Source organism: Scyliorhinus torazame, chromosome 11 (genome assembly GCF_047496885.1).
Source record: "Scyliorhinus torazame isolate Kashiwa2021f chromosome 11, sScyTor2.1, whole genome shotgun sequence".
Lineage (NCBI taxonomy): Eukaryota > Metazoa > Chordata > Chondrichthyes > Carcharhiniformes > Scyliorhinidae > Scyliorhinus > Scyliorhinus torazame.
The window spans coordinates 144,242,043-145,395,475 of NC_092717.1; the positions used below are offsets into that span (position 1 = coordinate 144,242,043).

General features: G+C 48.0%; 4 protein-coding genes and 1 pseudogene across 13 annotated transcripts in view; 3 read left to right on the plus strand and 2 right to left on the minus strand.

Moving 5' to 3' along the window:
• The first annotated feature begins 1,839 nt into the window (after positions 1 to 1,839).
• Positions 1,840 to 140,906, plus strand: dnaaf11 (dynein axonemal assembly factor 11). Of its 2 annotated transcripts, XM_072467849.1 has the most exons (12): positions 1,840 to 1,942; positions 2,607 to 2,774; positions 25,340 to 25,417; positions 31,372 to 31,544; positions 36,350 to 36,513; positions 66,968 to 67,159; positions 74,108 to 74,182; positions 95,759 to 95,824; positions 96,285 to 96,354; positions 112,913 to 113,008; positions 116,377 to 116,462; positions 136,215 to 140,906. In XM_072467849.1, the coding sequence occupies exons 1-12, from the start codon at positions 1,933 to 1,935 to the stop codon at positions 136,399 to 136,401; spliced, it is 1,365 nt and encodes a 454-aa protein (XP_072323950.1). In that variant the 5' UTR covers positions 1,840 to 1,932; the 3' UTR covers positions 136,402 to 140,906. The 2 variants fall into 2 exon arrangements, with proteins under 2 accessions (XP_072323950.1, XP_072323951.1); XM_072467850.1 differs by lacking the exon at positions 116,377 to 116,462 and having other exon boundaries at positions 136,215 to 136,381.
• Positions 140,907 to 244,047: 103,141 nt separating this feature from the next.
• kcnq3 (potassium voltage-gated channel, KQT-like subfamily, member 3) lies at positions 244,048 to 853,938 on the plus strand. Of its 3 annotated transcripts, XM_072467851.1 has the most exons (16): positions 244,048 to 244,759; positions 641,942 to 642,032; positions 643,689 to 643,815; positions 663,642 to 663,814; positions 673,782 to 673,925; positions 678,222 to 678,332; positions 688,203 to 688,298; positions 707,640 to 707,734; positions 744,120 to 744,146; positions 785,251 to 785,307; positions 811,151 to 811,344; positions 816,828 to 816,930; positions 835,632 to 835,763; positions 838,502 to 838,600; positions 841,674 to 841,758; positions 849,370 to 853,938. In XM_072467851.1, exons 1-16 carry the CDS (start codon positions 244,455 to 244,457, stop codon positions 850,114 to 850,116), a joined length of 2,586 nt encoding a protein of 861 aa, XP_072323952.1. In that variant the 5' UTR covers positions 244,048 to 244,454; the 3' UTR covers positions 850,117 to 853,938. The 3 variants fall into 3 exon arrangements, with proteins under 3 accessions (XP_072323952.1, XP_072323954.1, XP_072323953.1); XM_072467853.1 differs by lacking the exon at positions 688,203 to 688,298; XM_072467852.1 differs by lacking the exon at positions 785,251 to 785,307 and having other exon boundaries at positions 244,049 to 244,759.
• LOC140386017 (proteinase-activated receptor 2-like) lies at positions 386,876 to 392,786 on the minus strand (annotated as a pseudogene).
• Positions 853,939 to 888,714: 34,776 nt separating the features above from the next.
• LOC140386018 (HERV-H LTR-associating protein 1) lies at positions 888,715 to 1,002,255 on the plus strand. Of its 2 annotated transcripts, none has more exons than XM_072468632.1 (13): positions 888,715 to 888,780; positions 891,547 to 891,603; positions 916,610 to 916,690; positions 918,991 to 919,074; positions 919,167 to 919,250; positions 926,220 to 926,303; positions 959,387 to 959,440; positions 966,015 to 966,101; positions 985,750 to 985,839; positions 988,078 to 988,137; positions 989,065 to 989,215; positions 1,000,046 to 1,000,128; positions 1,000,832 to 1,002,255. In XM_072468632.1, the coding sequence occupies exons 1-13, from the start codon at positions 888,777 to 888,779 to the stop codon at positions 1,000,882 to 1,000,884; spliced, it is 972 nt and encodes a 323-aa protein (XP_072324733.1). In that variant the 5' UTR covers positions 888,715 to 888,776; the 3' UTR covers positions 1,000,885 to 1,002,255. The 2 variants fall into 2 exon arrangements, with proteins under 2 accessions (XP_072324733.1, XP_072324734.1); XM_072468633.1 differs by having other exon boundaries at positions 988,081 to 988,137.
• Positions 1,002,256 to 1,055,780: 53,525 nt separating this feature from the next.
• efr3a (EFR3 homolog A (S. cerevisiae)) overlaps positions 1,055,781 to 1,153,433 on the minus strand; it is a 235,163-nt gene continuing 137,510 nt past the window's right edge. For 5 of the 6 annotated variants that reach the window (XM_072467858.1, XM_072467854.1, XM_072467859.1 and 2 more), the window contains 13 exons: positions 1,147,070 to 1,147,184; positions 1,138,751 to 1,138,802; positions 1,124,150 to 1,124,322; positions 1,115,898 to 1,115,973; positions 1,110,844 to 1,111,005; positions 1,109,390 to 1,109,521; positions 1,097,560 to 1,097,624; positions 1,088,721 to 1,088,848; positions 1,072,677 to 1,072,765; positions 1,071,854 to 1,071,902; positions 1,069,336 to 1,069,439; positions 1,067,818 to 1,067,867; positions 1,055,781 to 1,058,650 (listed from right to left, as the gene is read on the minus strand). In XM_072467858.1, the coding sequence (XP_072323959.1) occupies positions 1,058,542 to 1,058,650; positions 1,067,818 to 1,067,867; positions 1,069,336 to 1,069,439; positions 1,071,854 to 1,071,902; positions 1,072,677 to 1,072,765; positions 1,088,721 to 1,088,848; positions 1,097,560 to 1,097,624; positions 1,109,390 to 1,109,521; positions 1,110,844 to 1,111,005; positions 1,115,898 to 1,115,973; positions 1,124,150 to 1,124,322; positions 1,138,751 to 1,138,802; positions 1,147,070 to 1,147,184 (1,304 nt within the window). In that variant the 3' untranslated portion in view covers positions 1,055,781 to 1,058,541. The remainder of the gene's footprint in view (positions 1,058,651 to 1,067,817; positions 1,067,868 to 1,069,335; positions 1,069,440 to 1,071,853; positions 1,071,903 to 1,072,676; positions 1,072,766 to 1,088,720; positions 1,088,849 to 1,097,559; positions 1,097,625 to 1,109,389; positions 1,109,522 to 1,110,843; positions 1,111,006 to 1,115,897; positions 1,115,974 to 1,124,149; positions 1,124,323 to 1,138,750; positions 1,138,803 to 1,147,069; positions 1,147,185 to 1,153,433) is intronic. The other variant, XM_072467857.1, reaches the window with a different exon arrangement.

Below are 1,153,433 nucleotides of genomic sequence, written 5' to 3' on the forward strand. Positions count from 1 at the left end.
AAGTAGTTTGCAGACCCCATGATAACATGCTCTGTATCAGATTGCTATTTTATCACAGACTCAATAAGATATTCTGGTTTGGGCAAATCAAAGTGTTTGGTGGATTCCTTTGTAAAGTACAAAGGACCAAACACAACAATGTCCTCCACTCCTCCAGCAGCTCTCCTGTGGCCAGAGAGGATTTGAATATTATTGTTAGTGCCTCTTCAATCTCATACCTTGCCTCCCAGCAGCCTGGGATACATCTCATCCCGGCCTGGGGACTTATCCATTTTCATGCCAGCTAAAATCGTTTATATCTCCTCCCCTCAATGTTTAATTTTTGCAACTGGTATCAGTTTCCAGGGTTACGGGGCGTGGGGCTGTTCCGCTCCAAGATTACAGGGGGCGGGGCTGCAAATTTCCAGGGTTACAGAGGCAGGTCTGTCAGTTTCCAGGTGCGGGCCTATCAGTTTCTACGGTTACAGGGGCGTGACATTTCAGTTTCCAGGGTGACAGGGGGCGTGGCTGTCAGTTTCCAAGGTTACAGGAGGCGGACCTGTCACTTTCCAAGGTTACAGGAGGCGGGCTGTCAGTTTCCAGGGTTACAGGGGGCGGGGTTGTCCGTTTTCATCGTTACAGGAGGCGGGGTTGTCAGTTTTCAGGGTTGCAGGGGGCGGGGCTGTCAGTATCCAGCATTATAGGGGCGGGGCTGTCCGTTTCCAGGTTACAGGGGGGTGGGGCTGTCAGATTCCAGGGTTACAGGGGGCGGAGCTGTCAGTTTCCAGGGTTACAGGGGGCGGGGCTGTCAGTTTCCAGGGTTACAGGGGGCGGGGCTGTCAGTTTCCAGGGTTACAGGGGGCGGAGCTGTCAGTTTCCAGGGTTACAGGGGGCGGGGCTGTCAGATTCCAGGGTTACAGGGGGCGGGACTGTCAGTTTCCAGGGTTATAGGGGGCGGGGCTGTCAGTTTCCAGGGGGCGGGGCTGTCCGTTTCCAGGTTACAGGGGGGTGGGGCTGTCAGATTCCAGGGTTACAGGAGGCGGGGCTGTCAGATTCCAGGGTTACAGGGGGCGCAGCTGTCAGTTTCCAGGGTTACAGGGGGTGGAGCTGTCAGTTTCCAGGGTTACAGGGGGCGGGGCTGTCAGATTCCAGGGTTACAGGGGGGCGGTACTGTCAGTTTCCAGGGTTATAGGGGGCGGGGCTGTCAGTTTCCAGGGTTACAGGGGGGTGGGGCTGTCAGATTCCAGGGTTACAGGGGGGCGGGATTGTCAGTTTCCAGGGTTAAAGGGGGCGGGGCTGTCAGTTTCCAGGGTTACAGGGGGCGGAGCTGTCAGTTTCCAGGGTTATAGGGATGGGGCTGTCAGATTCCAGGGTTACAGGGGGCGGAGCTGTCAGTTTCCAGGGTTACAGGGGGCGGGGCTGTCAGTTTCCAGGGTTACAGGGGGGTGGGGCTGTCAGATTCCAGGGTTACAGGGGGGCGGGATTGTCAGTTTCCAGGGTTAAAGGGGGCGGGGCTGTCAGTTTCCAGGGTTACAGGGGGCGGAGCTGTCAGTTTCCAGGGTTACAGGGGGCGGGGCTGTCAGTTTCCAGGGTTACAGGGGGGTGGGGCTGTCAGATTCCAGGGTTACAGGGGGGCGGGATTGTCAGTTTCCAGGGTTAAAGGGGGCGGGGCTGTCAGTTTCCAGGGTTACAGGGGGCGGGGCTGTCAGTTTCCAGGGTTACAGGGGGCGGGACTGTCAGTTTCCAGGGTTATAGGGATGGGGCTGTCAGTTTCCAGGGTTACAGGGGGCGGGACTGTCAGATTCCAGGGTTACAAGGGGCGGGGCTGTCAGTTTCCAGGGTTACAGGGGGCGGGCTGTCAGTTTCTAGGGTTACAGGGGCGGGACTGTCAGTTTCCAGGGTTACGGCGGCGCTTCCCAGCTCCGAGCTGCCAGGGTTCAGTGAGACGCTGAGATGGTGCGAAGTGAGTCAAAGAGCCGGACCGAGGCCTCGGAGCCGATGTCCAGCAGCTCAGGATTGAACAAACACCTTCCCGCTACCCCCGCTGAGTCCAGCTGTCCGAGTAGGATGGCCGGCACCAGGCCACAGCCGGGGTGAAGCGGTTGGGGACACTCGGTGGTGAACTCATCTACCAGGCACCCAGTGGTCGGGCAGCGGCCGCTCAGGCGCTCGGGGCAGGCGATGGTCGGGGGTTGGGGTTGGGCTTTGTAAGCCTCTTCTCAGCTGATTTCCCTGAGACTTGGGCCGGTTAGCAGGCGGCTGAGAGCTGTCTGGGTTGGAGCAGAGAGGACGGAATCAGCGCGATAACTGATCAATGCTCCGTCTGAAAACAGTAAAGTCATTGCTAAATGTACAATCCCAATGTCCAGTGATACCAAACACACTCAGCACCAGAATACCTCATGATATCTTTTGACAAAAATGTCCTCTGAACTGAAGAAGATAACTCCATGAGGTTCCTATTAAGTGATATCAAACCTGAAATCTCAACTTTCTCAATTCAGAGTGCCATCTATGTCAGATTTAGTTTCTTTACTGAAATGCTTCAGCTGATAGTTATTAGAAAACAAGAAGGTTTTTGAGCTTCCATGTTGCCCACTTACCTCTTTGATTTTGTTGTCCTGCAGTTACTGAAAGTTTGATAAGGCAACGAGCAGAACATAATAACTGCGAGATATTTTCACTCGAAGAAATTTCATTACATCAGCAAGAAATAGAGAGAATTGAATACATTGACAAATGGTGCAGAGATCTGAAAATTCTCTACTTTCAAAATAACTTGATTCCTAAGATTGGTAAGTTCAGTCAAATTTGCGGAAAATGTATTATAGGGTGAGTAACAACTTTTTATTTATCAATGTTAAATTAAATTGCTAGTTGCAGGACAGTTTAACCATCATTTTAAATTAACACCTGTCTTCCTCTGCAAAGAGCAACCATTTAAATAGAAGAAACGGGTTCTGATAATATACTGTTGTCTGAATAGACCCACGTTTAAGTATCTCCAGAAATAAATAAGAAAGGGCTGCAACATCTGTTTTATTGAGAAACCTGCTTTCAGGCAAATTACTTTTGTCAATGCATTTTGACAATACCCACCTACAGAAAAGATCTTGTCACACTTAAATATGCAGGCATGGAAAAGCATGCCTTTCAAATGTGCATACAAAAATGCCTTGAACATCATCTACTATTCTTTGACAGACTAGTTTCAGTATCAATATGTCATTGCTGTGGTAGAGGTTTTCTTTAACATTCTTAGTGAAAACTTGGCATATATCCTATTGGCAATAACATTCTGGCATGTGTTAAAGATGAATGAAAAGGAAATGAATAATAATGTTAAAAATAAGTATTTATGCAAATCATTCAGAAAAGGAAAAGTTTACAGGACTATGGGAAAAGATAAGGGAACTGCACCAGGTGAATTGCTTCTTCAGAGGGCCAGCACAAACATGATGGGACAAATGGCTGCCTTCTTCTGTGCTGTAACTATTCTATGTTTCAAAGAGTGGCTGTTTAATCACTCTTTACAGATCTGATGGTTACAGCTCCTTTGGTGATTAGATCAGAAGACATAGGAGCAGGAGTAGACCTTTCGGGTCTGCTCCACCATTCAATAACATTATGGCTGATCTTCTACCACAAGCCTGTGTTCTTGCACAGTCACCATCTCCCTTGATTCCCTTCATCACAATCTTGGATATACTCAACAAAATGTCACTCGCCAGTGCTGCAAGGTAACAGAATGCCTATTTTGCATTCTCTTGTTTGTAATGCACCAGAACCTAATCAACTCTTTCGACTGGAATCTGTGGCTGTGAATATCAACCAAGTAGATAATTTAGAAAGAAACAATCTGACTTTACAGAGTGCTTGTCACGACCTCAGGGTATCCCAAACCACCCACCACACAAAGTGTTGTTACTTTTATCATGTGTGAAACATGACAGCCAATCGGTACACAGCAAATTCCCATAAATGTAAACAAAATAAATGACCAGCTCATCTATTTCTTGGTGGTGGTTGTAGAAAAAATATTGGTCTGGAGCCTGGAAGAGCTACCCTTTGCTTTGTACATTGTACAACTGACAGGGCCTCTGTTTAACCTGGCACCTGAAAGATGTCACCTCTGACAATGTAGCACTCTGTCGGTATGGCATTGAAGTGTGAACTTAGGTCATGTGTTCAATTCCTAGGGTGGGATTGAACCCATAGTCTTCTGCCTCAGCTGAGAATACTATCAGCCAAGGTTGAATTGACTCAGACAGCCTTGGAAATATTCAACAGATATCATGTCCCTACATTGCAATAATACCTACCTTTCAAAAGTAATTAATTACCCTGTGAAGCAAATTGGAATGTCTTGAATTCATGAAAGGCACGATATAAAAGCAATTTTTTTCCTTTTTTTAGATATTTTATGAGCCATTAAAGTAAGTCATCTAGATTTCATTTTCTTATCCTGATCGACTGTAGGCATTGGGGGTCTTGATGCTCAGTAGATAGAACCCCTGCCTCTGGGCCAGAAGTTCCAGGTTTACATCCCATTCCATAACTTGCTGGCCACTCAAGTAGCATTCATGATGCAATTCAAGCAGGTTAATCATCAGCCTGCTAATCCTTTCCACACTTCCCCACTATTTCCCAAAGGGAAAAAGTGTGTGTGTAAAGATGTGGTACAAAACAAACAATTGTTGGCATAACGTTACATTGTCACTAAGATGTCCTTTCTCTTCACCCACTTTTACGGCTACTACCATATGTATTCGGCGAGGGCCCATGTAAACTATGAGAGGTGGCTAACTCACCAACATTTCCCCAACAATATGGGGGATGAGTAGGCACCGGAATTAGAAGCCCATCCACCAAATGTAAATAACCAATTAAGGGTCAATTGAGTTTGTTTACAAGCAAATTGACCCAATATTAGGCTGCCTGTTACAGAGTACAGAATGTTCTTATAAGTCTTTCTTCTATGTAATTGTTTTACTGACATCTGTTGAGGGTTCTGATCATGTGCGGGCTTTGGCAGTCTACAAAAAGGTGAGCTGTATGCAAGACCTGTTTTACTAGTGCTCCTTTTTTCATAGTTATTGCTGTTACTACTGTTCTGCTGAGTTACTGTTATCGTTAAACTTAGTTATTTATTTATATTAAAAAGTTCCTTCTTTTCAACATTGAATTTGATTACCTCGTTTGTGGTCCCAAGTTAACATACTGCCCATACCGTAATGCTGATGGCATGGACTGGCAGGTGGGAGTGGGCAGCCCATTCTTTCGGATAAGTTTTTTTCAAGCAGTGGGGAGGGACTTTCCCGGAGATAGCACCCACCCCTTCCTTCCTCCCTGTCCACACTGCAAAATCCACACAACCACCTCCCCCCTCTCTATGGTGACTGATAATTCCTTCCCAAAGCCTCTGACTTTATGAGTCCAGGATCCAGTAAAGCTTTTGTCCTGCGTCTATTTGCTGTCCTGGCAGTACCCACAACTGGCTGCTGGGACTACAAGAGCTGCTCGCCACCTGAAAGTGGGACTTCCTTTATGTGAGGAGTAGAAGTCACACACTTTCCTTGTTGTTGCCATGCTGCAGCATATGGGGGTGGGGGGAGAGAATTGTACCTACTCGCCCCATCCTGTAAAGTCCAGTCCTTGGAGTCTGACACTGATTTTCAATTGGAGAGCATAAATCCGGGAGCAATCATTTTAGTTGATATAAGTAGTACAAGAAATCACCCACGCCAGCGTTATTTTGAAATTATGTTTTCTCAGTTTGAAAATAGAGCTTCACAGGCGAGGTAATATTGTTGAGGCAAAATTATGTGTTTATTGTAAAGATATATGCAGTACGCAGAACAATTGACTTTGAATCAGTGTTCTGAGAAAAATATCTGCCAGTAATGTAAGATTTAATGCTGTATAACTTTAACACATATTAACTCACAGCATTAAGAAAGACGTTATGCCATGAATGTTGGTTGGAGGAAATGAGAATTTTAGAACTGTACCTGCCAGGACTACATTAAGTTTGGAAGGACATTGTATTATTTGGACACTTGAGTTTTTTTTAAATGGTCATAAATTTACCTGTGGACTGGGAGCAAGCATGCCTTTCCAAGAAATCACCTGACCAGCATGGAACTCGAGGAGGAGAGCTATTTGCTTATTTCATAGATAGAGAGAATTTACAGTGCAGAAGGAGGCCATTCGGCCCATCGAGTCTGCACCGGCTCTTGGAAAGAGCACCCTACCCAAGGTCAACACCGCCACCCTATCCCCATAACCCAGTAACCCCACCCAACACTAAGGGCAATTTTGGACACTAAGGGCAATTTATCATGGCCAATCCACCTAACCTGCACATCTTTGGACTGTGGGAGGAAACCGGAGCACCCGAAGGAAACCCACGCACACACGGGGAGGATGTGCAGACTCCGCACAGACAGTGACCCAAGCTGGAATCGAACCTGGGACCCTGGAGCTGTGAAGCAATTATGCTATCCACAAGGCTACCGTGCTGCCCTGCAGCTACCTTTATTTGAAAGGTAATTAATTTAATGGCTATGAGAAAAATCTGTGAAAAGGCTAGTGATTTATTGGAGATCACCTGACAAAGATAAGGTTTAAGTTTCAAACTTTTTTTTCTCAACTCAGTTGTTAATTAACTGGGAAAGAGGAAAACTGCACAGTTCACATTCTCTTTACCTTGCTTGAAATAGTGGTAATCAGTATACAGATAAGAATTTTCATCTCAGTGGAACTGTCTGGCTTTGGAAATCCGAGAGGCTGAGACAAGAAGGATTGATCCTGCTATATTCTCCTCCACGCCGAAGCTCCATTGGTGAGAGCCTTCAGATATCTACTGGGATTAGCGGTCTATCTTCACTTGAGGGAGACCAGATTGACAATGTCAAAACCCTGCAAACTTTATGCTTTTTCTTCAACCTCCCATCTCTACAGACATTCTAATGTTTGTCCTTTGTCTGTGGGTGTTTGTGTAAAGTGAGAGTTGGTTATACACCCAATTCCAAGTTGTGTGTTACCTAGTTCTTGTAACTTTTAAGAAAAAAGTTTCAGTTTTGAAAGAAGCCTGGTTAAAGTCTCTCTGGGTCTACCGTAGTAAAATGGTAAATAATTAGCATTTTGGGGACACATTTACACTAATGTTGCGACCTGTGGAGTAGTGGGGCGAGATCAACTGTGCACTCCTCCCATTTCTGTTATAGATACATAGATGCACAGAAGATAGGAGCAGGAGGAGGCCTTTTGGCCCTTTGAGCCTGCTCCGCTATTCATCACGATCGTGGCTGATCATCCAACCCAATAGCCTAATCCTGCTTTCTCCCCATAGCCTTTGATCCCAGCCTTTGAGCCCATTCTCACCAAGTGCAATATCTAGCCGCCTCTTGAATATATTCAATGTTTTAGCATCAACTACTTCCTGTGGTAACGAATTCCACAGGCTCACCACTCTGTGGGTGAAGAAATACCTCCTTATCTCTGTCCAAAATGGTTTACCCTGAATCCTGACTGTGACCCCTAGTTCTGGAAACACCCACCATTGGGAACATCTTCCCTGCATCTACCCTGTCCAGTCCCGTTAGAATTTTCTAAATCTCTTTAAGATCCCCCCTCATTCTTCTGAACTCCAGCGAGAACAATCCCAACCTTGTTAATCTCTCCTCATATGACAGTCCCGCCATCCCTGGAATCAGTCTGGTAAACCTTCGCTGCACTCCCTCGAGAGCAAGAACATCCTTCCTCAGAAAAGGAGACCAAAACTGCACACAATACTCCAGGTGTGGCCTCACCAAGACCCTGTACAATTGCAGCAACACATCCCTGCTCCTGTACTCGAAACCTCTCGCAATGAAGGCCAACATACCATTAGCCTTCTTTACCACCTGCTGCACCTGCATGCTTACATTCAGCGACTGGTGCACAAGGACACCCAGGTCCCGCTGCACACTCCCCTCTCCTAATTTACAACCATTCAGGTAGTAATCTGCCTTCCTGTTTTTGCTTCCGAAGTGAATAACCTCACACTTATCCAAATTATACTGCACCTGCCATTGATTTGCCCACTCACCCAACCTGTCCAGATCATGTTGTAGGATCCTTGCATCCTCGTCACCCTCCCACCCAACTTATCATCTGCAAACTTTAAGATGTCACATTGTGTTCCCTCATCCAAATCGTTAATATATATTGTGAATAGCTGAGGTCCCAGTTATTGCCTGCCAATTAGAAAAGGACCCATTAATCCCTACTCTTTGTTTCCTCTCTCCCAACCAGTTTTCTATCCACCTCAATACATTTCCGACAATCCCATGCGCTTTAGTTTTGCACAATAATCTCTTTTGCGGGACTTTGTCAAATGCCTTCTGAAAGTCCAAATATACCACATCGATTGGCTCCCCCTTGACAACTGTACTAGTTACATCTTCAAAGAATTCCAACAGATTTGTCAAGCATGATTTTCCCTTCATAAATCCATGTTGACTCTGATCCTGCCACTGCTTTCTAAATGTTCCGCTATAAAGTCCTTGATAATCGATTCAAGTATTTTCCCCATTACCGATGTTAGGCTTACTGGTCTATAATTCCCTGCTTTCTCTCTACCTCCCTTTTTGAATATTGGAGTGATGTGAGCTACCCTCCAATCTGCAGGGACAGTTCCAGAGTCTATAGAATCCCGGAAGATGACCACCAATGCATCCACTATTTCCAGAGCCACCTCCTTAAGCACTCTGGGATGCAAATTCTCAGGCCCTGGGGATTTATCCGTCTTCAATTCCATCAATATTCCCAGCACCATTGCTCTACTAATGTTGATCTCCCTCAGTTCCTCCCTCTCACTGAACCTTTCTTCTCCAACATTTCTGGTATCTGACTTGTGTCCTCTTTTGTGAAGACAGAACCAAAATATGTATTTAATTGTTCAACCATTTCTTTGTTCCTTATTTTTTGTTTCTGTCTGTAGGGGGCCTACATTTCTCTTTACCAATCTCTTTCTCTTCACCTATCTATAGAAACTCTTAGTGTCAGTCTTTATGTTCCCTGCAAGCTTCCTTTCGTACTGTACTTTCCCCTTTTTTTTATTTAGAAAATATTTTATTGAAGAATTTGTAATTTTCACAGTTTTAACACTTCAACATTTCTTAAACACGCAAAAAACATAAAAAAATAACATCCCCGACCACCCACGCCCTATTTCCTAATTACCCGGACACGATGTTCTTCCCCCGCCCTTGCTGCTGACGTTCAATTTTCCTTGAAGAAGTCGATGAGCGGCTGCCACCTCCGGGCGAACCCCTGAATTGAACCTCTCAAGGCGAACTTAATCTTTTCCAGCCTGAGAAACCCTGCCATATCGCTGACCCATGCTCCTGACTTTGGAGGCTCCGAGTCCCTCCATCCCAGCAAAATCCATCTCCGGGCCTCCACGGAGGAAAAGGCCAAAACATAGGCCCCCCACCCCGGGCCCCTGGCTCTTCTGATACCCCAAATGTTGCCAATTCTGGACTCGGAGTCACCCTCCCTTCCAGGACCTCTGACATAACGTCCGCAAATCCCTACCAGAATCCCCTCAACTTCAGATACGCCCAAAACATGTACATGATTCGCCGGGCTTCCCCCACAGCGTCCGCACCTATCCTCCACTTTCTCAAAAAACCTACAGTCATATGAGCCCTATGGACCACCTTGAACTGGATCAGACTGAGCCTCGCACACGACGAGGATGAATTGACTCGCCTCAAGGCCTTTTCCCATAATCCGGCTTCCAACTCCCCTCCCAACTCTTCCTCTTCACCTCCCCGATCGGGACCCCTTCCCACTCCATCAATTGCTTGTACATCTCCGAGAACCTCCCCTCCCCTCCCCAACCCACGTTTTTGACATTACCTTATCCTGTAGTCCTCTCAGGGGGAGCAAGGAAAACTTGGAACCTGCCTCCGGGCAAAATCCCGAAACCTGTTTACTTTCTTAATCAATCCCTTCATCCTTCTTTGCTGAATTCTAAACTGCTCCCAATCCTCAGACCCATTATTTTTCTTGGCCAATTTGTATGCTTCTTCCTTGGATCGGATACTATTTCTAATTTCCTTTGTAAGCCATGGATTGGCCCTCTTACCCCCTTTGCTTTTGTGCCAGACAGGAATGAACAGTTTCTCTAGTTCCCCCATGTGTTCCTTGAATGTTTTCCATTGCCTATCCATTGTCCATTGTCATCCCTTTAAGTAACTCGCCCCAATCTAACAAGGCCAACTCATGCCTCATATCTTCATAATCCCTTTTATTAAGATTCAGCACCGTAGTCCCCGAATCAACTACTTCACTCTCCATCTTGATTTAAAAATTCCAGAATGTTATGTCGCTCATCCCCAAGGGGTCTCGTATAGCCAGATCGCCAATGATCCCCTTCTCATTACACAGTACCCAGTCTAAGATGACCTACTCTCTAGTTGGTTCCTCCACATATTGGTCAAGAAAACCATCCCATATACACTCCTGGAATTCCTCCTCTACGGCATTGTGGATAATTTGATTTACCCAATCTATGTGAAGATTAAAATCATCCATTATCACCAATATTATCTTATTCCATGCATCTCTAATTTTATGTTTAATGCCATTCCCAACCTCACCACTGCAGTTTTGGGGTCCATATATGACACTTATAACCTGCTTGCTTACCTTTGGCTGGGGACTAATGGCAATCCCACAATCCTGTGGGAGTATGAGCTTCCTCAATGAGGGGGGGGCGGATAAATCATTAGCAGACTCCCTGTATAAATAAAGCTGGCCAGTTTGGAACCAGAAGGAAAGAGTGAGCAGCAAGCGAAGTTGCTGCTGCTGTTGTATATATATGTTATTGTAAATAAATGTTACTTCTTTGTATCCTTAAAACTCGTGCTGGATTCTTCATGGCCCTCACAAAAGACACCCACTAATGTTTTTTGGCCCTTGGTATTTCTCAACTCTACCCATACAGACACCACATTGTCAGAGCTAATATCCTTTCTCACTACTGTGTTAATTTCCTCTTTAACCAGCAGTGCCATGCCATCACCTTTTCTTTTATGCTGTCCTTCCTAAATACTGAAAACCCTGGGACGTTCAGTTCCCTGCAGCCATGTCTCCGTAATCCCAATTATATCGTACCCATTTATACCTATCTGCACAATTAGTTCATCCACTTTATTGTAAATGCTCCGTGCACTAAGGCACAGAGCCTTTAAGTTTGTCTTTTTCACATTGTTTGTCTTGGTCCCAATATTTTTCTCTTTTGCCTTGTTTGAATTTTGCCCTTGGTTTCATAGAATTTACTGTGCAGAAGGAGGCCATTCGTCCCATCGAGTCTGCACCGGCTCTTGGAAAGAGCACCCCACTTAAGCCCACGCCTCCACCCTATCCCGGTAACCCAATAACCCCACTTTTCTACTTTTTGTTTTTGTCCTTGCTCCCTCTTTCTCTGACTCCTTGCATAGGTTCCCACTCCCCTGGTATATTCATTTAAACCCTCCCCAAATGCTCAAGCAAATAGCCCTCCTAGGACATCAGCTCCAGTCCTGCCCAGGAGTAACCCGTCCAGTTTGTACAGGTCCCACTTCCCACTTCCCCCAATTCCCCAAGAATCTGAAACCCTCCCCCTGACACCATCTCTTTAGCCACGTATTCATCCAATATATCCTGTCATTTCTACTCTGACTAGCACATGGCACTGGTAGTGATCCTTTGAGATCCGATTTCTTAACTTCCTTTCTAGCTCCCTCTATTCTGCTTTTAGGACCTCAGGACTAACAAGAGTTAATTTAGTGAGTGTCTGCTCAAATTAACTGAAAAGTATAATAAAAAAACATCTTCCTGGCTCACCTCAACCTACCCTTCATAAAAAATGTTGCTGCCTTCATTGGATCCGGTCCTGTTTGCCTCTCACCTCTGTGCTCGCTTCACGATCACTTCTTATTTTCAATCCAGGCCAGTCAGTTTAACACGGTGATGGGAAAGATTTTAAGACAAAATGAGCAATCACTAGGACAAATGTGGATTAATTAAGGAAAGCCGGCATGGATTAATTAAAGACAAGAGTGTTTAGTTAACTTGATTGAGATTTTTGATATAATAGAGAGGGTTGATTCAGTTGATGTGGTGTGCGTGAACTTCCAAAAGGCATTTGATAAAGTGCCACTTATTAAGCTTTCCAGCAAAGTTGATGTCCATGGAATAAAAGGAACAGTGAAAACATGGATTTGACGTTGCCTGAGTGACAGCAAAGAGTTTTTTGAACTGGAGGAAGGTATGGGTGGATGGTGGGTTCCTCAGGAGTTGTGCGAGGACCACTTCTTGTGTTGTACATACATGATTGAGACTTGGGTATGCAGGACATAATTTCTGCAGGACACAAACTTAGGAAGTGAGGAGGATATTGATAGACTTCAAGAGGACATAGATGGTTAGTGGAATGGATGGATTAATGTAAGTGATACATTCTAAGAGGGAAAACAAGGATGGGCAATATCATTTTTTAAAAATTCATTTAGTGGGCGTTGCCCATCCCTAGTTGACCTTCAGAAGGTGGTGGTGAGCTGCCTTCTTGAACCACTGAAGTCCCTGAGCTGTAGGTACACCCACAGTGCTGTTAGGGAGGGAGTTCCAGGATGATGCCCCAGCGACAGTGGAGAAATGGCGATATATTTCCAAGTCAGTTTGGTGAGTGGATTGGATGGAAACTTCCAGATGGTGGTGTTCCCAGGTATCTGTTTCCCTTTTCCTTCTAGATGGTAGTGGTCATGTGTTTGGAAGGTGCTGTCTAAGGAGCCTTGGTGAGTTACTGCATTGCATCTTATAGATGGTACACACGGCTGCCACTGTTCATTGGTGGTGGAGGGTTTGAACGTTTGTGGAAGGGGGAGCAATCAAGAGGGCTGCTTTGTCCTCGATGCTGTCAAGCTTCGTGACTGTTGTTGGAGCTGCACTCATCCAGGCAAGTGGAGAGTATCCCAGTACACTCCTGACTTGTGCCTTGTAGATGGTGGACAGGCTTTGGGGGGGTGTCAGGAGGTGAGTTACTCGCCGTAGGATTCCGAGCCTTTAACCTGCCTTGGTAGCCACATTAATAATGTGGCTAGTCCAGTTCAGTTTCTAATCAATGGTAACACCCAGGATGTTGATTTTGGGGTATTCAGCGATGGTAATGTCATTGAATGTCAAGGGTGATGTTTAGATCCTATCTTGTAGGAGATGGTCATTGCCTGGCACTTGTGTGGCATGAATGTAACTTGCCACTTGTCAGCCCAAAGCCTGGATACTGCATTTAGACATGGACTGCTTCATTATCTGAGGAGTCTCAAATGGTGCTGAACATTGTGCAGTCATCCGCAAACATCCCCACTTCTGACTTTATGTTGGAAGGGAGGTCATTGATGAAGCAGCTGAAGATGGTTGGGCCGAAGACACTACCCTGAGGAACCCCTGCAGTGATGTGCTGGAATTGAAATAACTGACCTCTAACCACCATCTTCCTTTGTGACAGATATGACTCCAACTAGCGGAGAGTTTTCCCCCTGATTCCCATTGACTCCAGTTTTGTTCGAACTCCTTGATGGGCAGCAGGGTAGCACAAGTGGCTAGCACTGTGGCTTCACAGCTCCAGGGCCCAGGTTCGATTTCCGGCTTGGGTCACTGTCTGTGTGGAGTCTGCACGTTCTCCCCGTGTCTGCGTAGGTTTCCTCCGGGTGCTCCGGTTTCCTCCCACAGTCCAAAGACGTGCAGGTTAGGTGGATTGGCCATGCTAAATTGCCCTTAGTGTCCAAAAAAAAGGTTAGGAGGGGTTATTGGGTTACGGGGATAGGATGGAAGTGAGGGCTTAAATTGGTCGGTGCAGACTCGATGGGCTGAATGGCCTGCTTCTGCACTGTATGTTCTATGTTCTATGTCACACTCGGTCAAATGCTGCCTTGATGTCAAGGGCTGTCACTCTCACCTCACCTCCGGAGTTCAGCTCTTTTGTGCATTTTGAACCAAGGCTGTAATAAGGTCAGGATTTGAGTGACCCTGGCGGAACCCAAACTGAGTGCCACTGAGCAGGTTATTGGGAAGCAACTGCCGCTTGATTGAACTGTTGATGACTCCTTCCATCATTTTACTGATTATTGAGAGTAGACTGATGGGGTGGTAATTGGCCGGGTTGGACTTTCCCTGCCCTTTGTGGACAGGACATCCATATTGTCAGGTAGACACCAGTACTGTAAACTGGAATAGTTTGACAAGTGACATGGTAAGTTCTAGAGCGCAGGTTTCAGGACTATTGCCGGAATATTGTCAGGGCGCATAGCATTTGCTGTATCCAGTGCCTCCAGCTATTTGTTGATATTGCGCGGAGTGAATTGAATTGGCTGATGACTGGCACCTGTGATGCTGAGGACCTCCAGACCGACATGGACCATCTACTTCAGCACTTCTAGCTGAAGATTGTAGCAAATACCTCAGAATCATCTTTGTGGAGCCTCGTCCAGTGAGTTGTTTACTTGTTCACCACCATTCATGGCTGCATGTGGCAGGACTGCAGAGTTTAGATCTAATCTGTTGGTTGTAAGATCGCTTAGCCATGTCTTTCACTTGCATGCCAAGCAAATAATCCCTTCACGAAGTTGACACCTCACGTTTCGGTAGGCGTCGTGCTGCTTCTGAAATGCCCTCCTGCACTGTTCATTGAACCAGGATTATTTCCCTGGCAATGGTAGGGATGTGCTGGGCTGTGAGGTTACAGATTGTGGTTAAGTACAATGCAGCTGCTGATGGCTCAAAGCACCTCATGGATACACAGTCCTGAGTTTCTAGATCTGTTTGATATCTATCCCATTGAGCACATTAGTACAAAGAACAATACAGCACAGCAATAGGCCCTTCGGCCCTCCAGGCCTGCGCCGACCATGGTATATGCCTAAACTAACACTGTATGCACTTAGGGAGTCCGTATCCTTCCATTCCCACCCTATTCATATATTTGTTTAGATGCCCCTTAAATGCCGCTATCGTACCTGTTCCCACCCCCTCCCCAGGCAACGTGTTCCATATAGTTACCACCCTCTGTGTAAAAAAACGTGCCTCACACATCTGTCCTAAACTTTTCCCCACGTACTTTAAAACTATGTCCCCTAGTACTTGGCTCTCTTACCCTAGGAAAGAGCATCTGATTATCCACTCTGTCTATGCCACTCATAATCTTGTAGACATCTATCAGGTCGCCTCTCAATCTCTATCGTTCCAGTGAGAACAGACCACTTTTATCTAACCTCTCCTCATAGCTAATGCCCTCCATACCAGGCAACATCATAGTAAACCGCTTCTGTACCCTCTCCAAAGTATCCATATCCTCTGGTAGTGTGGTGACCAGAATTGTACAGAATATTCCAAATGAGGCCTAACTAACCATTGACCTTGTGGTTCCTGATGCGGTGTTGCCTGCCAACCTGATAGGATGGCAGGTTGCACAGTGGGTAGCACTGTTGCTTCACAGCGCCAGGTTCCCAGGTTCGATTCCCGGCTTGGATCACTGTCCATGTGGAGTCTGCACATTCTCCCCATGTCTGCATGGGTTTACTCCGGGTGCTCCAGTTTCCTCCCACAGGTTCCGAAAGACATGCTGTAAGGTGAATTGGATATTTTGAATTCTCTCTCCGTGTACCTGAACAGGCGCCGGAATGTGGCGACTCGTGGCTTTTTACAGTAACTTCATTACAGTGTTAATGTAAGCCTACTTGTGACAATAAAGATTATTATTATCTAAGGTCCTGTATAGTTGCAACATGACCTGCCAATTTTTATATTCAATACCCCGACTGATTAAGCCAGCATGCCGTATGACTTCTTGACCACGTTATCCACATGCGTTGCCACGTTCAGTGATCGGTGGACATGTACGCCCAGATCTCTCTGCCTGTCAATACTCGCAAGAGTTCTACCATTTACTGTGTAATTCCTACATGCATTGGACCTTCCAAAGTGCATTACCTCACACTTGTCCGGATTAAATTCCATCTGCCATTTCTCCGCCCAAGACTTCAACCAGTGTATACCCTGCTGTATCCCCTGACAATCATCTTAACTCTCCACAACTCCACCAATTTTTTGTGTCGTCTGCAGACTTACTAATCAGACCAGCTACATTTTCTTCCAAATCATTTATATACTCTACGAACAACAAAGGTCCCAGAACTGATCTCTGTGTGACAATATTGAATTCTTTACCCGTCAGTCTGGCCTCAATAAAACTCGAGATGGATTTGTAGGTATCATATTATTTATTTTTAAGCAACTTGCAAGGCTGACACGCTTCATAATGAGTTTCAGAACACACAAGCTGTCTCCTGAAACCCTAGAACCGAGTGAGGTCGGAGACAAAGAAACCTCTGCAAATACATTCAAATGGCATCAAGTTTCACATACAAGATTCCCATAGGTCATCCTATACACCTCCTGACCTGGCCATATATCCTGATTGGCTCACTTCGCATTCCTTAACCCTGGGCCTCTTGTTACGCAGCATCCTTTTCCCCATCCTCCTTGCCATGCTTTCTGAATTCCTTTGTCCTTTGTGAACTCACTACTATCTACATTACTGTAACTAATATTTGAACTAACTATTTTATATCACATTCGTTTGTTCAATTCCTCATGTGGAACGCCGTTAGTCACAGACTTCCATTCAGAAAGGCACCCTTCTATTGATACCCTCTGCCTTCTGTGCCCAAGTCAATTCTGTATCCAACTAGCCAGCTCTCCTCTGATCCCATGTTACTTCACCTTTTGTACCAGTCTACCATGAGATACCTTGTCAAAGGCTTTACTTAAGTGCCACACAACACGGAGGATGTCCCCAATGTGAATACGGAACTTTGTCTCAATAAGGACTGTGCAGTAATCACCCCGACCAACACTTATGGACAGATGCCTCTGCATCAGGCAGGCTGGTGAAGATGCGGTCAAGAATGTTTTTCCCTCTTGTTGGTTCCCTCACCACCTGCTGCAGACCCAGGCTAACAGCTATGTCCTTTAGAACCCTCTTGGTCTGTGGAGTTATTACCAAGCCACTCTTGGTGATTGATATTGAAGTCCCCGACTCAGAGTTACATTCTGTGCTCTTGCCACCCTCAATGCTTCCTCCAAGTGGTGTTCAACTTGGAGGAGTACGAATTCATCAACTAGGGGGTGGGGCTGGTGCTCTGTGGTAATCAGAAGGAGGTTTCCATGCCAATCTTTGACCTGATACCACAAGACCTCTTGGGGTCTAGAGTCGATATTGCGGACTCCCAGGGCAACTCTCTCCCGAATGTTTGCTATTACTGCGCTGCTACCTCTGCTGGGTCATTTCTGCTGATGGGATAGGACTTACCTAGGGTTGGTGGTTTATGAGATATAGTCCTACTCACTGAATTATAACTTACAGGCAATGTCTGTCTGTTGCTTGACTAGTTTGCGGGACAGCTCTCCCAATTTTGGCGCAAGCCTCTAGATATTAGGAGGACTTTGTAAGGACTTTGCAAGGTCAAATTCTGTTTGTGGTAGTAGTGCCACACAACACGGTGGAGGGTATCTCCAACGTGAAGATGGGACTTTGTCTTCTCTGTCGGATTTTGGGCAGGATTCTCCGGTCCCCCAGCCGCGCATTTCTTGGCAGTGTGCCATTCGCTGGTGGCGGGATTCTCTGATCCCGCCGCTTATCAATGGGATTTTCTATTGCAACCACCAATGCTGCCGGGACACCCGTGGGCACTGCCAGTGTGAAAGGAGAATCCAACACTGGAGTATTCCACGTCAACAAAATATTCAAATTGAATTCTGAACCTTTGGACTTTTATCTCCAGTTTTACTTAATAATTCTATTAATTTATGTTCTACTTTTTGCCACCAGAGGGTGATCATATCTTTTACTCAACCCTTTCTGCCAGTTTCTGTTGTATACTTTCATCAAGCTGCTTGAATCTGTGACAGGTTATAAATGACAGTCTTGATTACAAATTATTGATATTTCAGTTGTGAACTAGCATTGCTAAAATTATGATGATGCAACAAACAATCTGGCAGTTGTTACCATGCATATCATACGCTTATTTCCCTTTGAGAATGCTGTGGAGTAATTGAAGGATTGCAGGCTGAATAACAATCTGTTGAATGGTGTTTGAGGGTAGTGTATTGTAAGGGATAGAAAACTTGTTGGCAGACAGGAAACAAAGAGTCGGAATAAACTGTTTTTTTTCTCGAATGGCAGGCTAGTTGGTACTGCAGGGATCGGTGCTGGACCCATAGCCTTGAATGTTACGACGTGCCAAGTGTTCATTAAGGTACTACCCGACTCTACCACCATCCCAGGCTGTGCAGGTTGCCCCTCAATCTTCTCTGCTCCAACAAAAACAACCCAAGCCTATCCAACCTCTCTTCATAACTTAAATGTTCCATCCCAGGCAGAATCCAGAGTACAGGAGCAGGGATGTCGTGCTGCAATTTTACAGGGCCTTGGTGAGGCCACACTTGGAAAATTGTGTGCCCTTTTGGTCTCGTCATCTGAGGAAGGATGTTCTTGCTCTCGAAGGAGTGCAGAAAATGTTCACCAGACTGATTCCTGGGATGGCGAGACCCATGTATGAGGGGAGATTTTGTCTGTTTGGATTATATTCACTGGAGTTCAGAAGAATGAGGGGGGAATCTCATAGAAACCTATAAAATTCTAATAGGACAAGGTATATGCAGGATGTTTCCAATGGTCTAAGGATACGGGGTAAACCTTTTAGAACTGAGATGAGGAGAAATTTCTTCACCCAGAGAGTGGTGTTCCTGTGGAATTGGCTATCACAGAAAGCAGTTAAGGCCAAAATATTGTGGGCTGTATTCTCCATTTGGGAGATTTATGGGACTGGATTCTCCATGGCCCGACGCCAATAGCGTAATTGGCAATCGGGCGGAGAATTGACTCCACTGCCAGTTTGACGGCGGTCAGCCATGCTCTGCCCCCTCGAAAATGATGTTATCACGTCGCGCGCAATTGAAATGGCATTGGCGCATCATCGGCTGGCCCTCCTGTTATGCTCCACTCCCGATGGGTCGAGTTCCTGACGGCGCAGGACACGTGTGGTCTCAGCCGTGCGGGAACTTAGTATGGCGGCTGCGGACTGTGTCCACAGCCGCCACATTCGGCTGGGATCTGTGCCGCTGGCCAGGGGAGCTTCTGCGAGGGCTGGGCGGGACTGGTGGGCGGTGGCCAGGTAGTGGGCTGTGGGGTCGCGAATGGCGGGTCAGGCCAGCCCACGGCCGGCGCCATGTTGTATGACCCGACCACTACAGGTCGTCAGCCATGCGAATGCGCGGCCAGGGACCCGGCCATTCTCTGCCCGTTTTCGGCATGGGAGCTGAGAGTTTCACCCAGAATCGGTGAGGGTTTCACACACAAACTTTGGTCGTAAAAGACCACACATGCTCCGTTTGCGTCAACACTTAGTCGCTAAAACGGAGAATCGCGTTATGTTCTTCCGTCGGAGCTGAACTGCACTTGTTTTACAAAACGCAAAGAACAAAGAAAAGTACAGCACAGGAACAGGCCCTTCGGCCCTCCAAGCCTGTGCCGACCATGCTGCCCATCTAAACTAAAATCTTCTACACTTCTGGGGTCTGTATCCCTCTATTCCCATCCTATTTATGTCTTTGTCAAGATGCCCCTTAAACGTCACTATCGTCCCTGCTTCCACCACCTCCTCCAGCAGCGAGTTCCAGCTATAATGGGGTCGTAATGCAGACTGGGATAGTAACAATGCAAAGGGATTGTAAAGGGCTGTGACTAGTGGTGTTCCGCAGGGTTCAGTGCTGGAACCTTTGCTGTTCATAGTATATACAAATGATTTGGAGGAAAATGTAACTGGTCTGATTAGTAAGTTTGCAGACGACACAAAGGTTGATGGAATTGCGGATAGCGATGAGGACTGTTAGAGGATACAGCAGGATTTAGATTGTCTGGAGACTTGGGCGGAGAGATGGCAGATGGAGCTTAATCCGGGCAAATGGGAGGTAATGCATTTTGGAAGGTCTAATGCAGGTAGGGAATATACAGTGAATGGTAGAACCCTCAAGAGTATTGACAGTCAGAGAGATCTAGGTGTACAGGTCCACAGGTCACTGAAAGGGGCAACACAGGTGGAGAAGATAGTCAAAAAGGCATACGGCATGCTTTTTACTATCTCCTTACGGTCGTAAAGCGGGATGCAATTCAGAGTTCCAATTTATGCATGGCGTGGAATACGAGAGATTCCTGGGGGAATCCCAATATCTGTCCGCCATCTTGAGCGGGCGGCCCAATAGTGCGGTCCCTAGGCCGAGGGTGCCTGAGTCGCACTGCCAGGTTGGCAGGGGCACTGCCATAATTCCAGGCTGGCAATGCCAGGGTGCCTGGATGCTAGGTTGGTAATGCCAGTGATCGGGCCCTGGGGACCTGACCAAATAGAGGCGGGGTAAGGGAGGGGGGTGCAGTTCCCAGGGCCTCGCCAAGGTTGGGGGGGAGGGGGGAGAGGTGGGAGGCCAGAAATAGGAGTGGGGAGGAGAAAAGACTGGGGCAGCCAGACAATATGGTGCCTCCAAAAGGAGATCCCTCTGAGTACGGCCTCAGAAAATGGTAAAGTGCTGTGGAATTTCATCATTGGTAGAAATCAATAAAATAAAGATTGAAGGAAAAAAATCATCATGCAATGAATGATTTGGTGATTGTGAGTCCCATTATCTACCAACTGAGCTAGAACTCTCTGCACCAAGTCTTTCCAATTTGTTCACTTTTTCAAATATCTTCTAAAGGTTGGAGTTATTATTTGTAAAATTCTGGTAGTATACAAACACTCTGCTCTCAAGCCTATACCATCATTCAGTTAGATCATGCCTGATCTGTGTCTTAACTTCATTCACCCAGCTTAGCTCCATGTCCTTTGATATTGTTTGTTCGCCAAAATCTATCGTCTCAGATTTTAAAATGATTAATTAAGCTAGAATCCAGTGATTTTTGTAGTTTCACATTTCTGCTATCTTTGTCTGAAGAAATGTTTCATAACTTTTCTGCTGAATGGCCTGGTTCTGATATGCCTCCTTGTTCTAGACATCCTTCACTGCTGGAAAAAAGTTTCTCTCTCTCAACCCTATCTTGGGTGGAAAATGATATTTTCGGCGCCAAAACCACAGCGTTGCGATCTGGATCGCAATCTTCAGGTACTTTGTAAAAAAAATGTCCTCACCTGAAAAACGCCGCGTCTGAGCCACAAGACTGTCTGATTCACTCATCACGGGGATCATCTGAGCACTTCAATCAAGGGTGCATTTAAACGGCTCCACAGCAGTTGTTCACAGTCAGTCCAGGAGGATGGCAGCGAGAAGATCAGCTCCCAGATTTTCGGAGGGGCCCTTGACTTGATTGCTTGATGCTGTGGAGTTGGGGCAGGCCACAATTGTTGGCAACCCACATGTTGGCAGGATGTCCCTCAGCAAGGTCACCAATCCCACTTGGGAGACGGTGACCGCACTAGTCAGTGCCAGGAGCCTGACTTAGAGGACAGGGGTCAATGTAGAACAAAATGAATGACCTCCTAAGGTCTGCAAGGTTAAGTGTCCCCTGTCTCCCCTTGGCATTCCACCCTTCCGTCAATTCCTCCACCCTTCCGTCAATCCCCGGAATGTCATCTTGAACCCACATGCTGCCTCCTCGCAGGGTCCCAGCACCTCCCACCAGCAACCTCAAATCGCACCCCCAGCCCTCCTCATTTGGCTGCTGAAGATGCAACGGCAGAGCTGGGAATACCTGGAGTGCCGAAGGGAGAAGTCCCATAAGCCGAATGGAGGAGTCCCATAGCCTTCACATCGGGACTGTACTGCAGGGCTCACCGGACCTGTCAGGGCAGCGGAATTGCATCTTCAGAAGCCCAATGCACCACTCAATCACAGACTGGGTAGCATTGTGAGCTTTGTACCGGGCCTCCACATCGGTCTCAGGCCTCCACACTGGCGCCATCAGCCATGACCTCAGCGGATATCCCTTGTCCCCAACAAGCCATCCCTGAAGCCTGGGATGACCCTCGATAATCCCAGGGATTTGAGACTGCCCAAGGATGATGTTATCATGCATGCTTCCCAGAAAATGTGCCCACACGTGCATGGTCCTCATCTGGTTGTCATAGACCATCTGGACATTAAGGGATTGGAACGGTTTCCTGTTAATAAAGGAATCCCTGATGCCACGGGGCATATAGAGCCACTACCATTGATGGCCCCCTGCACCTGAGACAGTCCAACTATGGTCCAGAATCTCGCAACCTTCCTGTCCTGATAGGCCTGGTCCATGATGAAATTTATGTAGTTCGATGCCCTGGCATAGAGCACATCCGTGACCTTATGGATGCATTTGTGTCTGGATGACTGCAAGGTGCCACATGGGTCACCTGTTGAGCCCTGGAACGATCCTGTAGCGTAGAAGTTCAGGGCTGCCTTCACCTTCACGCCCACATCAGATGGGTGCTTTCCCCCTCCACGTGGTGCCAAGTTGGCTAGAATGTCACGCAGGTGACGCACTGTGTCCCTGTTGAGGCGGTGTCTCTTGCGGGACATGTTATCCGACAGCTCCATGAAGGACACCCGGGTCCCATCTCCTTCTTTGCCTGTGAGCCCCCTGGTCATCTCTCGTAGTACGTTCTGCCCTTGAACTTGCCTGTAGCCCCCTGTCCCATGACGCTGGGTTCTTCCTGGGTGTGGCTGGTCGTTGCTGCTGGAGTCTGTGCTTCTCCAGTGCTGTGATGAGAAGAATTGCCAGCTCCACTGGATCCATTCTGATATCTCTCAGAAAGCTGCGAGGCATGAGAGGGACAGTCCGGTTGGTGGCCCAGGCAGTTATCTTCAGACCTTTCCCTCACCCTTTATCCTCTGGACTGGAAGCAGTCATTCCTACACCTTATCCGGTGGCTAGCGCTCACTCATGTCTGGTGCCCTTCCCACTTCATTACTTAACTAGCCCCGGTCAGTGCCCTCGACCCTTTACAGTCACTTGTGGCCTCACGATTTGTTTTCCTCTCCCTTAAAATATACATCACTAGGGGTTCTGACAGACTGTTTCAATGGTTGCCCATCCCTCATGGGCAGAGTCACTGGATGCTTATGTAAACCTTTAGGACTAATGGACACTCAGCAGGTGCCTTGGGGTCTGGCAATTATACTCACACATTCCCTCTCGATTCCCTGCATCTAATCTTTTATCTTTGAAACATTCACCCATATCCTTGACTTTGAGAATGTGGACAGCTGACATTATGATGGCCATGAGTTTCAGGAATGTTAAAGGGCACAATTACTTTCCGAATCAGGGATAGGCAAGACTAAGAGGCACCGTTCTTACTCCGGCTGCATCATCCCGAGATCTCATTGCTGTCAGGCCTTTGTACTTCAGACTCCTGGCCAATCATTCATGAATTTTAAATGCTGTTATTCTGCGCCCTCCATTTTTAAAAAATCATTTACGGGATGTGGGTGTCACTGGTTAGGCCAGCATTTATTGCCCATCCTTAGTTGCCCTTCAGAAGGTGGTGGTGAGTTGCCTTCTTGAACCGCTGCAGTTCTTGACTCACTGTGCTGTTAGGGAGAGAGTTCCAGGATGTTGCCCCAGCGGCAGCGAAGGAGCAGCAATATATTTCAAAGTCGGGGATGTGAGTAATTTGGAGGGGAACTTCCAGGTGATGGGGTTCTCAGGTATCTGCTGCTCTTGTCCTTCTGGATGGTAGTGGTCGTGGGTTTGGAAGGTATTATCTGAGGAACCTTGGTCACCATCTTGTAGATGGTACACATGGCTGCCACTGTTCGTCGGTGGTGGAGCGTTTGAACGTTTGTGGAAGGGGGAGCAATCAAGTGGGCTGCTTTATCCTGGGTGGTGTTGAGCTTCTTGAGTGTTGGTGGAGCTGCACACATCCAGGCAAGTGGTGAGTATTCCATTACAGTCCTGACTTGTGCCTTGTAGATGGTGGACAGGCTTTGGGGGGGGTCAGGAGGTGAGTTACTCGCCGTACGACTCCTAGCCTTTGACCTGTCATGGTAGCCACAGTATTAATATGGCTTGTCCAGTTCAGTTTCTGATCAGTGGTAACCCCCAGGATATTGATTGTGGGGGATTCAGCTATGGTAATGCCATTGAATGTCAAGGGGCGGTGGTTAGATCATTTCATTTCATCCTCTCTTGTAGGAGATAGTCATTTCCTGGCACTTGTGTGGTACGAATGTAACTTGCCAGCTCAAGCCTGGATATTGTCCAGGTCTTGCTGCATTTGGACATGGACTGCTTCATTATCTGAGGAGTCAACGTTGGTCCACTGCCAACTTTGGTGTTGCAAAAGTTTTAGTCTCTTAATCCTTTTTGGACGGCTGCAGCATGGATGGATGATTTTTCTTACAGTTCTTCTTTGGGTGCTTGAAGTGTGGATTCTGAACTCCTCGTCACCAGTTTTCTTTGTGGTATTTTTAAAGGATTGGCTGCAGACCATGGAGGTGCCAACAAACAAGAGCTTTATTGGAAAGGTGTTTACTCGCAGGCTGCTAGAATAAAGTGACTGTTCGTCCACCCAAACTGTTGACATCATCGGTATGTCACGTGATCAAACTCTTAAAATGACCTTGTTCCAAAGATGAACAAACATGAATACACAATGCTGGGACCACAGAAGAGATTTTAGTGGAGGCTGCCAAATAAGTGGCCACCTCAAGGACCCTCTCCAATTAAGGGCATCTGCAGGCTTCTGAGCCTAAAGGACCAATAGGGGGCAGTGAAATGATGGTCAATCCCTGCATTAGTATATAAGGAAATACAAGGACTTTGAAACTTTTGTACCCAGACTCTCCACACTTTTAATAAACAAATTTTCAACGTCAGAGATGTTGTTTGGCATGAGTTAAAACTTATCAGATCATTAAAAATACACTTACACTTTAATAGACAAGCCCTAAAATTTTCTGATGTCTTTAGTGGTTATTTAGTAAGTAGTGCAAATTCACAGCCTTTATGTATTTGAATGCCAAGTCTCTTGAGATGTTATTGAACTGAAATTTCCAGAGGAGCAGGACAACATTTACATCACCTTTCTGATATCTCTGTTCAACTGCGTGTGCAGATGCATAAATTTGATGTCTGATTTATTCAATAATAGTGAGTGTTCTTAGCTTTACCTTCCTTCTATTGCAAAATCTGAGCCGTACTGACTATCATTCTATTAGCCTGTTGAAGTATCTTTCAGTTTGAAGTTTGATTGTTGGCTCAATTGACTGTTTATTTTTTGAGGTTTCATTTGTTTTACAGAAAATGTTGGCAGACTGAAAAAACTGGAATACCTCAATCTGGCATTGAACAACATTGAACGAATAGAAAATTTAGACAGTAAGTTGATCCTAACATGTATTTAAATGTACTTATCATTTAATGAATTGTATGCCTGAAAATCTTTTTTTTTAATGTTTTGCCGATCATATCACATCTGTGCCCTCTGTTTACTGCCCCTTCTGGCACTGCAAACAGTTTTGCCTTTAATCTTATCAAAACCTTTCAAGATTTTGAACATCACTATCAAATTTCTCTTCAATTTTTTTCTGTTTTAAAGAGAACAATGTGAATTTCTTTAATCTCTCCACATAACATTCTAGTAAATCTACTTTAATTTGTAAAAAAATGTTCCTTCCTGATCTATGCCAAATTGGCGTTCTGACCCGTCCAGACCTGAAAGTGGTGGTCCTGAATTCCATTTTGTCAGATGGGCTCTTCCACTTTTTGGACATTTACCTCCCTTCTCATCCCTGTAGCCTTCCAAGTCTAACCAAGACAAAACTTAGGGAAAATAAATGTAAATATAAATAGCAGTGAGATAGAAATAGAAGAGTAAGTAAAAATCAAATTGAAAACGGAAGAGAATGAAATGAGTCTCGGAAAGGACTAGTAGAGAATTAGGATGTGATTTAATGGCTGTGCGCGCTTAAGCGAGAGTGCGACAAAGCCGTTAGATCACGGGAGAGGCCAAAAATGAGAACCGCGCCGATTGGTTTGCGATCCAACCAGCCCACTCCTGTTGTCAAAATCAGCAACCTGCCGTAGTGTGGAGAGAAACCAGTTATCACCACTTAAGGCCAATCTCCATACAATTATGGGAACACCCCCTATCTAATGGCTCCCCGTGATCTAATCCCAGCAAATGGTTACACAGGAGCCGATTAGTACTCCTTTTTAAAAACATGGAACAGGGAGGTGGCCAGCCATCTTTGCTCCTGAACAATGAGCCCGGGGCCACTGGGGTTGCTGCCCCAGTGTTTGGCAGGGGGAAGGGGAGAGCTCCCAGGTTGTTGGTTTCAGTATGGGTGGGCCACCATCGGTGGTGGGGGTCTGTGAAGCAGGGCGGGGGTTTGGGGGGGGGGGGGGGGTGGAGGGGAAGATGGATGTCACAGTGCCCGCTGGTCCATCATGCCATCCTGCTGCATTGTGTGTTCCAGAGCAACTCCAGTCCCTGCATGTCTGCCCTACCGACCACCCAGAATTCTCACTGACTGCAGAGGCTTCTGGCCAATTGGGAATTGGCAATCATAGTTAAGTGAGCACTTCACAGCTCCCTCCGAAGTGGATCCCCGAGGGTAAGCATGTCATGTAGCATGTGCGGGTTATTGCCTAGCATTCCAATCAGACCGCGATGACTGCACACTGTCTGAGCACTGTGGGAGGCAACACCTTGAATGCAGCGGCCAACATCTGACCACGCAAGGGCTGGGCCCCACCACTGGGGACACTCCGGCATCCAGAAGGCGGGTGTGTGCAATAGGGAGAGGACCAGCACCCAGTCCAGGTAATGTGACGTGTGGGTGTCTGGGGTACAGGGTGTGAGGCCCGGTTAGCAGGGGCCCCCATTATGGTCGGGTATGCATGGGCAGAGCGTGTAGGGCGGCAAGGGATGTGTAGGGATGTTCCGGGGGTGGGGGTGGGCTGATGGGAGGAGGGAGGGAACAATGTGGGAATGGAGGGTCCCGGGGTAGAAGGCACCGGTGGTTGTCAGTCTCACACCCTCTCCAATTCCTTACACATATTACATGGAGTGGATGATATCCTGGACCCGGCGGTTGGCTCTTGGGAGATGAGGGGTACATGCTGAGGACCCGGCTGCCCATCAGGCCCTGGAGGGGCCCAGAGGGAACCCGGTGCAACTTAAAGTTTACAGGCTTCACTTGTCTTTTGAAAAGATGATGTACAGCGTGTGCTCATCTCAACAAGGGGACGGTGCAGCAGCACCATGGCACCTCATGGAGAAGGAGGACACCCGCTCCCGGTGGTCCTGAACCTCTACACCTCCGGATCATTCCAGGACTAGAGCGGGACCTCACAAGCTACAGCCCACCAGGGCATCCCCGAGGACATGGATGCCCTGTTTGCCTGGGCAGAGAACTATATAAACTTTGACATGGAGCAGGCCCAATAGAATGCCCAGGCAGCAGGATTTCTCTGCCATTGATGGGATGACACAGGTCCAGGGGGTAGTGGATAGCACACATGTTGCCTTGCGCTCACCAGGCGGTCTGGAAGTGCCCTACGTCAACAGGAAGGGGTTCCACTCCCTGAATATCCAGCTGGTGTGTGACCACCACGTGAAGATCGTACACATGTGCATGACAGATACATCCTGGGACAGTCGATCATCCCCGGCCTCTTCGAGGACCACCCCAGGATGGCCGGGTGGCTCTTGGGAGACAAGGGGTACCCGCTGAGGACCTGGCTAATGACGCCAGTACGGAGGTTGGTGATCGCTGCAGAGATATCCAGGACTCCCATGCCCGGGGAGATGGGGCATGGGATTGATGCTCGGCCCGCATTGCGGAAGAAAGTGCCAGAGGCATCACATTTCTCAAGTGCAACGTTTTTTAATGCTGTACATATGTCTCCCAATCCCCAATAGTTCTGCCTCACCTTCTCCCCCCATCTGCCCCACTACCCCAACCCCCATCCCCAGTGCCCTCTCAGTGATCCTCTATCTGCAATGAACATGAAACAAAATTAGGTTATTGTCTGAAATTTTGAACTTGATGTTTGAGCCCAGAAGGCTATAATTACCCATTCAAAAGATAAGGTACTGCTCCTTGAGCTTACACTGAGTTTCATTTGAACACTGCATTAGGCGGAGGATAGAAAGGTCAGAGTGGAAACAAGTGGAGAATTAAAATGGCAGGCCATCAAAAACTTGGGAACAAACCGGCTAACTGAACAGAGGCGTTCTGCAAAGTGGTCACCCAATTTGCGTTTGATCTCCCCAACATAAAGGGGATCAAATCATGAGCAGTGATTACAGCATGCTAAATACAAGTAAGTTATTGTTTCACATGCAAGTAGTTTTTGGGGCCTTGGACAGTAAGAAGGAAGGGTGGAAAAGACAGTTTATTGCATCTGCTGTACTTGTAAGGAAAAGTGCTGTAGAATGGTGAGGGATTGTTGGGGGTGACTGAAGAATGGATGTGGAAAGAGTAGGGTAAGAGAAAATATGTTTGGTGGCAGCATCACACTAGAGGAGGTGGAAATGACGAAGGCTGATTATTTGAATACGGAAGCTGGTGGGTTAAAGGTGAGGTCAAGGTGAACTCTATTGTAGTTCTGGAAGGGATGGGAAGAGACTTCTGACACGGTATTTCCGCAAGCTTCGTTGTGATAGCACCACCCAGCTCATCCTTTGGTTTCCTTTCAGAATTCACCGATCTTCACTTGTGTTCTTTTTCTCACCCTTCACCCTCTGCTTTCACTTGCTCAACACCTATTACATTTCTAACTTTTCCCAGTTCTGATGAAAGGTCACAGATTTGAAAAATAACTCTGGCTGGGATTTTCCAACCCTTCCATGTTGGGACCTGCCCTGGGGGATGTGGCAGGCCAGCCAAAAATCCATTGAGTTTGAGTGGGACTGGAAGATCCCAGAGGCAGCTGGGGCTGGAAAATTCCAGCCTCTGTTTCTGTCTCCACAGATGCTGCCTGATCTGCTGAACATTTCTAGTTCATTTTCTTGTTTTAAATTTATCCTGCTTTGCTTTTTCTCCATTGTATTGATCTGATTATCTCTTGAAAATCATTGTTTAGTCTGCTGCTCCCACCCTTTCAGGCATAGCGATCCAGATAACAGCCACACACTGCATAAAAAGGTTCACCTTGTATCATTCACCAAACAAATCTGTGTCCTCTGGTTGCTGACCCTTCTGCATTGTAAACAGTTTGTCCTTATTTACTTTTGTTAAAACCTTTCAAGATTTTGAACACCATTATCAAATCTCCTCTTAATGTTCTCCGTTCGAAGAAAACAAATCAAATTTCTCCAAGTCTTTCTCCTATGACCATTCTAGTAAATCTCCTCTGCTTTCTCCACGGCTTGACATTCTTCCTCCAGCGTGGTGCCGATACTACCCACAATATTCCAGCTGGATCTAACCAGTGCATTTTGTATTCTATAGCTCTATATATAAAGCTGAAGATCCTGTATGCCTTTTTAATAGCCTTCCCAACTTTTCCTGTGTCCTTCAAAGACTTGTGTAAGTACATCCACAGGTTTCTATATTCCTGCACCTCCTTTAAAGTTGTACAATATAGTTTTAAATTTTCCAACCCCTTCTACCAAACTTAATCACTTCTGTGTGTTACATGTGTCTGGACATTTCACCTGTCCGTCTGTGTCCTCACAAAGTCTATTACTCTCCTTCTCATTGTTTATTATATTTCCAAGTTTCAGATCATTTACAAACTGTGAATCTTGGCCCTGTCTCTTTGAGTTCAGGTCATTAACATAGATCAAAAAGAACAAGTGTATTCATTCAGTCATGTGATTTGGACATTACTGGCAAGACCTGCATTTATTGCCCATCCCTAATTTCCCTTTGAGAGGTGCTTTCTTGAACTGCTGCAATCCCTGTGATGTTGGTACATCCACAGTACTGAGTTCCAGGATTTTGATCCAGTGACAGTGAAGCAATGGTGATATATTTCCTAGTCAGGGTGAGTGTGACTTGGAGGAGAAACTGCATGTGATATTGCTCCCCTGTACCTGCTGCTCTTGTCCTTCCAGCGCAAGCTTGATTATTGTCTGGGTCTTGCTGCATGCAGGCCTGGATTGCTTCAGTATCTGAGGAGTTGCGAATGATATTGGACATGACAATCATCAGCGAACAACCCCACTTCTGACCTTCGAATAGAAGGAAGGTGATTGATGAAACAGCTGAAGACGGTTGGGCTTCGTACACTGCCCAAAGGAATTTCTGTATTGATGTCCTGGGACTAAGGTGATTGGCTCCTGACACCACCGCCCTTTTCATTTGTGTTAGATGCTTCCATCTTTTCTCCAGCCAGTGAAGAAATGCCCCTCTTGATCCCAATTCTTCAATTTTACCAGTGCTCCCTAATGCCAGACAAGGTAATTTGCTGTATTAAAACAGAAAATGCTCATAAACTCAGCAGGTCTGGCAGAATCTGTGGAGAGAGAAACACAGTTAACGGGCAGTATTTTCCAGCCGGACCAGAAAATCCAACCAGCAGAAAAGGCCAGAACATTTCAGCCAACATTTTGAGTCCAAATTACACTTCTAAAGATTTGCTGTCTTAATTTCAAGGGCAGTCATTCTCAGCTCACCTCTGGATTTCAGCTCTTTGGTCTATGTTTGGACCAAGGCTGTTTTTTGTGAGTAATTGGTGATACCTTCCATTACTATTTCCATTCTCTAACGATTGGATTTATGCAATCGAATGTTGAGGGTGGTGAATCTTTGGAATTCTCTTCCCCAGAGTGCAATGGGAGCTCAATCATTCAGCATGTTCAAGACCGAAATCAATAGATTTCTGGAGACTAATGATATCAAGAGATATGGGGATAGCGTGGGAAAGTGGCATTGAGGTAGATGATCAACCCTGATCTAATTGAACGGCAGAGTTCCTACGTCCTGTAATGTAGGCAAATTCTCCTCCAAGTCATATTTTACCCTGACTTGCATATATATATTGTAGTTCCTCCACTTCTGCAAAATCCCAGAACTGTCTATCTGGCAGCACTGTGGGTATACTGACAATAACATGGACTGCAGAGATTCACAAATGTAGCTCACCATCACCACCTTGAGGTTAATTAGGGGTGGGCAATAACTAAGCCCACATCCCATGAAAGAATAATGAAAATGCTCTTATGGTTTATTTATGACAGTAGTGCATTTTATTCTTAGTATATTTATTCTGTTTTATATTTTTACCAGAAATTTGCATTTTTTAAAAAAATGAAAACCTCTGGAACAAATATCTAATTCTCCAAATGCAATATTATTTTCTCTTCCTTCCTTTAACAGGTTGTGAATTTTTGAAGAAACTTGACCTTACAGTTAACTTTGTGGGCGAACTAACCAGTGTGGAGTCACTCAAACATAATGTTCACCTACAAGAGCTTTTTCTGGTTGGAAACCCCTGCTGTGAGTTTGGTGGTTACAGGAAGTTTGTGATAGCCACAATACCACAGCTCAAGGTTAGGAAGTGATTGTCTAACAACAAATGCTGGTATTCTAAATTTCCATTTTCATTACCATTTATGGCCTATATGAAGGGTTAGGATTCTTTAATGTGCATCTGGGCTGGGTGTGCTTGGAAGTGAGAGATTTTAAAAGTGCATATATATATGATTATAGATGGTTTATGATTTGTGAAATTGCATTTCCTTCAAGCAGTTAAACTGTCTGTGAAACAAGAGGTGGTTGTAGATATCCACAGAACTGTGGGATTTAATTATTTTGTTTAAACAGTTTAACTGACTTGCGTTGGAGAAATTATATGGTATATTGGTTTTGTTATCAACATTATGTAAGCATAGCATCATACAGTTTGGAAGGATGCCATTCAGTATCCTGTCTGTATCATCTCTTTTTCAAAGAGTGAGCTAATTCCACAAATGTCACATAAGGAGTTGGCCATTATAGAGAAGTATCTTCTGGAATTTTCCTTGGGGTGGGTGGCACATGGTTGTAGTGGGGAGTGATGGGGAGTGGATGGAGTCAAGTGTCTTCCCACTTCCCCTCCCCCCCCCCACTTGCTGAATAAAAGGGCCAACATCAGATTATGGGCCCAGTTCTCTGCCCATTTCCTCATATAGTAGGCCTCCCCCTGCAGAAATGTTCTTTTAAATTACTTTTGTTATACATTTAAGGTACCTGTTATAACCTGCTCAGACCTTATTTGCTGGGGACAATTGGTTACCCCATGTTTCTTGGGGAATATGAGTTCCCCCAATGAGGGAGGCGGGACAATCACTAGTAGTTGCAGCTGTATAAGTAGAGCTGGCCAGTGTGGTACTGACTAGAGTGATCTACATATTGTGTACATATTGTTGTAAATAAAATTGCTTTCTGTTTGACTCTATAAACTCATGCTGGATTCTTCGTGGTCCTCACAGTACCTTCTGAGCTCAAATAGATCGATAATATGGTTGAAATTTGACATGGTTGATATGTTTAAGTTGCAATCTAAACACTGCTGCCTCACAGCGCCAAGGACCCAGGTTCAATTCTGACTTCGAGTGACTGTCTGTGTGGTATTTGCACTTTCTACCCGTGATTGAGTGAGTTTCCTCCGGGTGCTCCGGTTTCCTCCCATGGTCCAAAGATGTGCAGGCTAGCTGGATTGCCAAGCTAAATTGCCCCTTAATGTCCAAAAGGTTAGGTGGGATTATGGGGTTAGAGGGATAGGGTGGGTGATTGGGTCTAGGTGGGCTGCTCTTTCAGAGGGTCAGTGAAGACTCAATGGGCCGAATGGCCGCCTCCTGCACGGTAAGGATTCTATGAACAAGCCTTGAGCTGTTTCCATTGATGTAATCTTGTCTAGGGATTTGGAGGCTATCAGGATCATATTGATCAAAATTGTCATCTGCTCCCATCCTTCTCCCCCCACCCAAATATCTGGCAAGTTAACCAGGTCTTCCCTGTTTAGCAGGAAGTTTGGGGTTGATGCCAACCTACATTAGCTCTTGTAAGAGGTTGAGTGACCAGGCGATCAATTTCAGACAAGAAGACACTTGATGCAGTGCTATTTAGAAATGTATCAAGCAACAAAAGTTATACTTAACAAGGGAAGGCAGTTGCTAGCCTACGTTAGATGGTATTTGCTTCGCATTGTCTTCAAATAGCACACACGCCTCATGTGTTGCACCTCATGTGTTGTACAATGATTTTTGATTTCTTTACTTTTAGAATTGTCCTGCTTCATTTGTACCAAGTATTTCTGTGATGTGATAATCCTTTTGATAATAGGTTTAAGATTTAGAGAGATTAGGGACATGGGAGACTGAATTGTATAACTTTTTAAAGTCTCTTCCTGCATAGTGAAGGTGACCCCTAACTCATATGGATTCCCACATGAAGTAGCGTTACAGATCTTACATGTGTTATTTGGGTATGGAAAAAGTAGAAGTGTATTTGACCAAACACAGATTGGGGTCATATATATTAGCTATAGTTGTCAGGCAATAGGTCCAATTTGAAGGTAGGGTAATAGGGTTAAATTTTCACCCCACCCCATGAAGAACTAAATGTGCATCTTAGAGTAGGGCTTGGCATACAACAGAGATCACACAACTGTTCAAACATAGCTATGTTAAAGCATCAGGTCCAAATTTGCACTTCCTAAATGGGTGTGCAGTGTCTGGAAAATCCCTGACTTCACCAATCCAACTCGGAAAAATCTTACCCTGCACACTTTGAATTGCGCTCTAGGGGGACACTTGATTTACATTGGACGCCTTTGTCTTCTAGGTGGTAGACGCCAAGGTGTTGCAGATATCAAACATCTGAAACTGGGCGCTGGTGTTGGGTGGATAAGGCCATTGAAAAAGTTGTTCTAACAATGCTACGGCTTCACCCTGCAGAATGTTCAGTAACTGTCGCACTGTTGGCATGTACAATCAGATCTGAAGGTCAAGGATATAAAGTGTGTATTCCTACTAGCTCTCTTGACATAGTGGGCTCTTACAAAGCATCAGCCATGGCTACAAGAACCTGCCATTCAGCTGGTCAGCCGTTTCCATTCTCTTCCTCCTCCTCTGTCAGATCCCTGAATATTGGACTTGAGCCTCCTCCTCCTTATCTTCTTCATCATCCTCTTCCCGTGATGTTATAGTTGTCGGCCCCATTTTCTACCCTCTGGTTGTAGGCTCCTTCACTGCACCATATTGTGTAGCATACAGCACACTACTACTATTCCTGATACCCTTGCAGGAGACTATTGTAGAGCTAAACCGGAATGGCCAAGGCGCATTTTCGGGATGTCAGTAGTCTGCTCTATTGTATTGCGGATCATCATGTGGCAGTTTTTATGATGCTATTCTGGCTCTGTGTGCTGCCCCATAAAGGAAGTTATCAGCCACCTCCCAACCCTCGACCCCCAGAAGCCAACCATGGATCTGTGTTGGTGTTTGAAAAAGCTGAGGCACTTGCAAATTCCTCAGGATAAATTAGTTGTGGCAGCTTCCAGGAAACTGCTCGTACGTGCAGGAACACTTGATGTGGTCACACATTCAGGGAGTGGAAGGATTTCCTGTTTGAGGTTTCAGGTTGATGACTTGGAGCCTTTATGGTGATGTGGGTGCAGTCGATAGGGAAGTCTATTAATTTGACAACCCCTTGGCCCTCTGTGACTCCACCACCACATCCAATGGGAAGTTAATGTGTTCCTCCACTTGATGCAGCTGATGTGAGATGCCGCAGATATCTGTGGCTGACCCCTGCTGCAATAAATCAAAATAAGACCGGCTGCATAAAAATTCAGATCCACTGAGTTTTAGCGCCACTGGCTGGCCATGCAGCTTGGCATACCATGGTGCAAGATCTTATGAGGACTTGAGTACAAGATCAAGGATGTTTTACAGCAGCTGTACAGGGCCTTGATGAGACCACATCTGGAGTATTGTGTGCAGTTTTGGTTTCTTTATCCAAGAAAGGATATTCTTGCCATAGAGGGAGTGCAGTGAAGGTTTACCAGACTGATTCTTGGGTTGGCAGGATTGTCGTAAGAGGAGAGATTGGGTCAACCGGGCCTCTATTCTCTGTAATTTAGAAGAATGAGAGGGTATCTAATTAAACGTTATACAATTCTGACAGAACTAGAAAGACTAGATACAGGAATGTTGTTTCCTCTGGCTGGGGGTCTGGAACAAGGGGTCACAGTCTCAGGATATGGGGTAGGCCATTTAGGCCTGAGATGAGAAGAAATTTCTTCACTCAGGATAGTGAATCTCTACCACAGAAGGGTGTGGAGGTCAAATCACTGAATCTATTTAAGAAGAAAATAGATAGATTATTAGACTATAAAGGTGTCAAGGTGTATGGGGAGAGTGCTGGAGTATAAAGTTGAAATAGAAGATCAGCTATGAACATATTGAGTGGTAGAACAGGCTTGAGGAGATGAATGGCCTACTCCTGTTCCTAGTTTCTATGTTAGGCCATGGCACACATGTCACTGTCCAATTCCTTGGTTAACCATTGGTTTTCAGTCATATCCAGATATGACTTCTGTAGTCGTTAGATCATTACCTCAGAGTAAAACCTGGTTTCCTTCTCCTCCTGCCTAGTGCGTGCTGCTCTGCCTCTAACTCCTGACCTGTTCCTTCTCTCTGGTTCCTCAGGCTCACATGCCTCTATGGGGGTAATGTGTGAAGGTACCATTCCATTTTGCAGCTTCTTTGCCACAATGTGCACTGTTACCTTTTCTGGCACTTTTTCCTTCCTCTCACCTGTGTGCCCAAGTCAGGAGGGCCAAAAATAACTGTCCTTCCAAGGCCACAGGTCCCACCCTCCAAATGCCTTGGTGTCAACCACACACTGTCATACAATTTGTGGAAGTTCTGAGACACTTGGTTAAATCTTTTAAAGCAATCCAAAAGGGTACTTGGCCTCTTTTTGGGTACTTTTTGCTCCAATGTGTAAATCCCATGAGTCACGTTTCAGAAACCTGGGTGACCAAAATGTCTTCTATCTGAAAGCAAATGCGCCACTGTATCCGTAAACTGTGCAAAATAAGTTCCACTCCCCTGTTTTCCACACCATAACCCCCCTCCCCACTGCCCAGCGCTACACGGTGGAAACGTATCTGGCTCAGACATCATTTTACCGAAGGCACGGAGTCCAATCACTGCAAATAGAGAAACTTTACCAAATGCAAATAATGTCGCATTTTCCTCTGACACAATTTGAATGCTGCTGCTAGATCTTACACATTTACAAAAAACAATAAATATGACTCTGATTGTGGTTGACCACTGTACCCTTATTACTTCTTGGTCTGCAGTCATTAGATGGAAAAGAAATCACTCGTTCTGAACAGCTCCAGGCACTGCAGGATTATCCAATAGTACAACAAGAAGTTGTAGAGCAACAGCAGGCTTACATCCTGAAACGGACTAAGGAAAAAGAAGCATTGCAGAAGAGTTCAGAAGAGAAAGAGAATAATAAGTAAGTTTGAAAAAAAAGAACAAAAATTCGCACTTTGTTTCTAGTCCTGCACTGAAACCAATAAATCCATGTGTGTGTGAAACAGTATTTATTAGTATTTTTAGGAAGAGAGTTTGTGTTTTTTGTTTGAATCAGTGTGATATTTAGTACTATATCAGAGAATCATATAGCACAAAAGGAAGCAATCTCTATCTTTGCTGGCTCTTGGAAGCAGCTGTAAGTTTAGCCACACTCAGTTGCTTTTGTTCCAAAGGTCTAAAAAATTTCCTGCTTAAAGTACTTATCTAGTTCCCTATGAAAAATTATTATTGTATCTGCTTCCACCACGCTTTCAGCAGGGCAGACCATAACTTGCTGTGTAAGAATTTTTCCCTCCTGTCGTCTCTGGTTCTTTTGACATTTTTCTTAAATCTATGTTGTCTGGTGTGGTAGTATGTATTGGGGGTCATGTGTGACTGGAAGCCCTCATGTCATTGGCTGACAGATCCCGGGTCCTGGTTGGCCGTTGACCTCAAGCTCCGCCCTGAAGGCGAAGTATAAGAAGCCGGTGTCTTCCCCTGCAGGCCAGTTTACTATCGGGCTGCTGGGGAACAGACACGCTTAATAAAGCCTCATCGACTTCACTCTATTCGTCTCACGGAGTCTTTGTGCGCTACAATTTATTAAGCGTGCCTAAAAAGGACTATGGAGCTCAGGATCATTCCAGAATGCCTGAGGATCAGCCCCCACGCAGTGAATGCGGCAGCAGCCTTCAAACACTGGCAGACTTGCTTCGAGGCCTACATCAGATCGACCACAGGCCGAGTCTCAGACGAACAAAAACTGCAGGTCCTGCACTCGAGGGTGAGCACGGAGATTTTCACCCTCATTGAAGACACCGACGATTTCCAGACGGCGTTCACAGCACTGAGAAATCTCTACGTTCGCCCAGTTAACCAAATCTACGCTCGCTACCAGCTCGCGACAAGACGGCAAGCTCCCGGAGAATCGATGGACGAGTTCTACGCCGCGCTGCTGATTTTGGGACGAGCCTGCAGCTGCCCGTCGGTGAATGCAAACGAACATACGGACATGTTAATGCGCGACGCTTTTGTGGCAGGTATGCAATCCTCCCATATCCGCCAAAGACTTCTAGAAAAAGAGTCGCTAGGACTCTCAGAGGCCCGGGCCCTATCAGCCTCCCTAGACGTGGCCGCGCATAATACCCGCACCTACGGCCCCGACCGCGCGGCAGGCCATTGGGCCCCGTACGTACCCGTCGCGGGAAACCCCCTACACCCCACAGGCTTGCGCAGTCGAAACGCCGAGTCTCACCGGGGGCGCCCGCTGTTATTTCTGCGGCCAGGCGAAGCACCCCCGACAACGCTGTCCGGCCCGCGCAGCCATCTGCAAATGCTGCGGGAAAAAGGGCCATTATGCGGTTGTGTGCCGATCCCGCGAGGTCGCCGCCGTCCCGGGGCCACAAGGAGCCCTACAAGCAGTCTATGCCTCCCAACCCCCCCAGCACGCCTTGTACGACCCACAGGCGCAGCCGCTCTGGGTCCCGACCACCGCGGTCCCGGGAGAACTGGGAGCCCTGCACGCCACCTACGCTCCCCAACCCCCCTCTCCGCAGTCCATGTACGACCCGCCGCCGGCGCTCCCGCTTTGGGTCCCGGCCAACACTCTCCACGGAGAGGAAGGGGTTTTTCGCGTCCCGAACGCCACCCTCACCCCCGTCCCGCGCCCCACGCCTGATCCGCCGGCGCCACCTACTTGGACCCCGACTACCGCTGTCCCGGTGAGGGAGCTCCTCGCGCTCCTTGCGCTCGCGGCCCCACGCCTGACCTGCCGGCGCCGCCGACTTGGGCCCCGACCACCGCTGTCCCCGGCGAGGGAGCTCCGCGCGGTCCTAGCGCTCGCGGCCCTGGCGCTCGCAGTGAGGGAACTCCGCGCGGTTCTAGCGCTCCCCAGACCCCCCAGCACACCATGTGCGACCCGCAGACGCCGCCATTTTGAGTCCCGACCACCACGAGGGGAGGAGGGGCGCCGTTGTGCGACCCGCAGACGCAGCCATTTTGGGACCCAACCACCACGAGGGGAGGAGGGGCGCCGCCATCTTGGACCGCCCCCGACCTGTACGACGCATGGGGGCGGCCATTTTGTCCACCCCCGACGCCATCTTGTGACCCCCCCAGCCACTTGCGATGTATGGGGGCGGCCATTTTGTCCATCCCCGACGCCATCTTGGACAGCAACAACGGACCCCACCCCACTACTACAACCACGGCTCGCTTCGGTTACGCTCGATCAGGCTCGGCCCCGGACTCTCCAGACGACGACGACAACGGTCCTAATTAACGGCCACGAGACGCCATGCCTAGTCGACTCCGGGAGCACGGAAAGTTTTATACACCCCGACACGGTAAGACGCTGTTCCTTAACCACCTACCCCAGCGCACAAAAGATTTGCCTAGCTGCAGGATCCCACTCCGTACAGATCCAGGGATTCTGCATAGTTACCCTAACGGTGCAGGGGAGGGAATTCAAAAACTACAAACTTAACGTCCTTCCCCAACTCTGTGCCCCCACCTTGCTGGGATTAGATTTCCAATGTAATCTACAGAGCCTTACGTTTAAATTCGGCGGCCCCATACCCCCACTCACTATCTGCGGCCTCGCTACCCTCAAGGTGCAACCCCCGTCCTTGTTTGCGAACCTCACCCCGGATTGCAAATCCGTCGCCACTAGGAGCAGACGGTACAGCGCCCAGGACCGGACCTTCATTCGGTCCGAAGTCCAGCGGCTACTAAAGGAGGGCATAATCCAGGCCAGCAATAGTCCCTGGAGAGCGCAGGTGGTAGTAGTGAAGACAGGGGAGAAACAAAGGATGGTCATTGACTATAGCCAGACCATCAACAGGTACACACAACTAGACGCGTACCCTCTCCCCCGCATATCCGACATGGTCAATCGGATTGCCCAGTATAAAGTCTTCTCCACCGTGGACCTCAAGTCCGCCTACCATCAGCTCCCCATCCGCCCAAGTGACCGCAAGTACACCGCCTTCGAGGCAGACGGGCGATTATACCATTTCCTACGGGTCCCTTTTGGCGTCACAAACGGGGTCTCGGTCTTCCAACGGGAGATGGACCGGATGGTTGCTCAACATGGGTTACGGGCCACGTTCCCGTACCTCGACAATGTAACCATCTGCGGCCACGATCAGCAGGACCACGACGCCAACCTCCAAAAATTCATCCAGACCGCCAAAGCCTTGAACCTCACGTACAACGAGGACAAGTGCGTTTTTAGCACCGATCGGCTAGCCATTCTGGGCTACATAGTGCGCAATGGGGTAATAGGCCCCGACCCCGAACGTATGCGCGCACTCATGGAATTTCCCCTCCCGCACTGCCCAAAAGCCCTGAAACGCTGCCTGGGGTTCTTTTCGTACTACGCCCAGTGGGTCCCCCAGTACGCAGACAAGGCCCGCCCCCTAATACAGACCACGACCTTCCCTCTGTCGACAGAAGCTTGCCAGGCCTTCAGCCGCATCAAAGCGGCATCGCAAAGGCCACGATGAGCGCCATCGACGAGTCCCTCCCCTTCCAGGTCGAGAGCGACGCCACCGACGTAGCTCTAGCGGCCACCCTTAACCAAGCGGGCAGACCCGTGGCCTTCTTCTCCCGAACCCTCCACGCCTCAGAAATCCGCCACTCCTCAGTGGAAAAGGAAGCCCAAGCCATAGTGGAAGCTGTGCGACATTGGAGGCATTACCTGGCCGGCAGGAGATTCACTCTCCTCACTGACCAACGGTCGGTAGCCTTCATGTTCGATAATGCACAGCGGGGCAAGATTAAAAATGACAAGATCTTAAGGTGGAGGATCGAGCTCTCCACCTTCAACTATGAGATCTTGTACCGGCCCGGAAAGCTGAACGAGCCGTCCGATGCCCTATCCCGCGGCACATGTGCCAACGCACAAATTGACCGCCTCCAAACCCTCCACGAGGACCTCTGCCACCCGGGGGTCACTCGGTTTTACCACTTCATCAAGTCCCGCAATCTCCCATACTCTTTAGAAGAGGTCCGTACAGTCACAAGGGACTGCCACATCTGTGCGGAATGCAAGCCGCATTTTTTCAGGCCAGATGGAGCGCACCTGATTAAGGCTTCCCGCCCCTTTGAACGCCTCAGTCTCGATTTCAAAGGGCCCCTCCCCTCCACCGACCGCAACGCATATTTCCTTAATGTAGTGGACGAATACTCCCGCTTCCCTTTTGCCATTCCCTGCTCCGATATGACCGCGGCCACAGTCATTAAAGCCCTGAACAGCATCTTCACACTGTTCGGTTACCCCGCATACGTCCACAGCGACAGGGGGTCCTCTTTCATGAGTGACGAGCTGCGCCAGTTCCTGCTCAGCAAGGGCATAGCCTCAAGCAGGACGACCAGCTACAACCCCCGGGCGAACGGGCAAGTAGAAAGGGAGAACGGCACGGTCTGGAAGGCCGTCCTACTGGCCCTACGGTCCAGGGATCTCCCAGTTTCACGGTGGCAGGAGGTCCTCCCGGACGCTCTCCATTCCATCCGGTCGTTATTATGTACAAGCACTAATCAAACGCCTCACGAGCGTCTCCTTGTCTTCCCTAGGAGGTCCTCCTCTGGAACGTCGCTGCCGACCTGGCTGGCGGCCCCAGGACCCATCCTGCTCCGAAAGCACGTGCGGGCACATAAGGCGGACCCGTTGGTCGAAAGGGTTCACCTCCTCCACACAAACCCCCAGTACGCCTACGTGGAGTACCCCGACGGCCGACAGGACACGGTCTCCCTGCGGGATCTGGCGCCCGCCGGCACCACGCACACCCCCCCCGACACCATCAACCCAACCGTCCCCCTTCCTGCCACCGCCGCACCCCGCGACCGCCCCCTTCCCAGGAGGATCAGTCCCCCTCCCCTTTGCACCGACAGCCGAAACCGTACGGCTCCTGGAGGCGACAACACCGGTACAAGCACCACCACCACCGCCGGGGCCGAGGCGATCGACACGGACGACCAGACCGCCCGACCGACTCGTGGCGTCGATGTAAAACAAAGATGGACTGTTCAATGAACATTTTGTTTTTCCTATACCCTCTGTAAATAGTTGTAACAGGACGAAACTGTCCAATACTGTACTACCATGTAACTGGTCTATCCTCCCAGGACCAGCCCTGTAAACCCTTACCACCATACGAAGCATCACCCCGCCGGGTTCATTTTTGACAAGGGGTGAATGTGGTAGTATGTATTGGGGGTCATGTGGGACTAGAAGCCCTAATGTCATTGGCTGACAGATCCCGGGTCCTGGTTGGCTGTTGACCTCAAGCTCTGCCCTGAAGGCGAAGTATAAGAAGCCGGTGTCTTCCCCCGCAGGCCAGTTTACTATCGGGCTGCTGGGGAACAGACACGCTTAATAAAGCCTCATCGACTTCACTCTATTCGTCTCACGGAGTCTTTGTGCGCTACATCTGGTTACCAAGCATTCTGTATTGGAAACAGGTCCATCTTGTTTACACTTTCAAAACCTTTCATGACTTTGAACACCTCAATCAAATCTCCCTAAACCTATCTATTGGAAGGAGATCAACCCTAGTTTCTCTAGTCTCTCCAAGTAAATGGTCATCCTTACCCTGGCACCATTCTAGTACTTTACCTATGCGCTTTTTCTGAAACTTAAATAAAATTATTAAGTAAATGTTTTCAATATAACACTGTAAAAACCATATTACACATCTAGTACAAATACAATTCTAGACTCAACCATCTTTCCCCTCACACACTCACAAGGAAAACAACAAAGACAAAACCCAAAGCAAATCCTGAACCCCCCCGTCCTAACATCTGACGGTGACCATCTCCCTGAAATCGGAAATGAACGATGAACAGCTGCCACCTCGAATTGAACCCTTCTGTCAAACCCTTCATGATATACTTGACCTTTGCTAAGTGCAAGAACTCCATAAGGTCACTTAACCACGACGAAGTACTGGGCAGAACCAAGTCCTCCACCCAAGCAGAATTCCCCTTCAGGCTTTCAACGAGGGGAAGGCCAGAGCATCTGCCTTCGCCCCTGTCTGCAGCTCCGGCGAGCCTGAAACTCCAAAGCTCGCCAGCAAAGGGCAAGGCTCCTCCTCAATACCAAGAATTCCTGACATGGTGGTGAAGAAGGAGACCCAAAAGCTCAAGTTTAGGGCAAGACCAGAACATATGCGTGTGATTTGCCAGACCCGTGAACAACACTCGCACCTTTCATCCGTGCCCTGGTAAGAAGTGCCCCATGCACCACCTTGAGCTGAATCAAGCTGAGCCTAGTGCATGAGGAGGTGGAGTTGACTCTGTGTAGAGCTTCATTCCACACCTCCTCCTCAAAAGCCTGACCCAGCTCACTCTCCCACTTTCTTTTAACCTCATCCAATGGAGCTTGCTCCACTGACACAAGCCGGCTATAAGTGTCCGAAATCTTCCCTTTCCCCAGCTCAACCTTCAAAAGAACCTCATCCATCAATGAAGGCGAGGGTGCCAAGGGGAAGGAAGGAATCTCCTTACTAAAAAAGTTAGATACCTGATAATACCTAAACAGATTTGTTCTTGGAAGCTGGAACTTGCCCAACCACTCCTCAAAACCCACAAACCTCCCTTCTACAAACATGTGCCTGAACTGTTCCAGCCCCTCCCCCCACCCAAAGCCCCAAACGATGAGTCCAAGGCCGCTGGAACAAAACAGTGATTACCGCAGAATGGGGCTAACAACAACATGGCACCCTGCTTGAAATGCTGCCTAAAGTGTCTCCATATTCTCCGACTCGTCACAACCACCAGACCTGAAGTCCGCTTCTCAGTGGAAAATGGAAGAGTAGCAAGTGGCCCTACAGGCACTCTCCATCCACCCCCACATGGACACCGTACCCATAAACCATCCCCGCACCGCCTCAATATTTGCCACCCAATAATAAAATAACAGATTGGGCCACGCTAGATTCCCCCAATGACCTTTCCCTCTGCAAAAACATCTTACGAATCCATGGGGTCTTACCGCCTAATAAAAGAAGATATTCTTTTATTGACTTTCACAAAGAATGATTTGGGAAGGAAATCTGGGAGACACTGAAACAAAAATGGAAACCTTGGGAGAATACTCATCTCTACCAGCTGGACCCTGTCCAACGGACAGAGAGAGGTGATCCACTTCCTCAAGTCTGACTTGATCCCATTTACCAGACCTGCAAAATTTAGTTTATGGAGCAAGACCCAATCATGAGCCACCCGGATTCCAAGATAGCAGAAGCTGGAGCTGGTCTGGTGAAAAGGAAACCTTCCCAGACCGGCATCCCTCCCTGGGAGATTCACTGGAAAGCATTCACTTTTCCCCAGGTTCAATTTTATATCTCGAGAAGGCACCACAACTCCTTATCAGCTTCATTATGTGTTCTACACTGGAGAGAGAATTTGTCACATACAACAACAAATCATATAAATCTTGCGGAGCTGGATCCAAGATCTAAATCTAGGTCCAAAACCAAACCTTGCCAGGATCTCAAACACACCCCTCACTCCACCCGTGTCAAACCCCTTTTCAGCATCCAGTGAAATAATTCCTTAGCTCAGAGGCTGAAGAGGGGGGCAGAATAACATTAAGCAATTGCTGAACAGGCCGACAGCTGCCTGCCCTGAACAAACACAGTCTGTTCTTCCGATATAACCCATTGGACGGCAGGGCTCCAAGCCCATTGCTAAAATCTTCGCCAGCAACTTCATATCTGCATTTGATAATGAAATAGGACGATACGACCCACACTCTGTCGGATCCTTATCTTTCTTTAAAATCAACGAAATTCCCCTAGACATGGAGGGTGGGATTCTCTGAACCCCTGCCGGGCCGGAGAATCGCCGGGGGGTGGCGTGAATCCCGCACCCGCCGGCTGCCGAATTCTCTGGCGCCGGGGTTTTGGCGGAGGCGGGAATCGCGCCGGCCATTCTCTGGCCCGCGATGGGCCAAGTGGCCGCCTGTTTTAGGCCAGTCCCGCCGACGTAAATTAGACCAGGTACTTACCAGCGGGACCTGGCTCTGCGGGCGGCCTCCGGGGTCCACGGGGGGGCGCGGGAGGATCTGGCCCCGGGGGGTGCCACGGTGGCCTGGCCCGCGATCGGGGCCCACCAATCCGCGGGGGGCCCTGTGCCATGGGGGCACTCTTTCCCTCCACACCGGCTACTGTGGACCTCCGGCATGGCCGGTGCAGAGATGAACCCCCCTGCACATGCGCTGGGATGATGCCAGCACACGCTGGCGCTCCCACGCATGCGCCAACTCGCGGCGGCCAGCAAAGGCCCTTCGGCGCCGGTTACGTGGCGCCAAGCCCTTTGATGCCAGCTTGTGCGGCGCCAACCCCGCCGGCTCTGGCCTCTCCCCTGAAGGTGCGGAGGATTCCGCACCTTCCGGGCGGCCTGACGCCGGAGTGGTTCAAGCCACTCCTCGGTACTGGGACCACCCGCCCCGCTGGGTAGGGGAGAATCCCGCCCGGAGTCATTAAACATCTCTAACAATAATGGGGTCAGCTGACCCCACATTTCTTATAAAATTCAATTGAAAATCAGTCCCAGCATGGTGCCTTACCCGACTGCATCAAGCCCATGCATTTCATGACCACCTTCAGGGACAGCGAGGATTCCAATTTCTCCCCTCTCTCTCGCTCTATAACTGGAATAGACAAACCATCTGTGGGTGGCACGGTGGCATAGTGGTTAGCACTGCTGCATCACAGCTCCAGGGCCCCACCCCACCAGCAAATCCACAAAATGCGGAGCATGATCCGAAATCACTATTGCTAAATACCCAGCACAATTATTCCCAGAAGCAGAGATTTACCCACCATGGAGATGTTGATCTGAGAGTAGACCTGATGTACCTGACAGATGAAAGAAAAATCCTTCTTATTTCTTCACGGGTCCGCCTCACCCCTCGCTCCCTCCATCTGTTCCATAACTTTCTGCTTAACGAGCCTCGGTTAATTATTTATTCATGCAGCCACTATTTAATCCCATGGGCTTCAATTTTGCTAAAAAGTCTATCATGTGGTATGTTCTAGAAAAAAACGATATACACATTAATTGCGCTACCTTCAACCACCCTCTCTGTTATTTCATCAAATAGCTCAATCTAGTTAGTTAAACACTATTTGCCTTTAACAATCTGCGTAGACTTTTATTTATGAATCATATTTTTGCAAGCGCTATTTAATTTTCACCTGGATTATTGTTGCTAAGTGTTTTCCCATAATAGACTGGACTTTGATTACTGAATTTATCCCTTTCTCCTTTTTTAAACAGGGTTATAGTATTTTCCACCCTTCAGTCTTCTGGCATCACTCAGTATTCAAGTAGATGGTGCATGGTGCTGCCAGTAGATGGTCCGTGGTGCTGCCACAATATGCGGTGGAGGAAGTGAATGTTTAAGTGGTCAGTGGGGTGCCAATCAAGCAGATTATTTTGTCCTGGACTTATGGCTTGTAGATGGGCAGGCTTAGGAGAGTGAGGAGGTCTGTTACTTGCTATAGAATTCCCAGCTTCTGACCTGCTCTTGTAGCAATAGTACCATCTGATCCAGATACATTTCTGGTTAATGGCAACCCCTAGAATGGTGGAGATTTCCGGGATGTTCATGTCAGTGAATGTCTGGGAAGGCGGTTCGATTCACTGTTGGAGATGGCGATTGCCTGGTCCTTGTGCAGAGTAACTGTTGCTAGACACTTATCAAGCCAAACCTAAATGTTGTCAAGGTTGTGTTGCATGCAGACATGGATTGCTTCATTGGCTGAGGAATTGTAATGGGACTGGACACTGTGCAATCATCAGTGAGCATCCCCACTTCTGAATGTGCGATAGAGGGATGGTCATTCATAATTCAGCGGGAAGATAGATGGGCCTAGTACATTGCACTAAGTAATTCCTGCAATGATATCCTGGGGCTGCTGATTGCCTTCAACAACCAGAACCTGTGTATTTAAATGACATTCTATCACATGCTAGCATCACTCTCTGCGGTATCACAGTGACATTGTCAGTTCCGATCCATGGCAATTAGTAGCATTGAAGCCAGAACCTTCATATTTATGTCAGGAATGTAAGTACTCCTGCAGTTGTCCCTCAAATTTCTGTGCCAATCCAAAAGGTGCATATACCTGACCATGGATGCTTCAGAGCCATGCACAAGGTAACAGCTTGCTGGCCCCATGTTAATTAAGTGCCCGCCTATCACATCACATATTTTCACAAAATCGGTGCTGGAGGGCACTCGCAGACATAAGTGCTGGTCCACTTCATTGTGATAGCTGGGTCTTAGACTGTGTTCCTTTTCAGGACTTCTATTCCTATCCCTTCGCTTTCCTCCTGGAATATTTATAGCATCTTTGTTTCCTTGCATTCTCTTCCGCCAGCCTCCACAATCAAAAGCCCATTTCTCCACCATTTCCAATAGTTGCAACATGATCCAATTACCAAATGCCGCTGCCATTTCTATCCTTCAGTGTATTGAATAGATTCCTCTCATGTGACATTCTGGTTCACTTTTCTATCACCCCTAACACCTGTTCTCAATTCTCATAGATGTGAGGAAGAAGGAAGATGTAACATTTACCTTTCCACTTCCTCCCGTACCACCATACAGGCCCAAACGCTCCTTTCAGGTTAGACAGTGATTTACGCCTATTTCTTCCAAGCCAGTGTGCCCACTGCTCAAAATGCAGTCTCCTCCACAACAGGAAGAGAAAATGCAGCTTCACTGATCACTTTGCAAAACGTCAGAAGCGCATTAATGATCCATCAGACCTGACACAAAAGTTGCAAACGATCACAGACCTTTTCCCACCCTCCTTTTCCTGGCTCTGCAACATCTTATGATTCTAATGAAATGTTGTAGACATGAAGGTGGGGATTTTTCATCTGTTTTCAGCAGCGGGATCGTCTGGTCCCACCAACAGCGAACCCCCGCCACGGGTTTCCTGGCGGTGGAGGGTGGATCCAATGGGAAATCCCATTGATAATGGTGGGACCAGAAGATCCGGCCAGTGGTGGGCTACCTTCCACTGTCGAGAAACATGCAGTGGGTGGCGTGGAAAATCCACCCCCACCCCCCGAAATGTTAACCCTGCCTATTTCTCTCCATATTGTGGTGTTCTTTGAGTTGCTAAATTCAGGATTGTTGGCGTAGTGTTCACAAAGACCACAAAACAGCTTTAACTTGAACAAAGCTATGAATTTATTAGCACTAATTTGGATTCTACACGAACTCCTAATTAATACACAGTTGATAATTAACATGTAATCTACACTCATGTACAATTAATCTCTACACTATAATAAGCTTATGATCTTTTCTTATTCACACTATATTTACTTCAGTCTGTCTCTAGCTAACTCCTTCACTTCCCTCCCCCACAAGGCTTAGCATCAATGTCTTATATACTTGTAACTGTAGTTCCATCTAGTGGCCGATCTAGACATTTCACTAACCCTTGCAGTTCTTAGATTTATGATGATACCACATCCCCCTTTCTTTGGAAAAGAAAAATTATTAGAAACTTTGTGATATTTTTCTTTGAACATTACAGGAACTAATATTAATTATAAACTTGTTATCGCTTTTTACATTCATCTGCAAATAACTGTTACATCACTTTGTTGATGAAAAATGAATGATTATCACAGTCATTACAAAGTTTATCTGTCTGGTGGTTTCCTCTTTCTTGTTGATCTTCACAGTGGTGTCTTCAAAGTACGTAATTGATCTTTCACATCTTTTTGGTGTCAAATAAGGATTGGGAAAGTCACTGTCCTTGAAGATGTTATCTTGATCAATAACATGTTGAGGTTGAGACCTAACATGATATTTGATGCGCAACAGTATTCCATGGTGTACAAAAATGGATTTTGCTGCACGTATGACAGATCTTGCTGTCAAATCATTCAGCGTCATCACCTCGGGATAGTTGGAATACTAGTCGATGAATACTAGATAGTCACGAGCTTTAAAGTAGAGCAAATCCAGACCAACTTTGTTCCATGGATTGGTGATGTGTTCAGTTTCTTCCATACTTTTTCTGCATTGCACAAGCTGATGCATTGGCAGATTGTGCATTCCTGTACATAGTGATCAACATCTCTGTTGATTCAAGGCGAATATACAGATTGTCTTGCCTGGCTACGACATTTCTCTATACCCTGATGACCCTCGTGAATCTGCTGCAGAATTCCTTGTTGGTGTCTGGCAGGAATCACTATCCTATCTCCTTTGAGTAGGAAACCATCTATTACTGTGAGGTCACGTTTGATACTTCGAAAGGCAAAGCGACATCCATTGGGCTATCCTTCTTTTGAGGTATTTCATCACCCTTTGGATTGTCAAATCCTTTTCTCTGTCTTCTTTGATGATCCGTAGTTTTTGGTCAGACACGGGAAGCATCTCGGCAATGAACAAGACTTGAGCTTCCACTATATGTACTATCACTGAAAGAGATCTACCATGCGGATCGAGTGGCATTTGCGAACACTAAAACTCAGTAAAAATTTGAGTTAACACTTCTCGGGTGCAAATAAGAATCTCCTATTGCCTCTATTTGATTACAATTGAGAATCACTTAAATCTTATTCTCTAATAAGTCCAGCTAGCAAAAGTGATTTAAAGAGAAGCAACTTGTACATAATTTAACTTTTAAAATAATACAGAAATGGTTTCTTGCTTACGGCAAACAGCTTGCATTTACTTCAAGAGTTAGAATGGAAAAGTGAAAGTATAGAGATAGAGAATAGTTTAGATCAAAGTATAGAATGATCCGGATAAAAATGACCCTCATGGTTATACTAAATCATATCAGTCTTTAGCCATCTATCTATGTAATCCTAATTGGTTTGGGTTAGAATCAAATGAGTTTGATTTGACGGTTAGCTGTCAATCTTCAAGGTGCAACATTAGTTTTAATTGTTTCATGTCTGAATACTTGCGCAAGTTATGGAATGCGATTCTGTGCTGTTATTGCGACCAGCTTAAATTGGTCTTCTGCTGACTTAGCTGTTATCTGCATTGTGAACAATGATGCCTTCATATTACTATGGCGTTGCTCTGTCCTTGATCTGACAGTACAAGTACAGTGTCAAACTGTCTTGCAGGGACAATAAGCGATTTTCATTTCATTTCAAATGTGCTGTTTTAATCTATAATAGAATTATGCTGTTTCATGCTGTTTTGTGTCTCTGTATGTTCTGAGATGACCTGAAGTTATGAGTGAATTTAAAATGGATATTTAGAATGACTGGGGCTTAATATCTACACTAAATAGCTATCTTTTACCTATCAGGTGTATTAGAAAATAGTTGGCTTCTACAGTCCCCGCTTTTGATGAATCGAAAGAATAAGTGAGATATATCACAGTAAGATAAAATACACCATTAATGCGAAAGGATAGGTAAAAGCGCAAAGAATAACTCATTCATATTGTCATTGCAGTTTTAAACAATAGAGTGGACAAGCATTGCATTACAAGCATTTCAGCAAAAATTATTATAATTCTTAAAGAATCATTATAAAATAACAATTAATCAATTAATCAAATTTGATTCTGCTGATTCAGTATTAATACATTATCAATATGTTAACCATACAGTCAAATAATTGATTGATCAGTAACATTTCAACAATAATACTTCATTTCTACTTCATCTAATGGTGGTGCAGTTGGGTTAGTGTGAATCATTCTGACAGTTGGGCCCTTTCGTTTAGTGAATAGTTCTTTGATGCACTTGATACATTGGCATGTTATGTAAATGATGAATCCAGCTACACAGGAGAATAAGATTATTCTTACTGTGGACATTCCAGTGTGTCCCAACCACCCACAAAGTTTATCCCAGAGAGAGATAACTGGGGGTGGATCACGTTTCTTGATTTCTTTTTGGATATGTGATGCCAGGTCTTTAACTTCTTTTGAGTTATCTGGAATGAAAGTGCAACACGCAACATTTTATTCAATTCATTGCCCATCCTTATTTCCCAATAGAAAGGAATAACTCTAGCATAAATTGTATCTCGTAAGGTTATGGAACGTTTATTTCTTCGAGTGGTTGGTTCTGAAACATAAGGGAGATGAGGAAGATGACAGATGGTACTAGATATCCTAAATAGCAAGATCCTGACCAGTATTTTAGGAGCTGGGAATATGCTCTATCATCGCAAACAAAATAAGTTTTATTATTTGTGATGTTACGTATGCCTGTTATTTTTGAGGACCGTTTAGTTCTTTGTAATACATTTTGGGTACATTTATAAGCTGTGTTAACATCTAAATAATTAGTACAAACACTATTGCCCATTTTTATTCCTTTAGAGTGATTACTAATGAGGCATATTGATCCTTTTTGTTTAATATTAGTTGGGAGGCTAACATATTGAGGATTTCTGTTAGGGTTATATTTAAGTTGGTGCCATCCTGAAAAGGTGTTTAGTGGATAGCCTGCAGATTTCCATAAGTTAATACATTTCTGTAAATAAATCTTGTACCTTCTTTTTTCACATGAATATGCTCCAGAACCGACCACTACAGAGCGAGGGACACTCTGATAGATGTACCATTCTGCTGTTTCTGAGTTAGTAGGGGTAGCAATGCATACCCAACAATTGGAAATGTTGAAATTTTTAGCATATATCTTAGATGTGTAAAGGAATGTGTTCTTATTCAGTTCTGGTACAACATTAACAAAGCTAATCAAATAACTGAGAATAAATATTACGGTAAACATTTTACAGATCTTAATATTTATACATGCATTTCACATGTGATGCGTGGATCCAACTTTTCTTTCCTTCGTATTGCTTAAAACATTGGCATACTGATTTAAAAAAAATTGATATCATGATTACATAATTGAATAATAAACAATTAATAATAATAATTTCATGTATACAAATAAAATGATTATACAGTAAAATAACTGAAGTTTAGTATCTGATTTAGTAATAAATTATTAATAATTCACTAATTAATGAATAATAATGCAGTAAATAATAGTTCAACAGAAACTTTCCATTTTGATGTTATTGGCTAGTTGTGCGTATGAATAAATATGAACCATGTAGATTGGTGGGGCACTATGGGTAGGCATGCATTAACCAGAGTATCTGATCAGCAACATCAGTACGTAAATGATAAGTCCAAATATGCAAAATAGGAAAAGTCCCTTAATGATGTTAATTCCTGTGCCACCCAACCAATTGGAAAGTCAACCCCAAAGAGTGTAATCAAAGGGTTGGTCAAGTTTTTTAAGAACTTTGTATTGGATGTTAATTGCCAAGTCTTTAACATCTTCCGGATAATACACAAAAGCCTGTTGAAAGGGTTAATTTTCCTGCAGAAACAAAAAGGGGCGTAGAGCTTGGAATGATGCCATTCGCACTTTCTCAAACGTTTTTTTAAATATATGTCACTCAAATGGACTGGGAGTAGAAGTTGGATTGCTGCCAAATTCCCGTTATCAATTGTCTTAGAACAATGTGTTCTCTTGGAACACAGATTTGCTTTTAATAAAAATTGTGTGGTTTTTTTAACTCTGTTAAAGGAAAGAAAAGTTGGATCCACGCATCACATGTGAAATGCGTGTATAAATATTAAGATCTGTAAAATGTTTACCGTAATATTTATTCTCAGTTATTTGATTAGCTTTCACATTGTCTGAAGTTTTAATTTCCAAGCTAATTTTGAACATTTATTTTAAAATATCAAACACAATAACTTATTGAATATATGACTGAACTGAATGTACTTGGTTTTCTGTAGATAAATTTGTCGACTCTGTTAAAGGAAGCACAGCTAACAAGATATGTTAATTTTTAAAAATTAATAAAGCAACATTCAAAATAATGACAGTTTTCTCAAGTTAACAGTTCTTGGCAACGTTTTAGCGATACATGACTTAGGGCGTATCCCTGTAGCCAGGAGGCGGGCCTTTATCGTAGGAGACCAGTTTGTTATCAGGAAATTTGAAACTCGCAAAATGGCCGTCTTCAACACGAGAAAGGAATTTCATCTCTCTTCTGGACAGATTTGTCGTTAACAGAGGAGAGGCAACGATTGACGTGCTTTTTTTCGCAGTTTCGGTTTCGGGCTGAGGTCTGGGTAGGATCAAGTTTAAAGCTGCAGACAGTTCTGGTTTTAAACCAGTGACAAAATGGGTTTTTGATAGATCTTTTAAATGGTTTAAAACCCAAGCTGTTGTCTTTATCACTTCAACTCCAAGCTGTTTGGTGCTTAATGGGTTAAGTTGTATTACACTTTGTTTGCCACGAGGCTCGTTGCTCAACCGAATAGGCTTTACTTGTTTAAAAATCTCACAGTCTATTAAAGCTGCCATGAGAGGCTTTTGGATCGGGGCCAGCAGCATTTTGTGGTCGGTCCCAGAGTAAGATAACGGTTTGTTCTGGGGTAAAAGTGTCCTTGACAGATAATTCATTTGGCCAGACTCCCCCTGTGGAAATTCGATCAGTGTATTCATTGTTTTCATGTCAGTAGCGGCTTGCAATAATGTAGGATTTGGTTTAGATATCACTGGTGCATCTTGGGCTTTAGTTAAATCATTTCAACTCTTCCCATTGGTGGGGCTGTTTGCTTTGGAGAGTTCAGCTGATTTTTTAAAGACAGATTTGAAGACTTTTGAGCTGTTAATTTGTCTGTCAGTAATTTGTTATGACATTTCATGGTGTCCATGTCACTTTCCAAAATACATTTTTCCTCAAGTAACTGGCAATTTTGACTTTTAAGACCATCATTTTCTGATATTAACTTGAAGTTTGGATTCTGAGTCAGTATTTGTACATTGTAATTCACCAATTTGAAATGATTGTTGTTGAACTTTAAAGGTTTCATTTTCCAATAATGTTTTAATCTGATCACATTGTTCAAGTTTAGATTTTGCATCTCGTAAACCTTCAACAACTGCTGCTAGTTGGTCTTTGGTGGATTTAAGGTCATGATCGAATTTAGTTTTTGCGATTGTCTCTTGATGTTTTTGGAGCTGTGCCATTACTGCAAAAGACCATTTCATACGTTTTCCTCAATTTAAGCGTGTGGTTTTTCCCCGTGCCTTCTTGATATTATCAAGGAATCACTGTCCTTTGGGGATATCATATTTTGATTCAATTTTTCTTGCAACTTCAGACAGTCCAAATTGTCTACAAATCAAAGATCTAAGATCACCCAATATATCGTCAATAGAGACATCCGGTACAGCGCGACCTCCCTTGGACGTTGTGGGAAGTAGTTCTCTACCATTTGAAGGTCCTGAATCTATTTTAGGATTCATTTCCGCCATAAACTCAACTTTACACCCAATTTTTTGGTCGTCAACTATGTGTAATCTGTGTACACTACCGCGACTATTTTTTCAGTCCAGTTTTATTTCAGTTTCAATGACTGGCACCCGATTGAATTAACACAGCCCGAAAAAGGTCCTTTCTAAGGGGTCGAAGCACTGCTTGATGCGGCTTTAAGACATTTAATGGGTAAAAAAGATGCTTCTTACCGTAGTCTAGCCGTTTTCCTTTGGGTCTTCCGTCCTTATGTTCTTTCTTCGGTCTTCTGATTTCTTCCTGGCTGGCTCCTCCCCTTCTGCCGACTACGCCAATTGAAAGAGATCTACCATGCGGATCTAGTGGCACTTGCGAACGCTAAAACTCAGTAGAAATTTGAGTTAAAACTTCTCGGGGCAAATAAGAATCGTTTATTGCCTCTATTTGATTACAATTGAGAATCACTTAAAACTTATTCTCTAATAAGTCTGGCTAGCAAAAAGGACTTAAAGAGAAGCAACTTGTACATAATTTAACTTTCAAAATAATACAGAAATGGTTTCTTGCTTACGGCAAACAGCTTGCATTTACTTCAAGAGTTAGAATGGAAAAGTGAAAGTATGCAGATAGAGAATAGTTCAGATCAAAGTATAGAATAATCCGGATAAAAATGGCCGTACGGACCCACGGTTATATGAAATCATATCAGTCTTTAGCCATCTATCTACACCCCTATGTAATCCTAATTGGTTTGGGTTAGAATCAAATGAGTTTGATTTGACGGTTAGCTGTCAATCTTCAATGTGCAACATTAGTTTTAATTGTTTCATGTCTGAATACTTGTGCATGTTATGGAATGCGATTCTGTGCTGCTATCGCGACCAGCTTAAACTGATCTGCTGACTTAGCTGTTATCTGCATTGTGAACAATGGTGCCTTCATATTACTATGGCGTTGCTATGGTGTTGCTCTGTCCTTGATCTGACAGCACAAGTATAGTGTCAAACTGTCTTGCAAATGTGCTGTTTTAATCTATAATGGAATTATGCTGTTTCATGCTGTTTTGTGTATCTGTATGTTCTGAGATGACCTGAAGTTATGAGTGAATTTAAAATGGGTATTTAGAAAGACTGGGGCTTAATATTTACACTAAATAGCTATCTTTTACCTATCAGGTGTATTGGAAACTAGTTGGCTTCTACTATCACTCTATCTGATGTGTCAGTATCAGTGGTAGCTCTGGATAAAGTAAGCGCAACGACTAATTCTTTCCCTGTTGTATAGACTAGTGCAAAATCATAGCCCCTTAGCTTCATCATCATCCGCTGTAAACGCAGAGACATCTCATTGAGGTATTTTTTGATAATATTTACTAGCGGTCTGTGATCAGTTTCGCCGATGAAATGTGGCAGCCCATATACAGAGTTGCGAAATCTAGTGATGCCTGTTACGAGGCTAAGGCACTCTTTTTCAATTTGCGCATGTCTCTGCTCCGTAGGAGTCTTCGATCGAGACGCATATGCAATAAGTTTCCACATAGCCTGATCATCCTTCTGTAGGAGGACTGCGCCAATGCCCTGTTTGCTGGTATCAGTGGAGATTTTCATTTCCTTCATTGAGTCGTAGAACATTAACAGTGGAGCAGTGGTCAGAGCTGCTTTCATGTCCTGCCACTCAGATGCATGTTCAGTTGTCCATTTAAAATCAGTATTCTTTTTTATGAGGTTCTGTAGAGCCAGCGTGCGATTTGGTAAGTTGAGAATGAACTTCCCCATGTAGAGTTCACCACACCGAACATTCAGAGAATCGCTTTCTTGTCCGTAAGAACCGGCATTTCCCCAATGGCCTTGGTCTTGCCTGGATCCGGTCGAATTATTATTTGCGAGATGATATCGCCTAAGAATTTTAACTTGTGGATTCCAAACTGACATGTCACGATTCAATTTAAGACCGTAGTGCTGAACTCTGTCAAACACTTTTTTGAGCCTATCAAGGTTCAGTTCTGGGGTGTTTGACCAGATGATGATGTCATCAAGGTAGACTCGAACTCCTGGAATCCCTTCGATTACAGTCTCCATTGCCCTATAAAAGATTTCAGATGCCGACATTATTCCAAACGGTAGCCGATTAAAACAGTACCTTCTAAACTGCGTATTGAATGTGCAGAGCAGAGCTTTCGGCTTTGAACGTCCAGTTTGAGCTGCCAAAAGCCTTTAGAGGCGTCCAACCTGGTGAATAGCTTGGCATTAGCCATTTTGGAAGTGATTTCTTCCCTCTTGGAAATTTGGTAGTGTTCCCTCATGATGTTGGCATTCAGGTCTTTTGGATCGATGGAGATCCTTAAGTCTCCGTTAGGTTTGTGTACGCATATCAGCAAACTGACCCAGTTTGTCAATTGCGTGACCTTGGAGATGACATCTTGCTGTTGCATGCGGTCAAGTTCGGTCTTGAGACACTTTCTTAATGGAGCTGGCACTCGTCTTGGCGCATGTATCACCGGTTTGGCATCCTTTTTTAACTTTATTGAGTATGTAAAGGGTAAGGTATCCATTCCCGAGAAAACATGTGTATACTTGTCCAAACGTTGCCCAATTTCATGCTGTAGCGTGTCTTTAACCTTATTGGTTGTATATACGCTTTACTAGGAAATAATAACCTTTATTTTCACAAGTAGACTTACATTTACACTGCATTGAAGTTACTGTGAAAAGCTCCTAGTCGCCACATTCTGCCGCCTGTTCGGGAATGTTATGGGTGAGGGTTTAGAAAACTCCAAAGCATATTATGGAGTTCACCTGACCCACAACTGTTTATAGATTTTGGTTATGAGGAGCATAAGGGCCTACCTTTCAAGTGTTATTCAACAGAGACCTTAAGCACTTAGAATCAAAAACAAAGTTTATTCTACAAATTCAGTTAACATTTTTATAAACACACAATAAGCATTTTTATCAACTGCAAACATAAATACCCCACACAACTACAGTTCTCTCTCTATATATATATATATATATATAACCCTTAATAACTTCCCTTTCAACTGTTTCAATTTGATAACAACATTCAATAAACCAGAAAAAACCCTTTTACCAAAACAGTAGGTTTTAATTCTTTCCAGAAAACAGTTATCACTTTTAAATTATCAAGAGATCTGGACACCTTTTAACATACAGAGAGAGAGAGAGACGAGACACCTTCTTTGCCTGAATCCAGCTTCCAACTGTGTAAACGGAATGCAAAAACCAGGGCCACAGCCCAGCTCCACCCACACAATGACATCACTGAAGCCATTTGATAAGTCAAACATTTCTTAAAGGGACAAGTACACAGAGGGAGAATTCAGAATATCCAATTCACCTGATAGCACAACTTTCGGGACTTGTGGGAGGAAACCGGAGCACCCGGAGGAAACCCACACAGACACAGGGAGAACATGCAGACTCCACACGGACAGTGACGCAAGCCGGGAATCGAACCAGGGACCCTGGAGCTGTGAAGCAACGGTGCTACCCACTTTGCTACCGTGCTGCCGTTTAACGTCTCGCAAGCATCCACCCCTATTAGTGATGACTTATCATCTTCCACTACCTCAAAGTCGATTGGTATTTCGATGTCGCCATTTCTAACAACGAGATGGCAGGATCCGCTTTTGACTATAGTGTTACCATTGTAATCAGTCAGCCGACAAATAAATTTATTTATTAGCAGTGTACTATAAGCTTGTCTTAAATTCTTTTCTGTGATAATATTTGTGTGTGCTCCTGTATCAATTTTAAATGGTATATCTGTGCCATTAATTTCTAATAATACAGTCCACTCCTTAATTATCTTTGAGAGCTGTTCTTTGGTTTGTCATTACAATCCAGCAAATTAATCCTAGTGACTGCTTCAGTCATGAAAGTATCCTTTAGCGTGTACAGTGAGAAATCTTCTCTATCAGTTAAGGTATTAGATTTTTTATCTTCACTCTGAACACTTTGGATCATTCTGCAGTGATTATAAGAGTTCTAAAATTTGGTTGCTGGAGAAGTTGTTGAGAAACGACTCTGCTGCAAAATGGTTGAACTTACAATAATTGGAACATTGTTTGCCTTTTGCCGGACAATTTTTTAAAACTGTGGTCGTAGCCACAGCGTGTGTGCGTCATCACGCTCGTGACGTCACTCTCAAAATGGGCATCAGCCATTGAACGCAGCATTTGCTGTGACACAGCATTAATGGCGTCAGCCACATTTCCCGATTTTGTGCTCTCTCCGTTTGCCACGAATTCCGCATGTTCAGTCGATGCCTGTTCACTGGCTTTGCATGTATTAATCATGTCTTCTAGCGGTAAAATCGTTCGTCTCAGCGTTTTTTCACGCAAACATGCGTCATTTATCCCAAATACAACTTGATGACACAGCATTGAATCGGAAGCTGAGGAAAAGTTACAGGACTGCGCTCTTAACTTTAAAGCTGTTATGAAAGAATCTACCGACTCCCCTCTTAACTGCAGCCTTTTTCTGAATATGTAGCGCTCATAGATCTCATTCACCTGCTTCTTGCAGTGTGTATCGAACTTCTGTAGCATTATGTTATATTTTGTTTAAACTTTAGCAGGAAATTCAAAGGAATTATACAGTTCTAATGCATGCGTTCCAGCCAAATTTAATAGGAGTGCTATTTTTCTCTGATTGGAAGCATTTTCTAGCGCGGAGGCAGATAGGAAAACTTCAAACTGCTGTTTAAAGAATGTCCAATTTTGACCTGGTTTACCATTTGTCCTGAAGTAGTCAGGCTTCTTGCGACTCTCCATCTTACGATTTGTCTTCTGTGTAGATTTTATGATCGTTGCAGCGGTTTGATTGTTTCTTCAATCTTCTTATGCGAATCTTTTCTAATCTAACTGCTTCTTACTTGTAGAAATAAACTCTTGGTATCATGTGGTGTTCTTTTTGTTACTAAATTCAGGATGATTGCATAGTGTTCACAAAGACCACAAAATAGCTTTAACTTGAACAAAGCTATAAGTTTATTAACACTACTAATTTGGATTCGACACGTACTCTTAAATGAATGAAATGAAATGAAAATCGCTTATTGTCACAAGTAAGCTTCAAATGAAGTTACTGTGTAAAGCCCCTAATAATACACAATAAATAATACACAGTTGATAATTAGCATATAATCTACACTCACCTACAACTAATCTCTACACTACAATAAACTATGATCTTCTCTTGCTCACACTATATTTACCACAAGGCTTAGCATAAATGTCTTTTTATGCTTGTAACTGTAGCGCCACATAGTGGCTGATCTAGGCATTTCATTAATCCTTGCAGTTCTTACATTTATGATAATACCGCACATACTGCTTGACCTGCTGTGCTTTTCCCCCTAAAGTTTTTGTTTTATCTCAGAGAAGGACAGGACTAACCTCAGCTGTAAGTCTTACGTTGCTTCCCCCTTCTCTCCCTTGAGAAACTTGCCACTTGTACAAGGCCCTGGAGGGATAGCTTGCTCCTGTGTAATTAAACCCGAGCAGGAATTAATATTTTCAGAAGGGGAGAAAATTGGGGAAAAACATGAATGTATAATTTTTCTTTATGTAGCACCTTTCACAATCTAGGACATCCCAAAATGCTTCACAGCCAACAACATATTTTGAAATGTAGCCACTTGCTGTACAGGAAACAATTTGTATTGAATGAGTGGCAACAACAGCAATAAGGGGGTGGACCCTCCACCACCGGTAGCGGAATTCCTCATGCCACGGAGAATCTCACATCAGGCAAAAAATAAGATCATTACTGGCCTCCACACCCCACCCCACCATACCAGAGACCCCCTCCCCGATATCAGAGATCCCTCCTGATGAGATCTACCATGCGGAATTAATGAGGTCTTGTGACACTAAAACTCAGTAGAAATTGGAGTTAAACTTCTCGGATGCAAACAAGAATCTTTATTGCCTCTATTTGATTACAATTGAGAGAAACTTAAATCTATTCTCAATAAAGTCTGGCTAGCAAAAGGACGTAAAGAGAAGTAACGTATAAATAATTTAACTTTCAAAATAATACAGAAATGGTTTCTTGCTTATGGCAAAACAGCTTGCATTTACTTCAAGAGTTAGAGTGGAAAAGTGAAAATATGAAAATAGAGATAGCGAATAGTTAGGTCAAAGTATAGGATGATCCTGGAATAAAGATGGCCGTACGGACCATCATGTTTATAGGAAATCTTATCAGTCTTGAGCCATCTATCTCCACCTCTATGTCATCCTAATTGGTTTGGGTTAGAATCAAATGTATTTGATTCGACGGTTAGCTGTCAATCCTTAATGTGCAACATCAGTTCTGAATGTTTCATGTTTGAATATTTGTGTATGTTATGGAATGCGATTCTGTGCTATTATCAAGACTAGTTTCTACTGGCTTTCTGCTGACTTCGCTTTATCCACATTATGAACAATAGTGCCTTCATGTTGCTATGGTGCCTGCTTCGTCCTTGATCAGATTACTGGTACAGCTCATGTCTTAATGTCAAACTGTCTTTGAAAATATTTTTGTTAGAACAATAGCTTTTACATCTTTGCTTAGTAAAAGTGTTGCTTTAATCTCCAATGAGTTTATGCATGTGTCAGGCTTATTGTGTCCTTGTTTTGTGTTTTATCATGTGTTATGTATTTTATCATGACCTGAGGTTATGAGCGCTCAATTTAAAATGAGTATTAAAACTGGGGCTTAATATTTACACTAAATAGCCTTCTTTTACCTATCAGATCTATCAGGAAATAGTCGATTCCTATCACCTCCCCAATATTAGAGCCCCCCCCCAATATCAGAGATGCCTCACAGATGAAAGGATCTGTGGGGGTTTAAAGCCTGGTGATGTGTTTTGGCTTTCTATGAAGTAACAGCTGCTGCTTTCCACATTTCAGCAGGTGTAAGGGACAGGTAAGTACAAAAGCCTTGAATATTCACTTTCTGCCTCGACTGCTCTTTAGCTTCCAGGAAGGAGTGAGTGTTGGGGGTCTGATGAAGGGGTCAGCGGGGGAGGGGGAGGCTGGTCTCTGGGGGGGGGGGGAGGTCCTGGGGGGGGGGGTCAGGTCACCCCCATACGTGCTTGTTGTGGTGATCCATCAAATTCTGAGGGAGGGGGGTACTTGGGGTGCGGATGCCCCTACTTGTCTCCCAGTGGGTCGGGCAGGATTTGTATTGTGGGGTGGAGAGAGGCCAGCCCTCGGCCCAGTAGCGGAATTTGGAATGGAATCTCGGGAGCTCTCCACAATGCATATAATAGCATGGCAAGGGAGAGTGAATCACTCCTGGGCGCAGTTCCTAGTGCTAATAAAGACAGGAGCGATTCTAGACCGGCGGGAGAACGTAGGGCTGGATTCTCCATTTGGGGGACAAATGTTCTCCCGCCAGAACACCAGTCTTACAATCCCCTTGCTGTCGTAAAGCAGGATGCAATTCAGTGTTCCGTGCCATGAAAATTTATGCATGGTATGGAATACGAGGGATTCCCAGGGAATCCTGCTATCAGTCGCGATCTTGAGCAGGCGGCACGATAGCGAGTTCCCGCGGCCAGCACCGTACCCCCGCACAGCACATTGCACCCCCCCCCCACCCCCACCACCATCGTTGGGCGGTCCCCCACCGCTGGATTGCCTGGGTGCCCACCCCAGCCCAAGTGTGGGGATGACCTAACCCTTCCCCCCCTCCCCCGCAGGGACCCCTGTAATAGCGGGACCCACCACAGGGACTTCTGTAATAGGGGCACCCCCCACAGGGACCCCTGTCTGGAAGCTATAGAGCAGCTGAGACAGGAGGAGTGGGAAGCATCATAGTTGTAATACTTACCTGACAGCTCCACATGTCCATTCCTCACAGGAGAGCAGCTGTGCTTCGCCTGGTTCCCACAGATCCACTATCTGCAACCCATTCATAGCTTTCTAGTAATGATCTGTGATTGACAGCTTGTAAAAACCATCAGCAGCTTTCATCCGTTCAAATCCTTTCACGTTTCAGTGACCTAAGTGATGAAACCCCAATGTTTGCAAACATTGACCACATCAAAGAGATGCAAATGCACTAAGTGTATTCCATCTGATTCTCCGCCGCAAGGACCAGTGGATCCTGGGAGGGTAGAGCATAGGGCACTGGATCTGCTTTTGCATTTATCTGCATGCTCCCACGGTGCAGCGTGGAACCCGTTCACAACGCCAGCAGAGCGTCGGAGCATTGCGTTCGGGTTGGCGCCAGGCACCGATCCCAATTTTACCCTGATGCCTGATTCTCCGTCCCATCGGAGAACGCATTCCGGGCATTCTGGGATGGAGAATCCAGTCCATAGCCTCCCAAAAGGAGAATCCTGCCCAAGGTAAATGACCAGGTTATCTTTTTTTTAATAGTGACGTTGGTTGAGAGTTAAGTATTGGTTAGGGCACCAGGTGAACTCTCTGCTCTTCTTTCAATGCTGCCAATAGACAGCACCTCTGGCAGTGCAACATTCCTTCAGTATTGCACTGAAATATCAGTCTAGTTAAAAACGCAAAGCGCTACTTGCCCGTTGTAAATTCACACTATTAACTTAATCCTATACTGTAAATTTAACATTTCCCTACAATAGAGGTGACTAATGAGCTTATAGTTTCCTTTCCCTCTTTCTTGAACAGGGGTAAATATTTTTCACTCTCTGGTTCTTTGTGACACTTTCTTTTGAATGGTGTTGTGAAAACTATAATTCATGTCAGCACTATCCCTTCTGCAATGTCCTGTTTTCTAGGATGAACACTATCTGACTTTTCAACTTGTAGTCTCATTATTTTTGAATACTTCATTCCAGAACGAGCTCTTCCGCATTCTGCTGCAGTCCCCATTTTCACTTTCCTAGTTTATTTCTTTGCTTCCTTCTGTTTGTTTTCTTCTGTACAGCTGTATATTTATCAGATACTTATTTTTAATAGAATAATAACCTTTATTATTGTCACAAGTAGGCTTACATTAACATTGCAATGAAGTTATTGGGAAAATCCCCTGGTCGCCACACTCGGGCGCTTGTTCGGGTACAAAGAAAACAAAGAACAATACAGCACAGGAACAGGGCCTTTGGCCGTCCAAGCCTGCACCGGTCATGATACCAACCTTGGCCAAAACCCTCAGCGCTTCCTTGAGCCGTATCCCTCCATACCCATCCTGTCCATGTATTTGTCAAGGTGCCTTTTGAACGCCGTTGTTGCTCTTTTATAATCACAGTGTGTGTTTAACCCATATGGTAGACAAATAATCACACAAGTATTTTAGTTCAGTCAGAGTTCATTTATTAAACACAAGGTTATTTACTTATGTAATCACACGTTCATGCACACTAAGACTATAACTAACACACTTAAACAATCTTAACTTAATTCCAGATGACCGGCAGATCTAGAGTAGATGTGGCCTTGTCTGTTTTCTAACTTCTGACAGCTGAAATTCTGCTAGGTTGTCTGTGCTTGATTGTGTCGTCCTTCGATAGATGTCGCGGGCCCTTGAACTTGGCTGATGTCGGTAGCTGTGCTGCAGTGGATGTCCGGCGCTAGAGCCGGTCCAAAAGAGAAAGAAATTATGTCTGCACAGCCTTTTAACCAGCTTGAGATTTACCCACCCCTTTTGTGGGCGGTTTCTGGGTCACCGTCAATCAATTGCTCAGGGCTCCACCCTCTGATCGGTCATATCCAATCAGAGGCTGCCACATCACTTTTGGGTGGGCACTCAGTGGCCAATCCGGGGAGTGCTCCGAGCAAGGGCTTGGTGCCGTTTCGTCTAGGTGATGGACAGGATCGTCCTATTGTTGCTTTAATTGCCTTTTAGTTGCCTTAAATTGCCTTTAGCTTAGCTGCCTATAATTGACCATTTGCAGGTGTGAGTTTCTACATAAAGTCTTGGTTGCAGTTTGCAAATATACAAACTGCAGCTTGTCTGAGTCTCAAGCTTGACCACATTTCCCATCACACTTTGCGGGAGGCCGTTTTAGATGGCCACACCATTAATGTATCTGCTTCCACAACCTCCCCTGGCAAAACATTCCAGGCACTCACCACCTCTGTGTAAAAATCTGCCTTGCACATCTCCTCTGAACTTTGCCCCATGGACCTTAAACCTAGGTCCCCTAGTGACTGGCCCCTCCACCTTGGGAAAGAGTACCTGCCCAGCCACTTTATCCATGCCTCTCATAATCTTGTAGACCTCTATCAGGTCCCCCCTCAACCTCCATCTTTCTAATGAAAACAATCCAAGTCTATTCAGCCTCTCCGCAGCTAACACCCTCCAGATCAGGCAACATCCTGGTAAACCTCCTCTGCACCCTCTCCAAAGCCTCCACATCCTTCTGGTAATGTGGTGACCAGAATTGTGCGCAATATTCCAAGTGCAATTCAATCTCTCTGACTTTCTATATTCCTAAGAGTTTTGCCATTCACGGTATATTTCCCCTTTATGTTAGACCGACCAAAATTACCTCACATTTGCCTGGACTAAAGTCCATTTGCTATTTCTCTGCCCAAGTCTCCAACCTACCTATGTCCTGCTGCATCCTGATATTCCTCAATACTATCTGCCACTCCAACAACCTTGGTGTCATCCGCGAACTTACTAATCAGACCAGCTACATTTTCCTCAAACATCAGAGGCCCAGCGCAAATCCCTGTGTAACACCACTAGATCCCTGTGTAACACCACTAAATCGCTGGCTTTGAAAGCAAACCAAGGCAGGCCAGCAGCACGGTTCAATTCCCGTAACAGCGTCCCCGAACAGGCGCCGGAATGTGGCGACTAGGGGCTTTTCACAGTAACTTCATTTGGAGCCTACTTGTGACAATAAGCGATTTTCATTTCATTTAATTTCATTCAGAAAAACACCCTTCTACTGCTACCCTTTGCCTTTTGTGACCAATCCAGTCCTGTCTCCATCGTACCACCTCACCTCTGATCCCATATGACTTCACCTTTTGTACCAGTCTGCCATGGGGCACCTTGTCAAAAGCTTTACTGAATCCATGTAAATAACATCCACCACCCTCCCCTCATCAATTATTTTTGTCATCTCCTCAAAAAACACAATCAGGTTAGTGAGGCATGACCTCTCCATCACAAAACCATGCTGCCTATCGCTAATGAGTCCATTTGTTTCCAAGTGGGTATAAATCCTGTCCCTGAGAATTCTCTCCAATAATTTGCCTACTACCGATGTGAAACTCACCAGCGTATAGTTTCCTGGATTATCGCTGCTACCTTTCTTAAACAGCGGTATCACATTAGCTATTCTTCTGGGATCTCACCTGGAGCTATTGAGGATACAAATATTTCAGTCGAGGCCCCAGAAATTTCCTCCCTTGCTTCCCTCAGTATTCTGGGTAAATTCCATCTGACCCAGGAGACCTATCTACCTTAATATCTTTTAAAAGACCCAATACCTCCTCCTTTTCAATGTCAACATGACCCAGACTGTCCACACTCCTGACCCAAGAATCATCTTCCACAAAGTCCTTTTCTTTGGTAGGGTGAGGGAGAATTCAGAATGTCCAATTCACCTAACAGCACGTCTTTCGGGACTTGTGTGAGAAATCCGGAGCACCTGGAGGAAACCCACGCAGACACGTGGAGAACCTGCAGATTCTGCATAGACAGTGGCCCAAGCCAGGAATCGAACCTGGGACCCTAGCGCTGTGAACAAAGAACAAAGAAAAGTACAGCAAAGGAACAGGCCCTTCGGCACTCCAAATCTGCGCCGACCATGCTGCCCGTCTAAACTAAAATCTTCTACACTTCCGGGATCCGTATCCCTCTATTCCCATCCTATTCATGTATTTGTCAAGATGCCCCTGAAACATCACTATCATCCCTGCTTCCACCCGCCCCCCCCCCCCCCCCCCCACCCCCCCCGGCAGCGAGTTCCAGGCACCCACTACCCTCTGTGTAAAAAAACTTACCTCGTACATCTCTAAACCTTGCCCCTCGCACCTTAAACCTATGCTCCCTAGTAATTGACCCCTCTACCCTGGGAAAAAGTCTCTGACTATCCACTCTGTCTATGCCCCTCATAATTTTGTAGACCTCTATCAGGTCACCCCTCAACTTCCTTCGTTCCAGTGAGAACAAACCAAGTTTATTCAACCTCTCCTCATAGCTAATGCCCTCCATACCAGGCAACATCCTGGTAAATCTCTTCTGCACCCTCTCTGAAGCCTCCACATCTTTCTGGTAGTGTGGCGACCAGAATTGAACACTGTACTCCAAGTGTGGCCTAACTAAGGTTCTATACAGCTGCAACATGACTTGCCAATTTTTATACTCAATGCCCCGGCCAATGAAGGCAAGCATGCCGTATGCCTTCTTGACTACCTTCTCCACCTGTGTTGCCCCTTTCAGTGACCTGTGGACCTGTACACCAAGATCTCTCTGACTGTCAATACTCTTGCAGGTTCTACCATTCACTGTATATTCCCTACCTGTATTATTGTGAAGCAACAGTGCAAACCACTGTGCTACCGTGCATATGTAAATATGTATTTATTTAATCTGTACCGTATCCAGTTTGTACTAATCTCCTACTGCTAGTCCACTGTTCAATCTTCTATTTATTCCAACTAACTAACCTAGTCTCGGTCACCTTTCTACTATTGCAATGGGTGAATTCTATACCAGTAACTTTATCCTGAACTTCTCTGTTTATTTACAATGTGAGAGGAATTAAGTTTGGTCACTGTTTCCTCAACTGTTTGATTCATTTCAGGTCACTCACTTTATGCTCCAAGATACACTTGGAGCATAAATCTATATGTCCTTATGACACGGACAGTAATTTAAAGATGAATGCAATATTTTAGCACTACAATATTTGTAGTGATTCTTATTTCAAGAACAACGCAAATTTATTGGGCATGATTCTCCGCCCCACCACACCTGAAAAAATATTGCCAGTATTTTTTCCATTACAGTGCCAGGCTATCAGATTATAGATTTGTCAGTCATCCATATTTTATTAACAACAGGATTAGAACTTTTTAGTTTAACTTTTTTGTTTTTGAAAACTCCTTTGTGTTGATTTACTTCTCACACTTTTCTCTTCTGGCTAGACTTGACCACAGACAGAATATTGAAAGTAAACAAAGCAACAGCGATGAGGAAGAGAATAAACACGAAACAAACTTGGATGAAGATGAAATGAACAGGAAATTCTGGGAGGAACCTACAAATTACACTCCAGAATCCAGACTAGAAGTCCACAGACACATTGAGAAGATTCGGAAATTTAAAGATAAAGACAAGTAACAAAATAATTAGTAAAAAGATTGCTATTTCAAATAGCTGTATAAATTAATTAACTTAAAGTGCTTTGTTCAAGATTCCTGAAATAATTTGTACCATAATTATTCATGAAACCCAATGGGTAGGATTTAGCGGGCCCTTTTGCTGCAGGCACAAATCCCGTTATGGCCACTAAATCTTGTAGAGGGCCATAACTGGATTTGCGCTGGCAAAATCTCAGTTTGAGATCTTTCCTGTCCCTCTACCAGTGATGTGATTTCCACATACGGAGGTGAGAATAGTCCCGGGGTGGTGTGAGACATGGCCGGGCATGTCCTGGAACTGCCCCTGGCAGTGCCAAGTTGACACTGAAGTAGGCACTTCTGGGGGCACTGAAGTGGGCACTGCCAAGTGGGTTCTGGTGGCGGGGTTACCTCCTCCCTTGTTCCGGGTGGGGGAGGTTCATATTATGTGTGGTGGGTGTGGGTTGACATGTGGCGCTGGGACTACGCGCTGAGGACCCGGGTTCGAATCCCGGCCCTGGGTCACTGTCCGTGTGGAGTTTGCACACTCTCCCTGTGTTTGCGTGGGTTTCACCCCCACAACCCAAAGATGTGCTGGGTAGGTGGATTGGCCATGCTAAATTGCCCCTTTAATTGGAAAAAAAAAATTGGGGACTCTAAATTGTTATTTTTTAAAAATGCGTGATGGGTGGGGAAGGGGAGGAGGGAGTCCTGTTGACAGGAATGAAGAGGGGAAATACTGCCCCATGATACTTCTGTGGGGGAGCAGAATGAGTCGAGTGGCTCCAATATTTCTGCGATTTGGGGGGAGGGGGGTGTCACCCCGAAGCTTGTGGGCATCGTCCTTCATGTCCATGAGGAGGTTGGGGAATCTTGTTTTAAACTCAGATTAGGGTGCCCTTTAAAGATGGCACCCTGATCTCCGTGGAACCGACCTTTGCCCCGTCAGAGTGACACTAAGTGTGGTCTGAAAACTCAGCTGTGTTTCTGGTGAGAAACATGTTGCTTTTCAGTCAGACCCTGACACTTTCTAATTTTGTTGGGAAGACGTCTCCCAAAGTTATCGAAAAATATCATCAAATATGTTTAGAGTTTCCAAATGTCTGTCTGAACTGAAGATTGTGAATAAAATAGATTTTGATTCATTGGAATAAAATCAATTCACGGGGCACAGGGAGATGTAGAGATTGAAAGGTTTATTTGTGTATCTTGTTTTTGATTTTCTCTGATAAAATGCAAGTACCTATAATTACCTGTGCATGGGTAGGGAGTCGCGAGGTGGGGTATGTCTGGGGGATGGGATTGGTGGTCTGCCCGCATCATGGAACAAAGAGCCAGAGGTGTATTACTGGTTGTGGTGAGGATATCGTTGAAATGTACACCACTGCCCCACTATTGGTGGCCACCTTCACCAGTCCATAGGATGGTTCCGGGTCGCCCTCTTATCCCAGTTGATGCCCATAGGGCCTGGGATTTACCTTGGGATGGAGAGGTAGCTGGATTTTGCCCCTGCTGCCCTTGCGACATCTGGCTCTGCCAGCCCTGGCGGCTCCCCAATGTCTGCACCATGGTGTCAATGCCCTCGACAATACTCCTCAGTGACTGGGCCATGCTCTTCAGTGACTCGGCAATGCCCACCTGCAACTGGGACAAGCTCTGCAGCGCTTCAGCCACTTCCATCTGAGAACGAGACATGTCCCGCAGCACCTCATCAAGGTCAGCCTGGTACTGGGACAGGATACTGAGGCCCTCAGCCATGACTGACACCGACTCCGCAACGCCTTGGACATCTTCACTCATGCTGCCAAAGTCGTGCATCAGGCTCGTCACTGCAGTCGCTACCCTAGCAATGTTGGCCTCAGTGACATGCATTTCTGGTGACATCTCCTGCACCTGTAGCCTTTCGGACTCTTCCAATTGGCTATGGACCTGCTGGAATATCACTGATTCCTCCCTCTGGATGTCCTGGCTGCTCCCTAATATCTCCATCAGCTCCGGGTAAATCTGTTCCAGAGACTCAGCATCAGGCTGGAACCCAGCTGGATCTTGGGATCCAGCAGCCCTCCGAATGCTGTCTCACCTGGGCGTTACTGCCTCCACCTGATATGCATCTGCAACTGTGTGGCAATCACTAGATTGTGCCCCAGAAGCCTGTCCACTAACGTTGCCTAGCGAGGTGCATTTCTCTGCACTGGTGGAAGATGGGGTTGACAGTGTGACACATCATGTGTGGCATCCTCGGATCTCTTCCGAGGTCGTCTAATAATGGGCACGGGTGGGGGCCACCCCGGATGGGCCGGCGCCATTGGGTTGAGAACCTGTGGGGGAATGAACACATCAGTGGGAGGGATGGGTCAGTCTGTATGGCAATACCAGCCCACATGTGACAGTGCATCCTTGTGGTGCTGCGTGGATCCTCACCTCTGCGGCGTGAACTGACCTACGCATTGGTGACCGCTCTTTCCTCAGCCACCCCCGTAACCTCAAGGGCCCATTTCTCGAAGGTTCTGAGGATTCTTATGTCGGCACCACTCCGCCGGTCTGGACCTCTCCCGACGATTGTAGGAGAGCCTCTCCTGTGGAGACACAGAGAGGTCATCATTAGCCACACATGGGGTTCACATTGATGGGCGGGTTGGGGTGACGGGAGGGGGGTGTAAAGGGTAGGTTGGCAGAGGCAGATGGGGCCATGGGGAGGCTGGTCATATTGGGGGTGGCGGAGGTTTCAGGGGGGGTTGTGGAGTTAACTCATCCGTGCTGTCCGGGTAGGTCATTGACCTTGCGGCACTGGAAACCAGTCCTCCTGGTCACGCTGCCCGAGCTGACAGCCATTGCCACTTCCTCCCAGGCGACACTGGCTGCCCTGTGGCTCACCCTCCAGGATCTTCTGGGGAACAGGACATCCCTCCTGGCCTCCATTGGAACCGCCCCAGGTCTGCATCTCCAAACCTTGGGGGCGGTCATCTTGGCGTCATGGCTGCAAGCTGAATGGGGCTGGTTGCGCAAGTACTGTTTAAATGCTGCTCGAACTTGTTACCGGGGGGAGGGGGGGGGGGGGGCGGTGAGCCTTCATTTGCTGTGTGAAACCCATGGGACCAATTAATGTTGTATTACATTGCTGGCCTCGCCAGGCCGAGCGCTCGGAAGCTCGCAGCAGTTCCCGCTCGCTACCTCATTTACAAATCTTTCCGGAGAATTGTGGCCAGTCTTTTCCAAAGATTGATCAAGTTGCAGAAAATCTTTTTAGGAACAGGCAGCCAAAGTTATTAAACAAAATTGTATTGTTGTAGTTTTTTTTTGAATGCTATTTTATGGATGGTTACATGAATACAGAGCTGGACTGAGAAGTGGCAGATGGAGTTCACCTTGATAAATGTGAAGTGATTCATTTTGGAAGGTTGAATTTGAATGCTGAATACAGGGTAAAAGGCAGAGGTGGGATTCTCCCTTTGGGGGACTGAGTCCCCACGCCCGCCGGAAAATGGGCGAGAATCAGTCCGGACTTTTTCCTCAAGTCCGGGGTGTTTTGCCGTTTTCCAGGGGGCTAGCAGGACCCCGGCGTGTGTCTCGCAGGTCTGGCTGCCGGCGGGGTCCTGCTGTACAAACCGTGCAGCCACGCCCACCTCGGTGCGGGCGCTGCCGACATGGCGGAGCCACACAGCGGGCCCACGCGGAGGAAGGTAGGTCGCTCCCAGATCACGATGGCCCTCCGATTGGTGGCCCCCGATCGCAGGCCTGCCCGACGTCAAGGCCCCCCCCCCCGGTGTCCAATCCCAACGCCCCCACCCCCACCATAACGCCCACATCAACCGCGACTCCGAGTTCCCTCCGGGTGGAACCACATTGGGGACATGGGGGAGGCTTGTCATTTGGGGTGGCGGAGGTTTCAGGGGGGGTGGTGGAGTTAACTCACCCCGTGCTGTTTGGCGGGCACTCGGCCCATCGAGCGTAGAGAATCGCCGGGGGGGTGCTTTTTCCAACGGCCCCCAACCGGCGACGCGTTGATCGCGCGCACGCGAATGGTGGTGATTCTCCGGTCACCGGAGAATCGCATGCCGGCGTAGGAGCCTATTTTGGGTAATTCTCCACCCCCACGCCGAGCGCGATTTTGGTGCGGAGAGTCGGAGAATCCCGCCCAGGATTATTGGAAGTCTGGAGGAACAGAGGGACCTTGGAGTCCACGTACATAGATCTCTCAAAGTTGCCACCCAGGTTGATAGGGTTGTTAAGAATGGTGTGTTGGCTTTCATTAACAGGGGGATTGAATTTAAGAGCCGTGAGGTTTTGCTGCAGCTTTATAAAACCCTGTTTAGACCACACTTGGAATATTGTGTCCAGTTATGGTCGCCTCATTTTAGGAAGGATGTGGATGCTTTGGAGAGGGTGCAGAGGAGATTTACCAGGGAGCTAGGGCTTTTCTCACAGGAGCGAAGAAGGAAGAGGGGTGACTTGATAGAAGTGTACAGGGTGATGAGAGGCATGGATAGAATGGATAGCCAGAGACATTTCCCCAGGGCGGAAATGGCTCTCACGAGGGGACATAATTTTAAGGTGATCAGAGGAAGGTATAGGGGAGATGTCTGAGGTAGGTTCTTTACACAGAGAGTGGTGGAGTCAGAGTTATTAGGGGCATTTAATCAACTCTTGGACAGGCATGGACAGCAGTAAATTGAAGGAATGTAAGTTAGGGTTTTCTTTAAAATTGAGAGTACCCAATTAGTTTTTTCCAATTAAGGGGCAATTTAGCTTGGTCATCATTGCACATCTTTGGGTTGTGGGGGCAAAACCCACGCAGACATGGGGAGAATGTGCAAACTCCACAGGGACAGTGACCCAGAGCCAGGATCGAACCTGGGAACTCGGCGCCGTGAGGCAGCAGGGCTAACCCACTGCGCCACCGTGCTGCCCTGGGGTGTAAGTTAGGTTGATCTTAGATTAGGATAAATGGTCGGCACGACATTGTGGGCTGAAGGGCCTGTACTGTGCTGTACTGTTCTATGTTCTATGTTCTAACTGACAATGGAGACACTATTATTGGTGTCATAGGAACATAGGAATAGAAGTAGGCCATTCAGCCCCTTGGGTCTGTCCCACTATTTAATTAGATCATGGTTGATCTGTGGCCTAACTCCAGATACCTGCCTTTGGCCCATATCCCTGAATATTTTTGCTCAACTAAAATCTCCATCTCAGATTTAAAATTAACAACTGTTCTAGCTTCAACTGCTGTTTGTGGGAGAGAGTTCCAAACCTCTACCACCCTTTGCATGAAGATGTTCTTCCTAACATCTCTCCTGAATGGTCTTGCCCTAATTTTTAGACTATGCCCTCTAGTTTTAGAATCTTCAACCAGTGGAAATAGTTTATTTTTATTTACCATGTCTTTCACTGTTAATATCTTGAATACTTCGATCAAATCACCCCTTAACATTCTAAATTTTTTTGTAAGCCTACATTACACTCCCTCCAAGCCAAAATATTCTTCCTAAGGTGTAGTGCCCAGAACTGCTCTCGGTACTCCAAGTGGGGTCTAACCAGGGTTTTGTGTAGCTGCAGAATAACTTCTGTGTCTTTACACTCCAATCCTCCAGATATAAAGACTAGCATTCCATTAGATTTTTGATTCTTTTCTGCACTTGTTCTTTGCATTTTAAGGATCTATGTACCTGAGCCCCCAAATCTCTTTGGACATCCACTGTACCTAACCTCTTTCCATTTAGAAAGTACTCTGCTCTGTCCTTTTTTAGTCCAAAATGGATAACCTCACACTTGCTTACATTGAATTCCATCTGCCACAATTGTGCCCATTCACCTAATCTGTCAATATCTTCTTGCAATTTTATGCTGTCATTTAGGTCACCTACAATGCCACCTAACTTTGTATCGTCAGCAAATTTGAATATATGACTTTCTATCTCATCATCCAAGTATTAATGAATAATGTGAATAATTGAGGCCCCAACACAGGTACCTGTGGTACACCACTAGTCACCTTCTGCCAATTAGAGTAATTCCCCAATATCCCCACTCTCTGTCACTTGCCAATTTCCTAACCATCTCAATAATTAGGGGCTGGTTTAGCACAGGGCTAAAGAGCTGGCTTTTAAAGCAGACCAAGGCAGGCCAGCACGGTTCAATTCCTGTACCAGCCTCCCCGAACAGATGCCGGAATGTGGCGACTAGGGGCTTTTCACAGTAACTTCATTTGAAGCCTACTTGTGACAATAAACGATTTTCATTTTCATTTCATTCATAATACTCTGTGGGCTTTTCACAAGTTTAGTGTCAGGTTTGGTTAAAAAAAAGATCAGCCAGGGTCCATATTGCAAATTCCTATCCAGTCACCTCCGAGTAAGAGCATTTATGTAAATGTTAGATACTGATAGAATTGGTTAAATAGCTTACCACACATTCTGGGCACATGCTAGAAAGGAATGGGCATTTTGGTGAGGTGTACAATTTCATAGAATCTCTCCAATGCAGAAGGAGGCAATTCAGCCCATTGAGTCTGCACCAACCCTTTGAATGAGCACTCAACACATTTACACTCCCCCGTCCTATCCCCATAACCTAACCTGTACATGCCTGGGTATTAACGGGCAATTTAATATGGCCAAACCACCTAACCCACATATCTTTGGACTGTGGGAGGGAACTGGAGCACCTGGAGGAAACCCACGCATTCATGGGGTGGATGTACAAACCACACAGTCACTCAAGGCTGGAATTGAACCCGGGTCCCTGGCGCTGTGAGGCAGCAGTGCTAACCACTGTGCCACCGTCTGTTACTATCTGAAATAGTCCACATGAGTCACCACTTGCCAATGAGAGGAGAAGTAATCAATGGATAAAATCAGTGTCCTTGGATTTTTAACACATATCTTGAATAGCTGCTTGTTTAATCGGTTACAAATTATTTTAGTGAATTTATCAATTTCCTTTCAGAAATCAGGATAAACAGAAACCACGGCGAACACTTATCACCTCTGAGGGACGAGTCCTGAATGTTAATGAGCCTAAGTATGTGACATAATTATTCTACTGTCAAAATAGAGTATTTATGTTTGACATAATTGAAGTAATTTTAACACTATTCGCATGTTAAAAATTAATCCTTTTGCTGTAGTTAACTGTTGCTATCAACCCAGTGCTAAAATAGCTTGTACCCTTAGGGGAGCAATTATTTATTTGCCATACTATACAAACTTGCATTGATTCTCTGGAGTAGGCAGTGCCACAGACAGAAATAAATGTCTCACCTTTAGTTTATGCAAGGGAAATATTGAATTAGATTTCAGGTTTAATAAAACTAGGTTTTTTTTTCACACACCTTTATAACTGATAGAATTTTTGGATCAAACAGGCTATGCCAGTTTTTCACAATACAATGATGTATGTGCAAAATACACAGTTTGTTATCAAAATTGAAGCTAATGGGATAAAAGGGATGGCAGCATAGATACAAAATTGCCTGAGAGACAGAAAAAAATAGTGTGATATCTGTTTTTCAGACTGGAGGGTGGTATGCAGTCAAGTTCTTCAAGGTTCAGTATTAGGCTTGTTGTTTTGATATATGTCAATCATTGGACTTGAGGGCAGAGGACACAGTTTTGAAATTTGCAGATGACAAAATTTTGAAGTATGGGAAGCACTGAGGAAGGCAGTAATAGACTTCAAGAAGACATAAGCAGGCTGGCTGAATGAATGGTCGCATGACAGATGAAATAACCACAGAAAAGAGTGAGGTAATACATTTTAATAGGAATAATGAGGAGAGACAATATTTGGATTTGGATTTTGTTTATTGTCACATATATATGTTAAGTGGAGCCAGAGGAAATGGGCGAGGTACTAAATGAATATTTTGCATCAGTATTCACCAAAGAGAAGGAATTGGTAGATGTTGAGCCTGGAGAAGGGTGTGTAGATAACCTGGGTCACATTGAGATCCAAAAAGAAGAGGTGTTGGGCGTCTTGAAAAATATTAAGGTGGATAAGCCCCCAGGGCCTGATGGGATCTACCCCAGAATACTGAAGGAGGCAAGAGAGGAAATTGCTGAGGCCTTGACAGAAATCTTTGGATCCTCACTGTCTTCAGGTGATGTCCCAGAGGACTGGAGAATAGCCAATGTTGTTCCTTTGTTTAAGAAGGGTAGCAAGGATAATCCAGTAACTACAGGCCAGTGAGCATTACTTCAGTGGTAGGGAAATTACTGGAGAGAATTCTTCGAGACAGGATCTACTCCCATTTGGAAGCAAGTGGACTTATTAGCGAGAGGCAGCACGGTTTTGTGAAGGGGAGGTCGTCTCTCACTAACTTGATAGAGTTTTTCGAGGAGGTCACTAAGATGATTGATGCAGGTAGGGTAGTGGATGTTGTCTACAAGGACTTCAGTAAGGCCTTTGACAAGGTCCCTCATGGCAGACTGGTACAAAAGGTGAAGTCACACGAGATCAGAGGTGAGCTGGCAAGATGGAGACCGAACTGGCTAGGTCATAAAAGGCAGAGAGTAGCAATGGAAGGGTGCTTTTCTGATTGGAGGGCTGTGACTAGTGGTGTTCTGCAGGGATCAGTGCTGGGACCTTTGCTGTTCGTAGTATAGAAAATGATTTGGAGGAAAATGTAACTGGTCTGGTTAGTAAGTTTGCGGACGACACAAAGGTTGGTGGAATTGTGGCTAGCGATGAGGACTGTCAGAGAATAGCAGCAGGATTTAGATCGTTTGGAGACTTGGGCTGAGAGATGGCAGATGGAGTTTAATTCGGACAAATATGAGATAATGCATTTTGGAAGGTCTAATACAGGTAGGGAATATACAGTGAATAGTAGAACCCTCAAGAGTATTTATAGTGGGACTTCCGGTTGCGGCTATGCGGAGCTAAGTCGCACATTCGGCGGCTCCCGCAAAAACAGACTTTTGGGCTCTTTTCTGGGCCCCCGACGGCACTTTTTCGACGTTTCCCGGTGTGGGAAGGAGATTATAACAGCTCCCCGATAGTATATGGATTCTACTAGGAGCGGGGCGACTAAAAAGGTGGTGGTGGACCCGAAGAAGGTGCGAGGGAAGAAGAACAAAATGGCGGCGGGCGGAGACGAGGCAGTGTGGATGCAGTGGGCGGAGGAGCAGCAGGAGGGTATCCAGCGCTGCTTCAGAGAGATTAAAGCAGACCTGCTAGAGCCGATGAAGGCTTCTATTGATAAGCTGCTGGAGACACAGACGGCCCAGGGGGTGGCGATCCGCGAGGCTCGACAAAAGATCTCCGACAACGAGGACGAGATCTTAGGCCTGGCGGTAAAGGTGGAGGTGCACGAGGCGCTCCACAAGAAATGGCAGGAACGGTTCGAGGAGATGGAGAATCGGTCGAGGCGGAGGAATCTGCGGATTCTGGGCCTCCCGGAGGGGCTGGAGGGGCCGGACGTGGGGGCCTATGTGGTCACCATGTTGAATTCGCTGATGGGAGTGGGGTCCTTCGCAGGGGCCCCTGGAGCTGGAAGGTGCCCATCGAGTGCTGGCGAGGAGGCCCAAGGCTAACGGGCCTCTGTGGGCGGTACTGGTGAGGTTCCATCGGTTCGTCGATCGGCAGTGTGTCTGCTCAGGTGGGCCAAGAAGGAAAGGAGCAGCAGGTGGGCCAACGCGGAGGTTCGAATATACCAGGACTGGAGTGCGGAGGTGGCGAAGAGGACGGCCGGGTATAATCGAGCGAAGGCGGTGCTGCACAGGAAGGGGTTGAAGTTTGACATGTTGCAGCCGGCGTAACTGTGGGTCACCTACAAGGACCGGCTCCATTATTTTGAGTCTCCGAAGGAGGCATGGACCTTTGTTCAGGCCGAGAAGTTGGACACAGATTGAGGGTCGGGATGGGCGATTGGCGGTTGATATGTTTTTTTTTTTGATGGGGGGTGGGGGGGGGGGGGGGTGCTTTGCTTTGCTCCTGGTTTCTTTCTCTCTGTGTTTTTCTCTTTCGGGTCGGTGAGGGTGGTTGGGGCGGGTTGGGCACTGTTTTGGTTGTGTTGGTCGGGGGGGATCGAGTTGCTGCTGCTATGGTCAAGGGGGAGCTGGAGCGAGTGGGGGGGGGGGGTCGAGACGGGGCTATGCCGCTGTGGGGAACGGGCCAGGTATGGGGTGCGGACGTGTGGCTGGCCGAGGAGGGGTCATGGCTAGTCGGCGGGGGAGGGGGGGGCGGGTAGCCCCCTGATCCGGATGATAACCTGGAATGTAAGGGGACTGAATGGGCCGGTTAAGCGGGCCCACGTGTTCGCGCACCTGAAGGGGCTCAAGGCGGATATGGTTATGCTCCAGGAGACACACCTGAAGGTGGCAGACCAGGTAAGATTGAGGAAAGGGTGGGTAGGTCAGGTGTTTCACTCGGGGCTGGATGCCAAAAATCGAGGGGTGGCGATCTTGGTGGGAAAGAAGGTGTCATTCGAGGCGTCGAGCATTGTGGCAGATAATGGCGGTAGGTACGTAATGGTAAGTGATAAGTTGCAGGGAGAGAAGGTGGTACTGGTCAATGTGTATGCCCCGAATTGGGACGATGCGGGTTTTATGTGGCGTATGTTGGGTCGGATCCCAGACTTGGAAGTGGGGGGCCTGATAATGGGGGGAGACTTTAACACGGTGCTGGATCCGGTACTGGATTGCTCCAGGTCTGGGACGGGTAGGAAGCCGGTGGCGGCTAGAGTACTGAGGGGGTTTATGGACCAGATGGGAGGGGTGGACCCTTGGAAATTTGCAAGGCCGGGCGCTAGGGAATTTTCATTCTTCTCACATGTCCTTAAGGCTTATTCCCGAATCGATTTTTTCATTTTGTGTAGGGCGCTGATAGCGAGAGTAGAGGACACTGAGTATTCGGCAATAGCCATTTCGGACCACGCCCCGCATTGGGTGGACTTGGAGATGGGGGAGGAGAGGGACCAGCGCCCGCTGTGGCGCTTGGAGGTGGGGCTGTTGGCGGACGAGGAGGTGAGCGAGCTGGTCCGAGGAAGTATAGAGAGGTACTTGGAGACCAACGACAACGGGGAGGTCCAAGTGGGGATGGTATGGGAGGCGCTGAAGACGGTGGTGAGGGGAGAGCTGATCTCCATTAGGGCCCACAAGGAGCGGAGGGAGCGGGGGGAGAGGGAGAGGCTGGTGGGGGAGATGGTGAGGGTAGACAGGAGGTATGCGGAGATGCATGAGGAAGGATTGTTGAGGAAGAGGCGCAGCCTCCAGGCCGAAATCGACCTGGTGACCACCAGGAAGGCGGAGGTGCAGTGGAGGAAGGCCCAGGGGGCGATTTACGAGTATGGGGAAAAGGTAAGCCGGATGCTGGCGCATCAGCTTCGGAAGCGGGACGCAGCTAGGGAGATCGGGGGAGTTAAGGACAGGGGAGGGAGTGTGGTGCGGAGTGGGGTTGGCATCAATGGGGTCTTCAGGGACTTTTACGAGGAATTGTACCGATCCGAGCCCCCACGGGAGGAGGGAGGGATGGGCCGCTTCCTGGACCAATTGAGGTTTCCAAAGGTGGAAGAGGGACTGGTGGTGGGATTGTGGGGCCCCGATTGGGCTGGAGGAGCTGACCAAAGGGATATGAAGCATGCAGGCGGAGAAGGCACCGGGGCCGGACGGTTTCCCGGTCGAATTCTATAAAAAATATATGGACCTGTTGGGCCCGTTGCTAGTCAGGACCTTCAATGAGGCAAGGGAGGGGGGGGCTTTGCCCCCGACGTTGTCCCGGGCACTGATCTTCTTGATCCTGAAGCAGGACAAGGATCCCCTGGAGTTTGGGTCTTACAGACCGATTTCCTTGCAAAATGTATATGCCAAGGTGCTGGCGAAGGTCTTAGCCACGAGGATTGAGGATTGTGTGCCGCAGATCATCCATGAAGACCAGACGGGGTTTGTGAAGGGGAGGCAGTTGAATGTGAATGTGCGGAGGCTTTTGAACGTTATCATGATGCCGACGAGGGAGGGGGAGGCGGAGATAGTGGTGACGATGGACGCTGAGAAAGCCTTCGATATGGTAGAGTGGGGATACCTGTGGGAGGTGCTGAAGAGGTTCGGGTTTGGGGAGGGGTTTGTCAGGTGGGTTAGGCTGTTGTATGAGGTCCCGATGGCGTGTGTGGCCACAAACAGGAGGCGGTCCGAGTACTTTCGGTTGCACCGAGGGACGAGGCAGGGGTGTCCCCTGTCCCCCCTGCTCTTCGCACTGGCGATTGAACTCCTGGCTATGGCACTGAGGGAGTCAAGGAACTGGAGGGGGTTGGTGCGGGGTGGGGAGGAGCATAGGGTGTTGCTCTATGCAGACGACCTGCTGCTATATGTGGTGGACCCGGTGGGGGGAATGCCGGAGGTAATGAGGATTTTTAGGGAATTTGTGGACTTTTCGGGGTACAAGCTCAACATGGGAAAGAGCGAGCTGTTCGTGGTTCACCCAGGGGACCAGGAGAGGGGGATTGGCGAGCTCCCACTAAAAAGGACGGAGAGGAGCTTCAGGTATTTGGGGGTCCAGGTGGCCAGGACCTGGGGGCCCTGCATAGTCTTTTTACAAGGCTGGTGGAGCAAATGGAGGAGGAGTTCAAGAGGTGGGACGCGTTGCCGCTGTCCTTGGCGGGTAGGGTGCAGGCAATAAAAATGACGGTGCTTCCAAGGTTTTTGTTCCTGTTCCAGTGCCTCCCCGTGTTTATCCCGAAGGCTTTTTTTAGGCGGGTTAACAGGAGTATAATGGGATTTGTGTGGGCGCGAGGGACTCCAAGGGTGAGAAGGGTGTTCCTGGAGTGGAGTAGAGATAGGGGGGGACTGGCGCTGCCCAACCTCTGTGGGTACTACTGGGCCGCCAATGCGATGATGGTGCACAAGTGGGTGATGGACGGGGAGGGGGCTGCATGGAAGAGGCTGGAGATGGCGTCTTGTGTGGGTACGAGTCTGGGGGTGCTGGCAATGGCGCCGCTACCGCTCCCTCCAAGGAGGTATACCACGAGCCCGGTGGTGGCGGCTGCCCTCAAAATTTGGGAGCAGTGGAGGCGGCATAGGGGGGAAGTTGGGGCCTCGGCGTGGACCCCAATACGGGTGAACCACCGGTTCGCCCCCAGGAGAACAGGTGGAGGGTTTTCGTGGTGGCACAGGGCAGGGATACGAAAGTTGGGGGACCTGTTTGTGGACGGGAAGTTCGCGAGCCTGGGTGAGCTGGAGGAGAAGTACGGGCTCCCCCCGGGGAACACCTTCAGGTACTTACAGGTAAGGGCGTTTGCCAGACGGCAGGTGGTGGAATTCCCGCGGCTACTGCCACACACACTGCGTGTGCTACTGCTCTCGGGGGGGTGGGTGGGAGTGGGGAAGATCTCGGAAACTTACCAGGTGATGCAGGAGGAGGAGGAGGCCTCGGTGGTGGAGGTGAAAGATAAATGGGAGGAGGAGTTGGGAGAGGAGATTGAGGAAGGGACTTGGGCAGATGCCCTAGGGAGGGTGAACTCTTCCTCATCGTGTACGAGGCTCAGCCTCATACAGTTTAAGGTGCTGCACAGAGCACACATGACCGGGACAAGGATGAGCCGGTTTTTTGGGGGTGAGGACAGGTGTGTTAGGTGTTCAGGAAGCCCAGCAAATCACACCCATATGTTCTGGGCATGCCCAGCGCTGGAGGAATTTTGGAAGGACGTAGTGAGGACGGTGTCGAAGGTGGAAGGATCCAGGGTCAAACTGGGCTGGGGGCTCGCAATATTTGGGGTGGCAGAGGAGCCGGGAGTGCAGTAGGCGAAAGAGGCCGGTATTCTGGCCTTTGCGTCCCTGGTAGCCCGGCGAAGGATTCTTCTTCAGTGGAAGGATGCGAGGCCCCCAAGCGTGGAATCCTGGATCAGCGATATGGCGGGGTTTATTAAGTTGGAAAGGGTGAAATTCACCTTGAGAAGGTCAGTACAAGGGTTCTTTAGGCGGTGGCAACCGTTCTTAGTCTTCCTGGCAGAATGGTAGACATTGGTCAATGGCAGCAGCAACTCGGGGGGGGGGGGGGGGGGGTTTACTTTATAATTATTTTTATTATTGTTATTTACACTGAAGGGTCTGAGGGGGTGTATATACCTGTTGTGTTAAGTCGGGGTGTTAATATTAATTTATTATTCATGTACAGGGGTGAGGGGGGTATGGAGGGTTGCTTTTCTAGACTGTGTTTTGTACTTAACTCTGTTGGGTTGTTTTTTCATTTTGTTACTGATATTTAATGAAAACCTTAATAAAAATTATTAAAAAAAAAAAAAAAGAATATTGATAGTCAGAGAGATCTAGGTGTACAGGTCCACAGGTCACTGAAAGTACCAGCCTCCCCGAACAGGCGCTGGAATGTGGCAACTCGGGGCTTTTCACAGTAACTTAATTTGAAGCCTACTTGTGACAATAAGCGATTTTCATTTCATTTCATTTTTCATTTCAAGGGGCAACACAGGTGGAGAAGTTAGGCCACACTTGGAGTATAGTGTTCAATTCTGGTCGCCACACTACCAGAAGGATGTGGAGGCTTTAGAGAGGGTGCAGAAGAGATTTACCAGAATGTTGCCTGGTATGGAGGGCATTAGCTATGATGAGAGTTTGAATGAACTTGGTTTGTTCTCACTGGAACGACGTAGGTTGAGGGGTGACCTGATAGAGGTCTGCAAAATTATGAGGGGCATAGACAGAGTGGATAGTCAGAGACTTTTTCTCAGGGTAGAGGGATCAATTACTAGGGGACCAAATTCGCACCCCAATACACAAACATCTTCATGCACAAGTTTGAACAGGACCTACTCACCGCATAGGACCTTCAACCGATGTTATACACCAGATACATCGATGACATTTTTTTCCTTTGGACCCACGGCGAAGAATCACTGAAACGACTACACGATGACATTAATAAGTTCCATCCAACCATCAGACTCACCATGGACTACTCTCCAAAATCAGTTGCATTCTTGGACACACTCGTCTCCATCAAGGACGGTCACCTCAGCACGTCGCTTTACCGCAAACCCACGGATAACCTCATGATGCTCCACTTCTCCAGCTTCCACCCTAAACACATTAAAGAAGCCATCCCCTATGGACAAGCGCTCCGTATGCACAGGATCTGCTCAGACGAGGAGGAGCGTAACAGACATCTACAGACGTTGAAAGATGCCCTCGTACGAACGGGATATGGCACTCGATTCATCGATCGACAGTTCCAACGCGCCACAGCGAAAAACCGGACCGACCTCCTCAGAAGAAAAACATGGGACACAACCGACAGAATACCCTTCGTCGTCCAGTACTTCCCCGGAGCGGAGAAACTACGTCATCTTCTTCACAGCCTTCAACACGTCATTGATGACGATGAACATCTTGCCAAGGTCATCCCCACACCCCCACTACTTGCCTTCAAACAACCGCGCAACCTCAAACGAACCATTGTTTGCAGCAAACTACCCAGTCTTCAGAACAGTGACCACGACACCACACAACCCTGTCATGGTAATCTCTGCAAGACGTGCCAGATCATCGACATGGATACCACTATTACACGTGAGAACACCACCCACCAGGTACGCGGTACATACTCGTGCGACTCGGCCAACGTTGTCTACCTCATACGCTGCAGGAAAGGATGTCCCGAAGCGTGGTACATTGGCGAGACCATGCAGACGCTGCGACAACGAATGAACGGACATCGCGCCACAATCACCAGGCAGGAATGTTCCCTTCCAGTCGGGGAACACTTCAGCAGTCAAGGGCATTCAGCCTCTGATCTCCGGGTAAGCGTTCTCCAAGGCGGCCTTCAGGACCCGCGACTTTTCTTTGTTCTTTTGGTACAATTTTAAAGGGAATGCGATAAGAGAGAGACCTGATGATGTCTGTGCTCAAATATTTGAAGGTGTCAGGACAGATTAACAAAGAAGTTACTTAACAGTATTACTGAAAAAGAGACCAGCTGTTGAAACTTCTCATCTTGCACGGATCAGAATTAATGCATGAATGCTAAATTTCAAAGGGAGCACCAATTTATACTATATGAGAAAAGGGGTGCTGAGAAGTTAATTAAGCATATGGGATTTAGGGCTTTATAAATCGAGGCGTGGAGTATAAAATCCAGGAAGCTAAGGTAAATTTATTAAAAACTAGTTTGGCCTCAACTGGAGTCTAATGTCAGTTTTGGGCAACCCACTTTAGGAAAGATGTGAAGACTTTGGAGAAGGTGAGAAGAGATTTACTAGAATGGTTCCAGGGATGAGGGGTTGCAATCATGTGGATGGACTTGAAAAGCTGAGGCTGTTCTCCTTAGAACAGAGAAGGCTAAAGCATTTGGTGAAGGTGTATAAAATCATGCAGAGCTCAGATAGAGTAAATAGGCAACGGTTTCCAATGGTTGAAAAGTCAGTAACAAGAGGGCACTGATTTGAGGTGATTGACCAGATCCAGAGGTGACATGAAGAAATATTTTGTTACATGTTGGGTTGTTAGGATTTGGAAATGCCTAACAGGTTGCTAGATATCGAATTAATTGTAGCATTCTAGAGGGAATTGTAAAAGTACTTGAGGGAAAAATAATTTTAGGGATATGGGGAAAGAATAGGGATAACTAGATGGCACTTCAGAAGAACAAACACCAACTTAATGGAGCGAATGGCCCCTTCTGTGTTGAATCGTTCACTGATTCAATGTGAAAGACGCGGCTCCTATTGAATGTACACAGTTCAGTCTCCCATCAAACCTTTGGGCAAACTATGTCTTGATTTATATTCTGAAACATCCTTTTACATGATAGCTGGACCTGAGTTGCGAGTCTCCCAAAAGATTTCTAAGTTCATTTTTTTTTTGTGGCAGGTTTTTCAGGGAGTTTCCCACCGGCTCTGCCGGTGAGTTCCCCACCGCTATTCAATGACACTTAGTCACTTTTTTGGGCCCTGGGGAGTTTCTCACCGGTTTAGCCCACACTTAAGTCGCGATTCTCCGGCCTTGTTACACTCTCGCTCAAACTAAATGAGGCTGGTGTATAACGGGAAAGGCAGAAAACAGGAACCGAGCCAGGCGCCAAACAGTTTGTGATGCAACCGGCCCACTCCTGTTGGCGAAATCGGGATCTCGCTATTGCGTGGCGAGAAACCAATTATCACCTCTTAAGCCGGATTGTCATGCAATTAATGAGTGCCGCCCAATATCCAACAGTCTCCCATCATTCAGCAGCTTCCCCAGCAAGTGATCATACTAGCGCCGATTAGTACTCCTTTTGAAAAACGTAATCATGGCGGAAGGGCTTCTGTGGTGAGTTGAGGAGGGGAGTAACCAACTTGCTCACAGGTAAAGAGCCCGGGGGCGCTGGGCTTGCTACTCTAATGCTTGATGGGGGATGGGGGCCCTCGGCTGGAGGTGAAGGACCCTCCGCAGGAGTGGGCCACCATGGGAGGCTGGGGTGTTGAGCTGGAGGGGACAACTGGGGGGCAACTGTTCTCAGCACCACCATGCCAATCCCTGGATCGTGTGTATCTATTCCGGGGACAACGCTTGTCTCTGCCCCACTGACCACCCATAACCCCTATTGACTGCCGAGGCCTCTGGCCACGCAACTGAAGGCTATCGCTAACAGGGAATTGGTAATCACGGTTAAGTGAGCACTTCACACAACCCAAATGGATTCCCGTGGGTGGGTGGACCATGTAACCTGTGGGAGTCAATGCCTAACATTCCAATCACACTTTCATGCCTGGACACCGTGCTTGAACACTGCAGGAGGCAACACCACACACTCAACAGCCAACATCCGAACACCTAGGGGATGGGACACAGCTCCGGGGACATGTCCACGGCAGGAGGGTGGGTGCCTGGAGAGATGGGCCAAGGGTTCAGAGCTCAGCCCGCATTGTGGAAGAAAGTGACAGAGGCACCATACTGGTTGTTCACAAAGGTGTTTATTGTGTTTGACAATTCCCCAACCTCCCAATGATGCTGGCCCCTCCCCCAGTGCCCTCAGTGATCCTCGATGTGTTTTGCCCACCAAACTCTACCACACCATCTAGGTGTGTCCCCAGGATGCACATCAGAGGTGAAGGCAGCCTGCTACTTACTATGTCCTGTGGCCTTCTGTGCCCCTTTCGGACATCCTCTAGTGGTTCTGAGGCCGGAGGGCCCAGGCACACTTGTCAGCCGTGCCATCCTGTCCCATGTGCTGGCAGCGAGACGTGGCCCAATCAGAAGGGTGGAACTCGGGGGAGCTGATGGCCACCATCTCCACTCCATGGAACGGGTCTGGGTTGCCACTCAGCACCCCCTACTCCTGGTCAGTGCCCATAGGGCCCTGGGATTCCCCTTGGAATGGAGGGGCAGCTAATTCAAGCCCCGGCTCCGCCTGCATCATCGGGTCTGCTATCCCTGGCAGTTCCCCATGGTCTGCACCATTATGTCGACGCCCTCGGCGATGCTCCTCAGTGACTGGGACATGCTCTGCAGTGCCTCAGCAATGCCCACCTGCGACTGGAACAAGCTCCGCAGCGTCTTGGCTATGCCCATCTGAGAGCGGAACGTGTGCCGCAGAACCTCATCTGGGTGACATCCCCTAACGAGGCGGACATTCTGTCGAGACCCTCAGCCATGGCCGTCATGGACTGGGCAACGCCTTGGACACCTTCACTAATGGTGCCATTGTCATGCACCAGGCTCTTCACCGCGGTCCCCACCCGAGCAGAGTTGGCGTCGGTGCCACGCATTGCCGGCGATATCTCATGCGCCCATAGACTCTGGGATTCCTCCAATCAGCTATGGACCTGCTGGAGTGTCGCTGACATCTCCCATTTTGTACTTGTGGAACCTCTTTCTGCTGGGTATGGATGGAGTTGATTTGTGCTTGGTGTTGGGGAGAGACAAACCTTTCAAAGCAAATTATTTTACTTTTGGGCACAAGGAGAAAAATTGGCATCCAAGGTGCAAAAAAAACCTCTGGATATGAGCCTACAAATCAGACAGGACATTTTGAGCTTCAAATCTTACATTTGAAAAATTATTTTTCTACAATAGCTTTTATATCTGTCTAAACATCGTTTAATCAAATTTATATACTTAAAATAGGTTGCATGTTGATGAATGTATTCATTGGCCGGTATTTGCGGGAATGCTCCGCACTTTCAGGGGATTGGTGGATGGCGGATGGGTTGGCGCCGCTCCAGCCGGCGCCGAAGGGACTGCGCGAGTTTGCGCATGCACGGAACTGCCGGCGTGGTTCCACGCATGCGGCGGGGGGTCTCTTCTCCACGCCGGTCATGGCGGAGCCCTAAAGGGGACGGCGCGGAAGGAAAAAATGCCCCCACGGCACAGGCCCGCCCGCAGATCGGTGGGCCCTGATCGTGAGCCAGGCTACCATGGGGGCCCTCCCGGGGTCGGATCCCCCCGAGCCCCCCCCGAGGACAGCCCCCGCCGACTTACCTACCAGGTGCCGCCGTGTGGGGCCATGCATAACCCAAGACGGTGGGACTGGCCAGAAATGGTCGGCCGCTCTGCCCACTGGGGCCCGGAGAATTGCCGAGGGGGCCGCTGCCAACGGCCCCCGACCGGCATGGCGTGAATCCCGCCCCCGCCCGAAAAACAGCGCCGGAGAATACGGCAGCCGGCGGCAGGACGGGATTCACGCCGTCCCCCGGGGATTTTACGTCCCGGCGGGGGAGTGGGTCGGTGAATCCGCCAGTGGTGCCTGCTGTTTATTACGTTTATTCTTGCCTGCAAATTTTCTATGAATTTTTCCCTGGGACTTCTGGGGATCGGGGACCTGTGTGAATAGGACAAGCAATTGTGTATCTCCTTAACCAGTCATATTGCAGAATCCTTACTGAGTCTCAACAGGGTTGTGTCAGTTAGAATTGTTATTTTATTGTCAAATCACGTACAGGAAGATGTGATTAAGAGAGACAGGCAAAGAACAGGGCGGGATTCTCCATTCAGCGACGCCAGAATCGCGAAACATGACTGGGTGGAGAATCGTGCGTGAGCCGAAAATCGAAGCCGGTGCCGGGCGCCCAACGGAATGCCATGCTCCGGTGCCTTGACAATGGTGTGAAAGGTTCTACAGTGCACACTGGCTTGGGCATGCAAATTGTACAGTAAACACCGTTGGCATATCATTAACGGGCCTCCCGTGATGCTCCGCCTCCACCAGGAGGAATTACCAATGGCGAGGTTCACCGTTGGTATTTGAAATCGGGAAACAGGCTGCCAGGGATGGAGAGGAGGTAGAACATGTTCCCTGAGGCACGACTGTGGGCTGCCGGTCCTGCCGCTGGCTAGGTTGCTGGAGGAGCGTCTTCGAGGATGGGGGGAGTAGCGTAGCGTGACCAGGGGGTTGGCCGTGGGGGTTGGGGTGTTCCCCCAGTACCGGGGTGTCCAGGCACGGACCTCCATTACCATGGCCTTTAAGGCAGCCAGGCTGCCGTGATCTGTGGGTGCGCAGAGCAGAGGGTGCCCCCACCACTCCCCCGCTCACTACCAGGCGCCACCCTGCCGGCGGGGCATCACTCAGTCTATGCAAGGGGGATACCCACAGTAGATCATACAGGAGGGCGCCGGACAGGGGCCACAGAACATACCGCTGGCATGGGTGGTGCCAGCCACTGGTATCCCCGCCTGTTGGGATGGGTGCTGGGGTCAGAGGTCTTTGCGGTGCCGAGCACTAATGGGGCCATGGGTGCAGTGCGGTGGGAAGAGTGCAAAGGGGAACTGCTGGTGGTAGGTGTGGGGTTGGGGGAGCAGGGGCAGGAGGGGGATATGTGGGGGCAGGGGCTGCAGTGCAGGCCACAGCCACCGTGTAGCCCGTTGGACCTGGTTGGGCACGGGGTTACGCGCCATGCTAACATGTCTGCCTTTCATCGCCTGAAAGGGGGAAGAGAGAGGAGGGCGGGGCCAGGTACAAGGGCAATGTGCAATGGCTGACCTGAGGCCCTGGCCCATGCCCACATCCAACGGCCGGCCATCGCATCTCCCCCACCCCTCCACCTAGAGCCCCTCCTGACAGAGCGCCAAGGCGGATTGGAACATTTCTGAACAGATGTTTATTGTGAATAAGTTTCTACATGTTTGTGCCTGAACCGTTTTGCTATCCTATGTACTGCACCCATGCCAACTTAACTGGTGTCTAACGTTCTGGCCTTACGGGCTCTATCGCTCCGCCTAGATGGTTCCCCAGGCAGTACATCGGGGTGGAGGCAGCCTGCTGCATTTCCCACCCTGTGAACTGGGTCCCCTTTGGCGGCCGTCCTCTGGGGAGATTGGACCTGGACGGGCCCGGCAGTCTCTCGGGTGTCCCAGGTGGCATGATGCTGCTCTGTCCAGCCCACTGCCCAACTGATGCGCGAGGGTCTGAGGCACTGTGGTTATCCTGCACCACCCCTGCGGGGATCGGCAGCACCGGACCCAACACCCTGTTCTCCTTCCGGGTTCTCGACGGATCCCGGGCTACTCCTTGGGATGGGTCTGCAGCCGGAGCGAGCTCCACTGTCACCTGCCGCTGCCAGTCCTGGAGACACGCTTTTGTCTCAATGCCCGCAGCCATGGAGCACAGGGACTGGACCACCTTCCTCTGGCCTGTGCCACGTCTCTCTGTAAATAGCTCAGATCAGTCCGTGCCCAGGCAATGCCATCGATGCCCGCAGCCAAGACAGCCATGACCCGTTGTGTCTGGGCCAAGCTCTGGAGCGCCGCTGCAATGTCCAGATGGCCCTGGTACATGACTGCTTGTGACAGTGCTGCCCTGCCCTTTGCCTCGGCAACCGCCCGCGCAGAATGTCCCAGGCCTTGGACATCTTGACCCATGACCGATACCGTTGCACCCAAGGTCTCCCCTGCGGATGCCATCCTGGGTGGCACGCATGGTCGGCACCACTTCCTGCCCCTGAAAGGCGGCTGATACTCCTCCAACTGCACCTGCAGGCGGCAGATGTTTGCTGACACCCCCTCATTAGTCCCTGGCTCTGTGTCTGCATCTCCAGCAAGACGGGACTGCCCTATCCAGAAGCATATGGATGGCAGCTAGTTCCTAGGGTCAAAGAATCATAGAATGTACAGTGCAGAAGGAGGCCATTCAGTCCATAGAATCTGCACCGACCCTTGGAAAGAGTAACCCACTTAAATCCATATCTCCACCCTATCCCAGTAACCCCACCTAACCTTTTTGGACACTCAGGGCAATTTATCATGGCCAATCCACCTAACCTGCACATTTTTGGACTGTGGGAGTGATGCACGATCAATGACCACTAAAGCGAGGTTGTAGTCCAACCGAAGGCTTTAATAAGCTAGATGTTTCCCCCAGCATCTCAGGTACAGAAAGAAGGCTGCTGGGGCGGCACGGACTCTTATACCCCGCCTTACAGGGCGGAGCTACCATACAGCTTGACCAATAGGAAACATACAATATCTACCAATGGTTTTCCAGCATTACCAGGTACTGTTAACCTCTACACAGACTACCACATTCACCCCCTGTTAAAAAGAGTCCGGCGGGGGTGGTGGCTTGATATTACAACATGGTAATGTGGTAGAAATTATAGTTATGGAGGGACCGTAATACCTCCGTACAGCGTTTTGTAACTATTTAAAGATTCATAATTAACTATACACTTTATAATGAAGCAATCAGGGGCCCTGGTCATCCTCTGTGATCGTTGAAGCTTCGGTGGTGATGCCGGTGGAGGTTCAGGCGTCTGTGACTCAGGGAGCATGGCCTCGATCTCGGTGGCAGGTTTAACACCCCTCGTCGGTGTTGGTGGGGAAAACGGTTGACCTGGGAAGGGAGCGTCGGTGGGTGGGGGGCGTAGACGGGGCCGGCGGAACGACTGATCCTCCTGTAAGGTGCACTGGTGGGAGGGAGGGTGGATCTGGTGGCTGGGGCGCCGGGTTTCGTAGGGAGACCGTATCTTGTCAGCCGTCGGGGTACGCCACGTAGGCGTACAGGGGGTTAGCGTGGAGAAGATGGACCCTCTCGACCAACGGGCCCGACTTGTGCGCCCGCGCGTGTTTTCGGAGCAGGATGGGTCCGGAAGCTGCCAGCCAGGTCGGGAGCGAGGTCCCAGAGGAGGACTTCCTGGGGAAGACAAGGAGACGTTCGTGAGGTGTTGGATTGGTCATGGTACAAAGCAGTGACCGGATGAAGTGGAGGGCAACCGGGAGGACTTCCTGCCAGCGGGAGACTGGGAAATCCCTGGACCGTAGGGCAAGTAGGACGGTCTTCCAGACCATTCCGTTCTCCCTCTCTACCTGTCCGTTACCCTAACTGGTAACTGGTCGTCCTGCTCGAGGCGATGCCCTTGCTCAGCAGGAATTGACGCAGTCGTCGCTCATAAAGGAGGACCCCCGATCGCTATGTATGTAAGCGGGGAACCCAAACAGTGCAAAGATGCTATGGAGGGCCTTGATGACGGTGGGTGCAGTCATGTCGGGGCAGGGGATGGCGAATGGGAACCGGGAGTACTCATCAATCGCGTTCAGGAAGTACGTGTTGCGGTCGGTGGAGGGGAGGGGGCCTTTCAAGTCCATGCTGAGGCGTTCGAAGGGACGGGAAGCCTTTATCAGGTGCGTTTTCTCTGGCCGGTAGAAGTGCGGTTTGCACTCCGTGCAGATTTGGCAGTCCCTGGTGGCTGTCCTGACCTCCTTGATGGAGTAGGGCAGGTTGCGGGTCTTGAAGTGGAAAAAGCGAGTGACCCCCGGGTGGCAGAGGTCCTCGTGGAGGGTTCGGAGGCGGTCCACTTGTGCGTTGGCACATGTGCCACGGGACGGGGCATCAGGAGGCTCGTTTAGCTTCCCGGGACAATACAAAATCTCGTAGTTGTAGGTGGAGAGTTCGATCCTCCACCGCAAGATCTTATCATTTTTTAATCTTGCCCTGCTGTGCATTATCGAACATGAAAGCAATCGACCGTTGGTCAGTAAGGAGAGTGAATCTAATGCCGGTCAGGTAATGCCTCCAATGTCGCACAGCTTCTACTATGGCCTGGGCCTCCTTTTCGACTGAGGAGTGGCGGATTTCGGAAGCATGGAGGGTACGTGAGAAGAAGGCCACGGGTCTGCCCGCTTGGTTGAGGGTGGCCGCCAGAGCTACGTCAGACGCGTCGCTCTCGACCTGGAATGGGAGGGACTCGTCAATGCCGTGCATCGTGGCCTTTGCAATGTCTGCTTTGATGCGGCTGAAGGCCTGGCGGGCCTCTATCGACAGGGGAAAAGCTGTGGATTGGATCAGGGGACGGGCCATATCCGCATAGTTGGGGACCCACTGGGCATAGTAAGAGAAAAACCCTAGGCAGCGCTTCAGGGCCTTGGAGCAGTGAGGGAGGGGGAACTCCATAAGGGGGCGCATGCGTTCAGGGTCGAGGCCTATAACTCCATTTCGCACTACGTAGTCGCGGATGGCTAGGCGGTCGGTGCTAATCACGCATTTATCCTTGTTATATGTAAGGTTAAGGATCTTTGCTGTCTGGAGGAATTTTTGGAGGTTGGTGTCATGGTCCTGCTGGTCGTGGCCGCAGATGGTGACATTATCGAGATACGGGAATGTTGCCCGTAAACCGTACCGGTCAACCATTCGGTCCATCTCGCGCTGGAAGACCGAGACCCCGTTGGTGACACCGAAGGGAACCCTTAAGAAGTGATAGAGCCGCCATCTGCCTCGAAGGCAGTGTATTTGCGGTCACTAGTGCGGATGGGGAGCTGGTGTTAGGCGGACTTAAGATCCACCGTGGAGAAGACCTTGTAATGCGTGATCCTGTTTACCAGGTCGGATGTGCGGGGAGAGGGTACGCGTCCAGCTGCGTAAACCTGTTGATGGTCTGACTGTAGTCGATGACCATCCTATGCTTCTCCCCGGTCTTTACCACCACTACTTGAGCTCTCCAGGGACTGTTGCTAACTTCAATGACTCCTTCCCTCAGAAGCCTTTGGACCTCTGACTTAATAAAGATCCGATCCTGGACACTGTACCATCTGTTCCTGGTGGCGATGCGTTTGCAATCCGGGTTGAGGTTCGCAAACAGGGAAGGCGGATCGACCTTGAGGGTCGCGAGGCCGCAGACAGTGAGGGGGGTATAGGGCCGCCGAATTTGGAAGTTAGACTTTGGAGATTACACTGGAAGTCTAAACCTAGGAGTGTGGCCGCGCAGAGGCGGGGAAGGACGTAGAGCCAGTAATTTTTTAACTCCCTTCCGTGGACTGTGAGGTTTGCGACACAAAACCCCTTTATCTCTACTGAGTGGGAACCAGAAGCCAGGGAGATTTTTTGATTTACGGGGTGGACGAGGAGAGAACAGCGCCTTACCGTGTCGGGGTGTATGAAGCTCTCCGTGCTCCCAGAGTCGATTAAGCAGGACGTCTCGTGCACGTTGATTAGTACTGTTGTTGTAGCAGTTGAGAGTGTTCGAGGCCGGGATTGGTCCAGGGTCACCGAGGCTCATCGCAGCAGTTGAGTGTTCTCTTCGGGTGGTTTGCGGTCAGCCGAGCTGGGGTCCTGGGAGTCCATCTAAGATGGCGGCTCCCATTGGTCGCACATGGCTGGGGGTGCACAAAATGTCGGCACCTATCCCTCGAATGTGGCGTCCGCGGGACAAGATGGCGGCGCCCGGGGGCCGCACGTGGTCCTGGAGGAGGAAGATGGCGGCGCCTGCTGGCTGCACGGGGACCGTGGAGAGGTTTGTGTTGGCGGTCCGCATTCACCGCCAGAGACCGCGCTGCCGGGGGTGCTTGGACTGCCCGCAAAAGTAGCAGTGGGGCCCCCCAGGGTTGCTAGGCCGCCTTGCAGCACAAGCTTGTGGGGGGATGGGAGATGTCTCGGGGTCGGCTGCGTTGGGGTTCCAAGCTGCCCAGGGGGCTGCCGCGCGGTCGGGAACGTAAGCACGGGCGTTTCTGGAGGCCACATCCAGGGAACCTGCAAAGGCCCGTGCCTCCTTGAGGCCTGGGATGTCTTTTTCCAGCAATCGCTGGCGGATTTGGGAGGACAGCATACCTGCCACAAAAGCGTCCCGGACCAAGAGTTCTGTGTAGCCGTTCGCCGAAACCTTCGGGCAGCTGCAGTTTCCCCCCAACATCAGGAGCGCATGGTAGAATTCTTCCAGTGATTCCCCAGGGTTTTGTCGCTTCGTTGCTAGCAGATGTTGGGCGTAGACCTGGTTTACAGGGCGAATATAATGTCCTTTTAGCAGCTCCATTGCTGCATCAAAGTCATCCACGTCCTCGATGAGGGTGTAAATTTCCGGGCTCACCCTCGAGTGCAGGACTTGCAATTTCTGTTCTCCCGTGGGTGTGTTTTCGGCCGTCCCAAAATATCCTTTAAAACACGCCAGCCAGTGCTTGAAGGTTGCCGCTGAGTTCGCCACGTGGCGGCTGAGTTGCAGACACTCCGGCTTGATTCGGAGCTCCATCCTTTTAAATCTGGCTTATTAAATTGATGCACAATCAGTGACCACTAAAGCGAGGTTATAGTCCAACTGAAGGCTTTAATAAGCTTGATGCTTCCCCCAGCAGCTCGGGTACAGAAAGAAGGCTGCTGGGGTGGCACGGGCTCTTATACCCCGCCTTGAAGGGTGGAGCTACCAAAAAGCTTGACCAATAGGAAACATACAATATCTACCAATGGTGTTCCAGCATTACCAGGCACCATAAGACCTCTACACAGACTACCACAGGGAGGAAACTGGATCACCTGGAGGAAACCCACGCAGACACTTGGAGTACATGCAGACTCCGCACAGAAGTAACCCAAGGCAGGAATTGAACGTGGGAACCTGAAGCTGTGAAGCAACTGTGCTACCGTGCTGCCCACTGAGGTCGGTCCGCCCTCTGACCATCTGTCCCCTCTGGGGTTCCTACCTCCATCTGATGTACCACTGCACGTGTGTGGTGCGCACAGGATAGTGCCCCAGGGGTCTCTTCACTAACATGCCCAACCGAGGTGAATGTCTCTGGGATGGTGAAGGGTGTTAGAGACACCAGAAGGGCCCGTCTCGGTACCAGGTGATACGGAAAAACATAAGACATGATGCATGGTTCGACCGCGGGTGGGGGTGGGTGGAGGATTCGTATGAAGGTGCTGGGGTCGGGGGGGCGGTTGCTAGTGTGGGGGTGATGGGGTGTGGTGGTGGAGGGGTATTGTTCTGGGGTGGGGGGGTGCATTGGGTGTTATGGATGTGGTGTGGTGGTGTTGGCATGGTGCCGTGTGTGCCATAGGGATACCGCAACTCAGCGGGAGCTCACTTGGACCTGATGCCGACCTCCAACTCGGCAACGGCCCGCTCTCCAGGCCCACCAACCAGTTCCAACGTCTGCTACTGCATGGCGGTGAGGGGCCACAGGTCTGGCAAGCCCCCTCCAGTCTACTCTGTCTCTGCGATTGTGTGCAGTGTGATGCAGTTGGTCGCTGGCAGCACAGGGAGTGGGCAGCTAGTGACCTGTGTGTGCAGGGCACCCAGCTATGGTGGGCAATATGGGTGTTGTCATGTGGTACAGGGTGGGATGCGAGCAGACTGCCAGCGGGTGGGGTTCGGTCGCCCTCTGGGTGGGAGGGGTGGCGTATTGGTGTGTGGGACACAGGTTGGTGCCAGGGGCACAGTGCCAGTTACTCACCGTGGCCACCCTGAGGAGGTTGTGCAGCTTTTAACGGCACTGCTGGCTGGTCCTGGTGGTTGGGCCCACAGAGCTCACGGCCTCTGCCCCGTGCGCCCAGGCCTGGTGTATGCCAGTGGGTGGCAGCCTCCTTCCCACCGGGGGTCGTAGAACACCACCGATTCAGTCTCGGTGGCAGCACTTAGTCTCTCAAAAGGAGAATCCCAGCCCAGATTTTTGTTAAATTATTTAAGTTTCCACTTACTTTTTAAAAATCCAACAATAAGTGAAATCTGAAGGCATGCAACTCCACGTTTAGAAAATATAATTTCAGTGCCAGAGAGACCTAGATTTTCCATGTTGTTAAAAATATATTTACACTGGAATAAATAATCCCTGTTGTGTTAGGTACACTGGTCTAACACTGGTTGCAGCTTAGATCAGAAAGATACTCCAGACCTTGAAGTTAGTTCAATCAGGTTTATTGAACTAGTAGCACAGTTAGCACAGTTCTCCGTGAGTTAGACTCTCAGCTAACTTCAGTGTGGTTACTCTGTCTGACTGAACCAGACTAGCTCTTAGCCACGTGGTGGGGGGGTGAGATTGTAAAAACACCATTGACTGACTCTCTAGATGTTCATCAGTGGAAAGAGGCAGAGTGTGAGTGCCTCGTGTCTTTTATAGTCAGATCCCACCCCTGAGTGTCCTGCCTGTTTATTGGTCATGTCCTGTTCTCTGTGTCCATTAGCTGCTTGTCTGTATATCATTATGTGCGTGTCCGCATATGATGACAATCCCTAACTTTTTCTGGCAAGTTTAGCGTACATCACATAAATAGTGCAACAGCAAAATGCTCAGTGTGTTTCGATGTTAAATGGCTTGGTGCGATACTGAAATGTCTGGAAAATCTGGGCCATTATGATAATTAGAGTTATAAATAGGTGGAGTAAACTGCAGTCTGTCTTGTTAAAGTCGTGCTATGTAACATAGTTGAGAAAGGGGTATGCTTATAAATTGAAGGGTGAATTTTTCTTTTTCTTTGCAGGATTGATTTCGCATTGACCGATGATGAAGAAAATAATCAATTCATCTTAGATCTTGCTGTTTACAGGTTAGCTCTGCAACATTATACAGCAATTGAATAAATAATGTTAGAATCTAACCGCCTGAAAATGAAATTTGAGATATTTTAGTAAGTTATTATAATGTATAGATATGAGATACAAGTTGATATTTTCTGATACTAGTTGCCTGAAATTGAATTATTAATCAGGTGATGGAAGTAGAGAATGGGATAGGTAGCCATCATTTTGAATTTCTACCTATTTAGTTCCACTAACACTGCAAAAAGGTGCACCTGTAACATTTGTTGAATAACCATGAACAGATTCCTTAAGCAAGTCACAGATTATTTTGGGGTAATTTTCAATTTCACATTTTCACCATATTACTTAGTTACATGTGTCAGAAAAATATCTTAACTAAAGCACATCATTTCAAATTCAGGGTTTACAGATGTTGATGGTATTTTAGTGCAAATGCTGATCTATTTTTAAAAATTTATTCCACAGACATATGGACACATCTCTACTTGATATCGATGTTCAGCCAACCCATGTTTGTGTATTGGTTAAAGGAAAGGTCAGTATCTGATAAAAGTACAGACAAAATATTATTAATACTGCAATTATACTACAGATGCCCAAAGTATATCTCGAGACCCAAAGTATATCTGTTTCATCTTCCTGTTTTACAATTACATCTGATAAATTGTTTCTTTTCAAGGTATTTGTCCAGTTTTGTCTTAAAGATTTATTGATTTTTAAAAATGAGTTCATGGGATGTGGGGGCTGCTGGTTCGGCCAGCATTTATTACCCATCCAAAATTACCCTTGAGAAGATGGTGGCGAGCTTCCTTCTTAAACCGCTGCAGTCCATGAAGTGGAGATACATCCACAGTGCTGTTAGAAAGGGAGTTCCAGGATTTTGGCCCAGCGACAGTGAAGGAATGACAATATATTTCCAAGTCAGTGTGGTGAGTGACTTGGAGGGGAACTTCCAGGTGGCGATGTTCCCATGTGTTTTCTGCTCCTGACCTTCTAGATGGTAGTGTTATAAAATCAGAAAATGCTGGAAAAACTCAGCAGGTCTGTCAGCACCTATTGAGAGAGAAACAGAATTAATGCTTCAAGTCTGTATGACTTCTTCAACTCTGTTTCTCTCTCCACAGATACTGTCAGACCTGCTGAGGTTTTCCAGCATTTCTGTTTTTGTTTCTGATTTCCAGACTCTGCAATATTTTACTTTTACATTAGATAGTAGTGGTCATGGGTTTGGAAGGTGCTGTCTAAGGAGCCTTAGTAAGCTCCTGAGGTACATCTTGTAGATGGTACACACTGCTGTTACTGTGCGTTGGTGGTGGAGGAAGTGAATTATTGTGGAGGGGGTGCCAATCAATCGGGCTGCTTTCTCCTGGATGGTGTCAAGCTTCTTGAGTGTTGTTGGAGCTGCACCCATCCAGGCAAGTGGAGAGTATTCCACTACACCTGTGACTTGAACTTTGAAATGGTGGATAGGCTTTGGAGTATCAGGAGGTTTCTCGCCACAGGATTCCTAGGGCGGGATTCTACGGTTACGTTCGCCCGGCAACCGGAGAATCCCACCCGAGGTCAATGGATTTGTCTATTCTACGCTGCTCGCCCGTGGCATTCTTGTGGCGGGCGTGGTGGGAAAACCATGCCCCTAGCCTCTGAACTGCTCTTGTAGCCACTGAATTTTTATGGCTAGTTCAGTTTCTGGTTAATGGTAACCCCCAGGCTGTTGATAGTGGGGGATTCAGTGATGGTAATGCCATTGAATGTCATGGGACAATGGTTAGATTCTCTATCATTGGAGGTGCTCATTGCCTGGTACTTGTGTGAAGTGAAGGTTATTTGCCACTTGTCAACCCAAGCCTGGATATTGTCCAGGTCTTGCTGCATTTGGACATAGACTGCTGTGGTGGTGGGGAACATTGTTCAATTATCAGCAAACATTGCCACTTCTTACCATGTGACGGAAGGAAGATCATTGATGAAGCGACTGAAGATGTTTGGGCCTAGGATACTACCCTGAGGAACTCCTGCAACGGTGTATTGGAATTGAAATGACTGACCATCAACAACCACAACCATCATCCAACTAGCAGAGAGTTTTCCTCCAAATCCCAGTTTTGCTAGGGCTTCTTGAAGCCATACTTGGTCAAATGCTGCTTTGATTTTGAGGGCCGTCATTGTCTCCTCTCCTCTGGAAGTCAGCTCCTTTGTCACATTTGAACCAAGGCTGTAATGTGGTCAGGAGTTGAGTGACCCTGGTGGACCTCAAACTTGGCATCAGTGAACATATTATTGGCAAGCAAGTGCAGCTTAATTACACTGTGGATGACCCCTTCCATCCCTTTACTGATGATCAAAAGTAAACTAATGGGGCCCGGTTGGATTTGTCCTGTTTTTGTGTAATGGACATACCTGGGCAATTTTCCATATTGCTTGGTAAATGCCAGTGCTGTAGCTGTACTGAGAACAGCTTGGCTAGGGGTGTGGCAGGTTCTGGAGCACAAGTCTGTAGTATTATTGCTGGAATATTGTCAGGGCTCATAGCCTTTGCAGTATCCAGTGCCTTCAGCTGTTTCTTGATGTCACGTGGAGTGAATCAAATTAGTTTAAGACTGGCAACTGTGATGCTGGGGACCACTGGAGGAGGCTGAGATGAATCATCCACTTGGCACTTCTGGCTGAAGATGGTTGCAAATGCCTCAGTCTTATCTTTTGCATTGATGTGCTGGGCTCCTCCATTATTAAGGATGAAGATAGTTGTGGAGCCTTCTCATCTAGTCAGTTGTTTAATTGCCCATCACCATTCATGAGTGAATGTGGCAGGACTGCAGAGCTTAGATCTGATCTGTTGTCTGTGGAATTTGCTTTGCTTTGTCAAACGCTTGCTGCTTCACACATCATAATGGAGGCTATCCTCAATGTGAAGACAGTACTTCATTTTAGAAGGACTATGCGGTGGTCAATCCCATCGATAACTGTCAGGGACAGATGTATCTGTGGCAGGCAGGTTGGTGAGGATGAGGTCAAATATATTTTTCTCTCTTGTTAGTTCCCTCACCACTTGCCCCAGATTCAGACTAGCAGTTATGTCCTTTAGGACTCGGTCAGTAGTGGCGATACCATATCATTCTTGGTGATGCACTTCGAAATTCCCCACCCAGATTGCATTCTGTGCCCTTTCCCTGATGGCTTCCTCTTAGTGGTATTCAACATGCAGGATTACTGCTTCATCAGCTGGGTGTTGAGGGGTGCATTACATGGCAATCAGCTGGTTTCCTTGCCCAGGTTTGACCTGATACCATAAGACCTCATTAGGTCGGGAGACGATGTTGAGGACCTCCAGAGCAACTCCCTCTCAACTGTATCCCACTGTGGTGCCAATACGTCACTTCTGCTGGGTTTGTCCTGCCAGTAGGGCAGGATATACCCAGAGATGGCGATGCAGATATCTGTGTGTATAATTGTGTCAGGCTGTTCCTTGATTGGTCTCTGAGACAGCTCTCACAAATTTGGCACTAGCCCCCAGATATTAGTAAGGAGGACTTTGCACAGTTGACAGGGCTGAGTTTGCCATTGTCGTTTCTGATGCCTAGGTTGATGTTTGGTGGTCCATCCGGTATCATTCCTTTTAGACTTTTTTGCAGTTTGATACAACTCAGTAACTTTCCAGGCCATTTCAGAGAGCATTTGTATGCATAGTGTTAGTATCTGTCATGAGAATGTTGCTTTAAGAAATGGTTAGCTGCTCATGTTACTGCAGTGATGTCAGTGTGTGGGTGGAGCTGAGCTCTGGTTCTGCTGTTTAGTTTCATTTTGGGAAAAGCTTGGCTGTGTCTCTGTCTTTTTGGTTTCGTTTTTCAGTGTGTTGAAATCAGCCAAAGCAGCTGTATTGTTGAGCTCTCTGCCATGAAGGACTATCTCTTAATCATTTGATGAATTCAGAACTATAAATGTTTTCAGAATTGAATGTAAACCCTGATATGCTTCTGTTTAAAGGTTGTTAAGTCTTTTGGATGTTAAAAGGACAGCTTAAAGGATTACTTAGTGTTGTGTTCTTTGGGGGTTATCTTTGAATTAATGGTTGCTAAGATATTCACTGTTTGTTTTAAAAAGGTTAACTTGAGTTCATAGAATAAACATTGTTTTGCTTTAAAAAATACTTTTCCATTTCTGCTGTACCACACCTGTAGAGTGGGCCGTGTGCTCCCCATACCACAATCTATTAAAAGTTGAGGGTCAGGTGAACTCCATGATACACTTTGGGGTTCTCTAAACCCTGGCCCATAACAATTGGGGTTTCGAGAGGGATAAACGTCTATCTATTGGATTGGGTCAGTGAACTTAAAGACAGTGATGGGTGAGCATATTGTGGTTGCTTTTCAGGTGTGGTATTTTAGTTTAAGTAGGGAGTGTGTTGTGGACAATGGCTCTTTCAGAAGCTCTGATGTTTTTGGGGGTGAAGACGGTCACACGCAGTACCTTACGGACAGAGACGTGCAGACTGTTAGATTTGGCAAAAACATTGCAGTTAACATTACCTGACAAAATGTGAAAAGTTGAGGTAATTATGGCGGTGGTTAAGCATTTAAAGTTGCCTGAGATACAGTTTGACTCGTTGTAAATGGCAAAAATCCAGTTACAAATTAAACAAATGGAACATGAGAAAGAATTAAAGCAGCTTGAATACGAAAGAGAGGAAAAAGAAAAAGAAAGAGAGAGAGATAGAGAGGACAAAGAAAAGGAGAGAGAAGAAATGAGGAAAGAAAGAATAGCCCTAGCAGAACAAAAAGAAAAAGAAAGGGAGATACAGATCAGGGAAAAAGATAAAGAGAGAGAGTTTGAACTTCAGAAAATGGTCATGAAACATGACAGTCAGTTAAAATTGGCAGAGGTTACTCGCCACAGGATTCCTAGGGTGGGATTCTACGGCTACGTCCGCCCGGCGACCGGAGAATCCCGCCCGAGGTCAATGGGTTTTTCTATTCTACGCTGCTCGCCCGTGGCATTCTTGTGGTGGGAAAACCATGCCCCTAGCCTCTGAACTGCTCTTGTAGCCACTGAATTTTTATGGCTAGTTCAGTTTCTGGTTAATGGTAACCCCCAGGCTGTTGATAGTGGGGGATTCAGTGATGGTAATGCCATTGAATGTCATGGGACAATGGTTAGATTCTCTATCATTGGAGGTGCTCATTGCCTGGTACTTGTGTGAAGTGAAGGTTATTTGCCACTTGTCAACCCAAGCCTGGATATTGTCCAGGTCTTGCTGCATTTGGACATGGACTGCTGTGGTGGTGGGGAACATTGTGCAATTATCAGCAAACATTGCCACTTCTTACCATGTGACGGAAGGAAGGTCATTGATGAAGCAACTGAAGATGGTTGGGCCTAGGATACTACCCTGAGGAACTCCTGCAACGGTGTATTGGAATTGAGATGACGGACCATCAACAACCACAACCATCATCCAACTAGCGGAGAGTTTTCCTCCAAATCCCAGTTTTGCTAGGGCTTCTTGAAGCCATACTTGGTCAAATGCTGCTTTGATTTTGAGGGCCGTCATTGTCTCCTCTCCTCTGGAAGACAGCTCCTTTGTCACGTTTGAACCAAGGCTGTAATGTGGTCAGGAGTTGAGTGACCCTGGTGCACCCCAAACTTGGCAACAGTGAACATATTATTGCGAAGCAAGTGCAGCTTAATTACACTGTGGATGACCCCTTCCATCCCTTTACTGATGATCAAAAGTAAACTAAAGGGGCCCGGTTGGATTTGTCCTGTTTTTGTGTAATGGACATACCTGGGCAATTTTCCATACTGCTTGGTAAATGCCAGTGTTGTAGCTGTACTGAGAACAGCTTGGCTAGGGTTGTTCTGCATGGTCCCGGAAATCTTTAGCAAAAGCTGGTCTGGTTCTGGAGCACAAGTCTGTAGTATTATTGCTGGAACATTGTCAGGGCCCATCGGCTTTGCAGTATCCAGTGCCTTCAGCTGTTTCTTGATGTCACGTGGAGTGAATCAAATTAGTTTAAGACTGGCACCTGTGATGATGGAGACCACCGGAGGAGGCTGAGATGAATCATTCACTCGGCACTTCTGGCTGAAGATGGTTGCAAATGCTTCAGTCTTATCTTTTGCATTGATGTGCTGGGCTCCTCCATCATTAAGGATGAAGATAGTTGTGGAGCCTTCTCATCTAGTCAGTTGTTTAATTGCCCATCACCATTCATGAGTGAATGTGGCAGGACTGCAGAGCTTAGATCTGATCTGTTGTTTGTGGAATTTGCTTTGCTTTGTCTAACGCTTGCTGCTTCACACATCATAATGGAGGCTATCCTCAATGTGAAGACAGTACTTCATTTTAGAAGGACTATGCGGTGGTCAATCCCATCGATAACTGTCAGGGACAGATACATCTGTGGCAGGCAGGTTGGTGAGGATGAGGTCAAATATATTTTTCCCTCTTGTTAGTTCCCTCACCACTTGCCCCAGAACCAGACTAGCAGTTGTGTCCTTTAGGGCTCGGTCAGTAGTGGCGATACCATATCATTCTTGGTGATGCACTTCGAAATCCCCCACCCAGATTGCATTCTGTGCCCTTTCCCTGATGGCTTCCTCTTAGTGGTGTTCAACATGCAGGATTACTGCTTCTTCAGCTGGGTGTTGAGGGGTGCATTACATGGCCATCAGCTGGTGTCCTTGCCCAGGTTTGACCTGATACCATAAGACCTCATTAGGTCAGGAGACGATGTTGAGGACCTCCAGGGCAACTCCCTCTCAACTGTATCCCACTGTGCTGCCAATACGTCATCTCTGCTGGGTTTGTCCTGCCAGTAGGGCAGGATATACCCAGAGATGGCGATGGTGATATCTGTGTGTATAATTGTGTCAGGCTGTTCCTTGACTGGTCTCTGAGACAGCTCTCACAAATTTGGCACTAGCCCCCAGATGTTAGTAAGGAGGACTTTGCATGGTCGACACGGCTGAGTTTGCCATTGTCGTTTCTGATGCCTAGGTTGATGTTTGGTGGTCCATCCGGTATCATTCCTTTTAGACTTTTTTGCAGTTTGATACAACTCAGTAACTTTCCAGGCCATTTCAGAGAGCATTTGTATGCATAGTGTTAGTATCTGTCATGAGAATGTTGCTTTAAGAAATGGTTAGCTGCTCATGTTACTGCAGTGATGTCAGTGTGTGGGTGGAGCTGAGCTCTGGTTCTGCTGTTTAGTTTAACTTTAGGAAAAGTTTGAGTGTGTCTCTGTCTTTTTGGTTTTGTTTTTCAGTGTGTTGAAATCAGCCAAAGCAGCTGTATTGTTGAGCTCTCTGCCATGAAGGACTATCTCTTAATCATTTGATGAATTCAGAACTATAAATGTTTTCAGTATTGAATGTAAACCCTGATATGCTTCTGTTTAAAGGTTGTTAAGTCTTTTGGATGTTAAACGGACAGCTTAAAGGATTACTTAGTGTTGTGTTCTTTGGGGGTTATCTTTGAATTAATGGTTGCTAAGATATTCACTGTTTGTTTTAAAAAGGTTAACTTGAGTTCATAGAATAAACATTGTTTTGCTTTAAAAAATACTTTTCCATTTCTGCTGTACCACACCTGTAGAGTGGGCCGTGTGCTCCCCATACCACAATCTATTAAAAGTTGTGGGTCAGGTGAACTCCATGATACACTTTGAGGTTCTCTAAACCCTGGCCCATAACAATTGGGGTTTCGAGAGGGATAAACGTCTATCTATTGGCTTGGGTCAGTGAACTTAAAGACAGTGATGGGTGAGCATATTGTGGTTGCTTTTCAGGTGTGGTATTCCACTTTAAGTAGGGAGTGTGTTGTGGACAATGGCTCTTTCAGAAGCTCTGATGTTTTTGGTGGTGGAGACGGTCACACGCAGTACCTTACGGACAGAGACGTGCAGACTGTTAGATTTGGCAAAAACATTGCAGTTAACATTACCTGACAAAATGCGAAAAGTTGAGGTAATTATGGCGGTGGTTAAGCATTTAAAGTTGCCTGAGATACAGTTTGACACGTTGTAAATGGCAAAAATCCAGTTACAATTGAAACAAATGGAACACAAGAAAGAATTAAAGCAGCTTGAATACGAAAGAGAGGAAAAAGAAAAAGAAAGAGAGAGAGATAGAGAGGACAAAGAAAAGGAGAGAGAAGAAATGAGAAAAGAAAGAATAGCCCTAGCAGAACAAAAAGAAAAAGAAAGGGAGATACAGATCAGGGAAAAAGATAAAGAGAGGGAGTTTGAACTTCAGAAAATGGTCATGAAACATGACAGTCAGTTAAAATTGGCAGACGTAAAGGGAAACGTACAGTTGGATGATAGTGATGAGGATAATGAGAAAGAGCATCAAAGTCGAAGGCTTGGTGGGGATCAAACAACCAAAGAACAAAGAAAAGTACAGCACAGGAACCGGCCCTTCGGCCCTCCAAGCCCGTGCCGACCGTGCTGCCCAACTAAACTACAATCTTCTACACTTCCTGGGTCCGTATCCCTCTATTCCCATCCTATTCATGTATTTGTCAAGTTGCCCCTTAAATGTCCCTATCGTCCCTGCTTCCACCACCTTCTCCGGTAGCGACTTCCAGGCACCCACTGCCCTCTGTGTAAAAAAACTTGCTTCATACATCTACTCTAAACCTTGCCCCTCGCACCTTAAACGTATGCCCCCTAGTAATTGACCCCTCTACCCTGGGGAAAAGCCTCTGACTATCCACTCTGTCTATGCCCCTCATAATTTTGTAGACCTCTATCAGGTCGCCCCTCAACCTCCGTCATTCCAGTGAGACCAAACCGTGTTTATTCAACCGCTCCTCATAGCTAATGCCCTCCATACCAGGCAACATTCTGGTAAATCTCTTCTGCACCCTCTCTAAAGCCTCCACATCCTTCTGGTAGTGTAGCGACCAGAATTGAACATTATACTCCAAGTGCGCCTAACTAAGGTTCTATACAGCTGCAACATGACTTGCCAATTCTTATACTCAATGCCCCGACCAATGAAGCCAAGCATGCCGTATGCTTTCTTGACTACCTTCTCCACCTGTGTTGCCCCTTTCAGTGACCTGTAGACCTGTACACCTAGATCTCTCTGACATTCAATACTCTTGAAGGTTCTACCATTCACTGTATATTCCCTACCTGCATTAGACCTTCCAAAATGCGTTATCTCACATTTGTCCAGATTAAACTCCATCTGCCATCTCTCCGCCCAAGTCTCCAAACAATCTAAATCCTGCTGTATCCTCTGACAGTCCTCATCGCTATCCGCAATTCCACCAACCTTTGTGTCGTCTGCAAACTTACTAATCAGACCAGTTACATTTTCCTCCAAATCATTTGTATATACTACAAACAGCAAAGGTCCCAGCACTTATCCCTGCGGAACACCACTAGTCACATCCCTCCAATTAGAAAAGCATCCTTCCATTGCTACTCTCTGCCTTCTATGACCTAGCCAGTTCTGTATCCACCTTGCCAGCTCACCCCTGATCCTGTGTCACTTCACCTTTTGTTTTAGTCTACCATGAGGGACCTTGTCAAAGGCCTTACTGAAGTCCATATAGACAACATCCACTGCCCTACCTGCATCAATCATCTTTGTGACCTCTTCTAAAAACTCTATCAAGTTAGTGAGACACGACCTCCCCTTCATCTATTTAAATATGTCCAAGCATTGCCAAGGTTTGACGAGAAGGAGGTAGAAGCCTTTTTTCATTTCATTTGAGAAGGTAGCTTAACAAATGAAATGGCCACAGGACATGTGGGTATTACTGATTCAAACAAAGCTGGTAGGTAGGGCTAGTGAAGTGTTTGCATCACTACCGGAGGAGGTATCTGGGATGTATGAGGAGGTGAAAAAATCCATCTTCGGTGCATATGAACTAGTGTCTGAAGCCTACAGACAAAGGTTTAGAAATTTAAGGAAAGAATTTGGTCAAACATACATGGAGTTTGAAAGGATCAAACAGAGTAATTTTGATAGGTGGATAAGGGCTTTGAAGCCCTTATCCACCTATCAAACGTAGGAAGCTCTCAGAGAAATTATACTTTTGGAGGAGTTTAAAAATTCAATTCCTGATGTTGTGAGAACTCATGTGGAAGAGCAGAGTCCAAAGATGTGCAGGTTAGGTGGATTGGCCATGATAAATTGCCCTTAGTGTCCAAAATTGCCCTCAGTGTTGGGTGGGGTTACTGGGTTAAGGGGATAGGGTGGAGGTGTTGACCTTGGGTAGGGTGCTCTTTCCAAGAGCCGGTGCAGACTCGATGAGCCGAATGGCCTCCTTCTGCACTGTAAATTTTATGATAATCTATGATTAATCTAGGACAAAGGTTCGGCACAACATCGTGGGCCGAAGGGCCTGTTCTGTGCTGTATTTTTCTATGTTCTATGTTAAAACTGCGAGATTAGCAGCCGAAATGGCAGATGATTGTGAATTAGTTCATAAATCAAAGCTTAGTTTCTGACATCAGTTTCAGTGAGGGATAGAAACTGGGGACATGAGAAATACTCAAGTGGTAAAGGTAAAGGTGATCTGATGGGAGATAATAAGGAGAGTGTACCTCAGATTAAAAAAGAAATCCAGGAGGGTGGAAAAGAAATGAAAAGTTTCAAATGTTTTCACTGTAATAAACTAGGCCATGTAAAGTCACAGTGTTGGTAGTTGAAGAAAAGCACTGGGAAGGCTGATGTGGTAAAACAGGATAAGACAGTGGGATTTGTTAAAGTGGTAAAGGAAAGCCCAGGTGAAGCGAATGAGGTGCAAAAGATTGTACAGACTGTTCAAGAGGAGATTGATAAGAAGGTGCCAGATGTCTTTAAAGAATTTACTTGTGTGGGTAAAGTTTACTCATGTGTATCGGGAGGAGCAGGTAAAGAAGTGAGATGAGGGTGAAGTGGAATGTGAGTAGGAGGATTGGACTTGAGTATAGGGGTTAAGGACATACGTTCATTCCTGTTCCCTGCCAGTTCCGTGCTTCTGGATCTGCTTATGCACCTCCTAGACCTGCAAGAGAGAGGAAAGTCTGTTCATTGTATTTACAGTGCAGAAGGAGGCCATTCGCCCCATCAAGCCCTTGGAAAGAGCACTCCAATTAAGCCCACACTTCCAACCTATCCCCGTAACCCAGTAAGCCCACTCAACATTTTTGGACACTAAGGGCAATTTAGCCTGGGCAATCCACCTAACCTGCACATCTTTGGATTGTGGGAGGAAACCGGAGCACCCGGAGGAAACCCACGCAGACATGGGGAGAACATGCAGACTCCGCACAGACAGTGACCCAAGCCGGGAATCGAACCTGGGACCCTGGAGCTGTGAAGCAACGGTGCTAACCACTGTGCTACCGTGCTTCCCTTGTTCATAGAACATAGATCATCAAATTTACAGTTGATTAATGTGATGAAACTCTTTGGGGTGATATAGCTGACATAGTTAAATAACTGCTAGTGTTCAAGATGTGAGATGTGGGTGTAAGATTTGAGACAATGCTAAATGTGTGAGGTGAAGCTATCAACGTAAGATACAAGCCATGATTGATAGAGGTTGATGGTAGTTGAGTGATCAGAGTGTGGTCAGTTGAGCAGTTTCTGTGGCTGCCTATTCATTTGACAGGATATAGCCTTTGAAAATGACTAGTGACAGTTACGTGAGGTTATTAAATGTCTTGCAGAGCTACACCCAGGTCCTCAAGATGGCACTGTTCACATTGACCTTTGTGTTTTTCAATATTAGCCAATGAGCAATGTTAAGGTTCTTTTTGTGTGTTTTGGGGATATGAGTGTCGTTGACAAGTTCAGCATTTATAGCCCATCCCTAACTGCCTTTGAGAAGGTGGTGATGAGCCACCTCCTTGATCCGTAGCAGTTCATGTGGTGTAGGTATACCCATAATACCAATTCGGTGGAATTTCAAGATTTTAATCTAACAACATGGAATAAATGGTGGTATACTTCATTCAGGATAGCATGGAGTTGTACTCAGCCATCACATTCCTTACTTGTGCCTTATAGATGAAGATCAGGCTTTGGCATGTCAGGACGTGAGGTACCTGCTGCAGAATTCTCAGCCTCTGACTTGCTCTTCAATTTTCCTTGGGCTCCTGATGCCGCCCTGGATCAAATGTGGCCTTGATGGCAAGGTCAGCCACTCTCCCCTTTGGATTTTAGCTCTTTTGTTCATGTTTGGGCCAAGGCTAAAAAGAGGCCTGGAGTTGAGGGATCCTGGCAGAACCTGAACTGAATATTGGTGAGCAGGTTACTGGTGAGTAAGTACCATTTGATAGCACTGTTGCTGGCTCTTAGCATTTTGCTGATGATTGAGAGTAGACTGATGGGGTGATAATTGGATGGATCTTTCTGATTTTATGGGCCATACATACCTGGGCAATTTTCTATATTGTCAGGTAGATTTCAGTGCTGTCGCTGTACTGGAACAGGTTAGCTACTGGCAAAGGCTAATTCTGGCGCACTTCTTTAGCAATACAAACCAAAATGTTGTTGGGGCCCAGAACCTTTGCTTTATCCACCGTGCTCAGGCATTTTGTGAACTCCCATTCAATAAATCAAATTAGTTGAAAAGTGGTGGGAGCAAATTACTGCAGATGCTGGAATCTGAAACAAAAACAGAAAATACTGAACAATCTCAGCAGGTCTGACAGCATCTGTGGAGAAAGAGAAGGGAGCTAATGTTTCGAGTCTGGGTAACTCTTTGACAAAGGGAAAGTATCAATTTGAAGGAAAAAGCATACGAAGTGGGAAAGATTAGTGGGAGACTAGAGGACTGGGAAATCTTTAGGGGGCAACAGAAAGCTACTAAAAAAGCTATAAAGAAGAGTAAGATAGATTATGAGAGTAAACTTGCTCAGAATATAAAAACAGATAGTAAAGGTTTTCTACAAATATATAAAACAAAAAAGAATGGCTAAGATAAATATTGGTCCTTTAGAGGATGAGAAGGGAGATTTAATAATGGGAGATGAGGAAATGGCTGAGGAACTGAACAGGTTTTTTGGGTCGGTCTTCACAGTGGAAGACACAAATAACATGCCAGTGACTGATAGAAATGAGGCTATGACAGGTGAGGACCTTGAGAGGATTGTTATCACTAAGGAGGTAGTGATGGGCAAGCTAATGGGGCTAAAGGTAGACATATCTTCTGGCCCTGATGGAATGCATCCCAGAGTGCTAAAAGAGATGGCTAGGGAAATTGCAAATGCACTAGTGATAATTTACCAAAATTCACTAGGTGGTCCTGGCGGAGTGGAAATTAGCAAACGGGACACCACTGTTTAATAAAGGAGGTAGGCAGAAAGCGGGTAATTATAGGCCAGTGAGTGTAACTTCGGTAGGAGGGAAGATGCTGGAATCTATCATCAAGGAAGACATAGCAAGGCATCTGGATGGAAATTGTCCCATTGGGCAGGCGCAGCATGGGTTCATAAAGGGCAGGTCGTGCCTAACTAATTTAGTGCAATTTTTTGAGGACATTACCAGTGAAGAAGATAACGGGGAGCCAATGGATGTGGTATATCTGGATTACGGAAAGCCTTTGACAAGGTGCCACACAAACGGTTGCTGCATAAGATAAAGATGCATGGCATTAAGGGAAAAGTAGAAGCATGGATAGAGGATTGGTTAATTATAGAAAGCACAGAGTGGGGATTAATGGGTGTTTCTCTGGTCGGCAATCAGTAGCTAGTGGTGTCCCTCAGGGATCAGTGTTGGACCCACAATTGTTCACAATTTACATAGATGATTTGGAGTTGGGGACCAAGGGCAATGTGTCCAAGTTTGCAGACATCACTAAGATGAGCGGTAAAGCAAAAAGTGCAGAGGATACTGGAAGTCTGCAGAGGGATTTGGATAGGCTAAGTGAATGGGCTAGGGTCTGGCAGATGGAATACAATGTTGACAAATGTGAGGTTATCCATTTTGGTCGGAATAACAGCAAAAGGGATTATTATTTAAATGATAAAATATTAAAACATGCTGCTGTGCAGAGAGACCTGGGTGTGCTAGTGCATGAGTCGCAAAACGTTGGTTTACAGGTGCAACAGGTGATTAAGAAGGCAAATGGAATTTTGTCCTTCATTGCTAGAGGGATGGAGTTTAAGACTAGGGAGGTTATGCTGCAAATCTATAAGGTGTTAGTGAGGCCACACCTGGAGTATTGTGTTCAGTTTTGGTCTCCTTACTTGAGAAAGGACGTACTGGCACTGGAGGGTGTGCAGAAGAGATTCACTAGGTTAACCCCAGAGCTGAAGGGGTTGGATTATGAGGAGAGGTTGAGTAGACTGGGACTGTACTCGTTAGAATTTAGAAGGATGAGGGGGGGATCTTATAGAAACATATAAAATTATGAAGGGAATAGATAGGATAGATGCGGGCAGGTTGTTTCCACTGGCGGGTGAAAGCAGAACTAGGGGGCATAGCCTCAAAATAAGGGGAAGTAGATTTAGGACTGAGTTTAGGAGGAACTTCTTCACCCAAAGGGTTGTGAATCTATGGAATTCCTTGCCCAGTGAAGCAGTAGAGGCTCCTTCATTAAATGTTTTTAAGATAAAGATAGATAGTTTTTTGAAGAATAAAGGGATTAAGGGTTATGGTGTTCAGGCCGGAAAGTGGAGCTGAGTCCACAAAAGTTCAGCCATGATCTCATTGAATGGCGGAGCAGGCTCGAGGGGCCAGATAGCCAACCTCCTGCTCCTAGTTCTTATGTTCTTACGTTCTTTCTCCACAGATGCTGTCAGACTTGCTGCGCTTGTCCAGTATTTTCTGTTTTTGTAGTTGAAGACTGGCATCTGTGATGCTAGGGTCCTGAGGACAAGGCCGAGATGGCTCACCTGCTCGTGATTTGTAGCTGAAGATGATTGCGCGCTTCAGCCTTGTCTTTGGTGTGGGCATGCTGGGCTCTCCCAACATCGAGGATGGTAATGGTTGTGGAACCACTTCTTCTGCTTGTTAGTTGCTTAATTGTCCATTACCATTCACGATCGGATGTGGCAGGTCTACAAAGCTTTTATTTGACCAGCTCTGATCAGTTAGCTTTATCACATCCTGCCTCCACTGTTTAATATGCATGCAGTCCTGTTTTGTGAATTTACCAGGATGGTGCCTCATTTTAGCTATGCCTGGTACTGGACTTGACTTGCACTCCAACTCTCCTCATGGAGCCAGGATTGGTCCCTTGTTTAATGGTAATGTTACTGTGAGCAATATGCTAGACCATGAGATTGTGGCTGAATACCATTCTGATGCTGCTGATGGCCCACAGAGCCTCCTGGATGCCCAGTTTTGAGCTGCTCCATCTGTTTCTGTTCTGAATTAATCCTATTTAACGCAGCAGTAATACCACACAGCACAATGAAGAGTGTCCACAGCACGGCGATCCAACCTCTTCTCCATAAGGACTATACATTCAACTAACCCTGTCTGTGATGGTGCAAGAGAGTCACCCTTGGTGATGGACATCGAAGTCTAAACCCAGAGCACATTCTCTCCTCCTGCTACCATCTTGGTTCTTTCAAGTGGTGTTCAACATCGAGGAATACTGATTCATCAGAGGAGGGAGGCTTTTGGTGGTAATCAGCAGGAGGTTTTTGTTCCCATGTCTGACCTGATGCCTTGAGATTCCATGGGGTCTAGAGTCGATATTGAGGACTTCCAGGACACTCCCTCCTGCTTGAATAACCACTATGCCACTACCTCTGACAGGTCTGTACTGCCGGGGGCACATGATGTACCAAGGATAGGGAAGGAAGAGTCTGGTACATTGGCGATCAGGTATAATTTTGTATGGAAGACTATATCAGGCTGTTGCTTGACTCGTCTGTGGGAGAGCCCTCCCGATTTTGGCACAAGCCCCCTGATATTTGTGAGACGTTTGCAGGTCAATTGGGCAGCATAGATGTCAGGCGCAGGAGGAGGCCCCTCAGCACCTTGAGCCTGTGCCACTATTCAAATAGAATGCGGCAATAGCCTGCCTGGTGATTCAGTCAATGCTATTTTTTCTGTTTGGTTTTATTTGACATTGCTGTGGTGATTGATACAACTGAGTGACATGCTGGACCACTTTTCCATTTGTTCGTGGGATGTGGCTTTTGGTTCGTGGGATGGGGGTGTCGTCGGCTAAACCAAAATTTATTGCCCACCCCTAATTACCTTTGAGAAAGTTGTGGAGTACTGACTTCTTGAACCGCTGCAGTCCATTAGGAACATTCACTTCAGAGGGCAGTTAAAACTTAACCACATTTCTGTGGGTCTGGATGACATGTGTTGGCAGACCACGTGAGGGCATAAGTGAATGTGGTACCACGTGGGTTTTTCTCACAATCTGGTAGTTTCATGGCCATCAACATTGAGACTAGCATTTTTTAAATTCCAGATTTATTTTAATTAATCAAATTTTCTGCTATGGTGGGATTTGAACGCTTGGCTCCAGAACATTATTTCAGGCCTTTGTCATCCAGTTACATTTCCGTGGCTATCATTCCCCTTTGGTGTGCAAGATCGGGCGGCAGGGTAGCACACTGGTTAGCACTATGGCTTCACCGCACCAGGGTCCCAGGTTAGATTCACGGCTTGGGTCACTGTCTGTGCGGAGTCTGCACGTTTTCCCCGTGTCTGCGTGGGTTTCCTCCGGGTGCTCCAGTTTTCTCCCACAATTCCCGAAAGATGTGCTGTTAGGAAATTTGGACATTCTGAATTCTCCCTCTGTGTACCCGAACAGGCGCCGGAGTGTGGCGACCAGGGGCTTTTCACATTAACTTCATTGCATTGTAATGTAAGCCTATTTGTGACTCTAATAAAGATTATTATTAGTATTATTATTATTAGATTCTTGCATCAAATTCGTAGTTTTGTCCTTTGTCTCTGACAAAAATGAACTCAGTTTTTTGCTCAAAGCAAAATTATTCAGACCTTTTTTAAATGAGTATTGGCCTCTTTAAACCTGTGCCATATCTGCTTTGCTCATGGCCAAGTGATACATTGTAAAATGAAGCAACTTAATTTATAATTTATTTGAAATTAAATACTGGCTGAAAATTAACAGTAATAATTCTGCTGGTTTGGTATTTTGTTATTGGTTTTAGGTATTTCAGCTGGTGCTTCCAGGAGAAGTAAAACCGGACAGCAGTTCTGCAAAGAGATCCCAAACCACAGGACATTTGCTTGTCACGATGCCGAAGGTACAGAGTCAAAGCAAGTCCGATGGCTTTTATCTCTAATTGCTTCATTTTTATCTTAACTTTAAATGACCAAATTGTGATGGTTTAAAACGTGTTGGAAAATTGGTTTCATTTTAGTATTCTTCTTTGGGGAGCTGCCTGCCGCAACATGACAGACAGTCAGCCCACATATCTGTCCTTGGCCTAATGCATTGTTCCAGTGAAGCTCAACGCAAACTGGAGGAACAACATCTCATCTTCCGGTTAGGCACTTCCGGTCTCAACATCGAATTCAACAACTTCAGATGATTAGCTCTACCCCACCTCGACCAATTTGTTTTCATCCCATTTCATTTTAACTGTCTTTCACCATTTCTTTCTTTCTTGTCTTTCTTAATATATATTAACCCCCCCCCCCCCTTCTTATTAACCTTGCCTTACCCGTTCTCTCCTCTTTGCTTCCCGCTTCCCCTCCCCCCACATCTACATCTCTCACAGTTCACCCTCTGATGTTAGTTTCTTTGCTGTTTGACCTTTCACATCTTTTGTCCTCTCCGGGGACTGCCATTAGCACTCTTTCCCCTAGGTTTCTGTGCCCATTAGCATCCGGTTTCCCTGGGTTTCTGTGGCTATGACTCATCTTTCATTCTCACTCCACAGTATAAATATGTCCTACTTTGTTAGCTTTGACAAAGAGTCATTGGACTCGAAACGTTAGCTCTTTTCTCTCCTTACAGATGCTGCCAGACCTGCTGAGATTTTCCAGCATTTTCTCTTTCGTTTCAGATTCCAGCTTCTGCAATAATTTGCGTTTATTAGTCAGTATTGGATGGACAGAAATTAACTCTAATCAAATGTTGGGGAATGCCCAAGCCAATTGACTTCAGTGCCTGCTACAAGCTCTATTCCTTAGCTATTGACTCCATCCCTCTCCCTGTCTAAAGCTGCATGAGACTGTTCAAAACCTTGGTCTCACATTTGTCTGAGATTAATGTTCCAGCGTATATCCAAACTGCCTATTTTCACTTCTGCAGCATTGACTGACTCTGCCTTTGCCCCAGCTCACCTGCTACTAAATATTCATTTTTGCCTTTGTTATCTCTAGACTTGACTATCCCAATGCTTTCCTGGCCCCTTCACATTCATCTTCCAAAATTTGAAGTTATCCAAACCTCTGCTGCCTGTGGCTTTACTTGACTCAAGCCCTGTTCACCCTTAGCCCTGGGCTCGCTGACCCTTAGCCCTGGGCTCCTGATCAAGCAATGCCTCGATTTTAAAATTCTCATCCTTGTCTTCAAATTCCTTCATGGTTCCCTTTCTCTGTAATCCCCTCCAGTCCCACAATCGGAGTTCTGTGCTCCTCTAATTCTTGAGAACATCCCAACCATTGGTTGCTGTTAACATTCCTGCTAATCTGTAAATTTGATGATGAATCTTCTAGCCTTTCTCAGGCGATTCTCCGGCCTGCGCCGCACAGAACTGGACGGGGCCGATCTCGCCGCTTGGGTGAATCGCGGGAGGGTGTCGGACCGGCGTCGCGTGGAAAAATGGCGCGCAAGGCGATTCTCCCAACCTGCGCGGCATCGGAGAATCGCGCCCTGAGTCTTCCTAACATTTGTTACTTTCTGTTTTCAAATTCAAATACCAAATAGAAAACAGTGAGATAGTTAAAACAAACTTTATTCTGTTTGTTACGTTTGCCATGAGTTGGCCTTAAAAATGCCGAGGTTTAGCACAGGAAAAACTAATTGTGCTCTGCTTAGTGGGCTGTTTTCGGACATATACAATTCACTTTGTTGTCAATGCAGTCAAACATGTTTATGCTGCCGTGTGAAATCCCGGAGCATCTCTACAGCCTTTGTGGCATGTTGTGCCTTGTCTTGAACTGGTCCAGCCATCCATCACTGCAGGTTACCTCCAGCTTCTTCGCCATGGTGACTCCTCTTTCCTGTAGGATTGAACCAGAGATGGCTGCCCTGAACCACATTAGCAGAGCTTCTTCAACATTCGGCTGGGCAGGCGCTCTGATCCACTTGCTGTTTGTTGAACTGTTCCAAGATGAGGTTACGGGTAGGTGTCGGGAGAGCCGCAGAGTGATTGTTCGTAGCGTTCCCGCGGTGGTCCCAATCGCAGGAGAAGAGCCCAACAGCCACTACCAGCATTTTAATTGACAATGGTGGCCATTGCCACTTTTTAAATAAGAAGGAAAAGAGACTTTGAGCAGTTTTCTAGCCAGAGCAGCAGCAGTGTCACACACCCTGCATGTACACTTCCAGCTATGTATGTACCTTTGGTGCCAAATCACTTCTTCCATTTTCTAGCTGCCAGCAAGAAAGGCAAGAGGACTGTGAGGCTGAATTGTTTTCTTACAAGTAAGAAATGGCCAGAGACACAAATAGGCAGTGTACCTACTGGCCAGGATCTCGCAACTGAATCTGTTGGAGAGAGCTCAGGAGAGTCCAGGACAGGCAGAACAGTGCTAGTGTTATCTCTGTACAGAGGTCTAGGGCCTCTGGCTAATTGCCCACAAAGAAGAAATTTAATTCAGGAACAAAACAATATAAAGATGATTTCATGAGGTATTGTTTTGTCAATTGTGCCAATACAAATAAGGATTAAAAGCACATGCACGTTGTATGCAGGGGAAGTACTGGAAAATGATAGAAGTTTCAGATTTTGAAAGATAAGTGGTGGGTGAAAAATTCCTTTTGAGGTTGAGACCCTCGAGTCAGTTATTAACTTAGAGCTGACGCCAAATGAAAATGCTATGCTGCTGTACCTGAATGGGGATGGTATATTAAAAACACACCTAAAGCTTATGAGGCTGTCAGCATCTGGAGTAGCATCTCCCCGGAGTATCGAGTGCTGAGTAAAACAAGCATTTTGTTGCTATGCCATTCATGATTGCCTACATGTGCGAGGCTGGATTTTCCATGCTCACAAAAGTGAAGATGGCACAAAGGAACTGGCTGAAGCCTGCACCTGATATGCCCATTGTCCTCTCCTCCTGTGGACCTTATTGGAATGAGATCGGGAGGACCAAGCAGCCTTTTCGCATGAAAGGTAAGCAAACATGGCATGTGTCCCGAAGATCAGCCAGCGTGGGTCCCGAAGGTCAGTGGGCATGGATCCCGAAGGTCGGCCGGTTGGCAAAAGTGTGTCCAGGGGAAAAATGTTTGAAAAACACTGTCTTACATCTGTTCAGTTTCACCCCCAATGTAACTTACATCAGCCAAAATAATTCTGATTATTTTCGCAGCATTGTCATTGTTACTTTTCCCAAATGTTAATTATCAGGTTGTCTTTGCTTTTAGTAGCACATTACTTTGATTTTTGTGTATGCATGGCAAATATATTTTATCACCTCCAATTTGAAATATCTCCTTCAGACACAAGAGGTGGTGAAGGCAAAGCCTAAAAGCACATCTAGAACTCGATCTGCAACAAGCACAAAGCCACACACACACGCAACAAGGTATTTATTGGGTACTAACAAGCAAACAATTTCCTGTTTTTCAGTCACAACAACTTGCATCTATATAGCGCCTTAGGCAAATTGTGACACAAAAGGGTAGGGATGTGCAAGAGACCAGAAACAGAGACCGGCAAGTTCAGGAGTTGTAGGGCTGGAGGACATTGCAGAAAGAGAGGGATTCAATGAGAATTTGAAATTTGAAATTTACATGGAGCCAATAGTGAAGACTGGAATGACCGGGGATAAATACGGGATAGAATAATGGCACCATAGTTTCAGATGGGTTAAATGTTACGTAGGGTGGATTATGCCATGCCAGTCAAGAGACAATTAAAATTATGATGAATAAAGGGAAGATAAGACCAAAGGAAATAGGAACAGGAGTAGGCCATACGACTCCTCGACCTGCTCCACCATTCAATACGATCATGCATAGATATCAGCAGCAGACCGGGCAGGAGGTTTTGAACACAGACAGTTGGGACCCAGTACTGGATGGCATAAATCTCCAATGAAGCACCTTGGGATATGTTATTACATTAAAATCGCTCGATAAATATAAGTTATTGTGTTCAAAGTAATGAAGAAGCTAGACTGAGTAGATTGTGGAAAATTCTTTTCCCATTGCAGAGGGGTTGAGAACCAGAAGACGTTGATTTAAGGTAAAAGGCAGCAGAGCCAAAAACTGTATGAAGAAAACCCTTTTATACACTGTCTGGTTCGGGTCTGAACTAAATTGTTTGAGACTGCGGTAGAGAAAATTGGACAACCACCTGATGAAAAGATTTGCAGGGCTTTAGGGAAAGGGCAGAGGATTGGGGCAAGCTAAATTGCTGCTGTAGAGAACTGGCATGGGCATGATGTGCTGAAACCTTTCTATAATTCTATGGATTGAACAATGAATCCCCTCAATATTGGTAACCAAGTGTATCCCTTGCAGAATGATCCCTCTGACAATGAAATGAATAGCAACTCAGGCTGCAAACAAGAAAACACATGCCTCCAGGACAGTCTGATAGGAAAGAAAATTCTTCAATTTTTCTATCTTCATGGATCGGGGACGGTCCTGTAATGTGTGAGCAAGCCTACAACTTTGTTCGTTTGTTATTGACCGCACAGAAGGAGGCCATTCTGCCCATCGTGTCTGCACCAGCTCCCAAAAGAGAAACCTAGCTAGTCCCATTCCCCAGCCCTATCTCCGTAGCCCTCTAAATTCATCACTTTCAAATATATTTTCAGCTCTCTTTTTATTCTCCAATGTTCCGTTATCCTTCCAGGCCTTATTTCCCTTACCCACACCATCACGCTATCCCTCTTGATGAACTCCCTGCCAGTTTATTTCACCTATCATTCCCTCACACCCCTCACTGTTTCCACTTTCTCTCATTAACTCCTCCCATGACTACCTCCCATCCCCTTTCCCTTTCCCTTTTGTTGTAGCTTGTTGGGCCGTCTCCATAAAGCTCTGGGCACAGATATCCATGGAAGGTGACTACTTTGGAGGCAGAGAAGCATGGAATAACATCCACCACTCCGAAACCTCCTTGCCTGCAAAGGGCTTTAGAAATCAACTTTTCTGTGAAGCACTCTCCTCATTCATAGTCTTTCTTCATCACAACTGCTGTTACTCCATTTCTCCGACTTCTGAGACATGAAAATTTCTTCAATACTATAAATATTGTTGAACCTCAGAACATATTAGATCTCAGGTTCAATGTTATGTGTCCCCGCATGTTTTCAGTGAGGGGGCATGCAAAATAGGGCAGGTACCAACCCCACCACCTTCCCGCCCCTCCTGAGGTTGCCCGCATAATACAGAGCATGAGCAGGCTCCAAATTCATCAGCCAACATGCCATATTTAAATAAATAAAAGGCAGCACGGTAGCACAGTGGTTAGCACTGTTGCTTCACAGCTCCAGGTTCCCAGGTTTGATTCACAGCTTGGGTCATTGCCTATGCGGAGTCTGCATGTTCTCCCCGTGTCGGCGTGGGTTTCCTCCGGGAGATCCCGTTCCCTCCCACAGTCCAAAGATGTGCAGGTTCGGTGGATTGGCCATGCTAAATTGCCCTTAGTGTCCAAAAAGGTTAGGTGGGGTACTGGGTTATGGGGATAGGGTGGAGGTGTGGACTTAAGTGGGGTGTTCTTTCCAAGGGCCAGTGCAGACTTGATGGCCGAATTGCCTCCTTCTGCACCGCATATTCTATGATTCTATGAAATAAACAAGGGTCAATTAAGCTTGTTAAAAAGCAAATTGGCCCCAATAGTACACTGCCCATGCCAAACACAAGAGTGGACAGGCCATTTTTTGACCACGACGGTGCGAACAGGGCCCGGGCATGACCTATTCTGGCCTCCACAGGGGGCCAGCACGGCGCTGGAGCGGTTCACGCCACTCCAGCGTCCTTACGCGGCGCCAAATGGGCGCCGCGCCAACCCGCGCATGCGCAGCTGGGGAAGCCCAATCCTGCGCATGCGCAGGGAACTTCTTACGCGCGCCGGCCCCCCACCAACATGGCTCCGGTGTTCTGCGGCCGCACGCGGAAGGATGTAGGCCCGGGGGTGGGGGTGGGGGGGGGAGAGGCCAGCCCGCCGATTGGTGGGCCCCGATCGCGAGCAGACCCCATCGGCGCCACCCCCCCCCCAGCAACAACTTTACAAATAATAGTGCACTGGGTAACTACACTGTTTCATTTATTACAACTACTTCACTATTTAAGTTGAACCATCTGTTTCTTCTTCATACCTCTGTAACTTTTATTACCTTTCCTGTAAGACAGATTCTTTAAAAAAAAGATTTGAATTACCAGTATAAACTCCAAGCCTTTTAATCATTTCTACTAATATTTGGATTCTGAAAGTATCAGAATTGTTATTACTTCAAACTATTATGATACATATATTTACTAAACCATATTTTAGAGTAGACCGTCAAATGCTGATTGCTGGGCAGTAGGCAGCCCGGCCCTGCATGAGTAATCATGAGAGGTGGGGTACAGAGTGCTGTGGAATTGTTGCCAACTTGAAAGATGGCATCGATCATTGATGCAGTCAGCTGGCTTCTGTGAGCCTCCATGTTGTTGTACCCTCCATCTGCAGGAAAGCAGTATTTATGGCATCACAGAAACATGTCCCATTGCTTTTGGCAAGCTCAGTAACTCTTCTGTCCACTTGGGTGTATGGCAGCTATCTGACTTGTCTTACCAGCCTCAGTCACTGGAGTCTCCTTACAAGTGACTGTGGAATTTCCAGAAAGACTGACAGAATATTAAGAATTTTGCCCATCAATAAGTCAAACATGTGAGTTGTGGACTCCTCCAAACTTTAGAATCCTGTAGCTGTAATACATCTGGACTTCCAGAAGGAATTTTATAAGGTGCCACACAAAAGGTTAATGCATGAGGTAAGATCCACAAGGTTATCTATTTTGGTTGGAGGAATAAAAAGGCAACTTGTATATTAGCTGGGATAGAGAATTGGCTAACCAACAGAAAGCAGAGAGTGGAGATAAATTAACATTTTTCTGGTTGGTAAGATGTAACTAGTGGGGTGCCACCTGGGTTCGGTCCTTCAGCCCCAACCAATCTATATTAATGACTTGGATGCAGGGATAAAATGTAATATTGCCAAATTTGCAGATGACACTAAAATAAGTGGGAAAGCAAGTTGCAATGAGGAAATAAGAAAATTACAAATGGATGTGGATAGGTTAGGTGAGAGGGCAAAACCTGGCAGAAGGAATTTAAGTTGGATAAGTGTGAGGTGATCCATTTTGGTCGGAGGAATAAAAAGGCAACTTATTATCTAAATGGAGAAAAACATCAAAATACTTTGGTGCAGAGGGATCACGGTGTCCTTGTGCATGAATCACAGAAAGTTAGTACTAAGGTGCAGCAGGTAATAAGGAAGGCAAATTTAATTTTGGCATCCATTGCTAATGGAATAGAGTATAAAAGTAGGGAAGTGTTTTGCAACTATATAGGGCATTGGAGAGACTGGATCTGGAGTATTGTGCACAGTTTTGATCCCTTTACTGAGGATGGACATAAATGCATTTGGGCAGCACGGTAGCATTGTGGTTAGCACAATTGCTTCACAGCTCCAGGGTCCCAGGTTCGATACCCGGCTTGGGTCACTGTCAGTGCGGAGTCTGCACATTCTCCCCGTGTGTGCGTGGGTTTCCTCCAGGTGCTCCGGTTTCCTCCCACCGTCCAAAGATGTGCAGGTTAGGTGGATTGGCCATGATAAATTGCCCTTAGTGTCCAAAATTGCCCTTAGTGTTGAGTGGGGTTACTGGGTTACCGGGACAGGTGGGGGAGTAGGGTGCTCTTTCCGGGAGCCGGTGCAGACTCGATGGGCCGAATGGCCTCCTTCTGCCCTGTAAATTCTATGATTCATTGGAGGCAGTTCAGAGAAAGTTCACGAGATCGATTCCAGGGAGGAAGGACTTGTTTTATGAAGAGAGATTGAACAGTTTAGGCCTGTATTGGCTGGATCTTGGAAGAATGAGAGGAGATTTAATTGAGGTATGTAAGATGGTAAAGGGGATTGACAAGGTATACATAGAGCAGACGTTTCCCTTTGTTGGACATTCTAGAATGAGAGGCCATGGGCTGGATTCTCCGCCGGCAGGATGCTCCATTTTGCCGGCAGCCCGGGACTGCCCCACAATGGGAAACCCCATTGACCAGCCGGCATAACGGAGCAGCCCGCCGGCGGGGTGAAACAGAAATGTGGCGCGGCGGGGCGGAGAACCCAGCCCCATAGCTTTAGGCTGAGGGGTGGCAGATTTAAAACAGTAATGAGGGGGAATTCCTTCACTCAAAAGATCATGAATCTGTGGAATCTCTACTCCTGAGCGCAGTGGACACCGGAACACTAAACTAAATTTAGGGAGGAGATCGATAGGTTTTTAATTCATGGCGGGATGAAGGGTTATGGGGAGCAGGCAGGAATGTGGAGATGAGGCCGAGAGGAGATCAAGCCATGATTGTTTTGAATGGCAGAGCGGGCTCGAGGGGCTGAATTGCCTACTCCTGCTCCTAGTTCTTATGTTCTTTTGATATTTGTCAGAGGCTTCAGGAGTGATTTCCCCATAAACCCTAACACCTTTTGTGCTCAGAAAGCATCCTTCTCTTAAAGAGGTCTGGATCGCTACCCTTGCTCTTCAGTGAATGTTTTTTTTCATCCACATGTGGCCTTGTCAACCCATGTTCAGTGCATATCGTGTGTCTTGCCGACTCAGCTTACTCAGCTCCAGAGTGAATGTCTCGTTGCTGGCGATTGGCTATTTGCGTTGCAGTAATGGAATGCAATGAAAAAGCTATTGGGAGTTCCCAGCTTTAGGATCTTGAGAGGTGCCAGTAACGATGATAAAATATCAGTTATTATAAGGAAGTGAGAAGCTGACTGCCTTGGTTGCCCTCGGCAAACACGTGTCATAGATAGTGTAGCACGCTGTGTCAGCCTTTGTGACGATGATTTTGAGAGGATACTGTAATGCAGTTTGTGGGGAACCCTCAGGATGGAATTCCTGTTAGTCCTCTAGATTCCTCATCTCTGATCAGCTTTTGAGTGTTATAGTCATGAATCTCCAGTACCAACTCGTCAAATGCGTTGGGGTCTCCAGTAGAGGCTTCTGTATCTCTAGTTATCACTTTCTGTGATGTTAAATCTTCTCCAGTAAGATAAGAGGTGTTAACCTTGTGCCAAGGATGACTGTGAAGAGAGAAATGTGGTGCATAAGGGAGCTGTGCGTTGAAACCTTTGCAGCATACACACGAGGGTGGCAGCGAGGAAAGAAATGCTGTGTAAAGTAAGTACTGAATATGGGATCAAAGAAATTGAGAGAAGACATACATAGAACTGCAGAAACCGAGGAAGGTGTCAATTTTCCATCAGTGATGCATAAGCACATACAGGTCGCAGGCTGCCATTATGGCCATTACAGAATTCCCAGCAGTGAAGACCTCCATTTACCAAGAGATTAATTGCAAGTATAGTTTCAGTATCAAACATTCTGGCAATTTAGGGTGGTCTCATGTCTGGACTCAATATCCTTGGCTGTCAGATTGATATCCCTCTGTATAGCACCTACACAAAGACAATATAAAATGGAAGTTAGTATTGTTGAAAAGATAGAGCCATGCAGACTTGATGGACCAAATGGCCTCCTTCTACACTGTAGGGATTCTGTGTGGTGTCAATGATAGGGAAATTAATAGAACCAGCCATTACTGCACGGGCAGTCAGTTATCATTCACTAGAACTATTCCACTTGCATTCTACAGTTCATTTATGTTTCTCAGATGTTTCTCAGTGTTTCAACTGAAGTAATTTCTTTTAAATGAAGGAGAAATGTGCTTTCACTTTTATTTTGCTTGTCCCAGCAAAATTGTACAATGACTACAATTACTGACATCAATCATCAATCTATTAATGGTTACTGACTCTACCATCTATAAAATATTTTAGAAAACTGCAGTCTGTGCAGTTTTCATATTCCCATCTTGTAATATTCCTATTTGGCTGGAAGGCTAATATTCGGTATGTAAAGATTTATTTCTTTAGCTATTCCTGTTTAAAATTATCTTTCCATTATATCCCCAATGTTATCATTTCTGACAAAGGATTCCGTTTTATTCCTTGATTTACTGCATTGCAGTTTGGTGAGGATATGATGAGGGAATTCAGTGTAACATGGAAACTATGTCACCCAAATAATAAATAACAGTTGCAAATTTTTGTGACATTTTGCTGATACAGCTGTAGAAATTGTCTATTATTTCTTCATTGGCCCATATATTATCTACATCCTTCTAAAAGTTTGGTGATTAGACGTTTTTCACATTTAAAGCAATTTTAGTAGAAGTGAAATTTACCTTCATTCCTGAAGAAACTATTCTACTTTCATTAACAAACATTAGGCTGCATTCTTCAACTGTGGAGAGAGAAATAGTGTTTCAAGTCAAGTATGACTCTTTTTCAGAATATAACTCTTCCAAAACTCTATTTCTCTCTTCAAAGGTGCTGCCAGACCACCTGAATGTTTCCAGCACTTTCTGTTTTTATTATAAACTATTTCCCTTACTGGATTTTCCAGAACAATGGTAATTAGTCTTAAAAAGATGGTATCCCATTTTGGAATGAAATCAGGGAGTACTTTCTCAAATAAAGAGGAGTGGGAATCTGGGTTGAACGCCTGTAAAACACTGTGGAAGCTGAATCATTCGAAATTTTCATCATAAGATCAATAGATTTTTAATTGATAAGAGCACCAGAGGGGCTGGTTTAGCTCACTGGGCTAAATCGCTGGCTTTTAAAGCAGACCAAGGCAGGCCAGCAGCACGGTTCAATTCCCGTACCAGCCTCCCCGAACAGGCGCCGGAATGTGGCGACTAGGGGATTTTCACAGTAACTTCATTGAAGCCTACTCGTGACAATAAGCAATTTTCTTTTCATTTCATTTCATTTCATCAGTGACATGGAACCAATATGGGTAAAGACAGTTGGGGTTTAGTTACGGTTGAGATGCAGAATATATGTTTCTATGTTCCTCTAATTCAGAAGAAAAATACCCAGAAGTATTTTACATTTCGGATTCCAAAGGATATACGCTGCTGAACAATCTATTCAGCCCAACCAATCTGTGCTCTACTTGAGCCATCTCCTGTCTTTCCTCATTGAAGTCTGTCATCGTAATCCTCTATTCTCTTCCTGCTGCTGTGCTTGTCTAGCTTCCGCTTAATGCATCAATACTATTCACTTCAACAAGTCCCCATGATAGCAAGTTTCACATTCTCACCATTCTCTTGGGTAAAGAAGTTGCTTCTGAATTACCTATTGGATTTCTTAGTAACTACCTTTTATATTGGTAGCCTCTAGTCATGATGTTCCCCACAAGACAAACATTATGGACGGTTTTAATAGAATGGATACAGAAAGGATGTTTAAAAGCCTTTATTAGATCACCACAAGCCTTCTATTTTTCTTTATATCTATACATACGCATTTCCGGTAAATCTTCTCTGCACCCCCTCCATTGCCTCTATATCCTTTCTATAATATAGTGACCAGAACAGCACAGAGTGTGATTAGCTAAGGTTCAATACAGGTTTAGCAGAAGAGCCCTACTTTTTAATTATATCCATCTAGAAATATATTTTAATGCTTGGTTTGCTTTTTTATGGCCTTGCTAACTTGTGATGCAACCTTTAGTGATTGGTGTTTTGTACTTTAAGGTCCCTTTATTCCTCCACCAAGATTTACACCTTCCAAATTGTGAATAACAGTCGTCCTAGCACTGATCATTTGTAGAACACCACTCCCATCCTTTTCTTCTGAATAAATACCCTTTACTCTGAATCTTTGCTTTCTCTCTTAAAGTTTGTTTGTAATCCATTCTGTCACTTCTCCCTGACTCCGCATTCTCTCGCCTTATTCATTTCTTTAATTTAGAGTACCCCAATTATTTTTTTCTGATTAAGGACCAATTTAGCGTGGCTAATCCATCTACCTTGCACATCTTTTTGATTGTGGGGGTGAGACCCACGCAGACACGGGGAGAACGTGCAAACTCCACAGACAGTGACCCAGAGCCGGGATCGAATGCATGACCCCGGCGCCGTGAGGCAGCAGTGCTAACCACTGCGCCGCCGTGCTGCCCATCTGGCCTTATTCATTTGTCTATTATGAGGTTCCTTATCAGAGACCTTTTGAAAATCCAGATAAATTACATTTACTTCTTTGCTGTCTCTGTTGCATCTTGAAAAAATTCAATAAGATTGGTCATGCAAGAATTTTCCCTTTTGAAATCCATGCTAATTATTCATTATATATTACATTTCTTGTTTCTCGATGTTCATTTATTCTCTCCTTTATTGGGAATCCATTATTTTTCCTATTACCATTACTATACCGACTGGTCTATGATTCCCTGGACATGTTATGTTCCCCTTTTTAAATATAGGAATGACAAGAGCTATCTGCCAGTCTTCTGACATTACACTTTCTTCTAAAGAATAGTGCCACTGCTATCTTTTCTGAACCACGGTCTTTTATCCTCTTTGAGATTGATTACTTTATTCAATGCATATCTTTTCTAAATTTTACCTCATTGTTTATCTCATTGTTCAATGTTATGTTTACCTGTTCTATCTCCCTGGTAAATATCAAAGCAAAATAATTATTTAGTATTGCTACAGTCTGAGGTTGTACAAGATGGTTATAATGTGCATTGTCTCTAATTTAAAGTAAAATAGAGTAATGAAAACAGTTATGCAATCTGCTACGAGTTTTGCCTTGACAACAAGTCTGTGCGATTGGTTACCATGGGGACTGAGGGCCCAGGTCAGATGTTGTTGAAACACACATGCCAGGTTTAACACCTGAAAACAAAGGCAGAGGCAGATGTCCTTGTAATTGCAGACTTTCTGCCTCAGAGATTTTGAACAGTAAGATAGAGAGAAAGCAAGAGAGTGAACGATCAGCTATTGCTACAGTCTGCAGAGAAAAGGCTGTTTTTTCTGTTAGCTAAAGGATAGAGTGTGGTGATATACATCACTGTAAGTACACAAAGGGTTAATGTACATACACTACACCTAGCTAGACACTAGAGGGAACACCAGAGACATGACACACAGACAGTCAACCAATAGATCAGTAAGATAGGACACAACCAATGGGCAGTCACGATACACACAGAGTGACACTACCAAAGGAGGACATTACACCAACCCATATAAAAGGACACATCACACTTGCTCAGTCTCTTTCCAGTGGAGACTCTCAGTGAGTACAGACACAGGGTTGATTGAGCATCACTCCCACCACGTGGATTGTAGCAGACTGGTTAGTCAGTCTGAGTAGTTATAGAAGGATTAACAGTAGCGTCGAATCCAAGTAGGAGAATTGTTAATAGTTTAATAAATGTGTTAAAGCTATCTCCAAGTCTGAACCTTCCTTTGTCAGAGTGCACATCAAGGAAGCAGCTGATGCTATGATAAGAGCATAACAAAACATAGAGTACTGTAGAAAGCTTGTCCAGTGGTCGAAGAGAAAGAACCCACAATGATTCAAAGACACTGGAGGATTTGCAAAACTCGGTGAAGGAATCACCGGAGTGACTTCACTGGTGAAAGTCGGTTTGAGAACTCTCAGAGAAGTGAGAACGAGAACCTTTGATGGTCACTGGGCATTACGATTTGGTGAAATGAGGAGAAGAGAATCTGTTGGAAGATGGGAGTGACTCTCAACTGTTTCCTGAAAACACTGCAGTTCTGAGAAAACGTGCTGTAAAGTACATATGTGGCCTGGGGTTAAACATGAATATGGGGTTTCTTTCCTCTAGTTTAAAGTATTAGGTGCCTATTTTTATTGCAAAGTATGTTTGTGGGGAAAGCATTAGAAGTGTACTCCATCCTATAATAATCCAGTGATATTACAGTGAAGAATGGTGTTTCAATCCATATGAGTTGGTGCCTGAAGCTTACAGGCAAAAGTCTAGAAATCTAAAGAATAAACCAAATCAGACTTGTGGAATTTGTTGGAGAAAAATAAATGAGTCAATTGCCTACTAAGTAATGTTTAGTTGGTTGGTGTCATCCTTTGTTACCATAAATGTCTTCAAATTTTAAATCTTGTGTGAGTCCGCAGTCGGGAATCATGTGGGCGAGGTTCACTTGTGGTCTCTACAATCGTGAACCTGACGAGGTGCACCTCGCAATGGGCCAAGGGACCAGTCGTTGCCCCCTTGGCCCAAACGTGAGGTCCACTACGCCAGGGCCATGATTGTAGAGACCATCCAAGGCTACCCCCTCCCCCACACTTCTTAAGGAGGCCCCACAAGCTTCACGCCGCAAATGAAGGCTCGCCAATCGATTCGCTGGGACCGCGCTCACCAGCCCCTCGCTAACAAGGTCGAGCAGAATTTAAACTGCTCTTGCTCAGCCACCCACACTCGCAGCCATGGCACCTAGGTGACCAACCCCATAATTTGGGGATGCAGACCTGGAAGGCTCTTAGAGGCAGTCAAGGCCAGGAGGCATTTCCTGTACCCCTGCGGATCCCAGAGAGTGAGCCACAGGGCAGCCAGTGCTGCCTGGGATGAAGTGGCAGTGGCCATTAGCCATTAGCTGGTGCAGCGTGACCAGGAGGACAGGCCTCCACTGCCGCAAGAAAGTCAACAACCTACACCGGGCCGCACAGGTGAGTTGCCACCCCCCCCCCCCCCCCCCCCCCCCCCCACCCTTCCCTACAGACACACACAAGGCTAGCCCTGGCCTGCCCAAGCTGCCCTTGAATCCAGTTCTTGGAGCATATAAATAGAAGCAAAATACTAATGATGCCAGAAATTTGAAGTAGAAACAGAAAATGCTGGAAAAGCTCAACAGGTCTGGCAGCCTCTGTGGTGCGAGAAATAGAGTTTTGAGTCGGTATTATTCTTCAGAGCTGAACAGAGGTAGAAATATGATGGGTTTTATACCATTAAAGATGGGGTGGAGCAGGTGGAGTAAAATAGAAGGTTGGGGATAGGTGGGAGCTCCAGGGAGATTTGACAAAGATGTCATGGACACAAGACAAAGGGAGTGGTAATAAGCGTGCTGAAGACTATGGCAGGTGTTAATAGTGACATAAAAGTCAGATAGCGGAACAAGGGCCGGTACTCTCTGAAAACATAATATAAGAAGAATTACAGACTGGCCTTGTGGGGAGAGGGGTTTGGGAGAAAAAAAGTATTGCAAATGGAGGAGAGCATGAAGCCCAACTGCTCCTCATCTTCCAATTAGGCACTTTACAGCTATCTGGACTTAGCATTGAGTTCAAGGACTTCTAATCATGAACTTTGTCCTCCATTATTTCTTGGCGTACATACAGTTCCTGTAATCTGTTAATTTATGGCATCTTTCAGTTCCTGCCACATAAGACATGTCATGTATCTTGAACTAAACCCAAGAAATGTTTTCCCCTGTATATATCTGACATAAAGAAAAATTAAGGAACTAAATTTGTGAAGCTGAGTGCTGCATTGTATTAAAACAATAATAACTGTACTCAACAGCATCAGAAACAATCGTGTTTTTGGTATGAATGCTCCAGAGATGATTTTGTTGGCTGCCTAAAACAGGCGTTAATGAAACCAGTAGACAAAAAATAGGAACCGGGCAAGTAAACATTAGACAGGTTAGGATGTGTGAAGCAAATAAGCATTCTTTTTCAATTTTCATGTACAGTATCAGGAAGAAATAGAATGATTGCAGGTGCAAATTCAACTGCCTGTAAACGGTGGTGGAATTTTGGGAAGTCTTGTTCTGTTAATAACAATTACTAATAGATCAATTGTTAATTTTAAAACTGAGATTGATAGATTTTTGATAATCAAAGATATTATGGAATATGGGGCAAAGGCGAGTTTATTGAGTTATCACCCCTTAGCCATAATCTCATTGAATAGCGGAAGAGGTTCTCAGGCTAAGTGGCCTACCTGTTCCTATGTTAGGCTTCTTGAATATGCTGATAAGTAGCATATGGCTTGTTTTAGGACCCTAAGTCCAAGCTGATTTATTATGTGTTCAGGATCACTCAATGTGCATGCAACGTAAAATGTGTAAGGGTTTACTGGAAGCAACCATCAAATAAAATCAAAATCACTTTTTAATACTCAACTTGAAATTTGAGCTAGGACAGGCATTAAACCGGTGATCTGCTGTTGCTCCTCGGTCCTTCCTGAATACTTTCCACCCCACACTTGGCTGAGATGATTTTGCTTTCTCCACCCCATCCACACCCGCTTCCATGGCCAACACCCACGGCTTTTGAATACTATCCTGATGAGCCTGGCAGAACCACTTCCGCTGGTGATTCCTTTACAGGCTTTAATACACATGTTATTGCTGTTCATTTTAATGAGTGCGTGAGCTTTTGCCAAGCCCATTTCCATTAATGGCATTTAGACTAAGATCCTGCCAAATGAATCTTACATCTTTTATAACCATGCAATAAAGCTAATTGACATCCCAATTTTAAAAGGACGGAAGGAAGCAATTTGAAAGGTGTTTTTGTTTAAAAAGTTATTTGTCTATTTGTGTCCAAAAAGAAAATCATATTCGAATGCAAAGCTGACTCTGTTGATCAAGATCAGGCAGAGATGGTTGGCATTTCTTGAGCACGTATTAAGAAATCATGATTTAGAAAGTCTGATGCTGATGTGAAAGATCAATGGTAAAAGAGATTGAGGTAGTCTCAGAAAACCCTTTTTAAATTATATGAATGTACCACCAACAAAGATGCTTCACACCTCGAGAGCAAGACTGACCTGGAAGCTTGTGATTGCCAATGCCCTCTTAGGGCGTGGTACCTGAAAAGAGACTTGGCACTTGTCGGACAATACTTGTAGTTTTAATGTTCATTTTCTTATTTTTCATCAAATGTTTTGTGAATTCATGTTTGCAATATAAAGCTAGGAAATGGTTAAACTAATGTCTAATTCAGTATACTTTTCCTGTGTTTTGTGGATTAGACCATGGAAGCAATATTTGCAATTATGGAAAAGCAGTAGAAATATTATTATCAATATCACAGAAAAAGTGATTCTACCGAAAATTATTCCAGGACTTTAAAAAGATGGGAGATGTGAACTGTCACCCATAATACCAACATTCATTTCGCCACAGCACCTAACTAAAAGCACACCTAGTGAAGTACCCATTGATAAGTCACTCTTAACCTTAAGGTTGGTTTCTTTGACAGCACCCAATTGCAGATGTTCTTACTTCCAAGTGACACTAGATGAAAGAGGACATGTCAGAGAGATACTAGAGACAGATTTGCTCCATCATGCATGATTTTAGTAACTACCTGAAGGCTCTGGGAATCTAGAGGATGATAACCATGAGCAACTGTCTCTGCAGTCCAAACCATCATGGAGTCAATTTCAGATCTATTTAATTAGGTGTAAGAACATCTGAAACTAATTTGGTTCGCACTGCTGCCTCACAGCGCCAGGAACCTGGCTTTGATTCCAGCCTTGGGTCATTATCTGCCTGGGTTACCTCCGGGTGCTCCGAGTTTCCTCCCACAGACTAAAGTGTCCAGCTATGTGCAGGTTAGGTTATGGGGTTACGGAGATGGGGGGAATAGGCATAGGAAGAATGCTCCTTCGAAGGGTCAGTGTAGACTCGATGGGCTGAATTGCCTCCTTCTGCAATGTAGGGATTCTATGGTTCCATTGTATAAAAACAGGTATTGTCGGTAGTAGGCAAAGATATTCAAAGATGGGCAGCACAGTAGCATAGTGGTTAGCATTGTTGCTTCACAGCGCCAGGGTCCCAGGTTCGATTCCCAGCTTGGGTCACTGTCTGTGCGGAGTCTGCACGTTCTCCCTGTGTCTGCATGGGTTTCCTCCGGGTGTTCTGGTTTCTTCCCACAAGTCCCAAAAGACATGGGGCTGGATTCTCCGAGACATCGCGCCAAAATCATGAAACCCGATCGGTTGGAGAATCGGCTCCGACGCTGAAATCGGGTTTGACACCGGTTCCGTTCCGATTTTGGATTCTCCAGACCCTCCAACACAACAAATCGCAGTGCCCGCCGCGCGGCCCTGAGCATCACATTCTCCGCCCCGACGACTGATTCTCCGGGGCCTCTGCGATTCAGCGAGCCGGATTGGCCAATTTCTAACCACATATTAAAAAATCGTGACACCGGCGTGTTGGTTGAGGCGGCTGCGAGAGGAGGTAGGAGTTGGCATGTGGGGGGCTGTGGGCTCCCATTACGGACACCGGCCGTGCTTTGTGTGGGGGGACAGGCCGAGCAGTTGGGGAGCCCCTGACATGACACGCCGGTGTCCACGCAACGAGCACCATTACGGCAGCCACCCACCCAGGTGCTCGGTGAACGCAGGGTTAACGGCCTTATGGGTGGGTGCGGCCCCCCTCCTTGGCCACCTCACTCAACCGGCGACAACCACTGGGGGACCACCCAGGGCCACACCAGCAGCCCCCAGTGAGGGCAGTGCCATGAAACGGTGGCCCTGGCAGCAAGAACGGGCGGCAGGAGCGTGGGCACTGACGGGGCGGGGGTGGGGTGCGGCAGGAGCGTGGGCACCGATGGGGCGGGGGTGGGGTGCATGCGTGGCTCGGGCGCGCGGTGCCAACCGGGGCCACCGTGCAGCCCATGGTACCTGGTTGTGCACGGGTCTAGCGCCAAGATGACATGTTTTCCCCTCACCCCCTGCAGATTATCATGTTTGGTCATCAACCAGCGATGTTGGCCGTCGTGGCGGGGCTGCTGCCCTGCATACAGCCCTGTGGCAGCAGCGCAGAGAGGAGGCGGAGGCTGCAGTAGAGGAGCGGGCCGCAGAGGGGCAGGTGGCAGCCGCTCAGGCTGGAAGGCCCCCAGCCCAACAGGCCAAGGAGGAGGTGGAGGAATGGGGCGAGGAGGAGGACGAGAAGGAGGAACAAGACGAGGAGGAGGAGATGGTGGTGGTGCCAAGGAGGCGCCAAATGAGGCCCCGCGTGTACCGGCGCCGCATGTCCTTTGAGGAACTCCCGGACAAAGCACGCAGGAGGAGACTGCGGATGAGCCGGGAGACTGTCGGACATATTTGACACAAGATGGCACACCTGGCACCGCATGGGAGTGGGGGAGGACACCCACTACCGGTGGCCTCAAGGTGAAGGTCGCCCTCAACTTTAATGCCACGGGGTCGTTTAGTCGCCGAATGGGGACCTGTCCGGCATCTCACGGGCATTGGCGCACAGGTGCATCTGTGCCGTCACTGACGCCCTGTATGCCCTGGCGGACCACAACATCCAGTTCCCTGTGGTCAGCGCCCATCATGATGCCTGGGTAGCGGGCTTTGCTGCCGTCGCCACGATGCCCCGGGGTAATCGATGGGGTGCATGTCGCCCCATGGCCACTGGCAGATAACAGGCTGCTGTTCACCAACCATAAGGGCACCACTCCATGAACATTCAGGTGATCTGTGACCACCAGATGCGGATCCTGCACGTCTGCGCTCGATACCCAGGCAGTGTGCATGACTCCTTCATCCTGGCACAATTTATGATCCCCGGCATGTTCGAGGGACGCCCCCCCCCCCCCCCGTCTGCGGGGCTGGTTCTGGGCGACAGGGGTTACCCGTTGCGGTCGTGGCTAATGACGCTTATACGGAGGCCACAGACCACTGCGGAGACCCGCTACAGTGACACCCATTGTGCGACCAGGGATGTGGTGGAGAGGTGCTTCGGGGTGCTGAAGATGCGCTTCAGGTGCCTGGACCGCTCCGGAGGGACCCTCGAGAATGAGGCCAGGAGGGTCAATCCTCCACAATATAACCCAGCAGAGGCGGGATGTTCTGGCGGAGGATGAGGAGCAAAGGCAGGCCACGTCAGACAAGGAGGATGACGGGGAGGGGGACAATGAGCAGGACATGGGGGCTGGCCATGCACGGGAGGCCGCATTATGCTATCGGCAGGGCTAGCGAGCACGGGACGCTTTAGTTGACAGACGTTTCACCAACTAGGCGGGGAGGGACGTTGCTCAGCAGGGGCACGGACACCACAATACCACACTCCTTCACCACCGACCACCCTCACTTCCCACACCACCGACCACTCCCACCTCCCACACCACCGACCACCCTCACTTCCCACACCACCGACCACTCCCACCTCCCACACCACTGACCACCCTCACTTCCCACACCACCGACCACTCCCACCTCCCACACCACCGACCACCGACACCTCCCACACCACCGACCACCCTCACCTCCCACACCACCGACCACCGACACCTCCCACACCACCGACCACCCTCACCTCCCACACCACCGACCACTCCCACCTCCCACACCACCGACCACCCTCACTTCCCACACCACCGACCACTCCCACCTCCCACACCACCGACCACCCTCACTTCCCACACCACCGACCACCCTCACCTCCCACACCACCGACCACCCTCACCTCCCACACCACCGACCACCCTCACTTCCCACACCACCAAACCCCCTCACCTCCCACACCACCGACCACTCCCACCTCCCACACCACCAAACTCCCTCACCTCCCACACCACCGACCACTCCCACCTCCCACACCACCGACCACCCTCACTTCCCACACCACCGACCACTCCCACCTCCCGCACCACCGACCACCCTCACTTCCCACACCACCGACCACCCTCACCTCCCACACCACCGACCACCGACACCTCCCACACCACCGACCACCCTCACTTCCCACACCACCGACCACTCCCACCTCCCACACCACCGACCACCCTCACTTCCCACACCACCGACCACTCCCACCTCCCACACCACCGACCACCCTCACTTCCCACACCACCGACCACTCCCACCTCCCACACCACCGACCACCCTCACTTCCCACACCACCGACCACTCCCACCTCCCACACCACCGACCACTCCCACCTCCCACACCACCGACCACCCTCACCTCCCACACCACCGACCACCGACACCTCCCACACCACCGACAACCCTCACCCGCATGCACAGCCCCCCTCCATTATATATACCTGCGGCACAACGAGCTGGGGGCACTGGGTTGACAGTGACTGTGGGTCTGGTCCATGGGATGGCGGATGATTACAGCCCGCTCTGCGATGAAATCCTTGCACCACATCGTTAGACAATGTCTGACTCATGCCCGCAGTGGCACCTTCCACCTGGATGATCACTGCATGCGAGCTGGCCAGTCCATCACATGGCTCTGTCGAATAGCTGGGGACAGGGTAATGGGGATAGTCGAGGGAGTGGGGGGCTGCACGGTCCACCCACTGGGCCTCACTCGTTCACCACCCCTCATCCCCAGTGGCCATCACTGACCACCCCACACCCATCAGATAGAGCACAGAGGCAGGTTTGAACGGTATTAACAGGTGTTTAATGTGAAGAGGTATATACACACTGTACCCGAGCCCCTATAACTAAACTGTTCCCTGCACCCGTGCCATCTTAACTGGTGTCTCGCTTTCTTGCCTGATGGGCCCTAACACTACACCTAAGTGGTTCCCCAGAAGGTACAGCAGGAGTGAGGGGGGGACTGCTGAGACTCCTGCCTTGCGATAAGGAACCCCGTTGGCGCTCTTCTCCTGGGGCGGCCAGGACTGGATAGGCCTGACTGAACCTCGGACTTCCCGGGTGGTGTGGTGCCACCCTGTTCTGCCCGCTGCCCACCAGATGCACCAGGAGCAGGAAGGGGAGGGCAGGGTGTCCGAGGTGCAGCGGTGTTCCGGGACCTCCATTGCAGGAGTCACCGACACGGGCCCCAGCACCTCCTCCTCCCTCGGAGTGCCCGATGGCCCCCGGGCTTCTCCATGGGGTGCGAGTGGAGCCAACTCCCGAGGCCCCCCTGATAACTGGCGCTGCCAGTCCTGGATGCCCGCTCTGGTATTGACCAGGGTCTGTATATTAGCATCCATGGAGCACAGGGAGTGGGCCATCTCCGTCTGGGACCGGGTCACGTCCCTCTGGGTCTGTGCGACGCAGGCCAGCGCCTGGGCAATGGCGCCGACATTCTCAGCAATGGCCTGTTGGGACTGGGCCACAATGAGGAGTGCCGCTGCAATCTGCAGCTGGCAGTGGCACATGGTTGCCTGTGAGAGGGCAGCCCTGTCCTGGGCCACTGCCTGCACCTGCACGGAATGCCCCAGGACTTGCAAAACCTGACCGATGTCCAACACCGTCGCCCATTGCCTCCACCGCAGACGCAACCCGTGCGGTTTTGGCCTGGGTGGCACACATGACCGGCACCACTCCCTGCTCCTGCAGGCGGTTGGACTCCTCCACCTGCGTCTGCAGGTACTGGAAGCTGGCCGTCATCCCCTCCTCTAGTCCCTGGGTCTCTGCCTGCACCTGCACTATGGATGGGAATGGATCTTCCAGGAGCCCGGGATCCATCTGGGCGGCAGCTGGTTGCTGGGGCTGGGCTGCCCTCCGACCGTCCAGCCCCTCGGCTGCTCCTACCTCCACCTGCTGTACCGGAAAGGCTGTGTGGTGTGCACCAGTGAGAGTCCCAGAAGCCTCTTCACTAATTTGCCCAACCGAGGTCATAGTATCTGAGATGGTGGAGGGTGTAGGAGACAGCAGTGCCGGAAAGTGAATGTCCTCATCCAACCCGAAGTCCAGGGTCTCCTGGGTCACGGTCCCCTGTGTGTTTGTCCCCTGTGTGTTTGTACCCTGTGTGTCTATCCCCTGGGTGTCTGTCCCGTGTGTTTGTCTCCTGTGTGTCTGTCCCCTGTGTGTCTTTCCCCTGTGTATCTGTCTCCTGTGTGCTTGTCATCAAATTTGTATTTGGCAGGTGGTTTTATAGGCTGGTGCCCTTCAAGTCACTAGACCTCCTGATTTATCTGGATTGGGGAAGAGCACAGATATACGATGTCTTGCCTGAACCAGTGGCTGGATTCTTCTGTGCGCAGCAAGTCCTGGAGTGGGACTCAAACCTGGGACCATCAGTCTCTGAGGCAGAAGTGTTGCCAACTCCACTCAGGCTCCCCTGTAGCTAAAATGTTACAGTGGTTTTATGGGTGACATTCTTAATACGTGAGTGTGCTAAAACTTTAAATTAATTTGCAGCTGTAAAATGTCCAAAGGATAACGTAATCACCAAACAAAGAGCTTGGCAGAGTCCAGCAGTGAATGTTTAAATGTATTGTATAGTGGAGAGATTGAAACAATGCAATAATCTTATTGAATGTCTTGTCATATTACTCCATAGGACAACTCAACACAGTGAGAAGTTAGAAGTGGATCCAAGCAAGTGTTTATCTGCTGACTTGTCCAATATAGTGGCAGAGAGAAAATCAGTTGCTCAAGGTCCCTTCAAATTTCATCAACAGAAGGAACCAGGAAGGATCAGTGATGACTTCCAAGATAATCCTGAGGTGCCACCATTGATGGATTAAAATAGATATGAATCAGCATCATTTATCTGGACATCTGATATAGTGTAATTCTTCAACTCATTTAATTAATTTATAAACTTCAACTTAAATTAGAAAAACTGTATTGTGATTAAGCAGTAATGAAGATAAATGTATCCATCACTAGAACTATCTCTCTTTGTTGTTGTTTCTTATTAACTCAGGTCATCCTGTATACATTACAAAGACGCAAATTGAGTTGAGATATAAATATATAAATATTGTTTTGTTGACTGTATTTCATAAGAATCATACGAAATCGGAGCAGGAGTAGACCATTCGGCTGATTGAGCCTGCCTCACTATTCAAAAAGATCATGGCTGTTCTGACTGTGTCCTTAACTCCACTTTCCTGCCTGCTCCCCATAATTGTTGACTACCTTGCAGATCAAAAATCTGTGCAAGTCGTCCTTGAATAGATTCAATGATCCAGCTTCCATTGCTTTTTGAGGAAGAGAATTCTAAATACTAATGACCAGCTGAGAGAATGATCTGAGTACAGAAGTAAAGATGTCTTACTTCAATAGAACTTTGGTTAGCTTGCATCTGTATCTGTACAATTTTGATTCCCTTACCAAAGGAAGGATATCTTTGCCATAGAGGGAGCACATCAGAGGTTCATCTGGAATGGAGGAACTGTCCTACGAGGAGAAATTGGGGAGACCGAGCCTTCACTCTCTGACGTTTAAAAGAATGAGAGGTGATCTCATTGAAACTTATAAAATTCTTAAGGAGCTAGAAAGTGTAGATGCAGAAAGGATGTTTCTCTGGCTGGGGTTGGAGAGGGGGGTAATTGTTGAGTGTTGAGAACAAGGGGACACAGTCTTAGAATAAGGGGCAAACCATTCAGGACTGCAAAGAGGAGGAATATCTTCACTCAGGAACTTTGGAATACCCTACCGCAGGGGGCTGTAGAAACTCAGTTATTGTGAAAAAAGTCTTCCTCATCTCTGTCTTAAATGGGAGATCTCCTATTTTTAAACTGTGCCACCAGTTCTGGATTGCCCCACAAGTCAAAACATTTGATGGAATTTTCCATTTTGTTGTCAAAGTGTGATGGCAGATGATTCCAGCAGCACCATTCCTGCTGGCTGGAAAGGTGGGAACTTGTGCCCAATTCTGCACTTGGAGCCCAATTAATTATGCATGAGCGAGAATATCTCAGAATCACCCGGCAGGTCGAGACCTGATTCTCAGCCTGCCATCAGCTGGTGGGCTTGAAGAACCTGGTGCCAGTGTAACACATTTATACATATACTTTTCAACCCACTGATCATCAAGAGACTGTTCAAGACAGCATTCTCACCAGGATTCTTCCAGAATCCAGGAAATTCTGAAATATCATAACCAATGCATCCACTGTCTCCGCTGCCATCCCCTTACTACCCTAGGTTGCAGGCCATCAGATCCCAGAGACATATATGCCTTTAATCCCATCGGTTTATTCAATACCGTCTCCCTAGTGATGGCTCTTGCACCAAGTTCCTCTGCATTAACTGCAGTTTTTGGAATTTTTTAATTATCCTCTACCATGAAGACAGAGGCAAAATATTTGTTCAGTGCCTCCGCCTCTGGTGTTCCCCATTATTACCTCACCAGTTTTGCCCTTTAAAGGGCCAACATTAACTTTAGCTGTTCTCTTCCTCTCTATGCACTTATTGGTGCTTTTGATATCAGTGTTTATGTTTTCTGCCAGCTTCCTTTCATAGTTATTGTTGGCTCTTTTGATTTTTTTTTAATAGCCTTTTGCTTAATCTATAAATTCTCCCAATCCTCCAATTTACCACTAGATTTTACAGTATGGTATGCCCTAGTTTTTGCCTTTGTCTTCCTTGACTTCCTGGATTAGCCATGGAACGTTTTTCGCCCTTTTACAATTCCACTTCCTCCCAGGAATAAACATTAATTGAGAGGTATTTAATATCTCCTTGAACATCCGCCATTGTTCCTCAACTGTCCGACTCTCAATTATCTGTGTCCAGTCTACTAAGGCCAACTCTTTCTTCAGGCCTGTATAATTACCTCTGCCAATGCTAAAACTCTAGTACGACACTGTCTTCTTTTGCTGAATCTGAATTTGAAATTCTAGCATGCTGTGATCACTCCTTCTAAGAGGATCTTTAACAACAAGACTATTTATCAACCCTTCTTTGTTACATAATACTAAATGCCTTCCACAAGCCTGCTTCCTGGCTGGCTCCATAACATATTGCTCTAAGAAACAATCCCTCATACACTATGAAATCTCCCTTGAGGCTACACTTACCAATTTGATTAGTCCAGTCAGTATGCATATTAAAATCACCCATGATCACCATTGTGCCCATCTCACAAGACCTCTATGCCCCACTTTTGAAGTATTGCTCGGGGGGCCCGTAAATTACTCCTACCAAGGAGTTTTTTCCCTTGTTTTTATTTCCACCCAGATCAATTCAACACTTTGATCCTTAGTGCCAATATCATTTCTTAATAGAGTCTTGATGTCATCTTTGATCAGTAAAGCAACTCCACCACCTGTTCCATCCTTTCAGAATACATTCAACTCCCAGTTCTGGTCCTCCTGCAGCCATGTTTCAGTAATCCCCACCAAACATACCCATTTTTTCCGTCAGCTCATTGACCTCATTAACCTTATTCCGAATACAGCGTGCATTTAGTACAAGTTTTTAAAATATGACCTCAGTGAGCGGACTCCAAATTAACTTTGAAACTTCCCAGCATGAAAAAGATTTTCACGGGATATGGGTTTGAGTGAGTGGTGACCATAGGGCAGGAACACAACTTTCCTTCATCAATTCCCATAGAGGACAGATCTCGATGGGCCAGATGGTGTCCTCAGCTGCTCCCTCTGTGAAGCTATATATGTAGTTCTGTCTGAAAGTGCTCTCTGCCAGGTCAGTCCCCGCTTTGTGAGCAGGTGTCAGGGTCACATGAGTGATTCCCTGTTGAGGTTAGATTTAATATTGCTTCAAAGTTGCCCTGCACATAGACTTTGTGAGGACACGGGTAAAATCACAATTCTACTAGGAGAACAGAGCACCGTGCAAGTTCTCCTCCATGCATTTAGCACCAGGGCTCTGCATATTACCATAGTTTTGCACATGCAGAGGATCAAAGCAGCAGGGCGGATGGTGACCAGTGCAATTTAATTCATCTATCATAAATGAAGGTAAATTGGAGAAAAGTATATTGTCTGTAACCAAAGAGGAGCTGGGGCCTTCCAGTCAATCGAGGATCGAAAACCAAAAAGTTAAGGAAATGTGTCAGGGCTTACTCTGTCTGGAATCTGGCAGCTATCAGATTACACTGGCCTGTGTACAGCATCATACCCCTGCTGTTGTTAATGTTAAATGTTAGAATATGATGGAGGAATAACACAGCAGCTTGTCTTTTACCTTCAGCAAGTTTATTCTGCATACAGCTGGGGGCAGCACGGTAGCACAGTGGATAGCATTGTGGCTTCACAGCGCCAGGATCCCTGGTTCGATTCCCCATTGGGTCACTGTCGGTGTGGAGTCTGCACGTTCTCCCCGTGTCTGCGTGGGTTTCCTCCAGGTGCTCCGGTTTCCTCCCACAGTCCAAAGACGTTGCAGGCTAGGTGGTTTGGCCATGCTAAATTGCCCTTAGTGTCCAAAAAGGTTAGGAGGGATTATTGGGTTATGGGGATAGGGTGGAAGTGAGGGTTTAAGTGGATCGGTGCTGACTCGATGGACCGAATGGCCTCCTTCTGCATTGTATGTTCTATGTTCTAAAAAGCAGCTGTAGCCATCTGGGATGGCCAGTTACAATAAGGAACAGGGAAGGTCGCATAGCATAACGGGAAAAATAGACAATGCAAGATTCAGGCAGGCTCAGAGCCTGAATGTATATTTGTGAGCGAGGAATCCAGACGGTATCGAAACCCCCAACCGATTAGCATTTTGATGGCCCATCTCCGCCAGACAAAGGACTGATACTTGAGCGACCGATACAACCCCAGACATTTCGGCGCCACTCCCTGTACTCTGGAAGCGTAAACAACAGGGTCAATGACCGTTTAGGACACACCCAGCCATCAAGGCACCCGCCCCTTTATTGGTTCGAATCGAACACAGTGATCAAGAATTTCCCAATTAATGGGGTCCAAACTGAAGGACCGCCCAAAAGAGCGCGAAAACCCCCAAGGATAAAAAGAGAGACCACCATGTGTTTGGCCTCTTTTGGACCTGGCGCTCCGGCAACATCTACTTCCAAGTGCAGCACCACCAGAAGCAAGTTCAAGTTCAACGCCCGCTACCAGACAGATGAGCCCAGCTGAGCAGCAGTTACTTCTACAGACCCGATAGACTCAGAATCGAACAACGGCCACTGTTCCTCTGACCTAAGCCAGGTGCCTGAAGTTAAGTACAGGTTGTCATAGTTGATAGGTGTAATTTAACCAGTCGTGTTTATGTTTATGTTGCATGATTAATTGTGTGTGTAAATAAAGCACCCTTGATCTTGAACTAACTAACTGGTGTTTGGCTCTTTGATCGATATCCGGTTGAACCTTGTGGTATCATTTGATACCTGGCGACTCTGAGCAATGTAATATAGATATCCAAAGAAAGGAGGGCAACCTCATTGATTACCATATTTACAGTAGGTAAAAAAAGGCACAGTTATTGGTGACATCTGCCGGGACTCGACCCAGAAGTGACCGTGTCACTCCGAGAGAACCCACACAACGTTTGAATTGGAAATCCAAATTGGAAATCCAAAGTAAAGAAACCACAAGCAAAACCAGTAACGATCAAACCTCCAGAATTCGGAAGTGTGTAATTTGCATGCGTACTAACAAAGGGATACAAGGTAACCTCGATAGATTTTGTTGCGTGAAACTTTCGGGAGTTGCGTAAACCGGAAAATAGCATCTTTGCACCACTGTTTTATTCTTCCTTGTCCCAAATTCCGGGTAGAAACAGAGATAATCGTAGAGATAGCAATGAAGGCAATGGAAAGCCTTGTGCACCCACAAGTGCCCGAGGTCACAGCCACCAACAGAGCAGAACAGTGTCCCATATGGGAAGAAGAGATTAGGAAATACCTAAAAGGGAAAGGATGGCCCCTATGGTCGGAATTTTGTGCGAATGAGGAAACAGGTCCTGGCAGCATAGGAAAAACTTGGTGGGTCAGCCTGACCGAGATCCACAAGAAGAATTTGAGTAGAGTTCGTAAGCCGATGGCAATCGTGTCCTGCTTGGCACAATTGCGAGGCACAGAGGAGGTCGTGAGTACGCTCCACAGACAGCTTGAGGAGAAAGAGAGGAGGAGAGAGGGAAATGTTAGCGAGTGTGAGAGGTTAAACGAGCAACTCCGAGAGCAGCTAGCGGCGAAGGACAATGATGTCAAGAGGGCACACCAATCTTGTCTCACCCACCTCAGCAGCTTTCAGATTAAATACGATAAGGCCTACCAGAACACGCAATGTGTGATTTTGGTAAGAGAGGAAACAGAGAACCAAGCAGAACAGTTGAGAAAACAATGTGAGGATTTAAAGGCAGCCTTCCGACCACTCCACAGTTCCACCATGGAACAGAGGCAGAATTTGGTGGATCATGCCAAGTGCAGGCAGCAAATTGCAAGATTGCAATCACTGCTATCTGTCCAGAATGGGTTCAGAGATACCTTTGGCCCACAGTTAGATCAGGAAGACGGCCCCGATTGGCAGGAACTTAGTGAAACGGCCCAACGGTACGTGAACGAGACAGAAAATCAGAATAGAGCCCCCCGGGCCCCGAAAAGGAAAGCACCCGCACCACCGACTGCACGGGCAGCACCCAACCCAATGAATCCCATCACCACGCAGCGTAGAGTAACAACAGAAGACCAACCCGATTTTGTGTACACCACCCCATTAACCATCACCCAGTTAAGAGATGCTCGCGATAAAATTGAGACTTTCCACCCCACGTCAGACCCACACCACTTTTTTGAACGAGTTAGGCAACAGACCTTCATGTACGGTCTGGACGAGCAGGAAGAAGTAAAGCTCATAGTGATGAGCCTTGACCCATCGGTTATTTCTGTCCTTCCCGACCCACAAAATGTAGGAGGAGGTAGCCTCCAAGACATGAAAACAGGCATTTTAGACGCCATTGGCTACAATAGAGGAGATCCGGTAGAAGGACTCAACCGTTGCAGATAGAAAAAGGGAGCGCATCCAACAGCATTTTCTGGATGCCTCTGGATCCACTTTACAGCAGTATTCGGTGATTTAGCCCGCGCACATTTATCTGCAGACAATACGGCAAAATGGACCCGTATTTTAGTCTCCCATGCCACGGAGGCAGGACAAAAGGCATGTACAAATTACGACCCCTCAGACCCGGCACACAATGAAGTGTGGGTACTGAAGCGATTATCCAGAGCTTGGGAACAGTCCCTACAGAGAAAGATAGACCAAGAAAGAGTAGATGCCACCATAAATCCAGTAAGGGCACACCAAGACCCCGCATGGGTAAATGGAGGCAGAAATAACACCCTAAAGCGCAGGAATGTTACAATTGCGGACAGAAAGGACATTACGCATGAGAATGTCAAGCCCCCCTGAAACAGCAACGGAATCAGCCCATAAATGCCCCCCCAGGGAGAATGCCAGACCCATCCACAGTGTTAGCGCCCAAGCAGATAATTTGGCCATAAATGGCACCAATTGACGGTGTTCGGGCTCCCCAACTTAGGTCTGCGATACCCTTTGGAATAAGTCCGGAAGACCGGTAGTTGCAGTCACAGTCCGGGGACACCCAGTCGAGTTCCTTTGGGACACAGGAGGGTCCCGAACCACGTTAAACTCCACAATGTACCAGCGAGATATATGGCGCACTACAGACACCATTACCTTTAGTGGCTTTACAGGTCACCTCCAGCAGGGACACAATACAGCCCCTGTGGATATCCAGATCGGCAACATTAAAACAAAACACTCAGTCGTTTTGGTAGATTTACCCAGACAGCAGAACGCATCTTGGGAATAGATTTTATGAGTTCACACAACCTTTCTTTCGAGCCCTTAAATAAATGTGTGTGGAAAATGGCCAGAGCAGCACGAGCCCCCACCATGCTCACAGTAGAAGACTACGCACACAGGATTAGCTCAGTGGGAGAGTACTGGTTTGATCCACAAACCATTACCACAGACAAAACGGTTAGAGAAGTCTTGAAAAGACAAAGAGCATCGTTTGCCCAGCACGACTGCGGCAAACTCCCAGGAGTGGTTAACATTACAGGTCCCGATCCGAAGCCCCAGAAACAATATGGTTTTCCCCACCAAGCCGAGGGAGAGATAGCCAAAGTAATCCAGAGTTTATTGAACCAAGGAGTGATTCAGCCCGTAGCATCAACGAACAATTTCCCGATTTGGCCCGTAAGGAAACCAGATGGCTCATGGCGACTGACCATCGATTATAGGGAATTAAACAAAGTGACTCCGTTAGCAGCCCCCACTGTTGCCACGGGTCCCAAGACCATGTTAAAACAGGGACTTCTGTCAAAGATTTACACGGCTTTGGACATTATCAATGGCTTTTGGTCCATACCACTGGACAAAACGTGCCAGTACAAGTTTGCGTTCACTTTCCAGGGACAGCAGTACACGTGGATGTGCCTTCCACAAGGCTTCCACAACTCCCCCTCCATTTTTCACAGACAATTGGCGAACGGCTTATCAAAATGTTCTTGACCTGAATGCCTCGTTCAGTATGTGGACGACTTGCTCCTACAGACTGACACCAAGGAAGAGCACATTTCGCTTCTTTCGGAATTATTAGGACTCCTCAAAGAAATTGGATGCAAAATTAACCCCCCAAAAACCCAAATTCTCCAGGAAAAAGTCACTTATTTAGGTACGGTCATCACGCATGGTAAGCGTGAGATAGAACAGAAATGGATAGAGTCGATAATAAAATTGCCCTTGCCCCAAAATGTTACAGCACTCCGGTCATTTTTAGGACTGGTCGGTTACTGCAGGAACCACAAAACAGCCCCACTTTCCGAGCTCCATAAGAAACAGGCCCCATGGAAATGGCTTCCACAGCACATGTATGCCGTAGATACATTGAAACGCGCCCACAGCCCCCACTTTTCAGGCCCCAGATCCACACTCCCCATACGCGATAGAGGTAGTGACCACCGACCGAACCCTTCCGACCGTACTCCTACAGAAAAGGCACGATCGTTTAGGGCCCGTAGCCTATGCCTCACGAGTTTTAGATCCAGTAGAGCATGGATTTTCAGCCTGCGAAAGGCACCTGCTCTCAGTTTTCTGGGCGGTAGAGTACTTCTCATACATAACAGGACTCAACCCCGTAACCATTTTGACCAAGCACACCCTGACACAGCTTTTATTACACGGTACATTAAAAGACAGCACAATAAGTCAAATTCGAGCAGCGGGCTGGACCCTACTCCTACAAGGACGCGACATTACGGTAAAACGGACAAAGACGCACACGTTTCTGGCCGACAATTTACACTATGCAGGAACCCCACATGAGTGCGAGATCATTGCACCCAAGCACAGCACACGCCTCTTTGTTCCCAAATCGGTACTGAAAAAGACAGGGGACGACATTCTCCGACCCCCCGCCAGGTCGGAGAATCGGCGGGGACTGGCGTGAATCCCGCCCCCGCCGGTTGCCGAAGTCTCCGGCACCGGATATTCGGCGGGGGCGGGAATCGCGCCGCGCCGGTTGGCGGGCCCCCCCGCTCGATTCTCTGGCCCGGATGGGCCGAAGTCCCGCCGATAAATTGCCTGTCCCGCTGGCGTAAATTAAATCACCTACCTTACCGGTGGGACAAGGCGGCGTGGGCAGGCTCCGGGGTCCTGGGGGGGGTGCGGGGCGATCTGACCCTGGGGGGTGCCCCCACGGTGGCCTGGCTCGCGATCAGGGCCCACCAATCCGCGGGCGGGCCTGTGCCGGGGGGGCACTCTTTCCCTTCCGCCGCCTCCGCCACGGTCTCCACCATGGCGGAGGTGGAAGAGACTCCCTCCACTGCGCATGCGTGGGAAACTGTCAGCGGCCACTGACGCCCCCGCGCATGCGCCGCCCGGAGATGTCATTTCCCCGCCAGCTGGCGGGGCAACAAAGGCTGTTTCCGCCAGCTGGCGGGGTGGAAATTCCTCCGGCGTCGGCCTAGCCCCTCAATGTTGGGGTTCGGCCCCCAAAGATGCGGAGCATTCCGCACCTTTGGGGCGGCGCGATGCCCGTCTGATTGGCGCCGTTTTGGGCGCCAGTCGGCGGACATCGCGCCGTTTCCGGAGAATTTCGCCCAGGCATCCGACCACAAACGACCCAGCCCACAGACAAAGGTCTAAAAATTTATGTAGATGGCTCCTCCACAGTCCTAGATGGAAAAATAATCACAGGATGTGGAATTTATGTAGCGGACTCGCAGGGACGCGCTTTAGAGGAAATCTCATTAAAGTTGCCTGGACATTTAGGTTCGCAGGCAGCTGAGTTAGCAGCCACCGCTTACATTGTCCAGCACCTAGATTCGTTCCCGACCCCAGCAGACATATATTCAAACAGTTTGCATGTCTGCAGCAGCCTGACAGAATTCCTGCCCCTGTGGGAATCTAGAGGATTTATATCCACCGACGGAAAACCCCTACCCTCAGCGCCATTACTCAAACATATTCTCCAGACAGTGAAAGGTAGAAAATACGGAATCGTTAAAGTTAGAAGTCACCACCGTTCCTCCCCACCTGGCAACGTGAAAGCAGACGCCCTAGCGAAAGCAGGCTCACGACATGGCCACTTTTGCCAACCCCCCGAGAGTGCCCGAGTACACACGGGTCAGGTCTCACAGACCAACATTCAAGACTTAGCCCAAGCACAAAAAGAAGATGAGACACTAAAGGAAATTTTAAAAGGAAACTTCCCAGCTCCCTATGATAAGTTTAAAGATACTTTAACGATCCATGAGGGAATTGTTTTAAAGGATGGTATTTATGTGGTCCCCACCCAGGACAGGAACCAGATTATTTGCAAATTCCATGATGGACAAGGACACCAAGGGATAGAATCCACCCTTGCTCACCTCAGACCTCTCTGCTGGTGCCCCGATTTAAAAACCGACGTAACCCATTACGTTGAGAATTGTTTGATTTGCGCCCAGAACAACCTGGACAGATATGCAAAGAAAGGCCAGCTAAGACACACCCGCCCTGTTAATGGCCCATGGATGAACTTGCAGTCAGACTATATTGGTCCCCTCCCCCCTTGCAGAAATGGATACAAATATGTGTTGGTCGTCATTGACACATTCACGAAATGGGTAGAAGCTTTCCCTTCAAGAACAAATACGGCCAAAGCCACGGCAAAAATTCTAACTGAGCACATTTTCACTAGATGGGGACTCCCCCGTAGTATTGAGTCGGACCGAGGTTTGCACTTCACAGGCAGAGTTATGGAAAATATCCTGACGATTTTTGGCATAAAACAGATGTTTCACATTACCTATCACCCACCGTGCAGCGGCATTGTGGAACGCATGAATCGGACACTAAAGGCAACACTTAGGAAGATGGTACAGCAGCATAATACGACATGGGACACAGTGCTCCCATTCGCACTGATGTTTATTAGAAACACGGTGTCGAGTTCGACAGGATACACCCCCCGTACACTCATGACCTGACGACCCATGAAGGATGCCACGTATTTATTTGGACTTGATTTGGCCAGCCCCGCAGTCACCGCTCTCACCAACGAAAAAGCGGTCCAAAACATGTTGGAGAATATTAAAGCAGCACAGCTCGCTGCAGCTGTTCGACTAGGCGCTAGACAAAAGCAAAGTACGGCCTACTTTGATAAGACAGTACACCCGACAGAGTATACAGTTGGACAGCAAGTCATGATCTCCCTGTACAATCCTAGTTCATTCCTCTCCCTAAATTTGCAGGACCCTGCTGAATTTCCGATAAAGTAAGCCCCTCAGTTTACAAGATCACATATCCTGATGGAAAATCAGGATAGTTCCATATAAACCAGCTTAAGGTTTATGGAACGCAGTGCAGCCACTCACACTACCTCTCATTGGCAATGGCAGACAACGGAGACCCACCCACTGACAACCCAATCCAGCCCTCCCCCAGCCAGGACAGCACGTCCACAGACCTTGATTCCGCCCCCAGTGTCCAATTTCACCCTAACACTTGATTTGGCTGCTAGCGACAGCGATAGCGACAGCGACAGCACAACGGACGCCCTTAATAGACCCGAATAATGGAAATACAGACCAGGCCCCAGTCCCTACAGCCCCTGAGACACTGACCACGATATGTTCGGCCCCTCAGACACAATCTATTTGCCGTTACCAGAACCCGACCCACCACCCGATGATAGCGACACCCCCCTTGCCCCTACCGCCCTACAGAATACAAAACATTGGCACCACGACAATTCCTGTCATCTGACACGGAACGGTGAGATGGACTCCCCATCGGCACACGCCGCATTGGCACTCAAACTCCAAGCACGAGTTTGGCACCCGGGAGATGGTGATGATTCAGAGTCTGACTCCCACCATGCTAACCCCTTTGAGACCCTTTTTGGAATGGAACCTTGAGGTGTCCAGATGATGAGAGAAAGGAACCAATTGAGATTTACGGTGGCCTACTCCCTGATGGAACCTGCCCGCTTTCTTCTTTAATTTGTTTTTTAATGTTGAATGTTCTCTCTCTTGTACGACTTTGTGTGTCGACCCCAGGCACGTTTCTTGATACAGTTGTGACTACTCCTCTGACGCCACATGGCAGTTAAAGGCACAAGTTTGCTAAAGCCCATATATCCTCAAATTCTTACCGCTCTTGGGAGGTCACTCAGGCAGTGGAGTAACGGCACTTATCCCCGCCCTGCCTGAGGACCCCCTATGTATTTGGTCAGCCAAGCTCGGGTAGTGGAGCAACGGTACTGATCACCGCCCTACACGGGGATTCCACCCATTCTTGCCCTGCCGCAGCTCATACGCACCCCATTCGGAGAATTATTTTCGAACCTCTTTTGCTGTTCGTTTGACAACTGTGGTTTAAAGAATGCACTTTTGCCACAACCTTTGTCCCCTTTCCGGCAACCCTTCGGTTACTATCCCCCCACCTGCTATTTACATGTTCAAAACACTTGGTTGAAACAAGTTTGCACTGGACGGAGAAATTGTCCACCCACTCAGCCCATCAAACACAGGCTGCGAGAGTGCTCGCACTGTGACAGAATTTTTTTTTTCCGGATGTCTTTTCTCCCAAATGGTTGTTTAAAAAAAAAATGAGGGAGTCACATATGGTAACGATTCTAAATGGGAAATTGACGCTAAGGAGAAACAGACAGACAAACGAAATATTAAGCAACAAGAAAATAACAGATATTATGCTTGTACCCCCAGGAAGATATGCTATAGCAGAAGACAGAGAAAGATACAAACGAGATGAAGACTAACCTGATGATCTGCATTATGATCGTCGTTGGATCAATACAGTTGCACGTGTTACCCGCCCCTACACCCCTCACCACACAGGCCCTAAACATGACCACCCAACACAACACCCCTAGCCCGGACACTACACCACACAACCACTGATACCCCCATATGGTGTGATAATATCATAAAATGGTACTCCCTTTCATACACAGTAGAGGCCCTACTGGTTACAGCTATACTTTGCAGTGTCATCTAGACAATCAAACTTCGGAAATGGAGAAGGAGAGCCTCCCGCCCTCCAGTATACACACTCAGAGCCCCTTTCCTCGTACTCCAGCAAACTCCACACTCTTTCTGAACCCTTCCTCCCTAATAAATTCCGTGGTTGTTTTTTTAATAAAGTTACTTTCTTTGTACATGGACATTAGTGATGCTGCTACTGTGTATTTTGTATTGTAATATAAGTTATTTGGTTATTAGATAGCAGCATGAGTGTAGTTTAGTTAAAAACATTTAGAGGTTCACCTTTTTGTGTAAAGAGACCGAAATGTATGTTTGAATGCTATAGTGCCCCCTTAGCATTTTTAGAGATATGTGTTGTATTAGGGAAAACGTAGGTAAATATTTCGACCCATAGGACAGAGTAGGATAGAACTTGTCCTTGATTGAGGGTACCCGGCATGTCAGAACAGGAGAAGATCCAGTGTTGTGATTCTTCACGCTTCGCGCTCAGGATCAAGAGGACGGACTGTAGCCATCTGGGATGGCCACTTACAATAAGGAACAGGGAAGGTCGCAAAGCATAACGGGAAAAATGGACAATGCAAGGTTCAGGCAGGCTCAGAACCTGAATGTATATTTGTGAGCAAAGAATCCGGACGGTATCGAAACCCCCAACCGATTAGCATTTTGATGGCCCATCTCCGCCAGACAAAGGACTGATACTTGAGCGACCGATACAACCCCAGACATTTCGGCGCCACTCCCTGTACTTGGGAAGCATAAACAACAGGATCAATGACCGTTTAGGACACACCCAGCCATCAAGGCACCCGCCCATTTATTGGTTCGAATCGAACACAGTGATCAAGAATTACCCAATTAATGGGGTCCAAACTGAAGGACCACCCAAAAGAGCGCAAAAACCCCCAAGGATAAAAGAGAGACCACCATGTGTTTGGCCTCTCTTGGACCTGGCGCTCCGGCAACATCTACTTCCAAGTGCAGCACCACCAGAAGCAAGTTCAAGTTCAACGCCCGCTACCAGACAGATGAGCCCAGCTGAGCAGCAGTTACTTCTACAGACCCGCTAGACCCAGAATCGAACAACGGCCACTGTTCCTCTGACCTAAGCCGGGTGCCTGAAGTTAAGTACAGGTTGTCATAGTTGATAGGTGTAGTTTAACTAGTACTGTTTATGTTGCATGATTACTTGTGTGTGTAAATAAAGTATTCTTGATCTTGAACTAACTAACTGGTGTTTGGCTCTTTGATCGATATCCGGTTGTACCTTGTGGTGATATCATTTGATACTTGGCGACTCTGAGCAATATAATATAGATATCCAAAGAAAGGAGGCAACCTCATTGATTGCCATATTTACAGTAGGTAAAAAAAGGCAACACAGCTCAGCAGAGAAACAAACTCCTTATGTTTTCCCCACACCAACTTGTACCCATTTATACTCTATTGGAGGTTGAGCCAATAACCATTACCTGTCTTTAATAAGTCAATTAGTTTAACAACGTATTTGCCAAAGCATGCACTCGTTGATGCATTGACACATTGACAGCTGTGGCCTTTGCATGTGGCTTGGTGACTTCCTGGCCCTCATCAGCTCCATCTACTTCACCATCCTCATTGTCAGAGGAGATGTCTTGGTCCTCCATGTCTCCCTCAGCCAAGGCATCCCCCGCTTTGTAGCACTAGGTTATACAGGACGCAGCAGACAATGATGATCCAGGACACACTGTGGTGAGAGTTGGAGAGCTGTACCTGAGTGTTCCAAATATCTGTACCTCATCTTTCGAAGGCCTATCACTTGCTCAATCCTGGCATGTGTGGAATTATGGGTCTCCTCAGCAGCACTCTGCAGGTGGCAAACTGGCATCATCAGCCAGGTTTTCTGGGGGTATCCGTTGTCCCAAAGGAGCCAACCACTCAATCGCTGAGGTCCTTCAAAAACCTATGGCCGCTGGGTAAGAATATTGGTGTCGTAAGAGCTCTCTGGGAAACAATCACAAACCTGCAGGATTTGCCTTCTTTGATCACATATGAACTGCATGTTCAAAGAACATTGATGAATGTGACTGACTGTTGCCAGGGAGCTCTCAAAGTCACATGTGTGCATTCAATAGCACCCTGCATTTGTGGTAAACCTGTGATTGTGACAAACCTAAACACTTTGCAGGCTGGCTTTTGGGATCCAGGCAGAACTGGACAAGTTGGTGCGCACTTCAGAAAAGGACATCTGTCACCTCGCTGACTGGAGGATGCTGCATAAGCCCCCAGTGAACCATTGAAGAGTCACTGGCAAATATGTTTAAGGCAGCGGTGACCTTCAATGCTACCACCATAGGATTCCCTTCAAGACCTCGAGGGCTGCAGGTTGTCATGGAGAAGCTGGCAGATATTGCTGCTTGACAAGGATGATGAGAGCAATAGGCGAGAACCCTCTCTGACACTGTTCAGTTTGCCTCCATTACCCTCGGGCCTCTATGGGAAGACTATTGCCTTGACAACATTGCCACATAAAACTTGCCAGCCATGACATTCACCCGGAAGGATGGAGGTTAGGGGTCATGAACTTTCTGCTGTCCACCAGCCATATCCCTTTGAGGCATTTATCTCCCTCCCTCCCTCCACTCCTGCCTCTGACAGCAGCAGATGGCAAATCTGCAGAATGAACGGCAGCTTGCTGGGATCTCCATGTTCTTGAGACCCATGAGTTGGGAACAAATCTGCTCCTTGCGGCCTTCATTATAGAGAATAGAACACAAATGAGCATACTTGTTGCCTCATGATAATTAGGGTGTCCCTTTAGTTGGCTAATTGAGCTTACCTTGAATTCCACCCACTCAAAAAAGACCCTCTTCTCACTTTGAGGTATCGCAGTTTCACATTGAGAATCCCTTGAGACTGGCTCCAAAACCGTCTACACCCGTCCCCCCCCCACTCCCAATCCCTTAATCTACCCAATATTACCATTCCTCTACCCTCTGTCACCCTTGAACCTTCCCCCATTACACCTATTACCATCCAGCTCCACATGCCTTGTTTCCCCTCTTGAGCCTATACTCATTGTTGTCCCCATGCCCAGCCTGACATTGATCGCTCCCATTATCCAAGCCACCTGTTTCAGCTGCTTCCATGACAATCCCCCTACCCCCATTCCCATGAAACCTTCAGTTACCCGACTACCATCCTGGACCTGCCATTCTACTGCATCCCACTCCCCCCACACTATGTCTGTTCACTTCTCTGCCCATTCCCCTAGAGACCAATACAGCCCTCAGGACCCCACCATGTGGCAGACCAAACAACGCCACATTGTTGTCAATCCACAATTAACTTACCAGTATGCTATGATTTTTCTAATTTAAAGTTGTTACATATGAGTGAATTATTTCATTTTGCTCATAATTTTACAAAATCCTACAATTCTAACTTTGTTAAATCAACACTCTGGGGAAGATTTCCTATGGGGATCTATGGAGTAAATTTTTATTGTAAACCCTTATGATGAAGAGCGTTTCACTGCGGGAGTACTTCTGAGAACTGAGGAATGTGCGTCATGATTAACCTTTTATTAAAGTAACATATAACTAAATCGTAAAACAATGCACAAAAATATTTTTTGGCAAAATCTTTATCCCTGGAGGTTGCAGTGTTTTTTCCATTCAAGCATTTATTGGCCATCCCAAATTGCCCGTAGGAAGGTGGTAGTGAGCAGCCTTTGTGCATGTATACCCACAGTGCTGCTAGGAAGGGAGCTCCAAAGTTTTGACCCAGTGACAGTGAAGGAACGCTGATATATCTCCAAATCAGGATGGTGGGTGGCATGCAGGGAACTTCCAGGTGGTGGTTTTCCATGTGCTTCTAGATGGTAAGTGGTCGTGGGTTTGGAAGGTGCTGTCGAAAGAACCTTGGTGAGTTCCAGCAGTGCATCTTGTAGATGGTGCACACGGCTGCTTGTGTGCATTTGGGCTGAAGGGAGTGAATGTTTGTGGATGGGATGCCAATCAATTGGGAAGTTTTGTCTTGGATGGTCAAAGAGGCATAGAGTTTTGCAGCACAGAAAGAGGCCTATCGACCCATGGTGGCAAGCTTCTTAAGTATTATGGTGTGCACTCATCTAAGCAGGGGGTGACTACTCCATTTGCACTCCTGATTTGTGCCTTGTAGATGGTGGACAGGCTTTGAGGAGTCAGGAGTTGAGTTACCACAAGGTTCCTAGCCTTTGACCTGGTCTTGTAGCCACAGTATTTATATGGCTAGTCCAGTTCAGTTTCTGGTCTATTATAACCCCAGGATGTTGATTGTGGAGGATTCAGCTATGATAATGCCATTGAATATCAAGGACAATGGTCATATTTTTTCTTGTTGGTGATGGCCATTAGCTGGTACTTGTGTGTCACGAATGTTACTTACCAATTGTCAGCCCAAGACTGGATGTTGTCCAGGTCTTGCTGCATTTGGACAGGGGACTGTTTCAATATCTGAGGAGTCGCGAATGGTGCTGAACATTGTGCAATCATCCGCAAACATCCCCATGTCTGACCTTATCACAGAAACCCTGCATATAGAAGGAGGCCATTCGACCCATTGAGTCTGTACCAACCCTCCAAAAGAGGGAAATGATGGAAGAAAGGTCATTGATGATGCAGCTGAAGATAGTTGGGTCTTGCACCCAACCTTGAGGAATACCTGCAGTGATGTCCTGAAACTGGGATGATTGACCTCCAACAACCACAACCATCTTCCTATGTGCCAGGTATGACTCCAACCAGTGAACAAAGAACAAAGAACAAAGAAATGTACAGCACAGGAACAGGCCCTTCGGCCCTCCAAGCCCATGCCGACCATGCTGCCCGACTAAACTACAATCTTCTACACTTCCTGGGTCCGTATCCTTCTATTCCCATCCTATTCATATATTTGTCAAGATGCCCCTTAAATGTCCCTATCGTCCCTGCTTCCACTACCTCCTCCGGTAGCGAGTTCCAGGCACCCACTACCCTCTGCGTAAAAAACCTGCCTCGTACATCTACTCTAAACCTTGCCCCTCTCACCTTAAACCTATGCCCCCTAGTAATTGACCCCTCTACCCTGGGGAAAAGCCTCTGACTATCCACTCTGTCTATGCCCCTCATAATTTTGTATACCTCTATCAGGTCTCCCCTCAACCTCCTTTGTTCCAGTGAGAACAAACCGAGTTTATTCAATCGCTCCTCATAGCTAATGCCCTCCATACCAGGCAACATTCTGGTAAATCTCTTCTGCACTCTCTCTAAAGCCTCCACATCCTTCTGGTAGTGTGGCTACCAGAATTGAACACTATACTCCAAGTGTGGCCTAACTAAGGTTCTATACAGCTGCAACATGACTTGCCAATTCTTATACTCAATGCCCCGGCCAATGAAGGCAAGCATGCCGTATGCCTTCTTGACTACCTTCTCCACCTGTGTTGCCCCTTTCAATGACCTGTGGACCTGTACTCCTCGATCTCTTTGACTTTCAATACTCTTGAAGGTTCTACCATTCACTGTATATTCCCTACCTGCATTAGACCTTCCAAAATGCATTACCTCACATTTGTCCGGATTAAACTCCATCTGCCATCTCTCCGCCCAAGTCTCCAGACAATCTAAATCCTGCTGTATCCTCCGACAGTCCTCATCGCTATCCGCAATTCCACCAACCCTTGTGTCGTCTGCAAACTTACTAATCAGACCAGTTACATTTTCCTCCAAATCATTTATATATACTACAAAGAGCAAAGGTCCCAGCACTGATCCCTGTGGAACACCACTGGTCACAGCCCTCCAATTAGAAAAGCATCCCTCCATTGCTACTCTCTGCCTTCTATGGCCTAGCCAGTTCTGTATCCACCTTGTCAGCTCACCCCTGATCCCATGTGACTTCACCTTTTGTACTAGTCTACCATGAGGGACCTTGTCAAAGGCCTTACTGAAGTCCATATAGACAACATCTACTGCCCTACCTGCATCAATCATCTTAGTGACCTCCTCGAAAAACTCTATCAAGTTAGTGAGACACGACCTCCCCTTCACAAAACCGTGCTGCCTCTCACTAATACGTCCATTTGCTTCCAAATGGGAGTAGATCCTGTCTCGAAGAATTCTCTCCAGTAATTTCCCTACCACTGAAGTAAGGCTCACCGGCCTGTAGTTCCCGGGATTATCCTTGCTACCCTTCTTAAACAGAGGAACAACATTGGCTATTCTCCAGTCCTCCGGGACATCCCCTGAAGACAGTGAGGATCCAAAGATTTCTGTCAAGGCCTCAGCAATTTCCTCTCCAGCCTCCTTCAGTATTCTGGGGTAGATCCCATCAGGCCCTGGGGACTTATCTACCTTAATATTTTTTAAGACACCCAACACCTCGTCTTTTTGGATCACAATGTGACCCAGGCTATCTACACCCCCTTCTCCAGACTCAACATCTACCAATTCCTTCTCTTTGGTGAATACTGATGCAAAGTATTCATTTAGTACCTCACCCATTTCCTCTGGCTCCACACATAGATTCCCTTGCCTATCCTTCAGTGGGCCAACCCTTTCCCTGGCTACCCTCTTGCTTTTTATGTACGTGTAAAAAGCCTTGGGATTTTCCTTAACCCTATTTGCCAATGACTTTTCGTGACCCCTTCTAGCCCTCCTGACTCCTTGCTTAAGTTCCTTCCTACTTTCCTTATATTCCACGCAGGCTTCGTCTGTTCCCAGCCTTTTAGCCCTGACAAATGCCTCCTTTTTCTTTTTGACGAGGCCTACAATATCACTCGTCATCCAAGGTTCCCGAAAATTGCCGTATTTATCTTTCTTCCTCACAGGAACATGCCGGTCCTGTATTCCTTTCAACTGCCACTTGAAAGCCTCCCACATGTCAGATGTTGATTTGCCCTCAAACATCCGCCCCCAATCTATGTTCTTCAGTTCCCGCCTAATATTGTTATAATTAGCCTTCCCCCAATTTAGCACATTCATCCTCGGACCACTCTTATCCTTGTCCACCAGTACTTTAAAACTTACTGAATTGTGGTCACTGTTACCGAAATGCTCCCCTACTGAAACATCTACCACCTGGCCGGGCTCATTCCCCAATACCAGGTCCAGTACCGCCCCTTCCCTAGTTGGACTGTCTACATATTGTTTTAAGAAGCCCTCCTGGATGCTCCTTACAAACTCCGCCCCGTCTAAGCCCCTGGCACTAAGTGAGTCCCAGTCAATATTGGGGAAGTTGAAGCCTCCCATCACCACAACCCTGTTGCTTTTACTCTTTTCCAAAATCTGCTACCTATCTGCTCCTCTATCTCCCGCTGGCTGTTGGGAGGCCTGTAGTATACCCCCAACATTGTGACTGCACCCTTCTTATTCCTGATCTCTACCCATATAGCCTCACTGCCCTCTGAGGTGTCCTCTCGCAGTACAGCTGTGATATTCTCCCGAACAAGTAGCGCAACTCCGCCTCCCCTTTTACATCCCCCTCTATCCCGCCTGAAACATCTAAATCCTGGAACGTTTAGCTGCCAATCCTGCCCTTCCCTCAACCAGGTCTCTGTAATGGCAACAACATCATAGTTCCAAGTACTAATCCAAGCTCTAAGTTCATCTGCCTTACCCGTAATGCTCCTTGCATTAAAACATATGCACTTCAGGCCACCAGACCCGCTGTGTTCAGCAACTTCTCCCCTTCTGCTCTGCCTCAGAGCCACACTGTCCCTATTCCCTAGTTCTCCCTCAATGCTCTCACCTTCTGACCTATTGCTCCCATGCCTACCCCCCTGCCATACTAGTTTAAACCCCGAGATTTCCCCCGATTATCATTGACTCCAGTATTGCTAAGGCTCCCTGATGCACTGCCTTGATGTCAAGTACAATCCCTGTCATCTCATCTTTGCAGTTCAGTCCTTTTGTCCATGTTTGAACCAAGGCTGCAATGAGGTCAGGAGCTGAGTGACCCTGGCAGAAGCCAAACTGATCATCAGTGAGCAGGTGCCGCTTGATAGCATTGTTGATGACCCCTTCTATCACCTTATTGATGATCAAGTGCAGACTGATGGGCAGTAATTGGCCAGGTTGGACTTGTCCTGCTTTTTGTGTACAGGATATACCTGGGCAATTTTCTACATTATCAGCTAGATGCCAGTGTTGTAGCTGTACTGGAACAGCTTGACTAGGGACACAGCAAGTTCTGGAGCAGAAGTCATCACTTCTATTCCCGACAAATTATCAGGGCCCATAACCTTTACAGTATCCAGTGACTTCAGCTGTTTCTAGATGTCATGTGGAGTGAATTTAATTAACTAAGGCTGATATCTATGATGTTGGGGACCTTCAGAAGAGGCCAAGATGACTCATTCAATCGACACTTCTGGCTAAAGATCGCTGTGAATACTTCAACCTTCTCTTTTGCACTAATGTGCTGGGCACCCCTATCATTGAGGATGGCGACATTTGCAGAACTTCTGAGCTGAGTTCAGTGAGTTGTTTAACTGCCCACCACCATTGGATGTGGTTGGACTGCAGAGCTTAGATATGATCTGTTGCTTATGGGATTGCTTAGCTCTGTCTACCACATGTTTTTAATGCTGTTTGCACACAAGTAGTCCTGTACTGTTGCTTTACCTCAATTTTAGATATGCCTAGCATTGCTCCTGACATGCCCTCAAACACTCTTCATTGAACCAGGATTAATCCCCTGGCCTGGTAATGTTGAGTGAGGATGTGCCAGGCGATGAGGTTACAGAGTGTGGCTGAGCACAATTCTGCTGCTGCTGATGGCCCACAGCGCCTCATGGATGCTCAGTTTTGAGTTGCTAGATCTGTTCGAAGTCTATCCCATTTACCATGGTGGCATTGCGCCACAACACGATGGAGGGTATCCTCAATGTGAAGATTGGACTTCATGGTCATTTCTACCGATACTGTCATGGACATTTGTGGCCTGCAGATTAATGAGGGTGCGATCAAGTATGTTTTTCCCTCTTGTTAGTTCCCTCACCACGTGCCATAGACCCAGTCCAGCAGCTATGTCCTTTAGGACCCAGTCAGCTTGGTCTGCAGGTGTGATATTGAGCTACTCTTGGTATGGACACGGAAGACCACAAAGCACATTCTGTGCCATTGCAACCCTCACTGCTTCCTCCAAGTGGTGTTCTACATGATTCATCAGCTGAAGGACAGAGGCGGGGGGGGGGGGTAGTGGCGTGCCCATGGTAATCAGCAGTAAGTTTCTTTGCCCATGTTTGACTTGATGCCATGAGACTTTATGGAGTCCGAAGTTGATGTTGAGGACTCTCAGGCAGCTTCTTCCCAACTGTATGCCACTGTTCTGCCACCTCTGCTGGGTCTGTCCAGCTGATGGGACAGGGATGGTGATGGTGGTGTTTGAGCAAACTGTTAATAATAAAAGGTATGGTTCCAGAAGTAAGACTAAGCAACTGGTCTGTGACACATAGAAACAGAGAACACAGGAATTAGGAGGAAGCCATTCGGCCATGACTTTCAGGAAAATGTGACGATGCCGATTGGTCCAATTTAAACAGATTCACGAGGTTTTGTTCATTCTGTTTTGGGTAGCCTACAGGATTTTCATAATGCCATTTTTATCCCAACTAAGATGAACTAATTTAGCACAGACGAAGGGATCACATCAGAGCCCTTTCTTGTTTGAATAATTAATTCTAGTCATTAGACTAGTTGGCCGGGATTCTCCGAAACAGCGGCTAAGTGTTGACGCCGGCATAAACACCGGAGCGTTTCACGCTGGCGTCAACGGGCCCCTTGGCCCAGCGATTCACTTACCTGAAGGGGCCTTGCAGGGCCCCGGAGTTCTTGCAGCTCCAGCTGCCGATATGGGGCCCTGCTCTTCCGGCTGTGGGTCCGCGCGGCGGTTGCCTGCGGTGGCGTCCCTGCGGCGGCGGCCCTGCGCGACATGGCAGAGCCTCACAGCGGGCCGGCCCCAACAATATAGGCCTCCCCCAAATTACGCCCACCCGCCGATCAGTGGCCCCCAATCGGAACCCTGGCCATCCTGGAGGACCCCCCCAGGTGACGGATGCCCCCCCCCCCCCCCAAACCAGGGTGGCCACGGCAGCTGCCACTCCGAATGCATGCCGGGTGGAACCATGTTATAACCACCCCTCTTTCAATTGCCCCCGACTCGCACCGCATCGATCGCGCTCGTGCGACTGGTGACGATTCTCTGGTCCGCGGAGAATCGCGGGAAGGCGACGGACCCGATCGTGGGTCTGACGCCCCATTCTCCGCCCCCGCGCCAAGCGTGATTTTGGCGCGGAGACTTGGAGAATCCCGGCTGTTGTCTGTGTAATATCTACCATAAAAGATGAAGAATTCAATAACATTAAGATGAAGTAACTCCCTTGAAATATCAATCTATCTTTATCTTTTTGAACACTGACTGAGTGCTATACATTTCCAGAATGTTGTATCTTTATTTCGGCTTTCTAGGATTTGAAGTCTTTATATTTCAAACATTTTTGGAAATGCAATATTGTTGCTCAAGAACGAAAAAAAAGATTTTCACATCTCAATTTTCCTACCTAACAATACAAAAGAGTAGATAATGGCGCCTTCAACACAATCTACTGATTATAAGACTGAAAAAGAAATACGCTTGAAGAAAGCAATTTTTTTTTAAAAACAGCTTCTCATACTCTTCAATCAATTATCACTCTACCAACATCGCTGAAGTATTAATACGAAAGGAAAATACCGTGAATGCTGGAACCCTAAAATAAAAGAATAAAATGTTGGAAAAACTCTTTGGGTTGTTGCTAACTTTTCGGTTGGTTCAATTGCTCTGTTTTATTACCTTAGCTCTTGAGTCGCCCGGTATCTTTATGATACCGCCACGAGGTTCAAGTCCAAGTAATGATCAATAACTCAATACACCGATTAGTAAGATTCAAATCAATACACATTTATTATACACAGTAAATCGCTACTCATGCACAAATTCCACGTCTAAGCTACTTCTACAACTAACAAGCCTATACTTAACTTCGGACTGGCCCACCAGGTCAGGGGAACAAATGGCCTTTCGTTCGGGTTCTGAGTCTGCGGGATTCGAAGTTGGTACGGATTGGTAGCTAGGAGCGCCTATCTCGTAGCGAGCGTTGAATTAAGACTTACGGTCTTTCGGCGGTCACTGCACCGGTCACAGTCAAGGTTGGTTCGCGTTGCTGGGTGACCCAGGCAGGAAGAAGAGAGCGAGTTGAACTTGGGGGCTTAACTTTACAGTCCCCAGGGGCTTCCCACCTTTTGGGCGGACCCCGTACCTGGTCCCAAGTGATTGGACTTTGTCCCAATCGCTTGGTTCGTTTTCTCCAATACTGGAGCGGTTCCCTGATCGATGGGCGATCTTGAGGTGTCCGTTAACCTATTTTGTGTTGGCTCCTGCTGGCGCCGGGGAGTCTGGCTTTGCTTTGTTTGTCCCAAATGTTTCAATTGCACCCGGGGATTGCGCATTAGTATGTAGATGGCTGCTACATTATTATGCTGATGGTCGCTGGTATCGATGCTGTCTGGGCTTTTGCAGAGTTTTAATACACAGCAAACCTGCACCTGCTGGTTTCTGCCTGTGTTGGCTGAATTTCCCTTCAGCCTTTGCCGTTCGCCATTTTAAATCGGGGGTTGGCCAACTTAGGTGGCTACAGGGTGAAGCGGCACCTGTGGAAAAGGAAAGAGTTAGTGGACGGAATTTAACACCCCACCCCTCACCAGGTGAGTTTGGAGGTGGGGGGGGTATGAGATTGGGTTAGAGGGTGCAGGTGGAGATCCCTCTGCCGTCCTCCTCCCTCCGATTAAGTCTGGAACAAGGAGGGTTGTGAGCACCATCCTGCCCAGAGGCTAATTGAGGCACTTAAGTGGCAATTAAGGGCCTCATCCCATTGCCACCTGTATTCAATCAGTGACGAGTGGGAGACTTGCCACCCAAGGAGGTTTGTCAGCGGCCTGACAGAAATGGGGTTATCCTTCATCCATGAGCAGTCTGTGTCCAATCATGGGACCTGTCATCAGGGATGGACGTCTCGGCAGGTGTCAAAACCTTTGCCCCACATCCTGACAAGGCTCTCCCTGCAACCCCTAACATACCCATTACATTAAAGGATCCATCACCAAACTATCCTGTTGGCTTACTGTGTTACTGGCAGTGACCAGTGTTCTCTGTTGCACTCCGGTTGTCCTCTGATTAGCTGGTTGAATTTCCACCCTGCTGGGGGTTTAATCAGATGGGGGACTCAATGTTGCCCACGTAAGTGCCTGATTAGAATTAAACAGCATCTGGTCTCCTCGAGAAGAGCATTTTGGGGACCATTCATTCTCCAACCAGCGGCTGAAATCTCTGTCACCCATAATAAATTCCAGCCAAACTTTCTGAAAAAGGTCATTGACCACCTGCCCTGGCGGGATTCTCCGTTGGCTGATACCAAAATTGGGGAGCACGATTGGGTGGAGAATTGGTTCCCACGACGAAATCGCGGCGGCGCTGATTTGACGCCAAGTCGCAATTCTCTGTCATCTCAACAGCGGTGTCAATGCATTCCAGAACGCAATTACAGTAAACACCGATTGCAAATCATTAACGGACCTGACTCGGTATTCTCCGGGACCTCCGTGATTCTCCTCCTCCGATGGGTCGAGTTCCCAACGATTCACTTTTGACAATCATGAAACCGGCGTTGTGGCTGATGAAGGAGAGAGAGGAGGTAGGACATGGAGAGGCAGGACTGTGGGCTGTCAGGGGTGGGGGGAAGCCCTGCCAAGGCTGCGGGAAGGGGGTTGACAGAGAAATGGGCCAAGTGGCCTGGGTGATCCCCCCACAGGACTGGGGCAGTGTCCAGGCATGGACCACCATTGCTGGGCCTGCAAGGCAGACTCTTGCTGTGCACCTCAGTGATCACCTACCTTGGCCCTGGCTCTGCAGAGTGACTCTGGCCGTATGGGTGCCCACGTCCCTGCACTCCACCCTCTGCCATACCCACCCGGCTGCCACCCACCGGCGGGGAATCAGGTGGCTCACCCAGGACAAAGCCCACAGTATCCCCTACGTGCACGCTGGATGGGTGCCAGGGAGTGTACTGCTGGCATAGGCAGTGCCAGCCAATGTTACCCCTCGCATCAGGGACGGGCACCAGGGCCAGAGGCCCCACAGTGCCGGACAACGATGGGGCCGGGTGCGGAGATTGGGGGGGGGAGGGCATGCGGGGGCAGAGCCCATGCCAGCAGTACGTTCGATGTAGCCTTTGGACCTGGTTGGGCACCGGCGTACGCACCAGGCTAACATGTTGGCCTTTCACTCCCTGCAGACAATGGATATTGGAATTCAACCAGCAATGGTGTTTCTCGCCGCAGGATGCGCTGCGGCTGTGCGAGCTGGAGCTGCTCAAGGAGGTGGAAGCTGCAGCAGCGGAGTGTACAGCAGCAGAGCCTGCCCCAGAGGAACTGGAGTCAGCTGCCCAGGATGGAAAGCCAGCTGCCCAACAGGCCGAGGAGGAGGTGCCAACGAGGCGCCGCATGAGGCCTTGTGTATAGGCAGCGTCTGTCATTCGATAACCTGCCAGACCGGGCATGCCGTCGAATAATCCGGCTGAGCAGGGAGACAGTGCGACATATCTGCCAAATCATGGTGAGCCTGGCATCATAGGGGAAAGGGGAGGACACCCGCTCCCGGAGGTGGTCAAGGTGATGGTCTCCCTGAACGTTTACGCAACGGAATCCTTCCAGGCACCAAGTGGGGACCTGTCTGGGATCTCACAGACCTCGGGCACAGGTGCATCCCTGCGGTCACTGAGGCCCTATATGCCCAGGCGGCTGAACACATCCATTTCAATTTGGATAGAGCCCACCAGGATGCCCGGCAGCGGGATTCGCCCCCAGACTGACAGGATGCTTGTCCCTCTACGAGCACCTGGAGATGACAGGCCGCTCTACACAAAAAGGGGCTCCACTCGATGGGCATGCAGATGATATGTGACCATCAGCTCCGCATCATGCACGTCTGCACCTGATACCTGGGCAATGTTCACGATGCCTTCACCCTGGCACATTCGACGATTCCTGACATGTTTGAGATGCCCCCCCTCCCGGCTGAGGGTTGGCTCCTGGGTGACAGGGGTGATCTACTGTGGTCGTGCAGACGACCCGCTACAATGACGCCCATGCCGCACCCAAGACCGTGATCGAACGGTGCTTCCGCTTCCTGAAAATGTGGTTCAGGTGCCTGGACCGCTCTGGAGGGCCTCTCCAGTATGACGCTGAGAGGGCCGGCCGCATCATGGCAACCTGCTGCGTCCTCCACAACATCACGCAGCAGAGGAAGAGGTGCTGGAGGAAGAGGATGAACGGCAGCCCTCGTCCGACGAGGAGATTACGGTGGAGGGAGCAGATGGCAGGACATGGGGCCCAGGCAGGCACGTATGTGCCAGGGTCAATGCACACAAGACTTTCTGATCGCCTCCAGGTTCGCCAACTGGGGGGGGGAAGGGTAAAACTGGCCCGGGGAATAGACACCGCATCCCACCCCCCACCCTTAGCCAACCCCCAATCTGCAACCCCCTCTGCGCACAATGCCCCAAACCTTGGATGTGCTGTACTGATGACGAGAGCAGCTCGGATACCAGCCCTCCACCTGAGACTCAGGAGACCCCAGAGCTGTTGGACTCCTCCAGCTGCTCCTGCAGGTGCTGGATGCTCGCCGACAACTTCCATGTGGTCCCTGGCTCTGCGGCTGCATCTCCACAATCGATGGGACTGTCCTTTCCAGAAGCCCAAAACCCGTACAGACGGCAGCTCGTTTCTGGGGTCAGCCTGACCTCCGACCATCCGCCCCCTTGGGAGTTCCTACCTCCACCTGCTGTACAGGAGCAAGTGTGTGGTGAGCACCAGAGAGTGTCCCAGGAGCGTCTTCATTAAAGTGCCCAACCGCGGTGAGAGTCTCTGGGATCGTGGACGGTGTTGGAGACAGCTGTGACGGGAAATCTGTGTCAACATCAGACTTGAGCTCTGGGGTCTCCTGAGTCTCAGGTGGAGGGCTGGTGTCCGAGCTGCTCTCGTCATCAGTGCTCGGCTCACGGCGGGGGGGGGGGCTCCGGCTGTGGTACTGGATGGACCTGCCCCATCACCAGCAAGTCCTGCAAGACTCTAGACTGTGGGCTGACAGGGATTGGGGCTGGTGGGTGCGAGGGTGGGGGTGAGTGTGAGGGTTGTGTGGGAGGTTGGTGTGGTGGTGGAGGTGAGGGTGAGAGTGGTGTGAGGGGGTGGTGAGGGTGAGATGGCGAGGTTGGCAGTGGTGTGAGGGTAGTGTGAGGGGCGGGTTGACACACATGTCACGGGGAACCGCAACTCAGCAGGGTCTAATTTCTTTGCCCATGGCCGACTTCCATCCTGGTGACTTCCCTTTCCTCTGGGCCGCCGACCACGTCCAGGGCCCTCTGCTCTGCCATGGTGAGGGGCCGCAAGTTCAACGGCCTCCCTCCAGCTCTCTCCTGCTCCCTCCAGTTATAAGTGGCATTCGCCTGGGGTGGGGTACTGAAGACGACAGTGTTAGACAGTCCAACGCATGCAGCTCAGTGGGTGGATAGGTGGTGGCTTCAGTGGCCAGGGCACCTGGCCATGGCGGCCAATATGGATGCAGGGTGGGCGTTCGCCACGCTCCAGGTTGTGTGGGGAGGGAGGGGGCTTATGGGTGTGTGGGACACCCAAACTCACCACGACCTTCTGAAGGGCAACTAGAGGTAGGCAACAAATGCTGGCCTAACCAGCGACGCCCACAATCCGTAAAAATGAATTTTTAAAATGCTCCCAACTCATTGCTGGAAAAAAATAGTGATGTTCAATATAATTATCCGGTCTTCAGCTAAATTTCCAAATGTACTTCCAACCTCACAGGGCTTTTTACATACACATTAGGGCACATTGAAATTTGATCTGATTATTTTAAAATTTTGGTTTTATTAACTGACATTTCAAGTTTGTTAATTACCATTGGTCACCTGAGAGCACCAGTTTTGAATAGGGAGCCTGCTTATTTAGTTTTAATGGCTTTAATTTTTGAAATTGCTCATAGTTCTCCCTTGATTAGGGAAATAATAAATAAACAGTTGTGCTGTTGCCTTGGTGTTGCATGAGGGGATGATTTGCTACTTTATTGTATCCTACCAAAAAACTCGGCAAAATCTATTTTGTCATATATTGCAATAACAAAGTTGTTCTTTCTTTCATAGAGTTCATAGAATTTACAGTGCAGAAGGAGGCCATTCGGCCCATCGAGTCTGCACCGGCTCTTAGAAAGAGCACCCTACCCAAGGTCCACACCTCCACCCTATCCCCATAACCCAGTAACCCCACCCAACACGTAGGGCAATTTTGGACACTAAGGGCAATTTAGCAAGGCCAATCCACCTAACCTGCACATCTTTGGACTGTGGGAGGAAACAGAGCACCCGGAGGAAACCCACGCAGACATGGGGAGAATGCGCACTTAAACATAATGGCAGGTTTTGCAACAGGAAAGGCATGACTTATAATGTGACAGATAAAAAGTATGTTGGTGATAATTAAATAAAACTTAATTATTGTAGCAAACACAAAACTCGTTACAATCTTAATGTGGAGACGGTCGGCTGGATTCTCCGTTTCTGAGACTAAGGGCGGGATTCTCCGACACCCCGCCAACCCATATTCTCCGGCGCCGTTTTTTGGGCGGGGGCGGGATTCCCGCCACGCCGGTCGTGGGCCTTTGGCAGCGGTCCCTCTGGCGATTCTCCGGGCCCTGATGGGCAGAGCGGCCGTCCATCTTTGGCCAGGCCCGCCAGCGTGAATCACTCAACTCACGTATTAGCGGGACCTGGCAGGTAGGTCGGCGGGGGGGGCCTGGCCCGCGATCGGGGCCCATTGATTTGCGAGCGGGCTTGTTCCGTGGGGGCACTCCTTTCTTCCGGGCCGGCCCCTATAGAGGTCCACCATGGCCGGCGTGGAGAAGTGAGCCCCCCCACGCATTCGCCAAAATACGCCGGCCGGTCTGTGCATGTGTGGAATCACGCCGGCGGTTGCGCGCATGCGCAAGATCACTTCGGCGCATGCGCGAACTCACGCCGTCCCTTCGGCGCCTGCTGGAGCGGCGGCAACCCCTCCGGCGTCCACCTTGCCCCCGAAAGTGCACTTACTGGGGCTGTTGATTCCGGAGTGGTTGGTGCCAGTTCTCCCGCCGGCGTGAGGAGAACGGCCCCGAGATTCACCGACACCGAGCTGGAGACCCTTCTGGACATGGTGGAGGAGAGGCGGGTGACCCTGTACCCGGCCCGGGAAGCAGGCTGCCAGGTGTCGCCATTTGCCATGCATGGGCGCAGGTGGCAGAGGTTTCATAGAATTTACAGTGCAGAAGGAGGCCATTCGGCCCATCGAGTCTGCACCGGCTCTTGTAAAGAGCACCCTATTCAAGGTCAACACCTCCACCCTATCCCCATAACCCAGTAACCCCACCCAATACTAAGGGCAATTTTGGACATTAAGGGCAATTTATCATGGCCAATCCACCTAATCTGCACATCTTTGGACTGTGGGAGGAAACAGGAGCAGCCGGAGGAAACCCACGCACACACGGGGAGGATGTGCAGACTCCCCACGGACAGTGACCCAAACCGGAATCGAACCTGGGACCCTGGAGCTGTGAAGCAATTGTGCTATCCACAATGCTACTGTGCTACCGTCACCACTAAGGTGGTGAGTGCCAACAGTAACACCGTCCAGACCTGCCAGCAGTGCTGGAAGAAACAGCACAACCTCCTCAGGGCAGCCAGGGTGAGTAGGCAGCACTGTGTCCCTGGCACTAACCCCGTCCCACACACCCGTAACCCTATCCCCTCACCCCCCAACCCAGAGGGTGGCCAAACCCCCAACCTGCACCCAGAAGGAGATGGCGCAGTCACTGGTTGATGTGACACAGACCCAGAAGCTGGTGGCACAGTCACAAAGTGATGTGGCGCAGTCCCTACTGGAGGTGATCCACTCCCTGCGCTGTATGGCCACGAGCATGCAGACCCTGGCCAATGGGGCACCGTGGCCTCCAGGACTGGCAGTGCCAGGTGCCGGGGAAGCCTCATGGTATAGCTCTGCTCGCACCCCTGTCCAATGGAGTAGCCCGGGCATCATAGAGCACCCAGAGGGTGGAGGAGGTGATGGGGCCCCTGCCAGTGACTCCCGCAGCGGAGGTGCCGGAACACCACAGCACCTCGGATTCCCCACCTCCTGTCCCTGGTGCACCTGGTGGGCAGTGGGCGGAACAGAGTGGCACCATGTGTTATGGGCCAGGGTTTCGAGAACCCCAAAGTGGATCATGGAGTTCACCTGACCCACACCTTTTAATAGATTGTGGTGTGGGGAGCACACGGCCCACTCTACAGGTGTGGTACAGCAGAAATGGAAAAGTATTTTTTAAAGCAAAACAATGTTTATTCTATGAATTCAAGATAACATTTTAAAACATACAGTGAACATCTTAGCATCCTTCAATTCAAATACAACCCCCAAAGAATACAACACTAAGTAATCCTTAATAACTTCCCAAACAATATCCAGAAGACAAAAGAAACACCTTTTAACAGAAGCACATTAGGTTTACATTCACTACTGAGAACATTTATCATTCTGAATTCACCAAATGATCAAGAGATAGTCTTTTATGGCGGAGAGATCAACAGTGCACCTACTCTGTCTGGCTTCAACTCCAACACTGAAAACGAAACTCAAACACACTGCAGCAAACAGCCTAAAACGAAAGTAAAAAGCTGACAGACAGCCCAGCTCTACCCACACTCTGACATCACTGAAAAACATCAATTTCTAAAAGGTACATTTCTTAAGCACCCATTTCTTTAAGGTACTCTCACATGACACATGGCACCTGAGCAGCAGCCGGGCCCATCCTGGGCCAGTCACCCCAGAAGACGTCTGCCAAGGGGGGCCCAGGTCGCAGGGTAGGAATCACAGCAGGCCACCTTCACTGCTGGTGTACGATCTGGAGATCCACTAAGATGTAGCATTAGGGCCTATGAGGTCTGAAAGTTGGACACTAGTTAAGTTGGCATGAGTGCAGGGCACAGTTTAGTGAAAGAGGCTACGGCACAAATCTGCATATATGTTTACACATTAAACACCCATCTTACAACCTGCCTCGGTGTTCTATCAGAAGGGTGTAAGGAGTGGGCTGGTCTGGGTTGGCAGAGGGGGTGCGGGGAGACGGTGGAGGGAATGGCTGGATGTTGGGCTGGGCTTGGCTCAGGAACCGCAGTATAGCCAGCGCTCACCGCTCCGGTGCTCCACTCCTCCCCACGCCCCACCCCCTCACCATCAAACCTCCGCCAACCCAGGGATCCGATGGGACCATGTGATGGAATGATCAGCTTGCATACAGGGATCACCCAGGTGGACGGTGGAAAGCGCTACAGTGGATTGGATTGGATTGGATTTGTTTATTGTCACGTGTACTGAGGTACAGTGAAAAGTATTTTTCTGCGAGCAGCTCAACATATCATTAAGTACATGGGAAGAAAAGGGAAGAAAAGAAAATACATAATAGGGCAACACAAGGTATACAATGTAACTACATAAACACTGGCATCGGGTGAAGCATACAGTGGTGTAGTGTTAATGAAGTCAGTCCATAAGAGGGTCATTCAGGAGTCTGGTAACAGCGGGGAAGAAGCTGTTTTTGAATCTGTTCGTGCGTGTTCTCAGACTTTTGTATCTCCTGTCCGATGGAAGAAGTTAGAAGAGTGAGTAAGCCGGGTGGGAGGGGTCTTTGATTATGCTGCCCGCTTTCCCCAGGCAGCGGGAGGTGTAGATGGAGTCAATGGGTGGGAGTCAGGTTAGGGTGATGGACTGGGCGGTGTTCTCGACTCTCTGAAGTTTCTTGCGGACCTGGGCCGAGCAGTTGCCATAATAGGCTGTGATGCAGCCCGATAGGATGCTTTCTATGGTGCATCTTTAAAAGTTGGTAAAAGTGTGGGCATGCCGAATTTCCTCAGTTTCCTGAGGAAGTATAGGCGCTGTTGTGCTTTCTTTGTGGTAGCTCCGACGTGGGTGGACCAGGACAAATTTTTGGAGACGTGCACCCCTAGGAATCTGAAACTGCTAACCATCTCCACCTCGGCCCCGTTGATGCTGACAGGAGTGTACAGTACTTTGCTTCCTGAAGTCAATGACCAACTCTTTAGTTTTGCTGGCATTGAGGGAGAGATTGTTGTTGCTGCATCGCTCCACTAGGTTCTCTATCTCCCTCCTGTATTCTGACTCGTCGTTATTCGAGATCCGGCCCACTGTGGTCGAATCGTCAGCAAACTTGTAGATGGAGTTGGAACTAAATTTTGCCACGCAGTCATGTGTGTACAAGGAGTAGAGTAGGGGGCTAAGTACGCAGCCTTGCGGGTCCCGGTATTGAGGACTATTGTGGAGGAGGTGTTGTTCATTCTTACTGATTGTGGTCTGTTGGTCAGAAAATCGAGGATCCAGTTGCAGAGTGGGGAGCCAAGTACTAGGTTTTGGAGCTTTGATATGAGCTTGGCTGGGATTATGCTGTTGAAGGCCGAGCTGTAGTCAATAAATAGGAGTCTGATGTAGGAGTCCTTGTTGTCGAGATGCTCTAGGGATGAGTGTAGGGCCAGGGAAATGGCGTCTGCTGTGGACCGGTTGCGACGGTATGCGAATTGCAGTGGATCAAGGCGTTCTGGGAGTATGGAGGTGATGCGCTTCATGATCAACCTCTCATTCCGACTGAAGTCAGAGCCACCGGACGGTAGTCATTGAGGCACGTTGCCTGGTTCTTCTTTGGCACCGATATGATGGCGGTCTTCTTGAAGCAGGTGGGGACCTCGGAGTGGAGTAGGGACAGGTTGAAGATGTCCGCGAACACCTCTGCCAGCTGGTCCGTGCAGGCTCTGAGTGCACGACCAGGGATCCCGTCCGGGCCCGCCGCCTTCCGAGGGTTCACTTTCAGGAAGGCCGATCTGACTTTGAAAGCTGTGATGGTGAGTATGGGTGAGTTATGGGCTGCTGGGGCACTCGACAGCGGATTGTTGGTTACCAGCTTAACCAAGCATAGAATGCATTGAGTTCATCGGGGAGGGGTGCACTGCTGCCGGAAGTACTGCTCGGCTTCGCTTTGTTAGCCCATTATGTTGTTTAGTCATTGCCACAACCTTCCTCACTACTGCCTGGGGTGGGATGTAGACCGCTGTGATAATGGCTGAAGTGAACTCACGTGGAAGATAATGTGGGCGGCACTTCACGGTCAGGTATTCCAGGTCTGGGGAGCAGTAGGTCACCAGAGTCGCCACATCCAAGCACCAGGACGAGTTGATGAGATGCACACCCTTCCACCCTTTGCTTTACCTGATGACACGGTGCGGTCCGCCCGGTGAATTGAGAAGTCTTCAGGTTGTATGGCACAGACCGGTGAAGCGGGGGTAAGCCATGTCTCTGTGAAACAGAGCACACAGCAGTCTCTTACTTCCCTCTGAGAGGTAAGCCTAGCGTTAAGTTCATCCAGCTTGTTTTCGATCGCTTGGACGTTTGCCAGGAGTGTGCTGGGGAGAGGGGTGTTGAAACCGCGTTGCTTCAGTCTAACCTGCAGACCGCTGTGTAGCCGGGAGTCAGACGTTGTCAAATGCTGCGGAGCACCAGAGCTCATCGCAGAGCAGGTTGACATCATCCTCCAAGCGTGGCCAGACCCACTGTTGCTGCCAACCCAGGGACCACACCCAGTAATGAGGCAGGTTTTTATCACGGAGGGGATTGCAGGTGAGGGGTTGGGGGGAGGGGAGAGTGGGGGGAAGTGGAATGCGGTGTCCATGTCACTGGCTAGTCCCCCCCTCTTAGTCAGTGAATCTTGAGGCGACCAGATCGTCACGTGCACTTTGGCCCTGGCGCACACATTGTGTGGCCTCCTTTCCTGTCTGGCCTCATGTTCTGCACATCCTCGCCTTGCCCTGTTTCCTCCTCGTAGGATGAGTACTGGCATTAATCCACCTCCTCCAGCACATCACCCCTCTGCTACGTGATATTATGGTGGACACTGCAGGCCATCACGATACAGACGGCCCTCCCAGCGCTATGCTGGAAGGCCTATCCAGAGTGGTCCTTGCATCTGAACCGCATCTTCAGGAGGCCGACGCAATACTCGATCATACCCCTGGTCGCGGCATGGCCGTCGTAGCGGCTTCAGTCTGTGGGCTCCGAATAGGCATCATTAGCCACGACCACAGTGGATAACCCCTGTCGCCCAAGAGCGAACCCCCCATCCGGGGATGGGGAAGGGTGCTTGAAGAGGCCAGGAACCGTTGAATGTGTCAGGATGAAGGCGCCGTGCACACTGCCCGGGTATCGGGCGGGGACGTGCATGATGCGCTGCTGATGGTCACATATTAGCTGCACTTTTTCGAGTTGAACCACTTTTGGTTTGTGTCGAGCGGCCTGCCATCTGTAGGTGCTCGTAGAAGAACATGCATCCGTCGATCACCCCTGGACCTGGGGCATCTCGACGATGGTGGCGAACCCTGCTGCCCAGGCATCCTGGTGGACTCGGTCTACATTGAAGTGGGTGTATTGTGCCGACTGGGCATACAGGGCCTCTGTGACAGTGCGGATGCACCTGTGCACCGAGCTCTGTGAGATCCCTGACAGGTCCCCACTCGGCGCCAGGATGAAAACCGTGGCGTAAACGTTCAGGGCGACCGTCACCTTGACAGCCACTGGGAGCGGTTGTCCTTTCCCATACCACGGCGGTGCCAGGTGCGCCATGACCTGGCAGATATGTCACACTGTCTCCCTGCTCAGCCGGAGTCTCTGGCGACATGCCCGGTCTGGCAGGTGTTCGAATGACCGGTGCTGCCGGTACATCTGAGGCCTCATGCGGCGCCTCCTCCTCCTCCTCTTCGGCCTGTTGGGCGGCCGGCTCTCCATCCTCAGTGACTGCCTCCTGTTTCTGTGGGGCAGGCTCCACTGCTGCAGCTTCCTCCTCCTCAAGCAGCTCCAGCTCGAACAGCCGCAGGGCATACCCCAATGCTGCGGCGACTAGCATGAAGGCCACCATTGCTGTTTGACTTCCAATATCCATTGACTGCAGGGGGTGAAAGGCCGACATATTATCATGGTCCTTACGCTGTGCCTAATCATGTCCAACGGACTATACCATGGCCGCAGTTGGCACTGCAGACCCTTCCCCCGCATGAGCACCCCCCCTCCCCATCCCAGAACCTCTGTCCCCGTCGGTGCCCAGCACCGTGAGGGCCTCTGGCCCTGGCACCCATCCCTGCTGCCAGGGGTACTGTCACCTGGTGAGGCCCTTGCTCCACGGTCCCTGTCCAGCGGCCCCCCTGTAGGGGCTACTGTGGGCATTGCCCTTGGGCGGGTCGCATGATGCCCCACCAATGAGTGATGGCTGTTTGGAGGGTTGGTATGGCGGACAGTGGGGTGCGGGGGTGGGGACAGGGATAATACGGCCAGGCACTCTGCAGGACCAGGGGCCTGTGGTCTGTGGGGTGCACAGGCGGTGGAAATGTCCATGCCTGGACTCCGCCCCAGTCCTATAGGGGGTCACCTCAGTCCCAGGCTCATCCCACACACTATCCCCCCCCCCTCCGTGTTTTGCAATTCCAGAGGCTGCCGATGGAGAATCCTGCCCAGGGTTTGTTGGGGAAAAATGGAGGAATATGGAAAAGTATCAAGTGTTGGGAAATGTCAAAAGATCAACTTTTGTCTCCAGTAATTTGCTGCATGTTCTTTAGGAGTTAGGTCGTGGATCAGCCATAATCTCATCGAATGGCAGAATAGGATTGATGGGCTAAAGACCCTTGTTCCTATGAGGGGGGATTAATTTGGGTACAAACTATAAACTGGAACTGGGACCGCAGGGGAGGATGAACTGGTGCCGATTCAATGCATTGCAGGCAGAACAGTGAATTCCTGCTGCAGGTTTACATTATCACTGCAGTCAACCAGCACTGCCCCCTGCACACATCCGCACAGAGCCCAGTACTCTGATTGTCTAGTGCCACTTGAAGTAGATTTTAAAGGGGAGCATAATTACGGCTGGAATAGGAGTTGAGAGCCCTCATGCACCAAAGATTGTAGATAATGCACTGAAGGGTTGGTCGAATATTTGGAAAGGATATGAAATGTCTGTAATCTACATGGGGTCAGGAGACCCTCTAGACATGTGCTTGTGAGGCAGTGGGAACAAGTAGCAATGGAGGTCAATACAGGAATGTTGCTCCTCCAACCTGGATGCTGTGTCGGAAGTTCAATGATCTGACATAAATAGTCAAGGTAAGTTCATTTCAAACGTTCCATCCAAACAACTGCACCACCTCTTGCACTGTTGAATCCACCAGAAATCTCGATCAAGTCTCTACAATTCTTTGTCCTCATGCGGTTCACACCAATGCAAGCTTAACACTCACAGTTCACACACATAGCTATTCAACCATAATGATCTAAACTTATTGCATAACAGTTACTCACAACTTACCTCTTTCTTGCAGGTGAAGGTGTTGCACAACAGGAAGCAGCAGCAATGACCTCGGGGAAGGCAAGTGCATCTGCATGTTTAACATCCATGGAGGACACAGAGTTGGCCATCATGGGTAGGGGCATCAGAGGCCATGCCCCAAGAGTATAAGTGGATACTGCTTACTTTATCCTTTCCATCAAAACAACCCAATTCTTTTTTCATTTCAAATACCCAAGAACTGTAACTTGCCAGTGTTATGGACAGGAGGGGGTTTAGTTTAAAGAGTCCTGATATTTCCTCACATCCCCCATCCATAAACCAAAAGACTCTTTGATTTGAGACCCCACTCGTTATAAGCAGTGGTGTGTTTCCCAACCCCTCGGTTTTATCGTGATCCAGTTTTCTATTAATAATGCCACAATATGAAGTCAGAGAGTTCATGCCACAGCTGGAGTGTGCGATTCTGGTCACCACATTATAGGAAGGATGTGATTGCACTGGAGGGGGTGCAGAGGTAATTCACCAGGATGTTGTCAGGGATGGAATAGGAGTTTTAGTCATGACGAAAGGTTGGATAGGCTTGGGTTGTTTTCGCTGGAGCAGAGAAGACTGAGGGGCGACCTGATCGAGGTGTACAAGATTATGAGGTGAAAAGGACAAGGTGGATACGAGCAGTTGTTCCCCTTAGTTGAAGGGTCAGTTATAAGGAGACACAATTTCAAGGTGAGGGGTGGGAAGTTTAGGGGGGATTTTAGGAAAAACATTTTTATCCTGAGAGTGGTGATGGTCTGGAATGGACTGCCTGGGACGGTGGTAGAGGCGGGATGCCTCACATCCTTTAAAAAGTACCTGGATGAGCATTTGTCACGTCATAACATTCAAGGCTATGGGCGAAGTGCTGGCACGTGGGCGAAGCTAGGCAGGTCAGGTGTCTTTCATGCGTCAGTGTAGACTCGATGGGCCGAAGGGCCTCTTCTGCACTGTATTGTTCTGTGATTCTGTGGTTAGTTTATTTGCATACAGTCAAACATGAGAGGAGGGTAACAATGTTGCCTCATTTTCATCATTACAGTAAAGAGGAATAGAGGACAGAAAGATTTACAGCACAGCAAACACAGAGAAAAGAAATACTGTTTCAAACATGTCCAAAGTCCAGAATCAAAGTCCAATGGTGTATTCCTTCATAGAAGTTGGTAGGCAGAACTGATGCTGGATAATTAATTGTCTTCCACAATGACATAGGCACGAGATGTGAATCAGCCTTGTAGGCAATGGTACAACAGCTCTAGTAGAAGGGGCCAAGCATTCAAACCTATACAGAGCCTCTCTTCTGCGTTGCTGCTTGGCAGATGGGAAAACAACACTCTGAGGTTTGAAGTACGGCAAGGCAGTATAATTGGTTCTCCCAGCTAGACATTCACGTCACATGACTTCCATCTCTTCACACCACCTTTGACAAAGGACGTGTATTCTTCATCTGGGTCTCCGAAGTTGGTGAATGTTCCAGCCATTGAGAATTGATGGAAGGGTTGCAAGGCTCTTTGTCTTGACAAACTAGTGGACTCCAGTAAGCAATCTGGGTTCTGAAATACAGATGGCCTTTGTACATGGTCTCTGAAGCCCTCAGGGAGGTTGTTAGGGTCTCTTCAGAGGTAACAAGGTGTCAATTTCTGAGACTGCAAAATAGCCCCTTATGTTCAAAGTCGCAGACAGACATAGTTTTAGTCATTTCAAAAGGACATTGTTCAGTTTTAAAAATTTTAGAAATTGGCTAAAATTTCTAGCAGGGTTGGCATTCCTGGATGAGAAGTGGCCGTAAATTATACATTAATTCGAATGGGAAATATTGCAGCTTCTGGAATTCTGAAACAAAAATAAAAATTGCTGGAAATACCCAACCGATCAGGCTGTATCTATGGAGAGAAACACAGAATTAAGGTTTCAGATCTGGTAATCAGAGCTGGTAATCATGAGCTTCGAGAACCTAGCAGTGGTTTCCAGTTCCTCACATCCTGCTGTGCAGAGATGGGGCCAGACACATAATGCAACTGTACTCGTGTAAATGATAAATTTGTGTAAATGGACTTGGGGATGAAAGGTAAACCACCCCGCCCTGGATATTGTAACTTTTGAGCAATACCAGGTATATGTCAAAATGGGATGTTAACCTGGGTGAAGCTACAATACAGGACTACCTGGACCCGTAAATGAGTATAAGCAACAACTGATAGAGCTAAACAATTACACAACAAATTCATCAGATCTAAGCTCTGCAGTCCTGTCATATCCAGTCATGAACAGTGGGGGACAATTAACTCACTGGAGGAGGAGGCTCCATAAATATCCCCATCCTCAATGATGGAGGAGGCTAACACATCAGTGCAAAGGTTAAGGCTGAAGAATTTGCAAGAATCTTAAGCCAGAAATGCCAAGTGGATGATCCATCTGGGCCTCCCGTGGAGGTCCCCTGCATCACAGTTGCCTGTCTTCAGCTAATTCGATTTAGTCCAGGGAGGAAGCTTCAGATGCTAGGTAAGTCTGCGCCTCCGGAAACCACATCCAGACTACCCAGCAAACAAAAAGAGTGACAATTTCTGGCTTGGAATCTTGAATATGTTCCCTGGCATAAACAATAATCCACGCTCCACGACAGTGTACTCAAGATGGCCCTGGTATACTGGGAACTACTCAAGTATGTTGTGAGGGAACCCAAATTTTTAAACTTAAGTTGTATGTTTTTTGGGCAGACCCTACCTCAAAACAGGAACTGAACTGGAAACAAAACTGAAAAAAAAGTAGAAAGGTCAACATAGAAATGAAATTGAAATTCCCAGTTTTTAAGGAAATCAAAAACAAACAGAGGGTGGGAAATTGAAACTAAACCTTTTGAAACATATGAAAGGACACAACTCCATCCAAGCTGGGCAGTAACAGTAGAATACACTGGAGCAGAACAGAAAAGTTGAAGAACAGAAGAAGAAAAGGTTAGATCCAGAAGCTGAGAATAAGTAAAGAGAATAGGTTGCTCCATCTGTTACTGCAACTTGAAGATAATAGTGGTGGATCTTCCAGACTGAGTCCAGGTTCTGCACACATGTGCCATTAATGGTGAAGACTATGCCCGTGAAAGTTGGGTTGGTTTTGAGTTACTGTTGCTGGGGGTCAGACTAGCTTCCAGTAGGATTGGTGTAGACATTCCTCATGAAGAAAACAGTGTTGGAAGGATTTTGTGCCTGAGTGGAATCATTCCAATCTGAGTGTGCTACTGAACCAATTTGTAAAACTTGGCTTCGCTGTATCTGCGATTTATTGACAATTTATAGTTCATATCTAACCGCAATTTGTCTTTTAATTCATGTTTAGCTACTGTTAATTCTGGATGCTAGAATTTAGGATAGATTATACTTTGTGTTAGCTTTGTTGACTTTTATACAGTAAATATTCTTCTGATTTAAATCGTGCAATCTTGTGCTTCATTCCTTTGGTGAATAACTGGGATTTTGTATTTCTTCTGTGCAAAAAAAAAACTACTGTCCTGTACTGAGATAGTAACAAAACCAACAATGCTGTCTCCAGGAAACCAGATACATTCAATTGAAACACCAGTAGCAACTTCTGAATGGCTCATCTCTCTGTACCCATCATCTGATAGAGGTGCTGTCAACACCACCTGCAGTTACGCACCAACTTTGCGTGCCAGTATCTCAGAGATCAAATCTAACATTCTCTACATGACATTCTTTTTTAAAAAAAATAATTTTAATTAAAGGTTTTCATAAAATATCAATAACAAAATGAGAAAGAAAAAAGAACCCAACAGGGTTAAGTACAAAACACAATCTAAAAAAGCAACCCCCCAAACCCCTCCCCCTTAAGACTTAAGACAACAGGTGTATACACCCCCTCAGACCCTCCAGTGTAAATAACATAAACAAAAATAAAGTAAACCCCCCCCCCCCCCCCAACCCCCCGAGCTGCTGCTGCCATTGACCAATGTCTAGCGTTCTGCCAGAAAGTCTAAGAACGGTTGCCACCGCCTGAAGAACCCTTGTACTGACCCTCTCAAGGCAAATTTCACCTTCTCCAATTTAATGAACCCTGCCATATCGCTGATCCAGGATTCCACGCTTGGGGGCCTCGTATCTTTCCACTGAAGGAGAATCCTTCACCGGGCTACCAGGGACGCAAAGGCCAGAATTCTGGCCTCTTTCGCCTCCTGCACTCCCGGCTCCTCTGCCACCCCAAATATTGCGAGCCCCCAGCCCGGTTTGACCCTGGATCCTACCACCCTCGACACCGTCCTCGCTACGCCCTTCCAAAATTCCTCCAGCGCTGGGCATGCCCAGAACATATGGGTGTGATTTGCTGGGCTCCCTGAGCACCTAACACACCTGTCCTCACCCCCAAAGAACCTGCTCATCCCCTCTTCGATCTCCTCTCCCAACTCCTCCTCCCACTTACCTTTCAACTCCACCACCGAGGCCTCCTCCTCCTCCTGCATCACCTGGTAAGTTTCCGAGATCTTCCCCACTCCCCCCCCCGAGAGCACCCTGTCCTGTACTGTGTGTGGCAGTAGCCGTGGGAATTCCACCACCTGCCGTCTGGCAAACGCCCTTACCTGTAAGTACCTGAAGGTGTTCCCCGGGGGGAGCCCTTACTTCTCCTCCAGTTCACCCAAGCTCGCGAACTTTCTACATTACATTCTGAGGCACATTTCGAATAGTGAGAAGTTATTCATCCTAAGTGATGGGCTATTTTGAATTGCCGGGCCTTATCAATGGATCATGCTGATTGGTCAGGTTTTTCTCTGGAATGTTCCTTCCTCTGTGAGACTGTGTTTCCAGTTTTAGTTTTGTTTTGAACTCCGAGCTGAAGGAAATTCTTTAGCGTTTCTCTCTCCCTAAAAGGGCAAACCTCCCTCAAACAACTGGTTGGATACTCTGTTTTCTCCTCAGTAAGGCTGCAGGACATTCTAGTGAGTCTGGAAACCAAATATCAGTAAAACCCAGACTGAGAACTGGATTTGAGGGGAGACCAGGAAATCCAGACAGGCCACCAGCTGAAAGCAGGGTCAATAGTTTTAAAACCCTTAAAAAATTTTGCGTGTTCTTATCTCAGAAAGACTATTGGCCCTTCTGGTGGAGTTGGAAACAAACCCGAAATAAGAATTACACAAGCCTGAGGCTGTTCATTTGGAGTGAATGCCCAGGTTCATAAAAGTTAAAGCAACATCCCAGAGGGAATCCTACAGTGAATTTTGACTGAATACTACTGCCAGAAGATCCTCATTTACGATCCAATGGGTGCTTCCAATCATTCCGCATGCTGGGAAGACTTCAACATCCGAAGCCAGGCACTCATCTTCCATTTCATATTAATTCACTTATTATTTTTATCCCCCCCATGTGTGTTTGCCTTGTGTATGTTTAGGTAAAGGGTGGGACAGTAAAAGGGGGGAGTAGCAAATTAGCAGGCCGTTATTCTATTTTCATTATTGTATGTCGTATCTGGGGTCTGTGGGGGTGGAATCGACCATTCACGAGCCCAGGGTGTCATAACAGCTGGTAGGAAGGGGGTGGTTGAAATGATTTAATCTGGTGGGGCTACCTTTGGGCTCCCTAACCTTGAGGTGGTCCACATGCTTGGGTAGGGTCCATTCTCTGGTCTTGACTGTATAGAAGATTGGCCCAGATTTCTCTACTATGATCACTGGTAACCACTGGGCGCCGACCCCTAAATTCCACACGTAGACTACATGCCCAGCAGTAGCTCCGCAATACTCTTCTTTGTGGGCAGCACGGTAGCATTGTGGATAGCACAATTGCTTCACAGCTCCAGGGTCCCAGGTTCGATTCCGGCTTGGGTCACTGTCTGTGCGGAGTCTGCACATCCTCCCCGTTTGCGCGTGGGTTTCCTCCGGGAGCTCTGGTTTCCTCCCACAATCCAAAGATGTGTAGGTTAGGTGGACTGGCCATGATAAATTGCCCTTAGTGTCCAAAATTGCCCTTAGTGTTGAGTGGAGGTGTTGACCTTGGGTAGGGTGCTCTTTCCAAGAGCCGGTGCAGACTCAATGGGCCGAATGGCCTCCTTCTGCACTGTAAATTCTATAATAATGCTCCACTGAGAAGGATGACTTGTTCCAGGAGGCTGCAGAAGTCAGCAGCGACCTGACGTGAAAACCTGAGCTTCCTGAGACACTGGTGCTCAGATCTAAAGAGAGAGGTGACCTTTTCTCTGCCTGTAGACCGTGTTGAGGCCTTCCCTACTTCTAGGTGAATCTTGGTATCCATATCCTACGTCCTGTGTAAGGGTGAAGAGAAAGTAATTGTTTCTTCTCTTGTCCTTCATCAGAGATTCAAGGTGCAGTTACATAAGCTGCTCCCATGCTGTGGTGAGGACTGTCAACAGGGAGTGCAGTTGAAGGTGAGTGATGTACCTTCCAAGAAGTTGCAATGACCCGACAAGCAGTGGAAGCACTCTCTGAGAAAATAAGTGCTTGAACTGCAGCCTTTCATCAGGCCATAGTTGGAGCTCTTAGTGTAACTGATTAATGCTTTCCCAGCTTGTCAGTTTCACTGAAGAAGCTTTTGCAGCAGTGCAGTTATCGCAGTGACCTTGAAAATTGTTGACAACTTGGAAAATAGATGCCTTGGCTGTGGAATTGAGAGTTTAAAATGTTCTTAAATAATTTTTTAAGTATCTTAATTGGTTTCCCGGCTAATCCTTGCTCTCCTTCAATTCTGTGAACCCTGGAAGACAATGAGATGATATTGCGATTTATTCTCCCACTAGACTATGCACCAGCACAGGAACTGAATATTTCTTGGGCAGGTTGTTCGCAAATTACCCCCTTTTAAGATAAGTGGCCATGCAAAAAAAATGAGCCATGCATTTAAACAAATGCTGACTGTGGTAGTCTGTGTTAGGAGGATTACGGTACCTGGTAATGCCGGAATACCATTAGTGGAGAATGTACTTGTTCCCATTGGTTAAGCCTGTCTGTTAGCTCCGCCCTGCAAGGCGGGGTATAAGAGCTCGTACCGCCCCAGCAGCTTTCTTCTGTACCTGCGCTGCTGGGGAAAACATCTAGCGTATTAAAGCCTTCAATTGTCTCCAATCTCGCTTCTGGAGTTATTGATTGTGCATCAATTTAATACGCTAGTTTTTAAAGAATGGAGCTCCGAATCAGGCCGGAATGTCTGCAACTCAGCTCCCACGCGGCAAACTCAGCGGCAAACTTCAAGCACTAACTGGCGTGCTTCAACGGATATCTCGGGACGGCCGAAAACACTCCCATGGGAGAACAGGAACGACAAGTTCTGCACTCGAGGGTGAGCCCAGAAATCTACACCCTCATCGAGGACACGGACGATTTTGATGCCGCAATGGAGCTGCTGAAAGGACATTATATTCGCCCTGTAAACCAGGTCTACGCCCGACATCTATTAGCGACGAGGCGACAAATCCCTGGGGAATCACTGGAAGAATTCCACCGTGCGCTCCTGGTGTTGGGGAGAAACTGCAGCTGCCTGCAAATTTCGGCGAGCGACCACACAGAACTTTTCATCCGGGACGCTTTCGTTGCAGGTATGCTGTCCTCCCAAATCCGCCAGCAATTGTTGGAGAAAGAGACACTAGGCCTCAAGGAGGCACGGGCCTTTGCAGGCTCTCTGGATGTGGCCTCCCGAAACGCCCGCGCTTACGTCCCCGACCACACGGCAGCCCCTGGGCAGCGTGGAACCCCCCCCTGCGGCCGACCCTGAGGCATCTCCCATCCCCACACAAGCTTGTGCTGCGAGATGCCTGGCAACCCTGGGGGGCCCCGCTGCTATTTCTGCGGGCATGCCAAGCACCCCCGAAAGCACTGTCCGGCCCGTGCATCCATCTGCAAGGGATGCGGCAAAAAGGGCCACTTTGTGGCGGTATGTCAGGCCCGGACAGTCGCTGCGGTCTCCGGAGGCGAATACGGACTGCCACCATAACCCTCTCCACGAACCCCGTGCGGCCAGCGGGCATCTTCCTCCTCCAGTGTCACGTGTGGCCTCCAGATGCTGCCATCTTGTCTCATGGACGCCACGTGCGATGGATGGACGCCGCCATTTTGTGCACCCCCAGCCATGTGCGACCTGTGGGCACATCTTAGATGGACTCCCGGGACCCCAGTTCGGCTGACCACACACCGCCCGAAGAGAACATCCAACTGCTGCCACGATTAGCGTCGGTGACCCTGGACCAGTCTCGGCCCCGAACATTCTCGACTGCTACGACGACGGTGCATATTAATGGACATGAAACGTCCTGCCTAATCGACACTGGGAGCACGGAGAGCTTCATTCACCCCGACACGGTAAGACGCTGTTTTCTCCCCGTCCACCCCGTTAATCAAAAAATCTCCCTGGCCTCCGGATCTCACTCAGTAGAGATCAAGGGGTTTTGTGTAGCTAACCTCACGGTCCAGGGAAGGGAGTTCAAAAACTACTGACTCTACGTCCTTCCCCACCTCTGCGCAGCCACACTCCTAGGGTTGGACTTTCAGTGCAACCTCCAAAGTCTAACTTTCAAATTCGGTGGCCCTATACCCCCCTCACTGTCTGCAGCCTCGCGACCCTCAAGGTCGATCCGCCTTCCCTGTTTGCGAACATCACCCCGGATTGCAAACCAGCCGCCACCAGGAGCAGACGGTACAGTGCCCAGGACCAGATCTTTATTAGGTCAGAGGTCCAACGGTTACTGAGGGAAGGTGTCATTGAGGCTAGCAACAGTCCCTGGAGAGCTCAAGTAGTGGTTGTAAAGACCAGGGAGAAGCATAGGATGGTCATCGACTTCAGTCAGACCATCAACAGATTTACGCAGCTTGATGCGTACCCTCTCCCCCGCATATCCGACCTGGTCAACAGGATCGCACAATACAAGGTCTTTTCCACAGTGGATCTTAAGTCCGCCTACCACCAGCTCCCCATCTGCACTAGTGACAGCAAATACACTGCTTTCGAAGCACATGGGCGGCTCTACCACTTCTTAAGGGTTCCCTTCGGTGTGACTCATGGGGTCTCGGTCTTCCAGCGATAGATGGGCCGAATGGTTGACCGGTACCGTTTACGGGCCACATTCCCGTACCTCGATAATGTCGCCATCTGCGGCCACGACCAGCAAGACCACGACACCAACTTCCGAAAATTCCTCCAGACAGCAAAAATCCTTAACCTCAGCACCGACTGCCTTGCCATCCTCGGCTACATAGTGCGTAGTGGAGTTATACGCCCCGACACTGAATGCATGTGCCCCTTTATGGAGTTCCCCCTCCCACACTGCTCCAAGGCCCTGAAGCGCTGCCTAGGTTTTTTTTCCTACTATGCCCAGTGGGACCCAAACTATGCAGACAAGGCCCGTCCACTGATCCAATCCACAGATTTTCCCCTGTCGATAGAGGCTCGCCAGGCCTTCAGCCGCATCAAAGCAGACATTGCAAAGGCCACGATGCACGCCATCGACGAGTCCCTCCCTTTCCAGGTCGAGAGCGACGCGTCCGATTTAGCTCTGGCGGCCACCCACAACCAAGCGGGCAGACCCGCGGCCTTCTTCTCACGCACCCTCCACACCTCCGAAATCCGCCATTCCTCAGTCAAAAAGGAGGCCCAGGCCATAGTAGAAGCTGTGCGACATTGGAGGCATTACCTGGCCGGCAGGAAATTCACTCTCCTCACTGACCAACGGTCGGTCGCCTTCATGTTCGATAATGCACAGCGGGGCAAGATAAAAATGACAAGATCTTACGGTGGAAGATCAAACTCTCCACCTACAACTACGAGATCTTGTATCGTCCCGGGAAGCTAAACGAGCCTCCTAATGCCCTGTCCCGCGGCACATGTGCCAGCGCACAAGTGGACCGCCTCCGGGCTCTCCACGAGGACCTCTGCCACCCGGGGGTCACTCGATTTTTCCACTTCATCAAGACCCGCAACCTGCCCTACTCCATCGAGGAGGTCAGGACAGCCACCGGGAATTGCCAAATCTGCGCTGAGTGCAAGCCGCACTTCTACAGGCCAGAGAAAGCGCACCTGATAAAGGCTTCCCGCCCCTTTGAATGCATCAGTATGGATTGCGAAGGCCCCCTTCCCTCCACCGACCGCAACACGTACTTCCTGAACGTGATTGACGAGTACTCCCGGTTCCCATTCGCCATCCCCTGCCCAGACATGACTGCAACCACCGTCATAAAAGCCCTCCATAGTATCTTTACGCTGTTCGGTTTCCCTGCCTACATACACAGTGATAGGGGGTCCTCCTTTACGAGCGACAAACTGAGTCAATTCCTGCTCAGCAAAGGCATTGCCTCGAGCAGGACGACCAGTTACAACCCCCGGGGAAACGGACAGATAGAGAGGGAGAACGGAACAGTCTGGAAGACCGTCCTACTGGCCCTGCAGTCCAGGAATCTCCCAGTCTCCCGCTGGCAGGAAGTCCTCCCGGATGCCCTCCACTCCATCTGCTCTGTACCACGACCAACCAAACACCTCACGAACGCCTCCTTGTCTTCCCCAGGAAGTCCTCCTCTGGGACCTCGCTCCCGACCTGGCTGGCAGCTCCTGGACCCATCCTGCTCTGAAAACACGTGCGGGCGCACAAATCGGACCCATTGGTCGAGAGGGTCCATCTCCTCCACGCTAACCCTCAGTACGCCTGGCGTACCCCGACGGCCGACAGGATACGGTCTCCCTACGGGACCTCGTGCCCGCTGGATCCCCACACACACCCCCGCCACCAGTCCCACCCTCCATCCCACCGGCGCACCTCACAGTCACCCCCTTCCCAGGTGGATCGGTTCTTCTACCGGCCCCGTCTGCGCCCACCCGCCCACCGGCGCACCCCACAGCCGCCCCCTTCCCAGGTCAGTCGGTCCTTCCACCGGCCCTGTCTAGGGGTGATGAAGCTGCCACAGAAGCCGAAACCACGTTCCCGGAGTCACAGATGCCGGAACCTCCACCGGCATCACTACCAAAGCTACGACGATCGCAGAGGACGACCAGGGCCCCCGATCGACTAATTGCTTCCTTTTGAAATGTACATTACTGTTGTGAATAGTTAAGATGTAATAAGGCAAAACGCTGTACGGAGGTATTACGGTACCTTCATAACTGTAACTTCTACCACTTTACCACATTGTAATACGAAGCCACCACCCCCACCGGACTCTTTTTGTAACAGGGGGTGAATGTGGTAGTCTGTGTTAGAAGGATTACGGTACCTGGTAATGCCGGAATACCATTGGTGGAGAATATACTTGTTCCCATTGGTTACGCCTGTATGTTAGCTCCGCCCTGCAAGGCGGGGTATAAGAGCCCGTGCCGCCCCAGCAGCTTTCTTCTGGACCTGCGTTGCTGGGGGAAACATCTAGCGTATTAAAGCCTTCAATTGTCTCCAATCTCGCTTCTGGAGTTATTGATCGTGCATCACTGACACAGTCAATAAACAATTAAAGGGTAAGTTGGTTAGGATCTTGACCTGATGCCTTTTTAAGGGATTTAATTCTCTACACACATGCAAACGTGCTTTCCCTTGCCTGAGAAAATTGCCCCAAAATGTTAAAGTCACAATCAAAGTACTATACAGATGTACAGCCATTGTCTGGGCTAATATTATAATATATTTGCACTTGATTGCTGTGTGTTAGCCTTGATGGTATTCCAATAATTATGGCAATTATCATAATTCAACATTGTCCCATTAGCCATAATTAATAGTAATCATTGGTTGAACAGAATAAATTAAATGCACTAATACATCAACTAAAATATTTTCTTGTGGATGAATCCTGACCTGCTGAACATGAGAAGACCAAAGACCTAAGCTCTCCTTCAAACTCAGTACCCTTGACACCAATTTAAGACTCCTTCTGGCCACTGTCTGAAGTTGAACCAATTTACGGTCTTGGTGTCGCATTATATCTTGAATTGTGACTAAAATTGTATCCAATTAAAACTAAAAGTATTGCAAGGTGAGGCCTGTTATATGAAACCTGACCTTGGCCTATGTGGCCTATACTCTTTAAGAGTATTACGGAAATAGATAACATTCCAGATTTAAAGTAGCGCTGGCAAAATAATATTAGGTTTATTGTGGCACTTTGGCAGAGGACAACTGCCAAGTAGCAGTTATACTGATTGCTAAATAGTAAAATATAATAAAGGAACAGCTGAGTAGCATTTGGATATATGTATAATGAGCAAATGATTTCATTTCCTTCTGCAGGATTTACCACCTGAACATATTGGTCAGATTACAAAATCGAAGAAAGTTTGCAAATAACTCCAAAGCTAATTAAATATACTTGCATTGTTGATGTATATAGTTTCCTGTATCAATTTTAACCTTGTTCATAAATGGGTCACACTTAAGACTTTGAGTGAATTTCAAGCATAAAAATGCCTCAGCAAATTCCTCAGAAACTGTCTCCAATTCTGATTTATTTCACAAGGGTTCCAACTAAAATTCCACCCTTCAGCTAGGATTTTGTCAACAGTCTGTTGTTCCTGGCATCGTAATTGGAAATTGCACACTTATACTCTCTCTCTTTCCCATTTCCCATTTGATTACAATTAAAATTCTAAGTACAGGTGGCGTGCACGGAAAACATGCAATTCTGTTGCACGGAAGCTTACCTTTGGTAAATCCGCTGTCAGCTGACAATACAGCAGATATGAATGGGTTATAAATGAGCTTCCTGGTCAAACAGGGCATTGGCACCCCATCCACCACGATAAACATTCACTCACTCCACCACCAATGTACAGTGACAGTGGTGCCTACATTGCAGTAACTCACTGAGCTTCCTTCGACGGCACCCGCAACCCGAGTTCCCAACCATTCACACACCATCCTGATTTCTTCACTGCCCTGGGTCAAAATCCTAGAACTTCCTAATAGCACAGTGGGTGTACCTACAGCACATGGACTGCAGCGGTTCAAAATGGCAGCTCACCACCACCTTCATACACCGGATCAGCCTAATGAACCGCCTCTGGACTGTCTCCAATGTCAGTATATCTTGTATTGAGATATTGAGGTAGTGTATTGAGATGGATAGAAAACTGGTTGGCAGACAGGAAACAAAGAGTAGGAATTAACAGGTCTTTTTCAAATTGGCAGCCAGTGGCCAGTGGGGTACCGCAGGGATCGGTGCTTGGACTCCAGCTGGCGTGGGGGCGGAGAATGGGGCGTTGGACCAGCCGCCCGCGCACGTTCGACGTGGCGTAGCGCCAGTCGAGGGCCACTGAAAGAGGCCCCTGCGGCGATTCTCTGCGGTCTACCAGCCGAGTTCCCGCTGGCGTGGTTCTCGTATGGTTCCACCCGGCAGGAGCTCGGCGTCGTGGCTGTGGTGGCTGTCCTGGTAAGGAGCGGGGGGATCAGTCTCTGGGGGGGCCTCCACGACTGCCAGCCCCATGATCGGGAGCCACTGATCGGCAGGTGCACACGCTACCTTCTTCCGCGCTGGCCCGCTGTGTGGGTCCACCATGTCGTGCAGAGCCAGCGCCGCAGGGCGCATGAGCGGACCTGAGGCCAGAAGTGCAGGGCCCAGAATTGGCAGCAGGAGCTGCGTGGTGCACGCCAGGGCCCTGCAAGCCCCATTAAAAACAGAGAATCAACCCGGACATTTTAGGCGGGCATGAGGACATAGCCCCATTATTGGAGAATCCAGGCCCATATCTCCAAATTGTCAGATGACACCAAGTTGGGTGGGAGGGTGAGCCGTGAGGAGGATGCAGAGATCCTTCAGTGTAATTTGAACAAGTTGAGTGAGTGGGTAAATGAATGGCAGACGCTGTATAATTTGGATAAATACGAGGTTATCCACTTTGGTAGCAAAAGCACAAATCATGGAATTTACAGTGCAGAAGGAGGCCATTTGGCCCTTAGGGTCTGCACCGGCCCTTGTAAAGAGAACCCTACTGAAGGCCACACCTCCACCCTGTGCCCGTAACCTATTAACCCCACCTAACCTTTTTTGGACACTAAGGACAATTTAGCATGACCAATCTACCTAATCTGCACATCTTTGGACTGTGGGAAGAAACCGGAGCACCTGGAGGAAACCCACGCAGACACGGGGAGAACGTGCAGAATCCGCACAGACAGTAAGCCAAGCCGGGAATTGAAACTAGGACCCTGGAGCTGTGAAGCAACTGTGCTAACCACTGGTTACCGTGTAGAAGGCAGACTATTATCTGAATGGCCATAAATTAGGAGAGGGGAATGTGCAACGAGACCTCGTACACCAGTCACTGAAGGTAAGCATGCAGATGCAGCAGGCAGTAAAGAAGGCAAAAGGTATGTTGGCTTTCATAGTGAGAGGATTCGAGTACAGGGGGCGTCATTCTCCGACCCCCCAGCGGGTCGGAGAATGGCCGTTGGCCGCCGTGGATCCCGCCCCCGCCGGTTGCCGAAGTCTCCGAAGGGAGAAAAGTCGGCGGGGCGTTAATGGCGCCGCTGACGTTGGAGAATGGGACGGGTCTGCGCAAGGCAGCCGATTTTCGGCATGTCGATATTCTCCCTTCCGGATGGGCCAAAGTCCCGTCGATGTGATGACCGTTCACGTCGACGTAAATCAAACTTCCTTTTCATCGGCGTGAACCTGTGCTCCAGGTTCACGCCAACCAGCGTGGAGGTGAGTGACGGCCTGGGGGGTTGGCTCTGGGCAGGCGATGGCATGGCCGCAGTCTGAATGTGTGGGGAGAGGTGTGTCTCGGGTTGTGTGTGTGTGTGCGGCGGGGGGGGGGGGGGGGGTGGTTAGAGTGGGCTGGGCTCCGGGGGAGTGCTGGGAGGGGGGTCCGTGCCGGGGAGGGGGATGGGGGGGGTCCGTGCCGGAGAGGGGGATGGGGAGTCCGTGCCGGGGAGGGGGATTGGGGGGGGGTCCGTGCCGGGGAGGAAGATGGGGGGGTCCGTGCCGGGGGGGGGGTCCGTGCCGGGGAGGGGGATGGGGGGGTCCATGCCGGGGAGGAGGATAGGGGGGGTCCGTGCCGGGGAGGGGGATGGGGGGGTCCGTGCCGGGGAGGGGGATGGGGGGGGTCCGTGCCGGGAGGAGGATGGGGGGGTCCGTGCCGGGGAGGAGGATGGGGGGGTCCGTGCCGGGGAGGAGGATGGGGGGGGGGTCCGTGCCGGGGGGGGGGATGGGGGGGTCCGTGCCGGGGAGGAGGATGGGGGGTCCGTGCCGGGGAGGAGGATGGGGGGTGGGGGGGGGTCCGTGCCGGGGAGGAGGGTGGGGGGGGGTCCGTGCCGGGGAGGGGGATGGGGGGGTCCGTGCCGGGGAGGAGGATGGGGGGTCCGTGCCGGGGAGGAGGATGGGGGGGGGTCCGTGCCGGGGAGGAAGATGGGGGGGGTCCGTGCCGGGGAGGGGGGGGTGAGAGGGCAAGTGAGTTGGTCCACCTGGCCAGGTGCCAGCCTCCAACAGTTGGACCTATGCGGTCCATGCCACCTGGCTGGGGGGAAGGAGGGGATATGGGCAATGATGACATGTCGTCGTTCACCCCCCCCCCCCCCCCCCCCCCCCCCCACCAGGCAGTCATGTTTTCCGATCATCCAGCGATGTTGGCCGCCGTGGCGGCAGCCGCTAATGTCCATGTCCATGGAGGAGGAGCATGCCAGAGAGGCGGCGCAGGCTGCCGCAGAGGGGCAGGCAGCAGCCGCCCAGGCTGGAGGGACACCTGACCGACAGGACGAGGAGGATGTCGCGGCCCCACGGCAACGGAGGCACCCGAGGGCGCCCCGTGTGTACCGGCCCCAGCAGTCATACCAGCACCTCACGGACCGGGAATGTAGGAGGAGACTCCGGATGAGGCGGGAAACCGTGGCACACATCTGCCACCTGCTGGCACACCTGTCACCGCGTGGCACTGGCGGGGGACACCCTCTCCCCGTGTCCGTCAAGGTTACGGTGGACCTGAACTTTTATGCAACGGGGTCATTCCAGGCACCGAGTGGGGACCTGTCCGGCATATCGCAGACATCGGTGCATCGGTGCATCCGGGCAGTGACAGATGCCCTATATGCCATGGCGCACCGCTACATCCGCTTCCCTGTGGACCGGGCCAGCCAAGATGCCCGGGCCGTGGGCTTCTCTGCCGTGGCCGGGTTCCCCATGGTCCAGGACGCGATCGATGGGATGCACGCCGCCGTGCGGCCACCTGCAGATAACAGGGCCGTGTTCACCAATAGGAAGGGGACCTATTCGATGAACGTACAGGTGGTCTGCGACCACCGCATGATGATCCTGCAAGTCTGCGCCCGTTACCCAGGCAGTGTACACGACTCATACGTGTTGTCGCGGTCATCCATCCCCAGCATGTACGAGGGACGCCATCCCCGGCTGAGGGGCTGGTTGCTGGGCGACAGGGGCTACCCATTGCGATCGTGGCTGATGACGCCTATACGGAGGCCACGCAATGAGGTGGAGAACCGCTACAATCATGCCCATGTAGCGACAAGGGGCGTGATAGAGAGGTGCTTTGGCGTGCTGAAGATGCGTTTCAGGTGCCTGGACCTCTCTGGGGGCACGCTCCAGTATCGGTCAGATAGGGTCGGCCGCATCATTGTGGTGTGCTGCGTCCTGCACAACATAGCCCAGCAGAGGGGCGATGTGCCGCAGGCAGAGGAGGGCGGAGTGGAGGAGCAGCAGGAAGTGGCGCAGTCCTCCCCAGATGAGGGGGATGGGGGCAATGGTCAGGGCAGAAGGGGTAGACACAGGCGGGTGACTGTCCACCGTTACCGGCTGGCCCAGCGGGCACGGGACAGACTGATAGCCGCCCGCTTCACTGACTAGATAGGCGTGGGAATCGGGTAGGATGGCAACAGACCGCACACCATGGCAACAGCCGACCACCCACACCCCCCACCCATCCACCCACCCAGCACCCTCACCCCCCTCCCCAACCCCACCCACCCCACCCGCATGCACCCCCCCCCATTGCCGATCCACCTGCGGCACAACGGCCGGGCTCACACAGTTGCCGGTGGACGCGTGTCTATTGCAGGCCATGGAGGATGATGACAACCCGCCCTGCGGTGAGCTCCTGGCTCCACATCGTTGGACTATGTCTGACCCATGGCCACAGTACCACCATCCACCCGGACCATCCCTGCATGCGGCTGTGACACTGCAGCGCACGGTCCTGCCCTCTGCACGGGGGGATGTTGATGGCGGCCCAGGGGGAACGGGGCAGACTCATCTGGGGCTGAGGTAAGACCACCCCTCACACACACACTTGCGCTCAACGTACATGACACCCCCCGCACGCTTTGGACAGAGCACAAAGGCAGCTTCTGTAGGTGTAACATTGACTTTAATAACCAAACGAGTTCATGCACGTGCCCTAGCCCCTAAAACTCATCTGTGCCCTGCACCCGTGTCAACTTACTCAGTGTCTAATTGTTTGGCCTTACGAGCCCTTTGACTACGTCTACGTGGTTCCCCAGACAGTACAGCAGAACTGGAGGTGGACTCCTGTGATTCCTGCCCTCTGACACGGGATCCCTTTGGCGGCCGTTTCCTGGGGCGTCCTGGCCTAGATGGGCCAGGCTGCGGCCCGGGCGACTGGGATGGCGAGCTGCCAGCCTGTCCTGCCTGTTGCCCACCCGATGCACCTGGGACGGAAGGGGGGGAGTCCAAGGTGTCGCGGTGTTCCCGGACCTCCCCTACAGGCGGATCCGGGACGGACCACACCACCTCCTCCTCCCTCGGGGTGCCCGATGGCCCCCAGGCCTCTACATGGGTGGGGGATGCGAACGGACTGGCCATCCGACGCCCCCCCCCCCCGACATCTGGCGCTGCCAGTCCTGGAGGCCCGTGCTGGTATCGACAGGGGTCTGCAGGTTTGCAGCCATGGAGCCCAGGGGGTTGGCAAACCCTGTCTGTGACAGTGCGACGCCGGCTCGCACATGGCCACTGGCGCCGATGCCCTCAGCGATGGCCTGCTGAGACTGGGCTATGGCCTGCTGAGACTGGGCCATGGCCTGCAGAGAGTGGGCCATGGCCTGCAGAGACTGGGCTATGGCCTGCTGAGACTGGGCCATGGACTGCAGAGACTGGGCCATGGCCTGCTGAGACTGGGCTATGGCCTGCTGAGACTGGGCTATGGTGTTGAGCGCCACTGCCATCTGGCGCTGGCACTGGCTCATGGCCTCCTGTGAGAGGGCAGCCGTGTCCTGGGCCACAGACGCCGCCTGCACGGAAAGCCCCAGGCCTCGCAAACCGTTCCCCATGTCTGACACCGTCGCACCCATTGCCTCCACCGTGGACGCCACCTGTGCGGTGTCGGCCTGGGTGGCACGTATGACCGGCACCACTCCCAGCTCCTGGATGCGGGTGGACTCCTCCACCTGCGACTGCAGCCACCGCAAGCCGCCCGTCACCCTCTTCGCTCGTCTCCAGGTCGGTGGTTGCATCGGATCTAAGTGTGGGTGTGGAAACTCCAGGAACCCGGGATCCATCTGGGCGGCAGATGTTCGCTTGGGCTGGGCTGCCCTCCGACCGCCCGGCCCCTCTGCTGCTCCTACCTCCACCTGCTGTACCGGGACGCTGTGTTGTGCGCACCAGTGAGTGTACCAGACGCCTCATCACTAAAGTGCCCAACCGAGGTGAGTGTTTCTGCGATGGTGGAGGGTGTTGGTGACAGCAGTGGCGTTGTGTCGTGCTCTTCGTCCCACTCTGAGTCCATGGCACTTTGGGGTGGGGGTTCGTCTCCGACCATCCACTCTGAGTCACTGTCCGGTATTTTGTCTTCCTGGGTAGTGCTGTCCCGGGTAGGGGTGTCCTGGGTAGTGGTGTCCTGGGTAGTGGTGTCCTGGGTAGTGGTGTCCTGGGTAGTGGTGTCCTGCCTCGGATGTGACGAGGGCCTGTGGCTGCCCCCCTCGTCGCTGGGTGGTCGCTCCCGCACGTGACCGGGGTGTCGTCTCCCTGTTGCTCGAGGTCTCTCCGTCTCCCGTGGCCTCCGAGGGGCATCCTGCGGGCGTCGCATGCCGGAGGGTCCGGGTCTCTCTGTCTCCCGTGGTGTGCGAGGGGCATCCTGCGGGCGTCGCATGCCGGAGGGTCCGGGTCTCTCTGTCTCCCGTGGTGTGCGAGGGGCATCCTGTGGGCGTCGCATGCCGGAGGGTCCGGGTCTCTCTGTCTCCCGTGGTGTGCGAGGGGCATCCTGCGGGCGTCGCATGCCGGAGGGTCCGGGTCTCTCCATCTCCCGTGGCCTCCGAGGGGCATCCTGCAGGCGGTCTGCATCTGCGGGGATGGGTGCCTGGACGTTTGGTCCTGCGATACACAATGAAGCATGCATGGTTAGACACTCAGGCAGTGATCAGGTGATATGGGGGAGGGGGATATAGGGGAGGGGGATATGGGGACGGGCTGTCGGTGGCTCACTTGCTAGTACGCCCCCGACCTCTGCATCATCAACCTCCCGGTCGTCAGGTCCGCCAGCCAGTTCCAGGGCCCTTTCCTCGTGTTCGGTCAGTGGCCTCTCATCAGCGGGGCCTCCTCCAGTCCTCACATGCTCCCTATTGTTGTTTGCGCGCTTCTCCTGTAGCGGGGGCGGGGGGGGGGGGGTGGCAGGGGTAAAAGGCAACAGTGTTAGGCAGGTATATGAATGCACGCCATCGGTTGTGTGTGCATTGCAGAGGTTAAGGTTAGGGCTGGATTCACTTGGGGATATGGGGGTTATGGGGGAGATATGGGGGAGGGGGATATGGGGAGGGGGGATATGGGGGAGGGGGGAAATGGGGGAGGGGGATATGGGGGAGGGGGGATATGGGGAGGGGGGATATGGGGAGGGGGGATATGGGGGAGGGCGGGAATATGGGGCGGGGGAATATGGGGAGGGGGGATATGGGGGAGGGGGGATATGGGGAGGGGGATATGGGGGAGGGGGATATGGGGGAGGGGGGATATGGGGGAGGGGGATATGGGGAGGGGGGATATGGGGAGGGGGGATATGGGGGAGGGGGGAATATGGGGAGGGGGGATATGGGAGAGGGGGGATATGGGGGAGGGGGGATATGGGGGAGGGGGGATATTGGGGAGGGGGGAGGATACTCTAGCTGTAGAGGGAGTGCAGCGAAGGTTTAACAGACTGATTCCTGGGATGGCGGGAGTGACGTATGAGGAGAGATTGAATCAGTTAGGATTATATTCGCTGGAGTTCAAAAGAATGAGGGGGGATCTCACAGAAACCTAAAATTCTAACGGGACTGGACAGGGTAGATGCAGGAAGGATGTTCCCATGTGGGTGTGTCTAGAACCAGGGGCACAGCCTGAGGATACGGGGGAGACCATTTAGGACAGAGATGAGGAATATTTCTTCACGCAGAGAGTGATTGAGAGGCTATTGAGCTGATCAGCCATGATCATGGTGAATGCCGGAGTGTGCTTGAAGTGCCGACTGGCCTTCTCCCGCTCCTTTTTTTTCTATGTTTCTAATTAAATTTCACTTGTTAATATTTCACATTACATTGCTTTCAGTTCCACAAATTACTTTGAGTCCTCTACTGAGGTAAAAAGTTACTCTATTTAATCTACCTAGGCCACTCATAATTTTATTCACCTCAACTATGTCACCCAATAGCCTTCTCTGTTCCAAGGAAAACAAACAACACCTATCCAATCTTTCCTCACAGCTAAAACTTTCCAGTTCTGGCAACAGCTTCATAAATTTCCTCTGCATCACCTCCTGCACAATCACATCACCAGAACTTCACACTGTCCTTAAACTGTAGTCTGACTAATTGTGTACAGTTCCAGCATAATCTCCCTGCATTTATATTCTATGGGTGTGATTCAGCGACCCCGACGCGCCCAACGTGGATCTGGGCGCAACAAACGGATTGCACGAGAGCCCCAAATCGGGCTCTGCGCCAAGTGCCGGGCCAATCGCAGGTCACCCAACTCACTCCGCCTGCCGCAAACCGGATGTCACCCTTGCTGGGCGAGATCCTGATCAGCATATTTAAATGAGCCTAATGACTCATTTAAATACCTGGACACCAGATTAATCCAGTGCCTGGGACTCAACGGCCACACCTGTTTAATACTGACACACACAAACATGGACCAGGCGTAATGGCACCTCGGGGTGGAGGGGGACATAGAACATAGAAAAATACAGCACAGAACAGGCCCTTTGGCCCACAATGTTGTGCCGAACCTTTGTCCTAGATTAATCATAGATTATCATAGAATTTACAGTGCAGAAGGAGGCCATTCGGCCCATCGAGTCTGCACCGGCTCCTGGAAAGAGCACCTCACGCAAGGTCAACATTTCCACCCTATCCCCACAACCCAGCAACCCCACCCAACACTACGGGCAATTTTGGACACTAAGGGCAATTTATCACAGCCAATCCGCCTAATCTGCACATTTTTGGACTGTGGGAGGAAACCGGAGCACCCGGAGGAAACCCACGCACACACGGGGAGGATGTGCAGACTCCGCACAGACAGTGACACAAGCCGGAATCGAACCTGGGACCCTGGAGCTGTGAAGCAATTGTGCTATCCACAATGCTACCGTGCTGCCCTTAAGAACAAATTAATCTACATTATATCATTCTACCGTAATCCATGTACCTATCAAATAGCTGCTTGAAGGTCCCTAATGTTTCCGACTCAACTACTTCCACAGGCAGTGCATTCCATGCCCCCACTACTCTCTGGGTAAAGAACCTACCTCTGACATCCCCCCTATATCTTCCACCATTCACCTTAAATTTATGTCCCCTTGTAATGGTTTGTTTCACCCGGGGAAAAAGTCTCTGACTGTCTACTCTATCTATTCCCCTGATCATCTTATAAACCTCTATCAAGTCGCCCCTCATCCTTCTCCGTTCTAATGAGAAAAGGCCTAGCACCCTCAACCTTTCTCGTAAGACCTACTCTCCATTCCAGGAACAACCTGGTAAATCTCCTTTGCGCCTTTTCCAAAGCTTCCACATCCTTCCTAAAATGAGGCGACCAGAACTGTACACAGTACTCCAAATGTGACCTTACCAAAGTGTTGTACAGCTGCATCATCACCTCACGGCTCTTAAATTCAATCCCTCTGTTAATGAACGCTAGCACACCATAGGCCTTCTTCACAGCTCTATCCACTTGAGTGGCAACTTTCAAAGATGTATGAACATAGACCCCAAGATCTCTCTGCTCCTCCACATTGCCAAGAACTCTACCTTTAACCCTGTATTCCGCAGTCATATTTGTCCTTCTAAAATGGACAATCTCACACTTTTCAGGGTTAAATTCCATCTACCACTTCTCAGCCCAGCTCTGCATCCTATCTATGTCTCTTTGCAGCCGACAACAGCCCTCCTCACTATCCACAACTCCACCAATCTTCGTATTGTCTGCAAATTTACTGACCCACCCTTCAACTCCCTCATCCAAGTCATTAATGAAAATCACAAACAGCAGAGGACCCAGACCTGATCCTTGCGGTACGCCACTGGTAACTGGGCTCCAGGCTGAATATTTGCCATCCACCACCACTCTCTGACTTCTATCGGTTAGCCAGTTTGTTATCCAACTGGCCAAATTTCCCACTATCCCATGCCTCCTTACTTTCTGCATAAACCTACCATGGGGAACCTTATCAAATGCCTTACTAAAATCCATGTACACTACATCCACTGCTTTACCTTCATCCACATGCTTGGTCACTTCCTCAAAGAATTCAATAAGACTTGTAAGGCAAGACCTACCCCTCACAAATCCGTGCTGACTATCCCTAATCAAGCAGTGTCTTTCCAGATGCTCAGAAATCCTATCCTTCAGTACCCTTTCCATTACTTTGCCTACCACCGAAGTAAGACTAACTGGCCTGTAATTCCCAGGGTTATCCCTAGTCCCTTTTTTGAACAGGGGCACGACATTCGCCACTCTCCAATCCCCTGGTACCACCCCTGTTGACAGTGAGGATGAAAAGATAATTGCCAACGGCTCTGCAATTTCATCTCTTGCTTCCCATAGAATCCTTGGATATATCCCGTCAGGCCCGGGGGACTTGTCTATCCTCAAGTTTTTCAAAATGCCCAACACATCTTCCTTCCTAACAAGTATTTCCTCGAGCTTACCAGTCTGTTTCACACTGTCCTCTCCAACAATATGGCCCCTCTCATTTGTAAATACAGAAGAAAAGTACTCGTTCAAGACCTCTCCTATCTCTTCAGACTCAATACACAATCTCCCGCTACTGTCCTTGATCGGACCTACCCTCGCTCTAGTCATTCTCATATTTCTCACATATGTGTAAAAGTCCTTGGGGTTTTCCTTGATCCTACCCGCCAAAGATTGTTCATGCCCTCTCTTAGCTCTCCAATCCCTTTCTTCAGTTCCCTCCTGGCTATCTTGTATCCCTCCAGCGCCCTGTCTGAACCTTGTTTCCTCAGCCTTACATAAGTCTCTTTCTTCCTCTTAACAAGACATTCAACCTCTCTTGTCAACCATGGTTCCCTCACTCGACCATCTCTTCCCTGCCTGACAGGGACATACATATCAAGGACGCGTAGTACCTGTTCCTTGAACAAGTTCCACATTTCACTTGTGTCCTTCCCTGACAGCCTATGTTCCCAACTTATGCACTTCAATTCTTGTCTGCCAACATCGTATTTACCCTTCCCCCAATTGTAAACCTTGCCCGGTTGCACGCACCTATCCCTCTCCATTACTAAAGTGAAAGTCACAGAATTGTGGTCACTATCTCCAAAATGCTCCCCCACTAACAAATCTATCACTTGCCCTGGTTCATTACCAAGTACCAAATCCAATATGGCCTCTCCTCTGGTCGGGCAATCGACATACTGTGTTAGAAAAGTTTCCTGGACATACTGCACAAACAAACTCTATCGAAACTATTTGATCTAAAGAGTTTCCACTCAATGTTTGAGAAGTTGAAGTCACCCATGACTACAACCCTGTGACTTCTGCACCTTTTCAAAATCTGTTTCCCAATCTGTTCCTCCACATCTCTGCTACTATTGGGGTGCCTATAGAAAACTCCTAACAAGGTGACTGCTCCTTTCCTATTTCTGACTTCAACCCATACTACCTCAGTAGGCAGATATTCCTCAAACTGCCTTTCTGCAGCTGTTATACTATCTCTAATTAACAATGCTCCCCCCCCACCTCTTTTACCACCCTCCCTAATCTTATTGAAACATCTATAACCAGGGACCTCCAACAACCATTTCTGCCCCTCTTCTATCCAAGTTTCCGTGATGGCCACCACATCGTAGTCCCAAGTACCGATCCATGCCTTAAGTTCACCCACCTTATTCCTGATGCTTCTTGCGTTGAAGTACACACACTTCAACCCATCTCCGTGCCTGCAAGTATTCTCCTTTGTCAGTGTTCCCCTCCCCACTGCCTCACTACATGCTTTGGCGTCCTGAATATCAGCTACCTTAGTTGTTGGACGACAAATCCGGTTCCCATTCCCCTGCCAAATTAGTTTAAACCCTCCCGAAGAGTACTAGAAAACCTCCCTCCCAGGATATTGGTGCCCCTCTGTTTCAGATGCAACCCGTCCTGCTTGTACAGGTCCCACCTTCACCAGAATGCGCTCCAATTATCCAAATACCTGATGCCCTCCCTCCTACACCATTCCTGCAGCCACGTGATCAGCTGCACTCTCTCCCTATTCCTAGCCTCGCTATCACGCGGCACTGGCAACAAACCAGAGATGACAACTCTATCTGTCCTGGCTTTTAACTTCCAGCCTAACTCCCTAAACTCGTTTATTACCTCCACACCCCTTTTCCTACCTACGTCGTTGGTACCAATGTGCACCACGACTTCTGGCTGCTCACCCTCCCCCTTAAGGATCCTGAAGACACGATCCGAGACATCCCTGGCACCCGGGAGGCAACATACTTTCCGGGAGTCTCGCTCGCGACCACAGAATCTCCTATCTATTCCCCTAACCATTGAATCTCCTACTACTATTGCTTTTCCATTCTCCCCCCTTCCCTTCTGAGCCCCAGAACCAGACTCAGTGCCAGAGACATGGCCGCTAGGGCCTTCCCCCGGTAGGTCATTCCCCCCCAACAGCATCCAAAATGGTATACTTGTTTTGAAGGGGAACGGCCACGAGGGATCCCTGCACTGTTTGCCTGTTTGTTTTCTTTCCCCTGACTGTAACCCAGCTACTCTTGTCCTGTACCTTGGGTGTGGTTACCGCCCTGTAACTCCTCTCTATCACCCCCTCTGCCTCCCGGATGATCCAAAGTTCATCCAGCTCCAGCTCCACTTCCCTAACGTGGTCTCTGAGGAGCTGGAGTTGGGTGCACTTCCCACACGTATAGTCAGCGGGGACACCGGTGGTATCCCTCACCACCCACATCCTACAGGAGGAGCATGCAACTGCCCTAGCCTCCATCCCCTCTTACCTTACAGAATATAACTGCCCTGTGGACCAACTGGACCTCCGCCCTCCGATTCTGCTCCCAGTCAGCTGCACTCTCTGTAAACTCCTGGCTCCCTTCTCGCTCTTTGCGTAAATGTAGGAACTGAAATGAAAGGAGCACCTTACTCCTTCCTCACCTAACTCCCTCAGTCACCAAACTCTCACTATAGCACTCAAATGCACCAAATTCAGTACTCATTTCAACGGGGATGGTCTGGCAGGCCATTGGCGACCCTCATGTGGTTGGTGACAGGGCAGGGTGGTACCCTGGCACTCCCCCGACATCTGGGCACTTTGGCACTGCCACCTTTGCAGTGCCACTAAGAGACTCTGGAAGTGCCACTTGGTGGTGCTTCCAAGGTGCCAAGCTTGCAGTGCCAGAGTGCCCAGGCGCCAGGTTGGCACTGCCAGTAGTCAGGCCCGGCAGGGGTCTTGCTGATAGGAGGTGGGTGAGGGGGGATTTCCTCTTTATTAGTAAAACATTTTACCCAGGTCCCCTTATTTGCAAGATAATCAAAGGACTAACACAGGTTCACAATTCAACCCAAATTTATTCACAAGCGCAATAAAACAGTTACTCTCCCAAATTGTCCCCAATATTAGCTGCACAAGCATCTAATACTACCCGTGCTGATGAACTTGTTCCAGCCCTCTAAGTCACCATTGCCTCAGGGCCCTCGTCTGCGAAGGTGGTTCTTGCACTCCTCTTCCATTTGTCTCTGGTTCACCACTAAGTCTGGCCCATGGTCTCCGTTTCGAGTGTTCGCTGGGGTGGGTCTCTGGGTGTCCATTCTTATCCCCACTTGGTGCCCTTCCAGAAGTTTCTCTGGCCCTCAGCCAATGAGGTCACTGGGCAGGGTTACCCAATGGAGTCTGCAGGACATCAGAACTCCCTTCAATGGGCATTCTTCAAGTTCATTGTCTGCACGTAATCTTATCCCATATAAGGTAATGGGGCCGATTATCTCTGATCTCTGTTTACAGGACAAATCTAGCCTTGTCCTGGCTTGCCAATTTTTGCCCTATGTATTTGAACTTTGTGGTTTGAATTCCCATCAGGCGTGCCTATGGTTCTGACTATTGTTTAACTTAAAGTGTCCAATCCTGATTTTAAAGTGTCCAACTCTGTGTCGGGACTACGATTCAGGCCGTTGGCTATTTTGCCACAAGGTTGAAGGGTATTGGGTGGGGTGGGGTCAATAAAGCGGGGTGCCCTGAAAGGTGGTGGTGGGACAGGGGCGGGTTGGGGGGGGGGGAGATCTGGGCTCAAAGTGGTGCCCCGATCTTCCCAGCTGGAAATCTCCCTAAGTAAAAAAAGTGCCATTGAATAGTGCGGTGTTTCTCAGCGCTGCAGCCATCAGAAACCACCCTGCAAACACGCACAAAAGCAGACTTTAACATTTGTCAGCTAAATCACAACCTAGGATTTGGCTTAGAAAAGGAAAGCATACTGAGGGCGGGATTCTCTCAGCCAGGGGCCTGGCTGGATAATCCCCGTGACCGGCGCGAATCGCGCCACGCCGTCCCGACGGCGGCACGCAATTCTCCGCAGAGTGGAGAATCGGTGCTATTGGCGCCGGCATGGTTGGCGCGGCGCCGGTTGGGGGCCGCTCTACACAGCCGGCCCGCCGATTCCCGGCCCGGGATGGGCTGAGCGGCCGTCATAAAAATGGCGAGTCCCACCGGCGCCGTCCACACCTGCTCTCAGCCGGCGTGAACTCGGCGTGGAAGGGTCAGGGGACGGCCTGTGATGGGGGGAGGGGGGTCCGACCCCAGCGGGGGGGGGGGGGGGGGGGGGGCTCGCCCACAATCGGGTCCCACCAATCGGCAGGCCGGCCTATGTGGCTGGGGGCCTGCTTTCTTCCGCGCCGACCCCTGTAGTCCTGCGCCATGTTGCGTCGGGGCCGGTGTGTTGAAGGAAGCCACTGCGCATTCGCGCGTTGGTGCCGGTGCCACTGCGCATGCGCGGATCCTGCGGCACCCAGTTGACGCCGGGGTCAGCAGCTGGAGCGGCGTGAACCGCTCCAGTGCCATGCTGGCCCCCTGTAGGGGCCAGAGTTGTTGATCCTGAGGCCGTGTTGACGCCGCCCAGAAAAGTGACACCATTTCCGACAGCGTCAACACTTAGCCTCAGGATCACAGAATCCCGCCCCATATGTCTTCTTAAAAACTTCATTAGCCTGTTCAGCTATCTTTAAGGATTGGTGGAAATACACACCAAGGTTGCTCTATTTCTGCATACCACTCAGTAACCTCCCATTTATTGCGTCACACCTCCCAAAATGCATCATCTTGCATTTTTCCAGACTGGATTCTATTTTCCATTTTCCTCCCCACCTAACCAGACCATCTATACCTTCCTACAGTTTGCAGCTTTCTTCATCACTGTCAAGAACAGAACCAATCTTTGTATCATCTGCAAGCTTCTTTATCCCCCTTTATTTCAGTCTAAATCATGAATATAAACCATAAAAGCAAAGGGTGAGCACTGAGCCCTGCCGAATGCCACTTGCAAACACATCCACCGACCATTATTCTTTACTTCCTGCTACTGATCCAATTTTGGACCCAATGTTCCACTCCCCTAATTTGACTCTTTCTTTCTCCGCTAGTCCAATCTCTTCCCATCTATATTCATGACTTTTCTGCTGCTCTCCAATACTTTTAACGTTTTCCAGTCTCTTGGCTCTCAACATCTCCTCTTCACGATGCGCGTCTGACCGCTCTTCCGTCCCACCCTCTCCAGGCTTGTCTGAGCGCTCTCCTTTTCTTCCTAGAATGGAGGCCAATCAATTTCCATCTATCACCACCCTCCTCCATAGAGCTGAATTTGTTCTCACATTAGTCAACCTCTCCAACTCAGAAGAATAAATGAAATAGGAACAGAAGCGTAAATTATAGCATCAAGGAGCCCGAGCAAAACTGGAGTCAATGGAATCAAGGGAAAAACCTTCCTCCAGTTGGATTCATACCTGACACAAAGGAAGAGGTTGTGGTTATTGGAGATCAATTATCTCAGCTCCAGGACATCACTGCAGGTTCCTCGGGGTAGTTTCATAGCCCCAACAACCTTCAGCAGCTTCATAATAACATCCCTTCCATCAGATCAGAAGTGAGGATGTTCACTGATGATTGCACAATACTCAGCATCATTTGCAACTCCTCAGATGCTGAAGCAGTCCATGTCCAAATACATCAAAACATGGACAATATCCAGGCTTGGGCTGACAAGCGGCAAGTAACATTCAAGCCACATAAATGCCAGGCAATGACCATCTCCAGCAAGTCAGAATCCAACCGTCATCCTTTGGCATTCAATGGCATTACCATCACTGAAGCCACCACTATCAAATTCCTGGTGTTTACCATTGACCAGGAACTGAATTGAACTAGCCATATAAATACTGTGGCTTCAAGAGCAGGTCAGAGGCTAGGAATCCTGCAGAGAGTAACTCACCTCCTGACTCCCCAAAGCATATTCACCCTCTGAAAATCACAAGGCAGGAGTGTGATGGAATGTTTTTCACTTGCCTGGATGATTGCATCTCCAACAACACTCAAGAGGCTCGTCACCATCCAGAACAAAGCAGCCTGCTTGATTGGCACCCAATCTAAACAATGGCTCCCTCCACCACCAATGCACAATGGCAGCAGTGTGTACCGCCTACAAGATGCACTGCATGAACTCACAAAGGTTCCTAAGCATCACCCTCCAAACCCCCAAGTTACTTCCTGACTTGGAAATATATCACAGTTCCTTTACTGTTGCAGTTTCAAAATCCTGGAATTTCATCCCTAACAGCACTGCATATACACCACCTGGACTGCAGTGGTTAAAGAAGGCAACTCACCACCACCTCTCATGGGTAATCAGGGATAGGCAATAATTGCTGGCCCATCCAGCAATACCCACACCCCATGAATCAATTTCAAAAAAAGCAGGCCCAAGGCTGCAATGAGGAAAATTGTATGTGAAGGCTGGCAGATAGGAACACCTGCCTCCATTGACTGGGTTATCAGTCCAGCTTTGATGATAAATGTCAGGCCTTTAAACCCTCAACAGTCACCAAACCCCTAATTTTCCAAAGGGAGACGTACTCTAATTCCTTTTGACAATCACACAATGCTGATCAATGTAATGGTCAACTTACCTCTGCAGGACAGAGCCCTATAATGAATCACTGCAGGAAAAACATATATACCTTACCATACAGCATCTAACTATTGATACCGATTTTCTTTTGTATTTCAAAGTCTGTCAATGGAAATATAGTAGGAGTAGGTTCCCCACTTGGCAAAGGGGCTCCTCTAAGAGGCAATGAACCAATCCTACTTATTGAACGGGTCCCGAGTCCACTAAAATTTTGTGGGGATTGAAACTGCCCACCTTCACAATGGAATCGGCAAGGACAGGAGGGAGGTTAACCTGCATCTTTATTCTGTGTGGCAAAGTTTTCCAGAAACAGGAATGGGGATGAGAATCCTGCCATTAGGTCCCACCAATCACCCTGACTTGGTGAAAACTTTGGCCCTTAACTCTGTTTCTTTTTCCATGGGTGCTGCCAGACCTCTTGAATATTTCCCACATTTTCTGTTTCTATTTCAGATTTCCAGCATCCATAGTATTTTGCTTTTGTACGTCTTGATAAATAACATTGTGCGATTCACCAAGGAGTAGGCTGGCTCCATTGCAGTGTTTGCAGTCAGTTTAAATGCCACAATAACAGTGAGCTGAAAGTAGCACAAACGCAATTTATTTTCATTTCTTCCATTGATCTGTTTTTGTTTACCATTGCCCCCCTCCCCTACCCCATTGGGCCAACTGTTCCCTGTTCCCAGTTGCAATTTGATAAACTGCTCATCTTTGTTCTGCCATTCACACATTCTAATCTCTTTATGTGCCACTATCAGCACCCTTCTTAGCCTTAATCACCCCCAATGACATTCCTTTTGTCTCTCTGTCCACAGCATCTATATCAATCTCCATCTATTGCTTGCCCCCTATCCTAGCCCACCGCTCCACCCCACCGCCACAATATAACTCTGACCCTATTTCCAGTTCTCTCTAGCTTTGACAAAGAGTCATCCAGACTTGAAATGTTAGCTCCATTTCCTCTCCCAAGATGCTGTCAGACCTACTGAGATTGTCCAGCATTTTCTGTTTTTGTTTCAGAATACAGCATCCGCAGTAATTTGCTTTTATCTTCCCATTGACTGCACCCTTCATCGCTGGGAAACCCATGGACCGTCGGCGGGACCCTAATATCCCGCCGGTGTGAACAGTCGGTAAATTCTGTCCAACATATTTCCAGTTTAATCAGTTCCCATTTTATAAAAGTCAATGGATAGGCAGGTTCTGCAGCGCATTTCCCATTGGCCAGAGTGGCAGGAAACTGTGCCTGATTGCACCTGGAAAGTTCAGCAATTATGCACAAGTGCATAGCTCTGCAAATCACATGGCGGGTCTAGAACAGATTCATCTGCCCTGCCATTACCTTATGGGGTCAAACGTCCAGGCCCCATATTTAAATGTCACTCAAGCACACACATTTCACTCTCTTCACCCAGTTGTCTTTTAGGAGAGCTGTAGAGATAACTGCACAGCAAAAAAAGAAGCAGGCTGTCCCAAGGTTTAGCCTCAAACCCTTCGAGGTATACCTACACCTACAGTATGTGATCTACCTGAAGCCTGATTCCAGCATCTAGCCTGGCAGACGTTAGCAAGTTAGGTCAGCGCGGCTGACAGCCGACCATATAATGTCATCCAGCGCAGGAGGAGGATGAATAATCTCATTCCCTCCACCAGGGTAAGTCAATCTTCAGCTCACTCAAATCTCACACTCTCATCCAGGCATCATCCAGTTTAAGGGTTACACTCTTCGGGAATCGCTCACTATATTGGTGGGGGACACACATCTGTCTCATGGATACTTTCACCACCACTGTCTTATCTATCGTGCTGCACACTCTCCATCCTCAGCCCTTTCTGGGGAGGGTTCAGCACACAGAAGGAATGCATATTTCCCAATTTTTGCTCCATCCCTTCTCACCACATTTAATCATTTGTCTTCATGCCGTCCAAGCTTGCCCACAACAGAAGGGGAGATCCCAGACTGAGGTGGGATGGTCAAATCACAGAGCTCTCCAAATTTGAGGAGAAAGCCGCTGGACTTGCCAATGAGATCAGGAATTGCTCCTGTGGGGGAAAAGATTGAGTTCTCCCAGCTTCCTAGAATGATGATACCTCCCTGAGTTCAAGTGTGAATCTCACATAAAGGTGAACCTTCCAGCAGAGGGTATCTGTCATATCCTGGACACATTTGTGTATAGGGTCCCCAGTGGATCCTTGAGTTTATCACCTCCTGACATTCACAGTGAGTGACATGCAGTCTTGTATTCTGCCTGCTTATGAACTAAACCTCTCTTCTCTCTCTTGCAGGCACCACCAGGTCCAAACGGGGTCAACATAAGCCTAGCCCCCAGCCCACCTCAGATGAGGATGTTGAGGAGCCAATAAAAGAAAACTGTCACTATATTCAGCCTCCACCAGCACAGGGACACACACCTTGGTGGCTCATAGCTTTAGATTAGGTTCAGGGTAACTTTCTGGTGAAAATCGTACTGACATGTCGCCACAGGAGTCGCAGCAGTAACAACCCAGATCGCTGACATTCGGAAGGCTGCCGGAGATTAGGCACTCACGGAGTCCGAGTCAAATAATGAGTCTCTATGAGTGGCCACTTACACAATGCTGCAGATGCAAAGACAGGCGATGGAACATCATGCAGAGATGTGAGTCACTCAACAGACTAGAACGAAGAATGAAGGAGTCTGTCTGCATTCTATCAGAGTATATGACTCCGACATGCCAGCGCCTCGAGATTACCATGGGAAAGGTGGTGACGGTTATATATTACTCTTTGAACCAGCCGAGTTGATGAAATAACCAATAGTCTTCTTTGAAAGATTAACTAATTTAATGAGTAATATAAATAATATGATGTGAGTCCTTTGTACTTAATACTCAACTTGTAAAATAAATAAAATACAATTAAGATAACTAACTAACTGCACAATGTAATAATGAAATAACTTATAACTTCTCTCTCTCTAGCTAATATAGGTCTTGTCTGTTCACTCTCCTGAAGCACACTCTCTCAGAAAGAGCGGGAAAGTCGTTCTTATACCATCTGATAGGGAGACATCTAGTGTTGAAATTACTATACTACATTTACATACATTGATCATGTATATTCATATGCAGAGATCCCTACAGTGACGGCTTTGGAGACCTTGGTCCAGGAGATGTTTTCCAGATTTGCACAGGGAACTGTACTCCATAACTGTTGGCATTGATGGGATTCTCCATCTTAGTGCTCTTTCTCCTCAAGCAGTCCGGGCGGGGCCCACAGATTGCATGCCCCTTACTCCACCTGGAATCTTGTGGCTCAGTGTGTTTCATACATGTCTCCCATGGTGGGCTTCTTCGATGCCATCATCACACGGAAGCTGATCCTTATCTCCTTCTTCATGTTCTGGCTCTCTTGCTATGCATCATTCGAGAAGCTCTCAGCCTCCTCCATTTCTCCCTCTGGCAGGGGATCTCTTACTTGGATGTGAAGGCACAACAGACCACTACAATATGGGAGACCCTCTGTGGGGAGTACTGTGCAGCTTCACCAAACATCGGAAGCGCAACTTCAGGATGCCAATGGTCTGCTTGATGCTGGATCGGGTAGAGCTATGCGCTTTACTGTACCTCTTCTCCGAGGCACTCTGAGGACGACACACAGGTGTCATAATCCATTGTATGAATGGTATACACTTTATCTCCAAACAGCTACCCCTATACTTGCTGAGGCCCTATGAATATGTAACGCACCTGCGAGTGACTCCGGATGTATGAGTCATGGGAATTCCCAGGGTGCCTGGCACAAGCTTGCACAAAGTTAAAAGCGCTTCTAATGTTTACATAGCAGTTGAACATTGATGGAATGGAAATATTACCAGTTGATAAACATTGGGGCTAATGCCATGGAGCTCACAATGCCATTTGTGTGCAGTTGATTGCACTCTGTACTCTAGGGAAGCCTGAAATTGCAGCAAAACCATTAAATCTAGCAACCTGACTATCTTCACCAAGTGTGAACCTCACATAAAGGTGAACCTTACAGTAGAGGGCAGATATCACATCCTAGACGCATTTATGTATAGGGTGCCTGGTGGATCCCTGAAATGATCTGCAGGCAAAGAAATTGAGCTTTAGAGCCACAGGCAAGGAGTGTCATCCACTCCACAGGGCATTAGATCCACCCGCATCATGTGGCAGATGTGACCCACCAGATCTCTGAACAGATGCAAATGAGCGTGGAATTTTCTCTCATTAATCTGCAGACAGGAGAGCTTGTGTCAATAGACACTTGGTCGAGAGAGTTGCCTCTATGATATGGGTCTGACCTCCTGAATGTCTCACTCTTACTGAGGCTCCTTCTGAAGCTACCATTACATTGGAGAAAGCAATCAAGATAGCTCAGGTGACAGGGTGTGGCAAAAAAGGCGTCAGTGGGCTCCGTCGCTGAAGGGGAAGTCAATCAAATAGAGGGAAGTATGGCTGCGAGGTGTGTGGCAGGATCAACAGGCACAGCAGAGAACCAGACACGGTCCTCGGGACGTGACTGGAATCAAAGGGCCGGAAATGAACAGGACATCAACCTAAGACAGAGGGGGACTGTTATCGTTGTGTATGTGTGGGGTGGGGGTGGGGGGTGGGGGTGGGGGGTGGGGGGAGAGAGAGAGAGTTTGTGTTTCCGCTGTAATCGTAGAGGCTTTATTCAAGCATATTGCCATAAAAGACAAAGTGCGGCATTAATAAAAATAACAGCAGCAGTCCACAGCGCCACTGAACAAAGTGGAAAGGAGCTCTGAGGAGGAGCACGCAATGTATCGTTTGAACTCAGTCCAAGCGAAGAAGACAGCCCCCACTGAAATCATCCGACGTGTGAATGGTAAACCCTTGAAAATGGAAGTTGACACCCAACTCTCATGATCAGGGGGTTAGATAGGGTGGACAGTGAGAGCCTTCTCCCACGGATGGAAATGGCTGGCACGAGGGGACATAGCTTTAAACTGAGGGGTAATAGATATAGGACAGAGGTCAGAGGTAGGTTCTTTACGCAGAGAGTGGTGAGGCCGTGGAATGCCCTACCTGCAACAGTAGTGAACTCGCCAACATTGAGGGCATTTAAAAGTTTATTGGATAAGCATATGGATGATAATGGCATTGTGTAGGTTAAATGGCTTTTGTTTCGGTGCAACATCGTGGGCCGAAGGGCCTGTACTGCGCTGTATCGTTCTGTGTTCTATGATAGCTTTAGGTGAGCAGACCCTCAAGTATATCCGTGACGGAGCTCAAACTTTAAATTTGTGCAGCACCACTGCCAAGCTTTCCACTTACACTGGGGAAACCGTGAACATCCTTCAGATCACCAGCACACCATGGTCTTATAAACAGTAAGAGGCCCATCGACCCCTGGTTGCCATGGACATAGACGTGGGCCCTTTCTTTGGCAGGTTATTCTTAGTTTTAGTGGATGCCCACTCCAAGTGACTGTCCATACAGGAGATGGGGACCACTACCTTGGTGGCTGAGTGTTCGCCACATGTGGACTGCCAAAATCCATTTTATCTGACAACAGCATCCCTTTTACAGGAGATGATTTCCAGAATTTTGTTCAAGCAAATGGCATCCGCCACACCGGGACCGCCACTGTGTCCAATGGGTTGGAGGAGAGGGCTATACCGAATTTTAAAAATGCCTTGAGGGAGCCAACCAACCCCCCCACACCACCACGGGGTCACACCTGCTGAGTTGCTGATGGGCCACCATCTCTGAACCCGTTTGGATTTGGCATTAACTTGGTGGGGAGGGTGGAGGCACATCAGGCCTCTCAGAGAAGTCAATGGGCTACACAGCAGGGCGACAGACTATTCCGGCTAAAGGACCCGGTCTCAGTTCAGACATTCGTCTCGGGTCTACTTTGGTTAGCCGGGTGGATAGCGTCCCAGTCTGGGCCCATGTCATACATGGTGAATGTGAATGGAAGGACCGGCAAAAAGCACATTGGCCATCTGAAGTTCCAAGGAGCGACGATCCTGATTTCAGAGCAGTCAAGTCCCACTAGTGTTGTCGAGACTCCTGTTGATGTTCCTGAACAGAGGGAGCTGAGAACTCCTGAGTCAACCCAACCAGCTGTACCATTGGAAGTCAGTGAGACCAGTTCCCCAAACAAGGAAACGGTACCTACTGAACTGTTCACGGCCGCTGACAACTTGACTTTCTCGGAGGCTGTTGAGAAGCCTCCGGGAGGACTCAACGGTCCCCGGACTGACTGACTCTTTGATGAACTCTGTCTCCCCTGATATTTTTGCCATATGAACCTGTACATTATAGTTATTGTATAAAATGTAATGAGGGACTTAAAGGGGAAGGATGTGCCGGCACAGCCCTTTAAGGGGGCAGGCCTGGCAGGGCAATCGCGCAAGAGCAAGCGAAGCCCAGCCAATAGGGGGTTTGCACGGGGTTCTGGGAGCAGGGCACCGGACAGGGTGGACCCCAGAGCAGAAGAATCAAGATCCAACCTATTGTGTCCTGGGCCTGTATAATTATCAGCCTTTGTCTTTCATTAATAAACCCCTTTGTTACTATTGGAAGCTTCCAGAGTGTTTCTCGAGCTAACACATTTTCCTACTCCCTTCTTCGAGTTCTTACGGTCTGTTTGACACCTTTTGCTGTTCCTTGTACCTTTCCTACTCACCGGGATCTCTGTTATTTTTGCAATCTTATGCTTTTTCTTTTAGTTTTATGTTTGTCCCTTAATTCATGTGATCCATGGCCGATTTCTTTGGCAAATAAAGCTCTTTCCCCTGAGGAGTATAAACTGGTTCCATATCATGTTGATTTCTGTGGACAGTCTCCATCTCATATCGTGTTAAAGTCAGTCTCCCCCAAATCTGGAATCTTAATATCAGTTTTGGGTTTCTGTCTTTCAAAAACAATATTGAGCTCAATCATATTCCAGCTATTACATCACATGTTCATGCGCTGTTAGAACTTAACTAGATCTAGCTCATTTCTCATTATTAAATCTATTATGGTACGCTCCCTTGTTGGTTCTAGGCCAGAACCAACTATCCAGAAAACAGACGCAAGAAATTCATTACCTTTCTGACATGAACTCATCTGCTTATCCCAATCTATTACAGAAGTTAAAATCGACTATAAAAGCAACTCTGCCTTTATTGTGTTTGTCTATTGTCTGAATTAATGCATTCTATTTCTTCGCAATTGTTACCTTGGGGCCTATAGCAATATTGCAAAACGGTTCTTTTCTATTTCTTAATTCCACCATAAAGTCTCCAGTGCCTACTTACCTCTTGTTATATAATCTCTTATCATTGAAGTAATTTCATCCTTAATGACTAAGGCTTTTCCTCCACCTCTACTAGATTCCTTCTCCTTCCTGTAGACCGTGAGAACCGGGTGTATTCTATTCCTATCCTGAACATCCATATCCCGGCAATGGATATCATGGGGTATCTTTGAATTTGAACACTTGACGATGTTAGAAAATAGATTATTTTAGGTAATTTATATTCGTATTTGTGTATGCTGGGCATAAACAATAGCTTTACATTTAAGTTTAAGCTTAATTTATATATCTGCAGTTGTGGATTAAGGAAATGAAAGAAGTGAATTTAGGTTTCACTTCTAAAAAGCTGCCGTTTGTTGCATACTTGCATTTTAACGGGTTTTACAACCCTTAAAGAATGTAAAAAACTATGCTGTTGCCGAGCCACAAGGGGCATACAGTTGTACATTCAACTCAGTTGAAAGAATGTGACCCAGAAGTAAGCAGCTTTTTACAAAACCTGCTGGAACTGGCATAAATGGAGACTACAGGGACTTAAAAAGACTGGGTTTACCATTTTCTAACAGGGCACAAAGAAAATATTTTCACCAATTGACAAGAAATTATTGATCTGACTTGAGATATAACTTTTTTGAATCTTTTTGCGCTGCATCTTGTCCTGCTATATCAGCTAGTTTATGATGGATTGAGCTCACCCTAGTTTATATAATAGTCAACATTGGCCATTGTTGAATGAAAATGGAATCAACAACACTGTCCTGCAAAATAGATTTTAAAAAATATTTCTTGGAGCATCTACATTCCTGCTTACCTTCGTAAGCTTTTGCCTTTCATCTTAGTAAAACAATAAACACTTCTACTAGTAACACAAGGGTTAACTGATGACAACATTTAATAATAATAATCTTCATTGTCACAAGTGGGCTTATTTCAACACTGCAATGAAGTTACTGTGAAAAGCCCCTAGTTGCCACATTCCGGCACCTGTTCGGGTACACAGAGGGAAATTCACAATGTCCAAATTACCTAACAGCACGTCTTTCGGGACTTGTGGGAGGAAACTGGAGCACCCGGAGGAAACCCGCGCAGACGCAGGGAGAACGTGCAGACTCTGCACAGACAGTGACCCAAGCCGGGAATCGAACCCGAGACTCTGCTGCTGTGAAGCAATAGTGCTAACCACTGTGCTACCATGCCGCTCACTGTGCTACTGGCCGCCTTAAATGAATAAAAGACTAATAGAGGAAAAAAAATCAGTTTATTTTTCAGAAGGATACAATAAAATGAACTCCTATAAGCTTCAATTATGTTACATAATAAAATAATAGTTGCAGTTATACAGTGCTCTTTGTTTTGAAATATTTCAAGTGCTTCATGCAACAAAGTAAAGTGTTTTGTTAGGTACAGTTGTTCAGTGGTATGTGCCAGGCAGTTGCCTGTTGAGCACCGCATTGCATTTTGTGGTTCAAGCATTCAGCTGGTGGACCGCAGGCAGAAAGCTAGTGCACTTAAAGCCAAAGAGTTATTTCTGACACAAAAAGTGGCCGTTCAGCCCATTCAATCCATGCTGTCTCTCTGCAGAACAATCCATTCAGTCCTACTCCACTGTTTTGTCCTTGTACCCCAGCCAGTTTATTTTCTTCAAGTGTCCAACCAATTCTCTTTTGAAATCATCACCTTCGTGGGCAGTGAGTTATATAGGTCATTACCACTCGCTGCATATTAAGTTCTTCTGCACATTCCCCAGCATCTCTTACCCATCTTCCCCCCAATCCACAATTCACAGTAACTTAATTGCAGTGTCAATGTAAGCCTACTTGTGACAATAATAACAATTATTATTATTATTATCCTTATGCTAATTATCTCAAATCTATGCTCTCTGATTATTGACCTCTTTACTCATGGACCTAGACCTTTCCTTTGCACTTTATCTAGGCCCTTCATAATGTTAAACATCACAATTAAATCTCAACTCAGCTGCCACTGTTTCAAAGAAAACAACTTCAGCCTCTCCAATGTTTCCTCACAGCTAAAATTCACAAATCCTTATAATTCTCCTCAATACTTTTTCTAGTGCAATCATATCTTACCTGCAATGTAGTTTACCAGAATTGCATACAATACTCTAGTTGAGATCTAACTAGTGTTTTTATACAGTTCTCATATAACCATATATCATTTCTCTTATCCTTTATGCTTGGCTAATAAAGGAAGGTATCCAGTATGCCTTCTTAATCATATTGTTATGGGAGAGGCATTTTCAGAACCCCAAAATGTATCATGGAGTTCAACCAAGCTCCCCCTTTAATGTATTGTTGTTTTTCCGAGCACATGGCTTGTTCTCCAGGTGCGGTATTACAATTATGGACACGTGGGTTTTTAAACACAAAACAAGGTTTATTCCATGAACTCAACTTAATCTTTTAAATAAACATTGGATCACTTAATACCCCTTACTTCAAAGATATCCCAAAAATAATACAACACTAAATAATCCTTCAGTTATTCCTTTCAACATCCAAGAGACTTAACACCTTTAAACAGAAACACATCAGGTTAAAGGCATTACTATTATGAGTTTAAATCACCCAAATGATCCAGAGATAGTCTTTCTTGGCAGAGATCACAGCAGATCCAGCTCACTGCAAACACAGACACACCCAAGCTCTTTTTCTCAAAACTGAAACTAAAAACCTGCAAAATGGCTGAGCTAAAACCCAGCTCCACCCACACTCTGACATCACTGCATTTCTTAAAGGTACATTGCTTAAACATCCATTTATTAAAGGCACTCTCACATGACAATATTAACTACTTGTCCTGCTACTTCCAGAGACATGTAGGCATATACTGTGAGGTCTGGGTGCTCCTTATGATGGCCTTTGAACCAGAGCATTAACAGGAAGGAAAACTTTAATTAATTCTAAATGTTTGGGGAATCTAATTGTTTTAAAAAATGTTTGAACAGGTATTTTAAGAGTTTATATCTCTTGTAAAGGGATCAATTATAATTCTTGGATAATAAGAGAGGGGCCTGGCTTCCATGACCAGGAAGCAGCACAGCAGGAAGGAAGTTGTACTTCAGAGGCAGAATGGCGGCCATAAAGAGGAAGAGAGGGAGGGGATGTACAGCAAACTGAGTCAGGAGGCTGAATTCCTGGACATTTGGAAAGCATGTTTGTGACTGCTGCTTCTTCTTTCACTTGTGACTGATTGAATGCCATCATCAGCCATACTATGCAAAGGTAAAGGCATTCTACCACGACTAGTGGGATTTAAGAAATCTCCGGAAAGCAGTGCACCACTGTGGTAGAAGTTTGCACAGGTTTACCAGACGCTGCTGCACAGAATCCCAGAATTCAAATGCCACAGAAGGAGGCTATTTGGCCCATCATGTCACCACTGGCTCTCTGCATGAACAACTCACTTAGGACCATTCTCCTGCCATCTCCCCATTACCATGCACATTCTTCCTTTCAGATACCAGCTAATTTCCTTTTCAATGCTTCAATTGAACCAACCTCCACCACACTCTCAGACAGTGCATTCCAAACACTAAGCACTTGCTGTGGAAAAAAATTCTCCTTGTATCACTTTTGCTTTTTTTGCTGGTTACTTTAAATCTGTGCCCTTTCATTCTGGATACCTTCGCGAGTGGGAATAGTTTCCCCCATCTACTCTGTCCAGAACCCTTATGATCTTGAATGCCTCTATCAAATATCCTCGCAGCCTTCTTTTCTCTAACTTCTTCATTCTATCTTCATAACTGAAGTTCCTCATTCCTGGAATCATTATCATGAACCTCTTCTGCACATTCTCTAATGTCTTCACATCCTTCCTAAATTGTGGCACCCAGAACTGGATGCAATACTCCAGCTGAGGCTGAATTGTGCCTGCAATGATTCAGCTAAGTCTTTGAAGGAAAAGGACCGGAAGCCAAACTGAGGAAGATCCGAGCTCGGAACAACTTTGTGATTGAAATTGGTGCCATACAGACAGTAAACTGCATAGAAAATCAATGATATTTATCCTTGTTTTGTTGGCCATTCTATGCATCTGGTCACCCCACAGCTTAAGACTATGCAGCGAAAGAGGAAATGGGCAACCACTAGACAGTTGGAAGAAGCAGGCAGTGCAGGAGCCCACTGAGTGCATATCATTGTCTAACCATATTCAGTACTGGTGCTCATGATGGTTCATCTAGGCAGTACCGCCAGAATCAAGTCCATAACACCAGGGGCGGTTTGATTGGACAGGAGAATTAAAGGAAGGCTAGGATAGCAATAGTGATCAGTGATTTGATAGTTTGGGGAAACATAGGCTTTTCTTTTATAAATTTAGAGTACCCAATTCTTTTTTTTCCAATTAAGGGGCAATTTAGCATGGTCGATTCACCTACCCTGCACATCTTTGGGTTGTAGGGGTGAGACCCACGCAGACACGGGGAGAATGTGCAAACTCCACACGGACAGTGACCCAGGGCTGGGATCGAACCCGGGTCCTCTTCGCCATGAGGCAGCAGTGCTAAGCACTCTGCCACTGTGCTGCCCAACATGAAAATGAAATGAAAATGAAAATTGCTTATTGTCACAAGTAGGCTTGAAATGAAGTTACTGTGAAAAGCCCCTAGTCACCACATTCTGGCGCCTGTTCGGGGAGGCTGGTATGGGAATTTAACCGTGCTGCTGGCCTGCCTTGGTCTGCTTTAAAAGCCAGCTATTTAGCCCAGTGTGCTAAACCAGCCCAACATATAGGCATTTTTGCGGTCACAGATATGAATCCAGGATGATGTATTGCCTTCTTGGTGTCAGGGCTAAGGATGTCGTCACTGAGTGGCCGCAGAGTTAACCCTGAGGGGGGAGGGTGAATAGCCAGCAGTCATGGTCGGCATCAGTACCAACGACAGAGGTAGAAAGAGGGATATGGCCCTATAATCAGAAGTAAGTGGCTAGGTTGGAAATGAATAACCAGCACATCAGGGGCAGGATGCTCCGTCCCGCCGCACCACATTTCTGCCCCGACCCGCCGGCGGAATTCTCCGTTATGTTGGCCGGTCAATGGGGTTTCCCATTGTGGGGCAGCCCCACGCTGTCGGGAAAGCCCCGGACGCCGGCAAAATGGAGAATCACGCCGGCGGAGAATCCCGCCCCAGAAATAGTCATCTCCGGATTACTCCTAATGTCATATGCAAGTGAGTATAGAAATAGGAGTATAAGGCAGATGAATGTGTGGCTGGAAAGATGCTACAGGAGACAGGGCTTTAGATTCTTCAAACATTGGGAGCAGTTCTGGGGTGAGTGGGACCTGTACGGGCCGGACATGTTGCATCTAAACAAATCCCGGACTGAGGTTTTTTATTGCTCATTCATGGGATGTGGGCATCGCTGGCCAGGCCAGAATTTATTGCCCATCCCTAATTGCTCTTGGAAGATGGTGGTGAGCTGCCTTCTTGAACTGCTGCAGTCCATGTGGTGTAGCTAAGTACACCCGGAGTGCTGTTAGGGAGGGAGTTCTAGGATTGTGACCCAGCAACAGTGAAGGAACATCAAATATCTTGTGTGGCAATTTTCTACTGTCACTGTGGAGAGGTTAAAATGATTTGGCAGGGGTGCAGGAACCAGGATACCTGAATACCATGGTGCACAGATCACTAGGAAAGATAGATAGCACTAGAACAGGGAATTATAAGTTTATATCTGGGGTTAAAGTAAAGTAAAAATTAATAAAATCTAAATCAGGGTTACTGTGCATGTATGAAAATACATGGAGTGTGTTAAGTAAGATTGGTGCATTACAGGCATAGATTTCCTGTTATAGGTATAAGAGATAAATAACAATATAAATAGCTATAAAAGAAGAGAATGTCTGAATGTTAAATATCCCTGGATACAAGGGTGTTCAGGAATGATAGGGAAGGTGGAATAGGGGGTGGGGTGATAGTGTTAATTAATAGAAAGGATTGGAGTGCTGGGGAAAGAGTACGCCCCAGATGAGGCAAGGACAGCATCTATTTGGTTAACGCCAAGGAACAAAAATTACATTGCTTAGTGTAGCCTTTAGGCCACCAACTAGTGGGAAGGACATGGAGGAACAAACTTGCAAAGAAATTACAGAGAGGTGCAAATGAAAAAAATGAAATGAATATCGCTTATTGTCACAAGTAGGCTTCAAATGAAGTTACTGTGAAAAGCCCCTAGTCGCCACATTCCGGCGCCTGTTCGGGGAGGCTGGTACGGTATGGGAATTGAACCGTGCTGCTGGCCTGCCTTCAAAACCAGCAATTTAGCCCTGTGCTAAACCAGCCCCTAACTATAGAATAGTTACAGAGAACATAGAACATAGAAAATACAGCACAGAACAGGCCCTTCGGCCTGTTGTGCCGAACCTTTGTCCTAGATTAATCATAGATTATCATTGAATTTACAGTGCAGAAGGAGGCCATTCGGCCCTTTGAGTCTGCACCAGCTCTTGGAAAGAGCACCCTACCCAAACTCAACACCTCCACCCAACACCAAGGGCAATTTGGACATTAACGGCAATTTATCATTGGCCAATTCACCTAACCCGCACATCTTTGGACTGTGGGAGGAAACCGGAGCACCCGGAGGAAACCCACGCAGACACGAGGAGGACGTGCAGACTCCGCACAGACAATGACCCAATCCGGAATCGAACCTGGGACCATGGATCTGTGAAGCAATTGTGCTATCCACAATGCTACCGTGCTGCCCTTAAGAACAAATAAATCTACACTATATCATTTTCCCGTAATCCATGTACCTATCCAACAGCTGCTTGAAGGTCCCTAATGTTTCGACTCAACTACTTCCACAGGCAATGCATTCCATGCCCCCACTACTCTCTGGGTAAAGAACCTACCTCTGATATCCCTCCTATATCTTCCATCTTTCACCTTGAATTTATGTCCCCTTGTAATGGTGTGTTCCACCTGGGGAAAAAGTCTCTGACTGTCTACTCTATCTATTCCCCTGATCATCTTATAAACCTCTATCAAGTCGCCCCTCATCCTTCTCCGCTCTAATGAGAAAAGGCCTAGCACCCTCAACCTTTCCTCGTAAGACCTACTCTCCATTCCAGGCAACATCCTGGTAAATCTTCTTTGCACCTTTTCCAGAGCTTCCACATCCTTCCTAAAATGAGGTGACCAGAACTGTACACAGTACTCCAAATGTGGCCTTACCAAAGTTTTGTACAGCTGCATCATCACCTCACGGCTCTTAAATTCAATCCCTCTGTTAATGAACGCGAGCACACCATAGGCCTTCTTTACAGCTCTATCCACTTGAGTGGCAACTTTCAAAGATGTATGAACATAGACCCCAAGGTCTCTCTGCTCCTCCACAATGCCAAGAACTCTACCGTTAACCCTGTATTCCGCATTCATATTTGTCCTTCCAAAATGGACAACCTCACACTTTTCAGGGTTAAACTCCATCTGCCACTTCTCAGCCCAGCACTGCATCCTATCTATGTCTCTTTGCAGCCGACAACAGCCCTCCTTACTATCCACAACTCCACCAATCTTCGTATCATCTGCAAATTTACTGATCCACCCTTCAACTCCCTCATCCAAGTCATTAATGAAAATCACAAACAGCAGAGGACCCAGAACTGATCCCTGCGGTACACCACTGGTAACTGGGATCCAGGCTGAATATGTGCCATCCACCACCACTCTCTGACTTCTTTCGGTTAGCCAGTTCGTTATCCAACTGGCCAAATTTCCCACTATCCCATGCCTCCTTACTTTGTGCAGAAGCCTACCATGGGGAACTTTATCAAATGCCTTACTAAAATCCATGTACACTACATCCACTGCTTTACCTTCATCCACATGCTTGGTCACCTCCTCAAAGAATTCAATAAGATTTGTAAGGAAAGACCTACCCCTCACAAATCCGTGCTGACTATCCCTAATCAAGCAGTGTCTTTCCAGATGCTCAGAAATCCTATCCTTCAGTACCCTTTCCATTACTTTGCCTACCACCGAAGTAAGACTAACTGGCCTGTAATTCCCAGGGTTATCCCTAGTTCCTTTTTTGAACAGGGGCACGACATTCGCCACTCTCCAATCCCCTGGTACCACCCCTGTTGACAGTGAGGACGAAAAGATAATTGCCAACGGCTCTGCAATTTCATCTCTTGCTTCCCATAGAATCCTTGGATATATCCCGTCAGGCCCGGGGGACTTGTCTATCCTCAAGTTTTTCAAAATGCCCAACACATCTTCCTTCCTAACAAGTATTTCCTCGAGCTTACCAATCTGTTTCACACTGTCCTCTCCAACAATATCGCCCCTCTCATTTGTAAATACAGAAGAAAAGTACTCATTCAAGACCTCTCTCATCTCTTCAGACTCAATACACAATCTCCCGCTACTGTCCTTGATCGGACCTACCCTCGCTCTAGTCATTCTCATATTTCTCACATATGTGTAAAAGGCCTTGGGGTTTTCCTTGATCCTACCCACCAAAGATTGTTCATGCCCTCTCTTAGCTCTCCTAATCCCTTTCTTCAGTTCCCTCCTGGCTATCTTGTATCCCTCCAATGCCCTGTCTGAACCTTGTTTCCTCAGCCTTACATAAGTCACCTTTTTCCTCTTAACAAGACATTCAACCTCTCTTGTCAACCATGGTTCCCTCACTCGACCATCTCTTCCCTGCCTGACAGGGACATACATATCAAGGACACATAGCACCTGTTCCTTGAACAAGTTCCACATTTCACTTGTGTCCTTCCCTGACAGCCTATGTTCCCAACTTATGCACTTCAATTCTTGTCTGACAACATCGTATTTACCCTTCCCCCAATTGTAAACCTTGCCCTGTTGCACGTACCTATCCCTCTCCATTACTAAAGTGAAAGTCACAGAATTGTGGTCACTATCTCCAAAATGCTCCCCCACTAACAAATCTATCACTTGCCCTGGTTCATTACCCAGTACTAAATCCAATATTGCCCCTCCTCTGGTTGGACAATCTACATACTGTGTTAGAAAAGCTTCCTGGACACACTGCACAAACACCACCCCATCCAAACTATTTGATCTAAAGAGTTTCCACTCAATATTTGGGAAGTCAAAGTCGCCCATGACTACTACCCTATGACTTCTGCACCTTTCCAAAATCTGTTTCCCAATCTGTTCCTCCACATCTCTGCTACTATTGGGGGGCCTATAGAAAACTCCTAACAAGGTGACTGCTCCTTTCCTATTTCTGACTTCAACCCATACTACCTCAATAGGGTGATACTCCTCGAACTGCCTTTCTGCAGCTGTTATACTATCTCTAATTAATAATGACACCCCCCCACCTCTTTTACCACCCTCCCTAATCTTATTGAAACATCTATAACCAGGGACCTCCAACAACCATTTCTGCCCCTCTTCTATCCAAGTTTCCGTGATGGCCACCACATCGTAGTCCCAAGTACCGATCCATGCCTTAAGTTCACCCACCTTATTCCTGATGCTTCTTACAATGGGGGACTTCAATTATTCAAGGATACGCTGGGACAATAGTAGTGTAAAGGGCAGAGAAGACAAGAGTTCATCCAGTGTGCTTAGGAACATTTTCCACAGCAATATGTTTCCAGTCCATTGCAAGAAGACACAGTGCTAGACCTGATTCCAGGGAATGAGATGGGCAAAGTGGATCAACTTTCGGTCAGGGAATATTTAAGGGTCAAAACAGAAAATGCTGGACAACCTCGGCAGGTCTGACAGCATCTCTGGAGAGAGAAGGGAGCTAACATTTCAAATCTGGATGACTGTTTGTCAAAGCACTGTCGAACCATCCAGACTCGAAACGTGAGCTCCCTTCTCTCTCCACAGATGCTGTTAGACCTACTGAGGCTGTCCAATATTTTCTGGTTTTGTTTCCGATTCCAACATCCATGGTAATTTGCTTTTATCTCAATATTTAGTGGAAAGTGATCATTGTATCATAAGGTTAGGCTAACTACGGAAAAAGATAAAGAATAATCCACAGTAAGAATAATTAACTGGAGGAACGCCAGCTTCAAAGGGGTAAGAATGGATCTGGCCCAAATAACGTGGAGTCAAAAGTCGGCAGCAAAACGGTAGCTGATCAATGGTCTACCTTTAAAGAAGAGATAGTTCAAGCAGTCAAGGTATTTTCTCTCGAAAGGGAATGTTAGAGCACACAAATCCACAGCTCCCTGGATGACAAAACAGATAGAAATTAGGATAAAGAAGAGAAAGTCTGACTATGACAGATGTCAGGTAGAATATAAAATTGAGAATCACGCTGGTATAAGGTTCAGAGAAGAAGTGGTAAAGCAAATAAGAGAAGCAAAGAGGGAATATGAAAAGAGACTGGCAGTCAAGGAGAATTCCAAAGTCTTCTGTCGATAGTAAAAGAGTGGTAAATGGAGTACGGCTCATTCGCGACCAAAAAAGGGATTTACAGATGGAGAGAAGGGGCAAAGCTGAGGTATTAAGTTAATTCTTTGTATCTTTCTTTTCCAAGGAAGAAGATTCTCCTCAGGCCATGGTAAAAGAGGAGGCAATTCAGACACTGGAATTATTTACAATTGATAAGGAGGAAGTATTGGATAGGCTTCTGTACTTAAAGTGTGCAGGGTACCGTGACAGGATGTCATACGTCCAAGGATACCGAGGGAAGTAAGAGTGGAAATTGCAGAGGCATTGGCCATAATTTTTCAGTCTTCTTTAGACTCAGGCTGGTGGCAGATGACTGGAGAATTACAAACATTACACCCTTCTTCAGAAAAGTGTGTAAAGGCAAGCCCAGTGACTACAGGCCAGTCAGTTTAACTTCGGTGGTGGTGAACCTCTAGTCCTCCAGAAAACAGTAAAATAGGCACTTTTGGCCAAATGTAGCCCAGAAAATCAGACTCATTCATTCCCTCACCCGCAAAGACAACAGAGACAAAAATAATGTCAGGAAGCAGTAGCTCCGGACGCCGCAGGGAAACCAGAATCTACAGCAACGGACGGGAGCAGCGAGCAAGCGGGTCAGCGCATCCACGAGGCAAGAGGTCCCCGGACACCCCCGAGAGAGGGAATCTGGTGACCCAGACAGTGTCTCCCCTCCCCCAACCAGGTAATGGTTGGAAGACAATCGTAACTAAGGAACTAACCATGATAAAGGACGAGATTAAGGTGAAGATTCAAACGGCAGCCAAGGTGGCCATGGCGGAGGCACTAGCTGCCATGCAGATGGCGCTCAATGGCATGGGAAAGAGGCTGGAAACCCAAGGGAAAATGATATGGGAGCTGGAAAAGCCATCAACGGATCGAATCGTTGCCTTGGAGGCAGAGATCAAGACGTTGGCGGCGACCCAGGGAAGCTTGAAAGGGAAGGTTGAGGACAAGAAAACCAATCCAGGCGACAAAATATCCAAATAGTGGACCTGCCAGAGGGAATTGAGGGTAAAAAAACAGCCGATTACGTAGCCCAGGTGCTGGTCAACCTGGTTGGAAGGGACAGCTTCCCCAAGCCACCAGAGATCGACAGGACCCACAGGTCGTTTCGTCCAAAGCCCAGGGCCAGGAAGCAGCCGAGTGCGATAATAGCCAAGCTACACAGATACCAGCATTGGGAGAGGATCCTGTGCTGAGCTCGGCAGACAAAGACACGTATTGATGCACGATCAATTAAACTCAAAGACGAGGTAGTAACATAACTGAAGGCTTTAATCGACTAGAACTGTTCCCCAGCAGCTTCGGTACAAAGTGAGGGCTGCTGGGACGGCACCATCTCTTATACCCCGCCTGTCAAGGCGGAGCTACATACCAACAGCCAATGGTAAACTCCTAGGTTTAACCAATGGTCCTCGGTCTCTTGGGTACTGTAATACCTGATAATACTACATTCACCCCCTGTTAAAAAAAGAGTCCAGCGGGGGTGGTGGCCAGTGGTTACAATTGCATGTACATGGTATGATCAGATACAGAGGTACCGTGATACCTCTTTACAGAGTTGTCGAGAATATTTTACAAGCATGGAAGATATATACATTCAGTGTACGTTTACGGTTATAGTTACAGTGAAACAATCAGTCAGTCGGGTGGCCTGGTCATCCTCCTGGATCGTCTGGGCTTCGGTGGTGATTCTGGTGGGGGTCCGGGCGTCTGCGACTCCGGGAGCGTGGCGTCGGCCTCCATGGCAGCTTCGTCACCCCTAGACGGCGCTGGTGGGGCCAACGGTTGGGCCGAGAGGGGGGGCGCCTGTAGGGGGCGTCGGTGCGTGGGATGGCCTAGGCAGGAGTGGCGGGAGGACTGACCCTCCAGTGAGGTGCTGTGGGGGGGGGGGGGTAATGGTTCAGGTGCGCGTGGGGTTCCGGTGGGCGCCAGGTCCCGGAGGGAGACTGTATCTTGCCGGCCGTCAGGGAACGCCACGTAGGCATACTGGGGGTTAGCATGCAGCAGGTGGACCCTCTCGACCAACGGGTCCACCTTGTGCGCCCGCACGTGCTTCCGAAGCAGGATTGGTCCAGGTGTTGCTAGCCAGGTTGGGAGCGAGGTCCCGGAGGAGGACTTCCTGGGGAAGGCAAGGAGACATTCATGAGGTGTCTGATTGGTAGTTGTACAGAGCAGAGACCGAATGGCATGGAGGGCCTCCAGGAGGATGTCTTGCCAGCGGGAGACTGGGAGATTCTGGACTGTAGGGCCAGTTGAACGGTCTTCCAGACCGTTCCGTTCTCTCTCTCTACCTGCCCGTTTCCCCGGGGGTTGTAACTGGTCGTCCTGCTTGAGGCGATGCCCTTTCTGAGCAGGAATTGACGCAGGTCATCACTCATAAAGGAGGACCCCCTATCACTGTGTATGTACGCGGGGAACCCGAACAGTGTAAAGATACCCTGGAGGGCCGTGATGACGGTGTTTGCGGTCATGTCGGGGCAGGGGATGGCGAATGGGAACCGGGAGTACTCGTCAATCACGCTCAGGAAATACGTGTTGCAGTCGGTGGAGGGGAGGGGGCCTTTGAAGTCCATGCTGAGGCATTCAAAGGGACGGGAAGCCTTTATCAGGTGCGCCCTCACTGGCCTGAGAAGTGCGGTTTGCACTCCGCGCAGATTTGGCAGTCCCTGGTGACTGTCCTGACCTCCTCGATAGAGTAGGGCAGGTTGCGGGTCTTAATGAAGTGGAAAAAATGAGTAACCCTTGGGTGGCAGAGGTCCTCGTGGAGGGCTCGGAGGCGGTCCACTTGTGCGGCGGAACACGTGCCGCGGGACAGGGCATCGGAAGGCTCATTTAGCTTCCCAGGACGGTACAAGATCTCGTAGTTGTAGGTGGAGAGTTCGATCCTCCACCGTAAGATCTTGGCGTTCTTTATCTTGCCCCGCTGTGCATTATCGAACATGAACGCCACCGGCCGTTGGTCAGTGAGGAGAGTGAATCTCCTGCCGGCCAGGTAATGCCTCCAATGTCGCACAGCTTCTACTATGGCTTGCGCCTCTTTTTCGACCGAGGGATGGTGAATTTCTGAAGCATGGAGGGTACGGGAGAAGAAGGCCACGGGTCTGCCCGCTTGGTTGAGGGTGGCGGCCAGAGCTACGTCGGAAGCATCGCTCTCGACCTGGAAGGGGAGGGACTTGTCGATGGCGTGCATTGTGGCCTTTGCAATGTCTGCTTTGATGCGGCAGAAGGCCTGACGGGTCTCTGTCGACAGGGGGAAGGTTGTGGACTGGATATGGGGTTGGGCTTTGTCTGCGTAGTTAGGGACCCACTGTGCGTAATCAATGAAAAACCCGAGGCAGCGCGTCAGGGCCTTGGGGCAGTGAGGGAGGGGGAATTCCATAAAGGGGCGCATGCGTACAGGGTCGGGGCCTATAACTCCATTTCGGACCACGTGGCCGAAGATGGCTAGGCGGTCGGTGCTAAATACGCATTTATCCTTATTATACGTTAAGTTAAGGATTTTCGCGGTCTGGGTGTCGTGGTCCTGCTGGTCATGGCTGCAGATGGTGACGTTATCAAGATACGGGAACGTTGCGCATAAGCCCTACCGGTCAACCATTCGGTCCATCTCACGTTGGAAGACCGAGACCCCATTAGTGACACCAAAGGGAACCCTTAAAAATTGGTAGAGCCACCCATCTGCTTTGAAGGCAGTGTACTTGCGGTCACTAGTGCGGAGGGGTAGCTGATGGTAAGCGGACTTGAGATCCACCGTGGAGAAGACCTTGTATTGCGCGATCCTGTTCACCAGGTCGGATATGCGGGGAGAGGGTACGCATCCAGCTACGTAAACCTGTTGATAGTCTGACTGCAGTCAATGACCATCCTATGTTTCTCCCTGGTCTTCACCACCACTACTTGAGCTCTCCAGGAACTGTTGCTAGCTTCAATGACCCCTTCCCTCAGTAGCCTTTGGACCTCTGACCTGATGAAGGTCCGGTCCTGGGCACTGTACCGTCTGCTCCTGGTGGCGACGGGTTTGCAATCCAGGGTGAGGTTCGCAAACAGGGAAGGTGGGTTGACCTTAAGGGTCGCGAGGCCGCAGACAGTAAGGGGAGGTATAGGGCCGCCGAATTTGAAGGTCAGGCTTTGCAAGTTACATTGGAAGTCCAACCCCAGGAGTGTAGCCGTGCAGAGGTGCGGCAGGACATAAAGGCGGAACTTGTTGAATTTCCTGCCTTGGACAGTGAGGTCTGCTAGGCGGAACCCCTTTATCTCCATCGAGTGTGACCCGGAGGCCAGGGAGATTCTTTGGTTTACAGGGTGAGTAACAAGTGAACAGCGCCTTACCGTGTTGGGGTGTAGAAAGCTCTCCGTGCTCCCAGTGTCGATCAGGCAAGACGTCTCGTGGCCGTTGATGAAGACCGTCGTCGTTGCAGTTGCGAGTGTCTGAGGTCGATTTTGGTCCAACGTCACCGAGGCCAGATAGAGCAGTTGCAGTTTGTGATCGGGCAGCGTGTATTCGGCCGTGCTGGGGGCCCGGGGCCCCATCCAAGATGGCGTCTCCCATGGATCGCACATGAAGGCCGGGGATGGGCAAAATGGCAGCGGGGATGGACAAAATGGCGGCGCCCATCCGTCCAACGTGGGGTCCGAGGGGCAAGGTGCCCGCGCCCGTGGGTTGGACATGGTCCTAGGATAGGGGGGTGGCGGTGAGTGCTGGCTGCCTGGGGCCCAAAGGGAAGGTTGCCGCGGCAGTCCGGAGTCGCTGGACACCGCGGCCACGGCTTGTGCCTGGCAGACCCCCACAAAATGGCCCTTCTTGCCGCGCCCTTTGCAGGTGGAGGTGCGGGCCGGGCAGCACATGCGGGAATGCTTCGCCTGCCCGCAGAATAAACAGCAGGGCCCGACGGAGTTAGCAGGCCGTCTTACAGCACAGGCCTGCGGGGACACGGGGAAGGTCAGTGGGGCTGCCGCTGCGGGATGCCACGCAGCCCAGGGGGCCACCGCGCGGTCGGGCGCACAGGACTGCACGTTTCTGGAGGCAACATCCATGGACCCTGCCAGGGCCCGTGCCTCTCTCAGTCCCAGGGTGTCCTTTTCTAAGAGTCTTTGGCGGATCTCTGAGGAGCTCATACCTGCTACGAAGACATCCCGGATTAGAAGTTCCGTGTGCTCGCTCCCCGAAACTTGCGGGCAGCCACAGTTTCTGCCCAGCACCAGTAGCGCACAGTCGAAGTCCTCCAACAATTCCCCAGGGCTTTGCTGTCTAGTTGCGGGCAGGTGACGTGCGTAGACCTGGTTTACAGGAGGACGGGGCACCGGCGTAGGTTCCCGTAGCGAGCATGGAAGCAGGCGAAGAGCCCGGCGATTGCGCCTGCAAATGGAGCCATCAGGCATGCGAACCAGGAACGAGCGGGGAGCCACGCGTCGGAGAACTTCGGCAGGTGCTGAACAACCACCTTCTGGTAGGTGGATGCGGACGTCGTCTCCAGGCGCTAGGGCGGGAGGATCAGTTGCCCGTGTGTCATGTGCCACCTTCTGGCGAACGTGTTGCTGTCGCATCCTGTGCAGTACTGGAGCATGGTTGGTTGTAGGGACCAGAATGGACGGCACAGTGGTCCTGAGGACGTGACCCATCAACAGCTGGGCTGGTGAGAGGCCAGTGGCTAGTGCGGCCGAGCGATAGGCTAGCAGGGCTAAGCAGAAGTCCGATCCGGCAGCAGTAGCCTTGCAGAGGAGCCGCTTGACGATGTGAACGCCCTTCTCCGCCTTTCTATTGGACTGAGGATGCAGAGGGCTGGACGTCACGTGTGTGAAGCCATACGAAGCAGCAAAGGATGACCATTCCTGGCTGGCAAAACAGGGCCCATTGTCCGACATGACAGTAATCAGAATGCCGTGGCGTGCGAAGGTGTCTTTGCAGGCCCTTATGACAGCGGACGATGTCAAATCGTGCAGTGCGTATGACCTCTGGATAGTTTGAAAAGTGATCTATGATGATTACATAGTCCCTGCCGAGCGCGTGAAAAAGGTCCGCACCCACCTTCGCCCAGGGGGACGTCGCCAGCTCATGGGGCTGAAGCGTCTCAGGAGGTTGCGTCGGCTGAAACCTTTGGCAGGTGGGGCAGTTGAGCACCATATTGGCAATGTCATCACTGATGCCCGGCCAGTATACCGCCTCTCGGGCCCTCCGTCTGCACTTCTCAACCCCCAGATGGCCTTCGTGTAGTTGGTCGAGGACCAGCTTGTGCATGCTGTGTGGAATCACAATCCGGTCCAGCTTTAGGAGGACACCATCAATGACGGCCAAGTCGTCCCGGACATTGTAGAACTGCGGGCACTGTCCTTTGAGCCACCCTCCTGTCATTTGGCGCATCACACGTTGTAGAAGGGGGTCAGCCGCAGTCTCCCGGCGAATACGGGCCAGACTGGAGTAATCGGCTGGCAGATTTGCCGATGTGAAAGCCACCTGCGTTTCGACCTGACAGACGAACCCCTTCAAGTCGGGCGGTGTGATCACTGTTCTAGATAGGGCATCCGCAATGATAAGGTCCTTTCCTGGGGTGTAGACCAGTGGGAAGTCGTACCTCCTAAGTTTGAGTAGGATGCGCTGGAGGCGAGGGGTCATCTCGTTCAGGTCCTTATGTAAGATGCTGACCAGGGGGCGATGGTCAGTCTCAATGGTAAACTGGGGGAGACCATACATGTAGTCATGGAACTTGTCTATTCTGGTTAGCAAACCCAAGCATTCCTTTTCGATCTGCGCGTAGCGCTGTTCTGTGGGGCTCATGGCCCGCGAGGCATAGGCGACTGGGGCCCATGACACCAGTGTCATCCCGCTGTAGGAGTACCGCCCCAATGCCAGGCTGGCTGGCTGATGCACTGTGTGTCAAGAACCACAAAGACATGTGAGACTTTAACCAAGGCTTTAATACACTACATAGGAAGCTTACCCGACACAGGCGACACCAGACAAAATGGGTCAGGTCTCAGAAGCTGGGTCTTATACCTAACTCCCTGGGGAGTGGCCAAGGCGGAGCTCTCGTGGCCAGGTCAGGTTACATACAGGTGACCAAACCTCTACAGAGCTACAGTACAATACACAGTACAATACACAGGATTACAGGGCCACATTACACACAACTATTATATAACTATGTACAATGCTAGGGAAGTACAGTGGTGTATCACCACACTGGCATCAGTCAAAATTTTAGTGTCACGAGATGTGTCGAAAAACGCCAATACCGGGGCTGTGGTGAGCTTAATTTTGAGATCCTCCCATTCCTTCTGGTGTGCGGGCAGCCACTGGAACTCCGTGGACTTCTTGACTAGGTGGCGAAGAGCCGTCATGTGGGAGGCAAGGTTGGGAATGAACTTCCCCAGGAAGTTGACCATGCCTAGGAAGCGTAGCACTGCTTTCTTGTCTGCCGGCTGCGGCATGGCTGTAATGGCGCTCACCTTGTCTGCATCCGGATGGACCCCTGACCGGGATATGTGGTCCCCCAGAAACTTCAGCTTGGTTTGGCCGAAAGAACACTTGGCCAAGTTGAGGCGCAGGCCGTTTTCCCGTATCCGCGCAAAGACGTGCTGGAGACGATTGATGTGCTCCTGTGGTGTGGTGGACCAGATGATGACATCGTCAACGTAGACGCGCACTCCTTCGATGCCTTCCATCATCTGTTCCATGATCCTGTCAAAGACCTCGGACGCCGAGATGATGCCAAACGGCATTCTGTTATAGCAGAACCTGCCGAAAGGAGTGTTGAAGGTGCACAGCTTCCTGCTGGACTGGTCCAGTTGGATCTGCCAAAAACCCTTCGAGGCATCCAGCTTTGTAAAGGTTTTAGCCCGGGCCATTTCGCTCGTGATCTCTTTCCGTTTGGGTATGGGGTAGTGTTCCCTCATTATGTTGTTGTTCAGGTCTTTCGGGTCAATGCAGATCCGGAGTTCGCCAGAGGGCTTCTTAACACACACCATGGAGCTGACCCATGGCGTGGGCTCTGTGACCCGGGATTGCACCCCTTGGTCCTGGAGATCCTGCAGCTGCTGCTTGAGGCGGTCTTTGAGTGGCGCTGGGACTCTGCGAGGTGCGTGAATGACCGGGGTGGCGTCCGGTTTGAGTCGTATTCTGTAGGTATAGGGCAGTGTGCCCATGCCCTCGAATGCCTCCTGGTTGTGGGCGAGGAGCGATTGAAGCTGTGCCCTAAATTCTGCATCCGGGAAGTCTGATGTGCCGTCTGGAGACAGAGTGTGGACTCGTTGCACGAGGTGGAGAACCTTGCATGCCTGTGCGCCTAGCAGGGAGTCCTTTGATGATCCGACTATTTCGAAGGGCAGTGTGGCCGTGTATGTGTTGTGTGTCACCTGGAGCTGGCAGGATCCCATGGCCGGGATAATGTTTCCATTGTAGTCGACCATCTTGCAACGGGATGGCCGAATTGGTGGTCTGACCTGCAAGGCGTTGAAGGCTGACCATGCTATGAGGTTGGCAGAGGCACCAGTGTCCAGACGGAATGTTATCAGTGATCGGTTGACCGTTAGGGTGGCACACCATTCATCACCCGGATTGATGCTGTTCACTGGCATCAGCTGGTGGATCCTGCCTGGAGACATCCGGTTCCTATCAATGACCGCAACACGGAAGGCGTTCCGGTCATCTGTGTCACTGGTCCGGATATCGTCTGGGCACGACTCGTAGTAAGGAGGCTGGATGGTCCGCACGTCCCTGCGAGGTTGTCGGAATTGAGGAGCATTGGCAGATTGAGCTGCTCGACAGCAGGCAGCGTAGTGGCCCATCTTGCCACAGCGGAGGCATTGGCGGTTTCTTGACGGACATTGCCGCTTTAAATGTGCGGCTCCGCAATTGCCGCACGTCGTGACGTCATGGCGTTTGTTGCGCCACCGCGCATGCGCAGTTCGGTCTTGCGTCGAGCGCGCCTGCGCATCACGCCCCTCTGCGACGAGGTATTTTTTGGCACGCACAAACGCGGGAGGCCGCGGAAAGCGTGCAAAATGGCCTCCCTCGCCAGGACCGCGGGCCGGGAGGAACTCGATCGCCTGGACCCGTTCGGCCTCGTAGGACACCTGCCTTGCCGATTCGGGCACGTAGGACCACTGACGCGCCGATTCGGTCGCTTGAAATTGGGAGTAGCTGCTGGTCGCGTTTTCATGAAGGACACAGGCTTCGATTGCGGAGGATAGGGTGAGGCCTTTAATTTTCTCGAGCTGCTGGTGAGGGCGCCCGAGGCGACCCCAAAAACAATCTGGTCCCGAATCATTGAATCGGACGTGATGTCGTAACCACAGGACTGCGTGAGGATACGGAGGTGTGTGTAAGGAAAGATTGAAAGGGCTCATCCTTACCCTGCAGGTGCTGCTGGAAGAGATACCTCTCGAAACTCTCGTTGACCTCGCGCTGAAGTGTTGGTCGAGTTTGAGAAGGACTGTCTTGTACTTGGTCTTGTCCTCACCTTCCGCGAACACCAGGGAGTTGTAGACATGGATGGCATGTTGCCCTGCCGTGGAGAGGAGGATGGCGATCTTTCTGGTGTCCGAAGCGCTCTCCCTTTCGGTGGCTTCCAAGAAGAGCTGGAAGCGCTGTTTGAACAGCTTCCAATTGACGCCGAGGTTTCCAGCGACTTGCAGCGGCTGCGGCGTGCCGACGGTGTCCATGGCGCAGGATGGCGGATTCCTGAGGATTCGTAGGTAGGTCTCACAGTTACCGGGTTCCAATCCTGGTACTATGTCGTGTTGGGTGCTCTGCTACACACGACCCAACACGGTTGCGGATGGTACAACTCAGTTTTATTACTAACAATATTTACAATGGTAAACTGGTTACTGTGGTTCGTTCATTACCCTTGAATCTGTGGACCTATTCCTATGACTATCTTGGAGTGGCACTCAGCACATGGTGGATGTCTGAGTGGCTTGCTGCGAACTCTGTGCCCTGAGCTGTCTCCTGCTGGAATGAGCGGGAAGTGTCGTGTTTCCCGTTTTATAGTGTGTATGCTCTTGCCTGTGATTGGCTGTGGTGTTGTGTGTGTATTGATTGGTCCGTTGATCTGTCCATCAGTATGTATGTATGTTTGCACCATGATGTTTACCTGAATATCATGACAACTCCAACCGCAGAGGTTCGGGTGGAGAGGAAAAAGCTACAAATGGACTTTAACCTGCTATCCACCAGGAAGGCAGTGCACCAACTCCGCCAGACACGGGGGACCTTTTACACGCATGGAGACAAGGCTAGCTGCCTGCTGACCCACCAGCTGCGAAAGTAGGCAGCCATGACGGAAATAGCCAAGGTAAAGTATAGCAGAGACGGACTCATAGCCAAACCAAAAAAGGTCAATGAAGAATTCGAGGCCTTCTACTGGGGACTGTCCACCTCCGAGCCCCATAACGGTGATTCAGGGATAAATAGCTTCCTCAATGGACTGGGGACATGTCAGTCGTGGGAGACATTAGAAGGGGGGAGCTGGAAGCACTGCTAGGACTGGGAGAGGTCATGAACAGCATCAATCCGTGCAGGCGGAGAAGGTGCCGGGATTTGTGCCGGTACACGCCCCGCATCTGCTGGAGATGTTCACAGACTCACTAGTGAGGGGCACCCTGACTCCAACGCTAATACAGGCCACCATATGGCTGATACCCAAAAAAGCCAAAGACCCAGTGGAGTGCAGACCATAGAGACCCATTTCGCTGCTCAATGTGGGCGGGTGAATACTCAAAAATGTCCTGGCCAAGTGACTGGAGAACTGGGTACCAAAGTTGGTCGCAGAAGACCAGACAGGTTTTGTTAAGGGTAGATAGCTAACTGCGAACATCAGATGGCTGCTGAACGTGATAATGACCCTATCCAGGGAGAGAACACCAGGGGTAATCGACTCCCTGGATGCAGAAAAGGCCTTCGACAGAGTTGAGTGGAATTATCTCATTGAGGTACTAGAGCGGTTTGGGTTGGGGACGGGGTTCACCTCATGGGTAAAGCTCTTGTACAACGCCCCCAAGGCGAATATATGGACCAACTCTGAATACTTCCAGCTACACAGAGGCACAAGGCAGGGATGCCCACTGTCTCCGCTCTTATTTACCCTGGCAATTGAGCCACTGGCGATCATCTTGCAAGAGGCGGGAAGTTGGAAGGGACTCGAAGAGGAGGCAAAGACCACAGAGCCTCATTCTATGCGATGACCTGCTCCTCTACATCTCGGACCCGTAAACGACATGAAAGAAATCATGAAGGCCCTGGGAGAGTTCGAAGCCTTCTCTGGCTGCAAACTCAACCTGGGCAAGAGTGAAGCAAATTCCGCTGTCTGGGGGTCCAATTAGCCCACGACCTGACATGGATCCATAAATGGAACCTGACCTGTCTGGCGGAGGAAATTAAAAAGGACCGAGAGAGATGGAATGCACTCCTGCTCTCCCTGGCGGGGCGGGTGCAGACAATCAAGATGAATGTACTGCCCAGGTTCGTCTTCCTGTTCAGATTCAGACCGATCTACATCCCCGAGGCCTTTTTCCAGGCAATAGACAAGATGATTATGGCGTTTGCAGTGGGGGAGAGTGGCAGGGTGGTGGTGGGGTGGGCGGTGAATGAAGAATCCTTGGATCCCCAAAATAATACTATAAATGAGCAGAAACATGGGAGACCTGGCCTCCCGACTCTGCAATACTACCACTGGGCTTGTTGAGTGTTTTGTTGGCGGGGATGGGAGCGCTGTTGTGGAGAGGGCCCGGAGGGTCAGCCATTGAGAAAGAGTGAAGGACCCAAACACAGAATGGGTGAGGAAGGAGGAGTCCTCCTGTACAGGACCGACCATCTGGGCCCTCGCCACAACAGCGTTCCCTTCCCCGCCAACAAAACACTCAACAAGTAGTGGGTAAAGTCTTGGAGGGGATTATAAGAGACAAGATTTATAATCATCTAGATAGGAATAATATGATCAGGGATAGTCAGCATGGCTTTGTGAAGGGTAGGTCATGCCTCACAAACCTTATTGGGTTCTTTGAGAAGGTGACTGAACAGGTAGACGAGGGTAGAGCAGTTGATGTGGTGTATATGGGTTTCAGCAAAGCGTTTGATAAGGTTCCCCACAGTAGGCTATTGCAGAAAATACGGAGGCTGGGGATTGAGGGTGATTTAGAGATGTGGATCAGAAATTGGCTAGCTGAAAGAAGACAGAGGGTGGTGGTTGATGGGAAATGTTCAGAATGGAGTTCAGTTACAAGTGGAGTACCACAAGGATCTGTTCTGGGGCAGTTGCTGTTTGTCATTTTTATCAATGACCTAGAGGAAGGCGCAGAAGGGTGGGTGAGTAAATTTGCAGACGATACTAAAGTCGGTGGTGTTGTCGATAGTGTGGAAGGATGTAGCAGGTTACAGAGGGATATAGATAAGCTGCAGAGCTGGGCTGAGAGGTGGCAAATGGAGTTTAATGTAGAGAAGTGTGAGGTGATTCACTTTGGAAGGAATAACAGGAATGCGGAATATTTGGCTAATGGTAAAGTTCTTGGAAGTGTGGATGAGCAGAGGGATCTAGGTGTCCATGTACATAGATCCCTGAAAGTTGCCACCCAGGTTGATAGGGTTGTGAAGAAGGCCTATGGAGCGTTGGCCTTTATTGGTAGAGGGATTGAGTTCCGGAGTCAGGAGGTCATGTTGCAGCTGTACAGAACTCTGGTACGGCTGCATTTGGAGTATTGCGTACAGTTCTGGTCACCGCATTATAGGAAGGACGTGGAGGCTTTGGAGTGGGTGCAGAGGAGATTTACCAGGATGTTGCCTGGTATGGAGGGAAAATCTTATGAGGAAAGGCTGATGGACTTGAGGTTGTTTTCGTTGGAGAGAAGAAGGTTAAGAGGAGACTTAATAGAGGCATACAAAATGATCAGGGGGTTAGATAGGGTGGACAGTGAGAGCCTTCTCCCGCGGATGGAAATGGCTGGCACGAGGGGACATAGCCTTAAACTGAGGGGTAATAGATATAGGACAGATGTCAGAGGTAGGTCCTTTACGCAAAGAGTAGTGAGGCCGTGGAATGCCCTACCTGCTACAGTAGTGAACTCGCCAACATTGAGGGCATTTAAAAGTTTATTTGATAAACATATGGATGATAATGGCATAGTGTAGATTAGATGGCTTTTGTTTCGGTGCAACATCGTGGGCCGAAGGGCCTGTACTGCGCTGTATCGTTCTATGTTCTATAAGCCCCTGAGAACCTGGAACCAGATGAGGCAGCACTTCGGTCTGATGAGGTATCCATTATGGCCCCCATCTGCGGCAACCATAGGTTTCCACCAGCCTTGCTCGATGCCACCTTTATGAGGTGGAGACAGGACGGGGGACACTGACGGTTAGGGACTTTTACACCGAGGACAGACTAGCGACCCTAGAGGAGCTGACGGGGAGACTGGAACTACCGAATGGGAACCAACACCGACATCTGCAGGTCAAAAACATTTTCCGCAAGGAGACGGCAAAATACCCAAGGACGCCAAGAAACAATGCTAGCGGAACTATTGGATGTAGACAGTCCGGGGAAGGGAAACTGTACGGGCGACTTTTAGAAAGGACACGCTCCCCACTGGAAGAAACAAGAGAAAAATGGAAGGAAGAGCTAGAAATGGAAATAGTGTGGGGACTCTGGAGCAAATTTCTGAACAGGGCCAAAGGAGGGCCAACTTCAACTCCTCCTGTGCGAGGCTAAGCCTCATGCAGCTAAAAGTGGTGCATGAGAACACTTAACAAGAACCCAAATGAATAGGTTCTTCCCAGAGTTGGAAGACAACTGTGAATGGTGCCAAAGAGGCCTGGACAACCACGCCCACATGTTCTGGGCATGCCCGAGACTTGTCGGGTTCTGGACAGTCTTCTTCGAGACAATGTCCAAGGTCATGCAGGTGAGGGTGGAGCCGTGCCCAAGAGTGGCAGCCTTTGGGGTATTGGACCAGCCAGAACTACTTATGGGGAAAAGGGCAGACGCCCTTGGCTTTGCTTCCCTAATCGCCCAACGGAGAGAATCCTGCTCGGCAGCACCACCCACAGCTGCAGACTGGCTGCCAGACCTATCGGAGTTTCTCCAACTGGAGAAGATTAAGTTCGCCATCCAAGGGTCAGAGGAGGGCTTCCAGAAAACGTGGAGCCCATTCACTAACTTGTTCCAAGACCTCTTCAAAGCCAACAACAAATAGAATGGGGGAGGATGCACGGGAGCTAACGGGATCACAGGGAGAAGACAGAAACAGAAGGGGGGAATAATGGGGTGGGGGGGGATTGCCAGAGGAAGCAATAAGGGGGAGGCCAGAAAGCAGCTGACACAGAGGCCAGAGGGCCTAGCACAAGACCGCAAGAAAGAGATTCCTCAAAGACAGACTTACACCAGGGGCGGGATTCTCCGACCCCCCGCCTGGTCGGAGAAACGCCGGGGGCTGGCGTGAATCCCGCCCCTGCCGGTTGCCGAATTCTCCGGCACCGGATATTTGGCGGGGGCGGGAATCGCGCCGCGCCGGTCGGCGGGGCCCCCCCCCCCCCCCCGCGATTCTCTGGTCCGTGATGGGCCAAGTCCCGCTGCTGGAATGCCTGTCCCACCGGTGTGAATTGAACCACCTTTCTTACCGGCAGGACAAGGCAGCGGGAGCTTACTCTGGGGTCTTGGTGGGCGGGGGGGGGGGGGGGGGGGGGTGCGATCCGGCCCCGGGGGGTGCCCCCATGGTGGCCTGGCCCGCGATCGGGGCCCACTGATCCGCGGGTGGGCCTGTGCCGTGGGGGCACTCTTTTCCCTCCGCCTCGGCCACAGTCTTCACCATGGCCGATGTGTAAGAGACCCCCCCCCCGAGCATGCGCGGGGATGATGTCAGCAGCCGCTGACGCTCCCGTGCATGCGCCGACTTCCGCCGGCCAGCGAAGACCTTTCGGCCCCGACTGGTGTGGCGCCAAAGGCCTTTCCCGCCAGCTGGCGGTGCGCCAACCACTCCGGCGCGGGCCTAGCCCCTTCAAGGTGAGGGCTTGGCCCCTAAAGGTGCGGAGAAATCCGCACCTTTGGGACGGCCAGACGCCAGAGTGGTTCACGCCACTCCATCCCGCCGGGACCCCCCGCCCCACCGGGCAGGGGAGAATCCCGCCCCAGGATAGGGAGAGGGGAGAAGAAGAGGAGGAGACCAAGTGACAAAGGGGGTGGCTGGGGAGGGAGAAGGAGGGAACCGCCACAAATAAACAGCAGACAATTACCCAAACTAGCCATTGTAAAGTAGAGGGCCAAGGAAAGGACCTTGAAGTAGCAAAAGAAGGGGGGTGGGGAACACAGAAAAAGAACAACTTGTAAATTGGAACCGTCGCATCGACCTTTAATGAGTGTACAGTGTATAAAATGTAAAACTTTCATAAAAATTTATTTTTTGAAAACTTCATAGGTGGGGGAACTTTTAGAGACAATAATTTTGGACAAAATTAATAGTCTATAGACAAATGTAGCTTAATTACGAAAAGCCAGCATGGATTAGTTAAGGGAAAACTGTGTTTTACTAACTGTTGGAACTTTTTGAAGAGGTAATAGCGAGTTTATGGACAATGCCACACAACACGATGAGAAAAGCTATAGCTCATGGAATATTACTCACAGTCGCAAAATGGGTATGAATTGGCTCAATACAGGAAACAGAGAGTAATGGTCATTGGATGATTTTTGTTCGGAGGATGATTTGAGGTGGAGTTCCCAAGGACTCAGTGTTGGGATACTTGCTCTTCCTGATATAAATTAATGACCGAAACCTTGGTGTACAGAGCACAGTTTCAAAATTTGCAGATGGTATGAAACTTGGAGGCATTGTAAACCATGAGAAGGACAGTGTAGAACTTCAAAGGGAGATAGACAAGTTGGTGGAACGGGCAGACAGGTGGCAAATAAAGTTTAATGCAGAGAAATGTAAGCTGTTTCATTTTGGCAGGAAGAACATGGGGAGACAATATAAAATAAAGGGTACAATTCTAAAAGGAGCAGAAGGACCTGTGTGTCTTTGCGCATAAGTCAATGAAAATGGTAGGACATGTTGAGAGAGTGGTTAACAAAGCATACAGTATCCTAGCTTTATCAATAGGAACATAAAGTATAAGAGCAAGGAAGTTATGTTGAACTTGGATAAGACACTAGTTTGGCCTCAGCTGGAGTGTTGTGTCTAGTTTTGAGTGCCGCACTTTAGGATGTGAAGGCACTGGAAAGAGTGTAGAAATTATTCATGAGAATGGCACCAGTGTTGCTCTTATTAGCCTTAGTTTTATTAGCTCTGATTATGTCACCTTCGCTCACGAGTCGCCAGGTATCTTTCTGATACCGCCACGTGGTTCATGCTCGAGTTATGATTAATAAGACAGCACACCGCTTAGTAAGATTGAAATCAACGGTCATTTATTATGTACAGCAATAAATACTTACACAATAATCCTACTGTCTATATCAAAACGTACCTCTACTGGCCAATACTTAACTTTTGGGGATGGCCCACCAGGTCAGGGAAACGAATGGTTTATCAAATTGGGTCTGGCCTGCGGGATTCAAAAGGCTGATACGGGTCGATGGCTAGGAGTCTCTATCGGGTAGCGATCGCTGGAGTCAAACTTACAGTTTCTGGTCGATGTTCTTGCGAAGCTTGCGAGCAGGAGAAGACGGGAGAGAGAGAGATCTGAACTTGGCCCCTCAATTTATAGGGCCCAGGGGCTTCCCGCCTCTCGGGGCGGCCCTTGACCCTGAGTCCCAAGTGATTGGACTTGTTCCCAATCACTGGATTCGATATGCTCCAATAATGGGGCGATTCCTCGATCGGGGGGGTGGTCGTTCACCTGTCTTTGTTTCGGCCACTGCAGGCGCCGAGAGGTCTGGCCCGGCATTCAATTGCTAATATGTTGCAATTGTTCCCGGGGATAGCCGATTAAACTGCAGATGTCTGGGTTGATGTGCTGCTAATAGTCGCAGGTATCGATCTGGGCCGACTTCCCCAGAACCGAATACGCTATTCTGTCTGCAGCTGTCCGTTTGTGTCCTGTTGGCTGCTTTTCCCATCAGCCTTTTCGGTTAGCCATTTTATATCTGGTTTTGGCCAAATTAATCGGGAATCAGCCATTTTAGGTGGCTACACCAGGGACAAGGACAAGTTCTGAAGGTAGATTGGAGGAGATGGTTTCCTTGGAGAAGAGAAGGTTGAGATGAGATTTGATTGAGGGATTGAAAATCATGAGGGTCTGGACAGAGTAGATAGTTTCCAACTCATGAAAGGATCGAAAACAGGAGGACACAGATTTAAAGTAATTGGCAAAAGAAGCAAAAGTGATGTGAGGAAGAACTTTTTCACAATGGGCGGTTAGTATCTGGAATGCACTGGCTGATAGTGTGGTGGAGGCAGGTTCAATCGAAGCATTCAAAAGAAAATCAGATGTCATCTGAAAAGGAAAGCTGTGCAGGGTTCCAGGGAGAAGGTGGGAGAATGGCACGAGGTGAATCACTCATTCAGAGTGCTGGTACAGACACAGTGGGCCAAATGACCTTCTTCAGGCCTGTAACAGTTCTGTAACTCTGTGGTTCACTCTACACTTCTCAGTATTCTGCCATTTATTGCTTGTTCCCTTGTCTTGTTTGCTTTCCACAAATGCAGTACCTCACACTTCTCTGGTTTGAATTCCATTTGCCACGTTTCTGTCCATCTGACTAATCCATTGATATCTTCCTGTAATTCACAGCTTTCTTCCTCACTATCAACCACATGGCCATTTTTTGCACTATCTGCAAGCTTCTTTATCAAACCTCTACATTTAAGTTTATATCATTGATACATGCTGTGAAAAGCAAGGGACCAGGCACTGAACCCTGCAGAACCCCATTAGTGTCAGCCTTCCACTTACAAAGGTTTATGGATTTTTACGAATAAAGGCTATTAACAGAATGGAATTTAATAAGGTATAATTTGTTGACCTGCCATTTCAACTGTTGTCCACATATACTAGTAACAATCATTGACATGGTGGCACAGTGGTTAGCACTGCTGCCTCACAGTGCCAGAGACCCGGGTTCAATTCCAACCTTGGGTGACTGTCTGTGTGGAGTTTGCACGTGCTCCCTGTGTCTGCGTGGGTTTCCGCCAGGTGCTCCGGTTTCCTCCCACAGTCCAATGATTTGCATGACGTGGAGATGCCGGCGTTGGGCTGGGGTGAGCACAGTAAGAAGTCTTACAACACCAGGTTAAAGACCCAACAGGTTTGTTTCGAATCACCAGCCTTGGGAGCACAGCTCCTTCCTCAGGTGAGCCAATGATTTGCAGGTTCGGCGGAATGGCCATTCTAATAAAAGTGAGGTTACGGGGGTGGGGCAGGGGCGAGGGCCCAGGCAGGGTGCTGCAGATTCAATGGGCCCAATGGCCTCCTTCTACGCTATAGGGTTTCTATCATCTCATGAATAAAATTGGAATTCTTAACAGAAAAATTACAAAAATATTTACAGTTTACTGATGTAATTCTGAGGGCTGACTGGGATTTAATAAAATCCTACAAGCACTCTTTTATAAATAAATCAATCTGAACTCACTGAATATTGAAATTGTATTCTGGGTCTTTCTATAGTTTGTATTGGTGTGCTAAGCAATAATCACAGCAAGCCTTCAGTTGAATTAAATGCTCTGTGCTGAGTTAGCCAATCTCTGGTAGAGTAGCATTGAGGCATTATGTTGGGTTCAGCAATTTGGTGCACCACTGGACTAGGCCAGCAAAACAAAACTAATACACTGCTCAGTGCTCTCTGCAAAAAGTACAACCTCATGGACATCAAATGTGAGCGGAGTTAGTGCTGATCGTCTTTGGATAGATGGCTCACCTCAGCTGTCCAGGGTTATAACAGGAACACTGCTGGGGTGGTGTACTCAGGCCACTCTGGTCCATGAACTCGGATAACAATGTAAGTTGCCAACTTCAGCAATGAAGTATTAGAGGAGAGCATTGGAGGAGGAAAATCAACAGTGTTAGTGATATGTGCCACAATTTCATTCAAGCAATCGTGGTCTTGCCTGCCGACTGCAGAGTTGTCTACTTTGGGGAGGGCCCCTCATAGTAAATGTCTGGCCAGTGGCAGCAGGTCTTCCAAGGAATCAAGAACTTTGAGGGGGCAGAGATCTCACCCCTGAGAGTGGCCAGCCAATGATGATGCCAATAATTCTTCATCGCTGACAGTGCCACCAGGGAGATTGTGGTAGCTGCTAGCAATGCACCAACCAGAGGATCAGGAACAGCGAGGGAACCAGGACACAGGTGAGTGAGGGCGGGAATGGACTTACGGCGAGAGGATCACTGGTTTGAGGAGGGGTGAGGGAGTGGGACGCCTACGATCCGTCTCGACAGGGAACGTCGGCAGGCCGTAGACATAGTCGTGAAACTTGAGAATTCCACTGAGAAGATCCAGGCATTCCTTCTCTATCTGCGCATACCGTGTTTCGGTGGGCGTCATGGCCCTCAATGCATAGGCTACACCCGGTGCCCAGGATGAAGTGTCATCGCGTTGAAGCAGCACCTCACCAATGCCATCCTGGCTCGCATCTGTTGAGATCTTGGTCTCCCTGTCGGGGTCGAAAAATGCCAATACGGGTGCAGTGGTGAGCTTGGCTTTCAGCTCCAACCACTCTGCCTGATGTGCTGCCTGCCACTCAAAGGCAGTGGACTTCTTTACCAAGTTTAGTAGGGCCGTGGTGTGTGAGGCCAGGTTTGGGATGAACTTGCCCAGAAAACTGACCATGTCCAGGAAGCGCAACACCGCCTTCTTGTCTTCAGGGACCTTCATGGCTTTGATGGCCTTGACCTTGTCTGTGTCCGGGCGCACACCCTGCAGAGAGATCTGGTCACCTAGGAACTTGAGTGTCGGCATGCCAAAGCAACATTTGTACCTATTCAGCTTCAGGCCATTGGCATGGACACGGCGGAATACCTGCTGGAGACGGGAAACATGCTCTTCAGGGGTCGTGGACCAAATGATGATGTCGTCCACGTACACATAAATCCCTTCAATGCCCTCCATCATCTGCTCCATGATGCGATAAAAAATCTCCGATGCCGGGACAATGCCAAACGGCATGCGATTATAGCAGTATCTGCCAAATGGTGTGTTGAAGGTGCAGAGCCTTCTGCTGGACTCGACCAGCTGGATTTGCCAAAATCCATGTGACGCATCTAACTTGGTAAAGAAACGTGCGTGTACCATCTCACTGGTGAGTTCCTCCCGCTTCGGGATGGGGTAGTGTTCACGCATTATATTCTTATTGAGATCCTTGGGATCAATGCAGGTGCGCAGGTCTCCCGAAGGCTTTCTGACTCATACCATCGAGCTAACCCAGCCAGTTGGTTCGGTTACCTTGGAAATGATGCCCTGTTGCTGAAGATCCTTGAGCTGTGCCTTCAGGCGCTCCCTCAGCGGAGCTGGGACCACTGGCTTGGCATCAGGTCGTAGCAGAATCTTGTATCGATATGGCAGCGTGCCCATCCCGTCGAACACATCCGGATACTGAGCGAGGATGTCGTCAATGCCGGCCTGAAGATCCACATTGGATGATGTTGTTGTGTAAACCCACTGCACGAGGTTCAGCTGCTTGCAGGCATGCGCGCCAAGTAGGGATGCCCTGTTTGGCTTGACAATTTCAAAACGTAACCATGCATGGGTGCTCCAGTTGGAGACGGGTAGATGGCAGGATCCCAGTGCCGTGATGGCATTTCCGTTGTAGTCCAGGAGCCTGCAGACTGCTGGAAGGACCTTGGGGGGCTTCTTGATGTGTTTGAAACCTGCCTGTGAGAGGAGATTGGCAGAAGCACCTGTGTCCAGCTTAAACTGGATGGAGCAGTGGTTGACCTGCATCACCGCACGCCATTCGTCCGCAGAATCCACAGTGAAGATGGATTGAATTTGTGATGAGTTGGATGTGGCCTATTCACATTTGGTGATGATGCCCACACAGTATGTGGAGTCCAGGCATTCTTCCTCTGGATCCGTTGTGCTGCCAGGATCAGAATCCTGTAATCGTTGATGCACACTCTGAAAGCGCCGTCGTCGGAATTGGGAGCGCTGGCCCCTGACTGGTGGTGCAGACCTGCACAAGGCTGCATAGTGTCCAGGAATCCTGCAGTTTAAACATTGCCTGCCTCTTGCAGGGCAGTGTTTCTCTAAGTGGACGTTGCCGCTGTTCGAGCACATCATGACGTCGGCGTCCTGATGCTCTGCATGTCATCGCACATGCGCAGTGCGGGTGTCGGCTGCTTCGTTATCCCGTTCGCATCGCGCATGCGTCGGGCCCTGGGAAAAGTGCGCGAAATGGCCGCTTTCATCAATGCTGAGGCGCTGCATCCGGGAGATGGCCTGCACACTCTCTGCCTCGTGGGAGGCAAGTTTCTCATTTTCAGCCGATTTGTACTGGGCATAGAGATTTTTTGGCGTGCTCATGCACTGTGCATGTTTCAATTGTGACTGGCAGGGTCATATGCTTAATTTTCAGTAGCTGCTCTCTCAGAGGATCAGAGTGAACTCCAAAAACGATTTGGTCTCTGATCATAGAGTCAGCAATATCACTAAAGTTGCAGGACAGCGCTAGCAGGCGGAGGTTAGTTAAGAAGGAGTTGAAAGATTCATCTTTACCTTGTAGGCGCTGTTTAAAAATGTAGCGCTCGAAGATTTTATTGGTGTCCACTTCACAGTGACTGTCAAACTTGTCCAGGATGGTCTGAAACTTTGTCTTGTCCTGGCCTTTGGTGAAGTGAAAAGAGTTGAAGAGTTTGATGGCTTGATCACCTGCTGTTGAGAGGAGAAGCGTGATCTTTCTTGCATCAGATGCACCCACGAGGTCTGATGCTTCGAGGTACAGCAGAAATGTTTGCTTGAATGCCAGTTGGCACTGAGATTGCCGGAGGTCCTGAGCTGGTGAGGAGCCTGAATCTTCTCCATGGTGCCGGGATACATTCGCTGGTCGTCATGGAACGGACTGAGATAAACCACCTAGATTAAGCAGTCTCCTGGTATCATGATGTCTTATGTACTCTGGGATAACACAGGCTGTAACTGTATGCAGCTTTGACCAAAAGATACTCCAGACCTTGAAGTTAGTTCAATCTGATTTATTGAACCAGTAGCACAGTTCTCTATGAGTTTGACGCTCTGCTAACCTAAGTGTGGTTACTCTGTCTGACTGAACCAGACTAGTTCTCAGCCACGTGTTGGAGGTGTGATACTGTACATACACCCTGACTCACTCTGTAGATGTTCATCAGTGGAAAGAGACGGAGTGTGAATGCCTCATGCATTTATAGTGAGATACCACCCCGAGTGTCCTGTCTGCTCATTGGTCATGTCCTGTTCTCTGTGTTCATTAGCTGCCTGTCTGTATCTCATTATGTGCATGTTTGCATGTCATGACAGGCCAAAGAGATTATTTCTTCTGCTGTAAAACTCTATGACTCTACGAGAGTCTACCAGTCTGCATCGGACAAAGAGCCCCACGACCTTCCTTTCAAATGTTTAATGGTTGGAACATTTACAATCTCAGGAACCCAGGTAAAAGGATATACACCCATTGCCAAAGCCAAAGTGGAGACGGGGGAGTAATGAGTCATAATCCCACCCCCAGCTGCCTTGTGGAGCTGAGAATCCCAGTCTAGCTAGCTGACAGGGTGGTGGAAACAGATTCCATCACAACTTTCAAACGGCAGTTTGAAGAAAATCTTGCAAAGTTATTGGGAGAAAGCTGGCGTGTGGGACTAAATTGGATGGATCTTTCAAAGGCTGCAGTACCAAATAAGCCAAACTGTGCTGTACCAATCAATGATTTTTATGCCAGATTAAAGTGCGACTACTGGAGAATGGCGGGGATCTGTGGAAAATAATGGTACTTTGCTACCGTAAATAAAAAGCAAACTAATATTAGAGAAACATTTGGGGGCTGAACATATTAAACAGGGGTGGCGGATAGAGGTGATATGTGTTGGAGCCAAAACAAAAGCATTGCCCTTTTAAGTATGTTCATATTATTTGAAAAAAAAATAAACCAATTGAAATTGCGGATATGAAAGTCTTCCTTCAAACTGGTTGTAGTAAGATACATGGAAAATGTCTTTCTGGGATGTAGATTGTAATACTGGTCACGTGCTGATCGAGCTGAATGTGCTCCTGTGCTTTCTGGATCTCGATGACTGAAGCTTTGGCTTCAACCATCAATAGTCCTTCCGCCCCGGAACATCCTCCCAGCAATTCCACATCCCACCTCTCGGTAACAACACTGTGCAAACACTCAGTATTGAGGGCTGCCTCCGGGAGAACAACAGGTAAAGCAGAAAGTGAGGGACGTGATGCTCAGCATCCAACCTGATTCACAGAGGGAGGCGTAGAGGCAGAGAGAGAGAGAGACAGAATAGATTGCCACTGCCCAAACATCCTGATGGGACTTCTCTGCCTCAGCTCTGCTCTCTGCTTCCGAGCCATGGCATTTGCCTTCCCCACGCTTTCCGCCACCCTGCCTGCAGTGAGCATCGGCGCGCCTGCTGACCATGGGGCTCAAGTCCAGGAATGGTGATGGCTCTGGCGACGGCAAGAGGCTGCGGGTGGGCTTCGCCGCTGATTCCGAGCCCGGGATAGTGGGACTGGGGCTGAGCTCCGGGGCGGACCGTGACGGCGCCTTGCTGCTGGATGGACGGAGCCGAGAAGACGGCAAACCTGGAGCCAGCCTCCTGACCAAACCCCTACGCTACAGTCAACCGAGCAAGAGGAAAGCAACCCACAGAAAACTGCAGAACTTTATCTACGATGCGCTGGAGAGACCTGGAGGATGGGCACTGGTTTACCATGCCTTCGTGTAAGTCCTTCTCGCTGGCTTGCTTTCCGCGCTCGGCGGGGCAATTTCAGTGCGATTTCTTCCTGTTTTGTTGCATGTCATTACAATGACCCATCTCGCTTTGTCAAATCCTAAAAATCCCGGCGATGAGGCATCCTTACTCCCGAAGTCAGTCGAACACAAACCATGACAGCCATTCGTTACCATTAATGTATCATTTATTGACAACATTCGGTGTATATTTTATTTGGCCGATTTTTAATCACATTAACTGCCAGCAATCCGCGGTGTTCTCCACGCTGTTTCTGTTGCCGGATCCTGTACAATTCCAGTTTAAATGACAAAGGCGAATGTGTTTGTTGCTCATTCTGCGTTGGTGCCAGAGAACCACACCTAAATCTGATTTAGAGAAATGTGCTCTGGGCATGCAGTACGGTGGAAGTTTAAGTGGCACTATGACGGATTAGGGCATTGTTATTGGTCGACCTAACCAGACTGAATTTTGTGCATCTTGCTGAGTTCGAAATTAAATCCGTGTGAAGCGGAGTCTCCGATGTCGGGTATCTCCCAGATAGTGATATGCATTAACTGACTTTACCAGTTTCACCTGTACTTCTAAGTTCATACATAACATAAGTGTAGGAGAAATTTTATGGGCAAGTTACATTTTAAAATTCTGTTAATATAATTTAGCGATGTAATAAGATTTTAAAAAAAAATCCATATTCAGTTTTCTGTAGAAAATTATTTTCCCCTCTGCTTTCCATTGAGAATTGCGCATGGATGGTGTACAGTGATTGTTGGAAATTCACGTTGACTCCTTTTGCCCAAAGTAAAGTTTATCCTCCCCTTTCGTCATTTATTTCTGGTCGGAGGGATGTTCCCTCTCATCATTCAGACCCCATTAACCATTGCAATGGAAAGAGTTAACCTGTACTTGTACACTTGGTAAACACATTGATGTGCACAGGTGTAGACTCTAATACATGTACAGTCATAACATCAGGGTTTTCAATATTTCATGAGGAAGTAATACATGTCAATGAAGCTGTGTCCCACCCTTGCTTCATGACCCACAGAGTGAAGCTTAACAGTTGTGTGTAGTCTACAAAACAATATTCTGTTATATCATCTGTTAACACTCTTGTGCATAATTAAAAATAAAATCAGAATATGCCAGCTAATGTATTTTATATTTATTGCATTCATGATAATTATTACCATTCCTTTGTATTTGTACAGTTGAAATTTGTACTATTACTCTACACTTTAGAGGTTATGTAAGTTCAGAAAATGTAGCGTAAATATGAAAACATATTGAACTGACGATGCTGCAGTATGGTTTCTGTTCATGGATAGAAAATAAATCAAATTCATAATCTGTGCTGTTTCCATCAAATAATTCTCTTGTGCACAGCACAAAAGATTGCTCCCATTAGCCCCTATAAAGTGGAAAGTGACTTTTTACACGCTCGGTATCTGTTCATGGAGTTTTGCACAATGTTGAAGAGAAACCCTACAATATGTAGTTGCCTGAGATTGACAAGCTCTTTTGTGTTCTCTTGGTCTTTTGATAGTAGAGGAATAAATAACTCCCAAGCCGTGTGATTCAGACTATAAAGTATGTATCCAGTTTCTTCATAGTCAAAGATAGATTGTAGTGGAAAGTCAATTCACTTGATTACAGGACCTTGTACTTTAAAATAACTGTTTTGGTCAAAATCTCACAGCATTTTGTTCACCTCTTAATTGGCTCCCCATGTTGATTTGAGAGTGACACTGTCATGTTCGGAATTGCCACTGTCTGAGTCTCATGTGTTTTATATTATTGCATATTCTTTCAGTGAATGTGACTCACTATGCAGTTTAGAGTGAGATTTCATCTACCATATGTCTGTATAAATAATCCAGATCTTTAGCTGCATCATACTGTTTCACTGATGTAACCACTTTATTCACAAATTTGACAATCTCACAGCTGATCCTAGATCACTTACGTAAATTAAACACAACAGTGATCCGAACAATTAAACCTGCAGCACTTCCCTAGCCTGACAAAAGATCTCATTGTTTCCTGTCCTTCAGCTAATTTCCTATCCAATCTCCTATTTTACCCTGGAAGCATATGGGATTCTTACCTTTATGTAATAGAGGCATGAAAAAGAAAGAAGTTATGAGAAATCCATAAAACACCGTCAGATGGATTATTGTGCTCAATTTTGGGCACCACATTTGAGAAATTGTTTTTGGTGGCAGAAACGTCAGTGACCAGAGGAATAGGTTCAAGATGATTGCTTAAAAAAAGTGGCAACAAGAGAAGTTTTGTTTCTGCACAGCAAGTTGCGATTCGAAATGCACTGGTGAAAGAAGTTTTAATAATACATTTTAAAAGAAATTTGGATCAACAATTGAAGAAGAAAAAAATTGGCAGGGTAATGGGGGAGGGAGTGAGACTAGATGGATAGTTGTGCTAAAGAGCCAGCAGAGACAATGACGCGAATGCTCTCCTTCTTGTATCATTCTATGATTCCAGGTTTTGACTTAAGTAGAAACCTTTTATATAGAATCTTAACAAAACCCTTTGGAATAAACTATATCAAGAAATTCCAATGTCTACTTTCAACATCCTTAAATAATTGAATTATATACGTGTGACTTTTCCTTACTGAAACCATGTTTTAAAAAATTTCTTGGGTTATTCCTGTACAAACGTTCCTCCAGTCTACCTTCAAGAATGGTTTCCATTACTTTGACTAATATACAAGTTAGGCTCATAAACATCTAATTATCTGGATCAGATTAGTTTCTCTTTTTAAGATTGACCAATGTTGAAGCTAATCTGCTCAAAACCCACTAAATTTAATTGCTGTTTGTAAATGTAGCCTGCATTGTTTAAATAAATGTTTTGTTATTGGGTTTTTGAGCAAAGTATATTTACCGTTATGTACACAGAATAAGATATATATATATATATTTATAGAAGAGAAGGGCACACCCAAACATACCAAAAATAAAGTAATAATAAAAAATAAAATAAAATAGCTGGTAGGGTGTTATGCCACCAGCTCAACAGCAGCAACTCTGTACAACTGGCAAAATTATTTACAACACATAAGTAAGCGACTGTTTGTGGGGGGGGGGGGGGGGGGGGGGGGGTAGCTGGGGAGGTAGATATACATTCGGATACCGGAGAAACAATTACAGTGGGCAATACTCGAAAGGGTCTGATGTTGGTGTTGTCACTTGCTTCTCCCGGACGGATCTCGCTGCCGTTGTCATCTCGCGCTCACCTCCGCTTCAGCCGTTCCTCCCGTCTTTCGCCTGGATTCTCCTTGTTCTCTGTTCCTGTAGATGCCAAGTTTGTTATCGTTTCCCGTGCCCTCCTTCTGGCTATCATTTCCCTGCCTCCCCCCCACCTCCCTGGTTTGCCTCTCTTGTGACCTGTCTCTTCCCCCCCTCCTGTGGTTCGGCTTTCTTTCCTCTTAGGTTTAGCTGTCCCCCCCTCGCCCAGCTTGAGGTTATTTGAGGGTTTAATTGTTGAGATAACTTTGGAAAATGATCGGCTGGAGGTTAAGATGCTGGTTGTAATCAAACTGCATTTCACAGATTGTTATGCATCTCTAATAACTGTGCCATCTGGAGTGTGATGTCTGACTGGTGCTGACATAAGAACATAAGAAATAGGAGCAGGAGTAGACCATACGGCCCCGAAAGCCTTCTGCACCATTTACGGTACATCACAACATATAAGTCAACCTGGCATATAAGACCACCCCATTTGTCCAGCTCCCAAAATTGTAATTTAGCATATACTTGTGTATAAGCTGACCCACCGCCCTTCTCAGACATGGCATGCTATACACACATGAGTATTCAGTCTTGATTTTTCATCCTGCAAGTTCATATTTACATATCATAGCTGGGCACAACGGATAGAGCAGGCGATAAGGATTGTGCTGGGAAGATGCATGGGAGTTCAAGAAATGCCCACACAGAGGGCAAAGAGAAATTAATCTTCCAGCAAAACAAATGAAGCATAAAGCTGGCTTCAAGCTGAAGTTGTAACATTTTCTAACCTGTCAAATAACTGTGCTGCCACAAGGTAATTTGGTGTTAGTGAAAAAACTGATGCAAGAATAGAAGAAGAAAGAATCCATCTCGAACCAAATGTGTCTTGAGAACAGAGGTGAGTTGCTAGCCTGACCTTGAGAAACGTGTATCGGAATGGGTGCTCACTTAAAATGATTAAGTGATTACATTGTCAGTAGAAATGCAAAGCAAATATATGCACTTGAGTGTGCCAAGCAGTGTGCAGCACGGTGGTTAGCACAGTTGCGTCACAGCTCCCGGGTCCCGGGTTCGATTCCCGGCTTGGGTTACTGTCTGTGCGGAGTCTGCACGTACTCTCTGTGTCTGGGTGGGTTTCCTCCAGGTGCTCCGGTTTCCCCCCACAGTCCAAAGATGTGCAGGTTAGCTGGATTGCCCATGATAAATTGCCCTTAGTGTCCAAAAAGATTAGGTGGGGTTACGGGGATAGAGTGCAGGCATGGGCTTGCGTATGGTGCTCTTTCCAAGGGCCGGTGCAGACTCGATGGGCCAAATGGCCTCCTTCTGCACTGTAAATTCTATGATTCTATGAAATCCTGGGTCCAGCAATGATTTCAGAGAAACAACTAGTTGGCATAGCTGTTTTGTGGAAGGAAAATGTCTGGTGTTGTAGCAGAAGACCAAGATCACTCAGAGGGATTACCAATTGGCCTAGCTGCAAAAATTACCAGTTTCCAGCAATTCTTCATCGGATAATGACCAAAAGACAAGTACCTTTCATGCCACATCGGCAGCATGGAAGAAACAGCCATGAATTTCAATGTGCCAAGCAACTGAGCTGCAAAATGAAAGATTCAAAAACAGTTCCAGTGAAAACCACAGGACATGGGAAGACAACATTTATGGTAGTATTAACTTGCATGGCTCATGGAATTAAATGAAGGCCTATGGTAGTTTTCAAACGGAAAACAATGCTGAACATCAAGTTCTGTGCAAGAGACAATGGTTAGATAGATGAGGATGGAGTAAAGTTATGGGCTGATAATTTGAGGAATAGGCCTTCAGGTGGCTTCCATAAAGAATATATTTGTGGGACATATTCAGATTCCATATAATCAATGAGGTGCCTGTGAAGAAATTTGATCTGCACTGCAGTTAAAGCAGGAGGTCTAACGTCCGTAGGTCAACCTTTGGACGCGTGCTTCAAGTAGCTAATCATGTTTGCGCCAAATAGAATAATAGGTGGATCGAAAGAGAAAATGCTGGAAAATCTCAGCAAGTCTGGCAGCATCTGTATGGGGAGAAAAGAGCTAACGTTTCGAGTCCGATGACTCTTTGTCAAAGCTCGGCAAAGAATAGGTGGATGGTTGATGGAGAAAAAAATCTTCACAAAAGAGTGGCAATATGATCATTTGTTTTGTGTGGTTTTGTCCTAAAATTGTGGATTCTATTAGTGCTCAAAATATCATCAGATCATTGGAAAGGAAGATGATGATTTGTTGTGGAGGGAGGGTTCTGAAAAAATAAACATCACATCTGATCCACAGTCGGATCCCTCCAATGATGCCATGGTCAAAGTGACTCAGAATGAATTCAATGAACTCTTTGCATCAGGGATGCCAGAGGTAATACATTTGACAGGTTTTAAAATGCTTTTAAAATGATATCGTTGCACAATTATTGTTTTCAATAAATTGTGCCATATTAATTTAATACGGATTATCAATGTGTTTTTTACATTTCAAGATGGCGACCACCCAAATTGGCGGCTCAAATTTTACACATAGTGTATAAGTCAATCTCCGGTTTTGGAATGATTTTTGGAGGCTTCAACGGTCGATTTATACACTGACATCCACGGTAATAAGATCATGGCTTGCCTTTGACCTCAACTCTACTTGATTCACTGAGTCAAAAAATGTATCGATCTCAGCCGAGAGTATATTCATGAAGGGGCAGCCATGGCTTTCTGACATATGAAGTTAATATTGTAACATAAGCTTGAAACCAGGCAGATTTAATGCCTGTAATGTGACATAAACATCCACTAATTATCTCATGATGTGAACCAAGTACTTCAGACTTTGTGGGTCCTGTGACATTCACACTACTAGATTCCCCAGTCAGTGGGTGGGCAGGGGCAGTGAATAAATGAACAAATATGTAGGGACATTTCTGAGACGTACAAAATCAATAAGTTAGTAATAGTAGGGTATTAAAATGAATCTAATTAAACTTGGACCGAATCATTGTAAAACATATAGGTTGGTTGACATCACACCATTTACGAAAGGTGAATGCAGCTTCGGAACTTTTGAGGTCAGACAAGACCAATTGTTGAACTTCTTTTGATGGCTTAACAAGCTGATTCTGGAGAGGCAAAGTCTGTTTAAAGTACCACACATGAGGTTGTCCCCTGCCAGTAATGAAGGATCTTTACTGACACCTTGTTTGTAGAGAGGGCCTGCTTTGGAGCTTCTGAAACCCCATGTTGTTGTTGTTGTGGTGAGTCTCTGCCCATACCTGGTTTCACCATTTGCATTGAGTGTCAGCTGGAGATTCCCACTTGTCATGATTGTTGAGGGCCTTCATGTCTCTTCTGATGACATCCATGAATCGGAGATATGGGCTGCCTGATAATCTGTGGTGATGGGCCACCTCCCTGTGTAGGATATCTCATCCTGTGCACGTGCCCAAGTCAGCAAAGCCTCCTGCTTGGTCAGCACTAGCATGCTTGACATGTTTGCTCTAGAAATAATTACTTCATTGTCTTTCCATTCCATGTGATGCCAAGGATGTGTCGTAATTATCGGTGATAGAAGTTATTAAACATTGTTTTGGTAGGAGTAAGTTGTCCAGGTTTCGCTGCCGACAGCAATGTGTTGATACAGGGTCATGTAGATGAGGATATTGGTCTTGTGAGCATGCTTTATTTTTCATGCATGTTCTATTGTGGGCAGCACGGTAGCATTGTGGATAGCACAATTGCTTCACAGCTCCAGGGTCCCAGGTTCGATTCCGGCTTGGGTCACTGTCTGTGTGGAGTCTGCACATCCTCCCTGTGTGTGCATGGGTTTCCTCCGGGTGCTCCGGTTTCCTCCCACAGTCCAAAGATGTGCAGGTTAGGTGGATTGGCCATGCTAAATTGCCCTTAGTGTCCAAAATTGCCCTTAGTGTTGGGTGGGGTTACTGGGTTATGGGGAGGTGTTGACCTTGGGTAGGGTGCTCTTTCCAAGAGCCGGTGCAGTCTCGATGGGCCGAGAGGCCTCCTTCTGCACTGTAAATTCTATGTTAATTATTTGACAAAACTTGGTCGCTGCCTTCCCAATGCGTGTGCTAAGATCTTTGCCAAGAGACAGATTGTCTATCATCATAAATCCAAGTCATTAGAATTTGCTGATTTCTTCCAGTGGTGCGTTATTAAGTATCATCAGAGGCAGAGACAAAACACACTGTTATATAACTGCGGTTTTCTTGACACTGACACAGGTATGGGATAGATGATCCATGAGCCTTCGGAGCGGAACTTCTGTCTGGGCAACTAATGCAGCATCACCAGCATGTAGATGTTCTCTGATCAGGACATGCAACATTTTCGTCTTGCCTTTTTGTCCTGATAGGTTGAGGACTTACCTGCTCTCCTGTGCGGAGACGGAGTCTAGGATATGGGGTTGCATACAGTACTACTCACTGGGACCCATGACTTCGGTGGGGGGGAGGGGAGGGGGAGGTGGGGGAGGGGGTCAGGCAATACCGCCCGCCCTTTCAAGTGGCCTCAATGTGCTTTCAGACCAACACCAAAGTTCTGTGGTAAACGTGGTTATTGGTTTGAGATCCCAAGTCTGCATGGCCATATATTTTAACAATAGGAGTCAAGATGATGGAGCAGGCTGGGGAGGGCAGGAGGAACAGCAGTTGGGACAACAGCGAGCCCCAGGGCACTTGGAGTGATAGACAGGGATGAGAGGAAGCATGTCTTGCCACCTTCACAGTGTCTTACTCCTCCTCAGTGAGAAAAATCTCCAGACACCTCAGGCCCTGGGGTCAATGTGTGAAAACTGGTTGTGAAAGATGCAGTAGGATGTAGACTGTGCAATATTGAGCACCCTCAGAGAATATCTACGTAATGGAAATGGGGCATTGTAGGTTCACAGCATGTTATGAAGGATGAGGAGCGGGATTCTCCATCTCGCCGTCCCTGTTTTCCGGCGCAGCGCGCCCCCGTCGGCAGCGGGATTTTCCGTTCCCGTAACCAGCAAATGGGATTCCCCATTTTGGCCACCCCATGCAATCGAGAAACGTATGGCGTGGGTGTGCTGCTGGCGGGGTGGAGAATCCCGTCGACGGAGAATCCCTTGAGCTTTTTTATGAAAGCTACAAAGAGAGAGTGGGTGTGTGTGAGAGTGAGTCAATGTGAGCAGGGCCAGGGAGAGAAATCATGGGCTCTCATGCTTCTCCCATTTCCAAGCCCCTTAGAGCCCCCTCCTCCTTTAACCCTCCCCTCAATCATGCACAATATTTTTCCTCTTTCAAGATTCACCAATCAATTCATCAAACAATCACAGGACCTCATAAAATGATCACACCCATTGTTGGTACCTGGTTATAAACATAATCGATATACATGTATCATGGGTCATTAATATTAAGAGCAGCAACAATATAATGGTGTAACTTTCTGTGCGCTCCATAGATGATCCCACCGTGACTATTAAACAAACCAGAAAGTGCAATTTTTACTGTAGCAGCATTGTGCTAAAATTGTATTAAGTTGACAGGAAAATATCCCATCAGTTATTTATAACAGTGCAGATAGAACAGTGATCATCTGAGCCTTCATGAGAATGTTCTGCACATTGTACCAGATGGACATAAGAACAGAAGAACTCGGAGCAGGAGTAGCCAATCAAGCCCCTCAAGCCTGCTCCGTCATTCAATGAGATCAGGGCTGATCTTTTTTGGACTCAGCTCCACTTTCCGGCCCGAACACCAGAACCCTTAATCCCTTTATTCTTCAAAAAACTATCTATCTTTATCTTAAAAACATTTAATGAAGGAGCCTCAACTGCTTCACTGGGCAAGGAATTCCATAGATTCACAACCCGTAGGGTGAAGAAGTTCCTTCTAAGCTCAGTCCTAAATCTACTTCCCCTTATTTTGAGGTTATGCCCCCTAGTTCTGTTTTCACCCGCCAGTGGAAACAACCTGCCCGCATCTATCCTATCTATTCCCTTCATAATTTTATACGTTTCTATAAGATCCCCCCCCCCCCGCATCCTTCTAAATTCCAACGAGTACAGTCCCAGTCTACTCAACCTCTCCTCATAATCCAACCCCTTCAGCTCTGGGATTAACCGAGTGAATTTCCTCTGCACCCCCTCCAGCACCAGTACGTCCTTTCTCAGGTAAGGAGACCAAAACTGAACACAATACTCCAGGTGTGGCCTCACTAACACCTTATACAATTGCAGCATAACCTCCCTAGTCTTAAACCCCATCCCTCTAGCAATAAAGGACAAAATTCCATTTGCCTTCTTAATCACCTGTTGCACCTGTAAGCCAACTTTTTGCGACTCATGCACTAGCACACCCAGGTCTCTCTGCGCAGCGGCATTTTAAAATATTTCATCATTTAAATAATAATCCCTTTTGCTATTATTCCTACCAAAATGGATAACCTCACATTTGTCAACACTGTGTTCCATCTGCCAGACCCTAGCCCATTCACTTAACCTATCCAAATCCCTCTGCAGATTTCCGGTATCCTCTGCACTTTTTGCTTTACCACTCATCTTAGTGTCGTCTGCAAACTTGGACACATTGCACTTGGTCCCCAACTCCAAATCATCTATGTAAATTGTGAACAATTGTGGGCCCAACACTGATCCCTGAGGGACACCACTAGCTACCGATTGCCAACCAGAGAAACACCCATTAATCCCCACTCTTTGCTTTCTATTAATTAACCACTCCTCTATCCATGCTGCTTCTTTACCTTTAATGCCATGCATCTTTATCTTATGCAGCCAGCTTTTGTGTGGTACCTTGTCAAAAGCTTTCTGGAAATCCAGATATACCACATCCATTGGCTCCCTGTTATCTATCGCGCTGGTAATGCCCTCAAAAAATTCCACTAAATTAGTTAGGCACGACCTGCCCTTTATGAACCCATGCTGCATCTGTCCAACGGGACAATTTCTATCCAGATGCCTCGCTATTTCTTCCTTGATGGTAGATTCCAGCATCTTCCCTACTACCGAAGTCAAGCTAACCAGCCTATAATTACCCGCTTTCTGCCTACCTCCTTTTTTAAACAGTGGTGTCACGTTTGCTAATTTCCAGTCCGCCGGGACCACCCCAGAGTCTAATGAATTTTGGTAAATTATCACTAGTGCATTTGCAATCTCCCTAGCCATCTCTTTTAGCACTCTGGGATGTATTCCATCAGGGCCAGGAGACTTGTCTACCTTTAGCCCCATTTGCTTGCCCATCACTACTTCCTTAGTATAACAATCATCTCAAGGTCCTCAGCTGTCATAGCCTGATTTCCATCAGTCACTGGCATGTTATTTGTGTCTTCCACTGAGAAGACCGACCTAAAAACCTGTTCAGTTCCTCAGCCATTTCCTCATCCCCCATTATTAAATCTCCCTTCTCATCCTCTAAAGGACCAATATTTGCCTTAGCCACTCTTTTTTGTTTTATATATTTGTAGAAACTTTTACTGTCTGTTTTTGTATTCTGAGCAGGTTTACTCTCATAATCTATCTTACTCTTCTTTATAGCTTTTTTAGTAGCTTTCTGTTGCCCCCTAAAGATTTCCCAGTCCTCTAGTCTCCCACTAAACTTTGCCACTTTGTATGCTTTTTCCTTCAATTTGATACTCTCCCTTATTTCCTTAGATATCCACGGTCGATTTTCCCTCTTTCTACCGTCCTTCCTTTTTTTTGGTATAAACGTTTGCTGAGTACTGTGAAAAATCGCTTGGAAGGTTCTCCACTGTTCCTCAACTGTTTCACCATAAAGTCTTTGCTCCCAGTCTACCTTAGCTAGCTCTTCTCTCATCCCATTGTAATCTCCTTTGTTTAAGCACAAAACACTAGTGTTTGATTTTACCTTCTCACCCTCCATCTGTATTTTAAATTCCATCATATTATGATCGCTCCTTCCGAGAGGATCCCTAACTATGAGATCATTAATCAACCCTGTCTCATTACACAGGATCAGATCTAGGACCGCTTGTTCCCTCGTAGGTTCCATTACATACTGTTCGAGGAAATTATCGCGGGTACATTCTATAAACTCCTCCTCAAGGCTGCCTTGACCGACCTGGTTAAACCAATCGACATGTAGATTAAAATCCCCCATGATAACTGCTGTACCATTTCTACATGCATCAGTTATTTCTTTGTTTATTGCCTACCCCACCATAATGTTACTATTTGGTGGCCTATAGACTACTCCTATCAGCGACCTTTTCGCCTTACTATTCCTGATTTGCACCCAAATGGATTCAACCTTATCCTCCATAGCACCAATGTCATCCCTTACTATTGCCTGGATATCATCCTTAAATAACAGAGCTACACCACCTTCTTTACCATCCACTCTGTCCTTCCGAATAGTTTGATACTCTTGGATATTTAACTCCCAGTCGTGACCATCCTTTAAACATGTATCAGTAATGGCCACTAAATCATAGTCTTTCACGATGATTTGCGCCATCATCTCATTTACCTTATTCCGAATACTATGAGCATTCAGGTAAAGTACACTTATGTTGGCTTTTATACCTCTGTTTTGAATCTTAACACCTTGATCAGTAACCTCTCCTAAGTTATTTTTCCTTTTAACGTTTCTACTAATTTTCCTTGTCGTTGAACCCATATCTTCATGTAACAACCTGCCATGTCGCTTTCCATTTATGTTTTTACTTCCCGTTTTATTCCTTTTAGTATTCCAGGGCCTATTCACTGAGCTCCCCTCAGTCACTGTACCTTGTACTGTCGTCCTTTTTGATTTTTGACTATGGCTTCTCTGCCTTACACTTTCCCCCTTACTGCCTTTTGTTTCTGCCCTTGTTTTACTACCTTCCGACTTCCTGCATCATTTTCCATCACCCTGCCACATTAGTTTAAACACTCCCCAAATGCTCTAGCAAATAGCCCCCCTAGGACATCAGTTCCAGTCCTGCCGAGGTGTAACCCAGGTCCCACCTCCCCCAGAACCGGTCCCAATTCCCCAGGAATCTGAAACCCTCCCCCTGACACCATCCCTTCAGCCATGTATTCATCCTATATATCCTGTCATTTCTACTCTGACTAGCACGTGGCATCGAGGTCCGATTTCTTAACTTCCTTCCTAGCTCCCTGTGTTCTGCATTTAGGACCTCATCCCTTTTTTTTACCTATGTCGTTTGTACCGATGTGCACCACGGCCACTGGCTGTTCACCCTCCCCCTCCAGAATATCCTGGACCCGCTCCGAGACATCCTTGACCCTAGCACCAGGGAGGCAACATACCATCCTGGAGTCTCGTTTGCGGCCACAGAAACGCCTGTCTATTCCCCTTACAATGAATTCCTATAACTATTGCACTGTCACACTTATCACCCCTCCCTCTGCAGCAGAGCCAACCGTGGTGCCCGAGTTTGGCTGTTGCTGTTTTCCCCTGAGTGGCCATTCCCCTCACCAGTATCCAAAGCGGTATATCTGTTCTGCAGGGGAATGGCCACAGGAGATTCCTGCACTACGTGCCTCACTCTCTTGCTCTGTCTGGTGGTCACCCATTCCCTTCCTGCCTGCGGAGCCTGAGCCTGCGGTGTGACCACCTCTCTATACGTGCTATCCACGATGCTCGCTGACTCGCGGATGCTCCACAGTGTCTCCAGCCGCCGCTCCAGCTCTGAAACCCGAGCTTCCAGGAGCTGTAACTGGAGACACTTCCTGCACACATGCTGACCCAGGGGACTGGAACTGTCCCCAGCCTGCCACATGGAGCAAGAGGAGCAGACCGCGCCTTGGAGCTGTCCTGCCATGAATTTTTCCTTTAAATTAAACCTTTATAATTAAACTTAAGATGTTTTTGTGTCAGATTAAATCCAATCCCCGTGTACTATTTATTTAGCTTTATCCCTGAGTATTTATCTTGCTTGATCTAACAATAAATTAAATAGTTATTTCATTGAAATTAAAAAAGTTATTTAATTAAAATTTAAAAAGTTATTTAAATCAACTTAAAAATAGTAATTTAAAGCAACCCAAAATAGTTATTTAAGTGAGATTTAAAATTTAAGAAATAGTAATTCAAATCAACTTGAAAATAGTAATCTAAGTCAAATTTTAAAAAATAGTAATTCAAATCAACTTAAAAATAGTAATTTGAATCAAATTAAAACTAGTAACTCTTCAAATATTCAAATTTAGCCCAGTCTGCCTTTCAGCCAATCAGGTCACAGTCTCCTGGTCACATGGTGACAGTAAATTCATGTTTGGGTGAAATATTCAATTTTTGCAACCCAGATGAACTGCACAAGACCTTTTCCATTCTGTCGAAGAAGCAGAAGACTTTCTCATGCCTTATATTATTCAATATAATTCTTTTATACAAGGGATTTAATTAGATTCTGTTCATAGGATGGAATGATCAAATGACTCCTGAGCAACATAGTGAAATGATTAAACAGCATTGTCTGAACTGACAATGAGACATGTTGAAGTCCTTGGGTGTCTCCTATTTTTTTTATTTCTCTTGGGATGTGGGCATCACTGGCTGTGCTGGGCCAGCGTTTGTTGCCTTTGCACTGAGTGCTTAATAGGCTATTTCAGTGGGGCAGTTAACATCAACCGCAATGCTGTGCGGGGCTGGAGTCACATGGAGTCACAGGTAGGCCAGACCGGGTAAGGATGGCAGATTTCCTTCCCTGAAGGACATTAGTGAACCAGATGGGTTTTTAAGACAATCGGCAATGGTTTCATGGTCATCATTAGACTTTTAATTCCAGATTTTTAATGAATTCAAATTTCATCATCTGCAGTGGTGGGATTTGACCCCAGAGCATTACCCTGGGTTTCTGAATTACTAGTCCAGTGACAATACCACTATGCCACCGCCTACCCATGTGGGACACAGCATTTAAGAGGTCATAGGACAAAGACTGAATGGTTCACAGCTGAACCTATGTTTCCTGATTAGCAAGTGTTAAGACTCTGCTGATTGCTGCTTCTAACTAAAATATATTTTCAATATTAACTATGTAGCACAACAATATTTCAATATCTCAAAAAAATAATAAAAAGCGCCAAGGTAGAATGGGATGATAGGTATTGTGCCCAGTTTTGGTCTCCTTATTTGAGGAAGGATGTGATGGCATTGGAGGCAGTTCAGAGGAGGTTCACCCAGATTGATTCCAGGGATGAAAGGGTTGAAGTATGAGGAGAGATTAAACAATTTGGGTTTATACTCGTTGGAGTTTAGAAGGATGAGACGGGATCTGATTGAGGTATATAAAATACTGAAGGGGATTGATAAAGTAAACAAAGACGAAATGTTCCCCTTGTAGGGCAATCTAGAATGAGAGGTCACAGGTATAGGTTGAGAGGTGGTAGATTCAGAACTGAGAAGAGGAGGAACTACTTCTCACAGAGGGTGGTGAATTTGTGAAACTCACTGTGTTCCTATGTAAGTCGGCAAAAGGACAAGATTGAAGTGAATGGAAAAGACACTTGAGAACCATATGCAGTATAAAACTGGTTACTGATTCACTATGAACCTATCACACACTCTGGTCTTGGCAATTTCATCCCACAAAGCCTTCTTGATAAGTCTCCATTAGCAACAAAATAAACAGAACTCCCGTCATGATTCCATCCTCTGTTCATAAGAGAATAATGAATGGTAAAATCCATCTAGTCCCAGTTCATCCATCCCAGAATGACATATGAGCATGTATTGGGAGCAAGAGAAGGCCATTCGACTCCTTGACCCTGCTCTGCCATTTGATAACATTGCTTACATTATAACATTGACTGCAACTCAAAAGCACTAACTGGCTATAAAGCAACCCATTTCTGATCCACTTTCATATGAATTCCGCTCAGGCCAGCTTGGACTGAGCACAACCTGATGCAAATGAAAGATTGGTGTTCGTTAAACCCAACTCCTTAGCTTGGCCGCGGTTCCCTCCCCATTCACTGGTGACCAGGACCTGCGGCCTAGTGTGTCTATCTCTAGCTCTGGCTTATTATACAAAAAGGCAGAAACTGTTTTATTAGTTAGCTCTGTTGCTTGGCATTTCTTAATGGTGTGTTTTATTAATTACTTATTTTTCAAATGATCAATTTATTGCTTTGATGGTGTTTATATTTTCTTCATCCCAGGCAGCAGCTGCTGGGTTTCTAGCTGAAGGAGAATGAGAGGCTCATAAGGGTGTGATTGCCTTTTGGAGGGCTGGCAATAGGGATTATTTTTGCTCCAATAGAAACAGGAAATGTTGGAAATGATCAGCATGTATGGCAGCGCTGTGCAGAGAGAAACAGAGATCAGTGAGCCTTCATCAGAACCATTGTAATTTGTGCACCTGAAGCATTGACTCTTTTTCTCTACACAGATGCTGCTTCGCTTGCTGTGTATTGCCAGCATTTTCTGTTTATTTGTCAGACTGCCAGTACTTTGCTCTCCTATTATTTATTCCATGCTGGGCATTTGTAAGTGTGGTTTAGTTTCAATTTAAAATTAGAAAATATCTATCACTCAATGCAAAGTATAATTTTTCTAACAACAAAGCCCACTTGTGAGGATCATAACAGCACATTATTGCAAGAGATTTGGTTGGTGCAAATTTACTGGAATGTTTTGTCACTTTTAAACTTGGAATTGAAACTAGTTGTCAGGAGCCAATAAAATATGTCACGGTTAGTCCAATATTCTCACATGTACATAGGATTGTTGTTTGCAGTGTTTAAGGTTCAAGCCTATTGGATGTTGCTGTCTCAATATTGCATAGGACCAGCTTCAAAGAAGCAGAGATAGTTACATAATATGAGTGATGGAGTTGTGTGACAACGCCGTGGTTATGAAGCATATCATCCTGAAATGTGAGCTTTCAATGGGCTTTATAAATAGTGGCATAGTGTACAAAAACCGTAGGGTTTTGTTCAACCTAGATGAAGCAGTACAGCCCCACTGTAAATATGATTCCCAATTCTGGAGACCCAAAGGATGGAAGGTTAAAGAGCCCCATGGCATGGATTTGTACAGTACCTGCAGCAACAGAAATGTAACACTATATAATGGAATGCAACATGCCCAGCAACAGGTAGAAATCTGCCTAATGACAGCAGTAGCAAGTATTCAAAAGGCTGGATGAGATGCATCTCTCTCAATAATGAGAATAAAAACATTTAGATAGAATCAGATGTGAATATCTTATTAGTAGAAATAGCTTACCTGGATGATTGAGATATACACATGCTAATGTCTAGAGTCAAGGCATTCGACAGGGGCAGATTGTCAAATGCACAAAAGGCAGGATCAACGTGGAACAAGTGTATAATTGTCAGGACCCTCAGAAGCAAGGGAGGCCAGTTGACATCTAGCAGCCTCAGAATCAGACAAGCCAGTTTCCAGCTAGCAGCCTAGAGGCCACATTTTACACCTAAAGTATCTAAATGCTGGAGCTAAGGAAGTGCAGAAACCTTTGCAAGGGGAGGTTTAATATCTTCGCTGGATCAAGAAAAGACGTTTCCCAGACTTGATCATCAGCCTTGTATTGTGTAGTAATTATAAGCTGGTTTGAATTCATAGATCTATTTAATTTGGATGTTGTTTGGGGAACAGGGGAAGTCTTAAGAAGTTCAGGGATCACAGATATATATTGGATAAGGGGTACGTTCTACATAAACTGTGTGTGCGTTTAGTGGTTTATATACCTAATTGTCTTAGAGTATTGTGGTTCTGTTCGTGTGTATTTGTCTTTCCTTTAATTCTTTTAGTAATTGTTACACAATTGTGTAACAAGCCGGAGTCCTTGATCTCAAAACTGTTGGAGATGGAGCCGTCACACTGAATGGTGCCATATATGTTACCTTGGAGATGGCAAAGCTTGGGAAGTTAGATGATTTTATTGAGTATCTAGTAAATATTGAAGACCCAGAACCCTTGCATGCATTCAGGAAACCTTGTTTTCAGCCAGTACACAGCAAAGAAAAAAGGCGCAAGCAAATTAGGGGGGGATGGTGAAAATCTGAAATAAAAACGGAAGATGCAGGAAATAGTCAGCAGATCAGGCAACATCTGAGGAGAGAAAAGCAGAGTTAACTTTCAGGCCAGTGACTCTTCAACAGAAGGCACGAGGGGATCTGGCCCCGGGGAGTGCCCCCATGGTGGCCTGGCCGACGATCGGGGCCCACCGATCCGCGGCCAGGCCTGTGCCGTGGGGGCACTCTATTCCTGGTGTAACTGTCCGCGGCTGGTATAACAGTCTGCGATGGCCGGCGCGGAGATGAACACCCCCTGTGCATGCACTGGGATGACACCAGCACACGCTGGCACCCCCACGCATGCGCCAACTCGCGCCGGCCGGCGGAGGCCCTTCGACACCGGTTGGCGTGGCGCCAAGCCCCTTCTGCGCCGGCCGGCGCGGTGCAAACCACTCCGGCGCCGGCCTCGCCCCTGAAGGTGTGGAGGATTCTCGCACCGGAGTTGCCCGCCCCGCCGGTTTCCGAAGAATCCCGCTGTTCCTGTGTACAACTCTTGCCGTCACAAGGTAATTAGATCATAATCTGTCAATCCAGAATGATCCCGAATCCCTCCGCTATTATAATATCCATTGTTTGTCTCTTACATGATTTTAGGGTTTTTTTTCCCTCCAATGCTCTATTTGCAAGTTTATTTCATATGTTGATCACTCTTTGTGTAAAAACAAAATCTGGTATCAACCTTTAAATTATCTTTATTCATGAACTCTGAACTTTACAAGATGATTATGTTTTAAAATGTGCCTTTAATTTGAAGTTAACAGAGAATTCCAGATTTTTAAAAAACAGAAACATGTCCATGTGATCTGGTTGCCATAGGGAAAGAAACTCAAATAGAAACCCATTGCCATGGGTCTTTGACTCAGAAGCAATAACAGTAAGGGAAATGTGCAATTATTTTAAAATGTTTGGGGAATCGATAATTTTTTTTTAATGTTTGAAAAGGACCGTGAAAAGTTTGAATCATTTGTAAAGCAGAAATTACAGTTTTGGGGTAATAAGAAATGCTGATTCATGTAACCTGGCAACCATTGACCTGGAATCAGTATCAGTTGGGAAGGAGGCCTTGTGCACACAGACTTACAGAGGAAAGGAGAGAGCTGGGTGGAGGTGTTCCAGTAGATCCATACTACCGTGGCTGGCAGAAGATGTGAGTTGAGAAGGTTCTGGAACAAAGTGTGCCACAGAAGGAACATTACATAGGCAAAACCCTGTTACACGCAAGTTTCCGGCTGTGGCATATAGAATCATAGAATTTACAGTGCACAAGGTGGCCATTCGGCCCATCGAGTCTGCCCCGGCCCTTGGAAAGAGCACCCTACCTAAGCCCACACCTCTACCCTATCCCCATAACCCCACCCTATTTTTTTGGGACACTAAGGAAAATTTAGCATGGCCAATCACTGGCTGAGATCTCGCACCCTCTCCACATCCAATTTATGCGCTTGTTCCTCAGAACCCACTGATACCACCAGCACAACCCCTTCATGTCCATGTGCGGTGCCCACACATGCCACCTGCTATAAACCCCCCTGACCCATTAAGTGTGTGGCTCACAAAGCCCTCTCTTTGTCCCCACAGGAAAAGATAGCTCATAATAAGTGGGAAAAGGCCAAGATGAGGGGCGGATTCCCAGAGATTTGAGTCCTCACCCACTATGGACCTGGAAATTGCAGGGTTGTCCGAGGAGGAAGCAGTCACCAATAGAGAGGTTGGTGTGTGACACAGATGTGAGGATCCATTGCCCCTTCATCCAAAAGATCTGTCTTAAGTGAGTAGTTCATGCCAGACAAAATGATCCTTCCCTCTCACTGACCGAATGTCCATTGTCTTGCAGGATCTCCATCTGTTAAGGCTGAGCCATCCGGAGTTGCTCCCCTGCAACCCAAGAGAATACCTCGGAGGAGAGCTCCGAGGAGAACACTATCAAGGCGTAACAGCTGTCACCCACATCTTCCAACGGCGCAGGGACACACACCTTGGTGGGGGAATTAGCAGATAGACTGGGGCACAATCTGGTGATGCACATCAGCTGGAGACAGGAGCATCCAGGGGAAACAGCGCTGGGAGGTCTGCTGGATCCCAGGGCTCCGCTGGGTCTCAATCAGGTGATAAACCTCTGGACAAGGTTCTCCCACTGCTGAGGCAGATGATAGGATACAGCTGTGACATTCAGGAGGGTATGTGAGCAACATTCCAGCGAGTGCATAGCTGATTAGAGGAGTCCCAAAGTCTATGGACGCAGGAGATTGTGCCGACAATGCGTGGCACCACTGCTATAGTGACGACCGCTGGAAAGCCTGGCGTTCGACATCCACATCACCAAGTAGCCTTCCACCAATGAGACGATGGCGGACTTCAGTTCGCCTGAATTCCCCCCTCTGTGCTGACACCGGCGCATCTCAAGGGCAGCGGGCAGAACAGGGGGCATGGATACACCGGTGGCATGGGTAAGTTGGCCAAGGCCCTCCGGCTCCAGGTCTCCAAAGGACATCCGCAAGACATCAAAGGCCACAGGGTGCTGAAAGTAGCAAGCTGCCTTCACCTCTGATACATCTTGGGGACACATCTAGATGTGGCAGTAGACTATGAAAGATCAAGAAGAGTATCAAGCACTGAGTGAGAAATTGGGGTGGCGGGGGGGGGGGGGGGGGGGCAAGATCTGTAGCTTGATGGAATGGAAATGTCAAATGCTCACTATTAAGACATGTTACATCTGACATGTGAAGCCTCTGTCACGTGAATCTTCACAACGAATCTACCTGCACTCCCACCCTCTGTTAGCCTCCACTCCCACAAACCCCTGCCCACCGGGCACAGTGGTCCAAGATCAAACGCCCCCGATGCAGACCCTGTACAGAGGATGGGTGCGAGTGCTGTCAGCAGAAAGACAGGAGTCAGACTTTGGCATAAACTGAGGAGCACCAGAGATTGCCTCACAGTAAGTTATCACTCTCCTGCCTTGTATGCTGACTGGCTGACAGTGCTGACACAGGCCCATTTCCCTGGAGTGATATTACACAGATCCTTGGAGGGAAGAACAGGTGGTTGGAGAGGGGGCGGTGTGGTTGTGGAGAGGGTGGTGGGTATTTTGAAGAAAATGTTGGGGGAGGACTGTGGGAGAGGGAAGGAGTGAAATGGAGAAATAAGTGTTCGGGGAAGGAGGAAATTGTGGGGGATGGGAAAACGGGCTGGGGGGAGGGAGTGTGCTGATGAACACATGAGGATCTGGTGAGGATGAGGGCCTCACTGGTCCTGCGGGCATGCTGGACCCTTGCCTGCATGCTGGACCTTGCCTCCGCCTGTCCTCCATCCTCCTGTGGCTCCTCCCCGGGTTCATCCTCCAGCCCCTTCTGGTCTGCCTGCTCCTCCTCCTCAGATCAGACAACATATCTCTCCTCCTCCAGCATGTTGTCCCGCTGCGATGTCAGGTTGTGGAGGGCACAGCAGACCACCACAAAGCGGGAGACCCTCGAGGGGGATATACTGCAGGGCTCCATCAGACCGGTCGATGCATTGGAACCGCATTTTGAACAGTCCGATGCACCGCTCAATGACAGTATGAGTGGCGTAATGGGCCTCGATAGCGGGTCTCTGCCTTGGTCTCTGCACCAGCGTCATCAGCCAGGACCTCAGCAGGTAGCCCTTAATACCCAAGAACCAACCCGTCATCCTGGGGTGGATTTGAAGATGCCATAGATTTCCGAGTGCCCTAGGATGTAGCTAGCATGTACGCTCCCTGGGTAGTGGGTACACACATGCATGATCTAGAGGTGGTGCTCCACAAACAATCTGAACATTCAGGGAGTGGAACCCCTTCCTGCGAATAAAGGGCTCTCCCTGGTGGCCCAGTGCACGCAAGGTGACATGCGTGCCATTGATTGCCCCCTGTACCCAGGGCATCCCGGCAATGGCAGAGAATCCTGCAGCCCAGGCATCTTGGTGGACCTGGTCAGCTTGAAGGTGATGTATTTGGATGCCTGGGCATGCAGGGCACCCGTGACCTCACAAATGCACTTGTGGGCTGTCTGTTGTGAAATGCCACAAAGTTTCCTGCTCGAACCATGGAATGAGCTGGTTGCATAAAAGTTCAGGGCAGCGGTGACCTTCACGGCCACTGGGAGCAGGTGACCTCCTCCTCTACAGGGTGCCAAATCCACCAGGATGTGGCACACGTTCCGCACTGTCTCTTTGTTGAGAAAGAGTCTCCTCGGCACATGCTGTCCATCATCTCATCGAAAGACCAACAACGTCTGTACATTTTGGGCCGTCGCTGGCCTCCCCCTCTGTGCTCCTCCTTGGACTGATGGGTGGTCGGGTCTTCAGGGTGTGCGGTGGCCCCTTGCACATGGGGTGCCACCTCCAGCATGAATCATCGCTGCTGCCTTCTCCAGTGTCTGGCCGCCTCGACTTCCACCAGCAACGCGAAGGCAGCCACTGCGGGACCAGCACCACCATCCATTTTGGTTTGTGGAAGGAATTGGAGAAGGAGATAAACCGACAATCATTTAGGGCTTACATCCGGGACCCTCAAATCCCCCATGTTACCCTTACCCTTTCATGTCCCGCCTTTTCTCAGCGTGCCACCGAGCAAACCAATTGTGCTGGCAAACATTAATCTGCACACTCACCCCCGGCCACATCAGGAGTTCCTAGACCTCAGACCTGTGCCGCAAACATTAGGGAGATCATGCTCAGGTGCCCTCCCCTGATCCCCATACTTACCTTTTGGTCGCATGAAGATTCCCATTGCTGAAGCCATGCTGTTTAATGTTTGATTGTTGGCAGCTGCCTCTATGGTGCTGATGCTCCAAGAGTTCAGACACACTGTTCAGGCTTCAAAGTTTGATTGAAATGCACTAATCCACGTGTGTCGTTGAGAAGCCACTTGAGAGTCTCAAACCTAACAAGGCCAATTCATCACTTGCAATAACCTTCGGATGCGAAGCTAGAGGCTGCTCACAGTCAAAGGGAGTTAAAGTGACTCTCAGTATAGAACCAAGCGCAGGATTAGAAGTGTTTGGTAGGACAGAGAGGCTGCAGCTGAGGGTGCTGTGGTTGTCCCTGTTGTCGGTCTCCACAATATTTAAAGATGGCATGAAGACCTCACAGATGCAAAACCCCTCCCCCGATTGGCCCAGAGGTGACCCACAATCTACAACGCTTCAGCACAACGACCAAACCCGACCCCCCTGGGGTTTCTGCATTCGACTTCAATCTTGCTAATGAGATTGAAATGAATGCAAATAAGGGTTAATGATATGCTCGTCATTTTTGGAGGAGACCCGGAACTCACCACCGCCAATGGACTGGGTAAATTGTAAACTGGTTCGGGCCCAGCGTGAATCTCGATTTTGGCCTTTGCCGCTGTTTACCTGGTACTCCCAGGTTGGCGCCGGACACAACACGATGGTTAAATAGCGCCCTTTGAATTTACTGACTCCATTCCTTTCAGCATTTCATACTTCCAACATTATCACTTGATGTTGCTATTCCGGAATACAATCTTTAGCTTTTGCAGTCTTTCCTCATATTGTTTTGTTTTTTTGTTTTTTCTGAGCTCTCGCCTTTGACTTCACCCTCACTTTTGGTGACATCAGCAAATTGGACCATTTTGTATGTTCTTTATACAAATTATACTGCACTTTTTTTTCAATATTCCTTCTCAATGTTTACCCTGAATGCTTATAACTTTGACTTCAATGTGGAGCATTTTATGTTGAATTTTAATTTAACTATGTTGTTGCTGTGCAGATGGGTCTCATGTTTACACCTTACAATCATTTCTATAATATTGCATGAATGGAAGCTGAATGATGGACCTGCTATTGTCTGTTTCTAGTTTGTCACACTTTTTGAGTAAAGATACTACTTTAGCCTATTTCCAGTCTTGCCGTACCTCCCCAGAGTCCGATAGTTCCCATGCAATTATTGAGTGTTTTGCAAATCAACCTGGGCTGCTATGTCAATTATTCCTCACTTTCTCACCCTGTCCATATTCTTCCAGAAACTTTATTACGTCTGTCTCTTTCTGTCTCTCATGTAATGCAGCCAGCCTTTTCTGATTGTCCAATGAATATATATCCAAATTTCAAGGATATCCTACAACTATTTAAATTTCAAGGATATCCTACAACTAAACTACAAGTAGTATTGTCGATGTTGAGGGAAATATTTGGTTCATTTTTAACCATAAAACACTTTTCAACCCCTCCAGTTTTACATTTTTTCTTTTTCACATAAGTACCTTCAGCGACAAGTACCATTCTTTGTTTCACGGATTTTACCTCCTCATCAGAGTTTCTGTAATCGCAGCCCTTATCTCCAATTAGTAATATGGACTGAAATGTTTTGTGCTTTCCAGATTTCAACTATTCTGCTTTAATTTCAGAATCAGAGGATAGCATGTTATTGGCTGTATGCACATTTTGGTTGTTGTTGCAGATGTGGTGGCTGAACCACTAGATGGTTCTCCATCCAGTTTCCTCTTAATTTCTAAAAGGAATTGATTGCTGACTACATTATCTCCCTTGCTATTTGCTTCCTTTACCTTGAAGAGGCACTGTGGACTTTTAAAAGGATGTGGGTTAACCAACTGTTCGCTTGGTATCACTTCACAGCCCTCTTCCTGAATAACTGATGCCAAGCTATTGTGTATATTTTCTTTCAAAGTAGGCATGCTCTGGGAACTATTTGCAGCTGAAGTGAATGGCAATGGGTTTACTGCAACAGACTGTAACATAATAATTTTAGAAAAGTCCAAGTCACTTTCTTATTCCGATTTGCTGTCTTCTTTCCTAGCTTTTATGAATTGCTTGCCATTTGTTCAAGATCAGTTAGTGACAGGTCTATTCGGTAACAGCTGTTTATCATGACTCCATAATCAGAACCAAAATCGATTTCAGAACTCTCATCTGACTCCTCATCACTGTTATGACTATTAGGTTTGGACTCTTCGTTCTTAAGACGTTTGGTTCTCAGAATTTGGTTCACTACCATTGACATTTGGGGCGAGATTCTCCGACCCCCCCCCGCCGGGTCGGAGAATCGCCGGGGGCTGGCGTGAATCCCGCCCCCGCTGGTTGCCGAAGTCTCCGGCACCTGAGATTCGGCGGGGGCGGGTATCGCGCCGCGCTGGTTGGCGGGCCCCCCCGCTCGATTCTCCGGCCCGGATGGGCCGAAGTCCCGCCGCTAAAATGCCTGTCCCGCCGATGTAAATTAAACCACCTACCTTACCGGCGGGACAAGGTGGCACAGGCGGGCTCCGGGGTCCTGGGGGGGGGCGTGGGGCGATCTGGCCCCGGGGGGTGCCCCCACGGTGGCCTGGCCCGCGATCGGGGCCCACCGATCCGCCGGCGGGCCTGTGCCATGGGGGCACTCTTTCCCTTCCGCCTCCGCCACGGTCTCCACCATGGCGGAGGCGGAAGAGACTCCCTCCACTGCGCATGCGCGGGAAACTGTCAGCGGCCGCTGACGCTCCTGCGCATGCGCCGCCCGGAGATGTCATTTCCGCACCAGCTGGCGGGGCGGAAATTAGTCCGGCGCCGACCTAGCCCCTTAAGGTTGGGGTTGGCCCCCAAAGATGCAGAGCATTCCGCACCTTTGGGGCGGCGCGATGTCCGTCTGATTTGCGCCGTTTTGGGCGGCAGTCGGCGGACTTTGCGCTGTTTCCGGAGAATTTCGCCCTTGATATGTAATCAACAGGCGCGATTCTCCATTCCCACGCCGGTTGGGAGAAGCGCCTGGGCCGCCGAAATTTCCGGGGACGCCGGTCTGACGCCCTCCCGCGATTCTCCCAAGCGGCGGGAACGGGCCGGTCGAGTTTCGCGGGCCGCAGGCCGGAGAATCGCCGGAGACACCCAAAATGGCGATACTCCAGCACTCCCGCTATTCTGAGGCCCGGATGGGCTGAGCGGCCAGGCCAAAACGGCGGGTTCTCCCCAGCGCCGTCCACACCTGGTCGCTACAGTCGTGGGCGGTGCGTGAACGCTGGGGGGCCGGCCTGTGGGGGGGCGAGGGAGGATCCTGCACCGGGCTTCACCTTGAATGTGGGGTGGCCTGCGATCGGTGCCCACTGATCGTTGGGCCGTCCTCTCTGAAGGAGGACCTCCTTCCTTCCGCGGCCCCACAAGATCCGTCCCCCATCTTCTTGCGGGGCGGATTTGGACAGGACGGCAACCACGCATGCGCGGATGACATCCGTTATGCGGCGCCAGCCGCGTCATTTATGCGGCGCCGCTTTTACGCGGGCGACAAGGCCTGGCGCAGGTAGATGATGCGGCCCCGATACTGGCCCATTGTCAGGGCCTGAATCAGTCGGGACCGGGGCCGTTCCGCGCCGTTGTGAACCTCGACGGCGTTCACGATTTGTAGGAGAGTTTGAGCAGCCCCTCTGTGCCTTAAGATAGTTATGGGTTTAGATACATTCGTTGAGGAAAAGGGGGTGACCTTCCCCTCAGACAAAAACACGGCATATCTCTCATCTCCGTCATTCCTCATACCTGCTCCCACAGCAGTGTTTACCTCAGGTCTCCTCAGTCCAGTTAAATCTACAGCCTGCCCTGTAATATTCTCCACTTTTATTCCCTTTTCAGACTCCTACAATGAACTCCCACAAGTTCTATGGGCTTTCCTTGCAACTTCCAACATGCTGAATGAACATGTCCCACCTTACTACAATGATAACACCCAGGCTTCCAATTTTCACTTTCACCCTCAGTACCTTACTTTCTGGTCTGTGGAGGAGATCTTGGAGCACTTCCAGCTATCCATTCCTTACCTTGGCTACCTGCCTTGCTTTCACTCTCCCGCTTCCTATCCTTTTCAATGTACGAGGAGATGGAACAAACATTTAAATTTATGCATTAGCTCATATCTGACTGCCATAATTGCTGCTTGCTTAGCAGTCGCCATCCTTTGGTCTTCAACGTGGGTTCTTATTATAGAAGGTAGGGAATTATTAAATTTCTCCAAGAGAATGACAGTCCTCAGGTTGCAACTCCCAATGCTCGTACCCATCTATCAAAATTGTTCTGCTTAACCTTTTCGAATGCGGCATACGTCTGTCCCGGCTGCTCCTTAAATTCTGAAATTTTTGCCTATATGCTTTGGGAACCATGGGCGCGATTCCCGTGACGCCGGTCCGCTGATTCTACGGTGACTGGAGAATGGGTGCCATTGGCGCCGGCGTGGTCGGCGCGGTACCGGTCGGGGGCCACTCTTTGCGGCCCCCGGCGATTTTCCACGCGCGATGGGCCGAGTGGCCGCCGAGATAGACTGAGTCCCGCCGGCGCCGTTCACGTGTGGTCCTACCCAGCGGGACCGCACTGTTCATCCTGCGGGGCACGGCCTGGTGGGGGGGAGGGGGGATCTGACCTTGAGGGGGGGGCCCTTCACCTACCGATCGGCAGGCCGGCTTCTCCTGGTGGGGGCCTATTTTCCTCTGCGCCAGGCCCCTGTAGCTCTCTGCCATGTTGTGTCAGGGCCAGCACGGAGCAGACAACTAGCGCGCATGCGCGAGTTTCTGCCGGTCGTAACGTGCATGCGCGAATTCATGCCGGTCATAGCACACATGCGCAGACCCGCGGCACACGTTTGATGCTGGTATCGGCAGCTGGAACTGCGTGAGTCGCTCCAGTGCCATGCTGGCCCGCTGTGAGGTGCAGGATCGCTGATCCTGAGGGCCTGTTGACGCCGTCGTAAATCGTAACGGTGTTTACGACGGCGTCAATACTTAGCCTCAGGATCAGAGAGTCCCGCCCCATATGTCCAGAATAAGGTTTTTCTTTACCAAGTTATAATTCTTACACTCCCCCTCTGACAGAGCAGCATAAACTTTCTGTGCCCGTTCCGTCAATTTATTCTGCAAGGGTAATGTCAACTTTTCTATTGGGTTGCTATTTTCTCAAAAGCCACAAAAAAGCATTTCTACCTCCCTCTCTTCAAATTTTGGGAGAGCCTGCATAAATTTAAATAAATTGTCACTGGGTTCCGTTCTCAGAATAGGATCCCCTCTATTTACTAGCTGCTCCCTGCTAATTTCCAGTGCCTTAAGCTTGAAGACTCTTTCGTTTGCTTTTTTCTTTCTCTAACTTTTGTTTGTTCCTCTCTCTCTTTCTCTCTCTCTCTCTCACATATATATATAATTCCAGCCTCCTCATTTCTATCTCCATTTCTTTTTCCTGTTCTTTTTGCCTCAGCTCCATTTCCTTTCGCTGCATCTCCATTCCTATTCTTTTCAATTCCTCTTCATGCTGTAACTGCAACCAAACTCTCTCCAGCTCAACATCCCCACCAGAAAATGTCCTTGATGCTACACTACTCTGTGTACTCACCTGTGTTCCTAGCATCTCTTTTAAATTTTAAATGTTGAGTAATCGCTTCAATTATCTCCACCTACTTAGCCCCAGCTGGTACTTCTACATTTTATTCACCTACCAATTTGGATTGAATTTGTTTACTGTCACATGTACCAAGGTACAGTGAAAAGTATTTTTCTGCGAGCAGCTCAGACAGATCATTTGGTACATGAAAATAAAATAAAATATAAAGAAAATACATAATAAGGCAAGTCTCTGGCATCGGGTGAAGCATACAGGCGTGTAATATTAATCAGATCAGTCCATAAGAGGATCGTTTAGGAGTCTGGTAACACAAGGGAAGAAGCTGTTTTTGAATCTGTTCGAGTGTGAACGATTTTTGTATCTCCTGCCTGATGGAAGAAGTTGGAAGAGTGAGTAAGCCAGGTGGGAGGGGTCTTTGATTATGCTGCCCGCTTTCCCCAGGCAGCGGGAGGTATAGATAGAGCCAATAGATGGGAGGCAGGTTTGTGTGATGGACTGGGCTGTGTTTCCGACTCTCTGAAGTTTGTTGCCGTCTTGGGCTGAGCAGTTGCTATACCAGGCTGTGATGCTTTCTATGGTGCATCTGTAAAAGTTGGTAAGAGTCAGTGTGGACATGCTGAATTTCCTTAGTTTCCTGAGGAAGTATAGGCGCAGTTATGCTTTCTTGGACCAGGACAGATTTTTGGTGATGTGCACCCCAAGGAAATTGAAGCTGTTAACTATCTCCACCTCAGCCCCGTTCGACTAGCTTGTCTTTTTTCAAGCTCTTTTAAATAAACGAAAGGTAAATCAGCCACCTAAAGAAAACTCTTAGCAATTTCCAGAGCCATCCTGTTGTATGAATGTAAACATGGTGTCTCTATTTAATTTATACTGTAACCCAAGCTCTGATGTCTACCGTTCCAAAGATCTTGGATGAGCCCCCAAATTATGTTGTGATACCCTGGCCTACTGCGCGGTCAATTCCAGCCCCACGTGCCCTGATGTCACTACACAAGTGAATTAACCAATAATTCTTCTAAAACTACCCAAAGTATTTGGCCCTTGACTGCCCAATAATTACAATCATCAGATTTGTAAATATAAATACGATTACTGTTTATTTATAACAAGAACCATCATTAAATATTCAGTAAATACAACTGGTTCATGCCAAGCTAATATGTATTACCCACTGAAACTTGGCCTACCCTCAACACACACACACAAGACAGACAAACACAGATGGGTGGAAAGGGGTAAAAATTATAAGTGGAGGGACGAAAGAGTCTTTGTTCCAGCACACCTTTCTTCACAGCAAGCAGATTAAAGTCTTTGGTTTGCAACCTGTAATGATCTTCTTTGTAGACTCAATCATTCAGGTAATCTGTAGCTTAAAATGTATTGCTCACAGCTTTTCCTAGAGAGGCTGTGCTTTCGTTTTGTGCTTTGTCTTCAGGCCTATGTATTTCCAGGAAAACAGCACCCAGAGGTTTTCTGGAGAGTGCGAGAGTCAGCCCTCACAGCCCACTCTCCTTCTGGAGATAGGTAGTTGGATCTTTCTGAAGAAAATTAGCTGGAACCCTTCACCATGTTGCCAGAGTCAAAACTGAAACCAAACTGGAACCTCGGGACTCTGAATAGCATTCCAGTGGAATAATATCCAATCATAAGACCATAATCACCACCTGTTACCGGGCAGAGCACAGTCCTCTGGGCCCATTTATTGGCCATCAGCCAAATTAATTAAACCGAGTCCCAACCCATCTCTATTTCCACTAATGCCAGCCAGTCTACAGCTTCTGTTTAAACCAGCATAACCTTCCAGATTCTTCCTGCTTGAATTAAAGAAGCAGGCTGTTTGTCTTAATATGGCAAGTCCATTAATTATCCATGGATCAAAATAATAGCAAAAATAAAAGAAAGATGAAAGGGAATAAACGGCAAGGTCCCTTACACAGTAGATATTCTCTTTGGTTCTGTTCCACTGGTTTCTTCCATAAACAGACTCTGAAAATGGGGCCAATCTAACATAATCACATTATAAACCACAGCCTCTGCCATGTGGAGTACAAAGGCTAACAAAGCAGTGGAGAGAGCACACAAACTTTCTTCACCAGAGCATAGGTGGCATCTTGACCAACCATCTGGGTGCTTGCAGAGTTTCTACTTGTTCCTGGTTTCTAGTCTCCGTCCAGATCTAGACAATGGGCGTGATTTAACGGGAAAAAAAGAGTCTCGTTTTGGGCGCGTTTAGCGGGGTGTTTCTTGGTGCCTGCAGCATAATGGCACCTAGGGAGGTCTCCCAGGCCATCAGGGCCCTGAGTGGTCAGGCGTTGGTGCCCGCAGCGCCGAGAATGACCCCGCTATCAAACAGGACTCTTTTGTTTTCCTGGCCTTAGTGAGGAACGATCCACCAACGCCGCACTTAGCTTCATTTCCAGTACTGACGGGGTCAGCTTATCAGTAAAGGAAGAGATTGGGGCGTCATTTTAAAATGCCACTCCAATCTCTCAACCCCCCCACCGTGGCCTCCAGACTGCCCAATTGTTAAGGGGTCCTTGAGGCCCCTCACCCCACCATATAAGTGCACTACCATACCAGGCTGTGATGCAGCCAGCTAGGATGCTTTCTAAGGTGCATCTGTAAAAATTGGTTAGAGTCAATGTGAACATGCCAAATCTCCTTAGTTTCCTGAGGAAGTAAACGCGCTGTTGTGCTTTCTTGGTCGAAGTGTGGATGCGGTCGGACCAGGACAGATTGTTGGTGATGTGCACACCTGGGAATTTGTAGCTGCTAACCATCTCCACCTCGGCCCCATTGATGCAGACAGGGTTGTGTGCGACCCTGCGCTTCCTGAAGTCAATGACGAGCTCCTTAGTTTTGCTAACATTGATGGAGAGATTGTTGTTGTAGCACCATGCCACTATGTTTTCTATCTCCCTCCTGTACTCTGACTCATCATTGTTTGAGATCCAACCCACTCGGTTGTGTCATCAGCAAACTTGTGGATGGAGTTGTAGCCAAATTTTGCCACATGGTCACCTGTGTACAGCGAGTATAGTAGGGAGCTAAGTATGCAGCCTTGATACTGGTATTGAGGACTATCGTGGAGGAGGTGTTGTCAGTGACTAGGAGTCTGACATAGGAGTCCTTGTTGTCGAGATGCGAGATAGGGATGAGTGTAGAACCAGGGAGATGCTGTGAACCGGTTGTGGCGGTATGCGAATTGCAGTGGATCAAGGCATTCTGGGAGTATGGCGTATGACCAACCGCTCGAAGCACTTCATAATGATAGATGTCAAGGCTACCGGATTAGTCACTGAGGCACGGTGCCGGGCTCTTGTTTGGCTCCGGTATGATGGTGGTCTTCATGAAGCAGTTGGGAACCTTGGAACGCACTAGGGAGAGGTTGAGGATATCCGCGAACACACCCGCCAGTTTGTCCACGCAGGATCTGAGTGCACGACGAGGGATTCCATCAGGACATGTTGCTTTCTGAGGCTTCACTTTCAAGAAGATCGATCTGACTTTGGAGGCGGTGATGGTAGGTGTGAGTGTGTCCAAGGCTGTTCGGGCAGTTGTCAGTGGATTCCCGCTCGAAATGAGCATAGAATGCATTGACTTCATTGGGGAGGGGTACTCTGTTGCCAGAGATTCTACTCGGCTTTGCTTTGTAGCCCGTTATATTGTTGCCTTGAGTGACTGCCCCGGCCTGATGCTGTGCAATTTCTTCACTTCAATCTGTCTGGAGTAGCAATCAATGACGATGATAAATACTTTGCCTTTAAACTAAAATGAATCCATTTGCAGGCAGGCCTTGATTGAAAAGTGGAGGGCGACAGTGGTTCGCTCTGCTGTTGGCTATTCACTGCACATGCTAATCCGGAGATGTGCAGGTTAGGTGGATTGGCCATGCTAAAATTGCCTCTTAATGTCCAGAGATGTGCAGGTTAGTTGGAGTTACAGGGTTACGGGAATAGGGGAGGAGTGGGCCTAGGTAGTGTGATCTCTGTATATCAGTATACATGATCAATATGTGTAATGCTCGTACAGGCAATTGAACACTAGAGGTCTCACTATCAGGACTATATTAATAGTTTTCCCGCTCTTTCTGATGTCAGTGTGTATCAGGAATGCATAGAAAAGCTAGAGAGAGAAGTTATTTGTTATCAAAGCATTGTATTGTATAATTTAATTAATTAGCTCTACAATTGTTTCTTTATTTTACTAGTTGAGTATTAAGTATAAAGAACTCACAATATTTATTTATATTACTCAATAAATTAGTTTATCTTTACAAGAAGCCTACTGCTCATTTCAACAACTCGGCTGGTTCAAAAGAGTAATATATATATGACGCAAGGTAATATAACAGGTAGGGTGCTCTTTCAGATGGTCAGTGCAGACTCGATGGGCCGAATAGTCTCCTGCACTGTAAACATTCTATGAATTCTATGGACTAATGCCTGGCCACAAGGCTGACTGCTGGGCTATTGCTTGACATTTTGCTATCCCCAAGTGAAATTCACGATTACCTTGGAGAATTTTAAGGATGATTAGCCCTTTAATAAAAACTAAAAAAAAAATCAATGATTGTCAGATGCTTTCTCTATTCAAATACTGGCGTAATTGTAGGTGGTTAGGGGCATAATCTAGCCATCCTTTCTGGCAGCTTTTCATTATTTGGATATGTTCGTCATCCGCTGTGTGCTTGCTTAATCTTCTGTAATCTCCTTTTTGGTAGCACGTAATGCATGAAGTATGCGTTCACTTCCTCAATAAAATTTGCATCTTCCAGTTTGGTTCCTTCCACTGGTAGTCTTGATAATGCATCTTCTGCCATCTAGTACTTCCCTTGACCATACCCAGTTACTGAATCATAACTCATTTGTCTCAGTCTGAAAAGGTGAATTCTAGGTGCCATCTTTGCAATCTCCTTTAGGTTAAGAAGAGTTCCAATGACTTGAAGTTGGTTTCAATGTTAAAAAGCAATCCCATCATATTATCTGAGAACTTCTGCATGCCCATATTGCTGTTAATTCTTCTTTCTCAATTGTTGCATACCTTTTCCCTGTGCCTGAGTGATCTCGTGGGGGTCTTTTACCAATTTGTTGAACGTGAAACAAAACTGCACCCAGACCTGTACAAGATACATCTATTGCTACTATGGTCAGCAATCTGGTTCATAGTGCTCTAAAATTTCAGATGAAATTGGAAGATTTTGATCTTGTTAAAAGCATTTTGATGATCTGCCTTCCAACACCACTGGATTCTTTGTATGGAGGCATCTCAGTCCCAGGCCATCACTGCAGGAGTTCCTCAGGGTAGTATCCGAGGCCCAAGCATCTTCAGCTGCTTCACCAATCACCTTCTGTCCACCATAAACTCATAAAGTGGGGATATTTATTGATGATTACATAATGTTCTGCACCATTTGCAACTCCTCAGATACGGAAACAGTCTATGTCCAAATACAGCAAGATCTGGACAATATCCAGACTTAGGCTACATAAGAGGCAAATAACATTTGCATCACAAAGGTGCCAGGCAATGACCATCTCCAACAAGAGAGAATCTAACCATTGCCCTTGATCACCATCCAGGACAAAGCAGCTCGCTTGATTGGCACCTTATCCACAAACATTTACTCCATCTACCACCGACACATAGTAGCAGCCTTATGTACCATCTACAAGATGCACTGCAGGAAATCACCAAGGCTCCTTCGGCAGCATCTTCCAAGCCTACGCCACTACCATCTAGAAGGGCAGACACATAGAAGCACCACAACCTGGAGATTCCCCTCCAAGTCACTCCCCATCCTGTCTTGGAAATATACCTCCTTCACGTTACTGAGTAAAAATCCAGGAGCCCCCTTCCTAACAGCAATTTGGGTGTTAACACCTCTTGGACAACAGTGGTTCAAGAAGGCAGCTCACCACCACCTTCTCAAGGGCTATTAGGGATGGCCAATCAATGCTGGCTTAGCCAGCGATGCTCACATCCCAGGAATGAATAAAAAACAACTGCCAAAATCTGCTCTTTGCATCTAATTTGGTGAATGGGGTACATTTTGCTAGTTGTTTAGTTGAGTCAGGTCCACACAGATTCTAATTGAACAACTCAGCTTTGGTACTGTGACCAATCCAGATGGTATGGCTAAAGGAGAGATGGCCCCTTATAATATTTTGACCTCGCTGATGGCTCTGTCCAAGAGTGGGTAGGAGACATTCCTCGCAGTGAAGAAATATGTAGGCTTAGCATCAGTCCTTTAGTATCAGATGATATTCTTTGTTCAGCATTCATAAGCCTGTAGATAGGAGTGGAAATTCCTTTCTGAATACATTACTGGACTGCTTGTCAGCAATTTCATCAACGTTGTAAATCAGCCTTGGCTGTAAACATGCTTGTTTGCTCAACAATGATGGATCCTGGTTCGGTATGAGCTAAGGGGACTCTACTGTTTCTTTTTCATTGTATCTTAATCTTGCCCAGTATTGGCCTGTTCCTTTTAGTATAGTCCCTCCTACACCTTGCAACTGGATAGAGGATGGCTGTAGTGTGATTTAAAAAAAACAAATCTTAAAAAACACAAAACAAATATTTTTAAGTCACTTTACTTCATCAGATAATACTGAAACACCTGCACCAGTGCCAAGTGTGAATTATGTGGGTAATCGTCAACTTCTAATTTAATGCTTATTTTTTATTAACTTTTCTTAGGAAGGTATTTGTTTTTTTCTGTGGCTCTTTAGTCTTTTGAATTTGTTTTGATTTTGCAATTTTTATTTTCTTCCTGTGAGCTACTTATATTTTAGATTGGCAGGTATTTTTATAGTGTCCCAAATTGCTTCAGTTATGACACTTTGCTTCCCACTGCTGGGCATTCTTCCCACCTGTGCAGAGCTTTCTGGCCATACTAGGAGTATCTCAAGATAACAGTTTGCATACCGTTGCCTGATTTCCTGATATTGCGGGCTTTGGATTTTGCTTCAATGCATTTTGTCTTTTTGCCCAACATTTTGAATGGCGTCACTTTTTCTCAATGAACACCACTCAGTTTTGCTTCCTAAGCTTGGTCTGTCATGCTACTTGTACTGCTTTTGTGAGGGTTAAACCTTCTCTTATTTGTAAGAGATCTGTAAGAGCTTCATCTAGGATCCCAACCACCTAGATGTGATTGTGATCAATTCATATCTCAATATTCCGCGGTCGCAATTTGCTGCATGCCTGTATAAGTTACTGATGAATTAATCCACACATTTACTTGTTTTTTGTCTTTATCATTACATTTTGGTCATTCAAGCTTAAATATCACAGAATCTTTACAATGCAAAAGCAGGACATTTGGCCATTGAGTCTGCACTAGCTCTCTGAAAGAGCATTCTGCCTAGTTCCACCCCCTGCCTTAACCCCATTAATCTTTCACATTCATTCTTTTCAGACAACTATCCAATTTCCTTTTGAATGCCTCAATTAAACCTGCCTTCAACACCCTCTCAGGAAGTTTGTCCAGACTCCAATCACCCTCTGGGTGAAAACAAAAACCTTGCATCACCTTTACTATTTTTGCCAACTATTTTGTATCCTTGCCCTCAAGTTTTTGGTGCTCTCTTTTAAAAATATTTAGAGTACCCAATTCATTTTTTCCAATTAAGGGGCAATTTAGTGTGGCCATTCTACCTACCCTGCACATCTTTGGGTTGTGGGGGTGAACCCCACGCAAACACGGGGAGAATGTGCATGGACAGTGACCCAGAGCTGGGATCGAACCTGGGACCTCGGCACCATGAGGCTAAAGTGCTAACCACTGCGCCACCGTGCTACCCTAAAATTTGCAATTAAGTTATTACTGTGATGGTCGGGAACAGAACCCGGGTCAACTGCTTGGAAGGCAGCTATGCTGAAGATTACACCACCATCGCTCACTTTTGGTGCTCTTGAGTGGGAAGTCTTCGCACTGCTGAGTCAGTTCATACCCCTCAGGAACCTGAATACCTCTATCACACTTCCTCTCAGCCTTCTTTTCTCCAGCAAAAAACAGTATTCACCTCTCCAATCTACCATGCACGGTGGCACAGTTGTTAGCACTGTTGCTTCACAGTGCCAGGGTCCCAGGTTCGATTCCCGGCTTGGGAAACTGTCTGTGCGGAGTCTGCACATTCTCCCCGTATCTGCTTGGGTTTCCTCCGGGTGCTCCGGTTTCCTCCCACAAGACCCGAAAGACGTGCTGTTAGGTCATTTGGACATTCTGAATTGTCCCTCAGTGTACCCGAACAGGCGGCGGAATGTTACGACTCGGGGCTTTTCACAGTAACTTCATTGCAGTGTTATGTAAGCCTACTTGTGACAATGAAGATTATTATTATAGCTACAGTTCTTTCTCTCTGGGATCATTCTTGTTAATTTCCTCTCTATTTCTTTTTAAAAAATAAATTTAGAATACCCTATTATTTTTTTTCCAATAAGGGGCAATTTTGCGTGGCCAATCCACCTAACCAGCACATCTTTGTGTTGTGAGGGTGAAACCCACGCAGACACAGGGAGAATGTGCAAAGCCCACACGGACAATGACCCAGGGCCGGGATTCGAACCTGGGTCCTCAGCACCGTAGTTCCAGTGCTAACTACTGCACCACCGTGCTGCTCTTCTTCTCTATTTCTAAAACCTTCACATCCTTCCTCAAGTATGGTGCCCAGAACTAGATGCAGTACTCCAGAGGAGGCCTAACTAATGTCGTATACAGGTCCATGTACCTCTTGTACTCTTGCCCTATTAATAAAGCCAAAGACACAGTATGTTTGATCAACTATTCTCAACATGTCATGCCATCTTCAATGACTTATATACATATACACCAAGGTCTCTCTGTTCCAGCATCTCCTTTAAATTTTCTTCCCTTATTTTATACTGTCTCTCCATATTCTTTCTGCCAAAATGAATCACCTCATATTTCTCCACGTTGAACGTTATCTGCCACTTGTCTGTCCAACCCACCAACGTGCCTATGTCCTTTTGAAGTTCAAGAATACCTTCATCACAGTTGGCAAAGTTTTGAATCTTTATATCAGCTGCAATGTTTGAAATCATGCCCTGCACACCACAGTCTCATTAATGTACATCAGAAAGAGCAAAGGTCTTCAGAACACTGACCTTTCTCCAATCTGACATACAATTATCACTACGCTGTTTCCTGTCATTCAACAAATATCTTATCTAAGTGACTACTTTCCCTTTTATTCCACGAGAATTTTGCTTACAAGTTTGTTGTGTGGCACTGTATCAAATGTCTTTGGAAAATCCATATGCATCACATCAACAGCATTGCCCTTATCAACCTTCTCTGTTACCTACTCAAAAAACACCTGTAAATTAAGGAATCTATGCTGCCTTTCCTTAATCAATCTGCACTTGTCCAAGTGACTGTTGATTTTATCCTGAGCTATAGTTTCTAGAAGATTCCCTATCATGGAAGTCAAAATGAATGGTCTGTATTTTTCGGCATTATTCTTGCTCTCCTTTTTGAATAACATTTGCAATTCTCCAGTCCCAGCACCAACCCTGTGTCTAAGGAAGACAGTAAGATTACCACCAGTGCCTCTCTAATTCCCACTCTCACTTCCCTCAGTGTCCTTAGATGCATCTCATCCAGTCCTGTTACCTTATCTATTTTAAGGTAAAAACAGCCTTTCTAACACCTCCCCCTTCTCAATTGTAAATTCTTCTAGTGTACCAGTTATCTCCTCTCTCACCTTGGTCTGGGTCGCATCTTCTTCCATTGTTAAGACAGATGCAAAGAATTTGTTAAATACCTCTGCTAATTCTCCTGCCTCCACGTGCAAGATCCCTTTTTTAAAATTCCTAATCGGCCCCATTCGAATATGACTTTAATACTGTGGGCTTCACTGTTAGAACTCAAAGCCTCATCGATTGCAGTCTGGTATTCCATCATTGGCAATAACTCCAACTGCATTAAGCACTGACCTGATCCTTTTAGGTCATTCTTGTGCAAACCAGAAGCATTTTTATACCAGGAAAACCTATTTTTCCAGTCATCCCAGTGCTGAGCTTGTTCAGAGCCTTCAGCGCTTCAGAAAGGTTCTGAAAGTAGAAGTGTAAGTACCATGCTTGTTCCAAGCTCTGGGCTTTTTGCTGCTTCACTGGTGTTATCAGAGGATATCGCAGGTAGGCGGAATGTGTAGTTGAGGCTACTGTCAGATCAGCCATAATCTTAATGAATAGCAGAGCAGGCTCGAGGGGCTCAATGGCATACTTCTGCTCCTAATTCCTATGTTCTTATGTATGTGTTGCCTTTTGATGCTGGTCTGTGCTCACAACTGTCTGGACTCTTGGTTTGTGCCTCAGCTTGCACCCATATTTTCAGGTAAGTCTTCGATCAGTTTTCTTTTTTATTCTTCTTCCAAGGACATGTCGGTCTGTCAGGTGTGTTATCTACTGTCGGCGTGTTTTTCTGTGTCTTTCACTCACTTGCCGCTGTCACCATGTTTAATCTTGGAGGTCTAGATGCCGTTCTATTTTAAAACACTTGACTGTTTTCCGAAGAAAGATAGTTAAGACTGTAGTGAGTAATAAACATTATTATTCATTTACAGCTTTATGTATGTTTCGATGACTGTACACAAGGCTGGACTTTTCCTAAGGGGCTGGTTTAGCAAACAAGGGACTGGTTTAGCTCACTGGGCTAAATCGCTGGCTTTTAAAGCAGACCAAGGCAGGCCAGCAGCATGGTTCAATTCCCGTACCAGCCTCCCCGAACAGGCGCCGGAATGTGGCGACAAGGGGCTTTTCGCAGTAACTTCATTGAAGCCTACTCGTGACAATAAGCGATTTTCATTTCATTTTCATTTTTCATTTCCTACCCTCCAGATCTGAGTTACTTAATCGTGCAACATTGCATCATAGTTACATCAGTAATTATATCAGTATCAGGTGCTCCAGCTGTTAATACTTCACTCTGCAGGTACTTACCAGAAATTGGAAGATTAATCATTTAGCCTGAGTACTGTTCCAAAGATTTATAAAACAATTGAGATTTGTTGAGGCTTCCGTTTACTTCTAACAAATTTTTCCCTTCAAATCTCCCCCAACCTTCCCATGGTTATAGACTTCCAGTTCAAAACATGTGTCGCGTTAAGCATCACCACCCTGTGTCTAACTCTCTGTTCTTTAACCCTGGAGTTTTGTATCTTGATATCGCTCTCTCTTCTCAGTTTGGCTATTTCAGAAATTCAAGTCATTGTTAATAGAGCCCTTTAGCCATCAAGGGTTTTGAATCATTTTATCCAGCACAAGGAATTTCAACTGAATTCTGCTGAACAAGATGTTCCTTGCTTCCAGCTTGCTCTAACCTAAACTACTTGGACTTCTGAACCTTTGTTTTTCTATTGTTTATTTCATGCTGGAAAATCTGGAGCTCATTCAGAACTTGTGTGCTTGAACCTTGTATTGCCCACATACCTATCCCAAGGCCTCACAAACCCGTCTTCTTTAGCTTTAAGAGCATGGCCTTCAACATCCTGATCTTTGTTCAATCAATCCCTCATGTTTAATAATATGAACATACAAAAATACGCATTAGAACATAGAACATAGAAAATACAGCACAGAACAGGCCCTTCGGCCCACGATGTTGTGCCGAATCTTTGTCCAAGATTAATCATCGATTATCATTGAATTTACAGTGCAGAAGGAGGTCATTCGGCCCATTGAGTCTGCGCCGGCTCTTGGAAAGAGCACCCTACCCATAGTCAACACCTCCACCCTATCCCCACAACCCAGCAACCCGATCCAACACTAAGGGCAATTTTGGACACTAAGGTCAATTTATCACGACCAATCCACCTAACCTGCACATCTCTGGACTGTGGGAGGAAACCAGAGCACCCGGAGGAAACCCATGCACACACGGGGAGGATGTGCAGACTCCGCACAGACAGGTGACCCAAGCCTGAATCGAACCTGGGACCCTGGAGCTGTGAAGCAATTGTGCTATCCACAATGCTACCGTGCTGTCCTTAAGAACAAATTAATCTACACTATATCATTCTACCGTAATCCATGTACCTATCCAATAGCTGCTTGAAGGTCCCTAATGTTTCCGACTCAACTACTTCCACAGGCAGTGCATTCCATGCCCCCACTACTCTCTGGGTAAAGAACCTACTTCTAACATCCCCCCTATATCTTTCACCATTCACCTTAAATTTATGTCACCTTGTAATGGTTTGTTTCACCCGGGGAAAAAGTCTCTGACTGTCTACTCTATCTATTCCCCTGATCATCTTATAAACCTCTATCGAGTTGCCCCTCATCCTTCTCCGTTCTAATGAGAAAAGGCCTAGCACCCTCAACCTTTCCTCGTCAGACCTACTCTCCATTCCAGGCAACATCCTGGTAAATCTCCTTTGCACCTTTTCCAAAGCTTCCACATCCTTCCTAAAATGAGGCGAACAGAACTGTACACAGTACTCCAAATGTGACCTTACCAAAGTTTTGTACAGCTGCATCATCACCTCACGGCTCTTAAATTCAATCCCTCTGTGAATGAACGCTAGCACACCATAGGCCTTCTTCACAGCTCTATCCACTTGAGTGGCAACTTTCAGAGATGTATGAACATAGACCCCAAGATCTCTCTGCTCCTCCACATTGCCAAGAACTCTACCATTAACCCTGTATTCCGCATTCATATTTGTCCTTCCAAAATGGACCTCACACTTTTCAGGGTTAAACTCCATCTGCCACTTCTCAGCCCAGCTCTGCATCCTATCTATGTCTCTTTGCAGCCGACAACAGCCCTCCTCACTATCCACAACTCCACCAATCTTCGTATTGTATGCAAATTTACTGACCCACCCTTCAACTCCCTCATCCAAGTCATTAATGAAAATCACAAACACCACAGGACCCAGAACTGATCCCTACGGTACGCCACTGGTAACTGGGCTCCAGGCTGAATATTTGCCATCCACCACCACTCTCTGACTTCTATCTGTTAGCCAGTTTGTTATCCAACTGGCCAAATTTCCCACTATCCCATGCCTCCATACTTTCTGCAGAAGCCTACCATGGGGAACCTTATCAAATGCCTTACTAAAATCCATGTACACTACATCCACTGCTTTACCTACATCCACATGCTTGGTCACCTCCTCAAAGAATTCAATGAGACTTGTAAGGCAAGACCTACCCCTCACAAATCCGTGCTGACTATCCCATATCAAGCAGTGCCTTTCCAGATGCTCAGAAATCCTATCCTTCAGTACCCTTTCCATTACTTTGCCTACCACCGAAGTAAGACTAAATTGGCCTGTAATTCCCAGGGTTATCCCTAGACCCTTTTTTGAACAGGGGCACGACATTTGCCACTATCCAATCCCCTGGTACCACCCCTGTTGACAGTGAGGACGAAAAGATCATTGCCAACGGCTCTGCAATTTCATCTCTTGCTTCCCATAGAATCCTTGGATATATCCCGTCAGGTCCGGGGGACTTGTCTATCCTCAAGTTTTTAGGAGCAGGCGTAGGCCACTCGGCTGCTCGAGCCTGTTCTTCCATTCAATAAGGTCATAGCTGATCTGATTGTAACTTTCTGCCTATCCCCGATAACATTTCATCCCCCCTTGTTTACCAAGAATCTATATACCTCCACTTTAAAAATATTCGGCAACGCTGCTATTACCACCTTTTGAGGAAAAGAGTTTCAAAGATTCATGAGCCTCTGAAAGAAAGAAATGCTCCTCATCTCTGTCTTCAAATGGGTGACTCTTCATTTTCTAAACAGTGACCCCTAGTTCTAGAACCTATCTGTGTAACCGAGTTCTGTGTCCCAACTTTCTTCCAGATTCTGACTGCTGCATTTTGTGCTGCCCATTGTAATAATAACAATAATAATCTTTATTAGTGTCACAAGTAGGCTTATATTAACACTGCAATGAAGTTACTATGAAAATCCCCATCAATAGCAGAGCCTTCAGCCATCACACTTATGTACCATGCAATTCTCCCCCATACACCTTCACCTCTGCCAAAGATATTTAACCATGTTAAAAGTGATCGGTAAATGCAAGTTGTAGTAGTTGCTGCAGTTGAATCTCTAAGTTTAATTTCAGTGTCCTAGTGTCACCTTCTGTCTGTCCTGTGAATGCTTCGCTCCATCATTATCTGCTGCTGCAGATATATTGTACATCTTGTTGTGACGCATTGTGTACACCTGTGGCAACTCCGAGTTGTTCTATGTATTCCCAAATCTAGAGATATAGTAGGTGCCAGTTGGCAAAATCTAGGCGGTGCTTTTTCTTTGTTATTGCACTGTTGATGGAGGTGACATTAGTTTGTGTAGTAACAGCAGTAGATACAACAACTCTATGTGAACATGCCTTTATTGTTCCTACTTCAACATTCAGCCATCAAGCGAGATGCCTGCCACCTATTGCTGCTGTGGTACAAATAAGTAAATATCCATGCCTCGTAGATGTGTAGTGTGAACATAAGTATGGTCATTGAGCATCTAACTTTACTTTATAGTGGAGAACAGAACTAGGATTCAGTCATTGGATCCTAATCCAATCATGGCCATGATAAAGGCCTAGGATTCAACCTCAGATTAAATTCTGTACTTATCTCCTCAGTGATGTGAATCTAAAAATGGAATCCTGGCCTTGTTTCCCATTGCAAATCAACTGGGCTCCTCACAAATACAGGTACAACACCACAATATATTCATCATTACTGTACACAATCTATTCAGCAGCAGCAGTAGGCAACAGACACCTCAGCAATGGCTGAGCCCAAAATAGGAAAATGAAGCCATATTAATCACTGGGGGGCAAAACTAAATAGATGCTGAATTCACGAACACCCATGGGATGTTTGTCTGTTAAAAAATCAACCAGCAGGGGATATATTTTTGAACAAATGTTATTATCTTGTGAAAACCCTTCTTGTCCATGATGGCAAACACTTTTCTGCCATTATTACCAGAAAATTGGCAGCAGGGAAGTGAAATGGTTCAATATGTTCAGCCATGTTTTAATGGAAGAAGGTAACCCATGGCCTGTATGGCTGGAATTGGCGGAGTGATCTGTGGGAATGTTGATTTATAAATTAACATTTCCAAATTCAGTTCAGATTTTAACAGTTAAAAGTAGCATGCCTTCTATCAATATTGATTATTTACACAAATCATGTTAGAATATATTCAGGGGTGATTTGGCTGGCTGAAAGGCAGTAGAACTGCTAGCAGATGTTACTCAAGGTCACTATCTTTACCAATTCATAGTGGTAACAATAAGAAAACTGATAAGTGATTTTTCAATTACTTTTCTGTACGATTTAAGTGAGGGACTGGGTAGGAAGGAAGAGGGGATTTAACCTTTTGACCTGGAGTGGGGTGGGGCATGCTGCTCCTTGTTTGGCTAAAGACAGCACTTGAAGAGTGAACCCCCCACCACTTGTTTCCCGCCCTTTAAAAACTTTAGTTTAAAAAACGTGCTTCCCGATCCTGCCCTGCTGTCCACTCGAAACATTTTATGGCATGGGAAGTGAGTTAACAGGGTCTATTCGCTTGAAAACAAGCTTATTGACCCTCAATTATTAATTTAAACAAGGCGGGCGGGCATTCATCCACCCCCCACATATTACTCTCAGTGGGCAGCAAGGTGACGGGATGGGCGCCCACCCCATTTTACATGCCCCCCACACAGGAAACATGCTTGCTGAGCACATGTAAAATACATCCCAAAGTTGGTGTGTGGTACATTCACTTAATTGGTGAACTGCTTATTCCGATTGACTAACTGTGGGATTTTAACTTCCTAGAGTTCAGTGAAAATGTAATTATCCTGTTCACATTTGTGTTACTCAAAGCAGAAACATGTAATTTCAGCATTGCAGTGTGCTGCACTGCAATAATAATGGGAAATGACCAAACTTCAGTGTAGGGCTGAATTCCTGTGATAATCCCAAAATGGAGCCAATCACTTCCCCAACCACCTAATCAGGATTTCTGATGCTGCTCAAAAGAGACTGAAACTTGCCAACCCTGAGACACAAGCTCTGGGTTCAAGTAAAGAAAGTGGGTTCATAATGCAGCCAAACGGGTCGAGTATCAACTTGTAAGTCCCCCCATGCAGTGATGTGCTGCATTGCAGAAGGCAACAGACAGCAAGCCACTGCGGTATCTTGTCAAACGTAACCATGGACCAACAGAAATAAAAAGAGGAAATTCATGGTCCCCAGTACCTTCTTAAAAAAAAGAGTTTTAAAAAACCCGTTAAGAATATGAATGTGGACAGCAAGATTGGGTGGTGCAGTAAATTGAAGTAAGTTGATGTGCTGCATCCTTTCTGGATTCTTGAGTCTACCCCAGACTGAGGGTACAGGGACTCATAGCACAAAACTACTTAGAATTTGACTTTAATTGGTATAATATTAGCAACGGCACACTGGGAAACCAGAATGATAGCTAGTGTAGATAATATAAAACTGGTATCATAGTGGGCGTTTGGGTAAGGTTGGCATAATATGGAAAAATAGAGTGGGTGGTTTCGTCTTCATCTAATTTGCACTACACCTGGTCGAGGAAAGCATAATGCTGTCACTGAGTGCAAAAAGTAGTAACATTTCACTTACTAGTGACGTTCTGTCAGCTTCTGAAACAAGTAATTCTCATTATCAAACTGAATGCAAAATTCACAAAGAATCTCGAAATAAAAAGTAATGGCATGATTTCATTGTTTCCAATTTGTACTTTTATTTTATTCAATCATAGGATGTGAGCATCATCTATTGCCCATCTCCAACTGCCCTTGAGAAAATGATGGTGTGCCGACTGGATGTCTGAACTCTTCCACATAAGTTTAGTTGTACATAATTCTTTGGTATGTCTTGACTCTCCCTTTTCTCTTAGGCCTTCCATGGGGATAGGGAAGACTTGCTTCCACACTGGTTCAATGGGCTTATCAACCATCTCGGAAGCAAATGCATGATCTGCAGACTGCGTCACATATGGGGCAGGTGGTGCTTGAAGGATTGGGTAGATAGGTTGTTGGAAAGTTTGTCTGCTCCCTCCAACACCTCGACTTTCACATGCCCAACAAAGTCGCTCCATGTGTTTGGTGCCTTCCTAGATTAAGCTTCTCCATTTTGGTCAGTCACAAGCCAGTTGGAGGGAATGCTTGACCACTCAGGGAAGCTTTGAGGACATTTCTAAAGCATTTCCAACATCCTCCTGGGAGTCACCTGCCATGACCCAGTTCTGACTAGAGCAGTTGCTTCAGGAGTCTGGAACCAGGCTTACAAACTACACGTCTTACCCAGCAGTGTTGGTTTTGAATGATTAGCACCTCAACATTAAGCAAGTTGGCTTGGGAAAGACACTGTTGTTGGATCATCACCAGGTTTGCAGGATTTGCGAAAGCACCACTTGTAGTATTTCTCCAGTGCTTTGAGGTGCCTGCTGTTGGTTGTCCAAGTCTCCGAAGTATATATGAGCATGGGAATCACTACTGCCCTGTAAACTGTGACCTTAGTCTCAAGTTTGAGTTCCTGGTTCTCAAATAATCTTTTCTTCAGTTGGACAAAGGCTGGGCTGGTACATTGGAAATGATGATGAAATTCATTGTCTCCACCTCCCTCATTGAGAGGAGGCTCCCAAGACATAGAAAAAAATGGCCCACTCTTTCCAGGATCTCATTGTTGATCTTAATTGAGGGTTGAGGTGTTTTGGAATGAAGGCAGCGTAGGTTATATAGTTCCCTAAATAATTCAGGATTTCATTCTGTCACTATTTTAAAGGTGCATGGCTGAAAGAAGCCATGTAGTTATGTGATAGGTTTTTAAAATGTTGGTTCTTAACGTGCATCATAATGTAGAATGCAAAATGACAAAAGTGATGTTCTGTTGTCCCAAAACCAGACAATCTAATTTAACTCCCAAAATGCTGCAAATCCTCATTTAAAGTGTAGACACTGGAACCTTTGTGGCCTCATAAGAATGCCAATAATCAGAACCATGTAGTGTGTTATTGGTTAGGTTTCTGAAGCAGTGAATCTGACATTGCAGTAGCAGTGTATCTTAGCCAGTAGCTTCAAAATTCGGGACCAAGATGAATATGAAACCAATGAGCTGAAATATTCCTTCAATATGCTGGTAATAGGTGAAGTTGGTCATAACCCCAGTGTGTCTGAGTTCTGAAGAATATTGGTGCTGTTTTACTTTTCTGCATCAATGATTGAAAGCAGGGAGGTTACATTAACATCTATTTTTGAACAACAATTTAATTTACATTGAATATAAAATGATAGTTTCTTTCAACATCAATTTCTGGCAGAAAATTCCCCATTTCAACACTTGGGCGAAGAAAGGCATATTTCTTTCAATATAAAATTGAAGTGCTGAAAATACTCAGCAGGTCATCATCTGTGGAGAAACAGGAACTGAGTTAACATTTCTGGTTGTCAACCTTTCATCAGAACTGGGAAATTTTCCTGTGATCAACTTGAAATGGATTCATTTAGTCTTAGCCTGACCAGGTCAGGAACCTCTTTGTGTTTTATTTCTCTACGTGAATGATTGGGAGCAGGGAGGTTACATTAATCAATGTGTGACATTCCTCTCTTATTCTCTGTACATTTTGAAGATAAGAGGCCATTGACCTGAAACGTTAATTCTGGTTCTCTCTGCACAGATTCTTCCTGACCTATTTTAGTTTTTGCAGCATTTTCTGTTTTGATTTCAGATTTACATATTCATTTTAATCCTTTTGTTTATCATACATATATGACCCCCGGTCACCTACCATCTTATTAACAGTCTATTGCCATATAGAAGTCTTCAAGATTATGAAGAGTTTTATCTGTTCACCATTCCTCTACATACATAATTTATTCTTCACACAGAATTCTTAACGCACAGAAGGAAGCCATTTGGCCTGTCGTTCCTATACTACTACTACTAATAATAATAATCGCTTATTGTCACAAGTATGCTTCAATGAAGTTACTGTGAAAAGCCCCTAGTCGCCACATTCCGGCGCCTGTTCAGGGAGGCCGGTACGGCCCACTGTGCTAAACCAGCCCCTAGCTCTTTGAATGAGCAATTCACCCAACATCACTCCTCTGTATTATCCCTGCATATTCTATCTTTTCAGGTAATACTCCAATTCCCTCTTGAATGCTTTAATTAAACCTGCCTCCACCACACTCTCAGGAACTTAACCACTCACTGTGTGAAAACATTTCTCCTCATCTCTCCATTTCTTCTTCTCGTAAATCCTTTTAAATGTGTGCCTCCTGTTTCTTGATTCTTCCACCAATAGGAACAGTTATTTCCCTACTCACTCTGTCCAGAGCTCTGATGATTTTGAGTGCATTCTTCAAATTTTCTCTTGATTTTCTCCAAGGAAAAGAGTCACAGCTTTTTCAATCGAACTGAGTAACTAAAGCTCCCCATCCCTGGAACCATGCTCATGAACTTTTCTGCACATTCTCTAATGCCTTCACATCTTTCTCAAATTGTTGTACCCAGAACTGGATGCAGTACTCCAACTGAGGCCAAACTAGTGTTTTATACAAGATTAACCTAACCTCGTTTTCTTACCCTATGTCCTATTAATAAAACCTAAGATACTGTATGCTTTATTAACTTCGCTTTCAATCAGTTCTGTCACCTTCAATGACTTTTACACATCTCCACTATGGTCTGATATTGCACCCCCTTTCGAATTGTACCCTTTCTTTTATATTGTCTCCCCATGTTCTCCCTACCAAAATTCTCTTTTTTTTAACCATGCAAAAAATACACATTAGTCATTGGGTTGTACAAAACCTGGGCGTCATTCTCCGACCCCCCGCCGGGTCGGAGAATGGCCGTTGGCCGCCGTGAATCCCGCCCCCGCCCCCGCCGAAGTCTCCGAAGGGAGAAAAGTCGGCGGGGCGTTAATGGCGCCGCTGCCGCGGAGAATGTCACGGGTCTGCGCAAGGCAGCCGATTTTCGGCCTGCCGATATTCACCCTACCGGATGGGCCGAAGTCCCGTCCGTGATGACCGTTCACGTCGACGTGAATCAAACCTCCTTTTCATCGGCGTGACCCGGTGCTCCAGGCTCACGCCGACCAGCGAGGAGGTGAGTGACGGCCTGGGGGGTTGGCTCTGGGCAGGAAATGGCGTGGCCGCAGACTGATTGCGTGAGGAGAGGTGTGTCTCAGCTTGTGTGTGTGTGTGTGCGGCGGGGGGGGGGGTTAGAGTAGGCTGGGCTCCGGGGGAGTGCCGGGAGGGGGTCCGTGCCGGGGTGGAGGTTGTGGGGGGGGTCCGTGCTGGGGTGGAGGTTGGGGGGGGTCCATGCCGGGGTGGAAGTTGGGGGTTGGGGGGGGGGGTCCGTGCTGGGGTGGAGGTTGGGGAGGGGGTCCGTGCTGGGGTGGAGGTTGGAGGGGGGGGGTCCGTGCCGGGGAGGAGGTTGGGGGGGTCCGTGCTGGGGTGGAGGTTGGGGAGGGGGTCCGTGCTGGGGTGGAGGTTGGGGGGGGGGTCCGTGCCGGGGTGGAGGTTGGGCGTTGGGGGGGGGTCCGTGCTGGGGTGGAGGTTGGGGGTTGGGGAGGGGGTCCGTGCCGGGGTGGAGGTTGGGGGGGGGTCCGTGCTGGGGTGGAGGTTGGGGGTTGGGGAGGGGGTCCGTGCTGGGGTGGAGGTTGGGGGGGGGGGGGCCCGTGCCGGGGTGGAGGTTGGGGGTTGGGGGGGGTCCGTGCTGGGGTGGAGGTTGGGGGGGGGGCCCGTGCCGGGTGGAGGTTGGGGGTTGGGTCCGTGCTGGGGTGGAGGTTGGGGAGGGGGTCCGTGCTGGGGTGGAGGTTGGGGGGGGGGTCCGTGCCGGGGTGGAGGTTGGGGGTTGGGGAGGGGGTCCGTGCCGGGGTGGAGGTTGGGGGGGGTCCGTGCTGGGGTGGAGGTTGGGGGTTGGGGAGGGGGTCCGTGCTGGGGTGGAGGTTGGGGGGGGGGGGGCCCGTGCCGGGGTGGAGGTTGGGGGTTGGGGGGGGTCCGTGCTGGGGTGGAGGTTGGGGGGGGGGCCCGTGCCGGGTGGAGGTTGGGGGTTGGGTCCGTGCTGGGGTGGAGGTTGGGGAGGGGGTCCGTGCTGGGGTGGAGGTTGGGGGGGGGTCCGTGCCGGGGTGGAGGTTGGGGGTTGGGGAGGGGGTCCGTGCCGGGGTGGAGGTTGGGGGGGGGTCCGCGCTGGGGTGGAGGTTGGGGGTTGGGGTGGGGGTCCGTGCCGGGGTGGAGGTTGGAGGGGGGGTCCGTGCTGGGGTGGAGGTTGGGGGTTGGGGAGGGGGTCCGTGCCGGGGTGGAGGTTGGGGGGGGGTCCGTGCTGGGGTGGAGGTTGGGGGTTGAGGGGGGGTCCGTGCTGGGGTGGAGGTTGGGGAGGGGGTCCGTGCTGGGGTGGAGGTTGGGGGGGTCCATGTCGGGGTGGAGGTTGGGGGTTGGGGGGGGGTCCGTGCTGGGGTGGAGGTTGGGGGTTGGGGAGGGGGTCCGTGCCGGGGTGGAGGTTGGGGGGGGGTCCGTGCTGGGGTGGAGCTTGGGGGTTGGGGAGGGGGTCTGTGCTGGGGTGGAGGTTGGGGGGGGGCCCGTGCCGGGGTGGAGGTTGGGGGTTGGGGGGGGTCCGTGCTGGGGTGGAGGTTGGGGAGGGGGTCCGTGCCGGGGTGGAGGTTGGGGGGGGGTCCGTGCTGGGGTGGAGGTTGGGGGTTGGGGAGGGGGTCCGTGCCGGGGTGGAGGTTGGGGGGGGGTCCGCGCTGGGGTGGAGGTTGGGGGGGGGTCCGTGCTGGGGTGGAGGTTGGGGGTTAGGGAGGGGGTCCGTGCCGGGGTGTAGGTTGGGGGCGGGGTCCGTGCTGGGGTGGAGGTTGGGGGTTGGGGAGGGGGTCCGTGCCGGGGTGGAGGTTGGGGGGGGGGGGGGCTCCGTGCTGGGGTGGAGGTTGGGGGTTGGGGAGGGGGTCCCTGCCAGGGTGGAGGTTGGGGGCGGTCCATGCTAGGGTGGAGGTTGGGGAGGGGGGGGGCGGTGCTGGGGTGGAGGTTGGGGGTTGGGGAGGGGGTCCGTGCCGGGGTGGAGGTTGGGGGGGGGGTCCGTGCTGGGGTGGAGGTTGGGGGTTGGGGAGGGGGTCCGTGCCGGGGTGGAGGTTGGGGGGGGGTCCGTGCTGGGGTGGAGGTTGGGGGTTGGGGTGGGGGTCCGTGCCGGGGTGGAGGTTGGGGGGGGTCCGTGCTGGGGTGGAGGTTGGGGGTTGGGGAGGGGGTCCGTGCCGGGGTGGTGGTTGGGGGGGGTCCGTGCTGGGGTGGAGGTTGGGGAGGGGGTCCGTGCTGGGGTGGATGTTGGGGAGGGGGTCCGTGCTGGGGTGGAGGTTGGGGGTTGGGGGGGGGTCCGTGCTGGGGTGGAGGTTGGGGAGGGGGTCCGTGCTAGGGTGGAGGTTGGGGGGGGGTCCGTGCCGGGTGGAGGTTGGGGGTTGGGGGGGGGGTCCGTGCTGGTGTGGAGGTTGGGGGTTGGGGAGGGGGTCTGTGCCGGGGTGGAGGTTGGGGGGGTCCGTGCTGGGGTGGAGGTTGGGGGTTGGGGAGGGGGTCCGTGCCGGGGTGGAGGTTGGGGGGGGGGGGATCCGTGCTGGGGTGGAGGTTTGAGGGGGGGTCCGTGCTGGGGTGGAGGTTGGGGGTTGGGGAGGGGGTCCGTGCCGGGGTGGAGGTTGGGGGGGGGGTCCGTGCTGGGGTGGAGGTTGGGGGTTGGGGAGGGGGTCTGTGCCGGGGTGGAGGTTGGGGGGGGTCCGTGCTGGGGTGGAGGTTGGGGATTGGGGAGGGGGTCCGTGCCGGGGTGGAGGTTGGGGGGGGTCCGTGCTGGGGTGGAGGTTGGGGGGGGTCCGTGCCGGGGTGGAGGTTGGGGGTTGGGGGGGGGTCCGTGCTGGGGTGGAGGTTGGGGAGGGGGTCCGTGCTGGGGTGGAGGTTGGGAGGGGTCCGTGTCGGGGTGGAGGTTGGGGGTTGGGGGGGTGGTCCGTGCTGGGGTGGAGGTTGGGGGTTGGGGAGGGGGTCCGTGCCGGGGTGGAGGTTGGGGGGGGGGTCCGTGCTGGGGTGGAGCTTGAGGGTTGGGGAGGGGGTCCGTGCTGGGGTGGAGGTTGGGGGGGGGCCGTGCCGGGGTGGAGGTTGGGGGTTGGGGGGGGGTCCGTGCTGGGGTGGAGGTTGGGGAGGGGGTCCGTGCCGGGGTGGAGGTTGGGGGGGGGTCCGTGCTGGGGTGGAGGTTGGGGAGGGGGTCCGTGCTGGGGTGGAGGTTGGGGGGGGGGTCCGTGCTGGGGTGGAGGTTGGGGAGGGGGTCCGTGCTGGGGTGGAGGTTGGGGGTTGGGCGGGGGTCCGTGCTGGGGTGGAGGTTGGGGGTTGGGGAGGGGGTCCGTGCCGTGGTGGAGGTTGGGGGTTGGGGAGGGGGTCCGTGCCGGTGTGGAGGCTGGGGGAGAGGGTCCGTGCTGGGGTGGAGGTTGGGGGTTGGGGAGGGGGTCCGTGCCGGGGTAGAGGTTGGGGGGAGGGGTCCGTGCTGGGGTGGAGGTTGGAGGTTCGGGAGGGGGTCCGTGCCGGGGTGGAGGTTGGGGGGGTGGTCCGTGCTGGGGTGGAGGTTGGGGGTTGGGGAGGGGGTCCGTGCCGGGTGGAGGTTGGGGGGGGGTCCGTGCTGGGGTGGAGGTTGGGGTTGGGGCGGGTCCGTGCTGGGGTGGAGGTTGGGGAGGGGGTCCATGCCGGGGTGGGTGATGGGAGGGCAAATGAGTTGGTCCACCTGGCCAGGTGCCAGCCTCCAACAGTTGGACCCATGCGGTCCATGCCACCTGGCTGGGGGAGGAGGGGATATGGGCAATGATGACATGTCGTCGTTCCCCTCCCTCCCCACCAGGCCGTCATGTTTTCAGACCATCCAGCGATGTTGGCCGCCGTGGTGGCAGCCGCTCATGTCTATGTTGCCCTGGATGAGGAGGAGGAGGAGCGTGCCAGAGAGGCGGCGCAGGCTGCCGCAGAGGGGCAGGCGGCAGCCGCCCAGGTTGGAGGGACACCTGACCGACAGGACGAGGAGGGGTAGGAGGACGTCGCGGCCCCATGGCAACGGAGGCACCCGAGGGCGCCCCGTGTGTACCGGCCCCGGCAGTCATACCAGGACCTCACGGACCGGAAATGCAGGAGGAGACTCCGGATGAGCCGGGAAACCGTGGCACACATCTGCCACCTGCTGGCACACCTGTCACCGCGTGGCACTGGCGGGGGACACCCTCTCCCCGTGTCCGTCAAGGTTACGGTGGCCCTGAACTTTTATGCAACGGGGTCATTCCAGGCACCGAGTGGGGACCTGTCCGGCATATCGCAGACATCGGTGCATCGGTGCATCCGGGCAGTGACAGATGCCCTTTATGCCATAGCGCACCGCTACATCCGCTTCCCCGTGGACCGGGCCAGCCAAGATGCCCGGGCCGTGGGCTTCTCTGCCGTGGCCGGGTTCCCCATGGTCCAGGGCGCGATCGATGGGATGCACGTCGCCGTGCGGCCACCTGCAGAGAACAGGGCCGTGTTCACTAATAGGAAGGGGACCTATTCGATGAACGTACAGGTGGTCTGCGACCACCGCATGATGATCCTGCACGTCTGCGCCCGTCACCCAGGCAGTGTACACGACTCATTCGTGTTGTCGCGGTCATCCATCCCCGGCATGTACGTGGGACGCCATCCCCGGCTGAGGGGCTGGTTGCTGGGCGACAGGGGCTACCCATTGCGATCGTGGCTGATGACGCCTATACGGAGGCCACGCAATGAGGCGGAGAACCGCTACAATGATGCCCATGTAGCGACAAGGGGAGTGATCGAGAGGTGCTTTGGCGTGCTGAAGATGCGTTTCAGGTGCCTGGACCTCTCTGGGGGCGCCCTCCAGTATCGGTCAGATAGGGTCGGCCGCATCATTGTGGTGTGCTGCGTCCTGCACAACATAGCCCAGCAGAGGGGCGATGTGCCGCAGGCAGAGGAGGGCGGAGTGGAGGAGCAGCAGGAAGAGGCCCAGTCCTCCCCAGATGAGGGGGATGGGGGCAATGGTCAGGGCAGACGGGGTAGACACAGGCGGGTGGCTGTCCACCGTTACCGGCTGGCCCAGCGGGCACGGGACAGACTGATAGACGCCCGCTTCACTGACTAGTGTGGCGTGGGAATCGGGTAGTATGGCCACAGACCGCACACCATGGCAACAGCCGACCACCCACACCCCCCACCCATCCACCCACCCAGCACCCTCACCCCCCTCCCCAACCCCACACACCCCACCCGCATGCACACCACCCCCCCACCCCCAATTGCCGATCCACCGGCGGCACAACGGGCCGGGCTCACCCAGTTGCGGGTGGACGCGTGTCTATCGCAGGCCATGGAGGATGATGACAACCCGCCTCCGATGAGCTCCTGGCTCTACATCGTTGGACTATGTCTGACCCATGGCCACAGTACCACCATCCACCCGGACCATCCCTGCATGCGGCTGTGACACTGCAGCGCACGGTCCCGTCCTCTGCCCGGGGGATGTTGATGGCGGCCCAGGGGGAAGGGGGCAGACTCACCTGGGGCTGAGGTAAGACCACCCGTCACACACACACTTGCGCTCAACGTACATGACACGCCCGCACACTTTGGACAGAGCACAAAGGCAGCTTCGGTAGGTGTAACATTGACTTTAATAACCAAAGGAGTTCATGCACGTGCCCTAGCCCCTAAAACTCATCTGTGCCCTGCACCCGTGCCAACTTACTCAGTGTCTAATTGTTTGGCCTTACGGGCCCTTTGACTACGTCTACGTGGTTCCCCAGACGGTACAGCAGAACTGGAGGTGGACTCCTGTGATTCCTGCCCTCTGACACTGGATCCCTTTGGCGGCCGTTTCCTGGGGCGTCCTGGCCTAGATGGGCCAGGCTGCGGCCCGGGCGACTGGGATGGCGAGCTGCCAGCCTGTCCTGCCCGTTGCCCACCCGATGCACCTGGGACGGAAGGGGGGGAGTCCGAGGTGTCGCGGTGTACCGGGACCTCCCCTACAGAGGGAGCCGGGACGGACCACACCACCTCCTCCTCCCTCGGGGTGCCCGATGGCCCCCAGGCCTCTACATGGGTGGGGGATGCGAACGGACTGACCATCCGACGCGCCCCCGACATCTGGCGCTGCCAGTCCTGGAGGCCCGTGCTGGTATCAACAGGGGTCTGCAGGTTTGCAGCCATGGAGCCCAGGGGGTTGTCAAACCCTGTCTGTGACAGTGCGACGCCGGCTCGCACATGGCCACTGGCGCCGATGCCCTCAGCGATGGCCTGCTGAGACTGGGCCATGGCCTGCAGAGACTGGGCCATGGCCTGCAGAGACTGGGCTATGGCCTGCTGAGACTGGGCCATGGCCTGCTGAGACTGGGCCATGGCCTGCTGAAACTGGGCTATGGCGTTGAGCGCCTCTGCCATCTGGCGCTGGCACTGGCTCATGGCCTCCTGTGAGAGGGCAGCCATTTCCTGGGCCACAGACGCTGCCTGCACCGAAGGCCCCAGGCCTCGCAAACCGTTCCCCATGTCTGACACCGTCGCACCCATTGCCTCCACCGCGGACGCCACCCGTGCGGTGTCAGCCTGGGTGGCACGCATGACCGGGACCACTCCCTGCTCCTGGACGCGGGTGGACTCCTCCACCTGCGACCGCAGCCGCCGCAAGCCACCCGTCACCCTATTCGCTCGTCTCCGTGTCGGTGGTTGCATCGGATCTATGTGTGGGTGTGTAACTGCAGGAACCCGGGATCCATCTGGGCGGCAGATGTTCGCTTGTCCTGGGCTGCCCTCCGACCGCCCGGTCCCTCTGCTGCTCCTACCTCCACCTGCTGTACCGGGACGGCTGTGTTGTGCACACCAGTGAGTGTACCAGACGCCTCATCACTAAAGTGCCCAACCGTGGTGAGTGTTTCTGCGATGGTGGAGGGTGTTGGTGACAGCAGTGGCGTTGTGTCGTGCTCTTCGTCCCACTCTGACTCCATGGCACTTTGGGGTGGGGGTTCGTCTCCACCCATCCACTCTGAGTCACTGTCCGGTATTTCGTCTTCCCGGGTAGGGGTGTCTTGGGTAGTGGTGTACCGGGTAGGGGTGTCCTGGGTAGTGGTGTCCCGGGTAGGGGTGTCCTGGATAGTGGTGTCCTGGGTAGTGGTGTCCTGGGTAGTGGTGTCCTGGGTAGTGGTGTCCTGGCTCGGATGTGACGGGGGCCTGTGGCTGCCCCCCTCATCGCTGTGTGGTCGCTCCCGCACGTGACAGGGGTGTCGTCTCCCTGTTGCTCCAGGTCTCTCCGTCTCCCGTGGTGTGCGAGGGGCATCCTGCGGGCGTCGCATGCTGGAGGGTCTGGGTCTCTCCGTCTCCCGTGGTGTGCGAGGGGCATCCTGCGGGCGTCGCATGCTGGAGGGTGCGGGTCTCTCCGTCTCCCGTGGTCTCCGAGGGGCATCCTGCGGGCGTCGCATGCTGGAGGGTCCGGGTCTCTCCGTCTCCCATGGTCTCCGAGGGGCATCCTGCGGGCGGTGTGCATCTGCGGGGATGGGTGCCTGGACGTTTGGTCCTGCGATACACAATGAAGCATGCATGGTTAGACATCAGGCAGTGATCAGGTGATACGGGGGAGGGGGATATAGGGGAGGGGGGATATGGGGACGGGCTGTTGGTGGCTCACTTGCTTGTGGGCACCCGACCTCTGCATCAGCAACCTCCCGGTCCTCAGGTCCGCCAGCCAGTTCCAGGGCCCTTTCCTCGTGTACGGTCAGTGGCCTCTCATCAGCGGGCCCTCCTCCAGTCCTCACATGCTCCCTATTGTTGTGTGCGCGCTTCTCCTGTGGGGGGTGGGTGGGGGTGGTGGCAGGGGTAAAAGGCAACAGTGTTCGACAGGTATATGAATGCACGCCATCGGTTGCGCGTGCATTGCAGAGGTTAAGGTTAGGGCTGGATTCACTTGGGGATATGGGGGAGGGGGGATATGGGGGAGGGGGGGATATGGGGGAGGGGGGATATGGGGGAGGGGGGATATGGGGGAGGGGGGATATGGGGGAGGGGGGAAATGGGGGAGGGGGTATGGGGGAGGGGGGATATGGGGGAGAGGGGATATGGGGGAGGGGGGATATGGGGGAGGGGGGATATGGGGGATATGGGGACGGGGGATATGGGGGAGGGGGAGGGGGGGATATGGGGGAGGCTCACCCTGCCTGCTCTGACGAGGTTGTTCACCTTCTTGTGGCACTGGGTGCCTGTCCGTGGTGTCAGGGCCACAGCGGTGACGGCCTCTGCCACTTCCCTCCACAGACGCCGGCTGTGGCGTGGGGCAACTCTGCGGCCGTGCCCGGGATACAGGGCGTCCCTCCTCTGCTCCACCGCATCCAGGAGCGCCTCCACATCGCGTGACTTGAACCTCGGGGCTGAGCGACGGCCAGCCATCCAGTCGGGTGTTGCGGTCGGGTGTTCCGGTCGGGTGGGGGGGAGCTGCGCGGCCTTATGAGCCGTCACGCCGTGCAGCGCGTATGACGCTGCACGGCGTGAACCACTGCACAAGCGCGGATCCCGTCACATCGCTGCTAGCCCATTTCGGGCCGGAGACTATCGGCCCATTTTTATGACGTGACGCAAGTGGGATTTGCGCTGTTTTTTGCGCCGATCGGCGGACTTTCCGCCGATAACGGAGAATTTCGCCCCTGAATCCTGCTAAAAACAAAAGAGACAAAAAAAGAGCGACTTGCTGTTATAACCTGCCTGCTTACCATTGGCTGGGGACTAATGACAATCCCACAATCCTGTGGGAGTATGAGCTTCCCCAATGAGGGGGGCGGAGAAATCATTAGCAGACTCCCTGTATAAATAAAGCTGGCCAGTTTGGAACCAGCAGGAAGGAGTGAGCAGCAAGCGAAGTTGCTGCTGCTGTTGTATATATATATATGTTATTGTAAATAAATGTTATTTCTTTGTATCCTTAAAACTCGTGCTGGATTCTTCGTGGCCCTCACAAAACTGGCGACGAGGGTTAAAGTGACCAGCTGTCTACATTGCTGAAGCCACCTCCCTGGATTTTTGTTGGATACAGGTTGGAAGTTGTTTTCTACTACACCATGCCTCTGTACGGACGTTTGGATGTTTTTGATGCTGCGCTGGAAAGCTGGAACCAGTACGCACAGCGGATGCGTTACTATTTCAGGGCAAACAATATCACCAAAAATGAGCACCAGGTGGTCATATTGCTCACCGCCTGCGGCCTGCATATGTTTGGGATGATTAAGAGCCTTACGTACCCAGCTGCACTGGACACCAAAACGTTTGATAAACTTGTGAATTTAGTGGGGCAACATTTTAACCCAACCCCGTCCACGATAGTCCAACGTTACCGGTTTAATACCGCTGAGAGGACCCCAGAAGAATCCCTTGCCGACTTTCTATCCAGGCTGCGCGGGATTGCGGAGTACTGTGACTATGGTGAGACCTTGTCAGAAATGTTACGCAACCGTTTGGTTTGCGGTATTAACAATGCGGCCACCCAGAGAAAGTTGTTAGCTGGGCCAACATTGACTTTTCAACAGGCCATTCAAATAGTATTGTCCCAAGAGAGCGCAGAACGAGGAGTGCAGGAGCTACAGAGAATGCCTTGGGGCGCAACCCCTTCTGTCCGAAAATGACCCCCCGCACTCCTGCGGTACCTTGGGCGAGGCGACGTCCGGATCGCGCCAGTGGCCGTCGGACATTCCTCCCCGAAGGGAGCCTTCTCCAGAACCAATGGATGAGGAGCCATGTCCATGTCAGACTTGTAGGCGCCGACCCCGTCGTGGATGCCGTTCCTGGGGGCGCCAGAGGCGCCGTCGTTCCGACCGAAACTGGAACCAGCCCAGGGGCCGTACCTTCCATGTGGATGAACCTGCGGCGACTACTCCTGAGGACGTGGATACGGAGGACGACTGCCTGCAGCTCCCCGTGTGGCCCCCATTAAGGTGACAGTATGGGTCAATGGTCACCCAAATTTCATGTATGTCTGCACTCTCTTTTACTTCAAACTTCTTTGCTCATTACTATCTGCACCCTCATCCCTGGCACCATGATGACCAGCAGCTTCCCACTAAATATTGTGGACCTCACATGCTTACACGCTTCGCAATCTCTAATACCTTCTGTAAGGTCATCTCTTCCATTGCTAATAATTTATTTTCTATGGCCTTGTCGTTAGCACCATATCCTAACCTGTCCCTCAACACGTCATTGAGTGCAGACCCGAACTTGCATTGTTCAATCTTAGGTGCCCCACGAACACCGTTATCATCTCCCCCGGGCCTCTCGTCACTGAGTTAAATTTGTATTGTTGCATTATTATTGAGGTGTCATAGTCCTTCCTGTTTGTTGCTCTTCCTTTTATTTTTGCTGTTACATTTTTGATCCATGGATGATTTACGGCCATGGGTCTGTAAGACTGCCTGTAGATTTAATTCAAGTAGAAGGAAACAGTGGCTTGTGCCTTTAATTTAAACAGAAGATTGCAGAGCGCTGTGCTCTTTTAGACTGGCGATCACAGACTGGCAAGTATCAGTGATGACTCGGTTTGATTAATTTGTCTGATGGCCAATGAATTGGCCCAAAAGGCTGTTCTCTGTCCAGTAACAACAGGTGGTGATTGGATCTGGAATATTTTCAAAGTCATGATGTTCCAGTTTGGTTTCACTCTTGATTCTGCAGCCTGCATGGAGGGATCTAACTAACTCTGTCCAAAAAGATCTAACTAATTCACTCCAGAAAACCACTGTGAGGGCTGATAGTCCAGCAAATCTCGATGTTGTTCTCTTGAGACTACAGAGTCAAACCACAAGCTGTAAGCCAGGTTTGATGTGAACTAAAGTGTCTTTACAGAAAGATAGAGGCCTTAATGTGAACTTCGAGCTGAAGGCCCAGTTTGATAAGAAATAAAGTGTCTCTCCAGAAAGCCTTAGGTGCAGCGTTTTCAAACTGCGAGGACCCTGAATGAATGACTGTGAGGGAGAATATTACTGGCTGTAGACAGAGACTTCAATCAGTAAGTGTGCAGTGAAGAATGTGATCTAAAGAAGCATCATCTGAAGCAAAGGCTCTTGTCATTTGACCTTCATCCTTATTATTTTCCTCCCATTTAACCCCTCTGTGTTTGTCTGTCTTGTGTGTGTGGGTAGAGGGTGGGCAGTTAAAGTGTAATTCAGTGGTTAGGTGATAGTTAACTGGTTGTATTTACAGATTTTTAAAAATTAGTAAACAATAATTGTGTTTAAACTTACACACCTAGTGACTGTAATAATTGAGCCGCCAAGGGACAAAGCCCTTGGATATTTTTATAAAAATTATTGGTTCATTCACTTGTGTTGTGACTCTGAGATAAGTGGGGCTGGATTTGACTTTGCACTTGCCCAGGGTGTTGTAATGGAGGGCTTTGGGTGATAATGTCCTTTGTCTAATTCCACAAGCTCCTCACAAACATTGGAGTCAGGGGCATCTTGAGAAGTCAGACTCCTTGGGCAGGATTCTCCGACCCCCCGCCGGGTCGGAGAATTGGCAGGGGGCGGCGTGAATCCCGCCCCACTGCTCCGTCGCCAGCTGCCAAATTCTGCGGCGCCGGATTTCGGACGGGGGCAGGGTTTACGCCACGTCGTTCGGGGGCCGTTGGCAGCGGCACCCCCGGCAATTCTCCGGGCCCCGATGGGCTGAGCAGCCGCCCGTTTTCGGCCAGTTCCGCCGGCGTGAAATGGACATGGTTTGTCCTGGCTTGTCGGCCGTCTAGCGGGGTCCTTGGGGGGGTGCGGGGGATCCGGCTCCACGGTGGCCTGGCCCGCTATCAGGGCCCACCGATCTGCAGGCGGGCACTCTTTCCCTCCGTGGCGACCTCTATAAGGCTCCGCCATGGTTGGCGCGGAGAAGAAACCCCCTGCGCATGCACAGGAAACAGGGCGGCGGTTCTGCGCATGCACCAGAACATGCCGGCGGTTATGCGCATGCGCCAACTTGCGCTGGCCCACGACCGCCCTTCGCCACCGGTTGGTGCGGCGCCAACCCCTCCGGTGCTGGCCTAGCCCCTGGAAGTGCAGAGGATTCCGCAACTTCCGGGCACCCCGATGCCGGATTGGTTCGCGCCGCTCTTGGCACCGGCGTCGGGCCACCCGGCCAGTTGCGAGAGAATCCCACCCATTTTCAGGTTATAGGTCGGAGCCCTGCAGTCTGTTAATAGGATTACCAGCTGCTTCTCTCTCCACACCGCTCCCGCCACAACCCCAGTTTCATTGGCTATGAAACATAATGCAGGCATTCGGCATATAGCACCCACTGCTCTGTGTACCATAGAATACCTCAGTGCAGAAGGAGGCCATTTGGCCCATCGCGTCTGCACCGACACTCTGAATGAGTACTCCACCCAAGCCCACTTCCCAGCCCTATTCATATAACCCTTTCACTTAACCTACACATCCCTGGCCACTGAGGGACAATTTAGCAGAGCCAATCCACCTAACATGCACATCTTTGGACTGTGTGAGGAAACTGGAGCACCCAGAGGAAACCCACGCAGACATGGGGAGAAAGTGCAAACTCCCCACAGATAGTGACCCGAGGCCAGAATTGAACCCGGGTCCCTGACGCTGTGAGGCCACAGTGCTAACTACTGTGCCACCGTGCTGCCCTAGTGGATCAAATGGTTCAACTTTCCCAAAAAAGGGAATTCTGACATTTACAGACTACTGATCAAGTTTTCTTCAAAAAAGGCTTCCACACGAGGTCTGCTCTCCCGATATCCGTAGCAGTTGGAAGGTACTCTGATTTCTGTTCGTCACCAGATGTCGTATCCCATAAGACTAGTGACCATCAAGAAGGTAAACAAATAAACGGTTTATTAAGGTAAGTGACTATTTACAGAAAGTGAGATAAAGGCTACCGAACTCCACAACTCCAGACTCCTAACCTGGCAAGGAAAACCCCCGCTCAGTCCTAGGCTCCACGGCTCAATTGGCTGAATGGGTCACATGACCCTCTGAGATCTCTTCACTTAAAGGGGCATGGTCAGGTTTTGGGGAGTCATAAGGCCACAGAATTAGCACCCTAAGACCTGTTCTTTCATTGTTGGTGCTCACAATCATAATGCAGGAGAAGGCAGCCCAAAACAGGAGGGAGAGACAGAAGATGAGGTGGGGGAGTCCTGTGGAGAGATGCCTAAGCATAGGCCCTGTCATGATATGCAAACATGCAACCAAAGCACATTCAGAATAGGACACAACCAATGGGCAGTCAGGACACTCAGTGGTGGCATAACCACAAGAGGACATGACATAAACACTGTAAAAGGGATGAGGCACTCACACCTGGCCTCTTTCCACAGACAGACATCTAGAGAGTTAGACAGTGTTGATCAGCAGCATCACACCCCAGCACGTGGCTTAGAGCAAGCTGGCACAGTTAGACTGAGTTACTACAATTAGATTAGCAGAGAGTCAAATTCATTTGAGAACTGTGTTAATAGTTCAATAAACACGTTGAACTCATTTCAGAGTCTGGGGCATCCTTTAGTTAAGACTGCATCAAGAAGCAGCCTGTGTTATCCGAAGCAGCATAACACAACAAGCCCCTCATTCAATTTGAGCAGCAGGCTGCCGAGGGGAGCATCATGACCATGCCTCTGCTGCTGACATCTAGTGATTTTGCAATAGCTCCGGAGTCACTCCAATTCGGCGAGAATCCAGGCCAGTCTTTATCTTAATCGATCAAATTTTCTCAACATGTCCCAAGATGGTATTGCTAAAACCACAGTGAACATTGGAAATTTCAAATGCCATCACTCTTGTGATGGGTTACACTCAAAGAGTTGACCTATTTGCATTTTCAGATGCTGACGGAAGTATTTTATGTATGGCACAGAATTGTGAGGTATGTGATTTATGTATCAGAATTGCTGAAAATGATGCGGCCTTTGTGTCTAATGAATTAGCTCTCCGCTGGCAAGAAGTACAAGACGGCCGTGGTATGAGAAAGATGTCAATGAAATCACTGAGTAAACACTTACTGTGGGTCTGCTCTTGCAACAGACAGTAAGACTCCTGTGAAGTCCCAGTTGATGGAATAGCGGGATCAGATAACATGCATGTGGACCTCTCCGATGACTTCATATTCTGTGTTTTGCATACACATGGTTTGTGTCTCCTGAAATTACAATTGAGCTGCAGTTTGGCATGAATTTATCCCTGTACATCATTGTGCCCTATGTTGTGTATGATACAATAAGCTCTTCTTGCACCAAGTCCAACATCAGGAGACAGGGCAGGGATGTAGTGGGGAATCAAGCTCATGAAAGGTAGGAAAATTCAGCCCAGTAGTTTAAACAATGATACAGAAAGTTTAAGGAAATGGGTATGCAACAGTGGAATTGTCTGCAAAGCTACTTAATTTGGTTGCTTTTTAGATATTGGAGTCTTCAAACTGCAAATAAATCGTCCTATTCTGTTTATGTTTAATAACTAATGGGCTTTTTATTTTTTAGTTAAGATCAATCTTCAGGGATTTTTTAGTTCACAAAATCTACAAAATGAAAGGCCTCTTGAAAATATGTTGACATATTTCTGGACAATGTGTTTTTAGTGTGCCCTTCAGTTTATTTGGGATACGAGCTGACATATTTTAGACTTCAGACTGAAATAACGGGGTTGATATTAAAGCCCTTTGATGGGTGGGAGATTTAAACTACTTTTTAAAAATAGAACACGTTCCCACCCAATTGGTTATGCGTTCGTTGACCTTGTTACAGCATCAGGTTGCAAGTTGCAGGAGTGTTACTGCTTGGTTAGATAGGGCATTTCATTATCATATTTAAATCGCAGCACAGTTGAGCGCCTGATTTAAATTTAAGCTGACAACTGGATTTCCCAAGGTTTCGGAAACCAGCAGCAAATTGGAGGTAGAGCTGCTGACCCAGGCATGTAAATTACTTTTACAGCACTCCTTTTCAGGCCAGGAGGAGCAAGAAAGCTCCCCTTCAAGAAAGCCTTTGGCCTTCCTCCTGCCGATCATGCACACTCTTTCCCCTAAGCTCCTGTTCAACTACAGGCATGTCCTGCAATCACGTTTGTTGAAGATCATTTGTAAGTGTCTCTGGCTGTGGCCTCCTGCCATGGTAACCAGTCATCCCATCACTTTGACGGAGTTTCAAGGTGGGAAATTGAAGATAAAAATTATAATGAGTTTCGACTGCTAAATTTGACAATACCCTGGGAAACTCCATATACATATGTAATTTTGGGCAGAATTCTCCATTTGGAAGACGAAAGGCGCAATTCAACGGAAACATTTCTCAGTGTCACTTTGGGTACATTTGGTGGGGTGTTTCTCGACGGCCGTGTTGGTGAGAATGCAGCCCATATTCGACAGCACTTAGTGCCACAAATGAGTCCCACAAGCTTCACGCCATTATTGGCTGTCTCACCGTCTGATTCACCTGACCTGCGCCGTTAACAAGGGGGAATTGCTTGTAAATGCTCCCACACCACTTACTCCCAGTCAACACACAAGCATGGCAGTGCGCAGATCTGCTCCTCACTTTGGGGATGCCGACCAGGTCAGACTTCTCTCAGCTGTGGATGTGAGATGGGGAAGTCAGAGGACCAGCAGCAGGATCAGCAATGTTGCCTGGGAGGCAGTGGTAGTGGCTGTCAGTTCAGGCAGCATAACCAGGGGGACCAGTATCCAATGTTGGAAGAAGACCAATGACCTCTACCCACCTGCAAGGGTAAGTTACCACCTCGCTCCTGGCATCAGTTCCACCTGCCATTCCTCAAATCCCCAACACCCCGCAACGGATCAGTGGCTCAGAATCCCCTGACACCCACCTACACAACCCTTCATGTCTAAGATGTTGTGCCCACACACACACCACCTGCTATAGACACCCCTGACCCATCAAGCGTGCAGCTCACAATGCTCTGTCTTTATATCCCCAGGAGAAGATAGCCCATAATAAGTGGGAAAGGGCCAAGATGGGGTGTGGGGTCCCAGTGATCCAGGTTCTTCCTCCCTATGAGGAACAGGTGCTGGAGATCACTGGGTTGACCAAGGAGAGAGCAGAACAACCAAACAACGAGTCTAAGGCCGCTGGTACAAAACATGATTCTCACAGATTGGGGTCAACAATGACATAGCACCCATCTTAAAGTGCTCCACATTCTCAAGATGGCCACTGCCTCCGGACTGGAAGCCCATTTAGCCGGAGAAAACAAAAGAGTAGCCGTAACCAAGACCCTCAAACGGGAGCCTCTGCAGACACCTCCCTCCATCCGTCCCCACACATACTCCACCCCCTGCAGCTGTCAGTTTCCACGTTCATTCTGGCGCCACATGACATGAAACCCATTTTTGCTCTCCTCACCACCACCCTTGGACTGAAAATGAGATCTTCTGGGGCACTTTCTCCCAAGTTGGGTTTGCGGAGCTGGGATTGTCCCAATTTTTGCTCCTGACCTGGGGAAGAACGTTTCGGCCAAAGTTTACAAAGGTTAAACGAGTGGGCAAAAATTTGGCAGACAAAGTATAATGGGGGTATATGTGAACTTGACCACTTTGGCAGGAAGAATAGAAAAGCAGCATGTTGTTTAAATAGAAAGAGTTTGCAGAACTCTGGGGTAAGAGAGGCCAGGGTGTCCAGGCGCATGAATCACAAAAGTTAGTCTGCAGGTAAAAGAAGAAGGCAAATTAAATGGTGTTGTCTATTGCAAGGGGAATAGAATATAAAAATAGGGATGTTTTGTTACAGTTGTACAGGATGTTAGTGAGACCACATCTAGAGTACTGTGTGCAGTTTTGATCTCCTTAATTAAGAAAGGACATAAATGTGTTGGAAGCAATTCAACAAATTTTCACTTGACTGATACTTGGGGTGAAGGGGTTATCTTATGAGGAAAGGTTGGACAGGTTGGGCCAGAATCCACTGGAGTTCATTGGAGTGAGATGATCTTACTGAAACCTACAAAATCTTGAGGGGACTTGGCAAGCTGGATTCTGAAAGCATGTTTCCCTTTGAGACTAGTGTAAGGAACTTCCTGTTAAACCCTATTTGTTACCTGTTTTCTCCTAATTTCTGTTATTTATGCTCTTACAATTTTTGTCCATGGATGATTAATAACTGTAAGGTAATACGGTTTGCCTTTAATTCGAGCAGAAGCCTGGGTTGGGTTAAACTGAAGATTAGCCTGTGACCTTAAGGCGAAGAAGTCTGAAAGAAGCTGTCTTCATTTCAAATCAGCAGATTTCAGAACTATTTGATTGATATCAGTGTTGACTCAGCTTGATAGACTTGGCTGGAAGCCAATGGACTGGGTCAGATTGCCGGGCTTTGCTGATAGCCCATGGTGATTGGTTCTGATTTCTCTGGAATGTCTCTCTCCCCATTAAGGTTGTTTTTGTTTTCAGTTTCGCTTTGAGTTCAGAGCTGGGAGCAGCTTCTCTGATTTTCTCTCTTAGTTGAAAAAAAACTCTGAAAATCCGATGTGGGGACTCTGTTCTTTCCTCAGTAAGGCTGGGGGTCATTTTTCTGAAGTTAGAAACTGATTAAGATTAAAATTCAGGCGGAAAACTGGGTAGAGGTGAGGCAAAGAGTCTTAAGAAAAAAATACGCTGGAGGCTGCTCCTTTAAGTGAAGGCCCAGTTTAATAAAGGTTAAAATGACTCTCCGGAGAAAATCCTACTGCCTGGGAGTACTGATTGAATAGTACTGCCACAGGACCATCACTAGCAGTACGCCAGTGGCTTCGATCACTCAGTGTGCTGGGAGGACAGCCTGCTACAAAGTATTCAACATCAAAAACAAAGACTTTTTTTTAACCTTAATCCCAATTATTTCACTCCTTCCCGCACCTCTGTGTTTGTCTTTTTGAGTGTGTGTTGGTAGAGAGTTGGATGGTCAAAATAGGTAGCTAGCTATTTTTATGTTTTAATTACTGCATTTTTCAACTTTATTAAGTTATTGTGTTCAACTTACTAACCTGGTGGCTATAAATTATTGGGCAGCCAAGGGCCAAAGATTTTGAGAATTTTACACAAATTATTGGTTAATTCACTTGTGTTGGGATCTGGGGTCTGTGGGACTGGAGTGGACCTGCACTAGCTCAGGGTGTCAGAACAGGAGAATTGAGGGGCGTAGTTTAAGGCGTCTCCTATTAAAGATGGAGATTAAGAGGATTTTTTTCTTTGAGGGTTGTTCGTATGTGGAATTCTCTTCCCCAGAGAGCAGTTTAGTCAGGGTCATTGAATATTTTTAAGGTTGATTTAGAGAGATTCTTGACTAACAAGGAAGTCATAGGGTGTAGGGGGGTAGACAGCAATGTAGAGTTGAGGCCAGATCAGATCAGCCATGATATTTTTGAATGGCAGAGCAGGTTTGAAGGGCTGAATGGCTTCACTCTGTTCCTAATTTGAATGTTTGCTTATTTGTATGGCTGCTGATAGCTCTGGTCTGGAATATTTCCTCTACTTTTCCTCCCTCTTGTCTCAGAGCCTTAGAATATGAAGATATTTCCAATGGCTGTCTTTCCTGATAAAGAAGCATTTATGTAGAACCTTCTTTCTGTGATTGAACTGATAAACTCAAGTCTATGATGGAGGAGATTGGACTTGACCAAGGAAAGGAATAGATTTGGTGTGTAGAAGGCTATTTCATCCGAAATGTTTTACCTCCTGCTTTCCTCATTATTGACTGGCCTGTATGAGTAGAGATAGAAGGGTAAAACTCTGCAGGGGTTCTTCAGATATCCTCCTGTAACATTAAAAGATCACAGATACCTTAGTGGAATGGTGTAAACACCTGCTTTTTTCACCTCTCTAAGATTTCCGTTGAACCTTCGCCAACATTATGGTGAGAGTTCAGGAGAACATCTGCAGAATTTCCAGGCTTCGAAATACAAATTTCAAAAATACAAAAAGCCTTGAAGCAAAGCAGGTCAACACCCCAAATTATCATAAACCTTCAACAATCTTCAGAATGTTAAAAGAAAAATGACAGTTCTTACATTAATCAAATGGTTGAAGTCATCGTCGGAGGATGTGTTCTGCTTGAGCACCAGCTTTCAGTTTATTTAATTGATATTTCCTACAATAGACATCCTTGAAAATGGGGAACTGGGCAGTTTTTGATTTATTTATCGAACATGTGAGGAATTGATTTTTGCATATTTGGAGAGATTTGTGCAGATGTTGGAAAATCTTTGTATTGGAGTTGGCGAGAATGTCAGGAAATTAAATGTAGTTTTCTATTACAGTGGGTAGGTGAGTATAAATGTACTTTGTACTTAAATTAGCGTAACACAGCAAAAATACTTCAGAGGCATAATTATGAAATAAATGATAACGCAAAGAAAGATTCACAGGAGGACAAAAAGCTTTGTGAAATATATGGGAAAGGCATCCTCAATCTGCAACACCACCACCTTGTAAGGAGTAGGTTATGGAAACAACGGGGAAGCACTACTCTTGCAATGAGAACTGGTGTGTCTGGGGAATAGTGAAGCTGTCAGGTTGGTGACTAAACACCAACAACATCACCAGAGCATCCTTGTGAATGACTGCACAGTCACAACGTTCCACACTCTTCCCTATCTCCTTAATCTCAAAAGATTAAAGCTCAGCCATTCTTCATATACATTATTTTGTTCTCTGCAGATTAAGCACAACAAGCAGGTTTGGGGGTGCTGGGCAGAGACGGGTGGGTGGGTGAGGGGGTGGGGGGGGTGTTGGTGTGGGGGGGATTTGGGGGTGTTGGGTGTTGGTGCACCCCGCACAAGTTGTGACATGTAATGAAAAAGAGTGAGTGGTTGATGGTGGTCTATCATCTCAATGGTTTTGAAAGTTTGGGACTCAGAAATGCTGGGTAGGTGATAGAAAAGGATGACTGAGGAACATCATGCTTATGTGCAAGTTCTTTGGTCAGACTAGCGACTGACGGATGTAACTCTTTAATGTCCAGCCTTTATCTGTGGAAACAATAGGGAAACCTTTTCTTTGTTGTAGACGTCAATGGACCTTTGGAATCCACAGCAGATCCTCACCTAAGAAGTGGCCTGGAAGGAGTTGGTGTATCCACTGACCGAGAGGTATAGATTCCAGCTTTAGTAACTGGAAGTAGAGGAGAGAATAGATAGCAACCTTTCTACTGGTTTCCAAACTATGGTAAAGGTGATGCATACTGCTGTCTCTTGGTATTTTCATGATCTGATAGCTACTTTTAAATGAATCATCCCACTGAATAATGGGCTCTGTGAAATGCTGATTGATGGCTTGTGTTAATTTGACTGGTACTGCTGTTTTTCAAGATGGTGGGATATGTCAGACCGTGGCTTTCCTCTTCAGAGCACTACATCACTGCAATGTTGGTAATGGCACCTGTCTGCCAGGAACAAGTGTAGAAGTACAGCTGGAAACAGCTCTTTTCCAGGAATATGCTGTCGGAGGTGAAGGTCACCTTAATATCACAGAACTTCAGTAGCACAGGCACAGCTAATCATGTCTTGTGAAACATGGTCCTCAGGGTGAACCCGGTCGAGGTATTGGAATCAGTGAAAGGCATGTACAGCCACCATGAAAAAACATGGTAAGAGAAGGTTGGTTTGTGTTCACTTTGGACTTTCCTGTATTAAAATTTATTGTGCACTTGTTGCACGTTTTTGTTCATGGAAGTCAGGCGTACAAAAATGATGCACTTATTTGTTGACACTCAATGAGGTGATGAATACTGCCATGGTCATGTCAGAGCAGAGAGAGCTAATGGGCGTGATTTAACACGCAAAACCAGAACTCCATTTTGGGCGCATAGAGCGGGATCTTTTTGGCCTGCAGTGCCGAGAATTACCCTGCTATCAAACTCTGTCGTTTTTACTGGCCTCAGCTCGCCAGTGCAGGAAGAGATCGGAGCACCATTTTAAAATGCTGTCCCGATCTCTTGACCCCTCTCGGACACCTCACCATGGCCTCCGGACTCCCCGACTGCCCTAACTTACCTTTTAGGGGGCCCTTGAAATGCCCCCTCACCCCACCTCTTAAGGGCAGGGCAACCCTCGGCCAGATCCCTGGCATGGGAAACCTGGCACTTGGGAATCTTAGCACTACCAGCCTGGGACCCTGGCAGTGCCAGTGGGAGTGCCAGGGTACCACCTTGCCCAGAGCCCGACTAGCCAGGGGTCTCCGATGGCTTAGGAGACGCCACCCAGGTGCCGTTACGCCTGTTCCACGTTTATGAGGACCAGGGCTGACCAGTGATAAACGGTGTCATGGTGAGGTCTCCCAGGTGATGGCATTTGTTCCCGGGTCTTGGAAGAATTGGGTGGTGGCATATTTAAATGAGCATAATGGCTCACTTAAATATGTTAACCTGGATCTCGCCCAGCGAGAGCAAGATCCAAGTCGTGATGTCTCATGAGATCTCGCTAGATCTTGCAAGGCGTTCCAAGCAGCGCAAAACACGTGAGAGGTCTCTCATGAGATTTAATGGCCTCATCGTGACGCCGCGTTGGGCGTGACAAGGCCATTCGATCGCACGCAATGTGTTGCCGTCTCGTAGGATGGGTCCTGAACTGAAGAATTGTTCCAATTTGAAAATATGTGAGTGGTGGTAGGGTTCTCGTGTTAAAGTTTAGGTTGTGTTAAGCAAAGGAAGCAGTTGTCACTGAGGAGTCCTCTGAGTAAAAATTGTTGTGATGCTTTCCTCCATGCAGTTTTATCTTTAAAGTAATTGTTGCCTACCCAGCAATGTTCAACTCCATGCCTTAGGGGTGAGGTTCTGCAGGGCACACTGGCTGTAATTGTGATGCATGAGATGGAGTATATCCCAGAGTCTCTCCTACACCCAACCTGTCTAGTCACTGAAAGTACTCTTACGCGTGCTTTGTTGTTGCACCACTTTGTTTGATTCAGTCCACTCTTAGTGGATTTGTTATCCATGACAGTGGGTGTAGGCTTTATCGCCCTGAAGCTCTGTTTGAAAAGGTCAGGGCAGGCTGAATTTCCACATACAAATCAGCAGAAAGCTTATGTCCATACATTCTGTAAAGAGCTGAAACTGGGGTGGGATTCTCCGCACCTCGCCGGGTCGGAGAATCGGCGGGGGTTGGCGTGAATCCCACCCCCGCCAGCTGCCGAATTCTCTGGCACCGGATATTCGGCGGGGGCGGGAATCGAGCCGCGCTGGTCGGCGAGCCCCCCCCCCGGCGATTCTCCGGCCCTCCCGCTGCTGGAATGCCAGTCCCGCCGGCGAGAATCAAACCGCCTCTCTTACAGGCGGGACCAGGTGGCGCGGGTGGGTTCCGGGGTCCTGGCGCGGGTGGGTTCGCGGGGCGATCTGGCCCCAGGGGTGCCCCCACGGTGGCCTGGCCCGCGATCGGGGCCCACCGATCCGCAGGCGGGTCTGTGCCGTGGGGACACTCCTTTCCCTCCGCCTCGACCACAGCCTTCACCATGGCCGACGCGGAAGAGACACCCTCCCCGCACATGTGCGGGGATGATGTCAGCAGCCGCTGACGCTCCCGTGCATGCACGGACATCCGCCTGCCGGCGAAGTCCTTTCGGCCCCGGCTGACGTGGCGCCAAAGGCCTTTCCCGCCGCCGACAGCGCGCCAACCACTCCTAGCCCCTCAAGGTGAGGGCTTGGCCCCTAAAGGTGCGGAGAAATCTTTGGGGCGGCCCGACACCGGAGTGGTTCCCGCCACTCCATCCCGCCGGGACCCCCCGCCCCACCGGGTAGGGGAGAATCCTGGCCCAGGTCTTTTAAGAGGCTGGAGTGCAGTGAATCATTAAAATAATTAGCTGTTTTTTCAATCAACAGGAACATTTTTGTGCTTCAAAAAGGACCAAGGCTAGTCAGACACAGATATATGAATTGGTGATAAAGCACGGAGACTGTTACTTCTGCTGTATCTCAAAAATCACATATTATGTGAAGTGCTTTGAGAAATGGCTACATGTTGATGTACTATAAAAAGGCAAATATTATTCATATTATATTCCAGCTATCACAGAAATATTTGAAGCTCCACTGGACTATTTGACAGCTTTGTGAACCGGCTGTGAATCTGGAATCCTGAATTGAATGCAAATCATAATGCCGGAACTGCCCAGTTGATTAGGTGAAAATATTTTTGAGTAAGACTCTTCAACAGAATTATCACCATCAATTTAAGAGGTACAGTTGTTAATTTGGGGGATAATGTGTCCATGTAGCATTTTGCGGAATTCTTTAAAAAAAAAAATATTTTTAAATTAAAGTTTTGCAAAGTTTTTCATAATAAATAGTAATAATCCTAACACAGCAAAATAGAGTGAACATTAACATAGTGCAAAAAGAGAATATACAATAGCAATTGACTAGACGTGACCCCAGTCTTACCACATCCTCCCAATGGAGCACTCACCCCCACTCCCCCATGGGTCGCTGCTGCTGCTGACGTTTTAATTTTCCCTGAGAAGCCATCGGATGGTATTATGTCCCCGCTCAACAGCAGCAGCTCTGTACAATTGGCAAAATTATTTACACACATAAGTAGGCATCTGTTTGTGGTGTTGTCGTCCCTTGCTTCTCCCAGACGGAGTTCGCTGCTGTTGTCGTCTCGTTCCGCTTCTGCGGCCCTCCCGTCTTCCCCATTTTCTCTGTTCCTTTGGACGTTAAGTTTGTTAACATTTCCCTGCCTCCCCCCTCCCCCTCCCTGGCTCTCCTCTATTGTTCCATCTCTTCCCTACCCCCCCCCCGCTCCTGCCCCCCCGCCCCCCCCCCCCCGCCCGTGGCTCGCCTTTCCTTCCCCTTAGATTTAGCTGTGTCCCCCCGTCCCCCCACCACTCTCCCGGTCTATCTCTCCCTCTCAAGCTTTGGCTGCTTTCCCATGATTCTTGGCTACCTGGCTATTCTTCTGCTTGTTCGTTGGCCACAAACAGGTCTCGGAACCAATGGGTGAATGGCTCCCACGGATGGGACCCTTGGATGACCCTTGGATGGCGAATTTGATTTTCTCCAATTGGAGAGATTCTGAGAGGTCGGACAGCCCGTCTGCAGCTTTGGGTGGTGCTGCTGGCCGCCAGCCGAACAGGATTCTACGGCGGCCGATCAGGGAGGCAAAGGCAAGGGCATCCGCCCTCCTCCCCAGGAATAGATCTGGCTGGTCTGAAACCCCGAAGACCGGCACTTTCGGGCATGGCTCCACCCTCATCTCCATCCCTTTGGACATTGCCTCGAAGAAGGCTGTCCAGTACTCCACAAGTCTGGGGCAGGACCAGAACATGTGGGCGTGGTTGGCTGGGCCTCCTTGGCACCGCTCACATCTGTCATCCACCTCCGGGAAGAACCTACTCATACGGGTTCTTGTTAAGTGGGCTCTATGTACCACTTTTAGTTGCGTCAGGCTGAGCCTCGCGCACGTGGAGGTGGAGTTGACCCTATGCAGTGCTTCGCTCCAGAGTCCCCACCCTATTTCAATCCCCAGGTCCTCCTCCCACTTCATTCTTGTTGCGTTCAGTACGGTGTAGGCCCCTTCTACCAGTCTGTCATACGTGGTCTGTCGTGGTGATTGTGGGTATGCCCTGTCTCCTTTCGTAGGAAGTTTTTGAGTTGCAGGTACCTTAGCTCGTTCCCCCTGGCTAGCTGGAATTTCTCTGTCAGTTCGTCCAGTGTTGCGACCCTGCCGTCCGTGTATAGGTCCCTGACTGTCAGTGTCCTTCTGTCCTGTCCCCACCTTTTGAAGGTGGCGTCAGCCAGCGCTGGCGTGAACCGATGGTTGTTGCAGATGGGAGCTTTACCCGACATTCTGGTCAGGCCAAATTGTTGCCGTAGTTGGTTCCAGGACTGGAGGTGGCTATCGCCACTGGGCTGCTGGAGTGTTTTTTGGGTGGGGATGGGAGCGCCGCCGTGGCGAGGGCCCGGAGGGAGGTCCCCTTGCAGGAGGCCTCTTCCGCGCTCCCCCATTCGGCTTCTGGCTCCTTGATCCATCCCCTTATTCGCTCGGCCGTCGCCGCCCAGTGGTAAAGTTGAAGGTTTGGGAGGGCAAGCACCCCCCCTGGATTTTGTTTTTTGTAAGACCTTCTTTGGGATCCTAGCATTCTCCCCCCCCCCCCCCCATACGAACACCATGATTAGTTTGTCTGGTGCTTTGAAAAAGGCCTTGGGGATGTAGATCGGGATGGATCTGAATAGGAAGAGGTACCTGGGGAGCACATTCATTTTGATCGTCTGGACTCTCCCCGTGAGGGAGAGTGGGAGTGTGTTCCATCTTTGCAGGTCCTTTTTTACTTCCTCTGTCAGACTGGTGAGGTTCCATTTGTGGATCCCTTTCCAGTCATGGGCTATTTGGATCCCCAGGTAGCGGAATTTGTGTCGGGCTTGTTTAAGCGGCAGTCCCGTTAGGGCTGCCCCACCTACTTGTGGGTGTACCGGGAAGATCTCGCTTTTGCTCATGTTGAGTTTGTCGCCCGAGAAGGCGCCAAACTCCTTCAGGAGCACGATGATTCCGTCCATGCTGCTCTGTGGATCTGAAATGTAGAGGAGCAGGTCATCTGCATAGAGTGAGACTCTGTGCTCTCTGCCTCCCCTTCGGATCCCCCTCCAGCATTTTGCTGCTCTGAGCGCGATTGCTAGTGGTTTGATCGCTAGAGCGAACAGCAGCGGGGACAGTGGGCATCCTTGTCTGGTGCCCCTGTGCAGCTGGAAGTATCGGGAGTTGGCATTGTTGGTCCATACGCTCGCCATGGGAGCGTTGTACAGGAGCTTTACCCAGGAGGTGAACCCTGTTCCAAGCCCGAACCGCTCCAGTACCTCTGAGGTATTTCCATTCGACTTTGTCGAAGGCCTTTTCTGCGTCTAGGGCGATGATCACCTCTGGTACGCTCTCCCCGGAGCGGGTTATTATCATGTTCAGCAGGCGCCTGAGGTTCGAGGTAAGCTGTCTACCTTTGACAAAGCCCATCTGGTCCTCTGCGACCATCTCAGGTACACAGTCTTCTAACCTTTTGGCTAGGATTTTGGCCAGTATTTTGGCATCTGTGTTCAGCAGTGAGATGGGTCTGTATGACCCACACTCCGTTGGGTCTTTGACTTTCTTAGGTATCAGCGAGATTGAGGCCTGTGATAGCGTGGGCGGCAGTGTGCCCTAGCTAGCGAGTCTGTGAACATCTCCCGCAGGTGCGGGGCCAGTGCTGTCGCAAATCTTTTGTAGAAGTCCGCCGGGAACCCATCGGGTCCCGGCACCTTCCCCGCCTGCAAGGAGCTAATGCTGTCCATGATCTCTCCCAGTGCTAGTGGTGCTTCCAAGCCCCATTTTTTGCCCTCTGCCACGGCTGGATTCTCCAGTCCATCAAGGAACCATTTCATCCCAGACTCCCCCATTGGGGGCTCTGAGGTGTACAGCCCTTGGTAGAAGGCCTTGAAGGCTTTGTTGATCTTTTCTGTTTCTGTTTCTAGCGTGCCTCTGGTATCCCTGATTTGTGCAATTTCTCTGGTGGCTGCCTGCTTTCTCAGCTGGTGTGCCAACAGGCGGCTGGCTTTGTCTCTGTGTTCGTATAGGGTCCCCCGTGCCTGGCGGAGTTGGTGCACTGCTTTCCTGGTGGAGAGCAGATCAAAGTTCCTTTGTAACTCTTTCCTCTCCGCCAGGAGCTCTATGGTCGGGGCCTCGGAGTATTTACAGTCTACCTCCAGCATGGAGTCGACCAGCTGCTGCCTAGCCACCCTTTCCTCACTATCTCTTTGCGCTTTGAAAGCGATGATTTCCCCACTTAGTACGGCCTTTAGTGCTTCCCAGAACGTGGAGGGTGAGACCTCCCCGTTCTGGTTGTTCTCTGTGCACTCTGCAATGGCCCGTGATAACCTTTCGTTGAAGGCCTTGTCCGCTAGTAGGGCAATGTCCAACCTCCATGTGGGGCGTTGGGCCCTGCCCGTCTCCAGCCTCAAGTCCATGTAGTGTGGAGCGTGGTCTGATGTCACAATTGCAGAGTATTCCACCTTGTCTATCCCCGGAAGCACCGTTTTCCCGACCACAAAGAAGTCAATTCTGGTGTATACGTTGTGTACTGGGGAGAAGAAGGGGACTTCCTTTTCCCCCGGGTGGGCGAACCTCCAGGGGTCCACCGCTCCCATCTGTTCCATAAAGTGACTCAGTTCCCTTGCCATGCTCGAGGTTTCCCCCATTTTGGAGTTTGGTCTGTCTGTCTTTGGGCTCTGTACACAGTTGAAGTCCCCCCCCCAACCCCCATGAATAGTCGATGCGTCGCTATGTCAGGGATTTCTACCATGGTCTTCTTGATGAAGCTCGTGTCGTCCCAGTTGGGTGCGTACACGTTAACTAGGACTACCGGTGCCTCATCCAGGGCCCCGCTGACCCCCTGGGTCCGTAACTGTCTTTGTCGCCCTAAACATCGTCCTCTTCCCGATCAATATCGCCACCCCCCTGGCCCTTGTTCCATAGCAGGAATGGTAGGTCTGTCCCACCCAGCCCTTTCTTACCCGCAGTTGGTCCTGCTCTCTCAGGTGTGTCTCTTGGAGGAAGACTATGTCGGCCTTCATATTTCTTAGGTGGGTGAGGACTCTGGATCTTTTCACTGGGCCGTTGAGTCCCCTTACGTTCCAGGTGACCATCCTGGTGGGGGGCTTCTGTCCCCTTGCTCCTGTGGGATTAACCATTCTTACCTGGTGGACGTGCCCCTGCCCTCCGGGGTTTCCCTTTGTTAGGGGGCCGTCCAGGCTGGCCGCTGTCACTGCTCTCTCCGTGCGGTCAGGTCCCTGCGCTCCAGGGTTTCCCTTTGTCCAGGGGGCACCCGACATGGCCGCCCACTGTGCGTCCGCCATGCGGGTAGTCCCCTGCACTCTGGGGTCTCCCTTCACCCAGAGACCGTACTGGGTGGGTGCTGTAAGCGATTCCTTGTTCCGAGCCCTTGGTTGTGGCACTTTGTAGCCCTATTCCTTTTCTAGCCCTGTTTGTCCCTCCTTCCCTGTGTTGCCCCTCCCCAGTCTCTCCCTCCCTGTGTCCCCCCCCCCCCCCTCCCGGTCTCTCCCTCCATGTGTCCCCCCCCCCTCCTGGTCTCTCCCTCCCTGTGTGTCCCCCCCCCTCCCGGTCTCTCCCCTTTTCCCCCCCCCCCTCCCTTGTACCCCTCCTTTGTCCCTCTTTCTCCTGTTCCTGTCCCAGTTTGCTCTCCCATCTCTGTTGAGTGGCCCCCCCCACCTCCAGCCTGGTGCCTTCCCCTCTGTTGGGGGTGCGCTGTGGCCCTGCTTTGTTGCATGCCCCCAGCGCTGGCTTTCCCGCTAGTACGGTGGCTCCCTCTCGGGAGTTACTGTCTCGCTTCTCCCCTGCCCGGCCTCTGCGGTTTTCTGCCCGCTCTTCCCCTATCCTACCCTGCACTCCTCTTGCTTGCTCTCCCTTCTCCGGTACTCTCGTTCCCTCGTGCTGGGGCCTGGCCTCCCACCTGAAGCGGTCCCTCGGGCAATGGTTTGTTCTTTGTCCAGGGTGCGCTCGCCGGGGCGGGGGGGGGGGGGCCTGGCGTTGCCTCACCCCTCCCCTCCTCCCCCTTCGGCGTGTTGTTGCCCCCTGCCAGGGGCCCCTCATTTCTACCTTCGCTGGTGGTTTTCCAGCCCATGTTCCTCGACGAACTTGTTTGCTTCGGCAGGGGCTGTAAAGAAGTATTCTCTTTCTTGGTATGTGACCCAGAGTTTCGCTGGGTACAGCATCCCAAAACGCACGTTGCTCTTGTGAAGAGCTGCTTTCACTCTATTAAACCCGGCCCGTCTCCTGGCTAGGTCTGCCCCAATGTCCTCGTAAATTCTAATGGCATGTCTTTCCCATTTGCAGGTTCTGTTTTTCCTGGCCCAGCGTAGGATTGTTTCCCTATCTTGGTACTGGTGCAGTTTAGCTATAACTGCTCTCGGGTGTTCCCCTGCTTTGGGCTTTGGGCGCAGCGACCGGTGTGCTCTGTCCATTTCTGGTGGGCTGGGAAAGGTTTTCATCCTCACTAAGTTGCCCAGCATCTCGGCCACGTGGGGTTTCTACCCTCGATCCCCTCTGGTAAGCCAACTATCCTGACATTTTGCCTCCTCGAGCGGTTTTCCTGGTCGTCCACTCTGCCCTTCAGGCTCCTCTGTGTTGTGCCCAGTCTCGCCACCTCCCTCTCCAGGGCCGTGATCCGGTCGCTCACGTCAGTCGCTGCTTTCTCCAGCTCCTTGATGGTCACCTCTTGGGCTTCCAGTTTCTTCCCTTGGGCATCCAATTTCTCCTCTGCTCTGCCCCGGGCGTGCTGCACCTCCACCAGGGCCTTGGCCATTGCTGCCTGCTCTGCGGCCTCCATGTCTGCCCTAGCCTCTGCCTTGTTTACCTGCTGATGTTCCCTCAGCGCATCGGCAAAGGCTGCCGTCCAGTTCCAGCTCCCCCCTGGCCCCGGGGGAGAGTGTACCTGTCTGCCCAGCTCTTTTTGATGCGCCAATACTTCCGTTCTGCCGCTTTGCTCGCTAATTGGCTCGTCTGAACTGGCTCGCCCATTGCCCCGTCTGCCTTTGATGCCCCTTCTCCCTCTGCTTTGGCTCCTTTCTGGCATTTTTTTGCCCCCTTTTTTTTCCTCTCCCCCCCCCTCTTATTTATTTATTTATTTTCTCCCCCCTTCCCTTTTTCTTCTCCCCTCCCTTCTCTCCTTTACCACTTTATTTTTCCTCTTTTATAAAATTCTTCTCAGGTGAACTTGTTTTGGGTGAGAACAAGAAAAGTGCAAAAATATTTTTATTTTTTTTAATAAAGTTTTAAAATTTTAAAAGTTTTCTTTTCAGAGTTTTGTTTTTGCAAAAGTTCTTTTTTCCTTCCTTTACCCAGGTCGTGAGAGAGGGAGAGTGGCTTCTGGTCCGGAGTCCCTCTTTGTTCCTGCCTCGTGGTGTTCGCCGCTGGGGCGTGGCGGGGGGTGGGGGGGTCGGTCGGTCCCCGCTTCGTTCCCCGCTGCTCGGTCCGGGCCTCCACTCGTCGCATCCGGCCCTCTCCTGCTGGGGGGGGGGGGGGGGGCGTGTGGTCAGTCGCTCCACCGTTCCTTCCTCCCTGCAGGTTCGGCCCCCGCTTCGGTCCTGGCTGCCGCTTGTCCTGCCCTGTGCTCTGCTGCCATGCGTTGGGGGGGGGGGGGGGGGAGGCGCCGGATCGCTCTTCTCCCGAGGGCCCTGTTCCCCTGCTCCCGATTTCGCGGGAAACTTTAAAAGAAAATTTTGAATTTAAAAAAAAAATCCGGAGGCCCCCTGAAAAAGCCCCGACTTCGTGGAACTGCGGGAGCCTTTTTGCTGCGACCGCTCCACTCACGAACGCCAACTTTTGCGGCATTCTTAACGGGAAAACATTGAAAGGCTTATAAGAACATAATGGACGAGATTCGCTGGCCTCCTCGTGGTTGTTTCTCAATGGCGGGAGGCACCTCACCATTAGTTGGTAGTGGGATCCACCGCTGTCAATGGGATTTCCCATTGAATCCAGCCCACACCACCGGGAAACCCACAGCGGGGGCACGTCACCAGCAGGATCTTCACAGATTTTGCCCAACATTTTTGATGGTGTTTGAATTAGGATTGATAGTCATAGTCAGGAATTATAAACCCATACCCAGTCCCCTGCCTCCCAAAGTTTACATGCATTAAAAAGTGATATTCCAAACCAACACCTCAGTACTACTCGTCATCTGCTCTTCGCACAGCAGCAGTCTCCTGGTCCTTGATCATCATTAATTTGGTTATTTATTGGTCTGAATATCAGGGGCTGGATTCTCCGCACCCCGCCGCCTAAATCGCGGCTGGTGCCAGGGCGGAGAATCCATTTCCCCGCACAGAATCGGGACTGGCGCCAGTTCCCCGATTCTGCAGGCCCGGAAAAGTACGCCGCACAACATAACACCTACCTGGAGCCATTGCTGGAGGTCCGCTCTGCCATAGTGGGCTGTGCCAGAGGCAATGCCAGAGTTCTGGAGCAATGCCAGGGGGCAGTAACAGGGGTAGTGCCAGAGGCAAGCTTCTCATTTACCAGCTTTTGTGGGACTTTGCGCCCACGTCGCCATTTGCACTTGCAGTGAATACGGGCACAAAGTTCCCCCATAATTTTTTACATTATGAAAGTCAATTCTTAATGCAGAGTGCACATAATCATAAATAGGTTAACTTGTGAGAACAGAATGAGTAGACACCTTTGCCTAAATTTCCGTTGACTGAGGAACCTTTAAGATGGCGGTGGAAACTATGGGGCATCCCAAGTCCCACATGAGGAAGCAAAAATAAAGTCATCTGCTGTTGAGATTATTTTATTGACAGGCTTTGAAACACAAAAAAAATCTTCGTCTAATAGCTAGATACCGTGCTGTCATTTGGATGTGTTTTTACTGCGGTAAATGATTATTAGGCCCTGCCCTGCAAAAGCAAATTCATCAGCATAGTGCAAGTGTTGAGATGCATGACAGTTTGTTTATTCATTCAAGGCGACGCAGGCTAGGCCAGCATTTATTCCCTATCTCTAATTGTCCTTGAGAAGGTGGTGGTGAGCTGCCGTCTGAAACTGCTGCAGTCCGTGTGTACATTCAGAGTGCTGTTATGATTTTGACCGACAAAAAGTGAAGGAATGGTGATATATTTCCAAGTCAAGATAGTGAGTGACTTGGAAGGGAACTTGAAAGGAGCCTTGGTGAGTTCCTGCAGTGCATCTTATAGATGGTACAAAGTGCTGCTACTGTGCATCAGTGGTGGAGAGAGTGAAGTTTATGGCAGGGGTGACAATCAAATGGGCTGCTTTGTCCTGGATGGTGTCGAGCTTCTTAACTGTTATTGTAGCTGCACTCATCCAGGCAACTGGAGAGCATTTCACACTCCTAACTTGTAGATGGTGGACAGGTTAGGAAGTAAGGATGTGAGTTATTCACCACAGGATTCCTAGATTCTGACCTCTTGTAGCCACAGTATTTATAAGGCTAGTCCAGTTCTGGTCAATGGTAACCCCCAGGATGTTGAAACTGGGGATTCAGCAATGATAACGCCAATGAATGTCAAAGGGTGGTGGTTAGATTTTCTCTGGCTGGAGATGGTCATTGCCTAGCACTGGCCACATATCAATCCAATCCTGGATATTGTTCAGGTCCTGCTGCACTTGGACATGGGATTGCTTCGGCATCTGAGAAGTTGCAAATGGCCCTGCATATTATGAGAAAATTTATAATCTGACTTTATAATCTGAAGTGATTTAAATGTTCACATCCCTTTCCCTGAGAGAAGAAAATGGACAACTGTTCCTGGAGTGCATTGATTGCTTCGCCATCTGGTAGAGCTTAGAAAAATGTATACCTGCTTTTTGCAATTTCAATAGGCTTATTTCTGAGCTGTAATGGTTTGCTATGACAGTTGAGGCCATTATGAATGCTTGACTCAGTTAAGGAAGGTACATAACCACTTATCTCAGCAGGGGACTTTGTGAACAGTTTTATTGTTTTATAAGTTTAGTAAAGGATTATCTGTCTTTGTGATAAGCGAATAAGTGTTAGTTTCACAATAATTGACCACATGAGGGATTTTCTTTGAATGGCTTTTTTGAAGAAGAGTTTCTTTTTCAGTATGAAGTTTGTTTAAATGATAGCTCTTTTAGATTGTTAGAAGTCTTTTAAAATCTCTATTTCAAAGGCATGGGGCGGGAATTCTCCCATCCCACCTGCGATGGGTTTGATGGTGAGTTGAAGTGGAGAATCCAGCAGGATGGGAGCAGAAAAGTCAGAACCGCCCTGGCGTGAATATAGTTTGAAATCCTCTCAATGGTTATTAGCGAGTTGGTTCTCCCACTGCCTGGTGGCATGAATACTGATGTGTTGTGTGCTCTGGATCCGTGGAAAACCTACAGGCCACCAACACTTAAAATAGTGCAACACTATTTTATTAAGTTAGAAACTGTTGAACATATTTCACTGTGGGTTAACACGATGTTAGATTAAACTAAAGACCTATGCCTGTCCTAACCAGTCTATGCACTCAGCACATGGTGAAGATCTGTGCTGTAAGCTGTAAGCTCTGTCCTTCTAAGAGGCTGCATCCCGAATAAGCGGGAACTCTGATGCCCTCTGTCTATATAGTGAGTGTGCTCTAACTGGTGATTGGCTGCGGGGTTGTGTGTATTGATTTGTCTTGCTGTGTGTCCATCAGTGTGTGTGTCTGTACCATGATATACTGGTGTATATTATGACAAATACCATTTGTATTCATATGCATCGCATGAAAGCTCATTAAAATAGCTGCATGCAAAAATATTATCAAATCTTCCAATCTTGTGTCATGTTAGCGGGAAATCAATTTGGCCTCAAACCTGTTTGAAAAAAGTTGAGGTGCACTTGATGGATGTCAGTTCACTGGAGACTTCGAGATGAGTGCAACTTTCATAGCCTACCTGCTATAGCGTCACACTACTCCTGTTAACCTGAGTGCCACTCTGCTGGGATAGACTGGTTAGTGCCCTTCAGCTCCATACCAAGTTGGTCTATATGGACATCACTGTGTTGTGGGACGCATGGTCCCATCAATCCCAATAGACCGAGGGGTGGGTGGCTGATGAAGATAAAGAGGATAATGTGAAAGAAGGGCTGTATAAGGCAGTGAGATGGGGGTGGGGGGGGGGGGTGGGGGGTGAGGGCAAGGGGGCATGATAGCAGACAGAGTTGTAAGGAGGTGGATGAGGATGACAAACAATGGAAAGCGGAGGGAAGAGCGAGGGGATCGAAACTGGACCCTGACAAGGCTGCATTAAATGTTCACAAACAAGGGGGTCAAATGCATGCAACATTGCTTACTGGAAGAGGATGGTTGTTGACTCCAGATGGGGTGGGTAGAGGTACACAGGGATGGGGGCCTTGCAGGTGAGGGGTTCCGGAGAATGATGGTAATGTCCACCACAACAATAACTGCATCCAGACCGCCTGCAGAGATGGTTGCCCTCAGACCACCAGCTCAAACAATGACTGATGACTCCGGTGCGTCACCCTCAGGCTGGTGTGGAGGACAGGTACAATGTTGCTCACGGGTCCACATGGTTGCTCACGGGTCCACATGGTCCCTTATAGAGCAGACTATTGGACTCAAATGTCTTTACTAGTCTGCGTGATTGCAGTTTGCTGTGCCCTTCACAATCTGGCTACTCAAAGAAATGAACCCTCCCCAGAAGGTCCAGACGATGGAGTATGAGCAACGTGACAGACGAGAAGGGGTGTTGTGAAAGTGTCCTTGAGACAATATGTGAACCCCTCTAATGAATACTTCAGATCCATAAAGAGAGTTGCCATTTGAGGATATGAGGCCATGATGAGAGTTTGATAGTGGACGGAGCTGAGAGAGGACTTATCTGGTGGAGACAATGTGATATTTAATTTACTTCCTGCATTGTCTGGTGATTCTGGCAAGGTTGTCAGGCATGCTGACCCCCTCAAAAAAAAAACCCGAGGCCGGAGAGGTGAGGTTGGTGTATTTCCTGGAGCCTTCCCTTGTGAAGAGGGCAAGTGTTGGGGAGAAAACCCTAATAAGACAGAAAGAAGTCTTACAACACCAGGTTAAAGTCCAACAGGTTTGTTTCAAACACTAGCTTTCGGAGCACTGCTTCTTCCTCAGGTGAATTCCTTCTTCCTTCACCTGAGGAAGGAGCAGTGCTACGAAAGCTAGTGATTTGAAACAAACCTGTTGGACTTTAACCCGGTGTTGTAAGACTTCTTACTGTGCTCACCCCAGTCCAACGCCGGCATCTCCACATCATAATAAGACAGACTAAGAATGATAGAATCATAGAATTTACAGTGCAGAAGGAGGCCATTTGGCCCATTGAGTCTGCACCCGCCCTTGGAAAGAGCACCCCACTTAAGCCCACATCTTCACCCTATCTCCGTAACCCAGTAACCCCACCTAACCCTTTTGGACACAAAGGGCAATTTAGCATGGCCAATCCACCTAACCTGCACATCTTTGGACCGTAGGAGGAAACTGGAGCACCCGGAGGAAACCCACGCAGACACGGGGAGAATGTGCAGACTCCGCACAGACAGTGACCCAAGCCGGGAATCGAACCTGGGACCCTGAAGCTGTGAAGCAACAGTGCTAACCACTGTGCTACCGTGCTGCCCTTCTGGGTTTGTGATTCGAAATTATCTTTATTCAAGCATTGCAGGGAGAGTACTCTGGACTCTCCCCCCACATACCTTTTTGATCCAACTACATAATACGTTTTGGTCATCCCTCTCAAGGGGTGCTCCTGTACTATCGCTGAATAATCATTCTGTCAAGACGCTGCCTATCGACAAATTACATATTGCTTATATACAATCTCTCATTCTTCTAAACTCCAGCGAATATAAGCCCAAACTGTTTAATCTCTATTCATACATCAATGCTTTCATCCCCGAAATCTATCTGGTGAACCTTACGAGCTTTCCTCCACCATTGTTCAAATCATTGTTTCATATACGTGGCTATTTCCTCCCTCCATGTCTGTATTCTTCTTTCTTTCCCTTGGTTCTACCTCCTATCTCCATTGTCCTTGATTGACAGATTAAACTTTTGTAACCTTTTCCATTTTATAGTCTTTTCCTTCTTGTGTCTCCTTCGTTTACATCGCCTACATTGACACACCGCTATGATGATCATTATCATCAATATTACAGTTTGTATGATCACAAGACAGTGTGACATAATCCTAAACCATGGATGAACTTGTACATTCATTCCTCAATTACAAGCAATGTCCATTAGTCCTTTTTCTTTGAGTATGTTACCACATCTTTGATATCTTCTTTCTAGTATGATTGATTGTGGGACCACTTCCTTGGTATCTTTTATCAGTTTCTCGATATCTTGATCCAATGGTAGAATGGGAGGTGGTTCTGGTACGACAAATTCTCGCTGTTGTTTCCTTATCTCATCGTTTATAGTCACGTTGAGGGTATATATTTCGGTAGGCTCCATAGTCTGGTTTATTATGCTTAGCAACTGCGTCAGGCGATAAACACAAAAGTTTGGATTAGCTATTGGGCATTGAAACTGGTTATTTTTGGAGTATTCCTTGCACCCATCATGCATCTGTACAATATTAGTCACGCCTTCCATAAGTTTGGTCATCTCTACCATGTAGTTTTCATGTCTACTTAGTCTACATTTTAGGTGCTGATGTTTCATCATTGGGCTGGTGCATGCTACATGGCTTTGCCCCTCCTGGCAGCCTCTCAATATCACTCCATGAGTTACATTGCCCTATATTACAGCAAAACTAGGTAAATTGGGGCACTCAATTTTCACCCGATTCCTTATTTCTCCTAGGCTATTCACCTTAAACAGCCTGTATGTGGATTTAGATTCCAGGAGTGATATCGCTACTATTGCGGCAGCAAGCTTCAGGTCTTTAATATAGCGCCGGGTTGATACCATATAGCTATAACTGGCTTACCTATAACAGCAGGTTGGGTCGTCTCATAGAATCATAGAATTTACAGCGCAGAAGGAGGCCATTCAGCCCATAGAGTCTGGACCGGCCCTTGCAGGAGCACCCAACATAAGCCCACGCCTCCACCCTATCCTCATAACCCAGTAGCACCTAAATGTTTTGGACACTAAGGGCAATTTATCATGGCCAATCCACCTAACCTGCACATCTTTGGACTGTGGGAAGAAACCGGAGCACCCGGAGGAAACCCACGCAGATACGGGGAGAACGTGCAGACTCCGTGCAGACACAGGCAATGATCCAATCCAGGAATCGAACCTGGGACCCTGGAGTTATGAAGCAACTGTGCTAACCACTGTGCTACCGTGCAGCCCCATCCATTTTGGTATCTGTTTGTCTGACACCCATTTGGGTATTTTGCCTTGCTTTAACTGGTTAAGATTGTTTGCTAGTTCTGACAGCGGCCATGCTCTGTATAGAATGCATATTGTGCCTGCATGTTCTTCCTTGGAAAAATTAGAGATTCTAGTAATTATTTCATTAATGGCATTGGCTTGTGGGATCAATATCCTTTCGACCTGGTTTCTAGTCCAGTGATGTCACTATGTCCTCTTCGACTGTTCTCGATACTTTACTCATTTTTCGAGTGAGCTCATTTATCTCTCCCTTCAAGCCATCAATATCTATTCCCTTAATGGTAGCTACTTCAGATGCATAGCCAGCTCCCATCATTTCCAATATCCCTCTCCTCTTCCTACTCTGTTTTTCCCTAATGAGAGTAGACTTATTTTATCGCGGTGCATTATTTCATGATATAATTCTAGCAATGTTTTCTGTATACACATTGGTGCCACAATTTTTCCTCCCTTTCTCCATATTCCAACTTTTCCTTTCATGTCCCTTTTCCTTCCCACTTCTGTAACTCTGGTTTGCCTAGTATTGCATGTAATTCTTTAATGGCAATATCCTCGGTTATTCCTGTGCTAGCTATGGGATGCGGTTCCTCTACTTCGTATATATAGGTTTAAGGTGAGAGGGGCAAGGTTTAGAGTAGATGTACGAGGCAAGTTTTTTACGCAGAGGGTAGTGGGTGCCTGGAACTCACTACCGGAGGAGGTAGTGGAAGCAGGGACGATAGGGACATTTAAGGGGCATCTTGACAAATATATGAATAGGATGGGAATAGAAGGATACGGACCCAGGAAGTGTAGAAGATTGTAGTTTAGTCGGGCAGTATGGTCGGCACGGGCTTGGAGGGCCGAAGGGCCTGTTCCTGTGCTGTACATTTCTTTGTTCTTTGTTCTTTGTTCGTATTTTGTCTCTACTGCTGCATTTGCAGCTTCGTTTGCCCCCAAATTCTCCCTTTGCTCCTCAGAGTCGATTTTCCGATGGGCTTTTATTTTTATCACATCTGCTGCTTTGGGTAATTTTTCAGTGGCTACCAATCTTTTGACTAACTCCTCATGTTGTACATGACCTCCGCTCGTATCCCCTCCTCCTCCATGCTTGCATATAATCGTGTGCTGTGCCAAAGGCACATCGACTGTCAGCATATATATTTACGCCTTTTCGTTTTCCTAATTCTACAGGTTTCAGCCAGTGTGGTTAGTCCTGTCACTTGTGCTGAACATCCTCCGGGCAGCCGGCTCTTCAACATTGTTCTTCCTGTTCCATCCACAACCGCCCATCCAATTCTGGACTCTCCCCCGACATACTTTTTTGATCCATCTACATAATACGTTTTGGTCATCCCCCTCAAGTCATCTTGTACTATCGCTGAATAATAATTCTCATTCACCTCCTTACACAAATGCTCAGTACCTTCCGTATTCATCGTTGAACCCGTCCCAGTCAATGTCATTCCTCTGGACCCAGTCCTCGTCCAAACTACTGGCTATGTTCCCAAACCATCTGGCTGTCACAACCCTCGTCTGAGTCACCTTTTGTGTCTGTCAATAGCACGCAAGTAACACCATGTCCTCCTTCTCCTCTCAGTTCTTTGTCCGTCCTGCCCACCATGCCTTTTGGCACTGGGACGAACTTTCAGGGTCCCAACCCTTCTTTGTCATTTTGTCCATAAGGTTTTGTTTTTGTTCGTCAGAAATCTGGCCAGGGACCCCTCCGGCCCCATTTTATAGAGCTTTTCCCTGACTCGACCATATCGCTACTTTTGATAGACAGAATACTTTTTCCAAGGTTCTACCTTCTTTGGTCAAGCCCTTCCCACTATCTTTTAGCTCGGCATTCCCTGGTTTCGGGTTGTGACCAGCACTATGTCGCGGTTCACACTGTCGGTGTACCGTTATTGACAACCTTTACTTCACAATTTTGTCTGCAATCATCATTAGCTCAAACTCTCCCTCAGAACCAATCGGCTATCCAGTCTATGCTCCCTTCACCCACTTAATCCTGGTCATCATGTGGGGCTGTTGCCCCTTAACTCAGGCTCAGGCTGGGTGATTGAGATGTTCAACTCAGAACCGGGCCACCAACTGTTAACCGACGAAAGCAGACAAACGGAATACTCATTACCAGGTACCCAATCGCATCGCTTTTACCCTTTAGTTGTCTATTTTGTTCAGCTTCTACAAACTTACTGGGGTCGTCGCAACATGGGCGGGCATTAACTAAGGGTGTTGTATTTTAAAAGTACTCACCCGATCAGCCTCCACATTATGGCGACGTCTGTGTTGCACATCCTGCTAACGACACCAATTTGTTGGGGAGAAAACCAGTTCTCCTCCCTAATAAGACAGATTTCTGGGTTTGCGATTCGAAACTATCTTTATTTAAGCAATTGCAGGGAAAGCACTCTCAGGAAGTGCTCCATCAAGACTCTGCCAGTCGATAGATTACACATTGATGCACGATCAATGACCACTAAAGCGAGGTTGTAGTCCAACTGAAGGCTTTAATAAGCTAGATGTTTTCCCCAGCAGCTCAGGCACAGAAAGAAGGCTGCTGGGGCGGCACAGGCTCTTATACCCTGCCTTGCAGGGCAGAGCTACCATACAGCTTGACTAATAGGAAACATACAATATCTACCAATGGTGTTCCAGCATTACCAGGTACCGTAATACCTCTACACAGACTACCACATTCACCCCCTGTTCAAAAAAAGAGTCCGGCGGGGGTGGTGGCTTGATATTACAACATGGTAACGTGGTAGACATTATAGTTATGGAGGTACCGTAATACCTCCGTACAGCGTTTTGTAACTATTTACAGATTCACAATTAACTATATACACTTTAAAATGAAGCAATCAGTCGATCGGGGGCTGTGGTCATCCTCTGTGATCGTCAAAGCTTCGGTGGTGACGCCGGTGGAGGCTCGAGCGCCTGTGACTCCGGGAACGTGGCCTCGATCTCTGTGGCAGCTTCAACAACCCTAGATGGCGCTGGTGGGGAAAACGGTTGACCTGGGAAGGGAGCTTCTGCGGGGTGCGCGGTGGGTGGGGGGGCCTAGACAGGCCCGGCGGAAGGACCGATCCTCCTGTAAGGTTCACCGGTGGGGGGGGTGGGACTGGTGGCTGGGGTGTGCGTGAGGATCCGGCGGGCGCCAGGTCTCGTAGGGCGACCGTATCTTGTCGGCCGTCGGTGTACGCCACGTAGGCGTTCTGGGGGTTAGCGTGGAGAAGATGGACCCTCTCGACCAACGGGTCCGACTTGTGCGCCCGCACGTGTTTTCGGAGCAGGATGGGTCCGGGAGCTGCCAGCCATATCGGGAGCGAGGTCCCAGAGGAGGGCTTCCTGGGGAAGACAAGGAGACATTCATGAGGTGTTTGGTTGGTCGTGGTACAAAGCAGTGACCGGATGGAGTGGAGGACATCCGGGAGGACTTCCTGCCAGCGGGAGACTGGGAGATTCCTGGACCGTAGGGCCAGTAGGACGGTCTTCCAGACTGTTCCGTTCTCCCTCTCTACCTGTCCGTTACCCCGGGGGTTGTAACTGGTCGTCCTGCTCGAGGCGATGCCCTTGCTGAGCAGGAATTGACGCAGTTCGTCGCTCATAAAGGAGGACCCCCTATCACTATGTATGTAAGCAGGGAACCCGAACAGTGCAAAGATGCTATGAAGGGCCTTGATGACGGTGGTTGTGGTCATGTCTGGGCAGGGGATGGCGAATGGGAACCGGGAGTACTTGTCAATCACGTTCAGGAAGTACGTGTTGCGGTCGGTGGAGGGGAGGGGGCCTTTGAAGTCCATGCTGAGGCGTTCAAAGGGACGGAAAGCCTTTATCAGGTGCACTTTCTCTGGCCGGTAGAAGTGCGGTTTGCACTCCGTGCAGATTTGGCAGTCCCTGGTGGCTGTCCTGACCTCCTCGATGGAGTAGGGCAGGTTGCGGATCTTGATAAAGTGGAAAAAGCGAGTGACCCCCGGGTGGCAGAGGTCCTCGTGGAGGGCTCAGAGGCGGTCCACTTGTGTGTTGGCACATGTGCCGCGGGACAGGGCGTCAGGAGGCTCGTTTAGCTTCCCGGGACGATACAAGATCTCGTAGTTGTAGGTGGAGAGTTCGATCCTCCACCGCAAGATCTTATCGTTTTTTATCTTGCCCCGCTGTGCATTATCGAACATGAAAGCAACCTACCATTGGTCAGTGAGAAGAGCGAATCTCCTGCCGGCCAGGTAATGCCTCCAATGCCACACAGCTTCTACTATCGCCTGGGCCTCCTTTTCGACTGAGGGGTGGCGGATTTCAGAAGCATGGAGGGTACGTGTGAAGAAGGCCACTGGTCTGCCCGCTTGGTTGAGGGTGGCCGCCAGAGCTACGTCAGACGCGTCGCTCTCGACCTGGAAGGGGAGGGACTCGTCGATGGCGTGCATCGTGGCCTTTGCAATGGCTGCTTTGATGCGGCTGAAGGCCTGGCGGGGTTCTATCGACAGGGGAAAAACTGTGGATTGGATCAGGGGACGGGCCTTGTCCGCATAGTTGGGGACCAATGGGCATAGTAAGAGAAAAACCCTAGGCAGCGCTTCAGGGCCTTGGAGCAGTGAGGGAGGGGGAACTCCATAAGGGGGTGCATGCGTTCAGGGTCAGGGCCTATAACTCCATTTCGCACTGCGTAGCCGAGGATGGCGAGGCGGTCGGTGCTAAACACACATTTATCCTTGTTATACGTAAGGTTAAGGATTTTTTGCGGTCTGGAGGACTTTTCGGATGTTGGTGTCATGGTCCTGCTGGTCGTGGCCGCAGATGGTGACATTATTGAGGGACAGGAATGTTGCCCGTAAACCGTACCGATCAACCATTCGGTCCATCTCGCGCTGGAGGACCGAGACCCCGTTAGTGACACCGAAGGGAACCTTAAGAAGTGGTAGAGCCGCCCATTTGCCTCGAAGGCAGTGTATTTGCGGTCACTAGTGCGGATGGGGAGCTGGTGGAGGCGGACTTACGCTCCACCATGGAAAAGACCTTGTAATGCGCGATCCTGTTTACCAGGTCGGATATGCAGGGGAGAGGGTACGCGTCCAGGTGCGTAAACCTGTTGATGGTCGACTTCCGTTAGCGGCTAAAACCTGCTAGGTCACGCGAACGGCACCTCCCGCCAGGATCAGTGTTTCGGGCCGCTTAAAGGAGCGGCAGCGGCAATTAACAGGAGGGACCGGCGTGGGAACAGACGTGGGAGAGCCCCCCCGGCGTGGGAACAGACGTGGGAGAGCCCCCCCCCCCCCCACCGCTGGTGTATGGAGAGGTCCAGGAGCGGAGCCGGCAGATGCGCAAACCCGGGGAAGAAGGTCGAGAAGGTCCGGGAGGACAAAATGGCGGCCGAAGAACATCGGGAGGTATGGGCCCAGTGGGCCAGAGAACAGCAGGAGCTCCTTAAAAACTGCTTCGTGGAGCTGAAAATGGAGATGCTGGCCTCCATGGAGAGAATTGTGGTGACACAGAAGGCGCAGGAGAAGGAGATCAAGGAGGTGAGGAGGAAGGTGGCGGAAAACGAGGACGAGATCCTGGGCCTGGCAGTGAAAGTGGAGGCACACGTGGCGCTCCATAAGAGATGGCAGGAGAGGCTGGATGACCTCGAGTGCAGATCTCGGAGCCACAATCTGTGGATCCTGGGCCTTCCTGAAGGAGCGGAGGGGGCGGACGCGAGCATGTACGTGGCCACAATGTTGGGGATGCTGATGGGCACGGGGGCCTTCCCGCGGCCCTTGGAGCTGGATGGTGCGCACAGGGTTCTCGCCAGAAAGCCGAATGTAAGCGAGCCACCGAGGGCGATGGTGATACGGTTTCAGCACTTGGCAGACCAGGAGCGAGTCCTGCGGTGGGCGAAGAAAGAGCGGAGCAATAAGTGGGAGAATGGCGACATCCGAATTTACCAGGACCTGGGAGCTGAGCTGGCGAGGAGGTGTGCAGGTTTTAACCGGGCGAAGGTGGTCCTCCACGGTAAACGGGTAAAGTTTGGGCTCCTGCACCCGGCGAGACTGTGGGTAACATACCAGGACAGACACCAGGAGAAGCTGGACCTGAACTAAGGGACTGTTGTATGGGGGTGAAATGTGCGGGTGGGGAGGGACCGAGGGGAGGACGGCGGGTAAAGCATAAGTTTATGGGCATGTCTGCCCGAGTTTGGTTGGGGGTTTTGTTGTTTGTTTTGCTTGTTTTCCAGGTGTTCGGTGCTAGGGGGTGGGAAACGCCTGGGACGGGCTATCCGGCGCACGGGGAGGTCCCAGATGGCGCTTGCCCCTCTACCCTGCGGGGGAGGGGGGGGAGCGTGGCCGAAGAGGCATCAAGTTAAGGGTGGATATACAGAGGCGGGAGCGGCCGGGGTCAGCATGGGTGAGCTGACTCACGGAAGCATAATGGGGGGGGACCAGAGCTAAGCGGATGCTTGGCAGGGGGGGGTGGGGTTTGCGGGGGGTTGGGGGTGAGAGGTGCTGCTTTGCTGACTGAAGGGGAGCCAGGTGAGGGGTATGGATGGAGAGTCGGGCGGGGGGGCGCCGGGGGGGAGAGCTGGAGGAGGGGGGGTGCGGGGGCATGCGGTTGGCTGAAAAAGGGAGATGGCTAGTCGGCGAGATGGGGGGGGGGGGGGGGGGGGGGTGGGTGGTTACCCCCCCCCCCCCCCCCCCCCGACCCCCTCCCCCGACCAGGCTGATCACGTGGAATGTGAGGGGCCTGAATGGGCCGGTCAAGCGGTCTCGCGTGTTCTCGCATTTGAAGGGGTTGAAGGCGGACGTGGCCATGTTGCAAGAGATACACTTAAAGCTCGCGGACCAGACGAGGCTAAGGAAAGGATGGGTGGGACAGGTGTTTCACTCGGGGTTAGACTCAAAGACCAGAGGAGTGGCTATTTTGGTCAGTAAACGAGTGGCGTTTGAGGCTGGGAGCATCGTGGCGGACAAGGGGGGCAGGTATATAATGGTGAGTGGCAAGCTGCAGGGGGCCCGGGTGGTGTTAGTGAATGTGTATGCCCCGAACTGGGACGATGCGAACTTTATGAGGCGCGTGTTGGGTAGGATCCCGGACTTGGAGGTAAGTCACCTGATTATGGGAGGGGACTTTAATACGGACTTGGATCCAAGCTTGGATCGTTCCAAGTCCAGAACGGGAAAGAGCCGGCGGCGGCCAGGGCCTTCTGGGAGTTCATGGACCAGATGGGGGAGTTGACCCCTGGAGATTTACGCGGCCAAGGACGAAGGACTTTTCCTTTTTCTCCCATGTCCATAGAGTCTATTCGCAAATAGACTTCTTTGTGTTGAGTAGGGCGTTAAACCCGAGGGTGGAGGGGGTAGAATACTCGCCCATTGCGGTCTCGGACCATGCCCCGGACTGGGTGGACCTGCGACTGGGGGCGGAACGGGGTCAGCGCCATCTCTGCCGACTGGATGTGGGGCTGCTGGCGGACGAACAGGTGTGCGGGCGTATAAGGAGGAGTATTGAGAATTATGTGGGAGCGAATGACACAGGAGAGGTGATGGTGGCAGTGGTTTGGGAGGCTCTGACGGCGGTCATTAGGGGAGAGTTAATCTCCATTAGGTCCCATAGAGAGAAGGAGAGGGCGGAGAGGGAGAGACTGGTGGGAGAGATACTCAGGGTAGATAGGAGGTACGCGGAGGCCCCAGGGGGGGGGGGCTGTTGAATGAGCGCCAGAAATTACAGGCGGAGTTTGACTTGCTGTCCACGGGGAAGGCGGAGGCGCAGCTGAGGAAAGCGAAGGGGGCAGCTTATGAGTATGGGGAGAAGGCGAGTAGGATGCTGGCGCACCAGCTGCGCAGGAGGGAGGCGGCCAGAGAGACTGGGGGAGTGCGGGACAGGGAAGGCATCATGGTTCTGAGCCCAGAGAGGGTCAATGAAGTCTTCAGGGAGTTCTACGGAAGGTTATACGAGTCGGAACCCCCCGGGGAGGGGGAAGGGATGAGGCGGTTCATGGACCGGTTGAGGTTCCCAAGGGTGGAAGCAGAGCGGGTGCAGGGACTGGGGGCCCCGATTGGGTTGGAGGAGGTAGTCAGGGGGCTGGCAGGCATGCAGACGGGCAAGGCCCCGGGCCCGGATGGCTTCCCCGTAGAATTTTATAAGAAGTTCTCGGAGCTGTTGAGCCCGCTCCTGATGAGAACCTTCAATGAGGCAAAGGAGAAAGGGATCCTCCCTCCGACAATGTCGCAGGCATTGATCTCACTTATCCTGAAGAAGGAGAAGGATCCGCTTCAGTGTGGGTCCTACAGGCCGATATCGCTCCTGAAAGTGGATGCCAAGCTGTTGGGAAAAATTCTGGCCACCAGAATAGAGGACTGTGTCCCGGGAGTGATTGGGGAGGACCAGATGGGTTTTGTTAAGGGCAGGCAGCTGAACGCGAATGTGAGGAGGCTCCTGAATATTATCATGATGCCCTCGGAGTGGGGGGGGGGAGGTGGAGGTGGTGGCTGCGATGGACGCGGCGAAGGCCTTTGAGAGGGTGGAGTGGGAGTATCTGTGGGAGGCACTAGGCAGGTTTGGATTTGGGGAGGGGTTTATCGGGTGGGTCAAGCTGCTGTATCAGGCCCCTGTAGCGAGTGTGTCCACAAACCGGCTAAGGTCGGAATATTTCAGGCTGCACCGGGGGACGAGACAGGGATGTCGCCTGTCCCCGTTGCTGTTTGCCCTGGCAATTGAGCCATTGGCCATTGCGCACAGGACTTCGGGGGATTGGAGGGGACTGGTCGCGGAGGGGAGGAGCATCGGGTCTCCCTCTACGCGGATGACCTGCTGTTGTATATTTCGGACCCGTTAGAGGGGATGGGCAGGTCATGCGGATCCTGGGGTACTTCGGGAGGTTCTCGGGGTATAAGTTGAGCTGTTCGTGGTCCACGGTAGGGGCCAGGAGGAGAGACTGAGGGAGCTCCCGCTCAGGATAGTGGAGAGGAGCTTTCGGTACTTGGGGATACAAGTGGCCAGCAACTGGGATGCCCTGCACAGGCTCAACTTAACCCGGCTAGTGGAGCAGATGGGGGGAGAGTTTAAAAGGTGGGATATGCTCCCACTTCCCTTGGCGGGATGGGTGCAGACTGTGAAGATGACGGTTCTCCCCAGGTTCCTCTTCGTATTTCAGTGCCTCCCCATTTTCATCCCAAGTCCTTCTTTAAGCGGGTGGATAGGATTGTGACGGGATTTGTGTGGGCGAATAAAACCCCGCGAGTCAAAAGGGTATTCTTGGAGCGTAGCCGGGTGGGGGGGAAGGACTGGCTCTGCCAAACTTCTGCAGTTATTACTGGGCGGCCAATGTGGCCATGATCAGGAAATGGATGATGGAGGAGGGGGCGGCGTGGGGGCGGTTGGAGGCGGCGTCGTGTAGAGGCACCAGTCTAGGGGCACTTGTTACGGCTCCGCTGCCGTTCTCGCCGGCGCGATACACCACTAGTCCGGTGGTGACGGCGGCACTGAGGATCTGGGGGCAGTGGAGGAGACACAGGGGAGAGGAGGGGGCCTCAGTGTGGACCCCGATACGGAATAGCCACAGATTTGCTCCGGGTAGGTTGTATGGGGGATACCAAGGCTGGTATAGGGCAGGTATTAGGAGGATGGGGGACCTGTTTATAGACGGGACTTTCCCTAGCTTGCAGGCGCTGGAGGAGAAGTTCGGCCTACACCCGGGGAATGCGTTCAGGTACCTCCAGGTTCGTGACTTTCTTAGAAAACAGGTGGGGACATTTCCGCTGCTGCCCCCGCGTAGGATCCAGGACAGGGTGGTGCCTGGCATCTGGGTAGGGGAGGGGAAGGTGTTGGACATTTATCAGGAGCTGCAGAGGTGGAGGAAGCCTCAGTGGAGGAGTTGAAGGGCAAGTGGGAGGATGGGCTGGGTGAGGAGCTGGATGAGGGCCTGTGGGCCGACGCCCTGGGCAGGGTGAACTCCTCCTCATCATGTGCCAGGCTCAGCTTAATTCAGTTTAAGGTGGTGCATCGGGCGCATATAACGGCGGCAAGGATGAGTAAGTTTTTTGGGGTGGAGGACAGGTGCCCGAGATGTGCAGGGAGTCCGGCGAACCATGCCCATATGTTTTGGGCATGCCCGGAGCTTAAAGAATTTGGCAGGGGTTTGCGAGGGTGATGTCCAGGATTTTGGACACTCGGGTGAAGGCGAGTCCAGCGGTAGCGATATTTGGGATGGCGGAGGATCCGGGAGTGCAGGAAGCGAAAGAGGCCGAGGTACTGGCCTTTGCCTCCCCGGTAGCCCGGAGACGGATCTTGCTAATGTGGAAGGACTCGAAACCTCCGAGTGTGGAGACCTGGGTTAGCGATATGGCGGGGTTCCTCAAAGTTCGCCTTGAGAAGGTCCTTGATGGGGTTCTCACGGCGGTGGCAACCTTTCGTTGACTTTCTAGGGGAGCAGTAAGTGTCAGCAGCAGCAGCATCCTGGGGGGGGGGGGGGGGGGGGGTTCAGGTGGGGCTGACAAAACCCACCTTGTTCTGTTTAAAAAAAAATGAAATTCTGTTGTGTAAGTAGTTTCACTGTAAGCTTTGGGATATGTTTATTGTCATTGTTTATTACTATCTGTATTTCAATTTTTGTTCTGTAAAAATGTTCATTGGAAAACTTTAATAAAATAATTATTTTTTAAAAAACCTGTTGATGGTCTGACTGTAGTCGATGACCATCCTATGCTTCTCCCCGGTCTTTACCACCACTCCTTGAGCTCTCCAGGGATTGTTGCTAGCTTCAATGACTCCTTCCCTCAGTAGTCTTTGGACCTCTGACCTAATAAAGATCCGATCCTGGGCACTGTACCGTCTGCTCCTGGTGGCGAAGGGTTTGCAATCCGGGGTGAGGTTCGCAAACAGGGAAGGCGGATCGACCTTGAGGGGCGCGAGGCCGCAGACAGTGAGGGGCGATATAGAGCCGCCGAATTTGAAAGTTAGACTTTGGGGATTACACTGGAAGTCTAAACCTAGGAGTGTGGCCGCGCAGAGGTGGGGAAGAACGTAGAGCCGGTAATTTTTAAACTCCCTTCCCTGGACCGTGAGGTTTGCTACACAAAACCCTTTTATCTCTACTGAGTGGGAACCGGAGGCCAGGGAGATTTTTTGATTAACGGGGTGGACGAGGAGAGTACAGCGCCTTACCGTGTCAGGGTGTATAAAGCTCTCCATGCTCCCAGAGTCGATTAAACAGGATGTCTTGTGCCCGTTGATTAGTACTGTTGTTGTAGCAGTTGAGAGTGTTCGAGGCCGGGATTGGTCCAGGGTCACCGAGGCTAATCGCAGCAGTTGAATGTTCTCGTCGGGCGGTGTGCGGTCAGCCGAGCTGGGGTCCTGGGAGTCCATCCAAGATGGCGGTTCTATTAGGTCGCACATGGCTGGGGGTGCACAAAATGGCGGCGCCCATCCATCGAACGTGGCGTCTGCAGGACAAGATGGCGGCGCCCAGGGGCCGCACATGGCCCTAGAGGAGGAAGATGGCGGCGCCCGCTGGCCGCACGCGGACCGTGGAGAGATTTGTGATGGCGGTCCGCACTCGCCACCGGAGACCATGGCGACCGCACGGGCCTGGCATACCGTCACAAAGTGGCCCTTTTTACCGCATCCCTTGCAGGTGGATACGCGGGCCAGGTAGCGCTGCCGGGGGTGCTTGGCCTGCCCTCAAGAGTAGCAGCGGGGCCCCCCGGGGTTGCCAGGCCGCCTTGCAGCACAAGCTTGCGGAGGGATGGGAGATGTCTCAGGGTCGGCTGCGGAGTGGTTCCACGCTGCCCAGGGTGCTGCCGCGCGCTCGGGAACGTAAGCGCAGGCATTTCAGGAGGCCACATCCAGGGAGCCTGCAAGGGCCCGTGCCTCCTTGAGGCCTAGGGTGTCTTTTCCCAACAATCGCTGGCGGATTTGGGAGGACAGCATACCTGCCACGAAAGCGTCCCGGATTAAGGGTTCTGTTTGGTCGCTCGCCGAAACTTGCGGGCAGCTGCAGTTTCTCCCGAACACCAAGAATGCACGGTAGAATTCTTCCAGCGATTCCCCAGGGATTTGTCGCCTCGTTGCTAACAGATGTCGGGCGTAGACCTGGCTGCCCGGAGTGAAAATTCAGTGAGGACCCTTCTAAGTGAGACGGGTCTACCAGTTGGGATGGCTCCGGACTAATCTTCTCATCCACTCCTCCTGTTTCCATTCCAATTCACTGATCACACTGAGTATTTTGTGCTTATTAATTAAAAGTGAATATTTTGCCCGATTTTCACATTGAAATCATGGAACCTCTTTCTATCTTTTTCTCTTTGGCAAGCACTGTGATGTAATCACCTAATTTATGTTGCAAGTTGTTATTTGTCCTATTATATCATATTAGATCAATAACATATTGATATTTCCTTCCCTGAAGGAGATGGTAAAAGTGGAATGCTTTCACACATTCTCTTCTATACAGGAAGTGATTAAGGTTGCTAAATCATGTTGTACTATTTGTACTTCATTCGTAATGTTCTTGGCCTTGAGCTATTAGGCCTTGTTGAAAATGACTCACTTGTAACAAGGAATGGGGTGATTGTCTTCCCTAAGGCAACTTGCAGGTTCAGAGACTGGAGCGAACACGAGATCAGCTTGTACCCATTGTATTTTAATTACCTAAATGCCGCTACAGTATCTCCTTAATTAACGATTGAGATGATCTAAATAACCATGGACTTTTCCCCATCTCAGAGTTGGTTGTTTACTGACTACTGGGTTGAATGCTGATTGAACCAAATACATAACTGTTAGGAAAGCAAAATACTTTGGATTCTGGGTATCAGAAATTAAAATAGAAATGCTGGAAATATTCAGCAAGTCTGTCAGCATCTGTGGACAAAGAACAATTAGCGTTTCAGGCCTGTGACCTTTCGCCAGAACACCCAGCTACTAGACTGTGTTGGAAAACAGTTGCAGTCAAATTGCCCTTGATAATGATAACCTAGTCATTATTATTGAAAATTATCCTTTTGTGTCAAATAAATAAAAAGACTTGCATTCAGATAGTTCATTTATCATTCTTACTATGTCTTATAGCACACAACCAATGATTTACTCCTGAAGTTTAATCATGGTTTTGTGTGCAAAAGTGACCACCAATATGTGCATCATAAGCTCCCACATAATGAGATAAAGAATGAGTTACATTTTTTGGTGTGGTTTCTTGAGGAATACATAGACGCCCGATGCTGGGAGGACTCCTTTATTTTTTGAGTAAGTTTTAAAAGGAAAGATGACAAATGAGCATATAGCAGATCACTACAATTAACGAATACAAAGCCATCGTGCTTACTGGGTAAACAGTACTATTGTGGTTTTTCCATTTCCAGCATCAAAATGATTAGTCGCATTGAGTTACCCAATTACGGATATTTTGAGATAATTTTATACAATGAGCCTGTACTCCTTAACGGCTATGTTTAGTTTGAACAAATGTACTTTGCATAGGACTGTCAATGGCAGAAAAAAAATGTTTGGCCTAGTATCGGCTCCCCCAAAAGCCGGAAATAGTTTGATCTAAAAGCTTTACTGCAGAGTTGCCTTGTCAGCTGTTCAGATAATTTCGAACCCTGGCACCGAAGATCTGATTGTCCACTGATCCACTGCGCCAACTGATCTCCATTTCTAACAACATTATCATGCCGTTAAAATGTGTAATTTCCAATACCATTCAGCACGCACAGGGTTAGTGAAGCTAAAGCTGTTGAACTTTTGTAAGGATAGACAGAGGTTGCAGTTTTGTTATTTATGAACCAGGAATGTGAATTCTAAAGGCTGGATTCAAACATTTACTAAATTATTAAAGGTTAAATGAACAGACATATGGCGCACACTCCAGAATCCATGGTGTCCTATGCTTTGGTGTAGAAGATCATACATTTGTCATTGAACTCAACATTATGAGTAATCTTCTTCCAACAGTCTGAATGCTCATGTGCTATTCATCTATGGTGAGCCATTAAATCAAAGCCTGATGTTGTCAGCTGCTGACCTCCCATCATGTGTTTGTAGCTGAGGTCGCTGACTAGCAATCAAGAGTGGAACCCTGGCTAGTTTTAGCCTTCTGTAAGCTGAATAAACTTGCTGAGGCATCAAGAGAGTACGATCCATTTTAAATCATTTGCCACTGGTAGAATAACCTAATCCACGAGAAAAAGAAAATCTATTAGTAGTTTAAAGATGAGTCAGGCTAAAAACTACATGCACAATTTAATGGAAATGAAACAGAGTCCCGTTTTGGGCACATTGAGCCAGATGTTTCCTTGCAACTCTGAGATCGACCCCGCTTTTAAATGGGACCTCTGCTTCATTTTTGGGCCTCGGTGAGGAACGCCCTGTCGAGGCCACACTTTGGCTCCATGCACTAATGAGCTCAGCTCGCCCGGGCAGGAAGCGAAAAATGGCGCCCCAATCTATGGACCACCCCACCGCAGCTTCCTGACCCCCTCCCCACCCCAATGTCCCAACTTACCAGGGAACCCCTGGGTCCAATCCCCAGCATGGCAAGATACCACCTAGGCAGCGCCAGTCTGGCACCTTGACAGTACCCCTGCCGGCATGATGGTGTCATCTGGGTATGCTGGCACTGCCAGGATGCCCAGGTGGCACTGTCAGGGTGCCTGGGTGACACTTCCAGGGTGCCAAGCTGGCAGTGCCATAGTGCCCAGGTGGCATAGGGAATTCCAGGGTATCATCCTGTCCAGAGTCCGACCACCTGGGATCGCTTGATCATCTGGGAGATCCCCAAAGTGCTGGTACACCTGGTCCATGTTTGTGGAAACCAGTTTATCTGCTCGGGGTCTCCAAGGTAAGGTTGTTAGGTCCGGCGCCTTGGGTAACTCCGGCGAGAGGCTTCTCATGAGATTTACCAGTCTCAGGCGCGATGAGGCCTCGAGGTGGCTCCGACATTGATCATTGTTCTTATTACTGCCATATTAGAGAAATTAAAAATCGGAGTGGGCAATAATTTCTCCAACTCTGGGAAGATTGCAGTAATTAAGCTAGAGGTATTACTGTCAGTATGTCTGGCATCAGGGAAACGTTTTGAGCATGTTTTACATGCCAACATATATCTACTAGCTTAAACAATTACCAATATCAACCAGTAAATATACCAGCTAGAAAAGCCTTTATGTTGGAAAAGTTTTTATGTCTCAGCAACTCAGCTATGTCAGCAGAAGTTCAATGGAAATCCGATTTATACAGGTAAGCTGACATGCCACCAAGGTTCCAAGCCTGAAAGTACATAGGGACTCAATCCTCCATGCTCAGTTCAGCCCATTTTCTCCCAAAGATTGATTTTGTTGATAGAGCCTTTGTTCACTTAGTTCACAGCTTAATTGTCAGAAATTGACAGATGTAAATAAACAGTGCAATAATAAATGCCTAATTTAAAATCTTATTGTTTATTTACATCATTCTATTGGTTTGCCTCTCCTTTCCCTGTGTCACCTCCTCCTGCCCTATATTGCCCACACAGACTTCAGTAGGGTATAAACTTGTTATTGGCAGTGGAATAAATACATTGGCCAATCCCGCCACTTGAAATTTGCTGCTGCAGCGTATTCTAATTAATTCTGCAGCAAGACTTGGTGTGAATTTGCTATTGACCTTTCAGTGTGCTCAATATGAAAGCCAATAGCACCACTGGACGTATACAACACAAGTTGTTACTGTCTAATGTGATGTTTTCTATATTTTGAAGAGATATGTCGGCTGGAATTCTTTGGCCGCTGGGATTCTCTGTTCCTGCAGGCAGCACATGTCTCCTCTCCTCCACCCCCCAGCTCCCCCCCCCCCCCCCCCCACCCCCCCCCACCCCCCCCCATCCAGTCCCAGCCCACAGGTTTCCCGGCAGCTTGGGGTGTCTTCAATGGGAAAGCCCATTGACAAGCGGTGGGTGTAGAGAATCCCGCTGCCAGCGAATGGCATACTGTCGAGAAACACGCGGCTGGGGACTGGAGAATTCCACCCCTAGACATGTATTGTGGATAATCAACATTGTTTCCAGTATAATCCATTGTAAGAGTAGATTGTCAGCCAAAAGAGTCCCGACATGCCACTCACCATTTGTGTGAGATGAAATGTTGGTTTGAGGTGGGTGCAGGTCTGATTATGGAAACTGCTTTCTGTAGTAAGCACAAGGAAGAGTGTTGATAGAGGATCCAAACTGTAACAGTGTGTGGTAGTATGTATTAGGGGTCATGTGGGACTGTGAAGCCGTGATGCTATTGGCTGACAGATCTCGGGTCCTGGTTGGCTGTTGACTCCTGGCTCCGCCCTGAAGGCGGAGTATAAGAACCCGGGCTTCTCCCCGCCGCTCCATTCTGTTGCTGAACTGCTGGGGACAAGTCTCGCTCAATAAAGCCTCATCGACTTCATCTCTACTCGTCTCTCTCGTAAGTCATTGTGCGCTACACAGTGAAATCTCACCGGTCTTTGACTTGTCTCTGAACATTGCGGGATTCTCTAATTCTGAGGCTGTGTTGACGCCGTTGTAAATGCCGTCATGTTTTACGACGGCATCAATAGGCCCCCAGGATCAGTGATCCTGCGCCTCACAGGGGGCCAGCATGGCACTGGAGCGACTCACGCAGCTCCAGCTGCCGATACCGGTGTCAAACGGGCGCCATGGGTCAGCATATGTGCACTATGGCCGGCGCGAATTCGCGCATGCGCGTTATAACCGGCGTAAACTTGCGCATGCGTGCTAGTTGCCTTCTCTGCGCCGGCCCTGACGCAACATGGCAGAGAGCTACAGGGGCCCGGCGCGGAGGAACAAAGGCCCCCACCAGGAGAAGCCGGCCCGCCGATCGGTAGACCCCGATCGCGGGCCAGGCCACGGTGGAGGCCCTCCCCGAGGTTAGATCCCCTCTCCCCCCCACCAGGCCATACCCGCAGGATGAAAGCCGAGGTCCCGCTGGGCAGGACCACACATGAACAGCGCCGGCGGGACTCGGCCTATCTCGGCGGCCACTCGGCCCATCGCGCGCGGAGAATCGCCGGGATGGCCGCCCCCAACCAGCGCCACGCCGACCGCGGCGGCACCAATGGTGCCGATTCTCCGGTCACTGGAGAATCAGCGGACCGGCGTCGCGTGAATCGGGCCCCCCCCGGCGACTCTCCGACCCGGTCCGGGGTCGGAGAATCCCGCCCATTGCATTTTCATGACGCACAGAACTAGATAATTTAAATGCAAACAAATTGTTGCCTCACCCAGACTTCTCATGACCCTATTCGATACACAAGTCCTTGCTCAAAATCCCAAACTCAGCAATTGTGAACTTGGAGCAGGATTAGGAGTACGTCATTTGGCCTATTTTGTTAGCAATAGCTGTTATTTTTCATCCTTATTTCCATGTTCTCACCGTAGGAAAAAATGCTCAGGACTAAACGATGGCAGAAATAGATCAGCTGCTGAGGAAAGAGAGAATCTGACTGAAGTGCCTTAAACCAGATCCATGCTATTGCGCACAGCAAGGATTCCGGATAGGTTGACACTCATGCTGAGAGTGAGCTGTAGATTCAGTTAACAGATAATTGGTTTATTGAAAAATCATCGTGGCGGCAGGTGCCTAATTGTGATGACGATGCAAATATTAAAACAAATAATCGTAACATCATTATAGACCAACAATAAAATAAAAATAAAGTATAAAAAAGAATTGCACAATTATGAGCATTTAATTGTGCAAATAATTACAATACATTGCAAAATACAGGTCTCCTTAATTTACTGAATAAAATGAAGGTCTACTCCACACTGAAATTTGTATTTAAACATCAGTAAATATTGAAATTTGAGTCGTCCCCTTCTTATGGATCAGTTTACCCATTTACCCTGAATCCAAGAGAAATTTCATGGAGCTGAAAATCCACAGCCCTCCCTGTGCACATCCACTGTGAGCTGGGACAGGATTGTGGCATAAGTGTTGAAAATTAGATTGGAACCTGGGTAGGTTGGCTCCTGGCCTTTCACAGTTTCCGCAGGACCCACTCATTGGTGAGGCTGCCTCCGCTGCCCCAGGAAGCCACAACTAGGTTCGACATCAGACATATTTTCCTGAGGTTGTGGCTTCAACTCCCATGAGGGAGGACACACTAAGAGCTGCTGACTAATCAGAGGCCTAGCAGCTCTTCAGTTCCAGCAGCTGCACAGGCAGAGCAGTTTGTCTCCAGCCAGGAGCAGCATGGGGCCCAGAGTATGAGGTAGGTGGAGCGGCCTCACTGGGGCCAGAGATCGAGGCAGGCCCCTGTGAAGGGAGTGGGGTGACTCTTTCCACGTGGCGGGGTAGGGGGCCCTCCTTTGGGTGTAGGATGAGCCCGCACCTTGTGGCTTGAGCATCCCACACCACTGATAAAATATCAGCAGAGTTGGGCAGGTAACTAGCATGGCGCCTCCCCACCACTTCACCAATGTTACACCCCACTAACACCCCCCCCCACTCTAGCCTGGCTGCCCTGCCTTCTGAAAGTGTGGGGTGTTGGTGAGGAGCATCAAATTCCAGCCAAAGACCTTCAAGTCTGAGACTTTACATTTTTATGTTTTTAGTACAGTTGATTATTGGAATTTTTACACAAACATTTTTCATTAATTTAGAACAATATATTGTCACTTTTTTAAATTTTAGCCTAATTACCAATATTCATGGTTGAAGTTCTACAAAATCAATGATGGCACAACTGAAAGGGTAATAGGCACCAGAGCCAGATTACCTACACCTCTCTCTGTGGGTCCTATCACACCGACCTGGCAGTGACTGTGAGGAAATGCTTCATGAGCCTCGAGCCAGTTACAGATCTGTGTCACTTTTAGTGCTACAACCAGGTTGGGAAGAGTGCACGTATTATCTAGCTCCACTACTCCACAGGTCATACCATTCATTTAAAATTTCAATTGACTCACCAAAATTGCCAATTGTTTACCTTCTCCACTGGTACCCAGAATAAAAGAGACTCCAACCAGACTTATTTCAATACACTCAGAATAATTGTTTATTTTAAAACAAAACTTCTCTTTAACACATTACAAGAATTGGTTAACACTGGAAGTATAATTATCTATCTCTCATTACAAACTCCCCCTGTACGTATGCACACCCACATGCGTGCAAGAACACAAACATATACACGCATACGCACACACAAAACAAAGGACAAATGGAAGGGTCGCTCTGCAGAGATGGGCTTTAGAGGACAGGCATTATAAAAAAAAGGATAAAGTTCAAAGGGTCTCAATGCTGTTGATCTGGAGTTCCCTCATATGAAGACGGGTCCCGGTGTGTGTCTGGAAGTTCTCTTCAATGGGACTTCAGCATAGAGGCGAATACAGGCCCAGAACCTTTCTTCGTGTCACAGCTTTGCAGGTCCAAATGCAGATAAGCTGCACTCAGATGAGGATTCTCTGGCAGCAGGTTGAGAACCACACACTATTTCAAGCAAGGCAGAGAGAGTCCAACAGGATAGCCTTCTTTTCTCCGCTCATTCCCCAACAAGACCGATTTCAAAACCAGTAGGTTCAATACTTAAAGGTTGTTTGTGCCACGTGATTTCCAGCAAGCCTTTGCCTTTCAGTTGCCCCCCCCCCCCCCATCAAGTAAAGTGATTACAGGTCAAAACGAACAAATAGATCTTTCTGAAGTACCATGCACGGTAGGTGATTTCTTGGAAGAAGGCAGGCTTGTTCCCAGTCCAAGATGACCTCATGACCTTCTTTAAAAAAAAACCTTGAGGGCAGCATCCAAGTAATAATAATAATAATCTTTATTATTGTCACAAGCAGGCATACATTCACACTGCAATGAAGTTACTGCGAAAAAGCCCCTAGTCACCATATTCCGGCGCCTGTTCGGGTACACACAGAGAGAATTCAGAATGTCCAAATTACCTAGCATCTTTCGGGACTAGTGGGAGGAAACCGGAGCACCCGGAGGAAACCCACGCAGACACGGGGAAAACATGCAGACTCCACACAGACAGTGACCCAAGCCAGGAATCCAACCTGGGACCCTGGCGCTGTGAAGCAACAGTGCTAACCACTGTGCTACCGTGCCACCCCAAGTCGGGATAATGCAAATTGTTTCCATATTTTAAAAATATAGTTTTGAAGGATATAGCCTTCCTAACAGTAGTCAACCTGCGTCATAAAGAAAGTCACTGAATGATAGTGAGTAACCTCCTGCCTTGGATTATTTTTCCTCCACATCCTGCCAGGCATGTTGCATTGCGATTGCCTGGGAATTACACCCCTGGAGTGTGGGCAACACTCCTCACAATCATTTTGTGCAAAAGAAGTATACTTCTCTTGTCACCTAACCTGAGATTCGGGTGCTCCACCTTTAAACCATCATTAATTAAAAAAAACACTAATTGCCTGTGAATTTCAACTGCAGCTTCCACAATTACTTGTCAAACATTTCTTGTGTCCCTTTGGGAAAATGAAAAATATAAAGAGGGAACATTCACATCCTTCTTAAAGACTAAACAGCCCCACCCCTTGTCCCAGGCATATTCCGAACTAAATATGGCCCAGGAATATGCCTGGAATAAGTCATGAAGGTCAACCATGGGGAATCCCAAGGTCAGCTTGCTGGAAATATCAAACATTGTTCTTCCAGTGTGATACATTGCTGGTGTTTTGGGGCACTTGGAAATAAATATCCTTTTAAAACCCATCGGATACCCACTTGGGAGTTGAGGGTATTATCTATCTTTTAAACAACTCAGTCGCCCCTGCGTCCAAGGTCTTTTTAAAATTAAATTTTTTTCTTTTATTCTCCTCCATTTTCACATTTTCTCCCACATTTACAACCATCAACAATAGTCTTACTTCGGTGGTAGGCAAAGTAATGGAAAGGGTACTGAAGGATAGGATTTCTGAGCATCTGGAAAGACACTGCTTGATTAGGGATAGTCAGCACGGATTTGTGAGGGGTAGGTCTTGCCTTACAAATCTTATTGAATTCTTTGAGGAGGTGACCAAGCACGTGGATGAAGGTAAAGCAGTGGATGTAGTGTACATGGATTTTAGTAAGGCATTTGATAAGTTTCCCCATGGTAGGCTTCTGCAGAAAGTAAGGAGGCATGGGATAGTGGGAAATTTGGCCAGTTGGATAACGAACTGGCTAACCGATAGAAGTCAGAGAGTGGTGGTGGATGGCAAATATTCAGCCTGGATCCCAGTTACCAGTGGCGTACCGCAGGGATCAGTTCTGGGTCCTCGCTGTTTGTGATTTTCATTAATGACTTGGACGAGGGAGTTGAAGGGTGGGTCAGTAAATTTGCAGACGATACGAAGATTGGTGGAGTTGTGGATAGTGAGGAGTGCTGTTGTCCGCTGCAAAGAGACATAGATAGGATGCAGAGCTGGGCTGAGAAGTGGCAGATGGAGTTTAACCCTGAAAACTGTGAGGTTGTCCATTTTGGAAGGACAAATATAAATGTGGAATACAGGGTTAACGGTAGAGTTCTTGGCAATGTGGAGGAGCAGAGAGATCTTGGGGTCTATGTTCATACATCTTTGAAAGTTGCCACTCAAGTGGATAGAGCTGTGAAGAAGGCCTATGGTGTGCTCATGTTCATTAACAGAGGGATTGAATTTAAGAGCCGTGAGGTGATGATGCAGCTGTACAAAACTTTGGTAAGGCCACATTTGGAGTACTGTGTACAGTTCTGGTCACCTCATTTTAGGAAGGATGTGGAAGCTCTGGAAAAGGTGCAAAGAAGATTTACCAGGATGTTGCCTGGAATGGAGAGTAGGTCTTACGAGGAAAGGTTGAGGGTGCTAGGCCTTTTCTCATTAGAACGGAGAAGGATGAGGGGCGACTTGATAGAGGTTTATAAGATGATCAGGGGAATAGATAGAGTAGACAGAGACTTTTTCCCCGGGTGGAACAAACCATTATAAGGGGACATAAATTTAAGGTGAAAGGTGGAAGATATAGGAGGGATATCAGAGGTAGGTTCTTTACCCAGAGAGTATTGGGTCTTGTTGGGGAATGCACTGCCTGTGGAAGTAGTTGAGTCGGAAACATTAGGGACCTTCAAGCAGCTATTGGATAGGTACATGGATTACGGTAAAATGATATAGTGTAGATTTATTTGTTCTTAAGGGCAGCGCGGTAGCATTGTGGCTAGCACAATTGCTTCACAGCTCCAGGGTCCCAGGTTCAATTCCGGCTTGGGTCACTGTCTGTGCGGAGTCTGCACATCCTCCCCGTGTCTGCGTGGGTTTCCTCCGGGTGCTCCGGTTTCCTCCCACAGTCCAAAGATGTGCAGGGTAGGTAGATTGGCCATGATAAATTGCCCTTAGTGTCCAAAATTGCCCTTGGTGTTGGGTGGAGGTGTTGAGTTTGGGAGGGGTGCTCTTTCCAGGGGCCGGTGCAGACTCGGGGGGCGTCCTTCTGCACTGTAAATTCAATGATAATTTATGATTAATCTAGGACAAAGGTTCGGCGCAACATCGTGGGCCGAAGGGCCTGTTCTGTGCTGTATTTTCTATGTTCTAATAATCAGCAAGATATGTCAGTCCCCATAATAACAACAATCCCATCTACCCACCAACCCCCAAACCTCAACCCGCATGTTTACATAAACAAATGACAAAAAGGAATCAGGGATTACCCGTAGTCACCCTTAATCTTACACAGCTCCCCCCCCCCTCCCCAACCCCAGGTCTCCAGCTCCTCCCGCCTCTTGTAAAACTCCTCCTCCCAACCTCGGTTCCTTCCCCCCAACTTTCCACCCCGGCTAGACCACTCGGATCCTGTTCTGCCAGGCTCCGATGGCCGCAGCCCCTCCCCCCCACCTCACTCCCGTTCACTGGCCGGCTTAAACCGGCCAGCGTGGAGGCCCCCGCCTGGGTCCCTTTCCCACTTGCCCGGCCCTAGGAAAGCCCAAAGATCCCCTTTTAGCACACAAACCCCGCATATCCACCTACACCCCAAAGAACCCTCATTTCGAGTGAAAGTCCCGTCCCTTCCCTTGTCCAAATATATACCACATTGGCTCCTTTAGCCTCTACACCCGCGCGCAGTGATACAAAAAAGAAGAAAATACAGTCATGAGGTTACATCGGCACATGGCCATTCCTCAATTTGTCAGTTCTGTCACAGTCCTTCTGCCTTCGCAAACTCCTCCGCTGCTTCTGCCGTTCCAAAATAAAAGTCCCTGAGCTTGTAAGTCACCCTCAGCTTCGCTGGATATACAATGCCGCACCGCACCTTGCTAATGTACAGTGCGCTCTTCACCCAGTTGAAGGCAGCCCGCCTCCTTGCCAGCTCCACTGTAAAGTCCTGGTATACACGTATACCAGCTCCAGCCCACTGCACCACCCGCTTCTGCTTGGCCCAGCTCAGGACCTTCTCCTTCACACTGTACCTATGGAAGCACAGAGTCACTGCCCTTGGCGGCTCACTCACCTTTGGTACAGGCCTCCACGACTGATGAGCCTGATCCAGTTCATATCGGGAGGGATCCTCCCCCTCCCCCAATAGTTTTGCCAGCATCGCGGCAAAATACTCAGTCGGCTTCGGTCCTTCAACTCCTTCGGGCAGCCCCACAATCCTCAAATTCTGTCGCCTGGATCTGTTTTCCAGGTCTTCCATTTTTCCTCGCAGATCCTTGTTCGTGTCCATCACCTTCCGCATCTCTTTCCCCATCGAGGCAAGTTGATCACCGTGCTGCAATACCGTCTCCTCCACTTCCTTCAGCACCTCCCCTTGCTCTCGCACCTCCGTTACTACGCTCGCCACCTCCGTCCTCACCGGGGAAACCGCCTCCTCCACCAGCACACTCAAAACCTCCCTCATCTCCTTCCTCACCATCTCCATGCATTTCGTAATCTGCGCCAACTGCTTTTCAAACTCCGCAGCCATCACCTTAGTTATTTCTTCAGCCGTAAGCAATGCGGCCTTCCCTGGTGCTCTAGCCTCCATTTTCCTTGGTGGCCCCGCGGTGACCTTTCCACTCCCCGACGGACCTTCAGCTGGTTTTTTTTCGCCCGTTTTTTTGCTCACCCTCGACATTTTTTCTTTGTTTTTTTTTCCTCCTGTGTCTTCACTGTGCCTCCTCCGTGCCTTCTCCCTGCTTCTGCCGCCTCTGTGGACCCTGGGACCGGGCTTAAAGCCCCGAAAATGCCGTTCCCGAACGGGAGCCCTCCATTGTGCGGCCGCCTCCCGCCCGCCATCACCAGAAGTGTCCAAGGTCTTCTTTAACAGTGTATTCCATATTCATAAATAGTTTGCACAAAGATATGTTTTGCTTAATTTGCTTTTCACCATCTTAGTTTAAATTTAAGATTGTCTTGGATTAAAAAAAAAAATTTAGAGTACCCAATTCATTTTTTCCAATTAAGAGGCAATTTAGCATGGCCAATCCACATTTTTGGGTTGTGGGGGTGATACCCACGCAAACACGAGGAGAATGTGCAAACTCCACACGGACGTCTTGTCTTTTCTTTTGCTGCACCATCAGTACAGAGGGAGCAACCAGTCTGAAGCCAGGTAAACATAAAAGAATCGTTCTGCCTGTTGGTTCCCACGGGCGTCATTCTCCGACCCCCCGCCGGGTCGGAGAATGGCCGTTGGCCGCCGTGAATCCCGCCCCCGCCCCCGCCGAAGTCTCCGAAGGGAGAAAAGTCGGCGGGGCGTTAATGGCGCCGCTGCCGCGGAGAATGTCACGGGTCTGCGCAAGGCAGCCGATTTTCGGCCTGCCGATATTCTCCCTTCCGGATGGGCCGAAGTCCCGTCGACGTGATGACCGTTCACGTCGACGTCAATCAAACCTCCTTTTCATCGGCGTGACCCGGTGCTCCAGGCTCACGCCGACCAGCGAGGAGGTGAGTGACGGCCTGAGGGGTTGGCTCTGGGCAGGAAATGGCGTGGCCGCAGACTGATTGCGCGAGGAGAGGTGTGTCTCGGCTTGTGTGTGTGTGCGGCGGGGGCGGGGGGGGGGGTGGTTAGAGTAGGCTGGGCTCCGGGGGAGTGCCGGGAGGGGGTCCGTGCCGGGGTGGAGGTTGGGGGTTGTGGAGGGGGTCCGTGCCGGGGTGGATGTTGGGGGGGGGTCCGTGCTGGGGTGGAGGTTGGGGGTTGGGGAGGGGGTCCGTGCCGGGGTGGAGGTTGGGGAGGGGGTCCGTGTCGGGGTGGAGGTTGGGGGGGGCGTCCGTGCTGGGGTGGAGGTTGGGGAGGGGGTCCGTGCCGGGGTGGAGGTTGGGGAGGGGGTCCGTGCCGGGGTGGAGGTTGGGCGGGGGGTCCGTGCTGGGGTGGAGGTTGGGGGTTGGGGAGGGGGTCCGTGCCGGGGTGGGTGATGGGAGGGCAAATGAGTTGGTCCACCTGGCCAGGTGCCAGCCTCCAACAGTTGGACCCATGCGGTCCATGCCATCTGGCTGGGGGGAGGAGGGGATATGGGCAATGATGACATGTCGTCGTTCCCCTCCCCCCCACCAGGCCGTCATGTTTTCAGACCATCCAGCGATGTTGGCCGCCGTGGTGGCAGCCGCTCATGTCTATGTTGCCCTGGATGAGGAGGAGGAGGAGGAGGAGGAGGAGCGTGCCAGAGAGGCGGCGCAGGCTGCCGCAGAGGGGCAGGCGGCAGCCGCCCAGGCTGGAGGGACACCTGACCGACAGGACGAGGAGGGGGAGGAGGACGTCGTGGCCCCACGGCAACGGAGGCACCCGAGGGCGCCCCGTGTGTACCGGCCCCGGCAGTCATACCAGGACCTCACGGACCGGGAATGCAGGAGGAGACTCCGGATGAGCCGGGAAACCGTGGCACACATCTGCCACCTGCTGGCACACCTGTCACCGCGTGGCACTGGCGGGGGACACCCTCTCCCCGTGTCCGTCAAGGTTACGGTGGCCCTGAACTTTTATGCAACGGGGTCATTCCAGGCACCGAGTGGGGACCTGTCCAGCATATCGCAGACATCGGTGCATCGGTGCATCCGGGCAGTGACAGATGCCCTTTATGCCATGGCACACCGCTACATCCGCTTCCCCGTGGACCGGGCCAGCCAAGATGCCGGGCTGTGGGCTTCTCTGCCGTTGCCGGGTTCCCCATGGTCCAGGGCGCGATCGATGGGATGCACGTCGCCGTGCGGCCACCTGCAGAGAACAGGGCCGTGTTCACTAATAGGAATGGGACCTATTCAATGAACGTACAGGTGGTCTGCGACCACCGCATGATGATCCTGCACGTCTGCGCCCGTCACCCAGGCAGTGTACACGACTCATTCGTGTTGTCGCGGTCATCCATCCCCGGCATGTACGAGGGACGCCATCCCCGGCTGAGGGGCTGGTTGCTGGGCGACAGGGGCTACCCATTGCGATCGTGGCTGATGACGCCTATACGGAGGCCACGCAATGAGGCGGAGAACCGCTACAATGATGCCCATGTAGCGACAAGGGGAGTGATCGAGAGGTGCTTTGGCGTGCTGAAGATGCGTTTCAGGTGCCTGGACCTCTCTGGGGGCGCCCTCCAGTATCGGTCAGATAGGGTCGGCCGCATCATTGTGGTGTGCTGCGTCCTGCACAACATAGCCCAGCAGAGGGGCGATGTGCCGCAGGCAGAGGAGGGCGGAGTGGAGGAGCAGCAGGAAGAGGCCCAGTCCTCCCCAGATGAGGGGGATGGGGGCAATGGCCAGGGCAGACGGGGTAGACACAGGCGGGTGGCTGTCCACCGTTACCGGCTGGCCCAGCGGGCACGGGACAGACTGATAGACGCCCGCTTCACTGACTAGATGGGCGTGGGAATCGGGTAGTATGGCCACAGACCGCACACCATGACAACAGCCGACCACCCACACCCCCCACCCATCCACCCACCCAGCACCCTCACCTCCCTCCCCAACCCCACACACCCCACCCGCATGCACACCACCCCCCCACCCCCAATTGCCGATACACCGGCGGCACAACGGGCCGGGCTCACCCAGTTGTGGGTGGACTCGTGTCTATCGCAGGCCATGGAGGATGATGACAACCCGCCTCCGATGAGCTCCTGGCTCTACATCGTTGGACTATGTCTGACCCATGGCCACAGTACCACCATCCACCCGGACCATCCCTGCATGCGGCTGTGACACTGCAGCGCACGGTCCCGTCCTCTGCCCGGGGGATGTTGATGGCGGCCCAGGGGGAAGGGGGCAGACTCACCTGGGGCTGAGGTAAGACCACCCGTCACACACACACTTGCGCTCAACGTACATGACACGCCCGCACACTTTGGACAGAGCACAAAGGCAGCTTCGGTAGGTGTAACATTGACTTTTATAACCAAAGGAGTTCATGCACGTGCCCTAGCCCCTAAAACTCATCTGTGCCCTGCACCCGTGCCAACTTACTCAGTGTCTAATTGTTTGGCCTTACGGGCCCTTTGACTACGTCTACGTGGTTCCCCAGACGGTACAGCAGAACTGGAGGTGGACTCCTGTGATTCCTGCCCTCTGACACCGGATCCCTTTGGCGGCCGTTTCCTGAGGCGTCCTGGCCTAGATGGGCCAGGCTGCGGCCCGGGCGACTGGGATGGCGAGCTGCCAGCCTGTCCTGCCCGTTGCCCACCCGATGCACCTGGGACGGAAGGGGGGGAGTCCGAGGTGTCGCGGTGTACCGGGACCTCCCCTACAGGAGGGAGCCGGGACGGACCACACCACCTCCTCCTCCCTCGGGGTGCCCGATGGCCCCCAGGCCTCTACATGGGTGGGGGATGCGAACGGACTGGCCATCCGACGCGCCCCCGACATCTGGCGCTGCCAGTCCTGGAGGCCCGTGCTGGTATCGACAGGGGTCTGCAGGTTTGCAGCCATGGAGCCCAGGGGGTTGTCAAACCCTGTCTGCGACAGTGCGACGCCAGCTCGCACATGGCCACTGGCGCCGATGCCCTCAGCGATGGCCTGCTGAGACTGGGCCATGGCCTGCAGAGACTGGGCCATGGCCTGCAGAGACTGGGCTATGGCCTGCTGAGACTGGGCCATGGCCTGCTGAGACTGGGCCATGGCCTGCTGAGACTGGGCTATGGCGTTGAGCGCCTCTGCCATCTGGCGCTGGCACTGGCTCATGGCCTCCTGTGAGAGGGCAGCCATTTTGTGGGCCACAGACGCCGCCTGCACGGAAGGCCCCAGGCCTCGCAAACCGTTCCCCATGTCTGACACCGTCGCACCCATTGCCTCCACCGCGGACGCCACCCGTGCGGTGTCAGCCTGGGTGGCACGCATGACCGGGACCACTCCCAGCTCCTGGACGCGGGTGGACTCCTCCACCTGCGACCGCAGCCGCCGCAAGCCACCCGTCACCCTATTCGCTCGTCTCCGTGTCGGTGGTTGCATCGGATCTATGTGTGGGTGTGGTAACTGCAGGAACCCGGGATCCATCTGGGCGGCAGATGTTCGCTTGGCCTGGGCTGCCCTCCGACCGCCCGGTCCCTCTGCTGCTCCTACCTCCACCTGCTGTACCGGGACGGCTGTGTTGTGCGCACCAGTGAGTGTACCAGACGCCTCATCACTAAAGTGCCCAACCGTGGTGAGTGTTTCTGCGATGGTGGAGGGTGTTGGTGACAGCAGTGGCGTTGTGTCGTGCTCTTCGTCCCACTCTGAGTCCATGGCACTTTGGGGTGGGGGTTCGTCTCCACCCATCCACTCTGAGTCACTGTCCGGTATTTCGTCTTCCCGGGTAGGGGTGTCCTGGGTAGTGCTGTCCCGGGTAGTGCTGTCCCGGGTAGTGCTGTCCCGGGTAGTGCTGTCCCGGGTAGGGGTGTCCTGGGTAGTGGTGTCCCGGGTAGGGGTGTCCTGGATAGTGGTGTCCTGGGTAGTGGTGTCCTGGCTCGGATGTGACGGGGGCCTGTGGCTGCCCCCCTCATCGCTGTGTGGTCGCTCCCGCACGTGACGGGGGTGTCGTCTCCCTGTTGCTCCAGGTCTCTCCGTCTCCCGTGGTGTGCGAGGGGCATCCTACGGGCGTCGCATGCTGGAGGGTGCGGGTCTCTCCGTCTCCCGTGGTCTCCGAGGGGCATCCTGCGGGCGTCGCATGCTGGAGGGTGCGGGTCTCTCCGTCTCCTGTGGTCTCCGAGGGGCATCCTGCGGGCGTCGCATGCTGGAGGGTGCGGGTCTCTCCGTCTCCCGTGGTCTCCGAGGGGCATCCTGCGCGCGTCGCATGCTGGAGGGTGCGGGTCTCTCCGTCTCCCGTGGTCTCCGAGGGGCATCCTGCGGGCGTCGCATGCTGGAGGGTGCGGGTCTCTCCGTCTCCTGTGGTCTCCGAGGGGCATCCTGCGGGCGTCGCATGCTGGAGGGTGCGGGTCTCTCCGTCTCCTGTGGTCTCCGAGGGGCATCCTGCGGGCGGTGTGCATCTGCGGGGATGGGTGCCTGGACGTTTGGTCCTGCGATACACAATGAAGCATGCATGGTTAGACATCAGGCAATGATCAGGTGATACGGGGGAGGGGGATATAGGGGAGGGGGGATATGGGGACGGGCTGTTGGTGGCTCACTTGCTCGTGGGGCCCCGACCTCTGCATCAGCAACCTCCCGGTCCTCAGGTCCGCCAGCCAGTTCCAGGGCCCTTTCCTCGTGTACGGTCAGTGGCCTCTCATCAGCGGGCTCTCCTCCAGTCCTCACATGCTCCCTATTGTTGTGTGCGCGCTTCTCCTGTGGGGGGTGGGTGGGGGTGGTGGCAGGGGTAAAAGGCAACAGTGTTAGGCAGGTATATGAATGCACGCCATCGGTTGCGCGTGCATTGCAGAGGTTAAGGTTAGGGCTGGATTCACTTGGGGATATGGGGGACATGGGGGAGGGGGGATATGGGGGAGGGGGGGATATGGGGGAGGGGGGGATATGGGGGAGGGGGGATATGGGGGAGGGGGGATATGGGGGAGGGGGGATATGTGGGATATGGGGGAGGGGAGATATGGCGAGGGGGGATATGGGGGAGGGGGGATATGGGGGAGGGGGGATATGGGGGAGGGGGGATATGGGGGATATGGGGAGGGGGGATATGGGGGATATGGGGAGGGGGGATATGGGGGAGGCTCACCCTGCCTGCTCTGACGAGGTCGTTCACCTTCTTGTGGCACTGGGTGCCTGTCCGTGGTGTTAGGGCCACAGCGGTGACGGCCTCTGCCACCTCCCTCCACAGACGCCGGCTGTGGCGTGGGGCAACTCTGCGGCCGTGCCCGGGATACAGGGCGTCCCTCCTCTGCTCCACCGCGTCCAGGAGCGCCTCCACATCGCGTGACTCGAACCTCGGGGCTGAGCGACGGCCAGCCATCAAGTCGGGTGTTGCGGTCGGCTGTTCCGGTCGGGTGGGGGGGAGCTGCGCGGCCTTATGAGCCGTCACGCCGTGCAGCGCGTATGACGCTGCACGGCGTGAACCACTGCGCAAGCGCGGATCCCGTTACGTCGCTGCTAGCCCATTTCGGGCTGCAGACTATCGGCCCATTTTTATGACGTGACGCAAGTGGGATTTGCGCCGTTTTTTGCGCCGATCGGCGGAGTTTCCGCCGATAACGGAGAATTTCGCCCCATATTTCTGATGTTGCAAATCATTTGCAACAAACAGAAGTCTGCCCAGAAAGGTAGAGATCAATCACATCAGCCTTGGAATGGGCACTCCAAAGAACTGCATGCGATATAAACTAACTACGCTTTGTTCAGAAAAGCAAAATACTTATCATTTGTTCATCAGAAAATTACATAACGAATATTGACTTTCTTTGATATATACATGTTGATAGATATCTATCGACATTTTTATTTTCAAAATATATCTCCTTCACTGAGATTAACCTATAGCTGATTCTGGATGTCTCTGTCCTTGCGTCTGAGATACTGTTTCCAATTTATATTAATCGCACTCACAAGTAAAACTGGCATTCATCCATTTTCGGACATCTATAATCCTCATGCTCGGAATCAAGAATATTACATTATTCTGATTTTCCGGCTCCAGGTAAAATTGTGTTGTCCTTAGCCTCTTGCTGTGATGAATGTTTCTGCAAAATAAACTGTTTAAAATTTAATACAGGATGGACCATATATATATATATATGTGAATCTTTGCTGATCTTCTCAAAATAAGACAAGTACGGGACAGAAATTACTGTTCTGCGCTGATCCTATTTCATTAAACAGGTTGTTATTTTCACTGTCTGGCTTACAGTTGGGTGACAAAGCTTGGATGCAACAAACAAAGTCAATATTTATTACAGGCAACTGTCCCCTGGCGAGACAATGTTTGATTCAAATGTTTCTGTCATCTTTCGTTCTTTCAGCTTTTAGCAAACAACATGATAAGTCTCTTTCTCTTTAATGGTCCACAGCATCCTATTCTGCTATTGCCTAAATTCAGCATGAGTATTAGTCAAATCTTTGTTTATTGGGCAAAAATAACATGACGGCCTTGAAGATTAAGGGTAGAAATTAACCAACACATTTTACTTGCATACTTTCTAGCCCTTCTGTGTAAAACTGCAAATTCAACCAGTTCCTCCTTTGTGCCATGAAAACAACATGACCTCATTGTATTTGAATTCCTAAATGTTTCTTCAATATTGAAGGACAGAATCTTATCCGACTCTGAGGGTGCGATTTAACGGGAAAAAACAGAGTTCTGTTGCGGGCTGGTTTAGTTATCGAAAGCGACCTTGTTTTTTTTTGGACCTCAGCGGGGAAGGCCCTGACTTATCTGTAGGGAGGGTCCTCAAGCAATGTCACCCCTGTCAGACGTAACAGTCCCTGCCTTCATTGGCCACTTTCCACTCTTGGGAATGATGAGGTTGCCCATTGACCTGGGTCCACGGTGACTGCATGGGCCCTTTTCTAGGCAGGATGTTCTTAGTTTTGGTGGATGCCCACTCCAAGTGCCTGTCTATACAGGGGATGGCCATGGCCACGGTAGATGTCTTGCGACGAGTATTCGCTATTCATGAACTGCGAGATCCATTGTACCTGACAACGGCACCCCTTATACAAGGGACAACATTCAGACTTTCATTCAAGCTAATAGCATCCGTCACATTAGGACGGCCCCATACCACCCTGCATCCAACCGATTGGCCTGGAGGGCTGTTCAGACTTTTAAGAACACCAAGCGGAAACAATCTGACAAACCGCTACATCAACAGCTGCCAATTTTTTGTTTTCATATAATTCAACTCGCCACACCACCACGGGGGGCCACACCTGCTGATAGGCCTTCTCCTAACTTACAGGGAGGGTGGAGACACCTTAGGCCTCTCAGAGGAGTTAACGGTCTACACAGCAGGTGACAGATTGTTCCGGATGGGGCTTCTATGGTTAGCTGGACGGATTGTGTCCCAGTCGGGGCCTGTGTCATATGTGGTGAATGTAAATGGAAGGACTGTCAAAAAGCACATTGACCATTTGAGGAACCGGGGGTGGTGGGGGGGGGGGGGGGGGGGGGGGGAGAGGGGGAACGACGATCCCCAATTCAGAGCAAACGAGTCCCACTGGTGTTGTCGACACTCCTGTGAATTTTCCTATGGAGAGGGAGCTGAGAACTCCCAAGTCCACCCAGCCAGCTGTACCTTTGGAGGCTGGTGAGGCCAGTTTTTGGAAAACATTTTGAATAATTTCTAAGCAATTTTTATATAAAGCAAACAATAACAGAGAATAACAACCAAACAGTAAGAATCCCCCCCACCCCTCACCTCCACTTATACCATAACCACACCACTGAATCTCCCCATCCCCCCCACCCCCAACAGCTAACAGTGATCACCTCTTTGAAGTACATTATAAACGGCTGCCATCTACGGTAAAACCCTTCCACTGACCCTCTCACGGTGAACTTGACCTTCTTGAGGTGCAAAAACTCCATCAAGTCACCCCCCACGCTGAGGCACGTGGCGGTGTAGTCAACTCCAGACTAAGAGGATCTGCCTCCTCGCCACAAGTGAGGCAAAGGCCAGGACATCTGCCCCGCCCCCGACTGGATCTCTGGCAAATCTGAAACCCCAAAAATCGCCACCAGTGGGCAAGGTTCCAACCCAATGCCCAGGATTGCTGATATAGTATCAAAAAAGGATGTCCAGAAGCTTTGAGCATGACCAGAACATGTGCACGTGGTGCACCGGCCTCTCCGAACACTGATCACGCCGATCCTCCACCCCATCGAAAAACTGACTCATTCTAGCCTTTGTGAAGTGTGCTTGAAATACTATAGCTGAATGAGTCTCAGCCTCGCACAGGACGAGGTCATGTTCACTCTCCTCAGTGCCCCTCTCCAAACCTCCAAACGTTCCAAGAACGGCCCCAACTCCTCTGTCCACTTTGGCTTCATTCCCTCAACCGAGCACTATCCGCTGGCAAATACCCGACATACTAGCCATCTCCGACCCTGAGCAGGATAAAATCTGCTTGAGCAAGGTAGATGGATGCTTCACCAGGAAGGCTGGAAAGTGCCTTTCGACCCAGCTACACAACTGGAGATACCTGAATCTATCAGTATCCGTAAGCCCCTATTTCTCCTTCCCCCAGGCTAGCGAACTGACCCTCTTGAAAACAAATCTCCCATTACCCCAACCCCTTTTCCTTTCACTCCTTAAACGTCACATCCGAGCTAGCAGGATCGAATAACTGGTTTGCAGAAACGGGAGATAGCCTCAAGGGAGCCTTCAAATTGTAATGTTAACGGAATTGCCGCCAAATTGTTAACGTAGCTACTACCACCTGGTTAGTCGAGTGTTTCTTTGGCACCACCGGGAGCGGAGTCGTTTCGAATGCTCACAGTCACAGACTCTGCTTCTACCTGAACCCACAACTCCTCCGAATCCTTGCAGCACTCTAGCGTTTTTGAAGCATTGGCCGCCCAATAGTAATATTGAAAGTTTGGCAAGGCCAAGCCCCAGCTTGTCTCTCCCTCTGGAGCACCGTCCTCCTAATCCTCGGGCCCTTACCCGCCCAAATAAACCCAGTCCCAAGTTTGTCGATCTCTCTGAAGAACGCCTTGGGCAGGAACACCGGGAGGCACTGAAAAAAAAACATAAATGTCGGCAAGATATTCATCTTAACCGAGTGTAGACATTGTGTAAAATGTAATAAGGGACTTCAGAGGGGAGGGATCGATAACATGACCCCTTTAAGGGGGAGGCGTGCCTGGTGGACCACGTGACTGTCTTGGGGCCAATTGCTCGAGACCACCTGAACTCTAGTTAATAGCAAGTTTGCATGGGGTCCTGGGAGCAGGGGCCTGGCAATGTGGACCCCGGAGCCGAAGAGACAAGATCCATCCTATTGTGTCCTCTGCCTGTATAATTACCAGCCTTTGCCTTTCATTAATAAACTTCTTTGTTACTCATGGAAGCCTCCAAAGTGTTTCTCAAGCCACCCCAGGGGTCTACTCAAAGGAGACCAGACGGAGTACGCATATGAAGACTATGTCAGTTTCTTGGATCTATCTGAAGAGCAATGCACCAGGAAGCTTTGAATCTCAAAGTAAGTTATTGTAGGACCTACTGCCTGTGGGGAATGGGGACCATGCTTTCCTAGTGACTGTCAATTTATCTCCCAGTTTCAACATACAGAACACTATTGCTGTGTTTGCCAGGTCTAACCTATAACCCGCCTTCAACAGTCAACAATACAGTTTGAGGATTGGCAGCAGTGATTGGCTTCCCTCATATCCAGGGCATCATTGACTGCACCAACGCTGCCAACAAGACACCACAATGTAAGTCAGCAGCACTCGTGAAGAGGAGGGGCTCCACTGCATTAATGTATGGTGTTAGGGCACAGAAAGGAGGTAAGTCTATGTAAGGTACCCAGGCACATTCTCACACTTACGTCCTGCGACATGCAGCCATCTCTGATATCTAAACCTTCCATCAACGTGACACAAAGGCTGCTGGAGAACAAGGGATATTGCCCAGATATAGCTCATGATATTCCTCTGCAATATTAAGAACATAGAACATACAGTGCAGAAGGAGGCCATTCAGCCCATAGAGTCTGCAACAACCCACTTAAGCCCTCACTTCCACCCTATCCCCGTAACCCAATAACCCCTCCTAACCTTTTTGGTCACGAAGGGCAATTCTATCATGGCCAATTCACCTAACCGGCACGTCTTTGGACTGTGGGAGGAAGCCGGAGCACCTGGAGGAAACCTATGCAGACACGGGGAGAAATTGCAGACTCCGCACAGACAGTAACCCAGTGGGGAATCAAACCTGGGACCTTGGAGCTGTGAAGCCACAGTGCTATCCACTTGTGCTGCCGTGCTGCCCTATATTAATGTGTCTGAACAACAGAGGTATGCCATGGGTCCATTAGAACAATTAATGAGAACACAATAGGTTGAAACAGGGGGTTCATATGACTTGACAGATTTGGGTGCTCCCTATAACCTCCCCATCAATACTCTCCCTCATAATGCTGCACTGCACACTGTGTAACCTCACCATAGATAGGCCTACATTTGGAGGAAGCATATCAAAAACAGTCCTCATCAGGTGAGGAAGATCAAGGTGACCATGAGGAAACAGTGTATTAACACTTTCCAGGGAGAAGCACAAGGGGGTGAGGTAATTACATCGCAATTCAGATGAAACTTGCACAAGTCCCTATTTCATCCTTGAAAATTCTCTTTATTCTGCATGAAATATTGAAACTATTCAACCAACTTCTTTATCAATTACATACTGAGAATGCACACTCGGAAGCTGCTATAAAACCACACTGTCGACCAAAGTACAAATTTCATTCCCAGTACAATAATTGCCTTCTATTCATTACTCACCCATGTATTAAATGTGATGTCTTCCTTGTTCCTAACTCTACGACTCCTCTGAGGCGCCCCTGCCCCACTGGCCTCGCCAAAACTGATGGAAGTCTTCTGTTGACCGTGATAGGTCAGCAGCATCCTCTCCTCAGCTAACCCATTCAGCATTCAGGCTTAATCCCTTAAAGCCAATGCTGCTGGACAGGGCATGTCATTCATATGCCTGACACCAGCCTCCCGAAGCAACTGCTCAACTTGTAACTCGATCACAGCAGGAGACTCCCAGGAGGGCACTGAAACACCTTAAGAGTGTCCTCAAAGCATTTGTGAAGCGGTTACACTTTCCCACCAACTCATGGGAAACTGTGGCTTGTGACTTTTCTCAATTACTCATTTATGGGATGTGGGTGTTGCTGGCTAGGCCAGCATTTATTGTCCATCCCTAATTGCCCTCGAGAATGAAGTGGGGAGCCACTTTCTTGAGCTGCTGCAGTTCATGTAATGAAGATATACCTACAGTGCTGTTAGGAAGGGAGTTTTCATTCATTTTAGACTTTGTAGTGGTTTTTGGTACAACCGATTGGCTTGCTAGGCCATTTCAGAGGGCCTTTAAAACCACATTGCTGTGGGTCTGGAGTTACATGTAGGCCAGACCATATAAGGGCAGCAGATTTCCTTCCCAAAAGGGCATTAGTGAACCAGGCGAGTTTTAATGACATTCGACAATGATTTCATGGTCACCATTACTGAGACTAAATTGTGATTCCAGATTTATTCATTGAAATTAAATTCCACAAGTTGCCGTGGTAGGATTGTGACTTAAGAGCCTTTTCCCGCTTAGACTCAATTTTCAGGCTAGAGGGCCCCCCGATGACCGAGGGTGGGAAACAGAAAAAACTGTCACCTGTGGTGGGAAGGGGTGGGGGTGCCCTTCAGACTTCGGGCGCCTTCCTCTTAAGGACTGGAGAGCTCCAGCTCTCCCTCACTCCCAAACGCCAGTCTATCTCCCAAAAGCAAAACTGTATCCCCAGAGCATCCCTTCCCAGGGACCCCTGGTACTTACCTTCACTGTGGTTCCCGGGACTTAGTCTGAGGCATGGTGCTGCAGTACCTCTTCTGGCCACTGCAGTGCTGTGTCTGGATAGGCTGGAGAGCTGTTGGCTAATCTGCTTATTTCCAAGCATTAACAGAAGCTCCACTTGCTGCCAGTCAAAGCTCATTAGAATGTGCAATGGCAATGGGCTTGTCGGAGTTTACAGGGATGTGTTCCCCGCTTTCTCTCTGGGTGATGGGTACCGAACATTTGTCATCCTGAAAATTCATGCCAGTGACTTTGTTGACTCCAGGATATATTAGCAGCGAGGTGATCATCAGCACAGCCATTGTGTGTTATGTTTGTGTACTACGATAATAAATGAATCGGTGTACGACAGAACATCTAGTTCAAAACTAGTTATTTAATGATGAATAAACTGTGGGGAAAACTAGACTATTGCTAACCAAACCGTGGATTTTTTAACCATGCTACTCACAGCTCCTGCAACTCTGATCAAGACTGGCTCTGTCTGGTTCCAGTGTCCTGTTCCTCTTGCATGACACCTAGTGGTCGGAGGCTATATACACTTTTATATACACTGTTACTGCATATTATTACATCTTTCCTTGAGATTTTTAGAACAGACTACACATCATTTCTGAAGACAATACACATGATATGAGTAACAATGTACTTTACACAATTCACAAATTTTATTGTGCAATCACAGATTCAGCCACTCTGGTTTCTTTATCTTCCTTGTCGATCTCCTCAACTTTGGTATACTTGGTAAACCTGTGTTACTACTTTGAACATCTGTCGGTGTATCTGATAAGGTTTTGTCACTGTTTTGAACGTTGCTTCCTTTTAATGTTTGCGTTCAAATCGTTGGGATCCACACAAATCCTGAGATCATTCTTCTTCTTTTTCACACAGACCATTGAGTTGACCCAATCTGTAAGCTCTTCTATTTTCCTTATGATTGCCAAGTTGTGTCATCCTGTCTAACTCTGCCTTGAGACGGTCACACAATGGTACTGGAACTCTTCGAAGAGTGTGTATCACCAGTTGAGCACCCACTCTTAATGGTATTTTATATGTGAAAGACAGGACCAAAGCCCTTGAATATTTCCATTAAGGCCTATACAATGGACTCCACTGAGCCACTGTGTGCACTCAGTACATAGTCAGTGCTGTAGACTGTACCAATTCCAGTGCCTCACACACTTCATCACCCAATAATGATTCACAACCTTCAGCAACAATTGAGAACTTCAGCTTGTGCACTTTGTTTTTTGCTTGCACGTCTACTTTGCACATACCCAAAGTGTCAATCTTCTTACCATTGTTGTCTTTAAGTAAGACCGATTTATTTTGAATTCTCAGCTTTAGCTGCATGGTCTTAATATCACTTATACTAATTAGGTTTGCCTTCGCACCTGTATCTAATTTAACAGTAATTAGCAATCGATTGATAATCAAAAATACAGTCTATTTGGCCCTTGTCACTGCTGCAATATCACTTTCAGCAGTCCTTATACTTGTGGGCAGCATTTTATTCGGTATGGCTTCATTTGTTGTTTCTTTATCCGACACCAGGCCAACAAAAATTGTGTCACTTAAATTAGTGTCATCGATCACGTTAATCAGCTGCCCTGCATTAATTTTCTTATTTGAGAAACAGTGTTTCGCGAAGTGATTCTTCCCTTTGCACTTTGTGCATATTTTGCCAAAAGCAGGACATTGTCTTGGTAGGTGCTTATAACCACATTGTTTACATGCAATGGCTGTATGTTCACACCATTTAGAAAGGCTGCTGAGACCACATTTCTTTTCTAAGTGCGTCACAACACCAATGGCGGCTGCATTGCTTGCAATATTTGGGTAAAGACTTCTTGCATTAAACGTATTAACATGTTACAGCTAGTTCGCTAACATGGCCAATTGGAGCTTATTTTCTCATAAAAGACGCTCTCACACCTTAGTATCATGCAATCCAAAAAGCAATTTGATCTCTAATCATGGAGGATTTCAGAGTCACACAAGTTGCATGTCTGCGTTTTCAGCTTCAGGCCAATAAAAATACTATCGAATGATTCACCAGTCTTCTGCATGCGCATTCGAATAATGAACCTTTCTTATGTTTCCTTTTTCTCAGGTATACAATGCTTGTCAAATATTTTGATCACAGCATCAAATTTCTTACTGTCTTGCTCTTGCTCATACGTAAATGTATTATATATTTCAATTGCCTGCGGGCCTGAGCAATGCAATTTTTCTCTCGTCCGACTGTGCCAGCAACCCGATAGCTGAGCCATACAGTGCTGCTTAATCGCGTGACAATAACCATACACATTACCAGTCGTTGAAGCTGTTCTGGAGCTTGCAGATTTTCCATTTGAAGAACCACGGTTGTCTTGTAGCAATGTTTCTTCTTTGTTTGCCGACTGTGCCCTTCAAATCACATCTGGTACCATGTTATGTTCGTGTACTATGATAAGAATTAATCAGTGTATGACAGAACATCTAGTTCAAGACTAGTTATTTAATATTGAATAAACTGTGGGTAAACTAAACTATAGCTAATCAAAATGTGGATCTTTTAACCATGCTACTAACAGCTCCTGCAACTCTGATCAAGACTGGCTCTGTCCGGTTCCAGTGGCCTGTTCCTCTTGCATGACATCGAGTGGTTGGAGGCTTTATTCACTTTTATATACACTGTTACTGCAGATCATTACATTGTGGATGATCAACTTTGATTTTAACTGGTTATTAAAACAAATGCATGACTCTGGACAATGACTTTAATCTTAAATAACGTTTCACAATAGGGCTTCCAAGAGTGCAGCAATCACAGAACTTAGCCATTTTAATGTAGTAAGATAGTTCTTTAATTGTGAAGCTGTGTATATTTGGACCTTTGAATCTGTTTTAAGCAACAATGAATGGGAACCTTGCATCCGTTGTCTGTTTTTCTAAAGACTGATTTTGCAACTTGATGCACAATCAATTACTCTCGAGACAAGGTGCGACATAACTAATCGGCTTTAATCAGCTAGAACTGTACCCAGCAGCTTCGATACAGAAAGTGAAGGCTGCTGGGATGGCATTGGTTCTTATACCCCGCCTCTCAGGGCGGAGCTATGTACGTTAGCCAATGGTAGACTCCTACGTCTAGCCAATGGGCATCCACCTCTCAGGTACTGCAATACCTGGTATTACCTTACAACTGAAGATGCTTTCATATTGTTTTTTGAAAGCCCAGTATCGTTGATATGGCTCTTGGAATTAAAATTAAAATTACCAATAGTATATAAGCAGCAGCTTTGCTGAAGAAGGCAAGTCAACATTTTGACCCAATCTATTTTAAAACCATGAAATAAAGAAGTAATTTCTCCTCCTGTCACATGTATCGTGTGGCCAGCAACAATGGTACAGACGTCAGTGTGTCAGAGAGAAATGGCAAGGCTTTCGGGATCAACCCAAGTGTCTACTGGAGTTTCATTAAAAAATTGGGGAAGGGTGTTAGAGTTGTTTGCCTTAGTGCACTGATCTGTCCTTTTCTTATGGTATATTCATACCTTAGTGCCATTCAGGATGTTAAACCAATTAATTACTTCTTTTTTGCTGCTGATTCTGCAAAAAAGAGTAAATGTTAGTCTTTAAACTATCTACATTATCAGAAAGTTTGCTTTAACTAAATTACAGCCTATTTTAGTATTCTTGTGATCTCTTCTTTGGTATTCTTTCACTGATCAGTGTAATCAATTGCTTCTATGCTTCGAGAGGTCCAGACAGAAAAACATTAGTGATGAAATATGACATTTCTGTTCCACAATTGTCATAAATGATTCATAGTATAAGATTTTATTAGTAGTATATCATTTTGATAAAAGGACCTTTCAGTATCAAGGTCATCGATGACATACCCGGGGAGACTAAACAGCTTCGTCAGCACCGGTAAAACCGAACAGATGTTGTGAAATGGCAAACATCCATAAAATGCTTTTATGTGTAATATCAAGTGAGAAAATAAGTGATAAATATCACAAGTCAATGTTTAATATCATACAGGGACCAGGTAGGTTATTCAGGTTGATACTCATTATTAATATTTGATGATTGGGAAGGTATGTGAAAATTAATCAACAAAAAGTCACCAACATGCAAAGCTGAATTTGTTTCTCTCTCCATCGATGCCGCCTGACCTTCTGAGTGTTTCTAGTACTTTCTGTCTGCTGGCTGGGAAACATCTGTGTGAAATGAGAGTGCACAATTTAAGTCTAGGTCTAACGGGCATGGTGCTATTGCATAACACTAACCAAATTAGGCGTTACTGAAATAATATTTTCACTCCAATATGGTTAGTGTGGGATGTGAAAATATGCCACATGGTACATGGGTGGAAGCTCTTTTAAAGTCGAGGCTTAGTTGACTTTTTTCACTTAGAATCTTGTTTGTTTATATATATTTCTGTAGTCCAAGAATTTGCTTTCTGAACTCGATTCAAGAATTTCAGAATTTCTGGTTATTTACACACTTTTATTTTTCACCAAGTGCATCACTTCACATTTTTCTTCATTTGAACTAAATTTTCCACGTATCTTCCCAATCCTCCAAACTGTCCACAATCACCTTAAGTTTCTTGCATTGTTTCTCACAGTTTGGCCTGTCCCCCAATATGGTAACTGTGCCAGATTTAGACATGTCCAATCATTTATGTTAATGGTAAACAAGAAAGATCCCAGCTCAGATCACTTGGGCACTAACCTAAGTTCATCTTGCCCATCTGCAGAAATCTGATACATTGCTTTCTCTCCTACAACCATTTCTATTTCACTCTTTCTTTAATATCATGGACATTAATTTTTGAAACATATCTCCTCTGTGGTACAACATCAAAATGGTTTTCAGACTACAAAATGTCATATTCACATGGTAGTTCCTTCAAAAAATACATAGGAATTACCTTTCTGTGAATAAATGCTGACTGTCTCCAATAGTTCCACAGCTTTCTAAAATATTCACTTATTATGGTCATGCTTGCCATGGTCTGTGGCAGTTTGCCAACTGCAATTAGATTATAGATAATCTGGGACGAATGTCACTTACACAGCAGTATTCCAACAAGAAAGGCAGAATGATAATTAAACCAAGGTGTAGTGAGAACGTGGATTGTGGTGTCCATGAGAAAAAATATGGCACTGGTGTTTTTCTTTCTGTCCAGAAGCGGTTATATCTGACCTGGGAGTGCGTGGAATGGAACGCGTTCTGCTCCTCCTCATCATTAACAACCTTTACCCGAAAGAACATGGAAAAAAAATCAATAACTATAAAGTGGCATCAAACGTGAAAATCAGTAAATAAATTATTGTAGAAACTGCCATGAATACATGATAAATAATTAAATACACATGAATGCATCATAAATAATTAAAATCCAACAATGATCCTAAGGCTAATACAGTCCTAATTTTTAAGTATATTTTTAAAAGACATGCGCTTATACAGCAGCTTTCCCCAAAACAGGGGCGGGCTGCTCTGTCCCGCCACACCCATTTTCTATTGTGGCGCGCTCCCACCAGCAGCGGGATTCCCTGTCCCAGAAACCGGCTTATGCGGTTTCCCATTGTGGGCACCCCAATGCCGTCGGGATATCCACGGGTGTGAGTGCGCTGCCGATGAAACAGAGGATCCCACCGACGGAGAATCCAGCCCTGGCTGGTCCCAAAGTATTTTTCCACGTAATGAAGTACTTTTAAAGAGTAGTCACAGTTGCAGTGTAGCAAACATGATAACTAATTTGTGTACAGCAAGCTCCCCGGTGTCCCTGACTCCTTCACGTGCAGGAAATGTGTCCAATGCAGCACATGTCAGACCGCTTGATGGCTCTGGAGCTGCAAGTGGATTCACTTCGGAGCATCCACGATGCTGAGGAAATTGTGGATAGCATGTTCAGTAAGTTGGTCACACCACAGATAAAATTTACTGAGGAACATAGGAAACGAGTGACCATCAGACACTGCAAGAGTAGGAAGGCAGTGCAGGGGTCGCCTGTGGTCATCTCCCTCCAAAACAAATACACTGTTTTGGATATTATTGAGGGAGATGGCTCACCAGGGGTAGGTGGTATCAGCCAGTTTCATGGAACCGTGGCTGGCTCTGCTGCACAGGAGTGCAAGAAAAAGAGTGGCAGAGCTATAGTGATTGAATTCTGGAGGGGAGGGCGAGTAGTCAGCTGTTGTGGTGCATTAAGGCACCAATGATATAGGTAAAAAAAAAATGGGATGAGGTCCTACAAGCTGAGTTTAGGGAGTTAGGAGTTAAATTAAAAAGCAGGACCTCAAAGGTAGTAATCTCAGGATTGCTACCACTGCGACTTGCTAGTCAGAGTAGCAATGGCAGGATAGCTAAGATGAATACGTCGCTTGAGGGATGGTACAAGAGGGAGGGATTCAAATTCCTGGGACATTAGAACCGGTTCTGGGGGAGGCAGGGCCAGTACAAACTGGACGATCTGCACATGGGCAGGACCGGAACCAATGTTGGAACCAATGTTGCATGGGGGTATTTGCTAGTGCTGTTGGGGAGGATTTAAAGTAATATGGCAGGGGGTGGGGATCGATGCAGGAGGTCGGAGGGAAATAATGTGGGGACAGAAACAAAAGGCAGTGAAGGTAAAAGTGGAAGGCAGAGAACCCAAAGACAAATATCAGAAAGGGCCACATTACATCATAATTCGAAAAGGGCAATAAATGTCAAAAAAACAATCCTGAAGGCTCTGTGTCTCAATGCAAGGAGCATTTGTATTAGGGTTGATGAATTAACTGCACTGGCAATCAGTAACGGATATGATGTAATTGGGATCATGGAGACCTGGCTCCAGGGTGACCAAGGATGGCAACTCGACATCCAGGGGTATTCAATGCTCAGGAAGACAGATGGAAAGGGAGGTAGGATAGCGTTGCTGGTTAAAGAGGAGATTAATGCAATAGTAAGGATGGACATTACCCTGGATGTGTATGGGTGGAGCTGCAGAACACCAAAGGGCAAAAAACGTGAGTGCAAGTTGTGTACAGGCCACCATAGTGGGAGTTGTGTACAGACCACCAAACAGTAGTTGTGAGGTTGGGGATGGCGTCAAACAGGAAATTAGAGATGCGTGCAGTAAGGGTACCGCTGTTATTATGGGTGACTTCAATCTGCATATTGATTGGGCTAATGAAACTGGTAGCAGTTCAATGGAGGAGGATTTCCTGGAATGTAGAAGGGATGGTTTTCTCGACCAATATGTCCAGGAACCAACTAGAGAGCAGGTCATCCTACACTGGGTATTGTGCAATGAGAGAGGATTAATTAGCAACAATGTGGTGTGGAAACCTTGAGGGAAGAGTCACCAAATGTGGTTTAATTCTTCATTAAGATGGAGAGTGACACAGTTAAGTCTGAGATGAGGGTCCTGAACTTAAAGAAAGCTAACTTTGATGGTATGAATCATGCATTGGCTAGGATAAGCTGGCAAAGGATACTTCAGGGGTTGATGGTGGAAAGGCAATGGCAGACATTTAAAGAATACATGGATGTACATTCCTGTCTGGCACAAGAGTAAGATGGGGAAGGAGGCTCAGCCGTGGCTAACAAGGGAAATGGGGATAGTGTTAAAGCCAAAGAGGAGACACATAAGTTGGGCAGAAAAAGCAGCAAGCCTGAGGACTGGGAGAAATTTAAAATTCAGCAGAGGAGGACAAAGGGTTTCTTTCAGAAGGGGAAAATGGATCACGAGAGTAAGCTTGCAGAAAACATAAAAACTGACTGCAAAACTTCTATAGATATGTGAAGAGAAAAAGACTGGTGAAGAATCAGGTGAATTCATAATGGGCAACAAAGAGATTGCAGACCAGTTGAACAAATACTTTGGATCTTCACTAAAGAGGACACAAATAACCTTCTGGAAATACTAGGGGACAGACGGTCTAGCATCAAAGAGGAACTGGAGGAAATCCTTATTAGTCAGGAAATTGCATTGGGGAAATTGATGGGATTAAAACCCGATAAGGCCCCAGGGCCTGATGCTCTGCATCCCAGAGTACTGAAGGAAGTGGCCTGAGAAATAGTGGACGCATTGGTGATCATTTTCCAGCATTCTATAGACTCTGGAAGAGCTTCAATGGATAGGAGGGTAGCTAATGTAACCCCACTTGTTAAAAAAGGAGGGAGAGAGAAAACGGGGAATTCTAGACCGGTTAGCCTGACATCGGTGGTGGGGAAAATGTTGGAGTCAATTATTAAGGATGAAATAAATGAGCATTTGGAAAGCAGGGACAGGATCGCTCCAAGTCAGCATGGATTCACTAAAGGGAAATTATGCTTGACAAATCTTCTGGAATTTTTTTCAGGATGTGACCAGTAGAGTGGACAAGAGTGAATCAGTGGATGTTGTGTATCTGGACTTTCAAAAGGCTTTTGACAAGGTCCCACACAAGAGATTGGTGAAAAAAATTAAAGCTCATGATATTGGGAGTAATGTATTGACGTGGGTAGAGAACTGGTCGGCAGATAGAAAGCAGAGAGTCTGAATAAACGGGTCCTTTTTAGAGTGGCAGGGTGACTAGTGGGGTACCACAGGGTTCAGTGCTGGGACCCCAGCTGTTCACAATATACATTAATGATTTGGACGAAGGAATTGCAAGCAATATCCCCAAATTTGCAGATGACACTAAGCTGGGTGGCAGAGTGTGCTGTGAAGAGGATGCAAAGGGACTGCAGGGTGACTTGGACAGGCTGGTTGAATGGGCAAATACTTGGCAAATGCAATATAATGTGGGTAAATGTGAGGTTATCCACTTTGGTGGAAAAAAACAAGAAAGCAGATTATTACCTGAATGGTATCACTTAGGAAAAGGGGGAGTGCAATGAGATTTGGGTATCATGGTGGAACAGTCATTGAAGATTGGCATGCAGGTACAGCAGGTGGTGAGGAAAGCTAATGGCATGCTGGCCTTCATAGCGAGAGGATTGGAGTATAGGAGTAGGGATGTCTTGCTGAAGTTATACAGGGCCTTGGGGAGACCACACCTTGAGTGATTGTGCAGTTTTGGTCTTCTCGTTTGAGGAAGGACATTCTTGCTGTTGAGGGTGCCCAACGAAGGTTCACCAGACTAATTCCCGGGATGGCAGGACTGACATATGAAGAAAGACAGGATTGACTGGGCTTGTACTCACTGGAGTTTAGAAGCATGAGAGGGGATCTCATAGAAACATATAAAATCCTGATGGGACTGGACAGGCTAGCTGCGGGAAGACAGTTTCCAATGTTGGGGACGTCCAGAACGAGGGGCGAGATTCTCCGACCCCCCGCCGGGTCAGAGAATCGCCGGGGGCTGGCATGAATCCCGCCCCCGCCGGTTGCCGAATTCTCCACCACCGGATATTCGGCGGGGGCGGGAATCGCGCCGCGCCGGTTGGCGGGCCCCACCCCCGCGATTCTCCGGCCCAGATGGGCCGAAGTCCCGCCGCTAAAATGCCTGTCCCGCCGGCGTAGATTAAACCACCTACCTTACCGGCAGGACAAGGCGGCGCGGGCGGGCTCCGGGGTCCTGGGGGGGGGCGCGGGGCGATCTGGCCCCAGGGGGGTGCACCCACGGTGGCCTGGCCCGCGATCAGGGCCCACCGATCCGCGGGCGGGCCTGTGCCGTGGGGGCACTCTTTCCCTTCCGCCTTCGCCACGGTCTCCACCATGGCGGGGCGGAAGAGACTCCCTCCACTGCGCATGCGCGGGAATGCTGTCAGCGGCCGCTGACGCTCCCGCGCATGCACCGCCCGGAGATGTCATTTCCACGGCAGCTGGCGGGGCACCAAAAGCCTTTTCCGCCAGCTGGCGGGGCGGAAATTTGTCCGGCGCGGGCCTAGCCCCTTAAGGTTGGGGCTCGGCCCCCAAAGATGCGGAGCATTCCGCACCTTTGGGGCGGCGCGATGCCCGACTGATTTGCGCCGTTTTGGGTGCCAGTCGGCGGACATTGCACCGTTTCCGGAGAATTTCGCCCAAGGGTTCACAGTCTAAGAATAAGGGGTAAACCATTCAGGACCGAGATGAGGAAGAATATCTTCTCTCAGAGAGTTGTGAACTTGTGGAATTCTCTACCACAGAAAGCTATTGGGGCCAGTTCAGTGGATATATTCAAGAGGGAGCTGGATGTGGCCCTTGTGGCTAAAGTGATGAAGGGGTATGGAGAGAAAGTGGGAGTGCGATAGTGAATTTACATGCTCAGCCATGATCATATTGAATGGTGGTGCAGGCTCAAAGGGCCGAATGTCCTACTCCTGCACCTATTTTCTATGTTTCTATGTTTGAACAGCAATGTGATGTAGAATGAGGGATAAATATTGGTCAGGAAACTGGGGAACTCCCTGCATGTTCTTCAAAATAGTACCATAGGATCTTTTGCATTCAACGGAGAGGGCAGATAGCACCACCACTGATGCAACCCTCCGGCAGTATTGCTCTGAAGTGTCAGCCAAGACTTTTGTACTTAAGTGCTGGAGTGGGACTTGAAACCATATTCTACCAAAGGAGAAACAGCAGACCCTATAATTTAAATTAACTCAACCCAACTGGGCCGGAGAATTGCGCGGGGGGGCCCGCCAACCGGTGCGGCGCGATTCCCGCCCCCGCCAAATCTCCAGTGCCGGAGACTTCGGCAACCGACGGGGGCGGGATTCACACCAGCCCCTGGCGATTCTCCGACCCGGCGGGGGGTCGGAGAATCTCGCCCCAGGTGTTTGAGATTGGCCAATTAGAATACGAGTTCCCTGGTTACTGGCCCAATCAGGGAACCCCTTTCTGTGTATGTAACAGGGAGTGTCAGATCCTCTGCACTCCCGGTGTAGACAGCAGACTGAATGGTCATGGTTGTTCAGCTGTTAGGTTTGTAAATAAAAGGAATTCTGGTGATGGGACTTCTGCCTCTGGGACTTATTACAGCAGGTTTGGAAGGTGCTGCCTAAGGAACCTAGGTGAGTTTCTGCAGGGCATCTTGTAGATAGTAACACCACTGCTATTGTGCATCAATGGTGGAGATGGGGTGGATGTTTAATGTGGATGATGGGGTGCCAATCAAGCAGGCTATTTTGTCACAGATGGTGTTGAGCTTCAGCTGCGCTCATCCAGGCAAGTGGAAAGTACTCCATCACACTTGTGCCTTGTAGATGGTGGAGACCCTCTGGGGGGTCATGAGGTAAGCTACACACCACAGACTTTCCAGCCTCTGACCTGCTCTTGTAGCCACAGTGTTTATGTCCAGTTTAGTTTTGGGCCAATGGTAACCCCCAGGATGTTAATACTGGGAGATTCAGTGAAGGTAATACCATTGAATGTCAAGGGGCGATTTTTGATTCTCTCTTGTTGGAGATGGTCATTGCCTGGCACTTATGTGGTGCGAATGCTATTTTCCACTTGTCAGTTGAAGACTGAATGCTATCCAGGTTTTGCTGCATATAGGCATGGACTGCGTCAGTATGTGAGGAATTGTGAATGGTGCTGAACATTGTGCAATCATCAGCGAACACAACTATACAATTTTCCATTTTAAAAAAACAAGAAAAGAAACATTCAGCTCTTAATCCATCTTAAAATTAGCAGGGCATAGAGTAATACTTGCGGTACAGAACAGATTCTGCTCTGGTTAGAATCCCTTCAGACTCTGGCTGAATATTTTCAAATAGCTGCTTCTACTGGGTTGTTTCAGTCTCTTCCTTGTCGTCAGACTAGACTGCTCTGCTTTTAAAATATTATTACTTTTGTTTTTAAACTCTCCCATGAGGAGAGAACTGCTTTTACTTCTGGCCTCAAGAAAAACAAGGATTGCCAGATCAGAGGTCCGACTTCACTTCCAAAAACCTTTCTCCAAAAAATTCTGACACTGCCAAGGTGCCAGAATGACAGTGTCAGGGTGCTCAGATGCCAAGATGGCAATGCCAGGGAAGGGCCCGGGTGTGTTGCTAACTTTTGGTTGGTTCGATTGGCTCTGTTTTATCACCTTTGCTCTCGAGTCGCCAGGTATCTTTATGATACCGCCACAACGTTCAAGTTCAAGTAATTATCAATAACTCAACACACCAATTAGTAAGATTCAAATCAAAGCACATTTATTATACACAGTAAATCGCTACTCATGCACAAATTCTACTTCTAAGCTACTTCTACAACTAACAGGCCTATACTTAGCTTCGGACTGGCCCACCAGGTCAGGGGAACAAATGGCCTTTCGTTCGGGTTCTGAGTCTGCGGGATTCAAAGTTGGTACGGATAGGTAGCTAGGAGCGCCTATCTCGTAGCGAGCGTTGACTTAAGACTCTCGGCAGCAGCTGCACCGGTCACTGTCAAGGGTTGGTTCGCGTTGCTGAGTGACCCGGTCAAGAAGAATGATTTGAACTTGGGGCTTAACTTTTATAGTCCCCCAGGGGCTTCCTGCCTTTCGGGGCGGACCCTGTACTTGGTTCCAGGTGATTGGACTTCGTTCCAATCGCTTGGTTCGATTTCTCCAATTCTGGAGCGGTTCCCTGATCGATGGGCGGTCTGGAGGTGTCCGTTAACCTCTTTGTGTTGGCTCTTGCTGGTGCCGGGGAGTGTGGCTTAGCTTTGTTTGTCCCAAATGTTGCGCTTGTTCCCGGGCTCACGCTAGTATGTAGATGGCTGCTACATTATTATGCAGGTGGCTGCTGGTATCGATGCTGTCTGGGCTTTTTGCAGAGTTTAATACACAGTAAACCTGCACCTGCTGGTTTCTGCCTGTGTTGGCTGAATTTCCCTTCAGCCTTTGCTGTTCTCCATTTTAAATCGGGACTTGACCAACTCAGGTGGCCTTACCAGGTGGAGGGGGGGGGGGTGAGGTGGTGTTCCTGGGGCCACCCCCAGGTTGGGGGGAGGATGGGGGTTGAAAATGGGGGAAGGGGGCTGAAAGGTGGGGGGGGGGGGCAATCGAGGCAGCCTTCCAAAATGGCGCCCCGATCTGCAAGGAGCCTTTCCTGCTGGGTTCACCTTGGCAGAGAGAAACTCCCGAGGCCCAAAAAAATGGCAAAGTGCCGTTGAATAGCTGGATGTTTCTAAGCACCGCAGCCACCGAGAAACACCCTGCTAGGCGCGCTCAAAACTAGACATAGATTTTTCCCCGGTTGAATCGTACCCAACGGCTTTGCTAAAACCAGCAACTTTCAATTCTCTGTGCATATAAATTAAGCTTATGTGGCCACAGATGAAGCTGAAGGTGAGTTTTCAGTGCGTGAGAAGCTGATATATCAGGGAGAACCATTCTCATTTTCACAAAGATGTGCACCAAAATTCAGTGCTCACAGAAACTTTCAAATGGTTAACACTTTAGTACCACATATTCCATGCAGTGAATGATGTATTTTATTCATTTTGTCAACTGGCAAGACAGAAGACTTTTTTCTCAAACTATTGGTAAGGAGGGTGCCAAGGCACAGACTGTGCTGAGTTAGCTGTGATCTTGTGGTGATAACAAAATAACTGTCATGAAGAAAAGTAGCACTGTATTGAGCATGTGGCATACTAAGAACATCACGGCCGTTACAGCAGAAGTAGCAGATGAAAGATTGCAGCAGGACAAGAGAAGAGATAGCAGCGGCATTCAACCTTCTTGAAGTGAAAGGGAAAACTGAGACGATCCACTACAATATCCATTGTGAATGCTTTCCATATACTGAGAGTAGCTGTTACCATGAGCACGATGTACTTATTGGAGAGGGATTCAGATCTTTCAGACTCCTATTATGGTATGCACTTAAACTGGGTCCGGGTCCAATGTCTTACAATAATGATGCTATGAAAACCTATCTTGCCAATGGCCCAGATTGTAAATATTTAGAGCATTAAAGATGTAATATTTCTAATACTTTGGTTCACACAGAGTGAAGTGTTAATTGTTTCAGACCATGTTTGAAGAATGTGGACTTATGAGATAAATATTAACTTGTGAAATGTAACGAAAGGTGCAGCCACCTCTTGTTCTTGAAAGAAAATAGAAAGTGGTTTCTGCAGCCTGGAACTGCACAAGTCGCAGCACTTAAAAGATTGAGAGTTGGCATGGAGATGGGATTGTGGATTCAGTACAATTTATTCAGTTCTCACATTATTGTGCACTGATCCTTTCAAGGATATTCCTTGTCTTGATCCAAGACAGTCTTAAATGGACATTGACCACCTGTAAGAGAATCAGAGAGGAGAAACGTGAAACTATAATTGTGCTGTTTATTTCAATGTTTTGGTTTGCAACTTTGAAAATATTTAGAGCAACACATGTGCTAGTGACCAGATTCAACCGATCTCCACACTGGTTAGAAGAAACTGGCTATCACTCAGTCAGTTCTATGAGCAGCTCTGACAGATCTTGAGGTCGGCAGTCACAATACCCAATAGAAGATGTGACATTATGGAGTAAAAATTTGTCAAGCCCATTTATAGACAGTCTGGTCTTCATGGATGATCTGCGGCACACAATCCTCAAGGCTAAGACCTTCGCCAGCACCTTGGCATCTACATTTAGCAAGGAAATCGATCTGTAAGACCCACATTGCAGGGGATCCTTGTCCTGCTTCAGGATCAAGGAGATCAGTGCCCGGGACATCGTCAGGGGTAAAGCCCCCCCCCCCCCCCTCCCCCCCCCCCTCCCTTGCCTCATTAAAGGTCCTAACTAACAGCGGGCCCAACAGGTCCATATATTTCTTATAGAACTCGACCGGGAAACCGTCCGGCCCCAGTGCCTTCCCCGCCTGCATGCTTCCTATCCCTTTGATCAGTTCCTCCAGCCCAATCGGGGCCTCCAGTCCCGCCACCAGTCCCTCTTCCACCTTTGGAAACCTCAATTGGTCCAGGAAACGGCCCATCCCTCCCTTTTCCCGTGGGGGCTCGGATCGGTACAATTCCTCATAGAAGTCCCTGAAGACCCCATTGATGCCAACCCCACTCCGCACCACGCTCCCTCCCCTGTCCTTAACTCCCCCGATCTCCCTAGCTGCATCCCGCTTCCGAAGCTGATGCACCAGCATCCGGCTTGCCTTTTCCCCAACTCGTAGACCGCCCCCTGGGCCTTCCTCCACTGCACCTCTGCCTTCCTGGTGGTCACCAGGTCGAATTCGGTCTGGAGGCTGCGCCTCTTCCTCAACAATCCTTCCTCAGGCTCTTCCACATACCTCCTGTCTACCCTCACCATCTCCCCCACCAGCCTCTCCCCCTCCCTCCGCTCCTTGTGGGCCCTAATGGAGATCAGCTCTCCCCTCACCACCGCCTTCAGTGCCTCCCATGCCATCCCCACTCGGACCTCCCCGTTGTCGTTGGTCTCCAAGTACCTCTCTATACTTCCTCGGACCCGCTCGCTCACCACCTTGTCCGCCAACAGCCCCACCTCCAAGCGCCACAGCGGGCGCTGGTCCCTCTCCTCCCCCATCTCCAAGTCCACCCAATGCGGGGCGTGGTCCGAATTGGCTATTGCCGAATACTCGGTATCCTCTATTCTCGCTATCAGCGCCCTACTCAAAATGAAAAAGTCGATTCGAGAATAAGCCTTATGGACATGTGAGAAGAATGAAAATTCCCTAGCCCCCGGCCTTGCAAATCTCCAAGGGTCCACCCCTCCCATTTGGTCCATAAATCCCCTCAGCACTCTAGCCGCCGCCGGCTTCCTACCCGTCCTAGACCTGGAGCGATCCAGTGCCGGATCCAACACTGTGTTAAAGTCTCCCCCAATTTTCAGGATCCGACCCAACATACGCCGCATAAAACCCGCATCGTCCCAGTTCGGAGCATACACATTGACCAGTACCACCCTCTCTCCCTGCAACTTACCACTTACCATTATGTACCTACCGCCATTATCTGCCACAATGCTCAATGCCTCGAATTACACCTTCTTCCCAATCAAGAGCGCCACCCCTCGATTTTTGGCATCTAGCCCCGAGTGAAACACCTGACCTACCCACCCTTTCCTCAGTCTTACCTGGTCTGCCACCTTCAGGTGTGTCTCCTGGAGCATAACCACATCCGCCTTGAGCCCCTTCAGGTGCGCGAACACGCGGGCCCGCTTAACCGGCCCATTCAGTCCCCTTACATTCCAGGTTATCAGCCGGATCGGGGGCTACCCGCCCCCCCTCCCCCGCCGACTAGCCATGACCCCTCCTCGGCCAGCCACGCACCCGCACCCCACACCCGGCCCGTTCCCCACAGCGGCATACCCCCGTCTCGACCCCCCCCCCACTCGCTCCAGCTCCTCCTTGACCTTAGCAGCTGCAACTCGATCCCCCCCCCCCCCCCCCCCCGGCTAGGACCCATCCTAGCTGGTTTACTCACCACCCCCCCTCCCCCCATTGCACCTCCGCAAGTCAGCTGACTCCTGCTGACCCCGGCCACTCCCGCCTCCCCTTCGACTCCTCCCATTGTGTGGCACACCCTCCTCTCCCGCTCCCCATCCACAGGCTCTCCCCCTCCCCTCTCCGTTCTAAGCGCGGGAAACAATCCTCACTTCCCCCCCCCCCAGTCCCGCCCCCCCCCTCCAAGTCTTCAGCACGGTAAAAAAGCCCGCGCTCTCCACCTACCAGGCCCCGCCACCAACCAAAACAGTGCCCAACCCGCCCCATCCACCCGCCCCAACCCGAAAGAGAAAAACACCGAGAAAAAGAAACCCAAAACAATGCAAAGGCCCCCACCCCCCTCCTCCCCGAACAAAAAAATAGGCATAACATATCCACCGCAGTCCCCAATCGCCCATCCTGACCCTCAGTCTGTGTCCAGCTTCTCGGCCTGAACAAAGGCCCACGCCTCCTCCGGAGACTCAAAATGATGGTGCCAGTCCTTGTAGGTGACCCACAGTCGCGCCGGCTGCAACATGCCAAACTTCACCCCCTTCCTGTGCAGCACCGCCTTCGCTCGATTGTACCCGGCCCTCCTCTTCGCCACCTCCGCCCTCCAGTCCTGGTATATCCGAACCTCCGCGTTCTCCCACCTGCTGCTCCTCTCCTTCTTGGCCCACCAGGTGCTACATAATTAAAGCACAATGGAAAATGAAGGGTTCTGAGATTCACAATACAAATGTTGGAAACCTTTGTGGTGGAAGTAGACAAGTGGTCATGTTTTGGGGTGAGGGGAAAGTGGGGGCAGGAGGCCCTCAAGGACCTCTAAGAAGGGAATGGGAGTAGCTCACCAGGGAGGTCAGTGGCCAAAGTTTGGCCTTTGGACCTGGCAACAGTACAAGAAGTTCAATGACCTTGTGTGGTAATCAGACATCTTCAAAGGCGGTCTTCAACGACCCCACCAACAACCTCTCATGCTGCTTATTTCACCTCCTCCCCAATCCTCACTGAGCCAACAGCATACCCGAGTAATCAGAACTCAGGACTAACATCCAGATATTCCACCTCAATCTCATAAACATTCCATTGTTGCCAGACTGAAAGTCAGCTCCTGCTATTCCCACATTCTTCCTGCTATTTGCTTGCAGCAGGCGCATCACTCAACCATAGTGGAACACAATCACTGGCACTTTGTTGTCTTTTTCAGGCCAAGGTGGCCAGGAACAGAGCAGAACTGGCAGGGGACAAGAACATCTGCAGCTCCTGAGCCCTTTGAAGGAGATGATTCTGCTCCACCATGGACTGCAACAAAACCTGTGTTATCTGTTGTCACTGAGAACATTATGGGGGGATGGTATATTCCAGTCCTGGGTCCTTTCTCAACTCCCAGTTCATCCTCACCCTGTTATCTGGTATGTTGTACATGCTGCTGCTGATGTGACTATAAACCTCTTAGATTTGTTTGTACCAAGGTACAGTGAAAAGTATTGTACTGCGTACAGTCCAGACAGATCATTCTATACACGGAAAAAACCATAACACCATAGCGCAAACATAAATACACAATGTAAAGACACAGACATCAGCTGAAGCATACAGGAGTGCAATACTACTTAGTAGAGAAGATGTGTGAAGAGATCAGTTCATAAGAGGGTCATTTAGGAGTCTGGCAACAGCGGGAAGAAGATGTTTTTGAATCTGTTAATGCATGTTCTCAGACTTTTGTATCTCCTGCCCGATGGAAGAAGTTGGAAGAATGAATACGCCGGGTGGGAGGGGTCTTTGATCATGCTGTCCTCTTTCCCCAGGCAGTGGGAGGTGTAGACGGAGTCAATGGATAGGAGGCAGGGCTGTGTTCACGACTCTCGTAGCTTCTTATGGTCTTGGGCCGAGCAGTTGCCATACCAAGCTGTGATGCAGCTAGATAGAATGCTTTCTATGGTGCATCTATAAAATTCAATGTGGGCATGCTGAATTTCCTTAGTTTCCTGAGAAAGTATAGGAGTTGGAGCCAAATTTTGCCACGCAGTTAAAGAACAATACAGCACAGGAACAGGCCCTTCAGCTCTCCAAGCCCACGCCGACCATGGTACCTGCCTAAACTAAAACCGTATGCACTTACAGACTCTGCATCCTTCCATTCCCACCCTATTCATATACTTGTCTCGATGCCCCTTTAATGCCGCTATCGTACCTGCTCCCACCACCTCCCCAGGCAGCGCGTTCCATATATTTATCACCCTCGGTGTACAAATCTTGCCTCGCACATCTGTTCTAAATTTTTCCCCATGCACTTTAAACCTATGTCCCCTAGTACTTGACTCTCCTACCCTAGGAAAGAGCATCTGACTATCCACTCTGACCATGCCATTCATAATCTTGTAGACCTCTATCAGGTCACCTCTTAACCTCCATCCTTCCAGTGAGAACAGACCACGTTTATCTAACCTCTCCTCATAGATAATGCCCTCCATACCAGGCAAAATTCTAGTAAACTGCTTCTGTACCCTCTCCAAAGCATCCACATCCTTCTGGTAGTGGGGCGACCAGAATTGTACACAATATTCCAAATGAGGCCTAACTAAGATCCTGTACAGCTGCAACATGACTTGCCAATTTTTATATTCAATGCCCTGACTGATGAAGGCCAGCATGCGGTATGCCTTCTTGACCACCTTATCCACATGCGTTGCCACTTTCAGTGATCGGTGGACATACACGGCCAGATCTCTCTGCCTATCAATTTTCGCAAGAGTTCTAACATTTACTGTGTATTTCCTACATGCATTGAACCTTCCAAAGTGCATTACCTCACACTTGTCCGGATTAAACTTCATCTGCCATTTCTCCGCCCAAGACTCCAATCAGTTTATACCTTGCTGTATCCTCTGACAATCCTGTTCATTATCCGCAACTCCACCAATTTTTGTGTCGTCTGTGAACTTACTAATCATAGATCTTGGGCGAAATTCTCCCCCAACGGCGCAATGTCCGCCGACTGGCGCCAAAGACGGTGCCAATCAGACGGGCATCGCGCTGGCCCAAAGATGCGGAATGCTCCGCATTTTTGGCGGCCTAGCCCCAACATTGAGGGGCTAGGCCGACGCCGGAGGGATTTCCGCCCCGCCAGCTGGCGGAAATGGCGTTTGTTGCCCCGCCAGCTGGCGCGGAAATGCGGCGCATGCGCGGGAGAGTCAGCGGCCGCTGTCAGTTTCCTGGAGCATGCGCGGGAGCGTCAGCGGCCGCTGTCAGTTTCCCGTGCATGCGCAGTGGGGAGAGTCTCTTCCGCCTCCGCCATGGTGGAGGCCGTGGCGGAGGCGGAAGGGAAAGAGTGCCCCCACGGCACAGGCCCGCCCGCGGATCGGTGGGCCCCGATCGCGGGCCAGGCCACCGTGGGGGCACCCCCCGGGGTCAGATCGCCCTGCGCCCCCCCCCCCCCCCAGGACCCCGGAGCCCGCCCACGCCGCCTGGTCCCGCCGGTAAATACCAGCTTTGATTTACGCCGGCGGGACAGGCAATTTCTGGGCGGGACTTCGGCCCATCCGGGGGGGGGGCCTCCGATGCAGCCTGGCTCCCGATCGGGGCCCATCGATCGGCGGGCCGGCCTCTCTGGCTGGGGGACTAATTTCCCATGCGCCGGCCCCTGTAGTCCTGCGACATGTTGCGCGGGGCCGGCGCATTGAAGGAAGCCAATGCGCATACACAGATTGCGCGTCGCCCAGTTCATGCCGGGATCGGCAGCTGGAGCGGTGTGAACCGCTCCAGCGCCATGTTGGCCCCTGTAGGGGCCAGAATTATTCCTGGGGGCAGCCTGTTCACGCCATCGTAAACCACGACGATGTTTACGACGGCGTGGACACTCTGCCGCGGGATGAGAGAACCCCGCACCACATGTCCCCTTCCCTCTAGTTTGACAGCTAATTTTCTATTCAAAAAGGTTTAGTTATTATACCAATTTCTGCACAACACATTCGTTTAGTCTTAAAAACAGTCACAGTACAAGCTTTTGTCAATTAAAAGGGAAGACAAAATAAATGTTGGTGTTCTAGTCAAATAAGAAATGTTGAAAATTATCCCAGGAAGATTCACGAAATACGTCAGTATGTAGGATCATTCTTAAAATATTTACACATTATATACACACACATTAAATTAAAATAGGGAAGATTACTTTGATCCGCATAAGCAAATGGCAGTCAGAAATTGTTGTTTAGTTCAGCAACTTTTTGCAATTCATAGACAATACCTGTGTAGAAAATGACTAATGAGACAATACTTGGATAAATCGGCCAAATTAATTTTTAAAAAGTGACTCAAAATGCAGATTTATTGCAAAAGCTGAGTAACTGAAGGCTTGAAATTGATAGTACAGCTTCAGTTAAGACCTTCCAAAATAGCTCAATACTCCATGCTTTTGAACTTTGGACACCTTATCAATTAATTATGAAGAAAAAACGTTTATTACATACTACACTGCACCCACATTTGAACGGTCAAAAATGATGCTTCACACTTAACATTCAGCAGCTGCTTGTTGTAGTAGTAACTTTACTGGCAGAAGTATAAGAACCTGGGGCGAAATTCTCCCCCAACGGCGGGATGCCTGCCGACTGGCGCCAAAGCCGGCGCCAATCAGACGGGCATCGCGCCGGCAAAAAGGTGCGGAAGTCTCCGCATCTTTGGCGGCCTAGCCCCAACATTGAGGGGCTAGGCCGACGCCGGAGGGATTTCCGCCCTGCCAGCTGGCGGAAATGGCGTTTGTTGCCCCGCCAGCTGGCGCGGAAATGCGGCGCATGCGCGGGAGCGTCAGCGGCCGCTGTCAGTTTCCCAGCGCATGCGCGGGAGCGTCAGCGGCCGCTGTCAGTTTCCCGCGCATGCGCAGTGGGGAGAGTCTCTTCCGCCTCCGCCATGGTGGAGGCCGTGGCGGAGGCGGAAGCGAAAGAGTGCCCCCACGGCACAGGCCCGCCCGCGGATCGGTGGGCCCCGATCGCGGGCCAGGCCACCGTGGGGGCACCCCCCGAGGTCAGATCGCCCCGCGCCCCCCCCCCAGGACCCCGGAGCCCGCCCACGCCGCCTGGTCCCGCCGGTAAATGCCAGCTTTGACTTACGCCGGCGGGACAGGCAATTCCTGGGCGGGACTTCGGCCCATCCGGGCCGGAGAATCCAGCGGGGGGTCCCGCCAACCGGCGCGGCCGGATTCCCACCCCCGCCCAATCTCCAGGAGCGGAGACTTCGGCGGGGGCGGGGGCAGGATTCACGGCGGCCAACGGCCATTCTCCGACCCGGCGGGGGGTCGGAGAATGACGCCCCAGATCCTTTAGAATGTTTCTTGGAGGCAAAGGAAACCTGGATACTTCTAACTGCCCTGACACCGCAAAGTATTTTTAACATGGTCTCGGAAATCTTTGGAAACAAAGTAATAGACAAAGGGATCAATGCAACTATTCATGCCAGTCAGACAAAGACTTACAATATAGAACGCATAAGATTGCTGTATCGTTCGTATTTTATACGGCAATAGTGAACAATAAGCATAAAATTGCTTGGAGTGAAGCAAACTAAATACATCGCAAGAACAACAGTAATGATGAACTCAATCGCTCTCTTGTGGCTTTTCCCAATGCTGTCTTCATTGGTAGAAGCTTTCAATGTTTTGATCATCAACACATGTGCAGTTTTTTAAAAATCGTTTTATTGAGGTATTTCTTTGGCATTTTAACAGCAACAAAATCAACAATATAAATAACAAGAGAACTATATGCAGAGTGCAAATTCCACCATCCTCTCCCGGAGGTCTTGCCATTACTTACCCATCTAACCTACGACAGTCTAACCACTGCCGCCTTTCTGCTGACGATTAGTTCTCTGCGAGGATGTCGACGAAAGGTTACCACCTCTGGGCGAACCCCAGCAGAGACCCTCTCATGGCGAACTTCATTTTCTCCAGGCAGAGGAAGCCTGCCATGTCTGAAAGCCAGGTCTCTGATTTCAGGGGCTTTGAGTCCCTCCACGCCAGCAATATACGCCTCTGGGCTACCAGGGAAGAAAAGGCCAGAACGTCTGCCTCTTTCTCCTCCTGGATTCCCGGGTCCTGCGATACCCCAAAAATCGCCACCTCCGGAATCATTACCACCCTCACATTTAATACCGTGGACATGGTATTGGCAAACCCCTGCCAAAATCCCCCCAGTTTTGGACATGCCCAGAACAAGTGGACATGGTTCGCTGGCCCCACCTGCACACTTTGCACACCTATCCTTCACCCCAAAAAACCTGCTCATCCGGGCCACTGTCATGTGAGCCCAGTGATTAACTTTAAATTGGATCAGGCTGAGCCTGGCACATGTTACAATAGCATTGACCCTTCCTAACGCGTCCACCCAAAGGCCCTCTATCTCCTCCCCCAGCTCCTCCTCCCACTTTTGCTTCAGCTCCTCGGTCTGCGTCTCCTCCGAACCCATAAGCTCTTTATATATGTCCGAAACACTGCCCTCCCCTATCCATCCTCTAGAGACCACCCTGTCCTGAATCACCCTTCGCGGCAGGAGTGGGAAGGTTGGTACCTGCTTCCGCAAAAAGTCCCGTACCTATAAATATCGGAGTTCATTTCCTCCAGCCAATGCAAACTTCTCCTCCAGCGCCCTCATACTCGGGAAGCTACCTTCCAAGAACAAGTCCCCCATCCTCTCAATCCCCGCTCTCCGCGAAATTCGGAACCCCCCGTCCATCCTCCCCGGGGCAAACCGGTGGTTATCGCAGATGGGGGACCACACCGATGCCCCCTCTGCTCCCACATGCCTCCTCCACTGCCCCCAGACTCTCAGGGCCGCCACCACCACTGGACTGGTGGAGTACCGTGCCGGCAGGAATGGCAGGGGCGCCGTTACCAGTGCCCCTAAACTTGTGTCCTTACAAGAAGCCGCCTCCATACGCACCCACCAGCCACCTCCTCACCATGGCTATGTTAGCCGCCCAGTAGTAATTACTGAAATTCAGCAGCGCCAGTCCACCACCTCCACGATTCCGCTTGAGCAGTGCCCTCTTCACCCGCGGGGGCTGACCCCCCACACACAAAGCCAATAATAATTTTATTAATCCGCCTAAAAAAGGACCGTGGGATGAAGATGGGGAGGCACTGGAAAATGAAAATGAACCTCGGGAGGACTGTCATTTTTACCGACTGCACCCTACCCCCCCCCAGAGACAACGGGAGCGCATCCCATCTCTGGAAATCCTCCTTCATCTAGTCCACCAACCGGGCCAGGTTCAATTTGTGTAGCCGGTCCCAATCCCTCGCTACCTGGATACCCAGGTACCTGAAACTGTCCCCTTCCACTCTAAACAACAGTTTCCCCAGTCGCCTCTCCTGACCTCTCGCCTGAACCACAATCAACTTGCTCTTCTCCATATTAAGCTTGTACCCTGATAACCGGCCGAATTCCGCTCGGATTCCCATAATTTCCCCCATCCCCACCGTTGGGTCTGAGACATACAGCAGCAAGTCATCTGCATACAATGAAACTCTGTGCTCCACAGCCCCCACACCACCAACCAACCCCTTCCAGCCCCTTGAGGCCCTCAGAGCAATTGCCAGCGGCTCTATCACCAGCGCAAACAGCAGTGGGGAGAGGGGACATCCCTGTCTCGTCCCCTGGTGTAGTCTGAAATATTCCAACGTCGTCCTATTTGGCCGTACACTAGCTACCGACGCCCGGTACAGCAGCCTAACCCAGTCAACAAAGCCCCTCCCAAACCCGAACCGCTCCAGCACCTCTCATAAGTAATCCCACTCAACCCCGGTCGAAGGCTTTTTCCGCGTCCATCGCAACCACCACTTCAACTTCCCTGCCTTCCGGGGGCATCATGATCACATTGAGCAACCTTCTTACCCCCAGCTGCCTACCCTTAACAAACCCTGTCTGGTCCTCCCCTATAATATCCGGTACACAGTCCTCAATCCTAGAGGCCAGAAGTTTGGCATCCACGTTCAACAAGAATATCGGCCTTTCAGAACCGCACAGCTCCGAGTCCTTATCCCTTTTCAAAATGAGCGAGATCATGGCCTGTGACATCGTTCTGGGGTAAAACCCCTATTTCCTCGTTAAAGACCTTCAACAGTACAGGCCCCAATATTCCGGAGAATATTTTATAGAACTCGACTGGGTACCCGTCCGGCCCCGGGGCCTTCCCCGACTGCATGGCCTACAAGCCCTCCACTATCTCCTCCAGCCCGACCGGGGCCCCCAGCCCTTCTACCAGCTCCCCATCCACCTTCGGGAAAGTCAGCCCATTCACAAAGTGCCTCATCCTCTCCGGCCCCCCAGGGGGTTCTGATCTGTACAACCTGCTATAAAAATCCCGAAAGGTCTTGCTCACCCCCGCCGAGTCCCTAACTAAGTTCCCATCCCCGTCAACAACTTTCCCTATTTCCCTAGCTGCCTCCCTCTTTCTGAGCTGCTCCACTGCCCTTTCTGTAGTTAACAAACCAAATTCTGCCTGCAGCCTCCGACGTTCCCTTAATAGCCCTGCCTCTGGAGCCTCCGCATATCTCCTATTCACTCATAGAATCTCTTTTACCAATCTGTCCGTTTCTGCCCTATCCGTCCTGTCCTTGTGAGCCCAGGTCGAGATCGGCTCTCCTCTCACCACTGTCTTCAGCGCTTCCCAGACCACCGCTGCTGAGACCTCCCCCGTACCATTTACCTGCCGGTAGTTCAGCTTGCACTTCCTCAACCTCTCGCAGACCGCTTCGTCCGCCAATAGCCCCATATCCAACCTTCCTACTATCCATCCTGCAGGTCCACCCAGTGTGGAGCATGATCCGAGATCATAAATCGCCGAATAACCCGTGTCCACCACCCCCACCAACAGGGCCCTGCCCACCACAAATAAATCTATCCGGGAATACACCTTGTGAACGTGGGAGAAGAAAGAACATTCTTTCCCCTCGGCTGCCTAAATCTCCACGGATCCCCCCCCCCCCCCCCCCCCATCAGCTCCAAGAAACCTTTCAGCTCCTTTGCCATTGCTGGCGCCTTGCCCGTTCTCGAGCATGACCGGTCCAGGCCTGGATCAATAACTGTGTTGAAATCCCCACCCATAATCAGCCTGTACGAATCCAGATCCGGAATCTTCCCCAGTACCCTCTTTATAAAATCCCCATCGTCCCAATTTGACGCATATACATTGACCAGCACTACCTTCATCCCCTGCAGCCTGCCACTAACCATGATCTAATCACCTCCCACATCCGATACTATCCTCCCTACCTCAAACGCCACCCGCTTGTTGATCAAAATCGCAGCCCCCCTTGTCTTTGAGTCCAGCCCAGGGTGGAAAACCTGACTAACCCAGCCTTTCCTCAACCTGACCTGATCCCCTACTTTAAAATGTGTCTCCTGCAGCATCACCACGTCCGCCTTCAGTCTCCTCAGGTGCGCAAACGCACGTGCCCTCTTCACTGGCCCATTTAGCCCCGGATATTCCAGGTGACCAGCCTAGTTGGGGGGGCAAAGTGAACACATATGCAGATAATGTCAGCAATGCTGGAAAGAAGTACACACCAATAGCCAAAGAGAGAATGTAATCAAACATGCTGGAAACCAACTGGTCTTCAGGCACGACATCAAGACCAGTTATTATATTAAGGTTAGTAACGTTTGCAGTTTGCTGAATATTGAAGTACAATGGCATCGTGCCCAATGCAAATATTATCCAAATGAAAATAGATACAGCACAGGCAATAGAAGTCTTTCTTTCTTGATTGAGATATTGGATCAACAACAACCCAATATCGTTGAACACTGATGCAAGTCATGAATAGAATTGAACAGTACATGTTTCCATAGAAAAAACCACCAGCACTGCACAGTCCTTCTCCATAAATCCAATTGTTTCCATTTAGATGGTAGGAAAGTTTCAAAGGTAACCAAATGATGAACAGGAGATCTGCCATCACCAAATTAGCCAGGTAAATAGCTGCCGGGAGTTACATTTTGGTTCGCCAGATAAATACCCACAGTGCCATAGCATTTGCAGGCAAACCAATGACGAACACAATAATGTAAACCAAAGGCAAGAGGACTGTAGTCTGGTTTAGCACACAAGGGCTGGTTTAGCACACTGGGCTAAATCGCTGGCTTTGAAAGCAGACCAAGGCAGGCCAGCAGCACGGTTCAATTCCCGTACCAGCCTCCCCGAACAGGCGCCGGAATGTGGCGACTAGGGGCTTTTCACAGTAACTTCATTTGAAGCCTACTTGTGACAAGTGGTTTTAATTTCATTTTTCATTTCATTTCATCTACTGGTTAGTACAGGTGCAGCAAACCTGTCAATTTCCCCATTGTTGTCGTTAATAAGAAAGCTTTGGAAATTTCCTGCACTGCAAACCAGCAGGGCCAGCAGACACCCTGCCAATATTACTGCAAACATCCTCCCAATGCTCCCTCACTTGGATCAATTCCCAGGACACAAACTCCAGGACAACAGGAACAAACTCTAATCAGTCTGCAAGCTTACTAATCAGAAAGTCGTGTATGTATAGGGAGCATAGTAGGGGGGCTAAGTAAGCAGCCTTGCCAGGACCTGGTTTTGAGGACTATTTTGGAGGAAGTGTTGTTGTTTATCCTTACTGATTGTGGTCTATAGGTCAGGAAGTCGAGGATCCAGTTGCAGAAGGAGGAGCCAAGTCCTAGGTTTTGGAGCTTTAATATGAGCTTGGCTGGGATTATGGTGTTGAAGGTGGACCTGTAGTCAATAAATAGGAGTCTGACGTAGGAGTCCTTGTTGTGAGATGCTCGAGGGATAGTGTACCAGGGAGATGGTGTCTGCTGTGGATCGGTTGTGGCGGTATGCGAATTGCAGTGGGTCTAGGCATTCTGGGCGTATGGAGTAGATGTGTCTCACGACCAACCTCTCGAAGCTCTTCATAATGATTGATGTCAAAGCCACTGGTCAGTATATTGAGGCACGTTGCCTGGTTCTTCTTTGGCACTGGTATGTTAGTGGCCTTCTTGAAGGTGGGAACCTCGGAACGGAGTAGGGAGAAGTTGATATCCACAAACACGTCCGCCAGCTGGTCCACACAGGATCGGGGACCCCGATGGAACCCGTCGCTTTCCGAAGGTTCACTTTCAAGAAGGCCGATCTGACTTCGGAAGCTGTGACAGTAGGTATGGGTGTGTCCGAGGTTGTTTTCCACTTCAGCTTCCTGCACTCATGCTAAGCTTTCCCTTTGAGTTCCTGATTCCACCTGCCCAAGAACTACAACCTTACCAGCTGCAGCAGCCCCAAGACAAGGAGGACAGAGAAACACCACAGCACTGATAAAGAGGGCCTATGACTGGACCGGACACTCCCAGAGCCCAGAGACTAATATAGAGTCAGGATCTGCATCTGGCAAGTCACTGGTCAGGTGGTGGGCTGCAGCTACACTAGAGGCAAAGGATAGTTAGAACATAGAACATAGAACAATACAGCGCAGTACAGGCCCTTCGGCCCACGATGTTGCACCGAAACAAAAGCCATCTAACCTACACTATGCCATTATCATCCATATGTTTATCCAATAAACTTTTAAATGCCCTCAATGTTGGCGAGTTCACTACTGTAGCAGGTAGGGCATTCCACGGCCTCACTACTCTTTGCGTAAAGAACCTACCTCTGACCTCTGTCCTATATCTATTACCCCTCAGTTTAAAGTTATGTCCCCTCGTGCCAGCCATATCCATCCGCGGGAGAAGGCTCTCACTGTCCACCCTATCCAACCCCCTGATCATTTTGTATGCCTCTATTAAGTCTCCTCTTAACCTTCTTCTCTCCAACGAAAACAACCTCAAGTCCATCAGCCTTTCCTCATAAGATTTTCCCTCCATACCAGGCAACATCCTGGTAAATCTCCTCTGCACCCGCTCCAAAGCCTCCACGTCCTTCCTATAATGCGGTGACCAGAACTGTACGCAATACTCCAAATGCGGCCGTACCAGAGTTCTGTACAGCTGCAACATGACCTCCCGACTCCGGAACTCAATCCCTCTACCAATAAAGGCCAACACTCCATAGGCCTTCTTCACAACCCTATCAACCTGGGTGGCAACTTTCAGGGATCTATGTACATGGACACCTAGATCCCTCTGCTCATCCACACTTTCAAGAACTTTACCATTAGCCAAATATTCCGCATTCCTGTTATTCCTTCCAAAGTGAATCACCTCACACTTCTCTACATTAAACTCCATTTGCCACCTCTCAGCCCAGCTCTGCAGCTTATCTATATCCCTCTGTAACCTGCTACATCCTTCCACACTATCGACAACACCACCGACTTTAGTATCGTCTGCAAATTTACTCAGCCACCCTTCTGCGCCTTCCTCTAGGTCATTGATAAAAATGACAAACAGCAATGGCCCCAGAACAGATCCTTGTGGTACTCCACTTGTGACTGTACTCCATTCTGAACATTTCCCATCAACCAACACCCTCTGTCTTCTTTCAGCTAGCCAATTTCTGATCCACATCTCTAAATCACCCTCAATCCCCAGCCTCCGTATTTTTTGCAATAGCCTACCGTGGGGAACCTTATCAAATGCTTTGCTGAAATCCATATACACCACATCAACTGCTCTACCCTCGTCTACCTGTTCAGTCACCTTCTCAAAGAACTCAATAAGGTTTGTGAGGCATGACCTACCCTTCACAAAGCCATGCTGACTATCCCTGATCATATTATTCCTATCTAGATGATTATAAATCTTGTCTCTTATAATCCCCTCCAAGACTTTACCCACTACAGACGTGAGGCTCACCGGTCTATAGTTGCCGGGGTTGTCTCTGCTCCCCTTTTTGAACAAAGGGACCACATTTGCTGTCCTCCAGTCCTCTGGCACTATTCCTGTAGCCAATGATGACATAAAAATCAAAGCCAAAGGTCCAGCAATCTCTTCCCTGGCCTCCCATAGAATCCTAGGATAAATCCCATCAGGTCCCGGGGACTTATCTATTTTCAGCCTGTCCAGAATTGCCAACACCTCTTCCCTACGTACCTCAATGCCATCTATTCTATTAGCCTGGGGCTCAGCATTCTCCTCTACAACATTATCTTTTTCCTGAGTGAATACTGACGAAAAATATTCATTTAGTATCTCGCCTATCTCTTCAGACTCCACACACAATTTCCCATCCCTGTCCTTGACTGGTCCTACTCTTTCCCTAGTCATTCGTTTATTCCTGACATACCTATAGAAAGCTTTTGGGTTTTCCTTGATCCTTCCTGCCAAATACTTCTCATGTCCCCTCCTTTCTCGTCTTAGCTCTCTCTTTAGATCCTTCCTCGCTACCTTGTAACTATCCATCGCCCCAACCGAAACTTCACACTTCATCTTCACATAGGCCTCCTTCTTCCTCTTAACAAGAGATTCCACTTCCTTGGTAAACCACGGTTCCCTCGCTCGACGCCTTCCTCCCTGTCTGACCGGTACATACTTATCAAGAACACGCAGTAGCTGATCCTTGAACAAGCCCCACTTATCCAGTGTGCCCAACACTTGCAGCCTACTTCTCCACCTTATCCCCCCCAAGTCACGTCTAATGGCATCATAATTGCCCTTCCCCCAGCTATAACTCTTGCCCTGCGGTGTATACTTATCCCTTTCCATCATTAACGTAATCGTCACCGAATTGTGGTCACTGTCCCCAAAGTGCTCTCCTACCTCCAAATCCAACACCTGGCCTAGTTCATTACCCAAAACCAAATCCAACGTGGCCTCGCCTCTTGTTGGCCTGTCAACATATTGTTTCAGGAAACCCTCCTGCACACACTGTACAAAAAACGACCCATCTATTGTACTCGAACTATATCTTTTCCAGTCAATATTTGGAAAGTTAAAGTCTCCCATAATAACTACCCTGTTACTTTCGCTCATATCCAGAATCATCTTCGCCATCCTTTCCTCTACATCCCTAGAACTATTAGGAGGCCTATAAAAAACTCCCAACAGGGTGACCTCTCCTTTCCTGTTTCTAACTTCAGCCCATACTACCTCGGAAGAAGAGTCCCCATCTAGCATCCTCTCCGCCACCGTAATACTGCTCTTGACTAGCAGCGCCACACCTCCCCCTCTTTTGCCTCCTTCTCTGAGCTTACTAAAACACCTAAACCCCGGAACCTGCAACATCCATTCCTGTCCCTGCTCTATCCATGTCTCCAAAATGGCCACAACATCGAAGTCCCAGGTACCAACCCACGCTGCCAGTTCCCCTACCTTGTTTCGTATACTCCTGGCATTGAAGTAGACACACTTCAAACCACCTACCTGAACACTGGCCCCCTCCTGCGACGTCAAATCTGTGCTTCTGACCTCTATACTCTCATTCTCCCTTACCCTAAAACTACAATCCAGGTTCCCATGCCCCTGCTGCATTAGTTTAAACCCCCCCAAAGAGCACTAACAAATCTCCCCCCCAGGATATTTGTGCCCCTCAGGTTCAGATGTAGACCATCCTGTCTGTGGAGGTCCCACCTTCCCCAGAAAGAGCCCCAGTTATCCTATATTGTGCATTAGCAATCTACAGGATGAGTTCTGCCACAGGAGACTCAGGTGAAGATTTAAATTGGACAGCATACAGAAGAATACTGATGAGAATGCACACCGAGATACTGGGTGCATTGGCAGGCCTGCCAGACACCCTCCTATAACTGGAGTCCAGCTCCAACTTGGCAGAGGGCACCACTCAGACCTTGCCCTTTCCGGAGACTCCCTTCTGCCTCCCTGAAATTCTTCTTGTATTCGTGCATGGAACATAGGCATCACAGGCTGTGCCAGCACTTACTGCCCATCACTAATTGTCCTTGAGGGACAGTTAAGAGTCAACCACATGGCTGTGGGTTTGGAGTCACATATAGACCAGGCAAGGATGGCAGATTTCCTTCCCTAAAGGACATTAGTGAACCAGATGGGTTTTTATGACAATCGACAATGGTTTCATGGTCATGATTAGACTTTTAATTCCAGATTTTTATTGAATTCAGATTTCACCATCTGCAGTGGGGGGATTTGAACCTGGGACCCCAGAGTACTCTGGATCTCTGGATTACTAATCTGGTGACAATACCACTACGGCATGCCCTCTCCTGCAGACCCAGGGGCACTGCAACTCCATGCCTATTACAACTTTTGCGTGGACCAATTGTCAAATTCTCTGCTCGCCCTCTGAGGATGCAGCAACACCTTCTACCAAATGATTCACCACAGCATCTCCAAAAAACACTTCACAGTACTGCGACAAACAGGGGTTTGTGGAAATGACTTTACCTGCAAGCAGGATGACTGGCACTTCTCGGGTTTCCTTCCTTTCTGTTGAACCTTGGCTCTTTGGTGAATGGCAAACAAATGCGTTGAGTGGACCTTTGTGGTTCCGGTTTGGAACTTGTGTCAAATCAGAAGGAACTTAACAAACATGATTATATTTTACACACATTTAAATATGAACTAACTATATTGAAGAAAGGAAGTGCCACAGATTTGAATACCAACAGTGAGGTACCAGTTATCTTTCACAGAAATTGATAATGTTGACTCACACATATTTATTGGTAATTGGTATGCCCCAGTGATAACACTGTCATGTGGAGGAGGAAGTTTAATGTACTACTTATTTCATCTGCCATTGTGCGAGACTTCTAGCTTTTTATATATTACAGATGTCAATTTTGATTATTATTCTGTGACTAGCTCATGTTATAAATGTCACAATTATCCTATAGTCTAGGCTAACCAGCTATTGTTGGTGAATGAGGAACATTCACGTTCCTTTCTGATTGGCTGTTTTTGCGCAAGTAGTTCGGCAGCTCTTCATGACAGGATTTAATGTAGAAATGTAAGCATTTCTCCAAACGTACTCAGCTGTTGCTGTCAATCCTGGTGGAGATCTTGGTCGGGCCATATGACTTGGAGGTCCATCAGATATATGCCAGCCAACTTTTAAACTGAGCTCCATTTTCTGACTGCTGATGAATACAAATGGATTAAGTAACAGGCAAAGCTTAGTAACAAGGATTTTGCAAGACTCTTTCCAGCTGCTAGCTAAGAGCTGTGCATGATGAGAACTCTGCCTGTACAGCCTAAGGATCAATTGGATTTCTTGGGCGGGATTCTCCGACCCCCTGCTGGGTCGGAGAATCGCTGGGGGGGGGGGGGGGGGGGGGGGGGTGGGTGGGTGGCGTGAATCCCTCCCCTGCCGGCCGCCGAATTCTCCGGCACCGAAGATTCGGCGGGGGTAGGAATCGCGCAGCGCCAGTCGGCGGGCCCCCCCCTGGCGATTCTCCGGCCCGCGATGAGCCAAAGTCCCACTGCTGTCATGCCAGTCCCGCTGGCGTGAATCAAACTAACTACTTTACCGGCGGCGTGGGCAGGTTCTGGGGTCCTGGGGGGGGCACGGGGCAATCTGTCCCGCGATCGGGATCCACGGGCAGGCCTGTGCCATGGGGGCACTCTTTTCCTTCCACCACGGCCATATCCTCCGCGATGGCTGATGTGGAAGACACCCCCCCGCCCCTCTGCGCATGCGTGGGGATGACGTCAGCAGCCGCTGATGCTCCCGCGCATGCACGGACATCCGCCTGCCGGCGAAGTCCTTTCGGCCCCGGCTGGCGTGGTGCCAAAGGCCTTTCCCACCGGTCGGCAGCGCGCCAACCACTCCGGCGCGGGCCTAGTCCCTCAAGGTGAGGGCTTGGCCCCTAAAGGTGCAGAGAAATCCGCACTTTTGGGGCGGCCCGACGCCGGAGTGGTTCCCGCCCTCCATCCCGTTGGGACCCCCCGCCCCGCGGGGTAGGGGAGAATCCCAGCACTTGTGTCCTCACAGGTTCTAGCACTGGCACGATGTGGAGGAAGTTTGGGTCTGGCATAGACCATTTGGACCTGCTGTTCACTGAGGAAGATTCACAGTCTGGAATGGGTCTGGATTGGTGCTTGTACATTTCATGGAGGCAGCTGCTCATATAAAAGAGTGGCTGCCTCCAGTCAAGTCTGATTTTCATCAGCCAGGAGTGGGACACATGACAAGTGCAAATTAGACCTTGGAGGAGCAGATGTAAACTTAGCAGTGTCATTTGGACAAGTGGTGTACCCTTTTAGAGAGGTAGGGTACCTGTTTGGATATGGTTCCAGGACACCTTTGGGAGAGGTAAGATGTCCTTTGAGAGAGGTAAGCTGCCCTTAGAACATTAAGGTATCCTTTGGGATTGTTGAAAATGGGCATGAATGTGCATAAAAAATGCATGAACTCATTGGAGCTGTCAAGAGGAACCATCAAAACCACTGTCAATGGTCAAAACTATCAAAAGTGTCAAATGAAATGTCAAAGGCAACTGTCAAGCTGCCAGGGATTTAAAATGCCTATCCTTTAAAACTTTGGGGAGAAAATCTGGAGGGTTTATAAAAAAAAGATAAAAAATAAGTGTTTGCTATTTCACTGTCGGTTTACATACGTTTGAGGGCTAACATTATGAAATAAGTCATTCAAAACTAATCCAGTAATGTTTAATTATCATAGCAGCATGCCTGCCTGCCATTTCACAATTTGATTGGCAGCTTCATGTGAGTATAGACTGTTTGAAATGGGACGGTGACTGCAATGCTTGTTTTTATAAGGGATTATGCAATTTAATAAAACATCATTGTTCTGATATAGGTTTGTGTAATTAAAGGAATGTAAACATAGTAAATGAGATTTTATGAACAAGTCTCTTTTTAAATGCCTGCAATAGACATTTAGAACTTTATATTATTCCATGTCAGCATGGCACCTGAGGTCTGTCCATGGTGGATATTGGGTGAGTTGGTATGACAGATGTAAAGGCAAAGGGTGGTTGGGAGCATGGGATGGCATGAGTTGACACTTAGTTAGCATTGGGGCTATAAAGAACCATAGGGGTGAACAATGGGGCATGAGATGGCATGGAGGGTATGAGGGGCCATAGGGTGGGCAGAGGGGCATAGGTTGACATGGAGGGTGCTAAGGGCCAGCGGGGGTATTTTTGTGGTATATGTTGGTGTTGGTGGGGCATGGTGGTATGTGGACGTGAGTGGTCATGGCTGGAGGTCTGTCTTATTTTATTTTTTGCAAACTTCAACTCCTTGCACCAAAACAGGCTTTCTGCCCAGCCTGCCTTCGCACCCAGCAGCATCTGTACTTATTCTGGGGTCACCCATTCTGGAGTCACCAGGCCAACTTCCAGAAAACCCCGCCACCCCAGAACACAAAGCCCAACCTCCGAGGCACTTCCTTCTGGGTTGGCTTTGAAAGTCAGTCTGGAGTCCAGCTGTTTCGTTTATTTTTGCACCTAGGCTCTCATGAGGTCTGGAGCTAAATGGTGGAACTCAAACTAAACATCTTTGGAGCAGGTTACTGGTAAGTAAGAATCATTTCATAGCAGTATTGACAATGGGAGTGATTCAGCGGACATGAAACAAAAGTCCGCTTTTGGGCATGTTTAGCAGGGTGTTCTTCAGCGGCTCCAGCGCCGAGATTCATTCTGCTATTAACCGGTACTTTGCGTGATATTTGGACCTCGGGGCATTTCTCCCCACTGAGGCCACACAGGCGAGCTCACAGGAACCACTCCTAATAGATCGGGACACTATTTTGACCTGCAGCCATGATGTCTGTACCCCCCTCCTTTCAGCCCCCCCCACTCTCTGGAACCCACTTGACTCCCCCCCCCCCCCCCGCCCCTCACCTCTCTCTAATGGGCAAGGACGCCCCGGGCCCAACCCCGGCAATGCCAACTTGATACCTGAGCACCTGGCATAAACATCACTGTCTGTGATCAGGGTTTTCTTTGGATCCATGGAGCTCACAAAGAAATAGGCTACTTCCCAAATTGACAGTTTTGTATTGATTTAGGGGAAAGACCTGGGTTGCTTAAATCGTTTTTTAATAATATTCATTCCATGCTAATTAGGGTCAGTAAACAAAAGTGTATGTGTGGCCTCTTCAATGTAAGCTCATAAATCATGTCACTGCAAAGTCTTCTAAACCACTTTTCTAAGTTGCAACATTGGGAAAATGGCCTAATTGCAGTAAATTTATGATTGCCAGTGATTTGTAATGGCAATGGGTGATTGTAATTGTCATCTCGCTGTTTAGGTGAGGGATAATGATGGAGTGATAGTTCCAGGTAGTTATATCATACAGTAAGTAATGGCATTTGTCACCTGCATGATAATTTGCTGGAATCTGTGCGGCAGCATAATGGCGGACACAAAGGTACGCTATTGCTTTGACATAGTTTTCAGCAAATTCTGGGCAAATGTCTCTGGGAGAGAGTGTGGTGGAGGAGAAAATTAGCAAAGAAGTGGAATCCATTCTACAAATACCATAGGATCAGAAGGGAGCGTGATTAATCAATTTGAGTAGAAAATAGTCAGTTGTAGTAGAGGTTCTACTGCTTTCTGTTTGCCTATTGCATGGTCTCTTATTTCTCTGACTCTGAAAATATATCCAAGTTCAACCATAATGTACATTTGAGATCAAATTTACACTGTTTGACTTTGGAGGTGTTTTGCAATACTTCATGATCATTGCTCATGCATTGGATGATTCCATGTGTGAACCTAGAGTGAGTGGGCACATCATAAAGGAGACAATGTTTTGATGCACAAAGATGTATGGTTAGGAAATAGCGTTCTGGTTGATTTTTGTCCTCTTTCCCAATGCAAAAACAAATTGTACCACCTCCACCAGCATCCAGCTGAGATTTTCTCCCTTTGCACACAACAGGGGTTCATTTTGGGGCCTTCATGATCAGTATGGTTGGGATATAGGATTTACTATTATTAATATTATAGCCGTAGATTTGTTTTTGAATGCCACGAATGGGAGTTGGTTACAGTAATGCTGCATAGAGAGAAAATGGACTGAAGAAACGTGGAGAAATGAATGTGAAAGTTTGAGAAAAAACAATGACTTTTCCTGTTGCTAAGGTTTTCGTATAGTTTTTTGTGATGTAAATTATGGTAAGTGGATTCCAGTTGTGTATCAGTTGGAAACTCTTGAGAGATGTATTTGAAAAATACTCGAGGCGTTTGTTTAAAATGGAGTTTCCAGAATTTCTGATGAACCTTGGATAAGTAACTAATGCTAGGAATCATGTGTACTTCCAAGACAGCATTGAAGACAAAAGGATCTTTCACTTTAAATGTCATCCTTGTATGAGTGACTCAAGTTAAGTACACGCAAGCTTCAAGGGAGTATTCAGTCAAGATCAGAAGTAACTGGGATGCCGAAAGCAAAGTTATTTCTACTGCTTCATGTCTTGACTATCATTTTGAGGCCAAAGCTCTAATAATTCTGACCTCCCACCCAAATCTGTATCGCGGTGATGGTAGGTGAGTACTGTCGGGGGGCACATTGAAGGTGACCATGGTTGGGGGTGCAGATGGGAGACGAATATTAGCGAGGGGGTCAGCCATGTCAGGGTAAGAGGGTGGGAGGTAAGCTGTGCCGGGGTTTGGGTGGGGGGTGAGAATTATTAGGGGGGTTTAGCTGTCGAAGGAACTAGCAACAATTAACTGAATCCTGGATGAAGGGTAAATCACTCTGATTGGGAAAATGAGTTCTATTAAAAGATGGTACTTTTGACAGCTAAATTTCATAGAATTTACAGTGCAGAAGGAGGCCATTCGGCCCATCGAGTCTGCACCGGCTCTTGGAAAGAGCACCCTACCCAAGGCCCACGCCTCCACCCTATCCCCATAACCCAGTAACCCCACCCAACACTAAGGGCAATTTTGGACACTAAGGGCAATTTATCATGGCCAATCCACCTAACCTGCACATCTTTGGATTGTGGGAGGAAACCAGAGCACCCGGAGGAAATCCACGCAGACACTGGGAGAACGTGCAGACTCCGCACAGAGAGTGACCCAAGCCGGGAATCGAACCCGGGTCTGCAGAGCATGGCACTGGGTCTCTGGATTATTCAACCAGTGACAATGCCACTACACCACTGCCTCCCCCTCAGAATAATTACTCTTGGCGAATATCAACAAAGAACTTGAATGATTTCAATTTAAATTTATTGTCACGTGTACCGAGGTATAGTGAAACGTGTTGTTCTGCGTATAGTCCAAGCAGATCGTTCTATACATGAAAAACACAGACATACGATAAATACACAATTTAAATACATAGACATAGACATCAGGTGAAGCATTCGGAGTGTCGTGCTGAACAGTAGAGCAGGTGTGTGGAGAGATCAGTTCAGTCCATAAGAGAGTCATTCACGAGTCTGATAACGGAAGGGAAGAAGCTGTTTTTGAATCTGTCAGTGCGTGTTCTCAGACTTTTGTATCCTCTGCCCAATGGAAAAGGTTGGAAGAGAGAATAATCCGGGTGGGAGGGGTCTTTGATCATGCTGCCCGCTTTCCCAGAGCAATGGGAAGTGGAGACAGAATCAATGGATAAGAGGCGGGTACGAATGATGGACTGGGCAGTGTTCGCGACTCTTTGTAGTTTCTTACGGTCTTGGGCCGAGCAGTTGCCATACCAGGCTGTGATGCAGCCAGATAGGATGCTTTCTGTGGTGCATCTGTAAAAATTGGTACGTGCCGGGCAGCACGGTGGCGCAATGAATAGCACTGCTGCCTCACGGCGCCTAGGTGCCAGGTTCGATCCTGGCTCTAGTTCACTGTCCGTGTGAAGTTCTCCCCGTATTTGCATTGGTTTCGCCCCCACAACCCAAAGATGTGCAGGGTAGGTGGATTGGCTGCGCTAAATTGCCCCTTAATTGGAAAAAATGAATTGGGTACTCTTAATTTAAAAAAAAACAACACAAAATTGGTATGAGTCAATGTGGACATGCCGAATTTTCTTCCACATGCTGTTGTTTATTTCCTAACTTGCAGCAACTGACCTGTCAATAGAGCAGCCCTTCAGAGGGGTTTGATTTTACTCTGTGAAAGCTTCAGCCTGTATTTTAAAGTTTAAAGATCAGGGAATTTAAAATAAAAACTTGAGATCATGACTGTTATACAGACGTTATCAGCCCTTTAAGAGTGTTTACATCTACTCCATCAATTTGTGTATTAGTCACCAAGTGTGTAAGAGTGAATGCTGTATTAGATTGTTCGAAAATTATCTTTTCATTTCCACATGGCTGTTGAGGTCTGCCCATGGTGTATATTGAAAGGGTCTTAACATTGCGTGATAAAATGGAGTCTGTTTGAATTAAGCACTGAGTTCACATGGCCCTGCTGAGTTCAGGCTTCCCACCTTTGCGAATCACATCCCCTTCCTCATGTTGACAAAAATCAGGGTCACACCTCCACATCTGGGTTCCGTCCATCTTACTTAAAGTTTATACTCAGGTCTGACTCCGCAAAACTCCAGCCCCCTTATATTATTCTAGTGACCGTGCTTCAGTATGAGTCAGAAAAAATGTCAGACCTCAGTATAAACTTAAACTTTCAAATATCCAGTTTGCTCCATTCATTCACAAGTGGAACATCTTTGATAAGCACTGAGTAAGTTTAGGTAGTTAAGGTTGTGTTCCCTTTTCTGGCATTAATTATTTAATGAGCAGAAATTAGCTGAATGAAGTTTTCATACTTTAGGTAAAACTTGTTGAGTTTAGACAGATTTATTATGAATAGTATGCCTTTTATGAAATGATTAGTGGCATTTCCAGATTTGTGCCATAATTTGAACATCAATTTTGTTACTATTTAAAATTCAAGTTGACTTCAATGGATTGATTCGTTGACATCTATTTTTTATCAGAATTAAAGAAGTTATATTTATATTTTGAGTTTCACAATCTCAGGATTGCTTTACAGCCAATAAAGTACTTTCAGTCTATTGTTGTGCTATGTTGTGAGCTATTTTCAGATAGTCTACCATCTGTATATCATTAGTGGTGTTAATCTACCTCTTAATGTGATTTAGCTGCATCATATAAAACAATGACTTCTCATTATATTATACTCTATTAATGTGCAAGTGTAATAATAAAGGGCCACTCAGATTAAAGTTGTCACACTCTGCTGCCTGTATGTCCTGTGGAAAATAGATTTGACCAGTCATACCCAACTCTTAAAGCACGTGACTTTATTTCAAAACTCTTCTCTCTATGGCTTTAATTAGTACTTACAGCTTGTGTAGGAAATGGAAACTGCTACAACAGCAGTAAATGGCCACTGCTCTGAAGCTAGGAATGAACACATTGTGCAGGGTAGAGGGTACGTCATTTCACATCAAACTGCATCGGACCTGTTGTAACCATTCTACACCTCGATGAGCACAGGCTTCACCCAAAGTTTAAAAGAATCAAAATTGAATTCCTGTTGATGATGATACTGAAGGCACAAATTTGACAAGCTGATTGACCATCTCTATTCTATGATTCTATTTTGTCTCTGTTATCACATGGGTTGAAGCTTGATTTACTTGGAAAAGTAAATGGACTCTTCCCTGTCCGATCCTGCAAAAAGCTTCTCAAAGATATGTCTGTCGAACTCGGATCTTTTGCAGACTCAGCAGCTTCATTAAAGTGAACACCTCCCAGTGGAAAAACTGATATTTTCACAAACCATGTGACTTTCTGTCTGTGCTATCTAATTGATTTCATCCCAAGAGTTAGTAAGATTAGAGCTTATAAATCTTTAATAAGCATTGAATCCTGAATAAGTTAAAATGCTGAGAATGGCCATTTGAATATCTTTCTCAGATAACGTTTACCATTGAAGTTTGCTGCATTATTTCTACAGCGTGCTCTCCTTTTAATGCTCGGTTATATGCTTTCTTGTTTTTAAAAACTGAGTTTAGGACTGAATTTTCAGGCTCCAGTGGGGATGGGCTCAAGAGACCCGTAGACGAGGAATTTTCCTCGAGTTGGAAATGGGTGAGGTGGTGTCCGAGCTGCTCACCTGTAACTGGTAGGCAGCCAATTCAATTAATTAAAGACAGAAAATACTGAACAATCTTAGCAGGTCTGACAGCATCTGTGGAGAGAGAAGGGAGCTAATGTTTCAAGTCAGGACGGTTCTTTATCAAAGCTTTGTTCTTGATTGGTGGCTGTCTGATTGGTGTCCACTCTTTGGACCCCATATTCCTGGTTTAGAGGGCAATGTATTCCTATTGTCTTGGAACCATCTGGTTGAAGTGACACAATTCTTCAAGGACACCTGACAGCAAGAGGAGGCCGAGAAATGGAGCCTGAGAAAGGAATACCAACAATCTAGGTTCAATGGACCGATCCCACCTCCCGGAAATACCTGCCAAGTGTGCGGTTGAAGATGTGGCTCTAGAACCGGGCTCATCAGCCTTCTGAGAACCCATGAGCAGTAACACAGTTTCTTAGGTGGACAATCATACTCATTAATGAGTGATCGCCAAAGAAGAAGAAGACTTCTTCCAGGAACAGTCCACAGAAGCAATAGGAGTAGAAGTGGACCATGAAGCCCGTCGAACCTGCAGTGTCATTCAATATGATCCACTTTCCTGTTTGCTCTCCTTATCACATGTTCCTTGCAAGAACATAATTCTGTCTACCTAACCTTTAAATATATTGAATGATGGACCATCCACAACCCTCTGGCACAGAGAATTCCAAAGATTTGCAAGCCTTTGGTTGAAGCAATTTCTCCTCATCCCAGTTCTAAATGATCACCCTCTTTTCTAGAAACTGTGTCCCATGTTCTAAATTTCTCAATCAGAGGAAACAATATTTCAGCATTTATCCTGTCAAGACGCTTTAGAATCTAGCATGTCTCTGAGACCACCTCTCGTTCTTCGGAACTCTAGAGAATATAAACGCAATTTACTCAGCCTCTAATTATAGGACAACCCTCTCATCCCAGGAACCAATCGAGTTTACCTTTGCTTTTTTAAAAATAAATTCCAGTTAAGGGGCATTGTCAACCACCTACCCTGCACATCTTTGGGTTGTGGGGGTGAGGCCCATGCAGACACGAGGAGAATATGCAAACTCCACACACACAGTGACCCAGGACCGGGATCAAACCCAGGTCTTCGGTGCTGTGAGGCAGCAGTGCTAACCACTGCATCACTGTGCCGTCCATGAGTTTACCTTTGCTGTACCACCTCCAACGCAAGTATATTCTTCCTTAAATATGGAGACCAAAGCGGCACACGAGGTGTGGCTTCACCAAAGCCCTGTGCAACTAGCAAGACTTCATTATTCGTGTGCTCCAATCTCCTTGTTATAAACGTCAACAGACCCTTTGCCTTCTTGATAGCATGCAGGTAGCACTGCAAGCAAACTTTGTGTTCCTTCTACAAGTGTGCCCAAGTCTCTTTGAGCATTGACAACTGCAAGTTTCACACCTTTTAAAAATAGTATGCTGCGGTTACAGCCTGCCAAAGTGAAACTGTCATGTATATCCCTGTCCTTTGTCTCCTGTACATTCTCCAATCCTTTATCCGTGCTAGTATATTGCCTCCAACTCCATGAGCCAAACAGGATTTACCGTTGTAAAATCATGTTGACTTTGTCTGATCACACTGTGATTTTCTAAGTGCATTGTTAAGAACATAGAACATACAGTGCAGAAGGAGGCCATTCGGCCCATCGAGTCTGCACCGACCCACTTTAGCCCTCAGTTCCACTCTATCCCCGTAACCCAATAACCCCTCCGAACCTTTTTTTTTATCACTAAGGGCAATTTATCATGGCCATCCGCCTAACCTGCACGTCTTTGGACTGTGCGAGGAAACCGGAGCACCCGGAGGAAACCCATGCAGACACTGGGAGAACGTACAGACTCCGCACAGACAGTGACCAGCGGGGAAATCGAACCAGGGACCCTGGCGCTGTGAAGCCAGTGCTATCCACTTGTGCTACCGTGCTGCCCCCCATCCATGCCAATGACTGATGTCAGGCTAACTTGCCTGTAGGAACCTGTTTTCTCTCCCCCTTATTTCTTGAATAGTGGTGTTACATTTGCTAACTTCAAATCTATTGGGACAGTTCTAGAATCTTGGGAATTTGGGGAAATCACACTTTCTCTCCAGCTTTCTCTTTTAGAACCCTAAATGTGGGGCATCAGGGGCTAAATTCTCCGGAAACGGCGCGATGTCCACCGACTGGCGCTCAAAACGGTGCAAATCAGTCGGGCATTCCGCACCTTTGGGGTCCGAGCCCCAACCTTAAGGGGCTAGGCCCGGGCCGGACGAATTTCCGCCCCGCCAGCTGGCGGAAAAGGCCTTTGGTGCCCCGCCAGCTGGCCCGGAAATGACATCTCCGGGCGGCGCATGCGCGGGAGTGTCAGCGGCCGCTGACGGCATTCCCGCGCATGCGCAGTGGAGGGAGTCTCTTCCGCCTCCACCATGGTGGAGACCGTGGCGAAGGCGGAAGGGAAAGAGTGCCCCCACGGCACAGGCCCGCCCGCGGATCGGTGGGCCCTGATCGCGGGCCAGGCCACCGTGGGGACACCCGCCGGGGCCAGATCGCCCCGCGCCCCCCCCCAGTACCCCGGAGCCCGCTCGCGCCACCTTGTCCCGCCGGTAAGGTAGGTGGTTTAATCTACGCCGGCGGGACAGGCATTTTAGCGGCGGGACTTCGGCCCATCTGGGCCGGAGAATCGCGGGGGGGTGCCCGCCAACCGGCGCAGTGCGATTCCCGCCCCCGCTGAATATCCGGTGGTGGAGAATTCGGCAACCGGCGGGGGCGGGATTCACGCCAGCCCCTGGCGATTCTCCGACCCGGCGGGGGGCCGGAGAATCTCGCCCCTGGTTCTAGATATTTGCCAGATTTCAGACCTTGCAGTCTCTCCACTGCTTTTTTTTTCTGCTGATATTAATTTCCTTACTCTTATTAGCCCTTTGGTTACCCTCCATTATATTTGTTCCATGTCTCTGCCATGTCTTCATTCCCCATGATACCTTTCCTGTCTCTGCCTCTAAGGGACCGATGCTTATTTTAGCTACTCTCCTTTTTATACACTTATAAAAGCTCTTACAATCTGTTTTTATATTGTTGGTTGGTGTGCTCACATCCTATTTTATTACTTTTTATCCACTTTTTTGTAGCCCTTTCAAAAGCACTTCCAATCCTGTACTATTTTTGGCAACTTTATAAATGGTTTTTAATTGTTTACCTTGGAATATGTATTTCCCAACCTTGATCCCTTTTAGCCATGCCTCTGTAATGGCGAGTATATCTAAACCATTTCTCTCTCTTTATTCCATTAGTTTCTCTGTCGTATTGCAGATGCTTCATGCATTCAGATAAAGAGTGTTTAATTTTTTAACTATCTTTCTCTGCATGGATCTTACTCACTGATGCACTATTACCATTAAACTCTCAGTTCCTTCCTTTCCCACTCTTTATCCACATTGTTATACTGTTCTATTGCCTCAACTTTTCCTGTTGAGAATCTCCCTTCAGCTGAATCCACACAACAGTCAGTCCTCTCCGCCCACAACCGCCAGCCTCTCGTTAGCTTAAAGCCTTATTCATCACTGGTATTGCAATATGTTGAAGTCATTGGACATTTTTAAATAAAGGATCAACCATTCCTTTGACATATCTGTAGGGAGCAAACTGGCATCTCGCATTCGAATGAAATAAATGAGAAGCATAAATCTGAAGGTAAACAGTCAGCTTGATGGATCGTAGCAATGCTGTGCAAATTACAGATTTTGGCTGGAGGTTTTCATGTCAAATACAGCACAACTCTCTGCTAAAGTGTAATTCCCAATGCTCTCCAGTCAGTGGCAGGTGCATCTAAGCTTTGGCTCAAATGAAGCAGCCAATGGATGGCATTGTGGCATATCCACACGGTATACCTTTGGTATCTGACACATCCTGCTCTTGTTCTTGTTTGTCTCGTTCAGCTCAGTTCCATATTAGGAGAACACTCAATGCTACCCGCATTGTGCTGTGTATCACTTCTTGGAGCTTTTGCACTTCGGCGAGAGTCTGTTGCCATCGTGGGTTTCCCCATGGTGCCTTTGATCTAATTCCTGTATTGAATGGATGGCATTAATGTATTGTATGTGTGGTGCACAAACTCAGTTACAAAATTCACTATGTCTTAAAGGGGATATAAAAATTGTGCATTTAGAATCCATAGAAACCCTACAGTGCAATAGGAGGCCATTCAGTCAGCACCAACCCTCTGAAAGCACACTCTACCTAGGCCCACTCACCCACCCTCTCCCCGCAATCCTGTAATCCCACCTAACCTGCACACTGTGGAAGGGAACCGGAGCACCCGGAGGAAACATACGCAGACACGGGGAGAACATGCAAACTCCAAACACACCAGGCTAGAATCAAACCTGGGTCCTTGGTGCTGTGAGACAGCAGTGCTAATCACTGTGCTACCGCGCCACCCTCAACAAGGTGGATTAGAATGATCACTAACCGGGAGGTATAACTTCTGAATTTGCGACTCCTTGTTATTTTACTGCCAGTATAGTTCTTTTTGCTGATAGTTTCTATGTTATGGATGTTGCTGCTTTATAGTGCGTCAGAAATTGCATAATCTATGCCTGCAGTAAGCTCAGCAATGTTTTTATTCAATTAAAAGATCATTGGAATTATGTGCCAAGGTCCAACCCATACATTGTCCATAAAATGTCGCTGTACTTCATTTAGTAATTTAGATTACGTATTCTGAGATAATGAGAAAATGGGATTGGCAAAGAGTCCTTCAGTTTTAAAGGAAGTATTGGTATTCAAACCTGAAGGTCCGGCATCAGCTGCTCAAAATATGAAATGGAACAGGTCGATGTCGTGATGAAATCCAGGTGACTGCAATGTATTTACATCGACCCACAGACGTTATAATGGACTGTATGACCCAAACAGTTAGCACTGGTAATGGCCTCCTACACATAAATTATGATCACTTGCTGAATCATTGGTATAGAACTTTCTATTAAAAGTGTCCTTTTCTAAAAACAAGGTTGTGCTTTAGAAACATGAATGTTTTATTTATACAAGCCATTATATTGGTTAAATTCAGTAGAAGGATACAAATAATAAAGGAGATGTTCAATTATTTGGATACTCATGATGCAAGTAATAAAACAGAACGGGATAGAATTTAATTTGCTCGCTTACCTTGCTCCCCCAGAGACCGCCACTGCCATGACTCACGTGACCCCTTGCAGTCAAATGTGTTCACGCAGCTGCATCCCCTGCCAGCTCCTGAACATTTGGGAGGTGTGCTATCCTGACTGCACACAGCCCACCTGGCTGATACAATGGTTGACACCAGAAGTGGACAACCCTGGTCCTGGCAATGCCTGAGGTCTCCACTCTTTAGTTCAGAAGAAGAATTATCAATCAACAAGATGGCTCACGCAATAACACTCTCTAAATGTCAGGCACCCTGACTGCAGGTAAATAAAACTTATGGAACATTTGAAAATACTCTGCAGTGTTTTGGTGCAATTAGCAGCAAGCGTTGCTGCATCCTGTTGGAGGAGGGGTGGTATGGGGGTGGGGCGGGGTTTGGAGGCAGAGGAGTAGGTGATCAGCTCACACACCCGCAAAAACAGGTATGGGGCAAAAATGGCAATGCCCCCGGTCTGTGGCACCACATGGAGATGGAGCAGAGTCTGTGGAGAGGGCAAACGCTGAGCTGTTTTGAAGAAGTCACATTGGATTAGAAAAATTGGGCATTTTATTTCAGAGTGCCAGCTCGGGCGGGAGAAGCAGAGTGCAGCCCACGGGCTGATCTAATGGTTTTGCCCACCATATGTTTTTACTTTGGGCGAAAAAAAGTGAAGGGGAGGATCCCACAACATCAGAGCCCAATCCGCCAGCAACTTAGGCTTTCAAAAGGGTGGCCCAATTTATAAAATTTAACAGGAGCACCCCATAGACTCCACCCTCCCAACAGAATTAGTCCCCCCCCACCCCCACCCCCAACCCCACTCACACACGTGCAGGTCTCCCGCTCCATTCTCCGCCCCTCCGGTGTTGCCACCCTCCGAAAAGAGAGGCGGAAAATACCCCTATCTTTTTTCTCTCCACAGGTGCTGCCAGACCTGCTGAGGCTTTCCAGCACTTTCTATTTTTATTGCATTCACTGACATTGATCACCTGTGTGACCTCTTGAGGGACTGCCACCACGTGTTCGGGTCAGGACTCTGGATAGACTGCCCTGGTCACCTGTGCCTTTCCCAAGCCATTACTTGCAGACTCAACGGACTGGGCTTTCCCTGTGGGGAGGAGGGACAGGAGCTGGGACTGTTTCCAGGCCTTGAACATGCACTCTAGGGGGAAGCAGTCGCTCTTTGGGTTTTTCATGGTGACGTTTCCTTGCGTGGCATGGAGATGGATTTTCTGTCCTATTATGGATAGTAGAGAGCTCTCAAATGCTGGAGAGCCAATTAAAGGATTTCTAGCTTGAGGGGAGCAGCAGTCTGCAGTTGAGGGTAGTAACTGAGAGGGTGCTTCAACATGGAGGCACACTCACAAGCTTTTTGAAAACATCAAATGAAAAACAGAGTCAGCAGCCAGGCCTGCACTGTTGAGGGCTTGGAAGCTGGGGATAACTGACAAAAAATCATCAAAGGGTGACCTTTGGTTGTATGTGCACCCAGGTGACCAGTGCCCGCCTGCCTTTAATTCTGTTTAAAAATGCTTTTAGTAAACCTAATTGGCTTCTCACCTCCATGCGGTGGGCCAGTCCTGAACCTGCCTCGGCAAAGATGGCTGGCACCAGGAATAGGATTCGGAAACTGGCTTGCTTTTGGGCCTTGTTCACCTCTCTTCACAATCTTGGCTAGTCTGAAAATTTAACCCATGGTATCCATTCTCCTTCACATATAAACAACTAAAGCATCTATTAGTCTGGATCCCTCTGTATGGCTCTTGTTCCATTTGCAAAAACGTCCTTTGCAACAATCTTTTGCACCTTCCCTGTAAGAAGTAGCCTGCCTGTAAGAAAAATACAGGCTGCCTACATCCAGTGATCTAACAACAATGCTGCCGGTGCCTTCTGCTGTGTGCAGAGCTTGCTGGTAATGATGAGAACAGGAGACCAGCACTGGCAATAAAGATATTGGCTGCGATTAAGCGGCCGTGATTTAGCAGCTGTGTTAGCCATTGGTGCAATTTCCGTAATGGGGCTGGATCCTCTGTTTCAGGGGCTATGTCTCCACGCTGACGTGAAAACTGATCTTTTACGCCAGAAAAACTGGTGTCAAAAGGCCACATATCCACAGCACTGCAGGGGGCTAGCAGGGAGCCGTCATGAGGCTCGCAGCTCCAGCTGCAGATAGGACCCTCCGCACTTCCAGGTCAGAGGCCGCGCATGCGTACTGTGGCGGCCTCTAGCGGCTGCGCCGTGCTTCATGGTGGACTCAGACCACGGAGCTGGACCGCAGAAATAGTGCCCCCGATCAGCCGCCTGCCTGACCCGGACCGCTCAAAAATACACCGGTCCCGTATGAGACCCCTCCCCGCCCTCCAATCGGCCCACCCCAACCATGGCGGCTGAGGACTGAGTCCGCAGCCAGCACGCGGGCATCCCGAACGGCAGGACCATGAGTGGTCCATGCCGTCGGGAATTCGGCTGGTCAGAGGCGGAAAATAGCGGGGGGGGGGGGGGGCCTCTGGCAATGGCCGCAAGTAGGGGATAGGCGGCGCAGCGTACTCCCCGAGTACGCCGCTTTTCGGGTGCCGGAGAATCGAGGAACCGCCGCCGGTCCCGAATCCATGCATGAAACTGTATTCTCCGCCCCGGCGCCGGATGCGATTTCGGCGTTGGGGTGCAGTGAATCCAGCCCATGGCCACAATCTCCCAAGAATCGGGATTCGCACCAGCAAGATTTTGGTTTGTGATATTCCCAGCTCCCCTCCAATGACACAACCAGACTGACAGCCAGGAAAGGAGCAAGCCTGATTTGCATGCATTATTATATCATCAGCAGGTGTCACAATGCAAACTCCGGCCTTGTATTTTCCCAACTACCCACACAATGTCACCGCAGCTCGAATTGCTACTGCTCTTGAAAGACGGGAACCCGGCACCATTACCTGTCAGAGGGAGGTCAGAGATGAGCACGTATTTCACCACTATCCACCAGAGAATCCAAGAGGAGTGCATTTATACAGCATCTTTAACACATCACAAGGAGTTTAACATGAGTGCGATTGATTTTAAGGATCACTGTAAAGAAAGATAGGGAGGCTCAGAGAAGGAACTATGAAGCTAAGGGACAACACAGTTGGCAGCGCAGCCTTTAATGGTGGAGTGATTGAATTTGGGGATGTGTAAGGTGCCAGAATTAGAGTGCAGAGATGTCCAAGACTCATGTGGTGGAGAAGGTTGTCGGGATCAAGGGCTGGATATCTCGGCACGCCATGGTCCCCGCATCCCCAGTGGTCTAAATGTTTAGGGGGAGCCTGCTCATGATTCCAACAGCTGCCCTTCAGCAAATTAACACTCGGATCTGGGTTAATTGCCTCGGATCTGGGTTAATTGCTTTAAAGTGAGACTTTTTTCCCATTCCTGATAGGAATTTCCATCTGAAGAGAGCTCCAGGCCATTAATTAAGGGCCTCAATAGCCTCAAGGGCAGGCAGGCTGCCCGATGCCAGCCTCGTCCCCGGTAAAATTTCAGAATGATAGGGTGCGGCCAGGTAGGCAGTGGGAAGGCCACCCACTGGAGGTTTACACAAACTTACAACCACTGCTAGAAAAATGTGCAAGGAAAAATGACATCAGCCTGGAAAGCATCAGACAATAGCAAACAAACCATGATGAGGGTTGGAATTACAAAGAGTAGTGGGTAAATTGGAGGTAGAGAGGGGATTTATGCAAATATTGCTGGGCACTTCATTTTTTTCAGCTCTTCGCCTCATGAAATCTTACAGTGCTGATTATAATGGGTGTGTTATCCAGTAATTACAATAAATAGCTCATTGGTATCACATGGTATATTATTCAAAAAAGAACATTATAGTCCTGTCATTAGAAAGTCCAGATCTTGCACTTCTTAATGGAAAGTGCCATCGATAATAGTTTCTTCCCATTCATTTGGTTGTCAGATGGCTGCAATTTAATGCAAAATTAAATAGACAGCTGCTTAATTACATTTTAAGCAAGTTTCTGGAGGCACTTTATTTCCTGTGATCCATAATAGCATTCATTTAGTAACAACTTTCCAGTAAAACGTTTGCCTTCTTATTTTTGTTTCAATCAAAAGGAATCGCTATAAATGGATGCTTAATGTTGTGTTATGTAATTTGGAATAACACAAGCTGCCACTTGATGCAGCTTTGAGTAAAAGATGCTCCAGACTTTGAAGTGAGTTCAATGTGTTTTATTGAACTATTAGCACAGTTCTCAATGAGTTCGACTCTCTGCTAATCTAAATGTAGTAACTCAGTCTAACTGAACCAGCCTTGCTCTGAGCCACGTGCTGGGGTGTGATGCTGAGGATACACCCTGTCTCACTCTGTAGATGTTGGTCTGTGGAAAGAGGTGGGGTGTGAGTGCCTCATCCCTTTTATAGTGAGATACCACCCCTGAGTGTCCTGACTGCTCATTGGTCGTGTCCTATTCTATGTGTTCATTAGCTGCATGTTTGCATATCATGACACCTAGATGGTTAGAATGAAACCCTGAATCTATTTACAGGGACCGTGCTCCAATAAAAATAGCTTCCCTTTCTACAGTTATATCTCAGCGAGAATATTCTGGAATATATTGTGGGAGAAAGAGAATAAACCATGCACAATCATTTCATCGGCACCAGAGCAATGGGATATGAGGGTTTAGCACTGTGGAAAACAAGTTCAGAACAAATGGCATGAGGATTTTATCATATTCTTCAACTCAAACAGTTTGGATGAACAGCAAGGATAGTTGAGGGCAGAAAGTTTGGTCCATGTCTGAGCAGTGCAGTGCTGTAAGGGAGAAGGTGGGTTAATGGTATTGTAGAAGGAACCCTTCGTATTTGACCATGGGAATCATGCAACATACGTTTGCTGGAATGGAATAATGTACCTTTGGTTTCAAAGACAGAGGGTGCGGTCTATCCGAATGGGTGCAGAGTCCGCAGCGCACGATTAGCCGGGACTTACAGTAACACTGCAATGAAGTTACTGTGAAAAGCCCGTAGTCACCACAGTCCGGCGCATGTTCGGGTACACAGAGGGAAAAGTCAGAACGTCCAAATTACCTAACAGCACGTTTTTCGGGACTTGTGGGAGGAAACCGGATCACCCGGAGGAAACCCACACAGACATTGACCCAAGCCGGGAATTGAACCTGGGACCCAGGCGCTGTGAAGCAACAGTGCAAACCACTGTGCTACCGTGCACTTAGCCCCGTTTCCAGCGAGTTCCATTTGCTGGAGCCCCTCACTGCAGCGAGAGATCGGGACGGCATTTAAAAATGGCGCTCCGATCTCTCAAATCCCATATGCGACCCCTATACCCTCTCACGCCCCACCTCACTATAAGGGGGTCACCAAGCCGCTCTGCACCCCCCACAACCGTGCAGGGCACCCTGCCGGCCCGATCACAGGTGCACAAAAAATGCTAGCTTGGCACCTTGTCAGTGCCAGCCTTACAGTGCCCCTGCCAGCTTGCAATGACACCTGGGCACCTGGGTAGTGCCAGCCTGGCAGTGTCCCTGCTAGATGACAATGCCATTTGGGCACCTGGGTAGTGCCAGCCTGGCAGTGTCCCTGCTAGATGTCATCAAGGCACCTTGGCAGTGTCAGGCTGGCACCCAGGTGCCCTTGGGGGCATGTGAGGTAGTGCTCATGTGTGTGGGGAGTGATATTGCTTCTGTGTGTGGAGAGTGATATTCTCATGAGTGGGTAGTGTGGAGGACCCACAAGCTCACTTAGAGTTCAGGGCGCCCTTCCAAAATGGCAGCCCAATCTCTGAGTTCAGCTCCCAAGTGTTGAAAACGTTCCAATGGCAGGATTTACCGGCTATTCACGGTGATGGGGAATTCCGGTCCCATACTGGTGCACAGGCTTCCTGGTGATGAGGGGTATTGTCACCAGGAAAACTTGTTAACAATGGCAGGGATTTGGATTTTGGATTTGTTTATGGTCACATGTACTAAGGTTTTTCTGCGAGTAGCTCAAACAAATCTTTAATCATAGATTATCATAGAATTTACAGTGCAGAAGGAGGCCATTCGGCCCATCGAGTCTGCACCGGCTCTTGGAAAGAGCACCCTACCCAAGGTCCACACCTCCACCCTATCCCCATAACCCAGTAACCCCACCCAACCCTAAGGGCAATTTTGGACACTAAGGGCAATTTATCATGGCCAATCCACCTAACCTGCACATCTTTGGACTGTGGGAGGAAACCGGAGCACCCGGAGGAAATCCACACACATACGGGGAGGATGTGCAGACTCCACACAGACAGTGACCCAAGCCGGAATCGAACCTGGGACCCTGGAGCTGTGAAGCAATTGTGCTATCCACAATGCTACCGTGCTGCCCCGGTACATTTAAGTACATGATAATAAAATAAAATAAAAGGAAAATACATAATAGGGCAACACAAGGTACACAATGTAAATACGTAGGCACTGGCATCGGGTGAAGCATACAGGAGTAGTATTAATCAGGTCAGTCCATAAGAGGGCCACTTAGGAGTCTGGTGACGGCAGGGAAGAAGGTGTTTTTGAATCTGCTTGTTTGCGTTCTCAGACTTTTGTATCTCCTGCCCGATGGAAGAAGTTGGAAGAGTGAGTAAACCAGCTGAGAGGGGTCTTTGATTATGTTGCCGCTTTCCCCAGGCAGCGGGAGTTGTAGATACAGTCAATGGATGGGAGGCAGGTTTGTGTGGTGGACTGGGCTGTGTTCACGACTCTCTGAAGTTTCTTGCGGTCCTGGGCCGAGCAGTTGCCATAACAGGCTGTGATGCAGCCAGATAGGATGCTTTCTATGGTGCATCTGTAAAAGTTGGTAAGGGTTAATGTGGACATGCCAAATTTCCTTAGTTTCCTGAGGAAGTATAGGCGCTGTTGTGCTTTCTTGGTGGTAGCGTCGACATGGGTGGACTAGAACAGATTGTTGGTGATGTGCACAACTAAGAATTTAGAGCTGTCAACCATCTCCACCTCGGCCCCATTGATGCAGACAGGGGTGTGTACAGTAATTTGCTTCCTGAAGTCAATGACCAGCTCTTTAGTTTTGCTGGCATTGAGGGAGAGATTGTTGTTGTAGCATCACTCCACCAGGTTCTCTATCTCCCTCCTGTATTCTGTTATGGGCCAGGGTTTAGAAAACTCCAAAGTAAATCATGGAGTTCACCTGACCTACAACTGTTTCTTTATTTTGGTTACGATGAGCACTAGGGCCTCCCTTTCAGGTGTTATTCAACAGACGCTTTGAGCACTTTTAATCATAAACAAAGTTTATTCTACGAATTTAGTTAACATTTTTATAAACACGCACAGTAAGCATTTTGATCCACTACCAACATAAATACCCCACACAGCTACAGTAATCTATGTATAACCCTTAATAAATTTCCGCCTTAAGCTGTTCCATTTTAATAACAAGATCCCACAAACCAGAAAACCATGCACACAGCACTCAAGACCTGGTTTGGATGCACTTGTGTCCTTTCCAAAGCAGCAGGTTTGAATTTCTCCCAGAAAATAATTATTTCTCAAGTTATCAGGCAGTCTGGAAACAGCTTTTAAAATGCAGATAGAAAAAAAAAACTTCTTTTCCAGCCTGTGCTGTACAAACCAGTTCAAACTCAAAGTGTAAGTAAAACTCCGATCCACAGCCCAGCTCTACCCACACAATGACATCACTGAAGCCATCTGATAAGACAAAAACATTTCTCAAAGGGACTCTCCCATGATAATTCTGACTCGTCGTTGTTAGAGATCCAACCCACTATGATTGTGAGTCAGCAAACTTGTAGATGGAGTTGGAAGCAAATTTTGCCACGCAGTCGTGTGTGTATAGGAAGTATAGTAGGGGGCTAAGTACGCAGCCTTGCGGGGCCCCGGTATTGAGGACTATCGAGGAGGAGGTGTTGTTGTTTATTCTTACTGATTGTGGTCTGTGGGTCAGAAAATCGAGGATCCAGTTGCAGAGTGAGGAGCCCTAGGTTTGGGAGCTTTGATCCCAGCTTGGCTGGGATTATGGTGTTGAAGGCGGACCTGTAGTCAATAAATAGGAGTCTGATGTAGGAGTCCTTGTTGTTGAGATGCTCCAGGGATTGCTCCAGGGATGAGTGTAGGGCCAGGGAGATGGCGTCTGCTGTGGACCGGTTGCGGCAGTTAGCAAATTGCAGTCAATCTAGGCATTCTAGGAGTATGGAGTTGATGCGCTTCATGACCAACCTCTCGAAGCACTTCATTACGATTGATGTCAGGGCCACTGGACGATTGTCATTGAGGCACGTTGCCTGGTTCTTCTTTGGCACCAGTATGATGGTGGTCTTCTTGAACAGGTGGGGAGCTCGGAGTGGAGTAGGGACAGGTTAAACATGTCCACGAACACATCTGCCAGCTGGTCCACACAGGCTCTGAGTGCACGACTAGGGATTCCGTTCGGATCCGTCTCCTTCCAAGGACTCATTTTCAGGAAGGCTGATTTGACTTTGGAATCTGTAACGGTGGGTATGTGTGTGTTTTGGGCTGCTTGGGCAGTCATCAGTGGATTGATGGTTTCCTGCTCAAACCGAGCACAGAATGCATTGAATTCTTTAAGGAGGGGTGCGCTGCTGCTGGAGATACTGCTCGGCTTTGCTTTGTAGCCCGTTATGTTGTTTAGGCCTTGTCACAACAGACGAGAGTCTGTAACGCTAGTTTGAGACTCTAGCTTGGTCTGATATTCTCTCTTGGCATCCCGGATGGCTTTGCGGAGGTCATACCTGGGTTTTTTGTCCAGGTCAGGGTTGCCTGACTTGAACGCCTCAGATCTGTCCTTCAGTATGGAGTCAATCTCCCGATAAACCATGGCTTCCGGTTGGGGAACATAGGTGCTGCTTTTGCTGGCTCGCAGTCGTTCACACATTTACTGATTAAGTTAGTAGATCTCTCTGGTGGGCCCCCTCCATCACCAAAAATATGCAGCGGTGTGGTCAGTAAATCCAGAAACACCCCAGGGCCCAAAAACGAGTTGTTTGATAACGGTGGGGAACTCGCCAGCATAACAGACAGGAAACCCCTGAAAAACCCACCACAAATGAACCCAGAAATTTTTCTGTTAAATTCCGCCCAAAATGTTACTGAAAAAACATCGAAGGTGGTCATGGCAGACAAAGGATGAAGTCTTCGCGAATGCAAAACAGCAACTGCTGTCCTTGAACATACAGGGCTGTTTGCCTGTGGGCAAAGATGGCTGCTCCGCTCCTCGGCCCCCACAGAAGCCCGTCCTCCAGGTTCACGTTTTTCAATGGCATTCTAATCGGCGCCAGCATGAGCACTTGATGGGGAGGCCGCTGAATGATGGGAGGCTGTTGGCTCCTTGGCTCATTAATTGTATGGAAATGGGGCTTAAGTGGTGATAATTGGTTTCTTACCATTCTACGGCGAAATACCGATTTCACAGATGGGAGCGAGCTGGTTGCATAGCAAATTGTTTAGCGTCTGGCACGGTTGTTGTTTTCGGCCTCTCCTGCTGTTCACCGGCTTTGTTTTGTTCGAGCGAGAACGCAATGAGGTTGGAGAATTGCACCCGATGTTTCAAAATCAAAAGAATATTGTCATGTGAGGGTACCTTTAAGACATGGATGTTTAAGCAATGTACCTTTAAGAAAACAGTGATGTCAGAGAGTGTGTGGGGCTGAGCTCAGGTCAGCAGTTTGCAGGTTTTTAGTTTCAGTTTAAAAAGCAGTGTGTGTGTGTCTGTGTTTCCAGAGAGCTGCAAGTTTTGAAAAGAGCTGGGTGTGTGTCTGTGCTTTACAGTGAGCTGGCTCTCTGCCATGAAAGACTATCTCTGGATCATTTGGGTGATTTAAAGTAAAGCCTTTAACCTGATGTGATTCTGTTTAAAGGTGTTAAGTCTCTTGGAAGTTTGAAGGAACATTCTAAGGAGTTATTTACTGTTGCAATATTTTCAGAGTTATCTTTGAAATAAGGTGTGTTAAGAGATCCAACGTTTATTTAAGATGTTAAGTTGAGTTCATGGAATAAACAGTGTTTTGTGTTTAAAAACCCACGTGTCCACAATTGTAATCCCACACCGAGGGAAAAAGCCGCGTGCTGGGAAAAACAACAAATACATTAAAGCGAGAGGTTGGTTGAACTCCATGATACATTTTGGGGTTCTGAAAACACCTCGCCCATAACAATATGAATTGCACATTGAAAGCTGATGAAAGCGAATAACATCATGCAGAACCTTTCAATGAAAAACAGGACGTTTAGATTGATTTATTTCAATTCAATTTGGACATTCTGAATTCTCCCTCTGTGTACCTTTCAGGTGCCGGATTGTGGCAGCTAGGAGCTTTTCACTGTAACTTCATTGCAATGTAAGCCTACTTGTGACAATAAAGATTTAAAAAAAAAACTAATTTTATAAATATCCCATAGAAACAGAATTCTCCTAATTCAGTTCGTGTTTTACCTTTAAAACAGGGGAACTTTCATCCTGTTCCCTGTCTTAATTTATACTATGAGATCAATGGTTTACACATCCAGTTATGTGGATGGTACCCACACAGCTGAATCCTCTTCACCACCCCCTGCATTGCAGCCCAATTTCTTGATCACTTTACTTCAGTGCAGAGAAAACTAACTGGTCTCTTTCACCGAGGCCCTCTCTCTTTAACTTAACTAGGAGACTAAAGGTTTCATGCTCTCTGAACAATACTCTCAATACTCTAGTCCCTGTTCACACCTGGAGCACTGTTCAGATGCCCAGGGGAAAACAAGTAACTTCTGAACTGTTGAACTACATCCAGCTGTCCAGCAAGGAACAAAGGAAAGGTATGCCCTTGTTATACCCGCCTGTGCCAGTGTTCAAAACCTGTGGTGTTCAGGGATTGGTTACTCCCTGAATGGTGAACTCTGTGAGCAGTCAGAGGCAATGCCACCCCTCACAGGCAGTGTCCCTATTGATTGTTTCAGAATGCACCATTTTGACTGTTAAAAGACCCCCAAACATTTCATTTGGTTGATAAATATCACACAGGTACATCTTCACACTGTTTGAACCATTCTCGATCCCTTGATCACAATGTCGACCCCATTAAATCAGAAGAAGTTTCTAAATTTCTTTAATTTAAAAAAAAAATGATTGACGGGATGGGGACTTCACTGTTTGGGCAAGCATTTATTGCCCATCTCTAATTGCTCTTGAGAAGGTGGTGGTGAGCTTCCTTCATGAACTGCTCTTCCTTCATGAAGTCCAAATGGTGTAGGTGCACCCACAAAGTTGTTAGGGAGGGAATTCCAGGATTTTGACTCAGCAACAGAGAAGGAACAGTGACATATTTCCAAATCAGGGTGGTGAGTGACTTGGAGGGGAACGTCCAGGTGGTGGGGATCCCAGGTATCTGCTGCTCTTGTCCTTCTAGATGGTAGAGGTTGTGGGTTTGGAAGGTGCTGTCTAAGGGGCCTTGATGAGTTCCTGCAGTGCATCTTGTAAGTGGTACACGCTTCTGCAATTATGCGTCGTAGTGGAGAGAGCGAGTGTTTTTGGATGGGTTGCTAGTCAAGTGGGCTGCTTTGTCCTGGATGATGTCAAGCCTTTTGAGTGTTGTTGGCGCTGCACTCTCCCAGACAAATGGGGAGTATTCCATCACGCTCTTGACTGGGAGGCACGGTGACACAGTGGTTAGTACTGTTGCTTCACAGCTCCAGGGTCCCAAGTTCGATTCCCGGCTTGGGTCCCTGTCTGTGTGGAGTCTGCACGTTCTCCCTGTGTCGGCATGGGTTTCCTCCGGGTGCTCAGGTTTCCTCCCACAAGTCCCAAAAGATGTGCTGTTAGGTAATTTGGGTATTCTGAATTCTCTCCCTCCGTGTACCCGAACAGGCACCAAATTGTGGCGACTGGGGGCTTTTCACAGTAACCTCATTGCAGAGTTAATGCAAGCCTACTTGTGACAATACAGATTATTATCATTATTATTATAGATGGTGGACAGACTTTGGGGAATCAGGAGTGTAGTCGTCTGCATGTATACAAGGGGTTAATGTAAAAACACTACAATTAAGTGATCACTAGAAGGAGCACGAGAGTGGTATAAAATAGATGGACGGGATCCAGGATCTCACTCTTTACAGGAACTGCAGCTAGTGGCAGGACACAGACAGACAGCTCAGATGTAACATCAATTTAAGCTCTGGAGAGAGAACAAACTTACTTTATAAAGCATTTACTTCAACTGGAAGACTACGAGTTTTATTAGGACACAAGAAATAATATATAACACTTGTAACTATGCTGCTTTAAGACATTCAATGCTCAGAGACCAAATTGTACAGGGACTAAGTGATGCGAAACTCAAACAATCATTATTAAAACAAAGGTTTAACGCTGGAAATCGCGATTGAAAAGTGTAAATCGCAAGAAAAAATTAATAATCAGTACCTTGCGTTTTCACAAAAAAGCACGCTCTCTATGAGGCTGAGAAACTTAAAATGGAGTCTCAGTGTTCAAACGCTTCTTCATTATGGCGCCTCTGATTCAAAATTGTCCACACATGTGCACATCAACAAAATACGCATATCGGCAAAATTCCATTCTGTGCAGACGCAGGAAACCGAAGTCACGCATGCGCAGTTGCGAAAAGATGCACTAGGCGAAGATCGTTCTGCATATGCACAAGCCGCGCATGCGCAGTTGGAAAAAGATCGCAAAGCACGCTCTCTACGAGGCTGAGAAACTTAAAATGGAGTCTCTGTGTTCAAACGCTTCTTCATCATGGCGCCTCTGATTCAAAACTGTCCGCACATGCGCACATCAACAAAAGACGCAAATCAGCAAAATTCCGTTCTGTATATACGCAGGAAACCGAAGCCACGCATGCACAGTTGAGAAAAGATGCACTGGGCGAAGATCGAACTATGCATGCACAAGCCGCGCTTGCGCTGTTGAAGAAAAAGCACACAACGCCCGATGATTGATTTGCACATGCTCAATCAATTAGTACGCATGATCTCACGAGTGTCATGACGTCAGAAAACTCCGATCACGCCCACTTAAAGGGGAAATGCCCACAAATCACAATTAAGACTCTTAAAGGTATAAAACCCAAAAAATCTAACCTCCAAAGTCACAACAATGCCTGAATTTCAACAAAAAGTTGAAAATAACCTTCACAGCACCATGGAACTAGCAAATTGCAGCATAAAAAGTGAAGAGCAAATTAACAAATCCAAAACTGATGAAGATGATTTGTTGATAAAAAGTGATGAGCTCAATAACAAATCCGAAGCCAAAGAAGAAGATTTGTTAATTAAAAAGGAAGAGCACAAAAACAAATCAAAAACCACAGAAGATGACTTGTTTATCAAAGAATACGACTCAGACATGGCTGAGTTGTTCGGATAAGATCATAATAGCATCAGCAACACGGTTGAAAAGCTCAACACGAATCTACTCATGGTAGATGAATCCAATACCATGATGCAATGGCAGATCATTGACACATTGGATGACAGCAACCTGTCAAATATCTAAGAAGAAAACAACGCCACACAGAGTCCTGACCGCCTCCGTTGAGAGAGCACAGATCGACTCCACAGAGAGAGAACTTCACGACTCCACACAGAGAGCAATGAAAGACTCCACAGGGAGAGCGTCGTAAGCCTCCACAGAGAGCTCGTTGACAGACTCCAGAATGGAAGCAATTAAAGACTCCAGAGTGATAACCATGCATGAAGAAGACTATGAAGGTCTATCCACCTTATTTGAGCAGCCAGAAGCAGACTATGATAGTCTACCCAGCTGATTTGAACAACAAAAAGAAGACTATGAAAGTGTACCCAGCTCATTTAATCAACAAGAAGGCAATGAATGTCTGCCGACTGTATGTGAGAATATTGACAATGTGATCACAGTCAACATACACGATGTGCAAGATCATAGCGAGACGGACAGATCTCAGCTCGCCTGTACAGAAGCACTCAACAATCAAAGTAAAACTACTCCTGAGTCCAGTGAGACCGCATCAATTAAAACCTCATCTACTCTTGACAACCACAAGAAACTGAAATCTTGACTACGTTGACTCCAGAAGAGGAGCACCAAGAGATCAACGAGGAAGCAAATCAACCTGAAATTACTCCAGAAGAGGAGCACCAAGGAATCAAAGCGGAATCAAAGCGGAATCACATCAACCACAAATGACTGATGTCACCAGGATCAATGCAACATAAGATCATTCTCACAATCCTCAAGTCAAAACGCTCAATGAAACATCAGATACCACAAAGGACACTGATATCAATAACTTTGAGAATGACTTAAATTATCCACACGAACAGTCATTGAGCACAACGAGTACAATAACAAATACCACAAGAACAACACCAAGAAGCACAACAACAGAAACAACTAGCACTGCAAAAACAACAAGAACAACAACAAAAACAGAAACAACAAGCATGACAAAAACAAGAACAACAATGAAAACAACAAAGACAGAAGTGACAGAAACAACAACAATGAAACAATGACCTCTACAACATTGTCCTTCATATGCAGAGTTGTACCATGTAACAGCACAGTCCAAAACAATGGCAAGAGTACAAACATCACCTGGCATGACAACAAATCTCTCAAATTCATATCTGCTCTACAAAAAAACAGCAAACCAGTTTTCAAGGCAGATGCCATACAGAATCAATACCGCAAGCACAGGAAAAAGTCCAGGTCAGACAAGGCGGATGACATCCAGAATCAATACCACAAGCACAGGAAAAAGTCCACGTCAAACAAAAGTGGTTTGATCATTCGAACACCTCATGATGACTTGTTGGCTACTTAAACACAAAACATTGACGACGTTCACAAAAACATTACAACATCAACATGACCACCTCAACAACAGAAGAAGAAAGAAATTCAACCGAATAAATGTATAATGTTTGGACTCATTAAAATTTTTTAGATTGAGTGGACTCATAAATATTAATAGGCTTTGTATAATTCTCAATATCATCACAACTTGTACATATCACCATTTATCTACCTGTTTTGTACAATTTTCCTTAACACCGTACAGAAAATGTGTAAAAAGAAAAAAGGGGGATATAGTGATCTGAACATCTGCATGTATTCAAGGGGCAATGTGAATGCACTACAACTAAGTAATCTCTGGAGGGAGCACCAGAGAGGTATAAAATAGACGGACGGGATCCAGGACCTCTCTCTTCACAGGAACGGTAGCTAGTGGCAGGACACAGACGGACAGCTCTCATGTAACATCTAGCATAAGTTCTGGAGAGAGAACAAACTTACTCAATGAAGCATTTACTTCAACTGGAAGACTACGAGCTTTATTAGGACATAAGAAATAATATAAGGAGGTTAGATACTCGACACAGAATTCCTAGTCTCTGACCTGATCTTGGAGGCACAGTATTGAAATTGCTAATCCAGTTCAGTTTCTGGTCAACAGTAACCCCCAGGATATTTATAGTGGGAGATCCAGCAATGGAAATGTCATTGAATGTCATGGGGCGCTGGTCATTGCCTAGCACTTGTGTGCCTCGAATGTAAATTGCCACTTGTTGGTCCAAGTCTGTATATTGTCCAGGTCTTGCTGCATTTGAACATGAACTGCTTCAGTGTCTGAGGAATGACAAATGATGTAGAACATTGTGCAATCATCAGTAAGCATCCCCACTTCTGACCTTATGATGGAAGGAAGCCCATCGATGAAGCAGCTGAAGATGGTTGGGCCTGGACACTACCCTCAGGAACTCTTGCAGGGATGTCCTGGGGCTGAGGTGACGGACCTCCAACAAGCATTTTCTTTTGTGCTGGTATGACTCCAACCAGCAGAACGTGCTCCCCAGGTTCTCATTGATTCCAGTTTTGATTGGGCCCTTGAATGCCACATGTATGTTCCACGTTGGAACAAGGTCACTTTAAGAGTCTGATCATGTGGCATATTTATGATGCCATTGGCCTTTTGACTGGGCAAACGGCAGTTTATCCTAACAACTTCTGTTAGGACCATAGGCAGCATGGTATCACAGTGGTTAGCACGGTTGCTTCACAGCTCCAAGATCCCAGGTTCAATTCCCGGCTTGGGTCACTGTCTGTGCGGAGTCTGCACGTTCTCCCCGTGTCTGCGTGGGTATCCTCCGGGTGCTCCAGTTTCCTCCCACAGTCCAAAGATGTGCAGGTTAGGTGGATTGGGCATGATAAATTGCCCTGAAGAGTCCAAAAAGGTTGGGTGGGGTTACGGGGATTGGGTGGAGGTGGGGACGTGGGTAGGCTGCTCTTTCCAAGGGCCAGTGCAGACTCGATGGGCTGAATGGACTCCTTCTGCACTGTAAATCCTATGATTCTATGAACCTGCAGGGTAAACACCCTTCCAATAAAGCTCTTGCTTGCTTATATCTTTGTGGTCAGCAAGCCCATCTTTTAAAAACACCACAAAGAAAACTGGCAATGAGGAGGTCAGAACTACGCAGGCAGACCCCTGGAGAAGTAAAAGAAATATAGCAAAATCGTCAATCTGTGAGCAGACATACAAAGAAAAGTACAGCACAGGAACAGGCCCTTCGGCCCTCCAAGCCTGCGCCGACCATGCTGTCCGTCTAAACTAAAATCTTCTACACTTTCTGGGTCCGTATCCCTCTATTCCCATCCTATTCATGTATTTGTCAAGATGCCCCTTAAATGTCACTATCGTCCCTGCTTCCACCACCACCTCCGGCAGCGAGTTCCAGGCACACACTACCCTCTGTGTAAAAAAAACCTGCCTCGTACATCTCCTCTAAATTTTGCCCCTCGCACCTTAAACCTATGCCCCCTAGTAATTGACCCCTCTATTCTGGGGAAAAAGCCTCTGACTATACACTCTGTCTATGACCCTCATAATTTTGTAGACCCCTATCAGGTCACCCCTCAATCTCCGTCGTTCCAGTGAGAACAAACCGAGTTAATTCAACCGCTCCTTATAGCTAATGCCCTCCATTCCAAGCAACATCCTGGTAAATCTCTTCTGCACCTGCTCTAAAGCCTCCACGTCCTTCTGGTGGTGTGGCGACCAGAATTGAACACTATACTCCAAGTGTGGCCTAACTAAGGTCCTTTATAGCTGCAACATGACTTGCCAATTCTTATACTCAATGCCCCAACCAATGCTGAAGTTCCTTCCTACTTTCCTTATATTCCACACAGGTGTCGTCTGTTCCCAGCTTTCTAGCCCTGACAAATGCCTCCTTTTTCTTTTTGACGAGGCCTACAATATCTCTCGTTATCCAAGGTTCCCAAAATTTGCCGTATTTATCCTTTTTCCGCACAGGAACATGCTGGTCCTGAATTCCTTTCAATTGATATTTGAAAGCCTCCCACATGTCAGATATTGATTTATCCTCAAACATCCGCCCCCAATCTAGGTTCTTCAGTTCCCACCTAATATTGTTATAATTAGCTTCCCCTAATTTAGCACATTCACCCTAGGACCACTCTTATCCTTGTCCACCAGCACTTTAAAACTTACTGAGTTGTGGTGACTGTCCCTGAAATGCTCCCTACTGAAACTTCTACCACGTGGCCGGGCTCATTCCCCAATACCAGGTCCAGTACAGCCCCTTCTCTAGTTGGACTATCTGCATATTGTTTTAAGAAGCCCTCCTGGATGCCCCCTAAGCCCCTAGCACTAAGTGAGTCCCAGTCAATATTGGGGAAGTTGAAGTCTCCCATCAAAACAATCCTGTTGTTTTTACTCGTTTCCAAAATCTGTCTACCTATCTGCTCCTCTATCTCCCGCTGGCTGTTGGGAGGCCTGTAGTAAACCCCCAACATTGTGACTGCACCCTTCTTATTCCTGATCTCTACCCATATAGCCTCGCTGCCCTCTGAGGTGTCCTCCCATAGTACAGCTGTGATATTCTCCCTAATCAGTAGCGCAACTCCGCCACCCCTTTTACATCCCCCTCTATCCCGCCTAAAACATCTAAATCCTGGAACGTTTAGCTGCCAATCCTGTCCTTCCCTCAACCAGGTCTCTGTAATGGCAACAACATCATAGTTCCAAGTACTAATCCAAGCTCTAAGTTCATCTGCCTTACCCGTGATACTTCTTGCATTAAAACATATGCACTTCAGGCCACCAGACCCGCTGTGTTCAGCAACATCTCCCTGTCTGCTCTTCCTCAGAGCCATACTGGCCCTACTCCCTAGCTCTCCCTCAATGCTTTCACCTTCTGACCTATTGCTCCGGTACCCGCCCCCCCTGCCATACTAGTTTAGACCCAAAAAGGATTAAGAAGCTGGTGATGGAGGGTTGCTCAATAACGGTAGCAGCCATCGATGGAACTAAAATTTAAATGTGGATTTCGGAGTAAACAACTTTAAAAATAAGCCCGCCGTGTGCCCTGCCTGGAAAGATGTGGAACAGAATAGGGAGCACTATAAGTAGCGATTACTCTGCAATAAGAATTTAGAGCTGGGAGTGTTCCAAGACTTGGAAGGAAATAGGCTGAGCTCAGGGGTATGTTGTTTGAAAAATGAAGTGAGGTAGTGCTAAAATCTTTGACTATTACAGATTTTTGTGCTGTGGGACTGTACGGTGAGAACACCGAGTGGTGAAGTTCATACACTGAAAGATTTGATTATTTTGTCCAAGTGAATAAAATTGCCACAGATATTGTAGGCCCAACATTTCTGCCCATAATGCAAGGGGTAAAACAGTTAAATTCCTGCAAAGCTATGAGATTATGGTGATACTGCAGGGCCACTTCGCACCAAAATCTTTGGTAATCTCCAAGAGTTTCAAGTTCCATAAACATAACCAATAGGAAGGTGAATTAATCACACAGTTCGTACCTACTTTGAAGAAATTATCTGAATGCTGCAAATTTGGAGACATCTTGAATGACACCATTAGGGACAGTCTAGTGTGCGGATTATGAAGCGAAGCTTTCCACAAAAGGCTGTTAAAAGAAAGCAACTTAAACCTAAAGATGGCTTTGGAAGTAGTGGTCTCTATGGATTTAGCAGCTAAGAAAGCCCAACAATTAACAGAGCACTAGAATCCATAAAATGTCCGCTGAAACCTGAACACAAACACACGTTCAAAATTGCCACTAATGTGCAAAAACCCGCTACACGCAGCAGACTGCTGGTGCAATGATGCAAAATGTAGGAAATGTGGAAAAATGAGGCACATCAAACGTGCATGTTGGGAAAGAAACAACAAGCTCCAAACAATAACTGCAAAAAGCAAGAACCATGGGGGGATTCTCCGCTATCCAACGGGGCGGGCCGTACCAGCGCCGAGGAATGGCGTGAACCACTCCAGCGTTGGGCTGCCCGGAAGGTGCGGAATCCTCCGCACCTTCACCAGGGGCTAGGCGGCGCCTCGCCAACCAGCGCCGAAGGGCCTCCGCCGGCCTCCGTGAGTTGGCACATGCGCGGGAGCGCCAGCGTGTACTGGCGTCATCCCAGCGCATGCGCAGGGGGGGTTCTTCTCCGTTCTGGCCATGGCAGACCGTTACACCGGCCGGCGTGGAGGGAAAGAGTGCCCCCACGGCACAGGCCCGCCCGCGGATCGGTGGGCCCCGATCGCGGGTCAGGCCACCGTGGGGTCCCCTCCCTTGGCCAGATCCCCCCGTGCCCCCGAGGACTCCGCAGGCCGCCCACAGAGCCAGGTCCCGCCGCTACGGACCTGGTGTAATATACGCCGGCGGGACTGGCCGCAAACGGGTGGCCACTCGGCCCATCGCGGGGCGGAGAATCGCCGGGGGGCCGCTGCCAATGGTCCCCGACCGGCGCAACGGAAAAGGACCACATGATACAAAAAAGGCACGAGAAAGGACCAGAGTCACAGCCAGATGACAAACATGACAGATGTTCAATGTACTGGCCATTGAGGGCACAACAAACAATTCCTGCGTCACTCCTTTACTGGATGGGCAATCGGTGAAAATGGAGGTGGACACTGGAGCAGCAGTTTTGCTGGTGCCAGGAGCTGTTTACCAAGAGAAACTACGACATATTGCCTTAAAGCGCTCAAAGATAATACTATAAACCTATACTTGAGGTACAAGTGCCTCAGTTATAAACCTATACTGGGGAAGTGGTTCCGTTGAGGAACCATATCGATGTAGATGTGTAACTAAACGGACAGACTGCGGATGTATCCCTGCAATTGTTGAAGGTAACTATCCAGGCCTAATGGGGAGAACCTGGCTGGAGAGAATCAAGCAAAATTGGTCCAAGATGAATCACGTGTCGGAGCCCGATGAATTTCTACCGAAGATTTTAAAGTAACATGCCATCGGCTTTAATGAAGATCTGGGAAGCATAAAATAGATCTCAGTCAAGCTAAAGATTAAGGATGCAAGACAAGCAATTTTTTTTAAAGGCTAGGTGAGCTCTGTGTGCCAACAGGCCTACGGTTGAGGGAGAATTAGAGATGCTAGTCAAGACGGGGATCCTTGAACCCGTTAATGTAAGTGATTGGGCATGCCCATGGCACATACGACAATTTTAAAGTAATTATCAAGCCAGTACATTGTGCAGAGCAGCACCCACCTCATTTAATTGATGATTTATTTGCTCGGTTGGTTGGAGGCCAGTATTTTAGTAAATTTGACCTTAATCAAACTTATCTCCAGATAAATGTGGATCCAGAATGACAAAATATTTGACAATCATGACAATCACGATTCAGATATAAAAGATTTCATTTGGCATCACATCCAAACCTGCATTGTCTCAACGTGCCATGTATCAAATTCTAAGCAGACTCGAAGGAGTCCAGTGCCACTTAGATAATATCTTAATTACTGGAAAGAATGAAGAAGAGCATCTTCAAAATGTAGATACCACACTCCAGAGACTAGAAGATTATGGACCATGAGCACGGAAGGATAAAAGTGAATTCTTCAAATCTTCTATTGAGTACCTGAGGCACATCATAGATCCAAAGGGACTGCACAAATCACCTTCTAAAGTAAAAACCATAACTGAGGCACCTAAGCATCAAAAGATAAATTAGCGTCTATTGTTTTTGAGCTTATGAAACTATCATGTCAGGTTTGTTCTCAATCTAGCTACTATTCTCAAACCTTTACACAATGTATTGTGTCAAAACAGGAAATAGAAATGGGTGGATCAATGCAAGAAGGCCTTCGTACATTATAAAGAAGCACTACTAAAGTCAGAAGTCCAGACACAGTTTGATCTGAAGTTACCTTTGCAACTGGCTTGCAATGCATCACCTTATGGGGCTGGAACAGTGGTTTCTCACATATTTCCCAATGGTGAAGAGAAGCCAAAAGAGTTTGCATCAAGATGGGCAGCACGGTGGCGCAGTGGTAGCACTGCAGTCTCACGGCGCCGAGGTCCCAGGTTCGATCCCGGTTCTGGGTCACTGTCCGTGTGGAGTTTGTACATTCTCCCCGTGTTTCTGTGGGTTTCACTCCCACAACCCAAAGATGTTCAAGGTAGGTGGATTGAACACGCTAAATTGCCCCTTAATTGGAAAAAATGAATTGGGTACTCAAAAAAAAAAGAGTTTGCATCAAGATCCTTGAACAAAGCAGAAATGAACTACGCATAGGTAGAGAAGGAAACTCTAGGCATCATTTTGGAAATCAGACATTTTTACCAATACCTAATATGGAAGGAAAGTTACATTATTAATAGATCATCGACCAGTGACAACAATACTTGGGCCAGTATTCCATCTCTAGCAGCAAGCCGGATGCAGAAATGGGTATTGGTGTTGTCAACACATCCATACACAATAAAATATCGTCAATCAAATCTCCATGGGAACGCTGATAGACTCTCTAGATTACCATTACCTAATGAGTCATCAATGAATAATACGAGTGGTAATATTTTCTATTTTGAATAATAATAATCTTTATTGTCACAAGTAGGCTTACATCAACACTGCAATGAAGTTACTGTGAAAAAGAAGTCGATAACAGTCTAGTAATTACAGGACAGGTATACCAGAAGTAATCCACTACTGTCAACGTTATGGACATGGTACTTCCTGGCAAGACCACGGGAGCAAACCCAGAGTTGAAGCCAAATGCTACCCGAAGACACAAACTAGCCATACAGGGATGGTTGCCTCCTCTGGGAAATGAGAGTCATCATTCCGCCATTGTTAAGGAACATGTCCTAAACTAACTTCATGAAGGTTATTGTAGGATAGTAACGATGAAGGTGGCCTTTGATTGTGTGGTGGCCAGGGCATGATAACAAAACTGAGGAGAAGGTGGGCATTTGTTGGCCTTGTGCAAAGGTTCAAAATCTGCCATTACTAGTATCATTATACCCACTAGAATAGCCAGAAGAGCCATGGCAAAGAGTTCATATAGATTATGCCAGACAATTTAAAGGGCAAATGTTTTTCAGTGTGATCGACGTGCATTCAAAATGACTTGAAGTCGCCATTATGAAGATTACATCCTTGTAGAGAACAGTAGAAAACCTTGGTGAGATTTTTGCAAGATTTGGTTACCGTGAACAACCTGTTAGTGACAATGGGTCACAGTTCAATTTGAAAAATTCACAAATTATCGAAAGGAGAATGGAACCCAACACATCCAAACCACTTCTTATCATCCTGCCACAAATGGGATGGCTGAAAGGTTTGTTCAGACAATGAAGCATTCATTGAAGGATCATTGTTTAAATGACTGAGCCAATTCCTGATAACATACAGGAATATAGCACATCTGACAACCCAGAGTTCTCTGGCATTACTCAAGGTAAAACGTCAGTTACACACAGCATTTGATCTGCTGATGCTGACTCAGACGAGAGAAATTGCTGAGAAGCAACAGAAAAATCAGGATTTGCGACGTGAGAACAGGGCTGAATGCCATGTTTACAGAAAGGTCAGGAAGTATTGGCAAGAAAGTATACCAGCAGTGAGAAGTGGATACCTACCATTGCTTTAGCACAGACAGGACCGGTCTACGACACTGTTCAAACTTGGGCCAATGTAGTGTGGAGGAGACACGCTGATCAACTTTTAGCAACTAGAACTAGTTTGCCAGAGACTAAGTCAACCGAGATTCCACAACAAACTGTCAAGTGAAGACCTCGACATTCCTGAGAACCTGAAAATACCAGAAATAACTGAGAAACAGTACCCCAGTTAAGGATACATCAACACCAAGTCGACCTCTGAACCCTACATTGACTCCAGTTGAGAGAACTATGGACGACATCCAAATTAAATCAAAAAGAGGATGCAGTCAACACGACAAAGCAGGTGCCTGGTACCCTGGCGGCGGAGGGCACAAACAAAGGGAAACCCACTGTAAACAGCGGGACTGGAAGATCCTGCCACTGAGCAATGGCGGGTTGCTTCCATCGCAACAAAACAGGCCGTGAGGGGGCATGGAAAATCCTGCCTCGATCATCTGATTCCTCTTGTTAAGATCCTGTTAGGGAATGTTAGCAATTAAAGAGAAGTCTGAACATCCAGCAAGCAATTGGAGCTGCCTGATCGACCAGGGGCAGCATGGTGGCACTGCTGCCTCACAGCACCAGGGACCTGGGTTCAATTCCAGCCTTGGGTGACTGCCTGTGTGGAGGTTGCACGTTCCTCTTGTGTCTGTGTGGGTTTCCTCCGTGTGCTCGGGAATCCTCCCACAGTCCCAAGATGCGCAGATAAGGTGGATTGGCCATGAAAAATTGCCTCTCAGCATCAAGGGATGTGCAGGTTAGGTGGGGTTACAGGGATATGGCAGGGGACTGGGCCTTGATAGGATACTCTTTCAGAGGGTCGATGCAGACTTATTGGGCTGAATGGCCTCCTTCTCCGGTAGGGATTCTATGACTTCTATAACTGACAAGATTTACACCACACATTTTCATGTATTGAACAAAAACAAACTTTATTTTGTATATAAAGAATTGGTTATTTGATAGTATAGAACTTTAGTATTGCTGAAAAAAGTGATATGCTATCAAAGCTTTTCATCTTGCAATCATCAGTACAGCCCGCAAGAATTTCCCAACTGGAGCAGGGGGACAACAATTAATACTGCATGAGAAGAGAGTGCAGGTTGGTTGACAAGTGGACTCTGATTGATGAAGATATTGTAATGGAGAATGCAGCATGGAACAGTTAACTTCTCAGCTTTGTTAAAATTCAAACTTTTTTAAGGGCCCTTCCTGTTGATTCCCTTCTTTTCACCTTTATTTTTGCTGTTATCATTTTGATGAAATGAAAAAATGAAATGAAAATCGCTTATTGTCACAAGTAGGCTTCAAATGAAGTTACTGTGAAAAGCCCCTAGTCACCACATTCCGGCGCCTGTTTGTGGAGGCTGGTACGGGAATTGAAGCGTGCTGCTGGCCTGCCTTGGTCTGCTTTAAAAGCCAGCAATTTAGCCCTGTGCTAAACCAGCCCCTCCATGGATGCTTAATGGAAATATATCTTTAAGTCGATCTGGGGAAATGAGAAACTCAGAAGTTACAAAAGAGAACACTGTGCTAGTTATTAGACTAGTTTGGGGCCCGGTTTAGCTCAGTTGGCTAGACAGATGGTTTGTGATGCAGAGCGATGCCAGCAGCATGGGTTCAATTTCCGTACCGCCTGAGGTTATTCATGAAGGCCCCGTCTTCTCAATCTTTCCCCATGCCTGAGGTGTGGTGATCCCCCGATTAAACCACCACCAGTCAACTCTCCCCCTCAAAGGGGAAAGTAGCCAATGGCCATCTGGAATTATGGTCAATTTCGTTTTTGGACAGCAGAACTCAGACTTTTTGGCAACCGAGAAATTGGTGTGACTCGGTTCAATTGGTTGGCTGGTGGCCAATAAATTGACAAAAGGCCACATTCTTCCTGGTAACATCCGATGATTGGATCCTGCCGAGTGGGATGATTTTTCAGAAGGAAGAACAGGTGGAGTCCTGGACGATCAGAGGAAAGAAGCTGCACTCTTTTCTCTCTCTCGTGTTTTCTCCAGAAAAGCTACATAACTGTACAGGGAATCTGAACGAACCTACAATGAAAAACATTAGACTGAAAGCAAACTAAAAGCCTAAATTGAAGGAAGGTGTGCCACAAGACAACCATTTGCAACAAAGACTTTTATCCCTTTTACTTAATATTTTTTCAACTTCTCTTTTCCCTTCTGTGTTTGCCTGTCTTTTGTGTGTGTAGAGGGTGGGGCAAGTTTAAATGGGGGGGGGGGGTTAAGAATTAGATAATATTTAACCTGTTGTATCTGCTGCATATTTAATCATAGTTCTTGCTATTAATAAAGTTAATTGTGTTTAAATTTTACAAATCTGGTGACTATGGTATGCAGGTCTACTCCGATTGGTCAAGGCATTGTCCTGGGGAATACACCAGGGAATGGCTGTAGCCTAAGCTCCTTTTTCATTGAAAAAGTCACAATGTATGAAAATGTTCCTTTTGTTTGCAAAGGACCAAGACCCTGCATGTCAATAGATGTGCCTTCTAGCATGTGTAAGTGAACCAACCTGTGATCTTAAATTGGTTTTCGGTGTAATTCTTAACACAATCAGGGTTGCTTAACAAGTGTTGTCCAATCTCAGAATCACATCTAATGTTGGACACTATGCTTTGAGTTTTGCTAGCATGGGCTCGTTGTTTACAGTTAATTTTACCTATTATGAACAGCCTATGTGATTTGCTGGTTGATATGATCCATATCAGTCAGTGGGACGTATGGGGCGGGATTCTCTGACCCTCTGCTGGGCCGGAGAATCCCCGGGGGGCAGCGTGAATCCTGCCCCACCGCCCCATTGCCGGCTGCCGTATTCTCCGGCGCCGGTTTCCGGGCGGGGATCACGCACGCCAGTCGTGGGCCGTTGGCAGCCGCCCCCCCCCCCCCCCCCCCCCCCCCGCCGCCCCCCCCCCCCCCCCCCCGGCAATTCTCCGGGCCTCCATGGGCCGAGCAGCTGCCCTTTTCTGGCCAGTCCCGCCGGCGTGGATTGGACATGGTCCCACACGGCAGGATCTGGCAGGTACGTTGGCTGGTGCGGTCCTCGGGGGAGGGGGGGGGGGGCGTGAGGGGATCCGATCCCGGGGGGACCCCCACGGTGGCCAGGCTTGCGATCGGGGCCCACCGATCTGCGGGCGAGCCTGTGCCGTGGTGGCACTTCTTCCTTCTGCATCGGCCCCTGTAGGGCTCTGCCATGGCCGGCGCGGAGAAGTCACCCCCCTGCGCATGCACCAGAATACGCCGGCCGGTCTGCGCATGCGCTGAACCACACCGGCGGTTCTGAGCATGCGCTACCTCGTGCAGTCCCTTCAGCGCCGGCTGGCGTGGCGCCAACCCCTCCGGTGCCGGCCTAGCCCCCGGAAGTGCGGAGAATTCCGCTACTTCCGGTCAGCCAGACGCCGGAGAGGTTTGAGCCATTTTTGACTCTGGCGTCGGACCATCCCGCCGATTCGGGAGAATCCCGCCTCTGGTCTATATACCTGGCATCACACTGGCCATTCTAATTTCTTCCACTTTATGTTTTTAGTCATGCTTTTTAATATTTTCCCAATCTTTTTAAATATATTTTATTCCAAACTCAATCAATAATACAACCAATAAACAAACAAATATCATCAAGTTTCTAATAGTTTGTCATTTACTCCTTTTTCTCCCCTAAACTATCCCAACATCCCCTTCTAACAGACCCCCCCTTGTACCCCTCCACCCTACCCGCTGGCGACTGACAGATCCTCCAGTACAGACCGAAAGAGCCACCATCTTACGTAGAACCCCTCTTCTGACCCTCTGAGAATGAACTTAATCTTCTCCAATTGTAGAAATTCTGCCAACTCCCCCAATCACAAAGATACCTTTGGTGGGGCAGCTGTCCTCCAACCCAATAGAATTCTTCATGGACAATCAGAGAGGCGAAAGCCACAACATCAGCCCCTTTCCCCTCTGGCAGGTCCAAAACACTGACAATCGCCACCAAAGGACAGGCCTTCATCTTCACCCCCACAATTTCTGACAGGCTCTCAGAAATGAATGTCCAGGATCCCCCCAACTTTGATAATGTCCAAAACATATAAACATGGGCAGCACGGTAGCACAGTGGTTCGCACAGTTGCTTCACAGCTCCAGGATCCCAGGTTCAATTCCCAGCTTGGGTCACTGCCTGTGCGAAGTCTACATGTTCTCCCCGTGTCTGCGTGGGTTTTCTCAGGGTGCTCCGATTTCCTCCCACAGTCCAAAGATGTGCAGGTTAGGGGGATTGGCCTTGATGAATTGCCCTTAGTGTCCAAAGACATTAGGTGGGGTTGCTGGGATAGGGTGGAGGTGTGGGCTTGGGCGGGGTGCTCTTTCCAAGGGTCGGTGCAGACTCAATGGGCCGAATGGCCTCCTTCTGCACTGTAAATTGTATGTCTATGTCTATGATTCGCAGCCCCCCTCCCGCACCTCTCGCGTACGTCCTCCACCTCAGGGACAAACCCACTCATATGAGCCCAAGTCATATAGGGCCTGTGCACCACCTTCAACTGTATAAGGGTCATCCTAGCACAGGATAATGTTGAATTTATCCGGTGCATTATTATATCCCAGCTCCCCCACTGCAAGCTATATCCCCAATCCCGCCTCCCATTTCCATCTTATCTCTTGCACTGCCGCCTACTCCGTTTCCAACAACCACCCATGAATGTCCACGATACTCTCTTCTCCCCTGCTCATCCTGTGTTAGCAATTTATCTAATAGCATATGCTTTGGCAGCTGAGGGAATGAGGGAAGCTCCTTACGTACAAAATCCTGGACCTGCATGTACCTGAATTCACTCCTCCTCGGCAACTTCCCCTGGAACTCCTCTAGCTTCACAATCTCCCTCTACGACAGGTCCCTTACCCATTCTACCCCATCCCTTTGCCAGCTCCTGTCTGTTGTGTCTATTCCTGCTTCTATCAACCTATGATCCCCATATATTGGGGCCAATAATGACATAACCCTACACCAAAGTGTCGCCTCAGCTGGTTCCATGTGTTGAGGGATGACGCCACGACGGGGCTGTTAGTCTGCCTATCCAGGTTGGGGGGCCACCGCCAGGGCCCTTAAGCCCACCCCTACACAGGAGGCCTCCTCCATCTGCACCCATTCCAACCCCCCTCAACCTCAACACTGTCTCACCGTCTTCACATTTGCCGCCCAAAGTAATACAGCAGATTTGGGAGTGCCAACTCCCCCCTCCCCCCATCTCCCACTGTCCTCCCTGCAAAAAGCCCTCAGGATCATAGGCATACACATACACATTCCGAAATTAATTTATCCACTCTCTGGAAGAATGCCTTTGAAAGCAATATTAGAAGGGACTGAAAAGCAAATAAAAACCTTGGCAAAATATTAATTTTTATGGTTTGAACCCTCCCTGCCAAGGATAGCGGCAGGGCAGTCAATCTCTTCAAATCCCCTTTAACCTCCCCTACAAAACTGGCCTAGTTTTACTTATGCATTGTGACCCAATCATGGCCCACCTGAATAAATGTAATACCATTCTTAACACCCTCCATTGGCCACAGACGATGCATCCTCCTCATAGATCCATTCTTTCTGTGTGGCTCTAGACAGACACTGGAGACTTCCAGGGGTAACTTGATGAAGGGCAAAGGCAGCTAAGTAGCAGGCACATAACACAAAGTAACAGGTGTTAATACTTCGGCTCCCGAGTTTACATTGTCTGGGATCTGCTCCTCGGGCCCTACACAAACCCCCTATTGGTCGGGGTTTGCATGCTCCTGCTTGATTGACCTCGAACTGGTCAAATGGCCCATGGAGCCTGCCCCCTTAAAGGTCCACGCAACCACATCACTTCCCCCTTAAGTCCCTTATTACAGTACGAAGTCTTCCAACACCAGGTCCCTTATTACAACTACTAATGGACAGCATGTTGGCATAGTGGTTAGCACTGCTGCCTCACAGCTCCAAGGACCCGGGTTCAATTCCGGCCTTGGGAGACTGTGTGGAGTTTGCACTTATCCCCCGTGTCTGCGTGGATTTCCTCTTGATGCTCCGGTTTCCTTTCCCAGTCCAAAGATGAGCAGGTTAGGTGCATTGGCCATGCTAAATTGCCCCTTAATGCGGATTAAGTGGGGTTACAGTGTTGTAGGGTTTTGGCAGGAGCCTGGTTAGGGTACCCTTTCAGACAATCGGTCCACACTCGATGGGCCGAATGGCCTCCTTCTGCACTGTAGGGATTCTGTGATTCTATGATACCCCAAAAAGGTATATACAGAAGTATGTAAGAAGATGTAAATATAAATGTTGCCACAATCCCAGAGAACCATAGGCTGCTTTCCACTTTGAGAGAGAGCTGACTGGTGGTGATTTAACCTGAGGGTCACCACACCTCAGTCAAGGGGCAAGATTGGATAACCTCAGCTGGTACGGGAAATGAACCTGTGCTGTTGGTATCGCTCGAAATCACAAACCAGCTATCCAACCATTTGAGCTAACCGACCACCGAGTATAAGAAGATACTGTATAGAGATATATACAGAAGAATATTATAAGAGACAACAGAGGAAAGATAGTCCATCAAAAATTCAATCGGTCCTCCTAGTCCTCCATTGCCCTGCACAGGCTCGACGGATGCAGCTGGTTGTGTGGATTCAGGAGTCCCTGGCTCCCTTTGTCCAGTCGGAGTTACAGGAGCGTCCACACTGCTTTTGGGACTCCAAGCTGGGGGTCGCCAGCCCTCGACTCTGCAAGTTGTCGACGTGCTTCCTGACGGTGTTCCTGTTGATATTGGCCACATATTACACACCAACCCCGATTGGGCCACAACTCATCCTGTTAACCAAGGGGGACATGAAGTTTTATGGTCCAAAACCGGGCCTCCCTTCATTTGTCACCCTTCTGCTCTGACCACTGATTCTTCTAAGAGGCATGACATGCCTCCACCTTCCCCGCCAAATTTGGAAAGACAAAATCCAACCATATTTCAACGGATGGCCCATCAGCAGCTCAGCGGGTGTGATCCCCATGGTAGAGTGGGGAGTTGAGTTGTACAGCAACAAAATATTAGCCAAGCAACTAGCAAAGTGATTTATCAGATTACCCTCTCGTCGCATTCTTGAAGGTCCGAATGGCCCTCTCAGCCAAAACTTTAGATGTGGTACAGGGCCGACCTTGTGTGCCGTATTCCATTTGTTTGTACAAAAACCTGGAAGTCATCGGCGGTATATGGGGAGCTATTGTCTGAAATCATTTTTGAAAAAAAATTTAGAGTATCTAATTCATTTTTTCCAATTAAGGGGCAATTTAGCGTGGCCAATCCACCTACCCTGCACATCTTTGGGTTGTGGGGGCGAAACCCACGCAAACACGGGGATAATGTGCAAACTCCACATGGACAGTGACCCAGAGCCGGGATCGAACCTGGGACCTCAGCGCCTTGAGGCAGCAGTGCTAATCACTGTGCCACCATGCTGCCCCTTGTCAGAAATAATTGATTGAGGAAGCCCATGAATGGCAAACACACAGCACAAGGCATCCACTTGGCTGCTAAGGTAATGGTCTCCATAAAAGTGGGCATCCACCAGGACTAATATATCTTGCCCAGAAAAGGGTCCCCTGTTGCCAATTTAATGGAATACTATCAGGCTCTTTTTATGATATGATGTTATGTCCCAACAGCGTCGCCAATACTGTGGGTGTTTCTGTTTCCCTTAGTGAACCACAAGGCAAACCTCAAGAGTGTACTGCCAAAATTCCACCAGCACATCTCCTGTCCCACCAGGGGTGACAACACTCTTGACCACTGCTACTCAAAAATCAAGGGAGCCTACCGTTCCATCCCCCGACCCACTTTGGGAAATCAGACCATAAGACGATGCTCCTTCTCCCGGCATACAAGCAGAAACTCAAGCGGGAGAATCCAGCTAAGAAGGTTGTGCACTGCTGGTCCGAGGAAATAGAAGAGCTCTTACGTGACTGCTTAGACAGTGGACTTGTCCATATTTAAGAACTCAGCGACCAACTTAAATGAGTATATCACCACCATCACAGACTTCATCAGCAAATGTGTGGATGACTGCGTGCCAAAGAAAGCAGTCCATACGTTCCCCAACCGGAAACCATGGCTCAATCGCGAGATTGACTCCCTATTGAAGGACCGATCTGAGACGTTCAAGTCAGATGACCCTGACCGATACAAGAAATCCAGGTACGACCTCCGCAAAGCCATCCGAGATGCCAAGAGAGAATATCAAACCAAGCTCGAGTCACAGACAGACTCTCGGCGGTTGTGGCAAGGACTAAACAACATAACGGGCTACAAAGCGAAGCCGAGTAGTATCTCCGGCAGCAGCGCACCCCTCCCCGATGAACTCAATGCATTCGATGCTCAGTTCGAACAGGCAACCAACAATCCGCTGTCGAGTGCCCCAGCAGCCCATAACTCACCCATACCCACCATCACAGCTTCCAAAGTCATCTCGGCCTTCCTGAAAGTGAACCCTTGGAAGGCGACGGGCCCGGACGGGATCCCTGGTCGTGCACTCAGAGCCTGCGCAGACCAGCTGGCAGAGGTATTCACGGACATCTTAAACCTGTCCCTACTCCACTCCACTCCGAGGTCCCCACCTGATTCAAGAAGACCACCATCATAAGAAGAACCAGGCAACGTGCCTCAATGACTACCGTCCGGTGGCCCTGACTTCAGTCGTAATGAAGTGCTTCGAGAGGTTGATCATAGATTATCATAGAATTTACAGTGCAGAAGGAGGCCATTCGGCCCAACGAGTCTGCACCGGCTCTTGGAAAGAGCATCCTACCCAAGGTCAACACCTCCACCCTATCCCCATAACCCGTTAACCCCACCCAACACTAAGGGCAATTTTGGACACTAAGGGCAATTTATCATAGCCAATCCACCTAACCTGCACATCTTTGGACTGTGGGAGGAAACCGGAGCACCCGGAGGAAACCCACGCACACACTGGGAGGATGTGCAGACTCCGCACAGACAGTGACCAAAGCCGGAATCGAACCTGGGACCCTGGAGCTGTGAAGCAATTGTGCTATCCACAATGCTACCGTGCTGCCGGCTGATCATGAAACGCATCACCTCCATGCTCCCATAACACCTTGATCCACTGCAATTCGCATACCGTCGCAACCGGTCCACAGCAGACGCCATTTCCCTGGCCCTACACCCATCCCTAGAGCATCTCGACAACAAGGACTCCTACATCAGACTCCTATTTATTGACTCCAGCTCCGCTTTCAACACCATAATCCCAGCCAAGCTCATATCAAAGCTCCAAAACCTAGGACTTGGGTCCCTACTCTGCAACTGGATCCTCGATTTTCTGACCAACAGACCACAATCAGTAAGAATGAACAACAACACCTCCTCCACAATAATCCTCAATACCGGGGCCCCGCAAGGCTGCGCACTTAGCCTCCTACTCTATACCCTGTGTACACACGACAGCGTGGCAAAATTTGGTTCCAACTCCATCTACAAGTTTGCCGACGATGCGACCATAGTGGGCCGGATCTCGAATTAACGACCAGTCAGAATACAGGAGGGAGATAGAGAACCTAGTGGAGCGGTGCAGCGACAACAATCTCTCCCTCAATGCCAGGAAAACTAAAGAGTTGGTCATTGACTTCAGGAAGCAAAGTACTGTACACACCCCTGACAGCATCAACGGGGCCGAGGTGGAGATGGTTAGCAGTTTCAAATTCCTAGGGGTGCACATCTCCAAAAATCTGTCCTGGTCCACCCACGTCGACGCTACCACCAAGAAAGCACAACAGCGCCTATACTTCCTCAGGAAACTAAGGAAATTTGGCATGTCTACATTAACCCTTACCAACTTTTACAGATGCACCATAGAAAACATCCTGTCTGGCTGCATCACAGCCTGGTATGGCAATTGCTCGGCCCAGGACCGCAAGAAACTTCAGAGAGTCGTGAACACCGCCCAGTCCATCACACAAACCTGCCTCCCATCCATTGACTCCATCTACACCTCCCGCTGGCTGGGGAAAGCAGGCAGCATAATCAAAGGCCCCTCCCACTCGGCTTACTCACTCTTCCAACTTCTTCCATTGGGCAGGAGATACAGAAGTCTGAGAACACGCACGAACAGACTCAAAAACAGCTTCTTCCCTGTTGTTACCAGACTCCTAAATGACCCTCTTATGGACTGACCTCATTAACACTGTACCCTGTATGCTTCATCAGATGCCGGTGCTTATGTAGTTACATTGTATACCTTGTGTTGCCCTAGTATGTATTTTCTTCTCCCTTTTCTTACCATGTACTTAATGATTTGTTGAGCTGCTGGCAGAAAAATACTTTTCACTGTACCTCGGTACACGTGACAATAAAAAAATCCAATCCAATACAAGGCTTTCCCGTATATCGGTCAAATGACCACACAACCAGTTAGTCAGTTCAAGTTCAAAGATGGTATATTTACACAAGGGTTACTTCCACATGCAAGCACAATACACTACAAGTTAAACTACACCTATCAACTACAATAACCTATACTTAACTTCAGGCGACCGGCACTATGCAAGTGGATAAGGCCTTTAACTTGATCTAACGTGGCTGGTTTGAAGAAGTGGCTCTGTCTCTGCTGGGCTCAACCGTCAGGTAGCGATCGTTGGTCTTGAACTTGGCTGTCTGGTCGTTATGCTGCAGTTGGGCTGGCACAGGCCGGATTCAAAGGTGGCTGGCACAGGCCGGGTCCAAAAGAGGCTGAACACATGGCAGTGTCCCCTTTTTAATCCCTCTGGGGTTTCGCACTCTTTGGGGCGGTCCTTAACCTTGGACCCAATAGTTCGACAGGCTTCGATCACTGACTTCGATTTTGGCCAATAAAGAGGCGGGTGCCTTGGTGGCTGGGCGGGTCCTTAGTGGTCATTGAGCTTGGCAGTTGGGCTCTCTGAGTAAAGGGGGTGGTGCCGATCAGCCTGTAGCTGTATCGGTTTTTTGAATGCAGTCCTATTCTGGGGAAATGGGCCATTAGAATGCAAACGAGCTGGGGTTTCGATCAGGTCTAGCTACCTGCATTTCAAATACACACAAGCTCTGTATCTGTCTGAGTCCTGGGTTGGCCATAATTCCCATGGTCCTATGCAGGTGGCCATCTCAGAAGGCTACACCCCATAGTCAACGTGGACCTGGGTTCACGGGCATCCTGGCAATTCCTAAGGGTGAAGAGTGGCGGATGGAGGTAAGAACTGCTGTGATTAGCATGGGTGGCACTGTTGTACCAATTCTTCAATGTCTTTATCTATGCCTGGCTACCAGATGCAGCTGTGTGTCAGCATCTTCGTCTTTATCTGCTCTGGCTGGGCACTATGTCGCTCTTGAAGGAGGGCCCCATGGCTCAAGGCAGAATGGTTACTCATGATCCCCACAGAATCACACCATAGGGTGGCACGGTGGCACAGTTGGTAGCACTGCTGCCTCACAGCGCCATGGACCAGGGTTTGATTCGGACCTCAAGTGACTATGTAGAGTTTGTACATTCTCCCTGTGTCTGCGTGGGTTTCCTCTGGGTGCTCTGGTTTCCTCAGAGCCCGTTCATGGTTACATGCTGAAGGCACTTTAACTCCCTTTAGTTGTGAGCAGCCTCTGGCTGCACAGCTGAAGGCTATTGCTAATAAGAAATTGGCATTGTTAGTTATGTGAGCACTTCACAGCCCTCAAGGGGCTTCTCCTGGGTACACCTGCCATGTCTCAGATGCGTGTTATTGCCTGGCATTCCATTCAAACTGTGAGGCCTGGACACTTTGCCTGAACACTGGAGGCAGCAGCACCACAGAGGCAGCAGCCAACAATCAAACACCCAACAACTGGGCTTTAGCACGGGGATATCCCCGCAACCAGAGGGTAAATGTGTGGATCAGGGGAGGGCACCTGGGCGCAGTCTACCGAATGTTCCAGGTAGTGGTCTGTAGTCTAGGGGCTCCTGCTGTGGCCAGGGATGAGTGTGCAGAGCGAGGTTCACTCGTGTCATGATATGCAGACATGCAGATAATGATATACGGACAGGCAGAGACTGGCAGCTAATGAACACAGAGAACAGGACATGACCAATGAGCAGGCAGGACACTCAGGGGTGGTATCTCACTATAAAAGGCACGAGGCACTCACACTCCACCTCTTTCCACTGATGAACATCTACAGAGTGAGTCAGGGTATATTTACAGTATCACACCTCCAGCACGTGGCTAAGAGCTATGTAATGTGGTAAACACCTCTAGTGATATATTGTATGTATTACGGCACTGCCTGTGTATTACAGGTACCACAGTAAATCCCTGCCTGCTGGCTCCTCCCAGCAGGCTGCGTATAAAAGCATATGCTCTCCTGCGCTGCTCCCATTCTGGTTCCAGCTGCAGGAGGCACAATATCTTGTGCAATAAAGCCTAAATTGTTTCACCATTCTCGTCTCGTGGTAATTGACGGTACATCAAGCTAGTCTGGTTCAGTCAGACAGAGTAACCACACTGAGGTTAGCAGAGAGTCGAACTCATAGAGAACTGTGCTAACTGTGCTACTGGTTCAATAAATCAGATTGAACTAACTTCAAGGTCTGGAGTATCTCTTGGTTAAAGCTGCATCCAGTTGCAGCCTGTGATATCCCAGAGTACATAACACAACATGCTACCAGGAGACTGCTTAATCTAGGTGGTTTACCTCAGTCCGTTCCGTGATGACCAGCGAATGTATCCCGGCACCATGGAGAAGATTCAGGCTTCTCACCAGCTCAGGACCTTCGGCAATCTCAGTGCCAACTGGCATTCAAGCAAACATTTCTGCTGTACCTCGAAGCTTCAGACCTCGTGGGTGCGTCTGATGCAAGGAAGATCGCGCTTCTCCTCTCAACAGCGGGTGATCAAGCCATCAAACTCTTCAACTCTTTTCACTTCACCAAAGGCCAGGACATGACCATGTTTCAGACCATCCTGGACAAGTTTGACAGTCACTGTGAAGTGGACACCAATGAAATCTTCGAGCGTTACATATTCAAACAGCGTCTACAAGGTAAAGCCTGTGTTATTCCAGAGTACATAACACAACAACTGGCTCAGTGAACGGCACTCTGAGAGAAGGCGGGACATGTCAGGGTGGGGAGGCCTGGGGGATGGAGGAGAGGCAGCGGCGGCAAGGATCTGGCATGCCTGGTGGGCCAGGGAGGCCCTCTCATAGGAATAGGCCTTGTCCATCAGCTCAACCCTCCCCCTCCCCCCATTGGCTACCCATCCCCCCAATTATCCAGCCCCACCCCCCTTCCTCTCCCTCTCCCCCCATTCCCAGGCCCTTCTACAGATCCCACCCTCCTGGATTACCCTGTTCCACCCTCCCAGGGTCTGTGTAACATTACTCCAGGGTGATGTGCCTGTGTCAGTGGGTCACTACACAAGGCAGGAGAGTGATGATAACCCATGGTGAGGTAAACTCTGGCCGTCCTCAGTTTATCGTAGAATCATAGAATTTGCAGTGCAGAAGTTTATGTCAAAGTCTGACGCCTGTCTTTCTGCTGATTGTTGCATGGGGTAAGCATCGGGGGCTCTTGCAGTAAAAAGTGGATTTAGTCCTGAATTACTTTGATTTGTTCATTGTTGCTGGTGTAGGTGTTTTTATCGCATAGAATTAGGAAAATGTTAAACAATCCACTTAAATTGGACATTTCAGTTCTACGGTTTATTCCATGTTCTTTCCTAGTCAAAGCCAAAAACGCACTAAACATTCTGCCAGCTAAGAGACAGGATCCAAATAGTATTTCAAAAGATGAAATAGAATAGGCTAACAGAGGGATTATTTAAACTGCGGTTTGGTCTGTAATTCAAATAAATTAGATGCGGTGTGAGCAGGGTCACCGCAAAAAATATGCCAGCTTGAAGTATGAATTCCTCAAGGAGCATAACAGGAAACAATATCATGACTTGGCATTCATTGCTCTTACTTTTGTGCTAAAGAGACTCTTTTTCCAGATGACATGCTCATTGCAAGTGAGGAAAATGAATGCTGAGAAAGCAGAAAAAAATCCATGTAATCTGCATCTATGTGTGGTTCATGCAGAGTGGAATCTTTCAGCAGGCCTCTTAAGCCAGGTTAAAGTGATCTTGCTGCAAATGACCCATGTCCTCGTTAGAAGTTTATGTTACATGTAATTGCTTCTGATCAGTTTATGGCAAATGCCATTGCTGGTCTGGGAAGTCCCAGAAGTGCTGATGTTCTTAAAGATCGTAAGCATTTTAAATCTGTTTTTATTTTCCTGCTTTCCAGTATCTTTGTCAGTCCTGTTGTTATTGCATTTTAGTACATCGAACATACAGTGCAGAAAGAGGCCATTCGACCCATCGAGTCTGCACCGACCCACTCAAGCCCTCACTTCCACCCTATCCCCATAACCCAATAACCCCTCCTAACCTTTTTGGTTACAAAGGGCAATTTATCATGGCCAATCCACCTAACCTGCACGTCTTTGGACGTGTGGGAGGAAACCGGAGCACCTGGAGGAAACCCACGCAGATGCGGGGAGAACGTGCAGACTCCGCACAGACAGTGACCCAGCGGGGAAATGAACCTAGGACCTGGCGCTGTGAAGCCACAGTGCTATCCACTTGTGCTACCGTGCTGCCGTGCTGGTTTTTTTTGTGAGAAAATCATCTATATCTAATTTTTCTTTTGGAGATTTTGTTACTAATTGTAAGTGGGCCTCAGAAACAGCCAGGATTGTGTGAACTGTTTGTCGGGAACAATTCTGCGCTGGGATAAGTAGATCAAGGCATACTTGTTGGCTCTCGAACCTCCTCTTTGTGAGGCCAGCAAGCTGCAGACACCTGCTGTGTAGGTCACCAGGCAGCTCCAGGTGAAAGTTTGTGGAAGGGAAATTAACATAAATGGAATACTGGTGAAATATTCTGGTTTCGGCCTTATTATGAGAACACATTGTCCTCCGAAAGATAACAAAATGTGGAATTGTTTTTAGCCAAGGGCAAGAACATGCGTATTATGTATTTCAACTTGCATACTTTCCAAGGTCTATTTAATATAAACATGGCTGTTTACTTCAAACTGTGATTTCAGACTATAAAACATGCTGTCTTCAATCGAATCTCAGAGTTTGGTGCCCTGGCTTTGCAGCTAGAACACTCTCTCCGCAAATATATTTGTGTAAATAAATTTCCTGAAATCGAAACTCGAGGAATTTGTCTTTATTATGATTTCCACGACAAAGGTTTTCAATTTTGGGCATTATTTGCTGAATGGAATGGGACAAGGATGTTTTCAGCATTGTTCCTTTTGGTGCCAGCGTCCAACAATCCCTTTAAGACCTTCAACCCAAATAGCAGGCAGACTTTGCAAAAGAGGCCTTTAATGGGTGTTAGGCTCCCTATTTGCTGATGAATGTTTCTCCTTAAGAAAGAGGAGCAGGAATAGGCCATTCATTCCCTCAAATCTGTTCTACCATTCATACAATCATGGTTGATCTTCAGTCACAATTCCATTTTGAAATGAAAATGAAATGAATTTTCCCACCCACTTCCCACATCCCTTGATTTCCTGAAGGACAAAAATCAATCTGAGCATTAAATATACTCAAAAATGGAACATCCACAATCTCTGGGGCAGAGAAATCCAAAGGTTCCCAACTCTTTGAGTGAAGAAATTTCTCCTCATCTCACAAAATAATGGATTGATTTTAAAGGTGGAATTCTCCCCCCAAAATGACTTAGCATCATTTTGGGTGGGAAATTCCCGTGACGATCCTCCCACACTTGGTCATCCTATTGGAGCCAAGGGTGATTTGTGCCGAAAATGTGGTGTATGGGATCCAAAGACACCGGCAAGGCAAGATCCTCAGAGATTTGGGTGCCCCTTTTAAAGGGTGCCCTGATCTGGGAATAACCCTTCAGCCCCTGCCCCCACCCCTTCTCACCAGTAATGAACCCCCTCCCCCTTTTCACCAGCAGAAATCCACCCATTTCTTGCTGGCAAAGATCCCCCCTTCTCTCCAGCAAATACCCCCCCCCCCCACCACATTGCTGTCATCAGGACTCTTCAAGTAGGCAACACCCCACTATGGGGTTGCCAAAGGCCCCCACCTCCAGCCCCCTCTTAGTCCGTCCCTTCAACTTTCCACTGCACGGTGACACTTCCAGTGTGCCAGGAGGCAATGCCAGGACACTATCCAGCTGTGTGTATGACCACCCAAGGGCTACAAAGGCCTTCAAGCCCCCAGGCGTGGTCATCATGTCTATCCAGAGAATTCAACATTGGCTGTGACAAGGTCCTCATTGAGGAACCCCTGCACTGTAATGTCTGAGTGGTGCCAGCTGCTTCTATGCTGTTCAGGAATCAGAGGTTGAAAAGGATCCAGTGCAAAAGTACTTCTGCCAGACAGAGCACTGGTATTTCTAGGAAGCACTTTAGAATAGAAATAGCTCCATTATGAAAATAAAGCACTCAGACAGGGCACTTGGTCTTTCTTGGAAGCACTTCAGAGTAAAAAAAAAAAAATCCACTCTAGAAAAATGCAGTGAGACAAGACACCTGGTCAAAAGAGGAAGCACTTCAGTGTTAATGGACTGTGAAGTGCTAAAAAACAAAGCACAAAGCTCCTTTGAGATAGCCTACAGCTGTCAATCAAGAGGCTTGTATATGTCAGTGCAGGAATTTTCAAAGTGGGGGTCACGACCTGCAGGTGGGTCGTGGATGGGTGTCGGGAGGGTCGCGGAGCCAACCATCGCGGCATTCCCGATCGCTGGAATTCAGGCACAACAGCTGCAGCAGCCAGCTTTTAACAATACCGGCTGCGAGCGGCTTTAAAAATGAGTCTGCACTGCCCATGCGTGCCCGCTCATCAGTGCAAGTACGGCCCGGGAGTGTTGGGACCTCAACCTGGGGTCAAAGTGCGATCGCGGCATGGCGGTGGCTGACTGCGTGGTGATTACCACTGATGATCAAGGCTATGACCTCAATCTGTTTTGCATCCCTAAACATTACTGAAATGATCTGGAAAGAGTATATATTCCTCATGGTTTAATCATGGGCAGAACTGAACATTTGGCAAGGGATATAATGAAAGCCATGGGAAACCATCACATCGTCGCCCTCTGTGTACTGAAGGGTGGCTAGAAGTTTTTTGACCTTTTAGACTACATTAAAGCATTGAATCGAAACAGTGACCAGTCAATCCCAATGATGGTGGACTTCATCAACTTGAAAAGTTACTGCAATGATCACTCAACAGGGGAGCTACTCAGAGTTTATGAACTGAGATACAAATTCCACGCTTTCCTCCTGTGAACCTGATTGGAGTGAGATCGTGAGGACCAAGCAAGTTCACCACTCGCATTAAAGGTAAGAGAAAATGGTGGGTCGCGAAGGTCAGCCGCCGTGGGTGGCAAAGGTTGGCCAGCGTGGGTCCCGAAGGCTGGCCGGTTAGTAAAAATGGGTCCCCGGAAAAAAAGTTTGAGAAACACTGGCCGGGATTCTCCGACCCCCCGCCGGGCCAGAGAATCGTCGGGGGACGCGTGAATCCCGCCCCGACGCCGGCTGCCGGATTCTCCGATGGCTATTTTTCGGCGGAGTCTTCGGGGGGCGCGGGTGGATCTGGCCCCGGGGGGCCCACCAATTCGCGGCTGGGCCTGTGCCATGGGGGCACTCTTTCCCTCCACGCCTGCCGCTGTAAACGTCTGCCATGGCCGGCTCGGAGAAGAACCCCTCTGCGCATGCGCTGGGATCACGCCAGCACACACTGGCGCTCCCGCACATGCGGCAACTCACGCCGGCCGGCGGAGGCCCTTCAGCGCCGGTTGCCGTGGCGCTGACCCCACCGGTGCCGGCCTAGCCCCTGAAGGTGCGGAAGATTCTACACATTCCGGGCGGCCCGACGCCGGAGTGGTTCACGCCACTCCTCGGTGCCGGTACAGCCCGCCCCACCGGTTAGGGGAGAAACCCACCCAGTGTCAGTGGGATGGGAAATTCAACGTAAACAATCTATACAAAGGGTTAAAGCAGGCATACTGCAGCAATGAACCCACAGAGCCAATTGAAACTTTAAGGGGAGTGAAATAGTATATAAATACGTACAAAGGCATAAAAGCAGGCATACTGAAACTTTCAAACCACAGAGCCGATCAAATTTTCTGGGGGAGTGAAATGCTTCTCCAAGAAACAAGCTGCAGAATGGCTCTGTCCTGTAAGAGGATTTTAAGACAGAAAGGCCGCAGCTGTGCTTTGCCTGTTATGGGGTGTTAGACATAAAAGAAAGCAAGCTTCAAGGCTTTACAGACCCAAAGAATCTCCCATCCCAGGGTAGAAGTCTGACCTGGCCCTTTCCAGCCCAGCACGAGCCCCCAACCCCCAGGTCCCTTGAAGGAACCCTCCACGAAGGAACCCTCCAATACACCTGGCCAGCAGCTGCTGTGCCCTTGTGCTCCCACAAGGTAAATGGAGAGCAAGTACTCACCTCCTTGCTTCCCCTTGGTCCATAAGACCATAAGACATAGGAGCGGAAGTAAGGCCATTCGGCCCATCGAGTCCACTCCACCATTCAACCATGGCTGATTTCAACTCCATTTACCCGCTCTCTCTCCATAGCCCTTAATTCCTCGAGAAAACAAGAATTTATCAACCTCTGTCTTAAAGACACTCAACGTCCTGGCCTCCACCGCCCCCTGTGGCAATGAATTCCACAGACCCACCTCTGGTTGAAGAAATTTCTCCTCATCTCTGTTCTAAAGCGACTCCCTTTTATTCTAAGGCTGTGCCCCCGGGTCCTAGTCTCCACTGCTATTGGAAACAACTTCCCTACATCCACCCTATCTAAGCCATTCATTATCTTGTAAGTTTCTATTAGATCTCCCCTCGACCTCCTAAACGCCAATGAATATAATCCCAGGATCCTCAGACGTTCATCGTATGTTAGGCCTACCATTCCTGGGATCATCCATGTGAATCTCCGCTGGACCCGCTCCAGTGCCAGTATGTCCTTCCTGAGGTGTGGGGCCCAAAATTGCTCACAGTATTCTAAATGGGGCTTAACTAATGCTTTATAAAGCTTCAGAAGTACATCCCTGCTTTTATATTCCAAGCCTCTTGAGATGAATGACAACATTGCATTTGCTTTCTTAATTACGGACTCAACCTGCAAGTTTACCTTTAGAGAATCCTGGACGAGGACTCCCAAGTCCCTTTGCACTTCAGCATTATGAATTTTGGCACCGTTTAGAAAATAGTCCATGCCTATATTCTTTTTTCCAAAGTGCAAGACCTCGCACTTGCCCATGTTGAATTTCATCAGCCATTTCTTGGACCACTCTCCTAAACTGTCTAAATCTTTCTGCAGCCTCCCCACCTCCTCCATACTACCTGCCCCTCCACCTATCTTTGTATCATCGGCAAACTTAGCCAGAATGCCCCCAGTCCCATCATCTAGATTGTTAATATATAAAGAGAACAGCTGTGGCCCCAACACTGAACCCTGCGGGACACCACTCGTCACCGGTTGCCATTCCGAAAAAGAACCTTTTATCCCAACTCGCTGCCTTCTGCCTGACAGCCAATCGTCAATCCATGTTAGTACCTTGCTTCGAATACCATGGGCCCTTATTTTACTCAGCAGTCTCCCGTGAGGCACCTTATCAAAGGCCTTTTGGAAGTCAAGATAGATAACATCCATTGGCTCTCCTTGGTCTAACCTATTTGTTATCTCTTCAAAGAACTCTAACAGGTTTGTCAGGCACGACCTCCCCTTACTAAATCCATGCTGACTTGTCCAATTCCGACCCTGCACTTCCAAGAATTTAGAAATCTCATCCTTAACAATGGATTCTAGAATCTTGCCAACAACCGAGGTTAGGCTAATTGGCCTGTAATTTTCCATCTTTTTCCTTGTTCCCTTCTTGAACAGGGGGGTTACAACAGCGATTTTCCAATCCTCTGGGACTTTCCCTGACTCCAGTGACTTTTGAAAGATCATAACTAACGCCTCCACTATTTCTTCAGCTATCTCCTTTAGAACTCTAGGATGTAGCCCATCTGGGCCCGGAGATTTATCAATTTTTAGACCTCTTAATTTCTCTAGCACTTTCTCCTTTGTGATGGCTACCATATTCAACTCTGCCCCCTGACTCTCCTGAATTGTTGGGATATTACTCATGTCTTCTACTGTGAAGACTGACGCAAAGTACTTATTCAGTTCCTCAGCTATTTCCTTGTCCCCCATCACAAAATTACCAGCGTCATTTTGGAGCGGCCCAATGTCAACTTTTGCCTCCCGTTTGTTTTTAATGTATTTAAAGAAACTTTTACTATCATTCCTAATGTTACTGGCTAGCCTACCTTCAAATTTGATCCTCTCTTTCCTTATTTCTCTCTTTGTTATCCTCTGTTTGTTTTTGTAGTCTTCCCAATCTTCTGACTTCCCACTACTCTTTGCCACATTATAGGCTTTCTCTTTTGCTTTGATGCATTCCCTAACTTCCCTTGTCAGCCATGGCTGCCTAATCCCCCCTCTGATAACCTTTCTTTTCTTTGGGATGAACCTCTGTACTGTGTCCTCAATTACTCCCAGAAACTCCTGCCATTGCTGTTCTACTGGTCTTTCCCACTAGGCTCTGCTCCCAGTCGATTTTTGTCAGTTCCTCCCTCATGCCCTTGTAGTTACCTTTATTTAACTGTAACACCTTTACATCTGATTCTACCTTCTTTCTTTCAAATTGGAGATTGAATTCGACCATATTATGATCACTGCCTCCTAAGTGCTCCCTTACTTTAAGATCTTTAATCAAGCCTGGCTCATTACATAACATGAAGTCCAGAATGGCCTGTTCCCTCATGGGCTCCATCACAAGCTGTTCCAAAAAGCCCTCCTGTAAACATTCAATGAATTCCCTTTCCTTGGGTCCACTGGCAGCATTATTTACCCAGTCCACCTGCATGTTGAAGTCCCCCATGATCACTGTGACCTTGCCTTTCTGACATGCACTTTATATTTTGTGGTGCATTTTGTGCCCCCGGTCCTGACCACTGTTAGGAGGCCTGTACATAACTCCCATTATGGTTTTATTGCCTTTGTGGTTCCTCAACTCTACCCACACAGACTCCACATCATCTGACCCTATGTCGTTTAGTGCTATTGATTTAATTTCATTCCTAATTAACAAGGCAACCCCGCCCCCTCTGCCCACCTCTCTGTCTTTTCGATAGGTTGTGAATCCCTGGGTGTTTAAATGCCAGTCCTGAACCCCCTGCAACCATGTCTCTGTGATGCTTACCACATCATACCTGCCAGTCACAATCTGGGCCACAAGCTCATCTACCTTGTTCCGTACACTGCGCGCATTTAAATATAGCACCTTTAATTCTCTATTGTCCGTCCATTTTTGTTTTCTTAGTGTGGTGGACCTTGGTTTACTGAGCCTTTCCATACACTGTGTCATATTTTGTGGGATGGGGACTATCGTAACCTCTCCTGAGTTCTGTCTTTTCATGTTTTTTTGTATTCCTAAGCAGCTACGCTCCCCGCTGATTACTTCACCTCTTGGTTCCCTGACTTTCCCTTCCCCCCCAATCTTTAGTTTAAAGTCCTATTGACCACCCTATTTACTCTTTTCGCCAGAACACTGGTCCCAGCTCAGTTCAGGTGGAGACCATCCCAACGGTATAGGTCCATGCTTTTAAGGACCGGTATTGATCCTCGCCTAGGTGACTTCCCCCTGGGGGTGTGAGAATATCTAATGAGATTAAGATGAATGCAAATGAGCTGTGATCAGTTTCTTGCCTTTTCTGGGTGAGATCCTGATTAGGCCAGCTGGAGTGGGCCGGGGGAATTCGATATGGTTTTGTGCCTGGCACAAATCCTGTTTCGGCGCTCTCCCGCAATTTTCCTGACATTGCCATATTTGCGCCGAGTGTAACGCGGCTTGAGAATCAGCTCCTATATGTTTCAGTGAGCTAGGCCGGAATTCTCCGGTCGTTGGGATTCACTTTTCCCGCTGGCAGTGGGTTTCCCGGCAGCGGTGGTGGCTGCAATGGGCAATCCCATTGACAAGCGGCGGAAAGACAAAATCCCGCCACCAGCGAACAGCGCGCTGCTGAGAGACACACGGCTGGGAACCGGAGAATCCTGCCCATATCTCAGTCACCTAAATTCCAGAGTAACACATAAACTGTGTTCCTGCTGCACCTCTGGTGAGGTACCGTCAGGAGAACGGGAGTGGCTCTGAGGAATTCCCTGGTCTATGGAAACGTAAATGAGTAAAATTTCTGTTGACCCTAGTTTTAATTCTTCAGTGTTGTACATCAGAAAGTGAAATATCACTAATACGTGAAGGACACTGTGTTCTGTGGTCTGCGATGAAGTAATATCCGCTATCACTTCTTCAGTTGAAATTACATCATTCGGTCACAGGAACTGGCTATTTGTCTATCTCTCCATTGTATCAGCTGTCAGTGGAAAAGAAATAACTCAAAGTGGAAAAGTGCCATTCTCCATGAGCTGAGCTTTGTTCATATTATAAATATTAGCAACAGATTGGAGTGCCTTCCAGGGATGCTACAGATCTGAGTTGAGATATCGTTAATAAACCTCGCCAGATTTCCTTACTTAGCCGCTGCTTTACCCCATCCTCCAGCCTGTTTATTGCCTTTGTCTATGTAAAATATAATAGACAGTAAATATGGGCACAGCAGCAGTCATCCAACTTTTTATTTTGTTATGAAACAAGCAGCCGTGAAGAGGTTGATGTTGTTGAAACCATGGAGATATTAGGCGGGTTTTTTAAGGCCATGCTACAGATAACATGGTGGAAATCTTTAATGAAAAGACTGCGGAGTTTAATTGTTGTGTGTGGCCACTTTCTGATATTTGATTTCCTGTCATGCAAGTCTGCAATTATTTCATTTTGGTGAAAGGGCAAGGCTTGAAAAAATGCATTTAAAAAAGTCATGATTTACAGCTATTATCAGATGTAAAATTCTAAATGTGGGTAAGCTGAAAGGACGCTCCTCTTGCTTCAGTTTGCTGATTGTGTTTAAGTGAGCATGTTTCTAACCCCAGGAATTACCTGCAATTTTTGGAGCTATGTAAAGCAGGAAACAAATTCAGATGCTCTGACAAACACCTGGGGCTGAATTTTATGTTCCACCGAATGGGTTTTGAAAGGGCTAGGGCCTAGTGAAGTGTGAAATTGCATGAATGGGTTTCACTCTGGGATCCTGTCCAGCCCAGCACAGACATGATTTTACAGTGGGACAGTCAGGGCCTCAGATGGGAAGCCCGCCCTTGCCCTTATTAAGGCCCTTAAGTGGCCACCTAATAGCCACAAGGGACTTTTCCCGTCCAGCCTCAATTTTCAGACTGGCGGGCGCCGGATAGTGCAGGGTGGTGCTGCGCCTCTTCTGTCCACTGCAGCACTGTGCCTGGATGGGCTGGAGAACTGTTAGTCAATCTGATTGGCCGGCAGCTCTCCAAGGTTTAGCACACTGGGCTAAATAGCTGGCTTTTAAAGCAGACCAAGGCAAGCCAGCAGCACGGTTCAATTCCCGTACCAGCCTCCCCGAGCAGGTGGCGGAATGTGGCGACTAGGGGCTTTTCACAGTAACTTCATTTGAAGCCTACTTGTGACAATAAGCGATTTTCATTTCATTTTCATATTCAAGGCAGGACACCCTTCCAATGCAGACAGAGGTCCTTCCTGCTGCCAATCGATGCTTATTTGGGCATAAAATGGCAGCAGGCCTGTCGCAGTTGCTGGGTTGCATATTCCGCCGACGTTCCATTTTGAGAGGGTTGAGCACCTACTGTCCGTAAAATTCAGGCCCTGATGTATTTAGGAAAAGATTAAAAGGGAAAAGGTTATCCCCAAATCAAGATTTGTATTCCAGGCTGTTGGAGCTGCAGTGGTGCTCAGCAACACCAAGTGGCTGATATTGGGATCTACACTATAGAACAGTACTTTCAAACTTTTTTCCCCGGGATCTACATTTACCAACTGGCTGACCTTCGGGATCCATGTCGGCCGACTTTGGTGACCCACTGTGGCCTACCTTTGCAACATAATTTCCCACTGACTATCTGGGGATATAGAATAAAAACCTAGCACTGTGGCTGCCCCTTTTTATTCCTAAACTCTACCCACAAAGCTTCATTTGATGTTCCCTCCAAGATATCGGGTGGGATTCTCCAACCCTCCGCCTGGTCGGAGAGTCCCTGGGGGGGCGGCGCGGATTCCGCCATGCCACCCCGACGCCGGTTTCCCTGTTATCCGGTGCTGTCTTTCGGGCAGGGGCGGGGTTCATGCAATTCGCCGGGCCCCGATGGGCCGAGCGGCCTTCCGATTTTGGCCAGTCCCGCCGGCGTGGGTTACGTATGGTCCCACACGGCGGGACCTGGCAGGTAAGTCAGCTGGGGCTGTGCTTGGGAGGGGCGCATGGGGATCCGACCCCGAGGGGGGCCCCCACGGTGGTCTGGCCCGCAATCGGGGCCTACCGATCTGCGGGCTGGCCTGTGCCGCGGGGGCATTCCTTCCCTCCGCGCCGGCCCCTGTAGGGCTCCGCCATGGCCGGCGTGGAGAAGAGAACCCCCCCCCCCCACACGCCTGCGGTTCCGCGCATGTGCGAGATCACGACGGCCCTTTGGCGCATGCACGAACTCGCGCAGTCTCTTTGCCGCCGACTGAAGCGGCACCAACCCCTCCGGCGTCCACCTAGTCCCCGGGACAGGTGAGAATTCCTCACCTTGGGGGCCGGTTGACGCCGGAGCCGTTGGCGTTGGGGCTGGTCAGACTGCACATGCGCAAGATGGCTGCCGCTCAGAACTTCCGTCTTCTTCTGTTTAAACCCTGCCTCTGCCTCGTGGTGAGTATCTGTGCCATTTTTACGGATTTTGTTTTCTAGATAATGATTCTGTGTTTGTAGAGACTCAAAGTATTGATTTTGTTTTTGTTCATAAGCAAGGCATTTTTGTAGAGCGATTTCTAGAGTTAGATACTTATTTTGTGAAAGTTCTTCCCTCAAATTTTTATCAGATAGTCCAGAAATTAATTGGTCCATTATCACAGTGTCTCTGAAATCAGCAGAATCACAGCCTGTGCTATTAACTTGAGATCTGTAATAAAATCAGTGATGGGCCCTCCGTTTCTCTGGCATCTATGACAAGAGTTAAATCTTTCCAGCATCTCACCAGACTGACTTTTATAGTGTTCATCAAATTTTTTGAGTATTACTTCTAATCTGGTGTTGTCTTCACCTTCTAAGTAATTAAAGCAATTATAGATTTCTCTAGCTTCATGCCCTCCTATTGAGAGTTGTAGTGCTATTTCCGTTGTGTCAGAGGCCGTGCTCAAATCATTAGCTGCGATACATATTTGGAACATCTGTTCAAACATTTTCCAGTTATACCTTAAATTACTGGTTGTTTCCAGCTGCCATGGAGCTCCAACAAGTTCCATCGAATCAGTTAGTCGTCGAGGATCCATTTTCTGCGAAGTCTTCCACAGTCGAATATCCAGTTTGAATTTTCTTCTTTTTGTCTAACCTAATCTAACCAGTTCTTTTAAAGCCAACACGTTTGGTACCATCTTTTATTACACTCCTGTATTATCGTTTATTACACTTCTCTGTGTGTCTTGATATACTACAGAGTGTAATGGCTACTCAAACCTTGGTTACTGATGAGGTCTTCTGAATCTCGATGAAGAAGACTCAAACTCATCCAGTAGTAACAAAAGGTTTATTGAGTAACTATAACAATAATTGCATTAGTTCATAACTTTAACATTGATACTAGTGATAAAGTTAACAAGATCTAACTACAGTAACTCCACTAACCATCTGAACTAATCTGATACTTCTGCCCTCACAGTACACCCAAAACAGAGAGAGAGCTTTTTATACCCCTGTTGATCCGGCCCTCTAGTGATCATGTGGTGCTACTGATTACACATTAACCCCTCATGTACATGCACATACAGAGATCACTACACTCGTTTGCACGTGGCACTGGGAGTAATTCAAAGATTACAATCCAAAAGGTCCTGCTGTTTAGTCTACTACCTCGTTCCCTGAATTCTTGATCAAGACCTCATCCCTCATTCTACCTATATCATTGGTACCAACATGTACCATGACCCCTGCCTTATCACCCTCCCCTTTTAGGATGGTCTGCCGAGGTTCAGTGCCACCTCGGACCCTGGCACCAGGGAGGCAACACACCATCCTAGAGTCACGGTGATACCCACTATCTGTTCTCCTGACTATGGAATCCCCTATTACTATTGCTCTTCCTCTCGCCCCCTCCCCACCCCCCTCCTGTACATACAGGCTGCTTGTCGTGCCTGAAGCTTGGCTCTATCAGCACTCCCTGGAGGAACCAGCCTCATCAGCCTCCAAAACGGAACACCGATTTGCGAACGGGAACCCAGGGTCCCCTGAACTACCTGCCTGTTTCTCTTGGGCTGCCTGCTGGTCACCCATTTCCTTCCTTACTCAAGTCCCTTCAGCTGCGATATGACCACCTCTCTAAACATGCTATCCACAATGCTCTCAGACTCGTGGATGCTTCAGTGTCCCCAGCCGCCATTCCAGCTCTGAAACCCGAGCATCCAGGAGCTGCAGCTGGACACACTTCCTGCACATGTGGTATTCCTGGGGACTGGAAATGTGCTCGGCTACCCACAAAGAGCAGGAGGAGCGGACCACTGCTTTGAGCTCTCCTGCCATGACTAAAACCTTTAAATTTAAAACTTTAGAAGACTTATATATTAAAAAAATAAATCAACCTAGTCCCTATCCTTGCAAAACAATTATTTGCAATTTAATAAAGTGTGAAAAATGCCCACCAGGTCTTAAACTCTTTCTAAACTCCCGGCTTCTTTTGCGCTGTTTTTAAGGCAATTTAAGGGTCCCTAATGTAGGCCCCTTGCTAGCTAATCATACCACAGTTTCTCTGTGCCATCACGTATGCTCAGTGTACCGCCCCGTGACCGTCTCCGGCGTGCTCTCTGCCCTCTCGCCTTTTGGCTGCTCTGATTCCGTGGCCATTGAATGCCAGGCGGCAGGTGTATATGGAGTTAAATTAGCTGAATGACACATTTAAATAAGCAGAGCTGGATCACATCCGGCGAGTGTGAGTCGGGTGACTTACTATTGGCCCAGCGCGAAGCCCGATTTGGGGCTCATCCACGATTCACCTGTTGCGCCCAGATCCGCGCCGGGCACAAGGTGGTCAGTGAATCGTGCCCTTGGCCTCAAAGGTAGTTGCATAGAACACATGGATCGCTCTCCTGTCTAACAGCTAATGGAAGTTTTATGTAAAGATATTGGAAAATGGCACAATTCTTTTTAAGAGAAGCCCTACTGTAACCGCTGAGCCCGGACTCTGTAAACCTCATTGGGCCAAATGCTGTGATGATGCTTATATAGGTTGGCTCAACATCTTCCACTGAGGAGTCTGCCAGCTGGGACTGATTGTTCATCATCAGAGCTGTGCTGCATTGCAGTGGTCTGGTTTGCTTGAAGATTTGAAAAAAATAGTAAGATATAATAAAATAAATTAAGATATTTAAAAATCATGCGAAAGAGTGTACAGTTATCACCCTGCAGTCAATTGGAGTGGCTTTAAATTTTAAATATCCTGCGCCACTGTCATAGCAACAGCAGTTGCCAGAGATGTATGAGAACCCCCTCTGTTCAGTGTTGCTATGCTGCAAATGACAGGAAATACATTGGATTATGTATTTATATCATTTGAAGCTCATTATTGCACGTTTGGCCATATATAAATGTACATATTACACATCAATTCTCACTTTTGGCAAGGTCATCAGAATACATCCCAGATCCGCCCCCTTCTCCTATCTGAACAGGTCGGAGAACCAGGAAGAGAATGAATGGAAAATTCTGGCTGTGGTTCATTAAACAAAGTTATGGAGTTATCGGGCTGGATTCTCTGTCTGCCGACACCGGAATCGTGAACTGCAATTGGGTGGAGAATCATACATCAGCCGAAAATCGAGGTGGGTGCCAGGCACCCAGTGGGATGGCATGCTCCGGCACCTTGATCGGTATGCAAATTGTGCAGTAACGGCCGTTAACATCTCATTAACGGGACTGACCCGGTAATCTCCAGCTTCCTATGATGCTCCGTTCCGCCAGGCGGAAGTGACGACAGCTAGGTTCACTTCTGATATTTGAAAATGGGGACCAGGCGCCTTGCCCGATGAGGGAGTGAAAGGAGGTAAATAAAGTGTGACGGTGGGCTGCCATTTGTGCCGCTGGCTGGGGGGGGACATCTGTCAGGGCCAGGGGGAGTCATGGGGGGTGATCAGGAGAAGGGCCATCAGGTCAGTGTGTCCCCCGGACCTGGGGTGGCCGGGCACGGACCCACCATTGCCGTGGCCTGCAGGCAGCCATCTGGCTGTGCACTCGACTAACTGCCCACCATGTCATGTGAATGCGCAGAATGTCACCGGCCATATGGGTGCCCCCCGACTCCTCGGGCAACCTCCCAGGAACACCCAGGCTCCAGCCACCCTATCAACGTGCATGGCCCAGTGCAGCCAGTGGCCACCAGGTTTTGGAACCCCTCAGTGCCCCCAATCCATAGTGCTGCCCCACTACAGAGGACGCGGGGGGGTTGGGGTGTAGAGCACGCCCCGAATATTGGTCACATGCACCATGGCCCCCATCAAGTTCTCTGGCACACTGCCCCCCCCAGGGTGGGTGCCCCACCAGTGGCACTACCAGTCGGCCCATCCCCCAGGAACACCGGCTGGCACTAGGCCTTGCCGGCCGACTGTGCCCCTGCTCCCATCCACCCTGACCCCGGACAGATAGGCACAACCCTTGAGTCACCCCCCTGCCTGCAAACCCTCTGTGATACATACCTGCCACACTATGGGGTGGGGTCTCTGGGTTGGGTTGGCAGTACCATAAGGTCTGGTCCATGGGATGGAGGGTGATGACACAAACCGAAAGGGATGACAACCCGCTTGGCGATGGTCCCTGGTGCTCCTCATCATTTGACAACGCCTGACTCCTGCCCACAATAGCACTTTCCACTGACCACCTGTGTGGTCTCTGTATGTGAGCTGGCCATTCCATCACATGGTGCCAACGGATTCCTGGGGTGACGGTGGTGGGGATGAGGGGGGGGGGGGGGCAGGGGGGCAGCCTGGGGAGCTCAGGTCATCCGAAACGGCTGCCCATTTCTGCCCCCCCCCCAACCCCCCCGACCCCCTCTCTGGCCAGCCCAGACCAACCCACCCATTGGACAGAGCACCGAGGCAGGTTGTAACAGATTTTTAATTTGACAACAGAGATACAGATTTGTGCCCTAGCCCCTATCACCAAAATGTGCCCTGCACCACTGCCAACTTAATTAGTGTCTAACTTTCTGGCCTTACAGCCCTAACGCCACATCTTGGTGGATCCCCAGATGGTACAGCAGGAGTGGAGGCGACCTGGTGTGATTCCAGCCCTGCGACCTGGGTCTTCCGGGGCGACTGGGCATGGATGGGCCCGGCTGCTGCTCAGGCGTCCGAGGTGGCATTGTGCCACCTTGTTTTGCCCGCTGCCTACCAGATGTGCCAAGGACGGGAAGGGGGGAGTCCGAGGTGCTGTGGTGTTCCGGCACATCGCCTGCGGGTCACCTGCACAGGCCCCATCAACTCCTCCTCCCTCTGGGTGCCCGATGGCCCCCGGTCTACTCCATAGGACAGGGGTGCAAGGGGAGCTATCGCTGAGACTCGCCCGCCACCTGGCGCTACCAGTCCTGGAATCCCACTCTGGTCTCGACCAGGGTGTGCATACTCGTGGCCCTGGACCATCTCCATCTGGGACTGCGCCACATCACCCATTGACTGTGCCACCACCTTGTGGGTCTGTGTCACATCAGCCAGTGACTGTGCCATCTCCATCTAGGACTGGGTCACCTCCCTCTGTGTCTCTGCCACGTCGGCCAGGGCCTGGGCAATGCTGCCTGTCATGATATTCAGATAAACATCATGGTGCAAACACACATATACACTGATGGACAGATCAACGGACCAATCAACACACACGCAACATCACAGCCAATCACAAACAAGAGCACACGCACTATAAAACGGGGAACACCACAGTTCCCGCTCTTTCCAGCAGGAGACAGCTCAGGGCACAGAGCTCACAGCAAGCCACTCAGACATACACCATGTGCTGAGTGCCTCTCTAAGATAGTGTTAGGGCTGGGTCCACAGGTTAAAGGGTAAAGAACGAACCACAGTCATAAGTTTACAGATGTTGTTATTGATAGTAATAAAACAAAGTTGTACCATCTGTAACCGTGTTGGTTCGTCTGTATAGCGGAATACTCAACACGACACCGCCGTCGTTTCCAGCCATGAAATCCCCGACTATTATTACCCGATTTTTCTTACAATGTATTTCCAGGTGGCTCTGGCACGTGGCTGCCTGTGAGAGGGCAGCACTGCCTGGGCTATGGCCAGCGCCTGCACAGAATGCCCCAGGCATTGGACATGCTGATCCATAGCCAAAACCGCCACCCCCCAATGACTCCACTGCGTAGGCCACCCGTGCGTTGTTGGCCTGGGTGGCACACATTGTCGGCACCACCTCCTGCTCCTGCACGGGGTTGGACTCCTTCAGCTGCACCTGCAGGTATTGGATGCTCTCCGACAACCCCTCATGTCGTCCCTGGCTCTGCAACTGCATCTCCACAATCAATGGTACTGTCCGCTGCAGAAACCCGTCTAGATGGTAGCTAGTTCCTGGGGTCAGCCTACCCCCAGCTGTCTGTCCCCTCGGGTGTTCCTACCTACAACTGCTGTACCAGATCAGCTGCGTAGTGCACACCAGATAGTGTCCCAGGAGCCTCGACACTGAGGTGCCCAATCGAGGTGAGTGTCTGTGGGATGGTGGAGGGTGGTGGAGACAGCTGTGATGGAAAATTAGTGTTGTTCCCGGACTCGAGCTCCGGGATGTCCTCAGTCTCGGGTCGAGGGTCTCCAGCACGTCCTGCTAGACACAAGACAAGACGCATTATTAGACCGTGGGCCTAGGGCGAGTAGGGGTGACGATGGCGGTGAGGGTGAGGGTGGGAGTTAGGATAAGGTTGGGGTCGGAGGTGGTGAGGGTGAGGATGGTGTGGTGGTGAGGGGGAGGTGAGGGTGAGGGTGGTGTAGGGTGAAGGTGGGGGTGAGGATGGCGTGAGGGTTGGGGGTGAATTTGAGGGTGGTGAGGGTGGGATGGTGTGGGGGTGGGGGTGGTGGTGAAGGTGGTGTTGAGGTGGGGGGTTGACACACGTGTCACGGGCAACTCAGCAGGGTCTCATTTCCTCTCCCTCACTTACCCCGAACTCTACCCCAGCGATCTCCCTTTCCTCCAGGCTGTCGACCACCTCCAGGGCCCTCTGCTCTGCCACGGTGAGGGGCCGCAGGTCTGGCGGTCCCCCTCCAGTTTTCTCCCGTTCCCGGCGGTTATAGGCGGCCTTCTCCTGGGGGGTGGGGCAAATGGAAAAAGACAGTGTTAGACAGTCCGACGCATGCAGCCCAGGCATGGGTAGCTGGTGGCCTCAGTGGGCAGGGCTCCCAGCCATGGTGGCCGGTATGGGTACTGGCATGTGGTGCAGGGTGGGGGTTTGGCCGCCCTCCGGGTTGTGGGTAGGGGGGCGTGGGTAGGGTTACGGGTGTGTGGGATGGGTTAGAGCCAGGGGCACAATGTTGCCGACATACCCTGGCTGCCCTGAGGAGATTGTGCAGTTTTTCCCGGCACTGCTGGCTGGTCTGGACAGTGCTACTGGTGGCGCTAACTGCCTTTGCCTCCTGCGCTCAGGCACGATGAATGGTGGCCGCTGGCAGCCTCCTTCCCGGGCCGGGGTACAGTGTGGCCCGTCACTCCTCCACCATGTCCAAGAGGGTCTCCGGCTCCGTGTCGGTGAAGTGTGTTGCCATGCGTGTTGCTGCCATCTTGTTGTCTTGGATGGTGTGTGAGGGGAGTGACGTGTGTATATGCAGCTGCAGCTTGTCAGCCTCCTGATTGTCAATTGCAAAACCGGTGAATCCCGCACCATTTTTCATTGGAATCGATTGTGTTCCACGCGGTGCCAGTGCTAGCCCCTCAATGGTAGCTGAATCGGTCCAGCTGCAATGGCGGTTTTACTGTCGGAGAAGTCCACAAATCCTGCACCAGTGTCAACACTTAGTCCCAGGAATGGAGAATCCAGCCCGCTGTTTCCAAAATGATCCCCCACTGAAACTTCAACCACTTGCCGGCTTCATTCCCTGATACTAAATCCAGCACCGCCCCTTCCCTTGTAGGACTTTCTATGTATTGGCATAAAATGCTTACTTGGATGTATGTTAAGAATTCCACCCCCTCTAAGCCTTTCACACTTTGACTATCCCAGTTGATATTGGGGGAGTTGAAATCTCCGACTATTATTACCCAATTTCTCTCACAATGTAGTTCGAATGAATGCTGAGTGGAATATGGTATAATTCCCAAGTATTTGGGTAATTGCTTCTGAGTTTAGAAGTATTCACACGGTCAGGAAATACAGTTATGATTCATCACTTTAGTACTAATTTATTTTTCTACCAGTAAATATCATTGGTTGGATAAATGAAAAGGACCTCACTAGATTTCTTAATGCCATAGAACTTATTGTTTTACATATTCATGATAGCAATCATTTTCACATTATTCATTTTGATATGCAACTTATATTAATTAGGTCATGGATGTTGGTAAAGTTGGTTGGTGATAATGCTCATATCAACTAGTGGGGATGTTACATAAACCACTCAGAGGAACCAATATAATGGTGGGGATTTAACAGAGTTGGGTGTCTGGACAGGGGTGTGGAAATTCTTTGCTCCTGTTCAGCTGCTGTACATGTAGTGAAGTGAGACTCCCTCTCCACTGCTTCCTGCTTCATTTTGTTCCTGATCCCACTGAAATACCTGAGGAAAAGACGGGTCCCTTTAAAAATGGAACAGGCACAACATCACCATGTGTGCATTGTGACTGATGTCTGGCCGGGGGGGGGGGGTATGGGAGCAGTTGCTGGGGAGAAGCTGGAGCAGCTTGCTGAGCTGCATAAACATTGTTAGAAGTTGGCCCCATTTTAAAAGAACTGATTTGCTTGTTTCATCTGTGGGTCTTCTGTAATGTTCCAAGTCTGGAGTCAAAACATTGAAAAAAATGGCCACTGAGTGGTGAAAGCAGTAGCTCCAATTCCATTTCCATCTCCGGTTATTTTCAGTGGAGCGGAAAATGGGATATCCACACACTGCTGTTTAGAAGTTGCCTGCATCATTTTGGAAGTGGGCATTTTAGAACTTCTACAATTTTCAGTGAGATAAGCACATTTTGGAATCCTTTCTCATTCATACATGTAGGGTGGAGGCATTAACATGAATTAGAGATGGGAAGAGTGTAAAACGTGGATAAAAATGTTGTTGCTTCCTTTACAGTTTGTCGTGAAATTTTAAAGCCTTAATTATATGTGTGTACACTAAAGTGACTAATGCCAATGTTATGATTGGAAAAGGTAATTGTCCAGTAAATAATGTGTTTGCCAAGTTGTTACTTTTGACAACCGGCAAACGTTCAAATGCAAAAAGCACATTGTAAAAGTGGAAAAGTATTTATATGCATATGAATAGATTAACCACTGGATAAAATGCGATTCTGCATTGTATAATATTAAATAGATAGCCCAGAGTGAGATTAATAGCAATTTTTGTAACCTCTTTCATTCATTATTTGCAGAAGAGCTCAGACATCTGTTTGGCTGTTTCAAAGTTTTGACAGACAAAGGAGCTGGCGGCCTTCAAAGGCACAATGAATTCTGCATTGCTAAGTTTGTTTACACAGCTGCCGAGGGGAATGGGAGGTTGATGGCTTTGACAGATTTTGGATCATCTTTTTTTATTTGCTATTTCAATTGGTGTTTAGGAGCTTTTCACAAACTTTCAAAATGTTATCATAGGGCTTGAGTTTTGTTTATAAAGTGGAATTTGGGTGAGTGGCAAAGGGAGCTGAGGGTGGGGGGGCGGGGCAGCAGGGAGGGGGAGGGGTTACACTGATCTGAACAACTGGATCATTGATTTTGTGAACTGGACCATTGATTTTGTGATTTTGACCTGGCAACCTCAGAATTAGCCCGCCTTCCTCTCCAGTTGCATGCTCTAGGGAATGACAAGATCGCATCAGTTCAAGGTCTTTTGGTGCATGCTGGGGGATGCAGCAACGTCACAAGCAAAAAGCAGCTGAAGGTGCAGGTCACACAAAATAAATGCTTTAGGCCTTTCAAGGGCTAAATGGTGCTGCACTCCTCGCCTTTATTTTGCAGGTAGCTGACAGCATCGAACAGACAGAAGATCTTTTGATCTTTGACTTTGGACAATAACCAGGGGGTCATGCAGCTGGCATCTGTTACTGTTGGAGCAACTCCAGGTCAGGGCAAATTCCCTTTCCTCAGACAGCTGCTTTCTCATCCCACTGACCTCTTGTAACTCCACTACCTCCCACTTGTACAAACTACTCAGGTCGAACATGTTTCCCTGTTGTCAGTGCTGTACTGCCAGCGTGTCACAGCTCGGCAGGGAAAGGCTATTATGGCCAGCAGACTAAACCATTTTAGAATAGATTGAACATAGCTACAGACAGAAAGGCTGGATCTGAAATAAAAACAAAAAATGCCAGAAATACTGAATAGCTCAGGCAGCATCTATGGAGAACAGTAAATCCATCTTTTCTTCACCATTTTATGCATTCCCCAATTTCTGCACAAACATTGCTAATTACTTCAATTCACTGATTTTTTGGAAAAAAAACCCTCTTTAGCTGTCCCTGTGCCCTGCAGCAACCAGTTAATGATTATAGTAGAGTGTTCTTTTTAAAATTGAGAATGAGGAGAGATCCACAATGAAACAAAGCTCCAGCAACTTTACTAATCAGTGAGTAATTGCAGTCAGAGCCAAAATATTATCCAGCTGAATACCAAAAACCAGTCCACATGTTTTTATTTTAGAAATCCAGATTGTTTACGGGCTAAATTCTCCGGTCCGATGTATCAGATTCTTCGTACCCGCCCATTGAGGTCGGGATCCAGATTTGCATGTTCAAGTGAGTAGTTAGCCTCACTTGAGTATGCCTATGCTGGATCTACCCAGCGCCCGAGATCGAACAGCCTCGCCTCGGAGTCCCTGAGTAGGCTCCATTTAGTACTGGTTTCCACAAACGTGAACCAGGTCCCAGGCAATCAAGTGTCCCCTAGTGGTTGGGCTCTGGGCAGGGTTGTACCCTGGCATCCTGGGTGCCACTCTCGCACTGCCAGGTGGCATCTTGTCAGTGCTGGGGATCGGGCCCTGGGGGGGGGGTGTCTCAAGGACACCCTAATTGATGAGTTGGGGAATTCGGGGTGCTCCAGAGGCTGGTGTGGGGGGATCCAGAGATTTAAAAATGGCGCAGAGCCCGTTTAATAGTAGGGTTATTCTCGCCATTGTAAGCGCCGGGAGACCCCCCATGAAACACGTCTAACGTGGAACTCTGTTACATTTCCGTTAAATCCCACTCTAAGTGTTGATGCTAGGACTGAATTGCATGCGGTTCGCGTTACCGCTGGGGGCGCATTTGTGGAGCAATTCAGGACATGATAATGGGCGAATGCTCTGCTAGTACGAATTCCAAGCAATTCCCAGCTGAGTGGGTGTTCTAACCACTGGGGCCAGAGTCAGTGTTAAAGAGTCTGGCAGATGAAGCTGTTTTTAAGCGCTCCACTTACCACACACTCACTGCAGCCACCAAGATGACTCTCAGAAGATCTCCCCCCCCCCACCTCCCCCCCGGCCCCCCCCCCCCCCCCCCCCCCCACCCCCCACCCCCCCTGTCCCCCCTCCCTCCCCAAGGTCGGGAGCCTGAGGTAGACTCACAGCTCTATGACTGTGAGAAGTGGATGGGCACCCTCTTCCCCAGGGTGGGCCGCACACTAAAGCCTGACCTCCTGAACACTGTCTGGGAGGTGGTGGCAGAGGCAGTCAGTGCTGCCAGTCACACCAGGAGGAGACAGCTGGTGATTCGGAGGGGTGGAGGTCACTCGGGGCAGAGAACCAGGAAAGGTCCATGTGTCCTCTGTTGGGGTGAGCTCTGCTGATCCCCGCCTTCCTCTGCGATGGGGCAGCATTTCTGAGAAGTGCCAGCACCTGGTGGGGATTCCTGATTGAGTTTGGCCCTTAATTATACAGCTGGGGTATGAAGGTGTCCAGGGGGAGGCCTGGATGGGCCCCCAGGTGACCAGAGGCCTTTGAGCCTTCAAAGGGCACCGGCAGCACTGGGCAGTGAGCAGCCAGGAGCCTGTAGCACCAAAGGGGTGAGTTTAAAAGACACTGCAGCAATGGTGATCTGAGCCAGGCCACCCTGATGCTGAGGGGAACACCCCAAGTCCACGGACTTGACACCAAGTCACTGCCCGCTACTGACCCGGCCAGGGCAGTCCTCGCCCAGCAGCCTGACAGTTTTCAACAGTTTTTCAGCCTCCTGCAACGATGGCGCCCAGTCCACGTTTGTCAATACATAGTAATTCACGCCGGTGAAACTTCTGCCTGAGAGGAGCGGAGCATCATAGAAGCCCAGAGCATACTGGGTCAAACACGCTACTGACATTTAAATGCACGCAAAGGCTGGTTTTGCATGCCGCCACCAGCAAAGGAGCGGAGCATAGTGTTTGATTCGGCGCCAGGCAAAGACCTCGATTTTGGCCAGACGTCTGATTCTCGGTCCGACTGTGTCGTGAGGCGGAGAATTTCACCCCACATCTTTCAAGTGGTTCTGATTTTGCAAGCAAATACACTATGATGACACAATAAAATATTATACTATTTGTCCCCCGTCACTTCAACAAATCAGCAAGATTTGTATATTTTTCCTTCATGGATGTGCTTGATCACCTTCCTGCTTGTCTTACAAACAAGACCTGTGTGCTTTAGGAAATTTTGATGAATAGAATTTAATGTGAAATTGTAGGATTCCCTTAATTTTACAGTTTTATCCAGGAGACATACCAGTTTTGAACAAATAGAAGTTGTTTAACCTTTGAAATGTTTGTGTTGTCCTTGTGTAATAGGGCTGCGAAGGAAAAGTGATGTTAAGCTAAACATCTGATCCAGTGCAGATTCTTATTTCTAATAAAAATACCTTCAGTTCTGTCTTTTATGTGAGAATATAATTGCTAATTATGTGAAAACCAATTAGTTAAATATGCTAATTAGTCAATTTTATACATGTCTAAATTAGATCTACTTTCATATGCAAATTCATTAATTAACAAAACTGACATTTCCCCTTTGATTTAAATCAGTAAGTCATATTTTCATGAAACATGAAGGATTTTGCTGAGGCCAAGGTTAACAAATGATCAAAAGCAAGTATTTAATTTTCATAAATCCTGGCTTATTAAGTTGCTCAGACATTAAATATGTTGGAATTTCTGTGTTGCGGAGGTCGGAAGCACTGATTTCCAATAAAACGGTGTTTGGGCTGAAAGTCTTCTGACGTGTGCACTTTGATTTCAGAGACAGGTCCTGCTGCTTGCTGTTCTGCTGATTTTGACTCACGGGCAGTTTCTGTCTGGTATAAACGCTTCCTGGTAACGATGCTCCAAAAGTCACACTTCACATGCAGCAAGCTGAATTTAGACTTTAGGAGGATGAAAGGAGGCTTCCGTCTATTTATAGAAACTTCATTATGTCAAATTCCCCATGATCACCAAGTGGTCCCGAAAACCATTCTTGAAAAATTGCATTTTGATATATTTTTAATGGAAAAATCAATTTGAAGTGGACTTTGTTGTCTTGGGGCTTTCCCTACCTCTCTGGATAACTCCTAGTTTACTAGCCATTTTTGGATATTAATGCGAGAAGGACTCCAGAACTTTCCTTTGGCTTTCCTATGGTCGCCAGTCCTCCAGGATTCTCCTGGAGGCTTCAGATTAATCTCATGGACAAAAATTGTTGGGCTATTAAAAAAATATTTTTCATTGAACACATTCAATTGTTAGTTCTGAAAATATTGGAAATGGGGATACGGGCTATTTGACTGATGGTAAAGAAACATTGAATGAGGAAAAGGAGAGTCTGCTTTCCGGTTGGTGGAGGAGGTGGAATGTCATGAGGTTGAGGAAGGTTGTGTTAGGTGACCAATGGTAGGGCAGGATGGTTAGAGGTGAAAGGACCCTGTGGTGATAGCTCCAAGAAGACATCCAGCCAACACTGGCAACCCAAGATAGCTCCTGTGTAAGCCACATCAAAGAGCTTTCTGCTGAGGTTATGACAGCTGATTGCGAGACCCTCCACCCACCTAATGCCATAAAGGAAATTCTCTGTGAAGATACTTCTATCAAACTTTTGAAAGATTTGAATCTTTGGTATTGAACTTTATTTTCCTTATTTTATTATTTCCTGTTTTCCAGGCAGTACTTCCTGGAAATGGTCAATCTTTATTTCCTGTATAGTTAAGCCTCGATCTTTCAATTCATAATATTTTAATGCCAGCAACTAAGTTAATGCTGCTCAGATAATCGAAGCTTGAATGCAAATAGGCTTTTAAGCTGTGCACCACATCTGAATCTGATCCTAGATTCACTTGATGTTTAAGCGTGCACATTTTACAGCAGTGATTCTCGCATTGTAGACAAGGCAAGGAACCAAATGGATTTTCTTTCTCCTTGCTACGCCAGGTATGCTGAAACAATTGTAGTGCCTCTATTATTGCCTCCGTTGAGATCGACTGGTCACACAGATTTAAGCAGGGATTTTTTTGGGGGGGAGGTTTAGATGACTGAGCAGCAGACTATGTGATAAAAGATATGGTGATACTGCTATCGGTGCATGACAGGGAATCATACACACACAAGCGGCATGTCCTCTCTGATACTGAAACCCAGCAAGTGTCAAGCAGCAGAATGATACTGATTTGATTTCACACCAGGTGCAACATAACCCTGAGATGGTGTGAAGCCAGATAATGTTCCTTGTGTGAGAAGAAAGTGGCTGCTGCTGTCTGCTATTTCTGTTGTAAGTCAGCCACTTGGGGAGCAGAGCTATTTGCATGACTCCAAGCATGTCTACACAGTACTCCTTGTTGATAATCTCAGTTTGATCTGAAGATTGGTTCTGATAGAATATACACAGACTGATTGCTTACACTTGCAGGCAAGAGTGAAAATAGAGATCATCACGATAAGGTGGTCAGAAGAAATCAACTAGGGAGTTGAGGTGGGATTAGTTAGTGGGGGGCGGGGGACGGGGAACTGTGCATGCAAGCCACGTTGGCTGGGTGTGGTTATTGGTTGGGAGGGTGTTATTTACTTTGTTGTTTCTTCTCTTGAAAATTGTTGTAAAAAATTTATAAACACCTTAATAAAATATATATTTTTTAAATTAGGGAATTCAGATGAAATTTCTTTACCCGGGGATAATGAGACTATGGAACTTTCTACCACAGGGAGTGGTTGAGGTGAATTTGCATTGAAGGGGAGGCTGAATGAATAGATGAGGTAGAAAGGAAAAGAGGATTAGAGACTGATGGAGCTAAACTAGGAAGGATGGCAGAGGTTCAAGAGGAGCATTAATACCATCAGGGTATAGTCTGTTTCTGTGCTGTGTATTCTACAGCAGGAAGTAACTAACACTAATCTAAAGTCTGCATTTTTGCAATGACAAAGAGCCTCTCTGTGAAGCCTGAAAACTGGAACTCCAATCACTGAACACAGCACCCACCATTTGTACAGGGGAGGTAATGGATTCTGGTCTGATTTCACACCTGCACATTTTGGAAAGGCAGCTGAATATAGGAACCAGCAACGGCCTTCATTTGTGTGATTTTCTTGTGAGAGGTGTCTGAAACCTGGGCCAGGATTCTCTAAAATCCCGGCTAAGTGTTGACGCCGGCGTAAAGACCGGAGTGTTTCACGCCGGCGTTGTCGGGCTTCTTGGCCCAGCGATTCTGTAGTCCACAGAGGGCCAGCATGGCGCCGGAGTGCTCCGCGCTGCTCCAGCTGCCGTATGCGGCCCTACACTGCTCGCCGCATGCGCGCGGCCACTGTCTGCGGGTCCACCGGCACCGCGAAACATGGCAGAGCCACACAGCGGGCCGGCGCGGAAGAAGGCAAGCCCCCCCCCTCAGATCGCGCGGGCCTGCCGATCGTCGGCAAGCCCCCCCCCCCCCCCCCCCTGGAGACTGATACACCCGCTCCCCACCAGGATGGCCACCGCAGCTGCGATGCCGAGCTCCCGCCAGGAGGAACCAGATGTGAACCACGCCGGCAGGAACTCGGCCGGTCGACCGGGGGCCTCTTTCAACGGCCCCCGACGTGCGGCGCGTCGACTGCGCGCACGTGACTGGAGCCGATTCTCCGGTTGCCGGAGAATCGCGTCCCGGTGTCGGACCCAATCGCGGGCCTGAGGCCCCATTCTCTGGCCACCCGCCGAGCGCCATTTCGGCGCGGAGGCTCGGAGCATCCCGGCCCTGATGTTTTAAAAAAGAAAAATTTATTAATTTACGGGATGTGGGTGTCGCTGGCTAGGGCAGCGTTTATTGCCCATCCCTAGTTTCCCTTCAGAAGGTGGTGGTGAGCTGCCTTCTTGAACCGTTGAAGTCCACCGTCACTGGGATTGACTGGTCAGTGTTTCGATTCAATGCTTTAATGTATTCTAAAAGGTGCGGAAAAAACTTCTAGCCACCCTTCAGTTCACAGAGGGCGACAATGTGATGGTTTCCCATGGCTTTCATTATAAAGCTTGCCAAACTTTCAGTTCTGTCCATGATTAAACCATGAGGAATATATACTCTCTCCAGATCATTTCAGTAATGTTTAGGGATGCAAAACAGATCGAGGTCATAGCCTTGTTCATCATTGGTGGTCAACACGCAGTTAGCCGCCGGCATACCGCGATCGCACTTTGACCCTGAGTTCACGTCCCAACACTCCTAGTCCGCATGCGCACTGATGAGTGGGCACACATGTGCAGTGCCCCCGCATTTTTTAAGCTGATCGCAGCTGCCACTTTTTAAAGCCGCTCGCAGCGGCATTGTTAAAAGCCGGCTTCTGCGGCTGTTGCGCGTGAATTCCCGCTACTGGGAATGCCACGATGGCTGGCTCCGCGATCCTCCCAACACCCGTCCACGACCCACCCGCAGTTCGCGACCCCCACTTTGAAAATGCCTGTTCTAGATTATAGTAGTCGTGGGTCTGGAAGCTGCTGTCCAAGGAACTTGGTGAGTTACTGCAGTCAATCTTGCAAGTGGTATACACAGCTGCCACTGTGCATCATTGGTGGAGGGATTGAATATTTCTGGAAGGTGTACCAATCAAAGCGGGCTGCTTTGAACTGGCTGGTGTCGAGCTTCTTGAGTGTTCACATTAAGATGTCTTACAACACCAGGTTAAAGTCCAACAGGTTGAAGTTCATTCACCTGAGGAAGGAGCTGTGCCCCAAAAGCTAGTGATTCAAAACAAACCTGTTAAACACCAGGTTAAAGTCCAACAGGTTTGTTTTGAATCACTAGCTTTTGGAGCACAGCTCCTTCCTCAGGTGAATGAACTTCAACCTGTTGGACTTTAACCTGGTGTTGTAAGACTTCTTACTGTGCTCACCCCAGTCCAACGCCGGCATCTCCACTTCTTGAGTGTTGTTAGAGCTGCACTCACCCAGGCAAGTGGAGAGTAGTCCATTACACTCCTGACTTGTGTCTTGTAAATGGTGGACAGGCTTTGGGGGGATCAGGAGGTGAGTTACTCGCCGTAGAATTCCTAGCCTTTGATTTGCCCTGGTAGCCACATTATTAATTTGGCTAGTCCAGTTCAGTTTCTGATCAATGGTAATCCCCAGGATGTTGATTGTGGGGGATTCAGCGATGGTAATGCTATTGAATGTCATGGGGCAATGGTTAAATTGTCTCTTGTAGGAGATGGTCATTGCCTGGCACTTGTGTGACACGGATGTAACTTGCCACTTGTCAGCTCAACCTGGATATTGTCCAGGTCTTGCTGCATTTGGACATGGACCTCTTCATTATCTGAGGAGTTGAAAATGGTGCTGAACATTGTGCAGTCATCTGTGAACATCCTCACTTCTGACCTTATGATGGAAGGGAGGTCATTGATGAAGCAGCTGAAGATAGTTGGGCCTAGGACACTTCCCTGAGGAACTCCTGCAGTGATGTCCTGGAGCTGAGATGATTGACCTCCAACCACCACAACCATCTTCTTTTGTGCCAGGTATGACTCTAACCAATGAAGAGTTTTTCCCCGATTCACATCGACTCCAGTTTAGCTGGGGCTCCATGACACCATACTCGATCAAATGCTGCCTTGATGTCAAGGGCAGTCACTATCACCTCACCTCTGGCATTCAGCTCTTTTGTCCATGTTTGAACCAAGGCTGTAATGAGGTCAGGAGCTGAGTGACCCTGGCAGAACTCAAACTGAGAATCAGTGAGCAAGTTATTTATTGCTGAGTAAGTGCCACTTGATAGCACTGTTGATGACTCCTTCAATCACTGCTGATGATGGAGAGTAGACTGATAGGGTGGTAATTGGCTGGGTTGGGTTTGACCTGTTTCTTGTGTAAAGGACATACCTGGGAATTTTTTCACATTGCCAGGTAGATGCCAGTGTTGTAATTGTCCTGCAACAGCTTGGCTAGGGGCGAGGCAAGTTCTGGAGCACAAGCCTTTGGTAAAATTGCCGGAATATTGTCAGGGCCCATAGCCTTTGCAGTATCCAGCGCCTTCAGCCGTTTCTTGATATCACGAGGCTGAAGACTGGCATCTGTGATGCTGGGGATCTCCGGAGGAGACCGAGATGGATCATCCATTCGGCACTTCTGGCTGAGGATTGTTGCGAATGTTTCAGCCTTGTCATTTACACAGATGTGCTGGACTCCTCCATCATTGAGGTTGGGATATTTGTGGAACCTCCTCCTCCAGTGAGTTATTTATTTTCTTGGCTGGATGTGACAGGACTGCAGAGATTAGATGTGATGCATTTGTTGTGGAATCGCTTAGCCCCATCTATTACTTGCTGCTTATGCTGTTTGTCACACAATTAGTCCTGTGTTCCAGCTTAGATCTGTAGTAGCAGGTCTGATCTTTGTGTATTTGTTTGGATAGTCAGAGTGCCATTTGTTGAGAGTGAAGGTGCCCTTTTTAATATAGTTCTGGGATATTTTGGGGGGAGGTCAGGTGCCCTTTGGGAGAGGGTTCCTGAAAGGATGTGTGAATATGTGTAAAAAGTGCATAAACACATTGTAACTGTCAAAAACAACTTCCTAAGGTGTCAAGATGAACTGTCAAAGAGAGCTGTGAAGCTGTCAAGGCATTTAAAATGCCTGCCCTTTTACTCTTTGAATAAACTGCCTAGAATGTTTATAAAAAAGATTGCTTGCTATTTTTTCTATCTGCTGACATAAGCCTTAGGACTACCATTATTGAATTAGTGCTAAATGACTGATTTCACAACAAACCATTGTCATAGTAGGGTGTCTGCCATTTTACACATTGATTGGTAGCTCCAAGTGGTTATGGATTCTGAAGTGGTACTCTGAATTCCAATGCTTGTTTTTATAAGTATTATGCAATGGAATGAAATGTTTGTTGTTATAAGGGACATGTAGTGTTATGGGTCCAGGTTTACAGAACCCCAAAGTGTTTCTTGCAGTTCAACCGACCCACAACTTCTAATAGATTGTGGTGTGTGAAACACACGGCGTACTCTTCAGGTGTGATGCAGCAATTATGGGCAAATGGTTTTTAATACAAAACAATTTTTATTCTATGAACTCAATTTAACTTTTAAAAAAACAAACATTGAATATCTTAACACCCATTACTTCAAAGATAACCCCAAAAGACTACAACACTAAATAATCCTTCAAACTGTTCCTTTAAACATCCAAAATACTTCAACCTTCAAAAACAGAAATGAGGTTACATTCAATATATTTATAGTCTTTGGATTTGCAGACATCAACAGACCAGCTCTGTGTTTTCTTCCTGCAGCTCTCAGCAAAACACACAGACACTCCCAGCTTTCTCCTCAAACTGAAACCAAAAGCAGAAGTGAGTTCAGCACCACCCACTCTCTGACATCACTATTTTCTTAAAGGTACATTACTTAAACATCCATTTCTTAAAGGTACTCTCACATGACCCCTCCCCCCAAGAAAAAAAATAAACCATTAACTTCAAATTGGTTTCATTTTTCATCTTTGCACCAACAATTAAGAAATGCAAACAGTAAAAACACTTTACCGGTTCAAAAAAACAACACATGCAAACAGGTATAATAATATAGTCCATTTTTTTCCCGTTCTTCTTCCTCCAAACAAAATCCTTTTCGATTGACAGTCTCTTTGAACAAGAAAGTCTCTGCACGATCCATCCATTCCTCTACGCCTCGGCATTTCTCTTTAAAGTTAGATTCTTCAGTTCAATCTGAACACAGAGTCCCTTGCAATTCTCCAACACAGGAGCATTTGTTATCACAGTTTTCAGGCAGTCAAATGCCTGTTGAAAGTCTGCTGTCCATTGAAATTTTTTAATACGTTTCTTCCACAAGTCCGTCAGTGGAGCAATCTCGCTATAAAACTCTTGCACAAATGTTCGATCAAATCCACTCATGCTAAGAAATCGAATTATTTACCGTTGTGTCGAGGGTATCGGAAACTCCCCAATAACTTTTGTTTTCCCATGCCGTGGGACCAATTGACCCTGTCTGATTGTATGGCCAAGGAAAGTGACTTGGGCTTTTCCAAATTCATTTTTCGCTCAGTTTATCACCAAACCCGCCGCCTGAAGTCGATCGAAGAACTCCATACGATGTTTTAAATGTTCTTTCCATGTCTGGAAGTCGGAAATAAAAGCAGATTGTCCCACTTTCTCAATGCAATCCTTCAATCGGGGATACGGTAAGAGTCCGTTCTTGTAACTGCATTCACCTTTCTATAGTCCACACATAACCGTTGGGTACCGTCTGGTTTAGGTCCCATCACTATGGGTAAGCTCCATTGGCTGCAACCCACTTCAATTATGCCATTTTTAAAAAAATATATATTTTATTAAAGTTTTTCGATCGAAAAGAATTTTCCATTTTTACAACTTTGTAACAAAATGTACATTGACCGTTATTTAAACAATATATTAAACTAACAACAAGTGCAGAAAAAGAACAAGAAAACAGAAATAATAATACTGAAAAACTAAATATAAACAACTAGCATGGAAAGAAAGAAAAGAACAAAAAACCCAAACACCCTCACCTGTTGCCTCGCAAATGCCCTCACTTGCATATATCGGAAGGCATTCCCAGGTGGCAACCCGTATTTTTCTACCAATGCTCCCAAACTCGCGAACGTCCCGTCAAGAACAAGTCCTTCAACTTCCCAATTCCTGTTCGCTGCCAAGATTGGAATCCTCCATCTATCCTCCCCGGGACGAACCTGTGATTGTTCCTTATCGGGGACCACACCGAGGCACCCGTCACTCCCCTATGTCGTCTCCACTGCCCCCACATCTTCAAAGTCGCCACCACTACTGGGTTTGTGGTGTAATTTCCGGGGGGAACGGTAACGGCGCCGTCGCCAGTGCTTTTAAACTTGTTCCCTTACAGGACGCCATCTCCAGCCTTTTCCACGCCGCCCCTTCTTCTTCCCTCATCCACTTACATATCATAGACACGTTGGCGGCCCAATAATAGTCTCTCAGACTCGGTAGTGCCAGTCCCCCTCTGTCCCTACTGCGCTGCAGGAACCCCCTCTTTACCCTCGGGGTCTTTCCAGCCCACACAAAGCTCATAATACTCCTGTCCACTTTCTTGAAAAAGGCCTTTGTAATCAGTATGGGGAGGCACTGAAACACGAAAAGAAACCTCGGGAGGACCACCATTTTAACCGCCTGTACTCTGCCCACCAATGACAGGGGTACCATGTCCCACCTCTTAAAGTCCTTCTCCATCTGCTCTACCAATCGCGTCAAGTTAAGTTTATGCAAGGTTCCCCAGTTCCTGGCCACCTGGATCCCTAGATATCGAAAATCCCTTGCTACTCTCCTCAGCGACAGATCGTCTATCCCCCTGCCCTGTTCCCCGGGGTGCATCACAAAAAGTTCACTCTTTCCCATATTCAATTTATATTCCGAGAACTCTCCAAACTCCCTGAGTGTCTGCATTATCTCTGGCATCCCCTCCACTGGGTCCGCCACATATAGCAGCAAGTCATCCGCATATAATGACGCCCGATGTTCCTCTCCTCCTCTGAGCACCCCTCTCCACTTCTTAGAGCCCCTCAGCGCTATGGCCAATGGCTCGATTGCCAACGCGAACAGTAACGGGGACAGGGGGCACCCCTGTCTTGTGCCCCTATGTAATCGGAAATAGTCGGATCGTTGCCTGTTTGTAACCACGCTTGCCACCGGGGCCCCGTACAGGAGCTGAACCCATCTGATGAACCCCTCTCCAAATCCAAATCTCTTCAGTACCTCCCACAGGTAGTCCCACTCCACTCTATCAAATGCCTTCTCTGCATCCATCGCCACCACTATCTCCGCCTCCCCCTCCGGTGGGGGCATCATCATCACCCCCAGCAACCTTTGTATATTGGCATTCAATTGCCTCCCTTTAACAAACCCTATCTGGTCGTCATGTACCACCCCTGGGACACAGTCCTCTATCCTTGTCGCCATCACTTTGGCCAGTAACTTGGCATCTACATTTAGGAGGGAGATGGGCCTGTATGACCCGCACTGCAGCGGGTCTTTGTCTCGTTTCAGGATCAACGATATCGTCGCCTGCGACATTGTCGGGGGTAGTGTCCCCCTTTCCTTAGCCTCATTGAAGGTTCTCGTCAGGAGTGGGGCCAGTAGGTCCACATATTTCCTGTAAATTTCCACCGGGAACCCATCTGGTCCCGGGGCCTTTCCTGCCTGCATGTTCCCAATTCCTTTGATCACCTCCTCCACCTCAATCTGCGCTCCCAAAACTGCCACATCCTGCTCCTCAACCCTCGGGAACTCCAGCTGGTCCAGGAAGTGTATCATTCCCTCTTTCCCCTTCGGGGGTTGGGACTTATACAGCCTCTCATAAAATGACTTAAACACCCCGTTCACCCTCCCCGCTCTCTGCTCCATCCTTCCCTCCCCGTCCCTTCTCCTCCGATCTCTCTTGCCACCCCCCCCTCTTCCTACGTTGTTGGGCCAGCAATCGGCTCGCCTTTTCCCCATATTCGTATTGTATTCCCTGTGCCTTCCTCCACTGCGTCTCCGCCTTACCCGTGGTCAGCAGGTCAAACTCCATCTGTAGTCTCTGGCTTTCCCTGTATAGCCCTTCATCCGGGGCCTCCGCATATTGCCTATCCACCCTCAGAATCTCGCCAATCAGTCTCTCCCTTTCTTTACGCTCTTGTTTCCCCCTGTGGGCTCTTATGGAAATCAGCTCCCCCCCTAACCACCGCCTTCAGCGCCTCCCATACTACTCCCACCTGGACCGCTCCATCATCATTGACCTCTAGGTATCTTTCAATACATCCCCTCACCCTTCCACATACCCCCTCGTCCGCCAACAGTCCCATGTCTAATCTCCAAAGTGGGCGCTGCTCCTTCTCCTCTCCTAGATCCAGATCCACCCAATGTGGGGCGTGATCTGAAACGGCTATAGCCGACTATTCCGTTCCTACCACTTTCAGGATCAGCGCCCTTCCTAGGACAAAAAGGTCTATCCGGGAGTATACTTTATGGACGTGGGAGAAGAAGGAAAACTCTTTACTCCTCGGTCTAGCAAATCTCCAGGGATCTACACCTCCCATCTGCTCCATAAACCCCTTAAGCACCTTGGCCGCTGCCGGCCTCCTCCCGATCCTAGATCTGGACCGGTCCAGCCCTGGGTCCAGCACCGTGTTGAAGTCCCCCCCCATTATCAAATTTCCCATCTCTAGGTCCGGGATGCGCCCCAACATACGCTTCATAAAACCCGCGTCATCCCAGTTCGGGGCATATACGTTCACCAGCACCACCGCCTCACCTTGCAATCTGCCACTCACCATCACGTACCTGCCCCCACTGTCCACCACTATGGTCTTAGCCTCAAACGATACCCGTTTCCCCACCAGTATTGCCACCCCTCTATTTTTCGTATCTAAGCCTGAGTGGAATACCTGTCCCACCCATCCTTTCCTTCATCTGACCTGATCCGCCAATTTCAGGTGCGTCTCCTGAAGCATAACCACATCCGCCTTCAGTCTCTTTAGGTGCGCAAATACCCTTGCCCTCTTAATCGGCCCATTCAGCCCTCTCACGTTCCACGTGATCAACCGGGTTGGGGGGCCCTTTACCCCCCCCCATCGTCGACTAGCCATCCCCTTTTTTAAACCAGCTCCTCACCCGGGTCCCACGCACCCGTTTGTCCCCCAGACGGCGCCCTCCCGTCCCGACCATCCCATCCCGTATCAGCTCCCCCTTACCCTCAGCAGCAGCAACCCAGTTAATCCCCCCCTCCCCACCCCCGCTAGATTCCCTTCTAGCTTGATTGCTCCCCCCATATTGCTTCCGGGAGTCAGCAAACTCTGGCTGACCTTGGCTTCCCCGTTTACCCTTGGCCTCCCTGCGTGTGAGGCCCCATTCCTTCCTGCGCCCACTTTTCCCGCCGCAATTTCCATAGCGCGGGAAAAAACGCCGCGCTTCCCTCTCGGCCACGCCCCTAGTGGCGCAGCTCCCTCTCCCCTTCCCTGTCCCCCTCCCCATCGGTGCCCCCATTTCTTCGTGTGTGTCCCCCTCGGGGGGGGGGGAGGGGAGAAAAATTCTCCCGTCTAACATTTTTACAGATAAACCCTCCTCCTCTCCCCCCTTTGCATTTCTTTGCCACCACCTCGCTACTTCTTTCCAAACATCAATTCCTCAAATCTAGTCCAACTTCTCTTGTTGCGTAAATGTCCACGCCTCCTCTGCCGTCTCGAAGTAGTGGTGTTTGCCCTGTTGTGTAACCCACAGTCTTCCCGGCTGCAGAATTCCAAATTTTACTTCCTTCCTGTGGAGCACCGACTTGGCCCGATTGAAACTTGCCCTCCTTCTCGCCACCTCCACACTCCAATCTTGATACACGCGGATCACCGCGTTCTCCCACCTGCTACTCCGTGTCTTCTTGGCCCATCTCAGGACCATCTCCCTGTCCTTGTAGCGGTGGAACCTCACCACTATTGCTCGCGGTATTTCCCCTGCCTTTGGTCTTCTCACGAGGACCCGGTATGCTCCCTCCACTTCCAGGGGGCCCGTCGGGGCCTCAGCTCCCATTAAAGCATGGAGCATCGTTCTCACATACGCCCCAACATCAGCTCCCTCTGTCCCTTCGGGAAGACCCAAAATCCTTAGATTCTTCCTCCTCGAGCTATTTTCCAGGGCTTCAAGCCCTGTCCCTTCGGGAAGACCCAAAATCCTTAGATTCTTCCTCCTCGAGCTATTTTCCAGGGCTTCCAGCCTTTCTATGCACCTCTTATGTAGTGCCCCGTGCATCTCCATCTTCACCACCAAGCCCTGTATCTCGTCTTCGTTCTCGGCTGCCTTTGCCTTCACTCCACGGAGCTCCATCTCCTGGGTCTTTTGCGTCTCCTTCAATCCCTCAATCGCCAGCAACATCGGCGCCAGCACCTCCTTCTTGAGCTCCTCCACACATCGTCGGAGGAACTCCTGCTGTTCCGGGCCCCATACCATCTGGGCTCCCTCAGCCGCCATCTTGCTTCTCCCTTCTCTTCTCTGCCGCTGCTCCAGAGGATCCTCCGCAATCTGGCCACTACTATCGCTTCTTTCCATCCACACCCGGGGGGACTCCTTCCTTTGTCGCCTCACACTGGGTTTGGCCGTAAAAAATTTCCATTGGGGCTCCCGATAAGAGCCCAAAAGTCCGTTGAAAAGGGAGGTGCCGAAACGTGCGGCTTAGCTGGTCATCGCCGCAACCGGAAGCCCAATTATGCCATTTTAAAGCATACTCTCAATCTCTCTGTTAACCTGTGCCAATTGTAAAAGATTAAGTCTATATGGATGTTGTTTAAATGGAACAGCATTTCCCACATCTACATCAGATATAGCCATTTTAGTACTTCCCAATTTATCTCCACAAACTTGCCCATGTGATATCAATGACTCTTTCAGGTCAGTTTGTTTTTCCTCTGGAAGATAACTCAACAATTGATCCCAATTTTTAAGAAAATCCTCATTTTACAATTTAATTTGAGGTATGTCAAATTCACAGTCATCTGGATTTGGTTCGTCACTTTGAGTCAGAATCATTAAAACCTCTTTTTTCTCTCCTTCCCTTTCAAAATACCTTTTAAGCATATTCACATGACACAGTCGGTGAGTCTTCTTCTATCTGGTGTTTTTACCACATAATTCACCTCACTTAATTTCCTTTCAATCTGATACGGACCACAAAACCTAACTTTTAAAGGCTCACCTACCACTGGTAACAACACTAAAACTTTATCCCCACTGGCAAAACTACGAACTTTGGATTTCTTGTTCGCTACCCGTTTCATCACATTTTGTGCAACTTTCAAATGTTGACTAGCCAATTCACCTGCTCTCTTTAATCGTTCCCTAAAATTTGACACGTAATCCAATAGTGTAACTTTCGATTTCTCACCCACCAATTTTTCTTTAATCAAGTTAAGTGGTCCTCTTACCTCATGTCAAAAATTAGTTCAAAAGGATTAAATTTGGTTGCCTCATTAGGTGCATCCCTAATTGCAAACAGTACGAATGGAATTCCTTTTTCCCAATCCTCTGGATAATCTTGACAATACGCCCTCAACATTGTCTTTAATGCCTGATGCCACCTTTCTAACGCCCCCTGCGATTCTGGATAGTACGCAGTTAATTTAAATTGTTTTATTCCTAAGCTATCCATAACTTCTTTGAATAACTTTGAGGTAAAATTTAATCCTTGATCCGATTGAATTTCTGTGTGTAGTCCATATCCCGTAAAGTATTTAAGTAACTCCTTCACAATCTTTTTAGCTGTAATATTACGTACTGGAATGGCCTCTGGAAACCAAGTAGACACATCCATTATAGTCAAAAGATATTGATTCCCACTTTTTGTTTTGGGAAGCGGTCCTACACAATCAATTAGGACCCTTGTAAAAGATTCCTCAAATGCTGGAATGGGTATTAAGGGCGCTGGTTTTATCACTGCTTGAGGTTTCCCTATCACTTGACATGTGTGACATGATTGACAACATTTAACTACATCTTTATGTAGTCCAGGCCAATAAAAATGTTTCTGGATTTTAGCTTGAGTTTTCCTTATCCCCAAATGACCTCCCACTGGTACCTCATGTGCCACTCGCAACACCTCCTTTCTATACCCTACCGGAAATACGACTTGATGAACATCTGCCCAGTTTTCATCCGCCTGCATATGTACAGGTCTCCATTTTCTCATCAAGACATCACTTTTACGGAAATAACACTCTGGTATACTCTCAGATTCCTCTTCCGTATATGCTTTCTGATATATCCGTTTTATTTCTACATCTTTCTGTTGTAACTCCGCCAATTTTCCTGAACTAAAAATATCCGCTTCATCCTCCACCTGTCATGTTTTTTTTCAACCATCTGATCAAAAATCGTTTCTGATAATTGCACTTCACCTTCATCTTCTCTCTTTGATTTCTCCTCTTGTCTTAACGTGTTACTGCACAATCCGGAAAAATCCCAGGATATTCGTCCTTCAACACTTCAGTTGTCTGATTTTCCACTGGCTTATCAACCACAGTAGGCATCACTCCCACTTGCGATCCAGCTATATCGTTACCCAAGATAAACTGTGTTCCTGGACAAGATAGTTTCTCTATTACTCCTACTACTACTTCACCACTCTTCACGGGACTTTCCAACCTTATCTTATATCATGGAACGCTACGCCTCTTTCCCTGAATTCTACATATTACCACCTTTTCCAGCAAGATTCTTCCCAAACTACATAATTCCTCATCTCTTACCATTAAAGATTGACTAGCTCCCGTATCTCTCAAAATTGTGACTTCTTTACCTGCTCCTCCTGATACACATGAGTAAACTTTACCCATACAAGTAAATTCTTTAAAGACATCTGGCACCTTCTCATCAATCACCTCTTGATCAGGCTGTACAATCTTTTGCACCTCCTTCGCTTCACTTGGGCTTTCCTTTACCACTTTAACAAACCCCACTGTCTTATCCTGTTTTACCACATCAGCCTTCCCAGTGCTTTTCTTCTACCACCAACACTGTGACTTTACATGGCCTAGTTTATTACAGTGAAAACATTTGAAACTTTTCATTTCTTTTCCACCCTCCTGGATCTCTTTTTTAATCTGAGGTACACTCTCTTTATTATCTCCCATCAGATCACCTTTGCCTTTACCACTTAAGTATTTCTCATGTCCCCAGTTTCTATCCCTCACCGGCTCAAACTGATGTCGGAAAACAAGCTTTGATTTATGAACTAATTCATAATCATCTGCCATTTCTGCTGCTAACCGTGAAGTTTTAACCCTCTGCTCTTCCACATGAGTTCTCTCTACATCAAGAATTGAATTTTTAAACTCCTCCAAAAGTATAATTTCTCTGAGAGCTTCATACGTTTGATCTATTTTCAAAGCCCTTATCCACCTGTCAAAATTACTCTGTTTGTGCATGTCAAACTCCATGGGCGTCATTCTCCGACCCCCCGCCGGGTCGGAGAATGGCCGTTGGCCGCTGTGAATCCCGCCCCCGCCCCCGCCAAAGTCTCCGGTACCGGAGATTGGGCGGGGGCGGGAATCGGGCCGCGCTGGTTGGCGGGACCCCCCGCTCAATTCTCCGGCCCGTATGGGCCAAAGTCCCGCCCAGAAATTGCCTGTCCCGCCGGCGTACATCAAAGCTGGTATTTACCGGCGGGACCAGGCGGCGTGGGTGGGCTCTGGGGTCCTCGGGGGGGCGCGGGGCGATCTGACCCCGGGGGGTGCCCCCACGGTGGCCTGGCCCGCGATCGGGGCCCACCCATCCGCGGGCGGGCCTGTGCCGTGGGGGCACTCTTTCCCTTCCGCCTCCGCCACGGCCTCCACCATGGCGGAGGCGGAAGAGACTCTTCCCACTGCGCATGCGCGGGAAACTGTCGGCGGTCGCTGACGCTCCCGCGCATGCGCCGCATTTCCGCGCCAGCTGGCGGGGCAACAAACGCCATTTCCGCCAGCTGGCGGGGCACCAAACGCCATTTCCGCCAGCTGGCGGGGCGGAAATCCCTCCGGCGCCGGCCTAGCCCCTGAATGTTGGGGCTCAGCCCCCAAAGATGCGGAGCATTCCGTACCTTTGGGCCGGCGCGATGCCCGTCTGATTGGCGCCGCTTTTGGCGCCAGTCGGCGGACATCGCGCCGTTGGGGGAGAATTTCGCCCCATGTATATTTGACCAAATTTTTTCCTTAAATTTTGAAACCTTTGTCTGTAGGCTTCAGACACTAGTTCATATGCACCTAAAATCGATTTTTTCACCTCCTCATACGTCCCAGATACCTCCTCCGGTAGTGATGCAAAGACTTCACTAGCTCTACCTACCAGCTTTGTTTGAATCAGTAATACCCACATGTCCTGTGGCCATTTCATTTGTTTAGCTACCTTCTCAAATGAAATGAAAAATGCTTCTACCTCCTTCTCGTCAAACCTTGACAATGCTTGGACATATTTAAATAGATTCCCACCAAGCCTTTGACTATGACGCTCTTTCTCACTATCCTCATCACTATCATCCAACTGTACGTTTCCCTTTACATCTGCCAATTTTAACTGGCTGCCATGTTTCATGGCCATTTTCTGAAGTTCAAACTCTCTCTCTTCATCTTTTTCGCTGATCTGTATCTCCCTTTCTTTTTCTTTTTCCTCTCTCTCACTTTCTTTTTCCTCTCTCTCTCTTTCGTATTCAAGCTGCTTTAAGTCTTTCTCATGGTCCATTTGTTTAATTTGCAACTGAATTTTTGCCATTTCCAATGAATTAAACGGTATTTCAGGCAACTTTAAATGCTCAGCCACCGCCATAATTACCTCATCTTTTCGCATTTTGTGAGGTAATGTTAACTGCAATGTTTTTGCCAAATCTAACAGTCTGCTTTTAGTCTCTGTCCGTAAGGTACTGCGTGTGACGGTCTCCACCCCAAAAAACTTCTGAGCCTCTGAAAGAGCCATTGTCCACAACACACTCCCCACTTAAACTAAAATACCAGACCTGAAAAGCAACCACAATATGCTCACCCCTCACTGTCTTTAAGTTCACAAAGCCAATCCAATAGATAGACTTTTATTCCCCTCGAGCCCCCAATTGTTATGGGTCCGGGTTTACAGAACCCCAAAGTGTTTCATGGAGTTTAACCGACCCACAACATTTAATAGATTGTGGTGTGGAAAGCACACGGCGTACTCACCAGGTGTGATACAGCAATTATGGGCAAATGGTTTTTAATACAAAACAATGTGTATTCTATGAACTCAATTTAACCTTTAAAAAAAAGCATTGAATATCTTAACACCCATTACTTCAAAGATAACCCCAAAAGACTACAACACTAAATAATCCTTCAAACTGTTCCTTTAAACATCCAAAATACTTCAACCTTCAAAAACAGAAATGAGGTTACATTCAATATATTTATAGTCTTTGGATTTGCAGACATCAACAGACCAGCTCTGTTTCTTCCTGCAGCTCTCAGCAAAACACACAGCCACTCCCAGCTTTCTCCTCAAACTGAAACCAAAATCAAAAGTGAGCTCAGCTCCACCCACTCTCTGACATCACTATTTTCTTAAAGGTACATTGCTTAAACATCCATTTCTTAAAGGTACTCTCACATGACAGTACTTGAAGGAACATAAATGTAGTACATGCTTTTATACGAATGAATGTCTTTCATGAAAATAAAGTCTGCAATGGACACTTGGAAATGTTGAGGTGGATCCTGGATAAGTTGTCATGGTAGGTGTAGGGGCAAAGGGTGAGATGGGCGCATGGGGTGGCATTAAGTTGACATAGGGCTGTAAATGACCATGGCGGCATGGAGAGTATGAGGTGCCATGGGGGTGGGTAGAGGGGCAGAGGGTGGCATTGAGGCTGTGAGGACGCTTGGGGTTGGGTGCATAGGTTGCATCAAGGGTATGAGGGGCCTTGGGTGCCGGTGGGGGGCTTGAGGTGGCATGTATGGGGTGTGGGGAGTGCGTGTGGGGCATAAGGGATGATGACTGGAGAGTGTTCTATGTTTTACTGTTCTTTTAATAACTTTGATACAGTGCAACGAGGTAGGCCTTCCACACAGTGGCCTCCGGACTCAACATCCTCATTCTAGGGTTGTGCGACCCCCTACCCCAGAAATAAAATCCGACCTTCCGGGCCACTTTCTCCAAAATTGGGTTTGTGGAGCCAGGAAATGTCCGACTCTCCATTCCCGACCCAGGTGAGTTGGGGGCTGGCGTCTGCCAATTTAATTGCAGTCACACAGTAATTTAAAATATTCCTTGTGTTGTTAAAGGATTGTTTTTCCAATATTTGAAAGTCAGTTATTCTATAAGGCAAGTGTGTCTGTGCGAGGATACGCATGTGTTGAATAATAATGTTGAGCCTCAGGTTTTTTGTTTAATTTTATTTGATTAGATTGGTCATGTTTCATTTCAGGAAATGATGTATCTGTTTTATTTTCATTGTCATCAGTGTCAAGATGATAACTAACATTTACAGTAATGGTGTATTTGCTGAAGGCACTCACTGTAGCAGGTGTAGATTAGGAAGACTTGTTTCAGCCAGAGTGGTTTATGTCATTTGTGCCTTCTCGGCAAAATCAGTCAATATTCCTGTTCATAATATGGACTAATAACCTCAGACACATCAAAGCCCTTCACAGCTCGTGAAGTACTTTTAAGCTGTGCACTTGTAATGCAGTGAAAATTGGCAAACATCTGCACACAAGTCTCACATTCCTCAATAAGGTAAAAGAAAAGCGCATCTCCTTTCCTGACACTGACTGAGGAAAAATATTGGACATTAATTGGCTGTTATTCATTTTGTGCCTTCACACAAGGTGAATTTCCTGTCCTCCATTCCTTGTGTCATACAACATTCAATTAAATACCTATGTGCTGCATTGAAAAGAAAACTTTAAATCACCAAATACTGAACTTATAAGTTCAGGATGTAAAATCCTTGTGTCAGCCTGTGCATGGGATTCACAGTTTGAGTACGAGCTCAAAACATTTATCACTTAAACATTTTATTCGAGAAGTTCAACATAATGTTCGGCATATCATTAGGCCGAGTTTTGTTTCTGACAGTATAATTGCAAAATGTTGCTTTTGTTCCTGTTATGGGTCCGGGTTTACAGAACCCCAAAGTGTTTCATGGAATTCAACCGACCCACAACTTTTAATACATTGTGGTGTGGGAAGCACACGGCGTACTCTCCAGGTGTGATACAGCAGAAATGGACAAGTGGTTTTTAAAACAAAACAATGTTTATTCTATGTACTCAAGTTCACCTTTTTAAAACAAACATTGAATATCTGAACACCCATTAGTTCAAAGATAACCCCAAAAGACTACAACACTAAATAATCCTTCAAATTGTTCCTTTAAACATCCAAAAGACTTCAAACCTTCAAAAATAGGAGCACATTAGGTTACATTCAATATATTTATCGTCTTTGGATTGCAGAAATCAACAGACCAGCTCTGTGTTTCTTCCTGCAGCTCACAGCAAACAACACAGACACTCCCAGCTGCCTTCTCAAACTGAAACTTAAAAAAGCAGAAGTGAGCTCAGCTCCCCCCACCCTCTGACATCACTTCAGTAATATGATCAGCTCCATTTCTTAAAGGTACTCTCACATGACATTCCCCAAAATCAATCACACTTTTTACTTCTCACTGCTTATGACAGCATGAGACCGCCCTAGAATTCCAACTCACACTGAAGGAGGGGAAATCGTGCAGGATGGAGTTGGAGTGTCGGACAGCAATTATGGAAGTTGGCCCGACCAGATATTGCCCCCGCTCCAATATAATCTCCTGGCACACAGGTCCTAGAAGAAGCTTATTAATCAGACATGCCTTTGAGTGTGTTTCACTGAACATTCAAAGATTAGCTTTAACTTGCTGAAGACAAGTAGCCATAGTCATTTACCCACATAGCTTTGCTTTTCAGGTGCCTTAGTATTTATTAATGATAAGAGAGTCTGGGCTGAATCAGCGATCTCTTTATGCAACGTTAAAAATATTCCATGGAATATTTTATAAGTTTATGGATGGTCTGACAGATAACATGATCATTCTTAATGTGTAGCTTTGCACCTAGGCAGTTATACTGGAGTTGATGTGAAGTCATTGCAGAAATAAAAATATGGATTAGTGAATAATGAATTTCAAATGATTCCCTGTGGTAGTGTTTTTCAAGTTTTCTTTCCCAGGACCCACTTTTACCAACTGGCCGACCTTCAGGACCCAAGCCAGCCAACATTTGCAATCCACCATTATTTCTTACCTTTAATGCAACAGGTGAGCCTGCTTGGTCCTCACAATCTCACTTGCTTTGTCATTCAATGTTCCATTTCTATTCAGGGCTTCAGCTGATGATTAAAGTTCTCACTGCATCCATTAAAAAAAGTCAAGGTGTTTGTCCTTGAACTTCCCCGGCGGGATTTTCCCCTACCCAGCGGGGCGGGCCGTACTGGCGCCGAAGAGTGGCGTGGACCACTCCGAAATCGGGCCGCCCGGAAGGTGTGGAATCCTCTGCACCTTCAGGGGCTAGGCCGGCGGGGCTGGCGCCATGCCAGCCTGCGCGGAAAGTCCTCCGCCGGCCAGCGCGGAAAGGCCTCCGCCGGCCAGCGCGAGTTGGCGCATGCGCGGGAGCGCCAGCGTGTGCTGGCGTCATCCCAGTGCATGCGCAGGGGGGTTCTTCTCCGCGCCGGCTGCTGTCAACCTCCGCCATGGCCGGCGCGGAGAAGAACCCCCTTGCGCATGCGCTGGGATGACGCCAGCACACGTTGGCGCTCCCGCGCATGCGCCAACTCGCGCCTATCTTGTTCAGTTCTGATTTCCAGTTCAAACCTACACTTGATGTTGTCACTACGATGTTAGAATTTCACAGTTTCAATGGAATTATCAAACGTTGTCTTGCATTTAATACAGTGCCCAATATGAATGGAAATTGTTTTATTACTAAATGCACTTTAGTTCCATCTTACTAGCATCTAGCACTTGGTCACCTTACTGTGCAGTAGATGATTTAAACATGGGTTCATGAAAAGTAATTTCATGTGTAGCCATGGCAACTAAGAAGTCAGTGCTTCAGAATTTTGGAGAAACACTGAGCGGCTGTTGCCTTATGAGTCAAGTGTGCAGCTCATCGTGTGACAAGGAAATCCCTGGATGCACATCAGCAAGTCACGGATCCACCTCACAAAATATCTCAGCCAAGCTGGAAGCTGTCCTTCTGTGTGCTTTTTACTGGCTGTAGGTCAGAACAGGCTCTGCTGATTGATGTGAGATTAATGGAACATATCATCCAAAATGTCTAAGTGCTGAAGAGCAGAGGTTGACACCAGCAATGGTAAATGACATTGTAACATCTGCAGCGAGGTTCCATTAAAATGTGAAATTATTTTTTTTATTTCCTGCACCCAATTAAGCATAAGTAATAGCATAAGTGAGATAAAGGTTATTTAATATTAACCTCCATTCAGCTGTAATTTACGATTATCTTGGATAAATCAAAGACAATACCTTGTGGATTACTAATTCTATTTTACCAGAAATATGGAGCATTCCTAGTTAACAATTGAAGTGTAAAAAAGATGTTGGAAGGGGCACTTTAATTTCCAACCGTTTCAATTTCCTACCTAATTTTCATTGATTAGAGAGCTGAGTAAGTGGATAATTGTTGGAGAAGAGCAAGAAAAAACATTTTCCCTCCGTTTTCAACGGTTGATTTGTAGGGTGCGATTCTCCAGAACGTTTTCTAAGTGCGGTAGTGAACAGGAACTGCCGCCAGCATCCCAGTGAGACCAGGAATGCTGTCCAAAGTTAATTGGTCCACTTAACGAAGCCACGTGGGCTTCTCACCGCAAATGAAGGCACGCCAGCCGATTCGCCGAGATCGCGCTCGCCAACCCCTCGCTAACGAGGTCGAGTAGCACTTGCTCAGCCAACCCCAGCCAGCTCACAACAATTGCACCAAGATTTGGAGATGCAGACGTGGAGACGGCCTAGAAACCAGGAGGCATGCCCTGTTCCCCTGAGAGTCCGGAGGGTGAGCCACAGGGCAGCCAGTGCTGCCTGGGACGAGGTGGCGGCAGCTGTGAGCTCAGGGAGTTTGACTAGGAGGATGGGCCTCCAGTGTCGCAAGAAGGTCAACACCGGCACGGCAGATAGGCATGAATATAACTTACCCAGCACGGGTAAGTTGACACCAATGCCCCTCCTTCCCCGTCGAGACCATTCCGCCCTCATGCTGGAGTGCAATCCTCCATGTGGCCCCAACCCCTCACTTCAACCCCCTCTCTTTCAATCACTCCCAAACCCTTCCGTCACACCTCCCCTCCCACCACTGTGAACTACGTGTGTGGCTAACGATGTCCTCTCTGTGTCTCTGCAGGTGAAGCTCTTTCACAATCGCCGAGAGAGGGCCCAGACTGGCAGCATGGTGCCGGGTATACGAATCCTCATCACCTTCAGGAAGGGCCCTGAAGGTGATTGGGGTGACCGAGGACAGAGCAGTCACCAATGTTGAGGTTGGCACACACCGCAGAGGTGAGGAACTACCAGACCTCACCCAGAGGACTTGTCACACGTGAGTTGTTAATGCCATTCTGACTGACCCAACTCTCCCACTGCCCACAAAGCTTCTCCCACAGCTCCTCCAGCTGATGCCGCTGGCTCATCCAGGGTCAGCCCCTCCCCTGCCACTCACAAGACCACCTTGGAGAAGAGCTCTGAGGATGCCATGATCGACAGGTCACATCTGTCATCGCCACCCACTACCAGCGCAGATACATGCATCACATTGGGCAACGTTAGTGGACAGGCTTCTGGGGCACAATCTGGTTAGCATCACACTGCTGCTGATGTACATCAGGTGGAGGCAGGAACCCCCAGGCGAGACAGCAGTCAGAGGTCTGCTGGATCCAAAGTCCCAGCTGGGTCCCAGCCAGATGCTGAGCCTGTGGATCTGGTATACCCAGAGCAGATAGACACATTAGGGAGCAGCTGGGACATTCAGAGAGAGATATCAGCGACATTCCCGAAGGTCATAGCTGATTAAAGGAGTTCCCGAGGCTACTGCGGCAAGAGATGTCGCCGGTACAGACTTGATGGGCTGAATGGCCTTCTTAAGCGCTGGAAATTCTATGATTCTATGATATGGCCCAATCACTGAGGATCATCGCCGAGGGCATCAACACCATGGTGCTAACCTCAGGGAGCTGCCAGAGCTGGCAGAACCACAGATGCAGGGGAAGCCAGAGTTCGAACCAGCTACCCCTCCGCACCAAGGTGAACCCTGGGGCCCTATGGGCACCAGGCGGAAGGAGAGGGTACTGGGTGCCAACCCAGACCTGTTTCGAAGAGCTCCCCTGGGTTCCACCCCTCTGATGAGGCCGCACCTCAAAGTCAGCACACTGGACAGGGAGGCATCGCTGTGCACGTGCCGCCGACAAATGAGCCTGGGCCCTCCAGCCCCAAAGCCCCCAGAGGATGCCCACCAGGGGCATTGACGTATACGGGACGTGGTAAGCAGGTGGCTGCCTCCACCTCAGTCGTGCATCCTAGGGACACACATAGATGTAGCGGTAGAGCAAGGAAGGTTAAGCACCTTGAGGATCACTGTGGACACCAAGGGATGCGGGTAGGTAGGGGATTGGGGGGGGGAGTGATGGAGGTGGTGAGAATGGGGCAGCACCATAGGGTGAGTGGATCATTGTTGGACACCTGTGACACACTAAAATCCCTTGACCACAAGCGGTATGACGCTTCTGTTACCTTGTTCCGCAGAGCAGCCTGACCTCCAAACCCTTGGCCGATCTTTCCAGGCATCTCCCCCTCCGCATGCAGGTGATGGGTATGAGAAAGCACTCAGCAGACAGGCAGCGATCAAACGATGGCATAGATTGAGGAGCACCAGTGCTCAGCTCTCTGCGGGTTAGCATCACCCACCCTGCCCTCGGCAGTGACCCGCTGACAGTGCCAACACAGTCCCAGCACCCTGGAGTGATGTGACACAGACCCTGGGAGGCTGGAAAATGGGGGTGGGTGGTGGGTAAGGTAGCGATGACGGACCAGGCCACGTCCTGACAGACCAGGCCACGTCCCGACAGACCAGGCCACGTCCCATGTGAATCGCGAGAGTGAGAGCTCCCTGGCCCTCCAGGCTTGCTGGACGTTTGCTGCTGCCGCCTGTCCTGCAGCCTCCCGCTGGTCCTCCGGTTCCTCCCCGGGTATCGTCCTCCAGCCTCTGCTGGTCCGGCGCCACCTCATCATCCTCGTCCCAGTCTCCCTCCTCCTCCTCCTAGGTGGTCACATGTTCCTCATCACCAACATCCAGCATGTCACCTCATTACTGTGCCAGGTTGCGGAGGACATAGCAGGCCACACAAACGGGTGACCCTACGGGGAGTGTACTGCAGGGCACCACTAGATCAGTCGAGGCATTGGAACCGCATCTTGAGCAGTCTTATGCGTCGCTCAATGACAGCCTGGGTGGCCACATGGGCCTTGTTGTATCGTGTCTCTGCTTCTGACTCTGGCCTCCATACCGGTGTCATTAGCCAGGTCCTCAGCAGATACCCCTTATCTTCCAAGAGCTAGCCGCCCATCCTGCGGTGGTCCTCAAAGAGGCCGGAGGTGTCTGACTGCCCCAGGATGTAGCTGGCATGCACATTCCCTGGGAAGTGTGCACACATATGCATGATCAGCATGTGGTGGTCACACACGAGCTGAAAGTTCAGGGAGTGGAACCCCTGGAGGCCCGATGCGTGCAAGGCGACATGCGTGCAGTCTATCAGTCCCTGGACATGGCGTATCCCAGCGATGGCGGAGAATCCTGCTCTCTGGGCATCCTGATGGGCTTGCTCCATGTCAAAATTTGTATAGTTTTCGGCCCGGGAAAGAAGGGCATCCGTGACCTGTGGCCTGCAAGATACCACACAGGTCCCTGCTCGAGTCCTGGAAGGATCCTGAGGAATAAAGGTTCAAGGCTGCAGTGACCTTGACGGCCACCGGGAGCGGGTGTCCTCCTCCACGTTGTGCCAAATTCTCGCGGACATAACACAGGTGTCGCACCATATCCTTATTGAGGCAGAGCCTCAGGCGGCACCCGCTGTCCATCCACAGGATGTTGGGTGGGGTCCAGCACATGGGCTGCCAGCTCGAGCATCTGCAGACATTGTTGCTGCCGCCGTCTCCGTCTACCAGCAGCACCACTAGGGCCTGTTCTGCGGCGTCCAAAATACTGTCCATACCGTTCAATATCTGTAAAGAATTGCGAGAGGGTTTTAGACTGACAAACAGCAGTGACTCCCATCCCGGGACCCTCCATTCTCCCATTGAACCCCCCTCCCCCATGTTCAGAACGTCCTGTCCACGCACACCCGGCTGCAGCGGGACCCCTCACCGGACCCCAGGCTCTGTACCCCAGACATCCGCATATAACATCACCTGGACCAGGTGCTGGTCCCCTCCCTGTTGGGCTCACCCCTCCGGCCGTGGACATGTCCCCGGAGCTGTGTCCCATCCCCTGGGTGTTCGGATGTTGGCTGCTGCATCTGAGGTGTTGCCTCCCGCAGTGTCCAGGCACAGTGTCCAGGTATCGCGGTCTGACTGGGATGCTAGGTAATGACTCCCACATGCTACATGGCCGGCCGACCCACGGGAATCCAATAGGGTTGTGTGAAGTAATCACTTAACCATGATTGCCGAACAAAGAAAAGTACAGCACAGGCACAGGCCCTTCGGCCCTCCAAGCCTGTGCCGACCATGCTGCCGTCTAAACTAAAATCTTCTACACTTTGCCCATCTAAACTAAAATCTTCTAACCCTCTATTATCAATAGCATTTGGCTGCATGGCAAAGACCTCAGCAGTCATGGGGGAAAGTTTGGGAACGAAAGCGGGAAAATACTACCCTCTGCTTATTTTATACAGAACAACTTATATTTATATAGTGCTTTTAACATAATTAAAGGTCCCAAAACTTTTCACAGGAGTATTACAAAGCAAAATGTGACACCAAGCCACATAAGATGATGTTCGGACAGATGACCAAAAACTTGGTCAAAGAGCAAAGTTTAAATCAGCGACATAAAGGAGGAAAGTGAGGCAGAGAAATGTAGGAGGGAATTCCAAAGCTTGAGGCCTTGACAATGGAAGGCTCAGTTACCAATGGTAGAGCATTTAGAGCTGAGAATGCACAGGCCAGAAATGGAGGAGCACAGATATCTCGGAGAGTTGTGGGGTTGGAGGGCTGTGCGGGTGGAGGGTTGCGTGGTTGGAGGAGATGACAGAGATAGGGAAGGAGAGGCCATGGAGGGATTTGAAAACAAGGATGAGAATTTTAAAATTAAGACATTGCATTCAATGCATTCTATGCTCGGTTCGAGCAGGTAACCAACAATCCTCTGGCGAGTGCCCCAGCAGCCCATAATTCACCCATACCCACCATCACAGCTTCCAAAGTCAGATTGGCCTTCCTGAAAGTGAACCCTCGGAAGGCGACGGGCCTGGACGGGATCCCTGGTCGTGCACTCAGAGCCTGCGCGGACCAGCTGGCAGAGGTATTCGCGGACATCTTCAACCTGTCCCTACTCCACTCCGAGGTCCCCACCTGCTTCAAGAAGACCACCATCATACCGGTACCAAAGAAGAACCAGGCAATGTGCCTCAATGATTACCGTCCAGTGGACCTGACTTCAGTCGTAATGAAGTGCTTCAAGAGGTTGATCATGAAGCGCATCACCTCCATACTCCCAGAATGCCTTGATCCACTGCAATTCGCATACCGCTGCAACTGGTCCACATCAGACGCCATTTCCCTGGCTCTACACTCATCCCTAGTGCATCTCGAAAACAAGGACTCCTACATCAGACTCCTATTTATTGACTACAGCTCCGCCTTCAACACCATAATCCCAGCCAAGCTCATATCAAAGCTCCAAAACCGAGGACTTGGCTCCCCACTCTGCAACTGGATCCTCGATTTTCTGACCAACAGACCACAATCAGTAAGAATGAACAACAACACCTCCTCCACAATAGTCCTCAACACCGGGGCCCCACAAGGCTGCGTACTTCGCCCTCTACTCTACTTCCTGTAAACACACGACTGCGTGACAAAACTTGGCCCAACTCCATCTACAAGTTTGCTGACGATACGACCATAGTGGGCCGGATCTCGAATAACGATGAGTCCGAATACAGGCGGGAGATAGAGAACCTAGTGGAGTGGTGTAGCGACAACAATCTCTCCCTCAATGCCAGCAAAACTAAAGAGCTGGTCATTGACTTCAGGAAGCAAAGTACTGTACACTCCTGTCAGCATCAACAGGGCCAAGGTGGAGGTGGTTAGCAGTTTCAAATTCCTAGGGGTGCACATCTCCAAACATCTGTCCTGGTCCACCCACGTCGACGCTACCACCAAGAAAGCACAACAGCGCCTATATTTCCTCAGGAAACTAAGGAAATTCGGCATGTCCACATTAACCCTTACCAACTTTTACAGATGCACCATAGAAAGCATCCTATCTGGCTGCATCACAGCCTGGTATGGCAACTGCTTGGCCCAGGACCGAAAGAAACGTCAGAGAGTTGTGAACACCGCCCAGTCCATCACACGAACCTGCCTCCCATCCATTGACTCCACTACACCTCCCGCTGCCTGGGGAAAGCGGGCAGCATAATCAAAGATCCCTCCCACCCGGCTTACTCACTCTTCCAACTTCTTCTATCGGGCAGGAGGTACAGAAGTCTGAGAACACGCACGAACAGACTCAAAAACAGCTTCTTCCCCACTGTCACCAGACTCCTAAATGACCCTCTTATGGACTGACCTGATTAACACTACACCCTGTATGCTTCACCCGATGCCAGTGTTTATGTAGTTACATTGTATACCTTGTGTTGCCCTATTATGTATTTTCTTTTATTCCCTTTTCTTCCCATGTATTTAATGATCTGTTGAGCTGCTCGCAGAAAAATACTTTTCACTGTACCTCGGTACACGTGACAATTAACAAATCCAATCCAATCCAATTGCTTGACTGGAAGTCAATGTAGGCTAGTAATAGGGGAATGGGATTTTCTGAGTTAAGACACAAGCAGCAGAGTTTTGGATTACCTCAAGTTTTCAGAGAATAGAATCCGGGAGTCCATTGGAATAGTCAAATCCAGAGGTAATAAAGGCATGAATGATGACTACCGCAGCAAGTGATCTAAGAGGGGTGAAGTCAAGTGATGTCACCAAGGTGGAAATGAGGTGGTCTTAATGATGACACGCAAAAGAGGTAGGAAGCTCATCTCAGGATCGAATATCACACTGAGGTTGTGAATATACTGGCTTCATCGCAGACCGTTGCCAGGAAGAGGTATGGAGTTGCTTGTTGGAGAGTGGAATTTGGAGAGGAGAATGATTTTGGTCTTTCCAATGTTTATTGGAGGAAATTAATGCTCATCCGGCCAGATAAGCATGAATATAACTTAACAACAGGGGAGGCGCCAAGGAAGATAGTGGTTATGTAATGCTGGATATCATCAGTGTACATGTGATGAGAAATGGAGACCACAGATTGATCCTTGGGGGTCATCAGTGGGGGTAAAGGCGTGGGAGCAGGAAGAGAAGCCATTGCAAATGATTCTCTGGATACAATTAAATCAGTAAGAATGGAACCAGTGAAAGCAGTCTCTTGATGCTGGAGGACAGCGTAGAGGCGAGGGAGGAGGTTGGTGTGTTCAGCCATGTCAAAGGCAGGTCAAGGAGGATGAGGAGGAGGAGCTTAACTTTGTCACTGTCACATAGGATGTAATTTTTAACTTTGCTAAGACCTTTAAAAGAGGCTAATGATGTCTGTACTAAACTCATTCAAACAGCAATTTATATGAAAACATTCAAAATAATAATCATCTTTCAGCTCCTCCCATTTTCATTGGGGTCACCACAATGCTAGTTGATAACCCTTCTCTATCTATACCTCCTCCGTTAAGTCTTTCACTACGCCATCCTTCCATATTGACTCAGGCCTTCCTCCTGTCCTTCCTCGCAGTCCCCAGATGATGATCGAACATGCTAAAAAATAGTATAGTGAATAAATGAAACTGGATTAAGAGTTACCCTTGAAACAAAAGCTTCTGAATTGGAAGGACGTACCTTGCTGGCGGTGTGCCTCACTGAGGAAGTGTTGCATCACCAGAAGTGTTGAGATGTTAAACCGAGACTCTGCCTCCCTGTTCTGCAGTTTCAGGTGGACATTTAAGGATTCCGTAGAACTATTTAAAAAGTTGCAGGTAGGTCTTCTGGAAAGTTTGGTCAACATTTCTCCCTCATCCAAAGCCACAAGAAGTAGGTTAACTATTTGTTGACCTTTATTATTGACTGTGGGGTGTTTGCCGCCTTATCTTAAAGCAGTCAATATGTGACGAACATTGAGGTACTTCTGAGAATTTGATAAAGTGCTAAAGAATGCAAGTTGAATCTCATTATGTTACTTCATTGACGGTTCGACTGCCATTCACTTGAAACATAGAATTTACAGAGCCGAAGGAGGCCATTCGGCCCATTGAGTTTGCACCGGCCTCTGGAAAGAGCACTCCACCCAAGCCACAACTCCACTCAGGCTTTTTGTTTGGACACTAAGGGCAATTTATCATGGCCAATCCACCTAACCTGCACATCTTTGGACAGTGGCAGGAAACTGGAGCACCCGGAGGAAACCCACACAGGCACGGGGAGACACAGACAGTGACCCAAGCCGGGAATCGAACCTGGGACCCTGGAGCTGTGATGCAACTGTGCTAACCCCAGTGCAGCTGTGCCGCCCACTGTGCTACCGTGCCGCCCACAAACCTTGGACCGTCATATTTTAACATTTTGTTATTTCTCTCCATAATTTTGTGATTACCTGAGTTTAGATTTTATATGCATGCAAATTATTTTGAAACTCTTTCAGTGCCGTCTTTTTAACAGATGAAGTTCACACTAATATGTTTCTTCCAATATAAACAGTTAGAGAACAAGAATATGTGAACGCTGAGATTTGAAGAATGTGCTAGCCAAGTGTAACAGTCTGTAGTCAATCGAAATACATGGAGGGTTGGGTTAAATTGACATTTGCTGTATGGAAGATTCAATCAGCCCCCGAGATTTTAATGTACTTCTCAGCACCAGTTTTCTAAACCTAATAGCCCACGAGTATCCCAAATCTTCTGATCTTCTCAGATCATTCGAATTAGCAACATTGCTCCTTAGAATTGCTCTCAATACCGTGAAAGATCCAACAAAGTTATTGCTGTTAGATTATCTCAGGACTGACTGACCTTTCGTCGAACAATAATTTTACAAAACTAATAACATTTAAATTAGTTGGACCTAAAGGATTATCTCATTAAAAGTTGAACTCTGTTTTAGTTTCCATGACAGAATTATTAATTCGGATTAATTGTAATAGTTGTCACTCGTGCAAAAACACTGCACAATCAGTGATCTCTGGCCCCTCAACCATTGATAAAAGGAGCTATGCAGTGATCTGTATGGTGCTCTAGTGTTAACTTGTCCCTTGGGGGATGCTTTTATTATGGGAATGCCAGTGTTTACTGGAATAAAATAGACAGACTATTTAAGATTTTATTTGAAGTGATTCAATGTCATATGAAGAAACAAAACAAAAACAGAAACTGATGTTTAGACTGAAAAGAATTAAACTGTAAAGTTGGTGAGACATGGGCACAATTCTCCCGAAACATTTGTAAGTGTGGTCTCCGGTAAGAAACGTGGTGCCATTCCTGCCGATTTTGGAAACCGGTCGTGATTTCCACAGGCTTCACGTCGCACCGGCAGGTGGGAAAATTGCAAGAGCTGGGTCAATTTGGTTTAAAGCTGATTCAGCATATTTAAATTTAAATTTAACAATGCTAATCTGGATCATGTCCAGTGAGGGCTTGAACCAGGGGCAGGATTCTCCGACCCCCCGCCGGGTCGGCGCGAACCCTGCGATGCCGCTCCGACGCCGGGCCACCGGTTTGTCAGCGACCAGAGAATCGATGCCAATGGTGCCTGCGCGGTCGCTAGCGTGCCAGTTGGGCGCCGCTCTATGCGGGCCTCCCCCGGCGATTCTCCGTGCTTGACAGGCCGAATGCCCACCGAATTCGTCCGAGTCCCGCCGGCATCGTTCGTGTGTGGTCCCACCCGCCGGGACCTCGGTGTTCTGGCTGTGGGGGCCGTCCTGGTGGGGGGAGGGGGATCCGACTCCGGGGGGGGGGCGACCTCCACGGTGGCCAGGCCCGCGATCGGGGGCCACCGACCAACGGGCGGGCTAATTCCGGGGGGGGCCCTATGTTCCTCCGCGCCGGGCCCCTGTAGGGCTCCGCCATGTTGCCAGGGGCCCGGCGCGGAGACGGCAACCCACGCGCATGCACGGACCCATGCTGGCCGTGACACGCATGCGCGGACCCATGCTGACCGTGGCACGCATGCGCGGACCATGCTGGCCGTGGCGGCATGCGTGGATCCCGCATTGCCCCTGCTGGCGCCCGTATCGGCAGCTGAAGCTGTGTGAAGTACTCTAGTGCTATGCTGGCCCCCTGTGCGCCGCAGGATCGCTGCTCACCAGCCAGATGAAGCTGGCGTCAACACTTAGCCCCATTATCGGAGAATCCTGCCCAAGGTTCTTAATTCTCTTACTGTATTGGAACCAAGAAAAATGTTCTTCTTGTATTCTCCCATCAATCATTCAGCTGTGTTCTATTCAGGAACAACAGCACTGTAACGGCCACCTGATGTTTTCAGTCAGTGTTGTCTCAGCTCATTGTAACTGTCAACATTGATTTAGTATTAGGGACTTTGTAATGTATATTATAACTGGGAGAGTATCTAACTCTATAATTAAATCAATAAAACGTTACTCTCCCATTGCACAGTGTCTGTTAGTTGCCTACAGGTTTGCTGAATTACTTCTCGGTATGGTTAAGAGCCCATTGGTTTACTAAAATGAACACAGCAAGTAAAACTAAATAAAGAGACAGGAAGTGGAATTGGGACAAGAAATGCCTCTGCTCAAAAGTAGAAACCAAACGTAGTTGAATCTAACAGATGAAGCATGATTATTCCGGCAGTAGGAGTAAGGTGAATATAAAAATAAAATTCAGAAGTGTTGAAGTCAGAAATGGGAAGGATGGAGAAGATTCAGGGCGTGATTCTTCCAAAAAATGACTGTCATTTTGGGTGGGATTCGCCGGGCGCTATCAGATGGTGCATGGGCAATCCAGATCACAATTCACCCTAGTACAAAAAAAAACCCTCATGTAAAACGCAGTGAATCTGAGTCCCCAGGCATGTGGTTCGCCAGACTCTGCATTTGGCTGGTTACTGCTAACAAAGGGAGCAGCATTTAAACAATCCCTCAGCACTCACTCCCAGTCAAGCCAGAAGCATGGCAGCACAGAGACTTGTGGCGGGATTCTCCCGTACCCGGCGGGGCGGGGGGTCCCGGCGGGATTGAGTGGCGTGAACCACTCCGGCGTCGGGCCGCCCCAAAGGTGCGGAATCCTCCGCACCTTCAGGGGCTAGGCCCGCCTCGGATTGGTTGGCGCCCCGCCGTCCGGTGGGACAGGGGCTTGGAGTCACGCCAACCGGCGCCGAAGGGTCTCCGCCGGCCGGCGCATGTGCGGGAGCGCCGGCGTCATCCCCACGCATGCGCGGGAGGGATCGTCTCCGCAGCGGCCATCGCGGAGGACCACATTGGCCGATGTGGGGGAATAGAGTGCCCCCACGGCACAGGCCCGACCGCGGATTGGTGGGCCCCGACCGCGGGCCAGACCACCGTGGGGGCACCTCCCGGGCCAGATCCCCCCGCGACCCCCCAGGAACCCCAGAGCCCGCCCGCGCCAGCAGGTCCCGCCGGTAAGGGACCTACTCCAATTTACGGCGGCGGGACCGGCTGCAGGCCGGTGGGACTTCGGCCCATCGCGGGCCGGAGAATTCGGGGGGCCCCGGCGCCTATTGAGTCGTGCCGGACCCCGCCATTCTCTGAGGCAGGCGGCGCGACTCACGCCTGGCCGGATTTTGGGGGGGGTGGGGGAATTGGGAGGACGGCGGGGGCGGGATTCACGCCGACCCCCGGCGATTCTCCCACCCGGCGGGGGGGGGTCGGAGAATCCCCCCCCTGCTCCACCGTGCAGTAGAGGCAGGGCACCGTGTTATCGAGGCGGTTGGAGACCCAGCAGCCGGTGACAAATGCCACCTGGGAGCCAGTGGCAGCATCAGTTAGTGCCAGCAGCATGACCAGGAGGACTGCTACCCAATGTAGGAAGAAGATGAATAACCTCCTCTGAGGTGCAAGGGTAAGTCACCACCTCTCTCCTACTGGCATCAGTCCTGCCTGCCAGCCTTCAATTCTCAACCCCCTCGACCCCTCCCTCCAAACCACAACCGGGTGGGTCTCTCTGCCCACCTGGAGTTGCTTCCTGTTACTGGCCCTCAAGAAACGGCACCGGTGAGAGCATAGGAAACTTACAGTGATGGGCGTAGTGGGCTGCCCAATCACGCTCTGGACAGAGACACTCTCCCACTCCCCCACTGGTGGTCCAAAATAAATAGCCCTCGATGCAGACTCCACTACGAGGATGGCTGTGACACTTTCAGCAGAAAGACAGAGTCAGACTTAATCAAAACCTGAGGAGCGCCACAGATTTCCTCACAGTGAGTAATCATCACCCTCCTGCCCTGGATAGTGACCCACTGACAGTGCCAACACAGGCTCATCACCTTGGCATTATGTGCCATAGAGCCTTGGAGAGGTGGGACATGGGGATATGGGAAATGGGAACAGGGAGATTGGGGAATGGGCGGTGTGATGGGGGGGGGGGGGGGAGAGGGTGCGTGTAGGGCTGGTGGACACACGGCCTCGTCTCATGTGAATCTGGAGGCAATGAAAGCCTCCCTGCTCCTCCTAGCCAGTCAGACCTTTGCTGCCACCTGTCCTTCATCATCCAGGTCCTCCTCCGTGGGTTTGTTCCCTCGTCCCTCCAGGTCTTCCTCCTCCTCAGACGAGGCCGCATGTTCCTCCTCCTCCTCTAGCATTCCACCAGGCTCTTGTGCCACATTGTCGAGAGCACAGCAGACCACCACAAAGTGGGGGACCCTCTGGGGGCTGTATTGCAACGCACCGCCAGAGGGGTCCAAGCAGTGGAACCACATTTTGAGTATCCCGATGCTCAACTCAATGACAGGACGGGTGGCAGCATGGGCCTCATTGTGTCGGTACTCTGCCCCAGGCCTCCGCATTGGCGTCATCAGCCATGACCTCAGTGGATATCCCTTGTCCCCCACGAGCCAATCCATCATCTTGGGATGGTTCTCGAAGACACCGGGAATCTCTGGGTGCCCCAGAATGTATCTGTTATGCACGGATATCCTGAGGCAGTGGTTACACAGGATTTGCTCATTCAGGGAGTGGAGCCTCTTCCTGTTAATATAGGACATTCCCTGATGCCCCAGTGATCATAGGATGATATGCATGCAATTGATGGCTCCCTGGACCTGCGGCTTCCTGGCAATGGTGGCAGTCCAGCATTTTGGTAGGCTTGATCCAGGTTGAAGGTGCAAAGAGAGCATCCGTCACCTCCCGATGCACCTGTGGATAAACAACTGCGAGATGCCACACAGATCCCTGCTCGAGCCCTGGAATGACCCAGTGTTGTGAAACCTAAGGGCTGGCATGACCTTCACGGCCACCGGGAACGGGTGTCTTCCTCCTCCATGAGCTGCCATGTCTTCAGCGTCGTGGCACAGGTCTCTACTAAGATGCAGCGTCGTGGCACAGGTCTCTAGTAAGACACAGCGTTGTGGCACAGGTCTCTACTAAGACGCAGCGTCGTGGCACAGGTCTCTACTAAGACACAGCGTCGTGGCACAGGTCTCTACTAAGACGCAGGCTTCTGCGGCACAATGTATCTGTCACCTCATTGTTGGACGTTCGAGTCCTGTATACCCTCGCTTATTGCTTTTGTGCCCTTGAAATGAAAATCGCTTATTGTCCCAAGTAGGCTTCAAATGAAGTTACTGTGAAAAGCCCCTAGTCGCCACATTCCAGCGCCTGTTCGGGAAGGCTGGTACGGGAATTGAACCGTGCTGCTGGCCTGCCTTGGTCTGCTTTCAAAGCCAGCGATTTAGCCCTGTGCTAAACAGCCCCAGTTCTGGCCCCCACCTCAGCCTGATGGGCAGCCGGGTCTTGAGCTTGGGCAGCGAACCCCTGCAGATTGGCTTTGATGCCTTCTGTCACGTCTGCCTGCCTCGGCTGCGACTATCAGTACAACGGCGACGTCAGTGGGATCAACACCGATATTCATCTTTGTATCTGGAAGGTTTTGGAGGAGAGTGACTGACAATCAGCTAGGTCTTCCATCCTAGGACCAACAACCCTTTGTCCTCATGCTCCTTGCAGCTGACCACCCATCACTGCACCCGGCACCCTTCACCACCACTCACGTTGCCTGGCCCGTGACCCGATGCCCTTGCCTCTGAGGGAGTTTCGCCTGGCTCTGACTTGGAGAGTAATGCAGCCGAGAGTGCTGAGGCATAACGATGATGGGCAAGTGATTGTAATGGCCTGAATCACTGGACTGTGAGGGGAGATGAGATCTAACAGAGTCAATGAGGAAACAAACAACTATGCCTGATCGATACGGGCAGCACGGTAGCACAAGTGGGTAGCACTGTAGCTTCACAGCGCCAGGATCCCAGGTTCGATTCCCCGCTGGGTCACTGTCTGCGCGGAGTCTGCACGTTCTCCCCGCGTCTGCGTGGGTTTCCTCCGGGTGCTCTGGTTTCCTCCCATTGTCCAAAGACATGTAGGTTAGGTGGATTGGCCATGATATATTGCCCTTAAGGTTAGGAGGGGTTATTGGGTTACGGGGAAAGGGTGGAAGTGAGAGCTTAAGTGGGTCGGTGCAGACTCGATGGGCCGAATGGCCTCCTTTTGCACTATATGTTCTCTGTTCTATGATACCCAGCCTTGCGAACCTGAGATCTTATTGCTGTCATACTGCCACATTCAAAGCCTGAACTTGCATCACCCTTACCGTCCCTGCTTCTCTCAGAGTGCCATCTAGCAAACCAGTTATGCTGGCAAACTTTGTTCTGCTCACTCACTCCAGCCCAGATTAGCAGCCCCTTGACCCCAGACCTCTGCCAGAAACATTAGGCAGGTCATGCTCAGCTCTCATCGGCTCAACCAAATAGTTACCCTTTGGCTGGGAGAGGGTCCTCAATGGTGAACTCCTGCTCTTTACTGTTTGATTGTTGACAGCTGCCTCTATGGTGCTGATGCACCTGGAGTACAGACACACAGTTCAGGCATCAAAGGTTGCAGGACAGTCAGCCCTCACCTGGCCAGTCCACCTAACCTACACGTCTTTGGACTATGGAAGCAAACCGGAGCACCCGGAGGAAACCCATGCAGACACGGGGAGAACGTGCAGACTCTGTGCAGACAGTGACCCAGCGGGGAATCACCCTCTCAGACAGGCCAACTGCTCTTTTTCGACAAGGCACTTGAGAGTTTAGGGACCATCAAGTGCTATCACAACTAACAAGACTAATCCCTCCTTTGAGATAGCCTTCAACTTACAGCCTGGGAGGTCGCTCCATTTGACTTTAATCTTGTTAATGAAATTAAAATGAATGAAAATTAAGTTTGATCAGGTTAGAATCATAGAATTTCCAGTGCAGAAGGAGGCCATTTGGCCCTTCGAGTCTGCACCGACCCTTGGAAAGAGCACCCTACTTAAGTCTACACCTCCATCCTATCCTTGTCGCCCAGTAACCCCACCCAACCGTTTTGGACACAAAGGGCACTTTAGCATGGTCAATCCACATAACCTGCACATCTTTGGACTGTGGGAGGAAACCGGAGCCCCCGGAGGAACCCCACGCAGACACGGGAGAAGGTGCAGACTCTGCACAGAGAGTGACCCAAACCGGGAATCGAACCTGGGACACTGGAGCTGTGAAGCAGCAGTGCTAGCCACCGTGCCACCCTTTCTGGGCAAGACCCTGATCACGACAGTTGGAGTGAGCCGGGAGAATGTCAAACTGGCGCAAGGCACGATTCCTGCTTTTGGGCTCTCCCTCACCAGTAAACTCTTCACCATACAGAAACAAGCAAACATGCCATTGTGGAATTGCCATACCATAATGATGCCTTTTTCTAGACAGTCAGGTCAGCAAATGTTGAATACAAGCAGAAATCACCATGTCAACTGTACTGTGAGGTTTTCTGAAATCACATTGACTAAGGTCCTGCTCTGGATGTAGTGTCAAGCAGAACTCTTGCAAATATTTTCCAAGCAATCCACAGTCGAGAGGTTCCTCTATGGTTGTCGCAAGCTCAATGACTTTCCTTCCTTTTGTGAAGGTAAGAAACTAAAGACTAAAATGTTTTTGAGATGTATTAACACCTCTCAAGTTGACCATACAGATCCTTTGGTAGGTATCTTTTTGTGCAGGACCCTGACGTCAGGAAAAGTCTGCGTCTGGCAGGTGAACTGACAATGTGACTATTCACTAATTGTAAAAGAGCAACATTTGCAGTTGCTCATTTGCTTTAAAATCATGTTTGCCACTTGAGGGTAACTACGTATGAATAGATTACTCCACGATCCTCTATGCAGAGGGAAGTAAAAGTCAAGTTTGTTTAACCTATCATCATAATTCTCTGGTCAGTTTGTGTTGTACTCCTTCCAAGGCCAATACATACTACCTGAGGTGCGGAGCTATGGAAAATTATTTTATCTTTCCGGTTTTTTTGAAGTTCAGGAATATCCATGCTTTCAATCAAAGATGACTTCCTTTGATTTTCATGCCACTACTCGTACTCATGAAATGATCGTGTCAAAGTTTCGTGTTTGGACAGCCTTTGAATGAATACATATAAGGGAACGGCATACTAATCTTGTTTTGCCCAAGAGATGAACCATCATGGAATTACAATGTATTTTGTTTGAAAGGTATGTGACTCCTAGACAAGATGGGATTTAAATTGCTGTCAGTTTTGAAATGCAAAGGGATAATCAGATAGTAAACACACAGTGGTTTACACCTTGTATAGTTAAGTGCTAAAATAGTGACTACCTTGATTTGAGAAGAATTTGTTTGATGATTAAATAAGCTTCCTTTAACAGTACAAACAGATTGAGAAACACTCTTAAAAGTCTTTGGTACCCTGCTTTGCACTGTCCATACTATGGCTAAAAATGATTCTCTCCTCACATAACATTCCACCAGAATTTTCACACAGAGTCCCCAGTTTAGCCAAAATGGCACCAGAGGTCTCAATCTGGAAACCCTGTCCAACTCCAGCCCCCATCATTTTCACAAGGGGGGAACAAGGCTGTTTTGGACCTTGCACATTCATGTTTCACAAAGGTAACTGCACATGTCAAAGTGCAGCTATTTTAGTCAGATCCAACTTTGTAAAAAGTAGACACGAATATGTGTAAAAAGTGGAGACATTCATTGGAATGTTCCAATCAAGGGAACTGTCAATGAAATTTAATCTCCCGCCCTTTAAATATTCCCAAAAATATCTGCTGTGTTAAAAAACAAATCAGTGATTGCTATTTCACTCTGCCTGTTGACATAAGCCTGGAGGTTATCATAGGATTAATGCTGCATGACTGATTCACAACCCATCACTGTCACAGTGGGGGGGGGGGGGGTCAGTTTATAGTTTTATTGACAGCTCCAGGTGCTTGTAATATGTTTGAATTGGGACTTGGAATACAACTGCTTAGTGTTATGAGGGATTGTAGGAATTTAAATGTCGCAAATATATTTATTTTTATTGATGAGAATTTTTAAAGTAGTAAATTAATCAATAGACACTTCGAGTTTTCTCTTATTTCCTCACAGCATGGGCCCTGAGGTTTGTTCATGCAGCATACTGGGTGAGTGCATGGAGGGTATAAGGGCAAAGGGTGATGTGTGGATTGGCATGAATTGGCACTAAGTTGACATTGGGGGTATAAAGGGCTATGTGGGGGTATGTGGGTAGAGGAACGTAGGTTTTAAACAGGGGCTATAATGGGCCAGGAAGGGTATGTGGAGGGGCATAGGGGCAAGAGAGGGCCATGAGACTTGATGGAGAGACATAGGTTGGCTGTAAATGTCCACAGGGGTAGGTAGAGGGGCATGGGTTGGCATAGGGGTTATAAAGGGCCTTGAGGGTTGGGTGAGGTGCATGAGGTGGCAGAGGTTGGCATGGATGGGCATGGGGAGTGTGTGGGAGGTGGTGGTGGGTGAAGCCTAGAGTATTGTTTTCTGTGTTTGTTTATTCTCAGCTCGGGCAAAGTGATGGGCGAAGCCCAGAATACTGCATTTTGTTTTTGTTTATTTACAGCTGGGACAAAGTACTGGGTCGCTGATGCTAGCCTTTTGATGCCTACCTTTCAATTGGGAGCTCTGCTGCCTCCAAACTGTTATCAGAATCAGCGGACATGCCTCCCATTTCACTCTTCCCATCCCTGAAATGAAAATTGGTACTTCGTGAGCTGTTATTCAGAAGTTGGATCTGCAGAGCAGGGAATTCACCTGACTTTGTGCTCCCGACCCAGGAGTGAAAATTCATGCCTTGATACGGGGGGGAGGTGGGGGAGGGGGGGGGGGGGGCGGGGTGGGGGGGCGATCACAATTCCCAAATTTGTGGACAATGCAAAACTTGGAAGTATTGTGAACAGTGAGAGTGATGGTATAGAACTTCAAAAGGATATAAACAGGTTGTTGGAATGGGTGGACAAATCGCAGATGACGTTTAATATGGAGAAGTAATTTATTTTGGTAGGAAGAAAACAGAGACACAATATAAAATAAGGGGTAAAATTCGAAAGGGTATGCAGGAGCAAAAGGTCTGTGTGTTGTTATGGGTCCGGGTTTACAGAACCCCAAACTGTTTCATGGAGTTCAACCGACCCACAACTTTTAATTGATTGTGGTGTGGGAAGCACACGGCGTACTCTCCAGGTGTGGTACAGCAATTATGGACAAATGGTTTTTAAAACAAAACAATGTTTATTCTATGAGCTCAATTTAACCTTTAAAAAACAAACATTGAATATCTTAACACCCATTACTTCAAAGATAACCCCAAAAGACTACAACACAAATAATCCTTCAAACTGTTCCTTTAAACATCCAAAAGACTTCAACCTTCAAGAACAGACATGAGGTTACATTCAAAATATTTATAGTCTTTGGATTTGCAGACATCAACAGACCAGCTCTGTTTCTTCCTGCAGCTCTCAGCAAAACACACAGACACTCCCAGCTTTCTCCTCAAACTGAAACCAAAAGCAGAAGTGAGCTCAGCTCAGCTCCTCCCACCCTCTGACACCACTTCAGTAATATGATCAGCTCCATTTCTTAAAGGTACATTGCTTACATCCATTTCTTAAAGGTACTCTCAAATGACAGCGTGCAAAACTCATTGAAGGCAACAGGGCAGGTTGAGAGAGCTGATAAAGCATACGGATCCTGGGCTTCACCAATAGGGGCATTGAGAGTACAAAAGCAGGAAGTTATGTTAAACTTGTAGAAAAAAACAGATTGAGCCTAAACTGGAATATTGCATCCAGTTCTGGGCACCACATTTTAGGATCGATATGCAGGCATCAGGACAGGTGCAGAAAAATTATCAAGAATGGTTCCAGATATGAGGGGCTTCAGTTACATGGATCGATTGGAGAAATTGGAACTGTTCTGCTTGGAGAAGGGAAGGCTGAGGGGAGATTTGAGTTGGCTTTGTGGCCTAGTTGCTTAAAGCGTTTCTCTCGTCAACAGATGATCCTGAGTTCAAACCTCAGTGCCGCTGTCCATTTGCTCAATGCAACGCTTTACGGGCGGGATTCTCTGACCCCCCGCCAGGTCGGAGAAGCGCCGGGGGGGCGGCGTGAATCCCGCCCCCGCTGGCTGCCGAATTCTCCGGCACTGGGATTTGGCGGGGGCGGGAATCACGCCGCGCCGGTTGGCGGCCGCTGGCAGCGGCCCCCCCGGCGATTCTCTGGCCCACGATGGGCGGAGTGGCCGCCTGATTTTTGCCAGTCCCGCCGGCGTAAATTAGAGTAGGTCCATACTGGCGGGGCCTGGTGGTGCGGGCGGCCTCGGGGGGGGTGCGGGGGGATTTGGCCCCGGGAGGTGTCCCCACGGTGGCCTGGCCCGCGATCGGGGCCCACCGATCCGCGGGCGGGCCTGTGCCGTGGGGGCACTCTATTCCGCACCGGCGGCTGTAGCGGTCCGCCATTGCTGGTGCAGAGATGAAGCCCTTTGCGCATGCGCTGGGATGACGCCAGCACATGCTGGCGCTCCTGCGCATGCGCCAACTCGCGCCGGCTGGCGGAGGCCCTTCGGCGCCAGTTGGCATGGAGCCAAGCCCCTTCCCCGCCGGCCAGCGCGGCGCAAACCACTCCGGGGCCGGCCTAGCCCCTGAAGGGATTCCGCACCTTTGGGGCGGCCTGACGCTGGAGTGGTTCACGCCACTCCTTCCCATCGGAGTTGCCTTCCCCGCCGATTACGGCAGAATCCCGCCCTACATCAAAACAGCCGAGAAATAGCATTGGCAAGAATGTGACTTAGAATCAAAGTAGTTGTACTGGACGGCCTTGGAGTGCGGTGGAGGCTAATACCATTGAGGCATTCAAAAGAGATTTGGATAATTAATTGAGAAAGAAGAATGTGGAGGGCCATGGGGAGAAGGCGGGAAGTGATACTGCAAATTGTTCCTTCAGAGAGGTGAAATGGCCTCTTTCGATGCTGTAACTATCCGATGATCAAAATCTTTTGAAAAGAATTACAAAAATTTCAGATACTTCTTTGTTTCAAAAGTATTTATTTAAAGTGGGGGTCGACATGGTGGTGCAATGGTTAGCACTGCTCCTTCACGCCGCCAAGGACCTGGGTTTGATCCCAGCCCCGGTCACTGTCTGTGTGGAGTTTGCACATTCTCCCCATGTCTGCATGGGTCTCACCCCCACAGCCCAAAGATATGCAGGGTAGGTAGATTTTCCACGCTAAATTGCTCCTTAATTGGAAATATTTTTAAAAAATGTACTTAAAGTGTAAACTTATTCTATGTTTCACTTAATTGCTGTTTATTTCTGGTTTGTTGTTATTATCTAACTTGCAAATAAGCCTAGTTTTAACTTAAATTGAATGTAACGGCTGAGAGAATTATATTATTCTCATTTTGAATAGATTGAAATCTTAGTGGGATCTGTGTTGCCTCTGGTATATTATGCAATAGTTTGACAGGTTATTGTTCGTCCTGTGGAGACCAACTCCCAACATTCATAAGATTTCAGTTCATCAAACATGTCGTCTGATTATAGAAGTGGACATTTTGCTGTGAACATAAATTTAAATATGATCAAGAGTGTGACATTTTGATAGTGATTAATGTGAACCGTACCAATGCCATAGGAACTTGTATTGCTCTAAACAGAATAGAAATAGAATAGGGGCAAAACATCACTGAAAAAAGGTGGGTTTGGAGCCTTTTATGTGGCTAAAGTCAGAAACATCTATTTAACAATTGTTATGGACAGGGTTTGTGTGGACCCTTCCTGACTGCAGTTGGGCTGTTTGTCTGTAAGATGTGTGTATTTCCTACCCTCAGAATGATTTTCCCCAGTTTAAAATAAATTCCAGCACAGGGGATTTGGTGATTTTACACATAAGGAAGATCATTTATTATCTCACACTTGCCCTGGATGTTTAAAATGCAATGTCCCAGTAACCGGCCTCACTCGCACTTCCTCCCACACAAAGATTCGATCCAGATTAAGTTAAAGCTGTAATAATAAAAATGGACTTTACAACTCAGCCTTTATGATGATGCAAGTCTGATGACTTCTTGGTTGACCCTTCAGTTGAGTGAATACCTTTTAGAAACAAAGGAGGCAGGATTCTCCCTCGGCGGGATCCTCCTCTTCGCCGACAGCACACCCACGCCCGCGGGTTTCCCGACGCCTGGGGTGACCACAATGGGAAACGCCATTGGCTGGCTGCGGGTACGGAGAATCCCACTGCTGGCGGGGGCATACTACGCTGGTAAACGGGGCTGGCGGGACAGAGACTCCCGCCCAGGATTCTCATAAAGCTGCAAAATGTCTTGTGAAGGAATAGCCAGGGAGTTGATTCTCAGTTGGACTTGGAAGCTGGAACCAATACCAAATGCAACTTTGGTTGCATTGGAAGGTTTTCAGCTATGATGGTTCAGCTGCTTCAAATGTTTCCTGCTGCTTTGACAGATCAGTGTTGTTGCAGCTGATGTGAACTAGACGTCTCTTAAACTGCAGTTTGTCTTTTTCCAAAATAGATTCTCTCTATTCAAAATTCTCTATCTCAGTGATATATCCAAAAATGTAACAGAGGGTGAAATCTTCCCCTCTTCCAATCGACAGGAATAGTGGTCGGCGGGGGCTTGGCGGTTTGAGGAGAGGGAAGGCCGAAATTCAAAGAGACAGAGATGTTGCAGGCATGAAGAAAGCAGGGCTGTGAGCGGTAAAGGGAGGGTATGGATGGGAAAGAGGGGTGTGAGTGGAAAGGAGGTGTAGGGGGGAAGGGAGAGTGTGAGGTGTGATGCGCAATCAATTACACTCAAGACGAAGTGATTCCATAACTGAAGGCTTTAATGTGCTAGAACCTTTTCCCCAGCAGCTTCGATACAGAAAGTGAAGGCTGCTGGGACGGCACCATCTCTTATACCCCGCCTTCAGGGCGGAGCTACGTAAAACAGCGAATGGTAGACTCCTGGGTCTAACCAATGGTCATCAGCCTCTCAGGTACCGCAATACCTGGTACTACCACATTCATCCCCAGTTAAAAAAGAGCCAGGCGGGGGTGATGGCCAGCGTTAATAGTCACCTTTAGCATGGTATGACCAGGTATGGAGGTACCGTGATGTCGAGGATATGTACAAAGTGTTCAAGGTGCAGCAATCAGTCGATCGGGCGGCCTGGTCGTCCTTCTGGAGCGTCTGGGCTTCGGCGGTGATTCTGACGAGGGTCCCGGCGGTTGCGACTCCGGGAGCGTGGTGCCTTCCTCCCTGGCAGCTTCGTCACCTCTTGGCAGCGCTGTAGGGGCAAAAGATTGACAGGGAGGGGGGGCGCCTGTAGGGGGCGTCGGTGGGTGGTCAGGCCTAGGCAGGAGCGGCGGGAGTACTGACCCTCTAGTGAAGTGCTGTGGGGGAGGTGGGGGTGGGGGCAATGGTTCGGGTGCGCATGGGGTACCGGCGGGCGCCAGGTCCCAAAGGGACACTGTGTCTTGCCGCCACGTAGGCGTACTGGGGGTTAGCGTGCAGCAGGTGGACCCTCTCGACCAACGGGTCCGACTTGTGCGCCCGCATGTGCTTCCGAAGCAGGATGGGTCCGGGTGTCGCTAGCCAGGTTGGGAGCGAGGTCCCGGAAGTGGACTTCCTGGGGAAAACAAGGAGACGTTCATGAGGCGTCTCATTTCTGGTTGTACAGAGCAGCGACCGGATGGCGTGGAGGGCCACCGGGAGGACTTCCTGCCAGCGGGAGGCCGGGAGATTCCTGGACCGTAGGGCCAGTAGAACGGTCTTCCAGACCGTTCCGTTCTCCCTCTCTACCTGCCCGTTTCCCCGGGGGTTGTAACTGGTCGTCCTGCTCGAGGCAATGCCCTTGCTGAGCAGGAATTGATGCAGTTCGTCGCTCATAAAGGAGGACCCCCAATCACTATGTATGTACGTGGGGAAACCGAACAGTGTAAAGATACCCTGGAGGGCCTTGATGACGGTGGTTGTGGTCATGTCTGGGCAGGGGATGGCGAATGGGAACCGGGAGTACTCATCAATCACGTTCAGGGAGTACGTGTTGCGGTCGGTGGAGGGGAGCGGGCCTTTGAAATCCACGCCGAGGCGTTCAAAGGGACGGGAAGCCTTTATCAGGTGCGCCCTCTCTGGCCGGTAGAAGTGCGGTTTGCACTCCGCGCAGATTTGGCAGTCCCTGGTGACTGTCCTGACCTCCTCGATGGAGTAGGGCAGGTTGCGGGTCTTGACAAAATGGAAAAAACGAGTGACCCCCGGGTGGCAGAGGTCCTCGTGGAGGGCTCGGAGGCGGTCCACTTGTGCAGTGGCACAAGTGCCGCGGGACAGGGCATCAGGAGGCTCATTCAGCTTCCCCGGACGGTACAAGATCTCGTAGTTGAAGGTGGAGAGTTCTATCCTCCACCGCAAGATCTTGTCGTTTTTAATCTTGCCCAGCTGTGCATTATTGAACATGAAGGCAACCGACCGTTGGTCCGTGAGGAGAGTGAATCTCCTGCCGGCCTGGTAATGCCTCCAATGTCTCACAGCTTTAACTATGGCTTGTGCTTCTTTTTCGACCGAGGAGTGGCGAATTTCGGAAGCATGGAGGGTACGGGAGAAGAAAGCCACGGGCCTGCCCGCTTGGTTGAGGGTGGCGGCCAGAGCTACGTCGGACGCATCACTCTCGACCTGGAAGGGGAGGGACTCGTCGATGGCGCGCATCGTGGCCTTTGCAGTGTCTGCTTTGATGCGGCTGAAGGCCTGGCGGGCCTCCGTCGACAGGGGGAAGGTTGAGGACTGGATCAGGGGTCGGGCTTTGTCTGCGTAATTGGGGACCCACTGTGCATAAGACCATAAGACATAGGAGTGGAAGTAAGGCCATTCGGCCCATCGAGTCCACTCCACCATTCAATCATGGCTGATTTCAACTCCATTTACCCGCTCTCTCTCCATAGCCCTTAATTCCTCGAGAAAACAAGAATTTATCAACTTCTGTCTTAAAGACACTCAACGTCCCGGCCTCCACCGTCCTCTGTGGGCATAATAGCTGAAGAACCCAAGGCAGCGCTTCAGGGCCTTGGGGCAGTGAGGGAGGGGGAACTCCATAAGGGGGCGCATGCACTCAGGGTCAGGACCTATGACCCCACTTCGCACTATGTAGCCTAGAATGGCTAGACGGTCGGTGCTAAACACGCATTTATCCTTATTGTATGTCAGATTAAGGATTTTCGCGGTCTGGAGGAATTTGCAGAGGTTGGTGCCGTGGTCCTGCTGGTCATGGCCGCACATGGTGACGTTATCCAGATACGGGAATGTTGCGCGTAAGCCATACCGGTCAACCATTCGGTCCATCTCTTGCTGGAAGATCGAGACCCCATTAGTGACACCAAAGGGAACCCTTAAAAATTGATAGAGCTGCCCATCTGCTTCGAAGGCAGTGTACTTGCGGTCACTAGTGCGGAGGGGTAGCTGGTGCTAGGCGGACTTGAGCTCCACCGTGGAGAAGACCTTGTATTGTGCGATCCTGTTTACCAGGTCGGCTATACGGGGGAGAGGGTATGCATCTAGCTGCGTAAACCTGTTGATGTTCTGACTGTAGTCGATGACCATCCTATGCTTCTCCCCGGTCTTTACCACCACTACTTGAGCTCTCCAGGGACTGTTGCTCGCTTCGCTGACCCCTTCCCCCAGCAGCCTTTGGACCTCTGACCTGATGAAGGTCTGGTCCTGGGCACTGTACCGTCTGCTCCTGGTGGCGACGGGTTTGCAATCTGGGGTGAGGTTCGCAAACAGGGAAGGCGGGTCGACCTTAAGGGTCGCGAGGCCGCAGACAGTAAGGGGAGGTGTAGGGCTGCTGAATTTAAAAGTCAGGCTTTGCAAATAGCATTGGGAGTCCAGCCCAGGAGGGTAGCCGCGCAGGGGTGCGGCAGGACGTACAGGCGGAAATTGTTGAATTTCCTGCCTTGGACAGTGAGGTTCGCTAGGCGCAGAACCCCTGTATCTCCACCGAGTGTGACCCGGAGGCCAGGGAGATCCTTTGATTTACAGGGTGGGTTACAAGTGAACAGTGCCTTACCGTGTCAGGATGAACAAAGCTTTCCGTGCTCCCAGAGTCAATCAGGCACGACGACTCGTGGCCGTTGATGAGGACCGTCGTTGTAGCCGTTGCGAGTGTCCGGGGTCGACTTTAGTCCAGTGTCATCGAGGCCAGATGAAGCAATTGCGAATTCTGGTCGGGCAGCGTGAAGCCGGCCGTGCTGGGGGCCTGGGGCCCCATCCAAGATGGCGTCACCCATGGGTCGCACATGGTGTCCGGGGATGAAGAAGATGGTGGCGGCGATGGAGAAAATGGCGGTGCCCACCCGCCCAGCGTGGAGTCCGGGGGGCAAGATGGCCACACCCGTGGATCGCACGTGGCGCTAGGATAGGGGGATGGCAGTGAGCGCTGGCCGGTCGGGGCCTTAAGGGGTGGTTGCCGCAGCAGTCCATAGTCGCTGGAGACTGCGACCACGGTGCGGGCCTGGCAGACCCCACAAAGTGGCCCTTCTTGCCGCACCCTTTGCAGGCAGCGGTGCGGGCCGGGCAGCGGGGGCGGGGATGATTTGCCTGCCCGCAGAAGAAACAGCGGGGCCCGGCGGCATTAGCGGGCTGTCTCGCAGCGCGGGCCTGCGGGGTCAGGGGGAAGGTCTGAGGGGCTGCTGCTGCGGGGTGCCACACAGCCCAAGGGGCCGCCGCGCGATCGGGTGCAAAAGACGGCGCGTTTTTGTAGGCAACGTCCATGGACCCTGCCAGGGCTCGTGCCTCTGTAAGTCCCAGAGTGTCCCTTTCTAGGAGTCTTCGGCGGATATCGGGGGAGCTCATACCTGCAACGAAGGCATCCCTGATTAAAAGTTCCGTGTGCTCGCTCCCCGAAACTTGCGGGCAGCTACAGTTTCGGCCCAGCACCAGTAGCGCCCGGTAGAAATCTTCCAATGTTTCCTCGGGGCTTTGCCGCCTAGTCGCAAGCAGATGACGAGCGTAGACCTGGTTTACAGGGCGGATGTAATGTCCTTCTAGCAGTTCGATAGTGGCAGCATAGTTCTCCGCCTCCTTGATAAGGGGGTAGATCCCAGGGCTGACGCATGAGCGCAGGAGATGCATCTTCTGTCCTTCCGTGCGGGTGCCTACGGCCGTGTTGAGGTAGCCTTTAAAGCACGCCAGCTAGTGTTTAAAAATAGCAGCAGAGTTATCCGCGTGGGGGCTGAGCTGGAGGCACTCCAGTTTGATTCGGAGATCCATCCTTCCAACTTAAGTTGTAGCAGATTAAATTGGTGCGCAATCAATTACACTCAAGACGAAGTGATTCCATAACTGAAGGCTTTAATCTGCTAGAACCTTTTCCCCAGCAGCTTCGATACAGAAAGTGAAGGCTGCTGGGACGGCACCATCTCTTATACCCCGCCTTCAGGGCGGAGCTACGTAATACAGCCAATGGTAGACTCCTGGGTCTAACCAATGGTCATCAGCCTCTCAGGTACCGCAATACCTGGTACAAGGTGGAAGGGAGGGGGTTGATTTGTTATGGTCTAGGTGTAACATAAGCGGCTTCCTTGTGGTGCACTTGACAAAGGAAGGTTCAGACATGGAGATAACTTAAACACGTTTATTTAACTATTTACACTTCTATTACTCGGGTTCGACACTACTGCTAATCCTAATATAGCTACCCAGACTGGCTAACCAGTTGCTGCAATCCACTTGGTGGGTGTAATATTGAATCAACCCTGTGTCTCTACTCACTGACTGTCTCCACTGGAAAGAGGCAGATCATGTGTGTGGTGTCCTTTATAGATGGGTTGGTGTAATGCCCTCTTGAGGTCGTGTCACCTCCGTGTGTATCGTGAATGTCCATTGGTCGTGTCCCATCTAACTGATCCATTGGTTGAGTGTGTGTGTGTGTGATGTTTCTGGTGCTCCCTCTAGTGTCTAGCTAGCCTACATGCATTTACATTGATGCACATCACCACATCCCCCCTTTTTTATATGTTACATGTTTTCTGCACACTTTGAGAAAATTGAACAAAAAACAGGTAGATAGGTTAAGATATATGCAAGTCATGGGAACAGTGATTAAACAATAAGTCCAAATCATTCGTGTGAATCCAAAAACCATCAATCATCATGGTCAAATGTCTCTCTTGGTTATGAACGCCATCAACGTCCCTGTGCCACAGGAACCAAGAAGTGGTCAAATCACTTCGCTGTCTGATTTGGAGTCCCTTTCTTTTTCGATGTTTGTGATGGTGCTGTCGGATGGCATCTTGTAGCTGATAAGGTGTTGACGTTGAAGAGATACCATCAACAGTATCATTCGTGGTCATGGATGTGCCATATGTTGAAGTTGGATAAGACTGTACATACTGGTTCTGGCCACATGCTGTGCAGGAAGGGTGATCCTGCTGAGAACTGTTGAAGCTTGTCGATTTGGAGACAGAATTGCTGCTCGCATAAATACTTGGTGATGGTGTGAAACTAGAACCTTGCATCTGATAGGAATATGCCATCTGACCAGGCTAGGGTGCAGCAAATCCTGGGCTGTAACTAAGGCATCCAGTCTGTAGTGCAAATTGCGCTGGCGGTAGTCCTCATTCGGTCTTGATTACATTAGTGGGCAATCCGTAGTGCTGACCTGTTTGAGAATATGCTGCATAGACTGCTGGCTGCTGCATTCCTGAATACTGGGTTTGTCCAGCATGAGCTGTCATTGGCTGCACTGCACTGATCTATTGGTTGAGTGTGTGTGTGTGATGTTTCTGGTGCTCCCTCTAGTGCTAGCTAGCCTACATGCATTTACATTGATGCACATCACCACAGGGGTTTAAGGGAAAGGGAGTTTTAAGAGCAAAGGGGGTGTGAGTGTGAGAGATGGATGTGAGTGGGAAAGAAGGGGGTGTGAGGAGGAAAGACGGGTGTGAGCATGAGAGGGGGATCGTAGAATTCCTACACTGCAGAAGGAGGCTACTCAGGCCATCGAGTCTGCACCGACCCTCCGAAAAGTACCCAACATAAGCCCTGGAATTAATCCTATGGATTGCTAACCACTGAGCCACCGTGCTGGCATGTTCGGATGTTTGTCTGTAAGGTGTGCGTATTTCCTTAAGAGTGATTTTTCCCAGATTAAAATAAATTCCAGCAGCAGGAATTTTGATGAATTTGCAAATAAGGAAAATGATTTATTATCTCACACTTGCCCTGGCTGTTTAACACGCAATGTCCCAGTAACCGGCCTCACTCACACTTTCACATACACAAAGATCAGATCCAGATGAAGTTAAAGCCCTAATAATAAAAATGGACTTCATAACTCAGCCACTATGATGATGCAGGCCTGATGTCTTCTTGGCTGAGTTGACACTTTAGTTGGAGTGAGTTGGAGGGGTGTGAGTGTGGGAGGGGGATGGGAATGAGAAAGGGGGTGTGTGAGTGTGGGAGGGGGTTATGAACGTGGGGGGGGGGGGGGGGGTGAGTGCAAAAGGGGGTGTGTGAGTTGGAAAGGGGGTGTGAGGGGGAAAATGTGGGAGGGGGCTATGAACATGGCAGGGAAGTGTGAGCAGGGAGGTGGCAGTGTTTTACAGGGAGTGGTCAGTCAAGTAAAACATGAAGCCCTGGCGAGGGAACTGAGATTATTTATGGATTGAAGGGACGGTGACAGTGGGAGGCGGACGTGGGATGTGGTAGGGTAGGAGGAATAGGGTGTGGGTATAGTGAGTGTAGTTTTCTTCGGGAGGGTCATTGAAGGGTAAAAGAATGGTGACTCGGATGTTGGCAGGATCAGATTGGACATTGATACTGTGACTGGTGTGGGCTTATCAGAGTGGGAATGGATGTGCTGGCAAATGGTCATAAGCTTTCATCTGTGGAGGTCTTCCCCTCTTCCTGCTGGCACATAGAATGGAGAGGAGCGAGAAAGAGTGGCTTCCTAGGCTCGCTCAGGCATTGCACACATCAATCATCTTGATTTTTGGATGTTTTTGCTTCCTTTCTGGATTCTTGGGCGAGGCCAACCTTCTCCTTGGCATAAGCACGTTCTCCTAACCTGCCAACTCGCCAGCTTGCTGCTCAAATGGAGTGAGGGGTCAGAGCTCAGGCATCTCGCCTCCTGTTGTGGGCTGCCTTTTCTGACATAAAGACAGATAGCTGGATTGTGAGCACTTTGTTGAAAGAGCAGGTTATTGGCTGCTAATCCTGCGGATAATAAAAGACCTTGGCTCCCTAACGCTGGACCACCATGTACAAGGCACAGGTCAGGGATGTGATGGAGTATTCTCCACTTGCCTGGATGAGTGCAACTCCATTAATATTCAAGAAGCTCGACACCATCCAGGGCAACACAGCCGTCTGATTGGCATCCCATCAACCACCTTCAATATCTACTCTCTCCATCACCAATGCACAGTGGCAACAGTGTACACCATCTGCAAGATGCACTGCAGGAACTCACCAAGGCCCCTTTGATATCATAGAACATACAGCGCAGAAGGAGGCCATTCGGCCCATCGAGTCTGTACCGACCCACTCAAGCCCTCACTTCCACCCTATCCCTGCAACCCAATAACCCCTCCTAACCTTTTTGGTCACTAAGGGTAATTTATCATGGCCAATCCACCTAACCTGCACATCTTTGGACTGTGGGAGGAAACCGGAGCACCTGGAGGAAACCCACGCAGACATGGGGAGAACGTGCAGACTCCGCACAGACAGTGACCCAGCGGGGAATCGAACCTGGGACCCTGTGAAGCCACAGTGCTAATCACTTGTGCTACCGTGCTGCCCCGATATCACCTCCTAAACGCTCAAGCTTTAACAGCTAGGGGAAGATCAAACAGAAAAATAAAGCGTATGATAGGCACAAAGAACTAAGCACTGCAGATAGCCTAGACAAATATAGGAAGTGCAGGGATAAAGTCAAAAAGGAAATAAGGAAATCAAAGAGGGGGCATGAAAAAAGATCAGCAAGTAAAGTTAAAGAAAACCCAAAGATGTTTTGCCAATATATTAATGGTAAATGGTTAGTTAAGGAAAAAGTGGGACCTATTAAAGATGAAGAAGGGAACTTGTGTGTAGATGCAGAGACTGTGGGAAGGGTTTTAACAGGTTGGGGTTATTTTCCAGGAACAAAGAAGGCTGAGGGGTGACTTAACTGAGGTGTACAAAATTATGAGAGGAAGAGATAAGGTGGGCAGGATAAAGTTGTTTCCCTTGGTGGAGAATTCTAGAACCAGGGGACATAGATTCAAGAAAAGAGGCAGAAGGTGTCGAGGGGACATGAGGAAACACGTTTTTATGCAGAGGGTAATGGGTCTCTAGAATTAGCTGCCCGAGTTGGCGGTGGAGGCAGAGACTCTAAACTCTTTTTTTTAAAGTACCTGAACCTGCACCTTAAATGCTCTAAGCTACAGGGCTGTGGACTGGGTTCAGAAAGGTGGTATTAGAAAGGGAACCTGGGTGTCTTTGGGCTGGCATGGACAAGATGGGCCAAATGGCTTCCTTCTGTGCTGTATCTTTTCTGTGATTCTATGATTCTAGAAGGACAAGGGCAGCAGGCGCATGGCAACAGCACCACCTGCAAGTTGCCCTCTACTCCATGCCCCATGGCTGTACTTTCATTGTGGCTGGGTCAAAATCCTGCAGTTGCCTCACTAACAACCCAACACAGCATTTCAAGAAGGCAGCACCTCACCACCTTCTCAAGGGCATTTAAGGGTGGGCACTTCCCAAGACAGAGATTTCGGGATTATTTTGGTAAAGGGTGAAAATAGGCATGATGTATGGCTGCTGTGCCAACAAAAATAAAAGCCTGTTTTTAGCCTGCAATTTTGGAGATAATTGATGTTTACCATAATTTGAACTTGCCTGGAGGTAAAACAGACAACTGAAGGTTTAGTGCTGAAATACTGATGGGAAAGAATTTTTGTGGAGCTGTACATAAAGCTTCAAACATCCGCTATTACTGAAGGCGTGGAGTGTGTTGGCTGGGCCACAAGGTATTTTCAGCAATTTTGTTTCTATTTCAAGGTAGTTCAGGAACCAAGAGGGTTTCTGTTGGAATCCTGGTGGAAGAGGCCCAGAGGAGGGGGGGGGGGGGATATCCTGTAGCCCAAGTGAGTGAAGGAGCCTACAGATTCTGCTGTTTTTCTTTCCTCTAGCAGCTGCTTCTCCTCCGCATGACCCCATCTGCTGCTTCCATTTCTCCCCCATCACAAATGGGATCCCAAACAAGATCCCCACAATCAAGCAGTCCCTGCCTCCAGGTACCTCCTATGAGGCCAGCAGTACATATAGTAGCATTGCCCCTACTCTTTCGTGAAGTACTTCGATAAGTTTGGGGAAAAGCTTTGATAGTGTTAGTGGAGGTTTATAAATTGAACTTCGAGCCACCAAAAGCATGTTCAGCCTCTTTAATGAGCACTGGCAGGCAATTTAATTTTCAATTAGAACCTTAACGATCCATGAGGCAGCTGTTCCTCGCACGTGAACTTTAACACATTCACCAAGGTTCTTGCAGTAAAGGCCGACTAAACTGACATTGCAACTCAAGATCCCATCTTGGACACGTCAAAGCTCTTTCATGCCGAACGTATTTAGCTCAGTTAGCTGGATAGCTGGTTTGTAATGCAGAGTGAGGCCAAAAGCGTGGGCGCAATTCCAGTACTGGCTGAGGTTATTCATTAAAATCCACCTTCTCAACTTTGCTCCCTGCCTGAGGTATGGTGATCCTCAGGCTCAATCGTTACCAGTTAGCTCACCCCGTCAAAGGAGAAAACAGCCGATGCTCATCTGGGATTATCGCAACTTTATTATTTATTTGGGGAAAATCATCCCAAGGTGTACCAAAATTTGATTCCGTGCAGAGAATGAGGTGCCATCAGCATTTGTATTTACATGGGTATCCCCCCAGGTCTGTCAAAATAGAAACAGCTTAATTACGCTTCTGTTCTGATTTTAAATTGTGCTAATGTTTTGGTAAAAAATGAACTTTTATGGGAAACATTTACACATCAGTGGATCATTCTTTTTCTTTCTGCTTCATTTCTGATTTCCCCAAAATATGGTAACTATGCATCGAATGCAGATGGGATGATTTTGACAGCACAAAGGATCTCAAGAAGAAGTATAGATGCAGACTGTTGGAATACCTTGCTTCGCACCAATTTCTGGATGGTCAGAATGCTGACTGTCACGAACCATACTGATGGTATTTGCGAGGGAATCGCAACTTGAAACATCGGTTCGTGGGGCGTATAGTTTTGTTTTTGGAATGATGTAAGGAGTCACATGAAACCACAGCTTGAATAACCAGCTCAGTCCATAGAACCATAGAATTGCTTCAGTGCAGAATGAGGCCAATTGGCCCATCGAGTCTACACCAACTCTCTGAAAGAACACTCTACCTAAGCCCACTCTCACACCTTATCCCTGTAACCCCACCTAATCTGCACATCCCTAGACACTAAGGGACAATTTAGCATGGCCAATCCACCTAATTTGCTTATCTTTGGACAGTGGAAGGAAACTGGAGCACCCGCAGACATGGGGAGAAAGTGAAAACTCCATACAGATAATCACCCGGTCCCTAACACTCTGAGGCAGCAATGCTAACCACTGTGCTACCATGCCGTCCTAGTCGTCATGCAGCAATTATTAAAGACTATTTATTAAATCAAGGAAAAGAAAAATATACATGAACATGACTACAATACCCTATGACAATTAAATATTTGAATCATTAAACACACACGCAGTTTATGTAGAACTTGTTCCAAAATATATCTAAGATCAATTAACTCCTTAAGACTTCCCCTTTCCCCAAACAGCATCCAAATGAAATAAATCTGTAAGTCAAATCCAGTTAATAGTTACTACACAATACAAAGCTGATAATCAAGTCTGAGAAATGTCTTTTCCTGGTCCAGTGAAACTATAAAGGTTTACAAAGGTTTCTGTATGGCTTGGTTCTCAGGGATTGGATTGGATTGGTTTATTGAGGTACAGTGAAAAGTATTTTTCTGCGAGAAGCTCAACAGATCATTAAGTACATGGAAAGAAAAGGGAATAAAAGAAAATACATAATAGGGCAACACAAGGTATACAATGTAACTACATCGGATGAAGCATACATGGGTGTAGCGTTCATGAGGTCAGTCCATAAGAGGGTAATTTAGGAGTCTGGTAACAGAGGGGAAGAAGCTGTTTTTGAGTCTGTTCGTGCATGTTCTCAGACATCTGTATCTCGTGCCCGATGGAAGAAGTTGGAAGAGTGAGTAAGCCAGGTGGGAGGGGGTCTTTGATTATGCTGCCTTCTTTCCCCAGACAGCGGTAGGTGTAGATGGAGTCAATGGATGGGAGGCAGGTTCGTGTGATGGACTGGGCTGTGTTCACGACTCTCTGAGGTTTCTTGCGGTCCTGGGCCGAGCAGTTGCCATACCAGGCTGTGATGCAGCCATATAGGATGCTTTCTATGGTGCATCTGTAAAAGTTGGTAAGAGTTAATGTGGACATGCCGAATTTCCTTAGTTTCCTGAGGAAGTATAGGCACTATTGTGCTTTCTTGGTGGTAGCGTCGACGTGGGTGGACCAGGACAGATTTTTGGAGATGTGCACCCTGTTATGGGCCAGGGTTTAGAGAACCCCAAAGAGTATCATGGAGTTCACCTGACCCACAACTTTTAATAGATTGTGGTTTGGGGCACACACGGCCCACTCTACAGGTGTGGTACAGCAGAAATGGAAAAGTATTTTTTAAAGCAAAACAATGTTTATTCTATGAACTCAAGTTAACCTTTTTAAAACATACAGTGAACAGCTTAGCAACCATCAATTCAAATACAACCTCCAAAGAATACAACACTTAGTAATCCTTGAGCTTTCCTTTTAACATCCATAAGACTTAAAAACACCATTTAACAGAAAGACATCAGGCTTAACCTCCGAGCACCCGGGGGCCTCCAATGGTCTGGGAGACACCCCCCCCTCCCCCCAGGTGCCGTTACGCCTGGTCTACCTTTGTGTAGACCAATGCTAAATGGCGCCATGCACAGTCTCTAAGGCGTGGGCGTTTGTTCCTGGGCCTCGGGAGAATCGGGCGCCGGCATATTTAAGTGAGCCATTATCTGCATCAGTGAGGCCAATATCCAGATTGCAACGTCTCACAAGATCTCGTCAAATCTTGCTAGGTGTTCCAAGGTTGTAAATCCCGTGACAGGCCTTTTGCGAGATTTAGCGACCTTGTCGCGTCAGTAACGTGAAGGAGATAAATCCAATAAACAGGTGATGTTAACCTTCCTGTTTTGTTATTGAATTGTCGGAAGAAAAAGCAGATTACAAATAAATGGAATTAATTGCATTTATATTGAAGGTTCGATTCCTTACAGTGTCAAGTTTCACACGAGAAATATTGCCATTATTTATTTTGTGTTACATGTTGAGGCATTGGAGACAGCTGAGCCACAAAACAAAACAGAAGAAAAGATGATTAAGAGAGGGAAGTCCCAGAAGGACCATATGCACTTTGTAATAAGAAAAGGAATTTGAGATAAATAATTCTGAATTCAGAGATGTTATATAAAAAGAAGTCTGCAGGGCCTAATGATTTAAAATATGGAATGAATTGGTTTAATTTTGATTAGTTTCCATCTGACACATTTCTGCAAATGGTCAGGAAGCTACATTGGGAGAAGGCTCACATTGTCAGGGATACAGAGAGGATGGAATGTTCAAGAGTGAATAGAGAGCGAGGAAAGCCTTAAATAGCCCAAAACTATGAGTGATAGGAAGGGTGCCTGAGGCTCTGTGTATCACATCTTTGGTTCATCTATGCATGGATGACTGGAGGGTAAGTAAAAGAAGTACTAGCCATCACTTCATGCATTATTACCTGGGTAAGGATCATACAATCATAGAATCCCTATAGTGCAGAAGGAGGCCATTCGGCCCATCAAGTCTGCACCGACCCTTTGAAAGACTACCCTACCTAGACCCAAACCCCGCCCTATTCCTGCAACCCTGCTAAAGGGACAATTTAGCATGATCAAACCACCCAACATGCACGCCTTTGGACTGTGGGAGGAAACTAGTTTATATTCATAACAACCCTCATGTATTTGCTTTGTTTGGCCCCTTGTTCCGCACTGTAACCAATCACTGTTTGTCGATGTACCATTTGTCAGTGTTCTCTGTTGATTATTCTTTTGTCTACTATATACGTACTGTGTACGTTCCCTCGGCCGCAGAAAAATACTTTTCACTGTACTTCGGTACTTGTGATAATAAATCAAATCAATCAATCAAAAAACCCAACAGCCCCATTGTCCCTTTTATTGATATCAGTCTTTGACTGAAATTTCCTGGGTCATTAATCCTGACCATTGTATAATTAGTCCAGTAACACCACCGTTACACTGCGGTAAAGGAGCATTTCTGGAAGTCAAGCATAATTTTTTGATGAACCATTTTAAAATCCTAAATTTTATCTGAGAAAATGATGTTGTTCCTTGAAGCCATTCCCGCTTCTTCTCTGGCAAAGGTGATAATATTCCAACATTGTGCCACTATGGGAGATTTTTCCCAGGCTATGGGAGTTGGGTTAGTATGTGTGCCAGGAATTAAATCTTCTGAAGTTAACAGCACGTTGGAATCCTGCCATCCTCCCACCCTTCCATCTTTCTGCAAGGCAGGATTGTCGGTGAGCAGGCAACCCCCTTTTGATCTGTCCAGTAAGTAATTGAGGTAATTAAAAGGACAATTAAGAATTATTGCAATCCTTATTTCTTCATTTCCCAGCCAGGAGACCTGTTACCCAACCTATCAGCAACTCACTGGGGTCACTGAGGCGAGTACACCTTGGGAAGAGCTTTGTCAGTGAAATTAACAAGCTGGGTAGGCTTTGGTCAGTCAGACTACGGCCATTGAGAAACTGTTGCTCAAATCACTTATCTCTTAGAGTACTTCCAATGTTGTGACAAATGTTTGCCAACTTCTTGGAAGGGATTTCAGCTGTCTAAGATTTCAGTCACCTTCAGCTGCACTTCCCTCTTGCCAGCCCTCAACAGGCATGGTAGCAACATTTGCAACTCCACAATGAACCTCTGGTGAGGTGTAAGAACATAAGTCACACCACCACCCTCAGCAGCAGCAGCAGGAGTAACACTAGTGGTAGCACCAGCTGCCTTCTCCTCAGCTCCAAAGGACAGAGGGAATCGATACCTTCATTCAGTTGGAAGGAGGTGAGACCCTCAAAACAGGGTCTATAGACAGAGGATCCGCTCTCTCAATGTATCTGAGCACAAGTGGCCCAGTAAGCTCAGGCTTTTGTGGCATGTCACTGCTGACATCTGCAGTCTTCTGGGACAAGGCCTCCTTCCCAGTAGAGCAGGTGGGCACATGTTTTGGTGGCCGATAAGATGTAAATCACAAAAGGCCCCTGTACTCACCCCCCGCCGGTCTCTGGTTTACAATTGTGAGGGGGAGTGATAGCTGCTCAGTCGCGAATGTGAGATACATGGACAGAGAGAAATGAATGGAGCTGTAAAGTGTGTGGTGTTGAGGAGTGCTGTGCATGAGAATGCTGGGCATGTCAGATTGCGGGGCTTGGTCTGACATTATTTTGCTACTCACCTTTCATACTATCCTGAGGTCCATGAGCATTTTTGCTACACTGACTACAGCTGGAGGGACCACATTCCTGCTACTAATCTCCTCAGCCATTTTCATCCACACAAGTCTTGGAGAGATTGTCCTCTTTCTTCACAGTCCAGGTAAGGAGCAGAGTCCCGAGAGGCAGCCTTCCCAGGTCTTCTCTCCATTCCGGTGATTCCTTTAGCCTCAGGCCCTTGTAACCCACATCGAGGTTCTTTTAATTAGAAATTCTTTAACAGTCCAGAGATATGCATGTGAGGCGAGGTCACAGGATTGGGTGGGGAGTGGGCCTCGGTAAAGTGCTCTTTCAGAGGGTCGGTGCAGACTCGATGGGCTGAATCACCTCTTTCTGCACTGTAAGGATTATATGAATATACTGTGAAAAGAATGGATGTGTCATCCCGCCTGCAAACTCTCTCTGATCTGTTGGGCAACCTGGACATGGGACGCTATTGTTGCAGCTGAGTTAAAAATCAATGGATAAGTCCCCGTATTTAGAAAACAAAGGCGGAATTCTCCATCCGGCCAGCCCCGATTCTCTGATCCTGTAGCCGGCCAATCAGGGGTGGATTCTCCAATAATGGGGCTATGTCCCCACGCCAGCATGAAAAGCGGCGCCAACCACTCCGGCGTCAACGGTCCCCAATAATGGGGAATGCTCCCATTCTTTGAGGGCTAGGTTGGCGCCGGAGTGGTCCCCGCAGCTCCAACAGGCGCGGAACAGCCGGCACAAGTTTGCACATGCGTGGAATGGTTGCCGTGATTCTGCGCATGCGCGGGGGTTCCCTTCTCCGCGCCAGCCCTCGGGCAATATGGCGGAGCCCTACATGGCCCAGCGTGGAGGAACATAGGCCCCCACGGATCCATCCTGCCCGCCCATCGGTAGGCCCCGATCGTGGGTCAGGCCACTGTGGGGGCCCTCCCCCGGGGTTGGATCCCCCGCCCCCCCCCCCCCTCCCAGGACGGCCCCTGCAGGCACACCTTCTAGGTTCCGCTGTGTGGGACTCGGCCGAACCCGGCGGCCACTCAGCTCGTCAGGGCCCGGAGAATCGCCGGGGGGGGGGGGGGGGGGCGCTTTCAACGGCCCCCCACCGGCGCGGCGGGAATCCCGTGGGCGCCTGAGAATCGTCGGGGGAGAATCGGGAAGCCGGCATCGGGGCGGAGGGGGGCGCGATTCTCGCGTCTCCCCGGGGATTCTCCGACCCGACGTGGGGTCGGAGAATCCTGGCCGGCGTTTCTCACTGTGGCCACCCCACGCCATCGGGAAACCCCTGGTTCGGTTGCGCTGACGGCGAAGCGGAGGATCTTGCCAACGGAAAATCCTGCAGCAAGTTTCTGACCTGAAAATAATCGGGAACTAAAACCAGAGAGTCCGTCCTATATTTCTCAGCTGTTATACACCGGGTGATAGATTAGGTAATAAATGATCTGCTTCCATCAGTACTAATAGAATTTACTACAATCTGTCTGTATCTTGGGTGATATAAGGAGGATGAATGAACTGTCCCATTTCTCCAAGATGACCTATAAATGAGAATAACCTTGGGAGCAGCTCCTGAGATACATGGATATGTGTGTGTATCGCAATGCAAATCCATTTTGAATGCTTCAAGCACACTAAACAATTTACTTACCTGCTACAGCAATATATTCATCATTTTATACAATTTTCATTGGGACTCAAGCTATTTCTTTTGATTAGTTCACCATCTCTCATTTGTCTTTCAATTGTAAATGAGAATTAAACCAGCAAATATAATTTGGTGGCTTGGGATTCCATTTGCTATGTACAAAGACACTGAATTAATAAGTTTTGGCAAAGACAAAGCCTTTTTATAAATGTGTTTTGAATGAATTAAATACAGAAATCATGCCAGTTATGGTAAAAATACCAGATTTGTGGCATTATAAATCACACCCTCTACTGATATAGAGATTCATTGGCAACTACATAAATGTAGAATTTAACTCAGTCATTGATGGGGAAAACAACTCCAGAAGTGGCCAGATGAATTGTGCAAGACATGTATGGGAAAATGGGTATTTTATAAGTTCAGTTGTGGTGTGTTACTATGTCTGATTATATTTTGTATGCAAGAAATTATTAGTTTGTTCATGAGCTGCTAAATCCCTTTGTTATCAAGGACAGAGCTAGCCATCTTTCGAGAATCCAAGAATCAATAAATCATAATCCGTATAAAGGAGACTGTTGTCAGGTCCATCGAAATACTCAAAATTCGGTCTCCATTCCTATGAACCATGGTTTATCTTTTAGATAGATTGCAATTTAGTCTAGATTGCAATTTACAATTGTTTCGATTCTGGTTTCAAGAGATCTTTAATTTTGAATAGGTTAACATTTGTTAAAATAACAGGCAGAGGAATGTCATCGGACGTGTTACATCTCTTGCTCCTTTTATCACCAACAATAATACCCTGCTGCCTCGATCAGAACAAAATGCGCATTAGGTTGATCAGTTTCTAAAATGAAGAAATAAAATAGGCTGATATCTGAGTGTGACCTTTCAACAGAATTTCATTTTGCAGTTTTGTTTCAATGAACTGACTCACACCCTTGCCTCTCCTGAAGCTACTTAAAAAAAAACTTCATTTCTAATATTTTCCAATTCTGATGAAAGGTCATTGATCTGTGATATTAAACTTGTTTTTCACTCTGCTGATGCAGGCTGATCTGCTGAGTGTTTCCAGCATTTTCCTTTTAAATTAAAAATGTAAGTTGTTCATTTAAAGCAGTTTATCAAGGCCAAGCTATGTCATCACAAGTGACTATTAACATTCAATCTTCTGTTAGTCAATCTATTTCCCTTTATAATTTTTAACAATATGCTTCAGATAAGCACAATATACTTGATGCAGAATATAGAATAGACTTTATTGATATTCAGTACAGGTGATCAATCTGTACTGTGCACAGATAGTGAATCTTTCAGGTCCTCTGGAGAACTGTCAGACAACATATTTTGCCTGCAGCAAAGATATGTTTCACAGATAAGGTTTCATGACATATCCATTCCTGAATTCTTTGAAGGTTGTCTATTCAGGTAAACTGTGATAGTTATTATCCTTCAAAGCTGCCTCCCTCAAACAAATCTTCTTGATTTGTCTATTCCTTAAAGGATTTGAGAACAATTATCAAATTGCTCCTTCAAGCAGAGAAGGGGATTTTAATAGTGATGTTCAAAGTTCTGAGTAGTTTTGATAGCTTAGATATGGAGAAACTGATGCCAACCAGACATCACAGATTTAAGATCATTGGCAAAGTATCTGGAGAGGAACTGAGGAGATTTTGTTACATGCACTGTGTTGTTATGATCTGGAGTTTACTAGCTAGCTGAAGGAACAATGGGAGTTGATTCAATAGTAACCTTCTAAAAGGATTTTGACATATACTTAAAAAGGAGAAAGTTGCAGGGCTATCAGGAAAGAGCAATGTGATGTGTCTGTTGAATAACACTTTCAAAGAGCTGGCATAGATATAAGCTGTTGGTCCTAATGCCTCCTTCTGCGCCTTAATATTCTATATTGGCTGCATTAAGAATAGGAACAAAGACAGCTACAATGGTGAGCCAGTTTTGTTCTGAACATGTCGAATGTACACATTGACAAATGTATACATTATAAAGGTTCCTATTTATAAATGAACATGAAGTCAAATTCACTGGACAGTATAAAATTGTATTAAAGGGCAGGATTTTCTGCGCCAGATTGGGACAGACATATTCGGTGGCAACATCGGGAAATCTTGTGAGAAGGCCCTAGGCGCGTTTCCGGGTGACGTAAATCCAGGAAGCGATTGTCCCCCTCCCCCTCAATGGTGACAATGCAAACTCAGAGGTGAGTGCACATAATTTAGTATAACGCTTGCGAGGATCCCAATGCAATGAGGCCATAAGAGGAAGAAAACAATAATACCAATGGAAAAACATGTCAACGGTGAGCACTATTGTGCAGCTGGTACTGCTTAGCTTGAGCTCAACTGACATGCTTGGAGTCAGGCTGTCAAGCAATTGCACCCACTCAAACAACACTAATTTCTGAGATGCGAATGATTGCCCCTCCACTTTTATCCCCTTGTGCATCAACTTCAAAATCAAATGAGTGCTGTGATGCTGCAGAACTATTGGGTGACTGAGGAAGCTTGAGGATGCCTTGGGAAAGGTAGCCATGAAATACTGATGGAGGGATGTGCACCTAATCTCCTGCATTATATTTAAGTAGACATTGAAATGTTACGTTCATGGTCCAAGCAAATCGTGACATCTTGGAGTGAAGCTACAACACAGGACTACTTGTGTGCTACACAGTATAAGCAGCAAGTGATAGACAGAGCTAAGCGATCCCACAAAAACACATCATATCTAAGCTCTTGCCGTCCTGCCACATCCAACCGTGAATGGTGGTGGACATCAAACAACTCACTGGAGGAGGAGGCTCCACAAATACCCCATCCTTAATGATGGAGGAGCCCAGCACACATGTGCAAAAGACAAGGCTGAGGCACTCGCAACAATCTTCAGCCAGACTTGTGAGTGGGTGATCCATCTCGGTTCGCTTCGGAGGTCCCCAGCATCACAGATGTCAGTCTTAAGCCAATACGATTCACTCCACGTGATATCAAGAAATAGCTGATGGCACTGGATACTGCAAAGGCTATAGACCCTGACAATATCCAGGCAATAGTACTGAAGACTTGTGCTCCAGAACTTGCCACACCCCTAGCCAACCTGTTCCAGGACAGCTACAACACTGGCATCTACCCGGCAATGTGGAAAATTGCCCAGGTATGTCGTGCACACAAGAAACAGGACAAATCCAACCCAGCTAATTACCACCCTATTAGCATATTCTCCATATTCAGCAAAGTGAAGGAAAGGGTCACCAATCGTGCTTTCAAGCGGCACTTACTCAGCAATAACCTGCTCACCGATGCTCAGTTTGGGTTCTGCCAGGGTCATTCAGCTCCTGACCTCATTACAGCCTTGGTCCAAACATGGACAAAAGAGCTGAATGCCAGGGGTGAGGTGAGAGCGACTGCCCTTGACATCAAGGCAGCATTTGACTGAGTATGGCATCAAGGAGACCGAGCTCAACTGGAGTCAATGGGAATCAGGGGGGAAACTCTCCACTGGTTGGAGTCATACCTGGCACAAAAGAAGATGGCTGTGGTGGTTGGAGGTCAATCATCTCAACTCCAGGACATTACTGCAGAGGTTCCTCAAGGTAGTGTCCTAGGCCCAACCATCTTCACCTGCTTTATCAATGACCTCCCTTCCATAATGTCAGAAGTGGGGATGTTTGCGGATGACTGCACAATGTTCAGTACCATTCGAGACTCCTCAGATAATGAAGCAGTCCATGCCTAAATGCAGCAAGATCTGGACAATATCCAGGCTTGGGATGACAAGTGGCAAGTTACATTTGTGCCACACAAATGCCAAGCAATGACTATCTCCTACAAGAGAGGATCTAACCACTGCCCCTTAACATTCATGGCATTACCATCGTTGAATTCCCCACAATCAATATCCTGGGGGCTACCATTGATCAGAAACTGAACTGGACTAGCCATATTAATACTACCAGGGCAGGTCAAAGGCTAGGAATCCTATGACGGATAACTCACCCCCCGCAAGACTGTCCACCATCTACAAGGCACAAGTCAGGAGTGTAATGGAATACTCTCCACTTGCCTGGATGTGTGCAACTCCAATAACACTCAAGAAGCTCGGCACCATCCAGGACAAAGCAGCCCGCTTAATTGCTCCCCCTTCCACAAACATTCAAATCCTCCAACACCGACGAACAATGGCAGCCGTATGTGCTATCTACAAGATGCACTGCTGTAACTCACCAACGTTTCTTAGACAACACCTTCAAAACCCATGACCGTTACCATCTAGAAGGACAAGAGCAGCAGATTCTTGGGAACCCCATCACCTGGAGGTTCCCCCCAGGGTCACTCACCACCCTGACGTGCAAATATATCGCCGCTACTTCACTGTCGCTGGGGCAACATCCTGGAAGTCCCTCCCGAACAGCACAGTGGGTGTACCTACACCTCAAGGACGGCAGCAGTTCAACAAGGCAACTCACCAGGACCTTCTGAAGGGCAACTAGGGATGGGCACTAAATGCTGGCCGAACCAGCGATGCCCACATCCCGTAAATGAATTTAAAAAGTGGTTAGGACATTGCCTGTGCCTGAGAAGATAGTTCAGGATGCAATCAAGCAGTTGAAGCTATCGCCACTTGTTCATGTCGTTTGGGGCGGTGGTGGGTCTGGTTTTGGTCATCCATCATAGGCACCAAATTATTTACCTCCATGTGGTGGCCAGGACTCTTCGACATGCGTAAAGGGGCCTTGAGAATCAGCCCCAGGTGATGACTTGACCACGAATGGCCCTTAGGAATCAATTGCTGACCCTCGTGTTTCTCACCGCAGTGGGAGGTCATCAGGAGATGAGCCCAGCGATCTCACTGCCTGCATCATTGCTTATTAAGAAGTATTACAACACCAGGTTAAAGTCCAACAGGTTTGTTTCGAATCACTAGCTTTCGGAGCACAGCTCCTTCCTCACCATTTCTCACCACTTCCTCATTTCACCTGAAGAGCACCCATGATAACGTGCTCTGTATCAGATTGCTATCTTACCAGACGGAACTCAATAAGATTCTGGTTTGGACAAGTCAAAGTGTTTGGTGAGTTCCTTTGTGAAATACAAAGGACCAAACACAACAATAGGTGATGAAGACATGGTACTGGCCAGACGAGGCAGGCATGCTCGTGAGGCCCTCAGAGCCACAAAATTCCATGAGGATGATTACGAGATGCAGTGAGGACACTCCTGAGATTTTCACATTGCATCTGGAAGCTGTGACACCTGTCTTGTTGAGGGAAGGGCCTGTACGCTCAGTGAAGAGGGTCACATCATGGAGATACTACTGAGCTATTAGGAGCACATAGACTTTAACAGCACTTGATCCTTTGGAAGGCTTCATCCATCATAGGAAAAAGCGCAGGAGCTACGAGTCAGAGCGGAGATTTTAAAGGATCGCGGCCTAGTTTCGGGAGCCGTTCGGAGGAGGAGGAGCAGTCTCTGTCAGGGAGAGAACCTGAGAACATCTAAGACACTCAGAAGGTAAGTGATTTTTACTCATTTTTACTTTTATACCTTTTTCAAATTGTGTGTGGGGGGGAAACTGAAGTGACATCACAGAAAAGCTGTGACCTGAGTGGCTGGTTGGGAATCTACACTAAATTTAAAAAATTAAGCATTGGTAACTAATTAAATATAATTACTTAATTATAATTTAGAGGGGTATCTAAGCCAGGGATCGGAGAGTACTATATTTAGCTTTCGCATTTATATTAGAAATCTAGTGCTAGGAAACAGATAGTTAACAGTAACTTTAAAAAAAAAAAAAATATTTTAAAAACAATTTAAACTTTTAATTTTAATTAATTGATGCAATGTCAGTTAGAGGGGTGCAGTGCTCTGACTGTGAGATGTGGCAGGTCTGGGAGGCTTCCAGCGTCCCGGATGGCTTCATCTGCAGAAAGTGCACCCAACTGGAGCTCTTCACAGACCGCATGGTTCGGTTGGAGCAGCAATTGGATGCACTTAGGAGCATGCAGGTGGCGGAAAGCGTCATAGATCGCAGTTATATAAATGTGGTCACACCCAAGGTGCAGGCAGAGAAATGGGTGACCACCAGAAAGGACAGGCAGTCAGTGCAGGAATCCCCTGTGGTTGTCCCCCTCTCGAACAGGTATACCCCTTTGGATACTGTCGGGGGGGATAGCCTATCAGGGGAAAACAGCAGCAGCCAGAGCAGTGGCACCACGGCTGGCTCTGATGTTCAGAAGGGAGGGTCAAAGCGCAGAAGAGCAATAGTAATAGGGGACTCTATAGTCAGGGGCACAGATAGGCGCTTCTGTGGACGTGAAAGAGACTCCAGGATGGTATGTTGCCTCCCTGGTGCGAGGGTCCAGGATGTCTCCGAACGGGTAGAGGGCATCCTGAAGGGGGAGGGCAAACAGGCAGAGGTCGTTGTACAGATTGGTACTAACGACAGAGGCAGGAAGGGGCATGAGGTCCTGCAGCAGGAGTTCAGGGAGCTAGGCAGAAAGTTAAAAGACAGGACCTCTAGGGTTGTAATCTCGGGATTACTCCCTGTGCCACGTGCCAGTGAGGCTAGAAATTGGAAGATAGAGCAGCTAAACACGTGGCTAAACAGCTGGTGTAGGAGGGAGGGTTTCCGTTATCTGGACCACTGGGAGCTCTTCCAGGGCAGGTGTGACCTATATAAGAAGGACGGGTTGCATTTAAATTGGAGAAGCATAAATATCCTGGCCGCGAGGTTTGCTAGTGTCACATGGGAGGGTTTAAACTAGTATGGCAGGGGGGTGGGCATGGGAGCAATAGGTCAGAAGGTGAGAGCATTGAGGGAGAACTAGGGAATAGGGACAGTGGGGCTCTGAGGCAGAGCAGACAGGGAGAAGTAGCTGAACACAGCGGGTCTGGTGGCCTGAAGTGCATATGTTTTAATGCAAGAAGTATTACGGCAAAGGCAGATGAACTTAGAGCTTGGATTAGTACTTGGAACTATGATGCTGTTGCCATTAGAGAGACCTGGTTGAGGGAAGGGCAGGATTGGCAGCTAAACGTTCCAGGATTTAGATGTTTCAGGCGGGATAGAGGGGGATGTAAAAGGGGTGGCGGAGTTGCGCTACTGGTTAGGGAGAATATCACAGCTGTACTGTGGGAGGACACCTGAGAGGGCAGTGAGGCTATATGGGTAGAGATCAGGAATAAGAAGGGTGCAGTCACAATGTTGGAGGTTTACTACAGGCCTCCCGACAGCCAGCGGGAGATAGAGGAGCAGATAGGTAGACAGATTTTGGAAAAGAGTAAAAACAACAGGGTTGTGGTGATGGGAGACTTCAACTTCCCCAATATTGACTGGGACTCACTGAGTGCCAGGGGCTTAGACGGGGCAGAGTTTGTAAGGTGCATCCAGGAGGGCTTCTTAAAACAATATGTAGACAGTCCAACTAGGGAAGGGGCGGTACTGGACCTGGTATTGGGGAATGAGCCCGGCCAGGTGGTAGATGTTTCAGTAGGGGAGCATTTCGGGAACAGTGACCACAATTCAGTAAGTTTTAAAGTGCTGGTGGACAAGGATCAGAGTGGTCCTAGGATGAATGTGCTAAATTGGGGGAAGGCTAATTATAACAATATTAGGCGGGAACTGAAGAACATAGATTGGGGGCGGATGTTTGAGGGCAAATCAACATCTGACATGTGGGAGGCTTTCAAGTGTCAGTTGAAAGGAATTCAGGACCGGCATGTTCCTGTCAGGAAGAAGGATAAATACGGCAATTTTCGGGAACCTTGGATAACGAGAGATATTGTAGGCCTCGTCAAAAAGAAAAAGGAGGCATTTGTCAGGGCTAAAAGGCTGGGAACAGACGAAGCCTGTGTGGAATATAAGGAAAGTAGGAAGGAACTTAAGCAAGGAGTCAGGAGGGCTAGAAGGGGTCATGAAAAGTCATTGGCAAATAGGGTTAAGGAAAATCCCAAGGCTTTTTACACGTACATAAAAAGCAAGAGGGTAGCCAGGGAAAGGGTTGGCCCACTGAAGGATAGGCAAGGGAATCTATGTGTGGAGCCAGAGGAAATGGGCGAGGTACTAAATGAATACTTTGCATCAGTATTCACCAAAGAGAAGAAATTGGTAGATGTTGAGTCTGGAGAAGGGTGTGTAGATAGCCTGGGTCACATTGAGATCCAAAAAGACGAGGTGTTGGGTGTCTTAAAAAATATTAAGGTAGATAAGTCCCCAGGGCCTGATGGGATCTACCCCAGAATACTGAAGGAGGCTGGAGAGGAAATTGCTGAGGCCTTGACAGAAATCTTTGGATCCTCACTGTCTTCAGGTGATGTCCCGGAGGACTGAAGAATAGCCAATGTTGTTCCTCTGTTTAAGAAGGGTAGCAAGGATAATCCAGGGAACTACAGGCTGATGAGCCTTACTTCAGTGGTAGGGAAATTACTGGCGAGAATTCTTCGAGACAGGATCTACTCCCATTTGGAAGCAAATGGACGTATTTGTGAGAGGCAGCATGGTTTTGTGAAGGGGAGGTCGTGTCTCACTAACTTGATAGAGTTTTTCGAGGAGGTCACTAAGATGATTGATGCAGGTAGGGCAGTGGATGTTGTCTATATGGACTTCAGTAAGGCCTTTGACAAGATCCCTCATGGTAGACTAGTACAAAAGGTGAAGTCACATGGGATCAGGGGTGAGCTGGCAAGGTGGATACAGAACTGGCTAGGTCATAGAAGGCAGAGAGTAGCAATGGAAGGATGCTTTTCTCATTGGAGGGCTGTGACCAGTGGTGCTCCACAGGGATCAGTGCTGGGACCTTTGCTGTTTGTAGTATATATAAATGATTTGGAGGAAAATGTAACCGGTCTGATTAGTAAGTTTGCAGACGACACAAAGGTTGGTGGAATTGCGGATAGCGATGAGGACTGTCAGAGGATACAGCAGGATTTAGATTGTTTGGAGACTTGGGCGGAGAGATGGCAGATGGAGTTTAATCCGGACAAATGTGAGGTAATGCATTTTGGAAGGTCTAATGCAGGTAGGGAATATACAGTGAATGGTAGAACCCTCAAGAGTATTGAAAGTCAAAGAGATTTAGGAGTACAGGTCCACAGGTCACTGAAAGGGGCAACACAGGTGGAGAAGGTAGTCAAGAAGGCATACGGCATGCTTGCCTTCATTGGCCGGGGCATTGAGTATAAGAATTGGCAAGTCATGTTGCAGCTGTATAGAACCTGAGTTAGGCCACACTTGGAGTATAGTGTTCAATTACGGTCGCCACACTACCAGAAGGATGTGGAGGCTTTAGAGAGGGTGCAGAAGAGATTTACCAGAATGTTGCCTGGTATGGAGGGCATTAGCTATGAGGAGCGGTTGAATAAACTCGGTTTGTTCTCATTGGAATGAAGGAGGTTGAGGGGCGACCTGATAGAGGTCTACAAAATTATGAGGGGCATAGACAGAGTGGATAGTCAGAGGCTTTTCCCCGGGGTAGAGGGGCCAATTACTAGGGGGCATAGGTTTAAGGTCAGAGGGGCAAGGTTTAGAGTAGATGTATGAGGCAAGTTTTTTACGCAGAGGGTAGTGGGTGCCTGGAACTCGCTACCGGAGGAGGTGGTGGAAGCAGGGACGATAGTGACATTTAAGGGGCATCTTGACAAATACATGAATAGGATGGGAATAGAGGGATACGGACCCAGGAAGTGTAGAGGTTTGTAGTTTAGTCGTGCAGCATGGTTGGCACGGGCTTGGAGGGCCGAAGGGCCTGTTCCTGTGCTGTACATTTCTTTGTTCTTTGTTTGTTCTTTGTATCACCTGCTCTCTTCAACATCACACCTTCACCTGTCAGGAATACTGATGAGATGAGGGGACAGCTATGCCTCTGAGATGCTGACAGTGCACTGAGAACATCACACAAGTCTGCAACACTTGGGTATGAGATTCTTGCAGGAAGCACAATCCACAATAATGTGGAGGCATCACTGATTTGGAAAGTGACTGGACAATCACTGTGCTCACTGTTACACACTGCACAGGGGAGAGGCCCTGGACACGTGACACTTGCCAAGTTTTCATACCTGATTGACACAAACACTACTCATCATAACAAGGAGCCATAGGCAAGGAGACATTCTTGGGGGTGTATTTACAATGGTCAACATTACATACAAGTGATTAACACACCCGTGCTCATGTTGTGCAACGATATCTTCCTGACCTTTCTAAACCTGTCACTACATCTTGGTTCATCCCCGACATTCACAGCGAAGGTGGAGGCAGCCTCCTGACAGCTATGCCCTGTTGTCTTTGATGCCTTGCCATCCTCTGGAGGGCCGATGCCTGGAGGGCCCCGCTCTACTTTCAGGGCCCTGTTGCTCAGTCTGCAAGATCACAGAAAAACGGGATTTGGATCAGCTGGAATACTTCCAGAATCACCAGGGTGGATGGGCCTGGGGTGTACTTCTGACGAATCCCTCCCAATGTGTGCTTGAGGGTCCTGGCTGACCCGTTGTGCAGAATGGACAGGTTGAATGGGCTCAATAGGCACCGCCCCGCTCTTGCATTGACACGGATGAATGCCAGAAAGTGTCGCAGCAGTGAAAGAATGCAGCTCATTCAGCAGTGCAGTTCATTTAGCAACACAGGAATGCAGCTCAATCATCAGAACAGCAGTGCAGCTCAACCAGCAGTGCAGCTCAAACAGTAGTACAGCTGAATCAGCAGAACAGCAGTGCAGCTGAATCAGCAGTGCAACAGTGCAGCTCAATCAGCAGTACAATAGTGCAGCTCAATCAGCAGTACAACAGTGCAGCTCAATCAGCAGTACAACAGTGCAGCTCAGTCAGCAGTACAACAGTGCAGCTCAGTCAGCAGTACAACAGTGCAGCTCAATCAGCAGTACAGCAGTGCAGCTCAGTCAGCAGTACAACAGTGCAGCTCAATCAGCAGTACAACAGTGCAGCTCAATCAGCAGTACAACAGTGCAGCTCAATCAGCAGTACAACAGTGCAGCTCAGTCAGCAGTACAACAGTGCAGCTCAATCAGCAGTACAGCAGTGCTGCTCAATCAGCAGTACAACAGTGCAGCTCAGTCAGCAGTACAGCAGTGCTGCTCAATCAGCAGTACAGCAGTGCTGCTCAATCAGCAGTACAACAGTGCAGCTCAGTCAGCAGTACAGCAGTGCAGCTCAATCAGCAGTACAACAGTGCAGATCAGTCAGCAGTGCAGCTCAGTCAGCAGTACAACAGTGCAGCTCAATCAACAGTACAACAGTGCAGCTCAACCAGCAGTACAGCAGTGCAGCTCAATCAGCAGTACAGCAGTGCTGCTCAATCAGCAGTACAGCAGTGCTGCTCAATCAGCAGTACAACAGTGCAGCTCAGTCAGCAGTACAGCAGTGCAGCTCAATCAGCAGTACAACAGTGCAGATCAGTCAGCAGTACAGCAGTGCAGCTCAGTCAGCAGTACAACAGTGCAGCTCAATCAGCAGTACAACAGTGCAGCTCAACCAGCAGTACAGCAGTGCAGCTCAATCAGCAGTACAGCAGTGCAGCTCAGTCAGCAGTACAACAGTGCAGCTCAATCAGCAGTACAACAGTGCAGCTCAACCAGCAGTACAGCAGTGCAGCTCAATCAGCAGTACAACAGTGCAGCTCAATCAGCAGTACAACAGTGCAGCTCAATCAGCAGTACAACAGTGCAGCTCAATCAGCAGTACAACAGTGCAGCTCAATCAGCAGTACAACAGTGCAGCTCAATCAGCAGTACAACAGTGCAGCTCAGTCAGCAGTACAGCAGTGCAGCTCAATCAGCAGTACAACAGTGCTGCTCAATCAGCAGTACAACAGAGCAGCTCAATCAGCAGTACAGCAGTGCAGCTCAATCAGCAGTACAACAGAGCAGCTCAGTCAGCAGTACAACAGTGCAGCTCAATCAGCAGTACAACAGAGCAGCTCAGTCAGCAGTACAACAGTGCAGCTCAGTCAGCAGTACAGCAGTGCAACTCAATCAGCAGTACAACAGTGCAGCTCAATCTGCAGTACGACAGTGCAGCTCAGCCAGCAGTACAGCAGTGCTGCTCAGTCAGCAGTACAACAATGCAACTCAGTCAGCAGTACAGCAGTGCAGCTCAATCAGCAGTACAACAGTGCAGCTCAATCAGCAGTACAACAGTGCAACTCAGTCAACAGTACAGCAGTGCAGCTCAATCAGCAGTACAAAAGTGCAGCTCAATCAGCAGTACAACAGTGCAGCTCAGTCAGCAGTACAGCAGTGCTGCTCAATTGATTAATAAGGGGATCAGGGATTATGGGGAGAAGGCAGGAGAATGGGATGAGAAAATATCAGCCATGATTGAATGGCGGATCAGACTTGATGGGCCGAGTGGTCTAATTCTGCTCTTATGTCTTATGGTCAATCAGCAGTACAGCAGTGCAGCTCATTCAGCTGTGCAGGACCAATGTCTTGGACCAATGTCTTTATGGCAGCTGGCACCCTATCAGAGTTGACCTTGGTGCGTTGTCCTGTCAGTACTAACACCTCGGTGTGAAGATGGCACTGACTCTTACATTGTGCCTTGCAATCCGAGGAGTGCAGCAGAGATCCCCTACTGATTTCCTACTTTGTCTCTGCAGCTCTGAGACACGATTGAGTCCAGAGGCTCATCATCTGACTTTGAATCAGCGGATTCCTGGTCGCCAGCAATCCTCCCAGAACTATCAACCTTGAATACTCCTGCCTCCACCTGCTGCAATGTGCTCACCAGATTGTGACCTGAGGCTACTCTAGAAATAGTTACCACTGAGGTGTGTCTCTCTGCGTTGAAGACATCACTCACAGCATGGTAGTCTGATAGATGCTGCATCCTCATTTGGTTGAGTACCGCCAATCTCCCCCTCACCACAGGCACAGTCCATGTTCTCTCTGGCCACCTGAAATGCTCTATTCTCAAAGTTTGTGAGGACCTTGGGTTCAGCCATTCTTCCACCAGTCGGGGACCTCTCCGTTTTGTTGTGTGCCAGCTTGTCCTACACGAAGACAGATGGAGAGAGTGTAAGCATGGTGCATGCCAGGGCAGATGATAAGGATGCCTGGCATGTGTTGCTGGTCTTTGCTGAGAGCAGAGGCAGAGGACATTGCGGTGGGTCTCTACTGCATGTAGTTGGCAGTTAAGAGAGGCATCGCTAAATTTGGGACCATCAGAGGGCTCCCCCCTGTCTCCAATGTCCCCTCACTTCCCCACCCCCACACCCCTCAATGGGGCCTGAAAGCCTAGCCCGAGAACGACCTCCAGTCCTGGCTCCAGTGCAGCACTCCTTCCTGCAAGTCCCTCTGCAGTACCAACAGTGAACAGAAGAACTAGGAGCAGGAGTAGGCAATTCAGCCCATCAAGCCTGCTTTGGCATTCAATACGATCATCCCTGATCTCATCTCGGCCTTATCTGCACCTTCCTGCCCGCTCCCCATAGCCCTTCATCTCACAACGATTTAAAAACCGATAGGTCTCCTCAAATTTGTCTCATGTTCCGGCGTCCACTCTGGAGTGAAGAATTCCACAGATTCACAACCCTTTGCGCAAAGTAATTCCTCCTCATTTCTGTTTTAAATCTGCCACCCCTTAGTCTAAAACTACCCCGTTCTAGAATTCTCCCAGTGGCAGATCCAGTACCGGGGAACTGTAGGCCTCTGATTAGCTGACAGTTTGCTGAGGCAAGACTTCTTGTTGCTGAAGGCAGAAGCCCCGACTCATGTCATTGCCTCAGGATTTTACGTGTGGGATCAGGATTACCGCCCCAATGTAAAATCTAGCCTGATACCATAGGATCTGCTCTGTGATTTGCATTTCATTGAGTTTTCTATCTAGCAATGGCTGAAACCTGAAAAAAAAAAATTAAACATAAATCAGTCAAAACTGCAAAGTCCTTCACTGGCCTTCATTTCACTCCATTAGTCAGATTCATTGCAATGTAATAACAATATCAGCCTGACACTTCATCAGTGCAGATTCAACAAGCCTCATTGGAATACTGATTGTATTTGCATTGTTATTGTTGGCTAGAAAGAGAGAACAACCAAAAGCCATGGAGACTTTCCTGACAATTTTGCAACCGTTCACCTCATTACATCTTGGGCAGAATTAATCAACTCTCAAATGTCAGAAAATTCACCAAATAAAATGAAAACATTTCTTGTAACAAATTCAGAAAGATTTGCCAAGCTTTGTTCATCAGAATTGCCCAGTAAATTCATGAATATTCAAAAGGCAAGTTTGATGGAATAGAAGTGACTGATCTTTCTTTCTATGCTATGCATCTCATTGATCATGATATTGTTGCACTGCACTTTACTTGAACTAATATTTTTAAATTCCTACTTTCAGAAAAACAGTTTCCCAAGGACAGAAAAATCAGACGGTGCGAAACTGATCCACAACCACCCATTTTATACCCCTGACAAAGTGTCTCCAACTTGTTCAAAATGCCAATCACGTGAATCTAGCCTCAGAAGTATAAAAATTAATCTTGTTACTCTTCCTTTAACTTTCATATCGGGCAATCTAAACATCACCCCTTGACATTCAATGGCATTACCATTGCTGAATCCCCCATTATCAACATCCTGTTACAATTAACCAGAAACGGAACTGGACTAGCCATATAAATACTGTGGCTACCAGAGCAGGTCAGAGGCTAAGAATCCTGCAGCGAGTAACTCATCTCCTGACCCCCCCAGAACCTGTCCACAATCTACAAGGCACAAGTAATGGAATACTCTCCACTTGCCTGGATGAGTGGAGCTCCAACATCACGCAATAAACTTGACACCATCCAGGCCAAAGCAACCATTCTGCAAACATTCAATCCCTCCACCACCAATGAACAGTGGCAGCCGTGTGTACCATCTATAAGATGCACTGCAGGAACTCATCAAGATCCCTCAGGCAGAAACTTCCAAACCCACGGCCACTACCATCTAGAAGGACAAGAGCAGCAGATGCCTGGAACCCCACCACCTGGAGATTCCCCTCCAAGTCATTCACCATTCTGACTTGGAAATATATCGCCATTCCTTGCCTGTCATGGGTCAAAATCCTGGAACTCCCTTCCTAACAGCACTGTGGGTGTACCTATACCTCAGGGACTGCAGAGGTTCAAGAAGGCATAGTTCAACGACATAGGTAGGAAAGGGGACAAGGATGTCAGGCAGGCTTTCAGGGAGCTAGGATGGAAGCTCAGAACTAGAACAAACAGAGTTGTTATCTCTGGGTTGTTGCCCGTGCCACGTGATAGTGAGATGAGGAATAGGGAGAGAGAGCATTTAAACACGTGGCTACAGGGATGGTGCAGGCGGGAGGGTTTCAGATTTTTGGATAACTGGGGCTCTTTCTGGGGAAGGTGGGACCTCTACAGACAGGATGGTCTACATCTGAACCTGAGGGGCACAAATATCCTGGGGGGGAGATTTGTTAGTGCTCTTTGGGGGGGTTTAAACTAATGCAGCAGGGGCATGGGAACCTGGATTGTAGTTTTAGGGTAAGGGAGAATGAGAGTATAGAGGTCAGGAGCACAGATTTGACGTCGCAGGAGGGGGCCAGCGTTCAGGTAGGTGGTTTGAAGTGTGTCTACTTCAATGCCAGGAGTATACGAAACAAGGTAGGGGAACTGGCAGCGTGGGTTGGTACCTGGGACTTCGATGTTGTGGCCATTTCGGAGACATGGATAGAGCAGGGACAGGAATGGATGTTGCAGGTTCCGGGGTTTAGGTGTTTTAGTAAGCTCAGAGAAGGAGGCAAAAGAGGGGGAGGTGTGGCGCTGCTAGTCAAGAGCAGTATTACGGTGGCGGAGAGGATGCTAGATGGGGACTCTTCTTCCGAGGTAGTATTGGCTGAAGTTAGAAACAGGAAAGGAGAGGTCACCCTGTTGGGAGTTTTTTATAGGCCTCCTAATAGTTCTAGGGATGTAGAGGAAAGGATGGCGAAGATGATTCTGGATATGAGCGAAAGTAACAGGGTAGTTATTATGGGAGACTTTAACTTTCCAAATATTGACTGGAAAAGATATAGTTCGAGTACAATAGATGGGTCGTTTTTTGTACAGTGTGTGCAGGAGGGTTTCCTGAAACAATATGTTGACAGGCCAACAAGAGGCGAGGCCACGTTGGATTTGGTTTTGGGTAATTAACCAGGCCAGGTGTTGGATTTGGAGGTAGGAGAGCACTTTGGGGACAGTGACCACAATTCGGTGACGTTTACGTTAATGATGGAAAGGGATAAGTATACACCGCAGGGCAAGAGTTATAGCTGGGGGAAGGGCAATTATGATGCCATTAGACGTGACTTGGGGGGGATAAGGTGGAGAAGTAGGCTGCAAGTGTTGGGCACACTGGATAAGTGGGGCTTGTTCAAGGATCAGCTACTGCGTGTTCTTGATAAGTATGTACCGGTCAGACAGGGAGGAAGGCGTCGAGCGAGGGAACCGTGGTTTACCAGGGAAGTGGAATCTCTTGTTAAGAGGAAGAAGGAGGCCTATGTGAAGATGAAGTGTGAAGTTTCGGTTGGGGCGATGGATAGTTACAAGGTAGCGAGGAAGGATCTAAAGAGAGAGCTAAGACGAGCAAGGAGGGGACATGAGAAGTATTTGGCAGGAAGGATCAAGGAAAACCCAAAAGCTTTCTATAGGTATGTCAGGAATAAGCGAATGACTAGGGAAAGAGTAGGACCAGTCAAGGACAGGGATGGGAAATTGTGTGTGGAGTCTGAAGAGATAGGCGAGATACTAAATGAATATTTTTCGTCAGTATTCACTCAGGAAAAAGATAATGTTGTGGAGGAGAATGCTGAGCTCCAGGCTAATAGAATAGATGGCATTGAGGTACGTAGGGAAGAGGTGTTGGCAATTCTGGACAGGCTGAAAATAGATAAGTCCCCGGGACCTGATGGGATTTATCCTAGGATTCTATGGGAGGCCAGGGAAGAGATTGCTGGACCTTTGGCTTTGATTTTTATGTCATCATTGGCTACAGGAATAGTGCCAGAGGACTGGAGGACAGCAAATGTGGTCCCTTTGTTCAAAAAGGGGAGCAGAGACAACCCCGGCAACTATAGACCGGTGAGCCTCACGTCTGTAGTGGGTAAAGTCTTGGAGGGGATTATAAGGGACAAGATTTATAATCATCTAGATAGGAATGATATCAGGGATAGTCAGCATGGCTTTGTGAAGGGTAGGTCATGCCTCACAAACCTTATTGAGTTCTTTGAGAAGGTGACTGAACAGGTAGACGAGGGTAGAGCAGTTGATGTGGTGTATATGGATTTCAGCAAAGCGTTTGATAAGGTTCCCCACGGTAGGCTATTGCAAAAAATACGGAGGCTGGGGATTAAGGGTGATTTAGAGATGTGGATCAGAAATTGGCTAGCTGAAAGAAGACACAGGGTGGTGGTTGATGGGAAATGTTCAGAATGGAGTACAGTCACAAGTGGAGTACCACAAGGATCTGTTCTGGGGCCGTTGCTGTTTGTCATTTTTATCAATGACCTAGAGGAAGGCACAGAAGGGTGGGTGAGTAAATTTGCAGATGATACTAAAGTCGGTGGTGTTGTCGATAGTGTGGAAGGATGTAGCAGGTTACAGAGGGATATAGATAAGCTGCAGAGCTGGGCTGAGAGGTGGCAAATGGAGTTTAATGTAGAGAAGTGTGAGGTGATTCACTTTGGAAGGAATAACAGGAATGCGGAATATTTGGCTAATGGTAAAGTTCTTGAAAGTGTGGCTGAGCAGAGGGATCTAGGTGTCCATGTACATAGATCCCTGAAAGTTGCCACCCAGGTTGATAGGGTTGTGAAGAAGGCCTATGGAGTGTTGGCCTTTATTGGTAGAGGGATTGAGTTCCGGGGTCGGGAGGTCATGTTGCAGCTGTACAGAACTCTGGTCCGGCCGCATTTGGAGTATTGCGTACAGTTCTGGTCACCGCATTATAGGAAGGACGTGGAGGCTTTGGAGCGGGTGCAGAGGAGATTTACCAGGATGTTGCCTGGTATGGAGGGAAAATCTTATGAGGAAAGGCTGACGGACTTGAGGTTGTTTTCGTTGGAGAGAAGAAGGTTAAGAGGAGACTTAATAGAGGCATACAAAATGATCAGGGGGTTGGATAGGGTGGACAGTGAGAGCCTTCTCCCGCGGATGGATATGGCTGGCACGAGGGGACATAACTTTAAACTGAGGGGTAATAGATATAGGACAGAGGTCAGAGGTAGGTTCTTTACGCAAAGAGTAGTGAGGCCGTGGAATGCCCTACCTGCTACAGTAGTGAACTCGCCAACATTGAGGGCATTTAAAAGTTTATTGGATAAACATATGGATGATAATGGCATAGTGTAGGTTAGATGGCTTTTGTTTCGGTGCAACATCGTGGGCCGAAGGGCCTGTACTGCGCTGTATTGTTCTATGTTCTATGTTCTAAGGCAACTCACCACCATCTTCTGAAGGGCAATTAGGAATGGGCAATAAATTCTGGTCGAGCCAGTGATGCCCACACCCCATACATTAATTTTAAAAAGGTATTCCATTGGTGAATAATGGTGCTGTATGAAATGTGTGACTGGGGGGTGGGCACGGGAGCAATGTGTCAGAAGGTGAGAGCATTGAGGGAGAACTATGGAATAGGGACAGTGGGGCTCTAAGGCAGAGCAGACAGGGAGAAGTTGCTGAACACAGCGGGTCTGGTGGCCTAAAGTGCATATGTTTTAATGCAAGAAGTATTACGGGTAGGGCAGATGAACTTAGAGCTTGGAATAGTACTTGGAACTATGATGTTGTTGCCATTACAGAGACCTGGTTGAGGGAAGGGCAGGATTGGCAGCTAAAAGTTCCAGGATTTAGATGTTTCAGGCGGGCTAGAGGGTGATGTAAAAAGGGTGGCGGAGTTGCGCTACTGGTTAGGGAGAATATCACAGCTGTACTGCGGGAGGACACCTCAGAGGGCAGTGAGGCTATATGGGTAGAGATCAGGAATAAGAAGGGTGCAGTCACAATGTTGGGGGTTTACTACAGGCCTCCCAACAGCAAGCGGGAGATAGAGGAGCAGATAGGTAGACAGATTTTGGAAAAGAGTAAAAACAACAGGGTTGTGGTGATGGGAGACTTTAACTTCCCCAATATTGACTGGGACTCACTTAGTGCCAGGGGCTTAGACGGGGTGGAGTTTGTAAGGAGCATCCAGGAGGGCTTCTTAAAACAATATGTAGACAGTCCAACTAGGGAAGGGGCGGTACTGGACCTGGTATTGGGGAATGAGCCCGGCCAGGTGGTAGATGTTTCAGTAGGGGAGCATTTCGGGAACAGTGACCACAATTCAGTAAGTTTTAAAGTGCTGGTGGACAAGGATCAGAGTGGTCCTAGGATGAATGTGCTAAATTGGGGGAAGGCTAATTATAACAATATTAGGCGGGAACTGAAGAACATAGATTGGGGGCGGATGTTTGAGGGCAAATCAACATCTGACATGTGGGAGGCTTTCAAGTGTCAGTTGAAAGGAATTCAGGACCGGCATGTTCCTGTCAGGAAGAAGGATAAATACGCCAATTTTCGGGAACCTTGGATAATGAGAGATATTGTAGGCCTCGTCAAAAAGAAAAAGGAGGCATTTGTCAGGGCTAAAAGGCTGGGAACAGACGAAGCCTGTGTGGAATATAAGGAAAGTAGGAAGGAACTTAAGCAAGGAGTCAGGAGGGCTAGAAGGGGTCATGAAAAGTCATTGGCAAATAGGGTTAAGGAAAATCCCAAGGCTTTTTACACGTACATAAAAAGCAAGAGGGTAGCCAGGGAAAGGGTTGGCCCACTGAAGGATAGGCAAGGGAATCTATGTGTGGAGCCAGAGGAAATGGGCGAGGTACTAAATGAATACTTTGCATCAGTATTCACCAAAGAGAAGAAATTGGTAGATGTTGAGTCTGGAGAAGGGTGTGTAGATAGCCTGGGTCACATTGAGATCCAAAAAGACGAGGTGTTGGGTGTCTTAAAAAATATTAAGGTAGATAAGTCCCCAGGGCCTGATGGGATCTACCCCAGAATACTGAAGGAGGCTGGAGAGGAAATTGCTGAGGCCTTGACAGAAATCTTTGGATCCTCACTGTCTTCAGGTGATGTCCCGGAGGACTGAAGAATAGCCAATGTTGTTCCTCTGTTTAAGAAGGGTAGCAAGGATAATCCAGGGAACTACAGGCTGATGAGCCTTACTTCAGTGGTAGGGAAATTACTGGCGAGAATTCTTCGAGACAGGATCTACTCCCATTTGGAAGCAAATGGACGTATTAGTGAGAGGCAGCATGGTTTTGTGAAGGGGAGGTCGTGTCTCACTAACTTGATAGAGTTTTTCGAGGAGGTCACTCAGATTATTGATGCAGGTAGGGCAGTGGATGTTGTCTATATGGACTTCAGTAAGGCCTTTGACAAGGTCCCTCATGGTAGACTAGTACAAAAGGTAAAGTCACACGGGATCAGGGGTGAGCTGGCAAGGTGGATACAGAACTGGCTAGGTCATAGAAGGCAGAGAGTAGCAATGGAAGGATGCTTTTCTAATTGGAGGGCTGTGACCAGTGGTGTTCCACAGGGATCAGTGCTGGGACCTTTGCTGTTGGTAGTATATATAAATGATTTGGAGGAAAATGTAACTGGTCTGATTAGTAAGTTTGCAGACGACACAAAAGTTGGTGGAATTGCGGATAGCGATGAGGACTGTCAGAGGATACAGCAGGATTTAGATTGTTTGGAGACATGGGCTGAGAGATGGCAGGTGGAGTTTAATCCAGACAAATGTGAGGTCATGCATTTTGGAAGGTCTAATGCAGGTAGGAAATATACAGTGAATGGTAGAACCCTCAAGAGTATTGAAAGTCAAAGAGATCTAGGAGTACAGGTCCACAGGTCACTGAAAGGGGCAACACAGGTGGAGAAGGTAGTCAAGAAGGCATACGGCATGGTTGCCTTCATCGGCCGGGGCATTGAGTATAAGAATTGGCAAGTCATGTTGCAGCTGTATAGAACCTTAGTTAGGCCACACTTGGAGTATAGTGTTCAATTCTGGTCGCCACACTACCAGAAGGATGTGGAGGCTTTAGAGAGGGTGCAGAAGAGATTTACCAGAATGTTGCCTGGTATGGAGGGCATTAGCTATGAGGAGCGGTTGAATAAACTTGGTTTGTTCTCACTGGAACGAAGGAGGTTGAGGGGCGACCTGATAGAGGTCTACAAAATTATGAGGGGCATAGACAGAGTGGATAGTCAGAGGCTTTTCCCCGGGGTAGAGGGGTCAATTACTAGGGGGCATAGGTTTAAGGTGAGAGGGGCAAGGCTTTGAGTAGATGTACGAGGCAAGTTTTTTACGCAGAGGGTAGTGGGTGCCTGGAACTCGCTACCGGAGGAGGTGGTGGAAGCAGGGACGATAGTGACATTTAAGGGGCATCTTGACAAATACATGAATAGGATGGGATAGGGACCCAGGAAGTGTAGAAGATTGTAGTTTAGTCGGGCAGCATGGTCGGCACGGGCTTGGAGGGCCGAAGGGCCTGTTCCGATGTTGTACATTTCTTTGGTCTTTGTTTGTTTGTTGGAAAGGGATAGTGCGGGGTGGGGGGTGGGGTGGTGGGGGAGGGTGGATCATAGGGTGTCCTTATATGCCGATGACTTGTTATTATACGTGTCAGAACCGAGTGTGTCAATAGGGGGAATACTGGAACTGCTTCAGGTGTTTGGGTTTTTCTTGGGGTACAAATTAAATCTAGACAAGAGTGAATATTTTGTGGTGTCTCGGTGGGGGGGTGGGGGGGTGCGCGGGGGGGGCGGTGCCATTCCATAGGACAGGGACTCACTTTAGATACCTTGGGGTACAGGTTGCTCGAGATTGGGGGGGGCTCCGTAGGTACAACATTTCTAAGTTTGGTGGGGAGGGTGGAAGCTGATCTGTCAAGGTGGGATGGTCTCCCTCTGTCACTGGCTGGTCGGGTACAGGCGGTTAAAATGAATGTGTTGCCGCGATTCTTGTTTATTTTCCAATGCCTGCCGATTTTCCTGCCAAAAGCGTTTTTTAGAGAAATTGTAGGTATCATTACCTCGTTCATATGGGGAGAGAAGGTGGCCAGAGGTAGAAAGGTGCTGCTACAGAGGGGAAGGCAGGCAGGGCGTTTGGGTCTTCCGAAACTGATGTGTTAATACTGGGCGACAAATGTGGAGGAGGTACGGAGCTGGGTCAGAGGGGTTGACTCCCAATGAATCAGAATGGAGGAGAGTTTGTGTAGGGGATTGAAGGCGCTAGTAACAGCACCGCTCCCGACGGCCCCAGAGAGATACTCAGTGAGTCTGGTAATAATAGCTTTGTAGAGAATTTGGAGGCAGTTTCTCCAGCTCTTAGGGTTGGGGTCAGGGTCAAGGGAAATGCCAATTTGGGAGAACCATAGATTTGAGCCAGGGAAGTGGGATGGAAATTTTCAGAGATGGGAGGAGAATGGAATTAGGAAACTAAAAGATTGTTTCTTGGGGGTCGGTTTGCTGGATTGAAGAAGCTGGGAGTAAAGTATGTGTTGGGGCAGGGAGAAATATTTAGATACATGCAGGTTTGAGACTTTGCCAGAAAGGAGATACAGAGCTTCCCAGTAGAGCCGGCTTCCACATTGCTGGAAGAGGTGCTGACGACAGGGGGACTGGAGAAGGGGTTAGTGCGGCGGTTTATGGGGCTAATTTGTTTTGGAAGAGGAGAAGGCACCGCTGGAAGGGATCAAGGCAAAGTGGGAGGAAGAGTTGGGAGAGGGTATGGAGGAGGGGTTCTGGTATGAGGTGCTCCGGAGGGTAAACACCTCCACCTCGTGTGCAAGATTGGGGCTGATAAAGCTGAAGGTGATAGGTAGAGCATATCTTACAAGGGCGAGGATGAGCCGGCTGTTTAGGGGGTAGAAGATGCGTGTGAACGTTGCGGGGGGGGGCCCCCGCAAACCACGTTCATAGGTTTTGATCCTGTCCAAAGCTGGAGGATTACTGGAAGGAGGTGTTTAGAGTAATCTCTAAAGTGGGACACGTGAAACTGGACAGGGCCCTAGGGAGGCCATATTCAGGGTGTCGGACCGGCCAGGGTTGGAAACGGGTGCGGAGCAGATGTTGTAGCCTTCGCCTCGTTGATCGCCCAAAAGCGGATCCTGTTAGGGTGGAGATCAACCTCGCCACCCTGTGCCTTGGCCTGGTGGGGGGACCTGCCGGAATTCTTGATTCTTCAGCAGGTCGAATTTGAACTGAGGGGAAGGATGGAGGGTTCTACAACTCAAGGGCGTTATTCATTATGCACTTTTGAGAATTGGATCACATCGAATATTAGGGGGGGGGAGCTGGGAGGGTTGGGGGGAGGGGGACTGTATGTGTTAATAGTGACTATGGGTGATTCCTGATTCCTTTTTGTCACTTGTTTATGTGAACATGCGGGCTAATGTTTGGGGGTTTGGTGGGAGGATATGGGGATTGACATTGCATTCGTTACTGATTATTGTTTATTGTTGGGTGTAAATTTGGGAGAAAATGTGGAAAAGGAGGAGAACAAAAATATTTTTAAAAAACAATACAATAGGTAGAACCAAGGTTTTTATTGGCTAGGCCAGCATTTATTGCCCATCCCTAATTGCCCTTGAGAAGGTGGTGGTGAGCTGCCTTCATGAACAGCTGCAGTCCATGTGGTGTAGTTAGGGTAGTGTGAGACTTGGACGGGAACTTGCAAGTGTTCCCTTACATCTGCTGACTTGCCCTTCTGGGACCGTCATTTTCAAACCCAGGGTCGCAATCCGAAGGTGGATTGCGGACGAGTGATAGAGCCATTCTGTCATGGCGTTCCTGATCGTGGGGCCCTGTATCATGGCGATCCCAATCGCGGGAAGTAGTGCCCAATGGCGCTACCGACTTTTAAAAATAACGGCCACGACCAGCTTTCAGAATGCCGGTGTTCCACGCATGCATGCCCCCTCAGCAGTGCGCAGGTCCGCAGCCCAGCAGAGCAGAACGCCTCCTCCTGTTGTCAGCACGCTGACCCAGGAGCAGATTATTTTTTTCAATCGCTGGAGTCTTCCTGCCTGGCGTGGCGGCAGAGAGCAGGTCATATGCCATGTACACTGACATCACGTGTTCTGGGCGCAAGAGTGATTCCTCCATTTTGCAGCTGCCAGCAGTGCAGGTGATCAACCCATGAAGAAGAACAGGAAACAGGAACAAAGCAGAACAAAGATAATTATTTGAGATATGAGTTTGTTAATTGTGCCACTGCAAATCAGGATTTAAAGTTCATCTGTGTTACATGCGGGAAAGCACTGGCAAATGAAAGTTTAAACCCTCAAAACTTCAAAGACATTTGAAGACTAAGCATGGCGAGTTCGAGGACAAACCTCTTGATTGTTTTCAACAGATACAGTGAGATCTTAAATCATCAGCTGAAGTCCTTATCAGAAATGTAGCATTGAATAACAAAGCAAGTGAGGTTGTGAGGACCAAGCAGGCTCACCTGTCACATTAAACGTAAGTGAAAATGGCGGGTCACGAAGTTCGGGCAGCGTCGGTCGCAAAGGTTGGTCGGCGTGGGTCGCGAAGGTCGGCTGGCATGGGTCCCCAATGATGGCTGGTTTGTAAAAATGCCTGTTGGGCCAAAAGGTTTGAAAACACTGTTCTGGTGGCTGAGAGTTTGGACAGTGCTGTCAAAGGAGCATTGGTCAGTTGGTTAAATTGTAAGGAATTCTGTAAGATGATGAAACATTTAATATGAATTGCAAAACTCAGGGCTGGATTCTCCCACCCCGCCCACCACAAGGATGCCACGGGCGAGCCGCGTACAATGGAGAATTCCATTGACCTCGAGCGGGATTCTCAGGTTGCCGGATGGATGTGACCGGAGAATCCCACCCTCACTGTTAGGCACAACTGCAAGTTAGTGGCTATAATTTCACATCATCAGCCAGGTTTCCCTTAATAACAGTCTAACAAGGATATATTAATTGTTTTACGTGTAGTATGATAATGCGATATTAGGCTTACAGACTGCATCCAATGTATCACTAATAAGTTCCAGTACTTGGGCTATCCCTCTGTGTCATGAATTGTAAGATACACGATGGGCGTGATTCTCCCGTCTTGTCTGTGGCAGGCCCTGTTGCGAGAGGAACGGAAAATTTGGCGTTGCTGCCAAAACTCCATTCACTGTCAGTGGCACCGGAAAGTCCGAGCCGGGATTGAGGACAGACGATTTTGACCAATATTTTCCTTTGTGAGAGTTCTGTAGTTCCCCTCACCCATGAAATGCTTGTGTTTCACTAATACAAGGTGCTATCCGTGGTTGTGTTTGGATTTCTTCAATCATTTCCCTCTACATTTATTCAAGGTTTCCTTCAGAGAAGGAATCTGGCACCTTAACCCAGGTTGGCAGATGTGTATCTCCAGATTCACAGCAATGCAATTGGCTGAAATGGCTGAAGTCATTCAGTTGTATCAAACTTCTACGAAAAACAATAAGAATAAAGTCAGATTTGGCAAACAAAGGGGCACTGAGCCCAATTAACTGCAAGCTCCACCTCACTAATATTTGGGTACCAAAACTGGAAGAACTGCTGCATGCAATTGTCTAGCAACATCTTGTAATAGCCATGCCCAGAGAGTCCTACCTTAAACCAACATCACAGACTCCTCCATCACCGTATCTGAGTATGTCCTATTCAACGAGCAGGAGAAACCAAGCAGGGATGGCAGCACCCAGGGAATCTTCAACATTGACTCCCGATCCCATTAAGTCTTACAGCATCAGGTCAAACATGGGCAAGGAAATAATGATTAGGAGCATATTATAGATATAGCTGAGTGATCCCATAACTAATGGACCAGATCCCATGGATGAATAAACCCCCCGCCCCGCCCTCGGAAACACATTAGAAAATGCCTCTCCTAATTATTTTTGAGAAGGTTGTGATGAGCTACCACCTGAAACCTGCAGCTGCGTGGTGAACTCCCTCAGTGCTGTTGGGTAGAGAGTTCCAGGTTTTTCACCCAGCACCAACACAGGAACAGTGATAGATTTTTGCATCCACTGTAACTCCTGCCGCTGACTGAAAAAGCATCAGGAGCTGTTGCGCAGGCAAACTGCACCATAACCAAGAACACATGCACAACTAACTGATCCCGATGCCTTTCCAGTCAACAGGCAGCAGGAGCAATGGTGGATTTTTTAAAAGTTGCTTTAAAAACTCTGAAGATCACAAAGGTGCACCCTTACGCACCCCACCCACGGCCTGAAACACTCAGTCTCTATGCTCTTTCTGTACAAAGGTTTCTTGCTGAGACCCATTGAGGCCAGAAGTTTGACATGTTTGACAATGAGTTGTGGAGGTATCACTGCTTTGTGGATCATTTATTTAATAAGTAAGCTTGCATACTTATTGGAAGGCATCTAGTTTTAGCACGGAGGAAACCAGTTATTGTTGCGGGTACTGCTATTACTTTCTCATGGCATTTGCCCCTCTTTGGCCTGGTCTTCATTTTCAGGCAAAAGTTTAGGGTGGAACATGCAGTAGATGCAACACTGTAACTCCTATCTCTGTAATGCATCTGTGCAACATCGACCTGACCTCAATCAGTCTTGATCTCCAGTCTATCATACTTGCATTGCCTTCGACAGAGATTGACATCGGAACATAGGATTTAGGGGCAGATTAGGAAATTCAGCCCTTCGAGCCTGCTCCGTCATTCAAGCAAATCATGGCTGATCTCTTCCTGGTCACAAATCTACCTCCCCACCTGTTACCCAAATCCCTTTAACACTGTTTTCTATCAGAAAGATAATTATCCCTTTCTTGAAACCATTTAATGACTCAGATTCGAGATTGACCCTCCCTCTGTCCCTGATGACCCTTATTCAGGCCGGGTGCACTGCAGTGCACCACCAGAGTGGCCGAGGCATCAGAACCATATTTTGAGCAGTCTGATGCACCGCTCAGTGACAACCCTGGTGGCCGCATGGGCTTCGTTGTATCCGGTATCTGCATCAGCCATCGGCTTCCGTGCTGGCGTCATTAGCCAGGTCCTCAGTGGGTACCCCTTACCCCCAAGAGGCATCGTGGAGTGGTCCTTGAAGAGGCCTGTGAAGTCCGACTGCCCCACGATGTAGCTGTCGTGAACACGCCCTGGGAAGTGTGCACACACCTGCATCATCTTCATGTGGTGGTTGCACACGAGTTGGACATTTAGGGAGTGGAACCTCTTCTTGTTGATGTAGGGCACTCCCTGATACCCCGGTGGGTGAAGACAACAATCGTGTCATCTTTTTAAAAGTCTTTTATTGTCACAGGTCAGCTTACATTAACACTGCAATGAAGTTACTGTGAAAAGCCCCTAGTCGCCACATTCCGGTGCCTGTTCGGGTACATAGAGGGAGAATTCAGAATGTCCAATCCACCTAACAGCACATCTTTTGGGACTTGTGGGAGGAAACCGGAGCACCCGGAGGAAACCCACGCAGACACGGTATTATGGGCCAGGGTTCAGAGAACCCCAAAGTGTATCATGGAGTTCACCTGACCCACAACCTTTAATAGATTGTGGTTATGGGGAGCACACGGGCCTACCTTATAGGTGTGATGTAACAGAGATTTACAGTACTTTTAAATTAAAACAATGTTTATTTATGAAACCAGTTAACACTTTATAAACCCACAGTAAACATCTTAACAACTATCAACACCAATAAATCTCCCAAAGAATACGGTACCCTATAAGTAACTCTTAATCTTTCCTTGCAACATCCAAAAGACAAAAAAAGAACCCTTTTACAGAAAGACATCAGGTTTAACTTCTCTACTGAGACATGTACCACTTTGAAATCTCCAAATGAGCTGAAGTCAGTCTGTAGCCTGCCGAGAGAGATCCTTACAGCTGCTAGCTTTGCCTGCAGCTATCCAGCTCTCAAAACGAAACTAATACACCCTGTAGCTGAGAGTCCAAAGCGAAAGTAAAAGCTGACAGACAGCCCAGCTCCACCCACACTCTGACATCACTGCAGTAATAAACGCCCATTTCTTAAAGGTACACCCACTACAGCTATTCTATAAAAAACACCCATTTCTTAAAGGTACTCTCACATGACAACGGGAGAGAACGTGCAGACTCCGCACAGACAGCAACCCAAGCAGGGAATCGAACCTGGGACCCTGACGCTGTGAATCAACAGTGCTAACCTAGGGCAGCACGGTGGCACAGTGGGTTAGCCCTGCTGCCTCACGGCGCTGAGGTCCCAGGTTCGATCCCGGCTCTGGGTCACTGTCTGTGTGGAGTTTGCACATTCTCCCCGTGTCTGCATGGATTTCACCCCCACAACCCAAAGATGTGCAGGGTAGATGGATTGGCCACGCTAAATTGCCCTTTAATTGGAAAAAATGAATTGGGTACTCTGAACTGAAAAAAAACAGTGCTAACCACCGTTCTATCCTGGACCTGGGGCATCCCATTGATGGCAGAGAATCCTCTGCCGGGACACCTTGATGGGTCTGGTCCAGGTCGAAGTTAATATAGTCAGCTACCCGGGCAAACAGAGCATCTGTGACTTCACGGATGCACTTGTGGGCTGTAGCTTGTGAGATGCCGCACAAGTCCCCACTTGAGCCCTGGAATGATCCTGAGGCGTAGAGGTTCAGGGCTGCGGTGACCCTGACGGACACCTGGAGTGGGTAGCCTCCTCCTCCATGTGGTGCCATATCCGCGAGAAGATGACACAGGTGCTGCACTATCCCCTTATTGAGGCAGCGCCTCCTGCGGCACATGCTGTCCGTCATCTATTTGAAGGAGCAAAGACATCTGCACACCTTGGGTCATCGCTGGCCTCTCTCTCTGGTCCCTCCCTCACCTGATGGGCGGCCGGGTGCTCAGGGTGTAGGCCGGGGTCTGGCACATGGGCCACCATCTCAAGCCTCTGTTGACGCTCCTGCCGCTGCCTGTTCCGGCGCCTGGCTGCTTGGGCTGCCAGAAGCATCACGAGGGCAGATTCCGCGGGGTCCAAGATATCATCCAACCCATGTAATATCTGTAAGGAGCTGGATAGGGTGAGAGACAGACAACAAGCGGTGTCTTCCACCCCTGACCCTCCGGACTCACATGGCTCCCTCCTATGGGGGATTTTTAATTTACTAAAACATTCAATCAAATATGTATTGTCCATTGAACATTTTGAGTAATGTCCTTCTAAGCCAAGTTACTTTGTTTTTATAATGACCATTAATATAATTGAGCAATTGTCATTGGAAACACAGTTATTTGAAATCTTTACCCATGCCACATCAACATGTTGCCTGATAGAGCTTTGAAGCATGGACTAATCTGCTTAATTGGTAAACTAAACACTCACAAGGCTAATTCAATCTGTTCCTTTTGTTCCCAAATGACATCAAAATGTCGCAGTGGAAGCTTTCTCCAATTGTATATGAACAGATAGGAAGTCATCCTGAAGAGTGTGTCATCAAGGTAATATCTGGATGCCTAAGAGTAATGCGCACTTGTGTATTTATAGAATTGTACTTCACTTTTCTTTTTTAGCCTTATACTTTAGCTAAAAATTAATCAAATCTCAATGACAGTATTTCGGACAAGTTATCCACACTTCAACCTCTTCATTAGCAATCCATAGTAATTTAAATGTACCGTTCTAAAATCATTGGCAACACTGGGTGAACTGACGGAGGAGCTGAAATTACCGACAGGACAGGAACTGAGACACCTACAGGTAAAGCACTTTCTCCGCAAGGAAACAGGAGGATACCCCAGGGCTCCGGGAACCACATTACTAGAGGACCTGATAAACACGGACAACAAGGAAGGGGGAAACTGCGGGAAAATCTATGGACAGCTACTGGACAGGGCGATACTGCCACTGGATGAAACCAGACGAAAATGGGAAGACAAACTGGGGACAGAAGTGAGCTGGGGACTCTGGAGCGAAGCACTGAGTAGGGTCAACTCCACCTCCTGTGCAAGGCTCAGCCTCATGCAGTTCAAGGTGGTGCACAGAACGCACCAGCCATAACCCAAATTAACTAGTTCTTCTCGGAGGTGGAAGATAAATGTGAATGGTGCCAGAGAGGCCCAGCCAACCACACCCACATGTTCTGGGCATGTTCCAAACTTGTAGGGTTCTGGACATCCTTCTTTGAGGCATTGTCCAAGGTTGTGGGGGTAAGGGTGGAGCCGTGCCCGAGAGTGGCAATCTTCAGAGTGTTAGAGCTACACATGGGGAAGGGGGCCGACGCCCTAGCTTTCGTTTCCCGAACCGCACGCCGGAGAATCCTGCTCGGCTGGCGATTAGCAGCACCACCCACAGCTGCAGACTGGCTGTCAGACCTGGCAGAATTTCTCCATCTGGAGAAGATCAATTCCACCATCTGAGGGTCGGACGTGGGCTTCATCAAAGCATGGGGAAAATTTGTGGTCCTGATCCAAGACCTGTTAGAAGCCAACAGCGATTAGGGGAAAAGGTGAGAGTTGGGAGAAGACAGACAGTGACTCGCAACTCTGGGGGGAGAGGGGGAGGGGAGGGAGGAAGAGAGGAGGGAACTCAGAGGAATTACAGGGAGAAGCACGGCAGGGGGGAACAACCCCACCCCCCCCCCCCCCCACGCACCCCCCCCGCCCCTCGAACCCACAAGGCCGGCAACAGAAAACATACAAGGAAGGGGAGGGGGGGGGAGGGGTGAGAATAGGAGCTAGGGGACACAGCATCCTGAACAAAAGAGGGGGATACCAAGGAGGGGCCGGGGATGGCCGGGGGGAGGGGGGGGGGGTGAAGGGAAAGGGGGGTGAAAACACAAAGACTGACAATATGTATATAAGAAACACACATGCTGTAAATATTAAATGTAAAGAGTTACTGTGTATAAATTTAAAATGGCAATAAAAATCATAGGCAGCTTTACTACACTATCTGTGTTGATGCAAAGATGTTTTAGCTTTGTAAACTTGAATACATTTAGGTAAGAGATACAACTATCCCAGGAGCGTATGCTGCTACAGTACAACTGTCTAGGTTACCTGTATACACGTAGTATTTAATTTTAAATTTTTCATGCTAACACAACTTCATTTTCTACTTCGGGAAACTTAGGGTTTGCTGGCCCCATGTGACTTTCTGTGGGTTTAGCCATCTGGGATGGCCACGTCCCGATTACAAAATGGACACTTGCAAAGAATGCAGGGAGAATTGGACAATACCGAAAAAGCAAGCAGGTGCATGGTCTGTCTGTTGATTAGAGCCTTAGCTCTCAGAAAGTATGTACATCTACATACTAATGAGCCAACCCCGGGAACAAAAGGCAACATTTAGGTAAACAATGCGAAGCCAGACATCCCGGCGCCAGAGGAGACTAAAACAAAGCAAACCAACGGCCACCTAGGACACACCCAGCAACCAGGGAACCCTCCCCTCTATTGGAGGAAAATCGATAAGGACAATTGGGAAACGGCCCAATTAATTGGGGCCAAGTTTAAGGCCTGCCCAAAAGCGCACTAAGCCATTTTGGGGTATAAAAAGGACTCCCCAAGAGAGGATCGCTCTCTTGGCCTTGACTCTCAGCGAGGAGAGACCTGCCTAGCAGCTACACCAGACCAAGTATGTTCCAAGTCAACGCACGCTACGATAGATGCTCCTAGTTGCTATCCTGTAAACAGCTCAACCCAGCAGCCTCAGAACCGAACAATGGCCATTGTTCCTCTGACTGAGTGGGCACCCGAAGCTAAGTATAGGCTTTTAGTAATAGCGATAGTTTAAGTTGTAGAGTTTTATGCATGAGTAGATTTGACTGTGTGTAAATAAATGAGCATTGCTTTTGAACTTACTAACTGGTGTATCGAGTCTTTGATCAGTATTCGGTTTTGAACCTTGTGGCGGTGTCGAAAAATACCTGGCGACTCTTGAGCAATCGTAATTAAACAGAGCCAAATTAAGAGCAGCACGGTAGCATTGTGGATAGCACAATTGCTTCACAGCTCCAGGGTCCCAGGTTCGATTCCGGCTTGGGTCACTGTCTGCGCGGGGTCTGCACATCCTCCCCGTGTGTGCATGGGTTTCATCCGGGTGCTCTGGTTTCCTCCTACAGTCCAAAGATGTGCAGGTTAGGTGGATTGGCCATGATAAATTGCCCTTAGTGTCCAAAATTGCCCTTAGTGTTGGGTGGGGTTACTAGGTTATGGGGATAGGGTGGAGGTGTTGACCTTGGGTAGGGTGCTCTTTCCAAGAGCCGGTGCAGACTCGATGGGCCGATTGGCCTCCTTCTGCACTGTAAATTCTATGATTCTATGATAAGAGACAACAGCAAGTTAGCAACATTCACAGGCGGCATCTGTCGGGACTTGACTTAGAAGTGGCCTGACTACTCCGAGAGAATCCAAATTTGAATCCAGAATCCAATTGGAAACAGAAAAAACATCAAGTGTAAGAACAGTACTGATCAAGCCTCTGAGATTCGGAAGTGTGTTAATGCATGCGTACTAACAGGGATATAAGGTAAACCTGAGAGATTTTGTTGCGTAAAACTGTCGGGAGTTTTGTAGGCCGGAAATTAGCGTAAGCCGTACCCGTGTTTACATCACCACTTTATCACCCCCTGTTCCAAATTCAGTAGAGAACCTAGATAGAGAAAATGGCAATGAAGGCAATGGAAGTCCTTATGAACCCCCAGGAATTTGAGGTCGCAGCGACCAGTAGAGTAGGACAGTGTCCCGTTTGGGAAGATGAGATCAGGAAATATCTCAAAGGGAAAGGATGGCCCCTTTGGAGCGAATTCTGCGCGAATGAGGAAACAGGTCCCGGGAGTATAGGACATACTTGGTGGGAGAACCTGTCAGAGATCCACAAGAAGAGCTTAGGGAAATCTCGCAAGCCGATGGCAATCGTGTCCTGTTTGGCACAATTGCGAGGCACAGAGGAGGTCATTAGGACGCTCCGTAGAGAGATAGAGGAGAGAGACCGAAGTAGTGAGGTTGACGTGAGCGAAGTAGAGAAGGAGAATAGAGATTTGAGAGAGCAGTTAGCAGTAAGGGACAGAGAGGTGGATGATGCCAAGAGGGCACACCAGTCTTGTCTCGCGCATTTGAGTAGTTTCCAAACGCAATACGATAAGGCCTACCAGGACACGCAACGTGCGGTCTTGGTAAGACAAGAGACAGAACAACAAGTTGAGAAATTGCAGAAACAGTGCAATGATCTGAAAGCAGCCCTACGAGCACTCCATACTTCCACGCCGGAACAAAGGCAGAGCTCCGTAGACCACGCAAAGTGCCGGAAGCAATTTGTAGAATTGCAATCTCTGCTTTCTGTTCAAAATGGGTTTCAAAGCACATTTGGACCACAATTAGATCAGGAAAACGGCCCCGATTGGCAGGAATTGAACGAGACAGCCCATAGATACGTACATGGGACATGTACGCAGGAAAAACCCCAGAAAAGGAAAGGGCCCCAACCCCCAACCGAACAGGCAGAACACCCCCCCATGAACCCTGTAACCACACACCGCAGGGCCACAGCAGAAGGAGAAGCAGATTTCCTTTATACAACCCCGTTAACCGTGACCCAATTACGGGACGCGTGTGGAAAAATTACACCGTTCCTTCCCACATCAGACCCCCACCAATTTTTCGCGAAAGTCAAACGGCAGGCAACCATGTACAGCCTGGACGAAAAGGAGCAAGTGAAGCTCACAGTGTTAAGCCTCGACCCTTCAGTCGTGGCAGCCCTTCCCAACCCACAGAATGTCGGAGGAGGCACACACCAAGAGATGCACACAGCGATCCTTGATGCGATCGGCTACAACAGAGGAGACCCTGTAGAAGGCCTAAACAAGTGTAGGCAAATGAAGACAGAGCACCCCACAGCGTTTGCTGGATGCTTGTGGATACATTTCACAGCAGTTTTCGGAGAGTTAGCCCGCGCCCATTAGTCCCCAGATAATATGGCCAAATGGACTTGAATCCTAGTCTCTCACGCGACAGACGCAGGACAGAAAGCTTGCGCAAATTATGACCCCTCAGATTAGGCCCACAATGAAAAATGGGTTTTGAAAAGTTTGTCCCGTGCTTGGGAGCAATCAGTCCAAAGCAAAACCGCATTTATAAACCCAGAGGAAGAGCAGGAAGATATGAATCCAGTTAAAATGCACCAGAACCACGCATGGGTAAATGAGGGCAGGAACAGCCCACCCCAGCCCAAACCTCAAGAATGTTACAATTGTGGACAGCTAGGACACTTTGCACGAGAGTGTCAAGCGTCCCAAAAGCAGCAGAGAAGCCAACAGACAGACACCCTTAACAGGAATAGGGCAAAGCCAATCCATAGCGTTAGCGCCCGTTCAGAGAATGCAGACATGAACGGCACCGACTGACGGTGTTCGGGCTCCCCAACTTGGGTCTGCGACACCCTTTGGGACAAGTCCGGTAGACTGGTAGTAGCAGGCAAAGTTCGGGGACACCCCGTAGAATTTCTTTGGGACACAGGAGGGTCCCGCACCACACTCAATTCCTCCACGATGTTTCAGCGCGACACGTGGCCCACAACAGACACCATTACACTCAGCGGCTTTACAGGCCATTTACAACAGGGACACATCAAGCCTCTGTAGCGATACAAATAGGTAACATTACAACTAAGCACCCCGTAGTTTTGGTTGATCTGCCCCAGACAGCAGAACATATAGTTGGGATCGATTTCATGAGCTCCCACAACTTTTCTTTTGACCCAGTTAACAAGTGTGTATGGAAAATGGCAAAGGCAGCACGAGCCCCCGCCACGCTCACAGCAGGAGAGTATGTAAACAGGATTAGCTCAGTAGGAGACTTCTGGTTCGACCCTCAAGCCATTAGTGCAGACAAACAGGTTAGGGCAGTCCTGCAGGAACATAAAGCAACATTTGCACAGCAGAAGCACGACTGTTGCAATTTGGCTGGCTTTATGACCATTACAGGTCCCGACCCTAAACCCCAGAAGCAGTACGGATTTCCCCAGGGAGTAGAGGGAGAAATCTCCAAAGTAATAGAGAGTTTGTTGGATCAAGGCGTACTCAGATCAGTAGCCTCCACAAACAACGCACTGGTTTGGCCCGTCAGGAGACCGGATTGATCATGGCGACTGACCATTAATTACCGGGAACTGAACAAAGTCACCCCAGCAGCAGCCCCCACCATAGCCACGCGTCCTGAGACCATGCTCAAACAGGGACTCCAGTCAAAAAAAATTTCGGTTTTGGACATTAGTAACGGCTTTTGGTCCATTCCATTGGCTAAAGCGTGCCAGTACAAATTCGCCTTTGCATTCCAAGGGCAACAGTATACGTGGATGTGCCTTCCACAAGGCTTCCACAACTCCCCCTCCATTTTCCACCGACAGCTGACAAATGGATTAGCAAAATATTCCCACCCCGATTGGTCCAGTATGTAGACGACTTGTTACTACAGACAGACACAAAGGGAGAGCACATTTCGCTTCTCGCCGAACTCCTAGGACTCCTAAAAGAAATTGGTTGTAAAGTCAACCCCAAGAAGGCCCAGATTTTGAAAGAGAAAGTGATTTACTTGGGAACAGTGATCACACATGGTAAACGCGAGATTGAGCGAAAGAGAATTGACTCGATCGTCAAATTGCCCCTTCCCCACAATGTCTCAGCCCTCCCATCATTTTTAGGACTGGTTGGCTACTGCCGAAACCATATTGACGGTTTCGCCACTAAATCAGCGCCCCTTTCCGAACTTCTCAAGAAGCAGGCACCTTGGGAATGGCTTCCACAGCACACGGATGCCGTGGATGCTTTAAAAAGAGCACTCAGCACATTACAGGTCCCAGATCCACTTTCCCCGTACGCTATCTAAGTAGCAAGCACCGACTGAACCCTTTCGGCCGTGCTCCTCCAGGAATGCCATGACCAATTACGCCCCGTAGCATATGCCTCACGTGTGTTAGACCCCGTAGAGCAAGGATTTTCTGCCTGTGAAAGGCATCTGCTCGCATTTTTTGGGCAGTACAATACTTCGCCTACATTACAGGACTCAACCCCATCACCATCCTCACAGAACACACCCCAACACAGCTATTGTTAGACGGCCGACTTAAGGATGGCACAGTCAGCCAAATCCACGCAGCCCGTTGGACCCTTCTTTAGGCACCCCTCATGAGTGTGAGATCATCACCACAAAACAGAACACAGGCCCAGGAAAACAGGTAGTACACACCAGAGACCCCAGCCCACAGACACGTGCTCACCCTGGAGATTTATGTGGATGTCTCCTCCACCGTGTTAAATGGAAAGAGAATTACCGGTTGCGGTATTTATGTAGAGGACGCGCAGGTCGCGCCATAGATGAGATTGCATTAAAGTTGCCAGGACACTTAGGCTCGCAGGCAGCAGAGTTGGCAGCAATCGCTTATATTGTAGACCACCACGACTCATTCCTGACCCCAGCAGACATCTATTCAGACAGCTTGTATGTATGTAATAGATTGATTGAATTCCTACCCTTGTGGGAAACAAGAGGATTTGTTTCCGCGGACGGTAAACCCCTACCCTCAGCCCCATTACTCCGCCATATCTTAGAGACAGCGAAGGATAGAAAATATGGAATAATTAAGGTTCACAGTCATCACCGTTCTTCCCCCCCTGGTAACGTTAAAGCAGACACCCTAGCGAAGGCAGGCTCCAGGCATGGTTATTTTTGGAACCCCCCCAGAAAGCACCCCAGTACACGCAGTTCAGGTCTCACAGACCAACATTCAGGATCTAGCGAAGGCACAGAAAGAGGACGAGAGACTCAGGGAAGTTTTAAAGGGAACCTTCCCAGCCCCATTTGATAAATACAAAAACGCATCACCACACACGACGGTGTGATTTTAAAGGATGGCATTTATATAGTTCCCAGCCAGGACAGGAACCAGATCATTTGTCAGTTTCATGACAATCATGGACACCAAGGAATTGAACCCACCCCAGCCCACCTCAGACCGCTCTGCTGGTGGCCTGATTTAAAAACCGATGTGATGCACTACATAGAGAATTGCTTAATCTGTGCCCAGAACAATCCGGACAGATATGCGAAAAAGGCTCAACATAGTCATACCCGCCCCGCTAATGGACCCTGGCCAAATCTCCAGATAGATTATATAGGACCCCTACCCCCTTGTAGAAATGGTTATAAGTATGTGTTGGTGGTTATAGACACCTTCACAAAATGGGTGGAAGCTTTTCCATCGCGAACTAATACGGCCAAGACAACGGCTAAAATATTAACACACCATATCTTTACAAGATAGGGACTCCCCCGGAGTATAGAGTCCGATCAAGGCTCCCATTTCACAGGACATGTAATAAAAAACGTCCTCACAATTTTCGGCATTTGACAAAAATTTCACATTGCATACCACCCCCAGTCAAGGGGTATTGTAGAGCGGATGAATAGGACATTAAAAGCCACTCTCAGGAAGATGGTACAGCAGAATAACGGCACCTGGGATTCAGTTCTCCCATTTGCTTTAATGTTTTTAAGAAACACGGTATCCACGTCCACAGGATATACCCCCCACACCCTCATGACCGGACGTCCTATGAAAGGCACTGAGTATTTATTAGGACTGGATTTGGCCAGCCGCGCACGCATGAAAATGCAGTTCAACAATTGTTAGAGAACATAAAGGCAGCACAACTCGCAGAAGCTGTGAGATTTGGGACCAGGAGGAAACAAAGCAAGGCTTGTTTCGACAAAAAGGTACACGCCACTGAGTTTGCAGTAGGGCAGCAAGTGATGCTTTCCTTATACAACCCCAGTTCATTCCTTTCCCCTAAATTTTCCGGACCATATTTCGGACAAAGTCAGCCCCTCGGTATACAAAATTACACATCCCAATGGTAAGTCTGCGTGGTTTCACATAAACCAGCTCAAGGCTTATGGCTCGCAGAATAACCACACACACCACATCCTGCTCGCAGCAGCAGACGAGCACGTCCCGCCCACAGATGACGTTTTGAACCTTGTGGCGGAGTCGAAAGATACCTGGCGACTCTTGAGCAAACGTAATTAAACAGAGCCAAATTAAGAGACAACAGCAAGTTAGCAACAGGGTACTGATCTCTGATTGGGTGTATCAGCACCTTCAGGTTCCCCTCCAAGCCACACACCATCCTGGAACTATATCGCTGGCCTTTTACTGCCGCTGGGTCAAAATCCTGGAACTCTCTTTCTAACAGCACTGTGGGTGTTCCTACACCACACAGATTTCAGCGGTCCATGAAGGCAGCTCACCACCACTTTCTCAAGGACAATTGGGAATGGGCAATAAATGCTGGTCTAGCCAGCAACGCCCACATCCCATGAACAATTAAATAAAAATTGGTATCTAAAGTACCTTTTGCGAGGAGTGGTAATGAGAGTAGAAATTTTCATTAAGCCAAGATAGTTTCATGTCACAAAATTTACCTCAGTGCATGAAGTTTCAATGAAACAAATTTTAATTTGTGTGTGAACACAACACTGGTAATTACAAAAAAAGCATACATTTCAGAGGATAGTTATTAGTGAAGGGATTAATTAACTTTTGCCTGCAGTTTTACGAAGCATTGCTCAACAGTGTAACAGTTCTGTTGCTTGAAGGAAATGTTTTGTGGCAGCTTTGATAGGTTTACTGTTGGCTTCAAAATGACATCTAAATTATATTTTTACTTGATTTCTACCTGCATAAGTGTTTTAATTCATGAGTAAAGTGGTGATCAGCAACTTCAAAATTAAGAATAAACAGATGCAGATAATCACCGCCAATAATGTTTGTTGAAACACCATTTGTGGGAAGGTCTGTCAGTTGCTCGTAACTTAAAAGTAATATATTGTCGTGCTGACCTTCGTTACTTTGATTTATACGCTTTAGAACTATTTGTCCTTGTGATGCTTTCAATAAACTTAATAAAATATACCAAGCTCATAATAAAGCCTGCAGCTATTTTTTAAATAATTTAAACCATTGTAAATTGAGTTAGCCGCATCTGCCATTTCCTATGGTTAAATTTAATTTATTATATTAATATACTGCCCTCCCAGCAGACAGCACGGATATTTTTCATGAGGTTATAATCACTCCATCATTGATGTCCCTGTGTTTAGCGGCCTGGGCTCTAAGCTTGGGAATTCTCTTCTAAACACTAGGGCCACACTTGGAGTATAGTGTTCAATTCTGGTCACCACACTACCAGAAGGATGTGGAGGCTTTAGAGAGGGTGCAGAAGAGATTTACCAGAATGTTGCCTGGTATGGAGGGTAATATCTATGAGGAGCGGTTGAATAAACTCGGTTTGTTCTCACTGGAACGATGGAGGTTGAGGGGCGACCTGATAGAGGTCTACAAAATTATGAGGGGCATAGACAGAGTGGATAGTCAGAGGCTTTTCCTCAGGTTAGAGGGGTCAATTTCTAGGGGGCCTAGGTTTAAGGTGAGAGGGGCAAGGTTTAGAGTAGATGTACGAGGCAAGTTTTTTACACAGAGGGTAGTGGGTGCCTGGAACCCGCTACCGGAGGAGGTGGTGGAAGCAGGGACGATAGTGACATTTAAGGGGCATCTTGACAAATACATGAATAGGATGGGAATAGAGGGATACGGACCCAGGCAGTGTAGAAGATTGTAGTTTAGTCGGGCAGCATGGTCGGCACGGGCTTGGAGGACCGAAGGGCCTGTTCCTGTGCTGTACTTTTCTTTGTTCTCTTTGTTCTTTGTACTTCACCACCTATTTTTTCTGTTTTGACACGTTCCTTAAAACCAACCCCTTCGATTAAGCTTTTGGCCACCTGTCCAAATATCTCCTTATGTGGCTTGGTGTCCAATGTTATTGATAACCCTCCTGTGAAGTACTTTGGGATTTTGTTTTACTACCGAACATACGAATTAGAAGCAGGAGTAAGCCACTTGGCCCCTCTGGCTTGCTCCGCCTTCAACCTACGTGATTGTAGCTTCAACCCCACGTTCCTTCCTGCCCCCAATAATCTTTCACACTCTTGTTAATCAAGAATCTTTCTAACCCTGCCTTAAAAAAATATTCAAGGACTTTGGTTCCACTGCCTTCTGAGGAAGAGAGTTCACAAGACTCACGACCCACTGAGAGAAAAATATTTTCCTCACCTCTGTCTTAAATGAGTGGCCCCTTATTTTTAAAACGTTGTCCCCTAGTTCTAGATTCTCCCACAAGAGGAAATATCCTCTCCACATGCACCCTGTCAAGACCCCTCAGGACCTTGAAGGTTTTGATCAAGTCACCTCTTAATTCTTTAAACTCCAATGAATACAAGCTTAACCTCTCCAACCTTTCTTCATAAGACAACCCACCCATTTCTGGTATTGTCTAATAAACCTTCTCTGAACTGCTTCTAACACATTTAGATTTTCCCTTAAATAAGGAGAGCAATACTGTACAGAATATTCCACATGTGGTCTCACTAATGCCCTGTACAATTGAAACATAAGCTCCCTAGTTTTGTAATCAATTCCCCTCACAATAAATGATATTCTATTAGCTTTCCTAATGATTTACTGTACCTGTATACTAGCCTTTTGTGATTTATGCACTAGGACACCCAGGCCCTTCTGCATCTCAGTGCCTTGCAATCTCTCCCCATTTAGATAATAAGCGTCTTTTTTATTCTTCCTGCCAAAATAGACAATTTCATATTTGCCCATATTATACTCCATTTGCCATATTTTTTCCCACTCACTTAACCTGTCTATGTCCCTTTGTAGCCTCCTTACATCCTCCTCACAATTTACATTCCTATCTATCCTTGTGTCATCAGCAAATATAGCAAACATATTTTCAGTCCCTTAATCCAAGATATTTACCTAAATTGTAAAAGGTTTACTGTGTGAAAGTTGATACATAAATGCAAATTGTTGTTTCTGTTGAGATGAGAAGCAATGGATTGCCCAAGATAGGTCTGACATCACTATCCTGGGCGACATTCAGGGAAAAGTCATATTAAATCTCTTAGGTGCTACCTTCACTCAGTTTCAAGTGATAGCTTGCTGAATGTCAGTGTTTGAAAAACATCAATAACATAATAGTCTATCTGTTGTAATCATTCTAAAAATGTAACTGCACTTCCATCTTGTGAGGGCAAAAGCCCATAAAACCTGATATTGCTGAAAAAAGAGACATGTCAAAGCTTCTCATCTTGTACTCATCAGAAAACTTCACAAGAATACCAGTATAAGGGGAAAATACCAATTTCTGCTTTATGAGAAGAGAATGCTAATAGGTTGGCAAGTAGACACTGATTGACAGTGGCATTGCCATGGAGAATCCACCAGTTGAAGGTAACTGACAGATAACTGCCAAGTATTGCCACTGGCAAAGTGATGCAAGAAAAATGTGGCAGCAATTTATGTCAAGTTTAGTGATATAATTAGCATGCAGGTTGATGTCTTGATTGGTGGATTGGCCAGAATTGGTTGTTTGTGGGTAGCCAATCATCATTCTCTTCTCATTCAGTAGTAAATTACAGAATTCTCCCACTATGAGACAAGTACCGTGGTCGGGGCAGGAAGTTAGAGTATTGCTGCAGCGGCCAATGGGAAAACATATTAAATCCTCCAGCTTCATCCTCATGAATTATGAACCTGCGTGTTTCATACCATATTCAGTGGCGGGGCAGGGCTGGATGGCGTGTAGACCGCTGTTGTGCCTCGGAGGCATATTGAAAAGGCGTCCAATATCATTGACCCACCACTGAGAAAAGGTGGACCTCCTGAGAATGAGGATGGATCTCCAGGAGTGCTCTAAGACTGGAAGATGAATCTCCTGAGAACAAGGGTGGATCTGCTGGAACATTCTGAGATGGACGATGGACTCCAACCAGGACACCTAATCTGGAAGGTCCACCTGAAGATGCTCCCCCGACTCAGAGCTGTGGTGTTCCATGGTCTAGGGCAACGGGAATCCTCCATCCTGAACTCCGAAGGCAGCCCCAGGTATTGTTCAGATGAGTCCCAACATCTGCACGCTACGTTGTTTCATACGTTTTTCAAGCCGGTGCATTTTCCTGCCAGTATCATGGACAATCAGGCACGGGGGGAGGGTCTTCATTTGCATCCCATCAACAGGATGCAAATGAGGTTCATGCCAGCCTCTGGCAGATTGTCCGACCCGCCATGGCAGCAAACAGTGGATGACCCTGCTGTAATTTTATGCTGATTTCTGGGCCTCTCACCATCTTCTCCCACCATGCCCACCATCGAATATGCCAGTGGGGACTTGGGAGAATTCTACTCTCCAAGTGTGAGTTGACCAGAGGACTGCATAGATTCAGATTGTGTGAATTTGGACTGTCTCAACAGCATGTAACTCTGCACAAAACTGATAAATGCTGTGCACAAATTGATTTTTAAAATTACCACATGAGTGCGGCCGCACAAGGAAAAAGTCACTCATGCACTCAAAAAAGATACAGGAAACATCGCTCAGTATCAATTGTAACAGACGTCCTGTCAATTTAATTTCACAGCACTTCCAGCAACAAATAGTTGTGTGTGAAATGTCTGGGAAGTGAACACCAACTTAAATGGCTGGTGCCAGTTAACTGTCATGTTGTTACACTGATGCCATTACTTCAGAGAAACCCTTGGAAATAAAATAGGTATATATATGGTTTTGAAGTCACCTAATTGACAATTTTCAGTGCTAAATGTGCAAGGTTTTTCTGAAGACTGATGTCTGATTGTAGGTCAGATTCATCTTTGCTGTGACTAAATTAATGTTATTATCTCTCAACGTTGCTAACTCAACATCGCAGCATCTTTGCATGCTAGCGATTAAGCTGGTAGAGTAACTTTCTTGGAGAGATTAATTTAAAAATATGTAAATTAGAGCAGATTTCAAAGCAATTCCAACATCCCATCTTGATATCCAAGGGAAACATAAATCACTATGGTTGTACAATTGGTTTAGCCATCTTTCACCAGATTTGACTTGACCACATCAAGCACTGTCAGATTTCATTGTCTTCTACCACAACCAGGCATCAATTTAGGGTCATTGTGGAGAGTAAGGATAGGCCCTACTTTATTTTCTCCACTGCCAACAGTCTGCAACCCCCATACAAGCTGACATCAAACACTATTGACCCTTCAAAACTGACATTAATAGCCATCTTATTTTTTTTTTAAACCATGATTAATTCACTGCCCTTGTAAGAACATAAGAACATAAGAACTAGGAGCAGGAGTAGGCCATTCAATAAGATCATGGCTGATCTTTTGTGGACTCAGCTCCACTTTCCAGCCCGAACACCATAACCCTTAATCCCTTTATTCTTCAAAAAACTATCTATCTTTATCTTAAAAACATTTAATGAAGGAACCTCAACTGCTTCACTGGGCAAGGAATTCCATAGATTCACAACCCTTTGGGTGAAGAAGTTCCTCCTAAGCTCAGTCCTAAATCTACTTCCCCTTATTTTGAGGCTATGCCCCCTAGTTCTGCTTTCACCCGCCAGTGGAAACAACCTGCCCGCATCTATCTTATCTATTCCCTTCATAATTTTATATGTTCCTATAAGATCCCCCCAGCATCCTTCTAAATTCCAATGAGTACAGTCCTGGTCTACTCAACCTCTCCTCGTAATCCAACCCCTTTAGCTCTGGGATTAACCTAGTGAATCTCCTCTGCACACCCCCGAGCATCAGTACGTCCTTTCTCAGGTAAGGAGACCAAAACTGAACACAATTGCAGCATAACCTCCCTAGTCTACAGGGAGACTAGTCTAACTCCATTTGCCTTTTTAACCATCTATTGCACCTGTAAACCAACTTTTTGTGACTCATGCACTAGCACACCCAGGTCTCTCTGCACAGCAGCATGTTTTAATATTTTATCATTTAAATAATAATCCTTTTTGCTGTTATTCCTACCAAAATGGATAACCTCACATTTGTCAACATTGTATTCCATCTGCCAGACCCTAGCCCATTCACTCAACCTATCCAAATCCCTCTGCAGACTTCCGGTATCCTCTGCACTTTTTGCTTTACCACTCATCTTAGTGTCGTCTGCAAACTTGGACACATTGCACTTGATCCCCAACTCCAAACCATCTACGTAAATTGTGAACAATTGTGGGCCCAACACTGATCCCTGAGGGACACCAATAGCTACTGATTGCCAACCAGAGAAACACCCATTAATCCCCACTCTTTGCTTTCTATTAATTAACCAATCCTCTATCCATGCTACTACTTTACCTTTTCTGCCATGCATTTTTATCAGATGCAGCAGCCTTTTGTGTGGCACCTTGTCAAAAGCTTTCTGGAAATCCAGATATATCACATCCATTGGCTCCCCTTTATCTACCGCACTGGTAATGTCCTCAAAAAATTCCACTAAATTAGTTAGGCATGACCTGCCCTCTATGAACCCATGCTGCGTCTGCCCAATGGGACAATTTCTATCCAGATGCCTCGCCATTTCTTCCTTGATGATAGATTCCAGCATCTTCCCTACTACCGAAGTTAAGCTCACTGGCCTATAATTACCCGCTTTCTGCCCACCTCCTTTAAACAGTGGTGTCACGTTTGCTCATTTCCAATCCGCCGGGACTCAAGCTAGCACTCAATTGTAAAATCTCCTTTCTTCTTTGTTCTTGCTTTCCAAATCCTTCCTGCAACTCCATATTTAAATGTCTTTTGTGGAGAACCAAGGAATTGAAGAAACTGAAGAACTGAAGAAACAGTAGAAAGATGGTTAGGTGTGAGTGTTTCATGAAAAAGGAGTCAGGCCTTATGCCTTTTTCCCATTCCTGGAAGCACTTATGTTCTGAACATACTGATTTGAGACGTTAACCTGCTTCTCTCTCCACAGATACTGCCAGGCCTGCAGAGTTTTTCCAACATTTTCTGTTTTTACAATACAGCGTAGTCACTTTTTGACTATGAATGACTTTAAATATTTTGTTCCACTTGTTTGGATGTGTATTACGAATGTGGCATCAGCTCGCGCCTCAGGGTTTGAAGTTTCTGATTGTGAGGTAAATTAATAAACACATTAGCCTGATCATAATTCTTCGATTTGCATTCGATCTGAACAGATGAGAGAGACAATGCCATCGCTAGACAATCGCTGGAAAAGTGAAGAAATATCAACAAGCAGGAACAAAATAAGACTGACCTGCATAAACTGAAATGTGTTGACAAAGTGTCGCTTTGTCACTGTGACAACCAAATCAATAAAGTTAACAATTAAATTTAGCAACTGTATTACACTATCTCCAACAATCTCCATTTCATGACAGAAGTGAAAACATAATCACTGCAAATTTGGCACAATCTTCAGGGACACAGAAGATGGACTACTGCATATACCTGCAGCATAAGGTACAACAAGCCCTGTGCCAGTGCAATATGATTTAGAGAACCCTTGCCCCATATATAGAATTGTAATATTGTCCATGCTGCCACTTAAATTGCCTTCTCATAATGATAGGTGGACTGAAACCAAGGTTCACTGAGATGAGTCACAGCTTTAGATATCAACATGGTTTATTGTACATAAAATACATAAATGAACAGCTTACAGTATCCCTGCTGAGAACACCCATTTTGCTATGCAGCTAATTAATGGAAAACAATATAAAAGCAATTTAAAGCTTTTATGCAAATGGACTGATCCCTTGCAAAATCTTTGTAGCTATGCTTGCTTCTAATTTTAAAACAGACACAGCTTTTTGGTACTTCTGCGAAAACACAGACCAGACTGTTTCTTTAAAAGAGAGAGAAGTTCTCTGTAGAATTGCCTTACCTTGATGTGATGGGAGCTTGGCCTACCAAACTGCCTGCTCTTTTTCATGTGTGAGCAGTAATTTCCAAGAACACTGTGGCTCTACCCTATGCTGTACAAGTGGAGCAGAGCAACAGTCTGAAACAGGGAATAGTCATTGCCCAACTTGCATGAAATGCTTGGGATTGTACATCTGCACCAATATAAATGAACACCAAATCAGTATTCCAAACTGTATGTGCCAGGGTTTAGAGAACCCCAAAGTGTATCATGGAGTTCACCTGACCCACAACTTTTAATAGATTGTGGTATGGGGAGCACATGGCCCACTCTACAGGTGTGGCACAGCAGAAATGGAAAAGTAATTTGTAAAGCAAAAGAATGTTTATTCTATGAACTCATGTTAACCTTTTTAAAACATACAGTGAACATCTTAGCAACCATCAATTCAATTACAACCCCCAAAGAATACAACACTAAGTAATCCCTGAGCTTTCCTTCCATGCGACTTAAAAAAACTTTTAACAGAAGCACCTCAGGTTTAAATTCACTACTGAGAACAGTTACCATGTTGAAATCAGAAAATGGACACTCATAAGCTTGCAGAGATTCACACACATCCTGCTGTGATTGCAGCTTCTCCAAAACTAAAATGAAACCAACCCACCCTGCAGCAAAAGGCCTAAAGCGAAAGTAAAAAACTGACAGACAGCCCAGCTCCACCCACTCTCTGACATCACTGCAGTAGTAAACACCCATTTCTTAAAGATACTCTCACTACAGATATTTATATACATACCCATTTATAAACACCCATTTCTTAAAGGTACTCTCACATGACCCCTCCCGCCAAGAAAAAAAAAACCCATCAACTTCAAGATGGTTTCATTTTTCACCTTTTCACTACCATTTAAGAAATGCACACAGTAAATATACTTTTTTCTTTCAAAAAACAACACACACAAACAGATATAATAATATAGTCCATTTTTGTTATTCTTCCTCCAACTGAAATCCTTCCGTTCATCACATTCGTGACAAAGCAACGGCTATCACGTTTTCTCGTCCTGCCACATGTACTATTTTTAAATGAAATGGCTGTGACAATAAACTCCAGCAAAACAGCCTTACATTGTTATTCTGGAATCGCTCCAAAAATGTCAACGGATTATGATCAGTATATATAATGGCATCAGACGGATTGCTGGTCACATAAATGTGAAAATGTTGCAAAGCCAGCATCAACTCAAAGTCTCCTTCTCAATCGTTGAATACTTTTCCTGGTGAGAATTCAATTTCTTTGAAAAATAACCAATAGGCCGCTCTAGCCCTTCACCGTCGGCTTGTAGAAGCATCGCACCTACGCCCATATCACTCGCATTGACCGCCACTTTGAATGGTTTGCTATAATTTGGGATGACTAACACAGGAGCAATGGTTAACACAGCCTTCAGGCCGTCAAATGCCTGTTGACACTCTGCTGTCCACTTGAATTTGTTACGCTTCTTGAGCAAGTCCGTCAGTGGAGCGACCACACTGCTAAAATTCGGTACAAATTTCCGGTAGAATCCACTCATACCAAGAAATCGCATTATTTCCCGTTGTGTCGAGTGTATCGGAAACTCCCCAATAACTTCCGTTTTCACATCCCGTGGGACCATTTGACCCTGTCCGATTGTATGGCCAAGGAAAGTGACTTGGGCTTTCCCAAATTCACTTTTGGCTAGGTTTATCACCAAACCCGCCTCCTGAAATCGATCGAATAACTCCATTAGATGTTTGAATGTTCTTTCCATGTCTGGCCAGATCGTAGATGTATACCGCACAATTGGGTAATCCTGAAACAACTTTGTTAGTTAACCGTTGAAATGTGGCTGGGGCGTTCTTCATGCCAAATGGCATAACTTTGAATTGGTATAGACCATCTGGAGTCATAAAAGCTGAAATCTCCTTCGCCCTTTCGGATAAAGGTACCTGCCAGTTACTTTTAAGTAAATCCAGTTTGGAAATAAAAGCTGATTGTCCCACTTTCTTAATGCAATCCTTCAAACGTGGGATAGGTAAGAGTCCGTTTTTGTAACTGCATTAACCTTTCTATAGTCCACACACAACCGTTGGATACCATCTGGTTTAGGTACCATCACTGTGGGTGAGATCCATTGGCTGCAACGCACTTCAATTATGCCATTCGTAAGCATACTCTCAATCTCTTTGTTAACCTGCGCCAATTTTAAAGGGTTAAGTCTATATGGATGTTGTTTAATTGGAACAGCATTTCCCACATCTACATCATGTATAGACATTTTAGTACTTCCCAATTTATCTGCACAAACTTGCCCGTGTGATATCAATAACTCAGGTCAGTTTGTTTTTCCTCTGGAAGGTAACTCAACAATTTATCCCAATTTTTAAGAACATCCGCATTTTCCAATTTAATTTGAGGTATGTCAAATTCACAGTCATCTGGATTTGGTTTGTCACTTTGAGTTAGAATCATTAAAACCTCCTCCTTTTTCTCTCCTTCCCTTTCAAAGTACCTTTTAAGCATATTAACATGACACAGTCGGTGATGAGTCATGCTTCTATCTGGTGTTTTTACCACATAATTCACCTCACTTAATTTCCTTTCAGTCTGATAAGGTCCACAAAATCATGCTTTTAAAGGCTCACCTACCACTGGTAACAATACTAAAACTTTATCTCCACTGGCAAAACAACAAACTTTGGATTTCTTGTCCGCTACCCGTTTCATCACATGTTCTGCAACTTTTAAATGTTGTCTAGCCAATTCACCTGCTCTATTTAATCGTTCCCTAAAATTCGACACGTAATCCAATAATGTAATTTCCGATTTCTTACTCAACAATTTTTCCTTATTCAATTTAAGTGGTCCTCTTACCTCATGACCAAAAATTAGTTCAAAAGGACTGAATTTGGGTGACTCATTAGGTGCATCCCTAATTGCAAACAGTACGAATGGAATTCCTTTATCCCAATCCTCTGGATACCCTTGACAGTAAGCCCTCAACATTGTCTTTAATGTCTGATGCCACCTTTCTAACGCTCCCTGCGATTCTGGATGGTACGCAGTTAATTTAAATTGTTTTATTCCTAAGCTTTCCATAACTTCTTTGAATATCCCCTTGATCCGATTGTATTTCTTTGGGTAGTCCATATCTAGTAAAGAATTTAATACATACCTATTTATAAACACCCATTTCTTAAAGGTACTCTCACATGACAAAACCCCTGGTGTAATGTTCAGCCAAAATACTGTGTGCAGCCTTGGAGGTTGACCAATAATATGCATGAAAAATATATTCTAATTTAAGAAATTTAGCTTAAGCAACAAATTTAATAAAATCCAATTTGTCCTTGGGGTACGACTGAGTGTGCACCAGTGTATTGTCTAATGGGCCATTACTTATGCATGAGCAGGCTATTGGAATGAGGAATAGAGGAACATTACTGCTGAAGCTGTCCTTGACTGTGGCAAAATGTCTGTGTGCACTTTTCAGTGGGGGTCACTAGTTAATGGTCATGAACTGAGATGAACTGCACTTCAACTGCTGATCCAAGTGATATCAGCCAATTTAGCACCATCCAGGTCTGAGAATGAACCGGAGTTCTTTGTGTTTGGAACCTAGTATGTATCTCAGCCCTGAAAGAGGTGGGTGTAGGAATTACAGATTCAAGCACCAAGAATAAGGTTGAAAAGAAAAGTATTTTCAAGAAGGAAATTTCTGTTCTGGAAGGGCAGCTCACAATGCTGCTTCAGGTAGAGAACAACATGCAAAACGAAAGCTTGCAGTACAGTACACATTTAACATAAAACTGTTCTCTGTTACCTGTTGCAGCCACCAAGCCATCTCAGAGCAGGGCGAGGATAGCATTGCCTACAGCCCCCAAGTGCCTGTGCCTATAAATCTTTATGTATCACGTCCCTTCCAGACTGGAGCAGGAATATTTGCAGCATCTTCCAGTTGTGCATCATTGCATAAGGGAGGCCATTCAAGCTCCGTGTTCCAAAAGAGCTGAATACGTTTCATTCTATCTGGTTAGAGAGGAGCACTTTCAAATATTGCAAATGTCCCATGATGTAGGGTGCCTTTGACTGCTCACTCGTCACTTTAGACATACTGCATGACAACTCTGAGATGTTTCACAGCCGTTGGGGATTCCTTTCCCTCCACAGCCAGCTGGCAAGTGACCATAAGCAATATATCATGTCGGTCAACACCTAGTACCCTGGCAGTGGCCATAATGTCTTTACTCTGCAGTAATCTGCTGTGCCATCTGCATGATTACCACCACAAACAAACCAGAGAGTTGCTACTGAGCGACAAGGGCTATCTTTTCACAACGTAGCTCATCACTGCAGTATGCAACCCACCAGGATTTGTGGTGGTCTACTGCATACTGCAGAGTTTCACCAGCATGAGGGCAAAAATCTTGGTATCAGCTAGGCAGCATTTAACTGAGGAACAAGAGGGGGAGGAAAAGGAAGGGGGGAGGCAACGACACTCTTTACGGCCAGGTTCTAGATGATCGACTCATATAACTACAACAGTGATTAGTACTGCTATTTCTCAGCACTAGGGACCCTTATTCTCTCTGTGTCTGCGCGTTCTCTCTGTGTCTGTGTGGGTTTCCTCCGTTTCCTCTCTCAGTCCAAAGATGCGCAAGTTAGGTGGACTGGCTATGCCTCTTAATGTCCAAAGGTTATATGAGAACCCGGTCCCTGGCGCTGTGAGGCAGCAGTGCTAACTACTGTGCCACTGTGCTGCCCTGTTCACTATTCCTTATTCACCAGCGGTGTAATACAGCAACCTTTCCACTGGTTCATTCCAAACATTCCAAACCAAATATATAAATCAAATCACCCAACATTGCATACAACCCTTGTGCAATCATCCTTGTGCATTCTCTTAGTGCTTGTCTTCTAGGTGCTTTACCTGTCCTCATGCCCCATACACAGTGTTACTTCAGTTGCTACAGCGTGGCTGGTGGAAGGCTCCTGGCGTCCAGTCGGGGAGAATACAGCTGACCTTGCAGGATGCCGTCAAGCAGCTCTGAGCCTTTACTGTCCAACTTCGTACTGTACCATGTCGGCCTAGGTGACAGCAGTCTGGGCCATCTGGCACAGAGGCAACTGCAGGTGCATTGTTGACATGGCAGTGCTGGAGTGAGAATGTTGCCACCCTGAGAGAGGGCAGCAGTGAGGTTCTCCTCAAACCCACAGCTCTTCCTATGAGGTGGTACTTCATAAATCCTGGGAATCTGTTGGAGGACACATTGCCGTGATACCCTGCAAAGTCCTTTGAATACTGGTTATATACAGCAATGATGTCCGCAGTCTGAGCATGTGTGGCAGCAAACGTAGCTTACTGATTTCAGTTTGAGGTTTGACTGCATGAACCAGACATTAGGTGCCTGTGTGTGTGTTGTATCAGATACTGCATGTTTGGCTCTACAAGTATGCTAATGGACTTGGCAGCCACGTAAAACCTGGAAAGGATGGGCTCCGAGCTCTACAGAATCTGTTGCTATGTTGATGCTGAAATCCTTCATGCTCCTTGACATTGAACACAGGCCTATAAATTCACCAAGCATTTTATTGTACATACCCATCAATCTTCTTCTGTGAACACTCTATTAAATTGCTTATCTGAGTCCTTCGCAGCATAACTTCTGCACACACTCACCCTCCTGCAAACTGTCATCTGTGCTACCCTTGGCTGCAGGCCACCCATTCTTAGTGTCTCATCACTTGCGAATTTCAAGTCTAAGCTAGCCTCTAAAGTAGGCACAGTGTCAGCGTCTGAGCTGGTGGCAGTAAGTATGCCAGTGAATGATGCTGCTTCTTCACTGCCTTTCTGCTCTGAAACATCTTTCTGTTCTACTACTTCTGTTTGGCCAGCTGGCCATTCTTGGATATCTGAAAGGAGAAAGGCACAAGGGAGGCATATGCTGAACGGTAGTGGGGTGTGGGCAGGGGGGGCCAGGAGGTACTTGTCTATATCGACCGTAATTCTTCACTTGTTGGGATTCTCTTTTCCCACTGGCAGCACGTTCCTACCCATGGATTTCCCGGCAACGTGGGGTGGCTACAACGGAAAAATCCCATTGACAAGCGGAGGGAAGAGAGAATCCCACTGCCAGTGAACAGTACACCGTGGGAACCACGCTGCTGGAGAAGCGGAGAATTCTGCCCCTGTTTTACCATGTCTGTTCTCAATTACTCTGTGCTTAGTTTCTTGGTGATTTCCCTGAGGACAAAGCAGGCCTTTAATCTTCAATAGCTGCTGGTTCAATGCATTGATGTATGTGAGGCAACAGTGTGTTCCTCATCCCCTTACTTCAAATTTCCACCTGTGTGGTCTGGAGGCATTTCACAAAGCTTATGGTGGTTGTCTGCATAAGGCCCTACTCATATCAGCTGACCTGGAAACAAACCAATGGTGGACCTGAGGGAAGATCTCGGAGCTGACAAGTAGGCCTGCTGCTCTTTCCCAAGAGTACGCCATGCCGGGGGCAGGCCAATGCAGAATGCGGCTAATTGGACATATTCCTGGTGGATTTGAGGGCCCTCAACTCCAAATACCTCACTAGGCAAACCTTTTTCCCTTCATAATAATAATAATCACTTATTGTCACAATTAGGCTTCAATGAAGTTACTGTGAAAAGCCCCTAGTCGCCACATTCCGGCGCCTGTTCAGGGAGGCCGGTACGGGAATTGAACCCGCACTGCTGGCCTTGTTCTGTATTACAAACCAGCTGTTTAGCCCACTGTGCTAAACCAGTCCCTACATCACCAACACTCTCATAACAAATGCAACACCAGGTTAAAGTCCAACAGGTTTGTTTCAAACACTAGCTTTCGGAGCACTGCTCCTTCCTCAGGTGAATGAAGAGATATGTTCCAGAAACATATATATAGACAAATTCAAAGATGCAAAACAATGCTTAGAATGCGAGCATTTGCAGGTAATTAAGTCTTTACAGATCCAGAGATAGGGGTAACCCCAGGTTAAAGAGGTGTGAATTGTCTCAAGCCAGGACAGTTGGTAGGATTTCGCAAACCCAGCCCAACCTCAGACAAACCATTGTTTGCAGCAAACTACCCAGCCTTAAGAACAGCGACCACGACACCACACAACCCTGCCATGGCAATCTCTGCAAGATGTGCCAGATCATCGACATGGATCCACCATTGCATGTGAGAACACCACCCTCCAGGTACGCGGTACATACTCGCTCAACCTTTTTGACTATGCCAAGTGTAATCAGTGCCAAGGAAAACCAGAGTCACAAGAATCCATAGACCTGGATATTCGCTCCTGGGTTCTTTACACAGAGTCGGGACATTTCCACAAACCCAACTTAGGGGAAAGTGCCTGGAACTTTGGATTTTTGTTCTGGAGTGGCGGGGCTTGCTGTGGGTTGGGTCAGGTGACCCTGGAAAGAGTGCAGAGGCTGCTGGATGCAGTAGTGGTCTCGACAGAAGGCCTGCCTCTGTGCTTCGACACTGTGTCCAATAAAACAAAAGTACATGCCCTGTTCTCCATCTATGCCAATTTATGCCACCTCATGTACTCTACTCACACATAATTCCTTATACCCTCCACAGCAACCCATGCCCTTTACCCATTCTCCGTGAGTCCTCATACCCTCCATGGCACTCTATGCCCCTCTAGAACCATTTCCCTTTATAGCTCTTATGCCAACCCATTCCTCCCACCTACCATCTTTTCCCTTACAGGTACCGTGCCAATCCACCCAGTTTCCATGGGCAGACCTCAAGAGCCATACTTCGATTGAATAAAATAGAAGTTCAAAGTGCTTTATTTTAAATACTCTCATTCATAAAAGTTTATTGACTTATTTCAACTATATCATTATGAAAACAAACATTGACTTAATTACATATAAAAATGAATATTGGAATTCAAAGGCCAGGGTTATCCAGCTCCACCCACCACCAGGATCTTCTGGTCCCACTGAACGTCAATGCACTTTTGGATTGCTGACCGTAATCCCCGTAACAGGTCCTACCACAACAGGGCTGAAAAACCCCAGCCATATTCCCACTTCAAGAGTATATAACCACTTAGATCTATCAATCAAACTGTGAAATGGAAGGTATTCCACTGAATAATGGAAGGTTGTGAAGTCAGTCATGCCCCACTAATTCAGTAATGGGTGGCTTATGTCAACAGAGTGAACTAGCAGGCAATGTTTTTTTAAACATTTACGATTTTTTCCCCAAACATTTGAAGGACAGGAGTATTAAATCCTTTAACAGCCTTTGACAGTTAATGAATTTTTACACTGTTTATGGACATCCATGCATACTTGTAACAACCCCCAGACGCGCCTTCCCTCTCCCAAGGGGCACTTGACCTCCCCCAAAGGATACCTGTACTCTCCCAAACGTGTCCCAGGACCATATCCAATGGGGTACCCCACATCTCCAAAGGACTGCACAAAGGACCACCAAGGGCGGCATGGTGGTACAGTGGTTAGCACTGCTGCCTCACAGCACAAGGGACCTGGGTTCAATTCAGGCCTTGGGTGACTGTGTGGAGTTTGTACGTTCTCCCCTTGTCTGTGTGGGTTTCCTCAGGGTGCTCTGGATTCCTCCCATTGCCCAAAGATGTGTAAGTTAGGTGGATTGGCCATGCTAAATTGCCCCTTAGTGTCCAAAGATGAGGAGGTTAAGTGGGTTACAGGGAGAGGGTGGCCTAGTGAGGTACTCTTTCAAAGGGTGGGTGCAGACTCGATTGGGCCACATGGCCTCCTTCTGCACTGTAGGGTTTCTAGGATTCTATGAAAGTTCAGACCTGGTCATCGTCGGCGCAACCTTTGCAATCAAGTTTCACACAGCTGGGTCACTAAGGCTAGATATAACTGGAGGAAGCTACTGTTTTAATGTGGGTAACTGCCTCCGTGAAATGTATATGCACAAATCCCGACTGGGCCCATGCTCCCACAAAAATAGTAAAGTGTCATTGGGGGGGGGGGGGGGGGGGGGGGCAGCCTCTTCTGCCATTTTCACAATGATAGTAAGAAGTCTTACAACGCCACGTTAAAGTCCAACCGGGTTGTTTGGAATCACTAGCTTTCGGAGCGCAGCTCCTTCATCACAATGATGGAGCGGCTCTCCAACATTGCAACATTGCAAAAATGCTCACACCAACAGACGGTTAAACGTCCACGGTGGTTCCGCTGAATATCTGCCTTGCCTTTGGTGGGAAAACATGGCTTGGATTATCGGTGATCTTGTGCCAGAGTAACAGTAGATGACTGGGAGAAGCCCAGTGGGATTTAGCCCCTATGTATTTTATAAGACTACTTTCCTCTTAGCTGAGCTGTGCCTTTTTCTTGCGACACTCATAAATTCTGCTGTGGGCCTTGAGTTGGTGCAGCTGGAATTCCATGATATGCTGCTGCTGATCATGCATTTCAGTGGGAGCGGTGTGACATTTCATGAAATATATAGAAATGTACTGGAGCGTAAACCGTCATGCATTATTTATTGTGATTTTGATGATTGATTTTAAATCCTTACCAACTCATCAAAAACACGACAAGGCCTTTATTTTCAATTTGGATTTGCATTCAGTTTGGATTTGCAATCTAACTCTGTGATTTTTCCATTCACTTGAATAACCACATCTTTAAATGAGAAATGGACAATTAGAAAGGAACTCCGAGCCATATGTAAAAGGCATCATAAAACTTAGTATCTGAATAGCTGTGCTGTTTATATTTATTGGTTTAAATTAAACCTAATAAACTAAATTTTGAAGAAGGCACAAACTGTAACAGCATCAGATGTTGGAATATCAGGAACAAGCAGGTACCTGTTTCAGTACAAATTTGCGTGCCAAAGTGAGAGATCTATTCCCAGAGTTTATAACTGGTTTAAGGTTTGCATTGATTTGGTTTCAATCTCAGAAAGTGTAGCATGTAAATGGACAGTGTGGCCCATCACGTTCTCTGCTTTCTCAGACCAAATGACTATTTGGAATGTGGCAACTCGAGGCTTTTCACAGTAACTTCATTTGAAGCTTATTTGTGACAATAAGAGATTTCCATTTCATTTCATTTCATTTCGACACATTGCATTGTTGTTAGAACTTTGATGCAATGTAATTTCCATTTTTTTCACTCCAGCTGCATACTTTCTAACAGTAGTATACCTTAATCTACATTTTCTATTAACACTGTCACCAACATTTTATCAAAAGCAGTTAACACAGGAAGAAATTGTGACAGCACGGTGGCGCAGTGGTTAGCACTGCTGCCTCACAGCGACGAGGTCCCAGGTTCGATCCCAGCTTTGGGTCACTGTCCGTGTGGAGTTTGCACATTCTCCCCATATTTGCGTGGGTTTCGCCTCCACAACCCAAAGATGTGCAAATTGGCCAGATGTGGCCAATCCAATTTAGTGTGGATGGGCCCCACTAAATTGCCCCTTAATTGGAAAAATGAATTGGGTACTCTAAATTTATTTATTTTAAATCACAGGAGGAAACAGACACCCAAACATTGTACGGTCAAATCTTTTTTGAAGCATGCTGGGATTTGTTTTGACATTAAAGGTACCACACAAATACAATTTGTTGTTGTTCAATGCGCTGGGCGGGATTCTCCAGCCGCGTGTTCATCAACAGCGCACCATTCGCTGGTGGTACGATTCTCGCTTCCTGCCGCTTGTCAATGGGAGGATTTCCCATTGAAGCCACCCCATGCCGCTGGGAAGCCCATGGGTGGGCGTGTGCTGCCAGCCGGAAAAGCGAATCGTAACAGCCAGAGAATTGCGGCCACTGTTCTTAAACATGCTAATTAAAATTTTTCCATTAAATTCCTGGCTGTGACACACACAATTTTCATGTAAACACTTTACTGTGTTTATTAAATATAGCATATAGAGGAATTTTATAGATTATATATGTAGGAACAAAATAATAATAAAGAAGTTAGCTATACAGCTGCTTTTAGAATTGTATTTCTTTCATTTTTTTGTATTCCACCAACTGGATAAAATGAAGTCGCGTGACTGGCTGCAGGCTAGCTAAGGACACTTCAGCAATGTAATATGTATATCTCCCATTCAAAAGCTGTACATGTCTTGTGCGACATTCCACTTACTTCACCTTCTCTTGTCATCCACCTTGTGATTGTGAAAGTCATCCAACATTAATTCTATCTTTACTGCCCTGATAACATTGTTTGTTCTAAATGCATTGCCACCTTTTTAAAAGACAGTAAGGAGTTACCAGTGCCACTTTCATAACCCCGCCACTGAACAGATTAATCATCCACTAAGGAATATAAAACTTTCAAATATCTGGGCTGGATTCTTCCGTGTGTTTCTCGGATGTGAGCTGCTCTCTGGCAATGGGAGTCTCTACTCCTGCTGCTTGTCAATGGGATTTCCCTTTGAAGCCACCCTGTGCTGCTGGGGCTCTCTGGCCCCAGCTGACCCATCAACTGTATGGGCGCACTCCAGCACAACCAGTGCCACCTTATTGGCAGGGATGAGTATGCGTGGGGAGTGTAATGTGTACGTGCAGCTGCAGCTTATCAGCCTCCCAAGTGTCAATCACGGATCCGGCGTATCCTGCACCGTTTTTCATTGGAATCGATTGTGTTCCATGCTGCACCGGTACTAGCCCCTCAACGGTAGCGGAATTCGTCCAGGGGCGGCGCCAACGTTTCTCACATAAACTCCACGGATTCTGCATAGGCGTCAACACTTCGGGCGGGATTCTCCTACCCCTCGCTGGGTCGGAGAATCCCTGGGGGACAGCGTGAATCCCGCCCTGCCGCCCCAACGCCGGCTGCCGTATTCTCTGGCGTCGGTTTTCGGGCGGGGTTCACGCTACGCCGGTCGGGGGGGCATTGGCAGCAGCCCCCCCGGCAATTCTCCGGGCCCCAATGTTAGTCTCAGAAAGGGAGAATCCTGCCCCATGTGTCCACCGTCTTTATTGAACAGTCTGAGCAATACAGCCCAGGGCCTTGTTTGTTTTGGCTGGTGCCTCCTGACATGGTACTTGGACTAGTAGGGAGTGATCAATGAACACTCACAAATTTCTCTCCCTGTAACCTATGCCTTCTCATACTCTACTGATTTCTGCACCAAAATAAAAGCAAAATACTGAAAATCTGAAATAAGGACAGAAAGTTCTGGGCTATTCAACAGGTCTGGCAGCATCTTTTTGAGTTGAATATGACTCTTTTTCAGAAGGGACAGAGGGTAGAAATGTGATGGGTTCTGCATAACTCCATTTCTATCTCCACAGACGCTGCCAGACCGGCTGAGTATTTTCAGCATTTTCTGAGGGAGGGATTTTACGCCGACTATTTTCGGCGGCGTAAATGGCGGCAGGGGTGGATAATCCAACAGGAGTCCCCAAATGGCTTTTACCCTGTTGGAATTTCCCGTTCCGATTCCCTCCCACCAATGATGTAATGGGGTTCCCACCGTGAAAGGACAGGAACCCCATTATCATACTGTTACATTACAACCCCTGGTAGCATGTTATATTACATTATAGTAATATCTTGTTACTCATTTGCTTACTTCCAGATTGGTCTGATGGTTGATGTTCAGTAAAACTCTAAGTCTTCAAATTGAGCAAATACTGTTTATTGAATAACGATTATAAATAACTATGAGTTTGTTCACTCTTCTACAACTATAACTGAAGATTAGATAAATAAGTTTAAGTATATATAATGTTTAACTACACCTGCTCACTGAGCTATATCTCTAACACTCTGTTCACCAGTCACTCCTGATACGAAGAGGCGGGAATCTCCTCTGAGTGTAGTTTATATACATAAATCTGGTGCTGCCATCTAGTGGTTGTCTAGCACTTACTTACAGATGTTAACCCCTTACATACCAGCAGATATACAGATCACTACATCCCCCTTTTTTAAAAACATTTTCTATGCTATAGAGGTAATTGTATAAAAATAAGTATAAATCATGAGATGTATATCTGTACAAACATAAATTGAATAATGACTGTACACAATATAATATTTATAAGTTCAATCTGTTAGGTTCTCGTCACCTTTGTGTTGACCTTCTTAACTGACGAAATGGTCTGAAAATAGTCTGAAACTTTGACAGTTTTGTCCATGTCATCTGATTTTCTGGTGTGCAGTAGATTTTCTTGAAACAGTGAGTCATTGAAGTTTAAGGTTGGAAATATTGGTTGTTGAAGCATAATTTTCTGCAAAGCACGTCTGTTGCGTCGCAAAATCATGCCTTCTGTAGATTTGACTATATAGGTTCATGGAGCTGCTTGCCTAATGATAGTAGCTGGAGCAGACCATCTTCCTTCTGGATTCTGACAAGGTTGTCCTTTGTCAGTGGTTCTAATTTAGCTGTATGTTGGTCGTAGTACAATCTTTGTTTTGAATGTTGTTCTTCCATTTTCTTCAGAACAGGCAAATGATCCAGATTCTGCAGTTTGATCGCTAGTAAGGTAGTCCTAAGATCCCTGCGGAATAACATTTGAGCCGGCGAGTGTCATGAAGAAAGAGGAGATGCTCTGTCTGACAATAAAGCAAGATGGATGTCTGACATTGAGTCATTTGCTTTACTTATCGATGTTTGATTATGTGAACACCCTTCTCTACCTTGCCGTTGGATTGGAGGTAGTGGGGACTAGATGTCACATGCCTGAAGCTATATTTCTTTTGCGTATTCTGACCATTCCAAACTTGCAAAACATGGACCATTGTCCGATATTACTCCTTCCGGAATTCCATGTCTTGAGAATGTTTCTGTGAGAGCCACGAAGAATCCAGCACGAGTTGAAGGACAGAAAGAAATAACATTTATTTACAATAACATATATATATATATACACACAACAGCAGCAGCAACTCTCTTGCTGCTCACTCCTCGCTAGCTGGTTCCATACTGGCCAGCTTTATTTATGCAGGGAATCTGCTTTTGATTTCTCTGCCCCACCTCATTGGGGAAGCTCATACTCCCTAAGGATTGAAGGATTGCCATTAGTCCCCAGCCCGTGGTAAACAGGCAAGTTATAACATCCCTCCCCCCAAAGTCCAGAGAATCCACCAAAGACCCTGGCGAAGGAGGGTGTCGGACTCATTTTGTCGCAGGCCGGACACCATTTGCACGAGGCACTGGAAAGGGCGGCGTGTAATGAGATGGAGAACGGCGCTTCCGTGATGAACGGCGTAAAGGTTGTACATCCACGGCCCGTGGGCCTGAGGACTCCCCTGTGTAGGTGGCCAACCTGGCCTGTGTGTCTGTTAATGTAAGGGTCTGTATACCCTGCTTGATGTGGTCGAATGTCCCCTGGGTGATCACGGAGACCGCTGCACCAGTTCAAATGAAAACCGGTTATTGTCCCATGTAGGCTTCAAATGATGTTACTGTGAAAAGCCCCGAGTCGCCACATTCTGGTGCCTGTTCGGGGAGGTTGGTACAGGAATTGAACCATGCTGCTGGCCTGCTTTAAAAGCCAGTGATTTAGCCCTGTGCTAAACCAGTATTAAATAGTTTCCAACTGTATCTCAAGTGGGTGACCATTGACCCGTACTGTCACTTTAATGAGGGCCACATGGGGAGCTGCCACACAATGCAGCTGCAGGCAGTCATCCTCCGTCTTCACGTCCTCGAGAGTAGTCTCCGCAGGTTCATCCAAATGGAAGGCACGGCCCCTGGGCTGGCCCCAGTTTCTGTCGGAATCACGACGTCTCTGGCGCCCCCATGACCGGCGCCCACACGTCCGACACTGACATGGCTCCTCATCCATTGGTTCTGGAGAAGGCTCCCTTCGGATAGAAACGTCTGGCGACCACTGGCGTCGATCCGGACGCCACCCCGCCCAAGGTACCACAGGGGTGCGGGAGACACTTTTGGCCGAAAGGGGTTGCGCTCCAAGGCGTGCACCTCCATTCCCTGTAGCTCCTGCAGTCCCCGTTCTGCGCTCTCTCAGGACAAGACTATTTAAATGGCCTGTTAAAAAGGTTAATGTTGGCTCAGCTAACAACTTTCTCTGGGTGGCCGCATTGTTAATACCGCAAACCAAATGGCTGCGTAACATTTCTGACAAGGTCTCACCATAGTCACAACCCTGCGTAGCCTGGATAGAAACTCTGCAAGGGATTCTCCTGGGGTCTTCTCAGCGGTATTAAACCAGTAACACTGGACTATCGTGGATGGGGTTGGGTTAAAATGTTGCCACACTATGTTTACAAGTTCGCAAGTTCAACAAACGCCTTGGTGTCCGGCGCAGCTGGGTACGCAAGGCTCCTAATCACCCCAAACGTATGCGGGCCGCAGGCGGTGAGCAAAATGACCACCTGGCGCTCGTTTTCGGTGATGTTGTTTGCCCGGAAATAGTAACGCATCCGTTGTGTGTACTGGTTCCAGCTTTCCAGCGCAGCATCAAAAACATCCAAACGTCCATACAGAGGCATGGTGTAATACAAAACAACTTCCAACCTGTGTCCAACAAAAATCCAGGGAGGTGGCTTCAGCAGTGTAGACAACTATTCACTTTAACCTTAATCACCAGTTTTGTGAGGGCCACGAAGAATCCAGCACGAGTTGAAGGATAGAAAGAAATAACATTTATTTACAATAATATATATATACAGAAGCAACTCCCTTGCTGCTCACTCCTCTCTAGCTGGTTCCATACTGGCCAGCTCTATTTATGCAGGTAATCTGCTAATGATTTCTCCGCCCCCCTCATTGGGGAAGCTCATACTCCCCAAGGATTGTGGGATTGCCATTAGTCCCCAGCCAGTGGTAAGCAGGCAGGTTATAACAGCTTCTTTACACACTTTAATTACTGAATTTGATGTCAGGTCTGGAAGTTTTGTAACTTCTGGGTAGTTAGAATAATAATCCATTATTAGAACGTAGTCTCGACCAGTTGCGTGGAAGAGATTGATCCCTACTTTTGTCCAAGGAGATGCGATCAGTTTGTGCTGTTGATGGGTCGCCTTGCATTGCGCAGGTTGGTGACTTTGACAGGTTTTGCAGGTTACGATCATGTCAGTGATGTCCCTATTGATCCCCAGCCAGTAGACTGCCTGTTTTGTTCTTTTACATTTTTCGATACCGAGGTGTCCCTTGTGAATTTTCTCTAAAACGTCAGATCGAAGACTTTGGGGTATGACAATTTGGTCTTGTCTCAACAATAGACCATTAACTATTGCTAAACGCCACTTCAGTCACCCATGCTGAGGATGGTGCATTACCCTCTGAAGAGTTGCATCCTTCTTTGTTTCTTGCTGTATTCATTGCAGTTTTTCATTTGATGCCGGAAGGTTCTCCGTGCAGAGTTGAGCCTGAGCTTCGATATCTCTTATGAATTCGATCGGTGTGCTCTCTGTTGCAATGGAACGTGATAAAGTATCTCCAATTATTAGCTCTTTCCTAGGCGTATAAATTAAGTTGAAATCATACCTTCGTAATTTCATCATTATTCGCTGGAGTCTGTATGTCATGTCGTTTAGATTATTGTCAATGATATAGAACAACGGCCTGAGATACGTCTCCACAGTGAAGGTTGGAAGTCCGTAGACATAATCATGGAATTTGAGTATTCCTGTCAATAGACCTTCTCAATTTGTGCGTATCTGCATTCCGTTGCTGTCATTGCTCTTGAAGCATATGCTACAGGAATCCAATCAGAATGTTCATCTTGTTGTAAGAGAACTGCGCCTATTCCATCCTGACTTGCATTAATGGTTTTAGTTGCTCTTTTCGGATCGAAGAAAGCGAGTATCGGTGCAGTCATAAGTTGTGTTTTTAGATCTGTCCATTCCTGCTGATGGCTTTGCGTACATTCAAAAGTAGTTGATTTTCTGATTAAATTTCTCAATACAGTTGTCCTTGATGACAGGTTTGAAATAAACTTGCCAAGAAAATTGACAAAACCCAGAAACTTCAGAACAGCTTTCTTGTCTTCTGGAATTTTCACGTCTTGTATTGCTGTTATCTTTGTATCATCAGGTCTGACACCTTGATGAGAAATAGTATCTCCCAGGAATTTCAGTGAAGATTGTGCAAATGTGCACATTGCATGATTCAGTTTGAGTCCAAATTCGTCGATTCGTTTAAATACTTTTCTTAAACGTTTGATGTGTTCTTCTTTGGTTGTGGACCAATTGATGATGCCGTCAACGTACACCTTCAATTCCTTCTGTCATTTGCTCCATGATCCTGTGGAATATTTCAGATGCTGATATGATACCAAACGGCATACGGTTGAAGCACAATCGTCCAAAGTACATAATAGTCTGCTCGAGTCATTGAGTTGCATTTGCCAAAATCTCTGTGAAGCGTCTAACTTGTGAAGATGCATGCATTTGCCATTTCACTTGTGATTTCTTCGCGCTTTGGTATGGGATAGTGTCCCCTTCTTATATTCTTATTGAGATCTTTAAGATCAATGCATATGCGAAGATCTCCAGACGTCTTTTTAACGCAAACCAATGAGCTGACCCAGTCAGTCGGTTGTGTGACTCGAGGTATAATACCTTGGGATTGAAGTCAGTCACGTTTTAGTTTTAACCTTTCTCGCAAAGGAGCAGGAATTCTCCAAGGTGGAGGAATAACTGGCTTGGCATCCTTCCAGAGTAAAATCTTATATTGGAACGGTAATGTGCCCATGCCTCTGAATACTTCAGGTACAGTTGTAAGATTTGTTGGATTTCTTCGTGCAGCTTGAGTTGCTGTATATATTATTTGAACAAGCCGCAAGTCCTTGCATGCTTGTGTACCGAACAATGAAGATTTTCCATTAGTAACAATTTCAAATCGTAGTGTCGTCTTGATTTGTTTGTTGGTGACTTTCAAATGGCATGATCCTGTTGAAGCGATCTGGTTGCCTTTGTAGTCCTTCAGTCTACATGCTGCTGGGAGTATGTCAGGTGCTTCTGGAATCTTACTCAGATCCAGTCTTAACAGTAGATTTGCTGACACTTCTGTGTCAAGTTTAAACAGAATGGGATGATTGGTAACTTGAGCGACAGAATTCCATACATTTTTAGTGTTGATTAGATGAGGATTGCTTGGCATTGCTTTAGGTTCCTCACATCTTTCTATGATTCCCACAAAAAATGTATTTTCGAGTGAAAAATTATCAACTGACGAAAAGTTTTCTTTGTTTTCTTTTCTCCACTGAATTCACACTCTGAACGTTGATGTTCCTGTATTGTTGTTTCGGAGTTTGAATGAAATGCAGATCTACATTCGGAAAATGAAATGCAGATCTACATTCTTTAGTCTTCCACACTTTGAACATTGCTTACCATGAGCTGGACATTTCCTTTTTAAATGGGCGGTTCCACATCGGTAACACGTCATGACATCGTCTTTCTGATGCATGAGACACTTAGACTGGTTTTCTTCCATCTCGCATTTTCTGGCGAAGTGCGAATGTGCAGGGTTCGAGTGCGCACATGTAAGATGGCTGCCGTCCGAAACATGCTTCTTCATCGATTGCGACACCAGTTTTGCACACTCAACCTCGTGATGGATTTTTGCGCCTTTTTCACGGGTATAATATTCATTGTATTGGTTTTTACTTTGTTCATGTGCTAAGCATTTTTCTATGGCTAATTGTAACGTAAGATCTTGTTGTCTGAATAGTCGCTCTCTTAAATTTTCATCATTTATGCCATACACAATTTTATCACGGATTAGCGAGTCATGGAATGCTGCATCGTTACATGATTGTGCTGGTAATTTTAAATCGGTGACAAAGCTTGTCAATGATTCCCCAGTTTTCTGCAATCTTTTGTTGAATATGAGGCTGGGATTCTCCGAGCTTCCACACCGCAGTCGTGCTTGGCACGGGCCGGAGAATGGGCGTCAGACCCGCAATCGGGACGACGCCACTCTCGCGATTCTCTGGGGACCAGAGAATCGCCGCCAACCGCAGGCATGCAGTCGATGTGGCACTGGTCGGGGGCCATTGAAAAAGGCCCACATGGTGATTCTCTGCCAACAACTGGCCGAGTGCCAGGCTCGCGATCGGGGGCCACAGATCGGCGGGTACATGCGATCTCGGGGGGTGGGGGGCCTATTTTGTCAGAGCCGGCCCACGGTGTGGGTCCGCCATGTTGCGTGGACCGGAAGTGCAGGGCCCCGTATCGGCAGCCGGAGCTGCGAGGAGCACTTCGGAGCCCTGATAGCCCTCTGGAAAATGGAGAATCACTCTGGACTTTCTCCAGGAAAGTCCAGAGTGATTTGCGCCCATTTTCCCGCGGGTGTGGGGACATAGCCCCATTATCAGAGAATTCTGCCTTGAATCTTTCAAAAATGTCCTTCGGTTGAATTTTGCAGTGGTCATCAAATTTACTTAGTATTACGTCGAATTTCCTTTTGTCCTGACCTTCAGAGTATAGAAATGAATTATATATTTCAATTGCATGCTGTCCTGCCATTGATAGAAGCAATGCAATTTTCCTAGCATCAGTAGCGGTCGTTAAATCAGTAGCTTCTAGGTAGATTTGAAATTGTTGCTTGAACAATTTCCAATTAGAATTTAGATTACCGGTTGTCTTGAGTTGACGTGGAGCTTGTGCGTGGTCCATCAAGATGCTTTTCTGCAAAGGATCCGATTGCTGCGAAGCTTCCCTAGTTGAACAGCTGCTACTAATTTCTTCTTTTCTTGATTTTCCTAATCTATCTAGCTAGCTTTTTCGAAGCCAAGACCTGGTACCATGTTATATTACAACTCCTGGCAGCATGTTATACTACAACTCCTGGTAGCGTGTTACATTGTGTTATAGTAATATCTTGTTACTCATTTGCTTACGTCCAGAATGGTCTGGTGGTTGATGTTGCCTGGGCACTGCTCCTGGCACTGCACCCTGACACTGCTCCCCACAATTAACATTGGAAGAACAGATTATCATTATCAGATTGCTGTTTGTCGGAGCTTGCTGTTTGTAAATTTGTTGTTGGCTTTTTGGCGTTACAACAGTGACTATAATTCAATAGGTTATTCTTTGACTGTAAAGCACTTTGAGCTGTCTGGTGGTTGTGAAAAGTGCTCTATAAATGCAAATATTTTAAAATTTTGTGGACCGTCTCAAAATTTCATTCATTATACATTTCTCTCTGGCTCTGCAAGCAATCCATTTCAGTTCCAAAGGAATAAATCCAATCTTCTCATGGTTGAAATATGGTCTATCCGTTCAACTCTTCTGCCATGCTCTCCTCATAATTTTTAATTCTTCTCCAGTTTCTTATTGCTCTTTGTTTTCTAACTGACCTTGACTTCAAAGATAAATAAACATTGTTTTCATGTTATTTGGGCTATTTTCTTGTGCCACTTTCTAGATTCATTTTTGATTGCCTAATGCTTTTGTTTGCGAATCCGGGTGAGTAGCTCACATCAAGCCCAGGCCTGTGCCACTGAAGTTCTTCGAGGGATCTGAAAACATAGACCTGGCCTTTGGAAATTTAAATTTCTTGGGCAATTAATGCATCTATGTGCCGGTCAGGACTTTGGAGGGATCTTGATGCACAATAGCAGCAAACGTCTCAACATGTTGATATCGGAAAGATTCAGCCCAATGTGTCATTTGAAGATAGTTCCTTCAACAATGTCAAACACTGTTGCTCTGATATGTTATCTTAAGTTATATTCTCCAATCCTGGAATATGGCTCGAACCTCCAACTGACTGGCATTGAGGAGCAGAATTCTAGAAAATGACCCAGGCTGGATACAATTCTTTTATCTAGTATAGAATCATCAAAGTCTCCGTTTTGAGACTGCAGGTTTGAGATTCTCAATTTAAAGAATGTGAAATAGACTTGGTCCTCATGTTGCTCGTATTTGAGAGAAAGTAAAAGGACATAAGGTAAAAAATGGAGGTAAAAATAATTTTGTCAGGCTATGTCCTGCACCCAAGGATATCTAAGTTATGTTCTTCCATATTGATCTTAAGATGATTTTATGACATCCTAGGTAGCTGACATAAACAGGAGCTTTGATCCCTTGATTATGTTAAGGTCCTGCTTTGAAATTGGTGAGCAGTCAGCAGAACTAAAATCCTTTGAAGCATAGCTTAATCTATGAAAATATTACCTGAATGGTAGAGTCTCTTAATTCCAGACTAGAATGAGGTACTGAAAAGCAGTCTTGGAATACTGTTCCATTAAGGAGTCAACACCTTCATGTCAGCATGGGAGGAAGGAAAGAGAATTTCTTTTTCAGAAATAACAGTGAGTTAAAAACAGTCATAATAGAGCAAAAAAGCTGTAACAATATTCAGTGTAACAATTAATTATAAAAGGGCTTTGAACTAGGCTAGAAGAGCTGTGTTTCAGATAGATGCTGTGATATTCCTATACAGAACATTATTCTACATATAACCATAAAATCCAACCAGGGATAAATAAAATAACCATCCATCAATTCTCCACGTTTAATGCTCATTATCTGATGTAATATATTTCACTACAGGATCTTATCTCGGGATATATGGCGACTAATAGTTTCACAGAATAAGATACTCAGGCGATTCTCCTCAGAAGGCGGCAAGGGAGCTATTAAAGTTAGAAATAATTCATGGAAAATAGATTGATTTAAGATAAAATTGTCTTGACGGAATTGTAAAGTAAAGGGTAAGATTGTGACACACTGAGAATCAAATAGCTGTTCAGCACAATGCTCTTTAGAAATATAGCATCAGAGTGAATCTCTCTGCATCAGCAGTAGGCATTTAAGAAAATGTTACTGAATAACTGTAGAGCAATAGATTCAGGCAAGTCAGCCTCAAGCAGTTCGTCAATATATGGTAACATTAGTAAACATGAAGAAATGCAAAGGAAACTTCAGCACTGCCCATGTAGATTTGTCAATGCAAGACCTAAATGGAGAACACAGTAGATAACATTCAATAAGGTGCCTAACAGGACCAACATGATAAAAACTCAGACAGGTGAAATAGAAATATAGACCATAGGAACATAAAATAGGAGCATGAGTAGGCCATTCGGCCCATCTAATCTGGGGGCTTTTCACAGTAGCTTCATTTGAAGCCTACTTGTGACAATAAGCGATTTTCATTTTCAGTTAATTTCATAATCTGGTCTGCCATTCAATAAGGTTATGGCTGATCTGGTTCTGGCCTTAACTCCAGTTTTCTGCCTGCACCCCATACCCTTGACTCCGTTGCCGATCAAAAACCTGTCTAACTCAGCCATGAATATAGTCAATGACCCTTCCTTCACTGCTCTCTGGCGAAGAGAATTCCAAACACTAATTACCCTCTAAGGAATTCCCCCTCATTTCTGTCTTAAATACCCCTTCTGCAAATTCTCTGTCGGCGGGATCCTCCAGTCCACCGGCAGTGCACCCACGCCCGTGCGTTTCCCGACGTCATGGGGTGGCCACAATGGGAAACCCCATTGGACGGCTACAGGAATGGAGAATCCCGCTGTTGGTGGGGGTGCGCGGCGCAGGAAACGCGGCTGGCGGACCAGAGAATCCCAACCCCTCATTTTTAAAATGTGCTCCCTAGTTCTAGATTCCCCACAAGAGGAAACATCCTCTCAGCATTTGCCCTGTCAAGCCCCCTCAGAATCTTATAAGTTTCAGTAAAATAATTTCTCAGTCGTCTAATCTCCAATGAGTAAAGGCCCAAACGGCTCAATCATTCCTCACAAGACAACTCGTTCATCCCAGGAATCTTAACTTTCTTCAAATGCTTCCAATGCAATTACATCCTTCCTTAAGTAAGAAAACCAAAAATGCACACTGTACTTTTGGTGTGGTCTCACCAATGACCTGTACAGTTGGAGCAAGACTTCCATATTTTCAGAATCCATCCTCCTTGTAATGAAAATGAAAATAAAAATGAAAATCGCTTATTGTCAAAAGTAGGCTTCAAATGAAGTTACTGTGAAAAGCCCCTCGTCGCCACATTCCGGCGCTTGTTCGGGGAGGCTGTTATGGGAATTGAACTGTGCTGCTGACCTGCCTTGGTCTGCTTTCAAAGCCAGCGATTTAGCCCTGTGCTAAAGCCAATATTCCATTTGCCTTCCTAATTATTTACTGTACCTGCATGCTAGCATTTTGTGATGCATGTACAAGGAGACCCAGATCCCTCTGCACTGCAGTATTCTGTAGTCTCTCTCCATTGAAATAATATTCGGTTTATCTATTCTCACTGCCCAGGTGGACAATTGCACCTTTTTCCACATTATACTCCATCTTCAAACATTTTGCCCACTCACCCTTGATCCATTCCTGACCCTCTTGAGACCCTGCTGCCTCGTGCTGCTCAGTCCGTTGCTTTTGCTGGCCATGTTCCAGACTGCGCCAGTCCCACCTTCTCCACACCTGGATGAGAGCCAGTAGAAAGGTAGGGCTGTCTGAAGCCTTCATCATCTAGGCTCAGAGGATCTGTGAATGAATTGCAATCATTAGTCTATTGTGAATATTTCATCAGCCGTGTGCTTGGCTTCCATCTAGACATGCATCCCCACAGCATCCCTCCCAGGAGAAGGACACCCTGGAGGAACAGAGATGAATGTATGATTGCTATGACACATAAATAGGTAGGAAAGTTATATTGTGAATATGACATATGGACAGCGATTTGACAACCTCGTCGCACCCGACTTGGTGCCAGGACGAGGCCGTTGATTTCGCGGGATTTGCAATGCTCGAAACACCTCACCAGATTTAACAGAGTCTCGCGAGACGTCGTGATCTGGATCTCGCCCTCACTGGATGTGATCCAGATCAGCATATTTAAATGAGCCATTAAGTTTCAATAAGATCCCCCCTCATTCTTCTAAACTCCAATGAGTACAGACCCAGGGTCCTCAACCACTCCTCATAGGACAAGCTCTTCATTCCAGGGATCAGTCTTTCGAACCTCCTCTGGACCCTTTCCAAGGCCAGCACATCCTTCCTTAGATACGGGGTCCAAAACTGCTCACAGTATTCAAAATGTGGTCTGCCCAGAGCCATATAGAGCCTCAGAAGTACATCCTTGCTCTTGTATTCTAGCCCTCTCGACATGAATGCCAACCTTGCATTTGCCTTGTCGGGTTGTGTGGGGTTGTTGGCGAGCATCTACCACCTGCAGGTGCAGTTGGTGTAGTTCCTCTGGGGCAGGCTCCACCGCTACACGCTCCGCTGCTGCAGCTTCCTCCTCCTCCTTAAGCAGCGTCAGCTCATACAGCCTCAGGACATCCTCCAGGACTGGGATGATGAGCAGGGAGCCCACCATTGCAGTTGAATTCCAATATCCATTGTCTGCAGGGGGGTGAAATGTCGACATGTTAGCATGGTTCATACCCCCCGTGCCTAACTGGGTCCACCAGGCTACATGGTGGCCCCAGTTGAAACTGCGGGCTCTGCCCCTGCATGATCCCCCTCCCCCATCTCCGAACCACTGGCCCTGTCGTTGCTGGCACCTTAGGGGCCTCTTGCCCTGGTGCCCGTCCCTGCTGGCAGGGGTATCATCGGGTGGCGCTACCCTTGCCAGCAGTACACCCATCTTGAGTGTGCCACGTGAAGACCCGCTGGCGGGTGGGTGCCAGGTGGGGGGGGTGGGTATGACAGAGTGTGGGGGTGAGGGGTGGGGGCACCCATACGGCCGGTGTCTCTCTGCAGAACCAAAGGCCAAGGTGGGTGGTCAGTGGGGTGCACAGCAGGACGGCTGCTTGCAGGGCGCAGCAATGGCGGTCCGTGCCTGGACAGTGCCCCAGTCCCGTGGGGGGTCTCCCCGGCCACAACGGCCCTTTCCTGGTGACCGCTGGCCCTAGCAGGGCCTCCCCCACCCCAGCCAGCCCGGTTTCACAATTTTTCACGACGCTGGTTTCATGATTTCTAAAAGCACAAGTGAACCGCGACGTCGGAAACTAGGAGACGGAGAATCGTGGAAGCCCCGGAGTATATCGGGTCGGACCCGCTGATGATATGCAAATTGCATTTACTGTACGTGCGTTCCGGACCGCATTGACACCGCTGTGATGGTGACAGAGAATTGCGATTTGGCATCAAATCGACGCCCACTGCGATTTCGCCGTCGGAACCGATTCTCCGCCCAATTGAGTTTCCCTATTTTGGCGTCAGTCATCGGAGAATTCCGCCTTCAATCTTTCAGACACTAAGCTGTTGATGGAGGTTTTTAAAGGAACAACTTCTAAAATGAGTTTCTTCCTAACTTTTTCTTTCGCTCTCTTTGATTTCTAATCCACTCTTTCTTTCCCTCACTATTTTTCATTCTGTATCTCATATGACATTGAATTCCCTGATTCTAATTGCCCATCTTCTCCTTCCTTTTGCTTTTTCATTCTCAGTTGGTTAAAGAGATGCACTGTGGTTCCCATTCCTCCACGATGGTCTCTCTGCACCGTAATCCACTTGCACTTCCAGCAACTTAGAGCAAGACATGTTTGAGGTGAAGGGTACAGGAAAAGTCTGCCTAATATGAGGTATCATTTCCAGCACATTCCAGCCCAATAGTTCCTCATTGCACCAGTTCCATTTTGTGTTCCTCGTGTATTTTTGATGGGGTCTGCCTTGCTGCACCTTTTCTTCACCAAGCATCTAGCAATATTCACAACATAAAACACAGAACAGTTATATCACCAAACGACTGCAGGTTAAAATTGCTAGATATTGGGCACGATTTAACACGCAAAAAGCAGAGTCCCTCTTTGGGCGTGTATAGCAGCGCCAAGAATGACCCCGCTATCAAACAGGACAGTTGTTTGTTTTGGCCTCAGTGAGGAACGCCCCGTGGAGGCCTCACCTACAAGAGTCCATCTCGTCAATGGTGCTCCATTTTAAAATGCCGCCCGATCTCTCAACCCCCCTCGGACACACCACCGCAGCCTCTGGACACCCCCTCACTGCCCCAACATACCTCTTAGGGGTCTCGAGCCTCCCCTCACCCCAGCTCTTCAGGGCAGGGCACCCCTGGGCCTGATCCCTGGAATGCGCAACCTGGCACCTGGGCACCGTGACACTGCCAGCCTGGCACCAGGCAGTGCCCTTACTAACCTGGCAGTGCCACCCAAGGCACTGCCAGTATTCCCGTGTGGCAGTGCCAAGGTGCCAGGCTGGCAGTGGCCGGGTGCCAGTGGACATGCTAGGGTGCCACCCTGCCCAGAGCCCGACCACCCAGGGCCCTTTGATGCCTGGGAGACCAGTCTAGGTGTCATTACGCCTGGTCCACGTTTATGGCAAGGTCTCCGGCGGGGGGGGGGGGGACATTCGTTTCCGAGCCTTGGGAGAATCCGGCACAAACATATTTAAATGAGCCTAATGGCTCACTTAAATATAATAATCTGGATTTCACCCAGTGAGGACGAGATCCAGATTGCGATGCCTCGCAAAATCTCGTGAGGTGTTCCGAGCTCTGCAAATCTCGCGAGAGGTCGCTCTTGTGATTTTCCGGCCATGTCGCATCACCAAGTCGGGCGCAATGAGGTTATTCAATCGCACCGTAAGTCTGTGTTGTGTTGGCTGATCTCAGCTGAAGTCAGATTTGAGGCGACAGTTGAGATCAGCATGGTCGCATGAAGAGGGAATTCATGTCTGAAATATTTACTAGAGTTCTTTGAGAAGGTATCAGTCAGAGTAGACAGAGGAGAACCGGTCAATATTGTATATTTGGATTTTCAAAAGACATTTGATAAGGTGGCACACAAAATGCTACTACACAAGATAGGAGCTTATGGTGTTGGAGGTGGGTAATATATTGACATTGATAGAGGCCGGGATTCTCCAATCCCGCGGTCAAGTTCTGACGCTGGCGTGAAACGCGGCGCCAACCACTCTGGCATCAACGGTCCCCGATATTGAGGAATGCGCCCCTTCCTAGGGGGCTAGGTCGGTGCCGGAGTGGTCCCCGCAGCTCCAGCTGGTGCGGAATGGCCGGCGTGAGTTCGCGCATGTGCGCTACGGCTGTCGTGATTTTGTGCATGCGCGTGGGTTCCCGTCTCCGCGCCGGCCCCCGGGTAATATGGCAGAGCCCTACACGGGCCCGGCATGGAGGAACATAGGCCCTCACAGAATGAATTCTCCCGCCGATCGGTAGGCCCCAAGCGCAGGCCAGGCCACCGTCAGATCCCCTCCCCCCCCCCTTCCAGGATGGACCACGCGGACACACCTTCCAGGTCCCGCCGTGTGGGACCAGAGTAACCCACGCCAGCGAGACTCGACCGAACTCGGCGGCCACTCGGCCCGTCGAGGCCCGGAGAATCGCCGGGGGGGGGGGGGGCTTACAATGGCCCCCGACCAGTGCGACGCCCGAGAATCGGCGGCGGAGCGCGATTCTTACGTCCCCCCGGGGATTCTCCGAATCGGCGTGGGGTCAGAGAATCCCGGCCAGAGGATTGGCTAACTAGCAGGAAGCAGCAAGTAGCGATAAGGAGGTCTTTCTCAGGTTGGAGGGCAGTAATCAGTGAATGCCACATGGATTAGTGCTGGGAGTGCAGCTCTTCACAATATATATTAATGATTTGGAGGAAAGAACAGAGTGTACTGTGGCCAGATTTACGGATGATACAAAGGTGGGAGGGAAGGCAGGTTGTTAGGACGATATAACTAGTTCACAGAGAGATATTGACAGGTTAAGTGAGTGGGCAGAAAATTGGCAATTGGAATTCAATGTGGGAAAATGTGAGTTTTTCATTTAGGAAAAAGAATAAGTAGGCACATAATTATTTAAATGGAGAAAGACAAAGGGAGTTGGGGGTCCTTGTTCATGGACCCAGAAAGCTTGCATACAGGTGCAGAACGTAATAGGGAAGGCAAATGGAATGTTGGCTTTTATTTCAAGGTAGCTGGAGTATAAAAGTAAAGAGGTGTTACTGTAAAAGGTACTAGTGAGGCCACATTTAGAATTCTGTGTTCAGGTTTAGTCCCCTCATTTAAGGAAAAATATATTATCATCGGAGGCAGTAGAGAGGAGGTTTACTAAGATGATCCCGGGCACGAAGGGACTAACATGTGAGGAAAGATTAACCAGATTGTGTCTGTACTCCTTGGGGTTCAGAAGAATGAGAGGTGATATGATTGAAAGGTTCTTAGGAGATTAGACAGGGTAAATGTTGGGAGGATGTTTCCAATCATGGGAGAGTTTGGACCAGAGGGCATAGCCGCAGAACAAGGGGGTGCTCATTTAAGACAGATTTGAGGAACAATGTTTTCTTTCAAACAGTGATGAATCTGGAATTCTTTAACCCTGGAAGCTATTGAACACTTTCAAAGCTGAGATCGAAAGGTTTTTTAATCAGTCGGGAATTAAGGGTTATGGAGAGAAGGCAGGAAAGTGGACTTAGTGAGTGTTAGATCAGCCATGATCATATTAGATGATGGAGCAGGCTTGAAGGGCTGAATGGCCCACTCCTGTTCCTATTTCTTATGGTCAGATTTGAGGCAATAGTTGAGATCAGCATCTCTGGGTAAAGAAGGGGAAAATCAACCAGTTTCTGTTCATTGTCCATGGAGTCCTGCTTGGAATGAGCATTGGTGCTGAATGGGCAGGTTCAAGGATGGCTTCAATGCTCTTACAGTTAAATATCCTGGAAACAGTCACTGCCAAGGTTAACAAATGAATAATAGTTTGGTGAGTTACTGGAAGATATTCAATGGCCATATAACTATATTTCATCAACATGTCAATGCATTGAGGTAAGGGGGGAGAAAGCTAGCTGGCTAATGAACTCTCATCAGTATAAAATCTCATCAAAATGTAGATGGGATTCCCCTTTATCACCCACTGAACTTGTTAGCACCACCATTATATGCCCATTTTAAGAATTGTCATTTAAATTGAATGAAGTAGCTTTGGTGCATATGTTAAATTAGATTAACTGAGCTTAATGATAACATGCTGAATAAAAGGCCACCTTTGGAGCTTGATCTCCAGACTATGCCTGTGATCTTCAATTTTCCCACCAAGATTATCAGTTAGTTTGGTTGGGCAGAATGCTCTGGCACATCCAGACAGGTATGTTGTGTGGCACTTCTCTGTTATGATTTAGAATGTCACACTAATTGGCCATTAAGAGTTAACCCTTAGCAATGTCAGCTGCCCACAATCACAAAATCAAGGAATGGGATGAATACTCAAGGGTTCAGGGGGTAATGCTTCTGCTGGGACCAGAACACCTGCCAGTCAGGATCCATTGGCCCCCAAGGCAAGCATCACCGTCCAGTTGACTTTGACCATTCGGGATGTCCGAGCATCAAATCCTCCGGTCAGATTTCCCAGTGTTAGAGAGGCTAAATGAGGGGAGAACCAGAATAAAGGTTAGAATAAAGGGCGAGAGCATAGGCCAGGATCAGTTGTGTTCTGGAGATGGGAGGGAACCCGAGCTGTGTGTAAGTGTCCGTCGCTGAATAAGGTCTGGGTCAGGCAGCTTCCAGGTCTGGTAGGCAAATGGGCCAGAGAGGTAATGATGTTCCGCATCTGCGCAAGAGCAACATAGGCTCCAGCAGCAAAGTGCAGTGGCACCGAGGAACGATCATGGAAAAGGAGACCAGAGGGCTGCAGGGCAGGCTTAGGGGCCGGAGGCCACACAAGCTTCGCAGGGGGCACAAAGGCACCGAAGGAGACCATGGGTCTACAGGGCTCGTGTGCCCTTCATAGTGCTGTCGGGCAACATTTGCCATCAAAGACTCCACCTCACGAAAGAAATGTGCGTCACCTCTGCTATGTCTTTGCGGAATTGGCACCATGTGGCACAGAAAACACTTGATCCCTGTGGTCATAAAGGTCACGGCATCACTAAACCTCTACGTAACGGGTCCTTCCAGGGCTCTATGGGTGAGTGTGTGGAATATCACAGGCACCCTCATGGATACACTTTATGCTAGGACTGTGGACTACATACATTCTAACCTGAACCAGGCCCGGAAGGACGCGAGGAGTACCGGCTTTGGGAACAGAGCTGGTCTTCTACTAGTGCGGTGGGCGATCGTCTGCACCCATATCGCTCTCCGTGCCCCGTGACATCAGGATGTCCCCTTCATAAACCGAAAGGTGTTCCAGTCCCGCAATATGCAGCTAGTGTGTGGCCACCAGGTGTGCTTCATGCACATGTGTGCCTATTTTTCAGGGATCGTACAAGATAGCTACATCCTCAGCCAGTTGCAGATCCCTGGAATCTTCGAGGATACCCAGGTTGCAGGGATGTCACTTTTGGGGCAAAGGATATTCTCTCAGGTCGTTGCTAATGACACTAGTGCAGAGGCCACAGACCCCAGCAGAAACCAGGTACAATGATGCTTACTGTGTTACCCGGTATTGAGCAGTCCATTGGCCTGTTAAAGATGTGGTTCTGCTGCCTCAACAGGTCCAGTTGGGCCTTACAATGCACGCCCAGAGTATTTACCGCATTATCGCGGCCTGGTGTGTCCTACACAACCTGGCTCTGCAGCGGGGTGATGCCTTTCCTGAGGATGACTTTGAGGAGCGGCACCCATCCTTAGACGAGGAGGATATTCAATGGCCATTGAGGAAGAGCTCGATGGAGATCCAGAGGGTGGAGGCCATGCAGGGCAAGGATGTGCATGGGCAGGAGAGCTAGAGATGCCCTCATCGCCTCCCACATCATGGAGGAGGACTAGCTCGCTGTCCGACGGCGTGACCCCCCACTCAGGATATCGTGACCTCTCTGAGACCATGGAATGAAGTTGGCCGAGATACCGAACATCAGTGTGCTGGAGCAGGGGAGTCCTTGTGTGCCTGCTGCCCAGTCAATGCAGGAGGGTGATGATGACTCACAGGAGGAATGCTCTGTGATTCTCCTCAACTGCTGCTTATTCTGACTACTGTCTGTCCCCATCATACTGACTCCCTGGCTCATGTCTGAGTGAGGCTCTGCCCTACATCGAAGTGGGAGGCGATGAGGACATTCCTTTGTCCCCTTGATCTAGAGGGGGAAAGGGGCGAGGGTCTCGGGTTCACTGAATCGTGCTCTAAGTCCTATCAGTGTCAATGAAACATTCACACTGAGAGGGCCAAACTGTCTGCCTGACGTTGAGGGCCACGGGATACATGCAAAGCCATTGAGAGAAGGGTTAAAGAATGTGAGGAGTTAAGGCGGTGAAGAACAATAATATTTAATTTAGTGACATTTTCAAATTTTAAAAGTATCAATGCCCCCCATCTGCCTGTGTCTAACTTCAACCATGTCCATGCTATTTCCCTATAATTCCTAATTCCTTCAATTACTTCTGGGTGTGTTCCCAGGATGCACATCAGAGGTGGAAGCGGCCTGCTACCTTCCACATCCAATTGCCTGAGATGCTCTTGGTGTGCATCTTCTGGTGGGTCCGGACCTGGAGGGCCCCGGCCTACTTTCGCGTGGCATTGGTGTTGTGGCATCCTCCTGTTCTGACCACTATGCCTGAGTTGTGCCAGCCTCAGAAAAGGGGGTTTCAGTTGTTATGGGCGAGGCGTTTTCAGAACCCCAAAATGTATCATGGAGTTCAACCAACATCTCCCTTTAATGTATTTGTTGCTTTTCCTAGCACACGGCTTGTTCCCTAGGTGTAGGATTACAATTATGGACACGTGGGTTTTTAAACACAAAACAAGGTTTATTCCATGAACTCAACTTAACATCTTAAATAAACATTGGATCTCTTAACACCCCTTACTTCAAAGATAACGCCGAAAATATTGCAACAGTAAATAATTCCTCAAAATGTTCCTTCAAACTTCCAAGAGACTTACCACCTTTAAACAGAATCACATGGCTTTACTATTATGAGTTTAAATCACCCAAATGATCCAGAGATAGTCTTTCATGGCAGAGATCCAGCTCACTGCAAACATAGACACTCCCAAGCTCTTTTCAAACTGCAAAACTAAACTGCAAAATGGCTGACCTGACCTCAGCTCCACCCACTCTCTGACATCACTGTTTTCTTAAAGGTACATTGCTTAACCATCCATGTCTTAAAGGTACTCTCACATAACACAGTTTTGCTGGTCGCACCCAGAGTCTCCTGGGTGAAGGACATGGGATGTGCTCCAGCCAATCATCCTCCATCCTGGTGCACGTGAGCACCTGTTTATTCCATAAGATGGAGGGGCAGCTGGGGTGAGCTCCAGAAGCCTTAATGTCATCTGGCGCTGCCAGTCCTGAAGGCCCGCCATAGTCTGAACCATACAGTTGAAGCCCCCAGCCATGGCCCTGAGGGACTGAGCTATGTTTCGGAGTTCTCCCGTCATGGATCTCCCCTCTTGTCTCTAACTTTCCATTGTGGACGCCACCCTTGCAGTGTTGGCCTGAGTGCCATGTATTGCCGGCACCATCTCCTGCGACAGATGGCTCTGGGACCCCTCCATTCAGCCTTTGCAGTCACAGGGGTGTCGCTGACCACCCCTCCTGGTATTCCCAGCTCTGCCTTTGCATCTCAAGCAGCTGAGGAACCAACGATACCAGAGGCACGGCACCTGGCTGGTGCTCAGCTGAGTTCTGGGATCCAGAAGTCCTCCGACTGTCCGATCCCTGGGATGTTCCTGCCTCCACCTGATGTGCATCAGAAGCAGTGTGGTGTTCACTAGATAGTGACCTAGAAGCCTGCCTGCTAAGGTTGCCCACCGCGATGTTTGTCTCTGCGATGGTGGACGGTGCGGGTGATAGCTGTGACGCAAGTTCATTGTCCTCCTCTGACATCTCCTCCGAGGTGGTGCTGAGGTGGGCAGTCAGACATGATTGGTCGATGGGCCAGGTTCGGGTCAGGTTTCTGCAAGGAAAGGAAGATGGTATTGATACATAGCCTGGTGAAGGGTTTTGGACTACACAGAACTCTCTTGAGCTTGGTCATTTGGATGAACATGCAGTGGCTCCTCAACATTTCTCTTGCAGGCCCACCTCGCTCTCAGCATAGGCCTGCTCCTGTTCCCCCCCGCGAGCTCGATGGCTCACTCCTCGTACAAAGTCAGGATCCTCAGCTCTGGCATCCCACCATCTGTCTTCTCTCACTCGTAGTGGTTGTGGGCGAGCTTCTCCTGCAGCAAATCAAATGGGGATGATGTGATCCAGTGAGCCAGAGAGAAGACAGCCAGGAGTGAGACAGCAAAGAGTGAGTTTGGGAATTTGAATCGAGGTGGGAATTGAATTGAATTGAATTGAATCAGTAAGGCAGCTCCTTTTAAATTTCAGGAGTTTAAATTAATTTAAATTAAGCTAGTATTGTGCAGTGTAGGTCAACAAGGGCTGCCCCACCCACTCACATAACTGGTTGGCAGTTAAGTGTCAGTCACTTTAATCTACTTTGATCTAAAATCAGGTGGGGGAGGGGAGTCAATTCAGGACAGTTTAAAAAGAGCCACTTGTAAACTCACTCCCAGTGAGTTCTCCCAGTGAGCCAGAGAGAAGACAGCCAGAGTGAGACACAGCTAAGAGTGAGTTTGGGAATTTGAATCGAGGTGGGAATTCGAAGCTGGGTGGGGAGGAAGTGCTTTTTGTGTCTGGTAAGTAGTGTTTCTGTTTTCATGTTTCTTTTCATTGGTATATTTATTTATTTTTTGCTTCGTTGTTTATTTATTTATTTAAATTTTTTTGGGGGGGGAATTGAAATTGTTGATGTTAACCGAAGGTTTAAGACATGGCAGGAGATCTCAGACCCGTGTCATTCTCCTCGTGTGCGATGTGGGAGCTCAGGGACACGTCCACTGTCCCTGGCTCCTTCACGTGCAAGAAGTGTGTCCAGTTGCAGCTCCTGTTAGACCGCTTGACAGCTCTGGAGCTGCGGATGGACTCACTTTGGAGCATCCGCGATGCTGAGGACGTCGTGGATAGCATGTTTAGTGATCACACCGCAGGTGAAAGATACTGAGGGAGATAGTAAATGGGTGACCAAAAGACAGAGCAAGAGTAGGAAGGCAGTGCAGGTGTCCTCTGCGGTCATCTCCCTGCAAAACAGATATACCGCTTTGGATACTGTTGAGGGAAATGGCTCACCAGGGGAAGGCAGCAGCAGCCAGGTTCATGGCACCATGGTTGGCTCTGCTGCGCAGCTGGGCAGGAAGAAGAATGGCAGGGCTATAGTGACAGGGTACTCAATTGTAAGGGGAATAGACAGGCGGTTCTGCGGACGCAATCGAGACTCCAGGATGGTATGTTGCCTCCCTGGTGCAAGGGTCAAGGATGTCTCCGAGCGGCTGCAGGACATTCTGGGGGGGGGGGGGGGGGGGGGGAGGGTGAACAGCCAGCTGTCGTGGTGCACATAGGCACCAATGATATAGGTAAAAAAAACGGATCAAGCTCCTACAAGCTGAATTTAGGGAGCTAGAAGTTAAACTAAAAAGTAGGACCTCAAAGGTAGTAATCTCAGGATTGCTACCAGTGCCACGAGCTAGTCAGAGTAGGAATGTCAAGATAGAGAGGATGAATACATGGCTCGAGAGATGGTGCAAGAGGGAGGGATTCAAATTCCTGGGACATTGGAACCGGTTCTGGGGGAGGTGGGACTAGTACAAACCGGACGGTCTGCACCTGGGCAGGACTGGAACCGATGTCCTAGGGGGGGTGTTTGCTAGAGCTGATGGGGAGAGTTTAAACTAATGTGGCAGGGGGATGGGAACCGATGCAGGAAGTTGGAAGGTAGTAAAACAGGGACAGAAATAAAAGGCAGTAAGGGGGAAAGTGTAAGGCAGAGAAGCCACACTCAAAAATCAAAAAGGGCGACAGTACAAGGTACAGTGACTGAGGGGAGCTCAGTGAATAGGACCAGGAATACTAAAAGAAATAAAACGGGAAGTGAAAACATTAATGGTAAGCGTTGCGGCAGGTTGTTACAGGAAGATATGGGTTCGACGACAAGGAAAATTAGGAGAAAGGTTAAGAGGAAATATAACTTAGGAGAGGTTACTGATTGAGGTGTTAAGATTCAGAACATAGGTAAAAAAGCCAACATAAGTGTACTTTACCTGAATGCTCGTACTTTTCGGAATAAGGTAAATGAGTTGATGGCGCAAATCATCGTGAATCACTATGATTTAGTGGCCATTACTGAAACATGGTTAAAGGATGGTCACGACTGGGAGTTAAATATCCGAGGGTATCAAACTTTTCGGAAGGACAGAGTGGATGGTAAGGGAGGTGGTGTAGCACTCTTATTTAAGGATGACATCCGGGCAACAGTAAGGGATGACATTGGTGCTATGGAGGATAAGGTTGAATCCATTGGGGTGGAAATCAGGAATAGTAAGGCGAAAAAGTCACTGATAGGAGTAATCTATAGGCCACCAAATAGTAACATTATGGTGGGGCAGGCAATAAACAAAGAAATAACAGATGCATGTAGAAATAGTACAGCAGTTATCATGGGGGATTTTAATCTACATGTTGATTGGTTTAACCAGGTCGGTCAAGGCAGCCTTGAGGAGGAGTTTATAGAATGTATCAGCGATTTTTCCTAGAACAGTATGTAATGGAACCTACGAGGGAACAAGCGGTCCTAGATCTGGTCCTGTGTAATGAGACAGGATTGATACAGGATCTCATAGTTAGGGATCCTCTCGGAAGGAGCGATCACAATATGGTGGAATTTAAAATACAGATGGAGGGTGAGAAGGTAAAATCAAGCACTAGTGTTTTGTGCTTAAACAAAGGAGATTACAATGGGATGAGAGATGAACCAGCTAAGGTAGACTGGGAGCAAAGACTTTATAGTGAAACAGTTGAGGAACAGTGGAGAACCTTCCAAGTGATTTTTCACAGTGCGCAGCAAAGGTTTATACCAACAAAAAGGAAGGACGGTAAAAAGAGGGAAAATCGACCGTGGATATCTAAGGAAATAAGGGAGAATATCAAATTGAAGGAAAAAACATACAAAGTAGCAAAGATCAGTGGGAGACTAGAGGACTGGGAAATCTTTAGGGGGCAACAGAAAGCTACTAAAAAAGCTATAAAGAAGAGTAAGATAGATTATGAGAGTAAACTTGCTCAGAATATAAAAACAGATAGTAAAAGTTTCTACAAATACATAAAACAAAAAAGAGTGGCTAAGGTAAATATTGGTCCTTTAGAGGATGAGAAGAGAGATTTAATAATGGGAGATGAGGAAATGGCTGAGGAACTGAACAGGTTTTTTGGGTCGGTCTTCACAGTGGAAGACACAGATAACATGCCAGGTACTGATGGTAATGAGGCTATGACAGGTGAGGACCTTGAAAGGATTGTTATCACCAAGGAGGTAGTGATGGGCAAGCTAATGGGGCTAAAGGTAGACAAGTCTCCTGGACCTGATGGAATGCATCCCAGAGTGCTAATAGAGATGGCTAGGGAAATTGCAAATGCACTAGTGATAATTTACCAAAATTCACTAGACTCTGAGGTGGTCCCGGCGGATTGGAAATTAGCAAACGTGACACCACTGTTTAAAAAAGGAGGTAGGCAGAAAGCGGGTAATTATAGACCAGTGAGCTTAACTTCGGTAGTAGGGAAGATGCTGGAATCTACCATCAAGGAAGAAATAGCGAGGCATCTGGATGGAAATTGTCCCATTGGACAGACGCAGCATGGGTTCATAAAGGGCAGGTCGTGCCTAACTAATTTAGTGGAATTTTTTGAGGACATTAACAGTGCGGTAGATAACGGGGAGCCAATGGATGTGGTATATCTGGATTTCCAGAAAGCCTTTGACAAGGTGCCACACAAGAGGTTGTTGCATAAGATAAAGATGCATGGCATTAAGGGGAAAGTAGTAGCATGGATAGAGGATTGGTTAATTAATAGAAAGCAAAGAGTGGGGATTAATGGGTGTTTCTCTGGTTGGCAATCAGTAGCTAGTGGTGTCCCTCAGGGATCAGTGTTGGGACCACAACTGTTCACAATTTACATAGATGATTTGGAGTTGGGGACCAAGGGCAATGTGTCCAAATTTGCAGACGACACTAAGATAAGTGGTAAAGCAAAAAGTGCAGAGGATACTGGAGGTCTGCAGAGGGATTTGGATAGGCTAAGTGAATGGGCTAGGGTCTGGCAGATGGAATACAATGTTGACAAATGTGAGGTTATCCATTTTGGTAGGAATAACAGCAAAAGGGATTATTATTTAAATGATAAAATATTAAAACATGCTGCTGTGCAGAGAGACCTGGGTGTGCTCGTGCATGAGTCGCAAAAAGTTGGTTTTCAGGTGCAACAGGTGATTAAGAAGGCAAATGGAATTTTGTCCTTCATTGCTAGAGGGATGGAATTTAAGACTAGGGAGGTTCTGCTGCAATTGTATAAGGTGTTAGTGAGGCCACACTTGGAGTATTGTGTTCAGTTTTGGTCTCCTTACTTGAGAAAGGACGTACTGACACTGGAGGGTGTGCAGAGGAGATTCACTAGGTTAATCCCAGAGCTGAAGGGGTTGGATTATGAGGAGAGGTTGAGTAGACTGGGACTGTACTCATTGGAATTTAGAAGGATGAGGGGGGATCTTATAGAAACATATAAGATTATGAAGGGAATAGATAGGATAGATGCGGCAGGTTGTTTCCACTGGCAAGTGAAAGCAGAACTAGGGGGCAAAGCCTCAAAATAAGGGGAAGTAGATTTAGGACTGAGTTTAGGAGGAACTTCTTCACCCAAAGGGTTGTGAATCTATGGAATTCCTTGCCCAGTGAAGCAGTAGAGGCTCCTTCATTAAATGTTTTGAAGATAAAGATAGATAGTTTTTTGAAGAATAAAGGGATTAAGGGTTATGGTGTTCGGGCCGGAAAGTGGAGCTGAGTCCACAAAAGATCAGCCATTATCTCATTGAATGGTGGAGCAGGCTCGAGGGGCCAGATGGCCTACTCCTGCTCCTAGTTCTTATGTTCTTATTATGTTCTTATGATCTGACTGCCTAGCGGGTCAGATGCCGATGACACCTGGCATGTGTGGGCAATGTGCGTATACCCAAGAGGTTCTGACAAGCAGTGCTGAGGTTGAGAGAAATCTTGTGGGAGGCTGGTTGCTTGGGCACTGCAAGGTGGCAGCATGAGGGGTGACAGCAAGGTGGCGTGCTGAACGGAGACTGGGAGAACTTATCCTGGCAGATCGGAGTAGGTGGTTCATCTTCTTGCGGCATTGCACCCTCCGTCCCAGTGTGCAGGCTGTTGGCACTGACCAGTGCTACGAACGTCTCCCAGGCAGGATTCGTCACCTTGCTGGAGAGTCTCCTGCCAGCCCGAGTATATTGGTGCCCACCTCTACTCCACGGCATCCCGCATACAGGTGGGAGCTCCCTCTGAGAATTGAGGAGCAGGTTTCCTTGCTGCCATCCTCCTGGCTAGAATGAGAGCAAATGCTGTGGGGTCATTTAAATGCAGCACCCCCTTGGTCAAAGTGCTCTGATGACCCAAGGGGTGGGCAAATTAGGCGTTTTGTGTCTCAGCCGTGGCGTTTTTCACATGGGAAATAAAATGTTTCAAAGCACCTGAAAATTTCAGTCTGATCGTGCTGCCGGCGCCGGCGTGAATCCCGCCGATTTTTGTGCCAGAAATGACACTGTCATTTTTTCAGAAAATTCCGCCAATGTTTCAGGTCAATAACCTTTGAGCAAAGATGAACCGCATTCTCTGACTCTGCACTCGCTTAAAAGCTGTTCAACTCTGAACATCTTCCAATTCTGATGAAAGGTGATCAATTCGGTTTAGCTCTGCTCTGCTCAGTGTTCCCAACATTTTCTGTTGTGATTTTACAAATCTTATCTGCTAGTTTGATAGGTCTTCCTTTTTCAAGGCTAGACTTCTGGACTTCAATCTAGACATTTATTTGAAAATTCTTGTACTAAATCCCCTGGTTCCACTCAGGATGTCATACTACTTGGAACAAAAAAGGTTTTTCCAGAGACTAATACTTTACCTTGGCCGGATCATTCATCACTCTCAGTCAAAACTGTCCATTTTTGTAAACTACATACACTTGTGCAGGAAATTGGCAGGGACAGGGAGAGAACACTATGGGCAGAATTCACCCGACCCCAGGGTGACTGACAGGTGAGGGGTGGGGTGGTAAAATGGGGGGTGGGGAGCAACGGCGCATTCCTGCTGTGGGGAAGTTTCTGTGGATTGGTGCTGGTTTAGCTAGCTGCTGAGTCAAAGCAGTCATTTAAATCACAAATTCCTCTATTAGGGGTGGTCTTTCATGGTCAACAGCATTTTGACTTCGACTTGGGAGACACATTATTCTTCCACAGAATCGCTACAGTGCAGAGGGGGGTCGTTCGGCCATCGTGTCTGCACTGACCCTCTGAAAAATTACCCTAACTAGGCCCACCGCCCTTTCCTATTCCCATAATCCCACCCAAGTTGCACATCTTTAGACACGAAGGGGAAATTTATCAAGGTCAATCCACCTAAACTGCACAACTTTGGACTGTGGGAGGAAACTGGAGCATCCGGATGAAACCCCCACAGACACGGGGACAACATGCAAACTCCACACAGTCACCTAGGGTCAGAATTGAACCCGGGCCCCTGATGCTGTGAGGCAGCAATGCTAATCACTGTGCCACCGTGCTGCCCCATTTTGCTAGCAGTGGGGCAGCCTCCCACCTGTAGAGACAACTAGCTTCATGGAGCTAGCCTGGGATCCAGCAGAGCTGGAGACTCCATGTCCCAAAAGAGAGAGCCTCAGGCAAGGAAATTCCTGATGCTCTGTCCAGAGGGTTTTTTTTGCACCTTCCCCATGTGCCTTCCTCCTTGGCCATCTGGAATATTAAATTTAAATTTCCCCTCCAGGGGTGCATGTTCAGGGTTCCTGCCGCAGTACCCACCTCTATCAGTCGGGTTTCCAAGGCTTCAGATCTGCTTAGCCCTCTGATTGGGCCAGCAGTATCTGCACTTGCCCACCATCCTTCATTAGACAGTGAGCTTGGAGGCAGCCAGTGAGGAGGCTGCCTCTGAGAGCTGGTCCTAACTGCTGGAAGGCACATTTGCCCCTGAAATTGGGCACTGAAGCCCCCATTAAACTCCTGTCCTATGCCTCTTCTGTGAGATGTTCCATTGATAAACAAAATAAACAGCTAGGCATTTCAGCCTGTAGTTCCAAATGTCAACATGTATTGTTCCACTTCATCTAATTTGGTGTGCAATCTTCTATGGACATCTCTCTCCACCCACATGTCACCACAACAAAAGATATCTTTATTAGTGTCACAAGTAGGATTACATTAACACTGCAATAAAGTTACTGTGAAAATCCCCTCGTAGCCACACTCCGGCACCTGTTCTGGTACACTGAGGGAGAGTTCACAATATCCAATTCAGCTAACAAGCATGTGTTTCGGAACTTGTGGGAGGAAACCTGATGCACCCGGAGGAAATCCACGCAGACACATGGAGAATGTGCAGACTCCACACAGACAGTGACCCAAGCCGGGAATTGAACCTGGGTCCCTGGCACTGTGAAGCAACAGTACTAACCACTGTGCTACATTGTCACCCATACCTATTGTGGCGATATCTTTTCAAAGTCATCAAGACCATGCCTTGTTTGAAATAGTATTTTATTAACATTATAATTAAGTTAAAAGTTGCAGAAGTGGGCAGCACGGTGGCACAGTGGGTTTGCCCTGCAGCCTCACGGCGCCGAGGTCCCAGGTTCGATCCCGGTTCTGGGTCATTGTCCGTGTGGAGTTTGCACATTCTCCCCGTGTTTGCGTGGGTTTCGCCCCCACAACCCAAAGATGTGCAGGCTAGGTAGATTGGCCACGTTAAATTGCCCCTTAATTGGAGAAAAATGAATTGGGTACTCTAAATTTATTTTTTTTAAGTTGCTGAAGTTCTAGGAGGTGGCACGGAGCTCCACAAGCCCACAGCCCAACATATCCATACTCACTCTTCAATCACTCCTCCATACCAATGTAGGTCCCCCCCATTGCAGGTTCCCCCACAGAGTAAAGAATTAACTTTACGAGTGGGATGAATCTCTGATTTATATAATAAATCTCTGAAATTGGGCCCAAACAAAATAATATTGGAGAACCGGCAGCCACAACATTAGCTGGAATCGTATCAGTCCCACAGAGGCAGCTTTGGAGGCGGGAGGCTGGGGAAATTTGAAAGATGAGCACCAGGTTTTCCACTCCAATTGATCTTTTGGAGGTGAGGTCATACCGGCAGCAGCAGGTTGCCAATTAGTATCAATTAAAATGGAAAGAGCAAGCAGGCACCAACTGAGATCAAATCTCACCAATCTACGCTGTGTCAGCACCTCAGCAGTTTAGCTGAAGTGGCTGCACAGTGGGATGATATTGCTCACTGAAATGGTCATCCAGGCTGAACAATAAAGAGGGAAAACAACAGGGTTGGCTAATTGCAAAAGCTGAGACTTTTATAGTTGATCCGATAAAGCTGCTTTTGTAGGTTTTCAGGGGTGACAATATTAAGATTGTAATGACAACATAACCTGCCGGGTCAGCTGGGCTGAGCAGAGTGCTGCCTTGAAGCGCACAGGTGGGCATTTATTCAGTGGCCGGTTGAACTGTGGAAGAGGAGCAGCAGCACATCCAGCCTCGGGCACCAGAGAACTATCATTCTGGCAGCCGAGGGGCAAGGAGGTATCAGAACATATTTCAGCCAGTGTTAAGCTTTCTTGATCTCTCAGAACAACAGAATCACAGGAGATATACCATTCGGAGCAAGTGGCCACTGATATATACACACTACTGCATGAAGTCATCATGTCCCAAGGAGCAGGTGAACATTCCAGTGCCCATAGTAGTGAAGGTCAACACTGACCTGAATTTCCAAGCTGTCTTCTTGAAATGCTGCAGTTCATTTGGTGCAGCTACACAGCTACAGTGCTGTCCACAAGGAGCCCCCAGGACTTTGATCCAGCAACAATGGAAGAATGAAAATATAGTTCTAAGTCAGGATGGTGTGTGGCTTGGACGGGAACTTTAAGGTGGTGGTGTTCCCATGTGTTGTTCAAGGTGGTAAAAGTCACAGATTTGGAAGACGCTGTTGAAGGGGGTTAGGTGAGTACTGCAGTGCATCCTTGTAGGTGGTACACAGACTGTGCCTTCAAATTGTGGGCAGCACGGTAGCACAAGTGATTAGCACTGTGGCTTCACAGTGCCAGGGTCCCAGGTTCGATTCCCCGCTGGGTCACTGTCTGTGCGGAGTTTGCACGTTCTCCCCGTGTCCGCGTGGGTTTCCTCCGGGTGCTCCGGTTTCCTCCCACAGTCCAAAGACGTGCAGGTTAGGTGGATTGGCCATGCTAAATTACCCGTAGTGTCCATAAGGGTTGAGAGGGGTTATTGGGTTGCGGGGATAAGGTGGAAGTGAGGGATTAATGTGGGTCGGTGCAGACTCGATGGGCCGAATGGCCTCCTTCTGCACTGTATGTTCTATGTAATCTATGTAAAAATTGAGGGAGTGAATGTTTAAGGTGGTGGATGGGGTGTCAATTAAGAGGGATTCTCTTCCCCGGATGATGTGAAGATTCTTCAATGTTGTTGAGGGTGTAATTGTACATGAATCACATAAGGTTAGTATGTAGATACAGCAAGTGATTAGAAAAACAAATGGAATGTTGTCATTTATTGCGGGGGAGTGGAATAGGAAAGTAGGGAAGGCTGGATTCTCCTTTGCGAGTCCTCCCCGTGACCGCTGCTAGCGGGGATAGACAATTTAGCCCGGCCGTTCACTGGCGGTGGGGTTCTCTACTCCTGCCACTTGTCAATGGGATTTCCCATTGAAGCCACCCATGTTTCTGGGAAACCTGCTGGTGAGGCCAGAGAATCCCGTCGCCAGCAAACAACCGACGAATTGCGGCCCACATTTGGAATACTGTGTACAGTTTTGGTAAAAGTAAATTACCACGGATGCTGGAATCTGAAACCAAAAGAGAAAATGCTGGAAAATCTCAGCAGGTCTGGCAGCATCTGTAGGGAGAGAAAAGAGCTGACGTTTCGAGTCCAGCTAACCCTTTGTCACTTTAAACTGAGGCTGGGAACTCAGGATCCTTCATTCAGTTGGAGCATATAATATGTACACAACAGTACATGATGGCACCCAACTAAGACTCAATGTGATTCAAAAACAATCAGGAGATATTTTCGATGCACTACTATGTGGTGCTTATCCCATGGATGAGTGTGATGAGGTGGCAGGCTTGCCTTGTCCCTGTTCCAGTAAAGGAGATACCCATGGCTCCCTGTAGACCACGTGGCCCATGAGGGCACCACCACAGAAAGCCCCACCACCTACAGCAGTATATGGGCAAACTCATCATGGGGCCAGGAGGCAGCCTGGGGCTGGGGGAGTGGGAGGAGCAGGTGCTAATGACTGAGATCATTTTCAGCTGGACCATTGCAAGCCCAGTTATCCTTTCAGGGCACACCTGCATTAGGCTTCTATCCAGAAGTGGGAGAGAATCTGCCTGTGCTTCCATGCCTTTGTGTGTGCTCATGAGCACTGCTGCCGCATCACTGAGGTCACTTCGCAGCTCCTGCATCCAATCATCGGCCTGGCATGCACGAGTCTCCATGAGGATGACCACCTCAATATGTGGATATTGTAAGGAACGTAAAGGGTTAATGTAATGTTACAAACTCTAGTCACTAGGTGGTGCTATAGAGCAACCATATAAATATCACGGGCGAAATTCTCCGGAAACGGCGTGATGCCTGCCGACTGGCGCCCAAAACGGCGCAAATCAGACGGGCATCGCGCCGCCCCAAAGGTGCGGAATGCTCCGCATCTTTGGGGGCCGAGCCCCAACATTGAGGGGCTAGGTCGGCGCCGGACGAATTTCCGCCCCGCCAGCTGGCGGAAAAGGCCTTTGGTGCCCCGCCAGCTGGCGCGGAAATGACATCTCCGGGCGGCGCATGCGCGGGAGCATCAGCGGCTGCTGACGGCATTCCCGCGCATGCGCAGTGGAGGGAGTCTCTTCTGCCTCCGCCATGGTGGAGACCGTGGCGGAGGCGGAAGGGAAAGAGTGCCCCCACGGCACAGGCCCGCCCACGGATTGGTGGGCCCCGATCGCGGGCCAGGCCACCGTGGGGGCATCCCCCGGGGCCAGATCGCCCCGCGCCCCCCCAGGACCCCGGAGCCCGCCCTCGCAGCCTTGTCCCGCCGGTAAGGTAGGCGGTTTAATTTACGCCGGCGGGACAGGCATTTTAGCGGCGGGACTTCGGCCCATCCGGGCCGGAGACTCGAGCGGGGGGGCCCGCCAACTGGCGCAGCGCGATTCCCGCCCGCCCCGAACATCCCCCCCAGCGGGGGGGTCGGAGAATCTCGCCCCACATTCCTCCTTGATTTCTGGGAGAGAGACAGGAAAGAGACGAGAGAGAGAGACAGGAGAGAGGCAGGAGAGACAGGAGAGAGTGCGAGAGTGGAAGGGAGCCAGACTGAGTAGATGTGAGTTAGTTTAGCTGATAGGGTAGTCTAGTATTGTAGAAGTGTAGTGTATTCTTTACTTATCTAATTCCTTAGCAAATGTTCAAATCTAATTAAGTGTATTGTAATAAATTAGCTTTGTTTGTTAAGCACTGTTTGCTGCTCTTTGTCAACATTACAACCTTCACCATCCTGAAGAACAATACAAAGAACACAACAACTGGCACAGCAGGTAATTAAGAAAGTAACAGAATATTGACCTTAACTGCAGGACGGATTGAGTATAAAAGTCGGGATGTCTTCCTGTGTACCTTTATGGTCAGTTTACTAAAGGAGGGTCAAACCTGCATTGGAAGCAGTTCAGAAAAGATTTATGAAGCTGATTCGTGGGATGAAGGGGTTGCCTTATAAGGAAAGATTGAGCAGGTTGGAGTTTAGAAGAATGAGATATTTAAACATATATGATGTTCTTCTTCGAAATAGTGCCATGGGATCTCTTAACTCACGAGAGAGGATAGATGGAGCCTTGGTTTAATACCTCACCTGAAAGGCTTCAGTACTGAAATGTCAACCTAGATTGTTGTGCTCAAGTGCTGGAGGGGGACTTGAATTTTCCAATGAATTCAGAGAAATGACAGCTCTATCAACTGAACCTGTGTACAACCTAATGTTTCTATTAATCTATGTTTAGCACCACAGTACCATCATTGCATTGATGAAGAAAAGCTTCCACGCGATTAGCCCCGAGCTGGTCACATGACCTGAAGAGCCTGCCCCCTTAAAGGGGTCGCGCTATCCCAAAAACTATATACATAAGTTGCAAAGGTTAACAGAGACAATAGGAGAGTGTCCATCAAAAAAATCAGTCAGTCCGGAGACCTTGAGGTCCTTCAGGACCTCCATAGACGTGCCACAGGCTCAGCACTCATTTGGGCAATCGAGTGGTGTGCAGTTGGTGTCATCTCAGGAGGCACCACTTCAACGACACGCGAATTGGCCTCACCAGCCTCAATAGGCACAGCTGGTTAACGGAAATGGGAGTTCCTGGTTCCCCTTGGCTGGACAGGGTTACAGGAGTGTTAACAATGCTTGGTGGATTGTCGATTCCAAGTTGGAGGTTGCTACCCCTCGGCTCTTCAAGTGGTCGATGTGCTTTCTGACACTCTTCCCATTCACATTGACCACATAAGACACCAGCTCTGACTGGGCCACAACTCGTACTTCTAACCAAGGCAAAGCTGAGGTGAAATTATGGGCCAAAACCAGGTGTCCTACCCAGAACGACCTGAGACCTCTCTGTTCTAACCGCTGACTCTTCTGGGAGGCCTGATGTGCCTCCACCCTCCCAACCAAATTTGGAAATACAAGATCCAATCGGGTTCTCCACCAATGGCCCATGGGCAGCTCAGCTGGTGTGACCCCTGTGGTTCAATGCGAGGTTGTACATGGCACAAAGCTTTTTCATGGCATTCTTGAAAGTTTGGACGGCCCTCTCAGCCAGACTGTTTGACGCTGGGTGGTAGTGGGCTGAATTTGTGCTCTATGCCATTGGCTCAGACAAAAACCTGGAAATCATTGTCGGTGAAGGGAGTGCCATTGTCTGAAATAATTGACTCGGGGAAACTCATGAATGGTGAACATTTGACGCATCTACCGTGGCCGTTGAGGTAGTGATCCCCATCTTCCGAACTGATAAAGACCTTGAGTGGGCATCCACCAGCACCAAAGATATCTTGCCTGGGAATGGGCCCTGTTCCACGGGCGACCTGGCCATTCCCAAGGGTGAAGAAGCAGAAGGCGAAAAAGATTGCTGCATTTGACAAGGGTGGCACTGTTGTACCAGTTTTTCAATCACTATATCTATGCCTGGCCACCAGACACAACTATGTGCCAACATCTTCACCTTTATCTCTTCTGGGTGGGCACTATGCAGCTCTTGGAGGAGGAGCTCCCAGGCCTCAGGTGATATGACCACCGTGATCCCCACAGAATCACGTCGTCTTCACATCTCAACCCATCTTGATGAGTGAAGCAGGATCTCAGCTGTTCAAACTTCTCTTATTGCCAGCCTTACTATATTATTCTTTTGACCTTTGGAAGAATAGGGTCTCTTTGGGTCCACTTGCAGATGTGCCCCACAGACACTGACACGGTGTCTAGAAAGTTTGAAGCCAGAATTATCTCCTGGGGAGCCGGTGGTGGTGGATCCTCTTGGGTAGGGGCAGGCAGACCCCATGCCGGTGCTGAAAAGCATAGTTGTAGGCCGCCAACAGAGAGGCCCAATGCTGTATCCCTGCTGAGACTATGGGTCGTATGGGCTTACCTTCCCTTAAAATGCCAAGTAATGGCTTGTGGTCAGTCACGTGTGTCGAACTGTCGACCGTACATGTACCGGTGGAAATATCTTCACACCGTATATAGCTCTCTTTCTCTGTCTGGGCGTAGTTTCGTTCTTCTTCAGAAAGGATCCTTGAGGCAAAGGCCATAGGGCGTTCTGGACCATGTCGCATTTTGTGGGATAAAACGGCCCCTATATCGTAAGGAGAGACGTGCCACATGTCAGCACTATTGTTTTTCCTGAATCAAAATGCACCAAGATCTTTGAAGACTGTAATGCTTGCTTCACGACCCGGAAGGCTTCCTCTTGGGACCCTCTCCATTGCCACCACTGATTCTTCCTTAATAGCTGGTGTAATGGTGCCAATGTTGTGGCTAAATTCAAACTAAACGAGGAAGGCACTAAGCTCACTGGCACTTTTGAGGGTAGAGATGTCTCGTATGGCATTGATATTTTCTCCCAAGGAGTGCAACCCTAACACTTCAACTCAAAATCCTAGGTACATCACTTCTGAGGATTGGAAAGCACATTTTTCGCATTTTAGGTGGATCCTGGCATCAGAAAACCTCTGTGCTCCCGGAGTCAAAGAGGCAGGTCGTCTCGCGCCCGTTGATCTTTACCGTCATCGTAGCGGTCGCGAGGTTGCGGGGCCGAGACTGATCCAGAGTGATGGAGGCGAGCTGAAGTTGTTGGGAGGTCCCGGGCTGATCAGTGGTGGTAGAGGTACCAGCGGGCAGTGAACGGCCCGACGAGCAGGGGTCCTGAGGCGCAGTCCAAAATGGCGCCAAAGATGGTGGCGCCCACGGGGCGCACATGGCGGGCGGCATCAAAGATGGCTGCGCCCACGGGCTGCAAGTGGCTTGTGGTGGAGAAGTTGGCGGCGCCCCTCGATCACACGTGGGGGGGTAGCAATGCCGGGCCAGGAATCAGCGGCGACTGACCGGGCCTGGCAAACGGAAACGAAGTGGCCCTTCTTCCCACATCTGTTGCAGGTCGTGCTCCGCGCTGGGCAGCGCTGCCTGGGATGTTTGCTCTGGCCACAAAAATAACATTTGGGCCCTCCGGAGTTGGCTGGCCGCGGCGCAGGCTTGCAGTGTACTCGAGTCGGCAGCTGGTGGGTCCCACGAGGGTGCCGCGTGGTCGGAGGTGTATGCCTCTAGATTACGGGAGGCCACTTCCAGGGAATTGGAAAGCTGCACATTCTCTGCAAGATCGAGCTTACCCCCTTCTAATAGCCGCTGGCGAACGTACATAGACCTAATGCCTGTGACATAAGCGTCTCTGATTGGCAGGAGATCCCAGACCCGTGTTATGCTCTTCGTGCTCAATGTGGGAGTTCAGGGACGCTGCCGATGCCCCTGACTCCTTCATGTGCGGGAAGTGTGTCCAGCTGCAGCTCCTGTTAGACCGCATGACAGCTCTGGAGCTGCGGATGGACTCACTTTGGAGCATCCGCGATGCTGAGGAGGTCGTGGATAGCACATTCAGTGAGTTGGTCACACCGCTAATTAGGATTGGTGAGGGAGACAGGGAATGGGTGACCAAAAGGCCAAGAAAGGGAATGGGTGACCAAAAGGCCGAGAAAGAACAGGAAGGCAGTGCAGGTGTCCCCTGCGGTCATCTCCCTCCAAAACAGGTATACCGTTTTGGATACTGTTGGAAGAGATGACTCACCAGGGGAAGGCAGTAGTAGACAGGCTCATGGCACTGTGGCTGGCTCTGTTGCACAGAAGGGCGGGAAAAAGACTGGCAGGGCTATAGTCATAGGGGATTCAATCATAAGGGGAGTAGACAGGCGTTTCTGTGGTCGAAAACAAGACTCCCAAATGGTATGTTGCCTCCCGGGTGCACGGGTCAGGGATGTCTCAGATCGGCTGCAGGACATACTGAAGGGGGAGGGTGAACAGCCAGTTGTCGTGGTGCATATAGGCACCAACGATATAGGTAAAAAACAGGATGAGGTCCTACAATCAGAATTTAGGGAGTTAGGAGGTAAGTTTAAAAAGTAGGACCTCAAAGGTAGTAATCTCAGGATTGCTACCAATGCCACGAGACAGTCAGAGTAGAAATTCAAGAATAGTCAGAATGAATACGTGGCTTGAGAGATGGTGCAGGAGGGAGGGAGTCAGATTTTTGGGACAGTGGAACCGGTTCTGGGGGCGGTGGGACCATTACAAATTGGATGGTCTACACCTGGGCAGGACTGGAACCAATGTCCTAGGGGATGCTTTTGCTAACACTGTTGGGGAGGTTTTAAACTAATGTGGCAGGGGGATGGGAACCAGATTAGGAAGTTAGAGGTCAGTAAAGAGGCAGCAACTAAAGCCAGTAAGGTACTAGATAATAAACTCAATGTGACTAAGGGGAAGAGTAGACAGGGAGGAGATGATGAACGCCAAGGGACAGGTGGTCTGGGGTGCATTTGTTTCAATGCAAGAAGTGTAGCAGGTCAGGCAGATTAACTTGGGGCTTGGATTAGTACCTGGGAATATGATGTTATTGGTATTACTGAGACTTGGTTGAGGGAAGGGCAAGACTGGCAACTAAATATCCCAGGGTATAGATGCTTCAGGTGGGATAGAGAGGGAGGTAAAAGGGGTGGAGGAGTTGCATTACTGGTCAGAGATGATATCACAGCTGTGATTAAGGAGGGCACGATGGAGGATTCGAGCACTGAGGCAATATGGGTAGAGCTAAGAAATAGGAAGGGTGCAGTAACATTGTTGGGACTTTACTACAGGCCTCCTAAAAGCGAGCGTGAATTAAAGGTACAAATATGTAGACAGATTATAGAAAAATGTAGGAGCAATAGGGTGGTCGTGATGGGAGATTTTAACTTCCTCAACATTGAATGGGACTCATGTAGTGTTGGAGGCGTAGATGGAGCAGAATTTCTAAGGAGCATCCAGGAGAGTTTTTCAGAGCAGTATGTAAATAGTCCAACTCGGGAAGGGGCCATACTGGACCTGGTATTGGGGAATGATCCCGGCCAGGTGGTTGAAGTTTCAGTCGGTGATTACTTTGGGAATAGCGATCACAATTCTGTAAGTTTTAGAATACTCATGGACAAACACGAGAGTGGTCCTAAAGGACGACTGCTAAATTGGGGAAAGGCCAAGTATAACAAAATTCGGAAGGAGCTAGGGAATGTGGATTGGGAGCAGCTGTTTAAGGGTAAATCCACATTTGAAATGTGGGAGTCTTTTAAGGAAAGGTTGATGAGAGTGCGGACAGACATGTCCCTCTGAAAATGAGGGATAGAAGTGGCAAGATTAGGGAACCATGGCTGACGGGTGGAATTGTGAGACTAGCTAAGATGAAAAAGGAAGCATACATAAGATCTAGGCAACTTAAAACTGATGAAGCTTTGAGGAATATCAGGAAAGTAGGACAAATCTCAAACGCGCAATAAAGAGGGCTAAAAGGGGTCATGAAATATCTTTGGCTAACAGGGTTAAGGAAAATCCCAAAGCCTTTTATTCGTATATAAGGAGCAAGAGGGTAACTAGAGAAAGGATTGGCCCACTCAAAGACAAAAGAGGGAATTTATGCGTGGAGTCAGAGGAAATGGGTGAGATTCTTAATGAGTACTTTGCATTGGTATTCACCAAGGAGAGGGACATGACGGATGTTGAGGCTAGGGATGGATGTTTAAATACTCTAGATCAAGTCGGCATAAGGAAGGGGGAGGTTTTGGGTATTCTAAAAGGCATTAAGGTGGACAAGTCCCTGTGGTGTTGGGTGCTCTGGTGCACAGATGAGCCAACACAGTTGTATGTGGTACAACTCTATTTTATTATAACTCTTATAATACAGTTCGTTCTGGATACTCTGCACGTGCTGTCTCCCTGAGTGTGTTTGGCAATAGATGTGTCCTGGTTCTCCTCTGCAGCTAATACTGACCACCGGGGGTCGTGTCTGTGCTTTTATATCTTTCTGTCATTGGTTGTGGTGTTGTGTGTTCTGATTTGTCTGTTGGTGTGTCTATCATGATGTGTGTGTTTGAATATCATGACATCCCCCCTTTTTACAAAGATATGTGCCTACGTGGTTATAAATATAATTGTGTCGTGAGTGCATCGAAGAGTGTGTGTGTGTGTTATGTACAGCGTGTGTATATGACGTAACTATTTACATGGGGCGATGTCGGGTGCGTCACACTAACAAGGTTGTACCATAACAAAACTTGGATGCGAGAGAAAAAAAAAAACTTGAACATTGGTCTGGTCAGACGATATCTGGAACAATAAACAACAACATGTTATAATACAGAAGTGTTTGACTTTTTGAACGTATGAACAGCGTTATAAGTCCAGTCTAATGGGTGACCGCCTCAAGAATGGGCTGGTCCTCAAGCCGGTTCAGCTGTGGAGATTTGGTTCTGGTGGCGATGGAAGGGGCATGATCCGTGGCATCTCCACGAAGTCATCCTTGGGAACCAGTGGAGGATCCGGCGTGTGCGTACGGTTCAGTTGCGAGCGTGGAAGGCGGCGCAAAGCTCGCTGATTGCGCCTACGCACCAATCCATCCGCCCTGCATGCCAGGAACAAGGTGGAGTCTTTTTCTTTTTATGTTTGTGGTGGACGGCATCTTGTAGCCGATGGGTCGTTGCCATCGAAGTAGCACCATCACTAATATCATGCAAGGCGATGACTGTGCCAGATGTGGAAGTTGGCCGAGACCGTGTACGCTGGTTCCGGCCACCTGCTGTGCCGGAAGGGCGACTCAGAGAAACGTCTAAGCATGTCGCCTTGGAGAGAGAATTGTTGCTCGCATCAACGTCTGGCGATGGCGCGAATTGGTGTGTCCATCTTGGACCGCCGGTGCTGGTTGCCACTGCCGACCCAGTGGGACTGCCACGCGATCCATTCCCTGTCGCCGTGGCATCCGCCGTCACCCTGAGCGTGCCATCACCGAGGCCGCGACACCGCCCGTCCGGAGCAAGGTCTGGCGTGCGCGAATCAGAGTCGGCGCTTGGCTGCTCCCCATCTGGAGTCCGGTCTGCCTTCCGTCGATGCCCCCCGTCCGGAGTCCCAACAGGTTCACTGGAGGCAGCCGAGATTCCCTGAAGCTGCACTTCTGGAGTCGGAACATGCAGGAATGCACCAACCAGTGGAGAGGGTCGAGCCATCGAGGGTGGAAGCGGTGCGCTGCCACCGCAGTCGTCAGTGGTCCCACCGTGATCGTCGAGTGCCTCGGTACGCACTAGGCGAGGTCTGTCACCTTGCACCTTTTGCATGGGAAGTGGGATGCTGTCGTCACTCGTCTCACATCCCGTGGATAGATCCTCATTAGCAGCTTGCTGTTCACTAGGGTTGGGTAAATTGTCAGAGTTTTCATCTGGTGGTGCACACCATGTCGGTGGACTGTCATTGTCTTGCCGTTGTCCTTCATTTGGGCTTTTCTTCTTTGGAATTTTAAATCTTCCCCCAGACATTGCAGAACCTTGTTTATTACCCCCAAATTCTCCCATAGGTATGGTCTCGAATATAGGATCCAATGTTTCTATCGACATTGTACTATTTTCCAAAGAACATTCCGTTTCACTTTTCTTCTCAGGTGCCTCATGTGTATCTTTGTCTAATGTACATGCCTTCATGGTCTCTGGGTCTGATTTTGCTGGGACTGGCATGGTCACAGTCTCTCTTTTACTGTTCTCAATTGCCCACCTTATACTCCCCATACATAACTGCTTAATCACTGGGGTTAGTGTGGTACAATGGATAATCGGGTCGACCTTATCTGCATCTTCACCATTAGTGGAAAGCACACTTGGTTCACTTGACACTGCTGTGGGTTTTAAATTCGTTATCTGGCTACTCGATGTCGGTGTCCTCAGGATTCTTGCTCCAATGTTCTGCTCAATAATCAGTGGAGCGTGTATAGGTTCAATGCAATTAATGTTCCCCTCAAGGTTTGAAGAGTCATTACTGACTAACTGCTGGTCTCCGAAGTTGGGATTTTGCGGTGTTGTGTTGAAGGGAGACATTTGTCCCTGCTGTAGATATGATTCAGGTTGTGTTATTTCCATTACCTGAGGATCAATGTCTTGTCCATTTTTTCGATCCGTACTAAAACACTGGCAATTCTCAGTCTGCTCCTTGCAAGTTAAACATTCAATTAATTTCGTTAGCAAATCCTCAGCATCCTTCTGTGGCCGTGCAGCATTATTAATCTCTGTTCGGCTATAATGATCCTGAAGGTCAGTGCATAAACCTTTTTTCTTCGGGCTTGGACGAGGCGATTCCTTTGGCTTGTCTTCAGTTGGGCTTGAACAGTCTTCAGCGCTGTGCCCTTCATTGTGGCATGAGAGACCGTCATGTTCATGCTGCTGTGTAGTGGAGCATGGTAGGCTGTTATAGCCTTCTTGCTGTTCACGTGAGCATGGCAGACTTGCATCGTCTGCCGCTGGTTGGTCAGGAGAGGTTGCTAGACCCTCATGGTCTTGTTCCTGCAAGGACTGCGCTCTGGAGTCTTGCGTTCCTTCCATCGTGGAGTCCGTCCACGAGCTCTCTGTGGAGGCTTGTGACACTGGAGTCACTTCTTGTTCGTGCAAGGACTGCGCTCTGGAGTCTTGCGTTGCTTCTATCGTGGAGGCTGTCCACGAGCTCTCTGTGGAGGCTTGTGACACTGGAGTCACTTCTTGTTCGTGCAAGGACTGCGCTCTGGAGTCTTGCGTTGCTTCTATCGTGGAGGCTGTCCACGAGCTCTCTGTGGAGGCTTGTGACACTGGAGTCACTTCTTGTTCGTGCAAGGACTGCGCTCTGGAGTCTTGCATTTCTGCAATTGTGGAGTCTGTCCACGAGCTTGCTGTGGAAGCTTGTGACACTGGAATCACTTCTGGTTCATGCGAGGACTGCACTCTGGAGTCTTGCATATCTTCTTTCATAGAGTCGGGAACGTTGAGCGGGACGTGGACCACTCTCTGTGTGGCAGCAGGGCACTCTCCGTGTGCTTGCACCGCTCCCTGTCTGTTAATGTCAGGTTGCAGCATCATCCGGTACTGATAAGTTGGAACGTCATATCTGCTGGATTGAAGATTCTCAAATCCGAAAAATGAATCCGCATCTGCGCCGGATTCAATGTGGGGGCCGCCAATGTGCAACACGAAAGGTTCGTCCGAGTCATAGTCATATCGGACCACGGAGCTATCATTGGGCTCGCGAGGTCCGGAAACACTGTAAAGATCATCATCGAAGTATTCGAGGTCGGAATCATCGGCTTGTGCGTAGGTAACTGCTTGTCGGAGGGTTCTTCGGAGGTCAAATTCATCTCCTGGGTCAATTTGCGGCACTGTGCTGTCATTCCAGGTGAGGGAAGGTTGTTTTACAGCTTTAACAGATTTTTGTTTTTTTGATTTGGGACGTTTCCCTTTTAAATTGGATTTGGGACATTTCCCTTTTAAATTGGTGCAGTCTGGGGCCTCTGACATCCTGACGCTCGGTATGTAGCACGTAGGAAGCGACTGCGCATGCTCAGATCGCTGTTCCTTTACCGATGGCCGTTTTCTTGACTGCGCATGCGCAGCATCTCGCGCATGCGCAAACGAAACTTCCGGTTCTGCGCACTTCTCGCGCAACTGTGCTAGCGTTATACCTTTAGCAAGATGGCCGCCGACCTCGACCCAGCCTTCTCTCAGGCCCGGGATTTCGGCCTCTGGGAATTCGGGCTCCGGGATCCCAGCCACGAGGTGAGTACTGCAGCTTTTCTTACCTTTATGTGCCGATTGGATTGCGTTTTCTTCACAGTACTTGGAGAATTTGCCCAGGACTGCCTGGTAATCGTACCTTTGCTGCCTCCTGAAGAACCTGAACCTTCTGAATATTTCTCTTGCCCTTGCACCGGCGATGGTGAGGAGAAATTCAATTTTTTCCCTATCATCCAGGTCTTTGAGTTCAGCTGCCACCAGGAACAATTCGAACATTTGCCGGAATCGCCGCCAGTTTTCGCGGAGGTCGCCGTGGCACTGGAGCGCCTGCGGAACCGGGAGCTCGTACATCATGCCTGGGCACTGCTGGTTGTCTGTGTACACTGAGGTATGCCGGCAGGTATCGATCCACTCCTGTACCATGTGGTGTTGGGTGCTCTGGTGCACAGATGAGCCAACACAGTTGTATGTGGTACAACTCTATTTTATTATAACTCTTATAATACATTTCGTTCTGGATACTCTGCACGTGCTGTCTCCCTGAGTGTGTTTGGCAATAGATGTGTCCTGGTTCTCCTCTGCAGCTAATACTGACCACCGGGGGTCGTGTCTGTGCTTTTATATCTTTCTGTCATTGGTTGTGGTGTTGTGTGTTCTGATTTGTCTGTTGGTGTGTCTATCATGATGTGTGTGTTTGAATATCATGACAGTCCCCAGGTCCGGAAGGGATCTATCCCAGGTTACTGAGGGAAGCGAGGGACGAAATAGCTGGGGCCTTAACAGATATCTTTGCAGCATCCTTGAGCACGGGTGAGGTCCCGGAGGATTGGAGAATTGCTAATGTTATCCCTTTGTTTAAGAAGGGGGGAGCAGGGATAATCCAGGGAATTATAGACCTGTGAGCTTGACGTCAGTGGTAGGCAAACTGTTGGAGAAGATACTGAGGGATAGGATCTATTCACCTTTGGAAGAAAATAGACTTATCAGTGATAGGCAGCATGGTTTTGTGCAGGGAAGGTCATGTCTTACAAATGTAATAGAATTCTTTGAGGAAGTGACAAAGTTAATTGATGAGGGAAGGGCTGTAGATGTCATATACATGGACTTCAGTAAGGCGTTTGATAAAGTTTCCCATGGCAGGTTGATGGAAAAAGTGACGTTGTATGGGGTTCAGGGTGTACTAGCTAGATGGATAAAGAACTGGTTGGGCAACAGGAGACAGAGAGTAGTGGTGGAAGGGAGTGTCTCAAAGTGGAGAAAGGTGACCAGTGGTGTTCCACAGGGATAGATATAGGTGGTCTGATTAGCAAGTTTGCAGATGATACTAAGATTGGTGGAGTTGCAGATAGCGAGGCGGACTGTCAGAGAATACAGCAAAATATAGATAGATTGGAGAGTTGGGCAGAGAAATGGCAGATGGAGTTCAATCCAGGCAAATGCGAGGTGATGCATTTTGGAAGATCTAATTCAAGAGCGGACTATACGGTCAATGGAAGAGTCCTGGGGAAAATTGATGTACAGAGAGATCTGGGAGTTCAGGTCCATTGTACCCTGAAGGTTGCTACGCAGGTCGATAGAGTGGTCAAGAAGGCATACAGCATGCTTGCCTTCATCGGACAGGGTATTGAGTACAAGAGTCGGCAGGTCATGTTACAGTTGTATAGGACTTTGGTTAGGCCACATTTGGAATACTGCACGCAGTTCTGGTCGCCACATTACCAGTAGGATGTGGATGCTTTAGAGAGGGTGCAGAGGAGGTTCACCAGGATGTTGCCTGGTATGGAGGGTGTTAGCTATGAAGAAAGGTTGAGTAGATTAGGATTGTTTTCGTTGGAAAGACGGAGGCTGAGGGGGAATCTGATTGATGTCTACAAAATTATGAGAGGTATGGACAGGGTGGATAGCAACAAGATTTTTCCAAGAGTGTGGGTCACGATTTCAAGGTGAGAGGGGGATAGTTTTCGGGAGATGTGCGTGAAAAGTTTTTTACGCAGAGGGTGGTGAGTGCCTGGAACGCTTTGCCAGCGGAGGTGGTAGAGGCGGGCACGATAGCATCATTTAAGATGCATCTAGATATATATATGAATGGGCGGGGAACAGAGGGAAGTAGATCCTTGGAAAATAGAAGACAGGTTTAGATAAAGGATCTGGATCGGTGCAGGCTGGGAGGGCCGAAGAGCCTGTTCCTGTGCTGCAATTTTCTTTGTTCTTGTTCTAGTAGTTCGGTGTGTTGGACTGCCGAAATTGCCTGGCAGTCACAGTTCCTACCGAGAATCTGTAGAGCCCGCAAGAAACCGTCCAGTGTTTCCCCCGGGAGTTGCCGTCTCGTGACCAGGACGTGCCTGGCATACACTTGATTCACCGAGTTAATGTCATTTCCCTTTAATAGCAGCATTGCTTCTGTGTAGGTGAGCGCATACCGGATGAGGGGGAAAATTTGATGGCTCACCCGTGAGTAGAGGACTTGGAGCTTCTGTGGGTCCGAGAGTTCTTCAGTGGCTGCTCTGAGGTCGCCTACGAAGCAGGCTAGCCAGTGCCCGAAAGTGGACGTGGCATTGGCTGCGTGAGGGCTCAGCTATAGGCGATCAGGCTTGATTAGGAAGTCCATCTTTTAAAATCTTGTGCAATAAATTGATGTACCGTCAATTACCACGAGACGAGAATGGTGAAACAATCGAGGCTTTATTGCACAAGATGTTGTGCCTCCTGCAGCTGGAACCAGAATGGGAACAGCGCAGGAGAGCAGACACTTTTATATGCCGCCTGCTGGGAGGAGCCAGCAGGCTGGGATTTACTGTGGTACCTGTAATACAGTGGCAGTACCGTAATACATGCAATGTGTTACCAGTGGTGTTTACCACAGGAGGGCAGCACCATTGGGAGAGTGGGGAATTATTACACACAATAAACACCCTGTGCACAACCAGTATGATGTCTCTGTCCCTTTCTTCCACAATGCAGGCCGACCTCCGAACCCTTGGCCCATCTCTCCAGGTATCTCCCCCTCCCCATGGCACCCATCACCCTCTCGCCATGGACATGTCCCCGGAACTGTGTCCCATCCCCTGGTGTTCGGATGTTGGCTGCTGCGAGTGTGTGTTCCCTCCAGCAGTGTTCAAGCAGAGTGTCCAGGCATCAAGTTGTGATTGGGATGCAAGGCAATGACTCTCACATGCTACATGGCCTGCCCAGCCACGGGAATCCACTTGGGTTGTGTGAAGTGCTCACCATTATTTCGTAATCCATTTATATCAATGAAAAAATCGTCCACCCAAATATCCAAAGCTTGTGTAGCACAAACATAATACCATCGCCCGCACTTTCTACAGCGATCCTCCCGAGGGCCTGCATAACTTCAACAGAGGGTGGAACTCCCAGTGAAATGGTGGAAGCAACTGAAAGCAGTTAGGCAGAATGACAGAATTGTGATGGTACAGAAGGAGACCTTTCGGCCCATCGTGTCTGCACCGGCTCTCCAGGCGAGCATCATGACTTCGTGCCATTCCCCTGTCTTTTTCCTGTGCCCCTGCACTTTATTTCTATTCAAATAATCATCTAATGCAATCATTTGAATGCCTCGTGACAACCTGCATCCACCACACTCCAAGTAGTGCCTTCCTGAACCGAGTCACTCGCTGTGTGAATCAGCGCATTTGCTTCTTTTGCAAACACCTTAAATCTGTGCCCTCTCGTTCTTGATCTTTCTAAGAACGGGAACAGTTTCTCCAACAGTTGCCGCTGCAAAAGCTTGTAGTCCCGTTGACAGTGCCCCTCCCCCCACCTCCAGCAGCGGGTTCCCTGTTGGCAGAGGTGCGAACAATGGGAAAAGAGCCGTCGACAGCGGTGGGACTGGAGGATTCCGCCACCGGCTAATTACGAGGTGCCTCCGCCACCGTAAAACATACCGCCAGTGGGCCGGAAAATCCCGCCCTATCATGTTCTCATAAAGGTTGTACAATGGGGAGGGGGAAGTGGTTTCTGTGGAGAGCAGCAGGCCACTGGGTTGAGGAGTGGGGATATGGCAATGAATGAATCTTTGGGATTTGGAACCAGAGAGTATTTTTGTAGAATGGCCTGTCAGGATTGTAAATGGATGAGTTAGAATCCAATTTGAAACAAGCTCGATAAATTAACTGGTCTGCCTTTGCACTTTCCTGTGTTCTTATCATATTGACAAAAGTGATTCATATGATTCCACTGGGTGCTCAGCCACTGTGAAAACAAAAACATGGGTAGCCCGAGATTATTTCATTGACGTCACATTGCAGCAATTGGAACAGGTCCTTCCTGTAAAACTGTCTTTGACAATGACGTAAAGCAAACAATGATGACAGGAAATAAGACTTAGTAGGTTTTATTCAGTTTTGTTTTGTGTGAAAAAGGAGGCTGGTATTGGTTATGTGGAAACCATAATCACACATACAAAGCAGAAAATGGAGGAACTGTGTCCGAACAGATTGAATATGATCAGCTACTATCAGCCCTGGGTGGAGGGAAAATGGGACCGATGTGGCTGAAAGGTGAAACTTGGTGTTGAAAGCTTGTCACCAAGTCCATTTCCTGTGTTAAATCAGTTAATCTGGTAATGAAACGAGGCATGTCTGCAGTTCCCCAGGGCACTATTCATGATTGGTTAACTGACCCCACACTTTATTGTAACCCTTAGCAGAAGAACTGATATTGGAGTATTTTTCCAATTGATTCCAGATAACCCAGTAAGTTAATATTATTGCGATAGGTTTACCAACAGTGCTGGATGCCTGGCAGTCTGTTGGAATGGGATGTGTATCACATGGGCACTGCTCATCGGGAAGACTTTGAGCCACCGCAGAAATGCTGGGTCAACCGGGGCGCTGAGCATGCAGAACGCATCTTCACAATTAAAATAGCCATACAAGCAATAGCAAAACTAGTTCTGCCCTTCCTTGTCCCAATTAGGGCAGAAAGCCAACATTGTTGCAGCCGTCACTGTCATGATATTCAGGTAAACATCATAACACAAACATACATACATACTGATGGACAGATCAACAGACCAATCAACACACACACAACACCACAGGCAAGAGCATACACAGTACAAAACAGGGAACATGACACTTCCTGGGCATTCCAGCAGGAGACAGCTCAGGGCACAGAGCTCACAGCAAGCCACTCAGACATCCACCATGTGCTGAGTGCCACTACAAGATAGTATTAGGAATAGGTCCACAGATTCTCGGGTTATGATCGAACCTCAGTAACCAGTTTACCACTGTAAATAAATGTTAGTAATAAAACTGAATTGTACCATTCGCAACCGTGTTGGTTCGTCTGTGTAGCAGAGCACCCAACACATCATAGTACCAGGAGTAACTGTGGGACCTACATACGGATCCTCCGGAATCTGCCATCCTGCGCCATGGACACCGTCAGCACACCGCAGCCGCTACAAGTCGCTGGAAACCTCGGCGTTAATTGGAAGCTGTTCAAACAGCGCTTCCAGCTCATCCTGGAAGCCAACGAAAAGGAGAGCGCTTCGGACACCAGAAAGATCGCCATCCTCCTCTCCATGGCAGGTCAACACGCCATCCATGTCTACAACTCCCTGGTGTTTGCGGAAGGTGAGGACAAGACCAAGTACAAGACGGTCCTTCTCAAACTCGACCAACACTTCAACGTCGAGGTCAGCGAGGGTTTTGAGAGGTATCTCTTCCAGCAGCGCCTGCAGGATAAGGATGAGCCCTTTCAATCCTTCCTTACGCATCTCCGTATCCTTGCGCAGTCCTGCGGTTACGACACCATCTCTGATTCCATGATTCGGTACCAGATCGTTTTTGGGGTCACCTCGGGCACCCTACGCCAGCATCTCTTCAAAATAAAAGGCCTCACCCTAGCCTCCGCAATCGAAGCCTGTGTCCTGCATGAAAACGCGACTAGCCGCTACTCCCAATTTCAGGCGGCCGAATCGGCGCGGCAGGGGTCCTACACGGCCGGATCTGCGAGGTAGCCGTCCTACGAGGCCGAACGGGTCCAGGCGATCGAGTTCCTCCCGGCCCACGGCCCGGACGAGGGCGGCCATTTCGCGTGCTTTTCGAGGCCTCCCGCGTTTGTGCGCGCCAAAAACGACGTCGACACAGAGGGACGTGATGCGCAGGCGCGCTCGACGCAAGACCGAACTGCGCATGCGTGGTGGCGCAACAAACGCCATGACGTCACGACGTGCGGCAACTGCGGAGCCGTACATTTAAAGCGGCAATGTCCAGCAAGAATCCGACAATGCCTCCGCTGTGGCAAGATGGGCCACTACACTGCCTGCTGTCGAGCAGCTCAACCTGCCAATGTTCCCCAATTCCGACAACCTCGCAGGGACATGCGGACCATTCAGCCTCCTTACTACGAGTCGTGCCCAGAAGATATCCAGACCAGTGACGCAGACGACCGGGACACGTTCCGTGTTGCGGTCATTGGTGGGAACCGGATGTCTCCAGCCAGGACCCACCAGCCGTTGCAAGTGAACACTGACAATCCGGGTGATGAATGGTGTGTCACCCTAACGGTCAACCGATCACCGATAACATTCCGTCTGGACACTGGCGCCTCCGCCAACCTCATAGCATGGTCAGCCTTCTACGCCATGAAGGTCAGACCACCAATTCGGCCATCCCGTTGCAAGATGGTCGACTACAATGGGAACGTTATCCCGGCTATGGGATCCTGCCAGCTCCAGGTGACACACAACACACACACGGCCACACTCTCATTCGAGATACTCGGATCATCAAAGGACTCCCTGCTAGGCGCACAGGCATGCAAGATTCTCCACCTTGTGCAACGAGTCCACACTCTGTCTCCAGAAGGCTCATCTGACTTCCCGGATGCAGAATTCAGGGCACAGCTCCAATAGCTCCTCGCCCACAACCAGGAGGCATTCGAGAGCATGGGAACACTGCCCTACACCTACAGAATTTGTCGTCCACGGAGTTCCAGTGGCTGCCCACACACCAGAAGGAGTGGGAGGAGCTCAAAATCAAGCTCACCACAGCCCCGGTATTTGCGTTTTTCGACACATCTCTATTTTTTAACCACATAGGCACATGTTCTTGTACAAAAGGGGGGATGTCATGATATTCAGGTAAACATCATAGCACAAACATACATACATACTGATGGACAGATCAACGGACCAATCAACACACACACAACACCACAGCCAATCACAGGCAAGAGCATACACACTACAAAACAGGGAACAGGACACTTCCTGAGGATTCCAGCAGGAGACAGCTCAGGGCACAGAGCACATAGCAAGCCACTCAGACATCCACCATGTGCTGTGTGCCACTACAAGATAGTATTAGGAATAGGTCCACAGATTCAAGGGTTATGAACGAACCTCAGTAACCAGTTTACCACTGTAAATAAATGTTAGTAATAAAACTGAGTTGTACCATTCGCAACCGTGTTGGTTTGTCTGTGTTGTAGAGTACCCAACACATCAGTCACCTCACCACTCCCTGCATTCTCCGAAAACAAAGGGCATCAGATAGCGAGTAACCTTTATAACTGCAGGTGACATTCTTGATGAGTGGGGTAGGTCGGGGGAGGGGACAATTGGAGCTTTACAAATGAGAAGGAAAGCAACTCGCTGCTGTACTGCCATTCCATTCCACTTTCCCTTTCCATAATTGTTGTAGGATTTCAGCTGGAGTACAGCTGTAACACCTTTCCATTCCTCGGCTTCTTGCACGGTTTAGCCACTTTTCAGTCGTTCCTTTTTGTCTGCATTGACTTGAGCCCCACTTGCCCATACAATCTTTGGTTTAACATTACTGCTTCCCTCTAAGCACCTTGAATTCACCACCACTTGGAACTGACAGACATATACTTACTTATGGTTATATCAGCTTTGCTTTAAATAAGAGAAAACATTACTGCCCATTCCGATGCTGCATATGTTGCTTGGTTTCAAGGCTTCTTGTGAAACTGCCCATTTTGTCTCGGGTTCGAAAATTGTCCAGTTTAAGGCTGTCACAAGGTATTAAGGGCAGTCTGTTATTTTCGGTGCATCACATGCCAATCGATGGCACAACTTCTTTGTAGCCTTCAATACTCACAACTTTAACACATAATCGATGGTTATTAATTTTATATATTTACTATAATAATCAACACTCAAGTTCCAGGAAAATAGCTTGGTGATGGTGATGATATGTAAGTTTCAGATTCTCATGGTACATCGATAAATAACAACCCTATTTTTAAAAAAATATAAATTTAGAGTATCCAATTCATTTTTTCCAATTAAGGGGCATCTTTGCGTGGCCAATCCACCTACCCTGCACATCTTTGGGTTGTGGGGGCGAAACTCACGCAAACACGGGGAGAATGTGCAAACTCCACATGGCAGTGACCCAGAGCCGGGATCGAACCTAGGACCTCGCCGCCGTGAGGCAGCAGTGCTAACCACTGTGCCACCGTGCTGCTCTATAACAGCCCTATTTTAACTCAAAAGAAGAGATTTACATTTAGTCCATATTTGGTATAGGAGACAAATAAGTTTATACTTGAAACTTCAACACCAATATTTATCAACACCAGCTTTGCACAGATTTAAAGTAATTTACAAAAGAAGCAAATACGATGTAAGAAAAATCATTTACACAGCCTGGCCATGATAGTTAAACCAAATGATACATTATTTGAATGCCAATTGGTCAGAATATTAATGGAAGACTTTATTTCCTACTCACAGAGAGCATCAGGTCCCTCTTGTGACTAGTTTAAGCATTGATGGAAAGAATCCCTTTGAAAAGAGAACCCAGCAGTTATTAACTGTGTCTTTGTTGCAAAGATATGGGAGACAAAAAAATTATACTTAGGGAGCCATTTCTGAGACTCTCCACTCTTTGTCTGAAAGGCTTTGAGTTTCAGTGTTTCAGGGAAGTTGGTCCTAAACAATCTAAGGGTAGATCTCAGTTTCAGGGAATCATATTCTACAACAGTTTTTGTGCAATCTAGTCCCAATGGTTTGACAAGCGAGGCCTCAGAATTCCAATCTGGAGCCATGGCAAGAAGCAGATTGGAGCTGTCAGCCTTTACTAGGAATTCAGGATAGAATCCTGTTCCACCAAGATTTTCCACCAAGATTTTGCTCCTGCTATATCGAAAATCCTAAAGGGTAATTTCTTAGTTAATAATCTTTATTGTCACAAGTAGGCTTACATTAACACTGCAGTGAAGTTACTGTGAAAATCCCCTAGTTGCCACATTTCGGCGCCTTTTCAGGTACACTGAGGGAGAATTCTGAATGTCAAAATGATCTAACAGCACATCTTTCAGGCCTTGTGGGAGGAAACCGGAGCAGCCGGAGGAAACCCATGCAGATACAGGGAGAATGTGCATATTCCGCACAGACAGTGACCCAAGCCAGGAATCGAACCTGGGACCCTGAAGCTGTGAAGCAACAGTGATAACCACTGTGCTACCACAGTTACATTGCCAGTGGTCAGCCTCGCCCAGTGTAAGAGCACATCTGTGTTTGCTGCATATGATTTTCGACCAGTTGAAGTTCATGCATGATTTACTAGAATGCGTGAGACTCCATGCTGGAATGTGAAATCATAATACCTTGCATGGAAGTCTATGCAGAATACTGAGACCAAATGTGCTGAGCTCCCAGCTGCATAAACATTTCCTTGTACGAGGTGGGATTTGTAAATCTATTTATTGCTTCACCGTGAAAATGTGACACATTTCAATCTTTGCTGCTACAGGTTTCACACTTGTTGATAAAATATCAAATTACTTCAGTGACATGGTTCATTGATTTCCCCATATATGAGCATGTAGATACCGTGTTTCCTTTTCATATACATGGCTCTGTAGATTGCTGCATGTTGTTTAATGTTGATGTTTTATAAATTTGATATGTGTAATGATTGATCCTTTTTTTTTCATTTCACAGATTTTTGTTAGTCCTTGGGTGCTTAATCTTGGCCATTTTGTCAACATTTTCCGAATTTGAGGCACTCTCACAAAAATGGCTCCTAACACTGGTTAAGTACAATCTAATTTGCACAACTCTTGTTACACACTGTAATGCTAATCTTCTAATGATTACATTTAGGTCAGTGTTGATTAATTCATATATTATGCATCTATAGCCTTAGTACATTCAACCTTAATTTCTGCCTGGACTTTGTGGGGTAACCTTCCGATTTCATATTCCAATCAATTGAGTCTGATTATATTTGATGGACGAGCACGTCGATCGCTTTTCAAAGCAACCTAGTTAGCATGGTCCAGCATTGCCTGGATGTGTTGGGTTGGTTTGATCAGCTGTGATCATATCGAATGGCAGAGTAGGAGTGTGTGCTCTAATCCCCTTTCTACGTTTTGCTATGGAAGTCTAGGACACCATGCAAAATAACATCCCGCAGTTCCCATAAAGTAAGTAGATGATAGTGTTGAAGAATGGAACTCTTGTCCATTGTTAACATCTGGCACTTCAAGAGCCATTCATAACAAAGTGAGAAGCCGAGCAAAGCTTCTTCAGCTCTGCCTGAATGTCCATGCCACAACTCCAACATCAACAAAACATCTCTATTTCATCAATGGAGCAATTTTCACTTCCCACACTCGCCTGCTGTCATCTCTCCAAGTGAGGCTGCTAATTACAGTAGGGTGGAATTAGAGGAGGTTTTGTGCTTTCAGTCCATGCTTAAACCCATTTGCTAAGCACCCTTATAGCCAGCAGACAAATGGGATATTTGTCCCATCAGTCCAGACTGGGTTTGGACTGAGATCTTACAGTGAACTGTATTGTGGATTATTGGACAAGAATACTTGTCACACTGAAGACTGAAGAATCCAAAATTTAAAAAGAATTATCGTAACGCACTGAAATGCAAAGTGCTGGAAATCTTGTAATTTTTACAATCATTACTGCAAAATGTGACCTCCACAGACACCAATAGTTCAAGGATTTATCTGCCATTTTGTCCACATCAGTCCATTGGCAGGACAGTACTTGTTTACAACTCTCCACACATCGCTCATCTACTCCACCTCCATACATTGCACATTCACTCCTCTTCATAAAGCACTCATTTACACTCTGCATCTATCAGTCATTCTATTGCTGACACCATTAATCCATACCTCTACGCACATCATTCATCTACACTATTCATCTTTCACACATCCAGCAATGTACAGACATTGCTCATTTAAGCCTCGATATACATCAATCTAATCCTTTTCATACCCCATTCATCTACATTCTACATCTGTCATTCAGCTAACCTTTTACATTGATCACTCCAGATCCATCAGGTGCCTCCATCTAACACTCATTTTCCCCTCTCTCTGCTGCACTACTGGTCAAACCCTTATCAATTTTTTTTGTCATTGCGATTACTCCAAAGCTCTCTTCAAAATAAATACTTAAGACCATTCAACACTTGACTTTACTTCATGCAGTGAAAGATCAATATTGTTTTAACTGGTGGAAATTAGTTGTAGTGTCCCTGTGTTTCACAAAACCATTGATTATTTTCTTACTGGCTTTAATATCAAAAAGACAAAAGTAGTGAAATCATGTGTTTTGCATGAATTTATAACTAGGAAAATTTTAATGATGATTGAGCATGGATATGAAGTTATAATACTTTGTAACAAGCTGTATATGTGTGTGTGCTTTTTTAAAACAGGAAGCTGTTACCATCGTAGTATTTGGATTAGAATTTGCTCTCAGGGTCTGGGCAGCTGGCTGCTGTTGCCGATTCAGAGGATGGAGAGGCCGTCTAAAATTTGTCAGGAAGCCTTTATGTATCCTAGGTCAGTAGAGTTGTTTTATTGGCAGTGAGACAAAAAAATGAAATTCTCTTTTAGATACCAGCAACGTGAAGAATTAACTCAGCTAATTATTTTACCTCGGGCTTTATGCAAATGGTGAGTTGCCAAACTTCATAATCGAATGTAGCCTAGAGCTGACACAGCAATCAGTGCTGGCATGCTTTGCTGCAAATTAATATTTCATTAATCTGAATGATTATGGAGACATAGGGCTGGATTTTCATCGTGGAGACAGGAGTCAGGAGTCTGGAATTTCCTTGATGTTGCAATCCCGCCGCTGTCCCAGCAGTTCTGGCAGGTGAGATGTTTATCTCCTGGAGGGCAGGACAGTCCCCAGCAGCAGGCCCCGGCAAACAGAGGTTTGGTTAAAGCTAAAGTGGCCAGGTTAAATGGCCTGCCCCTGTTGACAGAAACATTGGCCCAGTTTGTCAGCTCAAGGCAAAACCCCATCACCCTGACTCTCTTCAATTTCCTAACCCCCATCAGCACTGTAACCCCTTTACCCCTCACCTCTTCAACCCTTCACACCTCACCTTCTTTCACCCCCCTCAATATTCCTACCACTTTTCTTCTATCCTAGCCCACTCACCGAATATCCACTCTATGAATTTACAAGCCTAGAATAACGTTTTGATATTTTTGAAAATCCATAAATCTGTCAAAATAAACCAATATTTCTTGAACAAGCACTCTAAGAACTATTGTCCTCTTTGAAAAACTCATAAATTTATCAAAACTGTCAAAAACACATTTCCCTGAACAGCTGTGCAAACAAATACCCTGCAGTGCAGGATTCATTTGCGCTTTGTAAGACAGTCAATCCATCAAATTCACAATCCCTTGGACAGCTGTGTAGAAAAACCCTGCAGTTCAGAATCCATTAGTGCAATGAAAGCAGCGAAAAGCTCCTATATCTGGCACAACTTTCAAACAACCAAACAGATGGTTGGATTGTTTTGCAAAGAATGAATGACAGTTCAGCAAGCTATCAAAGCTTTCATACAGTCAGGCAGATAGCTGAGCTCTCCTGCAAAGAATGAATGAAAGCCATGGGGATAGCTACAATAAGTAATCATTGATCTCAAACTGGGCTACACTTCCAATACTCATCAATGCAGCATAGAACTTTATCCAGTGTATAATTTCTTCTAATGAATCTGAAGATTTTTCTACTTTCACAATGCTCTTCTTTTACTTGACAGTTTGCCAGTTGTCAGAAGTAACAACATCGCAAGTACGTCATTTTATGATGACTTACCTTTTCCAATCACAGCACTATCGTCACTCACTTTGGTAAACATTGATGTAACTCAGGCTACAGCATTTCATTTTTTTTTTTTTTTAATTTTATTAAGGAATTTGAAAATGTTTATAATAATAACATTAACAGTGACATTGACATGGTATAATAAACATTTCCACCCCCATCCCAATCTTCACACACTCCAACCATAAAACAACAACCCAGCCCTCTTTCCCGCCCCCCACCCCCTCGGAATACTGCACCTGCTGATTTTTTAATTTTCCCCGATAAAGTCAGCGAACGGCTGCCACCTCCGAGGTGAACCCTACCATTGACCCTCTTAAGGCGAACTTTATCTTCTCGAGACTGAGAAACCCAGCCATGTCACTAACCCAGGTCTCTACACTCGGGGACTTCGAGTCCCTCCACATTAACAAGATCTGTCTCCGGGCTACCGGGGAGCCAAAGGCCAAGGCGTCGGCCTCTTTCGCCTCCTGAACTCCCGGCTCTTCCGACACTCCAAGTATCGCTCCCTCCGGACTCGGCACCACCCGTGTTTTTAGTACCGTGGACATTGCCTCAGCAAAGCCCTGCCAAAACCCACTCAGCTTCGGGCATGCCCAAAACATGTGGACATGATTTGCTGGGCTTCCAGCGCACCTCGCACACCTGCCCTTTGCCCCCAAAAACTTGCTCACCCTAGCCACTGTCATGTGTGTCTAGTGGACTACCTTAAATTGTATTAGGCTAAGCCTGGCACATGATGAGAAGGTATTAACCCTGCTTAGGGCATCCGCCCATAACCCCGCCTCTATCTCTCCTCCTAGCTCGTCCTCCCACTTGCCCTTAAGCTCCTCCACCGGAATTTCCTCCGCCTCCGAAAGCTCTGGGTAAGTATCTGAAACCTTCCCCTCCCCCACCCGGGTATTGGAGACGACTCTATCCTTTACCCCCTGTGGCGGCAGCAGTGGAAAGGCCGGAACCTGCTTTCTCAGGAAGTCTCCCACCTGCAAATACCTAAACCCGTTCCCTGCTGGCAATTCAAATTTATCCTCCAAGGCTTTCAAGCTGGGAAATATCCCATCTATAAATAAATCCCCCATCCTTCTAATTCCTGCCCTTTGCGATCGCTGGAACCCACCATCCTGCCTACCCAGTACAAACCGATGATTATTATAAATCGGGGTCCAAACCCATGCTCCCTCCGCTCTCTTATATCTCCTCCATTGCCCCCAGATTCTCAGAGCCGCCACCACCACCGGACTTGTGGAGTATCGGGCCGGTGAGAACGGAAGAGGTGCCGTTTTCAGTGCTCCCAAACTGGTGTCTTTGCATAACATCGCCTCTATCCGCTCCCACACCGACCCCCCTCCCACTACCCACTTCCTAATCATGGCTATATTAACCACCCAGTAGTAATTGCAGAGGTTCGGCGCCGCCAACCCACCCTCCCCCCGACTGCGCTCCAGCAACACTTTCTTCACTCGCAGGGTGTTACCCGCCCACACAAAGCCCAAAATAACCTTATTCACCCGCTTGAAAAATACTTTTGAGATGAAGGTGGGGAGGCACTGAAAGACAAACAGAAATCTGGGGAGGACCGTCATTTTCACAGTCTGTACCCTCCCCACCAGTGATAGCGGGAGCATGTCCCATCTCTTAAAGTCCCCTTCCATTTGTTCTACTAGCCGGGATAGGTTTAACTTGTGCAGTGCCTCCCATTCCCTGGCCTCCTGGATTCCCAGATACCGAAAGCTCTTCCCTACCATTCTAAGCGGCAGCTCTCCCAGTCTCTTCTCCTGTCCTCTTGCCTGGATCGCGAACATCTCGCTTTTCCCCATGTTCAATTTATACCCCGAAAAATTATCAATTTCCCCCAAAATTCACATTACTTCCCCCATCCCCTCCAATGGGTCTGAAATATACAAGAGCAGGTCATCTGCGTAAAGTGAGACCCGGTGCTCCACCCCTCCCCGAACCAGCCCTTTCCAGTTCCTAGAGGGTCTTAGTGTCATGGCCAATGGCTCTATCACCAGAGCAAACAGTAATATGTAGAGGGGGCACTCTTGCCTAGTCCCTCGGTGTAGTTTAAAATACCCCGACCTCAGCCGGTTCGTACGCACATTCGCTACTAGTGCCTGATAGAGCAACCGCACCCAGTCAATAAAGCCCTCACCAAACCCAAACCTTCCCAGCGCCTCCCACAGGTAATTCCACTCCACCCGATCAAAAGCCTTCTCTGCATCCATCGCTACCACCACCTCCACCTCCTCTCCTTCTGAGGGCATTATAATAACATTCAAAAGCCTTCGAACATTGGCCTTGAGTTGCCTGCCCTTTACAAATCCCGCCTGGTCTTCCCCTATCACCCCCGAGACACAGTCCTCTATCCTCGTGGCCAGTATCTTAGCCAGCGGTTTGGTGTCCACATTCAGTAGAGAAATTGGCCTGTATGACCCGCATTGCTCTGGATCCTTCTCCTGTTTCAGGATCATTGAAATCGAGGCCTGTGACATTGTTGGGGGGAGGACTCCCTTCTCTCTTGCTTCACCAGCAGTGGGCTCAATGTCTCTGAAAACTTCTTCTAGAATTCCACCGGATAGCCGTCAGGCCCCGGAGCTTTGCCCGACTGCATGCCCTCCAGCCCCTTGATTATTTCCTCAATCTCAGTTGGGGCTCCCAGCCCTTCCAGCAGATCCTCATTTACCCTCGGAAACCTCAGCTGATTCAAAAACTGCGTCATCCCCTCCACCCCAGTCGGGGGTGTGACTCATATAATTTGCTGTAGAAGTCCTTAAACACCTCGTTCACCAGGTCCTGATAAATGCGGAGCTCACAATTCGCCCACTTGCTTCTTGGCCCACCACAGAACGTGTTTCTTGTCCAGGAATCAGTGAAAGCGTACCACCATCGCCCTCAGCGGCTCATTCGCTCGGGGCTTCTTCGCGAGGGCTCTGTGCGCTTTATCCACTTCCAGGGGCCGAGGGAACACCTCAGCCCCCATCAACTTCTCCAGCATGTCCATCACATAAGCCCTCGCATCCGATCCCTCACTGCCGACAATTCTAAGATTCTGCCTCCTGGACTTGTTCTCCAGGTCCCCCAGCTTCTCCTGCATTCTTCTCTGGTGGTCGTTCATCATCTCCACATTGGTCTCCAGCACGGTTATGTTCTCCTCGTGCTCGGACACCTTTTTCTCCACCTCCTGGATCGCACGTTCATGTGTTTCTTGATTCTGCACCATCTGATCAATCAAAGCTTTGATCGGGTCCAGAATGTCCTTCTTCAGCTTGGCGAAGCAATCTTCAAAAAACTCCACCAGCTGCCCCGTCGACCACTGTGCCATCTCCCCACGGCCCTGCTTCTCCGCCATGCTTTCCCGCGTTGCCGGCTCTGCTCGCGTCTTCCTTACAGGACTTTGTCTTCTAACACGGCCACTTCTGGTCCAATTTTTCATACACTGGAGGGGGATTTCTCCTCACTGTCTCACTCTTCACCGATTTATCCCATAAAATCCAGAAAAAAATGGGGGAAAAAGGTCCAAAAGTCCGTCACAGGCAGGAGCTATCAAATGTGAGACCTACTCCTCCATGGTCGCCACCGGAAGTCGTAGGCTACAGCATTTCATGATGAACTGTAAAAGAGGCATCACCTCTACATTCTTCCTGTCTCCAATCCATGATTCACGCCACCACTTTGCAGGTGTAAATTAAGGCAGCTTCTAAAACACTACAAGCCGACTGAAAATTGCAAAAGTTCTGAAATGCCCACTTCCAGATTGGCGTGAGCAATTCCTGAATACCAGGGTGCCCACTCACCTGCTCAACTGAAAATAGTTGGAGACGGAAATGGAAGCAGAACTTCCACCACCACTGTTCTGTGGCTCATTGTTTCCAATTCCTGACTCTGTGCAGTTCCACTGATCTACTTCACGTTGTTGTTTGCCCTGCTCACACATGTCCCAGATGTACTGTGGAAGGTGCAGTTCTTTATCGAGTCCTGGCTGACAGGAACTTCCAGTGTAAAAACTCATAAAATATCAATGTTTAAGCACATGTGGAATGAAAGGTTGCTGCCATTTATTTGTTGCTGACCTCAAAGTCCAGCCCACTGTGTCTGAAATTGCTTCCCACTATCAATTATTTTGGAATGAAGTGGCTGGTATTGTCTAAGCAGAGATGCTGCATCAACAACACTTAAGTAAATGACCAGTTAATGGTAAGAGGGAGCAACGTTGGCCATCACTACTCTTCTTTCAATTGTTCCATGGGATCTTAAACATGCACTGGGACTGGCAGACACCACCTCAGTTTAATACCTCACCTGAAGCACAGCGCATTCATCATCCTCAAAACTATCCAATTGTCTTGGCTTAGGTTATGTCTGGAAGAAGATAAGGTGATATCAAAGAGTTGCCTTTGAGGCGAGCTGTACAACATTAATGTCCTGCAGTGAAAGTAACTTGGGCAATATGACAGGAATTAAACTAATCTGACAGAGGTTGGGAAAAGTCTGGATTTAAAACTAGAGGGAGAGTAGAATTATTAAATCTGGCAGAAGGAAAACAGAAGATTGTTATCAGAGAGAGGGGAAAAGAGGGCTGCATTTTTAATCCCTCAAAATCCACAAAAGTGGAGTCGGGATTGAGTGGAATGTATATGAATGCAGAAAGTGTTTGCAAAAAAAAAGGATATTGAAGCATTATTAAAAATGGAGCAATATACAGTTACTGTTGTAGAGATAGGTTCTTGATTAATCAGGGGATAGGGGGTATGGGGACAAGGCAGGAGAATGGGGATGAGAAACACATCAGCCATGATTGAATGGTGGAGCAGACTCGATGGGCCGAGGGCCTAATTCTGCTCCTATGTTTTATGGTCTTATAGAAATGACTTGTGCTTGATCAGGACTGGGAAGTTGATATTCCTGGTTAGAATCGTTACGGGAGGAAACTGGGTGAGGGCAGGATTTGTGAAGGTTCTAAGTGCTAACATCAAAAGTTTTCTTGGAGGTTGCTTTAAATTTAGAACAGGTGGGAAGTTAAAATGTGAAAAACATGGAACAGAAAGCTAACATGTTGTGTACTGTTGTCTTGTCCTTGCAATGATTCAAACAGAACTGCTGATGGCTTACTTAGAATGATGATTATTAGTTAATATGTGGAAGGATAACTTACAGAATGCTATACAGGCTAGGTTATTCTGGAACTACCCGATGTGCAACTGCCCTTGTGCACACCTGAATACCAACTCACGGTAGCTGAATGACACATGACTGATGTCTGATGCCACCTGCTGGTGGGAGGTCGTATTGTTGAATGTATGCAATATTATTCACAGGCTTATCACCACATAACCCACTTAAAACCACCCACATTTGGTTTACATGAAACCAGGAGAGGTAACGAATCTACTCACAGGAGGAAAAAGTGGATCTTTAAACACTTTGAAGCCGACTGTCTTTTTAAAAAAATCCATCTTGGTCAGGCTTCCTGGGCCTCATATAATCATAGAATTGTTAAACACAGAAAGTGGCCATTTAGCCCATTCTCTCTGTGCCAGCTCTCTATACGATTAACTTACCCAATTGTATTTATCCACCCTTTACTCATAGCTCGGTGAATTATTTCCCCACTGTGACCTCCGGACTCCGCCAGTACCCCAACTCAACAATAAGAGGGTCATCAAGCCCCCTCCACCCCACCTCATAAGGGCAGGGCATGGGCATGAAGTCACCTGGGCACCTTGGCATTGCCAGCAGAGCACCTTGGCAGTGCCCCAGCCAGCCTGGCAATGTCAGCTGGTGTTCCAGGCTGGCAGTACCACAGTGCCTGGTGGCATTGGGGGTGCAGGGTACCATCCTGCCCAGAGCCCGGCCACCCAGGCATTCCCCCCCCCCCCCTCCACCCCACCTCATAAGGGCAGGGCATGGGCATGAAGTCACCTGGGCACCTTGGCATTGCCAGCAGAGCACCTTGGCAGTGCCCCAGCCAGCCTGCTGGGGCACTTGAATATGCAAATCTGGGCCCTGACCTCAATGGGCATGATCCAGATCGCGACGCCTCTTGAGATCTCGTTAGATCTCACGAGGCATGACGAGGCCAGTAAATCTCGCAAGAGGCCACTCGCGAGCTGTACCGGCCTCATCCTGTCCGAAGCCGAGCGCAGCGAGGCCGATAGATGGCGCCTGATAGATCTCTCCTGGTTTCTTCCCATCATAGACCTTCCCCTTTTCCATGTCTCTGCATTTAACCTGTAACATCTCACCTGTTACATCTCTAACTTGTTCCCGTTTTGACAAAAGGTCTCATTTTACTTTATTGCTCTCACCTCACTAATTCCTCCCGTTGTCATACACCAAATATAGCCCCTTCCACTCTCAGTGTCACCAGGAAATGCATTTTGGGCAGCCTGGTCTACATTTACACAGCAAAGTGTGCCCCAGTATGTAGCAACAGCATGATAGATAGAAAAACATAAATAACCTTCATTTATACAATACCTTTCATGACTTCAGGCCATCCCAAAGTACTTGACAGTCAAATAGCTACCTCTGAAGTGTAAACAGCATTGTCACAAAAGAAATACAACAGCCAAACTGTGCACAATAATTATCCCATTGATCTGTTTTAGTGATATTGTTGAAGTGTTAAATATTGACCAGGGCACAGCAGTAATTCCCCTGCGCTTCTTCAAAATGAACGGCTGGATTCTCCATTCCTGAGACTAAGTATTGACTCTGCTGCAGGATTCGTGGAGTTCCACGACTGCAAAACTGGCACTGCACCTGGACTGATTCAGCGATCGTTGAGGGTCTAGCACTGGCGCCACATGGAACACAATCGATTCCAATGAGAAACGGTGCCGGATTCACAGGTTTCGCATCTGACGCTCAGGAGGCTGACCAGCTGCAGCCGTATATACACATTACACTCCCCACACAAACTCATCCCAGCCAACAAGATGGCAGCAAAGAGAGCAGCACCAAGATTCACAGACGCCGAGCCTGAGAACCTCCTGGGCATGGTGCAGATAAGGCGGGCTACCCTGTACCCCGGCTCGAAAAGGAGGCTGCCAGCTGCCGCCATTCACCATGCTTGGGCGCAGGCGGCAGAGGTGGCAAAGAGCCACCAGTAACACCGTGCAGACCGGCCTGCAGTCCCTCACACACGTGACCCCATACCGCCAGGATAGCGGCCGAACCTTCACCCTACACCACATGTTGGCACCCATACCGGCCACCATGGCCGGGTGCCCTGGTCACTGAGGCCACCAGCTTGACATCCCCTCGGCTGCACGCATTGGACTGTCTAAGACTGTTGTTTTCTGTTTCCCTCCTGCCAGGAAAAGGCCGCCCATAACTGCCAGGAGTGGGAGAAAACTAGTGGGTGACCGATGGACCTGGATGTGGTCAGTTGCCCAGAAGAAAGGAAAATCGCTGGGGTGGAGATCGGCCGCGGGCAAGGAAGTGAAAGCCCGCTTAGTTGTGTTTCTCCATGACACGTCTGTCCCCCACCCCCCATGCCACCCTTACCCCCACACCATCCCTCAACCATCCCCACACCATCTTCACCCCCATTCATCCTCACCCCCACACCACCCTCACCCCCACCACCTCCACTCCCCTCCGGCCTGCGGTCTAATCATGCGCCTTCTCTTGTGTCTTGCAGGACCTGCTGGTGATGGGATGGGTTCCTCTGGTGTACCCCACCCCCAGCCAGTGCCACCGCCTGAGCCCCTTCGTGTTCTGACCAGCACCGAGGACAGCAGCACGGACGGGAGCCCTTGACCCGAAACCCAGGACACTCCAGAGCTCGAGTCCGGGGACAACACTGACCTCTTGTCACAGCTGTCTCCAACACCCTCCACCATTCCAAAGTCATTCACCTCCTGGGACACTCTCTGGTGCACACCACACAGCTGCTCTGGAACATCGGGGGAGCTAGGAACTCCCGAGGGGGAGGACGGTCAAAGGGCGGGCTGGGACCTTTGCTGTTCATAGTATACATAGTACATATAAATGATTTGGAGGAAAATGTAACTGGTCTGGTTAGTAAGTTTGCAGACGACACAAAGGTTGGTGGAATTGCGGATAGCGATGAGGACTGTCAGAGGATACAGCAGGATTTAGATCGTTTGGAGACTTGGGCGGAGAGATGGCAGATGGAGTTTAATCCGGACAAATGTGAGGTAATGCATTTTGGAAGGTCTAATGCAGGTAGGGAATATACAGTGAGTGGTAGAACCCTCAAGAGTATTGACAGTCAGAGAGATCTAGGTGTACAGGTCCACAGGTCACTGAAAGGGGCAACACAGGTGGAGAAGGTAGTCAAGAAGGCATACGGCATGCTTGCCTTCATTGGCCGGGGCATTGAGTATAAAAATTGGCAAGTCATGTTGCAGCTGTATAGCACCTTAGTTAGACCACACTTGGAGTATAGTGTTCAATTCTGGTCGCCACACTACCAGCGGGATGTGGAGGCCTTAGATAGGGTGCAGAAGAGATTTACCAGGATGTTGCCTGGTATGGAGGGCATAAGCTATGAGGAGAGGTTGAATAAACTCTGTTTGTTCTCACTGGAACGACGGTGGTTGAGGGGCGACCCGATAGATGTCTACAAAATTATGAGGGGCATAGACAGAGTGGATGGTCAGAGACTTTTTCCCAGGGTTGAGGGGTCAATTACTAGGGGGCATAGGATAAGGTGCGAGGGGCAAGGTTTAGAGGAGATGTACGAGGCAGTTTTTTTACACAGAGGGTAGTGGGTGCCTTGAACTCACTACCGGAGGAGGTGGTGGAAGCAGGGACGATAGTGATGTTTAAGGGGCATCTTGACAAATACATGAATAGGATGGGAATAGGGTAGGAATAGAGGGATACGGAGACCGGAAGTGTAGAAGATTTTAGTTTAGACGGGCAGCATGGTCGGCGCAGGCTTGGAGGGCCGAAGGGCCTGTTCCTGTGCTGTACTTTTCTTTGGTCTTTGTTCTTTTGACCCAGGGATTAGATGCCCTCCTGACGGGTTTCGGGCTTCTGGAACGGACAGTCCCAAGAATGTGGAGATGAAGTCGCAGAGTCAGGGACTACATGAGGGGTTGTCGGAAAGCATCCAGCACCTGCAGGTGCAGTTGAAGGAGTCCAGCTGCATGCAGGAGCAGGAGGTGGTGCCGACCATGCGGGCCACCCAGGCCAACACCACATGGTGGCATTCATGGTGGAGGCATTGGGGGCAAGGGCTTTGGCTATGGATTGACATGCCCAAGGCCTGGGGCACTCTGTGCAGGCACTGGCCGAGGCCCAGGGCAGGGCTGCCCTCTCATGGGCAGCCATGTGCCAGAGCCACCTAGATATTGATACGGCGCTTCTGAGCGTGGCCCAGTGACAGTGGGCCATGGCTGAGAACATTGGGTGGCATTGCCCAGGGACTGGCCGACGTGGCGCAGACACAGAGGGAGGTGGCCCAGTGCCAGAGGGAGATGGTGCAGTCACTGGCTGAGGTGACACAGACCCAGAAGGTGGTGGCACAATCACAGCGTGATGTGGCGCAGCCCCAGACGGAGATGATCCACTCACTGTGCTCCATGGCCGCGAGCATGCAGACCCTGGCCGAGATGAGAGCGGGACTGGCAGCACCATGCAGCGGGGGAGCCTCAGGGGATAGCTGCACTCACACACCCATCCTATGGAGTAGCCTGGGAGCTATCAGGCACCCCGAGAGAGGAGGAGGTGATGAGGCCTGTGCCGGTGACACGCAGGGGAAAGGTTAGAACATCGCCGCACGTCGGACTCCCTCCACCGCCCCCACCGCCCCCCACCCTTCCTGTCCCTGGTGCATCAGCGGGCAGAACAGGGCAGCACCACGCTGTCTGGGACATCTGAGTAGCAGCCAGGTCTGGTTGCCCAGAAGACGTCCGCCAACGGGGGGGCCAGGTCGCAGGGCGGGAACCACAGCCTGCCGCCTCTACTCCTACCATCTCAGGATCCCCCGAGATGTAGCATTAGGACCCATAAGGCCAGGAAGTTAGACCCAGTTAAGTTGCATAAGTGCAGGGCATAGTTTAATTATAGGGGCTTGGGCACATATATGTATATATCTGTGCACTGTCTCTGGCCAGTGCCCCCCCCACAGTCGGTGAACCTGGAGGCAACTAGAGCTTCCCATGCTCGTTGGCCTGGCGCACACATCGTGCAGCCTCCTGTGCCGGCCTGGGCCCATCCTCGCCCTCCCCCGCATCCTTCTAGTCAGTCGAGGCCTGGCGTTCATCCTGATCCTCCAGCATGTCACGCCTCTGCTGCGCGATGTTGCGGAGGACGCAGCAGGCCACGATGATGCGGGAGATCCTTTCAGTGTCATATTGGAGGGGCCTTCCAGACCGGTCCAGGCACCTGAACAGCATCTTCAGGATGCCGCTCGATCATACCCCGGTTGCTGCATTGGCCTCGTTGTAGCTGATCTCCGCGTTGGTCTCTGGCCTCCGAATAGGCGTCATCAGCCACGACCGCAGTGGATAACCCCAGGAGCCATCCTCTCAGCCGAGTGGATGTCTTGAATATGTCAGGAAGTGTTGAGTGTGCCAGGATGAAGGCATCGTGCACACTGCCCGGGTATCGGGTGCAGACGTGCATGATGCGCAGCTGATGGTCACATTTCAGCTGCACGTTCATCGAGTGGAACCCCTTTCGGTTTGTGTAGCGCGGCCTGTCATCTGCAGGTGCTCGTAAGGGAACATGCATCCCATCAACCACCATTGGACCCGAGGCAACTCGACGATGGCAGCGAACCCCACTGCCCGGGTATCTTGGTGGGCTCTGTCCACATTTAAATGAATGTATTGTGCCAACCGGCCATATAGGGCCTCCATGACGGCACGTATGCACCTGTGCTCTGAGCTCTGTGAGATGCCGGACAGGCCCCCACTCCTCGCATAGAAGGAGTTTGTGGCGTAAAAGTTCAGGGCGACCTTTACCTTCACGGCCACCGGGAAAAGGCGTCCTCCCCCATACCCCCACGGTGCCAGAAGTGGCATGATCTGGCAGATATGTTGCACTGTCTCCCTGCTCAGCCCGAGTCTTCGACAGAAGGCTAGGTCCGGCAGGTCCTCGAATGACAGGCGCAGCTGGTGCACATGAGACCCCATACGGGCCTCCTTGGCACCTCCTCTTCCTCGGCCTGTTGGATAGCCAGCTCTCCATCCTCAGCGGCTCCCACCTGTTCCGCTGCTGCAGGCTCTGCTGCTGCAGCTTCCTCCTCCTCCTCGAGTAGCTTCAGTAGTCCTCTTCGTACAGCCACAGGGCAATCCCTAGAGTTGCAGCAACTAGCAGGAAGGTCATGATTGCGGAATTCCAATATCCATTGTCTGCAGGGGGTGAAAAGCCGACATGTTAGCATAGTGCATACCCCCCTCATGCCCAACCAGGTCCAATGGTTACATGGTGCACCCGGTTGGCACAATGGACCCTGCTCCCCCATGTCTATGCCCATCCCCGCATTCCTAGCCCCAGTGGTGGCCGACACCATGGGGACCTCTGGCCCTGGTGCCCATCCCTGCTGTCGGGGTACTGTCGGCTGGCACTGCCCTTTTCAGTGGTACGCTCCGTGGCCCCTACCCAGCGCCACCATGGGAGTGGGCCACAAGATGACCCGCCGATAGGTGGCGATGGGGTGGGGCGGGGGGGGGGGGCTGGCAGAGGGTGAGATGGAGCATGGGGGCTGTGGTGCAGGCATGGTAGGGTGTCACTGTGCAGGACCAGAGGACAAGGTGAGTAGCCAGTGGGGTGCGTAGCAAGATGGCTGCCTTGCCGCAGCAACGGCAGTCCGTACCTGGACACCACCCCAGTCCCGTGGGGGGGTCAGGCCGGCCGCACGGCCTGTTCCCCTGTCAACCCTCCCCTCCCAGCCCTAGCAGGCCCCCCCCCCCCCCCCCCAGCCTGTCTGACAACCCACGTACCTGCCTCTCCGTGTCCTACCGCCTCTCTCTCCCTCATCAGCCACGACGTCGGGTTTATGATTTGTAAACCTTGCCATCAGGAATTCAGCCCATTGGAGGTGGAGGATCGTGGAGGGCCCGGGGAATACCGGGTGGGGCCTGTTAATGATATGCTAACGGTGTTTACTGATTGTGCCGTCTGGAATTCAATCCCGCCAGCCAGCGGCACAACTGTCAGCACACTGTGGCAATGTTGGTCATTTTCCCCTTCTCCCCCTCATCAGCGACGACGCCAGTTTCATGATTTTTGAAAACACAAGTGAGCCTCACCGTCGGGAATTTTCCCCAGTGAAGGCAGAGAATCCCGGAGACCCCGGAGAATACCAGGCCAGGCCCGCTAACGATATGCCAACAGCGCTTACTGTACATGCAGAGTGGAATGCGTTGACGCCACAATTGAGGCACTGGAAAATTGGGATTTGGCGTGAACCTGCGCTGGCCATGATTTTGGCATCAAAACCGATTATCCGCCCAATCGTGTTTTGCGATTCCGGCGTCGGCCAATGGAGAACCCTGCCAGCAGTTTTCAGCGGGAGCCCTTGCCAAACTCCTGGATAGTGCGGAGCACAGGTAGTGACTTCCTGCAGACGTCATGAACCAAGGTCACCACCCCTGCCTGAGAGGCAATGGCCGCAATATTGAGTACCAACTTGCTGCATAAGAGGATGGGCAACAATGCTGGAAGAAAATGAATGACTTTCCTTGTGCACACCCTTCACACCTCCACGGTGATCTCTATCCCAGCCACCCCATGGGTTCCCAACAATTGTCATGACATCCTCCCCCACCCCCCCCCCCTCACCAATCCCCCATGGTCTCCCAGTAGATAATCTGCTCCTCACATTCCCACCCCCACTCACCTCCCACACATGCCAGACTTCATCACTATCTGACCTGGCAGGACTCCTGCCTACATTCTCCCCATCTGTCTCATTACAGGACAAACTCAAGCACCACTGGTGTGACTGGGCACAGCCTGCCAGAGTCATGCCTGAGCTGAGATGCTAACACCCTTTGAGGAGAGACCTCTTGAGATGGCTGGTGAGGAGTAAGACTGCACCTGTGCAGAGGGTGAGTGAGGGCACCAAATGTGAGAATCGTCAAGACACACAGTCATGGCGCAAGCCTCACGTGAGTTAACCTTATCCCATCATTTATCCCCTGTGATTCACTGATGCCATCTCGCTTCCCTTGCAGGTCAATCAGTGGACCAGCCCGGACCATCCTCACGCCCTCTGAACACCACAGACCCAAGCAGCTCCGAGGGAGACATCTTGGAGCACCGAGGAGGCATCACAACTGTAACCTGCTCCTTCCACCAGCCCAGATACTCACACCTCAGTGGGATTAAGTAGTAGGCAGGCTTCCGGGTAACTGACTGATGAACACCTCACAGCTGAGGATCTACAGCAGGCAGAGGAAGGACTGTCCCAGGGAACCGAAATTCAGAGAGATGCCGGAACCCAGATCTCAGCTAAGACTCTGGCCGAATACATTCCCCTGGGTCCGGTTATCCCAGAGCTGTTGGAGCTGCAAAGGCAGAGTCACGAGCATCAGGAAGGGATGACAGCATCCCTCCTAGGACTGCAAGGCTGACTGGAGGAGTCCCATCCCTTCAGTCTGAGGAGATTGTGCCGTCACTCCAACGCAATGAGGCCAACACTGCGAGGGTGGCACCACAGTGGAGGCCTTGGTGCAGGATGTGCACTCCATGGCGGGGATGTCCACTCCATGGTTCAGCTCATGACCTCCATGGCTGACATGAGCTCCATGTTGCAGGGCTTCAACTGCATGGTGCAAGCACTGGTGAGAATCCATGACTGCCAGCTCCAGTGGACGACGGGGCTTCTGGATCTCACTCCAGCTGCCCCTCTGTCCCATGGAGGCCCTCAGGCACCTGAAGGGAAGAGGATCAGCAAAGCACAGCCCAGGACCTTTTTACCCAGCAGACCCTTGGGGTGTCTAGTTTATCTGACACCCACCTCGCTGTGAGCGGCATACCCCCAGCCCCGCACACCAAGGGTGGTAGCACTGCAACATCCATGCAGCTTGAACGTAGGCCCAAACCCTCAATGTCCTAGCCTCCCAGGGGATGCCCGGCAAGGTCATCTCAGGCAACAGAGTGTGGAAGTCAGGAGGCCGCCTTGACCTTAGTTGTGGATCCTGGGAATATACCTAAACGTAGTGGGAGGGTGGGGAAGTGTCAGAAGGCACCTAGTGGGCATGGGTGAACCTAAGCACTAGTTGAGATAGGTCACCACTATACTGGTATTAAACATCACTTTGTTCACTTATAGATCCTCCACCTGTCATTTCATGGTGCCATGTTCACATACACTCGGTGCTTCATCCCTGTGGAGTGTATCCCTGAGAATGGCAGCCTTGCCTCTCCACCTCCCACACTCACGATGCAGTAAAGATGTACAGCTGCTGGCACAGCCCCCCTCCTCCTCCAGCCCCACTCCCCCAACCCCCCATCCATGATAGGTTACACCAACCCCCCATCCCATTCATTGGCAGCTCACGTTCAGCTCTCTTTCAGCCAGGAGTCAGACACATCGCTGAGGATGTGAGGAACATCGCTCTGTCCTCAATGCAAGTCATCATCATCTTTCTCCTGCAGCATGTTGCCATTAGCTTTAGTGCCCTGCAGATGAATGTAGGAACCATCAGGAGGATCTCCCACAGGCACCACATAAGTGATTTGGTGTTAAGCCTCATGGCGGGAGAGCACTTCATTCCCTAGTCTGGGCCGTCCCCAAACCAAGATGCGATGAAGACACCCCTAGTCCTTCACCTCATGCGGACCCTGACCATCGGCGAGGTCCTTCCTCCTTCTCCTCTGCGTGTTGACCCACCTCCATTTCCTCCTGGTCCTGGTCCTCTCCTTGCTGCAGGGCCAGTTAGTGCAGAGTGCAGCAGAACACTATGATGCAGGATGACCTCTGAGGGCTGAGTTTGGAAGGCTCCCCCAACCGGTCCTGGCACCAGAATCACATCTTGAGCAATCCAATCATCTGCTCAACCAGCACGCGCTTCAACACATGAACCTCATTGTAGTGTTCCACATTTTTTCTTGCTATAAATATGGCAGTCAATAAGGTTGCACTTCTTTCTTTAGATATCAACATTATAGTGCTTTCAGAGTCGCCAGGTATCAAATGATACCGCCACAAGGTTCAACCGGGTATCGATCAAAGAGTCAAACAACCAGTTAGTTCGTTCAAGATCAATGGTACTTTATTTACACACAAGATTAACTTACACATGCAACATAAACTACACCTAACAACTATGACAACCTGTACTTAACTTCAGGCACCCGGCTTGGGTCAGAGGAACAGTGGCCTTTGTTCGAATCTGGATCTACTGGGTCTATCTGCTGTTCAGCTGGGCTCATCCGTCTGGTAGCGAGCGTTGAACTTGGACTTGCTTCTGGCCGTGGTGCTGCAGTTGGAGATGGACGTTGCCAGAGCGCCAGGTCCAAAAGAGATCGAACACATGGCAGGGTCTCTCTTTATCCTTGGGGGGGTTTCCCGCTCTTTTGGGCGGTCCTTCGGTTTGGACCCAATTAATTGGGCAGTTCTCGATCACTGCCTTAGATCTGAGGCAATAAAGGGGCGGGTGCCTTGATGGCTGGGCATGTCCTAAGCAGTCATTGACCTTGTTTATGCTTCCTGAGTAAAGGGAGTGGTGCCGAAATGTCTGGGATTGTATCGGTTACCTGAGTATCAGTCCTTTGTCTTACGGAGATGGGCCATCAAAATGCTAATCGGTTGGGGGTTTCGATGCTGTCTGGATTCTTTGCTCACGAATATACATGCAGGCTCTGTGCCTGCCTGAATCTTACATTGTCCATATTTCCCTTTAGGCTTTCCTGTTGTAAGTGGCCATCCCAGATGGCTACAGTAGTGAGTCTCAGTGGGTATTTGGGGCCTCCGCACTGACGTCATCAACCACCTCTTGAAGGGGCACCCCCTGTCCCCGAAGAGCCATCTCTCCAGCTGCTGCTTTCCCTTGAAAACTGTTGGTAACTGCAAGAACCTCAAGATAGAACTATCATGGGCACACTCCTACATGATGCACATCGCGTGGCCACAGATGATCTGGACATTGAGGAAGTGGCATCCTTTATGATTCAGGAATACTGCCCATGTTGCCATGGGGAGAGCAGTGCCATGTAGGTGCAGTTGATGAAACGCTGGGGCATGCCTGCTATGTGGGTGAAACCCATGACCCTGGTGATGGCTCACCTGAACCCGGTCTAACTTGATGTACATGTGGGTGCTCGGAAACAGTGCATCTGTGACCTCTCCTATGCACATGTGTGCTACTGACTGGGAAAAGTTGCACAGGTCACCAGTGCAGCCCTGAACCAAGCCGTCGGTACAGATGTTCAGAGCAGCATTGACCTTCAGGACCACAGCCAATGGGTGACCTCCCAGTCCATATGGTACCAACTCTTTCATCACTTTGCACAGGTGGTCCACCTTCCCCAAGAGCGAATGCAGTTGTCTCCGCCACTGGAACTCTGACATCTGGAGGTAGGAAGTTCAACATTGGAATACCTCCAATGTGTCTGCTCCAAGGCTCTGCTATCTGTAGACCTGCTCCCAGAAGAGCAACAGGCCCAGCCTCCTCTCCTCTGAAGGTGCTGTTCCTGTTTGTGTACTGGTCAATCGTAATCAATAGAATTGACAACGCGACTGACTCCAGGATTCTCCAGTATCATAAACTGAGGAACAGAATATCGAAGTGTACGATGAGGACTCCTGACCCTCAGCCCCCTCAGCATCTGGGACATCCACCCATGTGTTTTCCCCCTATATGAGGGCCTTTCACTGAGCCTTACTCCCTCCCCTGTCACAGAATAGCCAATTCCCCACAGTTGTCCTTATCAACTCCATCTGAATGAAGTGCTTTGACCTTCGAGAGCCTCAGTGAGCCACGTAACACCTGCAAGGGTGTGAAGTTAGTGCAGTCAAATGCATTCAATGGATGACCATTCTAACCTCACGGGGGACCTAGACGATATCCCGCATCATTTCCTTAAACGGGGTGAGTGATGAGGAACTGCAGCATAATGCCTTGCATTGGGGGCCACATCTCTGGTATGTAGATATGAGTGTGAGCCTTGGAGTTCAATACTTGGGAGCAACACTTCCAGCTATTTCAGTCAACACAAATAACCAAGTAAACTAAATCAAATAAACTGAGGGGAAAATTGAAGGTACAGTCCCTTAAAGGGAAGCTGCCTGAAACAAAAAGCCAAGCCCAAATGAAACTTAAAAGCATAAAACCAAAATGTGATTTAAGTGGTAAGTAAGGCATGCTGACCCCTGCGGAACCCAACAGGCATGGAAGGCCTCGAAGGTGCCAGTGGACACCGCGTGCTCCCTCTCCAGAGACATCCTCATTCTCCCAGCTTTCATGGGCTGCGGATTAAACAAGCCTTCCAACTTGAACAGCCAGCTACCCAGACACTAATCCCTGACAGCCTGGCCTCCATTACTCGTGGCCTTGGACTTCCAGACATCTGATTCCCTCTGGCTTCACAGTGCTGCCTGAGTGTGAGGGTTCATTCTCACTACAGCCATCCTCCTCCCTGTGTGAGGGTCTTCAGGCCTCATGAGGCTGGAAAACAGCCCTTCTCAGAGGCCCCCACTCTGACCCTGCAGCAGGTCTCTGACGGGACCCCATCCAAGTACCTCAGAGTCACCACATTGCTGACCCTGTGGATCCGCCTGCTCCCACCCACTTTCCAGCTGTGACTCTGGAAGGGCAATCCCTCAGTGGTGATGTTGCCTTAAGCCCAGCAAGGATGCCATGGGAAACACTGCGTGTGAGCCAGTCACCAGACCCCTTTAATCCCAGAGTCTCACAGCCACGAAGGGCCGCAAAGGCCTGCGAGTGACCCCATCTCTAAGATGATGCGACCGAGCACCCCCAGCCCCGAGTTTCACTTACCTGGTTCCCCCTCATCAACTCTGCTGCCCCTTGCGACTGACACCCTGGGGACACAATGGCGACCTGAGTGCTCACCTCTTATATCCCCTTCTGTGGTGAGGTCGGCAGGTTCTCATTTTTATGAATCTGCTGTAGGCCACACTGGCATGACGTTACCCTGACAACCGATGATTATTCAGAGAGTGGAGAAGTCCCGAAGGGAAGGCTTGCTAACAATATTATAATGTATTAAAATGAGGTTCCCGGCCTTCCGGGGCAGATTTCCCATCATGCCGTTGGCGAAGAAAATTGGAAATTGTGACCTCGCCGGAGAGAATTGTATTTTCCAGTTTTCACTGAATTTTCCGCCTGTGTCGCCGTTTTCACTGACGGCTAACGCGGGTTCAAAATTGCCCCCTATGTATCAAAAAGTATGGCGGGAAAAACTGGCAGTACAGCCGCCAAGTTACGGCCCGTTTTTCTTGCCCGAGTTGACACTTAGCCAAAAATATCAGATAATTCCACCCAGTCAACTGAAGAATCTGACTTAAACCGTTCCTGTGATCTTGTTGGATGCTGGCTGATAATCAAGCTTTTGTTCACATCCCATTGTTTTCTTTCTGCCTGTCTAGACATCATCGTCCTGATTGGTTCTGTGGTGATTGTTGCAGTGGGGACATTGCAGAACATAGTGGCGACGTCACTGCGAAGCTTACGGTTTCTACAAATACTGCGCATGTTGCGAATGGACCGGAGAGGAGGCACGTGGAAACTATTAGGCTCAGCAATTTGCTCACACAGCAAGGTATCGGACCGATTCAATGATGTGAATGAAGTGAAATCATTGCCATATCCATGAGCTAAAGACTAAGATTTAGTACCTGTCATTCATTATGCTTTCTGTTGAATTCCATACAGTAGCTGCTTTTCATTTTCCAGAAGATCCTCTCAGTTTGTAACTTTGATGTGAAAATACTGAAATAAACAAATAGAAAGAAAATATTCTTGGTGGGCAAAAGTATGCAAATGTTATCTAATAAAGTAACCAAGAATTAAATAAAAAGGAGCAGGGCTTGCACGGTGTTATAACCTGCCTACTGACGATTGGCTGGGGACTAATGACTATCCCACAATCCTATGAACTTCCCCAATGAGGGGGGCGGAGAAACTCCTACTATAAATAAGCTGGCCAGTCCAGGAACCAGGAGGAAGGAGAAGGTAGCAAGGGAAGTTACTGCTACTGCTATGTATATATTGTTATAGTAAATAAACTTTATTATTTTGTATCCTTAAAACTCGTGCTGGATTCTTCGGGGCCCTCACAAAACTGGCGACGAAGGTAAAAGTGAATAGCTGTCTACACTGCTGAAGCCACCTCCCTGGATTTTTGTTGGATACAGGTTGGAAGTTGTTTTCTATTATACCATGCCTCTGTACGGACGTTTGGATGTTTTTGATGCTGCGCTGGAAAGCTGGAACCAGTACACGCAACAGATGCGTTACTATTTCCGGGCAAACAATATCACTGAAAACGAGCGCCAGGTGGTCATATTGCTCACCGCCTGCGGGCCGCATACGTTTGGGGTGATTAGGAGCCTTACGTACCCAGCTGCGCCGGACACCAAAACGTTTGACGAACTTGTGAATATAGTGGGGCAACACTTTAACCCAACCCCGTCCACGATAGTCCAGCGTTACCGGTTTAATACCGCTGAGAGGACCCCTGGAGAATCCCTTGCCGATTTTTTATCCAGGCTACGCGGGATTGCGGAATACTGTGACTATGGTGAGACCTTGTCAGAAATGTTACGCGACCGTTTGGTTTGCGGTATTAACAATGCGGCCACCCAGAGAAAGTTGAACCAGGAGCCACGCCGCGCTATTTCCGGGCGCGCCCAGTGCCTTACGCTTTGCTCGAGAAGGTAGAAGGGGAGCTCACTCGTTTGGAGACTTTGGGTATTATCAGGCCCGTCTGTTTTGCTGACTGGGCAGCACCAATTGTGCCAGTAATGAAGCCAGATGCCACAGTTCGCTTGTGTGGCGACTATAAACTTACAGTGAATACAGTTTCCCGACTCGACCGATACCCAATGCCTCGCATACAGGATCTCTACGTGAAACTTGCAGGCGGACTCTCATTAACAAAATTAGATATGAGTCACGCCTACCTGCAGTTGGAGCTGGACCCTGCCTCCCGACCATATGTAACAATTAACACACACCGGGGCCTGTATGAATATACACGGTTGCCCTTTGGAGTATCCTCTGCCTGTGCAATTTTTCAACTTGTTATGGAGGGCATTTTCCTCCAAGCTGTCAGAGTTCAGCGTGGAAGACGGCATCCTCTTGTGGGGGACGCGTGTGGTTGTCCCGGAAAAAGGCCAGGAGCTGATATTATCAGACTTGCACAATGGGCATCCGGGCGTGACCAAGATGAAAATGTTGGCCCGGAGTTATGTTTGGTGGCCAGGCCTCGACACCGACATTGAGAAGGTGGCCCAAAACTGCTCCATTTGCCAGGAGCATCAGAAGCTTCCGCCGGCTGCGCCCCTACATCACTGGGAATGGCCAGGGCGGCCTTGGGCACGCTTACATGCAGATTTCGCAGGCACATTTCAGGGATCCATGTTCCTTCTACTAATTGACGCCCAGTCCAAATGGCTGGAGGTGCATAAGATGCAGGGGACAACGTCCTGCGCAACAATTGAAAAAAAGCTTTTATCATTTAGCACGCATGGCCTCCCTGAGGTGCTGGTCACGGATAATGGCACTCCATTCACGAGTGAGGAGTTTGCTAGGTTTACAAAGATGAACGGCATCCGCCATATCCGCACTGCCCCTTACCACCCGGCTTCAAATGGGTTGGCAGAGCGTGCAGTGCAAACATTCAAAAGAGGTCTAAAGAAGCAGTCTTCCGGATCAATGGACACGAGACTGGCTCGGTTTTTGTTTACGTACAGGACCACCCCCCATACAGTGACTGGGGTAGCTCCCGCAGAACTCCTAATGGGCCGGAGACTTCGCACCCGCCTTCGTATGGTCTTCCCGGACATTGGCGCAAAAGTACGCCGCACACAAGAACGGCAGGGACCGGGATTGTCTCAGCATCGTCCGATTCGGCAGTTTGCGCCCGGTGACCCAGTATTCGTGCGGAATTTTGCTGGTGGTGCCCAATGGGTTCCTGGGGTAATCTTTCGCCAAACGGGCCCTATATCGTACCAAGTGCAAGCCCAGGGTCGTCTCCAGCGAAAACATGTAGACCACGTCCGGTCCAGAAGATCATCCCCGCAAAAGATTCCCCGCCCCCGGAGCTCAGTTCAACAGCGGCAAAGACCAGAAACAAGGGAAGGTAGTCCTCCAAATCTTCCACTGGTGCCTCACTCAAAGCCTGCGCAGGTCATGACGGGACCGAATGGGGACAGAGACGCTGACATGACGGAGGCAGCAGACTCTGACTCCGAGATGGAGACACAGGATGAATCAGAGGGGGAATCCTCGGGTCCACAGGCCGTGGATGTACAACCGCGCCGTTCATCACGGAAGCGCCGGCCTCCGTCTCGTTATACGCCGCCTGATCCAGCGCCGTGTGCAAATGGCGTCCGGCCTGCGGCCAAACGAGTTCGACGCCTTCCTTCGCCAGGGCCTACGGTGGATTCCTTGGACTTTGGGGGGGAGGGATGTTATAACCTGCCTACTGACGATTGGCTGGGGACTAATGACTATCCCACAATCCTATGGGAGTATGAACTTCCCCAATGAGGGGGGCGGAGAAACTCCTACTATAAATAAGGTGGCCAGTCCAGGAACCAGGAGGAAGGAGAAGGTAGCAAGGGAAGTTACTGCTACTGCTATGTATATATTGTTATAGTAAATAAACTTTATTATTTTGCATCCTTAAAACTCGTGCTGGATTCTTCGGGGCCCTTACAAAACACGGGTACTGTGGAAATGCCTGAAAATGAAATGTTGGAATAAAGGAAATAAATTTTGGCTGGTGTCATGCCACAAATTGCTTGACATGGTGTACCACAGGGCAATTCCGTGGACGGAATTTTCCCGGAATTCCTCAGTGTCAGGTTCAGTCTGAAAACCGGCGAGCATCTCTCCAGATGTTTTCAGACTAGATTTTCTGGCACCTTGTGCACAGCTGGGGGTGTAGTTTACGCCATCTCTCAGTCGGGGTTGGGCGGGGCCTGATAGCGATCCACAGAAATCAGGGCTGCAAATAAACTCCTCACGATCCACTCAGACATGGAGGACCCCCCACAAGCATTGGTGCGACCCTCACCACACAATTATCGGGTCGCTCTCCTCCCCCCCCCTCCCTCTGCACCAGAATACAAGTATTGGGGTTGGTGCTGCCAGGGTGCCACTGCCAGGGTATCACTGCCAGGGTGGTACCACTACAGAGGTGTCAGAGGACACTGCCAATCTGTGCCAGGAGCAGTGACCAGGCATGTCCAGCTCAATCTGCGGGTTATACTTACTATGGCGGGCACCCCTCAACTGATTCCCATTTTTAATGTATCTATTGTAAACCTCGCCAACATGACTTCCCATTGGAGGGGTATGAATATTCAGTGAGGAGGGGGATCATATGGCTCGGAAACCCTTTAACGATATTTGAATTCATTCAAAAGGGCAAGATCCTCATTGTGTCACTGGTAAGGGGTGGGGATAATTGGGAAACGAGAACACGTCGACGAGATTCCCGTTTCCCAGCTCTCACATGATTTTGGACCCGTGTCGCAGTGTATGTTGATGGCTAACCTGGACTCAAAATTCCACGCCATAATATTCAGTTCAAATTTATGGCATTACAAGGAGTTGATTCTGCAATGTGGTCCACAGTGCACACTCCTCGGGGTTTAAATCTCAGATGATCTTTAATAGCTTCAGAGAGAATTGAGTTGAGGGAAAGGCATGTCTGGCAAAGGAAGAAAACTGAGCTTCTCAGCAGTGGGATTCAATCTTCCTGCCGCTTCTCAATGAGATTTTCCATTGAAGCCACCCAAGCCACCGGGAAGCCTGCGGGCGGGGGTGGGGTTTCCAGCAGGAATAGAGAATCCCAACAGCCGTAGAATTCCAGCCATAGCACTTCCATTTGAGATCGAAGGATAAAGTGGGACAAACTTGACCTCCCCAGTGCTGAAGCATGCCTTTGATTCCCTGAGACCAATTGCTAGACCAATCTCACAGAACATCCTGAGCTAAGCCTTAATTAGCTTTGCATACAAGAAGTTATTTGTGTCAACACCCCTTGAAGTTACTAATCAACATTTAAAGGGGTGTAATCACTTAAATGTACCTCCGGCTGCACCGTAGAACAAATATTTTCAGCCTTCAAAAACGTTTTGAAGATAATAACAATATTTTCATCTGACTTCTGGTGGCGCCCTCGAGGAAGCAGGTCGCAGGTCGGATCGCTCCCACCCCCAATGGGCAAACGGACCTTTTAAACGGATTTTTGCGGAACTTGGCGACCTGGTTAGGTTGAGGAGACGATAGGGAAGATGCTCCCCCACCCCCCCACCTCCAGGGTATGAGCAGCTGGACCGGAAGTGGTCGAGTGGAGCGGCAGGGCTTGAAGCGGGAGCAGCGGGGACCCCAGGCCAGGCGGCGAAACATGGCGGGCGGCAGGGACCAGGGAGCGGAGGCTCACTGGCCAAGGGAGCATCAGATGGAGTTTTTTAAGAACTGCTTCGCCGAATTGAAGAGGGACACGTTGGACCCGATGAGGGCGGTAATGGACCGAATGGTTGAGGTGCAGGCAGTCCAGGAGAAGGCGCTCAGGGAGGTCGAGGTGAAGCTCTCCAACCAGGCGGATACGGTGGCGGAGCTGGAGCACGAGGTGGAAGAACTGAACGCCCGCCAGAGGAGGATGCAGGAGCAGCTTGAAGAGCTGGGGAACAGAGCCAGGAGGCAGAATCTGAGGATCATTGGCCTCCCCGAGGTCTGCGAGGGGTCGGATGTGGGGGCATACGTGAAAGGTATGCTCGAGGCGCCGTTGGGGCCGGAGGCCTTCCCCCGACCCCTGGAGTTGGATGGGGCGCATAGAGCCACCGCAAGGAAGCCCAGGACGGGCAACCGACCGAGGGCCTTGGTGGTCAGCTTTCACCGGCTTGCGTACAGGGAACGTGTGCTGCGATGGTCCAAGGCGGAGAGGAGCAGCAGATGGGAGAATTGCGAGGTGTGCATCTACCAGGACTTGCGAATGGAGCTGGCCAAGAGGCGTGCAGGATTCATCAAGGTAAAGGCAGCCCTCTACAAAAAGGAGGTGAGGTTTGGAATGCTGTATCCTGCGAAGCTGTGGGTTACGTTTGACGAATTCCACTACTACTTTGAGACACCAGAACAGGTTTGAATTTTTATTAAAGAAAAGAAGCTGGACTTGAACTAATGGGCACTTAGTTTTCTCAGTGCTGTACAGTGGCGGTGGTCTGTTAACAAACTCTACGCCAGGCACCTCCTGTCCACGCGGCATCAACTCCCCGGTGAGTCTGTGGAAGATTTCTGGCGTGCCCTGCACGCCCTGGTGAGAGACTGTGATTGCCAGGTCGTTTTGGCCGTTCAACATTCCAAACTCCTAATTAGGGACACTTTTGTTACGGGCATTGGGACGGCCTACATCCGCCAGCGCCTCTCAGAAGGGGCTACCCTTGACCTCGCGGCGTCCAAGAAACTCGCAATCTCACTAACAGTCGTCTCCTGTAATGTACAAACGTACGCACCCGACCGCACGGCGCCCCCCTCCTGGACATCGTGGACCCCGCCAGCGAACACCCCATCGTGGACCCCACCAGTGACCGCCCCCAGCCTACCCCAAGCCTGTGCCGCGCGGCAGCCAGCCAACCCCGGCGGACCCAAGTGCTACTTCTGCGGACAGACAAAGCACCCTGGCAGCGCTGCCCGGCGCGGAGCGCACTCTGCAAGACCTGCGGGAAGAAAGGATATTTCGCTGCTGTGTGCGAGGCCCGCTCGATCGCCGCTGTTACCAGGCCCACTGTTCCTGCACCCCCCACATGCGGCCCGTGGGTGCCGCCATCTTTCCCCATCAGGCCTCGTGCGGCCTGTGGGCGCGCCATCTTTAACGCCGCCCGCCACGTGCGCCCCGTGGGCGCCGCCATCTTCCCCAGGAAGTCCACCTCCGGGGTTTCGCTCCCAAAGTGGCTAGCAGCTCCAGGACCCGATCTCCTCCGCAAGCACGTGCGGCTCCACAAGGCGGACTCGTTGGTCGAGAGGGTACAGCTACTCCTTGCAAACCTGCAGTACGTCTACGTGGCCCGACTGCCGCCAAGACACAGTCTCACTCAGGGACCCACGGGTCGCATGTGGTGGGTGCAGGAACAATGGGCCTGGTTACACCAGCTGGGTTCCCCCCCCGCCCCGGCGCCACCCTTCCTCCCCTCAGCGCACCTCACCACAGATCCCGCTCCAGCCCAGGATGATCTGTCCTCCCCTTGGTCCCACCCGGGGATGAAGATGAGGTCTACACGCTCCCGGAGTCACTGGCGACCGAGCCAACGCCTGCATCGCCACCGGGACTGCGGTGCTCACAACGGAGGATCAAGGCACCCGATCGGCTGAATTTGTGAACTTTCCCCAAAATGTTTACCTTACAATTCATGTAAATATACCGTATTACCTCTCGTATGTGATATATACAACAGTGGTGACTACCACATGTACCCCAGCCACTGTCTGCAGCAGGCAGGTAAGAAGAGGCAAGCAGCAGATCTGGCAGGTACAGGACAGATAGCGTTAAGCCTTACTGGATTTAATTTTTGCTCGTTCACCATTCTAATTCTCCATGAAATTGGACAAGATCATGGAGGAGAATGTAACCTATGATTTATTGCCAAGAAATGTTTCAGTGAAGAAGTGTAATCTGCACTTCTCTGCTCATCATTTAAACACATCTGGAGTTAAAGCTTGAGTTAGAATTTACCAACATGACGTATATGTATATGAAACACAGTTCCAGTGAATTCTGTGGAGAGAAATTTGTCCCGATGGAATGATCACTTATAGTTTCAAATAACCAGGGGCGTCATTCTCCGCCGGCGGGAGTCTCCGTTTTGCCGGCGCCCGGGGGTTTCCCGGCGGCGTGGGGCTGCCCCACAATGGGAAACCCCATTGACCGGCCGGTGTTACGGAGACTCCCGCCGGCCGGTCGCGGCAGAAATGTGGCGGGGCGGGTAGGAGAATTTCGCCCCAGTTGTTTATCATATAGCATCTAAACAAAGCATATTTTGAATAATCCAATACCCCTCTTTCTTAAATAAAGTTAAATATGAATTCAGTGGGTATGATACACGTTTGTAATCAAACTTGCTCTATGCTACTGGAATTTGATCTTATAAACATAAAATGGTCATTAGTAATAAAATGGTGCTGGGAAATTAATTAAGTTAAAGGCTGACAAATTGCCACGGTCTGATCATCTACAGCCCAGAGTATTAAAGGCCCTGGAAATAAAGGATGCTTTGGTGGCTATCTTCTAAGATTCTATAGTCTCTGGAGCACTTCCTACAGACTAAAGGATGGAAAATGTAGCCCCACTGTTTGAAAAGAGAGCGAGATTTTTTAAAAAGGGAGAATTACAGACCAGTTAGCCTGACTGTAGTGGGGAAGATACTAGAATCCATTATAAAAAACGTAGGGCGAAATTCTCCGTAATCAGCGTGATGTCCGCCGACCAGCGCCAAAAACGGCGCAAATCAGTCCGGCATCGTGCCGCCCCAAAGGTGCGGAATCCTCCGCATCTTGGGGGGCCCAGCCCTAACCTTGAGGGGCTAGGCCTTTGGTGCCCCGCCAGTTGGCGCGGAAATGACATTGCCGGGCAGCGCATGCGCAGGAGCGTCAGCGGCCGCTCATGGCATCCCCGCGCATGCGCAGTGGAGGGGGTATCTTCTGCCTCCGCCATGGTGGAGACCATGGCGAAGGCGGAAGGAAAAGAGTGCCCCCACGGCACAGGCCCGCCCGCGGATCGGTGGGCCCCGATCGCGGGCCAGGCCACCGTGGGGGCACCCCCCGGGGCCAGATCGCCCCGAGCCCCCCCCAGGACCCCGGAGCCCGCCTTGTCCCGCCGGTAAGAGAGGTGGTTTAATCCACGCCGGCGGGACAGGCATTCCAGCAGCGGGACTTCGGCCCATCCGGGCCGGAGAATCGCTGGGGGGGGGGCCCGCCAACCGGCGCGGCGCGATTCCCGCCCCCGCCGAATCTCCGGTGCCGGAGAATTCGGCAACCGGCGGGGGCGGATTCACACCAGCCCCCGGCGATTCTCCAACCCGGCTGGGGGTCGGAGAACCTCGCCCGTGATGTCTGTACACTTGAAAAGCATTAACGGGATTGGACAAAGCCAGCATGGGTTTATGAAAGGCAAATCGTGCTTAACAAATCTACTAGAGCTTTTTGAGGATGTAACCAATAGAATAGATAAAGGAGAATCAGTGGATGTGGTGTATTTGAACTTTCAGAAGGCTTTTGATTAGGTCCCTCATAAGAGGTTAATGAGAAACATTAAAGCACAAAGAATAGGGGGTAGTGTATTGGCATGGATCAAGAATTGATTAACAGACAGGAAACAGAGTGGGAATAAATGGGTCTTATCCGAGTGGCAGGCAGTGACTAGTGGGTACCACAGGGATCAATGCTTGGTCTCCAGCTGTTCAATATATATAAATGACCTGGATGAAGGAACCAAATGTAACATTTCCAAGCTTGTTGATAACACTAAACAGGGCAGAATTACGAGTTGTGAGGAGGATGCAAAGCGGCTTCAAGATGATTTAGACAAGTTGAGCGAGTGGGCAAACACAGTAGATGCAGTACAATATTGCTAAATGTAAAGTCATACACTTTGGTTTGAAAAATAGAAAGAAAGAGTCTTATTTAAATGGTGATATATTGGGAAGTGTGGATGTTTGGATATACAAAGGGATCTGGGTGTCCTTGTACACCAGTAAATGAAAGTGGAGAGATAGGTGCAGCAAGCAATTAGGAAGGCAAATGGTATGTTGACCATCATTGCAAGAGGATTTGAGTTCAGAAGTAGGAATGTTTTGCTTCAGTTATACAGGGCCTTGGTGAGACCACACCTGGAGTATTGTGTGCAGTTTTGGTCTTCCTACCTAAGAAAGGATATACTTGCCACAGAGGGAGTGAAGCGGGGGTTGACTTGGCTGATAGCTGGGTAGGCGGGACTGACCTTTGAGGGAAAATTGGTTCGACTGGGCCTGTATTCAATAGAGTTTAGTAGATGGGACGAGATTTGACTTAAGTGTATAGAATTCTTACAGGGCAGGATAGACTAGATGCTGGGAGGATATTTTCCTCGGTAGCGGAATCTGGAACCAGGGGAAACAGTCTCAGGATAAGAGATAGACCATTTAGGACTGAGATGAGGAAAGATTTATTCACTCAGAGGGTAGTCAACCTGTGGAATTCTCTATCACAAAAGGCTGTGGGGGCCAAGTTACTGAATGGAAGAGAATGAAATTGATAGTTTTTTTTTAGATTTTAATGGCATTGAGGGGCATGGGGAGAAAGCGGGAATGTGGCATTGAGATAGAGAATCATCAAATTCATATTGATCATATTGAATGGTGGAGAAGGCTTGAAGGGCCGGATGGTTTAATACTGATTCTACTTTCTATGTTTCTGTGAGTGGATTGGCATTATATTAATTCAAGATGGCACCCACAATACAGTGGGGCATTGTGTATTTATGTCCTTTGAATGAACTAACAGATCCTTTTCATGTTGATCAGGAACTCATCACTGCCTGGTACATTGGATTTCTGTCCCTCATTCTGGCTTCGTTTCTTGTTTACCTGGTTGAGAAAGATGATAATGATACCAGGAACAGCACACAGGACTTTAATACCTATGCAGATGCCTTGTGGTGGGGTTTGGTAAGTGTTGTCACTAATACTATTCAATCAGGGCACTAGAAGTGTGCTCGGGCTTTCTGGGATTGCTGCTTACAAAACTTTCTGGGATAGCCGATAATGTATTTGATTTTCACTTCAGTTAATTTAAGTTTCTTGTCATACGTTTGTAAAAAGTTATACATGAAGTGACTTTGCATGGATAATATATTTTACACCAACATCAGGATTTATTGCGATGAAAGTATTAATGTATTTTGCTCTTTTGTTACCCACGTGTGACCTTGCTCAGGTGTGTCACAGGTAAATGGCTGAATTCAGCTATGTACTTTACTTTAAAAGAAAATATGTGCCTGTGGTGGTCTTTTGTTCTACAAAATATCTCCACTGTAGTCAAACCATTGAGAAGAAATGTCCAAATTAATCATTTGAGTTTATAAAACCTCGATCCAATGTCTATCTGGGCTACCCGACAATCTTTAGTTGAGCACCGTAATCCTAGATGCTGCCCTGCAGCAGGTTTGATGGGCGGTTGGTGGGTCAGCAATCTGCTAAGTGAAAGAGAGGGAGCTGTACAGAACCTTAGCTGAGTTAGTATCCCACATCTGCTGAAACTGTAATTGGAAGTTCAGGGATAAATGGAAGCAGGTCTTTTGAGGTGCACAGATGAAGGGGACACAGGCTATAACATCCTCTGCTATATTTGAACACAGCTATAGCCTTCATAATGCCACCCCAGAATTCCAGTGCGCCAACACCGCGTGTCTCTCTGTGAGTTCTGGTTAAATTATCTATCTAATAATTATTTACTAGCATGGAGACCTGCAGACTATTGTAACTGAAACATTATTGAGTTGAGATATGATGCAACACCCAGAATGGAGGAAAACACAGTTAAATATGATTCTCTCTCAGCTTTTTGATCAATGTTTTGAAACGTAAGTGATTTTAATCTTATAAAATTGACACTTCAAAAATAAAAATTTCCCAAGTAAGTTCTAGACTTATCTTTTATGTTATACAAAGATGTACAGGTTAGGTAGATTGGCCATGCTAATTGCCCCTTAGTATCAAAAAGGTTAGGTGGGGTTACTGGGTTATGGGGATAGGGCGTGGACCTAGATCTAGGGAGGGTACTCTTTCAAAGGGTCGGTGCAGACTCGATGGGCCAAATGGCCTCCTTCTGCACTGTAGGGATTCTATGATTCTAATTTTGCTTTAGAAAGGGGAAGTGGGATAATACCATAAACTATAGAATATTATATGATACAGAATAGTCAAACCGTTGGGTCCTCTTTAAATGTACAAATTAGTCTTCACTGATACCATTGGAAAAGATCGATGCATACAGCAGCCAGGACCAGAGGAAGTCAGCAAAACATATAGTTTGAAAATCTTCTTTGTGGGCCAGGAGGAATGGAAGAGCACGTCCTGGCCTTCTCCCTTTCACTGACTTGGATTACTCATGCTGAGCATTTTTCTCTTACCAGCCCATAGTCTGCTAATCAAAATCCTTCTGTGATTCTCTTAACTTTTTAAATTTATTCATGGGAAGTGCATGTCACGGGCAAGACCAGCCCGTCCATAACTACCTTTAATAAGTTGGAGGTGGGCCTCCTGCTTGAACTGTTGCAGCACATGTGGTTTTGGACACATACAATGCTGTTAGGGAGGGAGATGTTCATTACTACCTTGCTGACCAATAGGTCTGTCAATATTGACATTCTGATATTCTTTTAAAACCATGGAAACCTGTATCAGTCCATTTGTTAATTCCCAGAGCTGTAGAGCAAATGTTTTGTCTTCTCAATTCTCTTTTCCTGAGGGTAACCTTTCATCCCTGATACCATCTGACTGAATGTATGTTGTGCCTCTTCCTGTACTCCTATATTCTTCCTATAATTGGATGTTTTATACTGAACCCAAAAGTCCAACTGCAGCCTAACTAAAGCCTTGCCCAATACAGAATTTTCACTGTACTTATTTGTTCTATCGGGGAGAAGATGAGTGAATCTTCATGCAATTGCTGCAGAATTCTGCATCGTGCTAATAGTAGCAGATGAACCATAAGGGAGATAGATTAAGTGAGTGGACAAACTGTGGCAGATGAGTGTAGTTGAATGTTGGATGTGTGAGGCATTCGCTTAGGATCTAAGAAATATAGATAGTATATTTGTAAAAGGCAAGAAGCCAGGACTTGTAATAGAGCAGAGAGATTTAGGCAAGCAGGGACAAAGAGACACTAAATGCTAGTTACCAGGTACAATAGGTTAATTTAAAAGACAAATGGAATGTTAATGTAAAGGGGACTTGAATACAGAGGGGAGGAAGCTCGGCAACAATTGTATAAGCCTTGGTTAGATTACATCTTGAATATCAGGACTGGCAGGGTACACACTTCAAGAAGAATATATTGGCATTGGAGAGAGTGAAGTGCAGAATTGTCAGAATGAAATTAGTGCAAAAAAGAGTTAAATTATAAGGACAGGTTGCTCAGGCTAGGCTTGTATTCCATTGAGTATGGAAAATCAAGGAATAATCTAATTTAGGCTTTGAAGAGGATTAGTGGATTTGATATGGTAGATAAACAGAAGGGGTCCTGTGGTGCAGTGGTAGCATTCCTACATCTGAGCCAAAAGCTCTGGATTCCACTCTGAGTCTTGATGACCATGAAAAATATATCCTAGATATAGCCAAACAGCTTAATTATCAACCTGGAAATCCCACCAATACACCCTTAGCAGGTGGTAAGAGTGGGAGAGTGCTCTGGTCAGCCAGGATCTGCAGAATGTAGCAGCAAACCACAGTAGTACTTCAAGCATAACCAAGACAAACACATAGAAATCCATGGTCGCCAATGCTATCTTAGCTTCTGGTACCTGAAGAGAGAGAAAGAAACTACATAATGTAGTGTGGGTATCCAGATAAAAGTGGGCATAACCTTAAAAGTAGAGCTAGGCTGCTCTGAGATGATGCTAGGACGTACTTCTTCACAGAAAGGGTAGTGCAAATCTGGTATTCTCTTTCCCCAAAAACATGTTGAGTCTAGGTTCATTGAAAATTTCAAAATCAAGATTGATACATCTTTGTTAGGGGATATAAAGCAAAGGCAAGTAATTGGAACTGAGATACAAACCAGCCATGGTCTAATTGTACATTGGGACAGGTTTGAGGAGCTGAATGCTTAACTCCTGGTCGAGAGAAGTTAATCATTTTGGCGTTGATGTAAGATATCCCAATCCATGGGAGCAAGCATTTCTTCTGCTCAGCACCCACCAGCATTTTGTCAGCATGTCTGCTGACACTTTGTCATTATCCAGGAATCCTGCCAGCCATGGCCCTGTTTTGTCCAGTGGCTGCTACACCTGCTGACACTTGGTGAATGTTCCATTCTGTGCCTAAAGTACATTCAACAAAGATAAACTACAAATGTCCTTGGATCACTTACTCATTGGAGTTCATTCATAAACATTTGTAGAATCATACACCACAGAAGGATGTCATTTAGCCTAACATGCTTTGCTAGCATCTTTCAAAGTGCTGTCCAATTTAGTCCTACATGCCAACTTTATATTGATAACCCTGCAAATTAGTCCCCTTAGGACGTTCCTATGGAAACTAATTCCACTAGTCTCAGGGCATCTTAACAGTACTGTGTAAAAATGTTTCCCTCATTTCTCTTCTAATTCTTTGGCCAACTAATTTAAATTAATTTACACTTTCTACCAGGAATTTCTGGATGGTGATGAAGAATGGGAATCCTAGTGGATCTGGCTGTCCATAACCCATGGAGCCTGAAGCCAAGTGTAGCAGGCCGAGCATCACCTCACTGAGATTCAAGCCCAGCACAAAGCGATCTTTAGTCTGGAGTATTATTTGGTCTATGTGGCTCACTGAGCTGTAAGGAACTTATTCGCCCCATCTCTTTGTAAAGTAGCATGATAGCAACATTGAACCATTATCCTTTTGAGCTTGGTTAAAGGTGTCTATTGAAATAAGCTGACAAATGTTCCTGCAGTTCTCAGAGAATTGACATCTGTAGGTGGGACAGTTAAGGAAATTACTTGAATTGAACTTCACAGCAAGGATCCTTACCTGAGATTCTAATGAAACATTAATATGCCCAAAACATTAAGCCATCTCTTTTCATTGCAAGTGCGGTGAACCTTGCTATTCCCAGCATGTTCTGATTAAATCTCAGATTTCCAGTGTAGGCAGCTTTCCTTTCCATCCTAGCTGAGCATGCTGCGGGTAAGGAATTGCATTGCTGAGCAGGAAGAATCAGTATGTGGCTGTGTAACCTCTGTTTTCTTTGTACAGATTACACTGACTACAATTGGTTACGGTGACAAGACACCAAAGACGTGGGCAGGTCGCCTTTTAGCTGCAATGTTTGCTCTTGTAGGAGTTTCCTTTTTTGCTTTGCCAGCTGTAAGTATTACAATGCCTCGTTATTGCTGTCATTTCATGTTGAACTATGAAAAATAGACAAATGTGATTATGGACCCAATGGACCTCTCCCCAAATTCATTAGGAACAGGAGATTATTACATTGCTTCCATACAAGGGAAACATACATGAATGAGAAAGGGTACAGAGGGTAATAAGACTGATGTTGAGATAGACCATGAAGATTACAGTAGCTCAGTCTCTATTATCCAGCAGCACCAGAAAGTTTTTAAAAGGCAACTTCAGCAAGTATACAAATTATTATATGTAAAGATAGTTAGTTACCTCAAAGTATCAAGTAACAACAACAACTTGTATTTATAAAATGCCTTTAACATGATAAAATGAGGCAAGATGCTTGACGGGAACACTATAAAACAAAATCTGACACTGAACCACATGAGGAGGTACTCGGTCAGGTGGCTAATTGCTTGATTAATGAGATAGGTTTCAAGGTGAAGGAAGAAAGTGAGGTGGAAAGGCAAAGAGGTGTAGGGAGAGTATTATAGAGCTTAGGGCCCAGGCAACTGAAGCCAAAAGTGGAACAGTTAAAATTGGGAATGGTCAAGAGGCCAGAATTAGGTAAGCACAGATATCTCAATGTTGTGGGACTGGAGGTGATTAAAGAGATCGGGAGGGACAAGGCACTGGAGGGATTTAAAAACAAGGATCCAAATTTTTAAATCAAGATATTGTTTGACCAGGAGCCAATGTAAGGTCAGTGAGCAGAGGAAGAACATGTGCAGCTGAGTTTTGGATGACCTCAAGATTAAGGAAGGTTGAATATATGAGAGCAGTCAAAAGTACATTGCAATCATCAAACCTAGAGGTAACAAAGGCATGTATGAAGGTTTCAAGTGCAAACCAGCTGAGGCAGGGGCAAGGTTGGGCAATGTTAGGGAGTTGGGAAAAAATGGTCTTAGGAATATGTGGTCGGAAGCTCATCTCAGAGTCAAATAAGACACCAAGGTTGCAAAAGGGCTGTTTTAGATTCAAACAGTTGTCAGGGTGGAGAAAGGAGTTTCAAACAGGACTGAAAACAATGGCTTCAGGATTAATTGGAGAAAGTTTCTGTTCACCCCGCTCTGGAAATGGGAATAGCAGTCCATGAAACAGGACCATACATTTGAAATCAGGGTGAACTTTACTGGAAAGTTACTCTCAATGTTCAGAATAATCTGCCAAACAGATTAGGAGACAAATTATTGGTGAGTTCAAATACATTAGCATAACATATGAATTCAGTGTAGAAGTAATGAGAGCTTTGATGGGTCGAGTAGCCTTTTCTCATCATTGTTGTTTCGTCGTATTATATACATTATCTAAAATTGTATATATAGCTGTTTTCATATCTTGGCGACCTTTAATGCTTTTCATCGCCTCATCACTTTGAGCTGGTTGCAAATCTATTGATGTCCATTAAACCCATTAACTCTTCTCTGTGACAGACACCAGTATTCTTCACTCTTCATTCTTCATTGTCCTTCTCCGACCTGCTTTGCCTTATCCAGGATTGCTAATTTCCCATTGGATCAATGCCCAAAAAGTATATTTTTTCGAATGCAGATGGGTTGCTGCATATATCCCGCATTCCTGTTTTTATTCCAACCTTTCGGCATTTACACTTTTTTCTCTCGTTACATACAAATTTACAATATTGCCCTCCAGCGCCCTCATGCGGAGATACTGAGATTACAAACTGCTAATGCATTCAGAAGAGACGTGCAGGAGAAACCTGTGTAAGATTAAATGGGGAACCATTAATTGCAGAATAAACAAGAGAGTATTAATCAGAAGTCAGATATTAATTAAAACTTTATGCATTTTTATGTGCACTCCACCTGATAGAATATTTATAATATCCTATATTTTACAAGAATTGTCTGAGTCAGCACTGGGATTTAAATTAGAGTTAAATTATGAGGAAAGGTTTTATAAACTTGGGTTGTATTTGTAGAAGTGCTGGGTTCCAATGACTGGTGATCAAGGACCTTTCACAACAATAATGTATTAAGTACTGTGAGCAGCTCTTGCATACTTCCACTCTGCCCTCGCTCCGGGGAGAACTCCCGTGCTTCCGATTCATGATTCTTTGAGTAACCACTTCATCACATGACTACTCGGTCTACATCATCCCCATTTAAATAGGGAAAACCAGAGATGTAACAATGTGTGTGAACAGCAACTGTGAAAATCAGATTGAATAGGCTAACAACACATAACTATTTACATAGGGTGAATCACGGATTAGGCTGCTGCACCTGGTGCACACCCCCGTTTTGTTTAAAAGATGATGGCCGGTTGTGGACTAATTCAGCAGATAGTCCTGACGCCCTGCGCATGTGACTCTGCTAGTTGGCTGTGCTGGAAATGTTCGCAGGCTGTTGTCCTCGGTGTGGACGATCTGGGGCGTTCCTTCAGTGTACCCAGTGGCTGCAGACCTTACTCTGTAGGCCACTGCAGGGGCCTCCCATTTCCACGGTTGAAGGGGGTCTGTGTTGTAGGCAGATGGCTGGTGTACTGTGACATTTTCTGGTGCTGGTTTCGATTGATACCTGCAGTAGGTGACACCTGTTTCGTACATAGTGAGCACCATCTGAGACTGCTGTGTAACGGTTCAGCTGAAGGCATTGCCGTGTACCGTGCCAACTTCTTGCGACTGCGTATGGTCTAGATCCTCACCATTTGACAAGATGTTAGAAGGTTGAGTCTGTGGACATTTCCATCATATTACCTTCTCTGTCTTAATTGGCATTCTATGAGAGCACCGTTCACACACTGGTTTCGATATTGGGCTGCAAGAGAGCCTGTTTGAGTCTGTTGAAGACTGCTGTGCAGTGCTCCTGCCAATACCATTCCACATCTTGGTGGAGGAGCTGATGAAAAGGTTCACTGACCTCACTGTAACAAGGGATGAACGTAGAAAAATCATTTGTCATACCAGGAAGCGTTGTAAAGTGTGCTTATCCAGGGGGGTAGCCATCTGCCGTATAGCTGTTGTTTTGTCTGGATCTGGCTTCACGTCATCGGCTGTGAGTAAGAAACCCACATAGGGACTCTGATTGACCTTGAATCTGCTGTTAGCAGGGTTAAAATTCAGCTGTACCATTCTGAGTCTGTTGAGCACAGTAAGAAGTCTTACAACACCAGGTTAAAGTCCAACAGGTTTGTTTCAAACACTAGCTTTCGGAGCGCTGCTCCTTCCTCAGGTGAATGTAGGCCTCGGGAATGTAGATTCACCTGAGGAAGGAGCAGTGCTCCGAAAGCTAGTGTTTGAAACAAACCTGTTGGACTTTAACCTGGTGTTGTAAGACTTCTTACTCTGCTCACCCCAGTCCAACGCCGGCATCTCCACATCATGGCTACCATCGATTCTGTTGAGGACAAGGTGAAAATGTGGATCATGTTTTTGTGTAGTACGAGCCCGGACCAGGGTGCCATTGGCAGTGATTTTGTAGAGTTGTCCTGAAAAGAGATGCTCCAAGCACTGCTGAAAGACCTCACTGCCAGTGGAGATGTCATAGGGCCTATGAAGAAAATGGTATCTGCCGACTGGAGATGTAGTAAGAAGTCTTACAACACCAGATTAAAGCTTTGAATCACTAGTTTTCGGAGCACAGCTCCTTCCTCATTCACCTGAGATGTGAATGTGGTTAGTTTTGAGGATTCTTCATCCAGTGGGATTTGCCAGAACCCACCTTTCGCATCGATAATGCTGAATACTTTAGCATTGGGCATGTCTGCTATCACCTGTTCCACTATCTTCATAGGGTGATGAGGTCCGAGCAGTGTCTTTTTTAAGTGAACTGGGTCAATACATACCCTGAGCATGCCATCTTTCTTTACTGCGGCCACCATTGCTGAAACCTATTCAGTGGCCTCGTCTATAGGAGTTATGACACCTAGAGCAGTCATCTGATGCAGCTCATGGACTACTTTCTGCTTCATGGCTATTGGTAATCTTCTTGGAGCACAAACTGTTGGTGGTACTAAGTCATCTAGTTTCATGTGGTATACAACTGGCTCACCAATAATGTCGCAGTTGAAGGTCTTTGTGCCCTCTCATTTCTGGGACCTGGTGTTGCAGAGCATGTACCTCTAGACCAAGGTGGATGAAAATGGTTGTCCGCCATAGGCCATAAAGTCCAACCGGGTGTTGGGGGATCTGGTGCTACATATGGGTCTAGTTCCCACAGCACTTGCCCAGGAAATATGTTGCACTTTACTCCGGTGTCAATCTTTATCTTTAGTTTTGTGTTGCTGCAAACAATGTTCAGGGCGGTGCCGATCTCACTATTCTCTGTGACGGTGTCGACACTCTCACAGTAAATTGTTGCTGGGGGCTCAGTGGGTTGGTTGCTCTGATTGAGCTCCAGTTTGTTTATCTTGCTCATCCTTTGAACCATGAAGGAATGACCGGCTGCAATGTGCCTAATGGCAAAGGAAGGCAGCATTTTGCAAAATGGTTTCATTTGCCACATTTATTGCAGCGTTTACCAAACCCTGAACATACTTTTCTCTGTCATGATATTCAGGTAAACATCATGGTGCAAACATACATACATACTGATGGACAGATCAACGGACCAATCAACACACACACAACACCACAGCCAATCACAGGCAAGAGTATACACACTACAAAACAGGGAACACGACACTTCCCGCTGATTCCAGCAGGAGACAGCTCAGGGCACAGAGCTCACAGCAAGCCACTCAGACATCCACCATGTGCTGAGTGCCACTACAAGATAGTGTTAGGAATAGGTCCACAGATTCAAGGGTTATGATCGAACATCTGTAACCGGTTTACCACTGTAAATATATGTTAGTAATAAAACTGAGTTGTACCATTCGCAACCGTGTTGGGTCGTGTGCAGCAGAGCACCCAATACATCATAGTACAAGGATTGGAACCCGGTAACTGTGGGACCTACCTACGAATCCTCAGGAATCCGCCATCCTGCGCCATGGACACCGTCAGCACGCCGCAGCCGCTACAAGTCGCTGGAAACCTCGGTGTCAATTGGAAGCTGTTCAAACAGCGCTTCCAGCACTTCCTGGAAGCCAACGAAAAGGAGAGCGCTTCAGACACCAGAAAGATCGCCATCCTCCTCTCCACGGCAGGTCAACATGCCATCCGTGTCTACAACTCCCTGGTGTTCGCGGAAGGTGAGGACAAGACCAAGTACAAGACAGTCCTTCTCAAACTCGACCAACACTTCAGCGCGAGGCCAACGAGAGTTCCGAGAGGTATCTCTTCCAGCAGCGCCTGCAGGGTAAGGATGAGCCCTTTCAATCTTTCCTTACAAACCTCCGTATCCTTGCGCAGTCCTGCGGTTACGACACCACCTCCAATTCAATGATTCGGGACCAGATTGTTTTTGGGGTCACCTCGGGCACCCTACGCCAGCAGCTCCTCAAAATAAAAGGCCTCACCCTAGCCTCCGCAATCGAAGCCTGTGTCCTGCATGAAAATGCAACCAGCCGCTACTCCCAATTTCAGGCGGCCGAATCGGCGCGGCAGGGGTCCTACGCGGCCGGATCGGCGCGGCAGGGGTCCTACGCGGCCGGATCGGCGCGGCAGGGGTCCTACGCGGCCGGATCGGCAAGGCAGGCATCTTATGAGGCCGAACGGGTCCAGGCGATCTAGTTCCTCCGGGCCCGCGGCTCGGACGAGGGTGGCCATTATGCGCGCTTTCCGAGGCCTCCCGCGTTTGTGCACGCCAGAAAAGGCGTCGACAGAGAGGGACGTGATGCGCAAGCGCGCTCGACACAAGACCGAACTGCGCATGCGCGGTGGCGCAATGAACGCCATGACGTCACGACGTGCGGCAACTGCGGAGCCACACATTTAAAGCGGCAATGTCCGGCAAGAAACCGACAATGCCTCCGCTGTGGCAAGATGGGCCACTACACTGCCTGCTGTCGAGCAGCTCAACCTGCCAATGTTCCCTAATTCCGACAACCTCGCAGGGACGTGCGGACCATTCAGCCTCCTTACTACGAGTCATGGCCAGACGATATCCAGACCAGTGACACAGACGACCGGGACGCCTTCCGTGTTGCGGTCATTGATGGGAACAGGATGTTTCCAGCCAGGACCCACCAGCCGTTGCAAGTGAACACTGTCAATCTGGGTGATGAATGGTGTGCCACCCTAACGGTCAACCGATCACCGTTAACATTCCGTCTAGACACTGGCGCCTCCGCCAACCTCATAGCATGGTCAGCCTTCTACGCCATGAAGGTCAGACCACCAATTCGGCCATCCCGTTGCAAGATGGTTGACTACAATGGGAACGTTATCCCGGCTATGGGATCCTGCCAGCTCCAGGTGACACACAACACACACACACGGCTACACTCTCATTCAAAATAGTCGGATCATCAAAGGACTCCCTGCTAGGCGCACAGGCATGCAAGGTTCTCCACCTCGTGCAGCGGGTCCACGCTCTGTCTCCAGACGGCACATCTGACTTCCCGGATGCAGAATTTATGGCACAGCTTCAATCGCTCCTCGCCCACAACCAGGAGGCATTGAGGGCATGGGCACACTGCCCTACACCTACAGAATACCATTCAAATTGGATGCCACCCCGGTCATTCACGCACCTCGCAGGGTCCCAGCGCCACTCAAAGACCGCCTCAAGCAGCAGCTGCAGGATCTCCAGGACCAAGGGGTGCTATCCCGGGTCACGGAGCCCACGCCATGGGTCAGCTCCATGGTGTGTGTTAAGAAGCCCTCCGGCGAGCTCCGGATCTGCATTGATCCAAAAGACCTCAACAACAACATAATGAGGGAATACTACCCCATACCCAAACCGGAAGAGATCACGAGCGAAATGGCCCGGGCTAAAATCTTTACAAAACTGGATGCCTCGAAGGGTTTTTGGCAGATCCAACTGGATCAGTCCAGCCGAAAGCTGTGCACCTTTAACACCCCTTTCGGCAGGTTCTGTTATAACAGAATGCCATTTGGCATCATCTCGGCATCCGAGGTCTTTCACAGGATCATGGAGCAGATGATGGAACGCATTGAAGGGGTGCGCATCTACGTGGACGACATCAGCATCTGGCCCACCACACCACTGGAGCACATCAATCGTCTCCAGTGCGTCTTTGCGCGCATACGGGAAAACGGCCTGCGCCTCAACCGAGCCAAGTGTTCTTTCGGCCAAACCGAGCTGAAGTTTATGGGGGACCACATTTCCCGGTCAGGGGTCCGTCCGGATGCATGACCCTTCGCCTCCAGCGCATCCTACTCAAACTTAGGATGTATGACTTCCAACTGCTCATTGGACCAGACATCCACCATGTGCTGAGTGCCACTCCAAGATAGTGTTAGGAATAGGTCCACAGATTCAAGGGTTATGATCGAACCTCAGTAACCAGTTTACCACTGTAAATAAATGTTTGCAATAAAGCTGAGTTGTACCATTCGCAACCGTGTTGGTTCGTCTGTGTAGCAGAGCACCCAACACATCATTCTCTTCTGAGGGTGATGGCCACCATAGTTGAGGTAGGGCATGCGTTATACCATGAAAACTTCTGTTCCCCGCCTGCACTCCTTGCTGCTTTTTTCAGACTGTCCATTTAACATGCAGATGCTGATGGTTGTTTACAATGTAAAATCTTTCTCTTGAAGTAGCTATGGACCCCACAGACTATGCGATTCCTGACAACTCATTGGATGGTGCCAAATGCACACTTTTTTTGCTAAATCTTTAAGGTTGCTGTATATGACTGTATTGATCTTCTTCAAAAGCCTACCAAGTATGATCTTCTTCAGTGGCAAGCGAATGTTCTCAATCTTTTTAACAGTGTCTTGGGGTCCTTTTCCTCCGCTTCCTTTTGGAAGTCAAAAGATTCAAACTTTTCAATGGCCTCGGGGCCCTCTAAGTTTAAGTTTAATAAAATGTATGCTTGTACCTTTTTGGATTTGTCCAATAACCTGGCACCGTAGTAGATGTGCCATTCTTTTTCAAACTTGGCCCAGTTGTCCAAAATATTTTTATGGACCATGAGCGGGTCGATGTGGCGAAGTCCCTGTGCCATTCTGCCAACTCCTGACACCATGGACGGGATTCGCCGAGCCCGCGCCGGGCTGGAGAATCGCCGGTGACACGCGAAATTCCCGCCACGCCGCTCCGACATTGGGAAGATATTCTCCGGCGACTGGAGAATCGGTGCCAATCGCCCCCGGGCAGTCGACGCGGCGCCGGTCAAGGACCGTTGAAAGAGGCCGCACGGCGATTCTCCGCGGTCGACCGGCCAAATTTCCGCCCCGTTCCGCCGAGTCCCGCCGACAGGGTTCCAGCCTGGTACACCCGGCGGGAGCTCGGACCCGCAGCCGTGGTTGCCGTCCTGGTGGGGGGGACGGAGGGATCAGACTCCCGGGGGGGCCTCCACGACGTCCAGGCCCGCGATCGGGGGCAACCGATCGGCCGGCGCCCGTAATCTGGAGGGGATCTACCTTCCTCCACACCGGACCGCTGTAGGGCTCCACTTTGTTGCGCGGTGCAAGCGCGGAAACGGCCACCACGTGCATGCGCCGCCGTGGAAACAGCCACTGTGCGCATGCACGGGCCCGCGCCGACAGTGCAGGGCCGCGTATCGGCGCCGGAGCTGCCTGGAGCACTCTGGCGCCATGCTGGCCCCCCTGAAGGCCGCTGAATCATTGGGCCAGGAGCCCCGTTGATGCCGGCGTGGAACACTCCGGTGTTTACGCCGGCGTCAACACTTAGCCGGGATTTCGGAGAATCCCGGCCCATGTAGAAGTGTTAGATTCCAATGATTGATGACCAAGGACTTTTAACAACAACAGTTTATTAAGTACTCTGAGCAACTCTTGCGTGCTTCCACACTTTTAGCGCTCCAGGGAGAACACCCGCACTTAAGTAGTAGCATCATCCCAGGGCATCACATGACCGCTCTGTCTGCAGTATTCCTTTGCGTTTAGAAGACAGAGGGATGATCTAATTGAAAATATTGCAAATTATGAAAGGATTTAATAGGGCAGTTACAGGAAGAAGGCATTACAAACTCTGAGCTAAGCAATTCGGGAAACACTTGTTCATATAAAGGGGAATGGAAACCTGAAATATTCTGCCCCTTAAAATTGTGGATTCTGTGTTAATTGATGTTTTTAAGATATATATCAAGGGATTTTTGTTAAGTAGAGGTAATGGGGATATGGAGCAAAGGTGGGTGAATGGAATTGAGATACAGATCAGTCATGATGTATTTGAAAGGCGGAACAGGATAGGTTCATAGGTTCATTAGTGTTCAGCTCCATTAGATTATCACCCATGCAGTGAAGATGAAAATTAACCCCAGCTCTTTGAGTGTCGTACTATGCCTAGCACTTGATTTCATGATTATTAATTTATTATAAATTCATTTCTGTTACCTGAGTAATATTTACTACCACCCAAGGAGTGTAAATAATAATTGTTGCAGGTACATTGCATAATTAGTAATTTTATTTCAGATATTTTAATCTTTTATTTAAATATTGAATGACTGAATCATCTTACTAAATGTATAAAAGCAAATTACTGCGGATGCTGGAATCTGAAACCAAAAGGGAAAATGCTGGATAATCATAGCAGGTCTGGCACCATCTGTAGGGAGAGAAAAGAGCTAACGTTTCGAGTCCAGATGACCCTTTGTCTTGACAAAGGGTCACCTGGACTCAAAACATTAGGTCTTTTCCCTCCCTACAGATGCTGCCAGACCTGCTGAGATTTTCCAGCATTTCCTCTTTTGGTTACAAAATGTATTATTGATTTTGGGCTTGATTTTCTTTCTATTTGCCGCATTTCATAATGTTTACTTTTCTTTAATAAGGGCATTCTTGGCTCTGGGCTGGCTCTTAAAGTTCAGGAGCAGCATCGTCAAAAGCATTTTGAGAAAAGAAGAAATCCTGCAGCAAGCTTGATCCAGGTCTGAAGGTTCAGCACTAGAAAATCATTACAGTTGAAAAGAAATTGAAATCAATATTTTAATCATCTGAAAGGAGAACTAGTAGAATGACTATGCTGTTAATCCACAAGTGACTGGTTTTTATTTTCAATGTTCGTGGCTGTAATGGCATGAGGTAAACTATGCCTTTGTAGAATAATGGAAAGTTAGAGCATAGGCGAGGCCATTCGGTCCATCATGTCTATGCTGACTTTTTGAAGGGCAATTGTGCCTTTTGTCTGTAGTCCCTGTCATTGCCTCATCTGCAACTGCCTGTCCAACTCACTTTTAAAGGTAAGGATGGAATCAGCCTCCATTGCCTTTTCAAACACAGTGTTCCAGGGTCCCAACAACTCTCAGAGTGAAAGATATCTTCTCATCTCCCCTCCAGATATTTTGCCAATAATTTTGAATCTATGACCTCTAGGTAGTGGCCCCTTCACCAGAGGAAATCATTTTTCTTTATCTCCTCTATCAAAACCTCTCATCATCTTGTAAACGTCTTTTAATTCACACCTTAATGTTCTTTATTAAGCAGAACAGTCCTATATTTCAAACTCTCATCCTTTCGGAAGTGCTTCCTGAATTGTGTTGTACAGAATCGCCCATGCCTACTGACGCCTACCTAGTGATTTATAAAATCCTAGCATGATCTCTTTGCTCTTATATTATATTCCTTCCTTTATAAATCCAAGTAACCCATGAAGCAGTCCTGTCCAAATGCAGCAAGATGTAGACACTATCCAGGGTTGGGCCGACAAGTGGTAACATTAGCGCCACACAAGTACCAAGTAATGACCACCTCCAACAACAGAGGATCTAACCATCATCCCTTAACTTTCAATGCCATTACCATCACTGAAATCCCCACGATTGACATCCTGAGGGTTACCGCTGATCAGAAACTGAATTGGAGTAGCTATATAAATACTATGGTTACAAGAGCAGGTTAGAGGCTAGGAATTCTGCAGTGAGTAACTCACCTCCTGACTCCCCAAAGCCTGTCCACCATCTACAAGGCACAAGCCAAGAGTTTGACAGAATATTCCTCACTTGCCTGGATAAGTGCAGCTCCAACAACACTCAACAACCTCAACACCATCCAGGACAAGGCAACCCACTTGATTGGCTCCCCATCCACCCTCTTAAACATAACTCCCCCCACCACTGAGACACAGTGGCAGCCGGATGTACCATCTACAAGATGCACTGCAGCAACTCACCAAGGCTCCTTCGGCAGCATCTATCAAACCTACCAGCTCGACCACCTAGACCACCTAAGTACAGCATTATAGAAGGGATGTGATAGCACTTGAAAGGGTTCAAAGGAGATTTACCAGGATGTTGCCTGTGCTGGAGAATTTTAGTTATGAAGAAAGATTGGGTAGCCTTGGATTGTTTTCCTTGGAGCAGAGGAGATTGATAGGGGACATGATTGAGAATGTATAAAATTATGAGGGGTATAGATAGAGTAGACAGGAAGAAATTGTTTCCCTTGGTGAAGGAATCAATGACCAGGGGACATATATTTAAGCTAAGGGGAAGAAGATTTAGTGGGGATGTGAGGGAAATTCTTTCTACCCAGAGGGTGGTGGAAGTGTGGAACTTGCTGTCTGAAAGGATGGTGGAGGCAGAGTCTCTCATATCATTTAATAAATATTTAGATGTGCACTTGCGATCCCAAGGCACACAAGGCTATGGTCAAGTGCTGGGAAATGGGATTAGAATAGTTAGGTGGTTGATTATGACCAGCACAGACTTGATGGGCCGAAGAACCTTTCCTGTGCTGTCTGACTCTTTGACTCCCTCACCACATTCAAGTTCCTCTAAAGTCATTCACCATCCTGACTTGGAAATATATCACCATTCCTTCACTGTCACCGAGTCAAAATCCTGGAACCTCCCAACAACACTGTGCATGTACCTACATGGATTGTAACGGTCCAAGATGGCAGCTCACCAACACCTCCTCTAGGGCAATAAGGGATGGGCAATAAATGTTAGTCTAGCCAGCTTCAGCCCAAATCCCATGAACAAATAGATTTTTTTAAAAACATGTTTTTTTCATCTTGTCAACTTGCTCTGTCATCTTTCAAGGTTTGAGTCTCTCTACTCATCTTTATTTTTCAAAATTGTCCCATTTATAATGTACTGTCATTCTATCCTCCCCAAGTGCATAACTTCACATTTATGTGTATTAAACTCCATGTTCCCTGTTGCTGCCCATTTCACTGTCCTGTTGATGTCATCCTGAAGCTTATAACCATACTCATAATTTTACAATGTCCTTCCTGGACCTGAATCTATGTATTTATAGAAATTTACAAGAGTAATCAATCCGAAATTAACTCAGGGCAAATACCATTCCAAATCATTTCCCACTCTGAAATCTACCTTTCTATCATCCTTACTTCCTGACACTGGGTCAATTTTGTATCTGTACTGTCACATTCCCCTATATTCTTAGAGGTTCCATTTTCTTACTCAACCTCCCTTGTGGCACTTTGTCGAATGCCTTCCAAAAGCCTCCTATGTGCCCCTCCTACATTACCTTGTTCAGCTGCCTCTGTTACCTCATTAAATAATTCAATCTAGCTAATCAGATATGATTTGCTTTTAACAAATCTATGTTTGCTTCTCCTCGATTTCCCTATGCCTTTCTAAATGAAACTTTATTTGGTTCCTGATAATAGTTTCTAATAACTTCACCACCACTGATGTCAGTGGGAATGACCTAAAATTTCTCGATTTATTCTTCTGCCCTTCCTTGAATAGAGGCAGAAATTTAGTAGCCCCCCAGTCCATCCGACTACTGCTGTATTCAAGAAGGTTGAAAGATTGTGACCAATGCTTTTACCATTGCTTATTTCAGCAACTTAGATTATGTTTCATCTGGGACAGGTGATCTACCCAATTTTCAGCAACGATAATCTTATTAGTACATCTTCTTTATCTACTACTGTGCTGTCAATAACTCCCCTCTCCTCTTCTATTATATACTTCACATCATTCACTTCCTTTATGAAGATGAATACAAAGAACTCATTTAATAATTTAGCCACAATCTTTCTCTTTACATGAAGATTTCCCTTTAGGTCCTTAATAGGCCGACGTATTTCCCCAGCCATCTGCGTACTCTATGTTTAGAAAATGTTTTAGGGTTCAATTTAATGTTGCATGCTAAACTTTGTTTTGTAATCTCTCTTGCATGCTGCATTAGGGTTTTCAACTTACCTCTGTACTTTTCATAATCTTGCTGTTTAGAAGCCTTGTTTGTCTTTTTTAATTTAACTATTATTTCCTTTGTCAACGAGGGCACATTCGCTTTGAAATATGCTTAGTTTGCACCTCAACTGTCTCTTCTCTGGATGTCTTTCATTGTTCCATTACTATTTTACGTTGTAATCAATTTTCCAATTTAGCTCTGCTCAGGCCCTTCTTCAACTTTTTACAATTACTTCTTCTCCAGTTGGGCATTTTTACCTTTGATTAATTACTTTCATTAGTTACAGTAAAGTCCTGTCGTTAAGTTCCTGCACATTCATGCAAAGGGCGAACTTGTGAATGGCGAACATACTTTACAACGGGAGTGAATTGGATAGCTCCCAGCCATCGTAAAATTACTGTGCATCACAGTTTTGCTCTTCCAGGTGTGAAAACCTCGCCAGCTCTTTACCTACCCCTCCTGATCAATGACAGCCCTCAAACTCACAACCCAAACGTAAAAAGAAGCATGTCCTTGAATGCAGTCGCCATGAATGAAATCTCTACTACCACAACATGCAGTTAGTGTCCTAGCTTCGCCAAGTATATCATTATTCTGCACTGCCAGCATAGCATTTAGCAGCTTGGCTTTAAGCTTCTTGACACTTCAAAAAGAAGTTTGATACATTTTAAACTCTTTTGCCCAAACAAATCTATATTTCCGTTTCAACAAATTGAAACCTACAAAGCATTAATCTATGAAGTAACTCACCAGCTGACCGCTCCCTATGTCCCCCTACCCCTACCCCTCTTCCCAATCAATACTGTGTTTTCAAATTCAACCACAGAAAGCCAAACGTTTACCTTAAAGTGCTTTCTCTCATTTGAAATCCCTTGAAGATGATAAGCGGGCATTTTTATATGAAGCTCAGTGGAGATTTTTCTAATTTCTGAAGGTATTTCAGGACTAATACTAGGGATGGGCAATTTTGTACAAACACCTTAGTGCGGGTAAATCAATTTGCGAATGAAGAGGTTGCGAAAGACGAGAGTTTACTGTACTTGGATTGGTTAATTAATAGAAAGCAAAGAGTGGGGATTAATGGGTGTTTCTCTGGTTGGCAATCAGTAGCTAGTGGTGTCCCTCAGTGTTGGGCCCACAATTGTTCACAATTTACATAGATGATCTGGAGTTGGGGACCACGTGCAATGTGTCCAAGTTTGCAGACGACACTAAGGTGAGTGGTAAAGCAAAAAGTGCAGAGGATACTGGAAGTCTGCAGAGGGATTTGGATAGGCTAAGTGAATGGGCTAGGGTCTGGCAGATGGAATACAATGTTGACAAATGTGAGGTTAACCATTTTGGTAGGAATAACAGCAAAAGGGATTATTATTTAAATGATAAAATATTAAAACATGCCGCTGTGCAGAGAGACCTGGGTGTGCTAGTGCATGAGTCTCAAAAAGTTGGTTTACAGGTGCAACAGGTGATTAAGAAGGCAAATGGGGTTTTGTCCTTTGCTAGAGGGATGGAGTTTAAGACTAGGGAGGTTATGCTGCAACTGTATAAGGTGTTAGTGAGGCCACACCTGGAATATTGTGTTCAGTTTTGGTCTGCTTACCTGAGAAAGGACGTACTAGCACGGGATGGTGTGCAGAGGAGATTCACTAGGTTAATCCCAGAGTTGAGGGGGTTGGATTACGAGGAGAGGTTGTGTAGACTGGGACTGTACTCGTTGGAATTTAGAAGCATGCGGGGGGATCTTATAGAAACATGTAAAATTATGAAGAGAATAGATAGGATAGATGCGGGCAGGTTGTTTCCACTGGCAGGTGAAAGCAGAACGAACGGGCTTAACCTCAAAATAAGGGGAAGTAGATTTAGGACTGAGTTTAGGAGGAACTTCTTCATCCAAAGGGTTGTGAATCGATGGAATTCTCTGCCCACTGAAGCAGTTGAGGCTCCTTCATTAAATGTTTTCAAGATAAAGATAGATGTTTTTTTGAAGAATAAAGGGATTAAGGGTTATGGTGTTTGGACGGGAAAGTGGAGCTGAGTCCACAAAAGATCATCCATGATCTCATTGAATGGCGGAGCAGACCTCGAAGGGCCAGATGGCCTACTCCTGCTCCTAGTTCTTACGTTGTTATGCTGACATAAAATCATGGCGTGGTCACTGTTACCCAGGTGAACATTTACTGTAACACACTCCGCTTACCCCACTTCATTTCCCAGAACCAGTTTAAAAGCTGATTTTGTTCCTTGTTCATTGTGAAAGTTGCTCATTCAACACATTCCTCTCTTTTCCAGCCCTGAGCATTATGCTTTCTCTGTCTATAGTTAATGCATCCCACTGTTACTTCTATATTTTTGTTGCACACCTTTGAAATTTCCTGACAAATTTGTTCATCTGCTTTCTTCACACTGTGCGTGATATGAAAAACTCCCAACAATGTAACCTGCAACAGTAGTGGACTTGCCAACACTAAGGGCATTCAAATGGTCATTGGATAGACATATGGACGATAAGGGAATAGTGTAGATGGGCTTTAGAGTGGTTTCACAGGTCGGCGCAACATCGAGGGCCGAAGGGCCTGTATTGCGCTGTAATGTTCTATGTTCTATGTTCTATGTCTGCCTCTGGTCCTCAACTCAAACCAAATAGGTACAGTCCGAGGACCATCCAATATGTACTTTTGATTTATAACTGAAACATTGGCCCAGAACCTCTGAGTTCCAGGGCAATAAAACTGGTGATGTGATGGTGAGGTGCTGGGAACTCACAACCCCACACCGCATCACTCCGGATGTCCCAGATGAGGATCACACGGCAGTTGCATGCTCCACACTTAACGACACAATATCCTGACACATTTCCTCTCTCTGCTCCACACTGTCCTTCACAACATCCTGACACATTTCCTCTCGCTGCTCCAAACTGTCCTTCACAACTACCTGACACATTCCCACTCTCTGCTCCACACTGTCCTTCACAACATCCTGACATATTTCCTCTCGCTGCTCCAAACTGTCCTTCACAACTACCTGACACATTCCCACTCTTTGCTCCAAACTGTCCTTCACAACTACCTGACACAATCCCACTCTCTGCTCCACACTGTCCTTCACAACATCCTGACACATTGCCCCTCTCTGCTCCAGACTGTTCTTCACAACATCCTGACACATTCCCTCTCTCAGCTCCACACTGTCCTTCACAGCATCCTGACACATTCCCTCTCTCCGCTCCACAGTGTCCTTCATAACATCCCGACACATTCCCTCTCTCCGCTCCACACTGTCCTTCACAACTACCTGACACAATCCCACTCTCTGCTCCACACTGTCCTTCACAACATCCTGACACATTCCCCCTCTCTGCTCCAGACTGTTCTTCACAACATCCTGACACATTCCCTCTCTCAGCTCCACACTGTCCTTCACAACATCCTGAAACATTCCCTTTCTCTGCTCCACACTGTCCTTCACAGCATCCTGACACATTCCCTCTCTCCACTCCACAGTGTCCTTCATAACATCCCGACACATTCCCTCTCTCCGCTCCACACTGTCCTTCACAACATCCTGACACATTCCCTCTCTCCGCTCCACACTGTCCTTCACAACATCCTGACACATTCCCTCTCTCCGCTCCACACTGTCCTTCACAACATCCTGACACATTCCCTCTCTCTGCTCCACACTGTCCTTCACAATATCCTGACACATTGCCTCGCTCTGCTCCACACTGTCCTTCACAACATCCTGACACATTCCCTCTCTCTGCTCCATGATGCACAATCAATACTCTCGAGACAAAGAGGAGTCATATCTAATCGGCTTTAATCAGCTAGAACTGTACCCAGCAGCGATGATACAGAAAGTGAAGGCTGCTGGGACGGCATCGGTTCTTATACCCCGCCTCTCAGGGCGGGGCTATGTACATTAGCCAATGGTAGAGCCCTAGGTCTAGCCAATGGTCATTCACCTCTCAGGTACCGCAATACCTGCTATTACCACATTCACCCCCTGTTAAAAAGAACCCAGCGGGGTGATGGCCAGCTATTACTGTCGACTTTTTTGCATGGTAGGACCAGGACTGGAGGTACCGTGATGTCGAGGGTAACGGAAGAAAAGTCTATGTTGCCGCAATCAGACGATCGGGTGGCCTGGTCGTCCTTCTGGCACGTCTGAGTTTCGGCGACGATCCTGGTGGGGGCCCCGGCGGTTGTGGCTCCGGGAACGTGGTGTCTTCCTCCCAGGCAGCTTCGTCACCCCTAGGCGGCGCTGTTGGGATGAAAAGTGGGCAGGGGGAGGGGCGCCTGTAGGGGGCGTCGGTGCCTGTTCTGCGCTGGGTAGGGGCTCCGGCGGCAATACTGACCCTCCGGTCAGGTGCTGCGGGGGGTGGGGGGTTAATGGTGCGGGTGTGCGTGGGGCTCCGGCGGGCTCCAGGTCCCGAAGGGAGACCGTATCTTGGCAGCCGTCGGGGAACGCTACGAAGGCGTACTGGGGGTTGGCATGCAGCAGGTGGATCCTCTCGACCAACGGGTTCGACTTGTGCGCCCTCACATGTTTCCGCAGCAGGACGGGTCTGGGTGTCGCTAGCCAGGTGGGGAGCGAGGTCGCGGAGGAGGACTTCCTGGGGAAAACAAGGAGACGTTCATGGGGTGTCTGGTTTGTCGTAGTACATAGCAGCGACCGAATGGAGTGCAGGGCCACTGGGAGGACTTCTTGCCAGCGGGTGACTGGGAGATTCCTGAACCGAAGGGCCAGCAAGACGGTCTTCCAGGCCATTCCGTTCTCCCGCTCCACCTGCCCGTTTCCCTGGGGGTTGTAACTGGTCGTCCTGCTCGAGGCGATGCCTTTGCTGAGCAGGAACTGACGCAGTTCGTTGCTCATAAAGGAGGACCCCCTATCACTGTGGATGTATGCGGGGAAACCGAACAGTGTAAAAATACTTTGGAGGGCCTTGATGACGGTGGTTGTGGTCATGTCTGGGCAGGGGATGGCGAATGGGAACCGGGAGTATTCGTCAATCACGTTCAGGAAGTACGTGTTGCGGTCGGTGGAGGGGAGGGGGCCTTTGAAGTCCATGCTGAGGCGTTCAAAGGGACGGGAAGCCTTTATCAGATGCGCCCTCTCTGGCCGGTAGAAGTGCGGTTTGCACTCCGCGCAGATTCGGCAGTCCCTGGTGACTGTCCTGACCTCCTCGATGGAGTTGGGCAGGTTTCGGGTCTTAACGAAATGGAAAGAACCGAGTGACCCCCGGGTGGCAGAGGTCCTCGTGGAGGGCTCGGAGACGGTCTACTTGTGCGGTGGCACAAGTGCCGCGGGACAGGGCACCAGGAGGCTCGTTCAGCTTCCCGGGACGGTACAAGAACTCGTAATTGTAGGTGTAGAGTTCGATCCTCCACCGCAAGATCTTGTCTTTTTTATCTTGCCCCGCTGCGCATTATCGAACATGAAGGCTACCGATCGTTGGTCCGTGAGGAGAGTGAATCTCCTGCCGGCCAGGTAATGCCTCCAGTGTCGCACAGCCTCTACTATGGCTTGGGCCTCCTTTTCGACCGAGGAGTGGCGAATTTCGGAAGCATGGAGAGTGCGGGAGAAGAAAGCCACGGGCCTGCCCGCTTGGTTAAGGGTGGCCACCAGAGCTACGTCAGACACGTCGCTCTCGACCTGGAAGGGGAGGGACTCGTCGATGGCGCGCATCGTGGCTTTTGCGATGTCCGCTTTGAAGCGGCAGAAGGCCTGGCGGGCCTCCGTCGACAGGGGGAAGGTTGTGGACTGGATCAGGCGTCGAGCCTTGTCGGCGTAATTAGGGAACAATTGTGCATAATAGCTAAAAAAGCCGAGGCAGCGCTTTAGGGCCTTGGGGCAGTGAGGGAGGGGTAACTCCATGAGGGGGCGCATGCGTTCAGGGTCGGGGCCTATGACTCCATTTCGCACTACGTTGCCTAGGATGGCTAGACGGTCGGTGCTAAACACGCATTTCTCCTTATTGTAGGTCAGATTAAGGAGGTGCGCGGCCTGGAGAAATTTTCGGAGGTTGGTGTCGTGGTCCTGCTGGTCATGGCCGCAGATGATGACGTTATCAAGATACGGAAACGTTGCGCGTAAGCCGTACCGGTCAACCATTTGGTCCATCTCACGCTGGAAGACCGAGACCCCGTTCGTGACACCGAAGGGAACCCGTAGAGACGCCCATCTGCTTCGAAGGCAGTGTACTGGCGGTCACTATTACGGAGGGGTCGCTGGTGGTAGGCGGACTTGAGATCCACCGTGGAGATGACCTTGTATTGCGCAATCCTGTTTACCAGGTCGGCAATACGGAGAAGAGGGTACGCGTCCAGCTGCGTAAACCGGTTGATGGTCTGGCTATAGTCGATGACCATCCTATTTTTTTCCCCGGTCTTTAGCACCACTATGTGAGCCCTCCAGGGGCTGTTGCTCGCTTCGATGACCCCTTCCTTCAGCAGCCGTTGGACCTCGGACCTGATGAAGGTCCGGTCCTGGGAACTGTACCGTCTGCTCCTGGTGGCGACGGGTTTGCAATCTGGGGTGAGGTTCGCAAACAGGGAAGGCGGGTCGCGAGGCCGCAGACAGTAAGGGGGGTATAGGGCCTCCAAATTTAAAAGTCAGGCTTTGCAGGTGGCACTGGAAATCCAGCCCGAGAAGGGTGGCTGCGCAGAGGTGCGGCAGCACGTACAGGCGGAAATTGCGGAATTCCCTGCCTTGGACGGTGAGGTTCGCGAGGCAGAACCCCTTTATCTGCACCGCGTGTGACCCGGAGGCCAGGGAGATCCTTTGTTTGACGGGATGGGTGACCAGAGAACAGCGCCTTACCGTGTCAGGGTGGACAAAGCTTTCCGTGCTCCCGGAGTCGGTCAGGCACAACGTCACGTGGCCGTTGATGGCGATCGTTGTGGTGGCCTTCGCTAGCATCCGGGGCCGACTCTGATCCAGGGTAACGGAGGCCAGCTGCAGCAAGGGGGAGTTCTGGTCAGGCAGCGCGTAGTCAGCTGTGCTGGGGGCTTGATGGCTCCCATCCAAGATGGCACCGGCCATGGGTCGCACATGGAGACCGGGGACGGGGATTCCGAAGATGGCGGCGGCGACGGACAAAATGGCGGCGCCCACCCATCCAGCGTGGTTGCCGGGGGGCAAAATGGCCGCGGCCGCGGGTCGCACGCTGCCTGGAGGGAAAAGGATGGCGGTGGGCGTTGGATGGCCGGGACCTGCAAGAAAGAATGTGGTGGGCCTTGGGCTGGCGGGACCTGAAAAAAGGACTGCGGTGGGCCTTGGGCTGCCAGGACCTGGAGGAAAGGCTGTTGGTAGTCGCTGGAGACCGCGGCCACAGCGCGGGCCAGGCAGACCGCGGCATAGTGGCCTTTCTTGCCGCACCCTTTGCAGGTGACGGTGCGGGCCGGGCAGCGCGCGCACGGGTGATTCGCCTGGCCGCAGAAGAAGCAGCGTTGGCCGGCGTCGGTAGCGGGGCGCCTTGCCGCGCAGGCCTGCGGGGTTAGCGGGTAAGTCTGGGGGGCTGCCGCGGTGGGGTGCCACGCAGCCCAGGGGGGCGCCGTGCGAGCGGGGACATAAGCAAGTGCGTTCTTGTACGCAACGTTCATGGACCCTGCCAGGGCCCGTGCCTCAGTAAGGCCCAGTGTGTCCATTTCGAAGAGCCTTCGGCGGATGTTGGGGGAAGCCATACCTGCCACGAAAGCGTCCCGAATTAAAAGTTCCGTGTGCTCGTTCCCCGTCACTGCTGGGCAGCCGCAGTTTTGGCCCAGCAGAATCAGTGCCCGGTAGAAGTCTTCCAGTGTCTCATCTGGGCTCTGCCGTCTCGTTGCCAGCAGGTGACGGGCGTAGACTTGGTTCAGTGGATGGATGTAATTTCCTCCTAGCAGCACCATAGCTGCAGCATAGTTCGCCGCCCCTTCGATCAGGGTGTAGATCGCCGGGCTGACCCGCGAGCGTAGGAGGTTTATCTTCTGCCTTCCCGTGGGGGTGTCGGCAGCCGTTTCGAGTTGCTCTCAAAACACGCCAGCCAATGCTTAAAAATAGCAGCGGAGTTGTCTGCGTGGGGGCTGAGCTGAAGGCACGCCGGCTTGATGTGGAGATCCATCCTTCAAAAGTTCTAGCTGATTAAATTGATGCACAATCAATACTGTCGAGACAAAGAGGAGTCATATCCAATCGGCTTTAATCAGCTAGAACTGTACCCAGCAGCGATGATACAGAAAGCGAAGGCTGCTGGGACGGCATCGGTTCTTATACCCCGCATCTCAGGGCGGGGCTATGTACATTAGCCAATGGTAGACCCCTAGGTCTAGCCAATGGTCATTCACCTCTCAGGTACCACAATACCTGGTATTACCACACACCACACTATCCTTCAGATCATCCTGACACATTCCCTCTCTCTGCTCCACACTGTCCTTCACAACATCCTGAAACATTCCCTCTCTCTACTCCACACTGTCCTTCAGAACATCCTGACACATTCCCTCGCTCTACTCCACACTGTCCTTCACAACATCCTGACACATTCCCTCTCTCTGCTCCACACTGTCCTTCAGAACATCCTGACACATTCCCTCTCTCTGCTCCTCACTGTCCTTCAGAACATCCTGACACATTCCCGCTATCCGCTCCACACTGTCCTTCACAACATCCTGACACATTCCCTCTCTCTGCTGCACACGGTCCTTCACACCATCCTGACACATTCCCTCTCTCCGCTCCACACTGTCCTTCACAACATCCTGACACATTCCCTCTCTCTGCTGCACACGGTCCTTCACACCATCCTGACACATTCCCTCTCTCCGCTCCACACTGTCCTTCACAACATCCTGAAACATTCCCGCTCTCCGCTCCACACTGTCCTTCACAACATCCCGACACATTCCCTCTCTCTACTCCACACTGCCCTTCACAACATCCTGACACATTCCCTCTCTCCGCTCCACACTGTCCTTCACAACATCCCGACACATTCCCGCTCTCCGCTCCACACTGTCCTTCACAACATCCTGACATATTCCCTCTCTCTGCTCCATACTGTCCTTCACACCATCCTGACACATTCCCTCTCTCTACTCCAATGTCCTTCACAACATCCTGACACATTCCCTCTCTCTGCTGCACACGGTCCTTCACAACATCCTGACACATTCCCTCTCTCTGCTCCACACTGTCCTTCACAACATCCTGACACATTCACTCTCTCTGCTCCAAACTGTCCTTCACAACATCCTGACACATTCCCGCTCTCCGCTCCACACTGTCCTTCACAACATCCCGACACATTCCCTCTCTCCGCTCCACACTGTCCTTCACAACATCCTGACACATTCCCTCTCTCCGCTCCACACTGTCCTTCACAACATCCTGACACATTCCCTCTCTCTGCTCCACACTGTCCTTCACATCATCCTGACACATTCCCTCTCTCTGCTCCACACTGTCCTTCACAACATCCTGACACATTCCCTCTCTCTACTCCACACTGTCCTTCACACCATCCTGACACATTCCCTCTCTCCGCTCCACACTGTCCTTCACAACATCCCGACACATTGCCGCTCTCCGCTCCACACTGTCCTTCACAACTACCTGACACATTCCCTCTCTCTGCTCCACACTGTCCTTCACAACATCCTGACACATTCCCTCTCTCTGCTCCAAACTGTCCTTCACACCATCCTGACACATTCCCTCTCTCCGCTCCACACTGTCCTTCACAACATCCTGACACATTCCCTCTCTCTGCTGCACACGGTCCTTCACACCATCCTGACACATTCCCTCTCTCCGCTCCACACTGTCCTTCACAATATCCCGACACATTCCCTCTCTCGACTCCACACTGTTCTTCACAACACCCTGAAACATTCCCTCGCTCTACTCCAATGTCCTTCACAACATCCTGAAACATTCCCGCTCTCCGCTCCACACTGTCCTTCACACCATCCTGACACATTCCCTCTCTCTACTCCACAGTGTCCTTCACAACATCCCAGCACATTCCCTCTCTCTACTCCACACTACCCTTCACAACATCCTGACACATTCCCTCTCTCCGCTCCACACTGTCCTTCACAACATCCTGACACATTCCCTCTCTCTACTCCACACTGTCCTTCACACCATCCTGACACATTCCCTCTCTCTACTCCACACTCTCCTTCACAACATCCTGACACATTCCCTCTCTCCGCTCCACACTGTCCTTCACACCATCCTGACACATTCCCTCTCTCCGCTCCACACTGTCCTTCACAACATCCCGACACATTCCCGCTCTCCGCTCCACACTCTCCTTCACAACATCCTGACACATTCCCTCTCTCTGCTCCACACTGTCCTTCACAACATCCTGACACATTCCCTCTCTCCGCTCCACACTGTCCTTCACAACATCCTGACACATTCCCTCTCTCCGCTCCACACTGTCCTTCACAACATCCCGACACATTCCCGCTCTCCGCTCCACACTCTCCTTCACAACATCCTGACACATTCCCTCTCTCCGCTCCACACTGTCCTTCACAACATCCTGAAACATTCCCTCTCTCTACTCCACACTGTCCTTCACAACATCCCGACACATTCCCTCTCTCTACTCCACACTGTCCTTCACAACATCCTGACACATTTCCTCTCTCCGCTCCACTCTGTCCTTCACAGCATCCCGACACATTTCCACTCTCTGCTCCACTCTGTCCTTCACACCATCCTGACACATTCCCTCTCTCTGCTCCACACTGTCCTTCGCAACATCCTGACACATTCCCTCTCTCTACTCCACACTGTACTTCACAACATCCTGACACATTCCCTCTCTCCGCCCCACACTGTCCTTCACACCATCCTGACACATTCCCTCTCTCTGCTCCACACTGTCCTTCGCAACATCCTGACACATTCCCTCTCTCTACTCCACACTGTCCTTCACAACATCCTGACACATTCCCTCTCTCCGCTCCACACTGTCCTTCACAACATCCTGACACATCCCCTCTCTCTGCTCCACACTGTCCTTCACAACATCCTGACACATCCCCTCTCTCTGCTCCACACTGTCATTCACACCATCCTGACACATTCCCTCTCTCTACTCCAATGTCCTTCACAACATCCTGACACATTCCCTCTCTCCGCTCCACACTGTCCTTCACAACTACTTGACACATTCCCTCTCTCTGCTCCACACTGTCCTTCACAACATCCTGACACATTCCCTCTCTCTGCTCCAAACTGTCCTTCACAACATCCCAACACATTCCCTCTCTCCGCTCCACACTGTCCTTCACATCATCCTGACACATTCCCGCTCTCCGCTCCACACTCTCCTTCACAACATCCTGACACATTCCCTCTCTCTACTCCACACTGTCCTTCACAACATCCTGACACATTCCCTCTCTCCGCTCCATACTGTCCTTCACAACATCCTGACACATTCCCTCTCTCCGCTCCACACTGTCCTTCACATCATCCTGACACATTCCCTCTCTCCGCTCCACACTGTCCTTCACAACATCCTTACACATTCCCTCTCTCTACTCCACACTGTCCTTCACAACATCCTGACACATTCCCTCTCTCCGTTCCACACTGTCCTTCACAACATCCTGACACATCCCCTCTCTCTACTCCACACTGTCCTTCACAACATCCTGACACATTCCCTCTCTCCGCTCCACACTGTCCTTCACATCATCCTGACACATTCCCTCTCTCCGCTCCACACTGTCCTTCACAACATCCTGACACATTCCCTCTCTCTACTCCACACTGTCCTTCACAACATCCTGACACATTCCCTCTCTCCGCTCCACACTATCCTTCACAACATCCTGACACATTCCCTCTCTCTGCACCACACTGTCCTTCACAACATCCTGACACATTCCTTCTCTCTGCTCCACACTGTCCTTCACACCATCCTGAAACATTCCCTCTCCCTGCTCCACACTGTCCTTCACACCATCCTGAAACATTCCCTCTCTCTGCACCACACTATCCTTCACAACATCCTGACACATTCCCTCTCTCTACTCCACACTCTCCTTCACAACATCCTGACACATTCCCTCTCTCCGCTCCACACTGTCCTTCACAACATCCTGACACATCCCCTCTCTCTACTCCACACTGTCCTTCACAACATCCTGACACATTCCTTCTCTCTGCTCCACACTGTCCTTCACAACATCCTGACACATTCCCTCTCTCTGCTCCACACTGTCCTTCACAACATCCTGTCACATTCCCTCTCTCTGCACCACACTATCCTTCACAACATCCTGACACATTCCCTCTTTCTGCTCCACACTGTCCTTCACTCTATTCTGACACGGTATGGGTTGTATCCTTCATCAAAATAATCCTGTCTTTCTCATTAAAATCTGTCTTAATGGGCTGGAACTTACTGCCTTCCAACGGGTGTCAGAGATTTATAGAGCGTTACAAGGTCCATCGTGTCCAGGCAGCCACAAGTAACTATCTACTATAATCCCATTTTCCAGCCCTTGTATGCTACAGCATTTCAAGTGCTCATATGAATGTTTCTTAAATGTTATGAGGGTTCTTCCTCTACCATTGTTTCAGTCAGTGAGTTCCAGATCATGGTTGACATGGGAGGTGGGTGGAAGTGGGCAGGATGATTTTTGTCAAGGCAGGAAAAAATTGGCATACAGCATTCTCCATTGGAGGAACCTCTGAGGGGTGCATGTCCCACCCTTGGCCTGTTTAGCCCACGAGCAGCATGTTATGGCTGCGGGGCAACTCTTTAAATGGGGGTGCACCAATATGCCAGCCGCTCCTGTAAAATCCAGACTAATGTGTTTTTAATTTCTGCATTTGCAATGTTTTATTTTTATTCTGTAGTACCATTATTATCCTGCTGGTGGAGGTATTGATTTGCTTGCCAGCACTTCAGTGATGGTAGAAGAATAGTGATACACTGATTCTAAACTAACACTCTCACTTTGTGTAATAATTTCACCAACATGAAAAGTTATGAAAATATAAGATCCCACAATCATTCTTGACCTTTAGTATTTAATATTCTTGAAAATGTATTGAACTTCACTGCAATTTAAAAGTTTCTAACAAGTGGTATATAAGATTTGACTTAATTTTATCCATGCTCCAGTTATTGGCCATGTACACACACATTGAATTTACAGTGCAGACGACCACTCAGCCCATCGAGTCTGCACCGACCCAGTAAAACAGCACCCTACTCAAGCCCATGTCTCCATCCTATCCACGTAACCCAGTAACCCCACTAACCTCTTGGACACTAAGGGCAAGTTAGCATGGCCAATCAACCTAACCTGCACATCTTTGAACTGTGGGAGGAAACCGGAGCACCCGAAGGAAACCCCGCAGACACGGGGAGAAAGTGCAGACTCCAAACAGACAGTCACCCGAGGCCGGAATTGAACCCGGGGCCCTGGAGCTGTGAGGTAGCAGTGCTAATCACTGTGCCATGTGCTGCACTTTGTGCATCGATACATACGCACACAGATGCAAATATAAAGATATGTACAGGCAAAGCAGTGCATAGATACACAACATGCACAAACAACACACATATATATATATATATATCCACACAGACACACATACTCCGCACACACAAACACACAAAAACGCATACACCGCACACACAAGCACACACACATATACACTGGGGATATTGGGGGAGGCGGTATTGTCACTGGAGTATTAAACCAGAGACCCAGAATAACCTGGGGACCCAGGTTCAAACCCCATCACTGCAGATGGTGAAATTTGAATTCAATAAAAATCTGGACTTAAAAAAAGTCTAATGATGACCATGAAGCCATTGTCGAATGTTGTAAAAACCCACCTGGTTCACTCATGTCCTTCAGGTAAGGAAATCTGCCATCCTTAGCTGGTCTGGCCTACATGTGACTCCAGACCACAGCAATGTGGTTGACTCTTAACTGCCCCTCAGGGCAATTAAGGATGGGCAATAAATACTGGCCCAGCCAGCCACACCCATATCCATGAACGAATAAAAAAAAAGACATACACTGCACACACAAATATACACATATACACATACACCGCACTCACAAATATATATACACACATATACACCATACGCATACATATACATATGCGCCGCGCACACACACATGCACAGATGCAAACACACAGAGTTGAACAGGTCCGTTCCAGTGCTTTCGGATCCAACAAACATATGTTTGATGTGATATTTTTGATGAGCTAAACATCAGGGAGGACACTAAAGTTTGAGTATTTACATCCAACTGCTGGAGCCACCAGCTGTGTCCCTCATGCTCCAACTGTGGGACATGGAAAGCGTTGGAATAGCTGTTTAACACAACACCCATTGGTGGAGTAACTGAGAGTAAACCAGAGCTGAGAGCAATTTATTCTCCCGATGGAGACAGTGTACAGTGTGACCAGTTCCTCCTGAGCCAACTGGAGTGAAAGAAAAAGCAGAGACCTACTGAATCCTCTGTGGTAAACTGAAATGTTTGTATCTCTTCTCATGAAATCCTGTTAGAAAATTAGAAAAAAGCCATCTCAGTTGGGAGCACTGAGTCTGTGTATGAGTTTCTTCTTTTTCATTGGTTAACTGTCAGCATTTTCTTTTTTATGTCATATTATTTCGTTATTCACCAATCATATTCCACAAAATCTTTCTTCCCAATGTCAATTCTCGCCCGTCACCTCGACTAAAAACGCATTTCCTATTATATACCGGGAAAATATATCTCTGGTTCATAGCTGTTGTGATAGCTCCTCACTCATGCAGTCATCAGGATACTTCTAAATGTGAAAGTTATTATGCCACAATATGAAAAATTAACAAAAAGAAATCACAAGTTGACCAGTGAACTGAATGCCAATATCTCTACCCTCCAAACTTGTGGTGCAACGGAGGTTACTCGGCCTCTGAGCATCCCAGACTCCTGTTGAATCCTCCTTTTTGGAAATTCCCCTTTAAGATTTCTATTACATTTGTCCATCAGCATTCTAGATAGATCCCAAAAGCCACTGCAACTTGCTTGAGCAGAAGAAAATAAAGAGCCCCTGCTCCCTCCCTTTCTCCCCAGAAGGCGTTTGTCTGTTCCAGCATTGCTTTATGTGATTTGTCATGTATGAATCCAATAAGAAAAAAAGGTTTTCTGAATGACCATTTTAACATGTTTGCTTTGAAAGAACGGACACAAACTGTACAGCACTGTGTCCATCTTCCTCTCAGTACCTAATGTGTCAGGGCAACAATTGACCCAATTGCTCAGGCTCCCTGGGAGCTGCAATATATTTACCCTGCCTCAATATCTACACTTACACTCAATCACAGTGCCTGACTGAGCAAAAAGTGTAGGCAGGTTAAAAGTATTAACTCATGCTGAAAGTCAGTCAGCACTTCTGTGTGCCTCATGTTTTCTTTTTGGAAACCAGACTAACTGGTCATGGGTTTCCTGAGGTGAGCTCTTCAAGTGATTGTATTCTTCCAGTTTCTATTTGACGTGAGTCCCATTTCCAAACTGCCACCACTTGCCATGTTTAACCCATGAGAGATCAATTGGCAAGGTTAAAGGCACATTACATTAAAGTCTATGAGGGAGAACTTGTAAGACCATAAGAAAAAGGAAGAAGCGTAGGTCATTCAGCCCCTTGAGCCTGCTCTGCCATTCAATAGGGCATGGCTGATCTGACATTTCTCACATCCATTTTCCTGCCCTTTCCCAGTAACCCTTGATTCCCTTACTGATCAAGAACCTATCTATCTCAGCCTTAAATATATACAAGGACTCTGCCCCCACAGCTTTCTGATGCAAGGAGTTCCAAAGACTCACAACCCTCTGAGAGAAGAAATTCCTCCTCATCTCACTCTTAAATTGGCACTCCTTTATTCTGAGACTATGGCCTCTGGTCCTAGGCTCTCCCATGAAGGGAAACATCCTCTCAACATTTACCCTGTTAAGCTCCTTAAGAATACGATATGCTTCAATGAGATCACCTCTTGTGTAGAAAACAGGCTTTGATTGAGATCATATTTTGTAAAATCTCCTTTTCCGTGTTTTGTTTTAATGCAGGCGGCATGGAGGTTTTACACCACGAACCTCAACAGAAGCGATCTTATTGCCACGTGGAGATATTACGAAACTGTCATAACAATTCCTTTCTTCAGGCATGTATGCCACTTCTCAGTTCAACTGTACAAACAAAAACACACAATTCACTGTTTTTATTTACTATTATGATTTTTTTCACTTTCATTCCCTTCCAAAATTGATAATTTATCTTAAAAATTTAGTGTGCATGGCGTTATTATGCTCCTGATGAGAATTCAGTTTGCCTAGCAACATGGAAGCCAGTTTTGAAGGCCTTGAATACCTGAAAAAGTAGGTACTTGGGTCACTGATTCCACATTTTTGTTACTGTTTTGTTTGAGTTACACTTTCATGCCTGTCTCAATTGTAATGGATGTTATCAATTATAACACTGATTAATTTTAAGCTTACAAAGCTACAAACACAAATTCTCACAATATTTTTTTAAATGACAAAATAGAGTAAGCTGTGAAACTTTATAGTTTGTTTTATGTAATACTAATGTCCTTTTTCAAATTAATCTCCCTAAAGGTAAGAATAAACCCCATTTAAAAAAATTATTTAGCTTTAATTGCAAAACATGTTATATTCATTGAGTAGAGTTGGATCCAACACCCAGCCAATACATAGATTAACATAGAATTTACAGTGCAGAAGGAGGCCATTCGGCCCATCGAGACTGCACCGGCTCTTGGAAAGAGCACCCTACCCAAGGTCAACACCTCCACCCGATCCCCATAACCCAGTAACCCCACCCAACACTAAGGGCAATTTTGGACACTAAAGGCAATTTATCATGGCCAATCCACCTAACCTGCACATCTTTGGACTGTGGGAGGAAACCGGAGCACCCGGAGGAAACCCACGCACACACTGGGAGGATGTGCGGACTCCGCACAGACAGTGACCCAAGCCGGAATCAAACCTGTGACCCTCGCGCTGTGATGCAATTGTGCTATCCACAATGCTACCGTGCTGCCCTGTAAGGCTACCTGTATTAAGAACTACTGTATTCCACATTATTACTCCATTATAATATTATCTGAATTTTTTCCCCCAATTTGTGATTATTTTTGGCAAGCAATTAAAACTTGTGGGTTTTGTTTAATAAGTTTAATAACATCATTGGGGAATCAATTTCTACTAAAACAACATATTTTCAAAACATATTTAGGACCACTTAGGCAGCAATTGCTTTCCAGGCATAATAGTGCAAAATGTCCTTTTGGTTGTTGGCCCTAACATTGGCAGAAACCCTTGGGAAATGGGATAATTGGCTGTTAATGTTACACCAGATGATTAGGAGAACCCATGTGGAAATTCTAGACCAGCTGCTTTTTCTCAACGTCTGTGTCAAGCAACTCCCACATTTTAACTTGAATTTTACCTGTAAAGATTAGGAGAATATGCAAAGTAAACATCTCACTAAATGTTACCTCAGAAAAATATGAAACTTAAAACCGCTCTAACATTCAGATGGTTTTGTTCTAGTTCTCCCTGGTGAGCTCTGATGCGAGGGAAAGTCAATCTCTGTGTTAAATTATCAAGACGTAGGCTGTGATTTAATGGGACAGAAACAGAGTCCAGTTCGGGCCGTGTTTAGCGGGGTCTTTCTTGGCGCTGACTTGGCCTTTTGTTTTGGTCTCGGCAAGGAACACCCTTCGGAGGCCGCACTTACCTCATTTCCTGCACCGACGAGCTCAGTTCGCCAGTGCAGGAAGAGTGGGGGCGATTCTCCCAAATGGAGCCCAAGTGTTCGCGCCATCATGAACGGCGCGCATTTCATGATGGCGCGAAAGAGGCACGGGGACGACCGATTCTGGCCCCCTGTGCGCTGGAGCGGTTCACGCCGCTCCAGCCTCGCGGGGGACTTCTTTAGTGCGCCGGCCCCAACTCAACATGGCGTCGGTGTTCAGGGGCCGGCCTTGCAGGAAAGTAGGCCCTCGGGGGGGGGCTGGGAGAGGCCGGCCCGCCGATCATTGGGCCCCGCTCGCGGGCCAGACCCCATCGGAGGCCCCCCCCGGGTACGGAGCCCCCCTCCCCCCCACACAGGCCGCCCCCCGACCGTTCGCACAGAGTTCCCGCCGGCAGCGACCAGGGGTGAACGGCGCCGGCGGGACTCTGTTGTATCGGCGCGGCCGCTCGGCCATCCTGGCCGGTGAATTGGTGGCCCCGCCGACTCCAGCGGCCCGCGGCCGGCGCCGCGCCAACCGCGCCGGCGCAAATGGCGCCGATTCGCCGCACCTCGGAGAATCGCGCGCCGGCCTCGTAGCATCGTGGCGCGGTTGCGGCGATTCTCCAGCAAGGCGCGGGGCTCGGAGAATCGCCCCCAGTGTTTGTGGATCGGGGCACCATTTTTAAATGCCGCCCCGTTCTTTTGACCCCTGCCCCCCCATCCACTCCACTGCGGCCTCCAGATACCCCCTGCACCCAATTTACTTCTTACAGGATCGGTAATCTCCCCCTCACCAGATCTCTTAAGGGCAAGGCATCCCCGAGTTCGATTCCTGGCATGAGCCCCAGATACACACAGGGCACCCCCGCCTCACCAAAGGACTTGTTAACAAGCTCAATTGGCTATTAATTAGCATTTTAAAAATGGCGGGTGGGCTGCTGATTTTGGCAGTTTCTTACTGTATTATGGGAGAGAGCTTGGAGATGGCCAGAGAGGCAGTGGGCTACCCACTAGTCATATTTAATGTGCCCCCCCTCTTCTGTCGAAAGCACGCCCAGTGGGGGGGGGCTGTCAAATCCAATCCATTAAGCACCAACATTGATGATCAGAATGATGCACATATCCAAAGCTCTGCTCCTTTTGTTTTGATGACAGCAACATTTGTTTCAAATGAAAATGAGTAACTGTTACACGTCGGAGGTAATGTTCCAAAATCTCTAGATTTTCCTTTCCATTGATAGAATTAAGAAACAGAAAAGGATTAAAAACTGTAGTGTTTGTTATGTATCGGGTCCCTGATAACACCTGTAAAGTGGTCAAATACATTGGGCGGGATTTTCCCACCCTCCATGCCAGTGGGATATTCCCTTTCCACTGAAGGCGGCCCCCCGCGGCAGGATGGGAAAGCCAAGCAAAATGCCATAGATGTCGGAGGGACTGGAAGATCCTGCTGGCGGTCAATATCGAGCCACCTCCTCTGCCGGAACACTCACTGTGACGGGGGGGGGGACCCTACCCATAAACGCAGAGATGAGAGAAAGATGTAGCAATGGTAGTATGGTTTTAATGGGAGATTTTAACTTTCATGTGGATTGGAATATGTAGATTAATAGATGTCAGAAATACCATGAATTCCTTGAGTGTGAACAGGGTAGTTTTCTGCGACAATGTCTCCTAGAACCAAAAAGGGCGAATGCCATATTACATTTAGTAGTTAGAAATGATCAAGTTTGAGTTAGCCACCTAAAATGAAAGCAAAATACTGAAGATGCTGGAGATTTGAAATAGAAACAAAAGGTGCTTGAATTACTCAGCAGGTCTGGCAGCATCTGTGGAGAGGGAAACATTTTTTTTTTTAAATTCCAATTAAGAGGCAATTTAGCGTGGCCAATCCACCTACGCCACACATCTTTTGGGTTGTGGGGGTGAGACCCATGCAGACATGGGGAGAATGTGCAAACTCCACACGGACAGTGAGCCGGAGCTAGGATCGAACCCGGCACTGCAACCGTCAAGAAACACCCCGCTAAACCTGCCGTCCAGCAGACTTTAATGCAAGTCTGCTGCATTGTGCCCATGGAGGAGCAAATTTGCAAGGAAATGGCAGAGAAATGCAAGAATTATAGAGTGACTATAATGGGGATATTCATTACCTGAATATAGATTGGGTTGGTAATAGTGTGAAGAGCAGAGAAGTGCAAGAGTTCTGAGAGTGTGTTCCAGGCTATTTCCTTCATCAGTATGATCGCAGACCTGCAAGGAAGGAGGCATCGTTGGTTCCAGGAAAGTGAGGTGGGTCGAGAGGATTAAGTGTAAGTAGGTGAACAGTTAAAGAACACTGATCATTATAACGTGAGGTTTAGGCTGGCTATGGAAAAGGACAAGGAGCAATCCAGATAATTAATTGAGCAGGGCAAACTTCAATGGGGTGAGAACAAATCTGGGTCCAGGAAAATTGGAAACAAAGATTGGCAGACCAAAATGTAACTGAACAATGTTCGACCTTCAAAGGGGAGATAGCTTGGGTACAGTCAAGGTACATTCTCCCAAAGGGGAAAGGTTGGGTAATCTAATCCAGAGCTCCCTGGTTAAAGAAAAAGATGGAGAGGAACATGAAGCAGAAAAATGGTGCATTTTTTCAGATGTCAGGTGATTAGCACAATTGAGAACAAGCAGGGTTGAGAGGGGAAGTGAAGAAACAAATAAGAGAAGTAAAGAGAGAGTACGAGAAAAGTCTGGCAACAAATATAAAAGTTTTCTATAAGCACACATACAGTAAAATCCCCCACGCGGAACATTCTAGGGGTTACCATTGACCAGAAATTCAACTGGACTAGCTATATAAATACTCTGGCTACAACAACAGGTCAGAAGCTCAGAATCCGGTGGCAAGTAACTCATCCCCTGAATCCCCTAAGCCTATTGACCACCTACAAGGCACAAGTCAGGAGTGTTGGTATATTCTCCATTTGTCTGGATGAGTGCAGCTCCACCAATACTCAAGAAGCTCGACACCATCCAGGACAATGCAGCCCACTTGATTGGCACCTCTTCCATAAACTGTCAATCCCTCCACCACCAAGAATAGGAGCAGCCATGTGTACCAACTACAAGATGCACTGCCGGAACTCTTCTACAGCAACTTTCAAACCTACGGCCGCTACCATCGAGAAGGACAAGGGCAGCTAATACTTGGGAACACCACCACCTGGAAGGCCCCCTCCAAACCACATGACCATCCTGATTTGTAATGTGCCACCGCCGCTCCTTCATTCACTGAGTTAAAATCAGGGAACTCCCTTCCTAACAGCCCACTGTGGGTGTATCTACATCACATGGTCTGCAGCAGTTCAAGAAGGTGGCTCACCACCATCTTTTTGAGGGCAATTGGGCTTGAGCAATAAATGCACATTCTACCCACATTTGGAAATTTCTTTGGAGCCAGGGGTTATTTGCATTGTGGAACACGAAGAAGACAGCCAGGCTGAATCCTCAGAGATGGGATCACCATTTAAAAATTGCTGGCAAGGACCTCCCCTATCCTCCCCGATTGAGTGACACCTCTCCAAGGGTTTGCAAAAGGATGCTCCTTCAGCACCTCCCTCAGTCCCCCCTTCAGGCCCCCCCTCAATCCCTCCCATTCTGGCCCCACCCCTTCGCAGTGCCAACTTGGCCCTGCACCCTGGCAGATGGCACTGCCATGTTGACACTGCCATGTTGACACTGCCATGTTGGCACTGACAGGGCGCCGGGAGCAGTGCTAGGTTCGCACTGCCAGGGTTACAGGGGGCTGCACTCAGACATGCATCTGGTTTTTGTAGCATGGACTTCAGAACAGGGGAAGCCCCAGCTGAAATAAAACAGAGCTCCTGCACTTTCTAGGAAGCACTTCAGAAAAAAGAAACAGCCTTTTTAAAAAATTTGCAATGAGGAACAAAACCTGTTCAAAAGAGGAAGTGCCTCAGAGTTAATGGACCATGAAGAGCAATAAAAACAAATAAAGCAACCCCTCCTTTGTAATAGCCTGAACACATCACTCAAGACGCTCGTAAAAGGTAATGGACCATGAAATTGAATGAAACAAATGCAATTCAGTGCTTTCAGGCTTCTCAGCAAGTTAAAGGGGGATGAAGTTGAACGTGGAAAAAGCACCTCAAAGATTTCCAACGCATGAAAGGGAAGAAATTTACCTTGGTGGAGATGGTCGACAGCTTCAAGTTTCGAGATGTAAACATCACCAACAATCTGCCCTGGTCCACCCATGTCGACCGTATAACCAAGAAAGCAGACCAGTGCCTTTACTTCTTCAGGAAATTAAGGAATTTCAGCATGTCCACACTGACTCTTACTAATTTTTATAGATGCACTAAGGAGAGAGTATACTATCTGGCTGCTTCACAGCCTGGTATGGCAACTGCTCGGCCCAAGACTGTAAAAAAAACTACAGAGAGTTGCGAACACAGCCCAGTCCATCATGCAAGCCTGCCTCCCATCCATTGGTTCTGTCTACACCTCCCGCTGCCTTGGGAAAGTGGGCCGCATAATCAAAGACCCCTCCCACCTGGGTTATTCTTTCTTCCAACCTCTTCCATCAGGCAGAAGTTACAAAAGTTTGAGAACACGCACCAATAGATTCAAAAACAGCTTCTCCCCCACTGGTATCAGACTCCTGAATGACCCTTGGATGGACCGAACTGATCTTTCAATACATCTTCTCTACTGTTGTAGCACAATATTCCGTATGCTGTGTCATAATATACACCAGTATATCATGGTGCAGACACACATACACACACTGATGGACATACAGTGGGACCAATCAGCATACACAACACCGCAGCCAATCACCAGTGAGAGCACACGACGAGAAAGACAGGGGACAGGAGAGTTCCCGCTGATTCTAGTAGCAGCCAGCTCAGAGCACAGAGCTCACAGCCTGCAACACAGACATTCACCATGTGCTGAGTGCATCACCTGGTTAGGACTAGGCAAGGGTCAACAGTTAAAGCTGGTATTGCATTTACCCACAGTTCAAGTATGTTAATATAGTTGACCTTATAATAAAATAGAGTTGCACAGAGACTTGACTTATGAGTTTTACAATGTTGGACTCTTTGATCTGTTCTGTTATCCTGTTTCATTGTTCCAGTAGTCTGTATATAATGTTCATTTCGTTGTCGGTGTGACACCCAATTTCTTGGCACCAGGCACCTTCCCGTGTAAATAGATTAGCCTCATGTACATAGTCATGTAAATAACACGCACACACATAGTCAGGTACATTCACTACACAATATTTATTGTCACGCAGGCCCATATTCTTTATATAAAAGGGGGGATGTCATAATATACACCAGTATATCATGGTGCAGACACACACACACACACTGATGGACATGCAGTGGGACCAATCAGCATACACAACACCGCAGCCAATCACCAGTGAGAGCACATGCACTATAAAGACAGGGGACAGGAGAGTTCCTGCTGATTTTAGTAGCAGCCAGCTCAGAGCACAGAGCTCACAGCCTGCAACACAGACATTCACCATGTGCTGAGTGCACCACCTGGTTAGGACTAGGCAAGGGTCAACAGTTAAAGCTGGTATTGCATTTACCCACAGTTCAAGTATGTTAATATAGTTAACCTTATAATAAAATAGAGTTGCACCACTTCAAGTGTTGGTGATCTGTTTGTGATCCAGAACACCCAACACATCATGCTGCACATGATGTCTTATCTTTATATGACAGGGTGCCAGGCTGGCAGTGCCAGGGTACCCAGGTGATACCAACAGTGCTAGGATACCACCCTGCCCAAAGGGCATGCACATGGGGCCTGTGATCCCCTGGGAGAATCCCACAAGTGCCGTTCCACCTGGTCCCCATTTGTGGAGACCAGTACTGAACGGCACTCGTCCAAGGTCTCCCAGGCGAAGGGGATAGATCCCAATGCCACGGGTACCTCGGGAAACTGCACATTAAAGTGAGATTAGCTGTCTCACTTTAATATGTAGATTTGCCTAGAGGTGTATCTGCCCACAATGGGCGGGATTTACATTGCAACGTATCGTGAAGCATTGCGAGACATGCAATGCTCGAGAGCCGGTGTCTCCCGGCTTCTTTTGGCCATTCTGTGCTGCTGCAAGCTGCTTTTCAATTGCTTTAAGTGCTTTAAGCATTTGCATGAACCTCCTTTTGGTAAATTTAATGAAGAGGTTAAACTTCATTAATAGGCAGGGGAATATAGGCACATGTGTCAATGAGCTAAGTATTAATTTGCACAGTACACCTTCAACCCACCGTGTTGCTGAAATCTGTTTATATTTGTGGTGGAACTGCAATATTTTGCACTTTTATTTTGTGCTTTGCTTAACAAGATATTCCAAGGCTATTAAGCAGGTGGAGAGGGCAGTGGTCAAGGGGCCAGGGTAAGAGGCTGGTTTAGCACAGGGCTAAATCGCTGGCTTTTAAAGCACACCAAGGCAGGCCAGCAGCGCGGTTCGATTCCCTTACCAGCCTCACCGAACAGGTGCCGGAATGTGGCAACTAGGGGCTTTTCACAGTAACTTCATTTGAAGCCTACTTGTGACAATAAGCGATTTTCATTTATTTTCAAGGAGAAAAGATTTGGACAATGGTCATAAGCACAAACTAATAGCTTTGGATAGCGATTTTGAACCTAGAAAGAAAAGCATTTTCAAGAAGCGGGTGTATGATGCCTCAATACTCCACCATTAGTCATGGAGCAAGAAGATGTGGCTGAGTAGACCCCAGTTAGAATATTGGAAGATGTACGATGGCATGTACAGTTGGAAAAGTTTGCATGGGAAGAGAGAAGAAAATCTGTGAGGGATCTGAAAATTAGAACAAGGATTTCAAAATGAATGCGGTATGTGTATGAGATAAAATGGAGTGGGGCTGAGGTGCAGACTCGATGGGCCGAATGGCCTCCTTCTGCACTGTAAATTCTATGACCTATGATCTATGAAACTTTCTTAGGTTGCGACATATTGATGAAATGCATCCAGTCCCTAACACTTAAAGCAGGCATGTTGGTGTCAATGCAAATTCCCAGCGATAATCCATGAATAACATACCAAAATATTTAAGAAGCATAATTGCCTCCTTCTAAAACTCAAGTGAAAGCTAAGACAGTTATGCCTCAGTCCAGTCTTCAGTTCCCAACTAGCTGTGTTCACTGCCTGCTCTGCAAAGCTAATTATTCTGAGCCCCCGTCTTCTTGATTGTCTTGAGTATACGAGGGCTGAGATCCAGGAACTGAGAGGAAATGTGGGCCCTTGCCATCTGCAGCGCACCATGCACAACAGCAAGGAGCTCAGCAAGCTGCTGGGCAGTACCACCATCATCCAGAGCAGGGTCTAGTGCGACATCCAGGTCTAGCTCCTGCTTTAACCTGGGGATCAGTGATAGCAATTTAACCAACAAGAAGGGGTCTGTAGGATCTCTTATTTATTTTCCAAATAAGAGTCGAAAATCCGGTTGATTGGAGGTATCCAAGTTGCAACTTTATTGCTAATTATTTAATTTAGGCCACTTGCAAAAGAACTGAATCAAAACTTAGACCAAAACAATACATGAGCTGGTCATAAAATAGTGAAAAAGCATTGAAAAATAAACGTAAGAAAAATATAAAGAAACAAATTTAAAACAAAAGTAATGTAACAGATGATACAAGAATTCCAAAAAGCAAGAATTCAGAATAAACTATTGATCGTATGGTCTTACTCTTGAGGAAATCCTTATCTATTGGGCGGGATGCTCCCGCAATTGGCGGGATGGCCCGACAGCGGCGCCAAGAACGGCGCGAACCACTCCGGTGTCGGGCCAACCGGAAGTTGCGGAATCCTCTGCACTTCTGGGGGTTGGCCGGCGCTGGAGGGGTTGGCGGCGCGCAAACCGGTGGCGAAGGGCCGACGCGGGTTGGCGCATGCGCAGAACTGCCGGTGTGGTTCCGCGCATGCGCAGAACGGCGGGAGTGTTCCTGCGAATGCGCAGGGGGGTTCTTCTCTGCGCCGGCCATGGCGGAGCCCTACAGAGGCTGGCGTGGAAGGAATGAGTGCCCCCATGGTACAGGCCCGCTCACAGATCGGTGAACCCCATTAGCGGGCCAGGCCACCGTGGGAGCCCCCCACCCCCGGGGCCGGATCCCCCAGCATCCCCCCCCCCCCCGAGGACTCCACTAGACGGCCTACCAGCCAGGTCCCGCCGTGTGGGATCATGTCCACTTCACGCCGGCGGGACTGGCCAGGAACTGACGGCGGCTCGGCCCATCGGGGCCCGGAGAATTGCCGGGGGTGCCGCTGCCAACAGCCCCCGACCGGCATGGCGTAAACCCCGCCCCTGCCCGAAAACTGGCGCCGGAGAATACGGACCCCGGCGGGGGGTCGGAGAATCCCACCCATAGTTTAGTCTCTTATTTATTTTTCATTAGTTCTAATTCTCAGCTGAGGCTTCCTGATTTGTTCAAATAGGTGTCAATTACTTAAAAGATGATTAATTAATTAAACATTGGTCATTTATTCAAAATTAACTAATGTTCCCCTGGCATAATCTAATATCTTCATGCACTTTCTCACATGTCTTTTGCGTCACGACCAGCCATCAACCTTGCTATTGTTACTTGTTTGTATCAGTTTTTGTTAAATGTCTTTTCAATACAATGGTTTTTTCCTATTATGTTTCATTAGGTAGAGTTTACATAGAACATTCATTGAAACAATGTCTGTATCTTGCAGACATGACCATAAAGTTCAATAGCTTATTCATTATCTAGAATAGTGACTATATTTCTGCAGACTAAATATTTTCTTTAAAAATCATTCTATTCCCTAGCCCTCAATTACTCAATTAAATCCTTAAAGACACCAAACAATCAATGAATCTATCAGGGTCAGAGAACTATAGGGGCTTTGTCAGGAGACAGTGCTGACAGGGCTCCGGATCCAAGTCAGGGGAATCAAAAATGACAAGAAAATACTGAAGCTACCATCTTTTCATAGACATATTAATACAATAATCATCCTTTAATGAGGTGCAAACAGCTGATTGAAGCTACTTGGATTGTCCAAAACAATTGACATGATTTGTTTTTCAAAGTTGTGATTTGGCAATTGATTCCTATTGTGATGGCAAATGGTTAGTGTTGTTTCTTTGCTGTCGGTGACTATATAGGATTAACATGGTTCGTGTGAGTGGTGGACACCAATGTCCCCCTTGAGATTTTTCTATTGTGCATGGCTTGTTCATTTGATTGTTAATAGTGAATTTTTACTTTCAACCTTTAATTGTTTTATTACTGTCATGTGAGAGTACCCTTTAAGAAATGGGTGTTTAAGAAATGTACCTTTAAGAAATGGAGCTGCTCATGTTACTGGAGTGATGTCAGAGTGTGGGTGGAGCTGAGCTCCACTTCTGCTTTTTTAGTTTCAGTTTGAGAAAAGCTTGGGTGAGTCTGTGAGCTGCACTGCTGTTGATCTCTGCCATGAAAGACTATCTATGGATCATTTGGCAAACTCAGAATTGTAAAAAGGTCTCAGTATTGAATATAAATCTAATGTGCTCCTGTTTGAAGGTTTGTTAAGTCTTTTGGATGTTAAAAGGACAGAATACAGGTTATTTAGTGTTGTATTCTTTGGGGCGTGCATTTGATTTACTGGTTGCTAAGATATTCACTGTTTGTTTTAAAAAGGTTAACTTGAGTTCATAGAATAAACATTGTTTTGTTTTAAAAATCACTGGTCCATTTTCTGCTGTACCATACCTGTAGTGTAAGCCGTGTGCTCCCCATACCACAATCTATTAAAAGTTGTGGGTCAGGTGAACTCCATGATACACTTTGGGGTTCTCCAAACCCTAGCCTATAACATTACATAGCCACACATACAAGGCATCTTAAAAGGGACAGCTTGTAATGACCTTGTAAATGTAATGAACTTTCCGGTAGCTGTGTGACTATGTGGGTTGCAGCTTTCAGGGAACATTGATGAAGGCTTTAATCCCATTCCATGCTCCTTTCTGCTAGAGATTTTTGTTTATTCATTCATGGGAGGTGGGCTTTGCTGGCAAGGTCAGCATTTGTTGCCAATCCCTAAATACCTTTGAGAAGGTGGTGGTGAGCTTCCTTCTTTAACTGCTGCATTCCATGTGGTGAGGTACACACACTGTGATGCTAAGGGGGGATTTCCAGGATTTTAACCAAGTGATCCAGGAGCGGCAATATAGTTGCAATTCAGGATGGTGTGTGACTTGGAGGGGGAGTTGTAGGTGCTGGTGTTCCCAGGTAACTGCTGCACTTGTTCTTCTATGTGGCTGTGGGGTTAACGATGCTGCCAAAGGGAACTTGGAAAGTTGCTGCACTGCATTTTATAGATATTACACACTACTGCCATTGTGCATCAGTGGTAAAAGGAGTGAATGTTAAAGTTGTGGAAGGGGTGCTAATCAAGCGGCTGCTTTGTCCTGGATGGTGTTGAGCTTCTTGAATGTTGTTGGAGCTGCACTCATCCAGGCAAGTGGGGAGTACCCCATCACATTCCTGACTTGTGCTTCGTAGATGTGGACAGGTCTTGGGGAGTTATAAAGTGAGTTATTTGCCACAGAATTCCTAGCCTCTGATCTGCTCTTGTATGCACATTATTAATTGGCTGGTCCCAGTTAGGTTTCTGGTCAATGGTAGGGCGGCACGATGGTGCAGTGGTTAGCACTGCTCCCTACAGTGTAGAGAACCCAGGCTCGATCCCGGTCCCGGGTCACTGTCCGTGTGGAGTTAGTACATTCTCCCCGTGTATGTGTGGGTTTCACCCCCACAACCCAAAGATGTGCAGGTTAGGTGGCTTGGCCACACTAAATTGCCCCTAAATTGGAAAAAAACTTGGGTACTCTAAATTTATTTTTACAGAGTTTCTGGTCATTGGTAATCCACAGGATGTTGATGGTGGGGGAATCAGCTGTCGTAATGCAATTTATTGTTCGGGATGACGGTCAGATTCTCTTTTGTAGGAGATGGTCCTGACAGGCATTGCTTGTGTATTTGGAAGGTGAATAATGAGGATAAAAGAAGCATCATGGGAAAGATTTGTTTGTACCAGAATTGCACTGTCAAAATGCATTATTTTCAGCAATTGAAAAGACCCTGAAATAGCTACAGGGAAATGTCTGCAGAAAACTGCCTGAGGTTCAGCAGAATGGCAGCAAAAGAGTGATACCACCACCTGCTGCAGTCTGACCTGCAGACAACCTCTCGCACAGGACCATACTGCCATATTTGACACAAGAATCTCCCTTTAACACAGCCATGAATGAAATCCTGAACGTTCTTGATAAGGTGGACATGGAAAGGATATTTCACCTTGTGGATGAGCCCAGAACGAGGGGCACTGTTTTAAAATTGGGGTCACCCTTTTCAGACAGAGATGAGAAGAATTTTTTTCTCTCAAGAGGGTTGTACGACTTTGGAAATCAGCCTCAGAATGTGGTGGAGGTTGGTTATTGAATATTTCTAAAGTGGAGGTAGATAGATTCTTGTTAGGGAAGGAAAGAAAGGTTATCGGGGGTAGATGGGAATGTGGAATTTGAAACACAAGCAGCTCAACTATGATCTTATTGATTGGGGGAATCAGGCTCGAGGGGCCGAATGGCATACTTCTGCTTCTATTCCGCACATTCACAAATAGCATTGCGAGAATCACATACACTGTGAAATATCAGTATTGGGTGGGTGAATGCCAGATAACCCTACCCTGGATTGAAGTGGATTTGAAATGCCAGTAGTAGTCATTGTCCAATGCAGAAGGTGTTGACACAAGTCGTTATCCCAATTTCAAGTTTCACCTGACATCAAAAACAAACACAGTGCACTCAGACTAATAGTGCTTGTGATTATGTTCATTGTAATTTAAACTTCTTTTACTTTCAATGCAAAGACAATGTTGAGTCAATTAATGATCTAGGCAGTTTCCATCTATTCACCCATGAGACCTTAATATAAGTTGCCCTTAGATTGTCGTGACTGCACAATGATGCAGGATTAATCAGAATCAAAAAGATACAGGCTGTGCAATTGCCTCTCACAATGGGATTCAGCAATAAGCACTGTAATCACCACAGGGAATATGTGATGAGTCATCTTCAGACTCTCCAATGGTGCACTGCCATGTCTTTAAAACATTCTTGAGCTTCCCCAGTGAGTCAGTGTACTTACTCAGTGAGTAGCTGAGTTATGCAACTGGGATGGTTCTGGGGCTGGATTCTCCGTTCCTGTGTCTAAGTGCTGACACCAACGGAGGATCCATGGGGTTTCAGAATGGAAAAATCGGAGCCACTCCCGCACAGATTACGGTACCAGTGCGGGGTGTGCCATGTGAACCACCTGCGGAACGTGCGTAAAACGGTGGGAGAATTGTCAGGTCTGTGCTGGACATGCGGATGGCTGACGAGCTGCAGCCGTGCATACGCCTACACCCACCACACGCACCAATCGCGCCAGAAAAGATTGCACCGGTTATGCTGGACCAGTTACCTGTCCACACCGATCCCACAGCCCAACTCCTGGCCACCCCCCACTATTCCCCCAGCCCTGGCAGAAGCCACCCCAGCCAGCGGCACGGCTCTCGGCGGAGTATGGCAGTGCTGGACACTGTCCGCATGCCCTCTTTCTCTCTCTGCAGCTGCCATGCCAGGCTCATGACCGCTGAGACCACACGGGGCCCGTGCCATCAGGAACCCGGCCCATCGGAAGTGGAGCATCGCAGGTGGGGCTGATAATGACATTCAAACGGGGATGCGACTGCGCGTGGCGCGCATCTCGATGACGCCGATTTGGAGGGGGTGGAGCATCACGACCTGGTGTCAAACCCGCGATTTTGGCACGTGATTAATTCGCCACACAATCGCCGTTCCCAATTTTGGCATCGGGCAATGGAGAATCCCGCCCCTGGTCCTTGCTTGGGTAATCTATTTCAGGTAAGGTGGAGGTAGGTGCTTTGTAATGATACCCAACGATCTGGGGGTGGAGTTAGCTAGAACCCCTCTCAGAGGTGTATCAGTAAAGATGTTGCTTGAGGACAGGATGCCTCTGCCCTGGATTAGACTCCTCATTCAGCATCAAGCCTCATAACTGAATAGTTACGCATCTTGGGAGAGGCAATATTGGGTACCATGTACCCATGGAATTGCATTCTAGTAAGGAAGGAGGAAAAAAATCAATAAAATCTATATCTATATTTGTTTTAGAGTCACAATTTTTGTAAAGTTATTTTTACCCCAGCTTAAATGTTCTTTTTCAAAGAGGTTGGAGTTAAATGTGATAACCCCGAGTCGAGGCGTGATTAACCATCCCTTCCAATGCAAGCAGTATGTCAACTTTTACTGCCTGCTAATTAACATGATTTCAGCCAACCCTAAGTACACCATCGAGCGGCTGCATGTCAGATCATGAGGTCCAAAATTGTGAAAGGTTAGTACCACTTGAATGTAGCCTGCACAACGTAAAAATCAATCTGCATCTCTTAAAGGGGACGAGCAATTTGGCTGCTGAATATTGTGGCATTCATTGTGGAACTTATTATGAAGTGAAAAAAGACAAAATAGTGGCACAATATGGGAGACAGTGAACTCAACATTTTCCAGCTGCACTGGAGACATTGGCCAAGGTGGTGCAAAGGAGGACAGATCCACAGTGGTCAAGGAGGCCTTCCAGACGAACTCTTACAAGGCAGTAGGACCCAATCAGTCCCACAGGACAATGCCAGGAATCAAGACCTGAGGACCTGGATGCAGCATTGAAAAAACGTCAGTGACCTCACATGAGTGGACAAGGTTAATGAATGGAGCTTGAAATGCCGCATCTTACCCAACTGCACCACTAGTCTCCCAGACTGTTCAGTGCACTGCACCCCATCACTCACGTATCAAAACAACCTGTATCAATCAGGATTCATGCCGAGTATTCACAGCTTCATCTTACCCTTGCACACTTACCTCTACTGAAAACCTCACTCATGTCTCACAGCTTACAAATGTTGCCAGCTATTCAGCCTGGCATCTGCAGCACCCAAACTCACACTCTGACACATTTCCCTCTCTCTTGCAAGTCAAGGTGATGCACAACTGGAGGGAGCAGACCCGGCTGCATTTCCTTAACCCCATGCAGGAAAATGGATGGTTATGATGGTCGATTTAGATGAGGAAAAATGGGTGAAGGCTCGAGTGGTGCATAAGCACCAGCATTTACATGTTGGGCCAAATGGCCTGCTTCTGTGCCCTATATCCTATGTAATCCTATGTAATCATTAAAGTAGTTATGAGCGGTTGGGGTAGATGATATGGAAATGACAGTATCTTCACACCTAACCTTCCTTCTCACACCCCACTTCCTTTGATATTGAAGCTACAGATTCTGTAGCAGGTACTTCTGACTCCCTCCACCTTCCCTCAACACTTTGTGTCTTTGTGCCTTTCTCCTTTCAGATGCCCGAGAACTGCAACCTGACCTGTCAATGATGGAATACCAACAGCGGAAAGAGCAGGAAGAAACATCATCACCAGGGAAGAATATAGTCTACAGAGGAAGGCTGAGGAATACGCAATGAAATGCTTGATGCATCGGTAGGCCTGAGATAAAGCCGGAGACCACTATCAAGGAGCATGCAGGAGTCCAGGTCCACTCTTACACAAGGCCTTGCACAGAGACTGGACCATCCTGCCCAGCATAGAAGTAGTGGCTTACTCCATTCGCAGATATGTGGATTCAACCATGATGCAGTGTCTGATGACCGAAGTCTCAGCTTCATTTCAGCGCAAGCAGAAGCCACCCAAAGTCTGGGTCCTGCATTAGAAATTCAGACTGAAATCACATAAACCCAGATTGTTGCCATCACGGTTGCAGCTCTCAGTGCTCAAGGGAGCTTGAAGGATCTCCCAGCAGTCCTGCCACTGGTTACTTTGATTGCTGAGGCACTGTCCTTGAGTAGTGGTAGTGGCTCGGAGGAGCACAAACCTGCTTTCCTCTCAGAATTTAGCATCGACTCAACCGACTCAAACTGCTGCCATCCGTGCTGGTGAAATCCAAAGCCATGCCTTCTAGACCCAGAGATGCTCAAGGTTGTCCTCCAAGGTCATCTGCAATTTCCCCAACTGAAAATTAGTAGCCTTCCACCAGCCATGTAGCAGCCACTTCCAGCAAGGTTATGCCTCCAAATCTCCTCCAATTGTCATAAGGTTGCAATTTCCCCATTCTCTGGAGTTTTCGGTAGTCTCTGGAGTCTAAGGTAGCAACCTCTGGTCAGAATGCACCTTGTTCTAATATTTCTGCGTATGGGGATTTGTATCTAAAAGTCTCTCCATGACTCTTCTCAGCTTAGCTATACAAGAAATTCAACTTGCTACTAGTAAAGACCTTCAGTTAACTTAGCTTTTGCTTTTTTTTAGCCAATACCCAAAATTTTAACTGAATTTTGTTGAAAAAGATATTTCCTTCACTCCAGCTTATATTAAGCTCTCACACTAAAGTTGCTTGAACAAAACGTCGCCTTGAGGAGCCTGCTCAACCCTTTAGTTAACTTGTTAACCTTTTTTGCTATTGTCCATCATCCAGGCAACCCAGTCACATGATCACTTACTGGAAACTAGCTGTTCTTTTTCTTTAACTAGAAATCAAATCCTAATTCCACCACCCCATATATAATATACACTTCTTCCCCAAAAGCATATGGGCCATCAAAAAAAACCTGAAGGATTTTTCCACAACTCTTTACAATGCTACACATCTTAACATTATACACACTTTAGCAGTGATCTTATTACATACAATAATCTCTTCCCAGTAGTTCAATCAAAATTCAAATGTCCATCATCTTGTGATCCCAGGTCCTTGACCCAAGGATTCTGGGAAGGGGATAGATTAACCATGGTTGACTAAGGAAGTTAAGGATAGTATTAAACTGAAAGAAAAAACGTACAAATGGGAAAGATTAGTGGTAAACCAGTGGATTAGGAAAGTTTTAAAAAAACAATAAAAGATAACCAAAACAAATAAAGAGGGAGAAGATAAACTGTGAGGGTAAACTAACAAATGGACAGTAAGAGCTTCTTTGAACATATAAAAAGGAAGAGAGAGGCCAAAATGAGCATAGGTCCCTTCGAGAATGAGACTGGGGAAATAATAATGCAGAACCAAGAAATGGCAGAATAGGTAAATAAATACTTTGTGTCAGTCTTCACAGGAGAAGGCACGAATAGCATTCCAAAAATACTGACTAATCTTGAGGCAAAGGTGTGGTGGTGGAGGAAATAAATACAATAACTATCACTAGAGTAAAAGTATTAGGAAAATTAAGGCCGCTAAGTCCACTGGACCTGATGGGTTACATCCCAGGATAATAAAGGAAGTAGCTACAGAGATAGTGATGCACTGGTGGTAATCTTCCAAGAATCCTCAAACTCTGGAAAAATCCCAGAGGACCAGAAAACTGCCAAAGTAACACCCTTATTCAAAATGTCAGGAAGGCAAAAAACACGGCAGCTCGAGGCCAGTTAGCTTAATATCTGTCATTGGGAAAATGTTAGAATCCACCATAAAGGATGTAATAGCAGAACATTCAGAAATACATAATATAGTAAAGCAGAGTCAGCATGGCATCAGGCATGAATTCTGGAAAAGTCCCAGTGGATTGGAAAACTGCCCTGATTCAAAAGGTGGGAGGGGGAGGCAAAAAACAGGTAACAATAGGCCAGTTAGCTCAACATCTGCCATTGGGAAAATGTTAGAGACCATTATGAAGGGTGTAATAGCAGTGTATTTAGAAATACATAATATAATCAAGCAGAGTCAGCATGGCTTCATGAAGGGGAAATCATACCTGACAAATTTATTAGAATTCTTTGCAGTGGTAACAAGCACAATCGATGAAGGGGAATCAGTAGATGTAATATACATTTTCCAAAATGCGTTCAATAAGATACCACACAAAGGGCTACTTAATAAGATAAGATCCCATGGTTTTGGGGGTAGTATATTTGCATGGATAGAGGATTGGCTGAGTGATATAAGGCAGAGAGTTGGGATAACAAGGGCATTTTAAGGCGGCAAGCTGTAATTAGTGAAGTGCCACAGGGATCAATGCTGGGGTGACAATTACTTGCAATATGTATTAATGACTTGGACAAGGGAAGTGAATGTACTATAGCCAAGTTTGCTGACGACACAAAAATAGGCGGGAATGCAAGTGTTGAAAATGACACAAAGAGTCTACAGAGGGAGATAGACAAGTTAGGCCAGTGGGCAAAAATGTGGCCGATGGAATATAATGTAGGAAAATGTGCAAATATGTAATTTGGTAGGAATAGTAAACAATCTGAATTATTATTTAAATGGATAAATAATGCAGAAAGCTGCAGCACAGAGGGATTTGGGGTCCTTTGCATAAATCATAAAAAGCTAGCATTCAAGTTCAGCAAGTAATAGGGAGTGCAAATGAAATGTTGGCCTTTATTTCAAAGGGAATGGAGTTTAAAAATAGGGAAGTCTTGCGAAAACTATACAAGGCTCTAGTTAGACCATACCTGGAAGTCTCATCTAAGGAAAAATATACTGACATTGAAGACAGTCCAGAGAAAGTTCACTAGGTTGATCCCGGGTGAGGGGAAATTGTCTTACAAGGAGAGGTTGAGTAGATTGGGTCTGTACTCAGTGGAGTTTAGAATAATGAGACGTGACCTTATTGAGCCATCGGGGGCGGGATTCTCTCGGCCCACGCAGCGTCGGAGAATCGCCGGGCGCTAATCGCATGACGCCGCCCCGACGTCGGTCCGCCGATTCTCCGGTGAGCAGAGAATCGTCACCATTGGCGCCGGCGGGTCGGCGCAGCGCCGGTTGGAGCGGCCCCCCTCCCGGCGATTCTCAGCCCGGGTTGGGCCCAGTGGCTGCCCAAAAAAGCCCGAGTCCTGCCGGCGCCGTTCACATCTGGGGCGTCATTCTCCGACCCCCCAGAGGGTCGGAGAATGGCCGTTGGCCGCCGTGAATCCCGCCCCCGCCCCCGCCGAAGTCTCCGAAGGGAGAAAAGTCGGCGGGGCGTTAATGGCGCCGCTGCCGCGGAGAATGTCACGGGTCTGCGCAAAGCAGCCGATTTTCGGCCTGCCGATATTCTGCCTTCCGGATGGGCCGAAGTCCCGTCGACGTGATGACCGTTCACGTCGACGTGAATCAAACCTCCTTTTCATCGGCGTGACCCGGTGCTCCAGGCTCACGCCGACCAGCGTGGAGGTGAGTGACGGCCTGGGGGGTTGACTCTGGGCAGGAAATGGCGTGGCCGCAGTCTGATTGCGTGAGGAGAGGTTTGTCTCGGGTTGTGTGTGTGTGTGCGCGGCGGGGGGGGGTGGTGGTTAGAGTAGGCTGGGCTCCGGGGGAGTGCCGGGAGGGGGGTCCGTGCCGGGGAGGGGGATGGGGGGGGGGTCCGTGCCGGGGTGGAGGTTGGGGGGGGTCCGTGCTGGGGTGGAGGTTGGGGGTTGGGGGGGGGTCCGTGCTGGGGTGGAGGTTGGGGGGGGTCAGTGCTGGGTTGGAGGTTGGGGGGGGTCCGTGCTGGGGTGGAGGTTGGGGGGGGTCCGTGCCGGGGTGGAGGTTGGGGGGGGGTCCGTGCTGGGGTGGAGGTTGGGGGGGGTCCGTGCCGGGGTGGAGGTTGGGGGGGGGGTCCGTGCTGGGGTGGAGGTTGGGGGTTGGGGGGGGTCCGTGCTGGGGTGGAGGTTGGGGGGGGTCCGTGCTGGGGTGGAGGTTGGGGGGGGGTCCGTGCTGGGGTGGAGGTTGGGGGGGGTCCGTGCCGGGGTGGAGGTTGGGGGGGGGTCCGTTCTAGGGTGGAGGTTGGGGGTTGGGGGGGTCCGTGCTGGGGTGGAGGTTGGAGGGGGGGTCCGTGCCGGGGTGGAGTTTGGGGGGGGGGTCCGTGCTGGGGTGGAGGTTGGGGGGGGTCCGTGCCGGGGTGGAGGTTGGGGGGGGTCCGTGCCGGGGTGGAGGTTGGGTGGGGGTCCGTGCTGGGGTGGAGGTTGGGGGTTGGGGGGGGGGGTCCGTGCTGAGGTGGAGGTTGTGGGGGGGGGGTCCGTGCCGAGGAGGGGGATGGGAGGGCAAGTGAGTTGGTCCACCTGGCCAGGTGCCAGCCTCCAACAGTTGGACCCATGCGGTCCATGCCACCTGGCTGGGGGGAGGAGGGGATATGGGCAATGATGACATGTCGTCGTTCCCCTCCCCCCCACCAGGCCGTCATGTTTTCAGATCATCCAGCGATGTTGGCCACCGTGGTGGCAGCCGCTCATGTCTATGTTGCCCTGGATGAGGAGGAGGAGGAGGAGGAGCGTGCCAGAGAGGCGGCGCAGGCTGCCGCAAAGGGGCAGGCGGCAGCCGTCCAGGCTGGAGGGACACCTGACCGACAGGACGAGGAGGGGGAGGAGGACGTCGCGGCCCCACGGCAACGGAGGCACCCGAGGGCGCCCCGTGTGTACCGGCCCCGGCAGTCATACCAGGACCTCACGGACCGGGAATGCAGGAGGAGACTCCGGATGAGCCGGGAAACCGTGGCACACATCTGCCACCTGCTGGCACACCTGTCACCGCGTGGCACTAGCGGGGGACACCCTCTCCCCGTGTCGGTCAAGGTTACGGTGGCCCTGAACTTTTATGCAACGGGGTCATTCCAGGCACCGAGTGGGGACCTGTCCGGCATATCGCAGACATCGGTGCATCGGTGCATCCGGGCAGTGACAGATGCCCTATATGCCATGGCGCACCGCTACATCCGCTTCCCCGTGGACCGGGCCAGCCAAGATGCCCGGGCCGTGGGCTTCTCTGCCGTGGCCGGGTTCCCCATGGTCCAGGGCGCGATCGATGGGATGCACATCGCCGTGTGGCCACCTGCAGATAACAGGGCCGTGTTCACTAATAGGAAGGGGACCTATTCGATGAACGTACAGGTGGTCTGCGACCACCGCATGATGATCCTGCACGTCTGCGCCCGTCACCCAGGCAGTGTACACGACTCATTCGTGTTGTCGCGGTCATCCATCCCCGGCATGTACGAGGGACGCCATCCCCGGCTGAGGGGCTGGTTGTTGGGCGACAGGGGCTACCCATTGCGATCGTGGCTGATGACGCCTATACGGAGGCCACGCAATGAGGAGGAGAACCGCTACAATGGTGCCCATGTAGCGACAAGGGGAGTGATCGAGAGGTGCTTTGGCGTGCTGAAGATGCGTTTCAGGTGCCTGGACCTCTCTGGGGGCGCCCTCCAGTATCGGTCAGATAGGGTCGGCCGCATCATTGTGGTGTGCTGCGTCCTGCACAACATAGCCCAGCAGAGGGGCGATGTGCCGTAGGCAGAGGAGGGCGGAGTGGAGGAGCAGCAGGAAGAGGCGCAGTCCTCCCCAGATGAGGGGGATGGGGGCAATGGTCAGGGCAGACGGGGTAGACACAGGCGGGTGGCTGTCCACCGTTACCGGCTGGCCCAGCGGGCACGGGACAGACTGATAGACGCCCGCTTCACTGACTAGAAAGAGCGTGGGAATCGGGTAGTATGGCCACAGACCGCACACCATGGCAACAGCCGACCACCCACACCCCCCACCCATCCACCCACCCAGCACCCTCACCCCCCTCCCCAACCCCACCCACCCCACCCGCATGCACAACCCCCCCCCATTGCCGATCCACCTGCGGTACAACGGGCCGGGCTCACACAGTTGCGGGTGGATGCGTGTCTATCGCAGGCCATGGAGGATGATGACAACCCGCCCTGCGATGAGCTCCTGGCTCTACATCGTTGGACTATGTCTGACCCATGGCCACAGTACCACCATCCACCCGGACCATCCCTGCATGCGGCTGTGACACTGCAGCGCACGGTCCCGTCCTCTGCCCGGGGGATGTTGATGGCGGCCCAGGGGGAAGAGGGCAGACTCACCTGGGGCTGAGGTAAGACCACCCCTCACACACACACTTGCGCTCAATGTACATGACACCCCCGCACACTTTGGACAGAGCACAAAGGCAGCTTCGGTAGGTGTAACATTGACCTTAATAACGAAAGGAGTTCATGCACGTGCCCTAGCCCCTAAAACTCATCTGTGCCCTGCACCCATGCCAACTTACTCAGTGTCTAATTGTTTGGCCTTACGGGCCCTTTGACTGCGTCTACGTGGTTCCCCAGACGGGACAGCAGAACTGGAGGTGGACTCCTGTGATTCCTGCCCTCTGACACTGGATCCCTTTGGCGGCCGTTTCCTGGGGCGTCCTGGCCTAGATGGGCCAGGCTGCGGCCCGGGCGACTGGGATGGCGAGCTGCCAGCCTGTCCTGCCCGTTGCCCACCCGATGCACCTGGGACGGAAGGGGGGGAGTCTGAGGTGTCGCGGTGTACCGGGACCTCCCCTACAGAGGGAGCCGGGACGGAACACACCACCTCCTCCTCCCTCGGGGTGCCCGATGGCCCCCAGGCCTCTACATGGGTGGGGGATGCGAACGGACTGGCCATCCGACGCCCCCCCGACATCTGGCGCTGCCAGTCCTGGAGGCCCGTGCTGGTATCGACAGGGGTGTGCAGGTTTGCAGCCATGGAGCCCAGGGGGTTGGCAAACCCTGTCTGTGACAGTGCGACGCCGGCTCGCACATGGCCACTGGCGCCGATGCCCTCAGCGATGGCCTGCAGAGACTGGGCCATGGCCTGCTGAGACTGGGCCATGGCCTGCTGAGACTGGGCCATGGCGTTGAGCGCCTCTGCCATCTGGCGCTGGCACTGGCTCATGGCCTCCTGTGAGAGGGCAGCCATTTCCTGGGCCACAGACGCCGCCTGCACGGAAGGCCCCAGGCCTCGCAAACCGTTCCCCATGTCTGACACCGTCGCACCCATTGCCTCCACCGCGGACGCCACCCGTGCGGTGTCAGCCTGGGTGGCACGCATGACCGGCACCACTCCTAGCTCCTGGACGCGGGTGGACTCCTCCACCTGCGACCGCAGCCGCCGCAAGCCACCCGTCACCCTCTTCGCTCGTCTCCGGGTCGGTGGTTGCATCGGATCTATGTGTGGCTGTGGTAACTGCAGGAACCCGGGATCCATCTGGGCGGCAGATGTTCGCTTGGCCTGGGCTGCCCTCCGACCGCCCGGCTCCTCTGCTGCTCCTACCTCCACCTGCTGTACCGGGACGGCTGTGTTGTGCGCACCAGTGAGTGTACCAGACGCCTCATCACTAAAGTGCCCAACCGTGGTGAGTGTTTCTGCGATGGTGGAGGGTGTTGGTGACAGCAGTGGCGTTGTGTCGTGCTCTTCGTCCCACTCTGAGTCCATGGCAGTTTGGGGTGGGGGTTCGTCTCCACCCATCCACTCTGACTCACTGTCCGGTATTTCGTCTTCCTGGGTAGTGCTGTCCCGGGTAGTGCTGTCCCGGGTAGGGGTGTCCTGGGTAGTGCTGTCCCGGGTAGGGGTGCCCTGGATAGTGGTGTCCTGGGTAGTGGTGTCCTGGGTAGTGGTGTCCTGGGTAGTGGTGTCCTGGGTAGTGGTGTCCTGGCTCGGATGTGACGGGGGCCTGTGGCTGCCCCCCTCATCGCTGGGTGATCGCTCCCGCACGTGACGGGGGTGTCGTCTCCCTGTTGCTCCAGGTCTCTCCGTCTCCTGTGGTCTCCGAGGGGCATCCTGCGGGCGTCGCATGCTGGAGGGTCCGGGTCTCTCCGTCTCCCGTGGTCTCCGAGGGGCATCCTGCGGGTGTCGCATGCTGGAGGGTCCGGGTCTCTCCGTCTCCTGTGGTCTCCGAGGGGCATCCTGCGGGCGGTCTGCATCTGCGGGGATGGGTGCCTGGACGTTTGGTCCTGCGATACACAATGAAGCATGCATGGTTAGACATCAGGCAGTGATCAGGTGATACGGGGAGGGGGATATAGGGGAGGGAGGATATGGGGACGGGCTGTCGGTGGCTCACTTGCTACTACGCCCCCGACCTCTGCATCAGCAACCTCCCGGTCCTCAGGTCCACCAGCCAGTTCCAGGGCCCTTTCCTCATGTACGGTCAGTGGCCTCTCATCAGCGGGGCCTCCTCCAGTCCTCACATGCTCCCTATTGTTGTGTGCGCCCTTCTCCTGTGGGTGGGGGGGGGGGGGTGGCAGGGGTAAAAGGCAACACTGTTAGGCAGGTATATGAATGCACGCCATCGGTTGCGCGTGCATTGCAGAGGTTAAGGTTAGGGGTATATTGACTTGGGGATATGGGGGAGGGGGGATATGGGGAGGGGGAATATGGGGGAGGGGGGATATGGGGGAGGGGGGATATGGGGGATATGGGGGAGGGGGATATGGGGAGGGGGATATGGGGGAGGGGGGATAAGGGGGATATGGGGGAGGGGGGATATGGGGGAGGGGGGATATGGGAGATATGGAGGAGGGGGGTTATGGGGGAGGGGGGATATGGGGGAGGGGGATATGGGGGATATGGGGGAGGGGGGATATGGGGGAGGGGACGATATGGGGAGGGGGGATATGGGGGAGGGGGATATGGGGGAGGGGGGATATGGGGAGGGGGATATGGGGGAGGGGGATATGGGGAGGGGGATATGGGGGATATGGGGGAGGGGGGATATGGGGGAGGGGGGATATGGGGGATATGGGGGAGGGGGGATATGGGGGAGGGGGATATGGGGGGGGATATGGGGGAGGGGGGATATGGGGGAGGGGGGATATGGGGGATATGGGGGAGGGGGGATATGGGGGAGGGGGATATGTGGGGGGGATATGGGGGAGGGGGGATATGGGGAGGGGGGATATGGGGGAGGGGGGATATGGGGGGGTATGGGGGAGGGGGGATATGGGGAGGGGGATATGGGGATGGGGGATATGGGGGAGGGGGGATATGGGGGATATGGGGGAGGGGGATATGGGGAGGGGGATATGGGGGATATGGGGGAGGGGGGATATGGGGGAGGGGGGATATGGGGAGGGGGATATGGGGGAGGGGGGATATGGGGGAGGGGGATATGGGGGATATGGGGAGGGGGATATGGGGAGGGGGGATATGGGGGAGGGGGGATATGGGGGAGGGGGGATATGGGGGAGGGGGGATATGGGGAGGGGGGATATGGGGAGGGGGGATATGGGGAGGGGGGAGGGGGGATATGGGGAGGGGGGATATGGGGGAGGGGGGATATGGGGGAGGGGGGATATGGGGGATATGGGGGAGGGGGGATATGGGGGAGGGGGGATATGGGGGAGGGTGGTATATGGGGGAGGGGGGATATGGGGATATGGGGGAGGGGGGATATGAGGGAGGGGGATATGGGGAGGGGGGATATGGTGTATATGGGGGATATAGGGGAGGGGGGATATGGGGGAGGGGGGATATGGGGGAGGGGGGATATGGGGAGGGGGATATGGGGGATATGGGGAAGGGGGGATATGGGGAGGGGGGATATTGGGGAGGCTCACCCTGCCTGCTCTGACGAGGTCATTCACCTTCTTGTGGCACTGGGTGCCTGTCCGTGGTGTCAGGGCCACAGCGGTGACGGCCTCTGCCACTTCCCTCCACAGACGCCGGCTGTAGCGTGGGGCAACTCTGCGGCCGTGCCCGGGATACAGGGCGTCCCTCCTCTGTTCCACCGCGTCCAGGAGCGCCTCCACATCGCGTGACTCGAACCTCGGGGCTGAGCGACGGCCAGCCATCCAGTCGGGCGTTGCGGTCGGGTGTTCCGGTCGGGTGGGGGGGAGCAGCGCGGCCTTATGAGCCGTCACGCCGTGCAGCGCGTATGACGCTGCACGGCGTGAACCACTGCGCAAGCGCGGATCCCGTTACGTCGCTGCTAGCCCATTTCGGGCCGGAGACTATCGACCCATTTTTCCGACGTGACGTAAGTCGGATTTGCGCTGTTTTTTGCACCGATCGGCGGACTTTCCGCCGATAACGGAGAATTTCGCCCCTGGTCTTACCCAGCGGGACCTCGGCATCCATCCTGTGGGGGGCAGCCTGATGGGGGGGCCGGGGGTGTCCGACCCCGTGGAGGGCCGACCCCGTGGGGGGCCTCCACCGTGGCCTGGCCCGCAATCGGGGCCTACCGATCGGCGAGCCGGCCTCTCGTGGTGGGGGCCTCTTTTGCTCCGCGCCGGCCCCTGTAGCCCTAGGCCATGTTGTGGCGGGGCCGGCGCTGAGAAGGAAGCTACCGCGTATGCGTGCATTCGTGCCGGTTGCAGTGCACAAGCGCAGACCTGCGGCGCCCATTTGATGCTTGTATCAGCAGCTGGAGCGGCGTGGGTCGCTCCAGTGCCGTGCTGGCCTCCTGTAGGGCTCAGGATCGCTGATTCTGGGGGCCTGTTGACACCGTCGTAAAATGCGACGGCGTTTACGACGGCGTCAACACTTAGCCTCAGCATCAGAGAATCTCGCCCAGGATTCTCAGGGGGCTTGACAGAGTAGATGCTGAGAGTTTGTTTCTCCTTTTGGGAGAGTCCAAGAGCAGAGGCATCATCTCAGAGTAAGGCGTCTCCCATTTAAGACAGAGATGAGAAATACATTCTTCTCTCAGAGGGTAGTGAATCTGTGGAATTCTTTACCACAGAGAGGTGTGGAGGCTCGGTCCTTAAATATGTTCTAGGTTGAGATAAACACATTTTTAATCAGTAAGGGGATCAAGGGTTATAGGGATAAAGCAGGAAAGTGAAGTTGAAGATTATCATTTCAGATTAGTCATAATCTCACTGAATGGCAGAGCAGACTCGATCAGCGAAATGGCCTACTTGTGTTCCCACATCTTATTGTCATATTTATGTGACACATTTGTTTTAAGTTCTCCTTCTACGTGACTTACTAATAAGTTCATTTTGTTAAATAAATAATTTAGATACATAAGGGTGAATTTTATGCAGTCCCCCCCCCCCCGCCCCAGTGGTCAGCCTTAACAAGGTGAGAGTGAGACTTTTGCCTCTCAGAGAAAGAAAGTCCTCCCTTGTGAGCCGCTGCCAGCTGAATAGTCCCAGTAGTGCTAGAGTGCAGGAGTGGCTGCTGCTGGGACTATAAAGGTGATCTGAGAAGAAGATCCATGGATATCAGACTTACTGTAAATCCAAGGTTTTTAGTTGGGTAGAGATAAAGAACCTTCCGGGGGGGGGGGGGTTGCAGGGGAGTTCGCGAGGCTGGGGTGGTTGCCACTGATAGGCATAGAGGATCCCCCAACGGCACGGCTGATTTCCCCTCCCCTTCCTACCTTTTACCCCGAGTTCAGAAAGTAGCAGCTTGCCAATTTCTTTCCATCTTCCCCTGTGCACCATATTATGGGGGCAGAAACAGGTCCTTAAATGGCCTTTAATTGGCAACTTAAGGGCCTTAATAGGCCTACGGGTGGGAGGACTGGCTGTGCCATAGTCACCCACTGGGGGACAGGTTGCGGGTGGGCTAACCACTCATTTTATGTTTCTGTGAAGTTCTCCCCAGAATTGAAGAGAGTAATTTCCTCTTCCTAATCCATAAATTTCTCTTTAAGTGATCTTACTTCATGTCCATAGACTAACTCAAAGGGACTAAAACCTGTTCATTCATTAGGTGCATCCCTAATTGCAAATAACAGACATGAAATTCTTCCATCCCAATCCTCTACATATTCATGGGAATAGGTTTTGTTCATAGCCCTTATAATTTGATGGATTCTTTCCAATGCCCCTTAGGACAATGGGCAATATGCAATTGGTTTAAGTGGTTTTATTCCTAAATGGCCCGAAATATCCTGAAATTCCCATGCCATAAAATATGACCCTTGATTAGATTGATCATCTTTGGACAATACATACCTGGTGGAAAACTGAATTAACCTTTGAATTACAATCATTGCAGTAATCTTTGTTCAGAGAATGGCCTCTGAGAACCTCGTAGTTGAATATAGTTGCTAGTTAATGATAGTTGAAAGATATTGATATCCTGTTTTAGTTTTAGAATGGGTTCCATGGAATCCAATAGATTCCTCCTAATTGGTTCATCAAAAGTGGATATAGGGATCAATGGAGCTGGTTAAAATAATGGCTGGGATTTTCTAACCATTTGACATGTGTACATTACTTACAGAATTCAATCATATTCTTATGTAATCAAGAACAATAAAAATGTTTCATTTCAGCCTGAACCTTTCTTATTCCTAAATACCCTGCCATTGGAAGTTCATGTGCAATCCTTAAAATTTGCCTGTGATGACCAAGAGGGACAATACATTAATAGAACACAGTCCATTCCTCATCTGGACTGGGATTCTCCGTGAACCGGTGGGACAGGCCACTCCGGCTCCGAGGAGTGGCGTGAACCACTCCGGCGTTGGGCCGTCACGTAGGTGCGGAATCCTCCGCACCTTCAGAGGCTAGGCCGGCACCAGAGTGGTTTGCGCCGCGCCGGCCTGCATGGAAGGGGCTTGGCGCCACGCCAACCGACGCAGAAGGACCGCCGCCAGCTAGTGCGAGTTGGCGCATGTGCGGGAGCGCCAGCATGTGCTGGTGTCACCCCAGCGCATGCGCAGGGGGGGTTCATCCCCGCGCCGGCCATCGCGGACTGTTACAGTGGCTGGCGCGGAGGAACAGAGTGCCCCCACAGGCCCGCCCCTGCGGATCAGTGGGCCCCGATCGTGGGCCAGGCCACCATGGGGGTACCCCCCGGGGCCAGATCAGCCTGCGCCCCCCCCCCCCCCCGAGGACCCCGGAGGCCACCCTCAGAGCCAGGTCCCACTGGTAAGTACCTGTCATAACATACGCCGGCGGGACTGGCCGGAAACGGGCGGCCACTTGGCCCATCGCGAGTCAGAGAATCGTCGAGGGTGGGGGGGGGGGGGGGGGGGGCGCTTTCAGCGGCCGCCAACCGGCACGGCACGATTCCCGACCCCGCCAAATCCCCAGCGGCGGAGATTCGGCAGCCATGGGGGCGGGATTCACGCTGCCCCCCCCAGCGACTCTCCGACCCGGCGGGGGGTCGGAGAATCCCGCCCTTGGTCTTTAAGGACGTCTCCATTTCTCCATTAATAAATCATTTTTTAAAAATAATGTCATTCAGGAACTTTTTCTGATTCTTCCGCAGAATATGCTGTCTGAGATAATTCCCACAAATAATGCTTCAATTAAAGAAAATCATCTAATTAAATTAGCCTCATTCTTCTCAAGGTTTTTATCCTCATCTGACTTGCCCAAAATTTTCTCAGCTAATTAAATATCTGGATCATCCATTCAGTTGATTTTCTGTCATTTAGTCTCACCCGATGAACTTGAGATCTCATTACTTCGCAACCTGGAAATAATCCAGGATGTTTCTCCTGCAAAATCTCAGGTTCTCTCACTTCAATAAGATCACTGGAAACTCTTTGAGATGGTAAAAATAATTTCTCAATAAGAAATCTACCTTTCAATAGGCAAACGAGGAACACATTCTATCATTAACAACTGTGTACTAAGTTACTTCGTAACTTTATTTTGTGTAAGGGGACAGCTTTATATCTCCTCTGAATCCCCTATCAGCACTTTCCTTTCACCAGATTTTCTGGCAGACAAATTGTATCAGTAGCTATCATCAATGACTAAACTGATCCACCATCTCTTAAAATATTAACTTGTTTATTTACTTTGTTAGAATAGTAAGGGAGAACTTCCTTGTGGGTTCATAAATGAAGGTTTAATATTCCCTCCCTGTCTGTGTGCGATATCATGGGCTGGATTCTCTGTTTTTTGGACTATGTCCCCAAGCCATCGTGAAAACTGTGGGGTGAGATTCTCCACTCCCGCGCCGGTTGGGAGAATCGCCTGGGCCGCCAAAATTTCCCGGGATGCCGGTCCGACGCCCTCCCGCAATTCTCCCAAGTGGCGGGAACGGCCACGTCGAATTTCGCGAGCCGCAGGCCGGAGAATCGCCTGAGACCCCAAAATGGCGATTCTCCGGCACCCCCGCTATTCTCAGGCCCAGATGGGCACTGCAGCCAGGCCAAAACGGCGGGTTCCCCCCGGCGCCGTCCACACCTGGTCGCTGCCGTCGGGAACAGCGCGGGAACGCTGGGGGGGTGAGCGGCCTGTGGGGGGGAGGGGGGATCCTGCACCGGGGGGTACCTCAAATGTGGCCTGGCCCGCGATAGGTGCCCACCGATCGTCGGGCTGTCCTCTCTGAACGAGGACCTCCTTCCTTCCGCGGCCCCGCAAGATCCGTCCGCCATCTTCTTGCGGGGCGGACTCGGAGAGGACGGCAACCACGCATGCGCGGATTGGCGCCAGCCAACCCGCGCATGCGTGGGTGACGGCAGTTATGCGGCACCGGCCGCGTCATCTATGCGGCACCGCCTTTACGCGGCGACAAGGCCTGGCGCGTGTAGATGACGCAGCCCCGATCCTAGCCCATTGTCGGGGCCTCAATCGGTCGGGATAGTGGCCGTTTCGCGCTGTCGTGAACCTTGACGGCGTTCACGACGGCGTGGGCACTTCGGCGCGAGAGTGGAGAATCCCGCCCGTGGTCTTTTACGCCAGGAAAACTGGAGTCAAAGGCCACAGATTCACAGCCTTGCAGGGGGCTAGCAGGAGCTGTCGTGGAGCTCGCAGCTCTAGATGCCGATACGGCCCCCTGCACTTCTGGGTCAGAGGCCGCGCATGCACAGTGGCCGCACCATGCTCCATGGCGGACTCAACACGCGGACCTGGACCGCGGAAATAGTGCCCGCGATCAGCCGCTCTCCCGACCCGGACCACCCGCACAAAAAAAAAAACAGTCCTGAATGAGGCTACCCCTGCCCTCAGATCGGCCCTCCCCCGACTGTGGCGGCCCCAGATTGAGTCCGCAGCCGCTACGCGGGTATCACGGATGGTGGGACCATGTGTGGTCCACGCCTTCGGGAATTCGGCTGGTTGGTGACGGAGACTAGCGGGGCAGGTTTCAGGCAGTGGCTTGAGGCAGTGGATAATCGGGGGCCGGAGAATGATGGAACCGGCGCCGGTCCCGATTTCATGCGGGAAACTATATTCTCCGCCCTGTCACCGAGCGTGGTCACAGCATCAGGGTGCAGAGAATCCAGCCCCTTATCTGTCGGCTAAAACTGCAGGCACCCTTTTTCAGACAGTCCTCCAAATGAGACACAATAGCTACTTCAATGTTGTTCCTAAAATCTTCTAGAATCATGACCTCAGTCCTGTTTTAGAAGTCTCAGGTAAGTTCATTGAAGAACACCACAACATCGGTTCCACAACATCCCCTCTGGAGAATATTCCGCAAATGTCTGGTTTGTTTTGTTTTCCTGACAGTTTGAAATCTTAATTGATACAGCTCTGGAACCAGCTCATATGCATCAAGTACCACATTTTGAACTGTCTCATAGTCCAAGATAGCTCTTCCAAAAGACTTGAATAAACATCCATTGCCTTTCCTATGAAGACACTTTGCAAAATAGGTGTCCATGTATCCTGTGGCTCCCCTAGCTTTCTCAAATGAGACAAATCTCCTAACTCCATCACCAGTGAATTGGGCACAATGTGAAAATTCTTTGTTAAGTCAAATCTCAGAGTGGGACACAATTCATCCAAACTATTAATTTCATTTTCAATTTAATCTTTTCTTCAGCCAATTTGTGCTTTCCGACTTCAATATCTTTTTGAAACACTGTTTCAGGCTGTGTTTTACCTGTTTACTCGCTTCCAATTCCAAATGCTGTGCTACAATATCCACTATTTCTGTATATTAGCACCTACTTTTATCTCTAATTTCAAACTTCTTTGTAATTCTAGTAACCTAAAATTGTTGCAAATACCTCAGTGGTAAATCTTCCCTCTCCAGAAACGTCTTTGCAACTGACATAGCCATACTGCTTTTTACTTTGTACAGTAAAATTCACTGTAAACTCCTGTTAGCCTAAACCTTAGCCAATATCCCAGCACACCCATTACAATCTGTGAATTTGTATTCCCGCTTGAGCCCCCAATTGTTGTGATCTTGGTGGAGACCATCAAAGTTTTAAATTTTATTTTAAAATCTGAAATCCTAGGTGTTTACAAAAAGAATGAAGCTATAAGGTTCACAATGTAAACAAAAATCAAAGAACATTAACTATAATAATTACACTCTATTAAATAGTTATGTAAACATAATTTAAAAATACAATGAATATAATTACTTATACCCCAAGTCAAATTATTAAGATCCACTTTCCTTCTCCACCCATTAGAGTTACACCCCAAAACTCTCAAGTCAAATACTTAGTAATACTTGGAAGATTAACTGCTTAGACTGGGTACTGCACCAATGATTTGGATAAGGGCTGGGATTTATTGGCCTTCTACTCTGGCAAAGATGTCCATCCACATCTCCTCCAACTGGCCTAAGGGTGCAAACTTCCCATTCAACACAGGCGTCTCTAAAGTCTTCGGCATAGCTACCTCAGATCAGAACTCCCCTGACTTTAATCTTTAAGGATGGAGTTTTGTATTTAAAACTCCCTTTCTTCAATTTAACTATATGGGAAATTCAACTCACAGCTCATAGCGCCTTTTTCAGCCTACATCCAGAATTTCAATCAAATTCTGAAAGAGATGTTTCCTTCACTCTAGCTTGTTCCAAATTCTCTGTCTGTATGGAGTTTCTACCTTCTCCCTGTGTCTGCGTGAGTTTCCTCCGGAAGCTCCGGTTTCCTCCCACAGTCCAAAGATGTGCAGATTAAGTGGATTGGCCATGGAAATTGCCCTTAAGTGTCCAAAGGTTAGGTGGGATTACGGAAATAGGGTGACAGATTGGGCCTAGGTAGGGTGTTCTTTCTGAGGGGCGGTGCAGAATCAATGGGCTGAATGGCCTCCTGTACTGTCGGGATTTTATGAAAACCGCCTCTATAAAAGGAATCATTCCTCCAACTAGCTTGTTGACCTTTTTTTCAGACTGTTCATCTCCCAGGCAATATACTCACATGATCATTTACGAGAACCCAGCAGTTTTATTTATCAGATAACAAATCCTAATTTTTAAAGGGACTACCACCCCACAAAACTGGAGTTGTTTCCACCCAAAAGCACATGGGCCATGATAGCCCTCATGATGATGATGTGGTACAGCATAACATCTCAAATCCTGACACTCACTCTACTGAGCGTGGCAGTGCTCCCCCAGAGCAGCCCAGGAAGTGGAAGTATTTTTTAAACATGTCCCTGATCTATATCACATTTTGTGCAGTAGCAAGAATTTAATTGCATACAGATGTGGGTGGGTTGTGCTCTACAGTTAAGCGCCATGGGGACCGATTAGCTCAGTTGGCTGGTTCATTGTGTGGAGTGACGCCAACTGCATGTGTTCAATTCCCATATCCGCTGAGATTATTCACGAAGGCCCGCCTTCTCAACTTTGCCCTCGCCTGAGGTATGGTGACCATCAGATTAAATCACCATCAGTCAAGTCTCAAAAGGGAGAGCAGCCTCGGGGACTGTGGCGAAATTTACATTTATCAAAGATGAGACCTTGTTGCCCAATGGCCACTCTTTGGTTTGTCACGCCGACTTTTTAAAAATAAATTTAGAGTACCCAATGATGCGTTGGGTGTTCTGGATCACAAACAGGTCACCAACACTGGAAGTGGTGCAACTCTATTTTATTATAAGGTTAACTATATTAACATACTTGAACTGTGGGTAAATGCAATACCAGCTTTAACTGTTGACCCTTGCCTAGTCCTAACCAGGTGATACACTCAGCACATGGTGAATGTCTGTGTTGCAGGCTGTGAGCTCTGTGCTCTGAGCTGGCTGCTGCTAGAATGAGCGGGAACTCTCCCGTCCCCTGTCTTTATAGTGCGTGTGCTCTCACTAGTGATTGGCTGCGGTGTTGTGTATGCTGATTGGTCCCACTGCATGTCCATCAGTGTGTGTGTGTGTGTCTGCACCATGATATACTGGTGTATATTATGACACCCAATTCATTTTTTCCAATTCAGGGGCAATTTAGTGTGGCCAATCCACCTAGCCTGCACATATGTTGGGTTGTGGGGGGCGAAACCCACGCAAACAAGAGGAGAATGTGCAAACTCCACACGGACAGTGACCCACAGCCGGGATCAAATCTGGGACCTCGGCGCCATGAGGCAGCAGTGCTAACTACTGCACCACCATGCTGCCCTTGTCACGATGACTTAAATGCAGATAGCAGATTACTACAGAATAAAACTACCATTACTGGTCATTGACCTGCATAATTCTCTGCATATGTGGGACCGGGTGGAATTATTTTCCGTTCTGGTACATCGTAGAGTTGACATGCGGCTCCTGCAAAATGGCATGTCTTCACTTAAAGGCATATGACACAATGGAGAAGCCTGCTATCCTCAAAAGTCATGTTCTTGCTCTATCTGATGCCCTCAGTAGCATATGAAGAGTAGTCAGTTCTCTTTGACGAGAGGGGCTTGGTGATCTCCTGTATGTGATAATAGATGACAAACTATGAAATACTGCAAATACCTCCCACTCCAACTTGGAAGGAGCCAGTTGTTTAAAAGTTTAAGGTTACAGTCACTGTCACAGCCAATATCAATGCCATCAACTCCCTGCTCTCAGGTTTCAATTGTACCTGCAGAAAGTGGCAGAATTCTGTGAGGACGTCCTTATTAAAGTGTAGGCATCTCTCACATTGTTCCTCAAGTGGTTCAGGAAGATAAATTTCTTCCTGACATCCTGGATGGATTTGTCCTTCTGCTGAAAGCCCTTCTCCCCTTCCTCCTCCTCCATACAGCAACCTGCCCTACTCTGTATGGCCTCTCCTCATACTTCCCTTCATGGTTGTGGTCAGACCAGGTATTGCGGTACCTAAGAGGTGGATGACCATTGGTTAGACCCAGGAGTCTACCATTGGCTGTTGTACAGAGGTCCGCCTAGAGAGGCGGAGTATAAGAACCAGTGCCATCCCAGCAGCCTTCACTTTCTGTATCAAAACTGCTGGGGAAGAGTTCTAGAAGATTAAAGCCTTCAGTTATGAATCACTTTGTCTTGAGAGTAATTGATTGCGCATCAATGGTGTAGCCCAAGGAGAATACCGACTACTGGACTTGTGTCTGGGAGCAAGTGAATCATGCAGAATTCTTTAAGTCAGGATCAAGTTCTTCAGGACTTGACACTTTCTTCGACTTCAGCAACTTAAAAAAAATTTGGGAACCACCAAACACTTGTACAATTACAGCAACTAACTTGAAGGTAGTCGATGATTCCTTTTAAAAAGCATTAGGTGTGGTGAGGGGTTCTTACTGCTGCTGAATATGTTCAACCAAATGTGATTATGAGAGGATGTTAACTGGAGAGTGGAGCACCAAAGTGGCAGCGCTGACACTGATTGAGGAGGGCTGGGAACATCAATTTTGGGAAATTGTAACATGCTCTGATATTTGAGCACACCAAAGAGAACTGTGTAGCATTTATTATTAATTCCAACCTGGTTTGTAATTATTCCCAACGTGTTCCATGATGTTGTGCATTTGGATAATCTATCTTTGACTATTTTGTACATTTGAAAAGCTTCCTCACAACAGGGAACACATTTGACTGCATGAATTCTCATTTCTGATTATCATGGGCGGAAAATGACTTCTTAAGGCGCTCATCTCACATCACGATAAGGATATGCAGATTTCACATGGTTATTGGTGTTTGAAGATTACATGAAAGTTATAACATCTATTCATTGCAACATTTCTATTTCATTTTTCATTCTCACAGTTTTAGTTTGAAACCTCTGTTTCAGAGCCTGATTGTAGATTAATGCATTAATGCTATCTTTTTTCCCCTTTTTTTCAATCTAAAGAAAAGATCAAGGGGATGAAGCTACCAGGTTTGTTGATATTTCTTCGACTTCATTTTTGATATTTGATTTATGAAAATACTCAGGATCTTCTTTGAGGAAAGCTGTTAATTACAAAGCTAGGGGTTCACTGGGCCATCCTTTCAGAGTCTCTTTCATTTTTAATTGCTAAGTAAAAAAGATTTCCTGCATTATTGCTCATGTAGTTTATGATAACTGGGCCTAGGCTGTCACCTGGCAGTTTCAACCAGCAAATATAGTGTTATTGGGCCCTGTTTAAATTCTGATGAATCTCATAACATTTCAATATTGAATGTTCACATACATTTTTGGCACAACAGGAGAAAAGGTATGTGAGCAGAAATGCAAGCATACACAATACTTTTAATATATTAACAAGTGGTAAATTAGAAAATTACACTTCAAGTGATAATGCCATGAACACTCTTGGGTGAAAAAGTTAATATGGATAGCTATGAGTTAAACATAATGGGAAAAATTTCCATTGCCTAAATTTTTTGAATAGCGAGTTTTTATTTCCTACAATCAAAAGAGTCGGTGGAAAACACATCCCCATTGACACCCACTCTCTCGCAACCAATTTGCTGTCCAATTTGGCTGCCGGTGGGATCTTCCCGTCCGGCCAATGTCTGTGGGCTTTTGCATTGGCTTGCCAGGTCAGGCGTCGGGGATCCAGCTGCATGGATGTCAACGTCAGTGGAACAAGAGGATCCGGCTACTAGGAAGCTCTGGGAAATCACGCTCTAAGCCTGGGAATCAGAGGCCTGGGTATGTTCAAGGGCTCCCAGGGCAGGAAAGGCCGGCTGGAGCCCAAGTGAGGTAATCCTGGGCTTGGAGGTGAAGTCGGAGGTAAGAGAGGTTCGGAGGCCACTGGACCTTAAGGGGAAGGGAGCGGCAAATTTCAGAAAGGGGCTTCTGATGGAGGTGCCCTCCTGCCCTGCCCCCCCCCCCCCCCCGCAACCCCACCTCCCCGCCACCACATTTCTCTTCCCCAAAATGTAACTTAGTTGTATTTTGAACTTTCTCCACGAGGTTCAATCTCCCGTCAGCCTAAAACCTGAGGTTGGGTGGAAAATGGCGCTTAAGTGGCCGAAGGGCTTCTATTGCTACAAACACAGGTTTCCCATCTGAGCCTTTCCTGCCTTAGCACAAAATCGCTATGTGGTAAGGTGGGTGAGTGGAATGGCCAGAGTTTTACTCTTCCCCACTGGTGGGTTTACTGGGCGCATGAAATTACGAGGATGGGATTCTCTCCGGCTTCCCACCTGCCCCTACCATACAGCAACTTTACTAAAGGGAGAGAAGGGTTATGGGACAAGCAGGAGTGTGGCGTTAAGGCCAAAATCAGGTCTTCCGTGATCTTATGATCTTACTGAAGGGTGGAGGGGCTGAAATGCCTACTCCTGTTTCTATTTTGTGTTATTTTATGATCTTATTAAGCGTACTATTTTGCACATCACATGTAATGCATTTCTTCCACACAAAAAGCTTAGGTTTGGTACCCGAGTCATCCACCTGTATGCCAAGTTTAAAGGTCTGAGAGATGAAGGTGAAAGTTATGCCTTCAAAATGGTGCAAACCTTTGACGTGGTTTTCACAATTATTTAGTTGTCTTTTGAAGTTTTAAAGGCTCTTGTATGGCTAGGAAGCTCAATGCTTTGAACTGGATTGTCTACATTGAAATTCACACTCCATTGTCTGTTAAAAGAATTGTGATGGACAGCAATTTGGAACTCGATGAATCAGATTGTGTTGTAACCTGCCTGCTTACCATTGGCTGGGGACTAATGACAATCCCACAATCCTGTAGGAGTATGAGCTTCCTCAATGAGGGGGGCCGGAGTAACCATTAGTAAACTAGAAGTATAAATAAAGCTGGCCAGTTGGAACCAGCAGGAAGGAGTGTGAAGCAAGGGAAGTTGTTGCTGCTGTTATATATTAATGTTATTGTAAATAAATGTTATTACTTTGTATCCTTAAAACTCGTGCTGGATTCTTCGTGGCCCTCACAAAACTGGCGATGAGGGTTAAAGTGATTAGCTGTCTACACTGCTGAAGCCATCTCCCTGGATTCTTGTTGGATACAGGTTGGAAGTTGTTTTCTATTGTACCATGCCTCTGTACGGACGTTTGGATGTTTTTGATGCTGCGCTGGAAAGCTGGAACCAGTACGCACAACAGATGCGTTACTATTTCCGGGCAAACAATATCACCGAAAACGAGCACCAGGTGGTCATATTGCTCACCGTCTGCGGCCCGCATACGTTTGGGGTGATTAGGAGCCTTACGTACCCAGCTGCGCCGGACACCAAAACGTTTGATGAACTTGTGAATATAATGGGGCAACATTTTAACCCAACCCCATCCACGATAGTCCAGCGTTACCGGTTTAATACCGCTGAGAGGACCCCTGGAGAATCCCTTGCCGATTTTCTATCCAGGCTACGCAGGATTGCGGAGTACTGTGACTATGGTGAGACCTTGTCAGAAATGTTACGCGATCGTTTGGTTTGCGGTATTAACAATGCGGCCACCCAGAGAAAGTTGTTAGCTGAGCCAACATTGACTTTTCAACAGGCCATTCAAATAGTATTGTCCCGAGAGAGCGCAGAACAAGGAGTGCAGGAGCTACAGGGAATGGAAGTGCATGCCTTGGGGCGCAACCCCTTCCGTCCGAAAACGTCCCCCCGCACTCCTGCGGTACCTTGGGCGAGGCGACGTCCGGACCGACGCCAGTGGCTGTCGGACATTTCTCTCCGAAGGTAGCCTTCTCCAGAACCAATGGATGAGGAGCCATGTCCGTGTCAGACTTGTAGGCGCCGACCCCGTCGCGGACGCCGGTCCTGGGGGCGCCAGAGGTGCCGTCGTTCCGATCGAAACTGGGACCAGCCCAGGGGTCGTACCTTCCATGTGGATGAACCTGCGGTGATTACTCCTGAGGACGTGGAGACGGAGGACGACTGCCTGCAGCTGCATTGTGTGGCAGCTCCACGTGTGGCCCCCATTAAGGTGACAGTACGGGTCAATGGTCACCCGCTTGAGATGGAGTTGGACATCGGCGCAGCGGTCTCTGTGATCACCCAGAGGACATTCGACTGCATCAATCAGGGTATACAGATCCTTACATTAACCGACTCACAGGCCAGGTTGGCCACCTACACGGGGGAACCACTGGACATTGCAGGAACTACAATGACCCCTGTTGTTTATGGACGCCAAGAGGGGCGTTTCCCACTTACCGTGGTGTGCGGCCACGGGCCCAGCCTGTTGGGTCGGGACTGGTTGCGCCATTTGCGGCTACAGTGGCAGCACATCCTCCAAACAGTTTCTGAGGGGTTGACTGAGGTGCATAAGATGCAGGGGACAACGTCCTGCGCAACAATTGAAAAGATGCGTTTGTCTTCTAGTACGCATGGCCTCCCCGAGGTGCTGGTCACGGATAACGGCACTCCATTCACGAGTGAGGAGTTTGTGAGGTTCACGAAGCTGAACGGCAAACGCCATATCCGCACTGCCCCTTACCACCCGGCTTCAAATGGGTTGGCAGAGTGCGCAGTGCAGACATTCAAAAGAGGCCGAAAGAAGCAGTCTTCCGGATCAATGGACACGTGATTGGCTCGCTTTTTGTTTACGTATAGGACCACCCCCCATGCGGTGACTGGGGTAGCTCCCGCAGAACTCCTAATGGGCCGGAGACTTCGCACCCGCCTTAGTATGGTTTTCCCGGACATTGGCGCAAAAGTACACCGCAGACAAGAACGGCAGGGACAGGGATTTTCTCGGCATCGGCCGATTCGGCAGTTTGCGCCCGGTGACCCAGTGTTCGTTCGGAATTTTGCTGGTGGTGCCCAGTGGGTTCCTGGCGTAATCTTTCGCCAAACGGGCCCTATATCTTACCAGGTGCAAGCCCAGGGTCGTCTCCAGTGCAAACATGTAGACCACTTTTGGTCCAGAAGACTATCCCCTCAAAAGATTCCCCGCCCCCGGAGCTCATTTCTACAGCCGCAGAGACCAGAGACAAGGGAGGGTAGTCCTCACAATCTTCCACTGGTGCCTCACTCAAAGCCTGCGCAGGTCGTTACAGAACCGAATGGAGATAGAGTCGCTGACATGACGGAGGCAGCAGACTCTGACTCAGAGATGGAGACACAGGACGCACCAGAGGGGGAATCCTCGGATCCACGGGCCGTGGATGTACAACCGTTGCGCCGTTCATCACGGAAGCGCCGGTTTCCGTCTCGTTACATGCCACCTGATCCAGCGCCGCGTGTAAATGGTGTCCGGCCTGCGGCAAAACGAGTCCGACACCCTCCTTCGCCAGGGTCTTCGGTGGATTCCTTGGACTTTGGGGGGGAGGGATGTTATAACCTGCCTGCTTACCATTGGCTGGGGACTAATGACAATCCCACAATCCTGTGAGAGTATGAGCTTCCCCAATGAGGGGGGCGGAGAAACCATTAGTAAACTCCAAGTATAAATAAAGCTGGCCAGTTTGGAACCAGCAGGAAGGGGTGTGCAGCAAGGGAAGTTGCTGTTGCTGTTATATATATATATGTTATTGTAAATAAATGTTATTACTTTGTATCCTTAAAACTCGTGCTGGATTCTTCGTGGCCCTCACAAAAGATTATTTATATTTCTAGCTCTGCAGGGTACATTAGGTTAGGGTAGCAGCTCTTTCTCTAAGTGCAATATTTTTATGAGTCTGTCTCTTTGATCTCAAGAAAAGAACAGCTGAGGGGGCTGCCACTTCACTTACTATAAAGCACTCCAATGAAAGACCTCCCTTGGCACCCTGGCAACAATTGTCGGGAGGGTACCTAGCACCTTGTCCCCCTCTCAGACTCCAAGGTGCCAGGTTGGCACTTCCAAGGTGTGGAAACGGAAGGGGAGGCTCATGAGGGGGGCTTAAGGGAGAAGGTCTGGCGGAGTGGGGGGGGGGGGGGGGGGGGCTGAATGGAGGACCTGGGGAGGGATAAAGGGGGAATTATAAGGGGTGGCCTTGCAAGCTATTAGAGTGCAGTGGTGCGCTACCGGCAACCCGGAGATGGGGGGGTGGGGTGCTGTTGCAGCAGCTAATGGAGATCAGACCGCCCTTTAAAAATGGCACTCCGATCTCAGACCTGTCCAAGAGATTTGGCCCACTTCTCTCTGTCACAGCGCGAATCCCGGCATGTTGTGGAATGGCACGCAAAATCCAAATTGCAAAAAAAAAAAAAATAGCGCCAGCAGAGACCAGTCCTGGTTCTCCGCTGGTGGGAGCACATAGACTCCCAAACATAGAATCCCCGCCCATGTGTATATATGGTTGTTACTTCACCCTCTGTAAAATGATTAAAATGTGAAAAACAGTGTCTTTAGTTCCTGGTTTGTTATCAGTGAGAATTTCTTGATGACATTCATGTTGCTGGATACCAGAGATCCCAGAAGAATTTTAGGGACCCACTTTGAAAGGTTTGCAAGCACAGGGCGTGACCATAAAATTCCTTGGGTGGGTTTAATGCGACTTGTTTGCCCAACCCTCACCTGTCTGAAATTTTACAAGAGAGAAACAAGACCTGGGGATGCCCACCCATCCTTTTGCCTATTGGAGCCCTTAGGTGCTCAATTAATAGCAATTTAAGGATCATTTGGCACCCCTGCCTCAATTTTGAGTTTGGTAGCAGGGGTTCAGGCCCTCGGGGGTTTGTCCAGCTAGTCATCCTGCTTAGACCTCTGGTGCGGGGAGAACCTACACTACTGGCTCCTCTTTGAGACCTGACACCCCCTCCCCCAAGATCTGGATCTGAGTTGCACATCAGGGGCTGCATTCTCCGGACCCTAGCACCGTAATTCTCAACGGTTTGTGTTCGCTGGTGGCAGGATTCTGTACTCCTGCCGTTTGTCAATGGGGTTTCCCATGAACGCCACTCCACACTGCCTGGAAACCCATGGGTGAGGGTGCGCTGCCGGCAGGTACAGAGAATCCCAATGTCCAGAGAATTCCGGCCCAGATCTCCTCACGGAATATTTATTCAATAATAGATGAATTAAGGTGGCCCAGAAGCACTGGCTATTGGCTTTTCAATGTTTTCATCACATATTAACGCATGGAATACGTTCACACTCGTGATTGCACACCTGATAAGTTCTCAATCTCACTGTAGGAAGGGGAGCGGGAAGGAAATTGGAGAATTAGCATTGAGCCATACTTACAAAGTTCATTGTTACTGTGACTCCAGCACACCATCTTTGTGCATCCTCCTTGAACTCAATGGTGCTCAACAGAGTTGATCATACCCTCCTTCACCATCTTTCCTCCATCGCCATCTCTTTTATATTATCGTAGCTTGTTTTTTTACATGAGATGATAGCATTGCTGACAAGGCCACCATTGTTTCTCATCCCCAAATGCCTCTGAGAAGATGGTGAGCCATTCTCATGAACCGCTGCAGTACATGTGATGTAGGTACACCCACCATGCTGTTCGTGAGTTCCAAAATTTTAACCCAGTGACAGTGAAGGAATGGTGACATAGGGCAAAATTCTCCGTTTGGGAGACTTTGCTCTCAAAATCCTGCTTAACGGGCCCCGACAACACCCCAGTTGTAGTGAGAGCTTGCACATCAGAATCAGTCATTACTGGACTTGTAATCCAGAGGCCCAGGCTAATAATCTGGGACACAGGTTCAAATCCCGCCATATCGGTTTGAGCAATTTAAATTCAATTCAAAAATCTAGAATTATAAAGCCAGACTCAGTAATGGGACCAATGCAACCATCAATTGTTGTAAAAACCCATCTGGTCTGGCCCACATGTGACTCCAAATCCACAACAATGACTCTTAACTGCCCATTGAAATGGCCCTGAAATCCATTAACCAAGTGATAGAAAAAGTAATCAACACAGCCATTACGTGACACTTAACTCACTGAACTTCTCAGCTTCAGAACTCATTACAGCCTTCTTCAGACATGGACATGAACTAGGTGATAAAAGGAGAGGAAATAGCTCTCTACATCAAAGCAGCATTTGACCAAAGGAACCCTGGGTTAACTGAGCTCAATGTACATCTCCTGGAATGGTTTCTACTCCCATTCACTACGTTCATCTTAGATATGTCCCAAAACGTTATCTTTAGTCATCTTAATGCTGTCCTCGCAAAATAAGAGAATAAGAATATATAAGACCAAAAAAGACCATCTGGTCAGGCCAAGAGTTCAAAAAATGAACATAAACTGACTTGTTTCAGTTGATTTTTGGGATCAGATCTCACAGGTATACTGACGAAGGGTAGGATGCAAAATTCTGGTTTCTCATGTTTCTCCCCGTGTCTGCGTGGGTTTCCTCCGAGTGCTCTGGTTTCCTCCCACAGTCCAAAGATATGTGGTTTAGGTGGATTGGCCATGCTAAATTGTCCTTAGTGTCCAAAAAGGTTAAGTGGGGGTTACAAAGTAGGGTGCAAATGCTGCTTTGATGTTGAGAGCTATTTCCTCTCCTTTTACACACCTAGTCCATGTCCATGTCTGAAGAAGGCTGTAATAAGTTCTGAAGCTGAGAAGTTCAATGAGTAAATTATTGCTAAATGTCACTTTATGGCTGTGTTGATTACTTTTTCCATCACTTTGTTAATGGCTTTCAGGGCCATTTGAGTGGGCAGTTAAGAGTCATTGCTGTAGATTTGGAGTCACACGGGGCAGCACGGTAGCATACTGGTCAACACAGTGCTTCACAGCTCCAGGGTCCCAGGTTCGAATCCCGGCTGGGTCACTGTCTGTGCGGAGTCTGCACGTTCTCCCCGTGTCTGCGTGGGTTTCCTCCGGGTGCTCCGGTTTCTTATCGCAGTCCAAAGATGTGCGGGTTCGGTAGATTGGCCATGCTAAATTGCCCTTAGTGTCCAAAAATGTTAAGTGGTGGTTACGAGGATAGGGTAGATATGTGGGCTTGAGTAGGGTGCTCTTTGTAAGGGCACTCGATGGGCCGAATGGTCACCTTCTGCACTGTAAATTCTATTCTATTCTATGAAACCCAGCTCGATCTACCTTTTTGTTTCCAATCTCACACTCCTCAGCTATCCGACTGCTGAGCTGACATTGAAGAAATAGCTTCCGCTATGCACTCTGATGATTTTTAATTGCATTGAAGTTGCCAAGACTGAAAATTACCCTCATTCAGACGTGAACTAACAAAGCTCCTTAGCCTCAAAATCTGCAAAATTGCTGCCATCTGGTTTGGAATAAAAACAGAAAATGCTAGAAAAAGTCATCAGATCAAGCAGCATTTGTGGACAGAGAATCCGAGGCCGCAGGGTTGCCTTCAGCAGCACCCGAAGCTCCTGCTGGAGGGAAGGATTGGAAAATCCCACCCACAGTTGACATTTTGGGTGCGATCCTCCGGCCTTATTACACACGTGCTCAAGCGTAACGAGGCCAGTGAATAGCGGGAGAGGCCAAAGTGGGAACTGTACCAGGCGCCAAATTGTTTGCGATGCAAATGGTCTGCTCCCGTCGGCAAATTCGGAATCTCGCCATAGCATGACGAGAAACCAATTATCACCACTTAAGCCCCGTTTCCATACAATTAACATGAGCCACCCATCGTCCAACGGCCTCCTGTCATTCAGCGGCCACACCAGCTGGCGCCGATCAGTACTCCTCTTCACAAACGTGAACCTGGCGGAAGGGCTTCCGTGGGAAGCCGAGGAGGTGATAAACCATCTTCGCTCACAGGCAAAGAGACCGGGGGCGCTGGGCTTGTCACCCCAGTGTTTGGCGGGGGCTGTGGGACCCTGCGCAGGGGTGGGCCACCATGGGGGGGTGGGGGTAGGTGCTGGGGGGGGGGTCCGAACCCCATTCCGGGAGCAACCCCTGTCCCTTCCCGTCTGACCCACCGATCACCCATAATCCCCACCGACTGTTGAGACCTCTGGCTGCGTGGCTGAAGGCAGTTGCTAATAGGGAATTGACAATCCTGGTTAAGTAAGCACTTGGCACATGTCAAGTGGGTACCCGTGAGTAGGCAGGGCATGTAGCATGTGGGAGTCATTGCCTAGCTTTCCGATCACACCTTGATGCCTCGACACTGTGTGGGAGTCAACACCACACTCGCAGCAGCCAATATCCGAATACCCAGGGGATGGACCACAGCTCCCGGTCTGTGACCATGGCTGGAGGGTGGGTGGGTGCCATTGGGAGAGGCAGTTGCCTGGAAAGATGGGCAAAGGGTCTGGGTGTCAGCCCGCATTGAGAAAGAAAGTGACGGAGGCATCATAATGGTTGTGCATAGAGTTGTTTAATGTGCTGTCCAATACATTATTTCTGTTAATGCTGCCCTCCCCCCAAACCCCCCGGCCCCCACCCCACCAACTCCCCACCCCCTATCTAACCCCCCTCCCCCCAACCCCGGTGCCCTCAGTGATGCTCAACATGCCTGGCCCTCCTAGCTCTACCACTACGTCTGGATGTGTCCCCAGGATGCACATCTGAGATGGAGGCAGCCAGCTGCTTACCTCATCCCGTGGCCTTCGATGCCCCGACGGGCATCCTCTGTGTGCTCTGGGGACAGGGGGCCCCGGCTCACTTGTCAACGGCACATGCACAACCGTGCCGCCCTATCCCTGAGACGCGGTCTCATCGACAGGATTGAACACGGGAGTGCTGGTGGCCACCGTTGCCACCCCATGGGTCGGGCTCCCGTTGGCACACAGTACCCCTCCTCCCAGTTGGTGTCCATAGGGCCATGGGGTTCACCTTGGGATGGAGAGGCAGCTGGGTCGAGCCCCGGCTGCCCCTGCATCATCTGGCTCTACCAGTCTTGGTGGATCCCCATGGTCATCACCATCATGTTGACGCTCTCGACGACGCTCCTCAGTTTCTGGGGCACATCCCCCAGTGATTGGGCCATGCTCTGCAGGGCCTCAGCCATGCCCACCTGCGACAAGCTCCACAGCGCCTCGGCCATTCCCATCTGAGAGCGGGACATGTCCCACAGAGCTCCATCAAGGTCAGCCTGGTACTGGGTGACATCCCCCAGTGCGGCAGATATACTGCCAAGACCCTCAGTCACGGCTGTCACCGACTGCGCGACGCCTCAGACACCTTCACTCATGGTGCCGACGATGTGCACCAGGCTCTCCACTGCTGCTGCGACCTCATCCTAGGCAGCACTGGCTGCCCTGTGGCTCACCTTCTGGGACCGTCAGCAGAACAGGACATCCCTCCTGGCCTCCACCAGGACTTCACCGTGTCCAGGAGCCTCCCCAGGTCAGTATCCCCAAATCTTGGGGCTGGTTTCCTCGGCACAATTTTTGTGAGCTGGCTGGGGTTGGCTGACCAAGTGCAGCTTAAGTGCTGCTTGACCTTGTTAGCATGGGGGCTGGCGAGTGCGGTCCCGGCGAATCAGCTGGCGAGCCGGCATTCGGAGCGGGAAGCCCGTGGGCCATGAAAAGTGGACAAATTAACGTTGAATAGCATTGCCGGCCTTGCTGGGTCATATGCTGGGAAACCCGCAACAATTCCCGCTCGCTACAGCATTTGGAAACTTTTCCGGAGAAGACACCTTCATGTTGATGATGGCCCATCATCAGAACTTATTTTTCTTCTGCCGAAAGCTCTCAATTCCATTGAACTCTCTCAGTGCCGTCAATTCCATCACACTCCGGGCAGCTCACGCAAGCTAACCCCATGTATATTGAAGAATATTTACACACATTGCGCCTGTTTCACCCAAGCAAAATAAATGGCAGCCAGGCAGGCGCCTTCCTCATGCCTTGATAAATCAGAGTCAAGCTACCTGGTTTAATGCGTAGCAGTTAATTGCACATTCTCCATGGCAACACCTCTACCAATCGGAGTCCACTTGCCAACCAATCAGCACTATTTTCCCACACAGTATAAATTTGTTGAAATCCCTCACATTTTAGCCTTGTGATTGTCCAGATGAGTGTGAGATAAAACGCTTCAACAAATGTCTATTTTTTTCAGTAATATTCAAGTTCTCCAATACCAAATGACTATTTACAAGATAATTACAGGTGAAGAAAGCAATTCAGTTTATTTCAACTCACCAACCAGAGTGACTTTTGCAACACCCAACTGCTTTCTAGATAATGACAAGGTCTTTACCTTGGCTGCACTATTTGGGAGTCCATTCCATGTGAAGAAAGGCTTCCTGTTATTTGTCCTAAATTTGACTTTTACTGGTACAAACCAGGGCAGCACAGCAGCACAGTGAGTCGCACTGTTGCTTCATAGCTCCAGGGTCCCAGGTTCGATTCCTAGTTTGGGTCACTGTCTGTGCGGAGTCTGCACGTTCTTCCAGTGTCTGCGTGGGTTTCCTCCGGGTGCTCCTGTTTCCTCCCAAAAATCCCGAAAGACGTGCTTGTTTGGTGAATTGTACATCCTGAATTCTCCCTCAGTGTATCCGTACAGGCGTCGGAGTGTGGCGACTAGGGGCTTTTCACAGTAACTTCATTGCAGTGTTAATGCAAGCCTACTTGTGACAATAAAGATTATTATTTAAAAAAACATGTGAGTCTCAGAATGTATTATTAAGTAATTTCCCTCGGCGGCAAATCTCCCCAGCTCCCCTCCTTAATTCTGGAACCTGCCTCACACTCCTGCTCTGCCTTTGGATGAAGATCCGTTAATTGCCTTGATGTGATGCACAAGATATGGAGCCACTCAGACCACCTTGCCTGTGCTGGCTCTTTGAAATTAGTCTCACTCCCTTCCTCGTAACTCCAAATAAAATTCCTTTTCGAGTGCTTATCCAATTCTCTTTTAGAAGTTCCTATTGAATCTGCTTCCACCATTTTTCAGTCAGCACATTCCAAAAAACAGACACCCGCTGCTGAAATTGTTTTCCCTCATGTCACTCTAGTTCATTCGCCAATTAATGTAAACCTCTGGTGTCTGGCTGTCGACCCTTCTGCAACTGGAATTACTCTTTATTTACTCTTTAAAACCATTTCAAGATTTTGAGACTCATATTAAATCATCCATGAACCTTCTCTGCTCCAAGAAAGGCAACTGCGGTTTCCCTGTCTTTAACTGAAGTCTTTATCCCTGGCACCATTCCAGTAAATCTCCTCTATGCCCTCTCTAAGACCTTATCATCTTTGCTAAGGTGTGGTATCCATAACAAATGCCCTCAGTACTCCAACTGTGGCTGAACTTGTGTTTTAAAAAGAGTTAATATCACTGCCTTGCTGTTCGTGCATGCCTTTTTATAAAGCCAAACGTTCAGATGTTTCGTGAACAGGTTTCTCAAGTGCCAACTTCAAAGATGTTGTACCCTCAATAACGACGCTTAGAGAGTGAAACAGTAAAGAAGGCTTTAATAAGCTAAGAACAAGCCTGGTGCCGGGATGGGCGCTAACTAGGTGCCACCCACAAGGCGGCCCTTATATATGGCTCCCAGGTGGGCGGAGCCGGAGGCAGAGTCCCCCAGGGTTCCAAGCCCGGTCTTAAAGGGGACATCACCTTACATGATGACAAGGGTACAGTAATACAGTAACCGTTCATCACAAAAGACTTGTGCTGTACACCCCAAGGTATGATTAACTGCATCCCTTTAAAATTGTACCATTTCCTTTATATTGCCTCTCCTCATTCTTCCTGCTAAAATGACTCACTTCACATTTTCTTGTGTTAAATTTCAAACAGGTCAACAACCTTCTCAGCTCCTCCAGAATGAGTGACAAGCCTCCGTTTCCTTTGGAGGGAGGTAAATGGATAAGTGTGAGGGTGTGGATGCCAGGGAGGGAGAGCCCAACATGTTAGTAGCAGTGGGTTGAGGCTGCAGCAGCTTCTGGAAAAGTAATGATTGAAGCACTGTAAGGGGGCACACATCTGGCATTGCTAACTCTCATAAACTTGTTCGAGAGTAGCCCATTGCTACATGCATATCATTGGCCACAGATGCTGCAAGAAGTGTGCAAAACGATTAGGTGTTGGACTGGACTCTCCATTGACAGGATCCACCGCTTCACCGGCAGCGCACTCACGCCCGCAGATTTCCTGACGGCGTAGGGGGTGCCCACAATGGGAAACCCCATTGGCCGGCTGCCAGGACGGAGGGTCCCGCTGCCGGCGGGAGCACGCTGCACCAGAAAACGGGTGCAGTGACTAACGTTAATCTCCTCTGTTCCTGCAAGAGACAGGGCCCATAACCCAGAGAGAGGATCCGGAGTGGTGATGAATCCTGATTATCGCCACCCTGATTCCCATGGAGGAGGAGGCTCTAGAGCTAGCAGGATTTTCACCTTCGGTTGCCGTTCAGTCACAGGAGGATGATCAATCTCATGAACAAGCACGCGGGGAAGCAATGGGTGAGTATGAGAGGTGGAATTCTCCGACCCCCCCGCCGCCCCGATGCCGGGAAGCAATTCTCTGCAGTGCTGAGAATCGGCGCCGGCGTGGTCGGCGAGCCGCCGGTCAGGGTGTGTGCCGACTCTCCGGCCTGGGCCAGCGCGCCAATTCTCCGCCTCGGATGGGCTGAGCGGCCGTCTTCAAAAAGCCGAGTCCCGCCGGCGCCATTCTAATATCCTCTGAGCCGGCGGGACCTCGGCGTTGAAGAGTCCGGGGGCGGCCTGTGGGGGGGAGGGGAGCCCGATCCCGGGGGGGGGGGGGGGCCCTCCAGAGTGGCCTGGCCTGCGATTGGGGCCAACCGATTGGCGGACCAGCCTCTCTGCCCAACGGCCTCCTTTCCCCCTCGCCGGCTCCTGTAGCCCTGCGCCATTTGGCGTTGGGGCCGCTGCGGGGAAGAAGGCCACTGTGCATGCGCTAGTTGCCGCCGGCCCAACTGTGTATGCACGGACCCCGCGGCGCCGGGTTCCGGCCGGGATCGGCAGCTGGGGCGGCGGAGGCCGCTCCAGTGCCGTCTTAGCCCCCTGTGAGCTGCAGAATGGGGTCCCTGAACGGGCGCCGACGCCGGAGGAAAACACTCCCATTTTTACTCCGGCGTCGGCACTTAGCCGCCCGCTGAGAGAATCCCGCCCAGTGTTCCTGTGTCCTCCATTGTGCAGTCATTGAGATGCAGTGCAGCAGATACTGTGGGCTCATGTCTTATGTTGTGAGAATCACTCATCATTCTGTTCTCTCGCGTAATCAACTGGAGGAACAGAGATCTTCCATCTCGACTGGCCATTCGTCCACCTCTGAGGAGGAGGAGGGGACCTCAGAGGGTGTAGCCTCACGCCATTTCCCTGCACCATCCACCAACACATACTTTCACATCAGTGGTATATGTTCGTGAACAGATTCAGGGCCAAGCCTAGTATGAGCACCTGACAGCTGTCAGAAGCTGTGAAATCCGAAGCCACTCAGAGGAGTGTTGAAGGCCAGGCCCATGCTGATCCGCAGGCTGATGACATGCCAGTTACCTGTGAGGGGGAAATGGTGGATGTCCAACATAAGGTGTATGAAGATCGGGCAGAACCTCCAGAGGATATCCACCCCTTGGCTCAGACAGTGAAGGAGCACATCCAGGCCAGGAGTGCTATGATCTCTCTCTCATCTGCACACGTGGCCTCCTCTACTGAGAGGCTGGTCATTCTCCTGGGCTGTCCTGCAGTCCAGTCAGCGGCTGCTGTAGATGCACACAGGTCTACATGTCATCACCTTATCCATAAGGTCATAGGATCAGTGGCAAGGCAAGAAGGGGATGAGATTCCTGGAGTTTCCTTCAGGACCTTGTCCTTCCCAGGTCAGGAGGTACAAGTGTGCCTTACAAAGAAGGAAGAGCGACTGCCTCCTGATTCTGGGAGCTTCTCTCAGGATGTTCCAAGTGTGGACAGCAGTTCCATTGCCCATCTACCAGGACCTCAAGGTCCCGCAATGACTGAGAGGGGGTCCTTCATCTGCGCAGGAGCCACTCAGCAAGTCAGGGCCCACCAGAGGACACCCAAGGCCATCCCAGGAAATGGGCAGCAAGTTCAGCAGCCTACTTCCACTTCAGCTGTTAGTGAAGGGAAAGCAATATACAGGAGCACTCAGAAAATATTACAGAAAACTCACTGGATGCACTTGTGCCTCATGAGTGATTAGACAGTTAATGATTCTCTGCTTTTTCATAATGATTAATATGATAAATGTATGACTTGGTTTATGAATGTCTATATACAGTGTTGCTGGCACTGCAGAAGTGATGTGTTTTGACTCATGGACTGGCTGCGGGGGGGTGGGGGGGGGGGTGCAGGGCGAGTATATGCTCATCATTTCTGCATTGCAGAAATAGCAGGTGTTCGTCGCCTGGTTCTCAGTCTTACAGCAGAGATGGGATGATTGATATTTGTGTGCTTGGAGTGTGAGTCTTGGCTGATTAGCTGCAGTGCATGGGTCAGGACAAATGAATGAGTAGAAGTGCTTCCTATGGCTCCCTTGTGCCTAAATCTTTCCATCCCCGTCGCAGACCCTCATGTCACCTTTCAGGATGCTATTGCTCCTCTTCAGCTTCCTGATTGACCTCCTCGTCTGAGGATGCCTTTACCTCCACAGGGTCTTTGGCAGCCAGACCACTATCTTCTGTAAAAACAGGTTGGGCAATGTAGAGCAGGCCACCGCTGTCCAGGAGATCCTCACGAGGATATATTGAAAAGCCCAAATCGATCAACCCAGCCCCCAAGGTTCAGGTTGAGAAGGCTAATGGGCTGCTCGATGGTTGCTCTGGTCTCAGTGTGGCTCACGTTATAGCATTGCACTGATTCTCCCCAGAATTCCTTACTGGGGACAGCAGCCATCATTCAGTGGTCTCCCTTGTCGGCAGGTATTCATCCTTGCAGGCATAGGGCAGGCGTTGGAAATCGGTGGTACCTGGGAATGCCGAAGAATGTACGTGTCTTGGCTGCTCCCACAATAACAAGCACACACCTGCAAGGTCCACTGGCAATGGTCACAGACCAGATAGACATGAAGTGATTTGAATCCTTTGCGTTTAATGAAGACCACTGGCTGGCCTGTAAGAACCTTGATGCCATGAAGTGACCAAATGCATGAAGTCTCCGAGCCATGAACCCGAAGGGAATACATCAATGGTGTCACAGCCTCTGGCTCTTTTGACCTGACTATCCACATCACCTGAGTAAGGTATGTATTGGCTGGCCTTCCTGAAGAGCACATCGGTCACCACCTTGATTCCCTTGATTCTTGATGGGAAATGCTGCCTAAGTCTGCAGCGGAATCCTGGAATGAGGCTGAGCCATCGCCACATTCAGGGTCACAGTAACTTTGAGAACCACTGGAATTGAGTGACCGCCATTCCAGTTGGAGTTCACTTCCTCCACCATCAGGGCACACAGATCTGTCACAGCCTCTTGGGAGAGGCTTAGTCGTTGGCGTCACTATTGCTCCATCATCCAGAAGTCATTCATCCCTTGCTTGTAGACACAGGCCATAAGGTGAGATTGTCTCCAAATTGGTGTCTACTTGCTGTTTACTCCGTGGTCTTCTTCCACTTCACCACCACCAGACTGTCATTGCAGGTAGTCACGAGGTTGCTGCTTTTAAAAAAAACTTTTATGGGATGTGGGCGTCGCTGGTTAGGCCAGCATTTATTGTCCATAAATTGAGGGGAGATAGATATAGGACAGATGTCAGAGGTGGGTTCTTTACTCAGAGAGTAGTAAGGGTGTGGAATGCCCTGCCTGCTACAGTGGTAGACTCGCCAACACTAAGGGCATTCAAATGGTCATTGGATAGACATATGGACGATAAGGGAATAGTGTAGATGGGCTTTAGAGTGGTTTCACAAGTCGGCGCAACATCGAGGGCCGAAGGGCCTGTACTGCGCTGTAATGTTCTATCTCTAGTTGCCCTTTAGAAGGTGATGGTGAGCTGCCTTCTTGAACCGTTGCAGTCCTTGAGGTGTAGGTATACTCATTGTGCTGTTAGGGAGGGAATTCCAGGATTTTATCACAGTCACAGTGAAGGAATGGTTATATATTTCCAAGTCAGGGTGGTGACGAACTTGCAGGGGAAATCCAGGTGGTGGGGTTCCCAGGTATCTGCTGCTCTTGTCCTTCCAGATGGTAGTGGTCGTAGGTTGGGAAGGTTTCGCCTAAGGAACTTGGCAAGTTCCTGCAGTACATTTTGTAGATGGTACATACAGCTGTAACTGTGTGTCGGTAGTGGAGGGATTGAATGTTTGTGGAAGGGGGAGCAATGAAAAATAATTTATCACTTTGACATTAAGGGTGGCACAGTGGTACAGTGGTTAGCACTGCTGCCTCACAGCGCCAGGACCTGGGTTCAGTTCTGGCCGTGAGTGACTGACTGTGGAGTTTGCACATTCGCCCCGTGTCTGCATGATTTCGTTGGGGTGCTCCGGTTTCCTCCCACAGTCCAAAGATGTGCAGGTTAGGTGGATTGGCCATGATAAATTGCCCCTTAATGTCCAAAGATGTGCAGGTTAGGTGGGGTTACGGGGGTAGGGGGAGGGAGTGGGACAGCTGGGGTTCTCTTTCAGAGGGTTGGTGCAGATTAGATGGGATGAATGTCCTCCTTCTACATAGTCGGAATTCTATTCTATTCTATTGTTTATTTTTTCTTGATACCTTAACTTTGTCTTTGAAATTCATGTTTAATGTTGTGCCAAACCAGGGGCGAAATTCTCCCCCAACGGCGCGATGTCCGCCGACTGGTGCCAAAAACGGTGCCAATCAGACGGGCATCGCGCCGGCCCAAAGGTGCGGAAGGCTCCGCATCTTTGGGGGCCGAGCCCCAACATTGAGGGGCTAGGCCGACGGCGGAGGGATTTCCGGCCCCGCCAGCTGGCGGAAATGGCGTTTGTTGCCCCGCCAGCTGGCGCGGAAATGCGGCGCATGCGCGGGAGCGTCAGCGGCCGCTGTCAGTTTCCCGGCACATGCGCAGGACCATCAGCGGCCGCTGAAAGTTTCCCGCGCATGCGCAGTGGGGAGAGTCTCTTCCGCCTCCGCCATGGTGGAGGCCGTGGCGGAGGCGGAAGGGAAAGAGTGCCCCCATGGCACAGGCCTGCCCGCGGATCGGTGGGCCCCGATCACGGGCCAGGCCACCGTGGGGGCACCCCCCGGGGTCAGATCGCCCCGCACCCCCCCCAGGACCCCGGAGCACGCCCACGTCGCCTTGTCCCGCCGGTAAATACCAGCTTTGATTTACGCCGGCGGGACAGGCAATTTCTGGGCGGGACTTCGGCCCATCCGGGCCGGAGAATTGAGCGGGGGGTCCCGCCAACCGGCGCGGCCCGATTCCCGCCCCCACCCAATCTCCGGTACCGGAGACTTCGGCGGGGGCGGGGGCGGGATTCACGGCGGCCAACGGCCATTCTCCGACCCGGCGGGGGGTCGGAGAATGACGCCCCTGAGCTCAGGCAGCTGCTGCTGGGTTTCTAGCTGAAAGGGAATGAGAGTCTCACAGGAGTCTGGTTGCTTTTCGGAGGGCTAGCAAAAGGGATTATTTGTGCTCCAATAAAACAGGAAGTGCTCAACACATCTGGTGGCATCTGTACAGAGAAAAAAAGAGGTCAGTGACCCTTTGTCAGAACTAATGCGGATCGTAAACCTGACGTGTTGACATTTTTTCTCTCCATAGATGCTGCCTGGCCTGCTGTGTATTTTCAGAATTGTCTGTTTATTGTTAGATTTTCAGCATCAGCAGTACTTTGCTCTCCAATTATTTACTCAATGCTGAGCATTTATAAGTGTGGTTAGTGTCAATTTAAAATGAGAACATTTTTATCACTCAATGCAAGTGTAACTCTTCTGTCAACAGAGTCCAGTTGTATGGATAGGAGCAGCACATTATTGCAGATGAATTGGTTGGTCTGAATTTACTGGAATATTTGCCACTTTTAAACTTGGAAGTGAAGCCAGTATTCATAGGTCATTAGAATATATCACCGTTAGTTCAAGATATTCATATTTGTACATGGGGTTGTTTTTTGTGCTGCTTGAGGTTCAAGTCCATTTAATATTGCTGTCCAGATATTGCGTGGGGCCAAGTTGAAAGAAATGGATCTGGTTACTTAATCTTTTTGATTGATTGATTGATTGATATTTATTGTCACATGTACTGAAGTATAGTGAAAAGCATTTTTCTGAGGTCAAGGGAACGTACACAGTACGTACATAGTAGACAAAAGAATAATCAACAGAGTAAATTGACAGTAGTGCATCAACAAATAGTGATTGGTTACAGTGCGGAACAAGGGCCAAACAAGAGTAGAAAAGGGCATCGTGAATAGTGTCTTACAGGGAACAGATCAATCCAAGGGAGAGTCGTTGAGGAGTCAAGTAACTGTGGGGAAGAAGCTGTTCCTATGTCTGGATGTGCGGGTCTTTAGACTTCTGTATCTTCTGCCTGATGGAAGAGTCTGGAAGGGGGCAAAGCCTGGGTGTGAGGGGCCTCTGACAATTCTGGCTGCTTTTCTGAGGCAGCGGGAGGTGTATACAGAATCAATGGAAGGATGGCAAGCTTGTGTGATGCGTTGGGCTGAGTTCACCACACTCTGCAGTTTCTTGCGATCTTGGGACGAGCAGTTGCTATACCAGGCTGTGATTCAGCCAGATAGGATGCTCTCTATCGCACATCTGGAGACGTTTGTGAGAGTCGATGCAGACATGCCAAATTTCTTTAGCTTCCGTAGGAAGTAGAGACGTTGTTGGGCTTTCTTGACTGTTGCATCATCGTGAGTGGACCAGGACAGACTGTTGGTGTTGGTGACCCCCCCAGGAACTTAAAGCCATCGACCATCTCCACTTCGGAGCCATTGATGTAGACGGGGGGGGGGGGGGGGGGGGGAGGGGGGGTTGTGCTACACTTCCCGAAGTCGATGATCAGTTCCTTGGTCTTTCCAGCATTTAGAGAGAGGTTGTTTTCGGTACACCATGAAACCAAGTGATCTATCTCCCTTCTGTGGTCTGATTCGTCGTTGTTTGAGATACGACCCTCCACAGTCTTATCATCTGCAAAGTTATAGATTGAATTGGAGTTGAATCTGGCCACATGTGTGCATATGGAGTACAGCAGAGGACAGAACACACATCCTTGCGGGCCCCGGTGTTGAGGACTATTGTGGAGGAGGTGCTGTTACCTATCCTGACAGATTGCGGTCTGTTACCGAGGAAACCAAGGATCCAGCTGCACTGGGAGGGGTCAAGTCCAAGATTGCGGAGTTTGGTTATTAGTCTTGTCGGGATAATGGTGTTGACGGTGGAGCTGTGGTCAATGAACAGCAGTCTGGCGTAGGTGTCCTTGTTGTTGAGATGTTTGAGAGTTGATTGTAGGGCCAGAGAGAGAAAATCTGCTGTGGACCGGTTGCCGCGGTAGGCGAACTGCAATGGATCGAGACCATCTGGGAGGCTGGCATCGATCTGTCTCATGACTAGCCGCTCGAAGCATTTCATGATAACAGACTTCAGGGCCATCGGTCGGTAGTCATTGAGGCAGGCTACCTTGTTCTTCTTTGGTACTGGTATTATGAAGCAGGTAGGGACCTCAGAGCGCAGAAGTGAGGTGTTGAAGATAGCTGCAAATACACTTGCCAGTTGGTCAGCGCAGGCTCTGAATGTTCGCCCAGGGACTCCGTCGGGGCCCGTTGCTTTCCGCAGGTTTACGCTCAAGAAAGCAGCTCTTACCTCCGAGGCTGTAATAGTGGGTATGGGTGTGGGTATGGGTGTGTGGCGGGTGGCACTGTATTTGCTGACTGTTCAAAGCAGGCATAGAACTTGTTCAGTTCATTGGGGAGGGATGCTCTAATCCCAGAGATTCCGCCTGGCCTTGCTTTGTAGCCTGTGAACTCATGTGAGCCCTGCCTTAGACGTCTTGGGTTTGTGTCGTTGGCCTGGGTCTCTAATTTAATCCGGTATTGTCTTTTGGCATCCCTGATGGCTTTCCATACGTCGTATCTGGATTTCTTATATAGTTCATGGTCAGCAGACTTGAACGGCACTGTCGGGGTCTTTAGCAGGGAGTGGACCTTTTGGTTGTGCCAGGGTTTCCGATTGGGGAACACCCATATTGTCTTCTTTGTACACAGTCCACGACACACTTACTAATGAAGTCTGTGGCGGTGGTTGCGTACTCGTCTAGGTTAGCTGCCGCGGCCTTGAATATGGACCAGTCCACAGACTTCAAGCAGAGAGTGTCCTCTGATGCCTTGGACCAGCACTGCACGGTTTTCTTGACTGGTTCAGCACACTTGAGTTGCTGTTTGTAGGCCGGAAGTAGGAGTATCGACTTGTGGTCGGATTTGCCAAAGTGTGGTCGGGGAATGTAGATGTAGGCACCTTTCATGCTTGTATAGCAGTGGTCCAGGGTGTTTGCATCTCTGGTGGGGCAGGAAGTATGTTGATGGAGTTTGTGTAGAACTTTCCTGAGGTTGGCCTGGTTGAAGTCTCCAGCCACGATTGTCAGGGCTTCAGGGTGATTTGTTTCTTGGTTGTTAATGGTGGAGTGTCGTTCATCAAGTGCTTTCTTCACTTCCGCCTGGGGTGGGATGTCGACAGCTGTGATGGGTACACAGGTGAATTCCTGTGGAAGGTAGAAAGGGCAACACTCCATGGTCAGGTATTCTAGGTCTGGGGAGCTGTGGCACGCTAGGGACACCACATCCGAGCACCAGGAGGTGTTGATGAGGAGGCAAACACCCCCGCCCTTCAGCTTGCCTGAGGACATCGTGCGGTCCATCCGGTGGATCGAGAAGCCTTCGGGTTGGATGGCGCAGTCTTGTGTGGCTGGAGTAAGCCATATCTCGGTGAAGCAGAGCACACAGCAGTTCCTCACTTCCCTCTGGGAGGTAAGTCTAGCATAGAGGTCACCCAGCTTGTTTTCAATCGCTTGAACGTTTGCCTGGAGTATGCTGGGAAGAGGAGTCTTGAAGCCACGTAATTTAAGTCTCACCTTCAGTATGGTGCGCTTTCCCCACTTCCTGGGTCGGGGCTGCCCTTCGATGGGAGGGCTGGATTTCCATAAGGTAAGTGGTTACGTTCGGAGGAGTCGTGGATAATGGTGCCAGTGGCAGGTTCACTGGAGGGGGTTATACGTGGGTTGGTCTGGTCATGTGGGGCAGCGAGTGTCGGGTTTACCTTCCAGTGTGGTCAGGCGGGTACCTGCCGCTTCGGGGTTGGCTCGGGCGTTCCCGTTTCGCTGGCGAGGTATCGCGCCCCCGCAGTCTAGTCATGCGGAGATTGGCCTTGTTGGTGGTGGTACTTCAGGGTGATGGACAGGTTGCAAATCATGTGGTAGGGTCAGGTCATGTGGTCAGAGACTGGAGGAAACAGTCACATGGTCGGACACGTTGTGGGCCTAGTCAGGCCTACACCGGGGAAAGGATGCAGCAGTTCACCTGGAGCAGGTAAGTCATGGACATTTTGGTGGGTCCTTGGGTCGTTGCTGGGCGGGAGGGCCCCGATCCCTGGGCCATCGCTGGGCGGGAAGGCCCCGGTTCTTGGGCCATTGCGGGGCAGACGATCACCGGGCGGGAGGCCCTCGATCCTTGGGTCATCGCTGGGCAGGAGGGCCCCGGTCCTTAGGCCGTTGCAGGGCAGGCGATTGCTCGGCGGGAGAGCGCTGGTCTTTGGGTCATCGCTGGCCGGGCGGGCCTCAGTCCTCAGGCGCTTGCTGGCCTGGTAGGCCTCGCTCCTCGGGTGGTTGCCGGCCGTTTGGCCTTGGTCCTCGAGTGGTTGCCGGCCGGGTAGGCCTCGGTCCTCGGGCGGTTGCTGGCCTGGTAGGCCTCGCTCCTCGGGTGGTTGCCGGCCGGGTAGGCCTTGGTCCTCGGGTGGTTGCCGGCCGGGTAGGCCTCGGTCCTCGGGCGGTTGCTGGCCGGGTAGGCCTCGCTCCTCGGGTGGTTGCCGGCCGGGTAGGCCTTGGTCCTCGGGTGGTTGCCGGCCGGGTAGGCCTCGGTCCTCGGGCAGTTGCTGGCCGGGTAGGCCTCGGTCCTCGGCAGCTGCTGGCTTGGTAGGCCTCACTCCTTGGGTGATTGCTGGCCGGGTAGGCCTCGGTCCTCGGGCGGTTGCTGGCCGGGTAGGCCTCAGTCCTTGGGCGGTTGCTAGCCGGGTAGGCCTCAGTCCTCGGGCGGTTGCTGGCCGGGTAGGCTTCGGTCCTCGGGCGGTTGCTGGCCGGGTAGGCCTCAGTCCTCGGGCGGTTGCTGGCCGGGTAGGCCTCGGTCCTCGGGCAGCTTCTGGCTGGGTAGGCCTCACTCCTTGGGCGATTGCTGGCCGGGTAGGCCTCGGTCCTCGGGTGGTTGCTGGCCGGGTAGGCCTCAGTCCTTGGGCGGTTGCTTGCCGGGTAGACCTCGGTCCTCGGGCGGTTGCTGGCCGGGTAGGCCTCACTCCTCGGGCGGTTGCTAGCCGGGTAGGCCTCAGTCCTCGGGCGGTTGCTGGCCGGGTAGGCTTCGGTCCTCGGGCGGTTGCTGGCCGGGTAGGCCTCAGTCCTCGGGCGGTTGCTGGCCGGGTAGGCCTCGGTCCTCGGGCGGTTGCTGGCCGGGTAGGCCTCGGTCCTTGGGCGGTTGCTTGCCGGGTAGGCTTCGGTCCTCGGGCGGTTGCTGGCCGGGTAGGCCTCGGTCCTCGGGCGGTTGCTGGCCGGGTAGGCCTCGGTCCTTGGGCGGTTGCTCGCCGGGTAGGCCTCGCTCCTCGTGCGGTTGCTGGCCGGGTAGGCCTCGGTCCTCAGGAAGTTGATGGCTTGGTAGGCCTCGGTCCTCGGACGGTTTCTGGCCTGGCAGGCCTCGGTCCTCGGGCGGTTGCTGGCCGGGCAGGCCTAGGTCCTCGGGCGGTTGCTGTCCGGGTAGGCCTCGGTCCTCGGGCAGTTGCTGGCCTGGCAGGCCTCGGCCCTCGGGCGGTTGCTGGCCGGGTAGGCCTCGCTCCTCGGGCAGTTGCTGGCCTGGCAGGCCTCGGTCCTTGGGCAGTTGTTGGCCTGGCAGGCCTCGGTCCTCGGGCGGTTGCTGGCCGGGCAGGCCTAGGTCCTCGGGCAGTTGCTGGCCTGGCAGGCCTCGGTCCTCGGGCGGTTGCTGGCTGGGTAGGCCTCGGTCCTTGGGCGTTTGCTGGCTGGGTAGGCCTCGGTCCTCAGGCCATCATTGGTCAGGAGCGGAGGTCCAGCGGCGCATGTAGGATACGGATGGAGTTGTGCCGGGTCATGTGAGGTTCGGAGGATCCTCAAACCTGTAAGAAAACATAGAAGAGCATTATTAGTAATTTTACATGAAATGGAAAAGAGTTTTAGTAGGTTAGAACGGTGAAAAGAGAGAAAAGAAAGAGATCTGGTTGAGAGAGCTCGCTGAGAGTCGCTATGCTCTGGCGCCATCTTGAATCTAGTACTTAATATGAATGATCGAGCTTTGCGTAATTGTCTGACAAAGTCGTGGTTATAAAGTACATCACACTGACACCAAAGCTTTCAGTGGACTTTATAAATAGAGGCACTGGGTACAAAAGCCAAGACGTTTTGCTGAGGGCAGCACGGTGGTGCAGTGGTTAGCACTGCTGCCTCACGGTGAAGAGGATCCCGGTTCGATCCCAGCACCGGGTCACTGTCCTTGTAGAGTTTGCACGTTCTCCCCGTGTCTGTGTGGGTCTCACCCCCACAATCCAAAAGGATGTGCAGGGTAGGTGGATTGGCCACGCTAAATTGGCATTTAATTGCAAAAAAAAAAATTGGGTACTCTAACTTTATAAAATAAAAGTTTTCCTAAACTGAGATGCAACAGTTGGACCCCACTGTGACTATGGATCCCTATTCTGAGCACTCTAAGGAGGTGAGGAAGAGGATGAAGGGGGGGGCGGGGGGAGAGCAGGAGGGAAATCAGGGGAAACAGGAGAAGTGCAGGGCCCATGATTTCTCTCTATGGCCCTGCTCTGAAGACAACCAGCAGCCTCAGTGATGGTGTTCATGGGAAGTCTAAATCAGTCCCATAGTTCAGCTGACCCACTTTTCTTCCCACCCCCATTGGCTGCAGCTGGACACGAACACTGTCTCTATATCAATGAAGAGCTTACCCATCCAAAAATCAGACCAGGCCCCTGTATCCCACCATCATGGCAAAAACCTCACCCCTTGTGTAAATTGGCTGCCATATTTCCTACTTTACAATAATCACTACACTTCAAAAGTATTTCAATGGCTGTAAAGAACTCCGGGAAAACTTTGTAGTCATGAAAGATGCAACAAAAATGCAGGTCTTTCTTTCTTCTGCTTCCTTGACACAATTCCCATTAATTTACAGAAACTTTATAGACATAGACATAGAACATTACAGCGCAGTACAGGCCCTTCAGCCCTCGATGTTGCTCCGACCTATGAAACCACTCTAAAGCCCATCTGCACTATTCCCTTATTGTCCATATGTCGATCCAATGACCATTTGAATGCCCTTTGTGTTGGTGAGTCCACTACTGTTGCAGGCAGGGCATTCCACACCCTTACTACTCTCAGAGTAAAGAACCTACCTCTGACATCTGTCTTATATCTATCTCCCCTCAATTTAAAGCTATGTCCCCTTGTGCTAGACATCACCATCCGAGGATAAAGGCTCTCACTGTCCACCCTATCCAATCCTCTGATCATCTTGTATGCGTCAATTAAGTCACCTCTTAACCTTCTTCTCTCTAACGAAAACAGCCTCAAGTCCCTCAGCCTTTCCTCATAAGATCTTCCCTCCATACCAGCCAACATTCTGGTAAATCTCCTCTGCACCCTTTCCAATGCTTCCACATCCTTCCTATAATGGGACGACCAGAATTGCACGCAATACTCCAAATGTGGCCGCACAAGAGTTTTGTACAGCTGCAACATGACCTCATGGCTCCGAAACTCAATCCCTCTACCAATAAAAGCTAACACACCGTACGCCTTCTTAACAACCCTTTCAACCTGGGTGGCAACTTTCAGGGATCTATGTACATGGACACCGAGATCTCTCTGCTCATCCACACTGCCAAGAATCTTACCATTAGCCCAGTACTCTGTCTTCCTGTTTTTCCTTCCAAAATGAATCACCTCACACTGCATTAAACTCCATTTGCCACCTCTCAGCCCAGCGCAGCAGCTTATCTATGTACCACTGTAACTTGTAACATCCTTCTGCACTGTCCACAACTCCACTGACTTTAGTGTCATCTGCAAATTTACTCACCCATCCTTCTACGCCCTCCTCCAGGTCATTTATAAAAATGACAAACAGCAGTGGCCCCAAAACAGATCCTTGTGGTACACCACTAGTAACTGGACTCCAGTCTGAACATTTCCCATCAACCACCACCCTTTGTCTTCTTCCAGCTAGCCAATTTCTGATCCAAACTGCTAAATTACCCTGAATCCCATGCCTCAGTATTTTCTGCATTAGCCTACCGTGGGGAACTTTATCAAACGCTTTACTGAAATCCATATACACCACACCAACTGCTTTACCCTCATCCACCTGTTTGGTCACCTTCTCAAAGAACTCAATAAGGTTTGTGAGGCACTACCTACCCTTCACAAAACCGTGTTGACTATCTCTAATCAAATTATTCCTTTCCAGATGATTATACATCCTATCTCTTATAACCCTTTCCAAGATTTTGCCCACAACAGAAGTAAGGCTCACTGGTCTATAGTTACCGGCGTTGTCTCTACTCCCCTTCTTGAACAAGGGGACAACATTTGCTATCATCCAGTCTTATGACACTATTCCTGTAGACAAAGATGACTTAAAGATCAAAGCCAAAGGCTCAGCAATCTTCTCCCTAGCTTCCCAGAGAATCCTAGGATAAATCCTATCCGGCCCAGGGGACTTATCTATTTTCACACTTTCCAGAATTGCTAACACCTCCTCCTTATGAACCTCAAGCCCTTCTAGTCTAGTAGCCTGAATCTCAGCATTCTCCTCAACAACATTGTCTTTTTCCTGTGTGAACACTGACGAAAAATATTCATTTAGCACCTCTCCTATCTCCTCAGACTCCACGCACAACTTCCCACTACTTTTCCTGACTGGCCCTACTCCTACCCTAGTCATTCTTTTATTCCTGACACATCTATAGAAAGCTTTAGGGTTATCCTTGATCCTACCTGCCAAAGACTTCTCATGTCCCCTCCTGGCTCTTCTTAGCTCTCTCTTTAGGTCCTTCCTAGCTAACTTGTAACTCTCGAGCGCCCTAACTGAACCTTCATGTCTCATCTTTACATAAGCCTCCTTCTTCCTCTTGACAAGTGTTTTGACTGCTTTAGTAAACCACGGTTCCCTTGCTCGACCACTTCCTCCCTGCCTGACAGGTACATACTTATCAAGGACATGCAGTAGCTGTTCATTGAACAAGCTCCACATTTCCATTGTGCTCATCCCCTGCAGTTTTCCTCTCCATCCGATGCATCCTAAGTCTTGCCTCATCGCATCATAATTGCCTTTTCCCAAGATATAACACTTGCCCTGCGGTATATACCTACCCCTTTCCATCACTAAAGTAAACATAATCGAATTCATAGAATCATAGAATTTACAGTGCAGAAGGAGGCCATTCAGCCCATCGAGTCTGCACCGGCTCTTGGAAAGAGCACCCTACCCAAGGTCAACACCTCCACCCTATCCCCATAATCCAGTAACCCTGCCCAACACTAAGGGCAATTTTGGACACTAAGGGCACTTTGGACACGGTAAGGAAACCGGAGCACCCGGAGGAAACCCACGCACACACGGGGAGGATGTGCAGACTCCGCACAGACAGTGACCCAAGCCGTAATCGAAACTGGAACCCTGGAGCTGTGAAGCAATTGTGCTATTCACAATGCTACCTTGCTGCCCACTAATTGTGGTCACTATCACCAAAGTGCCTTCAAATCTACCACCTGTCCTGGTTCATTACCCAGTACCAAACCCAATATGGCCTCGCCTCTTGTTGGCCTATTTACATATTGTGTCAGGAAACCCTCCTGCACACATTGGACAAAAACGGACCCATCTAAAGAACTCGAACTATAGCCTTTCCAGTCAATATTTGGAAAGTTAAAGTCCCCCACAACAACTACCCTGTTGCTTTCGCTCCTATCCAGAATAATCTTTGCAATCCTTTCCTCTGCATCTCTGGAACTTTTCGGAGGCCTATAGAAAACCCCTAACAGGGTGACCTCTCCTTTCTTGTTTCTAACCTTAGTCCATACTACCTCAGTAGACGAGTCCTCATCAAACGCCCTTTCTGCCACCGTAATACTGTCCTTGACTAACAATGCCACCCCTCCCCCTCTTTTACCACCTTCCCTGCGCTTACTGAAATATCTAAATCCCGGCACCTGCAACAACCATTCCTGTCCCTGCTCTATCCATGTCTCCGAAAGGGCCACAACATCGAAGTCCCAGGTACCAACCCATGCCGCAAGTTCGCCCACCTTATTCCGGATGCTCCTGGCATTGAAGAACACACACTTTAAACCACCTTCCTGCCTGCCGGTATACTCCTGCAACTTTGAAACCTTACTCATGACCTCACTACACTCAACCTCCTGTATACTGGAGCTACAATTCAGGTTCCCAAGCCCCTGCTGAACTAGTTTAAACCCTCCCGAAGAGCATTAGCAAATTTCCCCCCCCAGGATATTGGTACCCCTCTGGTCCAGGTGTAGACCAACCCGTTCGTAGGGGTCCCACTGACCCCAGAATGAGCCCCAATTATCCAGAAATCTGAAACCCTCCCTCCTGCACCATCTCTGTAGCCACGTGTTCAACTCCTCTCTCTCCCTATTCCTCGTCTCGCTAGCACGTGGGACGGATAACAACCCAGAGATAATAACTCTGTTTGTCCTAGATCTAAGTTTCCACCCTAGCTCCCTGAATTCCTGCCTTACATCCCTATCCCTTTTCTTACCTATGTCATTGGTACCTATGTGGACCACGACTTGGGGCTGCTCCCCCTCCCCCTTAAGGATCCCGAAAACACGATCCGAGACATCACGCACCCTGGCACCTGGGAGGCAACACACCAACCGCGAATCTCTCTCGTTCCCACAGTATCTCCTATCTATCCCCCTAACTATGGAGTTTCCAATGACTAATGCTCTACTCCTCTCCCCCCTTCCCTTCTGAGCAATAGGGACAGTCTCTGTGCCAGAGACCTGTACCCCATGGCTTACCCCTGGTAAGTCGACCCCCCAACAGTATCCAAAGCAGTATACTTGTTACTAAGGGGAACGACCACAGGGGATCCCTGTACTGACAGCTTCCTCTCAGCCCCTCTCACCATCACCCATCTATCTTTATTCTTCGGAGTAACTACATCCCTGAAGCTTCTATCTATGACCACCTCTGCCTCCCGAATGATCCGAAGTTGCTCCAGCTCCAGTTCCCTAACGCGGTTTCTGAGGAGCTGGAGATGGGTGCACCTCCCACAGATGAAATCAGCAGGGACACTGACGGCGTGCCTCACCTCAAACATTCTTCAGGAGGAACATTGCACTACCTTCCCTGCCATCCCCTCTAGATAAAAAAAGAAAAAGAAAGAGCTTACCTGTTATTCACTCCCCTTCTTAGCAAGCACTCACTCAGCAACCTCTGCGCCCCGCACAATAACACCTGAGGGAAAATAAACGAAAAACTACTACAGTCAATAGCCAATCCCTTACTTGCAGGCTGTGACATCATGGTTCAACTTCTTTCTACTTCTACCTGCCCTCGAGCCTTCCTCTTGATCTTTACAGCGGCTGTATGCAAATTTCTCCTGCAACAGCCAATCAGCAGCTCCGCTCTACTGCCCTCTGCTTATAGTGCAGGAGCTGGTCTTGTCAGCAGGAACGGCTGACCGATTTTCTCCGGAAGCCCCAATCTACACCCCACCCAACAACTTTTCAGGCCTCCCCATCTGTTTTTTGATCCCCCTTTACCCCCTCCTCCAATCTGGGGGATGCCCCGGGAACCATCCCTTACCCCACACCCCCACAAGTGGAAGACTCCCGGGCCTGACCAATGGCAGTATGAACCTGGCACCTTGGAATCCTGGCAATGCCTGCCTGTCAGTGTCCTTGGCACCCTGGCACTGTCCCCTGGCACTGCCAGGGGACAGTGCCCAGGTGAAAGGGGAAGTGCCAGGGAACCACCCTGTCCTGTCCCCAACCACTGGGGACTTCCAGTGGCCTCAGAGACCCACCAAGGTGCCGTTACACCTGGTTCACATTTGCGTGGACCAGTACTGAACGGCGCCCTGGCGAGATCGCCCAGGCGTTGCAGCTACGTCCCTGGCCCTGGGAGAATCTGGCACAGACACATTTAAATAAGCCAAATGGCTCATTTAAATATGCTAAACTGGATCTCGCCCTGTGAGCGTGCAATCCAGATTGCACCGGGCGGAGCGAGTCAGGTGACTCACGATTGGCCCGGCATCTGACGCGGAGCCTGCTTTGGGGTTCACACACAATTCACCGTTGTGCCTTCAGTCTCTCATTCTGTGAAATTCACTTCATAATCCTCTGTACGTTACCACCCCGCATGCTCCTATAAGACCCACCTTAAAATCCACCTCTTGAACCAGAATATTGGTCTCCATTCCAATATTTGCTTCTTTAGCTCAGACCAGTTTTTCATGCTGTCTTTGTGACATACCTTGGGGTAGCTCTCAGCAATGTAGAAAGAACATGAATGTTAATAGTTATAGAATTAAAAAAACAATCTGCTGGTGCATTTAGATTTCTACAGTTAACCTTGATATGATTCAGCATGAAAATAAACGATATAATCTTGAATTGACAGACTTTTGGTAATCTTCGGGTTTCTAGGCTAAAGAGATTGAAAGATGATTTGATCAAAGCCAGGAAGTTCTGTCGCCGAGACATAAAACAGATCTCAAGAGGACGCAGGCAGGTGGCAGGACCCTGGCCATCGCCCAGACTGTCAACTGATGGAGGACAGCAGCGGGTCTCTCAGAAGTGCTGAGTTCATCAGCGGGCTGGCAGCTCAGCAACGCCACTGATGGAAGTGGCCACTGCTGAAAGTTGCAGGGAGAGGAAGAGGATGCCTCCATGTTGAGGAGTCCTTTAAGGCCAGTCAATTATTTTTTTAATGCGCTAGTACTAGACAGGCACCAACAATCAGAGGGGTGGACGCTCCGGTGACAGCTTCGGGGTGTCAGGGACAGGCTCTGTAGGTAATGGATTGGCCATTATCATAGCATTAACAGTGCAGAAGAAGGCCATTCGGCCCATCGAGTCTGCACCGGCTCTTGGAAAGAGCACCCTACCCAAAGTCTCCTCCCTCTTAGGGTCCTCGCTGGGAGGCCATCATGGTGTACCAAATCTTGCTACATGGCGGGGGCCTATTCTGACACAGATTACATTCTTGCCAGGAAATGGCATTAAACTGTCCAATTTATTGTTTACATTGGCCATCTGCCTCTGGTCAGCAGTCACACTGCTAAAGCTTTCACCATTGAGGATAACCTATGGCAGAGGAAGATATCAAGCTTTGAAAAACACTGCTCCAGAGGGCTGGTAAAATGTCTCAGCAGTCTTCCTTTAAATACAACGCTATGTTTGCTGTTTGTACCTTAAAGTGAAGCTTCATTGAGTCTTGAAAACTGAGTTATTTTGTTTAATTGCCTCTGATCACGTGTTTAATCCAGAGGCCAAAAATCAGATCCCAGGTGTCCACATTAGCGAGTATCCTTTCATCACTTTTTTTCTGGTTGAGACTATTATTTTAATCAATCATTTACCTAGTAATTGGTTACTCCAATCTTCCAAGATCTAAACTGAGATGATAATACCCTTCTTACCACTAATACGCTTGGGAAAGCAGAGAAATGAAAACATTTGACTGCAGGTTTAATAAGTAAATATCCAAACTGAGCCAACAGTGGAAAATTACATTTTAGCACCTGGATTTCATGAGGTAAGAGAGTTGTTGTGAAAGATGTTTGGCAGGTTCTCCCCTTTAGATTGACTTTGAAGGTCTCCAGTTGAAATGTATTCACCAAGTTGTTTGCTGAACTGCTGCGAGTGTGTTCAGCAGAAACTCATGGGAACCTGCAATTTGGATTCCCCACATGCTGTGGAGGGTCCATGACTTCACCAATTGGTGGCTTTCTGGTCTGCGGGAAGTCATAAACCTCATGGGGAATCAGAGGCATGGTGGTGGTGGAATCGGATACCTCTGATGAGGGCTGGCGTGAGGGGGAAGGGGTGGTCTGCGGATCGAAGGTCATAGGCTACGGGGCCAGGGAGGTTAGGTGATTGAAGGCATCATAGTTGACGTGGATTGATTGAAGAACATAGCCCAGAAGGAAAATAAATAGTTTGGACCAGTATTTCTATTTTACTGTTTTTCCCGTTTTACTGTTTTTCTGTCTGAGGCAGGAAAGGTCAAGGAGGGTTGTGCCTGACCACGGAACCTTTACAGACAAGCACTTGAATCCTGGACACAAGTGTAAACACACTTCCCCTGGATCCCTCAAGTGCTCCTGAATGAAGCTGCTGAGTTTCCTAAGCATTTAAATTCCCAAAGTTCAATAGCAACAGCCTCATTATCATATTGAAGGTACCAACCCCACCTACCTGGGGTGGGTTGGCTTGTTCACCTTCCAACCTCAGTTAATATTGGAAATGAGAGGGTTGGGTCAGGAAACAGCATTCTCAACCCTAAACCCAACCTGACCCAAAACTAACCCACTTTATTCAGTTATCGTTGTTCCTTTGTGTTGCACCTACCAAGTTACTCACTCTGTGTTATTCACTCACTCTGAATTACACTCAGCAAATTCCACACGAATGCTGGGTTTTGAAGTTAGCTGCATGATATAACCTGCCTGCTTACCATTGGCTGGGGACTAATGACAATCCCACAATCCTGTGGGAGTATGAGCTTCCCCAATTAGGGGGGCGGAGAAACCATTAGTAAACTAGAAGTATAAATAAAGCTGGCCAGTTTGGAACCAGCAGGAAGGAGTGTGCAGCAAGGGAAGTTGCTGCTGCTGTTATATATATATGTTATTGTAAATAAATGTTATTACTTTGTATCCTTAAAACTCGTGCTGGATTCTTCGTGGCCCTCACAAAACTGGCGACGAGGGTTAAAGTGAATAGCTGTCTACACTGCTGAAGCCACCTCCCTGGATTTTTGTTGGATACAGGTTGGAAGTTGTTTTCTATTACACCATGCCTCTGTACGGACGTTTGGATGTTTTTGATGCTGCGCTGGAAAGCTGGAACCAGTACGCACAACGGATGAGTTACTATTTCCGGGCAAACAATATCACCGCAAACGAGCACCAGGTGGTCATATTGCTCACCGCCAGCGGCCCGCATACGTTTGGGGTGATTAGGAGCCTTACGTACCCAGCTGCGCCAGACACCAAAACGTTTGATGAACTTGTGAATATAGTGGGGCAACATTTTAACCCAACCCTGTCCACGATAGTCCAGCGTTACCGGTTTAATACCGCTGAGAGGACCCCTGGAGAATCCCTTGCCGATTTTCTATCCAGGCTACGCAGGATTACGGAGTACTGTGACTATGGTGAGATCTTGTCAGAAATGTTACGCGACCATTTGGTTTGCGGTATTAACAATGCGGCCACCCAGAGAAAGCTGTTAGCTGAGCCAACATTGACTTTTCAACAGGCCATTCAAATAGTATTGTCCCGAGAGAGCGCAGAACGAGGAGTGCAGGAGCTACAGGGAATGGAAGTGCATGCCTTGGGGCGCAACCCCTTCCATCCGAAAACGTCCCCCCGCACTCCTGCGGTACCTTGGGCGAGGCGACGTCCGGACCGACACCAGTGGCTGTCGGACATTCCTCCCCGAATGGAGCCTTCTCCAGAACCAATGGATGAGGAGCCATGTCCGTGTCAGACTTGTAGGCGCCGACCCCGTCGCGGACGCCGGTCCTGGGGGCGCCAGAGGCGCCGTCGTACCGACCGAAACTTGGACCAGCCCAGGGGCCATACCTTCCATGTGGATGAACCTGTGGCGACTACTCCTGAGGACGTGGAGACGGAGGACAACTGCCTGCAGCTGCATTGTGTGGTAGCTCCCCGTGTGGCCCCCATTAAGGTGACAGTACGGGTCAATGGTCACCCGCTTGAGATGGAGTTGGACACTGGCGCAGCGGTCTCCGTGATCGCCCAGAGGACATTCGACCGCATCAAGCAGGGTATACAGACCCTTACATTAACCGACTCACAGGCCAGGTTGGCCACCTACACGGGGGAACCACTGGACATTGCAGGAACTACAATGACCCCTGTTGTCTATGGACGCCAGGAGGGGCGTTTCACACTTATCGTGGTGCGCGGCCATGGGCCCAGCCTGTTGGGTCGGGACTGGTTGCGCCATTTGCGGTTGCAATGGCAGCACATCCTCCAAACAGTTTCTGAAGGGTTGACTGAGGTGCTAGGACGATACCCAGACGTATTCCAGCCTGGTTTGGGGAAAATAAAAGGGGCCGTAGCCCGTATCCAAGTCAAACCAGGAGCCACGCCACCATATTTCCGGGCGCGCCCGTGCCTTATGCCTTGCTCGAGAAGGTAGAAGGGGAGCTCACTCGTTTGGAGAGTTTGGGTATAATCAGGCCCCTCAGTTTTGCTGACTGGGCAGCACGAATTGTACCTGTAATGAAGCCAGATGCCACAATTCACTTGTGTGACGATTATAAACTTACAGTGAATACGGCTTCCCGACTCGACCGATATCCAATGCCTCGCATAGAGGATCTCTACGCGAACCTTGCAGGCGGACTCTCCTTCACAAAATTAGATATGAGTCACGCCTACCTACAGTTGGAGCTGGACCTTGCCTCCCGACCATATGTAATGATTAATACACACTGGGGCCTGTATGAATATACACAGTTGCCCTTTGGAGTATCCTCTGCCTACGCTATTTTTCAACGCATTATGGAGGGCATTTTGAGAGCTTTACCACGTGTTGCTGTCTACTTAGATGACGTTTTGATTACAGGGACGTCGGAGCAGGAACATTTGGAAAATCTGGAGGCTGTCCTTAGACGCTTTTCGGAGGCTGGAGTCCATTTACGTCGCACAAAGTGCGTATTTCAGGCAAAGGAAGTAGTCTACCTAGGTTATCGGGTGGACCGCGAAGGTTTGCACCTCGTCGCAGAGGAGGTGCGTGCGATTCAACAGGCCCCCGCCCCGACTGACACTTCGCATCTTCGTTCTTTTCTCGGTCTCGTAAACTATTACGGGAAGTTCCTCCCCAATCTGGCAACTACGCTGGCCCTGTTGCACCTTCTGTGAAAGAAAAATCACACCTGGGTTTGGGGTCAGCCGCAAGAAACCGCTTTCCGGCGGGTAAAACAACAATTGTCGTCGTCTGGGTTACTAACCCACTATGATCCTGGAAAGCCTTTGCTCGTCACATGTGATGCATCACTGTGTGGTATTAGGGCCGTCCTGTCCCACAAGATGGAGAACGGGGCCGAGCGACCGATAGCTTTCGCCTCCCGCACATTGACTGCAGCGGAGAAAAAGTACGCGCAGATCGAGAAGGAGGGCCTGGCAGTGTTTTTTGCGGTGAAACGCTTCCACCAGTACGTGTATGGCCGCCATTTCACTATCGTGACTGATCATAAGCCTCTGCAGGGACTCTTCAGAGAGGATAAGCCAATACCGCCCATTGCTTCCGCACGGATCCAGCGCTGGGCTTTGTTGCTCGCTGCATACGAGTATTCTCTGGAGCACAAACCAGGAACGCAGATAGCAAATGCCGACGCTCTGAGCCGATTGCCTTGATCAACCGGCCCCATGTCGACCCCCACGACCGGTGAGGTGGTTGCAACCCTAAATTTTATGGACACCTTGCCTGTCACGGCATCACAGATCCGTGAGTGGACCCAGACAGAGCCAGTCCTGTCAAAGGTTCGGCACATAGTCCTGTATGGTGGGCAGCATAGACAGCTCCCAGGCGAGTTGCGGGCATTTTCCTCCAAGCTGTCAGAATTCAGCGTGGAAGACGGCATCCTTTTGTGGGGGACGCGTGTGATTGTCCCGGAAAAAGGCCAGGAGCTGATACTAAGAGACTTGGGCATCCAGGTGTGACCAAAATGAAAATGTTGGCCTGGAGTTATATCTGGTGGCCAGGCCTCGACACCTACATTGAGAAGGTGGCCCAAAACTGCTCCATTTGCCAGGAGCATCAGAAGCTTCCGCCGGCCGCGCCCCTACATCACTGGAATGGCCAGGGCGGCCTTGGGCACGCATGCATGCAGATTTCGCAGGCCCTTTTCAAGGATCCATGTTCCTTCTATTAATCGACGCCCAGTCTAAATGGCTAGAGGTGCATAAGATGCAGGGGACAACGTCCTGCGCAACAATTGAAAAGATGCGTTTGTCTTTTAGTACGCATGGCCTCCCCGAGGTGCTGGTCACGGATAACGGCACTCCATTCACGAGTGAGGAGTTTGCGAGGTTCATGAAGATGAACGGCATACGCCATAGCCGCACTGCCCCTTACCACCCGGCTTCAAATGGGTTGGCAGAGCGTGCAGTGCAGACATTCAAAAGAGGCCTAAAGAAGCAGTCTTCCGGATCAATGGACACGAGACTGGCTCGCTTTTTGTTTACGTATAGGACCACCCCCCATGCGGTGACTGGGGTAGCTCCCGCAGAACTCCTAATGGGCCGGAGACTTCGCACCCGCCTTAGTATGGTTTTCCCGGACATTGGCGCAAAAGTACGCCGCACACAAGAAAGGCAGGGACAGGGATTTTCTCGGCATCGGCCGATTCGGCAGTTTGCGCCCGGTGACCCAGTGTTCGTTCGGAATTTTGCTGGTGGTGCCCAGTGGGTTCCTGGCGTAATCTTTTGCCAAAACGGGCCCTATATCTTACCAGGTGCAAGCCCACGGTCGTCTCCAGCGCAAACATGTAGACCACGTTCGGTCCAGAAGACTATCCCCTCCAAAGATTCCCCGCCCCCGGAGCTCATTTCTACAGCCGCAGAGACCAGAGACAAGGGAAGGTAGTCCTCACAATCTTCCACTGGTGCCTCACTCGAAGCCTGCGCAGGTCGTTACAGAACCGAATGGAGATAGAGACGCTGACATGCTGGAGGCAGCAGACTCTGACTCCGAGATGGAGACACAGGACGCATCAGAGGGGGAATCCTCGGGTCCACGGGCCGTGGATGTACAACCGTTACGCCATTCATCATGGAAGCGCCGGTCTCCGTCTCGTTACACGCCGCCTGATCCAGCGCCACATGCAAATGGTGTCCGGCCTGCGGCAAAACGAGTCCGACGCCCTCCTTCGCCAGGGTCTTCGGTGGATTCCTTGGACTTTGGGGGGGGGAGGGATGTTATAACCTGCCTGCTTACCATTGGCTGGGGACTAATGACAATCCCACAATCCTGTGGGAGTATGAGCTTCCCCAATGAGGGGGGGGCGGAGAAACCATTAGTAAACTCCAAGTATGAATAAAGCTGGCCAGTTTGGAACCAGCAGGAAGGAGTGTGTAGCAAGGGAAGTTGCTGCTGCTTTTATATATATATGTTATTGTAAATAAATGTTATTACTTTGTATCCTTAAAATTCGTGCTGGATTCTTCGTGGCCCTCACAAAACTGCAGTTTGTACATCATTGTCCTATTCGTATTTGCTGAGATAACATTTTTGTGAAAAAAATCTGTTAGCAATCTATCTTTTTGCGTACTTACAATTGCATACCTCAATGAAGTAAATCATGCCAAATTACAGCACTGCGTTATTTCTGTACATTGCTATAACAAGGGTGTGTGGCTTTTATGTTATCAGAGAAAGACAGTAGTGTGAAAATATTCTTTCATGAAGGTAGTGGAAGTTTCAAAACCATTCAGTTTACTTTGCCCATGAAGTCCGACACAATGATGTTCTGAAAGCTAATGTGCTTATTCCTCCTGAGCCTCACTTTGAAGCTTATTCTAATATACAGAAGCATTACAATTACAGCACAGAAACAATTTGGCCTACCAAACCTACTCTGGTGCTTGTTCTAACCAAAACTATCTGTGCAAACTCCATTTCCATGTTTTGTCATGTATGCTTTCATGTTCCTTGTTAAATGAATTTTATTTCCCTGTCATTGTGGATGCACCACTGCCTGGTTGCAGTTAGTAAATTTATCCATGGGGCAGCGTGAACAGAATATCTGCCCTTTGCACTGGATGAGTATGTGACATTTTTCAAAGGGTTGACTCTTATAGAGTCCTACAGCACAGAAAATGCCCTTCAGCCCATCGCATCTGCGGCAGTAATGGAGTCTGTGCCAGACTGTCTGATAATGTGTGTGCTCTGTTTAATACTTACAAATAATAATCACATCCCTTTTGGTTATTTGCACCAATCTTCCACTAAAACAGTACTTAACATCACCCAATAACTAAGAATGATGAACTCAAAAAAAGGTACTGGCAATTGTGGCAGCTGGATGAACAACTCAAAAGAAATGACATTTTAGTCCCTGGATAAGGAATTCCATTGAGAAAGAGGCCTTCTGTGAATTGTATTAGGTGGATTTATTTACCGGTGTCTTGTCCCAGTCAGACAGACCTAGAGGATTGACCTCTGAAGCTATGTTTTCCCTGAAGCTGGGCACACAGATCACATCCGAATGTCTCAAAAGCAGCGATAATTATTGCTTTCATTCCATTTATTTATCATTTCCTTCACCTAATGTAAAATGTTCCTAGCTGGTTGCCATGGCTCGTCTCAAAGCCTCTATGCAATCTTTTGACGTTACTTTTGTCATTACTTCGTTTTTTGCTGCTAAGTGTTATTATACAGGGCTGTCTCAGTAATGGACCACCTGTAATTTAAGTAAAGAGATCAATAATAATAAATTATAAAGATAAAATTACCAGACAGCTTTTGTAAGAACAAAAAGGATTTGGAGTGGATGAAAATTACATGAGAAATTGACCAGGAAAATAATTCACAAAGAAATTAAAAACAAAAAGACCAATAGGCTTAGATTTTCTTTTGCCACTCGTCACACTGATCTTGGGAGGAACTCCCCCAATCGTTGTGCTGGGGGTGGAGGGGCAGGTACAAGATGGAGTCAAGCCCAAAACTGCAGCATGTCGATCAGAAGTGGCCACATGAGCTGTCATGTGTTGAGGTGGGCTGTTTAAAAGACCCACCTCAGTTCTTTGGAACTTTGTCCCAATTATTTTGTTACATTTCGAGCCCTCACCACAAGCACCTATCACCCCTTCACCCACTCCCCATGCCAACCTAATGCCAATTCATGATGACCCGTGCCCCCTACAAACTCCTATGGCCTCTTATAGCCCCCATGTCAACTTACTGGCAACTCATGCCATCACATCCACCACCCTTGGCATTTATACCTTTCATGCAAATTTACAGGGTATTCACCGTCGGCAGACCTCAGGAGCCTTGTTGAGACATAATAAAAAGCTATAAATACCTATTGCAAGGGCAGCGCGGTGGCTCAGTGGGTTAGCCCTGCTGCCTCACGGCGCCGAGGTCCCTGATTCGATCCTGGCTCTGGGTCACTGTCCGTCTGGAGTTTGCACATTCTCCCCGTGTTTGCGTGGGCTTTGCCCCAACAACCCAAAGATGTGCAGGGTAGGTAGATTGGCCACACTAAATTGTCCCTTAATTGGAAAAAAAAGAATTGGGCATTCTAAATTTATTTTTAAAAAACTATTGCAGCTTCCACTTTATTGAAAAGCAATGCCATTTTTAAAAGTCCATACAAAACTTTTAAAACACCTCAAGTGCATGATCCCATATAAAACCAAACTTACATCAAAAACAGCTAATCCTTTAATAACTTTTTGAGCTGTCAATCAAGTTGTCAATTTAGGAGCCACTGCTGAGGTAATTATAGCTTGTGGAAAGAAGCCAAGCATTCATAATCACAAAATGATAGCCTTTGGGGAAATGTCAACAAAGAGCTATTGTGACACATTTTTCATCTCTCTCACTGTGACAGGTAGTCTTTTTATTCTTAAAGGCTGTGGATTGAAATGACTTCATATCATGTCAGTTCTATAGACCTTATCCACCTTTCACGAGCATTTATAGAATCATAGAATAGAATCATAGAATCACTATGGTGCAGAAGGAGGCCATTCTGCCCCTCAATTCTGCACTGACCCTTTGAAAGAGTACCCTACGGAGGCCCACACCCCACCCTATCCCAATGACCTAATAAGTCCACCTAACCTTTTGGACACTAAGGAGCAATTTAGCATGGCCTATCCACCTAACCTGCACATCTTTGGACTACGTCTAGTTTACAGATTATTATAGATCATAGATTATCATAGAATCTACAGTGCAGAAGGAGGCCATTCGACCCACTGAGTCTGCAGCGGCTCTTGGAAAGAGCACCCTACCAAGCCCCCACCTCCATCCTATCCCTGTAACCCAGTAACCTCACCCAACCTTTTGGACACTATGGGCAATTTAGCATGGTCAATCCACCTAACCTGCACATCTTTGGACTGTGGGAGGAAACCGGAGCACCCAACGGAAATCCACGCACACACGGTGAGAATGTGCAGACTCCGCACAGACAGTGACCCAAGCCGGGAATCGAACATAGGACCCTGGAGCTGTGAAGCAACTGTGCTAACCACTGTGCTACCATGCTGCCCCAAGATTCTTGGCTCCCACACTATGGATTAAGGCCCTTTCTAGGATGAAAGTGGGATCTGTATGAATTCAGTTCAAGTGGTCCGACTGAGTTCAAATTTCCCTCAGGTTCTGTCCCTTCTCCGATCAATGAAATAGGATGTGTTGAAAATGGGGGTAGGTCTTTTACATCTGGGTCCCACCCACCATTCTTAAAGGTCCGCAGAGTCTCCATGACACACCCTTACAAATCCAGACTCCTATCGCCATTTACTTTCCACCTTGGTTAACCCCAATTCTTGTGGTTCCTTTTGCGCAAAACAGTCGTTTATTTATTTTATTCACTGTGGATGTGTTTTCTTAATTGCAGATATGAGATATGTGTGGTTATTACGAGGTATGATAATCAATCTAAACAATATTGTTTAACATTATATGCATATTCTGATGTAGTTATTACCCTGCTCTTATCGTGATGTTATCATAGCAATACACTGTGAAGTAAAACAGCGCTCTTCAGATTTTGAACCTAGCAAGATCATTGATAAGTGACCCGCTCCTTTGTGTAAAAGTCTTTTGTCTGTCTGCAAACAATAAATATGTCTCCCTCATTTTACAGTAAATACATACTTAGTAAGCAATCAAACTTCGGATCAAGCCTCTCAAGAAGATTTAGGTACAAATAGCCTCATGACCTCATTCTTTTCTCTATTTTACCTACTGTCTATCTGATCTAGCAATCAGCTTTATTAATCTCTTGCACGATTTTATTTTCATTTCTAAAATACATCAATTTGCCTGCAAGTTTCCCCCTTTTTAGTTCATTAATCAAATTAAAATGATATAAAACAGCTGATCAATAATGGCAAGGAATTATTTTATTCTCAAGGGGCTATATTTTCCTCTGTGAGCAAAGTGTCGATTACTCTATTTTCATAGATACAAGCTGACTCAAATCATATGGTATGTGCTGTGGTTGAATTTGCCCATTTTGAATTTGATAACAGAAACAAAACCATGGCACTGCTCAATGGTAGTGACGCTATAATGATGCTCCATTGACACCTCTCCAGGAGAGGAATTGCCACTTGACAAATATGCCTGCCAAAAATTTCTGCAACCCAGCTGTGGATGACATAAAACTTCCAAATACTGCTCTATGTAAATGTAAGAATGTGAATTTACCCCCAGGGCACAATCTCCATCGACAGATGTTCTTTTGTCTGGTGGTATTTCTCAGCCAGCTACAGATGTGTGGAATTGTAAATGTTTGCAGCTCATGAAACCGAGCTGTTAATGATTCGGCAGTCCATTTTACAACTCTTCCGAGTGTCTATTTCTCCATTGGAATAAAAAAGTGAATAGTCTGTGGATTCTCCATCGGCAGGATCATCTGCTTCGCCGGCAGCGCACCCACACCCATGGGTTTCCCCAACGGAGCAGGGTGACCACAATGGGAAATCCCATTGGCCGGCTGCCGGAACGGAGGATCACGTTGCCGGCGGGGGCGCCAGAAAACGGGGCATCAAGTATGTCAAACAGGTTGCCACTTCGCCACCAACCATATTTCCGCAGGTAATAAAACTTAGAATTGCCCACAAAGGCTGAGTTATGCACACATTATGCTGCTCAGTTCTTTTAAATCCATGGCAGCCAATGATACTGAGATCCTTAAGTTTGTTTAGAAAAGATAATCATAGTTCAGCTTCAAATTTAATGAGAATCAAACAACACCTAAATTTCTTCAGTGAGAATTATGAATGCAATTTCTTTCATTTCTGCAGTTTATATTTAGATCATTGTTCCAACTGTGCCCTCCAGTTATGCATTCATTAGAGGCTACTTACGACAACTTAGGCAACATTCCTCACTGACAGTATGGGATCACTCGCCTATTATACATTCTCAGTGAATAAGAATTTTTTGCTGGATGCATAACAGGGGGATAATCTGCTACTGTCAGCTTTACACCCTCTGCTAAAGTCGAAATTTGCCCCCACCTACAATTAGGAAACACCAAAAATAAAATTTGATCAGCACAACTAATAGTATCCAACATTCAGCATCTCTGATGGACCTACATTATTTGCTAAACATCTTTTCTGACAGGACATGGCCATAACCCACAAATTGTTACATGTCAAAGACAATTGCTCTGTCAATGGAGTGGATCGTGAATAAATGTTGAATCATCTGTGATCAGTGGTAGCACAGCAGTGATCAATATGCTCTTAAAACACTTAATAACAGTGTAGTTTGTATTTAAATTAAAATGTTGCTGCTCTTTTATATAACTGACTCACAGGTCTGAATGTTACCAACTCAAGTTTTTACCTCAATCTCCCCCTCCATAATTTCACCAAGGCTTCTCATGATTCCCCGTTAACAATCTGAAAATAATTTTAATTTTGAGTAGTTTTGCAAACGCATTTTGCTCTTTTCGCTATGTTTTGCTCATCTGCCAATCATGACCTTTTTTTGCGAATACACAGAGGAAACTATGGCCTTACTACTTTGTGGTATACGTTAAAAGGAGGAGAGCATGTTTTTTTGTTGGCTGTATGAGATTTGTATGAAGTTCTCAACTTTATCGATTGAATTAATGAAGCATAAGCAGTGGGTCCTCACTGACTGTGAATTTGTCAAAGTGTATAGTTGCTGTACTGCTTTGCAATGAGGTTATGATACCAGGGAAAACCCTGATTTTCCCCTTCTTCCTCATCCAACTTAGCTGGTCAAATGAGATCAGATAGAAGTTAAGGATGCTTGGCTAGGTTTTCATATTGTTACTCAACTGAAAATAGGACTAACATTTTAACCTAGTCAGCCTGGGGCTGGTTTAATCACCTTAGCTGCATCTGGAATGACATAAGCAGCGACATAAGCAGCGACTCTTCTCGTAAGGGTAACTTTTAAAATGTATTCATTTTCAGGATGTCGGTGTCATTGGCAAGACCAGCACTTATTGCCTGCCCCTAATTGCCCTGAAAAGTTGATGCTGAGCTTTCTCCATGAACTGTTTAATAGCAGTTTGATAAATCTTAATGGCTTACCAGGCCACTTCAGATGGCAGTTTAAGAAAGAACCGTGTTGGTGTAAGAATGGAGCCAGGTATAGGCCAGACCAGATAATGATGGCAGGTTTCTATCATTAATAACAAAATAAGTATTAATTAATATCATTAATAAGATTATTCATGAAGGCCCTGCCTTCTCAACCTTGCCCCTTGCCTGAGGTGTGGTGATCCTCAGGTTAAACCACCACCAGTCAGCTCCCCCCCCTCAAAGGGGAAAGCAGCCTATGGTCATCTGGGACTATGGTGACTTTACCTTATCTGTCATTAATATACTACTCATCCCATTAACACACAAAGAAATGACCTTACATCTGGTGACTTACACCACTGCAGTGATGTGTCCAGATCTACAGAGCCCTGTTTCTACAATGTACTAAAGCCTGAGGAATTTTAATGATTCATCTCTTTAAAAAAAATTTGTTAAGTTTTGCATTCAGAATTAAGTTAATTTCAACCTGAATATGGAATTACTGCTGTGGAAACTTCAAGACACGTCATGTGTTCAGGGCCACTGTGTGTATGAGAACTGTCTCCAGCTGCTTGAGCATGAGCTCGTGGTATCCACACTTGAGAGGCAGTTGGAGTCACTGAATCATCAAGACAGCTGAAAGTCTCCTGCATCATACATTCCAGGAGGTGACCACCCCGAAGGCAGAGAGTTCAGGAAAGTAGATGAGTGGCTATTGGTTGAGTAGGAAGAGGCAGAAAGTACAGGAGTCTTCAGGGTGTGTGCCATTCTCGAATCAGTGCACGGTATTGACACATGCTACAAATGTTGACACCTTGAAGCAGTGCAGTCAAACCTGGCATTCATGGGTAAGAGATTGGGCAGGGGAAACAGCAAAGTGTGGCAATGTAGTCATTACGGGACATTACATAATTAGAGGAACAGGCATTGTAAGTCTTGCATGGTGTATTGCTTTCCTGGTGCTATGTTAATGAAGAGGGTGCAGAGTATTCTGCAGGGGAGAGGGAGCCAGAGGTTGTGATACATGTTGGTACCAATGACGATGAGGAGCTAGGAAAGAAGTTAAAATGTAGGACCTCAAAAATGGCTTAAAATAGTGGAGACTTGGAATATAATATTAATGATACAGAGTGTTCAGAAAAGATGGCAAAGGGAAAAAGGAGAGATGGGTTGGAAGTACAATTTGAAAAGATATTGTGGTTTTGGATAAAATTGCGTGTCCCTGATGAGACAAGTACTGAATCCAATTGCTTGGAAACGAGAAGAAGAATGTTCTGATCATACTACTGGGGCATATTCTATAGGACTTCAAATAGTGAGAGAGATATAGAGGAGCAAAGCTGCAGGGACTTCACAGAGATGTGCGACAACTATAGAGTGGTGATACTGGGGGACTTTAATTACCCAAATATTGATCAGGATAATGTTAGAAAAGATGGGAAAGGAGGGACAGAAATCTCTGAAATTTGGTCAGGAGAACTTCCTTGACCATTATCTTATTGTTTCAACTACGAAAAAGGTGTTGCTGGGGAATTAGGTTGGTCATGTGTGTGGGAGAGCTCAAGAGTAAGAATGATCATCATATCGTAAGATTTAGATTGTTAATGGAGAAGAGAAAGGGACAATCTAAAGTGCAACGTCTAGGTTGAAAGATGGATAACTTCCGTGGAGGGGGGGGGGAGCCTAGTCAGGTTGCAATGGAACTAAAGTTTGACAGGAAAAACTACAATGAAATATGTAATAAGCTGCATGTGATATGTGTCATGATATGTCTATTGACTGGGATGTAAAGGGTTAATAAGTTAATTATAATGATTCGTACCACTAGAGGGAACCACAGAGCAGTCATATATATAGCATGTGACTTGGGGATTCTGGGGTTAGAAGATTAAGAAGATTAGATAGTGAGAGGATTAGATAGTGAGGTGTGAGAGAGCAGTTGAGAGTTCTGTAAATTAGAGATAGAATAGTTTTATACAACAACCTTCTACTTTAGGAATGTGAACGAATCTTAGTTAGTAGTGTAAATAAATGTATAGTTTTGTTTGTTAACAAAGCTTTGTGTTCTTTATTCAACACGATGCATCCGAGCCATCCAGGTAAAGCAGAATAGACAATACAACAATATGCTTGAGGTTCATCCAGCTGGGAATGATTGTTCCCTTGTCCTGATTGGATCGGGAATTAACCAGCAATTGTATAATAGGCCGGCCTCTCTAGTAGCCGACAGAAAGGAGTAAGGACCCGGTTATGTGTAACCGGGCCCGATGCATGTGCTGCTGTTAAGCTGAATAAATGTCCCCCTGTGAACTCGCTGGACTCCCCTTGTCATTACTATAGAATTATGGGTGATCGAAAGAACAAAGAACAAAGAACAAAGAAATGTACAGCACAGGAACAGGCCCTTCGGCCCTCCAAGCCCGTGCCGACCATACTGCCCGACTAAACTACAATCTTCTACACTTCCTGGGTCCGTATCCTTCTATTCCCATCCTATTCATATATTTGTCAAGATGCCCCTTAAATGTCCCTATCGTCCCTGCCTCCACTACCTCCTCCGGTAGTGAGTTCCAGGCACCCACTACCCTCTGCGTAAAAAACTTGCCTCGTACATCTACTCTAAACTTTGCCCCTCTCACCTTAAACCTATGCCCCCTAGTAATTGACCCCTCTACCCTGGGGAAAAGCCTCTGACTATCCACTCTGTCTATGCCCCTCATAATTTTGTATACCTCTATCAGGTCGCCCCTCAACCTCCTTCGTTCCAGTGAGAACAAACCGAGTTTATTCAATCGCTCCTCATAGCTTATGCCCTCCATACCAGGCAACATTCTGGTAAATCTCTTCTGCACCCTCTCTAAAGCCTCCACATCCTTCTGGTAGTGTGGCGACCAGAATTGAACACTATACTCCAAGTGTGGCCTAACTAAGGTTCTATACAGCTGCAACATGACTTGCCAATTCTTATACTCAATGCCCCGGCCAATGAAGGCAAGCACGCCGTATGCCTTCTTGACTACCTTCTCCATCTGTGTAGCCCCTTTCAGTGATCTGTGGACCTGTACTCCTAGATCTCTTTGACTTTCAATACTCTTGAGGGTTCTACCATTCACTGTATATTCCCTACCTGCATTAGCCCTTCCAAAATGCATTACCTCACATTTGTCCAGGTTAAACTCCATCTGCCATCTCTCCGCCCAAGTCTCCAGACAATCTAAATCCTGCTGTATCCTCAGACAGTCCTCATCGCTATCCGCAATTCCACCAACCTTTGTGTCGTCTGCAAACTTACTAATCAGACCAGTTACATTTTCCTCCAAATCATTTATATATACTACAAAGAGCAAAGGTCCCAGCACTGATCCCTGTGGAACACCACTGGTCACAGCCCTCCAATTAGAAAAGCATCCTTCCATTGCTACTCTCTGCCTTCTATGGCCTAGCCAGTTCTGTATCCACCTTGCCAGTTCACCCCTGATCCCGTGTGACTTCACCTTTTGTACTAGTCTACCATGAGGGACCTTGTCAAAGGCCTTACTGAAGTCCATATAGACAACATCTACTGCCCTACCTGCATCAATCATCTTAGTGACCTCCTCGAAAAACTCTATCAAGTTAGTGAGACACGACCTCCCCTTCACAAAACCGTGCTGCCTCTCACTAATACGTCCATTACAGGAAGAGATGTTTCAGGTATAGAGTGGGTACTTTCCCACAAGAGGGAAAGCCAGGTCCCCTTTGATGAAAAGGTAGATAAAGAATGTGATGGAATGGGAAAGAGGGTGCTTGATGCACCAGGCTAAGTACAATAAGTTGAGAAAGGAAGTGAAGACAAAAACCCCAACACTGTCAAAGAGAGACAATGAGAATAGAATCTTCTACTGCCTGTTAATAGTCAGTGGGTAATAAAAAGCAGGGTGATTCTAATATGGACAAAGAAGGGGAATTATGCTTATGCAGGAGTAAGACATGCTGGGGAGAGAGGCAGAGAACAGAGAACGTGAAGGAGGAACACAGAACAGGAAACAGTTAAATACAGTAGTAGACGTTTAAGTAGATATTTCATAACAATTAGCAAATGTACATTATTGGGAGAAAGAAAGACTGCCAGAGAAGGATGGACCATCCGTGGCTAGCTAAAGAAGTTAAAGATAGTATCAAACTGAAAGAAAAAGTGTGCAATTCTGCAAAGATTAATGATAGGTCAGAAGATTGGATAATATTTTAAAATGAGCAGAGAATGTCAAAATAAATAATGAGGGAGAAATTAGAGTAACTAGCTTAGAAATTAGAAAGCTAGCTAGAAATATAAAACAGAGATAAAAAGGAAAAAAAAGTGAAGGAAGCATTGGCCTCTAGAGAGTAAGACTGGGGAACGAATAAAAGGAAATAAGGAAATGGCAGAAGCATTGAACACATATTTTGGGCGAATTCTCTGTTTTGAGACTGGGTGGAATGTTCTGGTTTTGAGACTTGGCGGGGCGGCGGAGGGGGGGCTCTGGCGGTGCCTTTCCTGCTGGCCAGAATTGCAGGAGCTCGTGGCAGATTCTGCACTTGGGACCTCATTGACTGTGCACAGGTGAGTCCCCCTCCACCTCTCCAGGCGGGCTGGCTGGCAGAAGGTTCGATGGTCCGGGTACCATTTTTAAATACCAGTCCAGCACACTTGTCTCACTCTCACCAGCCCATCTGCCTTCACCAAACCATGCAGGATGTCAACAACTCTGAAGAAAAAGGCTGACAGCCTCATGAAGTATATTCCTCGATTCAACCACCACCCCCTCCCCCCTTCCCGAGCCCATCATCGGTGAGGTGCCAATGCTCCACTTCGACCTCGACCCACCACATCTGAAGTCTTCGTCCATCCCCTTTTGGTAAATAATATGGTATCCTTTTGGCCCCATGTTTGTGAACTTTTCATGCAAGCTTGTCGGGGACAAGCCCGGGGACCACTCGAGCTTCCATTGTTCGTCTTCGTCACCACCTCCTTCCCCCTCTCTCTGACATCTTGAGCCCTTGCCCTCCCTCAGACCCTCCTTGTAGTTGTTGCTCTTGTTTTAATCAGGCCATCTCCCAGCCTCACTTTGCACTCCACCCCCCAGTCAAACTTCAGGGGCTGGATTCTCTGTTTCTGCGACTAAGTGTTGACGCCAACGGAGAATCCGTGGACTTTTACATCAGGAAAATCGGCGCTGCACCTGCACCAATTCCACTACCAGTGAGGGGCTAGCACCGGTGCCGCATGGAACACCATCGGTCCCCATGAAAAACGGTGCAGGATTCGCCTGGTCTGTGATCGACATTCGCAGGGCTGACAAGCTGCAGCTGCGCATAGACACATTTCCCCACACATACACTTAACAAAGCCAAAAAGATGGGACAGGTTGTGCTGGAGCACCCATACATACAGTTGATGGGTTGGCTGGGGCCAGAGGGCACCCAGGGCTGTCAGCAGCGTGAGGTAATGATGTTGCGTATCCGTCCATCCTGACCTCACAACCACCTCCTGGCCACCCCCTACTACTCCCCCCGGCTCTGGCAGAAGCCCCCCCAGCCAGTGACATGACTGACGGCGAAGTATGGCGGTGTTGGACACTGGCCGTACGCCCTCTCTCTCTCTCAGCAGCCACCACGCCAGGTTCATGATTTTTGAGACCACACGTAGACCGCGCCGTCGCGAACTCGGCCCATTGGAGGCGGAGAATCGCGGGTGGGCCTACTAATGATATGTAAACGGTGTTTAAAGTACACGTGGCGTGCATCGCATTGACGCCATTTTCGAGGTGATGGAGCATCGCAATTTGGCGTCAAACTGTCGCCTGCCGGATTTTGGCGTCGGAAGCTGTTCTCCACCCGATTGCACGCCCCGATTTCGGCGTTGGCTAATCCCGGCCCGGACCTTTGTTGTGGTGGCTGCGTGAGTCCCGCAGCACAGTGCTGTCCAAGTAGACAGTGGTGCGTGGTACTGGGGGATGAGACCCTTGCATTCCACAACCCCAGGTGCTGTGCCGATTGACTTGGTGAAACAGGAGGGTTCATGGGTCCAGCAGCATGGAGATGGAGGGTAGAACTGATCTGCCCCAGCAGAATGGTGTACAGCGTAGTATAAAAATAGGGATAATTTGTTACAGCTGTACAGGGTATTCGTGAGACCACATCTAGGGTTCTGTCTCTTGTTTTGGTCTCCGTGCATCAGAAGCAGTTCAGAAAAGGTTCACTTGACTGATTCCTGGAATGTAGAGGAAAGGGTGGGCAGATTGGCCTTATACTCATTGGAGTTTAAAAGAATGAGAGGTGTTCTTATTGAAACATCTAACCATGTCCCTGAGGGGAATTGACAGGGTGGATGCTGAGAGGATGTTTACCCTTGGGAGAGATACGAGAAATACAGCATTTTTTTCTCTCAGAGGGTCCTTAGTGTGTGGAATTCTCTTCCTTAGATAGCAATGGAGGCAGGACCATTGAATATTTGTAAGCTGAGTTAAATAGATTTGTGCTTAACAAGGGAGTCTAAGTTTATAGGGATAGACATGAGACTACAACCAGATGAAGAATGAAAATCGCTTATTGTCACAAGTAGGCTTCAAATTAAGTTACTGTGTAAAGCCCCTAGTCACCACATTCCGGCGCCTGTTCGGGGAGGCTGTTATGGGAATTGAACCGTGCTGCTGGCATGCCTTGGTCTGCTTTCAAAGCCAGCGATTTAGCCCTGTGCTAAATCAGCCATGATCTTATCAAAAGGCAGAGCAGATGTGAGGGGCCAAATGGCCAAGCCAAGCTTCTAATTCGAATATTCGTGTGTTTGCACCTCGAGGCACAGGGGAAGGCTGAAATATTCAATCACTACTTTTTAATCGGTGTTTGCTAAGGAAAAGAGGGTGACAAAATATCAGTATTGGTGGAAATTATAGAAGTAACATATGGAATCGACCCCTCCTCCCCAGCCCAAAGACTCTATTGGAGGGGCCCTAGTCCCCCCTCCTACACGCTCCCCAACACCCATCTAGGGCACCCATGGCCCAATCACGTGTGCGCAAAAAATGACACTTTGGCACCTTGGCAGTGCAAATCTGGCAGTACCCATGCCAGCTGCAGTGCTACCTGGACACTTTGGCGGTGCCAGGCTGGCACCCACGGGGTGTTGGGGAGGGTGCAAGTGCGTTCGGGCTGGTGGGGGTCGGGGTCACTTCAGGGACCGGTGTACAAAGCGGGCCATGTGCGGCCTCAGCCATGCGTTCCCCGCTGAGGCCCCTTATACAATGCAAGTCATGTTGAATAGCCATGTGTTAACAAGTGGCTAAACGCGCTCACTATGGGACTTTGTTCCCAATTAGTTGAATCAAGTCCGGAGTGTTCTCGAGTCATGTGCTTTGATCCTTGAACGTGGCACGACATATTGAGTGAGTCCTGAGCAAAGAATATGGGACCTTGGGCTTCATAATTAGAAGTAACAAGTACCAGAGCAGGGAATTCATACTGAACCTTTATAACAGAGCATCGCATCCAGTTCAGGTAGCACACTTTAGGAAGGATGTGAGAGTCCCTGAAAGGGAACATAGAACATAAAACAGTACAGCACAGAACAGGCCCTTCGGCCCTCGATGTTGTGCCGAGATTTGTCCGAAACCAAGATCAAGCTATCCCACTCCCTGTCATTCTGGTGTGCTCCATGTGCCTATCCAATAACCACTTGAAAGTTCCTAAAGTGTCCGACTCCACTATCACAGCAGGCAGTCCATTCCACACCCTAACCACTCTCTGAGTAAAGAACCTACCTCGGACATCCCTCCTATATCTCCCACCCTGAATCTTATAGTTACGCCCCCTTGTAACAGCTACATCTACCCGAGGAAATAGTCTCTGAATGCCCACTCTATCTATCCCCCTCATCATCTTATAAACCTCTATTAAGTCGCCTCTCATCCTCCTTCGTTCCAAAAAGAAAAGCCCTAGCTCCCTCAACCTTTCCTCATAAGACCTACCCTCCTATCCAGGCAGCATCCTGGTAAATCTCCTTTGCACCCTTTCCAATGCTTGCACATCCTTCCTATAATGAGGTGACCAGAACTGCACACAATACTCCAAATGTGGTCTCACCAGGGTCCTGTACAGTTGCAGTATAACCCCACGGCTCTTAAACTCAAACCCCCTGTTAATAAACACTGACACACTATAGGCCTTCCTCATGGCTCTAACCACTTGAGTGGCAAACTTCAGAGATCTGTGGACATGAACCCCAAGATCTCTCTGTTCCTCCACATTCCTCAGAACCCTGCTGTTGACCCTGTAATCCGCATTCAAATTTGTCCTACCAAAATGAATCACCTCGCACTTATCAGGGTTAAACTCCATCTGCCATTTTACGACCCAGCTCTGCATCCTATCAATGTCTCTTTGCAGCCTACAACAGCCCTTCACCCCATCCACTTCTCCACCAATCTTGGTGTCATCAGCAAATTTACTGACCCACCCTTCAGCCCCCTCCTCCAAGTCATTTATAAAAATCACAAATAGCAGAGGACCCAGCACTGATCCCTGTGGTACATCGCTGGTAACTGGTCTCCAGTCTGAAAATTTTCCATCCACCACCACCCTCTGTCTTCTATGTGATAGCCAGTTACTTATCCAATTGCCAAATTTCACTCTATCCCACCCCTCTTTACTTTCTTCATGAGCCGACCATGGGGAACCTTATCAAATGCCTTACTGAAATCCATGTATATGACAGCAACTGCTCTACCTTCATCTACATACTTAGTTACCTCCTCAAAGAATTCAATCAAATTTGTGAGGCAAGACTTACCCTTCATGAATGCGTGTTGACTATCCCGGATTAAGCTGCATCTTTCCAAATGGTCATTAATCCTATCCCTCAGGACCCTTTCCATTAATTTACCAACCACCGAAGTAAGACTAACCAGCCTATAATTACTAGGGTCATTCCTATTCCCTTTCTTGAACAGAGGAACAACATTCGCCACTCTCCAGTCCTTGGCACTATCCCCGTGGACAGTGAGGACCCAAAGATCAAAGCCAAAGGCTCTGCAATCTCATCCCTTGCCTCCCAAAGAATCCTAGGATATATCCCATCTGGCCCAGGGGACTAGTCGACCCTCAGGTTTTTCAAAATTGCTAATACATCTTCCCTCAGAACATCTACCTCCTCCAGCCTACCCGCCTGTATCACACTCTCATCCTCAAAAACATAGCCCCTCTCAGTGAACACTGAAGAAAAGTATTAATTCAATGCCTCCTATCTCTTCTGACTCCATGCACAAGTTCCACTACTGTCCTTGACCAGCCCTAACCTCACCCTGGTCATTCTTTTATTTCTCACATAAGAATAAAAACCCTTGGGGTTTTCCTTGATCTGACCTGCCAAGGACTTCTCATGCCCCCTCCTAGCTCTTCTAAGCCCTTTTTTTAGCTCATTCCTTGCTACCTTGTAACCCTCAAGCGACCCAACTGAACCTTGTTTTCTCATCCTTACATACGCTTCCTTTTTCCTCTTGACAAAACATTCAACCTCTTTTGTGAACCATGGTTCCCTCACACGGCCATTTCCTCCCTGCCTGACAGGGACATACCTATCAAGGACACACAGTATTTGTTCCTTGAACAAGCTCCACTTTTCATTTGTGCCTTTCCCTGACAGTTTCTGTTCCCATCTTATGCTCCCTATCTCTTGCGTAATCGCATCATAATTACCCCTCCCCCAATTATAAACCTTGCCCTGCCGTATGGCCCTATCCCTCTCCATTGCAATAGTGAAAGACACCGAATTGTGGTCACTACCTCCAAAATGCTCTCTCACAAACAAATCTAACACTTGGCCCGGTTCATTACCCAGTACCAAATCCAATGTGGCCCCACCTCTTGTCGGCCTATCCACATATTGTATCAGGAAACCCTCCTGCACACTCTGTACAAAAACTGCCCCATCCGAACTGTTCGACCTATAGAGGTTCCAATCAATATTTGGAAAGTTAAAGTCACCCATGACAACTATCCTGAGACCTCCACACCTATCCATAATCTGCTTTGCAATTTCTTCCTCCACATCTCTATTACTATTTGGGGGCCTATAGAAAACTCCTAACAACGTGACCGCACCTTTGCTATTTCTAACTTCGGCCCATATTGCCTCAGTAGACAGATCCACCTCGAACTGCCTTTCTGCAGCCGTTAAACTATCCTTGATTAGCAATGCTACTCCCCCACCTCTTTTACCATCTTCCCTACTCTTACTGAAACATCTGTACCCCGGAACTTCCAACAACCATTCCTTTCCCTGTTCTAACCATGGGGCGGGATTCTCCACTCCCGCGCCGAAGTGGCCGCGCCGTTGTGAACGCCGTTGAGGTTCACGACGGCGCGAAACGGCCCCAATCCCAACCGATTCAGGCCCTGACAATGGGCTAGGATCGGGGCTGCGTCATTTACACGCGCCAGACCTTGTCACCCACGTAAAGGTGGCGCCGCATAGATGACGCGGCCGGCGCCGCATAACTGGCGTCATCCGCGCATGCGCGGATTGGCCGGCGCCAACCAGCGCATGCGTGGTTGCCGTCCTCTCTAAGTCCGCCCCGCAAGAAGATGGCGGACGGATATTGCGGGGCCGCGGAAGGAAGGAGGTCCTCCTTCAGAGAGGACGGCCCGACGATCGGTATGCACCGATCGCGGGCCACCCCACATTTGAGGTACCCGCCGGTGCAGGATCCCCCCCCGCAGGCCGCCCATCCAGCGTTCGCGCGCTGTTCCCGACGGCAGTGACCAGGTGTGGACGGCGCCGGGGGGATCCCGCTGTTTTGGCCTGGCCTGAGAATGGCGGGGGTGCCGGAGAATCGCCATTTTGGGTGTCTCCGGAGATTTTGCAGCCCGCGGAACTCGACCGGGCCGTTCCCGCCGCTTGGGAGAATCGCGGGAGGGCGTCGGACCGGCGTCCCGGGAAATTTTGGCGGCCCAGGCGATTCTCCCAACCGGCGCGGGAGTGGAGAATCTCGCCCCATGTTTCCATAATGGCCACAACATCGTAGTCCCAAGTACCAATCCACGCTTCAAGTTCACCTACCTTATTCCAGATGCTCCTTGCATTAAAGTAGACACACTTCAACCCATCTTCCTGCCTGCCGGTTCACTCCTGCGACCTTGATACCCTCTCAGTACCTCACTACTCTCAACACTGGCTTCTGGACTGCAGCTCGTTTTCCAATCCCCCTGACAAATTAGTTTAAACCCCCCCCCCCGAAGAGCCATAGCAAATTTTCCAACCAGGATATTGGTGTCCCAATGGTTCAGGTGCAAACCATCCTGTTTGTACAGATCCCACCTTCCCCAGAATGTGCTCCAATTATCCAAGTAACTGAAACCCTCCCTCCTACACCATCCCTGCAGCCATGTGTTTATCTGCACTCTCTTCCTGTTCCGCAACTCGCTAGCACGTGGCACCGGCAACAAACCAGAGATGACAAAATGGAGCCGAAGGAGCATAAAATTGCACCTCAATGTGTCGGCCTCTTGAGATTTCGGGTTTCCTCCCTTCTGGGACATCTTGCTCCCCCACCCATCTCCAATCAGCCGACCCTGCGACATAGAAGTTGTCCATCCGGGTCATCTCCTACCTTCTTGCCCCTGAGACTTCCGGTTCTTAACTAAAGTGTGGGGCAGGATTCTCCGCTACCCGGCAGGGTGGGCCGTACCGGCGCCGAGGAGTGGCGTGAACCACTCCGGCGTCGGGCCACCCGGAAGACGCGGAATCCTCCGCATCTTCAGGGGCTAGGCCGGCACTGGCGGGGTTGGCGCTGTGCCAGCTGGCGTCAAAGGGTTTGGGGCCTTGCCAACCAGCGATGAAGGGCCTCTGCCGGCCGGCGCGAGTTGGCGCATGCGCGGGAGTGCCAGCGTGTGCTGGCGTCATCCCAGTACATGCGCAGGGGGGTTCTTTTCTGTGCCGGCCATGGCGCGGAGGGAAAGTGTGCCCCCACGGCACAGGCCCGCCCGCAGATCGGCGGGCCCCGATCACGGGCCAGGCCACCGTGGGGGCCCCCCCGGGGTCAGATCTCCCTGCGTCCCCCGAGGACTCCGCAGGCCGCCCGCAGAGCCAGGTCCCGCCGGTATGGACTTGGTGTATTGTACGCCGGCGGGATACGCCAAAAACGGGCAGCCATTCAGCCCACTGTGGGCTGCAGAATTACCGGGAGGGGGCCGCTGCCAACGGCCCCTGACCGGCGCATCTCGATTCCCGCCCCCGCCGAAAAACCGGTGCCGGAGAATCCGGCAGCCGGCGTCGGGGCGGGATTCATGCTGCCCTCCTGTGATTCTCCGGCCCGGAGGGGGGTCAGAGAATCCAGCCCGTGGTCTCTGGACCTAGGCTCAGGCACAGCACTGCAGTACCCTGTCTGTCCACTACAGCGCTGTGCCTGGAGGGGCTAAAGAGATCTTTGTCAATCTGACTGGCCGACGGCTCTCCAAGCCAGGACGTCTTTCCAAGGGATAATGTAATCCCGCCTGCTGTCAGAAAACGCTCAATTGAGCGTGAAATGACAGCGGGCTTGTCGGAGTCGGTGGGAATGGGTTTTGCGCTAACTCTCAGGGTGGGAGGTGCCAATGGCTCAATTAAAGTTTTTGAGTGAAATTGGAAATATATGGAGACAGGAAATTAGAGACCTAAACATCTTTAAAGATCATCCTTAACTCAGGGTGATAGCATGACTTGAATATCCTCTAATTTACTGATCGGGCCATACTTTTGGATTAATGGAACCAAAATAATTGATCTCCTGCACCTTGATGTCACACTTCACACTGATGAACGCTAATCCTTCTTTAAATGCTGCTTGCATTGATAAATGTAGATTATGGTCATGTTCTCATTTTGTACTTTCCACAAGAGCTATCTCATCTCTGATACATATGCATCCTGATAGGGTGCATGTAATGTGGTCCATGCGAATGAAAAAGAGATCCTGTCTAACTGAGAGCCCAAAATAAAGTAGTTGAAAACAATATCGCTCGGATGGGGCACGAAACATAATAAGGTTTTAGGGCTTCTCCATGGGATGTACTGACCAATAACATGTTTGGCATCAAGTTGCATCTACAGATTTTAGATTTAACTCTTCTAATGTGGGTATTCTAGAAGGACAACAGTTTAAAACTGCGTTTAAACGTCATGGATGAAGCATAATCTCAATGATCCATCTTTGTTCATGACACAAGTGATCAAGCTGCACTAATCTGTGTCCCTTTTGTATTTTTCTAATGTTTCCATCTTTTCCCATTTTGTCTAGTTTGACCTTTGTTGTGGAGGACTTCTTCCAACTAACCGCATGTGGCCCAGGAGCGGATTACAATCATTCATTCATGTTTCAAGCATGGAGGGAACTACTCCAGAGAAACCTCTGGACGAGCACTCTCCTCTGCTACAGCTCTCAGAGCTCTAACACAGCTCACAGAGAGAGCATTCTAAAACCCTTCACTCTCCCAACTCACAGATACAGACTGTTGCACAGATATTCAGTACACAGAACATTGTTTAAAAATTCCAATCTTGCCTACATAGGTTTTTTTAGTAAACTTTCACCCAAAAGCATTTTGTAATCTTCTAGCTTCAAACTGTTCTTCTAAACCGCAAACAAACTTGCTGGCGTGTTCTGTTGATATTAGGACCTTGAGGAGAGCATTTTACTAGCATTTGTTTTAACCTAATGCAGAGGTGTTAGATCTATACCCCCTTTTGCTAAACCTATTAATTCACCCCTTACAACTTCAATTTGGCTTTGGTGGATGCTGTATATATGTGGTGGATCAATTGACAAACTTGCATTCTCCTGCAAGTGTAAAGAAATGAAATGAAAATGAAAATGAAATGAAATGAAAATCGCTTATTGTCACATGTAGGCTTCAAATTAAGTTACTGTGAAAAGCCCCTAGTCGCCACATTCCATCGCCTCTTCGGGGAGGCTGGTACGGGAATTGAACCATGCTGCTGGCCTGCCTTGGTCTGCTTTGAAAGCCAGATATTTAGGCCTGGGCTAAACCAGCCCCAGGATGTAGTGTTGCAACCCACCGGAAATTGACATTCTTGATGAAACATTCTGGATGATTCAATGTTAGATCGTGAACTGTGGTGATAGGAGTAACTTCCTGTGATCTGTCTTGTGATATCTGACTGATTCCATGGATTGTTACCAATGTGAGACCTTGAACTGGTACATATTGTTGGGGCATTAGTTTCCATGATGTATAATATCTGTGACATCAAGAGGATTGATTGTGCTTGTATTACTGCAATTGGAATTAGTAAACCATTGTACTTTGAATGTTTCACAGTAGTTGGTTTCCCCATGGCCTCCCATGTCTGTGGGCATGCATTTTAGAATTTGCAGAGGTTGTATTTTGTACTTGACGCTCTGTCTATCTTGGTCAATAGCAAATAGTTACCAGGCTACTTAGGGAATATGATTTGAATCTTGACAAACACTTCTGACAGTGTGAAGGCACCTATGTGTTATGCAAGAATAATGGTGTGAAATATGTGCTCACTGATCTTCATCCCATCATGCACTTCATCATCATTTTCTGGTTTGTCAGTCACCTCACGTATATGTTTCTGACAGGATACCAGATGGTTATTTTTGTTGCTTGTAAGTACCTGTATAATCTGTTTGGATTAGTGTACAGTTCTCTGTAGCTGCATCAGCCTTTGCTCTAGTGCACTGCCACTGCCAATGACCCTTTCTGCCTTACAGAACCGATGAACTGCTGGGCATTTTCTTGGTGCATGAGGGAGCCCACACTTGCCATATGTGTTGCCAGGTTTGGTTGCTTCTAGTAAATGTGTTAACAATCATGGTTGTACATAGGAGTTATAAGCTATATCGATCTGCAATAATCACTTCGTATTTACATCCATTCTTGAGTAGCCTTAGATGCTACACATTGTCTAGAAGATCTTAATTGAAAACTTCCACGGGAGTGGATGTGATCACCAACTCAACAGTCCTGCCTGCTTGCTCTGCTTCTAAAAAATAACAATAAGTAGCCTTTTCTCTGTAGCTGCTGATGAAGTTATCTGTGGATTCTTCAGGCTAGTGACGATATATCATAAACTGTCGGTGAGGAATAAAGAAGGTTCACTTCATTCTAAACCAATCTTCTAATGGTGCCCATACGTTTTTGGGATCCTTTAGCTCTTCTGTTAATCCTAATGTATTCAGCCTGTGTAGGCTTTCATTCCTGTTGGGCAAAACTTAATGTTTTGCTTGTCTGGTTCGGGCCACACCTGAATCGAGAAACCATGGGTGGAATTTTACAGGCCCATCACCGGGGGAGGGGTGGGGGTGGGGGGGGTGGGGGGGGGGGCTGGGCAAGGGGTCATAAAATGCAGCAAAATGTTCAAGATTCCACTGGCGAGAGGGGCTATAAAATTCCACCCCAAAGCTCTGTACAATGTTTAAACATTCTGAATTCAGATAGTGGGTTAGCTGTATCGCAGTTCAAACTGGGGAATTTTGTAGCTATTCAAAAATGGCACTTTGACCTTCTTTCTGCTACAGTGGCATGATTGCCACTGTAAAAGCTTTCCCGCAGTTTTCCAAAGCTGCACCACAAAGATATTGAAAGGGAGACAGCTTGAGGTGGAACACACCACAGAGTAATAGTGTTGGTGCTTTTTATTCCATTTAATTTTCAGCAACACCCGATGACGCCTGCCATAATCTCTGCTTCAATTTTCAAGGCAGCTTTTTAAAATTATTTTTGCTTTGACTCTGCCTTGCTCACGATAAATTCGGCCCAGATCCTGGTCACTTACCATACCCCTATACCTGGAAAGTCTCCCCTGGACCTGACCCCTGGCAGTGTCAACCTGGCACCTCACTGCCAGGACACTTGGGCAACACTACTAGGGTGCCAGACTGGCAGCGCTAAGGTGCTCATCTGCCAGAGGGAGTGTCAGAGTGCCACCCTGCCCTGTCCCCAACCACCCGGGGGTCTCCAATAGCCTGAGAGACTTCCCCAGATACCATTATAACTGGTCTACGTTCGTGGGGACCAGTACTAAAAGGCGACCTTGTGAGGTCTTCATGGTGTGACCGGTGAATCGGCACTTGTGTATTTCAATGAGCAATTATGCTGATTTCAATATTCAGATCTGGATCTCACCCAGGGGGATTCAGATCGTGACATGTTGCGAGAATCTGTTGAATCACGCGAGATGTTCGGGCCTCTCAAATCTCGCAAGGTACCTCTCATAAGATTCAACGGCCTGGTCCCGACACCAAGTTGGGTGTGCCAAGTCCGCTAAATTGCACCCCTAATTTTTTTCTGACCTTGCCATCATGTCATGACTTTTATTAAAGTTGCCGATGAGGTGCCACCTAATAGGATTTCCATCTTACGAGGCCGGGCCTTCAGGGGTTATTTCTCACCCCCCCCCCCCCCCCCCCCCCCCAACCCAAGAGACCACCTCGGAGGAGAGCTCCGAGGAGACCATCATCGAGGCATCACAGCTGCCATCCCACCTTCCACCAGTGCAGAGACACACACCTCGGTGTGCTTCTGGGGCACAATCTGGTGAGCACCACACAAGTGATGATGCACATCAGGTGGAGGCAGGAACATCCAGGGAAGACAGCAGTCAGAGGTCTCCTGGATCCCATGACCCAGCTGGGTCCCAGTCAGATACCAAACCTCTGGACAAGGTTCTCCCAGAGTTGATGCAGATGGTAGGACACAGCAGTGACATTCAGGAGGGGTGTCAGCAACATTCCAGTGCTGCATAGTCGATTGGAGGAGTTCCAAAGGCTACGGGAGCAGGAGATTTTGTCAACATTGTGTGGCACCAATGCCAACACTGCTAGGGTGGCGACCACTGTGGAAAGCCTGCAGCACAAGGTCAACGCCATGAGTTGTGGTGCCCAAGGCATGGCTCAGTCTGTGATGACCATGGCTGAGGGCCTTGACATCATGTCCCAGACGCAGGTGAATGTTGCTTCGGCACTTCAAATCATGGCCCAGTCACTGAGGACCGTCACTGAGGGCGTCAAAACCATGTTGCAGACAATGGGGAGCCGCAAGGACAGGCAACTCTAGATGACTCCGAGGCTTCCTGAGCTCACTCTTGCTGGCCCTCCATCCCATGGAGACCATCAGGGCCCTACGGGCACCAACAGAGAGGAGGAAGCTTTGGAGGTCAACCCGGCGCCTGCCTCAAAGAAAACTATAGCAGTGTTCAGTTCTTCCGAATCCCCTCCTTCTCCTGACACCAGCACATCTCAAGGTTAGCGGGCAGAACAGGCTGGCACGGTGACACCCATGACACTGGCAAGCCGGTCGGGGCCCTCTAGCTCCAGTCTTTCTACAGAACGTCTGCCAAAGGCATCAAAGGCAACAGAGCGTGGAAAGCAGCTGGCTGTGTCCTCCTCTGATGTGCATCCTGGGGACACACCCAGGTGTAACAGTAGACCATGAAAGATGAAGAAGAGTGAGGAGCACTGAGTGGGCACTGGGGGCGGGAGTGGGGGGGGGGGGGGGGGGGGGGGGGGGCGGTCACTATCTGTAGCTCGGGGGAATGGAAATGTCAAATGTTCACGATTAATACATGTTACCCCAGATACATGTGCAGCCTCTGTAATGTTAATCTTCACAGCAGGCTTACCTGCACCCCCACTCTCTATTAAGCTCTGCTCCCCCCAACCACACCTCCCGGGCACAGTGGTCCAAGATCAAATGCCCCCACTGTAGACCCCGTTCAGATGGTGAGTGTCAACCTGCTGTCAGCAGAAAGACAGGAGTCAGTCTTTGGCAGAAACTGAGGAGCACCAGAGATTACATCATAGCGAGTGATCATCTCCTGCCGACACAGTCCCATCCACTCTGGGGTGATGTTACACAGACCCTGGGAGGGTCGAACAGGTCTGTCGGGCATGGGTGGGCGGGTCGTTAAATGGAGGGGGGTAATGGGGGAGAGGGGTGAGCTGACGGACAAAGCCTCATCCTTTGAGAATCAGGCGATGATGTGGGCCTCCCTGATCCTCCGGGCATGCCGGACCCTTGCCGTCACCTGTTCTCCATCCTCCAGCTCCTACTGCGGGATCATCCCTTGGTTTGTACACTATCCCCTCCTGGTTCGCCTCCTCCTCCTCAGACGAGACTGCATGTCTCTCCTCTCCCTCCTCCAGCATGTTGCCCCGCCGTGTGCCAGACTGTGGAGGGCACAGCAGACCACCACACAGTGGGAGACCCTCTGGGTGATGTACTGCAGTGCACCACCAGAGTTGTCCAGGCAACGGAAGTACATTTTGAGCAGTCCGATGCACCACTCAACGATAGCACGGGTGGCAGCATGGGCTTCTTAATGTCAGGTCTCCACCTTGGTCTCAGCCCTCCACACCGGCGACATCAGCCAAGAACTCAGTGGGTACCCCTTGTCCCCTAAGAGTCTGCCCGTTATTTTGGAGGCTCCTCGAAGACGCCGGGGATCTCCGAGTGCCCCAGGATGTAACGGTCATGCAGGCTCCCTGGGTAGTGGGCACACATGTGCATGATACAGAGGCGATGTTCGCACGCAGTCTGAAAATTCAGTGAGTGAAACCCCTTCCTGTTAATAAAGGGCACTTCCTGATGCCCCCGGTGCACGCAAGGCAACATTCATGCCATCTATTGCCCCCTGGACCTGGGGCACCAAGGCGATGATGGAGAATCCTGCAGTCCGGGCATCTTGGTAGGCGTTGTCCGGCTCAAAGATGATGTGGTTGGATGCCGGGCATATAGGGCAAACGTCTCCTCCCGGATGCACCTGTGAGCTGCAGCTTGCGATATGTTGCACAGGTCCCCGCTGAGCCCTGGAATAAGCCAGTTACACAAAAGCTGAGGGCTGTGGTGACCTTCACAGCCATCAGGAGAGTGTCCTCCTCTTCCACAGCATGCCAGGTCCGCGAGGACATGGCATTGGTGCCGCATTAACTCTTTGTTTAGGTAGAATCTCCTGTGGCACATGCTGTCCGTCATCTCATCGAAAGACCAACGGCGCCGGTATACCTTTAGTAACAATAATCTTTATTCGTGTCACAAGTAGGCTGACATTAACTCTGCAATCAAGTTACTGGCCTCCCCCTCTGGGTTCCTCCTTGGTGTGATAGGCGGCCCCCCGCACTTGGGGTGCCGCCTCAAGCCTGAATCGTCGCTGCTGCCTTCTCCGGTGTCTGCCCGCCTCAGCTTCCACCAGCAACGCGAAGGAATTGGAGAAGGAGATAGACCAACAATCAGTTCAGGCTTCCATCCGGGACCCTCAAATCCTCTAAGCTTCCCCCACTGTTATGTGTCTTGCCTTCTTTCAGAGTGCCATCCAGCGAGCTAGTTGTGCTAGCAAACTTTGCTCTGCACACTCACATCCCGTCCACATCAGGAGCCCCCAGATCCCAGACCCTAGTCCTCTGATGGGAACATTAGGCAAGCTGTGCTCAGGTGTCCTCCCCTGATCCACAAACCTACCCTTTAGTTGCACGAAGATCCCCAGTACTGAAGCCCTGCTCTTTAGTGTTTGATTGTTTGCAGCTGCCTCTATGGTGCTGATGCTCCTCGAGTTCAGGCACACTGTTCAGGCATCAAAGTTTGATTGAAATCTTCTGAGACATGGCATGTGTGCACCTGAGAAGCCACTTGAAAGTTGAGGAGGCCAATTCCTCATTTGCAATAACCTTCAGCTGTGAAGCTAAAGGCTGCTCACAGACAAAGGGAGTTAAAGTGGCTTTCAGCAAAGAACCAAGAGCAGAGCTCTGACTTGGAAGTATTTGGTAGGACAGACAGACTGCAGCTGTAGTTGCCCCTGTTATGGCCTGAAAGCCTCACAGACGATAAACCCCTCACCCCTCCCACCCCCGGCCACGTGTGACTCCCGACCTAGAACGCTTCCGTCCCCCCCCCCCCCAACCAAGCGCAACCCCCCTGAGGGATTTGCCCTCCCCTCCCCTCTCAGCCCCTGAGCTCTGGGACAGCAGCTCCTGTGCCCTCGAGCTGCATGCTGGAAAATGGAAAGGGCTACTCACCTCCTCAGTGCCCCTCAGCAGCCATTGTGCCAGCTTCACATTTTTGAAAAGGAGTACGAAAACACCCATGTGATTTCTCACTGGGGAGCAGTTATGTTCTGCCAATGAAATTGAAATGAATACAAATGAGAGTTAATGATATGCTCGCCATTTTTGGGTGAGAGCTGAACTCGCCATCGGGAGCGGGCCTGGTAAATTGCAAACTGGTCCGCACCCGGTGCGAATCTCGATTTTAGCATTTCCTGCTATTTACTAGGTGGTGCCCTGATCTGTGACGTGTGCAACGCGGTGGTTAAAGCACGTCAAAAGCTTCAGAAGGAGTGGGTAGAGTGGAGTTTAAGTGGAGTTAAATGTTATTTGCCCTATTGTGTGGCATTCAATAAATCCTCTTCCATTCCTTTGTATATGTCCTGTCTTCCCCTCCCACAAATCTTTTGACTGTTTTTCTAACGTATAAGTAAAACCTTTGTATTCTCTTGGGCGGGTTTCTCCGACGCCCCGCCGTTTTTTTGGCGGGGGCGGGCATCGCGCCGCGCCGGTCGGGAGCCGTTGGCAGTGGCCCCCGCAGCGATTCTCCAGTCCCCAATGGGCCGAGCGGCCGCCCATTTTCGGCCAGTCCTGCAGGCGTGGATTAGACCAGGTCCGTACCGGCGGGACCTGGCTCTGAGGGTGGCCTGCAGAGTCCTCGAGGGGGCGTGGGGGAATCCGGCCCTGGGGGGGGGCCCCCACGATGGCCTGGCCCGCAATTGGGGCCCACCGATCTGCGGGCGGGCCTGTGTCCTGGGGGCACTCTTTCCCTCCCCGCCGGCCTGTGTAAAGCTCCGCCATGGCCGGCAGGGAGAAGAAACCCCCTGTGCATGCGTAGGAAACGCCAGCGTTTCTGGGAACACGCTGGCGCTCCTGCGCATGCGCCAACCTGTGCCAACCGGCGGAGGCCCTTTGCCGCCGGTTGGCGTGGCGCCAACCACTCCAGCGCTGGCCTAGCCCCCGAAGGTGCGGAGGATTCCACACCTTCCGGGCGGCCCGATGCCGGAGTGGTTCACGCCACTCCTTGCCGCCAGTACGGCCCGCCACGCTGGATACTGGAGAATCCCAGCCCTTGTCTTTTGTTTCCTTTCACAAACTCCAAATACTTTGAAAAATTCCTCATCTGTTCTTCACCATTTCTCTTTATCAACTATTACATCAGCATAGTGATAGAGAAATAGTGCCAGCTAGTTCAAAATATGGGTAGTTTACACATACAGTGGGGTTTTCATGTCATGAAAGATTAAGTGACCAGGTGATGGAACAGTTGTAATTTTCACAGTAAATAACCCAAATCATGAGAACCCATGTATTGGCTTCAGATTTTATTACCAAAGTGTCTCTTTTATCTTTTATGCTGTTTTTGAACTAAGCCAGTAAATCCATTATTGGTGATAATTTGCTTCATAACACATTCACCACAGACCCATTCAGAATACCCTTTCATGTTATGTATTGGGGGAAAGGAGTAACAGAAACAAGACTACAAATACATTCAGTTGTTTCAAAATGTTCACACACGTGTGGTTTTATTCATGATAAAAATGCAGGATGCTCTAGTCACATCACCACACAGTGTAATTTCCACTCATATTGGATTTTTTGAGAGTGAGCTGTAGCTTTTGATCAATAAGTTCTAAGAGTTAGGAAAATAGCATTACTTTAGAACTACTCAACTCTCCAGAAAACTAAAAGAAAATGACTTGCATTTATAGTATAGTGCACATCTTATGACCTCAGGGTATCCCAAAGTGTTAAGTGTAGCCATTGTTGCAGGAAATGTGTCAAACAATTAAGACATGTAAGAATCCTCCTGTAAATTGCTGTTTGTACCTTGTTTATTCCCTTTATTTTCCACTATTTTGACTTTTATAATTTGTGTACCTGGCCAATTACTGGGGCCTATGCCTTTAAGATGGATTTCTCCTTTAATTTAAAAAAAAGGAAACGCCCGACAGGATGTGCTGTTTGGTCTGGCCTCAGGAAACCCCCGGTGAGATGTGCTGTTTGGTCTGGCCTCATTGATGACAACTTTTGATGGACTTGACTGGCAGTCAGCATGCTAATTTAAATTCCCGGGTCTTAACTAACACTCGATGCTGATTAGTGTTTTACGGTTCAAGAATGTTCTGCAAAGGCAGGCTTATTCTCAGGAGTTTTAGTTTTGTTTTGAACACAGAGCTGAAGAAAGTTATTTTGGAATCTCTCTCAGTGGGTAAACTCTCTCTGGTTGGAGACTTTGTTTTCTCATCAGCCAAGCTGGTAGAATTCTAGGGAAACTGGGCATCAAGTACGATTAATAATCCAAGCTGGGAGCTGAGCTTAAGTGGAGACAAGTAATCTTACCAATCCATCAACTCCAGGCAGGGTGCGTTGTTTGAAAACCCTTTTCAAACTCTCATTTGGAGATCTCTAGTCATATCTCAGTGAGGCTGATAGTTACTCTGGTGGAGGTGGAAGCAAATCAGAATTAAACAGATCTGAGGTGGATCTTCTGTGCAAAGACCCAGGTTAACACAAGTTAAAATTACCCCCCCAGAGGGGATCCCACAGCCTGTAAGTCTGCCTGAATGCTCCAACCGGAAGAACTTTGTTACCAATCCAACTGGTAGTTTCAACACTCTGCGACCTGGGAAGATAGCCGGCTAGAACAATTTCAATATCAGCAACCAGTACACTCATTTCTCTTTCTTCCATTTTAATCCCTATCATTTTACCCCTTTCCATTTCTCCTTGTGCGTGTCTGGCTTGTGTGTGTTTTGGTAGAGGGTGGGGCGATAAAACAGGGAGTAATAGATTAACTGGCCAATATTCTATGATAATCATCGCATGACTTTATCTCTATTGCTGTGACAAATAAACAGTTTTTCTGTGTTTCACTCACAAAGCCTGTAAGTCATTGGAGCAGCAAGATCTCAGAAACGATATGCAAATTATTGGTTAATTCATTTGTGTTGGGACTCCAGGCCCCGTGGGACTGGAATTAACTAGCTCAGGATGTCGTAACAAGCAGAACAAACATAAATGTGACAATAGTAAGGTAACCTTATTTTTAGTGGTTTTGGTAAGGACTCTTGGGAGAGCTCCCGTTCTCTTCTTCAAGATAGTGCAATGGGATCAACCTAAAAAGGTAGATAGACCCTCAGGTTCATGTCCATTCCAGAAGTCATCACCTCTGACACTGCAGCCCTCCTTCAGTGCCAAATTGGATTGTTAGCCTTGATAATGTGCTGAAGTCTCTGGAGTTACACTTGAACCCACCCCCTTCTCGTTCAGAGGTCAGAGTGTTACCACTGAGCCATGACTAACATCTTTGGGAAGTCAGTGCCACACTGTTTCCATGGGAGAATGTTAAATAATAAATACTTTAAAAGCATTCCACTGTATTTGTTTTTCATTCCAGTCAGAAGCTGAGCCTCTTGGAACGTGTTCGTATCGCTGGTCCCAGAGGTGCCAATGTAAAGAGCAAGCTTTTTACACCTCTGAACACAGATGGAGTAGAGGATAGTCCTTCAAAGGACCAGAAGAGTTTGGGTTTCAGTGACCTTCGAGCTGCAGTCCGGATTAAAGCCTTTGGCTTCAGACAGAGCTCAGAAGGTACTATGAAATGTTTCATTTTCCTCAAGTTTCCAGAAGTCATTTGCATAGCTTTTAATTGGATAGCCAAGGAAGGTTTGAATTTATATTTGTAAAATGCTTTATGATATCTCTCAGAAATATCTCAAAGTGCTTCAGAGACAAGAGGCTGAATTTTGCCATCTTAGTTTTTAAATGGGGAATGATAATTTCTAGGTCCATGACCTGGAGATGAAAGTAGTGTGCCTCCTGGAAGGAGTCTAATTAAGAATCTGCCTCTGGGCTCTCCCTCCAATTCAGGATGGTGGGTGTGTTGAGGAGGCGGGAGGCCAACTCAGCACACACCATTTAAAGGATGACCCACAGCCTTCACTGCGGTTGCCGTGAAAGTGCGGATGAAGAGACTGGCGCACAAGAGGGAGGAGCAGGCAGAGCTTAATGGACGCAAGAGGTTGTGAAGGAACCAGCAGGCGACTCGTCACCCCGGGCACCACCCATGACAGCACGTATCAACGGAATACTACTGCAGTGGCAGGCTAATGCCTCTGAGTGACCTCAGTCTTTACATTTCCGTCATTTAAAGTTCATCTCTCTTTCACGCACTTCTGTTCTGCACTCTAGGAACCGAGGACTTTGGAACAAGAGTAGGCCATTTGCCTCTTGAAGCCTGCTCCACCATTCAATAAGATCATGGTTGACATGGTTGTGGTCTCAATTCCACTTTCCTGTCTGCTCCCCCTTAACACTTGACTCCCTTATCTGTCAAAAATCCATCTAACTCAGCCTGGGATAAATTCAATGACCCACTGGTCCACTGAAGAAGAGAATTCCGCAGTCTCACGACCCTCAGAGAAGATATTTTTTCTTATCTCAAAGGGGAATCTCCAATTCTTTTTTAAATAAATTTAGAGTACCCAATTCATTTTTCCAATTAAGGGGCAATTTAGCGTGGCCAATCCACCTACCCTGCACATCTTTGGGTTGTGGGGGCGAAACCCACGCAAACACGGGGAGAATGTGCAAACTCCACACGGACAGTGACCCAGAGACGGGATCAAACCTAAGCCCTCGGCGCTGTGAGGCTGCAGTGCTACCCACTGTGCCACCGTGCTGCCCGGAATCTCCTATTCTTAAACAGTGGCCCCTAGTTCTAGTCTCCCCAACAAGAAGAAACATTCTCGTCTCCAGAATAAGAGTAAACATTCTCCTGTTATCCATCCTATGAAATCCCCTCAGGATCTTATGGGTGATCAGATCACCTCTCATTCTCCTGAACTCAAATAGGCCCAAAACAGGCCCAACCTGTTCAACCTTTCTTCATAAGGTTAGTCCCTCTCTCAGGCCTCTGATCTTCGGGTGAGCCTTCTCCAAAACGGCCTTCAGGATGCGCGACAACGCAGAATCGCCGAGCAGAAACTTATAGCCAAGTTCTGCACACGTAAGCACGGTCTCAACCGGGACCTTAGATTCATGTCGCATTACATTCACCCCCACCATTGGCCTGGGTTTGTGAAATCCTACCAACTGTCCTGGCTTGAGACAATTCACACCTCTTTAAACTGCGATTATCCCTCTCTCCAGTTTCTTCGTCTGGACCTGTAAAGACTTAATTACCTGCAAGGACTTGCATTCAAAGTATCGTCTTGCGTCATTGACATTGTCTATATATATGTTTCTGGAACCCACCTCTTCATTCACTTGAGGAAGGAGCAGTGCTCTGAAAGCTAGTGATTCGAAACAAACCTGTTGGACTTTAACCTGGTGTTGTAAGACTTCTTACTTTCCTCTCTCAGGAGTGAGCTGGGTGAACCTTCTTTGAAGTGATTCTAATGCAATTATCTAATTTTCCACATAAGGAGACCAAAACTCTACACAATGGGCAGGATTCTCCGGTACCCCCAGCTGCGTGTTTCCCGGCGGTGCAGTGCTCTCTTGCAGCGGGATTCCCTCTTCTCATCGCTTGTCAATGGGATTTCCCATTGTAGCCACCGCACGCTGCCAGAAACCCGTAGGTGGTGGTACGCTGACAGTGGGAAAAGAGGATTCCAACGGCTGAAGAATTCTGACCAATATTCCAGATTTGGCCTCAATAAGGCCCTGTACAGCTGCAGTAAAATATCTCTCCTTTGATACTCCATTTCCTTTACAATAAACACCAACATTTCATTTTCCTTCCTAGTCACTTGCTGTACCTGCATACTAACTTTTTGTGATTCAAGTACCAGGACACCCAGATCCTTCTGTACCAGGGAGTTCTGCAATTTCTCTCCATTTAAACAGCACACTGCCTTTCTATTCCTGCCAAAGTGACTCGCCTCCTGTGAGTTGACGAGAGACACTGGGTGGGATTCACCGCCTCACCAGCCCCATTTTCCAGTGCGGCGAGCCCCCATCGGCAGCGGGATTCTCCGTTCCTGCAGCCAGCCAATGGGGTTTCCCATTGTGGCCACCTCATGCCGTCGGGAAACCCGTGAGCGTGTGTGTGCTGCCAGCGAAGCAGTGGATCCCACAGACGGAGAATCCTGCAAACTATATGGGTCCCATAAGTCATTGTTAAAATTTAATTGTCCTGGGAAAGTATCTCTTAACTGTTCCTACATAACCACAGTTAGCTGTCTGCAGCCGCCATGTGGTTACTTTGCCGGCGTAGCATTTGGCCGACTGCCAGGAAAAGTGGACAGAAGCTGGAACTTGTCAGTAAACCGGTCCAGCTCATTATTTCCATATTTTCCTGACCTTTTACCCCCATGCCTTAAAACCAGCCCCTAGGAGCCTTGGAAATATGCCCCCAACGGAGTGCCATGAGCTTTGTTATGTAGGCAAACATAGCAGCTACTTTGAGTAGAATACCTCAAAAAACAATAAGGCAAAGTACCAATTAAAAACAGAAAATGTTGGAAATGTACATCAGATCTGGCAAGGTCTATGGAAAGAAGAACATGGAGGGGGGGGGGAATTTCGCGGCCACAGAGAATGTGGAGAATCATTCAAAAGTACGTGACTTGGGTGGGACTGGAAAATTCCAACTGCGGGAATTCCAACTGATAAAACTCCGCCCAGAGTTAATGTTTCTATTCGAACTGGAATTGAACTGAATTGCGTTAAGCCAGTGAATGTAAATGTGAACCCTGGCTAAGCTTCCCCCTTGCAAGCTTGAAATAATGATAGTTTCCTGGCTAATCCAGTACAGAAGAGGAATTTAAGATGAGGCCATCCTGATCTTTAAGGACCAGCCTTAATATGAGAGGAAAATGTCATCCTGCTCAATGGCCAATATTCATTCAGTGTGATTTGGACAAGTTGAGTGAGAGGGCAAGTGAATGGCAGAAGCAGTATAATTTGGAGAAATGCGAGGTTATCCACTTCGGTAGCAAAAACAAGAAGGCAGACTATCATCTGAATGGCCATAGATTAGGAGAGGGGAATGTGCAACGAGACCTCGTACACCGGTCACTGAAGGTAAGCATGCAGATGCAGCAGGCAGTAAAGAAGGCAAAAGGTATGTTGGCTTTCATAGTGAGAGGATTCGAGTACAGGAGCAGGGATGTCTTGCTACAATTATACAGGGTCTTGGTGAGGCCACACCTGCAATTTTGGGTGCAGTTTTGGTCTCCTTATCTGAGGAAGGATGTTCTTGCTCTAGAGGGAGTGCAGTGAAGGATTACCAGACTGATTCTTTGGGATGGCGCGACTGACATATGAGTCGATTAGGATCGTATTCACTGGGGTTCAGAGGAATGAGGGGGGATCTCATAGAAACCTATAACATTCTAACAGGACTGGACAGGGTAGATGCAGGAAGGATGTTCTCAATGGTGGGTGTGTCCAGAACCAGGGGTCACAGTGTGAGGATACGGTGTAGACCATTTAGGATAGTGGTGAGGAGAAATTTCTTCACCCAGAGAGTGGTCGACCTGCGGAATTCATTATCTCAGGAAGTATGTTTTCAAGGAGCAGTTAAGTATAGCAGGGCGAAGGGGATGAAAGGAGAAAGTGCGATTAGGCTATTGAGTTGGATGACAGCCATGGTCATAATGAATGACGGAACAGGCACGAAGGGCTGAATGGCCTCCTCCTGAGGGGCGAATGGACTCCTCCTGAGGGCCAAATGGCCTCCTCCTGAGGGGCGAATGGACTCCTCTTGAGGGGCGAATGGCCTCCTCCTGAGGGCCCAATGGCCTCCGCCTGAGGGGCGAATGGCCTCCTCCTGAGGGGCGAATGGCCTCTTCCTGAGGGGCGAATGGCCTCCTCCTAAGGGCCGAATGGCCTCCTCCTGAGGGGCGAATGGCCTCCTCCTAAGGGCCGAATGGCCTCCTCCTGAGGGGCGAATGGCCTCCTCCGAAGGGCCGAATGGCCTCCTCCTGAGGGGCGAATGGCCTCCTCCTGAGGAGCGAATGGCCTCCTCCTAAGGGCCGAATGGCCTACTCCTGAGGGGCGAATGGCCTCCTCCTGAGGGGCGAATGGCCTCCTCCTAAGGGCCAAATGGCCTCCTCCTGAGCGGCGAATGGCCTCCTCCTGAGGGGCGAATGGCCTCCTCCTAAGGGCCAAATGGCCTCCTCCTGAGCGGCGAATGGCCTCCTCCGAAGGGCCAAATGGCCTCCTCCTGAGCGGCGAATGGCCTCCTCCTGAGCGGCGAATGGCCTCCTCCTGAGGGGCGAATGGCCTCCTCCTGAGCGGCGAATGGCCTCCTCCTGAGGGGCGAATGGCCTCCTCCTGAGGGGCGAATGGCCTCCTCCTGAGGGGCGAATGGCCTCCTCCTAAGGGCCAAATGGCCTCCTCCTGAGCGGCGAATGGCCTCCTCCTGAGGGGCGAATGGCCTCCTCCTAAGGACCAAATAGCCTCATCCTGAGCGGCGAATGGCCTCCTCCTGAGGGGCGAATGGCCTCCTCCTAAGGGCCGAATGGCCTCCTCCTGAGGGGCGAATGGCCTCCTCCTAAGGGCCGAATGGCCTCCTCCTGAGGGGCGAATGGCCTCCTCCTAAGGGCCGAATGGCCTCCTCCTAAGGGCCGAATGGCCTCCCCCTGAGGGGTGAATGGCCTCCTCCTGAGGGGCGAATGGCCTCCTCCTAAGGGCCGAATGGCCTACTCCTGAGGGGCGAATGGCCTCCTCCTAAGGGCCGAATGGCCTACTCCTGAGGGGCGAATGGCCTCCTCCTAAGGACCAAATGGCCTCATCCTGAGCGGCGAATGGCCTCCTCCTGAGGGGCGAATGGCCTCCTCCTAAGGACCAAATGGCCTCATCCTGAGCGGCGAATGGCCTCCTCCTAAGGGCCGAATGGCCTCCTCCTGTTCCTATTTTCTATGATTCTATGTTTCTAATCGGAGATGATACTTTTACTTGGATTTTTTTACCATCTCTGTTATCCCATTAATGCCTCCGAGCTGCTGGTAGAGGGAGAATGTTTCACCTATTCGGGGTCAGCTAGCGGCATCATGAATGGAGAGAGCAGATTATTATAAATTTTGTTTCCAAGTTAAACTCCAACATTTAACATTGTGATACAGATGCTGCTGCCGAGGTGGACCAGGAGCCTGAGGACAAGGGTTACCAAGCTGACCTCATGGAAGATTTAATCCCAACATTGAAAACGGTCATCAGGGCTACAAGGTAGGTTTTGCGACAGAAATATGGGAAAATTGAGTTTTGTAGTGCCTTCTCTATTGGGTGCCACAAAAAGCCAATGCTCTTTGGATGGAATTAAATAATAATGAGTGAAGAATAAACAAAGTATGTTTTTAGAGAATGCTGGCTCTGAACTGAACTTCACATTGCTCAGCACTAAGACTATCTCTGGACAGTCATGAGATTTCTTTGACACAAGCTGTAAATCGGAATGTTGTTGCTGGCACCTTCTCAGAGGGACAGGAAAGTGGACCTGACGTGATGATCACATCAGCCATAAAAATATTGAATGGTGGAGAAGACTCGAGAGCCTACTGGGCCTACTCCAGCTAGACCTGCATCTTGGAAGTAATAAGTAATATGTATAGGCCAAACTTCATTTTCCAATTATTTTCCTATCTTTCAGGTTTAATGATGTTCTCCCGTGTTTTGTTGACTGGTCCTGATGATTACCCACCACAACGCCACCCCATATGTCCACCACCACTCTGCTCTCCACCCGCCCACCACCACCACTCTGCCCCTCCATCCCCCACCACCACCACTCTGCCCCTCCATCCCCCACCACCACCACTCTGCCCCTCCATCCCCCACCACCACCACTCTGCTCTCCACCCGCCCACCACTCCGCCCTCCGCCCGCCCACCACTCCGCCCTCCGCCTGCCCACCACTCTGCCCTCCACCCGCCCACCACCACTCCACCCGCTCACCACTCGCCCTCCACCCATCCACCACCACTCCGCCCTGCACACACCCACCACAACTCCGCCCTTCACCCGCCCACCACTCTGCCCTCCACCCACCCACCACCACTCTGACCTCCACTCGCCCACCACCACCACTCCGCCCTCCACCCACCCACCACCACTCTGCCCTCCACCCACCCACCACCACTCCGCCCTTCACTCGCCCACCACCACCACTCCACCCTCCACCCACCCACCACCACCACTCCGCCCTCCACCCACCCACCACAACTCCGCCCTGCACCCGCCCACCACCACTCTGCCCTCCACCCACCCACCACCACTCCGCCCTTCACCCGCCCACCACCACCACTCCACCCTCCACCCACCCACCACCACTCCGCCCTCCACCCACCCACCACCACTCCGCCCTCCACCCGCCCACCACCACTCTGCCCTCCACCTGCCCACCACCACTCCGCCCTCCACCCACCCACCACTCTGCCCTCCATCCCCCACCGCCACTCTGCCCTCCACCCACCCACCACCACTCTACCCTCCACCCGCCCACCACCACTCCGCCCTCCACCCGCCCACCACTCCGCCCTCCACCCACCCACCACTCTGCCCTCCACCTGCCCACCACCACTCCGCCCTCCACCCGCCCACCACTCCGCCCTCCACCCACCCACCACCACTCCGCCCTCCACCCACCCACCACTCTGCCCTCCACCTGCCCACCACCACTCCGCCCTCCACCCGCCCACCACTCCGCCCTCCACCCACCCACCACCACTCCGCCCTCCACCCGCCCACCACTCCGCCCTCCACCCGCCCACCACCACTCTGCCCTCCATCCCCCACCACCACCACTCTGCCCTCCACCCACCCACCACCACTCCGCCCTCCACCCGCCCACCACTCCACCCTCCACCCACCCACTACTCTGCCCTCCACCCGCCCACCACTCCGCCCTCCACCCGCCCACCACTCCGCCCTCCACCCACCCACTACTCTGCCCTCCACCTGCCCACCACCACTCCGCCCTGCACCCGCCCACCACCACCACTCCGCCCTCCACCCGCCCACCACCACCACTCCGCCCTCCACCCGCCCACCACCACCACTCCGCCCTCCACCCGCCCACCACCACTCCGCCCTCCACCCACCCACCACCACTCTGCCATCCACCTGCCCACCACCACTCCGCCCTCCACCCACCCACCACAACTCCGCCCTGCACCCGCCCACCACCACCACTCCGCCCTCCACCCACCCACCACAACTCCGCCCTGCACCCGCCCACCACCACCATTCCGCCCTCCACTCACCCACCACCACTCTGCCATCCACCTGCCCACCACCACTCTGCCCTCCACCCACCCACCACCACCACTCTGCCCTCCACCCACCCACCACCACCACTCTGCCCTCCAACCACCCACCACCACTCTGCCCTCCACCCACCCACCACCACCACTCCGCCCTCCACCCACCCACCACCACCACTCCGCCCTCCACCCACCCACCACCACCACTCCGCCCTCCACCCACCCACCACCACCACTCCGCCCACCACCCACCCACGACAACTCCGCCCTGCACCCGCCCACCACTCCGCCCTCCACCCACCCACCACTCTGCCCTCCACCCACCCACCACCACCACTCTGCCCTCCACCCACCCACCACCATTCTACCCTCCACCCGCCCACCACCACTCCGCCCTCCACCCGCCCACCACTCCGCCCTCCACCCACCCACCACCACAACTCCGCCCTCCATCCGCCTACCACCACCACTCTGCCCTCCACCCGCCCACCACTCCGCCTTCCACCCGCCCACCACTCCACCCACCCACCACTCCACCCTCCCACCACCACTCTGCCTCTCCACCCCCCCCCCACCACTACCCTGGCCCTCCATCCCTCACCACCATTCGGCCCTCCATCCCCCACCACCACCACTCTGTCCACCACCCACCAACCACCACTCTGCCCCTCCACCCCTCCGCCACCACTACTCTGCCCTCCACCCGCCCACCACCACTCTGCCACCCATCCCGCATCACCTCCACTCTGCTCCCCATTCCCCCGCCACTCCGCTCCCCCATTCCCACCACTCGTCTCCACCATCCCACCACCACTTCACTTCCCCATCCCGCCACCACCATTATTCTGCTCCCCCAAAACTACCATGGTGCGACCATCAATTCACACGAAACCAAGAGTAGAAGTAAACTGTGGCTTTAATCAACTAGAACAGTGCCTGCCAGTGAGAGCCGCCTTCAGGGCTACTGCTCTTTATACCTCCCCTCAAGGGGTGGAGCCGGGGGCGGAGCCCACAAAGCACCAACATGATACATTACAGGTAATAGCTTACAATGGTCCATAGGTGGAGCCCACATTGGCAACAGCGCAATACAGTTATATACATAGTGAATGGTTACTGCAATCCGTTCACCACACACCACTCTGTTCCCCCCTCCTCCCACCACCTTCACTCTGCCCCCACTTTCCTTTTATTAGAAAAGAATTTCCTTGCATTCTGTTGAACATTAAAAAAAATATTTCCCGTTGTTCCTCATCGTTATTTGCCAATATTATTCTCCGCTTCATTTTCGCAACTTCTCTTTCCAGCCCTCCAAAACAACTTTACTCAAACCCACCTACCTGGATTTCACCATTCTTTTATCCTTCTATGTTATAAAAACTAAACATATTGTATTCTGGTCACTATTGTCTAAATGATCCCTTACTTTTATTTCTCTTATCTGCTCTGATTCATTCCCCATTACTAGATCAATTGGCAAATCTTCCCTCGGAGGACTTTTTACATTTTGGGTTGGATTTTATGGAGCACCGTATTTACACACCCTCCCTCCCCCACAACTGAAAAGTTGCTTATCAGCTTTCCTACCCAAAGCCCAGCTGCCCCACAGTGATATTACATTTGGAGCAGCATTAATTTTTTCAGAGTGAGACTTGATTCTGGGACGAAGTGATGGAGCCCAGTCTTCAAGTTAAGTCCAGGCCGACCCGGAGGCTCTGCCACAGTATTTCTGGGCCCGCCAGGTTCCCTGTGCATTGCTGGAAAAGGTGGAGACTGAGCTTGGTCGTTTGAAGTCTTTGAGGAACATCAAGCCCGTCCAGTTCACTGATTGGGCAGCGCCGGTGGTACCGGTCATGAAGCGGACAAAACGGTTTGCAAATGCGGGGACTATAAATTAACTGTAAGCATGGCTTCGCGGTTGAATCGCTACCCCTGCCCCACATTGAGGATCTCTACGCAAAGCTTGCGGGTGGACATTCGTTCATGAAACTCAATATGAGCCACGCTTATTTGCAGCTGGAGTAGGATCGTGCCCAAGTATGTCACTATCAATACGTAGAGGTGCCTGTACGAGTATACACAGCTGTCTTTCGGAGTGTCCTCCGCCCGTGCTATTTTTCAGCACGTAAGGGAGAACATCCGGCGAGGATTCCTAGATGACGTGCTGGTCGCGGGAGCCTCTGTGCAAGAGCACTTGGATAAACTAGAGGCTGGATTGAAGTGGTTTTCTGAAGCTGACGTCCGCCTACGGCAAGCGAAGTGCATATTCCATACAAGGGAGGTAGTCTACCTTGGCTATCGGGTGGACCGCGAAGGTCTACACCCTGGCTGTCGGATGCACCACAAAGGTATTGTGGCGCACAAAGACTCCGTGAGACGAATAGAGTGAAGTCGATGAGGCTTTATTAAGCATGTCTGTTCCCCAGCAGCCCGATAGTAAACTGGCCTGCGGGGGAAGGCACCGGCTTCTTATACTTCGCCTTCAGGGCGGAGTATGAGGTCAACGGCCATCCAGGACCCGGGATCTGTCAGCCAATGACATTAGGGCTTCCAGTCCCACATGACCCCCAATACATACTACCACATTCACCCCTTGTCAAAAATGAACCCGGCGGGGTGATGCTTCGTATGGTGGTAAGGGTTTACAGTACTGGTCCTTGGAGGATAGAACAGTTACATGGTAGTACAGTATTGGACAGTATCGTCCTGTTACAACTATTTACAGCGGATATAGGAAAAACAAAATGTTCATTGGACAGTCCATCTTTGTTTTACATCGACGCCACGAGTCGGTCGGGCGGTCTGGTCGTCCGTGTCGATCGCCTCGGCCCCGGCGGTGGTGGTGGTGCTTGCACCAGCATTGTCGCCTCCGGGAGCCGCCGTCTTGTCGCGAGCTGGTAGCGAGCGTAGATTTGGTTAACTGGGCGAACGTAGAGACTTCTCAGTGCTGTGAACGCCGTCTGGAAATCGCGGGTGTCTTCAATGAGGGTGAAAATCTCCGTGCTCACCCTCGAGTGCAGGACCTGCAGTTTTTGTTCGTCTGAGACTCGGCCTGTGGTCGATGTGATGTAGGCCTCAAAGCAAGTCTGCCAGTGTTTGAAGGCTGCTGCCGCATTCACTGCGTGGGGGCTGATCCTCAGGCATTCTGGAATGATCCTGAGCTCCATAGTCCTTTTTAGGCACGCTTAATAAATTGTGGCGCACAAAGACTCCGTGAGACGAATAGAGTGAAGTCGATGAGGCTTTATTAAGCGTGTCTGTTCCCCAGCAGCCCGATAGTAAACTGGCCTGCGGGGGAAGGCACCGGCTTCTTATACTTCGCCTTCAGGGCGGAGTATGAGGTCAACGGCCAACCAGGACCCGGGATCTGTCAGCCAATGACATTAGGGCTTCCAGTCCCACATGAACCCCAATACATACTACCACAGGTGTACACTACATCGCGGAGAGGTTGTGCGACATCCAGCAGGCCCCCACCCCGACGGACGCCTCGGAACTTCAATCTTTCCTTGGTCTCATTAACTATTGCAGAAAGTTTCTCTCGACCCTGGCTCCCTTTTTAAAAAAAATCTTTTTATTGGCATTTTCAAAATTATATACATTGCTGTTCGTTTTCATTTATTGTACAGTCACAAACATTCCTTCTTAGGTTTCTCTATTTACAGTCTGTCGCCGTCTGGCTCAGCATACATTCCTCCCTATACCCCTCCCCCGCTGCTCCAACTCCTCTCTCCTTGACCCCCCCTTCCTTCCACCCTTTTTCACTGCTGCTCCCCATTTTGTCTTGCTGGGTTTTGCTACCTCACCCTGCTCCTCCCCCCACCACCACCCCCCCCCCCCCCCCACCCCCCCGGTTCTCCCTCGCTTTACTCTTTCTATCTTGTCCTGGCTATTTCCTCCTGGCTACTGGCTATTTATTTATTTATGCATTGGCCACGAACAGTCGGGTGAATGGCTCCCATGTTTTGTGGAAGCCCTCTTCCGACCCACAGATGTTGAATTTGATTTTCCCCATTTGGAGAGATTCTGAGAGGCCAGACAGCCAGTCTGCAGCTTTAGGTGGTGCTGCTGATCGCCAACCGAGCAGGATTCTATGGAGGGCAATCAGGGAGGCAAAGGCAAGGGCGTCCTCTCTCCTCCCCATGAAGAGATCTGGCTGACTTGATACCCCGAAGACCGCCACTTTTGGGCATGGCTCCACCCTCATCCCCACCACTTTGGACATTGCCTCGAGTAAGGCAGTCCAGTACCCAGCAAGTCTCGGGCAAGACCAGAACATGTGGGCGTAGTTGGCCGGGCCTCCTTGGCACCGTTCACATCTATCCTCCACCTCCGGAAGAACCTGCTCATTCGGGTTCTGGTCAAGTGGGCTCTATGCAGCACTTTTAGCTGCGTTAGGTTGAGCCTCGTGCATGTGGAGGTAGAGTTGACCCTGTGCAGTGCTTCGCTCCAGAGTCCCCACCCTATTTCGATCCCCAAGTCTTCCTCCCATTTCCTCCTTGTCGTGTCCAGTTCGGTGTCGGCCCTCTTTAGCAGTTGTTCATACATGTCACTCCAATTCCCGCTGCCTAGGATGTCTGCATCCAATAGCTCTTCTAATAGTGTCTGTCGTGGTGGTCACGGGTATGTCCTTGTCTCCTTCTGCAGGAAGTTTTTAAGCAGGTATCTGAGTTTGTTGCCTTTAGCTAGTTGGAATCTCTGCATCAGTTCTTCCAGTGTTGTGACCCTGCCGCAGTGTATAGGTCCCTGACTGTCAATGTCCCCCCCCCGTCCTGTCTCCACCTTTTAAAGGTGGCGTCGGTGAGTGCTGGTGTGAATCTGTTGTTATTGCAGATGGGGGCTTTGTCGGACGTTTCGGTCAGTCCGAATTGCTGCCATAGTTGGTTCTACGTCTGGAGGGTGGCTATCACCACTGGGCTGCTGGAGTATTTCTTGGGCAGTGATGGGAGTGCCGCCGTGGCGAGGGCCCAGAGGGAGGTATCCTTGCTGGAGGCTTCCTCCGCACACAGTCACTCAGCCACTGGCTCCTTTATCCATCCCATCACTCTCTCCGCCATCGCAACCCAGTGGTAGAATTGTAGGTTTGGGAGGGCTAGCTCTCACCTGGATTTTGTTTTCTGTAGGACCTTCCTTGTGATCCTAGCATTCTTTCCTCCCCATACAAACGCCATGATTAATTTGTCCAATGCGTTGAAAAAGGCCTTAGGGATATAGATCAGGATGGATCTTAGTAGGAAGAGGTATCTAGGCAGTACGTTCATTTTGATCGTCCGCATTCGTGGGAGTGTGTCCACCTCTGCAGGTCCTTTTTGACTTCCTCAGTCAGGCTGGTCATGTTGAGTTTGTAGCCCGAGAAGGCACCAAACTCTTTCAGGAACGCGATGATTCCTTCCATGCTGCTTTGTGGGTCCGAGATGTAGAGAAGCAGGTCATCCATGTAGAGCGAAACTCTATGCTCTCTGCCTCCTCTTTGGATCCCCTTCCAGTTCTGAGAGCGACCGCTAATGGTTCGATCACTAGGGCGAACAGCAGTGGTGACATCGGGCATCCCTGCCTGGTGCCCCTGTGCAGCTGGAAGTACTGGGAGCTGGCGTTGTTTGTCCGTACGCTCGCCATGGGAGCATTGTACAGGAGTTTCACCCATGAGGTGAATCCTTTTCCGAGCCCGAACCGCTCCAGCACCTCTATAAGGTACTTCCACTTGACTCTGTCGAAGGCCTTTTCTGCGTCCAGGGAGATGATCACCTCAAATGCTCTGTCCCTGGATGGGGTCATGATCATATTCAGCAGGCGCCTGATGTTCGATGTTAGCTGTCTACCTTTGACAAAGCCCGTTTGATCCTCTGCGTCCACCTCTGGTACGCAGTCTTCTAGCCTTTTGGCTAGGATTTTGGCCAATATTTTGGCATCTACATTCAGCAGCGAGATGGGTCTGTATGAACCACATTCAGTCGGGTCTTTGTCTTTCTTAGGTATTAGCGAGATTGAGGCCTGTGCTACCATAGGTGGCAGGATGCCTCTCGCCAGCGAATCTGTGAACATCTCCCGCAGGTGTGGGGCAGTGCTGTCGCAAATGTTTTGTAGAAGTCCGCCGGGAACCCGTCTGGTCCTGGCGCCTTCTCCACTTGCATGGAGTTTATACTCTCATGATCTCTCCCAGTTCTAGCGGTGCTCCCAGACCCCGTTTCTGTCCTCCCCTACGACTGGCATGTCCAGTCCATCGAGGAACTGATTCATCCCCGAGTCCCCTGGTGGGGCTCTGAGGTGTACAGTCCCCGGTAAAAGTTTGCAAAGGTTTTGTTAACCTTGTCTGGGTCCATTTCTAGCATGCCTCTGTTATCCCTAATTAGTGCAATCACTCTGGTGGCTGCCTGCTTTCTCAGCTGATGCGCCAACACGCTGCTGGCTTTGTCCCCGTGTTCGTATAGAGCCCCCGTGCCTGGCGGAGTTGGTGCACTGTTTTCCTCGTGGAGAGCAGGTCAAAGTTCATTTGTCGATTTTTCCTCTCCACCAAGAGTTCTACAGTCAAGGCCTCGGAGTGGTCACGTTGGCTCCCTGACACCTTCTTCTAAAAAAGATTACGTATGGGTCCGGGCCAGCTGCAGCAAACAGCTTTTTGAGTAAAGAAGCAGTTGTCCTCTTCCGGGTTAATGACCCAATCCAATCCCGCCAAGCCTTTGCTCATCACATGCAACACTTCCCCTTATGGTATTGGGGCCGTTTTGTCCCATCGGATGGAGAATGGAAGGGAACAGCCGATTGCCTTCACCTCCCGAAAGTTGGCTGCAGTGGAAAGGAAGTATGTGCAGATCGTGATGGAAGGTCTGGTGGTGGTGTTCGTCATGAAACGCTTTCATCAATATGTCTACGGCCACCAATTTACTATCGTTATGGATCATAAGCCTTTGCTCAGACTCTTCAAGGAGGATAAGGTGATTCCGCCAATTGCTTCTGCACGAATCCAGCGCTGGGCCTTATTACTAGCCGTATAGACCGGGGACTCAAATTGTGAATGCAAACGCACTGAGTCAGTTGCTTTTTTTGACTGGCCCCATATCGACTCCCAGGACAGTTGAGGTAATCACGACTCTGAATTTCATCATCTCCTTGCCTTGACGTACCCGATTCTATCAAACGTCCGGCACGTGGACAGCATCGACAGCTTCCAGGCGAGTTAAGGGCATTTTTCTCCAAGCTGTCTGAGTTCAGTGTAGAGGATAGATCCTGCTGTGTGCTACGTGCCTAACCGTCCCAGGAAAAGGACAGGAGTTGATCTTGGAAGACTGCCACAATGCTCATCCAGGCGTGTCCAAGATTAAAATGCTGGCATGCAGTTACGTATGGTGACGGGGCCTCAACACAAGCGTTGATAAGGTGGCCCAACAATGCTATGTTTGCAAGAGCATCAGAAGCTCCCGCCGACTGCACCCCTGAACCATTGGAAATGGCAAGACCGGCTGTGGACGGGACTGCATGCCAACTTTGTCGGTCATTTCAGGGGTCCATGTTCCTCTTATTGATTGATGGCCATTCAAAGTAGTTTGAAGTGCACAAGCTGGCGGGAACCACGTCCCGGGCAACCATTGAGAAGTTACGTTTATCATTTTGCACGCACTGTCTCCCTGAAGTACTTGTCACTGATAATGGCATTCCTTTTATGAGTGAGGAGTTCTCTGGGTTTCTGAAGGCAAATGTGTGCGACATATTTGTACTGCCTCATACCACCCAGCTTCCAATGGTTTAGCGGAGCGAGTGGTGCAACCATTTAAACAGGGCCCCAAGAAACCATCGATGGACACTAGGTTGACTCATTTCTTGTTTTGCTACAGGACCACTCGGCATGTGGGAATACAGGCCCAGTCCCCTCAATCTCTCCTCCTTAAACAATCCCGCCATCCGATGGATTAATCTGATGAACCTTGGTTACACTCTCTCTATGGCAAGTACATCACCCCTAAGATAAGGGGAGCAATACTCCAGCTGAGGTCTACCGAAGACTCTATGCAGCTGTAGCAGGACATTTTACCTCCTGTACGATCCTCTTACGATGAAGGACAACATTTGCCTTCCTAAGTGCTTTCTGCACTGCATGGTAGCTTTTAGTGACTCATGAACAAGGACACCCAGGTCCCTTTGGAAACTTGCACTTTCCAACCTATCACTATTTAAGAAATATGCTGCCTTCCTGTTTTTTTCCACTAAAGTGAATGACTTCACACTTATTCACATTATATGGGGAATTCAGATCAATACTTCCTTCCTTTCCACTTTAAGTATCTTCACAAATCAGGTCAGATAAAATATGCTGCATTACAAATGTGGATGCCATTTATTATCTAACATCACCTTCTATCCCATTGCATTTCGCAAATTAAGGTGAAAGAATAATACTTTAACTTGACAGCAAGGGTAAAAATATAGATGCTATATTCCGATGTTGTGGGAGGGAATGACGTCTATCCAGTAGGTATAAAATGGTATCATGAATAGTTCATTAAATCACAAATGAACTACGTTACTTGCGGTCAGTGAAAGTTGGAACTCCTTTGTTAAAACATATCATTTCATTTCAACTATCACAAGATTCCAGTGCTACCCATTTGATCTCTATTTCAGGACAGACGTTGGCGTACTCTCTCCCTTTTTGACTACTTTACCCCTTTTCCTCCAACACTGCAAAGCTCAGATGTGAGAATGTAGAATTATGTAAATTGCCAGCCATTTTCTGGGATTTTACACCAAATGAAAGATTTCCACCTTTAGTTTTGATTTGGTGGGAGCATTTGGTATTTTTTATTGGAACTTTGTCATTACAAAGATTATTATTGTACGCAATGGAAAAACATTTCCCCACAATCACACAGGATGTCTGTGTACTGAACCATTCAATTGTCCAGTTCCCTGGAGATGCAATAGAATCTGTCAAGGATTCATATTTGCCGTTCCTCTGAGAACCTGGGTGGCATTCTCCAGTTCTGAGACTTTGGGCTGGATTCTCTGATTTTGAGGCTATGTCCGGATCATGTGTCTAGTCTTATGACCAAAAAGACGGTGCTGCCCCCGCACCGATGCTCTACCCAGAGGCGGTCAGCACCAACAGCCATACCGTCCAGGCTGGCCAGCAGTGCCAGAAGAAACTGCACAACCTCCTCAGGGCGTCCAGGGTGAGTAGGCAGCACTGTGTCCCTGCTACCAACCAATCCCACACACCCATAACCCGAACCCCCCCAGTCTGGAGAGTGGCTCAACCCCCACCCTGCACCACATGCCGGCACCCATACCGGCGGCTGTGGCTGGGTGTCCTGGCCACTGAGGCCACCAGCTGCCCACCCCCTGGGCTGCATGTGTCGGACTGTCTAACACTGTCGTTTTCTGTTTCTACACCTCTTCCCGCCTGAGGAGGAGGCTGCGCACAACCGCCGGGAGTGTGAGAAAGCAGGCGAGGGTCCTCCGGCCCTGCGGCCCCTCACCGTGGCCAAGAAGAGGGCCTTGGATGTGGTCAGTGGCCCGGAAGAAAGGGAAGTCGCCGAGGTGGAGTTTGGCTGCAGGCAAAGAAGTGAGACCTGCTTAGTTGCGGTTCCTCGTTATGCGTGTGTCAAGCCCCCCCAACACCACCCCCACACCACCTCACCCCCACTTCACCCTCACTTCACCCTCATCCTACACCACCCCCCACCCTCACCCCCACCAACACCACTCTACCCTGGCCTGCAGTCTAATCATGCATCTTGCCTTGTGTCTTACAGGGCCTGCTGGAGATGAGGTGGGCCCATCTGACGCCCCCCGCCCCCAGCCAGTGTCACAGCTGGAGCCCACCCATGAGCCGAGCAGTGACGCTGAGCAGCTCGGACACCAGCCCTCCGCCCGAGACTCAGGAGGTGTCAGTGATTTTCATTCACAGCTGTCTCCAACTCTCTCCACCACCCCAGAGACACTCACCTCGGTTGGGCATCTTAATGAAGAGGCTCCTGGGATACTCTCTGGTGCTCACCACACAGCTGCTCTGGTATAGCAAGTGGAGGTAGGAACTCCCCAAGGGGAGGACGGTTGAAAGGCGGGCTGACCCAAGGAACTAGCTGCCGTCTAGAAGGATCTCGAGCTACTGGACAGACAATCCCATTTATAGTGAAGGTGCAGTCACTGAGCCAGGGACTACAGGAGGGATTGTCGGCGAGTATCCAGTACCTGCAGGCGCAGTTGGAGGAGTCCGACCGCGTGCAGTAGCAGGAGGTGGTGCCAACCATGCGTACCACCCAGGCCAACACTGCACGGGTGGTGTCCGCGGTGGAGATATTGGGCGCGACGGTTTCAGCTACGGATCAGCATGTCCAAGGCCTGGGACACTCTGTGCAGGTGCAGGCCAAGGCCCAGGATAGGGTTGCCGCCTCACAGGCAATCATGACCCAGAGCAACCTGGAAATCACAACAGCGTTCCTGAGCATGGCCCAGTAACACCAGGCCATGGCTGGGAACGTCAGCGGCATTGCCCAGATGCTGGCCGACATAGTGCCTACACAGAGGGAGGTGGCCCAGTCCCAGAGGGCGATGGCGCAGTCACTGGCTAATGTGACACAAACCCAAAAGGTGGTGGCACAGCCGCAGCATAATGTGGCGCAGTCCTTGATGGAGATGGTCCACGCCCTATGCTCCATGACCACAAGTGTGCAGACCCTGGTCGAGATAAGAGCGGGCCTACAGGACTGGCAGCGTCAGGTGGCTCTGCTAACACCCCTGTCCCATGGAGTAGCCCATGGGCAATAAGGTACCCCGAAGGAGGAGGATGTGATGGGAACCCGGTGACTCCCGCAGGGGAGGTGCCGGAACATCGCTGCACCTCAGGGTCCCCCCCCTCTCCTCCTGTCCCTGGTGCAACTGATGGGCAATAGGCAGAATGGGGCACCCAAGCAGCAGTCGGACCCACCCAGGCCCTGTCGCCCCAGAAGGCGCTCGCCAACGGGGACCCAGGTTGTAGGGCAGGAATCACAGCAGGCCGCCTCCACCTCTGGGGAAACACCTAGACCCGTAACGCCAGGAAGTTAGGCACCAGTTACGTTGGCACGGGTGCAGGGCACAGTTTAGTGATAGGGGCTGTGATGATAAGTAGATTGTCACCTGTATTATCTGTATGTAAATAATAATATATGTATAACTGTTGTAGTACCAGCATCCGACCACCAGGTGGTTTGAGCATGCAGACACGTGACCCAGACACACCATCTGTTCCAAGAGTAAGGAGTTTGTAGCAGTCGTAATATTAGAGTAGCTCTGTAGTATCTTAGTATAAGTTAGTGTTAGACCATTATTTCCAAAACATTTTAGTAATTCGTTAAAGTAGTGTTCGGAATAAATAATTTTGTTTATAAGTCAAAGTTCTTTGTTCACAGTACAATATCACCATTCAACATCAGCCCAATCAAAAAACATTATTGGGGCTAGGGCACAAATCTGTAAATATTTGTTCACATGAAACACCTGTTACCACTGTTACAACCTACCTCAGTGCTCCGTCTGATGGTTGTGAAGGGTGGGCTGGTCTGGGCTGGCCAGGGGTGGTGGATGTGAAGGCGGACATGGCGGGGGGGGGGGGGGGGGGAAGGGCAGACCCTGTGGCTCTGTACTCCACACACCACCAACCCCCTTACCAATCGTCCTCACCACCGCCACCCCGGTGGATTCGATGGGACCGATTGACGGAATGGCCAGCTCGCATACAGGAATCACCCAAGTGGATGGTGGAAAGTGCTGCCATGGACAGGAGTCAGATGTTATCAAATGATGCAGAGCACCAGGGTTCATCGCAGAGCAGGTTGTCATCATCCTCCATCCCATGGACCAGACCCGCTGTTACTGCCAAACCAGGGCCCCCACCCCGTCGTGTGACAGGTATGTATCACAGAGGGAGTTGCAGGCAGATGACAGATGAGCTGAGCTGAAAAACTGGGATCATTTTTTTCTCGTTTCCTGTTACTCCTGTCAACTGATCTTTCACTCTGGTCATTTGACCACCTATGGCAGGGTTTTGTCTTGCCAGTGTTTGAATCGTATAAGCATCAGGCCGGGGTTATGCTTAATGTGAATTTTCTGTGCTCAGGGATACCACTGTGCTTCCATCAAGGTCAGTAGCCGAGTAGTTTTTGTGCTGAAGGAGTAACCCAGAGGATATGAGTTCAAGGTGCGTCCATGGTGAATAATAAAATTTAATCCAGTAAAGCACAAATAAAAACAAAAATGAAAGATCTCATAAAATCCCCATGACCTCACCTTTATGGAAAGCACCAGTCAACCTTGAGTTGTCAGGTTTACATGTGATTCCACTCCCAAGCTATGTGATTGATGCTTAATCTAAGAAAGAATGGCAGTAGTTACTTAGTTTCCCACGTCCCAAAAGAAAAGAAAATTTCAGATCATTTTCAGTAATATCATCCCAACACAGTAACATAATCCAAGCAGAATTAAGTGCAATGTTGGAGGCAGCACGATAGCGCAATGTTTCGCATTGTTGCCTCACGGCACCGAAGACGCGTTCAATCCCGGCCCCGGGTCACTGTCCATTGGAGTTTACACATTCACCCTGTGTCTGCGTGGGTCTCACCCCCACAACCCAAAAATATGTGCAAGGTAGGTGAATTGGCCACTCTAAATTGACCCTTAATTGGAAAAAAAAGAATTGAGTACACTGGGCGGGATTCTCCGCTCCCTCGCCGAAGTGCCCACGCCGTCGTGAACGCCGTCGAGGTTCACGACGGCGCGAAACGGCCCCTATCCCGACCAATTCAGGGCCCGATGATGGGCTAGGAGGCGCCGCGTCATTTACGCGCGCCAGGCCTTGTCGCCGTGTAAAGGCGGCACCGCATACATGACGCGGCCGGCACCGCATAACTGGCATCACCCGCGCATGCGTGGTTGCCGTCCTCTCCGAGTCTGCCCCGCAAGAAGATGGCGGACGGATCTTGCGGGGCCGCGGAAGGAAGGAGGTCCTCCTTCAGAGAGGACGGCCCGACGATCGATGGGAACCGATCGCGGGCCATCCCACATTTGAGGAACCCCCGGTGCAGGATCCCCCCTCCCGCCCCCGCAGGCCGCCCCCCCCAGCGTTCCCGCGCTGTTCCCGAAGGCAGCGACCAGGTGTGGACGGCGCCAGGGGGAACCCGTCGTTTTGGCCTGGCCGCTCGGCCCATCCGGGCCTGAGAATAGCGGGGGTGCCGGAGAATCGCCATTTTGGGTGTCTCCGGCGATTCTCCCAACCGGCGCGGGAGTGGAGAATCTCGCCCACTAAGTTTTTAAAAAACATTAAGTGCAATGCTGACTCACTGGTTTCAATTTCTATTACCTTAAACCAAAATGAATGGTATGCTGATGAATGTGGTTTAGAACTGTGTTGATGGGGTAAATTCTGAGTTTCCAAACTTTGAGCATTGAGCTTTGCTGGAAGGGATTACAGTATAGGTAATGAAGGTTGTGTTGTTGTGCTTGTGCTATGAGGCTGGATCAACACAGGGAGTGTGTAGAACACTGAAGTTACTTGGTTATATGCAGCTTTTTTCAAAAGCTGGGAAACCTGGTTGAAGCATGAGCCCCAGTGTGCAAGATACCAACAAGATTTAAAATGTAGAGAGAAGATAAAACAAATCAAGTAGCAGGTGACGCAAGAATTGGATGTTAAAAGATTGAAGATTGTGGAAGACACTGAGAGATGACGAGCTTTATCATTTTGTCCTGACAAAGAATAATTTATGATCTGGGATGGTGCTATTTCTTGGAATGGCTAATCTTTGTAGTGCAGCTGGCATTCGCAAAGCTTGTCTTGCCAGTCTGAAAGAATGATACCACTGTGTTTTTTTCATTCGTAAAGGATTAAAGTGCATGATCTGTTTACTTGTGACATTCATCTGGATGCACTTAGTGTGCAGTATCACCTGGCTTTCACATTATAGTACTGATAAAATGAAAGGAAAGCAAAGTATACAACTATACCTGAATATGCTAAAAGTCAACTGCTCAAAAGAAGATGTTATCTCTACTTCCAAAGGTAATAAATGAAAGACAAGACATGACTATTTTAAAGGGATCAACTGATTTAGGAAAGAAAATGCACATTGCTTCTTGAATTACACGCGACTGATCCACACAATGGTCTAATTGTGTTACATCATTCCTTGGATAAAATCTGACTCCAGGAGCTTTCTGTTTTTGGCATATGTGTGAGAACAGAAGGACACCTTTCGCCATTTAGAAAGAGTTTTCTTCATCCTAATAAAGTAAGAGCAACTGGATCCATTTTACTTTATATTAACCTGGGAGTAAAGCCCAAGCATCCCTACAATTCAAATTAAATTAGCACAGTAATTATGGAAAAATTATGCTTTGGAACATTTTTATTGCATGATCTAGGTAAAGGGAGAAAGCCTAAAATATAAGAAACTACCAATTTTGAAAAAAAGAAAAGAATATTTAAATCAATATTATTGTTATGATCCACATATAAGGGAAAAAAATTCCCACTTCCAGTAAATATTTGAAAGAATTATACATTTTTAGACATTTCCTGTAACAAATTACGAAAAGCACTATTGACAAACCATTAGTTTCTTTTTGTGGGCAACTTTAAACCACAGAAAGAATGTTCTTTTTATATATTCAACTGGAATTATAGTCATTATAACAAACAGTCCAGAGTTGCTTCTCGCTTCCAATGGGTTCACATTTTCCTATTTCGCCCAGTAGTAACTATTGGGTGGCATGGTAGCACAGTGGTTGGCACTGATGCTTCACAGCGCCAGGGTCCCAGGTTCGATTCCCGCTTGGGCCACTGTCTCTCGGAGTCTGCACGTTCTCCCCGTGTCTGCGTGGATTTCCTCCGGGTGCATCCGGTTTCCTCGCACAAGTCCCGAAAGACGTGCTTGTTAGGTGAATTGGACATTCTAAATTCTCTCTCTGTGAACCCGAACAGGCGCCAGAATGTGGCGACTAGGGGCTTTTCACAGCAATTTCATTGCAGTATTAATGTAAGCCTACTTGTGCAAATAATAAAGATTGTTATTATTATGAGTGACTGGCTCCATGTGTTTTCCTTAGTTTTCCGAGAATTTCCTAAATCCATTACAAGCAGTAAAGCTTGTCCTAGTGAATCTTCCCCTCTGAAAGGATGTTTCTGCTGGATGAATTTCCCAGAAACTTTAGATTGCTACAGAATGCACATCTACCATCTCCCTCCTATTTTCAGCTGTGGTAATTTGTAACGCCAAACAGCTCTTAGCCAAGCACATAGAACTGCTGCCTGTGATATTAATTAATTTGTTGGGGAATCCGAAACCTAATCTTTACAATACCTTCCTCTGCTTCCTTCTCAATTGCAATGTGAATTGCATGGGTCTTGTATTTAGGACCCCACACTATAGGAAGCATGTGAACACATTGGAGAGAGAGTGGAGAGGTTTACAAGATTGGTTCCAGGGATGAGAAGCTTTGATGATGAGGATAGATTGGGGAGGTTGGGACTATTCTCCTTGGAGAGAAGAAGGCTAAGAAGATATTTGATAGAGATGTTCAAAATCATGAGGGGGCTAGACAGAGTAGATAGGGAGAAACTGTTCCCACTCTTAAAAAGGATCAAGAATAAGAGGGTACAGATTTAAAGTGATTTGCAAAAGAAGCAAATGTGATGTGAGGAAAGACTTCTTCACAGCGAGTGGTCCAGATCTGGAATGCACTACATGGAAGTGTGGTGGAAGCAGGTTCAAAAGAGAGCATTAGATGATCATTTGAATAAAAACAACATGCAGGGGCGTGGGAAAAATCAGGGGAGTGGCACTAAGTCATGATGCTCATTTGTAGACCCGGTGCAGACACAATGGACTGAATGGTTGCCTTCTGCGCTGTAACAATTCTGTGGTCTGCTCTGTCCAGCCCCCTCATGAACATCTCTATAAAATATCCGCTTAGCCTTCTCTCCAAGGGGAACAGTCCCTACCTCTCCAATCTATCCTCATGACTGAAGTTTCTCATCCCTGGAACCAACCTTGTAAATCTCTTTGCACTCTCTCCATGTGTTCACATCCTCCCTATAGTGTGGCTCCCAGACTGTACACAATATCCAAGCTGAGGTCTAACTAGTTTCTTGTGTAACTTCAGCGTAACCTCTTTGCTCCTGTACTCTAGCAAAGAGAAGCAAGATAACAGAATTAAGAAAGAACATTAACCTTAGGAATATTTTGCTAAAATAAAGACAAGAAGGATTGCACTTGAGAGCGAGGTGAGAGTCAAATTATTGGTGCTACCTGGATATATATAGCCCTGACAGACTTAATAAATAATTCATTATTGCCTTTATTTTCTGATGAAGCTCTTTACTATTTTGTACTGTTAAGAGTTAAAAAGTAATTCAGCTTGTCAGGTTCTGGGCCACTATGAATGATAATAAGTATGCTGCATAAGATCAATACTATCTCAGTCACAACACAGGGGAATTTCATATTTTAATTCATCAAATTGTTATTAGAAAATGATTGATCATTTGTTTGAGAACCTGCACATGGTATATTCATTCTCTCGCTTAGCATCCTATGAAGAATAAACAATTTCCTAACATAAATGACAGCTGGATATCTCTGATCTTTGGTACTTGAATCAGTGAGAGGAAAGTAAAAACCATCTTGCTTATCCCTTCAGCATCATGAAATTTTTCCTCAACAAGAAAAAGTTCAAGGAGACTTTACGACCTTATGATGTGAAGGATGTTATTGAACAGTACTCAGCCGGACATTTGGACATGCTTTCAAGGATAAAATATCTCCAGTCAAGGTAAATGGTGAAAAACATATGAAAATGAGAATTGACACCTCCTTAAATGTTCGAATTTTATCATTTGTATATAAAAAGATTCACAGTCGGTGGGTGGCACTGGAGAGACCACATTTATTGCCTACCTTTCGCAATCATAAGAAGCTGGTGGGCTGTCACTAAATTGCTGCTGCCATTCTGCTAATGGTGTCCACATAGGCCTTAGATGAAGAGTTTGAAAATTCTGACCCAAAATGTGAACAAACAGTGATATGTGTCTTGATGGATGTGGCATATGAATGGAGGGGGAAGTAGGGGCTATAATATTGGCCTGATGTTGCTGCTCTTGGTTTTTCCTGTGATAGCAATCACAAAGTTGGGAGTTGCTGCTGGAAAAATCTTGGTGAGATGCTTTAGTGCATCTGGTACATTGCAAATAGTGTAACGACAGCGATGAATGGGGTGCATATGAAGAAGTGCTGAGCAAGGGACTACTTTACTGAGGATGGTGTAAAAAAGCTGGATTTTCAATATCCTGATAAGTATATGCCAAAGAATGAGCTGATTCTTGACTGAGGAACTGTCCGCAGTTTTAATTCCCAGTTTAGATCGAGGGATGAGGGCTGCCAGGCATGGCTCACCATATCACCAGTTTGAATCAAAATGAATTTACTAACCATTGATTAGGTACATTTAAACTGTTGAGTGAGTGAATTGTTGCTTTCTTGTCAAATCACCATGGAAAGAACAAGCCCAAAGTCATGTACCAAACACAGTTAATTTGTTAGAAATCATAGTTTAAAGTTGAAGTTGCATAGGTGAAAGCTGAACAGACAGGCATTGATATACAGTTACCTAGCAGTTGAGCAACAAATCATAGCAAAGATTATATGGGCATCACTCGAAAGCAGCACCAGTAGATGTTGAGGATTAACTGTAGCATTGACCAGAGCCTGAGATTGCCAATTGATGCAATTATTTTAAATATAATTCCTTAAATAGTTGACAAGTTAACAGCATTGAATAACTAGTTTATCAGACAGTTGTAGTCTAGGTTTGATTAATGATGTTCAGAGTTTTCATGACCTCATTCCAATGAGTGGCATGTTTGAATAATCTATTTCCTTCCCTGGCACACAGGCGTTAGCTTCTAGAGTCTAAAGTCAGTGAAGTTTGTGTTGCATCAAAGGGACTATGCATTTCACTTAGATCTTCAGTTCTGACTGGACCCACTTTGAACAGAAATGACAAAATCTGAGCTGGTTTCCCTCTCGCCTTTCTCTGATCTTGGATACATATAAAGTTAAATGATACTCTGCTCTGCCTGCAGCTGGTAATGACAACATTACAAGCTAACACAGTGTGTTACTAAAAGAAAAATAGTGGACAATCCCAGCAGGTCTGACAGCATCTGTGGAGAGAAAAGGGAGCTAATGTTTCAAGTCTGGATGACTCTTTGTCAAAGCTGTTAACTTGACCAAACCTCCAGTGGCGTGGCAATTGAGTTGAATTGCCAGTCTACTTGAAAGTTCTTACCTTAAAATGCTGGCGATCCTATCTTGCCTGACTTTCCGACTCAGGCCAGGCGAGTGTACACCGCATCCTAGGGCTTTGCGACAAAGGGCTGTATAGTTAAAGGGAAGTAAACCCCATCACCTATTTTACAGCATTAACTCCCCAATGCATCTTTGAGGTATTCCTGGAGCTAGTAAATTATAGCCCATGAGACGATTAGGTTACTTGCACTAAAAAATTATCGCTGTTTCTATCTCGGCCATTCATTGTGTTCCTTTTTCTACTCTTAACTTTCATTGGCTAGGGAGATAGATTATTCACTCGGATCCACCCCCAGGTGCACGATAGAGTCACTATACCAAATCAGCTTCCATATTTGCACTACAAAAATATTTCCCGTGTAAGGCGAGGGGTAAAAATCTGTAATATATCATGCCACAAGTTGTTTTCTCCAACATATTCCGGGATATGCGCATTGGTCAGCTGGGGTGTCACATTGCATCTTTATATTAATCTAATCCTCATAATTCTGGCAATAATGGCCAGAACTCTCCAGCTGTTGGCATTCTCTTTCCCGAGAACAGTGCACCCCCGCCCATGGATTTCCCAGCAGTGTGGGGTGGTTTCAATGGGAAATCCCATTGACAAGCGGAGGGAGTTTTGAATCCCGCCACCAGCAAATAGCGCGCTGCCGCGAAACACACGGCTGGTGAACCGGAGAATCCAGCCCAATGTCAAAGATACATGTTTAAAAAGCAATGTTGGATGATGATAAATTTTAATATTTTTGAGTGAGGCGATGGAGAGTTACAATGGGTTTCTTTATTTTCCACTTGCTGTGATACATCACTGTTGAGGTTGGTTAGCTCAGTAGACTGGATGGCTGGTTAGTGATGGTAACAACATGGGTTTAATTCCCATACTGGTTGAGGTTATTCATGAAGGCTCCGCCTTCTTACCCTTGCCCCTCGCCTGAGGTGCTGTGACCCACAGGCTAATTCACCACCGGTCAGCTCTCAAAGGGGAGAGCAGCCTATGGGGCTGTGGGGGAATTTACATTTTACAATGGTGCCAACATCCTTTTGGGAATGAGCTTTGGAACAGTTTTTATGCATGAGTTGCCAGAATTTGCTGATCGGGTTATTTCTCTTGTTGCGCTCGGTGTAAATAGTAGTTACAATGTGCAGAATCATTCTAATTATAATGTGTGTCTGAATGATCTGGGACCCTTCATTTTTCATCAGGATTGATATGATCCTTTCTCCTGTACCTCCATCAACTCCCAAGCAGAAAAAATCAAACTCAAAAGGAGGTTTTGTATATCCTTTACAACAGTCACCTAAGTAAGTATACATTAACATTCAGGTCTATGCAAACATAATGTAGCATAATATTTTTTACATTATTCTTTATTCATCTTTTAGCTTTCACTGCTCACACAGGGTAGAGACCATAGAAATTAAATCACTATTTTGGTGACTCTGCCAGATTACAGCACTCACTTGCACCATTTAACGTCAGTTTATTATGAAAACAAAGAGATAAAAATTCATTAGCGTGGGGCAAAGATGAATGGGTTGGGTTTGATTGTGGGTCAGGCAACATCCTTTGGGATGCTGTGGAGCCAGAGAATATTGCTGCTCCTGGCTTTTTACAAAAATGAACCGTGCCTGTTGGTGGTGGATCCTTGTTGAACTGCATCTTCACCCACCTGGAAAAGCTGAGTGGACGATGCATGATGACCCTCTTTGTAAAGGTCAGCAATCATTTTATACACTGATGCCATATTTTGGGAGTGCAGAAACTCAGTTCTTACTGATACTTTAGAAAAGTCTATTTTTTTTAGAAATTTAGAGTACCCAAGTCATTGTTTCCAATTAAGGGACAATTTAGCGTGTCCAATCCACCTACCCTGCACATCTTTGGGTTGTGGGGCAAAACCCACGCAGACACGGGGAGAATGTACAAACTCCATACGGACAGTGACCCAGAGCCGGGATCGAACCTGGGACCTCAACGCCATGAGACTGCAGCACTAACCACTGGGCTACCATGCTGCCGAAAAGTCTATTTTATGCCAAACCAAACATATTTAGGTCCTGGTCCTTCCGGCACATTCTCGCTAAAGACACAGTGGGAAAGTTGGGGCTTCTTATACCCAGGGCGAAATTCTCCGCCTTGCGATGCTGCAAATGCGAACTGCGATCGGGCGGAAAATCGGGGTCCGGACAAACTCGAGGTCCATGCCCGGTGCCTATTCAGGTGCCATGCTCCAGTCCCTTGCTGGTGGCGATAACGAGGTTTGTGCCCCACACTGGTGGTGGTATGCAGAACCGGCATTTTCATGCATTCAAATGTGATGAGTGGGTTAGACTCTGTACTCCGACCTCTCACGATGTTCCGCCCCTCTCAGGCAGAAGTCTTGCAGACATGAATTACGACAAATGTTTACAAACGTGAGCTGGGCGCCAGGCTACAGAGGATGAACGGGACGCTAAAAACCATTGAAAACCGTTGGGTGTTCTGCGGGATGGCTGCACGAGATGGGGGCAGTAGCTGGTAATGATTTGGGGGTGTTCCCCTTGGGATTGGGGTGGCCTAACTCAGACCGTCACTGTTACAATCTGTCTTTTAAATGTATCCCTTTGGTGCCAAGGGCTCCTGGCTGCTTACACTGTTGAGTGCTACCTGTGTCCTTTGAATGCTCAGAAAGCCTCTGATCATCTGGGAGCCCACCCAGGCCGCCCCTCTGGACACCCTCATACTCTAGCTGTATCATCGAGGGGCAAGCTCAATCTAGAGTCCACCAGGTGTTCTCACACCTCAGAAATGTTGACCCATTACAGAGGGAGCAGGAGATCAGCACAGCTTACCCCAACCAGAGGACACCTGCACCACAGCCTTTGGAATCCTCCCTGGATCTCTGCCCCTCTCAGGGCAGAGGACTCGCCAGTGACCGCTACCCCTCCAGATCACCAGCTGTCTCCTCCTGAGGAGACAGGCAGCGCTGACTGCCTCCGCCACCACATCCCAGGCAGTGTTCAGGAGGGCAAGCTTGAGTGTGTGACCACGCTGAGGAAGAGGGTATCCCTCCATTCCTCACTGGCATGGAGCTGTGGGTGCACCTTCGACTCCCGACTTTGGAGGGGGTGGGGGGCAATCTTCTTTGAGCCATCTTGGTGGCAGCAGTGAGTGTGTAGTAAGTGGAGCGTTTAAAAACAGCTACAGCTGCCCCAGCGTTTAGAATGGCCGCTGGGCCGGGAATTGCTTGGAATTCGCGCCAGCAGAGTGCTGGCCCATTAGCATGTCCTGAATTGCTCCACAAATAGTGCCCTCAGCAGGTACGCGAGCCACATGCAATTCAGTCCCAGCGTCAACACAAGTCTCCCAAATGGAAAATTTTGCCACAGAATACATTTACAAACTGCATACGTTGTATGGAATGCAACTAATAATGGAAGCTGCCTATTCCCAATTAGCCTTTCAGTAACTATTTCAAGGTCCCCATTGTGGGCAACACGGTGGCACAGTGCTTAGCACTGCTGCCTCACAGCTCTAGGGACCTGGGTTCAATTCCGGCCTCGGGTGACTGTGTGGAGTTTGTATTTTCTCCCCGTGTCTGTGTGGGTTTCCTCCGGGTGCTCCAGTTTCCTCCCCCAGTCCAAAGATGTGCAGGTTAGGTGGATTGGCCATGCTAAATTGACCCTTAGTGTCCAAAAGGGTAGGTGGGGTTACTGGGTTATGGGGATAGGGTGGAGGCATGAGCTTAAGTAGGGTTCTCTTTCAGTGGGTCGGTGCAGACTCGATGGACCGAATGGCCTCCTTCTGCACTATAAATTCTATGACTCTATGATTGTTATGATTATTCCTGTAGAAACAACCTTTCAATTTTTACCATTCGAAGTGGTATAAAATGGTAAATGGAATAAAACTGAGGTAATTCTGATAAATTTATTATCTGTTTGGCATGTTTGGAAATAGTGTCCCATTATTCTCTTCTGATGCTGCCCTGGAATTGCACACATCCAGCATGATCCACTTAAACGGGTAATAGTATAGACTGCCGGTTTGTGATGCAGAGTGAGGCCATCGGTGCGGGTTCATTCCCCATACCGGTTGAGGTTATTCATGAAGGCCCCGCCTTCTCAATCTTGCCCCTCGCCTGAGGTGTGGTGATTCTCAGGTTAAATCACCACCAGTCAGCTCTCCCCCTCAAAGGGGGAAAGCAACCTATGGTTATCTGGGACTATAGCGACTTTACTTTATTTTAAATATTGTAACTATTTTTTAAATATAGCAAAATATTTTTGATATCACAATATCATGGTGTGCCATTAGTACACTATGTTTGCTTTATGTATCTTAAACCATTTGAAACCTCTGTTAACAATGCTCTACTTTATGTGTAACAATCAGAATTGATCCCGATGTAGCCAAAGGTTCTGATCCAGAGGCTGAAGACCAAAGTATGATGGGAAGATTTGTCAAGGTTGAAAGACAGGTAATGCTTCAAGTAGCAGTTGACTGTTCAATGGTTTACGAATAATTTTGAAAGAGGATGAAGGATATTGCAGCACTCTCTTTCAATCGAGGTGGGCCTTGAGGATATCACCATCTTTATGTAAATGGGAGCAACTAAGTAGAATCAAAGGGCTGGACTCTCCCGCCCTGCCCCCCCCGCAAGAACGCCATGGATGATCCGCGTACAATGAAGAGCCCCATTGACCTCGGGCGGGATTCTCCGGTGCTCGGCAAACACGGCCGGAGGATTCCGCCTAAAGAATTTTACTCCATTGTTTGTTTAGCTTCCCACACCTATAAGTCTGCATAAGGCAGACTTTCATCTGTTCCCATAGCAAGGTTTTTCCCTGAAACAGGTCACGAGCCTGTCACTTGAAGGGCACCGCTCCAAACTAAGCATGGCTGACCAGGAGTCTCTCCACTCTTACCACCTGCTGTTGGCATGTGTTGGAAGTATTGTGCAACCCAACCCGTTGGCACATTATGAACGCACCATACTTGGCCATCACATCCTGGGGTGGGACTCAGACCTGAAGCTTCTGGCTCAGAGGCAGGGACACTATCCACGACTCCACAAGATACCCTACGTTTCACTGCAAAGACAGAGGCTATTCCATGTTTTGTCCAAAGGGCTATCTGCTCCATTATATTCCTCTGCCATTTTCCATCTCTTTTCAGATATTTATTTTGTTTATCCACTTCCCATCAGATTATAATTGTTCTGCTTCCGACGTGGTTTCTGTTTGGCCATTCTGTATCCCAGCAACCATTTGCTTAAAAAGAATTCTAACTTCTCCTTTAAACCTTTTGCTGATGAACTTGAATATACATCTTCCAGTCATCGTCACCAACCTGTGGAAATATTTTTCCTATTTGTCTTATTAAAACATTTTATAATATTGCTGTAATGAAAAGAGCCCCAGTTTCTCTGATCATTCCTCATAACCAAGTCTCTCTCATACCTTGATCACCATGGTAAATTTCTCTGAGCCTATTTTATCTACTTGATATCCTTTCTAGATTATGACTCAATGCTTATTTGTATAGTTGCATCATGCTTTTGTAGCCCATGTCCCATGTGCCTTACACTTTGCTGACTTCCCAAAATTTGTCCAAGTGTTGGTTTCAGACTGAAAACCCACATGCAGCTCGCCAGCTGCAGAACCATGTTTTCACTCCAGATACACAAGCACTCTGCGCCGACACTCTGGCGAAGCGGGGCCTGATATATCCGGCAAGTCTAAATCAAGACCCTGATGTCTTTTCCAGCTTCAGTAACATGATAGGGCGGCATGGTGGCACAGTGGTTAGCATTGCTGCCTCACAGCGCCAGGGATCCGGGTTCGATTCTGACCTCGAGTGACTGTCTGTGTGGAGTTTGCACTTTCTCCCCATGTCTGCGCGGGTTTCCTCCAGGTGCTCCGGTTTCCTCCCACAGTCCAAAGGTTTGCAGGTTAGGTGGATTGGCTGTGCTAAATTGCCCCGAGGTGGGGTTATGGGGATAGGGTGGAGGATTGGGCCTTGGTAGAGTACTCTTTCAGAGGGTCGGTGCAGACTCGATGGGCCGAATGGCCTCCTTCTGCACTGAAGGGATTCTATGATATAATTTGTAGACTCACTGTGCTATATAAAATAGCTGCTCACTAGGTTAGTTAGTTGAGAATAAATGGTGTCATCAGGGTTAGAGTCCCCTCTTCAAAGGAAAAGAGACCTTGGTGGCTCCTCAAATACTTAAGATTAACTCTGCGTTCTCCAGTGTTTGTAGATCCTGTGATTCAGTGACCCCGTTGGGCCAGGCAGGGGTCTGGGCACAATGGGTGAATCACTCATGAACCTCAAATTGGGCTACCCGCTGGGCGCCAAGCCGACTCGCTCCACAATGCGCATCCTTGATCTCGCCCTCGCTGTGCGAGATCCAGATCAGATTATTTAAATAAGCTGCAGTTGCTGAGAAACACCCCGCTAAACATGCTATTCAGCAGGCTTCAACTTGAGTCCACTGAATCGAGCCCTTCGTTCATCAGTCTCAACACATGTCACATACAGGAGATTAATATTATAACAGTACCAGGTATACTTTCTTCAGAATTCTTTCTGATACACAAATTTTTTCCTTCATTATCTCCCTTAACTGTTGTTTTATTCATCTATAAACTCAATATCCATGTGCTTTACATCTGCAAATCTTCTTGCCATAGCTTTTCCTATTCCATCCAAGATTCCTTTCTTTCCATATTTCTTTGCTCCACTTGTGGTGGTTGATGCACGATCAATGGCCACTAAAGCGAGGTTGTAGTCCAACTGAAGGCTTTAATAAGCTAGATGTTTCCCCCAGCAGCTCAGGTACAGAATTAAGGCTGCTGGGGCGGCACGGGCTCTTATACCCCGCCTAGCAGGGCAGAGCTACCATACATCCTAACCAATAGAAAGCATACAGTTTCCACCAATGGTGCTCCAGCCTATCAGGTACTGTAATACCTCTAATACCACAGCGGTAATGTCCCAAAGCTACATTTATAGTCGGCTCATGAATGGAACAGGTTCCACTGGGTGAGGTGCAGAGAAAGTGGGAAGAGGAGCTGAGCCAGGTGTTTGGGGTGGGGGTAGGGTGTGGTGCGAGACTCTACATAGAGTCAACTCCATCTCCTTATGCGCTAGGCTCAGCCTGATTCAGTTTAAAGTGGTTCATAGGGCACATCTGACCAGGGAGCAGATGACTGGGTTCTTCTGGGAAGTAGATGATACGTGTGAGCACTGTACGGCGCACCATTAGCACATGTTCTGATCTTGTTCTAAGACTTTGAGCTTTTGGGCCTCCTTCTTCAGCACCATGTCAGGAATTCTTGGGGTTGGGTTGGAGCCTTGCCTTTTGGTGGCTATCTTTGGGTTTTCAGATTTACTGGAGCTGCAGAAGGGGACGAAGGCGGATGCTCTGACCGTCGCTTCGCTAATAGCCCAAAGGCGACTGCTGATTGGATGGAAGTCTTCGCTCCTGCCCAGTGCCATGCCATGGTTAAGTAACCTGATGGAGTTAGTTCTTACATTTAAAAACAATTAAGTATACAGAGGGGTTCTATCCGAGGTGGCAGCCATTCATTTTCTACTTCAGGGAGCTGGTCACCGTTAGATGTTGGGGGGAGGGGGATATCAGGGGGATTTTTTTTGATCTTTTGGGGTTTGGTTTTGGGAGGTGGGGGGTATTGAAATATTGTAATGCTTGTTTGAATATAGTTGTGATGGTATAATTGAAAACCTTTCTTAATAAAAATATTTTTTCAAAAGTAAACCTGCTGTCACCAATTTTTCAAACAGATCAACATTTCATGTACTTGGGTCCTTTTTTTCAAAGTCATATCACCACCTTCATACCCAAAACTGCCAATGAACCTCTGCCCTAATTGTCTAAAACCCCACTCCGACATTGTCACTTACATTATTTTTACCTCATTCAGTTTTGAATGATTAAAGTCTGCCGTTATTATGACTTAGCAGTGCTAACCATTGTTCCTGCATTTTTATCCAATTAGTCTCCAGATATTTTCTTCTTTTTAATTTCTAATGTTTGATGATCTGTAATATACTCCATTCTAGCCAAATGAATTCAACTTTTGCTTCTTCCCCTACACCATCTCTAATTTCTATTATTTTGGATTAACGTTGCCGCTCCTTCCATAGAATCCATAGAATCTCTACAGTGCAGAAGGTGGCCATTTGGCTCATTGAATCTGCACCGACCCTGCCAAAGAGCATTCTACTTAGGCCCACACCCCACCCTATCCCCGTAACACAGCACATCAATAATGGCCAATCCACCTAACATGCACATCTTTGGACTGTGGGATGAAACCAGAGCACCTGGAGGAAAGGCAGGCACGGGAAGAACGTACAAACTCCACACAGAAAGTCACCCAAGATTGGAATTGAACCCGAGTCTCTGGTGCTGTGAGGCAGCAGTGCTAAGCATTGTGCCACAATGCCATCCTTGCCTCTTTATTTCGGCTCTTAATATTTTGCAATCAGGAAATTCCTAGTTATGATCTAAACTAAGTTGTGTTTCTTTTAAACCAAAACCCATAACAGTTCATGTCCTGAGCTCCTCAATTTAATTTGAAATACTTTGGGGGGGTGGGGGGGCACACTGGCACAGTGGTTAGCACGGCTGCCTCACTGTGCCAGGGACTCGGATTCAATTCCGGCCTCAGGTGACTGTCTTTGTGAAGGTTGTACATTCTCCCCTTGTCTGCGTGGGTTTCCTCCGGGTGCTCCGGTTTCCTCCCACAGTCCAAAGATGTGCGGGTTAGGTAGATTGGCCATGCTAAATTGCCCCTTAAAAAAAAATTTGGAATACTTTGGGTGGGATTCTCTGGCCTCCCAGCTGCTTGTTTCTCAGCGGCAGGAGGCAGGACACCATTCGCTATAGGTGGGATTTTCTGGTCCTGCATGAACAGCTAGACAATTCCGGCCTTTGTAGATTTCCTGCTGATAGCCTCTTGTTAACAATCTTGTTTTAATCCCTCTTCTGCTCTGGGGCGGAATTCTCCGGTATCGGCACGATGTCCGCCGACTGGCGCCCAAAACGGCGCAAATCAGTTGGGCATTGCGCCGCCCCAAAGGTGCGGAATGCTCCGCATCTTTGGGGGTCGAGCCCCAACCTTAAGGGGCTAGGTCCGCGCCGGACGAATTTCCACCCCGCCAGCTGGTGCGGAAATGACATCTCCGGGCGGCGCATGCACGGGAGCGTTAGCGGCCGCTGACGGCATTCCCGCGCATGCGCAGTGGAGGGAGTCTCTTCCGCCTCCGCCATGGTGGAGACCATGGCGAAGGCGGAAGGAAAAGAGTGCCCCCACGGCACAGGCCCACCCGCGGATCGGTGGGCCCCGATCGCGGGCCAGGCCACCGTGGGGGCACCCCCCGGGGCCAGATCGCCCCACACCTCCCCCAGGACCCCAGAGGCCGCCCGCGCCGCCTTGTCCCGCCGGTAAGGTAGGTGGTTTAATCTACCTCGGCGGGACAGGCATTTTAGCAGCGGGACTTCGGCCCATCCGGACCGGAGAATCGCGGGGGGGGGGCACCAACCGGCAGGGGCGGGAATCTCCGGGGAGAATTCGGCAGCCGGTGGGGGCGGGATTTACGCCAGCCCCCGGGATTCTCCGACCCGGTGGTGGGTCGGAGAATCTCGACCCTGTTCTTCACAACTTATTTTTTCTCTTTCTTACAGGAGTCCAGTTTGCTTTCTTTCCTGTTTCCTTATCTTGATTTTCCCTCCTCATTTCCATTTTAGTTCAAACCCCTCTCCACAGCACAAATTATTCACTCAGTGTGGACACTGAACTAAACCTATTCTGTATAGGTTGCTTCTGGAACTGGCTGCAATGCCCCAAGGTGTGTTTTTTTTTTTTAATTATAAATTTGGAGTATCGAATTCATTTTTTCCAATGAAGGGGCAATTTAGTGTGGCCAATCCACCTATCCTGCACATCTTTTGGGTTCTGGGGGCGAAACCCATGCAAACACGGGGAGAATGTGCAAACTCCACACGGACAGTGACCCAGAGCCGGGATCGAACCTGGGACCTCGGCGCTCAGGTGTGATTATGTTGTACCATAGTTATTTATGCATCAGTTCACAGGTAAAATGTGAGTTACATTTTATAAAATAAAGCTATTTGCGCTTTGAAACCGAACTGAATTATTTTTCCTGGTCTTTACTTGATTTAAAATTAGGCTGTTACTTTGTGTTACGGATTTGGAATAGCCAGCAAATCAAATTTATACTTATTCTTTCTTGCTCTCTTTATTAACATGACTCAATAAATAATCTATATTACATAGAAACATTGAAACTAGGAGCAGGAGTAGGCCACTTGGCCCTTCGAGCCTGCTTGAAGTGGGTGCGAGGAGGTGGGTGAAAGGTAAGAAATGATTTGCAATCAGGGGCGAAATTCTCCGGTATCGGCACGATGTCCGCCGACTGGTGCCCAAAACGCGCAAATCAGTCGGGCATCGCGCCGCCCCAAAGGTGCGGAATGCTCCGCATCTTTGGGGGCCGAGCCCCAACCTTAAGGGGCTAGGCTGGCGCCGGACGAATTTCCGTCCCGCCAGCTGGTGGAAAAGGCCTTTGGTGCCCCGCTAGCTAGCGCGGAAATGACATCTCCGGGCGGCGCATGCGCGGGAGCGTTAGCGGCCGCTGATGGCATTCCCACGCATGCGCAGTGGAGGGAGTCTCTTCCGCCTCCGCCATGGTGGAGACCGTGGCGGAGGCGGAAGGGAAAGAGTGCCCCCACGGCACAGGCCCGCCCACGGATCGGTGGGCCCCGATCGCGGGCCAGGCCACCATGGGGGCACCCCCCGGGGCCAGATTGCCCCGCGCCCCCCCCAGGACACCGGAGCCCGCCCGCGCCGCCTTGTCCCGCCGGTAAGGTAGGTGGTTTAACCTACGCCGGCGGGACAGGCATTTTAGCAGCGGAATTCGGCCCATTCGGGCCGGAGAATCGCGGGGGGGGGGGGGGGGGGGGCCGCCAACCGGCGCGGTGCGATTCCCGCCCCCGCCGAATATCCGGTGCCGGAGAATTCGGCAACCGGCGGGGGCGGGATTCACGCCAGCCCCCGGCGATTCTCCAACCCGGCGGGGGGTCGGAGAATCCCGCCCCTGATTCCAAATTTTGCAACAATGAGTTATGCCTTCTCTTGTCTCATTCTACCTGCTCCTGACTTTATCCAAATTAATCTCCATGCATTGGAAAACATTGCCAGCTCGAATGTGTCTCAGAGTCTCTCAGAGTTGCAAAGTAATCTAGATCACGACATCAATGCTGAAAACAGAAACACTTTTCCTGCTGATAACCCTCAGGTTTATTGGTATTAAATGGATAAAATAGGCCTAAATGTTTGTTTTGTCGTAAGAATTTCTGTGATGAAGTGTTCAGAATTTTTGTTATAAGTGTACCACAGAGATTGACAGAATGCTGTTGCATATGTTGGACAAATACCAACAATAACAGTTGCCTTTGGCAAGTCAGCCACATTCATAAATCAATGTCAGTGATACGTCTGGTTTAATAATGAAGATCCTTACTGAATAGCTTGTGCCTAATTTTCTTATGTCATAATGATGAAGCAAACAGAACTTTAGTCATCCAACTGGGCCTACGCTGAGATAAGTTGAGTGAATAAATTCAGTTTTACTAGCTGATCACACGGTACACAAATAGTCAACAACAACATTGATCTGCGCAATGTTAATTGTGTTAAACAGTATGCAGGTGGTGGCAATTATCTGGGGTTTCATTTGAACATCTCTCAAGAGATACGCACTGAAACTGTGGTGTGTTTGAATTAGTAGGTGCATGCTTGTAATGTTTAAACCTGCAAATAAATGTAGGCTTAGGAAAGATTCACTCCAGTCCCCCCTTCATCAATTGGGTACCTAGAACAGAATAAGGAGGGCAAACTGCAATCTATTAGAAAATAGTCAATGAAGGCAAAATCTGGGAAGAAATGTCAAAAATATTCATCTTATACTGATACCTATCTTCTACCTTTAAGTTGGCTAAAATTGTAAAATTGATCACCTTTCATCTGCTCCTTCATAGGTGGAAGGAATGGAGAAGAAGATTGACTTCCTTGTAGATATGCATATTCAGCATATGAATACCCAACAATCTGCATCAACTGGGTACTATTCATTAAGACGAGCAGGGACATCAGTTCAACAAAGTCCAATTGAGGACAAGGTGGAGGACAAATACTCTGAGATTAAAAGAGTCATCTCAAACTATCCTGATTCTTGCGCCTACATGGCTCCTCAAAGTTGTTATCAAGTTCAAGTTTCTACAGTAGCTCCATTTGGTTTCTTCAGACAGAGCCCAGGAAGTACTAAATTTTCAACTTTAGCTGCGGATTTATCAAGATTTCCTCCACCCCCTGCTCCATCATACACTGAAAGGCCAACAGTTCTGCCAATAAGCTCACTGACAGACATTCAAGGTAACATATGCCCCAGCTATCAGGGAGGCGAGCTCGCAAGTTCTTTTTCTGACAAATTAACAATGAGGCATGGAAGAAGCACAAGGGACAGTGATACTCCCATCTCTCTACTTTCAGTCAACCACGAGGAACTGGAGCGTTCTCCCAGTGGATTCAGCATCTCCCAGTCAAAGGATGACTTGACTTTTGGCTTTTATGGGGGAGGAAGTTGGCCAAAGTCAAAACTTCATTTAGCCGAGGGAGAAACAGACACTGATACTGATCCTTACACACCATGTGGTTCTGCACCTCTATCGTCTACAGGGGAGGCAATTCCTGACAATATATGGCCTACATCAAATCAGCCAATTTAACAAGGTCACTGGTTGACCCATAAATGTACAGTGACTATAAAAGGTTCACATTTTTTGCTTCCTGCACAACACCTAGAGCTTATTGTTACAATGCATTTCACTGGCAAAATTGCATGTAATGCATGGACATTGTGCTCGAGAACTTTAACGTTTTCAATATCCCAAAAGCATTTTTTTTCACAAATTAAAAAAATTGTAAAGATTTGCATGTTGGTGCATGGTTTTGAACAATATTAACAACAAGCCTTATTTCTTCTGTTATTGTACAGTAATTAAGTAATTTAAATCCCTGCAATATACGTGGGTTAGAATCTATGCAGAAAGTTATTAGATACATTTCTTTTGACAATACTTAAGCCTGCAAGTAAATTCTTAAAGAGACAGTGACCCATTCATTAGCCTAAGGTTTTGCCATAGCAATGTTTTGCTACACATGTCATCTCATCGGGTTATTCATATGTATATATATTGAAAGGTGAATTCCGAAAAATTGAAGTTTAAATTTCAAAAATGAAATTGAATAGTCTGCCAATACGTATATTGCGAAATTCAAGAAAAATCAGGCTGTGGGATTCTCCGTCGGCGGGATCCACCTACACGTGCGGGCTTCCTGACGCTGTGGGGGTGGCCACAATGGGAAACACCATTGACAGGCTGCGGGAACAGAGAATCCCGCTGCTGGCGGGAACGCGCCGCGCCAGCAAACGGGGCTGGCGGGACGGAGAATCCCGCCCATGATCTCTGTGACATGCAAAATTACCCAGATACACAGTTTAGTAGCTGCATGAAGGAGACTGATGGAGAATGGGGAAAACCCGCAAATTGATGGGATTACGGATCTACCTCATACCTGATGTAAATTTCACAGTTTATCACTTCCTTCCTTTTATTCTTAAAAATGTTTTCAGAATATTTTTCTCCAACTCAAGTGCACTTACATATCTTGGTAAATATTGTGTACTGATGTATTATGACATGAAGCATCTTGCAGGGTGATTGGAACAACTGAAGACTATAACAGTGACAGAAAGTACCACTGCAGGATTTTCACAATTGTTTTTATTTTGTAAAATATTTCTGTTTTGCAGAACAGTGAATCAGTCAGAATCTATCGTTTTCACAAACATATCCAAGGTCTTTAATGCCATATTATTTAAAACCTATTTACAATATATCAAGAGCGCTAATGTATCAGTGAAAGCTGGCGATTTATCAGCAGAATACAATGTACCCACATTCCAGTTGTTTACTGTGATAAAATATTTGAGTTATTCAATCATTTGAAGTGAACAATTTTAAAGCCTACAGGAAATAAGGTGTTAAATGCTCAAAGTAATTTTGAATTATCGATACATTTGAGTTAATTGTCTTTAAATTAAGAGGTGTGATCTGCACTGGATGGTTTATGAAACCAGTAATCCCGTAGAGTATTGTTTGTGGTTAAACCAACAATAATATATTGTGCAAATAGGTTTACTTCATGTTTCATGGTCTCTTTGTCATCATTAAGAGAGTTTCCACCCATGACATTTTTCTGCAAAATAATTTGTTTTCTTCGTCTTTAGATCCCTGAATCCAGAAACTTTCCACAAATAAAGGTAGCCACCTGAATTTATCATTGCAAATTGTTACAGAAATTCTAACAAAGTGCACCTGCAAGTAGTAAAAAAGGGTATCTTTATTTTTACTTATAACTCCAACAAAATGTAGTCTGCACTAAGTGATAACCCTTCAAAGTTGTACAATTAGACGAGCCATTGTTCAAATGTAACAGTGAATGTTACAGATCTCCAAAAGCACTATTATGTCTGTAAATTCTGAGAAGGCCATTACATTCGGATAATGATGGCTTCCATTTCTTTTCTAAGGAACTGGATACATGGTCCCATTGTTTGCAGTTTGTGTGCAAGTCTCACATTGGATTTTAAATTATAATTGAGTTTTGAAACAAGAAGCACCTTTTAAGAGAGTGTAACCCATCTACAAGCCTGAATGAACATAGATGGAAACTGTAGCATCATTGTACATGATTCAGCAATATATAAATCATCATGTAGTTATTGACCATAAACATGGTGTGCCGTGGATACAATTCATTGAAAGGATATTCAAAAACTTTCAAGACTTTGGGTACCATTCTCTGGCCTGCCCGTGGCCTGTTTCTTGGTGGTGGGAGATGGCCCACCATTGGCCGGTGGTGGGATCGTTCTAGCCCCGCCACTGTCAATGAGATTTCCGATTGAATCCACCCCACCGAGTCAATCCACCCCACGTTGCCGGGAAACCCACGGCGGGGTTGCATTGTCGGCTTGAACAGCCGGAAGATCCCACCCTTTATTTTGGGAGAGGTTATGTACAAAGTATTTCCACGTGTATGTGACAGCATCTTTGAATGATGCACATGCCAAGGATATCACAGATTTGCAACATTTCAATTTTACATGTTTTCGTAGTCCAACAAGATCAAAGGGAAATAAAAGGATCGTGTCTCTTTAAGAAAATGAACCGAGGGTGAAAGGGCCTGCCATAACTTTTGTAACACTAACACTTTCTTCTACTCTTTAACTGTGTTTTGTAATAATGGGCCAAATATTCCAATGTTCCTATTTTTTTACACTATGATGGAGCTCTGGATTTCTGGCTCCGACATCTGAACTGAGTCTCTTCAGAAATGCAGAACGTACCTGTTCTGAGAGTCCTTCTTTGTAGTGCAGGCTTATCAGGGGATCTAAGCCATGCCCCTTTTCACAGCACTAGCTACTGTATTTTGGTAAGTCTTCATTCACTGACACACTGAGAAGATTTAAGACATTTAAATAGTTTTTCACCGGGTTAGTGAATGAATGAAGTAAGTGGGTAGGGTGGTTGGGTGCCAGTTAGGCGGTGTGGTAGGAGGGTCAGTCAGTAAGGTGGCAGGGTGGGTTGGGTGGTAAGTGAAAGGGTGGTAGGGCAGGTTGAATGCCAGCTAGGTAGCGCGGTAGAGTGGGTAGGGTTATAAAGTTGGGTCAGGTCATATCAGGAAAAGTTGGAGGGTTGCGAGGAGTCAGACGATGAGGGGGGAGTCAGAGGTCAGGGGAATCCGAGGACGGGGGAATCTGAGGGTCAGAAATAGTTGGGGGTCAAGAGGTGTTGAAGGGTTGATGGGGTCAGAGGGTCAGGTAGAGGAGTTGGTGGGGGAGGTGGCGGAATGGAGAATTGAGGGTGTCAGTTGTCAAGGGGCTAGACATGTGATTTCTCTCTGTCTAATATTTCCTCGGGCAACTATCCAGGTAAGTAAGTCAGAACCCTCAGAGTTGGAGATGTTTTTGGAAGATCTTGGAGAGAACGGAATTGTCAATTGGAAGTTGAAACTTATCAGACAATTCCCATTGATTCCTTGCGTAAGGATGTCCGAGGAGTCCCTTAGCGCATCTTCCAGGGTACGTCTGGGCTCCAAACATCCGGAGACCGGAAGATCTGGGCCAATGTTTGAAACTATTAGAGGTCAATATACTAAAACTGAGGGCAGCTGACAGGTCTTTGTGCCTTGCCCAGGAGACATTTTTCTTGATAATTACAAATGGCTTATTCCAGTTTGCTGTTTCAAATTAAAAAGGAAACATGATTTTCATACAAGTGACCTTTTGTGCTGTTTCTATGCTTTGTTAACTGTATTTCTAACCAACAGATTTGAATTGTTCTTGTAATGTATATCTTCAAGCAACCCAACCTTTTGGGAGATTTAAGGTTGTTTCTTTACAACTGTATTATTTAGGCCTATATTTAAGCTGAGTGTTTCTGTTCTTTCTTTAACAAATGCATCAGTTATAAATAAATGAATGTTAAAAGGTCCCCCTGTGTTCTTCTGCTTAAATGTCTCAAATCTCTCATCATTAGACTTTAAAAAGACAACAATCAAAACAGTGGTATTATGTGTATGGGTGTCTGCAGAGTTTAAACTGTGGTTTCAACCATTTTGACAATCTGTAGCAAATGTCAGCAATCTTGCCAAGCTGATTCATTTTGCCAAAAACAGTTTAAAAGTAGTGATACACTGCTTCAAGTCACTGAGGTTCTTAAGGGTTAATGTAAATGAATAGTATTTCATGGCATTTAAAGGAAGACATACTTTCAACCGGTAACATTCAGAAATCACTGGGTCTTACGTCAGAAAGTGTGGGCATTGGCTCTATTATAAAAGAAGCTGGAGCATGGCCAGATAAAGTTATGCTTTAAGAATGATTGAAAATAGTTGGCAGGATATTTCTTTTCAATCATTACGAAGTAACATTCCCATGCATGCGAGGCATGAAGAGAGCTTGACTTTTGGAGTCAATGGCTCCTTATCCACATTGGCAAGTGTTACAAACATGGGAGACAGACAAACTGAGTCCTTTTGTTTTCCAGTCATCTAGCCACAAGCAGAGGTGTTTTCATTTATGAAATAGGCTGTGGCAAGTTTCCCCAAACCTTCCAGTTATGAAGCCAATTTTTAAAGTGACCCAGGGTGACTCTCTTTGGGGCTGAATCAGAAGGTGCTGAACTGGTCGTCCTGCTCTTTCTTGGAAGCTCTTCAAAACAAAAAGACAGACTCTTTAAAAAAAATGGTGGTTAGAAAGAATGTCTGCTCTAATGAGGAAGCACTTCAGAGTTAATGGACCCCTGCAGAGCTATAAAAACAAACAATGGCAATCTCTCCTTTGAAATTGACTGGACCTTGTAAAAGGCAATGGACCGTGAAACTGAATGTAAACAATGCACTTTTTTGGCCTTCTAAGTTTTTAGCCTCGTAAGTATGCTCAGAGGCTTGAGAAGATTAAAGGGGAATCAAATTGGCGTTAAGAAAACACTTCAAAGGTTTCCAACACATTAAAGGGAAGACTTTCACCTTCTTCTGATAGATCATTGATATTGACATGCTGAAAGATACTTCAAAGGGTCCAACACATCAGAGGGAAGGCTTTAAACTGAAACTTGACATGCAGAAAGACAGTTTAATGATTTTCAAGGCTACAGATGGGATGACATACCAAACGACCTCAACCCGGTTAAGACCCCCAACCTGAGTCCCTCCAGCGAGACCCAGCCCAATCAACACCACCCCCCTCACCCCCGACCCCCACCTCCCCAGAAGGGCTCCTGACGGGGCTCCCGTCAGCACACTGGAGGCAAGTGTAGAAAGGTAATCAGCTCCATGCACCTCCCCACCCCTCAGCCCCCACGCAGAGTGCAAGGTGCCAGATCCCTGCTTGTCAGGATTTGCACCAATTCATGCCAACGTGACTCCTGGCTGGGGGAACTGCGGCATCCCAGGAGGCCAATGAATCAGGCTTCCTGCCCAATAATAATATTGAAATTAAGTTTAATTAGGTTTTGCATTTTCCCGCCCACTCTGGGTGAGAACTTCGCTGGGCTGGTGGATGGGTCAGTGCACTTGCAACAGGTTTGGCGCCTGGCAAGAATCCCATTTTTGCCCTCACACCCAATTCGGAGGGCCATTGCGATTCCTGCCTCGGGCTCGCAACCCTGGAGTATCCTCCCCATAGTCCGCTCGACAGCTGATGGCAGGAGTCTTCCGGAGAACCAGGTTTCGAGGAGGTTTAGACTTGAGGCAGGCTTTATATAGAACATAGAACATAGAACGATACAGCGCAGTACAGGCCCTTCGGCCCACGATGTTGCACCAAAACAAAAGCCATCTAACCTACACTATGCCATTATCATCCATATGCTTATCCAATAAACTTTTTAATGCCCTCAATGTTGGTGAGTTCACTACTGTTGCCGGTAGGGCATTCCACGGCCTCACCACTCTTTGCGTAAAGAACCTACCTCTGACCTCTGTCCTATATCTATTACCCCTCAGTTTAAAGCTATGTCCCCTCGTGCCAGCCATTTCCATCCGTGGGAGAAGGCTCTCACTGTCCACCCTATCTAACCCCCTGATCATTTTGTATGCCTCCATTAAGTCTCCTCTTAACCTTCTTCTCTCCAACGAAAACAACCTCAAGTCCATCAGCCTTTCCTCATAAGATTTTCCCTCCATACCAGGCAACATCCTGGTAAATCTCCTCTGCACCCGCTCCAAAGCCTCCACGTCCTTCCTATAATGCGGTGACCAGAACTGTACGCAATACTCCAAATGCGGCCGTACCAGAGTTTTGTACAGCTGCAACATGACCTCCTGACTCCGGAACTCAATCCCTCTACCAATAAAGGCCAACACTCCATAGGCCTTCTTCACAACCCTATCAACCTGGGTGGCAACTTTCAGGGATCTATGTACATGGACACCTAGATCCCTCTGCTCATCCACACTTCCAAGAACTTTGCCATTAGCCAAATATTCCGCATTCCTGTTATTCCTTCCAAAGTGAATCACCTCACACTTCTCTACATTAAACTCCATTTGCCACCCCTCAGCCCAGCTCTGCAGCTTATCTATGTCCCTCTGTAACCTGCTACATCCTTCCTCACTCTCGACAACACCACCGACTTTAGTGTCGTCTGCAAATTTACTCACCCACCCTTCTGCGCCTTCCTCTAGGTCATTGATAAAAATGACAAACAGCAACGGCCCCAGAACAGATCCTTGTGGTACGCCACTTGTAACTGAACTCCATTCTGAACATTTCCCATCAACCACCACCCTCTGTCTTCTTTCAGCTAGCCAATTTCTGATCCACATCTCTAAATCACCCTCAATCCCCAGCCTCCGTATTTTCTGCAATAGCCTACCGTGGGGAACCTTATCAAACGCAACTTTGTTGTCAGGCTGGAGTCCTGGAATATAACATAAAAAGTTTCTAAAGGCCAGAGGAACTTAGGTCATTTGATGTTGCCCATTGATGAGTCTGTTTCGGGTAAACAATTAGTATGTTTTGGTGCGATTCAGCAGACTTAAGTTAAAGCCTGCTGAACGGTGTGTTTAGCGGGTGTTTAGCGCCGCAGGCAGTGCCAGGAAACACCCCACTATTCAACAGTCTTTTATTTGGCCTCAGGGAGATTCTCTCTGCCGAGGCCGCACTTCGAGGGGTTTCACAGGTGTAGTTCCTGGCAGATCGGGATGCCATTTTGTCTGGCTGCCTGATCGCCCCCCCATTTTCAGGCCCCCCCCCCCTATTTTTGTGATGCCCTCACTATCCCGACTTTGGGGAGGCCCCTGGGAATTCCTCCTCAACCCCCCTCTACCTGGAAAGGGCCCCACGGTCCCAACCCCTGGCAGTGCCAACCTGGACACCCTGGCACCACCAGCCTGGCACCTTGGCAGTTCTACCCATGAACACCAGTCCCTGACGCTGTGAGGCAGCAGTGCTAACCACTGTTCCATTGTGCCACTCACTATAAGTTTCTCTCTAATGCACGTATTGGGCGGGATTCTCCGTTTCTGAGACTAAATACTGACACCAATGCAGAATTCGTGGACTTTCACAACAGCAAAGCTGGCACCGCACCAGGAGCAATTCCGTTACTGGGGTTTAGCCCCGGAGCCGCGTGGAACACAATCAATTCCAATGAAAAATGGTGAGGGATTCGCCGGGTCCGTGATTGACGCTCGGGAGGCTGACAAGCTGCAACCGTACATACACATTACAATCCCCATACATAAGACCATAAGACCATAAGACATAGGAGCGGAAGTAAGGCCATTCGGCCCATCGAGTCCACTCCACCATTCAATCATGGCTGATTTCAACTCCATTTACCCGCTCTCTCTCCATAGCCCTTAATTCCTCGAGAAATCAAGAATTTATCAACTTCTGTCTTAAAGACACTCAACGTCCCGGCCTCCACCGCCCTCTGTGGCAATGAATTTCACAGACCCACCACTCTCTGGCTGAAGAAATTTCTCCTCATCTCTGTTCTAAAGTGACTCCCTTTTATTCTAAGGCTGTGCCCCCGGGTCCTAGTCTTCCCTGCTAATGGAAACAACTTCCCTCCGTCCACCCTATCTAAGCCATTCATTATCTTGTAAGTTTCTATTAGATCTCCCCTCAACCTCCTAAACTCCAATGAATATAATTCCAGGATCCTCAGACGTTCATCGTATGTTAGGCCTACCATTCCTGGGATCATCCGTGTGAATCTCCGCTGGACCCGCTCCAGTGCCAGTATGTCCTTCCTGAGGTGTGGGGCCCAAAATTGCTCACAGTATTCTAAATGGGGCCTAACTAATGCTTTATAAAGATTCAGAAGTACATCCCTGCTTTTATATTCCAAGCCTCTTGAGATGAATGACAACATTGCATTTGCTTTCTTAATTATGGACTCAACCTGCAAGTTTACCTTTAGAGAATCCTGGACTTGGACTCCCAAGTCCCTTTGCACTTCAGCATTATGAATTTTGTCACCGTTAAGAAAATAGTCCATGTCTCTATTCTTTTTTCCAAAGTGCAAGACCTCGCACTTGCCCACGTTGAATTTCATCAGCCATTTCTTGGACCACTCTCCTAAACTGTCTAAATCTTTCTGCAACCTCCCCACCTCCTCCATACTACCTGCCCCTCCATCTGATTAATGTGATATTAAAAAGTTACTTCAGAGATATTAGTTACTGTAATGTAGATAGGCCGGTCTGATTTTATTAGTTCACAGACAAAGGATTTCAGAACGCATGGCAAAGCAAGGGGGAGGGGTGTCCAGCTACGGAGGAGAAAAGGATGCTGGGTAATAGGAGGAAGGGAGGGGAAGTGAGCCAATTAGGATGTATGGCCATGTCAGGAGGGGTATAGGACGACCTATGGGAATCGTGTATGTGAAACTTGATGCCATTTGAATGTATCAGTAGAGATTTCTTTGTTCTACAGAGTCACTCGATTCCGGAGGTGCAGAAAGCAGGATGTGTTCTGTGCCTGTGTGAGATGAGTCAGACTTGCAAGTCAAATAAAATAACTAATGCTATACCTGCAAATCCATCTCGACTTTTATTGAGGCCAGACTGATGGTTAAAGAAATTTATATTTGTCATTTGGTGCCGGGAACCCGGGATTTCTCAAGACAGTTCTGACCAACCGCGAAATCAGAATTAGACTGATAATGGACAAAGGGAGCGTGGGAAAAAGGGCCCACAATGTATAGTTGGAAAATGACCGCGCATTGATTTTTCCCCTCTTCTTATCGTCTGATTAGTCTGGTCACTCGCGGTTGGTACGGAAAGATCGTCTCGATGAAATCAAAGGTCAGTCTGGGGATTAGAAATTTAATTGATGGGATTTCATATTTGTTGATTCGGCTTTGGGTTAGGTTTGGATTGATGCAACATCTAAAAAAAAAAAATGGTTCAATTCCATGTGTGAGTGTTTTAAATCTATAATTGATTAAGCTAAAATTGTACCCTTGGACTGTAGTGGCGAAAAACACAGTTTTGAGGACAAGTTGAGATTATGGGGAATTGCTTGGAGAACACGAATGATCCAGGCATGCCACTGCAATATTATGTGATATTTATCCGGATAAAGCGAAAGGTTTTAGGAAAATGTCAGCAACTTTAAGGAACAAATTGGGTGATGAATGGCCACTAGGGGGCACCAAAGACCTAGAAACCATTAAGAAAATTCAGGGACACATCTGGAAAAAGAGTCAAAGTATGAAAGCAAAAGAATTAATTGGATTATGGAGACAATATTGTCAAGAGGAAAGAGATAAGATCATGTTATCAAGTTGGCAAGACAATGCCCTTAAAATGGAAATTCCAATTAGTGAAGGGGGTAACCAGAAAATGTTACAGGTCTTGAAAAAGGGGTGTGCATTCAAAAAACGCGCAAGTAAAGACAGGGAAGGCTCGGGTCAAACAAAAGATGGGCTACGTAGTTCAATGGCTGGCCTTGCTTTGACAGAAGATGATGAATTGGACAATTTGGCCAGGTCGGCTAGGATTCCGACTGCACCGGTAGCATTGTCTGCACTAATTCCAGAACCACCAGAATATAATAATTTATATCCAGTCACTGCTCCCCAGATTCAAATCATGCCAGTCACTCCAGCCCTTTCGGTTGATAGCGTGGGTCCTATTTTACCATCTTCACTATCTAAGAGAGAAGGGGAGCTCTGTTCCACAAGCCCAGTTAGCTCTAGGACCCGGTCTCGGACAGCGAGAGAAGGGCCTGATCCTATCCAGAAACAATCAAGCATACCACCTAAATCCCTTGAGACCGATAAGGGGGAACAGAAAACTCCGAGAACAAAGGGTGAGGAAAGGGGTGGTTCTGAGGAGAAGGAGCTCCCTCTAGTGACAGGGAGGGACGTCGAAGTCTTGGAAGAGCCAGAGGAAATAGCTAGAGTGCCCCCTGGTGAGACTCGGAGACAGTTGCCGATTAGGAAAATACCAAACCCTGACGCTGTGACGGCAGCCACCCAGCCCACGATAGACGTTTATTTCCCATGGAGACCCAGTGAGATGATGGCTATTATGGCTACAATCCCAGACAGAAAAAAATCTCCTGCTGCTTTCGTGGATCACCTGAGAACTACCATCTCAATTTATCAAGCTGATTCTAGGGACCTCTGGGCCCTAGTCCAGCAGGTTTTAACCCCAGCAGAGTACCGCAATCATCTTAATCACTTGAATTATGCTAGCCATGCCGCACTTCAGCAGGCCCATGCGTTGGACGATGATAGATGGACACAAATCCTGAATGCGTTGAATGCCACATTTCAAAAGCCCATAAACATTTCTGATATCTTAGAGCTCAAACCTAAAAAGACTGAAGAGCCAGAGGAATTTCTGGAACGTTTTAATGAAATCTACCATGGGCAGTCAGGCGACTTGCTATATCAAAATGGTCAGAATTCCCCTCAATATTGTGCTATGTTAATGCATTGCCTACCACCTTCCGTGGCTACTGCCGTGAAATGTAATAACATGAATTGGACAGAGAACGACCCTTCCCAGATGGCCAGAGCAGTCAGATTTTATTGGAAGGAGGGTGTAGGCCAGGAAGGAGGCTCAGTTACAAAGATTAAGACTGAGTATGTAATGAAAAAGGATGATCTGAGACCCCAACCAGCGGCAGAAACGGTGGCTTACCAGCTGGAACCCCAATATTGTGACTTTGGGTGGGTGGATCAGCGAGGGGGAGGATATCAAACCCACCCAAATGGACCCTCAGCTCGTCTTTATGGCTCACCATATGTACCAACAGCTTTACAACCGCCGCCCCCTCTGAGGGGCCATTGGTCTACTGGGAGAAGGGGACGGGCAGATATAGAGGGAACAATTCATAAGAACATAAGAACATAAGAACTAGGAACAGGAGTAGGCCATATGGCTCCTCGAGCCTGCTCCACCATTCAATGAGATCATGGCTGATCTTTTGTGGACTCAGCTCCACTTTCCGGCCTGAACACCATAACCCTTAATCCCTTTATTCTTCAAAAAACTATCTATCTTTATCTTAAAAACATTTAATGAAGGAGCCTCTACTGCTTCACTGGGCAAGGAATTCCATAGATTCACAACCCTTTGGGTGAAGAAGTTCCTCCTAAACTCAGTACTAAATCTACTTCCCCTTATTTTGAGGCTATGCCCCCTAGGGGCATGTTTTAATTGCGGCCGTGCAGATCACTGGCAACAGGAATACCCCTTTAAAAGACAGGCAGCAGAAGGAGACTACCCGACCCAAAGGAGGGGGTACCCACCAAGGGGAGGACAGACGAGATACACTGACTTCTCCCAGGCAAACCCTTTCACAACACAAGATTGACGAGCTAATTTAGTCATAAGGACTCTCCAATCGGACAGGGAACCTATTATTTCTCTGCAGATCGGAGATCAACATTACTCATTTGTAATCGACACTGGAGCAGCCATGTCTTCAGTGCAATCAGAACTTTGACTACCACTACCTGACCACACGCAGCATTTGTGGGGGTTCCAAGGACAGGTGTGTGAGTATCCTATCTCTGAACCTGTGACAGCCACTTACGAGAATAAGTCTGCAGATCATCAGTTTGTAGTGACTACTGGATTGGATTGTAACTTGTTGGCCCGAGATTTACTGTGTATCTTCCAGCTACAGCTAGAGTGCGGAGACAAAGGGGTAACGGTTCAATCATGGAGGATGAGACAACAGTGCTATATTTCTATCACCCCCCCAGTGGTGGACGTTAGACATTGAACATACACTGCATCACGTTACCCTGGCCTATGACAGAACTGGACAAAACAGGGAGTTGGAGGACAAATAGCGGCCGTTAACTGGGACCGAATGGCCAGTCAAGGTTACAGCCACAGTCACGGGAAAAGAAGGTATAGCCGATTTTGTTACAATACCACCACATTTATGGCCACAGTCAGCTTCGGTAAACCCTCATATTACACGTCAGGTCCACGACCAGTACCATGCCAGGGATCTGGGACCTATGGTAAGGAGGGCAGTGGATCATTCGGATCCAACAGAGTACGCACTTCAAGTCACGCCAGACGGCACTGCCATAAAATATTTTGAGGTCCCTGAAACGATTAACACTCGACTGCAGCATCACCGGGGACGTGATGTTTTGGAATATGTCAATCCACAGGTCTGGGTGGAATACCCATCACAAGTGGGAAAGACAAATGTTACACCTATTAAGGTAACAATTAAGGACCATGTAAAGCTGCCTTCCATTCGGCAATACCCCCTGAAATCCCAAGCTGTCCCGTCTGTAGACAAATTAATCCGAGAGCTGTTGCAACAGGGTATTTTGGTCCCTTGTCAATCAGAATGTAACACCCCCATTCTTGCTAAAATGGCATTCTTTGCCTAAACCAGCCAAACCAGACCAGTACCGATTAGTACAGGATTTACGTTCAATCAATGCCATCGCACAGCCGTTACATGCTCTCGTCCCTAACCCTGCCCACATACTGGCTCAAATTCCAGCTCAAGCCCGGGTCTTCGCTGTAATTGACCTTCAGCACGCCTTCTTTGCCCTCCCACTTGCATCTGAAAGCCAATACTTGTTTGCCTTCACGTACAATGGACAGCAGTATACCTGGACCCGACTGCCACAGGGGTTCGTCAACTCACCTACGCTCTTCTCCAGATGTCTGCAGACCCAACTCCAGACTTTGGCATTGGAGCATGGTTCCACTCTAGTGCAGTATGTAGATGACATATTGGTAGCAAGTTCTGACGAGCCCAGTAACAGGGATGATGTAATCCAGCTATTAAACCACCTATCCTCGTTGGGTTATGTTGTTTCCCAATCAAAGGTCTTGGTGGCTCAGACAAAGGTCAAGTTCTTAGGAGTTTTACTTACAGCCACAGAAAGAAGTCTTGATCCCAGTAGGATTGAACCAATATGCCAATTCCCCGCCCCTACCATAGCCAAGGAGGTCCGTCATTGGCTGGGTATGGTGAATTATTGTCGGCAGTGGATACCAAACATCGCTGTCTATACAAAGCTGCTGACGCCTTACACTAGTAAAGGGGGGAATTTTACTCTCACCACCGAGGCACTCGAAGCCTTCCGTTGCCCGAAGCAGGCCTTGTTACAAGCACCGGCCCTCTGGAGGCCCTTGTACGACCAACCATCCCAGATATACTGTACTGTTCTGGAAGGATGTTCAACAGCGGTACTCACCCAGCAACATGGGGACAAGCACCGGCCCGTAGCATATTACTCTTCCAAACGCGACCCAGTGGCGTTGGGCCACCCTGTTTGCACCCAGATCTTGGCAGCGATATACAATAGTTTGCAGGCTGCTGCCAATATCACTCTCCAACAGGATATTACGGTGTATAGCTCCCACTCGGTAATCGCACTATTGGGGCAACTGCAGACTCAGCATCTTACCGCAGCTCGTCAGAATAGGTATGAGATATACCTTTTGAACAATCCACGTCTGACATTTAAATACTGTACCACTATCAATCCAGCCTGTTTTCTTAGCGGTCCCCCTGTCCATGAGGATGCACCTGGCCACGACTGTTTAGCCTTGATTCAGGAAACTACTACAATAAGGGACGATCTGAGTGATATTGCGTTAGAACAACCTGACATGATTATGTATGTTGATGGCAGTGCATTAATAAGCCCCACTGGCCGTAGACTGTCCGGTTGCGCAATCGTAGATCAGGATGGTCTGATCCTAGAAGCGGCAGCTTTCCAGACCCCTTATTCAGCCCAACAAGCCGAACATTTTGCCCTTACCCGTGCATGTATACTTGGGGTAGATCGCCTGGTAAATATTTACACTGACTCCCGATACGCTTTCGGGGTAGTTCATGACTTCGGACAACTCTGGAAGAATAGGGGATTCCTTACCTCGGCAGGCACGGAAATACCCCACCGGGGTTTAGTTAATGACTTACTACAGGCCCTCCTTATGCCCGCGCAGATTTCCGCCATTAAATGCGCTGCCCACACAAACGGTAAGACCCCAGTTGACGTTGGTAATGAACAAGCAGATTGTGCAGCGCGGACAGCCGTGCAAATTCAGCAAGTGATGGTGCCTAAAATGTTAAGTCAGACTAAACGATCTACTATAAATATATCTGCTTCTGACAAGCCAATGCCAACCATCCAAGACGTCACAAGGTTACAGGAGGATGCTCCTGAGTGTGATAAACAAATGTGGAAACGGTTAGGTTGTACATATGATTCTGTTTCCTCTTTATGGACCATGCCAGCACATCAGACTTGTATGTCTGATGTACTGGCTTTATGGGTCACTGAATGTGTACACTTTGCAACTCATTGTGGGGCTTGGGGGACTAGTGATTTGTTGCTGGACACTTGGTGGCACCCTAAAATGCAGGGGTTGGCTCAGAATATCAGCACTCGGTGTTTGATTTGTCAGCAATATGACACCGGCAAAGGTATCCCTTGTGGTATGGGGCAAACCCCGTTGCCCAGTGGTCCCTTTGAGACGCTCCAAATGGATTACATTGAGTTGGAAAGGTGTCAATGTTATAAATATTTTTTGGTCATTGTGGATGCGTTCAGCAGATGGGTCGAGGTGTATCCGACTATCGATAATAAAGCTGCTACTGTGGTTAAAGTTCTGATGCGGGAAATCATTCCCCGGTACGGTATACCAGCTCAGTTAAGTTCTGATAACGGGCCTCATTTTATTGGGCAAATTAACAAGGAGTTTTGCTCCCAGTTGGGCATACGCCAGCAGTTACACTGTGCGTACAGACCACAGGCGGCCGGGTTGGTTGAGAGACACAATCAGACCCTCAAAACTAAATTGGCTAAATTAAGAGCAGACATGGGACTGACATGGCTTAAGTTGCTCCCCGTTGCCCTCTTCCAGCTGCGGGTTACACCTGCGGGACCGGACCGGCTCTCTCCTGCCGAGATTATTTATGGCAGGCCTCTTAGAACTCCCTGGAGCCTGCATGTTCCCAGACTGGTTCAGTTTCATCATATGACTGAAGAGATGACCACCTATGTTCTAGCCCTCACTCAGGTCCTCAAGGAGCTCCATGGCCAGGTCCGCGCGGCTGACCAGCCACCGCCCCAATTACCTAGCTCACTCTCAGTGCAGCCCGGTAGTTCTGTCATGGTCAAAAATTGGACTCGGAAGGGGTCGGAGCCGCGATTGAACGGGCCCTTCCAAGTTCTCCTTACCACCCCCACAGCAGTTAAAGTGGAGGGGCGGAGTGCTTGGGTCCACCTCCATCACTGTAAATTGGGTCCACCTCCACCACTGTAAAAAGGTCGGTTACTAACCTGCCTCCCTTCCCCAGTGCTATTTTACAGGTGTGGAGCATGATGGGGTGGCTACGCACCGCCTGTGTGATCTTCGGCCTTACCTCACTTGGAGTGTCATCGGCGACGGACATGGAAAAGGGAAATATTATCGATATTTGTAACCCCAACCAAACTACAAGGACATTTTGTTTATGCAGAGGTGATGTTCTTCGCTGCCCCCATCATGGAAGGTCATCAGGTTAACGGACAATGCAGGATGCATGGAGCAATTGCACCGGTCCCGGCGATGGGAAGGGAACAATACATGGACATTGCCTTGTTTTTGGAGTACATGTAAACTTGATTTTGGATGTGTTAAGATTGGTGCGATAAAGGTAAAATCAGACCGTCAGGAGAGAGTAGGAAGAGGTTGTGGGAGAGAGAGGGGGACTAGAGAGAGGACGGAGCGTGTGAGAAGGGGAGTACAATTAGAACGTAGGTTATCAGGAGATACACTTAATTCATTTAGAGGCCAAACTGAGGAAAACCCGGGTAGTATGAATCTCTTCTACCAGATTTACCACCGCTTGTATGGCCAGGGACGGGTTGTCTGCTACCCGAACCCCGCAGCGGTGTCTAGGTTATTTTCTGTTTCACCGCTTTGGGGCACTCCCCAAACGGTGGTTCATTGTCAGCGTTCCGAGCCACTGCCCGAGCAAGTCACTCTTCCTTACGATCCGGATTCAGCACCACCGGCTATTTGCCTTCCCCTTCCTCGGGATAATTCCCACTCACAGTATGATAGGCTGCAACGGTGGAGGGCGTATATACCTAGCCACTTCACTCCCAATAGGGATTCCCGGTCGTACGAGAATTGTTTCAGCAGTGAAGGATACGGCTGTTTGCTGGTAGAGGTGGAAACGAATATAACATGTCTGTTCCCCACCTGTACAGACAGGAGGTGTCATATCACCCAGGCGTCTGGCCAATGCGTTTGTTACAACACCACCTGCGTTCCATTGAACGCCGGCCTCCAGCTCCTTTGTGGCTGGGCGAGTGTCTCTCATATCACTGTTGGGACTAGGGCTTTCCGCATTGCTAGGCGGCCCGAATGGGAGTTTCAAAGTTGGATAAACTGGACTACTGGGGGATCCCTGCGCAACCGATATACTGATTGTGATGCTAGCCTGTACACGGAGCAAGGATACTACTTTTTATTTAATGGTACAGCGACCAATGTTTTGACACCCCCATTTCCCCGTCAAATTGCTATTGGGACTCTAGTCCCTACCACAGTCTCCTGCCCCTCGGCGTGGATGCTGCATACTCAGTTAGCACGAAGGGCAGTCTCAGCTGAATTCTGCGAGAACTGGAAAAAACCTCAGGTTCTCGCACCCAACCGGGGCCACTCAGCCGGGTGGGGAATTCTGAGCGTCTTGACACTGGGAGGTGTGGGGGGTTCCTTAGCGGTCAGCGATAGGAATTATTTTATTTGTGGCCTTACCATCTTGGGAAATGAAACCTTGGGAGCCCTTGGGGCAATAACCAAGGAATTGTCTCAGCTGCGGTTGTTTGCAATGCAGAACCGGTATGCTCTTGACTATCTTCTGGCCCGTGAGGGTGGAGTATGCGCCATAGTACAGGGCAAGTGTATCATGGGAGTTCAAGGCTTAACCGCTAACATCACTAAATTTATGGATCGCATACGGGATCACCTGGACGGAATGCAGGATCCTGGCTCTTGGGGTAACTGGGGATTTGGAGGTTGGAAGGACTGGTTGATAAACATGGCCATGTATTTAGTGGTGGCTATTGGCTGCATCTTTGTGGGCCTGGCCATCCTTAAATGTGTGATGGGTAGAATGCGGGGTGCACTGGAACAGATCAACGCCCCTAAAATCTTGGCTGTTAAAATCCATGAGGGTGCAGCGGAGGGAGGGGGGCTACTACAGGAATTGGAAATGCAGCGACAAATCTTTTTAGATGAGGGACGTAGCTATGGATTGAATAGTTTGGTTATCATGGAATGATAAAAGGAGGGAATGGTGAATGTGATATTAAATAGTTACTTTAGAGATATTAGTTACTGTAATGTAGAAAGGCCGGTCTGATTTTATTAGTTCACAGACAAAGGATTTCAGAACGCATGGCAAAGCAAGGGGGAGGGGTGTCCAGCTATGGAGGAGAAAAGGATGCTGGGTAATAGGGGGCCAGAGGAAGGGAGGGGAAGTGAGCCAATTAGGATGTATGGCCAGGTCAGAAGGGGTATAGGATGACCTATGGGAATCGTGTATGTGAAACTTGATGCCATTTGAATGTATCAGTAGAGATTTTTTTGTTCTACAGAGTCACTCGATTCCGGAGGTGCAGAATGCAGGATGTGTTCTGTACCTGTGTGAAATGAGTCAGACTTGCAAGTCAAAAAAAAAAACTAATGCTATACCTGCAAATCCATCTCGACTTTTATTGAGGCCAGACTGACGGGTAAAGAAATTTATATTTGTCATTTGGTGCCGGGAACCCGGGATTTCTCAAGACAGTTCTGACCAACCGCGAAATCAGAATTAGACTGATAATGGACAAAGGAAGCATGGGGCAGCACAGTGGTTAGCATAGTTGCTTCACAGCTCCACAGTCCCAGGTTCGATTCCCGGCTTGGGTCATTGTCTGTGCGGGGTCTGCACGTTCTCTCCGTCTCTGCGTGGGTTTCCTCCGGGTGCTCCGGTTTCCTCCCACAGTCCAAAAATGCGCAGATTAGGTGGATTGGCCATGATAAATTACCATTAGTGTCCAAAAAGGTTGGGCGAGGTCACGGGGATAGGGTGGCGGCGTGGGTTTAAGTGGGGTGCTCTTTCCAAGGGCCGGTGCAGACTCAATGGGCCGAATGGCCTCCTTCTGCACTGTAAATTCTATGATTCTATGTGAGGTGATAGGAGATTGTTTTGTTGCTGCTGGACTGATGGTGTTTAGCCTGATGGTGTACCATATTTCTGTGCCTATCAAAAAGTGAATAGTCTCATTAATTGATTGAATAATGCGTCAGTGTTAGTCAATAGCTATTTTTCTCACGTCCAATACTTTAATAACTAATAAAAGTGTTCAAAGATTATTGGCGGAATTCTCCTCTTCAGAGCCTAAGGGCATGATTCTCCGGAAACGTTTTGAAGTGCGGTAGTGAGCGGGAAGTGCCGGGAGATTCCCGGCGCTCAGCCCAGCGAGGCCGGCAATGCAATTCAAAGTTAATTGTTGCACTTAACAAGGTCTCAAGGGCTTCTCACCGAAATGATGGCTCGCCGGCTGATTCATCGGGACTGAGCTCGCCAGACCCCGCTAACAAGGTCGAGCAGCATTGAAGCTGCATTTGCTCAGCCAACCCCATTCAGCTCGCAACAATGACGCCGAGGAGACCAGCCCCAAGATTCAGGGATGCTGACGAGGGAAGGCTCCTGGACGCAGTGGAGACCAGGAGGGATATCCTGATGACCGTCCGGGCGGTGTACTGGAGGCACCACCGGAGCGATCGAGGCATCGGAAACGCATCTTGAGCAGTCTGATGCACCGCTCAATCACAGCCTGGGTGGCCACATGGGCCTCGTTGTACCCGGTCTCCGCTTCGGTCTCCGGCCTCCGTGCTGGTCATTAGCCAGGTCCTCAGTGGGTACCCCTTATCCCCCAAGAGCCAGCCGCCCATCCTGGGGTGATCCTCGAAGAGGCCTGGGATGACCGACTGCCCCAGGACATAGCTGTCATGGACAGTCCCCGGGAAGCGTGCACACACCTGCATTACTTTCATCTGGTGGTGCATATTGAGGGAGTGGAATACATAGGGCACACCTAGATAGCCCAGTGAGCACATGGTCACATGCGTGGCATCAATTACACCCTGAACCTGGGGCATATCAGCGATGGCAGAGAAACCTGCTGCCCGGGCATCTTGCTGAGCTTGGTCCATGTCAAACACAATGTTTGAACATCCACCTGGGACATCCATACAGGGCATTCATGTCCTGTCAGATGCACCTGTGAGTTTTGGCCTGTGAGATACCACTCTGGTCCCCACTCCAACCCTGGAATGATCCTGAGGCATAAAAGTTCAGGGCTGCAAAGACCTTGACGGCCACCAGGAGTGAGTGTCCTCCTCCTCCACGTGGTGCCAAGCCCACGAGGACATGGTACAGGTGTCGCACTCTCTCCTTGTTGAGGAGGACCCTCTTGTGGTACGGGTTGTCTGTCATTTGTTCGAATGATCAGCGGCGCCTGTATACTCTGGGCCATCGCCGGTCTCCCCGTCTGGGTCCCTCCCTGGTCTGATGGGCGGCCGCGTCCTCAGAGTGTGGGGCTGAGTCCAGCACATGGGCCACTGCCTCGAGCTGCTGCTGCCGCCATCTCTGGCGATCGGCCACCCGGCCTAGCAGCAGCACCACTAGGGCAAATTCTGCGTCCAATATCCCTGCCATAGCGTTCAATATCTGTAAGGCATTGGAAAGTGTGTTAGACTGACAAACACCCACCCGGGACCCTCCAATCCCCCATTGATCCCTCTCTCCCCCCCCTCAACCGGAACTCCCAGCCCACGCACACCTGGCCTCAGCGGGCTCCCCTCACTGTACCCCGGACCCTGTATCCCGGACACCCACTCACAACATCAACTGGACCGGGTGCTTGTCCCCTCCCCGTGGCAACCACTCACCCTCTGGCTGTGGCCATGTCCCCGGAGCTGTGTCCTATTCACTAGGTGTTCGGATGTTGGTTGGTTAGTATGTGGTGTTGTTGCCTCCCGCAGTGTTCAGGTATATTCTCCAGGCATCATGATCTGATTGAGATGCTTGATACATGGCCCACCCAAAAGAATCCACTTGGATGTGTGAAGTGCTCACTTAACCATGATTGCCAATTCTCTATCAGCAGTAGCCTTCAGCCACGCAGCCAGAGTACTTGGCAGTCAGTGGGTGTTATGGGTGGTTGGTGGGGCAGACAGGCAGAGACAAGAGTTGCCCCCAGAATGGGTACACATGATCCAGAGGTGCCGCGAGTGGTTTGCCACCCGGTTGCCCCCCCCCCCCCCCCAGTGCCTCCCACCCGCCCTCCCATGGCGGCCCACCCCAGCCGAGAGTCCCCCAGCCCCCCACCGAGGAATGGGGCAGCAAGCCCAGTACCCCGGGCTCTTTGCCTGTGAGCAAAGATAGTTACTCATCTCCTCGGCTCCCCACAGAAGCCCTCCCACCAGGTTCATGTTTTTCAAAAGGAGCACTAATTGGCGCCAGCGTGACCACTTGCTGGAGAGGCTGCTGAATAATGGGAGGCTGTTGGATATGGGGTGGCTCTCGTTAATTGTATGATAATAGGGTTTAGGTGGTGATAATTGGTTCCTTGCCACGCTACAGCGAAATCCAAATTTCGTCAACAGGAGTGGGCCGGTTGTATCGCAAACTATTTGTCACCATTGGGAGACACCCAGGAAATGCTCCAGATAGTCCAACAAGGATTAGCAACTCCACGAGAGAAACTTGGAAATAAAGAGAATTCATCGGAATTTGTTCAGCATCTCACTGCGGGGTCATTGGGTGAGGTAGTAGTCTATCTCTCTGTCACAATACAGAACGTGAGAGAGAAGAGAAAAAAAAATGTGAAGAGAAAAGATTGAGAAATAAATACACTAATATATTAAAATAATTATGCTTGAGTTTAGAATCATCATTTCAAGTTAAGGGAGGCAGTGGCATAGTGGTATTGCCGCTGGACTGGTGATCCAGAGTCATGCTCTGGGACCCGGGTTTGAATCCTACCAGGGCAGGTGATGACATTTGAATTCAATAAAAATCAGCAATTAAAAGTCGGAAGGTGACCATGAAATCATTGTTGATTGTGGTTAAAAACCCTCCTGTAGGGAGGTAAAGCTGTGATCAATGGGGCAGTACGGTAGCCCCAGGGTCCCAGGTTCGATTCCGGCTTGGGTCACTGTCTGTGGAGTCTGCACGTTCTCCCTGGATGTGCGTGGGTTTCCTCCGGGTGCTCCGGTCTCCTCCCACAGTCCAAAGATGTGCAGGTTAGGTGGATCGGCCATGATAAATTGCCCTTAGTGCCCCAAAAGGTTGGGTAGGGTTACTGGGTTAAGGGATAGGGTGGAGGTCTTAAGTGGGGTGCTCTTTCCAAGGGCCGGTGCAGACTTGATGGGCCGAATGGCCTCCTTCTGCACTGTAAATTCTATGATTCTAAGTGTACAAGCCTTTTGTTTTATAAAATTAGAGTACCTAATTCTTTTTTTTGTCCCAAATAAGGTGCAATTTAGCATGGCCAATTCATCTACCCTGCAAATCTTTTTGGGGGTGAGACCCACACAGAGAAACGGAGAATGTGCAGACTCCACATGGATAGTGACCCGGGGCGGGTATCGAACCCAGGTCCTCGGCACCATGAGGCAGCAGTGCTAACCACAGCGTCGCCGCGCTAGTACAAACCTTTTATTAATAATTCATAGATGAATTTAGAAACTCAAACATACCTCAATATGTTTTGAACAGGGCAACGGAAACAATTGAACCTTCCACAACTTGTGACAGTGTGGATGATTTAACATGTAGAGTGCAAGGCTTAGTCTGGCATTAGCTTAACTAACTGAAATGTAATTGCTTTCATGGCCTCTACCCAGCATTTCAGAGAAAAAGGCAGCTCTTTGTGAGTCTCGAATTTGCAGTGAATCAACGTGCAGTCTGTTGCTTTGATATAGTTCCGAACCATTTCAAGCTATGCTGCTGAGTGCAACAAGCCTCTGGGGTGACTGCCCTTTTGATTGGCATGAATTCAGATCAAAATTGAACTGAAATTGAGAATCTAAGACAGTTAGGCTTCTTTAACTACTGAATGCACTATTATTTCTGTACATCTCAAAAAACAATGTCATCATTTCTGTGCTTTGTTAAAAGCGAAAAATTAGGAATGTCTTTTTTCTTGCCTTGGTCTTTTAAGTACTCAAAGCTTATTTGAGCTGCTAATCCATGCTTTTATTCACATTATAGCTGGGTGTCTCCAATACTGTCCTTGCCGATCTCTTCTCGCTCACACCATAAATTGCAAGTTATCCAGAATGCCACAGCTTCCATTTCCACCTTCGTGACTGAGCCGTTTTGACAAGTTCCATTGGTTTTAACTCACTGGCAATCCAAAGGTGACATAAATTATTCATATTACCAGATAGCCGATCAGACAATTAACATTTTATTTTTAGAGCATTTAAAATTCAGACACATTTGAAAATTAGCTTTCCATTAAATGAAGTGGTCTCTAGAATATGGATGGGATTTTACGAATCCATTCGCTGCAGGCACAAATCCCTTAAGGTCACTAAATCTGATTTCCATAGATTTTAATGGCTTTACATAGTACCTCCAGCCCCATGTAATGTTCCCCATTTCCCAACCTGATGGAACCTTTCCAGAATGTGGGGCATTTTGGACAAAATATGCATCTCTTATCTCTTCAGCTGCTGCTTTTATGGTCCGAGGATGTAGGCCATCAGGTGCAGATGATTGTTTTAATTTCCTCCCTCTCTTTACCTCTTGATTTTTAAGTACTCTTGGGATGATTTGGGGGTTCTCTACAGTGAAGACAGACACAAAATATCTGTTCAATGCTTGTGCCATTTTGTTTCTTCCCAACACTAATTCCCCAGTCTCACCTTCTAAGGGCCCAGCATTCACTTTCACTATTCTTTTTCTTTTTAAATATTTGTAGAAATGTTTATTCACTGCTTTTATAGTTCGAGCGAGCTTTCTCTCATACTCCCCCTTTATATTTTTTTAGTCATTTGTTGACTTCTAGAATCCATCCAATCTTCTGACCTTCCAGTAATCACTGCAGCGTTGTATGTTTGTTTTTAATTTGATACGATCCTTAACTCCCTTAATTAACCAGGGATGCGGCATTCTTCTCGTGGAGTCTTTCTTTCGTAATGGAATATATCTTTGCTGAAAGTTATGAAATATCTCCTTAAATTTCTGCCCCCGCTTCTCTACTTTTAACCTATTTCACCATAACTGGTGAGAATAAACTGCTTCGTTGTTATTAAAATAAACTTGTGCAATTTCTCCCAGCCTAACATTTCACATGGTTCGTTACAAAATCTCTCACAATGTAAGATGCCAGAAGGGGAGTTTTCAAAGTTGTCTGCTCTTGAATTGGGCTTTTCGATTTATTGTTAATGATGATTTCCTGACTCCATGTTTTGTATTATCTTGTTACCAACCCCCAACACCACCTATACAACTGGCTTTAGAGATTTTTGTTCTACTTACACACAACTGCCTGATTTCCACTTTCTGTATTCAATTATGTTCTGTGAATTTACAGTATTAGTGACATAAGGATTGGCCATGCTAAGTTGCCCCTTAGAGTCCAAAGACTAGGTGGGGTTATGGGGATAGGGCAGGTGAGTGTGTCTAGGTATGGTGTTCTTTCAGAGGGTCAGTGCAGATTTGATTGGCCGAATGGCCGCCTTCTGCACTGTAGGAATTCTATGTTCCATTACCTTTAAAATGTCTTATATATAACTTGGTATCACATTTTATAATATTGCAACAGTCAATAGGATAAACATCAGAAAGCTGGGACTCCTGGAAAATTATCTAGAATGTACAACCCAACTAGTCGATGTTAGCCTTTATACTCCAAAAAAGCCCTCCTCCCAGTCCATCTGCATCATCTCAGACTTTCAGCATATCTTTCTATTCCTTTCTCTCTCATGTGCTTGTTTAGCTTCTGTTATCTAAGATACTTGATTCAACTGTTTGTCATGGTAGAGTGTTCCACATTTGAACATAAGAACATAAGAACTAGGAGCAGGAGTAGGCCATATGGCCCCTCGAGCCTGCTCCGCCATTCAATGAGATCATGGCTGATCTTTTGTGGACTCAGCTCCACTTTCCGGCCTGAACACCATAACCCTTTATCCCATTATTCTTCAAAAAACTATCTATCTTTATCTTAAAAACATTTAATGAAGGAGCCTCTACTGCTTCACTGGGCAAGGAATTCCATAGATTCACAACCCTTTGGGTGAAGAAGTTCCTCCTAAACTCAGTCCTAAATCTACTTCCCCTTATTTTGAGGCTATGCCCCTAGTTCTGCTTTCACCCGCCAGTGGAAACAACCTGCCCGCATCTATCTTATCTATTCCCTTCATAATGTTATATGTTTCTATAAGATCCCCCCTCATCCTTCTAAATTCCAACGAGTACAGTCCCAGTCTACTCAAACTCTCCTCGTACTCCAACCCCTTCAGCTCTGGGATTAACCTAGTGAATCTCCTCTGCACACCCTCGAGTACCAGTACGTCTTTTCTCAAGTAAGGAGACCAAAACTGAACACAATACTCCAGGTGTGGCCTCACTAACACCTTATACAATTGCAGCATAACCTCCCTAGTCTTAAACTCCATCCCTCTAGCAATGAAGGACAAAATTCCATTTGCCTTCTTAATCACCTGTTGCACCTATAAACCAACGTTTTGCGACTCATGCACTAGCACACCCAGGTCTCTCTGCACAGCAGCATGTTTTAATATTTTATCATTTAAATAATAATCCCTTTTGCTGTTATTCCTACCAAAATGGATAATCTCACATTTGTCAACATTGTATTCCATCTGCCAGACCCTAGCCCATTCACTTAACCTATCCAAATCCCTCTGCAGACTTCCAGTATCCTCTGCACTTTTTGCTTTACCATTCATCTTAGTGTCATCTGCAAACTTGGACACATTGCCCTTGGTCCTCAACTCCAAATCATCTATGTAAATTGTGAACAATTGTGGGTCCAACACTGATCCCTGAGGGACACCACTAGCTACTGATTGCCAACCAGAGAAACACCCATTAATCCCCACTCTTTGCTTTCTATTAATTAACCAATCCTCTATCCATGCTACTGCTTTACCCTTAATGCCATGCATCTTTATCTTATGCAGCAACCTTTTGTGTGGCACCTTGTCAAAAGCTTTCTGGAAATCCAGATATACCACATCTATTGGCTCCCTGTTATCTACCGCACTGGTAATGTCCTCAAAAAATTCTACTCAATTAGTTAGGCATGACCTGCCCTTTATGAACCCATGCTGCGTCTGCCCAATGGGACAATTTCCATCCAGATGCCTCGCTATTTCTTCCTTGATGATAGATTCCAGCATCTTCCCTACTACCGAAGTTAAGCTCACTGGCCAATAATTACCCGCTTTATGCCTAGAACATAGAACATAGAACATAGAACAATACAGCGCAGTACAGGCCCTTCGGCCCACGATGTTGCACCGAAACAAAAGCCATCTAACCTACACTATGCCATTATCATCCATATGTTTATCCAATAAACTTTTAAATGCCCTCAATGTTGGCGAGTTCACTACTGTAGCAGGTAGGGCATTCCACGGCCTCACTACTCTTTGCGTAAAGAACCTACCTCTGACCTCTGTCCTATATCTATTACCCCTCAGTTTAAAGTTATGTCCCCTCGTGCCAGCCATATCCATCCGCGGGAGAAGGCTCTCACTGTCCACCCTATCCAACCCCCTGATCATTTTGTATGCCTCCATTAAGTCTCCTCTTAACCTTCTTCTCTCCAACGAAAACAACCTCAAGTCCATCAGCCTTTCCTCATAAGATTTTCCCTCCATACCAGGCAACATCCTGGTAAATCTCCTCTGCACCCGCTCCAAAGCCTCCACGTCCTTCCTATAATGCGGTGACCAGAACTGTACGCAATACTCCAAATGCGGCCGTACCAGAGTTCTGTACAGCTGCAACATGACCTCCCGACTCCGGAACTCAATCCCTCTACCAATAAAGGCCAACACTCCATAGGCCTTCTTCACAACCCTATCAACCTGGGTGGCAACTTTCAGGGATCTATGTACATGGACACCTAGATCCCTCTGCTCATCCACACTTTCAAGAACTTTACCATTAGCCAAATATTCCGCATTCCTGTTATTCCTTCCAAAGTGAATCACCTCACACTTCTCTACATTAAACTCCATTTGCCACCTCTCAGCCCAGCTCTGCAGCTTATCTATATCCCTCTGTAACCTGCTACATCCTTCCACACTATCGACAACACCACCGACTTTAGTATCGTCTGCAAATTTACTCACCCACCCTTCTGCGCCTTCCTCTAGGTCATTGATAAAAATGACAAACAGCAATGGCCCCAGAACAGATCCTTGTGGTACTCCACTTGTGACTGTACTCCATTCTGAACATTTCCCATCAACCACCACCCTCTGTCTTCTTTCAGCTAGCCAATTTCTGATCCACATCTCTAAATCACCCTCAATCCCCAGCCTCCGTATTTTTTGCAATAGCCTACCGTGGGGAACCTTATCAAACGCTTTGCTGAAATCCATATACACCACATCAACTGCTCTACCCTCGTCTACCTGTTCAGTCACCTTCTCAAAGAACTCAATAAGGTTTGTGAGGCATGACCTACCCTTCACAAAGCCATGCTGACTATCCCTGATCATATTATTCCTATCTAGATGATTATAAATCTTGTCTCTTATAATCCCCTCCAAGACTTTACCCACTACAGACGTGAGGCTCACCGGTCTATAGTTGCCGGGGTTGTCTCTGCTCCCCTTTTTGAACAAAGGGACCACATTTGCTGTCCTCCAGTCCTCTGGCACTATTCCTGTAGCCAATGATGACATAAAAATCAAAGCCAAAGGTCCAGCAATCTCTTCCCTGGCCTCCCAGAGAATCCTAGGATAAATCCCATCAGGTCCCGGGGACTTATCTATTTTCAGCCTGTCCAGAATTGCCAACACCTCTTCCCTACATACCTCAATGCCATCTATTCTATTAGCCTGGGGCTCAGCATTCTCCTCCACAACATTATCTTTTTCCTGAGTGAATACTGACGAAAAATATTCATTTAGTATCTCGCCTATCTCTTCAGACTCCACACACAATTTCCCATCCCTGTCCTTGACTGGTCCTACTCTTTCCCTAGTCATTCGCTTATTCCTGACATACCTATAGAAAGCTTTTGGGTTTTCCTTGATCCTTCCTGCCAAATACTTCTCATGTCCCCTCCTTGCTCGTCTTAGCTCTCTCTTTAGATCCTTCCTCGCTACCTTGTAACTATCCATCGCCCCAACCGAAACTTCACACTTCATCTTCACATAGGCCTCCTTCTTCCTCTTAACAAGAGATTCCACTTCCTTGGTAAACCACGGTTCCCTCGCTCAACGTCTTCCTCCCTGTCTGACCGGTACATACTTATCAAGAACACGCAGTAGCTGATCCTTGAACAAGCCCCACTTATCCAGTGTGCCCAACACTTGCAGCCTACTTCTCCACCTTATCCCCCCAAGTCACGTCTAATGGCATCATAATTGCCCTTCCCCCAGCTATAACTCTTGCCCTGCGGTGTATACTTATCCCTTTCCATCATTAACGTAAACGTCACCGAATTGTGGTCACTGTCCCCAAAGTGCTCTCCTACCTCCAAATCCAACACCTGGCCTGGTTCATTACCCAAAACCAAATCCAACGTGGCCTCACCTCTTGTTGGCCTGTCAACATATTGTTTCAGGAAACCCTCCTGCACACACTGTACAAAAAACGACCCATCTATTGTACTCGAACTATATCTTTTCCAGTCAATATTTGGAAAGTTAAAGTCTCCCATAATAACTACCCTGTTACTTTCGCTCATATCCAGAATCATCTTCGCCATCCTTTCCTCTACATCCCTAGAACTATTAGGAGGCCTATAAAAAACTTCCAACAGGGTGACCTCTCCTTTCCTGTTTCTAACTTCAGCCAATACTACCTCGGAAGAAGAGTCCCCATCTAGCATCCTCTCCGCCACCGTAATACTGCTCTTGACTAGCAGCGCCACACCTCCCCCTCTTTTGCCTCCTTCTCTGAGCTTACTAAAACACCTAAACCCCGGAACCTGCAACATCCATTCCTGTCCCTGCTCTATCCATGTCTCCGAAATGGCCACAACATCGAAGTCCCAGGTACCAACCCATGCTGCCAGTTCCCCTACCTTATTTCGTATACTCCTGGCATTGAAGTAGACACACTTCAAACCACCTACCTGAACACTGGCCCCTTCCTGCGACGTCAAATCTGTGCTCCTGACCTCTATACTCTCATTCTCCCTTACCCTAAAACTACAATCCAGGTTCCCATGCCCCTGCTGCATTAGTTTAAACCCCCCCAAAGAGCACTAACAAATCTCCCCCCCAGGATATTTGTGCCCCTCAGGTTCAGATGTAGACCATCCTGTCTGTAGAGGTCCCACCTTCCCCAGAAAGAGCCCCAGTTATCCAAAAATCTGAATCCCTCCCGCCTGCACCATCCCTGTAGCCACGTGTTTAAATGCTCTCTCTCCCTATTCCTCATCTCACTATCACGTGGCACGGGCAACAACCCAGAGATAACAACTCTGTTTGTTCTAGTTCTGAGCTTCCATCCTAGCTCCCTGAAAGCCTGCCTGACATCCTTGTCCCCTTTCCTACCTATGTCGTTGGTGCCAATGTGGACCACGACTTGGGGCTGCTCCCCCTCCCCCCTAAGGACCCGGAAAACACGATCCGAGACATCACGTACCCTTGCACCTGGGAGGCAACATACCAAACGTGAGTCTCTCACGCTCCCACAAAATCTCCTATCTGTGCCCCTGACTATAGAGTCCCCAATTACTAATGCTCTGCTCCTCTCCCCCCTTCCCTTCTGAGCAACAGGGACAGACTCCGTGCCAGAGGCCCGTACCCCATGGCTTACCCCTGGTAAGTCGTCCCCCCCACAAGTATCCAAAGCGGTATACTTGTTTCTCAGGGGAACGACCGCAGGGGATCCCTGCACTGACTGTTTTTTCCCAGTCCCTCTTACAGTTACCCACCTATCTCCAATCTTTGGTGTAACTAATTCCCTGAAGCTGCTATCTATGACCCCTTCTGCCTCCCGAATGATCCGAAGTTCTTCCAACTCCAGCTCCAGTTCCCTAACTCGGTCTTGGAGGAGCTGGAGATGGCAGCACTTCCTGCAGGTAAAATCAGCAGGGACACTAACTGCATCCCTCACCTCAAACATCCTGCAGGAGGAACATTGCACTCCCTTCCCTGCCATTCCTCTAACTTTCTACCAAGATCTGGCTAACAACTAAATTAAATTTTTATAAAAAATAATAATAATATAATAAAATATGGTACTTACCTCAGACCAATGGGTTTTATTATTAGGTTAGAGGAGGAGGGCGGGTGGGAGACACTACACGTGTAGTGTCTCGGGTTTCCTCTCCACCAGAATTTATTGGTGAGGGTCTTCCCAGACGTCCGCGGGTCGACTTCCTGATCCCGCCTAAAAAACTAATTTAAAAAAAAGAAAAATTCTCAGCTCCTGCTGAAATTGACTAACCAGCCAGCTGTTCTCACGCGGCCGAAATCGACTGGCCTGCCCCTGCAAAGACAAGTGCTTTTAAAGGTTGACTTACCTCCCAGCAACCTCCTTCCGCAATGCTCCCGCTGAAACTGACTCACCAGCTGTTCTCACGCCGAAATCGACTGGCCTGCCCCTGCAAAGACAAGTGCTTTTAAAGGTTGACTTACCTCCCAGCAACCTCCTTCCGCAATGCTCCCGCTGAAACTGACTCACCAGCTGTTCTCCCGCCGAAATTGACTGGCCTGCCCCTGCAAAGACAAGTGCTTTTAAAGGTTGACTTACCTCCCAGCAACCTCCTTCCGCAGTGCTCCCGCTGAAACTGACTCACCAGCTGTTCTCCCGCCGCCGAAATCTTACTTGGGGCCTACTTCCTTTTTTAAACAGTGGTGTCACATTTGCTAATTTCCAATCCATCGGAACCACCCCAGAGTCTAGTGAATTTTGGTAAATTATCACTCGTGCATTTGCAATTTCCCTAGCCATCTCTTTTAGCACTCTGGGATGCATTCCATCAGGGCCAGGAGACTTGTCTACCTTTAGCCCACTCTCGATAAAAGGTTCCCCCCTTATTTCCCTTTGTGATTTATTGGTAACTATGTTGTATATTTAGCCATTTGTTTTAGATTCTTTCACAATTAGAAACATTGGCTGGTTTCATACCACCTCCATCTCTGGCAAGATGCCAGGACCAATTCCGGCTTTGGAACGTGTAGCACCTTCCTGGCGCATCTTACTTGGGGCCACCCATTGAAGAGGCTGTGACCAGGATTGCTGTCCAATTAGGGAGATCAGGCGAGATGAAGCATCTGAAACACTAATGAAGGATCAGTATTTAATGGGAAAACACCCACATAGTGGCAGCATTGTTTAATGAGGTTTGCTCAGTCAGGCATGAAAGAGAAGAATAGATGAGAGGCCAGGATGGCCAGCTCCATACTTCATGCATCTCTGGAGGTGATATTGGAAGCAGTCCAGTCAGTCATGGGAGCAGGTCTTTTCTCCAGAGAATGGCAGGAGGAGGCCAGCCAGCCTCAAAGTAGACATGGCTGGAGGTCGCAATGGAGGCGAGCTGCCAGAATGTGTTGCAAAGGATGTGATTCGATGCAGGAAATGGTTCATGAGATTTGGCAAGATACGTGCCTTAGAACCCTTAGCTGACATTTTCTCACTTCGATTGCTGTCTGCAGTATGACTATCCTCTGAGGCACACATCATTTCAGCTCCTCTTTAACTCTCCATTTCCACAGACAGCAAGACATTCATACGCTGTGTGCTGATCTACCGTTCCCCATCCCAAATGGCAGATTTACATTCTGCGAAAAGACTGTACTCCTAATAGTGCTAACTATCTGCCTTTTCTCATTGCATAAAGCAATGGTGGAGGTAGCTCTAGAAATCAGCAGGGTGGCAGAGATGGGGGTGGCTCAGAGACCATGTGCAAGTATTACAATGCCACTTGGCACTCACTTGACACCTATTTTGAACCATTCACATCAATATATTGGCCGGGATTCTCCGACCCTGCGGCGGGTCGGAAAATCCCCAGTGGGAGGCGTGAATCTCGCTCCGCCGCCCCATCGCAGGCTGCCCTACTCTCCGGTGCCGTTTTCCGGGGGCTGGCGGGATCCCCGCCACGCTGGTCGGGGGCCATTGACAGCGGCCCCCCCCCGGCGATTCTCCGGGCCCCGGTGGGCCGAGTGGCAGTAAAGTTTTGGCCAGTCCCGCTGGCGTGAATTATTCACCTCACGCACGGCGGGACCTGCAGGTAAGTGTGCGGGGCAGTCCTGGGGGGCTGCGGGGGGATCCGACCCCAGGGGGGGCCCCCACGGTGGCCTGGCCCACGATCGGGGCCTACCGATCTGCGGGCGGGCAGGTTCCGAGGGGGGCCTTCTTTCCTCCGCGCCGGGCCCCTTTAGGGCTCAGCCATATTGCCCAGGGGCCGGCGCGGAGAAGGGAACCCCCACGCATGCACAGAAATACGCCAGCCGGTTTGTGCATGCGTGGAAATATGCCGGCCAGTCCGCGCATGCGCAAACTCGTACTGGCCCTTTGGCGCAGGCTGGAACGGCGCCAACCACTCCGGCGTCAACCTAGCCCCCGAGAAATTGGAGAATTCCTCACTTTCGGGGGCTGTTGACGCCGGAGTGGTTGGAGACGGTTTTCCCACCGGCGTGTAGACATAGCCCCATTTTCGGAGAATCCCGCCCATTAAATCTGATGGTCTGCAGACTGCTAGGAATTGACTTCTCTGCCACTGATGTACAACACTGACAAATGACTTTATCTCCCTCAGAGGCATTGCCTGAGGCACACCAAGAGATGATGGAGGAGCATTTCAATCTTCAGAGGAGGACCAGAACTTGGAGCATGCAACGTCATATGACACATGCACATTCCCACAGTGCAGACGAACTCACCTTGGTGGCTCCAAGATCACAAATAGAAAGGGTCGCACAAGGTAGGAGCTCTTCACATATAAAGAAGAACAGATGCTAGATTCATAAGGAAAGTCCCCATTGGAGGCCTCAGGAAGCATCCAGATGTGGGGCTCATACACGAAACAGAGAAAACTCCAAGAGAAAAATGAGTTAATCGATTCAACTTTCCTGAGGCAGTGCAATACACCATGAGTGCCTGCTGGTTTAGCTCACTGGGCTAAATCGCTTGCTTTTAAAGCAGACCAAGACAGGCCAGCAACACGGTTCAATTCCCGTACCAGCCTCCCCGAACAGGTGCCGGAATGTGGCGACTAGGGGCTTTTCACAGTAACTTCATTTGAAGCCTACTTGTGACAATAAGCGATTTTCATTTCATTTCATATCTCAGGTATTTGAGCGCATGGTCATCTCCATTGAAAGAATGGAGAGTCAGATGTAACAGGCCAATGATTTGATGTAGACAGATAACAACAACTTCATAGCATGGCAGGGATCTTGAGAAGCAATGATCAAGACTCACCTGAACACTATATTCAAATTCAGCCAAGTGCTTGTTTCCAGGGAAGTGTATATCAACCCTGAATGGGAAGTAGACAAAATGATGGCATTTGGGACTCTACTTCAGGGATCCTCAGGTTATGGTCCATGCCCCCAGCCCCTCCATCAAATGCTATGTCCTGCCCCCATGACCAAGGCCAGCGTCGTTTATGTAGGTGGGGCTGTCATTGGTGGGCTCCACACGGGCCCTGCAACCCAACGGATATCTGCCATGGACAAATAAAGTGTCAGAGCCTGGAACAAACAGGCAGCTTCCAGCTCTACACCAGTCAAATAGCACCACATGGAAGTAAGATAAAGAGGATGTGGAAATGGTCTTAGTTATCCAAAGAAAATCAAATTTAGTGTCACATGGAAGACATTTATTTCAGAGAGTCCTGTGCCTTTGTCCACTGATAAGTGTGATGCTGTTGTTTCTGTTCCATTCCATATTGACCATGAATAGGTGAATGCAGAGGAGTGGCACACCAAGAGATGCTGCCAGGCGAAGAATGTAATAACTGAACAGCTCTTTGCACTGAATAGATTTGTTTTTTGCGAATGTGTGGTGGGTATGGTTATACTGTCTGCCACAGTATTAGAGGTGGCATGACCTCACTGCTGGACACGCCACCCTCATCTAAAGAATGCCGGGTTGAGGTTGCTGTGGGCTTCTCTGGCATTCTGGTCAATGGCAGGAGGCATCAGTGGCACCTCTGAATGGTCATACTGTGTTAGACCATCCTCCTTCTCCTCCATCTTCAAGGAGTTTGATCTGTCCTCAAAATCTTTTGACACCAGTTTCATTCCTCTTTGAAGTGCCAGGCTGTGCAGGGCGCAACATGTCATCAGTACACAGGAGGCCCTTGCCAGCTCATATTGAAGGACATCTCAAGAGCAGTCAAAGCACCTAAACTGCGTGGCTTGCACCGTTATAAGGCTCTGATGATGTGCTTCTGTGGTGAGGTTGTGCAATGGTTTCATATCCAGGGGTGGGAATTTCCAGCTCTTCCTTCCGGCAGGGCTTTCAGGTCCTGACTTTGTTGGGACCAGAAGATCCCACCGGCAGTCTAATGGCAAACCGCTTCTGCTGCAGGAAAATCCCTGCCCAGGGCTCCAGCAGGTACCCCTTGTCACTCAGGGAGCATCAACTGAGGCTTATGGATGTGTGATGAGCTGAGGTATCTGGGGTTCGCAAAGGACATCTCACCAAGCTTCTGTCACCTGACTGATACAGTTTTGGGCTGTGGATTGTCAAATCCAAACAAATTGCAAACGATTGCAGGCAATGGGTGGCCACTTGTTCCAACTGCCCTTTGTTCTTCCTCCAGGAGAGTCCAGAAGTCAGAAAGCACCAGATGTGAAGCCATTGACTGTGGTAGACAGCCTGTGTGGAGTTTGCACATTCTCCCTGTGTCGGTGTGGGTTTCCTCCGGGTCCTCGGGTTTCCTCCCACAGTCCAAAGATGTGCAGATTCGGCAGGGTTATGGGGGTAGTGGGCCTAGGTGGGGTATTCTTTCATAGGGTCGGTGCAGACTCCTTGTGTCGAATGGCCACCTTCTGCACTGCAGAGATTCTACAGATAGCTACCCAGTTTGTAAGTTTTCTCTAATGCCTTTTTGTATTATATTGCATTCATCTTCAAAGTTAGCTATACCCTCACACCCTGACTATTAACAAAGGGTAAAAAGTTATCGGGGATAGGTAGGAACATGGGGCTGAGGTTACAATCAGATCATCCATGATCTTATTGAATGGCGGAGGAGGCTGAAGGGGCTGAGTGTCCTCTTCCTGCTCCTAATTTATATTTTCATAAAAGAGATACTGCCTGAAACTTTGAGTGTTCAGCGGCAAGCCCCTTTCAAAATGTTGATGCTTAACTAACTCAGCAAGACTACTAACGTCTTTTTGAGTGAATTATGGCCCGTTAACTCCAGACAACAGATAGGAAATTGATCCCATTTCATTCTCTTTAAAAGCTCCACATGTGGAACCATATTGAATGTCATTGAAATCCAAGTTTATTATTGCGTAGCCTTCACCACCTTATTTGAGTAAATAATTTCCACTCATACATGCATCATGATATTTTGTTTGCAGATACTCATGACAGCAGTTCCTTGTTCCCCGATGCCCTTTTCATTGATAATGATGATACCTCATAAAATACTGTTGAATATCTATCATACACTCGATATGAAACTATCATTTTCCATGTTGTGCCTCAGTGCTTCCTTGAATATCACTCCAGTGTGTAGGCATCATTAGCTCGGAGATAGAATATGCTCTCTTATTAGATATAAGGAAACAGAGACCATTTGTTTTGTTAGCAAAGTTATTAAGTGATGAATAGCAGGTCTGAAAGCTGCTGTCGTCTCATTAATTACATACTTTTAAAACCTATCATTATAGCCAGTGCTTATAAAGTCAAGAGGCACCCTACATCTCAATTTACTCAAGTTAGAAACACATCTCCAAGGCAGAGTAAGTTCAGTGATAAAGTTCTGTGCATACCACAGTTACTTTGCCTGCTTCATGCATGATCTAATTTCAAATACCTGAACAATGAGCTTGGATTAACCTGCTAATTCAGAACAGGAGTTTTGATTAGTGGGCATCAGTAGTTCAAACTCATTACCGTATGCTTTTACGCAGACTTCATAAAACCCATTTGACGGATTATCTTTAGAGATAGTACTTTTTGATTAGTGTTCTGAAATTGAATCACCTTGAGCAGAAGGCAGAGGTAAGTTGCATTCAGGGAGAATGCTGGTTTGACTTTCTTTTAACTTAAATTGGATACAGAAAGAAACATTGATATTGGTGATCACAAAACTGATAACACTTCAATGCTTTGGAAACTGTAATTTAAAAGCTTCATTGTAAAATTATCATTGAAATCAACCTCTAATTTTTGATTAATCTGCTTCGAGTGTAATCTAAATTAAGATTAAGAAAGGCTACCTCAATGAGGATTGTCTTTGTGAAAAATTGTTTGGCAAGTCTATTTTCATTTCGGGTTGAAAGAAGTGCCTGGAGGCCCCAGCAAATAGGATGATGGAGCAGGAGCGGTGGAGTTAATCAACTGCCTCGATTTTAACTCCACCCAGTCTGGCGATCAGGTTTTAATAGGCTTTTCTGGTGCTGTGTTTTTATATCTTAATATATATTTGTAAATCTAAACACTAGCCTTTTAAGTTATTAACTCAAAGGCACTTTGAGTCAGCTTAATACAATGACCTCAATTGCAGATCATGATGGGGAGGCACTTCCATTCTCTCTCTATGTGTTACTGTAATATTGAAATAATGAATTATTATAGAGCCCAGAAGCAATCGAAGACTTTAGTGATTGTCAGACATATGTCTTACGAGTCTCATTATAATAGCCCGTTTACAGCCTCCCCGAACAGGCGCCGGAATGTGGTGACTAGGGGCTTTTCACAGTAACTTCATTTGAAGCCTACTTCAAATTTCATTTCATTTCACGTATCATCCATTGCCTTGGCTGCAGTGCAAAGGTTTGTCATTTTACTGAGCCTAGTTGAAAGCATTTGCTTACTCTCGACGGCTTTTAATCTGCCTGGCTATTTTATGTAGATGTCATTTAAGCATTTAGCCCAGAGTTTTCAGAGCTGAGTTCAGTTATACTATTTCTGAAACTTTCATCCAATACAATTGCTACTTTTCAAACACATCCACACTGAAACCTAAAAATGGAAAGGAAAGGTTCAGTTTGTGATCCTTCCAACTGTTGTCTTACGGATATTTTACTTGCCCATGATTTTGCCTGCCAGTAAAGGTGGCAATAAACAAAGATCAGTGTTTAACTAGCAACATTTGTGTCAGATTGAAAGAAGTAGATTAATCAGTGACAAAGCGATAGTTGTGCTAGTTTTCATTGACTGACCGGGTGTGTAGTGAATTGTAAGAGTATGTTCCTTTCTGGACATGAGTGAGCAGCACAAAGTTTCTGTGCCACATTTTTTCTGAAAAACATATTGCCATGTGCTGATTGGGTTAGTGGTTGTATTCCAATGACTTGCAGAGACATCAGCTGAGATTTTACCATCCTCTTGATGGAAGGCAAGATGGTGTGAAGGTTGGCAAAGAGGCACAGGAAGGCATCAGAAGAAATGCTTGATGACTTCTTACCATTCTGTCCACCTCCAAGGGTGTTTTGCCAGTGGTAGAGGGGGCACATGGGGAAATCATCCAGTGAAACCCATGGAGGGAGTACTGGTAGGCGATGGCTGCCCCATTAGTAACCCCTCCACACAACCTATCCCCAGGCGATCACTGGGTCCTGCCTACCTGTACCGGCACCCCAGACCCCACAGTGGTTGGCACAGTTGCTTCACAGTGCCAGGGACGTGGGTTCGATTCCCGGCTTGGGTCACTGTCTGTGCGGAGTCTGCACGTTCTCCCCGTGTCTGCATGGGTTTCCTCCGAGTGCTCCGGTTTCCTCCCAAAAGTCCCGAAAGACGTGCTTGCTAGGTGAATTGGACATCCTGAATACTCCCTCAGTGTACCCGAACAGGCACCGGAGTGTGGCGACTAGGGGATTGTCACAGTAACTTCATTGCAGTGTTAATGTAAGCCTACTTGTGATACTAATAAAGATTATTACTATTACCTATTGCCGATGGTACCAGGCCAATGCATCCTTACCCTGCAGGTGCAACTTCAGCAATGGCCACCACGAGCAATAGCATCACTGAGGTAGTTGAAGTTCCGGCCCTCTGTTCGGACTGCCAGCTCTTGCAAATGCATCCTTATGACGGCAATCCCATTGGGGACCACGTAATTAGTCATCTCCGGGAATATGCTACCAGCTGAAGCGGGCTTGCCTACCAAGGGTGCCTGTTAGCTGGCTGGTTCAGTGTGCAAATTTCCATGAATTATACAAACCAAACTTTTGAAACAAGGTGCATGTTGCCATTCAGGAAACTAAAGACCGTAGATTGATAGCTCAGGATGATTTCTATAAAGCAATCACTGATCAGGAAAGCACAACTTTTAGGAAAATTAACTGTCTGTGAAATGTGTCTGTGATACTTTCGATATCAGTATTGATCTGAATGACTATCCATCAGTGATACATGACTGCCACTTGAGGTCTGCATGAGGGGAAAAGGATTAGAAAATGCCAGGCTTGCACAAAGTCCTTTGTTTCCTTGATGAACAAAGAGCTGGGGAACTATGGCATGGCTTCATCGTTTCCAGAATTTTTGCTTTCTTTGGCTATATTCCCCCCTATGTAGCAATTACCACGACGCAAGACTTCAGGAAAATCTGATCCATTATCATTATGTAAAAACCATTGTGGGGGTTTAATTAACAAACTGTCATTGGTAAGGTGCGTAGGAGCTCCTGCATGTTTCTGCAGCCAATGGGACTCCAATCACTAATCTTAATTCTTGTGAAACATACACGCAGTTAAATGTTCTATTGCACTACACCTTCCGGATAGAACATGTCTGGGACTGCAGTTCATGTTTTATGATCAGTCTCAAAATTCAAATGACGTTCTTTTCTTGTTAAAGGCGAACAGTGAAGAATATAAAATGCAACAACCCAAAAGAAGTCTATGTGTTAGACTGTGTGTGGGACTAATTGGACTCATAGTATTCATCAGTATGGGTACGTACTCATTTACTTCGTTCCTTTGAGCTAATTAAAAGCTGTGTACAGCAAAGCTCTTTTCAAACCATCTCCCTTTTAACCAGAGAAAAATACGCTATTGATAGATCTTCCATTGAAATGGACTATTAAAAAAAAAGAGTAATTAACGGGATCTGGGTGGCACAAAGTCTTCACCACTGGGATTTAAGGTGAACTTCACCCAGACTAACATCTGGAGCAGATGGAAGACACTCCTATCAAGGTCATGTGGTCTCCATGGTAATCCACAATTTAATTGTTAAATACTGCATGCCCAGCTCAGAAATTATGGGGTGGATTATCGCCAGTATGGAATCTGGGCAGCTAGAGATAGAATGTGCCACTTGGTCACATGCTATTCCTGCCAGGAAATTCCCACCTGGTACATTTTGAGGACTGGCTCAACAAGCTGTGGCTGGAAATTGTCACAATGTTAAACTGAGCTACCTGCCAGAAAATAGAGAACTGAGGGTGGGGGAACATTCTGTGGAACAGAGCGGACAGGGAAATGGTAGCCCAGGCTAGGCTTGTGCAGTTGAAGAACTCCTGCTCCTCCTGGCCTCAACTCAAGATTTCCATTTGATGGTGGTGGGAGACTGTGCCACATTCACGTTGTTTCGGTTAAATATCCAAACAGATCAGTGAAAGAAACCAGATTAGCATTTTAAATGTGTATACTGTTCGACTCGGATGAGATGGAGCCACCCAATGCTAGACTGGTGGACATTACTGTGACCACAGGTGATATTGGGACAATAGTCCTTTGCCCAAGGGACAGATTTCTTTTTTTCTTCAGCATTTCCCAATGTCACTTGTGGCTAATCATCTGGTTTGAATATTCTATTGAGGTATATTTGTGTCATTTTCATCAAACACAAACAAATTGCTTCCAAAGTGATGTTAAAAAGACCTGGGGCGTCATTCTCCGCCGGCGGGAGTCTCCGTTCTGCCGGCGCCCGGGGGTTTCCCGACGGCGTGGGGCTGCCCCACAATGGGAAACCCCATTGACCGGCCGGCGTTACGGAGACTCCCGCCGGCCGGTCAGCGCAGAAATGTGGCGGGGCGGGTAGGAGAATTTCGCCCCAGAGTTTAGTGAAAGTAAGCTGAAAATGGCGCACTATCTGAGTGCCCATTTAAACACAAAGCATGGGCGTGAGTTATACCTCAGCTGCAATTTCTTTACCCAGCTTTGTCACACAACAATTTTATAGTAGTTTAAGATAAACCCAAGAATTTAACCTGAAATACTCAAGACTAAAGCGCTTAAGAATGATGTGTGAGAGGGGTTTGATCCTGTACATCCTATTTTAATTAAATGTTTTACATTATGTAAGTACAAGTCATTTTGTACAGGAACAAATAAAACTTTATGAGAATTCTAATCGGTGATTGTTAATCTGAACAGTATTTATTACTGTTTATGGACAACTGCTGTACAATTATTCATGTTGGGATTTGCTCGTTAGGAGAATTTCTTAATTAAAATCAAAACTTTCCTCCTGACGTGCACAAACCCACTGGAGCACAGAGCACCTATTTCACTTGATACTTTCAATCAGGTGTTAAGACGCTCCCCTTTCGACTTTGAGACCCAGTTCAGAAATCAGCCCAGACTGATATAAAAATCTGAAAAGAAAGCCGAGTACTGCTAACGCTGGAAATTTGAATTGGAAACAGAAAATGCAGAAAGTACTCAGTAGATCTGGCAGCATCTGCGGAGAAGTAGCTATAACATGCAAGGTTGTGATCTTTCATATGAACCCAGGAAAGTTGCAAACAGAGAATATTTTTTGTTCTTTTACCACCCTCTCAGATTTCACCTTCCTTAATTCTAACTTTTCTCAGTCCTGAAGAAAGGTCAACACCTGAAACATTGGGCGAAACTCTCCATTTGGAAGACTATGAGGGCAATTTTACCATTGCGTTGTACCTGGCGCAGATCTGGGCATGCCAGTTAAATAGCAAGGAAGGCCAAATTCGAGATTCACGCCGGGCATGAATCAGTTTGCCATCTAACCAGCCCATTCCCATGGCAAAATTCACACCGAGTGAGAATCACTTTGCTATCTATCCGGCCCACTACCATGGCAAGTTTCAGATCTCGCCCAAATATGGCGAGTTTTTCATTAACCCTACTTTGCATTAATTTCCATCTTATTTGCGAGATTGAAGTCAAATGCAATGACATCCTGGGAATTAACTGGTTCCCAACGAGATATAACATGAGCGTCATTTAGTACTCCTTAAAAACGTAAAGCTGGTGCAATGGCTGCTGAGGGGATCTGAGGAGGTGAGTGGTCGCTTGAGGACACTGGAGCTGCTGGCCCAGTGCCCGGCGGGGCTGGGGTGCCCCATTTGCATCATCCCACTGGTTCGGGGCACAAACCGCGATCCCAAAGGCAGCGCCACCCCGGAGCATTGGAAATAGATCGACGCCATTTTCTTCACAACCACTGGATTCTCTGCCTCATCGGTAACTCCACTACTGGTGGCGCAAGTGGAGAATTTCGGCCATTAACTCCTTGTCTCTCTCCACAGATGCTACCAAACCTGCTGAGCATTTCCAGCATTTTCTTTGGATTTTAAGGACTCCTTTGTGACATTAATCCACAATAAAAATATTGCTTAGATTGACAATGTCATTCTTATATAATCAAGTTAACTGGTTTGGAAAAGTGGAAAATCAGAGTTTGACATTGATATGAAGATATAATTTTATTTTCTCTTCTGATAACTATTGTCCAGCTTCAAAGGATCTGAGAAAAAATGTTATGTGGAAAAGAGCCTTACTAACATCTACAGGTGAGTAGGCTGCGATATATTCTTTCAAGAACATGGAGCGTAATTCTCCGCCGGCGGGTGTCTCCGTTTTGCCGGCGCCCGGGGGTTTCCCGACGGCGTGGGGCTGCCCCACAATGGGAAACCCCATTGACCGGCCGGTGTTACGGAGACTCCCGCCGGCCGGTCGGGGCAGAAATGTGGCGGGGCGGGTAGGGGAATTTCGCCCATGATATTTAATCACTGCATTTTTGTTCCAGTAATGTCACATTTGAATTGCAAACATTCACAAAACCATCATCTTGTTTGCTTTTACATTATGGTTTCAAATTACTCTATGACAAACTTCAGGCTGTACTGATGCATGCGTATTATATTGAACTTACGACTTTAGAGAATGCAAGTTACTATGTATGATATTAGCTGTGAAGATGTACTCCTGGAGGCTTCTTTAGTTGAAAAAACAACTTTTTTCCAAGGTTGCTTCATTTGTTGTGTGGGTCAAGCTAGTCCATAGTGCACTCTTGTTTTAACTAGGAAAAGGTCCTCCCCTGAGGGAGATCAATAATAATAATCTTTATTAGTGTCACAAGTAGGCTTACATTAACACTGCAATTAAGTTACTGTGACACACTAGTCGCCACACTCCGGCACCTGTTCAGGTACACTGAGAGAGAATTCAGAATGTTCAATTCACCTAACAGACACATCTTTCGGGACTTGTGGAAGGAAACCGGAGCACCCAGAGGAAACTCACGCAGACAGTGACCCAAGCGGGAATCGAACCTGCGACCCTGCCGCTGTGAAGCAACAGTGCTAACAACTGTGCTACCGAGATTTCCTGTGCTTGGTGTTGGTTGGTTGTTCAGACCACATAACCCTTACTCAGTAAAGCTGGTTTTGAAGTGACAATCACCACATTAGAGCACACTTAATGTGTTCATATGACATTATACTGGCAATGTTTTGATAAAGCACTCAGACGTTGAAATTAAATCCCTGTTAAATTACCGAGTAGAGGAACATAATGCAAACATGTTAGGTATTCACATACTGCTTTTGGCATACAATAAATTCCAGGTTGAACTTACACTGTACATTAATGGTTGACCGCATTGCTTCTCTGCATCCTGAGATCACTGGAGGTAAATTTTAAAGGTCAATTTTCCTGAATTTCTGATCAGATCCAGTTTCCAATGCTGAAAGAAATGGAATAACAGCAGAGTCATGTTTCCAGGTTTTTGTCCCATTTGCATATACCCAGAATTGCCGGGGCTTCCTGGAGAGGTGGGGTGGGAATTAACCTAACCAGCAACTGCATATGTTGATTGTGTGTCAACTTGTCCGACAAGAGACAGAGGGCAGAACGTTAGTGATTGTGCAGCACTGTGTTTGTATGATGTGCTGCTATAACTGAAAGAATATATGTAGTGGCAGTGAAAATGAATGAAGCACCCAGTCTCTCTGCTGGGTGCCCATCCTTCAATGGTCAACAGTGAAGTGCAACTAACTTCATGCTGACGGATGAGTTGCTTGTCTCTGTGGGGTCCTCTCATGGTGGTCCAGAAGACGGAAGCAACTCCTCCGCTCCTCTGCCAGTGACCGTGGCATCTGATGAGGCCGAGAAAACTGAGGAGTGCCCAGCCATGGTGCTGAATGCATTCTCCCAGGCAGCACCTTCACAAGCTCTGCCAGCCGGAGGATAATCGCCACGGTAATCAGGGTCAACAGGACAGAATAGTCAGTGGGCTACCTCCAATGCTGCTGCCAGGTGGGGGAGGTGGTACAAAGATCAGCATTCGCAAAGGTAAATGAAGGCACCATATGCACAGGAGGGGCTTTCACAGGTGAGATCATTTCATTTTATCAGTTTTAGATGTTTGTTTTATGTGACTATTAACATGAGATAAAGGGCGTGATTTAATGGTCTAGTCAAGCCCAGCCTAGCGAGGCCGGCAACGCTATTCAACGTTAATTGGTCCACTTAGCGAGGCCCCACCTGCTTCTTGCCATAAATGAAGGCTCGCCAGCTGATTCGGTGGCACCGCACTCGCCAGACCCCCGCTAACAAGGTCGAGCAGCACTGAAGCATCACTTGCTCAGCCAAACCCCAGCCAGCTCGCAACAAAGCCGCTCAGGAGACCAGCCCCAGATTCAGGGATGCAGTTCTGGGGAGGCTCCTAGAACATAGAACATACAGTGCAAAAGGAGGCCATTCGGCCCATCGAGTCTGCACCGACCCACTTAAACCCTCACTTCCACCCCATCCCCATAACCCCTCCTAACCTTTTTGGACACTAAGGGCAATTTAGCATGGCCAATCCACCTAACCTGCACATCTTTGGACTGTGGGAGGAAACTGGAGCATCCGGAGGAAACCCACGCACACACGGGGAGAACGTGCAGACTCCGCACAGACAGTGACCCAGCATGGAATCGAACCTGGGACCCTGGCGCTGTGAAACCACAGTGCTAGCCACGTGTGCTACCATGCTGCCCTAGATGAAGGTGGAGGCCAGGAGAGATATCCTGTTCCCCAGTGGGTCCCGGAGGGTCAGTCACAGGGCTGCCAGTGCTGCATGGGAAAAGGTGGCGGCGGCTGTGAGCGTTGGGAGTGTGACCAGGAGGACTGGCCTCCGGTGCCAAATAAAAGTCAACAACCTACACTGGACAGCAGTAGATACCAGTGCCTCCCCCACGAGACCTATCCACCCCCACATGAGAATCCACCCCAACTCTCCATGCGCGCCCCAACCCTCCCTCCATGCCCCCTTCCTTCAGCTACCTCCCCAACCCTTCCATCACACACCTGCCCCCCACCACTGTGAACCACATGTGTGGTTAACGATGCCCTCTCTGTGTCGCCTCAGGAAAAGCTCTACCACAATCACCAGGAGAGGGCCTGTAGCGCACAAAGACTTTGGCACATGTGCCGCGGGATAGGGCATCGGACGGCTCGTTCAGCTTTCCGGGCCGGTACAAGATCTCATAGTTGAAGGTGGAGAGCTCGATCCTCCACCTTAAGATCTTGTCATTTTTAATCTTGCCCCGCTGTGCATTATCGAACATGAAGGCTACCGACCGTTGGTCAGTGAGGAGAGTGAATCTCCTGCCGGCCAGGTAATGCCTCCAATGTCGCACAGCTTCCACTATGGCTTGGGCTTCCTTTTCCACTGAGGAGTGGCGGATTTCTGAGGCGTGGAGGGTTCGGGAGAAAAAGGCCACGGGTCTCCCCGCTTGGTTAAGGGTAGCCGCTAGAGCTACGTCGGAGGCGTCGCTCTCGACCTGGAAGGGGAGGGACTCGTCGATGGCGCGCATCGTGGCCTTTGCGATGTCCGCTTTGATGCGGCTGAAGGCCTGGCAAGCCTCTGTCGACAGAGGGAAGGTTGTGGTCTGTATTAGGGGGCGGGCCTTGTCTGCGTGCTGGGGGACCCACTGGGCGTAGTACGAAAAGAACCCCAGGCAGCGTTTCAGGGCTTTTGGGCAGTGCGGGAGGGGAAATTCCATGAGTGCGCGCATACGTTCGGGGTCGGGGCCTATTATCCCATTGCGCACTATGTAGCCCAGAATGGCTAGCCGATCGGTGCTAAAAACGCACTTGTCCTCGTTGTACGTGAGGTTCAAGGCTTTGGCGGTCTGGAGGAATTTTTGGAGGTTGGCGTCGTGGTCCTGCTGATCGTGGCCGCAGATGGTTACATTGTCGAGGTACGGGAACGTGGCCCGTAACCCATGTTGATCAACTATTCGGTCCATCTCCCGTTGGAAGACCGAGACCCCGTTTGTGACGCCAAAAGGGACCCGTAGGAAATGGTATAATCGCCCGTCTGCCTCGAAGGCTGTGTACTTGCGGTCACTTGGGCGGATGGGGAGCTGATGGTAGGTGGACTTGAGGTCCACGGTGGAGAAGACTTTATACTGGGCAATCCGATTGACCATGTCGGATATGCGGGGGAGAGGGTACGCGTCTAGTTGTGTGTACCTGTTGATGGTCTGGCTATAGTCAATGACCATCCTTTGTTTCTCCCCTGTCTTCACTACTACCACCTGCGCTCTCCAGGGACTATTGCTGGCCTGGATTATGCCCTCCTTTAGTAGCCGCTGGACTTCGGACCGAATGAAGGTCCGGTCCTGGGCGCTGTACCGTCTGCTCCTAGTGGCGACGGGTTTGCAATCCGGGGTGAGGTTCGCAAACAAGGACGGGGGTTGCACCTTGAGGGTAGCGAGGCCGCAGATAGTGAGTGGGGGTATGGGGCCGCCGAATTTAAACGTAAAGCTCTGTAGGTTACATTGGAAGTCTAAGCCCAGCAAGGTGGGGGCACAGAGTGGGGAAGGACGTTAAGTTTGTAGTTTTTGAATTCCCTCCCCTGTACCGTTAGGGTGACTATGCAGAATCCCTGGATCTGTACGGAGTGGGATCCTGCAGCTAGGCAAATCTTTTGTGCGCTGGGGTAGGTAGTTAAGGAACAGCGTCTTACCGTGTCGGGGTGTATAAAACTTTCCGTGCTCCCGGAGTCGACTAGGCATGGCGTCTCGTGGCCGTTAATTAGGACCGTTGTCGTCGTCGTCTGGAGAGTCCGGGGCCGAGCCTGATCGAGCGTAACCGAAGCGAGCCGTGGTTGTAGTAGTGGGGTGTGGTCCGTTGTTGCCGTCCAAGATGGCGTCGGGGATGGACAAAATGGCTGCCCCCATACATCGTACGTGGCTGAGGGGTCACAAGATGGCGTCGGGGGTGGACAAAATGGCCGCCCCATGCGTCGTACAGGTCGGGGGCGGTCCAAGATGGCGGCGCCCCTCCTCCCCTCGTGGTGGTCGGGACCCAAAATGGCGGCGTCTGCGGGTCGCACATGGTGTGCTGGGGGGTCTGGGAGCGCTAGGACCGCGCGGAGTTCCTTCACTGCGAGCGCCAGGGCCGCGGGCACTAGGACCGCGCGGAGCTCCCTCTCAGCGAGCGCCAGGGCCGCGGGCGCTAGGACCGCGCGGAGCTCCCTCGCCGGGGACAGCGGTGGTCGGGGCCCAGGTAAGTTGCGCCGGCGGGTCAGGCGTGGGGCGCGGGATGGGGGTGAGGGCCCAGGTCGGCGGCGCCGGCGGGTCAGTCGTGGGGCCGCGAGCGCAAGGAGCGCAAGGAGCGCGAGGAGCTCCCTCACCGGGGACAGCGGCGGTCGGGGCCCAGGTAAGTTGCGCCGGTGGGTCAGGTGTGGGGCGCGGGACGGGGGTGAGGGCTCAGGTCGGCGGCGCCGGCGGGACAGGCGTGGGGCGCGGGGTGAGGGCCCAGGTCGGCGGCGCCGGCGGGCAGGCGTGGGGCGCGGGACAGGGGTGAGGGCCCAGGTCGGCGGGTCAGGCGTGGGGCGCGGGACGGGGGTGAGGGCCCAGGACAGGCGTGGGGCGGCGAGCGCTAGGACCGCGCGGAGCTCCCTCACCGGGGACAGCGGTGGTCGGGGCCCAAATCGGCGGAGCCGGCGGGTCAGGCGTGGGGCGCGGGAGGGGGGTGAGGGTGGCGTTCGGGACGCGAAAGACCCATTCCTCTCCGTGGAGAGTGTTGGCCGGCACCCAAATCGGGATCGCCGGCGGCGGTTCGTACATGGACTGCGGGGAGGGGGGTTGGGGAGCGTAGGCGGCGTGCAGGGCTCCCAGTTCTCCCGGGGCCGTGGTGGTCGGGACCCAGAGTGGCTGCGCCTGCCGGTCGCACATGGCGTGCTGGGGGGGTTGGGAGGCATAGACTGCCTGTAGGGCTCCCTGTGGCCCCGGGACGGCGGCGACCTCGCGGGATCGGCACACCACCGCATAGTGGCCCTTTTTCCCGCAGCTTTTGCAGATGGCTGCGCGGGCCGGGCAGCGCTGTCGGGGGTGGTTCGCCTGGCCGCAGAAATAACAGCGGGCGCCCCCGGTGCGACTCGGCGTTTGGGCCGCGCAAGCCTGTGGGGTGTCCGGGGGGGGGGGGGGGGGGGGGGGGTTTGCCGCGACGGGTACGTACGGGGCCCAATGGCCTGCCGTGCGGTCGGGGCCGTAGGCGCGGGTAGCGCGGCGTAGAACTCGTCCATCGATTCTTCGGGAGCTTGCCGTCTCGTCGCGAGCTGGTAGCGAGCGTAGATTTGGTTAACTGGGCGGACATAGAGACTTTTCAGTGCTGCGAACGCCGTCTGGAAATCGTCAGTGTCTTCAATGAGGGTGGAAATCTCCGTGCTCACCCTCGAGTGCAGGACCTGCAGTTTTTGTTCGTCTGAGACCCGGCCAGTGGTCGGTCTGAGGTAGGCCTCGAAGCAAGTCTGCCAGTGTTTGAAGGCTGCTGCCGCATTCACTGCATGGGGGCTGATCCTCAGGCATTCTGGAATGATCCTGAGCTCCATAGTCCTTTTTAGGCACGCTTAATAAATTGTAGCGCACAAAGACTCCATGAGACGAAAAGAGTGAAGTCGATGAGGCTTTATTAAGCGTGTCTGTTCCCCAGCAGCCCGATAGTAAACTGGCCTGCGGGGGAAGGCACCGGCTTCTTATACTTCGCCTTCAGGGCGGAGTATAAGGTCAACGGCCAACCAGGACCCGGGATCTGTCAGCCAATGACATTAGGGCTTCCAGTCCCACATGACCCCCAATACATACTACCACAGGGCCCAACCTGGCGGAGGTGAGCTGGGCATAGGAATCCTCACCTCCTTTGAGGAGTGGGCCCTGGAGGTGGCTGGTGTGGCCGAGGCCAGAGTGGTCACCAACGTGGAGGCTGGCGGATGCCGCAGAGGTGAGGAACCACCGGGCCCCAGCCAAAGGACCTGTCAAAGGTGAGTAGTGATTGCCTTACTGACTGACCCATCCCTCCCATTGACCACATGTTCATTCTCCCGCAGGTCCTCCAGTCGACGGCACCGGCCAATCCTGGGGGGCCCCCTCTCCAGCCACCCATGAGAAACCTCGGAGGAGAGCTCCGATTATGCCATCAGAATATTCACGGCACAGCTGTCATCCCCACCCTGCACCAGCGCAGATACAAGCACTTCGGTGGAAATGTTAGTGATCAAGCTTCTGGGCCAATCTGTTGAGCACCACACTGCTGCTGATGCACATCAGGTGGAGGCAGGAACCCCGAGGCAAGACAGCAATCGGAGGTGTGCTGGATCCCAGGACCCAGCTCAGCATCGAGTATAAAAACTGGCAAGTCATGCTACAGTTGTGTAGAACCTTGGTAAGGCCGCACTTGGAATATTGCGCACAATTCTGGTCGCCACATGACCAGTAGGATGTGGAGGCCTTGGAGAGTGCAGAGGAGGTTTACCAGGATGTTGCCTGGTCTGGAGGGTGTTAGCTGCGGAGAGGCTGAATAGGCTCTGATTGATTTCATTAGAAAGTCAGAGGTTGAGGGGGGACCTGATAGAGATCTACAGGATTATGAGGGGCATGGATAGAGTGGATGGGCAGACACTTTTTCCCAGGATGGAGGGGTCAGTCACCAGGGGGCATAGGTTTAAGGTCCACGGGGCAAAGTTTAGAGGAGATGTGTGAGGCAGATGGTGGTGAGTGCCTGGAATGCGTGCCTGGGGAGGTTGTGGAAGCAAATACATTAACAGCGTTCAAAAGACATTTCGACAAATGCATGGATAGGATTGGTATCGAGAGATGCGGCACTAGGACGTGCTGAGGGCTTTGGTCAAGGGTGGTGATGCACTATCAATCACCACAAAGACGAGACTAGTGGAATAATCGAGGCTTTATTGAGCAAAGCTGTTGTGCCTCCTGTAGCTGCCACCAGAATGGCTGCAGCACCGGCGAGCACACACATTTATACACCACCTACTGGGCGGAGCCAGCAGGCAGGGATTTACCCATATACCTCTATTATACGTGTCTTAGCGTAATACATATAATACTGCTAGTGGTGACTACCACATTCACCCTCTATTAAATAAAGAGTCCGGCGGGGGTGGTAAAAAGAATTACAAGTTCAATCTGTCGGGGGCCTTGACCCTCCTCTGCGATCGCCTCAGTCCTGGTGGTGATGAGGGTGCCGATTTGGTCACCTGTGACTCCAGGAGTGTGTTGTCCTCATCTTCGTCACCCCTGAGTGGAACGAATGGGAGGACGGATCCTCCTGGGGCGAGGGCTGCGGTGAGGTTCGCTGGGGGGAGGGGGAGTGGTAAAGGGGTAAATAAGGCAACCGGAGGGGTGGGGGTCGGTGTAAGGTCGGGGTCGTAGGTGGGGATCCAGCGGGTGCCAGGTCCCGGAGGGAGGCTGTGTCCTGGCGCCCATCGGGATGTGCCACGTAGGCGTACTGTGGGTTTGCATGTAGGAGATGGACCCTTTCGACCAAAGGGTCCGACTTATGGGTCCGCACATGCTTGCGAAGGAGGGCGGGTCCAGGAACTGTCAGCCATGTTGGGAGCGAGACCCCGGAGGTGGACTTCCTGGGGAAGGCAAAGAGACGTTCATGAGGGGTCTCGTTAGTCGCAGTGCAGAGGAGCGATCGGATGGAGTGGACCACGTCGGGGAGGACCTCCTGCCAGCGGGAGACCTGGAGATTATTAGAACGCAGGGTCCAGCAGGACGGCCTTCCAGACCGTCCCATTCTTCCTCTCCACCTGTCCGTTTCCCCGGGGGGGTTGTAGCTGGTTGTCCTGCTCGAGGCGATGCCCTTGCTGAGCTAGAACTGACGCAGCTCAACATTCATAAAAGAGGATCCCCGATCGCTGTGGACGTAGGTGGGGAAACCGAACAGTGTGAAGATGCTGTGGAGGGCTTTAATGACCGTGTCTGAAGTCATATCAGGGCATGGGATGGCGAAGGGGAACCGGGAGTACTCATTGACCATGTTCAGAAAATACGTGTTGCGGTCGGTGGAGGGGAGGGGCCCTTTAAAGTCCATGCTGAGGCGCTCAAAGAGGCGGGAGGCCTTCACCAGGTGCGCTCTATTTGGCCGGTAGAAGTGCGGCTTGCACTCTGCGCAGACCTGGCAGTCTCTGGTGACGGTCCTGACCTCCTCAATGGAGTAGGGCAGGTTGCGGGCCTTGATGAAATGGAAGAACCGGGTGACCCCCGGGTGACAGAGGTCATAGGGGAGAGCCTGGAGTCGGTACACTTGTGCGCTGGCACATGTACCGCGGGATAGGGCGTCAGGGGGCTCGTTGAGCTTCCCCGGGCGAATCAAAGTCTCGTAATTATAGATGGAGAGTTTGATCCTCCATCTCAAGATCTTGTCACTTTTGATCTTGCCCCACTGCGTGTTATCGAACATGAAGGCAACCGACCGTTGGTCAGTGAGGAGAGTGAATCTCCTGTCGACCAGGTATTGCCTCCAGTGTCGCACAGCTTCCACAATGGCTTGGGCCTCCTTTTTGACAGAGGAGTGCCGAATTTCGGAGGCATGGAGGGTGCGGGAAAAGAAGGCCATGGGCCTGCCCACCTTGTTGAGGGTGGCAGCCAGAGCTAAGTCCGATGCATTGCTCTCCACCTGAAAGGGGAGGGACTCGTCAACCGCGTGCATCGTGGCCTTGGCGATGTCTGCCTTGATGCGGTTGAAGGCCTGGCGGACCCCAGCCATCAGGGGAAAAACTGTGGAATGAATAAGTGGGCGGGGCTTGTCCGCATAATTAGGAACCCACTGGGCATAATACGAGAAAAACCCCAGGCATCGTTTCAGGGCCTTGGGGCAGTGGGGGAGTGGGAGTTCCATGAGGGGTGCATGCGTTCGGGGTCGGGCCCTAGGACTGCATTTTCCACGAGATAGCCAAGGATGGCTAAGCGGTTGGTGCGGAACACGCATTTCTCTTTATTGTAGGTGAGGTTAAGGAGTTTGGCAGTCTGGAGGAATTTTTGGAGGTTACCGTCGTGGTCCTACTGATCGTGGCTGCAGATGGTGACGTTATCTAGGTACGGGAAGGTGGCCCGCAGTCCGTACCAGTCAACCATTCGGTCCATCTCACATTGGAAGACTGAGACCCCATTAGTGACGCCGAAGGGAATCCTGAGGAAGTGATAGAGGTGTCCGTCTGCTTCGAATGCAGTTTATTGGTGGTCCTCCGGGCGGATGGGGAGCTGGTGGTAGGCGGACTTCAGGTCCACTGTGGAAAAGACCTGATACTGCGCAATCTGATTGACCATGTCAGATATGCGTGGGAGGGGGTACGCGCCGAGCTGCGTGTACCGATTGATGGTCTGACTGTAGCCAATGACCATCCTGTGCTTCTCACCAGTCTTTACTACCACCACTTGAGCTCTCCAGGGGCTGTTGCTGGCCTCAATGACCCCTTCCCGCAGAAGCCGTTGGACCTCCGACCTGATGAAGGTCCTGTCCTGGGCACTGTACCGTCTGTTCCTGGTGGCGACGGGTTTGCAATCCGGGGTGAGGTTTACAAACAAGGAAGGTGGATCGACCTTAAGGGTCGTGAGGCCGCATACAATGAGGGCGGGTAGAGGTCCGCTGAATTTTAAGGTTACGCTTTGGAAGTGGCACTGGACGTCCAGGCCGAGTAACAGGGCAGCGCAGAGGTGGGGAGGACGTAGAGCCGGAAGTTGCTAAACTCTATGCCTTGGACGGTGAGGGTCGCGATACAGTACCCCCGGATTTCCACGGAATGGGATCCGGAGGCCAGGGAAATTTTCTGGGTGACGGGGTGTACCGTGAGGGAGCAGCGCCTTACCGTCGTGGGGTGGATGAAGCTCTCTGTGCTCCCAGAGTCAAAAAGGCAGGTTGTCTTGTGCCCATCGATTTTCACCGTCGTTGTTGCGGTCGCGAGGTTGCGGGGCCGGGACTGATCCAAGGTAATCGAGGTGAGCTGCGGCAGATGCTGGGAGGTCCCGGGCTGGTCAGCGATGGTGGCGGTAGCGGCAGGCGATGAACAGCCAGATGAGCAGGGGACCTGAGGCGCCGTCCAAAATGGCGGCGAAGATGGCGGCGTCCACGGGGGATGCGGCACCCACGGGCCGCACGTGGCCTGCGGAGAAGAAGATGGCAGTGCCCACGGGCCGCACATTGCTTGCAAAGGGGAAAATGGTGGCGCCCCTGGGTCGCAGGAACGCCGGGCCTGGAAACAGCGGCGACCAACCGGGCCTGGCAAACAGAAACCAAGTGTCCCTTCTTCCACATCCGTTGCAGGTCACGCTCCGTGCTGGGCAGCGCTGCCAGGGGTGTTTGTTCTGCCCGCAAAAATAGCACTTGGGCCGCCCAGGGTTGGCTGGCTGCTGCGCAGCGCAGGCTTGTGGTGAGCTGGAGTCGGCAGCTGGTGGGGCCCACGATGCCCACGAGGGTGCCGCGCGGTCGGGGGCGTATGACTGGATGTTACGGGAGGCCACTTCTAACGAGTTCGCGAGCTGCCTAGTTCTCGCAAGATCAAGCGTACCCCCTTCCAGTAGGCGTTGGCGGACATACGCAGACCTCATGACCGTAAAGAAGGCATCTCAAATTAAAAGTTCTGTGTGCTGGGCTGCCGAAACTGCCTGGCAGTCACAGTTCCTCCCCAGGATGTGCAGGGCACACCGGAAATCGTCCAGAGACTCACCAGGGAGTTGCTGTCTCGTGGACAGGAGGTGCCTGGCGTATAGTTGGTTGACTGGCCGAACGTAATGTCCGTTCAGGAGCTCCATCGCTTCGGAACAAATGGGCGCATCCCGGATGAGAGGAAAAATGTCAGGGCTCACCCGTGAATAAAGGACTTGGAGCTTCTGCGTGTCCGAGGGTTCCTCAGCGGATGTTCGGTGGTAGCTTTCGAAGCAGGCTAGCCAGTGGTCAAAGGCGGACGAAGCATTGGCTGCTTGTGGGCTCAGCTGCAGGCGATCAGGCTTGATGCGAAGATCCATCGTTTTAAAAATCTTTGCTCAATAAATTGATGCACTATCAATTACCACAAAGAGAGTAGTGGAATAATCGAGGCTTTATTGAGCAAAGATGTTGTGCCTCCTGTAGCTGGAACCAGAATGGCTGCAGCACCGGCGAGCACACACATTTATACACCACCTACTGGGCGGAGCCAGCAGGCAGGGATTTACCCATGTACCTCTATTATATGTGTCTTACCGTAATACATATAATACTGCTAGTGGTGACTACCACAGGTGGTAACTTGACCAATACAGGCTTGGAGGGCCGAAGGGCCTGTTCCTATGCTGTATTGTTCTTTGTTTTTTGGGTCCCAGCCTGATGCTGAGCCTGAGGAAGAGGTCGTCCTGGTGCTGATGGAGACGTTAAGGTGCAGTCATGACATTCATAAGGAGATATCAGCGACACTTCAGCAGGTCCATAGCCGCTTGGATGAGTCCCAGAGATTACGGTTGCAGGAAATGTCACCTGCAATGAGTGGCACCGAGGCCAACACTGCTAGGATGGCGACTGCAGTGGAGAGCCTGGTGCACGACGTCGGCACCATTACTGGAGGTACCCAAGGCGTTGCGCAGTCCATGACGGCCATAGATGCGGGTCTCGACAGAATTTCCGCCTCGCTGGGGGATGTGACCCAGTACCAAGTTGACCTTGACGAGGTTCCGCGGGACATGTCTTGCTCTCAGATGAGAATGGCTGAAGCGCTGTGGTGTGCTTATCCCAGTCGCAGGTGGGTATTGCCGAGGCGCTGCGGAGCTTGCCCCAGTCGCAGGTGGGCATGCTGAGGCACTGCAGGACATGGCCCAAGCACTGAGGAGAAACACCAAGGGTGTCGACAGCATGGTGCAGGTATTGGGGAGCCGCTAGGGCTGGCAGAGCCAGATGATGCAGGGGCAGCCGGGGCTCGAACCAGCCCCACAGGGCCCTATAGGCACCATCCGGGAGGAGGGGGCACTGGGTGCCAACCTGGACCCAACCCATGGAGTGGCGACTGTGGCCACCAGCTCCCCTGAGTTCCACCGCTCTGTTGAGATCACATCTCGCAGCCAGCACACAGGATAGGATGGCTGTGCATGTGCCGCCAACAAGTGAGCCGGGTCCCTCCGACCCAGAGCCGCCAGAGGACGCCACCAGGGGCATCGAAGGCCACAGGACGTCTCCGCCTCCACCTCAGACGTGCATCCTGGGGACACACCTAGACGTAGTAGTAGAGCTAGGAAGGCAAAACAGTTTGAGGAACACTGAGGGCACCGGGGGACGGGGGAACGGGTGGGAGTGGGGGGGCGGTGAGGCAGGGTGGGGTGGCGGCATCATTGGGAGGGTGGTGAATTGTAAACCACAATAAACACCTTTGAGCACAACCAGTATGATGCCTCTGTCGCTTTCGCCCGCAATGTGGGCTGACCCCCCCGGCGATGGTGGAGAAACCTGCTGCCTGAGCATCTTGTTGGGCTTGGTCCCTGTCAAAGATGTAGTTTTCCGCCCAGGCATACAGGACATCCGTGACCTGTCGGATGCACCTGTGGGCTGTGGTGCCACACAGATTCCTGCTCAAAACCTGGAATGATCCTGAGTTCAGAGCTGTGGTGACCTTGATGGGCACAGAGAGCGGGTGTCCTCCTCCTCCACGTGGTGCCAAGTCCGTGAGGACATGACACAGGTGCCTCACCGTCTCCTTTTTGAGGTGCAGCCCCCTGCAGCACGTGCTGTCCATCATCTGTTCAAATGACCAGCGATGCCTGAACACCCTGGGCCATCGTGGGACTCCCCCACTGGGTCCCTCCCTGGCCTGATGGCGGCCGGGTCCTCAGAGTGTGGAGGGGATCCAGCACATGGTCCGCCGCCTCGAACATCTACAGGCACTACCGCTGCCGCCATCTCTGGCACCAGGCCGTCCGGGCAACCATCAGCTCCAGTAGGACAGGTTCTGGGTCAAAATCCCTGCCACAGCGTTCAATATCTGTAAGGAATTGGGAGATGGGGCTAGACTGACAAACAGCGGTTGTTCCCACCCCGGGATCATCTAATCCATCACTGATTTCCCCCCCCCCCCCCTTCCCCCCTCCCACACGGAACACCCTGTCCACACACACCCGGCCGCAGCGGGCCCCACTCACCGAACCCCAGACACTGTGCCCCGGAGATGTACACATAACGTCACCTAGGCCCGGAGATGTGTCCCATCCCCTGGGTGTTCAAATGTTAGCTGCTGCGTGTGTGATGTTGCCTCCCAGTGTTCACGCACAATGTCCAGGCATCAAGGTGTGATTGTGATGCTAGGCAATGACTCCCACATGATACATGGCCCACTCACCCACAGGAATCCACTTGGGTTGTATGAAGTGTTCACTTAACCACGATTGCTAATTCCCTATCAGCAATAGCCTTCAGCCGCACGGGTAGAGACCTCAGCAGTCGATGGGGGTTATGGGTGGTTGGTGGGACAGACGAGCAGGGGCAAGAGTTGGCCCAGAAACAGGTATACACAATCCAGGGTGTAGTGATCTGTACATCTGTACATACATCTGCACATACACCAGGTACTGCAGCACAGATGTAACAGTCACAGCACCACTAGAGGGCAGCATCAGAGACGGGTATAAAGGGTCGAGCCCAAGGTAGGATCCGCCTCTTTGAGAAGCACAGAGCTAGAGAGCAGCAGCACACAGAGACAACTCAGCATAGGCAGCTTACCTTAGTTTCACTGGTCATACCTCTTGACTATTTTACACCTAGTTGAGCTCTGGAAGCAGAACGAACCCTTTGAATAAAGAGCTTGTGTTAACTGTACGTCTTCAGTCTTCATTCAGACTTAGAGAATAACGTACAGGGGTTGGCATGGTGGTGCCTCAAGCAATTGCCCTCCGGTTATCCCCTCCCCAGCACCTACCCCCCACTTTCCCATGATGGCCCACCGCTGCAGAGCGTCCACCATCCCAAGCCGAGGGTCCCCCACCCCCTGCAAGCACTGGGGTGGCAAGCGCAGTGCCCCCGGGTTCTTTGCCTGTGAGCAAAGATGGCTACTCACCTCCTCGGCTCCCCACGTATCCCTTCATCAGGTTCACATTTTTGAAATAGGAATTAATCGGCTCCAGCGTGACCACTTGCTGGTGAGGCCGATGCTTCATGGGAGCCATTGGATAAGGGGTGGCTGCCATTAATTGTATGGAAATAGAGCTTAAGTGGTAATAATTGGTTTCCAGGGCGAGATCCTGATTTCCCCTACGGGAGCGGGCCGGTTGCATCGCAAACTCTTTGGCGCCTGGCGCGGTTCTCGTTTTCTGCCTATCTCGCTACTCACCGGTCTAGTTCCGCTTGAGCAAGAGTGCAATGAGGCCTGCGGATCGCGCCCAATGACTATAAGCTGCACACGTTCTGGAGGGTATTGCAGTGTTTCCCCTGATCGGTCCAGGCAGCAACTGGAACCTTGTCTTCAGCAATGCAGGTCTAATGCAAGTAGGGAATATACAGTGAATGGCAGAACCCTCAAGAGTATTGACAGTCAGAGAGATTTAGGTGTACAGGTCCACAGGTCACTGAAAGGGGCAACACAGGTGGAGAAGGTAGTCAAGAAGGCATACGGCATGCTTGCCTTCATTGGCCAAGGCATTGAGTATAAGAATTGGCAAGTCATGTTGCAGCTGTGTAGAACGTTAGTTAGGCCACACTTGGAGTACAGTGTTCAATTCTGGTCGTCACACTACCAGAAGGATGTGGAGGCTTTAGAGAGGGTGCAGAAGAGATTTACCAGGATGTTGGCTGGTATGGGGGGCATTAGCTATGAGGAGCGGTTGAATAAACTCTGTTCTCACTGGAACGACAGAGGTTGAGGGGCGACCTGATAGCGGTCTACAAAATTATGAGGGGCATAGACAGAGTGGATAGTCAGAGGCTTTTCCCCAGGGTAGAGGGGTCAATTACTAGGGGGCATAGGTTTAAGGTGCGAGGGGCAAGGTTTAGAGGAGATGTATGAGGCAAGCTTTTTACACAGAGGGTAGTGGGTGCCTGGAACTCGATGCCGGAGGATGTGGTGGAAGCAGGGACGATAGTGACATTTAAGGGGCACCTTGACAAATACATGAATAGGATAGGAATAGAGGGATATGGACCGAGGAAGTGTGGAAGATTTTAGTTTAGACGGGCAGCATGGTCGGCACAGGCTTGGAGGGCCGAAGTGCCTGTGCCTGTGCTGTACCTTTCTTTGTCCTTTGTTCTAGCCCAATGGTCCTCTCAATCACCATCCTTGTGGAGGCATGACTTCTATTGTACCTCTCCTGCGCTTCTGTCCTTAGGTGTCATAGTGGCGCTATGAGCCAAGGGATAGCAATTGCCACCCAGGAGCCAATCATCTAACTGAGCTGGAGTCACGAACAGCCATGGCTCCAGCAAGTGTCACAGGATCATGGGATCTTTCATTACACCCTGCACAGACTTGCAGAATCTGTGACTTATGATCACAACTACCTGCACATTCGTGGGGTTCAACCCTTTTCTCTTCACAAAGTTACCCGGCTGATCTGCTGGTGCCTTGATGGACACATAATTACAGCCAATGGCACCCTGGATGTGAGGGAACCCAAAGATCTCTGCGAGGCCTCTGGCTTTCTCAGCCTGGCTGGTTTTGTCTGTCTGTAAATGAATGAAGTTACTGACCCGTTTGAAGAGAGTGTCAGTGACTGCCTTGATGCAACTTGATGCAGCAGATTGGGACATTCCTCATGATCCCCCACTGACTCCTGGAAAGAACTGGAAAGAAAATGTTGAGCGCTCCTGTCACCTCAGGAGTTAATGTCCACATTAACTGTTAGCAACTTTTACAGGTGCACCATAGAAAGCATCCTATCTGGCTGCATCACAGCCTGGTATGGTAACTACTCCACCCAAGACCGCAAGAAACTTCAGAGAGTCATGAACACAGCCCAGTCCATCACATGAACCTGCCTCCCATCCATTGACTCTGTCTACACCTCCCGCTGCTTTGGGAAAGCAGGCAGCATAATCAAAGGTGCCTCCCACCCGGTTTACTCACTCTTCCAACGTCTTCCATCGGGCAGGAGATACAGAAGTCTGAGAACATGCAAAACTGTCATAATACAATGGAGTGCAGACAGGCAGTGATTGACACACAGGATGACCAGTAAGCACACAGAACAGAGCAGCCAATCACCAGACAGGACACGACCACTATAAAGCCAGAGGGCACCAGTTTTCCCGCTCTCTCGGGACCCAGCCTCTGAGACAGTCAGAGCTCGTGAGCTAGCCAGTGCCTACACCATGTCGTAGCTAGGTTAGTCTGGTCAGGCTAGTGTCAGGTTTCCAGTCAAGTCAGCATAGTGTCAACCCACAGTTGAACATATATAATAGTTTGGATGTTGAATAAAATTGTGTTGCATTTTATCAAGTGTTGGAGGTCTGTCTCTAGCTACACTGCATCAAGTGCAGTTCACCTCGACCCAGCCTACCCAACACATCATGAACAGGCTCAAAAACAGCTTCTTCCCTGCTGTTACCAGACTCCTAAATTACCCCCTTATGGACTGACCTCATTGACACTACACCCCTGTTTGCTTCACCCGATGCCGGTGTTATGTAGTTACATTGTGTACCCTGTGTTGCCCTATTATGTATTTTCTTTTATTTCCTTTTCTTTTCATGTACTTAATGATCTGTTGAGCTGCTCGCAGAAAACTACTTTTCACTGTACCTCAGTACACGTGACAATAAACAAAAATCCAAATCCAATCCTTTACCACTGGCACAAGGTAACCGCCTGCACTGCTGGAGACAATCTCCAGCCCAATCATCTGGCATGTGCAGGTTAGTCTCCTTCGACACTGGACTGACATGCTGAGCACTGGAGCCTTGCCTGTGCACTCTGGATGCAGGATTGTGGTATCCTCAGTGGACCCTTCTGTCTTGAACTTTCTGTTGGCCCCGCACCCTCTGTGGCGGCACTTCTCCTACCACAGGTCACTGCCTGGGATGTTGCGTGCGGACATCTTGCCTCCTCTCCCTTAAGACCCTCCGTCCTCATCAGAGGTGTTCGCACCAGTGGAGTATACAATCCCCTGTGCAGAAATGCAGGTGGAACTGTCTCGGGCACTGAAGGGTGCGCTCAGCAAAACACCTCCATGAAAGTTTGGGAGACAAAGAGTTCTGCAAAAAAAAGCTTGCAATGCAAAGGGTCCAGCAGAAAACTATCAGGAATAAACCAACAACAAACACTCAGCTAAACTCTGAACTACTCACACTGCCAACTCTCCTCTCCACTTTCACCACGCCCTAGATTGAGAAATAATTTAAAAAGTGATGGCCGCCTTCCCATGCTGCTCTTGCGGTGACCATTAAATCACACGGGCAATGTAAAATTGCGAACAATTGGATTTTAAGCTGCCCTAATTCCCAATTTAATTGGCGGCAGACACACTTCCTACTGCCGTACACTCCTCCCAACCATAACGTTGCGATGATGTTGCGATGCCCGCCCAAAATTATCTCGCTCAATTTCTTGCTCGTTTGGGTCAGCCGGGTGTCCAAACCCGGGATGTGAAATTCCGGCCCATGTCTCTGGCCTATGGCCTCTTCCATTGAGAGAGCAGCAGCTCTCATGGACAGACACATTCTACAGACCAAAGAGTGGATTCAGGGGGAGATATGGAGCAAAGACAGGTTTCTCAGAAAAGATCTTGAGTGAAAACTCAGCAGACCTTTGTGGTGATTTGGTACAACTGAGCCATTTCCAAACGCAATTAATGCTCAACCAGGTTACTGTGGGTCTGGAATCACATGTAGGTCAGGTCAGACAAGGACAGCTGATCTCTCGCCCCAAAGAACATTAGTGTATCAGATGCTGTTTTTAACAAAAATCCAGTTTTTACACAGTCACCATCCCTGATCCTAGTTTTTTAATTCAAATTTACTTAATCACCAAAATTTAAATTCCTCAGTTTGATATCGTATGCCCAAGCTTTGCGTCTCCTGAGCTAAAAAGGAATGAAATTTGAGAGCAAGTGCTTAACAGTTTTTTCATGATATCCACATCAGCATATCATGTGCAATCACACACACACTGATGGACAGGCAGTTGGACCAACCAGCACACACATAACATCGCAGCCAATCACCAGTGAGAGCACACGAACTATAAAACAGGGAACACCACAGTTCCCGCTCATTCTACCAGGAGATAGCTCAGAGCACAGAGCTCACAGCGTGGCACTCAGACAAAGACCATGTGCTGAGTGCCTCACTAAGATAGTGATAGGGCTGGGTCCACAGGTTAGCTGGTGAAGCACGTACCCAAGCCAACAGTTAGTTGTAACCGTTGTTAAGATAATAAAACAGAGTTGTACCATCTACAGCCGTGTTGGATCATTTGTGCATCGGAACACCCAACACGAAAATTTGAACACAAAATTGCTTTATACTCGACAAACAACAAATCACTTAACTACCTCACTGGCAATACACATCTCAAATAATTATAACACATTGCCATTATTAACAAGCACAAAATCCACAAGGACTAAATTGCCATTTAATTTATCCCCCTGTGTTCGTGAAGTTTATTTTCTTTTGCCGATTACTTTCATGTGGTGCTATCACTGTTCAGTAAAGCCAGGGATAGGCTGATCATTCCCTTGCTCTGGCAGCTGAGATACCCCTTGTGGACCTCTCGGTTTTAGGGCCCACGAGGTCCCTGTCAAAAACAGTCCCGTCTGCACTCGTGCAGGGACAGACTTGGTCATTGGGGCAGCAGGCAGCATGTGAAGCTCTAACTGAATGGGAGAGTGATGGGGGTGGGGAAGGAGTGAGAAGTGGGACCACCTTGGGCAGAGTTTGACTTTCATGTCCCCTTTTCTCCATCTTTCCTCTCATGGTCCACTTGCACTTCACTGCTCGGCAAGAACTGGAGAGCATTTTGCTGAACTTCAATGAGACATTGTGTGGCCAGGGTGCAGTTTTCCTCCATCTTGTTTGAAGTGGCAGACTAAGTATTGTGTCCTTTGCAAAATCTCTGGCACTGGGGTCATTTTCACGTCCTGACCCTGCACAAGCATTTGGAATCTTCTCAAAGATAAAAATGTCGAAAACCTTGAAGGATATTCAGCATTTTAAAGATTGTTATTTACTTTTTAATTATTTTTTGCAGGATGAGATTCCTTGCTTTAAGTTTCTTTTTGTGTTCCATTTTCCTGGGCCACTGGGATATAGCCTCAAGTGATGACTGTCCAGATTTCCCTCCATTTCCGTGATAAAGTCCATGCATTCCTCTCAGCATTAAGATGATGAATGTTAAGCATCTGTAGGCAAGTTTGAGACCCAAGTTCTAACATAGAAAGAAGCAATTCGTTGTTACAGCTCCTAGAAAGAACAAAGAAAAATTAAATTGGAGAGGTTAGAAAAGTGAAGATGAATGCTCCTAACAAGTTTCATATAAATAACATCTCTGACATTTTGTTACTTGCATATTAAAACTGCAGGCAACCACAGTAATAAGTGAAAACAAACCCATTACATTGATGTGATATTCAGTACTCTAGCATGAAGGAATGCAGCTTCATTTGAGAAGAAGTCACTGCCAACAAGGTAAAGGACCTCCTGTGGTTTTTAGCTCAATATCAGCCTATCAAAATCTGGTCAACTCATTTCCATTACAAGGTAGAAGAAAATGTATGAAAGTGATGGTGGATTAATCATCTGAAGTGACACATTTATAATTAATATATAATTCAGCCACCAAATCAATCTGCTAAATCAATGTTTGGACATGTGACTATACCTGACAGATCACCTGATCCAGAAGATCAAAGACAATAGAAAATACTTTCTACTTTCTAAAATAATGATTTGCAGTATTCAATGAATTCAGAAAGGGGATCTTGATGAAGCAGTGCTGAGCAAACAGATGGCGCTGCGGGCTGACATGTCTCCGGGTCCTGGTGGATTTAATCCTGGGATCTTAAAAGAGGTGGCTAATAATGTAGTAGATGCATTGATGTTTATTTCTAAAATTCGCTAGATACTGAAAAGGGTCTTTCAGACTGGAAAGTAGCAAATATAACCGTTCTATTCAAGAATGAGGGGGAGGCATAAAACAGGAAACTATGGGCGGGATTCTCTGGCCTCGTTGCACTCTCGCTCAAGCGAAACAAGGCCGGTGAATAGCAGGAGAGGTAGAAAACGAGTACCGGGCCAGGCGCCAAACAGTTTGCGATGCAACTGACCTGCCCCTGTAGGCGGAATTGGGATCTCGTTGCAACGTGGCGAGAAACCAATTATCACCATTTAAGCTCTATTTCCATACAATTAATGGAGCCACCCCATAGCCAATGGGCTCCCGTGATTCATCGGCCTCCCTAGCAAGTGATCACGCTGCTGCCGATTAGTGCTCCTTTTGAAAAACTTGAACCTGGTGGAAGGGCTTCTGTGGGGAGCCGAGGGGATGAGTAGCCATCTTTGCTCAGGCAAAGAGCCCGGGGGTGCTGGGGCGTGCCACCCCAGTGCTCAGCGGGGGGTGTAGGGGACCCTCGGCTGGGGGTGGGGGACCATCCGCAGAGGTAGGCCACCATGGGGGGCTGGGGGGTATGTGCCTGGAGGGAAAACCGGGAGGGCAACCATACGTGGCACCACCATGCCAACCCCTGGATTGTGTGTACCTGTTCCTGTCCGTCTGCCCCATCGATCACGCATACCCTATCGATTACTGAGGCCTCTGGCTGAAGGCTATTGCTCATAGGAAATTGGCAAGCAATGGTTAGGTGAGCACTTCACACAACCCAAGTGGATTCCCGTGGCTGGGCAGGCCATGTTGCATGTGGGAATCATTGCCTTGCATCCCAATCACACCTTGATGCCTGGAAACTGTGCCTGAACACTGCGGGAGTCAACAACACACATGCAGCAGCCAACATCCGAACACCCAGGGGATGAGACACAGCTCCGGGGACATGTCTACGGCCGGAGGGTGGGTGAGTGCCACGGGGAGGGGTATGCCTGGAGAGATAGGCCAAGGATTCGGAGGTCGGCCCACATTGCTGAAGAAAGTTACAGAGGCATCAAACTGGTTGTGCACAAGGATGTTTATTGTGTGTAACAATTTCCCACACTCCCGATGGTGTCACGCCCTCCCCCCAACCCCTCACCCCTACCAACCTCCCCACCACCACCTACCCTCCTCCCCCAGTTCCCCAAGTGATCCTCAATGTGCTTTGCCTTCCTCGCTCTACTGCTACGTCTCGGTGTGTCCCCTGGATGCTCATCAGAGGTGGAGGCAGCCAGCTGCTTACCAAGTCACATACCCTTCGATGCCCCTGGCAGGTGTCCTCTGGGGGCTCTGGGACCAAAGGGTCGCGGCTCACTTGTCAGCAGCACATGCACAGCCCTGTCCCTGTCCCGTGTGCTGACTGTGAGATGCAGCGACATCAGAGGGGTGGAACGCGGGCGAGCTGATGGCCACCAACCCCACTCCATAGGACGGGTCCAGGTTGGCACTTAATGCCCCCGCCTCCCGGTCGGTACCCTTAGGGCCCTGGGGTTCACTATGGAATGGAGGATTGGCTGGTTCGAGCCCCGGCTGCCCCTGTATCATCTGGCTCTGCCAGACCTCGTGGTTCTGCTTAGTTCACCCCATCATGTCGTTGCTGTCGGTGATGCTCTGCAGTGACTCGGCAATGCCCACCTGCGACAGAGACAAGCTCCACAGCGCCTCAGCCGTTCCCATCTGAGAATGGGACATGTCCCACAGAACCTCATCAAAGTCAGCCTGGTACTGGGTCACATCTCCCAGTGAGGGGGACATTTTGCCTCGACCCTCAACCATGGCCATTGCCGACTGTGCCGTGCCTTGAGCACATTAGCTCATGCTGCAATGTGTCCACATTAGCACTGGCGCTGACTGAAACTCCCACGGACCGCGCCGAAAATGGGCAGAGAATGGCCAGGTTCCGGGCCGTGCATGCGCAAGGCTGACGGCCTGCACCAGTCGCACCGTACAACATGGCGCTGGCCGTGCGCAAACCCAACCTGCCAACCATGACCCCACAGCCTACCCCACCAGTCTCCCCAGCCCTAGCATAAGCCACCCCAGCCAGCAGCACGGATCCCGGCTGAGTGTGGTGACACTGGACACAGTCCGCAGCCGGCATGCTGGGTTCCCACATGGTTGGGACCACACGTGGCCTGTGCCATCAGGAACTCGGCCCATTCAGGGTGGAGCATCGTGAGTGGGCCTGCGGATGACGTGACAAAGCTGTTAAAGCAGCACGTATCACGATGACGGCAGTCTGGAGCTTGGCAGACTGGCGTCAAACCAGCACCGGCCCCGATTTCAGTGTGGGAATCCATTCTCCATTCGATCGCCGCTCGTGATTCTGGCGTCGAGGCAGCATGGTGGTGCAGTAGGTTAGCACTGCGGCCTCACGGCGCCGAGGTCCCAGGTTCGATCACAGCCCTGGGTCACTGTCCATGTGGAGTTTGTACATTCTCCGTGTTTGCGTGGGTTTCGCCCCCACAACCCAAAAATGTGCAAGGTAGGTGGATTGGCCACGCTAAATTGCATCTTAATTGGAAAAATGAATTGGGTGCTCTAAATTTATTTATTTTTTAATTAAAAAATGATTTTGGCGTCGGGCTACCAAGAATCCCGCCCCTTGTGTCCAATTTGACTCCAAACTTTTATGCATATTCTTAGTACGTGCATTTACACTGCAAGTAAAATATTTCATACTTTAATGGAAGGAGCACAGTTATTGTTGAAAAGATGCTATCTGAACATTTTGATTCTTGGCACAGAGAGAGAAAAGGCTGCTCACTCATTGGTCTGCAAGAGCAGCTTGTATTTATATAGCACCTTTAATGTAATAAAACATCCCAGGGGGCTTCACAAAATTTGACAAAGGGCCACACAAGGAGATATTAGGGCAGATTAACCAGATACTGAACTGGACTAGCCATATAAATAATGTGGCTACAAGAGCAGGTCAAAGGCTTAGAATCCTACCGTGTGTAATTCACCTCCTGACTCCTCAAAGCCTGTCCACCATCCATTTGGCACAAGTATAATAATAATAATAATCTTTATTGTCACAAGTAGGCTTACATTAACACTGCAATGAAGTTACTGTGAAAGCCTCTAGTCGCCACACTCCGGCGCCTGTTCGGGTACACGGAGAGAGAATTCAGAATGTCCAAATTACCTAACAGCATGTCTTGCGGGACTTGTGGGAGGAAAGTGGAGCAGCCGGAGGAAACCCACGCAGACACAGGGAGAACGTGCAGACTCCACACAGACAGTGACCCAAGCCGGGAATCGAACCTGGGAACCTGGTATTGTGAACCAACAATGTTAACCACTGTGCTACCGTGCCAAGTCAGGAGTGTGATGGAATACTCTCCGCAATCCTGGTTGAATACAGCTCCAACACAGTCAAGAAGCTCGACACCAACCAGGATAAAGCAACCCTCTTGGTTCGTATCCCAAGTGCTAATGCACAGTGGTACTATCTACAAGGTGCACTGCAGGAACACACCAAGACTCCTCAGACAGCACCTTCCAAAGTCAAGACTCCTACCATTTAGAAGGACAAGGGCAGCAGATACATGGGAAGATCCCCCCCAAGTTATTCACTATCCTGACTTTGAAATATATCACCGTTCCTTCACTGTCTCTGGGTCAAAATCCTGGAATTCCCTCCCGAACACCATCTGCACCTATACCACCAAGATTGTAGCAGTTCAAGAAAGCAGCTCACTGCCACCTTCCCAAAGGCAATTAGAGGTGGGCAATAAATGCTGGCCTCGCCAGTGACGCATCACATCTCTTGAATTTTTCTTTTCAAATGATCAAAAGTTTGGTCAAAGTGGTTGGTTTTAAGGACAGGTAATGCAGGAGAATTAGCCATTCCCACTGAATAGCTTATCTCTCACCGAATCACAGTTCAGCACAAGCGAATCATCCTCCACCACTGACACACTCACAATTCGAAACCAGGGGCCTGTTTCTGACTATATTTTCCCCTTTATTTGTCTGAAGTTGAACCAGGGATATGGCTGATGTAAAATTTTCCAACTGGAGAATAATGGGTACTAAAAGGACAGAATGATAGCAAAATGGGGGGGGGGGGGGGGGGGTCAATAACTTTGTTATTGCAACCTCTGAATTCAAAGGAAAATCTGAAACTCATTTTCTCCTGCAGCTACTGGTGATATTTGAAGGTGTTTGTTCATTTTCAGAATTACCTGTTGAATCGTTTGATCCTGCTGGCATTGACCTGACTGAATTAGTCAACAGAATGATAAACAGAACACTTGAAGGTAAAGTTTTTGGTCAAATTATATGCTCAGGAAAAAAAAAAATAACTCAAGACAATTGAATACTGGAGGACAACAGTTTTATTGGTAATTTATGTTAAAATTGAAATAACTTAAGCTTTCTATAAATGTTGTTCTAAGATTAAAGTGTACTACTATGGTGATGGTTCGATTTGTTCTGTTGCCAAGACTAATGGCCAGGATTCTCCCTTCTGGGGACTAAGTCCCCACACCGGCGGGGGAATCGGCACCAACCACTCCGGCGTCAACAGCCCCCGAAAGTGCGGAATTCTCCGCATTTTCGGGGGCTAGGTGGACGCCGGAGGGGTTGCCACCACTCCAGCCGGTGCCGAATGGACGGTGCGAGGTCGTGCATGCACCGAAGGGCCAGTGTGTTCTTGCGCATGCGCAGAACCGCCGTGTGATTCCGCGCATGCGCAGACCGGTCGGCATATTTTGGCGCATGTGCAGGAGGTTCCCTTCTCCACGCCGGCCATGGCAGAACCCTACAAGGGCTGACGCAGAAGAAAGAAGTGCTCCCACGGAACAAGCCCGCCCGCAGATCGGTGGGCTCCGACCGCGGGCCAGGCCACCGTTGGGGCCCCGCACCCCCGGGGTCGGATCCCCCCCCCCCGTGCATGCATACTCACCTGCTAGGTCCTGCCGGTACGTGAATTGAGTGATTCACGCCGGCGGGACTGGGCAAAAATGGATGGCCACTCATCGGGGCCCGGAGAGTCGCTGGGGGGACCGTTGCCAACGGCCCCAACCGGCATGGCGGGAATCCCGCCCCCGCCCAACAAACGGCACTGGAGAATACGGCAGCCGCCGGCAGGGCGGGATTCGCGCCGCCCCCTGGGGATTCTCCGACCCGGCGAGGGGTCAGAGAATCCCGTCATATATGTTTTCATTTTTAAAATGCACTGGGCCATATCAAGTAGGGAGGAACTGACCAGAAGCTTCGGTGTCTTTTAAAAAGGAAAAGAGAAAATCAGAGGGAAGAGTCATGATGGTGGCTGATGCTGCCTCCTGATGTTATGATCTCAATTGGACATCTATAGGTATTAGACGGACTAACCACAAAAAAGAATTCAAAACAGGTTAAATGTATCCAAAGCACTCTATAAAAGAAAATGAAATAGAGTCGTGACAGAAATCAGTGCTCTGTTGAAAGGACAAATTAGCATTTGTGAGCCGAAATGTTAGCCCAGGCCAAATTGGAAATTTGAGGGATTTTCAAACAGGGGAATGGAAAATCGGATGGTATCTAATTCTGCCGTTACTTCGCTCCTACAATTTTCTGCTGGGGAGAGCATAGACAAATCTTCTACAGGCCTTTCAGTAAACCTCTCCAGTCCCTTTCCCACCACCAATATCAATGTATCTGGGGGGAATTCCTCTATCCATATTTTCAATTGAAACCACTTACTTAAGTCGGTCATCCTGAGATTGTCTCATTCCCGAAGGAGCATTGGACCAGCGTCAACATAGCAGTTCTGCCCAAACATCACCCTTGCCAACAAAGCCAGGAACAAAGGAGCAGTTAACATGATGGGAGCAGCCAGTTACTGGACCAGGGCTGGAGCTAGATCTGGATCCGATACATTGCGGATGGAAGGGTGGGTGGGCAGTGAGGATGAAATACGTGGGTAAGATATTGGGAGTCAGAATAGGACAGCAAGGCCAGACACTGAACACGAGTGGTAGTTTTATTATTTTAAAACATTATTGCTTTATATTCGGACTCATTTCCTTCAGTCAGCAAAGATTTGGAAGAATGAGAAGAAGTTTAATAGAGTTGAGTGTGGGCTTCGATGCTGCAGAATTCCTGAAGGATGGGAGCAGTAGCATGGAGGAAAAAAGCTTCAATATTATTAGAAACTTATCTATAAGAATTAAATATACAACAGTTAACATATGCAAAATATAAATACTAAAATATCCAAATGATAGGGACTGAACTCCCAACACAGAAAAAAAAGTTATGAAATGAAGATGGCGGCTAAACTGACAAAGAAATCTCTGAAAGTAATTGTACGATTATAAGTGGTTGCACAATAAGTTTGTGACATTTTCCATTCTAAATGCGGGCATTGGAATTCCTAATGAGAAATAATTGATAAAGTATGACAAAAATATAACAGTCAGATGGGAACTACAGATGGAAAGTGCACAGATGTAAATTTTTTATATATTATAGATATAGATAGATTTTGACATTTGGAGTTATATATGGAATTATATCTTTATATGCATGTTCTGCATGAATACATATTTTAATTTTGCATCTAAAATATTCACAGGAAATCAACAATTCTTCTCATTGCTCAGTGTCACTTCCCATAGCTCCTTTGCACTTCATAAGGTGTCAATTCTCATTTATAACAGTAAGTACTCAATCGCAGTGATTCATTGAACTTTGTCGCAATTTCGTACTCCTGTGAAAACTGCAGTGACAATCTTATTTCTTTATCTGTAGTTTCCAGCTTCTGGAATATTGATCCCTCTATTTTCCCAATGAAATACTGCTACTGCTTAAACAACAGAACAAATGACTTGACAGGTTAGTGCTTTGTGTGTAAAGAAATATTCCGAGTATACAGAATCCTATATTAACATAATAGATATTAAATTACGAAACCTCTTAAAGGGAAAGAGATTAGGAGGAAAACTGAAACGGAATTGTGTTGATTTATGACATTTCATAGTCTGTGGCTCAGGAGGGGATTTAAATTATGTAGATCCCAGACATCATTTTAAAGCGTTCAGCTTGCTCATCAGTCATCTGCAAGGTGCAAAGTAATTAATGCCTGCAGTCAAGGCACATTTGGGACAATTTCTCTGAGATCAAGGAAAGAAATGAAAGGAGTTTGGTAGTACAGAACTTGAGTACTGCTGAAAAAAAGATACTTTTTTGTCAAAGCTTTTTGTATTGCACTCATCAGAATATTTGCAAGGCATTCCCTTACATTGGTATTCTTGCGAAAGTCCTGGTGAGTGCAAAACAAAAAGCTTCAACAAAACCATCTTCTTTCTCAGGATAGGAGCTTGTTATATCAAGTATTTACTTCCTTTATCCAGCTGAGGGCAGTAGAGCGGAGCTACAGATTGGCTGTTGCGGGGAAAATTTGCTTCAGTGCATTGCAGTCACTGCATCTTGAAGGTGGTTTGTGGAGGAGCTGTTGTCAAGTGACAGTTAAACCTGAAACATTTCTTCAGTGTTTCCCTCCCTACCTCCTCCTCTAACCAAAAAAAAACCCACAATCACTGTAAGGATCCCAGCCGATTAAAGATCAAGAGGGAGACTCGAGGGCAGGTAGAAGTAGAAAGAAGTTGAACCGCGACGTCACAGCCTGCAGTGAAAGAGCGCAAGGAGAGCGTCGGGGTCTCAGTGAAAGAGCGCGAGGAGAGTGGCGGAGACTCAGTGAAAGAGCGCAATGAGAGCGGTGGGGACACAGGATAAAAGAGTGCGAGGAGAGTGGCGGGGACACAGTGAAAGAGCGCAAGGAGAGTGGCGGGGACACAGGATAAAAGAGCGCGAGGAGAGCTGCGGGGACACAGGATAAAAGAGCGCGAGGAGAGCAATAGGAACACAGGATAGAAGAGCGCGAGGAGAGCGGCGGGGACACAGGATAAAAGAGCGCGAGGAGAGCGGCGGGGACACAGCTTCCGGAGAAGCGGCCTTCAGATTTTCGGCGGGAGCAGTGGCCGGGGGTCTGTCGGGAAGGTAAGTTTTCCTCTTTAAAAACTTTTCAAACTTACCTTGAAGATTGATATCACAGAAAAGCAATGACTTGATTGACTGGTAAGGAAACTGCTCCAATTAGCAGTAGCTGGGAGAAATTTTACTCTTAGTGTGTTGTAAGTATTGTGATTGGTAAGTAAAATCTTTATTCCTTTCACTTACTCATTATTAGATATTATATTTGTAATCAGTTAAGGTAAAGTGTAAAAATGACAGGAGATCCCAGACCCGTGTAATGCTCCTCGTGCTCAATGTGGGAGTTCAGGGACGCGGCCGATGCCCTTGACTCCTTCATGTGCGGGAAGTGTGTCCAGCTGCAGCTCCTGTTAGACCGCATGACGGCTTTGGAGCTGCGGATGGACTCAGTTTGGAGCATCCACGATGCTGAGGAGGTCGTGGATAGCACGTTCAGTGAGTTGGTCACACCGCAGATTAGGATTGGTGAGGGAGACAGGGAATGGGTGACCAAAAGGCAGAGAAAGAGCAGGAAGGCAGTGCAGGTGTCCCCTGCGGTCATCTGCCTCCAAAACAGGAATACCGTTTTGGATACTGTTGGGTGAGCTGACTCACCAGGGAAAGGCAGTAGTAGCCAGGCTCATGGCACCATGGCTGGCTCTGCTGCACAGAAGGGCGGCAAACAGACTGGCAGGGCTATAGTCATAGGGGATTCAATCGTAAGGGGAGTAGACAGGCGTTTCTGTGGTCGAAAACGAGACTCCCGAATGGTATGTTGCCTCCCGGGTGCACGGGTCAGGGATGTCTCAGATTGGCTGCAGGACATACTGAAGGGGGAAGGTGAATAGCCAGTTGTCGTGGTGCATATAGGCACCAACGTTATAGGTATAAAACGGGATGAGGTCCTACAATCAGAATTTAGGGAGTTAGGAGATAAGTTAAAAAGTAGGACCTCAAAGGTAGTAATCTCAGGATTGCTACCAGTGCCACGAGACAGTCAGAGTAGAAATTCAAGAATAGTCAGAATGAATACGTGGCTTGGGAGATGGTGCAGGAGGGAGGGGTTCAGATTTTTTGGGACATTGGAACCGGTTCTGGGGGTGGTGGGACCATTACAAATCGGATGGTATACACCTGAGCAGGACTGGAACCAATGTCCTAGGGGGTACTTTTGCTAACACTGTTGGGGAGGTTTGAAACTAATGTGGCAGGGGGATGGGAACCAGATTAGGAAGTTAGAGGTCAGTAAAGAGGCAGCAGCTAAAGCCAGTAAGGTACTAGATAATAAACTCAATGTATCTAAGGGGAAGAGTAGACAGGGAAGAGATGATGAACGCAAAGGGACAGGTGGTCTGAGGTGCATTTGTTTCAATGCGAGAAGTGTAGCAGGTCAGGCAGATGAATTTAGGGCTGGATTAGTACCTGGGAATATGATGTTATTGGTATTACTGAGACTTGGTTGAGGGAAGGGCAAGACTGGCAACTAAATATCCCAGGGTATAGATGCTTCAGGAGGGATAGAGAGGGAGGTAAAAGGGGTGGAGAATTTGGATTACTGGTCAAAGATGATATCACAGCTGTGATTCAAGAGGGGACGATGGAGGATTCGAGCACTGAGGCAATATGGGTAGAGTTAAGAAATAGGAAGGGTGCAGTAACATTGTTGGGACTTTACTACAGGACTCCCAAAAGCGAGCGTGAAGTGGAGGTACAAATATGTAGACAAATTACAGAAAAATGTAGGAGCAATAGAGTGGTCGTGATGGGAGATTTTAACTTCCCCAACATTGAATGGGACTCATGTAGTGTTAGAGGCGTAGATGGAGCAGAATTTGTAAGGAGCATCCAGGAGAGTTTTTTAGAGCAGTATGTAAATAGTCCAACTCGGGCAGGAGCCATACTGGACCTGGTATTGGGGAATAATCCCGGCCAGATGGTTGAAGTTTCAGTTGGTGATTACTTTGGGAATAGCGATCACAATTCCGTACGTATTACAATACTCATGGACAAAGACGAGAGTGGTCCTAAAGGAAGAGTGCTAAATTGGGGAAAGGCCAAGTATAACAAAATTCGGCCGAAGCTAGGGAATGTGGATTGGGAGCAGCTGTTTAAGGGTAAATCCACATTTGAAATGTGGGAGTCTTTCAAGGAAAGGTTGATTAGAGTGCAGAACAGACATGTCCCTGTGAAATTGAGGGATAGAAATGGCAAGATTAGGGAACCATGGATGACGGGTGGAATTGTGAGACTAGTTAAGATGAAAAAGGAAGCATACATAAGATCTAGGCGACTTAAAACTGATGAAGCTTTGGAGGAATATCGGGAAAGTAAGACAAATTTCAAACGCGCAATAAAGAGGGCTAAAAGGGGTCATGAAATATCTTTGGCTAACAGGATTAAGGAAAATCCCAAAGCCTTTTATTCGTATATAAGGAGCAAGAGGGTAACTAGAGAAAGGATTGGCTCACTCAAAGACAAAAGAGGGAATTTATGCGTGGAGTCAGAGGAAATGGGTGAGATTCTTAATGAGTACTTTGCATCGGTATTCACCAAGGAGAGGGACATGACGGATGTTGAGGTTAGGGATGGATGTTTAAATACTCTAGGTCAAGTCGGCATTAGAGAGGGGGAAGTTTTGGGTATTCTAAAAGGCATTAAGGTGGACATGTCCCCAGGTCCGGATGGGATCTATCCCAGGTTACTGAGGGAAGCGAGGGACGAAATAGCTGGGGCCTTAACAGATATCTTTGCAGCATCCTTGAGCACGGGTGAGGTCCCGGAGGACTGGAGAATTGCTAATGTTGTCTCACTGTTTAAGAAGGGTAGCAGGGATAATCCAGGGAATTATAGACCTGTGAGCTTGACGTCAGTGGTAGGCAAACTGTTGGAGAAGATACTGAGGGATAGGATCTATTCACCTTTGGAAGAAAATAGACTTATCAGTGATAGGCAGCATGGTTTTGTGCAGGGAAGGTCATGTCTTACAAACCTAATAGAATTCTTTGAGGAAGTGACAAAGTTAATTGATGAGGGAAGGGCTGTAGATGTCATATACATGGACTTCAGTAAGGCGTTTGATAAAGTTTCCCATGGCATGTTGATGGAAAAAATGAAGTCGTATGGGGTTCAGGGTGTACTAGCTAGATGGATAAAGAACTGGCTGGGCAACAAGAGATAGAGAGTAGTGGTGGAAGGGAGTGTCTCAAATTGGAGAAAGGTGACTAGTGGTGTTCCACAGGGATCCGTGCTCGGACCATTGTTGTTTGTGATATACATAAATGATCTGGACGAAGGTACAGGTGGCCTGATTAGTAAGTTTTCAGATGATACTAAGATTGGTGGAGTTGCAGAAAGTGAGGAGGACTGTCAGAGAATACAGCAAAATATAGATAGATTGGAGAGTTGGGCAGAGAAATGGCAGATTGAGTTCAATGCAGGCAAATGCGAGGTGATGCATTTTGGAAGATCTAATTCAAGTGCGGACTGTATGGTCAATGGAAGAGTCCTGGGGAAAATTGTTGTACAGAGAGATCTGGGAGTTCAGATCCATTGCACCCTGAAGGTGGCAACACAGGTCGATAGAGTGGTCGAGAAGGCATACAGTATGCTTGCCTTCATCGGACGGTGTATTGAGTACAAGAGTCGGCAGGTCATGTTACAGTTGTATAGGATTTTGGTTAGGCCACATTTGGAATACTGCGTGCAGTTCTGGTCGCCACATTACCAGAAGGATGTGGATGCTTTAGAGAGGGTGCAGAGGACGTTCACCAGGATGTTGCCTGGTATGGAGGGTGCTAGCTATGAAGAAAGTTTGAGTAGATTAGGATTGTTTTCGTTGGAAAGACGGAGGTTGAGGGGGGACCTGATTGAGGTCTACAAATTTATGAGAGGTATGGACAGGGTGGATTGCAACAAGCTTTTTCCAAGAGTGGGTGTGCCAATTACAAGGGGTCACGATTTCAAGGTGAGAGGGGGGAAGTTTTCGGGAGATGTGCGTGGAATTTTTTTTACGCAGAGGGTGGTGGGTGCCTGGAACGCTTTGCCAGCGGAGGTGGTAGAGGCGGGCATGATAGCATCATTTAAGATGCATCTAGACAGATATATGAACGGGCGGGGAACAGAGGGAAGTAGATCCTTGGAAAATAGGCGACAGGTTTAGATAAAGGATCTGGCTTGGCGCAGGCTGGGAGGGCCGAAGGGCCTGTTCCTGTGCTGTAATTTTCTTTGTTCTTTGATCTTATGATATCCGGTATTTTTGAGGGCTCCCTCACAAAGGTAGCCCAAAGTCTTCAGCTACAATATGTACTGGGCCAGGAAAACTATAATATTGAGGGAGAAGGGGGACGTTTTCAGCCCTCCCTCCAGATATTTCATCATTTTCAGTTGTGTCTGAAGAAGCTGAGAGTAAATACGCATTTATATAAACCCTAATATCTATACACTAACACAGATAGAAGCTTTTGCCCCTTCTAAATTTCTCAATTTTCATTACCGCTATTAAATGTCAGCGTTATATTCTTTGCTCAATGGAGTACAATACAAGCTCCTCTAGTCTCTATATAACTTAAGTCCCTCATTGGTGAATAAAGGACTTGAATTAATCTATGAGTTCATTTATCGAATAATGTGCAACATTGCAAATGTCGGAACATTTTCCTCCACCTCCTTCAGGTAACATGCTTTAAGAGGGCACTGACGAGCATGAAAATCCATTGAATGCATGTTTGGCTACTTGCTGCTGTGGTTTTCCATTGCTTTCTGCGGTGTGGCTGAACAGGAAACTCTCCAACTCTTACCACCTGCCATCAGGTCCATTGGAAAGATTTATAGGCCAAAAAACAATCTGTTCGGTCAGATTACGAAGGCAGCTTCTGTGACCATCAGATCCTGGGGCTGGATTCTCCAATTGTGAGGCTATGTCCACAAGCCGCCATGGGAACAGTGGCATTTTACGCCCGAAAATTCAGCGCAAAATGGCCACCGATCCTCCGTGTAGCTGGAGGCTAGCATGCCAGCAGCGTACAGCACCTGACTCTAGCTGCCTATACAGCCCGGAGAATTGCCGGGTCCGTGGCTGTGCATGCGCACGGCGGTGCACGGCGGCGGCCGCGGCGTGCAACATGGCGCCGGCCTCTCACGAGCCCAGTCTGCGAAATAGTGCCTCCCCTTTGGCCAGATCCCGAGCCTTGAACCACCCCTCAACAGTGCCCCAGCCCCTAATAAAGACGCCCCCGCCCGTGTTTCGGCCCTCCTCCGATTGTGGCGGAGCTAGACTGAGTCCGCAGCTGCCACGCCGAGTTCCCGACAGGTGAGAACATGAGAGACCCGGGAACTTGGCCAGTCGGAGGCAGAGCATCGAGAGGGGTGGGCCTCAGTCAATGTCCTGAGGCCGTCAGTACGGTGCGTGCCGTACTCTCCAAGTACGCCGCTTTGGAGGGGGCGGAGCATCGTGAAAGCGGCGCCGCACCATATTTGGTCATGAATGGGGATTCTCTGGCCAATCGGCGAACGCGATTTCAGCGTCGGCGACAGGAGAATCCCGACCCTGATGGGGGTAATGAACCGAAACTCCTGGTGCAAAGATAAGAGTGCTGCTGCTGTGCTGCAAGACCTCTCCAGAGTCAGAGATATGTCAAAACATATGTACCTACAGGTACTATATTCCCAGGACGCTGTTTTGCATATTTACACCATAATTCATGATACAGCTTCTAGTTCTTATTCTCCATAACTTCTTATTGTGCAATAGTTCATTGGTCGGATGGTAGGGAAGAACTGATCAATTATCATGACATAAACAATGCCGATGTTTTTTATGTTGTGTTTTTACAGATTTCACTGCCGTTGTAGTGGACTTTGTGGGGAATACCACCAGCTACTTCAAGGAGATTTTTAAATCCAGTTCCATTCTCTATGGTTTGGTATTTTTATTAATTATTGATATTTTGAAAATATTAAACCGAAGTTTAAGTTACTACTTAAATATTACTTTGCATACGACCTGCATATGGGGTAGATGTCAGCCATATTGGAAATGGGGCATCAGTCAGCGTTTGTGAGCAAGAGAGAGAGAGTTAGTGATCCTGGACATGGGAGAGAATTAGTGATCCAGGACACGGGAGAGAGTTAGTGATGCTGGACATGGGAGAGAGATAGTGATCCTGGACATTGGACAGAGTTAGTGATCTTGGAAATGGGAGAGAGTTAGTGATCCTGGACATAGAAGAGAATTAGTGATCCTGGACATGGGAGTGAGTTAGTGATGCTGGACATGGAAGAGTTAGTGATCCTGGACCTGGGAGAGAGTTAGTGATCCTGAAGTTGGGAGAGAGTTCGTGATCCTGGACACGGGAGAGTGTTTTGATCCTGGACATGGGAGAAAGTTAGTGATCCTGGACACGGTGCCACACAAGGTGCCCTGACAAGGTGCCACACAATAGGTTGCTGCATAAACTAAAGATGCATGGCATTGAGGGTAAAGTGGTAGCATGGGTAGAGGATTGGTTAACTAACAGAAAGCAGAGAGTGGGGATAAATGGGTGTTTCTCTGGTTGGCAACCTGTAACTAGTGTGGTCCCTCAAGGATCAGTGTTGGGCCCGCAGTTGTTCACAATTTACAGAGACGATTTGGAGTTGGGGACCAAGTGCAATGTGTCAAAGTTTGCAGACGATACTAAGGTGAGTGGTAAAGCAAAAAGGGCAGAAGATACCGGAAGTCTGCAGAAGGATTTGGATAGGTTAGGTGAATGGGCTAGGGTCTGGCAGATGGAATTCAATGTTGCCAAGTGTGAGGCTATCCATTTTGGGAGGAATAACAGCAGAATGGATTATTATTTAAATGGTAAGATGTTAAAACATGCTGCTGTGCAGAGGGACCTGGGTGTGCTGGTGCACGAGTCGCAAAAAGTTGGTGTGCAGGTGCAACAGGTGATTAAGAAGGCTAATCGAGTTTTGTCTTTCATTGCTAGAGGGATGGAGCTCAAGACGAGTGAGGTTATGCTGCAAATGTATAGGGTGTTGGTGAGGCTGCATCTGGAGTATTGTGTTCTGTTTTGGTCTCCTTACCTGAGAAAGGACATATTGGCACTGGAGGGAGTGCAGAGGAGATTCACTAGGTTGATCCCAGAGTTGAGGGGATTAGATTATGACGAGAGGTTGAGTAGACTGGGACTGTACTCATTGGAGTTTAGAAGGATGCGGGGGGATCTTATTGAGACATATAAAATTATGAAGGGATTAGATAGGATAGATGCCGGCAGGTTGTTTCCACTGGTTGGGGAAAGCAGAACTAGGGGGCATAGCCTCAAAATAAGGGGAGGTAGATTTAGGACGGGGTGTAGGAGGAACTTCTTCATCCAAAGGGTTGTGAATCTCTGGAATTCCTTGCCCAGTGAAGCAGTTGAGGCTCCTTCTTTAAACGTTGTTAAGAAAAAGTTGCCTTTCTAAAGAATAAAGGGATTCGTGGATAGGGTGTACGGGCCGGAGAGTGGAGCTGAGTCCACAAAGTTCAGCCATGATCTCATGAAATGGCGGAGCAGGCTCGAGGGGCCAGATGGGCTACTCCTGTTCCTAGTTCTTATGTTCTTATGTTCTTATCCTGGACATGGGAGAGAGTCAGTGATCCTGGACATGGGAGAGAGTTAGTGTACTTGGACATGGGAGAGAGTTAGTGATCCTGGATATGGGAGAGAATAAGTGACGCTGGACACTGGAGAGAGTTAGTGATCCTGGACACAGGAGAGAGTTAGTGACCCTGGGCATGGGAGAGAGTTAGTGATCCTGGACATGGGACAGAGTTAGTGACACTGGACACGGGAGAGAGTTAGTGACCCTGGACATGGGAGAGAGTTAGTGATCCTGGACATGGGAGAGAGTTAGTGATCATGGACACGGGAGAGAGTTAGTGATCCTGGACATGGGTGAGAGTTAGTGACCCTGGACATGGGAGAGAGTTAGTGATCCTGGACATAGGAGAGAGTTAGTGATCCTGGACATAGGAGAGAGTTAATGATCCTGGACACGAGAGAGAGTTAGTGATCCTGGACACGAGAGAGAGTTAGTGATCCTGGATATGGGAGAGAGTTGGGATCCTGGACACGGGAGAGAGTTAATGATCCTGGACACGCTAGAGAGTAGGTGACCTTGGACAAGGGAGAGAGTTAGTGATCCTGGACATGGGAGAGAGATAGTGATCCTGGACATTGGAGAGAGTTAGTGATCCAGGACATGGAAGAGAGTTAGTGATCCTGGACATGGAATGAATTAGTGATCCTGGACACGGGAGAGAGTTAGCGATCCTGGACACGGGAGAGAATTAGTAATCATGGACACAGGAGAGAGTTAGTGATCCTGGAGATGGCAGAGAGTTAGTGATCCTGGATATGGGAGAGAGTTAGAGATCCTGGACATGGGAGCGAGTTAATGATCCTGGAGATGGGAGAGCGTTAGTGATCCTGGACACGGGAGAGAGTTTGTGATCCTGGACACGGGAGAGAGTTAGTGATCCTGGACACGGGAGAGAGTTAGTGATCCTGGACACGGGAGAGAGTTAATGACCTTGGCCACGGGAGCGAGTTAGTGATCCTGGACATGGGAAAGAGTTAGTGATCCTGGACACTGGAGAGAGTTAGTGATCATGGTCATGGGAGAGAGTTAGTGAACCTGGACATGGGAGAGAGTTAGTGATCCTGGACATGGGAGAGAGATAGTGATCCTGGACATTGGAGAGAGTTAGTGATCAAGGACATGGAAGAGAATTAGTGATCCTGGACATGGAATGAATTAGTGATCCTGGACACGGGAGAGAGTTAGTGATCCTGGACATGGGAGCGAGTTAATGATCCTGGAGATGGGAGAGAGTTAGTGATCCTGGACACGGGAGAGAGTTTGTGATCCTGGGCACGGGAGAGAGATAGTGATCCTGGACACGGGAGAGAGTTAGTGATCCTGGACACAGGAGAGAGTTAATGATCCTGGACACGGGAGAGAGTTAGTGAACCTGGAGATGGGAGAGAGTTAGTGATCCTGGACATGGGAGAGAGTTAGTGATCCTGGGCACTGGAGAGAGTTAGTGATCCTGGACATGGGAGAGAGTTAGTGATCCTGGACATGGGAGAGAGTTAGTGATCCTGGAGATGGGAGAGAGTTAGTGATCCTGGACATGGGAGAGAGTTAGTGATCCTGGAGATGGGAGAGAGTCAGTGATCCTGGACACTGGAGAGAGTTAGTGATCATGGTCATGGGAGAGAGTTAGTGAACCTGGACATGGGAGAGAGTTAGTGATCCTGGACATGGGAGAGAGATAGTGATCCTGGACATTGGAGAGAGTTAGTGATCAAGGACATGGAAGAGAATTAGTGATCCTGGACATGGAATGAATTCGTGATCCTGGACACGGGAGAGAGTTAGTGATCCTGGACATGGGAGCGAGTTAATGATCCTGGAGATGGGAGAGAGTTAGTGATCCTGGACACGGAAGAGAGTTTGTGATCCTGGGCACGGGAGAGAGATAGTGATCCTGGACACGGGAGAGAGTTAGTGATCCTGGACACAGGAGAGAGTTAATGATCCTGGACACGGGAGAGAGTTAGTGAACCTGGAGATGGGAGAGAGTTAGTGATCCTGGACATGGGAGAGAGTTAGTGATCCTGGACATGGGAGAGAGTTAGTGATCCTGGAGATGGGAGAGAGTTAGTGATCCTGGACATGGGAGAGAGTTAGTGATCCTGGAGATGGGAGAGAGTCAGTGATCCTGAAGGTGGTAGTGAGTTAGTAATCCTGGACATGGGGGAGAGTTTGTGATCCTGGACACGGGAGAGAGTTAGTGATCCTGGTCATGGGAGAGAGTTAGTGATCCTGGACAAGGGAGAGAGTTAGTGATGCTGGACATGAGAGTTAGTGATCCTGGACACGGGAGAGAGTTAGTGACCCTGGACACGGGAGAGAGTAAGTGATCCTTGACAAAGAGAGAGTTAGCGATCCTCGACACGGGAAAGAATTAGTGATCCTGTACAAGGGACAGAGTTAGTGATCCTGGACAAGGGAGAGAGTTAGTGATCCTGGACAAGGGAGAGAGTTAGTAATCCTGGATATGCGAGAGAATTAGTGATCCTGGACAAGGAGAGAGTTAGTGATCCTGGACATGGGAGAGAGTTAGTGATCCTGGACATAGAAGAGAATGAGTGATCCTGGACAAGGAGAGAGTTAGTGATGCTGGACATGGGAGAGTTAGTGATCCTGGACATGGGGGAGAGTTAGTAATCCTGGACATGGGAGAGATTTAGTGATCCTGGACACGGGAGAGAGTTAGTGCTCCTGGAGATGGGAGAGAGTTAGTGATCCTGGACATGGGAGAGAGTTAGTAACCCTGGACATGGGAGAGATTTAGTGATCCTGGACACGGGAGAGAGTTAGTGCTCCTGGAGACGGGAGAGAGTTAGCGATCCTGAACATGGGAGAGAATTAGTGATCCTGGAGATGGGAGAGAGTTAGTGATCCTGGAGATGAGAGTTAGTGATCCTGGAGATGGGAGAGAGTTGGGATCCTGGACACGGGAGAGAGTTAATGATCCTGGACACGCTAGAGAGTAGGTGACCCTGGACATGGGAGAGAGTTAGTGATCCTGGACATGGGAGAGAGATAGTGATCCTGGACATTGGAGAGAGTTAGTGATCCAGGACATGGAAGAGAGTTAGTGATCCTGGACATGGAATGAATTAGTGATCCTGGACACGGGAGAGAGTTAGTGATCCTGGACACGGGAGAGAATTAGTAATCATGGACACAGGAGAGAGTTAGCGATCCTGGAGATGGCAAAGAGTTAGTGATCCTGGATATGGGAGAGAGTTAGAGATCCTGGACATGGGAGCGAGTTAATGATCCTGGAGATGGGAGAGCGTTAGTGATCCTGGACACGGGAGAGAGTTTGTGATCCTGGACACGGGAGAGAGTTAGTGATCCTGGACACGGGAGAGAGTTAGTGATCCTGGACACGGGAGAGAGTTAATGACCTTGGCCACGGGAGAGAGTTAGTGATCCTGGACATGGGAAAGAGTTAGTGATCCTGGACACTGGAGAGAGTTAGTGATCATGGTCATGGGAGAGAGTTAGTGAACCTGGACATGGGAGAGAGTTAGTGATCCTGGACATGGGAGAGAGATAGTGATCCTGGACATTGGAGAGAGTTAGTGATCCAGGACATGGAAGAGAATTAGTGATCCAGGACATGGAATGAATTAGTGATTCTGGACACGGGAGAGAGTTAGTGATCCTGGTCATGGGAGCGAGTTAATGATCCTGGAGATGGCAGAGAGTTAGTGATCCTGGACACAGGAGAGAGTTTGTAATCCTCGGCACGGGAGAGAGTTAGTGATCCTGGACACGGGAGAGAGTTAGTGATCCTGGACACGGGAGAGAGTTAGTGATCCTGGACACAGGAGAGAGTTAATGATCCTGGACACGGGAGAGAGTTAGTGATCCTGGATATGGGAGAGAATTAGTGATCCTGGACACTGGAGAGAGTTAGTGATCATGGACATGGGAGAGAGTTAGTGAACCTGGAGATGGGAGAGAGTTAGTGATCCTGGACATGGGAGAGAGTTAGTGATCCTGGGCACGGGAGAGAGTTAGTGATCCTGGACATGGGAGAGAGTTAGTGATCCTGGACATGGGAGAGAGTTAGTGATCCTGGAGATGGGAGAGAGTTAGTGATCCTGGACATGGGAGAGAGTTAGTGATCCTGGAGATGGGAGACAGTCAGTGATCCTGAAGGTGGTAGTGAGTTAGTAATCCTGGACATGGGGGAGAGTTTGTGATCCTGGACACGGGAGAGAGTTAGTGATCCTGGTCATGGGAGAGAGTTAGTGATCCTGGACAAGGGAGAGAGTTAGTGATGCTGGACATGAGAGTTAGTGATCCTGGACACGGGAGAGAGTTAGTGACCCTGGACACGGGAGCGAGTAAGTAATCCGTGACAAAGAGAGAGTTAGCGATCCTCGACACGGGAAAGAATTAGTGATCCTGTACAAGGGAGAGAGTTAGTGATCCTGGACAAGGGAGAGAGTTAGTGATCCTGGACAAGGGAGAGAGTTAGTAATCCTGGATATGCGAGAGAATTAGTGATCCTGGACAAGGGAGAGAGTTAGTGATCCTGGACATGGGAGAGAGTTAGTGATCCTGGACATAGAAGAGAATTAGTGATCCTGGACAAGGAGAGAGTTAGTGATGCTGGACATGTGAGAGTTCGTGATCCTGGACATGGGAGAGAGTTAGTAATCCTGGACATGGGAGAGATTTAGTGATCCTGGACACGGGAGAGAGTTAGTGCTCCTGGAGATGGGAGAGAGTTAGTGATCCTGGACATGGGAGAGAGTTAGTAATCCTGGACATGGGAGAGATTTAGTGATCCTGGACACGAGAGAGAGTTAGTGCTCCTGGAGACGGGAGAGAGTTAGCGATCCTGGACATGGGAGAGAATTAGTGATCCTGGAGATGGGAGAGAGTTAGTGATCCTGGACATGGGAGCGAGTTAGTGATCCTGGACACGGGAGAGAGTTAGTGATCCTGGTCATGGGAGAGAGATAGTGATCCTGGACATTGGAGAGAGTTAGTGATCCAGGACATGGAAGAGAGTTAGTGATGCTTGACATGGAATTAATTAGTGATCCTGGACACGGGAGAGAGTTAGTGATCCTGGACACGGGAGAGAATTAGTAATCATGGACACAGGAGAGAGTTAGTGATCCTGGAGATGGGAGAGAGTTAGTGATCCTGGATATGGGAGAGAGTTAGAGATCCTGGACATGGGAGCGAGTTAATGATCCTTGAGATGGGAGAGCTTTAGTGATCCTGGACACGGGAGAGAGTTTGTGATCCTGGACACGGGAGAGAGTTAGTGATCCTGGACACGGGAGAGAGTTAGTGATCCTGGACACGGGAGAGAGTTAGTGATCCTGGACACGGGTGGGAGTTAATGACCTTGGCCACGGGAGAGAGTTAGTGATCCTGGACATGGGAAAGATTTAGTGATCCTGGACACTGGAGAGAGTTAGTGATCATGGTGATGGGAGAGAGTTAGTGAACCTGGACATGGGAGAGAGTTAGAGATCGTGGACATGGGAGAGAGATAGTGATCCTGGACATTGGAGAGGGTTAGTGATCCAGGACATGGAAGAGAGTTAGTGATCCTGGACATGGAATGAATTAGTGATCCTGGACACGGGAGAGAGTTAGTGATCCTGGACATGGGAGCGAGTTAATGATCCTGGAGATGGGAGAGCGTTAGTGATCCTGGACACGGGAGAGAGTTTGTGATCCTGGACACGGGAGAGAGTTAGTGATCCTGGACACGGGAGAGAGTTAGTGATCCTGGACACGGGAGAGAGTTAATGACCTTGGCCACGGGAGAGAGTTAGTGATCCTGGACATGGGAAAGAGTTAGTGATCCTGGACACTGGAGAGAGTTAGTGATCATGGTCATGGGAGAGAGTTAGTGAACCTGGACATGGGAGAGAGTTAGTGATCCTGGACATGGGAGAGAGATAGTGATCCTGGACATTGGAGAGAGTTAGTGATCCAGGACATGGAAGAGAATTAGTGATCCAGGACATGGAATGAATTAGTGATCCTGGACACGGGAGAGAGTTAGTGATCCTGGTCATGGGAGCGAGTTAATGATTCTGGAGATGGCAGAGAGTTAGTGATCCTGGACACGGGAGAGAGTTTGTGATCCTGGGCACGGGAGAGAGTTAGTGATCCTGGACACGGGAGAGAGTTAGTGATCCTGGACACGGGAGAGAGTTAGTGATCCTGGACACAGGAGAGAGTTAATGATCCTGGACACGGGAGAGAGTTAGTGATCCTGGACATGGGAGAGAATTAGTGATCCTGGACACTGGAGAGAGTTAGTGATCATGGACATGGGAGAGAGTTAGTGAACCTGGAGATGGGAGAGAGTTAGTGATCCTGGACATGGGAGAGAGTTAGTGATCCTGGGCACGGGAGAGAGTTAGTGATCCTGGACATGGGAGAGAGTTAGTGATCCTGGACATGGGAGAGAGTTAGTGATCCTGGAGATGGGAGAGAGTTAGTGATCCTGGACATGGGAGAGAGTTAGTGATCCTGGAGATGGGAGACAGTCAGTGATCCTGAAGGTGGTAGTGAGTTAGTAATCCTGGACATGGGGGAGAGTTTGTGATCCTGGACACGGGAGAGAGTTAGTGATCCTGGTCATGGGAGAGAGTTAGTGATCCTGGACAAGGGAGAGAGTTAGTGATGCTGGACATGAGAGTTAGTGATCCTGGACACGGGAGAGAGTTAGTGACCCTGGACACGGGAGCGAGTAAGTAATCCGTGACAAAGAGAGAGTTAGCGATCCTCGACACGGGAAAGAATTAGTGATCCTGTACAAGGGAGAGAGTTAGTGATCCTGGACAAGGGAGAGAGTTAGTGATCCTGGACAAGGGAGAGAGTTAGTAATCCTGGATATGCGAGAGAATTAGTGATCCTGGACAAGGGAGAGAGTTAGTGATCCTGGACATGGGAGAGAGTTAGTGATCCTGGACATAGAAGAGAATTAGTGATCCTGGACAAGGAGAGAGTTAGTGATGCTGGACATGTGAGAGTTCGTGATCCTGGACATGGGAGAGAGTTAGTAATCCTGGACATGGGAGAGATTTAGTGATCCTGGACACGGGAGAGAGTTAGTGCTCCTGGAGATGGGAGAGAGTTAGTGATCCTGGACATGGGAGAGAGTTAGTAATCCTGGACATGGGAGAGATTTAGTGATCCTGGACACGAGAGAGAGTTAGTGCTCCTGGAGACGGGAGAGAGTTAGCGATCCTGGACATGGGAGAGAATTAGTGATCCTGGAGATGGGAGAGAGTTAGTGATCCTGGACATGGGAGCGAGTTAGTGATCCTGGACACGGGAGAGAGTTAGTGATCCTGGTCATGGGAGAGAGATAGTGATCCTGGACATTGGAGAGAGTTAGTGATCCAGGACATGGAAGAGAGTTAGTGATGCTTGACATGGAATTAATTAGTGATCCTGGACACGGGAGAGAGTTAGTGATCCTGGACACGGGAGAGAATTAGTAATCATGGACACAGGAGAGAGTTAGTGATCCTGGAGATGGGAGAGAGTTAGTGATCCTGGATATGGGAGAGAGTTAGAGATCCTGGACATGGGAGCGAGTTAATGATCCTTGAGATGGGAGAGCTTTAGTGATCCTGGACACGGGAGAGAGTTTGTGATCCTGGACACGGGAGAGAGTTAGTGATCCTGGACACGGGAGAGAGTTAGTGATCCTGGACACGGGAGAGAGTTAGTGATCCTGGACACGGGTGGGAGTTAATGACCTTGGCCACGGGAGAGAGTTAGTGATCCTGGACATGGGAAAGATTTAGTGATCCTGGACACTGGAGAGAGTTAGTGATCATGGTGATGGGAGAGAGTTAGTGAACCTGGACATGGGAGAGAGTTAGAGATCGTGGACATGGGAGAGAGATAGTGATCCTGGACATTGGAGAGGGTTAGTGATCCAGGACATGGAAGAGAGTTAGTGATCCTGGACATGGAATGAATTAGTGATCCTGGACACGGGAGAGAGTTAGTGATCCTGGACATGGGAGCGAGTTAATGATCCTGGAGATGGGAGAGCGTTAGTGATCCTGGACACGGGAGAGAGTTTGTGATCCTGGACACGGGAGAGAGTTAGTGATCCTGGACACGGGAGAGAGTTAGTGATCCTGGACACGGGAGAGAGTTAATGACCTTGGCCACGGGAGAGAGTTAGTGATCCTGGACATGGGAAAGAGTTAGTGATCCTGGACACTGGAGAGAGTTAGTGATCATGGTCATGGGAGAGAGTTAGTGAACCTGGACATGGGAGAGAGTTAGTGATCCTGGACATGGGAGAGAGATAGTGATCCTGGACATTGGAGAGAGTTAGTGATCCAGGACATGGAAGAGAATTAGTGATCCAGGACATGGAATGAATTAGTGATCCTGGACACGGGAGAGAGTTAGTGATCCTGGTCATGGGAGCGAGTTAATGATCCTGGAGATGGCAGAGAGTTAGTGATCCTGGACACGGGAGAGAGTTTGTGATCCTGGGCACGGGAGAGAGTTAGTGATCCTGGACACGGGAGAGAGTTAGTGATCCTGGACACGGGAGAGAGTTAGTGATCCTGGACACAGGAGAGAGTTAATGATCCTGGACACGGGAGAGAGTTAGTGATCCTGGACATGGGAGAGAATTAGTGATCCTGGACACTGGAGAGAGTTAGTGATCATGGACATGGGAGAGAGTTAGTGAACCTGGAGATGGGAGAGAGTTAGTGATCCTGGACATGGGAGAGAGTTAGTGATCCTGGGCACGGGAGAGAGTTAGTGATCCTGGACATGGGAGAGAGTTAGTGATCCTGGACATGGGAGAGAGTTAGTGATCCTGGAGATGGGAGAGAGTTAGTGATCCTGGACATGGGAGAGAGTTAGTGATCCTGGAGATGGGAGAGAGTCAGTGATCCTGAAGGTGGTAGTGAGTTAGTAATCCTGGACATGGGGGAGAGTTTGTGATCCTGGACACGGTAGAGAGTTAGTGATCCTGGTCATGGGAGAGAGTTAGTGATCCTGGACAAGGGAGAGAGTTAGTGATGCTGGACATGAGAGTTAGTGATCCTGGACACGGGAGAGAGTTAGTGACCCTGGACACGGGAGAGAGTAAGTAATCCTTGACAAAGAGAGAGTTAGCGATCCTCGACACGGGAAAGAATTAGTGATCCTGTACAAGGGAGAGAGTTAGTGATCCTGGACAAGGGAGAGAGTTAGTGATCCTGGACAAGGGAGAGAGTTAGTAATCCTGGATATGCGAGAGAATTAGTGATCCTGGACAAGGGAGAGAGTTAGTGATCCTGGACATGGGAGAGAGTTAGTGATCCTGGACATAGAAGAGAATTAGTGATCCTGGACAAGGAGAGAGTTAGTGATGCTGGACATGTGAGAGTTCGTGATCCTGGACATGGGAGAGAGTTAGTAATCCTGGACATGGGAGAGATTTAGTGATCCTGGACACGGGAGAGAGTTAGTGCTCCTGGAGATGGGAGAGAGCTAGTGATCCTGGACATGGGAGAGAGTTAGTAATCCTGGACATGGGAGAGATTTAGTGATCCTGGACACGAGAGAGAGTTAGTGCTCCTGGAGACGGGAGAGAGTTAGCGATCCTGGACATGGGAGAGAATTAGTGATCCTGGAGATGGGAGAGAGTTAGTGATCCTGGACATGGGAGCGAGTTAGTGATCCTGGACACGGGAGAGAGTTAGTGATCCTAGTCATGGGAGAGAGATAGTGATCCTGGACATTGGAGAGAGTTAGTGATCCAGGACATGGAAGAGAGTTAGTGATGCTTGACATGGAATTAATTAGTGATCCTGGACACGGGAGAGAGTTAGTGATCCTGGACACGGGAGAGAATTAGTAATCATGGACACAGGAGAGAGTTAGTGATCCTGGAGATGGGAGAGAGTTAGTGATCCTGGATATGGGAGAGAGTTAGAGATCCTGGACATGGGAGCGAGTTAATGATCCTTGAGATGGGAGAGCTTTAGTGATCCTGGACACGGGAGAGAGTTTGTGATCCTGGACACGGGAGAGAGTTAGTGATCCTGGACACGGGAGAGAGTTAGTGATCCTGGACACGGGAGAGAGTTAGTGATCCTGGACACGGGTGCGAGTTAATGACCTTGGCCACGGGAGAGAGTTAGTGATCCTGGACATGGGAAAGATTTAGTGATCCTGGACACTGGAGAGAGTTAGTGATCATGGTCATGGGAGAGAGTTAGTGAACCTGGACATGGGAGAGAGTTAGTGATCCTGGACATGGAATGAATTAGTGATCCTGGACACGGGAGAGAGTTAGTGATCCTGGACATGGGAGCGAGTTAATGATCCTGGAGATGGGAGATAGTTAATGATCCTGGACACGGGAGAGAGTTAGTGATCCTGGACATGGGAGAGAGTTAGTGAACCTGGACACTGGAGAGAGTTAGTGATCATGGACATGGGAGAGAGTTAGTGATCCTGGACATGGGAGAGAGATAGTGATCCTGGACATTGGAGAGAGTTAGTGATCCAGGACATGGAAGAGAATTAGTGATCCTGGACATGGAATGAATTAGTGATCCTGGACACGAGAGAGAGTTAGTGATCCTGGACATGGGAGCGAGTTAATGATCCTGGAGATGGGAGAGAGTTAGTGATCCTGGACACGGGAGAGAGTTTGTGATCCTGGGCACGGGAGAGAGATAGTGATCCTGGACACGGGAGAGAGTTAGTGATCCTGGACACGGGAGAGAGTTAGTGATCCTGGACACAGGAGAGAGTTAGTGATCCTGGACACGGGAGAGAGTTAGTGAACCTGGAGATGGGAGAGAGTTAGTGATCCTGGACATGGGAGAGAGTTAGTGATCCTGGGCACGGGAGAGAGTTAGTGATCCTGGACATGGGAGAGAGTTAGTGATCCTGGACATGGGAGAGAGTTAGTGATCCTGGAGATGGGAGAGAGTTAGTGATCCTGGACATGGGAGAGAGTTAGTGATCCTGGAGATGGGAGAGAATCAGTGATCCTGAAGGTGGTAGTGAGTTAGTAATCCTGGACATGGGGGAGAGTTTGTGATCCTGGACACGGGAGAGAGTTAGTGATCCTGGTCATGGGAGAGAGTTAGTGATCCTGGACAAGGGAGAGAGTTAGTGGTGCTGGACATGAGAGTTAGTGATCCTGGACACGGGAGAGAGTTAGTGACCCTGGACACGGGAGAGAGGAAGTGATCCTTGACAAAGAGAGAGTTAGCGATCCTCGACACGGGAAAGAATTAGTGATCCTGTACAAGGGAGAGAGTTAGTGATCCTGGACAAGGGAGAGAGTTAGTGATCCTGGACAAGGGAGAGAGTTAGTAATCCTGGATATGCGAGAGAATTAGTGATCCTGGACAAGGAGAGAGTTAGTGATCCTGGACATGGGAGAGAGTTAGTGATCCTGGACATAGAAGAGAATTAGTGATCCTGGACACGGGAGAGAGTTAGTTCTCCTGGAGACGGGAGAGAGTTAGCGATCCTGGACATGGGAGAGAATTAGTGATCCTGGAGATGGGAGAGAGTTAGTGATCCTGGAGATGAGAGTTAGTGATCCTGGAGATGGGAGAGAGTTAGTGATCCTGGACATGGGAGCGAGTTAGTGATCCTGGACACGGGAGAGAGTTAGTGATCCTGGTCATGGGAGAGAGATAGTGATCCTGGACATTGGAGAGAGTTAGTGATCCAGGACATGGAAGAGAGTTAGTGATCCTTGACATGGAATTAATTAGTGATCCTGGACACGGGAGAGAGTTAGTGATCCTGGACACGGGAGAGAATTAGTAATCATGGACACAGGAGAGAGTTAGTGATCCTGGAGATGGGAGAAAGTTAGTGATCCTGGATATGGGCGAGAGTTAGAGATCCTGGACATGGGAGCGAGTTAATGATCCTTGAGATGGGAGAGCTTTAGTGATCCTGGACACGGGAGACAGTTTGTGATCCTGGACACGGGAGAGAGTTAGTGATCCTGGACACGGGAGAGAGTTGGTGATCCTGGACACGGGAGAGAGTTAGTGATCCTGGACACGGGTGAGAGTTAATGACCTTGGCCACGGGAGAGAGTTAGTGATCCTGGACATGGGAAAGAGTTAGGGAACCTGGACACTGGAGAGAGTTAGTGATCATGGTCATGGGAGAGAGTTAGTGAACCTGGACATGGGAGAGAGTTAGTGATCCTGGACATGGGAGAGAGATAGTGATCCTGGACATGGAATGAATTAGTGATCCTGGACACGGGAGAGAGTTAGTGATCCTGGACATGGGAGCGAGTTAATGATCCTGGAGATGGGAGAGAGTTAATGATCCTGGACACGGGAGAGAGTTAGTGATCCTGGACATGGGAGAGAGTTAGTGATCCTGGACACTGGAGAGAGTTAGTGATCATGGACATGGGAGAGAGTTAGTGAACCTGGAGATGGTAGAGAGTTAGTGATCCTGGACATGGGAGAGAGTTAGTGATCCTGGGCACGGGAGAGAGTTAGTGATCCTGGACATGGGAGAGAGTTAGTGATCCTGGACATGGGAGAGAGTTAGTGATCCTGGAGATGGGAGAGAGTTAGTGATCCTGGACATGGGAGAGAGTTAGTGATCCTGGAGATGGGAGAGAGTCAGTGATCCTGGAGATGGGAGTGAGTTAGTAATCCTGGACATGGGGGAGAGTTTGTGATCCTGGACATGGGAGAGAGTTAGTGATTCTGGACATGGGAGAGAGTTAGTGATCCTGAAGGTGGTAGTGAGTTAGTAACCTTGGACATGGGGGAGAGTTAGTGATCTTGGACAAGGGAGAGAGTAAGTGATGCTGGACATGAGAGTTAGTGATCCTGGACATGGGAGAGAATTAGTGATCCTGGAGATGGGAGAGAGTTAGTGATCCTGGAGATGAGAGTTAGTGATCCTGGAGATGGGAGAGAGTTAGTGATCCTGGACATGGGAGCGAGTTAGTGATCCTGGACACGGGAGAGAGTTAGTGATCCTGGTCATGGGAGAGAGATAGTGATCCTGGACATTGGAGAGAGTTAGTGATCCAGGACATGGAAGAGAGTTAGTGATCCTTGACATGGAATTAATTAGTGATCCTGGACACGGGAGAGAGTTAGTGATCCTGGACACGGGAGAGAATTAGTAATCATGGACACAGGAGAGAGTTAGTGATCCTGGAGATGGGAGAAAGTTAGTGATCCTGGATATGGGCGAGAGTTAGAGATCCTGGACATGGGAGCGAGTTAATGATCCTTGAGATGGGAGAGCTTTAGTGATCCTGGACACGGGAGACAGTTTGTGATCCTGGACACGGGAGAGAGTTAGTGATCCTGGACACGGGAGAGAGTTGGTGATCCTGGACACGGGAGAGAGTTAGTGATCCTGGACACGGGTGAGAGTTAATGACCTTGGCCACGGGAGAGAGTTAGTGATCCTGGACATGGGAAAGAGTTAGGGAACCTGGACACTGGAGAGAGTTAGTGATCATGGTCATGGGAGAGAGTTAGTGAACCTGGACATGGGAGAGAGTTAGTAATCCTGGATATGCGAGAGAATTAGTGATCCTGGACAAGGGAGAGAGTTAGTGATCCTGGACATGGGAGAGAGTTAGTGATCCTGGACATAGAAGAGAATTAGTGATCCTGGACAAGGAGAGAGTTAGTGATGCTGGACATGTGAGAGTTCGTGATCCTGGACATGGGAGAGAGTTAGTAATCCTGGACATGGGAGAGATTTAGTGATCCTGGACACGAGAGAGAGTTAGTGCTCCTGGAGACGGGAGAGAGTTAGCGATCCTGGACATGGGAGAGAATTAGTGATCCTGGAGATGGGAGAGAGTTAGTGATCCTGGACATGGGAGCGAGTTAGTGATCCTGGACACGGGAGAGAGTTAGTGATCCTAGTCATGGGAGAGAGATAGTGATCCTGGACATTGGAGAGAGTTAGTGATCCAGGACATGAAAGAGAGTTAGTGATGCTTGACATGGAATTAATTAGTGATCCTGGACACGGGAGAGAGTTAGTGATCCTGGACACGGGAGAGAATTAGTAATCATGGACACAGGAGAGAGTTAGTGATCCTGGAGATGGGAGAGAGTTAGTGATCCTGGATATGGGAGAGAGTTAGAGATCCTGGACATGGGAGCGAGTTAATGATCCTTGAGATGGGAGAGCTTTAGTGATCCTGGACACGGGAGAGAGTTTGTGATCCTGGACACGGGAGAGAGTTAGTGATCCTGGACACGGGAGAGAGTTAGTGATCCTGGACACGGGAGAGAGTTAGTGATCCTGGACACGGGTGCGAGTTAATGACCTTGGCCACGGGAGAGAGTTAGTGATCCTGGACATGGGAAAGATTTAGTGATCCTGGACACTGGAGAGAGTTAGTGATCATGGTCATGGGAGAGAGTTAGTGAACCTGGACATGGGAGAGAGTTAGTGATCCTGGACATGGAATGAATTAGTGATCCTGGACACGGGAGAGAGTTAGTGATCCTGGACATGGGAGCGAGTTACTGATCCTGGAGATGGGAGATAGTTAATGATCCTGGACACGGGAGAGAGTTAGTGATCCTGGACATGGGAGAGAGTTAGTGAACCTGGACACTGGAGAGAGTTAGTGATCATGGACATGGGAGAGAGTTAGTGATCCTGGACATGGGAGAGAGATAGTGATCCTGGACATTGGAGAGAGTTAGTGATCCAGGACATGGAAGAGAATTAGTGATCCTGGACATGGAATGAATTAGTGATCCTGGACACGAGAGAGAGTTAGTGATCCTGGACATGGGAGCGAGTTAATGATCCTGGAGATGGGAGAGAGTTAGTGATCCTGGACACGGGAGAGAGTTTGTGATCCTGGGCACGGGAGAGAGATAGTGATCCTGGACACGGGAGAGAGTTAGTGATCCTGGACACGGGAGAGAGTTAGTGATCCTGGACACAGGAGAGAGTTAGTGATCCTGGACACGGGAGAGAGTTAGTGAACCTGGAGATGGGAGAGAGTTAGTGATCCTGGACATGGGAGAGAGTTAGTGATCCTGGGCACGGGAGAGAGTTAGTGATCCTGGACATGGGAGAGAGTTAGTGATCCTGGACATGGGAGAGAGTTAGTGATCCTGGAGATGGGAGAGAGTTAGTGATCCTGGACATGGGAGAGAGTTAGTGATCCTGGAGATGGGAGAGAATCAGTGATCCTGAAGGTGGTAGTGAGTTAGTAATCCTGGACATGGGGGAGAGTTTGTGATCCTGGACACGGGAGAGAGTTAGTGATCCTGGTCATGGGAGAGAGTTAGTGATCCTGGACAAGGGAGAGAGTTAGTGGTGCTGGACATGAGAGTTAGTGATCCTGGACACGGGAGAGAGTTAGTGACCCTGGACACGGGAGAGAGGAAGTGATCCTTGACAAAGAGAGAGTTAGCGATCCTCGACACGGGAAAGAATTAGTGATCCTGTACAAGGGAGAGAGTTAGTGATCCTGGACAAGGGAGAGAGTTAGTGATCCTGGACAAGGGAGAGAGTTAGTAATCCTGGATATGCGAGAGAATTAGTGATCCTGGACAAGGAGAGAGTTAGTGATCCTGGACATGGGAGAGAGTTAGTGATCCTGGACATAGAAGAGAATTAGTGATCCTGGACACGGGAGAGAGTTAGTTCTCCTGGAGACGGGAGAGAGTTAGCGATCCTGGACATGGGAGAGAATTAGTGATCCTGGAGATGGGAGAGAGTTAGTGATCCTGGAGATGAGAGTTAGTGATCCTGGAGATGGGAGAGAGTTAGTGATCCTGGACATGGGAGCGAGTTAGTGATCCTGGACACGGGAGAGAGTTAGTGATCCTGGTCATGGGAGAGAGATAGTGATCCTGGACATTGGAGAGAGTTAGTGATCCAGGACATGGAAGAGAGTTAGTGATCCTTGACATGGAATTAATTAGTGATCCTGGACACGGGAGAGAGTTAGTGATCCTGGACACGGGAGAGAATTAGTAATCATGGACACAGGAGAGAGTTAGTGATCCTGGAGATGGGAGAAAGTTAGTGATCCTGGATATGGGCGAGAGTTAGAGATCCTGGACATGGGAGCGAGTTAATGATCCTTGAGATGGGAGAGCTTTAGTGATCCTGGACACGGGAGACAGTTTGTGATCCTGGACACGGGAGAGAGTTAGTGATCCTGGACACGGGAGAGAGTTGGTGATCCTGGACACGGGAGAGAGTTAGTGATCCTGGACACGGGTGAGAGTTAATGACCTTGGCCACGGGAGAGAGTTAGTGATCCTGGACATGGGAAAGAGTTAGGGAACCTGGACACTGGAGAGAGTTAGTGATCATGGTCATGGGAGAGAGTTAGTGAACCTGGACATGGGAGAGAGTTAGTGATCCTGGACATGGGAGAGAGATAGTGATCCTGGACATGGAATGAATTAGTGATCCTGGACACGGGAGAGAGTTAGTGATCCTGGACATGGGAGCGAGTTAATGATCCTGGAGATGGGAGAGAGTTAATGATCCTGGACACGGGAGAGAGTTAGTGATCCTGGACATGGGAGAGAGTTAGTGATCCTGGACACTGGAGAGAGTTAGTGATCATGGACATGGGAGAGAGTTAGTGAACCTGGAGATGGTAGAGAGTTAGTGATCCTGGACATGGGAGAGAGTTAGTGATCCTGGGCACGGGAGAGAGTTAGTGATCCTGGACATGGGAGAGAGTTAGTGATCCTGGACATGGGAGAGAGTTAGTGATCCTGGAGATGGGAGAGAGTTAGTGATCCTGGACATGGGAGAGAGTTAGTGATCCTGGAGATGGGAGAGAGTCAGTGATCCTGGAGATGGGAGTGAGTTAGTAATCCTGGACATGGGGGAGAGTTTGTGATCCTGGACATGGGAGAGAGTTAGTGATTCTGGACATGGGAGAGAGTTAGTGATCCTGAAGGTGGTAGTGAGTTAGTAACCTTGGACATGGGGGAGATTAATGATCTTGGACAAGGGAGAGAGTAAATGATGCTGGACATGAGAGTTAGTGATCCTGGACATGGGAGAGAATTAGTGATCCTGGAGATGGGAGAGAGTTAGTGATCCTGGAGATGAGAGTTAGTGATCCTGGAGATGGGAGAGAGTTAGTGATCCTGGACATGGGAGCGAGTTAGTGATCCTGGTCATGGGAGAGAGATAGTGATCCTGGACATTGGAGAGAGTTAGTGATCCAGGACATGGAAGAGAGTTAGTGATCCTTGACATGGAATTAATTAGTGATCCTGGACACGGGAGAGAGTTAGTGATCCTGGACACGGGAGAGAATTAGTAATCATGGACACAGGAGAGAGTTAGTGATCCTGGAGATGGGAGAAAGTTAGTGATCCTGGATATGGGCGAGAGTTAGAGATCCTGGACATGGGAGCGAGTTAATGATCCTTGAGATGGGAGAGCTTTAGTGATCCTGGACACGGGAGACAGTTTGTGATCCTGGACACGGGAGAGAGTTAGTGATCCTGGACACGGGAGAGAGTTGGTGATCCTGGACACGGGAGAGAGTTAGTGATCCTGGACACGGGTGAGAGTTAATGACCTTGGCCACGGGAGAGAGTTAGTGATCCTGGACATGGGAAAGAGTTAGGGAACCTGGACACTGGAGAGAGTTAGTGATCATGGTCATGGGAGAGAGTTAGTGAACCTGGACATGGGAGAGAGTTAGTGATCCTGGACATGGGAGAGAGATAGTGATCCTGGACATGGAATGAATTAGTGATCCTGGACACGGGAGAGAGTTAGTGATCCTGGACATGGGAGCGAGTTAATGATCCTGGAGATGGGAGAGAGTTAATGATCCTGGACACGGGAGAGAGTTAGTGATCCTGGACATGGGAGAGAGTTAGTGATCCTGGACACTGGAGAGAGTTAGTGATCATGGACATGGGAGAGAGTTAGTGAACCTGGAGATGGTAGAGAGTTAGTGATCCTGGACATGGGAGAGAGTTAGTGATCCTGGGCACGGGAGAGAGTTAGTGATCCTGGACATGGGAGAGAGTTAGTGATCCTGGACATGGGAGAGAGTTAGTGATCCTGGAGATGGGAGAGAGTTAGTGATCCTGGACATGGGAGAGAGTTAGTGATCCTGGAGATGGGAGAGAGTCAGTGATCCTGGAGATGGGAGTGAGTTAGTAATCCTGGACATGGGGGAGAGTTTGTGATCCTGGACATGGGAGAGAGTTAGTGATTCTGGACATGGGAGAGAGTTAGTGATCCTGAAGGTGGTAGTGAGTTAGTAACCTTGGACATGGGGGAGAGTTAGTGATCTTGGACAAGGGAGAGAGTAAGTGATGCTGGACATGAGAGTTAGTGATCCTGGACATGGGAGAGAGTTAGTGACCCTGGACACGGGAGAGAGTAAGTGATCCTTGACAAAGAGAGAGTTAGCGATCCTCGTCACAGGAAAGAATTAGTGATCCTGTACAAGGGAGAGAGTTAGTGATCCCGGACAAGGGAGAGAGTTAGTGATCCTGGACAAGGGAGAGAGTTAGTAATCCTGGATATGCGAGAGAATTAGTGATCCTGGACAAGGGAGAGAGTTAGTGATCCTGGACTTGGGAGAGAGTTAGTGATCCTGGACATAGAAGAGAATTAGTGATCCTGGACAAGGAGAGAGTTAGTGATGCTGGACATGGGAGAGTTAGTGATCCTGGACACTGGAGAGAGTTAGTGATCCTGGACACGGGAGAGAGTTTGTGATCCTGTACAAGGGAGAGAGTTAGTGATCCCGGACAAGGGAGAGAGTTAGTGATCCTGGACGAGGGAGAGAGTTAGTAATCCTGGATATGCGAGAGAATTAGTGATCCTGGACAAGGGAGAGAGTTAGTGATCCTGGACTTGGGAGAGAGTTAGTGATCCTGGACATAGAAGAGAATTAGTCATCCTGGACAAGGAGAGAGTTAGTGATGCTGGACATGGGAGAGTTAGTGATCCTGGACATGGGAGAGAGTTAGTAATCCTGGACATGGGAGAGATTTAGTGACCCTTGACACGGGAGAGAGTTAGTGCTCCTGGAGATGGGAGAGAGTTAGTGATCCTGGACATGGGAGAGAGTTAGTAATCCTGGACATGGGAGAGATTTAGTGATCCTGGACACGGGAGAGAGTTAGTGCTCCTGGAGACGGGAGAGAGTTAGCGATCCTGGACATGGGAGAGAGTTAGTGATCCTGGAGATGGGAGAGAGTTAGTGATCCTGGAGATGAGAGTTAGTGATCCTGGAGATGGGAGAGAGTTAGTGATCCTGGACATGGGAGCGAGTTAGTGATCCTGGACACGGGAGAGAGTTAGTGACCCTGGTCATGGGAGAGAGTTAGTGATCCTGGACAAGGGAGAGAGTTAGTGATGCTGGACATGAGAGTTAGTGATCCTGGAGATGGGAGAGAGTTAGTGATCCTGGACATGGGAGCGAGTTAGTGATCCTGGACACGGGAGGGTGTTAGCGATCCTGGAGTAAGGGAGAGTTTGTGATCCTGGAGATGGGAGAGAGTTAGTGATCCTGGACATGGGAGAGAGTTAGTGATCCTGGAGATGAGAGTTAGTGATCCTGGAGATGGGAGAGAGTTAGTGATCCTGGACATGGGAGCGAGTTAGTGATCCTGGACACGGGAGAGAGTTAGTGATCCTGGTCATGGGAGAGAGTTAGTGATCCTGGACAAGGGAGAGAGTTAGTGATGCTGGACATGAGAGTTAGTGATCCTGGAGATGGGAGAGAGTTAGTGATCCTGGACATGGGAGCGAGTTAGTGATCCTGGACACGGGAGGGTGTTAGCGATCCTGGAGATGGGGAGAGTTTGTGATCCTGGAGATGGGAGAGAGTTAGTGATCCTGGACATGGGAGAGAGTTCGTGATCCTGGACAAGGGAGAGAGTTAGTGATGCTAGACATGAGAGTTAGTGATCCTGGAGATGGGAGAGAGTTAGTGATCCTGGACATGGGAGCGAGTTAGTGATCCTGGACAAGGGAGAGAGTTAGTGATGCTGGACATGAGAGTTAGTGATCCTGGACACGGGAGAGAGTTAGTGATCCTGGACATGGGAGAGAATTAGTGATCCTGGACATTGAAGAGAATTAGTGATCCTGGACATGGGAGAGAGTTAGTGATGCTGCACGTGGAAGAGTTAGTGATCCTGGACATGGGAGAGAGTTAGTAATCCTGGACATGGGAGAGATTTAGTGATCCTGGACACGGGAGAGAGTTAGTGCTCCTGGAGATGGGAACGAGTTAGTGATCCTGGACATGGGAGAGAGTTAGTGATCCTGGAGATGGGAGAGAGTTAGTGATCCTGGAGATGGGGAGAGTTTGTGATCCTGGACACGGGAGAGAGTTAGTGATCCTGGACATGGGAGAGAGTTAGTGATCCTGGACAAGGGAGAGAGTTAGTGATCATGGACATGAGAGTTAGTGATCCTGGAGATGGGAGAGAGTTAGTGATCCTGGACATGGGAGTGAGTTAGTGATCCTGGACATGGGAGAGAGATAGTGACGCTGGACATGAGAGTTAGTGATCCTGGACACGGGAGAGAGTTAGTGATCCTGGACACTGGAGAGAGTAAGTGATCCTGGACAAAGACAGAGTTAGTGATCCTCGACACGGGAAAGAATTAGTGATCCTGTACAAGGGAGAGAGTTAGTGATCCTGGACAAGGGAGAGAGTTAGTGATCCTGGACAAGGGAGAGAGTTAGTGATCCTGGACATGGGAGAGAGTTAGCGATCCTGGACACGGGAGACAGTTAGTGATCCTGGACACGGGAGAGAGTTAGTGATCCTGGACATAGAAGAGAATTAGTGATCCTGGACATGGGTGAGAGTTAGTGATGCTGGACTTGGGAGAGTTAGTGATCCTGGACATGGGAGCGAGTTAGTAATCCTGGACATGGGAGAGATTTAGTGATCCTGGACACGGGAGAGAGTTAGTGCTCCTGGAGATGGGAGAGAGTTAGTGATCCTGGACATGGGAGAGAGTTAGTGATCCTGGAGATGGGACAGAGTTAGTGATCCTGGAGATGGGAGTGAGTTTGTGATCCTGGACATGGGAGAGAGTTAGTGATCCTGGACATGGGAGAGAGTTAGTGATCCTGGACACGGGAGACAGTTAGTGATCCTGGGCACGGGAGAGAGTTAGTGATCCTGGACATGGGAGAGAGTTAATGATCATGGACACGAGAGACAGTTAATGATCCTGGTCATGGAAGAGGTTTATTGATCCTGGACATGGGAGAGAGTTAGTGATCCTGGACATGGGAGAGAGTTAATGATCCTGTACATGGGAGAGAGTCAGTGATCCTGGAGATGGGAGTGAGTTAGTAATCCTGGACATGGGGGAGAGTTTGTGATCCTGGACATGGGAGAGAGTTAGTGATTCTGGACATGGGAGAGAGTTAGTGATCCTGAAGGTGGTAGTGAGTTAGTAACCCTGGACATGGGGGAGAGTTAGTGATCTTGGACAAGGGAGAGAGTTAGTGATGCTGGACATGAGAGTTAGTGATCCTGGACATGGGAGAGAGTTAGTGACCCTGGACACGGGAGAGAGTAAGTGATCCTTGACAAAGAGAGAGTTAGCGATCCTCGTCACAGGAAAGAATTAGTGATCCTGTACAAGGGAGAGAGTTAGTGATCCCGGACAAGGGAGAGAGTTAGTGATCCTGGACAAGGGAGAGAGTTAGTAATCCTGGATATGCGAGAGAATTAGTGATCCTGGACAAGGGAGAGAGTTAGTGATCCTGGACTTGGGAGAGAGTTAGTGATCCTGGACATAGAAGAGAATTAGTGATCCTGGACAAGGAGAGAGTTAGTGATGCTGGACATGGGAGAGTTAGTGATCCTGGACACTGGAGAGAGTTAGTGATCCTGGACACGGGAGAGAGTTTGTGATCCTGTACAAGGGAGAGAGTTAGTGATCCCGGACAAGGGAGAGAGTTAGTGATCCTGGACAAGGGAGTGAGTTAGTAATCCTGGATATGCGAGAGAATTAGTGATCCTGGACAAGGGAGAGAGTTAGTGATCCTGGACTTGGGAGAGAGTTAGTGATCCTGGACATAGAAGAGAATTAGTGATCCTGGACAAGGAGAGAGTTAGTGATGCTGGACATGGGAGAGTTAGTGATCCTGGACATGGGAGAGAGTTAGTAATCCTGGACATGGGAGAGATTTAGTGATCCTTGACACGGGAGAGAGTTAGTGCTCCTGGAGATGGGAGAGAGTTAGTGATCCTGGACATGGGAGAGAGTTAGTAATCCTGGACATGGGAGAGATTTAGTGATCCTGGACACGGGAGAGAGTTAGTGCTCCTGGAGACGGGAGAGAGTTAGCGATCCTGGACATGGGAGAGAGTTAGTGATCCTGGAGATGGGAGAGAGTTAGTGATCCTGGAGATGAGAGTTAGTGATCCTGGAGATGGGAGAGAGTTAGTGATCCTGGACATGGGAGCGAGTTAGTGATCCTGGACACGGGAGAGAGTTAGTGATCCTGGTCATGGGAGAGAGTTAGTGATCCTGGACAAGGGAGAGAGTTAGTGATGCTGGACATGAGAGTTAGTGATCCTGGAGATGGGAGAGAGTTAGTGATCCTGGACATGGGAGCGAGTTAGTGATCCTGGACATGGGAGGGTGTTAGCGATCCTGGAGATGGGGAGAGTTTGTGATCCTGGAGATGGGAGAGAGTTAGTGATCCTGGACATGGGAGAGAGTTAGTGATCCTGGAGATGAGAGTTAGTGATCCTGGAGATGGGAGAGAGTTAGTGTTCCTGGACATGGGAGCGAGTTAGTGATCCTGGACACGGGAGAGAGTTAGTGATCCTGGTCATGGGAGAGAGTTAGTGATCCTGGACAAGGGAGAGAGTTAGTGATGCTGGACATGAGAGTTAGTGATCCTGGAGATGGGAGAGAGTTAGTGATCCTGGACATGGGAGCGAGTTAGTGATCCTGGACACGGGAGGGTGTTAGCGATCCTGGAGATGGGGAGAGTTTGTGATCCTGGAGATGGGAGAAAGTTAGTGATCCTGGACATGGGAGAGAGTTCGTGATCCTGGACAAGGGAGAGAGTTAGTGATGCTAGACATGAGAGTTAGTGATCCTGGAGATGGGAGAGAGTTAGTGATCCTGGACATGGGAGCGAGTTAGTGATCCTGGACAAGGGAGAGAGTTAGTGATGCTGGACATGAGAGTTAGTGATCCTGGACACGGGAGAGAGTTAGTGATCCTGGACATGGGAGAGAATTAGTGATCCTGGACATTGAAGAGAATTAGTGATCCTGGACATGGGAGAGAGTTAGTGATGCTGCACGTGGAAGAGTTAGTGATCCTGGACATGGGAGAGAGTTAGTAATCCTGGACATGGGAGAGATTTAGTGATCCTGGACACGGGAGAGAGTTAGTGCTCCTGGAGATGGGAACGAGTTAGTGATCCTGGACATGGGAGAGAGTTAGTGATCCTGGAGATGGGAGAGAGTTAGTGATCCTGGAGATGGGGAGAGTTTGTGATCCTGGACACGGGAGAGAGTTAGTGATCCTGGACATGGGAGAGAGTTAGTGATCCTGGACAAGGGAGAGAGTTAGTGATCATGGACATGAGAGTTAGTGATCCTGGAGATGGGAGAGAGTTAGTGATCCTGGACATGGGAGTGAGTTAGTGATCCTGGACATGGGAGAGAGATAGTGACGCTGGACATGAGAGTTAGTGATCCTGGACACGGGAGAGAGTTAGTGATCCTGGACACGGGAGAGAGTAAGTGATCCTGGACAAAGACAGAGTTAGTGATCCTCGACACGGGAAAGAATTAGTGATCCTGTACAAGGGAGAGAGTTAGTGATCCTGGACAAGGGAGAGAGTTAGTGATCCTGGACAAGGGAGAGAGTTAGTGATCCTGGACATGGGAGAGAGTTAGTGATCCTGGACACGGGAGACAGTTAGTGATCCTGGACACGGGAGAGAGTTAGTGATCCTGGACATAGAAGAGAATTAGTGATCCTGGACATGGGTGAGAGTTAGTGATGCTGGACTTGGGAGAGTTAGTGATCCTGGACATGGGAGCGAGTTAGTAATCCTGGACATGGGAGAGATTTAGTGATCCTGGACACGGGAGAGAGTTAGTGCTCCTGGAGATGGGAGAGAGTTAGTGATCCTGGACATGGGAGAGAGTTAGTGATCCTGGAGATGGGAGAGAGTTAGTGATCCTGGAGATGGGAGTGAGTTTGTGATCCTGGACATGGGAGAGAGTTAGTGATCCTGGACATGGGAGAGAGTTAGTGATCCTGGACACGGGAGACAGTTAGTGATCCTGGGCACGGGAGAGAGTTAGTGATCCTGGACATGGGAGAGAGTTAATGATCATGGACACGAGAGACAGTTAATGATCCTGGTCATGGAAGAGATTTATTGATCCTGGACTTTGGAGAGAGTTAGTGATCCTGGACATGGGAGAGAGTTAATGATCCTGTACATGGGAGAGAGTTAGTGATACTGGAGATGGGAGAGAGTTAGTGATCCTGGACATGGGAGCGAGTTAGTGATCCTGGACATGGGAGAGAGTTAGTGACCCTGGACCTGCAACTGCGTTAGCGATCCTGGACACGGGAGAGAGTTAGTGATCGTGGACATGGGAGAAAGTTAGTGATCCTGAACAGGGAGAGAGTTAGTGATCCTGGTCATGGGAGATCGTTAGTGGTCCTGGACATGCAAAAGCGTTAGTGACCCTGGACTTGGGAGAGAATTAGTGACCCTGGACATGTAAGTGCGTTTAGCGATCCTGGACATGGGAGAGAGTGAGTGATCCTGGACATGGGAGAGCTTTGAGTGATCGTGGACATGGGAGAGAGTTAGTGATCCTGGACATAGAAGAGAATTAGTGATCCTGGACATGGGAGAGAGTTAGTGATGCTGGACATGGGAGAGTTAGTGATACTGGACACGGGAGAGTGTTAGTGATCCTTGACATGGGAGAGAGTTAGTGATCCTGGACACGGGAGAGAGTTAGTGATCCTGGACACGGGAGAGAGTTAGTGATCCTGGACATGGGAGAGAGTTAGTGATCCAGGACATGGGAGAGAGTTAGTGATCCTGGACATGGGAGGGAGTCAGTGATCCTGGACATAGGAGAGAGTTAGTGATCCTGGACACGGGAGAGAGTTAGTGATCTTGGACTGTGGAGAGAGTTCGTGACCCTGGACATGGGAGAGAATTAGTGATCCTGGACATGGGAGAGAGTTAGTGATCCTGGACATTTGAGAGCGTTAGTGATCCTGGAGTTAGTGATCCTGGACATGGGAGAGAGTTAGTGATTCTGGACATGGCAGCGCATTAGTGATCCTGGACACGGGAGAGAGTTAGTGATCCTGGACACGGGAGAGAGTTAGTGATCCTGGACACGGGAGAGTGTTAGTGATCCTGGACGTGGGAGAGAGTTCGTGATCCTGGACACGGGAGAGAGTTAGTGATCCAGGACATGGGAGAGAGTCAGTGATCCTGGACATGGGAGGGAGTCAGTGATCCTGGACATAGGAGAGAGTTAGTGATCCTGGACATTTGAGAGCGTTAGTGATCCTGGAGTTAGTGATCCTGGACACGGGAGAGAGTTAGTGATTCTGGACATGGCAGAGCATTAGTGATCCTGGACACGGGAGAGAGTTAGTGATCCTGGACATGGGAGAGTGTTAGTGATCCTGGACATGGGAGAGATTTAGTGATCCTGGACACGGGAGAGAGTTAGTGCTCCTGGAGATGGGAGAGAGTTAGTGATCCTGGACATGGGAGAGAGTTAGTGATCCTGGAGATGGGACAGAGTTAGTGATCCTGGAGATGGGAGTGAGTTTGTGATCCTGGACATGGGAGAGAGTTAGTGATCCTGGACATGGGAGAGAGTTAGTGATCCTGGACACGGGAGACAGTTAGTGATCCTGGGCACGGGAGAGAGTTAGTGATCCTGGACATGGGAGAGAGTTAATGATCATGGACACGAGAGACAGTTAATGATCCTGGTCATGGAAGAGGTTTATTGATCCTGGACATGGGAGAGAGTTAGTGATCCTGGACATGGGAGAGAGTTAATGATCCTGTACATGGGAGAGAGTCAGTGATCCTGGAGATGGGAGTGAGTTAGTAATCCTGGACATGGGGGAGAGTTTGTGATCCTGGACATGGGAGAGAGTTAGTGATTCTGGACATGGGAGAGAGTTAGTGATCCTGAAGGTGGTAGTGAGGTAGTAACCCTGGACATGGGGGAGAGTTAGTGATCTTGGACAAGGGAGAGAGTTAGTGATGCTGGACATGAGAGTTAGTGATCCTGGACATGGGAGAGAGTTAGTGACCCTGGACACGGGAGAGAGTAAGTGATCCTTGACAAAGAGAGAGTTAGCGATCCTCGTCACAGGAAAGAATTAGTGATCCTGTACAAGGGAGAGAGTTAGTGATCCCGGACAAGGGAGAGAGTTAGTGATCCTGGACAAGGGAGAGAGTTAGTAATCCTGGATATGCGAGAGAATTAGTGATCCTGGACAAGGGAGAGAGTTAGTGATCCTGGACTTGGGAGAGAGTTAGTGATCCTGGACATAGAAGAGAATTAGTGATCCTGGACAAGGAGAGAGTTAGTGATGCTGGACATGGGAGAGTTAGTGATCCTGGACACTGGAGAGAGTTAGTGATCCTGGACACGGGAGAGAGTTTGTGATCCTGTACAAGGGAGAGAGTTAGTGATCCCGGACAAGGGAGAGAGTTAGTGATCCTGGACAAGGGAGTGAGTTAGTAATCCTGGATATGCGAGAGAATTAGTGATCCTGGACAAGGGAGAGAGTTAGTGGTCCTGGACTTGGGAGAGAGTTAGTGATCCTGGACATAGAAGAGAATTAGTGATCCTGGACAAGGAGAGAGTTAGTGATGCTGGACATGGGAGAGTTAGTGATCCTGGACATGGGAGAGAGTTAGTAATCCTGGACATGGGAGAGATTTAGTGATCCTTGACACGGGAGAGAGTTAGTGCTCCTGGAGATGGGAGAGAGTTAGTGATCCTGGACATGGGAGAGAGTTAGTAATCCTGGACATGGGAGAGATTTAGTGATCCTGGACACGGGAGAGAGTTAGTGCTCCTGGAGACGGGAGAGAGTTAGCGATCCTGGACATGGGAGAGAGTTAGTGATCCTGGAGATGGGAGAGAGTTAGTGATCCTGGAGATGAGAGTTAGTGATCCTGGAGATGGGAGAGAGTTAGTGATCCTGGACATGGGAGCGAGTTAGTGATCCTGGACACGGGAGAGAGTTAGTGATCCTGGTCATGGGAGAGAGTTAGTGATCCTGGACAAGGGAGAGAGTTAGTGATGCTGGACATGAGAGTTAGTGATCCTGGAGATGGGAGAGAGTTAGTGATCCTGGACATGGGAGCGAGTTAGTGATCCTGGACATGGGAGGGTGTTAGCGATCCTGGAGATGGGGAGAGTTTGTGATCCTGGAGATGGGAGAGAGTTAGTGATCCTGGACATGGGAGAGAGTTAGTGATCCTGGAGATGAGAGTTAGTGATCCTGGAGATGGGAGAGAGTTAGTGTTCCTGGACATGGGAGCGAGTTAGTGATCCTGGACACGGGAGAGAGTTAGTGATCCTGGTCATGGGAGAGAGTTAGTGATCCTGGACAAGGGAGAGAGTTAGTGATGCTGGACATGAGAGTTAGTGATCCTGGAGATGGGAGAGAGTTAGTGATCCTGGACATGGGAGCGAGTTAGTGATCCTGGACACGGGAGGGTGTTAGCGATCCTGGAGATGGGGAGAGTTTGTGATCCTGGAGATGGGAGAAAGTTAGTGATCCTGGACATGGGAGAGAGTTCGTGATCCTGGACAAGGGAGAGAGTTAGTGATGCTAGACATGAGAGTTAGTGATCCTGGAGATGGGAGAGAGTTAGTGATCCTGGACATGGGAGCGAGTTAGTGATCCTGGACAAGGGAGAGAGTTAGTGATGCTGGACATGAGAGTTAGTGATCCTGGACACGGGAGAGAGTTAGTGATCCTGGACATGGGAGAGAATTAGTGATCCTGGACATTGAAGAGAATTAGTGATCCTGGACATGGGAGAGAGTTAGTGATGCTGCACGTGGAAGAGTTAGTGATCCTGGACATGGGAGAGAGTTAGTAATCCTGGACATGGGAGAGATTTAGTGATCCTGGACACGGGAGAGAGTTAGTGCTCCTGGAGATGGGAACGAGTTAGTGATCCTGGACATGGGAGAGAGTTAGTGATCCTGGAGATGGGAGAGAGTTAGTGATCCTGGAGATGGGGAGAGTTTGTGATCCTGGACACGGGAGAGAGTTAGTGATCCTGGACATGGGAGAGAGTTAGTGATCCTGGACAAGGGAGAGAGTTAGTGATCATGGACATGAGAGTTAGTGATCCTGGAGATGGGAGAGAGTTAGTGATCCTGGACATGGGAGTGAGTTAGTGATCCTGGACATGGGAGAGAGATAGTGACGCTGGACATGAGAGTTAGTGATCCTGGACACGGGAGAGAGTTAGTGATCCTGGACACGGGAGAGAGTAAGTGATCCTGGACAAAGACAGAGTTAGTGATCCTCGACACGGGAAAGAATTAGTGATCCTGTACAAGGGAGAGAGTTAGTGATCCTGGACAAGGGAGAGAGTTAGTGATCCTGGACAAGGGAGAGAGTTAGTGATCCTGGACATGGGAGAGAGTTAGTGATCCTGGACACGGGAGACAGTTAGTGATCCTGGACACGGGAGAGAGTTAGTGATCCTGGACATAGAAGAGAATTAGTGATCCTGGACATGGGTGAGAGTTAGTGATGCTGGACTTGGGAGAGTTAGTGATCCTGGACATGGGAGCGAGTTAGTAATCCTGGACATGGGAGAGATTTAGTGATCCTGGACACGGGAGAGAGTTAGTGCTCCTGGAGATGGGAGAGAGTTAGTGATCCTGGACATGGGAGAGAGTTAGTGATCCTGGAGATGGGAGAGAGTTAGTGATCCTGGAGATGGGAGTGAGTTTGTGATCCTGGACATGGGAGAGAGTTAGTGATCCTGGACATGGGAGAGAGTTAGTGATCCTGGACACGGGAGACAGTTAGTGATCCTGGGCACGGGAGAGAGTTAGTGATCCTGGACATGGGAGAGAGTTAATGATCATGGACACGAGAGACAGTTAATGATCCTGGTCATGGAAGAGATTTATTGATCCTGGACTTTGGAGAGAGTTAGTGATCCTGGACATGGGAGAGAGTTAATGATCCTGTACATGGGAGAGAGTTAGTGATACTGGAGATGGGAGAGAGTTAGTGATCCTGGACATGGGAGCGAGTTAGTGATCCTGGACATGGGAGAGAGTTAGTGACCCTGGACCTGCAACTGCGTTAGCGATCCTGGACACGGGAGAGAGTTAGTGATCGTGGACATGGGAGAAAGTTAGTGATCCTGAACAGGGAGAGAGTTAGTGATCCTGGTCATGGGAGATCGTTAGTGGTCCTGGACATGCAAAAGCGTTAGTGACCCTGGACTTGGGAGAGAATTAGTGACCCTGGACATGTAAGTGCGTTTAGCGATCCTGGACATGGGAGAGAGTGAGTGATCCTGGACATGGGAGAGCTTTGAGTGATCGTGGACATGGGAGAGAGTTAGTGATCCTGGACATAGAAGAGAATTAGTGATCCTGGACATGGGAGAGAGTTAGTGATGCTGGACATGGGAGAGTTAGTGATACTGGACACGGGAGAGTGTTAGTGATCCTTGACATGGGAGAGAGTTAGTGATCCTGGACACGGGAGAGAGTTAGTGATCCTGGACACGGGAGAGAGTTAGTGATCCTGGACATGGGAGAGAGTTAGTGATCCAGGACATGGGAGAGAGTTAGTGATCCTGGACATGGGAGGGAGTCAGTGATCCTGGACATAGGAGAGAGTTAGTGATCCTGGACACGGGAGAGAGTTAGTGATCTTGGACTGTGGAGAGAGTTCGTGACCCTGGACATGGGAGAGAATTAGTGATCCTGGACATGGGAGAGAGTTAGTGATCCTGGACATTTGAGAGCGTTAGTGATCCTGGAGTTAGTGATCCTGGACATGGGAGAGAGTTAGTGATTCTGGACATGGCAGCGCATTAGTGATCCTGGACACGGGAGAGAGTTAGTGATCCTGGACACGGGAGAGAGTTAGTGATCCTGGACACGGGAGAGTGTTAGTGATCCTGGACGTGGGAGAGAGTTCGTGATCCTGGACACGGGAGAGAGTTAGTGATCCAGGACATGGGAGAGAGTCAGTGATCCTGGACATGGGAGGGAGTCAGTGATCCTGGACATAGGAGAGAGTTAGTGATCCTGGACATTTGAGAGCGTTAGTGATCCTGGAGTTAGTGATCCTGGACACGGGAGAGAGTTAGTGATTCTGGACATGGCAGAGCATTAGTGATCCTGGACACGGGAGAGAGTTAGTGATCCTGGACACGGGAGAGTGTTAGTGATCCTGGACGTGGGAGAGAGTTCGTGATCCGGGACACGGGAGAGAGTTAGTGATCCAGGACATGGGAGAGAGTCAGTGATCCTGGACATGGGAGAGAGTTAGTGATCCTGGACACAGGAGAGAGTTAGTGATCCTGGACGTTGGAGAGAGTTAGTGACCCTCGACATGGGAGAGAGTTAGTGGTCCTGGATGTGGGAGAGTTGTGTTCATCCTCGATGCGGTGGAGAATTAATGATTCTGAACTCAATGCAGGTGTGGGAAACTGTCTGTTCAGTTGTGAGGAGATGTCGGGAGCCCCAACGGGTTAGGATGTTTGGGGGTTGCGGAGTGCTGTGTGAGGTTCGGTCTGCATCTTTAAAATCGTTACTCTAAAATTAGAAGGGCTTTTGTTCCTTCCAACTCTTTCAGATTAACTATTGGTATAAAACTGTCGGAAGCATCCGAAGTTATCAATTTGAATCACTTTGTCGGATGGTTCACAGCGCAGCATAAATGCCCAGGCTTCTGGAGTTGCCAGGCAAAACCTTGTCTGGGAACGTCTGAGAGGGAAGTTTTGCCTGCATCGGCTGGCTGAGAATGTTCAAATGTCTGCCTCTTGTGGACTCCTGAAGGGATGTTCTATTTGAAATGATCTGCCAGTCATTGGGACGTACAAGCTACATAGCTGGCATCAGCTTTTTCACAGAAAGAAAAATCAGCCAGAGAGGTACCTTCAGCCCGCTCTTCCTTATGTCCTGATAATTAAGAGCGACACTGGCATTAAAGCATAATTATTTTTATATCATTGGCCCTTAGAGGATATCAGGTTACTTTTACTGAGAAATTACTTCAAATGTTATTATTCTCTCTATATCATTAGCTATATGATGGAGTCCAGTACATTAATAAGGAATAGCTTCATTAAAGATTTATTTCTGTTGCAGTGAGTAAAAACGAGACAGACTGTATTTTCATCTGTGTTATGGCTGGTGTTCTGGGTAAGATGTTTATTCATTAAATTCAAAATCATTTGAAAAATGCAACACTATTACAGGGGCTAAATCTGCGTGCCCAAATTATATTCTGTTATCTTGATTATCTAGTCAGCAAAATCCCAATGAAAGCAATGTTTACTTGAGTTTATATTTCTTGTTTACCTACAAATGCTTTGGTGGCTTTATTGGAATGGTCTATCCTCAGCATTGCTTCTTCACTGATATGCACACATATCTGGTGCTCAAAAGGTTATAGTATCTCGGACCTTAGGATCATAGGTGTAGTATTACCTGCGTGGTTGATAACACGTGTTACTCAATCCTTGGCTGATGGTGAGGCCCTCTGAATCTTGTTGAAGAAGACTCAAACTCGTCCAGTAACAACAAAGATTTATTGAGTAACTATAACTATTAATGCGTGAGTTCTTTACCTTAACATGGGAACTAGGAATTGGATAACAAGATTTAACAATTGTAACTAAATGTAACTCCACTAACTATCTATGTGATTCTGATGTTTCCCTGTTCACAGCACACCCGAGAGAGACAGAGACCCCGTGTGGCTGCCCTTTATACCTCTGTTGGTCCAGCCCTATGGTGATCATGTGGTGCTGCTATCTACCCATTAACCCCTTGTGTGCATGCACCTACAGAGATCATCACATCTCCCCCTTTTTAATGTGCTACAGGTTTTCTGTATGGTGTAACGAAAACTAAACAAACATAATGAATTAAGTCAACTGGGAACAGATAAAACAAGTAACGCTGTGTACAGAATGGGATGGTATTAATGACTGTACAAAGTCAATCAACATTTAAAAAGTCCCATTCTAACAAAAAACTTTGTGAGTCCAGACTGTATGCGTTTGATCAGGTGGGTTGATCCTTTCGCCTGTCAGAGATCACTACAATAGGAACATAGGATTTAGGAGCAGAAGTAGGGAAATCAGCCCATCGAGCCTGCTCCGCCATTCAATCAAATCATGGCTGATCGCTTCCTGGTCTCAAATTCAGCAGTGGAATAGGTAACTGACAGGGAAATCATAGGGCACAATTCAACCACCGCGTTGTGCCCGGCGTGGATCTGGGTGCGCTTGGTAAATAATGGGAAAAGCCAATACTGAGTTTCACGCCAGACACAAACCAGTTCGCAATTCACCCAGTCCGCTCCCGATGGCGAGTCCCGGATCTCGCCCAAAAATGGCAAGCATATCATTAACTGTCATTTGCATTCATTTCAATGTCTTCCGCGAGATTGAAGTCAAATGCAGCAGACTCCCGGGAATTAGCCGCCTCAACCGTGAGAAATCAATCAGGTGTCATTTTGAACTCCTTTTTAAAAATGTGAAGCTGGCGCGATGGCTTCTGAGGCGAAGTGATTTGCCATTTTTATTTTCCAGCTTGCAGCTCAAAGGCACTAGAACTGCTGCCCCTGTGTTCAGGAGGGCTCAGGGAAAGTGGGCTTAGTCAGGGGCTGAAACGTTCCAGGCCGAGGATCGTCCCTGGGCCGGCGGGGGTGGGAAGGGAGGGGGGGTGAATTAGGGGCTTTGCATTTGTGAGGCCTTCAAGCCATCTTTAAATATTATGGAGACCAATACCAGGGGCAAACACAGCTACAACCTGTCTGTCCTAACGAACACTTCCAGGACAGATCCTTGCTGCAGCTTTTTAATCCTGAAAGTCAATTTCACTCCCTTTGATTGTGAGCAGCATCTAGCTACACAGCTGAAGGCTGTTTCAAATGAGGAATTAGCCTTGTTAGTTGTGAGAGCACTTCACAGCTGCAGGTTCGCTGCTTGTTCCTGCTGGTGGCTGCAGATGCCTGGAGTCTGCTGTTGCTGTTTCCTTCCTTTTAATTAGCCAGAAAGAAGGGCATTTCTTTCTAAGATACCTGGTTCCTGGAACGCCGGACGCAGGGAGATATACGAGTCTAGAAGGCATTCCGGTTTGAAGCATGAAGATGCTGCGGGACCTGGTGCACAACATTGATCCAAATAGGCCACCTGATGACGCCATTGAAGAAATGCTTTTGCAGATTGCTGATGCTTTTGTTGTTGGTGTGGTGAGTGCTCCATGTAACTGGCATGTCACTGCGGGTTAAACACACTGGAAGTCAAAAATGTTCAACTGCACCTTGAGCACTAGTGGAATATGTGGATGCCAGGGTTTTGTTCCAGTGAGATTGGGCCATGTTTAGCATACTGGGCTAAATTGCTGGCTTTTAAAGCAGACCAAGGCAGGCCAGCAGCATGGTTCGATTCCCGTACCAGCCTCCCCGTACAGGCGCCGGAATGTGGCGACTAGGGGCTTTTCACAGTAACTTCATTTGAAGCCTACTTTTGACAATAAGCGATTTTCATTTCATTTCATTTCATTTTCATGTGGGAGGGCCTGCACAGCTGTGGTTCCTAGACGGAGAATGGCACTGATACAAGGAACATTTCATTTCTACGACAAAGTTTTGGACGTGATAACACATTCTCAGGCTTACTCTCTGTTTCTGTTGAGGAACTTGTGAGGGGTGATGCCTTGTGTTTATTTTATTGCGAAAATTAGTTAATATAGCTTTGTATTGGTACCAATATGGAATGGTGATGTTTCCTTGTTGTTTAATAGTTCGTAAGATATACAGAATGTTACAGAGTTGATTTTCAAATCATTGTTACTGTTGACCGTTTAATAAACAAAATATTTCATAGATTATCATAGAATTTACAGTGCAGAAGGAGGCCATTTGGCCCATCGAGTCTGCACCGGCTCTTGTAAAGAGCACCCCACCCAAGGTCCACACCTCCACCCTATCCCCATAACCCAGTAACCCCACCCAACACTAAGGGCAATTTTGGACACTAAGGGCAATTTATCATGGCCAATCCACCTAACCTGCACATCTTTGGACTGTGGGAGGAAACCGGAGCAACCGGAGGAAACCCACACGGGGAGGATGTACAGACTCCGCACAGACAGTGACCCAAGAGGGAATCGAACCTGGGACCCTGGAGCTGTGAAGCAATTGTGCTAACCACAATGCTACTGTGCTGCCTACTCCAGGGTACACGTGCCATGTCTCAGAGGATGAGTAGTGCAGGGCATCTCAAGGAAACTTTGATGCCGGAACACTGTGCCCGAACTCTAGGAGCGTGAGCACCACAGAGGCAGCTGCGTGCACCGAGGCATCAGGGAGTGCCACGTGAAGGGGTTCCACTCATTGAATGATCAGATTGTGTACGACCGCCACCTCCATATCATGCACATGTGTGCCCACTACCCCGCTAGCGCACATGCCAGCTACATCCTTGGGCACTCGGAGATCCCTGGCGTCTTAAAGGAACACCCCAGGATGATGGGTTGGCTCTTGGGGGACAAGGGATTCCTGCTGATGACGCCTGTGTGCAGATCTGAGAACGAGACGGAGACACGTTATAATGAGGCCTGTGCTGCTACTCATGCTGTCATTGAGCGATGCATCAGACTGCTGAAAATGTGGTTCCGGTGCTGGACCACTCTGATGGAGCCCTGCAGTACACCCCCAGAAGGTCTCCTGCTTTAGTGGTGGTCTGCTGTGCCCTACACAACCTGGCACTGCAGCGGGCAATATGCTGGAGAGGGAGGAGGGACATATAGCCTTGTCTGAGAAGGAGGTGGACAAGGAGGGGCTTGCGGACAAGCCCAGGGAGGAGCTGAAGGAGGCCAAGAGGATGGAAGACAGATGGCGGCAAGGGTCTGACATGCTCAGAGGACCACAGGGAGGCCCTGATCCTCACCAGATTCTCATAGGATGAGGCTATGCCCATCAGCTTAACCAACCTCCATTTCTCTTCTTCCCCACCCCTCCCAATTGCCTCCTCCAATCGGCTATGCCATCGCTAGCATGTACCTAACATCCCCTCCTGAATCTCACGGCTCTGGCCTATCACCTGCATCAGCTCTGGCAGAACCTTGTCCAGAGGCTCGGCATCCAACTGGGACCCAGCTGATCTCTGGGATCTAGCAGACCTCCAACTGGTGTCTCCCTTGGGTGCTCCTGCTTCCACCTGAAGTGTATCAGCAACTGTGTGGTGGTCACCAGATTGTGCCCCAGAAGCCTGTCCACTATTGTCACCACCAAGGTGTGTCTCTATGTTGGTGGAAGGCGAGGGTGATAGCTGTAATGTCTCGAGGTCTCAGGTCTCCTCTGAGGTGGTCTCTTAGGTGGCAGAGATGAGGAAGGGCTCTGGATGGCCCGGCCCCATCAGATGGAGATCTTGTGAGGAAGTGGACATATGGTTAGTGAAAGGGAAGGTTAATTTTGTTTGACATGAATGATTCACAGGTCATCTGGGTGAAGGGGCAGCGGATCCTCACCTCTGTGGCACAAGCCACTAGCTGCCGGTGACTGCTCTTTCCTCAGTCAACCCCACGGTCTCCAGGACCCGTTCTCATGCGGTTGAAGACTCGAATCTCTGGGACTCCGCCCCCGCCTTGGCCCTTTCCGCTTATTATTGGCTATCTTCTCATGTGGGGACGAAGAGAGGACATTGTGATCCGCCTGCCTGATGGGTCAGGGGGGGTGTTGGCATGTGTCGGCACCGCACCTGGACATGAAGGGGTTGTGTTAGTGGGTGCCAGGAGGTTCCGAAAAACAAGCACGAAGTTCGGATGTGGGGAGGGTGCGAGGTGCTAGCCAGTGATCTGAGGCACAGGGGGCTGGATTCTCTGTAGCCGCACGCCAAAATCGTGTTTGGCGCGGGGGCGGAGAATCAAATTTCCCAACCGAATCGGGCCCGGCGCCGCTATGGCCCCTGGAGAATTGCTCGTCTGCAAATTACGCTGCGCGGCTGGGGGGCCATTGCCAGAGGCCCTCCCAGCAATACTCCACTCCCGACCGTCCGAGTTCCCTTAGTGCACGGCCGCCCTGGTTGGGGCGGGGTCGGGTGGGATCAAGCACCGAGGGGGCCTTATGGGTGGCCGGGGCAGCGATCGGGTTGGTCCGATGCAGCGGTGGGCAGCCGATCGGGGGTGGGGGGCCTAGACTGTGCGCGTTTGTCTGCGGTCCGAGTCCGCTATCACGCTCGGCACGGCTGTTGGAGGCCGCCGCCGTGCGCATACGCGGACTCAGAACCAGAAGTGCGAGGGCACGTATCTGCAGCCAAAGCTGCGTGAAGCTCCCCAGGTCCCTACTCGCCCCCAGGGGGTAAGTAAATCGACCTTTATTTTTTGCAAGAAACTGGGGAGTGAAACGGCAGCGTTTTTACACTGGCGTGGGACATAGCCCCATTTTGGGAGAATCCAGCCCAGGGGGATTTATGGGGTGGCAGGCATAACTGATTGCAGGAGAGAGGTGGTAACTTACCCTTGCAGCTTGGTGGAGGCTGTTGGCTTCTTCCAACATTGGACAGCGGTCCTCCTGGCCATGCTGCCCGACCTGACAGTTACTGTCACTGCCTCTGAGGTGGCATTGCTGACTTTGTTGTTGGTGCTCCGAACCCCTCGGAGGAACTGGACGTCCTTCCTCTTATCCACAGCGTCGAGAAGCCTGGCTAGGACGGCATCCCCAAAGCGAGGAGCTCTGCTTGTGTGTTTATTGGAAGTGAGTGGGTTAAAGAAACTCCCCCTTGTTAGTGGGGAGAAGCTGCGTTGTGAGTCAGGCGAATCAGACGGCAAGACAACCAGTAATGGCGAGAATTCTCAGGGTGCTCATCTTCGGCAGTAAGTGCCGTTGAATACGGGCCGTGATCTCAGCAACTCGCCAACTCGTCAAGAAACACTCTGCCAAAGGTGCCCAAAATGGCACTTAGAAATTTTTCCATTGAATTACAGGCATAGAATCCCTACAGGAGGTCATTTGGTCCATCAAGTCTGCACTGACCATCTGAAAGAGCACTCTACCTAACCCACTCATCTACCCTATCCACGTAACCCCATCCAACCTGCAGATCTTAGGACACTAAATGGCAATTCAGAATGGCCAATCCGTCTAACTTGTGCATCTTTGGACTGTGGGACGTAACTGGATCACCCAGAGGAAACCCACGCAGACACGGAGAGAACATACAAGCTCCACACAGGCGAGGCCGGAATTGAACTCAGATCCCTGGCACCGTGAGGCAGAAGTGCTAACCACTGTACCACCGTGCCAGCCTAGTGAAAAGCTATTAGGCCTCATCCCCGTCATCATTTATATGTGGAAAGGGAGGTAAATAATTGTCTGGAAACCATCCTGACAAGAACCGGAAAGAAAATCAAGGACAAAAAGAAAGATGCTGAGAGGCCTTACTGCCATGAAATACTTATCCACTGTCGTCTGGCCATTGCTGGGCTAAATATTGTTGTTACTACAGATAAATACCAGATATTATTATAACAGACAAACTTAGAATGCATATAACTATTAATAAAAGAAAGATGTAGATCTTGATACTACAAATTGAAATTAGATATTGTAATAATAATTCAATTTCTACCAAATAGAAATATCTGAAATTGTTGGAATTGTTTCTGGAATGTACTGATAGGAGCCAACAAATTCAAATTTGATATATAGTTATTTAACATGGAGACATAATATTAATTACTTCATATGTTGTTGTTATTTCAGAGAGAGATATGACCTCACTGTGGTTTACCGATTCACTGAAGCCAATTATAAATGAAACGTTCTATAACAGGAAATCTACTACCACTGGTCAGTACTGTGATTTAATCCTGTTTATTCTCTTTACCTCTTATTATCGCATCTCTGCAACATTGCTCAGGTTTGGGGGAAGGGGGGAATCAAAGAAAATGATGGGACAATTGGATTGTGTGAAGGTCAGGGTGGATGATATGTGCCTGCATGCATCATAACGTAAGATGGTTGGCATAGAAAGGGTGAATATGGGACTGGAGACTGGCCTCTCCCACAGTATGATGTATGTAATCACATGGTCAGAGACCAATCTAGAGCAGAACTCTGTACGGTGTTGCAATGGTCAGCACTGCTGCCTCACGGCGCTGAGGACCCGGGTTCAATCACGGCCCTGGGTCACTGTCCGCGCAGAGTTTGCACATTCTCCCCATGTCTGCGTGGGTCTCAGCCCCACAACCCAAAGATGTGCAGGGTAGATGGGTTGGCCATGCTAAATTGCCCCTTAATTGGAAAAGAAAAGAATTGGGTGCTTTAAATTTATATTTAAAAAAAGAACAGAACTCTGTAAGTAGCCAGCCTGCATGGTGGAAGCTATGCCATGCAAGACCATATTTGGAACTACAAATAGTTAAAACCTACCAATAAAGATGTTTATGTTCAAGTAACATGGTAGGCAAATTACTGGAGAGAATTCTTTGAGACAGGATCTACTCCCATTTGGAAGCAAGCGGGTGAATTAGCGAGAGGCAGCACGATTTTGTGACAGGGAGATCGTGTCTCACTAACTTGACTGAGTTTTTCGAGGAGGTGTCATGTGAGAGTGCCTTTAAGAAATGGATGTTTAAGCAATGTACCTTTAAGAAATACAGTGATGTCAGAGTGTGGGTGGAGCTGGGCTTTAGATTAGCCATTTTGCAGTTTTTAGTTTCAGCTTGAAAGAGCTGGGATGTGTGTCTGTGTTTGCAGTGAGCTGGATATGCTGTGATCTCTGCCATGAAAGACTATCTCTGGATCATTTGGGGGATTTAAACTCATAAAAGTAATGCCTTTAACCTGATGTGTTTCTGTTTAAAGGTGTTAGGTCTCTTGGATGTTGAAAGGAATAACTCAAGGATTCTTTAGTGTTATATTATTTTCGGGGTTATCTTTGAAGTAAGGGGTGTTAAGAGATCCAATGTTTATTTTGAAAGGTTAAGTTGAGTTCATGGAATAAACATTGTTTTGCTTAAAAACCCACGTGTCCATAACTGTAATCCCACACCTAGGGAACAAGCCGTGTGCTTTCAAAAGCAACAGTCCATTAAAGAGGGGGGGTGGGGGGGTGGTTGGACTCCACGATACATTTTGGGGTTCTGAAAACGCCTCTCCCATAACAATTGGGGGCTCGAGGGGGATAAAAGTCTACCTATTGGATTGGCTTTTGTGAACTTAAAGACAGTGAAGGATTGTTGCGTTTCCGGTGTGGTATTTTAGTTTAAATGGGGTGTGTGTTGTGGACAATGGCTCTTTCAGCGGCTCAGAAGTTTTTGGGGGTGGAGACTGTCACACGCAGTACCTTACGGACAGAGACTAAAAGCAGACTGTTAGATTTGGCAAAAACATTGCAGTTAACATGGCTTGACAAAATGCGAAAAGATGAGGTGATTATGGCAGTGGTTAAGCAATTAAAGTTGCCTGAGATACCGTTTGACTCATTGGAAATGGCAAAAATTCAGTTGCGAATTGAACAAATGGAAAATGAGAAATAATTAAAGCGGCTTGAATACGAAAGAGAGACAGCGGAAAAAGAAAGAGAAAGAGAGAGAGGGGAAAAAGAAAAGGAGAGAGAAGAAAGGAGAAAAGAAAGAATAGCCCGAGCAGAACAAAAAGAAAAAGAAAGGGAGATACAGAACAGGGAAAAAGATAAAGAGAGGGAGTTTGAACTTCAGAACATGGCAATGAAACAGGAAAGTCAGTTAAAATTGGCAGACGTAAAGGGACACGTACAGTTGGAGGAGATGGATGAGGGTAGTGAGAAAGAGCGTCATAGTCGAAGGCTTGGTAGGAATCTATGTAAATATGTCCAAGCATTGCCAAGGTTTGACGAGAAGGAAGTGGAAGCCTTTTTCATTTCATTTGAGAAGGTAGCTAAAGAAATGAAATGGCCACAGGACATGTGGGTATTACTGATTCAAACAAAGCTGGTAGGTAGAGCTAGTGAAGTGTTTGCATCACTACCGGAGGAGGTATCTTGAACGTATGAGGAGGAGAAGAAATCCATCTTAAGTGCATATGAGCTAGTGCCTGAAGCTGACAGACAAAGGTTTAGAAATTTAAGGAAAGAATTTGGTCAAACATACATGAAGTTTGAAAGGCTCAAGCAGAGTAATTTTGATAGGTGGATAAGGGTTTTGAAAATAGGCCAAACATATGAAGCTCTCAGAGAAATTATACTTTTGGAGGAGTTTAAAAATTCAATTGCTGATGTAGTGAGAACTCATGTGGAAGAACAGAGGGTTAAAACTGCGAGATTAGCAGCGGAAATGGCAGATGATTATGAATTAGTTCATAAATCAAAGATTGGTTTCCGACATCAGTTTCAGCCGGCGAGGGATAGAAACTGGGGACATGAAAAATACTCAAGTGGTAAAGGTAAAGGTGATCTGATGGGAGACAATAAAGAGAGTGTCTGAGATCCCAGATTAAAAAAGAAATCCAGGAGGGTGGAAAAGAAATGAAAAGTTCCAAATGTTTTCACTGTAATAAACTAGGCCATGTAAAGTCACAGTGTTGGTGGTTGATGAAAAGCACTGGGAAGGCTGATGTGGTAAAACAGGATAAGACAGTGGGATTTGTTAGAGTGGTAAAGGAAAGCCCAAGGGAAGTGAAGGAAATACAAATGATTGTACAGCCTGTTCAAGAAGTAATTGTTAAGAAGGTGCCAGATGTCTTTAAAGAATTTACTTGTTTGGGTAAAGTTTACTCATGTGTATCAGGAGGAGCAGGTAAAGAAGTCACAATTTTAAGAGATACAGGGGCTAGTCAATCTTTAATGGTAAGTGATGAGGAATTATGTAGTTTGGGAAGAATGTTGCCGGAAAAGGTGGTGATATGTGGAATTCAGGGTGAGAGGAGTAGTGTTCCATTATATAAGGTAAGGTTGGAAAACCCAGTGAAGAGTGGTGAAGTGGTAGTAGGAGTAATAGATAAACTATCTTGTCCAGGAATACAGTTTATCTTGGGTAATGATATAGCTGGATCGCAGGTGGGAGTGATGCCTACTGTGGTTGATAAGCCAGTGGAAAATCAGTCAACTGAAGTGTTGAAGGACGAATATCCTGGGATTTTTCTGGATTGTGTAGTAACAAGGTCGCAAAGTCACAGGTTAAGGCAAGAGGAGAAATCAAAGAGTGAAGATGAAGTTGAAGTGCAATTATCAGAAACGATTTTTGATCAGATGGTTGAAAAAGAACACGAACAGGTGGAGTATGAGGCGGATATTTTTAGCTCAGGAAAATTGGCGGAGTTACAACAGAAAGAAATAAAACGGATATATCAGAAAGCATATAGGGAAGAGGACTCTGAGAGTATACCAGAGTGTTATTACCGTAAAAGTGATGTCTTGATGAGAAAATGGAGACCTGTACATATGCAGGCGGATGAAAAGTGGGCAGAAGTTCATCAAGTAGTATTGCCGGTAGGGTATAGAAAGGAGGTGTTGCGAGTTGCACATGAGGTACCAGTGGGAGATCATTTGGGAATAAGGAAAACTCAAGCTAAAATCCAGAAACATTTTTATTGGCCTGGACTACATAAAGATGTAGTTAAATTTTGTCAATCATGTCACACTTGTCAAGTGATAGCGAAACCTCAAGCAGTGATAAAACCAGTGTCCTTAATACCCATTTCAGCATTTGAGGAACATTTTACAAGGGTCCTAATCGATTGTGTAGGACCGCTTCCTAAAACAAAAAGTGGGAATCAATATCTTTTGACTATAATGGATGTGTCTACTAGGTTTCCAGAGGCCATTCCAGTACGTAATATTACAGCTAAAAGGATTGTGGAGGAGTTACTTAAATTCTTTACTAGATATGTACGACCCACAGAAATTCAATCGGATCAAGGATCAAATTTTACTTCAATGTTATTCAAAGACGTTATGGATAGCTTCGGAATAAAACAATTTAAATCAACTGCGTACCATCCAGAATCACAGGGAGCGTTAGAAAGGTGGCATCAGACATTAAAGACAATGTTGAGGGTGTATTGTCAAGATTATCCAGAGGATTGGGATAAAGGAATCCCATTCGTATTGTTTGCAATTAGGGATGCACCTAATGAGTCTACCAAATTTAGTCCTTTTGAACTAATTTTTGGTCATGAGGTAAGAGGACCATTTAAATTGATTAAGGAAAAATTAGTGGGTGAGAAATCGGAAATTACACTATTGGATTATGTGTCAAATTTTAGGGAACGATTAAATAGAGCAGGTGAATTGTCTAGACAACATTTGAAAGTTGCACAAAATGTGATGAAACGGGGAGCGGACCGGAAATCCAAAGTTCGTACTTTTGCCAGTGGGGATAACGTTTTAGTGTTGTTACCAGTGGTAGGTGAGCCTTTAAAAGCTAGGTTTTGTGGACCGTATCAGATTGAAAGGAAATTAAGTGAGGTGAATTTTGTGGCAAAAACACCAGATAGAAGGAAGACTCACCGAGTATGTCATGTGAATATGCTTAAAAGGTACTTTGAAAGGGAAGGAGAGAAAAAGGAGGTTTTAATGATTCTAACTCAAAGTGACGAACCAAATCCAGATGACTGTGAATTTGACATATCTCAAATTAAATTGGAAAATGAGGATGTTCTTAAAAATTGGGATGAATTGTTAAGTTACCTTCCAGAGGAAAAATGAACTGACCTGAGAGAGTTATTGATATCACATGGGCAAGTTTGTAGAGATAAATTGGGAAGTACTAAAACGGTTATACATTATGTAGATGTGGGCAATGCTGTTCCAATCAAGCAACATCCATATAGACTTAATCCTTTAAAATTGGCACAGGTTAACAAAGAGATTGAAAGTATGCTTAAAAATGGCATAATTGAAGTGGGTTGCAGCCAATGGAGCTCACCCATAGTGATGGTACCTAAACCAGACGGTACCCAACGGTTGTGTGTGGACTACAGAAAGGGGAATGCAGTTATAAGAATGGACTCTTATCCTATCCCACGTTTGAGGGATTGCATTGAGAAATTGGGACAATCTGCTTTTATTTACAACTTCCAGACATGGAAAGAACATTTAAAGCATCGTATGGAGTTCTTCGATCGACTTCAGGTGGCGGGTTTGGTGATGAACCTAGCCGAAAGTGGGACAATCCGCTTTTATTTCCAAATTGGATTTACTGAAAGGTTACTGGCAAGTACCTGTATCTGAAAGGGCGAAGGAAATTTCAGCTATTGTGACTCCAGATGGTATATACCAGTTCAAAGTTATGCCATTTGGCATGAAAAACGCCCCAGCAACATTTCAACGGTTAACTAATACAGTCGTTTCAGGATTACCCAATTGTGCGGTATACACCGACGTTCTGGTAGTTTTCAGCCAGACATGGAAAGAACATTTAAAATATCTGAGGGAGTTATTCGATCGACTTCAGGAGGCGGGTTTGGTGATAAACCTAGCCAAAAGTGAATTTGGAAAAGCACAAGTCACTTTCCTTGGCCATACAATCGGACAGGGTCGAATGGTCCCACGGGATGTGAAAACAAAAGTTATTGGGGAGTTTCCGATACCCTCGACACGACGGGAAATAATGCGGTTTCTTGCTATGAGTGGATTTTACCGGAAATTTGTACCAAATTTTAGCAGTGTGGTCGCTCCACTGACGGACTTGCTCAAGAAGCGTAACAAATTCCAGTGGATAGCGGAGTGTCAACAGGCATTTGACGGCCTGAAGGCTGTGTTAACCAATGTTCCTGTATTGGAGAATTGCAAGGGACTCTGTGGTCAGATTGAACTAAAGTATCTGATTCTAAAGAGAAATGCTGAGGAGTAGAGGAATGGATGGATCGTGCAGAGACTTTGTTCAAAGAGACTGTCAATCGAGAAGGATTTCGGTTGGAGGAAGAACAAAGAAAAATGGACTATATTATTATACCTGTTTGCGTGTGTTGTTTTATTTTTAAATGAAAAGGTATATTTACTGTGTGCATTTCTTAGTGGATGGTGCAAAAGTGAAAAATGAAACCATCTTGAAGTTGATGGGTTTTTTTTTTCTTGGGGGGAGGTGTCATGTGAGAGTGCCTTTTAGAAATGGATGTTTAAGCAATGTACCTTTAAGAAATGCAGTGATGTCAGAGTGTGGGTGGAGCTGGGCTTTAGATCAGCCATTTTGCAGTTTTTAGTTTCAGTTTGAAAGAGCTGGGGAATGTGTCTGTGTTTGCAGTGAGCTGGATCTGCTGTGATCTTTGCCATGAAAGACAATCTCTGGATCATTTGGATGATTTAAACTCATAAAAGTAATGCCTTTAACATAACTTAACACAAAGGTGTTAAGTCTCTTGGATGTTGAACGGAATAACTGAAGGATTCTTTAGTGTTGTATTATTTTCAGGGTTATCTTTGAAGTAAGGGGTGTTAAGAGATCCAATGTTTATTTTGAAAGGTTAAGTTGAGTTCATGGAATAAACACTGTTTTGTTTAAAAACCCACGTGTCCATAATTGTAATCCCACACCTAGGGAACAAGCTGTGTGCTTTCAAAAGCAACAGTCCATTAAAGGGGGGGGGGGTTGGTTGGACTCCATGATACATTTTGGGGTTCTGAAAACATCTCTCCCATAACAGAGGTCACAAAGATGATTGATGCAGGTAGGGCAGTGGATGTTGTCTATGTGGACTTCAGTAAGGCCTTTGACCAGGCCCCTCATGGCAGACTGGTACGAAAGGTGAAGTCACACGGGATCAGAGGTGAGCTGGCAAGATGGATACAGAACTGGCTAGGTCATAGAAGGCAGAGAGTAGCAATGGATGGGTACTTTTCTGATTGGAGGGCTGTGACTAATGGTGTTCTGCAGGGATTAGTGCTGGGACCTTTGCTGTTCGTAGTATATATAAATGATTTGGAGGAAAATGTAACTGGCCTGATTAGTAAGTTTGCGGATGACACAAAGGTTGGTGGAATTGCAGATAGCGATGAGGACTGTCAGAAGATACAGCAGGATTTAGATCATTTGGAGACTTGGGCGGAGAGATGGCAGATGGAGTTTAATCCAGACAAATGTGAGGTAATGCATTTTGGAAGGTGTAGGGAATATACAGTGAATGGTAGAACACTCAAGAGTATTGAAAGTCAGAGAGATCTAGATGTACAGGTCCACAGGTCACTGAAAGGGGCAACACAGGTGGAGAAGGTAGTCAAGAAGGCATACGGCGCGCTTGCCTTAACTGGCCGAGGCATTGAGTATAAAAAGTCATGTTGCAGCTGTATCGAACCTTAGTTAGGCCACAGAGTATAGTGTTCAATTCTGGTTGCCACACTACCAGAAGGATGTGGAGGATTTAGAGAGGGTGCAGAAGAGATGTACCAGAATGGTGCCTGGTATGGAGGGCATTAGCTATGAGGAGCGGTTGAATAACCTTGGTGTGTTCTCACTGGAACGACAGAGGTTGAGCGGCGACCTGATAGAGGTATACAAAATTATGAGGGGCATAGACAGAGTGGATAGTCAGAGGCTTTTTCCCAGGGTAGAGGCATCAATTACTAGGGGGCATAGGTTTAAGGTGAGAGGGGCAAGGTTTAGAGTAGATGTACGAGGCACGTTTTTTACACAGAGGGTAGTGGGTGCCTGGAACACGCAGCTGGAAGAGGTGGTGGAAACAGGGACGATAGTGACGTTATGGGGCACCTTGACAAATATATGCATAGGATGGGAATAGAGGGTACGGACCCTGGGAGTGTAGAAGATTTTAGCTCAGACGGGCAGCATGGTCGGCGCAGGCTTGGTGGGCTGAAGGGCCTGTTCCTGTGCTGTATTTGTCTTTGTTCTTTGTTCTTTCTAAATACACAAACCTCAAGACCTCATCAATGAGCCGCCACGACTGCAACTTAAAGAACCCATATTATGTACATAATATGATATGACTAAAGCAGGATGGGGAAATGAATATCAAGGCAAAGACAAAATCTATCAGGAGGGAGACCCAAAAGGTAGACCCAGGAAGACAAAGGCTCAGACTGGGAGCTTAGCAACTGGGCAGCGGGTATTTGCCAGCAGCTATTATTAACATAGGCAAAACATACTTTTGTTAGTTAATCTTTGGTGGTATCATTGAGTGTGTAGTATTATAAAAGTGAGGTTTTCTAAGATTATTATATTTTGGACTGTTTCTTAAATTCAGGGTAAAATGGAATAATGAAGGGGTTCATGTGATCTGTTATGAGTTCTGCCTGACAACAAACCTATGTGTGTTTGTTACTGAGATTGTTCACTGTGGACAGACTTTCGGGGCGTGATTTAGCAGCCACGTCCCACTGGATTCAGGACAGGATGCGGTCGGTAGATCCTGTGTGAGGCCTCTCCCAGGATTCCTGATGGTCATTATGCCTCTTGCGAGACATTACGATCTGGATTCTGCCCACATTGGGCAGGGATCCAGACTTGCATAGGTAACTGAGCTTAAAAGCCCATTTAACTAGGTGTACGCTAGATTGAACGGCTGCCCGGGATCTACCAGCCTCGCTAAGGAGACCCCAGCCGGGCACTAATTAGCACTGGTGCCCATAAACGGGGACCAGGCGGAACCACACTTGGGGTGGGGAGGGCCTCCCAGGATATCAGAGGCCCCTGGGCGGCTGGCCTTTGGCCAGGCTGGCACCTTGGCACTGCTAATGCCACCCAGGCACCTTGACACTGCCAGTCTGGTAACCTGGCAGTGCCACCTGGGAACCCTGGCAGTGTCACCTGGGTGTCACCCTGGCACTGCTAGCCTGGCAATTTTCCCGTGCCAGCGATCAGGCCTGGCAATGTCCTGCCATGTGAGGAGGTGTGTGGGGGGGCCTGAGGACACCTTTATAAGTGAATTGGGGCATCGGACAGGCCTGTGGGTCATGTCAGGGTGGTAGAGAGATCACATGGTGCCCCATCTCTTCCCCAGTCTCTGATTGAAAGGATTTAACCGTATGAATCTAAAGACTCTGGAAGATTTGCTCTGGGGAGGTCAGGAGAAGAAATCACCAGAGTGGAAGTTATAGTTGAAAGTTGGATTGGGAATTTTCAGGAGCATAAGCAAGAGGACCTTCAATAGACACAAGACATTACAATTCAATGAAACAGGGATATGTAAATCCAATAGAAGCTGGGAGTGACTGGGGACAGTTTCCTATAAAAACTGTAATCCTGTGGAGAGCGTGGTGTAAAGTATATATGTGGATTTCGGTTATTTGGGCGGGTTCAGACATTAATAAGGGTTCAGGTTCTTCCCAAGTTCTGAAAGTTTGGGTCAAGACAGGAGGTATCCCCTTATGACTAGAAAGCCAGTGATAAAATTGAATTTTAAAAATAAATTAAAACAATAAATGTTCAAGTTACATAGGCACTAACATTGTGTACCTTTCTCTTCAAGAAGGGAGCAGAGTAACCATGTAATACCACCCTCTTGTGGCAATTTGTGTATGTTTGTGTATATATTGTCAAACTTGAACAAACTAGTTTTTGTTGGCATGTGACTTTACATGTCGCACACTGTATCTTTCCTGTCCTGCAAAGATACCACACATAAAAGTTTTACCATGTAGAAACCCACCTCAGAGGAGGTGATGTACAGTGTCAAGCAGAGGTCAAATTACTAGGTAGATTCAAGTTATGTTTGCTATTGTAAAAGGTTTATTACAGAGGAAAACAGATTTTCGAATGTCCTATTTTTATCTTACAAAGGTTACTGATAATAATGCCAATCACACTGCATCAAGTTCTCAGTACCACTTGTAAATAGTAGCACTCAGTTGCTCCAAAATTGGCAACTTGTGTCCCCTCTGTGGATGGCGTGGAGATAATACAAATACAGTTTGTGCTTTGTTACTGCAGAATTCTTGAGATTCTTTCCAGACAATGCATTAGGACCACTCAAAATATTTACAATTGAATGCACCTCAGGGACTGGCCAACATAATGCATTATCCTGTCACATCTAACAATTGAGATTGAATCCAGCTTTGACGTTTGGGCTAAATGTCTGCTTTTCCTGACAGCTGCTACTGGTGAAATTAGACTGACAGCCTCCAATTCCCAGTTAATACAAGTCCAAATGCACAAAGCTACTTTCAGTTTCATACAGGCAGGAACTAGTTCATCGACATGCCACAAGTCCTGAAAGTGTAGAAATAAAAATGCACACTACTGTTCCTCATCCTGAGTCACTAAAGGTACATCATTTACCACATACCGTACTTTATATCCTGCTTAGGAAATAGTAACCGTTATATTTTCCTATGTTAGCCCAAGTGAAGATCTGGGGCAGGTTCTCCGTTTCTAAGTGTTGGCGCCGATGCATAATTTGTGGACTTTCACGACAGCAAAACTGATGTCACACCTGGACCAATTGTGCTACCGTTAAGGAGCTAGCACCGGTGCCACCTGGAACACAATTGATTCCAATGAGAAATGGTGGCGGATTCACCGGTTCCGCGATTGACGGTCAGGAGGCTGACAAACTGTAGCCACACATACACACTGCACTCCCCACACACACCATCCTTGCCAACAAGATGGCAGCGAGGAGAGCAGCCCCAAGGTTTGCGGACGCAGAGCTCGAGACCCTCTTGGACATCATGGAGGAGAGGAAGGTGACCCTGTACCCCAGCCCAGGAAGAAGGCTGCCAGCTTCCATCGTTCGCCGTGCCTGGGCTCAGGTGACAGAGGCAGCCAGCGCCATGGGCAACGTCGTCCGGACTGGTGAGCAGTGCCGCAATAATTTGCACTCTGCACCACATGCTGGTACCCATTCCGGCCACTGAAGCCACCAGCTACCCAACCCCTAGGCTGCATGCAATGGACTGTCTAACATTGTCCTTTCCGCCACCCTCCTCTCCCAGGAGAAGGCTGCGCACAACTGCCGGGGATGGGAGAAGGCTGGAGGGGGACCGCCGGACCTGTGCCCCTCCCTGTGGCTGAGTCGTGGGCCCTGGATGTGGTCAGCAGCCCAGAGGAAAGGGAGTTCGCCGAGGTGGAGTCTGGCCGCAGGCGAGGAAGTGAGACCCTGCTGAGTTGCGGTTCCCCGTGACACGTGTGTCAACCCCCCCAACACCACCCCCACACCACCCTCACCTACACAACCCTCACCATCCCCCACCTCCCACCCACATGCTCACCCCCACCATCCCCCCGGCCAGCGGTCTAATCATGCGTCTTGTCTAGTGTCTTGCAGGACCTGCTGGGGGTGGGACGGGTCCATCTGGTGTCCCCCGCCCCAGACAGTGACACAGTTGGGGCCCCCCTGTGAGCCGAGCAGTGACGAGGAGCCGAGCAGTGACGAGGAGAGAAGCTTGGGCACCTGCCCTCCGTCCGAGACTCAGTAGGCTCCGGAGCCCGGGTCAGAGGATGGCAGTGATTTCCCGTCATAGCTAACTCTAACATTCTCCACCATCCCAGAGACACTCACCTCAGTTGGACACATTAGTGAAGAGGCTCCTGGGGCACTATCTGGTGCTCACCACACAGCTGACCTGGTACAGCAGGTGGACATGGGAACTCCCCAGGGGGCGAACGGTCAGAGGGCAGGCCAAACCCAGGAACTAACTGCCGTCCAGATGGGTTTCGGGCTTCTGGAATGGACATTCCCATCAATCATGAGGGGTTGTCGGCGAGCATCCAGCACCTGTAGGCGCAGCTAGAGGAGTCCAACTGCTTGCAGACGCAGGAGGTGGTGCCGACTATCCATGCCACCCAGCCAAAGGGTGGCGTCCGCGGTGGAGGCATTGGGCACAGTGGTTTCAGCTATGAATCAGCATAGAGGGATACGGACCCAGGAAGTGTAGAAGATTGTAGTTTAGTCGGGCAGCATGGTCGGCACGGGCTTGGAGGGCCGAAGGGCCTGTTCCTGTGCTGTACATTTCTTTGTTCTTTGTTTATATCTAAAGCCTGGGGCATTCTGTGCGGGCGCTGGCCGAGGCCCAGGGCAGGCAACTATGTGCCAGAGCCACCTGGACATCGCAGAGGCGCTCCTGAGCATGGCTCAGTCACAGCAGGCCATGGCTTGGAACGTCGCCCGTATTGCCCAGGCACTGGCCGACGTGGCGCAGACATAGAGGTGGCCCAGTCCCAGAGGGAGATGGCACAGTCACTAGCTGATGTGACACAAACCCAGAAGGTGGTGGCACAGTCAATGGGTGATGTGGTGCAGTCCCAGACGGAGATGGTCTACTCCCTGTGCTCCATGGCCGCGAATGTGCGGATCCTGGTCGAGACCAGATTGGGCCTCCAGGATTGCAGCACCAGGTGGCGCGAGAGCCTCAGGGAATATCTCCGCTGTTACAACCTGCCTCGGTGCCCCGTCACATGGGTGTGAGGGGTGGGCTGGTCTGGGCTGGCACTGGGGGTGGGGGTGGGGGGGCGGGTGGATGTTTTGGGTGGCCTGGGCTCCCCCCCCCCCACCCCCCTGATGTGTTGGATGTTCTGGATCACATACATGCACTTGAAATAGTGAAACACTATTTTATTTTGAATCATTAACTGTTTAAACATCCTTAGACTGTGGGTTTATACGATACTAGCTTTAACTAAAGACCTCTGCCTTGACCTAACCAGTCGATGCACTCAGTACATGGTGAATGTCTGTGTTGCATGCTGTGAGCTCTGTCCTCCTAGCTAGCTGCAACTCGAATGAGCGGGAACTCTGATGCTCCCTGTCTTTATAGTGCATGTGCTCTCACTGGTGATTGGCTGTGGTGTTGTGTATGTTGATTGGTCCCACTGTGCGTCCATCAGTGTGTGTCTGCACCATGATATACTGGTGTATATTATGACATCCCCCCCTTTTATAAAAACTGTACCTGCGTGGCAATAAATAGTGTATAGTGAATGTTCCTGACTACGTGTGTGCGAAATATTTACAGGACTATGTACATAAAAACTAAGCTCTTTACATGGGAAGGTGCCTGGTGCAGAAAAACAGTGTGTCACAAGAATAACGAGATGAACACTATGTACAAACCACTTGAACGATTAAACGGAAGAACAGAGCAAATCAGAAAGTCCATAAGTCCACAAAGTTCACAAATTAAGTCTCTGAGGTGGGCGACAAATTCTGGTTTACCGCCTCAAGGGTGGGTCGGGAGTCGCTGGCTGAGGAGCGGGCTGGACTGCGTCAGAGTGAGGAGGATGCAGAGTGACCGGAATCTCTGCATAGTCCAGGTCAGGGTCAACCGGAGGGCGTGGCAATGGTGGAGAATCACGTAGCGAGCGCGGAACGAGACGAAGGGCACGTCGATTGCGGCGCAGAATGGAGCCATCCGGTAGACGAACCAGGAACAAGCGGGGAGCCACCTGCCGAAGAACCACAGCGGTTGCAGACCAGCCACCATCCGGAAGATGGATGCGGACGTTGTCATCTGGAGCCAGAGCAGGGAGATCAGCTGCACGGGAGTCATGAGCTGCCTTGTGCTGTGAACGAGACAGTTGCATTCGTTGAAGGACCGGAACGTGGTCGAGGTCTGGGACATGAATGGACGGCACCGTCGTCCTCAGGGTGCGACCCATGAGCAGCTGGGCTGGCGACAGGCCAGTGGACAGTGGGGCGAGCGATAGGCCAGCAGGGCGAGGTAGAAGTCGGATCCTGCATCGGCAGCCTTGCAGTGGAGCCGTTTGACTATGTGGACGCCCTTTTCCACTTTGCCATTGGATTGGGGGTACAGGGGACTGGATGTCACATGCACAAAGTTGTACCTCCTGGCAAAGTTGGACCATTCCTGGCTTGCGAAGCAGGGATCATTGTCCGACATCACAGTGAGTGGGATGCCGTGTCGAGCAAAGGTGTCCTTACAGGCACGGATGACTGCAGACGATGTGATGTCATGTAAACGTACCACCTCCGGGTAGTTTGAAAAGTAGTCTACAATCAGGACATAGTCCCTGCCCAGCGCGTGGAACAGGTCAATGTCAACCTTGGACCAAGGGGACGTGACCAACTCATGGGGCTGTAGGGTCTCAGGTGGTTGGACCGGCTGGAAGCGCTGACAAGTGGGGCAGTTGAGCACTGTGTTGGCGATGTTGTCATTGATGCCGGGCCAGTACACTGCCTCTCGGGCCCGTCAGCGGCACTTCTCCATGCCAAGATGGCCCTCGTGTAGCTGTTCCAAGACGAGCTGGCGCATGCTGTGCGGGATGACAATGCGGTCCAGTTTCAGGAGAACACCATCGACTACCGCCAGATCATCTCTGATGTTGTAGAACTGCGGGCATTGGCCCTTGAGCCACCCGTCTGTTAGGTGGCACATGACACGCTGTAGCAAAGGGTCAGCCGCTGTCTCGCGGCGAATTTGGACAAGGCGTTCATCCGTGGCAGGTAGATTGGAGGCCACGAAGGCCACATGGGCGTCAACCTGGCAGACGAATCCCGCTGGGTCACACGGAGTGTTGACTGCCCAGGAGAGAGCATTGGCAATGATTAGATCTTTGCCCGGTGTGTATACCAGCTGGAAGTCGTATCGCCGGAGCTTGAGCAGAATACGCTGGATGCAAGGCGTCATGTCGTTCAAGTCTTTCTGTATTATATTGACCAGTGGGCGATGGTCGGTCTAGACCGTGAATTGGGGAAGGCCGTACACATAGTCATGAAACTTGTCGACACTGGTCAACAGGCCCAGGCACTCCTTTTCTATCTGCGCATAGCGCTTTTCCGTGGGGGTAATGGTGCGTGACGCATATGCAACGGGGGCCCATGATAAGGCCTCATCGCGTTGCAGGAGCACTGCCCCAAAGCCAGATTGGCTGGCATCGGTCAAAATTTTTGTCTCTTTTGCTGGATCAAAAAAGGCTAAGAACGGGGCCGTGGTGAGTTTGGTTTTGAGTTCTCTCCATTCGCGCTCGTGGGCAGGAAGCCATTGGAAGTCTGTCGTCTTCCTGACCAGGTTCCTGAGAGCCGTGGTATGAGAGTCGAGGTTAGGGATGAACTTCCCTAGGAAGTTGACCATGCCCAGAAATGGGAGGACCGCCTTCTTGTCCTCTGGCTTTTTCATGGCTGTGATGGCAGCCACCTTGTCCGCACACCCAACTGGGAGATGTGGTCCCCTAGGAACTTGAGTTCCATCTGACCAAAGGAGCATTTGGCTCTGTTGAGGCGTAGGCCCTGCTCCAGTATGCGTTTGAACACGCACTGGAGGTGACTGACATGCTCCTGCAGGGTGGTGGACCAAATGATTATGTCGTCGACATAGACGCGGACACCTTCAATGCCTTCCATCATTTGTTCCATGATCCTGTGGAACACTTCTGAACCGATATGATCCCAAACGGCATCCTGTTGTAACAATACCTGCCAAAGTGGGCGTTAAGGGTACACAGTTTCCTGCTGGATTTGTCGAGCTGGATTTGCCAGAATCCTTTCGAGGCGTCAAGTTTGGTGAAGAGCTTGGCGCGAGCCATCTCGCATGTGATCTCTTCGCGCTTGAGAATTGGATAATGCTCCCTGATTGATATTGCGATTCAGATCCTTGGGGTCAATGCAAATTCTCAGCTCGCCGGAAGGCTTTTTTACGCACACCATGGAACTGACCCAGTCGGTTGGTTCCGTAACTCTTGAGATCACGCCTTGGTCTTGGATGTCTTGCAGCTGCTGCTTGAGGCAGTCCTTGAGGGGACTCTGCGAGGTGCATGCACCACAGGCGTGGCGTTCTGTTTGAGTAGGATCTTGTAAGTATATGGGAGCGTGCCTTCGAAGTCGTCGCAGTACTGGTCGATGATGGCGTTGAGTTGCGCCCTGAAGTCAGCGTCCTGGAAGGCAGGCGTGTCATCAGAAGAGAGAGAGTGAACTCTTTGAACGAGGTTCGACAGCTTGCACGCCTGTGCGCAAAGCAGGGAGTCCTTCGAGGAGCCCACAATCTCGAAAGGAAGTGTGGCTTTCCGTGACTTGTGCGTCACTTCAAGTTGGCACGAGCCGTTGGCAGGAATGATGTTGCCATTGTAGTCCAATAGCTGGCAGGCCGATGGAAGGATGACTGGTTTGACACAAAGGCTTTGGAAAGCAGACCACGCCATGAGATTGGCGGAGGCACCAGTGTCCAGGCGGAATCATATTTGGGACCGGTTGACCGTCAGGTTGGCACACCAACCTCGTTTGGTGCGTACAAGCGTGGGAGTCCGTGAAAAGCGTGCGAAATGGCCGCCCTCATCCAGGCTGAGGCCCTTGAGGTGCTCAATCACTTGGACCCGTTCCGCCTCGTGGGGACCTTGCCGCGCCGTTTCAGCCGTTTGTAAATGGGAATACTGACCCGTGGCGTTTTCATGTAAGACACAGGTCTCGATGACGGTCGCTAGGGTGAGTTGCTTTACTTTGAGGAGCTGCTGACGTAGGGGGTCCGACTGAACACCGAAAACGATCTGGTCGGGTATCATGGAGTCAGAGTTGGGCCCGTAGCTGCAAGATTGCACAAGGATGCGGAGGTGCGTGAGAATGGATTGGAAAGGTTCATCCTTACCCTGCAAACGCTGCTGGAACACGTAGCGTTCGAAACTTTCATTCACCTCTACGCTGCAGTGAGTGTCAAACTTGAGGACGACCGTCTTGAACTTCGTCTTATCTTCATCATTTGCGAAGGTGAGAGAGTTGAAAATGTGGATGGCATGGTCCCCGGCCGTGGCGAGGAGAAGAGCAATCTTTCAGGTGTCCGAGGCGCCCTCCCTGTCCGTGGCTTCGAGGAAGAACTGGAAGCGCTGTTTGAAAATCTTCCAGTTGGCCCCGATGTTGCCGGCGATGCGGAGCGGCGGCGGCGGGCTGATGTTGTCCATGTTGCAGGATGATGGAATGCTGGCAGAAGGCAGATCACTTACAGGTAGGTCTAAGAAGTGCTAGTATCCCACCACTCCTGGTATCATGATGTGATGGGTGTTCTGGATCACATACAGGTCACCAACACTTGAAATAGTGCAACACTATTTTATTGAATCATTAACTGCTTAAACATCCTTAGACTGTGGGTTTATATGATACTAGCTTTAACTAAAGACCTCTGCCTTGTCCTAACCAGTCGATGCCCTCAGCACATGGTGAATGTCTGTGTTGCAGGCTGTGAGCTCTGTCCTCCTAGCTAGCTGCAACTCGAATGAGTGGGAACTCTGATGCTCCCTGTCTTTATAGTGCGTGTGCTCTCACTGGTGATTGGCTGCGGTGTTGTGTATGTTGATTGGTCCCACTGTGTGTCCGTCAGTGTGTGTCTGCACCATGATATACTGGTGTATATTATGACACCCCCCACCGTCCCCACCCCTGCCTTCTCCGGGATCCAATGGGACCGTGTGATGGGATGGCCAGCTCACATGCAGAGATCACCCAGGTGGATGGTGAAAAGTGCTACCGTCGTCAGACCTCGTCATACGATGTGGAGTACCAGAGCTCATCACAGATGGGTCATCATCCTCCATCCCATGGGCCAGACCGGGTGTTACTGTCAACCCTGGGCCTTCACCCCGTCATGCAACAGGTCAGGTACGTATCACAAAGGGAGTTGCATGCGGGGGATGGCTGAGGGGGTGGGGGGAGTGAGGGCTGTGGGGATGAGATGTGGTCATTGACCACCCAGAGCTCTCCAATGGCCTGGGAGAGCCCCAGGTGCCGTTATGCCTGGTCCACAGCTCATTTAAATCTACAGATCTGGATCTCGCCCTGCGAGTGCGAGCTGAGCAGAGAGAGCCAGATGATTCACAATCGGCCTAGCGCCTGGCACGGAGTCCAATTTTGGGCGTGCATGCGATTCACCCGTCATGCCCGGATTCGTGCCGGGCGAAACGGGATCACTGAATCACGCCCTATCTGTATTTAATTTGTGAACACCAGAACCAATTTATTCTTGCCCATGGCTCATCACTATGGCTTGTCATTGTTGATAATTTATTACTGAGGAGGCTTCAAAAAAATGTTGATAGGTTAGTTGAATAGGCAAGAACATAACGGATGAAATACAAAAGGAGGAAAATGTGAAGTTATCCAGTTTGGCAGGAAATATGGAAACATAATGGGCGGGATTCTCCCTTCCGGAGAGTTTTACGACAGCGTCATCAGACCGCTAAGTGAAGCGATCCTCTGCCTCACAGGAAGCCAGCACGGCACTGAAGCGACTCACGCCGCTCTAGCTGACGATACCAGCGGCGCGGGTTTGCGCATGCGCGCTGCGGCCGGCGTGAACTCGCGCATGCGCACTAGCTTCCCTCTCCATGCCGGCCCCGACGCAACATGGCATAGGGCTACAGGGGCCGACGCGGAGTAAAAGAGGCCCCCACCAGGAGAGGCCGGCCCGCCGATCGGTAGGTCCTGATCGCGAACCAGGCCACGGTGGAGGGCCCCCCCCGGGGTCAGATCCCCCCTCCCCCCCACCAGGCCAACCCTACAGGATGGACACCGAGGTCCCGACGGGTAAGACCACATGTGTACGGCGCCAGCGGGACGCAGGCTATCTTGGCGGCCACTCGGGCCATCCCGGGCGGAGAATCGCCAGGGTGGCCGGGTAGAGCAGCCCCCGACCGGTTCCGCGCCGACTGCACCGGCGCCAATGCCACCAAATTTTCGGTTACAGGAGAATTGGTGGACTGGCGTCGGGGCGGCGTTGTGTGATTCGCGCCCGGCCCGCCGATTCCCCGACCCGGCCCCGGGGTTGGAGAATCCCGCCCAATTTTTTTTATATGGTGAGAAACTGAAAAATGTTGATGTCCGAAAGGACCTGGATGAATCATCGGAAGTTAACATGCAGGCCAGCAAATAATTAGGAAAGCAAACGGCATGTTAGTCTTTGTTGCAAAGGGATAGGAATATAAGGATAAAGGAGTCTTACTATATTATACATGGCCTTGATGAGACCACACTTGGAGTTCTGTGTCGGGCTTTGGTCTCCATACCTGAGGAAAGATATATACTTGCCTTAGATGCAATGCAACAAAAGTTCTCCAGACATACAGATGGGTTGAGAGGATTGTCAACTGAAGAGAGATTGAGTGAATTATGTACGCATTCCCTAGAATGGAAAAGAATGAGAATTTTAATTGATATATATAAATTGACAGTTTAGATTCTGGGAAGATATTTCCTCTGACTGGAGAGGTTAGAACTAGGGGTTACAGTCTCAGAATAAGGGAGTGTTCATGCTGAGATAAGGAGAAACATCTTGATTCGAAGAGCTGCAAATCTTTGGAATTCACTCCCCCTGAGATGTGAATGCTCAATTGTATCTGAAAGAGACCGAGGTCTCGAGATTTTTATGTATTAGTGGTACGGGGATAGTGTGAGAAGGTCAAGTTGAGATGGAAGATCAGGCTGGATCTTAATGAAAGGTGGACCAGGCTCAAAGGAATCAACAACTTGCTGCTGCTCTTATTTCTTTTCTTCCTATAATGGCAAGGCTAATTAAACCTACAGTCTGTGTAACTGTTAACAATCCTCTCTATGCACACAAAGAAGGGAGAATTAAGTTAAAGTATATGTAAGGTTATTTTAAGAACAGATGGCTATTGTATTTCAGCATCACCAACCATTTCCACATTCACTACATCGGCTACAGAAGACCTCAGAAGGGTGATGACAACCACATTAGAGACACACTCCTCCACAGGTATAGTTCCATTGTCACAATGCAGATTTGGAATGATTAAACTAACACCACCTTGATAAAAAAGGAGAACCTCCTCACCATCGGGGAAATGAGCTCTGAATGAAATTACAAATCTGAATTAGATTGACCCAGTTTTATCAAAAAAGATCCAGATCTCCTCAGAGCTCCTCTTCTTGCACCAACATTACTTCACCAGAATTATACTAGATGTTTCGCTTTCATAAGTAAATGGAGAGGGTTATCAGCTTGCCTGTTTCATTTGTGAATTTCATTTTCTGAAACCTCTGGGGACAGTTTTTAAAAAAATGTTTTTTATTGGGTTTTTGAACATAATATATTTACAGTTATGTACACAGAATGAATTATTTTTAAAAACTGGTGGGATATTGTACACCAGCTCAAAAACAGCAACTCTGTGCAGTTAGCAATCTTACGTTTAACAAATAAGTAGACACATTTGGGTGCCGGAGAAACAATGACAGTAGTTATGTCCAATACAGAGAGGGCAATACGAGAATGGATCTGGTGTTGGTGTTGTTGCTTGCTTCTCCCGGGGGGTTTTCGCTGCCATTGTTTCTCCCGTATTTTCTTGCTCTCTGTTACTGTACTTGCCAAGTTTGTTGTCGTTTCCCGTTCTCTCCTTTCGGCTTTCATCCCGCCACCCCCCCCCCCCCCCCACCTCTCTGGTTCCCCTCTTTTTTTCTGTCTCCTCCTTCTTCCCTCTTCCCCCCCCTTTCTGTCCCCCTCCCCTTATCCTTTGGTTCACCTTTCCTTTCTCCTAGCTTTAGCTGCGTGTCCCCCCCCTCCTCAGGGTCTTTCCCTCCCTCTCATGCCTTGGCTACTTTCCCTTGATTCTTGGCTACTTGGCTATTCTTCTGCTTGTTCGTTGGACACAAACAAGTCCCAGAACAGATGGGTGAATGGCTCCCACGTTCTGAGGAAGCCGTTGTCTGACCCTTGGATGGCGAATTTGATTTTCTCCATTTGGAGAGATTCCGAGAGGTCGGACAGCCAGTCTGCAGCTTTGGGTGGTGCTGCTGACCGCCAGCCGAACAGGATTCTATGGCGGGCTATCAGGGAGGCAAGGGCATCTGCCCTCCTCCCCAGGAATAGATCTGGCTGGTCTGAAACCCCGAAGACCGCCACTTTCGGGCATGGCTCCACCCTCATCCCCACCACTTTGGACATTGCCTCAAAGAAGGCAGTCCAGTACCCATCAAGTCTGGGGCAAGACCAGAACATGTGGGCGTGGTTGGCCGGGCCTCCTTGGCACCGCTCACATCTGTCCTCCACCTCTGGGAAGAACCTACTCATCTGGGTTCTTGTTAAGTAGACTCTATGTACCACTTATAGTTGCGCCAGTTTGAGCCTTGCGCACGTGGAGGTGGAGTTGACCCTATGCAGTGCTTCGCTCCATAGTCCCCACCCTATTTCAATCCCCAGGTCCTCCTCCCATTTCTTTCTTGTTGCGTCCAGTACTGTGTCGGCCCTTTCAACCTGTCATTCATACATGTCGCTACAGTTTCCTTTATCGAGGGTGTTTGTGTCCAGTAACTCATCCAGTAATGTCTGTCATGGCGGTTGAGGGTGCGTATTTGTCTCCTTTCGTAGGAAGTTTTTGAGTTGCAGGTACCTTAGCTCATTCCCCCTGGCTAGCTGGAATTTCTCCGTCAGTTCGTCCAGTGTTGCGATCCTGCCGTCCGTGTATAGGTCCCTGCCTGTCAGCGTCCCTCCGTCCTGTCCCCACCTTTTAAAGGTGGCATACGTCAGTGCTGGTGTACACCTATGATTGTTACAGATGGGGGCTTTGTCCGCAGATGGGGGCTTTGTCCGACCTCTGGGGACAGTTAGTTAAGCAAGCAAACTTCCATAGATAGTGAGAAAATGAAAGAAAAAGAACCATTACACACAAAGAAATAAACATCAGGCAAAGGATTGCACTAATAGTTGAAATAATGGAAAACAAAAGGGTTGCTCCGTCATTATTCTGAACACACTATGAATTTTAACTAAATATTAGGGCAAATGAAAGACTCTAAAGACATAAAGAACCGTGACACGCCTGAGACAATAATCAGAAATACAAGACTAAAATAATTAAGGGAAAAAATGTAAAAGTTCAAGATTAGTTTGTAAGTTAGGTTTTATGTTTTATTTTGACCTTCTCTATATTGTCTAATACATTCTGTAAAATGAGACTTTTGAAAGCCTCAATAAAATGTGTGCATTTCTTTTCAGCAGCCCCTAACATTGTGCTTCAATCTACTCCAAGCATTATAGTCAGACCGTTGAAATCATGTAAGTTCAATGTTATTAGTGCATTTGCCAATATCAGGTTAAGATTTGTTAAGTCATGGGTTCAGAGACATTCCAATTAGTTGCCTCATTTATGTTAACTATCTAATAATTGTCACTGATATATAAAGGGGCTTCAGGTGGCCTTTGTGTCAGGTGATGTGATGACAGAGTTTTGTGCAGAGTCTGTTAAAGTGAAATAAAGGTGTTTGAGCAAAGGAGCAGTACCTTTGACTCTTTATACAACAGCAGCTAAAGGTCTAACACGATTTACTGGAATTTTCCAGCCCCTCACCGCCAACAGGAGCTTCCAGTCCCACCGAAGTCAATAAGCATTTGAATGGCTCACTGCATCCGCTGTGGGAGAACCCGCCACGCTGGGGCTGGAAAATACCGACCAAACTTCAGGTGGCTGATGTCCAAGCGATCAAAGGGATAATTTGTATCAATTCAATCAACTGAGAGAGAACAGGGTCATTCAGCCCATTCTGTCTCTGCTAGAAAGTCCCTAAATATCCCCGGTTGCAGTCTTCAAGTGGCGGTGTTCCTGCCTGGCTGTTGGCTAGGCTGTCCATTTCGCCAGCTGTTGGGTGAGAAACAGATCTTATTAACATCCTCCTCCCTTAAGCTGAGCTTTGTCAAATCCTTGGGCTGTTTCGACTTACTTTGCACGTTTCCCACCTCCTCCATGAATATCAAAAATATTTCTATATCATTCTTGGTGCAATGCTACTTACGTCTGTGTGTAGAGAAATATATGGTAGAATGCATCAAGATGGTGGCGGAAAGGTTCCATTCTTTATAGTGGAGAAACAGTAATCGCCGGGAATAGCATGTTCTGGATTTTTTAATGCTTTCTTAATGCCTTAGATAATGAAAAGTCTAGTTGCACTAATCTTTTTACATCTGAGGATTTAATATTCATGCTAGACTGTGGACATGTTGCTAAGCCCAAAGAAGAAGAGATGCCGACAGCGGGTAGTCAAAACATAAATCATTGTGTCCTGGAACTTTGTCGATTCTTTCAAAGATGCCTTTGTAAAATTGTACGAAGGAGTCAGTCAAAGAGATCTGCTGTAAGGTAAATGAATCAGTATTTCATTGTGCTATTCATTTCTGACACAAAATTGGGATGCAGCCTGGCGAAATGTGCACTGGATTTTAACAATGCATTTCATAAAATATCCAAAATATAATTTGGAAGGATACAAACCCTCAAATAAAGGGTGGTGCAGTGGTTAGCACTGCTGCCTACTGCGCCGAAGACCCGGGTTCGATCTCAGCCTAGGTCACGGTCTGTGTGGAGTTTGCACATTTTCCCCATGTCTGCGTGGGTCTCACCCCCACAACCCAAACATGTGCAGGGTAGTTGGATTGGCCACGCTAAATTGCCCCTTAATTGGAAACAAATAATTTATATTTTCAAAAACTCAAATAAGATGGATAATAAAAGGCATAGAGATTTTTGACATTACTACCCTAAATTTATCGGGTGGGATTTTACGGCCCCATCCGTTGGCAGGATCTTCTGGTCCCTTTGGAGTCAATGGATTTTTGGCTGGTTCATTGCATCCGCCATAGCAAGACCAACCACACCAGTGCTGGAAAGGTCCGACCATAGTGTTTTCATCAGTGTAACATTTGCGACTCTCAAAAAACCTCAGTCTTGTTGATAAACAGCAAAACAGCATGCCATAGGTAGAGCTAGGTGATCTGTTATGATCCTTAAACAGACACCTCAAATTTTGGTTAGATTTATTTGGGACCTTTTGTTTAAGGAAGACAAAGTTTGAGATTCAAGGTGCTTGCTCAGCGAATTAAGCCACAAGATTCCACAGGTTTTGAACAAACAAGAATAAACGTTACAATACAAGGCAAGAAAAAAAACAATTTACAATATCTATCTTATACTCTAACATTCAGGGTTACTACGAGTACATGCAAATTAACAGGCAAACTGGTCAAACACACCATGATGCGCAATGACTGCCAAATGTGACCATAACAGATTCCATGGATTTTTCACCAACCCACCCAGACATCAGTAACACTGTGAGTCAACCAATATCACTGAATCCTCACCTTCGAGGACCTCTTGGAATTCTCTCCAAAAGACATTCCAAATCTGACATCATCAACGATGACTCACCTCCAAGATTTCAATCTCATCACCGGAGATTCCATTCCCCTGGATTCTCGGGTATTCACCCAAGCACCAACTTACAAGCACAAGTTCAGCACTTCAACCACGCAGAGCTCTACTGACTCAAAGGCCCCCTAAGGTGCACAGCACATAGCCACCAACCTCCCATTGACTTCTTGGATTTTTAGGGCTTCGCCCGAGCCTTCATTGATAAGCAGGGGTTTCTCCTGAGTCCTCTTAAATGACCAGGCCTACCTTTGTACCTGCTTCAACGTTTGCTCCCCACATCCCCTTTCTTGTTTGCAGCCTATTTCTCTGCTCTTCACTTTTTAACTAAATTGGCACCTTTCCCTGTCCCCTCTCTAGGATGTTGCATTTGTGACTCTCCTTGTCCCCTCTCCCATTGGGCCTTTCCCTGTTTCCCCCTCCCAGTCTCTTCTCCCTTTTGGTCCTCTCCCTGTCTCCTCCCCCTTTGGGTCCTTTCTATGTCCCTGTCTCCTCCCACTATGGGGCCTTTCCATGTCCCTGTCTCCTCCCCTTTGGGACTTTTCCCTGTCCCTGTCTCCTCTTCCTTTAGGACTGCCGCCTCTCCCCGTCTCCTCCCCCTTTGGAACTTTTCCCTGTCCCTGTCTCCTCTCCCTTTAGGACCTCTGCCCCTCCCTGTCTCCTCTCCCTTTGGGACCTTTGTCTGTTTCCTCTGTGGTCGTGGAATGGAGCGGGAGGTGCCTTTGATGCTCGTGTAGCAGTTGTCCAGGGTGTTTGCACCTCTGGTGGGGCAGGAGATATGTTGATGGAGTTTGGGTAGAACCTTCCTGAGGTTGGGTCTCGTTCTTCCAGATATTGGCAGAATGGTCCACCGCACCCAGTACCAAACCAAGGGAGACACAGGTCACCATAGGCCACTGCGCGAGTTCGCATCGGGAGACGCAGTACATGTCTGGAATTTTGGTGGAGGGGCCGCTTGGATCCCGGACGGCGTGTTGGTGAAAACAGGCCCAGATTCTTACCAAATACGTGCACAGGGTCGCGAGGCTAATCGCCACATAGACCACCTCTGATGCTGTGTGTCAGATACTCCCGCAGTACCGGCCGTTGATTCAGACATCTTCACCACTGCCCTGGCCATCTCTGTCAGCACCAATGCCCCTGAATCCACCGGCTGCCAAGGGTTCAACAGTGATTTGACTTGATTTGATTTGATTTTGATTTGATTTGATTTAGCATCTGGGGAGATACCTTGCTGCACATTGTGCAATCAACAGCAAATGTCCCCATTACGAACCTTATAAGAACAGAAGAACTAGGAGCCATCTGGCCCCTCGAGCCTGCTCCGCCATTCAGTGAGATCATGGTTCATCTTTTGTGGTCTCAGCTCCACTTTCCGGCCCGAACACCATAACCCTTAACCCCTTTATTCTTCAAAAAACTATCTATCTTTATCTTAAAAACATTTAATGAAGGAGCCTCTACTGCTCCCTCTACTGCTAAGGAATTCCATAGATTCACAACCCTTTGGGTGAAGAAGTTCCTCCTAAACTCAGTCCTAAATTTACTTCCCCTTATTTTGAGGCTATGCCCCCTAGTTCTGCTTTCACCCGCCAGTGGAAACATCCTGCATGCATCTATCCTATCTATTCCCTTCATAATTTTATATGTTTCTATAAGATCCCCTCTCATCCTTCTAAATTCCAACGAGTACAGTCCCAGTCTACTCAACCTCTCCTCGTAATCCAACCCCTTCAGCTCTGGGATTAACCTAGTGAATCTCCTCTGCACACCCTCCAGTGCCAGTACATCCTTTCTCAAGCAAGCAGACCAAAACTGAACACAATACTCCAGGTGTGGCCTCACTAACACCTTATACAATTGCAGCATAACCTCCCTAGTCTTAAACTCCATCCCTCTAGCAATGAAGGACAAAATTCCATTCGCCTTCTTAATCACCTGTTGCACCTGTAAACCAACTTTTTGCGACTCATGCACTAGCACAGCCAGGTCTCTCTGCACAGCAGCATGTTTTAATATTTTATTTAAATAATAATCCCTTTTGCTGTTATTCCTACCAAAATGGATAACCTCACATTTGTCAACATTGTATTCCATCTGTCAGACCCTAGCCCATTCACTTAGCCGATCCAAATCCCTCTGCAGACTTCCAGTATCCTCTGCACCTTTTGCTTTACTACTCATCTTAGTGTCGTCTGCAAACCTGGACACATTGTCCCCCAACTCCAAATCATCTATGTAAATTGTGAACAATTGTGGGTCCATCACTGATCCCTGAGGGACACCACTAGCTACTGATTGCCAACCAGAGAAACACCCATTAATCCCACTCTTTGCTTTCTATTAATTTACCAATCCTCTATCCATGCTACTGCTTTACCCTTAATGCCATGCATCTTTATCTTATGCAGCAACCTTTTGTGTGGCACCTTGTCAAAGGCTTTCTGGAAATCCAGCTATACCACATCCATTGGCTCCCTGTTATCTACTGCACTGGTAATGTCCTCAAAAAATTCCACTAAATTAGTTAGGCACGACCTGCCCTTTATGAACCCATGCTGCGTCTGCCCAATGGGACAATTTCCATCCAGATGCCTCGCTATTTCTTCCTTGATGATAGATTCCAGCATCTTCCCTAGTACTGAAGTTAAGCTCACTGGCCTATAATTACCCGCTTTCGGCCTACCTCCTTTTTTAAACAGTGGTGTCACGTTTGCTAATTTCCAATCCGCCGGGGCCACCCCAGAGCCTAGTGAATTTTGGTAAATTATCACTAGTGCATTTACAATTTCCCTAGCCATCTCGTTTAGCTCTCTGGGGTGCATTCCATCAGGGCCAGGAGGCTTGTCTACCTTTAGCCCCATTAGCTTGCCCATCACTACCTCCTTAGTGATAACAATCCTCTCAAGGTCCTCACCTGTCATAGCCTCATTTCTATCAGTCACTGGCACGTTTTTTGTGTCTTCCACTGTGAAAACCGACCCAAAAAACCTGTTCAGTTCCTCAACCATTTCCTCATCTCCCATTATTAAATCTCCCTTCTCACCTCTAAAGGGCCAATATTTACCTTAGCCACTCTTTGTTGTTTTATATATTTGTAGAAACTTTTACAATCTGTTTTGATATTCTGAGCAAGTTTACTCTCATAATCTATCCTACTCTTCTTTATAGCTTTTTTAGTAGCTTTCTGTTGCCCCCTAAAGATTTCCCAGTCCTCTAGTCTCCCACTAGTCTTTGCTACTTTGTATGCTTTTTCCTTCAATTTGATACTCTCCCTTATTTCCTTAGATATCCATGGTCGATTTTCCCTCTTTTTACCGTCCTTCCTTTTTGTTGGTATAAACCTTTGCTGAGCAGTGTGAAAAATCGCTTGGAAGGTTCTCCACTGTTCCTCCACTGTTTCACCATAAAGTCTTTGCTCCCAGTCTACCTTAGCTAGTTCTTCTCTCATCCCATTGTAATCTCCTTTGTTTAAGCACAAAACACTAGTGTTTGATTTTACCTTCTCACCCTCCATCTGCATTTTAAATTCCATCATATTGTGATCGCTCCTTCCGAGAGGATCCCTAACGATGAGATCATGAATCAATCCTGTCTCATTACACAGGATCAGATCTAGGACCGCTTGTTCCCTCATAGGTTCCATTACATACTGTTCTAGGAAACTATCGCGGATACATTCTATAAACTCCTCCTCAAGGCTGCCTTGACCGACCTGGTTAAACCAATCGACATGTAGATTAAAATCCCCCATGATAACTGCTGTACCATTTCTACATGCATCAGTTATTTCTTTGTTTATTGCCTGCCCCACCATAATGTTACTATTTGGTGGCCTATAGATTACTCCTATCAGTGTCTTTTTCGCCTTACTATTCCTGATTTCCACCCAAATGGATTCAACCTTATCCTCCATAGCACCGATGTCATCCCTTACTATTGCCCGGATGTCATCCTTAAATAACAGAGCTACACCACCTCCCTTACCATCCACTCTGTCCTTTCGTATAGTCTGATACCCTTGGATATTTAACTCCCAGTCGTGACCATCCTTTAACCATGTTTCTGTAATGGCCACTAAATCATAATCATTCATGATGATTTGCGCCATCAACTCATTTACCTTATTCCGAATACTATGAGCATTCAGGTAAAGTACACTTATGTTGGCTTTTCTACCTCTGTTCTGAATCTTAACACCTCGATCAGTAACCTCTCCGAAGTTATTTTTCCTCTTAACGTTTCTCCTAATTTTCCTTGTCGTTGAACCCATATCTTCATGTAACAACCTGCCGCGTCGCTTACCATTATGTATTTACTTCCCGTTTTATTCCTTTTCGTATTACTGGTCCTATTCACTGAGCTCCCCTCAGTCACTGTACCTTGTACTGTCGCCCTTTTTGATTTTTGACTATGGCTTCTCTGCCTCACACTTTCCCCTTTACTACCTTTTGTTTCTGTCCCTGTTTTACTACCTTCCAACTTCCTGCAGCGGTTCCCATCCCCCTGCTACATTAGTTTAAACCCTTATGCTGGAGATGTGATCATTGATGGAGCAGCTGAAGATGGTTGGGCCTAAAACTCTGCCCAGATAAACCCCTGCAGCAATGTTTGATTTCATTTTTGAGGCAACCGAGATGCCGGACAAAAAAATCGCCTAGCCCCGACCCAGAAACCGAGATGGACATTCTGCCACTGCTGGAGGTGCCCATGCCGGCTCCTGTGGCCACATCGGCATTGCTACCACCACCCAGACGTTCGTCACGTACAGGCACTCCCTGGTCCAATATACTCCTTCTGACGCTGCGAGAATGGCGCCTGCACTTCATCCACAGGTGAAACGATCGAAAGGCCCAACGTACTTACCCATGGATGTGGACGTTGCTCTAGACGTTGGGGGAGGGGGGAGGATATTATAACCCTAATGGAGGTCCCGGGATCAAGAACATATGATATCCAGTCACCTCCCTGGAATATGAACTTCCCCTTTAAGGCAGGAAAGCCTTCCCCTTTAAGGGGTCGTGGTTTTCCGTTTGCAAGGAAAGCCCCAGTTGTATAAAAACCCCGGCCTAGCTGCAGGTTGGGAAAGGAGACCCTTTGGGGAGTGGAGGAGTATTGTAATTGTATCAAAATAAACCTTGTCCTATAATTTCTACTTCCGCCTATGCATTCTGCCTACCGCGGATTCAACAGGTTCCAAGATCCATCTGGAGTTGAAGTTGCTGACTTAAGCTCTCATCTCCAAGGTAAGTTGAATTTCATAACAGATCCCACAACCAACTGATCAGATCAAAGTTCTGCCAGATTAAGAAAGGATAGGTGGTAGCCATTTAAGCAAGTAATAGGGGGCAGAAGGCTCATGAACAGTCCCATCCACAGTGATGGTGGAACCCCGCATGTAAGTGCAAAAGATATGGCGGAATGATCGCCAGCAATCTTCAGCCAGAAGTGCTGATTCTATGAATATCTGCCTCCAGATTTCATTAGAGTTTTGGTCAAAAGCTGGATATATGAGCTGCATGCCAGAAGTGAGGTGAGAGTGACTGCCCTTGATATCAAGGCAGCAATTGACCAGTATATTGACAAGGGCCCTGAGTAAAACTGAAGTTAGTGTGAATCAGGGAGAAGGATTTCCACTGATTGGTGTCATACCGAGCACAAAGGACAATGGTTGTGGTTGTTGAACTTCAATCATCACAGTCCAAGAACATTGCTGCAGGAGTTTCTCTGGGCAGAGTTTTAGGCCCAACCATCTTCAGCTGCTCCATCAATGATCATTTCTCCATCATAAGGTTAGAAGTGGGGATATTCGCTGTTGATTGCACAATGTTCAGCACCATTCACAACTCCCCAGATGCTGAGGTATTCCTTAGCATGCAACAAGACTTGGACAACAGACTTGGGCTAATATGTGGCAGGAAACATTTGATCCACACAAGTGCCAGGCAATGACCATCTTCAAGAAGGGAGAGCGAGTCTAACGATGTCATCTTGATAGTCAATGGCTTTACAATTATTGAATCCCCTCTACCCTCCAACCACCCCACCCCCACATCCCCGTTCACCCATCAACTCCTTGAGGGTCTGGGATCACCACTAACCAGAAACGCAACTGGATTAGCCGCATATACATCATGGACACAAAATCAGGTCAGACTTTGCAGTGAGTGGCTCAATTTCTGACTCTGCAAAACCTATCTTCCATCTATAGGGCACCTGTCAGGAGCATGATGGAATGCTCTGCATATGCTGGATGAGTGCAGTTCTAGCAACTCTCCAAAAACCTGACATCATCCAGGACAAGGCACCTTTCTGGATCAGCAGTCTACCCACCATGTTAAACAGACACTCTCTCCAACACCAATGCACTGCAGCAACTCATCAAGACTCTGTCAACAGTACCTTCCAAATCCACAACCTCTACAACTTAAAAGGACAACAGTGGTATGGAAACACCATCTCCTTCAGGATGTCTTCCATGTCATACACCAACCCTACTTGGAGATATATCGCTGTTCCTTCGTTGTCACTGGGTCAAAATCCTGGAATTCCTTACCAATAGGCACATGAGAACCTTCACATGGACTGCAGTGATTAGAAGATGGCAGACCATCACCCTCTCAAAGGCGATTGGGGATGGGTAATAAATGCTGGTCTTGTCAGTGATGTTCACATCCTGGAAATAAATATTTGTTTTAATTCACCCAGTCCATTAAAAGAGTCTCTGTCTGAATAACCTTTATCCATATCACAGGCCTCACTGTTCACTTTAGGGGAGTTTATATTGTTTTAGGGAGCCACTGAACTACAATATAAAATACCAGAATGAAGGACCATCTAGTCACCAACATGTTCTTGGCTCCTGACCAGACAAGTATACTATATGGATTTCACTATGCAAATTCCTCTGTTTTCACTCTTGAGTGGGAGATCAAAAGGGAGCAAAGGAGATTGAGAAAGTGTCAAAAGAAAATCAATTACCCGGCCCATGAGATTCTACAATGGTTTGAGTTCTGCCTTCAACACAATTAATTTGCTAAGAAAGCCATGAATGAGTGACACTCCCTTGTGCATTCTAAACTTTAATACCACTGGCTCCTTCCAAGTTGCAGCTGGGGACGTCAGCACCCCCCCCCCCCCCCCCCCAGGCTATCCTTGCCAGTTTCTCATCTTGCACCTCCTGTAAACTTCATTCAAAACTCTGGGCAGGATTTACCGAACTACTCGCCGCATAGTTTCAGTGGTGGAGGCAGCCTGCCAGTGGGACTTTCTGTTCCCACTGTTGTCAACGGGAATTCCCATTGAATGCACCCCTCATCGCCGGGAAACTTGCAAACGGGGATGCGCCATCTGTGGGAGCAAAATATCTCGCTGGCATGAACAGCCAGGAAATTCCACCCTCTGTTTTTTAACTCACACAAGTGCTGTTCATAGAATCATAGAATCATAGAAGTTTACAGCATGGAAACAGGCCCTTCGGCCCAACCAGTCCATGCCGCCCAGTTTTTACCATTAAGCTAGTCCCAGTTGCCCGCACTTGGCCCATAACCCTCTATACCCATCTTACCCATGTAACTATCTAAATGCTTTTTAAAAGACACAATTGTACCCGCCTCTATTACTACCTCTGGCAGCCCATTCCAGACACTCACTACCCTCTGAGTGAAGAAATTGCCCCTCTGGGCCCTTCTGAATCTCTCCCCTCTCACCTTAAACCTATGCCCTCTAGTTTTAGACTCCCCTACCTTTGGGAAAAGATGTTGACTATCTACCTTATCTATGCCCCTCATTATTTTATAGACCTCTATAAGATCACCCCTAAGCCTCCTACGCTCCAGGGAAAAAAGTCCCAGTCTATCCAGCCTCTCCTTATAACTCAAACGATCAAGTCCCGGCAACACCCTAGTAAATCTTTTCTGCACTCTTTCTAGTTTAATAATACCCTTTCTATAATAGGGTGACCAGAACTGCACACAGTATTCCAAGTGTGGCCGTACCAATGTCTTGTACAACTTCAACAAGACGTCCCAACTCCTGTATTCAATGTTCTGACCAATGAAACCAAGCATGCCGAATGCCTTCTTCACCACCCTGTCCACCTGCGACTCCACCTTCAAGGAGCTATGAACCTGTACTCCTAGATCTCTTTGTTCTATAACTCTCCCCAATGCCATACCATTAACTGAGTAGGTCCTGGCCTGATTCGATCTGCCAAAATGCATCACCTCACATTTATCTAAATTAAACTCCATCTGCCATTCGTCGGCCCACTGGCCTAATTGATCAAGATCCCGTTGCAATCCTAGATAACCTTCTTCACTATCCACTGTGCCACCAATCTTGGTGTAATCTGCAAACTTACTAATCATGCCTCCTAAATTCTCATCCAAATCATTAATATAAATCACAAATAACAGTGGACCCAGCACCGATCCCTGAGGCACACCACTGGTCACAGGCCTCCAGTTTGAAAAACAACCCTCTACAACCACCCTCTGCCTTCTGTCGTCCAGCCAATTTTGAATCTAATTGGCAACCTCACCCTGGATCCCGTGAGCTTTAACCTTCTGCAACAACCTACCATGCGGTACCTTGTCAAAGGCTTTGCTAAAGTCCATGTAGACAACGTCTACTGCACTGCCCTCATCTACCTTCTTGGTCACCCCCTCAAAAAACTCAATCAAATTTGTGAGACATGATTTTCCACGCACAAAGCCATGCTGACTGCCCCGAATCAGTCCTTGCCTCTCTAAATGCTTGTAGATCCTGTCTCTCAGAATACCTTCTAGCAACTTACCTACTACAGACGTTAGGCTCACCGGTCTGTAGTTCCCAGGCTTTTCCCTGCTGCCCTTCTTAAACAAGGGCACAACATTCGCCACTCTCCAATCTTCAGGCACCTCACCTGTGGCTGCTGTTCCTTCATTACCCCTGTGCTGGTCGACCTACCAGTCTGCCCATGGCTGATTTTCAAATTCTTTTATTTTAAACATCCCTTCATGGTCTCGCCCCTCCCTGACTGTTGCCTCCTCTATTCTTGTGACACTCCCAAGATATCCCTACTCCTCCACTTCTGGCCTCTTGTGCATTCTTATTTTTATTTCTCCACTATTGTCAGTTGTGGCTTCAGATGCCTCGGCCCGAAGCTCTGGAATTTCCTCCCTAACCTTGTATAAACCTATCTCTTTACCAATCTTTCAGTCACCTGTCCTGACATCTCATCATGTGGCTTATTTAAATTTTGTTTGGCAATGTTCTTCTGAAGCACCTGGAGACATTTTCTCCATGAGTACAACATGCTGCAGTGGAAAGGAAGAATGTGGAAGGATCCAGTGAAAATCTTCTTTTCCAAAATGTCTGTCCCTGAACTGCCCAGCAGACTGCTTGTTACAGGTTTCAAAGCCTTTGTAGGACTGTCAGCTCTTGGGTGCCATAAGTTGGCTGACAGCTTAAAGGAGTGAAATTTCCTTGGTAAACTGAGAACTCACTTTGACGTAGGCCTTCCCCATTAACCCAACCCTGACATCTTACCCGAATTCTTCGCCAGAGCCACCCTGGGGTTATCTTAGTAATTAAGGTTCAAATGTTTGTATCTTGACTGCTAATTATGTGTTAAAGGTTTAATGGGATGAGTACATTTATTTGTAATGATTGTCTTTTTTTGCCAATTATTCCTGTTACTGTTTTATTTCTGCAAAGGTTTAAAAAGTATATAATTGTTGCTGACTGTAAATTAAACATCAATTTTAACTGAATGTTCAGGTATTGCACTGATTACTACTCCTGGTACCTGACACAAAAAACTGACATCTGCCAGATCACAAAGCATTTTTCTCTGCTGAAATGTAAGTATAATGATGTTTGATGCATGGCTAGGGGTTAGTCGGGTTTTTAGAAATGGATAGAGAAATGAAAACTGGGGCAAGAGGGCAGTGGGGCAGTGGGGGGGGGGGGGTGAGGCAGTTGTTAGGTAGGGAATTTAAACAGCTGAAAGCTCTTCCACCAACAATGGGGTAAAATGAGTGAGTTGCACCAGAGTCAGTGAATTAAAGGGTGCAGGTTTGTAGATGAGAGCCTATGGGAGTTGTAGAAATGGGGTGGGCTGGGCTGTGAAGGATTCTGAAGATGAGGATAGAGATTTTAAATTCGGTATGTTGGAGGATGGAGAGCCAGATCAGTTCGAATGGCGGTGGTAGGAAAGCAGGGGCGGGATTCTCAGGCCCTCGGCCCAGTGTTTCTCGGTGGCACGCCGTTCACCGTCAGCCGGATTTTATCTTCCCACCCCTTGTCAATGGGATTTTCCATTGAAGCCAGCCCACACCGCCGGGAATCCTGGGGTGTGGGTGCTCTGCCAGCGGGAAAAGATAATCCCAATGGCTGGAAAATTGGACTTCAATGCAAACAGGAGACATGGTCCCTCTGGGGTTTGCTTTGTGCTGAGTGTACCTGATCATGGAATGACTCCCATCATGTTATCTTTGTTGAAGTTTTTTTGGTATATTTTATGGAGAAATACTCTGACCTCTGATTTCTCTCTGTTTACTGCAGCTTTAAGGAAGAAATGCCTGTCAAAGATTTGCAAATCAAACCAATCATCATAGATTTTTAAAAAAGGCAATAGCTCTCACTGGAATATCAGTCGCACTGGAATAATCTGAAAGAATCTTTTATATATCTATTAGCAATAGATAATTATAAATTAAAGTGTGCAATAACTTAGAAGCAAAAGATATAGTTATTTCAAACTGTGATCAATTAATTTTAATCAAAATGTTCTGAAAGTTATATATCAAATATTAATCATTCCATTGTAATATTTAAGAAAAAATTTGAACTCAAGAATATTATATGGTGTATCAAAACAAAATAGTTTAATGTTGAGCTGCATGTGGAAGTGTTGTTCTATTATCTCTTTGGTAAAAGGCACCATTCAGTCTGTTCCATCTGAACTGTCGTCTTGGGAATATCCCTCATGATTGACCAGATATTGTAGATCTTGCCTCACCAATTGACAGCAGTGATTCCAAGGCTTTGGTTTATTATGTGATCTGGGAGCCGGTTCCTTGGTTCAAGTAGATCAAATGGTGATGTCCACTTAAAGCTAATTATTGATCGGCATGGACATGAAGGGCCAAATGCCTCCTTCTGTGCTGTGTAAACATCTATGAATCGATCCATGAATCTAGCATGTTTATGAAGAGCCTGGCAACCAACGGTTCATCAGGAACCACGTAATAACATTTGGAATGGTTATTCTGTTTCTTTAACAACAATTGCCCTGAATAATCATTTTAAAGGAGCCAGAAGAAAAATGGGCCAAACTTTGTTGTCAAACTAATTATGAGGGTAATGGCTCTGCTCATTATTTAATGTGCAAATAGAACAAGACTTCAGACAAGTAGCAGTTAAAATAGAACCGAATATTGCTGTCCAAGTTGTACTTTTCCATCATTACCTTCACAAAAAATAGTAAGAAGTCTTACAACACCACGTTAAAGTCCAACAGGTTTGTTTCAAGTCACTAGCTTTCGGAGCACTGCTCCTTCCTCAGGTGAATGAAGAGGTGGGTTCCAGAAACATATATATATATAGACAAAGTCAAAGATTCCTAACACACCTGTTGGACTTTAACCTGGTGTAGTAAGGCTTCTTACTGTGCTCACTCCAGTCCAACGCCGGCATCTCCACATCATTCACAAGAAATGGTATTCCACTGGCTGCCCCAAGCCACACCCACCCCGCTCCTTCAAAATATGTCAAGTTGCTGTTGTTGCCTGGTAGATATGAACTAAACACACCACAAAAATTTAAATCTATTAAAATTTCAGTAAGTATTTTTTCACAGCATGATAGATGTGTGACTTAATGTCAATCATTGCTTCTTTGGCAATGAAAATTGACTAGCACAAGTGTGGAATTTAAAATATTGTTGAAGATTTAAAAAAATTAAATTGAAAATTAAAATTGTTTTACTTTTTCTTTGTGTCTCGTTTTTCTCTCTCTCTCTCAATGCAGTCTGTCTCACACTCCCTTCCTGTTTTCACATTGAATTCGCCTACTCTAACTTACTCTTCCTCCTCAGTGCTTGGGCTGTTAATTTCATGATCCTTTAGTTTGATTTGTTAAGGATATACACTGCTGCATGCTCTGTTTGCTCATGTCCCAGGTGCCCAGTTCCCTTGCTGCAACATTATCAGTTCGTGTTTCCAGCAGTTTGCCAAGCAAAAAATGTAAAAGCCTAAATGTGCAAGGACTAATTAATGCTAGGTACTGCTAAATGATCTGCTAAAGTAAATTATGGCCCTTTGCTTAAAAATATTTTCATTTCAATTTTTAACTATTCAGTTGTGTTTCAAATAAGGCTTTGAAATCTGTGCACATAGTTTCAATATGCCACGTATCGATAATAGCTAATAGGAGAGCAGGCTACCTGATTTCTAAGCCTTCATCTATGGCATTCTTAAGCCACAGCTGGAAGTGCATGACAAAAGGACCCAGATGTAAATCTTCCTTTGCTTTGCTGTTTCTCTAATACACTTGGGGAGGTAAGTGGCCTTTATGAGGTGTCACTGACAGCAGTGCAGCTAAAACTGCAGATGCAGTGTAGTGGCGAGAATTAACCCTGCCCCCCAAAACTGTGTGAATAGCATCTCCACATCATTGTTATTTTGATACAAGAACCTCCTGCTGTGCAACTGTCATTAGTTGCCCATCTCATTATTTATCATATATTACCCATGTCAGTGTAACTGTACATGTTGAAAGAAAAGCATAGCAATTTAATAAAATATTTTTTACAATATTTGAGTATTATAAATACATTATTAATTATTAAATTCTGGTACAGTTTGTTCCATCATATTTTCCAGCCATAATAGGATCCAATGTAGAGTTCAATGAGACAGAGCTATCAAGGCTGATGTTGAAGGCAACTTTTTGGAGACTAGTGAGCTTCTTTCCTAAGATCTTCACTCATTTCAGTTCAGGATAACCTCTTAAATAAAAACTGTAAACCTGTGGCAGAATGAACATTATTAAAAAATGTGTTACACTCTTAAAAACCGGGCTGTGTGTGGCCTTAGCCACGCATTCCCCGTTCAGGCCCTTATGCAATGTGAGTCGCGTTGAATAGCCATGTGTTTCCCGGGACTGCGAATGGCGAGAAACATGCAACTGGGTTAGGGGCTGGTTTAGCACAGGGCTAAATCACTGGCTTTGAAAACAGACCAAGGCAGGCCAACAGCACGGTTCAATTCCCGAACCAGCCTCCCCGAACAGGTTCCGGAATGTGGCGACTAGGGGCTTTTCACAGTAACTTCATTTGAAGCCTACTTTGACAATAAGCGATTCTCATTTCATTTTTCATTTCAACTAAACACGCTTGTTAGGGGACTTTGTTCCCTTTTGGGTGAATCGTGAATCGTGCCCTTATAATCAGTATCCATTGTTCCAGCGTGTCTTGATTTGCAGAGTTTCAAAGGGGACAAATTGCAACATGTAAAGCTCATAAATTAATCCCAGGAACAAATCCATGATTACTCTGCCTAGGAACATTGTTTCACACTCTTTGAGAAGAAGGTGGTGCTGTGGACAAAGCAGTAGCAATCCAGAGGCCCATGCTGCTCTGGGGATATGGGTTCAAATTTAAATTTATTTGATAAATCTGGAATTGAAAGCTCAACTCTGTAATAGTGACCGTGACAACTATCATCAACGATTGTTGTAAAAACCCATATGGTCATCAAGTCATGCTTACCTGGTCTGGCCTACATGTGTCTCTTTTAAAAAAAAATAATTTAGAGTACCCAATTCATTTTTCCAATTAAGGGGCAATTTAGCGTGGCCAATCCACCGACCCTGCACATCTTTGTGTTGTGGGGGCGAAACGTACGCAAACACGGGGATAATGTGCAAACTCCACACGGACAGTGACCCAGAGCCAGGATCGAACCTAGGACCTCGGCGCCGTGAGGCAGCAGTGCTAACCACTGCGCCACCGTGCTGCCCCTGCATGTGTCTCTTAAACGTCCTCTGAAATGGCTGACCAAGCCACTCAATTCAAGGGCAATTAGAGATGGGCAATAAATGCTGGCCTGGCCAGCGGTGCCCACATTGCTTTCAGTAGGTTGGTGTGTGCATTTCTCATTCTGTTTGACCCATCTGGAATCTCTCTTTGATGCTCTATTGTTCCAAACATTTGAAACAGTGATTGTATTTGGCTAACCTATTGGCGCGAGCATCAGGGCCAGGAAAGCCAAGTGCCAGTTGATTAGAAAAATTATACGGAATGAATCTACGTATGAGGCACTTTAAAGTTACTACATATATAGCTTAGCATCTAACATCCCACTGAGAGCCACCACCCTGCCCTTGTTGCTGATCCCTTCGTTGCGGGAAAAGTGTACAGCTATTCGGCTTTAGTGTACTTCACTCTCCCATCCACGAGAAACCAAACAAACGAGTTACAAACGAGACCTTTATTACAAAGCAAAAACACAAGCTAATGACATTCCAAGTTGGGGTTCCAAAGAGTGCGGATTTAAAGGTTGTACTGATGGATATACTTCAGATTCGGTTATAAGAAATTTGCATTTACCAATCATTTGTCACTACTTATCTATGTCCACTCTTGACTATCGATCAGGTTTACATCATGCATAGTATATGGATGGAACCGGACCGGACCCCAAGGAATAGGAAGGAGTCGGAGCACCAACCCGAATCCCAGGTGAACTGCTGTCCTTGTGGAGGCTGGTCCACCCCAGGAGACCTGTCATGCTCGGGAGTTCTGATGTGCTTCCAATGTAGTGAAGGGGGCACAATGTAGTGAAGGCAAAGCACTCCAATGCAAAAGCAACAGCAACAGATCCACAGAACAAAATGGAGGAGAGCTCTGAATAAGAGCATGTAATTCTTTGGTAGAATGCAATCCAATTCACAGAATTACAGAATCACACAGTGCAGAAGAGGCCCTTCGGCCCATTGAGTCTGCACCGACAAGTGAAAACCACCTAACCTTCATACCTAATCCCACTTCTGAGCACTTGGCCCATAGCCTTGAAAGTTATGATGTGCCAAGTGCTCTTCCAGATACTTTTTAAAAGGATGTGAAGCAACCCGCCTCTACTACCCTCCCATGCAGTGTATTCCAGACCGTCACTACTCTCTGGGTAAAAAAGATTTTCCTCAAATCCCCCCCTAAACCTCCTGCCCCTCACCTTGAACTTGTGTCTAATTGTGACTTACCCTTCAACTAAGGGGAACAGCTGCTCCCTATCCACCCTGTCAATGTCCCTAATAATCTTGCACGCTTCAATCAGGTCGCCCTCACTCTTTGCTCCAGTGAAAACAACCCAAGCCTATCAAACCTCTCTTCATAACTTAAATGTTCCATCCCAGGGAACATTCTGGTGAATCTTCTCTGCACCCTCGCCAATGCAACTACATACTTTGTATAATGTGGCGACCAGAATTGCACACAGTACTCCAGATGTGGCCTCACCAAAGTTCTATACAGCTCCATCATGACCTCCCTGTTTTTGTAATCTATGCCTCGATTGATAAAACGAGTGTCCCATGTGCCTTTTTCACCACCCTATTAACCTGCCCTTCTGCCTTCAGAGATCTATGGACAAATACACCCAGGTCCCTTTGTTGCTTGGAACTTCCCAGTGTTATGCCATTCATTAAATACTTCTTTGTCACATTACTCCTCCCAAAGTGTGTCAACTACCCTTTCAGGGTTAAATTCCATCTGCCATTTTCTGCCCATTTGACCATCCCGTCGATATCGTCCTGCAACCCAAGACACTCAACCTCATTGTTAACCACCTGGCCAATCTTTGTGTCATCCACAAACTTACTGATCCTACCCCCACATAGTCATCTGTGTCATTTATATAAATGACGAACACTAGGGGACCCATCACAAATCCCTATGGTATGCCACTGATCACTGGCTTCCAGTCACTAAAATAGCCTTCTGTCATCACCCTCTGTCTTCTACAACTAAGGCAATTTTAAATCCACCTTGAAGAAGGGAACAGGAAATTAGTGGTAAATAAGCTACAATATATTAACCAAAGCATTAATGAGATATGAAGCTAACAAAATTAGTTAAAATACTTAATGAAGCTACTTGCATGTATTAGCATGACTTGACAAAAACTATTGAGATAGTACAAGAAGGAGCAGAAAGCCAGGGGGCCAGAAAGGGAATAAGAACACAGGGAGTCAGAAGATTAGGAATTGTGAGGGTTGAAACAGCAAACAACTCACAGTACCATAGCAACGGACATGAGCAAGATTAAGGTCAGTTGAGCAAGATTAAGCACCAAACACAGGGATGAATAGCAGAAAGAATAGGTGAACTGGCCACTACCCAGAAAACTGTTAACACGGCCTCAAAAGATTAGGAACAAATGTGTCACTGTAGTTGGAGAAAGTGAACAAGTGAGTCATGATGGTTAATGTCTGAAACCAATTGATAAGTTTTTTGAAATGTATATATGCCATGTGGTGTTTGTGCATAACGAGAGTTACCTTGAGTCTGCCTCTCGGTTTCTCCCGACATGCGTTGGTACAAGCTTGAAAAACCGACTTGATGTCAACTCCAATTAAGTCTGAGTTTTTGTAGCTGAGTCGTAATTAAGAGGGAAGATGCCCCACATGAAAGGCAGCTAATACAAATTCTCCGCCAACACACCTTGTCAAATTACCCTGATTTGAATAAGACGGCACCGATTAAAATTGTCTTACGGGTACAGGACAAAACCCTCAAAATGGAAGTCGCCACCGGGGCTTCAGTGACCCTAGTGGGTGAGCAGACTTTCCAATATCTTTGTGCAGGAACGGAATCATTCAGCTTGAAGAGTACTGCAGTCAAACGTTTAACCTACACCAGGGAGATTTTGAAGATTCTCTGTAGAGCCAATATCCCAGTGGCATACAGAGGGCAGGAGGCCAAACTGCTTTTGGTTGTCATGGAAGAAACATAGACCCAATCTGTTGGGAAGAGACTGGTTACAGAAGATTAGGCTCAACTTGCTGGAAATCTTCAAGATATCTAATGCCGTCTTCCAGGGTGTCTTAAGTTGGTGTAAAGACATCTTTCACAAAGAATTGGGCCAGATTAAGGGCGTAAAAGTCAAGCTATATGTCATTCCGGATACAATGCCCCAAGTTCTTCAGAGCCAGGCCAGTGCTATACACATTACATCATGAAGTTGAAGCCGAGCTAAGGAGGTTGGAAGAGCTGGGGATAATCAAGCTGCTTCAGTTTTCTGAGAGGGAAATGCCAATAGTCCCTGTACTTAAAGCTGATCGCTGATGACCTTTACCCTAAGATGGTGGGGTAGAGGTCCTCTTGGATCACACCAGTGCTACTTCAATTGGATTATGCCTGTGCTTCTCAATTTGGATCATTCTGGTGCGACTCCAGTTGGATTGCTGCAGTGTTGCTCCAATTGGACCAATCCAGTGCAACTCTGATTTGATCACTCCAGTTGGATCATCCCAGTGCTGCTTCAATGTGATCATCCCAGTGCCACTGCAGTTGGATCATCCCAGTGCTACTCCAGTTGGATCATCCCAGTGCTACTCCAGTTGGATAATTCCAATGCTGATCTAATTGGATCATCCCAGTGCTACTCCAATTGAATCATCCCAGTGTTATTCCAGTTGGATCATCCCAGTGCTGCTCTAATTGGATAATTCCATTGCTGATCTAATTGGATCATTCCAGTGCTACTCCAGTTGAATAATTCTAGTTGATCCAGAATCTAAAGCCAATCACCACACTCCCACCCAGACTCTATACCTACCCCCCCCCCCAACTTGTCCCAGAGACCTTACACCCAACTCCCCACTCGACACCCAATCCCCCCACTCCCATCCACACTACACCCAATCCCACCACTCCTATCCACACTCTACACTCAATCCCCCCACTCCCATCCACACTCAATCCTCCTACTCCCCACTGAGATACTTCCAACATTCCCATAGAGACCCTTCACCAATAGGGGTAATTTCCACCTTAGTTGGAAACCTGGCAGAGTGCATGATTGAACAGAATACAAATCAGGTGGATTCGTCATTAGGCATAGCCGTCTTGAGATAAAGTAAAGTGGCTGAGGCATGGAACAGGATGATCAAGGTATTGAGGTTGGAAGCAGTAGCCTGTGACAAAAATTGCCCTACTGTTATTTATTACACATTCCATACCTTTATATACAATTATTGACATTTTTAAATTTACAAAATTAATTACTGCAGCTAAAATGAGAATAATTAGATGTCTTCTTCCCTTGCTATTAATAATGTTTCTTGGCTCCAAGATCTTTCTCCAATTCCTTTACAAGCGTATTTATGAAGGCCTATTTTCCTTAATAACCCTTTCAATACCAGCTTTGTGCACAAACACACTCATGTTCATTTAATGTGGTTGAACAATGTTTTGTGGCTTCCCTTTGAACTGGGAATTCAGGGGTTCTTCACTGTTAACAGAACTGGCTTCATGAGTTGACCTTTCCAATCAAATGCTACTTCTCAGTGAACCTTAACTTCTACCCTGATTTATTTATCTCTGACACAATTTCCATCCAGCTTTGCAAATGACATTTCCACAAGTACCTTTCTGGAGGTCAAAGGGGTCATTTCTAGAATATGGTAGTGAACAGCAGTAAGTAATCATATTTCTATGTGATTAGATACTGTACATTATTGTTCTGGGAGCTGTGTCCCTCTGATGAGGATGTCGTGCAGAATAACAAGAAACATTAAAAAAAACCTCACCACTTTTCTATTTGCACTCTGGATCATCCCAGTGCAATTATAAAACAATATTGGATTTTAAAGGGGTCGCGCATGTTCCGGTAACCTGCTCAAGAGAGTAAATGCTTGCAGGACACCTCAAACTGAAGAAATGCGCAACTTAACATTATCATTCTCATGCCCAAGTCTGCCTCCATCCAGTGTTATCACATACACACTTTTCAGCAGATTCACTAATGATCAAGATTGGGAAGACAGGTTTATTTACTTTCCTTTTCTAAACTAGTGGTGAACAGGACAACTGTAGTCCCATGATTGACACTATTATGGCCCATAACCTCCGATCTCTAGAGAGTTGTACCCAGGGGGTATGCCATAGGATGCCCTGGGGGGACCCCATGGAATTCCTCAGGCAAGGACTTCATGGGAATTTCCCAGTCAGTTCAAACTTCTGATAGACAATTACTCTGCCCTGGGAACCACACAGTACTCCAATTTAAATCAGAGAATTCAGATGATTCTAACTGTGCTATTAGAACAGTTACCCAAGAAAAGTTCGAGGAATTAATACCACTTCTAACTCTTGGGTAACTACATCTGATCCATGCTGCAAGCCACAATAATTCGGGAAGTAGACAGGGTTTTAAACTAAATAGTGAGGGAAAAGCCTCCAGCGAGCCTCCCGACAGGCTCCGCCCCTCCCGGAATTCTCCACGTCCTGTGAGACATCGGAGTCGGAACTCCGTCCCAAATGGACGGGACCGTAGCCCAGATGAAGAAATCATAGAATCATTTCAGAGTAGTTTCTTAGAACTGCACATTCTGGCACCAACCAAAGAGCAGGCTAAATTAGATCTGGTACTGTGCAATGAGATAGGATTAATTGATAACCTCTAGGTAGCAGCGATTATAATATGACAACATTTCATATTTTGTCTGAGGGAGAGAAGAGTGGGTCCAAGACTAGTATTTTAAACTTAAATAAAAGCAATTATGAGGGCATGAAAGCAGAGCAAGCTAAAGTCAACTGCCAAATGAGGTTAAAGGATAGGTCAATAGAGATGCAGTGGCCGACATTTAAAGGGATATTTCAGGATACATAGAATAGATGCATCCCATGAACAAGAAAAAATTCCAAGGGGAGGACCCACCATCCATGGTTAACTGAAAATGTTAAAGACAGTATCAAACTTAAAGAAAAAAAATATAATTGCACAAAGATGGGTGGTAGGTCAGATGATTGGAAAGAATATAAAGAACATCAAAGAACGATAAAAAGATTAATAAGGAGAGAAAATGTAAAGTACGAGAGAAAGTTAGCTAAAAATTAAAACAGATGGTAAAACAGATATTTAAAATAAAAAAAGGAGTTAGTGAGCATTTTTCCTACAGAAAGTGAGTCTGGAAAATTAATAATGGAAAATCAGGAGGTGACAGATGAATTGAACAGGTATTTTACATCGGTCTTCACGACAGAGGATAATAGTAACACCCCATAAATTGTTGTAAATCAGGAACAGAAAGGGAGGGAGGAACTCAAGAAAATTACAATCACCAGGGAAGTGGCATTTAACAAATTATTGGAGCTGTAGGCTAACAAATCCCTAGGTCCTGGTGGACTTCATCATAAGGTCTTAAAATAATTGTCTAGTGAGATAGTTGATGTGGTTATTTTAATTTTCCAAAATGCCCTAGATTCTGGAAAGGTTTCATTAGATTGGAAAATAGTGAATGTAACTCCTTTATTCAAAAAGGGAGGGAGTCAGAAAGCAGCAAACCACAGGCCATTTAACTCAGCATCTGTCATATGGAAAATGTTAGAAGCTATTCTTAAAGATGTTATAGCAGGGCACTTGGAAAGATTCATGGTAATCAGGCAGAGTCAACATGGTTTAGTGAAAGGGCAATCATGTTTAACCAATTACAACAGGCTGGTACTCAGGCACAGCTAGTAATTCGGAAAGCTAATAGAATGTTATTATTTATTCCGATGGGAATTAGATCTAAAAGTAGGGAGGTTATGTTTCAGTTATACAGGACACAGGTGAGACCACAGAGTGGATTCTCCATTGCCCGAGCCGGTAGCGGGGTTCCCAATCAGGCTGAGAATGGAGGGTCAGTCGGACGCCAACCCCATTCTGATGCTCTGGTCCCCCATTTGCATCGGATTAATGGGTTGGAAGACCAAGTCTCCTCCTCTATGTTATGCAGTGACCCCCACAGTGGGAAATCTTCCCGCTGGGATTTCGGACAGGTTTTCCCAAGCATGGCCCTGATGCAGTAGACCCTGTGGTGGGTCAAGGGGGTTAGTGCATAACTGTGATGCCCCCAAAGTCCAGAAAAAGGCCCCCTCTCTCCCACAACCCAAATCCTGCCCCTCCATCAGACTCCCCCCACCATACCGCCCAACAGCACCCCCATCATAAAACATAGAACATACTGTGCAGAAGGAGGCCATTCGGCCCATCGAGTCTACACTGACCCACCGATCAGTTCCCATCAGAGACCCCCGTCTGAAAGCTGAACAGCAGTCCAGGCAGTAGAGTGAAAAATCATTGCATTTTCACTTAGTCTTCCCTAACATCTGATACCTCAGACAAAAGTGTTAAATGCAGCAGCTGTTACAAATATCAGAGAATGCCAAATACACTTGAAAATCCCTTGACAGCCTTTGAAATGTAAATTTTACATTCAATTTCACACATAAGCACATTGCATTAGTCAGTGATTGGCAGTTCTATTACTCAAAGGCAGGTGTTTGGTGCATTGTTGATCTTTCTTTCCATTTATGCTTGTATGCATCTCAAGCACCCTGCTTTGATGCTAACGACAATGTTTATAAATATGATTGACAGCTCCAGTCAAATGTTGCCAAGTGCTTTCACTTCCTCTATTCCCCAGCCAACAATCCATTAGTCTTCCTGATTACCTGCTGCACCTGTGTATTAGTTTTCAGTGTTTCATGCACAAGTCCCCCAAGTCCTGTTGTGTTACAGGTTTCTGTAGTTTTTCTCCATTTAGTCCCCCCATGACCACGCAACTGCACCAATTCATCAACTATCCCTCCAATCCCAAAAATCCCATTACCCGGCTGATCTCCTGACAACTCCCCAATCCCCCAACTGACCACCTAACCATCCCTGCATCAGCAACCACTTATCACCTGACCTCTTCCCCACTGACCACTTGATCACCCTATCGTAGGAGATGTACTAGAACAGCTTGGCTAGGAGCATGGCTAGTTCTTGAGCACAAGTCTTCAGTAACATTGCTGCAATGTTGTCAGGGTCCATAACCTTTGCTGTAACCAGTACCTTCTTGATATCATGGGCAGTGAATTGAATTGGCTGAAGGTTGGCATCTGTGATGCTAGTGGCCTCAGTAAGCAGAGATGGATCATCCACTCGCTCTTCAGGCTGAAGATTGTTGCAAATGCCACATACAACCTTATCTTGTGCTGGGCTCCCCCATCATTGAGGACGGGGATATTTATGGAGCCTCCACCTCCAGTTAGTTATTTAACTAGATGTAACAGGACTGCAAAGCTTGTATCTGATCTGTTGGCTGTGGGATCACTTAGGTCTGTCTTTTATTTGCTGCTTATGTTGTATGTCACACAAGTAGTTGTGTGTTGTACCTTCATCAGATTCACACCTCATTTTTTCTTTTTTTTCCTTTCCTCATTTCTATTAGATCATCAGTTTCTAGGTGAGAAAGCTAATGGAATGCTGACTTATATGATAAAAGGTATCAGAGTTAAAATTGGACCTTGTTTCATAGGACCATAAGAGTGGAGGGGGAGTAGGCCATCTGGTCCTTGGAGCCTGCTCCACTTGTTCAATATCATGGGTTAGCTTTATCTCAACTTCACCTTTCGGTACTATCCCTACATCCTCTAATTCCCTCAGTATCCAAAAATCTATTAACCACTTTCCTGAAAATGTTAATAGTGTGATGAGAGCGGCACCATTTTAATAATAATCTTTATTATTGTCACAAGTAGGCTTACATTAACACTGCAATTAAGTTACTGTGAAAATCCCCTAGTCGCCACACTCTGGTGCCTGTTCGGGTACTCTGAGGGAGAATTCAGAATGTCCCATTCACCTAACAAGCACGTCTTTCGGGACTTAGCGAAACCAAGTAGGATCGTAAAATTTATTTCGAAACAATTTATCCATCAGTGCATATTAAAAAATGGTTAAATGCCTATTTAACCATTTTACACAGAAACTATCGAACAGCTTCAGCTGTATGAAAGACCATGCACATCTGGTGGAAATTGATAAAAGCCCATTTTTATGTGCAGAATGGAGCACAGATGTGGACACAATTAAGTATAATTAAATTGTACAATTATCAGGCTGGTAATGTCACTTGGTGTTCATTGGTTGCTCGCCTAATTACACATGCCATTTAAAGGTAGCCTGTACTTGCAAAGAGCTATCATTGAGGATTGCTGATAAAAGTAAAGGGGAAGCTGCAAGAAGTCTCTATTTTGAAACTGCTTTACAAATATTGGTGGAGTAGGTCATTAGGGTGAAGGCTAGTTTCTATCTACCAGCAAGCTATTTGGCATGATAGTGGGGATAATAAATTCTACCCTATACTTCTTTTTTTAATGTCCCATCCGTAGGAAAGTTCAGAGGATGGGCACTGGTGCCCAGTGGATAGTAGGGTGTGGGGAGGTGACCTGCTGCAGTTCTCTGTCCCTGCTATACTCTTTTCACTCTTACCTCCTTCACTTCCTCACACAGCACCAACATTATTCTACCCTGACATGAACATCCTCTAGCACTGATACTCCCTGCATTCTTGCACGGACATGTCACAAAGAGTAGCAAAGGTCAGACAGCCACTTAAGCAGGTTCACACTCATGTGTTAGCCTCACTTGAAGAACAAGTTATATTCATGTGCTGGGGTTGTATCAGAAGTGATATGTCTGGTGAAACTGAAGGGAAAATCCCACAGGGTTTTGCATCATCTATCACCAGCCCCTTTTCACTTAAATTTCACCCTCGCATGCAACTCATGATGTATTACTGCTGCTTTCTATCCAGTCCCTGACCAATATATATTGCAGCAGAAGCAGGCCAATCTGCAATGCAGTACATTGTCAAGTTTAGTTTTTTTAAATTTGAGGGATGTGAGCATCGCTGGTTAGACCAGCATTTATTGCCCATCTCTAGTTGCCCTTCAGAAGGTGGTGGTGAGTTGCCTTCTTGAATCAATGCCAGTCCCTGAACTGTAGTTACACCTGTAGGTGCTGGTAGGGAGAGAGTTCCAGGATTTTGCCCCAGCGACGGTGAAGGAATGCCGATATATTTCCAAGTCGGGGTGGTGAGTGACTTGGAGGGGAACCTCCAAGTGCTGGGGTTCCCAGGTATCTGCTGCCCTTGTCCTTCTAGATGGTAGTAGTCATGGGTTTGGAAGGTGTTGTCTAACGAACCTTGGCGAGTTACTGCAGTGCTTCTTGTAGATGGAACACACGACTGCCACGGTGTTCCAGGGATTGAATGTTTGTGGAAGGGGCAGCAATCAAGGGGGCTGCTTTAATTAAATTAAATTATGAAATGAAAAAATGAAATGAAAATCGTTTGTCACAAGTAGGTTTCAAATTAAGTTACTGTGAAAAGCCTCTAGTCGCCACATTCCGGCGCCTGTTCGGGAGGCTGGTACTGGAATTGAACCGTGCTGCTGACCTGCCATGGTCTGCTTTAAAAGCCAGATGTTTAGCCCTGTGCTAAACCAGCCGCTGATTATGAAATTCATTGTTAAATTAATATTAGTTTAAGTTTTAAGATAAAAATAATGAATTGCTAATTGATAAAACGATAGACAACATGATCACTGTCTGGCTGCTGAACCCCAATCCCATTTCTGGGCATCTGTAACGTCTCCAGCAAAAAAGACTTTGCCATGACAACAGTGCCCAAAATGCATGGCTTCAAGGGAAATACAATTCTTTTCAAGAAATTTCAGTCGTCAGTCACAAATATATGTATCTGTTGAAAATCAATGTACCGTGCAATTTAACTCTTCTGCTGAATAGGAAAAAGAATGCAAATTATTAACAAATAGCACAGAACATTGACTGAATAATTTTTGCACAAAATTTGAAATATTGTGAGATTTAATAGCCACTACTTCCTCCTTTTCTCCCATTTCATACCCTGGCATTTGTGTTATATGGTACTGCATCTCAGCATCCCAATATGACTGGAGGCTCATTTTTATTTTTCTCGTGAAGGTATGACAGTTGGTCTAAAAATAAACATACATTTGTGTGATGATGTAGCTTTAAACTTTCTGCTGACCTCTTTTTGCCTTTTATTTGAATGAGGTACATTGTCATATGGGATATGTAATAAAAGGGTTGACAAAAGCACCTGCTCTCGGCAGGATCTTTGTGATTTGCAACACATTGCAGCTGCTGTTTCTCGCATCAAGAATATTACCAAGAAACAAATGAAATTAAATGCAGATTAAATCCTGGAGAGATTCCAAGTGATAGCAGATGTTTCACTAAAATTCTCACCTATGGTAAGTGTTCTGCTGTGAAAATTGTGCGAATGTTCCTGAAACAATGCCCCAGCTGGAATCAGCAGTAGAACTTTCTGACGATTTTGCAGAATTTGTTTTCCAATGTTTTCTTCTCCAGTGCTGATGGTACTCACTTACATTGCGGTATGGCTCAAACATGTGGACAATCCTGTTGCAATTCATCTAAGTCACCATTTTAATGCAGTGGCTTGTGGATACTGGAAGCATCTCAGTCATGCCCTGATCCTGTTACTATTTGGTATACAGATATAGAGGGGATGATTTCAGTGGAATGAAGATTGTAAAGATCCAATATCGCCTGGTTTATACCACTCAAAGTCAAAATGAGACCCATAAACTTGCCAACCTAAAAATTATCCATTTATCCCAACTTTCCGTGAAACCTCAACACTTGTTTTGTTATGCTCTTGTCGTGGCATAAGCCACTTCCTTGATGTGCACTCTGACAAAGGAAGGTTCAGACTTGGAGATAGCTTCAACACGTTTATTGAACTATTAACAATTCTCCTACTTGGATTCAACTCTACTGTTAATCCTTCTATAGCTACTCAGACTGACTAACCAGTCTGCTACAATCCACGTGGTGGGAGTGATGTGTTTCAATCAACCCTGTGTCTGTACTCACTGAGAGTCTCCACTGGAAAGAGGAAGATCATGTGTGTTGTGTCTTTTTTATATGGGTTGGTGTGATGCCCTCCTGTGGTGGTGTCACCTCTATGTGTATCGTGAATGCCCATTGGTCGTGTCCTATCTTACTGACCTAATGGTTGACTGTCTGTGTGCCATGTCTCTGGTGCTCTCTCTAGTGTCCAGCTAGCTAGGTGTAGTGTATGTACATTAACCCTTTGTGTACTTAATGATGTATATCACCACATCCCCCCTTTTTTGTGTTACATATTTTCTGTACAGTGTTAAAGAAAATTGAATAAACTAGGTAGATGAGTGATACTCTGTACAAGTTATGTTAACAGTGATCATTAAACAATAAGTCCAAATCATATGCACGAGTCCAAAGTTCATCAATTATTATGGTCGAGTGGCTTCCTTGTTGGTTGGTGAGTTGGTGATGTTGATGGTGGCATTGCATTGTAAACACCATCAGTGCCCCTGTGCTGAAGGAACCAAGAAGTGGTCAAATCACTTCGTTGTCGGATTTGGACTTTTTTTTTTTCCTTTCGATGCTTGAGGTGGTAATTCTTGATGGCAGCTGTCCTGAAAGCCATGTTGCCTGCTGGTAGTGCAGCAAACGTGAATTGGTAAGATGCATCGCCTGCCATGGCATGTCATTGTACTGAGCTGAGCAGTAACAGAGTCCCTCATTTGCAGAATTGTACCATGCTGTAGTTCCATTGGTGTTGTTTTTGTCATGCTTGTTGCCTTTGGTACACGTCTTGCTATTATCTTTGATGTTGTTGTTGTGGTGGTTGGTTTTGTTGCCGTGTTTGCTGCACTCAAGGACCACACTCTGTGGATAATACGAGTCCTTCACACAATTACTCGTGTTAGCGTGCTTTGTGGCATTTGCTGTCTCCTTGAGCGTGCCGTCACTGAGTTTGCGGCACTCCCCGTCCGGCTTACATGAATCAGCTTTGGCTTGTGGATGCTCCCTGTCTGGAGTCTGGTCTGTTCCACCCGAATCAGCTTTGGTTTCTTGATGCTCCCTGTCCGGAGTCACTGCAGGTTTACTTGAATCTTCCGAAGTTTCGTGATGCTCCCCGTCCAGAGTAAAAACAGTCAGGAATGCATTTGCTTGTGGAGAGGCTCGAGCGAGTGAGGTTTGAAGTAACGCGGTGTCACCGGAGTCACCAGTAGTCTCACTGTGATTGTCGAGTGTCTCTGTACATTCTAGCTGAGTTCTGTCACATTGCACATCTGGTATGGGAAGTGGGATGCCGTCGTCACTTGTCTCACATACAGTGGGTAGAGCCTCAGTGTCTTCTTGTCGTTCACTTGAGCTGGGTAGACCATCAAAGTCTTCTCCTGGTGGCTCAAATAATCTGGGTGGGCTGTCATAGTCTGCTTGCTGTACACTTGAGCGTGGTAGACTGTCAGAGTCTTCTTCTTGTTCACTGGAGCATGGTAGACTGTGATAGTCTTCTTGCTGTGCACTTGAGCGTGGCAGACTTGCATTGTCTGCTGCTGGTTGCTCAGAGGAGGTTGCTCGACCCTCATGGTCTAGTTCATGCAAAGACTGCGCTTTGGATTCTTGCGTTGCTTCTATCATGGAGGCTGTCCACGAGCTCGCTGTGGAGGTTTGTGTCACTCTCTCTGTGGATACTTGCAGCGTTCCTTGTGTGGAATCGTACATTGGTCTCTCTGTGGGAACTGTCATCACTTCTTGTTCATGCAAGGACTGCGCTCTGGAGTCTTGCGTTGCTTCTATCGTGGAGTCTGTCCACGAGCTTGCTGTGGAGGCTTGTGTCAGTTGAGCCACTTCTTGTGTGGAGACGTGCAGTTATCTCGCTGTGGAGTCTTTCATCGCTTTCAGTGTGGAGGTTGGGACCCTTTGTGGTGCATGGACCACTCTCTGTGTGGCAGCAGGCCGCTCTCTGTGGGTTTGTATCGCTCTCTGTCTCTTGGTGTCAGGCCGCAGCATAATCCTGCACTCACGAATCGGGATGTCATATCTGCTGGGCTGAAGATCCTCAAATCCGAAGAACTCGTCTTCGGGGTCATCAATGTGCAACACGTCTAGTTGCAGTTCGGATTTGATACTGGGGTAGCCTCCCAAGGTAAAAGCTTTGTCTGAGTCGTTGACTTCCAAGACCATATCATCACGTTTTGTGTCGGAGCTGGCATTGGGCTCGCAAGTCCAAAGAAGAGTTCAAGGTCTGAGTCATAGTCTTCAAGGACTGTATCATCTCTTTGGGTGGTGCTAACTGCTTGTTGCAGGGTTCTGCGGAGGTTACTTTCAGCTACTGGTCGAATTTCAGGCATTGTGCTGTCGTTCCAGGTGAAAGAATCTGGTTTTGAGGCTTTAAATTTATTTTTTCGTGTTTTGGGACATTTCCCTTTTAAGTGGCCGTGGTCCGGGGCCTCTGACGTCATGACGCTTGTGACGTAGAGCGTAGGAAGCGATTGCGCATGCGCAGATCGCTGGTCCTTTACTTGGGGCCTTTTTCGCAATTGCGAAGGCGCGACTTCTCGCCCATGCGCAAACGGACCTTCCCGTTCTGTGCGCTTTTCGCGCAACTGCGCATGTGCAGCCCCTTTTCCAAGATGGCTGCAATTCAAAACTGCCGTTCGTGGCTGCAAGCCTACCTCGCGGTGAGTTTTGGCGCCTCTTTTACCTTTTCTTCTTGTATGTTCCTTGCAGAATTCTTGGAATTTGTCCAGAACTGCCTGGAAATCGCTCTTGTTTTGCCCCTTTGAGTATTTGAAGGTCTGGAAGATTTTGGCTGCTTCTGGACCCGCGATGGTAAGTAGAAGCTTTATTTTCTCTGCATCCGCCACACCATCTAAGTCGGACACTACCAGGTAGATCTCGAATCTCTGCTGGAACCAACGCCAGTTTTCACTGAGATTGCCTTGGTACTGGAGCGGTTGTGGAACCGGAATTCCGAACATAATCTTGCCTGGCTGTTGTTGCTGGTTGTCACTGTTCGCTGAGTTGCAACTATATGGATTGAACAGTTCACTCCTGGAACCATGTTTTGTTATGCTCTTGTCGTGGCATAAGCTGCTTCCTTGATGTGCACTCTGACAAAGGAAGGTTCAGACTTGGAGATAGCTTCGACACGTTTATTGAACTATTAACAATTCTCCTACTTGGATTCAACACTACTGTTAATCCTGCTATAGCTACTCAGACTGACTAACCAGTCTGCTACAATCCACGTGGTGGGAGTGATGTGTTTCAATCAACCCAGTGTCTGTACTCACTGAGAGTCTCCACTGGAAAGAGGAAGATCATGTGTGTTGTGTCTTTTTTATATGGGTTGGTGTGATGCCCTCCTGTGGTGGTGTCACCTCTCTGTGTATCGTGAATGCCCATTGGTTGTGTCCTATCTTACTGACCTATTGATTTTGACTGTCTGTGTGTCATGTCTCTGGTGCTCCCTCTAGTGCCTAGCTAGGTGTAGTGTATGTACATTAACCCTTTGTGTACACAGTGATGTATATCACCACACAGATTCACTTTGTCTTTTACTCTTGTGCCAATTCCATTTTGCAAAAATAAGCTATATTTAATCCTGTCTGATTAACAGGATTCGCTGGGTCATTCCTGGCGCTTGCAGAGGGGAGCCTTCAGTGCAGAAAGCGATCGAGTCGCCATTTTAAAATGGTGGCCCAATCTCTCCATCCCTCCCTGTTGTAAATCCCGGATCCCCCAAATGCCCAACTCACCTGTTGGGAGTCCATGAGCCCCCTGCACCCCACCACACACCGGCAGGGCACCCGCGGGCCTGATCCCTGGTGCTGACAAAATGCCAGCCTGGCAGTGCCCCAGCCAGCCTCGCAGTGCCACTTGGGCACTCTGGAAGTATCAGGGTGGCACCTAGGTGGCACTGCCAGGGTTCCTGTAGAAGGGACTTTAGTTGGCGGATTAGTTGCCTTGATAACCTGTATTCCTTCTTAACCGGCTGCTTGACTATATTTCATGACAATAGGCACCTGGCAAAGCATGATGGGTATATTAGCTTGATTTCAGTCAAGAAGTTCTGCATGTAATAGGCAGAAGGTCAGACTATGTAAACAAGTGCACAGCTGCACATTGTTGCTGACAGTAGACAATTATTACTGTTCTTAGGCTAGGAATTCAAGGCGTGTTGTTTAACTCTGCTTGCTTTTCTGTCTCTGGGCTTATCAAAGGAATGCCTCGTTTTTCTAAATATTACTTATTGAACCATATAAAGTACTGCTATACTCTTGTAAGGTGGGGACAATTAGAAGGACTGTGGTCACTCTAACTCCCTCCACAAACTTAGTGTTAAATAAAGGACCTTTGCGAAAACTCGAAGTGCTGACTATTTTTTCTTCAACAGTTCCCAAGTGACACTGCCTGGGTGCCAGGCTGGCAGTGCCAAAGTGTCTGGGTGGCATCAGCAGTGCCAGGGTCGCAGCCTAGCCTGAGGCCAACCACCCGGGGGCCTCCAATCACCTGGGAGACCCCCTAAGTGGCATTTCCCCTGGTCACCATTTGTAGGTGACTCAGGTCTCCTTGGTGAGGCTGATGGATGCCTTGTGTCAGATAGATCCGGCAGCAACATAGGTAAGTGAACTTTCAAGCTCTTTTAACTATGAGAGTCTGGGTCCCGCCCATTGTGGGCGGAATCTAGATTGCGACATCTCACGAGGCCTCTCACAGTACCTACCGACGCACCCGCCCCGATTCTGCTTCCAGCGGGACGTGGCTGGTAAATCGCGCTCATAGTCTAGTCTTTAAAATAGAAGTTAAAAATACAGACTAGTGATACAGAAACCCAGGTTTCCTAGTACTGTCCTGACTCCAGGTACAACTTTAGTCTCGTATTAGGAAGCAGCTACTGGGCAGAGTAGGTGGGGGCTGGTGGTGTAGGTGTCACAAAAATCACTGAATGGTTACAGCATAGGGGGAGGCAATTTGGCCCTTCGTGCTGTGCTGGCTCTCTACAGGATCAATTTCCTTCATCATCTCTGCAACTCTGAACATTCATATAATCATAGAATCCCTACGGTGCAGAAGGATGCCAACTGGCCCATCAAGTCTGCACTGGCCCTCCGAAAGAGCATCCTACATAGGCCCACTCCACCACCATATCCCTATAATCCCACCTAAGCTATGGGTCAATTTTAGCATGGCCAATCCACCTAACCTGCTAACCACTGTGCCACCGTGCTGCCCCCAGCATTCTTCTATTTCAGATAATAATCCAATTCCCTCTTGGTTGCCCCGATTGAACCCGTCTCCACCACACAGGATGCATGCCGACCCCTTGCTGCATGAAAGATTCTTGCTCAGTTCACCAATGCTTCTTTTGCCAATCACATTCAATCTGTTCCCTCTGGTTCTCAATCCTTCCACCAATCGAACAGTTGTTCGTCCCTGGAAGCATTCTCATGAACCTTTTCTGCACCTTCTCCAATGGCTTCATATCTTACCCAAAGTGTGGTGCCCAGGCCTGGACTCGATATTCCAGTTGAGGCTGAACTCACGTTTTATACAGGTTTAGCCTTGCTTTTGTACTCTGTGCCTCTATTAATAAAGCCTAGGATACTGTATGCTTTATTAACTGTTCTCTCAACCTGCCCTGCCACCTTCAATGATTTATGCACATATACAGCCAGCTCTTTCCCTCCCTCTCTTAGAGCTCTACCCTTGTCCTTCCATCTCATTTTCTACCGAAATGAATCACTTAACACTTCTGCGCATTAAATTCCACCTGTCATTTGTCCACCTATTTCACCGGCCTCTCTATCTCCTTTAGAAATTCTACACTAACCTCCCCAGAGTTCAGATATGGATAAACAAACAAAAAAAGTCAATCTGTTGATAATCATTAGAGACTTGAAAGTAAGTGACAGGGTGGAGGGCCCAAATCCTTCGGATTTTTGGAACAATTTAGCAGGAATTTCAACTTACATAACATATTTAGGAGGAAATTCCATGGCAATGCTACAACAACAACCACAAATACTTCAGCATGAACTAAAATCCACTGTGAGAGGCAGAGTACAAAATGATGCATAATTGTGAGTAAGACGTCTGGCGGAAGGAATAAAGTAAAGTTGATTCCATCTTTCTCAAGCTTGTAAAGTAGCAGGTGAGAACTATTATGAAAGTTGGCTTAGAAATCTCCTTGTACCTGAATGGTAAGATTTGAGGCACTTCCAGAAACCATACTTTATGACTCTATGCAGTCAAATCTCAGGACCATTAGCACTGTGTAGATTGTATTTTCCAGTTTAAGTGTAATATATAACTGGAGTCAAATTCAACTTCAGCGCGATAATCAATATGGATGATATTGAATATTGAATATCATGAATATTGGCTGTAAACATCTGGCTCGATTTTCCTTTCTATTGAACTCAGCTCAGTATTTCAAATACCCTTTGACCATAGGAGACAGCAGCAAAAATGAATGTATTTTCAACCTCTTCTGTACCCATCAAACACATTCTCACTTGAAACCCTTTGTTTGAAATGACCTTACTAACCATAGTAGGTGCTGCAGCTGCCAGCTCTTCAGGTTGATTGGACAATAAAATGTTCCTCTTCCTTTAAAATGTTACAAACTCAAGGGAGACGGTCGTTAACCATTCAGGCAAGAAATTTAATGTAAGCCTTTCAGTGGCTTCACTAAAAGCCTCAGGAGAAAGTCACGCCTACTTGAGTGCTTCAGAATTGAAATTATAGAGACCTTTCATCAGTTGTCACTTTCTCGAAGAGGTTGTTTTGCTTCCCTCTTCAAAATTACAAACGTATCTGCCTTGATTTTCCTTCCATGGGGGCTGCTTTGAAACTGCCGCGCTTTCCATTCACAGAAAGCTGCAGAATTGTGGCTGGTTCACTATGGCAACATTTCCTTTGCTACATCTGTACAGAGGTTTAACTTCCATCAACCATCATCTGTGGCTTAAGTTATGGTCAAGATTAATCAACCTTCTGATGAATCAAAATTGGAACTGAAGCAACATTTCACGGAATTACAGAATTATGAAAGCACAGAAAGAGACCACGCAGCCTGAATGAAACAGAAGTGAAAATTAAATTATGAAGAGAGGTTTTCTTTAATAACCAGCTGTCATAATATGCACCCATGCACATCACGAGGTAAAAACAGGCAGTGACAGACACCCAGGTGAGCCAATCAACATACAGGACAGAACACGACCAATCACCAGACAGAACACCAGAGGGGGGCTTTCAACTATAAAACACACGAGGCATCAGCACTCCGCCTCTTTCCACTGGTGACAACTGTAGTGACAGTCAGGGTGTATATATCAGCCAGCACCTTCTACACGTGGATCAGAGCTAGCCTGGTCTAGTAAGCTAGAGTTAGTACACTTAGAGTAGTAGAGTGTTAACCCACATCCAGCTGTGTGCATTGTTACAGAAGTTCAATAAATCGTATTGAACCAACGCCTACGTTTGGTGTATGCTTTACCGTTCATCTGCATCCTGTTGCAGTCTGTGTTACCCCAGGGTGAATAACACAACACCAGAATCATGTAAATTGTAGGAATTATGGTACGCAAGGTTATTTCATTGAATATATGAGACCCCCAGGGAATCAACCCACCCCCATTTAACTACTAAACTGATGTTCCCAGCAGATCAGAACAGAAGATATTAAACATGATTTATAAATATAATTTAAGGAGAAAAAGAGTTTGTTACTTTGCCAAGTATGAATATTCACAGATTTGGCCATGATCTACCTGAATGATGACAGAATCTAGTAGTGCTCAATTAGCCGGGTGTTTCCTGGCACTTGTTGCATCGAGAAACACCATGCTATATAACGCCATCAGGTACTTCAGTGGATAACACGTGACCAACGCCGCACTTAGTCCCCTTTTCTGCACTGAGGAGCTCCGCTTGCCGGAACGTCTCAGTGCAGCGAGAGACTGGGACACCAATTTTTAAATGGCATCCTGATCTCTCGAGCCCCCGGCACTACCTCCAACCTCGCAAGCCCCAGTTCACATATGAGGGGGTCCTTGCGCCCCCTCCCCCCACACACACACCTCACCCCCTTTGTGTGGAGTGTGGACACTGCAGGAGCCTGTTGGACTGAAAGACTTGTTTCTGTGCTATGAATGCTATGGAATAATATATAATAGCATCTAAACCCTTCACAATGTTAAAACCCTCAACTAACTCTTCTCTTAACCTTCTCTACCTCAATGGAGATTATCACAGTATCTCATAGCCAATCCATGGCAGTGTTCTGATGAATCTACATTCTACAACATCTGTGATTCTAGTGTCCTTTTCGCAATGTAGCACCCAGAACTGCACATAGCATTCTATCTGCTGCCAAACTACTTGTGCATCACTCTTTTCTCTTTAATCTACACAATTTTAAAATAAAATCTAAAATGTCGTTGGTCTTTCATGGCTTTACCGGCACTCAATTTAGACCAACCGGTCAATAAATACTTGGTTCATCGTGCTCTGTCATTGTTAATAAAGGTATGGTATTAAATACCCTTCAGTCCAGCACACACGTTGCATATTTAATGAAGATGAAAAATTGTGACCAGAGCTCTGCTACATCCTTCTTTGACTTTTTTTGAATGTCCTAGTGTGCCATTCATCAGGACCCAGAGGCTATGGGCTGGATTTTACGGTGCCACACCAGTGCTTTCGGCAGGGGGGGCAGGTTAAATACGAGGGGCGGCTAGCCCACCACCTTCCCACCGCTGAGCTATCCACCGTAATAAGGCCGAATGTGGAAATCAGCAGCCTGCCTGTCATTTTTAAATGATTAATTAACTATCAATTGAGCTTGTTACAAAGCCAATTGACCTGGCTATTATGTTGCCCAAGTCATAATATGGCAGGAGTGGGCAGGCCATTCATTTTTTCAAAGAACAAAGAAAATTACAGCACAGGAACAGGCCCTTCGGCCCTCCCAGCCTGCGCTGATCCAGATCCTTTATCTAAACCTGCTGCCTATTTTCCAAGGATCTACTTCCCTCTGTTCCCCGCCCGTTCATATATCTGTCTTGATGCATCTTAAATGATGCTATCGTGCCCGCCTCTACCACCTCTGCTGGCAAAGCGTTCCAGGCACCCACCACCCTCTGCGTAAAAAACTTTCCACGCACACCTCCCTTAAACTTTCCCCCCCTCACCTTGAAATCGTGACCCCTTGTAATTGACACACCCACTCTTGGAAAAAGCTTGTTGCTATCCACCCGGTCCATACCTCTCAATTTTGTAGACCTCAATCAGGTCCCCCCTCAACCTCCGTCTTTCCAACGAAAACAATCCTAATCTACTCAACCTTTCTTCATAGCTAGCACCCTCCATACCAGGCAACATCCTGGTGAACCTCCTCTGCACCCTCTCTAAAGCATCCACATCCTTCTGGTAATGTGGCGACCAGAACTGCACGCTGTATTCCAAATGTGGCCTAACCAAAGTCCGAAACAACTGTAACATGACCTGCCGACTCTTGTACTCAATATCCCATCCGATGAAGACAAGCATGCTATATGCCTTCTTGACCACTCTATTGACCTGCGTTGCCACCTTCCGGGTACAATGGACCTGAACTCCCAGATCTCTCTGTACATCAATTTTCCCCAGGACTCTTCCATTGACCGTATAGTCCGCTCTTGAATTAGATCTTCCAAAATGCATCAGCTCGCATTTGCCTGGATTGAACTCCATCTGCCATTTCTCTGCCCAACTCTCCAATCTATATATATTTTGCTGTATTCTCTGACAGTCCTCCTCGCTATCTGCAACTCCACCAATCTTAATAGCATCTGCAAACTTGCTAATCAGATCACCTATACCTTCATCCGGATCATTTATGTATATCACAAACAACAGTGATCCGAGCACAGATCCCTGTGGAACACCACTAGTCACCCTTCTCCATTTTGAGGCACTCCCTTCCACCACTACTCTGTCTCCTGTTACCCAGCCAGTTCTTTATCCATCTAGCTAGTACACCCTGAACCACATGCGACTTCACTTTTTCCATCAACCTGCCATGGGAAACTTTATCAAATGCCTTACTGAAGTCCATGTATATGACATCTACAGCCCTTCCCTCATCAATTAACTGTGTCACTTCCTCAAAGAATTCTATTAGGTTTGTAAGAGATGACCTTCCCTGCACAAAACCATGCTGCCTATCACTGATAAGTCAATTTTCTTCCGAATGTGAATAGATCCTATCCCTCAGTATCTTCTCCAACAGGTTGCCTCCCACTGACGTCAAGCTCACAGGTCTATAATTCCCTAGATTATCCCTGCTACCCTTCTTAAACAAAGGGACAACATTAGCAATTCTCCAGTCCTCAGGGACCTCACCCATGCTCAAGGATGCTGCAAAGATATCGGTTAAGGCCCCAGCTATTTTGTCCCTCGCTTCCCTCAGTAACCTGGGATAGATCCCATCCGGACCTGGGGGCTTGTCCACCTTAATGCCTTTTAGAATACCCAAAACTTCCCCCTTCTTTATGCCGACTTGACCTAGAGTATTTAAACATCCATCCCTAACCTCAACATCCGTCATGTCCCTCTCCTTGGTGAATACCAATGCAAAGTACTCATTAAGAATCTCACCCATTTCCTCTGACTCCACGCATAAATTCCCTCATTTGTCTTTGAGTGGGCCAATCCCTTCTCTAGTTACCCTCTTGCTCCTAATATACGAATAAAAGGCTTTGGGATTTTCCTTAACCCTGTTAGCCAAAGATATTTCTTGACCCCTTTTCGCCCTCTTTATTGCCGTTTAAGATTTGTCCTACTTTCCCGCTATTCCTCCAAAGCTTCATCAGTTTTATGTCGCCTTATGTATCCTTCCTTTTTCATCTTAGCTAGTCTCACAATTCCACCCGTCATCCATGGTTCCCTAATCTTGCCATTTCTAACCCTCATTTTCACAGGCACATGTCTGTCCTGCACTCTAATCAAGAGTGAATGGAAGGCACTGGGCATTGGAAACACCGCCCCTGCCAAATGATACTGTCCCCCCACCTTTGTTCCTCCCCACCTGTCCTCCAAAATTCACCTCCACCGTCTTGCCTAGCTCCCCCCTCCTGTTGATGAAGAATGAGTCTTAAGCTAGCCTGTACCTTAAAACAGGTTTACCCCAAGACAGCAAAGCAAAGTCACAGACTCGCCCAGTTCCTCCCAGACACTCAGAATGAACTGGTTTATACACTCTTTTGCGGACAGTTGTGCTTATTTACCAATTTAAAATATGCATTTCAATGCAAAACAAATTCAACATTCACAACTAGGCTTTTGATCCTCCCCCCAGCCAAAATCTGGGTCCTGATGCCATGGTCTTCAACCCAGGCCAACGAGCAATCCCAGTAGCATCCGCTACTGAGTTCTGGGACTGCTGGAGCTGCTAACCAATCAGATTGGCTGGCAGTTCTCGAGAGTGATTCCTCCCATTAAGGGGCGGAAGTTCAACTCTCACCTCGTTCGTATTGCCTGTAGTGTGTTATTGCTACGGGGCAGCCATTTTAACATGGGTGAGCTGCCATCCAACATTTCCAGGGATGGGGGTGCGGGGGAGAGCGAGCAATACGTCCCCATCCCCCTCATAAAGTTACACAAACTTTTTCCACAACAAATTCCTGTGGTACAATACTTTTTATCAACCTTCCTCGAATACAATTCTACCTACACTCATAATATTTCCTGGAGAACTTTGACTTGGTAACAAGACAAAATAAATATCCAATAAATATATATACATAGCCAATATCTCTGCCAGACCCTCACCATCTGTAACCAGACACCTCAGGCGGGATTCTGACCCCGGGCGGCCCCCTCGGCGATTCTCCGTGCGGGAAGGGCCGAGTGGCCGCCGAGATAGGCCGAGTCCCACCGCTGCCGTTCACATGTGGTCTTAATCGGCGGGACCTCGGCGTCCATCCTGCGGGGGGCGGCCTGGTGGGGCGGGCAGGAGGGGGGGGGGGTCCGACCCCGGGGCAGGGGCCTCCACCGTGGCCTGGCCCGCGATCGGGGCCTACCGATCGGCGGGCGGCTTCTCCTGGTGGGGGCCTCTTTTACTCCGCGCCGGGCCCCTGTAGCTCTATGACATGTTGCATCGGGGCCGGCGCGGAGAAGGAACCTAGCGTGCATGCGCGAGTTCGCGGCGGTCGCAGTGCACATGCACGAATCCGTGCCGGTCGCAGCGCGCATGCGCAGACCCGCGCCGCCTGTTTGACGCCAGTATCGGCAGCTGGAGCTGCGTGAATCACTCCAGTGCTGTGCTGGCCCCCTGTAGGGCTCAGGATCGCTGCTCCTGGGGGCCTGTTGACGCCGTCATAAATCGCGACGGCGTTTACAACGGCGTAAACACTTAGCTCAGGATCAGAGAATCCTGCTCCTCATTCCATCCCTGAACAGTCCTACTCTCTACTGAATTGCAGATTTGTTTATTTTGTATACGCTACTGGTATTCCTTACTATTTCCTTTTGTTATCTGCCCTTCTTTTCCATATTCCTTTCAGATGTTCAAACACCCTTTTCACCGCCCCACTTTTTACATTCCCTATGATTTTCTTCATTACTGGTGGCTCTAATTTCAGCCTTTTAGTATCAGTTTTGTTTTAATGGTGCCCGTTGCAGATTCTGAACTTTGCTTTACCAGTAGACACATGGTAAAGTTCTGTAAATCAGTCAAGTGACCATGTTTTCAAAATTACACTGATTCCCCAAACATTGATGATTTTCATTCCTTGTTCCTCTTTGCCGAAATAATTTGAACATCCCAGAGTGAGGCGGCAGCACAGTCTTGACCTGATGAAAACACCTCTTCACTAGTTTGGTAAACACAATTTTGTAACAGCCCGTCAGGCAGCGTTTTTCCACAAATGAGCAAGGGAGAGCACAATGAAAATCATTCAATTAACTATAATTGCTTCTTTAATTAATTGAATTACTTAGGATACTTCCAGCGCATAAAAGATACTGGCTGCAATTGCTAATACACTTGACTGCTTTCCACTAAACCAGAAGATACTTTTTGAAATTCAGGTTATTCCAATTGATGCAGCTTCTTTAATTACATTGAAATATTTGGCTCATTTGATTTTTATATAAAAAAGGCAGAGAAGAAGTTCTGGGGATTTTTGCAGAGCACATCTACGCTTTGAAATATGGAAACTTAATATCAGATTTTGCCAGCTATTTCATTCTGATTCTTCATGTGGAGATGCCGGTAATGGACTGGGGTGGGCAAAGGAAGAAGCCTTACAACGCCAGGTTAAACTCCAAACAAGTTTGTTTGGAGTCACTAGCTTTCGGAGTGCAGCTCCTTCATCAAAGAACAAAGAAAAGTACAGCACAGGAACAGGCCCTTCGGCCCTCCAAGACTGCGCCAACCATGCTGCCCGTCTAAACTAAAATCTTCTACACTTCCGGGATCCGTATCCCTCTATTCCCATTCATGTATTTGTCAAGATGTCCCTTAAACGTCACTATCGTCCCTGCTTCCACCACCTCCTCCGGCAGCGAGTTCCAGGCACCCACTACCCTCTTGTGTTAAAAAAAAACTTACCTCGTACATCTCCTCTAAACCTTGCCCCTCGCACCTTAAACCTATGCCCCCTAGTAATTGACCCCTCTACCCTGGGAAAATGTCTCTGACTATCCACTCTGTCTATGCCCTTCATAAGTTTGTAGACCTCTATCAGGTCCCCCCTCAACCTCCGTTGTTCCAGTGAGAACAAACCAAGTTTATTCAACCTCTCCTCATAGCTAATGCCCTCCATACCAGGCGACATCCTGGTAAATCTCTTCTGCACCCTCTCTAAAGCCTCCACATCCTTCTGGTAGTGTGGCGACCAGAATTGAACACTGTACCCCAAGTGTGGCCTAACTAAGGTTCTATACAGCTGCAACATGACTTGCCAATTTTTATACTCAATGCCCCGGCCAATGAAGGAAAGCATGCCGTATGCCTTCTTAACTACCTTCTCCATCTGTGTTGCCCCTTTCAGTGACCTGTGGACCTGTACACCAAGATCTCTGACAGTCAATACTCTTGAGGGTTCTACCATTCACTGTATATTTTCTACCATATTAGACCTTCCAAAATGCATTACCTCACATCTGTCCGGATCAAACTCCATCTGCCATCTCACCGCCCAAGTCTCCAAACAATCTAAATCTTGCTGTATCCTCTGACAGTCCCCACCACTATCCGCAATTCCACCAACCTTTTTGTTGTCCGCAAACTTACCAAATAGATCAGTTACAACCAGTTACATCAGGGAGTGAAGAGGTGGGTTCCACAAATACATGTACAGACAAAGTCAATGATCATCATCCGGACCCGACCTGACCAACCCACGACCTGATCATACTACTCCCCAACCACCCAACTACCCCATTGACCACCCAACAGCCACACCAACCACCCAATTCCTTTCAACCCAACCCAAATACCCCCAACCACATAGCTAACCTCTAAACCAACACAACTACGCCTGACTCAACTTGACTACCCCAAAAAGCCCCCATTACCCAACAAACCACCCAACCTGACTTCCTCCCTGACCACCTGACTATCGCCAACCACCCAATTAGCCCACCGATCCAACTCGACTATCCCCTGATCACTCAACTGACCCCCACTCCAAAACGACTAAACCCCCCAGCCTGCCTACAACCCTACAACCGACCATTCCCCAGACCCGACCCAACCCGAAAGCGGTGACATCCAACACCCACCCAGGTGACCAATCGCAGGATGGAGTTTGTGGGGGAAGGGGGGCCATGATAGATTATTACAGAGGTGGGCTAAAGGCCCTCTTTCAGTGCTGTAAAACTCATTGGGGAGTAAATAAAATGAAAACTAGCATTTACAGGATTAAGAGGAAATGGTCGGGGAGTGTAACAAGCTGAGTAAGTGTACAGAGATCTGGCACAAACACAACAGGCTGAATGGTCTCCTGTGCTCTAATCAATCATTCTATACATCTCGATCTAAGTATTGAAATCCATAACCAGCTGTCATAGAAAAGAATAGTTATTCACGTAACAGGGAATCAGAATGCCAAAAAACTATATTTTAAATACTAGTACTGAGTGAAGGATGCCGCTATTGTGTATTTCTTCAACGATGCTGCAGCTATGATCAGCATTACTTAAATGAAGACTGTGCTGGATAGCTTGCTGAACTTTGACATGTCAGGTTTTCTTTTCTTATTATTCATTCATGGGATGTTGGTTTCGCTGACTAGACCAGAATTTATTGCCCATCCCTAGTTGCCCTTTAGAAGGTGCTGGTGAATTTCTTCAATTTCTGCAGTCCATGTGGTGTAGGTACACTACTGTGCTATTAGGGAGGAAGTTCCTGGATTTTAATCCAGCGAAAGTGAAGGAACGGCGATATATTTCCAAGTCAGGTTGGTGAGTGACTTGGAGGGGAACCTCCAGGTGGTGGGGTTCCCATGTATCTGCTGCCCTTGTCCTTCTAGATGGTAGTGGTCGTGCATTTGGAAGGTGCTGCCTCAAGAGCCTTTGTGAATTCCTGCAGTGCATCTTGTAGATGGTACACATCTACTGCTGCTGTGTGCTAGTGGTGGAGGGAGTGAATGTTCGTGGAATGGATGGAAATCAAGCGGGCTGCTTTGTGCAGGATGGAGAGTATTTCATCACGTTCCTGAATTGGTCCTTGTAGATTGTGGACAGGCTTTGTGGAGTCAGGAGATGATACCATAGGATTCCCAATCTCTGCACTGTTCTTGTAGCCACAGTATTAATATGACTATTTCAGTTCAGTTAGTGGTCAAGTGACGGATTCAGTGATGGTCCTGCCATTGAATGTCATGGGAAGATGGCTAGGTGGGTAGACTTTCTCTTGTCGGAGATGGTCATTGCCTGGCACTTGTGTGGTATGAGCATTGCTTGCCACTTGTCAGCCCAAGCCTGGATATTGTCCAGGTCTTGCTGCATTTAGACATAGTCTGTTTCAGTATCTGAGGAGTTGCTATTAGTGCTGAGTATAGACCAAGATGGTTACAATGTACCAAAAATATATATAAAACAGATTTAAAGGTAATTTTTTAGCAGTTGTGTTTGTGTCATTTATCTGGCAGCTTTGAATGAACAAAAAAACCCAGATGGACAAATCTAAACCAATTGTTACTGAATTGGTGGAAAAATGATCTGCATAAACAAATGCTCCTGTTAACCATTCCTGGATTAATTGATACTGGCTGCATGAAAAATAAACCTGGACAAACATTACAATTCAACTGCCTGAGTGTATTCCACTGACATTTTGCATATTTGACTTGGTTCTTAGGTAGAGAATGAAGATCATTTGGGTGGGAAAATTGAATCATTGCCTACATTTTTGAGGTTTGAGATTGGAGATCAGCGAATAAAGATAATTTGTGATTCTCGCCTCACTGTTTAAGAGTGTTAAATTCTGGAATGATTTATATGAGGCAAGAGTTTCTCCCATTTTTAATGGATTGGAAATATATTTCTATGGGCGCAATTAAGTGGACGTAAAACAAAATCCGCTGTCAGGCTGTTTAGGCGGGGTGTTTCTCGGAGGCTACAGTGACGTGAATCACCCCGCTATCCAACAGCACTTTGCCATTTTATCTGGCCTCAGCGAGTTTCTCCCCGCCAAGGTCACACTCAGAGATTTCGTGCTGACCTCGCCATTTTGAATGGCATCCCCAATTGTTACCCCCCCCTTTTCTGCCCCCCCCCCCCCCGCTTTCTGACTCCACTCACCCCCCAACCTTGTCAAGGCTCTTGGGAAATCCCCCTCACCCTCCCTCCAATTGGCAAGGGCCTCCCCCAGGCCCGACTCCTGGCACTGCCAACTTTACGGATTCCTGGTCATCTCTCAACAGTGGCTAAAAGACTGCACTAGATGACATACTTTTTTTAAGTTTTAATGTGGTGCGGAAAGATCGATTCATTCCTGGAGTGATAATAAAAGAAATGGGAATTGGTTATTTTATAAACAAACTCTATCAAAATGAAAGAAAAGAAAACAATATTTAAACTTTTCCTTCAGCTCTAACACTGACATATTACATTCAGTTTCTTAACCTTAACGCAGTAGTTCCCATTAAAATACAATGTACATCAACATGCAGCTCTCGTCCCACTTACACAAACAGATAAAGGCAATACTTACATTTATGAAGCAATTTTTCTTCTTTAGCAACAGTTGTTCAGATGCCTTTTCCAAAGCCTGCCTTTGTGGTGACCTTTCTGGTTGATTTCCACAGCCTTCTGCCTGTAACGGGTCAAAATAGTATTTCCTGTCCCTCTCTCGAAGTTCCGCCTACCCCCTCAAACAAAGGTTCTCCCCTGAGGTGACCAGACTTGAATCCATTACCATTATCTTGGCTGATTGCTCATTCCCGTTAGGTTCAGATATATGCCATTTATATTCAAATAGCTTCCAATGACGGACAAATAGGTCATCAGATTCTGTGATGGGCTAATGGCTTAATCAAACAAGGTTGTCCCGAATGACAATGGTTCTTGAGTAGATCATCCTGGCTGAACTGGGGCAACCTGTGTATTCCCACTAATGAGGTTAAATCTGAATAGGACAAAGTAGCTCAGCGTGTGGGTGTATCCCTCTGACTGCTGCAAGCAGTTTTTCCCCTCAGTCTGTTTCACCCTGAAATTGCCTGTTGCATCTTGGACCCCATTTCTAGACCAAAGTTCCTAATATACTCTATCATGACACAACCTGGCACCAGGGCAGCCTGGCACTCTGGTGCGGCCAATCTGACCCCTGACAGTGCCAACTATGTGGCACTGCCAGGTGCCTGGCTGGCAGTGTCACGATGCCCAAATGCCAAGGAGTGCCAGGGTACCACCTGGGGGTTTCCAATGGCCTGTGAGACCCTATGAAGTGCCATTACACCTGGTTCACATTTGTGTGGACCAGTAATAAATGCCACCGTGGCGAGGTCTCGCAGGTGTGGCCGCTGAGTCCCAGGCGCTAGATGAATCCGATGTCTGGGTATCTAAATGAGCCATTGGGCTTGTTTAAATATGCAGATCTGGATCTTGCCCAACGAGGGTGAGATGCAGTACATGCCGGGTAGAGTTCCAGGGCCTCTGGTTAAGGGCCTATGAAGAAGACATTTAATCGGGAATAAAGCAGTACAGAGATGATTTCTTGAGGTATGGTTTTGTCAATTCTGCCAATGCAAATAAGGATGCAAAGCTCATGTGTTATATGCAGGGACATACTGGCAAATGAGAGCAGAAGTGTCAGATTTTGAAAGAGAAGTGGTGGGTGAAAAATTCCTTTTGAGGTTGAGACCCCAGTCAGTTATTAACTTAGAGTTGACTCCAAATGGCTCCCGCTGTCAGTGGTGGGGAGGGTGCAGACTGTGAAAATGACAGTCCTCCCGAGATTGCTGTTTGTGTTTCAGTGTTTTCAATCTTCATTCCCAAGGCATTTTTTAGGAAGATGAATGTGATGATCTCGGGTTTTATATGGGCCAGGAGAACCCCAAGGGTGAAGAAGGTCCTTCTTCAATGGGGGCACGGGGAGGGGGCTAGGCCCTTCTGAACTTTTAAAATTACTACTGGGCAGCTAATATATCGATGGTTAGGAAATGGGTAGTGGGGGCGGGGTCACTGTGGGAGCGAGTGGAGGCGGCTTCTTGCAAGGGCACGAGGATGGAAGATTTGTTAGCGGCACCTCTGCTGTTCTCACCAGCTCGATACTCCACAAGCCCAGTCATTGTGGCAACCCTGAGAGTGTGGGGGCAATGGAGGCAGCACATGAGACTGGAGGGGGTGTCGGTGTGGTCACCAATCTGTGACAATCACCGGTTCGCTCCGGGAGGCTGGCCGGTGGCTTCAGGAGGTGGCAGCGGGCAGGGATTGAGAGATTTGGGGATCTCTTAATTGAGAGTTTCCCGAGCTTGGAGAAGCTAGAGGAGGTGTTTGAGTTGCTGGCTGGGAATGGCTTCCGGTACCTGCAGGTACAGGATTTTGTTCGGAGGCAGGTCCCGAGCTTCCCTCGCCTCCCACTAAGGGGACTACAGGATAAGGTGATGTCTAAAACAGGAGTTGGGGAAGGGAGGGTCTCGGAAATATATAAGGAACTGATGGAGTGGGAAGGGGTTCCAATTGGGGAGGTGAAGAGGAAGTGGGAGGAAGAGCTGGGAGGGGAGTTGGAGAAGGCCCTAAGGAGAGTCAATGCATGCTAATCGTGTCCCAGGCTCAGCCTGATCCAGTTCAAGGTGGTCCACAGGGCTCATATGACCGTGGCCCGGATGAGTAGGTTTTTTGAGGAGGTGGAGGACAGGTGTGGGAGGTGCGGGGGAAGTTCTGCGAATCATGTACATACGTTTTGGGTGTGTCCGAGGCTGAGGGGATTTTGGCAGGGATTTTCAGATGTCATGTCAGAGGTCCTGGAAGGGAGGGTGACTGCGGGTCCAGAGATATGTGGAGTGTCAGAAGATCCAGGAAACCGGGTGGAGGGGGGGGAAGGCCAATGTTTTGCTGTTTGCCTCCCTGGTGGCCCGGAGACGGATTTTGCAGGAATGGAGGGACTCGGAACCTCCAAAGTCAGGGGTTTGGGTTAGTGATACAGCAGGGTTTCTTAGGCTAGAGAAAATTAAGTTCGCTTTAAGGGGTTCACTCCAGGGGTTTGCTCGGAGGTGGCAGCTGTTCATCGACTTCAAGGAAACTTGACCGTCAGCAGTGGGTGAGGGGGCTGTGTGTGTCTCTCTTCTCTCTCTTTGTTTTTCCTATCCACTGCTGGGCCTTTGTTGCTTTTGTTCAGTAGTCTTTAAAGTGTACCAACTAGATTTTTGCAACAAAACTCAATCTCTCACTATCACTGGACCCTCAACTCTTATTTGAAAAATAAGAGATCCTACAGTGACCTGATGGAACTTTTACTTCTGGAGAAGGTCAGGTACACTGTCAGGCGGTCAGTTGAGGGGTTCTACCTGTGGTGGCAGCCATTCGTTTCCTACTTTAAAGAATTAGTCACCATCAACTGTTGGGGATGGGGTTGGGGCGGGTTAGTTCTTATTGTTGTGGAAAGGAAGTTTCTTTCTTGGGTGGGATTTATATGGTTGGTTGTGTTTTTCTAATAATGCATTATGTAACATCCACATTCTGTGAAAGTATGTTTGCTATAATTGAATTTTTAAAAAAAATAAAAATATTTTTTAAACTGGTCACCATGGAGCTGTTGATGGTGGGGGAGCATGAATTAGAGCTGGCGAGACTTTTTCTCAAAGTAATTTATTTCCAGTGATCAGTGGGATGATACCGAGATGCACAAATTTATGGCAATCCGAAAAAGGATTAAAGTGAGATTGCTGCTGAAGCAGGGGGTCCGTAAATCTTTTCCAAAAGAAATTATATAGTTGCTTGAGATAAAAGATTACAGGTTATGGGGAGTGAGCAAGAATTTGGAATTAGACCAGATGGGTTCCTGTGGAGAAAAACGGCAGCAGTTTGATGAGTCAAAGGTCTGTTCCGCTGCAGAAACACATTATATATCTGTAAAGTATGCAGGAGAAAAACAAGGCAAAAGGGTTTGATATACCTGTACTTGCCTCATTAGTTTCACAATAGGACATGACAACTCTGAAGATTCTGCAGTCCTCATTGTATTAAATGTGATTAACATAAGGGGCGAAATTCTCCCCAAACCGCGCGATGTCCGCCGACCGGTATCCGGTACCGGAGACTTCGGCAACCGGCGGGGGCGGGATTCACGGCAGCCCCCGGCGATTCTCCAACCCGGCGGGGGGGGTCGGAGAATGACACCCACGGCCTTTGTTGCCCCGCCAGCTGTCGCGGAAATGACATGTCGGGGCGGCGCATGCGCGGGAGCGTCAGCGGCCGCTGAGTTTCCCGCACATGCGCAGTAGGGAGGGGCAGCACGGTAGCCTTGTGGATAGCACAATTGCTTCACAGCTCCAGGGTCCCAGGTTCAATTCCAGCTTGGGTTACTGTCTGTGCGGAGTCTGCACATTCTCCCTGTGTGCGTGGGTTTCCTCCGGGTGCTCCGGTTTCCTCCCACAGTCCAAAGATGTGCAGGTTAGGTGGATTGGCCATGATAAATTGCCCTTAGTGTCCAAAATTGCCCTTAGTGTTGGGTGAGGTTACTGGGTTATGGGGATAGGGTGGCGGTGTTGACCTTGGGTGGGGTGCTCTTTCCAAGAGCCGGTGCAGACTCGATGGGCCGAATGGCCTCCTTCTGCACTGTAAATTTTATGATTCTATGACTGGCGCCCAAAACGGCGCCAATCAGACGGGCATCGCGCCGCCCCAAAGGTGCGGAATGCTCCGCATCTTTGGGGGCCGAGCCCCAACATTGAGGGGCTAGGCCGACGCCGGAGGAATTTCCGCCCCGCCAGCTGGCGGAAACGGCCTTTGTTGCCTCGCCAGCTGGCGCGGAAATGACATCTCGGGGCGGCGCATGCGCGGGAGCGTCAGCGGCCGCTGACAGTTTCCCACGCATGCACAGTGGAGGGAGTCTCTTCCGCCTCTGCCATGGTGGAGACCGTGGCGGAGGTGGAAGGGAAAGAGTGCCCGCACGGTACAGGCCCGCCCGCGGATCGGTGGGCCCCAATCGTGGGCCAGGCCACCATGGGGGCACCTTCCGGGGTCAGATTGCCCCGCGCCCCCCCAGGAACCCGGAGCCCGCCCACGCCGCCTTGTCCCGCCGGTAAGAAAGGTACTTTAATTTACACCGGCGGGACAGGCAATATATCGGCGGGACTTCGGCCCATCCGGGCCGGAGAATCGAGCGGGGGGGGGCCCGCCAACCGGCGCGGCGCGATTCCCGCCCCCCGACGAATCTCCGGTGCCGGAGACTTCGGCAACCGGCGGGGGCGGGATTCACGGCAGCCCCCGGCGATTCTCCGACCCGGCGGGGGGTCGGCGAATGACGCCCCTGATCTTTCACTATTCAAGATGTTGTCAAAATATTCATCTGGACAGAGAGATCGTGGGTTAATAGCTTTGACCCTGCCACCATTGAAAGAGACCTAGTTTTTCCAAGACTCTTTCATTTTACACCCAAGTATAATAACAAATCATAGGATAACGACGATGTCTAAAATGTTTTACACCGGGCACTGTTTTATGCAAGGAAATAATGTTGACATGTGTCCGATGCAAAACTTTTGAAACGATGAAGAAAGACTGATTAAAAATAGGTTTAACAGGAACATGTTTGTCTGCTACTAATTTGGTGTCAAATGCTATTTTGCATGAGTATATGTTTCCTCAAATGAACAAAATTCTGCTACATCTTTGACAACAAGTAATAAAATGGCAATTTCATCATTCTATTGTTCATGTTGCATTGTTACAAAAGAGGGCCAAAAAGCCCAATATCTGCTGTGGCACACTGGAAACTGGATCGTCTGCATGGTCTCGCCAATGTACCACGCTTCGGGACCATGCAGACGCTGCGACAACGAATGAACGGACATCGTGCGACAATCACCAGGCAGGAATGTTCCCTTCCAGTTGGGGAATACTTCAGCAGTCAAGGGCATTCAGCCTCTGATCTCCGGGTAAGCGTTCTCCAAGGCGGCCTTCAGGACGCGCGACAACGCAGAATCGCCGAGCAGAAGCTTATAGCCAAGTTCCGCACACATGAGTGCGGCCTCAACCGGGACCTGGGATTCATGTCGCATTACATTCATCCCCCACCATCTGGCCTGTGAAATCCTACCAACTGTCCTGGCTTGATACAATTCACACCTCTTTAACCTGGGGTTACCCCATCTCTGGATCTGTAAAGATTTAATCACCTGCTAATGCTCGCATTCCAAGCATTGTCTGGCATCTTTGAATCTGTCTATATATATGTTTCTGGAACATACCTCTTCATTCACCTGAGGAAGGAGCAGCGCTCCGAAAGCTAGTGACATCGAAACAAACCTGTTGGACTTTAACCTGGTGTTGTAAAACTTCTTACTGTGCTCACCCCAGTCCAACGCCGCCATCTCCACATCAAGAAAATGGTGACATTGTAATTGCATTTAATGATACTCGACAATCTGTGTTTTTGAATTGTTTAACTAAAATGCTATGGGCCCCGAAAACATTCCGGAAATAGTACTGAAGACTCGTGCTCCAAACTTTGCCACACCCCTAGCCTTGTTGCACTGCTACAACACTGGTATCTGCCCAACAATTAAAAAAATTGTCCAGGTATGTCCTGTGCAGAAAAAGCAGGACAGATTCAACGCGACCAATTACTGCCTCATCAGCCAACAATTGATCAATAAAATGATGAAAGGGTTCATCAAGCAAATTACTACGGATGCTGGACTCTGAAGCTGAGCTCTACCCCACCTCGCCCCATTTGTTTTCATTTCATTTTAACTGTCTTTTACCATTTCTTTCTTTCTTAATATACATTTAATTCCCCCTCCCCTCGAATCTTATCCACCTTTCCTTCACCTTTCTCCTCTTTGCTTCCCCCTTCCCTCCCCCCACATCTACAGTTCATCCTCTGATGTTAGTTTCCCTGCTGTTTGACCTTTCACATCTTTTGTTCTCTCTGGGGACTGCCATTAGCAGTCCTTCCCCTTGGTTTCTGTGGCCATTAGCACCCGGTTTCTCTGGGTTTCTGTGGCTATGACTCATCTTTCATTCTCACTCCACAGTGTAAATATTTCCCACTTTCTCTGTCTGTTAGCTTTGACAAAGAGTCATCGGACTCGAAGCGTTAGCTCTTTTCTCTCCCTACAGGTGCTGCCAGGCTTGATGAGATTTTCCAGCATTTTCTCTTTTGCTCAGCAATAACCTGTCCAATGACACCCAGCTGGGTTTTCCAGGATCACTCAGCTCCTGACCTCATTACAGCCTTTATTCAAATATTGACAAAAGTGCTGAACTCCAGAGGCAAGGCCTTCAACATTGAGGGCACTACAGTAGCTAGCACAGTTGCTTCACAACTCCAGGGTCCCAGGTTTGATTCCCGACTTGGGTCACTGTCTGTATGGAGTCTGCACGTTCTCAGTGTCTGCATGGGTTTCCTCCGGGTGCTCTGGTTTCCTTACACAGTCCAAAGGTGTGCGGGTTAGGTGGATTGGCTATGCTAAATTGATCTTAGTGCCCAAAAAGGTTAAGTGGGGCTACGGGGATAGGGTGGAGGCATGGGCTTGAGTAGGGTTCTCTTTCCAAGGGCCAGTGCAGACTCGATGGGCTGAATGGCCTCCTTCTGCACTGTACATTTTATGATTCGATGATCAAGGTGGCATTTGACGGAGTATGGCATGAAGGGGCCCCAGCAAAGTTGGAGTCGATGGAAATCGGGGAGAAAATTCTCCACTAGCACAAAGGAAGATGGTTGTGGTTATTGGAGGTCAATCATCGCACCCCCAGGACATCACTGCAAGTGTTCCTCAGGCTAGTTCCAACCATCTCAGCTGCTTCATCAACGACCTTCCCTCCATCATAAGGCCAGAAGTGGGGATGTTCACTGATGATTGCACAATGTTCAGCACCATTCAATTTTTCAGATACTGAAGCAGTCCATGTCCAAATGCAGCAAGACCTGGACAATATCTAGGTTTGGGCTGACATGTGCCAAGTAACATTTGCACCATGCCAGGAAATGAACATCTCGAATAAGAGAGAATCTAAAGATTGCCCCATGACATTCAGTGGCATGCCCATCGCTGGTAATGCCATTATTTACATCTTGGGAGTTAACATTGATCAGAAACTTAACTGAAAAAGCCATATAAATAATCTTGACTACAAGAGCAGCTCAGAAGCTGGGAATCCTGTGGCGATTAACTCATCTCCTGACTCCACAAAGCCTGTCCACTATCTATAAGGCACAAGTCAGGGTGTAATGGAATACTCTTCACTTGCCTGGATGAGTGCAGCTCCAACAACACTTAAGCTTGACAGCATCCAGGACAAAGCAGCCTGCTTGACTGGCACCCCATTCACTCCCTCCGCCCTAGACGCACAGTGGCAGCAGTGTGTATATCATCTACAAGGTGCACTGCAGGAACTCACCAACGCTCCTCAGACAGCATTGTGCAAACCTATGACCTCTACCATCAAGAAGGACAAAGGCAGCAGACACATGTGAACACTTCCAACTAGATTTTGCCCTCCAAGTCACTCACCATCCTGACCTGGAAATATATCACAGCTCCTTCACTGTCACTGGAACTCCCTCCCTAATAGCACTGTAGGTGTATCTACACCACATGAACTGCAGTTCAAGAAGCAGCTCGCCACGACCTTCCCAAGGACCATTAGGGATGGCCAATAAATGCTGGTTGCATCCCATGAATGAATAAAAAAGCTAGCAGGCATTGTCTAAAGACCAGCAAATAGTGAAAGGGCAGAAACATACAGAGAAATTAAGGGGTATTAATGATTAGGGATTTCAACTATCTTGATATTAATTAGACAGAAGAGGTAGGGAAAGGGGTTCCTATATCAATAGTAAAAAAAAACCTAACAAGGGAAGATTCACTATTTACTCTAGTAATGAACTAGAACAAAGTAAAAGTAGGCTAACATTTAGGGAATAGAATCATTGGTTATGGTGCAGGTGGCCATTGGGTCTGTGCTGGCTATCTACAAGGGCAATTCACCTAGTGCCACTTCCCTGCCTAGCAATTCAATTTCCTTTTGAATGCCATGGTTGAACTTGTCTTCACCATTCTTTCAGACAGCGCATTCCAGATCCTAACCACTATCTGTGTAAAAACATTTTTCATGTCGCCAATAATCTTGCATTTTTCTTCAGTGGAAAGAGTTTTTCTTCATCTACTCTGTCCAGCCCCCTCATGATTTTGAATAACTATCGAATCTCCTCTCAACCTTCTCCAAAGAAAACAGTCCCCAACTTTGAAGTTCTTCAATCTTGGAACTATTCACCACTTAGACTGCAACAGTTCAAAAATGCAGATCACCATCATCTTTGAGGGCAATTAGGGATGGGCAACAAATGCTTGCCTAGCCAACAATGCCACATCTTGCAAAAGAATAAAGAAAAATTCACCTGACCCTTTTTTGCACCCTCGGTAATAACTTCCATCCTTCTTAAAGAGTGGTGCCCAGAATATTACGGGCTTTGATGATGATACAAGAGTACGCAAGTATGGCGAAAACCAATTTAATGAATTGGAGGAAAGCTTATTTTGAGAGCGGAGAATAAAACTTGGGAACATAAAATGGGAAACTATATTGGCAAACATATTTAAAATGGTGTTCAACAGACTGCAAGGAAAATATATTCTGCTTAAAAACTAAATACTTGTGGGACTCGATGGACGAAACATTAAATACATAGACTAAAGAGTACATGATTAAGAGAGAATATAAAGAGATTAGGGGAGATGTTAAAAACAATTTGAAAGATAAATAGGAATTATGTAGTTAAATTATCAAGCAAAATAAAACAAAATATTAAAATATTTTAGACCCATCAGGCTGAGACAGGAATAAGACCATTAAGGGAGAAACATAATACCACAGGTAATGATGGCAGAAATCTTAAATAATAATTTTGCGTCATCATCATCTTTATTGTTGTCACAAGTAGGCTTACATTAACATTGCAATAAAGTTACTGTGAAAACCCCTAGTCGCCACACGACAGCGCCTGTTTGTGTACACTGAGGGAGAATTCAGAATGTCCAATTCACCTAACAAGCACGTCTTTCAGGACTTGTGGGTGGAAACCGGAGCACCCGGAGAAAACCCACGCAGACACGGGGAGAATATGCAGACTCCGCACAGACAGTGACCTAAGCTGGGAATCGAACCTGGGACCCTGATGCTATGAAGCAACAGTGCTAACCACTGTCCTACTGTGCTGCCCACATGCTGCTTCAGTGTTTACCAAGGAGGTAGAGCAGGCAGACAGGAGATGATCAAAGAGATAAGTATATTTATAATATAAAAACAAAACGGTCAGCAAGAAATCCAAAAGGGAATTTACCAGAAACATCTTTATGCAATGAGTGGTGAGAATGTGGAATTCATGACCAGAGTGGTTGAAGTGACGACGGTTTTCACGTTAGACTTGGATGAGAAAATATACGAGGAGGTTCAAGGAAAGCATAATCATCGGAATGGACTAGGGGGACTGAATTGACTGTTTCTGTATTTAACCTACGTAAAAGTGTAACATTGACAAAGAACTTCAGACGTAACAAAACTTTATTTTTTAAGTCCCTTCTGCAGGAAGGTTTGAGACCCTTCTGCATTTTCTGGTTCCCGATCTTTAAGGCCAGCGCATATGCAAGTGCAGTTTCATTGTTTTAAAGGGATCGAAATACATTTCAAACAATTGTAGGCCAGTTAGTCTTGTATCGGTGGTGGACAAATTACTAGAATCAATCCTGAGAGATAGGATTAACTGTCACATAGAAAGGCATGAACTAGTCAGGGATCATCAACATGGATTTGTTGAAGGAAATTTGATTGAATTCTTTGAGGAAGTGATGTAGCCATCTAAGATGGCCACCTGCAAAGGACCCTGGGAATTATGGCCAACCCAGAACTCAGACAGATACAGTATTTGAAACACAGGTAACTAGACCTGATCGAAACCCCCCGCTTGTTTGCATTTTAATGGCCCATTTTCCCAGGACAATAAAACTCCAATCAAGAAACCGGTACAGCCACAGACTGATCAGCGCCACTCCCTTTTCTCAGAAAGCCCAACTGCCAAGGTCAATGACCGCTAAGGACCCGCCCAGCTACTAAGGCACCCGCCCCTTTATTGGCCGAAATTGAAGAGAGTGATCAGAGCCCTGTCGAACTACTAGGTCCAAGGTTAAGGACCGCCCCAAAGAGTGCAAAATCCCAGAGGGATAAGAGAGAGCGCAGCCATGTGTTCGGTCTCTTTTGGATCCGGCCTGTGCCAGCTCAACTGTAGCAGGAACAGCCAGCCAAGTTCAAGACCAACGATCGCTACCTGACGGATGAGCCCAGCAGAGACAGAGCCACTTTCTTCGAACCAGACAAGTGAAACCCAGATAAAGGCCTTATCCATTTGCACAGTGCCAGTCACCCTGAAGTTAAGTATAGGTTATTGTAGCTGATAGGTGTACCTTTAACTCGTAGTAGATATCGTGTTTGCATGTCGAGATAACTCTTGTGTATGTAAATAAACCATCTTTTGAACTAACTAACTGGTTGTGTGGTCATTTGATCGATAGAAGGGAAGGCTTGTGGTTCACCAACATTATCATTAATACTAGCAACAGTATTGGCGACCCTGTTGGGATCGAAAGCGAGCAACATTATTGGCGACCTGTGGCGGGATACGATTAGAGAGAGAACCCACAAACTTTGAATCCAATTGCGAGAAAGAGAAAGAACCACAAGTGCAAGTCCCATATCGATCAAATAACCAAATTTCGGAGTGTGTACTAACCTGCATGCGTACCTAACAGGAAGAGTAAGGTAAACTCGTTAGAATTGTGGACTGTTATGGGCCAGGGTTTAGAGAACCGAAAAGTGTATCATGGAGTTCACCTGACCCACAACTTTTAATAGATTGTAGTATGGGGAGCACACGGCCCACTCTACAGGTGTGGTACAGCAGAAATCGAAATGTATTTTTTTTAAAGCAAAACAATGTTTATTCAATGAACGCAAGTTAACCTTTTTAAAACATAGTGAACATCTTATCAACCACCAATTCAAATACAACCCCCAAAGAATACAACACTAATTAATCCTTAATAACTTCCCAAACAACATGCAGAAGACAAAAGAAACATCTTTTAACAGAAGCACATTAGGTTTACATTCACTACGGAGAACATTGATAATTCTGAATTCACCAAATGATGAAGAGATAGTCTTTTCATGGTAGAGAGTTCAACAGTACACCTGCTTTGTCTGGCTTCAGCTCCAACACTGAATACAAAACTAAAACACACCCTGCAGCAAACAGCCTAAAACGAAAGTAAAAAGCTGACCGACAGCCCAGCTCCACCCACACTCTGACATCACTGATTAACACCCATTTCTTAAAGGTACATTTCTTAAACACCCATTTCTTAAAGGTACTCTCACATGACAGTACAACTATCGAGAGATTGTGATTCGGAAAATACCTTAAGGCATACCCGCTGTTCAAATCGCTGCCTTATTCCCCTGTCCCAAATTAAAAGTAGAGAAAGAGATATTAAAAGTAGAGCAAGAGATAAGAGAAGTAATGGCCACTAAAGCAATGGAAATATTGATGAGTCCACAGGAACCAGAGGTCGCAGCAACCAACAGAGCAGAGCAATGCCCCATATGGGAGGAAGAGTTAAGGAAATACTTAAAAGGGATCCCTTTGGTCGAATTTTTGCACTAATGATGAGTCAGGTTCAGGAAAAATAGGACAGACTTGGTGGGAGAACCTAACGAGGTCCACAGTAAAAATGTAGGGAAAGTCAGAAAGCCGATGGCAATAGTGTCCTGTTTGGCACAGTTGCGAGGCACAGAAGACGTCGTGAAGACGCTCCGTAGGCAGTTAATTGAGAAGGAAGAAAAGAACGAGGGAAACAGTAACGAAAGCGAGAAGATAATTGAGCAACTCCGGGAACAGTTAGCAGCTAAGGATAAGGAAATGGCTGATGTAAAACGTGCACATCAATCTTGTCTAGTTCACCTTAGTAGCTTTCAGACCCAGTACGATAAAGCCTACCAAGATACACAGCGTGCAGTCCTGGTAAGAGAGGCAACAGAACAACAGGTCGCCCAGCTAACTAGCAAATGCGCAGATTTGAATGCAGCTTTGAGAGCGCTCCACAGCTCCACAAAGGAACAGAGGCAGAGTACCGTTGACCATGCTAAATGCCGACAGAAGATAGAAAAGTTACAGTCGCTACTCTCAGTACAGGATGGCTTCAGATACACTTTCGGGCAGGATTTAGATGAGGAAGATGCTCCCGATTGGCAAGAATTAAACAAAAGCGCCCAAAGATACGTAGAGGACACGGGAAATCAAAATCGAAACCCCCACGCCCTGAAAAGTAAAGCACCCGCACCACCGACTGCACAGGCAGCACACACCCCCACTCACAATTCGACCCCCATGAATCAGGTTATCACACAACGCAAGTCATCGGGTCAGGATGAGCCTGATATCGTTTACACCACCCCACTATCCATAACCCAATTAAGAGAAGCTTGCACGAAAATGAGTCCATTCCAGCCCACCTCAGACCCGCGCAGCTTCTTCGAGGAGAGGGAGGAAGTAAGTCTAATAGTTATGAGCTTGAGCCAGTCCGTAAGATCAGCTTTGCCAGAACCCCAAAATGTAGCAGGAGGAACCAGACAGGAAATGAAAGCAGCCATATTAGATGCCATCGGGTATAACCAGGGAGATCCAGTCGAGGGTTTAAATCACTGCAGGCAAAAGAAGGGAGAGCATCCAACCGCGTTTGCTGGTTGCCTATGGATTCATTATTTGGCAGTTTATGGACAATTGAACCGCGCACACCTAAATGAGGACACCACTAAATGATCTCGCACCTTAGTCTCGCATGCCACAGACGCAGGTCAAATGGCTTGTGTAAACTACGACCCCGCAGACCACACACACAATGAGGTTTGGGTATTGAAACGACTTTCCAGAGCATGGGAACCCTACACCGACAAGACAGATCAGGACGAGATAGAAGCAATCATGCACCCAGTTAGGACTAGCTAGGACCCAGCATGGATAAACGAGGGTAGACACGAGGGACAGCACCCCAGAGCACAGGTACCACGAGTTGTTACAATTGTGGGCACATGGGAGATTACGCCCGCGACTGCCAACAAAATTCCTCGAACCAGCGCCGACACCAACAACCAAACCCCCACCTAGGAACAATGTTAGGCCCATGCATAATGTTAGCGCCCGTTCAGACGACTTAGCGTTTAATTCCACAGATTGACGGAGTTCCAACTCCCCAACTTGTGACACATGCTGGGACAAATCAGGCAGACCAGTAGTTACAGGCACAGTCCGGGGACATAGTCGATTTTCTTTGGGCCACAGGAGGATACCGCACCACTTTAAACTCCTCCACCATGTTTCAACGCGACAAATGGCCCACCACAGGCACCATCACCGAGTGGATTCACAGGCCACATACAGCAAGGATATATCACAGCTCCCATACCCATTCAGATAGGGAACATTAGCACCAGACACCCCGTCGTTTTAGTTGACTTACCCCAAACAGCCGAGCACATTCTAGGCATTGATTTTATGAGCTCCCATAAACTTTCGTTTGACCCAGTAAACAAATGTGTCTGGCGAATGGCCAAAACAGCTGGGGCTTCGCTACGCTCACAGTAGGGGATTATGAAAACAGGATTTGCTCAGTCGGAAACTATTGGTTTAATCCTCAATCAGACCAGACGATTAGAGAGGTCCTCATAAAACATAAACCTTTGTTCGCACAACACAAACACGATTGTGGGAAGATCCCAGGTTCAATAAAGATTTCAGGTCCCGATCCAAAGCTGCAAAAGCAATACGGTTTCAGAGCACCGGTTACCTCAACCACTTGAATTATGCTAGCCACGCCGTACTTCAGCGAGCCCATGCCTTGGACGGTGATAGACGGACACAAATCTTGAATGCGTTGAATGCCACATTTCAAAAGCCCATAAACATCTCTGCTATCTTAGACCTCAAACCTAAAAAGACTGAAGAGCCAGAGGAATTTCTGGAATGTTTTAATGCAATCTACTGTGGGCAGTCAAGCGACTTGCTGTACCAAAATGGTCAGAATTCCCCTCAATATTGTGCTATGATAATGCATTGCCTACCACTTTCCGTGGCTACTGCCGTGAGATGAAATAACATGAATTGGACAGAGAACAACCCTTCCCAGATGGCCTGGGCAGTCAGATTTTATTGGAAGGAGGGTGTAGGCCAGGAAGGAGGCTCAGTTACAAAGATTAAGACTGAGTATGTAATGAAAAAGGATGATCTGAGACCCCAACTAGTGGCAGATATAGAGGGAACAATGCATGTTTTAATTGTGGCCGTACAGATCACTGGCATCAGGAATGCCCCTTTAAAAGGCGGGCAGCAGAAGGAGACTACCCGACCCAAAAGGAGGGGTACCCACCAAGGGGAGGACAGACGAGGTACACCGACTTCTCCCAGGCAAACTCTTTCCCAACGCAAGATTGACTAGCTAGTTCAGTCATTAGGACTCTCCAATCGGACAGGGAACCTATTATCTCTCTGCAGACAGGAGATCAACATTACCCATTTGTAATCGACACTGGAGCAGCCATGTCTTCGGTGCAATCAGAACTTCGACTACCACTATCCGACCACACCCAGCATTTGTCGGGGTTCCAAGGGCAGGTCTGTGAGTATCCTATTTCTGAACCTGTGACAGTCACTTATGAGACTAAATCTACAGATCATCAGTTTGTGGCGACTACTGGGGATTGGACTGTAACTTGTTGGCCCGAGATTTACTGTGTATCTTTCAGCTACAGCGAGAGTGCGGAGACAAAGGGGTAATGGTTCAATCATGGAGGATGAGACAACAGTGCTATATTTCTATTACACCTCAGTGGTGGACGTTAGACATTGAACATTCACTGCACCACGTTACCCTGGTCTATGACAGAACCGGACAAAACAGGGAGTTGGAAGGACTGGTTGATAAATATGGCCTTGTATTTAGGAGTGGCACTCTGCTGCATCTTTGTGGGTCTGGCCATCCTTAAATGCGTCATGGGTAAAATGCAGGGTGCACTGGAACGGATAGATACCCCTAGAATCTTGACTGTTAGGATCCACGAGGGTGCAGCGGATGACGGAGTGCTGCAACAGGAATTGGAAATGCAGCGACAAATCTTCTTAGATGAGGGGCCATAGCTACGGGTTGGACAGATAAGTTATGAAATGATAAGAGTAGGGAATGACGAATGTGATATAAAATAGTTAGTTCAAATATTAGTTACAGTAATGTAGATGTAGGCCAGTTTAATTGTAGTGAGTTCACAAAGGACAAAGCACAAAGGATTTCAGAAAGCATGGCAAGGAAGATGGGAAAAGGATGTTGGGTAACAAGAGGCACAGGGTTAAGGAATGCGAAGTGAGCCAATCAGGATGTATGGCCAGGTCAGGAGGGGTATAGGTTGACCTATGGGAATCTTGTATGTGAAACTTGATGCCATTTGAATGTATTTGCAGAGATCTCTTTGTCTCCAACCTCACTCGTTTCCTAGGGTTTCAGAAGACACAGCTTGTGTTCTGAGGATCATTATGAAGCGAGTCGGACTTGCACGTTGGTTAAAAATAAATAATACTATACCTACAAATCCATCTCGAGTTTTATTGAGGCCAGACTGATGGGTAAAGAAATTAATATTGTCACAACAAGCCGAGGGTGAGATTTCGAAGGTTATTAACAGTTTCTTAGACCAAGGAGTTATTCGACCCGTAGCGTCCACAAATAATGCCCCAATTTGGCCCGTAAAAAAGCCCGATGGTTCATGGCGACTAACGATCGACTACCGAGAACTTATCAAGGTAACCCCTTTAGCAGCCCCCACCGTTGTCACGAGTCCCAAGACCATGCTCAAACAGTGAGTACAGGCAAAATGCTTCACAGTGCTGGACATCAGCAATGGCTTTTGGTCCATCCCGTTAAGACAAGGCCTGCCAGTACAAGTTCGCGTTTACGTTTCAAGGGCAGCAGTACATGTGGACATGCCTCCCACAAGGATTCCATAACCCCCCTCCATTTTCCACCGACAATTGGCCAACAGACTTTCTAAATTTTCCCGACCCGAATGCCTAATACAATATGTGGACGATCTGCTCCTGCAAACGGACACAAAAGAGGAACACGTAGAGCCCTTATCGGAATTACTAGGCCGACTGCAATCCATCAGATGCAAGGTCAACCCCAAAGAGGCCCAGATTTTAAAGGAAAAAGTTCTTTATTTAGGCACCATCATCACCCACGGGAAGAGAGAAATTGAGCAAAAACGAATCGAATTCATTGTCAAATTGCCCCTGCCCCAAAATGTCACTGCACTCCGGTCATTCCTAGGTTTGTTCGGATATTGCTGAAATCATATAGATGGTTTTGCCACTAAAGCAGCCCCACTCTCAGAGCTCCTTAAAAAGAACGCCCCATGGGAATGGCTTCCGCAGCACACAGACGCCATTGAGGAATTAAAACGCGCCCTAGGCACAGACCCCGCTTTACAAGTTCCAAACCCAGACTTCCCTTATGCCATAGGAGCAACCACCGACCAAACCCTATCAGCAGTACTCCTGCAAGAACGACACGATCACTTAGGACCCGTGGCCTATGCCTCAAGAGTAATAGACCCTGTACATCAAGGATTCTCTGCCTGCGAACGGCACTTGCTTGCCGTCTTTTGGGCAGTACAGTACTTTGCGTACATCACAGGCCTCAACCCAGTCACAATCTTGACCGAGCACAGCCCCACGCAACTATTACTAGACGGTAGATTAAAGGTTCAGTCAGCCAAATCAGAGCAGCTCGCTGGGCACTACTGTTACAAGGCAGGGACATTACGGTAAAACGCACAAAGACCCACACATTTCTAGACGATAATCTCCAATATGCAGGGATCCCACGAGTGCCAGATCATAGCAGCCCAACACCACACAGGACCCTTTATCCCAAAGTCACTACACCCACGAGCAGGCAGTAAGACACAGAATTCCCAAGCCACAGAGGATGCTTTAAAAATGTATGTAGACGGTTCCTCCACAATCTAAAATGGAGTTAGGATTACTGATTGTGGAATTTACAGAGAAGACGCGCAGGGACACCCACTAGAAGAGATCTCTTGAAAATTGCCCGGCCACCTAGGTTCACAAGCAGCAGAACTCACAGCCATAGCCTATGTAATTCAGCACCCTGACTCTTTTCCAACCCCTGTACCAACCCCTGTACCCATACACTCGGACAGCCTGTATGTGTGCAACAGTTTAACAGAATTCCTACCCGTGGGAATCTCGAGGTTTTGTTTCAGCCGATGGAAAACCCCTACCCTCTGCCACGTTGTTAAAGCATATTCTCAGGATAGCCTCAGACCGCACAAACGGTTTTAAAGTAAGAAGCCATCATCGCTCCTCCCCACCCGGTAATGTAAAGGCAGACGCCTTAGCAAAAGCAGGATCATGCCATGGTCACTTCTGGCAGCCAACCGAAAGCGAACCGATACACTCAGTCCAGGTTTCTCAGACCAATATTGAGGATCTATCTCAAGCCCAAAAAGCAGATGACACTCTCAAACAGGTTTTAGACAGCAACTTCCCAGCCCCCTACGATAAATGGAAGCATGCAATGACTGTACAGGACGGCATAGTTTTAAAAAACGGAATTTATGTGGTCCCCACCCAGGACAGAAATCAGCTCATTTACCAATTTAATGACGGACACTGACATCAGGGGATAGACAATACTATTGCCCGTTTAAGACCTTAATGTGTTGGTGGGCTGATTTAAAAACCAATGTAACCCATTATGTCGAGAATTGCCTTATCTGTGCACAGAACAATCCCGAACGTTGCTCAAAGAAAGAACAATTACGTCACACCCGATCTGTGAATGGCCCTTGGACAAATTTGCAACTCGATTACATTGGCCCCCTTTCCCCTTGCAGAAATGGTTTCAAGTACGTGCTGGTTGTAATCGACACCTTTACTAAATGGGTAGAAACATTTCCCTCACGGACAACACAGCAAAGGCCACCGCTAAGGTTTTGACCCAACAGATATTCACACGCTGGGGTCTCCCCCGCAGCAGAGTCAGACCAAGGTTCCCACTTCAGCAGCAGAGTAATGCAAAATGTTTTAACAATATTTGGGATCAGGCAAAAAAATTCCATATAGCATATCACCTCCAGTCCAGTGGCATTGTCGAGAGAATGAACCTAACTTTAAAAGCGACCATTAGGAAGATGGTGCAACAGAACAATACCACGTGGGACACGGTCCTCCCATTTGCTCTCATGTTTATTCAGAACACCGTTTCTAGTTCCACAGGTTTCACCCCCCCCCCCCACATTCTCATGATCGGACGGCCCATGAAGGGTATTGAATATTTATTAGGCCTCGATTTGACAAGCCCCACAGTAACCGCCCTCACCCACGAAAAAGCAGTCCAACAGGTTACAGATAACATTAAAGCGGCACAACTCGCTGCAGCTGTCCGATTAGGCGCTAGAAGGAAGCAGAGTAAAGCCTGCTTTGACAAAACCATCCACCCCATAGAGTACAGTCGGTCAGCAAGTAATGGTTTCACTTTACAACCCCAGTTCTTTCCTCTCCCCCAAATTTGCAGGACCTTACTCAATTTCTGACAAAGTGAGCCCCTCCGTGTACAAGATAACGTACCACAACGATAAAACTGGTTGGTTCCACATCAACCAACTCAAAGTCTACTGATCACAATGTAGTCACTCCCACCACATCCCTGGCAGTAGGAGACGATTATGCCCCGCCCATCGACAACCTAGTCCGACCCCAATGTCAACCCTCCCCCAGCCATGCCGACATTTATCCCTTGTCTCCGCCCACAGGTACAGACTTTCACCTTGAACTTGACTCCGATGACAGCGAGAGCCTCCCGGATTTGTTTACTATCCTTGAACACTGGCGCGATCTCACTGCCCCCAGTCACCCCAGCCCCCGGAACCACAAATTAGATATCTTTGACCCCCTATATGCCCTCCCCCAGCCACCGCCCAACCACAGTAACTTGCCCTCCACTCCCACCGCCTCACGACAAACGAGCCCTTTTTGGTACCGCGACAACTCTTGCAGACTAGTAAGGCACAACGATTCGGATTATCCGACGGCCCGCGCGGCCATGGCACAGAAACGGCAGACACGAGTCTGGCAACTGGGAGATGGTGACGATTCAGATACGGACTCTCGTTTTGGTAATGCTTTTACAATGCTGTTTGGTACAGAACCCTGAGGTGTCCAGATGATGAGAAAGAGACACCGCCTAAGTATTAAGGTGTCCAAGTTCTGATGGAGCCTGCCTGCCTTTTTCCTACTACATGGTTTTAATTCATGTCGCCCGACACAAAATTACTCTTCTGATTCGAGGGCACGATACCCAATGTCAGTTAAAGGCACAAGTTTGTCTGAAAACAGATCACTGTTCTCACAGTCTTTATGACAAGTTTCCACACGACTACAAACTCTTACCGTCCACCCAGGTAGGGAGTAACGGCACTGGTCCCCGCCCTACCTGAGGACCCCAAATTCATACAGTCAGTTAAGCTCGGGTAATGGAGTAACGGCACTAACCCCCGCCCCACCCAGGGATTCCACCCATTCTTATCCCGCAGCGGCCACACGCACCTCATGTTCCCGTCACTTCATACGCTCTGGAATGGTTTACACTCTGCACTGCCTTTGACAGGCCTTAGTTTCACCTTCTCTACTCTCCCTTTGATTGTGGGTTAAAGAATGCATTTTGCCACGTTCTGTACGCTCACCCCTTCTTTCCTTTACCTTCCGCAACCCCCTGGTCGCTCCCCACCTATTTACACATATGACACAATTGGTTGCTATATACGCTGCTACACGCGAACTACCTCAGAACCCTGGGACGAAACTCTATACAACTGGCCGTCCTGAAATTCGACTGGTTAAGATAAGCCTCAACCTCCCATGGTTGTGATTGAAGAAACGACTGGTCGGAGAAATTGTCCGCCCACTCCCCGCATCGACCACAAGCTGAGAGAGTCCCTGTACTTTAAAAATGAACATTTCTTGTCTCTCCAAAATGGTATTTAAAAAAAAAAAGAGGGAGTCACATTTGCACAGTGCCGGTCACCCTGAAGTTAAGTATAGGTTATTGTAGCTGATAGGTGTAGTTTAACTCGTAGTAGATATTGTGTTTGCACGTCGAGATAACTCTTATGTAGGTAAATAAACCATCTTTTGAACTAACTGGTTGTGTGGTCATTTGATCGGTATAAGGGAAGGCTTGTGGTTCACCAACATTAATATTAGCAACAGTATTGGCGATGCTGTTGGGATCGAAAACGAGCAACAGTGACAAGAAGGGTTGATGAAAGTAGTGCAGTGGATGTGGTGTTTAACAAGGCGTTTGACAAGGTCCCACATTGTAGATTGGTCAAAAGGTAAAGCCCAATGGATACAGGGTAATGTGGCAAACTGGATAAAAAGTTGGCTTAGTAACAGGAAGCAATGGTAACGGTCGATGGATGCCCTTATGAGTGGAAAGTTGTTTCAAATGGTGTTCCATAGGGCTCGATCTTGGGACCCTTATTATTTGTGTTATATATTAACGATTTGGACATGAACGTGGGGGCACGATTGGGAAATTTGCAGACGACACAAGATTGGCCGACCAGTGGACAGTGTAGAGGATAGCAAAAACCTTCAAAATGATATAGATGGGTTGGTGGACTGGGCGGTAAAGTGGCAGATGGATTTTAACACCGAGAAGTGAGAGGTCATGCATTTAGGGAGGTCAAACAGTTATACCGAGTAGACAATAAATGGAAAAATACTGAGATGTAGATGAAGTGAGAGATTTTGGCGTACAGGTATATAGATCCCGAAAGGCAGCAGTTCAGGTACACAAGGTTGTAAAGAAGGCATATGGAATGTTCTCCTTCATCGACAGAGGTATCGAATATAAAAGGATACAACGTTCGAATTGTATACAACACCGGTGAGGCCACAACTGGAGTAGTGTGTGCAATTCTGGTCATCACATTACAGGAAGGACGTAATTGCTTCTTCCTGTGCAGAGGGGGTTTACAAGAAAGTTGCCCGGGCTAGAAAAGTGTAGCTACGTGCAGAGATTAGATAGGTTGTGGTTAATTTCCTTGGAACAAAGAAGGCCGAGGCGTGACTTGATTGAGGTTTACCAAATAATGAGGAGAGGCGATAGAGTGAACAGGATAAAATTGTTTCCCTTGGTGGAAAATTCTAGAACCAGAGGACATAGATTCCAGAGAAGTGGCAGAAGGGGACACAAGGAAAAACTTTTTTTTAAATGGAGGGTAGTGGGTATTTGGAATTCGCTGCCTGAGTTGGTGGTGGAGGCAGACATTAAACTCTTTTACAAAATACCTGGATCGGCACCTTAAGTGCTGTAAGCTACAGGGCTATGGACAGGGTGCAGCACGGTGGGATTAGAAAGGGTACCTGGGTGCCCTTGGGCTGGGATGGACAAGATGGGCCGAATGGCATCCTCTGTGCTGATACTTTTCCATGATTCTATGCTTCAATTTCCTCTTGATTTTTGGGCAGAAGACATGCAGAAATCAGCCTGAGTCACATAAATATCCTGGTGGAAGAAAGCGAGTTGACTGTGTGGGCTAAGAAAAATTGAACCATACATTTTCAAAAGTTGCAGTAACTCTGGAATATATAAAGAAAGATTTGGCAACAGACATTTCACAGTTTGCGACTAACAAAAATATTCTGAATGTTAATGGTGCTTTATTGCCGAACATGTATGTGTCTTCAGTGATTTGAGAAAAATAAAACCAAAGAATTTAACAATGAAGATGTTTATTTTTCCCTTTGCATTTGTGCACCAAACACTTCACATTAAACTTTTAGTTTTTCTGGAGGGTGACAAAAACTGTACATAGACGCCAATGTTTTGCAGACAAAAAATGTACCCAACATATGAAACATTATCCTGAAAACATCATACTTCACATACGTAGGATTTACATAACTGACAAAATTGTTTATGCACATCTGGTCGTAGTGTAGGCTGTGCTTAGAAGACAACTAGCTTTGAAGTGTTGTGGCAGCACAAACAGATCACAATACAGAATTTATGGCAGAACTTCACAAATATTTTGTTGATGCACCACAAAAATCACCATAACTTTAAAGGACAACAAATAGTCATTTAAAAAGTGCTCAAAACATTCAATTTATGAAATGAATTGATTTTCACCAATCCAAACAAACTGCTGTTCACATTAACAATCGAGACCATAGGAGACTGCATCTTCCGGCATAGCATTTAGAATTTGCTATTTATTTGGTTTAAAAAAAAACATTGGTGAGTGAAAAGATTTGTCCCATAACACTGTTAACATATGAATTAAATTTAAGTTAAAATCGGATAGTGACCTACCCAATATTTTCAAATGCATATGAAGTTTTGAATTACATGTAAAACTACTGAAAGTTGAACAAAATCAAATGAAAGGATTCTAATTGTCCAATCTGATCGTAATTGCAGGAAAATAAAATCATAACAGCAACATTTTAAAACAAATATAATTCTACCACTACTTTCGAACAACAATCCCTTTAAAATTTGGTACGAGTGAAAATAACATTTCCATAGAACCCAAAAAAACAGAAGCTGATTTGTATGGTATTGGTCATTTCTATTCAACTACATTTAAATGTCTTGTCATTAAATTAATAAAAGGACAGTGTTATTACATACAGAATTCCATTCACAATTTAACTTGCACTTCTTAATGACAAGTAATTACAACCATATTCAGATTGGTCCAGTGTAAAGATTTTCCATATGGGCCACCTATTTTGTTTTTACCAATTTTAAATAGTGAATTTAGAAAGTTTCAAAAAAAAAAAACCAAGTTAGCTAAGTGGACATTCTTAAAAACAGAACATGCATGTGCATTTTAAACATGGCTGGATTTGCTGCCTATATTATCCTTCATTGTCAATTACTAAAGCGTACACAAAATGTCTTCACTACTGAACAATATTACAATGTTGAACATTTTCATATGTAACTGAGGTAACAATAACATTATCAGCTGTATCTTTTTGAGAACAGGACCTAGAGTAGGGCAGAATCAAATGGAATCTCGACTTGTGCATTATTTTAGCTATTTCACCCAGCATAGATAGCATCTAAAATGTGCAGGCTTGATTAAAAAAATTTGCCTCAATACTAACCAATTATTAGAAACCTAGTTACTGTTTTTCATGCTTTATTGATGTTTAATTTTAACATCAATTCCTCAAAGCCAAAACTAACCACAGTGAAGCAAAGCAGTGACCAATGGTGTACACAGAGTAGTGTTTTGGTGAAGAGGTCTCATTCATAGCCCTAGGACATCAGCGCTCTCTCACAGCAGCTCACTCTAATACACTTTCAGCAGCTGTGTGGAGTTAACGCGACTAGAAACAGTAATCCAGCCAGTCCTCTTGGTCTGGAAAGATTTGCGGAATTGAGAAACGGCATGAATGTTAAAGGAGTGGAGGGAGAAAATTGCCAACAAGTGTCATTTGTCCAGTTGGGCATGACCAAGCTCGTTTTGCAGTGAGTTCAAAATTAAAATTGTAAAAAGACAGCAATACCTCCTCAATGTTTACACTCCAAATTACTGGAGTGAAATATTAGTCAAAATTACTGGAGTGAAATATTAGTAAGATATCTAAGTCTCAAACATGGTCAGCTGAATTGTGACGAGGTGTCTCTATGGATATTGGAAATCGGTCTATTGATGCTTTAGGCCAACTGATTTATGTACTATTTTGCTGCTAGATCATAGTGTGCATATTTATACAGTAAGGACAAACAGTTGTGTAGATTCTGAAAACCAGTGATCTAGATCAATTTCTTAGGTAGTAACAAAGGTGATTAATCCATCCAGTTTTCATGTGCACGAGGACAGCTCTGATCAACTTAAACCCGATTTGCTCCATCTCTTGCTCAATACTATTGGCTCAGACAAATGATTACAATCAGAAATTATCCACCAAGTTTTTCAACAAGACAAATTTGGAATGCTGAAGAAAAATTACAAATGTCACTAAAAATAGTTCTAATTAACAGGAACGTGATACAGGTAAAACCTTAAGCTAGTTCAGTTGTGTTGATGAGGTCCATTTTTTTCTGCATATATTTCTATTTCTAAAAGAAAAACACAAAAGCCATGCATAGTTTTGGTCATAACTAATTTCACTGTTGTGAATATTAATGATCACTCCACTATCTATTTGGACCTCTTGCCAAGTATAAACATTATGGCCTTTGCCTCCTCAAACAAGTAATAAACTTCTGCTTTACTCTACTACATGATACTCAGCCCCTTGCACATTATACTTACTAAAGGACTATAACATATCACAGTGACCTTCAGTTCAACTAGCCCTAATAATTTCACCTTATTCAGAGAAATTGTTCCACTTGTCTCTATTCTGAGACATAATATACTCAATGGAAAACTTATGCCTCCCAGGGAGTTTTGCTCTTTGAATGACATGCTTCATTATTTGTTTCCTTGAGATATTCCAAACAGTAACAGTGGCTAATAAACACAGAGGTCTGGAAATTTCATTTCATAAACTGGGATGGAATGGTACTGAACGTGGCCAGCTGCAACACTCATGGACCCCGATGGGCTTGGAGGCGGCCTGCTAGAGAAAAATCCAAGTCAGATTACTGAATTTCAAACCTTGCAAAACAATTATTTTTAACATTTGGAAATCAAATTTTAATTTAACATTTGTCAAACAATTCATAAACATAGTCAAACTTCCATTTAATGTCATAAAATGAGAGATTAATTATTTTCCACAACAGCTAGTCTCATTTAAAGATTGTGCTGTCCTCTCTGGACTATCTTACATTCAAGATAGCAGTTTTAAATATTTTATATTATTGCATATCTCTACCAATAAACTCATGTTTCTGCTCTGGATGTTTTGCCAGATCACAATAATGATGTTTCCTCTGGCGGGGAGGGTCAAGAGCAAGAGGTCACCGAGGTGAGAACGTTCTTCACTCAGAGGGTGGTGATCCTGTGGAATTCTGTACCACACAAAGCAGTGGAGACCAAGTCACTGAATATATTTAAGAAAAAAAGATAGATTTCTAGATATCAAAAGGGTCAAGGAGTATGAGGAAAGTGCTGGTGTATGATATTGAGATTGAGGATTAACCATGATCACAACGAATGGCGGAGCAGGAGCCTACTCCTGTTCTTATTTTCTGTTTCTATAAATATTTGAGGAACTTCATTCATTCAGTCTATCTTAACTACCTAGAAAGGTTTATTCCCCCCACACTGCATGCAACCTTTTCTTAAAATAATTGCACACATTTTTGCCCAAGCATACCTGCAATGGACTGTTTTGCAGGGTGTTCGTCACCAAGGAGAACCTCTTGCTGACAGCAGTGCAAAATTTGCCTTTCATTAATAAATTCTGATTGGATCTGTTGAGTGCTGAATCTATTATTGCTTACAGCTCCTGTTCAACTTCACCCTAAGGCTTGCAACTTATAGGATTTCAGTATTCTTCCAAATCTGCAGTACCTTACACTTTACTGAATTTGATCTGCCCATGTTCCATCTACTACAGATTTGGTCTGGTTCATTTATCTGCCTTGACTGCTGCCCTATATTCTGACTTGCACAGAGGCCCAAAGGTCCAAGGCCAAAGAAGAAAAACAAAGACAATAGGAGGGTGATCTGACCATGAATGTTATAATAAAAAAAGCATGGTTTCTTGACAAGGTGCTTTTTATCCAAAGTTTAATGGACTTAATGAACAGCTAGAAATGGTATACAATCATGACCACTTAACTTCAGGAAATTTGTACTTTTTATGTAATACCAGTGCTGGCTAATGAAAGGAAGCATGGCTATACCTCAACAATAACTGAGGGGATGCACAATGTTTCATTCTCTGCAAGTTAAACAAAAAAAAACGCACTCCTTTTTGTCTTTTTGTTTAAGAATAGGATCATAAGAACATAAGAACTAGGAGCAGGAGTAGGCCATCTGGCCCCTCGAGCCTGCTCCGCCATTCAATTAGATCAATTCCAACGAGTACAGTCCCAGTCTACTCAACCTCTCCTCATAATCCAACCCCTTCAGCTCTGGGATTAACCTAGTGAATCTCCTCTGCACACCCTCCAGTGCCAGTACGTCCTTTCTCAAGTAAGGAGACCAAAACTGAACACAATACTCCAGGTGTGGCCTCACTAACACCTTATACAAATGCAGCATAACCTCCCTAGTCTTAAACTCCATCCCTCTAGCAATGAAGGACAAAATTCCATTTGCCTTCTTAATCACCTGTTGCACCTGAAAACCAACTTTCTGCGACTCATGCACTAGCACACCCAGATCTCTCTGCACAGCAGCATGTTTTAATTTTTTATCATTTAAATAATAATCCCTTTTGCCGTTATTCTTACCAAAATGGATAACCTCACATTTGTCAACATTGTATTCCATCTGCCAGACCCTAGCCCATTCACTTAGCCTGTCCAAATCCCTCTGCAGACTTCCAGTATCCTCTGCGATCCTTTTAAATCGTAATAATCGGTCATAAAATCACAAAAATATCTTCGTAATGTCTTGTTGTTCGACCCTACCAGTTGCATTCAACACTCAAGCTCAGGGAAATTATCATAAATTGCCCATGTTTTGTGTTGCAATTTTATGCTAAAGAACTGAAAAGGAAGAATAGATTCCTTTAATCCAAAACTGAAAGGAGAAATAGATCACTATCCTATTGGTATACTAAATTATCTAACATTAAAATAACTTCCTTGCAAATATTCACCATATAGATGGATAGAACATCAGAAATGGGTGGCAAAAGGTCACCCAGCTCAATGAAGCTTATTCGGCTAGTACACCAACTCATTCAGTCTAACAGTCAACTGCATTTGGAATGCCTCATAGATCTGATTTTACATTATCTGATAGATTTCTTCGCAATTTTTGAAAAATCTTTTACTGTAACCTACTTGCAAGTAATATATTGAGTAGTTCCTTTAACCTCATTCTTGTAGATTAAGCTTCTTTAATCCTTCCTCACCAATGCCTCACATATGGGCTCTGCACCTTCTCAAAACATCAATATCTTTACTGAAGCACGAGTAAACAGTTCTCAGTATGATCGGAGAAGTACATTATAAAAGCTTAACATAACCTCTGCTGCATTGTAATTTACTGTTTGGTTTTGCAGCTTAACTTTCTACTTGCTTTTTAAAGTTTTGTGCTCATGGTCTGGACACTGATGAGAAATTATTTACTTTATCAGACTGGGAAGCAACTAATGGGGCTCTTGAATACAAACCTTCTTCATGGTCTATTCTGGCTGATTCCTATTAAACTATTGCATGATAGGTACTCTCTAATCTATTTAGAATTATTATTCTCATTAGTTATATTACTAATTATTTACTAATATAATTATGCAATTGAAACATCTCAAAAGCTTTCCAAATATAAATTAAACGTAATGACTTGGGTGGGCAAATGCAACAGCAATTCTGTATCACCATCACACATAATAAAAATGAATTGAATGGCCAGATTCATTAGTGGATTGATTCACGTACCAATTTTAGGAGATCTTCTGGTCCCCAATCAGCCTTTTCAAGTATAGTTAAACTCTCATTTAAAGGATGGCATTTCTACATTACTTTTCTGCAGCTTCAGCCGAGTTTATATGTTCTTGATGTTGGACTTGAAGCTAAAACTGTTTGACACAGGCAAGATAGAGTGCTGCAAATTGTGCTCTGTGATTACCACTGATTAGGTTATGCTAATGATCTTTATACAATTCTGAGTGATTGTGTTCAACAGCGTTTGGTATGGTTAACTGCGATATCCTTCCAGTCCAAATAGTGTTACTTTTTTAAAACTATTTTCCATAACATCCCCTCCAATTACCTTTTAGGCATTAATCAGAATAATTTTCCTCCTCACTTCCATTTTAAGGCTCTATTTATCCATTTTTATAATCGTTCATCATGCTTGTTCATTTTGAATTTTATTATAGATTTGGAAGTTTTTTACATATCCCTCAACCAATCTCATTATTACATCCTATTTAATACATGCAACATTCTGAGGGTGCTTGAATCTGAAACAAGAACAGAGAAAGCTGGAAAAAACTCAATAGGTCTGGCAGCATCTGCAGGGAGAGAAAGCAGAGTTAATGTTTCACGTCCATTTGACTCTTCATCAGAATTAAAGAGAGGGAGAATATGTTGGACATTAAACTGTAGCTGGGAGTGATTGCAATAGATGTAGAAATCTTAAGAAGAAGAGACAGATGGCCTGCTGGTGGTCTGCATTGAGACAATAAATGTATGGGATATTTAAAACAAGGTTTAAGATGCAGGAGAAAAGTCAGTCACTGTTGAGTCCTGAGGGCTGTAACATGTTTAATCGGAAGATGAGATGCTGCTCCTCCAGTTTACGTTGGGCTTCCCTGGAGCATTGCAACAGGCCAGATGGACATGTGGGAATGAGAGCAAGGTGCGGAGTTAAAATGGCATGGAATAGGAAGGTTGGGGTCATGCTTGCGGACTGAGCGAAGGTGTTCCACAAAGCAGTTACCCAGCCTGCGTTTCATCTTCCCAATGTAGAGACGACCACCTTGGGAGCAGCGCATCCAATAATCCATATTGAAGCAATTGCAAGTGAAATGCTTCTTAACCTGAAAGGAGTGTTTGGGGCCTTGAATAGTGAGGAGGGAGGATGCTAATCTTGTTTTACATTCCCTGCAGGTCTGTGACAGACCGTAATTGCTAAACCAGACCTTCATTTGCTCGTGCTCTGTTAAATTGTTTTACTTGTTGCTTTTCGTAAATCATAGAATCCCTAGTGCAGAAGGAGGCCATTTGGCCCATTGAGTCTGCACCGACCCTTTGAATGAGCACTACCCATTTACATTCCCCATCCACCCCATCCCTGTAAACCAGAACCTAATCTACACATCCTTGGACATTAAGGGGCAATTTAGCATGGCCAATCCACCTAACCTGCACATCTTTCCTGCAGATGCAATTTTAATCACTAACTTTCAAATTAGCCTGAACATATAAAGCTCACCTATGATTAGCTATACCTTCGTGAACAATCTGTATCCCTCCACATGGAACTCACATTCAACCTTTTCCGATAAACAATTAATCTGGTAATTCTGAAGATACCATAATTTTTGGTCAAAGAGTAACATTTATTTATTATAGCAAATATAACCAGTAGTCACAATGGGAATCTTATCCAAAATTAACTGGCATAATAGAATCCTTCCAAGCCTTTTGGTATTCGGCTGGCCCCAAACAGCATTTTGCTTCTGCTGAGATGTCAATCGCAGGCGCCAATTCACCCCACACAAGCGGTCAAACTCTACCTTCAACGTGTACTGAGTATATAGAATTCTAATTCGCACTCAGTGAAACATCCAGATCATAGGTACCAGAACTTTTTACCAGCAGTATAAAAATTGCTAAAAGTATACGGATCCAAACTAATACTTTTTTTTATTCAATCATGGGATGGGGCATCACTGGCTTGGCCGGTATTTATTTCCCATCCTAATTGCCTTCGAGAAGGTGGTGGTGAGCTGCTTTGAACTGCTGCAGTCCATGTGGTGTTATGGAGAGAGTTCCAGGATTTTGACCAAGCAACAGTGAAGGAATAGTGATATATTTCCAAGTCAGGATGGTATGTGGCTTAGAGGGGAACTTCCAGGTGGTGCTGTTCCCATGCATCTACTGTTTTCATCCTTCAAGATGGTAGCGGTCGTGGGTTTGGAAGATGCTAAGGGGCGGTGGTGAGTTTCTGCTGTGCATCTTGTAGATACTGCCACTGAGTGTTGGTAGTAGAGGGAGTGAAAGTTTGTAGATGGAGTGCCAATCAAGCAGGCTGCTTTGTCCTGGGTGGTGTCCAACTTAGTGTTTTTGGAGCTTCACTCAATCCAGGCAAGTGGAGTAATCCATCACACACCAGAATTTGTGCCTTGTAGACAGAGGGGCTTTGTGGAGTCAGGTGGTCAGTTACTAGTCGCAGGATTCCTAACCTCTGACCTGCTCTTGTAGCCAAAGTATTTATATGACTGGTATAGTTCAGTTTGTGATCAATGATAACTCCCGGAGGAGCGTTCAACTCCCAGGATGTAAATTCGGAATTCAGTGATGGTAATGCCACTGAACTTCAAGAGGTGATGGTCAGATTCTCTCTCATTGATGGTCTTTGCCTGTTACTTGTCAGCACCTGCCTGGATATTGTGCAATTCCTGCTGCAATTGATCATGGACTGTTCAGTATCTCAGGAGTCATGAATGGTACTGAACATTATGCAATCATCAGTGAATATCCCCATTTCTGACTGTAGGGTGTAAGAAAGGTCATTGATGAAGCAATTGAAAATTGTTGGGCTCAGAACACTACCAAAGATGTTTGCAGAACAAGAGGTGGCCATTAGGTCCATCGTGTCCAAGCTGGTCTACAAAGATCTGATTACACTAATCCAATTTTTTTTAGAGCTTGGTCCATCGCCCTGGAGGTTATGGCAGTGCAAGCGATTATCCAAATACCTCTTAAATATATATTTAAAAAAATTTAATGTACCCAATTCATTTTTTCCAATTAAGGGGCAATTTAGCATAGCCAATCCACCTACCATGCAAATCTTTGGGTTGTGGGGATGAAACCCACGCAAACACGGGGAGAATGTGCAAACTCCACACGGACAGTGACTCAGTGCCGGGGTCGAACCTGGGACCTCGGCGCCGTGAGGCAGCAATGCTAACCACTGCACCAACGTACTGCTCCTACCTCTTAAATATTACAAGAGTTTCTGACTTACCCTTTCAGACAGTGAGTTCCAGGCTCCCAACATCCTGTGTGTGAAAAGGTTTCTCAGCTCCCCTTTTAGCCTTCAATCTCTTACCTTAAATCTATGCCCCCTGGTTATTGACCCCACTACTAATGGAAAAAGTGTCTCTCTAGCTATGCCCCTCCATCTTATATACCTCTATCAGGTCCCCTCTCAACCTTCCCTGCTCCAAGGAAAACAGCCCCAGTTAATCCAATCTGTTGTCATTGCTCAGACCCTCCAGTCTAGGCAGCATCCTGGTAAACCTCCTTTGCACCCTGAGGAACTCCTGTAGTGATGTCCTGGGGCTGAAATGGTTGACTTCCAACAACCATCTCCCTTTGAGCTAGGTATGAGTCCAACAGTCAGACAGTTTTCCCTGATTCCCATTGAATCCAGTTTTGTCAAAGCTCCTTGATGGCATACTCGGTCAAATGTTGCCTTGATAACAAGGGCAGTCACTCATACCTCACTTCTGGAGTTCAGCTCTTTTGTCCATGTTTGCTCCATGGCCATAATGAGGTCAGGAGCGGAGTGATCCTGGAAGATCCTAAACTGAGCATCAATGAGCAAGTTATTGCTGATTAAGTGCCGCTTGATCGCACTGCTGATTACTCCTTCTATCACTTAACTGATGATGGAGGGTAGACTGATGGGGTAGTCATTGGCTGAGTTGGATTTATCCTGTTCCTTGTACACTGGTTTTATCTGGGCAATTTTACACATTGCTGGGTAGATGCCAGTGCTTTAGCTGTACTGGAACAGCTTGACTGTATGCAAATTGCACAAAATATTGTACAAATCTTATTCATTACAAATAAATTATATGGCTGTAGGAATTGTGAGAGAAATATCCAAATTCGATGTTGCCTGTTTGAGCATCTTGGAAATTATGAGGGGAGAATTACTTTTTAATTTTTTCACGGGTTTTGGGAGTCACTGGCTAGGCGAATATTTATTGTCCAAACCGAATTACACTCGAAGCGATGGTAGTGAGCCGCCTTCTTGAATCGCTGCAGTCCATGTGGTGTAGGTACTCCCACAGTGCTATCAGGAAGGCAGACAGACTGCAGAAAGACATCACTTTCAACATGAACTATGAGGCATTCAGTTCAATTCAAGAAAGAGGAACAACGTGAGAGTGATGGCCTCACTCCACTGCCAGCAAGAACCTGGTCATCAGATGTGAGGCACTCTCTGTGTTGCTGCTCGTGGTGCAGGCCTGGCCCTCACTCCTGCACAGTGCCGATCACCCAAGCCATCTTCTGAATTCTCCAGAGGTTGAAAATGGACTGTCTTCGCAAGGACATGTTGAAAAACCTCTAAGTGGGGGAGGCAAAAACATACCCAACATTGCCCTCATGCTCATGGCTATCTTTGTGTGCACTGCATCAAGCATAGACTCTTGATACGCAAACATCAGGTGCCACTTCATGGATGCTTCTGGCCAAGTTGCCGCAGAACGCTCCAAGTAGTTGAACCGTGTTGCGTCACCTATCCCTTGTAGAACAGTTTGTGCACAAAATACCTCTGATCGAAAGTCCATCAGGCAGTGTTCTGCATGTAACATCCTTGAGGCTCTGCGGGCAAAGGAGATGGTGAATTCTGTCGGATGGTTCCCTGTCAAAGCCCTTTGGCAGAACGCCTCATCACCAGAACTTTCAAACAAGAACCAAGATGTAACTTGGCTGGTGGTGATGTAGGCCCTCACTGTCAGATCTTTCCTCCAGATTCTCATTCCTGCACATTACCCTTGAGGAAGCAGTGGTGGGGAAGAGATCATTGTTCATCTCCTTCCACAATGTGTCTTTGCAGAGGTCTGAAAATAAATGGTGTTTTTTGCTGAGGTTCAGCCTGAGCAGTTCTGTGGCACAGGACTCTGTGCACTACGCGCTCACCAAGACAAGCATCAACTTTAGATGGAGAATCATCAACAACTGCAGATGGAGAATCATCGACTTGCCCAAAACTTGGTCTTCCAGTGCGAAGAGTTGTTCGCAAGTGCTGCAGATTAGCACATTCCAAGGTCCAGGACTATGTGCTGAGGGATGCATTAAAGCTTCGGGCAGCCACTACAGAGGTGCAACAGGAGAAGGTCGCAGGCTTATGGCCTTTAGCACCAAGGGGCTGGAAATTGTACAGAAACACTTGGGATGCGTGACTCACCTTGAATGTATACATTAAATATTGTTCATATCATAATTGTATTGAAGCACCTCAATGTGTAAAATAATATATGTGGAAAATTGGAATATTATTGCACTATCACCATTCTGAAATATTTCGAAAGTATTTGTTCACAAAAAAAAATCATAATATATTTTGGAAGTAAGAGTAGAGAGACAAAATGCATCTTAAGATTAGATGCAGTTGCAGTAGAGGTGCAGAGACCCGATGTTCCGTTAAAAGGCCATCAATATGGAATGTTAACTGTTTCTTTCTCAACAGGTGCTGCCAGAGCTGTTCAGTATTTCCAGCATTTTGTGTTGATTTCAGATTTAAAACTTGGTGAAATGGCAAAGTCAAAGTTATTTCTTGTTGGAGTGTAAAGTAGACACAGTCCATGATTAATGCTGGAAAATTAATTCAGGAGATAGAGAGAAAATGTTGGAAATACTCAGCAGGTCTGCCAGTCGGAGGAGTGAGAAACAGGGCTAATGTTTCAGGTCATGACCTTTCACCAGAACTTCTTTGCTGTTCAATTAAAATCTGGTGAAGCACAAATTAAACAGATGCAACAAATCAGTAATCAGACAGGCCTTCCCATATCAAACCTCCTCATTTTTGATAGTGCTGGGGAACAAAAACTAATAACAGACTGTTCGACATTTAAATAACATTTGTTGTTTTTCAATAACTGGGAATTTGTTTTATTGTATTTTTCAGGATACCCTGTACGTTATAAGAAGTTAATAATTCAATTATAGGATTCTTACTCAAAAGGAAGTAGCTTACCTTATTGTTAGTTCAAATATCTCCGCAAGTTTGTCATGGAGCAGGTTTGACTGGAAGAAGAGGGAAATCAATTGATGTTTCTCCAAAAGTCTCAACACAGCTAACTATTTAAAAAAAAAAAAATTCATGGGATGTGGCAACAAATGCTGGCAAGGTCAGCATTTGTTGCCATCCCGAATAGTCCTTCAATTGAGTGGCTATTTCAGAGGGCAGTGAAGAGTCAACCACATTATTGTGGGTCTGGAGTTACATATAGGCCAGACCAGGTAAGGACAGGCTTCCTTCCGGAAAGGACAATAGTGACCCAGAAAATCCGACCATCTACAATAGCTTGATGGCACCATTACTGAGACTAGCTTTCAAATCCAGATTTTATGAGTTGAATTTAAATTCCAACTGCCCCGGTGAGATTTGAAACCATATCCCCAGATCCTGGATTACTAGCCTCGTGACATTACCACTATACCTACCTATCGCCTGCTCTAGTCTGGTATAAAACAAAACTTTTTCAACCAGTCCAGCTTTTTAGGTGAGCCATAACCCTGGAGTTTAACAAGAACATTTTGTTTTAAGGAAGCGGACTACCTGGATTATGAAATATTAAAACTGTAATGCTTATTTAGGCGTTATATCACGACAGATAACCATTTAAACAAACATACTAGGTGTGGCCAAACCTCAGATTAGACAGAAAGAGAGACAAAGAGTGTGGGGCTAGAAGGGAGCTGAGAGCGGGGTGGAAGAATATCGGGTAGGGGCCGAGAATCAGATCTCTCAAGTGTGTGCAATAGTAATACAAATGTGGCTGTAAGGGTGCCCATGTATTGTGGCTCTCAAAAGTCTAGAGATTATAATAATAATCTTTATTATTGTAACAAGTAGGCTTACATTAACACTGCAATGAAGTTATTGTGAAAATCCCCTAGTCGCCACACTCCGGCCCCTGTTCGGGTACTTGGAGGGAGAATTCAGAATGTCCAAATCACCTAACAAACAAATCTTTTGGCTCTTGTGGGAGGAAACCGGAGCACCCGGAGGAATCCCATAATCCGCACAGACAGTGACGCAAGCCGGGAATCGGACCTGGGACCCTGGCGCTGTGAAGCAACAGTGCTAACCACAATGTTATCATTCAGAAATCTTGATGGCCTATCATTTGGGCTCAGATAGTAGTTAAAAGCCAATTGGAATATTTCAGGTCTGACATTCTATGTCCAGCGTTCCTTATTATGGAAAACAATCACGATCCTGCACTTATTACCAGTTTAAGAACTATGATCTTGGAGAAATAAACTATTCATCTTCGTGCCCCACCACCGCCCCTGATAAAAAGGAAAAATGCAGAAGTGCTTTCAGTTGGAGAAAACCTAGCATTTGTTTTCTGCATGAACAGAGCAAAAATGAGTCAAGATGTTAACACCCTACTGTTAATCATCATCGTGACCTGATAGAATAGTTACAGATTTACTTCTGTGACCATTAAGCACAACAATTACACTGCAAGATGTTCAGCCTCACCTTGGATTCACACTGAGCTGCAATCTCCTCAAATGGTGCTTTTTGAAACTTTTCAATTACTTGACGCCGCTTTTCTCTTTCTTGTTCCTCAAGATTTTGACCATCTGTTTTGAGAGACATCAAAAAGAGCGGAAGCCCTGCTCACTAAAATGTCCAAGAATCTTACAGAATCCATAGATTATCAAATTCATACCATAAACATAGTGTTAGAAAGTTGCCACTTTCTCACTCCAATTTCATTACAGAAAAAGCAGGCTGGTAGTGGGTAATGCTCTTGTCAGCTTCATCTATGAACCGTGACAAAAATGTCCCAGATATTGAAATGCATTAAAATTGCCTATACGTATCCACTGTTGAAAATCTAATTAATTCAGGAGGAGAGAGAGGCTGGAAAGTGGATTTGTCAAATGTTAACCTAAAATACAATCCTTGTGCATTCCAGATCTGTCTGATAGCCAAGAGATTGTACATGTGCCCATGGAATATGTGACTGCAAGCACAGTGCTAGTCTGAATTTCAGAGATGTTGCTGTGCTGGTGAAACTAACCAGTAAAATGAATGCTTGCCTAATTTTAAAGTATATTAGTTGCCCTGTGGTTTGAATTGGCATGGGAGAGAAGATGGTTTGTGAAGTGGCAAACACTGATATTGGGCAAGATTCGTTATGATTGTGGAGCTATGGAATCAACATTACACTATAATTCCAAGCACGAGATCTTTGTTGGCAGCCATGCTAATAAACGCTAATATAAAATTTCTGGTTACTTTTCCAGCACTGTTAAGTCGATTTCCACCTCATTAAACTAAAATTTTGAAATTTAAGTGAGGCACACAGAACTACTGTGATATACATTTATCACAGTCTACTATTCACACACTAAATATATCGATAGTTCCAACATTCGGGTGCAACCTTAGTAATGTCGGGCAATACTGTACAAGTTAGAAGCAACATGGAATTAATGTTATCATGCTCCCTCCCATCTCTGTCATCTCCTCCTGCCTTTCATCCACAGATTTCTGCGTCCACCCATTTCTGGTTTCTTGAACATGGCCAATTTTACTTTCTCCACCATTGGTGGCTGTGCTTACAGCTGCTTAGGCTCTAAACTCTGATATAGTCTCCTTAGTCCTGCCTACCTCTGTTTTGTCTTGTACGGTACTTGTTAAGACCCAACTCTTTGACTAAGCTTTTGGCTTTCTGCCTTAATATTACCCTGTAAGGTTTGCGCCAAATTTTGCTTTGCAATGCTCCTATGAAGTGCCTGGGATGTTGACTGACACACCAGCATTTATTCCCCATCCCTTTATGCCTTTGCATAAAAATACAAGTTATTATATTGGTTGGAAGTTGAAATCAGAGGAGACATTTGCTCTAATCTTGGGAGGCAGAATTGTTTAGTTCTGATGGTAACTCTCAATAATAACTAAAAAGCAGGTCTCGACTTCTTTGACTAAGTTTGTGTTCAGCAATCACTTCTTCAACACCACCACACTGCCACCTGTACCCCCATTATACTTGGTGCAGGCTAATAAACACGAAAACCCCAATTCCAACTTAAGTATTGGCGAACATTAACCATTTCCGAACCAGAATCACTGAGATTACGAGGAATTTGCAATTTTGAAATTTCAGCTTTGAGATGAAGAAGTGGAGTCGGTAACAGTGGCAATCACAATAGACTCCATTTAGATTTTGGCCCAATTTCTAGGTAAATGTCTCACAAAGCATATATAGATAGAGAAACTGGCAGGAGAACCATTTCCTAAGTAATTTAGCCTTTTCACACGAAGCCCCAATATTGTGGACAACAGCAGTTTATCATGAAAAATCTGATTTGAATGTTCAATTTCTCTAAGGGAGAAATAAGATATAGAAAGATTTAACAGGCTCTGATAAAAATTAGAGGCTGAAGTTTTAAAATTAACTTGAATAATTCAGTGCTAAAATTATACTCCAAACCTAACCAAATTCAGCTTTTAATTCAGTATTCTTAAGAGTTAAGAAACCTGGACTGTTGGAGGACGATGAGAAAGAAGAAATATCAGTGCCTTTGATGCAGATCAACAGCAAACTACTTGGCAGCAGTGATCCGTGAAAATAGAAACTATTTCTGGTATGACACTATGTGGACTAATGGGTGGTTAATAATTAAGTAAAGGCCTTTCTACAAACTGATAATTTTGCTATGTGCAAATATAAATTAAATACTGCACAGCATTTGTTTGACAAAATATTGTACAAACTGGTGTAATTTAACAAGACCAAAAAACAATATAAAGCTCAAGAAACATTAGGCCCCATTTTAACTCTATGCAAGTGAATGAGATTTGAGCAAGTTAAGTGGCCCCATAATCTCTCAGAGGATCAGGAATCAAACTTAATTGTGCAGTGACTATATTATATTTTGCCATAAAGACTATTTTTATGACACTTCACCCACCACAATATATTGTGCCTTGCTACTGTTTAAAAGAGTGCAGTTTTACTTGATTGAATCCAACATATTACCCATACCTATTGCTTTCTTCAGCGTTTCGAAGGTGATTTCTTCAACCATCTTCGTCTGTGGAAGTTAAAACGTGTATTGAAGTTAATAGACTGTACATATATAATTAAATGTGTACATTATTGACTGGTTTTACCATATTAATTCATCATAACCTTGGTAGCCACTTGTACACAAAGTTGTGGATTGATGGATGCAGATCCAAACCCCATGTCGTAGAACTGCCAATTTCCATCATGTGGGGAGAGGGGGATGATGGAGGGAGACCAGACAAACAAGTTAGTCGCATGACGCTCTAGCAGCGACCTCAAAAGGAAACTGGGCTAAAGCTGAAGAAACTGCTTGTCCCACAAAGGAAAGGAGAAAGAAACGGGTGAAAAAGGTTGAAGGTAACATAAATCAGATTCACCCCAGAAGAACAGAATCCTATCAGGTGGATATTTCAATAATGAAACAATACTCGACAAAAGTGGCTAAATTTGCAGTGCACTTTAAAGAATGATGTACGAACAATAACCACAATACAAATATACTTAAAACTGAATGGATTTCAAAATAAGATCAACCTCATTTAGAATTAGGACGTTGCATCATTCAGCAATAGATGTTCTTCCTGTGTACACTGCATGAGTAGACTCTTTCACAAACATTTAAATGCAAATGTTAGATTCCCTGTGTCTATAATAAAATGTGGTGGGGTGCACTGAATTTACTCAAAGTATTCATATTATATGGAAGACCGGAGATGTTCGCACAAAGTAGCACAACTGGTAGAAGGCCATAAAGAGTCTTCACATCTACTGAAACTATAAAAGAAAAACTTTTTGTTACCTTATCCTGTTGTACACTGACACCAAGGATATCAACTTGGATAGACACAGTGTCAACAATGCTCTTTCTTCTTGATATTCTGTCCTCATCTACAATAAGTAACAAACAAGGAAAATAGAAGTTGACTTTTTTTGGAAGAAGCAATCAGGCATTTATTGACATCAGTCAAAATATGCAGATATATTGGAGAGTCGCTCTTTTAAGGTTAAAATACAGAACAATAATTATGTCCTGGAAAAGGTAAAATGTCCGACTTTACAACTGTTCCAGTTTATATGCAGAACATGCGAGTGTCCCAGATTATGAAATGGTTAGGTGTCACTTCTGCTAATGTGTTATCCATTATTCCTCCATTTTAGGTTTAAAATAATACAACAAATAGCCTCAGCCTTCTAGGTACAGTACTATAAAACCTTCTACTGGGTAATCCTACGAAACGTATCAATGCTTCAATCATTAGAACACAACACAGCATGGCATTAATTATTTCAAGCAAAGTAGGTCTCACTGCTTTTATTTGAGGAGGAGATAGCAAGAAGACAAGAAGGAAACTGGTTAAAAACTATGAACACCAAATATAAAAGAAAACTGCACACACTACCACAAACTGGGCTTGGTTGGCCAGACAAAAGCAATGCATTTCAAATCACATAACCAAATTTAACATTAAAGAGGAACACTTACAGATAATAATGATTGCACTAATGCTTTGGTCCTTGCTTCTTACAACCACCCATATTCCAGCCAGCAAAAACGAGAAATGATCCCCACGGAGAGTAGGAGTGACTTTCGTAGATGATTGATATACCCAATAATTTATATATCAATACTGATTACACAAAAACGCTCAGTGAATAAAAATTAAAACGTGAGACATGCCAGCAAGAAAAGTCTTGTGAACAAATCTTAACCTATTGGATATTGGGACTCAAAATTGAGCCTGAAGGAATAAGCCTCTACATCTAGTTTAAATTGATTTTGGTGCCAGTGGTGCTATCAATACAGAAAGAACATTTTCTCAAAACCTGCTTGCAGTGGCATCATAGAAAAAAAACTATTTTGAGTGTGTGCGCATACGCGAGTGGGAGGGGCGCTATAGGGGAGTAGAAGTGGAAATGGAGAAAAATAGGGTGTAAGAAATAGTAATATGTATGAAAATAATACTCTTGACGATCTTGCTAATTTGTGGTCGAGACTTGGAAAAGTTATTCAAAATGAGGTCATGACAGAGGAGATGAGAAGTGCTGTTTATTGTAACCAGTTCAACAGAAACCTGACCAAAATTACCAGCAAGCTTTGCAAACTAAAAGACTTTTCAAAGTAAAATTACAGTGCTAAATGCTGCAAGCTGCCTTTTCACAGATGAGGAAAGACAGACTACAAAGTTGTGTTAAGTCATTATGCTTGCTGGAATGCAAAGTTTAATCATATGTAGCACTATAGTACAGTTTCAAAAAAGTCTTCCAAGATCAGATAGCTTTTGGACTGGATTGTTATTGTGAATAGCTCTGAGTATAGCAGACTGGTAATAGGAAAATACAAATGAAAACGCTCTGAAAGTTAGTTTACAAATTGCAGACGAGATGTTTTGAGAGAGTTGTGGACAACATCTTGCACAAGATCAGGGAAAATGATGCAAAACTTGGTTGATCAAAGATATGAAAGGATGTCCATAAGCTCTAGAACATTGGTGGGCAACCTTTGGCCCAGGGGCCACATGCAGCCCGTCTAGGTTCTAAGTGCAGCCCACAGGACATTTTCCTACCAGTATGACTGAAAAAGTATACATATAAAGCAAGGGCAAGTGAAATGAGGTGCATGCTGATTGCACACAGCATTGACTGAGAGACCCGTGCTCTCCCTCTGTGTCCAAAGTGTCACCATTGCTTTTGTTTTTACCATTTGAAGTTGATGTTATTTCTATTAATATATAAATTATTAAGCATTTTCTATAACTCGTTATGAAATATTCAGCGTGTATTAAATGCATTTAATCTTACATGGGGTCATGGTAAGTGAACAAGCCCGATTTCAATCTTGTAGCCCATTGAGATGAAGGAGGGCCACTCATACAGCCTACACTAGCTATGGTTGCCCAATACTGCTCCAGAAATCCGTGGGGAATGGATTAAACAGGCTTTAACTCCATGGTTCAAACAACGAACTCGGCTTTCCAGTGGATAATTTATATTAAGGCAGACATTTACAGGGGAGGTCTTGTCGGTGCAACATCCTGTCTCCTACTGAAAATATAAAAAGTGTTTGTAAAAGGAAATTAACTGCTGCAGTTGGAGGAAATGGGAGAGACGACAATCAACAAGAGGTGACCCTTATGGGTGATTATATGCATAAGTCCTTATGCTACACTTTGAACATTTATCATAGCTACCAAGTAGCCCATAGTAGAACACTGTGTTGCATGAATTTGTATCTGAATGACCCCATCTTCACTTCACCATGTATATATATGACAATTAAGAGAATTGCATGTTTTAATTTTTTAGTTTGTTCAGCTAGTCTTCAGCACACTTCACTCAACAGGAATAGTTTGACTGAAAACTACATTTATTTACTGCTTCTCTACCTTTGTCCTATAGACATCCAGCTATTTCTGACCCAAGCTTGGAGATGTGCTTGCTCATGTAAAACGTGATGCAGAAGTTACTTGCATTTGTCAATAATTTAAAAAGTATGCAATTTGAGTTGGTTAATGACAGTAGATAGTATAGTACAAATCAACAATATTTGTGATTCTATTTTCAAAAAAATAATCATATTTAAGATTTCTGCACCTACAAAACTCGAGTTATTAAAAATGAAGGTACATGGTATGATCACTGTCCACGGTCATCAGCGATGTAATCTTAGCAACACTGTAGATAGAGTATTAGGTGTACTACTGAGGCTACCCAATAATAAAATAAAACACTGTAGCATTTGTACAAATCTTTGGTAAGGCTGCATCTAGAATACATTGGTTTTTAGTTCCTTTTAAATGGTGGGCAATATGAAGACCCTGGAAAAGGTACAGAGGACAGCCACGTTAGGTTAGCCCAATTAAAGAACTGGGTCTTGGTAAAGACCTATGAGGAAGGATTTGATTGAGGATTTAAAATGGAGACAAGACTGCATTCATGTGGATACATTATTTGAATGAGATAAGTTAGGGAGAACCATAGGATAAAAGATATGCAAGCATAGAATTAGGGTGGTAATTTTGTTCTTTGTGCATAACATCATCGGCCTCTCGAATAAGTTGTGAACTCATACAGGGCGCAGTAAAACCCCCAAAATAAACTGGACGAGTTCCTGGCTGAGCATGAAAAGGTAAATGGATATTGGGCGACGTGTCTAATTTTTATGGCCTTCTGGAACTTTTTAAAGCATCCCTGGGGTTCATGGAGAAATTTCCCAGAATTCTCTTCCTGAGTCGGCAATTTAGAAAAAAAGATACGGTTACTTTCCCAGTATTTATTTATGATTAGAAGTATACCATTTAAAATGCTGCAATATTCTTTTAAAATATTCTGTTTCTTAATTATGAGCACTTATAATAATCTTTATTGTCACAAGTAGGCTTATTTTAACACTGCAATGAAGTTACTGTGAAAAGCCCCTAGTCGGCACATTCCGGCTAATGTTCAGGTACACAGAGGGAAAATTCAGAATGTCCCAATCACCTAACAGCACGTCTTTCGGGACTTGTGGGAGGAAAACGAAGCACCCGGAGGAAACCCACACAGACATGGGAAGAACTTGCAGACTCCGCACAGACAGTGACCCAAGCCGGGAATCAAACCTGGGACCCTGCCACTGTGAAGCAACAGTGCTACCTACTGTGCTGCCCTCTGTATCTGTATTCACCCAACAGTACTTTTATCTGCATGCGTGCAAAAGTGAAAGCCCTATGCCCTGTATGAAAATTGATGCTGATGGCATCTTCCAAATGCTCCATACTCTTTATAAATATTGTAGCAACGCAAGATACCTTACGGAATTGCAAGGCTTATCTGTCACATCGAAACAAACTCCATGTTATTTGGACTTGGATCAATTGTTCTTAATGATGTCAGAGAGTTCTCCAGCCAACTTTCTTCAGCTGGCAAAGAAAACCATCCAAGCCATGAATTTGTCAACGATTGTCACAAACCTCCTTTATATTCACCCAACAGTAACTATATTCAAATGATAAAAACTCTTATAGTTTCTCCCTACATTCCATTTAAACAGTGCATTACGTGAAACATTGGGTTTGTTTAAAATGTTACTACTTTTCATATGATTTTAAGCAAATGTGCAGCAAACATACATTTGCATAAAAATTTAAAGTCAAAGCATTTATTTCACAAAGGGAGCCAAAATAGCAGTTTGGGAATTTGAAAGGGGAATACATTTCACCCGCTTCACAGCACAATCTTGCACACTGCACTGACAGATCACTGCACAAGTGAATTGCATTGATTTTAGGGGGAAAAAAAAAATCACAACGAAAGTGCAGGTAGATTACAAAGCGACTGCACAGTACCTCAACTTCAATGACATAGTATTTATGAGTAACTTTTGATAATGTTTTGTCAATTCTTCTTGAAAAAAATTAGATTTAAAAAAATCATCAAACATATCTCAAAAATATTTTCATATTCCAAGCCCGTTTGTTCTCTTATAAATAACTGCACACAGGTAGAGGCAACACAATCTATATTCAAACCTGGGATATCATCAAAAGCCCACATACGGCTACCAGGGTCTTCTGAAATCATTATTTGAAGACCTGTTATTCAAAGTGAAGCAAATTTTCAACATTCATCACAGCAGCTGAATGTTTAAAAGTTGAATAAATCCGATAACCAGAGTTTAAAGAAAATCATACAAAATAATGCGAAATGCATCTTGTAGGGTGGAGTACAGAATCTTGAAGAAGGGATATGATTAGTTGCTCAGATCCACCCAAAACAAAATTAATTGCTTCAGATTTTTGAAAAGTGCAAAATTGAGAGAATTGCGTGCCAAACTGCATGACTTGTGGCATGTGTGCAATTTATATAGGTTATGACAATGCTCCAAATTATCTGACCCAAGTAAATTCTCATTGTCTTTAATTAGAATACCTGAAATAACACGCTCGGTACACACAAAATGAGACATTTTGCATTACTAATACTGTAGAAAAAAATAGTTCTTCACTGTGTACATATCAGAAGCTTATTCTGCAGAACAAAAGTACGCCATATGGTGAACACATTTCTTTCTGGCAAATAAAGTTACAAAACTCCTGACAGTCCTTACTGACAAGCCCCGAAAATATATCCCAATTAAACCAATGATGTCTTCTCGTAGCTTCATGCTATTAGAAAATATATCCAGAAAGCATTTCATTACACGAAGGAGAAAAATAGATGGGTTAAAAAAAATGATTCAATAACTATTTCAAAAAGGTTTTAAATACTGTATTGACAAAGGAAAAAACAAATCTGCTCAAAATCTTTAAAAAAGACAACAGGTCGTCAACATCTAGAGAAGAGGTGAGTCTATATTTCAAGGTTGAATTTATTTTGCAAAACAAAAATCGAACAATCGGAATTACAAAAAATGTCAGGTAAAGACATTTTCAGATGTTCAATAAAAAATGCTACAGAAGAGAAACATGCACATTAAGAGGGATATTTTAAGGGATTATGCACGTGGATAGAGCAGGAACAGTGGTTTGTGGATTGCTAGTTTTGTAAGGGCCCCGAAGAATCCAGCACGAGTTTTAAGGATACAAAATAATAACGTTTATTTACTATAATATATGCATAACAGTAGCAGTAACTTCCCTTGCTACCTTCTCCTTCCTCCTGGTTCCTGGACTGGCCAGCTTATTTATAGTAGGAGTTTCTCCGCCCCCCTCATTGGGGAAGTTCATACTCCCATAGGATTGTGGGATAGTCATTAGTCCCCAGCCAATCGTCAGTAGGCAGGTTATAACAGCTAGGGTGTGGGTTCCGCATGTCCTACTACAATCCTTTTGTTTTTCATTTTTGTAAATGATTTGTAAATAAGCACAAGAGAAATTATCTTGAGATTTACCAGTATCAAATTAGAGAGAGTTTCAAATGGAGTAAATATTTGAGATTGCACGAGAGCAGACACACCCGAGACGGCAGATGCAGTTCAATGCAAGAAATAGGAAGCAGTGCATTTTGGGAAAATGTACAGTGTAAGGAAGTAGATCTTAAATGGCAAGAGACTTTACAGATAGAAATAAGTTATTTATGGGTGTAAATACAAATTTTTGCAAGTAGAAAAAGGAATTAAAAAGGTAAATGTGATTCTGGGATTTGTGCATAGGGGTGATGCTAAATTGGTATTGGAGGCTAGTTAATCCAGATTATATTGTACATAGGTCTGGGAATCTCATTACAGGAAGAACAGTACAGAATCACAAGAATTATATCAGGAAGGTGAAGTAATTCAAGGTTCAAAAATAATTTTAGATTCTTTCTACTAAATCTAAGGTGAGAAGTTTATTTATAATCTATTGTCACTTCCGGGTGCAGCTATGCAGGGCTAGGTCGCATGTTCGGTAGCTCCCGCTTGGAATGGACTTTTGGGCTCTTTACAGGGCCCCCACGGAATTTGTTTGACATTTCCCGGTGTGGGAAGAAGACTGCAACATTCTCCCGACAGTGTCCCCCAGGAATGGTATGTCTCTTGGTTACCAGACCCAGCAGAAACAGTAAAAGATTTGGCTTAACTGCAGGATAAACAAAGCCTCTTCCAGCATGCAGGCGGGGGAAGGGCAAGCTTAAAGCTGCAAGCTGTCTTGAGGGCCTTTATTAAAGTTTAATTCTAGCAGCAGAGGGAACAATTGAGAAAAGATCTCACCAAGGCCATTGAAGAAGCGGGGACGAGGCTTCCGGTGGCGGCCATGGAGGAGTAGGCCACGCATTCGGCAGCGCCCGTCTGGAACGGACTCTCAGACCTTTTTCAGGAGTTTCCACAGACTTTTTGGGGCAGATTGGTGAAGCGAACACTGCCAAAAGGATTCCCTCTCGAGACTTCCGGTTGCGGCTATGAGGAGCTAAGTTGCATATTCGGCGGCTCCCGCAAAAACGGACTTTTGGGCTCTTTTCAGGGCCCCCAAGGGAACTTTTTCGACGTTTCCCGGTGTGGGAAGGAGTTAATAATAGCTCCCCGTTAGTATATGGCTTTAACTAGGAGCGGGGCGACAAAAAAGGTGGTGGTGGATCAGAAGAAGGGAGGGAAGAAGGACAAAATGGCAGTGGGCGGAGAAGCAACAGGAGGGTATCCAGCGCTGCCTCAGAGATTAAAACGGACCTGCTAGAGCTAGCATCCGGCTTGCCTTTTCCGGCTGCTATTGATAAGCTGCTGGAGACACAGACGGCCCAGGGAGTGGCGATCCGAGAGGCTCGACAAAAGATCTCTGACAATGAGGACGAGTACTTAGGCCTGGCGGTAAAGGTGGAGGCGCACGAGGCGCTCCACAAGAAATGGCAGGCACGGTTCGAGGAGATGGAGAATCGGTCGAGGCGGAAGAATCTGCGGATTCTGGGCCTCCCAGAGGGGCTGGACGTGGGGGCCTACGTGGTCACCATGTTGTACCCGCTGATGGGAACGGGGTCCTTCCAGGGGCCCCTGGAGCTGGAAGGGGCCCATAGAGTGTTGGCGAGCAGGCCCAAGGCTAACGAGCCTCCGCGGGCGGTGCTGGTGAGGTTCCATCGGTTCGTCGATCGGGAGTGTGTGCTCAGGTGGGCCAAGAAGGAGAGGAGCAGCAGGTGGGAGAACGCGGAGGTTCGGATAAAGTGTGGGGGGGGGGGGGGGGGTCGAGACGGGGGTATGCCGCTGTGGGGAACGGGCCGGGTGTGGGGTGCGGGCGCTTGGCTGGCCGAGGAGGAGTCATGACTAGTCGGCGGGGCAGGTAGCCCCCTGATCCGGCTGATAACCTGGAATGTAAGGGGACTGAATGGGCCGGTTAAGCGGGCCCACATGTTCGCGCACCTGAAGGGGCTCAAGGCGGATGTGGTTATGCTCCAGGAGACACACCTGAAGGTGGCAGACCAGATAAGACTGAGGAAAGGGTGGGTAGTTCAGGTGTTTCACTCGGGGTTAGATGCCAAAAATAGAGGGGTAGCAATCTTGGTGGGAAAGGTGTCATTCGAGGCGTCGAGCATTGTGGCAGATAATGGCGGTAGGTACATAATGGTAAGTGGTAAGTTGCAGGGAGAGGGTGTAAGTTGCAGGGAGAGGGTGGTACTGGTCAATGTGTATGCTCCGAACTGGGACGATGCGGGTTTTATGCAGCGTATGTTGGGTCGGATCCCAGACTTGGAAGTGGGGAGCCTGATAATGGGGGGAGACTTTAACACGGTGTTGGATCCGGCATTGGATCGCTCCAGGTCTAGGACGGGTAGGAAGCCGGCGGCGTCTAGAGTGTTGAGGGGATTTATGGACCAAATGGGAGGGGTGGACCCTTGGAGATTTGCAAGTCCGGGGGCTAGGGAATTTTCATTCTTCTCACATGTCCATGAGGCTTATTCTCGAATCGACTTTTTCATTTTGAGTAGGGCGCTGATAGCGAGAGTAGAGGATACCGAGTATTCGGCAATCGCCATTTCGGACCACGCCGCGCATTGGGTGGACTTGGAGATGGGGGAGGAGAGGGACCAGTGCCTGCTGTGGCGCTTGGAGGTGGGGCTGCTGGTGGACGAGGAGGAGAGTGAGCGGGTCCGAGGAAGTATAGAGAGGTACTTGGAGACCAACGGCAATGGGGAGGTCCGAGTGGGGATGGTATGGGAGAGCTGATCTCCATTAGGGCCCACAAGGAGCGGAGGGGGCGGGGGGCGAGGGCGAGGCTGGTGGGGGAGATGGTGAGGGTAGACAGGAGGTATGCGGAAGAGCCTGAGGAAGGATTGTTGAGGAAGAGGCGCAGCCTCCAGGCCGACCACCAGGAAGGCGGAGGTGCAGTGGAGGAAGGCCCAGGGCGCGGTCTACGAGTATGGGGAAAAGGCAAGCCGGATGCTAGCGCATCAGCTTCGGAAGCGGGACACAGCTAGGGAGATCGGGGGAGTTAAGGACAGGGGAGGGAGCGTGGTGCGGAGCGGGGTTGGCATCAATGGGGTCTTCAAGGACTTCTATGAAGAATTGTACCGATCCGAGCCCCCACGGGAGGAGGGAGGGATGGGCCGTTTCCTGGACCAATTGAGGTTTCCAAAGGTGGAAGAGGGACTGGTGGCGGGACTTGGGGCCCCGATTGGGCTGGAGGAGCTGATCAAAGGGATAGGAAGCATGCAGGCGGGGAAGGCACCAGGGCCGGACGGTTTCCCGGTCGAGTACTATAAAAAATATATGGACCTGTTGGGCCCGCTGTTAGTTAGGACCTTTAATGAGGCAAGGGAGGGGGGGGGAGGGGGCTTTACCCACGACGATGTCCCGGGCACTGATCTCCTTTATCCCAAAGCGGGACAAGGATCCCCTGCAATGTGGATCTTACAGACCGATTTCCTTGCTAAATGTAGATGCCAATGTGCTGGAGAAGGTCTTAGCCACGAGGATTGAGGATTGTGTGCCGCAGATCATCCATGAAGGCCAGATGGGGTTTGTGAAGGGGAGACAGTTGAACGCAAATGTGTGGAGGCTTTTGAACGTTATCATGATGCCGGCGAGGGAGCAGCAGGCGGAGATAGTGGTGGCGATGGACGCTGAGTAAGCCTTCGATAGGGTAGAGTGGGGGTACCTGTGGGAGGTGCTGAAGAGGTTCGGGTTTGGGGAGGGGTTGGTCAGGTGGGTTAGGCTGTTGTATGAGGTCCCGATGGCGAGTGTGGCCACAAATAGGAGGAGGTCCGAGTACTTTCGGTTGCACCGAGGGACGAGACAGGGGTGTCCCCTGTCCCCCCTGCTCTTCGCACTGGCGATTGAACCCCTGGCTATGGCACTGAGAGAGTCGAGGAACTGGAGGGGGTTGGGGTGGGGAGGAGCATAAGGTGTCGCTTTATGCGGACGACCTGCTGCTGTATGTGGTGGACCCGGTGGGAGGAATGCCAGAGGTAATGAGGATCCTTAGGGAATTCGGGGTACAAGCTCAATATGGGGAAGATCGAGCTGTTCGTAGTTCAGCTAGGGGACCAGGAGAGGGGGATTGGCGAGCTCCCACTAAAAAGGGCGGAAAGGAGCTTCAGATATTTGGGGGTCCAGGTGGCCAGGAGCTGGGGGGCCCTGCATAGGCTTAGCTTTACAAGGCTAGTGGAGCAAATGGAGGAGGAGTTCAAGAGGTGGGACGCATTGCCGCTGTCCTTGGCGGGTAGGGTGCAGTCAATCAAAATGACGGTGCTCCCAAGGTTTTTGTTCCTGTTCCAGTGCCTCCCCGTGTTTACCCCGAAGGCTTTTTTTCAGGCGGGTTAACAGGAGTATAATGGAGTTTGTGTGGGCGTGAGGGACTCCGAGGGTGAAAAGGGTGTTCCTGGAGCGGAGTAGAGATAGGGGGGGGGCTGGCGCTGCCCAACCTCTGTGGGTACTACTGGGCCACCAATGCGACAATGGTGCGCAAGTGGGTGGAGGGGGAGGGGGCTGCATGGAGGGGGCTGCAGACGGCGTCCTGTGTGGGTACGAGTCTGGGGGCGCTGGCAACGGCGCTGCTGCCTCCAAGGAGGTATACCACGAGCCCGGTGGTGGTGGTGGCCCTCAAAATTTGGGGGCAGTGGAGGCGACAGAGGGGGGGGGGGGGGGGGGGGGGGGGGGAGGGGAGTTGGGGCCTCGGCGTGGACCCCATTACGGGGGAACCACCGGTTCGCCCCAGGAAGAACAGGTGGAGGGTTTTCGGGGTGGCACAGGGCAGGGATACGAAAGTTGGGGGACCTGTTTGTGGACGGGAAGTACACGAGCTTGGGTGAGCTGGAGGAGAAGTACGGGCTCCCACCGGGGAATACCTTCAGGTACTTGCAGGTAAGGGCGCTTGCCAGACGGCAGGTGGTGGAATTCCCGCGGCTACTGCCACACACAGTGCAGGACAGGATGCTCTCGGGGGGGGTGAGTGGGAGTGGGGAAGATCTCGGAAACTTACCAGGTGACGCAGGAGGAGGAACTGGCCTCGGTGGTGGAGTTGAAAGGTAAGTGGGAAGAGGAGTTGGGAGAGGAGATCGAAGAGGGGACGTGGGCAGATGCCCTAGGGAGGGTGAATTCTTCCTCTTCGTACGCGAGGCTCAGCCTCATACAGTTTAAGTGCTGCACAGGGCACACATGACCGGGACAAGGATGAGCCGGTTCTTTGGGGGTGGGGACAGGTGTGTTAGGTGCTCAGGGAGCCCAGAAAATCACACCCATATGTTCTGGGCATGTCCAGCGCTGGAGTAATTTTGGAAGGGCGTAGCGAAGACGGTGTCGAGGGTGGTAGGATCCAGGGTCAGACCGGGCTGGGGGCTCGCAATATTTGGGGTGGCAGAGGAGCCGGTGCAGGAGGCAAAAGAGGCCGGATTTCTGGCCTTTGCGTCCCTGGTAGCTCGGCGAAGGATTCTCCTTCAGTGGAAAGACACGAGGCCCCCAAGCGTGGAATCCTGGATCAGCGATATGGCAGGGTTCATTAAATTGGAGAGGGCGAAATTCGCCTTGAGAGGGTCGGTATAAGGGTTCTTGAGGCGGTGGCAACCGTTCTTAGACTTTCTGGCAGAACGATAGACATTGGTCAATGGCAGCAGCAGCTCGGGGGAGGGGGGGTTACTTTATTTTTGTTTATGTTATTTACACTGGAGGGTCTGAGGGGGTGTATACACCTGTTGTGTTAAGTCGGGGTGTTAATGTTAATTTATTATTTATGTACGGGGGGGGGGGGTTGGGGGGTAGCTTTTTTAGATTGTGTTTTATACTTAACGCTGTTGGGTTCTTTTTTCTTTCTCATTTTGTTGTTGATATTTTATGAAAACATTTAATAAAAATTATTTTAAAAAAAATAATCTATTGCCAATCATTAGAAAGAAAGGAGACAGAGTAAGATCATTGCTAGACGAATAGAGGCAAAATTTAGAAAAAAATGTTTTCCTCCCACACATGGGTTGTTAGAACTTGGAATACTTAATCTCAAGTGGCTAGAGGGGCATCCACTATTATGAAACAGAACTGGATGGTTATTTGTAAAGGAATATTAAATAATACAGGAAAAGGATAGGGAAATTGAATTAGAACAGTTGAAAAGTTAGCACAATAAGCTGAATAGCTAACATTTCCATGATCCCATGAAACTGGAATACAAACAACAGCTTTGCAAGTCCAAGTTTTCTATTGCTGTAGACTCAAAAATTTGATTAATTAATCAAAATGTCTGTGCAAGCTCCTCTGGTCAGCATGCCACACAAACAAACATTTTGCATCGAATAAATTAAAATTTCAATTAACGTGAGTCATTATAAATCACAGCAACCACCATTGCATGAATAATACTATTAAAAATTTCAAAAAACTTTGTAAAAAGAGGAAAAACGTTCACCTTTTTATCATTGATAACTTCACAGTTTGGCATATATAGCAAAAGGAATTGAGCGTAAAGGTAAGGAAATGTTGTTGCAAGAATACAAGGCATGGTGAGACCACAACTGGAGTATTGTGCACGGTTTTGGTCCCTTGATTTGAGGAAAGATATAGTGGCATTTGAGGCAGTTCAGAGGATGTTCACGAAATTGATTCCAGAGATGAGGGGTTGTCATGAGGAGAGATTGAACAGTTTAGACCTATACTCTCTAGCGTTTAGAAGAATGAGGGGAGGTCAAATCGAGGTATACAAGATGCTAAAAGGTATGAATAAAGTTGACGTGGAGCAGATGCTTCCTCTTGTGGGGCATTCTAAAATGAGAATAAGAATAACAGGTAGAAAATTTAAAACAGATTTAATGATAAACAACTTCTTGCAAAGGGTAGTGAATTTGTGGAACTCACTACCCCAGAGTGCGGTGGATGCAGGGACAGTCAGTACATTTAAAAAAAAAACATTTAGAGTATCCAATTTTTTTTTCCAATTAAGGGGCAATTTAGCTTGGCCAATCCACCTAACCTGCACATCTTTGGGTTCTGGGGGTGAAACCCACGCAGACATGGGGAGAATGTGCAAAGTCCACACGGACAGTGACCCAGGGCCGGGATTCAAACCCGGGTCCTCAGCGCTGCAGTCCCAGTGCTAACCACTGCGCCGCGTGCCGCCCTGACAGTGAGTAAATTTAAGCAGGAGTCAGATAACTTTTAATTGGTAATGGGTTGAAGGGTTATGGAGAACAGACATGACAGTGGAGTTGAAGCCAGGATGGGATCAGGCATGATCACATTGAAGGTGTTTAGGCTTGGGAGACTAAATTGCCTACTCCTGCTCCTAGGTCATGTGTTCTAGAGGGGAGATGCTCCGGCTGATTTTGCAATCCAGCTCTTGGTCTGTAGTATTGTAGATAACAGATGAGGAACATATCAGCCATGATAGAACGGCGGAGCAGACTTGATGGGCTGAATGGCCTAATTCTGCTCCTATACCTTATGAACAGCGATGTCAATACTTAATACTACAGTTGTCACGCTGACAAGCAGTCTTATCCAGAATGGTTACTTTTGGTGCTAAAGCACAGAAAAGTATACTTCTGTTCAGGCAGCACTTTCTCCTTTTCACATACCCTAAGTATACTCTTGCTTAATTACAAACATATGGAGGACACTTGCCTCCACCCAAATAAATTGATATACCGGTCATTCAGGGGACCCCAGATTTCCATTAAAAAATTCAGCAGAGTTGCAATTAAGTATTGGTACAATAATCATCAGTTGAATCTAGGAGAAACAGTCAACATATATTTTTAAACTGATGACACATCATAGGATGTCATATTTGATCGTTCTGAGGCTTCATGAAAAATGAACGATCAGCTAAAGGCCTCTTTCGAAAGAACTAGTTGTTAAGGCTTATGTAAAATTAAATATGAAAAAGCGATTTTGCTCATCTGAGTTTTGGATTCAGAACTAGCACTAGCAGCTTTCGAGGTATTTTGTTTGTCTAATTCTAATAACTACTGTAAAGGCAGCAATCAAGTGAACTCATTTATTGCACTGATGCATCCATGTCTTTTAACATGATGCAGCTCTTACTAAGCCAATTTTACCTCTTGATTTCCGCCTGCACTCATGTCTGGGTTTTCTTGAAGTAAAAAGCTGGTTGTGGACTAAATACAAGGGACAAATTAAAGAAGTAACTGTAAAATTTGAAGACAGAAAGGAACAGCGAAAAGAAAAGGTACATCTGTATTTACCGTTGGATCATTCTACATGGGAAAAGACACTCGGTTTGCATACATTCATGCAATGGGGTTAACCAATAATGAACAGTATTTTTTAAGCATTGAGAATTACCAGAATAATAGGACTACAGCCTTTAAGCAACTAATATTAACCCACCAGTGATTACATCTACAAAAGAAGCTGCCAGCTATATTATTCCATGCTGAAAAGATAGGTTCAAAAGTATATAATTTTGAACAGTAAAATGGTGGTAGGAGGATGAGTGGAGTTTATTCGGGACCAAAAAGGGGATTATGCATGGATGATGTGGAGATGCCAGCTCTGGACTGGGGTGGGCACAGTAAGACGTCTCACAAAACCACCTTAAAGTCCAACAGGTCGAGTGATACTATGAGCCATGCTACTATGAATCATGTTGGAGGCGGTGTATGTGCAATTAAACAAATTTGATGGCGGGTTGCTGAGGTTAGTTTCTCATTTCTCAATGACACCACTGCTGACTTAGGTGGAAATTGCTGCTAGTATAGATGATGAAAACCGTTCAAGGGAACAATGAAGTCAGAACTACTCCACTGAGAAGGAGGGGGGGGGGGGGGGAAAGGGAGAGTGAAAAGGAAGGAAGAACGGGAAGAGGAAGACAGAGAGGCATCTTTGCATTTAAATAGTACTTTGCCAAGCCTAAGGACATCCTAAAGTGCTTCACAATCAGTAACGTTCAATTGAATTGTAATCACTGTTGAAACGTAGTGAAACATGGCAGCAAATTTATAGCCAAGTACTGCCTTAAGATAAATGACCAGATCATCTCTTTTAGTGATGCTGGCAGAAGGAGAATATGGTGCGGGCACATTGGATGAACTCCCCTGGCCATCTTTAAATAGGCCCACGGGATTCTTTACAGCCAGAAAAGGTTTTGTCCAAAAGACAGTACCTTAATGAAGAAAACTGATCACATAATCTAGGCTGACACAGTGTCAGCCTAGATTAAGTGGTCAGTTCTCTTGATTAAGACTTGAACCCACAACAGTTGAGTACTTTTTACACATCACACACAAGTAGACAAACTAAATACATTTACTGATTAATCATCAGAATTCTGCATCCCCACCTGTTTCATTCTGCAGAAAAATTGTTGAGATAAGTAACTTGGCCGTGGCATTCCCAATCATGTTCAACATTCTTGGAAACACAATTTATTATTGGGGGAGATAACCTTATCTGTTGTACAGAAAATAGACAGACCTTCTTTGTAGCTGTCATGATATGCAGACATGCAGATAATGATATACAGACAGGCACAGACAGGCAACTAATGAACACAGAGAACAGGACACGACCAATGAGCAGGCAGGACACTCAGGGGTGGTATCTCACTACAAAAGGCACGAGGCACTCACACTCCGTCTCTTTCCACTGATAAACATCTACAGAGTGAGTCAGGGTGTATGTACAGTATCACACCTCCAGCACGTGGCTAAGAGCTAGTCTGGTTCAGTCAGACAGGGTAACCACACTTAGGTTAGCAGAGAGTCGAACTCATAGAGAACTGTGCTAACTGCTACTGGTTCAATAAATCAGATTGAACTAACTTCAAGGTCTGGAGTATCTTTTGGTTAAAGCTGCATCCAGTTGCAGCCTGTGTTATCCCAGAGTACATAACACATCAGTAGCAGGAACTCAAGTAAAGGTCAGCTGGTAATGACTCATTGTGGTTATAAGTTTCACGTATCTTAGGCTTTTATTATTAACACATTTTTCCGTTTATTGAAACAATTGCACCCTTACCTGTAGGTTGGGGGACGTAAGGCACCGATAGCCTATCGACATTGTAGCCACTGCCAGACAATGCATCTGCAATCTTGTTTTGCAAGAAAAGACAGCTTTTATCTTGTGTCTCCAGGGTCTTTGGCACTCTATTAATGGTTAGAAAATTTAGCACTAAATATTTTTACAGAACTGCTAAAAACACCCGTAACTGTTTTTCAAAAATAGATCTACAATAAGCTAAAGAAACTTAAAAAAAAAATTCTCAAAATTTGTGAAACTCAAATTTAAACCTCCAATTCCGCATTAATACATCATTGTAAATTTCATATTTAATAAACAATCAAAAATAGGGCATTAACAGAAGAGTTTCAGTAGAAGAGTTCTCAAACAGGCAACAGGCCTCACTGCCCTACATCATATCACACGTGGCAATGAACACGGAGTCATCATACAAGAAACATGCAATGAAAAGACGGAAATTGCATTTAAATAGCACCTAATTACATCTTAAATGTTTCACACCCAATTAATCATTCAAGTGATTTGTGTGGGTAGTTCCTTTTTGAAATACACAAGTTCCGATAAGTAACAAAGAGCTGAATGTGGCTGGACACTGCCAGACATCCACTTGAAAAGCATTCTAATCAGATGAGCAACAATTTGGACGTACAGCATAGTACTGCATTGTTCTCAAGGTCTGCAACAGGAGACAGGTAAATGAACAGAGCAGGTTTGGGAATCAGGGATTGTACTAAGCAGTGAATAGTCCAATCCATTCCATGAGCTCAAGGTCTGGATTCTAGCTCCTGGGTGTGGTGCTGCACCAACCTCTGAACAAATCCAGCAGGAACCCCATCATTGTTGGCAGGGCAGCAGGGTAGCATAGTGGTTAGCATAATGGCTTCACAGCGCCAGGGACCCAGGTTCGATTCCCGGCTTGGGTCACTGTCTGTGCAGAGTCTGCATGTTCTCCATGTGTGTTTCCTCCCACAGTCCAAAGATGTGCAGGGGTAGGTGGATTGGCTGTGCTAAATTGCTTGGTGTCCAAAAAAGGGAAGATGGGGTTACGGGGATAGGGTAGCAGTGTGGGGCTAGGGTGGAGGTATGGGATAGGGTGGAGGTATGGGCTTGGGTGGGGTGCTCTTTCCAAGGGCCGGTGCAGACTCGATGGGCCGAATGGCCTTCTTCTGCACTGTAAATTCTTTGATCAGTGATTTGTGTCAAAAGTGGTGCGGTCAGTGCTGTGCTGGTAAGCCATAGTATACCAGGAGGCCAAAGGTTTCTTTGTGAGCCAAAGATAGGGCTATTATTCTTGCTCCAACTGGTCCAAAAGGATCCTTTAAAGTAAAACATCCAAACCAGTTATGGCCCTGATGTCACTTCGACTTTGGCTGGCAGACAAGAAACCATGCAGAATATAGCTCTGCAGCGAAAATAGCGTGCACTCTGACGCTTTTCTGGGACAGGAACGGTGGAACCTTCCCCAAGTGTCCTACGCCTAACCATCTTAATTTGCTTCATCACTAACCTTCCTTCCATCAGAATGGGACGTTTGGCGATGATTACACAAGGTTCAGTACCATTCATGACCCCTCATATACTGAAGCAGTCCATGTCCGAATGCAGCCAGACCGGCACAATATCCAGATTTGGGCTGACACGTGCCAAACAATGATCAGCTCCAACAAGAGAGAATCTAATCATAGTCTGTTGACATTCAACTCCATTACCATTACTGAATCCCCACTATCAACATCCTGGGGTTACCATTGACCAGAAACTGAATTGGACTAGCTATATAAATACCATGGCTGCAAGAGCTAGGAATCCTGCAGTGAGTAACTCACCTCCCAACTTTCCAAAGTCTATCCACCATCTGTCCGTTTGATTGGCACCCCATCCACAAACATTCAGACCCTCCAGCACCGATTGCAGATGCACAGCATGACCTCACCAAGCTGCTTGGACTGCTTCTTCCAAACCCACGATCGACATCATTTAGAAAAGCAGGGGCAGCAGACAATGGGTTTCCACCACCTGTAAGTTCCCCTTCAAACCACTCACCATCCTGACTTGGAAATATCTCGCGGTTTCTTCACTGTCACTGGGTCAAAGTCCTGGAACTCCCTCCCTAACAACACGGTGAGTGTACCTACACCACATGAACTTCAGTGGTCCCAGACAACAGCTCAACACCACATTCTGAAGGGCAATTCGGGCTTAACATTAAATATTGGCCTAGCCAGGATACCCACATCCCACGAATGAATAGAAAAAAGTAGCTGGTGGGGAGAGGAACAGGAATGTACAGTGGTCTTCCTATCGTTAACTTAACCATATCACAATCAATAATCTTCACTGTCGATATCATGATCCTTCAAATGAATGGATCCTAGTGAAAAAAATTATGACTTTAAATGAGGTAATTTCCAACCAAAATAATGTGTCTGAAAATAACGATTCTACATTTTCTAAAATTTAAGTTTGGGCTAAAGTATTGAAGTAATACCGAAAGCAAAATAAATTAATGGCTGTTGACTGAATTTAAGTGCAATATATTCCAAATAATTTACGAACTCAACCAAGTTGATAAGACTGGACTATAGCATGATAAATTGAAATGTGGCAACCGTATTATTGCTAACAGCGGTAAACATACCTTTAAATTATAATAAAAAGACCTACATCTACTATTCAGTAACTTAAAGGCAAACAGAGACATCTAAGGCATTGAATACTGTTTGGAAGAAAGACCGAGATGCTACTTTTATAACCAAACATCTAAGAATCAAACTTTCATAAATAGAGTTGATGTCACTTCTTTATGCAAGAAAATAGTTGAAAATTCTGAATTGGAAGGCATTCTTGAAACTAACTAAATTGTATCTCATCAATACAGAACACATGGACCCAGAAGATGAACAAAAGAGGGTGTGGAAGAATCTTTGCCCATTTGAGGATTTGTAGTACTTATAAATGGACTTCTTTTCTCTCTCATATCAACAACTTGTATTTATATCAACACCCTTCTTGACCCCCCACTGTTTAATTTGTCATACTGCTTTGTCCAATATGCAGTACTAATGAGCAGTAATTTTCTCCAACTAAACACTGGGAAAGACTGTAGCCAGTCTTTTCAGTCCCCACCACAGTGGCTTGACCCCAAGCCACTGACCCAGGTCCGAGGCTGAACCAGACCATTCAAACTTTGTCAACTTGTGCTATATAAAACTATCAGTTCTCATCCTTCTTGACTTGCCAGCTACCGTTGCCATGGTTGCCTACACCTTCCTTCTTTAATGCGTCACTACAGTTGTCCAGCTGGATGGGACTGCTCTCACCAGGCCCTGATCTTCAATTCTTACCTATCTAATTATATCACTTGCAATGGTTTTTCCTTCTGCTCCCACACTGTTTCTGTGGTGTCCTCCAAGGATTTATCCTTACCACCACCGCCCCATCCCGCCTTTTTACTTATCTACATGATGCTCCTTGATGGAATTATTTGAAAGTACAGCGTTAGTTTTACACCCAACTTTTGCCATCATCTCTCTCTCGACTCCTCAACTGTTGAGTAATTTATCGACTTGTCCTGACTGAGCAGAAATTCCCCCAAATTAAATATTATGAAGACCAAAGACATTTGTTTTCAATACCTGCTCTAAACTGTTTCCTAGCTACTAATTCCACCGCTCTTGCTGGCAACTGTCTGAGACTAAACCAGATTGTGCGCAACGTTGCTGTCATATTTGCCTCCAAGATGAACTTCCAACACATATTTGCACCATGCCAAGACTATTTTCACACAAATTAGTTCTGTCTCAGCTCAACTATTGCTAAACACACATTTATGTCTCGGTTATCTCCTTTTTACCTCTGGACTTGACAATTCCAACGATCGCAACCTGGCTGATCTTTCACATTCCACCGTCCCTAAACTTCTTCAATCCAAGCACTGCTGCCTATGTCCTAACCTGCACCAAGTCCTGTTCATCTAGCCTCTGCTCATTGGCCTACAATGTCTCCCAGTTAAGCAAGGTCTTGATTTTAAAATTCTCATTCATTTCAATTCCCTCAATGGCCTTACTTTTCTCGATCATCTCTCCCAACTCCCAAATCCTCAAGATATCTGCATTCATCTAATTTTTGCCTTTAGATATGGCTGTCAGTGATTAAATACATTTCTGAAGGTTTTATCACATGACGTGCCTCACATTCCAGCCATTAATTGGTCAACACATCCATCCTCGTGTCGCACAGCCTTCCTTTGCCAAGTGGAAACAAAAAGGCTCATTACCCAATAGAACGATGACACATGATTGTCAGCTAAACATCCTTTTTTTCACAATTTGTGGTAGTTTTATTTCTGGTAAAGAGAAAATTTCAAATAAAATGACAAAAACAAATATTTTTTAATATCCCAATGATTTTTCTCCAGGGTTGCACACAGCAGTGTCCTAGAGATTGATGTTCAATTCCTGGAGCAGGCCAATCCTGGAGGGATGACAATCCTACCTTTTGATCATTCCTGATTTCAATCACTAGTGACCATGCCTTCAGTTGCCTAGGGCTTAAGCTCTGGAATTCCCTCACCACACACCTCTGCTTCACATTCCTCCAAGTTATTCCTTAAAACCTACTTTTTTGACCAAGGTTTTGGTCATCTGGCCTACATCATGTGAGGTGGCGCCTGTCATTTTAATTTGTAATCCTCTAGGGAAACACTTTGGGTCATTTTATTACGTTAAAAGGTCCCATACACATTTTTCTTTTTGTTGTTTTCATTATTCTTGATGTTGTTTGAGATGGATGAGCTTCTGACTATATATCAGCTCCATCAGACTGCCTAATTTCACCTTCACAACATCTGTCTGTGACCCTGCCACAAACAGATTTGCTGCTGAAACCCATATTCATGCTTTTGTTACCTCTAGACTTGACTATTATAATGCTCTCCTGGCTCTTGCATCCTCTATAAACTTTATCAAAAACGTTGTTGCTTGCATCCTAACTCACACCAAGGCTGCTCAACTATCACCTTGCGTTCTAATCCCTTCAAGACCTCACTCCTCCTTATCTCCAACTTCCTTCAGTCCTAAAATGCTCGGTGCACTCAGCCACTTCAGGCCTCTTGAGCATTCCTGATTTTATAATCTCACCACTGTTGGAGCGTGTTACGATCCAGTTAGGGACTGTTAACATTTAGAGGTATCAGAACACCCAGTGACTTAATCAACAGACCCAGGCCACAAGATTCCATTTAAAAAAAAAAAATTTTTTTTTACTGTATTCAAAAGAATTCAACAAACTAAGAAGTCTCAACATTATAAGCTAAAACTTGATATGATGTACACTCTTGTTTTACTCCTTACTTCTCCCAAGCCTTTCTCTCATAAAAGAGATCAATCAAAGTTATGTAATTTGTAGGGACCATCCAAACCTACGCCACAATATTCTTCAATTCTCCTGAGTTCCAGCTATCTTCAGAGGTTAGAACTTAATTTACCATCTGACTGCGGATGAGTCAAGTCCTTGTTCAGGCTGCCTTCTCAATACTTCCAAGATAAGACTGAAGACCATGGCAAATTTTTCTAGCTGGAAAAGCTGAAAGCTAGAACGAATCTTCCAGTTCCTGTCCGCTCACCAAATTCAAACTGAGATTAAACCTTATTTGCATTCCACAAAGTAAATGAAATAGCATTTACTTTGCTTAAACTGAAGGCCAGACTAATTGACATTTTCTTTGGCTACCTTATCTCAGTAGTTGCATGACACAAAAATTAAAACCAGAGAATTCCTCCTAAACTCCACATACTTCCACGACAACATGGCATAATCTGGGATGTCGCCACAAACACATTCAGGTTAATTATGTCTCATTTACAATTCCTTCTTTTGAGTGAATTAAAACTCAATTTACCTTATACTTTTAAACTAATTTAGCTACAACTCCCAAAACAACATAATCTCGCTGGACTGCCCTTACACAACAAGAATTGCAGTTTTAATCTCTCCACCCAAAAGATCCACAGATAGGTCATCTACTATTTTAAGTTTCTCTTCATGCTCTTTTATGATTCTTACTGTTCTATTCAGACCTGTTAAGTCAACATGGCTCAGCCTTGTGATAAACATGATTGATTCTTTGAATTGTATTTTTTAAGGACAGCACTTGTATGCTTTGGGGACAGGAACTATATTGTTAAGTTTATGATATTAGAAAATATAAAACACACAATAGGGTTCCCATTGAAGCAGGTCAGATGCAAATACCTTGAGTCAGGTAAAGAATTTATGAAAAAAACATTAGAAGAATTGCTATTACGAACATACCCATCAGGAACAAGAGTAGGCTGTTAAGCCGCTCGAGTCTGCTCCGCTGTTTGATAACATCATGGCTAATTTGATTGTGGCCTTAATTCTACTCCCCTGTCGACCCCTTGTAAATCAAAAATCTATCTAATTCAACCTTGAAAATATTCAATGACCCTACCGCATTGCTCTCTGGGAAAGGGAATTCCAGACTAGAGACTTCAAAAAATAATTCTCATTTCAGTGTTAAATTGGAGGCCCCTAATTTTTAAACTAGTCCTAGTCTCTAACAGAAAGGGAAACATCCTGTCCTCATCCACCATTCCAAGTTCCTCAGGATCTTAACGTTTCAATAAGATCTCCTTTCTTTCTTCTAAACTCCAACAGATACAGGTCCAACCGTCCAACCTTTTTCACAGGTATGGAGGCCAAGACAGTACACAGTACTCCAGATGTGGTCTCACCAATGTCCTATACAACTTCCTTACTTTTCTGCTCCATTCCCCTTACAATACAGAAATTTGGCTATAAAGCCAATGAAAGAACGATCTTGTGCGTTTTTCTAATTGCTCGATTACTTTGCCGACATGCGGACTATACATTTCAGAATTTGTATTAAAGAATTGGCAACAAAATGCATATCCACATTTTTCCTATCATTCAAAGACTACAGATGAATAATTGGTGAATTGAAAATTTTAAAAAATCAACTTTTTCTTTTAACATGTACAATATTTCCAAGTCTTTGTCAGATTAACCAACGCAAGTTTAACAAGTATCGAAATAAAAGCAAAATACTGCTGGAAATCTGCAATAAAAACCAAATGCACAGGAAAAACTCAGCAGGTCTGGCAGCTTCTGTGGCAAGAGAAACAGAGTTAACGTTTCAAGTCGATTTGGACCCTTTTTCGGGATATGGTGTACAAGATACACAAGCAGTGTATTAGGTTAATGTCAGATGGTCTTTTAGCTGCAAAGGTTGATTAACCTATGTAATGAGCTGCTGGCTCATGCAATGAAAGCCGATTTTCTCCAAATGGTCAGATGGGAAATTAGGTACCAGGGCCAGGAACACTCCATACAAAGTGTAGGTGGGTCATTTAAGATAAGTATTTCCCCAAATTATTTTTCTTGAATTGGTTCTGGATATGTGTATCCATCCCGTAAGATGGGGCAGCTTGGTAGCATAGTGGTTAACACAATTGCTTTACAGCTCCAGGGTCTCAGGTTCAACTCCCGGCTGGGTCACTGTTTGTGTGGAGTCTGCACATTCTCCCCGTGTACGCGTGGGCTTCCTCTGGGTGCTCTGGTTTCCTCCCACAGTCCAAAGATGTGCAGGTTAGGTGGATTGGCCATGCTAAATTGCCCTTAGTGTCCAAAATTGCCCTTAGTATTGGTTGAATGGGGTTACTGGGTTATGGGGATAGGGTGGTGTGGGCTTGGGTAGGGTGCTCTTTCCAAGGGCCGGTGCAGACTCGATGGGCCGAATGGCATCCTTCTGCCCTGTAAATTCTATGATAACATGGTTGCTGGTGTAGAGAAGCATCAGGCTACATAAGCGCAACATAAATATACAGGAAAAGACCAGCTGGCTATTCTACCAAACCATCACTTTTGCGTGTTCATAATCCGTTAACATGACATATGATTGGACATCCATACGTCATTTAATCTAAACCTGCATCAATGAGGACTGAATCCTAATCTCGTCTTGTGAATCTAGGACCAGAGGGCATAATCTCAGAGTAAGGTGTCGCCCATTTAAAACAGAGATGAGGAGGAATTTCTTCTCTCAGAGTAGTGAAACGGGCAGCACAAGTGATTAGTACTGTGGCTTCACAGCGCCAGGGTCCCTGGTTCGATTCCATGCTGGGTCACTGCCTGTGCGGAGTCTGCACGTTCTCCCCGTGTCTGCGTGGGTTTCCTCCGGGTGTTCCGGTTTCCTCCCACAGTCCAAAGACGTGCAGGTTAGGTGGATTGGCCATGATAAATTGCCCTTAGTTACCAAAAAGGTTAGGAGGGGTTATTGGATTTCAGGGATAGGGTGGAAGTGAGGGCTTAAGTGGGTCGGTGCAGACTCGATGGGCCGAATGGCCTTCTTCTGCACTATATGTTCGATGTTATGTTATGAAGCTGTGGAATTCTTTAGCGCAGCAGGCTATAGAGGCTGGCTCATTAAGTATTTCAAGGCTGAGGTAGACAGATTTTTAAGGAACCAAGGCAGGAAGTGGAGTTGAGGATTATCTCAGATCAGCCATATGGGCTGAGTGGTCTACTTCTGCTCCTACATCTTATTGTCTAAACTCTGGTTTGAAGTACACAAATAAATGTATACAATTTCCCCACGATATGAAAAACTATTTGCAAGTGGGATTTTTCATTCTATTTTTCATGACACTGTCCAGCTATTTTCTGAACACTGCACCAAAATTTATTTTATATTTAAATTGGTGATTAAAATCAAGCTTTCAATAGATCTAGTCAGTTTGCTCTACAAAACATAACTTCCTTCCATCAAAATAAACACAGGAATTCAACGTCTTACCCATACTTCTCTCTGATATATTCAGGCAAAAGATATGGTGTCTCTTTGCTTCTTACTTCAATCACCTTAAAAAAACAAAGGCATTGTGTATTTTTCAGCAGGACAATTCTGCACATTAGCCAAAAATGTCAAACTAAACTTCGAATTCTATCAGACGAAATCTACTCAAATTGGAATGAGATGATGCTCATGTTAGTGACAGACGCCTCCTTGCCCAATGCCCTTCTGGCTATAGCACAGGCATTGAATTTTAAAATGATTATGTATTGCCAATCCAGTATGTACTTGACAGTGTACAGTTTTTAAAATTAAGCCATTACTTGAGGTAAACACAAGGGGTTAGTTTGATTGTACTAAAACCGACACTTGTAAAAATATATAAAAAATGTACAAATATGCACCCACTGATGCATGCAAACACACAAATTCAAGCATGTAGAAAAAAATACAAATTTACAGAATTTCAAGGTTAAACTTGGCCATGTTCAAATAGAGTTAAGTGCTGTCAATTTAGAGCTGACCACTTCAACATCACTGAACTGTGAAGGGAGGTGATTGGAAAGCACTTAATTCTGTCAATTAAAGCTTGATGTTTATAAACCTTGGGTTAGAGCACTTCATAGTTACTCAACAATCAAGGAAAATGAATGGAACAATGCTGACAGGTGGGGAATGTGGGAGCTGTCAATCACAGCCTAGTAAAATCAATATCAAAAAGAAATTAATAAATGGCTTGCAGATCAAAGATCTGAGAGGGTTTAAACACAGCTGATTGGTTTTCTCTTACCAGAAATTGTGGTTTTCTCTTACCAGAAATTGACAGATGTTGGTTAATGTGTCTGAGCCAGCAGATGTATCGCCCAGGTGAATGTTAAAGCAGTAATGTTTTGCACAGCCTCTGTATGGACTCTAGCTCTCTTGCTTCCAGACAGGGGTCTCTCTTCTGGGGGAAGCTTTCCGTTTCCGACAGGGGTCTCTTGAGGGGGGGGGGGGGGGGGAGGGAAGAGAGGAGAGAGAGAGCTTCCTGACAGGGGTCTCTCTTCTTAGGGGCTTCTTGACAGGGAAGTGGGGGGGGGGGGGGTCTAGTGGGGGTTGACAGGTCTTACGTTGTTGGGGAGGATGGCCCTTAAAAGGTTACCCCCCCTTGGTCCACCGTGAGGCCCACCGCGTCAGGGCCACGCTTGGCAGGATTAGTAGTGATTCTCCCCCATGTGATTCCCAGACAGAGGATCTGAGAATCACGTGGGCCTGGAGAATATGGCACCTGGACCACTAACTGGATGCAAATGCGTCAAGATTCATTTGCATCCTCCCACTGGCACGGCATGCAAAACTCCATCCCAATGCCAGCATGGGACCGGAGCATCGGGTGCTGATCCAGTTTTCTTCACAACGCTGGATTCTCCGCCTCTTCGGTAACTCAGCTACCAGGGCACAAGGTGGAGAATTTCACCCACTTTTGCAGAAATCCAATGGCTTTCAGTAGAGTCTCTGTCTGCTGTAGGAATGTTGACACTTTTAACTCAGCACAACGGTTCAAAGCTGGGATGGAATATTGTATGGAGAGGGCAAAAGGCAGCTGCACTCTTCAGCAGCTAAGATATTTTTGCCAAATCCTAGACATAAGCAGTCAGACAAAAGGTTGCATCACATGATTCTCCCTCCACATCAGTTGTATATTCTAAAAGGAAGTTTATAAAAGCAGAGGTGATTCATTTTTAATGTTCCAGCAATAGTTCATCTTCCATTTGGATGAGACAAGACGGAAGGTTTGCACACCTCCAGGGAGGTCATTGTCAGTTGTGACCTCCACAGACCCAACATCTCCATGAAATTCTCTGTGGCTACACTGGTACAAATTGGCAGACATTTCTAGTCAGTGTCTTTGTTTTTCAGTGCAATGTCCCTTTTCTAAAAACTTTTAATACGTGAAAGTAGCCGATGAGAAATCAAATTAATTCCATATAGACATTAATATAACATGGAACAAAATGTGACTTGTAGGAACATTTTAATATAAGGGTATGGAAAACACATGAAATGAAAATCGCTTATTGTCACAAGTAGGCTTCAAATGAAGTTACTGTGAAAAGCCCCTAGTCGCACACCCATTCACACTTCCAAATAACAATCGTATTGGATTCAAAACATTAACCCTGTTTCTCAGTTTCCCTCTCCACAGATGCTGCCAGACTGGCTGAGTTTTTCCAGCACTTCTGCTTTTATTTCAGATCTCCAGCATCTGCAGTATTTTGCTTACAATCATACTTCAACCTGTTTATCACTGCTATGCTCTAATGCAGTTCAGATACTCCGCTAATTCTAAACTGTGTTACAGTCTGAATAAAGCATCAGCTATCACATTGTTTATCTCTGCAATATGGGTAATCTTTAGATGATAAGGCTGCAATAGCAAACTTGCATCAAAATAGTTTTGCATTTTTCCACATAAGGTCAAGGGGTTGGTGGTTTGTATAGACCAAGACCTCCTTGTATTCATGTTGGATGTACCTCTAAGCATTTCAGGGCAAGTAATAGCACCAGGGTTTCTTTTCTCCAGTGTGGGGTCTCTCTTTTGGTGTCTGTTTAACTTTTAGGGGAAATATCTATCTGGCCTCTCTATGTTGGACCCATCTTCTTGGAGCAGAATGGCAATTAGGGGTGTCTGCTTCATTTCAAATTGGGGCTTCCTCTGTTTTACAGAATTTCACCACATTCCTGTGGAGATGCGATCAGCAAAAATGCTGGTTTATGTATGCTTTGGGCTTTCCGGATATCCCCATGCCCAGTCATGGGGATTTCACCTGCTATCCTCAATATCCCCCTTCGGTATCGCGATGATACCGCTATCTGTTGGACCAATGTCCATTCTTCATCTGAAGGCGGCTCTACATCCTGATCAGTGCCTCATTTTTTATATTTTTTTATAAATGGTAGCACTCCAGAATTCCCTCTGCTTTAGCTTTAGTTTGGGCAATTTGAGCTAACTTTTTAAAACCTGGTCAGTTTGTTGACCCTTGACCAAGGAAGACAGGCTTACTGCTTTCTTCGGGTCATCCAGATCTCCAAAACTGGGATAGTCCGATGACAGGGTCATCCTCTGTGGTGCCAATTCAGTCTCCTCTGATGAGGTTGAGTCATTCCACAATCAGGAAAAATGCCAGGGACCTTCTCCTGTAACTGCACCCTCTCCCAAACCTCACTTGCTTCCCAGAGACTATAGGGAAGCTAGCACCTTCACCCACATCACATATAAACTATGGATAATCCCAATGGTCACCGGTCCAGAAAATAGGTTGCATTCTAGTCCACGCAATATGAAAATGAAATGAAAATCGCTTATTGTCACAAGTAGGCTTCAATGAAGTTACTGTGAAAAGCCCCTAGTCGCCACATTCCGGCACCTGTTCGGGGAGGCTGGTATGGGAATTGAACCGTGCTGCTGGCCTGCCTCGGTCTGCTTTAAAAGCCAGCGATTTAACCCAGTGTGCTAAACCAGCCCCAGTTAAGTATGGTATGGCCATATACCACCCCCACTGACACAGTTCACCAAATTTCTGCCATTCAATGCACTCGCTGGTGGAATGGTAATGTCCTTTCCCAGAAGAAATGTTTGGAAGGCCTTTGTATCCCCCAAGTATGACCATGGGCTTACCTGGGTATGGGGTCACTTTTCCTTGGATAAAACCCCCCAGATAAATCTCAGATTTTAGTAACGTCTCCCACACTCAGTGATGTTTTTAACTGGGATTTATTGCCATGGCTAATGCCAGTCTTGTCTGCGGTGTTCCTCATCAGGGCCCCTTTTCCTGTACTGGTCTGGTATGGTGTGCCCTGTAACCTCCAGCAATCAGCGTCACGGTGAACGACCTTATCCCAGTGGAAGCACAAGAGGTTTGTGGACATCATTTTTGTTCTCTGCACCTTCCATCTTGGCCTGCTGGTCGTGATGGGAAGGGGGTCCTGTGCTGTCAGTTTTCCCTTTTCACCCCTGGCAGTTCACCCTCTTTTCATCCTCCTATCTTCCATCCTTCTTGGGGGTTTTTAAAAAAAAATATATTTATTAAAGTTTTTTAACAAAATTTCTCTCCCTTGCAATCAATAACCCCCCCCCCCGTAACAAAAAAAAAAACGAGAAATCGCGCAGAGCAAGATATATACATGGCAAAATGATATATTTACACAGCTTTGTACACTGGCCCTCACCCGTATGTGCCAGTTTCCCCAACCCTTCATGTTATCTCTCACTCATCCACCCTCCCAGGCAGTCCTCCCTTTCCCCCCTCCCCGCCACCCCCGCCCCCAAGGTTGCTGCTGCTTCTGACTGACCTTCCTCTAACGCTCCGCGAGATAGTCTAGGAACGGTTGCCACCGCCTGTAAAACCCCTGCGCAGATCCTCTCAAGGCGAACTTAATCCTCTCCAACTTTATGAACCCAGCCATATCATTTATCCAGGCCTCCAGGCTGGGGGGCTTTGCCTCCGTCCACATTAGCAAGATCCTTCGCCGGGCTACTAGGGACGCAAAGGCCAGAATGCCGGCCTCTTTCGCCTCCTGCACTCCCGGTTCGTCCACTACTCCAAATATTGCTAGCCCCCAGCTTGGCTTGACCCAGACTTTCACCACCTGAGATATTGCTCCCGCCACTCCTCTGCAGAACCCCTCTAGTGCCGGGCATGACCAAAACATATGGACATGGTTCGCCGGGCTCCCTGAGCACCTTCCACATCTGTCCTCCACCCCAAAGAACCTACTCAACCTCGCCCCCGTCAAGTGCGCTCTGTGGACCACCTTAAATTGTATCAGGCTGAGCCTGGCACACGAGGAGGAGGAATTAACCCTACCTAGGGCATCAGCCCACAGACCTTCCTCGATCTCCTCCCCCAGCTCCTCCTCCCATTTACCCTTCAACTCTTCTACCAGCGCTTCCCCCTCTTCTTTCAACTCCTGGTGTATTTCCGACACCTTGCCCTCCCCGACCCATACACCCGAGATCACCCTATCTTGAACTTCTTGTGCCGGGAGCAATGGGAATTCCCTCACCTGTCGCCTCACAAAAGCCCTCACCTGCATATATCTAAAAGCATTTCCCGGGGGTAACTAACTTCTCCTCCAGTGCCCCTAGGCTCACAAACGTCCCGTCGATGAACAGGTCCCCCATTCTTGCAATCCCCGCCCGATGTCAGCTCTGGAACCCCCCGTCCATCTTCCCCGGAACAAACCGGTGGTTACCCCTGATCGGGGACCGCACCGATGCTCCCATTGCACCCCGGTGCCGTCTCCACTGGCCCCAGATCCTTAGCGTTGCCGCCACCACCGGGCTCGTGGTATACTTTATCGGCGAGAGCGGCAGCGGTGCTGTCACCAACGCCCCCAGGCTCGTTCCTTTACAGGACGCCATCTCCATCCTCTTCCATGCCGCCCCCTCTCCCTCCATAACCCACTTGCGGATCATCGCCACATTTGCTGCCCAGTAGTAGCTCCCCAGGTTTGGCAGCGCCAACCCTCCTCGGTCCCTACTGCGTTCCAGGAACTCTCTCCTTACTCTCGGGGTCTTATTCGCCCACACAAACCCCATAATACTCCTGCCTACTCTCTTAAAAAAGGCCTTAGTGATCACGATGGGAAGGCACTGAAACACAAACAGAAACCTCGGAAGGACCACCATTTTGACCGACTGCACTCTACCCGCCAGCGAGAGCGGTAACATGTCCCATCTTTTGAAATCCTCCTCCATTTGCTCCACCAACCTCGTCAGATTCAGTTTATGTAGGGTCCCCCAACTCCTGGCTATCTGGATCCCCAGATACCGAAAGCTCCCCTCCGCCCTCCTCAGCGGTAGGTCCCCTATCCCTCTTTCTTGGTCCGCCGCCTGTAATACAAAGAGCTCACTCTTCCCTACATGGAGTTTATAGCCCGAAAACTCCCCAAACTCCCTTAGAGTCTGCATGACCTCCACCATCCCCTCCATTGGGTCCGCCACGTACAGCAACAGGTCATCCGCATATAGTGACACCCGATGCTCTTCTCTCCCTCGGGCCACCCACCTCCATTTATTAGACTCCCTCAATGACATGGCCAATGGTTCGATCGCCAATACGAACAACAGGGGGGACAGGGGGCACCCCTGCCTCGTCCCTCGGTACAGTCGAAAGTACTCCGACCTCCGCCGGTTCGTCACTACACTCGCCATCGGGGCTCTGTAAAGGAGCTTAACCCAATTGATAAACCCTACCCCGAACCCAAACCTATGCAGCACCTCCCAGAGGTACTCCCACTCTACTCGGTCAAAGGCCTTCTGCGCGTCCATAGCTGCCACTATCTCCGCCTCTCCCTCCTCCGATGGCATCATTATCACGTTTAAGAGCCGCCGCACATTGGTGTTTAGTTGCCTGCCCTTTACAAATCCCGTCTGGTCCTCGTGGATTACCCCCGGGACACAGTCCTCGATCCTCGTGGCCAGCATTTTTGCCAGCAACTTTGCATCCACATTGAGGAGCGAGATCGGCCTGTACGATCCACGTTGCAGTGGGTCCTTGTCCCGCTTTAGGATCAAAGAAATTGTCGCTTCCGACATTGTCGGGGGCAGGGTCCCCTCCTCTCTTGCCTCATTAAAGGTCCTCACCAGTAGCAGGGCCAACAGGTCTGCGTACTTCCTGTAGAACTCCACCGGGAATCCATCCGGTCCCGGGGCCTTCCCCGCCTGCATGCTCCCCAAACCCTTGCTCAGCTCCTCCAACCCAATTGGTGCCCCCAAACCAGCCACCTCTTGCTCCTCCACCCTCGGGAATCTCAGCTGATCTAGGAATCGTCTCATCCTCTCTTCCCCCGCTGGGGGCTGGGATCTGTACAGCTCTTCATAAAAGGCCTTGAATACCTTGTTTATTTTCGTTGCACTCCGAACCGTGGCTCCCCTTCCATCTTTGACTCCCCCTATTTCCCTCGCTACCATCCTCTTACGGAGCTGGTGTGCCAGCATCCGACTAGCCTTTTCCCCATACTCGTAGGTCGCCCCCTGCGCTTTCCTCCACTGTGCCTCCGCCTTCCCTGTGGTCAACAGGTCAAACTCCGTCTGGAGTCGTCGTCTTTCCCCAAGTAATCTTTCCTCCGGGGCCTCTGCGTATCTCCTGTCCACTCTCAAAATCTCCCCCACTAACCTCTCCCTTTCCATACCCTCTGTCTTCTCCCTATGAGCCCTAATGGAAATTAGCTCTCCCCTGATCACCGCCTTCAACGCCTCCCATACCACCCCCACCCGCACCTCCCCGTTGTCGTTGGCCTCCAAGTACCTTTCGATACACCCCCTCACCTTCCCACACACCACCTCGTCCGCCAGCAGTCCCTCATCTAGCCGCCACAACGGGCGTTGGCCCCTCTCCTCTCCCAGCTCCAGTTCCACTGGTCCGAAACGGCTATAGCCGAATACTCCGTCCCCTCCACCCTCGGGATGAGCGCCCTACCCAGAACAAAGAAATCTATCCGGGAGTAGGCTTTGTGTACATGGAAGAAAGAAAATTCCCTGGCCTGCGGCCTTGCAAACCGCCATGGGTCCACTCCCCCCATCTGATCCATAACCCCCTAAGTACCTTGGCCGCCGCCGGCCTCTTTCCAGTCCTTGATTTGGAGCGGTCCAGTGCTGGATCCAACACTGTATTGAAGTCCCCTCCCATTATCAGGCCTCCTATCTCCAGGTCCGGAATGCGCCCCAACATGCGCTTCATGAATCCTGCATCATCCCAGTTCGGGGCGTATACGTTTACCAACACCACCCACGGCCCTTGCAGCCTACCGCTCACCATTACATAATCGCCCTTCATTGTCCGCTACAATAGTCTTGGCCTCAAATGACACCCGCTTTCCCACCAATATTGCCACCCCTCTATTCTTCGCGTCCAGTCCCGAGTGGAATACCTGTCCTACCCATCCATTTCTTAACCTGACCTGGTCCGCCACCTTCAGATGTGTCTCTTGGAGCATGGCCACGTCCGCCTTCAGTCCCTTTAAGTGCGCGAACACTCGAGCCCTCTTCACCGGCCCATTCAGGCCCCTCACATTCCACGTTATCAGCCGGATTGGAGGGGCTCTCACTCCCCCCTCGCCCCGCCGACTAGCCATCTCCTTTTCTGGGCCAGTCCTGTGTCCACGCCTCCCTCACCCTCCAGTCCCCCAGAGGGTGGACCCCCGTCCCGACCACCTCTTCTGTGTCCCATTCCCTTTCGGCCAGTGCAGCAGCAACCCTTTTTCCCCCCCCTTCCCTCCCCCCCCGCTAGACCCCGGTCTAGCTTTTTTGCTCCCATGTCACTCCCGTAAGTCAGCTGACGCCTGCTGAGCCCGGCTTCCCCCGCCGTCCCATTGACCTCCCCGCGTGGGAGTCTCCCAATCCATATGCATTCCTTCATTCCCCTTCCCGCGCGCGGGAAAAAAACCTCGCGCTTTCCAAAGCCCGCTCCGCCCCCCTCTGGCGCAGCTCCTGTCGCGGCCTTGTCTCTCTCCCCCAGCCCATGTAACATTTCCTGCGCGTGATTGACCCCCTATATACAACAACCATCGCACATCAAACCCCAAAACATCCCCCCCACCCTCACAAACCCTCAGTTAGAGTCCAACTTTTCGGCTTGTACAAAGGTCCACGCCTCTTCAGGCGTTTCGAAGTAATAGTGTTGGCCCTTGTATGTGACCCACAGTCGCGCTGGCTGCAGCATTCCGAATTTCACTTCTTTCCGGTACAACGCCACTTTGGCCCGGTTGAAACCCGCTCTCCGCTTTGCAACCTCCGTGCTCCAGTCCGGGTATATTCGGATCTCTGCATCGTCCCACTTACTGCTCCGCTCCTTCTTGGCCCATCTCAGAACCCACTCTCTGTCCGTGAACCGGTGGAACCTCACCACCATCGCCCTTGGCGGCTCATTTGCCTGGGGCTTCTTCGCCAGCACCCGATGTGCCCCGTCCAACTCCAGCGGCCTCAAAGGGGCCTTCGTGCCCATCATCGCCTCGAGCATCGTGCTCGCGTATGCCCCGGCATCAGCCCCCTCCACTCTCTGAGGGAGATACAGGATCCGCAGATTCTTTCTCCTCGACCTGTTCTCCAGGTCTTCGAGTCTTCCCGCCCACCTCTTGTGTAGTGCCTCGTTCTGCTCCACTCTCACCGCCAGGCCCACGAGCTCGTCCTCGTTCTGACTGACCCTTTTCTGTACCTCCTGGATCCTAGCTTTGTGGGCCTTCTGCGTGGTCCCGAGTCCTTCAATTGCCGAAAGCATAGGCGCCAACATCTCTTTGCGCATCTCCTCGCGCTGCTCCTCGAAGCAGCGCTTGATGAACTCCTACAGCTCCCCTTTGTCCCTGGCTGCCGCCATTTTGTTTTCTTTCCCTCGCTTCTCCCGTTGCTCCAGTGCCGCTCCTTTGGCCGTTACACTTCTGGTCCGTTTCATAGAAGTTGGCAGTGTTTGCTTCACCAGTCTGCCCCAAAAAGTCTATGGAGACTCCTGAAAAAGGTCTGAGAGTCGGCTCCAGACGGGAGCTGCCGAATGCGCGACCTACTCCTCCATGGCCGCCACCAGAAGCCTCGGCCCTGCTTCTTCAATGGCCCTGGTAGATCTTTTCACAGTTGTTCCCTCTGCTGCTAGAATTCACCTTTGATAGAGTCAAGCCAGATTGCAGCTTTAAGCTTGCCCTTCCCCCGCCTGCATGCTGGAAGAGGCTCTCGTCTACCGCTGCAGCTCAAGCCAAATCTTTCACTGTTTCTGCCGGGTCTGGTAGCCAAAAGACACAACACTCCTGGGGGACACTGTCAGGGGAATGCTGCAGCCTTCTTCCCACACCGGGAAATGTCAAACAAATGCCGTGGGGGCCCTGTAAAAGAGCCCAAAAGTCAGTTTCAAGCGGGAGCTGCCGAATATGCGACCTCGCTCTGCATAGCCGCACCCGGAAGTCCTTCTTGGGTTTTTGAGGGTGACCCGGGAAGGTTCTCTTTTGGGGCAATTGCGTGTGGACAACAAACTCAATCATCAGCCAGAGTTGTCACTCGCCTGGCTCTGGAAACGCCTTGTTCTTCCACATGGGTGTTTATGGAAATAGGGAGGGTTTTTGAGCTCCAGGAGAATTCTCTCTGAAGCTTTCATAATGGTATCTATTTTAAGTGCCTGTATCCAGCAGTCAAAACTCGATGAAAGTTTGTTTAGGCTGTTGTGGAGGTTTCAGAATTTCTGCTGGTAAGCTTCAGGTTCCAGCTCATTAGCACTGAGGCTAGCTTGCTTAATCATCCTATAGTTTTCTGAAATTTCATCAGAACTCCTTCACTTACAGCATTGTGGGTGTACCTACACTTCAGGGACGGCAGCGGTTCAAGCAGGCAGCTCACCACCACCATCTGAAGGGCAGCTAGGGATGGGGACTAAATGCTGGGCTAACCAGCAAAGCCCACATCCCATAAATGAATTTTTAAAAATGGCATATACCTTGTGTGCTTTGCATTAGCAGCATTCTGTGGTGATGTGCATCAGTGTAAATGCATGTATGCTAGCTAGACACCAGAGGGAGCACCAGTGACATCACACACACACTCAACCAATAGACCAGTTAGATAGGACACGACCAATGGACATTCGTGATAAACACGGAGGTGACACGACCACAGGGGGGCATTACACCAACCCATATATAAAGGACACCAAACACATGATCTGCCTTTTTCCAGTGGAGACAGTCAGTGAGTAGAGACAGGGTTGATTCAACATTACACCCACCACGTGGATTGCAGCAACTGGTTAGTCAGTCTGGGTAGCTATAGTAGGGTTAGCAGTAGTGTCGAACCTGAGTAATAGAAGTGTAAATAGTTTAATAAACGTGTTGAAGTGATCTCCACGTCTGAACCTTCCTTTGTCAAGTGCACCACAAGGAAGCCGCTTATGGTACACCTACAACATAACAAATCACTTTCTGCTTTAATGTCTTAGATTGTGTATGATAAAACCAGGTTAAAGTCCAACAGGTGTGTTTCGAATCACCAGCTTTCGGAGCACAGCTCCTTCATCAGGTGAATGTGCTCCGAAAGCTAGCGATCTGAAACAAACCTATCGGATTTTAATCTGCTGTTGTAAGACTTCTTACTGTGCCCACCCCAGTCCAACGACGGCATTTCCACATCATGTGTATGATAAAGGTTAGCACAGAGGTCAAAAACTGAAAATTGCAGAATATAACTAAGATATTGCCCAGTTATCTGCATCAATAGTCAAAAGTTATTCATCTCTTGGATATTTTACAGCTCTCCATTAAAATATCCTGGGCTACAGTTTCTTCTCAAGTAAAACCCTGAATGGATTAACACTGGGGTGAAATTAGCTATTTCCTGGATCAAATTAACTGTAACGATTATATTCAGCTCTCAGATTTGCAAAAAGTTAAAGGAACCAAGATATGATAACTTCTGAAGTAATTCCTGCTGAAGCTACCATTGTAGGTACAAGTCTGGGAGATTGGTATACACCATGGATACCCGAGATTCACAGATTTCAGCTCATGGCTCTTGATTGCCACAAGGTAGATCAATTTCCACCGGAGCTCTGCAGGGATTAGGATGGCAGCCAGTGCTGTTCCTTGCCTGTCAGGCGCTTGCATTGGAGGGCAGGGTCAGCAATTTCTCCCTCAGTTATAGATTACATAGCAGGTCTTCTAACATCACAGCAGCAGACCTCCCTTGTGATACAAAATACCATCTTGCCAATAATAAAGAATCCTTTCTGCTGAAGACAAAGCAAACCTCTGGTATCTTAGTAAAATGTCTGTGCCTCATATAAGCCTAGATTGCAACAATTAAAATTAAGCTACTAACCTTATTAACATGTTGACAGAAAGCTGGCACAGCAATCATCTGACTCAAGAAGTTCAAGTATGCAGCTACCAGAGCTAGTATAGCACAACGATTGTACATGGGCAAGTTGTCTTCATTACTAACAGCTAAGTCCTAGAGCAAAACATGAAAAAGTCATTCGAAGTAAAGCAATTACTAAATCTTTTTGAAATGTGCTCTTGAAGTTGTGACCTTTTGCAAATCAGAAAGGATGCAGCAAGTTAATATTTTACTTCTGATGTATGGTAATGCATCGCTGAACTTCAATATGAAAAGCATTACTTACAAATGCCACAGGGAATAGTGAATTATAGAGGTTTTCTCATGAACAAAATTAACTCAGTGATGCATTGCATTTGATGGAATGGTTCCTGTCGTGTACACACATACATATAAAACAATGAGAAAGATGACACTGATTACCATAAGGAAGTCATGGAGTTATTTTCAAACAAAGTACTAAATCTGCAGTTATGGAGTTATTTTCAAACAAATTACTAAAGCTGCAGTTATCACCCACCAGAAGTTATTAGAAACACATTTTCCAAACACTTGTGTCTAATGAATATTGAAAAACAATGAAATCACCCATTCAAAAGTTCAATTAAACTATATTTGCATGTTTCCTCTAGGTTGCACAGGTTCAGCCAAAAATCTGTCAAACCAAGCAAAGAAATCAAAGAATTCCAAGTGACAATTATGTCCAGTGCAAATTGAGCTTGTGCGATTTTTATAAGTTTATTTTTATTTTTTTAAATCAGGCTGGAAGCCATGCCTGCCCACATCCCATATCAAATTAGTCACCATTGGGAGTTTCTGCTAATTGCATCCATTTGTGGGCCTTCAAAGAGGTTCTTATAATTAAACACCCGTTTTAGGCACAAATGCACTCATTTTACCTCTGAAAATTAGATCTTACGTACTTTAAAAGTAATTTTTAGTTATTTAAAAATCAGCTTCAGAGCTAGACACTAATTAAAAATGTGCATCTTTTGTGATCAACCAATTTTCATCTGCTTTAAATACAATTGCACCATGTTACCATTTACAATGCAAATTTGAAAAAACAAAACTTTCAAAATACTGCCACTGGTTTGGAAGATTTAATCTTCAGCAATGTACAAATTTATTTGAATGGAAACTTCACTTTGCAAAACTGGCACAACTTTTGAATGCAAGATCAACAATTGTGCCCATAGTGGAAAACTTTGGCCTAGATTCCTAATATAACAACACCTTGACCTATTATTTAACGTCCTGAATTGGAAGCTTATAAATCAGAAGTACAGTTACAAGATTATGTAACATTGCCTGGCTACATTGCAGAGTGCAATTATGACTAACAAGCTAGCCTGCATGAATGCCAACATATTAAAAGGCCATTAATTTCAAAGTAACTATTTCCAAACATGAAACTATACACTTGTTTATAGTACCTGTATGCCAAGAGCTAGTCGGATCAAGTCAATGATAACTTCATCATTGGCCAGTTCAATTGTGATGAGCAAAAGAGCAACAAATAGAGATTCAAAGTTTTTCTGTTCATTATCATCTTCCTTGCAACCCATATAAATGTGTCTGTACAACTGTTGTCCTTGCTGAAAACAAATGCCATAAGATTCAAGGTCAGCATGATCAGAATTTTTTTAATTTTAAGTTATGACACAGTAAAGACACTTAATGACTAGTGTACTCCTGGTAATTTAAATTCTTACACTGAAATGCAAATCTCTGTACACAAACTTCAATTGTCAAATCATTTACCCATTGATGCTTGTCACAACCCTTGGCCAGAGCCCGGGATGTGGTGGTGGTGGGAAGAGAGAGAGAGAGAGGGAGGGGTCTTGAACATGCTAAAATAAATTTTAAGATACAAGTTCAGAAAGATAAAACAATTTTCAATATCTATTTCAGTGATGGGCAACCTAGGTTGGTGAGTGGGTCGCAAGAATGGCTCTCCTTCATCTCAGTGCAAGATTGAAATCAGGCTTGTCCACTAACCATGGCCCCATTTAGAAGATTAAATAAGTTTATATACATGCTGAATATTTCATGAGTTATAGAAAATGCTTAATTACTTATATATTAATAGAGCTTTCATCAACTTCAAATGGTAAAAACAAAATAAATATATACACATTGAACTCAGAGAGCACTCGACTTTCTCAATCAGTGTTGTGTGTAATCAGCATGCACCTCACTTAATTTGCCTTGTTTTACGTACGTATCACTTCAGTCATAATGGTAGGAAGAAAAACCTACATGGACAATAATCAGTGGAATGTGGCAATCCTGCGCGTGGGCAACCTATTTCTTATCTGTCTTTGTTCCATACCGGAACTATCTTTTGGGACCCATCCCTGTCCCCTACCTCGCCCCTGCTCCCTGGGATGCTCCCTTAACCATGACCGACACTGACCCCCCCCCCCCGGTATCAGGTCATCTGATCTTCCTTTTCATGCCGTTCTCGCTTCCTTCTGCATTCAGACTGAAGAGCAAAAAAATGTCCAGACTGCGCATGTGTGGCCTGTTCCTATTCGGTGCGTGTGCAAAAGGCTGGAGGTTTGTTGGACATCAGAGTTCCTGACCTCCAAAGTAAACGTGGTAAGTTTGAGTGTTATGGCATGCTTTGTGGATGAAGAATAGTATGTATTAGAAACAAACTTGATATGTATGGTTTCGATTGATTTGATTCTTTGGCGATCCTTGGTTGGTGATGAGTGAGCATGTTGATGGGAGCGAAACAAAACGCGATTATCTGTGTTCATACTATTTGAGAATGTTCACAGATGAGGCTAATGAAAGCCAGTTTTCTTTTCTGTTTTAGAGTAAGCTCCTCACAATCATCTTGAAAGCAGGGCCAAGGTGGGAGAGGCAGACCAATCAGCAGTATACAATCTGATGACACTTAATTCATCATTCTTTTATGTACAACTAATAATGACAAGTGATTTTTCTATTGTACAAAGTAAGTGTTGAGGCAAGGTGTCTGTGGAAGCTCTCTTCACAAAGGTCTTGTGGGGGAAAAAAGCAATTTTAGTGACAATTTAAGTTTGATGAAAATTAAATGTAATTCTACAGCTCATGATTTTGGACAGTTGCTTTCTGATTATTTCTAAAATGAGATCTTATTTTTATTAGAATTTTTCTCATTATCCTGAGCAATCTAGCAATTAAGCCTTGGCCTATTACACAATTGAAGCCACAAGCAAATTACCGTCTTTGAGCCAAAGTTTGTTTAAATCATTACCAATGATAAAAGAGAGGCATGTAGAAGAAAAGAATGAAATTAAGTTTTTAATGCATATTTAAATAAAAAGCATTTTTTATGGAACGGTTATAAATGAGTGGAACATACACCTTTGGTAACCTCCCCGTGTAGATCAGTTAAAAAAAAAAAAATTGTATCCAGTCCTGTTACAACAGAGATTTTAATGTTTGTAGCTTGGCGATGTCAAATTTGTAACAGGAATAATGCCAAGTATAATCAATTATGAACATTTCCTACCATAACTAAATCATGCATATCGTTAATCATACTTATCTTCATGGTTTAATAATCTCTTAGCTGCTCAAGATTCAGCATTGTAATTATACCAACAATCAAAAGCCTAACAAATGTTCAGCTGATCAGAAGGCAATTTGCAACGAGGAATACCATCTTGGGACATTCGGCCAGAAATTCCCTACAACTACCCTCAGTTCAGCATCCAATTGTTTCAAAAAATATTCATAGTGCTTATGCTGCACTTCCTCAAAATCTACTGCAGTCAGTACAGGAGGATATATTATCCAGGGGGAGGGTCTTTTGGTTGCCAGGATTTCCTGCCCCACCCCAAAAAGACAACAGATCATAGCACCTCCACGACATTTAACACTCAGATGAGTGTCAATCGGCAAGAAACGGTACCTCTGCCCCTCACTTGGGCACAAGTACGATCTAGAGATTTGCCAGCCAAACAGATTGGCAGACAGCTTTGTAGTCCCAGAAATGCCAATGACAGGAGTGACTAGGTCTGAGATTACAAGCAGTGCCCAGAGTCCTGGAGCCCAGTACCAGCTAAGTGCAAGGGCTCACGCAGCAGGAAGGAGAAGTGAGGTCTGGGTGGGATGGGGCTGTGTGGGATTATCCCAATGTGGAGAGGGCACCTATGAGGGAGGTGCTGGGCCTCCCCCTAGCTTTGAATTCGTTCCACCAGCCTCAAAATTAAGAGTCACTTCCCAGCTAGTCTCAAGTGACCAATAATTGACCACTCATGGGCCTCAACTGGGGCAAGGGTTTTTTAACTCCCCACATAAAATTGTGAATGGGTCAAGGGCAGTGGGAAGGTCACCAGAGGAAATTTTACAGGACACTCACTTGCAAACACACCGGCAGGGATAGTAACATTTTGCCCCAAGGATATATTTGGCATTTTTTTATATATTAGGTGCCAGAGGTGCAGTTGGAGGTAAATATAGCTAAATAAAATTTGCATTGGTACCTGTGATTACAAAAGATTTGGAGAAACACTTGTCAATGCCCAAGTTAAATTTCATGAAGTTCAACCATGCTAGAACTGGCATTCTGCATACATTAGCTAGAATTCCATTGGATAGGAAAAAAGGAGTGTATACCATTGCCTATTCAGTACAAGGGGCGAAATTCTCGCGAAACGGCGCGATGTCCACTGACTGGCGCCCAAAACGGTGCCAATCAGACTGGCATCGCGCCGCCCCAAAGGTGCAGAATGCTCCGCATCTTTGGGGGCCGAGCCCCAACATTGAGGGGCTAGGCCGGCGCCGGAGGAATTTCCGCCCCGCCAGCTGGCGGGAACGGCCTTTGTTGCCCCGCCAGCTGGCGCGGAAATGACATCTCCGGGCAGCGCATGTGCGGGAGCGTCAGCGGTTGCTGACAGTTTCCCACGCATGCGCAGTGGAGGGAGTCTCTTCCGCCTCCGCCATGGTGAAGACCGTGGCGGAGGCGGAAGGGAAAGAGTGCCCCCACGGCACAGGCCCGCCCGCGGATCAGTGGGCCCCGATCGCGGGCCAGGCCACCGTGGGGGCACCCCCAGGGACCAGATCGCCCCGCGCCCCCCCCCCCCCAGGCCGCCTTGTCCCGCCATTCAAAAGGTGGTTTAATCCACGCCAGCGGGACAGGCAATTTATCGGCGGGACTTCAGCCCATCCGGGCCGGAGAATCGAGCGGGGGGGCCCGCCAACCGGCGCGGCCCGATTCCCGCGCCCGCCGAATATCCAGTGCCGGAGACTTCGGCAACCGGCGGGGGCGGGATTCACGGCAGCCCCCGGCGATTCTCCAACCCGGCGGGGGGTCAGAGAATGACGCCCAAGAATTTTCAGAATAATAATTTTTTTTTGAAAACAGGAAGTGGTCTAGTTTGTGAGCCATCAATGAACATCTCAGATGAGAGTCTGGTAATACCGTCTCAAATAGTGGATATTGAATTAAACTGTGAAATTTGCTGCTCTTCTCTAATGCGCTAGTCTCTGATTTTGGATTCCAGTGAAGTCAAGAACAAAGGATAGATTTTCCTTATAGCTTGCCATAGAGCCGAAGCCATATTTGCAACTGGCGTGTCCCATTCTATTGGTAAGTAATCACAAGTCAAGTAGTTAAATGTGTCGCTGACGAGAGGTTTTCCAATCACGAAGCAGAGGAGGGTAGTAATAATTAAGCACTTGGAAAAACTTTACCAGACCCCCCTCAACCGTAAATATAACAGACTGTTATCGCGTTCTGTCCAACTGCCTGCAGTCATTTGATTTTTATTTGGTATGGGAATTAAATTTCACTTTCTGCAGATTGGCCATCAGTCAAGAGATGCCATTTGGTGGCAAGATACATAATAGGACCAGCCAACTTGAACTTTGTGCAGAGCTCTGAAAAGAATCATTGTACTACTGAAACCAGAGACCAATAATGCAACTGAATGATTCAGAATCAAGTACAGGATCATAAAGCTCTTACTGAGATGTTATAGTAACCCCCACAAAATGAAACGACTGAGAGGTGAAATGTGGAACTTGCTATCACAGAATATTTAAGAGAAATAGCAAAGATAAACTTGAAGGGAAGCTAGACAAGTACATGAGGCAGAAAGTATTAGAGGGCTGTTGATAGGATGTAATGAAGTAATATGAGAGACGGCTGTGTGGAGCATAAATATCAACATAGATCCGCTGGCCAAATGATCTGTTTCCACACTGTAAAATCCTACATAAAGTAATCATTTTTACTAATTTCTATCCAATGGTCAGTAGCTTGTCATTAATCAAGTACTTTTCAGGATGTTACGAGAATTTTTAAATGAAGTTTGAAGAACAACCTGACAAATTCCAATTAGAATATAGTCTTATTTGAGGAACAATAAGAATTCACCAGTTTATTAGATTAAAAAGCTGGAACAAAGCGGAAGCTATTTCTTCAACATTTTTAATTAGCTACTCATTTAGAAGCTAAATGAGGCTGTATAATTATATCTTCAACTACCTTTTTCATGAAACTTATGTCCTGTTTTGAGCTCTTGTCTCTTTTTATCTTCAAAGCGGAAACATCGGGGATGATTCTAATACAAAAAAGAACGACAATACCAGTGAATAATTGTGCAGCACATCACCACAAACAATATTGTAGATCTCAATAGTGCTTTTGAAATAATTTTTAAATTGTTTTACTATTTCAATTATGGTTGTAGTAGGCTACGTTGGTGACAAAGCTGCTACATATTCTTTGTACGAAATTAAACACAACAGATTTAATTTGTTACTAAGCAAGTACTAAACAGCATTCCAACAATATAAATGGAACTGTAGGTCTTTAAAAGATTAATAATTACAATATAATATAGAATATTGAAAATGCAGCCACCAACCAAAATGCCTTCGCCAGTTATCAGAATTCAACACTAGACTGGCATACTGTACACTTATGACTCTAGCTCTAATAAACCTGTCCATACTGCTGGTACAGTTTGATACTCGTATATATGTTTTGCAATGGTGTACTGCACCACCACTGCTGAGCCAGACCATGGGCTGGATTATCGTTTTCTGAGACTAAGTGTTGACGGCAACGGAGAATCACAACAGAAAAATCAGCGCCACACCTGCACCGATTCCGCTACTTTTAATGGGCTAGCTCCCGCACCAGCATGCAGTGCCGGAAGAACTGCTCAGGGCGGCCAGGGTGAGTAGGCAGCACTGTGCCCCCCAGTACTAACCCACCCCCCCACACACCCATAACCCTCCCCCGGGGGACTGCCGATTCCCCATCCTGCCCCACATGCCACCATGGTTGGGTGCCCTGGCCACTGAGGCCACCAGCTACCCACCCGCTGGGCTGCATGCATTGTTGTATGTGTTCCCCCTCCCCACCGCCCCATGAGAAGGCCACACATAACCGCCGGGAGCGGGAGAAGACAGGCGGGGGACCACCAGACCTGCGGCACTTCACCACAGAGCAGAGAGTCCTGGACGTGACAGGCGGGCCAGAGGAACGGGAGGTCACCGAGGTGGAGTGCGGCCACGAGTGAGGAAGTGAGACCCCGCTGAGTTGCAGTTCTATTACACGTGTCAAAATCCCACCTTCATCCCACACCACCTTCACCCCCACCATCGCCCACACTCTCTCCTCTCCCCCTACCCTCATCCCCCCCACAAGCCCATGGTCAAATCATGAGTGTTACCTTGTGTCTTGCAGGTCCTGCCGGAGATGGGACGGATCCACCTGGCTGACCCCAGCCAGTGCCAGAGCCCCCCCCGGTGAGCCGAGCACTGACGAGGAGAGCAGCTTGGTCACCAGCCCTCCACCCGAGACTCAGCACACCCTAGAGCTGGGGTCGGTGGATGAGTAATTTTCCATCACGGCTATCACCAACACCCTCCACCATCCAGAGACACTCGCCTCGGTTGGGCACTATAGTGAAGAGGCTCCTGGGACACTCTCTGGTGCGCACCACACAGTTGACCCGGTACAGCAGGTTGAAGTAGGAGCGCCCGAGGGGGTGGACAGTCGGAGGGTAGGCCGAGGCTAGGAACTAGCTGCGCATGCATGCCCGCTCATCAGTGCGCATGCCTGGAGCCCACCGGGAAGTACTGCCTCCTTCTGACGTCAGAGCCATGATTCAGGAGAAGATTGGTTTTTAAAATTAAATCAGTCATCCTGCTTGAAGCAAGGCAGAGAGCAGGTCACGCGCCTTGAATATGGACGTCACGTGTTCTGGGCGCGATTGTGATTTCTCCATTTGTCAGCAGCAAACAAGCAAAAATGGATTGTTTTATAATAAGAAAGAGAGGGACAGAGGCACAAACAGGATGTCAGAACGAAACCTGCTGGAATGAGTGGCTCAGGAGAATCCACAGCAGGACAAAGCAGTGCTGGTGTGAGCTGTTCGGGAGAATCCACAACAGGACAAAGCAATGCTGGTGTGAGCTCCAGGGTCTCTGATAAACAACCCAAACAGAAATGTAACATTAAATGACAAAACAAGTGATCGTGAGGACCAAGCAGGCTCACATGTTGCATCAAAGGAAAGCAAAACTGGTGGGTCACCAAGTTTGGGCGACGTGGGTTGTGAAAGTCAACTGGCATGGGTCGCGAAGGTCGGCTGGCGGATAAAAATGAGCCCCCAGAAAAAAGTTTGAAATACTTTGAAATATCTAGGACAAGAGCAGCACCCTGACTTGGAAATATATTACTGCTCCTACTCTGTCACTGAGGCAACATCCTCAACTTCCCCCCTAACAGCACTGTCGGTGTACCTACACCTCAAGGACTGCAGCGGTTTAAGAAGGCAATTCACCCAACCCCTTCTGAAGGGCAACTAGGGATGGGCAATAAATGTTCGCCTAACCAGCAATGCCAACATCCTGTAAATGAATAGAGAAAAAACAATTTCCGTTCCCAGCCCAGCAGGTCCTCCTGTGGCGGATGAGATGAGCTAGCCTGGTCTTCGGCACATGATTCCACTGACGGAGGGGCTGGAAAATCCTGCCCATTGAGTCAGTGAGTAGAGGGAATGTTTGAAACCAGGAATGGGTATATAAACAGCATGGAAAAGGCGAGCGTTCAGTTGTAAAGTAGTTGGGGGGGGGGGGGGGTGGGGGGGGTGGAGGCTGGAACAAAACCAGAGTGGGAAATAAACAGCTAGCTGTCGCCAGCTTCTATTCAGAGGCCACATTCGGAAAGAAAAATGAGATGCAACATTGCAGGCGGGTCGGTAGGTGATTGTCTGGCGAGTATTTCATATTGACTGGGGAATAAACTGATCCTTTTAACAAAGATTTATACTACTAGTCTTGCCTATTAAGCATTAGTGGGGTTTATCAGCATGAGTAAAAGTTATTAGCATTGGCAAAGTTTATTAATAGCAGTAAGATTTATTGGTACTGAAGATTTATTGACAGTAGTAAGATTTATGAGAAGCAACAAGATTATCAATTAACAGAGAAATGGCAGGCCTGCCCCAACTTCAAGTGCACATTCTATGCTACGTGGGAACGGTGTGTCCTGGATAAGCATTTGTGCAGGAATTGTCATTATTTGCAGCAGCTTGAGCTCCAGGTTTTGAAGCTTGAAACAGCTGGCATCACTGTTGCGCATCCAAGAGATTGAGCGCTCCTTAGATTGCAGCTTAAGAGTGTACAGGGAAAGGGTGACAACCAGGCAGTCAAGTAGAAACAGGCAGGCGGTGCAGGAGTCCTCTAAATGTACCTCACTCCCCAATCACTATACAGTTCTGAATATTGATGTGAAATAATGGTGCATCTGGGAAATACAGTCAGAGCCAAGTCCATGGTTCAGCTGTACAGGGGTACAAGACTAGAAGAGCAATAGTGATGGGTGACTTGATAGTTAGGGGAAGAGACAGGCATCCATGCAGCTGCAGACATAAATCCAGGATTGCGTGTTGCCTTCCTGTTGCCAGGATCAAGGATATCACTGAGCAGAGACACTGAAGGGGGATGAATAGGTAAGTGTCATGGTCCACATTAGTACAAGCAATCTAGGCAGAGAGAGGGATGTGGTCCTGCAGTCAGAATTTAGCGAGTGAGGAAGTAAATTACCAAGCAGGATGTTAACTTATCATCATATGCAGGTGAGTATAGAAACACAAGGATACCACAGCTGAATGTGTGGTTGGAAAGATGGTGCAGGAGGGAGGTCTTTGGATTCTTGGGACAAAGGGACTGGCTCTGGGGGAGATGGCCAACAGGCCAGATAGTTGCACCTAGAGTGGGGACTGAGTTTCTAGATGGTATTATTGGGAAGGATTTAAACTAAGTTGGCAGGGGTGTGGGAACCAGGAGATAATATCAGAGAGGAATACAAAGATGCACAGAATATTGGGAGATTTAAGTAGCATTAGAGTCGGGAATAATAGGTTATCCAATGTGGTCAGAGTAAGGGAGTCAGGAATAACGTTGGAGAAAGTCTGATTCAAGGTTTCTGTGCATGTCTGTGAATATACATATTGTACATGGTAAATAAGATTGATGAGCTACTGTCACAGAAATACAATGTTCTGGCTAGAGGCCTAACTCAAAGGAGGGCAGGATTGGGGTTAAATATTCCTTCATAAACATGCTCAGGAAAGACAGGAAAAGTAGGGGAGTGATGGCAGCACTGATTAAGGAGAGCATTATATTATATCCAAATATAGCAGGGCAGCATGGTGGCGCAATGGGATTAGCCCTGCTGCCGCACGGCGCTGAGGTCCCAGGTTCGATCCCGGCTCTGGGTCACTGTCCGTGTGGAGTTTGCACATTCTCCCTGTGTTTGTGTGGGTTTCGCCCCTACAACCCAAAGATGTGCAGGGTAGGTGGATTGGTCACGCTATAATATTGCCCCTTAATTGGAAAAAATGAATTGGGTACTCTAAATTTATTTTTAAAAAACAAAGAAAAAAGAATATTATATCCAAATATATACTGGGATAAAGGGCAGGCAGCGACAAGACTTCCTGGAGTGTGTCCAGGAAAAGTTTCTACAGTAGTACAATTCCAGTCCAATGCAAAGAGGCACTGCTAGACCTGGTTCTTGATTTTTCCAAGTGTCAGTAGGACAACATTTAGGGGGACAGTGATCATTGTACTCGTCAGTGATCAAGGTTTAGGCTGACTATAGAAAAGGACAAAGAAAAAGCCAGAGTAGGAGTAATTATGGGTCTGTTTGAAAGCAGACCAAGGCAGACCAGCAGCACGGTTCGATTCCCGAACAGCCTCCCCAAACAGGCGCCGGAATGTGGTGACTAGGGGCGTTCCACAGTAACTTCATTTGAAGCCTACTTGTGACAATAAGCGATTTTCATTTCATTTCAATTACCTGGGGGAAAGCCAACTGCAGAGGCAAGAACGGATTTGAGCTGAATTAATTGGAGTCAAAGGTTGTTAGGCAAAATGATGGCTGAACAATGGACTACCTTCAAAGAAGAGATAGTTTTACAGTCAAGGTATATTCCCTCGAAAGGGAAGGATTGGGGAACTAAAGCTAGGGCACCCAGGCCGAGAAAAATGGAAAGAAGATGATAAAGAAAAAAAACTGTGCTCATGACATGCCAAGTAGAAAATACAATTGAGAATCAGGCTGAACATAGAAGGTTCAGAGTGGAGGTGAAAAAGTAAATGAGAGAAACAAAGAAGCGGGTAGAAAAAGAGACTAGCAGCCATCATAAAAGGGAATCCCAAAGGTTTCGATAGATATATAAATAATAAAAAGGTGGTTAAGAAGTAGGGCTGGTTAGGAACCATAAAGGGGATTTAAGCCTGGAGGCAGCTGGTGCTGTAGAGGTGTTAAATGAATAATATGCATCTGCCTTTATTGAGAAGGTGCGACCCATCATGAAAGAGGAGATAATTCAGACACTAGTGGGATTTAAAATTGATAAGGTGGTTGTATTGGTGAGGCTGTCTATACTTCAATTTGACTAAACACTTGAACTAGATGCATCCAAGGATACCAAGGGAAGTGTGAGTGAAATTGCAGAGGCACTGGCCATAATTATTTAGCCTTCCTTTGAGCCGGGTGGTGTCAGAGAAGCGGAGAATTGCAAACATTAAACTGTTGTTCAGCAAATAGTGTAATGATAAGCCCAGCAATGATGGACCTATTAATTTAACTTTGGTAGTGGGGAAACTTCAAGAAAAATAATCACACTCCTGATTTGTGCAATGTAGGGATGGACAGGCTTTGGAGAGTCAGGTGGTGAGTTATTCGCTGCAGAATTCGTAGTCTCTGACCTGCTCTTGTAGTTACAGTATTTATATAGATAGTCCAGTTCAGTTTCTGGTCAATTGTCACCCCCAGGATGTTCCCCAGTGGGGAATTCAGTGATGGTAATGCCATTGAATGTCAAAGGGCGATGATCTGATTCTCTCTTATTGGAGATAGTCATTGCCTGGTATTTTTGTGGCGCAAATATGTTACTTGCTACTCGTCAGCCCAAGCCTGGATATCGTCACGTGGATTGCTTCAGTGTGAGGAGTCACAAATGATGAACATGTGCAATCATTAGCGAACGTCCCCACATCTGACCTTATAGAACATAGAAAGATACAACACAGGACAGGCCCTTCGGCCCACGATGTTGTGCCGAACTTTTGTCCTAGATTAACAACAAATTAATCTACACTCCATCATTCTACCGTAATCCATGTACCTATCCAATAGCCGCGTGAAGGTCCCTAATGTTTCCGACTCAACTACTTCCACAGGCAGTGCATTCCATGCCCCCACTACTCTCTGGGTAAAGAGATGTTATGTTGGAAGGAAGGTCGTTGATGAAGCAGCTGAAGGTTGGGCCTAGGACACTACCCTGAGGAACTCCTGCAGTGATGCCCCGGGACTGAGATGACTGACCTCCAACAACCGCAACTATCTTCCTTTGTGCTAGATATGTCTCCAACCAGTGGAGCATTTTCCACTGATCCCATTGACTCCAGTTTTCTTAGGGCACCTTGATGCTATACTCGATCAAATGCTGCCTTGACGTCAAGAGCAGTCACTCTCACATCACCTCTAGAGTTCAGCTCTTTTGTCCATGTTAGAACAAAGGCTGGAATGAGGTCGGGAGCTGAGTGACCCTTGTGGGACCCAAACTGAGCAGGTTATTGCTAAGTACTGCTTTATAGCACTGTTGAAGACCCCTTCCATCACTTTACTGACGATTGAGAGTAGACTGATAGGGCGGTAATTGGCCGGGTTGGATTTGTACTGCTTTTTGTGTACATGACATATCTGGGCAATTTTTCACATTGTCAGGTAGATGCCAGTGTTGTCGCTGTATTGGAACAACTTGGCTAGGGGTGCGACAAACTCTGGAGCACAAGTCTTGAGTACTATTGCCTGAATACTGTCAGGGCCCATAGCCTTTGTGGCATCCAGTGCCTTCAGCCATTTCTTGATATCACATGAGGTGAATCAAATTGGCTAATAAGACATACCGTATGCTAGGCTTTATTAATTGAGGCATACAGAATAAGAGCAAGGTGGTTATGTTGAATTTACATAAAACTCTCTTTCAACTTCAGCTGACGTACGGTGTCCAATCCTGGGCAGCATACTTTAGGAAGAATGCGCATTCAGGGAGAATGATTCTAGGGATAAAGAACACAACTTATGAAGAGAGATTGAAGAAGTTGGGGCTATTTTCCTTGGAGAAAAGCTGGCTGAGAAAATTTGGTGCAGATATTCAAAATCATGAGGGGTCTGGACAGGGGGGAGAAATTATCCCCACTTGTGAAAGGATCAAAAATCACAGGGCACAGATTTAAAGTAATTGGCAAAAGCAATATGATAGAAAACTTTTTCATACAGTTTGTGGTTAAAGTTTAGAATGCCTGTGTGGTGGAGACAGGTTCAATTGAAGAATTTCAAAAGGGAAGCAGTCAGTTATCTGAAATGGAAGAATGTGTAGGTTGCAGGGAGGTGGGAGAATGGTGCTAAGGAAACTTTTCATTTGAAGAGTCAGTGCAGACATGATGAGCCAATTAGCCTCCTTCTGTATCTACGATTGCATCTTACATAGGCAGGAGGGGAAATGTCTAATCCATGTGGGAACTATATGCAAGGTTAAGGAAGCAAAGCTACCTACAAACTTATTTTTAATTCATGCAAGAAGATGGTAGCACAGTGGTTAGCAGGGTCCCAGGTTTGATTCCCGGCTTGGATCACCGTCTGCGCGGAGTTTGCACGTTCTCCGTGTCTGTGTGGGTTTCCTCCGGGTGCTGCGGTTTTCTCCCACAAATCCCGAAAGATTTGTTGTTAGGTAATTTGGACATTCTGAATTCTCCCTCAGCGAACTCGAAAAGGTGCCGGAATGTGGTGACTAGGGGCTTTCCACAGTAACTTCATTGCAGTGTTAATGTAAGCCTACTTGTGGCATTAAGATTATAAAAAATGTTTTTTTACAGCATCCATAAATGTTAGTAATTCAATCGTTTCCATAGTAATTCAATCTTCAGAAATGCCTCTGCATAAACCAGTCTTCTCATTAGAAGATACGGTTTGATACTTTTCTCAAATTCTGGAATTATTGTATCTCCATATAAAGATACAACAAGAATGCCAGTACTGTATTCTATTCTTATGATTTAAAAAAAATGAATTGGGTCACATTGAAAAGATTTTAACTCGGAGGTAATCCACACTGCAACGGGAAATTCATGTTTTGCATTTCAGTACATGTATGTGAACAGAATATACAAGCATCCATACATAGAAATGTTCAAACAAAAATATTTTACCTCATTCCTTTGAGTTTTGCCTTGTTCTCATGACGATCAATAAGACTGTGTAGAATATGTAGCACAAGTTGTCTTAGTTCACCATCTTCCATTAGAGAAACTGATAGTATGGGCTCCAAAAAGGGAGATGGAAGGGCAGCTGCTATACTTTTGGCCTTATATCCTGAAGTCACCTAGCATTAACAGAGAAAGAGTAAACAAATAGATTTCTTCAGATTTCTACTGGCTATCAAAAAGACAAGGCAAAATGAGCCATTAGTCTTCTGGTTTATTCATCCTCCAGTTCATCTCCACTTTTCCGATTAGGAAGATGCTTATTTCAGAGACATCTTTATCAAGATAAACCGCCGGTTTCTTGTGTAAAATTAATGCGAAATTAGGAAAGATGTTTTTCCCTTTGGCTTTCTGTACTGATGAAGGCAACGTTGATGAAACATCTCTCTGCATAATAGTTCAGAAAAAAATTAGCTATAAAATGGACATCATGAATCCTTTCTTTAAAATTTTGTTCCAGGTTCCAAATCAACAAAGATAATCTGTGACTTCTGCAATATATTCCCTCATGGAAAAATAGCAAAAACATTACTCTACTGATTGTGAAAAAACTGGTCAAAGTGGGTCAACATTTATTAATTCTGGACTCTTTTCATTAGGATTACATATAGTCAGTCAATCTGCTAAGTTAATGTGCTGCAGATATTCTCTATTTGGATCTACTGCTGATTTCATAGAATCCCTACAGTGCAGAAGGAGGCCATTCAGCCCATCGAGTTTGCACCGACCCTTGGAAGGAGCATCCTACCTAGGCTCACGTCCCCACCCTATCCCTGTAACCCAGTAACCTCATCTAACCTTTTGGACACCAAGGGGCAATTTAGCATGGCCAATCCACATAACGTGCACATCTTTGGACTGTGGGAGGAAACCGGAGCACCCGGAGGAAACCCACGCAGACACGGGGAACAATGTGCAATCTCCACACAGCCAATCGCCCAAAGCTGGAATTGAACCTGGGTCCCTGGCACTGTGGGGCAGCCATGCTAACCACTGTGCCATCCATTCCTTTGATTTTTTTTCCCCCCCTCAATTTTACCTTGCCACCATTTTGATAATTTCTCAAGCAAGATAAAGAAAAACTTTCCATAGTCATCTAAGTTGGAACTGTACTCAAATAGCCAAATATCCCCTCAATGCTTGAAAATTATATGTGAATTTACATGCATTGTAACATGATGTAATTCATAATTTGTTAGAGCTTCCAATCTTAAGAGAGCCAGTGTGTAAATGTAAAACAGAAGTAACACCCTTGTCATGCATTTTGGAGAGGAGAGGGACTTTTTTTCATTTGTTTACGGGATGCGAGCTTCTCTGGCAAGGCCAGCATTTGCTGTCCTTATCTAATTGCCCTCAAAAAGGTGGTGAGCTGCCTTTTGAACTGATGCAGTCCATTTGGTATTGGAAGGGAATCCAGGATTTTGACTCCACAACAGTGTAGGAATGCTGAAATTGTTCCAAGTTAGGAAGGTGCGTGGCTTGGAGGGGAACTTGCAGGTGATGTTTCTATGTGTCTGCTGCTCTTGTCTTTTAGGTGGTAGAGGTCACATGTTTGTTGAAGTAAGCTTGTTGAGTTGCTGCAATGCATCTTGTAAATGATGCACACCTACATCACTGTGCATCAAAGTTGGAGAACGAATCGTGGATGGGATGCCAATCTTCAGTGGTTGAGCTTCTGTTGGAACTGCACTCACCCATGCAAATGCAGAGTATTTTATTACACTCCTGACTTGTGTCCTGTAGACGGTGGACAGACAATGGGAAGTCAGGAAGTGAGTTGCCTCTGACCCTTGTAGCCACAATATTACATCGTTGGTCCACTTAGGTTTCTAGTCTATGGTTCCATGATGTTAATTCAATGATGGTAATGTCATTGAATGTCAAAGTGGAGTCGCTATATTCTTTCTTGTAGATGGAAATGCCTGGCATGCGTGTTTCAATAATGTTACTTGGGCACAGAAGGCAGAGGGTAGCAGTAGAAGGGTGCTTTTCTGAATGGAAGGCTGTGACTATCGACGTTCCACAGGGATCAGTTCTGGGGCCTTTGTTGTTCGTGGTGTATATAAATGATTTGGAAGAAAATGTAGCTGGTCTGATTAGTAAGTTCACAGACGACACAAAAATTGGTGGAGTTGCGGATAGTGAAGAGGATTGTCAGAGGATACAGCAGGGTATAAACAGGTTGGAGTCTTGGGCGGAGAAATGGCAGATGGAATTTAATCCGGATAACAGAGGTAATGCACTTTGGAAGGTCCAATGCATGCAGGAATTACACAGTAAATGGTAGAACTCTTGCAAGTACTGACAGGCAGAGAGTTCTGGGCGTGCAATTCCACCGATCACTGAAAGTGGCAACACATGTGGATAAGGTGCTCAAGAAGGCATACAGGATGCTGACCTTCATCGGTCGGGCATTGAATATAAAAATTTGCAAGTCATGTCGTAGCTGTACAGAACCTTAGTTCGGCCTCATTTGGAATATTGTGTACAATTCTGGTCGCCACACTACCAGAAGGATGTGGATGCTTTGGAGAGGGTACAGAAGCGGTTTACTAGGATGTTGCCTGGCATGGAGGGCATTAGCTATGTGGAGAGATTAGATAAACTTGGTCTGTTCTCACTGGAATGACAGAGGTTGAGAGGTGACCTGATAGAGGTCTACAAGATTATGAGTGGCAAGGACAGAGTGGATAATCAAATACTCTTTCCTAGGGTAGGAGAGCCAAGTACTAGGGGACATAGGTTCAAAGTGGTTGGGGTAAAGTTTAGAACAGGTGTGCGTGGCAAGTTTTTTTTACACAGGGTGATAAATGTATGGAACACGCTGCCTGGGGAGGTGGTGGAAGCAGGTACGGTAGCGGCATTTAACGGACATCTAGACAAATATATGAATAGGATGGGAATGGAAGGATACGGACTCCGAAAGTGCATATGGTTTTAGCTTAGGCAGGTACCCTGGTCGGCGCAGGCTTGGAGGGCCGAAGGGCCTGTTCCTGTGCTGTATTGTTCTTTGTACTTTCCAGCCCAAGCCCGAATGTTGTTCAGGTCTTGCTGCATATGGGTACAGACTACCTCCGTATCAGGAGTCACTAATGGTACTGAACACTGTGCAATCAGTAACTATTTCCACTTCTGAACTTATGATAAGAGGAAAGGTCATTGATGAAGCAGAAGAAGGTGATTGGGCCTCAGTCACTACCCTTAGGATCTCCTGCACTGACATACAAGGGCTTGAATGATTGGCTTCCAACACCATAACCACTTTCCTTTGTAGGTAACCTTCTTAGGCAGTCTATGATCGAGGATGACTTTCTTCCACTGATTCACTGCGTTCTCAAATAGCTGATTTAAGTCCAATAAGCGTTCTACAGTCTCTGCCGCATGCAAGACTGGCTGTGCTTAAAGCGTTGGGTAGATGGTTTCATGGAGGTTTGTACGCTTCCTCCAATACCTCAAAATTGCCTCTCCATGACCCCAACTAGTGGAGAGTTTCCCCGATTTCCACGGACTTCAATTTTGCTAGGCCTCCTTGATGCCACACTTGGATAAAATTAACTCAGCCTTGAGTAGATTCAATGACCAATTCAATTCCACTACTTTCTGGGAAAAATAATTCAAAGACCAATAACCTCAGAAAGAAATTCCGATATCAGTCTTCCTCAGAACGTTTTAAAATTTATGATGATTTATGGGCGGTGCTGGCTGTTGCCCATCTCTAATTGCCCTTAGACTGAGGGGCACTTCACAGGGCATAAGAGTCAACCACATTGTTGCCAATCTGGAATCACATGCAGGCCAGATCAGGGAAGGATGGCAGATTTTATTAGTAAACCAGATGGATTTTTACGACAATCGACAATGATTTCATGGTCATTATTAAACTTTTAATTCCGGTTTTTGTTTAATAGAATTCAAATTTCACCATCTGCCATGGTAGGATTTGAACCCAGGTCCCCAGAGCATTACTCTGGATCTCTAGTCCAGTGATAATACCACTACGCCACTGCCTCCCCATGTCTGGCCACTGTGACCCTTAGATACCCAACAAGAGAGAACTAACGTATTTTCAATTATACCCTTTTTCCTGATATCATGCGGAATGAATCAAATTTACTGAAGCTTGACATCCTTGGCCTCAGAATGAGGCCAAGTTGCATCATCCGCTTGGAATCTCTGGCCGAAGATGGTTGTAAATGCTTTAGCTTTGTGTTTTACACTGATGCTCCGGGCTCGCCCATCATTTAGGATGGAGATATTGTAGATTTGTGGAGCCTCTTCCTCCAGTTAGTTGTTCAATTGTGCAGCACCATTCATGACGGGATGTGACTGTGCTGCAGAACTTATTTCAGATCTTATCTCTATCTATCGCATGCTGATTCCGCTGTTTGGCATGCATGCAATCCTGTTTGTAGCTTCACCAGGCTGGCACCCTTTAAATTTTAAGGTGACCTGGTGGTGCTCTTGCACTCCTAACTGAACCAGGGTTGACGCTTGTGCTGGGTGGCAATAGTAAATTAAAGAATATGTCGTTACAGATTGCCGTTGAATACAATTCTTCTGATGGTCTATAGTGCCTCCTGGATGCCCATGTTAGAGCTGCTATATCTATTCTAAATCACTCCCATTTAGCACGCTGGTAGTGTGACATGACATGATGGATAGTAACTGAAGGTAAAGATTGGGCATCATCTTCACAAGGACTGCGTGACGGTCACACGGAGCAATACGGTTTTGGATTGATGCACCTGCGACAGGTAGACTGGTGAGGGAGATGTCGTAAGATTTTCCCTCACCACCTGTCCCAGGTCTACTTTGGCAAATGTGTCTTTTAGGATTCAGCTCGCTTCGTCAGTACTACTGAGCCACTCTTGGTGGACATTGAAGTTTCCCCACCCACAATACATTACGTGCCCTTGCTACACTTATGGGTTTCTTCCAGTTGGTGTTCAACATAAAGGAGTACTGATTTATTAGCGGAGGGTGGGCTTTAAGTGATAATCAGCAGGAGGCTCCCTTGCCCATGTTTGATCTGACACCATGAGACGTCACGGTGCCCAAGTCAATGTTGAGAACCCCAGAGCAACTTTCTCCCAAATGTGTACCACTGTGCCACTGCCACCCCCACCTCTGGTGGGTTTCTCCTACTGTTGCGAAAGGACATATCCAGGGATGGTGATGGAGGTGTGTTGGGTATTGGGTGTAAGATATGAATCCATGAGCATGGCTATGTCAGGCAGCTGTTCAACTTGTCTATAGTTCTCCCAATTTTGTTGCAAGCCCCTAGATATTAGGTGAGGACAACCTTTCAGGGTCAATTGGGCTAGATATGTTGTCCTTTCCAATACCTAGTTTGATGTTATGGTTTTAAAAAAAAATTTAAAATACCCAATACATTTTATTTCCAATTAAGGGGAAATTTAGAGTGGCCAATTCTCCTAAATCTGCACATCTTTGGGTTGTGGGGGTTTAGACCCACGCAGACACAGGGAGAATGCATAAACTCCACACGGTCAGTGACCCGGGGCCAGGATCGAACCTAGGTCCTCGACAATGGTTTTTATTTTCAACAACAGATAGTTTTGTCGTCACCATAATTTGAGACTAGCTTTTAATTCCATTTTTATTAATGAATTGAATTAAAATTCCACCAACTGCCATGGTGAGATTTGTACATATCTCGAGAGCCGCAGACAGGGGGCGGGATTCTCCACTCCCGCGCCAAAGTGCCCACGCCGTCGTGAACGCTGTTGAGGTTCACGACGGCGCGAAACGGCCCCGATCCAGACCGATTCAGGCCCCGACAATGGGCTAGGATCGGGGCCGCGTCATCTACACGCGCCAGGCCTTGTCGTCGCGTAAAGGCAGCGCCACATAGATGACGCGGCCGGCGCCAACCCGCGCATGCGTGGTTGCTGTCCTCTCAGGGTCCGCCCCGCAAGAAGATGGCGGACGGATCTTGCAGGGCCACGGAAGGAAGGAGGTCCTCCTTCAGAGAGGCCTGCCCGACGATCGGTGGGCACCGATCGCGGGCCATGCCACATTTGAGGTACCCCCTGGTGCAAGATCCCCCCTCCGCAGGCCGCCCCACCAGCGTTCCCGCGCTGTTCCCGTCAGCAGCGACCAGGTGTGGACGGCGCCGGGGGGAACCTGCCGTTTTGGCCTGGCCGCTCGGCCCATCCGGGCCTGAGAATAGCAGGGGTGCCGGAGAATCGCCATTTTGGGCGTCTCTGGCGATTCTCCGGCCTGCGGAACCCGACGGGGCCGTTCCCGCCGCTTGGGAGAATCGCGGGAGGGCGTCGGACCGGCGTCCTGGGAAATTTTGGCGGCCCAGGCGATTCTCCCAGCCGGCACGGGAGTGGAGAATCTCGCCCAGGGCCTTTGGATTACTAGTCCAGTATTTTACACTAGTGTGTTCTAGCAAGACACACTGGCTATACTTAGGAACCTCTTAATAGTTGTTGAAGTGGCATTAACAAAGCCTCTACCAAGTTTTGTGGATAGTTTCAAATCACATTTTAAGGTGAAATTAGTGTTTAAGTAGCAACACATTCACGTGGAGTGAAGATAAATGTATTGGGATATAAGTAAACGTGAAATAAATTCCATGCTTGGCCAATGGAAAACTCAAATTATAAATGATTACTCATTTTCTACTAAAATATATTAACTAAAATATATACAAATTTCCTTTCCTCTCTCAATATGCAACTGTATTGCATGAAGCATTCATAACGTGAAGACAGAGTTCCTGCACTTTTTACTGGTTTAGTTTACTTTTCCAGTTCCTGTAAGATTTAAAAGTTTTGATTTAATGCAGAACACTTAACATGGAACTCAAATGGAGAATGCACCATGCTCGAATGGAGGCTCAAGAATAATTATGTGAGCATCCTTGGATATGATACAAAGGCTGCCAATGTTACACCACTGGTCAAAAATGAAGAAAGGGGAGACTTCCGGTTGCGGCTATGCAGAGCTAAGTCGCACGTTCGGCAGCTCCTGTTTGGAACGGACTTTTCAGGGCCCCCAACGACATTTTTTCGACATTTCCCGGTGTGGGAAGATGACTGCAACATTCCCCCGACAGTGCATGGCTTGGACCAGGAGCTGGGCGACTAAAAAAGTGATGTTGAAGCCAAAGAAAGTGCAAGGGAAGAAGAACAAGATGGCGGCAGGCAGGGACCAGGCAGCGTGGATCAGTGGGCGCAGGAACAGCAAGAGGTTATCCAGCGCTGCTTCAGGGAGCTCAAAGCGGACCTGCTGGAGCCGATGAAGGCTTCTATGGATAAGCTGCTGGAGACCCAGACGGCCCAGGGGGTGGCGATCCGCGAGGTTCAACAAAAGATCTCAGACAACGAGGACGAGATCTTGGGCCTAGCGGTAAAGGTGGAGGCGCACGAGGCGCTCCACAAGAAATGGCTGGAACGGTTCAAGGAGATGGAGAATTGGTCGAGGCGGAAGAATCTGCGGATCCTGGGCCTCCCGGAGGGGCTGGAGGGGATGTGAGGGCCTATGTGGTCACCATGTTAAACTCGCTGATGGGAGCGGGGACCTTCCAGGGGCCCCTAGAGCTGGAAGGGACCCATAGCGTGCTGGCGAGGAGGCCCAAGGCTAACGAGCCGCTGTTAGCGGTGTTGGTGCGGTTTCATCGGTTCGCTGATCGGGAGTGCGCACTCAGGTGGGCCAAGAAAGAGAGGAGCAGCAGCTGGAAGAATGCAGAGGTCCGAGTATATCAGGCCTGGAGCGTGGAGGTGGCGAAGAGGAGGGCCGGGTACAACCGGGCGAAGGCGGTGCTGCACAGGAAGGGGGTGAAGTTTGGTATGCTGCAGCCGGGGTGTCGGTGGGTCACCTACAAGGACCGGCACCATTATTTTGAGTCCCCGGAGGAGGCGTGGACCTTTGCTCAGGCCGAAAAGCTGGACACAAACTGAGGGTCGGGTTGGGGGGGTCGGGCGTGGGGATGGTCAGGGATTGTTGTTGCTGTGTTACAGTTTGAGGGGGGGTTCTTTGTTCTGGTTTAGTTTTGGTTCGGTGTTGGTGGTTAGGGCACTGTTTTGGTTGGGTCTGTCGGGTGGGCTCTTGGAGGGGGCCAAGTAAACGGAGTAGGGGGTGGATGGCCGGTAGGGGGGGGATGGGGCCCCGCGGGGGAGGGTGAGGCCCGAGTTGGGGGTGAGGGGACTGGGCCAGTCAAAGGAGCTGCGACAGAGGAGCGGGGCCGGGCAGGTAGAAAGCGCGGGAAAATTAGAGGGGGCGTGGCCGGGAAAGCACTGGTTTTTCCCCGTGCTTGGGATGGAAGGGGTAGGCGGAGAGCCTGCTGGTGGGTAATCAAGAGGGAGGGCAAGTCCCACAATGGGAGGAATTGAAGGAGAGGCGGGAGCGGCCGGGGTCAGCAGGAGTCAGCTGACTTGCGGGAGGGCAATGGGGGGAGCAATGCAGCTAGGAGGGGTCCGAGCTTTGGGGGGGGGGGGGGGGGGGAAAGAGCTGGGTTGCTGCTGGCATGGTCAAGGGGGAGCTGGAGCGAGTAGAGGGGGTTGGGACAATGGTCTGCTGCCGTGGGGAAACGGGCCGGGCGTGGGGTGCGGGCGCATGGCTGGCCGAGGGGGGGTTATGGCTAGTCGGCGGGGGGGGGGGGGGGGGGGGGGGTAGCCCCCTGATCCGGCTGATAACCTGGAGGGGGCTGAACGGGCCGGTTAAGCAGGCCCGGGGGTTCGCACACCTGAAGTGGCAGAAGGCGGATGTGGTCATGCTCCAGGAGACACACATGAAGGTGGCAGACCAGGTAAGATTGAGGAAGGGGTGGGTAGGTCAGGTGTTTAATTCGGGGCTGGATGCCAAAAATCGGGGAGTGGCGATCTTGGTGGGAAAGAGGGTGTCGTTCGAGGCGTTGAGCATTCGGCAGGTACGTAATGGTAAATGGTAAGCTGCAAGGGGAAAGGGTGGTGCCCCGAACTGGGACGATGCGGGTTTTATGCGGCGCATGTTGGATCATGGACTTGGAAGTGGAGGGCCTAATAATGGGGGGGGGGGGGGGGAGACGACTTTAACACGGTGTTAGATCCGGCACTGGATCGCTCCAGGTGTAGGACGGGTAGGAAGCTGGCGGCGGCTAAAGTGCTGAGGGGGTTTATGGACCAGATGGGAGGGGTGGACCCTTGGAGATTTGCAAGGCCGGGGACTAGGGAATTTTCATTCTTCTCGCACGTTCATAAGGCCTATTCCCGGATTGACTTTTTTGATATGAGCAGGGCGCTGATAGCTAGAGTAGAGGATACCGGGTACTCGGCGATAGCCATTTCGGATCACGCCCCGCATTGGGTAGACCTAGAGCTGGGGGAGGAGGGGGACCAGCGTTGTGGCGCTTGGAGGTGGGGCTGTTGGCGGACGAGGAGGTGAGCGAGCGAGTCCGAAGAAGCATAGAGAGATACCTGGAGGCCAACGATAACGGGGAGGTCCGAGTGGGGATTGTCTGGGAGGCGCTGAAGGTGGTGGTTCGGGGAGAGCTGATCTCCTTTAGGGCCCTCAAGGAGAGGAGGGAGCAGAGGGAGAGGGAGAGACTTGTGGGGGAGATGGTGAGGGTAGACGGGAGGTATGCGGAGGTGCCGGAGAGACTGTTGAGGGAGAGGCGTAGCCTCCAGGCCGAATTCAACCGGTTGACCACCTGGAAGGCGGAGGCGAAGTGGAGGAAAGCCCAGGGGCGATTTATGAAGATGGGGAAAAGGCAAGTCAGATGCTGGCGCATCAGTTTTGGAAGTGGGACGCAGATAGGGAGATTGGGGGAGTTAAGGATGGGGGAGGGGGGGGGGGGGGGGGCGGGGGGTGCGGAGTGGGGTTAGCATCAATGGGGTCTTCAGGGACTTTTATGAGGAACTGTATCAGTCCGAGCCCCCACTGGAGGAGGGAGGAATGGGCCGCTGTCTGGATCCTGAAGCGGGACAAGGATCCCCTGCAGTGTGGGTCTTACAGGCCGATTTTATTGTTAAATGTAGATGCCAAGGTGCTGGCGAAGGTCTTAGCCATGAGAATTCAGGTCATCCACGAAGGGTTCGTGAAGGGGAGGCAGTTGAACGCAAATGTGCGGAGGCGAGGCAGAGATAGTGGTGGCGACGGACACAGAGAAGGCCTTCGATAGGGTAGAGTGCGGGTACTTGTGGGAGGTGCTGAAGAGGTTCGGGTTTGGGGAGGGGTTCGTCAGGTGGGTTAAGCTGTTGTACGAGGTCCTGACGGCGAATGTGGCCACGAACAAGAGGAGGTCTGGGTACTTTCGGTTGCATCAAGGGATGAGGCAGGGGTGTCTCTTGTCCCCCCTGCTCTTCACGCTGGCGATTGAACCCCTGGCTATGGCACTGAGGGACTCGAGGAACTGGAGGGGGCTGGTGCGGGGTGGGGAGGAGCATAGGGTGTCGCTCTATGCGGACGACTTGCTGCTATATGTGGCGGACCCGGTGGGGGGAATGCCAGAGGTAATGAGGATCCTCAGGGTGTTCGGGGATTTCTCAGGGTACAAGCTCAACATGGGGAAGAGCAAGTTGTTCGTGGTTCACCCAGGGGACCAGGAGAGGGGGATTGGCGAGCTTCCATTAAAAAAGGCGGAGAGGAGCTTCAGGTATTTGGGGGTCCAGGTGGCCAGGAGCTGGGGGGCCCTGCAGAGACTTAATTTCACGAGGCTGGTGGAACAAATGCAGGAGGAGTTTAAGAGTTGGGACGCGTTACTGCTGTCCCTGGCGGATAGGGTGCAGTCAGTCAAGATGACGGTGCTCCCAAGGTTTTTGTTCCTGTTCCAGTGCCTCCCCATTCTTGTCCCAAAGGCCTTCTTTAGGCGGGTCAACAGGAGCATAACGGGGTTGTGTGGGCGCGAGGGACTCAGATGGTGAGAAGGGTGTTCCTGGAGCGGAGTAGGGATGGGGGGGGGGGGGGGGGGGTTGCTGGCGCTGCCCAACCTCTGCGGGTACTTCTGGGCCGCCAATGCGACGATGGTGCGCAAGTGGGTGATGGAGGGGGTGGGGGCGGCATGGAAGAGGCTGGAGACAGCCTCTTGTGAGGGTACGAGTCTGGAGGCGCTGGCAACGGCGCTGTTGCCGCTCCCTCCAATGAGGTATACCACGAGCCCGGTGGTGGCGGTTGCCTCAGAATTTGGGGGCAATGGAGGTGGCACAGGGGGGAAATGGGGGCCTCGGTCTGGACCCCGATACGGGGGAACCACCAGTTTGTCCCAGGGAGAATAGATAGAGGGTTTTCGGGGTGGTACAGGGTGGGAGGTTCGCGAGCCTGGGTGAGCTGGAGGAGAAGTACGGGCTCCCCACGGGAAACGTCTTTAGGTATCTACAGTTAAGGGCGTTTGCCAGGCGGCAAGTGGTGGAATTCCCGCTGTTGCCGCCACGCACGGTACAGGACAGGGTGCTCGCGGGGGCGTGGGTTGGAGAGGGGAAGATCTCGGCAACATTGCAGGTGATGCAGGAGGAGGCGGCCTCGGTGGAGGTGCTGAAAGGTAAGTGGGAGGAGGAGTTGGGGGAGGAGATCAAGGAGGGGCCGTGGGCAGATGCCCTGGGGGGGGGGGGGGGGTGAACTCTTCCTCTTTGTGCGCGAGGCTCAGCCTCATGCAGTTTAAGATGCTGCACAGGGCACACATGACCGGGACAAGGATGAGCCAGTTTTTTGGGGGTGGGGACAGGTGTGTTAGGTGCTCAGGGAGCCCAGCAAACCACACCCATATCTTCTGGGCATGCCCAGCGCTTGAGGAATTTTGGAAGGGCGTAGCGAAGACAGTGTCGAGGGTGGTAGGATCCAGAGTCAGGCCGGGCTGGGGGCTCGCAATATTTGGGGTTGCAGAGGAGCCGGGAGTGTAGGAGGCGAAAGAGGCCAGTATTCTGGCCTTTGCGTCCCTGGTAGCCCGGCGAAGGATTCTCCTTCAGTGGAAAGATACGCGGCCCCCAAGCGTGGAATCCTGGATCAACGATATGGCGGGGTTTATTAAATTGGAGAGGGTGAAATTTACCTTAAGGGGATCGGTGCAAGGGTTCTTCAGGCAGTGGCAACCTTTCTTGAACTTCCTGGCAAAACGGTAGACAATGGTCAGCAGCAGCAGCAACCTGGGGAGGGTTCTATTTTATTTATTTTATTGTATTTTTATTTATTTTTGTTTGTCTATACTGGGGGATCTGAGGGGGTGTATATATTTGCTCTGTTTGCTGTGTGTTTCGGCGGGTGTTAATTTATTATTTACGTATGGGGGAGGGGGGCACGGGGTTGTTTTGTTTTGTATTTAATTCTATTGGGTTCCTTTTACATTTTGTTGTTGATATTTTGTGAAAACTTTAATAAAACTATAGACAGTAGCCTAATATTAGTTGTGTAAAAAGCTTTAGAATCTGTAATAGAAAGACATATGATAATAAAGGACAATCAGCATGGATTTGTAAAAGAACTCTGTCTGGAATTAACAATATAAATAGGAAAGTAGTGTATGCCATGCAAGTTAATTTTCAAATGCCATTTAAGACAGGATATAGAAGGTCGGTTATAAAATTAAGGCATGTCCTATTTAAAGGGAATTTGGCAGCATAAATAGGAAAATAAAGGACAAGAAAAAAATAGTGATTAATGGATGCTTCGCAACTGCAGGGATATAAACTTTGGTGTTCCCCCAGCAGTGCATACGTGTGAAGAACACTTATAAGGGGATGTTGGAGGAAGGCTAAGAACATGGGCCAAGATTCTCCCACAATTGGTGGAACGACCCGACGCCGGCGCTAAGTGCGGCGCGAACCACTCCGGCGTCGGGCCGCCCGGAAGCTGCAGAATCCTCCCCACTTCCGGGGGCTAGGCTGGCACCTGCGGGGTTGGCACCACACCAACTGGCGCCGAAGGGCCGGCGCGAATTGACGCATGTGCAGAACTGCTGCCGTGTTTCCTGCGCATGTGCAGGGGGTTTCTTCTCAGCGCTGGCCATGGCGGAGCCTTACAGAGGATGGCGCAGAGGGAAAGAGTGGCCCCACGGCACAGACCCGCCCGCAGATCGGTGGGCCCCCGATCACGGGCCAGGCCACCGTGGGTACCCCGGATCCCCCCGCGCCCCCCCCCCCCTTTCCAGGACTCCGCTAGCCGCCCTCCAAGCCAGGTCCTGCCGGGATGGACCATGTCCATTTTACGCCGGCGGGACTGGATGAAAACGGGCGACCGCTCGGCCCATCGGGGTCCCTGCCAACGGCCGCCGACCGGTGCGGCGCGATTCCCGCCCCCGCCCAAAAACTGGTGCCGGAGAATTCGGCAGCCGGTGTCGGAACGGCCGGGCGGGATTCACATCGCCCCCTGGCGATTCTCTGACCCGGCGGGTGGTCGAAGAATCCTGCCCAAATTTGTGCATTGAATATTAACACTTCAAAAGGGATAGATGCGCAGTCCAGCTTGGAGAATTTAGATGCATATCTTTAAAGATATAGAAAATTGCACTTCTGAGGCCTAGCTGCTGGGTAGCATTAAGCAAACTGCAGGCTGAGACTAGTGTAGGCAGGTTGTGAATACAATAATCAAGCTTGGGAAAGGGTTCCAAAGGCTGCTAAAGCCTTAAAGAGAAAGCTGCAGACTGGGCCAAGAAAAATGAAGAATGACACAAACAGGCAGTGAGAGGATGAAGCTGATTAAGAATTGGCAGGGGTGAGTTAAATACAGCTTGGGAACCAATAAGAAGTTTCAAAAAGAGGTGCTTTTAAACTTAAATTCCCGGCTTTCAACTGCCAGAAGACAAAATTATTTTAGTGTCCCTCATGTATAAAGGAGAAACAAAATAGCGACTGATGGGAGAAATAGTTAAGAAATTTGTTGCAGAGGCATCTATGCCCATGGTAAGCAAATACTTCCAATAGTACACATCAATTTACAACAGGAAAAAGTCAATAACAAAGTACAACCAGAAATCACCGGAACCAGAAAGATGATTTGTGGACAGACTCGACACAAGAGTTTGAAGAAAATATTCAGAGTTATGAATCAATAACACAATTGCATACACACTTATCTTACAAACTTACATTGCTAGTAGGTTTCTTCCTGATGTGCCCATTAACATATTGAAACCCTGCCGTGACATTAAGCATTTCAAGATATATGCAGAAAAATGTACATTACAACTGTATTCTGAAATATACTCTTCGAATGACTCATTTTTGCCAAAATTGTATGAACTTTAAAGATAATTAAATGCTATAGTTACTGCTGCACAAAATGGTCACGAATAGAACATTTCTGTTAAGTTCTATAAATGAAGCAGAATTGAGAAGTGTACCAAAAAAGTCAGTCTCCAAAAGAAATGAAAGAATCTTCGAAAAAGTATTACTCCTTGGACAGTTAAAGCAATATCTATGATTACGGTGTAGGTTAATCTGTTCTAGGATTAAGAATTGAAATTATATCAAGCACAGAACCAAAAATGGGCTCTTGTATGGGTTACTGATTGGAATTATTTCGCCAACAATTAATGTTCCAAGTTAGTTGAACAGTCAACATGAAAATAATTTTTGAACTTTTGGTTAGAGTTTCATATTTAATTCTTACCATAAGTAGGGATCTCAGAAGCATGATTTGGATGGTTCTTATTCCCCGCTCTCTGTAAAGGATATAAGGGTTTAACATCTTGTGACAAGTAATTTATTTTGCATGCTAATATAATTGCATGTTAATAATATGGCTGAGTATTTGTAAAAGATCAGCAAAGATTGCTTTAAAGTGATCACAGTCTGCATTAAATGTAGAGAGCTTGGACTAATGACAGCTCAAAAACTAAATTTTAAGAAGCAAATTAAATGACAATATTTGCCATCTGGAATAGTGTAACCTTTAAAAGCACAATTTAAAAATATTTTGTGATTTAAAAAAGCTCATGACAAGCAAATGTGACATGAGGCATCTGCATTGCATTTCATTTAGTCAATAAAGTACTTGCATTTTAAGCCATTTGTTCCACAATCTGAGTTCTTCGGTAACTCTAATCTTAATAGTTTTACATACCATTTCAGGATTACTTCTAGAACAAAGAACAATACAGCACAGGAACAGGCCCTTCGGCCCTCCAAGCCTGTGCCGACCATGGTACCTGCTAAACTAAAACCGCATGCACTGACATAAGAACATAAGAACTAGGAGCAGGAGTAGGCCATCTGGCCCCTCGAGCTTGCTCCACCATTCAATGAGATCATGGCTGATCTTTTGTGGACTCAGCTCCACTTTCCGGCCTGAACACCATAACCCTTAATCCCTTTATTCTTCAAAAAACTATCTTTATCTTAAAAACATTTAATGAAGGAGCCTCTACTGCTTCACTGGGCAAGGAATTCCGTAGATTCACAACCCTTTGGGTGAAGAAGTTCCTCCTAAACTCAGTCCTAAATCTACTTCCCCTTATTTTGAGGCTATGCCCCCTAATTCTACTTTCATCCGCCAGTGGAAACAACCTGCCCGCATCTATCCTATCTATTCCCTTCATAATTTTATGTTTCTATAAGATCCCCCCTCATCCTTCTAAATTCCAATGAGTACAGTCCCAGTCTACTCAACCTCTCCTCGTAATCCCTTCAGCTCTGGGATTAACCTAGTGAATCTCCTCTGCATACCCTCCAGTGTCAGTACATCCTTTCTCAAGTAAGGAGACCAAAACTGAACACAATACTCCAGGTGTGGCCTCACTAACACCTTATACAATCGCAGCATAACCTCCCTAGTCTTAAACTCCATCCCTCTGGCAATGAAGGACAAAATTCCATTTGCCTTCTTAATCACCTGTCGCACCTGTAAACCAAATTTTTGCGACTCGTGCACTAGCACACCCAGGTCTCTCTGCACAGCAGCATGTTTTAATATTTTATTTAAATAATAATCCCTTTTGCTGTTATTCCTACCAAAATGGAAAGCCTCACATTTGTCAACATTGTATTCCACCTGCCAGATCCTAGCCCATTCACTTAGCCTATCCAATTCCCTCTGCAGACTTCTAGTATCCTCTGCACTTTTTGCTTTACCACTCATCTTAGTGCCGTCTGCAAACTTGGACACATTGCCCTTGGTCCCCAACTCCAAATCATCTATGTAAATTGTGAACAATTGTGGGCCCAACACTGATCCCGGAGGGACACCACTAGCTACTGATTGCCAACCAGAGAAACACCCATTAATTCCCACTCTTTGCTTTCTATTAATTAACCAATCCTCTATTCATGCTACTACTTTCCCCTTAATGCCATGCATCTTTATCTTATGCAGCAACCTTTTGTGTGGCAGCTTGTCAAAGGCTTTCTGGAAATCCAGATATATCACATCCATTGGCTCCCTGTTATCTACCGCACTGGCAATGTCCTCAAAAAATTCCACTAAATAGTTAGGCACGACCTGCCCTTTATGAACCCATGCAGCGTCTGCCCAATGGGACAATTTCCATCCAGATGCCTCGCTATTTCTTTCTTGATGATAGATTCCAGCATCTTCCCTACTACCGAAGTTAAGCTCACTGGCCTATAATTACCCACTTTCTGCCTACCTCCTTTTTTAAACAGTGGTGTCACGTTTGCGAATTTCCAATCCGCCGGGACCACACCAGCGTCTAGTGAATTTTGGTAAATTATCATAGTACATTTGCAATTTCCCTAGCGATCTCTTTTCGCACTCTGGGATGCATTCCATCAGGGCCAGGAGACTTGTTTACGTTTAGCCCCATTAGCTTGCCCATCACTACCTCCTTAGTTATAACAATCCTCTCAAGGTCCTCACCTGTCATAGCCTCATTTCTATCAGTCACTGGCATGTTATTTGTGTCTTCCACTGTGAAGACCGACCCAAAAAACCTGTTCAGTTCCTCAGCCATTTCCTCATCTCCCATTATTAAATCTCCCTTCTCATCCTCTGAAGGACCAATATTTGCTGCAGCCACTCTTTTTTGTTTTACATATTTGTAGAAACTTTTACTATCTGTTTTTATATTCTGAGCAAGTTTACTCTCAATCTATCTTACTCTTCTTTATAGCTTTTTTAGTAGCTTTCTGTTGCCTCCTAAAGATTTCCCAGTCCTCTAGTCGCCCACTAACCTTTGCTACTTTGTATGCGTTTTCCTTCAATTTGATACTCTCCCTTATTCCCCTAGATATCCACGGTCGATTTTCCCTCTTTCTACCGTCCTTCCTTTTTGTTGGTATAAACCTTTGCTGAGCACTGAAAAATCGCTTGGAAGGTTCTCCACTGTTCCTCAACTGTTTCACCATAAAGTTTTTGCTCCCAGTCTACCTTAGCTAGTTCCCATTGTAATCTCCTTTGTTTAAGCACAAAACACTAGTGTTTGATTTTACCTTCTCACCCTCCATCTGTATTTTAAATTCCAACATATTGCGATCGCTCCTTCCGAGAGGATCCCTAACTAGGAGATCCTGTTCCCTCGTAGGTTCCATTACATACTGTTCTAGGAAACTATCGCGGATACATTCTATAAACTCCTCCTCAAGGCTGCCTTGACCGACATGGTTAAACGAATCGACATGTAGATTAAAATCCCCCATGATAACTGCTGTACCATTTCTACATGCATCAGTTATTTCTTTGTTTATTGCCTGCCCCACCATAACGTTACTATTTGGTGGCCGATAGACTACTCCTATCAGTGACTTTTTTGCCTTACGGTTCCTGATTTCCACACAAATGGATTCAACCTTATCCTCCATAGCACCGATGTCATCCCTTACTATTGCCCGGATGTCATCCTTAAATAACAGAGCTACACCACCTCCCTTACCATCCACTCTGTCCTTCTGAATAGTTTGATACCCTCGGATATTTAACTCCCAGTCGTGACCATCCTTTAACCATGTTTCAGTAATGGCCACTAAATCATAGTCATTCACGATGATTTGCACCATCAACTCATTTACCTTATTCCAAATACTACGAGCATTCAGGTAAAGTACACTTATGTTGGCTTTTTTACCTCTGTTCTGAATCTTAACACCTCGATCAGTAACCTCTCCTAAGTTATTTTTCCTCTTAATCTTTCTCCTAATTTTCCTTGTCGTTGAACCCATATCTTCATGTAACAACCTGCCGCGTCGCTTACCATTAATGTTTTTACTTCCCGTTTTATTCCTTTTAGTATTCCTGGTCCTATTCACTGAGCTCCCCTCAGTCACTGTACCTTGTACTGTCGCCCTTTTTGATTTGTGACTATGGCTTCGCTGCCTTACACTTTCCCCCTTACTGCCTTTTGTTTCTGTCCCTGTCTTACTACCTTCCAACTTCCTGCATAGGTTCCCATCTGCCGGCCACATTAGTTTATACTCTCCCCAACAGCTCTAGCAAACACCCCCCCAGGACATTGGTTCCTGTCCTGCCCAGATGCAGACCGTCCGGTTTGTACTGGTCCCACCTCCTCCAGAACCGGTTCCAACGCCCCAGGAATTTGAAACCCTCCCTCTTGCACCATCTCTCGAGCCACGCATTCATCCTATCTATCCTGACATTCCAACTCTGACTAGCTCGTGGCACTGGTAGCAATCCTGAGATTACTACCTTGGAGGTCCTACTTTTTAGTTTAACTCCTAACTCCCTGAATTCAGCTTGTAGGACCTCGTCCCGTTTTTTACCTATATCGTTGGTGCCTATGTGCACCACGACAACTGGCTGTTCCCCCCCCCGCAGAATGTCCTGCATCCGCTCCGAGACATCCTTGACCCTTGCACCAGGGAGGCAACATACCATCCTGGAGTCTCGATTGCGTCCACAGAACCGCCTGTCTGTTCCCCTTATGATTGAGTCCCCTATCACTATAGCCCTGCCATTCTTCTTCCTGCCCAGCTGCGCAGCAGAGCCAGCCACGGTGCCATGAACCTGGCTGCTGCTGCCTTCCCCTGGTGAGCCATCTCCCTCAACAGTATCAAAAGCGGTATATCTGTTTTGCAGGGAGATGACCACAGGGGACACATGCACTGCCTTCCTACTCTTGCTCTGCCTTTTGGTCACCCATTTTCTATCTCCCTCAGTACCTTTCACCTGCGGTGTGACCAACTCGCTAAACGTGCTATCCACGACGTCCTCAGCATCGTGGATGCTCCAAAGTGAGTCCATCCGCAGCTCCAGAGCCGTCCGGCGGTCTAACAGGAGCTGCAACTGGACACATTTCTTGCACGTGAAGGTGCCAGGGTCAGTGGACGTGTCCCTGAGCTCCCACATCGCACACGAGGAGCATGACACGGGTCTGAGGTCTCCTGCCATCTTTTAAACCTTCGGTTAACTTCAACAATTACAATTCCCCCCCAAAAAAAATAAATAAATAAATATACAACGAAGAAAAAAATAATAAATATACCAATGAAAAGAAAAAGAAAACAGAAACACTACTTACCAGACACTTACCTCCTTCCCACCCAGCTTCAATTCCCACCTAGATTCAAATTCCCAAACTCACTCTTGGTTCTGTCTCACTCTGGCTATGTCTTCTCTGGCTCACTGGGAGAACTCACTGGGAGTGAGTTATAAGTTGCTCTTTTTAAATTAGCCTGAGTTGACTCCCCTCCCCCACCTGCTTTTAGATCAAGGTGGATTTAAAGTGACTGACACTTAACTGCCAACCAGTTATGTGAGTGGGTGGGACAGCCCTTGTTAACCTACACTGCACAATTCTACATTAATTTAAATTAATTTAAACTCCTGAAATTTAAATGGAGCTACCTTACTGATTTGATTCGATTCAATTCCCACCTAGATTCAAATTCCCAAACTCACTCTTTGCTGTCTCACTCTGGCTGTCTCTTCTCTGGCTCACTGGGAGAACTCAGAGTCCATATCCTTCCATTCCCACTCTATTCATACATTTATCTAGATGCCCCTGAAATGCCACTATCGTACCTGCTCCCACCACCTCCCCAGGCAGCGCATTCCATATATTTACCACCCTCTGTAAAAAGAAAAAACTTGCTTCGCACATCTGTTCTAAACTTGAAATGAAATGAAAATCGCTCGTCACAAGTAGGCTTCAAATGAAGTTACTGTGAAAAGCCCCTCCCCACGCACTTTAAACCTATATCCCCTAGTACTCGACTCTCTTACCCTACGAAAGAGCATCTGACTATCCAGGTCGCCTCTCAACCTGTCGTTCCAGTGAGAACAGACCGAGTTTATCTAACCTCTCCTCATAGCTAATGCCCTCCATACCAGGCAACATCCTAGTAAACCACTTCTGTACCCTCTCCAAAGCATCCACATCCTTCTGGTAGTGTGGCGACCAGAATTGTACACAATATTCCAAAATGAGGTCTAAGGTTCTGTGCAGCTGCAACATGATTTGCCAATTTTTATATTCAATGCCCCGACCGATGAAGGCCAGCATGCCGTATGTCTTCTTGACCACCTTATCCACATGAGTTACCACTTTCAGTGATCGGTGGACATGCACGCCCAGATCTCTCTGCCTGTCAATACTTGCAAGAGTTCTACCATTTACTGTGTAATTCCTACATGCATTGGACTTTCTGAAGTGCATTACCTCACACTTGCCCAGATTAAAATCCATCTGCCATTTCTCCGCCCAAGACTCCAGCCAGTGTATATCTTGTTGTATCCTCTGACAATCCTCTTCACTATCCACAACTCAACCAATTTTTGTGTCGTCTGCGAACTTACTAATCAGACCAGCTACATTTTCTTCCAAATCATTTATATACACTACGAACAACAAAAGTCCCAGAACTGATCCCTGTGGAACGCCGATAGTCTACTGCTACCCTCCGTCTTCTGCGCCCAAGCCAGTATCCAACTTGCCAGCTCTCCTCTGATCTCAACTTCATCCTAGCAGTTATATCCTCCCATAAAGGCAATGCATTTGCATGTTTTCTTTCAGTCTCCTTTGAAGAATTAAGTTTTATATTTTGTTACGATCCCAGATGATGTTACTACTGGACAGTCAAGTCCCAGGATGGAATCCTGGCTCGATAGATCGTAACATTTATGTTTTGTTTAGAGATGTGGATGAAAAGTCGCAGGACGACTCATTAACTTTTAAATAAACTAATAAAACCTTCATTAAACAATATTAACTATAATACACCACACCTTCGGCCCACCAATACCTTTAGAGGTACACAGATTTCAAAGAATAACCAAAGTCACAAAATAGATCTTATACTCTGATGTCCTCAGCAAGTACACAGTCAATGTAAACCAATTGGCAAACTTGTCAGACACCACATTGAAACCAAGTGACAGATACCACCCAAAACAACTTCAGTGGACTTCACATCAAATCCCCCTCCCAGATGCTCGTCACACTCTGAGCCAACTGGTCTGACTGGAACTCAGACTTCTACACAAGTGCTTCCAAACGCCACTCTCAAATAATATATTTGGAATCTTTCCCCAAACAAAGTTTTCTCGAGGATGCCTTCACCAAGGATCTACCTCCAGGATTCCTAGCTCTCATTTCAGGATTTCTCTGCCTTGGATTGCCATGGGCATTCAAGTTCCCACGCAATCTCTCAGATACACAGCCATGCCAACAGAACATTACTGTTTCACAGGCTGTATTAGGATGTCACTAAACTTTTGATTAATTTGGATGTCTTGCTTCTCACCCAGATGGCTTTAAATATGGTTCTTGGAAAGGTCTCTAACTCAGAACTTTTTCTCTGCTTTGTCCTTTAACTTCACCGAAAAGGATCTTGTTCAATTTATTTTCTTTGTTCCTTTAACTTAACAGTCTTACGGAGACATACTTGTGTCACAACTCCCTGGTTTCTGGACTTTCCTTTGTCCTTTACATGAGTGCTGCATTGACCATCCCTCCAGAGTGTGGCAACTCTCATGGAGAGTCTGCTCCAGGAACAGACTCAGGAGTTCCAGCTTGCACTTGTAATCCAGCACATGGGCTATGATCTTAAGGGGTTACCGCTCGTGTGATGGATGAATGAGGCAGAGTCTCTTCCCGCACGGTTCAATTCCCAAACCAGCCTCCCCGAACAGGCGCCGGAATGTGGCAACTAGGGGTTTTTCACAGTAACTTCATTTGAAGCCTACTTGTGACAATAAGTGATTTCATTTAATCTTAAATGTGAATATATCATTTCCAATCTCACTGTATGATGCCATGCCCACCTGATATGTCCCCCTGGCAAATACTAAAGCTAAATAACTATTTGATTTTTCTGTCATTTTGTTATCATCATCTATGATTTTATAACTGTCCACTCCTAATGTCTTTCTGATTTTTCAAAATATTTATGCACCTATAGTATGTTTTACTATTTTGTGTTATGCTGCTTAATTGAATTTCATAGTTCCTCTAACTATCCAATACTTTTTGTCTCTTCATACACTCACTTGTCTTACACAAAGTACATGGGAACCAGGAATAAGTAGGTAACTTTTGTTGCCCTAAAATAGCTGCTGTTCGAAAACATTTTTGGACAAAGGTGAATCAAACTATTGCCTTGTATTAAATTTTTTTTAAAGTTTGCAAGATGAGATCAGTGCTGGGAATTGGATCACTCTTCCGTTTTGGGGGAAGAGATGATGTAGTTCCAACACCAAGCACTACCAGGTCATGTACTCCTGATAACGGAACAATTACAAGGCTCCTGCTGCTGCTCTGATGTGCCTAAACTTCAATCTGTGGAGTCCTCCTGAATATTTTGCCATTTCCCAAATCGGCTAAATCAGCCAATCTTGCTTCTATGAGCATGATTGACAGCTAATGCCCAATTATGAGCATCTTAGCACCTGTTGACATTGGACTAAAATACAAAGTCACATGAGGCATACAAAAAACATTTAAAAGAAATATTTACCTATGTATTAATAATATATTTGAATTTTGCACTAATTCCTTCTGGTACAGAAATTGATACCTACCCAGAGTGGCTGGAGTCCAGTGCATGTGATCCAGCATCAAAAGTGGGCACCTTCCCCATAATAAACATAATGATTTCTGATCTTTGATAATCTGGAAGACTACTCCCAAAAAAGCCTAAAACAAAACAATTTACACAAAATTCAACTAGTTTCACATTCAATAATGTACAATGATGAATTCAGATAAGAGGCTGCAAATTTATGCCCCATTCAAATGAAAGTTTAGACAATGCAAAAAAAAAAAAGGTTATTTTAGTTATCATTTTTTAGAAGTCAAAGTACCTTTAATTCAAAGGGTGGTGAGATAGTAGCAGTGATGGTCAGCATTAAATGCTTTAGTTTTGGGACTGTACTGTACCTCATTCCAAATATAAAATGATTGGGACTGAAGTTTGGGGGTACAATATCTCATTTGCAACTGGCACAAAAATTGAGGATATGGTTAACTGTGAATCGGACTAATGTAGTTAACTGTTAATAGGACTAATCATCTTCAGAAGGATAGACAGATTAATATATAGGGGTCAGGCACTTTGACAGCACCTTGCTTCCCGTGACCTTTATTGGCAAGGCGAAGAGAAGAACACCATCATTTCCAATATCCACTCAAAGGCATATGATCCTGATTTACATATACGCCACCATTCCTTCGTCCTCGATGGGCCAATATTCTTATACAATTCGGGAAATCCTATCTAGCACATTATCAGCACTTTGTCTCATAAAAGTCACCCAAAAGAATAATAAAAGCAAACTACTGAGGGGGGGGGGGGGGGGGATGGGGACAGCAGGGTATCCAGATTTTCATGTTAAAAACCTGTTGATAGCTGATTGGGCTTTGTTGAGATTGGTTATCCAGCCTCTTGAGTTTCCAGGTCAATCAGGAAGGGCGAGTGGGATGACACATTCTTTCTGTCAAAGTGACAATTTAGCATTAAAGGGACAATGACATTAGTTAGAATAGTTTATCAGCGCTTGGATTTGTGTTTGCCCTTCAAAATAGGGCTGGAGCTGGAAGAGAAGCATTAACTTACTGCCGAATTCTTGCCTGTTCCAATTTTGAGGCAGACCATGATCTGAGCAGCCAGACAGTCTAGTACAAATAGGAGGGAGTGAGAGTGATTTGCCTCTACTCATCAAGAGATCTGTATTCCTCTATCTGTCTGCTTTCTTGGTGTTTGCATCTGTGTCCTTGCTTTCAAGCTCATCTGCTTTTAGACCATAGAATTTAGTGGAGAAGGAGGCCATTCAGGCCATCAAGTCTGCACCGGCCCTTGGAAAGAGCACCCTATTTAACCCCACACTTCCACTCTATCCCTGTATCCCAGTAATCCCACCCACCCTTTTTTGGACAGCAAGGGCAATTTACCATGGCCAATCCACCTAACCTTCACATCTTTGGACTGTGGGAGGAAACCGGAGCACCCAGAGGTAATCCATGCAGACACGGGGAGGACATGCAGACTCCGCACAGACAGTGACACAGCCGAGAATCGAACCTGGAGCTGTGAAGCAACTGTGCTAACCACTGTGCTACCATGCTGCCCCGGTAGCTCTACTTTGTGTCTGCAGATCTTCTCTATGACAGGCAGTCACATGGAAACAGCACCAACAGATCGGAAGTTAATAAAGAAGCCAAGGTAAGGGCTACCAGGTCTCCTGGACCAGAATTTTGTATTATCCAAGGGAATTACAATTGATTTATTTACAATTGATTCAAAGCCTTACAAGTCCTTTACAAACATTCTTAAAATAATTAGGGATTACACAGACCTTTTAAAGAAATGACAAAATTTCCTGAAGAAAATTCATATGGACTGTTTCTCTCTCCACAGATACAGTCAGACCTGCTGAATTTTTCCAGCATTTTATTTTTACTTCAGATGTCCAGCATCCACAGGATTTTGCTTTTATATACAACTTTTTCTGACTGTAATCATTCATGAACACTGGAGTCATTTAATCTCACTTGCCCTCTGCCCTATCACAGACTTTGCTTTTGTCCCTTTCCCGACCTACACTCGCTATAAACCATAAAATCCCTACAGTGCAGAAGGTCATAGGCCCATCAAGTCTGCACTGACCCTCCAAAAGAGCACCCTCCCTAGCCCACTCTCCTGCCCTATCACCGTAACCCCACCGAACCTGTACATCTTTGGACACAAGGGGCAATTTATCATGGCCAATCCACCTAACCTGCACATCTTTTGACTGTGGGAGGAAACCAGAGCACCTGGAGGAAACTCACACAGACATGAGGATGTGCAAATGCCACACAGACACTCAAAAGTCGGAATCGAATCCGGGTCCCTGGCACTGTGAGGCAGCAGTGCTAACCACTGTGCCACCCCTATTGCATTTCTAACTTGCCAGCTGAGGAAATGTCCCACATCTGAAATGTTAACTCTATTTTGCTCTTCACAGATACTGCCTGGCCTGCTGAATATTCCCATTGTTTTGCAGTATTACATTCTTGAATCATTTTAAACATTAACGAAAACTGTTCCAGTACAACTACAACACTGGCATCGACTGGCATTTACAGGCAGCACGGTAGCAGTGGTTAGCACAGTTGCTTCACAGCTCCAGGGTCGCAGGTCCAATTCCCCGCTTGGATCACTGCCTTTGCGGAGTCTGCACGCATTCTCCGTATCTGCATGGGTTTCCTCCCACAGCCCAAAGATGTTCAGGTTATGTGGATTGGCCATGCTAAATTGCCCTTAGTGTCCAAAAAAAAAGGTTGGGTGGGGTTATGGGTACAGGGTGGAGGGTGCTCTTTCCAAAGGTTGATGAAGACTCAACGGGCCGAATGGCCTCCTTCTGCACTGTAAATTCTATGATTTTATGACCCTGAAATGTGAAAAATCATCCTTTACACAAGTGACAGGACAAATCCAACCTAGCCAATTACCACCCTATCAATCTACTCTCTATCATCAGTAAAGTGAAGGAAGAGATCATCAACAGTGCTATCAAGCGGTACTTACTTAGCATTAACCGGGTAAGTTGGGCTGCGCCAGGGTCACTCAGATCTAAACTTACCGAGGATCCTTAAACAGCACCTTCCAAACCCAAGACCGCAACCATCTAGAAGGACAAGGGCAGCAGATACATGGGAACACAACCACCTGCAAGTTCCCTCCAAGTCACTCACCATCCTGACTAGGGAAATATATCACCACTCATTTACCATCGATGGGTCAAAATCCTGGAACTCCTTCCCTAATAGCAGAGTGTTCAGCAGTCAAAGAAAGCAGCTCACCACCATGCTCTCACTGTTGCACAGATGAGTAAGAATGTGTAAATGTGCATCTTCTGGAAGTGCTCATCAGCCTGTGTGACAAGGAAACATCTTCCCCTCTCAACTTTCCACTCTCCCTTTAAATAGAGCTTTTTTTTAAATATAGTGTCATGTAAGAGTACCTTTACGAAATGGGTGTTTGCTACTGCAGTGATGTCAGAGAGTGGGTGGAGCTGGGCAGTTTCAGCTTTTTACTTTTGTTTTAGGCTGTTTGTTACAGGGTGTGTTTTAGTTTTGTTTTCAGTGTGGGAGCTGAAGCCAGAGAGAGCAGCTGATTTGTTGATCTCTCTGCCATGAAAAGACTATCTCTTGATCATTTGGTGAATTCAGAATTATCAATGTTTTCAGTCGTGACTTTAACCTGATGTGCTTCTGTTAAAAGGTGTTTCTTTTTGTAAGTCTTCTGGATGTTAAAAGGACAGCGTAAGCATTACTTAGTGTTGTGTTCTTTGGGGGTTGGATTTGAATTAATGGTTGCTAAGATGTTCGCTGTATGTTTTAAAAAGGTTAACTTGAGTTCATAGAACAAACATTGTTTTGCTTTTAAAACATACGCTGTACCACACCTATAGAGTGGGCCGTGTGCTCCACATACCACAATCTATTAAAAGTTGTGTGTCAGGTGAACTCCACGATACACTTTGGGGTTCTCTAAACCCTGGCCCATAACAAATTGGGGGCTCGAGGGGGATAAAAGTCTATCTATTGGATTGGCTTGGTGAACTTAAAGACAGTGAGGGGTGAGCATATTGTGGTTGCGCATCAGGTGTGGTATTCTAGTTTAAGTGGGGAGTGTGTTGTGGACAATGGCTCTTTCAGAGGCTCTCAAGTTTCTGGGGGTGGAGACGGTCACATGCAGTACCTTACGGACAGAGACTAAAAGCAAACTGTTAGATTTGGCAAAAACATTGCAGTTAACATTACCTGACAAAATGCGAAAAGGTGAGGTAATTATGGTGGTGGCTAAGCATTTAAAGTTGCCTCAGATACAGTTTGATTCATTGGAAATGGCAAAAATTCAGTTACAAATGAAACATGAGAAAGAATTAAAGCAGCTTGAATACGAAAGAGAGGAAAAGGAAGGAGAGAAAGAGGAAAAAGAAAAGGAGCGAGAAGAAAGGAGAATAGAATAGCCCTAGCAGAACAAAAAGAAAGAGAAAGGGAGATACAGATCAGGGAAAAAGATAGAGAGAGAGTTTGAACTTCAGAAAATGGCCATGAAACATGACAGTCAGTTAAAATTGGCAAACGTAAAGGGAAACGCACAGTTGGATGATAGTGACGAGGATAGTGAGGAAGAATGTCAAAGTAGAAGGCTTGGTGGGGATCTATTTAAATATGTCCAAGCATTGCCAAGGTTTGATGAGAAGGAGGTAGAAGCCGGATTCATTTCATTTGAGAAGGTAGCTAAACAAATGAAATGGCCACAGGGCATGTGGATATTACTGATTCAAACAAAGCTGGTAGGTAGGGCAAGTGAAGTGTTTGCATCACTACCAGAGGAGGTATCTGAGACGTATGAGGAGGTGAAACAATCCATCTTGGGTGCATATGAACGAGTGCCTGAAGCCTACAGACAAAGGTTTAAAAATTTAAGGAAAGAATTTGGTCAAACATGCATGGAGTTTGAAAGGACCAAACAGAGTAATTTTGACAGGTGGATAAGGGCTTTGATAATAGACCAAACGTATGAAGCTCTCAGAGAAATTATGCTTTTGGAGGAGTTTAAAAATTCAACTCTTGATGTAGTGAGAACTCATGTGGAAGAACAGATGGTTAAAACTGCGAGGTTAGTAGCAGAAATGGCAGATGATTATGAATTAGTTCATAAATCAAAGCTTGGTTTCCGACATCAGTTTCAGCCTGTGAGGGATGGAAACTGGGGACATGAGAAATACTCAAGTGGTAAAGGTAAATGTGATCTGATGGGAGATAATAAGGAGAGTGTACCTCAGATTAAAAAAGAAATCCAGGAGGGTGGAAGAGACATGAAAAGTTTCAAATGTTTTCACTGTAATAAACTAGGCCATGTAAAGTCAGTGTTGGTAGTTGAAGAAAAGCACTGGGAAGGCTGATGTGGCAAAACAGGATAAGACAGTGGGGTTTGTTAAAGTGGTAAAGGAAAGCCCAAGTGAAGCGAAGGAGGTGCAAAAGATTGTACAGCCTGATCAAGAGGTGATTGAGAAGGTGCCAGATCTCTTTAAAGAATTTACTTGTGTGGGTAAAGTTTACTCGTGTATCAGGAGGAGCAGGTAAAGAAGTCACAATTTTAAGAGATACGGGAGCTAGTCAATCTTTAATGGTAAGAGATGAGGAGTTATGTAGTTTGGGAAGAATGTTGCCAGAAAAGGTGGCATTCAGGGTGAGAGGAATAGTGTTCAATTATATAAGGTAAGGTTGGAAAGTCCAGTGAAGAGTGGTGAAGTGGTAGTAGGAGTAATAGAGAAACTATCTTGTCCAGGAATAGAGTTTATCTTGGGTAATGATATAGCTGGATCGCAGGTGGGAGTGATGCCTACTGTGGTTGATAAGCCAGTGGAAAATCAGACAACTGAAGTGTTGAAGGACGAATATCCTGGGATTTTTCCAGATTCTGTAGTGATAAGGTCTCAAAGTCACAGGTTAAAACAAGAGGAGAAATCAAAGAGTGAAGATGACATTGAAGTGCAATTGTCAGAAACAATTTTTGATCAGATGGTTGAAAAAGAACAAGAGGTGGAGGATGATGCGGATATTTTTAGTTCAGGAAAATTGGCAAAGTTACAACAGAAAGATATAGAAATAAAACTGATGTAGCAGAAAGCATGCACGGAAGAGGAATCTGAGAGTGTACCAGAGTGTTATTACCGTAATAGTGATGTCTTGAGTAGAAAATGGAGACCTTTACATATGCAGGTGGCTGAAAAGTGGGCAGATGTTCATCAAGTAATATTGCCGGTAGGGTATAGAAAGGAGGCGTTGAGAGTTGCACATGAGGTACCAGTGGGAGGTCATTTGGGAATAAGGAAAACTCAAGCTAAAATCCAGAAACATTTTCATTGGCCTGGACTACATAAAGATATA

Coding starts and splice junctions, on each gene's coding strand:
- dnaaf11 (XM_072467849.1), top strand. Junction 25,418..31,371: donor ACGAATAGAAAATTTAGACA/GTAAGTTGATCC, acceptor TTCCTTTAACAG/GTTGTGAATTTTTGAAGAAA. Junction 116,463..136,214: donor CCACACACACACGCAACAAG/GTATTTATTGGG, acceptor ATTACTCCATAG/GACAACTCAACACAGTGAGA.
- kcnq3 (XM_072467851.1), top strand. CDS start 244,455: ATGGGGCTCAAGTCCAGGAATGGTGATGGCTCTGGCGACGGCAAGAGG. Junction 642,033..643,688: donor AAAAATGGCTCCTAACACTG/GTTAAGTACAAT, acceptor TTTTTAAAACAG/GAAGCTGTTACCATCGTAGT. Junction 673,926..678,221: donor ATGCCTTGTGGTGGGGTTTG/GTAAGTGTTGTC, acceptor TTCTTTGTACAG/ATTACACTGACTACAATTGG.
- LOC140386018 (XM_072468632.1), top strand. Junction 985,840..988,077: donor AGAGACACACTCCTCCACAG/GTATAGTTCCAT, acceptor ATTTCTTTTCAG/CAGCCCCTAACATTGTGCTT. Junction 988,138..989,064: donor AGTCAGACCGTTGAAATCAT/GTAAGTTCAATG, acceptor TATTCATGCTAG/ACTGTGGACATGTTGCTAAG.